At 43.5% G+C, this 868,135-nt stretch overlaps 1 protein-coding gene, 3 non-coding genes and 3 pseudogenes across 4 annotated transcripts; 3 read left to right on the top strand and 4 right to left on the bottom strand.

Annotated features, from left to right (window-relative positions):
- Window positions 1-23,585: 23,585 nt before the first annotated feature.
- LOC124788484 (probable G-protein coupled receptor Mth-like 1) lies at window positions 23,586-562,791 on the bottom strand. Its single transcript, XM_047255788.1, has 6 exons — window positions 562,027-562,791; window positions 476,629-476,911; window positions 89,225-89,303; window positions 35,360-35,538; window positions 31,243-31,381; window positions 23,586-25,194 (listed from the first exon to the last, which is right to left on the bottom strand). Exons 1-6 carry the CDS (start codon window positions 562,789-562,791, stop codon window positions 24,852-24,854), a joined length of 1,788 nt encoding a protein of 595 aa, XP_047111744.1. The 3' UTR covers window positions 23,586-24,851.
- LOC124726577 lies at window positions 42,239-42,356 on the top strand (annotated as a pseudogene).
- On the bottom strand, window positions 100,519-100,592 carry Trnat-ugu. The gene has a single exon. It is a non-coding gene; the product is annotated as a tRNA-Thr (tRNA).
- On the bottom strand, window positions 146,950-147,067 carry LOC124722294 (annotated as a pseudogene).
- On the top strand, window positions 256,889-257,006 carry LOC124722023 (annotated as a pseudogene).
- On the bottom strand, window positions 387,497-387,571 carry Trnal-caa. The gene has a single exon. It is a non-coding gene; the product is annotated as a tRNA-Leu (tRNA).
- Trnal-caa lies at window positions 459,396-459,470 on the top strand. Its single transcript has one exon. It is a non-coding gene; the product is annotated as a tRNA-Leu (tRNA).
- Window positions 562,792-868,135: the final 305,344 nt, after the last annotated feature.

The raw sequence follows: 868,135 nt of genomic DNA, 5'->3' as shown, positions 1-868,135 counted from the left end.
CCCGTGACAATTGTTACTATCCTTATCACTTACAGCACATGCAGGACTTACTTTCAACAGGTTTTCCACATCAGCAGCAGTTTTGTCACTGGTTTCACACCAGGCAACTACAGTTCTGGGATTTGTGTCATCCATCCTTTTCACAGTTGAGGCCACCTTCACGCTGAGTGGTATCTTCAATTTTCATAACAGTCATTTATGGGATAGTATGCAGAACTCTCATGGTATGGTGACAGCAAATCATCAGTATCTGTGCAGCCAGAACATGTGGGCTGGGATAATTGGCAACTGTATTTTGGACCAGTCCCTTTCCATGTTGCCTAACAGGCAGAAACTATGAGGATGGTTTGAAAAGTTCTCGGAACAGAATAGAAAAAAAAAGTGCTTAAATCACTGAAACTTCTTTTACTTTTCAATGTAGCCTCCTTGTAGATTAATGCACTTGGTCCAACGATGTTCCAGTGCTTTGATCCCATCTCGAAAATGAGTTTCTTCCAGGCCTGCAAAATAGTTGTCAACTGTGGCTATCAATTCTCCGTTTGAAGTGAATCTTCATCCTCCAAGAGAAATTTTCAGTTTTGGGAAGAGTTGGAAGTCTGATTGAGCCCTATCAGGTGAATAAGGTGGGTGTGGCAACAGTTCATACCTTAGTACATGTAATTTTGCCATGGCGATGGCACATATGTGTGGGCGTGCATTGTCTTGATGGAAGATGACTTTCTTCCTTGCCAAACCTGGCCTTTTTTTGCATATATTTTGTTGGAATTTGTTCAGGAAGTTATCATAGTATCCTCCAGTAATTGTGCACCCCATGGGGAAATAATCTACAAACAGAATGCCCTTCACATTCCACAAAACTAATGTCATTACCTTTCCCACCGAAGGAATTATCGTTGCTTTCTGTGGTGGCAGAGAATCAGCATGTTTCCACTGCTTTGACTGTTGTTTTGTCTCTGGGGTATAGTAGTGTACCCAAGTTTCATCTGTGGTCACAAACCGGTGCAATAAATCTTGTTCGTTTCTCCTAAAACAGGCCAAACATTGTTACGATATGTCCATTCTCACACGTTTTTGACCCAGTGTCAAGAGTAGCAGCACCCATCTTGCAGATAATTTTTTCATTTCTAATTCTTCAGTTAAAATGTGAGATACCGTTTCAGATGACACCTGGCAAGTGTGAGCAATTTCACACACATTCAGTTGGTGATCCTCCATGACCATTTTGTGCACTTTTGCAATGATTTATGGAGTAGTGAGACATCTTGTCTGACCACTGCGCAGATCATCATCTAAGCTCTCCCGACCAAATTTAAATTCACTTGTCCACTTGGCAACAGTTGAATATGAAGGAGGAGAGTCCCCCAGTCTATTCTGGAAATCAGCATGAACGTTCTTTGCTTTCAAACCTTTCTTTATGAAGTACTTAATCGCTGTTCGAATCTCGATTTTTTTTTTTTTTTTTTTTTTTTTTTTTTTTTTTTTTCCCCATCTTCGCAAATCACTACATGGCACGTGTTTACAGGCAACAGTCCAATGAATATCATGTGAACAACTCGTTGCGCTAGTGCTGACCTCTCATGGTGATTCCAAGAACTTTTAAAACCGCTCTCATATTATTCAATGTATTACCACATGGCCTCTTCATGTCTTCGTTGTGCTGATGCCAGCACATTAAAGACGTAAGTTCCACCTGGCACTACTGTCGACATAGAGTTTTCTGTTGCACCTGCTGGTGAGTCTGATGGTTGATATAAAGATCTAGTTGTAAGTTAATACCCACCCTTGATAGTGGGTCTTGCCCATACATCATAGCTTCAATTTCTGTCTCAGTGGTATCTTCAATTTTCATAACAGTCATTTATGGGATAGTATGCAGAACTCTCATGGTATGGTGACAGCAAATCATCAGTATCTGTGCAGCCAGAACATGTGGGCTGGGATAATTGGCAACTGTATTTTGGACCAGTCCCTTTCCATGTTGCCTAACAGGCAGAAACTATGAGGATGGTTTGAAAAGTTCTCGGAACAGAATAGAAAAAAAAAGTGCTTAAATCACTGAAACTTCTTTTACTTTTCAATGTAGCCTCCTTGTAGATTAATGCACTTGGTCCAACGATGTTCCAGTGCTTTGATCCCATCTCGAAAATGAGTTTCTTCCAGGCCTGCAAAATAGTTGTCAACTGTGGCTATCAATTCTCCGTTTGAAGTGAATCTTCATCCTCCAAGAGAAATTTTCAGTTTTGGGAAGAGTTGGAAGTCTGATTGAGCCCTATCAGGTGAATAAGGTGGGTGTGGCAACAGTTCATACCTTAGTACATGTAATTTTGCCATGGCGATGGCACATATGTGTGGGCGTGCATTGTCTTGATGGAAGATGACTTTCTTCCTTGCCAAACCTGGCCTTTTTTTGCATATATTTTGTTGGAATTTGTTCAGGAAGTTATCATAGTATCCTCCAGTAATTGTGCACCCCATGGGGAAATAATCTACAAACAGAATGCCCTTCACATTCCACAAAACTAATGTCATTACCTTTCCCACCGAAGGAATTATCGTTGCTTTCTGTGGTGGCAGAGAATCAGCATGTTTCCACTGCTTTGACTGTTGTTTTGTCTCTGGGGTATAGTAGTGTACCCAAGTTTCATCTGTGGTCACAAACCGGTGCAATAAATCTTGTTCGTTTCTCCTAAAACAGGCCAAACATTGTTACGATATGTCCATTCTCACACGTTTTTGACCCAGTGTCAAGAGTAGCAGCACCCATCTTGCAGATAATTTTTTCATTTCTAATTCTTCAGTTAAAATGTGAGATACCGTTTCAGATGACACCTGGCAAGTGTGAGCAATTTCACACACATTCAGTTGGTGATCCTCCATGACCATTTTGTGCACTTTTGCAATGATTTATGGAGTAGTGAGACATCTTGTCTGACCACTGCGCAGATCATCATCTAAGCTCTCCCGACCAAATTTAAATTCACTTGTCCACTTGGCAACAGTTGAATATGAAGGAGGAGAGTCCCCCAGTCTATTCTGGAAATCAGCATGAACGTTCTTTGCTTTCAAACCTTTCTTTATGAAGTACTTAATCGCTGTTCGAATCTCGATTTTTTTTTTTTTTTTTTTTTTTTTTTTTTTTTCCCCATCTTCGCAAATCACTACATGGCACGTGTTTACAGGCAACAGTCCAATGAATATCATGTGAACAACTCGTTGCGCTAGTGCTGACCTCTCATGGTGATTCCAAGAACTTTTAAAACCGCTCTCATATTATTCAATGTATTACCACATGGCCTCTTCATGTCTTCGTTGTGCTGATGCCAGCACATTAAAGACGTAAGTTCCACCTGGCACTACTGTCGACATAGAGTTTTCTGTTGCACCTGCTGGTGAGTCTGATGGTTGATATAAAGATCTAGTTGTAAGTTAATACCCACCCTTGATAGTGGGTCTTGCCCATACATCATAGCTTCAATTTCTGTCTCAGTGGATTTGAGTTTATTGTCGACTATGATGAATGCACCACCTCATTAGCAAATCCTTTCAATATGATTAGGGTGTGGAAAGTTTAGGCAGAATGTAAATAATTTAGGAATAAAGGCTGCAAACTTTGCTGGCATGTGTGTGTATGACCCCCCCCCCTCCCCCCACACATACACACCTGCACCTACACTATACTGGCTGAAAATGCAATGCAGTGACAGCAGTTCTGCTGGTGGACTGGGATGAGGGAAGGTAGTCATGCTGTATACCAACTCTGCTGCAATTTCTGCACAGCATTTTATGTGGACATGACCACCAACCAACTGTCCACCTGAATGAATGGCTACCACCAAATTGTGTAAGTGCAGCATTGAGCACCAGTGGCAGAATATACTGCTGAGCACAGCACCAGCTTTCCTAAATAATGTAGGTGAATTACTCTTGCAACATTACTTTCTTTCCTGTAGTCATCTGCACTAAAGCCTTCCCACATTCTCTGGTCTGTATCCTCCCCTCCTTTTCCAATCTACTCCTTCTTGTCATTGTGTCCTGCACAAACTCACCAATGCTGGTGTGCCACATTTTTATCCTGTGCACCTGCCACTTCTCCCTCCTAATCCTTGTCTCCTCACTCCACTCAGCCCCACACTCCATTATATGTGCAGAACTGCTGTCATGGCATTGTGTATTCAGCTGGAACAGTGTAGCTGTACAGGTAGGGTGTGTGTGGTGGTCTCTTACTGTGTTGAATGATTAAGGTTTAATGTCCCAATGGACTGCCAACAGATACAGCATCAGGAGGTTATGGGCTAAGGAGGCGGGGAAAACAGTGCAGAAAAGGAGAGGAGCGGGGAAAGATGGGCGGGAGTGTTGGAGGAGGGCTGCAAACAAAATAAGTGGAAGATGAGAATGGGGAGGAGGTCATAGGACAGAAGAGATGGAAACTGTTGCGTGGAGGTTGTTGGGACAGGGTATTATCTTAAGTTGAGGCCAGGATAATTACTGGAGTGGAAAATGTTGTGTAAGGATAACTCCCATCTGCAAGTTCAGAAAAGCTGGTGGTGGAGAGGAGGCTCCAGATGGCTCGGGCATTTTGTGCTCAGCTGCATATTGTACCACCATCTACTTTGCTCTTGTCCACAGTTTAGTGGTGGCTGTTCATCCTGAGGGACAGCTGGTTGGTAGTCAAATCAATATAAAAAGCTGTGCAATGATTGCAGCAGTATTGGTATATGACATGGCTGCTGGAAAGGAGATGCCCCTTCAACACCCAGTACCACCCAGACTGGAACAACTGAACCACAATCTTTGCCAGGGCTTCGATTGCCTGTCATCGTGGCCTGAAGTGAGGGACATCCTACCCGAGATCCTTCCCACCCCTAAAGTGGTGTTTTGTTGCCCACCCAACCTCCACAACATCCTAGTCTCTCCCTGTGCCCCTCCCAATCCCAACCCCTTGCCACAAAGATCATACCATTCTGGAAGACCCAGGTGCAACTCTTGTCCAATTCATCCATGCAGCTCTTCCTGCTCCAGTCCTGTCATAGTTGATTCTACCCTACCAGGGGCCAGGCCACCTGTGAAAGCAGTCATGTCACATACCACCTCTGTTGCAATCATTGCACAGCTTTTTATTTTGGAATGATTACCAACCAGCTGTTCACCAGGATGAATGGCCACTGCCAAACTGTGGCCAAGAACAAAATAGACAACCCAGCTGCTTCATTTCAATGGCTGTTTCACTAACGGAGTCATCTGGGTCCTCCCCTCCACCACCAGCTTTACTGAACTGCGCAGATGTTATCCTTACAACACATTCTCTGCTTTTGTAATTATCAGCCCCAGCCTACAGTAACATACTGTCCCAATACCCTCCACCGAACAATTTCCACGTCCTCTGTCCTATCACTTCATCTCTTTTATCACCTCTTCCCTATATTTGTCTCCATCCTCTTTGTCTGCCACTCTCCACCCATGTTTCCCCTCTCCTCTCCTTTTCCACTCCATTTTCTCCACCTCCCTGCCCCACAACCTCCCGATGCTGCACCTATTGGCAGTCTAGTCCCTGCACACACCACCAGACAGTGATCCTCCGCTCCCCCCCCCCCCTCCTCCCCTTTACACTGCTGTCCCTTCCCCTTCTCCACCCTCTTCCAGATTGCTGCTTTCATTTCGCAAGACTGTTGCATTCCGGTCCGAGCTGCTGGAGTTGGCAGTTATGTGTGCCTGAGGTGCGCTTGCTTGTGGGAATGAGTGGTATATGCTTCTCCTTTTTCTGATGACAGCTGTGTCTGAAAGCTTATGTGTAAGTGTCTTTTAATTGTGCCTGTCTGTAACATATCATGTCAAAATAGCGATTGGATTCACTACACTGGAAGTTATAGCCTACCCAGTATACCTGTGGAGCTATCCTCAGTAGCCAGCGCCTCCAAAAACTGGCTGGAAGGTTGGTTGTGAAAAGGAGGCTATTGTCAGAACTAGTCCACACCAAAACTTGGAATTCAGACGCTTTAATACCATGTTGATGTTGTATGAACTACTGTTTATGGTCAATTCAGATATCATGTACTTCAGTTTGATAGAAGTAGATAGCTATATATCACACTCGCCAATTGTTCTTAACACCGATGCGGTAGTTAACTATTGTTTAAGTGTGGCAAATAATTGATCAACAAAAGCCACAAAATGAATTTCACATAACTTAGAACAGCTGTTGCTATTTCTCACTAAACTGAAAGAATCAATAAAATTAACCACAAGTGCACAGCAAGACTTCATTTTCATTAATCAACACTGCCATTGCAAGTCACTGTTAGAGATCAGCACCATCATCACATACAAATTCACCACAAAAGTTAACTATCATTTACAGTTGTTATATAATTGTGGAATGAACTCCAGGACACAAAATTTGATCTGAACAATGTACATTTATAACTGGTAGACTCAGTTACAAGATGTTACTTGAATGATCTCCAACTACTGACTCTAACACAGATGCGGTTACATTGCAAACTCACAACAAACACTCTTTCATGGTAGGGATGGATCTTATAAAAAGCAGAGTAAAAATAAACCTTATTTTGAGAACTATATAATGCTTTAAAATTTGACTAGGGTGGAATTTACAGTTTTAGATTAACTACAAGAACCAATAGAATTTTGCTGGTTACAAATTTAGGAAAATACAAGGACACTATTTTTTCTTCTGCATCGTGAATCCCCTCATTTACACAAGAAAGCACCATTTTTAAAATTATAGTACATCATGAAATTATTTCTGAAGTAATTAATCAGTAGGCTACTGTATGTGAGATGATTCAGGAGACACCTGATGACTGCTAGCCCATGTGTGCTAGTTAAAAGGACTTCACAACAAATGCACCAAGGAAATCTAGTACTATTTTGGCAGTGGTGGGGTCTGAGGATGATGGTAATGTGCAGCTGAAATTAGTCGTGTGAGACAATAAAGGATTCTTAAGATACAGCTGTGGCGATATTTTTTTCTCATGTATACCATCAGATGAAGCCCCCCTTGTCTATGCAATAGGATGGACATCCATAAATCTGATTATATAGTGTCAACAAGTTTGGCTGAGTCACTGAATACAATAGATGAGGTAATACAATGTTTCTCCCTAATGTATAATTTCACTTGGATACCACATACTGGTAGTGGTTTGAGAGCAGGCAAGACAAACTCAATAAATTGAAGAAACATCCCATGGAAATTAAGAAAGGTTTTGGTGTCGCCCAGTACAAATTCACTTTGCAGAAGAACAGCAGAAGCAAAGAAGACACTGTTAGTGGTAGGTCACACAGATGCACAAATGGAATGTTTCTGGACTGTCAAATGGCGAATCCGGATAAGTGGAAACTATAAATTTTCACACCCAATTAAAGGCATAGCTGTTGTTTGAAGGACAGGAGATGACTTGCCAACAAGTTTCCTGTGTATATGCCCTGACAAAATGTACACTACTATCTAGAAAAAGTGACAAGTGTTCAATGAGTATTGTGCTAAAAATATACTGAATACCACTGAGGATTAGAAGGCCCAAACAAAAACTGGGCAAATTTTAAATACCTGGAATAAGCATGAGCAATGAGGGAATAATAGAGAGGTTAAAGAAGATGAGATCAGTATTTTGTATGAGCAGAATTATATAGACTAAAAAGAATCTGCAGGCACACACCTAAGACATAGTGCAGGACAACTAGAGAAATAAGAGAGAAAAATGCTGAAGAAAATGTTGGTTCCTAAAAGAGACCACGTGAACTTGTATGCAGAAACCTAGGGCATAATTGTACTGGAGGAGGAGGAAAATATCAGAAGAAATCAGACTGAAAAGGACAAGTTTAGTACATGGTACATGTAAGTGTAATCAGGATAGATGCAGATAGACTGAGGAAAAGAATATGGGTAGCTGTTGGTAGAATAAGGGAAAAGACAGGAACACAGCAAGAATTGGTTGGAACTGGGAATCAAGGGGAAGGGAAAGAAAGCTAGAGAAGCAAGTACACGTTGACCCACATGCCAGAGATCAATAATGGGGATTCCAGTAAAAATACAGTGTGTCAGCAGTGGAACAGGCGAGAGAAGAAGATAGTGAAATTCTTGGAAGAAGAGAACTGATGAATAGGCTCTGGGAGGCAAAAGAAGAAAGTGTTACCTGCAGTCCTATAGAGGCTGTAACAAAAAAAAAAAAAAAAAAAAAAAAAAAAAAAATGAGTATTGTGCCATAAAATATCAGTTAACACACAGGATATATTCGATCTATATCTAATGGTAGGAATCTCTTCCCAGTACAACATATGTCCCATGTCATCAAACCAACATTGACTAAGCTACTCAAATAAGTTGGCACAATGGCAGTAGCTCTGGGCAGTTGTTTGCCATTGAAAACTCCTTTAGTCTTGTCATTATAGATGAGACTTGCTCCAGTCAACAATCAGGAAGTTACTTAAACTGTGATTTCTAGTCAGCTGTAAACTGAGACTCACAGAAGAAATAGGAATCCAGCAAATTGTCAGCTGTATAACATGACATGCATTGGAAAATTAAAATTTATTATAATTAATAGGTAAATTGCATGTGCTGTATAAAAAATAGTTACATGAAGTGCTGCATAAAATTTTGTTAAATAAAATAAATCATGGGTTTGCCAAGTCTAATCAAGAAAATCGATGTTCAAGACTGTCATTCTTGTATCAAATGCAGGGCTGGGCCTCTGTTACTGCTGTTTTGGCATAATGTTTATACCCTGCGGGTTGCTGCTGCTCACTCCCACAGGCGCTCCTCCTCTAGAGGTAAACAGTTAGGTGTCTCGCCAGTACTTCCTCTGTTTGTGTCTGGTGCTGACTGTAAACGTTCTGTTTAGAGACTCACTGCTAACAAGCGCCACCAGGGACCCCTACCATTGCCCACAAGCAGCAGTCACAAACTACCATATGTCCACGGGTCACGTCATGCTCAAGAGCTTGAAGAGATTCCTCCTGCGTGGTGTACGTAGGCTGTGGCGCACATTCCAATGGCCAATTGCAGCTGCAGCTTCGCTCCAGGCCTTGTGTGGAACTTTACTTTTTGGTAGTGAGAATGCAAAAAATATTGTCAGGCTAACTGTGGATTCATAATAATTGTGTATGGTACCTACCGTCCAACGTACAGACATAAAAGTGGTGACAAGGATTATTGATCTCCATTCCACACTTCCGACTTAGTGCTACACACTGCATCTTCTCTTTTGTGTGTCTCAGCCTGTTGCCACCATGCAGCAGCTGCCCTCAGTTGCCTCAGTGCCTTTGTTGCATTTACGGACCATTCGGTGTGCCATCAAGGCCTTGAAGTGCAGTGCCACACTCTTCCTGCAGCAGTCTGCCCGTCCAGACACGGCCCCATCACAAATGCTGATACTGTGTTCTGCCAGCATCTTTCCCCAGCAGCACCTCACCTGTTCAGCTATTTCTCATTCTCCAACATCGACACGACAGCACCTGATGCTCCAGGTCTTCAACAACACCTTGGAGCCATGGTCCACTTTCCTTGACTGTCTGGAACATTCTTTTGTGGCCTTCGCCATCGCTGAGGCTTCTTGACAACAAGCTCTTTTCCTTGCCTTGTCTGGCTCTTTGGCCTGTCACCTTCTGCTGTCCCTTAATCCTGGAGTCAACCTTTCCAACATCTCCTGTGCTCACTAGTGTGACCAGCTTGCTGTTGATTGTGCTGCTCACAATAGAGCCTGTGCTCCTTTGGACTCTTTCCCTTTCAGGGCTTCTCCATCCTCTCTGGTCTCCTGGCTCAATCCTCCTGCTTGTCCATCCTGTTTGGACCCATCATGTCTTCAGTATCCTCCAGCACCTTTGTTGACAGTCACGGCACTGGCCCCCTCTACTCCTGCATCACAGTCTCTGTGTTTGCTTGCACCACAGATTCAGCTGTCCCAGATTCTGATGACTGCTACCAGCTCCTGCACTCCTGGTTCTAGTGTCCCTGGACCATTCGTTGCCAGCTCACCCAGTGCCAGCCATCATGACACTGTCACGTCACTCTCTCCAGTCTATACTAGAGATGGTTCCACCCATGGTGGCTCTGGCACCACCAGCACACCTGCAGTCAATGTCGACACCACATGCTCCTGCGGTGCATGCCCACCCTGCACCAGCCCTCTGGCCCTCTCAGGCCGTGAGCCCAATGCTGCTCCTGTTCTCTGGCATCCTTGCTTTGAGGATGCAGTCCTGGCCGGCCACATTCGCAGGGGTGGTGCCCAACATCATTCTGTGTCCAATTCTCCTTTTGTTCTGCTCTTGTTGTACACTTCCAGGTTTCCTCTCTCTTCTGTGCCTTCTGTGTGGGGCGCCTTCCATGCGCATACACATTCCCAAGCACTGTTTCACGCACCTCAATGCACTGTTGGGCCCCTCTACAGCCAAACAAGCTCACTGTTGGTCCTTGCCCATTCCTCACATCTCTCATTTTAGCAGTTTTTCTTGCAGCCCAGTCATTGGTCTCCACACACATGTGGCAGCGTCCAAACTACAGCCCCTGCCATCCCTTTGACCAGCCCCTCTTTTCTCATGTGTCTTTGGCATCTTTCTCCACTGCCTCCACATCCACTGCAGTGGCTGCCACCTCTCCTACCAGTTCAGCCTCTGTGCAGCCAGCCCTCCTGTCCCAATCACATCTGGTCCTGTTGCTAGCAACAGTAGCTGTGTGCTCACTGAGGGAACATGTCTAATGCCAGCCTTGTCTCCACCAGAGCCACTCTCACCAGTGTCGTCCCTGCCACCACAGCAGCCGGTCTCCACATCTCATTGGACACCACCACATGCTCTAGCATGCAACTGTCTGCCTCTGGGCTATCCCCTCTTCCATCTCGTGCACTTGTGCCACTGTGTTTTCGATTGTTTTGTGTCCCCTGGCTACCACTTCATTCCTCACATGGCACCATGTCTCTTATTCTGCTTTTCTCGTTTGACAGGCGACACTCTGGCGTGCACCGGGCCTTGCGCAGTCCCTCACCCAGAACTGCTCCAACATGGCCACCATTCCTGGCTGCCCTCACCTGGTCACCAGCAATTTCCCCCAGCACTGGTTCTGTTGTCACAGAAGTTTCGTCACAAGCCTTGGTCATGCCTCACCTTCGGTGTCCCAGCTGCCCTTTTGTGACAATGACTGGCACCTCTCTTCCACAACAGCCACTATCATGCTGCCTGGCTCCATCCTGGTGAGCCCCTCTTTTACAATGGCTGCGTGATCTACAGGGGAGGTATGGGGTATATGCAGGGCTGGGTCCCAGCTACTCCTGTTCTAGCATCATGTTTACACTGTGTGGGTTGCCACTCCTCACTCTCGCAGGTGCTCCTCCTTTGCAGACAAACAGTTATGCATCTTGCCAGGACTTCCTAAGTCTGTATCCACTGCTGAATGTAAACATTCTGTTTACAGACTTAATGCTAACAAGCACCACTAGGGACTGCTATCATTACACACAGACAGTGTGTGCGCAGCAACAAAAGTGATTCTGCTATCACAGACTTATGTCCGCAGATCAAGTGATTCTCTAGAGCCCGTGGATATTCCTCTGCTGCAGTGTACTTAAGTAAGTAGTGCACACTGAAGCAGCCAGTTGAGTTGGCACTTCACTCCAGGCCACTCGCACTGGTCACCTACAGTGTCCCATCTGTTGGAGCACAGCCGACTCTGCACCATGCCACATCACTCTGCACTATGCTGCCCAGAAGCCATGAGCACTCTCCCTGGGACCCACTGCTAAGGTGTAGTTGCACAGCAGTGATTACGTCATGACCTGTGTCATGACCCACATTACAACAAACTCTTGTTGCTACACTACTGGCCATTAAAATTGCTACACCACAAAGGTGATGTGCTACAGACGCGAAATTTAACCGACAGGAAGAGGATGCTGTGATATGCAATGATTAGCTTTTCAGAGCATTCACACAAGGTTGGCGCCAGTGGCGACACCTACAACGTGCTGACATGAGGAAAGTTTCCAACCGATTTCTCATACACAAACAGCGTTTGACCGGTGTTGCCTGATGAAACGTTGTTGTGATGCCTCATGTAAGGAGGAGAAATATGTACCATCATGTTTCCAACTTTGATAAAGGTCAGATTGTAGCCTATCGCGATTGCGGTTTATCATATCGCGACATTGCTGCTCGCGTTGGTCGAGATCCAATGACTGTTAGCAGAATATGGAATCAGTGGGGTTCAGGAAGGTAATACGGAACGCTGTGCTGGATTCCAACGGCCTTGTATCACTATCAGTTGAGATGACAGGCATCTTATCCGCATGGCTGTAATAGATCGTGCAGTCGTGTGTCGATCCCTGAGTCAACAGATGGGGACGTTTGCAAGACAACAACCATCTGCACGAACAGTTCGACGACGTTTGCAGCAGCATGGACTATCAGCTCGGAGACCACGGCTGCGGTTACACTTGACACTGCATCACAGACAGGAGCCCCTGCGATGGTATACTCAGCGACGAACCAGGGTGCACGAATGGCAAAACATCGTGTTTTCGGATGAATCCAGGTTCAGTTTACAGCATCATGATGGTCGCATCCGTGTTCCACGACATCGCGGTGAACGCACATTGGAAGCGTGTATTCGTCATCGCCATATTGGCGTATCACCAGGTGTGATGATATGGGGTGCCATTGGTTACACATCTCAGTCACCTCTCGTTCGCATTGACGGTACTTTGAACAGTGGACGTTACATTTCAGATGTGTTACGACCCATGGCTCTACCCTTCATTCGATCCCTGCGAAACCCTACATTTCAGCAGGATAAAGCACGACCGCATGTTGCAGGTCCTATACGGGCTTTTCTGGATACAGAAAATGTTCGACTGCTGCCCTGGCCAGCACATCCTCCAGATCTCCCACCAATTGAAAACGTCTGGTCAGTGGTGGCCGAGCAACTGGCTCTTCACAATACGCGAGTCACTACTCTTGATGAACTGTGCACTACTCTTGATGAACTGTGCTATCGTGTTGAAGCTGCATGGGCAGCTGTACCTGTACACGCCGTCCAAGCTCTGTTTGACTCAATGCCCAGGCGTATCAAGGCCGTTATTACGGCCAGAGGTGGTTGATCTGGGTACTGATTACTCAGGATCTATGCATGCAAACTGCGTGAAAATGTAATCACATGTCATTCTAGTATAATATATTTGTCCAATGAATACCCGTTTATCATCTGCATTTCTTCTTGGTGTAGCAATTTTAATGGCCCGTAGTGTACATTCACGTTTGTCACAGAAGATCATTTCTGTTATCATTTTATTATCTGGAACTTTATTCTTTGGTTATGAGACCTCAATAAATATTAGTAGTCAAACTAATTGTGGATTCATCAATCATTGTGTGCAAAACAGACAACCTCCAGCTTACAGACATAAAAGTTTTTGTGACAAAACTGTGGAAGCTTCTTCCTCAATGTCCATATCTTTTCTTGGGGTCTGAATCCACATTTCAAGTTTGTTGCCATGTACAACGTCGGCTTCACAATGAAAAAAAGAAGAGAGAGAAGAAGAAAGAAATTCTGCACTTTTTCAGTTTTTCGCTTATATCTAAGAGAATATGCAGTTTTCAGAGACGACCATTCTGTACAAAATTAAAGTAGATGAAATTTTCTAGGAAATGCACGTGACAATGTTTTTCTGCTGAGTGGCACCTGTACTAGACCATGCTGAAAAACAGTTATTTTTTGGCCATTATGTGGAACGGTAAAAAATGCCCACTGCTGTCCCCTACAACTTGATAAATATACTTTTTATCAGTTAAAGCCCCTAAAGCACATGTAAGAACATTAAATTAGCCCTCCTAAAATGCAAAGGCACATTATTCCCTTGTGTCCAAATGCAAGTCAGCTAAGACTAAATGCATTTGCCTGTCATCTCTCTATCTCCACACTTCTGACTGTAGCTGTTGAGACCGAGCGAGGTGGCGCAGTGGTTAGCACACTGGACTCGCATTCAGGAGGACGATGGTTCAATCCCGTGTTCGGCCGTCCTGATTTAGGTTTTCCGTGATTTCCCTAAATCACTTCAGGTAAATGCTGGGATGGTTCCTTTGAAAGGGCACGGCCGAATTCCCTTCCCATCCTTCCCTAATCCTATGAAACCGATGACCTCGCTGTTTGGTCTCCACCCCCAAACAACCCAAACAACCCATAGCTGTTGGTATAGAAGTTTGAGGGCAGCCTCATCAGACACCCAGGACTTGTCGTTAACTATTGTCAGAGGTTCACCTGATATGAGACACCTGGCCTGTAGACCCCATGGCTATATGAAACCTTACAATACTTTAAATAAATAGATAACATTTTTGTGGGCCGCCTCAAGGAAGGCTGACCCAGTCTCTTTCCCCTAATAGTCTGTGTAGCAGCAACTTTGATTAAATGCTTCCTTCTGTTTTTCTCCTGAGTATTTGTTCTTTGACTTCTGCATTTTTTACAGTAATAAAATGTATACTACTTATACTGTCTTTATATAACTGTGCATCACAGTACCTTCCATTCGTTTGTTGCTCATATTCCTCCTTCAATGCCCCCCCCCCCCCTTCAAGTCCATTCAAGTATCTCACAGCCCATCTGCTCCTACCGTGTTGCGGTGGGTTAGTCAGCACATACTAACTCAACACGTCATAGTTGAATCTTTAAAGCTACAATATTGTCTCAGTTTTCAGTGCCATAACAAATTTTTGTTATTATGTGCATGTCTCCTCTGAAATACATAATTTGCGACAAACTGATAGAAAATAGGACTCAGATGAGCATTGTAAGGGAAAAAGGATTGAAATCTCATTCAAGCCAATAAGAAGAGACAGGATGGTAAGGCTGTAATGTTTAAGAGGAACACTGAAATGAAAGTTATCTGAAGAGGGCTCGAGAAAATCCACAATCAATACCGCGTCATTCAGTTATCCCAGAGTTTGCTTTTAAAACTTACTGTTTTTTGTGTGAGGAGGAGGACTATGCTAAGAAACACGCCAAACAGCCTTCCTCAAAATGCAGTTTTGTGTAGGGCTACTCTGTGAGGAAATTAGTCAGTAGAGAAAACGTACTCACACTCATGAAAATGGTGAATTTGGATATAGCATAGAAAAATGGATAGAGTCAGCAACTGATGTGGTAGTAACTGGTACACAATACTATTTTCTGTGCATGAAAACTGCACCAGCCCCCCCCCCCCCCCCCCCCTTGGAGTCTCTGTGCAGTTGAGGTGGAAGATGGTTATGAAAACAATTTGCTGTTTTATAGAAAACAATAATGAGGTGTATCAATTCACCATGGAAGCACCAAAGGAGCAAATTGAAGGTGATTTCTGCCTGCATCTGAACACTATCAGACAAGGAAATGTTACATTGTATGTTTCAAAGCCACTGTATCATCTTTAATGAATCCTGGTAGCAAGGTGTTCAGAGGTTGCCAGAAAAAGAAGAAAAGTGTGCCTTAGCTGAAACAGCCACTGCCATAATTGTGGAAGACATATGATCACAGTATATAATTTGACTGAATACCACCCTTCAGAAAGGGGACACTGTGGATTTCATTTCTGAGACTGAGTTTTTATAGCTGCTGTGGCACTCAGCAAAAAGGGAGGCGATATGGAGAAATGGAAGGAAAGTTGGCAGCCGTTGCACATAGTATGATTACTGCGTGCCTCACCTCTTTAAATTGACCTAGCAGCATTTCTTTACAAAAAATATGGCACTCACCCCCTAATTGATAGATGTCCTGTCTACCTTGGAGCTTTATTCCTTGTACAACAAAGCAACTCTATTTCAAGTGTTATCAGTTATGTGTCCTCCCCCGGCTGTTAACAAACAAGCACTTTGCCAGATGATCTATGGCAATACTGATTTCAACATTCAAGCTCTGGATGGATGAAACTCATTCCACACAACTGGGGCATCCAATGTACAGCCCCCTAAAAAATGCCATTTTCCTAGGTCAAAAGGACATACAGCTGAAGGATGTACCATCAGCTTAGGAGCTGTACCATTGGAATATTTTGAAAGGAATCTTAGCTACCATTCACATCAATGACCTAAGTACATCATTCCCTCATACTAAGACAATCATTCCATCACTACCACCTCTTGCTATGGCTCTACAGCAAATCAAAAAGTCTTCCAGGAATTTCTGGACAGAATGGTTTTATGGGGGAGGTAACCAAAGAAGTGCATTACCAAAACATATTCATGGACTGCCACCCCTTTATAAATGTGGTCCTTGGGGAATACGACATGATATACACATCATTGTTGTCTGCTGTTCGAAAGACACATTCATTGAGGCAGTGAAAAGCTTTCATCACATTTGATCAACCTCTGTACCTCAAGGTGTGAAATGTGATAGCAAATCATGTAAGAGACCCTGAGCTACCTGATGTGGTCATACAACTAAATGTATCCACTTGGTGAGGTCTTTCATGAAGGCTGTGGGTTATATTACGGATGGGATTGGCCTGTCATAAATATTCAACACCATCTACGCTGTGAACATAACAGAAAAGGTAGACGATGACAGGCCACACCTGTGCCAGGGTGACCAGAGGGCACAAGCTTTCCAACCTCTCGATATGTGAGGCAGAAAGCAGAAAGGGACCTCTTGTCAGCAAAGTCAGTTGTTCAGTGTTGTTGAAAAAAGTGGATTGCCTCAAAACTATCAATTTTGGTATTTTTGCAGTTTACTACACTTTACTTTACTTTGTCCTCTACACACCACAATGAATACTAAAACAATTTCAAATAGATAAAACACTCAAATCAGTCATTAAAGGAGCAAATGTTGGCTCAAGAAAATGGTCCCTCTTATTGCTTATGGAGAAATAACATGGGCCAGCAGGAGGTCTCTTTACATTAATGCAGTTGGCTATTAGTCACCACTTTGAAAATTAGTCTCTTCCTGAATGCTAGCAGCAATTGAGGATACTTCTGGTTTCCTTCAACAGAAAAAAAATTCCTGATAACAATAATGTCTGCCCCGACTACAGATCTCTATTCCATTCTAGGTTTACAAGCCAACTAGGGTGCAGGGGAACAGTAGCACAGCCATAGACAATATTTTTATTCATTCTTCGTTACTAGATGGGCATTCTGTTAGTAAAAGGGTGAATGGCCTTTCAGACCATTATGCAAAAAATTTAACACTAAAATGCATTTGTACTCAAACCAATGTCATATTTAATTACAAACTATGTCGGAAAGTTAATCCAACAGCAATAGAGAGTTTTTTAAACCTTGTCAAGGAACAAGAGTGGCAGGATGTTTATAGTGCCAATAACATAGATGATAAATACAATGCTTTCCTTAACACAGTTCTCATGTTCTTTGAGAGTTGCTTCCCATTAGAACATTCTAAACAGGGTACTAGCAGTAATGGGCAGCCCGGGTGGCTGACTTGTGGGATAAGGATATCATGTAGAACAAAGCGGGAATTATATCAAAATGTTCGAAGTAGTCACAATAAAGCTACAGTAGCCCATCACAAACAGTATTGTAAGATGCTTAAAAATGTTATTAGGAAGGCAAAGAGTATTGCTATGCAAATAAAATAGCTAATTTACAGGATAAAATTAAAACCATATGGTCAGTTGTGAAGGAAGTGTATGGTCAGCAGCACAAGGTCAATGATATAAAGTCAGTTAACAGTAAAAATATTTCTGTTACTGCTAAATCAGATATATGTACAGTATTTAACAATCATTTTCTGAGCATAGCTGGTGAATTAAATAAAAATTTAGTTTCTACAGGAAATCGTATAACTTTCTTGGCAAATGCCTTTCCGAGATTGTTGTTGTTGTGGTCTTCAGTCCTGAGACTGGTTTGATACAGCTCTTCATGCTACCCTATCCTGTGCAAGCTTCATCATCTCCCAGTACTTACTGCAACCCACATCCTTCTGAATCTGCTTAGAGTATTGATCTCTTGGTCTCCCTCTACGATTTTTACCCTCCGCGCTCCCCTCCAATGCTAAATTTGTGATCCCTTGATGCCTCAAAACATGTCCTACCAACCAATCCCTTCTTCTAGTCAAGTTGTGCCACAAACTTCTCTTCTCCCCAATCCTATTCAATACCTCCTCATTAGTTACGTGATCTACCCACCTTATCTTCAGCATTCTTCTGTAGCACCACATTTCGAAAGCTTCTATTCTCTTCTTGTCCAAACTGGTTATCGTCCATGTTTCACTTCCATACATGGCTACACTCCATACAAATACTTTCAGAAACGACTTCCTGACACTTAAATCTATACTCGATGTTAACAAATTTCTCTTCTTCAGAAACGATTTCCTTGCCATTGCTAGTCTACATTTTATATCCTCTCTACTTCGACCATCATCAGTTATTTTACTCCCTAAATAGCAAAACTCCTTTACTACTTTAAGTGTCTCATTTCCCTAATCTAATCCCCTCAGCATCACCCGATTTAATTTGACTACATTCCATTATCCTCGTTATGCTTTTGTTGATGTTCATCTTATATCCTCCATTCAAGACACTGTCTATTCCGTTCAACTGCTCTTCCAAGTCCTTTGCTGTCTCTGACAGAATTACAATGTCATCGGCGAACCTCAAAGTTTTTACTTCTTCTCCATGAATTTTAATACCTACTCCGAATTTTTCTTTTGTTTCCTTTACTGCTTGCTCAATATACAGATTGAATAACATTGGGGAGAGGCTACAACCCTGTCTCACTCCTTTCCCAACCACTGCTTCCCTTTCATGCCCCTCGACTCTTATAACTGCCATCTGGTTTCTGTACAAATTGTAAATAGCCTTTCGCTCCCTGTATTTTACCCCTGCCACCTTCAGAATTTGAAAGAGAGTATTCCAGTTAACGTTGTCAAAAGCTTTTTCTAAGTCTACAAATGCTAGAAACGTAGGTTTGCCTTTTCTTAATCTTTCTTCTAAGATAAGTCGTAAGGTTAGTATTGCCTCATGTGTTCCAACATTTCTCCGGAATCCAAACTGATCTTCCCCGAGGTCGGCTTCTACCAGTTTTTCCATTCGTCTCTAAAGAATTCGCATTAGTATTTTGCAGTTGTGACTTATTAAACTGATAGTTCAGTAATTTTCACATCTGTCAACACCTGCTTTCTTTGGGATTGGAATTATTATATTCTTCTTGAAGTGTGAGGGTATTTCGCCTGTTTCATACATCTTGTCAGGACTGGCTCTCCCAAGGCCTTCAGTAGTTCTAATGGAATGTTGTCTACTCCCGGGGCCTTGTTTTGACTCAGGTCTTTCAGTGCTCTGTCAAACTCTTCACGCAGTATCGTATCTCCCATTTCATCTTCATCTACATCCTCTTCCACTTCCATAATATTGTCCTCAAGTACATCGCCCTTGTATAAACCCTCTATATACTCCTTCCACCTTTCTGCCTTCCCTTCTTTGCTTAGAACTGGGTTGCCATCTGAGCTCTTGATATTCATACAAGTGGTTCTCTTTTCTCCAAAGGTCTCTTTAATTTTCCTGTAGGCAGTATCTATCTTACCCCTAGTGAGACAAGCCTCTACATCCTTACATTTGTCCTCTAGCCATCCCTGCTTAGCCATTTTGCACTTCCTGTTGATCTCATTTTTGAGACATTTGTATTCCTTTTTGCCTGCTTCATTTACTGCATTTTTATATTTTCTCCTTTCATCAATTAAATTCAATATTTCTTCTGTTACCCAAGGATTTCTATTAGCCCTCGTCTTTTTACCTACTTGATCCTCTGCTGCCTTCACTACTTCATCCCTCAAAGCTACCCATTCTTCTTCTACTGTATTTCTTTCCCCTGTCAATTGTTCCCTTATGCTCTCCCTGAAACTCTCTACAACCTCTGGTTCTTTCAGTTTATCCAGGTCCCATCTCCTTAAATTCCCACCTTTTTGCAGTTTCTTCAGTTTCAATCTGCAGTTCATAACCAATAGATTGTGGTCAGAATCCACATCTACCTCTGGAAATGTCTTACAATTTAAAACCTGGTTCCTAAATCTCTGTCTTACCATTATGTAATCCATCTGATACCTTTTAGTATCTCCAGGATTCTTCCAGGTATACAACCGTCTTTCATGATTCGTGAACCAAGTGTTAGCTATGATTAAGTTATGCTCTGTGCAAAATTCTACAAGGCGGCTTCCTCTTTCATTTCTTCCCCCCAATCCATATTCACCTACTATGTTTCCTTCTCTCCCTTTTCCCACTGACGAATTCAAGTCACCCATGACTATTAAATTTTCGTCTCCCTTCACTACCAGAATAATTTCTTTTATCTTGTCATACATTTCATCAATTTCTTCATCATCTACAGAGCTAGTTGGCATATAAACTTGTACTACTGTAGTAGGCATGGGCTTTGTGTCTATCTTGGCCACAATAATGCGTTCACTATGCTGTTTGTAGTAGCTAACCCGCACTCCTATTTTTTTATTCATTATTAAACCTACTCCTGCATTACCCCTATTTGATTTTGTATTTATAACCCTGTAATCACCTGACCAAAAGTCTTGTTCCTCCTGCCACCGAACTTCACTAATTCCCACTGTATCTAACTTAAACCTTATTTATATAAATTTATTTATATAAATGATATGCTCTCTAGTATTATGGGTAACTCTGAAATATTTCTGTTTGCTGATGACACTAGCTTGGTAGTAAAGGATGTTGAGTGCAACATTGGCTCGATTTGAAATAGTGCAGTACATGATCTCAGTTCATGGCTTGTAGAAAATAAACTAACGCTATATCACAGTATGACTCAGTTTTTACAGTTTCTATAACACAATTCAACAAAGCCTGACATTAATTTCACAGAACGGACATATGGTAAGTGAAACTGAACAGTTCAAATTTCTAGGTTTTCAGATAGATAGTAAGCTATTGTGGAAATCCCACGTTGAGGATCTTGTTCAAAGACTTAATACTGCCATTTTTATTATTCGAACGGTATCGGAAGTGAGAGATCGTTCGACATCTACTTTGCTTATTTTCATTCGCTATTGTCTTATGATATTATATTTTGGGGTAACTCTTCCCATCCTAAAATGATATTTTTGGCTCAGAAATGGACAGTTCGGGCAATAAGTGGTGTGAGTTCACGAACCTCTTGTCGACCTCTGTTAAATAATCTGGGTATTTTGTATTTTGACATTGGCCTCTCAATACGTATGTTCCTTATTGTCATTTCTTGTTACCAGTATTAGTTTATTCCCAAGAATAAGCAGCTTTCACTCGGTTAATACTCAGAAGAAATCAAACCTGCATTTGGATTGGACTTCCTTAACTCTTGTGCAAAAAGGTGTGCGGTATACTGCTGCATCCATTTTCAATAAGTTGCCACTCAAATTCAAAAATCTTAGCAGTAATCCATGTGCTTTCGAATCGAAACTGAAGAGTTTCCTCATGGGTGACTCCTATTCTGTGGAGGAGTTTCTTGAAAAATTAAGCTGATCTTTATTGTATTGTTGATAGCGTTTACTTAAACTTATGGACTGACTTTTTTTAAAGTTCATGAACATTTATTTTTATCTGTTATGACATTTATGTTGTAATTTCATGTACTGACACATTCCATGACCTTGGAGATTTGCTACTCACTTTGGTCCTACGGAACTTGACGAGTAAACAAATAAATAATATTGCTGATGTTCGAACTCTAGCTCTGCACACTTGCTGGCCACGGTAGGGTTTAGCAAGGATGAAGACAAGCAGTAGAAACTCCCACGCTGTGTGGGCAGGCATTATCTTGCCAACATTATCTTAACAATGAACAGATGTCTGAACGCATCCTGGACAGTGGCGGGTAGTCAATATGACTGGCACATGCCATATGGCCCGACAACTAGGCAACTGGGATGCCATTTCTTTTCAAAGCAGGACCCCTTTTGTCACCATCTGTGGCAACCCTACAGTACAGTTGTATGCCAACGATATTCTAACACTATTTTATTGCCTTTCATGGCAAGCCATCCTGGGCTTACATTTCAGCAAGGTAATGCCCACTCACACACAGTGAGTTTCTACTGCTTGTCTTAGTGATTGCCAAATCCTACCTTGGCCAGCAACACTGCCAGATCTCTCCTCAATTACTGTTTGGAGTATTATGGGTAGGACCCTTCAACAAGTTTGGGATTTTTATGATGTAACGCATCAACTAGACAGATTCTGGCACAATATCCCTCACAAGTGTATCCAACAACTCTTATCAATCAATACCAAGCTGAATAACAGTTTGCATGACTTGCTCAATTTGTGAAGCTCTTTCTCTTGAATACATCATCCAATTTTTCTGAAGTTGTAACCATTGGTTTCTCTGTACATGTACATCACACCTACCAATTTTCATCACATCTGAATAAGTCCTTCATGGTGTCAGTTTTTTTCTTTTTTTCCTTTTTTTTGTTAGTGTCTATTTTTCGAGCTGTAGGGTGTGGGAGAGTGTCTTTAACATTATAGCAGAAGAGCCAAAAAATAAAAAATAAAATAAAAATAATCACTGTTTTTATGCACATTCTCATCAAAAACTGAAAGCTGACAAGTATATTGTCTAGGAAATTTTGTCTATTGTGCTTTTGTGTAGAGTGGTCATCTTAAAAAAAAAATGCATAGTTTTTAAGGCATAAGCAAAAAACAGCCAAAAGTGTGAATTTTTTGTCATTTTTCATTGTGAAATCTACCTCCAACACTGGAGAGAAGTTTAATTTCAGAATGAGCACCCCAAAATACCTAAAGAACTGCTTAAAAAAAGGTACCATTATTATGCTATAGGGAAAACAAGCATTTGACTGGGCTTGTCGTTCAGTTTTTCACTTTATTTAGAAAGAAAAGGAATACAAATATGACCATCATTGAAGTTCTCATCCATAGGCTCAAGTTTTTCTTCCTAAAAGATTCAGACTTTTGCGGGGCAGGAAAACTGTCTATTTTAACATTTTCCACATTCTTTTGGTGACTGAATTTTTTCCATGTGCGCTCTCTATAATGCTGAGTCTAGTCTATTGTAGCTCAAAACCAAACCAAATGGAACATGTACTCTCTTATGACAATATGCCGCTTTTGTTGCTTGATGGTTTTCATGGGCCAACATGTGCAACTTATTTTATAAAGTACCTGTGTAATATTCGTTTTATCATATTTTACTGTGTTCATAGATTATTGGTTTACTTTCCATTTCAGTTTTTGAGATGTGTATAACCATTTAAAGGCAGTGGTTAGCATGTTTATGTATGTTTAGACAAAAGTACACTTTTCCCAGTACCATTGTATCCTAGCCCAGCAAAATACAAAATTGTTGAAACGTATGCAATTGTCTGTGTACGTTAAATAGTCTTGCTTTAAGGTTATAGCTGTGTGGAATTGGAATTATTTTCATATATGCTGGTCTTTTAGTTGATCTTCATATTCATTTCATCAAGTTACTACAAGTCATGGAAAAATGGATTTTCACCAGGTCAAAAGTGCCTAGTTTATTTTATCTATTATAATGATAGCTGCCCACTTTGGGTTTACTCAGTTGTATTAGTGATAACAACACACATTTTGAAAAAGTAACAAGTACTTTATTGTCACAGTTCAAAAAGATCATTTTGTTACAGTTAATAAACTACATCTTTGCTTAAAAAACCATGAACATACACATTTTTATCAACTGACTCTTGTACGTTCACACTAAAAAGGCACAGGTTTCTGTTTTCATTTATCTTAAACACAGATCTTAATTTAAAATATCTTAAGCAATGATCCATGAGTTCCACTAATGTAACGTCCTGGTTTGACAGCCAATTGTTAGCAATTATAATTTCATCTATTTCATTGCATTTGCTGTATGTAATATGAAGACATAATGGTACACTGGTAACTTCAGAACTCTTGTTATTTGGTTTTTCTCTTGTTTCTATAAAATGAGATAATTCATTCTGTTTATATTTACATGTCTTTCCCTTGTATTCAGGTATGGGAATGTTATTTGTCTTAACTTATAGTATCACAAGATATTGCTTTACATCTAAAGCAATAGGAATAGTCAAAACGAGAAACTTAACACTATTACATCAATATTTACATAAAACTGTTGACTACAATGAAACTTCATGTATTCTACAACACTAAGATACTTGTAAGTATTTGTACATAGCATTTTCAGTCCAGAAATTTCATTACTTTATCTTCCATATATCACATAGCAGGAGATACTGGTATGGAGCTTCACATTAGTTTATCCAAGCAATGTTGTATTTGAAATTTAGTGTCACCTTGTCGTGCATAAATTATGGTATGTTTTACAATGTTTTTAGATTCTGGGCAAGAACAGAAGTGTTAAAGCGATATACAATGTCTGCATAGTCAGTTACTGAAGAAAGTGACAGCATGAAACAAACCCTTTACATAAGCTAAATAGGAACTTTTATCATATCTTACGAGTAGTCTCCTTCACAACTTTCATGACAAACAGTGCAGACAATATTAAGAAATACCACATCAGGTACAACAACCTTCACTAAAAAACATTTTGTCTGTATAATACAATTTGTTCTTTGCTAATGTGTCAAACTCTTTGCATTGTCTCAAATATATGCTTGAGACATGGAAGAAAAAGACTACAAAATAACATCCTGAGCATAGGTTCTCAACACAAACTAGGAAAAAAAACCTGTATCGTTATATTTGTGCTACCTTGCTCTTGTTACAACCATATTTGTCTGTTGGCTACTTATGTATGCGACATTATCATGATCTTCATTGCAGCCACACCTCTGTTAGCAGGTCACATTTCATAAAAGCATAACTCAGTATATGATGTGAATGCTACACCAAGTACCAACGTACACAAAGTAATTGTCAACAAACAGTCTCCATGGGTGAGGAAGTATTTTTAGTAGAGGGTGAGTTGATTGAAGAGTCACCGAGAGAAGGCAGTCCTTGTGAATAGGAAGACAGATGACGATGAGCTGCCGTGGTTCTGTCCTGCTGTTCACGTAAACACCACATCCTATTGATGGCAGCCCACACCTGAGGCTGACACCCAACTACACCAAATATAAAAACACCTTGCAATGCATTTGCAAGGTCGGTGACATACCAGAGGTATGCAGGTCCACCTATTGCCCACGATAATATATCAATCACCCACGTCAGTCCCATCACAACAACAAGCTTCACACAAACTCTCCAAAGAGTTGCCCTGCAAAATAAAAGACACAACATAGTTAGTACATGAGTCCAAGAAGAATCCAAAATTACATAACATTTAACAAAATAATTTGATATACAATGATTTTGTGTCTTATTACATCCAGGTGAACCAAAGACAAACATGTATCTCATGCTGTCACTGTACAGGAAAGAGAAATATGGAAAACTGCAAACAACAAATTTGTCAACTTACGTTGGTGTAGATATGAAGTGGGAAATCTAATGATGGGGCATAATAGATATTTGTAAAAAGCTGAATCGATGAACAAATTTTGTGGATGTGAACCCCAAATACACTAGAAACGGCATAGGTTTATTTACATCTTCTCGTTTGCAATTGTTTAGTTGCCTCCTATTTCATGTTATATTTCTGTGAAGTGGGTTAGTTTGTTGCAGTCTCCTTTACAAGAGGGAATCAGTAATCAATTATGGCCCTGTTGATCAAAGTGCATCCTTGCATTAAAGTACATCATATTTATTGGAATTCAAATATATGTTCTTTATTAGTTTTTTGACGGTCAGTTCCTGAAAATTAATCCAAATGGTTAGCAAGACACATCTGCTCTTTCCGTGTAATGGTAAAAAAAATAATGCAGTATCATCTTGTTGGAAAATTTGGAAATTGAAGAGACATCAAATTATCAACCACTGTTAGTGATGCCCACATAGGCTTTGTGTACATGTGATAGAATACAGATCATAGATCATTATGGATCCCAGCTACTAACTTGTGCAATCTTTCTGATGATCTAACATGGTACAGATTAGTTAGACGAGACACACTTTTGGATGTGCTTAATGCTGAGCAAGCCATAACTGGTAGATTCTAGGTCAATATTTATGTTGTTAACAACAATAAAGGTAGTTTTTGTCAGAGGGAACTTGTGGCAAATTCACATGAAGTAAGTAACAGTGATGTCAGTTCCGGAGCTGACATATTCTGACTATGGAGAACTGAGTGGTGATGGCCAGCTGGGAATGTTCATATGTGCGTAGTAATGCAAACCAATATTAATATAATTTAAGGAGTATAGGTAACAGCTTGTGAGTTGTTACATTTACTCCTTACATTATTTACGTTCCAATAGGACTATCCTTTATTTTTCTTTTTTTTTTATGTATCAGAGTTTCCTGTACTGTGTCCTTGAAGGTTTTTTAATTTGGACTTTTTAAAATGTTGTTTTAATGCATTTCTGAGCATTTTAAAAGTGTGAATACAGCATTTGTTTTACATTACTGTAACTACAGCAAAAGTTCTAGTGTACCACATCTCAAAATCTGCAGTTCTGATTTTTTTTCATCAGAGGTATCAGTACAGTGTACTTGTGTGTACCATCACAAATAAACTCTGGTGCACCCATGTGTGTGCTGTCAAGTGAGAGATTTTATACGTTTATGGCATGTTTAGATCTTTGCCGCTTTTGTGATCCATTTACCACACCTGCTATAAGAAGTTTAAACCTAAGTGCTTACATTGTTATTTCACATTTTGTAACATGTACGATATATGGTACAGCAGACAAATTCACAACACCTCCTGCAACTGCTCTTACACAGCATGTCATAGCTTTATATTATTGAATGCATTATAACATCCTACAGTGCCTGAGAATGACCACGTGTCAAAATTGCAGTTGCAATAAATAATGTTTTAACAGCCAAAAACAGAATGATTTCATTTAAAGATTTTGCACTGCTACAGGAAAAAGTTCTCACACCATCATTATATTTAGTTGTGATATTTAGAGTGATTAATCAGTGCAAATTTAATTACTTGCAATGAAGGAAGATTAAGATTTAACATCCCATTGGTGATGCCATCATTACAGACAGAGCAGAAGGCTGAATAAGGGAAGTAAGAGAAGGGAAATCGCCTGTGCCCCTTTCAAAAGATATATACTTTTATTCCTTTAACTGATTAGAAAGCCTAAATCTGGATGGCTAGAAGGATATGTGAGGCCCTAAAGAAAGTCTAATGCCAAAATTACTGTGTCACCTCTCCTGCTAGGTCCATGGATCTGAACAGTTAAGTTATTTCTTAAGGAAGGGAAGTAGTTAAATTTTTTGGTGAACCCATTGTAGCCCCATACTCATTGGAATAGGTGAATCAAGTTTCCTATCCTTACTTTTTGTTTGCAATTTGAACACTGAACAGACATATGTTCTGGATATATATACACTAGTGAGTGAAATGACCACACCATAGCCTGAATAAGAGCACATCTCGGGAATTGACATGATATGACAGGTCTATGCACCAAATTAAAATGTAGAAAGCTAATGATATGAGCAGTTGGCAGAGTACAGAGTTTGCTGGCCTGAATTCTGGGTGAGGTCTCCAAAAATGTCAAGGCTCACCAAATATCAATTTGCTGCCACTGTTACATTAGTGTGTAACAAAAGCAAACAAGTGACTATGAAACTGATAGTAGATTTTTTGGAGGATGGATAAGCATCTCTTATCCAAGGACACTGGAGACCAAAATCGATGACAATCAGCACAACAAACAGTGAAACACTGTGTTAGAAGCAGTACAAGTGTTCTGGGACAAACTTTCCAATGTATTGAGTTGCTAATAGTATCCTGCATACAAAACCTGTTGATATTCCCTTGCTGACACACTGACATTGTTAATTACTATTAGTTGGAATGTATGAAACTACCTGCTTATTCACATAAATCAAACTTGCTGGTATATTATGCCCATAATCACATCAGAATACGCCACATTTCTGGATAATTGAATAACTTCCTGCTTGTATTACAAGATGTTCAAAGGCCACTGAGGCAATATTTGTGCTGTGGTTCTTACATAAGATGCTGCAAAAGCTGCAGACTAAATCAGTATTACGACAGTGTCACATTTAGGTGTACGGGATTTAATTCTCTCGTGTATCGATCTCTTCATTAATGTGGTGGGCACATCAGAAGGTGGCTTTGTGATGTGTTCTGCGCAAAGACAGACAGGGAATACCTTTTGGTGTTACCAGTGTGATCTCTCTCTCTGTCCTATGCCTTGTGCTCCAGGTGTTGCCTACCCCGGTAACTGGCAATGCTGGGATGAGTGCTGCACTGGGCCACTGTTTTGGCTTCTGACTCCCCTTAGTAGAATTTATATGCTTGAAAAATCATCACTGTCACCTCTTATGATAATATTTTTTGGTCTGCTTTAGGGTAACCATAGTGAACAGTATAATGTTGAGCAAATATCTAGTGAATTAACATGAAAGTCAAAGATAAATTTTTATTGCTCACCCCAGAGTGCTAGCTACAGACAGACATAGCAATGCACGTCTCTATAGTGATTGTGAAGCAGTACTGTATCAATTAATTCATTTTGCGATTCTTCAGATGCCTATTAGAAGTTGCGTGACAGATGATATTGCTAAATAAAAGGGTGTGTATGTGTGGTGGGGGGTGGGGGGGCCTTGCACGTGCACGTGTATGTTTTCTCTTACATCAAAACCAGCTACTAATATTTTGTTTCTATTTTCATTATCAAAATGTAAAACAGTTGTGTCCCAAAAAGTTACTTCATTTTTATTTGTCTTTATCTGAACTGCATTTTGAGAACATACATACACTCAGGTGACAAAAGTCATGTGATACCACCTAATATAATATCAGACCTCGTCGTGCAAAGTGTAGTACAGCAAGTTGACGTGGTTGGATTGACATGGCATGGACTCAAGTTGTTGGAAGCCCCTGCAGAAATATTGAGCCATGCTGCTTCTATAGCCGTCCATAATTGTGAAAGGGTTGCAGATGCAGGGCCTTGTGGAGGAATTGACCTCTCAATTACTTCCCACAAATGTTCCACGGGACTCATGTCGATGATATGGATGTTGAGATCACTTGCTCAAATCGTTCAGAATATTTTTCAGATCAGTCGCAAAAACTTGGCCCAGTGACATGGCGAATTGCCGTCCATAAAAATTTCATTGTTGTTTGGGAGCAAGTAGCCAAAAGAACCATTTCAAGTCAATGATCAGTGCAGATGGACCACAGGACCCAGTCCATTCTACGTAAAGCCCCACATCATCATGGAGCCATCAATGGCTTTTACAGTGCCTTGTTGACAACCTGTGTCCATGGCTCCATGAGCCTGCACAACACTCAAACCCTGCCATCAGCTCTTACCAACTGAAATGAGGACTGTTGAGTAGGCCACAGTTTTCCAGTCATCAAGGGTCTAACTGATATGGTCACGAACCCAGGAGATGCGCCGCAGGCAGCTTCTTGCTGTTAGCAGAGGCACTCGTGTCAGTCATCTGCCAGTACCCAAATTTCACTGCACCGTCCTAATGAATATGTTCGTCATATATCCCACATCAATTTCTGGGGTTATTTTGTGCATTGTTGCTTGTCTTTTAGCACTGACAGCTCTACGCAAGCACCACTGCTCTCTGTCATTACTGAAGAGCATTGGCCACCGCATTGTCCACGGTGAGAGGTAGTGCCTTCTCTGGTATTCTCAGAACTCTCTTTATACTGTGAATCTTGGAATATTGAATTCTATAACTATTTCCAAAATGAAATGTCCCATGCATCTAACTCCAACTACCATTCCACATTCAAAACCTGGTAATGCTTCTCAAAAACATTTTCATATGAATCACTTGAGTGCAAATGACAATTCCGTCAGTGCACTGCTCTTTTATACATGGTGTATGCAGTGCTACTGCCATGTGTATATGTGTATATTGTTATCCCATGACTTTTGCCACCTCAGTGCAAATCTAAATTGGAAATCCATTATTTAAAAAGATTAATTTTTGCACACAGTCACAGTAAATTTTTGAACTATATTAAAGTCATTGTACAGTATGCCTCTTTGGTGAAGATATATAATATAAATTTGAAATTTCCAGCACGACTGGTGACAAGTTCACAAGACAAAAATTACACTTCAGTGATTATGGGAGCTATTAACCCTCTTAAAGACATGTGGGGCACCAATGAGAAGAGCTCATAATAGAACTGTCAATGTAAAGGGGCCATGTGGCCTGTACATGAATTTGTGGTGCCATCTGACTCTGCTCACATACAGATGGCTTACTAAATATATGCCACTACGAAATACAGTTGTTTTGCATGCTACAGGTGGAGTAACATTATATTAGTTTAGTTGTCATATTAATATGGCAAATCAGAGTGTTGTTCAAGTTCATACTCTAACAGTAATGGAGATCTTTACATGTAATATTAATAAAAATTCATGTGTCAAGCCCCATAAAATAGGGCTAAGAATTGAGCGCAAGAAGACTGGTGATGGCCTTTTCAAAACACCCAAGATGTAAAGTGGCTCAGCCATCTAGAGAAACCTCAGAAAACATAAATACGATTGGTCAGGCACGGATTTGAACCCTGCTCCTTCAAAATGCGAGTTTAGTTTAATAACCCCTGCCCAACTCACTTGGACTCACTGCTGTCCTCAAAGAATGTTTTTCATTCAAAGGGATAAGACATATTTTTCACAGAACTGCTACTAGAACTGATGGGTCAGATCTTACACCCAGGTTACACACAGATGTGTAGGCGATGGGGCACAGCAGCAGTTCTTAAGGGTTCGAGAGAGCCTATTCATTATTTTATTTGACAATGAAAGAGAGGGCAATGTGATGGAGTGTAAATAAACTGCTTAAGTCTGGGGGTACTACTGATGCTTAGTGCATACATTCTATTGGTACAGCAGAAAAAAGTAAGGAAAAGAGATATGCCAACGTAGGGACTGGACTTATATCTCTGTTTGATTAAGATATTGTTGAATTATTTTCAGTATATTCATCATTATATTCATCTTGCTTCTCAAGAAATGTGTCAAAGGAATTTAAAAAACATTATAACATAATACAGGTGAAGCACAGAATGTCTTATAGCTTTATATGTTTTGTATTATATTATTAATATACTGTGAGGAACTGAGTTCTATTTTATGGTACTGCACCTGTTAATTTGTGTGTCATGGTAATGGGAAAATTAGTCACAATTAAAGAAAGATAGGTACAAATAAAGGATACTAAGAAAACTGTTTACCTTTCTGTTGTTGATTTCACAACTTCTCTTTTCCACAGGCCGCATGTAAGCTCATGAGCTGTTGCACCAAATAAAATGACATTCACTAACAGCAATACTCCTATTGGTGCATAAAAGTAATAAAATATTTCTGAGTCACCTGCAGAACAGAAAAAAACACAAAATAATTTGTGTTTTAATTTTCTTGCACTTGTATTAAAGTTTATTGTATAATTAGTGTTGTGTATTATTATTTAGCATATTAGTGGAATTAAACACACATCATTATTCTGTAGACTCTGATAAATGAGGCTGAAACTATCTTTCTTCCCACTGAATTCACATAATGTACAAACACATATTCATAATGTATTTCACAAATAAATGAGATATATGTAAAGCAATCTACAATGAAGAGTGAACTGAATGCCACAGATGTGTGTTCTTGGCCTCCTCCTGATTTTTACATCAGTTTGTCTTGTTACATATGAAGGAACTTCCTCTGAATGAAAATCGCTACTAAAACATACACTGTCAGGTGTGACAGAGATTTTACAGGTTGGAAAAATTATCTAAAATTAATATCACTGTATTCTGCTTAAGGCACACAATAGATTTTATTTTGTCAAATTAATATCAGAGCATATACTGAAACTGATTATATCTTTGCATTCTTTAATTCTTGTAAGTCATATTTCATTTTCAAATTGGGTGCATCTGGTGTTCTGTACAAAAATAGATTTGTGAGCACATAACTCCGTGGGCTTGCCCTGAACAATAGCACTACCATGAGGTAGCTCAACTAACCTCTCTGGGCCTAGTGTTAGTTCACTCTGATTGATATTTATGACAACATACTTTGTACCTTGTAGGACAGTTTTGTATGGAATCATGTGACCTGTTAGATTTTATGATACATAACTACCATCCCAAGTACCGTACTTCCTACAGATTAATTCCTTTTGCAAAAGTTTCAATTATCCTGAAGTTAATGCTTAGCTGATGGCACCACTTGTATGTGCACCTTTTGGATATTACATACAAAAAATAAAATAATAAAATAAATAAAAATAAAATATGGGAGGTTTTTGAAGCATGCAGCTTCTATACTTTAAACTTGTATGAACTAATTCAAACAATGCCTGAAGGTAGATAAATGGATGAAATCAATAGATATTTCTTTTTCCAATAATGTACCATGTAAATTCATTCTTATGTAAACTGTATGTGCAGAAACAGTTTAAAGTGATTCAGATAGATACGAAATGCATTCTTTTGATGAAATTGAAAACTCAGTTTCGAAACTGACATCATTCGGATTTTATGGAAAAAAAAAGCCTTTTGTGAGAGGTTTTCTTTTTGCCACTTCTATGTTTCAGACTTGATTGAATCAGTTCAAATTTTGTATGAAGATAAACAAATACATGTAATTAATGGTCATCTTGTTGTCTTGTGAAAGCTTTATCCATTGCTACAATATAAGTAACATGGTTCAAAAGGCAATGAAATACCTATACCGGATCAGTGGTCACCTGACTCATCAAAAATCTACACCAGCTGCAAAGCTATGGCGGTCTGATGTCAGTATTGTGATGGAGTAAAGGTTGGGAACCAGAATGAAAACTGCTGCTATCATAGCACCAAAAAAGGTGAATATGTCCTGGACAGGGTTAGGGGTGTAAAAGCTGCTTCAAAGACATTTACATTAAAATATCTTGACTTATCCATACCTTTTACGAGTTGACCCTACTTCCTTAATGCAGTGAGCTCTTACCTGCAAGGTGTTGGCACACCTGCATCTTGCAGTTTATAGGCTAAGCTCCCTGATCCTGTGCCCAAAATCCAGAAGATTTGCCAGTAATAGCAAACAAAATTTAATATCATATGGCTGCAGAGCATACAAGTAATAGCGAAAATATTTTTGTGGGAGGAGAAAATTTTATGGGATGGATTTGTTCCTTGGGGGGGGGGGGGGGGGGAGAGATGCTAAAACAGTTTTTTAAATTTGTGGGTAGTGGTGGTTTTTTTTTCCCGAGGGGATTTTTCTGCCAGACCCACACCCTGTTACATGTATGGTGAAGGGTGTAAGAACAGACACAAATTTATGTGCTTTTATAGTGTGGGGTGCATATACAATAGGAAGTTCGAGAGTGGAGTGCATCTATAATAGGAAGTATCCCACAGTGGGGATGCATATATCCTAAACTTTAATGACAAGTTGTGTCATACTTCACAACATGACAGTTGCCATGTTGGATGATATAATGACATGTGTCATGTTCTATGACCTTACATAATGTATCATATTACTTTACTTGACTTGACGCATTATATTATATGACATGGGTACTAATGCTAAAGTAAAAAAGTGCCCATATATCAAATGTTTTGATTTAAATGCCTTTGAAGCTGCAGATAAGACAAAAGCTAGTGCCTATCTTTTACATTCCTTACTACTTCACAGGACATAATTGCTTGTTAGTGCTATGATAGGAGCATTTTTCATTCTGAAATATATAATAAACGTTAGTATGGACTGTCCTTGCATGCATGCAATCCATCAGTCTATAACAGTAATACAATGCTGAATCACACATCCACATACAAGATTACAAAACAAAATTCTTTATTATAATCTTGATACTTTGCTTTAAATTTTAAACGCTAAGTAATCATCACTGCATATGTTCACAGATATATCCACGGATATCAGTATCTCAGGGGGCTTTTAGATGCACAGTAGCATTCTGTGTAGCCCTCCAAAGATAACATTATATACCGGGTGTCCGAGAAGTAAGGACGAATTTGAATTTTGCGCCATTTTGTCAAATGGCGGTTGGCAGCCGTGGTTTTTTCATGCTTGTTCTCTGTGATCCTTCCCATTAGTAACCTGATACCTTTTTTGTGGTGAGCATTGTTGTTTGATATTTGTTTCCGTTATGGAGCAGATGACAACTGACCAACGCATCCAAGTGATAAAAAGTTATTTCGAAAACAGGGAAAGCTCCACGCAACCGTTCGTGAATTGCGTGTTACGCTGTGACGTAATGCTGCTCCAACCGAATCATCAGTTCGGAAGTTGATCCGGAAGTTTGAGACTACGGGTCCTGTTTCAAACGTTAAGAAAACAAACAGGACGACTGCGTTCTGTTCGAACACTAGAAAACATTGCTGCCATGCATGACAGTGTGACCGTAAGCCCCAGAAAACTGGTTCGCCGACGATCCCAACAACTGAATTTATCACCAATTTGACTGCATGAAAACCTTCCAATAGATCTGAAAACGCATGAGTACAAGAGGCAACTTACACAAGAGTTGAAGCCTGCAGATCAAGGAAAGAGATACCAATTTTCTCAATGGGTCTTGGCTCGACAAGCAGAGAACGAGAACTTAACAAACTAATAATAATTTTCTCAGATGAAGTGCACTTCCACATCAGTGGATATGTCAGTCACCGGAACTGCAGAATTTGGGGTAACGAAAATCCGCGAGTGACTGTGGAAGATGAGATGCATCCAGAACGCACGATGGTGTGATGTGTGTTCTGGCCAGGAGGGGTGATCGGCCCGTACCAACTTTTTTTGAAAATGACGAGGCAGCTCCCGTCACTGTAAACGGCGACCGTTACCGAAACATGCTTTCTGATTGGTTTTTCCCTATTGCTGATGAAAATTGCGATTTTTGGTTTGAACACGACGGTGCGACATGTCACACGTCCTGTGAAACGATTGCTCTGCTGAATCAAAAGTTTTCTCACAAAATTATCGCTTTACGTAGCTACCAGGAATGGCCTGCCAGATCGTACGACCTTACGACTTGTGATCTTTTTTTGTGGGGATTTGTGAAATCAAAAATGTACATGAACAAGCCAGAAACAACAGACCAATTGAAGGATCCCACTAGACGTTCGTGAACGCGTCATCGAGAGCTTCAGTGAACGCATTGCTCGTTGCCGCGCGACCTTGAATGGTCATATGGAGGATATAATTTTTCATACATAAATGGGAGAGGTTACTTTAAAGAAAAATTACATTTTCAATAAATTTTGTGTGCCCTATAGCACTTTGACAATCATCCCCACTTCCCAGACACCCTCTATAAAAAAAAAGACCGCCAATCGTTCGTTCATTACTTACCATAAAACCAACACCTCTTCTCTCCAAACTTTGGCCTCAGAATGGAATCGTCCGCTGGAACCAAGTCCACAATGGCAGCCACCGACATTATCAGCAGAGGGCCACCCCATGCGTACAGTCGGAACAGTCGCAGCCGGCACACCTCCTGCCGCTTGTCCATGCTCGTTGGCCGCAGATCCCTGTGGAAGAAGAAAACAAATAAATGCAGGCTTCAGGACACGAAAGTTCTTTTCTGGAAGTGTGGAATTTTTTTTAATTACCAAGGGCATCGAAGTTTACAGTCATCTGCAGAGGAAAATGCTGTCTTTTACGTTTTTAACCCTTTTGTGGTTAACGGAACACACGTATCGCGTCCTTTTACAGCGTACACTTTCTACCCGTGTCAGTTTCCGCTGCTAATTGTGATATACGTGTGTACAAATCTTGCGCTTTAGCGCCACTGGCGACCCTCACGACTTAGTACCACAAGCGGCCGGTACTAATTGTGATACATCCTCTACGAAAGTCTTACTGGCCTTCGACCTTAAATATAATAGACTGCCCCTGACGTCACTTTCGTGACTCCAACATCTCTGGGCTAAAGTCACGTGAATGTTGGGAAAACATGGTTGTTTCGTGTTGCGTTTATGGCTGTACTCAGCGTTTTGTCGGGGGAAATGGCATTACATTTCACGTGTGTTTCTATGTTAGTGCATATGGGTTTATTGAAATCTGCTGAAGTGACTTTTATATGTTTTTACACTTGAAATAGAGTATCACGTAAATTAAAGTGTTGAAAGTGATGCCTGTAGCCGGCCAAAGTGGCCGAGCGGTTCTAGGCGCTTCAGTCCGGAACCGCGCGACTGCTACGATCGCAGGTTTGAATCCTGCTTCGGGCATGGATGTGCTTGATGTCCTTAGGTTAGTTAGGTTGAAGTAGTTCTAAGTTCTAGGGGACTGATGACCTCAGATGTTAAGTCCCATAGTGCTCAGAGTCATTTTTTTATGCCTGTAAAGTCAGACTCATATTACATTTTGGAAAGTATCTGTGATAATTCGGTTACAGAAGTAAGTATAACTGTTTCTCGTTCCTACTCATAGGTTCCCTAAGGATGAAAACCGAAGGCAGCTTTGGATACAGGCCCTGAAACGGAAAAACTTTAAGCCATCTGCACATACGCGTCTCTTTGTATATACAAGTGAGATTATAATAAGGTAAGAGCACCTATAGTCGACACATGAAGAGAATTTTTTTCTACCTTCTAATACTATTAAATAAATGTAGACTCCAAAATTATTTTCTGAAACGTCAAAGTCTCACCTTTCATCTAAAATATCATTTTTTTTTAAACTGATATACTTTTGTAAAAATAGTAGGAACTGAACCTTTGAAGTGCACCTAAAATTGATACTCTAAAATAGACCTGCTCCTAAAGTCTACAATTTTGGCACCTATAGTTGACATAATTCCCATATCCCATTTTCTTTTATACGTGACTAGAGCTCAAAACGCGGCGAATCCAATATTTAAAGTTTTGACACGAGCCCACTCTTACTGTTTTAAAAGAATTTTAGCGACATTCTACTTTAATTGATAGTTTATAGTAATTTCGTCCCGCTGCCCACCAGAGGGGCGTTCGATGTATTTGTTAGATTTTATAAATGGTACTGTGAACAAATCCAGGTCAAATGTAGTTCTGACATAATTTTTCGCAAATAAAAAAGTAATTTTTGTTGGAAGCGTTTGGCAGTCAATTGAGAAATGAGGGTAAAATACGATACAAACATCGGCTGGCAGGCCGCTGATTTGAAATCCCGCCACGTTTTGCCAACAGTCGCGTGGTTTATGTTGGAGCCACACCAGCCCTATAGCTTCTGCACAGCAAGGCCAGTCTACTAGTATCTCTGGTCGAAGTTACTGGCTCATATCACACAGATATGGCGTGGCGGGGACGCGTCACTTCGTTGTCCGCGCCACGTGAGTTCGTCGTCAGGGGAGGGACACGTGGCGGAGACGTCGAAGTGGTGCAGTGCTGTTTTCATTAATTTGAAGTCATCCAATGTGCATCAAAAATTTGTTTTACGTACATGATCCAAAACTACATCCGGTTCTGTAGATAAATTCTCAGTAAAACTTTCATTTTTCGCGCAAAAAAGGTTTTGGGACTCGCGCGCGTTCTCCGCTATGCAGACTTCCTCATTCGATATTGAAGCAACAATTCGCCAGAAAAATTGATTTTTCGACAACTTATACTCTTGACATTACAGCTTTATAGTGAACTGGTTTTACTTTCGTTATTGCCCATAGTTATTGTGGTACCTCCAAAATAAGTAATGTCGAGAAGCTTGCAGTCAAGAGCGCAGTCGCTGGCCAGTTCACGTTTGTTGGGTTGTAGGACATAGGTTGCCGCGTTCACATTTGGTGTGTTTTAAGACTTAGGTTGTCGCGTGCAAAATATAGCTAAAATATCGAAATTATTTTTAACGGTGAAAGGAGAGCGATGATGTATTTTGACGTTTGGTCGCAACGGGCTACGACGCGCAATATTCGACGTTATGGCCGCGCGCTACGCTAATTTGTGGCTGGGGTTGCTTTTTCACACGTGGTTTATGAAGTCAGTTACAATCATATGTTAAATTAATATTGCGTTAACAGGTATTTTCATTTTAAGACAAGGAGGAGGGAATCGCAGATCCAGCTAGCTGTATACGCAAATTTTTCTTGTCTGTACTGACAGTTTCATTCACAAAACATTCATTCAGTAGCTATCATCGTTCATATAATGTCGAACAAATGGTGTGTGTTCTAGCGAGCAATGAATGAGAAATGGTAATTTGACATTAATATAGCTGAAGTATTCTCTGTAGTGGATGTTTTATGCTTTTCTATTTTAACCATACATATTTGGGCTTTCCTGAGGCACGCAGTGTACATTGGGTAAAACGTCATTTTGCATACTTTTTTAACAGTTATTACACAATTACTTATGTTGTCTATGAAAAGAATAGAGCTATCTTTATTATTTTCCTGGACGAACAACTTTGAATAGGTGCAGTTACAACGTTTTGCTGCTGAAACAATCTCATCTTTCTGTGTTAACTGTTGCATAAATAGAAATCTTATTTTAAGAAAGTACAACAACACAGGTGAAAATACACATGTTTACTGGTTCAAATGGCTCCAAGCACTATGGGACTTAACATCTGAGGTCGTCAGTCCCCTAGACTTAGAACCAATTAAACCTAACTAACCTAGGGACATCACACACATCCATGCCCGAGGCAGGATTCGAAACTGCGACCGTAGCAGCAGCGCGGTTCCGGACTGAAGCGCCTAGAACCGCTCGACCACAGCGGCCGGCCATGTTTACTGCAATACAAATCTGTACAAGTGGCAACAGAAGGTATGGAATAGATTTAAGACTATTCATGTTGCAATTAAACTAAACATGTACAGTCTGCATTATATTTTCTGTTCTCAATCAAGGGATTTTGCCAGACAGATGTGCAAATTCAGGATTCGTTTGGTACTTATCATACAGAAATTCCATTTTTCAGCTGGGATACAGCGCCACATGTCAAGTAAGGCTTTCTTCTTGCTCCTTTTTACTAGCATAATTTTATCACGCGAGATAGGGAAAACTGCAATGTTATCTTGCGGCAGATTTCTTTTCCCAGCATCTCTCGGCTTATTTGCACTGCTTTGACATGTCGACGGTTGCTAGATGTTATGACTTCCCCTGCCCCCTAACGTCGTAGTGTGGTCGACTGGAATGTGTAGCAGCCAGACACACTCAGTTATCTTGTGTGAGCCCCTCTGCAACCTGCGGTCTAGTGCGCTAAGATTCCTGATATCCTCTCGTCCCATCTTGCACTCGAGGAATCCATTCACATGACAGGAAACTATGCCCTGTAATGAGGGATTTCTGGTCTACAACAGTGAAATACACTACTGGCCATTAAAACTGCTACACCACGAAGATGACGTGCTACAGACGCGAAATTTAACCGACAGGAAGAACATTCTGTGATACGCAAATGATTAGCTTTTCAGGGCATTCACACAAGGTTAGCGCCGGTGGCGACACCTACAACGTGCTGACATGAGGAAAGTTTCCAACCGATTTCTCGTACACAAACAGCAGTTGACCGGCATTCGCTGGTGAAACGCTGTTGTGATGCCTCGTGTAAGGAGAAGAAATGCGTACCATCACGTTTCCGATTTTGATAAAGGTCGGATTGTAGCCTATCGCGATTGAGGTTTATCGTATCGAGACATTGCTGCTCGTGTTGGTCGAGATCCAGTGACTGTTAGCAGAATATGGAACCGGTGAGTTCAGGAGGGTAATACGGATCGCCGTGCTGCATCCCAACGGTCTCGTATCACTAGCAGTCGAGATGACAGGCATCTTATCCGCATGGCTGTAACGGATCGTGCAGCCACGTCTCAATCCCTGAGTCAACAGATGGGGACGTTTGCAAGACAACAACCATCTGCACGAACAGTTCGACGACGCTTGCAACAGCATGGACTATCAGCTCGGAGACCATAGCTGCGGTTACCCTTGACGCTACATCACAGACAGGAGCGCCTGCGATGGTATACTCGGCGACGAACCTGGGTGCACGAATGGCAGAACGTCATTTTCTCGGATGAATCCAGGTTCTGTTTACAGCAATATGATGGTCGCATCCGTGTTTGGCGACATCGCACATTGGAAGCGTGTATTCGTCATCGCCATACTGGCGTATCACCCGGCGTGATGGTATGGAGTGCCATTGGTTACATGTCTCGGTCACCGCTTGTTCGCACTGACGGCACTTTGAACAGTGGACGTTACATTTCAGATGTGTTACGACCCATGGTTCCACCATTCATTCGATCCCTGTGAAACCCTACATTTCAGCAGGATAATGCACGACCGCATGTTGCAGGTCCTGTACGGGCCTTTCTGGATACAGAAAATGTTCGACTGCTGCCCTGGCCAACACATTCTCCAGATTCTCACCAACTGAAAACGTCTAGTCAATGGTGGCAGAGCAACTGGCTCGTCACAATACGCCAGTCACTACTCTTGATGAACTGTGGTATCGTGTTGAAGCTGCATTGGCAGCTGTACCTGTATACGCCATCCAAGCTCTCTTTGACTCAATGCCCAGGCGCATCGAGGCCGTTATTACGGCCAGAGGTGGTTGTTCTGGGTACTGATTTCTCAGGATCTATGCACCCAAATTGCGTGAAAATGTAATCACATGTCAGTTCTAGTATAATATATTTGTCCAATGAATACCCGTTTATCATCTGCATTTCTTCTTGGTGTAGTAATTTTAATGGCCATTAGTGTATTTACGGATGATCAGATTTCGGAAAGGTGGCGTCATATTTTGAACGTCTCTCACAAAATAAACAATGTTCAAACTTACGTTCAAATGAAAATCTTATGAAAAATACGAATTATGATCGAAACATTTAAGTTTCGTTGTTTTTCTCTTAATACTGTCGCCGGCCGAGGGCTTCAGTCTGGCACCGCGCGACCGCTACGGTCGCAAGTTCGAATCCTGCCTCGGGCATGGGTGTGTGTGTTGTCCTTGGCGTAAGTTAGTTTAAGTTAGATTAGGTAGTGTGTAAGCTTAGGGACCGATGACCTCAGCAGTTTGGTCCCACAAGACCTTCCACAAGTTTCCAAAATTACGCTACCGAAGTACTGAGCGCTAAGCTAGTGATGTCATCAGGAACAACATGTGGTTCAGATTGTGCTTTAAAGCATAGGCCCTCTTTCCCCGGTTGTATAACAAAATGGTATTCAATTGAAAGAACTGTACTCCGCCACTGCGCCACGCGAAATTATTATTACCTCATAAAGATGAAGTTAATTTTGTGTGCTTGTAGGTACATGTCTGTAGTTCTGGTATACATCAAAATTCTAAGCCTTATTGGCCTAGCAGGGAATACTGAGTACACATATACAGGAGGGTCATGGAAATGCTCAAAAACATGAATAGCTCTTACCGATCACGAAAAGCCCACCTACGAATTCTCAAGAACAACCAGTAACTGAGGAATCTAGGAATTTATTACAGCTCTGTATGTGTAGCTGCTACAAGGGCTACCAAGTCAAGATTAGGCTAACACAGTGCACACAGGTGCATTTAAGCAGTCGTTCTTCCTGTAGTGTGTTCACAGAAGCAGTGAGAAGAAATCCTAATACGTAGTACGATGGGAAGGATCCAATCGCATCCACTCTATAGGTATTTGCAGAATATGGATATGGGCTTATATGCACCTCATTTAGCTATAATTTCTAATTCACCTTATTACTTCTCACTGGGACGTTATCAATGGAACGTATGCCTCACGATTCATGTCCTGTTTATACAGTATCTCAGGAAGAAGTCTATCTGGCAAGGCAAGTGGGGATTTTCTCTGCCTCGTGATGACTGGGTGTTGTGTGATGTCCTTAGGTTAGTTAGGTTTAAGTAGTTCTAAGTTCTAGGGGACTGATGACCATAGATGTTAAGTACCATAGTGCTCAGAGCCATTTAAACCATTTTTGAAGGCAAGTGGAAGAACCACACCTTGAACGGATTCAGTGGTACAATGGCCTCGTATCATAGAGCACGGCGAATATAATGCCGATCGACCACCTAGACACAGATTTTTCCTGATTTCCCTAAAACCCTGAAGCGAATTTTATCTGATGTAGTCAAATTGGAGACAGGATATCTGTGTTTGTGTTGTTTATTAAAGCTTGCGGATTCAAAAAAATCTCAAAATATGACAACCAAAGAGCTTGCAGTAGAAGAGGTCTACGTCAGAGGTACCAGAACGATTTTCCTTATAACTTTGGACTCGGTAGTAGTTTCCGGACTACAAACTGATACATTTCTCTGTCAGCCGCTGCCAACGTCCTTGTCGCAGTGGTAACACCGGTTCCCGTCAGATCACCGAAGTTAAGCGCTGTCGGGCTGGGCTAGCACTTGGATGGGTGACCATCCGGTCTGCCGAGCGCTGTTGGCAAGCGGGGTGCACTCAGCCCTTGTGAGGCAAGGTGAGTAGCTACTTGCTTGAGAAGTAGCGGCTCCGGTCTCGTAAACTGACATACGGCCGGAAGAGCGGTGTGCTGACCACATGCCCCTCCATATCCGCATCCAGTGACACCTGTGGGTTGAGGATGACACGGCGGCCGGTCGGTACCGTTGGGCCTTCCAAGGTCTGTTTGTAGGGAGAGAGTATCACCCCCTGAAAGTGTGTAACATCATCAGGGAATCAATCTGTATGTCTGCCACTGAAATGCGAAACAATCACTCTCCAGTTGACAATAAGCAGACAGTGAACGCTAGCCTTTCTTCAGGTTATGTTGGTGTTCGGTAATTAGAGTTCTGCTCCTAAATTTCCTCCTCACTTGTAATGAGAAGCCAACGAAAAGTGTCGGCTGACATAATTACGTGTGAAGTTTTGAGATAATTCCGGTGCTGCAATTCAGTGGGACGTGCACTCTCTCACGGAGTTCACGCTTACGCACACATTCAGAGATCTAAATTCGCACGTCCTCAAAAACAGTGCGTTCACTAGGCGAAAAGTCAATGATCCCCGAGTACGCGAGTTTCGCACCGTGGCTGTAACTATGTAGTGTTGCATCCTGTGTGCCAATTATTAGGGCCAAACAACAATAAGCTCTGCTCGTTACCTCGCCTGTCTTCTGTTTCCTCTAGTTTAAACGCTTATTCGCTCATATAGTCGAATGGTAGTCAACACTGGCGGACTATCTGCGTATGCTCGTTCGCGTGTGGTCGCCTCCATTCGCTGCGGTGTAAGCCAGCCTCAGCTTTGAGCTGCTCGGATAGACACGGAGATCCGGCGACGCAGACAGACCGGAAGGATGCTTCTATTCCGAGAACGCGCCGCCGCCTCCAGACTTCTCGGCGATGAGGTTAAGCCACACAACGCAGCAATCGCGCTTACCGTAGACAATCGTCTGGGCTCCCTGTTTTAAATAAGAAGAAATGTCGTAACGTTCGAATTCACGCATTCGGAATTACGTACTTTGCCGCTTTCTGCTTGTGGAATCTTTTCAGCTCGGAGACTTTCGGAATAGTTATGAAACACTGCCTTAGGAAATACACTACTGGGCATTAAAATTGCTACGCCATGAAGATGACGTGCTACAGACGAGAAATTTAACCGACAGGAAGAAGATGCTGTGATATGCAAATGATTAGCTTTTCAGAGCATTCACACAGGTTTGGCGCCGGTAGCGACACCTACAACTTGCTGATATGGGGAAAGTTTCCAACCGATTTCTCATACACAAACAGCAGTTGACCGGCGCTGCCTGGTGAAACGTTGTTGTGATGTCTCGTGTAAGGAGGATAAATGCGTACCATCACGTTTCCGACTTTGACAAAGGTCGGATTGTAGCCTATCGCGATTGCGGTTTATCGTATCGCGACATTGCTGCTCGAGTTGGTCGAGATCCAATGACTGTTAGCAGAATATGGAATCGGTGGGTTCAGGAGTGTAATACGGAACGCCGCGCTGGATGCCAACGGCCTCTTATCACTAGCTGTCGAGATGACAGGCGTCTTATCCGCATGGCTGTAACGGATCGTGCAGCCACGTCTCGATCCCTGAGTCAGCAGGTGGGTACGTTTGCAAGACAACAACCATCTGCACGAACAGTTCGACAACGTTTGCAGCAGCATGGACTATCAGCTCGGAGACCACGGCTGCGGTTACCCTTCATGATGCATCAAAGACAGAAGGGCCTGCAATGGTGTACTCAACGACGAACCTGGGTGCACGAATGGCAAAACGTCATTTTTTCGGATGAATCCAGGTTTTTGTTACAGCGTCGGTCGCATCCGTGTTTGGCGACATCGCGGTGAACGCACATTGGAAGCGTGTATTCGTCATCGCCATACTGGCGTATCACCTGGCGTGATGGTATGGGGTGCCAATGGTTACGCGTCTTGGTCACCTCTTGTTCGCATTGACGGCACTTTGAACAGTGGACGTTACATTTCAGATGTGTTACGACCCGTGGCTCTAACCTTCATTCGATCCCTGCGAAACCCTACATTTCAGCAGGATAATGCATGACCGCATGTTGTAGGTCCTGTACGGGCCTTTCTGGGTACAGAAAATGTTCGACTGCTGCCCTGGCCAGCACATTCTCCAGATCTCTCACCAATTGAAAACGTCTGGTCAATGGTGGCCGAGCAACTGGCTCGTCACAATACGCCAGCCACTACTCCTTGTGAACTGTGGCATCGTGTTGACGCTGCATGGGCAGCTGTATCTGTACACGCAATCCAAGGTCTGTTTGACTTAATGACCAGGCGTATGAAGGCCGTTATTACGGCCAGAGGTGGTTGTTCTGGGTACTGATTTTTCAGGATCTATGCACCCAAATTGCATGAAATTGTAATCACATGTCAGTTCGAGTATAATATACTTGTCCAATGAATACCCTTTTATCATCTGCATTTCTTCTTGGTGTAGCAATTTTAATGGCCGGTAGTGTATATTCGCGATCAAAAAAGTGAAGCACGCAAAAGGAGAGGAGGAACATCTTGAGAAGATATGAGGTGATATTGCAGCGATTACAAAATCGAGTCAAATTTTCAAAAACCTTGGAAGTATGAGTCCACTTATCAGTATGACGCTGCACACCCTCCGGTCTCGGTGCATTCGCTGATTCGGCTGAGAAGGATTTCTCGAAAAGGCTGAGCTGGCCCACAACTTTTGTAATTGTTCCTTGGGACGTAGTTGACGACCGAGCTGGTCACACATGTTTTCTGTCGGGGATAGATCTGGAGATCCTGCCCAACGTGGGACTACTTTAAAGTATCTCAACATCACTCAGACATTTCGTAGACACACATGCCGTGGTTGACGACGTCCATTGTAATCTTGAAAAATGGTACTACAATACTGTCGCATGAGGGGCGACACATGAGGACGCAGGATGTCCACGGCGAACCATCCCCCCCCCCCCGAATCCCACTACTAGCCAAGGCGTGAATTCATATACCAATGATTCCCCACACCATGATGCCAGGAGCAACACCGGTGTGCCTCTCCAACGTTGGAAGGATGGTATCTCTCTCCACGTTGCAGCGTTACTCGCCAACGAGCGTCGTCCAGGGTAGTACAGAACTACGATTCAACGCTGAACACACTCCGACACCATTCATCAGCATTCCGCGCTTCCCAGCCACGGCACCTCTCCAAATGTGCCATGTGTGTTGCGTAAGTGACAGCGTATCCATGGGATGCTAATTCCCTGGTCAGGTTGCTGCTACCTCCGACGACTGATGTGGGATGACACACAATATTCCAACGAGTCCATTATTTGTTCTCGTCCTCCCAGCCGTAACTTTGACGACGAGTTTGCCTGCCCTCACGTTCCCATGCAGTCCATCATCGGAAGAAGGAAGGAGGAACATTAAGAAACTTCTTGGCAAATTAAAACTGTGTGCCGGACAGAAACTCGAACTCGGGACCTTTGCCTTTCGCGGGCAAGTGTTCTACCATCTGAGCTACCCAAGCACGACTCACGCCCCACGCTCTGCCGTGTCCTTTCAGAGGTAGCCATTTAGGAAAATCAAGGAAAATCTAAATCACGATCATAGGATGCAAACTCGAACCTTCGCCCTCCAGAATGCGAGGCCAGTGTGCTAAGCACTACATCACCTCACCTCGCTCGGTTCCAACATCGGTCCACTGTCACATCCGAATACCCCACAAATCTAGATTCTGCGCGAGCAGGCCGATGTGGCCGAGCGGTTCTAGGCGCTACAGTCTGGAACCGCGCGACCGCGACGATCGCAGGTTCGAATCCTGACTCGGGCATGGATGTGTGTGATGTCCTTAGGTTAGTTAGGTTTAAGTAGTTCTAAGTTCTAGGGGACTGGTGACCTCAGATGTTAAGTCCCATAGGCTCAGAGCCATTTGAACCATTTTTTACTACACAATTTGACCAGGTGGCTGAATGGAGACTCTGTCGGGTACTGATAACGTTGTCTCACGTCTACGTGTCCTTGACAGTGATCGTTCAACATCTGACGCTGCTCACCCCCCTTATATACACTATCAGACCTGGTGACAACACTAAGCGTAAACAACAATGTCGCACTCTGGTGGCTGTTAAACCAGTCAGAGAGAACTGCGACTGTAATCATTTACATATCTGCTGGCGGTGTGTACGTGTACCACGTTGCAGTGACGTATGAACATGTCTTGAGGTGCTTCACTTTTTTCATTAGGCAATGTAATGCTCTGTTTTAAGATCCGTTGCTAGCTCATCGGAGTCTTGTGTTTAAATTAGCGTGCTGTGGGCACAACAGAAATATGGGCACTAACTGAATTTGACCCTTATCGAAAGCGAAAGGTGTAGATACACTACTGGCCATTAAAATTCCTACACCATGAAGATGACGTGCTACAGACGCGAAATGTAACCAACAGGAAGAAGATGCTGTGATATGCAAATGATTAGTTTTTCAGAGCATTCACACGTAGTTGGCACCTGTGGTGATACCTACAACGTGCTGACATGAGGAAAGTTTCCAACCGATTTCTCGTACACAAACAGCAGTTGACCGGCGTTGACTGGTGAAACGTTGTTGTGATGCCTCGTGTAAGGAGGAGAAATCCGTACCATCACGTTTCCAACTTTGATAAAGGTCGGATTGTAGCCTATCGCGATTGTGGTTTATCGTATCGCGACTTTGCTGCTCGCGTTGGTCGAGATCCAATGACTGTTAGCAGAATATAGAATCGGTGGGTTCAGGTGGGTGATACGGAACGCCGTGCTGGATCCCAACGGCCTCGTATCACTAGCAGTCGAGATGACAGGCATCTTATCCGAATGGCTGTAACGGATCGTGCAGCCACGTCTCGATCCCTGAGTCATGGCTGCGGTTACCCTTGACGCTGCATCACAGACAGGAGCGCCTGCGATGGTTTACTCAACGACGAACCTGGGTGCATGAATGGCTAAACGGCATTTTTTCGGATGAATCCGGGTTCTGTTTACAGCATCATGATGGTGGCATCCGTGTTTGGCGACATCGCGGTGAACGCAGATTCGAAGCATGTGTTCGTCATCGCCATACTGGCGTATCACCCGGCGTTATGGTATGGGGTGCCATTGGTTACACGTCTCGGTCGTCTCTTGTTCGCAGTGACGGCACTTTGAACAGTGGACGTTACATTTCAGATGTGTTACGACCCGTGCCTCTACCCTACATTCGATCCCTGCGAAACCCTACATTTCAGCAGGATAATTCACTACCGCATATTACAGGTCCTGGACGGGCCTTTCTGGATACAGAAAATGTGCGACTGCTTTCCTGGCCAGCACTTTCTCCAGATCTCTCACCAATGGAAAACGTCTGGTCAATGGTGGCCGAGCAACTGGCTCGTCACAATACGCCAGTCACTACTCTTGATGAACTGTGGTATCGTGTTTAAGCTGCATGGTCAGCTGTACCTGTACACGCCATCCGAGCTGTTTGACTAAATGCCCAGGCGTATCAAGGCCGTTATTACGGCCAGAGGTGGTTGTTCTGGGTACTGATTTCTCAGGATTTACGCACCCAAATTGCTTGAAAATGTAATCACATGTCAGTTATACTATAATATATTTGTCCAATGAATACCGGTTTATCATCTGCATTTATTCTTGGTGTAGCAATTCTATTGGCCAGTAGTGTAGTTATAAGTGGATGCATGCTTCAAAGTCAGTTGTCAGTTTCAGATTCGTATCCACCTCACGTCATAGAAAGTAGGGTCGTTTCAGATACTACTGCGGGTGTACTTTATCCTCGTTGTCAGGTATAGTTGAAATGGCCTCTCGACATACATGAATGCATAAAACTTTGTAATATGTTCGTATCAGCACAGTAATTAGCCGGCCGAAGTGGCCGAGCGGTTCTAGGCGCTTCTGTCTGGAAATGCGCGACCGCTACGGTCGCAGGTTCGAATCCTGCCTCGGGCATGGATGTGTGTGATGCCCTTAGGTTAGTTAGGTTTAAGTAGTTCTAAGTTCTAGGGGACTGATGACCTTAGAAGTTAATCCCATAGTGCTCAGAGCCATTTGAACAGTGATTAGGTGGCCTACTTCAGCCGCTATACAGGGCGATTCAGTTGCCCCGTCTAATTTGTTTTATGCTCTCCACACTACATCTACTCGTATATCACGAACATCATTCAGACAGGCGACAGTCACGTAATCGGTATGAGTTCCCTCCCAGAGTTCTGGCCAGCTATTAGTAAGCGCGGTCATATGGTGAAAAATGCATGTAAGGACTGACTTACGAGCATAGTATTTTTGGATCAACCCACACCTTCTTCTGCTATACTTGTTCAACTGTCTCTAATCTTTGTATAATTAGCAGCGTAGTCGTAGAGATTTTGGATGTCTACGTAAGTTTATTCCGTTTATTGTACTCAATCTTTCGAAAATGGTGCGTCTTTCAACCTCGGAAACAATGAAATTAACACGAGATATCAAAATGAGAGGTGTGGGAGCAACAACTTTTCTTTATGTAACCCAGTTAAAAGATTATTACACAAGATGACGCAGCTGCCCCTAGCCATGTCGTTACATTCAACCTTACATGACAAAACTATGTTGTTGGACTCTTCGTTCTGGAGATGCGAAGCACATTGTCAGAATGCAGCAGAATACTTGGGAAAGTATACGAAGACATCTTACAGTTAGTCATAATGTACAGGTTGTGTTCAGAAAACTAATTTAGCACTTTATTGCGGCGGGTCATACGTTAATCTTTGTACTGGATTATATACCGGGAACTTATTTCCACATTTCCCATTTTGATATCTCTTGTTAATTTCGTTGTTTTCGATGGTGAAACACACTATATAAGGTAACGTTTCTGAACCATTTACGTGAGATTAACTGCTATAAATGGAATAAACTTGCAGAGAACTCCAAAACCTGTATGACTTACACCGCTAACTACGCACAGGAAGACGGAGACACTTGAATAAGTATGGCAGAAGCAAGGTATATCTTTGTCCAAAATACCGTGTAACTCATGGCCAAATCTCACTTGCATATTTCCAGTATGATTCCGTTTGCTAACAGTTACCCAAAGCAATCGATTACGTGGCTCTCGCCTGTCTTTATGACGTTCCTGATACAGACGTTCTGCGGGTTACATGGAGCGGATAACTAGGGCCAGCTGAATCACCTTGTATATCATACAATGAAATTTCAGGCTGATTGGCAAAATTTAAAAGGCGGCCCCGTATTGTCGAGTACTCGTACTGTTCATTTGCCTTTCTGTAACTTCGCAGAGGCACGTATGTTGTTCATTACCTTTGTTTGCGCCCTCCCTCCCGCCGGTGTGTACAGAACAGCATGGCGGCTGTTTGCTGCCCGCGTGGCCGGCGCCAGAGACTGGTGAGACAGCGACTGGGAAACGGAAATGGCGACCCATAAATCACGGCCAGACGTTCGCCTAGAGGCTCTGCAGGCGCCAGCCGCGAACCAGGGCAGGCGTCCAGCGGGCAGCCTACTGCATAGGCGACGCTCGTTTCACACGACTTTAAGACGCTGGCCCTTACGCTACGATTCGTTTGTGCATGCATCTGTGTAAGCAAAAAAATCGCCGCAAACCTCTTGCGTCGAAACGACAGTCTGACAATCTACTGCCGAGCCGCCAATTGTGAGTCTAGAGAAAGGAATTTCAATGTCTTATAACCATTACTCGAATGCAACCTACTCAGGACCATTCGGAGAAGCCGATTTTTGACATTGCATTCCTTTCCATTTTTAGCTTACCAAAGGGTCTTCATTCTTACTCTATGTTGCTCTCTTAATTTTTCTGTTCATATCCCTCCTCTAGCCTTTCGTATTTTCTTCTGTAAAAGCTTGACTTTTTGTACCTTTTCCCTGAATTCATGCTAGTTTTCTATGTCTGTCTGTTATTCAAAAATGGTTCAAATGGCTCTGAGCACTATGGGACTTAACATCTGAGGTCATCAGTCCCCTAAAACTTGGAACTTCTTAAACCTAACTAACCTAAGGACATCACACACATCCATGCCCGAGGCAGGATTCGAACCTGCGACCGTAGCGGTCGCGCGGTTCCAGACTGAAGCGCCTAGAACCGCTCGGCCACACCGGCCGGCTCTGTCTGTTATTCCTAACTCCTCCAAACTTCTATAAACAGTGATTTTTTAAATTTTTGATAAAGAAGTTGAATATTGTGTTTGGCAGCCCCTTGTTGTCCATTGTTTTTGTGGAGCCATTAAATGTAAACCTGCACTTTCTCATTGTACCTATTCTATTCTCAGTTTCTCATAGACCATCTTGTTCTTTCTTGAATATTCAAACTCAATTTTCGTACTCCGGATCCAAAATTTTTTGAATTGTTATCCAGTCTTTCTTCCCCAAATTATTTAACTGTTTGGCTGTGTTTATGGCGAGTCATTTGAGGCATAAAGACAGGTGATTTTCATCACCACATTGCGATGTCCAATTTTGAATTAATAGATACGGTGCTATTTCCATTTTTCTAACTCTATGTGTGGTAGCTGCTTTGTCCAGAGAATTTGGCTGGATTATTTCTCTTAAGTACTTAAATTCTGAAACTCAGTTTTTCCATATTTTGATTCCATATGTTTTGGTGCACATTTGTACGGCTTTTTCAAAAGAAATTTGTAATTCAGTTTCTTCTGCTACCGCTTGGAGAATGTTTCTCTGTGCTGTTGCATCTTGTAGGTCCTCGGCTAAGCTTGCTAAATCATCTGTAAAAGCTAAGCAAATTCAAGGTTCTCTGTCTTACTTCCAAGTTTCGCATTATTTGTCCCCTCTTTCTCAGTTCTTTCTCACCTTTCTCATGCTGTTTTCTCTTAAAAAAAAAAAACAACTGAATAATAATGGAGGCCGCCCATCCCCCGTCTCACGCATATTCTAATTTCGAAAGGTTTTGATATTTCGCCTAAAAATTTAACTTTGTAAACGTCAACGTTATGTTAATGATTGCCGTTAATATATTAGCAGAGTCTAACATATGTATTTATTTACCTTCCTTTATTTATCTATACCTGTTTCTTTCCTTCCCTATCTTTCCGATTGCAACATTTTGTTTTACTCTGAAACGGCGTCTCCTGATAAGGGTGTGTGTTTCCTTTGTTCCAGGAGAATGGCGATGTTGTCAAGCAAATGCTACAGATTTGCCAGTAAATTTCTCTATAACAAAAAAATATGGGGGATTTGATAAACACAAATACAGATTGTGGAAGATTTTATTAAGAACTCCCATATTTATTTAAGAGCGAAAGTTACAATTCGGAACATGGCGTAGTAGAGCATCTAATTACACAAAAATGCGTCCTCCTTATATGGCGCTCAGGAAACCAAAGACGACTATCTCTTCTACTACAGACAAAGGGAAAAACGGCAGCAGAGACGTAATTGCTAAAAGATAGCATCCTACCCGAAAAATATCATCACGAAACAACATACTCTCCCACGAAAGAAAGGGAAGACTACTGTCGCTGATGGGCGATGTGTGTTTCCTTGGCAGTCAGTCTTACAAAATGCTGTAAAAAAAACGGCAAACAAAGTATCAGAGTTGCAAAGGAAGATCTAGACCAGTGAGAGTCTAACTGCGGCCCGAGGGCCGCATGCGAACTTATCAATTATTTGATTAACTTCTCATGGATGGAATTCACAGTCGTATTATATTTCTTAAAAGACATTATAGTCGCCGTTGACTGTCTTAAGTATTTATTATTACGATTGCAATTTCGGCCTTACGGCCATTTTCAAGCAACAATGCAAAAGTTACCTAAACACAAAAAACAAGCACAGGGAGTATATAAATAATTAAAGTAACACTTCACTAAGATAGTAGCGTAATTATAAAAATTGGTGAGAAATATACATAACTTACATTCTGTCAGAATATAAGACTGCCATGACATTAGTACATGTCGTCGTCTTTTTTTTTTTTTCTTTATTGTGATTTCATTCCCCAGCCCCATATGGAGTATGTCGTCGTCGATAATGAAGCCTTTTGACAGCGAGAGTCCTACAAGATCCGATGAATACGACACTTATTACATCGTAAAATGTTGTTAAATATCACAAATAAAAGCTCAGGTGCACTGACAACATGTGGAGCTAAATCTGTTGGCGCGAAAATACATTTACCAAAGACACTGCATGCATACCAAGGATACAACTTATAAGCATTATATCGTAAAGTCTTTTCGTCTGTCGCCATCATACAGCTTTCTAAATAGTGCTATGATCGTAAGGGGCAGTAGGACAGGATGGGAATATTTATTTATAACATAATAGGCAATAATACATGTGTTATCTGTTAAAAAGCTCTCACATTGACTTAAGTGCTCGTAAATGAGATGAAGACAGAGCTATGATAAATATATACTTTGTGTGCGTATACATTTTACGAAACTGAATGGCGTAAAACGCTGGCCAGCAATCCAATTCATCCGCACAAATACAGGATGCCTCCTTCAACCAGACTTTATTATAGCAAGCAAGACTAAGTAAATATGTATACTATTCCATCGAAATTGCTTAAAATGTTTTCGATAAGAGTCCAAAAATAACTATACAGTTTTATGAATCACTGTTGAAGTTGATCTTAATGAAATGTTTGTTTAATTACGTATTTACAACTTGTGCTTAATTTTTGGGGTTTTTGGTTTTGTTTAGGTAACTTTTGCAGCGTTACTTGAAAATGGACGTAAGGCCGAAATTGCAATCGCAATAACAAATATTTCATACAATCAACGGCGACTATGATGTCTTTTAAGAAATATCAATTATTCTTGCAGTCCGCTGTTCTCAGCCGTATTTTACAACGTGCGTCTGACAAAATTCGGTGAACGGTCTCAGGAAATAAAGGAAACAAAGGTTATCAATAAAGTACTTTTACTGGCCTGTAAACTAACCACCATTAACTAAAACACACTTCTGACGCAAGTAGTAAACCTGTTGGAAATTGCCAGTAAACGCTGCTTGTGGAACCGCTCGAAGCATCGTGGTCACGCATAATGTCTATAAGCGTAAGCCTTTCCAGAGCTAAATTGTGGCTGGGAAACAAAAAGAAGTCTATCCGCGCCAAATCTGAAAATGAAGAGAGTGTTAAAGAAAAGTGATCTTGCGTTGACCGAGAAAGCAGACTACGCGGACATTGCGGGTGTCCAACAACGCGAGGCCACGGTCCTTCGGGCGATTCCATAAGAAGCGTTTGCAGACCGTTTCCAACAGCTTCACAACTGATATCAGAAGTGTGTTCTAGCTAATGGATTAAGTAACATCCCCGCAGTCTGGTATCTCTACGGTTTCTAATCATCAGTGACTGGCTCCAGCTGGATATGAGATACCAGAAAAAAAAAGTTTTCGATTCTCTTCCATGTCCAACTGAGAACATTGTCAAGCCAAGAGCCGGGGTTAAAAAGTATTCGCATGATGTCTTCCAGGATTGAATATACATGCAGTACACAGTGTGTCCCAGAGTGCTACGTCTGTATTGTCAAGGACATGTATGATAACATCAAAAGTTCTTAGTCCTGCAGGCGTCAACAAAGAATATAATAGATATTGATACTGGCAAGATATCGGTCCTGGGAATTCCAAGACCACATGAAAATCTATACAGTCGTTCCTGAGACTAGCCCGGTCATGCAAAAAGTGGCGAGCAGAGGACTTCAGTTTATATGCCAGTAGCCGGCCTGGGTGGCCGAGCAGTTCTAGGCGCTACAGTCTGGACCCGCGTGACCGCTACGGTCGCAGGTTTGAATCCTGCCTCGGTCATGGATGTGTGTGGTGTCCTTAGGTTAGTTGGGTTTAAGTAGTTCTAAGTTCTAGGGGACTGATGACCTTAGAAGTTAAGTCCCATAGTGCTCAGAGCAATTTTATACGCCAGTATGCACAAAGAGAAGATTTAATAAAATATTTTTTTACTTATTAAAGTATCACTACAACTTACATTTGCATGCAATATTATTTTGACGTATGAATACTGAAATGTGACTTCTTAAGGCAAAAGGATAATTTCATTCATTATAATTACAATTTAACAGTTTTCGGATTTTTTCCCTTAATTGTGCTGCGAATCCTTGCTTCTTGCAAAATTTGACGATTCTGGGCCAAGAATAAGTACCCTATATGATGTGTCGACAGAAGTGCCGACACAGTGTTATTTTGAGGGGGCCGATAGGCACGCTATAAGCTCACGCAGAATATCTTGAAGTCTGAAACAGGACGCTCAATGAATTGCTATAAAGAAAAGTACGTTGCTTTGAGAATACTTAACTTTTAATCCGTCATTGGTTTACAACGTTCTTGAAGAGACATTTCATACGATAACTATCAAACTATGTAAGGCTAATAGCGCCTTGCTAGGTCGTAGCCATGGACTTAGCTGAAGGCTATTCTAACTGTCTCTCGGCAAATGAGAGAAAGGCTTCGTCAGTGTAGTCGCCAGCAAAGTCGTAGTACAACTGGGGCGAGTGCTAGTCAGTATCTCGAGACCTGCCTTGTGGTGGCGCTCGGTCTGCGATCACACAGTGGCGACACGCGGGTCCGACATGTACTAAATGGACCGCGGCCGATTTAAGCTACCACCTAGCAAGTGTGGTGTCTGGCGGTGACACCACACTATATGTTCTGACGAGCGAGTTTGCGACTCTCAAAATATGAGAAATAAATGGCCGTATCTTTTTACTGCATTGACTTAGAAGTTTAAATGTTTTACTCCGCCAAGGGGCCGTGGACCGTAGTATGTGACATTAACTTCAAGATGATACCTCTACCCGTTCCTGACGAAGGTTCTTAACTGCCGGACCGCATACGGACAACAAAGAAAGCGTTTCTATACTGTTCATTTTTTACAGATTGAAGTTTGGAACCCTAAAAATGAACAATAAGTCCAGTTCTAACAGTTCAGAATGTTGGGCTATGCGCAAATCATACGAACGGAAGCTCGAGATTAGAAGGACAAGGCTGCTGTTCTTGTCTGGAGGAATGACCCTAAATGGCACAGTAAGAAACAAAGACAGTCAAAGCTCGTTTGACATAGAAGAAAAGCTTCAAGTGAATCGCATGCGCAAGTACGTGTATTCAGGGCCGAGCACCTAAACACATAGCAAGAACAGGTACTTGGCAGAAAAGAACCGAAAAGAGGCGCTGGACGCCCACCGAATTCATGGATTAAGACCATAAAGGACCATCTGAAAACGGTGAGACTGCACCTTGAAAAGAGACAGGTACGTTCATAAAACCGTAACAAAACTAGGAGGGCAGATCGCAAGAGACATGGAAAATAACGCACTGAAGAAGACGATGAAAATCATTACTTAAATAAAAGTCAATCTTTAATATACGACGTTTATAAATCGGACTAAAAAGTATAAAATAATTCCTCCTAGCTCCTGACCTCAAATAGCGTGTCCTGAAAATATGTGATGGTGAATTTTTTTATATCTGTGAAACTATTCTGAAGATTTAAAACGATAAACGTGGGGCACACGCAACAGATAATAGTAAGATAGTTATGCACTTCATTCACAACACGTGTTTCGTTGTAAATCTGCTAAGTAATTTCATATCTATTAAATGTTCAGCATTACAATTTTAAGGACTATCTGTATGGGGGTAAGAATCTGTATGGGATTAGGTGAAATTACGTTATACTTTTTAATACGATTTAAAAAAGTGGTACACTAAAAATTCATCTTTGTTTAAATAATTACCTTGTACTTTTTAGTCTTGCATGTGTGAAATTTTTCAATCGATTTCTAATATACTGACGAAATTACAACGCAGACATACGGTAAAGTTCAGGTTTATTTCAGTTTCTCTCCAAAGCACCCAACCAACGTATTGCTTCTTCCTATGTGCCGTTTTATCATCAATCGCTTTCCAGCGAACTATTCGTGACTGGAACAGAAAAGGGGGGAAATGGCAGTGCTACACAAAGTGCCAGACAAGAAAGCGAGTTAATATTGCAATGTCATCCAGTTCTGGGCTATGTTAAAAGTTTCAAGCCTCTAGCTCATCGGGAAGGTACGAGGGTGAGTCAAATGAAAACCTTAAATTTGTAATAACAAATCGAAATTTCCCGTCGTTATCCTGTAAGTTGGTAAGCGTGCTACAAACAGCGTACAGCATGGCCTGTAGGTGGCAGCATAGTGCAGATGCAGACATATCGTCGCAGTATCAGTAAAAGATGGCCGCTCCAGTTGCGACTGGCACCACGGAAGAACAGTGTTCTGTTATTCGGTTTTTGCGTCGCGTAGGTGTGAAACCTATTAAAATTCATCAAGGAATGAAGGTCCAGTACGGTGATGCATTTTTGTCAGAGCAGCAAGTCTACAAAGAGAGTAGGAAGTTCGCAAATGGTGTGACTTCAGTGGAAGATGCTCCTCGTCCAGGTCAGGCACAACGAGTTGTGACTCCACAGGACATTGCAGCAGTTGAAGCCATAGTGAAGGAAAACCGCCGAGTGACACTGAATGACATTGCAGCGTGTTTACAGATTAGTCACGGGTCAGCACACCACACTGTACACGATGTGCTCCAATTTCACAAAGTGTCTGCAAGATGAATGCCACGGCAGCTGACTCCTGAAATGAGAGAACGACGTGTTGATGCTTGTGAAGAACTTCTCCGGCGCTTTGAACGAGAAGGTGATGGCTTTCTTGCAAGAATCGTTACTGGGGACGAAACCTGGATTCACTTCCACCAACCGGAAACGAAGAAAGCGAGCAAGGAATGGTGCCATTCCTCATCACCAAAATCAAAGAAGTTTCGAAGAGAACCATCAGCAGGGAAGGTTATGCGGACTCTCTTTTGGGACGAAAAAGGCGTCATTTTGGAACATTACATGCCTAGAGGGACCACTGTTACCAGCGCATCATACACAGATCTCCTAAAAAATCATCTGTGGGCTGCAATGAAATCAAAGTGACGTGGATTGCTGTCAGCAGGTGTCCTTTTGCAACATGGCAACAATCACAGACCTGTCTTTTGAGTGTCTTCCTCGTCCACCATACTCGCCAGACCTTGCCCCAAGTGATTTCCATATGTTTGCACCACTCAAAGACGCAACAGGAGGACAGAAGTTCCGTTCTGATGAAGGGGTACGCCACGCGGTGCATGAGTGGTTGCGCGGACTACCAAAAGAATTTTTTTCTAAAGGAATTTATGCACTTTGTAAGCGCTGGAGGACTTGCATTGAGCGTGGGGGAGATTATGTTGAAAAGTGATACAGCTTTGTAACACTTCTGCACAATAAATAATAATTAAAAAAATATTTAATTTGGCTCTGAGGTCATCAGTCCCCTAGAACTTAGAACTACTTAAACCAAACTAACCTAAGGACATCACACTCATCCATGCCCGAGGCAGGATTCGAACCTGCGACCGTAGCGGTCGCGCGGTTCGAGACTGAAGCGCCTAGAACCACTCGGCCACTCCGGCCGGCTAATGTTTTCATTTGACTCACCCTCGTAGTTTAATATCAGGTGCAAAATTTCTACCGAACTGACAGACAAGCAAGGAAGCGACCTAATAAGAAAGGATAAAAAAAAGAATAGTTTTCTGGGACAGAAACTTTCCTGTGTGATGTTCTTATAGGCATAACTACCCTCTACGTGCCGACATAGCGGCTATGTTTGGTGGCGTGTTGCCAAGGACGAGGTGGTTTCAGCTGTCCGGCGTGCCTGGAAGGCGCTCCCCGCCTGGAGCCAGGACCTGCGCGTTTCCTGCCCCTGCACACCTGCGCTGAAAGCGCTGCCCAGACATCACCCCAGATCCGGGTCGCCCCTACCTGCTGCGTGCCAGCGGGCGCCGTAAACAGCCTCCCCAGAGCAGAGCCAGCCGATAACACCGAGCCTCCCCCTGCGTCGACCCGGCACGCCACAAAAAGTGCCCGCCGCGCCATTAATCTCGCGCACTGAATTCCTCACGCCATTATCTCACGTCTTTGGTGCCTCCCAGTGTTTTAACAGCCAAACAACTTTCACTTACGAGCAGGGGAGATTGGTCTTCAAGGGGGAGGGGGGGGGGTGGGACTGGTCTTCATCTTTGGTAGACTTCTCTTCCTGCATAATTACTATTTTATTTGTTTATTTACTTAACCTATTCAAATTAGACCCTTCAGACCCTCTCTTACATCGCACCAGGATTTCATACATGCTGTTTTATCATCACCGTAATTACCTAAGAACCGAAAAAAAATTTAATATGACAAATAAAAATAAAATAGCATTAATGGAATTAAAAATGATCTGTATGTATGTAAATTACTTGCAATTGATTATACAGTCTTTATTACGCTGCTGCTATAGTCTGTCGGTAAACTGAAGAGTGAGCGAGCGAGTCTCCACTCTGTCTACCCTGCTACGTCACAGGGCGCTTCTACAGGCCGTTTTACAACGTAGTACCGTCCCTGCCGCGGCGCGCGCTTTAAATCTGTGGCGATGCCGTGTACAGATATGTCCCGGCTGCATTCATTTTCAGACAAATGCATTAAGACCATAAGGAAAACAAAAGACAATAGCTTCTTCGGAACAAAACATTATAGAGTCAATATTATTAACATAAGAACGCAAGTCAGGATTCTACCACAAACATAGAACCGAATGCCTATTCATGTGAATGTATATTCCTCTATTCGTAAGACGAACCAGATATAGTGCAATCAATCTGTAGAATTTAAGGCTTGTTCTTACTTTGTGTTTCTACTAAAAGGTAGAAGTTTTCTTTGAAGGGCTGCATTGAAACTTAACAATTCTTGCAACATGAAGAGTGTTTAAAAAGTAACCAATAATTTATAATTTCGTATGTTGTACTAGTTCGATTTGGACTACTTTTTGTCACTGTCTTCGTAAACATGTCTGAAAAGTATCTGTACAATGTTATGCATATTGGGTATTTACTCTGCTGTCAGCTGTCAAAAAGGTAATATGTATTTTAGTAGTATCAACTATTATTTGTTTTGTATAAAAATATAGAATCTGCACTAAATTTTGTTATAAGAATGGAATAAAGTGTATCAAATTTTTAGAAATGTTAAATATTGCTTTTGGTGAGTCTCTTATGAGTAAACGAAGAGCATACAAGTGGCATAAACATTTCAAAGCAGTCCTTAAAGGACAGCAGTTTTACAATAATGGATGAGATTAAAAATGCACAGTTAAGAGACCTATGAACTATCCCGAGAAAACTGTTCCTAAAGTGTTCCGGGAATTGGAAAAAGCACTGGCATAAGTGTATAGCATGTATGGGGAACATTACTGTAGATTAACAAGTAAAGTTCTTACCAAAAAATAAAAATTAAATGTGAATGCACCTCGTATGTCAAGCTTTTTACATAGAAGTCCAGAATCGGTATACATGATTCGACAGAAATTTCAACAGTGTTTATGATAGCTATTGCACACATGTTTTAAGCAATATGTCTTAGAATCATGTGAATAGTAACCGAGATAGTGTCTTAGTGACAGAATACATTCAAATGCTGCTATTCTCTAAGCATCGAAGGTTTTACGTGATTGAATCACGTTCTACTAGCGAAAAGTTAACTGATTTTACCATGAAGTTCTCGTGTTACTCCTAATTTTGTACAACTAATGATAAAGGTATTTATTGCTCTGGACCACATTTGACTGTATTTATCTTGGAAAACTGTTTAACACTTTTACTACCACGTAGTACATTTCTACCAAAAGAAACTTTATAGTGTATGAGCAGAGTCAGGCTTGAAAGGACACATAACGTATTTTTTAAACAAATATTCATTGCTTGTTTACATACATCGTATTTTAGAGGTCATCATCAACATTGTCACTGTCATTACCGTTGTCCTCCTCGTCGTCATCAGTTCCTAAATTAATAACTATGACGTCTATTATGTCTTCAATAACGCCATCCTTAACCCAGTACTCTCTTTCAAGTTTCTCCACGTGGAGGCAGTATGTACTCCAGTCAGATCGTTCCAAAACCTGTGACAATTGGGAGAAGTGTTTGTATACGCTTTCTTTCGGTTACTGCAAAATTTAGTTCGGAATAAAAAATGGAAGCTCAGAAAATGGCTACATACCTTCTTTCACCAACTGCTGCAGCAACTTCGTCATGCAAATATCTCCAGGAATATTTCTTCCTCTGACGAAATTCTTGAGCTTTGCCCACGCCATTTCAATCAGATTTAAGTCACAGTTGTATGGTGGAAGTCGCAGCACAGTGTGTCCATGAGCTTCAAGTATTTTATTAATTTCAAATACTTTGTCTTCCGGCTTGTGTTGTTTAACTAAATCAAATAATTTTGTTTTCCTCATTGTCAAATCAGCTTCCACCTTATTTTTTAATAACCATTCAATCATTTCGCTTTTATTCGAGGACGTAGTTGGAGCTTTGTTGCGCTCCTTGTTGTGATATGGAGCGTTGTCCATAACAATAACACAGTTCGATGGCAGATTTGGAATTACTTTATTCTATATCCAATTAGAAAAATTTTCGTAGTTCATTTGCCCATGGTAGTCTCCTGTCGCACATCCCGCTTTATAAATCAACTGTGCGTTGGGTAAGAACCCATCTTTTGATCCAATATTGACCACTATTACCGTATTGCTTCTGCTAACATTGTCCACAATGCCATCAACGCCAGGTCCCTGTCAACATTTTCATTAAGTAATGTTGTTGTCCACCCAAGTTTCATCAATATAAAAGAATTTTCTGCCTAGCTCCCTTAATTTCCTTACTTGGATCGGGTACTTTCATCGCCAGTCAATTATATCCGTTCTTTCTACTAGAATCTTTTGTTTACTTACAGATCTTTCCCAGGTAAATCCCATTTCACGCAGTGTCTTGTGTAAAACATCTTTCTGTCAAGGAAAATGTATTTTTGTTTCACGGCAGTGAGTAATTTCTGCAATGTCGGCACTATTTTTTGGTTTATGTAAAAGTTCTCCAACGTTTGCCGAATGACCGATTTTGTGAAACTGTCTAAAACGATGGGTTTCCTCCCTAAATTATTAGTTTTCCTTTGCGGTGATTCCAATAAACCATGCGGCTTGTTTTCGCGTTCCTTCCTTATGCGTCCTATTCTGGGGAGGCTGACGTTTACATAAACTGCAGCCCTCTGATTGGCACTGGTAATATTAGCCAAGAGTTCTTTTTGTGTCGCCTCCTTAACACACGTTGCAATAACGTCAGAGACGGTCGAACGCTCGTTAATCCGCAAATACTCCTCTTCTTCGTATTCTGCACATTTTCTTGCAATGCAGGGCGATTATCCTTCACTTCCGGATAATGAAGTATATCAGTGAGTATACGAAGTCAACTGACTGACACTGGCAACTAAGATCCCACGAACAGAAACGACGTATATCACTGCACGCCGATCTGCACCGCTAGACAGGTAACGGGGAACTGATTTTGGGTGGCTCTGTAGGCCAGTGGCAGGGTTCTTCTGGGAAAGTCCACTTCCCCCATCAAAAGCGCTGCTCTCTCTTGAGTTTACAGACAGACTATAGGCCGCATGAAACCACTGGATGACAGGATTGTAGGCCCCTATCAATGTAGCTTCGTCCCTGGAAAGTGGACTCTTGACCACATACAGTGACTCACATAATTATTCGGTCACTCATCAGTAACTAGCCTTTGCGGCACACTGGCCCTATGGTTCAAAGAAAATAGTGTACACACCAACTAATTGTTAACATCGCTGCTCGACAGAGACAGCACCACGGTAAAATGTTTATGTTTAGGAAACAGGAGAGAAACAGTGATCCTTGAATCTCCCAACGCTGCTAACGTGCGACAACTCAGTTATTTGTGCACAATTATCCTGCAGAGGTTGTGTGTAGAAGAGCAGTGGACAGCGTGAACTTGAACTATCAGCGAGGTGGTTTGCTGTGTACAGTGGATGTAACGACGGGCCGCAAAGGAAGGAGGAGCACATTCGAACAGCGGCAGCTAGTAATTGCTCATATGCTAAAGGCAAAAATTGTAAAATTGCTGAGCTGTTACGAATGAAGAAAAGTATAGTTTCCGACATAATCAGAAGATTTTAGGAGGTAGACAAGATTGACTATCTACCGCACACGGGACGTCAAAGAACGTTTTCTGTGCGAGAAGAGTGTTGTATCACCACAGAAACGAAAAATGATCCCTAGTTAAGCACTCACTACTGAGATGGCAGAAGACGTTCAATAGGAAATGCATCCAGAAACAATACGGACTGTGCTCCGAAGCGGAAAGTGTTGCAAGATGGAAGCCGTTCAAAATTAAAATAAATCAATTAAAGAGAAGCTGTTTGCCAAAGAGCATGTTAGAGAGGACAATATCTTGTGGAATGACGTTCTATTTGCTGACGAGAGAATATTTAAAGTATTTCAAACTGATGGAAGGATAAAGGTTTTGCGGCGACCTGGTACTGGGCTTCAAGATAAAAATCTCAGAGCAACTCAGAAGCATGGCGTTGGACATGTAATGGCGTGAGGGTGCGTGCCAGCGAATGGAGTTGGTGAACTGGTTTCTATTGGGGAGTAAAATGGATCAATTTCAGGACCTCATAATAATGAGGGACAATTCGCAGACGGTCGCCTAAAACCTGGGGATTGGGAAACAGTTTAACTTTTACCAGGATAACGACCCGAAACATACGGCATGGAATGGGAGGATATGGTTATCTAGAACTGTCTAGAAGTGCTTCATCTACCCCATCAATCAATCACCAGACTTCAACTTGATTGAAAATCTTTGGGACAAATTTGATAAAGAAATAACAAAAATACCAGTCACATCTAGAGAACAGCTGAAAACCGGGCTGCAAGAAGAGTGGCAGAAAATATCTCCCGAGTACACCCGGAAATTAGTGGGAAGCATTCCAAATCGTCTCAGAGACGTAATTAAGATGAAAGAAATGCCTACCACATACTGAATTTTTGTACTCTAAGTAGAAAGAATAATCTTGTGCGATACTGGTTATGTTTTTGACTGTGTTTGTTAATTATTATGTTCGTATTTGTAGTTTTTTTAAATGTACGATGAACAAGTATGTTTTTACATTTCTTACAGGAACTTGTATTTACTTTATACTAGTGCTTTATTGTTACTGAAATCACAAATACGCAGGGAAATATAATACAACATGTCTGTACGTATAATTATGTGAGTCACTGTAGTCTCAATAAACTTGTCAAGTACGTTTGGGCAACCAGCTATCACCACCATTCATTGTTCGAAACGGATTGAGATAGGAACACCCAATGGTGCTGACTTTTTATGCATTTATAGTGTGTTTATTTCTTTTGTTTTATCTGTTGTAGGTCCTAAAGGCCCGTGAATGCAATAAATGATGGTAGTGATGATGAAGATCTATGTAAAGACAATTTCAATAAATAGTTACGACTAAGAACTAATAATGTTAATACAGCTATGCCAATTAACGTGAAATTTGCATCTCAAACATTTGTTTTCACAGTTTTTCTCCAGTGAACCACATTTGTAATGTTGGCTGTATTTTCACAATCATAAACGACGAGTTTCATTGTTAAACACACTCGTTTGAACAAAAAACAAATGTCCAATATGCATCACATGTTTTGACTCACAACATAGGGAAACAGAGTATTTACGAAGTACATGAGAGTCAAAGATGCTGCGATACAATGATACTTTACGAAGATATTGCATTTCGGGAAAAGAACTACGAATTATTGTTATGTTAAATTGAACCGCATCTTACGTTACATGTAGGACATTAAATAAATATAAGTAAACGGTGCTTTGTGAAATACAGCACGGTAGACTTCTTTTACAAAAGATAAGTAAATGTCGATAAGCTCGGCAGACTATGCTGCTTGGTGTGGTCCAGATCTGCACTCGCCAAAATGGTCAGCTAATGATTAAATGAAACATGCCGACTAACAAACCGGTTCATTGGCAACAAGGCTGCTATGTATACTATACAAAGCGGCCGGATTTCCTGCCTCCAGTGCCAAAACAGCCGGTCACGAAAACGCTGAGTAGCCTAAGCATACCTTAGATGAACGCCACGCCTTATTTGCCGCTTCCTGTGGACTTGAAAGACCAGAATCTCGCAAGAGATTCATGAGAGGAGAACTTACCGAGACTCGAAATGACTACGCTCCAACTAAAGGAGACGCCCAGCGACGGCAGATAGAGATGAAATATTTGGAGGTTATAAGAAAAAAAGTTTTCTGTGACTTATTTATTTTGTACTATGCGTTTCGGTGGTTCACGTCATAATCTTCAGGTGGAGAACTGTTTCGTTACAGCAGCAGAGCAGGGACAGTGTAGGTTGCGTCTTTTGCTATGACAAAACATTTTATTTATTTATTTACAAAGGCGCTGCATGGCAGACTTTTCCTGTAAGTACAATTTACTCTCACAAATTCGTGTTTTTAAATTTTAAAGTGTCTTTTCCAAAACATTATTTTATCTTCAGAAAAAGAAACAACGTAACCCACATTGCTCCTAGCACGCTGCTGTGGAAAGGCGTCTGTGCTCTCCACTAACACCAGCTATGTAACTAAGCAAGTCTCCACTCGAAGATGATGGTGTGAACAACCGAAACATATAGTGACAAAATAAATAAGGGACTACGCAGATACCTGTTTCTTTTACAGTCATCAATTGTAACAGGAGTCATAATGCCGTCCTTTATGGTCAAAATATTCGTAGATTTGGAAGAGCCTGTCCTGTATCAGAACGAACATACCTATCGATGAACATGACGACTGATGTTATTATACCAAACATCAGACTATGGAACATCTTCTGGTCTGTCCACACTGTCCCAGTAAACGTACCTCAGGGAAGCAAGGAATACTGCATGTACTCCGACTTTGGGGTGAAAAAATTTGATCTCCAGACACCAAAAAACAAAGGAAGTCTCGAAGACTTCAGGTACTCATTTTCTACTGAGTGAACGTATTTTCGTGCATCTATAATCCGATATTTACATGTTCCAATTCTCATTATACTGTGCCTGGAGTAATGTAAAGTAACCATGCGGAACGAAATCTGGTTTCTATAACCATGATCAGTATGAATGTCATCAATAAAATTACAAATCTTCTCCGATTCCGTGACAAGTTTTGATCACCATAATTGTTGTTGTTGTTGTCGTCTTCAGTCCAGAGACTGGTTTGATGCAGCTCTCCATGCTACCTATCCTGTGCAAGCTTCTTCATCTCCTAGTACGTAATGCAACCTACATCCTTCTGAATCTGTTTAGTGTATTAATCTCTTGGTGTCCCTCTACGCTGCCCTCCAATACTAAATTGGTGATCCCTTTATGCCTCAGAATATGTCCTACCAACCGATCCCTTCTTCTGGTCAAGTTGTGCCACAAATTTCTCTTCTTCCCAATTCTGTTCAATACCTCCTCATTAGTTATGTGATCTACCCATCTAATCTTCAGCATTCTTCTGTAGCACCACATTTTGAAAGCTTCTATTCTCTTCTCGTCCAAACTATTTGTCGTCTATGTTTCACTTCAGTACATGGCTACACTCCACACAAATAATTTCAGAAATAACTTCCTGACACTTAAATCTATACTCGATGTTAACAAATTTCTCTTCTTCAGAAACCCTTTCCTAGCCATTGCCAGTCTACATTTTATATCCTCTCTGCTTCGACCATCGTGAGTTATTATGCTCCCCAAATAGCAAAATTCATTTACTACTTTAAGCGTATCATTTCCTAATCTAATTCCCTCAGCATCACCCGATTTAATTCGACTACATTCCATTGTCCTCGTTTTGCTTTTGTTGATGCTCATCTTATATCCTCCTTTCAAGACACTGCCCATTCCGTCCAGCTGCTCTTCCAGGTCCTTATTTCTTATCCTTGGATTTTTATTCCAACTCCGAACTTTTCTTTTGTTTCCTTTACTGCTTGCTCAATACACAGATTGAATAACATCGGGGCTAGGCTACAACAATGTCTCACTCCCTTCTCGACCACTGCTTCCCTTTCATGCCCCTCGACTCTTGTAATTGCCATCTGGTTTCTGTACAAATTGTAAATAGCCTTTCGCTCTCTGTATTTTACCCCTGCCACCTTCAGTATATGAAAGAGAGTATTCGAGTCAACATTGTCAAAAGCTTTCTCTAAATCTACAAATGCTAGAAACGTAGGTTTGCCTTTCCTTAATTTGTTCTCTAAGATAAGTCACTATAATTACATTATCCAATCCTCGGAACACCTTGCTGTCTGGATCAGCATGTAAGCAGCCCGTTGCACAGGGTAAGGAATGTGGGCGGTTGATACAGACAACCCCAGGCAGCGCGCTGAGACAGGAGGGGACGGCTGGCTGGTGCAGTTCCCTCGACAGCCCAACACACAGGCACAACCTGCAGGTCTCGTGCAAGGCGCCGGAAGCGTCCTGGGCGCACGTGTCGCTAATGACAGCGCAACGTGGCCGCCATCTGTCGCTACGAGACGAGACACGGCCGCCTACAAACAGTCGCACCCCACCCAGGCAAGCAGCGACAGCGGCCTCCCCAAACACCCCAGTAGCCCAGTAGCTCAAGCCGACATGTTCTGGATTTTGTTATTTTCTCGTCGGTGGTTCGATGTGGTCCGTCACAAATTCCTCTTTTGTGCCAACCTCTTCATCTTGCATCCTACGCCCTCACTTACTTGTTCAACACCTCCCAAACGGTGTCTTCTACACTTCCCTCTATATTTCGTTGATCATAAAAATAAAATAGATGCCAACAAATACAAGCGCGATGATTGGTCAGCAGCCATAATTCTCGTGCACTGGTGTAGTTCCGCTCTTGGAAGTAGGTCCAATTTACGTATCATATATCTTATTACACTACTGGCCATTAAAATTGCTACACCACGAAGAAATGCAGATGATAAACGGGTATTCATTGGACAAATATATTATACTACAACTGACATGTGATTACATTTTCCCGCAATCTGGGTGCATAGATCCTGAGAAATCAGTACGGCCTTGATACGCCTGGGCATTGAGTCAAACAGAGCTTGGATGGCGTGTACAGGTAGACAGACCTTGTCTCTTAGTTAGTTAGTTAGTTAGTTGGTTGCGCGTTCCATTGATCAATCACACGGTGTGGTAGCCGTTATGATGTGGAGCGTGTCAAGTGCACAAGCAATGCAAATATGAAACAAGATTTTTTAATATATATATTTAAAAAATCTTATATATATATATATATATATATATATATATATATATATATATATATATATATACCGGGTGATCAAAAAGTCAGTATAAATTTGAAAACTGATTAAATCACGGAATAATGTAGATAGAGAAGTACAAATTGACACACATGCTTGGAATTTTATTAGTACCAAAAAAATACAAAAGTTCAAAAAATTACCGACAGATAGCGCTTCATCTGATCGGAATAGCAATAATTAGCATAATAAAGTAAGACAAAGCAAAGATGATGTTCTTTACAGGAAATGCTCAATGTGTCCACCATCATTCCTCAACAATAGCTGTAATCGAGGAATAATGTTGTGAACAGCACTGTGAAGCACGTCCGGAGTTATGGTGAGGCATTGGCGACAGATGTTGTCTTTCCGCATCCCTAGAGATGTCGGTCGATCACGATACACTTGCGACTTCAAGTAACCCCAAAGCCAATAATTGCACGGACTGAAGTCTGGGGACCTGGGAGACCAAGCATGACGAAAGTGGCGGCTGAGCACACTATCACTACCAAACGACGCGCGCAAGAGATCTTTCACGCGTCTAGCAATATGAGGTGGAGCGCCATCCTGCATAAACATCGTACGTTCCAGCAGGTGTTTATCAGCCAGGCTGGGGATGATGCGATTCTGTAACATATCAGCGTACCTCTCACCCGTCACGGTAGCAGTTACAAAACCCGAATCACGCATTTCCTCGAAGAAAAAAGGCCCGATAACGGTAGATGTGGTAAATCCAACCCATACCGTGACTCTCTCGTCGTGCAATGGAGTTTCGACAGTTCTACAATTATCGGTAGCCCAAATTCTGCAGTTGTGGGCGTTGACAGACCCTCGGAGCGTGAATGAGCTTCGTCGGTCCACAACACGTTACTCAATCAATGGTCATCTTCCACCATCTTTTGACACGCCCACACCTCAAATGCCCTCCGCTTCATTAAATCGCCAGGTAACAGTTCATGATGCCGATGGATTTTGTACATGCGCTGACTTCCCGTGCATAGACGAACCCGCTACAGTCTCCATTTCTTCCTGAACTGTCTCAGCAGCATTACGCCTTGTGCTCGGTCAGCCACTACGGGGTCTATCGTCTAAACAACCCGCGGCTTCGAACTTCGAAATAATTCTCGCCACAGCTGCATTTGTCAACGGACCTTTACCCGTTAGTATCCCCTTCCTATGGCGATAAGATCGTAACGCTGAACCAGCACATTCCCCATTCTGATAATACAGCTTCACTAAAAGCACCTTTTCAGGCAATGTCAACATGCTGCGACAGCTGATGCATCTGATTCTCTCTCTCATTACAGCTCCTTTTATACACGATTGTCATGCGCAGTCACTGACGTTTTGCTGTCCAGCGCCATCTGTCGGACATTTTGTGAACTTTGTTTTTTTTTTGTTCCAATAAAACCCCATGTCATTCCAAGCATGTGTGTTAAATTTTTAGGTTGGTTGGTTGTTTAGGGGAAGGAGACCAGACAGCGTGGTCATCGGTCTCATCGGATTAGGGAAGGATGGGGAAGGAAGTCGGCCGTGCCATTTCAGAGGAACCATCCCGGCATTTGCCTGGAGTGATTTAGGGAAATCACGGAAAACCTAAATCAGGATGGCCGGACGCGGGATTGAACCGTCGTCCTCCCCAATGCGAGTCCAGTGTTGTTAAATTTTTACCTCTCTATCTACATTATTCCGTGGTTTATTAAGTTTTCAAATTTATACTGGCTTTTTGATGACCCGTATATATAACAATACAGAGTTAAAGAATAATATTTCTATTATTTACCCCATTCCCTTAAATGGCACAAAATGCATATACTATGTTTATAGATTTATTTATCCCCATTGAAGAATTCATCTATGGTATAGAAGAAGTTATCAAGGAGATATGATTTCAATGTATTCTTTTAAGCTATTACTGCTCTCTCCACTGGCGATCATGACAAACAGTCGCAATGACTGAATAAGGAAGGACTTTGCGAGAAGTTCGACCTATGGTCCGTCAACGTCGAAGGAGTATCCTAGTGGCAGACGCCAGTGCCTAGTATAACTTCGACACTCTATAGCGTCGTTGGATGCTCCTATCCTCGATTAGTTCAAGATATCCTCTACAACACTTCGAAGTTTTATTGCAACATTTATGGGACATACTGCGAAGATTTGTACGCAACTGGAGCTGAGATTTAACAATTAAGTACAAACAAGCTGTTTTAGTGATTAAAATTGTTCTGGATATTATGCCGCGTCATTGCTAAAAACTAACAACAATTATAAACTAAAACCGACGTTTCGGCCGAATTGCAACGGCCTACCTCAGGGCACGCCTAGTTTTGCGTGGGGACACGTGCTTCTATTTATTACAGAGTATCGATGTCTGACGTTACTGTTGTAAAACTTTTAATTGTCCCTCTAATATGATTGTCTAGCCATGGTGCCAAGATCATCATGTCATCCCGAAATTCATCAGGGTACGGCCTCAAATCGATACGAGAAGAGCAAGAACCATTTACTACCGGGCCAGTCATGCATTATTAAGGGAGAGGATACAACACCTCCGGAGCTTCATAGATTACAACAGGCAACTGTACAGCACGCATTTATGGCTGTCAACTACGTCATCAGCGAAGGACTGGGATAACATCGACCGAATAACCTACAACCGGGCCTGCATGGAGGCGGACTTGGTCAGCAGTCGACAGGAAAAGAAATTTGAGGAGCTAACTGGAAATAAACACCACTCACAGTTAAGTCTGGATACAGCTCGTACCGTGGTTAACAGGCCATCGGTGAGGCAGCGACGTCAGTTCTGTCCGAAGGGTTAAACTTCGCATTAGCCCCACAAAGATTCCCACAGAAGAGATCATTCAATCTGTGGAGGCCTCTCTCCACCAAGTATCACGTGTCGAAGCAGAGAAGATAAGGCAGGAAACTGTAAGAATTCTACAAACAGCAAAACCACCCAGAGCCAATATCACACGTGAAGAAAGACGGGCCATAAAGGAGCTCAGGAATAACAATGATATTGTGGTCCTACATGCGGACAAAGGAAACGCTACTGTTCTGATGGACACTTCTGAATATGAAAAGAAGATGGACGAACTGCTAAGAGATCCCACTTACAGAGTACTAAGGAGTGACCCGACGGCGAGGATAGGCAGAAATACGAAGGCCCTCGAGAATTGATCCTGACACAGTTGAGACAAATCACCAAGGTGCCTGTTCCTCCTAGAGTCTACGGAGTACCCAAGCTCCATAAGGAGGGTTATCCACTGAGGCCCATAGTGAACGGAATAGACTCACCCACGTATTATGTTGCGAAACATCTGGCACCTAAGTTACGCCGTCTTGTGGGACAGACTCCTACGTGAAAGACTCTTCCCACTTCATACAATTGATTAGGGAACAGCGAATAAAGACATCAGACATTATGGTCAGTTTTGACATCAAGTCTCTCTTCACTAATTTACCTATTGAGGAGACTATGCGCATTCTACAGGATCGGATCCCACCAGACATCTGCGATCTGTTGCGCTTATGCCTGTCATCTACGTACTTCCCTGGCGGGGAAAATATTACGAACAGTTAGATGGAGTGGCAATGGGTTCCCCGCTCTACCCTGGAAGCCGTTGAGCAAACGGCCCCAGGTTCTGCTCCGTTACGTTCCAGTTATTGGCTACGATATATGGACGACACATTCGTTATCTGGCCTCACGGTTAAGCGGAATTGGGAAACTTCCTCCAGTACTTAAATAGCCTGCACAAACGTATGAAGTTCACACATGGGACTGAAAACAATGGTACCTTGCCATTTCTGGATGTGGAGGTATACATAGCTGCCGAAGGTAAACTGGGACACAAAGTGTACCGGAAACCAACGCACACTAATCTGTACCTTCACGCAGAGAGCCGACACCACCCACCTCAAAAGTATTCTGTTCTGCATACGTTAACTGCCCGAGCCTACTGGATAAGCAATGAAAATAACATCAAAGAAGAATTAAAGGAGCTACAACACACGTTTCGTGCCAACGGCTATGATGGCAACATCATCAGAAAGGTAGCTAAAACCAAAGGGAGCAGAACACGAGAAGAAGGCAAAGAAGAGACGCTTCCACTGGTACACTTACCATATGTAAAAGGCGTCAGTGAACGGCTAGGCAACGTCCTCCGCCGACGAGGTTTCAAACCGATTTTTCGAAGCATCAACAGGATCCACGAAATGATAGGTTCCACCAAAGAAGTAAATTGGTTCAAATGGCTCTGAGCACTATGGGACAGTCCCCTAGAACTTAGAACTACTTAAACCTAACTAACCTAAGGACAGCACACAACACCCAGTCATCACGAGGCAGAGAAAATCCCTGACCCCGCCGGGAATCGAACCCGGGAACCCGGGTGTGGGAAGCGAGAACGCTACCGCACGACCACGAGCTGCGGACACCAAAGATGTAGTCAACAATCTTAAATTACGGTGTGCGTGCGGAGCTGCCTACATAGGAGAAACAGGGAGACCTGTCAGCTTACGAATAGCAGAACACGAACGCTATGTAGGACCACAACAACATAATAAATCGGCGATAGCGGAACACCACCGTGACTGTGGACAAGCTATCAGGTTCCAGGAAGCCCGAGTACTAGCGAAACAATCGTGGATGCGAGAAAGCAAAATACGGGAGGCGATCGAAATTATTAAGCAGCCTGACAACATCAACAGAGAAGAGGGCTACAAACTCCCGGCGGCCTGGCTGCCGGCCATCCCAGTCCAACGGGCCGCGAGCGGTCGCGGGGCAGAAGCTACACGGGACACGGGCGTATCTGCACAAATAGCTGTAGAGCGACTGTCAGTCCACTTCCGCGCACACCAGGAGGAAAACTTGCCGACCATAAGCCGAACGCCGATTGGCTGACAGCTACCAATCGTTGACGACATGGACATCCACGAATAGCCTCTTTCCTTCCATTACGTCATGACTAGCCAATCATATTAGAGGGCCAATTGAAAGCTTTACAACAGTGACGGCAGACATCGATAGTCTGTAATAAATAGAAACACCTATCCCCATGCAAAACCAGTCGTGGCCTGAGGAAGGCGGTTGCAATTCGGCCTAAACGTCGGTTTTACTTTATTATTGTTGTTAGTTTTTAGCAATGATGCGGCATAATATCCAGAAGAATTTTAATCACTATGACTCCGGCCACGGAAGCCTACGTTCTTATAACGAGCTGTTTGTTTGCGATATAGGGGCTGGAACGGTATTCAGGACTGTGTGCATCTTCGCCATGTGCGTCATTTGAGACATATCCAGCACAAACCTAACCGTAGAGCAGTAACGACTTGGCGCCTAGAAGCGTATCACGGAGGCGGCAGGCGTAAGTTACGGCGCTGTCCGCACACGAGCTACCACTCGCTGGCGGCGGTCACGCTCAGGGACAAAGGCAGACAAGCGGCCTGGAACAGGGGTAACCAGCGCAGCTCCGCGGAAGTGGCCGGCCTCAGTCTTAATGGCGGCCGTCTCTAATTAGGCAGGCAGTCGCTTCGTTCCACGTACCCGGATATAGGCGAGGAGAATCGAGCCGGAGAAAGGTTCTCAGTCTCCCACCCCGTCTGCAGTTACGACCACAGCCGCGGCACACCAGGATGTCCTTTCTTTCGCCTGGGGCGGGCGACGCCTGTATCTGCCCGTCGCGTATGATTCTCTGCCCCTCCTCCCACACATACACACACACACACACACACACACACACACACACACACACACACACACACACGCACGCACTTCCATGACGGAACATCTGGCTGTCCCACTCACGAGGGGGGAGGAGAAACGCCAGTCCCGAGCAGGGTTAATAGTCGGGACTGCGCCGGCCGGCGCACCGAGAGAAAGGAGGCGAACGAGCGAAAAGGAAAAAGGAAAGAAAGAATAAAAAAGAGCCAGAGACGCGCGCCTCTGTCCGTCTGGCAGCTTTCATGACTGTGCATACCTGCGGCTTGCCCTGTCGCTCTGGCGTGTCTGGGCGAAGGGAATCCCACACACAAAAATGTCACTGCGCCAGTTACCTCCGCACTAGTGCATCTGGAGCATGTTCTTACAAAAGAATATGCATTTATAAACAAAATCATCTGAAGGTGGCAGGGGAAAAATACAGGGAACGAAAGGCTATTTACAATTTGTACAGAAACCAAGTGGCAGTTATAAGAGTTGAGGGGCATGAAAGGGAAGCAGTGGTTGGGAAGGGAGTGAGGCAGGGTTGTAGTCTCTCCCCGATGTTATTCAATCTGTATATTGAGAAAGCAGTGAAGGAAACAAAAGAGCCGGCCGAAGTGGCCGTGCGGTTAAAGGCGCTGCAGTCTGGAACCGCAAGACTGCTACGGTCGCAGGTTCGAATCCTGCCTCGGGCATGGGTGTTTGTGATGTCCTTAGGTTAGTTAGGTTTAACTAGTTCTAAGTTCTAGGGGACTAATGACCTCAGAAGTTGAGTCCCATAGTGCTCAGAGCCATTTGAACCATTTTTGAAACAAAAGAAAAATTCGGAGTAGGTATTAAAATCCATGGAGAAGAAATAAAAACTTTGAGGTTCGCAGATGACATTGTAATTCTGTCAGAGACAGCAAAGGACTTGGAAGAGCAGTTGAACGGAATGGATAGCATCTTGAAAGGGGGATATAAGATGAACATCAACAAAAGCAAAACGAGGATAATGGAATGTAGTCGAATTAAGTCGGGTGATGCTGAAGGTATTAGATTAGGAAATGAGACACTTAAAGTAGTAAAGGAGTTTTGCAATTTGGGGAGCAAAATAACTGATGATGGTCGAAGTAGAGAGGATATAAAATGTAGACTGGCAATGGCAAGGAAAGCGTTTCTGAAGAAGAGAGATTTGTTAACATCGAGTATAGGTTTAAGTATTAGGAAGTCATTTCTGAAAGTATTTGTACGGAGTGTAGCCATGTATGGAAGTGAAACATGGACGATAACTAGTTTGGACAAGAAGAGAATAGAAGCTTTCGAAATGTGGTGCTACAGAAGAATACTGAAGATTAGATGGGTAGATCACATAACTAATGAGGAGGTACTGAATAGGATTGGGGAGAAGAGAAGTTTGTGGCACAACTTGACTAGAAGAAGGGATCGATTGGTAGGACATGTTCTGAGGCATCAAGGGATCACCAATTTAGCATTGGAGGGCAGTGTGGAGGGTAAAAATCGTAGAGGGAGACCAAGAGATGAATACACCAAGCAGATTCAGAAGGATGTAGGTTGCAGTAAGTACTGGGAGATGAAGAAGCTTGCACAGGACAGAGTAGCATGGAGAGCTGCATCAAACCAGTCTCAGGACTGAAGACCACCACAACAACAACAACAACAACGACGACAAGGACATTAGAAACGAGCCCGGATCCACGTATTAGTTCCGGTTGGGGGAGGGAAGGTGTGAGAGGGAGTGTGGGGAGGGGTGGAGTGCCACAATTTATTACTTTCTGCTCCACTCCCCCTCCCCTCCCTCTCAATATAATTTCTAAACAGCCTACTTTTAAAGTGCCCGTTGCGCCTAGGATTTTAATAATAAAATATATAAAATAAATATTAACAGTCCAAAGGCGGCGTTGACGGGCCCAGACGAGGCGTAATGGCTTGTGCCGTGCAGTCATCAAGGGCACACGAGTGGGCCTTCGGCTCCTGGAGCCCATATCGATGATGTTTTCGTTGAATGGTTCGTACACTGACACTTGTTGATGGCCCATCATTGAAATCTGCAGCAATTTGCGGAAGGGTTGTACGTCTGGCACGTTGAACGATTCTCTTTAGTCGTCGTTGGTTCCGTTCTTGCAGGATCTTTTTCCGGCCGCTGCCATGTGGGAGCCTTGATGCTTTACCGGATTCCTGATTGTCACGACATACTCGTGAAATGGTCGCACCGGGAGATGCCCGCTTCACCGCCACCTCGGAGATGCTGTGTCCCATCGCTCTTGCGCCGACTATAACACCACGTTCAAACTCACTTAAATCTTGATAAGCTGATATTGTAGCAGCAGTAACCGATCTAACAACTGCGCCAGACACTTGAGTTACATAGGCGTTGCCGACCGCAGCGCCGTACTGTTCCTGTTTACATATCTCTGTATTTGAATACGCCACGCCTTTTCCAGTTTCTTTGGCGGTTCTGTGTATAAAGCTTCCATTTTTACCCACTGACGTATGAAACCCTAAAACTATGTACTTCAGTTTTGTATGTTCACTTATTATAATTATTTGTCCCCCCCCCCCTCCCACCTCCCTCACGCCTGTACGTCATTGTTTAATTGAACCAGTGTCCCTATCCTGATGACTTCCTCTACATCTACATTTCTACATCTACATTTATACTATGCAAGCCACCCGACTGTGTGGCGGAGGGCACTTCACGTGCCGCTGTCATTACCTCCCTTTCCTGTTCCAGTCGCATTTGGTTCGCGGGAAGAACGACTGCCGGAAAGCCTCCGTGCGCGCTCGAATCTCTCCAATATTACATTCGTGATCTCCTCGGGAGGTATAAGTAGAGGGAAGCAATATATTCGATACCTCATCCAGAAACGCACCCTCTCGAAACCTGGACACCAAGCTACACCGCGATGCCAGAGCGCCTCTCTTGCAGAGTCTTCCACTTGAGTTTGCTAAACATCTCCGTAACGCTATCACGGTTACCAAATAACCCTGTGACGAAACGCACCGCTTTTCTTTCGATCTTCTCTATCTCCTCCGTCAACCCGACCTGGTACGGATCCCACACTGATGAGCAATACTCAAGTATAGGTCGAACGAGTGTTTTGTAAGCCACCTCCTTTGTAGATGGACTACATACATTTTCTAAGGACTCTCCCAATGAATCTCAACCTGACACCCGTCTTACCAACAATTAATTTTATATAATCATTATACTTCAAATCGTTCCGTACGCATACTCCCAGATAATTTACAGAAGTAACTGCTACCATTGTTTGTTCCGCTATCATATAATCATACAATAAAGGATCCTTCTTTATATGTATTCGCAATACATTACATTTGTCTATGTTAAGGGTCAGTTGCCACTCCCTGAACCAAGTGCCTATCCGCTGCAGATCTTCCTGCATTTCGCTACAATTTTCTAATGCTGCAACTTATCTGTATACTACAGCATCATCCGCGAAAAGCCGCACCGAACTTCCGATACTATCTACTAGGTAATTTATATATATTGTGAAAAGCAATGGTCCCATAACACTCCCCTGTGGCACGCCAGAGGTTACTTTAACGTCTGTAGACAACATGCTGTGTTCTGTTTGCTAAAAACTCTTCAATCCAGCCACACAGCTGGTCTGATATTCCGTAGGCTCTTACTTTGTTTATCAGGCGACAGTGCAGAACTGTATCGAACGCCTTCCGGAAGTCAAGGAAAATGGCATCTACCTGGGAACCTGTATCTAATATTTTCTGGGACTCATGAACAAATAAAGCGAGTTGGATGTCACACGATCGCTGTTTCCGGAATCCATGTTGATTCCTACAGAGTAGATTCTGGGTTTCCAGAAATGACACGATACGCGAGCAAAAAACATCATCTAAAATTCTACAACAGATCGATGTCAGAGATATAGGCCTATAGTATTGCGCATCTGGTCGACGACCCTTCTTGAAAACTGGAACTACCTGTGCTCTTTTCCAATCATTTGGAACCTTCCGTTCCTCTAGACTCTAGAGACTTGCGGTACACGTCTGTTGGGGGGCGGGGGGGGGGGGGGGGGGGGCAAGTTCTTTCGCGTACTCCGTGTAGAATCGAATTGGTACCCCGTCAGGTCCAGTGGACTTTCCGCTGTTGAGTGATTTCAATTGCTTTTCTATTCCTTGGTCACGTATTTGGATCTCAGGCGTTTTTTCGTTCACGCGAGGATTTAGAGAAGGAACTGCAGTACGGTCTTTCTCTGTGAAACAGCTTTGGAGAAAGGTGTTTAGTATTTCAACTTTACGAGTGTCATCCTCTGTTTCAATGCCACTATCATCCCAGAGTGGCTGGATATGCTGTTTCGATCCACTTACTGATTTAACGTAAGACCAGAACTTCCTAGGAAGTCGGTACATAGAATTTTACTTTCGAATTCACTGAACGCTACACGCATAGCCCTCCTTACGCTAACTTTGACAGCGTTTAGCTTCTGTTTGTCTGACAAGGAGACGGCACAACCGTGGGGTTGGGGATTTGTTCGAAATTTTGTTTGCTGAAAGAGGATCCCTAACACCTCACGTGGTTAAAATATTAGGACCTACTACGCGGAAAATCTCGGAAAAAATCGATCCAAAGTTTCTTAGGTGTCTTATGAGTATACAGTGTTAGTTCATTGCTGAGCCGCCGTCTGGCCTAGATGGTTAGGGCTCGGAGTCTTACGCCAGATATCTCGGGTTTGATTCCTCCTCGGACACTTTTTTTTCTTCTGTTTCATTTTATTTTGTTATTCCGCCAATTACTCAGAAAGTTTCCCAAACCTACATTATCTTTAACAAATTAGTTACATTATTGAATAAAAATTATTTTGCTTTTGTCGAACAACAGAATTCGTGGCGGTGGGTTTTCCATTCTTCATTATAAAGTACATGAGGAGAGACATTGGGTTTTTAATCAGAATAACAAAGTCGATTGGGAAACATTAAATTTTTATACAATTCATAATTATAAACAACAACATAGCATCGTGAGAGATTTCTTCCTAAGATGTCGATGCAATTAAATTATTTTCGATCAACAGCTTTTCATAATACACCACTGCGTCCTTCAATCGTAATTTATATACGAGGGCAGTTCAATAAGTAATGCAACACATTTTTTTTTCTCGGCCAATTTTGGTTGAAAAAAACCGGAAATTTCTTGTGGAATATTTTCAAACATTCCCGCTTCGTCTCGTATAGTTTCATTGACTTCCGACAGGTGGCAGCGCTGTACGGAGCTATTAAAATGGCGTCTGTAACGGATGTGCGTTGCAAACAACGGGCAGTGATCGAGTTTCTTTTGGCGGAAAACCAGGGCATCTCAGATATTCATAGGCGCTTGCAGAATGTCTACGGTGGTCTGGCAGTGGACAAAAGCACGGTGAGTCGTTGGGCAAAGCGTGTGTCATCATCGCCGCAAGGTCAAGCAAGAGTGTCTGATCTCCCGCGTGCGGGCCGGCCGTGCACAGCTGTGACTCCTGCAATGGCGGAGCGTGCGACCACACTCGTTCGAGATGATCGACGGATCACCGTCAAACAACTCAGTGCTCAACTTGACATCTCTGTTGGTAGTGCTGTCACAATTGTTCACCAGTTGGGATATTCAAAGGTTTGTTCCCGCTGGGTCCCTCGTTGTCTAACCGAACACCATAAAGAGCAAAGGAGAACCATCTGTGCGGAATTGCTTGCTCGTCATGTGGCTGAGGGTGACAATTTCTTGTCAAAGATTGTTACAGGCGATGAAACATGGATTCATCACTTCGAACCTGAAACAAAACGGAAATCAATGGAGTGGCGCCACACCCACTCCCCTACCTAGAAAAAGTTTAAAGCCATACCCACAGCCGGTAAAGTCATGGTTACAGTCTTCTGGGACGCTGAAGTGGTTATTCTGTTCGATGTCCTTCCCCATGGTCAAACGATCAACTCTGAAGTGTATTGTGCTACTCTTCAGAAATTGAAGAAACGACTTCAGCGTGTTCGTAGGCACAAAAATCTGAACGAACTTCTCCTTCTTCATGACAACGCAAGACCTCACACAAGTCTTCGCACCCGAGAGGAGCTCACAAAACTTCAGTGAACTGTTCTTCCTCATGCACCCTACAGCCCCGATCTCGCACCGTCGGATTTCCATATGTTTGGCCCAATGAAGGACGCAATCCGTGGGAGGCACTACGCGGATGATGAAGAAGTTATTGATGCAGTACGACGTTGGCTCCGACATCGACCAGTGGAATGGCATCGTGCAGGCATACAGGCCCTCATTTCAAGGTGGCGTAAGGCCGTAGCATTGAATGGAGATTACTTTGAAAAATAGTGTTGTGAAGCTAAAAGATTGGGGAATAACCTGGTGTATTTCAATGCTGAATAAAACAACCTCTGTTTCAGAAAAAAAATGTGTTGCATTACTTATTGAACTGCCCTCGTATATCACTATGAATGGATTCTTCAGGAATTTCTTCTCCTGTTCCAGAGGAGCCAGCAACTTCTTCAGTAGACATGTTTAACCTCGGATCGGAATAATACGTTGAAATTTGAAACAGGCACGACTGTTCACGACGAAATCTTGAAACAGGCACGTCTGTTCACGACGAAATCGAAAAACAAACTGCCGTTTACTTCTCACGGCTCGCGCACAGTCCTATTCGCAGATGACCGTTATAATCCGAAGGGGACCCTTAGAAAGCCCCTTTAAACCTTGAAATCCCATAAAACGAAATAGAACAACGAGCACGAATATTTTTCAGTGAATGAAAAACTTTACGTTCTTGAGCTAAAATAATGTTTTAAAATAAGATAGGTTTGAGAAACTTTTTGAATAATTGGTGCCGGCCGCGGTGGTCGTGCGGTTCTAGGCGCTCCAGTCCGGAACCGCGCTGCTGCTACGGTCGCAGGTTCGAATCCTGCCTCGGGCATGGATGTGTGTGATGTCCTTAGGTTAGTTAGGTTTAATTAGTTCTAAGTTCTAGGGGACTGATGACCACAGCAGTTGAGTCCCATAGTGCTGAGAGCCATTTGAACCATTTTGAATAATTGGTGGAATAACAAAAGAAAATGAAACAGAAGAAAAAAAAGGTGCTGGAGTAGGAATCGAACCCGAGACATCTGGCCTAAGAGTCCGAGCCCTAACCACCTAGGCCAGACGGCGGCTCGGCCATGGACTAACATTGTCTGCTCATAAGACACCTAAGAAACTTTGGATCGATTTTTCCCGGGATTTTCCGGGTAGTGCGTCCTAATATTTTAACCACATGAGGTGTTAGGGGTACTCTTTCACCACACAAACTTTCGGACAAATCCCCGACCCCACGGTCGTGCCGTATCCTCGTGAGAGGTTTTGGCTGCGTTTAAGTTTGCAGTGGCGAGGAAGATTAAAGCGCACACAAAGGAAAGAGGGGAGAAGCAAATATCGCAGCTTAGCTCTCAGCGGAACTAGGCACGTGTGTGAGCGACCCGCTCGGTCGGCGTGCCTGCCCACGTCTGAAGGAGCTGATGCGAGCCGAGCTGCGACGCAGTGGGAGCACACGTGTGCGACTAGGCGGCCGGCTGTGTAGACGGGAGATGCGGGCCGGGCCGCTTTGAGCGGCGCTGAATGCGGCGGCCGACGTGACGCGCCCGGGGGCGCCGGCTCCCAGCCCTGAATCAAATGAATGCTCCTTTAGGCGGCATTCAATTGCCGTAATTGGGCTCGCTTTTACGGCAGCTTCGCGCTGGCCGCCAGTCCACCACCCTGCTCGCGGCGACAAAGCCCCCATGTCACCGTGACCGCTCTGCCGATGGACGCCAGCGTAAATAAACGAGAGCCGATCTGGCACCTGCAACGCTTAAGCCAGTCGCCCTCTACTTCCATCCGTCTCCGTAGTCGAATGTTGTCGCACACCACAGTTGGCGACGGCTGTCGTCGTATCTCATTTCCTGGCCGCGTTCTAGGGAAGGGGAACTTCGAGCTGACGGGCCAGGATGCTTGGATGGCTTTCGAGGCCAATGATTCATAAGACAAGCCGCGGAAATGGAGCACCAGTAAAGTGTAAGCAGAAGCTCCTAGTGAGACCTGAGTTTCTCCTGGCCTCTACAACTTTCAAATTCAGCCGGGTGACACATTCAGCGACCGCCGATATTTCGCGGAAAGATAACACACGCACTGAACACTAGTGCCACCAAAGATGAGCTATCCATAGTGAGACTACGGATTCTCAGGTAGTATTGACTCTGCCCCTCTGTTTTTGGACAAGGAAGAGAGCCGGATTCCAAACAGGGTTTAAACAGAAACCTCCATCCATGTTAACGGGGTTGCTCGCTAATTTAAACTCAGCTGCCTCCTTAATAACACTGTCCCAATAGCTGGACGTGCATGCCAATATCTCGGTGTTGTTATATAACATGGGGTGACCAGTATCCAAGCAATGTTCGGCAATAGCAGATGTGCTTCGCTGCTGTAATCGTGTGTGCCGTTTATGCTCAGTACATCGGCCCTCCACGGTCCTGATAGTTTGACCAATATATGCCATGCCGCAGCTACAAGGAATACTATATTCACCCGCCTTACACAGTCCAAGATCATCCTTAACGGAACTCAAAAGTGCTATAATTTTAGATGGAGGTCGGAAAACACATTTCACATCGTATTTCCGTAAAATACGATCGATATTGTCGGATGTGTTTCCTACGTAAGGCAAAAAGGCAGTACGCTTAGGTGTTGACTCAGAATTATCATCAGTCACCCGATGTACAGTTGATCGAAAGCGCAACGCACGTTCAATCTATCACTATAACCATTTTGACGAAACGTAACTTCAAGATGGGACAGCTCAGTTGTCAAAGTCTCAGCGTCGGAAACGGCATGTACCCTGTGTACCAAGGTACAAAGCACCCCTTCACACTGAGCTGGATGGTGACAACTATTAGCCTGTAAGTACAAGTCGGTGTGAATAAGTTCCCTGTAGACTACATGTCCCAATGATCCATCATCCTTCCTCCTAACCAACACGTCAAGAAAGGGAAGGGAACCATCCTCTTCCACCTCCATCGTAAAACAAATGTTCGGGTGGATCGAGTTCAGATGTTCTAGGAAGGCATTCAAATTCTCCTTACCATGAGGCCAAACAACAAACGTATTGTCAACATATCTAAAGAAACAGGCGAGTTTCAAAGGCGCCGACTCCAATGCACGTTCCTCGAAGTCTTCCATAAACAAATTTGCGATCACAGGAGACAACGGACTACCCATCGCAACTCCATCTGTCTGCTCGTAATACTGGTCATTAAATAAAAAGTAAGTGGATGTCAACACATGCCGAAAGAGATTAGTTAATTCAGCACCAAACCTGGCCTCAATTTACCGCAACGAATCAGACAGAGGAACACGAGTTAAGAGAGAAAATGGCGGGGTGTTCTCCCGCCGAAATATCGCCGGTCGCTGAAAGTGTCACCTGGCTGAATTCCCGGAAGTTATTTGAAAGATGCTCCTACGTTTCATGCTGCATCACCCAGTTACGTTCGATGGTGATGTGCTATTCCAGAACATGGCGAGCCTAGGCAACACTATTCGCGTGGACGGAGGAATTTAAAAAAAAAAAAAAAAAAAACTGGTCTGGAACGGAAGCGACAATTTGAATCGAGGAGGGAGGCGTACCAAGTGTGCAGTTGTGTGACCCGCTGTGGCAAGGTGGCTTAGTGTGGTTAACGAAGTTGCTTAGTGCGTGGGAGACCCGGGTTCGATTCCCGGCATTGGTACAAACTGTCACTCGCCGCTTCAGTCCATTCACATACACTGAAGCCCCAAAGAAACTAGTATAGACATGCGTATTCAAATACACAGATATGTAAACAGGCTGAATACGGCCTTGCGGTCGGCAACGGCTGTACAAGACAACATGTGTCTGGTGCAGTTGTTACGTCGGTTACTGCGGCTACAATGGCAGGTTATCAAGATTTAAGGGAGTTTGAACGTGGTGTTATAGTCGGCGCACGAGCGATTGGACACAGTATCTCCGAGATAGCAATGAAGTGATCATTTTCCCGTACGACCATTTCATGAGTGTACCGTAAATATCAGTAATCCGGTAAAATGTCAAAGCTCCCACATCGCTGCGGCCGGAGAAAGATCCTGCAAGAACGGGACCAACGGCGACTGAAGAGAATCGTTCAACGTGACAGAAATGCAACCCTTCCACAAATTTCTGCAGATTTCAACGCTGGGCCATCAACAAGTGTCTGCGTGCGAACCATTCAGCGAAACATCACCGATATCTGCTTTCGGAGCCGAAGGCCCAGTAGTGAGCCCTTGATAACTGCATGACACAAGGCTTTACACCTTGCCTGGGCCCATCAACACCGACATTGGACTGTGGATACATGTTGCCTGGTCGGACGAGACTCTTTTCAAATTGTGTCGAGCGAATGGACACGTACGGATATGGAGACAAAGCTCATGAGTCCATAGACCCTGCACGTCAGCAAGGGACTGTTCTAGCTGTGGAGGCTCTGTAATGGTGTGGGGGCGGGTGCAGTTGTTGTCATGTGGGACCTGGTACACCTAGATACGACTCTTGACAGATGACACGTGCATAAGCATCCTCTCTGATCACCTTCATCCATTCATGTCCATTGTGTATTCCGACAGACTTGGGCAATTCCAGTAGAACAATGTGACATCCCAGACGTCCAGTATTGCTACAGAGTGGCTCCAGGATCACTCTTCTGAGTTTAAACACTTCCGCTGGCCATCAGACCCCCCAAAATATATCTACCTTGCAACGTTCTCTTTAGAAGAGACCTCCATCCTCTTGTTCTCTTACGGATTTATGGACAGCCCCGCAGGATACATTGTGTCAATTTCCTCCAACTGTACTTCGAACATTAGTCGAGTCCATGCCACGTCGTGTTGCGGCACGACTGCGTGCTCGCGGGGGCCCTACACGATATTAGGCAGGTGTACCAGTTGCTCCGTCCCTTCAGTGTAAAATCATATCTGTATGAAACCAGTGAAGTCCCTGAAACTGTGTCATTTCATTCATTCCTTAAGTTTTATCACATTTATCTTCCTCCTCCACACACGTGCTTTGTTGCCAGCGCTCATACTTTCAATCTCCCCGCGAGCAATTTGTCTGTATTGCTGTACTATTCATGAACGAACATAAACTGTATTTTACGTGTCATTGAGGTCACCGTAATTTCTAAATGTTTGATTTCACACTGATGAGTCAAAACCGTACGACCAACTGCTTAATACAGTGATGTTCCACCTTTGGGACGCAACAGATTAGCGATTCCACGTGGCGTGGATTTGACAAGTCCTTGGCAGATTTCCGGAGATATGTAGAGCACAGGTCACGCGATCTCCGTGCATTATGGGCCGGTGGTTTTGGGGCACAGATCTGGCGCCTGATAGCATCCCAGATGTGTTCCATCGGGTTCAGGTCAGGCGAAATTCGTGGCCAAGGCGTCGAAGTGAGATTCTTCCACGCTCCTCATACTACTGTAACGCGTTTCTGGCCTTGTTACGCGGACCATTATTCTGCTAGATGCCATCGCCGTCGGGGAAGTCATCAAACATGAAGGGATGCAGCTGGTCCGAAGAAATGTTTCTATCTTGCTCAACCTTTAATGTAAGATTATAGTCCTTAATGAGTACAGTACGATAGCATTTTAAATTCGGTCAATAATTATATGAAATACTGTAAATTAAATTTTTGTTTCCTACTGAAAGCCATTGGATTGGCAACCTACAACTGGAATCTTAGCGCGGTGACCAGACTAAACTACTTTCGTCCAGCCATAACTGTGGGTTCTTTGATTGTTCTGGGAGAAGGCTCATCAAACAAGAACACAAGGAATATTAGTTCACTGTATTACTTCTTTGCCACTTGACTGCTTGACAATTTGCAACTGTCACTGACTATGAAAGTATCACGTGATGCACAGATTAACAAATTGTTCTCTGCAGTACAATATGCAACATTTACGAAAGTACATTTCATCAGAAACTTTAACGACTGTCACTGTCCAACACGATGTTGCTAATTGTTGTATCTGAGGTCTCTGGGGGGAGGGGGGGGGGGTGAGTTCCTGTATATTCGGCACTACACTGATAAGCCAAAACATTATGACCACTGCCCACAGTCACGTCGGATGCCGCCTCGTGACGTTGCAGGCAAGTGAAGCGGAAACAAAAGTACAGTTTGTCCCACTCAAACCTCCTAATTTCGAGGACCCAGGAGAGAAAAACCACAGTAGATACGACAGTGAAAAATGCACCAAATTGTAAAACATCTCAAAGAATTTATATTCCCGCGTCAGAAGTGCCAAGTACCGTCGCCAGAGTGCAGCATGGTCGCATGAAGTGAAAATGGCGACTCAAAAGCAGCGCGCGCAAGCAGTAGTGTGGTTTGCAGGAACAAAATCGCCGATTACTGTGCAAAGAAATTATCGTTGTGTGTATGAATGTGATCAACCTGATGTGAAAACAATTGAGGAATGGTATAGGAAGTTTCTGGCAACAGTAAGTGTTCTGAAACATTCTGCCGGCCGAAGTGGCCGTGCGGTTAAAGGCGCTGCAGTCTGGAACCGCAGGACCGCTACGGTCGCAGGTTCGAATCCTGCCTCGGGCATGGATGTTTGTGATGTCCTTAGGTTGGTTAGGTTTAACTAGTTCTAAGTTCTAGGGGACTAATGACCTCAGCAGTTGAGTCCCATAGTGCTCAGAGCCATTTGAACCATTTTTTGAAACATTCTGGTGGTGCATGTTACAGAGTTTCAGAAGAGACAGTGGAGGACATCAGACAAACGTTTCTCAGAAGCCCACGTAAGTCAATTCGTCAAGCAATTAGGCAACTTGGTGTATCTCGATCAACATTGCATCGTGCAGTTCACCAGCAGCTTCGACATGTGCTTACAAAGTGAAAATTCTGGAACATCTGACGCCAAACGACAAACCACGCCGACAACAATTTGCTGCGGAAATGCTGTTGCGTATTGATATGGATGCCAGCTTCCTCCAAAGTTGTTTATTCTCAGGAAGGGTTAATAGGCATAATATTCGGATCTGTGGTTCGCAAATTCCGCAAGTTGTCATTGAACATGTTCCTGATAGCCCTAAACTAAACGTCTGGTGCGGGCTAATGCACGACAGGATTGTTGGACTGTTCTCCTTTGCGGAACAAACAGTGAATGGGTCATTGTATCTGGATATGTTGGAGCAGTTTGTGTACCCTCAGATACAAGACTTACAAACCAACACCATTTTTCAACAAGATGGAACTCCGCCACATTGGTCAACGGCTGTTAGCAAGTTCCTGGATAGGGAATTTCCCAATCGTTGGATCGGACGCGGAGGACCCATTGCCTGGTCACCCCGTTCACCCGATATTACACTGCTATATTTCTTCATGTGGGGATTCGTGAAGGACCACGTGTATGTGACCAAAGTTGACGATATTCCTACGTTGCGACATTGGATCACTAATGTGATTGCAACAATAACAGAGGAAATGTTACAAAGAACTTGGCAAGAAATTTAATGTAGACTCGATAATCTTCGTGCTACAAATGGTTCACATGTAGAGGTGTACTGATGATAAATAAATAAATTCTTTGTGATGCTCAACAATGTGGTGCATTTTTCATTGTCGTATCTACCGTGGTATTTTTCCTTGGGTCTTTGAAATCAGATAGTTTTGAGTGGGACACCCTGTATGTAAGCAGAGCAGACACAGATGGAGGATCACTCTCCCGAAGATATGGTCTGCAAATGGGGAAATCCACTGAGATAAGCGACTTTGACAAAGGGCATTTTTTATTAAGCAGAGTCTGTGAACGAGTATCTCGGAAACAGAGAAACTGGTCGAATGTTCATGTACTACTGTAGTGAGCATCTACGGAAAGGTATGAGAACAGTGAAACTACTATTAGGCGCTGAATGGTTCTTCACAGAATGTGTGGTTCGGCGGATTGTCTGCTCTGTAAAGGAGGATAGATGGTGATTTATGGCATCGCTGCCGAAAGGGCACAATGCTGGTCCACGCAAAACTGTTTCAGAGCCACACCGTTCATCGTACATTGTTAAACATGGAGCTCCGAAGCAGATCACCCCTACGTGTTCATATGTTGACCCAACGACATCGTCAGTCACGATTGCAGAGGACATGGGATCATCGGGATTCGACCGTCGATCAAAGAAAACGTGTCGGCATTACGAGCGAATCACATTTTTGCTATACTAAGTCGATGGTCGTCTCCAAAATCGTCGTCATTGAGGTGAACGACGGGTCGAGACGTGCAGCACACCACGCGCTTTCATGTGATGTGTGGTAGTAATCGAAGACACGCTGACAGTTGCGAACCACGTGTGTCCCTTCATGTCGGATGTCTTCCCCGATGACCATGTCATCTTTCAGCGATATAATTGTCCGTGTCTCGGAGCCGGAAGTGGTTTGAGGAGCATGATAGTGAACTCACGCTGGTCTGTCGACGACCAAATTCTCTGGGTCGCGTACGCAAATCATCGGCCCGTTATTTACGCGAATTGCATGACCTGTGCGTAGATATTTAATGCCACGTACCTTCAGACACCTATCGACGAGCTGTCGGATCCCTGATACGCAGAATCAGGGATGTGTTTCATTCCAAAGACGGACAAACAAACTATCAAGCAGGTGGTCATAATGTTTTGGCTCTTCATTATACACTGACTTCCAGTGGAAGGTCACTGGTGTACTGAGACGGGTGGCGAGGTCTTCAGAAGCACCTCCTATGCGTCGTTGCGCATTGCGGTGAACATTTTCTACCGTCTGTGGTAGGGGGCACGCGCTGCCTACATTGCTGTCGCACTGTGATCTCTGGACGATACCATGACATAAATGACTAAGTCCAACCACAACCAGGAGAGATTGCCACTTGTCTGGCTATAAAATCTCAGATTTCAAAACTTTCTTCTTCCCTTCAGATATTCAGTAGGTTTAAGTAAAAGTGCTGCCCTCGACACATTAGCGTTACTCGTTAAAAGAGAAAGGCGTTTTGCAATTTTCCTATGTTTTTGACCCTCCACTGCTATATTTACGTAGAATGGCATTAATTCAATACTGTCTGACAAATATTTATTAGCAAATACTGCTTGAGACATTAGACAACTCCCAAGGCATCTACTGAGCATCGAATGGGAACGCAGCAGTGTAGGACAATAGATGGGGACAAGTTTCGTTCCTGTGTGAATTGCTGATTGGTATGTTTGCTGTTACTGTTAATGATGAGAGTACCGCGCGGTACTACATCATATCGCAATCTAGCTACGTGACTGCATCTGAAGTCCATTTTTGAGAGAAAAGGGTAAAAACTGCAGACATAGTTTCACAGGAGACAGCGTTAAACGAATTGATCTAGAATCTCAGTAACAACGCGTGTCCCTGACAGAACTGCAACCATAAACAAGATTCTCTAGCAGCGTAATTTATGAAGTCGGGATAGCGCAGAAGTGACTTGTGGTAATTCTGCAAGATTTTACTTTTGTTCCGTACTGGGATTTGCTATCCTGATAAAGTCTGTGATCTGCTTCGGAATAGACATCAAGACGTTACTGATTTGAAGTTCACACTTTTCAATGCAGAGACAGAATTACTTGTGAAGATGGCTACGAAACATGTTCATGCTGAATGCGCCCTTCCTGTATAGTGACATGTGTAATATGTTCATTATGTGCCCCCATAACTGCCACTATTAAGGTGTCAAAATACCTCTCCATATCTCGATTCAGCTGCTTGAGAGTTGATTCGTTGTGTTTATCATAGACTAGACAAAAAAAGAGTCTTAATTTTATGTACGGAAATTTCGTCTACGTACTTCCATACTTTTCTTGGTACTGGAATATGCAGATAAACGTATCATTCGCTCAGTTAGAGAAATATAAACACAATGAGACTCACCTGAACGTCCACCATATGTTTATACACATCGTGTTCAGCCAGAAGAACGCTGCCAGGAAGAAGAAGTGCATCGCGATCGCTGCAAACAGAACAGAAAAAAAATTCAGCTTCAAATAATCTTCCAGCTTTTGTGATGGGCGGTAGGCGGTAGTGGTTTTAAAAATATTTTCATTAGGTTTTCATAAAGTTTTGACATTAAATATTTGGTAAACAATTATAAAATTTATGAAGTACAGCGTTTAAAGCAAATTGGAACGATCACATAGATAATATTGTGGGTAGAGCAAACCAAAGACTGCGATTCATTGGCAGAACACTTAGAAGGTGCAACAGGTCTACTAAAGAGACTGCTGACACCACGCTTGTCCGCCCTATTCTGGAGTACTGCTGTGCGGTGTGAGATACGCGTCAGGTGGGACTGACGGTTGACATCGAAAAAGTACAAAGAAGGGCAGCTCGTTTTGTATTATTCCAAAATAGGGGAGATAGTGCCACAGACATGATACGTGAACTGGAGTGGCAATCACTAAACGGAAGCCGTTTTGTGTTGCGATGGGATCTTCTCGGCCGGCCGGGGTGGCCGAGCGGTTCTAGGCGCTACAGTCTGGAACCGCGCGAATGCTACGGTCGCAGGTTCGAATCCTGCCTCGGGCATGGATTCGTGTGATGTCCTTAGGTTAGTTAGGTTTAAGTAGTTCTAAGTTCTAGGGGACTAATGACCTCAGAAGTTAAGTCCCATAGTGCTCAGAGCCATTTGAACTATTTTTTTGGGATCACCAGTTTTCTCCTCCGATTGCGAAAACATTCTGTTGGCACCCACCTACATGGGGAGAAATGATCATCACGATAAAATAAGAGAAATCAGGGCTCGCACAGAAAAATTTAAGTGCTCGTTTTTCCGCGTGCCGTTCGAGAGTGGAACGGTAGACAGCTTGAATGTGGTACATTGTACCCTCTGCCAGGCACTTTATTATGAATAGTAGAGTAATCACGTAGACGTAGACATATAATAATATAGTATAGTTACTTCCATGTCGCGGTCTTAAACGCGCTGCTTCCCGAGCGGGAAGGCGTGCCGGTCCCCCGCACGAATCCGCCCGGCGGATTAGTGTCGAGGTCCGGTGTGCCGGCCAGCCTGTGGATGGTTTTTAATTCTTAAATGCATTATTTTTTATTTCAAGTTGTAAAAATTACGACGTTAGTTTATAGTGCCTACATCACGAAAAAAATTTTAATTAAATCAACAAAGCATTATTGTTGGGGGGGGGAGGTCCACTGGGGGCCGAACCGCAGAATATCCCTGGGTTCGGTGTGTGGCGGCGGTGGGGTGGGTGGACTGCTGTGGCCTGTTGTGGGGTTGTGAACTACTGAGGGCTGCGGCGGGACGAAGCCTCTCCGAAGTTTCTACGTCCCCGGTTTAATACTATACAATACAGTACAATACAATACGTTACTTCCCTACTTTGTAAACCACCAACACTGCGGAACAGGAGAGCGATTAGAAAAACTTCCTGCTAACAGAGATTAAAAAAAGTGGGCAGCAAGTAAAAAATGTTGGCTGCTGTCACAATCCACAGAAATAGCGAAGCCCAACTTATCTCGGGGACATAACACTGACATGCTTATACTACGGTTGTCCCCTAATTGTTCTTCTGCTGTACGTAGTACAGAACGGTGTAAAATATGTTCGCATCCCTCCGCATTTAGCGTTTTCTTAAGCGGAATAAATGAAATGAAATATACGGTGAGACTAGTATCGTGCTGTAAAAGCCAAGTTTGTGGGACAGCATAATTAAGGAGTCTGTCGAAATAAAGATGTCAGAAAATCTAGTAAACAGGGACAGAGGTTTCAATTTAAACATTGATTGAGGTCTGGCATTCAATTTGTTAAGATCTCGCCGGCCATTTCATCCACCAGAGCTAGAAAACGTTGATAGAATGTGTGTTTCACTGAACACCAGAGCCAGCTCATTAAAAACAAAACAAAAATGTAAAGGACCTAGAAGCTGTCGGGAACGTAATTCAGCTTTAAACAGCGGCGAGAGACACACCGTAGCTCACAGTCTGGTTAGAGTCCATGGACACACAACAACAAAATTCGAAGCACCTTAATACGGTGGCTGAGTCCGTCGTCGAAATTTTGTGTATAAAATGGAAACAACAACTTGACTAAGCACCTCATATTTTACGAGAGTTGGAAGTTAAATAGTGGCAACTATTTATTCACAACCGATACAAAAAGTTACATGTTTGCACCTGTTACTGTCCTTCAAAGTAGTCACCAGTGTTGTGTAGAACTCGTTGCCAGCGGTGTGGAAGGCGTAGTATACCGTTAGCAGAGCCTGTTCTGTTGATGGTGCGAATGGAGTGGTCTACTGCCTGTCGAATCTTTGGAACAGTTCTGAAGCGAATGCCACGAATGGTTCCTTCATCTTCGGAATCAAATCAAAGTCACAAGGACTTAAGTCCGGGGAGTATGGTGGATGGTACAGTACTTCTCAGTCCCATCGACCGAACAGAGCAGCCACAGCTTGCGCTGTTGATCCCCCGCGCATTGTCGTGCAGAATGAAGGATAGGTTGCGCAGGAAGTGTCGCCGCTTCTTTCGCAAAGCTGGTCGCAGGTCATAGACCAAAAACGAACAGTAATACGACTTAAGTCCTTGTGACTTTGATTTGATTCCTATGATGAAGGAACCATTCGTGGCATTCGCTTCAGAACTGTTCCAGGGATTCGACAGACAGTAGACCGCTCCATCCGCACCATCAACAGAACAGGCTCTGCTAACGGTATACTACGCCTTCCACATCGCTGGCAACGGGTTCTACACAACGCTGGTGACTACTTTGAACGACAGCAACAGGTGCAAACATGTAACTCTTTTGTATTGCTTGTGAATAAATAGTAGCCACTATTTAAGTTCTAACCCTCGTATTAATCAACATGAGAGATCGTATCTTTAATTCTGAGATAATTTGTTCAAAATGAAAATCTTATGTATGTGACTGCGGATTTGTTTATACATACACAGAGTAAAGCCGACGAGTTGATCGACATATTCGGAGTACATGAGTGTTAAACTGACGTCACAGTAAACGTGGAAGCATTTTCAAGAGCCACGATATACTTCGACACGAGAAAAATCTCTCCATCCCAGTAAAACCGTCCTCACACGGGAGAGAAAGCTTACATTGAAGCGGAGCCAGTCGAGTTTAGACGTCACAATATGGTACCTCATGTTTCACAGCACTCCCTAGTTTTTATACACTTCTGATGTCGTCAGCGTGGGGGCGATCTGTAGTATTATGGACACTGAGTAAATCTTTAACTGCCAAGATCGCTTATATGACTTATTCATATAGATTACCGTTTTCGGCTATTCTCTGTTGCCATATTAGGATCCGCAAACAATGGGACCGAAAGTGCTACGAAACAGCAACTAGGTCTAACGCCAAGCCGGCCATGGCGTCGAAACTTCAAGCTTCAAGCGTGCGCGGAGCCAAGGCCCGGACTATCATTCGGCTGCTCTCGGTCCTACTGGGGAGTGCCCGAAACAGCGAGACATTTTATTTATCATTGCGGTGCGGCATTATGCGGTCGGCACAACTCTCTTGAGTTCGCTATTTGTTCGTAGTGTTTGCACAAAAAAAGGCAATCTAGCGATCTATCATTATAATCCTTTAAAATAAATGGGATTGACAGAAGAGAGGGACGAGAATTCACATAAGGTACCGCTTATTTGCTGCGAAACTTTAGGATGATAAGAGCAAAATATTACAACGATCGACAGACGAGATTCACAGTTCTGTAACATCAAGAAGCACTTTGTGCCAAATTTTCTGGCAGGGAGCACTTGAAAATACTGGTGGTACGAATAGTAAAATTTCTAGAGTCGCACCCATTACTCCATTTTTAGTTGCAACGGTTTTCGACGCAAATAAACGAAGAATATGGCGACTTCATATATCACAGCAAAATATGTTGGTTAAGTCATGGGGGATGCCTGCAACGATTTTTCGATTTGAATCTAGCTATTGTTGAATTTATGAAGGAAAAGGGGGTTCAGGAACGAAAATTAGAACACCAGGAGTGGACTGCAAACTTCACATTTTGATTGCACTTGACTCTACCTTGTAATGCCTTACTGTGCTCAGTGTAATTTCTTTCTGATTTCATGGAGATGCATTTCAAAAGAAAATCGCATTGTTGAAGGACCATTTCTGGAAAGACAATACAGTTCCCGGAGCTCATGGGCATTAAAGTAAGCGCGAGGTATGGAGGATTCATTGTAGTCACGCAAGAATCACAACGATGGTTGACCGTTTCAGTTGAGAGGGCCCCTGTGGGTGAGCAGATGTAACTGTTTGACCTGCAAGGTTATTCCAGTTTCAATTACAAATCTTTTTACGTTAAAATTGTACGGGACGTCTTCGTTGCTTTTCTCGGGTAGATTTTCGAAGTACCTTAAATGAGATTTCAAAAGCTCTACAATATTTCGATCGACATATTTGTGGGAAAGACCTTTTTTCGATTTGAAACTAAGTAAGTCACGATTACGTGGCAGCTTGAGTACGAAACTCTTGAATTGTTCGCGTCTGTCCGTTCGCCGACAGTTTGTACTAGATAAAAATTACATTATTTCTTGAGCGCGCCAAAAATTATTAATTAATACCGAAAACTTACTCTGTTTGTGTTCTACATTGTAGAGAAATGTGAACTATGAAACCAAGTCATATGCAGTGCGACTGTACTGCAATTTAAATGTGGCACGTTCACTGTTTCCCAGTCTTGCCCTTTCTCGCATTCCGACAGCTTGGCGTGGAGGTGGGGGAAATATGAATGTTGATCTCGTGAACTATACTAGAAGTTGGCATGTCAGTTTTAAAATAACAGCTATGTACTCTCATGTTACTGTACCGGTTACGAGCTCTCGCATTCATCACCACTTTGCAACTGATAGATCCCATCGTAAACATTCTTAGTGATACATAATTACACCAGGCGGCTCAGAGGTAGTACGAATCGATGTTATCATTTCAAATTAGACTAACTGGATCTACTATTCCAAATAATTGCATATGCCCAAATTACCATCATAACATACAAGCCAAGTCAGTATTCTACAGGTATAAAAAATAGTCTATAAATCATGTGCTTCATTCATAAAACATAATTTACGTAAACCTTTTTACACCATTTTCCAAAATGTTTTGTAAATATTTTTTGTAAACATTTCATACAAATTCTTAAGAATACTTCAGCAAATATTTTACATAAAAATCACAAACAATTTGACAGCCTATAACCACTTAAAAGGTCTCTATGTACATCTAAACATCTGATATGTAGGTTGATTTTTAAGACATCCAGGAGTAGCTCCATATCTGCAGGTGCAGATATAATATTTCATCGAGAGTACATTCAAAGTGTAGATACCAACAATGGAGTGCTTCTCTTGTGAATTAACATATTTACATGACCCTCATAAATAAGTACGTGGATAAGCTCTTGTGAATATAGTACCTGATAACAAAAACACGAACACTATACAGCTCCATTGTTGGTGTATATACTTTACAGGTATTCTTGATAAAATACACTGAAGAACCAAAGGAAATGGTACATCTGTCCTAATATCGTGTAGGGCCGCCGCGAGAACGCAGAAGTGCCGCAACACGACGTGGCATGGACTCGAATAAAGTCTGAAGTAGTGCTGGAGGGAAATGACACAATGAATCCAGGGGGGGCTGCACATAAATCCGTAAGAGTACGAGGGGGTGGAGATATCTTCTGAACTGTACGTTCCAAGGCATCCCAGATATGCCCAATAATATTCGTGTCTGGGGAGTTTGGTGGCCAGTGTGTTTAAACCCAGAAGAGTGTTCTTGGAAACACTCTTGTAGCAATTCTGGATGTGTGGGACGTCGTACTGTCCTCCTGAATTTGCCTAAGTCTGTCGGAATGCACAATGGACATGAATGTATGCAGGTGATCAAACAGGATGCCTAGGCACCTGTTACCTGTCAGAGTCGTATCTAGACGTATCAAGGGCCCCAACTTACTCCAACTGCACACGCCCCACACCATTACAGAGCCTCCACCAATTTGAACAGTCCCCTGCTGTCATGCATTGATTCATGAGGGTGTCTCCATACCCGTAAACGTCCATCCGCTCGATACAATTTGAAACGAGACTCGTTCGAGCAGGCAACGTGTTTCCAGTCATCAACAGTCCAATGTCGGTGTTGACGGACGCAGGCGAGGAGTCATCAAGGGTACACGAGTGGGTCTTCGGCTCCGAAAGCCCATATCGATGAAGTTTCGCTGAATGGTTCGCACGCTGACACTTGTTGAAGGCCCAGCAGTGAAATCCGCAGCAATTTGCGGAAGGGTTGCACTTCTGTCACGTTGAACAATTCTCTTCAATCGTCGTCGTTGCTGTTTTTGCATGATCTTTTTCCGGCCGCAGCGAGATTTGATGTTTTACCGGTTTCCTGATATTCACGGAACACTCCTATAATGGTCGCACAGGAACAGCCCCATTTATTCTGTGTCCCACCTCTCGTGCGCTGACTATAACACCACGTTCAAACTCACTTAAATCTTGATAACTTGCCATTGTAGTAGCATTAGCCGATATAACAAGTGCGCCAGACGCTTGTCGTCTTATACAGGCGTCGCCGTCCGCAGCGCCTTGTTCTGCCCGTTTACGTATCTCTCTATTTGCAGATTCGCTAACTGTATCTTAATAGATCTGTAGAACTAAACCTAGCTACACCACCTCTGCCTCGATGTCCCGTTCGCAAAGGAGGCCCCGACTACCCTTCCTTACCGTACTGTCTGCGGGGCTAGAGGACCTAGTATTACTGCACGTACTCGAATTGCAAAATTTTATCACTATACGACACACAGTTAGGGAGACGTTTTACGCTTGTGAATTCCTTAAAGAACCTGTGGTGTGTATTTACTAGTAAGTATTGCTCCTAGACCTCGTCGCTAGCGGTATGGTAACGCTGCGTTACAGCTGCAGCCACCACCGTTGTCACCATGGACGGCTGACGGTGTTGGATCGCGCCCTCGGCAGTTGGGTAATGGCACCCCGCACGGTCCGACATTGGGCCAGACGCCGCCGCCACATTTATTTTCAGAGGCCGTGGCCGAGACCGCGCCTGCCTGCAGTTGCGATAAATATTAACGGCGCCACAACACACTCACACACCTCTTCCCTATCTTTCTTTTTGGCTCCTCGCCGCTGTGTGAGTCACGGTAGAAAGCCGTGAGAAGCACAGCTCCTGGCCTTGCAAACCGGCAGCCCCGCATGTCTCTCGCCGAATCACCTCTTTTGCCAAACGAAGTCAATTAATGATACGTAACATTTAGGGCTGCTGGAGTCAGAAGCTTTATTCCCACGTTTCATATAGAGGCGTAGCGCCGTATACCGAGATCCTGCCTTGGAGGCGGTTAAGTGGGAGACGTGTCTCAGAGATGGATAGAGACACATGGTGACGCGAGACTGGACGCGCACGTAGTTTATGTATCAGCCGATAGAGGACAATATTGGATAGGTGACTGATTTAGTTTCGATTGTGTCCACTAGAGTGCACAAAAGTAATAGAATGTTTTTCATAAACTGTTCTAGTATTTTCATAAACTGTTATGATGTCTTTTTGTGTTTGTAAAATGTTATAAATGTATTTTAGCAGTATGAATGATGCGTGAGTGTGGTTTAAGGTTAATATGAAGATAATTGTTTAACGAGTTATGTAGTAGGATTTAGTGTGGGAACGTTTCGAAGAAGTATGGATATGGACAAAGGGGATTTTATAGAATAGATTTGTAAAGTGAGTTTACGGTAAAGGCAAAGTTAATTCAGGTATAAATAAGAATAGTAAATAACTTTATGCATAAACAAAACTTCAGCATATTAGATAATTACGTCGGTAAAAAGTGCAGTCGTTAGGTTTACTATTTTGCGATTGGTTATTGATGAAAAGCGCGGACTGACGCGGGAGAGTGTTGTTTTCCTATTGGCTGTTGAGTAAACTGACCAATGGTAAAGCAATATTCTTCGCGCGCCTTTCTCTGCTGGTAGAGAAGACTTAGAGTATTCTAAAGAAGGGTGGGAGCCTAGCCATGAAACAGTTCGGACGTATGTAGTAGTAGTTCCGATGGAAACGGAAAGTTGCCCGATCTAGCAGTGTTTCATACATCAAAAGCGTGGTAAAGTGACGGCATAATTATTCCGACGGGCGTGTAGAAATTTCGGAATTTTAAGTGAATTTCGTGACGAGAAAAGACATATATTCCGCGTGGCGTATTGAGCAGGTCGGTGGCTAAAAACTGTGACTACATTTGGTACCGGCGGACTTAATATTTGGCGAGCATTCTCAATCAAAAACAATCAGTATTTTTGTAGCTATTACGTTTTCGGGAAATGTAACACCATAAACTTGCTAACGTGAGTGAAAGGGATTGTGAGTGACTGTGCGCACGGGCTTGGCAGTAATACTTAATCACCTAAGTTTCAGACTATATTAATTGAGGACAAAATTTCCAACCTTTCATTTCGTGTGAAAACTTTCTCCCGAAACGTAGATTAGTGACTTCAATTGCAGCCTGGCTCTGAGCACTATGGGACTTAACATCTGTGCTCATCAGTCCCCTAGAACTTAGAACTACTTAAACCTAACCAACCTAAGGACATCACACACATCCATGCCCGAGGCAGGATTCGAACCTGCGACCGTAACAGTCGCGCGGTTCCGGACTGAGCGCCTAGAACCGCAAGACCACCGCAATTGCAGCCTGGTTCACGGCGAAGTACAGTAGGTTTCGCTCGGCTTTCCCACTGATGATCTGCTGAGACAATGTTCACAGGTAGGTGCAGGTACGTCGTAATAGGACGGAAAGAACCGCGCCGCCGCAATGTCTCAGCAGAGCCAAAATGTAGTGGTTATCACATGACGTCATGGAGTGGAGTGAGGTACGAGCAACAGATGCTACACTTACACCTATCGTCAGAAATTGCGCCAAAACTGTCGTATGATTGGCTTCCGTAATAAAAGATGGACGGATTACCTTCCAGCCAGTACGACAAAACTCATATTTTCGTTCACCAATTACTACTAAATTACCATTCAGGCTCTGATCATGATACTAGGGGAGAACCACTTAATGCTGAACTATCACTGCATCATCAAAACTTCATTTTATATTAACTTTTACAAAACATCTGAGTACGTAGAACGAGCCGAATCGCTCCGTGTATCGTCGGCTTCTGGCTATACGTTTCAGAAGTAAAAGGAGGGACCGATCTGTTTGTTAGGTTGGAAGGACTGCGTTGCGCGTCGAAGGTCGGGACCCGCGAGCAATGCAGAGCATATCTGAGTTTAGGAAACTGCAACTTTATTTCTGAAATATTACCAAAGTTTGCTACCACATTTAAAAGTGAGCTTAATTTTTGGTTAATAAGAATGATTAGTGACGCTTGCAGGCGCGCGCTACCACACACTATTAGTCAACAGTATTTTATTTTGTCTGATGCAATGCCCATAGTAAAAAACGAAATATATGCAGCATACCTTCCAACTTTCAAAAAACAAAAATCTGGAGATTCAGTTTTAAAAACCGCGGCACATTTTCACTGTAATCTCGAGGCAGCTGATGTGAGTCTCTCTTCCTATGACGTCACAAAATATATATATAACGGCCGTAAAATGGCAAATGAAAACTACCCAAAACGTTGATTCGTAAAACAAAGGACAGTCAACCACTAACCTATATCGAGCTCGTACGTGGTGCACTAAAAACCGTAGTACAAAACTGTTGACGTACAATTTTTTTCCGTTATAACACTTCGACTTTGAATTTCGTCATCTTATTTTCAACTTTAACTTCTTGTAACGGCGCACGATGCTACAAAGTGCCGTACTAAAACTCTCTGATCCCAGGCGGCTACCCCTTTTCGAACATTTCATTCCAGTGATTTTTAAATTTTTCTCCATTACCGACTTGCGCTGCCCATATTGACTGTTGGGCGACCATCCGCTTTCATTGCACGACCGCGAATGTTTTTCACTGCCGCACTTGTCAATTTGCAATCGAGCATATCTATGTACGAGTCTTAAAATCTCCTGCTTCTTTAAACCGTTTCCCGACCTCCCTTGTTACTTCCTATACAGCTCTCTATGCACATGACTGTGTTCACAGCGCTTATGGGTGTGGGACTGCCCTACAAACACTACCTCGCTTGATAGGTGCCCTGACGTCATTGCTGGCGTGGTTGTCCGTTGATCGGAATGCCATCGCCGGCCGAGATGGCCGAGCGGTTCTAGGCGCTTCAGTCTGGAACAACGCGACCGCTACGGTCGCAGGTTCGAATCCTGCCTCGGGCATGGATGTCTGTGATGTTCTTAGGTTAGTTAGATTTAAGTAGTTCTAAGTTCTAGGTGACTGATGACCTCAGCTGTTAAGTCCCATAGTGCTCAGAGCCATTTGAACCATTTGAAATGCCATCTTCTGAGCAGAACTCGATAGTAACGACATATGTTGACAGTTAGTGTGATTATATCGTGAATTAGACATAGGACGGGGAACTAGCAGTTTGTTGCTTTAATTTTGGAAACCTGTGTATATGGCATTCCTATAAACTATGGAATTTATTATCCCAATGAGAGAGAGCCTTAGCCACTTACTTGGCTGCTGCATTACAGCAGAAACTGCGGACTCAGGGTCTTGTGCTACCTCTCATCTGAGACGACGGCATCGCCTAAAGACGCCAGGCTGGTGGACAAATTTAGAAATTCTGTGTTTTGCTTTGATGCGGCAAGACTCAACTGCACACCTTACACGTCCGGCTACTCAATTATAAATGGAGGCAGTTGCGCGCAGTCTGTGGTGACAGAGAAAAAGGAGTCGCAGATTCATTCGTCTGATGTCTGAGTTACGTCACGTCCAGTCTCGGTGTGTATTTACGTGTTTGCGAGGAACGCCGCATATGGCATGGGAAGAACAGTTTCACCTCTGCATGTTCTCTGTCATCCTCTCACCTGCTTTTTCCCAGCATGACTCTCCTTTCCTCCCCCATCACCACCCTCTCTCAGTCTATATTTGAGCCGCCGAGAGGCAAAGTGGTACGACTCAATTTTTCCTAGTTCTGAGAAATGAAGGATTTTGCGTTTCGATTAATGTAAATTATTGCTTTACAATAATTCGTGATTCAATGATAATTAATCGAAACCCTCAGCTGCCGGCAGGTGTTGTTGATATATCTCGATGGAGACAGCTGGAAATGTGTGCCCCGACCGGGACTTGAACCCGGGATCTCCTGCTTACATGGCAGACGCTCTATCCATCTGAGCCACCGAGGACACAGATGAATAGCGCGACTGCAGGGACTTATCCCTTGCATGCTTCCCGTGAGACCCACATTCCCAACTGTCCACAATTCTACATATATATAATGTACCTAATAGATATTTGCCCATCCACTCATTACTCGCGCACACTTTGGCGGTTCCCGTAAGAGTTCGGACAACCTGTGCGCATTCGCACGGACGAAGGTCAATGGCTGGGTAGCCTTTAACTATATATATGAAGATAGTAACTGCTCTCGAAAGAACAGATACCACTGATGACCGTGCAGGTTCTCTCGAATAAATGATAATTAATTGAAACCCTCAGCTGCCGACAGGTGTTGTTGATATACGTCTATGGGGACAGCTGAAAATGTGTGCGCCGACCGGGACTCGAACCCGGGATCTCCTGCTTACATGGCAGACGCTAAATCCATCTGAGCCAACGAGGACACAGATGAATAACGCGACTGCAGGGACTTATCCCTTGCACGCTTTCCGTGCGAGTAATGAGTGGATGGGCAAATATCTATTAGGTACATTATATATGTAGAATTGTGGACAGTTGGGAATGTGGGTCTCACGGGAAGCGTGCAATGGATAAGTCCCTGCAGTCGCGCTATTCACCTGTGTCCTCGGTGGCTCAGATGGATGCCGACACGGTAGCTCAGCGTGTTCGGTCAGAGGGTTAACTGCCTTCTGTAATAAAAAAAACTGAGCTAATCGATCAACAACGAACTTAAGCGGGTGTCTTACGGTGTCCGCCCCGAACAAATCTGTAATAAAAAAAACTGAGTGGAAGGATCACCAAACGAACTTGAACGGATATCATGTGACGTCCGCAACGAACAAACACAACGATAAAAAAAAAGAGCAGGAGATCCCGGGTTCGAGTTCCGATCGGGCACACATTTTCAGCTGTGCCCATCGAGGTATATCAACAACACCTGTCGGAAGCTGACGTTTCAGTTAATTATCATTTATTCTAGAGAAGCTCCACGGTCATCAATGGTATCTGTTCTTTCGAGAACAGTTACTATCTTCATATATTCGTGATTCATTTGATGAAACGTACAAATGAAATATTATAATTACGTTTACTACAGACATTTTAGTTATTTGTACCTTAAATTCGGTTTTATAGTCCGTAAAAGTTGGACTACCACTTTTCCTCTCAGATATTTACTTCTATTGAAATGTAAACCGGTATAAATCAAGATTTGTACCATGTTTCTTATGAACTTTTTGGTGAAACTGGATACCTGAGAAGAAACACCCTGTCTTTTAGTCTCCGTAACAGCAATTTATTTGTAAAACATAAACATAATACGATATAGTAAATGTGAGTCTGCCCTTTATGCACTTTTCTCCCACAAACTGAGTTAAAATAATTGCGTTATTGTTGTTAAATACTAGAAAGCTACCAACTAAGGCTGTCTAATAGTTCAGCAGTGCTTCATCTATGGATTATAAATAAACTGTTGTTTCCAAATGTCGAAATTTCTTAACGTGTACGTTTTGTCAAGCTGGTATTTCAAGAGTCTTTATAACGGAACATGTCTGTTTACTCGATTTCACTGTCCACGTCATCTTCCTCTGCTGAAAGGTCAATATGTCCAGGTCCAGACTTCCGTGCCGAACTTGCAGTTGTCAGTTGGTTGAAAAAAGCGTGGTGCGCCGAAGGGATGTACGGGATAAGTGTGATTCTGTCCCTCCTTTTCGCTTCGGTGACAGGTCGCATAGGATTGTTGAGAGCGACGAGTTGAACACAAGACAGGCGCGGACGGTCACGAGCAAGAAGTGAACTTGTAATATCCAAAGTGGTTCGACGGATTCATGCATCATGAGATTCTTTGCATAAAACGAGATGTAGACAGTCTTTCTGGAAACGAAGCCATCGAACGTGAAAGTAACTGAACTTTTCAATTTGCGTGTTATTCTTTTTAAATGTCATACTTTTCGCTAGTTACTTTGTTGAGACAGAATCATTAAGGGCCATTCTACAAACGGTAAAGGCTTGTTTTATCCTGGCCTTTTGAATGGCATTACACCAATCGTCCCGAGTGAAGTTCTTGATTTTGTCCCGACAACTCTGAAATCCCGATCGTTTACCAGAAAGGAGAGTATTAATAACATCAACTTATGGTCGACCCTGTGGATCTCATTACTTGATTTCTTTACAGTCTCTGTCCAAATTAGCACAGGTTTTGAATTCCGATTTCGACCAATTGCTGCGTCACTGTATGCTATTACGTAATGTGCAACATGAGCATGGAGTTCTACATGTTTTAAAAGGCAAAAACCTACTTCTTGGGAGCTTTTTCATGACATAATTCTCATCCCAGATGTACATAAAGGCAAGCGACCTTACAAACCTAAAGAAAGACAACAATGCTTATATTTACTAGCATTGTTGCATGGCCTTTTTTAATTTTAAAGTGTAAATAAACAACACAGAACAACACGAGCATGTGGCCTTTCCGCTGGTCTTATACCACTATTCTCGCGAACGCACTTCACTCTGGTGAGAGTGGAAGAATGCATTTGGCGCACATTCCGTACATTGTGAGTAAACTCAGTGATTTAACTCAAAAATTAAAATTTTTTGACTTAAATTACTTTGGTTCTCAGCGGCTCATTTTTGCTCTCTCCGCTTTCCTATCCACCTTGCTTATTTTTCACTCTTTCAGAGAAAAGCGGTTTGACTTTCGGAAGAAATCTACGTTCACAATTTATCCCTTGTTCGTCAACCAATACAGTTCGCAGGCGTTTCCGTCCCCGGCCCTTCCCCTTTTCTGCTTTAGACTTCCCTGAAAGCTGTGAGGCAATTCATTTAAGTAATTATTAGATGTAACTGATTTTTGTTCAAATGGCTCTGAGCACTATGGGACTTAACATCTGAGGTCATCAGTCGCCTAGAACTTAGAACTACTTAAACCTAAATAACCTAAGAACATCACACACATCCATGCCCGAGGCAGGATTCGAACCTGCGACCGTAGCGGTCGCGCGGTTCCAGACTGAAGCGCCTAGAGCCGCTTGGCCACAACAGATTTTTGTCCCAGAAATAATATATAAATAATTCTTTAGGCTTCCCGGCGATCTAATGACATCTTGGGTTGTTGGGTGTTCTGCCGGATATCAGCGTCGTACTTACACGGTATTTCGGTAGTCTCAGGTCGCACCTGATGGAGGTAACGAGTTACGCTACCGAAGTACCGTGCAAATACGACGCTGATATCCGGCAGAACACCCGACAACCCAAGATGTCAAATTATAAATAGTTACAATATCGTGGTACCCACCAAGGTTTCGGGGGACCTACACTCCTGGAAATGGAAAAAAGAACACATTGACACCGGTGTGTCAGACCCACCATACTTGCTCCGGACACTGCGAGAGGGCTGTACAAGCAATGATCACACGCACGGCACAGCGGACACACCAGGAATCGCGGTGTTGGCCGTCGAATGGCGCTAGCTGCGCAGCATTTGTGCACCGCCGCCGTCAGTGTCAGCCAGTTTGCCGTGGCATACGGAGCTTCATCGCAGTCTTTAACACTGGTAGCATGCCGCGACAGCGTGGACGTGAACCGTATGTGCAGTTGACGGACTTTGAGCGAGGGCGGACAGTGGGCATGCGGGAGGCCGGGTGGACGTACCGCCGAATTGCTCAACACGTGGGGCGTGAGATCTCCACAGTACATCGATGTTGTCGCCAGTGGTCGGCGGAAGGTGCACGTGCCCGTCGACCTGGGACCGGACCGCAGCGACACACGGATGCACGCCAAGACCGTAGGATCCTACGCAGTGCCGTAGGGGACCGCACCGCCACTTCCCAGCAAATTAGGGACACTGTTGCTCCTGGGGTATCGGCGAGGACCATTCGCAACCGTCTCCATGAAGCTGGGCTACGGTCCCGCACACCGTTAGGCCGTCTTCCGCTCACGCCCCAACATCGTGCAGCCCGCCTCCAGTGGTGTCGCGACAGGCGTGAATGGAGGGACGAATGGAGACGTGTCGTCTTCAGCGATGAGAGTCGCTTCTGCCTTGGTGCCAATGATGGTCGTATGCGCGTTTGGCGCCGTGCAGGTGAGCGCCACAATCAGGACTGCATACGACCGAGGCACACAGGGCCAACACCCGGCATCGTGGTGTGGGGAGCGATCTCCTACACTGGCCGTACACCACTGGTGATCGTCGAGGGGACACCGAATAGTGCACGGTACATCCAAACCGTCATCGAACGCATCGTTTTACCATTCCTAGACCGGCAAGGGAACTTGCTGTTCCAACAGGACAATGCACGTCCGCATGTATCCCGTGCCACCCAACGTGCTCTAGAAGGTGTAAGTCAACTACCCTGGCCAGCAAGATCTCCGGATCTGTCCCCCATTGAGCATGTTTGGGACTGGATGAAGCGTCGTCTCACGCGGTCTGCACGTCCAGCACGAACGCTGGTCCAACTGAGGCGCCAGGTGGAAATGGCATGGCAAGCCGTTCCACAGGACTACATCCAGCATCTCTACGATCGTCTCCATGGGAGAATAGCAGCCTGCATTGCTGCGAAAGGTGGATATATACTGTACTAGTGCCGACATTGTGCATGCTCTGTTGCCTGTGTCTCTGTGCCTGTGGTTCTGTCAGTGTGATCATGTGATGTATCTGACCCCAGGAATGTGTCAATAAAGTTTCCCCTTCCTGGGACAATGAATTCACGGTGTTCTTATTTCAATTTCCAGGAGTGTATAAACATCAATATCATTTCGACAGAGTTGTGGAAATAATCTATGGAACATGGACCTAAAACTTTCATTGACAGCCATACTCCGTATGCCACCTTACGGTGTATAGTGAAGAGTATATCAGGTGTGTGGTGTTGCTACACAGTTGACCGAAAAAAAAAGTGAAATGATCGTATGGCATTGTTGGCCGGGTGGCCCCACTCGGGTTCGGGCGCCAAGTGAAAGTCTTATTTGAGTCGACACCACATTGGGCGACTTGCGGCCAATGATGAGGATGAAATGATGACGAGGACAACACAACACCCGGTCCACGAGCGGAGAAAATTTCCATCCCGGCCGGGAATCGAACCCGGGCCCGCTGCATGGGAGGCAAGCACATTACCACTTTTTTGTTTTTTGTTTTGTTTTTAATCTCATTTTGTTCGTTATGACTCTTTGTATTTGTTCTTTGTTGATCCGTTCACTCAGTTCTTTATTACAGAAGGCAGCTAACCCTCTGACTGAGCTACCGTGCCGGCTGTCAGCTAAGCAGCCGGACACATAGTTGACTGCTAATATGAATTTCCATTCGTTGCAGATTAGGCTTTCTACAGTATAAGAAGGGAAAAGTAACACGATACAAACAACAAGGATGATAATAACAAATGAAAATCTTCTGTTCAAGTTTTCTTCTAATGTTGTGTGTGTGTGTGTGTGTGTGTGTGTGTGTGTGTGTGTGTGTGTGTGTGTGTGTGTGTGTGTGTGTGAATTTCTATGGGACCAAACTGCTGAGGTCATCGGTCCCTTGACTTACACACTACTTAAACTAACTTATGCTAAGAACAACACACACACCCATGCCCGAGGGAGGGGCCGCGCTCTAATGTTGTCATACGACTTAAACATTCAAGGAGCACCGTATAACAACAATTTATAATATATTTTTCAGATAAAATTAATTTCCATCTATGTGCGCCGGCCGGTGTGGCCGAGCGGTTCTAGGCGCTTCAGTTTCGAACCGCGCGACCGCTACGGTCGCAGATTCGAATCCAGCCTCAGGCATGGATGTGTGTGATGTCCTTAGGTTAGTTACGTTTAAGTAGTTTTAAGTTCCAGAGGACTGATGACCTCAGATGTATTCTCTCCCAAGGCAAGCTCCTGGTCCTTGCTATACCGGATACTAGCACTAGGTCCACACGTGTTCCATCGGGGGCAGATCTGGAGATCTTGCTAGCCATGGAGGCACCTCAGCATCACGCGGACAGTTCATAGAGACATGCCACGCGTGGACGGGTATTTTCCTATTGAAAAAGGATCTGTCGCTTGAGGGAAAACTTGAGGATGCAGGATATCTCCGCGACGTACGGTTGTGCCTCCAGAGTTCACTCAATGTCTACCATCCATAACCTGATGGCTTCCCACACCAGCAACTGCTGCATCTCTCCAAAATTTTGGAAAAATGGGACACCGCCATACCGACGATGGTCATTCATCAGGAGTCAATGCTTCCCGGTAACGCCACCACTCTCTATCTGTTTGTGTTGTGGTGTTGATCCCAGAGTAGGCACGCAAATGGAATAAACGGGCTAAGAAGAGCAGATAATGGAATGAGAGTAAATCGAAGAAAGACGAAAGTAGTGAGAAGTAGCAGAAATGATAACAGCGAGAAATTTAACATCAGGACTAGTGATCACGAAGTAGATGAAGTTAAGGCAATCTTCTACCTAGTAGCAAAATAGCCCATGGTGGGCGGAGCAAAGAGTACATAAAAAGCAGACTGGCACTGGTAAAAAGGCCATTCCTTGTCAAGAGAAGTCTAATACACTCATGCTCATAAATTAAGGATAATGCTGATACATGGTGAAACAACGCTCTGGTGGGAGGTTTGCGGGTTTAAATCACCTTGGAGTATGACCATACGGTGTATTTGACCTGCGATCGTCGCACAGTGGCGCTGGTAGCAGTCCACATACGCAGAGGTGTGTTGGTACATGTCTGAGAACGGTGCAGCGAGTAAGTGTGCAGACGTTTTCAGACGTGCTAATGGTGACTGTGTGTTGAAAATGGCTCAAAGACCACATATTGATGAAGTTATGAGGGGTAGAATACTAGGGCGACTAGAGGCTGCTCAAACACAGCAGAACCAATAAAGCCTGGTGTCAAGGACACAGTACATGGTCATTGGAACAGTGGTCCCAGGTTATGTTCACGGACGAGTCCAGGTATAATCTGAACAGTGAGTTACGGCGGGTTTTCATCTGGCGTGAACCAGGAACCAACCCCTTAATGTCCTTGAAAGGAATCTGTATGGAGGTCGTGGTTTGATCGTGTGGGGTGGGATTATGATTGGTGCACGTACACCCCTGCACATCTTCGACAGAGGAACTGTTAACAGGTCAGGTGTATCGGGACGTCATTTTGCACCAGTATGTCCGCCTTTTCAGCGGTGCAGTGGGTCCCACCTTCCTCCTGATGGATGATAACGCACGGTCCCACCGAGCTGCCATCGTGGAGGAGTACCTTGAAACAGAAGATATCAGGCGAATGGAGTGGCCTGCCTGTTCTCCAGACCTAAACCTCACCGAGCACGTCTGGGATGGTCTCGGTCGACGTATCACTGCACGTCTTCAAACCCCTAGGACACTTCAGGAGCTCCGACAGGCACTGGTGCAAGAATGGGGGGCTATACCCGAGCAGCTGCTTGTCACCTGATCCAGAGTATGCCAACCCGTTGTGCTGCCTGTGTACGTGTGCATGGTGATCATATCCCATATTGATGTCGGGGTACATGCTCAGGAAACAGTGGCGTTTTGTGGCATATGTGTTTCGGGACGGTTTTCTCAACTTATGACCAATACCATGGACTTCGAGATCTGTGTCATGTGTGTTCCCTATGTGCCTATGCTATTAGCGCCAGTTTTGTGTAGTGCCACGTTATGTGGCACCACATTCTGCAATTATCCCTAATTTATGAGCATGAGTGTAGTATCGAATATAGCCCTTCATTTGAGGAAGAAATTTCTAATACGTTTGGAGCAAAGCATTGTATGGTAGTATAATAGAAGAGAATCGGAGCATTTGAGATGATGTGCTACAAAAGAATGTTGCAAATCAGGTGATCTGATAAGGTATGCAATGAGGTGGTTCTGTGGAGAATAGGCGAGGTAAGGAGTACATAGAAAACACTGACAAGAAGAAGGGACAAGACAGCTGTTAAGACATGAAGCAATAACTTCCATGGTAATAGAGGGGAAAAACTTTAGAGAGGAAGACAGAGATTGGAATACATCCAGCAAATAATCGAGGACGTCCGTTGCAAGTGTTATTGTGAGATGATGCACTAGATGAGTCAAAAAAGCATGTGAAGTAATGTTCTAGTCCGGCTTGCGAATGGGTTATAATGCGGTTTGGTGCACAATACGCCGATCTTCCATTGTGGTGGTGAGGTGTAGTCGACCAGAGCCTTAGCAATTAGTCTGTCTGCCTTCATTCAAGCGATTCAACACCTGCTCGATGTCACATCTGAAAGCCCCCCGAATCTGTTATTGCACGATTCGACGAGCCGATGAAACGGAGACCCACAATGAGGCCACTTTCAATCTCTGTCAGGAGCTAATACCGCTGTCTCACACGTGGATGCGGCATCTACGTGTCCTTCACAGTGATCAGTCAACATCTGACCCAGTTCAAGACCCGTTATATACATTGTGAGGCCTGACAACAACAGTAAATGCGAACAATACTAAGACACACTTGTGGGCATTCTACCTATCATGGAGAACTGCAGGTCTTATCATTTACATATGCACCCACCGTCTGTACGTGTACGAAGTCAAATTGACATCCGGTCATGTATTTGTATGTTTCACTTTTTGTCAAGCGGTGTATTTACTACTGCTCTCGAAACACTTTGCAGACTAACGACAATGGAGGCTTCAACTGAACAGTGAACAAACCAGATGGTAACGATAGGCAGGCAAGAGAACAGGAATGTATGTGGTACGAAAGGCAGATCATTTATTACCGGTATGTTTGTCGGTGCTGGGAGCAGAAACGTTATGGACAAGACAGCGATATAGTGGGAAACCTAAGATGAATGTGTCAGGAGAACGAACAAAGAGCTCCGGACCACAGAATCCGCACGCCATTTTTACGACCAGTCATTTCGGATGAGATACCGTAGCACCGCTGAATATTACTGCCACCCCTGCCCCGTCGATTTACTATCGCTCATTCTTTCGGTCGACACAAACAGTCGTCATTAGGGACGCGGCGGCTCGTAAGTTACGCCACGAAAATGGCGGAGGAACCGGTGTGCGGAGGCAGGCGGTGGGCGCGCGGCGGCCGGGGTCAAGAGTCGCCGCGCTGACCTTGGCAGTGGGCGAGTGAAGGCCGCGCCGCGGATTACGGCGCCTTTCTGCCCATTGTTCCTGGTCCGCGCGGCGCGCTGCATGCTCACTCGCTCATTACTCCGCTGGCGTCCGGTGCGCGGCGGGGCGTGTGCAGACACGCGCAGTGTTTATTGCCGGCGGGCCCTCTGTGCCAGCTTCCGGTCGGCGCCACACTCACCACGTAAGGAGCGCTCGGCTCGTGCTGCGCTGTTGACAGATCAAGGCTGGTGTTAGGAGGGCGACGAAAGAGTGTTCTTTCCAAGCAGCGAAGAACTGGCAAAATTTCTAGTCGTAGTCCCCTTATAGTTCGATGCGACTTTGGCCAACGTTTTCCTGGCGGGTAAATTCTATACCTGAAAAGAAACTTTCGAAAATCTGGACAATACGCATCTACGCTTGCCATAAACTCTGTTGCATCTAATGTCTACGAGGGCGATTCAAATGAGAACTTTAATACAACTGCCATAAAATTTCGACAAGTTGTGTGATGGAATTGGTAGGTGGCAGTAGTGTTCCTGAAGGTTGAGAAAGTGACCGACAGGTGGCAGAGTTATGCTACGACGCAGTAGAGAGCCTGTATAGGAAGAGTGGCCAACCGGACGATACGGCGGCCATTTTTCTGCCAAACTGCGGGCGGGACTTTTGAATGGCCAGTAGTGGAGTACACACTCACCGAATCAAAAGCACAAGACAATATGGCGAAATCATTCGTTAAATACCTTTCTTTACAGCTATAATATATTCATAGTAGCCTACTACGTACAGCACAGCAAAATTTGATACAGTGGCTGTAAAAATTATTCGTTACTTGCATTTATCTCCTTTAAAGTTCGTTTACTAGACATATTGCAATGAAAGTAACGTAAATAAAAAAATATAGTATATAGCATTTGTTTGTGGATAACGTACCTGTATTACGTAAGATGAATGAAAGTCGTATACAGACGTATTAGTACTTCTTTTCACGTCTTCAAACTTTTTGCATGTCACAAGTAAACAACTGCTTACGACTTTATACTGAATACCTCTCGTAGATAACAAACGAAAAAGATTACAAAAATCAGATAATGTTAAATGTAGGCTACTATAATAACGACCAAATATAACAAGAAAACTACCGTATCCCTTCTACCCCACAGTAAGTAGGCCTATTAAAAACTGCCTTCAAGAATACCTACAATTATTTACCAAGAATAATGTTTCAGCAAACACGACAACTGCGGAAAAACGTGCTTATAACTCGTCTGCGTCAACAGTCGGGCAATAATACTAAAACCAAAATAATGCCTAGTGTTCTGATTCGGAACGAAATAAAGTTTGACGCTATAAAGTCGAATGAGCATGGTACAACAATTACAGGAGCTTTCCGTTTCCAGCAAGGACTGTCAGCTATTGCCTTCAGAAAAGCTTGTGATGCTACCAGTATGCACGAACTGTTAAAGAAATAAGAGCTTAAAAATGCACTAAATTGTAATAGGCCTACCTGTTTTGCGTGACTAAAAATATTTAAAAAAACTGACACCTTAAAGTCAGAGTTTTCTGAGCAAAGTTATAGGCATAACTAAATAAATATTTCGGATAATATATACCATTAAGGAAGTTGTACATGGACTTTATTACAAGAGTTACACATTCCTTCCTGACTGGGTATTTCAGACTGCAACAAGAAGTTACAAATTTTGCCAAATTCAAAACGATAATTACGTACTAAAAAGATATACAACTAAATCGAACATGCATGCACAACGCATAACAAGTCTCTCAATAATTCAAATACCTTTTAATTGTTTCCAAAAGTCCTCTGAACTTCAACTCAAAAGCACGGCGAACATAGGAAGCGGGAGAGACGTTTGGCAGAAAAATGGCGCCAAAGCTAATCAACCAATCACGGGCAACTTCACCTATGGCCACTCTCTCTGTATACAGGCTCTCTAACGACGCACAGAAGGCAGCAGCGTCCACAAGATGCTAGCTGCCCCACTGTCAACATGCACCGCCACTGATCACCGATCTGTGATGCCTTTTTGCGAAAGTGTCAAACCAATCGAAATTCATAGAGGAAGCCAGCACCGTACGGTGATTCGTGTTTGTAGTTGCAGAGAGCATACGAGTGCCGTAAGTTTAAAAGCAGTGTAACTACTGTGGGTGATGGCCCAGTGCCAGTGCAGGCTCACCGCACAATGACGGATGGAAACACTGCATTAGTGTAGGACGCTTGTAAAGGAGAACAGTCGTGTAACTCTGAACGAAATAGCCTCAAGTCTGAATATTACACTCCTGGAAATGGAAAAAAGAACACATTGACACCGGTGTGTCAGACCCACCATACTTGCTCCGGACACTGCGAGAGGGCTGTACAAGCAATGATCACACGCACGGCACAGCGGACACACCAGGATCCGCGGTGTAGGCCGTCGAATGGCGCTAGCTGCGCAGCATTTGTGCACCGCCGCCGTCAGTGTCAGCCAGTTTGCCGTGACATACGGAGCTATATCGCAGTCTTTAACACTGGTAGCATGCCGCGACAGCGTGGACGTGAACCGTATGTGCAGTTGACGGACTTTGAGCGAGGGCGTATAGTGGGCATGCGGGAGGCCGGGTGGACGTACCGCCGAATTGCTCAACACGTGGGGCGTGAGGTCTCCACAGTACATCGATGTTGTCGCCAGTGGTCGGCGGAAGGTGCACGTGCCCGTCGACCTGGGACCGGACCGCAGCGACGCACGGATGCACGCCAAGACCGTAGGATCCTACGCAGTGCCGTAGGGGACCGCACCGCCACTTCCCAGCAAATTAGGGACACTGTTGCTCCTGGGGTATCGGCGAGGACCATTCGCAACCGTCTCCATGAAGCTGGGCTACGGTCCCGCACACCGTTAGGCCGTCTTCCGCTCACGCCCCAACATCGTGCAGCCCGCCTCCAGTGGTGTCGCGACAGGCGTGAATGGAGGGACGAATGGAGACGTGTCGTCTTCAGCGATGAGAGTCGCTTCTGCCTTGGTGCCAATGATGGTAGTATGCGTGTTTGGCGCCGTGCAGGTGAGCGCCACAATCAGGACTGCATACGACCGAGGCACACAGGGCCAACACCCGGCATCATGGTGTGGGGAGCGATCTCCTACACTGGCCGTACACCACTGGTGATCGTCGAGGGGACACTGAATAGTGCACGGTACATCCAAACCGTCATCGAACCCATCGTTCTACCATTCCTAGACCGGCAAGGGAACTTGCTGTTCCAACAGGACAATGCACGTCCGCATGTATCCCGTGCCACCCAACGTGCTCTAGAAGGTGTAAGTCAAGTACCCTGGCCAGCAAGATCTCCGGATCTGTCCCCCCATTGAGCATGTTTGGGACTGGATGAAGCGTCGTCTCACGCGGTCTGCACGTCCAGCACGAACGCTGGTCCAACTGAGGCGCCAGGTGGAAATGGCATGGCAAGCCGTTCCACAGGACTACATCCAGCATCTCTACGATCGTCTCCATGGGAGAATAGCAGCCTGCATTGCTGCGAAAGGTGGATATACACTGTACTAGTGCCGACATTGTGCATGCTCTGTTGCCTGTGTCTATGTGCCTGTGGATCTGTCAGTGTGATCATGTGATGTATCTGACCCCAGGAATGTGTCAATAAAGTTTCCCCTTCCTGGGACAATGAATTCACGGTGTTCTTATTTCAATTTCCAGGAGTGTAGTATTGATTCAGCGCAGAATATTGTTTACTGCACTTCAACAAGGTGTCAGCAAGATGGGTGCCACATCAGTTAACTGCCGAACGATCGCGTCGATGTCAGTGAAGAACTTTTGCATCGCTTCCACGTCGAAGCTGTTGCATTCTAGGTAAAGCTGACACAGGCGGCCTGCCGAAGTGGCCGTGCGGTTCTAGGCGCTGCAGTTTGGAACCGCGAGACCGCTATGGTCGCAGGTTCGAATCCTGCCTCGGGCATGGATGTGTGTGATGTCCTTAGGTTAGTTAGGTTTAACTAGTTCTAAGTTCTAGGGGACTAATGACCTCAGAAGTTGAGTGCGACAGTGCTCAGAGCCATTTGAACCATTTTGTCACAGGCGATGAGACTTTGGTCCACTATCACCAACCGCAAACGAAAACGAAAACGTCAAGCAAAGAATGGCGCCACAGTTCACTGCCGAAGCCAAAAGACGTCTGCTACAAAAGTCCTGCTCATTCTCTTTTGGGATGAAAATGAAGTACTTTTGGAGCGTTACATGAATAGGGGACTGATGGTAACCATATTTCTTATTCAAACATGCTGAGAAATCAACTTCGCCCTAGAATCAGGAGTAAACGACCACGTACAGCCCCACAAGACAGGAAATTAAATTTGAATGGCTGGTACAGCATTTGCTGTGGACGGGGACTCTCGAGGAACAGGTAGGCCGCGACTTAGCCTTTAGTTTTCAGGAATACTGGGCACAAATTTCACAGATTTTTGTATGGGCGAACATTTCACTGGTTGCAGTTTTCGTATACACTGTTGTAGCTAGTCTAATTTTATTCCGGCGATCCCTAAGTGAGCGATACGATGCGGTTGTATTGTATTCCTAGATCCTCCCCTTAAAGCTGGCTCCTGAAACTTTTTAAGTATGCTTTCACGAGATACTTGGCATCTTTCTTCAAGCGTCTGTGAGTTCAATATTTTCCAGCACATCCGTGACGGTATCACATGGATCAAACAATCTGTGACCAGTGGATGCACAACGTTTTCCAGAAAACTGTATCTTTAGATACCGAGTGCGTCTCAGTAGCTTGGTACACAAGTGCCAGACTACAAACAAAAAGATCTCCCATTTATCATCGGTCATTTCTGTGATTTCAGTCTGTCACTTATCATTTCTTTCATCTCTGGCAATGTTTGTTAATGTGGAAAACGCTGAGCTGCAGCGTATTTCAGAGTCCACGAGGTGTAGGGCTCCCTATAACTGGCCGGCTTAAGCCAGTTCAGACGTTGGAAGGAGGCAAGAGCATCCCAGGTCCAAAAGGACCATGCCTAGTAAAGCATTGTGGCGTTCAAACCAACCTTTTAAGTTGATGAGAGCCGTGCACATCAAACAACGCATGTGTAGCGGCAAATGGGTACACCGGTACACCACGCAAGCGTTTTAAATACTGCACCATCGCCAGTATTCGCCTGAAGATACTCAGAAGATTCCGCGCCGAAATGTCATACCAGCAACTTACTGACATCCGGCAGTTCGCTCGAAATTGTACAAAATAATAATAATGATGATGATGATTTGATACAGCTCTTCATGCAACTGTAGAAGTATCTTCGTCTCTGAGTAACTACTGCAACCTACATCCTTGCGAATGTGTTTACTGCGTTCATCTCTTGGTTTCCCTCCTGATGTCTTGATGTTTCAGAATGCGTCTTACCAATCGGTCCCTTCTTTTAATCAAGTTCAACCAAAAAATTCTTTTATTATCAATTCTATTCAGTACCTTTTCATTAGTTACGCTATCCCCCCATCTAATCTTCAGTATTCTTCTGTGGCATCACATTTGGAAAACTTCCATTCTCTTCTTGTCTAAATGGTTTACCGTCCATGTCTCCCTTCCACACATGGGTACACTCCATACAAATTCTTACAGGAAAGACTTTCTAAAACAAATCTCTATTCGACATACATGGGACAATACACACAAATTCTTGCAGGAAAGACTTCCTAACACAAATCTCTATTCGATGCTAAGAAAGTTATTTCCTTCAGAAACGCTTTTCTTGTCATCTACAGTCTAAAAGACTCTACTATTCGAAGTACCTCGTTTCCTAATTCCCTCAGCACCACCGGATTTAATTAGACTGCATTCCATTACACTTGTTTTGCTTTTGTTGATGTTCATCCTACATCCTGCTTTCAAGACACTGTCCATACCGTTGAACTGCTCTTGCAATGTCATAGGCAAACCTCAAAGTTTTTATTGCTTCTCCCTGAAATTTAATTCCTATTCAAAATTTTTGTTTGGTTTCCTTTCCTGCTCGCTTAGTGCACAAGTTGAGTAACACATGGGATACGTAAAAATCCTGTCTCACTCCCTTCTCAACTATTGCTTCCCTTTAATGTCCCTAGACTCATGTAACTGCTGTCTGTTTTCTGTGCAAGTTGTTAATTGCCTTTCGCTCTCTGCATTTTAAACTGCGATCTTCAGTATTTAAGAGAATATTCGAGGCAACATTGTCAAAAGTTTTCTCTATGTCTACAAATGCTATAAACGTTGGTTTGCCAAGAGAAGACATAGGGTCAATATTGCGTCGCATGTTCCTATATTTCTCCGGAATCTGAACTGATCTTCCCCGAGGTCGGCTTATACCTGTTTTTCCAATCCATTTTCCTACGGTCGGTACCTATATTTTCCCTAGCGATATAACTATGCTTCTGTATCCTTGGATTTGTCCTCTAGCCGTTCCTGCTTACCCATTTTGCATTTCCTGACAGTTTCATAATAAGAACAATAAAAATAATAATTTTGGGTACGTTCCTGGCGAGGTATGACCGAGGTTTTGTAAGGAATCGTGAGGAAATGAATATTTGTACATTGATACATTCATGCGTGTATCGCAAATACAGCGTACATTGAAACTTCCTGGCAGATTAAAACTGTGTGCCCGACCGAGACTCGAACTCGGAACCTTTGCCTTTCGCGGGCAAGTGCTCTACCATCTGAGCTACCGAAGCTCGACTCACGCCCGGTCCTCACAGCTTTACTTCTGCAAGGTTCGCAGGAGAGCTTCTGTAAAGTTTGGAAGGTAGGAGACGAGATACTGGCAGAAGTAAAGCTGTGAGGACCGGGCGTGAGTCGTGCTTTGGTAGCTCAGATGGTAGAGCACTTGCCCGCGAAAGGCAAAGCTCCCGAGTTCGAGTCTCGGTCGAGCACACAGTTGTAATCTGCCAGGAAGTTTCATATCAGCGCACACTCCGCTGCAGAGTGAAAGTCTCATTCTGGAGACAGTGTACATTATTCAAAGGAGGTGTGACTTCACTGCAATACACGGATGAATGTACCAATAAGATTCTTCCACTATACTTTGTCATGAATGTACCACAATAATTATCATTATTGTTTTCATGTTAACAATCTTCCGTCGGTTCTTGTTAGAACAACATTATAATAAATGAAAAGCACCAGTTTGCTTTTGTTCTACAATATTACTTTTATTGTTAAACGGTTTTCGGCTTACAAGGCCATCTTCAGACATTTAGTTCTTTGGTGATAATACTCAGTAAATGTCTGAAGATGGACTTGTAAGCCGAAAACCGGTTAACAATAAAACTAATATTGCAGAACAAAAGCAAACTGGTGCTTTTCATTTATTATCATTATTGTTATTGTTCCTTTCCAAAGAACCTGATTGTAATGGAAGATTAGATCAAAAACTGACAAGACTAACGCAGTATAGGAAGAATTCTCGTCCGTCGCTCCCGTTTATGCTTAACGCCGCCGCTCGATGGCTGTCGCTGTCGCAGGGATTCGTACAACATTTGTTACATACGGGTACGAGGACTGTTCAACAAATAATCCGACTTTTAGCTATAAAATCAGTCTTTATTCAGATACAATTGCCCGACACTAGTCACCTTCAAAGTAGTCCCTTTCAGCTTTTACCATCCCCACCCCACGCTGCGCCACTGCTGGAACCATAGCTGGAAAGCCTCTTTTGGTATGATGGGCAACTGCTCCATCTAATTCTATGCCATAATGTATTCCCTGTTCTGAAATTCTGAAATATGGTGTCTTGGGGTCTTTCTCAGTTTAGGGGAAAGCCAGAAGTCCCTCGGTGCCGTCGGGGGAACAGGGAACTAGGCAAACGACACCCCAATTTGGCCAAAAAACTCTCAATTGAGAACGGTGAGCCGGTGCGTTATCATGGTAAAGGTGGGAACTGCCAACTGCCCGGAAGTCTGGCCGTTTCCATCTCACTGCTTCAGGAAGGCGATGCAGAACCTCTTGGTGGTACTCCCTACTGACATTTGTATCTTCTGGAGCGTACTCGTGATGGACCACGCCACTGGAGTAAAAAAGTCATCATGACTTTCATAATGCTGCGGACTTGCCTCCGGTCTGAGGCGCTGCAGTCATGGATTGTGCGGCTGGTCCCGGCGGAGGTTCGAGTCCTCCCTCGGGCATGGGTGTTTGTTTATTTGTCCTTAGGATAATTTAGGTTAAGTAGTGTGTCAGCTTAGGGACTGATGACCTTAGCAGTTAAGTCCCATAAGATTTCACACACATTTTTTTGGACTTGCCTCGCTTTTTTTGGTCACGGGAATGAGGGATACTTCCATTGCGATGACTGAAACTTTGTTTCTCGCTCATACCCCTAAACCCAGGACTCATCACCAATAATCACTGTGTTGGGATTACTGTTCGCGGTATCCAATACGTCCTGTGTGATCTCGAAAAGAAGTTGTTCTGCTCAACTGTTAGCGGCTTTGGCACACATTTTGGTGCACTAATTTTAATCTCGACTGCAATTTCTATGACCGTGATTCATCTATCTTGCATCACCAGGATACTTACGTGATTAATAACAATCTCATTTGCGGATGTTGAGAGCTTATTTGAAATTGGTTCATTCTTCAGTGATGAGCGGCCATATCTGAAACGGCTGTACCACTCTCTTATCGGTGTGGCAGCCATTGCTTCGTTCCCAAATATACGTCAAATCTTGCGTACTGTTCCAACTTCAGAAACGCCAAGCTGGAAACAAAATTTGATGCAATAACGTTGGTCCACTTTTTGTGTCATTTTGCCCTCAGCACAGTATCCGACGATTACAACTTACATGTCGTCACTTGCGAACGTCTAGTCAGCTACTGGTTGTTTCCGCAGTCGTGAGAAAAATCGGGCATGCCCAGAATGTACGCTTATACGAGGTGGATTCCAAAATTTTCGGGACTGGTGCTGCTACCTGGACAGTAGTAGATCTTTGCACCGCTAGGTGGCGAGAGCTGCATAGGTGATGAGTCAGTGTGCGGAGTGGTATTCAGCTGGGAGGACGTGTGATTTCCACAATACTCTTTGTTTGGTGTGTGGCGATTTTACGATGGATCCACGAACAGAACATAGTGAGTGGATCAAATTCTGTGCGAATCTCCAACCTTCTTGTCACGGGTTATCACCGGTGACGAGAGCTGGATTTACAGATATGACCCAGAGACAAAGCAACAATCGTCCCAGTGGAAGAGACCGGGCTCTCCAGGACCCAAAAAAGCGAGACAGGCGAAGAGCACAGTGAAGAGCATGATCGTCGTTTTCTTTGATACCAACGGAATTGTGCACAAAGAATTCGTCCCACCCAACCAAACAGTGAAATCCGTGTACTACTGTGACCTTTTGCGACGGCTCCGTGAAAACGTGCGGCGACGACGGCCCGAACTTTGGCGTCAAGGGAACTGGCTGCTGCATCAAGACAACGGCCTGTCACACGTCCTTGCTCACCAGGAACTTTTTGGCAAAAAACAACATGGCGGTTGTACCCCACCGTACTCGCCAGATGTGGCACCTTGCGACTTTGCGCTATTCCCAAAACTGAAACTCAAGTTGAAAGGCCGTCGGTTCGACACTCTAGAGAGGATTCAAGCAGCATCGCTGGCGGTGATGAACACCCTCAAAGAACAGGGCTTCCAGAAAACGTTTGACCAGTGGCAGAAGCTCTGGGACCGGTGTGTACGTGCGGATGGGAATTACTTCTGGATAGCATCTCGTAGAGAGGACGCGCAAGCCCCGATACCATTGTTGGTTTCGACAATGAAAAATATGGCCGGATACTTTTCGAACTGCCCTTGTATGTTGGAAAACCATGGGGGCGATGAGAAAGATCAGTGAGTGGTTGGGTGTGGACTTTCCTCGTCAGCTGGGTTACAAGCAACGACTCAAAACACACGACGCGACCCGCCAGGCGTGGTTAGGTGTGGCCGGTAGAGGCTGAGTCATAGCGGGCGATCACGTGTCGCGAGCCGCATCAGAACCAGCAACGGGACTGGATAGTCTTTAAACGCAACAGCGATCTAAATCAACTTTGTTTACATCTGAATATGGAAGAAACGTTGATTTTCCACAAACATGTTTCATGTGTAATCACAAAGGCTGTAATGTACAACGCTGGGAAAATGAAACTATCCTGGAAGATAGTAATAAGACCGAAGCAGAAACGACGCGTGTTAAAGAACAGAAAATGTGTTTTCGATGCACCAACCGGTTGCTATCACATGTTTGCGCATGCCCATCTCCAGCGTGCTCTATCCCGAGTACTTCACGTTTGTGTGTGTAAGAGGAGCAGACGTGTTTAGTGAGCAGCTGGATCCGACTCACACACAAAATGGTGCTCACGATAAAACAGCCTGCGTTCTTTCTCCAATGTTGTACGAAGTACGAGTCGCGGAAAATGTGTGCGGAACAGATTGCGCAAGAGTAAAGAATGGATATGTTTCGACAAATCCTCCAGTGAAATCTACGGCGGAAATCTTGTGGCAAAGTGGCGCGAAAAACACTCTGTAAAGAGTACAACCGTAACTATCCAAGAAGGACTCGAATCCCAGGAAACATTGCTCCACTGAAGGCGCGATAAAATCTCAGTGCCGTTTATCTGTGCAAGTGGGAATTAAAGAGATCGTTGTGTCGAAAAAAAATGTCAAAAAGGGCCTGCATCTGTATCGTTGCCTATTTACTATGGGTGCATCACAAAGCGTCAAAACGAACATTCGCTCTGGTGTTCAGTTCTGCTGCTGGTTTCTTCGTGAAGCGAAATCACGACGTTAAGCCGTCGGCACACGGACCGTGCTGTCCAACGATATCGTTGAGCGTGCCAAGTTCAACGTGCTGCTGAACGCTCAGAAATGCTGCGACTTGTGAATACGGTTCGTGGGCCCCAACGTGCTATACGCGATTGCAACGCACTCCAGCGGCAGTTGAGGGATGTTTCTAGTTCGTAAATCACACTGTTTACTCAACGGGTGCGCGTAAAATTCCCACGTTAGCTCTGTTAAAACGCACATTTCCTCCATCGTCCATGGAAAGGAAAGTACCATGTCCAATCAATAAGGACACAGGCTTATAAAAGTTCCATTACAAACAGTGCGGTACAAATTTGGAATACTTCTCCGCATAAGATAAACATTATTTCATTACTCCCACATTTTAGTAAAACCCCAAGCTCAGTCTTACTTGATCACTGTTCCTACCCAGTAGCAGAATCTTTGCAACATGTGAATTACGAAGTGTAAAAGAAAAAGGAGCAAAATATCTTTATAAAAGTAGCGCAAGCTGTCCTGTGCATTAAGCCAATAGAACAAAGTCACCCCTCGAAAAAAGGTGAACTTATATTTACATAACATCAAATATTATAGTATATGCTTATATTAAACTAATAATGAAGTATCAGAACCTAATAAAAAGGCGAATGGTAGGAAAAAATTTTTTGGAAGGGTCAAGACGCGAACCACCGCCCCAACAAACATCTCAATTCGTAACAGTGACGCTACTCATTACGCTATACCAACAATAGTATCTTTGCATGTACTCATATTTCCTTACCGTTCCTGAAAACCTTAATCGTAGGTATGTTACTAACTGAAATTTAATTATAACAAATTGTACAAAGAACAATGCGTTTTGGGTGGATCTTTAGTGTGACGCTGTCTTCAAATAGCCTGTTCTCGTAATACGCAAGTTACAATAATTCTTTTGCCACGAATATGATGTTTCTCATTATTTTATGGGAATGAATCACACAGTTAACAACGGGTTTTCCAGCGATTCTCAATTTGCTGGTGCTCAGAAACGGCATATATACATATAGGCTTGAAATGAATGCCAATATGGCGCCTCACAACTCTGTACTGAAGGGAGACGGCGTGCGTGTGACGTAGGTGGCGTTGTGTCATCTCATTGGTCAACGCGCAGGAGCACGCTCAGAATATCTGACATGCCAGATATTGCTCTGCACGTTCGGAAAGATTCCCGAACGCGCTATTCCACGCTATGACGCCAGAAACTCGGCACAGTCAACGCTCGGATGCACCGCCCGTGTGCCGACGGCTTTAGATCCTCAATTTTTCATTTCCTTAGACGAGTCCTTGTTTATCATGTCAGGTTATGTGAACTCACAAAACATACACGATTATGCGCCATAAAATTTCCATCAGTAGTCTGAAGAGTCTTTGCATAACCTTAAGATTGGTATTTGGTGGGAGGTCCACTGTCTGCATGGTGACACGATTTTTTTCGCCAAACTCAAAAATGCTAACTCATATGTCCAGAAACTGTTTAATCCATATGTGGATCAGATCACAGAAGATATGGATATTTTCAGCAAGACGGAGCAACCTTGCTTGAAAACCTTGTGAAGAGTGCGTGAGATGAGGGGTGAAGAGAGCACAATCAGTACAGGCATTGGAACCTCCTGGCCATCTTGACTGCCTGATATGTCTCCCTGTGATATTTAACAGTGGGGCAAATTGAAGGATCTGGTGTACTCAAACAACCCTCACAAAACAGCTAACCCTAGTGCTGCTTACCCCTCAGGCAGAGCTGCCAAGCTTCTCTCGCAGTTTGATGAATCAGACACAATGTTGCATCGACGTCAACGGAGGCCATTTACAAAATCTTGCACTTGACTTTCAATAATAACTACTGTAAATAGGCGTCACCCGTTGTAAGTGACAGTCGGCTTCAAACCAGACAAGAGTTGCTGCTATCAGTGAATACAACTACACCTCAACCAGTTTCGGAGCGAATACTGCGAATTGAACTGTATGCAATGAACATTTAAAATAGGCCATTTCATCATAGTCGTACATATATAATAAAATAGCGCCGGTTGGTAATACCTGCAGCCTGTCTACGGCATCTGACTATATGTGTCATAGTATCCTTCTAGATAAATACAAGTTTTATCGGATTGGTGGTATAACCAGCCAATGGATGTCACATGAGACCAAAAGAATGCAGAAAGTCGTACTTAGTAATTCAAGGTATGTAGTCCACAGGTATTATTTTGACAGGGGAGAGATCATGTATGGGGCTCTCCAAGGTTCAGTCTTAGGTCCACCGTTGTTCCTCATATATGTAAACGATCTTGCGTCTAATATACAAAAAGCAGTATTTGTTATATATTTATCAATAGCGAAGCATTGCCTAGTTCGCCAGAAATAAATACGACGCTTGAGATAGAAGTGGCACACCTGGAGGAACCCTTGGCGTCCCTCTCTCTCCGAATTGAGGCCTTTCTCAAGACCAGTTGCGGCGCTACACGCTGTGATCTTCATGTCTCCCGCAGTTGGTTAACATTTTGCCGTGTGTGCTTAGAAACGCGAAGAGTGCGCTGTACCAATTCGTAAAACACAAGTGCTTTATGTTAACACAAAAAAATGGTGAAACAATTCTGAGAAAATTTGTCTTGATAGTACGGAGCTTTGCACGGTGCTATTAGGGATTGTATGCCCTTCACTTCCTCCAACCAGAAGCGCCAGCCACAGAGGACCTATAGCTCAACCTGACATTTAAGGACAGCGGAAACTGCTTTTCTTACGCACACAAAACATTTTCAGCAGTGAACGTAGGGTTACATTGCACAAATACGTCTGCCGAGGAGCGGGCGTCGGCCACTGATTCGCTAGGTTGTCATTTAAACTAAGCTGAAAGTACAGGGTGTCCGAGAACTCCCGTTATCATTGCAAAAAAAAAAAAAAATAATCATAACCTGGAAGTTATTAGACATAGACAATCGCAGTTTAGCAGCTCTCAAAGTTTTGTTGCAGATTTCATCTGGAGTGCACCAAAATGGCGACAGACCAGGAGAAGGTGTAGTGTGTCATCTGGTGTGCAGATTACAAATATGTGACAACGGTACTCCGACGCCAGTATAAGACGGCACCATGGGCAAATACAAGAAGAATTAGGGGGCTAAAAATCTAAAGTTCCTCGCAGTGGACGGCCCTCTGTGTCTAAAGCACGTGTTGACAATGTGCAAGCTGCTTACAATGCAGCCTCCAAAAGTCAATTCGTCGTGTATCACGCGAACTGCAGGAAGCAAGATCGACTGTTACTTAAACTGTTACCCCTCAATGCGAACAAAGTGCAAATGGTCCAACCATTGCAGCCGAACGATCGTCGTCTGCGCTATGCATTTGCGTGCTACGTGATGGCATCCACAGGTACTGACAATGACTACATAGAAGAGAGCCTTATTCAGATGAAGCCAGTTCCCACATTTCTGGACATGTGAATCCTTGCAACATTGGGATTTGGATCTCTGAAAACCCACCCAACACACGTGGACACAATCGCGACAGCCCAAAGTTTAAGTCTCTGTAAGTTCATCTTTATACAAAATAGTTGCGGGACCTTGGCTGTTCGAAGTGAATGTCAAATCAAAACACCTTCACCCGCCTAAACTTCCAGTTTTATTTGTGCAACCAGTTTCAGCGTTACATTACGCCATCTTCAGACCTCCTGACCGACATGTAGAAAGAATTCGGCTTCTTATACAGTCGAAATAGGGGCCAGCATTCAGTTACGGGTATCCGCAGATTTCTTCTTAACATAGGGACCACATTGACTCAATGACTCATCATCGGTCGGCCCAAACCGCTAAGAACAGAAAACCGAAATTTGGATCTTTTACTACAGGCATCGTTAAAGGACGGATTGTTCGAAGTTCCACTCCTAAGGGCGTGAAATAGAGGATGAAAGGCTATTTGAAAATATGTCACTATTACGGCAATTTTGAAGGTAGGACTACGAAAACTGGTATTTGGTTTCTCAGTCAGAAATAAAAAGAAATACGTCTGTTAACATTTTTGGAAATTCAAACATTAAGGGGGTAAAATAATGGCTGAAAGTTTTTTTAAAAATAAATCATTATTAAAGCACTACTGAAGCATTTTGAAGACTACAGCTATGAAAATTAGTGTATCACTTCTTGGTTAGAAATAGAAAAAAATACATGTTACAGCGTTTTTGGAAATTAAAGAGATTAAAAAAGTGGATGATAAGTTTCACGAATTATCTCATTATGAAAGCATTTTCAAAGGTATGAAAATTTGTATTTGGCATCTGTTAGAAATGAAAATATACGTGTTTCACTGTTTTTGAAAATTCGATCCCATAAGAATGTGAAATAGTTGATATTTAAGAAAACATTTCGATATATTAAAACATTTTTAAAGTTAAATGTATAGGAATTGGTGTTTCACTTTTGGGTTAGGGATGAAAGTTTCTACGGAAATATTACTGCAGCTACAAGAATGGCTGTTTCGTCAGACGTATGTTCGGAAAACATCATGCTTCTACGGTCTTAATTGGTGTGAAAAGTTTAAAGGGTGTTGCAATTTGTGAGCAGCATAAAAATTCGATAAAAAATAAGTAAAATAAAAGGAAACAACTGTGCAGACCATACAATCTACGCGAGCGGAGCAGCTCGCGCTAAGCTAGTCTCTTAATAGTTTCCACGTTACGATTTTTTGAAATGATAACGGGACTTTATGAACACCCTGCAAAAATAAGACGCGCAGCCTGCAAGTTAAAGTTTGATTAACAATATCGAGTTAATACCTCTAAACCATAGAGTTCGATAAAGAACACTGTGGACAATAAATAATTTTGAGGTCCGTGTGCTTATCGGTCTGATCAGAGAAATAACTGTTGTAAACGGTAATACTTCCTTGAGTCATGAGAAACAGAAACGAAGACGTTCACAAGGCCTGTATTTTCTAAGAAGCATGATTCAAGGAATTTGTGATGACAATAGCTGTAACTGCTTCTCCATAGGGTCGAATTAATTCTAAATCTAAAGCTGAATAGATCATTTGCACCGCCCTAATTTTATCTATTACGTCCTCTATGGGCAGCCTTCGTCATCCTATAGCTTTGTTCGAACATTTCCCTCTCGCTGTTGGTGTCTGTCGTCAAACGCACGAATTTCCAGATCAAGAACAGCAATGTCTGGATGCTACAGCGCTGCGCTTCACAAAAGGAATCCTTGACTCTCTCATTGACGTTAATCGCAGTATACGCCTCTCTTGTTGAGAAATTACGATTTGTGTCTAGGAACCAATAGGAATAGACGTATCAATTCCCTGAGGACATAAATATGACAATTATTCTCTAGCTGAAGGATATCGGTCAACGATGTGTGACGACAGAGCTTTGATATACGATCTGCCTCTGGACGATCGAGCCCTGTATCATGTCGTAGTTTGCGTCAGAAAAACTGTTGCTCAATCTGTGAAGTGCGCACTATGCTAGATCCAATCTGCGTCTATTCCTTGGGGACTTCTCGCGTTTCTTCCAGACCCACGATGGCGCAGCTGCGAACGAGACAAAGTTTGCTCGCTGGCGAAAGACGTCAAACCAACAGAGCGTTGAGTAATACGAAATGCAAGGCGAAGCTTCTGGAAACGCCGCCACAGATGGCGTTTCGCGTGCCACAGAACTGTGCACATACACTCGACTTGTGTGTCGTCCATGACTCATTTTCCACGAACTCTCTCCTTTTCACGCTCGTGAATACACCCCGGACAAACGAGTTGCCTCATGTGTATTCACGCACTGCTGTCTTCTGATAAGTGAACCTTACTATTAATAAACTCATGTATAAGCTGGTAACATTTCCGTCCGTTACCACAACAATACGTTGCAGAGTTTCTGTTCGCTGACATTTAACGTTGCTTATTTGGTCAGATGTTATGGTAATAGGCACTGAATTCTCCAGATTTGAAGAAAGTTGGGGCTATTGATCATACAAAACGTGCTGTTCTTGTTCGAACTTTCTCGACGTACGCCGTTAATCCTATCTGGTAAGGACCCCATACCGCGCAGCGGTACTTCAAAACAGGACGGGCAAGCGTAGTGTAGGCAGTCTCTTTAGTAGATCTATTGCATCTTCCAAGTGTTCTGTTAATAAAATGCAGTCTTGGGTTCGCCTTCCCCGAAAATTCTCTATGTGTCCTTTCTAGTTTAGCACTCATGTTGTAAGTAGGCTGTTTATGTTTTCTTATTGGCAACGTTACGTAGCGCTCTGTATGTGCTGTGTGCAGTCTGTGGCTGGTTTGCATTGTTGTTGGAATAAGTAGTGGCGCTCGCTGTATTGCAGTAGTTCGAGTAACGAAGATTTTTGTGAGGTAAGTGATTTGTGAAAGGTATAGGTTAATGTTAGTCAGGGTCATTCTTTTGTAGGGATTTTTGAAAGTCAGATTGCGTTGCGCTAAAAACATTGTGTGTCAGTTTAAGCACAGTCATGTATATAATTTTTCTAAGGGGACGTTTCAATGTGGATGACCTCACACTTTCCGTTATTTAGAGTAAATTGCCAATTTTCGGACCATACAGATATCTTTTCGCAATCGTTTTGCAATTTTTTGATCTTCTGATGACTTGACTAGCCGATAAAAGTCAGCGTCATCTGCAAACAACCGACGGCAGGATTGTCTCCCAAATCGTTTATATAGATAAGGAACAGCAGAGGAGGGCCTATAACACTACCTTGGCGAATGCGAGAAATCACTTCTATTTTATTCTATGACTTTCCGTCAATTACTACGAACCGTGACCTCTCTGACAGAAAATCACGAATCCAGTCACATAACTGAGACGATATTCCGTGGGCACGCAGTTTCACTTCTAGCCGGTTGTGTGGTACAGTGTCAAAAGCCTTTTGGAAATCTAGAAATACGGAATCGGTTTGAAATCCGATTTCAATATCACTCAACTTTATGTGAGTAAAGACCTAGTTGTATTTCACAGGAACGGTGCTTTCTTAATTCGTGTTGACTGTGTGTCAGTAGATTGTTCTCTTCGAGGTAATTCATATTGTTCGAACACAATGAACGTTCCAAAACGCTGCTGCATATCAACGTTCACGATAAGGGCATGTAATTTAGTGGATTACTCCTATTGCTTGTCTTGCATAAACTGGTATTCATTGGACAAATACATTATACTAGAACTGACATGTGATTACATTTTCACGCAATTTGGGTGAATAGATCCTGAGAAATCAGTACCCAGAACAACCACCTGTGGCCGTAATAACGACGCTCATACGCCTGGGCATTGAGTCTGAGCTTGGATGGCGTGTACAGGTGCAGCTGCCCATGCAGCTTCAACACGATACCACAGTTCATCAAGAGTAGTGACTGGCGTACTGTGACGAGCCAGTTGCTCAGCCACCATTGACCAGATGTTTTCAATTGGTGAGAGATCTGGAGAATGTGTTGGTCAGTGCAGCAGTCGAACATTTTCTGTATCCAGAAAGGACGCACAGGACCTGCAACATGCGATCGTGCATTATCCTGCTGAAATGTAGGGTTTCGCAGGAATCGAATGAAGGGTAGAGCCACAGGTCGTAACACATCTGAAATGTAACGTCCAAAGTGCCGGCAATGCGAACAAGAGGTGATCGAGACGTGTAACCAATGACACCCCATACCATCACGCCGGGTTATACGCCAGTATGGCGATGACGTATACACGCTTCCAATGTGTGTTCACCGCGATGTCGCCAAACACGGATGCGACCATCGTGATGCTGCAAACAGAACCTTGATTCATCCAAAAAAATGACGTTTTGCCATTAGTGCACCCAGGTTCGTCGTTGAGTACACCACCGCAGGCGCTCCTGTCTGTGATGCAGCGTCAAGGGTAACCGCAGCCATGGTCTCCGAGCTGATAGTCCGTGCTGCTGCAAACGTCGTCGAACTGTTGGTAGAGATGGTTGTTGTCTTGCAAACGTCCCCATCTGTTGACTCAGGCATCGAGACGTGGCTGCACTATCCGTTACAGCCATGCGGATAAGATGCCTGTCATCTCGACTGCTAGTGATACGAGACCGTTGGGATGCAGCACGGCGATCCGTATTACTCTCCTGAGCCCACCGATTCCATATTCTGCTAACAGTCATTGGATCTCGACCAACGCGAGCAGCAATGTCGCGATACGATAAACCGCAATCGCGATAGGCTACAATCCGACCTTTATCAAAGTCGAAAACGTGATGGTACTCATTTCTCCTCCTTACACGAGTCATCACAACAACGTTTCACCAGGCAACGCCGGTCAACTGCTGTTTGTGTATGAGAAATCGGTTGGAAACTTTCCTCATGTCAGCACGTTGTAGGTGTCGCCACCGGCGCCAACCTTGAGTCAATGCTCTGAAAAGATAATCATTTGTATATCACAGCATCTTCTTGCTATCGGTTAAATTTCGCGTTTATAGCACGTCATCTTCGTGGTGTAGCAATTTTAATGGCCAGTAGTGTACAATACACCGAGGTCAGAATTATCGAGAACAGACAGAGTCGGATTATCGGGGATTTGCTGTAATGGGAATGAGGGGGAGGAAGACGGGAAACAGGCGACAGGGCCCAGGTGACGTGAGAGACAGGACGCAAGCAGCGCCTGGGCCTACGGCAGTATCCAGGCAGAAGCGTGAGTGAACGGAAACTGTGCGGACGCGGTCGCGGTATCGGGCGGAGGGTGATGACGACGCGGAGGCGGCGTGGGGCCGCGATAAGCGGGCGAGCCGGCCGCCGTTCAGCCGCGCCGCTCCAGATAACTGCGCCGCACTTCCAGGAACTCCGGCAGACCCTCGGGCCGCGCGCACGTACGCCTTCTGGCCGCCAGCTTCCAGCAGGCGGCTCGCGATAACCTGCCTCTCCACGCGCCGCGTCTACAGTCTGTCCAGAATCACTTAATGCTTGATATTTCGGCAGGAGCACTTCAAGCCGCGCAGCAGCGATGCCGAATGCCGGACATTTGCCACGCCTGCCTCTTCGCCAGGTAGCGATCCCTCAGGTAAGGGACGCCCTTCTACATCTACATCTACATCTACATCCATACTCCGCAAGCCACCTTACGGTGTGTGGCGGAGGGTACCCTGAGTACCTCTATCGGTTCTCCCATCTATTCCAGTCTCGTATTGTTCGTGGGAAGAAGGATTGTCGGTATGCTTCTGTGTGGGCTCTAATCTCTCTGATTTTATCCTCATGGTCTCTTCGCGAGATATACGTAGGAGATAGCAATATACTGCTTGACTCTTCGGTGGAGGTATGTTCTCGAAACTTTAACAAAAGCCTGTACCGAGCTACTGAGCGTCTCTCCTGCAGATTCTTCCACTGGAGTTTATCTGTCATCTCCGTAACGCTTTCGCGATTACTAAATGATCCTGTAACGAAGCGCGCTGCTCTCCGTTGGATCTTCTCTATCTCTTCTATCAACCCTATCTGGTACGGATCCCACACTGTTGAGCAGTATTCAAGCATTGGGCGAACAAGCGTACTGTAACCTACTTCCTTTGTTTTCGTATTGCATTTCCTCACGATTCTTCCAATGAATCTCAGTCTGGCATCTGCTTTACCATCGATCAACTTTATATGATCATTCCTTTTGAAAACACTCCTAATGCGTACTCCCAGATAATTTATGGAATTAACTGCTTCCAGTTGCTGACCTGCTATTTTGTAGCTAAATGATAAGGGAACTACCTTTCTATGTATTCGCAGCACATTACACTTGTCTACATTGAGATTCAATTGCCATTCCCTGCACCATGCGTCAATTCGCTGCAGATCCTCCTGCATTTCAGTACAATTTTCCATTGTTACAACCTCTCGATACACCACAGCATCATCTGCAAAAAGCCTCACTGAACTTCCGATCTCATCCACAAGGCCCTATGACACTCCCCTGCGGCACACCTGAAATCACTCTTGCTTCGCAAGACTTCTCTCCATTGAGAATGACATGCAGCGTTCTGTTATCCAGGAACTCTTCAATCCAATCACACAATTGGTCTGATAGTCCATATGGTCTTACTTTGTTCATTAAACGACTGTGGGGAACTGTATCGAACGAATTGTGGAAGTCAAGAAACACGGCATCTACCTGTGAACCCGTGTCTATGGCTCTCTGAGTCTCGTGGACGAATAGCGCGAGCTGGGTTTCACACGACCGTCTTTTTCGAAACCCATGCTGATTCCTACAGAGTAGATTTCTACTCTTCCTCTTCTGTCCGCTTTCAAACCGCCGTCTCCACATCTTACTCGATACAACCAGTACGTAGGGGACCTTCTTCTTCGACGTCTTGGCCAAATACAGAGCTTCTTTTCCGAAATCGAAATATTTATAACTTAGTTCTGCCAAGTATAAATATAGATCCCTCTGTCTGTACGGTAGCTTCCTTTCACGATTACTGATTGCGATAGGAACAGTCCATCGCCATGGGAGCAACAAGAAAGGAACGATGTAAAGAGGACTCGAGTGTACGCTAATCATTTCTTTTTGATCACTGCATTTGTGCCTACTTTAATTACTACAACTGTATGCCCAAAAGACAGTAAGGAAAGAAGAAATGGGTGTGAGAATGTCTGAAAAGAAGAACGACATACTCTATATTAATTTACTCTCTAAAATGCGGTATACCCTACGGCGAAACGTTAGTTAATAAAGTGTAGCGGGACAATGTTCAAAATATGACTGAAAATACGTTCACTAAATGGAGATAAGAACATCTGTGATTGACATGTCATCTAAAGTCGACGTACAATTTTAAAATGTTAGAAAAAAGGAAATGAAGTAATAGACGATGCTATGCTTGTAACGTACGTTGTTGTTCTACATTGGTTAGCTCTGGTATTTACAAGGTCACAGAGAAAGCAATCTAGGTTTTGGAGGGAAAAGCAGTAATTGTAATCATCTGTACTACAACAGAAACAAGAAGCACAACTTAAGGAAAAATAGTGTAATGTGTGTTTCAGCTCACAAGCGTATTAAAGCAGGTAGTTCCTGTGACTTAGTATGGCTAGAGGTTATATTCGACAACCAGAATAAATTAATGACTGGCTCCTTTCACCGACCCCCGGTCTCAGATGAAACAGTTGCTGAACAGTTCAGAGAAAACGTGAGTCTCATCACAAATAGGTACCCTACTCATACAATTATAGTTGGCAGTGACTTCAAATTACCTTCCGTATGTTGACAAAAATACATTTTCAGACCCTAAAAAAATGGTTCAAATGGCTCTGAGCACTATGGGACTTAACATCTGAGGTCATAAGTCCCCTAGAACTTAGAACTACTTAAACCGAATTAACCTAAGGACATCACACACAGCCATGCCCGAGGCAGGATTCGAACCTGCGACGGTAGCGGTCGCGCGGTTCCAGACTGAGGCGCCTAGAGCCGCTCGGCCACACCGGCCGGCTTTCAGACCCTATTGTAGATAGAAAACAACTTCCGTAATTGTTCTAAATGCTTTTTTAAAAATTATTTCGAACAATTAGTTCACGAGGCCATTCAAATTTGTGAACACACAGTCGTGGCGAGCCTCAATTCCGTAACAAAGAAATTCACCAAAACTAAACGCGAAATATATCTATTTATAAAAGCAACTAAAAATTCGGTTGACGTCTTTCTAAGAGACAGTCTCCAATCCCCCGAAACTACGTAAGTGAAGACCATACGTGGCTTAAGTTCAAAGAAATAGTATGAACAGCACTCGAGAGATTCATACCAAATAAATTAATAAGAGACGGAACTGATCCTCCATGGTACACAAAACACGACAGAAGGCTGCTTCAGGAGCACCGAAAAAGGCAAGTATAATTTAGACGAACGCAAAAATCTCCAAGATTTTGAAGTTTTACTGAGACTCGAAATTTGGTGCGGATTTCAATGCGAGATGCATTTAATAGTTTCCACAACGAAACTCTCTCTATAAATGTGGCCGAAAATCCAAAGAGATTCTGGTTCTATGTTAAGTAAACCAGCGGAAAGGCTCAGTAAGCGAGGAGGAGGAGGAGGAGGCGGAGACAAGAGACCCAACCCTTCGGAGCAAGTAAAATCGAGGCAAATGTCCGGCGTGGCAAATGTCCGCACACCGCGCTGCCATCCCGCATGCGACACACCCGCATTCTTACAGTTCACTCAGCTCGCTCCAACAGGAAAACTATTCAGAATGAGATTTTCACTCTGCAGCGGAGTGTGCGCTGATCTCATTCTGGAAACATCCCCCAGGCTGTGGCTAAGCCATGTCTCCGCTATATCCTTTCTTTCAGGAGTGCTAGTTCTGCAAGGTTCGCGGAAGAGCTTCTGTAAAGTTTGGAAGGTAGGAGACGAGATACTGGCAGAAGTAAAGCTGTGAGTACCGGGCGTGAGTCGTGCTTCGGTAGCTCAGATGGTAGAGCACTTGCCCGCGAAAGGCAAAGGTCCCGAGTTCGAGTCTCGGTCGGGCACACAGTTTTAATCTGCCAGGAAATTTCAGGAAAACTATTCATTGTACGAGGGTGAGTCAAATCAAAACCTCAAATTTGTGATAACAAATCGAAATTTCGCGCCGTTACCCTTTAAATTGGTAAGCCTGTAGGTGGCAGCATAGTGCAGATGCACACATACCGTCGCAGTATCAGTATAAAGATGGCCGCCCCACTTGCGACTTGCACCCACGAAGAACAGCGTTCTGTTATTCGGTTTTTGTTTAGTGAAGGTGTGAAACCTATTGAAATTCATCGACGAATGAAGGTTCAGTACGGTGATGCATGTTTGTCGCAGCAGCAAATCTACGAATGGTACAGGAAGTTCGCAAATGGTGTGACTTCAGTGGAAGATGCTCCTCGTCCAGGTCAGGCACAACGAGTTGTGACTACACAGAACATTGCAGCAGTTGAAGCCATAGCGAAAGAAAACCAGCGAGTGACACTGAATGCAAATCCAACAAATGGTTCAAATGGCTTTAAGCACTATGGGACTTAACTTCTGAGGTCATCACTCCCCTAGAACTTAGAACTACTTAAACCGAATTAACCTAAGGACATCACACACATCCATGCCCGAGGCAGGATTCGAACCTGCGACCGTAGCGGTCGCGCGGTTCCAGACTGAAGCGCCTAGAACCGCTCGACCACTCCGGCCGGCGACAATGGAACATGTTTACAGATTAGTCATGGGTCAGCCACACCACATTGTGCATGATGTGCTCCAGTTTCACAAAGTGTCTGCAAGATGGGTGCCACGGCAGCTGACTCCTGAAAGGAGAGAACGACGTGTTCAGGCTTGTGAAGAACTACTTCGGCGTTCTGAACGAGAAGGTGATGGCTTCCTTGCAAGAATCGTTACTGGGGACGAAACCTGGGTTCACTTCCACCAACCGGAAACGAAGAGAACGAGCAGGAATGGCGCCATTCATCACCAAAACCAAAGAAGTTTCGAACAGAACCATCAGCAGGGAAAGTTATGCTGACTCTTTTGGGACGAAAGGGGCGTCGTTCTGGGCATTACACACCTAGAGGGACCACTGTCACAAGTGCATCATACACAGATCTCCTAAAAAATTATCTGTGGCCTGCAATCAAATCAAAGCGAGGTGGATTGCTGTCAGCAAGTGTCCTTTTGCAACATGACAATGCAAGGCCGTACAACAGTTGCAACAATCACAGACCTGCCTTTTGAGTGTCTTCCTCATCCACCATACTCACTAGACCTTGCCCCCAAGTGATTTTCATATGTTTGGACCAATCAAAGACGCAATGGGAGGAAAGAAGTTCCGTTCTGATGAAGAGGTACGCCACGCGGTGCATGAGTGCTTGCGCGGACTACCAAAAGAATTTTTTTCTAAAGGAATTTACACACTTTGTAAGCGCTGGAGGACTTGCATTGAGCGTGAGGGATATTATGTTGAAAAGTGATACAGCCTCGTACCACTTCTGCACAATAAATAATATTTTAAAAAAATTAAGGTTTTCATTTGACTCACCCTCGTACAAATATGTGACTGACGATGTATTTTGCAAGAGCTACATATTTTTCCATTTTAGTTTCATTAGCGGCAATAAATTTTTAATATGGTATACAAACAGTTTAATAAAATGCTTTTGCTGACTGTAGTATTATATTTTATTACGCAAATAACTGTCATATACTGTGGTCTGTGTAGGAACCAAAGACGTTACTCCTGGCATAAGAACAGCATTATCTCTGATTTTTACTTGCTCTGTTGTTAAGCGTAATGTTATTGACTCCGATTTTGTTCTTGCTCTGATAAAGACGACGAGAACTTATAACTGTGAATATTACGTATACAACTCGATAATAAGAATAAAAGTTGTTTTCAAGGAAGAAATAAACGAGTGCTCACGTTTGATAATTGTGACTCGAACGTAAATATCACTCTTTCTAGTCATTCCAATTACTGCAGAAAGTTTCAGCTACACTACGTCGACGTGGAGTTGCGGTGACGCAGGGCTGATGGCGAACGAATCTGTAAACAACGTACTCAGGAAATCTGCCACAGCTCTTTACCAAAATAAATGGTTCATATGGCTCTGAGAACTATGGGACTTAACATCTGTGGTCATCAGTCCCCTAGAACTTAGAACTACTTAAACCTAACTAACCTAAGGACATGACACACATCCATGCCCGAGGCAGGATTCGAACCTGCGACGTGGCGGTCTCGCGTTTCCAAACTGTAGCGCCTAGAACCGCTCGGTGACTCCAGCCGGCTCAACATATTACCACACGACAAAACGAAAACAGAAGGTGAGTTTAGTTTCAACGGACATTTCAATGCACCATTTGAAAACCAGGAACACATGCAAATCTGAACTATAAAACCATAAAATACAACGCGACCGCTACGGTCGCAGGTTCGAATCCTGCCTCAGGCATGGATGTATGTGATGTCCTTGGGATAGTTAGGTTTAAGTAGTTCTAAGTTCTAGGGGGCTGATGACCTCAGCTGTTAAGTCCCATAGTGCTCAGAACCATTTAAGTCATAAAATACAATAAAAATACAATATACGATGACATTACCGAATTTTCGATTTGCTATGATGGACCAGTATTGTCCACTCACAATTATTTTATTTTACTTATTTTTGCGCTGACAAGTTATGGTTTTCCCTTTTCCTACACAAGATCAGATTTACACTCCTGGAAATGGAAAAAAGAACACATTGACACCGGTGTGTCAGACCCACCATACTTGCTCCGGACACTGCGAGAGGGCTGTACAAGCAACGATCACACGCACGGCACAGCGGACACAGCAGGAACCGCGGTGTTGGCCGTCGAATGGCGCTAGCTGCGCAGCATTTGTGCACCGCCGCCGTCAGTGTCAGCCAGTTTGCCGTGGCATACGGAGCTCCATCGCAGTCTTTAACACTGGTAGCATGCCGCGACAGCGTGGACGTGAACCGTATGTGCAGTTGACGGACTTTGAGCGAGGGCGTATAGTGGGCATGCGGGAGGCCGGGTGGACGTACCGCCGAATTGCTCAACACGTGGGGCGTGAGGTCTCCACAGTACATCGATGTTGTCGCCAGTGGTCGACGGAAGGTGCACGTGCCCGTCGACCTGGGACCGGACCGCAGCGACGCACGGATGCACGCCAAGACCGTAGGATCCTACGCAGTGCCGTAGGGGACCGCACCGCCACTTCCCAGCAAATTAGGGACACTGTTGCTCCTGGGGTATCGGCGAGGACCATTCGCAACCGTGTCCATGAAGCTGGGCTACGGTCCCGCACACCGTTAGGCCGTCTTCCGCTCACGCCCCAACATCGTGCAGCCCGCCTCCAGTGGTGTCGCGACAGGCGTGAATGGAGGGACGAATGGAGACGTGTCGTCTTCAGCGATGAGAGTCGCTTCTGCCTTGGTGCCAATGATGGTAGTATGCGTGTTTGGCGCCGTGCAGGTGAGCGCCACAATCAGGACTGCATACGACCGAGGCACACAGGGCCAACACCCGGCATCATGGTGTGGGGAGCGATCTCCTACACTGGCCGTACAACACTGGTGATCGTCGAGGGGACACTGAATAGTGCACGGTACATCCAAACCGTCATCGAACCCCTCGTTCTACCATTCCTAGACCGGCAAGGGAACTTGCTGTTCCAACAGGACAATGCACGTCCGCATGTATCCCGTGCCACCCAACGTGCTCTAGAAGGTGTAAGTCAACTACCCTGGCCAGCAAGATCTCCGGATCTGTCCCCCATTGAGCATGTTTGGGACTGGATGAAGCGTCGTCTCACGCGGTCTGCACGTCCAGCACGAACGCTGGTCCAACTGAGGCGCCAGGTGGAAATGGCATGGCAAGCCGTTCCACAGGACTACATCCAGCATCTCTACGATCGTCTCCATGGGAGAATAGCAGCCTGCATTGCTGCGAAAGGTGGATATACACTGTACTAGTGCCGACATTGTGCATGCTCTGTTGCCTGTGTCTATGTGCCTGTGGTTCTGTCAGTGTGATCATGTGATGTATCTGACCCCAGGAATGTGTCAATAAAGTCTCCCCTTCCTGGGACAATGAATTCACGGTGTTCTTATTTCAATTTCCAGGAGTGTAGATACGTGAGTATTCTCTTTTATTGGTACCTGTTTTGCACCGAGCGAGGTGGCACTGTGGGTAGCACACTGGACTCGCATTCGGGAGGACGATGATTCAAAGCCGCGTCCATTAATCCTGATACAGGTTTTCAGTGATTTCCCTAAAGCCGCTCCGAGTGGCCGCGTGGTTAGAGGCGCCATGTCACGGATTGTCCGGTCCCTCCGCCGGAGGTTCGAGACCTCCCACGGGCATGGGTGTGTGTGTTGTTCACTGCCGTTTCTGCTGTGGTGATACAACATGACGCTCCAGCCTGGAGCTAAGGATCAAACAAATTTCCGACTATCGCCTCGCAGAATAATTGCACATTTCAACTTACACTGAAAACGCAATAAAGAATAAGTTCCGCAATACTAAATCGACACCGCCGTTTGCGAGTGTTCAAAGTGGGACTCGTAATGCAGGAAACTTTCTTACTGTTGAAGTTAGGTGAACACAAAGTCTTTACGAATATAACACATTTTCACTTGTCAAGGATAAAATATAACTATCGATCATAGTACGTCAAAGATAAAAACTCCTCATCGATTCTGCAGCGCCACTGTCCATATATCACTGAGTTTCATAGCTGCTTCTTTTCTGTTAAAATTATTTCCATGTTTATATATTTCAATGGCTTCTCTATATAACCGTGGATAACAGTTCGTCATAATACATAAAAATTCACTTTCCGAAAATTTCACTACGTGATCCCCCGACTGCAGAGCACGTTCCGCCACGACTGACTTGTCTGTTTTCCCTAGTCGTCAAAGACTTTTTTGTTCCTTCAACCGTGTATTCACACTTCTCTTTGTAGTTCCAATGTAGACCCTACCACATGTACACGGAACCTTGTATACACCACCTGCAGACAGAGGGGGACGTTTATCCTTAACGGAACGAAGTGCTTGGCCTATTTTCTTAGTTGGTCTGAAAATAGGTCGAACGTTATGTTTCTTTAAAATCTTGCCGATTTGATCCGTTACTTTTTTTTATGAAAGGTAGAGAAACCGTGTTCTTCCATCGCTACGTCTTATCGTTGTCCTTGGGCCTCCTGTTATTCGGTCGCAAAACTCTATTTCCTTACTAGAGTACCCATTCTTCTCAAAAGCCTGCTTTAGATGTTTTTAGTCGGCGTCCAGGTGTTCCGGCGCGCAAACCCTCTTAGCTCTGTCCACTAGACTTTTAATTACACTTCTTTTCTGTCGTGGATGATGATTGGAACCCTTATGCAAGTATCTGTCGGTAAGCGTAACCTTCCGAAAGACTTTATGTTTCGAGCTGCCATCAGTCCGTCTCATAACGAAGACATCCAAGAAGGATAGTGTATTGTCTTTCTCCATTTCCTTGGTAAACTAGATTTGAGGATTTATGCTATTTAAATAACAAAAGAATTCCTCTAAAGCTTTTTTGCCATGTGACCAAACCACAAATGTATCATCCACGTATCATTCGCTTTTTCCAGAGCTAATTGTTCGAATTTTTTCATGTAAAAATTGGCGATCGTAGGACTCAATGGGTTACCCATGGCCACACCATCAACCTGCTCATAAAACTGATCCTCCCACTGGAACTGACTAGAGGTGAGACAGTCTGAAAAGAGCAGTCAAATCTGCTGAGAAAACATCTGCTGTGTAAACTGTTGTTGTTGAGGTCTTCAGTCCAGAGACTGGTTTGATGCAGCTCTCCATGCTACTCTATCCTGTGCAAGGTTCTTCATCTCCCAGTACCTACTGCAACCTACATCCTTCTGAATCTGTTTAATGTATTCATCTCGTGGTCTCCCTCTTCGATTTTTACTCTCCACGTAGCCCTCCAATACTAAATTGGCGATCCCTGGATGCCTCAGAATATGCCCTACCAAACTATGCCTTCTTCTAGTCAAGTTGTGCCATAAATTTCTCTTCTCTCCAATTCTATTCTATACCTCCTCGTTAGTTATGTGACTTCGTTCAGCGGAATCATCGTAAATAAAGACACTACGTCAAAACTGACAAGAATATCATAGGGATCCAAAGTTAGTCCCTTTAGTTTCTCAATAAAATGAGTTTTTTACATAAGCATCAGTTCGGCCAATATGAGGTTGTAAACAAGTTGCCAGATATCTTGCTATTTGGTACGTTGGGGAATTAATAGCACTGACAATGGGTCTCAGAGGAAAGTTAATCTTATGAACTTTAGGAAGGCCATGTAGAGAAGCCATCGAAATATGCAAACATAGGGATAATTTTAACAGGAAAGAAGAAGCTATGAAACTCTGCGATATATGGACAGTGGCGCTACACAATCGATGAGAAGTTTTTATCTTTGACGTAGTATGATCAATAGTTATATTTTATCCTTCACAAGGCATATCTCTGCTATCACGAGAAATCCAGACCACGCCTACTTTCCACGGTATTTAGGCCGTTCTTCAACGTCCGACTCGTCAGTCGGCAAGACTCAGCACAACCAGGAGAACCTCCGAAGATGTCCAACGTAGCTTTGGGCGAAACGCCAGGGATAGTAGAGTTCCACAGACCACGGCCATCCAACCCGGAATAATTCTCGGTAGCTGAAATATCCGGTCGTGAAAGCCTTCATTGTATGTTAAAAGAAATCACTGCCAGTTTCTGGTTCGATGCACGCCGTGTAAGATGTCGTAGTCTCCTGACCTTCATTGCTTATATATTCCGTCCTCACAATCATATTCCGCACATCAGGATGTTTCACTCGAACCCAAACTCGATAAGATAAAGTCAATGTTGTATGAATTCATGCAAACGATATGCAAATAACTAATAAATTGCAAGTGCGCACCGTGGTTGAAATACTCAAGGCTGGCATACACACATACATTCCAGACACAACGGTCACAGGAGCTTTTAGTTCGAGAGAGGCAACCGCACGCCAGGAGGCTGGTCCGAACCCATCTACGTCGGCCGGTAACCGCCCGTAGAGCAGACAGCGTTTGCCCGAGTGAAAGAACGACCCCGTGTTCGGCTTAAAAGCAAATTCCGCTACATTGTGTGGGAGTGGCCAGCCTACGCATTCTTTACACATAGCACGCAGTTTCAGAGATTTTCGCAGGGAGACAGCAAACGCCAAACGCCGATATTACAGATTTCCGGATTGGTCGCCTTAAACGAAACGTCATTCTCCCGTTTTAGAAGAGCAATGCTGACTGGCAGACGATATTTCTGACGCCTTGAGCTTAAGGATTAATGGAAGAGACCGAAAGATATACCCCTTCATGTCTGGCGTGGAGAGGGGCCCGTCCATTGTCGCTCTTGGAGTGAGAACACGTAACGAGAGCGTGCGCGCTCGTACGTGTATTCAATGAGCGAGGAACAAGTCTCTCCTCAGTACTTCACTAGGAGAGCACCTCTGCCGAGAGCGAATCGAAGTGCGACTCTATATTGAGACCTCGCGATTAAGCGTTGTTCTCTGTGTTGGTCGCCACACTTATTGTGCGGTGTGAACAGACAGAGTTACAGTTAAACGCCTGCGAGCGAATTTTTGAGTGGCATCGCGGTGGACTCGTTATCTGACCGGTGTACCACGCCAATAGTCAGACTAGGGGCAAATAGGAGTCCTTGACTTCATCAAGGCGTAGGGAGAGTTTGATTGGCGAAGGTCAATCCAGATAGAATGAGAGTTATCTTATTTGTCAGCAGCGAGCGGCGCAGACAGCAGTCATCGCAGCTTACGATATTGTGCGCTACAGCTCTTGCGAACCCCATATTTCCTCCACAACAGTACACTTCACTGCATTTCACACGCGACAGCCTCGACCGTACCTAGCAACATTCTAACGGATAATTATTCAAGTTGAGTAGGCACGGCTCTCAGCCATTCTGCCAAGTCAATAACAATCTTAAACTTTGTATAGAAATTTCATTAGCGAATCCTATCCTTGAGAGGTAACTTCATATTCCGAAAAGAACCAGGAAATAACGTGTTCAGTTCATAACTAAAAGTGCCATTGCGATTTCTCAGAATTTTTGCAAAATAAATAATAATTTTCGTTAGTTTCATGTTTTTCTTACACTAACTAGCACTACTCCAGTACCCAAGTATCCCACTAGTTACGAAAGAAATTTTGCGAATTTTTGTGTCATTTCCTTACAGCGGACGACTCCAGAAGATATTTGTTGCTGAAAGTTTTTCAGGCATTTCTCTTTAGAACGTTAGGAGCGTCTGTCTAACTTCTGTAGTAGTGTGGGGGTGGAAATTGTATCTTGTAGGAGCCACAGGGTAAAGGGTACATCTCAGATCAATCCCATGCTCACAACCGTCAAATCAGTCCTAAATTCATTGTTCGTTTAGATAAGAGGAGCCCGATTAACAGAAGAACTGGAGCATTTGACAAACCGCCACGCAGCCGAGATGCAGCGATAGCGGCCGTGGCGTGGCTTGGCTGAGAACCCTCGACGCCGTGGGAAGTCACTGGCCATTCAGCGGAGACGGGAGAAAGGACTCGCCGGTGTGTGTGGGGGCGGGCGGAAGGGGGGGGGAGCAACGGGGGTCGGGGGCGAGGGGAGGGTGTTGGCCGACGTGCCTCGTTCCGCGTGCCTGCTCCGTGACGGCCCCCAAACTCTAGACGCGGCGGCGGCGGCGGCAGCGGCTGCGGCGCGCAAACCGGTATACAGACGACGCCGCCGCATGCGCTACCCGGCGATAGCGTGGCACCAGCTAGGCCGGGCCGGAGCGCCAGCTAGATGCACATGGAGAAGCTGCACTACCGAGTACTGCTGCAGTAAATATCAACGCTTATGTACTGAGACAGCAAAGGACTTGGAAGAGCAGTTGAACGGAATGGACAGTGTCTTGAAAGGAGGATATAAGATGAACATCAACAAAAGCAAAACGAGGATAATGGAATGTAGTCGAATTAAGTCGGGTGATGCTGAGGGAATTAGATTAGGAAATGAGACACTTAAAGTAGTAAAGGAGTTTTGCTATTTGGGGAGCAAAATAACTGATGATGGTCGAAGTAGAGAGGATATAAAATATAGACTGGCAATGGCAAGGAAAACGTTTCTGAAGAAGAGAAATTTGTTAACATCGAGTATAGATTTAAGTGTCAGGAAGTCGTTTCTGAAAGTATTTGTATGGAGTGTAGACATGTGTGGAAGTGAAACATGGACGATAAATAGTTCGGACAAGAAGAGAATAGAAGCTTTCGAAATGTAGTGCTACAGAAGAATGCTGAAGATTAAATAGGTAGATCAGATAAATAATGAAGAGGTATTGAATAGAATTGGGGAGAAGAGGAGTTTGTGGCACAACTTGACCAGAAGAAGGGATCGGTTGGTAGGACATGTTCTTTGGCATCAAGGGATCACCAATTTGGTACTGGAGGGCAGCATGGAGGGTAAAAACCGTAGAGGGAGACCAAGAGATGAATACACTAAGCAGATTCAGAAGGATGTAGGTTGCAGTGGGTACTGGGAGATGAAGAAGCTTGCAGAGGATAGAGTGGCGTGAAGAGCTGCATCGAACCAGTCTCAGGACTGAAGACCACAGCAGCAGCAACAACAACAACAACAACAACATGTACTAGGATTTGAGCACCAGAATGTGACAAATACCATAACCCGATTTCCCACAGAAACTTCACTCAGTGAAAGAGGGCTTTAAGCGAACATTTGTATCGGCGTACCGTAGACACTCTACCGTTTCTGAAAACACGACGGTCATAGTTTTCAATGTTCAGGGTGGCGCACGAAATGTGTTACCATTTTGTTTTTGAATATAAACTTTATTGTCAATACAATCTGGAAGGAACATATATTACAATGAAGAGCCGTCCATGGAAATTTGTTCTAACTCAGCACATGCTCAATATGTCCACCATTTCGTTTCCTAACTTCCTTCAAACGAACACTGAAGTTAGTGATTACCCTACGGCACATGTCTTCCGTTATTTCACTGCAAGCTTGAAGAATGAGTCTTTTGTGCTCCATTAAATCACGTGGACGTTTCGGGAAAATTTTTTCCTTTAGGTACTCCCAAAGATAAAAGTCACATATATTGTGGTCTGGACTATTGGGGGGGGGGGGGGGGGGGGCTATTTTGTCCGTCATTGAAGCGACCTGGAAACCTGAGTGAAATTATCCGCATGTCGAAATGCTAGTGTAAAAACTCCAACACAGTGTTTGTAGTATGTGGCCTTGCTCCATCTTGCATGAACCACTGCGTGTCGAAGGGCAAGGCAGTAGCAAGAAGCTGTGGAATGAAGCTATTACGAAGCATGCTCAAATATCGCTCGTTGTTCATAGTTTCTTCAAATAAAAAGAGTCCAATAAATCCGCGACTGGAAATTGCTGTCCATGCTGTAATCCTCGGAGCATAATGTTGTCGTTCATGTGGCACTTGCGGGTTTTCAGTGGCCCGGAAGCGTACATTTTGTTTGTTAACCACACCGTCTAAATGAAAATGCGCCTCGTCTGAAAACCAAACGTTATTGAGAGTTTTTTCCCTATCCCCCGCGCACTGAGCAAACAGTAGTCTCTGCTGCTTGTGTTCTTCAGTGAACTTCTGTGCACAGGTCATCTTGTATGGGTACATATGGAGGTCACTTTTAAGAATGCGTTGAACGGAGCGTCTGGATATTCCCAGTTGCACTGCTGCCTTTCTACACGATTTCCCGGGAATTCTCTGTACAACAACTCGTACCGCTTCAGTATTCTCCGGCGAACAAACAGGCTTAGGCCGAAGTCGCTTCGCTTCCAATACTGTTCCTTCCTGTGCAAATTTATCGTACAACCTGTGGATGGTCTTCTTGCAAGGGACCCATCATGTGTTAACCTGTTGTCGAAAACGCCTCTGAGTCACAACAACAACGCTTTTCGTTTCATGAAAAAGTAACACAACTGCCGATCGTTGCTGTGTCGTCAGTCTTCCATTGTCAGCCATTGATGCTTACTAGTCTCCTAGCGGCAGTATCGTGAATTACACGTCATTTCGTAACTCATTTGTTTTTCCAAGCTCTGCTGGTACTGCTGTAGAGATACCAGCGGGATATCTAATGTGCGTCGTAAAATGTAAAGAAACAATTGGTAAAGCATTTCGTGCGCCACCCTGTATTTTCCACGTGCTTTGTGTGTCTTTTAGCGGGAGATATTCTGAGACAAAATGGTGGCACAATGTGTAGCTTCGCGATTTCTTAATTTTGCCTCGCTTGTTCGAAACGAGATTATTACTTTTACTTTTGTTTTTCATTTGCTTACCCATATCTATAGAAGATTACTATACGAATGTTTTCCAGTTTATAATGACATAACTTAGTGCCTATTCGTCTACTAAATTTATATAAGATGAATGAATTTAAAAAAATGGAAGTGAAAATTATCTGAAATTGTTTTCGGTAAAATACGATGGTAATCCCAAAAGTAAGATCTCCTATTTATTATAAGTACAGAACTCTGTGTGGCAGTTGGTCACACTGTTATGAAGAGCGCTTCACACGCTGTGTGTAAACATGCGCACGCCGCGCTGAGGTGCTCAGTCTTGGCTTGGCAGGCGTTGAGAATGGAGCTCCCGTTGGATGTTACCGCCAAGTGCGAATTGCGCGCAGTTATTCGGTTTCTGAACGCAAAGGGCACTGCGCTGATTGAAATCCATCGTCAACTGACGAAAATGGTGAGTCTTCAAAAATGTTCGTAAGTGGTGTAGAGAGTTTGCAGCTGATCGGGCCGAAATTTACGACGAACAAAGGAGCGGGAGACCGTCAATTTCTGAGGAGACAGTGTTGAAGGTTGAGCAAAGCATGCCTGAAGATCTGCGGATCACCCTGGACGATCTCTGCACGTTGGTTCCTGAGGATTCCCGAGGACTACATGCGGCAACGAGTTGATGCCTCCCGCGCATTTTTTCACCGCCTTGCAGTCGAACAGGACAACTTTCTGGACTCAATTGTCACGGGTGACGAAACCTGGGCATACCACTTTACACCTGAGACCAAGCAACAATCACGCCAGTTCATAACTTTCTGAACAGCATGGCGGCGAGCTGGTATGACATGGTCATGCAAAAACTGAAACAGCATCTACAAAAACCCATCGACAGAAATGATGATTATGTCGAAAAATAGCTAAATGTTCAAGCTGTAAACTGATGTAAACCATTGTGGAAATAAACAGGTCTATGTATTTATAAAAAATATAGGAGACCTTACTTTTGGGTTTACCCTCGTACCTATAGTGTATTTCGATTCATAATCAATTGCAAGGGACAGTTTCCTGAAAAGTGATCCATCACGCGTGGTTTGACGCGAAATGATCGCCAACGCGCGAAATCTTCAGCAATGTTAGCGACATTTCTATCCGGAGTGAAATTCATAAGAAGAAATATCATTGTGCAAACCTGCCTTCGCGCGATGCTCATGGTGTTCGGGATATTTGTGTTCGAATGTTTCTACGATCGAGACCATCCTCAGGATTGCACCACATTTTTCTGAAGAATAAACACATGAATAAAAAATAAGAACTGATATGAAAATGAAATACCAGGGCATGAGAACTTAAAAAATTGTGAACCCTCAAACCATGAATGTACAGTGGTACAAAAGAAGACGAACGATTGCAGTGGCGGATGGATGGCAGAGGGGGATTTTTAACGCAACTAGTGTGCTATTTCTTCACATCGGCAATCTTCAAAAACAGTTCCTGAAAGTGATGAACAAAAATCTAAATTACAAGACTGGTCTTTGCGGCGGGTGAAAGGGAAATGCTGACGTAATCGGCGCTCGGCGCTACCAACAGAAAATGCAACCTTTAGCTTCACCGCGCAATTTTGGCACTACAACTGCTAGGTCACTGACGTCAGCAGAAATGAAAAAAACAGTCTCCTCACAGCACACCGGTGTTACTTATGTTTTAATGTTTGACCTTTTGAAGGACATTATGTTTTATATTTAATGTATGACTTCAGCAACTCAGCTCGTAAATCACTGTACATCTTTGACGATATGTTCTTTATGTAATTACCTTACCTTCTGATGAAGTCACCCTTAGAGGTGACGAAACCTGGTCAAGGTATACAGAAAACCTATGCAACCGGTTGGCTGATTTTTACATATTTTTCAAAAACAGGGACTTCGACATGAAGCGTTTCGTACAAATGCGATATCTGACGAAACGGATTTACGGACACCTTTTATAGTGCCACTTACATGCAGTTAACATTGTTAGCAAAGTGGTTATCGCTAAGCGTGAACAGCTGGCCGCAGTAGCCGAGCGGTTCTAGGGGCTTAACTCCGGAGCCGTGCTGCTCCTACGGTCGCAGGTTCGAATCCTGCCTCGGGCATGGATGTGTGTGATGTTCTTAGGTTAGTTAGGTTTAAGTAGTTCTAAGTCTAGGGGACTGATGACCTCAGATGTTAAGTCCCATAGTGCTTAGAGCCATTTGAACCATAAGCGTGAACATGCATTGTTTTTCTTTCAATTCTTGTTCTAAGATGGATAGGCAGGGTGTTAGCTTATTGATGTACAGAATATCTAGTGATAAATCAATTTATAAATATACAACTCTAGAACCGGCAGTATATTTACAATGTGGTGCCGATATGTTTATAGACCGTTACGGCGATACTTTTTTCGTCGATACACCGAAACATTTTTCGATATAACTAGAGCCGATAATGATGTTTTCTGCATATCGATACATCGGATTCCCTAAAACTCTATACTCCATCCGGACAGGCCATGAAGCCCAACAGTATTGACCGGCCGCCGTGTCATCCTTGGACTAAAGACGTCTCTGGATGCGGATATGGAGTGGCATGTGGTCAGCACACCTCTCTGCCGACCGTATGACAGTTTACGAGACCGGAACCTCTAGTCCTCAATCAAGTAGTTCCTCAGTTTGCCTCACAAGGGATGAGTGCACCCCGCTTGCCAACAGCGCTAGGCAGACCGGATGGTCACCCATCCAAGTGCTAGCGCAGCCCGACAGTGCTTAACTTCGGTGATCTGACGAGAACCGGCGTTACCACTGCGGCAAGGCCGTTGCCTACATCGGACACCCTATGTTATTAAAAACATTCACAGGCGTATGAGGCAATGAAATGCTGGCAGATCATGCGCATCGGTTTGTTTTTCAGTAGCAAATTGGCTTTTAACGCTCCCGTGTTTCCCACTATATGGTCTAAGAGTGAGACAACCAGAATAGTAAAGGGTATTTTCTGAACTCCTATAGTCAGCTGATCTTAATCCTATCGTGTTACGGCGTCAAGTCAAGCGCCGGCACGCAAGTCGGGAACGAGAGAACAGAGAGGACTGTGAAGAAGACGTCAGCCAATCGCACGCTGACCGACCTCTCTCCAGGACGACAACGCGACAGCAGCGGCCTCTAGGCGAAGAGAAAGTAAGCGCCGAGCCCGACTGGACATGACCCAGTTCTCCGAGAAGCTTCAAGACTAGCGACCTGAACAGAAGCGCCAAAGCTCATTACTTTCCTCGTACATTTATGTAGCTCAAACATGAAATAGTTATACTGAAGAGAGTTTTTATTTTGTCTGCCGTGCTTTGATTGCGACACATCTGTTCAACACAAAGTATTTAATCATTTCCTTTTGTAATAAAATTCATTAATACGATTTGCTTGAATGTTGTCTAGAGATCTAAGAAAGCAGTTTCCCCAGACACCCCACATTTGACGACTAGGCATGATTCAACATATCGACCGCATCTTGAATCGTGTGAAGAAATACGCGAGCACCCTGGAGCACACTCTTACAGTCTCCATTCGTAGCGAGCCTCTGTTTGAGCGGGCAATGATACGCAATGCCGCCACTTCTTCCGATGTCTTGTGGACAGAACAGCAATCTTCACTTTGAACCATCGTCCGTGTCATTAAATTTGAGCAGACACATTCGGGACGGTTACGTCGCATTGATAACAGAAGCAGCCTTTTTCCAGACTCTCAAAGCGATGTGGGACCTCCAATAATGCTGAACCAGCACCAGGCACTCGTTGCTTTTTCCGTTAGCGTTGGCGGTAGAACGCGGGCGTTGCTTCCAAGATCGCATTCGGGAGCCGTTACGCCTCAATAGTGAACACGTGGCCGGCTGGGGACGCAGAAAGCGCAGCTGTTTGCCTACTGCAGCTGCGCCTTGCCATGCACTTCACAATGGGCCGCGCTCAGTTTTCTGTTCATGCTTTGTACACTTTCCTTTTTCCTCGCCGACCTTAAATATTACATCTAATTTCCGAAATTAAGCTCAGGAATACAGATTATACACTAGTCAATAATTCATTAACAGTCTTAATCGCATTTATTATTATTAAACACCAACCGGTTTCAACCCGACGTAGGGGTCATCTTCTGGGCGCTTACACCATTAGTCGACTGCTGGTGGTGTCACTCCTGTCTACATAACGGCAGGAAACTATAAAACCATTGTGTAAAAAAAAAAAAAAAAAAAACCAACGTGCCTTTACCTACGACAGTTCCAGTCGAATAGCCCTCATCCCTTCAGCTATCTGTGCAGCAACCAGTTCCTGTTAGTTTGCAAAACACTGTGTGCATCTAACAGCATGTCTGTGATGTCTGTGTGTCTGATCACGTTCATACCATATTACCTTCTAGTAGGACGGAAACAGGAGATCGGAGTTGGAAAAACATGCTGTAATTGTAGTTCTGCATCAGGACGGCTAGTTTAGTAGGACAACAGCAGCAAAAGTAGGCGTAGCCTAGTCTACAGCAGTGTACACGCTACAGCGGTTCAAGCAAACTGGTGCCAGTGCAGGTGTTCCGCTATCTAGAAGCCCCCGTGCAACAACATACAGGGACGATCGGTTCATATTTGTAAACAGTAAACGTCCGAGCACTCGTAATTACACCTGAAATTCGGGAGGATGTAAACAGTATACAAGCAGCTCCATCCGCCTCGACAGTGCAGCGTCTCTGCGTGAACAAAGTTTAAAGTGCTATAAAATGTAACACCTACAGCCGTCCTTACAATGTCATTTATTATATGGCTACCAGTTTCGGTGCTTCGGTGCACCATCTTCAGGTCTTAGCTGACACTGAGTGGGTTATCATCATCCACATACAAGGTTCATCACTGGCCAACATCTATAACTTGTTTTCGCAGACTACCTGTAACAGAGTTGTCTGTCCAACCGTCAAATGGTTGATGCATCGTGTATACGGATGGTGTTAAACCCCTCAGCATCAGCTGAAGCCTGAAGATAGTGTACTGAAGCACCGAAACTGGTAGCCATACATTAAATGGCCTCGCAAGGACGGCTGTAAGGGTTCCATTTTATTACATCAGTGAGCAGTCGAAGTCCCTCAGACCTTCAATCACAAGGATGGACATAGAAAAATGTTTAAAGGGATGTACAGCTGGTTCAAATGGCTCTGAGAACTATGGGACTTGACATCTGAGGTCATCAGTCCTCTAGAACTTAGAACTACTTAAACCTAACTAACCTAAGGACATCACACACATCCATGCCCGAGGCAGGATTCGAACCTACGACCGTAGTGGTCGCGCGGTTCCAGACTGAAGCGCCTAGAACCGCTCGACCACCTCGGCCGGTCGATGTACGGCTGCCAAATACCTTTGTTACGCAAACAAAATTAGGTGAAAAGATTGCAATGAGCACAGCAACACAAAAATCGAGTGTGCAGCAATGGTCCAAGGTATTATCCACGAACGAATATATGTGTGATATCTCTGACAGCAATCGTCGAATGTTCTTTCGTAGAGTTCTTTGAGGGGCGCTCATGGCGTGGGGATGTTTTGCGGAGGATAGAGTCGGTGATTTAACGAGAATTAATGGAATACTAGAGGAGGAAGGCTATCACAGGGTACTGGTTAACAATGCATTTCTATTTAGCAAGGGACTCGTTGGTCGAGGATTTGTTCTGCAGCCGGATAATGATCCTAAACATGCTTCTGAACTGTGCAGAGGGTTTATCAATAGAAGAGAGAAATATGGGGAACGAAAGATTATGACTTGGCCACGTCAGTCACATGGGATGAAGAGGGAAATCGGAAAGCCGAGGCCATCTAATGTTGGAGGTCGATGGAATAATTCAGAGACGCGTTGGATTGCAGTATCTGCAAAAATACTACAAAATATTATTCCCAGAATGCCACGCGTTCGTGCAGCTGCTCTGAGAGGCTAAAATCTAAATCATGTTGTTCTCTGCTTTGATAAAGACTGATAATATTTATTTTGTTGGTTTGTTTACTTTGTACGACGTGTTTGTACATTGAAATAAAGTGTTCAGTTTCTGTCATGGGTGATCGAAAACTTTTGACCGGTAGTGTACTTCATGAAGAATGTGTTCATTGATGGGATGGTGTATTAATGGACTGAGAGTTCCATAAACAACATTCAGCATCTGCATCCAGTTGCAGCCCTAACAATATTCTTGCACCACAGCTGCGGTACTCGATTGCGGTCTCGGTCGAACATCGCCTACGAAGTGCCATTTTACAGTGGAACAACTCACCGTCCATTTAAACCATTGCGTAATTAAACACACATCTAACACAACAGTTGAAGGATTCTTGCTGTGTTTCATGTGTTAATGACATCTAGTCGATTCTGTCCTCCTGTAAATACCACTTCTATACCGACGTCCTCTGGCTTCACTCAAATATCAATGCCGAAGATATCGATACTGTAATCGTATAGATAAATGACGACTCATCTTCAGTAGTGATCTGGGGGCAAAACCGAGCACATGAACCTTGCCATTTCTTAAAATTGCAGCCATTATTATGCATTTTCAGTATTTTCCCTCAAGAAAAACAGCATCAAAGTTAAATGTTGGCTATCATTTAATGGGAGCCTGAAACAACTACTCTTGAATCACTTTTTCCAGCTTCTTTGAATGCATTTCTCCTTATGAAACTGTGTGCTTCCAGAGACCTTCTCAAGTCTCAACTATCAGTGATGTATACAGGGTGGTCCATTGATCGTGGCCAGGCCAAATATATCACGAAATAAGCATCAAACGAAGAAACTACAAAGAACGAAACTCGTCTAGCTTGAAGGGGGAAACCAGATGGTGCTATGGTTGGCCCAGTGGATGGCGCTGCCATAGGTCAAACGGATATCAACTGCGCTTTTTTAAATAGGAACCCTCATTTTTATTACATATTCGTGTAGTACGTAAAGAAATTTGAATGTTTTCGTTGGACCACTTTTTTCGCTTTGTGATAGATGGCGCGGTAATAGTCACAAACCGATAAGTACGTGGTATCACGTAACATTCCGCCAGTGCGCGGTATTTGCTTCGTGATAAATTACCCGTGTTAAAATGGATCGTTTACCAATTACGGAAAAGGTCGATATCGTGTTGATGTATCCTGGGCGATATCATTCAAGTGTCCGGACCGTTGGCCGGATAGTTACGTTATGTAAGTACACAGGAAGTGTTCAGCCACATGTGAAACGTCAACCAGGTGTTTTAGCTGCTGTCGCGGCTAATTCGCACGTCAGAAGCAGACAAACTACGCGAGAATCGGGAATCTCAAAAACGTTGGTGTTGAGAATGCTACATGAACATCGATTGCACCCGTACCACCTTTCTATGCACCAGGAATTGCATGGCGATGACTTTGAACGTCGTGTACAGTTCTGCCATTGGTCACAAGAGAAATTACGGGACGATGACAGATTTTTTGCTCTCGTTCTGTTTAGCGACGAAGCGTAACGTAAACCGGCATGGTTCAAATGGCTCTGAGCACTATGGGACTTAACATCTATTGTCATCAGTCCCCTAGAACTCAGAACTACTTAAACCTAACTAACCTAAGGACATCACACAACACCCAGTCATCACGAGGCAGAGAAAATCCCTGACTCCGCCGGGAATCGAATCCGGGAACCCGGGCGCCGGAAGTGAGAATGCTACCGCACGACCACGAGCTGCGGACAAACCGATATTATATGCACTATTGGGCAACGGAAAATCCACGATGGCTGCGACGGATGGAACATCAGCGACCTTGGCGGGTTAATGTACGGTGCGGCATTATGGGAGGAAGGATAATTGGCGCCCATTTTATCGATGGCAATCTAAATGGTGCAATGTGTGCTGATTTTCTACGTAATGTTCTACCGATGTTACTACAAGATGTTTCACTGCATGACAGAATGGCGAGGTACTTCCAATATGATGGATGTCCGGCACATAGCTCGCGTGCGGTTGAAGCGGTATCGAATAGCATATTTCCTGACAGGTGGATTGGTCGTCGAAGCACCATACCATGGCCCGCACGTTCACCGGATCTGACGTCCCCGGATGTCTTTCTGTGGGGAAAGTTGAAGGATATTTGCTATCGTGATCCACCGACAACGCCTGACAACATGCGTCAGGGCATTGTCAGTGAATGTGCGAACATTACGGAAGGCGAACTACTCGCTGTTGAAGGGAAAGTCGTTACACGTATTGCCAAATGCATTGAGGTTGACGAACATCATTTTGAGCGTTTATTGCATTAATATGATATTTACAGGTAATCACGCTGTAACAGCATGCGTTCTCAGTAATGATAAGTTCACAAAGGTACCTGTATCACATTTGAACAACCGAAATAAAATGTCAAACGTACCTACGTTCTGTATTTTAATTTAAAAAACCTACCTGTTACCAACTGTTAGTCTAAAATTGTGAGCCATATGTTTGTGACTATTACAGCGCCATCTATCACAAAGCGAAAAAAGTGGTCAAACTAAAACATTCACATTTCTTTACGTGTTACAAGTATATGTAATAAAATATGGGGGTTCCTATTTTTAAAAAAACGCAGTTGATATCCGTTCGACCTATGGCAGCGCCATCTAGCGGGCCAACCATAGCGCAATCTGGTTTCCCCCTTGAAGCTAGACAATTTTTGTTGTTTGTAGTTTTTGTTTGGCGCTTATTTCGTGAAATATTTGGCCCGGTCACGATCAATGGACCACCCTGTATATGCAGAGTGAAGCCACGAATGAAAATTTGTACCAACACCAGAGTTCGAACCCGGGTCTCCAGCTCAGTAAGTATATGCTATAACCACTTCGCCACCCAGGCGCAGTGGCTTTGCCCAACTGCACGGAATACCCTAGCACGCTTCCTTCCTCAATCGAAAACCTCATTCATGCCTCAGCCCACTAAACTCGAACAGCACTGCATTGAGGAATTCGGATCGAGGAGGGAGGCGTCCTAGAGTAGTCCGTGCAGTTGTGCAAAGCCACTTTGAGCACTGTTTCTCCAGGACTTCGCCATCTTTCGTGGCCAATTTTACTTTGATAAAATAACCTACCTCCCAAGGTTAGGAGGTAATATTGATTCCACGGACGAATTCTTAACCATATCAGCGAAGAATGCTTTCCATACACAATCTCTGGATTAAAAGTATCCGGGCACCTATAAGTGAAGATTAATACCGAGTATATCAACCCTCTGTTGGGAACACTTTCAGTGAGGTGTCTCACTGTCTATGGAAAAATGGCAGGTCATTCTTCCTCAAGAGCCGAAACCTGACAAGGTAGACATGCTGGACGCAGGCGTAGAGAGCGAAGTCGACGTTCAAACTCGCTCCAGGGCGAGTCAGTCCATTTAACGAGATTTTTTCTGGGACATCTGTCTTCTGACTGGTTTGATGCCGTCCGCCACGAAATCCTAAGCTGTGCCAACCTTTTCATCTCAGAATAGCACTTGCAATCTATGTCCTCAGTTATTTGCTGGATGTATCCCAATCTGTCTTCCTCTACTGTTTTTACCTTCTACAGCTCCCTCTAGTACCATGGAAGTTATTCTCTCATGTCTTAACAGATTTCCTATCATCCCATCCCTTCTTCTCATTAGTCTTTTTCATATATACTTTTCCTCGCCCATTCGCTAGATAACCTCCTCATGCCTTACTTTATCAGCCCACCTAATTTTCAGCATTTGTCTGTAGCACCACATCTCCAATACTTCCACTCTCTTCTGTTCCAGTTTTCCCATAATCCATGTTTGACTACCATAGAATGCTGTGCTCAAAACGACCACTCTCATAAATTTCTTCCTCAAATTAAGGCCAATGTTTGATACCAGTAGATTTCTGTTGGCCAGCAGAGCCCTTTCGCCAGTGCTAGTCCGCTTCTATGTATTCCTTGCTCCGTCCGTCATGGGTTATTTTGTTGCCTTGATGTTAAGTACCTCGGTGTTTCGAGGGCGAGTCAATAAGTCTCAGATGACAGAATACCGCAAATAGTTTTACATGTCGCGCCTATACGTATCTAGAAGGTGGCTGCACAGGTCGCGTGGATGGTAGCCGATACACAGTATTCCGCGGCCAATGGCTTACGATCTGCAGTCAGACCAAGGTGGTTGGTGTGCTATGTGTGTGTAACCGATTGGAAAAAAAGTGATAATTGGGAGCCGAGAAACTGTCAGTAGACCTTGTCCATAGCGAAATTCGTTCCATATACGGTAGAATTGTATTTCTTGGAAATTTGTGTTCAACTGGATACAAAAAGTCAGCAAATGACAAGAAAAGGTCACAAACAAGGAGCGTCCTGGCTGCCCTAGCTACCCAGTGATGGCTCATTGCCGACCGGAGTGGCCGAACCGCTACAGTCTGGAACAGCGCGACCGCTACGGTCGCAGGTTTGAATCCTGCCTCGGGCATGGATGTGTGTGATGTCCTTAGGTTAGTTAGGTTTAAATAGTTCTAAGTTCTAGGGGACTGATGACCTCAGATGTTAAGTCCCATAGTGCTCAGAGCCATTTGATTTTTGAGCCATTAAAACCGAAAAAAAATTATAGCGCACAACGGGAATTCGAACTGCCGCCCGAAAGCACACCCCACTTTCAATCTACTACGCTACTAATTACGCCTCGCATCTAAGTTGTATCTCGAAAAACGTCAGAGCTGATTTATCTGTGTAAGTAACCGTCAGTTAAGTCCCATAGTGGTCAGAGCCGTTTGAACCATTTGATGGCACATTGTTTCCCCGTCTATGGATATTGCGCTACCTCCGGAACACATCGGTCTTCTGGGCTGCAGCAATTTAAGGAACTAAATAAATTTGTTTTGTCAAGAGACGTCACTCATTAGATGCGAACGCTGCCACAAAAATTCCATTCTGCAGGCTTTTAACGTCTTGTCGGAGAATGGGATAAGTGTTTACAAGGGGAGTATGTGGAAGAGGAAAATAATTTTCAGGCTAGTATAAGTGGCTGCCATGTCTCAATCCCAGTTTCGAACTTATTTATTCAGCCTCCCTCCTAATTACTTACAGTTATGTTTGTCTAGATCACAACAGCTGAATGTGTTGAGTATTGATTAACAGTTTCGATTGGTATATCAGGCCATCTTCAGATGATATCATACATAATTCCAGTGAGTATTACGACGAGTGTTAAAATGGAGAATGGATGTAATTTGTGATGGACTACAGAAGGAGGTATTGGGAACGACCTGAACAGAAGATGATCCGGTGTACATACCTAAGCCACAGTATACAACAATGAAATTTAGTGATCGACACAGAAATAATTTGATTCCCCCCCCCCCTCTTTTATTTGCGCTTACACCACACGTCCTCAATTAATTATTGTAGATGTATATTATGACATTTCAAAAATGTTCAAATGCGTGTGAAATCTTATAGGTTTCACTGCTAAGGTCATCAGTCCCTAAGCTTACACACTCCTTAACCTAAATTATCCTAAGGACAAACACACACACCCATGCCCGAGGGAGGACTCGAACCTCCGCCGGGACCAGCCGCACAGTCCATGACTGCAGCGCCCTAGACGGCTCGGCTAATCCCGCGCGCCTATGACATTTCATGCTTTCCCGACGGATATGTTGCAAATACGCTTCTCAGGTTTGCCGCCGGACAATATTGCTTAAATCGCACAATATTTCATCGATGCAACTGCTCGCCGTCTTCAGGTGGTGGTAGATGCTGTTGTCACGTCTGCAAGGAGCGACTGGTGATAATCGCGCGGCGGCGTCGAAATTTATCGGGCGCGTATTGCCTGCTCCCGGTCTGATAAATTTCGACGCCGCGCGCGATCATCAGTCGTGCCTTGCAGACGTGACAGCAGCAGCTACCACCACCTCAAGACGGCGAGCAGTTGCAGCAATGAAATATTACGCGATTTACGCAACAACCCGAAAAGTGTACATATATAAATGTCTTTACACTTTTCCTCTCATTCTGTCCCTACTTCTTGACAGTATTTCCCACATATTTATTTCCTCGCCAATTCTGCGAAGAACTTTCTCATTTCTTTATCGGTCAGAATAATTTTCAACGTTCTTTTACAGTACCACATCTCAGACACTGAGATTCTCTTCCCTTCTTAAACAAGGCTAAACGTGTCCGCAAATGAAATTACTGAAAGGACAAAAAATTTCTAAGCCAACTGATTCCAACAAGTTCGTCATATTTACTGTTTAGATCCATCGTTATGCAACAGTTGTAAGTGGGCTGTTTCTGTGTTGGCAGCGCTGTGTAGCGCTTTGCGTTGGATCTCTGACTGCGCTTTCTTTGTAAGAGTTTCTGTGCCTGATTGGACTCGTTGTTGGAAGTTAATCGCCAGTAGTGTTGGGCAGTTGGAAGTTAGTCGCCAGCAGTGATGGAAGTACTGTTGGGCAGTTGGAGGTGAACAGCCAGCAGTGATGGATGTTAAATGTGAGAAGTTAGCATTGATGGAGGGTAGAGGTCTGAAGTGTTAGCGTAGGCTAACGATCTGTACATGTTCGACTTGGAGGTTGAATATTATTCATGATTATATACCTCTGTACTAGATGTCAATGAAGATTTATGTTTGTGCCTGAACTGGATACATTATTTGGTTTGCAACAAAATCTTTCCTTTGCTAACCACATGCCTATTAATAGTTAGTGGCTTTAGTAGTTAGAATCTTATTTAGCTGGCAGTATTGACGCTCGCTGTATTGCAGTAGTTCGCGCAATGAAGATTTCTGTGAGGTAAGTGCTTAATGAGATCTATAGGTTATTGTTAAGATTTATTTTTAGTCAGGGCCATTCTTTTGCATTAATTATTTGATGTCATGTTCTAATTTTTTTTGAGCAGTCAGATTGCGTTGCGCTACAATATTGTGGGTCAGTGTTGACATGATAAGGATAAGTGAAGAGAAAGTAGGTTCACTTGCATTCAATTTCACTCAGTAGTTGAAGTAAAATATTTAATAAAGAAGTTTCACAGTCAACAGTTACGAGACAACTGTAAACAGTTAGTCTCCTGACAACTGTACATTACAAATTTTAAAAGAGATGGAATTTATACACCAGGTTGTTAATCCGTAAAAATAAAGCTGACATCTCTGCGACTGCAGCCTGTAAATGAATGAAGTGGTACCTCTCATGACTTCCTCCGACATTTTTCTGTCATTTTTTACTCTGATGCAGTGAACACTGCTCTTAAGTCAAATCGGGTAACGTGCAGAGAACCTAATGGTATCATGAGAGCGGACTGATTAAAGTGAGCTGTTTCTTGATTCTGGAAGCCTTTGATATAGTTCTGCATTATCGGTTAGTCTGTGTGGTACGTGCTTACGGAATATCGGATAACACAAGTTTAGTTAGAAATCAATGTTGTGCTTTATCTACATGAAAGTGTCAGCTGCATAAGAAAGCAATAGGGTGATGGTTCGAAAACCACTGCACTCAGCGTTGATTTGAACTCTGTGTTGGCTAAAGTTCTTTACACTACACCAACTCTTCTAGCATTAAATCCAAAAAGCGAAGAAACGTTGACGGAAAGAACCTGAAGAGTGCAAACGCTTGTTGGCACAGAAATGCCTACACAAAAAAAAGCTGTCTATTAACTTCACAGTCACACATTGTGTCTGGGATAACAACTTCACATAACAATAATCAGCTGCGTTAAATGAGACAGATAAGACGGCACGCAGAACACGAATGAAAGGATGCCGCTTCTTGTTTTGTTACTGGTAATTACACGCCATTTCACACAGAGTAAGTAAGCGAATAGATATAGCTGACCCTCGGACCTCGGTAATAAATCTAGCAGATCGCCTTTATTTCTTCCTCCTCCTTTATGTTTCGTACGTGGACACACACACACACACACACACACACACACACACACACACGGGAATTCTAATCTCAAAGGGCTTTAACTGCAGTTCTTAAACATCTAAAAGCAACACTTCCTACTGTATGATACTTTAAGCAGACGAGAATGAAATTTGAGCAATGTTTTGCTGACTTTGGCTAAGGTCATTTGCATGTTACATCACAATGACGCGAATGTATCAATTTAGAGACTGTTTAACATATACGTGTTGAAATGTGGTAACTACTGACAGTGAATTAAATGTAAATTTAATTGTAAACTAACAGACAGTGAATTAAAAGTAAATTTATTTGTAAACTAACAGAAGTACGTATGTATTTCGTGGGTTTGTTCCTCATAGTTTACTTGCTGCAGGGCTTTGTGTAATGGTACTTTCAATTTCAGTGATGAATTAGCTTGCAATACAAACCAACAGAATGTTATTGAAACAAGATGAGCAAAGAACGTTAAAGTCCTGGTTTGTTTCTCTCCAGACCTCCATGACACGGACTAAGAAAGTGGCTGACTGAGTTCCTTTTCCAATTTTCTACAATTTAAATTCCCCTGACTCGACGAAAACTTCCATCTCAGCAGTTAACTCCTGAGCATGTTTCAAATTTATCTTTGCCGTTGCACTAGTCGATGCATAAAATTAACTTAACAGTCAGTCATCCCAAAATATCAGTAAACACATTTTTTCAATGTATTTGCAGCGTCTTCTTTTGCAGTATACATAATACGTCGATTTGTTGAGGCGCTCTTCTCATTCATGGAAGGATATGCTTGGAGCTAAGACTGTTCTTTTTGGAATGACAACAACTGATTTCCCGAGTGAGAAAAGTCACCGCAATATCTATTCGTTGAATCACGAAGCAAAATGTTCTGTATTTTTTGCCATTAAGCAATGCTATCAATTCTATAAAACATTAGTTTTCCTATAAAAAAAAAACCGAACGATGCTATTTTTCAATTCCTACATCGATCTGGAGTGAATTATACCTTCCAGCCACAAACATTACGGATAAAATATTTCAAATTTATTTTATTTGTCAGTGCATCGCTTGGGATTTAATCTAAATAAAACAGACATCAGACTAGAAGTTGGGTTAAGCACGATATTGTACCAAGGGTAATTGCTTTGTGGATCCCTATGACCTGTGACTCTGCTGATTGAAGCACCAACAGAAACTTTTACGGCAGATTCCGAAACGAAGAAGACGATCGTGTGAAACCCAGCTCGCGTTATTCGTCCACGAGACTCACAGGGCCATAGACACGGGTTCCCAGGTAGATCCCGTGTTTCTTGACTTCCGCAAGGCGTTTGATACGGTTCCCCACAGTCGTTTAATGAACAAAGTAAGAGCATATGGACTATCAGACCAATTGTGTGACTGGATTGAAGAGTTCCTAGATAACAGAACGCAGCATGTCATTCTCAATGGAGAGAAGTCATCCGAAGCAAGAGTGCATTCAGGTGTGCCGCAGGGGAGTGTCGTAGGACCGTTGCTATTCACAATATACGTAAATGACCTTGTGGATAACATCGGAAGTTCACTGAGGCTTTTTGCGGATGATGCTGTAGTATATCGAGAGGTTGTAACAATGGAAAATTGTACTGAACTGCAGGAGGATCTGCAACGAATTGCAATTGAATCTCAATGTAGACAAGTGTAATGTGCTGCGAATACATGGAAAGAAATATCCTTTATCATTTAGCTACAATATAGCAGGTTAGCAACTGGAAGCAGTTAATTCCATAAATTATCTGGCAGTAGGCATTAGGAGTGATTTAAAATGGAATGACCATATTAAATTAATCGTTGGTAAAGCAGATGCCAGATTGAGATTCATTGGAATAATCCTAAGGAAATGCAGTCCGAAAACAAAGGAAGTAGGTTATAGTACATTTGTTCGCCCACTGCTTGAATACTGCTCAGCAGTGTGGGATCCGTACCAGATGGGGTTGATAGAAGAGATAGAGAAGATCCAACGGAGAGCAGCGCGCCTCGTTACAGGATCATTTAGTAATCGCGAAAGCGTTACGGAGATGATAGATAAACTCCAGTGGAAGACTCTGCAAGAGAGACGCTCAGTAGCTCGGTACGGGCTTTTGTTGAAGTTTCGAGAACATACCTTCACCGAGGAGTTACAGTATGTTTCTCCCTTCTACGTATATCTCGCGAAGAGACCATGATGACAAAATCAGAGAGATTAGAGCCCGCACAGAGGCATACTGACAATCTTTCTTCCACGAACAATACGAGACTGGAACAGAATGGAGAACCGACAGAGGTACTCAAAGTACCCTGCGCCACACACCGTCAGGTGGGTTGCGGAGTATGGATGTAGATGTAGATGCAGATATAGAAGCTTTTACGATGGATTCTGAAACAATGGAACCTGACAGTTCTGACAAACCCGAAAACTTTCTGAATATGAATACCACGCCAGTCATGCGAAGAAAGAGACATTCTGAAGTCTTTCAGGGATCGATTTGTAAATGTTTCCACTGTTACTCTTTATGGTGTTAGGTCGCCGTACATCTTACACTTGCCAGTACCCTGTCATTTCTAATATCTCACTGCCCCTTAAATTTACAATAAACGATTTTTTTTGTAGACATCTAATTTATTGTCTGTCCATTCAGTGTTTTCAACTGTGCAGTTCTTCCCAGTAGACAACAATTTCTGAATGCTTAGTACGTAGGCCAAATATGCCAAGAGAAGAAAGGAAGATTTATGTTAAGCGTCTTGTCATTGGAAACTGAGGACAGGCTCGGATTGCAGACGAAAAATTTTCAAAGGAACTACGACGGTATTTGCCTTAAGCAACTTACGGAAACAACGGTAAACGTAATCTGGCTGACCTGCCGTAACTTAAACTGACGTCTTCCTGGCGACAAGTCCACAGTCTTTATTTTCTCAACTATGTTTCTAGAAACTGCAGGTTTCGTTACAACACCTTATAGACTCCACCAAATTTCATATACTTTTAGTTCTCTCCAATCGTGATTTAATTTGGTTACTTTTCTAACAATACGAAATAACGCAAGTGCTAGTTGTAGAAACCATATCAGTAAAATTTACCGTGGTCTACTTCACGAAAATAATTCAGTATTTTACATTATTTTTCATCTGCCTGTTTATATTGACAATATCATTCATAAATTGTTGATTATATTAAACGGGGTATTAAGATTTTGATTTCATGATGCTACTATACGCTGATGATCAGCTCATAACACGAGAACCTGAAGAAAATGTTCGAATTGCAGTACGTAAGTGGAATCAAATTGCCACTAAATGCAGAAGGAGAATATCGAAAGATAAAACAAAAGAGATTATATTGGAATCCAAAACAGCCTCAATTAGAATAGATGGGCAAATATTTGAACAAGTAAGAGAGTTGAAAATGTCTAGGCTGCAATTTTAAATTTCGCAAGTGAGATGATGCAGAGCTAAAATTGGCCAGATTCAGACGTTTCTGTGGAACCATACAATGCACGTAAGAAGTAATGTATGGAAATTTTACGAAGTAATAGCGTTGCCTTTGCTGCTGTAAGGTAGCGAATGTTGGATCCTAAAACGAGATCGATTACGACAAATCGAAACATCAGAGATGAAGTTCCTCCGCATTGTATCGGGATTTTCATTGTTAGACCATAAAAGAAACACCGATATTAGAACTAAATGCAGAATCGATTTCAACTATAATTAAAAAATATGGCATTTTAAAGAACATAGCCGCGCGGGATTAGCCGAGCGGTCTTGGGCGCTGCAGTCATGGACTGTGCGGCTGGTCCCGGCGGAGGTTCGAATCCTCCCTCGGGCATGGGTGTGTGTGTTTGTCCTTAGGATAAAAAAAATGGCTCTGAGCACTATGGGACTCAACTGCTGAGGTCATTAGTCCCCTAGAACTTAGAACTAGTTAAACCTAACTAACCTAAGGACAGCACACACATCCATGCCCGAGGCAGGATTCGAACCTGCGACCGTAGCGGTCTCGCGGTTCCAGACTGCAGCGCCAGAACCGCGCGGCCACTTCGGCCGGCCTTTAGGATAATTTAGGTTAAGTAGTGTGTAAGCTTAGGGACTGATGACCTTAGCAGTTAAGTGCCGTAAGATTTCACACACATTTGAACATTCTTGAAAGATCATAGTTCTTATATAGGAAAATAGCGATCTGTAATTATTATAAATAAACTGGAAGCAGTCTTGATCGCATAACTTTTATAATGTGGTGACGGGTTTCGATCTTTTATAAGATCATCTTCAGACCATGAATCTCTGCTTTGGCGCATGGCAACCCTCTTGCTTGTGGCTGGTGGTTTACAGCCACAAGCAAGAGGTTTGCCATGCGTCACCGCCTCCGGCAGACATTCATGGTCTGAAGACGAGCTTATAAAAGATCGAAACCCGTCACCACATTATAAAAGTTATGCGATCAAGACTGCTTCCAGTTTATTTATTTAAAAAATATAGACTGACATGGGAAGACCACGTCCGATGTTCATTAAGGTGACAAATAACGTGGTATATCTCCTAATATCGGGTGGGACCTCCTTTTGTCCAGTGTAGCGCAGCAACTCAACGTGGCGTAGACGTAACTAGTCGCTGGAAGTCCTCTTCAGAAATATTGAGCCAAGCTGCCTCTGTACGCATATAGCCATCCACAATTATGAAAGTATCGCGGGCGGTGGATGTTGTGTATTACTGACCTCTCGCTTATGTCCCGTAAATGTTCGATGGCATTTATGTCGAGCGATCTGGGTGGCCAAATCATTCTCTCGAATTATCGACAATGTTCTTCAGACCAGTAGCGAACAACTGCGGCCCCGTGACATGGTGCATCATCTTCCATAAAAATTGCATCGTTGCTTGGCTACATGAAGTACATGAATGGCTGCAAATGGTCTCCAGGTTCAGCTGGACCAGACGGCCCAATCCTCTCCATGTAACCACAGCTTACACCATTATGGAGCCACCATAGGCTTGCACAGTGTCTGCTGACGGGTCCATCGCTCGAACCCTACCATGATCGGGACTCATTTCATCAGGCCACCGGTTTCCAGTCGTCTAGGGTCCAACTGGTACGGTAACGAGCCCAGGAGAAGCGCTGAGGCACTGCCGTACCGTGTAAGTTCGTCGTACGATCCACATTGATTTCTGTGGTTATTTCACTACTATTGCTTGTCTGGTAGCACTGACAACTCTACGCAAACACCGCTGCCGCTATGTGAAGGCCGTCGGCCACTGCTTTGTCCGTCGTGAGAGGTAATGCCAGAAATTTGTTATTCTCGGCACATTCTTGACACGGTAGCTCTCTGAATATCCAATTCCCTGACGATTTCCGAAATGGAATGTCCCACGGGTCTAGCTACAACAACCATTCCGCGTTCAAAGTCGTTTAATTTCCGTCGTGAGGAAATAATCACGTCCGAAACCCTTTCATATGAAACGCTTGAGCACAAATGACATCTCCATCAACGCACTCCCCTTTTATACCTTGTATACGCGATACTACCGCCACTGTATATGTGCATATCGCTATCCCCCGATTTTTTGTCGTCTCGGTGTATGTCCGATAGTACGATAATTAAAGCGGCAAAGCTATATAAACCAATAGTAAAGAGAATCGCTGGACGACCCTTAAAGGGACAGCATGAACAATCCTGAGACGGATGAAATACAAGCACCTTTACCGGCAAAAATTCACCATGATGGTAGATTCATTTAAGGAATTAGTTTCTTGTATTATTATTATTATTATTGTTGTTCCTTTGTTAGTATTATTATGTGAATTCCGCTGCGCTCCTGCTACAGGAGTGCCCTTCTGACAGAGAACGCGGGAGAAATCGACAGCTGTCTTTTGTTGGGCGGCCCCTGGCGTGGGCGGCTCTGTATAGGGCAGGGGGGCGAGGGTGGAGGGGGGGGGGAGGGGGCACGCACCGGATGGAGCCGCCGCGAATCAATTACACGCGCAGTCTTCAGAAACGCTCGCTGCGTCCGCTCCACAACCCCGGAACTTGGGGCGGCCAAGCTATTAACACGTTGGCTGACCTAACGATCAATCACGTGAAAAAAGGCGTCACGAAAGTCACTGTGATTCCTCATACATTCTGGCATACAGTATCGGTACGCATACAGCAGACAGGGCACAAGCAGTAGCTCGCATTCGATTTTCTCATGCTGAGAAATTAGGTCTATTTTACTTGGTAAAAACTTTCTAAAGCCAAGATCGCAGAAAAGAGAAATATTTATGTTATCTTGGCTTTATACAGTTTCTACCAATAACTGCCGGCCGAGGTGGCCGAGCGGTACTAGGCGCTACAGTCTGGAACCGCGCGACCGCTATGGTCGCAGGTTCGAGTCCTGCCTCGGGCATGGATGTGTGTGATGTCCTTAGTTCTAAGTTCTAGGGGACTGATGGCCTCAGAAGTTAAGGCCCATAGTGCTCAGAGCCATTTGAACCATTTTGAACCAATAACTCGCACGTGACGTTCTGACGTTTGCGTTATGGTGGAGAATATTTTCGGAAGCTAATTACACTTTCGTCCATCATGGATTCTCTACTTTATCGGAACAAATGCAATATTTATTTTATGTTAATGCAACAGAGTTGCAGACCAGAATCAGACAGGAGTCCAAGACGATAGAGATAGAGAGAGAGAGAGAGAGAGAGAGAGAGAGAGAGAGAGAAGAGGTGAAGGATAATACTTTGGAAAGCACTGTGCTTGCTTCAGTCTAGATATAAAGAGTACAGAGTGATAAGTATATGGAGGAAGGGAAATGAATAATGCAATTATACTCTGAGACAAAAAAAAAAAAAAAAAGCCACGAAGGAATTATCCGAATGGGATGAAAATCGGTAAATGTACATGTACATACAAATACATGAGCATAATGTCAGAAAAAGTGAGTAATTTACTTAAGAGAGAGACCGTCAGAAACTGAGTAAGTTAATAACGCTTTGGTCCCTCTCTGGCCCTTATGCAAACAGTAATTCAGCTTGATATCTACATCTACATGGATACTCTGCAAATCACATTTAAGTGCCTGGCAGAGGGTTCATCGAACTACCTTCTCAATTCTCTATTATTCCAATCTCGAATAGCGCGCAGAAAGAATTATATCTTTCCGTACGAGCTCTGATTTCCCTTATTTTATCGTGGTGATCGTTCCTCCCTATGTAGGTCGGTGTCAACAAAATATTTTCGCATTCTGAGGAGGAAGTTGGTGATTGGAATTTCGTGAGAGGATTCCGTCGCAACGAAAAACGCCTGTCTTTTAATGATGTCCAGCCTAAATCCTGTATCATTTGTGTGACACTCTCTCCCATATTTTGCGATAATGCAAAACGTGGTGCCGTTCTTTGAACTTTTTCGCTTTACTCCGTCAGTCCTATCTGATAAGTATCCCATACCGCGCAGCAGTAATCTAAAAGAGGACGGACAGGCGTAGTGTAGACAGTCTCCTTAGTAGGTCTGTTACATTTTCTAAGTGTCCTGACAATAAAACTCAGTCTTTGGTTAGCCTTCCCAACAACATTTTCTATGTATTACTTCCAATTTAAGTTGTTCGTAATTGTAATACCTAGGTATTTAATTGAATTTACGGCTTTTAGATTAGACTGATTTATCGTGCAACCGAAGTTTAACGCGTTCCTTTTAGCACTCATGTGGATGACCTCACACTTTTCGTTATTCAGGGTCAATTGCCACTTTTCGCACCATTCAGATATCTTTTCTAAATCGTTTTGCAATTTGTTTTGATCTTCTGATGACCTTATTAGTCGATAAACGACAGCATCATCTGCAAACAACCGAAGATGGCTGCTCAGATTGTCTCCCAAATCGTTTATATAGATAAGTAACAACAGAGGGCCTACAACACTACCTTGGGGAACGCCATAAATCACTTCTGTTTTACTCGATGACTTTTCCGCCAATTACTATGAACTGTGACCTCTCTGACAGGAAATCCAGTCACATAACTGAGACGATATTCTATAAGCACGCAACTTCACTACAAGCCGCTTGTGTGATACAGTGGCAAAAGCCTTCGGGGAATCCAGAAATACGGAATCTATCTGAAATTCCTTGTCAATATTGATCGATAGGGTTTTTGGATGTCCTCCTGAGGGATATTGCGCCAAATTCTGACCTATTGGTGCGTTAGATAATCAAAATCCCGAAATGGAGGATGTGTAAGGGCTTCCCAGCGAAGCTTCTGCAGCGTAATTCCATCGCTCCAGTGGCGGACACTTCAAGAAAGGCGTTACGCAATACGGAGAGGTTTATTATCGAAATTACGAGAGAGCACATTCCGGGAAGAGATGGGCAACATATTACTACCGCCCACATATATCTCGCGTAATGATCACAACGAAAAGATCCGAGAAATTAGAGCAAATACGGAGACTTACAAGCAGTCGTTCTTCCCACGCACAATTCGTGAATGGAACAGGGAAGGGGGGATCAGATAGTGGTACAATAAGTACCCTCCGCCACACACCGTAAGGTGGCTCGCGGAGTATAGATGTAGATGTAGACAGACGGCATCTTCTGTTGCAGGATAATGGCCACCCACTTGTTGCCAAGGATGTTTCGACTATGCTCCATAAGATTTATTGGGAAGGCCTTACACACCATCCATACAGTCCTGATCCCTCCCCATGCATTTACTATATTCTTGGAGAGCCAAAGAAAGAATGGTTCAAGTGGCTCTGAGCACTATGGGGCTTTACTGCTGAGGTCATCAGTCTCCTACAACTTAGAACTACTTAAACCTAACTAACCTAAGGACATCACACACATCCATGCCCGCGGCAGGATTCGAACTTGCGACCGTAGTGGTCGCGCGGATCCAGACTGTAGCGCCTAGAACCGCTCGGTCACAGCAGCCGGCCCTGAAGAAAGACATTTGCGGCCATCGATTTGCGTCGGAAGAAGATGTGCGCATGTGGGTGCAACCATGGTCCTACGGACAACCGCAAAAATTTTTCAATGAAGGCGCTGACCGTCTTGTCTCACAGTGGGACAAATGTATTAACATTTATGGTGATTACTTTTGAAATAATGAACAGATTACCTACTTTTTTCCGGTCTGTTTCTTTTTCATTTGACTTCGTCTTCTAGTGCAAGTCGTCCCATCTCTACGTAGCTACTGTAATATTCTGCTCTTATCTGTTTATCGTTCACATTTCACTTCCGCACATGACTAACATTTAAATTTGTGTTACATGTTAAAATATTTTCGCTTTTTCAGCAGTGTTTTTCTTGTTAATGCTACTGTGCATTTTATATCCTCCCTAGTTCTCATTTTCTAATCTAATTCCTTCATCAATGCGTGATTTAATTCGACTACATTTAACTACCCTCGTAATACATTTGTTGATACCCATCTTATAATCTCTTTCCCAAGACACTATCAATTTTGTTCAACTAGTCTTTTAAGTCCTTCGCCGACTGACTGAATTACGCCGGTCGCGGTGACCGAGCTGTTCTAGGCGCTTCAGTCCGGAACCGCGCTGCTGCTACGGTCGCAGGTTCGAATCCTGCCTCGGGCATGGATGTGTGTGATGTCCTTAGGTTAGTTAGGTTTAAGTAGTTTTAAGTTCTAGGGGACTGATAACCTCAGTTGTTAAGTCCCATAGTGCTCAGAGCCATTTTTTTCACTGAATTACAGTGTCATCGGTGCAAATTATTTGTTTTTCCTTCTCCCTGAACTTAAAATCCTCTTTTGTGTCGTTTATACATGTATCTATATGATTACTCTGCAATTCACCATTAAGTACCTGACTGTGTTCATCGAACGACCTTCGAGGCATTTCTTTATCGTTCCACTCTCGAACAGCGCGCAAGGGAAACTAACACATCTTTCCGTGTAAGCTCTGATTTCTCTTATGTTGTTAGTATTATCATTTCTTCCTATGTATGTCGCCGCCAACAAAATATTTTCACACAGTTACGAGAAAGTTGATGATTGAAATTTCGTGAAATGATCTCGCCGCGACGAAAAATTCCTTTGTTTTAATGATTGCCATCCCAATTGCGTTCCACTACTTCGTGATAACAGCAAACGAGTTGCTCTTCTTCGAGCTCTTTCGATGACCTCCGTTGATGCTATCTGATGCGGGTCCTTCATTGCGCAGCAGTACTCAAGAAGAGAGAGGACAAGCGTAGTGTAAGCAGTCTCTTTAGTAGACCTTTTGCATTTTATAAGCGTTCTGCCAATAAATCGTAGTCTTTGGTTTCCTTTCCGCGCGACATTATCTATGGGGTCGCCCCAATTTAAGTTATTCGTAATTGTAATCCCTAAGTAGTTACTTGAATTTACAGCCTTTAGATTTACGTCTTTTATCTTGTAACCGAAAATTACCGGATTCCTTTTAGTTCTCATGTGGATGACTTCACACTTTTCATTATTACTTAGAGTCAATTGCAGTTTTTTTCACCATGGAAATATCTTGTCTAAATCGTTTTGCAATTTGTTTTGATCAAATTCAAATGGTTCAAATGGCTATGAGCACTATGGGACTTAACTTCTGAGGTCATCAGTCCCCCAGAACTGGCAAGTTCAGCAGGATACGAGGAACTGTTTCTCCTAACTTATGGAAGCTACTTCTGGAAATTCATCAACATTGCGGAGGTCGACTTGGTGGGGGTATTACCACTGCAACGCAAATGTAGCTTCTACAAGCAATTTGCGGAAGTATACTGAGCCAGTTATTAGCTGCTACTTCGTTTTCGATAATTTGAAGTCGGTTGCTGGTAAGATCTAATCCTGGTTACTCTGTGGGCTCAAACTAAGAAAATGGCTCTGAGCACTATGGGACTTAACAGCTGAGGTCATCAGTCCCCTAGAACTTAGAACTACTTAAACCTAACTAACCTAAGGACATCACACACATCCATGCCCGCGGCAGGATTCGAACCTGCGACCGTAGCGGTCGCGCGGTTCCAGACTGTAGCGCCTAGAACCGCTCGGCCACCTCGGCCGGCTGTTTCGATCATCTGGTGACATTATAAGACTGTAAATGACAGAATAATCTGCGAACAACCTGAGTGCTACTCAGATTGTTCATGTAGGTTAGTAACAGTAGAGAGCCTATAACACTTTCTTGGAGGACGCTAGATATTAGTTCTGTTTAACTCGATGACTATACTAGAAGTACTACGATCTGTGACTTTTCTGGCACAACGTACACGATACCATGAAGGCACGCAATTTGATTAGAAGTCACTTGTGAGTAAACTGTGTCAAAAGCCTTAGAGTTTGTTCAGTGTGCTGACTGAATGACACGGTGGATAGGCTATAGCCCTGTACAGCTTGTTTCTCACCTGTTGCCTCCCTTTCATGTCCTTCAAGACTGTAAATGAGAGAATAATCTGCGAACAACCTGAGTGCTACTCAGATTGTTCATGTAGGTTAGGAACAGCAGAGAGCCTGTAACAGTCTCTGGCAGGTACAGACTCTGCCGGCCGAAGGCGCTGCAGTCTGGAACAGCGAGACCGCTACGGTTGCAAGTTCGAATCCTGCGTCGGGCATGGATGTGTGTGATGTCCTTAGGTTAGTTGGGTTTAACGAGTTCCAAGTTCTAGGGGACTAATGACCTGAGAAGTTGAGTCCCATAGTGCTCAGAGGCATTTGAACTACAGAGTCCGTTCTCCACAAGCCGTGGATAACCCTTCGGGCTCGCCGGCCGCTGTGACCGAGCGTTTCTAGGCGCTTCAGTATGGAACAGCGCTGCTGCTACGGTCGCAGGTTCGAATCCTGCCTCTGGCATGGATGCGTGTGATGTCTTTAGTGTAGTTAGGTTTAAGTAGTTCTAAGTCTAGGGAACATGACCTCAGTCCCATAGCGTTTAGAGGCATTTGAACCATTTTGAACCTTTCGGGCTCTCTACTTTAGCGCTGTTACCTTCAGAATTTTGAAGAGTACTTTTACGAAGAGGACGGCTGCTAAAGTAAACCTCCAGATCTAGCTACGGAAGATACTGGGAGACATACATGTGACTGTGGTCGGAAGACTCGGTTCTTTCACCGTGCGTGGACACAGCTATTTTGGTCGCCCCTTTCGCTACATAACGTATCATCTTTCAATTCCGTGCAGCACTAAAAGTCAAACCACAGCGGAAAGGGGGAAGGAGACCAGCGTGGAGACCCGAGATCCCGACCTCGGGCGAGGGAGCCGGCCAAAAGCAAAGGCCGCGCGCGAAATTTACGAGCGCCGTCGCGGCCCCACAAAAAAAGCCAGACCTGCGGCTGGCCTAGGCGGTAGGAGGCCGCGGCGGCACTTCCTGCGCTGAGCCTCCTGCTGTCTGTCTCTCTGTCTGTCTGTCCCGCCGGTGCTGCGAGCCACAGACAGACAGGCGAGCCACCCACTGTGCTGCGAGACTCCTCCCGCCACTTGGCTCGCCGCGGTACTGAAGACGCATAGCGAATAGCCGCCCTCTGTCAAATCGCCTCCGCGTTAAAATGCCGCCTACACACAAGACCATGGTCGTCAAACTGCGGCCCGAATATATATATATATATATATATATATATATATATATATATATATATATACCTCATGGCATGGCCAGTAGTATATACTACTGGCCATTAAAACTGCTACACCACGAAGATGACGTGCTACAGACGCGAAATTTAACCGACAGGAAGAAGATGCTGTGATATGCAAATTATTAGCTTTTCAGAACATTCACACAAGGTTGGCGGCGGCGGCGGCGACACCTAAAACTTGCAGACACGACGAAACTTTCCAACCGATTTCTCGTACACAAAAAGCAGTTGACCGGCGTTGCCTGGTGAAACGTTGTTGTGATGCCTCGTATAAAGAGGAGAAATGCGTGCCATCACGTTTCCGACTTTGATAAAGGTCGGATTGTAGCCTATCGCGATTGCGGTTTATCGTATCGCGACATTGCTGCTCGCGTTGGTCGAGATCCAATTCCTGAATATGGAATCGGTGTGTTTAGGAGGGTATAACAGAACGCCGTGACGGATCCCAACGTCCTCGTATCACTAGCAGTCGAGATGAACGGCATCTTATCCGCATGGCTGTAACGGATCGTGCAGCCACGTCTCGATCCCTGAGTCACACCAGGTGGGGACGATTGCAAGAGAACAACCATCTGCACCAACAGTTCGACTACGTTTGCAGCAGCATGGACTATCAGCTCGGAGACCATGGCTGCGGTTACCCTTGACGCTGCATCACAGACAGGAGCGCCTGCGATGGTGTACTCAACGAGGAACCTAGGTGCACGAATGGCAAAACGTCATTTTTTCGGATGAATCCAGGTTCTGTTTACAGCATCATGATGGTCGCATCCGTGTTTGCCGACATCGCGGTGAACGCACATTGGAAGCGTGTATTCGTCATCGCCATACTGGCGTATCACCCGGCATGATGGTATGCGGTGCCATTGGTTACACGTCTCGGTTACCTCTTGTTCGCATTACGGCACTTTGAACAGTGGGCGTTACATTTCAGATGTGTTACGACCCGTGCCTCTACCCTTCATTCGATCCCTGCGAAACCCTACATTTCAGGAGGATAATGCACCGCCGCATGTTGCAGGTCCGGTACGGGCCTTTCTGGATTCGGAAAATGTTTGACTGCTGCCCTGGCCAACACATTCTCCAGATCTCTCACCAATTGAAAACGTGTGGTCAATGGTGGCCGAGCAACTGGCTCGTCACAATACGCCAGTCACTGGTCTTGATGAACTGTGGCATCGTGTTGAAGCTGCATGGGCACCTGTACCTGTACAGCCATTAATGCCCAGACGTATCAAGGCCGTTATTACGGCCAGAGGTGGTTGTTCTGGGTACTGATTTCTCAGGATCTATGCACCCAAATTGCGTGAAAATGTAATCATATGTCTGTTCTAGTATAATATATTTGTCCAATGAATACCCGTTTACCATCTGCATTTCTTCTTGGTGTAGCAATTTTAATGGCCGGTAGTGTACTTACACAGCCAGTTACAATTTTAAGATGTGCTTAATTTTAATCGATGTTCTTGAAATAGTCCAAGCGCTAAGTACAGTTACCTCAGGGGTATTGGGGTCAAGCAGCACGGCCACTGCTGTCTTAGAGCGGGAACTTTTATTGCTTTGTCTTCCGGTACCGATAACTCACATGTGCGAGCGTCTCGCAGCGATCAGCTGCTGCGGTATGAATTTTGAGACGGAAATACCATGGATTTGTGAACGCGTATTACAGAGACGGTCATCTTCAAATATGGTACTTACTTGCAGCGAGGAACATTACATCAAAGGTCTTATAATACAGTACAACGAGTAGAAGAAAATTGTCATTGAAATCATTTGTCAGTGTCTCATGTGGAATAGCGCTTTTAAACATAAGTACAGTTACTTTCATGAACCAATTAACCATGCGTTTGCACAGACAACACAAGACCTAGTTAGGCAAAGCTGTGATACCGATGTGGGGTTGCTGAGGGTCAACAATCTGAAACAGAGAACAGCTGACACGAAGTGGTCTGAATGGTACCGACTTTTAACGATCACGACGGCTGCCAACTTATCGTGCCTTTACCACAGTTAGTCTACTGGACACTTGCAGCTTCCCGATTTGTATAGCTTAGCAATTAATAATAAGATTGGTACATCTGCTGCCCGAGGTGTCGTCCCTCAACGTTAATACTGGCTTTCGAGCAAAAAGCTTTGACGACCACTGCACTAGACCAACGGAAGTCAACGAACGACAGCCAACCGTCGTCCGATATTTGCTTTGTGTATACGGCTGTACGCCCCCGGTAGCTGAATGGTCAGTGTGACGGATTGTCAATCCTCTGGGCCCGGGTTCGATTCGCTGCTGGGTGGGGAAATTTTCTCCGCCCAGGGACTGGGTGTTGTGCTGTCATCATCATCCTCATCGACTGCAGGTCCTGTGCGGCTGGTCCTGGCGGACGTTCGAGTACTTCCTTGGGCATGGGTGTGTGTCCATAGAATAATTTAGGTTAAGTAGTGTGTAAGCTTAGGGACTGATGACCTTAGCAGTTAAGTCCCATAAGATTTCACATACATTTGAACATTTGACTGCAGGTCGCCGAAGTGGCGTCAAATTGAAAGACCGGCACCCGGCGAACGGTCTGCCCGACGGGGGGCCCTAGCCATTCGATTAAATTAATAAATAAGTGTATACGGCTGGCAAATCGGACCCAAAGAAGTGGCAGGCCTTAGCGTTCGAACTGCTGGCAGTAACTCCACAGCGTTGGGATGCCTCGTAGAATGCCTGGTAGAATTTTACATCCTCCTGTGGCGATTTGGTGTGTGCCTTGAACGGTTGTGTATTTATTGTGTTTAAAAATAGCGGAGTATGGAGTGGAACACGGAGACAGCATGGAAACTGACAGTGTTGTTGTTGCGGTCTTCAGTCCAGAGACTTGTATGATGCCGCTCTCCATGCTAATCTATTCTGTGCAAGCTTCTTCATCTCCCAGTACCTACTGCAACCTACATCCTTCTGAATCTGCTTAGTGTATTCATCTCTTGGTCTCCCTCTGCGATTTTTACCCTCCACACTGCCCTCCAATACTAAATTGGTGATCCCTTGATGCCTCAGAACATGTCCTACCAACCGATCCCTTCTTCTGGTCACGTTGTGCCACAAACTTCTCTTCTCCCCAATCCTATTCAGTACCTCCTCATTAGTTATGTGGTCTACCCATCTAATCTTCAGCATTCTTCTGTAGCACCACATTTCGAAAGCTTCTATTCTCTTCTTGTCCAAACTATTTATCGTCCTTGTTTCACTTCCATACATGATTACACTCCATACAAATACTTTCAGAAACGATTTCCTGACACTTAAATTTCTCTTCTCCAGAAACGCTTTCCTTGCCATTGCCAGTCTACATTTTATATCCTCTCTACTTCGATCATCATCAGTTACTTTGCTCCCCAAATTTTTAGCAAAACACCTTTACTCATTTCCTAATCTAATTCCCTCAGCATTACCTGACTTAATTCGACTACATTTCATTATCCTAGTTTTGCTTTTGCTGATGTTCATCTTATACCCTCCTTTCACGACACTATCCATTCCATTCAACTGCTCTTCCAAGCTCTTCGCCGTCTCTGACAGAATTACAATGTCATCGGCGAACATTTTTATTTCTTCTCCATCGATTTTAATGCCTACTCCGAATTTTTCTTTTGTTTCCTTCACTGCCTGCTCAATATACAGATTGAATAACATCGGGGAGAGGCTACAACCCTGTCTCACTCCCTTCCCAACCACTGCTTCCCTTTCATGCCCCTCATCTCTTATAACTGCCATCTGCTTTCTGTACAAATTGTTAATAGCCTTTCGCTCCCTGTGTTTTACTCCTGCCACCTTCAGAATTTGAAAGAGAGTATTCCTTACAACATTGTCAAAAGCTTTCTCCAAGTCTACAAATGCTAGAAACGTAAGTTAGCCTTTCCTTAATTTATCTTCTAAGATAAGTCGTAGGGTCAGTATTGCCTCACGTGTTCCAACATTTCTACGGAATCTAAACTGATCTTCCCCGAGGTCGACTTCAACCAGTTTTTCCATTCGTCTGTAAAGAATTCGCGTTAGTATTTTGCAGCCGTTACTTATTAAACTGATAGTTAGGTAATTTTCACATCTCTCAACACCTGCTTTCTTTGGGATTGGAATGATTATATTCTTCTTGAAGTCTGAGGGTATTTTGCCTGTCTCATACATCTCGCTCAACAGATGGTGGAAGTGTGTTATTTTTATGATTATTAATTGTAGCCATGCTGTCTAACTTTAGGAAGCGCGACAATGTGGAGTAACTGTTTTTTCCTGCTAACAGTCACATTTATTTGTTTTGTGTTTAACACACTGCAACGCGTTTAGAGCTTGTTTTACTCATCATTCGGCGTTTATGCTTACAAATGCTACTTAAAGCTACAATAACTTGTCAGTCTAAATTAACCTAGAACTATTTTGATCACTTGTTCTGGGATTTTTCGGAGGGGTAGGTTGGACATGGACATAAATTTCTGGCCATCCACTGCCCCTCCGAACAGCCTCCCCCCCCCCCCCCCCCCCACCGCCACCAAATACCCCAATGGCCACTCCTGCATCGGGAGAAGTCATCAAAATAGTTCTAGGTTAATTTAGACTAACAAGACATTGTAGGTTTAAGTAAGACCTGTATGCATGAACGCCTGATGATGAGTAAAACATGCTCGAAATGCGATGCAACATGCTAAATTAAACATACTAAAATAAATGTGACTGTTAGTACGAAAATTGGAAATCATGGAGTTTTATAGTAAACGGGAATGTTTGTACCGGCGTATGAACTGCAGTTATAAGAACAAACTGAAAAGATTGGAGGCTTGGAGTGAAATAAGTGAGCTGTTAGAAAGTAATGTGCACTATGTCAAGAAGAAAATGGTGTCTTCATTGGCGTCTTTTCATCACGATGGACGAAAAGGTGTACATTAAGTTCTCATATATCTTAGATTAAGCATACTCTTTTTGCTGCAGATACACCTCTCCTATAACATAGTTAATCTTTCGAAATTTTAGGTCCTATGCAAGTCAACGACAATTCGAAATCTATAGCTTGGCCTAAGAGAGACTCATTCCAGTCAAACAACCGATTGAAGAAGGAAACAGTGGATTCACCAGTCGATTGTTAAAACTGGTCAATTAACCCATTACAAGGTGGCGGTGTACAAATCAATGGACTTTCGTATCTTCGTACATTATTATTACATAAATTGTTTATCTTAAGCATTTCTGCTTCCTATACAGGGTGGTCCATTGGTAGTGACCGGGCCAAATATCTCACGAAATAAGCAGCAAACGAAAAAACTACAACGAATGAGACTTGTCTAGCTTGAAGGGGGAAACAAGATGGCGCTATGGTTGGCCCGCTAGATGGCGCTGCCATAGGTCAAACGGATATCAACTGCGTTTTTTTTTTAAAATAGGAACCCCCATTTTTATTACATATTCGTGTGGTACGTAAAGAAATATGAATGTTTTAGTTGGACCACTTTTTTCGCTTTGTGACAGATGGCGCTGTAATAGTCACAAACATATGGCTCACAATTTTAGACGAATAGTTGGTAACAGGTAGGTTTTTTTAAATTAAAATATAGAACGTAGGTACGTTTGAACATTTTATTTCGGTTGTTCCAGTGTGATACATCTACCTTTGTGAACTTATCATTTCTGAGAACGCATGCTGTTACAGCGTGATTACCTGAAAATACCACATTAATGCAATAAATGCTCAAAATGATGTCCGTCAACCTAAATGCATTTGGCAATACGTGTAACGACATTCCTCTCAACAGCGAGTAGTTCGCCTTCCGTAATGTTCGCACATGGATTGACAATGCGCAGACGCATGTTGTCAGGCGTTGTCGGTGGATCACGATGGCAAATATCCTTCAACTTTCCCCACAGATAGAAATCCGGGGACGTCAGATCGGGTGAACGTGCGGGCCATGGTATGGTGCTTCGACGACCAATCCACCTGTCATGAAATATGCTATTCAATACCGCTTCAACCGCACGCGAGCTATGTGCCGGACATCCATCATGTTGGAAGTACCTCGCCATTCTGTCATGCAGTAAAACATCTTGTAGTAACATCGGTAGAACATTACGTAGGAAATCAGCATACATTGCAACATTTAGATTGCCATCGATAAAATGGGGGCCAATTATTCTTTCTCCCATAACACCGCACCATACATAAACCCGCCAAGGTCGCTGATGGTCCAGTTGTCCCAGCCATCGTGTATTTTCCATTGCCCAATGGTGCATATTATGCCGGTATGCCGGCCGCGGTGGCCGAGCGGTTCTAGGCGCTTCAGTCCGGAGCCGCTGTGCTGCTACGGTCGCAGGTTCGAATCCTGCCTAGGGCATGGATGTGTGTGATGTCCTTAGGTTAGGTTTAGGTAGTTCTAAGTCTAGGGGACTGATGACCTCAGATGTTAAGTCCCATAGTGTTTAGAGCCATTTGAACCATTATGCCGGTTTACGTTACGCTTCGTCGCTAGACAGAACGAGTGCAAAAAATCTGTCATCTGGCAGAACTGTACATGACGTTCAAAGTCGTCGCCATGCAATTCCTGGTGCATTGAAATATGGTACGGGTGCAACCGATGTTCATGTAGCATTCTCAATACCGACGTTTTTGAGATTCCCGATTCTCGCGCAATTTGTCTGCTACTGAGTGCGGATTAGCCGCGACAGCAGCTAAAACACCTACTTGGGCATCATCATTTGTTGCAGGGCGTGGTTGACGTTTCACACTTTTCTGAATACTTCCTGTTTCCTTAAATAACGTAACTATCCGGCGAACGGTCCGGACACTTGGATGATGTCGTCCAGGATAACGAGCAGCATACATAGCACACGCCCGTTGGGCATTTTGATCACAATAGCCATACATCAACACGATATCGACATGTTCCGCAATTGGTAAACGGTCCATTTTAACACGGGTAATGTATCACGAAGCAAATACTGTCCGCACTGGCGGAATGTTGCGCGATACCACGTATTTATACGTTTGTGACTATTACAGCGCTATCTATCACAAAGCGAAAAAAGTGGTCCGACTAAAACATTCATATTTGTTTACGTACTACACGAATATGTAATAAAAAAATGCGGGTTCCTATTAAAAAAAAAACGCAGGTGATATCCGTTTGACCTATGGCAGCGCCATCTAGCGGGCCAACCATAGCGCCATCTGGTTTCCCCCTTCAAGCTAGACGAGTTTCGTTCTTTGTAGTTTCTTCGTTTGATGCTTACTGTGGCGTCACCGCCAGACACCACACCTGCTAGGTGGTAGCCTTTAAATCGGCCGCGGTCCGTTAGTATACGTCGGACCCGCGTGTCGCCACTATCAGTGGTTGCAGACCGAGCGCCGCCACACGGCAGGTCTAGTCTAGAGAGACTCCCTAGCCGACACCCCCGGGATAACAAGGCCGCCCAGCAGTGTTAGTGACGTCACACTAAGCGGTCCATAGCCGACGCAGCAGTCCACGGACACCTCCGTACAGACGCGCCTGATGCTAACGATCTTCTGTCCGTCATACAGAAACGAGCGAACTATAATTCGAACCAAAGACCAAATTATATGTATTCTTGTAAACAGCATCAAGGTTCATAACGAAATACCGATTACATATACGGGCAGGAATAAGTTTAATCGATTGAGGAACTTTGCCACTATTTTATAATTGTCAGAACACTATTTAGCTTTAAAACTCGCATACAGGTGGTGACAAATGCGAACTGACAGCGGGACTTAACATTTTCAAGCTATTACACTGAAAGTAAATTATCTTAAACACTGTCATACATAGCAAAACCCTCACAACTTTCGTTTACAATAAGGTAACAAGAGTTCGCTTTATCTCATAAAACACATGACTATTGTGAATTTACTCATATGTTCATGGTGACAGCTCTTTTCAAGAATTTTTACGAGTGTATCCTCAGTAATAAAGAATGGAAACAAAAGATAGATAACAAATATTCTCCTTTTAACATAGACATCACTGAACACAAGATTCTGTCTTGCACTGTGATACTAAGGGACTGCTCTTTCCTTTAAGAAAAGCCTGACAATTTGAAGTTCAGTCTGCTATTGAAGATACACTTCTTGAAACAATATTAAAAATGTTATGAAAGGTAAGGAAATGAAAAACAACCAAGTGCATTACATGTAAGAATGTGAGCAAAAGGCTGAGGCTCTCTTTACTTATCATTTTCAATCTCTCTACAGCTTTTCCGCGTAGAAATCACCAACTGCAAGTCTCATTATTGCTGTCTGTTACTAGCAAAGTACTTTTCTATTTAGAAAACCTGACAATTTGATGTTCATTCTGGTACTGAAGATAAACACTTTTCAGAGGAGTTCTAGAACCTATTCCTGCCCGTATATGTAATTTGGTCTTTGGTTCGAATTATAGTTCGCTCCTTTCTGTATGACGGACAGAAGATCGTTAGCATCAGGCGCGTCTGTACGGAGGTGTCCGTGGACTGCTGCGTCGGGTATGGGCCGCTTAGTGTGACGTCACTATAACACTGCTGGACGGCCTTGTTATCCCGGGGGTGTCGCCCTAGCACTCGCCCCAGTTGTACAGCCGACTTTGCTAGCGATGGTTCACTGCCTACATACGCTCTCATTTGCAGAGACGATAGTTTAGCATAGCCTTCAGCTAAGTTATTTGCTACGACCTAGCAAGGCGCCATATTCAGTAACTAGAATGAATTCTGAACAGACAATAATGTGAATCATGTACCGTCAAGAGCGACGTTTATCATTAATGGATTTAAGTTAAGTATCAAAATAATTACGCCCGCTTTCTGAATTCTAATTTCTTGTCATGTTCCAGACCTCACGTCAGTATAGTCCATCCCTCCTCACGCCAGCGTGCGTGAGCTAAAAAGCGTGCATTTCGGCCTCCTCTAGTAACACGGTGTTGGCTCTTCAGCCAACACAACACTTACTTCGTGAGATATTTGGCCCGGTCACGATCAATGGAGCAACTTGTATACTGCTTTCGAGGTACAAGATTTCGTTAAAACAGTGAGAAACTGTCTAAGCTTTATTTTGCGTGCATATACAACTTAATATTGTCAGATATGACCTGTCTTAGCGACCATATTTTGAGAAGGTCAAATGTAAACGGCAGCAAATAAAATGGTAAAAATATTAATTACTTCCCCCCTCTTTCTTTCTCTTTCTTGCAACGGTAAGAACGCTGGCTGTGTCTTTTTGTGCTCGTGGCGACTGCAGTCGGCTGGTGCGCCTCAGCGACTACCGGGCGCACACGCGCTGTAACGACGAGTGGTTAATTACGATGCGCCGCCCAGGGCGCTGGCGGCCTGCCAGAGGACTCGGGACGTGTGCGTAGCGGTACCGTCGCCACTGGAGCGGCGAGCGCGTGCTCTATCAGAGTTTCCGCCCCCCCCCCCCCCGCCCCCCCGAACTACGCGGTCGCACATCTCGGGCGTACAATCTCACCCACGCGGCGCCAGGGCACACCGTTAGGCGTGCTGCAGGACAAGACTGAACAATGCCATTGTCCGCCTCGCCGGCACGCTCTCCGTGATTTACATGCCGCACGAGTTTCCGGGGCTGCCAGAAAATACCGCACGGCGCAATCTATAAGACGTGCGAAAAGGCTTCTCCTCATCTTCTCGGCAAGTGCACGGGAAGTCGTACATCGACGGAGAGGTATTTCTAAGGTTCCGTAACTCGACCGGTGAAAACGAAACCCTTCATGGAACAATTCGAAGCACAGGCACTGGACTCGGCGACTTGCAAACCTATGGTGTGGTACAGATACGTCGATGATACTTTCGTGGTGTGGAGCCACGGTGAAGAACAGCTCGGTGACTTCCTAAGACACTTGAACAGCCTCCATGCCAACATAACATTTACCATGGAAGTAGGAAAGGACAAGAAACTGCCGTTCCTAGATGTGCTGGTCACAAATGACGGCGAAAATCTGGGACACAGCGCGTATCGAAAACCGACACACACGGACCGATACCTGCACAAACTGTCAAACCACCACCCGAGCCAGAAAAGAGGCATGATTAGTACGCTCGTAACGAGAGCAGGACGAATATGTGAGGCGCAACACCTTAAGCGAGAAATGCAACACCTGGAAACTATTCTGGGAAGCCATGGGTACTCCACAAATTTCACTACGTGATCACCTGATTGAAGAGCATGTTCCGCCACGGCTGATTTGTCTGTTTTCCCTAGTCGGTAAAGACTTTTTTGTTCCTTCAACCGTGTATTCACACTTCTCTTTGTAGTTCCAATGTAGACCTTGCCAAACGTACACGGAATCTTGTATCACCACTTGCAGACAGAGGGGGTCGTTTATCCTTAACGGAACGAAGTGCTTGGCCTATTTTCTTAGTTTGTCTGAAAATCGGTCGAACGTCATGTTTCCTTAGAATCTTTCCGATCTGACCCGTCACTTTTTTGATGAAAGGTAGAGAAACCGTGTTGTTCCATCGCTGTGTCCTATCTTTGTCCTTAGACCTTCTGTTATTCGGTCGCAAAACTATTTCCTTACTAGAGTAGCCGTTCTTCTCAAAAGCCTGCTTTAGATGTTTTAACTCGGCGTCCAGGTGTTCCGGAGTAAAAATTCTTTTAGCTCTGTCCACTAGACTTTTAATTACACCTCTTTTCTGTTGTGGATGATGATTGGAATCATTATGCAAGTAGCTGTCGGTATGTGTAATCTTCCGAAAGACTTTATGTTTCAAGCTGCCATCAGTCTGTCTCACGACGAAGACATACAAGAAGGATATTGCGTATACTTCATTTCAAAAGAAAGATAAGAAGGTTTTGTTGAAGAGTGAAGCTATGTGTCCCAGACTTTATGCCCTACCTAAAGTACCTTAGAAGTGTAACAGAGCTAAACTCTCGGCGAAGTAAGGAACCAGGAAAATAAATGTCGGGTACGGTCTTTCTGCCATACATTCCCAGAGTGACGGACAGAATCGGCCGTATATTGCGCAAACATGGCGTAAAGACGATTTTCAAACCGACAAGGAAGATCAAAGAGTGTCTTAGATAGGCGAAGGAGAAAAGAGACCCACTTGCAATGTCGGAAATATACCGCATACCATGCACATGCGGAAAAGTTTATGTCGGAATGACTGGACGATCCATTAACACCAGGATCAAAGAGCATAAGCGACAGTGCAGGTTGGGGCAGGTGGAGAAATCGGCCGTGGCAGAGCACGCACTGAATGAGACCGACCACGTAATAAAATTCGCCGACACAGAAGTTCTGGCTGTAGAGAAGCACTATCACACGCGCTTGTTCAGAGAAGCTGTAGAAATACAAAAACACGCGAACAGTTTCAACAAGAAAGAGGAAAGCCTTTTAGGTAAACGGATCCTGGCTTCCCGTACTGCAGCGAACGGCCGTCGCGGGTAGCAAGAGGAGAACCGCACCGGAAATAACCGCGGAGAAGCCCTCGGACGTTGGCGCGCCAGGTACATATAGTCTGCGGCCGCGAGCTCGGCTCCAGTTCACCACCGGCAATGGAGGGTGAAGCTTTGACAATGCCAGCCACTCGTGCTGGGGAAACGTCAGAAAAATCATTAGATGAAAGTCGGCCGAAGAACCCGAGACAGAAGCCAATAGGCAGTTAGTCAACAAGTGGCCTCGAAAGCCTTAACAATTTTGTACCTTCTGGATTATTTCGTTGTCTGTCTGTATTTCTGTCTGTCTGTCCGACAGTTAAGAACCCTGTTTCTCAGGAACTGGCACACGTTTAAAGTTTAAATTTATGTGACATACTGGAGCCGTCCCTCGGCAGTGTAAAAAACTGAAGCTTCTAAGTCAGTGAATTCAGAGATACGGCCATTTACGGAGGGACGTTGATGAAAAATACACACTATTTCAAAAATGCACCAAATCCACAGTTTTGGAGATATGGCAATGAAATTTTGTACCATGCTTTACATGAAAGTAACATATTTACATATAAAATCCTTTGATTATGTATATTCAACTTTTTTAAACGAAATTTAAAGTTTTATTTTCAAAAAATAATGTACGTACCTTTTTATCAGAAAGTATTCAAGAGATTTCTACAAAAATTTCTCTGTTTCATCTCTTTATACATTGTAAGCTTCTCTAATGAAGTTTTTGGAATAGGTCAAATAGGAGAATTTTCATAATTTTTTAATTATAATTCCACAAGCACAATTTTAAATTCACGCAAAATTCCAAGCACTTTGCCCCATATTGCAGCTTGCAATCAGAATTTCAAAATTTGCTATTGAGACAACGTTTATTAGATTTACAGAAATATGCGTACAACATTTTATAATTCTAGCATTCATAGAATCTGAGGAAAAGGTACATACACTTTAAAAAACAAACTTTTCAGGAAACGCAAATTAAAGTTCAACCTAACTTTTTTCCTTGTGTCACTTCTTCAGAAGGCACCACATTCGTACTCTGGGTCGTCTTTTCCTTTAAGGCTTCTCTTCTGGTTTCTTGTTGTGTCTTCTTTCCTTTACCAGGTCTTAAAATGACTTTCAGCTGCAGAGACGTAGCCTCATTGCTGGTTTGTCGTTGCTTCTCACGTCTTCCATTCACTAACTTATTCAAACGCAGTTTATCCAGTTTTTTATACACTCTGTGATCGTGGCATAGCTGAATGAAGAAAGAATCGAACACTTGTATAAATCTCCGTCAGTATCACAAGGAAAAAAAATAATTGCTTTGTCATAAATGATGCAGCTAGTTTGTTATTGTTTATAAGATACAGAATAGAGCCAAAGATAATCTATAAAACCAAAGAGTATGTATCACGGCCTTCTAGATGCATCCCTCACACGTTTGGTTGAAAGTAATACACAGAATAGTTGTTCACTGAGCTGGTAGTGAAGTGCTACTTCAAAACGTGGGCGTGGCAGGGAGGCCGCGTCACACTTTTAATTAATTTTCAGGCACTTTGGATGCGATTTCAACATTGAATCTTTTGGAACTTACTGTCCATGAGTTGTAATAAAAAATAAATCGAAAGTTGACATTTTTGGCCAATTTAAATAATGCCCCCCCCCCCCCCCTATGTCACGCATTTTGATACTCGCAAAGTCACTCATCAAAACTTAAAGGGCACTTCCCGTTGGCCTAGAATCATGACATTTAGCGAGAAGCAAAATAAAAATAATAACACAGAGGAAACTGTAAATAGTAATTTATCAGAGGAATAAATATTTATTTCGTCATTTGTTATCCGGCGTCGAACATGAAATTAAAACAACTGTAGTTCTGATCATACAATAAAAGCTTTCACGACCGGATGTTTCAGCTACCGAGAATTTTTCTGGGTTGTATGGCCAGGGTCCACGGAACTCTTCAATCCCTGACGTTTCGTCCAAGGCTACGTTGGACATCGTCAGTGGTGCTCCTGATTGTGCTGAGTCTTGCCGACTGACGAGTCGGACGTCGAAGAGCGGGCTAACTACCGTGGAAAGTGGGCGTGGTCTTGATTTCATATGATAGCAGAAGTAAACATTGTCAAAGATAAAATTTTTTAACTATCGAGTATAGTAAGTCAAAGATAAAAACTTCTCATTGATTCTGTAACGCCACAGTCTATATATCACTGAGTTTCATGGCTTCTTCTCTTGTTTTAAAATTATCCCCACGTTTATATATTTCGATGGCTTTTCTGTCTCATGAGACAGACTGATGGCAGCTTAAAACAAAGTCTTTCGGATGGTTACACATACCGACAGATACTTGCAAAAGGATTCCAATCATCATCCACAACAGAAAAGAGGTGTAATTAAAAGTCTAGTGGACAGAGCTAAAAGGATTTGTGCGCCGGAACACCTGGACGCCGAGTTAAAACATCTGAAGCAGGCTTTTGAGAAGAATGGGTGCTCTAGTAAGGAAATAAATAGAGTTTTGCGACCGAATAACAGGAGGCCTAAGGACAACGATGGGACAAAGCGATGGAAGAACACGGTTTCTCTACCCTTCATCAAAGAAGTGACGGATCCGATCGGCAAGATTCTAAGGAAACATGACGTTCGACCGATTTTCAGACCAACTAAGAAAATGGGCCAAGCACTTCGTTCCGTTAAGGATAAACGTCCCCCTCTGTCTGCAGTTGGTGTATACAATATTCCGTGTACGTGTGGTAAGGTCTACATTGGAACTACAAAGAGAAGTGTGAATACACGGTTGAAGGAACATAAAAGTCTTTGCCGGATAGGTAAAACAGGCAAATCAGCCGTGGCGGAACATGCTCTTCAGTCAGGTGACCACGTAGTGAAATTTCCGGAAACTGAAGTTTTATGTACTATGATGAACTACTATCCACAGCTGTATAGAGAAGCCATCGAAATATATAAACATGGGGATAATTATAACAGAAAAGAAGAAACCACGAAACTCGGCGATATATGACGCTACAGAATCGATGAGAAGTTTTTATCTTTGACGTACTATGATCGATAGTTATAAATTTTTACCTTTGACAATGTTTATCTCTGCTATCACGTGAAATCCAGACCACACCCACTTTCCACGTTATTTAAACCGCTCTTCGACGTCCGACTCGTCAGTCGGCAAGACTCAGCACAACCAGGAGCACCTCCGAAGATATCCAACGTAGCTTTGGACGAAACGTCAGCGATTGAAGAGTTCCGTGGACCACGGCCATACGACCCGGAAAAATTCTCAGCAGCTGAAACAGTAGTTCTGACTGGGTCACAATGGCAAAAATCAAACATCAGGCAAGAAATTACTTTACTCCACATATGACGCGTTTCGGAATTCATCGGTCCTCAGATATCCAGAAGCGGTTGCTGCACGTAGATACGGCGTTCCAAGTTGTATATGAATCGAACACTGGTAGCTATATTATAACGACCTAGTCGAACTGAAGGGAGAACTGCTGATTGTAATAATAATGGTCGCCTGACTCATGCAACACTGTATGTCTCATTTATGTAATTGATATTCAAATATTCTCGAAGATCTTGGGATCCGTGGGACCAGGAACCCTCAGTGCGCGACTTCTATTCTCTCCTGGCCAATATTTTTTAATGGTTGCTAATCGTAGAATTTTTATCTGCCGAGGTACTAATATAACGTAAAAGGTGTAGAGAGACAAGTTTCGCAAAAAGAGACAAGAACAGTATTAACCGTACGTCCGAAAAATGCACGGTGCTATCTATTCGTTTACCTGGTAAACGTACGCAGGGAACTATTGCAACTAAGAACAAAACAAAACTCGTGACCCTATGCGTCACATCTTGCGTAGGAAACTTCAATTCAGTATCTAAAATCATTTAACAATGGGACTCGCTCTATGAGGTTTCCGGACAAACTTAATTATGTATATAGACAGTTCATTAGTTCGTTTATAGGTTTTTTTGAGTAACTTTATAGTTACCAAAATATGTGACAAACGGTCGTATCATTTGATTGCATTGCATAAATGTTTTACACCCCTAAGGGACAATAGACCTTGGTATCTGACATAATTTCAACTTGAAATCTCTGCTCATTCCAAAGAAAAAGTGGTCTTATCAGACAGATAAACGGACGGACGGATAACGGACTGATGCTATAAGCGTTACATTTCTACCGATTGAGGAGGAGGAGGAGGATGTTGTGTTTAACGTCCCGTCGACAACGAGGTCATCAGAGACGGAGCGCAAGCTCGGGTTAGGGAAGGATGGGGAAGGAAATCGGCCGTGCCCTTTCAAAGGAACCATCCCGGCATTTGCCTGAAGCGATTTAGGGAAATCACGGAAAACCTAAATCAGGATGGCCGGAGACGGGATTGAACCGTCGTCCTCCCGAATGCGAGTCCAGTGTGCTGACCACTGCGCCACCTCGCTCGGTACCGATTGAGGTACGAAGTCCTAATAACATTAGGATTGTCCAAGTTATCTATGATATTCGGCGTGTCGTAAGTGACAGTACATTATCATGAGGTTCGGAACCCAACGTTCAACTGCAGGTCCCCTTATAAGGGACGGAAAGCTAGTTCAAAAGACCAAGGGACTACGTCACGGGCGCCCATCCCGGTGGACAAGGAGGGGGGGGGGGGGGGGGGAATCACGGAAACCTAAATCATGGTGGCCGGACGCAGGTTTGAATCGTCGTCCTCCCGAATGCGAGGCCAGTGTGGTAACCATTGCGCCACCTCGCTCTGTAAAGGTAAGGAAAAAATTTACTGTTGTCAGACATTTTTCTTTAAAAAATGAATTAAAAATCGCTATTACAGAAGTTTATAACAGAGTCGGAAATGGAACCTTTTAATGGCTATTTGCAAGTCGCCATTCGTCTTCCAAAATATTAAAAATACTTCCTATCCCCATGTCTAGTTGCCTCCTACAAACTATCGTATGGGAGTCCTTTGACTAAAACTGTAGGACCACGAGTTGTAAAGAACTGTAAGATTCTGAATTGCATTAGGGTAACTTCATCCTATATTTGCATTAATATTAATTTTAATTATTATTTATTACGCTTCCAGTATCAGGCATTCAGCCGTAATCTCCTATCTTCAGATGTTTACGCACGTACGTACACACATATGACTACCTGCTTGTCTACATTCAGCTCAACAGTTAAAACTTCCCCTGTAGTTATCAATAAAATTAAAGAGTTGTACTGAAATCTACTCTGCCGAGATCATCACCATTTTATATTTGATTATCAGCACCAATCGAACACCTATCTTCAGATCCAAAAATTTGGAAGAATAATCGGTTCCACTTCACCTCTGACGATTTATTGGCGTGAAAAATGCTAAGTTGCTCTCGGGACGGAGTCCAATGGTTAATCCAGACCTAGGATTAGGTCAGTATCCTCTGTTACCCCTACTTGGTGTGGATCCCATATGCTTGACAAATATGCTAAGACGAGACACACGGCTGTTTGGTATGCAGATCCCTTTTCAGACATCTTTAACTTATCCTAGAGCACGCCGCTTTATAAAGCTGGAATATTTAAATTTCTGACTTGAGTCTTCCACTTGATGAAAGGTTGCATTTTCTGATCTCAAAATGTCTATCACTGCAGTAATCCGCTGGCACTGTTGCGGAATGCTTTTCATTCGCAAACGGGGCACATCAGTTATATCCCAGGCACCAAAACAATATAACGCTTCTAATCAAACGCATCAAGGAATCTGATGAGAACGAGAAGTTTCGTGGATCATTTAATACGCGACCGATGCGTTGAAAACTCGCGAAATTCTTCTGACGCTACAAAATCCATTTACAGTATTACCGCTGCGAAGGGACTCAGTATCGTGAGCAAACTGCAAAGACTGCCGAGAAATCTGTAGGCTGGTACTACACGAGCAAGGAACTTCAGTCAGGCAGTAGCCCCCAACGGCAGGTTGACGGCAACGTCAGCACGCAGCACCCACCTGTGGAAGCGGCCTCGCCCGCAGGAAGACGATCAGCTGATAGCGGACGTCCGCTACCCACACAGCTTCCAATCTCGCCGCCCACGGCTCTGACACAGGTGTTCGCGCGACGCGGAAGCTACATCGCCGTCGTTCATTGCGCCCAAGTCTCACTTCCGCAGCGGAAGAAATAATACCTGCCACAGGTATCGCCACCTTTGGAAGTACCGGAATGAGCACTGGCGGAAATTGCTAGAGCTGTCTAGCGTGTTAAGTGAGGGTATTGTTCGACGTTAGCCACAAGGCGGCTATGCAAGGTCCACAGAGGAGAAACTCTGATTATGGGAGGTTGGAGGCAAGAAATCGGCCCACACTTAAGACTCAATAACATTAATTTTAAAAATGCCAAAGGCTTTAAGTAAAACAGTTCTTAGATTAGGCTGAAGACCCAAACAATCTGACAGCTTAAGAGCAGAACAACTTTAATTCAAAATCGGCTGAATGCCCAAAGAATCGGACATTTTAAAAGCAAAACTACTTAAATTCAAAATCGGCTGAAGGCCCATCACTTAAGACTCAATAACCTTAGCATTTTAAAAATTTTAATGTTGTTGAATTTTAGGTGTTGGGCCTTCAGCCGATTTGAGTTTGAGTTGTTTTGCTCTTAAGGCCTTCAACCTAAATTAAAGAACTGTTTCACGTGAGGCTTTTGGTATTTAAAAAAAAAAAATAATGTTGTGGAGTTTTAGGTGTTAGGCTTTCAGCCGATTTGAATTTAACTTGTTTGCTCTTGAAGTGTCTGATCCTTTGTGCCTTCAGCCTAGCTAAAGAACTGTTTTAAGATAAGGCCTTGCCTTTTAAATTTCTGTTTTGGTTGAGTTTTGCCTAATTAAGAACTGTTTTACATAAGGCCTTTTTTTTAAATTTAATGTTTTTTTAGCCTTAAGTGTTGGGCTTTCAGCCGATTTTGAATTCAGATTGTTTGCACTGAAAATCCCAGGTGGTTTGAGCCTTCAGCCTAATTTAAGAACTGGCTTATGTAAAGCCTTTGGCATTTTTAAAATTAATGTTATTATAAAGTGTTGCGCCTTCAGCCGACTTTGAATTTACGTTGTTTGCTCTTAAAGTGTCAGCATCTTTGGGCCTTCAGCCTAATTAAGGAACTGTTTTAAGAAAAGGCTTTGCCTTTTAAATTTCTGATTTTGGTTGAGCTTTAAGTTATTGGCTTTCAGCTGATTTTAAATTAAAGTGCTCTTGCCCTTAGGGCATGAGATTGTACGGCGCATTCAGCCGCTAATTTAGTTCCAAAACTAAAGCTGTGGGTTTTTTTGTAAAAAAAAGTTTTCTTGGCTCTTGTAATGTTTGATCAAATAAAGGTTGTATGTTCGAGTGTAACTGAGAGCCGCTTATTTTGGCCCCTTTCCTCAACTTAAACTACCTGTCCTGTCCTGCGGGTTTAGCAGGGCGTCTCACTGGAAGGAAATCATTCTGTAGTAAAGAATACCCAAATTTGATTGGCTGAACGCGAATTGAACAGTAGTTTAGCACTGCGTCACCTCGCACGCTGGTGCTACGTTATGTAGTCTTCACACGGATGTGGTTGCCATTGTGGTTCACGTCGTGGTTGGTGCACGCTTACGAAACGAGCTCGTGGATTACACGGAACGTGCTCCTCATCGTCATTTGCGACCGGAGCACTCTGCAGTAGCAGTTGTCAGTACGGCAACATGGCTCGAAAATCATACAGTTTGTTTACGAAAATGAGCGCGCATTAAAGCGCTACATTCGTTAGCTCTATTGGTCTGGAACCGCGTGACCGCTACGGTCGCAGGTTCTAACCCTACCTCGGGCTTGGATGTGTGTGATGTCCTTAGGTTAGTTAGGTTTAAGTAGTTCTAAGTTCTAGGGGACTGATGACCTCAGATGTTAAGTCCCATAGTGCATAGAGCCATTTTTGTTAGCTCTATTAAGAAGCACATTTCTTCTATTTTCCCGTATGCTAACCATGTTGTTCTGTTTGTAATACACAAAAATAAAGCGTAAATATCCGTGAACGCAATACAGCACAAAAAGAAAGTTCAGTTTTCAGTTAGCAAGGACATCATCATCAGCTTATAAACTCCCATCACAGGTAGTGCGATACAAATATACAATATTCTCCCAAACAAAATAAAAACGACTTTATTTCAATTTTTAGCAAAAGCCTAAGATCGTTCCTATTATACACGATGTTTCAAAACTCGACGGCAAAACTTCAAGAGTGGATTTCTCATATAACAGAAGAAAGAAACGGTCTAATAAATAGGGGCTATAAAACTCATATCTTAAGAGATATGAGCACGTCTTTATCTTTGATACTGTGAACCAAGTCTCTTCTAGTGCAAGCTGTTGGCTTTTTGGGAGGAGGTAGTATGGACCAAAACAACAATAAAATGTTGAGTAAACATGGGCTCTGCAAAGCATACCGTAAAAGTTATGAGCACTTGCTCAACAGAACAGATGAGTTTGACAGTAGCGAAGATCACCAAGTGCTCATAGCCCTTAAGATATGCATTTTGTGGCCAATATTTACTCTACCTTTTTTTCCTTCTTGTTATATGAGGGATCCACTCCTGAATAGTTTATGCAGTATTCATAGAGGAATCATGTATGTTAGAGTCTGAAAAGTTGTTGGATGAATAGATAAATAAATAAATACTGAGCTGCCATCGAATCATGCAGTGATGTAGAAAGCAAGCTTGCAGTTTTTTTTAAATGAAGAGCGCACAACAGAACAGTTGCTTAATCAGCAACCATTACTGTAAACAGGACCAGTTTCGGAACACTTCATGTTCCATCATCTGGTGTAAAATCACGTAACCATCTGAAGTCATCCTCACCCCAATGTTGTCATGGAACCAAAAGTTCTGTGTCAGAAAGACATAAAAACCATTCCACCGTGCTGCGCGATCGAGGACTCAAACGATGCAATTCACTGGTCCATGTTCCATGGCAGTTCACAAAATCGAACAAACGCACTTCTGAGAGGGACCACTTTAATTACACATAACACCGAATGGTATACAATTACTTCTAGTAATAATAACAAAGTTCCAGCCTCTTTTCGAAGATGTGGAAGTGAATGTAGAAGATACTTTTAGAAAACAGGAAGCGAAGCAATTACGTCAGATTCACAGTTCCGCACGTCTATCGTCTGCATCACACTAACGCAGTATTACGTAAATCTTTGTCTTTGATGCTACGATGCCCTGAAGGCTTTAACCGCTGATATGTAGTTAACCGACATTCAGTTATAACAAACGGTACGCACAACGGCGCGATTTCGAGAGATCTTGAATGCCTCATGCCTTTACATGGTGTATGTTTATATCACGCAAGCTCTAATACGAGAACATCGAAATACGAAAATTCTTTAACCACTAATATGACGTTTCTGGTATTTTATTATAAGAAATCGCAATAAAGAGCACGCGTTGTCGAGTGATCTCAGTGTGTTGATGGTTTGAAGCAGCGAACATTCAGAGGACGTAAGTTACGAACTCCACCAAATACTGGCTTCAGCTGCAAACGACGTAATCCGAAGTGGCGCCTCCTACGATCCGTTTATGATGTAAAGCGCGATAACACGTCTCATTTGTCACGTTCCTCTCCACGAAGCAAAGATCTGACTTATTCAGTTCTTCACGTTTCGAAATGCCCTGAAACGCGAAATTCCACGTTGTGACGTCACAAAACTCGGCCCGCTCCTCGTTCACGTACCGTGTAAGGATTGACTTAGTCTGCTGTAGCACATTAATTTTTATCGATTCAGTCGAATATTCAAATGGTTCAAATGGCTCTAGGCACTATGGGACTTAACATCTGAGGTCATCAGTCCCCTAGACTTAGAACTACTTAAACCTAACTAACCTAAGGACATCACACACATCCATGCCCGAGGCAGGATTCGAACCTGCGACCGTTGAAGCAGCGCGGTTCCGGACTGAAACGCCTACAACCGCTCGGCCACAGCGACCGGCAATCGAATATTATGAAGAAATATCTCTGATCTATGTAACAATATCAGTGACATATTTTCGTTCATCTTTTTTTTAAACAACAAACGAGCTCTCCTCGGATTGTCGGAATCGTCTCTCTCTCTCTCTCTCTCTCTCTCTAGTTTCTCAAAAACGCCCGTTTTTGTACTCTTATGCTAATTGCTGGTAACTCTGAGATGCAATGAGTTAATATTCATTATATATACGCGCCATGTAACACTAATTGTCTGTAGAAGTGCATTTTATGTTTCGGCTGTTAATTTCCGCTGTGAAGCACAAGTACGACGTTGTGATGCTTGAGCGCCATCCGCCCACTACCACATGTTTAATTACATCATTTATTTTAGAGCCTGCAGTCAGATGTGTTAAGTACGAACCTATGTTGCTATGCTCTGCGGCACATTTCGTCGCATTGTAGTGCATTTTCACAAGGCCGCGCAACACCCAAATTATTGTAATGCAACAGCGCGACCTCTGCGCCTGACTTCATCAAAACAGAACCATAAAACGGTAACAAGGGCAGAGTCCCCTAAAGCCGCAATTTTATTCAAAATATATTTCACTTCAAAATTACTCTGAGTCGTTTCCATCCCGCTGCAGCTCTTCTGACGTATTCTGTCACTGAACAATTAACATTCTACCAAAATTTTGCGAAGACTGACGTGGGTTACACTACGCTGCCCACATGAGGCACGATGTCATCTAGCGGGGTGGACAGCTAAAGGCAGTGTAACAATGTTTCCCAGAATGAGTGCAATGAAGATCCGTGAATGAAGCGAGAGAGACTCCGGTGAGAAATGTTACGATTGATTGATTGATAGATAATGGTTCAAATGGCTCTGAGCACTATGCGACTTAACTTCTGAGGTCATCAGTCGCCTAGAACTTAGAACTAATTAAACCTAACTAACCTAAGGGCATCACACACATCCATGCCTGAGGCAGGATTCGAACCTGCGACCGTAACGGTCGCTCGGTTCCAGACTGTAGCGCCTACAACCGCACGGCCACTCCGGCCGGCGATTGATAGATAGATTGATTGGTTGGTTACTTTGGGGGAGGGGACCAAATAGCGAGGTCATCAGTCCCATCGGATTAGCGAAGGACAGGGAAGTCGGCCGTGCCCTTTCAAGGGAACCATCCTGGTATTTGCCTGAGGGGATTTCCCTAAATCAGGACGCAGGTTTGAGCCGTCGTCCTCTCAAATTCGAGCCCAGTTTGCTAATCACTGCGCCACTCGCTCGGCGAAATGTTACGACAGACAGAATAAGGAAGCGCTTACAAAACTTGAGCAACTTTCGTCAAACAGGACTAACATGTATTCATATCACGTGACAACTACTAGACCCTGAAAAACACCGAAACAGTGTCTTCCTGTGACAATACTCCCTGTAGAGCTGCCGCACATGTAGTGACGATATGGGGTCGAAGGGTGGCAGGCGTCACTGCAGTTCATGCCGAAGCATTCGCTGATCCGTGACACTTTCTGTCAACAGTGTCACTTGGCGCTTCGATCCGCTAGAGTAATATCGCGAGACGTGACCCGATTATCTGAAGCATTTCCGCTGACGCCAGTGGACAAGAAGAGGCGACAGGCAAAGTGCGCGATGTGTGAACTCTGAACAAAGAGCCGATGGCCTGGGACCACGCGACAGGGCGAGAGATCTGCTACTGCTCCTGAACTGCCGATAAGTAGGCTGCACGCCGTTTAGAAGGCACTGTTCACCTACAGTCAGATTTGTTGTCCGAAACCTGGCTCACATATGATGAGTGTGAAAATATGATGTGTTGTGTTGGCAGAAGAGCGTGTTACTAGGGGAGGCCGAAATGCACGCGTTTTAGCTCACGCAGGCTGGCGTGAGGAGGGAAGAACTATACTGACGTGAGGTCTGGAACATGACAACATCAATTCAGAAAGCGGACGTAATTAGTTTGATACTTAACTTTAATCCATTAATGATGAACGTCGCTCTTGACGGTACATGATTCACAATATTGCCTGTTCAGAATTCATTCTAATTACTGAATATGGCGCCTTGCTAAGTCGTAGCAAATGACGTAGCTGAAGGCTATGCAAAACTATCGCCTCTCCAAATGAGAGCGTATGTAGGCAGTGAACCATCGCTAGCAAAGTCGGCTATACAACTGGGGCGATCGGTCTGCAATCACTGATAGTGGCGACACGCGGGTCCGACATATACTAACGGACCGCGGCCGATTTAAAGGCTACCACCTAGCAAGTGTGGTGTCTTGCGGTGACATCACATGATGCACATAGTATCATAGACTGGAATGAACAGTTAATCAGCTAGATGGATGGAGTCTAGTACACCGTTGTAAGCACTCGCTTTTGGCTCTCTAAGGCAAGACTAGCGATTTGCCTATAGAAGAATCGCGGTCTCGTAGTCAATTTAAGACAGTTGCAATGGGTCTGTGGTTAGCATGTTGCAGGTTGGGTTCACCTTTACCGTCAGGTTCTTACATCACGTGTACATCTTTGGCATACGTTTTTAAACGCCACGTTTTTAAGTGCCAAAACCACGAAAATGAGGAAAATGATGGCCGAGCGGTTCTAGACGCTTCAGTCCGATACCGCGCGACTGCTACGATCGCAGGTTCGAATCCTGCCTCGGGCATGTATGTGTGTAATGTCCTTCGATTAGTTAGGCTGAAGTAGTTCTAAGTTCTAGGGTACTGATGACCTCCGATGTTAAGTACCACAGTGCTCGGAGCCATTTGAACCATTTGAGGAAAATGAGCTTTAAGTATACTAGTCAGTTAATGGTCATAGTTGCACTGCTAATGCGTACTGTTTGAGAGTTAAGTATAGTATGGACCTAGTTTTCAAAGGAAATTAAAAACATTGTATCGTAGTAGTATGAAAAATTTATTGAATTTCGAAATGCAATGAAAAGCTGGATGTGACAAAGTTCAATAGCCAGCAAAAAGGAAGTAAACATTCTGCTTTTGTAAAACTGTATGTGGTCATTATCAGGTACTGCCACATTTCAATCAAATCTTTCTTCTTCACAGATGTGGCTTGTACTATCCAGGATAGGTAGCAGCATTTTCTTGATCTTCTGTATTCATACACATTTTCTCAAAGTAGGGGCACCTTCCCAGGCCTCGATATCATTTAAGCTTCTCCTGGTCTTAAATACATGAAGCTTACGTTTGTCTAACTGGAGCCATTGTAGTTTGGATATGTTTAGATGCGCTGTGTTTATATTATAATCTGCTGCTTTCTTGAAATCTAAGAAGTCAGATGCATTCATGATACTGGCGATAAATGGCTTCGTTTGTCTTGATTGTGTATTATGTCCTGGAGCAATACGTTTCGTAACCCAACAATACATATAGTCTGTCCAGTTATGGTGTTGGTTAATGATACTTACCTCATGCGCTGGATGAGCTTTTGCAGAAATACACTACTGGCCGTTAAAATTGCTACACCAAGAAGAAATGCAGATGATAAACGGGTATTCATTCGACAAATATATTATACTAGAACTGACATGTGATTCCATTTTCACGCAGTTTGGGTGCATAGATCCTGAGAAATCAGTACCCAGAACAACCACCTCTGGTCGTAATAACGGCCTTCATACCCCTGGGCATTGAGTAAAACAGAGTTTGGATAGCCTGTGCAGGTATGGCTGCCCATGCAGCTTCAACACGATAGCACAGTTCATCAAGAGTAGTGACTGGCGTATTGTGACGAGCCAGTTGCTCGGCCACCTTTGACCAGAGGTTTTCAATTGGTGAGAGATCTGGACAATGTGCTGGCCAGAAAGACCCGTACAGGACCTGCAACATGCCGTCGTGCATTAACCTGTTGAAATGTAGGGTTTCGCAGGGATCGAATGTAGGGTAGAGCCACGGGTCGTAACGTCCGCTGTTCAAAGTGCCGTCAATGCGAACAAGAGGTGACCGAGACGTGTAACAAATGGCACCCATACCATCACGCCGGCTGATATGCCAGTATGGCGACGACGAAAGACGCTTCCAATGTGCGTTCACCGCGATGTCGCCAAACACGGATGCGACCATCATGATGCTGTAAACAGAACCTGGATTCACCCGAAAAAATAACGTTTTGTCATTCGTGCACCCAGGTTCGTCGTCGAGTACACCATCGCAGGCGCTCCTGTCTGTGATGCAGAGCCAAGGGTAACTGCAGCCATGGTCTCCGAGCTGATAGTCCACGCTGCTGCAAACGTCTCCAAACTGTTCGTGCAGATGGTTGTTGTCTTGCAAACGTCTCCATGTGTTGACTCAGGGATCGAGACGAGGCTGCACGATCCGTTACAGCCATGCGGATAAGATGCCTGTCATCTAGACTGCTGAGGCCGTTGGGATCCAGCACGGCGTCCCGTATTACCCTCCTGAGCCCATCGATTCCATATTCTGCTAACAGTCATTAGAACTCGACGAACCTGAGCAGCAGTGTCGCGATACAATAAACCGCAATCGCGATAGGCTACAATCCGACCTTTATAAAGGTCGGAAACGTGATGGTACGCATTTCTCCTCCTTACACGAGGGATCACAACAACGTTTCACCGGGGAACACCGGTCAACTGCTGTTTGTGTACGAGAAATCGGTTGGAAACTTTCCTCGTGTCAGCACGTTGTAGGTGTCGCCACCGGCGCCAACCTTGTGTGAATGCTCTTAAAAGCTAATCATTTGCATATTACAGCATCTTCTTCCTATCGGTTAAATTTCGCGTCTGTAGCACGTCATCTTCGTGGTGTAACATTTTTAATGGTCAGTACTGTAGATTTGTTGCTTAAACTTGTGTGTTCATTCCCTTCATTTTTTAGCCTTTTCCTCATTGTTGCCACAGCACCTTCTCCTTCACTCGCCATTTCTTTCTACTCAGTTGCAAAAATAACGTGTAGTCTTTCAGTGCCGGCGTCCTCATTAATTAAAACTTCCGGTGTAAGAGACCGTAGTCGAACAGTACAAACTCTTCCTCCTGACGTTTCGTTGCCAACCGCGGGCAACATCTTCCGAGGTGAGTCAACGACTGGCTGCTGGGCCGTGGTTGGTTGGTTGGTTGTTTGGGGAAGGAGACCAGACAGCGTGGTCATCGGTCTCATCGGATTAGGGAAGGAAGTCGGCCGTGCCCTTTCAGGGGAACCATCCCGGCATTTGCCTGGAGCGATTTAGGGAAATCACGGAAAACCTAAATCAGGATGGCCGGACGGGGGATTGAACAGTCGTCCTCCCGAATGCGAGTCCAGTGTCTAACCACTGCGCCACCTCGCTCGGTCCTGGGCCGTGGAGGTCCTGTTTACATAGAGGGCATAGAGCACGCCCCCACTCGTCACGTGCTGTCGGCGGATGTTGCCTGCAGTTGGCAACGAAACGTCAGGAGGAAGAATATCTGCTGTTTGGCCACGACATTTTAGTCCGGAAGTTTTTACACTACTGGCCATTAAAATTGCTACACCACGAAGATGACGTGCTACAGACGCGAAATTTAACCGACAGGAAGAAGATGCTGTGATATGCAAATGATTAGTTTTTCAGAGCATTCACACAAGGTTGGCGCCTACAACGTGCTGACATGAGGAAAGTTTCCAACCGATTTCTCATACACAAACAGCAGTTGACCGTCGATGCCTGGTTAAACGTTGTTGTTATGTCTCGTGCAAGGAGGAGAAATGCGTACCATCACGTTTCCGACAGTGATACAGGTCGGATTGTAGCCTATCGGGATTGCGGTTTATCGTATCACGACATTGCTGCTCGCGTTGATCGAGATCCAATGACTCCAGAATATGGAATCCGTGGGTTCAAGAGGGCAATCCGGAAGGCCGTGCTGGATCCCAACGGTCTCGTATCACTAGCAGTCGAGATGACAGGCATCTTATCCGCATGGCTGTAACGGATCGTGCAGCCTCGTCTCGATCCCTGAGTCAACACATGGAGACGTTTGCAAGACAACAACCATCTGCGAGAACAGTTCGACGACGTTTGCAGCAACATGGACTATCAGCTCGGAGACCATTGCTGCGGTTACCCTTGACGCTGCATCACAGACAGGAGCGCCTGCGATGGTGTACTCAACGACGAACCTGGGTTCAGCAATAGCAAAACGTCATTGTTTCGGATGAATGCAGGTTCTGTTTACAGCATCATAATGGTCGCATCCGCGTTTGGCGACATCGCGGTGAACGCACATTGGAATCGTGTATTCGTCATCGCCATACTGGCGTGATGGTATGGGGTGCCATTGGTTACACGTCTCGGTCGTCTCTTGTTCGCATTGACGGCACTTTGAACAGTGGACGTTACATTTCAGATGTGTTATGACCCGTGCCTCTACCCTTCATTCGATCCCTGCGAAACCCTACATTTCAGCAGGATAATGCACGGCCGTATGTTGCAGGTCCTGTACGAGCCTTTCTGGATACAGAAAATGTTCGACTGCTGCCCTGGCCTGCACATTCTCCAGATCTCTCAACAATTGAAAACGTCTGGTCAATGGTGGCAGAGCAACTGACTCGTCACAATACGCCAGTCACTGCTCTTGATGAACTGTGGTATCGTGTTGAAGCTGCATGGGCAGCTGTAGCTGTACACGCCATCCAAGCTCTGTTTGAATCAATGCCCAGGCGTATCTCGGCCGTTATTACGGCCAGAGGTGGTTGTTCTGGGTACTGATTTTTCAGAATCTATGCACCCAGATTGCGTGAAAATGGAATCCCATGTCAGTTCCAGTATAATATATTTGTCATATGAATAACAGTTTATCATCTGCATTTCTTCTTGATGTAGCAATTTTAATGGCCAGTAGTGTATTAATGTTACAAATGTCTCCTGCCTCCGCTATTTTATCTAATACTGTGGAGTAATCGCGCGGAACATAGAGCCTTAGATATGTTAACAGTAGTGGCAATTAGATGATATATTGTTTGTCGACTGCATTTGGTACTACATTTTCGTTTATATGTTACTGGGCTTAGCATTTAGATCCCATTTCAGATATAACTTCAAAATTCCTTGATATAGTTCTTCTTTAATTGCTGGTCTGTCGTTGCACAGCTACGTTTCGCGGCGGTACGTCAAGATGCATATTTACTGAGAGGAGACGCCAGTCTTTTTTTCGCCTCCGAGAGTTTGCACCGTGAATTCGAGTGATAGTTTTCGATTCCGTGTTTATTACTGAAAGTGTGGTCAAACGAATCTTAAAATTGCATTAAAGACTATCATGAGGCTGTTTATCACTAGGACGTGACTAGTTCTGAGGTTCATAGCACTGACGAACGTCACATTCGAAGTGCTGGCTGTAAAGCACACCCTGGAAGTGGCAGGGGCTGGAGAAAAGTCGATACTTTACTGGAAGCGCAAAAAATAAGCTCTGCGTACGAGTCGCACGCCGGCTGGAGTGGCCGAGCGATTCTAGGCGCTTTAATCTGGAACCGCGCAACCGCTACGGTTCGCAGGTTCGAATCCTGCCTCGGGCATAGTTGTGTGTGATGTCCTTAGGTTAGTTACGTTTAAGTAGTTCTAAGTCTAGGGGACTGATGACCTCAGATGTTTCGTCCCATAGTGCTTAGAGCCACTGACCCATTTGTCTCGTAAAGTTCTTGCATTGACTTTCGAAACTTTGAACGAAATCTTACAACAAGTCTCAGTTGATGTGTTGCAGATCGCTCGACTACGGAAACTGTCTCGCAGCCTTTTACAAGCCTCCCAGTTGTACGCAAGCATCAAGCAGCTTTTACACTCTTGGTGTTTAGGCTAATTTACCCAACACGCGCTCATGGATGCTTGTGCAAAACGCTAAATCGTATATCTTTGTGAAGCATGCAGTCAAGTGTGTGGCCACCTGCAGGCAGAGATACGGGTGTCGCTGGGAACTCGTGAGGAGGTGGGCAGCGGCGGCGCGTGGGATGCTCGGGTGCGTAAGACGATCTGCACGTCAAGGCGAGAGTCAGCATGGGCAGGGGGGAGGGAGGCACACCCAGCTCGCGGGTACCCGCCAGAACGCTGCGCTGGTCGCGTTCCCAGGGGCACATCCCCCCCCCCCCCCCCCCGCCCACCATCATTAACATTAGTGCCCAACTAAACTTGACAATGATAAACAATTTCCTTTCGTAAATTCATTTTTAAAACGACGAAATATAAATGATATTTATATGAGAAAAAGAACCATCACAGCTGCAACTTCGGAATGTCTTTATTCTATCACACGACTTGTTTCGGCGGCACCTGTTTATCAATAACGATAATACAATGCCAGTATTTGAAAACTAAACAACTATACAAAAACGAACACATTATGGTACTCTAATGTATTAGTTGAAGTGACCTTTAGGTAATACTCTACGAAGTACCAATAGAGCACATATGTCAATGCCTCGAGGTCTTTTTCCCGCTATAGTCCAGAAATATATAAGCGTATAAAACATGAACACAAAATAAACCTGAATCGCAGTCAAAACACATGGTTGTCGTCATAAGTAAAAGCAATGGACATTTAAAAGGGCACCTTTCAGTCCAAATCATTAAAATAACACAATGTACCACTGTATAAATTTAACGGAAGGTCCCAAATATCAGACATGATCCAACTAAAAATGTTCATTAACGTTTAAAGACGTATGCCAAAGGTGTACACGTGATGTAAGAACCTGACGGTAAGCCGGCCGGTGTGGCCGAGCGGTCGCAGGTTCGAATCCTACCTCGGGCATGGATGTGTGTGATGTCCTTGGGTTAGTTAGGTTTAATTAGTTCTAAGTTCTAGGGGACTGATGACCTCAGATGTTAAGTCCCATAGTGCTCAGAGCCATTTGAACCTGATGGTAAAAGTGAAACCAACCTGGTACAGGCTAACCACAGTCCCATTGCAACTGTACATGAACCACACAATATTGTGACAACCATCCCAAGAATTGAAAAGACCCTCCTCTCAAAACCCTTGATAGCTATGTACCCTTAAATAACGAAATACACCCGTCCTCAAATACAATGTTCACTATTACATCCCTGTGTGATAAACAAACACACATTTAAATACCTACAACCTAATTGTCTCAGGGTTGGGCACGGATGCCTAAAACAATCTGGTACCCTCTGACCTCTAACCTTAAACAATACATAAATACGCGTATGTAGGCCAGTGCACCGTCAGATAAAGTGTAACAAAAATAAAAAATGTGATAAGCCCTACTGAAACACCCACTGCTTATTACGAAAACTGTAAATCACAATATCTGAAACGTTGCGTACTTTGATAAACTGATGCAATGTATACGGAGAGTCAAAGTTAAAAGAAGAAATGCAAACTGAACCTTGGCGTCCATAATGCCGAACCACCAAGTATGACACCGTAAGAAGTTGAATATGGGAAGACCAACCCATAATAAAAATCTGCGGCCTCAGTAAACACAAACAACTTGACAGGAGTTCCAGTCCCTTATTCTGGTGACTGTGCAGCATGAGCTGATAAGAACTGCTAACTCTAAAACCTCCATCCGAACTCCGGAACGCATAATGTGCTACAGAACGACTGTCCTTAGTAAACATTATACAAAGACTGGTAAAATGCACATCACAGCTGAAGTCATTATCAAAATTACACCATGATTGTAAAACATGACATTTAGTTCTTGTAGCTATTTTATTTTTATTAAACTATGAAGAAATGAATCCGTGAGACAATTGCTTGCTTATTTCTAACAACTTTTTCTAAATAAAATGACGAAGCAGTTCTCAGTGCATCATAAATGCTACTCACAACTACTCCTCAGAAAAGAAAGTTAACTACCCACACTGAAAGTAGACGCTTGTTGTACCTCCTCCGCAGCACTTCCATACCTAGCGGCACTTGCTTCGCCCCTACCAAGCACCCCAATTCACAATCAACCAAATTGAAATATGTGCTGTCTACTTTGGCCTTCTGTTTGCAAACCACTTGACTGATGGACCCCTTACTTCTGAACTGGCAGAAAGTCGCAGACTTCAGACTGAGAATGTTTTGTGTCTAACCAACGCCACTACTACTACTACTACTACTACTACTACTACTAATAATAATAATAATAATAATAAATTGTAAATTATACAGCGGTGTAGTAGCCATTACATAGTTAGTTCATTAATTGCTGCGATGTGAATAATGAAGCGATTTCTGGTATATTGCGGGAACTACCCATAGCGCAGAGGAGACACTTTCAGAACTGCAATTATCGCTATACTTAGCAACAGAATTGGGAACCACAAAATAGACGAAGTTAAGAAATTCTGCTGCCTTGAAAGCAAAATACATGACGGACGGCGTGAGGTCGACATAAACAGCACATTAGCAAAGAGGGCATTCCTGACGGAGAAAAATCTGCCAGTGTCAAACATTGTCTGAGGAAGAAATTTCTGGGAATGTACACTATATGATCAAAAGTATCCGGACACCTGGCTGAAAATGACTTACAAGTTCGTGGCGCCCCCATCAATAATGCTGGAATTCTGTATGATGTTGGCCCACCCTTAGCCTTGATAACGGCTTCCACTCTCGCAGTCATACGTTCAAGCAGGTGCTGGAAGGTTTCTTAGGAAAAGGCAGCCCATTCTTCACAGAGTGCTGCACTGAGGAGAGGTATCGATGTCGGTCGGTGAGGCTCGGCACGAAGTAGGCGTTCCGAAACATCCCAATGGTGTTCTATGGGATTCGGGTCAGGATTCTGAGCAGGCCAGTCCATTACAGGGATGTTATTGTCGTGTAGCCACTCCGCCACAGGCCGTGCATTGTGAACAGGTGCTCGATCGTGTTGAAAGATGCAATCGTGATCCCCGAATTGCTCTTCAACAGTGGGAAGCTAGAAGGCGCTTAAAACATCAATGTAGGCCTGTGCTGTGATAGTGCCCCGCAAAACAACAAGGGGTACAAGCCCCCTCCATGAAAAACACGACCATACCATAACACCACCGCCTCCGAATTTTATTGTTGGCACTACATACGCTGGGAGATGGCGTACGCTGTGCATTCGTCATACCCACATCCTGCCATCGGATCGCCACATTGTTTACCGTGATTCGTCATTCCACAGAACGTTTTTCCACTGTTCAATCGTCCAATGTTTACGCTCGTTACACCAAGCGAGGCGTCGTTTGGCATTTACCGGCGGGATGTGTGGCTTATGAGCAGCCGCTCGACCATGAAGTTTTCTCACCTCCCGCATAACTGTCATAGTCCTTGCAATGGATCCTGATCCTGACTGGAATTCCTGTCTGATGATCTGGATAGACGTCTGCCTATTACACATTACGACCCTCTTCAACTGTCGGCGGTCTCTGTCAGTCAAAAGACGAGGTCGGCCTCTACGGTTTTGTGCTGTACGTGTCCCTTCGCGGTTCCAATTCACTATCACATCGGAAAGAGTGGACCTAGGGATGTTTAGGAGTGTGGAAATCTCGTGTGCAGTCGTATGACACAAGTGACCCCCAATCATCTGACCACGTTCAAAGTCCGTGAATTCCGAGGAGGTCCCATTCTGCTATCTCATGATGTCTAATGACTACTGAGGTCGCTGATACGGAGTACCTGGCAGTATGTTTTTCGGGGTGTCTTGATACTTTTGATCACCTGGTGTACGTACGTTTGAAGCGTAGTGAATCATGAACTGCGGGGAAACCGGAAAAGAAGAGAATACAAGCGTGGTGCTGTAGAGCGATGTTCAAAAATTAGGTGGACTCATAACATAAGAAATAAGGTGGATCTCCGCCGGGGCCCCCACGAGAAATACGGGCCCTGCAACGGACTAGTCGGCTTGTCCGCCACTCTTCAGAAACGCTCGGTTCCGTCCAGGGCCCACGGGAAATCGAAATGTAATTGAAAAGGTACCCGATAAAAGTCTTAACTGCTTCGAGTGCTATCGACAGCTTACAAGCATTTAAACTCGCAATCAAGAATTATTAAACTCGTCTGAAATAGTTACTTGCTCAGCGCTGGTGACGGTTGCTGGCACTCGTAAGACCTGTAGTGTTACGTAATGTGACGCACGTGCCACGGCCGGTCAATCTCGTGGGTCTCGTTCTCCGTAGAATCTGAGAAAAACGAACATGTTACGAACACTGGTTACAAGAAGGGGCTTGGCGACAGGAAATGCGTTTGGACATCAGGGATTAACTTGCACGGTACATGCACTAGCGAGAATAGAGAGTAATAAATGTAGACAAACTTGGGAGAATCCTTTCTTTCCTTGCGAATAAGTGACGTCAGCGCAGTAGCTACGGTAGCAGCTAGAACTATCTGCTGTAAACAACGGATGTGCATTCGACCAGATGGTTGTGAGCAGTCACTCTTAAGTAGTGGATGTAAGATCACAGTATGACAACATCGTTGAGTTACAAATCGTGATGGAGCAACATCTCTCAATCAAGTGTTGAAGACGTTCTCCAGATGTAATCCACTAAATTACATGCCTATATCGTTAACGTCGATATGCAGCAGGATTTTAGAACGTATATTGTGTTCGAACATTATGAATTACCTCGAAGCAAACAGTCTATTGACACACAGTCAACATAGGTTTAGTAAACATCGTTCCTGTGAAACATAACTAGCTCTTTATTCACATGAAGTGCTGAGTGCTATTGACAAGGGATTTCAGATCGATTCCGTATTCTTGGATTTCCGGAAGGCTTTTGACACTTTACCACACAAGCAGCTCGTAGTAAAATTGCGTGCTTATGGAATATCATCTCAGTTATGTGACTGGATTTGCGATTTCCTGTCACTGAGGTCACAGTTCGTAGTAATTGACGGAAAGTCATCGAGTAAAACAGAAGTGATTTCTGGAGTTCCCCAAGGTAGTGTTATACGCCGTTTGCTGTTCCTTATATATATATATATAAACGATTTAAGTCATCAGAAAATTTAGAAAAAATATCTGAATGGTGCGAAAAGTAGCAGTTGACCCTGAATAACGAAAAGTGTGAGGTCATCCACATGAGTGCTAAAAGGAACTCGTTAAACTTCGGTTACACGATGAATCAGTCTAATCTGAAAGCCGTAAATTCAACTAAATACTTAGGTATTGCAATTACGAACAATTTAAATTGGAAAGAACACACAGAAAATGTTGTGGGGAAGGCTAACCAAAGGCTGCGTTTTATTGGCAGGACACTTAGAAAATGTAACAGACCTACTAAGGAGACTGTCTACACTACGCCTGTCCGTCCTCTTTTAGAATACTGCTGCGCGGTGTGGGATCCTTACCAGATAGGACTGACGGAGTACATCGAAAAAGTTCAAAGAAAGGCAGCACGTTTTGTATTATCGCGAAATATGGGAGAGTTTCACAGAAATGATACAGGATTTGGGCCGGAAATCATTAAAAGAAAAGCGTTTTTCATTGCGACAGAATCTTCTCTAGAAATTCCAATCACCAACTTTCTCCACCGAATGCGAAAATATTTTGTTGACACCGACCTACATAGGGCGGAACGATCACCACGATAAAATAAGGGAAATCAGAGCTCGTACGGAAAGATACAGGCGTTCATTCTTTCCGCGCGCTATACGAGATTGGAATAATAGAGAATTGTGAAGGTGGTTCGTTGAACACTCTGCCAGGCACTTAAATGTGATTTGCAGAGTATTCATGTAGATGTAGAATGTTTTGAAAAAGAGGAAAGTGTGTGCAAAGACTGTCCCATACAGCTTGATCCCGAACAAAATTGACGAAGTGTGGGTACCTGCCGCGACTGAAAATCTATGCGGCTGAAGAAGCTTGGTGTTATCAATACGAACCTACCACGAAACGACGAAGTGCAGGAATTCATACGAAGGTTCTACGTTTGACAACATAAGCAACATTCGAGGCAATGTGACGAGTTGTTCAACATCCGAAAGAAGCAAATTTGTAACAGTTTAAGGTGGCTGTGTGAACGTTCTATGCGGTTTACTCTACTGTGGGGAGACTATGTAGAACACCGGAAGCATTAAAATCGCTTTCTAAACATTTCTCTATTTATTTTATCAATCTAGGCTCGGTACGTTTTGGAGGAATGGAACACATCCAGCAAATAATTGAAGACGTAGGGTAGAAATGCTAGTCCGAGACGAACAGGTTGGACTGCATCTAAACAGACGGAAAATATGTTGATCTATTCTGGACATGGGACAGCGGCTGGTCAAATATTTCACGAACAAATTCGCCAAACAGCCCTGTAAATTGAGCAGTTATTTTAGTTTGTTTTATTTTCGCTACCAGATTCGAAAATTCAAATATCATCTTCAGGCCCCGTATGCATCTCTCAAAAATTATCGATACTGACGCAGTGGGTCCATCTCTGTTTCTGGATGTGAATTCTCGAGTGCTTCAGTCGAAGACTTGACTGACTTGCCGTCAAGGCTTCGAAGGAAGCACTTGAGAATTCACAACACAGATGGTCCCACTATGGCAATATAGATAACTTTTAAGACCCACATATGGGGCCTGCAGACGGCGTACTGAACTGTCGAAACTGGTGGCGAAAATCAAATAAAATAACCTCAATTTGCACGTCTGCTTGCCGAATTTATTTGTTATAAAAAAGACGGATAGCGATGACCCACAAGAAAGTCATCATCTATAAATAAAAATACCAATAGTCAGAGGATATTTGAAACGCGAAAAATGAGGCAGCGGCAGGAGCAGATGAACTTGGCAGACGTTAATTCCGCAGAGTCTAGATGCAATCCGAGGCCTGGATTCGACAGCTGATTGGGGCGGCTGCCTCTCTTCGAATGTCACAAGCCGGTCCGTTACGACCGGGTGGTCCGTAACGTCACGACGCCATTCTGCCAAGCTTGAGAACAATGCAGCCCTGTGTATGGCGCGACGTTATCTGACAGCGCAAAAATAAAAGAGGCGTAAGGCTGCCGCGTAACGTCCTGTACGGAGAAATTGGCGCGGACGCCGTCATCTGCGATATTTATAGCAATGGCCCGCCGAGAGTGCCTCGTAAACATGTACCGCACAGTGCTGGTAATGAGCCACTGCTTTAATTGTGCCTGAAACTAAACGAGGAGAGAGTTTCAATTGGCTAGTACGTCGAAAACACAGGTGACCTTTGTCCACCGTCATAAACCGTATGTTCTAAGATGCCAGTCTAAATAGTCTCTGCCGGCCGAAGTGGCCGTGCGGTTAAAGGCGCTGCAGTCTGGAACCGCAGGACCGCTACGATCGCAGGTTCGAATCCTGCCTCGGGCATGGGTGTTTGTGATGTCCTTAGTTAGGTTTAACTAGTTCTAAGTTCTAGGGGACTAATGACCTCAGCAGTTGAGTCCCATAGTGCTCAGAGCCATTAAATAGTCTCTTAGTTTGAGCCGGCCGAAGTGGCCGAGCGGTTCTAGGCGCTTCAGTCTGGAACCTCGCAACTGCTACGGTCGCAGGTTCGAATCCTGCCTCGGGCATGGATGTGTGTGATGTCCTAAGGTTAGTTAGGTTTAAGTAGTTCTAAGTTCTAGGGGACTGATGACCTCAGCTGTTAAGTCCCATAGTGCTCAGAACTATTTTCTTAGTTTGAGCCCACAGAGTAACCTGGATTAGACTTACCAGCAACCGACTTCAAATTATCGAAAACGAAGTAGCAGCTAATAACTGGCTCAGTGTACTTCCGCAAATTGCTTGTAGAAGCTACGTTTGCGTTACGGTGGTAACACCCCCACCAAGTCGACCTCCGCAATTTTGATGAACTTCGAGAAGTAGCTTCCATAAGTTAGGAGAAACAGTTCCTCGTATCCTGCTGAACTTGCCAGTTACTGGAAGTTTTTCCTCAAACTTGAAGTGTTTTGTGTGTTCAATACCAAAACGACAACGTCAGTGTCGAAAAGGAGAATGGCGGGAAGACGGGCGGACCGAAGAAAAATGTACCACTGGAACCTCTAAACACACACAATTGACCACAGCGAGTGAGGAAGTGCGTAGCGAACTTTGCAATTACTTTGCTTCACCAGAAGGAGAACAAGAATGGTAGTACAGAAGTAAATTTTAGCTGATTTTTTAACGTTAGCGAAAACGTGAATGTACCAAATGGTTCAAAAGGCTCTAAGCACTATAGGACTTAACATCTGAGCTCATCAGTCCCGTAAACTTAGAACTGCTTAAACCTAATTAACCTAAGGACATCACAGACATACATGACCGCGGCAGGATTCGAACCTGCGAGCGCAGCAGCAGCGCGGTTCCGGACTGAAGCGCCTAGAACCGCTCGGGTAAATGTATCATATTTCCAACAATAGTATTAAACACCGTTTGCAAAAGTCGAAGAGTAAAGAAAACACGATGTCTTGAAGACACAACTTGCCGCATTTTAGTATGCCTGACCCGCAAGTCGCCGAAGTGGCGTTAACTAAAAGAAGGACTTGCAATACTGCGACTGAATAGTCTTTCTTGAAAATTTATATATATGTACGCCCCTGTGTCACTTGCTTCGCTCGACAATTCCTTTTTTTTTTTTTTTTTTTTTTTTTTTTACTTAACTTTCCTATTTTTCGTCTCGATTTTTCTTCAATAATATTAATGCAAAAACGGAGGCGGCGACTGCTCTGGTTATTAAGTAGGGCAGTGTAAGCTCCCTCTCACGACGCGACTCTAGTGCAAACACTATTCTTTAAGTAAGAGGACGAGCTAAAAATTAATGCTTCCGAATTTTTTATTCTGTTCTCAATATCGGATTAGGTGTTCCTGTCATGTATATTACTCGGTCGACTTTCCCGCTTCGGTGATGCAAGCTGCAACCATCTGCCGTTAGAGCACTCCGAATTGTAACGTTGCAACACGGTGGTGTGTGAGGTAACTATGTCCGTGCGTGATAAACAGCCTGATGTAAACAAGTTTCTTCAAAACGTGCCCCAACTGAAATGTTCAAATGTGTGTGAAATCCTATGGGACTTAACTGCTAAGGTTATCAGTCCCTAAGCTTACACACTACTTAACCTAAATTATCCTAAGGACAAACACACACACCCATGCCCGAGGGAGGACTCAAACCCCCGCCGGGACCAGCCGCACAGTCCATGACTGCAGCGCCCCAGACCGCTCGGCTACCCAACTGAAATCCATAGAAGAATGACAGGTGTGTACGGTGATGATTGTATCAAAAATGGTTCAAATGGCTCCGAGCACTATGGAACTTAACATCTGAGGTCATCAGTCCCCTCGACTTAGAACTACTTAAACCTAACTAACCTAAGGACATCACACACATCCATGCCCGAGGCAGGATTAGAACCTGCAGCCGTAGCTGCAGCGCGGTTCCGGACTGAAGCGCCTAGAATCGCTCGGCCACTGCGGCCGGCTATGATTGTATCAACATCGGTAATACGCGACGTTGGTTTGTTCGTGCTCGTAATGAAGCAAATACGCTTACCTGAACATGTGTTACAGTGCTTGGAGAGGAGGACCGCGTACGGCAACCGAAATCACTTATCGGAATCGGCTTAATGAACTCATCAAAGGAAATTGTCGAATAATACACATAGCTCTCATATAAGTGTGGATATCACTGCGGAACTGCACTACAGAAAACTACAGAAAACTGCGTGAACGGTAGGTGCCTCGAATGCTCACTCCTGACATGAAACACAGGAGATTGGACATCTGTCAGCAATTTCTTTTGCGTTCTGAGCTGAGGGTGATGGGTTACCTAACAACATGTGATGAAAGGTGATAAAAGCTGTGTGCACCATTCTGACCCCGAAAACACGAGAGTATCAATGAAGTTCCACGACAAAGGATCACCGACACCAAAAACTTTTAGGACCATGCCATCAGCAGGCAAACTCATGCTCACAGTGTTCAGAAGTGTTCAAAGTGCGGTGCATTTGGAATTCATACACATTCTGCAAGGTACTGCGAGACCCTCAGAAAACTAACAGCAAGAATCCGAAGAGTTCGTCCACATCCTCTCGCTGTCATCGTTCATCCTCCGTACAGTCCCGATATGGCTCCATACGATTTCTATCTATTACGAAAACTTGGAGAACACCTTCAAGGACATTACTTTGATAGTGGAGCAAGCAGAGATGATGCCGTAGCAGCGTCAACGAAGTCAAAGATTCTACGGTGACTGTATTAACAAACTGGTTTGTCGCTGGGAGAAAAGTCTTCGTCACCACGGTGGTTATGCTGAGGAATAAATATGTAGACTTAAAAAATAAAGACGCAGAAAGGTCATAAAGTCTGTTTTATTTAAAAAGCTTTAAGAGTTTTCACATACAAAATTCGGAGGCATTACTTTTCAGCAGTCTCTCGTACTTCTATACAGGGTGTTACAAAAAGGTAGGGCCAAACTTTCAGGAAACATTCCTCACACACAAATGAAGAAAAGATGTTATGTGGTCATGTGTCCGGAAAGGCTTAATTTCCATGTTAGAGCTCATTTTAGTTTCGTCAGTATGTACTGTACTTCCTCGATTCACCGCCAGTTGGCCCAATTAAAGGAAGGTAATGTTGACTTCGGTGCTTGTGTTGACATGCTACTCATTGCTCTACAGTACTAGCATCAAGCACATCAGTACGTAGCATCAACAGGTTAGCGTTCATCACGAACGTGGTTTTGCAGTCAGTGCAATGTTTACAAATGCGGAGTTGGCAGATGCCCATTTGATGTATGGATTAGCACGGGGCAATAGCCGTGGCGCGGTACGTTTGTATCGAGACAGGTTTCCAGAACGAAGGTGTCCCGATAGGAAGACGTTCGAAGCAATTGATCGGCGTCTTAGGGAGCACGGAATATTCCATCCTATGACTCGCGACTGGGGAAGACCTAGAACGACGAGGACACCTGCAATGGACGAGGCAATTCTTCGTGCAGTTGACGATAACCCTAATGTCAGCGTCAGAGACGTTGCTGCTGTACAAGGTAACGTTGACCACGTCACTGTATGGAGAGTGCTACGGGAGAACCAGTTGTTTCCGTACCGTGTACAGCGTGTGCAGGCACTATCAGCAGCTGATTGGCCTCCACGGGTACACTTCTGCGAATGGTTCATCGAACAATGTGTCAATCCTCATTTCAGTGCAAATGTTGTCTTTACGGATGAGGCTTCATTCCAACGTGATCAAATTGTAAATTTTCACAATCAACATTTGTGGGCTGGCGAGAATCCGCACGCAATTGTGCAATCACGTCATCAACACAGATTTTCTGTGAACGTTTGGGCAGGCATTGTTGGCGATATCTTGATGTTCTCCACCTACGCTCAACGGAGCACGTTATCATGATTTCATGCGGGATAGTCTACCTGTGCTGCTAGAACATTTGACTTTACAAGTACGACACAACATGTGGTTCATGCACGATGGAGCTCCTGCATATTTCAGTCGAAGTGTTCGTACGCTTCTCAACAACAGATTCGGTGACCGATGGATTGGTAGAGGCGGACCAATTCCATGGCCTCCACGCTCTCCTGACCTCAACCCTCTTGACTTTCATTTATGGGGGCATTTGAAAGCTCTTGTCTACGCAACCCCGGTATACGCCATTCTCCAGGGCTGCATCAGCGCATCAGGGATTCCATGCGATGGGGTGGATGCATGTATCCTCGCTAACGGAGGACATTTCGAACATTTCCTGTAACAAAGTGTTTGAAGTCACGCTGGTACGTTCTGTTTCTGTGTGTTTCCATTCCATGATTAATGAGATTTGAAGAGAAGTAATAAAATGAGCTCTAACATGGAAAGTAAGCGTTTCCGGACACATGTCCACATAACATATTTTCTTTCTTTGTGTGTGAGGAATGTTTGCTGAAAGTTTGGCCGTACCTTTTTGTAACACCCTGTATACAAGGTGGTCGAAAATTCCCCTTACAGACTTCTAGGACTTGTAGAGGGGAGTGAGTACGTCGTATTTTGAATAGGAACCCATTTCCGGAAACGTCACCCAACGAGACTACAGAACGCCGAAGTTGCAGACGCGTGCGTATGTTCGTATATACGGAGTGATTCCGTGATGATGTTACAGACTTTCCAGGATGATGGAGAACGATAAATGTATTAATTTTAAGTAAGGATCCATGTACCGGAAACGAACGAGTCGAACGTCATAAACGAAAATCGTTCTGATACCTCTGACTGTTGAATACAGGTACCGGTTCTTGTTTTGCGGAGAATGTAGGGTTGGCAACTTTCAGAGATGGTAGTGTGGACAAAAACAAGAAAAAATTAAAAATGTCCAATAAACGTGGGCTCTAAAGTGCGTATGTTAACAGCTATGGGCACTTGTTCAATAGAGGAGATGTGTGTCACGTTAGCCAGAATGAACGAATGGTCGTAGTTCCTCAGGCATGCATTTTAGAGCCCACGTTTACTGGACATTTCTCCTCGTTTTTGTCCACATTACCACCACTGTAAGTTACCAACCCTACACTCTCCGCAACACAAGAACCGGTACCTGTATTCAACTGTCAGAGGTATGATTTTCAACTCGTTCGTTTCCGTTACAGGGATCCTTAGTTCTAACTAACACATTTATCGTTCTCCATCATCCTAGAAAGTCTGTAGCATCATCACGGAATCACTCCGTGTATACGTAAATTTACAGGCTGTTCGCCGTGCGGCAGATTCGCGATACAAGCAAGCTAAGAAAGTCGTCATTGCTGCACAGTATTCTTGCGTAAGACAGAGCTGGAATTGTGTCAGGGAAAGATAAAAATGAAAAAAGAAAAATTGCAGTGCGAACGTTTGCGGAGACAGTTCTCACGGCAGGCTGGGGCGTTTGTCGCGCCACGCCCTGGTCGGTGCTCACACTCCGCCAGACGGCGTGTGTCCCGTGGAACAGAACAGGTTTCTCCGGCCTACAACTGCTGGTTTGGCGAAAACATCGATTCCGCACGGCGGGCCGCGCGCCGCTTGACTTGCTCCTAATGCCTGCGCAGTTTTCTCCCCGCGTCCGGCCGGCGCAGTTTTCTTCTGGGGTGAACAAACCCCGTGCGCGGAAAATGACACCACACGACGGGACAAGTGTCGAGCGTCCTGAACCTGTCATTAGCAGTGTCGTGCGAGTAGTGGCCTCACGTGCAAGTGTCGGGGCTCGAACCGAGAAGTTCCCGATTCGAGGCGCGCCAGAGCTGCGTCGTTTCCAGGGATCTTCATCTCTTGTCGTTTTCTGCCTGAACTCGAGAATGAAGCAAGCAAAGAGTTCGGACGGTCTTTTTCTCACAAGGGAAGGCCACGACGCTGAGATTGCGGATTTCGTTCAAACTTTGTACACCTTAGCAGGCCGTTAAAACAACATAATGTGCAACTAGTAAGGTGTACTATTCTGGCAATTCCGAGAAAAATTGCAAGAGACGTTTTACGCGTCTATTATACGAGGGTTATTCCAAAAGTAAGGTCCGATCGGTCGCGAAATGGAAACGACTATGAAAATCCGATAAAGCTTTGCACAGATGTGTTGGGTAGTGTCTCTAGTATAACCCCAGTTAGCATCACGTCGCTCTTCTCATTTCTGAGCTCGCAGTGAGTGCGTAAAGATGTCTAGAAAATAGTGTCTGCCGCCAAGTACGAGGGCCTCGTGAGAAATTTCGCCTGAAGATATGCAGCCAACATTACATAACTGTCGTGCTGTTTCGTCTTCACGACAATTCTCAGCCGCATTCTGCAGGGGCAATGAAGATGCTCCTGCATCGTTTTCAAATGGAAATGTTAGATTACCCACAATACAGTCCGCAATTGTCTCCCTCTGAGTTTCATCTCTGGTCACATGAGCCGCTGTCTTTGAAGACAACATTTTGACACAGACAACGAGGTGTAGGCCAGCGTGGAGAATTGGCGGAAAGCACTGGCGGCTGCCTTCTATGATGAGGCTATTGAAAAGTTGGTACAACGCTATGACAAAAGTCTAAGTCAGAACGGCGACTACGTAGAGAAGTAGCTGAAAGGTGTAGCTAATTGTTACAAGTAAAACATTTCTGATGTTCACTGTGGTTTCAATTTGGCAATCAATCGGACCTTACTTTTGGAATAACCCTCGTACAATGAAGAGCCAGAGAAACTGGTACACCTGTGTAATATCGTGTAGGGTCCCAGCGAGTACACAGAAGTGCCGCAACACGACGTGGCGTGGACTCGACTGATGTCTGAAGTAGTGCCGGAAGGAATTGACACTATGAGTCCTGCAGGGCAGTCCATAAATCAGTCAGAGTATTAGGGGGTGGAGATCTCTTCTGAACGACACGTTGCAAGGAAGCTCAGATATACTCAATAATGTTCGTGTCTGGAGAGTTCCGTAGCCAGCGGAACTGTTTAAAAATTCTTCCAATCCATATGTGGCATACAGTAAACCAGTCTTGGTTGCAATTTTAGTTTATTTTTCAACGACGCGATTCGCCTTATTTAGGCACCTTCAGGTTATCTACATAGAAAACAGAGAACAAATACACCTATTTAAAAATCGCGATCGTGTTGTGCAGGCTTGGATAACCTAAAAGCATGTATAAACAGATCAAATACTGAAAGAGCAAATACCTTAATTTGGTATTTCTTAGAAGAATCCTTTAGTCAGTGTAGCCAAAGGGCATCGCCGAATACATCGGGCCAACATCGCCTCCGTTAAACTCAGTAAAAACTACAAATATAACATAGTAAAATCATTACCTTTTCTAGATGGACACCAAGATCTACATAACGCGTTCCCGTTCACAGGGGCGAGTAACAGAATAAAATGGGGGCTCAGGTAGTAAGCATAATGCACCATCTTGGTGCTGACCTCATGCCCCTCCACATCCGCATTCATTGACGCCTATGGGCTGAAAATGACACGGCGGCCAGCCGGTACCGGTATCATAATAGTTCATACACTCCTGGAAATGGAAAAAAGAACACATTGACACCGGTGTGTCAGACCCACCATACTTGCTCCGGACACTGCGAGAGGGCTGTACAAGCAATGATCACACGCACGGCACAGCGGACACACCAGGAACCGCGGTGTTGGCCGTCGAATGGCGCTAGCTGCGCAGCATTTGTGCACCGCCCCCGTCAGTGTCAGCCAGTTTGCCGTGGCATACGGAGCTCCATCGCAGTCTTTAACACTGGTAGCATGCCGCGACAGCGTGGACGTGAACCGTATGTGCAGTTGACGGACTTTGAGCGAGGGCGTATAGTGGGCATGCGGGAGGCCGGGTGGACGTACCGCCGAATTGCTCATCACGTGGGGCGTGAGGTCTCCACAGTACATCGATGTTGTCGCCAGTGGTCGGCGGAAGGTGCACGTGCCCGTCGACCTGGGACCGGACCGCAGCGACGCACGGGTGCACGCCAAGACCGTAGGATCCTACGCAGTGCCGTAGGGGACCGCACCGCCACTTCCCAGCAAATTAGGGACACTGTTGCTCCTGGGGTATCGGCGAGGACCATTCGCAACCGTCTCCATGAAGCTGGGCTACGGTCCCGCACACCGTTAGGCCGTCTTCCGCTCACGCCCCAACATCGTGCAGCCCGCCTCCAGTGGTGTCGCGACAGCCGTGAATGGAGGGACGAATGGAGATGTGTCGTCTTCAGCGATGAGAGTCGCTTCTGCCTTGGTGCCAATGATGGTCGTATGCGTGTTTGGCGCCGTGCAGGTGAGCGCCACAATCAGGACTGCATACGACCGAGGCACACAGGGCCAACACCCGGCATCATGGTGTGGGGAGCGATCTCCTACACTGGCCGTACAACACTGGTGATCGTCGGGGGGACACTGAATAGTGCACGGTACATCCAAACCGTCATCGAACCCATCGTCCTACCATTCCTAGACCGGCAAGGGAACTTGCTGTTCCAACAGGACAATGCACGTCCGCATGTATCCCGTGCCACCCAACGTGCTCTAGAAGGTGTAAGTCAACTACCCTGGCCAGCAAGATCTCCGGATCTGTCCCCCATTGAGCATGTTTGGGACTGGATGAAGCGTCGTCTCACGCGGTCTGCACGTCCAGCACGAACGCTGGTCCAACTGAGGCGCCAGGTGGAAATGGCATGGCAAGCCGTTCCACAGGGCTACATCCAGCATCTCTACGATCGTCTCCATGGGAGAATAGCAGCCTGCATTGCTGCGAAAGGTGGATATACACTGTACTAGTGCCGACATTGTGCATGCTCTGTTGCCTGTGTCTATGTGCCTGTGGTTCTGTCAGTGTGATCATGTGATGTATCTGACCCCAGGAATGTGTCAATAAAGTTTCCCCTTCCTGGGACAATGAATTCACGGTGTTCTTATTTCAATTTCCAGGAGTGTATTTATCCACGTCTCTCATTACAGCTTTAGATTGTCCGTGGACCGGCGCCATATGCCGATAGCAAAGAAATGCATTTAGCCAGCAGAAATTGTCAGTGCTGTTTGTGCAAACTGCACGGCCAAAATATCTATAACGTCGCCTTCTCGAACGTTTAGTTCGGGGATTTCAAAGTCCGATTCATTAACACCATTCTGTCACTATTTCAGTTTCAAATAACACGGTCACGTCATCCCTTTTGTTAAAAAGGCCATGGCACAACTGCTAATATTTTCGCAACAAGATTACAGGTCTTCCAACTAGTCCCACGCACTTGCTCCGTTGCGTAAGATTGTTCCTTATATCTGATCCTCCCTTTTTAGCTACATTTTATTGCAATCACTAATTTCGAAAACCAGTATCCAACCTTTCATGGGATCGTCTGGCAAAAGTCATTGCCCTCTTTTCACCGCATCCCTTCTTAGTAAAAGAACAGATATTCATTGACGAAATACGCGAGGCAGGAACAAACAGTTATATTGCAGAATGGAAGCCACATGAATGACGTCGGGTGTTATGGGCGAAACTTTGATCTTTCTGCACCCTGACAATCACAAACAACGTATTTGGAGACAAACCGGTAATATCGAACAACAGTGTGCCCCACATGTGCTACAAGATAGTGTTGGTGTTGTTGTTGTTGGTAGTGGTGGCGGTGGTGCATCGATGTTCTGAGGCCGTCCGGTGTGGCCAAGCGGTTCTAGGCGCTACAGTCTGAAACCGCGCGACCGCTACGGTCGCAGGTTCGAATCCTGCCTCGGGCATGGATGTGTGTGATGTCCTTAGGTTAGTTAGGGTTAATTAGTTCTACGTTCTAGGCGACTGATGACCTCTGCAGTTAAGTCGCATAGTGCTCAGAGCCATTTGAACCATTTGAACTGACCAAGTGTAACGACATGAAAATGTTTCGAAGTTGACTGACAACTAATTTCAACGATCAATATCCTGGCAGGAAAGAAATCGCTTCTGTCTGTCTGAAACAAAAAAAAGTGAATCATATATAGTGTTGTAGCTCCTTGTGATTTCCAGAGCATCGAATGCTCGGCGAAGAACTGCCTATTTGTCGTAGCGCACAGGCACTGACTGCCCTATGAAATCTCTCGTTCATCTTGTGTCAAGCTGCCCGCTGTTTCGTAGCAATAGCTCTAAAACCAGCCGTTTTGGAATCATCTAATAGTAATCTGTTTACTGAAACTTCCTGGCACATTAGAACTGTGTGCCGGACCGAGACTCGAACTCGGGACCTTTGCCTTTCGCGGGCAAGTACTCTACCAACTGAGCTACCCAAGCATGACTCACGTCCCGTCCTCACAGCTTTACTTCTGCCAGTACCTCGTCTCCTACCTTCCAAACTTAACAGAAGCTCTCCTGCGAACCTCATTCTGGAATTTGTTTGCTGTTTTTGTTACGGGACCCACCACTCACGAATTTTCTTGGGGTTATGCTTTTCGCTGTCTGTCATATCTGCAATTAGTCCAGGTCATACCAGGAACCGCCTCGGCATGTTCAATTTATATTTAGAGCATAGAGCGTGCAGGAGCAGCTTCATACGGCCCTTATTGCAACGGTGTTGTATAGAAAACGTATTGGTTAATCTGAGGGCCTTTCAGCAGATATTATTATCGCCAGCAGTAGCTAGAGAACAGTTGTTGAGAGTAGTCGGACGCAGTCTGCGGGCTCAGATGACGTTGCAGTCTGCCGTGACCGTGCTAGTAGCGCCGGAGGAGATTTTGGTATCAACTTGAGGATTTTTGGTAATTTCCTTCTTTGCTGCACGTAGTTGTTGCTTGCTTGCGCACTGGAGGGATATTGTCAGATTCATGTGTGCATACATTGAGAATAATATTTGTATCTTGGTTGTGACCAGGTACGTGATTATTGATTGTAGATATTCTGGAATAATTAAAGTTGAAGTAAAGGAAAGGTCCGAGAAAAATTTATCGTGTTTAAATTGTCTAATTTCAAAATTTAATTAGTTAAAAGTTTTTATTTTTTATTTATTTGTTTATTTTTACACCGCTTAAGGCTTGTTGACCGAACCCCTCCTTATCATTCAATTTCTACATGGTAGCAGTTTTCTTTAAAAAAAATATTTTAGGATGTTGCCGAATGCAGAAAATTCACGCAGTTGCAGCGGTAAGACGAGGTAAGTTGTCTGTTGCGTGCAGGAGTATTATTGTATTAATTGTTAGGAGATGTTAGAGAATATTTTTGTAATCGCAGTCAGATACACGAAAATTTGATTTTTCATTATCTATAGGAGCAGTAATAAATTTATGTTTTCTTTTTCTCAGTCAGAATAGTAATATTGTCAGAGATGAAGCTTTAGACATTTCCTCTTCTTTCACCTGAACAATAATTGCAAATATTGAACTAAAATAAATTTTCAGTATAAGTGGTGGTGTTCTTTCGGACATGCCTTGAATAATGAGAATAATGGGCAAGAGGCACTATTTCAGTGCTGTGTCGGTACGTTGAGAATTTGGATCTGACGGCAGGCGCGCCAGAGGAGTCCGTACAGCTGCGATGATCACTGTGGTTCAAATGGTTCAAATGGCTCTGAGCACTATGGGACTTAACTTCTGTGGTCATCAGTCCCCTAGAACTTAGAACTACTTAAACCTAACTAACCTAAGGACATCACACACATCCATGCCCGAGACAGGATTTGAACCTGCGACCGTAGCAGTCCCGCAGTTCCGGATGACCACTGTGTCCGGATGGCTTAGTGCTCGGAGCGTCGGCCTAATAACCACGACACCAGTAACCGAACCGGCACAAATTTTGAACTTTCCCTTTTGATTTAAATCAATGGCCACCTACAGCCACTGTCTGCAATTCCTTTGAGTCTTAATATACAGTACGTACAAGAACCAAATGAAAAAAATAAGACTGAAACACCAAGAACGAATTGCTCAGATTAAAAAGCGTATAAGGCATGGATGTGGTATTTCGCCCATACATCGAAGAAGGAATGAGGGATATAAAAGACACGTTCAACAGTGGGACTAAAATTCAAGGTGAAAGGATAGCAAAGATAAGATTGGCTGATGACATTGCTATCCTCATTGTAAATGAAGAATACTTACAGGATATGTTGAATGGAATGAACAATCTAATGAGTACAGATTATGGATTGACAGTAAATCGAAGTAATGAGAAGTAGCAGAAATGAGAAGAGCGAGAAATCTATCGGAATCGTGGATCAGGAAGTAGACGAAGTTAAGGATCTCTGCTATCTAGGCAAGGTGAACATAAAAAGAAGACGAACACTGGCAAAAATCGCATTCCTGGTCATGAGAAGTATACTAGCATTAAACATAGGCCCTAATTTGAGGAAGAAACTTCTGAAAATATACGTTTGGAGCACAGCATTGTACGGTAGTCGAACATGGACTGTGGGAAAACCGCAAAAGAAGAGAATCGAAGCATTTGAGATGTGGTGCTACCGAAGAATGCTGAAAATTACGTGGACTGGTAAGATAAGGAATGAGGAGGTTCTGCGCAGAATCGGTGAGGAAAGGAATACACGAACAAGGAGAAGGAACAGTAATGTAGGACATCTGTTAAGACGTCAGGGAATGACTTCCACGGCACCAGAGGGAGCTGTAGAGGATAAAATCTGTAGAGGAAGACAGAGACTGGAATACATACAGCAAATAGTTGAGGACGTAGGTTGTAAGTGCTACTCTGAGATGAGAAGGTTGGCACAGGAAAGGATGCGGTGCACCGCATCAAACCAATCAGAAACCTGATGAGTAAAAAAAGTATACTAACGATGTACCAAAAATCGCAACGAGCTGTTTTGGAAATATTTGTGGATATCAGAGAGACAAAGGAATGAATCCGATAAATCCAAATAATATGATCAAATGTCGACTCACACCGCACGTCTCAGAAAAGGACTTCAAAATATTCCACAAAGTTACATTGCTTCACTCGCATACCCCGCCAACGGAAGAACAGAGAACATCACCGTCAAATATTCTCGAGAAGAAAGCGCTGACATTTATTTCGTCTGCTAGCATCCGAGGTTAACCTATTCTCCCGGCTTCATCCATACCAGCGAGTTTTGAACTGTTAAGTTTTCTTATTCTTTATTTTGTTGGTATTGCGAGCTACAATTCTATGCGGGTAAAAATACTAACTGCAGGTTGCCTACCTAACGGCTTCTGGGTGGAGTGGGGCAAATTATGATTTCAGTCTTTTGCATAATTACTGACCGAATTTGAAAATTCCAAATTCTGTTATAATTTAGTCATTAAGATGTATAACCTTACTTTAAAGGTTTACACAGTAAGCCATTTAAAAATATGTATATGTCTTGAGAGAGCGTAATGAAAATCGCGTCAATTACCCAGACTATATTCACCCAGAATTTGAAAATGTGACTTTCAACAAACTTTACACATAATTTAGAACATTTTCGAAAATTTTTCTGGCTGAAGCTCCTCCGCCCCCCCCCCCCCCTCCAAGAAAGTACTACATCCTCGCTGTACGTGCAGTAAAACTTCAGTATTACTTTACTACGAACACATTTTGCAGACACTATGGGCATGTACCACTGGATATGTCTGCAAAATAAAATCACTATACGACACATAGTTCAGGAGATATGACGCCATAAATATTGAGACGTGTGAAGAACGAGCTATTTTGTACAGGGTGTTACAAAAAGGTACGGCCAAACTTTCAGCAAACATTCCTCACACACAAAGAAAGAAAATATGTTATGTGGACATGTGTCCGGAAACGCTTACTTTCCGTGTTAGAGCTCATTTTATTACTTCTCTTCAAATCTCATTAATCATGGAATGGTAACACACAGCAACAGAACGTACCAGTGTGACTTCAAATACTTCGTTACAGGAAATGTTAAAAATGTCCTCCGTTAGCGAGGATACATGCATCCACCCTCCGTCGCATGGAATCCCTGATGCGCTGATGCAGCCCTGGAGAATGGCGTATTGTATCACAGCCGTCCACAATACGAGCACGAAGAGTCTCTACATTTGGTACCGGGGTTGCGTAGACAAGTGCTTTCAAATGCCCCCATAAATGAAAGTCAAGAGGGTTGAGGTCAGGAGAGCGTGGAGGCCATGGAATTGGTCCGCCTCTACCAATCCATCGGTCACCGAATCTGTTGTTGAGAAGCGTACGAACACTTTGACTGAAATGGGCAGGAGCTCCATCGTGCATGAACCACATGTTGTGTCGTACTTGTAAAGTCACATGTTCTAGCAGCACGGGTAGAGTATCCCGTATGAAATCATGATAACGTGCTCCATTGAGCGTAGGTGGAAGAACATGGGGCCCAATCAAGACATCACCAACAATGCCTGCCCAAACGTTCACAGAAAATCTGTGTTGATGACGTGATTGCACAATTGCGTGCGGATTCTCGTCAGCCCACACATGTTGATTGTGAAAATTTACAATTTGATCACGTTGGAAGGAAGCCTCATCCGTAAAGAGAACATTTGCACTGAAATGAGGATTGACACATTGTTGGATGAACCATTCGCAGAAGTGTACCCGTGGAGGCCAATCAGCTGCTGATAGTGCCTGCACACGCTGTACACGGTACGGAAACAACTGGTTCTCCCGTAGCACTCTCCATACAGCGACGTGGTCAACGTTACCTTGAACAGCAGCAACGTCTCTGACGCTGACATTAGGGTTATCGTCAACTGCACGAAGAATTGCCTCGTCCATTGCAGGTGTCCTCGTCGTTCTAGGTCTTCCCCAGCCGCGAGTCATAGGCTGGAATGTTCCGTGCTCCCTAAGACGCCGATCAATTGCTTCGAACGTCTTCCTGTCGGAACACCTTCGTTCTGGAAATCTGTCTCGATACAAACGTACCGCGCCACGGCTATTGCCCCGTGCTAATCCATACATCAAATGGGCATCTGCCAACGCCGCATTTGTAAACATTGCACTGACTGCAAAACCACGTTCGTGATGAACGCTAACCTGTTGATGCTACGTACTGATGTGCTTGATGCTAGTACTGTAGAGCAATGGGTCGCATGTCAACACAAGCACCGAAGTCAACATTACCTTCCTTCAATTGGGCCAACTGGCGGTGAATCGAGGAAGTACAGTACATACTGACGAAACTAAAATGAGCTCTAACATGGAAATTAAGCCTTTCCGGACACATGTCCACATAACATCTTTTCTTTATTTGTGTGTGAGGAATGTTTCCTGAAAGTTTGGCTGTACCTTTTTGTAACACTCTGTATATGGGACATCGATTCTTTATAGAATAGGGGGGTGGGGTAATGATGTGGGGTCGTTACTACTGTCTAAATGAAGGGATAAAATATTAATTAAGTGATACACAGTGACAACATTAATGACACCGATATTGAGGAATGGAAGAAGATAATGTCCGTAACAGACAGAAAGAACCTGATAGTATACAATTACAGGGTCTTGTTGGTTCAAATGGCTCTGAGCACTATGGGACTTAATTTCTGAAGTCATCAGTCCCCTAGATCTTAGAACTACTTAAACCTAACTAACCTAAGGACATCACACACATCCATACCCGAGGCAGGATTCGAACCTGCGACCGTAGCGATTGCGCGGTTCCAGACTGTATAGCCTAGAACCGCTCGGCCACCACGGCCGGCGGGTCATGTTGCATCGTTTAAATATTTACAGATAACACCTACATGAAATGGGATGTCTCTACTCGCCGGTATCTGAGATAGGCAAGGCTGGTTATCAGTCGCGCCTTCCATAATTCAGGAAGACCTAAATCTGGATGGCCGGACTTACTTATGAAACCATCCCTTCCAGAATACGCGACCTGTGTCTCAAATGCTGATCCAAACCAGCTCGGCGCGAATCAAATAAAAAAATATTACAAGATTAGCCGATGCGGATGCAGTGCAAAACCTTTGCACTATTTGGCCCGATAGGAGGTGCAGATGAGTAGCTTCGGATAATTGGTATAAAAAGGACTGTTACACAAGGCCAATTAGCGCCGCCTTATCCGCTGATGAGGTTGACTACCGGCGGCATACCAGTATTTTCTCGTAACAAGTACCCAGAAAGACAGTTCTTCGGTTCTTCTGACCGCTGTTGCAGCCCGGCACACGCTAAGGAGTCACGCACGCTTCCTCCGGCGTTTCGTCTCTTTGCGCTGTCTGCCCTTGGCTTCGGACTTTTTTGTCTGCCACAGGAAACAACTGGGTAAACAGTCGGAAAGAGACACGCCCACCTCGTCAGCGCATGCAGGGAAGCAACAGCGGCAGCGGATACCACTATATAAACAGCGACCTCTAGACGTCGCAAACGTGACGACCGTCACACGGCGCTTAACTGACGCATGTTCCGAAGCGCTCCGCGCACCATTACGGCAGAAATATCATGATGTATACACCGATCAACCAGAGCATTGTGACCACTTCCTAATAGTCGGCATGTCCATCTTTCGTAAGGATAACAGGAACGACGCGTGGTGGTATGGAAGTAATGAGGCCTTCTACATCTACATCTACACTCCGCAAGCCACCTAGTGGTGTTTGGCGGAGGGTAACTTGAGTACCTATATCGGTTTCTCCCTTCTATTCCCGTCTCGTATTGTCCGTGGAAAGAAAGACTGTCGGTATGCCTCTGTGTTCGATCAAATCTCTCTGATTTTATCCTCATGGTCTCTTCGCGAGATATACGTAGGAGGGGGCAATATACTGCTTGACTCCTCGGTGAAGGTATGTTCTCGAAACTTCAACAAAAGCCCGTACCGAGCTACTGAGCGTCTCTCCTGCAGAGTCTTCCACGGGAGTTCATCTATCATCAAAAATGGCTCTGAGCACTATGGGATTTAACATCTGAAGTCATCAGTCCCCCAGAACTTAGAACTACTTAAACCTAACTAACCTAAAGACATCACACACATCCATGCCCGAGGCAGGATTCGAACCTGCGACCGTAGCGGTCGCGCGGTTCCAGACTGAAGCGCCTAGAACCGCTCGGCCACATCGGCCGGCTATCTATCATCTCCGTAACGCTTTCGCGATTACTAAATGATCCTGTAACGAAGCGCGCTGCTCTCCGTTGGATCTTCTCTATCTTGGTAGGTCTCTGGAGGGAGTTGGCAGCACATCTGCACAAACAAGCCACGTAATTCCCATAAATTCAGGTGAAAAAAAGGGGGGGGGGGGTGCGATAAGCTACGACGCCACGTTCATTCATTCACGTCCCTGATGAGTTCTATGGGGTTCAGACCTGGCGAGTTGGGGGGGGGGGGGGGGGAGGGGGCAGCACATCAACTGGAACTCGCCACTGTGTTCCTCGAACCACTCCGTCGCACTCCTGGTCCTATGACGTGGCGCATTACCTTGCTGAAAAATGCAGCTGCCGTCGGGAAACATGATCGTCATGAAGGGGTGTACGTGGTCTGCGATCGAAGTGTGATACTGCTTGGTCACCATGGTGCCTTGCACGAGCTCCACTGGACCTGTGCATGCCCACGTTAATGTTCCCCAGAACATAATGGAGCCGCCGTCAACTTGTCTCCGATTCGCAATACAGGTGTTCAAATGGCTCTAAGCACTATCGGACTTAATATCTGAGGTCATCAGTCGCCTAGAAGTTAGAACTACTTAAACCTACCTAAGGACATCACACACATCCATGCCCGAGGCAGGATTCGATCGTGCGACCATATTAGCAACGCGGTTCCGGACTAATACAAGTGTCAAGGAGCTTTTAGCCTGGAAGACAACGGATTCGCGATCTCCCACTGGCATTATGAAGAAGGTATCTGGATTCATCAGACCATCCAACGCCCTGCCACTATTCCAAGGTCCAGTGTACGTACCATTTCAGTCGTAGTTGCCGATGTCGTGGTGTTAACATTGGCACATGCATGAGTCGTCGGCTGCGGAGGCCCATCGTTAGGAATGTTCAGTGCACTGTGAGTTCAGACACACTTGTACTCTACCCAGCATTGAAGTCTGATGTTAGTTCCGCCAAAGTCCGCCGCCTGTCGTGTTTCACCAGTCTGCAAAGCCCACGACGTCCAACATCTGTATTAAGGAGTGGCCGCCCAACCTCACGGCGTCTGGACGTTTCACCACGTTTTGAAGACACTAACCGCAGCTCTCCTGGAACACTCGACAAGTCGCGCAGTTGCCGAGCCTCCAGGCCACCACAAACTGCCCTCGGTCGAACTCAGACAGATCGCGCGCCTTATCCATTCAACACACGGACAGTACAGTTACTGTTACTCCATGCACCATGGGTATGTTTGGCTAGCAGTCATTCCTGCCAGGTGACGCTGCTATCGCCTGGGTGGGTTTATACCGATAGTAGGTGTCTGATCATAATATTCTGGCTAATCAGTGTATATGTGGTGTCTGTTCTTTCGAACGTGTCAGAATGAAGAAACAACAGATTACGAGGGCAGTTCAATCAGTAATGCAACACACTTTTTTTCTGCAACAGGGGTTGTTTTATTCAGCATTGAAATACACCAGGTTATTCCCCAATCTTTTAGCTACACAACACTATTTTTCAACGTAATCTCCATTCAATGCTACGGCCTTACGCCACCTTGAAATGAGGGCCTGTATGCCTGCACGGTACCATTCCACTGGTCGATGTCGGAGCCAACGTCGTACTGCATCAATAACTTCTTCATCATCCGCGTAGCGCCTCCCACGGATTGCGTCCTTCATTGGGCCAAACATATGGAAATCCGACGGTGCGAGATCGGGGCTGTAGGGTGCATGAGGAAGAACAGTCCACTGAAGTTTTGTGAGCTCCTCTCGGGTGCGAAGACTTGTGTGAGGTCTTGCGTTGTCATGAAGAAGGAGAAGTTCGTTCAGATTTTTGTGCCTACGAACACGCTGAAGTCGTTTCTTCAATTTCTGAAGAGTAGCACAGTACACTTCAGAGTTGATCGTTTGACCATGGGGAAGGACATCGAACAGAATAACCCCTTCAGTGTCCCAGAAGACTGTAACCATGACTTTACCGGCTGAGGGTATGGCTTTAAACTTTTTCTTGGTAGGGGAGTGGGTGTGGCGCCACTCCATTGATTGCCGTTTTGTTTCAGGTTCGAAGTGATGAACCCATGTTTCATCGCCTGTAACAATCTTTGACAAGAAATTGTCACCCTCAGCCACATGACGAGCAAGCAATTCCGCACAGATGGTTCTCCTTTGCTCTTTATGGTGTTCGGTTAGACAACGAGGGACCCAGCGGGAACAAACCTTTGAATATCCCAACTGGTGAACAATTGTGACAGCACTACCAACAGAGATGTCAAGTTGAGCACTGAGTTGTTTGATGGTGATCCGTCGATCATCTCGAACGAGTGTGTTCGCATGCTCCGCCATTGCAGGAGTCACAGCTGTGCACGGCCGGCCCGCACGCGGGAGATCAGACAGTCTTGCTTGACCTTGCGGCGATGATGACACACGCTTTGCCCAACGACTCACCGTGCTTTTGTCCACTGCCAGATCACCGTAGACATTCTGCAAGCGCCTATGAATATCTGAGATGCCCTGGTTTTCCGCCAAAAGAAACTCGATCACTGCCCGTTGTTTGCAACGCACATCCGTTACAGACGCCATTTTAACAGCTCCGTACAGCGCTGCCACCTGTCGGAAGTCAATGAAACTATACGAGACGAAGCGGGAACGTCTGAAAATATTCCACAAGAAATTTCCGGTTTTTTAACCAAAATTGGCCGAGAAAAAAAATGTGTTGCATTACTTATTGAACTGCCCTCGTATATATATATATTATACCATTTTTGCCCTTGTGGACAGTGTTTGAACTCAAATGTTTCATGATGACACAATTTTCACTTCTTTCCTGTCTTCCTTTTCTCTTCCCGAACTCTCTTCATCCTTTGACTATGCTCTCTGTTCCTTCATTCCGTCCATAACGCTCCAGTCTTCCTCTTCTCATTTACCATAAATTTTGGGTTCCTAATTTTGTTCCTGAATTCCTTTCTGTCTTTTATCATTTGTTTATTGATCCACAGCTGTCTTATATCTTCCTCTATTTCATCATACCAATTTGTTTTAAGACTTGAATGTTTTACTAAATCAAAGATTCTCCTTGTAAGTCTGGTGCTGTCCATTCTCTGTATGTGTCCGTAGAAATTAAGTCTGCGTTTTCTGATCATGTCTGTGAGTCTGTCAGTGTGTTGGTATAACTCATTGGTAGGTCTTTTCGTCCGTATGCCATCTTTCCTGAGAATTTTGCGTTCTACTTTTTCTGTCTCTATAGTGCCTGATGCTCTAATTGTGGTCGTTGCTGACGCATATAGTGCATCCGGTAATACAACCGTTCTGTTCTTTTCTTATTATAATGTACCATATGAGTTTGTATGCTTTCTGGAGTCTTTCTTATATATATATATATATATATATATATATATATATATATATATATATAGGGCTATTACAAATGATTGAAGCGATTTCATAAATTCACTGTAGCTCCATTCATTGACATATGGTCACGACACACTACAAATACGTAGAAAAACTCATAAAGTTTTGTGCGGCTGAAGCCGCACTTCGGGTTTCTGCCGCCAGAGAGCTCGAGAGCGCAGTGAGACAAAATGGCGACAGGAGCCGAGAAAGCGTATGTCGTGCTTGAAATGCACTCACATCAGTCAGTCATAACAGTGCAACGACACTTCAGGACGAAGTTCAACATAGATCCACCAACTGCTAACCCCATTCGGCGATGGTATGCGCAGTTTAAAGCTTCTGGACGCCTCTGTAAGGGGAAATCAACGGGTCGGCCTACAGTGAGCGAAGAAACGGTTGAACGCGTGCGGGCAAGTTTCACGCGTAGCCGCGTAAGTCGACGAATAAAGCAAGCATGGAGCTAAACGTACCACAGCCGACGGTTTGCAAAATCTTACGGAAAAGGCTAAAGCAGAAGCATTTCTTAAACAGGAGATTGGAAAACCGATGGATCGGTCGTGGTGGAGATCATGATCAGCAATTCATGTCATGGCCTCCACGCTCTCCCGACTTAACTCCATGCGATTTCTTTCTGTGGGGTTATGTGAAAGATTCAGTGTTTAAACCTCCTCTACCAAGAAACGTGCCAGAACTGCGAGCTCGCATCAACGATGCTTTCGAACTGATTGATGAGGACATGCTGCGCCGAGTGTGGGAGGAACTTGATTATCGGCTTGATGTCTGCCGAATCACTAAAGGGGTACATATCGAACATTTGTGAATGCCTAAAAAAACTTTTTGAGTTTTTGTATGTGTGTGCAAAGCATTGTGAAAATATCTCAAATAATAAAGTTATTGTAGAACTGTGAAATCGCTTCAATCATTTGTAATAACCCTGTATATATATAAATATGTACGTAATTAAGTCGAGACGATCAATGATCTCTCCGGTGCAGATACACACCAGGCTCGAATTATTACGGGAATCAGTGAAATGCCGCGAGTAATTATGATAATTGGCAAGCGACCTGCATTCGTAGTATGTGGATAAGTTGACAGTTTGGGTCTGACGGGAGGCGAGCTGGGGTAGTCCGTGCAGTTGCGATACCACTGTGTCCGGATAGCACAGTGGCCAGCGCATCTGCCTAGGAAGCTGGAGACCACGTTGGAATCCCGATTCAGCACAAATTTTCAACATTCTCCGCTGATTTACATCAATGCCCGCTCGCAGCCAATGTCTGCAATTCCTTTGTGACTTAATACGTGTCAGTTCCTTATGTTTTAAATAACCGCCGATCGGAGGTGCCAACAAAGAAGCGAAATTTGATAACTTAGCTTTACATAACGGTACAACAATTTTAAACGGCAATTATTCTCATTACATTAATGAAAAGGCATGTAGTAATTAAAAAGTACTGACTGCCTTTCATTACAGGTAAACATACAGTTATACGGAACACCGATTCTGACACCATTTTGTAGAGCTATTTCAATCACAATATATATAATCTTCATAATTTAATTAAGCAACCAATTTTCGATGTCAAAGAAGGTAGTAAACAGTATTTCTTGTTTTTTAATGTATTGCGTAAAAACAAGATTCGGTGGTGGTTTGTGAAACATCAGCTACTTGACGTTAAGCTCTGTGTCCCTGCTGCTTGAAGCATTTACTACAAACATGTCAACAATGACAAATGTAAAAACTGGAAGTTAGTTACAAAACATTTTGTTTTAGGTACCATCAAAATTATTTGAACTCTACGCACGGAATAGTATAACATCCATTTCAATTCACTTCTTTTCGACAACTATGCCTATAATACTTCTTAACGCACAGACACAAAAAGCTAGAAGCTACTCTTACGTGGTATATGCACACACACACACACACACACACACACACACACACACACACACACACACACACAAAAAATCACTCCCTCATCACACACAGAGACATAAATAAGGAGCAAATGTCGTCAGCGCTCCCAATACAACTTTCAAAACTTTCTGACAAAATGTGAACATTCTCGCGACACGCGCGAACAGCAAGCTGGCGTAATATTTTCAACTGCAACCAAAGTAAAAAAGTTATGTCCTTCCGTATTTAAAAGCAACTACAAACCGACCAACGAACACGAGTACATGACAAATTATTCAAGAATCTAATGCTCACGAAAACTATCCACAACACAGCCAGAATCCCAGTAGCATAACGCTGACGTATGTGAGGTCATTTTTTTTGAAATTTGCTAATAAGAAACACAGCTGGTGATGATACACTGTATGCTGAAGGAACCTCAACAAAATCACAGAAAATATATCGGTAATAACGGCGTCAAACTTGCAAACCATTATGTGATTTAACGTAAATGAGGTATTACGAAACTGTCCAAAGAATACTATACTTGGAACCGAACAGTACACATGTTGGTATGTTTTATAATGTTTAATGACGATGCTATTTTTGCATGTTTTAGAATAAAGAAAGAAACCCGCTGATGATGGTGATATTGTCGCTGAAACTAGTTAGGAAAATAAAATAAAATCAATAAACACAGAAGTGTGTTGCATCAAGTCGGATTCGCAATCCCACATTGTCCCAGAATATCTTAGAGGAAAGACAGACAAATGTCAGAATACTTGGAATGTGTTACAGAGGACATACCATTGAAGATATAGACAAGATGGAAAGAAACTGTGCTCGCATCAAAAAGCTACGAAATCACAACAAAAAATTACTAAGAGATGTACATTTCCTGAATGAGTTCGCGATCATGTCAATATTATGATCCTGCCATCATCAGCTCAAAACTTGTTAAGGAAAGTTTAGTGTCAGCATCAACGGATAGTCGGGGGTGTCAACTGTTTTATTTATACTGACGCTTAGCCGGCCGGGGTGGCCGAGCGGTTCTGGGCGCTACAGTCTGGGACCGCGCGACTGCTACGGTCGCAGGTTCGAGTCCTGCCTCGGGCATGGATGTGTGTGATATCCTTAAGTTAGGTAGGTTTAAGTAGTTCTAACTTCTAGGCGACTGATGACCTCAGAAGTTAAGTCCCATAGTGCTCAGAGCCATTTGAACCATTTGAACCAGCTATTTGAAGGCACAAACACACTGCAGATCCACCCAAAACGTATTGTTCTTGGTACAATTTGATGTAATTAAATTTCAACCAGTAAGATATCTACGATTAAAGTTTTTAGTACTTACTAACATGGCTATGATTTATGATAGCCAATGTGTTGTTGGTTTAGCGACGTGAGTAACGTCATTGTTACATACAAAGATTGTAACCTACGGCGGTGGTTCGCATCCCGGAACTTTCAAAATTTTTTCCCTAACATTTGCATTTTTATTAGGTTCTGAAACTTTCTTATTAGTTTAATATAAGTATATACTATAATATTGATGTTATGTAAATATAAGTTCACCTTTTTTCGAGGGGTGAGTTTGTTCTATTGGCTTAATCCACAGGACAGCTTGCGCTACTTGTATAAAGATATTTTGCTCCTTTTTCTCTTACGCTTCCTAATTCACATGTTGCAAAGATTCTGCCACTGGGTAGGACCAATGATCAAGTAAGACTGACCTTGGGCTTTTACTAAAACGTGGGAATGATGAAATAATGTTTATCTTATGTAGAGAAGTATTGCAACTTTGTATCGCACTGTTTGTAATGGAACTTTTATATGCCTGTGTCCTTATTGATTGGACATGGTACTTTCCTTTTCGTGGACGATGGAGGAAATGTGTGCGTTTCAATAGAGATAACGTGGGAATTTACGGGCGCCTGTTTAGTAAACAGTGTGATTCATGAATTAGAAATATCCCGCAACCGCCGCTGAAGTGCGTTGTGATCGCGTGTATCACGCTGGGGCCCACGTACCGTACGCACAAGTCGCATCGCCTCTGAGCGTTCAGCAGCACGTTGAACTTAGCACGCTCAAAGTTGAAGTTCGACACTACGGTCCGTGTGCCGACGGTTTTACAGACTTGCTCAATTGGTGAAGCTCTCTTCGATAAATGATCCAATTTTTCTGAAACTGTAATCATTTGTTTGTCTGAACATTTACTTCAGATCTACTGAATTCCGTTCCATGCGGATAATTTCTTCGTGATGCGTCTTTTTTTTGGCTTAGAGTGTATTTGGCTGTTGTTGTTGTGGTCTTCAGTCCTGAGACTGGTTTGATGCAGCTCTCCATGCTACTCTATCCTGTGCAAGTTTCTTCATCTCCCAGTACTTACCGGAACCTACATACTTCTGAATCTGCTTAGTGTATTCATCTCTTGGTCTCCCTCTACGATTTTTACCCTCCACGCTGCCCTCCAATACTAAATATGTGATCCCTCGATGTCTCAGAACATGTCCTACTAACCGGCCCCTTCTTCTTGTCAAGTTGTGCCACAAACTCTTCTTCTCCCCAATTCTATTCAATACCTCCTCATTATTTATGTGATCTACCCATCTAATCTTCAGCATTCTCCTGTAGCACCACATTTCGAAAGCTTCTATTGTCTTCTTGTCCAAACTATTTGTCGTCCATGTTTCACTTCCGTACATGGCTATACTCCATACAAATACTTTCAGAAACGACTTCCTGACACTTAAATCTATACTCGATGTTAACAAATTTCTTCTCTTCAGAAACGCTTTCCTTTCCATTGCCAGTCTACGTTTTATATTCTCTCTACTTCGACCATCATCAGTTATTTTGCTCCCCAAATAGCAGAACTCTTTTACTACTTTAAGTGTCTCATTTCCTAATCTACACTCCTGGAAATTGAAATAAGAACACCGTGAATTCATTGTCCCAGGAAGGGGAAACTTTATTGACACATTCCTGGGGTCAGATACATCACATGATCACACTGACAGAACCACAGGCACATAGACACAGGCAACAGAGCATGCACAATGTCGGCACTAGTACAGTGTATATCCACCTTTCGCAGCAATGCAGGCTGCTATTCTCCCATGGAGACGATCGTAGAGATGCTGGATGTAGTCCTGTGGAACGGCTTGCCATGCCATTTCCACCTGGCGCCTCAGTTGGACCAGCGTTCGTACTGGACGTGCAGACCGCGTGAGACGACGCTTCATCCAGTCCCAAACATGCTCAATGGGGGACAGATCCGGAGATCTTGCTGGCCAGGGTAGTTGACGTACAGCTTCTAGAGCACGTTGAGTGGCACGGGATACATGCGGACGTGCATTGTCCTGTTGGAACAGCAAGTTCCCTTGCCAGTCTAGGAATGGTAGAACGATGGGTTCGATGACGGTTTGGATGTACCGTGCACTATTCAGTGTCCCCTCGACGATCACCAGTGGTGTACGGCCAGTGTAGGAGATCGCTCCCCACACCATGATGCCTGGTGTTGGCCCTGTGTGCCTCGGTCGTATGCAGTCCTGATTGTGGCGCTCACCTGCACGGCTCCAAACACGCATACGACCATCATTGGCACCAAGGCAGAAGCGACTCTCATCGCTGAAGACGACACGTCTCCATTCGTCCCTCCATTCACGCCTGTCGCGACACCACTGGAGGCGGGCTGCACGATGTTGGGGCGTGAGCGGAAGACGGCCTAACGGTGTGCGGGACCGTAGCCCAGCTTCATGGAGACGGTTGCGAATGGTCCTCGCCGATACCCCAGGAGCAACAGTGTCCCTAATTTGCTGGGAAGTGGCGGTGCGGTCCCCTACGGCACTGCGTAGGATCCTACGGTCTTGGCGTGCATCCGTGCGTCGCTGCGGTCCGGTCCCAGGTCGACGGGCACGTGCACCTTCCGCCGACCACTGGCGACAACATCGATGTACTGTGGAGACCTCACGCCCCACGTGTTGAGCAATTCGGCGGTACGTCCACCCGGCCTCCCGCATGCCCACTATACGCCCTCGCTCAAAGTCCGTCAACTGCACATACGGTTCACGTCCACGCTGTCGCGGCATGCTACCAGTGTTAAAGACTGCGATGGAGTTCCGTATGCCACGGCAAACTGGCTGACACTGACGGCGGCGGTGCACAAATGCTGCGCAGCTAGCGCCATTCGACGGCCAACACCGCGGTTCCTGGTGTGTCCGCTGTGCCGTGCGTGTGATGATTGCTTGTACAGCCCTCTCGCAGTGTCCGGAGCAAGTATGGTGGGTCTGACACACCGGTGTCAATGTGTTCTTTTTTCCATTTCCAGGAGTGTAATTCCCTCAGCATCACCCGAGTTAATTTGACTACATTCCATTATCCTCGTTTTGCTTTTGTTGATGTTCATCTTATATCCTCCTTTCAAGACACTGTCCATTCCGTTCAACTGCTCTTCCAAGTCCTTTGCTGTCTCTAACAGAATTACAATGTCATCGGCGAACCTCAAAGTTTTTATTTTTTCTCCATGGATTTTAACACCTACTCCTGATTTTTCTTTTGTTTCCTTTACTGCTTGCTCAATATACAGATTGAATAACATCGGGGAGAGGCTACAACCCGGTCTCACACCTTTCCCAACCACTGCTTCCCTTTCATGTCCCTCGACTCTTGTAACTGCCATCTGGTTTCTGTACAAATTGCAAATAGCCTTTCGCTCCCTGTATTTTACCCCTGCCACGTTTAGAATGTTAAAAAGAGTATTCCAGTCAACATTGTCAAAAGCTTTCTCTAAGCCTACAAATGCTAGAAACGTAGGTTTGCCTATGTCGACAAAAATCAGCAAAACAAAAAAAAAAATATATCAAACAACTGCGTGTGTGTTCATCCTATTACTAGATGCCTATGAGAGGAGAAACTGGTCCTTGTTCATTCGACATTAGCTATAGCTCAAGTCTTCTCCAGGGTCGCGAATGACCGTCAGATAACAGGGCATATATCTCGCTGTATCGTGAACAAGGACGCTATGTGTTGGCGAGAGTGCAATTAAAGGAACACCGAAGTGCCTATATAACGAAGAGCGCGTCGGCCCGAGTGGATCGCTCCAGCACATCTTCGACGGCGCTGGAATGGCAGCTCGAGCTGGGCCCGCCCCATTAGTCCGTCCAAGGACGCGCCTAGGCGCCAGCAGCGCTGAGGTCGAACAGGGCCTCGCGTGCGCCTGAGAGAACCGCCAAAAGGACCAGCGGGACGAGTGCGTGAGTAAAGAGGCTTCTTGCGCGCTGCTCTTCTGCGAGGAGGACAAGGCGGAGGCTGTGTTGCGGTGCTGGTAGCGAACCAGCCCGGAACTACGGCGCCTACAAATGTAGGCTCCGGTGGGCCGTTTAAGGCCGGCTTCACTCGGCGCCACTCTGTGGTTCGCAGGCAGCGCTTCCGCTTAGTGGTGCTGGTACGACTCCTACAACTCGAGCAGTAAACCGTACGCCGTGATTTCCCCAAAGCATAGCACATTCATACTTATTTACGTAAAGCACTCTGTCTTCAGGCCACGAGTGGCCTACCGGGACCATCCGACCGCCGTGTCATCCTCCGAGGAGGATGCGGATAGGAGGGGCGTGGGGTCAGCACACCGCTCTCCCGGCCGTTATGATGGTATTCTTGACCGAAGCCGCTAATATTCGGTCGAGTAGCTCCTCAATTGGCATCACGAGGCTGAGTGCACCCCGAAAATCGGAAACAGCGCATGGCGGCTGGATGGTCACGCATCCATGTGCCAGCCACGCCCGACAGCGCTTAACTTCGGTGATCTCAAGGGAACCGATGTATTCACTGCGGCATATGATTTGTAATTAATTGTATGGAACAATTCGTCGTGGAAACGCTCTTGACCTCTTAGCAACCTGAGTTAATAAGGAGCATCAAAACCGATTCAGGGATTAGTGAACACAGGGCTGTCGTACCGAGATTGGATACTGTAATTACCAAATCCTTGAAAAATAAGCGAAAAATATACCTATTCAAAAAAGCAGATAAAATCTCACTTGACGCGTTCCTGAGAGACAATCTCCACTCATTCCACATTAATAATGTAAGTGTACACCAGATGTGGCTTAAATTCAAAGAACTAGTATCGGCAGCAATTGAGAAATTTATACGAAATAAACTAACAAACGACGGAGCCTGATAAGCAAAGTAAGAGCCTACGGAATATCAGACCAGCTGTGTGGCTGGATTGAGGAGTTTTTGGCAAACAGAACACAGCATGTTGTTATCAATGGAGAGACGTCTACAGACGTTAAAGTAACCTCTGGCGTGCCACAGGGGAGTGTTATGGGACCATTGCTTTTCACAATATATATAAATGACTTAGTAGATAGTGTCGGAAGTTCCATGCGGCTTTTCGCGGATGATGCTGTAGTATACAGAGAAGTTGCTGCATTAGAAAATTGTAGCGAAATACAGGAAGATCTGCAGCGGATAGGCACTTGGTGCAGGGAGTGGCAACTGACCCTTAACATAGACAAATGTAATGTATTGCGAATACATAGAAAGAAGGATCCTTTATTGTATGATTATATGATAGCGGAACAAACACTGGTAGCAGTTACTTCTGTAAAATATCTGGGAGTATGCGTACGGAACGATTTGAAGTGGAATGATCATATAAAACTAATTGTTGGTAAGGCGGGTACCAGGTTGAGATTCATTGGGAGAGTGCTTAGAAAATGTAGTCCATCAACAAAGGAGGTGGCTTACAAAACACTCGTTCGACCTATACTTGAGTATTGCTCATCAGTGTGGGATCCGTACCAGGTCGGGTTGACGGAGGAGATAGAGAAGATCCAAAGAAGAGCGGCGCGTTTCGTCACTGGGTTATTTGGTAACCGTGATAGCGTTACGGAGATGTTTAATAAACTCAAGTGGCAGACTCTGCAAGAGAGGCGCTCTGCATCGCGGTGTAGCTTGCTCGCCAGGTTTCGAGAGGGTGCGTTTCTGGATGAGGTATCGAATATATTGCTTCCCCCTACTTATACTTCCCGAGGAGATCACGAATGTAAAATTAGAGAGATTAGAGCGCGCACGGAGGCTTTCAGACAGTCGTTCTTCCCGCGAACCATACGCGACTGGAACAGGAAAGGGAGGTAATGACAGTGGCACGTAAAGTGCCCTCCGCCACACACCGTTGGGTGGCTTGCGGAGTATCAATGTAGATGTAGATGTAGATCCTCCTAGGTACACACAACGGGTTAGAACACTGTTGCAGAAACAACGAAACAAACATCCCAAATTTAAACAGGCACAAAATCCCCAAGATTGGCGATCCTTTACAGAAGCTCGAAATTTAGCGCCAACTTCAATGCGAGATGCCTATAACAGTTTCCACAACGAAACTTTGACTCGAAACCTGGCAAAAAATCCAAAGAGATTCTGGTCGTATGTGACGTATGCTAGCCGCTAGAAACAATCAATGCCTTCTCTGCGCGATAGCAATGGAGATACTATCAAATACAGTGCTGCCAAAGCAGAATTACTAAACACAGCTTTCCAAAATGCCTTCACAAAAGAAGACGAAGTAAATATTCCAGAATTCGAATCGAGAACAGCTGCCAACATGAGTAACGTAGAAGCAAATATCCTCGGACTAGTGAAGCAACTTAAATCACTTAATAAAAGCAAGTCTTCTGGTCCAGACTGTATATCAGTTAGGTTCCTTCCCATACTTAACAATCATATATAACCGTTCGCTCGACGAAAGATCCGTACCCAAAGACTGCAGTCTCAGGTAGCACCTGAAGAAGGCAACCAGTTACGTGGCCGAAATATTGTGCCAGAGCGACACAAACATCCAGCAGTAGACCCAATTATTCCACATGTCAAGATCTCGCCGGGAAAGCCTGAAGAGTTACATATAGTTACCTGTTTATAAGAGATGCTGGAAGTGGTGGCCATGGGCATTCAGGCATCGCTGACGACGTTACCAGCAACACGCCGTAATTCTGCGGGCGTAGTGGTGTTAATTCCTCCAGTAATGTTTCGTTTAAGATCGTCCATGGTGCGAGGACTGTCAGCATACACTTTGCTTTTCAGTGTGCCAAGTAAATAAAAATCACACGGTGTTAAGTCCGGGGACACTGGGTGCCAGAGACAAGTCTGTCTTCAGGGAATCCCGGCCGCGGTTGACGAGCGGTTCTAGGTGCTTCAGTTCGGAACCGCGCTGCTGCTACGGTCGCAGGTTCGAATCCTGCCTCGGGCATGGATGTGTGTGATGTCCTTAGGTTAGTTAGGTTTAAGTAGTTCTAAGTTCTAGGGGACTGATGACATCAGATGTTAAGTACGATAGTGTCAGAGCCATTTTTTTTTCCCCTTCAGGGAACACTTTGGTGATGGAGGCTATACTTCTGTTGGATGTGTAAAAGTTCTATATATATCTGGCACTGTTTAAAGTGTAACTGAAAAATATGGGCCAATAATGCCAATGCCGGACAACGCACATCAAACACCGACCTTCTCTGACCGTAGAGGTTCTTCAAACAGAATATGTGGGTTGTCCTGCGGCCACATCTGGAATTCTGGTGGTTTACATAACCTGACTAGTGAAATCAGGCCTCATCTAATACGAAGTAAAGCATCGGGTCCACGTAACTGTTGGTAACTGATGTTAATAGCCGGTTGCAATAATGAACTCTCTTTTTCCTGATTCCCAGTTTCAGGTCTTGCACCACACTCACATGAAAGGCTTTTAATTTCAAATCTTTTAGTACACAGTGACACAGTGTACGAGATACACAATCTGCTACGATAACCTCCTTGCCAACTTGCGGCGACTTCTCGTAATGTTCACGAGAATTCTGTCCTCGCCGTAGGTGGCCAATTCCTTTGCACATTCCGAATGGATGCTACAGCCCTCCGTTTTCTTGTACAGATCTTGAATGTTGCTCGTCGTATCAAGTTCTCTACCAGGATACTCCCCTTGAAACATTTATTTACATTACTTGATGGAGCCTGTCTGTATGTAACACTCCACGATATGAATTCGCTGTCCTAATGCAAACTGTCCCAATTCCGATAAAATGCAGTGTAGTCAACTTTCGAACAGCGTTGTCACTTCACAAGAAATTCGACTAGAGATGATTAATAGGCACATGAGGCATATTGGTTTTATGTCGGACCACGGTATTTTAGCTACTACAATATTGCCTGTATCTGGTGGAAAAAAACGTTACTTTTCTTATCGATTAAATTTTCCCCTTTACTGGACACGCCAGTGAAACCTGATTCGAATTTCCCAATTATGGACTACCACGCATTTTTCTTTGCAATCTCGTTGCTGTAATTGTTGTGTTTCACATAGGAATGGGCAAAGTCCTAAAAATATCGATGCATGCTGCTGTATCAATATTAACGAAATAGTCCGTATTATCGATAAAATTACATCGGTATTTAGATTCATCAGTCGATATTTTCGTATTTACAGGAATAAAAAAAAAATTGTTCGAAGTCACAGAAATGATTAATAAACATTTAAAAATTGACAAGTCCAACATTAACCAACAGAAGACACACAGTGGACTAAAAATCACTTATTTACAAAAACTAGTTAATGAAGCCAACAACATCACCGTTAGCCACTAATAAAACTCCTTCTTTAATATGTTCTCCTGTCAGTCTGCTTATGTTATCTAGCACAACCATGTTTGCTACGGAAGCTACTCTTTTGGACGAAACAGAAGAAGCTTGGCAATTTAAGTATTTTTGAGCAATTCCTGACAAAACACGTGTGAAACGATGACTAAACGTATGAGACAACAGAGTCCATTTTCCACTTAGTACCGGTGCAGTAATGTGTTTGATTTTTGTGCAGAGTGTACGCTACTTTTACACTGCGTCAATCTTTTATTGATCCAGGCAGTTAGGGTGTAACAGAAGCGCCGCATGTTCTGCCACATAGTTGGGTGTGGGATGAAATAATTCCCACTATTTTCATACAGTGCTGTCAAAAAATGTATGCATTTTGCACTTTGTCCCTATCATTCGCAATGGTAGAAATGACACACAAAAGTAACAAGTTTTCACATATACGCGTTACAGATGCACTGATATACAAATCTGTTGCCCATTTGTAGCACTGCATATGAAATAAAATTATGCCCGTTGTAAGACATTTACTGTCAGACCGCAAACACTGGTAGTAGTTGGAACTGGCAAGAAATCTGCTCATGACAGCTATAGTGCCTATGAATCAAGAGAAGGCCGGCCTGTGTGGCCGAGCGGTTCTAGGCGCTTCAGTCGGGAACCGCGCTGCTGCTACGATCGCAGGTTCGAATCCTGCCTCGGGCATGGCTGTGTGCGACGTCCTTAGGTTAGTTAGGTTTAAGTAGTTGTAAGTCTAGGGGGCTGATGACCTCACATGTTAAGTCCTATAGCGCTTAGAACCATTTGAACCAAGAGAAGACAGACCATAAAAACATCGTCTCCGATATTAAGAGTGGAATCATCGATAATTATATCGATATTATTCTGAAGAAATATCGATATGTCGCTATTATTGGTCCCGCCTAGTTTAACACTCCATGTGGCTGGCCACTTTTCAGTCCCAATGACAAAACTATCGTTTTCGTATCTGTTGTATCCTAGCCAGTACTGCCACCCGAGCCCGCTGCCAAAAGGTTGGCAGCATCAAAGTCCGGACGCCGACCGCATAAGCAGCGCCAGCGAGATAGCAAATCGCCGCAAGTCTGCGCGTGCCACCGCTGGCTTCTGGGTTCTTAAGCGCTGGAGTCGCGAGCGCTAGGACAGTTCTGTATTCGCCGCTCAGTTGTATACTCGCCACCGAATTGTGTACTTGCTAGTCAGTTGTGTGTTCATCGCAGCAGAGTTGTTGTTTGTCGTCAGCCGACGCTGACCTAGCCGCTCCGACTCGAACTAGACAGATTTCTGTAGACACGGAGTTCACTACTGTGTTTCTGTATCTTCGTTAATAAAGATAAGTACCGACTTTTATTTAATCAGAGTGTTTGGGTTTTCATCTTTCTGTTCACTGTTCCAGCGGACCGGTCGGCCCGCTATTAAAAGTGTGGCGGTGACTTCGTAAGCCATTTCTACAGCCAAGTGTTTCTCGCTACGAACACCGCCACAAAAGTATCTGTACCATGTGTTCCCGTATCCAACACCACTGTCAACGACAGGGCAAACCAATCAGTTCCTCTTTACGGCAGCTACTGCGATAGCGAGCTGTACGTTAGCGGCGCTGCGCTGGCGCGTTTGGAACTGTGGTTCGGCTGTGGCGCAGTCTGTTCGCTACAATTACGTTGCTCGCATAGTCCCGAGTAGAGCCGCTTTTTGTGTTCGCCATTCGCGTCGAAGCGGACCACCGAGACGGTCAGTAGCTCCACCGTTCAGTGGCCGCCGCTGCGGGTGAAACCGCTCGCATACGAACGACGTAAGTGATGCAATACATTTTTTTCTGAAAGAAAATTGGTTTTGAGCCGTGCGTGGCAGGTGCTCGGGCCCTCTCTCTCTCTTTTTACCTTCTGTTTTTACTGTACTACCACCTCATTTTGTTAATTCAATAACTGGTGTTACCGAGTTGCTGCCTTGCCTGCCCGTGAGCGGCAGCAGGAGCGCTTATCGATATATGTCTACATCTACATCTACATTTATACTCCGCAAGCCACCCAACGATGTGTGGCGGAGGGCACTTTACGCGCCACTGTCATTACCTCCCTTTCCTGTTCCAGTCGCGTATGGTTCGCGGGAAGAACGACTGTCTGAAAGCCTCCGTGCGCGCTCTAATCTCTCTAATTTTACATTCGTGATCTCCTCGGGAGGTATAAGTAGGGGGAAGCAATATATTCGATACCTCATCCAGAAACGCACCCTCTCGAAACTTGGTGAGCAAGCTACACCGCGATGCAGAGCGCCTCTCTTGCAGAGTCTGCCACTTGAGTTTGTTAAACATCTCCGTAACGCTATCACGGTTACCAAATAACCCTGTGACGAAACGCGCCGCTCTTCTTTGGATCTTCTCTATCTCCTCCGTCAACGCGACCTGGTACGGATCCCACACTGATGAGCATTACTCAAGTATAGGTCGAACGAGTGTTTTGTAAGCCACCTCCTTTGTTGATGGACTACATTTTCTAAGGACTCTCCCAATGAATCTCAACCTGGTACCCGCCTTACCAACAATTAATTTTATATGATCATTCCACTTCAAATCGTTCCGCACGCATACTCCCAGATATTTTACAGAAGTAACTGCTACCAGTGTTTGTTCCGCTATCATATAATCATACAATAAAGGATCCTTCTTTCTACGTATTCGCAATACATTACATTTGTCTATGTTAAGGGTCAGTTGCCACTCCCTGCACCAAGTGCCTATCCGCTGCAGATCATCCTGCATTTCGCTACAATTTTCTAATGCTGCAACTTTTCTGTATACTACAGCATCATCCGCGAAAAGTCGCATGGGACTTCCGACACTATCTACTAGGTCATTTATATATATTGTGAAAAGCAATGGTCCCATAACACTCCCCTGTGGCACGCCAGAGGTTACTTTAACGTCTGTAGACGTCTCTCCATTGATAACAACATGCTGTGTTCTGTTTGCTAAATACTCTTCAATCCAGCCACACAGCTGGTCTGATATTCCGTAGGCTCTTACTTTGTTTATCAGGCGACAGTGCGGAACTGTATCGAACGCCTTCCGGAAGTCAAGAAAAATAGCATCTACCTGGGAACATGTATCTAATATTTTCTGGGTCTCATGAACAAATAAAGCGAGTTGGGTCTCACACGATCGCAGTTTCCGGAATCCATGTTGATTCCTACAGATTAGATTCTGGGTTTCCAAAAACGACATGATACTCGAGTAAAAAACATGTTCTAAAATTCTACAACAGATCGACGTCAGAGATATAGGTCTATAGTTTTGCGCATCTGCTCGACGACCCTTCTTGAAGACAGGGACTACCTGTGCTCTTTTCCAATCATTTGGAACCTTCCGTTCCTCTAGAGACTTGCGGTACACGGCTGTTAGAAGGGGGGCAAGTTCTTTCGCGTACTCTGTGTAGAATCGAATTGGTATCCCGTCAGGTCCAGTGGACTTTCCTCTGTTGAGTGATTCCAGTTGCTTTTCAGCCACCGTATTATCTTTGCTGGACAGCTATTACTTCCCGGTTGTCGTGTGTGGGGTGGGGGTTCGTATCTGGTAGTGAGTTGGAACGCGCCGGCAGTGGAGTTCGGACATGGCAGTCGGACAGTTGGGACGCGGCAGAAGTTAGGTCGGATTGGAGCGGCAGTGAGGTTCAGATAGCCATCACTTGCCAGAGGATTGCCGACACACGTGTTTTGAGTGGGGACGACTTTGGTAGACCGTCGGTCGGTCATCTTGTTAGATGACGTGTATTTGACCGGCGATTGCTTATGGGTTGGCTGTGTCCGCCGACTCGTGGTTCGTCCTCGTTATTGCACAGTCACTGCCGTGAGCATCGTCTAGTCCTCGTGCAGATGTTCGTGCGGCTGTGTGTAATTATGTGATTTTCACTGACAAGTTTATTTGAGTGTTGCCGGCGTACTGCCTCTGAGTTAGTCGGTCGTTTGATTAAACGACGTGGGTTTTCGGGTAGTCCACCCCTTACGGGTTGTCTGGGATCCGTTCTTGTTTGGTTCCACAGTCTCTGCTTTCAGCATCGTTGGAATTTTGGTGCAAGTGCGGAACACTGGTCTGTTGACGGTCTGTCGGTTGGGTTGCCGTCGGATTGAGCATGATTGGGCCGACTGCCTGTCTCATCTAAGTGAACGTTAGTATTTCAAGTGCTGGCCGATCCCCGAAACTTCTGAGCGCCGTTAGCTGCACTGCCTTTTCTTATTTTCTGTTGTGTGTATTTGTATGGCTCATAGCCGATGTGTTGAATTAAAGCTGAATTGTTTTTAGTCGTGTTTTAAGGCATAGGCCTTCAGCTGCTTTAAATTTCCTTACTTGTCAAGTGCTAGACTGCTTGGGCCTTCAGCCTGATTAAAATCTTGTTCAAAGATAAAGCCTTGGGCCTTCTGCCTTTTAAGGTTATTTTAGTTGCGTTTTAACTCATGGGTCTTGAGCCGTTTTGAAATTAAAGTTTCTTGCCTGTCAAGTGTTAGCTTGTTTGGGGCCTTCAGCCTAATTTAAGATAAGGCTTTGTTGTTTAAATTTATTTTATTTTGAGTTTTAAGTCATGGGGCTTTCAGCAGTTTTTAAATTAAAGTTCTTGTCTTTCGAGCATTACACTGTTTGGGCCTTCAGCCTAATTGAAAATAAGGCCTTGTATTTTTTTTAATTTAATTTCATCTTGTGTCTCAAATCATCGGCCTTCAGCCCCCTTCAAATTAAGGTTGTTGCTTTTGAAATGTTAGATTTTTGGCCTTCTGCCAAATTATATAACTTACTTAACGTGAGGCCTTCTGCCTTCTAAATATTATTTTTGGCGTCTGGATTTTGAGTTAATGACTTTTAACCATTTTTTTTAAATTAAAGTGTTTGTGCCCTCAAGGCATAAGATAGTGTGGCATATTCAGCCGATAACTAAGTTCAAGAATTTTTCCTGTAATGTTTGGTCAAATAAATAAAGTTATGTGTGTTCGAGTGTAACTGACAGCCGCTCATTTTGCGCCCTTTCCACAGTTTCAGCTACCTGTCCTGTCGTGCGCGTTTAGCAGGGCACATGAGGTTCTATTCAGGATTCTGGAACACTGTATTATTACTCACTCTTTTGATTACAAAACCTTATTTTCAACATAATCTTCGTTCAATGACGGCCTTACGCCACCTTATTGGGAGGGTTGTATACCCGCACGGTACCGCCCTAATGGTGTGACGCCGGAGCCAACGTCTGGCAGCGTCAATAACTTCCCCAAATACTAATTTCCGCGGACAGCATCCTTCATTGCGTGAAACAGATTGAAGTCGGATGGTAGGAGGTCCGGGCTGTAGGGTGGGTGAGGAAGAACAGTCCAGTGAAGTTTTCTGAGCTCCTCTGGGGTGCTACTGGTGTGGGACCTGTCATGGAGAAGTTCCTTTGCAGTTATCTAGCGACGAAAACGCAAAGTCGTTTCCTTAGTTTTCTGTGAGTAGTACAATACACTTCAGAGTTGGTCGTTGCACCGCGAGGGAGGAGATGAAAGAGAATACCCCTTTCGGAGTGCCAGAACACGGTCACCACGACTTTACCGGCTGAAGGTGCGGCTTTCAACTTTCACTTCGTAGGAGTGGTGGTGTGGCGCCGCTCTACCGATTGCCGTTTTCTTACCGGTTTGAAGTGATGAATCCATGTTTCGTCGTTTGCGACGAAGTTCAACAAAAAAAAACTGTCACGATCAGCCACCTCTACACAAATGGTCCTTCGTTCGCTCTTTATGGTCTTCTGTTAGCCAGCGGGCGCACGCCTTTGAGTACTCCAATTTGTGGACGAGTGTGTAAGCATTACCAACAGAGATGTCCAGTTGTGCAGGAGGTGTTTGTGATTCGACGATCACATAGAATGAGAGTGTCCGCACGCTCCAACATGGCAGGAGTCACAGCTGCTTGCGGCCGGCCGGCACGCACGAGATTGGACGGTTTGCGACGATGACTGACGCCTCGCCCAACGACTCGCCGTGCTTTTGTTCACAGCCAGGTCTCGGTAGACGTTCTGCAAGCGCCTATGACTGACTGCAACGCTCTGGTTTTCCGCCCAAAATAAAGTCAGTGACAGCTCTCTGCTTGTAACACACCTCTGTTAGCGACGCCATTTTGAAGGCTATGTACAGCGCCGCCATCTACAGGAAGGTCATGAAACTAGGAGGTGAAACGGGAATAATCCACTATGTCCCACAAAGGATTTCGTATCTTTTTTTTTTTTCAACTGAAATTGGCCGAGAGAAAAATGTGTTCCATTACTTATTGAATGCCCGTCGTATCTGCAGCATTCGCCATCGGCAGCGCTGCTAAGTAGGTACGTCTGCAGGGGACTAACGATCTCGCAAAGAAACGCTTGCTTCGCTCATGATTTGTGCGGAAACTGAAATCAATAGTTTTATAATGTATTTAAACTTTTTCCTGTCCCATCAATTCGTTTCCGATCCGTTGCGATCTCATCACCTCGAAGTCCTTCACAGAAACTTTCAGATTCTTTATTAAATCCAACTATATTCACCAGCTTCACAGTTCCAATGACTAGCTGCACTCGCTCTGTTACAGGTTGTTGTAAATACCCAACATCCGACGATGAGCTTGCTGTGTCTCTTCCTCTCGTTTACATGTTTTAAAATACACTGCTTTTTCCTGCGTTTTTAGTGGAGGTTGAAGTCTATAAAAAAATTTAAAGAAAGGACATCGCACATCTACCTTTTGTGATTTCTCGGCTTTTAGAAACTCACTATTTATTTTTGTTTCTTCTTCGTACATCCATAGTTGAAATAGAGGACAGTGGGACATCAGCTGGTATAAATTTATATTAAAAATGAAGAAATTGCTCCAGCTGTATTTAAGGTGTCAATTTCATTTTGGCAACTAGTTTCAATTTCTTCATTTTTAATATAAATTTATTTTTGTGGCATTTACGAATTTTTGCACTATACTTCACTTTTGTAGAAAACTAAAGGAAAAGACACCAATGACCGCGGAAGTTATTTTATAAATATATGCGAAATTCTTCTGGTCAAAGACTCCTTTTAAATTGCATTAAACTTGTGATGGGAGAAAACAACGAATGTAAATTTGTAAATAAAAGCAATATGCGTCTGGTGAGAACGTCCTCTTAAATTGCAGTAAGCTTAAGAAGGGAAAATCAATAATAACTGGTGCATAGCATCTGCTGCGGAAGGCGGCTATACAAATAAACATACTATTGTTTGGAAACCATTTAAAAGTTATCAGCAACAAGTTGAAAATAAAGCAATTATGTCAATTCAGGGAGGAGGTGCTGCCGTTTCACAAAGCATCTACACAAATTTTTTTTTACTTCCGTGCCCCTTTACCAATTGGGCTGCGCTGCGGCCGGGTAGGACTACGCGCGATGACGTCACAGACTAGTTCACAGGCTTTGTTTTCATGGGAGGAGTTGGCTAAGGACACTGGACTCCTGGCTTGGGGGACGGCGGTCCGACCATCCAGATATAGGTCTTTCGTGATTTCCTTTCGCTGAAGGTTAATGACGGGATGTTTCCACTGAAAAGAACGCGGCCGATTTCCTTCCCAAATCCGGGCTTCTGCTCAATCTCAAGCGACTTCGTTGTCGACGGGTCGTTAAAGCCTAACCTTTTACCCTTCCACTATCCTTGATTTGCCTTTATTTATGCTTATTTGTGTAACACCTTCTCAACGTACAATCCGCTATTCCGTTCAACTCTAGTCCAAGTCCTTTGCAATTTTTCACGTTTTAATAACACCGGAAAATCTAACACGTTTTTATTGCGTCGCTTTTCTTCTGTCTGTGTGTTTGGTATAAATTCTGCAATTGATTTTAAACTAAGTTCTCGAGGAGCTAGAGACTTTAAACGTTCAACACAGCTCAGAATTGAATGACAATTGAATATTAACTCTGTTTCTTGTCTGGTGTGCGACGGAATGGTACTTTTAAAAACCCACAATCGCAAATTTTCAGGACTATTTGTTTGGGATTAGCAATCCTTGGGACTAGGAGAAATTGTTTTAATAAAGAGGTGTATTAAAAATTGAATTTTATTCAAATAATTGTGTCTTCTCCACTTTAATCTATTTCCATATTGGTTTGCCCGTCTGCTTGGTCTTCGTTATATATGGAATAAGATGGAGATAGGCTACAATTGTAATTCATTCCCTTCTCGAGGACTACCACCCTGTCATGTCTGATATTTACCAGCCTCTACTCTACCTCATTCCCTCCGCCCCAGCTCAATGTGTCGGCAGAAGATCGTGCTAAAGCTCAATTCAGTATATTCTTTTTTGTTTTGTTTTAGGACGCAAAAACAACTAGGATCATACGAGCCCAAGTCAAAACTGTAAAACATGAAGACAAAGACAGGATCAATTCAATATGCAAAAATGTGACAACGCAGGAACCTGTGTTCAGTGTATGCTGCCTTTAGAATCTGAAGATGGTCATTGTATGGCCGAAACCGGTTATGACTGTGTCATAAGAATGTGATTGCACCTATAAATTAAAAAAAATTTACACAGTAATCAATCACTCACTCACTCCATTGACAAAATGTCGTTTTTTTCCCATATTCAATATGCATCAGTGTGATAACATTACCTTTTCTATTGTGGAGCATATAGCATGCTGGTAACAAGTAGTTGCTTATATACACCTAGAAAGACCTGTCTACTACATGAACTCTTTTGTCTTTATTTATTTTGAGCCAAATAACAACATCCAACGCTTCAAATACTTGCCACTTGCTCGTGAATGGGAATCGAATGTATGCGATTTATTGTAGTACTTTTTCCATATCATTGATAAATCCAGAGTGCAAAAACGTATCTTGAGGATGAAAAGCGACTACGTGAGGCATATCCCCCGCCAATGACACAACGCTGCAGTTTATTTTATCGATCTAATCCCACAGTTACGATATCCCAGGACCGTTTTGTGATCAATGGTTACTTATTGTCAAGCCATCGAAAAATTAGAGACCGGAAATCAATAATGACCATATACAGCAGAAAATGTGACTGGTTGCCGTGGATAACTACTTTATTGCTTGTAAAGCGGTCTAAGGTACAATATCTGCATCAACAGTTAGTCATTTCTTCATGGAATTTCTCAGACACGAACTAGACACACGCTAAAGTGTTGTAATTGACAGACGAAGCTCTCTTTGTATACACAATTGTTTGAAGTCAGTTGTTTAGTCTGAGATATATTTACCAGTCATTTTCGGGCTCTACAATAAAAATAATTTTGAGACGGCACAGGAGAACGAGTAGTCTTTTGGCAACGTGGTTATTCGAGCTACACCTGACGTACAAGAGGCTTTCTTCGATTAAAGTTGGTAAACAACTTACCTTGACTGCCGTCACTATGGATATAAATGTAAGAAAAGTCTAGTTTGTGCTATAAATCACATTACGCTGTGAATTACTCCCAGAGTTGTACACCAAGTCCATTGGTGTTAAAAGGTGTCACGTTGAGCGTCCAAGGTGACTTACCTGAAACAAAAGAAAACAAAAATTCGTTGTACCTTAGGCGATTTATGAATAAAGTTTCTAGCTACATTGTTTTATGTCACTAGGATTTAACATTATCGAACTTCAATGGATTGGTTTTTATTTTTTAGGTGATATTTGTACAAATTTTCCTCCATATGAACTACACAATTCACCGTGGAATGCATGCAGTATTAGCCAACACCTAACCTATTCCATTCGAGTATTGAAGACGGGAGTATCTGCAGCATACTTGTCGTCAACACTTGGCCACCGAGAATGCAGAAGTAAACATAAACAAGAAGAAGACTTGAATGATTTCCTGGTGCACTTAAATAGCATCAACCCAAAGATCAAATTTACTATGGAAAAAGAGAAGAACGGACAACTTAACTTTTTGGATGTATCAGTAATCAAACGGGCGGATGGGACCTTAGGCCATAAGGTCTACAGGAAAGGTACACATACTGATCGCTACCTCCATAAGAACTCAAACCACCACCCTAGGCAAAAGAGGGGGGTCATAAAAACACTAGTGGATAGGGCCAATAATATTTGTGAACCAGGCTACTTACAAGAAGAACTAAATCATTTACGAATGGCTTTTGCGAAAAATGGTTATACGAAAAACGAGATTAACCGAGCACTTCACCCAAGTAGAAAAATGCCTAAAAATAGGAGACAGCAACAACCATCAGCTGGAAAAGTATTTCTTCCGTTCATCCATAACATCACTGATCGCATTGGAAAAGTACTAGCCAAGTTTCAGGTGGAGACTATTTTCAGACCTACTAAGAAAATTAGTGAATGCCTAAGATCAACAAAAGATGCTCGTCACCCCCTAGCCACCCCAGGGGTATATAAAATTCCGTGTAGTTGTGGGAGGGTTTACATAGGAACTACAAAAAGAAGCATCAATACACGGTTGACGGAGCACAAAAGAAACTGCCGCTTGGGACATACCGACAAATCGGCAGTAGCGGAACGTGTTTTTAAGGGTGGAGATCACGAAATAAAATTTGGTGAGACAAGCGCGCTAGCGAGGACGTCGCACTATTATACAGGTATGTATAGAGAGGCAATTGAAATCCACAAACATCAATACAATTTTAATCGTAAAGAAGAAGGATTAAAATTGAACAATATAAGGCGGCCGACGTTGCATCAATCACGTGACAATCGATTGCCTGCAATCGAGAGAACAGACGAGAGCCAGAGATAGCCACACATCGACGCCACGTGACGAGTGGTGGCGCCCTCTACGATCTCCATATAAGCGGCAGCCCCAACTCCTAGCAGCCAGTCGTCGACTCACCTCGGAAGATGTTCTCCGTAGTTGAGAACGAAACGTCAGGGAGAAGAATTTCTACAGATCGACCACGGCAACTTAGCCCGGAAGTGTTTACTGATAGAGATGGTTCATGTTCACATAACATGAATAACTGGGCCCAAGTCATGGTACAAAAGCACCCCCAGAACATAACAGAACCTCCACATACTGCGGGTTAAATCCTTCTGTTGGCTGTCGGTGCTCTCAGCACCTCCCATCATTTGAAAAGAGGCAAAATCGTTACTTGTCGGACCACACTATACGCCATAAGTTAGCTATATCGTCCAGTTTCGGTGTTGCTTGACTTACCAGTTTATGTGGCTCTATGTGTGGAAGATAACGCTTGCTTATCTCTGACAGGAAGTGAATCCGTCATACTGGTAGAAAATCTGTTCAGTGGGGGACAATCTCATGTGTGAGAGCCCGTAACATACTGTTATTGCAAGTCATTTAATGCTTTCATAGATCGGTTAGAATAGCTGAAGTATCAACTGTCATCCCCAACTACATAGCAAGTACATTCCAGTATGGGTCCGATCGGTCGTGAAAATCTGGCGAAGCTTTGCGCAGCTGTATTGTGCAGTGTCTCTAGCATGCCAGTCCATCGCACCATGTAAAATTTTTCAGTTTCTAGCTAAGAGAGAGCACGTAAAGACGCCTAGAAAAGTGGTGTCTCTCGCCAAATTTGGAGTCCTGCTGAGGGGTTTCGCCTGATTTCATGCAGCCCACATAACGTAACGGTCATGGGTTCCTTTCTTCGAGGCAATTCTCGGCCGTATACTGCAGGTGCAACGAAGACGCTCCTTCAGCGTTTCCGATGGGGAGTGTTTGACTCCATCTGATTTTCATCTCTTCGCCCACATGAAACGCTGGGTGTGAGGGCAGCATTTTGGCACAGACAATGAACTGCAGACCACTGTTGGAAATTGGTGGATATGGCCTTCTATAACGAGGGCGTTGGAAAGTTGGTGCCCCGCTACGACGAATGTATAGAAGCGGCGACTTTGCAGAGAAGTAGATGGAAGGTATAGCTAAATGTTGCAAATAGAACATTTCTGTAATATCAGAAATTGAGTCCGCCTTGCTGCAAAACACCTTGTTATTCGTTTATTTCTTTCTTCTCCCAAACTAATTTCGGCGACAAATATCACCATCATCAGGGTTTTTTTAAATCTAAAACATGCAGAAAATAGCATGGTTATACACACACAGTAGCAAATTATTACACTTTTTACTATCCATTTTTTTAAAATATAGTTTACTATGGATACTTTCATACTACCTTATTTATTGTATGTTACAGTATGTTTTAAGCAATTATTGTCGCTGTTTGCGACATATTTTCTGTGCGTTTTTTTTTCCTGTTGCCGTTCTTTACTTGGCGAACATCGTATCACCTGCAACCATGTGAGCGGCTGTTAATAAACAAAATACTAAAATGTGAACTTCGTATATCAGCAGTATATAATTGGAGTTGTGGTAGTATTGTGGAAACTAGTTATTTGATGTGCACTGAGCTGTTTCTTAGCTATTCGTGTATTCATGTTCGTTGGATGGTATGTAGCTGCCTTTATACCAGAAAAACAAAACTTTCGCACTTTGTTTCTGATCCAGAATATAACGCCATCTTGCAGTTCGCGCGTGTCGCGAGAGGCGTATCGCATGTGGCGAGAAAGGCTATGAAAAACTGTAGCGCGAATTACGACAACTTCTGTCCATTATTTATGTCTCTGTATGTGATGGGGAAGTTTACTAACACACTCACATGGTTGCAGATGACACTATGTTCGCTAAGTAAAGAAAGGCAACAGAAAAAAAGCTCACAGAAAATATGTCGCAAACATCGACAATAATTGCTTAAAACATGCTGTAACATACAATAAATAAGGTAGTATGAAAGTATCCATAATAAATTATGGTTGCAGATCACATGATGTTCGCTAAGTAAAAAACGGTAACAGAAAAAAAGCGCCCAGAAAATATGTCGCAAACAGAGACAATAATTGCTTAAAACATACTGTAACATACAATAAATAAGGTAGTATAAAAGTATCAATAGTAAACTATATTTATAAAAAACAATAGTAAAAAACTGTAATGATGTGCTACTGTGTGTGTATAACCATGCTATTTTCTGCATGTTTTAGATTAAAAAAACCCCACTGATCATGGTGATATTTGTCGCCGAAACTAGTTTGGGGCCGGCGGAAGTGGCCGTGCGGTTAAAGTCGCTGCAGTCTGGAACCGCAAGACCGCTACGGTCGCAGGTTCGAATCCTGCCTCGGGCATGGATGTTTGTGATGTCCTTAGGTTAGTTAGGTTTAACTAGTTCTAAGTTCTAGGGGACTAATGACCTCAGCAGTTGAGTCCCATAGTGCTCAGAACCATTTGAACTAGTTTGGGAGAATAAAGAAATAAACGAATAACAAGGTGTTTTGCAGCAAGGCGGACTCAGTTTCTAATATTACTGTTTTTCTATGCAAACACGGACGAAATGGAAGAGTTCCAAGATAAAAAGAACATTCCTGATTTTCACTGTGGTTTCCAGTTCGCGACCGATAGGAGGTTAAGAAAGAAAATAGCCCTCGTAGTAGACTTACAATGGAAGCGATAATCCAAAACAAAATTCCAACACAATAGCAACACCTTGGACCTTCATTCCTTGTATCACGGAGACTTTGGAAAGGATGGAAGGAAAGTTAGGGTTTAACATCCCTTCGAGGACGAGGACATCAGACACGAATCACAAGTTCGGATTTAGGATGAATAGGGAAGGAAATTGGTGGTGGCCTTTCAATGGAATCGTCACTCATCTTAATCAGCTTCGGAAAACCGCGGAAAATCCAAATTTATAAAATGTTTGTTTGACCATCGGCTGCCTTTATTTTAAACTAAAATATTGGACGGTTTTAGTCACGGATCATCTTCATCTATCAGTGCTAAAACACTACGCCACAACAGCACATCTGTCGTTACATATCCGGCCGGGGTGGCCGAGCGGTTCCAGGCGCTACAGTCTGGAACCGCGCGACCGCTACGGTCGCAGGTTCGACTCCTGCCTCGGCCATGGATGTGTGTGATGTCCTTATGTTAGTTAGGTTTAAGTAGTTCTAAGTTCTAGGGGACTGATGACGTCAGAAGTTAAGTCCCATAGTGATCAGAGCAGTTTTTTTTTGTCGTTACATAAAAAATGGCCACGTATCAAGTTATAGCATGTCGTGATTTCTATTATACGACACAGGACTTGTGTGTCTATACTGGAGTTCACGACATGCTATAGCATGAGACGTGGCCATTATTTTAAGTAACGGCTCAAATGGCTTTGAGCACTATGGGACTTAACATCTGAGGTCATCAGTCCCCTAGAACTTAGAACTACTTAAACCTAATTAACCTAAGGACTTCACACACATCCATGCCCGAGGTAGGATTCGAACCTGCGACCGTAGCAGTCGCACGGTTCCGGACTGCGCGCCTAGAACCGCGAGGCCACCGCGGCCGGCTTTTAAGTAACGACAGATGTGTTGTGGCGTGAAGTGTTTAAACTCTAGTCGTTGAAGATGGTCTGTGACTAAAACCGGTCGATATTTGGGTTTAAAATAAAAGCAGCCGATGGTCAAATAAGCATTTCATACATTACTTGACGTGTTGACAGTCACCTTCCAAAAACGTTTAAATCCAAATCTGAATTGCTGGTCTGGGATTTGAACTGGCACATTTCCAGATATGAGTACTTTGTCTTACCGCTGCGCCACATTGCTTGGGGACTTCAAAAGGATTGGGAGTGTTACAATTTTAGTTTCGCATTGGGTGCATGTAAGGTAGTGGCAGTAAAGTCACGTATTTATGTTTGCTGTCGGAAAAACAACACGTTTGTCAGGCTGTACAGTAATTTATAAAACCAGCTGAAAAAGGCAGATACAGTCTTTACAAAGACAGACGGAAAAGTGTATAACCAGCTACCTCAACTCTCATTCCGCCATCCTAACCAGAAATTTCGATAAGCGAATATGTTCATGCTCTTTTAACACAGAACATGCTAAATCCTTTTGCCCAGTCTCTCTTTGTAGTGAAGCCTTCATACTCAGCATCTTCCCCTCACTGCAACTGTTCACACATTTTTCTCTCTCACTGTCTGTTTTTTCTCCCACTGGTACTTTACCTTGTCTGTCTATCGCCCACTGCCACTATCTTCATCACTCATTCTTCCTCAGCTCGTCTCTGCCTCTGCTACTTTTTCAGTCTCTCTGTCCCACTGTCATTGTCTTTGCTTGCCATATTCTTTTTCTCTCCCATTGCTACTGCCTCTTGCCTTCTCGCTTATAGTTTACCGTCTCCACTCCATATCCTTGGGGGTGAATGCTCGGGGTCTTGGCTCCTATACAGGGCCATGTGGGGAAAACCGGCAAATTTTTTCGTGTTGAAGTTAGGGGACGAAGAGTGAGGAATGGGCGGATTCTTCCTCAGCTGTCTCTGCCTCTGCTACTTTTTCAGTCTCTCTGTCCCACTGTCATTGTCTTTGCTTGCCATATTCTTTTTCTCTCCCATTGCTACTGCCTCTTGCCTTCTCGCTTATAGTTTACCGTCTCCACTCCATATCCTTGGGGGTGAATGCTCGGGGTCTTGGCTCCTATACAGGGCCATGTGGGGAAAACCGGCAAATTTTTTCGTGTTGAAGTTAGGGGACGAAGAGTGAGGAATGGGCGGATTCTTCCTCAGCTGTCTCTGCCTCTGCTACTTTTTCAGTCTCTCTGTCCCACTGTCATTGTCTTTGCTTGCCATATTCTTTTTCTCTCCCATTGCTACTGCCTCTTGCCTTCTCGCTTATAGTTTACCGTCTCCACTCCATATCCTTGGGGTGAATGCTCGGGGTCTTGGCTCCTATACAGGGCCATGTGGGGAAAACCGGCAAATTTTTTCGTGTTGAAGTTAGGGGACGAAGAGTGAGGAATGGGCGGATTCTTCCTCAGCTGTCTCTGCCTCTGCTACTTTTTCAGTCTCTCTGTCCCACTGTCATTGTCTTTGCTTGCCATATTCTTTTTCTCTCCCATTGCTACTGCCTCTTGCCTTCTCGCTTATAGTTTACCGTCTCCACTCCATATCCTTGGGGTGAATGCTCGGGGTCTTGGCTCCTATACAGGGCCATGTGGGGAAAACCGGCAAATTTTTTCGTGTTGAAGTTAGGGGACGAAGAGTGAGGAATGGGCGGATTCTTCCTCAGCTGTCTCTGCCTCTGCTACTTTTTCAGTCTCTCTGTCCCACTGTCATTGTCTTTGCTTGCCATATTCTTTTTCTCTCCCATTGCTACTGCCTCTTGCCTTCTCGCTTATAGTTTACCGTCTCCACTCCATATCCTTGGGGGTGAATGCTCGGGGTCTTGGCTCCTATACAGGGCCATGTGGGGAAAACCGGCAAATTTTTTCGTGTTGAAGTTAGGGGACGAAGAGTGAGGAATGGGCGGATTCTTCCTCAGCTGTCTCTGCCTCTGCTACTTTTTCAGTCTCTCTGTCCCACTGTCATTGTCTTTGCTTGCCATATTCTTTTTCTCTCCCATTGCTACTGCCACTTGCCTTCTCGCTTATAGTTTACCGTCTCCACTCCATATCCTTGGGGGTGAATGCTCGGGGTCTTGGCTCCTATACAGGGCCATGTGGGGAAAACCGGCAAATTTTTTCATGTTGAAGTTAGGGGACGAAGAGTGAGGAATGGGCGGATTCTTCCTCAGCTGTCTCTGCCTCTGCTACTTTTTCAGTCTCTCTGTCCCACTGTCATTGTCTTTGCTTGCCATATTCTTTTTCTCTCCCATTGCTACTGCCTCTTGCCTTCTCGCTTATAGTTTACCGTCTCCACTCCATATCCTTGGGGGTGAATGCTCGGGGTCTTGGCTCCTATACAGGGCCATGTGGGGAAAACCGGCAAATTTTTTCGTGTTGAAGTTAGGGGACGAAGAGTGAGGAATGGGCGGGGGAGGGGCGAGAGGAGTCCCGATCCCCGAAGCCTATGTATGGTCTCCAGTCGTCCCTCTTTTCAAATATCTCCTCTGTCTTTGGTTCCCACTACTGCTATTGTCTTCGTCTCTCTCTCTCTCTCTCTCTCTCTCTCTCTAAGTGGATTGTTTTTCCCTTTTTGTGCACCGACACTGGAGCGTTCTTTCACCTGGACACCTTCTTTCCCCTGTTGCAACAGGATGTGTTGCTTACATAAAATGAATTCTGCAGATCAGTAAAGTTTTGACCTGTTATTTACACACTTATACACATTTAGACACTGCCGAAGATTAGATGGGTAGTTCATATACTAATGAGGAGGTACTGAATAGAATTGGAGAGAAGAGAAATTTGTGGCACAACTTGAATAGGAGAAGGGATCAGTTGGTGGGGCATATTCTGAGGCATCAAAGGATCACCAATTTAGCATTGGAGGGCAGCGTGGAGGGTAAAAATCGTAGAGAGAGACCAAGAGATGAATACACTAAACAGATTCAGAAGGATGTAGGTTGCAGTAGGTAATGGGAGAAGAAGAAACTTGCACAGGATAGAGTAGCATGGAGAGCTGCATCAAACCATTCTCTGGACTGAAGACCACAACAACAACACATTTATACAACACAAAATCGTCTCCCATCCGATGCAAGTTTACTTTACAACACTTACGTCAAAATACACAACTTCTTAAGGTTACACCTACAATGTACTAAAAAGTGCGGTGTTTGATTTGCAAATACAAAAAATTTCGTGTGACAAAATAGTTTTCTTTAAGGTACTTATGCGCAACGGCCTTGCCGCAGTGGATACACCGGTTCCCGTGAGATCACCGAAGATAAGCGCTGTCGGACGTGGTCGGCACTTGGATGGGTGACCATCCAGGCCGCCATGCGCTGTTGCCATTTTTCGGGGTGCACTCAGCCTCGTGACGCCAATTGAGGAGCTACTCGACCGAATAGTAGCGGATTCGGTCAAGAATACAATCTTACGACCGGGAGAGCGGTGTGTTGACCCCACGCCCCTCATATCCGCATCCTCCACCGAGGATGACACGGCGGTCGGATGGTCCCGGTAGGCCACTCGTGGCCTGAAGACGGAGTGCTTAAGGTACTTATGCAACCAGCTGACACCATCGAATAATTTTCAAGTCAAGGCAGCCTTTGTAGGCGTGAAAAGCCCACTGTGCAGAGACAGCGCTTCATAAAGTTCTGCTGGTGAGAAAATGGCGACTAAAAACATAGTTTGGTGACATCAAAACACTTGCGATGATCCTAGGACACTTTCCATGTGTTCACGACGTCAGATAAAACTACATTTACGTCTTAGACCAGATATTACGTGCATATTTTACGCGTGCAAGAATGGAAATTTTGAACCTCTGGACCTCTGTAACGGTTAATATCGGAATAAGTTTCAAGGTCACCAGAAATAATCATCTTAAGAACCTATGTCAAAAATTTCGAGGGTTTGCTATGAATATAGAATTGCCCCACAACTGATACTTTTAGTAATCAAAAATCAAGATTTTTCGGGGTTTTCTCAGGAACTGTTTTTGACCAAATGGTGCTTTCATACGCCGCCTGAAGCCCATCCTAGAACACACTTCATACAAAAGGACCATATGCCTAATTTGCCTGCGCTGGAGAAAGTCTGTGATGTTTAAATTTTAACCCTGTACTGCAGTATAACCACAGTAGGTCTGTTCTTCCGGTAAGTTTACAAATGTCTTCTTCTAGAAATAGTACACAGCCAATCAGATGCAAATTCTACATCTACATCCATACTCCGCAGGCCACCTGACGGTGCGTGGCGGAGGGTACCTTGAGTACCTCTATCGGTTTATCGGTTCTCCCTTCTATTCCAGTCTCGTATTGTTCGCTGAAAGAAAGGATTGTCGGTATGCCTCTGTGTGGGCTCTAATCTCTCTGATTTTATCCTCATGGTCTCTTCGCGAGATATACGTAGGAGGGAGCAATATACTGCTTGACACTTCGGTGGAGGTATGTTCTCGAAACTTCAACAAAAGCCCGTACCGAGCTACTGAGCGTCTCTCCTGCAGAGTCTTCCACTGGAGTTTATCTATCATTTCCGTAACGCTTTCGCGATAACTAAATGATCCTGTAACGAAGCGCGCTGCTCTCCGTTGGATCTTCTCTATCTCTTCTATCAACCCTATCTGGTACGGATCCCACACTGCTGAACAGTATTCAAGCAGTGGGCGAACAAGCGTACTGTAACCTACTTCCTTTGTTTTCGGATTGCATTTCCTTAGGATTCTTCCAATGAATCTCAGTCTGGCATCTGCTTTACCATCGATCAACTTTATATGATCATTCCATTTTAAATCACTCCTAATGCGTACTCCCAGATAATTTATGGAATTAACTGCTTCCAGTTGCTGACCTGCTATTTTATAGCTAAATGATAAGGGATCTTTCTTTCTATGTATTCGCAGCACATTACACTTGTCTACATTGAGATTAAATTGCCATTCCCTGCACCATGCGTCAATTCGCTGCAGATTGGAAGGTTTATTAAAAGTCTTCTTCAAAAGACAATATTGACAACTCGATTAACATGTTGAGGCAGAGGTACCTTAAAGTTTAGGCGAAAGGCGCCTCCATAACAAATTAGAACATGCACTGGTTGCACATTGATGAGGAAATGTCAACCGACAACAGCCATGTTGTTCAAAAATGATTCAAATGGCTCTAAGCACTATGGGATTTAACATCTGAGGTCATCAGTTCCCTAGACTTAGAACTACTTAAATCTAACTAACCTAAGAACATCACACACATCCATGCCCGAGGCAGGATTCGAACCTGCGATCGTAGCAGCAGCGCGGTTCCGGGCTGAAGCACCTAGAACAGCTCGGCCACAACAGCCGGCACCATGTTGTGTATGTTTAATTTAAAAAATGGTTCAAATGGCTCTGAGCACTATGGGACTTAACTGCTGAGGTCATTAGTCCCCTAGAACTTAGAACTAGTTAAACCTAACTAACCTAAGGACATCACAAACATCCATGCCCGAGGCAGGATTCGAACCTACGACCGTAGCGGTCTTGCGGTTCCAGACTGCAGCGCCTTTAACCGCACGGCCACTTCGGCCGGCGTTTAATTTAATATGGGGGTAAAATTTTATATTTGACTAACGCCTTACGGCTATACTTTAACGTACCTTTGCTACAACACTTAATTCACTTCTCAATATTTTCTTCTGAAGAAGACGTTTTCATAAACATTTAAATCATGTCTTAATAAACCTTCCAATTTGCAACTGATTGGCTGTTTACTAGTTCTACAGGATGATTTCGTTCTCCGGTTGCTGCTGCAGACACGCACAGAATTTTAAAAGACTTTCAAATGGTCTAAAGAGCATTGACCGCTTATCTCTGTGATCAATAGAGCCCGAGATACGATCGCCTGAAAAGTCACATTTTCGCGCGCGGCTTCTTGGAAAATATTGATATCGTGCACTGACCCACTACTATGTAGTATCCTGGTCGTGCGGTTCTAGGCGCTTCAGTTTGGAACCGCGTGAACGCTACGGTCGCAGGTTCGAATCCTGCCTGGGGCAAGGATGGTTGTGATGTCCTTAGGTTAGTTCGGTTTAAGTAGCACTAAGTTCTAGGGGACTGATGACCTCAGAAGTTAAATCCCATAGTGCTCAGAGCCATTTGAACCATATGTAGTATCCAGTCTTGAGGTAATGGCTGATATCATAATTGTCACAAGAAGACGTACAGAGAGAGTGATGAGTTAACGGGTGAACGGAAGGCCACTCACCAGAGCACAGCGCCGTGTGTTGTCTGTCGGCTCGCTAAGTGGTGTTTGTTTATGCCATTGACAGCGCGGCGCAAACGGCCTCGCATAAATGCGTCGACAGGTGTCGGCGCAACACAATGGCAGCCATTCAGCGTAAATTGCCTGCCAGCCGGACGGCCCGTTTAAGCAGCGACAATTACAGGGCGGCCTTCGGGGCGCGCCGCCGGCACGGCAGTTTATGGCATCGGCGGACCAACATGGGCATACGTACAGAAGGCGGTGACTCATTGTGCTGCTCCAGAGATTACCTTCTCCCCGGTAAAAGCAGCGCTGAGCAAGGCGTCGGTCGCCATCCTAGACCTACATTTCGATGAGGTTAGCCGGTCGCCGCCAAACAAGTCCAGGGACGGCGGGCGGGTTCCAGTCGGCGGATTGCGTTACGTTGCGTGCACTCGACGCTCCACGGTCACACACGTCAATGTTATTTGTCTTCGCAGTTGTTACTCAAGACTAACCAGTAAGCTCCAGTGGCTTGAGTTGCAAGTAATGATGACCTATTTTATTACGATGTCCATTTCACACAGCTGTGTTTAGTGTCGTTTATTAATCGCTGTCGATTTCAAGACACTGAAGACTTCACCATCAGGCACCTAGGACTCTAACAAAAAATAAGTATTACGGTGGCAAACGAAAGTTAGGCACGATTGTTATTATTGTTATTCTCTTATTAGAAACATGCATGTTATACACAGTCATGACTATATTCAAGGGAGAGCGGATTCTGTTCGAAGTCCATCATGCTTCACATGTCCAAACTGGAGTAGGGACTTCTTCTCTTGAGTGGGAATTTTCAGCCACAGCAGACGCTGCACAATCTGAACCAAGAATGATGCACCATCATCCTTTGAGGATGGACGGATGCCAAAGTATGACTAGATATGGTAGACCACTTTCCCGCGAAAGGCAAAGGTCCCGAGTTCGAGACTCGGTCCGGCACACAGTTTTAATCTGCCAGGAAGTTTCACATCAGCGCACACTCCGCTGCAGAGTGAAAATCTCATTCTGGAAACATCCCCCAGGCTGTGGTTAAGCCATGTCTCCGCAATATCCTTTTTTTCAGGAGTGCTACTTCTGCAAGGTTTCGCAGAGCTTCTGTGAAGTTTGGAAGGTAGGAGACGAGGCACTGGCAGAAGTAAAGCTGTGAGGACGGGGCGTGAGTCGTGCTTGGGTAGCTCAGATGGTAGAGTTCTTGCCTGCGAAAGGCAAAGGTCCCGAGTTCGAGTCTCGGTCCGGCACACAGTTTTAATGTGCCAGGAAGTTTCATATCAGCGCACATTCCGCTGCAGAGTGAAAAACTCATTCTGGAAGGTATGGCAATATTGCTTTAGCCCAAAAGTTGGCCACTTCCAATGCATTTTCTGTACCCTGATGGAGTCCATCTTCTGTGCAAGAGACGGGCCACAGTTGGCATTCAGTCACACTGAGTATCATCTTGATCAGTGTATTCCCCATTTTGCCAAATTAAACTTTGATCTCGCAGTTTTGAACATTGCTGTCTCTCAGAAATCCTAGATAAGTTCCAACGGAGAAATAACATAGCCAACCGGTCGCAAATAATTTTTAATACACTGACCTAGGTTTCAACTCCTCTAAGGATGTGTTCATCAGAATGAAATTTTAGCAATCGTACAGTCATATTGTGAGCAGGCAGGGAGAACTACAAGATAAGTACTGTGGTGTCACCGCCAGACACCACACTTGCTAGGTGGTAGCCTTTAAATCGGCCGCGGTCCGGTAGTATACGTCGGACCCGCGTGTCGCCACTGTCAGTGATTGCAGACCGAGCGCCGCCACACGGCAGGTCTAGAGAGACTTCCTAGCACTCGCCCCAGTTGTACAGCCGACTTTGCTAGCGATGGTTCGCTGACAAATTACGCTCTCATTTGCCGAGACGATAGTTAGCATAGCTTTCAGCTACGTCATTTGCTACGACCTAGCAAGGCGCCATTATCAATTGCTATTTATCTTGTGATGCATGTACCGTCAGAGCGATGTTTACCAATTATGGATTAAAGTTCAGTATTCCAACAGATACGTACTATTTTTGCTAGTCTCATATCCCTGACCTGTTCCAGACCTCACGCCACCCTGCGTGAGCTTAATCGCGTGCCTTTCGGCTACCCGTCACTGTGGATTGGCTGTCTTGCCAGTCCACAACAAGTACATCTTCTGTTTGGTGTTATCCTGTCCAGCTTTCCTAAGACGACTGTTGCTGCAACACACTGTAGCGCACCTCTCCTTACCACTGTGTATGAAGTCACACAGAGCACAGACTACCATGCAAATTTTTGTTTCACATACAACTTGAGAAAGCCTTATTTACGGCAGGCCAGAGTGGCCGTGCGGTTCTAGGCGCTACAGTCTGGAGCCGAGCGACCGCTTCAGCCGCAGGTTCGCATCCTGCCTCGGGCATGGATGTGTGTGATGTCCTTAGGTTAGGTTAGGTTTAATTAGTTCTAAGTTCTAGGAGACTGATGACTTCAGAAGTTAAGTCCCATAGTGCTCAGAGCCATCTGATTTTTTATATTATTGAAATTAAAACTTTCTCGAAAATCTTGAAGTCCCTGGGACGGATATCATACCTGCATCAATGTCGATAACAGGCAAAAATGGTCGATGTTATCGATTCCCAGAATGGATGGAATGTCTATATACGTAACTAAGTTTGTGCTGAACCCTCAGTTACGTGCTGAATGCTCAATGCACCTGGCCTATTCACACATGTCCAATTTTTTTACTGCTATTTCATCTTCCTCGCCCCACTCTGGAGCCGAACGCTTTAAAAATATGAACAAAGACGTAACAACTATGATGAAAAGTCGAGAAATAGAGACATAGAACATACAGAGGGCCGGCCGGTGTGGCCGTGCGGTTAAAGGCGCTTCAGTCTGGAACCGCGTGACCGCTACGGTCGCAGGTTCGAATCCTGCCTCGGGCATGGATGTGTGTGATGTCCTTAGGTTAGTTAGGTTTAATTAGTTCTAAGTTCTAGGCGACTGATGACCTCAGAAGTTAAGTCGCATAGTGCTCAGAGCCATTTGAACATACAGAGAAATTACCGATAGCAGAGAATACCCTCACGGAAGACCATACCTTTGACTTTCAGACATCCAAGATACCTGAATGAGATTTTCACTCTGCAGCGGAGTGTGCGCTAATATGAAACTTCCTGGCAGATTAAAACTGTGTGCCGGACCGAGACTCGAACTCGGGACCTCTGCCTTTCGCGGGCAAGTGCTCTACCAACTGAGCTACCCAAGCACGACTCACGCCCCGTCCTCACAACTTTACTTCTGCCAGTACCTCGTCTCCTACCTTGAAACTTTACAGAAGCTCTCCTGCGAACCTTGCAGAACGAGGTAGGAGACAAGGTACTGACAGAAGTAGAGTTGTGAGGACGGGGCGTGTGTCGTGCTTGGGTAGCTCTGTTGCTAGAGCACTTGCCCGCGAAAGGCAAAGGTCCCGAGTTCGAGTCTCGGTCCGGCACACAGTTTTAATCTGCCAGGAAGTTTCATCCAAGATACCTGTCCGACCAACTGGCTACTGGTGCGGCGTCGTAACAGGATCCTCTGAAATACGGATTCATGAGAATCTGGTCTACAGGGACGAAGGATACCAAATGACTGCAATGTGGAATCCAGCTATACGACGAGAACGTTCCCAGCACCATCCATCTCACAAGGCGCATCCGGAATGCCTAGGCAGGAATGCGAACGCGCACCCCCTACCCCCATCGCAACAATCCTGACGTCAGGAACTACCTGAAGATGGCAGCGTGTACGTCTGCCGAAATATTATGGAGAAATTACGACGCTACGCGGTCGGATACCCGAGAACTGTTCAAACGCGTCGGTGATTCTTTAACTTTGGTGCGATCACCGATCTGCACTGGCGACCGGATCGAAAGATAATATCCTCATTTTGCTGCAAACTACTAGGCCTTTATTTACACTCCTGGAAATGGAAAAAAGAACACATTGACACCGGTGTGTCAGACCCACCATACTTGCTCCGGACACTGCGAGAGGGCTGTACAAGGAATGATCACACGCACGGCACAGCGGACACACCAGGAACCGCGGTGTTGGCCGTCGAATGGCGCTAGCTGCGCAGCATTTGTGCACCGCTGCCGTCAGTGTCAGCCAGTTTGCCGTGGCATACGGAGCTCCATCGCAGTCTTTAACACTGGTAGCATGCCGCGACAGTGTGGACGTGAACCGTATGTGCAGTTGACGGACTTTGAGCGAGGGCGTATAGTGGGCATGCGGGAGGCCGGATGGACGTACCGCCGAATTGCTCAACACGTGGGGCGTGAGGTCTCCACAGTACATCGGTGTTGTCGCCAGTGGTCGGCGGAAGGTGCACGTGCCCGTCGACCTGGGACCGGACCGCAGCGACGCACGGATGCACGCCAAGACCGTAGGATCCTACGCAGTGCCGTAGGGGACCGCACCGCCACTTCCCAGCAAATTAGGGACACTGTTGCTCCTGGGGTATCGGCGAGGACCATTCGCAACCGTCTCCATGAAGCTGGGCTACGGTCCCGCACACCGTTAGGCCGTCTTCCGCTCACGCCCCAACATCGTGCAGGCCGCCTCCAGTGTTGTCGCGACAGGCGTGAATGGAGGGACGAATGGAGACGTGTCGTCTTCAGCGATGAGAGTCGCTTCTGCCTTGGTGCCAATGATGGTCGTATGCGTGTTTGGCGCCGTGCAGGTGAGCGCCACAATCAGGACTGCATACGACCGAGGCACACAGGGCCAACACCCGGCATCATGGTGTGGGGAGCGATCTCCTACACTGGCCGTACACCACTGGTGATCGTCGAGGGGACACTGAATAGTGCACGGTACATCCAAACCGTCATCGAACCCATCGTTCTACCATTCCTAGACCGGCAAGGGAACTTGCTGTTCCAACAGGACAATGCACGTCCGCATGTATCCCGTGCCACCCAACGTGCTCTAGAAGGTGTAAGTCAACTACCCTGGCCAGCAAGATCTCCGGATCTGTCCCCCATTGAGCATGTTTGGGACTGGATGAAGCGTCGTCTCACGCGGTCTGCACGTCCAGCACGAACGCTGGTCCAACTGAGGCGCCAGGTGGAAATGGCATGGCAAGCCGTTCCACAGGACTACATCCAGCATCTCTACGATCGTCTCCATGGGAGAATAGCAGCCTGCATTGCTGCGAAAGGTGGATATACACTGTACTAGTGCCGACATTGTGCATGCTCTGTTGCCTGTGTCTATGTGCCTGTGGTTCTGTCAGTGTGATCATGTGATGTATCTGACCCCCGGAATGTGTCAATAAAGTTTCCCCTTCCTGGGACAATGAATTCACGGTGTTCTTATTTCAATTTCCAGGAGTGTATTTAATGTGCTCACGAGAGAGCCGGCTAGTAAGTACCGTGGTGACATAAATTGTGGTACAACTTTTGTTTAGTATTGGTGGTGACACGTGCAGGAGAGCACCACAGCTCACTCGCGTACGCTTTGTCTGCTTGCTGCATGGGAAATGACCTCATTGTGGAGAGTAATCGCGCATCATGCGAAATGAGGGCGCGGAAACCAGCGCAGGCACACGTCGTCCACGCTTCATCTCCTAAGGCTGTCGGACGACGGGAAATAAACCGTCGCACGCCTTCCATGCGTTCGAGCTTGCTTGTGAGGCGTGTGCTGCTGCTGCTGTTGACAGCGCAGCTGCGAAATTTCTACTCGTCACTTGGTAGCTGCTGAAATTTTAAGTGCACAATGGTTCGCGTGAAGGAAGTAGGCCGGCCGCTGTAGCCGAGCGGTTCTATGCGCTTCAGACCGGAACCGCGCTGCTGCTACGGTCGCAGGTTCGAATCCTGCCTCGGGCATGGATGTGTGTGATATCCCTAGGTTAGTTAGGTTTAATTAGTTCTAAGTTGTAGGGGACTGATGACCACAGCAGTTAAGTCCCATAGTGCTCAGAGCCATTTGAACCATTTTTGAAGGAAGTAGACCGTGATGCCAATCAAAACCTATTTAAAACCACTGTATTCTTGTCGAGCATAATCTACTCAAACATTCTCGCGCACATTCTCATAACAATTAGCTTATAAAGTCAAATCCCTCGCGGTCAAAGCACGTCTCAAGCCGATCTTGAAAGACAACTCCCTCCAGCTACTGGTTGAAATTTGGGGACCTTCTCTATAGACGACCTTTTCTCTTACGCCGCGCGGTCTTGGGGGCGCCCTGCCACGGTTTGCGCGGATTCTGCCTTGGGCATGGGTATGTTATTGTCCTTAGCGTAAGTTAGTTTATGTTAGATTAAGTAGTGTGTAAGCCCAGTGACCGATGGTCTCTGCTGTTTGGTCCCATAGGAACCTACCACAAATTTCCAATTTTTTCTTTATTTTACAGGGATTCGCAGAAGTCACTTCACAATATGGAAAAGAAAAGAAAATGCGCTACGGTAATACTGTCCCACATGGTCTCCAATTGCCTGTTAATAAAAGAGCATCATCACGAACCATACTACCTCAAATGCTGGATAAGATCTCCATCTAAATGACTACGTGTTCTTTCCACCTACATTTCATTTACATTATATTCATAATTAGGCTTTCCACTTCAGGATCTTCCATGACCAAATTGTTTGTATTTCGGTCATTTTTAGCAATTCCCAAGACGACTCTTTGCAGTGCTCACTCCGCAATGGTTTCTCCCACTGAAGTCCATGCTCAACTGCGAGAAGTCTCTCTTTCTTTCAGAGACACATACTAAGCTTAGTTTTGGAAGCACTACTCCCAAACACACGTCAAGCGGTTTGTACTCTTCTGCTTATCGAGTTGCCAACCCACAGCTGTACTGAACTGTCCAATATACAAAGAAATAATGGAATTTTGTGTATCGTTATCGTTAATTAGTACCATTTTTCTTTCCGATATGTTGCTTGTTCGTTGTAAAAGACAATTTTAAGGGGAAATTTTAGTAAAAATGTCTGAAATCTTTTTAAAAAATATATTGCGTTTTCAGAAAGTGTAATAGTGTATTTTCCCACCTTTATGATTTATTTTTATGTGCATTAGGCTGTAGTCCAAGGCCTGTCTAATGTTTGGTCTTCCAGTGTCGGAGATATCATCAGTGGCTATATCGGCTCCTTGACTTCAGAAATGCATTTGACACTGTACCGCGCTGCTACTGGTGAAAAAAATACGAGCTTATCGAGTATCGGACCAGACGTGCTATTGGATTCAAGACTTCCTTGCATACAGAACTGAACACGTCACTCTTAATGGAACACAATCGACAGGTGTAAAGGTAATTTCGGGAGTACTACAAAGAAGTGTGACAGGACCGTTACTGTTTACAACGTGTGGAAATGATGTACTAGAGACCGTCGGAAGCTGTTTAAGGCTGTTCGCAGGTGATGTGGTTCTCTATGAGAAAGTAGTAACGTCAGAAGACAGTATCGATTTGCAGAATGTTTTGCATGGGATTGATAATTGGTGCAGGCTCAACGTAAATTAATGTAGAATACCGCGGATACACAGAAAAGAAATATCCTGGTGTGGAAGTACTCTGTTGATGAGAAATTTCTGGGAACAGTATACTAAACTGAACTAAACTCAGTCCGAAGAGGCCACGGAGGCCCAACGGTACCGACCGGCCGCCGTGTTATCATCAGCCAACAGGCATCACTGGATGTGGAGATGGAGGGGAATGTGGTCACGACACCTCTCTCCCGGCCGCTGTCAGTTTACGAGACCGGAGCAGTTTCTTCTCAGTCAAGTAGCTCCTCAGTTTGCCTCACAAGGGGCGAGTGCACCCCGCTTGCCAACAGCGCTGGACAGATCAAATGGGCGCCCATCCAAGTGCTAGCCCAGCCCGACATCGCTTAACTTCGGTGATCTGACGGGAACCGGTGTTACCACTGCGGCAAGGCCGTTGAAGGAAACAATATACACAGTAAAATATCTATGATTAACTATCCAGAGCGACCTTCTACATCCACATCTACATCTATACTCCGCGAGCCACCTTACGGTGTGTGGCGGAGGGTACTTATTGTACCACTATCTGATCCCCCCTTCCCTGTTCCATTCACGAATTGTGCGTGGGAAGAACGACTGCTTGTAAGTCTCCGTATTTGCTCTAATTTCTCGGATCTTTTCGTTGTGATCATTACGCGAGATATATGTGGGCGGTAGTAATATGTAGCCCATCTCTTCCCGGAATGTGCTCTCTCGTAATTTCAATAATAAACCTCTCCGTATTGCGTAACGCCTTTCTTGAAGTGTCCGCCACTGGAGCTTGTTCAGCATCTCCGTAACGCTCTCGCGCTGACTAAATGTCCCCATGACGAATCGCGCTGCTTTTCGCTGGATCATGTCTATCTCTTCTATTAATCCAACCTGGTAAGGGTCCCATACTGATGAGCAATACTCAAGAATCGGACGAACAAGCGTTTTGTAAGCTACTTCTTTCGTCGATGAGTCACATTTTCTTAGAATTCTTCCTATGAATCTCAACCTGGCGCCTGCTTTTCCCACTATGTATGCGCATTATATTACATTTATCTACGTTTAGGGAAAGCTGCCAGCTGTCGCACCATGCATTAATCCTCTGCAGGTCCTCCTGGAGTACGTACGAGTCTTCAGATCGCTCCGGATAGTAACTCCTAAGTATTTTACGGTCGTTACCGCTTCCAATGATTTACCACCTATGGCATAATCGTACTGGAATGGATTTCTGCCCCTATGTATGCGCATTATATTACATTTATCTACGTTTAGGGAAAGCTGCCAGCTGTCGCACCATGCATTAATCCTCTGCAGGTCCTCCTGGAGTACGTACGAGTCTTCTGATGTTGCTACTTTCTTGTAGACAACCGTGTCATCTGCAAATAGCCTCACGGAGCTACCGATGTTGTCAACTAAGTCATTTATGTATATTGTAAACAATAAAGGTCCTATCACGCTTCCCTGCGGTACTCCCGAAATTACCTCTACATCTGCAGATTTTGAACCGTTAAGAATGACATGTTGTGTTCTTTCTTCTAGGAAATCCTGAATCCAATCACAAACCTGGTCCGATATTCCGTAAGCTCGTATTTTTTTCACTAAACGTAAGTGCAGAACCGTATCAAATGCCTTCCTGAAGTCCAGGAATACGGCATCAATCTGCTCGCCAGTGTCTACGGCACTGTGAATTTCTTGGGCAAATAGGTAATAACCACATAAAACAAATAGCAGGAAAAATGCGATTCGTGCAATTCGTTCACGAAAGGAGGAGTTTACAAGGCGTTTGCTCGACCGATTCTTGAGTATCGTTCATCAATCTGGGACCCTCACCATGTAGGACCGATAGAAGAGATAGGTAAGATCCAACGAAACGCATCGTCACTTGATGGGCCCCGAAACGTTACACTCAACAAGCTGCGGTGGGCGAAGTTACAAGAGAGGCGATGTATATCACGGAGAGGTTTACTATTGGAATTTCGAGAGAGCACTTTCTGGGAAGAGGCGAGCAACATCTTACTTCCTCCCACATACGTCTCGCGAAATGACGACGAGAAAATTCGAGAAATTGAGAGCTAATACAGACGCTTACCGACAACCATTCTTCCCACGTGACATTCGGGGGGCGGGGGAGGGCGAGGCGGAATCAGGTAGTGATAATAGAACTACCCTCCACCACACCCCGTCCGGTGGCTTGCGGAGTACTGATGTAGATGTAGAGGCAGTTACAATCTGAATCACAGCACGCCAAGCTGTTTAGACGTATCCACGCAATGGTCTTTAGAGAGTCATGAAAGTAGTGCCTAGGATCACATAGTCCCGTTGGGATCGTTTCGGGGTAACCAATGGTTTTTAGAACTATATTTATTCGGATTATTTGCTTGTTTCATTGTGTCCTATCTGCCACTTTCCTTTGTACCATACTAATCAAACTCCCTGTATAACGCCATACGAGATAACGGATTGAAAGTAAACAAAGGGAACACGCAAGCGTTCTCACCTGAGTGTCACTGGCAGTGAAGAACGTTCTTATGGTCAAGACAAGAGCATTCACTTTCTGCGTAAGGTGTTGAACGTGATACTTCCAACAAAGCGTTCCATCTATACTAAGTCCTAACTGGTCGACTTCAGTTGCTGTTAGACCATTCGCGGACAACAAAATTCCGCTTTCACATAAGCTCCGTATCAGAAACTGTATGCAGTGCGTTTTTGTTGTTGTTGAGGATTACGCCGCCTTTGAAATCCACGTGTTGTTATTACTGATGATGAGGTCCCATACTCCAAGGAGCGAAGAGGACGACGCGGGAGACGCGCACCGCTGTTCTAGGCAAGGTCGTAGTGGAGGTGGTTTGCCATTGCCTTCCTCCGATCGTATTGGGGATGAATAATGATGGTGAAGACGACACAACACCACCCAGTCATCCCACCTGGAATCGAACCCAGGACCCCGTGCGCGGGAAGCAAGAACGCTACCGCAAGACCACAGGGTGCGGACTGTTATCACTAGTTAACTACATCATTTATACCACGTTCCATGTCTTTCACACAGTACTTGTGTCATCTGTAGAGAGAAATATTTTTTTGTTACATGTCATACAGAGTGAAAAATCACGGAAGTAATTAAACTTTCGCTACTTGAAGCAGTGTGGACGGAAAAACTATTTACCGTATGGGTACCCAACTGTATGGGAATGATGTTCAGACTGTGCACTGCGAAATTTGCGTTGTTAGTAGTGTTAGTGTCATGACTTGACATTAAGCACCGGTAGTGTCACAGCGACGTAGGACTGAAATACGAGCATCTGCGTGCCGTATAGTTGCAGGCAGTCAACATGGATGTGTACAAGATGAGCAGGGCTTTACTGGTAAGCTACTTTATCAAAACAACAGGACTAGTGCTGCCGCTCTTCGTGAGTGTCGTCGCATTAATGGAACACAGAAGTGCACTTTCCGCACCGGGATTGAAGAACATGATTCGGAAATTCCAATTAATTGGCGACGTGGGAATTGCTCCTGGGAGAGATCGACGGTCAACTGCGTGACAAATTGTTGACGAATTTACTGTTGCTGTGGCTGAGAACGCTGGACGCAGTGTGCGATGTCCAAGCAGCGCACGAGCTGTGTCACGTCAGCTGAACATTCCATGCTCCATCGTTCGAAACGTACTGCGAAGAATTGTGAAATGGTATGTCAACACTCATGCTCATAAATTAAGGATAATTGCAGAATGTCGTGCTACACAACGTGGCATTACACAAAAACTGGCGCTAACAGCATAGGCACATAGGGAACACACACGACACAGATCTGTAAGTCCACGGTATTAATGATAAGTTAAGAAAACCGTCGCGAAACACATGCGCTACAAAATGCCACTGTTTCCTGTGCATGTACCCCGACATCCATATGGGATATGATCAGCATACACACGTACACAGGCCACAAAACGGGTTGGCAAACTCTGGGTCAGGTGGTCGAGCAGCTGCTGGGGTATAGCCTCCCATTCCCGCACCAGTGCCTGTCAGAGCTGCTGAAGTCTCGTAGGGGTTTCAAGACGTGCAGCGATACGTCGACCGAGAGCATTCCAGACATGCTCGATGGAGTTTAGGTCTGGAGAACAGGCAGACCATTCGCCTGATCTGTTTCAAAGTACTCCTCCACGATGGCAGCTCGGTGGTGCCGTGCGTTATCAGGAGGAAGGTGGGATCCACTGCACCCCTGAAAAGGCGGACATACTGGTACAAAATGAGGTCCCGATACACCTGACGTGTTACAGTTCCGTCCGCAGCTCGTGGTCGTGCGGTAGCGTTCTCGCTTCCCGCGCCTGGGTTCCCGGGTTCGATTCCCGGCGGGGTCAGGGATTTTCTCTGTCTCGTGATGACTGGGTGTTGTGTGATGTCCTTAGGTTAGTTAGGTTGAAGTAGTTCTAAGTTCTAGGGGACTGATGACCATAGATGTTAAGTCCCATAGTGCTCAGAACCATTGTTACAGTTCCTCTGTCAAAGACATGCAGGGGTGTACGTGCACCAGTCATTTTCAAACCACCCCACACCATCAAACCACGACCTCTATACAGGTCACTTTCAAAGAAATTAAGGGGTTGATATCTGGTCCCTGGTTCACGCTAGCGGCGAGAATCACTGTTCAGACTATACCTGGACTCGTCCGTGAACATAACCTGGGACCACTGTTCCAATGAGCATCTACTGTGTTCTTGACACCAGGCTTTACGGGCTCTCCTGAGACCAGGGGTCAGTGGAATGCACCTTGCAGGTCTCCGGGCGAATAAACCATGTCTGTTGAGTCGTCTGTAGACGGTGTGTCTGGAGACAACTGTTCCAGTGGCTGCGGTAAGGTTCCGAGCAAGGCTACCTGCAGTACTCCGTGGCCGTCTGCGGGCATTTATGGTGATGGTTCAAATGGCTCTGAGCACTATGGGACTCAACTTCTGTGGTCATAAGTCCCCTAGAACTTAGAACTACTTAAACCTAACTAACCTAGGGACAGCACACAACACCCAGCCATCACGAGGCAGAGAAAATCCCTGACCCCGCCGGGAATCGAACCCGGGAACCCGGGCGTGGGAAGCGAGAACGCTACCGCACGACCACGAGATGCGGGCATTTATGGTGAGATGTCGGTCTTCTTGTGGTAATGTACACTGTGGACGTCCCGTACTTTAGCGCCTGGACACGTCTCCTGTCTGCTGAAATAGTTGCCTTAATTGTGAGATCACACTTAGTGGCACACGGAGGGCCCGTGCCACGACCTGCTGCGTTTGACCAGCCTCCAGTCGCCCTAGTATTCTACCCCTCATAACGTCATCAATATGTGTTCTTTGAGCCATTTTCAACACACAGCCACCATTAGCACGTCTGAAAACGTCTGCACACTTACTCGCTGCACCGTACTCTGACATGCACCAACACACCTCTGCGTATGTGAACTGCTGCCAGCGCCACCGTGCGACGATCGTAGTACAAATGCACCGCATGGACGAACCCCGAGGTGATTTAAACCCGCAAACCGTCCACCAGAGCGTTGTTTCACCATGTATCAGCATTATCCTTAATTTATGAGCATGAGTGTAGTACTGGTCCAGGCACCGTGGATGCGGATTGTTGTCACGTTGACCAACTTTTATAGCCTGGAATGTAAACATGGTGCATAAGTAAGAAATGTTACCCTCACATGGGGAAGTTAAAATGTCTTTCTTTAAATGGTTTATTCTTTCTTCTTCTTCCACATGTCCTTACAAACGTTTCCAGAAAGTTTCATTGTCCTACAAACAGTCGGTTTTCATGGGGGCTCTCTCAAGTAACGGAAGTTCAATAATAACCATCGAGTGTACCAAGAAGAGCCAACGGCCTTGCCGCAGTGGTAACACCGGTTCTCGTCAGATCATCGAAGTCGGGCTGGGCTAGCACTTGGATGGGTGACCCTCCGGTCTGGCGAGCGCTGTTGGCAAGCGGGGTGCACTCAGCCCTTGTGAGGCAAACTGAGGAGCTACTTGCTTGAGAAGTAGCGGCTCCGGTCTCGGAAACTGACATACGGCAGGGAGAGCGGTGTGCTGACCACATCCCCCTACATATCCACATCCAGTGACGCCTGTGGGCTGAGGATGACACGGTGGCCGGTCGGTACCGTCGGTCCTTCATGGCCTGCTCAGGAGGAGTTTAGTTTTACACCAAGAAGAGGAATGGGCACGGAGCAGAACCCTGTGGAAGCCTGTAGTTTACATGGCGCCAGTCAGATTCGAACCCCTTCCCTGTTTCTGAATGTTGGACAACAGTATTCACTTCCTACGTTCCAGATGTGAACCATTGTTGAGCTTTTTCCCTGATACCAAGGTGTTCCAACAGGTAAGCGTCGCGGAAAAAGCGGCCGTGAACTGCCGTGGCCGGATCGTAGCGGGTGTTGCGGTGTGAAGCTAGCGGTCCGTGGGATCGCGGGTCCCGCATTGTGGGGCTGCAGACAGCAAGCAGCGGGCGGGCTATCTGTGTGTGGCTCGCCGGCTCCCAGACCGCTAGGCGGTGCCGCGCTCCCGCCGGGTCGACGTAACGGCTCCGCAGAATGGCGGCAATTACTCGCGGGGTATTGCCCGTACCACACCAGTCACTCACGCGCATAACCCAGGCACGGCTGGCGGTCGCCATCCCGCCTCATAACAACAAAAGCACCCATCCGCCCAGCGTCGGCAAACCAGTTAACACAGGAATTAGCTTATAATATCGGAGACGTTACTCATTACTGAGCACAGTTTATAACCCCCACCGATCTCGACGTGGGGGAAGGAGGCGGCGGGGGGGGGGGGGGAGGGGGGGGTCCTGCTTGTGTCAGTGATATACACAGTTGTACCGCAGCTGTCATCACATCGGACAGTTTCCTATGGCGAGGCCAGACTAGCATATGGTTCCTGAATATTGGCAGCATCCTTTTTAGTTCTTAACTGTCTGGTCTTGTAACATTAGTCAACATAGCCTTGCTATGTTGGTACTGAGCGCAAGTCAAAGCAAGGTGAAAACACAGTTGTCACATATCCAAAGGACATGCAGTTCCACTTAATGATGATGGTATCTAGTAAAATATTCCGGCAGTAGAATAGTACCCCATTCGGAACACCGAATGATGACTTCCTGGGTGGACGCTACCGTTGGGAAAATCAAAACTGGCGTTCTACGGGTTGTAGGAGTGTAGAATGTTAATACCCGTTAGTCAAGAAAGTGTAGTGTATAGGTCGCTCACCCATCTGACCTACAACCCCTCTACCACTTGTGTTACACGAGCGGTCTAACCCTGCAGGCGTTATATCAGCAGACTACAGAACCCCAAACAGTATGCTTGTTAGACCAGCAGAGGTGCTTCCAAAGGCCATGGATTGCAAATAGTTCCTCTAGTGTCTGTATCCAACCTGGGTATTTAGGGTGGCGCAGCGTTGCTCCAAGCCTGTCTTCCATCGACCTCGAACCAGGTGCTGACTGCACCCGTAGTTCTGCAGAGCCACGTCCGCAGATCGAGGTCTCGCGGTTGCGTTCTCGCTTCCCGATCACGGGGTCCCGGGTTCGATTCCCGGCGGGGTCAGGGATTTTCACCTGCCTCGAGATGACTGGGTATTTGTGTTGCCCCCACCGTTTCCTCATAATTCATGAAAGTGGCGAGATGGACTGGGCGCTGATAACTGCGCAGTTGAGAGCCCCACAATCCGAATCATGATCATCTGCAGAGTCTCGTTCGGAATCTTCGATAAGTATGGCGACATGCGTTCGCTGTCGCCACCGACCGAGAGAGTAGCCACGTTCTGTCATCACCGTCACCAGAGCTTGGTCCTTGCTTTGGGAATTAATAACCAGGACTTTGGTGTCGGCAATTACCCTTAAGTGCATACATTGTTGTTCTACCAACTGAATCTTAGACTGTATACTTTTCTCTTATCAAGCGAGTCTCAGACTTCGATTCGTCATCTTTGGGGCCTTTAGCACAAGTACAGACTTCTGTAGTTTAAGGCCTGATACCGCACCTTCACACTCTATTTTCATTAACTTTTCCCTGAAGAGGAGCTTTTGGTAGATGATTTTTTTTAATAAAGCCGCTCTACTTTGTTTACCTGGGCTGTGTTCTCACTGCACCTCAACCAATGAAAGACATATCAGTTGGTGACGTAGTTTTCGGGCCTCAGCTCCTCCATCGGCTACACTGCCACATTTCGTCCCATAGCCAGTGACGACGAAAAATTTTTCTGAGAACCAGAATTTCCACCGAGCGGGCGGTGTAGTGAGGGGCGTTTTTCCCGTTGGGATTGTGCGGAGCTGGTGTGGTCGCTGAGTACGTGTCCGACGAGAGTACCGTACTCGAGGCAGAGGAGCCAATTTGGAGTGCTGTTCACAAACAGCGATGGCCGTCTGCTGGTTTGGTGGCTAAACGGCTGCTTAAAGCATTATTTTGTCCCACAGCCTGGTTACAGTAGAAGTACGAGTACAGTTACGCTATTATATACTATTATATGACCTGACTGCACTACTGACCGTATTTCACGAAACATCTGGTTGGTCTAAGTGATTTGATGTTAGTAGCTTAAGAATTTTTGGCATATTGCAGCCCCGTCAGCAACTGTGATAGACTAATATATTGAAGAATCAGCCTCAGTTGCGCAAATTTTCTGGTCTTTACCAGGTTTCGGTAAATTAATCTAGCCTTCTTCAGAAACATAAAATTACTATAACATGCCAAAATACGGCACAGTCAACCTTTAAATTAAAACCTATAGTACCGTGGTACCATGTCGAATTAAAACTACGTAACTGAAGTACATGGTACCAAGGTACTACAGGTTTTAATGTTGACTGTGCCTTATTCTGGCATGTTATACTAATTTTATGCTTCTGAAGAAGGCTAGATTAATTTAGCCGAAACCTGGTAAAGAGCAGAAAATTTGCGCAACTGAGGCTGATTCTTCAATATATTATTATAAGTAATTTGTCCATGTTCTACCGTTCAAGTTTCTTTCGCCTGTTAAGAAATGTCTTAACTTCAGATGCCTGTAATTTAGTACGGTGTGCATATTTAAAGAACTGCCATGTGCTTTTGTTGTTGTTTTACCGTACTTTGGATATTTTGTGCCTTTTGCTCAACGATTACGCGAAGATTAGCTAGGTGGATGACCACTGGACTGTTTATAATCCTATTACGACTAAGTGATCTAAGCCTGTTGCTTCTCGTAAAACGAGGAGGTGTTTGTGAACTAGCTGTTGACTTACTGACGTACTCAGCGCATGTGGAATACGAGTAACTGGCTTAAACTGTTTGCAGTGATGTTGATCCGGAATTGTTTCGTAAAGTCAAGTGCCCTTGGTTACACTGTTCAAACATCTATTTGTTACTTGAAGTGTCTGGAAGTCATTCGTATTGTTGGTTTGTTAAGTTGGTATGAGAGGGAACAATCATCTACTGGCTTAATTCACAGATGCCTAAATTAAATGGGCTTGTGGAGTTTAATTCGAATACTTAATACTTGTAATTGCTTTTCATTCCAAATTCTCTCTCTCTCTCTCTCTCTCTCTCTCTCTCTCTCTCTCTCTCTCTCTCTCTCTCTCTCTCTCCCCCCTCTCTTTCTCTCTCTCTCTCTCTCTCCCCCCCCCTCTGAGTGTGTGTGTGTGTGTGTGTGTGTGTGTGTGTGTGTGTGTGTGTGTGTGTGTGTGTGTGTGTGTGTGTCTGTTTTAAGTACTGCTGTTTATTCCTTGGTTGTCAATGGGTTGTATCTGATGTTTAACTGACCGTCTTGAATAATGTCTCGAGTCAGCCGTTTGTGAAATTATGATATGTAATTATTCGTTGTAAAGAGATACGATCATACTACAGGATACCTGGACTTCTTTGTACATATTGTTTATTGTCAATATTATTTTACTGTCAGCAATCAGAGTTGTAAGGTTAATAATATTCTTTAATGCTGGTTATCAAAATTTGTTTAAAGTCCTCTGGACTGGCCATCTGCTTTCAAGTGTTTAAAAGTTTTGAGAAGACTAACTATAAATCTGTCTTTAAAGTATGTTTGTGAAGTGGCATGGCACCTTGAGACCTTACCATTTCCCTCCCGCTCCTTGCATTTAATTGTTTATATTATTACGAACCGCTGCTTACACGATTTGTTCAATTTGACCACCGGGGACGTCGACGAGATGCTGTACGGCTCCATATTTGCACCTGGAGACCAGATTTGGAACTATTTTTTTCCGTTAATCGACATGGCATAACTGCATCAGCATATCTACCAGCCGGCCGGAGTGGCCGAGTGGTTCTAGGCGCTTCAGTGTGGAACCGCGCGACCGCTACGGTCGCAGGTTCGAATCCTGCCTCGGGCATGGATGTGTGTGATGACCTTAGGTTAGTTAGGTTTAAGTAGTTCTAGGTTCTAGGGGACTGATGACCTCAGATGTTAAGTCCCACAGCGCTCAGCGCCATTTGATCCATATCTACCATGTTTCGCTGCTATACGATAATTACAGCTCACATTAGTCTTATGTGAGTAGCTGCACATTAATGATAATCATCCGGTGTTATAGGTTCTTCATTTCTCTTGTCAGGCAAAGTGTATGTGTAGTTTATAGATTAGATGCAATTTATGGTCCGGGACTGCAGCATGGCGTTGGCCAAAACGACTAAAGGAGATAAAAAACCTAAAATTGAGTCTCACGTCCAGTGGCCTATGGAAGCGAGCAGTTTGGCTGGAAATAAATCTGTATCATCCACACACGAAGCATATTCAGTGAAGGCAACCACACTATGGTGATCCGCCAGCTCCCCCCCCCCCTTTCTTTCGTTTAATATCATTTGCACTTGCTATAACTGTGACGGGAGGTCGTAAGTTTTTAGTTTGCGCCCAAGACAATTGCCGAGAGCCTCGCGCTGTTGACGTTAATGCGCAGCTAGGTCGTAATTCATACGGAAAGCAGATACAGCGTCAGGCGCGGTTACAATCAACACGTTGTGCGGTCGGCGAGAAAGCAAAGAAATCCGATGCGGCTGTAAGTCGGCGTTATTTATTACGAGGCCGGCGGGATGGACGCAAAAAGACGGCCGCGCACGAGCGCAGGCGGTCTTTTAAACACAGACCGAGTGCCGGGAACTGCTGTGTGGTGGGAGATGGGGGGAGGGGAGGGAGGGAGGGAGAGGAGGGAGAGACAGAGAGGGGGAGAGAGAGAGAGAGAGAGAGAGGGAGGGAGAGAGAGAGAGAGAGAGAGAGAGAGAGAGAGAGAGAGAGAGAGAGAGAGAGAGAGAGGGGGGGAGAGAGAGAGAGGAGCCCGCTATCTGGTGCAGGCCGCATCTGGGTTAAGCACATCATTTGGCGCTGTCACACCAGAGCTCCTCCGCGATAAGGTGATGGGCAGGCGCCATCAGCCAGTGGCGGGTGTTTAGGCGTCGATGGTTCACTGCGAGAGGAGCCATTTCCTGGTTACGGAGCTCGTGTCTCATCGCGGAAGCGAAGTAGTTAACTAGCAAGAAATCTATCCATACCTGTAAAGGAACCTGTTCTTACAAGGGAACCTCCCCATCGCACCCCCCTCAGATTTAGTTATAAGTTGGCACAGTGGATAGGCCTTGAAAAACTGAACACAGATCAATCGCGAAAACAGGAAGAAGTTGTGTGGAACTATGAAAAAAATAAGAAAAATATACAAACTGAGTGGTGCATGAGTAAGATATGCAACACCAAGGACGATATGAACTCCGGAGCGCCGTGGTCCCGTGGTTAGCATGAGTAGCTGCGGAGCACGAAGTCCTTGGTTCAAATCTTCCCCCGAGTGAAAAGTTTAATTTTTTATTTTCAGATAATTATTATCTGTCCGTCCGTCCGCTATAATTGCTATTCATATTGCCCACGGAATACATCTCACGTATTTAATGCACTCTCGTCCAAAGTAGCGAACAGGGAGCCAGGGAGCCTCGTTAGCAGGAATACACTCTCTTCCGTGCGTTGTAGTCGACTGACGTCATGTGTTTCGATGTTTGTTTAGGTGTAGCGTCGCCACACTACGGCGCAGTTACCTCGCATCGGACGGACGGACTGACGGACAGATAATAATTGTCTGAAAATAAAATATTAAAATTTTCACTCGAGGAAGAGTTGAACCAAAGAACTTTCGCTCAACAGCTGCTCGCGCTAACTACGGGACCACGGCACTCCTGAGATCAGACTATCCTTGATGTTGCCTATCTTGCGCATGAACTATTCAGTTCGTATATTTTATTTTTTTCATAGTTCCACACAACTTCTTCCTGTTTTCTCGATTGATCTGTGTTCAGCTTTTCGAAGCCTATCCACTGTGCCAACTTATAACTACATCTGAGGGGTCTGCGATGGGGAGGTTCCCTTGTTAGCAACGTCTGCGGTCACTTTCAAATATCAAACGTTAAAATCACTCGATATTACAGTCGTGTTCCTGAGTTTTTACACTGAGGTGGCAAAAGCCTTGCGATAGCGATATGCACGTACACAGATGGCGGTAGTATCGGATACACAAGATATAAAACGGCAATGCGTTGGCTGAACTGTCATTTGAACTCGGGTGATTCAAGAGAAAAGGTTTCGTACGACGGGATTTTACAGACTGTGAACGTGGAATGATACACTACTGGCCATTAAAAGTGCTACACCAAGAAGAAATGCAGATGATAGACGGGTATTCATTGGACCAATATATTATACTAGAACTGACATGCGATTACATTTTCACGCAATTTGGGTGCATAGATCCTGAGAAATTAGTACCCAGAACAACCACCACTGGCCGTAATAACGGCCTTGATACGACTGGGCATTGAGTCAAACAGAGCTTGAATGGCGTGTACAGGTACAGCTGCCCATGCAGCTTCAACACGATACCACAGTTCATCAAGAGTAGTGACTGGCGTATTGTGACGAGCCAGTTGCTCGGCCACCATTGACCAGACGTTTTCAATTGGTGAGAGATCTGGAGAATGTGCTGGCCAGGAGGGCAGCAGTCGAACATTTTCTGTATCCAGAAAGGCCCTTAGCGGACCTGCAACATGCGGTCGTGTATTATCCTGCTGAAATGTAAAGTTTCGCAGGGATCGAATGAAGGGTAGAGCCACGGGTCGTAACACATCTGAATTGTAACGTGGACTGTTCAAAGTGCCGTCAATGCGAACAAGAGGTGACCAAGACGTGTAACCAATGGCACCCCATACCATCACGCCAGGTGATGCGCCAGTATGGCAATGACGAATACACGCCTCCAATGTGCGTTCACCGCGATGTCGCCAAACACGGATCCGACCATCATGATCCTGTTAACAGAACCTGGATTCATCCAAAAAAAATGACGTTTTGCCATTCGTGCACCCAGGTTCGTCGTCGAGTACACCATCGCAGGCGCTCCTGTCTGCGATGCAGCGTCAAGAGTAACCGCAGCCACGGTCTCCGAGCTGATAGTCCATGCTGCTGCAAACGTCGTCGAACTGTTCGTGCGGATGGTTGTTGTCTTGCAAGCGTCCCCATATGTTGACTCAGGGATCGAGAAGGGGCTGCACGATCCGTTACAGCCATGCGCATAAGATGCCTGTCATCTCGACTGCTAGTGATACGAGGCCGTTGGGATCCAGCACGGCGTTCCGTATAACCCTCCTGAACCCACTGATTCCATATTCTGCTAACAGTCATTAGAACTCGACGAACCTGAGCAGCAGTGTCGCGATACGATAAACCGCAATCGCGATAGGCTTCAATCCGACCTTTATCAAAGTCGGAAACGTGATGGTACGCATTTCTCCTCCTTACACGAGGCATCACAACAACGTTTCACCAGGTAACGCCGGTCAACTGCTGTTTGTGTACGAGAAAGCGGTTGGAAACTTTCCTCATGTCAGCACGTTGTAGGTGCCGCCACCGGCGCCAACCTTGTGTGAATGCTCAGAAAAAATGGTTCAAATGGCTCTGAGCACTATGGGACTTAACTACTGAGGTCATCAGTCCCCTAGAACTTAGAACTACTTAAACCTAACTAACCTAAGGACATCACACACGTCCATGCTCGAGGCAGGATTCGAACCTTCGACCGTAGCGGTCACGCGGTTCCACACTGACGCGCTTAGAACCGCACGGCCACACCGGCCGGCGAATGCTCTGAAAAGCTAATCATTTGCATATGACAGCATCTTCTTCCTGTCGGTTAAATTTCGCGTCTGTAGCAATTTTAATGGCCAATAGTGTAGTTGGGACATTCCATTTCGCAGATCGTTCGGGAATTCAGTATTCCGAGAATCACTGCGTCGAGAATGTGCCTAAAATACCAAATTTCAGTCGCTATCTCTTACCAGGGACAACGCACTGGCCGACGGCCGTCAAAACGAGAGAGAGCACCGGCGTTTGCGTTGAATTGTCAGTGCTAATAGACAAGCAAGACTGTTTGAGGTAACTGCAGATTTCAATGTGGGACGTTAGGACAGTGCTGCGAAATTCGGCATTAACGGGCTATTGCAGCACACGACCGACGCAAGTGCCTTTTCTAACACCACAGCGCGTCCCCTGTGCTCGTGACCATATCGGTTGGATCCTACACGAGATGGCAAACCATGACCTACTTAGGTGAGTCGCAATTTTAGTTGGCAAGAGCTCATTGTAGGGTTCGAGTGTGGTGCTGACTCCACGAGGCCATGGATCCAAGTTCTCAACAAGGCACTGTGCCGATTGCTGATGACTCGATAATGGTGTGGCCTGTGTTTACATGGAATGGACTGGGTCCTTTGGTCAAACTGAGCCGGCCATTCACTGGAAATACGAGGGCAGTTCAATAAGTAATGCAACACTTTTTTTTTCTGAAACAGGGGTTGTTTTATTCAGCATTGAAATACACCAGGTTATTCCCCAATATTTTAGCTACACAACACTATTTTTCAACGTAATCTCCATTCAATGCTACGGCCTTACGCCACCTTGAAATGAGGGCCTGTATGCCTGCACGGTACCATTCCACTGGTCGATGTCGGAGCCAACGTCGTACTGCATCAATAACTTCTTCATCATCCGCGTAGTGCCTCCCACGTATTGCGTCCTTCATTGGGCCAAACATATGGAAATCCGACGGTGCGAGATCGGGGCTGTAGGGTGCATGAGGAAGGATAGTCCACTGAAGTTTTGTGAGCTCCTCTCGGGTGCGAAGACTTGTGTGAGGTCTTGCGTTGTCATGAAGAAGGAGAAGTTCGTTCAGATTTTTGTGCCTACGAACACGCTGAAGTCGTTTCTTCAATTACTGAAGAGTAGCACAATACACTTCAGAGTCGATCGTTTGACCATGGGGAAGGACATCGAACAGAATAACCCCTTCAGCGTCCCAGAAGACTGTAACCATGACTTTACCGGCTGAGGGTATGGCTTTAAACTTTTTCTTGGTAGGGGAGTGGGTGTGGCGCCACTCCATTGATTGCCGTTTTGTTTCAGGTTCGAAGTGATGAACCCATGTTTCATCGCCTGTAACAATCTTTGACAAGAAATTGTCACCCTCAGCCACATGACGAGCAAGCAATTCCGCACAGATGGTTCTCCTTTGCTCTTTATGGTGTTCGGTTAGACAACGAGGGACCCAGCGGGAACAAACCTTTGAATATCCCAACTGGTGAACAATTGTGACAGCACTACCAACAGAGATGTCAAGTTGAGCACTGAGTTGTTTGACGGTGATCCGTCGATCATCTCGAACGAGTGTGTTCGCACGCTCCGCCATTGCAGGAGTCACAGCTGTGCACGGCCGGCCCGCACGCGGGAGATCAGACAGTCTTGCTTGACCTTGCAGCGATGATGACACACGCTTTGCCCAACGACTCACCGTGCTTTTGTCCACTGCCAGATCACCGTAGACATTCTGCAAGCGCCTATGAATATCTGAGATGCCCTGGTTTTCCGCCAAAAGAAACTCGATCACTGCCCGTTGTTTGCAACGCACATCCGTTACAGACGCCATTTTAACAGCTCCGTACAGCGCTGCCACCTGTCTGAAGTCAATGAAACTACACGAGACGAAGAGGGAATGTTTGAAAATATTCCACAAGAAATTTCCGGTTTTTTCAACCAAAATTGGCCGAGAAAAAAAAAGTGTTGCATTACTTATTGAACTGCCCTCGTACTTACGTTCAGCTACTTCGTTAGCAGCCATTCATGGACTTCATGTTCCCAAATGACGGTGTAATTTTTATGAATAACAATGCACCATGTCACCGGACCACACTTGTTTCCAATTGGCTTTAAGAGCTTCCTGGACTATTGGAGCGAATGCTTTGGCCACCGCCGGCCGGTGTGGCCGAGCGCTTCTAGGTGCTTCAGTCTGGAACCGCGCCGCCGCTACGGTCGCAGGTTCGAATCCTGCCTCAGGCATGGATGCTTGTGATGTCCTTAGGTTAGTTAGGTTTAAGTATTCCAAGTACAAGGGGACTAATGACTTCAGATGTTAAGTCTCATAGTGCTCAGAGCCGTTTTTGATTTGGCCATCCAGATCGCCCGACATGGATCCAATCGAACATTTATGGGATATAATCGAGTTTGTGCACAAAATATTGCACCGCAATGGACGGCTGTAGCGGCAGCGTGGCTCAGTACCTCCGCAAGGCTTCCATCGACTACTTCTGTCTATGCCACGTCGGGTTGCTGCACTACACAGCCGGCCGAAGTGGCCGTGTGGTTAAAGGCGCTGCAGTCTGGAACCGCAAGACCGCTACGGTCGCAGGTTCGAATCCTGCCTCGGGCATGGATGTTTGTGATGTCCTTAGGTTAGTTGGGTTTAACTAGTTCTAAGTTCTAGGGGACTAATGACCTCAGCAGTTGAGTCCCATAGTGCTCAGAGCCATTTGAACCATTTGCTGCACTACACCGGCCAAAAAGAGGTATCCCACGACTTTTGTCACGGCAATGTGTAAGGGCCAGCAGCAGTACCAGACGATTCTATGACGATTTGTCGTCTTCAATGAAGTATCACCTGTAGAAAAACTTTGACAAAATTTCGTCTTGGTGTAAGAAAAGACAGCTCTCTTTAAGTCTACAGGATGGGCACGAAGTTCTGTCACACAACTGAAAGAGGAATACATGTATGACATAGCAAACCTTCCCTCGCACTGTTTACAGTTGTCTATTGCAGATTACGTAAAAAATGGCGGACGCTAAATGAGATTTTCACTCTGCAGCGGAGTGTGCGCTGATACGAAATTTCCTGGCGGATTAAAACTGTGGGCCGGAGCGAGACTCGAACTCGGAACCTTTGCCTTTCGCGGGCAAGTGCTCCACCATCTGAGCTACCCGAGCACGACGAACCTTGCATAACTAGCACTCCTGGAAGAAAGGATTATTGCGGAGACGTGGCTTAGCCACAGCCTGGGGGATGTTTCCAGAATGGGATTTTCACTCTGCAACGGAATGTGCGCTGATATGAACCTTTCAGGCGGATGGTAGAGCACTTGTCCGCGAAGACAAAGTTCCTGAGTTCGAGTCTCGGTCCGGCCCACAGTTTTAATCCGCCATGAAGTTTCAATGGCGAACACTTTGAGTACGCCACTGAAGCTCACAGCAACGCAAACACTTGAGTTATGGAAGACCAACAACCCGGCAATCATTAGAACAAGCGCGTATGAGCCCCCAGATGTAACTCGAACGCGAGCCACATCCAAAGGAAACACTTTTGCGGTGGGAACAACAATTCTATTCTATCCTTCGTGTAAAGGGCAAACCGAGAAGTGGTCGGTCATCAACAAGAGAGAAAGTGCGGTGACTCGCAGCATTTGTAGATAATTCACTTGTCAAGGCGACACGGGAAATATTAAGGGAACTGCAACATTACGTAAGCTACGTGCACGCCGACCAACGCGTTTTAAGGAATTGTCGAGCAAACATTTAAGTCGGAATAAGGGCGGATACCATGCACTCCGACGGGTCTTTGGCACAATTCCATATCTGTACTTTCCGTTCACGGAACGTTGTATTTTGGTCAACGGAGAACCCTTTTTTATGCGGAGTTGAAGAACAGCCCTTCCCTCGTTATGTTATAGGCGGCTTGGATAGCATGCCGATTTAGGGTCTACATTTATTTGACCGTACCGTCAATCAGCATCATTATTTTCAGATGTGAAGGACCTGGTTCATACCCCTGTTGGAAGGCCAGTCATTCAGATAAGACCGCTGGCTTCAGCAAGATCCCGCGCCTCCCCATTTTGCGGGAATATCTGAATGTGGTTTTCCCACAACCCAGGGCTGGCCGTGGATCATCTCAATTACCAGCTCCACCTGTCTAACGATCTCGTAGCCCTGACGTCACAGCAAGTGACATTTCACCCTGAGCTTTTATCGAGGGCATCGTCGCAGAGGAACGGTATGCAACGGATGATGACCAGAACGAAGCTGCGAGGATGGCATTCCAACAAATCACTCCAGAAATGCTGCTAAAAACCTGTCGCACAGAACCTGGAGCCGCATTATTTTGTGTTCGGAGGTCGGTGGGATACAAACAGATGTTGTGGACACTTAAGTACGCCAATGGCGTTGTACTTACTGTTGTTAGTAAAGTGCATTGTACCTACAGGTTAAATATTTAATAAAAATAATACAATGTTTAACACTTTCACAACTACGAGAAAATACCTGTAGACCCTAGATTCCGTCATTTGACAGGGTGCGATTTCTCCCGCTTTTACATACGAAATCACGAATACTGACGGGCCCCATCGGTCTTTAATGTCTAGTGAGGGACATTTAGTTTGTGGAACAACCGTTTGTTGTACGAAGTTAAGCTGTTGGAGGGCACAAGCTTTTTCTTCAGTACGCGAAGAAACTAAATTCACGGCTTCACGTTTTCTTACTGATGGCGAAAATTTACGTGAACTAGAGCAAGATTTTCTTGACAATGACGATATCGATGATGATCTTGACATTGCGCAAGACGAATTGTGTCAAACTTCACGTGCGTATTTCTCTTTTTGATTTCGTAATACGTCCATTGAAGCGTTGCATTCGTTTCTGATGTTTCTTCATTTTCTGAAATATCAAACACTTCTTTCGTTACAAACATGAAATACTGCAAGAAAAGACACTAAAATCAGTGCAGCGAGTGCAGTAGAGCCATATGCTTCGAAGTGTACCACACAAAAAATTGCACTATGTGCAAAAAATTTGTAGCAATTTACAGTTATGGTTTTAGATTGTAAACCTTCAATTACTGAAAGCAGAATACCGCACTAGAATGGCGAATAAAAACTATTTTGATTTTGGTAAACTTTTATACTGTTTGCAAAACCTAACATTCATCAAAACTACACATGCATCTCCTTATGCGCGACAGTTACGTTCCACAGAATAGACGCGAATACCGAACACATGTAGTTCGAGAACCATTTTATATGTAAGATATGGGGTTAGGTTCTCGTTTACTCACATATTAAGTTTAAAATAACAGAGTTTCTTAGTAATTCTACAAAATATAACCATTACCGCGTTTCAGAACCGTATTTTAATGCAAAATTTAAAAACACCTAAAAATTTAACGCTGAAACACACCATAACAAACTAAAATCGTTTTCATTACGTCCAACTACATCCTAAATGGCCTCTGGATCATCTACAGCGGAAGAACCTAATAGTGCTATCGTCAGTTCACTTTCAGTGACGAAGCTCCTTGTATGTAAATCCTTTGGAGCTGGAGTGTTCTCGCTACGCGCTTCACATTTGAATTGCCAGACTGTTTCACAGTACATCGTTTTCCTCTCACAATTTCTTCAGCTTTCTCTTAAAATTCCTCGGCTCCAACGTCATCAGCCACAAATGTCTTCCCTGTCATTTTCATGTTGTGAAATCCGAAACTATGCTTAAAGCGATAAATCTGTTTGAGCTGGCTGCATACAAGCTCTTGGCTTTAGCCTGAATAGCAGCTCCAGACAGGGACATGTGCTTAGGGTTGTGGTGCGCTTTTGTCATTGTCTCAACGCCTCAGAGCGAGATATGGCACTCGAGTCGCAGGTTACACTTGCGGTATTCGAAGATTAAGCGGTTCTTCGAATTGATCCCGAATTGTCACAAATAGTTCTCACAATGAATTAAGTCTCAGAAGTTGGCTGAATGTAAACAATATGCTCACCTTTACCATAGCGATCCAAAATTATTAACTTTGTTTCCAATGAATAAGGCTTTCGTGTACGCTTCTTTCCCTCGACAGTCACACTTACTTTCCTTTTACCCGACACACTACATACAGCCACTATCTAGTGTAACTTCACGTCGCGACAAACATGACAGAAGTTGCGCGCTGAGATGCACTAACGCATTACTGCTTCCACGCACTTTTAACGCGTGGCAGCATTGATATTTAAAGTAAAATAAGAAAACTAGAATAAACCTATAACAGGGTCTATCTGTATGGGGGAAAAAAGAAAAAAAAACTTAACAGTCAAAGAATCTGGACGTATGTAATCCACAAAAAGTAGATTCAGGCTTTCTAAAAGTTTTCTGTCTCAGTTACATATTAAAAAAAAAAGACTGCCATTCTAAGATACGGTAAGGTTTATGTGGCTGGCACTCAATATGTTAACATGTGATTGGTAATGCCCGTGACAGAGAGATAGAACCCTTTAATATCCGATTATAAAATTAGTCGTCAACGTATTGACCACGCCACATCACGTACGTATTTAAGGGGCTCCGGAACGCCCTATACTTGCAATGTTAAAATAACGCTTATAAATTACATCTTTCCTCACAAAGTATTTGAGGTAGGAAGTTGAACTTTTTACAGATTATTTATTGGAATATGGGCTACAACTTAACACAGGGATTTTACAAAATTTTAGTTCAGTTATTAAAGATGATTTTTTTTCAATTATAATGAAAATTCACAACATTTTTTTGCAATTTTTTATTTATATATTCAAAAATATACAGTTTTTTGGAAAAAGCCTGTGTTAAATTATGCAGAAGGTACTGTGTAACATTTACTGAAAGTTTGAAACAAATATGTTGGAAGATCCTTAGAAAACATGTAATTAGTATGAGAAAATAAAAGTTTTGGGAATCGAGCGACAAAGATTGGATTAACTTTTTAGTGCATTCCAGGTCCATAGGATGGATTATCTTCATCCTCTGCAAACTCCTCCTCCAGCTTCCTCTTGTTCCTCCTCCTGTTTACTCTTGCTTGTATTTCTAGACTCTTTACAGCCCTGTCTGCAGCCCGAAGGCGTTCCTTGTCTAAAGCAAGCATCGCTCGTACCATGTTAGAACCTATCTTCATTCCCATATTTCTAAATACCTTGCACCTTACTGTTCCAAAAGGTGGTCATGTATGAACACTTATCACATTTCAGTTGTATTTCACTAGCAAGTCCTACGTGCTTTATTATGGAGAGTTCCAGACCAACTTCACTACAATGAATACATCTTACACAGTTTGAAAAAATTCCTTTGAGAACCGACATATTTCATTCACATCCGATTCGCCCATAAAACATTCATAGTTTTCACTCATTGAACCAAGCTCCTTCTGTGAAGTATTTTCTTTCCCACTTTGACTGCTATGGGCAGGTGTACTTGAGAGGTTAGGTTCACTCACTTGGTTATCGTCTTTATTGTTTGCAGTAATAACACATACCTTTGGCTTTCCAACATTTCTCCTTTTCTTAAAAGCCTTCAGAGGATTTCTAATAACTTTACTTTTACTCATTATTATACTTCAACAAAACAGAGACTCAAGAAACAGAATTAATTACGAATATTTTCGAGATAACGACAGAGTAAATAAACATGAAACAATCGACAATCACACCAGCGATATATATTGAACCATCACAGGTTAGCCACAACACATACTTTATCTCACATCACTAAAATGTACCTGATGAACACGGACGTTAATAATAACACCATTTGACAGCAGTTTAACAGCGCCACAGTGGGTCACGCCCATGTAGAACACATTTCAAAAAAAAATTTAAAAATAGTTGTAGTCTTCGGAATTGAATAAATTATATATCTATTAATAGGTAATAGTCTGCAGATTCAGAAAACGCAAAAAAGTAAAAATTGAACTTTTCATGATTTTTAGCCTTTCCGGAGCCCCTTAAGGAGAAATACAGTAGTAAGAAGCGATATGAAATTGGACAATCACGTAAACCAGTATTAGGGAAGACTTGGATGCAAAGCATCTTTACAGGAAATCGTCTACAAGATGACATTGCGACCAATTCTAGAGTACTGTTCCAGTATTTGGAGTCCTTAGCATGACTCGTAGGCACGGGAACAGACATCGAATGACTTCAGAGTCGTGCTGTCAGGATAACAACAGTGTGACAGAAATGCTCGGGGAGTTCAAATGGGAAGCCTTGAGGGACGACATACTTATCGCGAAACCACGTTAGGAAAATTTAGAGAAGCTGTATCAGATGGAAAAGTGCGAGCATTCTGTGGCTACCATCGCATATTTTTGCGTAGGGATCGTGAGAATGCCGGCCGGGGTGGCCGAGCGGTTCTAGGCGCTACAGACTGGAACCACGCGACCGCTACGGTCGCAGGTTCGAATCCTGCCTCGGGCATGGACGTGTGTGATATTCTTAGGTTAGTTAGGTTAAGTTCTAGGGGACTGATGACCTCAGTAGTTAAGTCCCATAATGCTCAGAGCCATTTGATCGTGAGAATAAGCTGAGAGACATTAGAGCGATTACAGACACAAATTTTTTATTTTCTCGCTCGATACGCGAATAGGATAGTACAGAAAATTGCTAAGTTTGGTATAATGTACCCTCCACTATGCACTGCACAAAGGGCTTGTGAATGTGAAGTATGTAATGTGCTGACGTTGCGCTGCGATCGTTGAACCACGCGCGCGCGCGCGCGCTGAGTAGCTTATCTGTTGGTTACAGACGGCCGCTGTGGCCGAGCGGTTCTAGGCGCTTCAGTCCGGAACAGCGCTGCTGCTACCGTCGCAGGTTCGTATCTTGCCTCGGGCATGGATGTGTGTGATATACTTAGGTTAGTTAGGTTTAATTAGTTCTAAGTCCAGGGGACTGATGACCTCGGATGTTAAGTCCCATAATGCTTAGAGCCATTTACTATGTTGGTTACAACAGACGGCTCGATGTAGCACTTATCAGCGTTTACTTTAATACATCGTTAATTGAAAATCTCGCGGAGAGTCCTTTACGCCCAATGGTGTGTGTGTGTGTGTGTGTGTGTGTGTGTGAGAGAGGGAGAGAGAGAGAGAGAGAGAGAGAGAGAGAGAGAGAGAGAGACAGAGACAGAGAGAGCGCACTGCTTTTTCAACGCTGGCGTGTAATGACACTATGTCAAATTTATGTCTCCTAGGATTGTAATAGCTCGTCAGAATACAAGTACTTGCCCCTGTTTAAACTTGTAATAAAGATCACGTAAGAACCCACCTTCTGGTGAAGAGCTTTCAGTGCCTCGAAAACTGGCTAATGGGAGGTAAAGAAACATTACGAAATGACTGGTCGAAATTTACACTAAAACCATTCATCATTTTAACGACATTCTTAGAGTTCAACATCCGGATTGGGTAAGATGTAGCTGAATTGTTGGAACTGCAGTGCTTTAAAAACAGTAGGTTCATCTCACGTTGTCTCTGAACCAGTCCTTGTGCTGAGAACAATTATGTTTTGCTTTTATTTTCTTAATCTGCACAGTAATCAAATATTAAGGTTTGGTAGAAATCTTTAATACAATTTCTCGGACTTACTGGAAGTAAATTTTACAGTCGGCTTGCTGGAAAGTTTAAGGTTTTTTATTATTATTTGCTGAGTTTTATCTCTATGCTGAGTGCTGTACTGAACTGGGAGTACTGAAACAGTTGTGATGCGAGAGCGTGTGGTTGTATTTCAACGCCCTTGTCTATGATCGAGTTGCGTGACTTTTATTTGCGTCCTTACTTTCTACTGAGCTGCTTTGCTATGTCTTTCATTGCACTGACATTATATTTCTCTCTCTATTTCACGGTAGACGGACATATTTCATTCGTAATGACAGCTGTTGGTTTGCAGTAGTAGACCGTAGCTCAGCTACAGTATGGGCTTGTATAAATACTAGCAGTACAGATAGGAAAGTATATTGTAACAGCGTATTTGTTTCACAAGCTGCGACATTATCGCGAATAAAAAAGTGACTCGTATTTACAATGTTTCCTTTAATTTACGTCTATGGTCACACACTTTTTGTTAACAGATTACCGACTTCAGTCTATAATGACCATCATCAGATGTGCAACAAAAAAGGGAAACAACACCTCTTCATACTCAAAGCGCACAAATATATATGGTGTATTTATTGTTTTTAAGCTGTAGACAATCTGCGAGTATATTTATGTTTTTTTCCCATTTTTTGCTGCTGATCTGATGATTGTCACTATAGACAGAAACCGGTAATCTGTTAACAAGAAGTTTGTGATCATAGACGTAAATTAAAGGAAACTTAGCGTATTTGTTTTTCCCTCGGCTGCGCTAGACCGGCTGCCGATTAAGGTATAATTGAGCGTACTATCGCACTGGAATTCTTTGCCACCCTTTTTTTTCACATATGAAGTGAGATCTACAGAGGAAGTCAGGTGTAGAAAACTGTCCAGGTAACAAAAAATACAAAAACAGCTTTGTCTTGATGGCTGATAACAAATGCCAACGATATGTAAGATCATATTTGGTTCCGTAGAGGTTCTGTTTTCACGAAAAGTAGTACTGCGCCTTCTGACAATAACTTATTTAGAAGAGCGGCACATCCTCAGGGCATTTATCCTGTCAGAATATTAAATGCTGAGAAAAGGAATAACCAAAGATGAAGGGGAACTAATGTGGCAAAAGGTGTCAGTATTTGGTGGCGGATCCATGATTTAAAGACACGCGCGTCAGCCGTACACTGATTTCACGAGACAGTGACAAAGGGGATGCCGTCAGCGACAGACTAATGGGCTGCTAGGAGCTGCTCGCTTTGATCTCATATGCCAGAAACAGGAAACCTGTTTCCCCCTCCCACCGAAACGCTTTGTAGCTTATTTACTAGACTCCCGCCCGTCACGGCAACTTTTTTCTACTGTCCTTTCGCTGCACTGAATTACCTACCAAAATGTTTCACAGCCCGCTCCATGTGTTAAAGCATTACGATTATCCGTCGTAAATTAAATCTACGGTCGTTCTACTGAACGAGCATTTCTATTCTCGCCACATAAAGCTCCATAAAAAGTATAAATATACGAGGCAATTTTGGATGAGTGCAGTTTAGATTTTCTTAGCAATTTTATTTTTACTTTAAAGCCTGTACGTTAATCTGCTTATCTACGTAAGGGGCTTATTGTACCGTACAACCAGCTTTGAATACCATCCTCGTAGTAATCTGCGGCCTGAGCATAACTTTCTGTAATTTAAACATTCTGTAACAATTGGAAACAAGCACTCTTCATGACACTTAGGAAACTCATCACATAACGTCGAAACCGTAAATCGTCTGTTCTCTCTCACTTTTTCATTTACTTTCTGCACCAAATCGCCAGTAATGACTAAAGGTTGCCCTCTTCGGTCCTTATCGTGCATTTTCCTTCGCCCATCTCTATAAGCTCTCACCCATTTCCGCACCATCATGTCGCTCATAAGTGTCAAGATGTGTTCTTTATGTGATTGTAAACAGAAAGTTTAAATTATGGAAAGCTACGCTCAGGCAGCATATTTCTACGAGGATGGTATGCAAAGTTGGTTGTACGATCCGATACGTGACTTAATATCGGTGACAACTACGTAGAAAAGTAAATACCAGGCTTTTATGTAAATATAAAAAATAAAATATTTTATTTCAAAGCGGTACTTGAAAAAACGCCTGGCAGCTAGGAAAACGTTATGCGCGCAATTGTTTACAGCATACATAGTGTGTAAGTAATGCGGGAGCTGACAAAATTACAATGACACCGTTGCATTCACCCCTTACTTCCAGAGCCAGATTTGTGAGACAGAGTAACGCACTGTCGTTTCCTTGGACCGCCAACTACGGATTGCCCAATAACATTCTGTCTATAAATCTGCATTCTAAAGACGATACTCTACAAAAATACAAAAAACTACAGAACTCTTAATTGTTTGTTTGTTCGTATAATGTTAATTTTTTGGACAGATATGGTACATGTTTATACAATGGCATCACAAAACTCATAGGATACCTCCCAAGCCGGCCGCTGGTGGCCGAGCGGTTCTGGCGCTACAGTCTGGAACCGCGAGACCGCTACGGTCGCAGGTTCGAATCCTGCCTCGGGCATGGATGTGTGTGATGTCCTTAGGTTAGTTAGGTTTAAGTAGTTCTAAGTTCTAGGGGACTAATGACCTCAGCAGTTGAGTCCCATAGTGCTCAGAGCCATTTGAACCATTTGATACCTTCTAATATCGTGTCGGATCTCATTTTGTACGGCGTAGTGCAACAACTCTACGTGGAATGGAGTCAACAAGTCCCCTACAGAAATACTAAGGAATGCTGCTTCTATAGTAGTACCGGCGAAAGTGTTGCCGAAGCAGGATTTTGTGCACGAACTGGCCTCTCCAGTGTGTCTCATAAATGTTCGATAGAATTCTTGTCGGGCAATCAGGGTGGCCATATGTAATATTATTGGATTTCAGATACTGTGCAAATGAGATATTTGTCATAAAAGAAAGGAACAGCCATCGGGCTGTAGTTAGATATTAAGCATCACAGCGCATGTGTAAAGAGACGAAATGCTTTATATTGTGCACCTACACCCCCACGCGCGTCCAGCGTTAAAATATATCAAATAAACACTATGACCCGCTGGGCGCAGATATTTAAATCATTGCCACAGCGTTCGATAGCAGTAAGCCGCGAAACATTTGAAAGAGCAATCCGACATTTGTTAAGAAATGTTCTAGAGACTTCATTACCTTTTTACGTTTGGTCGCCGACTTGTTACGACGTGTTGTGTAGCACCGCTACAAGTTATATTTTATTTAGTGTCAAAAACCATGTAGATCACCAAGTAAAACGCTTCGGTAAACCGTGTGACGCTAAAAAGTACTTATGCCCACGCCAGAACATTTAATTTTTAAGAAATCCCGGACAGACAAAAGCTGCGATTGTTGGGCTGCTCCATGTATCAGAGAAACATAAAAATGTAAGTTTCGTATTCGTTCTATATTTGTTAATGTCTATTAGTTTAAAGTCTTTGTTCTTTGAGAATATATTGATGCTTCACTTTACAGAAAATCTCTGCTTATTCTTTCCTTTAAGCTCACCATGATTTTTCAATGTATGTAAGCTTTGTTACAGGTTCGCTCTTCATCGCGGTATCTCGATTGTATTCGGGAGGACATTAATGTGTTCAATTTCCAATCTGATTTTACAAAATTTCACTGTTTTGCATTCATTTCCATTTTTTTATTATTCAAATAGGTCCCTTAGATATTTTCATCGAAGATTCTGATCGCCTGAAGGTAATCCGGGTCAAAGGTCAATCACGAAACCACCTTCGAGTAATCAAACCTTACGTCTCCTGAACACAATCGAGAACCGACGCATCGGCGATCATACATTAATTTCTCTCTCTTTCCAAGACGTACCAAAAACAGCAAAGCAGAACTGCCGTGAGTACGCAGTCTAGTGTTATAGGTTGCATTATTTATCTTGTATGTAAACATTGCCAGACATTATCATCGTTACTGTTATATTTGATTAAATGCGTGCGAATAGCAAAATCTGTAACACTAGACATATCATTCGCTCGAACCGTCCAAAATGCTTTTCAAACCAATCGCAAACAATTGTCATCTATACAAATGCCTTCGTTGTTTGGGAACATGAAGTTCACAAATGGCTGCAAATGGTGAATGATCGGTTCAGTTGGACCAGAGGAACCACTCCATTCCGTGTAAACACGGCCTACACCTTTACGGAGCTACCACCGGTTTGCGAAGTGCCATGTTGATAACTTTGGTCCATGGCTTCGTAGGGTCTGCGCCACACTCGAACCCTAGCGTCACCTTTTACGAACCGAAACCGGGATTCATCTGACCAGGCCACGGTTTTCCAGTCGGCTAGTGTCCAACCGACATGGCGATGTCGTTCTGTAGGCAAAGGCACTTGCGCCAGGTCTCTGCTGCCATAGCGCATTAACGCCAAATTTCGCCGCTAGCTGATACTTTCGTCGTACGTCCGACATTGATTTCTGCGGATTTTCACGCTGTATTGCTTGTCTGTTAGCACTGACAACACTACGCAAACACCGCTGCTGTCGGTCGCTAAGTGAAGGCCAATGGCGACTGCGATGCCCATGGTGAGACGTAATGCCTGAATGGTATTCTCACCACACTCTTGACACTGCCGATCTCGGAATATTGAATTCCATAACGATTTACGAAATGGAATGTCCCATGCGTCTAGCCCCAACTACCATTCCGCCTTCAAAGTCTGTTAATACCCGTCTTGCGGCCATAATCACGCCGGAAAGCTTTTCATGTGAATCGCCTGAGTACAAATGATACAATTATGCTCATAAATTAAGGATAATTGCAGGATGTGGTTCAAAAATGGCTCTGAGCATTATGGGCTTTAACATCGGAGGTCATCAGTCCCCTAGAACTTAGAACTACGTAAACCTAACTAACCTAAGGACATCACACACATCCATGCCCGACGCAGGATTCGAATCTGCGAACGTAGCAGCAGCAGCGCCTAGAACCGTTCGGTTACCACGGCCGGCGCAGAATGTGGTGCCACACAACGTGGCGCTACTCAAAACTAGGACTAATAGCATAGGCACATAGGGAACACACACAACACAGATCTGTAAGTCCACGGTATTGGTGATAAGTTGAGAAAACCATCCCGAAACACATGCGCAACAAAACGCCACTGTTTCCTGCGCATGTACCCCGACATTAATATGGGATATGATCACTATGCACACGTACACAGGCCGCACAATGGGTTGGCACACTCTGGATCAGGTGGTCGAGAAGCTGCTCGGGTATAGCCTCGCATTCTTGCACCAGTGCCTGTCGGAGCTCCTGAAGTGTCCTAGGGGTTTGAAGACGTGCAGCGATACGTCGACCGAGATCATCCCAGACGTGCTCGATGGGGTTTGGAGAACAGGCAGACCACTCCATTCGCCTGATATCTTCTGTTTCAAGGACATATTGGTGCAAAATGACGTCCTGATACACCCGACCTGTTACAGTTCCTCTGTCAAAGACATGCAGGGGTGTACGTGCACCAATCATAATCCCACCCCACACCATTAAACCACAACCTTCATACAGGTCCCTTTCAAGAACATTAAGGGGTTGGTATCTGGTTCCTGGTTCATGCCAGATGAAAACCCGGCGAGAAACACCGTTCAGACTATACCTGGACTCATCTGTGAACATAACCTGGGACCACTGTTCGAATGACCGTGTACTGTGTTCTTGACACCAGGATTTACGGCCTCTACTGCGACCAGACGTCAGTGGAATGCACCTTGCAGGTCTCCGGGCGAATAAACCATGTCTGTTCAGTCGTCTGTAGACTGTGTGTCTGGAGACAACTGTTCTAGTGGCTGCGGTAAGGTTCCGAGCAAGGCTACCTGCAGTACTCCGTGGCCGTCTGCGGGCACTGATTGTGAGGTATCGGTCTTGTGGTGTTGTACACTGTGGACATCCCGTAATGTAGCGCCTGGACACGTTTCCAGTCTGCTGGAAATCATAATCATGAGATCACACTTTGTGGCACACGGAGGGCCCGTGCTACGACCTGCTGTGTTTCACCAGCCTCCAGTCGCCTTAGTATTCTACCCCCCAGAACGTCATTGATATGTGTTCTTTGAGCCATTTTCAACACACAGTCACTATTAGCACGTCTGAAAACGTCTGCATACTTACTCGCTGCACCGTACTCTGGCATGCACCGACACACCTCTGCGTATGTGGACTGCTGCCAGCGCTACCGTCCGACGACCGTAGGTCAAATGAACCGCATGGTCATTCCTCGAGGTGATTTAAACCCGAAAACCGCCCACCAGAGATTGTTTCACCACGTATCAGCATTTTTCTTAATTTTTGAGCATGAGTGTAGATCCGCCAATTTGCTACCTTGTGTACGCGATACTAGCGCCATCTGTATACACTGATCAAGCAGAATGTTATGACTATCTACCTAAGTGCGGGTATGTCCACCATTTGGACGGATAACAGCGGTGTCGCGTCGTGGCCTAGAAGTACAGGGTTATTACAAACGATTGAAGCGATTTCACAGCTCTACAATAACTTTATTATTTGAGATATTTTCACAATGCTTTGCACACACATACAAAAACTCAAAAAGTTTTTTTAGGCATTCACAAATGTTCGATATGTGCCCCTTAGGGATTCGGCAGACATCAAGCCGATAATCAAGTTCCTCCCACACTCGGCGCAGCATGTCCCCATCAATGAGTTCGAAAGCATTGTTGATGCGAGCTCGCAGTTCTGGCACGTTTCTTGGTAGAGGAGGTTTAAACACTGAATCTTTCACATCACTATGCGTGAAACTTGCCCGCACGCGTTCAACCGTTTCTTCGCTCACTGCAGGCCGACCCGTTGATTTCCCCTTACAGAGGCATCCAGAACCTTTAAACTGCGCATACCATCGCCGAATGGAGTTAGCAGTTGGTGGATCTTTGTTGAACTTCGTCCTGAAGTGTCGTTGCACTGTTATGACTGACTGGTGTGAGTGCATTTCAAGCACGACATACGCTTTCTCGGCTCCTGTCGCCATTTTGTCTCACTGCGCTCTCGAGCGCTCTGGCGGCAGAAACCTGAAGTGCGGCTTCAGCCGAACAAAACTTTATGAGTTTTTCTACGTATCTGTAGTGTGTCGTGACCATATGTCAATGAATGGAGCTACAGCGAATTTATGAAATCGCTTCAATCATTTGTAATAGCCCTGTAATGTTCGTGCCGAGCCTCCGGGCCATCACAATCTGCCCTTGGTCAAACTCAAGATACATCGCGCGCCTTTCCCATTCTACACACGGCCAGCCAGCTCTCTGATACTACGTGTACCGTGCGTGTGTCTGACTAGCAGTCATTCCTCACTATGTGACGCTGCTATCTCCTGGACGAACTGATAGATATGGTACGTCGGTGGTCATTATGTTCTAGCTAATCACTGTACCTGCATATAGGTATCTCATGACTTTTGTCGCCTCAGTCGTATGTCAGTTAAGCGCCAAAGTGTTGGGAGGGAATCTTTTTTCCGAGAACGGAGTGATGTGGCACAGTGATTAATACAGGGTTTTCCTAAATGATGGACCCATTTTCCAAAATTCATGTGTATTCAAGTACAAACCCAATATGAACAAGCTTTATACCGATGAAAAGAGCAAGTTTCAAAGTTGCTGGAGGGTGGTGGTGGTTTCAGAACCGGGCGGTAGAGATCGCGGTGGGAATAGGGCACAGTGATTAATACAGGGTTTTCCTAAATGATGGACCCATTTTCCAAAATTCATGTGTATTCAAGTACAAATCCAATATGAACAAGCTTTATACCGATGAAAAGAGCAAGTTTCAAAGTTGCTGGAGGGTGGTGGTGGTTTCAGAACCGGGCGGTAGAGATCGCGGTGGGAAACAATTCTGTTTCACTGTCAATTGTGAGTGAGATGGGGACTGTGGAGGGCAAGGTTTTCTGCGTTCTTGAGCTCGCGAAAAGTGAGTCGCACATTGTAGTGCAGCGGACATTTCGTACCAAATTCGGTATTCAACCGCCAACTCGCAAAAGCATTAGCCGTTGGTTTAAGCAATTCAAACACACAGGGAGTGTGTGCAAAGGAAAAAGCACAGGCCAACCGCATGTGTCAGAGGATAATTGTCTGACAGGTTCAAGAAAGTTTTGTGCGCAGTCGCAGTAAGTCTACCAACAGAGCCAGTAGATAACTTGGAATAGCCCAACCAACTGTATCGAAAGCTCTGAGACGGCGTCTGCTGTACAAGCCCTATCGATTACAGTTTGTGCACGCTCTCAACTCCAATGACAAAGAGAAGCGTCTCGCATTTTGTCGTTATGAGCTAGCAAAGATGGAGGATGATGTATTTCTAAAGCGTGTAATTTTTAGCGATGTTGCACCTTAGTGGAAAAGTCAACAGACACAATGTTCGCATATGGGGTTTGGAAAATCCACATTCATCATTGCATCACGAAAGAGACTCACCGTATCCTGTACAAAGGCTTGTGGGCCATTTTTCTTTGCGGAAAGAACTATAACAGGAATCACGTACCTGGATATGTTGGAACAATAGCTGTTCCCTTAAGTTATGGAAGATTCCGAGGACTTCATTGTCCAACAGGATGGAGCTCCGCCCCATTGGCACCGTGATGTCAGAGGCTTTTTGAATGAATCCCTTCCTCAGCGCCGGATCGGTCGCAGGGGACTTGAGGACCTGGCTATGCACTTCTGGCCACCGAGCTCTCCTGATCTCACACCCTGCGACTATTTCATATGGGGTTATGTGGGGGAAGCTGTTTACGTCCCGCCTCTACCAACCACTCTGAACGATCTGCGTAACCGGACGGTTTGGAGTGATGGATCACGCAGTCCGAAGGACATTGTCTGCCATCATGCGTAGTGTCAACAGTTAAATGCGGAGGAGGAGGTGTCTTTCGTGGTTAAGAGTGTAGTCCTCTTACTTCGCTTGAGGAAATTGCTAAACGTGGAACGATATGATACCATTTTACAGTATTGTTTAGTGTTTACAATAGAGGAACACTTCAGGGACTATTATTGACTGTATCAGCATGGCAATGCACTGTCATAAAGCGGCACCTGTGAGGTATTGGTTTGTGGCCGAACGTGGTGCGTATTGCACACTCCTCAGCTGCCGGAATAACCAGACAAGTTTTACGAGTATACGAGATCTATGGAGGACGTTCTGTTACATAATCTAGATCATTCATTGTAACCTTGAAAAGCAAGGCTAAAAAAATCAGATTTGCTCTATTTCTTTGAAGTAATGCAGACAAGCCTCAGCTAACCTTAAATGAGTCTAATAACGTTTAGACAAGTTTTACGAGTATATGAGATCTATGGAGGAACGTTCTGTTACATAATCTAGATGATTCAGTCTAACCTTGAAAAGCAAGGCTAAAAAAATCAGATTTGCTCTATTTCTTTGAAGTAATGCAGACAAGCCTCAGCTAACCTAAAATGAGTCTAATAACGTTTAGAATAAGAGACTCTGAACAGCTAAAGCACTTAAAAGTAGAAAAATATACACGCGATTTTCAAACCACTTTATATAACAGAATCACCACCTTACTGACATAAAAAGGCATAATTTGTAAATAGCTAATATCCACCTACCACAACCCGAAAATATCCTCTACAGTAAGCACAAGATACGCCACAGGCTCACTTGAACAAATTACTTTTTATATTGTAATTTACGCCTAAAATTTCCGATAAATATTGTGTCCATTTGTGATTTCCAACAAACACGCTATTTCAGTCCACAGATTCCGAACGATATGGCGATCATGATATTTTCATCCCCAGCATGCCACAAACGCACTCACTCACTCACTCACTCTTTGACTAAACTTAGTAATTTCGGTGAGTCCATATTTCGTGTGTGAGGAAGAAAACAAGCTGATTTGAATTTCACCGATTATCGTCGGAAGTCTATACAGGGCTATTACAAATGATTGAAGCGATTTCATAAATTCACTGTAGCTCCATTCATTGACATATGGTCGCGACACACTACAGACACGTAGAAAAACTCATAAAGTTTTGTTCGGCTGAAGCCGCACTTCATGTTTCTGCCGCCAGAGCGTTCGAGAGCGCAGTGAGATAAAATAGCGACAGGAGCCGAGAAAGCGTATGTCGTGCTTGAAATGCACTCACATCAGTCAGTCATAACAGTGCAACGACACTTCAGGACGAAGTTCAACAAAGATCCACCAACTGCTAACTCCATTCGGCGATGGTATGTGCACTTTAAAGCTTCTGGATGCCTCTGTAAGGGGAAATCAACGGGTCGGCCTGCAGTGAGCGAAGAAACGGTTGAACGCGTGCGGGCAAGTTTCAGGCGTAGCCCGCGGAAGTCGACGAATAAAGCAAGCAGGGAGCTAAACGTACCACAGCCAACGGTTTGGAAAATCTTACGGAAAAGGCTAAAGCAGAAGCCTTACCGTTTACAATTGCTACAAGCCCTGACACCCGATGACAAAGTCAAACGCTTTGAATTTTCGGCGCGGTTGCAACAGCTCATGGAAGAGGATGCGTTCAGTGCGAAACTTGTTTTCAGTGATGAAGCAACATTTTTTCTTAATGGTGAAGTGAACAGACACAATGTGCGAATCTGGGCGGTAGAGAATCCTCACGCATTCGTGCAGCAAATTCGCAATTCACCAAAAGTTAACGTGTTTTGTGCTATCTCACGGTTTGAAGTTTACGGCCCCTTTTTCTTCTGCGAAAAAAACCTTACAGGACACGTGCATCTGAACATGCTGGAAAATTGGCTCATGCCACAACTGGAGACCGACAGCGCCGACTTCATCTTTCAACAGGATGGTGCTCCACCGCACATCCATCATGATTTCCGGCATTTCTTAAACAGGAGATAGGAAAACCGATGGATCGGTCGTGGTGGAGATCATGATCAGCAATTCATGTCATGGCCTCCACGATCTCCCGACTTAACCCCATGCGATTTCTTTCTGTGGGGTTATGTGAAAGATTCAGTGCTTAAACCTCCTCTATCAAGAAACGTGCCAGAACTGCGAGCTCGCATCAACGATGCTTTCGAACTCATTGATGGGGACATGCTGCGCCGAGTGTGGGAGGAACTTGATTATCGGCTTGATGTCTGCCGAATCACTAAAGGGGCACATATCGAACATTTGTGAATGCCTAAAAAAACTTTTTGAGTTTTTGTATGTGTGTGCGAAGCATTGTGAAAATATCTCAAATAATAAAGTTATTGTAGAGCTGTGAAATCGCTTCAATCATTTGTAATAACCCTGTATATTAGGACAATAAGATCAGATACAGCATAACCGACCGGGTAGTGGTTGTTTGGAAAGACCGGCCGATGTCGGTCGTCGGAGGAGGAGGAGGAGGAGGAGGAGTGTTTAACGTCCCGTCGACAACGAGGTCATTAGAGACGGAGCGCAAGCTCGGGTGAGGGAAGGATGGGGAAGGAAATCGGCCGTGCCCTTTCAAAGGAACCATCCTGGCATTTGCCTGAAGCGATTTTAGGGAAATCACGGAAAACCTAAATCAGGATGGTCGGAGACGGGATTGAACCGTCGTCCTCCCGAATGCGAGTCCAGTGTGCTAACCACTGCGCCACCTCGCTCGGTGGTCGTCGGAATCCACCTGTATAGTTACCACTGTGATCACAGACCTAGACCCATTGTTGCTGCGAGAGGTGTCAGCTGTGTGTACTAGGACGCCGTGAGAAAAGGTCGGGAGAGGTGGTTGAGTAGTTCAGTCGTATGGCACTTGCCCGCTACAGGCAAAGGTCCCGAGCTCGAGTCTTGGTCCGGCACAGTTTTAATCTGCAAGGAAGTTTCATATCAGCGCACACTCCGCTGCAGAGTGAAAATCTCACCTTGGTCTGCTAGGCCTGTTGCCAAAATATTGATGTATCGATATCTTTTCCAAAACATCGATATACATCGGCTATAAGATTTCCACCGATATATCGATATCACAATGACAATATCGAGTGCTGATATTTTTATTTTATATTATTTTTTTCACAGTTGTCGGTAAATATTTGAAATGGTTCTTTTGAAATTGTAGAAGAACATAATTTTACTTTCACTTTGTGAAGGAGTCTTACTACTTTATGAGCTTTGATCACGTCCAATCTTTTTCCTAGACTGTGTGAAGCAAGTATATGTGACACATAAGAAGTCAGATTGCACTAGGGGGTTGCGATGTGAATGAAATAACAAGAAATTCCAATGTGAATAAATATCACACCAATTGCGTAAAAAAAAAAGAGTCTACGTGACAAGTGGTGGTGGTTAGTGTTTAACGTCCCGTCGACAACGAGGTCATTAGAGACGGAGCGCAAGCTCGGGTTAGGGAAGGATTGGGAAGGAAATCGGCCGTGCCCTTTCAAAGGAACCATCTCGGCATTCGCCTGAAACGATTTAGCGAAATCACGGAAAACCTAAATCAGGATGGACGGAGACGGGATTGAGCCGTCGTCCTCCCGAATGCGAGTCCAGTGTGCTAACCACTGCGCCACCTCGCTCGGTCTACGTGACAAGATTGGTCCTTACGGTGGGCGGAGACATGTGAGGGAAATTGCTGACGTAATCGGCACTCGGCACTACCAACAGAAACCGTAACATTTAGCTTCCCCACGCAGTTTAGACACTACAACTGCTAGGTTGCTAGCGTTGGCAGAACTGAAAAAAAGACTAAAAAAGAAAAAAAGAAACAGGGAAGTGGACATGAAGTGTTTTGGACACAAAGCTGATACGTGACTAAACCGGACGACCGACCCGTCGGACACCTCTTATAGTGCCACTTACACGCAGTTACCATCATTATCAACGTGGTTTTCGCCAAGCGTGAACGTGCATCGTTTTCCTTTCATCACTTTAAAGTCAGTACCGCCATTAGACTTGTTTATTTATAGTGTTACATTTACACTTACACGGTCATGATTTCGGCTACAAAGTGCCATTATCAAGTGTTTTAAGTGCTATAAATTACCTTGGATCGCATACTACCGTATTTAATACGATTGTATGCCATCCCAGCCAATTTATAACAAACTCTTGATAATGGCACTTTGGAGCCGAAAACATGATTGTCTAAGTGTAGGCCGGCCGCGGTGGTCTCGCGGTTCTAGGCGCGCAGTCCGGAACCGTGCGACTGCTACGGTCGCAGGTTCGAATCCTGCCTCGGGCATGGATGTGTGTGATGTCCTTAGGTTAGTTAGGTTTAAGTAGTTCTAAGTTCTAGGGGACTGATGACCACAGCAGTTGAGTCCCATAGTGCTCAGAGCCATTTGAACCATTTGTCTAAGTGTAAATGAAACACTGTAAATAAACAACAGTCCAAAGGCGGTACTGACTTTAATGAAATATATTATGACTGTGGCCCCGCATTATGAAAAAAAAAGTTTTCCTTTCAATTTTTGCTCTAAGGGGGGTAGGTAGGCTGCTGGCTTGTTATGTACCGAATATCTAATAATAAATCAGTACTTACATATACAGTTCAAAACTGGCAATATATTTACACTGTGCACCCGATACACACTTCTAGCCATTAAAATTGCTTTATCACGAAGATGACGTGCTACAGACGCGAAATTTAATCGACAGGAAGAAGATGCTGTTATATGCAAATAATTAGCTTTTCAGAGCATGCACACAAGGTTGGCACCGGTGGCGACAGCTACAGCGTGCTGACATGAGGAAAGTTTCCAACTGATTTCTCATACACAAACGGCAGTTGACCGGCGTTGCCTGGTAAACGTTGTTGTGATGCCTCGTGTAAGGAGGAGAAATGCGTACCATCACGTTTCCGACTTTGATAAAGGTCGGATTGTAGCCTATCGCGATTGCGGTTTATCGTATCCCGACATTACTGCTCGCGTTGGTCGAGATCCAATGACTGTTAGCAGAATATGGAATCGGTGGGTACAGGAGAGTAAATACGGAACGCCGTGCTGGATCCCAACGACCTCGTATCACTAGCAGTCGAGATGACAGGCATCTTATCCCATGACTGTAACGGATCGTGCAGCCACGTCTCGATCCCTGAGTCAGCAGGTGGGTACGTTTGCAAGACAACAACCATCTGCACGAACAGTTCGACGACGTTTGCAGCAGCATGGACTAGCACAGACAGGAGTGCCTGCGACGGTGTACTCAACGACGAACCTGGGTGCACGAATGGCAAAACGTCATTTTTTCGGATGAATCCAGGTTCTGTTTACAGCATCATGATGGTTGCATCCGTGTTTGGCGACATCGAGGTGAACGCACATTGGAAGCGTGTATTCGTCATCGCCATACTAGGGTATCACCCGGCGTGATGGTATGGGGTGCCATTAGTTACAAGTCTCGTTCACCTCTTGTTCGCATTGACGGCACTTTGAACAGTGGACGTTACATTTCAGATGTGTTACCACCCGTGGCTCTACCCTTCATTCGATCCCTGCGAAACCCTACACTTCAGCAGGGTAATGTACGACCGCGTGTTGCAGGTCCTGTACGGGCCTTTCTGGACACAGAAAATGTTCGACTGCTGCCCTGGCCAGCACATTCTCCAGATCTCTCACCAATTGAAAACATCTGGTCAATGGTGGCCGAGCAACTGGCTCGTCACAATGCGCCAGTCACTACTCTTGATGAACTGTGGTATCGTGTTGAAGCTGCATGGGCAGCTGTACCTGTACACGCCATCCAAGCTCAGACTCAATGCCCAGGCGTATCAAGGCCGTTATTACGGCCATAGGTGGTTGTTCTGGGTATCGATTTCTCAGGATCTATGCACCCAAATTGCGTGAAAATGTAATCACATGTCAGTTCTAGTATAATGTATTTGTCCAATGAATACCAGTTTATCATCTGAATTTCTTCTTGGTGTAGCAATTTTAATGACCAGTAGTGTATATAGGCAGGTATCTAGATACTTTTCTCGTCGATATATCGATATATCAGTACTATTCGTCGACGCATCTAGAGTCGATGGGACGCCTTATAAATATCGATATATCGGATTTTGTATATTTCTAACACTCGTGTTAAATTTGTCATAGGTCAGTTTCAAATCGAATTACGTGCCTACACTCTGCGCGCGCGATATGTAAAATTTCGTGGCTTGTCACATTGTGCTGAATGCTGCCAGGGCGTGGTGAGTTAGTAGCTCGCAGATCCAGAGCGTCTGCGACTGCGGCGGTCGGGTTTACCGTTGCGGAGGTCCTCGCCGTGACCTCGGCCGCGTGGCTGCCAGGCTCCCGCACGTGTTCCACACACGCCGGAGCGCACCGCCCACAAGGTGTGTACACACACTCGCACACAGCCTTTGTGCTCACGGTATGCGGTAACCCATTTGAAGCAGGCGCAAGCAGTGGCAACTGGGTCTGACTGGTGTTGCAATGCAAAGTAAATCGTACAGATGACTTTCAAACGGAAGCACGAAATTTCCGCTGTGTTCTACTTGAAAATAGCTAAATGACCGATAATACGACAGTGGCTTTCGTAAATAGTGCGCTTCCGGGGCTCGGCGAAACGCGCCGCCTCACGCGCCGGTTCCGGAACGAACGAGGACGTCTGATACGCCGGTCAGCCTGAGTGTTGTTTTTAATCGGTTTCCGATGTCCTACTAGCTGAATATAGGGCTGGTATGAAATGGCTCTGAGCACTACGGGACTTAACTTCTGAGGTCATCAGACCCCTAGACTTAGATCTGCTTAAACCTAACCAACCTAAGGACATCACACCCATCCATGCCCGAGGCAGGATTCGAACCTACGACCGTAGCGGTGGTATCCACGTCCCGCTTTAGTTATACGATTGGCAAAATTAGAAAACATTCGCACATTTTCAAATGGGATAAAACTAGACGCAAACAGCTGGGGTACAAAAATTTCGTTCTGAGGTTAAAGGAGTTGCTACAGGAAGATCATAAAGCCACCCTCTAAAATTCCCAAGTCGGATACTTACGATGTCGACCCCGTGAAAGACCAGGATGATGATGATGAAGATGATGATGATGATGATGATGATGATGAAAAAGATGAAGAAGAAGGACGGTGACGATGCTATCTTTCGAAATCTTATATAACTGTGAACCGTAGCCAACAAAAAATAAATTAGGAACCATGCTACGTGTACCCGAGCGTGTTCATGGAGAGGATGGAGCATAGGATAAATCACAGACGTGTCCAAAATAAATTTGTGACTGAAACTTCGTGGCAGGTTAAAACTGTGTACCGGTAATGGACTCCATCCGCGACTTTTGTCTTCCAGGGGCAGTTGTTCTACAGCCGGCCGCTGTGGCCGAGCGGTTCTAGGCGCTTCAGTCCGGAACCGCGCTGCTGCTACGGTCACAGGTTCGAATCCTGCCTCGGACATGGATGTTTGTGATGTCCTTAGGTTAGTTAGGTTTCAGTAGTTCTGTCTAGGGGACTGATGACCTCAGATGTTAAAGTTCCATAGTGCTTAGAGCCATCTGATTTGCTCTACAGATTAAGTTACTATTGTTTGTTAACTATTCTTTTATTGAGCTAAAATTCAAGAAATTACGAGATTTTACAAATGTTGGTGCTTAGATTAACCACTCTCAACATATCCTTTAAATTATTTACCTAAAATAAAAAATTGATAATAATATAGTGTAAATGATAAAAAGGCCAGCCACAGCAGTAAACATTTCGTATCCATAGAATATATTTTTTAAATACTGTAAATAACTGTTTTCAGTTGTACTTGCAGAACATACACGGTTTAGGTTTTTTCCTTAATATTAGTATTCCACATTTATTACAAGAAAATAACACTCCGTCTTCAGGCCGCAAGTGGCCCATCGGGACCATCCGACCGCCGTGTCATCCTCATTGAGGATGCGGATAGGAGGGGCGTGTGGTCAGCACACCGCTCTCCCGGTCGTTATGATGGTATTCTTGACCGAAGCAGCTACTGTTCGATCGAGTAGCTCCTCAATTGGCATCACGAGGCTGAGTGCACCCCGAAAAATGCCAACAGCGCATGGCGGCCAGTATGGTCACCCATCCAAGTGCTGGCCACGCCCGACAGCGCTTAACTTCGGTGATCTCACGGGAACCGGATTGCAAGAAAATGATATGAATGATTTGTTCGAATTTATTCTAAATCAAATTGGTCTGATCAAGTTTTGTTAGTTAAACTGTACACACATGAAACTAGATTTGAGATACAAAACATGCAATTTCATCATCTTGTAATTACTCGTAATCCTTCGATTCGCAACAATATAAAATAAAGTTTAATTTTAAATATTTTTGCAAAACTGACCTCTATCATCATAGTAAGCAATGAATACAAGGAGAAATTGGCAAAAGGTAATCAACTGTTTAAAGTTGTGATTGTACTTTGGAACCACTGAACCATACAGTTTTCAACCACTAATCATTTCATGAGATTTATTTCGAAACAATTTCGCATTTTTTTCTTAGATACAATGATTCAAATCGCTCTGAGCACCATGGGACTTAACTTCTGAGGTCATCAGTCCCCTAGAACTTAGAACTACTTAAACCTAACTAACCTAAGGACAACACACACATCCATGCCCGAGGCACGATTCGAACCTGCGACCGTAGCGGTCGCGCGATTCCAGACTGCCAAATACAATACATCTCTAAACTACCGTTGACTCATAATTCCTAAAATAAATTATACTTCTAAATGACAAGCAATTTCATTTAGAAATCGCTCATAACAGCAGAAGTACAAACTGAAAACAACTACTTTAGATATGCTTGCTTTCGCTGTCTATGAACTCCTCAGTATGACTGCTATTAAAAAAAAAAAAAAAAACCTCACAATATTCTACAGTTATGTACCACAATCTTCGCGGTGGCTATGGCTCTAAACGCTGTAAATGGCTGCTACAGTGTACCACATTCGGAGAAGTACTTCAGTCTACCACTAGATGTGTGTGTCTGTCAATAACATCAGTGCTTTCATGCGAAAGACCCGAGTACATTTAAAAAAAATGTGGCTTCAAGCAGAAGCTATTGGTAGTCAAAGGGTTAAAATGTAGTAATAAAATTAAAAATACTAAGTTACACCAAACCATGGTTTCTTCTTCGTTGCACTCTCATATGTGGTCTCAGAACAGCCTGTGTTTTAAGTCCAACATGACTGGCTCAACTATTTTGTTCCATCACGTAACTGTGGTTCAAATGGCTCTGAGCACTATGGGACTTAACAGCTGTGGTCATCAGTCCCCTAGAACTTAGAACTACTTAAACCTAACTAACCTAAGGACATCACACACATCCATGCCGGAGGCAGGATTCGAACCTGCGACCGTAGCAGTCGCGACGTAACCGTGTTGCTCACTCTAAATGCGTACTCCTATTTATCATTTTCCTTTCTTAACCAGTCTCGAGAGTCACATGCAGGTAATTGTGCGCTGACGGTCCTAAATGACATTTAAGATTGCAGTATTGCAGTGACAAACAGTCGATAAACTCCCTTGCGTTTGCCGAGAAAAAAAATGCTTTGTGCCAAGGACCCAGGAATATGCATAGTGTTTTTAGGTAAAAATCTCCAGCCTGGTCGGCGTTTATTATATCCAGCTACGACTCGCCACCCGTCCTCATAGCTTTACTTCTCTAGTTCCTACTCTTATGCAAATATCCAAGGTTCGAGGCATCTACCAGTGCACAATTTTAACCCGCCGGTATGTTTCAAATCAGCGCACACACCACGATGGAGTACAAATTCATTCTGAGAACTCTGTGACTGACAGGTTGCTGTGGCGGGGGACAGAGCAGCCACGCTTAGCAGAGTTCTGCCTGTACCTGCGAAACTGACAACACAGCAAGCATATACCATATACGGCACTCGAGAAAGGACTACGATTGGCTGGTGGTCATCCCGTACCACTCAACTCGCTGGAACGCCATTCACAAATTCATTTTAACTCAAGTGTAGCCACAATGTCGCGCAGACTGGGGATCTAATTTCCATCGGGCCACCCATGTTTATATTTTTTTTTCCTCTTCTAAGGCAGTCGAAACACCAGTACACATCTCACATGTTGTTTCCAAATGCTTCATCTTGTGATGCTCCTTGCCAGTTATTTACGCCCATCCTGTTGTATATTGCTTTAATTCCATTGACCCACGTACCCCTGGCTCTTTCTCTTCGTCTCAACCAAATTATTTCCTCCATGAATATTCTTGGAACCACTTGACCCTCATTCATTCTCATTAGATGGCCTGCCCACTGAAATCTTCTAGATTTCATTCTACTCATTATTGGTGCTAATTTTAACAGCATATGCATAACTTTGCGATTCATTATCACAGTGTGGATCAGTTTTCGTTGGTTTCCCCAAATCGCTTAATCCGATTTCTGGGGTGGTTCCTATCCAAAGGAAGCGGCCGATTACCTTCCCCACACTTGTGAAATCCGAGCGTGGTTCCACGTCTAAGGATTTCGACAACGACCACACACAAGGGTGTCACCAGCGCTAAATTATTAGGGCGGGAGGGGGGGGGGGGGGAGACTCAATAGATAGCGTACAGATAATAAGGGATCTAAACGGGAGATCCCTTTGTAAAAAGGTGAAAAAAAATTGGACTTAAACCACTTTCTGGAGCATTCTGGCTGCTTCAGTCCATGTGCATTTCAATGGCACTTAAATCCTGAAGCGTGACAGTTTAAGCCTAGATTAAGCGGTATTTTGCAATTACCGAGTGTAAAGAAGTTTTATAATGAATGAGATTTTCACTCTGCAGCGGAGTGTGCGCTGATATGAAAGTTTCCTGGCGGGTTAAAACTGTGTACCGGACCGAGACTCGAACTCGGGACCTTTGCCTCTCGCGGGCAAGTGCCCTACCAACTGAGTTACCCAAGCACGACTCAAGCCCCGTCCTCACATATATCATATCAGCGCACACTCCGTTGCAGAGTGAAAATCTCATTCTGGAAACATCCCCAGGCTAAGCCATGTCTCCGCAATATGCTTTCTTTCAGGAGTGCTAGTTCTGCAAGGTTCGCAGGAGAGCTTCTGTAAAATTTGGAAGGTAGGAGACGAGATACTGGCAGAAGTAAAGCTGTGAAGACCGGGCGTGAACGTGCTTGGGTAGTTCAGATGGTAGAGCATTTGCCCGCGAAAGGCAAAAGGTCCCGAGTTCGAGTCTCGGTCCGGCACACAGTTTTAATCTGTCAGGGAAGTTTCAAGTTTTATAATGTTAACATCTAAATTTATCGGCAGTGTGCGTATGATTATTATGTATTATGTCCCGAACAACCGTGGAAGCTACTTCAAACTGAATAGTTTTTCAAACTACGTACTGCTTGATTCATCACTCGTAGTCGCACCAACACAGTTCATTAAAACTTCGAATGTTGGCTTTTTTGTGAATAATGTAAGTCGATTTGATTTACTGGCACCTTAGTAAATTCTGCAAATTATTCATTCTTAATGCACAAGAATTTTTAGTTGTGTAATTAGTTAACTTGGACGTATTCGTTCAACGGTGTTTTTTGTCAACTAAGATTCAAAAAACTGAAACTGCTTTTCAAAAAATATTGGAAGGGGCACGTCCCCCCTTTAATCTCCCCTCCCCCCTTCTCCGCCCCACCCTTCCACCGGCGGTGACTCCCCTAATCGGAGAACAACACGTGTCTGGAACAAACTGTGCCGCGAAATGAAGCGTATGTACCGGATGATGGTGGGCACTCACAGCACTTTGTGTAAGATGGTGCGAAAGATTCCTTAACTACTACAGATGACAAGTGTAATGAAGAGTCGCCTGCCCACAGAAACACGAAATGAAAGATTATGTTTTTACAGCGCGTTCTAGTGTACGTAACACCGTGTCGAAAAAACTGTCGCGCTATTTCACAAACGCTATGCATGCGGTATAGTGCAATTTACTGCGACATATTTTATAGCAAACATTTGCCATCTACAGTTACTTCAAGAAATTAAACAGGCTAGATGTTGACGACGCACCTCCAAACTGTGGTTTGGTTGTGGGCAGAGCGGTTACTCGCGCCTTAAACTAACATGTTTAGCCGCTACTTGAAGGCGCTGCCATACTGATGTTTTTTTTCCAAGGCGCGCGTGCGCCAAGCTTCATAGCGAATGTGTATCTCTGGCTCTGTCTGTGTGTGTGTGTGTGTGTGTGTGTGTGTGTGTGTGTGTGTGTGTGAGAGAGAGAGAGAGAGAGAGAGAGAGGTAGAGTGTCATTTTTCTTTCTCTCGATATCCCAGCGGCATTCTCCTTCCTCCTCTATTGTTCTTACTGCTCTCTTCCTGTCCTCTCCCGTCCCCCTCCCTCCCCCCTCCATTCCCCCCACGCACACACACACACACACACACACACACACACACACGTTCAGCAAACGGGCTCACGCCAACGCTTTGCATTGACCTCGCTTTTAATTTCGCTGTTTATAGAACTCTCCGTGCAACGTAACTAGAAATGGAGGGAGAAAGGAAACTACCTCTTTGTTTACGTCTCACAACGACGCTTCTGCAATAAATGGCGACAATATCTAGTAACCGCAGAGAAACAGCATTATCTGGAAACGAATACGGACCTTTAACAGAACAAAGCAGGAACGTAGACGTACAGTGCATCACAAAAGTATTCGACCACTCTCATTGTTTTTGAAATGTGAAGTTCTCTTCGAACAAAAAAAATGGCTGTGAGCACTATGAGACTTAACTTCTGAGGTCATCAGTCCCCTAGAACTTAGAACTACTTAAACCTAACTAACCTAAGGACTTCACACACATCCATGCCCGAGGCAGGATTCGAACCTGCGACCGCAGCGGTCGCGTGTTTCCAGACGCGCCTATAACCGCTCAGCCACAACGGCCGGCGCCGCAATGCAGCAGAAATATGGGAAGGACGTGTAGCCTGAAATAGTCCGAGGAATTATCAGACGAGAGGGGTATGCTGGTCGAGTAAGCAGGAAGAAGCCTGTGATAAATGAGAGGAATAGAAAGAAACGAATGGACTTCGCGAAGCAGCACGTAAAGAAAAATGTCAGTAGGTGGGACGATGTAATTCTTGTCGATGAATGTCAAGTACAGATGTTCTCAAACGGAAGACCAGTGACTTGGAGAAACCCACGTGAAGAATTTCAATCGAAGCATCTGCAACCCATGGTGGTGGAGGTGTCATGATTTGGCGTTCCACGTCGTCATCTGGGGTAGGCGAATTAGCATTCATTGAAGGTACAACGGACAAGCATAACTATCTGAACATCCTAAAAGAGAACTCACCGCAAAGTGCTACAAGTTTCGGGCTTTGGAGGACGTTCAAATTGTATCAAGACAATGATCCGAAGCATAAAGTGGATATTGTGATACCGTGGACCCTGTGTAATGGTCCTAAGGTTTTGGATACCCCTCCTCAGAGTCCAGACTTGAACCCAATAGAAAATCTTTGGAGTGAATTGAAGCGAAAAGTACGACAAACGCCAGACATCAAAACAAACTTTAAAGGAACGAATACTGGAAGAATGGCGACAAATAAGTCGTGATTATACGCAGAAGTTCGTTCACAGCATGCCTAAACGCTTGGAGCGAAAAGGTCTGCATACAAGGTATTAAAATGAACAAGGTTGTGATTGTTATAATTGCCGCCCAAACACTTTTGTTGCTGTGACTGTGTGCATGTTTCTTTGTGTATTATTGTTTATGTTGTTTGAGTGAAGTCTGTAAATAAGAAAATGCTGTTCTGTTATTTATTACATAGTCCTATACCACTCTGTGCCGAGACTACTCCTGTAATATGTGGTGCCTGTAAATAATGAAGTAAAAATAAAGCATAACACTGGTGGCCGAATACTTTTGTGAGTCACTGTAGCTAGCGGACAGGGCAGCCATCACACAGGCTATGGAACGCCGTTTCACAGCAAGGCCAGCCCATTAAGCCACTGAATCTAGTTTTCTTCTCATGCTTCCCACTTCAGAGCCAATTAAATGCTAAGCAGTAATGGAGAACACGAAAAAAGCCATGAGCTGGAATTCAAATTCTTTCTTAGGTGGAATCGTTTAGCAGGGTACGATCTTTAGTGTGTATTTTATGTCGAAGTTTACTTATTACACTGGTAAAAGTGACAATTTTTTCACTGAAATATATTCCAACTTCTTCAGTAACCAGTTCTTCACCAATGATAAGAATCGTACGAACTGTTCAGCAGCAGCGTTCCAGCATTTCAGTCTTCGTCCACTGTTACACCTAACAGGTAGATACACTATCTCTATACTGTATTAATTTCAGTAACCACGTGTTGGCGATAGCAAACACCTGCGCCTCCCACACTACAGATATCTGACGGGCTTTTCGCCGAAATCCGTATTTTCCTCCTCCTCCTCATCATTATCATCCTCATCTGCAGCTTGACACGGCGGTTATATTTCGTGCATAATAATCTTTTTCTTTTTGTCTGTCTATTTCCTGTCGTTAAACGAGTAAATTTGATCCTGATAAATACAGGGTTATTACAAATGATTGAAGCGATTTCACAGCTCTACAATAACTTTATTATTTGAGATATTTTCACAATGCTTTGCACATACATACAAAAACTCAAAAAGTTTGTTTAGGCATTCACAAATGTTCGATATGTGCCCCTTTAGTGATTCGGCATACATCAAGGCGATAATCAAGTTCCTCCCACACTCGGCGCAACATGTCCCCATCAATGAGTTCGAAAGCATCGTTGATGCGAGCTCGCAGTTCTGGCACGTTTCTTGATAGAGGAGGTTTAAGCACTGAATCTTTCACATAACCCCACAGAAAGAAATCGCATGGGGTTAAGTCGGAAGATCGTGGAGGCCATGACATGAATTGCTGATCATGATCTCCACCACGACCGATCCATCGGTTTTCCAATCTCCTGTTTAAGAAATGCCGGAAATCATGATGGAAGTGCGGTGGAGCACCATCCTGTTGAAAGATGAAGTCGGCGCTGTCGGTCTCCAGTTGTGGCATGAGCCAATTTTCCAGCATGTCCAGATGCACGTGTCCTGTAAGGTTTTTTTCGCAGAAGAAAAAGGTGCCGTAAACTTTAAACCGTGAGATAGCACAAAACACGTTAACTTTTGGTGAATTGCGAATTTGCTGCACGAATGCGTGAGGATTCTCTACCGCCCAGATTCGCACATTGTGTCTGTTCACTTCACCATTAAGAAAAAATGTTGATTCATCACTGAAAACAAGTTTCGCACTGAACGCATCCTCTTCCATGAGCTGTTGCAACCGCGCCGAAAATTCAAAGCGTTTGACTTTGTCATCGGGTGTCAGGGCTTGTAGCAATTGTAAACGGTAAGGCTTCTGCTTTAGCCTTTTCCGTAAGATTTTCCAAACCGTCGGCTGTGGTACGTTTAGCTCCCTGCTTGCTTTATTCGTCCACTTCCGTGGGCTATGCGTGAAACTTGCCCGCACGCGTTCAACCGTTTCTTCGCTCACTGCAGGCCGACCCGTTGATTTCCCCTTACAGAGGCATCCAGAAGCTTTAAACTGCGCATACCATCGCCGAATGGAGTTAGCAGTTGGTGGATCTTTGTTGAACTTCGTCCTGAAGTGTCGTTGCACTGTTATGACTGACTGATGTGAGTGCATTTCAAGCACGACATACGCTTTCTCGGCTCCTGTCGCCATTTTGTCTCACTACGCTCTCGAGCGCTCTGGCGGCAGGAACCTGAAGTGCGGCTTCATCTGAACAAAACTTTATGAGTTTTTCTACGTATCTGTAGTGTGTCGTGACCATATGTCAATGAATGGAGCTACAGTGAATTTATGAAATCGCTTCAATCATTTGTAATAGCCCTGTACTTCTGCTTAGTTACTGGCACTGTGTCACAGACTACTCATTAATTTGTTAATTATTCACTTTTTTCTCATTCTGTGAAATCTGTGCCACGAAGAAAACACTGCTGGATTCCTATGAAGAAGCTGAAACAAATGATTGAAAATGTAGTTGAGCGTAGCCAGACTTGAGTCGAAACATAACACCTTCCGTATTCACTTAGAAAATTCTCTCTCTGTACGATGGTATTTCGTACTTGTTTCAAACATGAAAAACGGTGTTCAGTAAGTACTAATTTTTACGGTCTGTTTTTCCACGCAAAGATGCGAAGAAATAACGGCATCAACATAGGTCTTAGATTTCAACTGTTGAGACAACACGCAATGGCGAACAGTCTGACTGGGGCGAACTGTGAACGCTTCTCGTGCAACGAGTTGGCTGATAACTTTGATTATATGCATCTAGCAATACGTGTAAGAATCTACATAATTTACGTTCCATCGCAATCCAGCATATTACAGTAAGCGCGTCCAAGTGCACATTCGCAAACCTTACCTTCGTCAGTGGATACGTAAGGGATTGAGCTATTTCTGGACTAGTGTGATCACTTGACTTAAACGCACTGGATTAACCGTAATGTTGTTGGCCTGCAGACTTACGTTAATGATTACGGATTGATCTATGGGCAACTGTTTAAATTCACACTGAGGCGTGTTTGGAACTCACTGTGGTGTCGGGTTAAAGAGTGCACTGATGTTTTGGTTGAGGTGTTGTGTACCATTCGTAAAACGCAGTAAACAACACATGTAATAAACGGTTGCTTTAACTGTCGTAGTACTGCGACTAACAGTCTTATAACTAGGGAAAAAGCAGTTCTGAACCCATGTTTATATTGACTTTTCAATAATATCTTCGAACCTTGAACATTTCTCGCTATTTTCCATACCCCAATTAATTCACTAACTAAATCAGCACGTTTCAACGGGAAATTACTCATTATCAGATGCCTTTTGTTCTCTGACTAGAATTTCTCACGGAAGGATGTCATTGCAAGGATACCTTTCCTGTGTTTAGAGGGAGTTGTTGAAGTATGAACCTTGTAGTATCCATTACTACTTCGACGTAAATTTATGCAACTTGAGTTTGATTACCTCAAAGATGTTAAACTGCTGGTGCGAACCTATCTCTCAGCGCATGTTTTATCGCTCGCTTTTGGTGTAGAACACTCTCTTGTCTCGACGTGCAGGCAAACTGTATGTAATTACTACCCTGCTGGTTTTCCTCGTGGCTCGCTGTGGCACATATTAGCCTTAGTCACCTTCCGTGACTCATGTAATTGGACATTTTTCTCCGTTTTATTGATTGAATTATCGACTCAGGGTCTGAGGTTTGCAACCAATGCACGACGATGAATAATTATTAATAAATAAGGCAAATTAGCAAGTCGTCATTTACTTATAGTGTACCATACAGAACCCATTGTGGACAATCCATTTTCTGTTTGTTTTGTAATAGACATTTGATTGTGGCGTCTAGTATCAGTGATGACCTATGCTGGTGCGAGAGAGGTATTGTATAGTTACCCTCACACGCCAGCGGCATTAAGTATAATACGGACCTCTAGTACGACCCACTTCATTCAAAACTAAATACAGTAAACCTGTTGTTATAAAATAGGACGCCACAAACTGTTCGCTTAAACGACACCTACACGTTCGCTTGAATCACTTCCGCAACACTTTCATTTAATCTTTACGTTAAAATCTTGGTAGAAGTACATCTACATCTACGTGATTACTTTGCTATTCACAATATAAAGTGCCTTATAGAGGGTTCAATGAACCACCTTCAAGCTGTCTCTCTACCGTTCCACTCTCGAACGGCGCGCGGGAAAAACGAGCATTTAATTTTTTCTGTGCGAGCCCTGATTTCTCTCATTTCATTGTGATGATCATTTCTTCTTATGTAGGTGGGTGGCAACAGAATGTTTTCGGAATCGGAGGAGAAACCTGGTGATAGAAATTTCATGAGAAGATCCCGTCGCAACGAAATACGCCTTTGTTTTAACGATTGCCACTCCAATTCACGTATCGTGCCTATGGCACTATCTCCCCTACTTCGCGGTAATACAAAACGAGCTGCCCTTCTTTGTACTTTTTCGATGTCATCCGTCAGTCCCATCTGATGCGAATCCCACACCGCACAACAGTATTCCAGAATAGGGCGGACCCGCGTGGTGTAAGCAGCCTCTTTAGTAGAGCTGTTGCACCTTCTAAGTATTCTGCCAATGAATCGCAGTCTTTGGTTTGCTCTACCCACAATAATATCTATGTGATCGTCCCAATTTAGGTTATTTGTAACTGTAATCCCTAAGTATTTAGTTGAATTTACAGCCTTCAGATTTGTGTGACTTATCGCCTAATCGAAATTTAGCAGATTTCTTTTCGTACTCCTGTGAATAACTTCACACTTTTCTTTGTTCACGGTCAACTGCCACTTTTCGCACCATATAGATATCTTATCTAAATCATTTTGCAATTCGTTTTGGTCGTGTGATGACTTTACAAGACGGTAAATGACAGCATCATCTGGAAACAATCTAAGACGGCTACTGAGATTGTCTCGTAAGTCGTTAATATACCGGGTGATCAAAAAGTCAGTATAAACTTGAAAACTGAATAAATCACGGAATAATGTAGATAGAGAGGTACAAATTGACACACATGCTTGGAATGACATGGGGTTTTATTAGAACCAAAAAAACACAAACGTTCAAAATCTGTCCGACAGATGGCGCTTCATCTGATCAGAATAGCAATAATTAGCATAACAAACTAAGACAAAGCAAGGGTGATGTTCTTTACAGGAAATGCTCAATATGTCCACCATCATTCCTCAACAATAGCTGTAGTCGAGGAACAATGTTGAGAACAGCACTGTAAAGCATGTCCGGAGTTACGGTAAGGCATTTGCGTCGGATGTTGTCTTTCAGCATCCCTAGAGACGTGGGTCGATCACGATACACTTGCGACTTCAGGAAACCCCAAAGCCAATAATCGCACGGACTGAGAGGTCTGGGGACCTGGAAGACCAAGCTTGACGAAAGTGGCGGCTGAGCACACGATCACCACCAAACGACGCGCGCAAGAGATCTTTCACGCGTCTAGCAATATGGGGTGTTTTTTTTTTGTTATAATAAAACCCGATGTCAATCCAAGCACGTGTGTCAATTTTTACCTCTCTATTTACATTATTCCGTGGTTTACTAAGTTTTCAAATTTATACTAACTTTTTGATCACCCGGTAGATCAGGAACAATAGAGGGCTTTTACACTTCCATGGAGAACGCCAGATATTGTTTCTGTTTTACTCGATGACTTTCCGTCTATTACTATGAACTGTGACCTTTCTGACAGGAAATCACGAATCGAGTCGCACAACTGAGGCGATATTTCATTGCCACGTAGTTTGGTTAGAAGTAACACGCCATAGCACAAGATCCGGTCCCGTGATGAAGCATACGTTGTTGACGGAGCTGCAGGAATGTGCTTCCCAATGAACAGGAAGGATATTCCGGGGGATGATGGAGTGTACTTCCACGACACGCAGTGCAGTGCAGCGTTGAGAACATGACTCACGGATGGTGAGTAAGGCTCACCCGTGATGAAGTAAGGCGCAGAATGTGCTGCATCGAGCTACCCGGAAAACCGGCAGGGTAGTGTTTCGTCGACACCTGACCCCGGGGCGACTCAGCGACACGGGAGATCAGCGGGCCGTAAGACGCGGCGACTTTGTAACCCAAGCCTGCTAACACCGCACCACCGGCGGGCGCGTGGTCTCCACCCGTTCCCGGACCCCAAGCGAACCCGTTCAAAGTTTAATTACGCGCCGTGAAGAGGCAACTGTACTAATGACACTATTTGGACTTTGGCATGCAGTTAGCTCAATGATGGCCCGGCCCTTGGCGTATCAAATACGCCAAACGGCAGCCGCTACCACTCGTTCAAATGGCTCCCCAGTTGTCCTCACTAAGCCACGCCAATGCTGCTCCATTATTCTCACCATAGACAAATCCCTGTGGTGCCACGAAGCTAAAGGCACCTACACGCTAAGCAAACAAACAACAGAGTCTTGATGCGGCCGAAGGTTGGTCGACAATGCATTGGCGTTCGGCTTCCTAATCCACAACAGGGCTTGGAGGCAAGGGATTCGGCCATGTGGAATCGCCGTTGGCTCTGACATTTTGGTGATGCTCCCGTTTTCCTATCGTTATAAAGCAGCGCTTTTAATACAGTTTCGCCGGCCGGTAGTACGATGGAAGAACAGGATTTACCAGTCGTCACGACGAAACGAAAAAGTGGAAGATCTCTCTTTTAAAAAGTAGGAGCAACGTGGTGGGAGAAAAGTGTCTACATTAAACTCAATTGGAATATGGGCTATATCATACGTTTTTCGCAATATACGCTACAGATTTCGAATTGTTACTGAACTGGTTCAGGAGTGGAATTAAAATTCAAGGTCAAAAGGATATCAATGATACGATTCGCTGGTGACATTGTTATCCTGAGTGAAAGTGAAGAAGAATTACATGAGCTGCAGAATGGAATGAACAATCTAATGAGTACAGAATTTGGATTGAAAGTAAATCGAAGAAAGACGATAGTAATGAGAAGTAGCAGAAACGAGAACAGCGAGAAACTTAACATCAGGATCGATGGTCACGAGGTAGATGAAGTTAAGGAATTCTGTTACCGAGGCACTAAAATGACCAATGGCGGACGGAGCAAGGAGGACATAAAAAGGAGACTAGCAATGGCAAAAAGTACATTCCTGGGCAAGAGAAGTCTGCTAGTATCAAACATACGCCTAAATTTCAGGAAGAAATTTCTGAGAATGTACGTTTGGAGTACAGCATTGTATGGTAGTGAAACATGGACTGTGGGGAAACCGGAACAGTAGAGAATCGATGCATTTAAGATGTGGAGCTACAGGCGGATGTTGGAAATTGGTGGACTGGTAAGGTAAGGAATGAGATGGTTCTGCGCAGAATCGAAGAGGAAAGGAATGTGTGGGAAACACTAATAAGGAGAAGGATCAGGATGATAGGACATCTGTTAAGACATGGAATGATTTCCATGCTTGTAGAGGGAGCTGTACAGGGCAAAAACTGTAGAGGACGACTTCGAATACATCCAGAAAATAATTGAGGACCTAGGTTGCAAGTGCTACTCTGAGATGAAGAGATTAGGACAGGATAGGAAGTCGTGGCGGGCCGCATCAAGCCAGTCAGAAGACTGATAACCCAAAAAAAAAAGAAAAACTGAATTGTTTCAGGCCTAAAGTTTCCAAAGGTAAGAGTTCTTTTAAGAGAGCTATGGACCTACCTCCAGCATAAATATTAATGGTCACGTTCAGTTTTGTTTCTTTCTCTTCGTCATTCATGGCGAAATGATTTCAATAAAAATTCCATCTTTTTTCATATCGTGCACATTTCTTTCTCAGACAATCTAATCTTTTCGTTTTATATTCGCAGTCCGTAGGAGCCCATAAACATTACTGTTCACGATCAAGCTCTGTCAGCTTTAATGCTCTCGCCATATTCCACTCCATACTCCGTTTTTTATCAGCACAATAAACACGCATCTGTAGCGACATGGAAACAGCGACCGTTGAAATTAATTGTTTGAGGGCAGCCACAAGTCGCACTCTGTATTTTTTTATTGAGTTATTTAACTCTTGAATTTAACAGCCAATTACTATACTTTAAACTACGAGTTCTAGTGTTTCTGATGATGCTGTTTTAAAATTAAGGAGCGAAACCAGTCAATAAAACGTACTAAGCGCGACTTGTGTGAGCCGTGTTGGTGCCGTTGGTAGGTTGGAATCGTGTAATAGGGATAGTGGCGTCTTCTTCTCGTGTTTACTGGCGCCACTACGTTTGCTAGCGTTGCTGTCCGCGAGTGGCAGCAGCAGCGGTTATCGATATCTAGTAGCCTAGTACTATGTTTGGAAAGGAGTCAAGTGTTTTCCGGATCGTAGTGTGTCAGGCAGTTCGGTTGGGATGGAGCAGCAGAGAGGTCCGGCAGTGCGAGGACATGCTGGGACCGCTGCCGGCACGCAGGCACTGCCGGATCGAGGGGCTGTAGTGGTGGCAAGGGCGACAACCTCGTTCTCCACCGGATCCAGGTCGTTTGAGTTGAGTGAACATTAACCCAGTAGTGAAACCTCCACTATTTTGAGATCACGCCGTTTGGTCACGCGTTGCTGCTTGCAGGGTCGCTGAGATAAAGAGCAATGAGTGGAGTGTTTGGAGCTGGCGAAACTAATTATCCGTCCTCCACCTCTCCACTTGTCTCTTGATTTGGTCAGATTGTGATGATTGTTAATAAGGCCTTAACCATGAATGCAATTTGTCTTAAGAATTTTTAATTAGGTATTGTCTCCTAATAGTGAAAATTTGATGATTGTCCTTTTTATAATATTTTAATATCACTTGGAGAAGTCTAATTCGTTCTTAAGAATTTGCTATCCAGGCCTTCAGCCGTCAAATTGTTTTTTGAGTTATTACTATTGGGGCCTTCAGCCGACAAATAAGTTGAATTTCTAATCAATAAGGCCTTCAGCCGTGACTGCAACATGCTTAACAAAATTTTTTATTAAACATTGTGTCATAGCAGTCAAATTTAATTATTGTTCCTTATTTTCAACCTTATTTGCAATTGTTTTCAAATGAAGTGTACGTGACTTAAAAAAGAGAAACCGAGCAACCAACGGTAACTGAGTACGGCCCAGTCCACACTGAATCCTGCCGTTCCCTAAATACCATATCTCATTGTGGCTGTCCTGAAAAACTTAAATATTCGCTCGTTCTAGAGACACGGCAAGTCGCTAGTGAACGAACGAGCACTCGCACCGGTGTCCACACCTCACCAACAAACAGCCACCGCTTTGGTGTTCCGCCAGCAGACCGAAACGCAACCAAGACCAACTGCTTCGTTGGCTCCGATTTGCAGCCTGTACACACTACGCAAATCTCGGCCAACGAAGCGACTGGCTCTCGTTCGTTGGCCCTCGCTGATATACTGTGTACGCACACGCATCTACACCAATGAGCCTAAGCGTTATCACCACCTGCGTAATAGTGCTATCACAAAAAACAGGAATAGCTCCCCAGAGGTGAGCTTATACGTGAACGAGCAAGCAAGCTTAGTCCAAATCTCTGTCCTTGTGAGACAGGCGTTAGTGTCTTATCATTGTTTGGTATATTTACACAAAATTTACTAAGATCAAAAGAAGCTTTCTGTTTCCTGAGCCAATCAGTACCCACTAATAATGAAATGTTTAAGTTAGCCTCAGCTAGATACGAATTGGTAAATACTGGTTTATTTATCCAAAAACTAAGAAACACTTCTTCCATAATAGCTTCGCCTTTTCTTCTGGTGACATCTAAAATCTTAGCACCTTTACTTCCTTGGGGATCTTAGTCGTATAGAATATTTTAAAAGAAATTTCCACCATTTGACTGTTAATTGTTCATTTATTTTACACAATCATTATTTCCGCTTCATAGCCATTCTCAAGTGCTTGTTAAAATCTTAAAACATGTTTGATCTATCTGTGACATGTCGTGGCCAAAAAAACATATTTCTGGTCTCATATACCTACTGCTATATTAAAGGATATGCGTACGTGCAGAAGATACATAAGACGGCTGTCATTGCGCACAGTGAAAAACCATTAACGTATGATAACATTAGTTGATGACGGAAGTGTCGAATGCAGGTCGCAGGAATATATTGGCTATTAAATGCGCCGTACAGTGTGTTAATGGTTTTTAACTGTGTACAATGTCAGCGTATTGTATACCTCCGATATGTAGTTCAAATGGTTCAAATGGCTCTGAGCACTCTGGGACTTAACATCTGAGGTCATCAGTCCCCTAGAACTCAGAACTACTTAAACGTAATGTTATGTCCGCACTACAACACAACAAATATTCCGCTATAACCAAATTTATTTGACCTTCTGTCACTCAAAACAAAAGTTCGACTGCACAACACTTCGCTGGCTGTAGCGCCAAGGAGAAATCAGAGTCACTAGTAGAGAATACAAGTCCAAACCACTGCCAACCAGTCGATACCGACGCGTCGCAAGTTTCCAGCCAGGGAGGCCACAGTACGGTTCGGTCGTCGTGAATCCAGCAGCCGGATAGTAACACAGTCATCGGTGAAGATTGAACTGGTTAAACGGGCTCAGGGAGCTCGCTTAAATCCGCAGGTCCGGCCAATCAGAGTGTTGGTAGATGGCGCCCTTAGACGGTTGCTCACTCTGGTGGCAAGGGCAGCGCCGCCAGGGTAATCCGTATCGATAGTGGTGTGTACGCTGCCGCTAACCCCGCGACGACGCGTTCACTTGCGCCAGTTGTTGACATCGTGTGCGGCGCCAACGGTACTCGCTGTGTGCCGCGCGTGTTGTAGCACGCCGCGTCGAGTTGACGGCTGCTGTGCGGCGGCCGATACGACACGTAACTAACCTAAGGACATCGCACACATCCATGCCCGAGGCAGGATTCGAACCTGCGACCGTAGCCGTCGCGCGGTTCCAGACTGAAGCGCCCAGAACCGCTCGCCATCGATATGTAGTCGTATCCTGTGATATAATAACTAGTCTATAAGCAAAAAATTATGTTCTTTACACGATGACATGTTTTTAAGTTTCTGTGAAACTCTAGCCAGTTTTTGAAATCTTGTTTGTGAATACCGTCCATTTTTGCGTCCTTGGGTTCCAAACGTCCTATAACAGACTCTATTTTACTTTTGTCGTCCTATGCAGAGGGTAGGGTACTCTAGAAAGTTCTTCATAATATAATCGGGTGCAGTTCTCCTTCCAGCTCTATACTTGGGATACGACCTAGCGCGTGCCTACAATTCGCTACCCTACAATCGTTCCACCATTTAGTCAGTGAACGTGGCTGAGTCTCCTTAAGGTAGTGGGATAACTGCGACCAATTTTTAGTGGTTTGTAGGTTGAAAATGGCTCTGAGCACTATGGGACTTAACTTCTGAGGTCGCGCGGTTCCAGACTGTAGCGCCTAGAACCGCTCGGCAACTCCGGCCGGCACTGGTTTGTAGATCCAATGACTCCTCCATACCATTTGAAACGCCTACCATCACTTTATTTCAGCTCTGTTTATCGCTGAATGGAATACAGCATCGAATCTGCGTGTCGTGGATTGGACAAGTGCTTTATAAGATTTCCGGATGAATGTAGCGTCACAGGTCACGCAATCCCTTCAAATTACGCTTCGGTGGTTCTTGGGCGCTGTCCTGAAGCTCGATAGCGTCCCAGCCGGGTTCATATTAGACAAATTAGGTGACCAACCCATCAACGTGAGTTCATCACCGCTTCTCAGACCGCCGCAGCACCGACCCTCCCTGCTGTCAGGGAGCTGACGCACTCCCAGGACGTGCAACATGCGCTGGCCGGATCCTTAGCGACCAACGACATGTTCGTGGCCCAGTTACGTTGGCTGCAAGAACCTTTTGCTCTCTGAGGAAGCGCAAAGCTGCGCGAGGTACGAAGTAACAAAATTGCTGGGAGGCGCCCTCTCGGTCTCAGTTCGTTGCTCTTCGTGGCTGGCATCTCTCTGTGACTAGCAGTGTAGCCTTTTTCGCGGTACATGTGTTGGTTTCCACCACCGTGGAAGCAAACATGCACAGTGTCGTCCAGCTTTGGCCAACACGTTCTTAGCAGAATGCTCGTATCACATCCGTCAGTGATTAAACTGCAAATGCGCGATTTGCACCTCGTCAAGTTGGCTTCACGGCATCTGCAATAGTAGAGCGGCAATCCTGCCCTGTGTGTGTGCTCTCAATTCGTGATCACTCACGGCTCATTACTCTCGTTCTTGGTTCTAAATTTTAACGGTTCTTGTCTGATTTCCTGATCAATGCTGGGATTAGTCAGCTTGTCATTATTTCTAACTGGCTGCAGTAAACGATGTTGCCTGGGATGTTTAATATCTGTCACACAAAGTGATTGTCCCTGTCCTTTGATGACACTCAGAGCGAACGCAAGGTGCCCGCAAAACATCAATCGCTTGAAATCCAAGGGTATATCTGAATCACTGTATGTCAACGGAGTCCGACGAATGAATATGTCCTCACCTGCGGCCTTCATAAAAATCAGGTTCTAGGCTTCCGGTTCTGACTTTCGCAAATCTACACCAATTTCAAACTAAATGCTTAGTATTAAGAGTTACTGCTCTATCTAACCCAATTACAACATAGTTTATGCGTACATTCCTTTTTCAATTACTAATTAAAGTAATATACATACATCAAAAAAAGTTTTGCATCACTCCAGTTCCCAGAACTCCTGAATATAGACGTTGACTGTAGATATTGCATCACAGACACAGTCCCTTTCACTGTTCACAGATGTCATTAAACCCGCCTAAAGATGTGAACAACCATGCATGAGCAACGCCTATTAGACAGAGGGGGTCCGACAGCCGATCTGTTGCAGTCATTCCACCAGGAAGGAGGTACACGGCTCGTGTTGTCTCGACCGCGTCCGCATTGTTACTTTGTGGCAGGAAGGGCTCCCAACAAGGGAAGTGTCCAGGCGTCTGGGAATGAACCAAAGCGATGTTGTTCGGACATGGAGTATATACAGAGAGACAGGAACTGTCGATGACATACCCCGCCCAAGGGCTACTATTGCAGCGGATGACCACTACCTACGGATTATGGCTCGGAGGAGCTCTGAAAGCAACGCCACCATGTTGAATAATGCTTTTAGTCCAGACACAGGACGTCCTGTCACGACTCAAACTGTGCGCAATATGCTGCTTGATGCCCAACTTGACTCCCGACGTCTATGGTACAGATGGGCCCAACAACATGCCGAATGGACCGCTCAGGATTGGTATCACGTGCTCTTCACCAATGACTGTCGTACATGCCTTTAATCACACAAGCGTCGGAGACGTGTTTGGAGGCAACCCGGTCAGGCTGAACGCCTTAGACACACTGTCCAGCGAGTGCATCAAAGTGGAGGTTCCCTGCTGTTTTGGGGTGGCACTATGTGGGGCCGACGTAGGCCGCTGGTGGTCATGGAAGGCGCTCTACGATAAGTGAATGCCACCCTCCGACCGATAGTGCAACCATATCGGCAGCATATTGTCGAGGCATTCGTCTCCATGGACGACAATTCGCGCCGCCATCGTTCACATCTTGTGAAGGACTTCCTTCAGGATAACGACATCGCTCGACTAAAGTGGCAAGCATGTTCTGCAGACATGAACCCTATCGTTGAAAAGGGTTGTTTATGGACGACGTGATCCACCAACCGCTCTGAGGGATCTATACCGAGTCGCCGTTGAGGAGTGGGACAATCTGGACCAACAGTGCCTTGATGAACTTGTGGATAGTGTGCCAAGACGGAATACAGGCATGCATCAATGCAAGAGGACGTGCTACTGGATATTAGAGGTACCGGTGTGTACAGCAATCTGGACCACCACCTCTGAAGGTCTCGCTGTATGGTGGTACAACATTCCTTGTGTGATTTTCATGAGAAATAAAAAGGGCGGAAATGATGTTTATGTTGATGTCTATTCCAATTTTTTGTACAGGTTCCGAAACTTTCGGAACCGAGGTGATGTAAATGTTTTTTTGATGAGTGTATCTGTAACGTATGATGTGACTAAAATCTAACTGTAAAATACATACTTTTATCTTCCCAGTACCTTCATTAATTTATTGTGAACATTAAAAAATATTGGCCTATGTCCGCACAAATGTTCATTATGGTAGCGTGCAGAAATTTGAAGTAAATACGCGAATAACTTTACGAGGTATTTGATAACACAGGTTGGACCATTTTAATCCATAAAGAGGAATAGCTCGGGATAGAGATGAGATACAGCACAACGTGTTTGAGAAAGTTTTGCGTGGAAAAAGGATGTCATGCATTGCTACTAATGGCCGTGACCTAGGTGATTTTCAAAATGATTTAGAGGTTAAATTGATTATTTTTAAATTGGGAATCCTAATATTTCATTTAAGATTTGAAAAGCACGGCAAATTTTACGTATAAAATGGTACACTATTCAAGATAATGGCAAGATAGAATTAAGATAAAATACGCAAATACACTCATGTTCAGAAAAAAAAACGAACACCTTGAACAACTGGAGATATAACGTTTATATTCACAGGGCATGTACATTAGTATGTTCTGCAGACATAATTTGCATTTGAACCATGTCGGACCGCGGGTTCGAGGTCAATATCTATATCGCAGCGGAGCAATACCTAGCGGTAAAATGTGCCTGCGACTCTCGTTGTCGCGCGAACCAGTGAGTTTTAAAGAGAGTGCATTTTTGGCATGAGAGAACGCGATTCACCCGTATGGGATATTGCCGCTCGTGTGGGACGATGTGTTTCGGCAGTGCAACGGAAGGCGGTAGAACACGACGAGATAGATCGGGTCGCAAAACCCAACCGCTCCCCGCTCCCCCCCCCCCCCCCCCCCTTCAGCAACGGGGTGTAGCCATCACTGGTGGCATTTACTGTTGATAACTGACATGTCTTGCAGACGCAGTCAAAGAACAACAACCAGGAAGACTATGCCAAGTGTGCTACTCCACAGATATAACGCCCGCCCGCTTTCTAGTAGACTGAGAAAAAAAAAAGAACTGTACAAGAGATGGGTTGGGAAGTCATTCCCACCTTATTCATCTGCTCTTGTACCTTCAGATTTTCACCTTTCCTGCTCTCTATCGAACAACCTTCAAGGAACTTCCTTTCCGAATGAAACTGCACCCCCGACTTGAATATTATTGATGACTAAAGTCTCCGTTATGTGTGTCCGTTGTGTTTATTAACCCTCCAACAGTCGCGCATGTATCTGTGAGATACATGACCTACTTTTTCTCTAATATTACCGCAATGAACAGTGGTAACGGTTCGCTGGCCCACGACATCTTGTGTCATACCTTTCTTATTGCTTCACAGGAGTTTCAATCTTATCCCGATACTGACAAGGTCATAAATGAGTCACGTGTGGGAACGTGTACTGCCTGTATCTCTCAGATACAGCGCGCCTACTCGGGTAACGCTTTGTCGCCGCTAATGACTGCAGCTGTTGCACTGTTTGCAGCGTACGCAAGTCGGCAGCTGAGTTGTTGTTTTCTAAATGAAGCAACGTTTCGTTTTAGCTACGTGTACTCTCTTTCAAAATGAGTGAACGATATGATCTAGAAAATCCTAAGGATTTGGAAGAAGTACATCGCCTTCTTCTCGACGACGAGGTATCCATTGAAGATGAAGATGATCTTGCAGAAACTTATTCAGAAACCGAAGATATACTCGAAACACGATCTGTAGAGTCAGACACAGATCATGAATTTGATGAAGAGGAAAATAATGAAGTGCAGGAAACTGATGAACATTACTATTTGGTGAGTGGAAAAGACAATAAATATGCTTTCAGATGTAATAATAACAATATCTAATAATGGTGTAATGTACTTATGTTTTTATTTTAGGTAAGGATGGAACTAAATGGAGGAAAGTGCCTTGGAAAGAAACACAGACACGGCCTCATAATATACTAACCAAACTGCCTGGGGTAGTTAGAGACGCAAAGAGAATGGTAACTGAAATTGACTGCTGGAGCCTATTCATCAGTAATGATATCCTAGATCTAATTGTGGTCAATACTAACAGGCGTATAGCTGATCTAAAAGGAAACTTTGCTCACGAGAGTGACTGCAAGGACACAGACGCAATCGAAATAAAAGCCTTTCTTGGCTTGTTATACCTTGCTGGTGTGTTCCGTGGTGGGCGACAGAATGTTCACGACTTCTGTACAGCAGATGACCTTGGTCTGAATATTTTTAGAATGACCATGTCCGAAAAACGTTTCCTGTTCCTAATAAGATGTGTTCGTTTTGATGATGGAGCCACAAGACAAGAACAGCGTAAGATAGACAAATTAGCAGCCGTGAGGGAAATGTTCACCATGCGTTTGAATAACTGCAAGACACATTACTCCCTCAATCAGAACGTCACAGTTGATGAGCAGCTACCAGCATTTCGCGGCCGGTGTGGATTTCGCCAGTTCATACCATCCAAACCATCTATATATGGCATCAAAATTTTCTGCCTATGTGATGCCAAGCTTTATTATACTTACAACATGGAAATATATTGTGGATTACAACCAGAAGGACCCTTTCAGAATAACAACTCCGCCAAAGAAGTAGTTCTGAGACTTGCCGAACCAATATATGGGGCGGGTAGAAACATTACAGCAGATAACTGATTCACTAGTTTGTAGTTATTAAGAGAACAGCATAAAAGGAGACTGTCGTTTGTAGGCACAATTAGAAAAAACAAGAAGGAACTGCCATCGAATTTCGTAGCACCAAAAAGTAGACAGCAATATGATAGCGTATTTGGCTACAGCAACAATGAAACCCTTGTGTCGTATGTCCCGAAAAAAAGGGAAAACTGTAGTCCTCCTTTCGAGTATGCATGTATCGTCAAGTGAGGTTTCGGAAGGTTTAGAGAAAAAACCAACAATTATTCTACACTATAATGACACCAAATCTGGAGTTGGTGTAGTTGACAAACTCTGTGCAACATACAATGTAGCTAGGTCAACAAGAAGATGGCCTATGGTGATTTTTTTCCACCTGCTGAACATTGCAGGCATCAACTCAAGAGTAATTTTCTTGGGCAACAAGAATAAATACTCAAATCGGCGCGAGTACCTCAAAACTTTGGCTCTACCTCTACTGCAAGATCATCTCAAAAGAAGGGCTCGTATTATGTCTCTACCTGATGATATAAAGTCAATGCTAGTAAAGTACAAACGTAAAGGAAAAGAGCAAGAAAACGCTGAACAATCCTTGGAATCAGAAAACAAGAAAAGAAAAAGGTGCCAGTCATGCTGCAGGGAGACAAAAAAGACTTGTCTCAGCAAGTATACATGTGAAAAATGCGGTACACATCTTTGTTTGCAAAAGCACGCAAAAATAATTTGTGAACAATGTCTTTCTGTAGAGGGCAATCAGTAAAAAGAGACATGCTTTGATTAGTTCAATAATTTATTTGTATCTATAATAGAATCAATTTTTAAAAGAATTTCATGTACTTCTCCATTACAAAATGTCTAATATTTCTGTTAATTTGAAAGTGTAATGAGCCTGATGTTCACTTCTGTATTTGTAAAATCTGTAACAATAAAGGTAACTGCAATTTAAAACAAAAACAAAAGAAAGAGAACCTGTAAACAAACAAAAAAAAACACAAAAATCGTTGCATGTATCCACGAGATACATCGCGACTAGTGGCGTCATGAAAGTTGACGCGCCTGCTGGAGGGTTAAACGTACGAAAAACTCTCCGAACTTAATGCACCACCGCAATACAAAAAGTATTTGGCTCCGCTCATGTCGGCGGTAGGTCCTGCCAAACTATTTATTTCCACAGCCTCCGGCGGCACGTGGCACAGCTGATCCGAAGCGGACGCTCTTATGCGCAGTCAGTTACGCCACCACTGCGGCGCTCAATTTCATCTCAAGGAGAAGTTAAGGTGCTCCGTGGGAAGAGCCCCAGGCGCCCGCTGGAATCCAGCCAGCTGACGCGTTATTTCGTCAGTTGCTCTGGCCGTTGTGTCAGGACAGTCACTTCGCAGACACCAACTGTCTGCGTCTCGTAATCTTTGCTGCACAGGCCACTGTGTATTGTGTGGCGAAATGTGGTTGCTACCGAAGATTGTCATTCCCCTCCCCCAGACTGCCTTGTCTTATTGTGATCGCGGAATAGTCGAAGGGACATCCGTAATGTGGGGCAATACCTACCACGGTTTGTATCGTCGTAACCTGCACAGTCCAGTCTCATTAATGTGGCGACCTGCCAAAAACCCGAATAACCACCTTCTGCAGCGCCGAAGCCGAGGAATAGGGTCAATGTAGTTCTGGGAGTCACAGACACGGGGATGTGTAGCCACGCCGACTGCAGCGCCGTGATCAGCTGCGCATCCATGACGCGAACAGCCTGATGAATGTGGTCGCACATATTCTCAATTGGGTTTAAATCCGGGATGCTTGGTGGCCAGGGCGACATGCTAATCTCATCCTCGTGCTCTTCGAACAGACGAAGGAGCTTCACAAAACTTTGAAAGCATGTATTCATGACGTTGTTTTTTTTAAATAGTTTTCACTGTCCTGGGGACCTTTTTTTTCTTTTTTTTTAATTATTAACACAATGCATCAAACAATATAAGGATACAAAATAACCCACCAACTCAATAATTACTGGGTCTACATATTATACTGGGGATCCTTTGGCGAACAAGTGGAGAACTGAAACTTCCTGGCAGATTAAAACTGTGCGCCGGACCGAGACTCGAACTCGGGACCTTTGCCTTTCGCGGGCAAGTGCTCTTCGCTGGAGAGCTTCCGTGAAGTTTGAAAAGTAGGAGACGAGGTACTACCGGAAGTAAAGCTGTGAGGACGTAGCGTGAGTCGTGCTTGGCTAGCTCAGTTGGTAGAGCACTTTCCCGCGAAAGGCAAAGGTCCAGAGTTCGAGTCTCGGTCCGGCACACAGTTTTAATCTGCCAAGAAGTTTCATATCAGTGCACACTCCGCTGCAGAGTGAAAATCTCATTGTGGAAGTGGAGAATTCTTCATCGATCTGTGTGTAACTTACCGAATATGTAAAAACAAGCTGTGTGTTGCTTAATTTTGTGCGCAATCGATTGTTGGTTGGGTTGTTTTGGGGGAAGAGACCAAACAGCGAGGTCATCGGTCTCATCGGATTAAGGAATGACGGGGGAGGAAGTCGGCCGTGCCCTTTCAAAGGAACCATCCCGGCATTTGCCTGAAGCGATTTACGAAAATCACGAAAAACCTAAATCGGGATGGCCGGACGCGGGATTGAACCGTCGTCCTGCCGAATGCGAGTCCAGTGTGCTAACCACTGCGCCACCTCGCTCGGTGTGCGCAATCGAGATGGATACAGATGTAATGATAGTTTCAGTACTTACGGAATATCAATACACCCAACAGAAGAGGAACGAAGTGGTAACGGTGTTCGTTACAATTGTATTGATGAGCAGCCACGGACGGACAGAGCAATTTGTAAAAATATGACGCCACATTGCTGAAAATCTCATTGTGATGCTCCAAGAGACTGGTTTCACTCAAAAGAAAGAGTGAATAATCCAATCGGTACGTAAAAATACGACCGAATGAGTCTACTGTTTTCTAGAGACCTACTTCATCGTTTTCATTCGGTTCTGCGCCGCTGATGGCGCCTGTGCCTCTGAAGGCGTTCCTTTAAGGTTTAAACCAACAATTCGCCACCTAGAGGCGCTTCTCTGTAGCTCCTTGCGGAGAAGCCCTATAATCATGCCAACACCCTACAAAGCACAATAATGAAACACTGACCGACGGTTTTGTTTCGCAATAGTCCTCGCACAGTATGATTGAGCCGTGCACGGCTCGTGTTCATGCCATTTATTGTTTGTCATCCTCAAATGGCTCTGAGCCCTATGGGACTCAACTGCTGAGGTCATTAGTCCCATAGAACTGAGAACTAGTTAAACCTAACTAACCTAAGGACATCACAAACATCCATGCCCGAGGCAGGATTCGAACCTGCGACCGTAGTGGTCTTGCGGTTCCAGACTGCAGCGCCTTTAACCGCACGGCCACTTCGGCCGGCTTTTGTCATCTTCTATTACGGTACTGCCGCCTGGTTTTCTTGTTCTATTTACTAGCGTCATTAACTTCCTGCCTTACTTGTCCGTGAGCGGAAGCAGTAGCGCGTATCAATAAGCGCACTGTTGTACCATCTCTGGAGCGACCGATAGTATTTCCGGGTCGTCGCGTGTCTGGCAGGCACTGACGGACCAGCAGTGCAGTCGGGACGCAGCAGCAGTGAAGTCGGGGACGGAGCGCCGGTGGGGCGCCGACAGCCGGTGCTCGCCGACCGCTGGCGACACACATGAACTGTCCGACGGAGGGAGATTGGAGCGGGACGACCGTTGTTTGGTCGTTCGGCTGGTCATCTCATCGGCCGCCGTATAATCGGTCCTTTCACCGTTTCCGGGCCTGGGCAGTCGGTCGGATGGCGTGGAGCAGCGAGGAAGTCCCCGTCGAGCGGAGTTGGGCCGGAGCCGCTGGCGGCGTGCACGCGCGGTTGCAGTGTGAGGTGCTGCTTGCGAGTGCTACGAACTTCGTCGCCCACCGATCTTGGACATGGGAGTTGTGTTCTCACTTAACCCACACTACTGGCCATTAAAATAGCTATACCACGAAGATGACGCGCTACAGACGCGAAATTTAACCGACAGGAAGAAGATGCTGTGATACGCAAATGATTAGCTTTTCAGAGCATTCACACAAGTTTGGCGCCGATGGCGACACCTACAACGTGCTGACACGAGGAAAGTTTCCAACTGATTTCTCATACACAAACAGCAGTTGACCGGCGTTGCCTGTTGAAACGTTGTTGTGATGCCTCGTGTAAGGAGGAGAAATGCGTACCATCACGTTTCCGACTTCGATAAAGGTCAGATTGTAGCCTATCGCGATTGCTGTTTATCGCATCGCGACATTGCTGCTCGTGTTGGTCGAGTTCCAATGACTGATAGCAGAATATGGAGTCGGTGTGTTCAGGAGGGTAATAAGCAACGCCGTGCTGGATCGCAACGGCCTCGTATCACTAGCAGTCGACATGACAGGCATCTTATACGCATGGCTCTAACGGATCGTGCAGCCACGTCTCGATCCCTGAATCAACAGATGGGGGCGTTTGTAAGACAACAACCATCTGTACGAACAGTTCGACGACGTTTGCCGCAGCATGGACTATCAGCTTGGAGACCATGGCTGCGGTTACCCTTGACGCTGCATCACAGACAGGAGCGCCTGCGATGGTGTACTCAAAGACGACCCGTGGTGCACAAATGGCAAAACGTCATTTTTTCGGATGAATCCAGTTTCTGTTTACAGCATCATGATGGTCGCATCCGTGTTTGGCGACATCGCGGTGAACGCACATTGGAAGCGTGTATTCGTCATCGCCATACTGGCGTATCACCTGGCGTGATGGTATGGGGTGCAATTGGTTACACGTCTCGGTCACCTCTTGTTCGCATTGACGGCACTTTGAACAGTGAACGTTACATTTCAGATGTGATACGACCGGTGGCTCTACCCATCATTCGATTCCTGCAAAACCCTACATTTCAGCAGGATAATGCACGACCGCATGTTGCAGGTCCTGTACGGGCCTTTCTGGATACAGAAAATGTTCGACTGCTGCCCTGGCCAGCACTTTCTCCAGATCTCTCACCAATTGAAAACGTCTGGTCAATGGTGGCTGAGCAACTGGTTCGTCACAATACCCCAGTCACTAAGTTGAAGCTGCACTGGCAGCTGTACCTGTACACGCCATCCAAGCTCTGTTTGACTCAATGCCCAGGCGTATCAAGGCCGCTATTACGACCAGAGGTGGTTGTTCTGGGTACTGGTTTCTCAGGAGCTATGGCCCCAAATTGCGTGAAAATGTAATCACATCAGTTCTAGTATAATACATTTGTCCAATGAATACCCGTTTATCATCTGCATTTCCTTTGGTGTAGCAATTTTAATGGCCAGTAGTGTACTGTCGAGCCTCAGCTGTTTACATTTCTTTGTTTGATCCCGGTTGGCGCTTTTGGGACATTCCCACGAGCAACAACGTGTGTGTTTTCAAGTCGGCAAAGATTCCAGCCGTCTTCCTGTCGGAGTTTAACTTAATTTATTCCCTGTTATTGAAGTTGGCCAGCGGTATCTTCTACCTTGTGACCGTTGACGTTCCGGTTACCTGCCTTGGTCGTTGACGTAATTTTCCGCTGTGTATTTTCCTCGTCGTGTCGCTGTCCAGCGCGGCGTGTAGTTCGACAGCTGAGATGTTTTTGGTCGTTGTGGGCGCCAACAATTTGTGTGTGGTTGTATTGAAATCTTGTGGTCGTTTTGCTGGTTGCGTGGAGCGTAACTGTTCTTGTTCATCTGTCGGTCGGCTGTCTCTGCCGGTCTCACCTAAACGGGCGTTAGTGTTACAATCCCAGGCCGACCCTTGGAAACTTCTGACTGCCGTTCCTTGTGTGTTACATAGTAATTTCCCTGTTTGAGTTTTAGTTATTTGGTTGATGTGTGGCCTTCACCCGAGTATCAATATCTCTTAAATTAATGTTATTGTCATGTCCTTATGGCATGAAATTTTTATTCATTTGTATGAGGCCTTTAGCCCAATTTTACATGAGATGTTTTAAGATAAGGCTTTCTGCCTTTTAAATTGAAACTCTTTTTCTAGGCCTTAATCCGTTAAACATATTTTGTCGGTATGTGGCCTTCAGCTGAGTATTAATATCTCTTAAATTAACGCCTGAGATCGTTATTCTTTTCTGGGGCCTTCAGCCGAATTTCATACGAAATGCTTTAAGATACGGCCTACCGTCTTTTAAAATTGAGACTCTTCTTTCGAGGGCTTAAGCCGTTGAATTATATGTTGATGTGCGGCCTTCAGCCGAGTTTTTATGTCTCTTAAATTAACGTTCTTGTCTTGCCCCTAAGGCATAAGATTATTATGCTTTTGTTTTAAGATAAGGGCTTCTGCGTTTTGTTTGAAACTCTTCTTATTGGCCGGCCGAAGTGGCCGTGCGGTTCTAGGCGCTGCAGTCTGGAACCGCGAGACCGCTACGGTCGCAGGTTCGAATCCTGCTTCGGGCATGGATGTGTGTGGTGTCCGTAGGTTAGTTAGGTTTAATTAGTTCTAAGTTCTAGGGGCCTAATGACCTCAGAATTTGAGTCCCATAGTGCTAAGAGCCATTTGAACCACTTTTTTCTTCTTCTTATTGCTTAACATGCGGCCTCCATCCAAGTTCCTTTAAAATTAAATTGCTAAGGCCTTCAGCCTGTTTAGATTGAAGATTTGGAAAATATTCTTGGGTGGAACTTCCAGAAACCTTGCATTTCAATTTCTTGCTTAGGCCTTGTGTCTTGGATTTTGAGTGTGACCTTCAGCCGATCTAAAGTTAATCAAAGGAGGTCGATTAAAGTTTTGAGTGTTTTGCATCTTTGTTGTAATACTATGTGTTAATGAATCAAGTTTTTTATGTTGAGTGAAACCGACAGCAACTTGTTTTGGCCCCTTTCCACAACCTAATCCGCTCTGTCCTGCTAGCCCAGGAGTATCAGTGACTCTGAAAGCTTTTATTCACGGCGCAATATATACGAAGGCACGTTCGTCTGAATAGACCACCTGCAAGTTTTAAGTCATCTTTTTCTCAAAACTGTAGTATACTACGCCTTTTTTTGAACAACGTCCTCTTGTTCGCACATGACTCGTGTATTCTGGTACCGTCCGAAAGCAAATCCTGCAGGTAGAATAATCTTTCTCACACTTGCAGGCTCAAGCCTTTAAGTCCGGTGTTGTTTGACAAAAACGTGTGAAGTTTTCACACGGTTAATATTTTTTATTGCTCATAATTTCTCAGAAATTGCTACCTAATAACGCTGTTATCCACATATTTACTAGGATATTTGCGCTGCTTCTTCCCTAATGTTCATACTGTAATTACACTCGGCACAGCATACTGTTTTTCCTAGTGTAATTTACAACACCGCCGAGTTATCCAGCTTTATCATTTCGCTTGTGTTAGGTTCGTGCATAGGTTCGCGATGTTTTTCTTACTCATGTTGGTATTCTGGTTGCTATTGGTTTATTTATCGATTGTCACTTTTATTTTCGGTCCACCCTTGCTATTTGAGTTTACATACTGCCATTTGGAGATAGCGAGTAGAGTTGTGGACGCTGGAAAATGGAGTGCCAAATTGAGAAATCGGAACATTTCCGACATAGTCTTCTGTCTTAATTCAATAGAGGGGTGACATCAGCGGAGGCAGCCTGAAACATTTGCTCTGTGTGTGGGGATAATGTCACTGGACAGAGCACGGCAAGAAAATGGTTTCTCGTTTTAAGAAGGATCGTTTTCATATTTGTGACTCTCCACGTTCAGGAAGACCTTCAGGGTTTTATGAAGACCTTTGAAACGCATTAATCTACAATGATCCACATCAGTGCATTCGACAACTGGCAAATATGATGAACTGCGATCGTTCAACCATCGTGCGACATTCGCATGCAGCGAGGAAGGTTCAAAAATCGGGCATTAGGGTAAAGCATACTCTAACCAAAATTACAAAAATCAGTCTGTGGCCATATGTTCATGTCTGCTTGCTCGTCATCAAATGGCTCGTGAACAACATCGATCATTCCTATCCTGTATCGTTACTGGTGACGAAGAATGGCGTCTTTATGTTAACATAAGGGGAAAAAAAAGGAATGGTTTAGCGCAAACAAAGCAGAAACTCCGAGTACAAAGGCCTGTGCGCATCCACAAAAGATAATGTTATGCGTCTGGTGGAACAGCGACGGTATGGTGGGTTACGAATTGCTTCCCTGAGGTGCAACCATCACTGCTAAAATTTATTGTCAACGGATTAGACGTCTTGCAGATGTAATCTAAGAACAACAAACAGGAAGAGTGGCTGGTTAAAATGGCTCTGAGCACTGTGGGACTCAAATTCCTTCAGAAATGGTTCAGATTGCACTATGGGACTTAACATCTGAGGTCATCAGTCCCCTAGAACTTAGAACTACTTAAACCTAACTAACCTAAGGACATCACACACATCCATGCCCGAGGCAGGATTCGAACCTGCGACCGTAGCGGTCATGCGGTTCCAGACTGTAGCGCCTAGAACCGCTCGGCCACTCGGGGCGGCCGCTAGACCGACAAAATACAATACACAGGAGTTGGGCTGGGAAGTCATTCCGCACCCACCTTACATTCACTATCACCTTGCGCTCTCAGATCTTCACCTTTTCCGCTCTCTATCGAACAACCTTGAAGAAACTTCGTTTACGGGTGAAAGTGCGATATGAAAATGGCTCGAAGAGTTCTTCGTCTTAAAAAACACATGTTATCTACAGTTGCGCAATCGGAAAGTTACCCTAGCGTTGACATGCTGTTGTAAACAGTGAAGGAGAATATATTATTTATTGATGACTAAAGTCTCTTGTTGTGTATTAACAAGACAGCCAACCCACTATGAGAGGAAGCCGAAAGGCACGCGTTTTAGCTCACGCAGGCTGGCGTGAGGTCTGGAACAGGTCAAGGAAATGTGACTAACAAAAAACGTACGTAGCTGCTGGAATACTTAACTTTAATCCATAATTGGTGAACAGCGCTCTTGACGGTACATGTTTTACAGCATCAATAGTAACTGGCAATGGCACCTTGCTAGGTCGTAGCAAATGATGTAGCTGAAGGCTATGCTAACTATCGTCTCGGCAAATGAGAGCGTATTTTGTCAGTGAACCATCGCTAGCAAAGTCGGCTGTACAACTGGGGCGAGTGCTAGGAAGTCTCTCTAGACCTGCCGTGTGGCGGCGCTCGGTCTGCAATCACTGATAGTGGCGACACGCGGGTCCGACGCGTACTAACGGACCGCGGCCGATTTAAAGGCTACCACCTAGCAAATGTCGTGTCTGGCGGTGACACCACATCTCTCTTATGTTTAACTGTTGTGTTTATTCATATAATGGAAAAATGCTTCGAACTTGTGCACCAGCCCAATACGATGCGTCAACACTGTCGCCCTTTTCTCGTTCTCGGGAAATTTAATTGCGCAAACAGTAAAATTAGATCTCGCCTCGGTGGGTTCTACAGTTCGTTTTGTCGGGTAATAGTGTGGAGTGAGGGTACTGCGTTGTCAGAAGGCTCCAGTGACATGTGTACCCAATGTAAAGCTCTCCTACAAACAACATTTCGAACTAAGTACTTTGTTACAAGAATCTTTAGGATTAAGGTCGGCCGGCCGCTATGACCGAGCAGTTCTAGGCTCTTCAGTCCGGAACCGTGCTGCTGCTACGGTCGCAGGTTCGAATCCTGCCTCGGGCATGGATGTGTGTGATGTCCTTAGGTTAGTTAGGTGTAAGTAGTTCTAAGTCTAAGGGAATGATGACCTCAGATGATAAGTCCCATAGCGCTTGGAGCCAGCTGAACCGTTTTTTGATTGAGGTCGTGCTGGCAATGAAGCAAAGGAAACTAAATTTTGTGTGGCCATATTGTCCATAGTTGCTTTACAATACTTGATGGTATTTTCGTTCTGTCGTTCCAACTACAAAAAATACGTGTTTTTCTCACCGGTCCAGTTTCGCTTTATTGAGGTAAATCATCAGCGTTGGGCTGTAAAATGTAAATTATTGAATTACAAACCATTAATGATGTGCTACCTCAATAAAGCTAAACGCGGAGTGTATAAGTGACTAGCGATGGGCTAACGAACATGAGTGTCTACAGACTATGTTGTTCTACGACATATGGATGTGTGTGCTCGCAATATCTAACAGCGTCACGAATGTATTTAATAGTAATGACGACGGCATATAAGTGTGTCAGCTCATTTTAAGTTGACATGACTTAAGGCCACAAAAATCTGCACTTGATAATGGCCTAAGGCAGAAATTTCAACCGTGAAATAAAGAAAATGTCACAGTCACTGGCGTAAATATGTCTTTTATAAAACTGGTCTCCCGTTAGGAGAAATATATTCGTCGCTATAATGACTATGTTGAGAAATAAGTAAGTCGACACGAAGAACAAAGATGAACACGGCTACTAACGTTTGTTTTATTCAAATAGCTTTAAGACTTTTCACAAAAAAAATTCAGAGGCAATACTTTTCAGCACGCTCTCCTCGTATACACATCACCGTTGACATTCTTGCTTTATGCTACGAATGGAAAGTTCTCGTCGGGTGTCAGCGCCAAGATACAGAAACACGAATAAAATCATCCCGGTTTTCAACATGCGTCACTTCGAATAAAACACTCGCGCTTTCGACAGCTGTCTCCGCGGTCGTCATCAACAGTAAAAAATGACTGGCCGCTGCAGCCAGCACGGTGTTCCGCTTAAACAGGCGCGATACCATCGTCTGGAGCCTTCCAGGGGGGGCCGTGGTGACAAATGTGCGGGAAGGTGAGTTGGGCAGCAGCTCCTAGTCCGCAGTGGAACCGGGGCCAACTAAATGTACGGCTCCTGCAACGAACTTGTGACATCGTACTAGTCGCATTGTCCGCCACACTTCGCAAACACCCTGGAGAGAAATTAATACTTAATTGGAAGTCTTCATTTGTGTGGGCATGATGTCCGCACTTGCTTTATAATTCTTGAGGGTATTTGTGTTCTGTCGTTGCTACTACAAAAATGCGTGATTTTTTTTTCACCAGGCACGTTTCACTTTATTGAGGTAAGCATCATCAGTGGTACGTAATTAAGTGATTTGCATTTTGATTTGCTTTTAGATCGAAAAACGATCGTTAAGAATAAGTTGGTTTGTACTTACGGTGATTTTCGGTTGATTTCTCGCTTACATTGGGAAATGCCGTCTGCTAGCACATCGTCGTTTTTCTGCGTTAGATACTGATAATTTTGGTCTAATTTTTAGTTGTTCTGCAGCACTATGCATTTCTCACAACACACTTTTATGCGCGCCACTGTATTCCGTTTGTTTTTGTACTTCTAAGTATGGTTTGTGTTTTGTAGTGTTACCAACGTAATCTATCCATTACTTCGTCTTTGACCTAAAACTTTTTTATATAAGATTATTGTGTGTGTAAATCTACTCAATTATGTTTCCGTGTATTTATGTACTGTTTAAGAGTAGGGAAGGAATAGCGATGGAGGGTTTTTTTTTATGCAGGGGAGGAATAAACCATGATGAGTGGACATAAGTATATAGCAGTGTGAGGGAGTATGCGTTAGGCCAGTATTACGCTATCAAATTCCTTTGTCCAATATCTTTTCAAATATCTTTGTCAAAGAAATTTGATGGCGTAATAGGGAACTCTGTCAAATGTTGTCAAATATTTGATCCAATCTAGGGCCTCGCTGTAGATCTGATGAAAGAAGTCGCTTGTCTTCTGTTCACTGCAGTGTGACATGTTACCACATGGAGCGCTAGCATCGCTGCAGCGTTCTGTCATCTGTAGTGTTTTTATAAACATTGCCGGTAAATACAATTGGTGTGTACCGAGAACTATAAAATTAATAGAGATGTGTGAAGCTGCCGAGGCGCTTTACAACGTGAGGCACCCTGAAAACAAAAGTAGATTAAGAAGATTGGAGACCTAACCTAACCTCTCCTGTAGCAAGGACTCTGAGTGTTACGTGAGCCTGTCTTCTGCAGATATAGCAGTTCTTGACTGAGTATTGTGCTTTGTGATATGAGGATACACTTCACTGAGCACATACAGAAATGTATGCTCATCCATTCTTAAGTAACTGATGTACGACTTGACATCCTCCACTATAAGCTCAATTAGCAAGTTTTGTTGAACGCTTCTATCGTGTCGTCGTAAAACCCACGGCTTCACGCAGGTATGTTTCCTTTTTCTCCCCCCGCTTCTCTTCCGTACGTGCACACAATGCAATTGTGGTACATGCAACTGCTGCGGTGAATAACAAGTTGTTGTTGTCAGCCGTCGTGAACTTTGACGAAAAATATGATGACAGTGTAATATCCATTTTTGAGGACCACGTCAAAGATCTTTGCAAATATATTTGACGAATATTTGATAACATCTTTGATCAAATCTTTGAGATTTGACAGTGTAATACTGGCCTTAGAGGAGAAGGTAAGGAGTGAGAAGTGAAATGAAATTGTGAGTGGGGGTTGGGGGTTTGTGGGAGAGCCTTTTCCATCCCTCATCCTCTCCCACTCCCCCACAACCCCCCCTCCCCCACTCACAGTTTCATTTCACTTCTCACATTCTACTCTTACCTACACTCCCTCACACTGCTATATACTTACGTCCACTCATCATGGTTTCTCCCTCCCCCCCCCCCCCCCCCACACACACACAAATTTGCTCCTTCGCTATTCCTTCCCTACTCACAGTGCATAAATACACAGGAACATAATTAAATAGAATTTCACACATACAATAAAACTAAGTAGTGTAAAGGTTACGTTGGCAACAGTATAAAACAAACACAAACCACAACAAAAAAATTTGCTCCTTCGCTATTCCTTCCCTACTCACAGTACATAAATACACAGAAACATAATTAAATAGAATTTCATACATAGAATAAGACAAAGTACTGTAAAGGTTACGTTGGCAACAGTATAAAGCCACAACACATACTTAGAAGTACAGTCGGCCGTGGTGGCCGTGCGGTTCTAGGCGCTGCAGTCCGGAACCGCGGGACTGCTACGGTCGCAGGTTCGAATCCTGCCTCGGGCATGGATGTGTGTGATGTCCTTAGGTTAGTTAGGTTTAAGTAGTTCTAAGTTCTAAGGGACTGATGACCTAAGATGTTAAGTCCCATAGTGCTCAGAGCCATTTAGAAGCACAAAAACAAACAGAATACAGTGGTGTGCATAAAAGTTTGTTGTGAAAATATAAGAAATGCATACTGCTGCAGAACAACTAAAAATTAGACCAAAATTATCAGTGTCTAACGCAGAAAAACAACGATGAGCTAGCAGACGGCATTTCCCGATGTAAGCAAGAAATCAACCGACAATCGCCGTAAGTACAAATCAACTTAATCATAAAGAACTGTTTTTCGATCTAAAAGCAAATCAAAATGTTAGCAATTTAATTACAGACCACTGATGATGCTTTACCTCAATAAGCGAAACGCGTCTGGTGGGGGGGGGGGGGGGGGGGGGAAATCATACATTTTTGTAATTGCAACGACAGGAAAAAAAAAACCTCAAAAATTAATCGAAAGTGTACCCACTAAAGGTCTTAACTTTGTCAACTGCTATCGAGAGCCTACATGCACTTAAACACGCAGTCAAAACTTACTAAACTCGTCTGAAATAGTTCCTAGCTCCAAGCCGGAGACCGCTGCCAAGACCTGCAGCGTCACGTGCTGCGAGGCTAGCGCCACGGCCTGTCTCTCTCATGGGCCTCGACGGAACAAATGATGTCAGGTGGCGCGAGGTACCAGTGACATGCTGCGCGGGATAAGCCGTGCGGTCTCAGGCGCTGCAGTCATGGCCTGTGCGGCTGGTCCCGGCGGAGGTTCGAGTCCTCCCGCGGGCATGAGTGTGTGTGTTTGTCCTTAGGATAATTTAGGTTACGTAGTGTGTAAGCTTAGGGACTGATGACCTTAGCAGCTAAGTCCCATAAGATTTCACACACATTTGACTTTTTTTTTTTTGCCAGTGACATGTTTTTAGAAACAAACTCCGTCGCCTGCCTGCTGCTTGCAACCGTAAAGGATCCGTCTCCGCTTTCGTTCTTTGCTTCGCCAGGAGATGTGAGCACAGTACCTGCGGTATCTTAGCCACTGCCACCCTCTACAAACCCGAGAGTTTTTCATCAATGCTTGTGCAGCGTGCGGGCTTTCTAAGACATTAAAATGATGTAATGAAATGATGTGGTGTGGTGGGCCCCAACTACGTACTCTCAAAGTTGAAATATTAAAAGTTTTGGCTGGTTTCGTTGTCTAGGGGCTGGGATTCGTAGCTGCCGCATTACAGGCCAAATGCTGCCGAGTCTAGAGTATATGATAAGAATACACACATGAATCGAATGGTCGAAGGTTTCTATCACTCGGAAATTGTGAATTATGAAAGTAACATATAAATTTATAAATGAAAGATTGCAATTGAATAAACTCTGCAGGTACTATCTTACCGACTCTGAATGATGAGTACGATAGTAGAAGTACTTCTAAGAATGCGGCATATTTCTGCAAAAAACTTATTGGTGTCGATGGTCCAGCAATTAAATAAAATATAAGTTAACAGGGAAACAATAGATTCCTACTGCACGTTATTAGTTATGAGCAACCAACATAGCTGCCGGCCGGAGCGGCCGAGCGGTTCTAGGCGCTTCAGTCTGGAATTGCGCGACCGCTACGGTCGCAGGTTCGAATCCTGCCTCGGACATGGATGAGTGTTAGCTAGGTTTAAGCACTTCTAAGTACTAGGGGACTGATGAACTCAGAAGTTAAGTCCCATGGTGCTCAGAACCATTTGAACAACATAGCTCGCGAGGTATTCAAAATGGTTCAAATGGCTCTGAGCACTATGGGACAACATCTATGGTCATCAGTCCCCTAGAACTTAGAACTACTTAAACCTAACTAACCTAAGAACGTCACACAACACCCAGTCATCACAAGGCAGAGAAAATCCCTGACCCCGCCGGGAATCGAACCCGGGAACCCGGGCGCGGGAAGCGAGAACGCAACCGCACGACCACGAGCTGCGGACGCGAGATATTCACTTCTAAACACACACTACATCTTCACTGTAGAAGCCACGGAAATCTCAGAAGTGCAAAACTCGGCACTCCAAAGTATTTCTATCTGCCGCAATCACCCGCAAACCGCTCTACTGTCCAAATCCTTCCGGCGGCTGTTTGTCCGTCGCGCCGTCGCGTCCAGCACTTCCCGTGTCCCGTCCCGTACTCCCTGAACTCCGCACTCTTCCGAACCTCTTCCATTCACTTCGGTAGTCGCCTCCCTTAATAATGAGTGCTGTGATTGGCTAGAGCATTCCCTCCATGTCTCCAAGCAAATGTACACTCACGAACGTATTGAAACACATTCGAAATACCGGATTTTCATTTGGACCATAAACACGCTCTAACACACATTATCAGATACGTAAACAAATTAAATGAACATATATCAAAGGAATAGAACAAAAGGTAGGCCAGTAGCCTAATGTCTCTGTGCTTTCTAATACACAGTAAATATTTGACCAATTTCTTCATGAATAGTATATATCGGATATAAACAAACAAATAGACGAGTACATATATTTATAAGTATGCTGCTACCGTGTTTTCGTGTAGCTGTGGAGTACTTATGGCCTGACGCGATCGATAGTAATCGGCCACTTTGACCTCCAATAACTCATCTAATATTCAAGTTACATGCCTGTAATTTTGCAAGGGGGCTTAATTAAAAAGAAAAGACTAATATTAATGAATAAATGCAATAATTTTACTCTCTGTGTGACCGGTTACGAAGTCTCGTAACCGGTTGGCCCTGACTACTATTAGCACGCAATCTGACTGCATAAAATAAAGAATGACAAGGAATTTCCATTAACACAATTAAGTCCCCTGCAACTATAAAACTACGAAACAACAAAGCACAAGTGTAACTGTTCTGTGTGTGGTAGTGTGACTCAACGTACATATGTCTGGCTCGGTTCTTTCTCAATACGACAAAATATTTTAAACACCATTTATAATGAACTAATTGAAAAACCAGAAATACTGTTATTGCACATAGACACCAGAATTACAAGTCTAATAAAAGGACACGAGCCAGATGCTTTGCTGACCGTACCTGTGAGCAAGAGGGATTGTTATTAAAGAAAACTGTAATACCTTTTTACCTCATTATATATTGACGATATATTCCATTACGTCAGCATCATAAATCAAAATCCCATCTCCTTTCTCAAATATATTCTGACAATTGCATCTTCTTCCACCTATACATTACACCAACCGAACAGTACAACATTTCAGTCAACACTCAGATCGTCTACTCTCTCGCCCAACAGAACAACGACTGCTCTCGACATCCTCTGAACTACTACTGTGCCCAGTAGAGACGGCATAATAATAATCTTTGGCGCTGTGACTCAGTGTAGCCACCTTTCAAGTTATACCAATTTAGGTTTACACTAATAGCTTTCTAAAGTCTCGTAGATCGACGAAATAGGATGAATCGTTTAGATTTTGGAAATTCGTTGCTGGGTGTTACTTGTATAATTTACCGTCAGATACTAAACTTAAACTAATAAAAATATTGAAAATATGATTCACCATCAGAATCGTCGTGCAAATAATAGTAATGTACATGTTTCTTTTTGAGGTATCATGATTCATCTGGCTACTATTAATTTCTATACGAACTGTGGAATGTCTACCATTAAGGTTTCACAAAGTCCGCCATCTTTGGCCCTCCCGGCTCACAGCATCACCGAGGAATTCCGAGCCACGTGCTCGATGGACCACGCACTGCGGCTACCCCTCTCGTCTGGCTAACCACGTGTTTGCTGCCGCGCCCCGGCTGACCGAGCGGCCCCAACTTAAAATATTTTCAGGGCGCGACAACTCGCCCGTTACCTCATAAGCGGAAGCCGGTTGTTAAACGCGAAATATACAAAATTAAGGTGAGCTGGCGAATGATCTCTTCAGTCCAGATGCACATCAGGCTCGAACTCTTACGGGAATGGACGGAATGCAGCGAATAATGAGGATAATGGGCAGGAGGCACAGTATTACTAGTGTGTGGAGATGTTGAGAATCTGGGTCTGTGGGGAGGCGTTCTAGGGAAATGCAGTTCCAATGACTACTGTGTCCGGATGGCTTAGTTGTCAGAGCATCTGCCTAATAAGGAGACGACCCGGGTTCGAATCCCAGTCCGGCACAAATTTTCGATTTTACCCATTGATTCCAACCAAAGCCCACTCACAGCAAATGTCTGTATTTCCTTTGTGTCTTAAACAAAAATAAATTGCGATTTTCAGTGTTTTATTATTGATTTCGGCAATCGCTGCCGTTCCTATACAAAATTAAGGTGTGCTGGCGAATGATCTCTTCAGTCCAGATGCACATCAGGCTCGAACTCTTACGGGAATGGACGGAATGCAGCGAATAATGAGGATAATGGGCAGGAGGCACAGTATTACTAGTGTGTGGAGATGTTGAGAATCTGGGTCTGTGGGGAGGCGTTCTAGGGAAATGCAGTTCCAATGACTACTGTGTCCGGATGGCTTAGTTGTCAGAGCATCTGCCTAATAAGGAGACGACCCGGGTTCGAATCCCAGTCCGGCACAAATTTTCGATTTTACCCATTGATTCCAACCAAAGCCCACTCACAGCAAATGTCTGTATTTCCTTTGTGTCTTAAACAAAAATAAATTGCGATTTTCAGTGTTTTATTATTGATTTCGGCAATCGCTGCCGTTCCTATACAAAATTAAGGTGTGCTGGCGAATGATCTCTTCAGTCCAGATGCACATCAGGCTCGAACTCTTACGGGAATGGACGGAATGCAGCGAATAATGAGGATAATGGGCAGGAGGCACAGTATTACTAGTGTGTGGAGATGTTGAGAATCTGGGTCTGAAGGGGGGCGTTCTAGGGAAATGCAGTTCCAATGACTACTGTGTCCGGATGGCTTAGTTGTCAGACCATCTGCCTAATAAGGAGACGACCCGGGTTCGAATCCCAGTCCGGCACAAATTTTCGATTTTACCCATTGATTGCAACCAAAGCCCACGCACAGCAAATGTCTGTATTTCCTTTGTGTCTTAAACAAAAATAAATTGCGATTTTCAGTGTTTTATTATTGATTTCGGCAATCGCTGCCGTTCCTTACACACTGTATCTGAAATTACTGTCACGACTTCGTTACAACGCAGACATATGTTTTTGTGGGTCAGTGTCTAACCGCAGATTTACGGAGTTCTGCCCGGCAGTGCAGCGTGTAGACCATTGGAGCGCCGTCGACGCTTCTTACGCGGCCCACGTTTCATAGCCCGGTGGGTCGGCGTCGCGCCTGGAATACAGATGCGATTCCGCGACCGGCAAATTCAGCTGCATGCTCGTGCGTCCAGTATTAGACGGTCGTGACGCAGTCGGACTTTATTTGTGCGCCCGCGGACGTAGCTGGGAACTCTGTCCGTAGGCGGCCAGGAATACCGCCACCGCGGATGGTGCCAAAAAGCGCGAGTGCATCCGGCACGGCAGCGGGCGGGGCAGCGCGTGGTCAACACGTTGCGACACGGCATTCCGCAGCCGCGTCTGACAACACGCGGCGCCGACCTTCACCCACTTCTGGCCGCTTCGGTTTGGACGCGAGCCGGTACTTAACGCAGTGCCCAGCTGTTCGCACTCGCGACACTTGATAGACAGCACCTTTGTCTGAAACCCCATCACAATTACGGGCTCGAAAATCTAAGAATGCCCGCGCTCGTGTCTTCCACAGCTTCTATACTGCTATCGCTTCTATACTGCTGTAGTTGTTTAGTCTGCTCACCAAAACAGTCTCCATCGATTGTCATCCCGATCGTGGTGAGTCGATTTTCGATGCCTGCTTGTCTTCTTCGCAGCTTTGGCGGATGGCTGTTTAACTGCGGCGCGCGCGCTCTGCTGGGGCTTGCGTTCGGGTTAGAGATGGGGGATCCGCTCCTGAACTAATTCATAGAGTTGAATCTTTCAAAGGAGTGAACAATCAGTGATTCAGAAAAAAAGAACGGTAGCTCCAAATGTTTCCCACAGCAGAGAGAGAGAGAGAGAGAGAGAGAGAGAGAGAGAGAGAGAGAGAGAGTCGGAGCAGAACAGCGGGGCCTCTGCTGGTCAGAGCACACAGCACGCCACACAACACAGCCAGCGCCTGCCTCTGCCCTGCTTCTGCCTTAGCTGCCTGCATTGTGCAGTGCCCCATTGGATTTTGTGTTTCATACATGCCTTGCCGTCTCTGTGCTTCCTCTGCCGCGTGCAGTGTCTGGCGCACCTTAACTTAGCATCGCACTCCGTCAGCGATCGTTTCAGTCGCATGTCCTGCCCTCTGGGCAGTTGATGCGAGCAACAGGACAGAGAGCCTCCTGGTGGCCGTTCACCGCTCCCCCCACCCTCGGAACTCGCCCGCTCAACGCTCACCCCACCGTTCTCGACTCTAGCCAGAGCGTTCTCGACTCTAGCCAGAGCGTTGAGCAAAGCAACTCAGGTGTCACTCTGGTATCTGCGGTCTTAGCTCGCGCAGTAATACAGCTCACGGCTCGACCTGCTTGACCAGCGCCTCTGCATCGGAATTCGTCTCTACTGGATATTGTTCTTCGTAGTAATACCGTTATGTATATTACATAATTATGTTACGTATACATCATTTGTTTTTATTTTATTTTTATTTGTTTCAACTGATCAGATTACGTTCCTCATGGCTCCTCTTACTATAGGATTTTTTATTATGGTCACTCGAATTTACACTTTAATTACGAGCGAACCGATAAACGTATAGCAAAAGTGATACACCAGTTTTTCCTTGTTTTATTCTGCGGAAGGCTGGTCTTACAGTCAAATTTATGTATTTCTTTCTTATTGTAATACGGATTTTGCGATTTTAGGCGTCTTTGGAGGGAAAATATATGGCTTGCGATGTATTTGTACGAGGTTAATGAAATTTTAATACATTATAGCCAAATATATTGTTAATGTAAATCTCTAGTTACAACATTTTCCGATAACCCAAAAAACCACGATAGTGCAAAATAAATCAATAATCAAAAACTTTGTCATATCATGGAAATTTCAGTAAACAATACAAAATTCTTACTCATTATCTGTGTTACTTCAAAATAGGATCAAATAAGATCAAAATACAGGTATAGTACTGGAATAAACCAAGTTTAAAGGGCAATGTGCCTTCCATTTATTTTCTGTTGTGAATGAGTTGTGAGTCATGAAAAAGAGCTAGTTCATTTCAGGGAGTGAACAGTTCTGATTCGATCTCTGAAAAGAACAGTTTTGCCCATCTCTAGTTCGGGTATCAGCTGCGTGAGCGACAGTGACGTGTGGTGCTGGCGAGTGGCTGAGGTGGTACGACGGAGGAGCGTGGGCAGCTGCTGCGGCGTGTTTAGCCGTTTGAATGCAGATCCGCTGCCGATGGTGACTGGGATTTCCTGGAGATTTGAAGGACAGATTCCTTCGCGTCTGTTACGTGTTACTCAAAGTGAACGAATTGTTTCTTGGAGGGTTCTGTTCACGTTAATTGAATACCCGAGTGCACTGAAAACTATCTTGGTTGTTTCAGTTATTTGTCACTGTACTTCGTCTGGCTGCCGTTGATGGTATTTAAGGGAGTGCTAGATACGCACAACAAACAGATATGAAGCCGTGCTTAATGCGTAGATAGAGGTCATGCCAAATAGTACGTAAGTCTGTGCCTGTCGGTCAAGAGCGGGCCGAAATAATTTTCCTATTTCCTGTTCCTATGTTATTTTATTTCTTTGGTTCAAATGGTTCAAATAGCTCTGAGCACTATGGGACTTTACATCGGAGGTCATCAGTCCCCTACAACTTAGAACTACTTAAACCTAAGTAACCTAAGGACATCACACACATCCATGCCCGAGGCAGGATTCGAACCTGCGATCGTAGCGGTCGCGCGGATCCTGACTGAAGCGCCTCGAACCGCTCGGTCACTCCGGCCGACTTTCTTTCTTTCTTATGCAGAATTGGCTAATCAAATTTTAAGAGCCGTTACTGGGCAAGTACTCATTTAGGTTAGTGAGACTTGGGTTCACTGGTGCCGTGTAATAATTAAAGATTTATTTATAACCAGTTGAGATATGTTTGACTATCAGATGCGCCATAATGTTGTCTGCCGCTGATGTGTTTATGTTTCAGATAATTGGCAGTGGTGGACGCGAGCGAACTCCGATCGCGGTATCACGGTGGAAGAGGGAAATTTAAGGACCTGGATCGGTGTCTATGGTTACGTTGTTAGTGCCCTGCAATTCCATCTTTCCGGTGGAGCGTTGTGGTTTTCCGGAAGCTTAATTGTAGCTCAAAGTTGAGTGTAGTTCTACCTCATCTTCTGTTCCGTGAATCACCTGTATATGTTAGAACCTTTCGGTCTGCTCGCGTCCATCACTAATTTTCAACGTGAAATTGAAACGACCCCATTTTAAGACTATTTAATATGCTATTTTGTATTCTGGGTATGAAATGTATGTGACCCTCGTACCTGTAAGTTATACTAAAGAGAAGTCTAGATGAGTGTATTAATCTGATAATTCGTTTAATTTGTTAGAATTGCTTAAGATCAGTCCATGGAAGATGTCTTAGTTGTTGAAAGCAGTTTTAGAATTTGATATGAGTTATGTGAAACCCAGTTTCTATGTAAGTCATGAAGCATGTTAAAAAGGTTGGTGTGATTCAGTTATGTCAGTTAAACTTGGTTCATGGTGGTTTTATGAACATTGTTTTAATTAGTGAAAATTGGTTGAGTAAATTTTGAAAGATCTGTGTCTATCGGACTTAGATGGATTAATGTTTTAATCTGAGTCCTGCTGGTGGTCCTGTAGGGCAGTTGCCTTTTATTATAATCATTGTTACTGTTAATTTAATTAAGAGCATGTCTTTGTAATAACGAAGTGTATGGCAACTACAAACTGGTTATGTGTTTAATTTCGATGTGTCGAAAGGAACAACACATTAAATACCACTGATCTCACAGTCACATATAGGGTGTTTAAATAATAAAGTGTCCCAGATTCCTGTAGGAGGTAGTACTAGTCAAAGAAGTACTGGAAGCAAATATGTCCAGAAACTAATACCTGTTGAGGTGTGGGCCGTTTTACTTGTGACTTTAATGTGCAGCATTCGGTGGTGTAGGCTAGATTAAGAAGTACGTACGTGTGGGCAGACGCAAATCTTCGAGCAAACATGGAGGTGAGGCATCAGTATCTCTTAGGTATCAATACATGGACAGGAACTGTTGATGACAGACTCATATGTCCACTCATTGCACCAAAGAGATTAACCAGTGCTGTGCATCACAGATTTCTGCGTCACATGAGGCCAACGACTGTAGTATGTAGGCTGCACGACGGGGCACCACCACATTTTCAACGCTTCGTGCGACCGTACCGTAATGTACCGTACCGAAACACTTCATGGGCGATGGACTGGTGGAGGGAATCAATGGCAACACGGCCTTCCCGTTCACCGGACCTGAATCCGACGGATTCTAGCTATTGGAATATTTAAAGGTAAAATGCCTATTGTCAATGTACAGACGTAGCAGCAGCGTGTGCTCAATGATCGTGATTGCGGTCCGAATGCTGCCAGGTTTATTTGAGACAGAGAGTTATATACTGCGAAGAAGGACCGAAAGAGTGTGCCAATGTGTGTGACAAGCGCATGCTGGGCTGCCTATAGCGTCTACTCCCACGTTATAGACAGACGACATTAAGAGAACAGGTTACCCCATATCTCAACAGGCATTTCTTTCCAGGCTATTTGAAACTCTTTAGTTTTCCGAATCATGCTACTAATGACAATTTTTTCCAGAGTTACGGAGCTGACACAATCAAGGTCACACAGGTACACTGTGAATATGTTTTAGATCACTGAAGAATGACTTTTTGCAGCGTAAAGAGACGGTGTTTTTAGACAGGCCGAGGTCGGCCTCGCGTAGCCTCGACGTCTCCATCCGGCGGAACTGCCGACAATGCGAGTCTTCCTCCGCACAGGCAACTTGGCCTTCACCACGGCGTGACATCTGACGTCACACGCCACCGGAGACATCCTTCTGAGCCTGAGGACACCCACTGTGCTGCGCTGCAGTTCCGCTGCGTACCGATAGCTCCCCCGTCGTTCATACAAACTGACGACCCGCTAGTACCAACCTATGTCGAACGCATGGCACGGTATATCTAGCTACATCTGAAGAATTCCGAGGCAAAATTGAAGTGCTCAGCACAAATACCTCGTATCATGAGTCTTGTCTTACGTGTTGTTATGCACTAATATAGCGTTTGGCAATTATTCAGGGTTTTCAGGAGAGAGTAGATAATCTTTTGAGCTGGAAACCATGTCCGGAAAGTACCTGAGACGCCCTGCTAAACCCGCAGGTCTGGACAGACAGGTAATTGGAATTGTGGAAAGGGGCCAAAATGAGCGGCTGTCAGCGGCTACACTCGAACACATATAACTTTATTTATTTGACCAAACATTACAGTACAAATTCTTGAACTTAGTTATCGGCTGAATACGCCACACTATCTTATGCCTTAAGGGTACAACTACTTTAAATTAAAAAAAAAAAAAAAAAAAACCGGCTAAAAGCCATTAACTCAAAATTCAGATACCAAAAGAATATTTAGAGGGCAGAAGTCCTCACTTTAAGTAAGTTCTACAATTAGGCTGAAGGCCCAAAATCTAACATTTGAAAAGCAACAACCTTAATTTTAAGACGGCTGAAGGCCCATGATTTAAGACTCAATTATATTAAAAAATTATATTAAAAAACGCAAGGCAGAAGGCCTTATCTTCAATTAGGCTGAAGGCCCCAAACAATCAAACACTTGACAAGCAAGGAATTTTAATTTTAAAGCGTCTGAAGGCCCATAACTTAAAACACCACTAAAAACAATTCAACTTTAACTCAAGACCATTGGCTATGAGCCATAGAAATACAAACAACAGAAAATAAGAAAAGGCAGTGCAGCTAACAGCGGTCGGAAGTTTCGAGGGTCGGCCAACACTTGAAATACTAACGATCACTTAGATGAGACAGGCAGTCGGCCCAACCATTCTCGATCCGACGACAACCCAACCAACAGACACTCAACGGACCAACCAACAAGGTAACTTGCGCTCCACTCGACCAGCACACAACCGGGACTTCAATGCAAAACATAAAAGGCACTGACGCCCACAACCAAGCATACATTAAGCAGTGAAGCTACACACTGTGCTGGACAGCGATAACACGGTGAGGAAAGGACACTGCCTGAATTTACGTCAACGTCCAGGGCAGGTGACCGGAACGTTAACGGCCACAAGGCAGAAAATTCCGCTGGTGCACTTCAATTGCAAATAACCAAATGCAGTTAAGACTCCACCAGACGGTGGCTAAACCTTCGCCAACTTGAACACACACGTTGCTGCTCGCTTGAATGTCCAAACAGCCAACAACGAGAACCAAACGGCACAATGTGAACAGTCTTGACTTTCTGGTAAATTAAATCCAAACTCAACTTTCGTGTCCATGGTCGGTTAGCCACAGACCGCATACCATTGGGAACAGCCCCACACAATCCGACACTCGTCACATACCAGCGCTTGTATGCGACGGAGACAGGGCTTGTATGTGACGGAGACACTTAACATTTATAATGTCATCTCTCTTGGGCGCCTATGTGCTACTTACGACAATTTTCTCAGGCCTGCGTGTTATAGGCAACTATTAATATCACCACTGTTTGCCTTGATGTTGTAACCTGTATGTGTCCTAAGATCCCATGATTTTTATTTTATATAAACGCTGGCAGGATTCGCTACGCAAAAATCACGTGCACACTCAAGTATTTTTTAGTTTCACAAATTCGAGTTTATTTTCACAAAGAGCATAAACAAATCGAAGTCACAGTTCACAATAAATTCATTTCAATTGAATAAAAGACAATTAATTGCGTGAGCTATCTTTAGAAAACCGTTAAAGTTTCACAGAATATCAAAATATTAATTCCACAATGGCTATACACTGAAACCTTATAGATGCGGCTTGTGTCACACTCAACCCGAAAACTAACAAGTTCATCAGACGCCGAAAAGTAGCTGTGGTCGAAAGCAGGAACTCTGAGTAATTCACACACGCCAACTAGCGGCTATTTCACCGTTCATCAGATAAAACTTTCTCTTAACTAACACAGCCTGACTGCCCCCAACGACGTCCGAACCTAGACTCACCTCCAGACTGCCGCTGCTCACCCAGAAAACCTTGGTCAAGCACCACTGAAGTCAGTTTAAATACTGAACACGAAAATTGCTGAAATTCTTAATTTTAACCTTTTATACACACATGATACATCAAATCACACGGAAATTTTTCAAGAAATGTTGTGATGTTATCAGTTTTCTTTTATCTGCCATAGTTTATTTATAAACAATAATTTCTATGGTTTTCTTTGTTTTCGGATTTGTAAGTATAAGTATTAAGAAACAAAATGGAAATGAGCGTATGGCGTCAGTGGCCGGGAGTTCCCGGTCGGGAAGTTCGGCCGTCAAATGCAAGTGTTATTGGTGCGCCGCCACATTGGGCGACTTGTGCGTCGACAGTGGGCTTGAAATGATGATGAGGACAGCACAGCACCCAGTCCCTGAGGGGAGAAAATCTCCCGCCCCAGCCTGGAATCGAACCCGGGGCCCCGTGCGTAGCATTCCAACGCGCTGACCATTCAGCTATTGGGGCAGACATAAGAAACAATGTAAATTACATAAAAATAATTTCCTGTATATCTAATGTTACAGTGCGGACGCTCAATTTATTCATGGACGAAAGCTGTTTCTAATTGGGCCAAGTCCACTTTTCGGCCGCTCATTTAAATAATTCGTGAATAATTTCAATAAATCCACTATCACAATCCGATACAGTTCTACGAGACGTATCTGTAGATATCTCGTTGTTGCAATCGGATAATGCGTTGCCGAGATATCCACTTTTCAGTTCAGGAATTATTTTTATGACATTTAACTTACAATAACTTATAAATTAATGCGGATATTGAAGGCGCGTCTTCGTAAAAGTAATCGTCCATCTCTTCCGCTTGAAATGAGTCTGCTGGCTCTTCAATGACACATATGGTTCAATATTTATTAATTTTGGGGCGAGCTTTAATTTTGCACTGGACGCGAAAAGCGCCCGTGAGAAGCGAGGAGCCATTGCGCTCCCCAATGGACAGGTTTTTCCGGTCACGCGGTCACCTTAGCGGCCGGTGGAACTCCAGAGACAACCCCCATCCGTGGAGCACGGTGTGAAAGTGGTCCTCTACGTGATCCTGTCAAGCTCGTATCTGCTGTCAACACGAATATGACCCGATCTTAGCGCCGCCTGGGCATCCGCGGTTTGTGATTGAATGAAGTACCTCTTCCGTTTGTTCCATGAATATGTCATGTCGTTAACGTGATTGCAATATTGAGTCTCGTTTACAAAAGGTTGGCACTATCAGTCCACCTATTAGCTTGACGTTGCACCCTCTATCTGTATGCGTGCGCTGATCCTGTTGGGGAGGTTGCCATTTAGCTGATGTATCTTCTTCTGAGGGAAACTGTACGGCAGTTGTAAGAGGTCTTTAATATCCTGGATGCAAGCAGGGAGACAGACGTCCGAGCTGGTCCCACAAATGCTCTGTCGAGGACAAACCTGGCGATGTTGCTGGCCACAGGAGTACCTCAACCTCATGCAACAGACCATAGAGACAGGTTCCACGCGTGGACGAGCATTCCACTGTAGAAAAAGTGGCACCACGATACCGTCGCGTAAGGGGTAACGCTTCAGAACGCAGAATGTCAGTGACTCACAGTTGTGCCTTTACCTCAGTGACTACGAACGGTGACCTGAAATCATTCCCGATGACTCCTCGCACCATGACGGCAGAAGTAACGCCGCCATGCCTCTCCAAAACAATGGAAGAATGGGACCTCTCACCAGGTCGACGAGGGTCATCAGGATTAGTGCAGAACCAAAATTCATCGCCGAACGCAATGCGACGCTATTCGTCAGTAGTCCATGCTTCCCCGTCACGGCACCACTCCAAACGCAGCCGTTTGTTTTGTTATGGTAATTGCAGCCTACGCATGGTGCAGTAATTCCCCAGTCAGGTTGCTGCTAGCATCCGACCATGCGAGATGGTACAGAATATTGCAGGGAGTCCATTCGAATCTCAGTTTATCAACTATTTTTCAAGGGCGTAATAAATTGCATTTTCAGATATAAAGTTATTTGTAAATGGCGGCTAACATGTGAGGCCTTAATTCCCCATTGAAACAGGATCGCATTCGAAAGGAGCGACTTTCAAATACTAATAACATAATCAGAGCTTGTACAGAGACATTAAAACCCCAACTACGTTCTACATTCTCTGCACCATATACATTGAAGCACCAAAGATGCTGGTATAGGCATACGTATTAAGATACAGAAAGATGTTAACAGGCAGAATAAGGCACTGTGGTTGACAACGCCTATATAAGACAACAAGTGTCTGGCGCTGCTGTTAGATCACTTACTGCTGCTACAAGGGCAGGTTATCAAGATTTAAGTGAGTTTGAACTTGGTGTTATAGTCGGCGTACGAGCGATGGGACACAGCGTCTTCGGAGTAGCCATGAAGCGGGGATTTTCCTGTACAATTTCGCCAGGTGTGGAAGCATGAGCCGGTTGGGTTGTCGTCGGATCGAGAACAGCGGTGGACAAGCGGTTCTAGGCGCTTCAGTCTGTAACCGCGTGATCGCTACGGTCGCAGATTCGAATCCTGCCTCGGGCATAGATGTGTGTGATGTCCTTAGGTTAGTTAGGTTTAAGTAGTTCTAAGTCACAGGGGACTGATGACCTCAACTGTTAAGTCCCATAGTGCTCAGAGCCATTTGAACCATTTTTGTAGAAGCACGAAACCGGAATACGTTACAGTTGTTTACGTTCAGAGTCAATTTTCACTCCCTGCACCAAATGTCGATCCTTTCCAGGTCTTCTAACATTTTGCTACAATTTTCTAGCGCTGTGATTGTACTGTACATAACAGCATCATCCACAAAAAGCCTCATGGAACCTTAGGTCATTTATCTATTTTTATGCGTTTATTTCGGCTTAAGGTAACACAGTTACAACAGCACAAAAGTTAGTATAATTTAAAAACTCGCAGTGGAACAACAAATCGAGTTTTTATGTACAGGTATACGTTCATAATTGAACGCATTTTTCTAACCGGGCTGATTCCATAAGAATACTCGAGCCACGGGAACTTCTAAGATGTTTAGACATGCTGTTAGTAAAATAGTTAAAGATATTGTGATAACTGGTACCTTGATACGTACCCACTTCAGTGTGTTATTTTTTCTCTACATCTTACAGTTTTCCCACGAACGCATCACGTAATTTACCACCTGATGCTTTCTGCACGGTCGTAACTGCTCCACCAAGTAGACGACGCCTGTCAGTATAGACAGTCTGTTCTGTGGCCACGCGTCCACACTTCCAACACGAGACCTACTGCCCACGAAAGATGAACATTGATGCCTTGCTTCTGTCGTGTGCACTTGGAGGTACTAGCTATAATCATTAGTCTGCAAATGAAGTAAATACTGATGTAATGATATTCAGTATACTATCCTCAGTCATCTACAGAAATATCTGCATTTTATGCCCCAAGACCCTCTATATATTAAGTGATGGTTCTGTAACACTCTCTTGGGTACGTCCGAAGTTAATTTTACACCTGAAGACTTCTTTCCATTCAGAATGACGTGCTGTGTTCTGTTTGCTAGAAAATGTTCAATCCGTTCACACACTTGGTCTGACATTCCATACGCTTGTATTTTGTTCATTAAGCGACCGTGAGGAACTGTATCGAATATGTTGTGTCTAGCAATCCTGCCTACTCAGTTCGCTAGACAAACAATCGAACAACTCGTATTAAACTGTCTCATAACAAATAATCAGACACAGTAGTTAACTTTGCCAAGTACACAGATGTGTCGAAGCAAAGGGCGACACACGAAATAATGTTTTTGCAGTGACTGCTGATCTCTTAACTGACGAAGGTCTGCCCTGAACTGCTATCGACGTCTCTATCCTTAACGCTGCTATCCCAGTGGCCACCAGTCGGCCGCGGCGCTTATGATCTCCTCAGATAGGGGCCCTGCTGTGTCGCGTTGTCGTCCTGGAAGGAGGTCGGTCAGCGAGCGATTGGCTGACCTCACTGCCTTCTCTTCTCTGTCGTTGCCGACTGGTGTGCCGGCGCTGGCCTCTACACCGTAACAGTATGTCTTCCGGAAGTGGAGCAAGACGGCCTCTACCTGGACATCTGTATCTACTTCTATGTGTGTTCCGTGCATGGACAGAGCGAGCTGCGTTTTCGTAATCCATGTTGACTGCTTCAGAGGACATTTTCGCTCTCCGATAATACCATAAAACATGTCCACAATTTTAATACCTTTCTCGTGTTGAGCGATTTCAGTTGCTTTTCTGTGCCTTGGTCACATATTTCGATATCTATCATTTTGTCTTTTGTGAGACCAGTTGGAGGAGGGACTACAGTGCGGTCTTCGTTCAATGACTCCAAGCATTATGAGACTTAACATCTGAGTCATCAGTCCCTGAGACGTAGAACTACGAGGGTCACTCCAAAAGAAATGCACACTATTTTTGTAAAAATACAGTTATCATTCTGCATGTGTGAAAGTTTTACAGTTTTCAAACTTAGTTCAACCTGTTCCCGTGAGTGGCGCAGTCATAGCATGTCTTCAAGATGGCTGCTACACTTGACGTTCGTCAGAAGCAACGTGCTGTCATAGAATTCCTGTGCTGTGAAAACGAGACAGTGGGAAACATCCACAAGAGGTTGAAAAAGGTGTATGGAGATGCTGCTGTCGATCGCAGTACAGTTAGTCTGTGGGCAAGCAGGTTACGTGATGAAAGCGGGCACGGCAATACCGAGGATTGTCCTCGCAGCGGCAGGCCTCGTACTGCACACACTCCAGACAACGTGCAGACGGTTAACGAATTGGTGACTGCTGACAGACGCTTCACAGTGAACGAATTGTCACGCTACGTTGGGACAGGGGAAGGAAGTGTTTGCAGAATACGGAAAGTGTTGGCGTTAATAAAGGTTTGTGCCAGGTGGGTTCCCAGGATGTTGACAGTGGCTCACAAAGAAACAAGAAAAACGGTATGCAGCGAACTTTTGGAACAGTACGAGAATGGTAAAGATGAATTTCTTGGAAGAATTGTGACAGGTGATGAAACATGGCTCTGTCAGTTTTCACCAGAGACGTAGCGGCAATCAATGGAGTGGCATCATACAAATTCACCCAAGAAAAAAAAAATTCAAAACCTCACCTTCTGCTGGAAGAGCTACGGCTGCGGTGTTTTTCGATTGCGAAGGACTCTTGCTTCTGGACATCATGCCAAGTGGAACCACCATAAATTCTGATGGATATGTGACGACACTGAAGAAACTTCAAGCTCGACTGAGTCGTATTCAACCGCATCGGCAAAAGCAGGATGTTTTGCTGTTGCACGACAATGCACGGCCAAATGTCAGTCAAAAAACCATGGAAGCGATCACAAAACTCGGATGGACAACAGTGTAACACCCGCCTTACAGTCCTGACCTGGCTCCATGTGACTATCATTTCTTTGGAAGACTAAAAGACTCTCTTCGTGGAACAAGGATTGAAGATGATGACTCCCTTGTGCAAGCTGCCAAACAGTGTCTCCAACAGGTTGGTCCAGAATTTTACCGTGCGGGTATACAGGCGCTGGTTGCAAGATGGCGTAAGGCAGTTGAGAGAGATGGAAATTATGTGGAGAAATGGAAATATTGTTCCTAAAGGAGGTATCTACACACTGTAAAACTTTGAAACATGTAGAATGAAAGATGGATTTTAAAAAAATAGTGTGCATTTCTTTTGGAGTGACCCTCGTACTTAAGCCCAACTAACCTAAGGACATACCACACATCCACGCCCGAGGCAGGATTCGAGCCTGCGACCGTAGCACCAACGCGGTTCCAGACTGAAGCGCCTAGAACCGCTCGGCCACAGCGGCCGGCGCGGTCTTCGTCTGTGAAACAGTTTTGGAAAAAGGGCGTTTCGTATGTCGGCTTTATTTGTACCACCGTTTCAGTAGCAGTTACGCCCACAGAGTGTCTGGACAGGTGGCTTAGATCCATTGACAACGGGCACGGGATATGACTTTGCGTTTCTGCAGAGCTCAAGTGTCCCACTAAGAGGAGGCCTCGTAACACTTCTTCGTCGGAGGCCGGGAAGACCGGGCCATAACCCCGTTTAATTTCTCTTAATGATCTCTCGGGCGACAAGACGCTAAGATGAACGGGAAAAGCAGGGGGCAGGATGCGGTTGTCGTCCCCCACGATTCCTGTTACAGCGGAGTAAACAGCGCTACGAAACGAGCAGAGCAAACAGGCGCGGTTAAAGTGCGTCACGGCTTAACTGAATCAAGCGCGGCGCGCTGGGCTGTGCCCACGCACCACGAAGCTGCCGGCTCTTCGCACAGTGGGCGTTGCTAAGCGACGGCGTGGGTCGCACCACCTCTAAATACCGTTACCGCTCCTTCTTGGCTACAATCTCAACAGAGAGAAAGAGACAATTACGTTGCAAATACCTGACTTTTCGGCTGCACGAGGGGCGTTTGAAAAGTCCGTGCAAAAATAAAAACTACTCACGTGACTGGGGTAAATCTTTTTTAATTTTCGACATAGTCTCCTTTGAACTTATACATTTCGTCCAACGCTGTTCTAATTTGTTGATCGCTTCCGAATAGTAGGAACTGTCCAAGTCTGCGAAATAGCTATTAGTTGCTGCAATCATCTCCTCCTTTGAATAAAATCTTTCGGAAACAAATAGTAGTCCGAGGGAACCAAGTCTGGAGAACAGGGGGAATGTGAAACGAGTTGGAATCCTATTTCCATTAATTTTGCGACCACAACTGCTGAATGTGTGCTGTCGTGATGGAAAAGGACTTTTTTGCGGTACAATCGCCGGCGTTCTTCTTGCAGCTCGGATTTCAAACGGTCCAATATCGATGAATAATATGCACCTGTAATGGTTTTACCCTTTTCCAGATAGTCGATGAGGATTATCCCTTGCAAATCCCAAAAGACAGTCACCATAGCCTTTCCGGCCGAAGGACTGGTCTTCGCCTTTTATGGTGCAGATTCTCCCTTGGTAACCCATTGTTTAGATTGTTGTTTGGTCTCCGGAGTATAGTAATGTATCCATGTTTCATCCACAGTGACGAAACGACGCTTAAAGTTCTGCGGATTCTTCCTGAACAGCTGCAAACCATCCTTGCAACACTTCACACGATTTCGTTTTTGGTCAAGCGTGAGCAATCGCGGAACCCATCTTGCGGATAGCTTTCTCATGTCCAAATGTTTATGCAAAATATTATGTACCCGTTCATTCGAGATGCCAACAGCACTAGCAATCTCATGAACCTTTACTCTTCAGTCATCCATCACCATATCATCGATTTTAGCAATGATTTCTGAAGTCATAACCTACACAGGGCGTCCAGAACGTTCAGCATCACTTGTACTCATATGGCCACTCCGAAAATTTTGAAACCGCTTATAAACTGTTCTAATCGAAGGTGCAGAGTCACCGTAATGCTTATCAAGCTTCTCTTTAGTCTCCTGAGGCGTTTTGCCTTTCATAAAGTAATGTGTAATGACCACACGAAATTCTTCTTCGACGATTTTTTGTCTATCACTCGACTTCCTTGATTCACACGAAGAAATAGACCAATATGGGTGAAACTAACTAAACATGACCCCCGACACGGGCCGGTCATGCCATCTCTCGGACTTTCTACGGACTTTTCAAATGTCCCTTGTAGAGCGTCAGTTAAGTCAGTGTATGGTTCAAATGGCTCTGAGCACTATGGAACTTAACATCTGAGGTTATCAGTCCCCTAGAACTTAGAACTGCTTAAACCTAACTAACCTAAGGACATTACACATATCCATGCCCGAGGCAGGATTCGAACCTGCGACCGTAGTGGTCGCACGGTACCAGACTGACGCGCCTAGAACCGCTCGGCCACTCTGGCCGGCAGAAATTTGTTGACGTCGAGTATAGATTTAAGTGTCAGGGTGTCGTATCTGAAAGTATTTGTATGGAGTGTAGCCATGTATGGAAGTGAAACATGGACGATAACTAGTTTGGACAAGAAGAGAATAGAAGCTTTCGAAATGGGGTGCTACAGAAGAATGCTGAAGATTATATGGGTACATCACATAACTAATGAGGAAGTACTGAATAGAATTGGGGAGAAAGGGAATTTGTGTCACAACTTGAGTAGAAGAAGGGATCGGTTGGTAGGACATATTCTGAGGCATCAATTTAGTATTGGAGGGCAGCGTGGAGGGTAAAAATCGTAGAGGGAGACCAAGAGATGAATACACTGAACAGATTCAGAAGGACGTAGGTTGCAGTAGGTTCTGGGAGATGAAGCAGCTTGCACAGGATAGAGTAGCATGGAGAGCTGCATCAAACCAGTCTCAGGACTGAAGACAACAACAACAACAACAACAACAACAACAACGTAGTCATGTACAGTAGGCTCTACAACATGAATTTTACAAAGTATCAGTTGAAAAACACATATTTTTAACACGTTCAACTGTAATCAATGCATAATTTCAACAATGTGTTGTCGTTCAGAAGAAAAATGGGAACTTGGAAGAATACCTGTTTCACCCAATGTGTTGAAAACTATGGTAAACACTCTACGTGTCGGAAAGCGCTGACAATATTCTCCAACAGCACAGAACACTACCATTGGGGAAGCCGTAAACATACACCATAACTGCATATTCTTCGTTAGTGTGGATCTGTGCCATTATAGGCAGCGCGTGTACGAAAACAATTAACCTATGCGTCTCCCTACCTCTCAACCCCCGCACTACTTCACTCAACACACCGTGGAGCCCGCCCAGTTAGCCGTAAGGTGTAACGCACGGCTCTTCCTGGCGGGAAGGAGCGCCTGGTCCCCGGCACGAATCCGCCCGGCGGACTTGATTCGAGGTCGGGTGTGCCGGCCAGCCTGTGAATGCTTTTTAAGGCAGTTTTCCATCTGCCTCGGCTGGTTCCCCATATTCCGCCTCAACTACACTATGTCGGCAATTGCTGCGCAAACAAGTTCTCCAAGTACGCGTACACCACCACCACCACCGCCACCACCACCACCACCATTACTCTACCACGCAAACATAGGGATTACACTCGTCTGGTGTGAGACGTTCTCTGGGGAGGGAGGGGGTGGCGTGCACCGGGGGCCGAACCGCACAATTACCTTGGGTTCGGTGTGGGGTGGTGGAGGGGTGAAGTGGACTGCGGTAGTCGTCGTTGGGTTGTGGACCACTGCGGCTGCGGCGGGGACGGAGCCTCTCCGTCGTTTCTAGGCCCCCGGTTAACATACAACATACAACACACCGTGGACAACTGAGCGATCATCGAGCTAGATTAATGCCAGAAAGACATCGCGAATGAGGAGGTTGAAGTCAACGAGGTCAGTTGCGCTGGACTAAAACGCCGAAGAGGTTCAAAATGGTTCAAATGGCTCTGAGCCCTATGGGACTTAACATCTATGGTCATCAGTCCCCTAGAACTTAGAACTACTTAAACCTAACTAACCTAAGGACATCACACACATCCATGCCCGAGGCAGGATTCGAACCTGCGACCGTAGCAGTCGCACAGTTCCTGACTGCGCGCCTAGAACCGCTAGACCACCGCGGCCGGCTTCGCACAAATCTTTCTCATACTAAGACCTTCAGTTATTACTAGACGAACCGTTTCTCGATTGATGTTTAGTTCTTCTGCAATCATTTTCACAGATAACCTTCGATCAAATCGTACAAGTTCACGCACCCTGGCCAAGTTGACACCCATCCGTGAGGTTAATGGTCGTCCACTGCGGTCTTCATCTTCAACAGTCGTTCTGCCTTCACTAAACATTTTATACCAACTTGAGCTCTTGACATAAACGCATCTCCAAAAGCCTTCTGAAGCTTACCGTAAGTTTTCGTTGCGTTTTCACCCAATTCAACGCAAGGAAATGGCATACCGTTGCGCAATATTATGCTGTTCAATTTCCGCGACGAGACACACAAAAATGTGTTGACTTATTACGGCACAACTCACGACGAAGCCATTGCATCGATGTGCCGCTTGGCCTAGAAGCAGCCAAGGTCAAAGATATTGTGCCTACGGAAGCCTGCAGGGTTGCTACATCTTGCAAAGAAAATCAGTCTCATTACTTTATTGACGCACCTCGTATATTCACGGTGACTATGAAAAATTACGAGTTTATGATTGAGCACTTGAAAATGGTACAATGTCGGATTCAGCTGATCGTATGAAATAAATCACTGTGATCCTAACAGCCTACAGCCAAGATGGGAAACGGAAAGTTCTTTTAGGCTCCCTGATGCTTCCTTCTTCATCATTGTTATCTCGGCTCCTACATGTTGACGACTGTCAGGACGGCAGCAGCAACATCAGAGAATATCAAGAGCAGGACCACTGCTGAACGCCAGATCTGGTCGTACCAATTAGGTAACAGTACATGCAGTGCAAATAAAATCACTGCTGTCCTTGGACTCAAACTCGCATTGTGAGGTGTAATCCCGATAGGTGGAAGTAATGTATAAGTGGGAAAACAGTGAAAATAGCAAAATGACCCCCTGGAAACTCTAACTGTGAGACAAACACTGTGGGTGCGAAACTTTGAAAATGAAAACAAAATTACAGTGCTGGGTATTGAAATCATGATCTCTTGGGGAGACACTCTTGTCGCAGGTTAAAAGTGTGAAAAAATCAATATCTGGACTCAAGCTCTTGATCTCTTCCACAGAAAACTCTGCAGCTATCGAATTTTGGGGGAAAAAGCACTCATCTGGGGGTTGATCCCCAGGGCCTGGATGCTGTCCCAACGCGCAGGAGTAATGAGGCCCCCGTATACTTTAAGCTCTAAAATGTAATAGATATGTTCGAATTGCTCTTGAATGCAGAACCTCCTTGTCACAAAATGGGAAAAGTGAGCTATCCTCGAATTTTCCCTCCCCGTTGAAATTCGATTGCCTATCATTTTTAATACTTGGGGGACGTGGGCTATTTTGAATATCCCGCCAGTGAAGGAGGGGTGATTTTTTTTTTTTTTCACGCATTGACTGATTTTTTTGTCGAATTTCAGACCTCATATTACACTAAAATCTGGCTTTCTCGTTAAGAAACTGGTGAACAGAATCAATGTCCTCACATGTGGCTAATAGGTAACGTTAGGTACGTTGCATGGCTGACGTTCAACATCTACTGAAAGTTTAACTTGTGACACAAGGTCACGCTAGAGGCCTTGTAACGTTGCGCTTGTGTAGACGAGTGAATAGGCCACTCTGTATTGGTACGAGGCAAGATAAAATTGTTGTACGGTTGTCACATTGTCCTGCTGGAACTGTCCAAGTCCGTATGAATGCACAATGGACATGAATGCACGCAGGTGATCAGACAGGATGCTTACGTAAGCGTCACCTGTCAGAGTCGTATCTAGACGTATCAGGAGTCCCACATCACTCCAACTGCACACGTCACACACCATTACAGAGCCTCCACCAGCTTGAACAGTCCCCTACAGACATGCAGGGTCCATGGATTCATGCGGTTGTCTCCATACATGTCCATCCAGGCGATACAATTGGAAACGATACTCGTCCGACAGTCATCAACAGTCCAATGTCGGTGTTGAGGGATCCAGACGTGGCATAAAGCTTTATGCTGTGCAGTCATCAAGAGTACACGAGTGGGCCTTCGGCTCGGAAAGCCCATATCGATGACGTTTCGTTGAATGTTTCGCACGCTCAGATTTGTCGATAGCTCGGCGTTGAAATCTGCAGCAATTTGCGGAAGGGTTGCACTTCTGTCACGTTATACGATTTTTTTCAGTCGTCGTTGGTCCCGTTTTTTCCGGCCGCAGCGTTGTCGGAGATTTGATGTTTTATCGGATTCCTGATATTCACGATTCACTCCTGAAATGGTCGTGCGGGAAAATTCCCATTTCATCGCTAGTTCGGAGATGCTGTGTCCCATCGCTCTTGCACCGACTATAACATCACGTTCAAATTCCGTTAAATCTTGTCAACCTGTCATTTTAGAAGTAGTAAGCGATCTAACAACTGCGCCAGACACTTGTTGTCTTATACAGACGTTGCCGACCGCAGCGCTTGTTTACGTATCTCTCTATTTGAGCCGCGAGGGATTAGCCGAGCGGTCTGAGGCGCTGCAGTCATGGACTGTGCGGCTGGTCCCGGCGGAGGTTCGAGTCCTCCCTTGGGCACGGGTGTGTGTGTCTGTCCTTAGGATAACTTAGGCTAAGTAGTGTGTAAGCTTATAGACTGATGACCTTAGCAGTTAAGTCCCATAAGATTTAACACTTCCTCTTCTCTATTTGAATACGCCAGCCAATACCAGTTTCTTTGGCACTTCAGTGTACATCAGTGATGGTCAAGTTGAATAAAATCATCTCTGTAGAACTTAAGAACTAAGTGTGCTCGGTGGAGACAGTTTTCAGCCAACGGAAAAGCAGTAAGTAGCGGAATACTACGGGAGTTAAGTGTGAGAATGGGACTTTTGGAAGGAAACGATTGTGGGCACTTTTACACGAGTTCTGGGAGGAGACGCACCTGCCTATAGTAACGAGTGGTGTTTGATTCTGGTCGGTGAACGGCCACTATTATAACTTCTGAAGAGAGTTCATATTTCGAGAGGTCTGAATGTGCTCCAGAGTTAGACTCTAACTTGTTCCGTTTGTCTTACGGAACTGAAGATAGAGTATAAGTTACTATTTCCGGTATCGCGTGTGCCAATTTGTATATCATCATCATGTTGAACTCTTAACTACTTTGAGCTGGTGAATATTTCGTGTATTGTGGTTACGAAATGGACGTAGTTTTCGCGTAGCTTTGACTACAGTTTCGTTTTGGGATTTTGCTATCATTCTTGAAACACTCTCAAGGTAACTTTACTGCATTTGGTAACTGTATTTTTCTCTGTATTTAACAGAATGTCGCAGTACCACTTCTCGTTTATTTGAGATGTCCTTCATTGAATAAACATTATTCAACGTAATTTCCTGTCGTCTACATCTATTACAGACGTTAAAATAGAATCCCTGTTATTAAATTATTCATTTAACTTTTATTTTTATTTCCGTATATTTTATTAACTCAAAATTCTAGTCAGTGCACAGACTATTTGACTGCAGGATCATAGCTAAATGTTATTTGCAGCGAATTATCTGTAAGGCATGAAAACAGATGTGCGCGCCTCCGCCCTGTGACTAAATCGAGCTATTCTTGTTAAACAGAATCGCGCATAGCACAGTTAAATAAGGTAAGAGCAATATCAGGCGAAGTCTTAACCGATTTGCTAATATGTGATACTGTTTCGAAGGCAACACAGCAGTAGAAAATCGTTAGATAACGTTGCAGACAGCGACAGTATGTAATTATCTCGACATGCCTTAACACTTTTTCCGGTCGCTATATAGTTATACTTCACTCGTAAATACATTTCTCGGCTTTGCCGCAGGATAATAATGTGTAGGTCCCGCAATATTTCAACGCAGCTACTGTTTGTCTTCTACAGTTGGTTATTGCTGTTAATGCTGCAATTTGCGTGTTGCAGCCGTTGTCATAACCAACTGTGGATGTCAAAGAGTTGCTGCGATGAAATATTATGGGACTTGCAAAAAGTACCCATAGTGTGAGGTGCTAACAGATGTTAGAAGAGTCATCACTACACACGATACTTTGCAGCAGGTTTGCTACTGATGTTATGGCGATGAGCCATACCAGAAATGCTTTAACTGCCCTTTTCATAACAAGTGTATTCTTGTTATATAGAGATCTGAAATAGTGTCAGCATTGTGCTCTTAACCAGCTGCAATATGCCACCACTTCCCTGACGTATATTCGTTTCACATCTCATCCACAGAGCCGGCCGGTGTGGCCGTGCGGTTTTAGGCGCTTCAGTTTGGAACCGCGTGACCGCTACGGTCGCAGGTTCGAATCCTGCCTCGGGCATGGATGTGTAATGTCCTTAGGTTAGTTAGGTTTAAGTAGTTCTAAGTTCTAGGGGACTGATGACCCCAGATGTTGAGTCCCATAGTGCTCAGAGCCATTTGAACCATCCACAGAATCCTCCAGCAACCACTGTTGATAGTTGGTGAAGCCGCATAAAGAAGGCAAGAAGCAAATTTTTAAAGGCTCTCTTGGTTATTACACTATGAAGTTTAAAGGCTCAATTGCAGCACGTAATGCTCCCTTTACATTGGAGCGCATGAAAGCGAACGCAACCGAATGCACGTTCGGAGACAATCCGCCAGTGTTCACTACCATTCGCTTGTATCTGTGAACAAGCGTTTGCAGCAGAGGGAGCAGAAGAGAAGACGAAATAATGAATGTAGCCAACGAAGGCTGCGTTATTGTTTTTCGGCGCTAATAACTGATACAAAAAAAACACAGTTAGAACCGCTATACCAATCTTTGATATTCAGAGACGATTATTTTGCATGGCGAGCGAACTGTTTTTGAGGAACTAAGAGTGTGCAGGAAAGTAAGAATTCAGGTGTAAATAAGGTTTGTTAGAGGGCATACAGTGAGACCCCAGGCAGTCCATATTTATTTATCAACAAAAATCTCTAACGCAACACTGGTAAATCAAGCACGTTTATTGCAGCTGCCATGAACGTAAGCGATGAGAATGATCAGTTCTTTCGTATATTTTAATTTTACTCAGAACCCTCCGTAACAGACAGGTCTCAGACAGGAGGATTCTCTGTCATGTGTTCTGTTCAATACCATCGTTGAGGAAATAAAAAGTGAATGGAGGAAACAGGAGCACGCTGGAGGACAGATGCATGGCAGTTTCATGTTAGAACAAATAAGCCCTCGGTCACAAATATTAAGTCAAAACTGACAAAGTTTCGACGCTACTATGAGCGTCGTTTTCAGAATTAAACTAACTGTTCTAAAACATAATAGGTATATAAAACACTGATAAAGTGTGTACTGACTGGAGAGAGATGCAGTACTTACAAGTCACATTGTAAACAAATCTAAGCCGGAAAGGCGACGCCATGAAAAGCTGTAACCCCTGTTCACTCAGGTACGAGCAGCCCTTAGCGCTCGTCATTTTATTTACAACTTTTTTTAATATGTGACTTGTAAGTACTGCATCTCTCTCCAGTCAGTACACACTTTAGTTTATTAATGTTTTATATACCTATTGTGTTTTAGAACAGTTAGTTTAATTCTGAAGACGACGCTCATAGTAGCGTCGAAACCTGGTCAGTTTTGACTTAATATTTGTGACCGAGGGCTTATTTGTTCTAATGTAATTCTGACACGGTCACTGAACCTTAGCAGCTATGTTCAAAGTATGGCAGTTTTATTTGTCTCGCACATGCAGGTCATACAGTATTACTGAGTGAATCAAACCATGAGCTGAAAGAAATGTACCATAAAGTGGACAACAACGCACAGAACATTGGGCCAATCAACACAAAACGGCGTTCATGCAATTAGGAAGAAGACAAGATCAGGAAGAATTTCTTGAGATAGATGGCATGAGGTTCAAGAATGTTCACCAGTTCAAATATATGAGGTCTTGGTTTACCAGTGACAACAGCAAGGAAATGGTCATTAAGGAAAGAATAGCGGTGGGAATGAAATTCATGTATTCCCTCAGGGATGAGACTCTACTAGATATGCCCAGCAGTCATGTCCGGTTCAGAAACATGGAGCATGACTAAGCGAGAGAAGAAAAAACTATTAATATTTGAAAGAACAGTAATGACGTTGGTATGGGGACCGATCTTAGAAAAAGGAGAATGGAGGAGTAGGAAGATCGAGAAAATGTACCTCTTGCTGCAACAATAAAAATTCTGCAGAAGCTGAAGAGCAAAAGAACCCAGTGGCCAGGGAATGTAATCAGTATGCCAGAAGGCAGACAGGTGAGGAACGCAGTTGAGGGGAAACTAGATACCAGACGCTCCATAGGACGATCAAGGCAGCGCTCAATGGACGGTCTGATGGGTAATCTGGCAGCCCTGGGGACTGAAGAGACGGGGAGAAATCGAGGACGAAACAGGAAGGAATGGAGGCAGTCTGTAGAAGCAAGGGTGGTCCACAGGGTGCGACATAGTGTTATATGTGGGGGACGAAATGTTTGTTTGATCTGAGATCAACCATATGAGTCGTAATTTGAAGTATTTTTTGGGTGGTGTGAGGGGTAGGGAGGGCAAAAAATGTTTGTTTTAAAATGTTCTGTACTTTTTTCTACTTGCTTAATGAGAAAGTGAATGAATAATGGTGTAGTTATTAAGTGTTGCTTCCACCAAAGTTCGACTCGTACGAAAAAACAATAAAATCACTGTCCAAAGGGCTTTTCAATTTGTGTTAGATTTCGTCGCTGTCTAGGGTGTCAACCAATGCATTCGTCGCATTTATTCCTAAATGAAGGCAGTCACAAGTTTATTAAAATTGCGGACAGGAATTTGCGCTGAAATAATCTTCACTTTTTACAGAGTGAATTTATTCCAGAAAAAACAAACGAAATATCTTTCCACACTGTTCAGCACAGTTTGTTATTAAAATGATATTTGTCCGTGCAAGGACCTAAGCTGATCGATCGCGTGTTCACTTTACCTCTAGCAAAGACATGAAAATTATTCAGAGTGCTTCCCCACACTTGTGAGCCGAAGTTCTGTAATCGCCAATTATCTTTGTTTTTAATTGCAGAATACCATCGAAGGTAACTGCAGAATAGTTCATAGATGCATAGACAAACTCGCCTAATCCAATAGTATTCAGAGTACAAACGCTGATCAGCGTTTCGAACTCTTTTCGATCGACACTCGCGAAGTATTTACTAGACGCAAACATCCGTTCATGTAGCACGAATTTCTTGAACTACGAACAAGCTAAAATTATTTCAGAGTTCCTCGAGATTGTTACAGGCGAAACTTTCACAAGTCCCGACCGAATACTTGGAAAATATGTCTGTCAGACACACGAGGCGACTTCCGACATCACACACGACCTGACCTGTCTGTACACGAACTGTGCTCCAACGCCCGCCGAAATCCGTCTCGCGCGTAAATGGCCGCCGATACTTGGAGGCTCGCACTAAATGACAGTCTGACTCAAGTATTTCTGACATCCGAAAACATATATAAACTATTAATTTTTTGCAAATGTTACTTTTTTTATTCCCTCGAAGACTAGTTTCGGGCCAAGACCCGTTCTGAAATCATCGTAACATAGTCAAAAATGGTTATGAAATCTTCACGGGTTATCAGCCGAGTGGCGTCGTCTTCAAGACGCAACGTTTCAATGGATTGCGTATCAATCATCCACTTTCGCCTGAAACAAGCTCGCTGCAACATGTCAGGCGTGACAACCCTGGATGGTCTCCCCGACCGCTGCAAATCGTGGAGCTCCGCCGATCCGCCTTCTGATGACCTCACCTTACGTGCCCAGCGACTAACTGTACTTCCGTCGACAGCAGATGCTCCACAGACCTTACACAAGCGTCTGTGAATGCTGCCCACCGTTTCTTTCCCTGCATTGAGAAATTCAATGACGGCCCGTTGCTTGTAACGTACATCATCTACAGACGCCATTCTGAAACTGTCCTGCAGCTGCGCTATGGGTCGGAAGTGACGGAAACTTGGCGCGCTCACTCAAAGTAAAGTTTCGCATTCGCAGGACTGTTTTCGGCTGAGAAAAAAATGTGATGCATTACTTTCTGGGCGATCATTATATATTATAGATTTTTTTTTAAATTTGTCAGTTTTTTACTTTATATCTTACTGTTTGCGTATTCTTGCTTTTAGCACTGTACTAGATAACGGCGTGAAAGCCGAAATCTAGATTTTACACAGGAAATATACAGTCAAATGGTGGTGTATTCCTTCAAAAAATACTACAGTGAGACAAAAAGTATTCGTCTAGTTGCAATTTTTTTAAAAAAGACTAAGTATATCTCATGTGAAAGGAAGTGAACATCCACTCATATGCAACGAACCTTGGTAAATCATTTTTATTAATGGACAAGGAAATAAATACATTCATAGCGATAGCAAATTTGACAAAATGAAGAATTTATTCAAGGTCTACTTCAAAAAGTATTCTTCCACTCATATTTTTTTAAATTTACAATCTGAAAATATGATTTCAGTTACAAAAATTGATATTCAGTGGGGATTCCCTTTGCAGCTATTACTGCTAGTAGTCGTTTGGCCGTCGATTTGACCACGTTTGACGTCAGAATGGCTGGAAGTTTGTCCCATTCGTCTTGAAGTGCTTTTTTTAGGTCTCTCTCGTTATAAATGTGTCTTCTCCTGATGCTATCTTCCGTTACTTTCCAAAAGTGTTCAACGGGATTAATGTCTGGGCTCTGAGGAGGGGTGTTAAGTTGTTTTGGGGTATTGTACAGGAGCCACAGCCTTGTATTTACAGCCGTATGCTATGGGTCGTTATTTTGTTGAAAAATGTAATTTCCTTGCAGACCTAATTTTCCGGCGCTAGGATTCAGGTTGTCCATTAAAATGATCTGTATATGGTGAGCCATTGTCCCTTCTATGAAATGTAATTTTCCAACACCTACAGCACTCATACAACGCAAATGTTCAAATGTGTGTCAAATCTTATGGGACTTAACTGCTAAGGTCATCAGTCCCTAAGCTTACACACTACTTCACCTAAATTATCCTAAGGACAAACATACACACACCCATGCCCGAGGGAGGAATCGAACCTCCGCCGGGACTAGCCGCACAGTCCATGATTGCAGCGCCTTAGACCGCTCGGCTAATCCCGCGCGGCTCATACAACCCCAGATCATCAGGGAGCCACCATTATGTTTAACCGTTGGCACAAGATTGCGTGGCAACATCTCCGCATTCATCTTACGCCACACCATTCGCCTGCCATCCGACCCGAGTACGTTATATTCACTCTCCTCAGAAAATATTACTGTCTTCCAGAAGTCTTCCCTTTTGAATGTATGTTCCATCGCAAAATGAAGACGTTTCTTTCGATTCTGTTCACCGACCCAAAATTTCTTGCGCGCTACCCGGCCATGATACCCACAGTTTTTGAAGATATTTCTGATTGTATTGGCACATACCTTCTTTCTCCTTGACTCTGACTCCCCAGCCAACTTAGGAGCGCTGATTTTAGGTTTCTTCTTCATTTCCCTCATGATAAATGTCGCGTCTGCATCAGTTAAAGTGTGAGGGGGTCCTGTACGTGGTTGGTTTCTTAATGATTTTGTATCAAAAAGTCGATCTATTATCGACTGAACCGTCGATCTAGGTCTACCGACTACTTTATCAATCTCGGAAGAAGATTTGCACTAATTATCTAAGCACAGAATAAGTTTCCTTTCGATCAGCGTCGTCTCACTACCCTTACGGCTCATGGCGCTAATTGCACTGTATCGGCAGCGTTCAGAAGCACAACAGGCCGAGCACGGTTGACTCTAGTGTGTGTGCGCCCTGGGTCAGCGTTATAGTGTAATCACTGCGCGCAGAATTTCGGCATGTTCAGATGGTGGACGAATACTTTATGAACTACCTTCTATTTTGATGACCTTGCTGTCGATTTGGATGTATTTCTTTTCTCGCTTTTCAACAAAAATGAGTCACCGAGGTACTTCTTACATGAGTGGCTCTTTAGATTTTGTATATATTGCTTTTCATGTTACACAGACTGTTTTCTAACAGATATGCAGCTAGACGAATACCTTTTGGAAAGTTAACTCAGACGCTGTAAGATAGTAAAACGTTGCGTGCACGTTACTGTATAGTTCGGCCATCTGTTGGTAAAAGTATGAAGTACTACGAAGCTTTATTGTACGAGCGAGGCGAAGCGAGCGCAGCCGCGACTGAGCGGCGAACTGGGCGACTTCGCCAGGCTTCCGTACTTCATGAATGAACTAGTTCGACCCATCTCTAGTCGTGACGACTCCAAGTTCCAACGATTCATCGATTCTTAGTACGCTATGCCTCGAAGGCAACTTCCGAATCAAGCCGAGTCGTGCCGAATGATTACGACCGCCAGATGGCAGTCAAGTGGAGGATGCGTGTGAACAAAGGAAGCTCGGAACGAACAAACGAAGTTCATGGGCTGTAATATCACTCGTGAAAACCAAGATGACGCTTGGCGGTGGCTGACGGGAACGAGCGTAAACGCATTTCCCATTTACTATCGCTACCATCAGCCTCCGCGCCGACGTCAGCCTAGTTTGCGCGATTAATACACGAACTAGTGCTGACAGAAACGATATACAGCGAGTACACAGCTCCCAAGACACACGATTAAAATCAAGAAATCCAAGTATGATGAATAAATACGAAACTCTTATTTGTTGCAGATGCACTGCAAAACACACACTTTCTTTACACATGAGCAATAGCACTTGGATTATGTATTATATTTCGCGTATCTCGAAAACGGCCCTAACTGAAATAAAACAATAGATGCAATCAGATCTAACGTGACCTTTCATCAATTATGGCATTACACGTATAAATCGAGAATAACACTTGTAACGTCATATGCATGTTTACTCATAAATAAAATATTTCTGGCATATCTTATCATGACACAGTTCGATTCTAACTCCATTGACAATTTCAGACATGTCCTGCCATCTGTGAGTAAGAATCGTGCCATCGCAGACTAGAATAAATCGTGAAAGAATCGTAGGAATCGATTCGCAATGTGAGATTGAATCGTAGGAATCGAATCGGGAAAAAGAATCGTGTTGCCCAGCTCCAGTGCACAGTAACAGCGCTACCTTTGAACACGCGCGGACTGGTGGCCAAGCCGGCTGCCGGCGGGAACGACGTGGGAGCGTGCGTAAGGCAGCCTTGCCGTGCCGTGCTGTGTGCTGCGCTCGCGTTGCGCTCTGATTACGCGCAGGAAGCGCAACAGGTGCCGGCGGAAGCGCCGCAGGTTCATCGACCATTGAGCGGCCGCGCCAAGGCGCTACGCTGCGTACAATGGGCCACCGGCACTCGCCACACACTGAAGGCAACAGGGCCGCCGCAGCCATTGTCTGCCGCCCGCCAGCACGCTCCAGCGCGCCGCGAATGCGGGCCACCGCCGAGTCTGCCACTGCATTCCTCCGCGAACTCACTGCACACACACGTCTTCCTCTGCTTTTGTTTGTCAGAATGAAACACATTCTTGTAAAGGCCACAGGTCTTATTTTTGCTCTTCTTCCCTCCCTCGTCCTTCCCGGAGGTATTACGCGCCCGCACTTAATCGCTCCTAACCTCGTGTGCAATTACACCTGCTCCGTCACGGCCACTCGCTTTGCTACCAAAGACTTGAGAGTGCGAACTTGACAAGAGCTAAACAACATGCTGAATAGGGCAGCGCTTAATCACCCCATGAGAAATGAAGCTTGTCATTCTATCTGTGTTAGTTTAATGATACGTATAATGTCTGACAAAACACGCGAAGCATCCACAAGAAGAGGAGGGAACGAAATGAAACTTCTATGATTGAGAGGCTACGTGATGTTACGAGCGTGAGTCAAATGAAAACCTTAAATTTGTAATAACAAATCGAAATTTCGCTCCGTTATCCTGTAAGTCGGTAAGCGTGCTACAAACAGCGTGTAGAATGGTCTGTAGGTGGCAGCATAATGCAGATGCACACATACCGTCGCAGTATCACTTTAAAGATGGCCGCCCCACTTGCGACTTGCACCAGGGAAGAAAAGCGTTCTGTTATTCGGTTTTTGCGTAGTGAAGGTGTCAAACCTATTGAAATTCATCGACGAATGAAGATTCAGTACGGTGATGCACGTTTGTCACAGCAGCAAATCTACGAATGGTGCAGGAAGTTCGCAAATGGTGTGACTCCTCGTCCAGGTCAGGCACAACGAGTTGTGACTCCACAGATCATCCCAGCAGTTGAAGCCATAGTGAAGGAATACTGCTGACTGACACTGAATGACATTGCAGCATGTTTACAGATCAGTCATGAGTCAGCACACCACATTGTGCATGATGTGCTCCAGTTTCACGAAGTGTCTGCAAGATGGGTGCCACAGCAGCTGACTCCTGAAATGAGAGAACGACGTGTTGATGCTTGTGAAGAACTTCTTCGGCGCTTTGAACGAGAAGGTGCTGGCTTCCTTGCAAGAATCGTTACTGGAGACGAAACCTGGGTTCACTTGCACCAACCGGAAACGAAGAGAGCGAGCAAGGAATGGCGCCATTCCTCATCACCAAGACCACAGAAGTTTCGAACAGAACCATCAGCAGGGAAGGTTATGCTGACTCTCTTTTGGGACGAAAAAGGCGTCGTTTTGGAGCATTACATGCCTAGGGGGACCACTGTCACCACTGCATCATACACAGATCTCCTAAAAAATCATCTGCGGCCTGCAATCAAATCAAAGCGACGTGGATTGCTGTCAGCACGTGTCCTTTTGCAACATGACAACGCAAGGCCCCACACTGCCCGTACAACAGTTGCAACGATCACAGACCTGCATTTTGAGCGTCTACCTCATCCACCATACTCACCACACCTTGCCCCAAGTGATTTCCATATTTTTGGACTACTCAGACGCAATGGGAGGAAAGAAGTTCAGTTCTGATGAAGAGGTACGCCACGCGGTGCATGAGTGGTTGCACAGACTACCAAAAGAATTTTTTTCTAAAGGAATTTCTGCATTTTGTAAGCACTGGAGGACTTTCATTGGGCGTGGGGGAGATTAAGTTGTAAAGTGATACAGCTTTGTACCACTTCTGCACAATAAATAATATTTAAAAAATATTTCAGGTTTTCATTTGAATCACCCTCGTACAAATGGTGGACACATACTTTCCTTCCAGATATTCCTATTTGAGTTCCCAAAACATGTCCTCGATACTTGCGTGCTGATCGAACCTACCGGTAGCAAATCTAGCAGCCTGTCTCCCAACTGCTTCGACATCTTCCTGTAATCCGGCCTGTTGGGGATCCCGGACACTCGAGCGGCACTTAAGTATGCGTCGCACTAGCGTTCTATATGCGGTCACTGTTACAGGTAAGCCGTTTTTTCCTAAAATCGACCATTCACCTTCCCTGCTGAGGACACTACATGTTCGTTCAATTTCACATCGCTTTGCAACGTTACACCCATATATTTGATCGACGATGTTGTCCTTCTAAGTCCTCTGCGATAACTTACGTTTCTCAACACCAACTAGAAATTTTGTCTAAGTCATCCTGTGTGCTCTTACAATCACTCGACGACGATCCCTTTCTGTACAGCAGAACATCATCAGCAAACAGCTGCAGGTTGCTGTCCGCCAGATCATTTATGTACCGGTATATACAATAATAACAGCGCTCCTATCACACTTCCCTGGCCACTCCTGACAATACCCTTGCCTCCGATGAGCTACAAACTGCAACGGTCGTTCTTCTCCTAAAACTGATAATCGACATTCCTTGACTGCATGTTTCGTATGGGTATTAATACAGGGCTATTACAAATGATTGAAGCGATTTCATAAATTCACTGTAGCTCCATTCATTGACATATGGCCACGACACACTACAGATACGTAGAAAAACTCATAACGTTTTGTTCGGCTGAAGCCGCACTTCAGGTTTCTGCCGCCAGAGCGCTCGAGAGCGCAGTGAGACAAAATGGCGACAGGAGCCGAGAAAGCGTATGTCGTGCTTGAAATGCACTCACATCAGTCAGTTATAACAGTGCAACGACACTTCAGGACGAAGTTCAACAAAGATCCACCAACTGCTAACTCCATTCGGCGATGGTATGCGCAGTTTAAAGCTTCTGGATGCCTCTGTAAGAGGAAATCAACGGGTCGGCCTGCAGTGAGCGAAGAAACGGTTGAACGCGTGCGGGCAAGTTTCACGCGTAGCCCGCGGAAGTCGACGAATAAAGCAAGCAGGGAGCTAAACGTACTACAGCCGACGGTTTGGAAAATCTTACGGAAAAGGCTAAAGCAGAAGCCTTACCGTTTACAATTGCTACAAGCCCCGACACCCGATGACAAAGTCAAACGCTTTCAATTTCCGGCGCGGTTGCAACAGCTCATGGAAGAGGATGCGTTCAGTGCGAAACTTGTTTTCAGTGATGAAGTGAACAGACACAATGTGCGAATCTGGGCGGTAGAGAATCCTCACGCATTCGTGCAGCAAATTCGCAATTCACCAAAAGTTAACGTGTTTTGTGCAATCTCACGGTTTAAAGTTTACGGCCCCTTTTTCTTCCCGTCTCTAATGACCTCGTTGTCGACGAGACGCTAAACACTAATCTCCTCCTCCTCCCTTTTTCTTCTGCGAAAAACACGTTACAGGACACGTGTATTTGGACATGCTGGAAAATTGGCTCATGCCACAACTGGAGACCGACAGCGCCGACTTCATCTTTCAACAGGATGGTGCTCCACCGCACTTCCATCATGATGTTCGGCATTTCTTAAACAGGAGATTGGAAAACCGATGGATCGGTCGTGGTGGAGATCATGATCAGCAATTCATGTCATGGCCTCCACGCTCTCCCGACTTAACCCCATGCGATTTCTTTCTGTGGGGTTATGTGAAAGATTCAGTGTTTAAACCTCCTCTACCAAGAAACGTGCCAGAACTGCAAGCTCGAATCAACGATGCTTTCGAACTCACTGATTGGGACATGCTGCGCCGAGTGTGGGAGGAACTTGATTATCGGCTTGATGTCTGCCGAACCACTAAAGGGGCACATATCGAACATTTGTGAATGCCTAAAAAAACTTTTTGAGTTTTTGTATGTGTGTGCAAAGCATTGTGAACATATCTCAAATAATAAAGTTATTGTAGAGCTGTGAAATCGCTTCAATCATTTGTAATAACCCTGTATAAGAGAACACTGTGGGTTACTCCCAGAATTGTAGAGGAAATCCATCACCGCACGTTGGCGTGACAGCGTGTCGCGTTCATCATCCGCGGTGACTTACCTGAAACAAAAGAAAACAAAAATTAACTTTGGTTTAGGTTCAAATTGTTCAAATGGCTCTGAGCACTATGGGACTTAACATCTATGGTCATCAGTCCCCTAGAACTTAGAACTACTTAAACCTAACTAACCTAAGGACATCACACAACAACCAGTCATCACGAGGCAGAGAATATCCCTGACCCCGCCGGCAATCGAACCCGGGCGCGGGAAGCGAGAACGCTACCGCACGACCACGAGCTGCGGACTTAGTTTAGGTGGTAAAGCTCCTAGCGACAACAGTTCACGTGACTAGGGCTCAGTATTGTGGAGCTCTTCATCATCTGGTGAGGGTGCCCGCAAAGGGGTTCGCAATAAACGGTTTGGAAGTACGACCAAGACTTGTTGTCCAACGTATTTTCTGTTATGCGAACAGATACACGTGGGTTTTGTTAGGTTGGGCCAGATACTTGGAACAGTTACAGCTCTACGAAGGGGGGGGGGGGGGGGGGTTGATGCTGTGTTTGTCAATATTGCTGTCAAATGCGTTGAACGCTACTAAGCTGTAACGCACTGCTGTAAAATGGGTTGAATGCTACTAAGCTATAATGAACGAATTAGTGATCATAATACTGAATTTGTTGCTCGGTGGGTCGACACTTTATCGCAGGCAATCATTGTAGTAAGACATGCCTCCTCCCTAACCAATTTCACCCTTCCTTTCTCTGTGGTGCGCTTAACTTCGTTCATTTAAAGCCCCATTTCAAAAAAGGAGGAGTAGATTAAAAAAAATTATTTTTTCACGCCATAAAAGGGTGGAGGCACAGTTCCAACATTTCTCGACACATAGAAGTTCAGTTTTCGAAGAACAAAGGGTCATGCACTCAACGTGACCATCACACGTTACATGATAAACATAAAAGCTCCTATATTAGAACAAGTAAGCCCTCGGTCACAAGTATTAAGTCAAAATTGACCAGGTTTCGACGCGTCGTCATCAGAATTAAACTAACTGTCCTAAAACATAATAGGTATATAAGACATCAATAAACTAAAGTGTATAATGACTAGAAAGAGATGAAGTACTTACAAGTCACATTCTAAAAAAATCTAAGCCGGAAAGGCGACGTCATGAAAAGTTGTAAATAAGATAAAATGGCGAGCCGCTAACGGCTGCTCCTACCTGAGCGAACTCGGGTTGCAACAAAAATGAGGTGCCCACGTTAGAAAGTATGGGCAAGTAAACATGGTGTTGCTACCAGCGCCATCTAGTAGCCGCACAAACAATTAGGCTACTGTACATTCAAAATTACACATATGAAATTGTAATGAAGCTGATTCAGGTATAACGTAAGCACTAATAATAATAATATGAAATTACATAGCCGGCCGAAGTGCCCGTCGGTTCTAGGCGCTACAGTCTGGGGCCGAGCGACCGCTATAGTCGCAGGTTCGAATCCTGCCTCAGGCATGGATGTGTGTGATGTCCTTAGGTTAGTTAGGTTTAATTAGTTCTAAGTTCTAGGCGACTGATGACCTCAGAAGTTAAGTCGCATAATGCTCAGAGCCATTTGAACCATTTGAAGTTACATATTTATCTGCTTTAAACAGAGATACATTTTGTAACGTAAAAAAACGTCAGTTATGACATACAACAAAACAGGAAAGACGTAACAGGAAAATACCATTTCGGCAAACTGCATGAGGAAATCTGAATCAAAGATCAAGCAACGGCTTTATACAGTCGAAACAGTTTTTATTTCGCAGCTGCAGCTGTTCGTTGAGAATGAGGCCATCATGACGAGTGACATGTTTGAAAATCTCCAGTTCCTCTAAAACATCTAACCTACGCTCCTTCTTTTCGGTATGCAGAATATTGTTATCGCCAATGGCTTTAGGCACGTGTCCAGTAATTAAGAGATGATCGGCAAAGGATGAATTTAGGGGATTGGTGCCGTTTTTTCTTAAAAGATGTTCTTTGTATCCGATGGTGAAAGCACGTCCAGTTTGCCCTACACAGGGTGTTACAAAAAGGTACGGCCAAACGTTCAGGAAACATTCCTCACACACAAACAAAGAAAAGATGTTATGTGGACATGTGTCCGGAAAAGCTTAATTTCCATGTTACAGCTCATTTTAGTTTCGTCAGTATGTACTGTACTTCCTCGATTCACCGCCAGTTGGCCCAATTGAGTCCGCAAGCAATTGTGCAATCACGTCATCAACACAGATTTTCTGGGAACGTTTGGGCAGGCATTGTTGGTGATGTCTTGATTGGGCCCCATGTTCTTCCACCTACGCTCAATGGAGCACGTTATCATGATTTCATACGGGACACTGTACCTGTGCTGCTAGAGCATGTGCCTTTACAAGTACGACACAACACCACAACACGATGCAGCTCCTGCACATTTCAGTCAAAGTGTTCGTACGCTTCTCAACAACAGATTCGGTGACCGATGGATTGGTAGAGGCGGACCAATTCCATGGCCTCCACGCTCTCCTGACCTCAACCCTCTTGACTTTCATTTATGGGGTCATTTGAAAGCTCTTGTCTACGCAACCCCGGTACCAAATGTAGAGACTCTTCGTGCTCGTATTGTGGACGGCTGTGATACAATAAGCCATTCTCCAGGGCTGCATCAGCGCATCAGGGATTCCATACGACGGAGGGTGGATGCACGTATCCTCGCTAACGGAGGACATTTTGAACATTTCCTGTAACAAAGTGTTTGAAGTCACGCTGGTACGTTCTGTTGTTGTGTGTTTCCATTCCATGATTAATGTGATTTGAAGAGAAGTAATAAAATGAGCTCTAACATGGAAAGTAAACTTTTCCGGACACATGTCCACATAACATATTTTCTTTCTTTGTGTGTGAGGAATGTTTCCTGAAAGTTTGGCCGTACCTTTTGTAACACCCTGTATAATAGGAGCAGGTATCACAGATGATCTTATAAACACCAGAACTTTCTGTAGGGGAGCGACTAGATTTCAAATTATGAATGAAGTTTCTCTTCAGATTGTTATTAGTAGAGAAGGCAACATTGCAGTTGTATTTGCTGCGAAGCATGCACTGAATCTGATAGGAAATGGGTCCTACGAACGGAATAGAAAAACATTTTTTTGGGTTAACTTCAGCGCGTCAGGTGTTCAGCGTAGTAGTTCTTGCAGTTTTCTTTTTGGGGATATCGTCCACTACGTTAGGCGAATATTTATTATTCGAACCCGGGACCCCGTGATCCAGAGACAGCAACGCTAGTCGCTAGACCACGAGCTGCGGACGTGAAATGCGTGGAGGTTGGCGCTTTTCGCTGGCTTCTCATTCCGAAACAGGAGGAAACTTTGAGGCAGAACACTGATTACTGACGACCACCATAACTAAAATATAGAAGGAAGTTATTAGCAACTATATACATTTACGTTAGAGACAGTTTTGCTTTTCCGTATCTGCTATGTATCAGATAGTTTATAATTTCTGCAGAGACTCAAGAGAAGAGCTTCGTGGATTTTAGTAGAGTACGTATCAGGAAGATAATGTCAACAAATTATGAATAAAGAAATGTTAAACAGGCGCACGAAAATTCACATCGGCTACTCGATAAAATCTAAAAATGGTTCAAATGGTTCTGAGCACTATGGGACATCTGAGGTCATCAGTCCCCTAGAACTTAGAACTACTTAAACCTAACTAACCTAAGGACATCACACACAGCCATGCGCGAGGCAGGATTCGAACGTGCGACAGTAATGGTCGCGCGGTTCCAGACTGTAGCGCCTAGAACCGCTTGGCCACACCGGCCGGCCGATAAAATCTGTAATATAATTTGTTAGAGAACAGATGGTGTGATCTCCCGAAATCAGTCTTATTTTTCGTCAAAAATCTGTAATATAGCAGAGATACATCACCCATGTATTTAGAGATATCAGTAGCATAAACAAAACCTGGTCTTTCGTACATTTTTAATTGTAATTAGTGTTATAGGTACGTAGCTAAATACGCGCACTTGTTTACGTTCGAGACAATTTACGGTGCTTTTCCCGTTTACTAAAACGAACAACGTAGCTTGTGCTTTTTCACTTTCTCCCGCATGGAGCTGCTTTTGTTATCCTTGACATGAGCTGCTTGAGCGATGGAACTGTCCGAAGAGAATATAATGTAGTGGTATCAAGAATATACGAGGCCGTGCCTCCGAATGTTTTATGTGAAAACTCTTAAACATTTTAAAATAAAACAAACGTTATTAACATTCTACATCTTTATTCCTCGTGTCTACATACTTGTAGCTCTGTATCGCTACAGCGCTCCGAACTGTAGCGTGTGACATGGCGGTGTGTTACGCAACTACGTCTGTGTCTGAGAAACAGCGTGCTGTAATCGGGTTTCGAATTCGAACGTTCGTCCACACACGAAACACCCTCCACTGCAGCATGAGAATGCCAGACAACACAACAGCGCTACCACATCTGCAACAATTCGACGCCCGCGGTTCATTGTCGTGGATCATCCTCCGCGCAGACCCGATTTAGTCCGATCTGATTTTCGTCTGTTTCCAAAACTTAAAGGAAACCTCCGAAACTTCACTTTGTATAATGATGAAGCGATGCAAGCAGAGATGAGGGTGTGGCACGGTCAACAAACATTCCAAAGTGACGGCATCAACAAACTGGTCTCTCGTTGGGACTAATGCGTTCGTCGACATGAAGGGTAAAGATGTAGAATGTTAATAATTTTTGTTTTATTTAAAAAGCTTTAAGAGTTTGCACATAAGAAATCTGGAGGCGTGCATTTTCAGGACGCCGTCGTATATTCTTTATACCGCAACACTACATTTTCTTCGGTCAACTGCGTCGCTTAAGCAACTCATATCAAAAGAGCAACAAAAGTAGAGAAGGTAGCAGACGAAAGCTTCATATACTACTAGCGAGGTCGCGAACTACCTTTGATGGCTCGCCAAGAGACCGACAAGCAGCGGAACACGAGTGAATGCGAACCGAACACGACCGAATGCCGTTTGCTCACGAGCAGCTTAGCCCCTACGCCAAGACAGAATTCTCGTTCACTGTTCCAAGTTCGCTCGTGTCCGCTTCGGTGTAAAAGCAGCTTCATTCGACAATAAACAGTGTGTCATACAACTTCCGGGAGTTCAGCCAGGTGACACTTTCAGCGACCGCCGATATTTCGGCGGGAGAACACCCCGCCATTTTCAAGGCAAACTGCAACGGACAGGCGGCACACATGCAAATTTAAAACCTTGGTTCTCGGACTGTTGCAGGAAAGTTAACACACAGACACACACTGAACAATAGTGCCACCAAAGATGACCAAAGTCAGAGATATCGATAGTGAGACTACGAACTCGCAGGTGAGATAGCATTGATTCTGTCCCTATGTTTTTTGACAAGTGAGAGCCGGATTCCAGAGTTTAAACAAAAACCTCCATCCCTGTTAACGAGGTTGCTCGCTAATTTAATCTCAACTGCCTCCCTAATAACACTGTCCCAATAGCTAGACGTGCATGCCAATATCTCGGTGTTGTTATATAACATGGGGTGACCAGTATCTGAGCAATGTTCGGCAATAGCAGATCTACTTGGCTGCTGTAATTGTGTGTGCCGTTTATGCTCAGTTCATCGGTCCTCCACGATCCTGATAGTTTGGCCAATATATGCCATGCAACAGGTTCAAGGAATGCGATATACACCCGCCTTCCGCAGACCAAGATCAGCCTTAACAGAACTCAAAAGCACTCTAATTCTGGATAGAGGTCAGAAAACACATTTCACATCGTATTTCCGTAAAATACGACCGATCTTGTTCGACGTGTTTCATACGTAAGGCAAGAAGGCAATGGACTTAGGTGTCGACTCAGAATTATAATCAATCACCCCAGGTACAGTAGGTCGATAGCGCAACGCACGTTCAGTCTGACTATCACTATAACCATTTTGACGAAACGTAACTTCAAGACGGGACAGCTCAGCTGGCAGTCTCAGCGTCGGAAACAACATGTGCCCTGTGAACCAAGGTACGAAGTACCCCTTCACGCTGTGTCGGATGGTGACAACTACACTACTGGTCATTAAAATTGCGCCACCACGAAGAAACGCAGATGATAAACGGGTATTCATTGGACACATATAATATACTAGAACTGACATGTGATTACATTTTCACGCAATTTGGTTGCATAGATCCTAAGAAATCAATACCCAGATCAACCACCTCTGGCCGTAATAACGGTCTTGATACGACTGGGCATTGAGTCAAACAGAGCTTGGATGGCGTGTACAAGTACAGATGCCCATGCAGCTTCAACACGATACCACAGTTCATCAAGAGTAGTGACTGGCGCATTGTGACGAGCCAGTTGCTCGGCCACCATTGACCAGACGTTTTCAATTGGTGAGAGATCTGGAGAAAGTGCTGGCCAGGGCAACAGTCGAACATTTTCTGTATCCAGAAAGGCCCGTACAGGACCAGCAACATGCGGTCGTGCATTATCTTGCTGAAATGTAGGGTTTTGCAGGAATCGAATGGACGGTAGAGCCACGGGTCGTATCACATCTGAAATGTAACGTCCACTGTTCAAAGTGCCGTCAATGCGAACAAGAGGCGACCGAGACGAGTAACCAATGGCAGCCATACCATCACTCCGTGTGATACGCCAGCATGGTGATGACGTATACATGCTTGCAATAGGCGTTCACCGCGATGTCGCCAAACACGGATGCGATCATCATGATGCTGTAAACAGAACCCGTATTCATCTGAAAAAATGACGTTTGGCATTCGTGCACCCAGGTTCGTAGTTGAGTGCACCATCACAAGCGCTCCTGTCTGTGATGCAGCGTCCAGGGTAACCGCAGCCATGCTGCTGCAAACGTCGTCGAACTGTTCGTGCAGATGGTTGTTGTCTTGCAAACGTCCCCATCTGTTGACTCAGGGATCGAGACGTGGCTGTACGATCCGTTACAGCCATGCGGATAAGATGCCTGTCGACTGCTAGTGACGCGAGGCCGTTGGGATCGAGCACGGCGTTCCGTATTACCCTCCTGAACCCACCGATTCCATATTCTGCTAACAGTCATTGGATGAAACTTCCTGGCAGATTAAAACTCTGTGCCCGACCGAGACTCGAACTCGGGACCTTTGCCTTTTGCGGGCAAGTGCTCTACCAACTGAGCTACCGAAGCACGACTCACGCCCGGCACTCACAGCTTTACTTCTGCCAGTACCTCGTCTCCTACCTTCCAAACTTTACAGAAGCTCTCCTGCGAACCTTGCAGAAATAGCACTCCTGAAAGAAAGGATATTGCGGAGACATGGCTTAGCCACAGCCTGGAGGATGTTTCCAGAATGAGATTTTCACTCTGCAGCGGAGTGTGCGCTGATATGAAACTTCCTGGCGTGAGTCGTGCTTCGGTAGCTCAGTTGGTAGAGCACTTGCCTGCGAAAGGCAAAGGTCCCGAGTTCGAGTCTCGGTCGGGCACACAGTTTTAATCTGCCAGGAAGTTTCATATCAGCGCACACTCCGCTGCAGAGTGAAAATCTCATTCTGGAGTCATTGGATATCGACCAACGCGAGCAGCAATGTCGCGATACGAAAAACCGCAATCGCGATAGACTACAATCCGACCTTTATCAAAGTCGTAAACGTGATGGTAGGCATTTCTCCTCCTTGCACAAGGCGTCACAACAACGTTTCACCAGCCAACGCCCGTCAACTGCTGTTTGTGTATGAGAAATCGGTTGGAAACTTTCCTCATGTCAGCACGTTGTAGGTGTCGCCAACCTTGTGTGAATTCTCTGAAAAGCTAATCATTTGCATACCACAGCTTTTTCTTCCTGATGGTTAAATTTCGCGTCTCTGTCACGTGTCTTCGTGGTGTAGTAGTTTTAATGGCCAGTAGTGTATTGGTCTGTAAGTACAAGTCGTTGTGAGTACGTTTCCTGTAGACTGCATGTCCCCATGATTTTTGTTTAAACTCTTTTTGGAATCCGGCTCTTCCTCCGTTGTCAAAAAACAGAAGGACAGAGTCGGTGCTACGTCACCTGCGAGTTTGTAGTCTCACTATCGATATGTCTGACTTTGGTGATCTTTGGTGGCACTAGTGTTCAGAGAGTGTATTATCTTTCCTGCATCAGTCGGAGAACCGAGGTTTTGAATGTGCATGTACGTCGCCCGTCCGTTGCAGTTTGCCTTGAAAATGGCGGGGTGTTCTCCCGCCGAAAATCGGCGGTCGCTGAAAGTGTTACCTGGCTGAACTCCCGGGAGTTATTTGAATGTTGTATACGCCAGGAGAAACTCAGGTCTCGCAATAAACAGAGTGTCAGCGCAAGAGTCTCGGCTGTCCCATGTAAGTGGCAGTGTGAGCGTGGGAAAACCGCACCGCAGTGGATGCGGCGCACAGTGCGTACTGTATATCGTGCCGCCTCCGCCCGTGTCACTGACTCGCGCGCAGCCGACGCTGCAGCTGAAGCCCGGAGCCGCTTGCAAAGCAGCGCGCGGCAGATAACGTGACGTCGCGTCAGCACCGTGACGTCACACGCGGCGGGCCTCTGCGGGCCTGTTGCTGATTCGGCGGGCGTGACTCACGCCGCGCGAACCCGCGTGCGCAGACGCCCGGGAGCCAAACACGCCGAACGTGACGAAACGTGGTGGGTGCAGGCGGCCGCGCAGCATGCGAGCCACACGTCATCAAATGGCTCTGAGCACTATGGGACTCAACTGCTGAGGTCATTAGTCCCCTAGAACTTAGAACTAGTTAAACCTAACTAACCTAAGGACATCACAAACATCCATGCCCGAGGCAGGATTCGAACCTGCGACCGTAGCGGTCTTGCGGTTCCAGACTGCAGCGCCTTTAACCGCACGGCCACTTCGGCCGGCTCACACGTCATCACACCTGCTTACTGTTACACACGTGACAACATCGCACACACGGATGCCTTTCGCAACGTTCTTGTACCAACCATTCCCATCCGCGTGCTTTAGTACCTGTGGTATGAGGGTAGCCGCTCTCAATCGGCACGGATTCAGGGAAAAATCACTGGTGTGATACACAGCTTGCTTCACATGCTAGCATTTTAAATTATGCTTTGCCTTGACTGTTATTGATATCGAATGCAATAACAAGTTCACTGTTATCACTGTTTGTTTATATCGACACCGCGTTGGAAAGGTGGATTTATACAGTGTGTTTTACGTAAGAGCGTGCAAAAAGGTAACAGGACGTAAGAGAATGCTCCGCTGAACAATTTAAGGTAGGGAACCTAGGTCGGAGACGCCTAAGGAGATATCGAAGTAAACTGGTCTACTTCTTTGTTAGCATTACTGTTTCCCAACTTCTTTTATTAGAGTACCTGTCGGAAAATAATGTCAATAAATTATGAATGAAGAAATTTCAAATAGATGCACGAAAATTCACATCGGCTAATTGATAAAATCTGCAGTATAATTGATCAGATGGCGTGATCTCGCCGAAATCACCCTTATTTATCGTCAAAAATCGCCAATATAACAGCGATACATCACCCACGTAATTAGAGATATCAGTAGCTCAAATGGCACTGAGCACTATGCGACTTAACTTCTGAGGTCATCAGTCGCCTAGGACGTAGAACTAATTAAACCTAACTAACCTAAGGACATCACACACATCCATACCCGAGGCAGGATTCGAACCTGCGACCGTAGCGGTCACTCGGCTCCACACTGTAGCGCCTGGAACCGCACGGGCACTAGGGCCGGCGATATCAGTAGCGTAAACAACAAGAATGACCTGGTCTTTCGTACATTTTTAATTGTAATTAGTGTAATAGGAACGTAGGTAATATGCGCACTTGTTTACGTTCAAGACAATTCTGCTGTTTTCTTTATTTTCTGAAAAGAAACAAAGAAGACGTGCGAGTTAAGATGCAGGTTTTGTTTACTTTATTTGTCGATAAGGTGGTGGCTCCTTTTTTTTCTTGTTGTCCGACAGCCATCTGCTATGTTGATTTAGCTCCTTATGCCACTTCCTTCCTGTGTAGTTAACGTTTTAATACTGAAGCAATGCTTCGTTCCGTGCTTCTGTGCGGATACTCATCTAGTTTTCCAACCTTTGTCACGTTTGTCTTTCACGCTGTTTAATGCATTTTACCGACACTCGTGTCAGTGTGTTTTCGCGCGGGTGCTGAAGATCATGCTGTCATGCGCCCATACCAACATACAAAAAAAAAAATGGCTCTGAGCACTATGGGACTCAACATCTGTGGTCATAAGTCCCCTAGAACTTAGAACTACTTAAACCTAACTAACCTAAGGACATCACACACATCCATGCCCGAGGCAGGATTCGAACCTGCGACCGTAGCACCAACATATCCATCCACTCATCAGAAAGTGCTATGGAAATGCCGTGTGGCTGGGGCATCCAGTCGGGTAGACCGTTCGCCTGGTGCAAGTCTTTCGAGTTGACGCCACTTTGGAGACCTGCGTCTCGGTGAGGATGAAATGATGATAATAAGGACAATACAACACCCATTCCCTGAGAAGAGAAAATTTCCGACCCAGCCGGGAATCGAACACGGGCCGTTAGGTATGACATTCCGTCGCGCTGACCTCTCAGCTACCAGGGGCAGACAGAACGTGCTACGATTCAACGACAGATCCATTCATTATTCAGAGCTATTGAGAGACGAACAGTACAATACGAGGAAGCAGTACAGGTACAGTATTTCCCCGGTCGCTGGATTGGATGGGGAGGCCTGCGTGTTCAGCTGACCTGAATCCCCTGATTATTTCCTATGAGGATATCTAAAGTCACTGGAGACCCCAGCGGATACCGACATGGAATTAGCTGCCAGAATTGTAGCTGCCTGTGACGTGAATCGAAACACACCAGGGACGTTTATCAGGGTGCGACAAAATCTTGTTCGCCGATGTCATCCTTGCACTGACATTGATGGCCGTCGGTTTCAGCACACTGTACAAGATACAGTACAAATGGTACGTCCATTGTGTCAGTGATGGTATTTGCAGTTACCTAATGTAAATAAATAAGCTGGCTTCTCCGACCCCAGGTTGCCTACCTCAAATTGTTCAGTGGAGCATGCTCTCCGTCGTGCTCAGTTTCTACACGCTCTTACGGGGACAGACTATATGTGTTAATACGACATGTCTGTGTTGTGTTACGTCGTTCAGGTACCCTGTGGCATTGTCTAGTGGAAAAACAAAACACTATTTCAGAATATGATTTGTGGGAGGTTTTTCATTAAAAAGGTAACATAAATCTAAACGTCAAAATAAAGTTTTGATTTACATTTACCGTTTAGTCAAACAGTGCTGCCGCCAACCCCCACCCCTCAAGAAAACCATGTTTTTAATGTTTTGTTTATCCATTAGAAAATTGCGTGTCACCCCAAAGTCATAGCACAACACACACGTCGTATTAATACGCGTAAAACCACCTGACGACGGAGGTTTAATCCCTTGACACAGAGGATATTAATATGGGGTGTGTCCACCCCCGCCTTTTTGACCCCTCGAACTCTGCTGGGAACACTTTCAGTGAGGCTTCTGAATGGCTAGAGAGGACTGACAGCCCACTCTTCCTCGAGAGCCGAAACCAGAGAAAGTAGTGTTGTTGGCCGCTTGGATAGGGACCGAATTCCCCACAGGTGTTCCACTGGGTTCAAGCCGAGTCTCTGGGCAGGTGATTCCATTTCGGGAATGTGATTGAACAGAATGCATTGCCTCACAGATGCTGCTTTATGACAGAGTACATTGCCATGCTGATTGTCATTGTCTTGGTACTGAGAATGTTACGCACCAGTAGCAGAAACACTTGGACAAAATTTGCACTTGGTGTAATGCTCTATTTAAATGCGATTAAGCGCAAGATAATACCTATAAGCAGTGCTTGACAAGGGAAAAAAAAGACATTCCGGTACTCTGACCTTCCGGGGGAGGGGGGGGGGGGGAGGGAGGGGAGTTTCTTTTTTCATATATTTAAACGTCTTAAAACGTTAAAACGCTTTTCTCCGTCAGAGTTACCGGCGAATCGTCGCGTACAGTCACAAATCAAGCACAACCTATAACAAAAAGAAAGACCACAAGCATCTGATCACAAGATTAGTGTTGAATATGCTGAGCACATCACATCGTGGGTGCACCAAAGCCCATCCGGCGCAACTTTTCAGGGCAATGCCTCGTGATTTAATCGCAACCCACAAGACTTTTGTGTCGGTTTGTGACTGTTGATGAAACCTTGAACCATCATTACACACCACAGCCAAAACGGTACTCAAAAAAATGGACAAAGACAGGTGAAAGTGCCCCGCAGAAGGTAAAGACCATTTAATCAAAAGGTAAAGTGATGTCATTGTTTTTTCGGGACTCCCAAGGAATAATGCCCGTAGGTTACTTGGAAAAAGGCAGACCCACAACTTGATCCTATTCCGCTTCATAGCCAACTAGCGTTGCCTGAAAAAAGCCCGAGGCTGGCACGCAAAAAGTGCTATTTCACCAAGTTAACGCACCATCCCATAGCGGTGAATGTGCATGAATTGGGATTTCAATTGCTTCGTCATCTACCCTATTCACCACACTTAGCCCCAGTTCCTAACTTGAAACATGCAGGCAAGAAATTTTCATCAAATGAGGAAGTGATAGCCGGCCGAAGTGGCCGCGCGGTTCTGGCGCTGCAGTCTGGAACCGCGAGACCGCTACGGTCGCAGGTTCGAATCCTGCCTCGCGCATGGATGTGTGTGATGTCCTTAGGTTAGTTAGGTTTAACTAGTTCTAAGTTCTAGGGGACTAATGACCACAGCAGTTGAGTCCCATAGTGTTCAGAGCCATTTGAACCATTTTTTTTGAGGAAGTGATAGTAGCAGTCATTGAGTATTTTGCAGAGTTTGACAGAACCTATTTTTCCGATGGGGTGGAAAAGCTGGAAGACCGCTGGACAAAGTGTATATCCATCAAAGGAGACTATATCGAGAAGGAAGGTGAGTTATTTATTAAACAAACAGCTTTTCTTTGTTTTTTTATCAGACTTATCAAACCATTCTGATATTATGCTGTTTTATTTTTATTATTGGCTAAATGTCTTTAAAAAGCTACACACACACACACAATTATGGTGCTACAACGTCCTTTTATTCTTCCTCCCCAGTTTCAGATGTTAAGATGATTCACTCATCAGATCGAAAACAGTAATCAAAATAACAAATACAATGATGCAGATGGTGTTTTATTATATCGACACCCGTCTCAGTTTCCATAGGACATAATGTGCGATTATGCAATTCGTACTTGCACGATGACAATTGCCTTTGAGCCAACACGTCAGCAATGGCTCCAGCATAAGCAGCTATCAGTCAAAGGTAAATCCCCACACAGCAGCTTCAGGAAACACATGTTCGCACACCCGCTTCACTTGCCACGCACCATGCGAGCTACTCAGTTTTGAGGTCACACTGCCTGCGACTGGACTTAGCTGTGACACTTTCTCCGTGCCAGCAAATACCTTGGAGCAGCAGATGCGTCCGCAGCTGTTGGTGGGCCGGAAAACACCTGCAGCGATTTGACGGCACGCCCGTCTCACTGGTGACAGGACGTGCAGGCGCTGACAATGAGGCGGGAGGCCCCAGCTCACATACGTATGGCTCATTTCACTGAGGAGTTGTTTTATACGGCGTTCTACACATGAATTACATTACAGGGGCGTTTAACGGAGCGAGGCAGCCATTAACATCCTAGCATCGAAGGACTGAGTAAGAGGTAAGTGTTGGAACAGTCGTACTGAGAGCAAAGTAGAGCAAAAGAAACAGGTTTATGAACTTTTGTTTGTTTTTGGCACAGTAAATTTTTATGATACAGACATAACCGGTTTCGGTCCAGAATGGCCACCTACAGATTCTATGGGCAGCATTTATTGAACTGTCAGTTTGCAACACCCAAAATTTTGTTCATCAAATGCAGCCCATGATCCTTAGCAGCCGATGCCCCATAGCATCAGAAGATGTCCATTGTGGGCCTAAAACGGTTATGATTGCAACATAAAAGGTAACTACGTGAGAAATAAACAAAAGCTCATAACAAATGTCACCTATCTCCTTAAAAGGAAAGTCACTTTTTCCAAATACTGGTTTACAAATTTTGTCGTCAGTACAAGAACCGTCGTCCAGAAACGCTTTATAGACCACCATAACGAGCCTAAACGATTTCCAGGGCACGGGCGAAAAATAAAATTATTACAAAATATAAGACTGACTTGAAGAAATACAGCATAGGCATTTTCTCGAGTGGCTGGTTGCTGTATTTATTCCGCTAACTCAGTCCACATCCAACGAGCTTGACCACCATTAGTATGGATACATTAATATCAAGAATCATTTCTAGGTTTATGTCAGTAAGTAACAGTAATAATACCGGTTAGGTTTAATAAAATTGCATCTCCTCACAGACGTTCAGTGTGGTCTGTGATTATTGCACATCAGTGGCGGAGCCGATTTACACTCGCAAAAAAATTAGCTCCAGTTTTGGCCACTAGGCGCAAATCTCGACTGTGAATGCCAGAAATACGATGGAAATTCCTTCATATGTAATGGATTAGAAACGGATCGTGGGTAGCAAGAATCAAAGAAGTGAGAGAGGCATAATGTTGTTGTTATTTGTAACTCCCACTTACACAATTTGTTTAGTATGAGCACCAGCGACGTCGACGAGATGGTGTACAGCGCCAGATTTGAGCCTAGTGGCCACAACTGGCGCTAATTTTTTCCGGCAGAAATCGGTTCCGTATCAACGCATTAGACTATCTACCAAGTTTCGCTGCCAAACGATAATTGCGGCCCACACTGGATCTCTGCGAGTAGATGCATTTTAATTATAACTATCCAGTATTAACATTAGTAGTGGCAGTAAGGAAAGAATAGAATAAGTGGTGGACAATGATAGGTGTTTAAACAACAATTACTAGCTATTAATTACATCCCATCAACTTTGGGCTTTTTGAATCTCAATACATACGTTCGTGTTTACTTTATAGGAAAGTAAGCGAAAATACATAGCCTTTGTTGTTGATAATAATGTTTTATTTTGAACCTGGCATATTTCAGTACTGTAGCTGCAGCACAAATCGACAAAAAATGCTCTGCGGATGCTTCAAACAGTGGTAAATCATACCTAGACCAAGATAAAGAAATTGTTTTGTTATAGGCACAACATCAAAGTACTTTATTTAAAGCACTACAACATCAAAGCACTTTCTTTAAAGCACTACAACTGCTGTATTAAACTTTCTGGCAGTAGAGCGACACTACATCACATTTCAGACGGACCGTACTAAATAAAATCGGGAAATTAAGACTACTTTCACCAAACAAAATGATGACGACGATGCAGTTTTGTTAGTATCGAGGCAACGACAGCTGGTTCAAATGGCTCTGAGCACTATGTGACTTAACATCTGAGGTCATCAGTCCCCTAGAACTTAGAACTACTTAAACCTAACATTCCGGAGGGATGAACGAAAAGTCTCTCCAGTTTGTCTGACGAACCGGTTTCAGGCTCTGTCTCAGGCTGATACTGATCTTCGGCCTGACATGGCTGCTTGTCCTGTTCCAGAGGTTGCCCCTCAGTCTGCAAGATCCGGGCAGTCGCAGAGGGTGGGGTTACTGGTAGTTTGGAGCTCCAACTTCAGGCGCGTAATGGGGCCCCTTAGGGAAATGGCAGCAAGAGAGGGGAAGAAAACCAATGTGCACTCCGTGTGCATACCGGGGGGAGTCATTCCAGATGTGGAAAGGGTCCTTCCGGATGCCATGAAGGGTACAGGGTGCACCCATCTGCAGGTGGTCGCTCATGTCGGCACCAATGATGTGTGTCGCTATGGATCGGAGGAAATCCTCTCTGGCTTCCGGCGGCTATCTGATTTGGTGAAGACTGCCAGTCTCGCTAGCGGGATGAAAGCAGAGCTCACCATCTGCAGCATCGTCGGCAGGACTGACTGCGGACCTTTGGTACAGAGCCGAGTGGAGGGTCTGAATCAGAGGCTGAGACGGTTCTGCGACCGTGTGGGCTGCAGATTCCTCGACTTGCGCCATAGGGTGGTGGGGTTTCGGGTTCCGCTGGATAGGTCAGGAGTCCACTACACGCAACAAGCGGCTACACGGGTAGCAGGGGTTGTGTGGCGTGGGCTGGGCGGTTTTTTAGGTTAGATGGCCTTGGGCAAGTACAGAAAGGGCAACAGCCTCAACGGGTGCGGGGCAAAGTCAGGACATGCGGGGACCAAGCAGCAATCGGTATTGTAATTGTCAACTGTCGAAGCTGCGTTGGTAAAGTACCAGAACTTCAAGCGCTGATAGAAAGCACCGAAGCTGAAATCGTTATAGGTACAGAAAGCTGGCTTAAGACAGAGATAAATTCTGCCGAAATTTTTACAAAGGTACAGACGGTGTTTAGAAAGGATAGATTGCATGCAACCGGTGGTGGAGTGTTCGTCGCTGTTAGTAGTAGTTTATCCTGTAGTGAAGTAGAAGTGGATAGTTCCTGTGAATTATTATTGGTGGAGGTTACACTCAACAACCGAACTAGGTTAATAATTGGCTCCTTTTACCGACCTCCCGACTCAGCAGCATTAGTGGCAGAACAACTGAGAGAAAATTTGGAATACATTTCACATAAATTTTCTCAGCATGTTATAGTCTTAAGTGGAGATTTCAATTTACCAGATATAGACTGGGACACTCAGATGTTTAGGACGGGTGGTAGGGACAGAGCATCGAGTGACATTATACTGAGTGCACTATCCGAAAATTACCTCGAGCAATTAAACAGAGAACCGACTCGTGGAGATAAGATCTTGGACCTACTGATAACAAACAGACCCGAACTTTTCGACTCTGTATGTACAGAACAGGGAATCAGTGATCATAAGGCCGTTGCAGCATCCCTGAATATGGAAGTTAATAGGAATATAAAAAAAGGGAGGAAGGTTTATCTGTTTAGCAAGAGTAATAGAAGGCAGATTTCAGACTACCTAACAGATCAAAACGAAAATTTCTGTTCCGACACTGACAATGTTGAGTGTTTATGGAAAAAGTTCAAGGCAATCGTAAAATGCGTTTTAGACAGGTACGTGCCAAGTAAAACTGTGAGGGACGGGAAAAACCCACCGTGGTACAACAACAAAGTTAGGAAACTACTGCGAAAGCAAAGAAAGCTCCACTCCAAGTTTAAACGCAGCCAAAACCTCTCAGACAAACAGAAGCTAAACGATGTCAAAGTTAGCGTAAGGAGGGCTATGCGTGAAGCGTTCAGTGTATTCGAAAGTAAAATTCTATGTACCGACTTGACAGAAAATCCTAGGAAGTTCTGGTCTTACGTTAAATCAGTAAGTGGCTCGAAACAGCATATCCAGACACTACGGGATGATGATGGCATTGAAACAGAGGATGACACGCGTAAAGCTGAAATACTAAACACCTTTTTCCAAAGCTGTTTCACAGAGGAAGACCGCACTGCAGTTCCTTCTCTAAATCCTCGCACAAACGAAAAAATGGCTGACATCGAAATAAGCGTCCAAGGAATACAAAAGCAACTGGAATCACTCAATAGAGGAAAGTCCACTGGACCTGGCGGGATACCAATTCGATTCTACACAGAGTACGCGAAAGAACTTGACCCCCTTCTAACAGCCGTGTACCGCAAGTCTCTAGAGGAACGGAGGGTTCCAAATGATTGGAAAAGAGCACAGATAGTCCCAGTCTTCAAGAAGGGTCGTCGAGCAGATGCGCAAAGCTATAGACCTGTATCTCTGACGTCGATCTGTTGTAGAATTTTAGAACATGTTTTTTGCTCGAGTATCGTCGTTTTTGGAAACCCAGAATCTACTAAGTAGGAATCAACATGGATTCCGGAAACAGCGATCGTGTGAGACCCAACTCGCTTTATTTGTTCATGAGACCCAGAAAATATTAGATACAGGCTCCCAGGTAGATGCTATTTTTCTTGACTTCCGGAAGGCGTTCGATACAGTTCCGCACTGTCGCCTGATAAACAAAGTAAGAGCCTACGGAATATCAGACCAGCTGTGTGGCTGGATTGAAGAGTTTTTAGCAAACAGAACACAGCATGTTGTTATCAATGGAGAGACGTCTACAGACGTTAAAGTAACCTCTGGCGTGCCACAGGGGAGTGTTATGGGACCATTGCTTTTCACAATATATATAAATGACATAGTAGATAGTGTCGGAAGTTCCATACGGCTTTTCGCGGATGATGCTGTAGTATACAGAGAAGTTGCAGCATTAGAAAATTGTAGCGAAATGCAGGAAGATCTGCAGCGGATAGGCACTTGGTGCAGGGAGTGGCAACTGACCCTTAACATAGACAAATGTAATGTATTGCGAATACATAGAAAGAAGGATCCTTTGTTGTATGATTATATGATAGCGGAACAAACACTGGTAGCAGTTACTTCTGTAAAATATCTGGGAGTATGCGTGCGGAACGATTTGAAGTGGAATGATCATATAAAATTAATTGTTGGTAAGGCGGGTACCAGGTTGAGATTCATTGGGAGAGTGCTTAGAAAATGTAGTCCATCAACAAAGGAGGTGGCTTACAAAACACTCGTTCGACCTATACTTGAGTATTGCTCATCAGTGTGGGATCCGTACCAGATCGGGTTGACGGAGGAGATAGAGAAGATCCAAAGAAGAGCGGCGCGTTTCGTCACAGGGTTGTTTGGTAACCGTGATAGTGTTACGGAGATGTTTAATAAACTCAAGTGGCAGACTCTGCAAGAGAGGCGCTCTGCATCGCGGTGTAGCTTGCTCGCCAGGTTTCGAGAGGGTGCGTTTCTGGACGAGGTATCGAATATATTGCTTCCCCCTACTTATACCTCCCGAGGAGATCACGAATGTAAAATTAGAGAGATTAGAGCGCGCACGGAGGCTTTCAGACAGTCGTTCTTCCCGCGAACCATACGCGACTGGAACAGGAAAGGGAGGTAATGACAGTGTCACGTAAAGTGCCCTCCGCCACACACCGTTGGGTGGCTTGTGGAGTATAAATGTAGATGTAGATGTAGATGTGAACCTAAGGACATCACATACAGCCATGTCCGAGGCATGATTCGAACCTGCGACCGTAAATTAAATTATATAGTTTCCTTAACTAAGGGACGATCAGTTACTGCCTGAAAAGACCAGCCAACGCGGCATTCGTTACAGACATTTTAAAAGCGTTACAGTAAAATTATTACTTCAAACTGAAAACTGCTTATGCTATTTCACAACCCAACCTAATAAGCTGCATTGCGCTGTCATAATACTATCAACTCTTGGCGTATCTACACACTTCCGGTATGTGTGCACGTGCAAGGTCACGTACAGACGCAGAGAGAGAGAGAGAGAGAGAGAGAGAGAGAGAGAGAGAGATTCCGTTGAAGAAAAAATTTTAAATGTCCAACTCATCTACGTGTTCCCAGAAATAGCAACAAGAAAATAGCCCACATCCGCTGCCCTACGCCAGCGGTCGCAGTTTTTTTTTTTTTCTTTTTTCCTTTTTTTTTTTTACGTGACTGTATATTAGTCACCACTATCCCATTCCGCTGTAGCACTGTTAGAATTAGAAGCTGCCTTCCATGTTTCCAACACGATTACGATTACGATTCTATCAGAACACTTTTCAAACGTACCTGAAATACTATCTTCACATGATCGCCACTTGTTTCCCAGACAAACCAGCATGCGGTCGCTCTTTTTTTTGTAGGGTTGCCACCCGAGTGTTCTTACATCCAACTACGTAACATTTCTTATATCTAGAATGACACGACAGTAATGGGCTAAAACATTTACCGTGGAGGTAATAAAAAGCCCGTAACATGACAAAATATAGATGAGTATAGAACATGGATTCAATATTAGCGTTGCAAGGACTAGGTCATTAGTAACGACAAACGATGGGAGATTTACAAATGGCCTTATACTGGACAACATACATTGTGAAATAAAAGAGCAAAACATAATTTGTTATGCATAATCTTACAATTACAACATTACAAGTTACAATATTACAAAATATTATTTACAACGAAGTGTGACTGGTAGTACACACGAATACGCGAGAACAATAGTTAGGACAGTGCATGCCGAATGGCAGCTTAAGTTTGGATTACCGACGTGGTGTGTGTGTGTGTGTGTGTGTGTGTGTGTGTGTGTGTTGCTGGCTCTCTTCCGCTATTAAGCAGCTGATGCATTTCGCCATCACAAACAAGTGTGACTTCACGCTTCGTTGCGGAATTCAGGCCGGCGATCGTTGTTTTGCTGCAGCCACAGACTACACACGCGGCTGGTGCGACGTAAACAGCCCATGTGCACAATGTGTGTGTTTTGACAGCAAACTCGAGCTTTTCCTGTTGTCTATTTCTCCACCGTCGGCTCAAGTGCCGTATAATAGGAACGTCAGTTTCGCTAGTCGAGACCCATGAAACGGAAGTATTAATTAAGAAGGGAGAGAGAAGGGTGAAGTAGTCTACATTCCGAATCATCTCACTGCTATTCTATCTGTTTCTGGAGCTGGCAGTCAAGGAAGCTAAGAAGAAATTTGGAAAGCGAATTAAAGTTCGCAGACAAGAAATAAATGCTTGTAAGGTCTCATACCTTGTCCACATAACGACATGCATGCCGCCACAGAAGATATCGACGTTATTTAGTCCGTTTGCGATGTTCGGCAACTTTTGTAAGCAAAACCCGATAGCTCTGCTAGCATATCGTTCGTGGAGTGAAGACCGTTGATATCGTTGTCGTGACGCGTTACTGGAACCTAGTTGCTATACTGAATTGGACTACGGATTGTTGTATGGACTGTTAATTGCTTTGCTGATAACGATTTTCAACGACTTATGGACTTGCTGGTAGAACTCCTCACTCCAGCATCAAGTTTGCTCGCTCACGTCCATTCAGCTCATTCATGTTTCGTGAATTTTAACGTTGTTGTCTGGTCCTTTAGTTATCAATTAATAAAAGCTCAGCACGTTAGTACACACGAATCAGACAAGCTCGTGTAAAAAAAAAAATAAGTTTGGCTATGACAGTGTACTACTGTCAGAGACGGCGAAGAACTTTGTTGGTAGGTTGAACGTTATGGATGTCTTGAAAATAAGCTGTAAGATGAACGTCAAAGCGAGGGTAATGGAGCATAGTCCAATTAAATCAAAATGATGGTGAGAGAATTAGATTAGGAAATGACACACTGGAAGAAGGAGATGAATTCTGCTATTTGGTCAGCAAAATAACGGATGACAGAAGAAGTAAGGGTATAAAATGTTGTATTGCAATTGCAAGAACAGTTTTTCCAATAAGAGATATATATTATCAATCTAATATATTACAGGAAGTCTTTTCAGAAAGTATTTCATTGCAGTGTACGGGCGATAAACTTCTACATCTACATATATACTCCGCGAGCCACCAAGAGGTGTGTGGCGGAGGGCACAATTCGCGCCAAAGTCATTTTTCCCTCCCTCCTGTTCCACTCGCGGATCGCGCGAGGGAAAAACGACTGTCTGAACGCCTCAGTACCATCTCTAATTTCTCTTATCTTTGAATGGTGATCATTCCGCAATTTGAAAGTTGGTGGTAATAATATATGCTCTACATCCTCGGTGAAGATCGGATTTCGGAATTTAGTGAGCAGCCCGTATTCTTTAGCGCGCCGTCTATCTGCAAGTGTGTCCCACTTCAGACTTTCTATGAGATTTGTAACGCTCTCGCGATGGCTAGATGTACCAGTCACGAATCTTGCCGCTCTTCTTTGGACCTTCTCAATCTCTTGAATCAGACCCAATTGGTAAGGGTCCCATACAGACGGAAAATGCTCCATGACTGGACGAACTAACGTATTGTAAGCTATTTCCTTTGTTGAAGGACTGCATCGCTTCAGGATTCTACCAATAAATCACAATCTCGAGTTCGCCTTACCCGTTACTTGTGTAATCTGATCATTCCATTTGAGATCATTTCGAATAGTCACACCCAGATACTTGACGGATGTTACCGCTTCCAAAGACTGGGCATTTATTTTGTACTCGTACATTAATGGGGATTTTCGCCTTGTTATACGCAGTAGGTTAACTTACTAATGTTGAGAGATAACTGCCAGTCATTACACTACGCATCTATTTTCTGCAAATCCTCATTGATTTGTTCGCAACTTTCGTGTAACACTACTTTCCTGTAGACTACAGCATCATCGGCAAACAGTCTACAGCCGCTGTCAATACTATAACCAGATCGTTTATGTAAATCGTAAAATGCAGAGGACCTATTACGCTACCCTGGGGCACACCTGCAGTTACGCTTGTTTCTGTTGAAGTCACCCCGTTCAGGACGACATACTGCTCCCTGTCTGTTAGAAAACTTTCTATCCAACAGCATATGTCATCGGACAGACCGTAAGGCGGCACTGTTTGTAGCAAGCAGACTAAAAGAGTCTAGACGCTGTTTAAATGTGCTGCTACCTAAGAAATGATTAGGTGAGCAGATCAGGTAACTGATGCAAAACAAAACAAAGCTCTGTGTTCTGCCTCTAGACGGGCCAATCGCGTCCGACCGACCGCCGTGTCGTCCTCTGCCAACGGCGTCATTTGGATATGGCATGGAGGCGCATGGGGTTAGCACACCGCTCTCCCGATAGTTATCGACTTTCTTGCCTTGGAGTCGCTACTTCTCAATCAAGTAGCTCCTCCATTAACATCACGAGGCTGAGTGCACCTCGTTCCAATCCTCCCACAAAGGAAGAAGCCCTGGCAGTACCAGTAATCCTTTATGTAGCAGCCAGACGCTTCTGAGCACTGAGCTACGGAGGCAGACAGGTAACTAATGAAGAGGTACTAAAAGGAATTGGGGTGAGAACATCTTCATCGCAGAATATGACTAAAAGTAGGGAAAGATTGATACGACATATCTTGAGGCATCGTGATAGGCCTATAGCTGATTTCCTAATTTAGAGGGAAGTGTGGGTGAAGATGGGGGAGGGATTGTAGAGAGATACCAAGGCTTGGCTAAGCAAGCAAGTAAAAATAAAAATGTTCAAATGTCTGTGAATTCCTAAAGGACCAGACTGCTGACGTCATCGGTCCCTACATTTACACACTACACTAACTTAAACTAACTTAGCCGGCCGAAGTGGCCGAGTGGTTCTAGGCGCTTCAGTCTGGAACCGCGCGACCACTACGGTCGCACATTCGAATCCTGCCTCGGGCATGGATGTGTGTGATGTCCTTAGGTTAGTTAGGTTTACTAGGTTCTAGAGGACTGATGACCTCAGCCGTTAAGTCCCATAGTGCTCAGAGCCATTTTTTAACTACCTTATGCTAACTACAACAACACACACACACCCATGCCCGAGGGAGGACTCGAACCTCCGGCGGGAGGGGCCGCTCAATCTGTGACATGGCGCCTCAAAGTCACAATGGATGAACTTTGCATAGTTTTGCAGAGATGATGAGACTTGTCCAGGGTAGACTAGCATGGGGAGCTGCAATCAGTTGGCCTCTGGAATGAGGAGGAGGAGGAGGAGGAGGAGGAGGAGGACGACGACGACGACGACAAAAACAACAACAACAGAAACAGCAATAACAACAGAGTAGCATTTGCAAAAGAATGAATGCACCATTTGCATATTTATTTTTGTTCCAAACTCCAGGACCAGTTTCAGCCCTCAAGACCATTATCCAGTGACTTCATGTCTATCACTGCGAAAGTGCACTGACCAAGAGGTTTATAGAACATCAGCAGAAGCTGTACATCTACATCTATACTCCGCAAGCCACCCGACGGTGTGTGGTGGAGGGCACTTTACGTGCCACTGTCATTAGCTTCCTTTCCTGTTCCACTCGCGTATGGTTCGCGGGAAGAACGACTGCCGGAAAGCCTCCGTGCGCGCTCGAATCTCTCTAATTTTACATTCGTGATCTCCTCGGGAGGTATAAGTAGGGGGAAGCAATATATTCGATACCTCATCCAGAAACGCACACCGAGCGAGGTGGCGCAGTGGTTAGCACACTGGACTCGCATTCGGAAGGACGACGGTTCAATCCCGCGTCCGGCCATCCTGATTTAGGTTTTCCGTGATTTCCCTAAATCTTTCCAGGCAAATGCCGGGATGGTTCCTTTGAAAGGGCACGGCCGACTTCCTTCCCCATCCTTCCCTAATCCTATGAGACCGATAACCTCGCTGTTTGGTCTCTTCCCCCAAACAACCAACCAACCAGAAACGCAACCTCTCGAAAACTGGACAGCAAGCTACACCGCAATGCAGAGCGCCTCTCTTGCAGAGTCTTCCACTTGAGTTTGCTAAACATCTCCGTAACGCTATCACCCTTACCAAATAACCCTGTGAAGAAACGCGCCGCTCTTCTTTGGATCTTCTCTATTTCCTCTGTCAACCCGACCTGGTACGGATCCCACACTGATGACCAATACTCAAGTACAGGTCGAACGAGTGTTTTGTAAGCTACCTCCTTTGTTGATGGACTACATTTTCTAAGGACTCTCCCAGTGAATCTCAACCTGGCACCCGCCTTACCAAAAAGCTCTAAAGATGCTAACGCTTCATACTGACCCAATAGAACTATTAGCACAGAACGTCTGAACTCCTGTCAAGTTGACACTAATTAGAGCATTAGACCAGTCAGAATATCACGAAATAAATTTGAAAACTGCAAATACGTTACCACCGCAGCTATACAATTTAATGGAAACAAATGAAAATTTGCGGCAGATTGGGACACTGCTTTTCGCGAGCGGTTGGCTTCACAGCTTCGGCTATCCGACCATGCTTCACGGGCAGACCCACGCATGCTTGTCCAAAGGAACATAGCGTCGAAGTTTACAAATACTGTCAAATACAGACACTGCACTAGTGTGTTTCATGCCAAAGTCGACACAGTCTGCAGCTCGTGGTCTCGTGGTAGCGTTCTCGCTTCCCGAGCACGGGGTCCCGGGTTCGATTGCCGGCGTGGTCGGGTATTTTCACCTGCCCCGAGATGACTGGGTGTTTGTGTTGTCCTCATCATGTCATCTTCATTCATGAAAGTGGCGAGACTGGACTGAGCAAAGGTTGGTAATTTGTACGGGAGCTGGTAACCGCGCAATTGAGCGCCCCACAAGCCAATCATTATCGTTAAAGTTGAGGCAATTTGACAAGAAAACTCAATACGATTTTCCCTGTGCTGGAATCTCAGAATTGCGCGAGAGCTATGAGTAGCAGACATTGGCATGTATTGGACGTTTCTGTCTTCTTGTGAAGCGTGCTCGGACAACCCGATCGCTGAAAGGCGACCGATCGTGAAAAGCGGGAAATCCTGGTCCGACTCCTAAACCGACACAAATTTGCATTTGTTTCCAGTACAGTGTATAGCCGTGATGGTTCCGTATTCGCAATTTGCAAAGACACTGTCAAATATAGACACTGCGCTATGCAATTAGAGTAGATCATGTCCTTAACAGACGCACTCCATGTTTCCACAATTCTTACACTAATGCTAAGTCTGCCATTAGTATTCCCTGCTACTGATTTCTTCAGTGTGTTCATTTCTTTTCCTCAGATATTATTTACTAAGACACTCTCCTGAAACTTAACACCTGCGCTGTAATAGCGTAGTTTTGAAAACGAAACTTCTTTCTCTAGAGGCATATTACTGAAATAGTGTTTAAGTCGTTGTTTACAATCTTTTAACAAACGGATGTTATACACCGAACACTTTGCGTCAGCTCGCTTCCTAATTTGAGAAAGAAATTTCTGAAAACGTTTGTTCAAATGGCTCTAAGCACTATGGGAAAACATTTGCGGTCATCAGTCCCCTAGACTTAGAACTACTTAAAGCTAACTAATCTAAGGACATCACACACGTCCACGCCCGAGGCAGGATTCCAACCTGCGACCATAGCAACAGCGCGGTTCCAGACTGAAGCGCCTAGAACCGCGCGGCTACAGCGGCCGGCTGAAAACCTTTTGTGTGAAGCACAGTGTTGTATGAAAGTGAATATTCGTCAATGGGAAATCGGAGAAAAAGGAAATCGAACAGTTTTGGGGTGATGTGTTACAGCGTGCTGAACATCAAACGGACTGATTAAAAATGAGGGTATTCCCCAAAGAATGAATGAGGAAAGGAATATTTAGAAAATGGGGCAGGATGACAGGACATGAGACGGACGTATCGACTAGGATCGCATCGAACAAGTTCAAATGGTTAAAATGGCTCTGAGCACTACGGGACTTAACTTCTGAGGTCATCAATCCCCTAGAACTTGGAACTACTTGAACCTAACTAACCTGAGGACATCACACACATCCATGCCCGAGGCAGGATTCGAACCTGAGACCGTAGCGGTCGCGCGGTTCCAGACTGAAGCGCCTAGAATCGCTCGGCCACTCCGGCCGGCATCGAACAAGTCCCCAACACATCTCCAACCCCGCAAAACGCTGAGAAAATAAAGGAAAAGCAGATTTCCGACGGTTTCAGTTGTTGATTGTATGGAGTGCGTATCTCAACAGCACCTGTAATCGAGTTTACTGTGGGATGGTCAGGCAGTGGTTGCTTAAGTGGGATGCACATGCATTAAAACAATTTTGCCGGCCGAAGTGGCCGTGCGGTTAAAGGCGCTGCAGTCTGGAACCGCAAGACCGCTACGGTCGCAGGTTCGAATCCTACCTCGGGCATGGATGTTTGTGATGTCCTTAGGTTAGTTAGGTTTAACTAGTTCTAAGTTCTAGGGGACTAATGACCTCAGCAGTTGAGTCCCATAGTGCTCAGAGCCATTTGAACCATTAAAACAATTTTGAGAATCATATTGAAGAGGAGATGACGAATCGATATGGCTGGCTTATAGTTGGTAACCATGTCCTGACAGAGGACAGCATGGCTTCCATCTGTGGTAGAGAGGAGATGATGTCTGCTCCTGATGGCACGGTGGAAAGAGCGAGTGAAATTTGATTGCCGGTCGCCCGTAAATATAATCACAGTAACCGAATATTGTCGGCGCCACCCTGAAATGTTGTTAAGCCGCCCATCAGGGCGTAACTGGGAGCTACCGAGTAAGCCTAAGTGTAATGAAGGAGGCGTCACACACACCGCCCCAGGCTCACAGCAGCCCCTTTTCTGAGCGGTATGGCGTGAAGGGGAGGGGAGAGGGGGCGGGAGGATCCCCTACCAACCTCCCATCGTGCGTCGACTCGGCTGCGCCAGGAAATTGCTCTGTTGGGTGTGCGCACTTTCATTCTCCTGCGGATGAAAATTCGCTTCCCCGTTGCCTCTAGGTTCGTTCTGGGGGAAGAGACTAGGTGTAGTAAGTACACAGCACAAAAACCGTACACGCTATAAGCCTCTACTACCTATGTAGCACAGTTAACTAACCCAACATACGGAACGAATACGACTATTTGCTAAAATGTATCAGAGAAGACTGGTTTTGAAAAGGAGCGTTCTTTAGAATATTGTATCATGGCAGGAATCAATACTGCAGGAATCGCTGTCAACGAGTGGAGCTTTTATGGTTTGCAAACAGAGGGCAATAGATCAAAGGATGACGAGAAAGCGACAAAGTTACAACCATATACGTGCATCTATACATATTTAAATTGTTTTAAGTATTTCTTGCCGTAATAGACGTAGTAGACGAAACCAAAGTATAAACATCAAAACACCCACAATTACGAGAGGCGTTTGAAAAGTCCGTGCAAAGTCAGAGAGATGGCACCACCGGCGCGTATCAAGGTCGTGTTTAGTTAGCACATAATCTTTGGAAAGAACGCACACCAGGTTTCAGCCATACTGGTCTATTTCTTTGTGTTTGGCATTCGTGTGAACCAAGGAATTCGAGTGATTATCAAAAAATGGACGTAAAAGAATTCCCTGTGGTGATTAAACATTACTTTATGAAAGGCAAAACGCCTTAGGAGACTAAAGAGAAGCTTGATAAACATTACGGTGACTCTGCACCTTCGATTAGAACAGTTTGTAAGTGTTTTCAAAAGTTTCGGAGTGGCCATATGGGCACAAGTGATGCTCATTGTTCTGGACGCCCTGTGGAGGTTACGACTCCATAAATCATTCATAAAATCCATGATATGGTGATGAATGACACGCGAGTTAAGGTGCGTGAGATTACTAGTGTTGTGGGCATCTCGAATGAATGGGTACATAATATTTTGCATAAACATTTGGACATGAGAAAGCTATCCGCAAGATGGGTTCCGCGATTGCTCATGCTTGACCAAAAACGGAATCGTGTGAAGTGTTGCAAGGATGGTTTGCAGCTGTTCAAGCAGAATCCGCAGGACTTTAAGCGTCGTTTCGTCACTGTAGATGAAACATGGATACATTACTATACTCCTGAGACCCAACAACAATCTAAACAATGGGTTTACCAAGGGAGAATCTGCACCAAAAAAGGCGAATACCAGTCCCTCGGCCGGAAAGGTTATGGTGACTGTCTTTTGGGATTTGCAAGGGATAAATAATCCTCATCCACGATAGGGAAAAGGGTAAAACTATTATAGGTGCATATTATTCATCGTTATTTGACCGTTTGAAAACCGAGCTGCTAGGAAAACCCGGCGATTGAACCGCAAAAAAGTCCTTTTCCATCACGACAATGCACCAGCACATACCTCAGCAGTTGTGGTTGCAAAATTATTGGAAATAGGATTGCAACTCGTTTCACATCCACCCTATTTTTTCCAGACTTGGCTCCCCCACATTACTATTTGTTCCCCAATTTGAAGAAATGGCTGGCGGGACAAAGATTTTATTCAAATGAGGAGGTGATTGCAGCAACTAATAGCTGAGCTGTTTTGCACACTTGAACAATTCCTATTATTCGGAAGGGATCAACAAATTAGAACAGCGTTAGACGAAGTGTATAAGTGTAAAAGGACACTTTGTCGAAAAACAAATAAGGCTTACCCCAAACACCTAAGTAGTTTTTATTTTTGCACCGACTTTTCAAACGCCCCTCGTATGTCCTTTCGCGTCAGCAGGCACGTACTTTTTATGACGAAATGATCCCAGTGGTAAGACAGTCGGTCGCTGTTTTCTATCCTTTCTGGCCAGAGATGCTGAACTATCACAGCCAAAGAGTTTCCTTTGCTACAGAAGAGGTATACTAACGTTCAGACAGGATGCCAGTGCATGAATTCAACTCCTTGCTGTTTCATGACTAGAAAGTAACGAGACTTTTTGGTTTCAGTCGGGCAAGAAAGGGTTAATCCAAACTCGAAACACGTGCTAGCTAGCTCCATGAATTGTTACTTTGCACAGTGCAGCTGCAGAGTTCAAAACGTTGTACTAACGAAGATGTAACTGTATCAAGATGAGTGAAAGCCGGAACGCCTCTTGGTACAAACGAATGTGTAGAAAAAGCGACGGGTTGTTGCATTTCTTAAACTTATTCAGTCCACAGCCACAGATATCAATCATCGTTAACACTGGTCAGTTAATATCAAGAAGCGTGAAAATGTCAAACGTTCTAAGTGCGATTTCGTGGGAAAAAAAAAACGCGTTTTCATTATTATTGCGTTCTCGACATATTGCATGTCCATAGACATGTTCAAAGTACCAAATCATGAACAAAATGCTCGAAACATTTATTACTAGATGGTGCATGGTCTCTGTGGCAACCAGTATGTTCCTTTGGAGTTCCAAATGTCACGCGTCAAGGTCCTTTCCGTTTTGTTGATGGGCAGTTTGCGTGGTAAGAAAAGTGCATGCAAGCTATTGTTAGCAGCAAAGAAACATCTTTGTAAGGGAAGGAGATAATCTGGGTTTCAGAATAATAAAATGGTTCAAATGGCTCTGAGCACTATGGGACTTAACATCTAAGGTCATCAGTCCCCTAGAACTTAGAACTACTTAAACCTAATTACCCTAAGGACATCACATGCATCCATGCCCGAGGCAGGATTTGAACCTGCGACCGTAGCGCTCGCGCGGTTCCAGACTGAAGCGCCTAGAACCGCTCGTCCACACAGCCCAGCTCAGAATAATAAAAGTAAGTTGAAGTGAACAGAGAAAACAACTTGCGTCTGAAATATGTTACAAAAGCCATTTCTTTCTCAAAAGCACTGATGTTTCCACAGGACAATTCGCAACATCTGATGCCAAGAGAGAAATAGCGTAAGAAACAGAAGTGAATAACGAAAGATTTTTCTACTGAATTTAATGTTATTATTCACTAGCAAAAATTAAAAAATGCGAGAAGTGGCTTTTGTTAACTAAAGTTCTGCTACGTAAACCACTAATGCTCTATTTCTGGTCTTGTATTATCATATAGGAAACGTAAGAGTTGGAACTTAAAACGTGTGACATTTTCATTCTTCAATTTTTGTCTCGCTAACAGTGGGACAAAAAGAGCATATGGTAAGTAAGAGGAAAGTGCATATGTTACAAAAGAATCATAAATACTTCATGGACCTATGACGATTGTTCGAGGACCACGTATAATGGCAAAACTTTGTCGAGGACAATTCTTTGGCAAATTTATCAAAACTGGACATATCTGTCTGTAAGGAGTGATCCGTGATCCTTATTTACAGAAAATATTTTCGGACTGTCGATCGCTGTTTTACTATGGAAAATGAGTTCGTGGCAGTGAATTTGACAGCGTTTCCATTATAACTGGTTACTCTATAAATACAAGAAAAGACCTGAAGGTGTGCAACTCTGCACGAAACCGGTCATTTTTGTACAGTAAAACAGGGGCCGACTGTCAGTCAAATTTGTTCGGATGACGAGTTAAGGCCATGTTCCGCATCAAGGCAGACCTACAAATTCAGTGTCGTGCAAACGGGGACTATAAAGGGAAGAGTTGAAGAGAGTGTAAAGCTATTAGACAAAGTCACTGTGTTAAAATTCCAATAGCTATGCAATGACGATGTACTCTAGACGTAACATGATGGAGACCACCAGAGAAACCGTTAAAGTTCTAAACGTCAGCACTGATCGCGGACAGGACACGTGTAAAGACATCAGGTAGTAACTGGTGATCCTGCTCCAGCCTCTCCCCTCACTCACTGGTCTAAGGAGTCATTCCTACTTTCTCGTTAAGCTCTGCGCCTGCATTCCGCTCTTTGATAGGGGAAGATGGCAGCGCCGTTCCATTCGAGTAAAAGCGCTTGACGCTGGCGGAGAGAAAAAAGGTGTACACCAATTTGGAGGGTGTCTGGCCTGTAATGGCGCTTGTCCACCTGCCGCCGCCGCTGCCGCCGCAGGATAAGGTGGTCTGGCCCGCTATTAGAACTCGTTCCGTCGTTCCTTCCCAGGCTGAGATGGAACAGGAAGCCCCGGGCCCAATGTGTGTGTGTGTGTGTGTGTGTGTGTATTTGGGGGGACGGTGATGGGAAGGCCAGACCAGCACGGTCATTAGCGCGAGGCGACATCCACTCAGGTAGACTGCTGCTATTCTTCACTCGTCCTAAATGGCGTGCAGAGAAAGGCGACGCTTCCTCATAGTAGAGCGTTCTACTGCACTACCTGGCACCCGTTGTAGAAGCGAAAATCCTCACCTTTCGACGGACACCGCTATTACAAATACATTACTGCTGCTGCGCTCGACAAAACCAGAGACATCTTCATTCTACGAAACCACTCTGACATGGCATTTCCTGGTGTACTACCTTAGTGTTTTGTCTCGGATGCGTCACAGAGCCAGGTAATAAGCATTCAGAATCAAGTACAGCACGTGCGTGAATGTAAAAATAATGTTTTATCTGCGGTTACTCTAGATAATGTATTTTTTGCGTTTTTTATGTAAAGTTAGCGAGGGTACAATACAGGGAGTGAAAGGCCTGTGTGGCCGAGCGGTTCTAGGCGCTTCAGTCTGGAACCGCGCGACCGTTACGGTCGCAGGTTCGAATCCTGCCTCGGGCGTGGATGTGTGTGATGTCCTTTGGTTAGTTAGGTTTAAGTAGTTCTGAGTTCTAGGGGTCTGTAGACCTCAGATGTTAAGTCCCATCGTGCTTAGAGCCATTTGAACCATTTGATTCATGGTGTCATTTCCCTTCAGTACTTCTTCAATCATTTGTCGAGTCCATGCCACGTCGTGTTGCGGCACTTTTGCGTGCTCGCTGGGGCTCTAAACGATATTAGGCAAGTGTACCAGTTTCTGTGGCTCTTCGGTGTATTTCCTGGAGCCTCGTCTTGTGATGCACGGGCATTTTCATCAACTTAAAATCGCTACTCGTACACAATAGCTACTCGTGCACAATGAACTGCTAAATAGCGTAGCACAGCGGTGATACAGGGAGACAGTCAAGCGAGGAAGCATGACTCTTTTATCCTAGTTTGGCTCGGATGGGAGTGAAGCAGCCTGACGGTTCTGTTGATAACGTGCGGCGGTTTGCCTGTTTGGCTAACAGGCAAGCATGGGGAAGGTTAAAAACGGAGTGTGTACACCTCTGCTAACAACTCAAATCCTGGAGTGCGCAGACCGCACATCATTCCTATAAAGTTAGGTACCGATACGTTAAAGGTAAATAGTTTTCCATCTGCACTGGCTCTAGTAACGAAAGTTTAATTATAGCCACCCCGCACTCACTCTCCGGCAGAAAGCTTCCCGCCGTCGTAATTCGTTCAATGTGGATTTAAAGGGCCCCCGCGTCGTGAGAGCGTAGGGAGATCCATGCGCTTGGTAACTCAGCGAGTACGGGGCGAGGTTTTCGTGCCGCACCAGCCAAACGGAACGCCCAACGTGTGCGGACGAGGGTCGACCCAACCGCCGTCCGCTCTTCCCAGAAATAAATTTCTGCAGCCGGCGGGAATGCTACGAGCCCCTCCTACCGTTGCGCAACTTCCGCGCACGCGCTGTTGTCGAGGAAAGTCATTAGGGGTTTAATTTGCAGGTCACGGCCGCTCGACAAGTCAACTGCCGAGGCGCACGTCCTCGGCTGTTACTAGCTCACTCCTACATTGATTCATGCAGCTAGTATCTGGCGGCTGTTCTCACGCGATCAAGAGCTGTTGTCAAAATGACCTCTAGAGCTCGGTCATCCCCGCCCCTTAGTTATCCTCAGTTGCGGCGGTCAACAGAAGATACAATACCATCCCTCATAGATCTGATCGACCATTAGATGATACAAGTTTCCTATGTCCGTAATTTCTTTTGATACTGAATAGTGAGGTGGTTAAATAGTGAGCGTGCATATTTTTTTTAATATTATCAATACTGAGCAGTTACTGAACTAGTAAATACAGTGTCCCTGCATTACGCAAGGGATGGTACAAAGAATGCTAGAATTCCTTTCGTATATGAAACGAGGGGCGGTGGTCATGCGTTCTCCCACTAGGTGTCTCTACCGCGCTCTATCTGGAGCAGTTGGCGATTCGGACACCCATCTACAGAGTAAAAGTAGATTGGAATGCATGTTTTCGTGTGCTCGGCTATCAAGCAATTGCAGATATAACAGAATAAAACTGTACAAATGTACCTATATTATCAATAAGGGAAAAAATCAACATTTTTATTTGTATGCCTATAGTATCGGTGTGGAATGGAGAATAAGAAGAAATGAAGAATTAAGAGGGCTGTACAAACTCCGTAACATCGTCGAAGTGCTCAAGACGAGAAGGTTGAATTGAACAGGCCATATAGCAAGAATGACAGAGAATAGACTACCTAGAATGGCATTCAGCAGAACAATAGATGGAACGAGAGGAAGAGGGAGATCCAGAATCAGATGGCGGGATAACATTCGGGAGGACACAACTAGGATGAACAGCAACAGCAACTGGACAAACAGCGCATTGGACAGGCAGAAGTGGAAGAGGCTCATAGAGCAGGCGTATGGTCGATAAGGCCCTTGCCACATGAAAAGTAAAGTAAGTATAGTATCGGTATTGATATTAAGTTCCCCAGACATTAATCCAATCGAACATACCTCGGATAGACGGAAAAGGGGTGTTTATGGACGACGTGACCCACCAACCACTCTGAGGGGTGGGTCAAACTGGACCAACAGTGCCTTGACGACCATGTGGATAGTATGCCACGATGAATACAGGTATGCATCAATGCAAAAGGACGTGCTACTGGGTATTAGAGGCACCGGTGTGTACAGCAGTCTGGACCACCACCTCTGAAGGTCTCGCTGTATGGTGGCACAACATCTAATGTGTGGTTTTCATGAGCAATAAAAAGGGCGGAAATGATGTTTATGTTGATCTCTATTCCAATTTTCTGTACAGTTCAGGAACTCTCGGAATTGAGGATATGATCCAGAAACACGGACTATGGAAGACTACCACAACCTAGAAAAGCAGATTACAATAGAACTAACGAAAAACAACGTTGGCTTGTTTCTTCCACATGAAGGAAACAGACAGTCCATAATGGATTTAAATTACTAACGTAACTAAAACACAAAGCGGCTGCAGTCATGGACTGTACGGCTGGTCCCGGCGGAGGTTCGAGTCCTCCCTCGGGCATGAGTGTGTGTGTGTGTGTTTGTCCTTAGGATAATTTGGGTTAAGTAGTGTGTAAGCTTAGGGACTGATGACCTTAGCAGTTAAGTCCCATAAGATTTCACACACATTTGAACATTTTTGAACAAAACGGCTGCATATCCACGGAATTCATGTTTTTACGACTGATTTTGACCACCTGCAAATTAATATCGAGTGATAAACATCGAGAAAGTCACAAAGTAGAGGCAAGTTATACTAACATGACGGCAGTGTTGCCTCTACTTCTAATGTGATGATACTTCTGTAGTCCTACGTTATTCAGTGCAAACGTAATCATAAATAACAAATACATGAGACTAAAACGTGAATTGTGGACAGAATTTGGTGAGTTTATGTGCGTACAGTATAAATTCTGTGTAGCTACAGTCCACATTATACTGTGTATCTATTTCGTTTAATAACGTTATGTGCCACTAGGCTGCCCGTATGGTGTATTAAATACCAAATGATAAATACAGAAAGAAAAACTGAATCACCAATGATAGTGGTTTGTCGAAACTGGTCGTACATCAAGAAATTATATGCAGTTTATGTTGTTTTTTGATGTTAATTCTTAAAACAGTTATTACTTAATCTACTGTGCCGAGTTTTTATTACTGGATGGTGACTGAGACGCTACGAATTGCGACACAGGATCAATAGAGCTTCCTCTCGTGTAGCCAACGCCGTATCGCTGTGATTCATTTAAGATGATCTCGGTGGCCCTCATCTTATTCCGCTTCTACTTCATAAAACAACGTGGATAATAACTGTAGAAAACTGCTAGTGCAAGATCTCTTTAGTACAGCTAATGAAATGAAACTCAGCTCAGAATTATACAAAACAGTACCATCTTTTACGAGAAAAGTAACTTAAAAAGCCTCTCTGAATTGTGGAATGCCAACGAGAACAGGTCAGCTGGCTTGCTGTTTAGACATTCCTGATAAGTCCACACACCGCTGACTAAGAGTATGTCGATTATTAACAAGCATGGCAAGAGCACTGAACACACGCGCGTTTATAAACAAGACAAAAACGCAGCGTTGAAACACGCACTCCGCCAGATGGCTTGTCTGCCGAAGTTGCCATCCACTCTCCTAGGTCCGCAACTGTTAGCTGCGTTCTGTCATTCCACAGAAATGCGGCATGGAAATCCCTGCGTTCCTCATTCTAGAAGCGGTTTCCTACTTCCGTTCCAGTAGAAGGAAGTGTTTAGCAGCAGCGAATGCTAGCACGACCGAGTGTTTGCGCTTAGCAAAGCTGTTCCCGACACTCGTACAGCCAGGAAACAGATACTCAGGGAAAGGGTGGTGACGTTACCGCGTATTCATACACCCTACCCAAAGAGTAACACTCCACCTGCGTGCACACTATTTTCTACAGTCAGTTCTTAACACTACACCTCCCTTTGTAAGTCACATTTTCCGCACATAATCTTTTCATCTGTTAGTAAGCGTTTCTTCCGCCTTTGTCCCCTTTCACCATATTCGTGGAAAAATTTCCATACCTTTTTCTTCTTCTTTCGTGTCATTCTTATGTTTCGGTATCGGAAACTATGTGTTGTTAGATGAATGGATGTGAAGGAATCTGTCACGTATTCAATATATAACAAAGTCTGTAACATACTAATGGTCTTTGGGAATATATAAACACGGGCATAACTTTCACGGAACGGTTTCAAAAAATGGCTCTGAACACTATAGGACTTAACTTCTGAGGTCATCAGTCCCCTAGAATTTAGAACTACTTAAACCTAACTAAACTAAGGACATTACACACATCCATGCCCGAGGCACGATTCGAACCTGCGACCGTAGCGGTCGCGCGGTACCAGACTGTAGCGCCGAAAACCGCTCGGCCACTCCGGCCGGCACGGTACGGTTTACCACAAATTGTTCATAGATGCCATGCTCATAACTTATCTCGTTTTTTACTGCGTAGGTCGATGAACGTCTACATTTACATCTACGTGATTACTCTGCTATTCACAATAAAGTGCCTGGCAGAGGGTCCAATGAACCACCTTCAAGCTGTCTCTCTACCGGTCCACTTTCGAACGGCGCGCGGGAAAAACGAGCACTTAAAATTTTCTGTGCGAGCTCTGATTTCTCTCTATATAGGTGGGTGCCTACAGAATGTTTTCGCAATCGAGGAGAAAACTGGTGATTGAAATTTCATGAGAAGATCCCGTGGCAACGAAAAACGCCTTTGTTTTAATGATTGCACTCCAATTCACGTATCATGTCTGTGGAACTATTTCCCCTATTTCGCGATAGTACAAAACGAGCCGCCATTCTTTGAATTTTTTTCGATGTCATCCATTAGTCCCACCTGATGTGGATCCCACACCGCACGGAAATACTCCAGAATAGGGCGGACAAGCGTGGTGCAAACAGTCTCTTTAGCAGACCTATTGTACCTTCTAAGTGTTCTGCCAATGAATCGCAGTCTTTGGTTTGCTTTACCCCAACATTATCGACGTGATCGTTCAAATTTAGGTTATTTGTAATACATAAACTACACAAATTTGCGTATATGTGGTTACGGGTTGCTACTGCATGAAGAAAGGGAGAGTGAAAAACATGGGAGAGGTATATACCTTACTAACGCCCAAAAAAGAAAGACAATCGCTTTGTTTGACGTTCCCGTTCGACTCGTAGAACACCGTAAGCAGAGAAATACGGTGTTACTCCATAGCACCCATGGATATTTGGAATTTATCTCGGAACAATGGGTCACAGCTGTTAAAGCTATGGCTGCCCTTCGAGTTCTGTGAATGATGTTTTTTTTCCTTTTGCCACGATTCGATCTGGTCGCCTTTAGATCGCTATTTTGCCACAGAGGTGGATGGTACGTAAGTATCATTGCCATTTTTCTGAGAAAACACGGAAAGAGATATTTATCGCTATATATAAAAGGCAATGCCCTGACTGAATGACTGACTCATCACCGCCCAGCCCAAACTGCTAACGACAGAATCCTGAAATATGGAGAAAGTGTGGATCTTATAATGAAGGTGTCGTTTAAGAAGGGATTTCTCGAAATTCCAATCCTGAGAGGGTGAAATAAGAGATGAAGGCTTCTCTTTTGAAAAATGTCGCTATTACGGTAATTTTGAAGCTAGACCTACGAGAATTGATATTTGGTTTCTCGTTCAGAAATAAATGTGCGTTTCAGAATTTTCAGAAATTTAACCCTATGGGAGTGGAATAGTGGGTGACAGCTTTTTCATTATTAAAGAACTACTAAACTATTTTCAAAGCTACATATATCAACATTGGTGTTTGACCTCTCAGTTACAAATAAAAAAAAAAATGTGCTTCGTGTTTTTGGAAAATAAACCCTAAGAGGGTGTAATAGGGATTGAGTTTCTTCATGAAAATCTTTCATTATGAAAGCATTTTTAAAGTTAAATCTATGTAAATTTAAATTTGCCTTCTCAATTAGAAATAAAAAATACGTGTTTCACTGTTTTTGAAAATTTCACCCTCAAGGGGGTGAAATAGGTTCAGACTGATTCAGTGACTTATCATTGTCTGTCCAAACCGCTATGGATATAAACTTCAATAAGTTTGGAGAGGGTGTGGATTTTATACTGTGGGCATCGTTTAAGGAGGATTGTCCGAAATTCCGCTCTTAAGAGGGTGAAACAGGGGATGAAAGGCTTTTTGAAAGTATGTCACTGTTGAGGGAACTTTGAAGCTAGAACTACGAATATTGGTATTTGGATTCTCAGTCAGCATTTTTGGAAATTGAACCACTGAAAATAAATAATTACTACAGAATTACTAAAGGATTTTTAAGGCTACGTCTGTGGCAAGTGGTATTGGACTTCTCGGTTAGAAATAAAAAATACTTGTTTCAGTATTTCTGGAAATTCAACCCCTAATGGAGTGCAATAGGGGTTGAAAACTTTTAATAAAATGTTTCGTTACATTAAAAATATTTTAAACGTAAATTTATGAAAACTGGTATTTCACTTCTCGGTTAGATATAAATAAATATTGGTTAGGGGATGAAACTTGCTATGGAAATATCTCCAGAAGAACGCAAAAGGCATCAGTAACAAAAACTTTTAACTCCAGCTACCAGAATCGCTTTTGGCCAGAGGTACATTCGGAGGCTATTTCGTTCTATGAGTCACCGCCTCTACTCCTCCGGTATGCGCATGTATGACCAACAAACTGGTTTTCATCGTGACATTTTTCCCATTGGCTTTGGCTAGGTCGCTGAAGCTAATTGCTCGGCGTGTCGCTACACGAAACGTCGTGTTGGTTGTTACTGGCGTCTCGCCTAGTGGCTTCGAAGATTATACCACTTGGTAAACGCTCATGATAACGTAATTTAGTTCGTTTCTTCTCCACCGTGGATAACGAAGCATTAATATCGACAGTCTTCAAGAGGTAATGCCGTCGTAAACCGTTTGAATTTCTGCACCAAATAAATTTGAATTATGCTTCGCAGTATAAAACGTTGCAAAGAATGCAATTTCTGCCATAGGTGGTAATAAACACTGAAAGAGCTTAAGATCGCCATTTTAGCGTCAGTCGATGTCTTGCTCCAGTATTTCATTTTTTTTCCCCATCAAGAACCAACAACTGGTTATCTTTGCTTGTAGACACGGTGGAACACTTCTTTTCCACTGTGGTTCAGGAGTGTTAATTATATGAGGAACATCTGGCAACTTCGGAGATTGGACGTCTTGAAACATCGTACCACTTTCATCTGTTGTTGATGTCTTCCACTTTCTAAAATACTCTGTGTTGGGATTTCATTGCAGTATTTTTGTTTTTTAACAGTAACAGTTCAAAGTGCGAAGATTAGCCGTGAGAAGGAGATCGAACGATTTTACAGTCATTCGTAACCAAAACATGTGGCATCAAACTCCCGAAGTTGTTTGCAAACATGTTGATTTCAGCACGTCCACTTTTCTCACAATTAATACTACGAGTATATACCGGGACATGACGGTAGTTTCCGCAACGGTTCATATTTCAAAGAAATATTTTCTCGCAGAATCATTTTGTGACTCCTCATTGGAAAAGACATTTCGACAGAGCAAGCAAGCAACCAACACGAGTATGGGGACTGGCATTAACGCTCCGGTGTGGCCACCTAGCATCCAACCGCTTGCCACCAGCAGAGCCGGGAGGTACCTCCCCCCGACAAAATAATAGTCATTGCCTTACAAGGACACACTGATCGCTTTTGGGGTGTTGCAGATGTTGCAGAATCAGAACCATGCGCTCATGTGAGCCTCCACTGCTGACGTAAGTCATGACAGTGATGATGATGATGATGATGATTGGTTTGTGAGGCGCTCAACTGCGCGGTCATCAGAGCCCGTACACCTCCCCAGTCTGTACACAGTCCAATCTAGCCACTTTCATGAATTATGATGGAACGATGAGGACAACACAAACACCCGTTCCCCGGGCGGAAAAACCCCCAACCCAGCCAGGCATCGAACCCGGGTCATGACAGTGTTCTGTGTGTGTGTGTGTGTGTGTGTGTGTGTGTGTGTGTGTGTGTGTGTGTGTGTCTCCGTCTATTTTACGGAATCAGCCATGAAAGATGTGTAGACGTGGCAAAATGGCAGAAAGCACTATCGTGTTTCAAAGTTTTGTATTGGATTGTTTGGGGGAGAGACCAGACAGCGAGGTCATCGGTCCTATCGGGTTAGGGAAGGACGGGGAAGGAAGCCGGCCGTGCCTTTTCAAAGGAACCACCCCGGCATTTGCCTGGAGCGATTTAGGGAAATCGCGGAAAACCTAAATCAGGATGGCCGGAGGCGGGATTGGACGATCCTCCTCCCGAATGCGAGTCCAGTGTGCTAGCCACTGCGCCACGTTTTTGAAAGTATCCACGATCACATCGTGATTGAGGTCGGCCGATTTGTTGGTGCTGTAACAGCAGTTACTACACAATGTGTCAACAAGGAATGGCGCGATGCATCTAGGCGTACGAACAGTGATCACATAAAGGTTTTAACTGAAAGGGACCAGACACTGGTGTTACGTACTGTCAATGACAATCTGTCAGTCGCTAAAAGCAGACCCAGGTATACTTTCCGCGAGGACACTGTTGTTGTTGTTGACTGGCGAATCTGGCAATGCTTCACAACTGCTGAACATGCAGGGAAACTGGGCGTACACCCTAATCTCCTCCTCTCTCCTCTGTCCCTCTCATCCATCTTTCTGTCCATCTCCTCCTTCCCCTCTCTATGTTTATTTCCTACCCACCTCTCCGTCTATCTCCTTTTCTACCTCCCCTCTCTGTGGCCTTGAGCCTTTTTCTCGTTACTGCAAATGAAACCATTACTGGAAAGTGAAGTCGCTTAAATGACTGGCTAAACTGGTTGGGATCATGTATCGGATATGAGAGAGACCTCTTCAGGTACTAGGTCTGTCATGATAGTAGCTTCAATGACAATATTTCGCCTAGTTTCAATCCATGAGCGAGGAGGATTACGAAGTTAGCCATAAAAACAACTTTCTTTTTTTCTGTTAAGACTACCGCGAGGAAGAAAACAGAACAGCATATTGGGTGTATAATTTTTGTGTTAAATTATATGTACGGCGAAAGAATATAATGTAGGAGGTGCGTGAGAAAAGTGATGATATTAAATTTTATCTACCAGAGTTTTTACTCTTTTAAGACAACAACATTATCCCCTTCAAAATGGTTCCATTTGGCTGCTGTACATCGATGGTGCCGTTTATCCCGGTATTGGTAGCACTGCTGAAAGGCTTTAACTCGTAGGGCCTTTAATATGTCAGTCACATGGTTTCGAATTTCTCCAGAGTCATAAGATGATGGGCTTTTAAGACTTTTTCAGGACTCACATCAGGTGAATTGGGGGGGGGGGGGGCTGTGGAACAACAGGAATACCTTTCGAGGTCAAAAATTCAGTGATAGAAGTGGCTGTGTGACATGGGACGTTATTAGGATGCATCATCCATTTGTCTGCGATGTCCGGTTTGACTCCATTCACTCTTTTCCTGAGGCTCTTAAAGACAGCTTTGTGAAACACTTGGTTACGAGTTTTCCTGGAGGAACAAATTTCTTACGCGCGATACCCCTACGGTCAAGAAATCAAATCAGCATTGTTTTGATATTTGCTTTGCGAAGTCGAGCTTTTTCAGCCGAGACGTGTCGGTGCGCCACTCTCCACTTTGCCGCTTTGTCTCAGGATCGTACTCAAGAATCCAGGATTCACCACCCAGTGAACTCACGACTGAACCATCCGTGGTCCGCTGGTGGCCGAGCGGTTCTAGGCGCTTCAGTCTGGAACCGCGCGACCGCTACGGTCGCAGGTTCGAATCCTGCCTCGAGCATGGATGTGTGTGATGTCCTTAGGTTAGTTAGGTTTAAGTAGTTCTAAGTTCTAGGGGACTGATGACCTCAGATGTTAAGTCCCATGGTGCTCAGAGCTATTTGAACCATCCGTGGTCCTCTCAAGATGATCAACGCTCATGTTTCCTCGATTCTGCTCTCTCACGATGTCTAATGACTATTGAGGTCGCTGATGTGAAGTATCTGGCAGTAGGTGGCAGCACATTGCACATAATATGAAAAACTTATTTTTGGGGGCTGTCCGGATACTTTTGATCGTTTAGTGTACCTCCACAACAACGCAAAAGGCATGGTGAACAACACTTTGGACTCCAGCTCCCAGAATCGCTTTTGCCCAGAAGTACATTCGGAGAAGACCATGCTTGTATGGCCTTAATAACGTGAACAGGTTAGAGCGTGTTGCAATTTGACTTGTGAGGTTTTTCGGCACCATTTTGGCACAGACCTATCGCTTATGCAAATCTTCGGTGACGTTAAACGTAAGTCTGGTGTCACTAGAGCACGTTTGATGTTGTTGTCGGTTTCTGGAATGAAAGGTCTCCCTGAGCGAGGTTCATCTTCAACGTGTTCTCGGTTTTCCAAAAATGATTTGTACCAGCGAAAAACTTGTGCTCTTGATAAGGAATGTTCCCCATAGACTCCGCCGGCCGGAGTGGCCGTGCGGTTCTAGGCGCTACAGTCTTGAACCGAGAGACCGTTACGGTCGCAGGTTCGAATCCTGCCTCGGGCATGGATGTGTGTGATGTCCTTAGGTTATTTAGGTTTAATTAGTTCTAAGTTCTAGGCGACTGATGACCTCAGAAGTTAAGTCCCATAGTGCTCAGAGCCATTTGAACCATAAACTCCAACTCTTCTAAGGTCACACTGGCGTATTTCCCAAGTTAACACAAAGTGTGTTGGCACAACGTTGCACTAAATTCCGCTGTTCCATTTTCGTAACACGCAGAAAAAACACAACTTCACTGATGGCGCTCTCACAAAATCACGTGATGACTGTACGGAGATGAAATTCAGGCTGAGCATCTGGAAGGGATAAACACACCGGTCTACACAAGTAGAACAACACAGCGTTGCCAGATTGGTCGCAGTACTGCCGGTCTCGCTATTTACTCACACACCTCGTATTATATGAGGGAAGCCATTTGTCTATTGGCTTAAATGCTCCGCTATCGTAATTAATACTGACAGCGAGAAATGAAACAAAGCTGCAGATTCTGACAGTAGAATACAGCATTTTCTTTCTCACAGTCGGCTTTAATAAGAAACAAAGTTGTTTAAAAATATAGCCTATGTACGTAGGATTGTTTATTAAACTACTGGATAACAATTCGAAATAAACTGGTCAAGAATCCTTCGACTTCTTTTTTGCACATTGCATATATGAAAAACGCTGGAGCTCCAAAGAAACAGGTATAGGCACGTGTGTTCAAATACAGAAATATATAAACAGGTAGAATACGGCACTGCGGTCGGCAGCGCCTATATAAGACAACAAGCGTCTGCGCAGTTGTTAGATCGGTTACTGCTGCTACAATGGCACATTATTAAGATTTAAGTGAGTCTGAACATGGTGTTAGAGTCGGCGTGCGGGCGTTGGGACACAGCATCTCCGAGGTAACGATGAAGTGGGGATTTTCCAGTACGACCGTTTCACATGTGTCCCGTGAATGTCAGGAATCCGGTAAAACATTAAATCTCCGGCACCGCTGCGCCCGGGAAAAGATCCTGCAAAAAGCGGGACCAACTACGACTGAAGAGAATCGTTCAAAGTGATGGAAGTGCAACACTTATGCAAATTGCTGCAGATTACAATGCTGTGCCATCAACAAGTGGCGAACCATTCAACAAAACATCATCGATATGGGCTTTCGGAGCCGAAGGATCACTCGTGTAGTATTGATAACTGCATGACGCCAAAGCTTCGCCCTGGGCCCGTCAACACCGACACTGGATTGCTGGTGACTGGAAACATACTGCCGCGTCGGACGAGTCTCATTTCAAGCTGTATCGAGCGGATGGAGGTGTACGGCTATGGAAGCAACCTCATGAATCCACGGACCCTGCATGTCATCAGGGTACTGTTGAAGCTTTTGGAGGCTCTATAATGGTGTGGGTTCAAATCAAATGGTTCTGAGCACTATGGGACTCAACATCTTAAGTCGTAAGTCCCCTAGAACTTAGAACTACTTAAACCTAACTAACCTAAGGACATCTCACACACCCATGCCCGAGGCAGGATTCGAACCTGCGACCGTAGCAGTCCCGCGGTTCCGGACTGCAGCGCCAGAACCGCACGGCCACCGCGGCCGGCTAATGGTGTGGAGCGTGTGCAGTTGGAGTGATATCGGACCCCTGATACGTCTAGATACGACTCTGACAGGTGACACATACGTAAGCATCTTGTCTAACACCTGCACCCATTCATGTCCTTTGTGCATTCCGACGGACTTAGGCAATTCCAGCAGGACAATGCTACGCCGCACACGCCCAGAATTGTTACAGAGTGGCTCCAGGAACACTCTTTTGAGTTTAAACATTTCCGCTGGCCACTAAACTCCCCAGACATGAACATTATTGAGCATATCTTTGATGCCTTGCAAAGTGCTATTCGGGAGAGATCTCCACCCCTCCCGTACTCTTACGGATTTATGGATAGCCCTGCAGGATTCATGGTGTCAATTCCCTCCAGCACTATTTCAGACATTAGTGGAGTCCGGGGTACGTCGTGTTGCGGTACTTCTGCATGCTCGTGGGGGCCCTACACGATATTAGGCAGGTGTACCACTTTCTTTGGCTCTTCAGTGTAAGAAATGGTTCTAATGGCTCTGAGCACTATGGGACTTAACATCTGAGGTCATCAGTCCCCTAGAACTTAGAACTACTTAAACCTAACTAACCTAAGGACATCATACGCATCCGTGCCCGAGGCAGGATTCGAACCTGCGACCGTAGCGGTCACGCGGTTCCAGACTGAAGCGCCTAGAACCGCACGGCCACATCGGGCGGCCTCTTCAGTGTATAATACAGGCTATGTCCTCGAAATGTTTATTGGAATATCGTGTAAAACTTTGAATGCAACTGGCCAGGTACTTTCGAAATTTTTTCCTAACAACGTTTCCCCTTTATGTTGAAACACGTATGTAACATAGCAGCGATGGTGAGGCACGTTAAAATCTTTGACCAGAGAGCCTATTATCGTGGTTAGTATGCGCTTGACCGCGCGAGTGTTACGAGCAGTCTGTTAGTAGTAGTCGTACAGTACAGTTGCGAGCGGTACGTGAGTAGTCGTCATGCAGAGCAGTCGGTCAGTAGTAGCAGCCCAGTGCGGTTGTGTGATGTAGTCTGTCGGCAACACTGGTCAAGATGCTGAATGAGGTATACTGTTAATTAAGATAATCATCGGATAATGTAAAGTTTATTTATTGTAATTAATTTTCAACAAGTGCCCCCAATAATAATTTTGATTTCAAAAGCAATTTTACATAAAATTTTTATTTAATTGAAGTAACTATTTCGTTCCACTTCCCTTAAAGAAAAGTTTCAGTTTTCAGTTAAATAATAAAAAAAAAGGAATATTATTATTTGCAATGCAGTTCCTCCGAGCCGTGCGCAAGAATAAGAGCAGAAATTTGACTAGCTGTTACAATGAGGTAAGAATTTAATTCTGATTTTTGCACAGGGCCAAAGACCGATATTTCGGTGTAATTGATTTAACATTATCGGTGAGATTTTGTTGTCACTGAATTGACTTTAATTTTTTTGTGAAGAGCTTACACCAGAGTCAGATTGCGAATTTCACATTTTTGTTGCCTTTGTCAGTACATTTGATTGCAGGGAGGTTCTTCTTGGGTCCCATTTATTATTATATTTTGTATTTAAATATTTCTGTGGGGACGATATTGCTTCTTGGCTCCTATTCATTTTATATATCTGTCTTTTTAAAATTTTGTGGAGAGGTTACAATGTTTCACACATATTTATTGAGCATTGCGTAAAAATTTGAAGTACACTGGTCAAGACTTTTCGAGATGTTTGGTAACAATGTTTTCCCTATGCTGTTTTGAAACCATGTTTAAGATTTCCCCTGTGTAACTAAGACTTGTGTAGGCTATGTCTGCCTGACTGTTTGATAGATCATTGTGTAAAAATTTGAAGTTAATTGGTCAAGAACTTTTCGAGATGTTCGGTGACAACGGTAAACGACTTGTCTTTATACATTAGTAGAGAGGACGATGACAATGGAGTAAAAGTCATAGGATGAGCCTGCATAAGAAACCTAAATGTCGCCAAGATAATGCTTCCGCCGTGTAGCAGTCTCGTAGATCTTAGGTAAAACGGCATGCAATAAAATACATTGTATACAGCCATAGTGTTTTTCCCTGGGTAAAAATGTCCGTTGCGGTTTGCGTTACGCCAGTCCGCTGCTGCACTGGCGACTGGGTGCAGGCGCACGCTTGCGGTCTGCTGGCTAGAAACACGGCCACGACCCCGGCTGCCCGTGCTGGACGCCCCGGCGCCTGGTTCCAGCGTGGGCCTGGACGGCGGCGGCTGGAGCTATCTGGCTCCTTCCGGGCCTTATCGCCGCCCTCCTGTCTAAACACGTCGGCCAAAGACCGACTTCTGCAAACACTGCCGAATAAACAGCTGCCGGAGGCGAGGCGAGTCTAGGGCGGGACCCACGGCTGGCTGCCGCACGCAGTCAGCTATTATAGGCAGCCGACGTCGCTGGTGGAACACAATGTCACACCTACCATCTCGTTCTTCAGCAATGCGCAAGGCACAGTGCTGTTTACCTACTCCCGTATTTGATGACTTCAGTCCGAAGAAGCCAATAACAACGACTGGTTATACGACAAAAGAGCAACACATCTGTCTACACTGAGCCGGCCGATGTGGCCGAGCGGTTCTCGGCGCTTCAGTCCGGAACCACGCTGAGGCTAAGGTCGCAGGATCGACGAATCCTGCCTCGGGCATGGATGTGTGTGATGTCTTTAGGGTAGTTAGGTTTAAGTAGTTCTATGTCTAGGGGAGTGTTGACCTCAGATGATAAGTCCCATAGTGCTCAGAGCCATTTGAATCATTTTTGTCTACACTGAGTTGATAAAAATCATGGAATACCTCCTGATAGCGTGTCGGAACCCCTTTCGCCCGGGATGGTGCAGCAACTTGACATGGCATGGACTCAACACGTTGGAACTCCCCTGCAGAAAGATTGAACCGTGCTGCCTCTAAAGTTGTGCATGACCTGACCTCTCGATTACGTCCCGTAAATGTTCGATGACATTCATGTTGGGCAATCTGGTTGGGCAAACCATTAGCTAGAACTGTACTGAATGTTCCTCAAACCAGTAGCGAACAATATTGACCTGGTGGCATGGCGTATCATCATCCATAAAAATTTCATCGTTGTTTGGGAACATGAATTTCATGAATGGCTGCAAATGGTATCCAAATAGTAGGAAATGATCCTTCAGTTGTAGGAAATTTTGTAAATGCACAGGCTACAAATCCTTCATACGACAAAATGGTAGAAGGTTCAAAATTAGATACAAAGAGCACTCCAAAGGAAACGAAAACAACCCATCCATTTTTCAACATCTACAAACAGAAAAACACGACCTAAACCCGCTAAACGAAGCACTAGAAATCCTCCATATTACGCAGGCCCAAGCCATATAGAACCACCACCAGCTTGCATACTGCCGCATTGACAACTTCAGTTTGTCGGCCGGAGTAGCCGAGCGGTTCTAGGCGCTTCAGTCTGGAACCGTGCGACTGCTACGGTCGCAGGTTCTAATCCTGCCTCGGGCATGGATGTGTGTGATGTCCTTAGGTTAGTTAGGTTGAAATATTTCTAAGTTCTAGGGGACTGATGACCTCAGCTGTTAAGTCCCATAGTGCTCAGAGCCATTTGAACCATTTTGAACAATTTGAGTTCATAGTTTCGTGAGGTCTGCGTCACACTCGAACGCTACTATTAGCTCTTACCAAATGAAGTCGGGACTCACGGTGTTACAGTCGTCTAAGGTCCAACCAATATGGTCGCGAGCCTAGGAGAGACGCTGCAGGTGATATGGCGCTGTTAGCAAAGGCACTCACTTGTTCGTTCTGTCGCCGAATAGTAAAACTTATCAGTTGATACAGTTCTAGGCGCCTCAGTCCGGAACCGTGCGACCGCTACGGTCGCAGGTTCGAATCCTGCCTCGGGCATGGCTGTGTGTGATGTCCTTAGGTTAGTTATGTTTAAGTAGTTCAACGTTCTAGGGGACTGATGACCTCAGCAGTTAAGTCCCATAGTGCTCAGGGCCATTTGAACCACTTTTTGATACAGTTCGCAATGACAGTCTCGGCTCAATGCAGAAGTAATTATAAACTTCGAACCTGTTCTGTCTTGTATTACAAGTCACGACGCTGGATCTGAAGTAAGATAATGCTGTCGTCGTAAGCGATAATAGCAGACTGGGCTGAGCTCTGCGCTCTTATTTGTTATGGAACCTCTTGAGGACGTGCCTAAGCTGACGTCTCCCATTCGATGCTTCTTCTTGACTTGTGGTTTCATCGTGACGTACTAGCTCCACCATGGGACCCCGTTCTTCGGACGACACCACGTTCCTTGGGTCATCATTTAAAACCATTCTTGAGACTTTGCAAGTAGGCTTTCTCGTAGGACTTTTACGAATATCAGCAAGCTACAATGCTCTTTAAATTGTTTTTATTTTATAAATTATTCATGATGAGCCTATTTCGGCATATTGCCATCATCAAGTACTCGGTAAATACCTGAGTTAGCGATGGTCTGTAACTATGATCAGAAAAGTTATAATACATCGTTAGGTGTTTTTATCTTACTTGTAAAATCGTTGCTACCATGTCCTGTCTTTGTTAGAATTATTAGTTTCTCCTTAAATGTACACTGGAGATGTGTATCTGATTTTAATTGGTTTTTACGCATGCTGGTGTTCTCTTCACAGCTTGGATGACAGTGAATCAGCGATATTACACGTTCACATAGTTACCATTATAAATAAGTGATGTGTGGCAATTCGGTTGTTTTTATTACTTTTATTGCTTTGGTTCTAATTCTGTTTTTGTCTGGAATGTGTTTTAGTTCTATTTCTGATTTTTATTTCATATTTTTATTTCTTCGTAATAATTTTGTTTTTGCTTGTTATTTATGTAGGTGTTATGTCTTTGTTTTATACTCTTCTTCTTTTTACCGCTATTACCATAGATATGTGTTATTTAGCATCTCGATTTATTACTTTACCCGTTTTCTTGATTTATAATGTGAATAAGTTTTCTATGTACTTTTTGTGCTTTTTGTTGGTTCGTTCGTTCGTTCAGTAAATGTGTAGGGTTGCTGTATGCATGTGAATATATCTCTCTTTCCCGAAGGAAGTTCATGAATGCTCCCGCCTGCGTAATATGGAGGATTTCTAGTGCTTCGTTTAGCGGTTTTACGTCGTGTTTTTCTGTTTGTAGATGTTGAAAAATGGATGGGTTGTTTTCATTTCCTTTGGAGTGCTCTTTGTATCTAATTTTAAACCTTCTACCAGTTTGCCCTGTGAAGAATTTGTAGCATATGAATTTACAAAATTTCATGTGACACATGCCACAAATTCTACATAGCACAAACTAGTAGAAACTTCGAAAATTGATACAAAGAACTCAAGTTTCCCGTTCAAGACTCCGACAGTTTAGTTTCTTCAGCACCTCCATGACACTCTCCCAAGTATCAAACGAACCTGCGACCATTTGTGATGTCCTTCTCTGTATGTGTTCATTACCCCTTTAGTCCTACTTTATTCGAGTCCCACACACTTCAGCAATATTCTAAGATGGGTCGCACCAGTGATTTACGAACGATCTCATATACATCTACATCTACATTTATACTCCGCAAGCCACCCAATGGTGTGTGGCGGAGGGCACTTTACGTGCCACGGTCATTACCTCCCTTTTCTGTTCCAGTCGCGTGTGGTTCGCGGGAAGAACGACTGTCTGAAAGCCTCAGTACGCGCTCGAATCTCTCTAATTTTACATTCGTGATCTCCTCGGGAGGTATAAGTAGGGGGAGGCAGTATATTCGATACCTCATCCAGAAACGCACCCTCTCGAAAGCTGGACAGCAAGCTACACCGCGATGCAGAGCGCCTCTCTTGCAGAGTTTGCCACTTGAGTTTGCTAAACATCTCCGTAACGCTATCACGGTTACCAAACAACCCTGTGACGAAACGCGCCGCCCTTCTTTGGATCTTCTCTATCTCCTCCGTCAACCCGATCTGGTACGGATCCCACACTGATGAGCAATACTCAAGTATAAGTCGAACGAGTGTTTTGTAAGCCACCTCCTTTGTTGATGGACTACATTTTCTAAGGACTCTCCCAATGAATCTCAACCTGGCACCCGCCTTACCAACAATTAATTTTATATGATCATTCCACTTCAAATCGTTCCGCACGCATACTCCCAGATATTTCAGAGATATAGGTCTATAGTTTTGCGCATCTGCTCGACGACCCTTCTTGAAGACTGGGACTACCTGTGCTCTTTTCCAATCATTTGGAACCTTCCGTTCCTCTAGAGACTTGCGGTACACGGCTGTTAGAAGAGGGGCAAGTTCTTTCGCGTACTCTGTGTAGAATCGCATTGGTATCCCGTCAGGTCCAGTGGACTTTCCTCTGTCGAGCGATTTCAGTTGCTTTTCTATTCCTTGGACACTTATTTCGATGTCAGCCATTTTTTCGTTTGTGCGAGGATTTAGAGAAGGAACTGCAGTGCGGTCTTCCTCTGTGAAACAGCTTTGGAAAAAGGTGTTTAGTATTTCAGCTTTACGCGTGTCATCCTCTGTTTCAAAGCTATCATCATCCCGGAGTGTCTGGATATGCTGTTTCGAGCCACTTACTGATTTAACGTAAGACCAGAACATCCTAGGATTTTCTGTCAAGTCGGTACATAGAATTTTACTTCCGAATTCACAGAACGCTTCACGCATAGCCCTCCTTACGCTAACTTTGACATCGTTTAGCTTCTGTTTGTCTGAGAGGTTTTGGCTGCGTTTACACTTGGAGTGAATCTCTCTTTGCTTTCGCAGTAGTTTCCTAACTTTGTTGTTGAACCACGGTGGGTTTTCCCCGTCCCTCACAGTTTTAGTCGGCACGTACCTGTCTAAAACGCATTTTACGATTGCCTTGAAGTTTTCCCATAAACACTCAACATGGTCAGTGTCGGAACAGAAATTTTCGTTTTGATGTGTTAGGTAGTCCGAAATCTGCCTTCTATTACTCTTGCTAAACAGATAAACCTTCCTCCCTGTTTTATATTCCTATTAACTTCCATATTCAGGGATGCTGCAACGGCCTTGTGATCACTGATTCCCTGTTCTGCACTTACAGAGTCGAAAAGTTCGGGTCTGTTTGTTATCAGTAGGTCCAAGATCTTATCTCCACGAGTCGGTTCTCTGTTTAATTGCTCGAGGTAATTTTCGGATAGTGCACTCAGTATAATGTCACTCGATGCTCTGTCCCTACCACCCGTTCTAAACATTTGAGTGTCCCAGTCTATATCTGGTAAATTGAAATCTCCACCTAAGACTATAACATGCTGAGAAAATTTATGTGAAATGTATTCCAAATTTTCTCTCAGTTGTTCTGCCACTAATGCTGCTGAGTCGGGAGGTCGGTAAAAGGAGCCAACTATTAACCTAACTCGGTTGTTGAGTGTAACCTCCACCCATAATAATTCACAGGCACTATCCACTTCTACTTCACTACAGTATAAACTACTACGAACAGCGACAAACACGCCACCACCGGTTGCAAGCAATCTATCCTTTCTAAACACCGTCTGAGCCTTTGTAAGAATTTCGGCAGAATTTATCTCTGGCTTAAGCCAGCTTTCTGTACCGATAACGATTTCAGCTTCGGTGCTTTCTATCAGCGCTTGAAGTTCCGGTACTTTACCAATGCAGCTTCGACAGTTTACAATTACAATACCGATTGCTGCTTGGCCCCCGCATGTTCTGACTTTGCCCCGCACCGTTTGAGGCTGCTGCCCTTTCTGTACTTGCCTGAGGCCATCTAACCTAAAAAACCGCCCAGTCCACGCCACACAACCCGTGCTACCCGTGTAGCCGCTTGCTGCGTGTAGTGGACTCCTGACCTATCCAGCGGAACCCGAAACCCCACCACTCTATGGCGCAAGTCGAGGAATCTGCAGCCCACACGGTCGCAGAACCGTCTCAGCCTCTGATTCAGATCCTCCACTCGGCTCTGTACCAAAGGTCCGCAGTCAGTCCTGTCGACGATGCTGCAGATGGTGAGCTCCGCTTTCATCCCGCTAGCGAGACTGGCAGTCTTCACCAAATCAGATAGCCGCAAGAAGCCAGAGAGGATTTCCTCCGACCCATAGCGACACACATCATTGGCGCCGACATGGGCGACCACCTGCAGATGGGTGCACCCTGTACCCTTCATGGCATCCGGAAGGACCCTTTCCACGTCTGGAATGACTCCCACCGGTATGCACACCGAGTACACATTGGTTTCCTTCCCCTCTCTTGTTGCCATATCCCTAAGGGGCCCCATTACGCGCCTGAAGTTGGAGCTCCCAACTACCAGTAACCCCACCCTCTGCGACTGCCCGGATCTTGCAGACTGAGGGGCAACCTCTGGAACAGGACAAGCAGCCATGTCAGGCCGAAGATCAGTATTAGCCTGAGACAGAGCCTGATACCGGTTCGTCAGACAAACTGGAGAGGCCTTCCGTTCAGCCCTCCGGAATGTCTCTCGCCCCCTGCCACACCTCGAGACGACCTCCCACTCTACCACAGGTGAGGGATCAGCCTCAATGTGGGCAGTATCCCGGGCAGCCACAGTCATATTCCAATCGGGGGATGCGTGGGACGAGCTGTCCGTCCCCGACAAACCCCCATCCGGACCCCCACAGTGGTGTCCACTGGCAACAGCCTCAAGCTGTGTGACCGAAGACAACATTGCCTGAAGCTGGGAGTGAAGGGATGCCAACTCAGCCTGCATCCGAACACAGCAGTTGCAGTCCCTCCTTTGTAGACTGATTGCATTTCCCCAGTATTCTACCAATAAACGGAAGTCTACCACCTGCTTTATCCTCAGCTGAGCGTATGTGATAATTCCATTTCGATGCCTACAAAGTGTTACACCCAGGTGCTTGCATGAGTTAACCGATTCCAGTTGTGACTCAATGATATTGCAGTCCTAGGATACTACGTTTCTCCGTTTTGTAAAGGGCACAATTTTACATTTCTGAACATTTACTGCAAGTTGGCAATTTTTGCACCACTTCGAAATCTTATCAAGATCTGAATGAATACTTACGCAGCTACTCCATCATCTGCAAAAAGTCTGAGGTTACTATTGTCCGCAAGCTCATTAATATGCAACATGAACAAAAAAGGTTCCCAACACCCTTACCTGGGACACACCGAAACTAATTTCTGCTTTATCACCATCCAATATAACTTGATGCGTCCTCCCTATCGTAAAATCCTCTATCCAGTCACAAATTTCGCTTGATACCTCATATGATCGTACTTTTGATAATAAGCGTAGATGTGATAGAGATTCAAATGCTTTCCGGAAATCAAGAAATCCTGCCTTGAGCCAAAGCTGTCAGCGTGTCGTGTGAGCAAAGTACGAGTTAGGCTTCTCATGATCCATGTTTTCGGATTCCATGCTGTTTGGTATGGCGGAGGTCCATTCTGTTCGAGACACCTCATTATGTTTGAGCTCAGAATATGTAATAACTGCCTATTCCTAGCGTCCTGTAACACACTTCTACATGGATACTCTGCAAATCACATTTAAGTGCTCGGCAGAGGGTTCATCGAACCACCTTCACAATTTTCAATTTTTTGGTCCTGTCCTCCTCAGTTGCGCGTAATACTACGGTATGTTGATGATTTTCACTTATGGACCGTCTGACAGCAACTGAATAAAACACAATTTTAGTGCCATACGCGTTTCGCCTTTATTTTCTGCAAGGCATCATCAGTGGCCTGTAATATGTACATATGTTAGCTATTTTATTTACATTTTTTGTCACTGTGCCTATAGGTTATAAACAGTTCTGGTGGTTGGTATTTCCTATTAAGTAGTAATGTTTTGAACTGTACTTACAGGTTGCGTAGACAGTTTCTTACATATTATGCTCCTGTTGCATTTTTGGTCTTGTTCTTCTTCCTATGAGCGCCAATTTGCTGTTTTTTCTGCATTCCACAGCACTATGCACTGAACGCTTTTTTTAATGCAATGTTTTGGTTTCTGTTGCCGACTGTCAAATGTTTTTGCCAAAGATCGAATATTACTGCCAAACTTATGAGTGTAACTATCGAAATATCAGTGGTCTGTTCGTGTATGCATTTGTGTGTGCGCTTGTGTGTGTGTGTGTGTGTGTGTGTGTGTGTGTGTGTGTGTGTGTGTGTGTTTTTTTGGTGTCATATTATTTTATTTTATTTTATTGTATTTAATTATTTATTTTTGTTTATGTCCTGTGTATCTACATACACAGGACATAAACAAAAATAAATAATTAAATACAATAAAATAAAATAAAATAATATGACACCAAAACACACACACACACACACACACACACACACACACACACACACAAGCGCACACACAAATGCATACACGAACAGACCACTGATATTTCGATAGTTACACTCATAAGTTTGGCAGTAATATTCGATCTTTGGCAAAAACATTTGACAGTCGGCAACAGAAACCAAAACATTGCATTAAAAAAAGCGTTCAGTGCATAGTGCTGTGGAATGCAGAAAAAACAGCAAATTGGCGCTCATAGGAAGAAGAACAAGACCAAAAATGCAACAGGAGCATAATATGTAAGAAACTGTCTACGCAACCTGTAAGTACAGTTCAAAACATTACTACTTAATAGGAAATACCAACCACCAGAACTGTTTATAACCTATAGGCACAGTGACAAAAAATGTAAATAAAATAGCTAACATATGTACATATTACAGGCCACTGATGATGCCTTGCAGAAAATAAAGGCGAAACGCGTATGACACTAAAATTGTGTTTTATCCAGTTGCTGTCAGACGGTCCATAAGTGAAAATCATCAACACACCTTCACAATTCTCTATTATTGCAATCTCGAATAGCGCGCGGAAAGAATGAACACCTATATCTTTCCGTATGAGCTCTGATTTCCCTTACTTTATTGTGGTGATCGTTCCTCCCTAAGTAGGTTGGTGTCATCAAAATTTTCGCATTCGGAGGAGAAAGCTGGTGATTGGAATTTCGTGAGAAGATTCCGTCGCAACTCTTGCATCATTTCAGTGACACTCTTCAAACGTCACTAGCCTTTGGAAAACAAATCATGTACAAACTCTCAATGATGTGTGGATTATATATTTAGTCCCCAGCTGTCTCAGCACAGAATGCACAGACACATATCCAGCTGCTGTATATTTTCAACTGAGATATCAATCCGAACCGCCATTTTCGGCGCGCACGTACTACTTAGTGAACGGAATGCCGTTCTGCACTACAGTCACAGCTGGAGATGATGTTAACCACTTGTACATCGAGTCAGTTCATCACGCACTATATATCCTTATTTATCCGTTACAAAGCTTTACGCCTTACTTCTATCTTCTTTGGCGCCATTTGAGTACTAGGAAAGCATTCAGCCTAGGAAAGCGCGCACAAACACTGCTGTTGCTGACAAATCCGTTACAGAGCTGTCAGCTGTGGGCGCCTAACTAACAAGGGAACCTCCCCATCGCACCCCCCTCAGATTTAGTTATAAGTTGGCACAGTGGATAGGCCTTGAAAAACTGAACACAGATCAATCGAGAAAACAGGAAGAAGTTGTCTGGAACTATGAAAAAAATAAGCAAAATATACAAACTGAGTAGTCCATGCGCAAGATAGGCAACATCAAAGATAGTGTGAGCTCAGGAGCGCCGTAGTCCCGTGGTTAGCGTGAGCAGCTGCGGAACGAGAGGTCCTTGTTTCAAGTCTTCCCTCGAGTGAAAAGATAATTTTTTTCATTTTCAGACAATTATCAAAGTTCAGGCACTCACACACAATCAACTTCGCTCTCCAAAATTCCAGGACATGTACAGATTTACTTAGACATATGCAGGATTTGACGGTCTACACATGGAAAAATTTGAAAACGTTGAAAACAAATATTTTGACAGACCACAGGGAAAACTGTGCGACTGTGAAACTGTTGCATTCATTTGTTGCAGTTTATATGACAAGCTCTTATGTTTTCATCACTTTTTTGGAAGTGATTATCACATCCACAAGAAAACGGGCAAGGTAGAAGAATCTTTTTACCCATTCGCCAAGTGTACAAGTTAGGTGGGACGACAACATATTCCTGTCATGTGACGCACATGCCGTCACCAGTGTCGTATAGAATATATCAGACGTGTCTTCCTGTGGAGGAGTCGGTTGACCTATGACCTTGCGATCAAATGTTTTCGGTTCCCATTGGAAAGGAACGTCCTTTCGTCTACTAATCGCACGGTTTTGCGGTGCGGTCGCAAAACACAGACACTAAACTTATTACAGTGAACAGAGACGTCAATGAACGAACGGACAGATCATAACTTTGCGAAAATAAAGAAAGTAAACTTTTCACTCGAGGGAAGACTTGAACCAAGGACCTCTCGTTCCGCAGCTGCTCACGCTAACCACGGGACCACGGCGCTCTTTGTTGTTGCCTATCTTGCGCATGGACTACTCAGTTTGTATATTTTGCTTATTTTTTTTCATAGTTCCACACAACTTTTTCCCGTTTTCTCGATTGATCTGTGTTCAGTTTTTCAAGGCCTATCCAGTGTGCCAGCTTGTAACTAAATCTGAGGGGGGTGCGATGGGGAGGTTCCCTTGTAAGCTCTTTCCAAGCCTTCAAATGGTGCCAAAGAAGTTCGAAATAAGACGTAAGGGTTGCTATTAGTTTATTTCGGCAAGTATTGCATAGTATCTCGTCATTTACACCCTGGTACGTTCGAAATGAAGATACGGGACCTGCGCCGTTTACCGGTGCAAGCTCTCGCGAGCAGGACACAACCTGCAACAGCCGTCGTTTCGACAGGCCGGGTGTACGTGACGCAAGCGGGGTCGGTTACTCGCCGGCCGAGAACCCAGCGTCTGTCTGTGCCAGGTGGTCAAGTCTTTGTACTGCAGCCGTTCAGGCCATACAAGAGATTCCAACAAACTTCCGACTAGTCTCTTCCGCAGCTTAACGTACTCTTTGAGTACACGGCCCAGGAATTAACTCCGATAGCTGTGTTACGCTTTAATAGTCTTGTCTGTGATATCTATGTTTTATAGACACTGAAATCAGTTGCATAAATAGATATGATGTTTCCTGTCGCAGGTATCAAACTAGGGTTACCATAATTTCTGTCTGACAAACCGGGACGTTTCTCTTAAACTGAATAAAAGTGGAAGTAATTTGGGAAGCAGGAACAGAGACAATCTGGGACACTTCTCTTAAGCTCAAAAAAGTGAATTAATTAATGCAAATATTTTCTCGGCTTTTTGATTACTACCGTCTGCGGATACACCAAAGTAACGCATCATCGCATATTTGTCTCAAAGTGTCGCGCGCTAACACTAACTTCACAATTGCTGTTGATTTTGTTCTGCCCAATGCCACATTATTTGTTGTTTCGGAATCATTAAGCGGTTTGGACCATAGTCTAGAGGTGCAGTACACCGATTTCAAAGACTTATGATGTTTAACGGTACGATAACACGTTGCTAATTCCGCTGCTGTTACTAATTTGTCCTGTCTAAATGAATTTGAAACACTAACTGTCCATTTTTTTACGTGTCTGGAGAGTAGACGTGTGTCTTGAGCTTTACGCTGGCTAAATGATCCTTAATATTTGCTGTTCTCCATGTGCAATGAGAACACTACACAAATTACACATTCTACTTCATAGTCACTTCTCTCTCGTTTGTCCGCAGCTCGTGGTCGTGCGGTAGCGTTCTCGCTATAGATGTTAAGTCCCATAGTGCTCAGAGCCATTTGAACCATTTCTCTCTCGTTTTACGAAGAACCATGCTTCTGGATATTTTCTTTGGGATGAACACTACTTCTTCGACATTCTGAGTTGGCTTGAAACAATCAAACACTTTAATAACAAATTAATCGCGATACGACAGAGAAACAGAGAATCACGGTGCTGCATAGCTTATACTGAGCTGAGGTAAGGGACACTAATACTCCGTAAGGGTTTCAAGTCAGCTGCGATAATAAAAACTTTCGGTATTTAGCTTAACATATGGACTTTAAATATAGATCCACTCAATGATTTGGAGAAAATTTAGACAGTATGAGAATATTTCTCTGAAATCCGAAATCCGGGACAAACTGTCTTCGCGAAAATGGTTTTCGGATCATGCGTTTCTTTATCCTGAAACCGAAACTATCCCGGGAAACCGGGACATCTGGTAACCCTAATCAGACTGAACGCCTTTGACCAGTGCATAACAACTGTACTAGTACGAAACCGCACTCACGCAATAACATGGCGGAACGCAATGTATTGCCGTGTTCACTGGTACTTGTAACTCGATAACATAAGCTGCTGATTAAAACACTCAATACATAAGAAACGTCTAGGAGTATCAAAGTGGATAAAGTGTAACGATCATTAATTCACACAAACGTGAGAAGCAGCATCTACTAACGACGTATCGTGTGTAAGTTAATTACAACGCTAACATGACAAACTCTAGGAACTGCAAAGATTAAGTTGGACGTCCACTGCCAAATTTAAGAAACAGTTCTTAGAAATTCATCCCAGAATATAATTAAAAAGAGCAATATCGTTTGACTTACAACAATACAGACAGCTGACGCTTTCTCTTGTGGTATTCTGTGTGTTGCGACTCTAAAAACAGTGCCGTTCTATCGAGTTTCGTTCTCTTTGATTTCATTAGGGAAACATACACCGAAAAAGGAATTAAATACCTGATGGTACTTTAGTTAGTTAGTTACAGCTTCCATGGGACATTTGAACGTTTCTTTTATCGAAATGATGTGGAACGAGCCAGTTTGCTGGACATCTATACATGATTAGTGTCAAAGTAAATGAACACATTTTTTATTCCTACTCAAGCAACTACACTTAAAAATAAGGTTTTGTTTTATTTTATTTTTTACCGGTAAACAGTTTCTAAGTAGAAATTCATCAATGGATTAGGAGTTGTTACATTTAAAACTTGCTTTGCTACCCATCAGACATTTTATGTTATTCGGAAATGATGAAACATTTTTGATGCTGCTTATTGAACTCCTTTCCGGGCCACTGACAGCTTTAATAATGGGCAATAATGACCATTTTACCTATAGTGTTGTAGGTGTTCTTGACAAATCGATTATTTGAGACGAATTTCAGTAGTGACTACATTATATATTATGACAGCACAGTTAAAATGCCCAGCTCCTTGAAGAGGTATCTACATGACGCCCGTTGGTCAACACCACACCTTCTTATTGCTCGCTTTTGCGCAATCAATACCTTTCCAAGAGATGGGTAACCCCAGAAAATTATTGCACAAGACATTAGTGGGTGCCCTTTTGCGCAGTCAGTACTTTCTTACTAAGAGATGAGTTACCCCGTAACATTATTCCATAAGACATTAATGAGTGGAAATGTGCCAAGTACGTCCGGAGGTTGATTCGTTGTTTTCCAAGATTAGCAATTATACAAAAGGAAAAGTGGCTGAACTTGGCGGTTTGAGAAGCTTAGTAGTATGCATCTTCCTTTTTCTGAGAACCACTTTATAATTCTTTACAAAATATTTACAATCGCTTCCTTCGCTTTCTTTCTAATGGGATTTATTACAACTCTAGTATCATCTTTACCTCTGTTTCTTTTTTTCTGTTCAAGGAATTGCGCTGAGAATTATCATGTACTTGTGCAGCAGTATTTTCTTATTAATATTTCCTGTTTTGTTCAGGTATGGGATTATCTGGAGCGTAGTCAACTGCTTCCACACTGCAACCAGACGGAATTACGACTTAGCGGATCGAAAGGTGGTTCATAACCCCATAAAAACTCCAGGACAATGCTTAACCTTGTTTATTCGGTTCCAACCAAGAAATTATTGTTCTATGGGCCCAATGCAACGGCCACTTAACCGCAAGTAAAAATTTTCACGAAAGTTTCCTCCTTGAAACGAAGGTTGGATTATTCTACAGTAGTGCACATCAATGCATGAAACCCAAGTCTTTTCAACTCGCTCTTTCGATACTTTCTCCTGGGAAGGAAAAACACCACTCTCAGCTATACTTTCTTGGCAGTGTAACATTCCCTACAAATATCACTGTTTCCTTGTTCATTTATTAGCTCAAGTACACTTGAATTATAACGCATTACAACGACGGCTTAGATATATAATACATGATTCACATTACCGGTTTCCACAAATATTTGCCATCTTCAGATGGACATAATCCACGAATAGTTCGTACCGACAAACAAACAGAGTTGAGCAGTTTGAACTTCATACATTACTTTAACATTTCAGTGAATGCACATCATATTGCCAGCACGATAAAAGACTTGTTGAAGTGTTAGACTTAAGATGTTTAGAGTCCTTACCTATATTTGTTTATCTGTACGAATCTTTTTGTGGATTAAGCACGTCTGAAAATGACAAAATATTTGCCGAAACCGGTAATGTGAAAATTGTTTTATATATCTACGCGATCGTTGGCGTAATAAATTATTATACAAACGTTACAAAGTTCACACACTTACAGTTGGCAATATGTCAGTTTTTATACAACGAAGTACATTTAAGATTGAATTACACTACATTAATTCTAAATACTTAATAGTTAATCTCAAGCAAACATGTAGTCTAGCATACATTTGATGGAATTGGGGTTTCCAATAACTAATTCCTCACAATCCCCTCTAAATGGTCTGCCACTACAATCTTCCCAGATGTGTTGGACAGTCTGCTCCGGTGCGCCGCAGTAGCAAAAAATGTGTTCAAATGTGTGTGAATTCCTGAGGAACCAAACTGGTGAGGTCATCGGGTTCTAGCCTTACAGACTACTTAAACTAAGAACAACACATACGCCCATGCCCGAAGGAGGATTCGAACCCCGGCGGGAGGGACCGCGCAATCCGTGACATGATCCAGATTAATTTCCTTCGCTGAGTTGAGGATGGTGTGTGACTCAGAATAGACAACTAGGTGGTGAGAGTAGACCTAATCGTTCCCGAAATGAAACGGATAGTATTATTAACTTCGACATCAATTTTGTTTAAATGAGCGCTCTTCAATCATTCTAGTGCACAGTACTCAACCGCAGAGCATACCAAGCTAGATGCAGGAGTCGGCTGTGTTGTCGCTGGGGATTTCCATGTAGTTCTACAATTTTTTTTTTTTTTTTTTTTTTTTTTTTTTTTTTTTTTTTTTTAACTGGAGTGTTTCTTACTCTTGGCTTGGCGGCAGTTTTGTGAGGCGCAGTCAGGGATTCTCTCTGCCTCGTGATGACTGGGTGTTGTGTGATGTCCTTAGGTTAGTTAGGTTTAAGTAGTTCTAAGTTCTAGGGGACTGATGACCATAGATATTAAGTCCCATAGTGCTCAGAGCCATTTTTGAGGCGCAGTTTAAAAGACAAGAGTTCTGCTCATCCTTTTTAGGCTTCAGATCTACTACATGCAATTTTGTTAGCCGGCCGCGGTGGCCGTGCGGTTCTAGGCGCTCCAGTCCGGAGCCGCGCTGCTGCTACGGTCGCAGGCTCGAATCCTGCCTCGGGCATGGGTGTGTGTGATGTCCTTAGGTTAGTTAGGTTCGCAGGAGAGCTTCTGTAAAGTTTGGAAGGTAGGAGACGAGGTACTGGCAGAAGTAAAGCTGTGAGTACCGGGCGTGAGTCGTGCTTCGGTAGCTCAGTTGGTAGAGCACTTGCCCGCGAAAGGCAAAGGTCCCGAGTTCGAGTCTCGGTCGGGCACACAGTTTTAATCTGCCAGGAAGTTTCATATCAGCGCACACTCCGCTGCAGAGTGAAAATCTCATTCTAGGTTTAAGTAGTTCTAAGTTCTAGGGGACTGATGACCACAGCAATTGAGTCCCATAGTGCTCAGAGCCATTTGAACCATTTTTTTGCAATTTTGTCCATTTAGAAATCTACTGACTTAAAAATTCATAAAGGAATTCAAAAGGAATTATGTAAGTTTCATTGGCCTCCTTGTATAATTAATATTAAAAATCTACATCTACATCATACTCCGGAAGCCACCTAATGGTGTGTGGCGTAGGGTACTTTCAGTATCACTGTCTGATTCTTCCAACCCTGTTCCACTCGCGAATAGTGCGTGGGAAGAATGTATTGGCTCTAGTTTCTCGAATTTTCTTCTCTTGGTCAACACGCGAGATGTGTGTGGGAAGTAATATGTTGTCCGACTCCTTCCGAAAAGTGCTGTCCGAAATATCAATAGTAACTCTCTGCATGATGCACAACGCCTCTCTAGTAACGTCTGCCAGTGGAGTTTGTTTAACATCTCCGTAACGCTCCCTCGCCAGCTAAACGACCCCGTGACGAAACGCGCCGTTCTTCATTGGATCTGCTCTATCAGTCCAACGTGATAGCGATCCAGGCAGATGAACAATGCTCAAGAATCGAGCAAACAAACGCCTTACAACCCACTTCTTTCGTGAATGAGCTACATTTCCTTAAGATTCTTCCGATGAATCTGAGTCTGGTGTCTGCTTTTCCCACTATCTGTTTTATATGGTCATTCCACTTAAGGTCGCTCTGGATAGTTACGCCTAGATATTTTACGGCAGGCGTTGTCTCCAGCTGTTTGTCATCACCAGAGTAGCTAAGAGTAGTGGATTTCTTTTCCTATGTATGCGCAATATGTTACATTTATTTACGTTCAGGGTCATCTGCCAGAGCCTGCACCAATCATCAATTCTCTGCAGGTCGTTCTGCAAATTCTTACTATCTTGTGGCGTTGATACTTTGCTACAGACTACTGCACCATCTGCGAATAGCCTTAAAGAGCATCCTACGCTTTCTACTGGATCATTTATCTATATTGTACACAGCAACGGTCCTATGACTTCCCTGTGGTACTCCGGGTATTACCTTCACATCTGTCGATTTTGTTCCGTTAAGAGCGACGTGTTGAGTTCTGTCTGCAAGAATGTCTTGAATCCAATCGCAAGTCCGCTCCGATACTCCATAAGCTCGAATTTTCTTCATTAAACGGCAATGCGGGACGGTGTCAAATGCCTTACTGAAATCAAGGAACACGGTATGAACCTGATCGTCGTTGTCCACGGCGTTGTGGATCTCGTGGAGGAACAGAGCGAGCTGAGTTTCGCAGGATCTCTGTTTGCGGAATCCATGCTGATTTTTATAGAGGTGACGTCCATTTTCCAAAGACGTCATAATTCCCGAGCATAAAACATGTCCCATAACTCCACAACAGCTGACGTCAACGATATCGGTCTATAATTGTGTGGATCTGTGTTACGGCCTTTCTTAAAAAGGGGAATGACCTGCGTTTTTTCCAGGCGTTAGGAACCTTCCGTTGCTCAAGCGATCAACGATCGGTACTTCAATTTCCACACGGAAATTTTTTTCATATTAATATTATGATATCGGACAAAGGTTTTAGAAGATCGACGAACTCATGGCGATCGACGCAGATATTGTTGTTCTTGTCACCCTATAACTCGTCTATACTATCTCCGCAGCACAGATGTAAATTTTTTCTACTATGTATTACTCGTAATGGCCGGAAGAAAACATCTTTACGAGAAGGTATAGTCTATTTTTGGCAGCCACTCGCATGTCGTAGCACATGACTACCCTCAGGGAGTTAGGCGTGGCCTAGTTTTCGCTGCAGCCGCGATACACCGGCACACGTGCGGGACGATAACCTTGAGCGTGTAATCAGTTGCACTTCCCGGCGCAGCGCAGCACAGCGCAGCCTTCCGGCTCTGCCGAGTTCCGCGCCTGCAACAACAGGCGTTTCGCGATACCGCATCTTCCGCAAACATCGCCGGCTACTCCAGTAGTTACACAAGATAACATGCCCTTCGCTTCTCAAAACACAGTAGATGCATTTACAACAAACTTGCGTACCTACTGCTGCTCGAACGTGTATAATGCTGCACGGGATATGTAGGAACACCAGCAGTGATAATTTGTGTTTATCCCATTCTAACTGCTATTGCATTTCGCATTTTATCGCTTACCTTCCAATCTCTTCTTTTTCAGTGTCGTTTAAAAATACACCCAGGAACACAGACAACAGCGCGTCCTGTGGGAAGGAAGATACAAATGCGGAACTTGTGAGAACCGATATGCAAATGATCCGCAGTTGGTGCCAATGCACATACTCACAGAGCATCCAGTGGCGTTTAAATCGGGCAGGGAACCCTATGTAAACGGTTCACTGGCACAGTCGTTGCTAGGTATTTTGCCGCCCTAGGCGAGAACTGCGAAATGAAGCCCCTCTTTTTTTACTACCATTGACCTCCCCGATATCCCTCCCTTGTTCAAATGGCTCTGAGCACTATGGGACTTAACTGCTGTGGTCATCAGTCCCCTAGAACTTAGAACTACTAAAACCTAACTAACCTAAGGACATCACACACATCCATGCCCGAGGCAGGATTCGAACCTGCGACCGTAATATCCCTCCTTCCCTCCCTCCCTCCCTCCCATCATCACCAACATCTGACGGCATCACAATGCAAATCTTCTATTATACCGGTAGTTTTGCAAAATAACAGTCACCAAAGTGCAATATGCAGCACAGAGATTATAGTACGCCCTAATGTGTACATCATACTAAGACAACAGTTTGAAAGCACAAGACAAACAATTTCGACAATTATGTCCCGTCGATGAACAAGTCATGACAGTCTCATCCTGGTTATTATCTGCGTATATGTCAAACTGTAAGAAAACAACAGCTAATTTGTTTGTCAAAAGACAATGTAATTAATTTCTCGTCCTGTGAGTCTCAGACACACACAAAGAGACTTAAAGACAGATACCATCTCATTTTTATGTACGGGTATGATGAACTGCACTTACCATTGGCTATTTTTAGATATGTTGGAAGAGAAGTGCGAAACCTAGCTTGTGAATACCTGGTAGACTATCCAGAGGAATACAAAAACTTTGTGTTCTGCCTTACGGCTTGTCATAGGGGAAGCCTCGTCAGAGAGGTTGTAAGAGGTCCGAGCAGATTTAATTTCGATGTATTGCTCATGCGCTGCCTGCGATATGCAAGGTATAAGAGAATCGCTGATCAGAGAGCAGTGTTGACTCAGTAGGAACTGCGTAGCTGTAGCAGTAAGTTGTTGCTAGTCTGCAGTCTGCTCTGGTCTGATCTAGTGTATCATGTTGGCTGGGCCGGTCGCGGTGCAGCGATGCCGGAGCCTGAGTATTATTGTATAAGGTAAAAAGCCAATGTTATGTGAACTCCCATGCAAATCTTTTAAAAAAATGTCCTAATAATAGTCTTTGTCATATAAAGTAATTTCTAACAAGCATTCATTTCAATTTAAAGAATTTACTAATTTCTCGAATCCATGATCATCCCGATTGTTGCAAAAGAAAAATCAGTTGCTTCCTTTCATAAATGACAAATCTATCGGCCAGCATTGCACAGGGCTGTGCCAGAAAACATTATTTTAAGAGCAGGTATATATGCATTATCCGGCGACTTCATTGAGGTAAGAATTTTTTCTCCTTTTTATTCAGAATTATCTTTCAGGGCTATGACGCAGCACTGCTGACGTCCAAAATTTACCAGGTTAAATTCACAGTCAATTATTGAAAAGTTATAAGTGAGCGACAATTTAATTGAGAGGTTAGTTACATTGTATTATTACCAGGTTACTGAATTTATTTTTTTTGTTGGGACGTTGCACTGAATGTGAACGAAATAATTATATTTTTTACTGTTGAGAGGTTTAGGAAATTTTCTGTTTTTGAGCTTAGATTAAATGTGAATGAATTTTGTGGGGAGGTTAAATGTCAATGAATTTTCTGTTTTGAGGTTACACTAAATTAGAATCTTATTCATATTATTTATTTTATTTTGTGGGGAGGTAACAAGGTCCACCGCATGAGCGTCTAGCGAAGTGATTCCAGTGGTGGTTTCCCGTTGCCTTCCACTGATGATGATGAAATGATAATGAAGAAAACAGAAACCCAGTCCCTGAGTGGAGAAATCTCCGACCCAGCCGGGAATCGAACCCGGGCCCCTTGGCGTGACAAACCGCCACGCTGACCACTCAGCTATCGGGGCGGACAGAGGAATAATAGTAGCACTAAAAACGTCAACAGAACCACTCAATATAGCTGACGTTTGACAAACGATCTGCAGAGATAAAAACAAAAAAAGGGAACTGAGGGTGGCATGGTATCGAATCATAACATCATCGCAAGCCAGCACACATGTCCCGCTCCGACGCTCGACAGAGATGAATCAATGCCATGTTTAAATAATTACTATTAAAAACAGTCTTGATCACGTTTTATTTAACAAGGTGACCGGTTTCGACCACTACTGTGGTCATCTTCAGACCTATAAGTTGTATACAAAGCTCTAATTAGAGGGCTACATACATTAAAGACTGGCATATAACTTGAGGAATAGCAATGCCTTAAAAAAAAACATGGCACATGTAATCTACATATCAACTTCATAGATAATATTTCATATATACGGACAACTACTTCGTATCGTATTTGTGCAGCATGCAGTATACATGTCAGCTACAGATTATTGTAGCTTACTCTTTAAAAATCGTTTCAATAAAGACATGTTGCTGCTCAATAATACATCGTCCGACGCCACAGTCTTTGCCATTCCACTTCACAACAACTTCGTTGGAAAGAAGCCTGCTGCCACATCTTTGCATTGGTGTTTGTCCTCACCATGGCAACCACTAGTTCGACTATCGACTTTACAACAACTTCAGTGAAAAAAGCCTGCTGCTTCATCTTTGCAACGGCGTCCAACTTCACCATAGCAACCAGTGGTTCCAAATGGTTCACTGACAGGCCTTGAGAGGGCAACCCATGTATTGCCAAACCGAAGTTCATTTTCCTACATATTTAAATATTTTTAACGTTTCTTAATTGACAATAGCTGTTTAATAAGCTAAGTTTAGTGTGTATTTATTTCTAATTCTTGACAATGTTCTTTTAACTAAGAAATTTTAAATTGTAATTCGACTTTAACTCATTGGTTAATAATGACATCATGCAGTCAGAAGTGGGTGGAGCCTCCATTATATATAGTAAGACGTGCACTGGTTTCTTCAGTAGTGATTCTCCAACAGAAAGAGGTTCCTACTCAATGGTAATTCAACGTTTTATAGCCTTACAGCTTTATAACTTTATGTATTTTCTTTAATGTATGTAGCCCTCTAATTAGAGCTTTGTATACAACTTATAGGTCTGAAGATGACCACAGTAGTGGTCGAAACCGGTCACCTTGTTAAATAAAACGTGATCAAGACTGTTTTTAATAGTAATTATTTATAAGACATTGATCACTGCTGTTCCCGTAATGCATTCAAATGCCATGTTTGTTTCCGTTTCGTACACAATAACAGCTGCTCTTGTTTTGAGGTAGGTAGAGACAATGTATTTAGGCCGGCCGGTGTGGCCGAGCGGTTCTAGGCGCTTCAGTGTGGAACCGCGCGACCGCTACGGCCGCAGGTTCGAATCCCGCGTCGGGCGTGGATGTGTGTGATGCCCTTGGTTAGTTAGGTTTAAGTAGTTTTAATTTCTAGGGGACTGGTGACCTCGGATGTTAACTCCCATAGTGCTCAGAGCCATTTGAATTTGACAATGTGTTTATTTTCGTCAAAGTGAGTGAAGACTTATTAAGTAACTGTTCCGTAGGGCTTTGAAAACAATACAGTGTTTTAATTTCTCCTCTCTTTCATTTTCTATTCTCATTTGCTCTATTTTTTTATATGTTCGAGTTTTCCGCCCTTTGCCGCCCCTAAAATTTTGCCGCGCTAGGTGGCCGCCTAGTCCTGCATAATGGTGGAGACGGCCTTGCGCAGTGGGCAAGTCTTACACGTGTCGATCACATCCCGACTCGGGGAGGGTGTTAACAGGCGCAGAATGGCAGATAGACGTTTCAGACGACATTTCTCACTGTTGACCCAATTTGAGAGGGGCGTAATCACCGGTATAAAAATCGCAGGCTGGTCGACACGCCGTGTGGATCACCAGGTCGATCGTTCGGAGTGTGCCGTTGTACGATGTTGGGAACAGTGGATACGAGATGGCATCTGCGTGCGGCGTACCAGGTCTGGAGCGACCAGAAAGACGATGAGACGATAGAGTGGAAGGACTGTGTGGCAAGCGATCAGGGCTCTTACAGTGACTCGCTCCACGGCAGAAGCAGATGTACGGGAGCCAGTTCTTCCAGAAGCCATTTCCAAATGGTTCAAATGGCTCTGAGCACTATGGGACTTAACTTAAGGTCATCAGTCCCCTACAACTTAGAACTACTTAAATCTAAGTAACCTAAGGACATCACACACATCCATGCCCGAGGCAGGATTCGAACCTGCGACCGTAGCAGTCCCGCGGTTCCGGACTGCGGCGCCTAGAACCGCTCGGCCACCTCGGCCGGCTAAGCCATTTCCAGACGCGCTGCTGATGCAGATATCCAACCCAGGCGCCCCTGCCATTAACATCGAGACATTGGCGACTCCTCCTTCAGTGGTGCCTTCCCAGATGGACTTGGGCTGCCACAGACTGGCCAAACGTGGTGTTTAGTGACAAATCACGATTTGTTTTGGGAACCGGTGATAACCGCAAATGGAGGGAGCCTGGTGCACAGTACAGTCTGGGGGACCACAAACTACGATAGCCGGTCCCCTCTAATTGTAGTACGTGGAACCTTAACGGGCCACTGTTATTCTGATGAAATTCTTCGGCCCTGTGTGAGACCTTTCCTACATGGTCTAGCAGCGGCACTTTTCCAGCTCGTCCGCATACAGCTGTAGTTGCTCAAGACTTTCTACACTATGTTCCGACTCTTCCATGGCCGGCCTGTTTCCCGGACTTGCGCTCTATGGAACATGTGTGGGACTTCCTGAAACAAAAGATGCTGTCGTGTAATTCTGTACATGATTTGGAGCTGGCTGTTCAATATTCGTGGGCCAGTCTCCCTTAGGGCAAAATCAAGCGTCTAATCAACTCGATTCCAGACCATACCGCGGCATGTACTGCAACAAATGTGGTCCAAAGCGTTACTGATATTGCACTGTATTTGTCTCCTTGTACGCAATGTATTTGCTTACTTGTTTGATTTTGAGATCAAATGAATCAATCATCTGTATCATTATTATTATTATTATTATTATTATTATTCGTTACAGTCAACTTTGGACTACGCTAAGCATCAGTCATTTCTTGTGCTTTTTCTTGCGTTCTTCCCAGTACTTCATTTTTTCTGAGTGGGCTTCTTTACGTTCTTGCGACCAGGTTGTTCCCGTCTTCTTTGATTGCGTTCGGTCTTTGAATCCCTGTATTTTGTTGATGGCATTCCTATATTCCATTCTGTTGTAAACTGTCTCTGGTATAATGTTCATTTCTGCAATGTCTTCTTTTACTTCTTTCAGCCAGTTAATTTGTGTCTTTCTGCTTTCCATGTATTCCAGGATTTTCTTTGCCGTTCTTTCTGGTGCCATTCTTTTGACATGCCCATAGAAACTCAGTCTTCTCTTTTTAAAGGATGTTGTCAGTTTTTCAATTTTCTCGTATAACTCTTTATTGGATCGCAATTTATAATCCTGTCCATCCTTTTTAGGTCCTAAGATCTTTCTCAGTATTTTTCTCTCTTTTATTTCCAATTTCTCCAACAGACGTTTTCTGTTCAGTGGGATGCATTCAATCGCATACAAACTTTCTGGTTTTATTACCGCATTGTAGTGCCTGAGCTTGGCATTGATGGAGATCGACTTTTTATTGTATACATTTCGGCATAGCTGGTATGCCGTTTCCATCTTTATTGCTCTTTCCTGTAGTGAAACATTTGGTAACCCTGTCGGTGTAATCCATTCCCCTAGATACTTAAATTTATGAACTCTCTTAATTATTCCATATTTAGTTTGCAATGTCTGTGTTGGGTCTGTTTTGTCCTGTATCATCAGTTCTGTCTTTTCATACGATATTTGTAGACCTGTCTTCTCAGCGATCTCATGCAGCATTTCTATCTGAATCTTTGCTGTTTCGATGTCATCTGCCAATATTGCCATGTCATCAGCAAATGCCAGACATTCAATTTTTGTTTTATTTCTTCCTAACGTTATCCCATTTTTCACTCCAGCTTCTGCCATCTTCTTTCTCCATTCCCTGACCACTTTTTCAAGGACAATGTTAAACAACAGCGGGGAGAGCCCATCCCCTTGTCTAACACCTGTTCCAATTACAAACGGTTGTGACAATCTACCCAAAAACTTCACTTGCGATTTTGTTCCCGTAAGGGTTTCCTGGATTAGACTTCTGCTTTTATCATCAATCCCAAATTCTTCTAATGTGTTAATCAGAGTTGGTCTATCAATAGAATCATATGCTTTTTTGAAGTCTATGAATGTAATTACTAGATTTTTCGATGTGCGTGCGCGAAGTTGTATTATGGAGAGTAGACTGAATATCTGTTCACTGCATGATCTTCCTTTTCTAAACCCAGCCTGATATTCACCCAGTTCTTTCTCTACCTGATTTTCAATCCTGTTTTGTAGTGCCTTGGATAGGATCTTATAGGCCACTGATAACAATGAGATACCTCTGTAGTTATTTGCATTTGTCTTGGCACCCTTCTTATGTAACGGATGAATCAATGCTGTCTTCCATTCCTCCGGAATCTTCTCTGTATTCCAAATCTCTTCAAACAGCGCCTCGAAATTATTTATTAAGTTTTCTCCTGCGTATTTCAGTAGTTCCGCGACTAACGAATCTTTACCAGATGCTTTATTGTTTTTCAATCCTTTCAAGATCTCTTTAATTTCTTCTTTATTAGGTGGTTCAGAGTCTGGTAGCTTATTCTTAGGCTTCTCAAATGTCAAGGTTTCATCAGGTCTTTTGCAGCTTAGCAGCGTTTCAAAGTAGTTCGCTAGGTGTTGGCAATTTTGTTCCACGCTGGTGATCAGATTTCCTTTTTCATCTTTGAAGCAGAGTGTCAGTGGTTTATATCTTGTTATTGTAGTTCTGAATGTTTGAAAGAAATTGCGTGTATTATTCTTAGAAAATTCATCTTGTATTTTCTGTATTTGTTGTGTGTCATATTTCCTTCGTTCACTTTTAATGATTTTCGTCGTTTCACGTCTTTGCGTTTTGAACTGCTCCCAGTCAGTTGGCCTTTTGGTTGAGTTGTATTTCTCCCAAGTTCTGGCTCTTTTCTGTAGTGCTTTCTCACAGACCTCATTCCACCAGGGATGCTTTTTCTTTTTGGTTAGTAAAATTGTTTGTTCTGCTGCGTCTCGTATTGAGGTTGCAATTTCTTCCCATTTGTGACTTTTGATTTTATCTGTCTTTTCCTTGTAGTCGTCTAAGACTTGCTGATTGAGCATTAAGTCCTGTACTCTGTATTTGGCTATTTTTGTTTCGTCACTCTTGTGCCTTCTTTCTGGTGTTAATTTCATCTTAATTTTGGTCAGATAATGGTCAGAATCAAAGTTGGCCCCTTTCACCACCTGTACATCTTGAATGTCCCTTGAATTATCATAACTTATTGCCACGTGATCAATCTGGAACTCGCCAAGTAATTTGTTCGGTGAATTCCATGTTGTTTGTTTTTTGGGATTCTTCTGGAATTTAGTTGTCATAATGTTCAATTTGAACTTCTCACAAAACTCTACTAATCTCTGGCCATTCATGTTAGTTTTAGTGTGTGCTGTAAACCTCCCTGTGCTTTTTGATAATTCGTTTCTTCCAATTTGTGCATTAAAGTCTCCTAACAGAATTGTAGTGTGTTGCTCAGGGATCTTCCCTATTGTTTCTTCCTGTTCCTCCCAAAATGTCTGCACTTTCTCTGGATTTTGTTGGTTGTCTTTATTTATTGGTGCATGGGCATTTATAAGTGTGTACTTTTTATTTTTATTTCTGAATGTTATCAATGATATTCTTGGTGATTTAGATTTAAATTCTAGTACCTTAGTAGAAAATGAGTTATGTATCACAAATGCTGTGCCATATACCCGAAGACCTTTTGTATTCTTTACTATCTGTGCTGGTTTCCCTTTATAAATCCTGTACTGGTCTGCCTGTACTGTATCCTCATCTGGGTATCTTGTTTCTTGTATAGCCAGAACTTTTAATTTGTGTTCATCCATTAGTTTTGTCAGTTCTTTTTGTTTACCTGTTCTCAGCATTGAGTTCACGTTCAGTGTTCCTATGAACGTTTGATGTCTGTTCCTATGTTTAGCGTTAGGGATCCTAGGACCCTCCGACTGGTCTGTTGCGCAATGATGCTGGGCCCCCGGATCCGAATGCCCAGCTTCGGCGGTATTACCACCACGGGGAGGAAACTTTCTCATTGCACCTTCCATTTTTGATACTTGGTTAAAGCTGTTGTTTCCAGAGGTATACACCTCCTTCCACTAAGACTTAGTTCGCTACACTAAGAAGTTAATTCAGGCCGCTCCTCTGGAGTACAGACGCCTTTCGCAGCCGCTTCTCTGAAGTACAGACGCTGCTGATTGAAGATAACTCTTCCGCTCCAAAAGCCGTTGGGACATATAGTGTCTTCTTCCGCCTTCTGGACCGTTGGTTAATCTTCACCTCTTCTGCCAGTTCCGCCGTTCCGATGATCTTCATCTCCGCCTTCACTGTCTGTATCATTATGTCTAATAAATTTCGTTTCGATCTGATTCTCCCCTCTTGGTGCGCTATTTTGAATGTACGTGCTCGGGTAATTCAAGTGAAGGTGCGTTACGGTAAACGAATATATTCTTTAAGTCTGTACTGATGCTTCAGCTAGTGCGAGAGGAAATTGCAGTTTCACGCTCTACTCCGGAATGCAACAGTAAAGAGCAGAAATCATAGTGGCATTGCCACACCCGTAAATTGGGCTGCACAGTACAGAAGTCGGAAAACCCCTTATAGTAGTAAAGCAAAACGGAAATATTGTATCACAGATACCATTTAACTTTTGACCGAACACCGTTCCCTGCTAAACAGCACATCAGTATTCAGTGAAATCGTTTTGAGGCTTCGGTGAGCGTTTAAAGGATGTAAATCAAACGAATCTCTGCCTTTGGCGGCTGACAATCTTCCTTATGATGTCACACTTGTAAACAAGATTATTACAGCAGATGTATTACATAATGCAGTGTCAGATACTATCCTTTCCTCGCCAGATGTTAGTCTGTAAACGTCTGTGTTGCAGTGTAGTCCGTCTGATTCTGCATACGCACTTCTTACGTCGACTTTTAACGCTATCCTATTACACACTCCTACAAGAAACATCACCAAATGGAACTCTTATTTTAGGGACAAAAAAGCACACTAGCACATTATCAGCACCAGAATCGCTCCCGCGAGCAAAAGTTGGGCCATAATTCTGACAGTACGTAGTTAAGCCCTTCTGAATATACAGCTTTTAAACTGACGCGCGCACCGGATGTTTTGCCATTCGCTTCGCCCCATTGCCGCCACTTGATGTCCGAATGCGAAGTAATGTACAGCGCAGTGAGTAAGAGGTTCGTATTTGTAATATCTATGAACCAACGAGCGAGAGTTCACTGCGTGTTTCCAAACTGTAGCTGGTGCCAGAGACCTCTGTGCTTTGAACAGTTTCATGTTGCGCTTCACAAATCCAACGTAAGTTAATGAAAGAAATGAGTGTTTAGTTCGGGAAGGAGTTTAGCGCTATTTAATTATTAACATCGCTGTTGTGCGATGGAAAGCTGACACAGTTAAAGTGAAGGATTTATGTTACCCTTCAATGTGACTGGAATGATGAAATTGTAAATCGTCTATATGGGACCCTTGCCAGTTGGGTCTCATTCAAGAGATTGAAAAGGTCCAAAGAAGAGCGGCAAAATTCGTGACTGGTACATTTAGCCATCGCGGGAGCGTCACAAATCTCATAGACAGTTTGAACTGGGATAAACTTGCAGAGCTTGTTTTCTTTTCGTATTGGCCCACAGGGAATGTGATGCTTCAAGGTAAAGTTCAAAACCACGCATGTTTCGAAAAGTTTGCAGTGAAAAATGTAGTCGCTCAACAGTTTACATTTATTGCGTTTTAAGCAAACCATTACTGCATGCGAAATGTAGCTAACATATCGAAATTGTTTTTAACTGACGGACGGGGGTGCTCACTAAATTCCGAAATCCGATCTTCGCCGAGGGTGTAGAGCATATATTACTACCACCAACTTTCAAATCGCACAATGATCATTCAAAGATAAGGGAAATTAGAGCTCGTACTGAAGCTTTCAGACAGTCGATTTTCCCTCGTGCGATCCGCGAGTGGATCAGAGGAAGGGGGGGGGGGGGGGGAATATGGCGCGAATTGTGCCCTCCGCCACACACCGCTTGGTGGCTAGCGGAGTATATGTAGACGTAGAAAGTCATTAACTCCACTTCATAATAATTCTTGAGTTGATTTTTATTCATGTTTATTCATTTATATTTTGAGACACACTATCGGACGTTATTGACATATTACGTACGGTACTCTTTTCGCGTAACACAACGAAGCAACACGTTCGGTAGGTATATTCTTCCCCTCCATATTCCTCCCTTGCTTTCAACATCCTGCGAACAGGAGAGCTCCGGTTGTCATTCTGTTGCGCAGTACTTTGCGTTCGGACATCAGGCTGCTGCAATGGGGCGCAGTGAGTGAGAAATAACAGGAGCGCGCCAGTCTAAAAATGGCTCAAATGGCTCTGAGCACTATGGGACTTAACACCTGAGGTCATCAGTCCCCTAGAACATATGACTACTTAAACCTGACTAACCTAAGGACATCACACACATCCATGCCCGAGGTAGGATTCGAATCTGCGACCGTAGCAGTCACGTCGTTCCGGATTGAAGCGCCTAGAACCGCTCTACTACCGCGGCCGGCGCCAAAGTCTAAAATCTGTGCATTCAGAAAATAATAACTGCTTACTATCAGAATTATGGCCCCAATTCCCGCGCAGAGCGGACTGCTGGTACTGATATCCTGGAAGTTTGCTTTTTTCTCATTAAAATACGAGCTCAAGTTCAGATGTTTGCTTGGTAGACGTGTAGTGCGATATTTGTCTCTGAAACACGCCCAGTGTGTTGTCTAGACTAGTGATCAGATATTAATTGTGATGTCTTATTCCGTTGCTAGACCAAAAATTTTAACTCTGTCGTTCCACACTCGAAAAGAGCAGCTATGTAATCGAAGACATGTTGCGCAACGTTTGTAAGTAAACTGTTTAGGTTTCTATGTTGGTAACGCCACGTAGCGCTCTGTATGAAAATCGCTGGCAGCGCTGTGTGCAGTCTGTGGCTGGTTGGACTCATTGTTGGAATATTCGCTTGTGTAGCGTTCGGCAGTTGGATGTGAACAGCCCGTAGCGTTGGGCTGTTTGAGGTGAGCCGCCAGCAGTGGTGGATGTGTGGAGAGAGATGGCGGAGTTTTGAGAGCGGATGATCTGGACGTGTGTCCATCGGAGACAGTAAATTTGTAAGACTGGATGTCATGAACTGCTATATATATTATGACTATTAGGGTAAATACATTGTTTGTTCTATATTAAAATCCTTCATTTGCTAACTATACCTATCAGTAGTTAGTGCCTTCAGTAGTTTGAATCTTTTATTTAGTTGGCAGTAGTGGCGCTCGCTGTATTGCAGTAGTTCGAGTAACGAAGATTTTTGTTAGGTAAGTGATTTGTGAAAGGTATAGGTTAATGTTGGTCAGGGCCATTCTTTTGTAGGGATTTTTGAAAGTCAGATTGCGTTGCGCTAAAAATATTGTGTGTCGATCAGAATAAGTAAAGAGAAAACAGTCCCAGTACGTTTAGTTTGGCTGAACTCTGTGAAAATCAAATAACGTAAGAGTTTTTACAGCACTGTCATTCTTAATTTTCAAACGGGAAGTTTCACGCGGCAATAACCGCGCTTATAGCATGTAGGTGGCAACCTCGCTGCGGGTGATCTCCCATTTATCTGACGTATTTTCTCGAGAATGGAAAGAGGTATGACTCTCCATCCACAGTTAAAAACAATTTCGATATGTTAGCTACATTTCGCATGCAGTAATGGTTTGCTTAAAACGCAATAAATGTAAACTGTTGAGCGACTACATTTTTCACTGCAAACTTTTCGAAACATGCGTGGTTTTGAACTTTACCTTGAAGCATCACATTCCCTGTGGGCCAATACGAAAAGAAAACAAGTTCATTATCAAGCTGCAATGTGTGACTATAAGAGGCCTACTCTCTTACATAATAGTTTCCTCAAAATCGAATGAGAGAGATTGCGTAGTGGAGAAAACGGACAAATCCCAAAGCAGTGATTTTTATTTTTTCACGCGAAATGTAAAAGTGTTACTGAGAAACTTTCTTTCTTTCACTGATGCCACGTCCCGCGCTGACGCAAGGTCGGCATTGTTAGAAACGGATTTGGTAACGTTAGTGGAAAGGGGTGGCCGGATACCCTTTCTGCCGCCACCCCATACCCCCCTGGAAGGAAGTGTACCACTGCTGTTTGCATCTAATGTAAGTCATGGAATAGTGCGAAAGTGTTCAGATGTCTGCAAGTCGTGTAACTGAGGCGGAACGTGTGGACCAGCCTGGTATTCACCTAGCGGGATGTGGAAAACCGCCTAAAAACCACATCCCAGCTGGCCGGCACACCGACCGACGTCGGTAATCCGCGGGGCGCATTCGATCCGGGGCCGTGCGCCTACCCGAGTCCAGGAAGCAGCGCATTAGCGCTCTCGGCTAACCTGGCGGGTCTTAGAAGTGTTACTTAGAAATTAACTACTGGATATAGTTTTGCTTCATCTATATAAAACAATTTCTTTTAGGCAAATGGGATGACTGGGTTTAGTGCGATACGAGTTGCATGGAGTGACCGGCACCTCAGTCGCTGAGGGTACCCAGAGGTAGGGGGAATACTGGCACACCTCCCCCCTCCCCCCCCCCCCCCCCCAAGTCCACTCTATTTACTTCTTATGCTCTGTGGCGCCGTATGCTCAGCCTGTGTGCCGCCGACACGGCAAGGTGCGCGCTGCTTCTAGGAAGCCATCCAGTGTTGGGTTGCTGCGCATTCTGCACGTGTCGGCCGCTTTCCGATCCCGCTGCGCCTTTCCCCTGGCCTTGGACCAGAGCTTCGGCTCAGTGCAGCTACGAGAAGCTTCCGCCCGGCGTTTTCTCCGCGCTCTCCTCTCCAGTGGTGAATCAGACGCCGTCAGCGCCCACTGACTCACCGGCCTTCCTGCATCTACCGCAGTTTCGCATTGACCGCCGCCTGCGTCTCACTCTTTAAAGACGTTGCGTCAGTCAAATACCCCGAGAGCTCATCAGCCCTCGTCCTTTGATCCTTACGTCTCGGGCTCCATTCACAGTGGTACCAACTCTGATCGCCAGAGATCGCCCGGTAACGTCATCTGACAACCTGGTTCAAATGGCTCTGAGCACTATGGGACTTAACATCTGACTGAAACAGAATAGAATCGTTTAGTTTTTACCTCACAGAAAATTTCATTTTACCCGTCAGACATCTGTGCTAGACTGACAAAAAAACACAATACAAGAGTCTGGATGGCAATTCACCTGATCTTGTGCCGTCAGGTTTTCACACTGTCCGCTCTCTATCGAACAACTTCCACGGAACTTCCTTTCCGGATGAAAATGCACTCCGAACCTGGCTCCACGAGCTCTTCGTCTGGAAACGACGTGATTTATACAGTTGCGGAGTCGAAAAGGTACTACCCTAGCGTTGGCAGACTTGTAAACAGTGAAGGAGAATGTGTACCTGGCTGCTGATTATTTCGATATAGGGGAATGCATTATTGATGACCAAAGTCTCTATTATGTGTAATTATTGCATTTATTAAACTTATGGAAAAACATACGGACTTATGTACAAACCCATTATAAAAATGTACTTTTTGTGGCTCAGAACTAAAAAGAGTTTGTATAAATACGCATCTGTCGGGATTAGACCTAATGCGAACATTGCAGCTGTAAATCGACAAACGCAGAACATATTCGCGCAAAGGAGGCAGCAGACGTTGTCGGGACGGCTTTTAGCAGCAACAAGTACTGCGTCGATGAGCGACTGCGCACAGGTCCCCCGTTTGACACACAACAGACACTCTGCGGCCAGACGAGTGTGCTCAATGACTCTCGCCATGGAGGGGACTCTAAGGAGGAGGGGGGAGGGGGGAAGGGAGAAAAAGCTGGAGCTGTCTGTGTACGGACCACCACTGCCAAGAGCCACTTCATATGGCCGGCGCATTCCCCTTGACGGTCGAAATTAAACAAGCTCTAACCAGTACTGCGGCCTTTTCCCCACACAGTCTGTCCCCGGCTTCCAATTAGTCTCCTGGACAATCCAGTCCACACACACACACAAAATCGCAGCTCTTGGCAGCCCTTATGCTCTTCTGTTTCCAGTACAGCTCACGTATCTTTTTAGAGGTGCCATTGTGTCCGCTTACTCGACATTCACTTTTGTACTGTTTGTGTATTCACTGACATTACGGACCAGGGCATAGCAAGTGCCACCCTCTTTAGCCTACGTACGGTGCTTCAGCCTTTCACGCTGAGCTGATCTAATATAATCAGGGTTCAGAAGGAATTTTTCATTCTGCAGCTGAGTGCGCGGTGATATGAAAGTTCCTGGCAGATTAAAACTGTATCCAGAATGAGATTTTCACTCTGCAGCGGAGTGTGCGCTGATATGAAACTTCCTGGCGGATTAAAACTGTGTGCCGGACCGAGACTCGAACTCGGGACTTTTGCCTTTCGCCGGCAAGTGCTCTACCATCTGAGCTACCCAAGCACGACTCACGACACGTCCTCACAGCTTTGCAGAAGAGCTTCTGTGGAGTTTCGAAGGTAGGAGACGAGGTACTGGCAGAATTGAAGCTGTGAGGACGGGTCGTGAGTCATGCTTGGGTAGCTCAGTTGGTAGAGCACTTGCCCGCAAAAGGCAAAGGTCCCGAGTTCGAGTCTCGGTCCGGCACACAGTTTTAATCTGCCAGGAAGTTTCGATAAAACTGTTTGTTTGGAAGATAGGAGGTGAACTACTGGCGGAACCAAAACTGTGAGGACAGGTCGCGAGTCGTGCTTGGTAGCTCAGTCGATGGAGCACTTGCCCGCGAAACGCAGACGTCCATCTTGGCTCGGCACGCAGTTTTCATCTGCCAGGAAGTTTCATCATCAGGATTACTTCACAGAGTAAGTTTTTATAGACAAGGGTCCTGTATCTTGCGATACAGTGCTAAATATGTTTTAGAAGAAATTTTCCATTTTAACTTTTTAGCTAGCCATGTAAGCTACCAGACTGAAAATGACAAAAAGAATAAATAAATTACTAGATGACGTAAGATACAACACACAGAACATTGGGTAACAAGAAGCAACACAAACAAACAAAAAATTCATAAGGAATGACTACATCTGTTTTCACATGGATATCAAAATAGTGGACATTGCGAGTGTAAAACGTAACGGATGTACGGGACACTTGAATGAAACTTATGAGATGCACAATCCGAGGGATCAGGTAAGGAATAAAGACGTCAGACCTGAGTTCGGAAATTATACAATAACGAATTAATGAAGCAAAAGAGGGAAAAAACCAGAAGGTATCTATAGGATGCCACAGGGTAGGCTAACAAAATAGCTATTGAATTCCAAACTACAAGGGAAATGAGACTCCGGAAGACTATGGGCCGGCCGCCGTGGCCGAGCGATTCGAGGCGCTTCAGTCTGGAACCGCGCGACCGCTACGGTCGCAGGTTCGAATCCTGCCCCGGGCATGGATGTGTGTGATGTCCTTAGATTAGTTAGGTTTAAGTTCTAGGGGACTGATGACCTCAGGTGTTAAGTCCCATAGTGCTCAGAGCCATTTTGTGAACAGTTTCACAATTACTGCCCGTCTAGTTGTCCAGTGTAACACACTAAATCTCTAAACACACTTCCACACCACAAAGAAAATCTGATCTTCTCTAACAGCAAACACAAACCTATTTGACGTACCGTGAGCATTGTGCTGCTTGCAGTGCGATACGTAAATGGAGGGCTTTAGCTGAAGAGCGAAACCTATTACCGCCCCTCCTGTTCCTCCCACACCTGTCAGTACCCTTGCAGCACGACAGCTACAACTTTAAAAAGAGTTTTTTCTTGGTAATCAGTAACATAACCAAAACAGTTTCGTTCTGCTCTCCGCGACGACTACCGTGACTTTCCCTTGTTAGCCGTTTCGGAAATACCTTCTACTCTTGGCCTGAAATCCAACGATCACGTCTTTTTGCACGTCAGATAAATCGCTCTGTTTCTTCATTACGTCTGCACTGTTTTCCGCATCGCCGATATGCCATACACCGGGTGATCAAAAAGTCAGTATAAATTTGAAAACTGAATAAATCACGGAATAATGTAGATAGAGAGGTACAAATTGCCACACATTCTTGGAATGACATGGGGTTTTATTAGAACCCAAAAAATACAAACGTTCAAAAAATGTCCGACAGATGGCGCTTCATCTGGTCAGAATAGCAATAATTAGCATAACAAACTAAGATGATGTTCTTTACAGGAAACGCTCAATACGTCCACCATCATTCCTCAGCAATGACTGTAGTCGAGGAATAATTTTGTGAACAGCACTGTAAAGCATGTCCGCAGTTACGGTGAGGCATTGGCGTCGGATCTTGTCTTTCAGCATCCCTAGAGATGTCGGTCGATCACGATACACTTGCGACTTCAGGTAACCCCAAAGCCAATAATCGCACGGACTGAGTTCTGGGGACCTGGGAGGCAAAGCATAGCGAAAGTGGCGGCTGAGCACACGATCATCACCAAACGACCCGCGCAAGAGATCTTTCACGCGTCTAGCAATACGTTTTTTTGGTTCTAATAAAACCCCATGTCATTCCAAGCATGTGTGTCAATTTTTACCTCTCTATCTACATTATTCTGTGGTTTATTAAGTTTTCGAATTTACACTGACTTTTTGATCACCCGGTATAATCTCCACTGCTGCTACATCTGTAGTGCCTTGCCGTGTAGTAAAGGAACGGCAACCAGAACGCTGGAAGTGTGATGGATGATAGCCGACAGTCAACTGGGCGTTTACCACCCCTACGGAACAGTGGGGTGGACTCGCCCAGTCGCTGAGGACGAAAACGCTTTTCTGCGCACGGGCCACCACCAGATGAAGCAGTTTAGTTAACGTGTCACCGGTTTTTATTCAGCAACAGTCAAAGTTAATGGTGAAATTAATACATATGAGCGTTTGGTACCACCTAAGGAGCGCAACACTAGAGGTGTAGTGAGTCAGCACAGGAATTCCGCTGGCGGGGAACGGCAGACTTTTCCTGTCGTCGCTTCCAATAGAGATCGCCAACTCAGATACGTCAGGACAGCCCGCCAGCTTTCTTCCGAAGACTTTCCACTGTAGCTGAAGATTCCGCCGCTGAATCCCACCCAAATTTACAATACTACCTTAGCCGCCCGGATCGACGAGAGCAAATGTGGCTAAATTCCGTCAACCTACTTCCTTTACAATAGGCCTATATTCAGATTCATTCCAGGACTAAAGGGAACATCAAATGCAGACATCACATATACTCTCCTACGAAGCGAGGTGGCGCAGTGGTTAACTCTCCCGACTCGCATCTGGACGGACGACGGTTCGTATCTTCGTCCAGTCACTCAGATTTAGGTTTTCCACGGTTTCCCCGAATCGCTTACGGCAACCCTCGGGATCGTTCCTTTCAATCAGAATACTACAAGTTTTCTTTACGAAAATTCGAACTTCTGCTCCGTGTCTAGTGGCCTGGTCGTGTACTCTTTTTTTTTTCTATCCTTCCCAGTCACCCGTTATACGAGGGTGAAAAGTGTAACCGTATTATCGTAGTGACAATTTCACAACTACACTACTGCCCATTAAAATTGCTACACCAAGAAGAAAAGCAGATGATAAACGAGTATTCATTGGACAAATATATTATACTAGAACTGACATGTGATTATATTTTCACGCAATCTGGGTGCATAGATCCTGAGAAATCAGTACCCAGAACAACCACTTCTGACCGTAATAACGGCCTTAATACGCCGGGGCATTGAGTCAAACAGAGCTTGGATGGCGTGTACAGTACGATACCACAGTTCATCAAGAGTAGTGACTGGCGTATTGTGACGAGCCAGTTGTTCGGCCACCATTGACCAGACGTTTTCAATTGGTGAGAGATCTGGAGAATGTGCTGGCCAGGGCAGCAGTCGAACATTTTCTGTATCCAGAAAGGCCCGTACAGGACCTGCAATATGCGGTCGTGCATTATCCTGCTGAAATTTAGGGTTTCGCAGGGACCGAATGAAGGGTAGAGCTACGGGTCGTAACACGTCAACATTGGTTACAGGTCTCGGTCACCTCTTGTTCGCACTGATGGCACTTTGAACAGTGGACTTTACATTTCAGATGTGTTACGACCCGTGACTCTACCCTTCATTCGATCCCTGCGAAACCATACATTTCAGCCGGATAATGCACAACCGCATGTTGCAGGTCCTGTACGGGCCTTTCTGGATACAGAAAATGTTCGACTGCTGCCCTGGTCAGCACATTCTCCAGATCTCTCACCAATTGAAAACGTCTGGTCAATGGTGGCCGAACAACTGGCTCGTCACAATACGCCAGCCACTACTCTTGATGAACTGTGCTATCGTACTGTACACGCCATCCAAGTTCTGTTTGACTTAATGCCCAGGCGTAATAAGGCCGTTATTACGGCCAGAGGTGGTTGTTCTTGGTACTGATTTCTCAGGATTTATCACCCAAATTGCGTGAAAATGTAATCACATGTCAGTTTTAGTATAATATATTTGTCCAATGAATACCCGTTTATCATCTGCATTTCTTCTTGGTGTAGCAATTTTAATGGTCAATAGTGGAATTTCAAGCAAAGCCGCTTAAGCGTCACGACGTCTAGATACTAGAGGAATGTCCATTAAATTACACTGAAGAGCCATATAAACTGGTGTACCTGCTTAATATCGTGTAGGGCCCCCGCGAGCACGCAGAAGTGCCGCAACACTAAGCGGCATGTACTCGACTAATGTCTGACATAGTGCTGAAGCGAACTGACACCATGAATCCTGCAGGGCTGTCAATAAATCAATAAGAGGACCAGGAGGTGGATAACTCTTCTGAACAGCACGCTGCAGGGCATTCCCGATATGCTCAATAATGATCACTTCTGGGGAGTTTGGTGACCAGTGGGAGTATTAAAAACTCAGAAGAGTGTCCCTGGAGTCACTCTGTAGCAATTATGGACGTGTGGGGTGGCGCATTGTCCTGCTGGAATTGCCCAAGTCCATCGGAAAGCACAATGGACATGAATGGATGCAGGTGATCAGACAGGATGCTTACGTACGTGTCACCTGTCAAAGAGTCGTATCAGGGATCACATATTACTCCAACTGCAGACGCCCCATACTATTACAGAGCCTCCACCAGCTTGAACACATCCCTGCTGATATGTCCGCGCCGCTATGGTTGGCCCGCTATATGGCGCTGCCATAGGTCAAACGGATATCAACTGCGTTTTTTTTAAACAGAAACCCCCATTTTTTATTACATATTCTTGTAGTACGTAAAGAAATATGAATGTTTTAGTTGGAGCATTTTTTTCGCTTTGTGATACATGGCGCTGTAATAGTCAAAAACGTACAAGTACGTGGTATCACGTAACATTCCGCCAGAGAGGACGGTATTTGCTTCGTGATACATTACCCGTGTTAAAATGGTCCGTTTACCAATTACGGAAAAGGTCGATATCGTGTTGATGTATGGCTATTGCGATCAAAATGCCCAACGGGCGTGTTCTATGTATGTTGCTCGGTATCCTGGACGACATCATCCAAGTGTCCGGACCGTTCGCCGGATAGTTACGTTATTTAAGGAAGCAGGAAGTGTTCAGCCACATGTGAAACGTCAACAACGACCTGCAACAAATGATGATGGCCAAGTAGGTGTTTTAGCTGCTGTCACGGCTAATCCGCACATCAGAAGCAGACAAATTGCGCGGGAATCGGGAATCTCAAAAACGTCGGTGTTAAGAATGCTACATCAACATCGATTGCACCCGTACCATATTTTTATCCAGTAGGAATTGCATGGCGACGACTCTGAACGTCGTGTACAGTTCTGCCACTGGCCACAAGAGAAATTACTGGACGATGACAGATTTTTTGCACGCGTTCTATTTAGCGACGAAGCGTCATTCACCAACAGCGGTAACGTAAACCGGCGTAATATGCACTACTGGGCAACGGAAAATCCACGATGGCTGCGGCAAGGGGAACATCACCGACCTTGGCGGGGTAATGTATGGTGCGGCATTATGGGAGGAAGGATAATTGGCTCCCATTTTATCGATGGCAATCTAAATGGTGCAATGTATGCTGATTTCCTACGTAATGTTCTACAAGATGTTTCACTGCATGACAGCATGGCGATGTAATTCCAACATGATGGATGTCAGGCACATAGCTCGCGTGCGGTTAAAGCGGTCATGACTGGTGGATTGGTCGTCGAAGCACCATGGCCCGCACGTTCACCGGATCTGACGCCCCCTTATTTCTTTCTGTGGGGAAAGTTGCCATCGTGATTCACCGACAACGCCTGACAACATGCGTCAGCTCATTGTCAATGCATGTGCGAACATTACGGAAGGCGAACTACTCGCTGTTGAGAGGAATGTCGTTACACGTATTGCCAAATGCATTCAGGTTGACGGACATCATTTTGAGCATTTATTGCTTTAATGTGGTATTTACAGGTAATCACGCAGTAACAGCATGCGTTCTCAGGAATGATAAGTTCACAAAGGTACATGTATCACATTGGAACAACCGAAATAAAATGTTCAAACGTACCTACGTTCTGTATTTTAACATAAAAAACCTACCTGTTACCAACTGTTCGTCTGAAATTGTGAGCCATATGATTGTGACTATTACAGCGCCATCTGCCACAAAGCGAAAAAAGTGGTCCAACTAAAACATTCACATTTCTTTTCGTACTACACGAATATGTAATAAAAAATGGAGGTTCCTATTTTAAAAAACGCAGTTGTTATACGTTTGACCTATGGCAACGCCATCTAGCGGGCCAACCATAGCGTCATCTGGTTTCCCCCTTCAAGCTAGACAAGTTTCGTTCTTTGTAGTTTTTTCGTTTGACGCTCATGTCGTAAGATATTTGGCCCGGTCACGATCAATGGACAACCTATACTCCCGAAGCTAGTAATTGCGTTAATCTTGGCAAATAAATTGGTTTTGAGAAAAAGACTACAGTACAAGTTTTCTTTTCTCCCTCTCTTTCGAGCAGAATTATGAATGCGGATGTTGTCGGAGGGCAGCTTGCCCACGACCTGTGTTCGTCGAGACAATGGCTGGGCGCATATCGTGGCGGCGCTTCGCAGAGCGGCCAGGATTAGCAGCGATGGGATGCGATTGTGCAACGGCCGATTCGCCATGCCCCACGTGTCGTGTTGCATTGTGTTCGCGGCTGGCCGCTTCCCGAGGCGCGCCGGAAGCCGAACCTTTGCTGCTGCGCGACGCGATAAAACACTGGCCTAGAGAACAGCGGGCAATTCTACCGAGTTATAGCACCTTGCTTCGCGCCAGGTACCCACGCTTGTTACTACGCATTACCTTTTAAAAGGGGGCGGGGGCTCCTTCAAGGCGAGTCGGCTACGAACGCCGGTCTGTGAAGGATCTGAAGACTAAACTACGCGAAATTGACTTTTGCCACAAGACATTCATAAGGTCCGACAAAAACATTACATTTTTAATCATAAAACGATATTTTGTGACAATGTTTTTTTCTCCAAACCCGATATTTAAAGTAAAAAAAAAAAAATATGTAGCCCAAAGATTTCTGAATGCCAATGTATATTCTTAATTTGTGTGTATTTATCGCCGGTAGTTGCTTTACAATATCTGAGAGTATGTTTCTTCCGTCGTTACAACTACAAGAAAATGCGCGTTTCGCATTATTGAAGTAAAGCATCGTCACAGATCTGTAGTGGAAGATATTTACGAAAATATTTACAATTTAATTTGTTTTCTATATCGAAAAACAATTCGTTAACAAATTGTTGGTTTTTACGTACTGTAATCTCTACTATTTTACGCCCACATCAGGGCCGGCCGCTGTGGCCGAGCGGTTCTAGGCGCTTCAGTCCGGAACCACGCGACTGCTACGGTCGCAGGTTCGAATCCTGCCTCGGGCATGGATGTGTGTGATACCCTTAGGCTAGTTAGGTTTTAAGTAGTTCTAAGTTCTAGGGGACTGATGACCTCAGACGTTAAGTCCCATAGTGCTCAGAGCCATTTGAACCATTTTGAACCCACGTCAGGAAATGCCATCTACTAGCACATTTTGGTTCCTTTCTTTGTTAGGCACTTCGTTAGGCCAGAATTGTCAGTGCCTAACTAAGAAAGGAAGCAAAAACGCTCTAGGAGACGGCATTTCCTGCTGTAGGCGAAAAAGCAAGCAGAAATTACCGTAAGTAAAAATCAACAATTTGCTAACGAACTGTTTTTCGATCTAGAAAACAAATCAAATTGTAAATATCTTTCATTACAGATCATTGATGATGCTTTACTTCAGTAAATCGAAACGCGTCTGGTGCGAAAAACACGCACATCCCAGTAGTTGTAGAGACAGGACAAAAATACCCGCAGAAAGACAATGCATAATTAAAAAGTCGAGGCTGAGAGCTACCCATCGTCTACGTTGTTTTTTTAAACTAATGTTCTCTATCGTGCCGTGCTAGAAGCAACATACAATTTCCTTGCACTCTGTGCTTATTAAATATTAAAAACTGATTATTCAGCTCTGTTTCAATTCTTAAGATCGGATGACGTACACAACTTGAAATGACATGTTCTGGATTAAATGTGTTATTTATACTTACACAGGCTGTTTTCAAAAGCTTTACTTCTGTTCTTTCGTTAATAATTCTCTTAATAGAGAAAATGTCTATCTCTGTCAATAACGAAGTCCGATTATATTAATTCCTACATCATTTCAGTGTAATTTATTAAACGTGTCAGACATGTCCGACAGAACAGACACCACTCAGATACGTACACATAAATAATTATTCTCGCCGCGCTTGCTCATTTATAGTAGTGGAGGTTGTGCTTTTGTGTATTCTTAATACTGTATGTATGTACGTAATTGTTTTGTTCCGTGACGCTTCGCTAATATTACATACCGAGACGGACATTGTTAATGTGTGTTCTACCACCCCGCGGTCTGAGGCGCCAAGTCTCTGATTGCGCGGCCCCTCCCGCCGGAGGTTCGAGTCCCCCCTCGGGCGTGTGTGTGTGTGTGTGTGTGTGTGTGTGTGTGTGTGTGTGTGTGTTTGTGTTTGTGTTGTTCTTAGTTTAAGTTACTTTAAGTAGAGTGTAAATCTAGGGATCGATGACCTCAGCAGTTTGATCCGGTAGGAATTTTCTCTCTCTCTCTCTCTCTCTTTCACTCACACACACACACACACACACACACACACACATTTGTGTGTTCTACCACAAAAGAGGCTAAACATCTAAAAGCGGAAAATGATATACAAGTTTCACAATACCCGGACACCGTGCGTAAATGAAGCAGTTTTTATTAAAATTGCTTTATTTAACATTCAGAGTCACTTCTATTGAATGGCAAAATTAGTGTTTCTATTAAATTCTTGTGTATCTTGATCGAGTCAAATTTGATATTACTACTGACGTTTCGGCTGTTGATGCTGACGATAGCATTTGTCGGGGCGACTACTTGTGTTGTGGATACTGCTTCTCTTATAAATACATGAACAGAGAAAATAATTTTCATTCAAAAACCTCTTTCAACAGCAAGAAAGTTCCATCTGTTGGTGGAGAAAAATAGTTGTTCATGTCGTTATCTTTTACTTAAGAAGAAAGGGAATAGAACCTAATGGGTACAGTAAAAACGTGCTGCGCATACTACCCGACCACGATATTACTGCACTTGGCCTTCCGTGGCCGTTATTAGACACACATGGCGACCTTACAGTCATCAAGTATAGTGGTGACTAAGGAAACCACATCACACTGTGAAATATTCACGACAGTTTTGTACATAATATTATCAAGTGTTTCAGCGTGTACTCGTGTAGTATCACAATAAAAACTCACAATAAGCCGACCGAAGCGTTCTCACTCCCAGGTGCAATAATTTTGTGATCGACAAATAAACTTGCAAGTATTGTTTGATGTGTTTATATTTATATACACTAAGGATGAAAGTAACTGACCATGCCAGTTCTTGTACTCTAGTATGTGTCACATACAACAATTTCACAGGTACTACAGTACAAAAGCTGCCACGACCAGGTCTCGAAACCGGGACCTTTTGTACGAAAAAACTGACGCTCTACTGACTTGCCCACGCGAGCTCTACACGACAGGCTCTTACAGTTAGCTTTTCCTGTGCTCCGTAGGCCAGGTTCTACTTATTACTGATTACGCACGTTTTCCAGGATGATAGCACAAAATATATGAGAGTTTTGGTTGATATTCTGTCGGTACACATATGACTAACATCTGGAGGTTTGGGTGTAAGCGACGTGATGTTATACAGGGTGTTTATAAATGAATATCGGGGTTTTAATGTGTGGTGTCACCGCCAGACACCACACTTGCTAGGTGGTAGCCTTTAAATCGGCCGCGGTCCATTAGTATACGCCGGACCCGCGTGTCGCCACTGTCAGTGATTGCAGACCGAGCGCCGCCACACGGCAGGTCTAGAGAGACTTACTAGCACTCGCCCCAGTTGTACAGCCGACTTAGCCAGAGATGGATCCCTGGCAACTACGCTCTCATTTGCCGAGACGATTGTTAGCATAGCCTTCAGCTGCGTCATTTGCTACGACCTAGCAAGGCGCCATAGCATTTGATATTATTTTATATTGTGGTTATAACATGTACCGTCAAGAGAGATGTTCTACAATTGTGGATTAAAGTTAAGTATTACATCAACCACGTACTTTATTTGCTACTATTAATTCCTATAACTGTTCCAGACCTCACGCCAATCTGCGTGAGCTTAACGCGTGCCTTTCGGCTTCCTCTCATTTTGACTTGGCTGTCTTGCCAAGTCACAACATAATGCTTTATAATATTTATTATATTAAACTAACAGTTATAAACGATATGTCGAATGAAAGAGCAATTCAGTTTTACCAAGAAGCTTATAAATGTTCAATGTGAGCACCATTTGTCACATGGCACACATCAAGTCTACAGCAGAGTTCTTCCCAAATGTTGACAAGGATGCCTTCAGTGATTGTAGTAACAGCTGCTTCAATCCGGTTTCATAATTCAGGGAGGTCTGCTGGTAGCGGAGGCACGTACACACGATCCTTGATGAAGCCACAAAGGAAAAAATCGCATAGCGTTATGTCAGGTGAACGTGGAGGCCATGCAAAGTAAGCCGTCATTGGGCCCCTTGCGCCCTATCCAGCGCTTGGGTACAGTGAAGTTCAACCAATCGCATACTTCGGTATGCCAGTGAGGTGGCGCACCATCTTGCTGGAAAATGAAGTTCCCTGGCTCATCTTCTTCCAACTGAGGGAGGAGCCATTGCTGTAGTGTATCAAGGTAAGAAGTGCCAGTTACAGTAGGTTCACCAAAAAAGAAAGGCCAATAAGCTTTCCGCTGGGATACGGCACAAAAAACAGTCGCATTAGGGGAATCTCGTTGCATTTGTACCACCTCATGAGGATTTTCTGAGCTCCAGATGCGCACATTGTGAGTGGTAACATGTCCACTAAGGTGAAAGATCGATCATCACTGAAGACAACATGATCCACAAAATCTTCATCGTCATGAAACAACATTTCGTTTTTGAAGTTGGCACGTAATCCATGGTCTGCCGCCTTAGAGCCTGCAATAACTGTAAATGGTAAGGACGTAGCTGTATGTGTTTTCTTAAAGCTTTCCAAACTGTCGACATGGTGACTTGTAATTCACGACTAGCCTTCCAGACTGATTTCTTTGAGCTACAAGTGAACAACTCTCTCACTTGCTCAACAGTCTCTTCACTAACTCTTGGTTGTCCTGTGCTCTTCCCTTTACAGAGGCAACCGGTAGCTTCAAATTGATGATGCCATCTATGAGTGTTGTTATCACTTGGAGGATCACAACCGAACTTCAGCCGGAACGCACGTTGCACAGTAACTACAGATTCGGTCTTTGCAAACTACAAATCACAGAACGCTTTCTGTTCACTAGTCGCAATCTTCGCTACTACCGCTGTCTAGCGGATTGCGGCGGAAACATTGCGCTCTGCGCATGCGCACTAGTGCCAAACGCAACTGTTCGAGTTGATCTTTCATTTGACATATCATTTATAACTGTAAGTTTAATGTAGTGAACATTATAAAGCGTTAAAACCCCGATATTCATCTATAAACACCCTGTATTATGTCTGAAGTTCCGTCTAGTCGGAACACACCGCCATATGACGGCAAAGTTCATTTGTCTTCTGTGACGATTCGTCATTGTCTTTTACGGATTGACCACGATACGGAGTTTACACACTTCTGGAACGGACGCACCGTCGCCGGAAACCGCGTCGGCTGCCTCCGTCCGTCAGTTTGAGGGAGGCTGGCGTGACGTAATTAAGACTGGACGGTCCGTGGCGTGGAAAGGAGGAGCGTCGGCGGAACGCCGCACTTCCGGAAACGCACACAAAACTGGCGAGCGCCGGCTACGGGGTCAACGCCGCCGCACGTCTACACAGCGTTCTCTCACTCTTGATACATTCCCTTCATGCCCTCGGGACATGGCACAAGTGAACCCTTGGCCCCAGACTCCTCCAATGGATGCAGCAAGTTACAAATGAAATCCGTAAGTAGACAGCAATGTACATATAGCGTCATCAAAGCCCTGAGCAAGGAAGAAAAAAGGAATCACTACATTGAACATTATATCCAATGAACAATGGGTAAATCATTAGCCAGATTTATGGTGTACATAGAAGGTGGAAGATAACACTAGAGAATGTATGTACTATGAAACAGTAGATTCAGTTACTATGGAGGAACTGAAAGTCTTTGGAAGGCATGAGGAATAGGAATGTTAGCGGAATTGATGGAATAAATGCAAAACTAATTCAATATGGAGGCTTATCGCTAGATAAAAGACTTTTACAAATAATAAATGAATGTTGGAGGCACTGCAAGAGCCCAGAGCTTTGGTGTAGACCAGAAGTAATCTCAGTTTTCAAGCAAGGGAAACGCAATGACTAAAACCCATAGTAGCATCAGTCTTCTCAACAGTGACTTCAAACTATAAGCAGAGATCATCATATATACAGAAGCTAATATTTCTGCGGAACAAAATGGATTTAGGTCGGGTCGTCATGCAGAGACAATGTGTTTGTAATCAAGTACATTACAAAAAAACGTAGAAATTTAATATAAACGGTGGGGCAAATGAAAGTGGCCCAGGCGAATGGATACTACTGGACGTGAAGCCGGCCGATGTGGCCGAGCGGTTCTAGGCGCTTCAGTCTTCGGACTTCCGAAAGCACAGATACCATCTTAACTATATATATATATATATATATATATATATATATATATATATATATATATATATATATAAGGCTCACCGGTCACTTGACCATCTTCTTCTTCTTCTGTGCGAACTCTTACGGGAATCGGCAACGCGCCGCGAGTAATGAGTATAATGGGCGGGGGCACCACGAATGTAGTGCGGGACAATATGTTGAGAATGTGGGTTTCGCGGGAGGCGTGCCAGAGATAAATCCCTGTAGTCGCGCTATCCTCCGTGTCCTCGGTGGCTCAGATGGATAGAGCGTCTGCCATGTAAGCAAGTCTGAACGTGGATATGAGTATCACGCTAATGTAATGAAAAGGCTTCACAGAAATTTACGCATTGTAATGAATACAGGCGGAAAGCGATTAGAAGAAACACTCACTGACGAAGGTGTTTAATATTCACATTGACTTTATTCTGCGTATAAATGTAAAGTAAACAGAGGAATTAAGATAACGAATGAGGAATACATAAACATGCCTCTGTTTGCACACGATTTCGTTATTATGGAAAAGAATGAAATTGACGTGTAAAGATGAGTATAGTAGCTGAAGCGAAATAGTCAAGAAGTACAACTTTAATATTTGTGATAGTAAAACCAAAATAATGAAATTCCAAGGAAAGTATCCAGTCAGATCAAAAATTAATCAAAAGTTTTCAATAACATTAATCGCGTTTGGGCGTTGAACTGAGTCGGCGACACCAGATGAAAATTTGTGCTGGACCGCGACTCGAACCCGGGTCTCCTGCGTAACGACAGCGTCGTCTTAACTGCGTAGGTCATCCGAACACGCTTCCCATCCGACCGAAATTTTCGACCAGTTAAACGTTACTAGCGTAACGTCACCGACTCATCAACGCCTCTGTCGCCATTTCGGATTCCTGTAAGAGATCGGGCTCGGTTTGCATCCGTACTGCAAGAATGGATCTTCGGTCGTCGCACCTTATTGGTAGATATATCACAAACTGTTTTGGATCATTCAGCTTACTTAGGCTGGGGCGTTAGTTTTAATTTTGAATCTCATATTGAAAATAAAATGCATTAAATTCAGTCTGTGGTACCATTAGCAGAACATTAGGTCATAAAGTACAAAACGACCCTTGAAATGAAGTGATGGCGGTTCCTATGTCATCCTATGAAAGCGAAAAGCTGAGTTACTAAAAAAATGAAAAACAGAATATTTAAAAAAATCAGATCGCAGAGATGAGTTTCATAAGGAAAACGAAGCACTGCGCATGAACAGACGTGATTAGAAATAAAGATATTGGAACAGAATTTAACATTTTCAAAGTGAATGAAAAAATTCAAAAGTATCATGAAAACTGGAGATAACAGCTCATGAGAGTGCCAAGTCACAGAATACCCGGGACGATGCTGAACTACAAGACGAATGGGAAAAGATACACTGGAAGACTTTGAGAAAGATAGGAATTATTTAGTCAATGAGTTCAGAACAGAGAGCCTAATATTTGAAAAGAGAGACGATGATGGTGATGAAATCCGTAAGCTGGATTTGTGGTGTATGTTGAATGGGGGCCTCAGAATTTATTTTTTATTGACCTCTAGTTTGGAAAACGCCTCAAATAGGAAGCTTCGCTAGAACAGTGGTTGCCAGCCTTTCTTATACCATTACCACTGAGTGCAATTGGACATTAATTAGTACCTCCCACCCTGCCCTGCTGATTGTTGCATCCCTCCCACATTATCACCAACTTCGGCACATAAGTAAACAGCAGAATGAAAGACTTTTCTTGGAATACTTTTTTAAAATGATGAAAGTTGAATGATATATAGTTAGTTTGTGTGTGTGTGTGTGTGTGTGTGTGTGTGTGTGTGTGTGTGTGTGTGTGAATGAATGACGAAGGGATTCGTGGTGCTTCTCAAGTGCTACTCGCAACTCCTCAGATAAGAACGCTGACTATCCACAGTGAGGGCAGACACTTCTTACAAAACATGCTTCCCCTGCATTACTCCTCTCCATTGTGGCATTTGCTTGACCTGCACACTACAATCCCATTTAAAATCAACCAAGTTAAAATGTGTGCACTATGCTTACTGTTCATAAATCACTTGATTGCTGCACTCCTTACTACTGAACTGGCAGAAATGGGAAGACTTCAGGCTGTTAATGCTTTGTGTCTGACCACAGCCACTAATAGTAATGAAGATAGTACTGTGTACAGCACTATAGTATCCCTTTATGTAGTAACTGCTGTGTCTTAATGTCAATTAATATATTTTTCTGTTTCGAAGAGATTAATGGTGCAATTTCTGGACTACTATGGGTACTATCTATAACTTGGAGAAGATATTTTCTTCAGATATTTAGCATTTGTTACGCGTATGTCTCACTTTTTATCATCAGCGAAGTACGGGAGAAAGCACAGCTCAAGTATGCAGTGGAAGGACAATGTGAGGAACCTGTAACCTTCATCGCATTTATGCAACTAACTGAGAAGAATAATTATTGATAACTTATACAAACAATGTCAAAGACTTAGAAATCTGTGATAACAGAAATGATATTTTGAAAATACTTCGGTTTCGTGACTCAAACATAATCGAATCATTTAGCTTGTAGCCCTCAGAAAATTTCATTTTACCTCTCAGGGGGTAATTATCCCCAGGTTGAGAACCACTGTTTTAGAGCGTGTATCACATCGACAGAAAGTGCAAAATGGCTAAGCAGGGATGGCTGGAGGACAAATGTAAGGATGTGGAGGCATATCTCACTAAGGGTAAGATAGATACTCCCTACAGAAAAATTAAAGAGACCTTTGGAAGAAAGAGAACCACTTGCATCAATATCAAGAGCTCAGATAGAAACCCAGTTCTAAGCAACGAAGGGAGAGCAGAAATGTGGAAGGAGTATGCAGAGGGTCTATACAAGGGCGATGTACTTGAGGACAATATTATGCAAATGGAAGAGGATGTAGATGAAGATGAAATGGGAGATACGATACTGCGAGAAGAGTTTGACAGAGCACTGAAAGACCTGAGTCGAAACAAGGCCCCCGTAGTAGACAACATTCCATTGGAACTACTGACGGCCTTGGGAGAGCCAGTCCTGACAATACTCTACCATCTGGTGAGCAAGATGTATGAAACAGGCGAAATACCCTTAGACTTCAAGAAGAATATAATAATTCCAATCCCAAAGAAAGCAGGTGTTGACAGATGTGAAAATTACCGAACTAGGCACGGCTGCAAAACACTAACGCGAATTCTTTACAGACGAATGGAAAAACTAGTAGAAGCCGACCTCGGGGAAGATCAGTTTGGATTCCGTAGAAATGTTGGAACTCGTGAGGCAAAACTGTCCTTACGACTTATGTTAGCAGATAGACTAAGAAAAGGCAAACCTACGTTTCTAGCATTTGTAGACTTAGAGGAAGCCTTTGGCAATGTTGCTGGAATATTCTCTTTCAAATTCTGAAGGTGGCAGGAGTAAAATACAGGGAGCGAAAGGCTATTTACAATTTTGTACAGAAACCAGATGGCAGTTGTAAGAGTCGAGGGGCATGAAAGGGAAGCAGTGGTTGGGAAGGGAGTGAGACAGGGTTGTAGCCTCTCCCCGATGTTATTCAATCTGTATATTGAGCAAGCAGTAAAGGAAACAAAAGAAAAATTCGGAGTAGGTATTAAAATCCATGGAGAAGAAATAAAAACTTTGAGGTTCGCCGATGACATCCTAATTCTGTCAGAGACAGCAAAGGACTTGGAAGAGCAGTTGAACGGAATGGACAGTGTCTTGAAAGGAGGATATAAGATGAACATCAACAAAAGCAGAACGAGGATGATGGAATGCAGTCGAATTAAGTCGGATGATGCTGAGGGAATTAAATTAGGAAACGAGACACTTAAAGTGTTAAAGGAGTTTTGCTATTTTGGGACCAAAATAACTGATGATGGCCGAAGTAGAGAGGATATAAAATGTAGACTGGCAATGGCAAGGAAAGCGTTTCTGAAGAAGAGACATTTGTTAATATCGAGCATAGATTTAAGTGTCAGGAAGTCGTTTCTGAAAGTATTTGTATGGAGTGCAGCCATGTATGAAAGTGAAACATGGAGGATAAATGGTTTGGACAAGAAGAGAATAGAAGCTTTCGAAATGTGGTGCTACAGAAGAATGCTGAAGATTGGATGGGTAGATCACATAAATAATGAGGAGGTATTGAATAGAACTGGGGAGAAGAGAAATTTGTGGCACAACTTGACTAGAAGAAGGGATCGGCTGGTAGGACATGTTCTGAGGCATCAAGGGATCACCAATTTAGTATTGGAGGGCAGCATGGAGGGTAAAAATCGCAGAGGGGTACCTAGAGACGAATACACTAAGCAGATTCAGAAGGATGTAGGTTGCAGTAGGTACTGGGAGGTGAAGAAGCTTGCACAGGATAGAATAGCATGGAGAGCTGCATCAAACCAGTCTCTGGACTGATGAACACAACAACAACAAGAACAACAACACATCGACTAGTGGTAGTAAGAGATAGATGGAGAGAGCCGGTACTGACCGACGAGGAAGCAGAGCATGCCGCGTCCCCAGGCGTCGCTCATCTGCGTGGCGGCGAGCAGCACGTCTCCGACGAGCAGGCAGGCGACGTAGCAGGTCTGGCAGCGCCAGTGCAGCGCGTGGCTGGCGGCGGGCAGCAGGGAGCCGGCGCACAGCGTCGCCGTCAGAAACAGCGCCGACACGCACAGCCCGGCCGGGTACAGCGAGAAGCGCACGTCCCCTCCAGACACGTGCGACACCACGCGCGACCGACGCGCTGACACCGTCTCCGGGCACGCCAGCACCTGCAAAAAAATAAACAAACACCCCGCACTCTATACTCACACCCATGTGGATGCTGAGCAATGTCCGTCTCCGGGCACGCCAGCACCTGCAAAAAAATAAATAAATATGTAAATAAACACCCCGCACTCCATACTCACACCCATGTGGATGCTGAGCAATGTCAGACGCACTTCATAGTTGGACACGACCAATTACATTAAAAATACAGCGTATTTCAAAAATGACTTTACAACTTCGAAAATTCATATAAATTAATTCATAATACCTACAGAGGCGATTGTAGTGTCAATTTGTAGGGAAATACTTCAAGTTTTGCCTCGCATAGTTCGGTAGTGCCGAATCGCACCGTCAGGAGCGCTAGCGGCAGTTGCGTTAAAGATGGCTGCCTTCACTGAACCCGAACGTGCTAGGTGTGTGCTTTAGTTTGAAGAATCGAAGTCGGCGACAACAGTTCAGCCACCTACAGAGACGATTTTCAATTTGCAGGGAAATATCAAGTTTCGTCTCGCGTAGTTCGGTAGTGCCGAATCGCACCGTAAGGAGCGCTAGCGGCAATTGCGTTAAACATGGCTGCCTTCACTGAACCATTGTTAGCAAAGTGGTTATCTCCAAGCGTGAACGTGCATCGTTTTCCTTTCAGTTCTTGCTCTAAGGGGGATAAGCAGGCTGCTAGCTTGTTGAAGTACAATATGTAATAATAAATCAATACTTCAATATACAGCTCTATACCGGCAGTATATTTACAATGGGCAGTCGATATTTCTTATGTCGATACCGCGATCTAATGACATTTCCCTCCGATACTTCGTGCCTATGATGAGTCTTTTTTAAATATAGATATATCGGATTTACGATATTTTAAGAGTATCAACAGTACAGTTCTGACGCTGTTCAGGACCCTAATATATGCTACCAGGACCAGTAACAAAACAAACCCGAACAGCACTAAAGCCCTCTGGTGGCTGTTCTACCTGTCAAGAGAATTGCAGCTCTAATCACCCGCCGAAGATGTGTTCGTGTAAGAAGTTACACTGGCATTCGACCGCATCTTCAGGGTACTTCACTGTCTGTGTCATGCAGTGTGTCAGGCTTCCCGAAACACCACTGCAAAGCCACTGCACTAAACAGCTACTGACGACAGCAAAGAAGCTACGGGTTTCTTGATCACTGCTTGATTTCAGCCAGGTGTTTGATACGGTTATTTCGACACGTAACTTTTGATAGCAAAACACCAGTTAAAAAAAATACATTTCTTTGGTTCGACGATTGCCTGAGAAAGAGGTAACAGTGAGTCATCTGTGGATACAGAAGTCAGCAAGGGAAAAAGTGATCTCAAAAGAACCCCAGTGTCACGTCCTTAATTCGTTTCTTTTCTTCCTGTGCACCAGTGATACTTCCACTTCCCCTGTGTTTTGCAACTTTTTTTTTTGTTTTTTTTTGGTCATCCGTCTACTGACTGGTTTGATGCGGCCCGCCACGAATTCCTTTCCTGTGCTAACCTCTTCATCTCAGAGTAGCACTTGCAACCTACGACCTCAATTATTTGCTTGACGTATTCCAATCTCTGTCTTCCTCTACAGTTTTTGCCCTCTACAGCTCCCTCTAGTACCATGGAAGTCATTCCCTCATGTCTTAGCAGATGTCCTATCATCCTGTCCCTTCTCCTTGTCAGTGTTTTCCACATATTCCTTTCCTCTCCGATTCTGCGTAGAACCTCCTCATTCCTTACCTTATCAGCCCACCTAATTTTCAACATTCGTCTATAGCACCACATCTCAAATGCTTCGATTCTCTTCTGTTCCGGTTTTCCCACAGTCCATGTTTCACTACCATACAATGCTCTACTCCAGACGTACATCCTCAGAAAGTTCTTCCTCAATTTAAGGCCGGTATTTGATATTAGTAGACTTCTCTTGGCCAGAAATGCCTTTTTTGCCATAGCGAGTCTGCTTTTGATGTCCTCCTTGCTCCGTCCGTCATTGGTTATTTTACTGCCTAGGTAGCAGAATTCCTTAACTTCATTGACTTCGTGACCATCAATCCTGATGTTAAGTTTCTACTACTTCTCATTACCTTCGTCTTTCTCCGATTTACTCTCAAACCATACTGTGTACTCATTAGACTGTTCATTCCGTTCAGCAGATCATTTAATTCTTCTTCACTTTCACTCAGGATAGCAATCTCATCAGCGAATCGTATCATTGATATCCTTTCACCTTGTATTTTAATTCCACTCCTGAACCTTTCTTTTATTTCCATCATTGCTTCCTCGATGTACAGATTGAAGAGTAGGGGCGAAAGCCTACAGCCTTGTCTTACACCCTTCTTAACACGAGCACTTCGTTCTTGATCGTCCACTCTTATTATTCCCTCTTGGTTGTTGTACATATTGTATATGACCCGTTTCTCCCTATAGCTTACCCCTACTTTTTTCAGAATCTCGAACAGCTTGCACCATTTTATATTGTCGAACGCATTTCCCAGGTTGACAAATCCTATAAAAGTGTCTTGATTTTTCTTTAGCCTTGCTTCCATTATTAGCCGTAACGTCAGAATTGCCTCTCTCGTCCCTTTACTTTTCCTAAAGCCAAATTGATCGTCACCTAGCGCATTCTCAATTTTCTTTTCCACTCTTCTGTATATTATTCTTGTAAGCAGCTTCGATGCATGAGCTGTTAAGCTGATTGTGCGATAATTCTCGCACTTGTCAGCTCTTGCCGTCTTCGGAATTGTGTGGATGATGCTTTTCCGAAAGTCAGATGGTATGTCGCCGGACTCATATATTCTACACACCAACGTGAATAGTCGTTTTGTTGCCACTACCCCCAATGATTTTTGAAATTCTGATGGAATGTTATCTATCCCTTCTGCCTTATTTGACCGTAAGTCCTCCAACTACCACTTTTATACTGACAACATCGAGCCATACCGAAGCGGCAGCCATTAAGAACATCTAGAATGAAATTTTCACTCTACAGCGGAGTGTGCGCTGATATTAAACTTCCTGGCAGATTAAAACTGTGTGCCGGACCGAGACTCAGCACACGGAATGCTGTTGCTACTCATGTCAACATTCTGGAGGTGTTCAAAACATTCCCGATGTACATAATAAATGTTGCCAAGTCTCTCGGGGAGTGCGTCGGATGATGTCGCTAAAATTTCACAATATTTCGACGGCGACTTTACACGTCATTTTTCAGGAGCTGATGTCGACGACTGCTGAAATATTACGCTCTTCTGTGAACTTTTTTTTTTAATAGTGTTCCGTCAACGTCTGCTTACGAATGAGGACCAAGACTCTTGACGTGGAGTCTTCAGTGACGTGCCTTGTGTCCCTTGGTTTCCACGCCTGAGAAGCGGACATTCCTTCCGGACCTGTCAGGGCTTGCTTCTCACACCGGCAGCTGCCTGGACCCAGCGCTACACCGTTATGTCAGATGCGCCGTTAATGGGGGAGCTCCGACTCCCATTCATGTCGGAGCGATCGAGCCGCAGCCAACTTCTGACGGCCGTTTTCTCGTCTTCGGTTGTCAGGTGTGACGATAACAACTGAACAATACTCGGCATTGCTGCATTCTTACTCCACTTTTAGAGTGAAATCATTCCTTTTCTGCTTTTCTCTAGAGCCGTTGCACGTGTATTTTTTTTTTCTTCATAAATTTTCTACGACACAGACATCGATGAGGTGTAGAATTTCGGAACATGTTCTACGCTCGCGTATTACGACATTTTTGGAAACCGAATAGTCTGCTCTTGAGGAATCAATATGGGTTCTGGAAATAATGGTCATCTGGTAAATATGCTAGCGGCAAGACACAATCAATGCCTAATCTGCGCGATAGCAATGGAAATACTATCGATGACAGTGCTGCTAAAGCAGAGTTACTAAACACACAACCTTCCGAAATACCTCCACCAAAGAAGGCGCAGTAAATATTACAGAATCCGAACCAAGACCAGCTGCCAACAAAATGTTCAAATGTGTGTGAAATCTTATGGGACTTAACTGCTAAGGTCATCAGTCCCTAAGCTGACACACTACTTAACCTAAATTATCCTAAGAATAAACACACACACACACACACACACACACACACACACACACACACACACACACACACACACACACACACACACTCATGCCCGAGGGAGGACTCGAACCTCCGCCGGGACCAGCCGCACAGTCCATGACTGCAGCGCCTCAGACCGCTCGGCTAATCCCGCGCGGCAACTGCCAACATGAGTAACTTAGAAGTAGATATCCTCGGAGTAGTGAAGCAACTAAAACCACTTAATAAAAGCAAGTCTTCCGGTCCACACTGTACACCAATTAGATTCCTTTCAGAGTATGCTGTGCCCACATTAATCATATTCAACCGCTCGCTCTACGAAATATCCGTACCCAAAGACTGGAAAGTTGCAAAGGTCACATCAATGTTCAAGAAAGGCAATACGAGTAATCCATACCTCTAACGTTGATATGCGGCATTATGAATTACCTCGAAGAGAACGGTCACACACACACACACACACACACACACACACACACACACACAGTCACTTTTACCTAAAATCAGAACGACATACAGTATAAAATAAAAAATAAAAACAATCCTTGTTTACCCCGTAAAGCGAATTGTACAATAATTATCATTTAACGTTTCGTCGATGTAAGAAGCTTTCTCTTCACACTGCGGCAGGATTTGTCTGCGGCGTTGTTGAAAGGACCATTCGGACATGTTTTGGATCACATAACCTACATGTATACTAATTTTCTACTCAGCTGTGTTTGTTGTTCTATTTATTTGCAATTGATTTGGAAGCCTTTTACGGCTTCATCCTCAGGCACTTAGGCAAAATCATCGAAATTAAATATGCAGACAAGTTCGTCTCGTTGCTGTACCACAGCATCATCTAATTTAATGAAACAGAAACACAGCCACGCGGGATTAGCCGAGCGGTCTTAGGCGCTGCAGTCATGGACTGTGCGGCTGGTCCCGGCGGAGGTTCGAGTCCTCCCACGGGCATGGGTGTGTGTGTTTGTCCTTAGGATAATTTAGGTTATGTAGTGTGTAAGCTTAGCGACTGATGACCTTAGCAGTTAAGTCCCGTAAGATTTCACACACATTTGAACATTTTTTTGAACAGAAACATAGCAAAGGGGAAAACTCAGTATAGAACTAGCTCTTATGCGTCACAGAAGCAAAGTCTTTCTTGCAGTCTCCAGAAATGTTTAGAGAAACAAAAACCTTATCTGTATCGAATAACAACGATCGTAGCTATGCTCCTGCTGTATATTTGAACTACCTGATAGGGATTTCCTGTTACTAAATAAAACACTGTATATATAGTATCAACGCAAGGCTGTCACTAGCTTTTGCACACGAAAGAGGAAGTGGTAAAGGGGTGAGAGGTAGGGGGGAGGGAGGGGGAGATACCATTTAAGACTGCGTGTTCTCAGAAGCAGCAACTTGAAAACAACCAACATCCGCTTCGCCTTCGCTCCGTCAGCGCCGGCAACTGCATCTTTTATGTGAGTGGATTACTCACCGCCTGCCGCTTAAGCGTCCAGTAGATCTCCTTTACGAAGGCGAGCCTTTTGAAAGCTATCACAACGACCATCTCCCACTCAATACTGCGGCACTTCAGACAAAGCTGTCTCTGTAAAGTGTCTTCCGCTGTTAAGTAGCTGACGCCATACACAATCACAAACAAGACTTCAGAGTGCATGGCGAAGTTCATGGCGGTGCCATTTGTTTTGCTGTACTTACACACATGCTCTGTTCCGGCATAAAACTGTTTATTTTGACAGAAAATCCCGGTTTTTCCAGTAATATTTCTGTTGTTTCTTCCCTGGTTCCGTCCTTATTTGAAATATTATTCAATAGGATGATCACAACCTGCTCCAAAAAGGGTTTTCCACCACTGTCATAGCTTTCAGAGTTTGTTTTTCTGGCCACCTGATATCGCTATATACAAACACTTGTGTAATGGAGGTAACTTTTTGAATTTTGTCGATATACTCGTCTCGAGAGAATTCAGCAACTGTATACGAGTGGATATTTCAGATAATTCTCATTTATTGTTCCATCACAGTTGCACACTTTTTTAATTAGATTACATGTTACCATATCCTAGGATGTCCTGCACTATAAAAGTATTCGATTCATATTTATACATCTTCCTTACAACTGTGTTTATAATGAACGCAATAATGTGTTTCAAATCTCATCTATTTGTAACTTCAGTTTTGCTGAAGAAGCTTTATCTGCAGTACACTCGAATACACAGTTTTATCTTGCAACACAATCGTTGTAAAGGGAAAGAAAAACAGCAAATTAAAGATCGAAGCTTAACTAAGATGTCAACCTTCTAGCAGGAACATAGTTTATATTTCTTTCTGAGAGGGGTTTTTTTTTATTCTAAAAATCTAGGTAAAGAAAATACGTAACTTTGCAATCCAGAGCATTGAAAATACCGCTGCTACTTTCTAACAAATTTCTGTTTTTGTATTTTGTCTCAAATTTTGAGCTTCTTGTGACTATTGCCCGTTTCAGTCACCAGCGTACGTCAGCAGCCAACAGGCGCCCAGACAACATCTCTATCGGGAAAATAAATATTAAAGTAAGACATGATAGCGTATGTCAAGTTTGACGTTGGCTGTAGTGGAGTCAGTCTGTGCCACGCCAGATAAGCTTTGGTGAGTTTCCTAACGAGTTAGCGCCACTTTTACGTTTATTGTGGTGTACGGACGTAATCAAACGTTCGACACTATTTGTTAGTTGTGCATCATGTCTTGATGCCGCAGCGGCGTTCAGTTCCCGGTACGTTTTTCTCGTAGTTCGTTCACGGTTTTAGTCGTTACGAATTTGCTACGCTTCGGTGAACTTTACGCTACTACTGCGCGTCTGGTTGCCATTTGTTCAGCCTTTTTGTTTCCGGCCGCGACGTCGGACTGTATTCGAATGGACTTCTTATGCTCGTATTTGTATGGAATGAACGAGAGAGAGAGAGAGAGAGAGAGAGAGAGAGAGAGAGAGAGAGAGAGAGAGAGAGAGTGTGTGTGTGTTTTGCTTGTTAATTTACTTGCAGAGCTGAAGACTGCTCTACAGTGAAGTGTTATTTGGTCACTGATCTAATGTACATATACGTATACTTGGTGCGCCACAAACAGTGCATGGATCAGATGCGTCGCACCAATATTATCGATGTCTGCTCTGTTGAAAGAGAGAAAAACCACTGTCTCTTATCGTATTCTCAGAATACCTACGCCAGAAATACGATGGTGGCAGCATAATGATCGCACCGTCTTCTTGGAATAGTGTTACTTCCAGACTCCCCTTTGAGTTCCCTTGGCATTCCTGTTACACTCCCGTATGTGCTGCACCGATCTGTTACGATCCTGGCAGCGCATGTAGGAATTCTACATGTTTCTAATACCTACCTGACAGAGATTTCAAATGCTGGATCAGTACTCCAGAATTGATCGCACTAGCGTCTCGTGGACAATTACCTTTGCAGGTGTACTGCGCTCCCCCCAACCCTTCCAACAAATCTAAGCCCTACATTCGCCTTCCCTAGAAATGTTCTGCCCCCCCCCCCCCCCCGGCCTAAATATTCAACTCACCAACTTGTAAATGGTCCTAGATCGACATCTACTATCTGGCTACCCTCCATCTCTGCGGTGGGGAAGTACACTTGTACTGGAGTACAAAACACTACCGAGAAATCCTAGCCTCCCTGTTCACGCAGACGTTTCAACCATTAGCAAAGGTCGGCTTCGCTCTTGTCACCTACCCCTGGAAACCGCTAGAATGTTTGCTGGAAATAGATTTAATACTTATGTCTGCTGGAGACTCACGTGGTAGATTAATGCTACGAAAAAAAAATGTTAAGATGCCTCCCATAACGACGAAGCCACCTGGCTTTGAATTGGCACGCAAGATCTGATCGATTCTTAGCCGAATAAGGATCAACGCTGGAAGGCGTGCCGACTCTTTTCACAAGTGGAACAACTTCACCAAGCTGTGACGGTGGCGTTGAAAAGCAGACTGTTCGCATGTAATTCACGAATGTCCTCTTGCCCTTCCCCTGGCGATCTAACGCAGTTCCTGGTGATGAAGGAGGGATCAACAGAAAAATTTCTACTTTGAGACAATACTCATTTGTTTGTGATGTAACAGTACGCTAAATACATAAACCTCCATAAATACACAATGTAACGTGATCAGACACTACACAGTTTGTTAAAGGCAGTAATTTGATTTACCCACTTTTAAAAACAGCTGCCATTCATTACTCCAAGTCGGAAATTTATCCAAGTCTTTCTTCAATTCATTACGCTTACCCAACGACGATGCTTTTTCCTGTAGACAATACTACAGTCAACGAACGATCTTATAGCGCTGGTGACCCAATCTTCTACATCGTTTATGTATATTGAGGACATCAGAGATCCTGTTACGCATCAGTGAAGCGCATCCGATGTCACTTTCATTTTGGCAGAACTTTCGTCGTCCATAATGGACTGGGCTCTTTTAAGTCAAGTATTCCTCTAACTTAAAGCTTTCCAAACCTTTCCTCGTGGCGATACCCTTCTCAGAGTTACAGTTTTACAACAGACCCTTTGACTAATGTTAATAAAAGAGATTCTATTGTAATGCACGATATTTTAAAGAAATGGTAATATTTATATCTAATTTCTAAAATGGCTCTGAGCACTATGGGACAACATCTGTGGTCATCAGTCCCCTAGAACTTAGAACTACTTAAACCTAACTAACCTAAGGACATCACACACATCCATGCCCGAGGCAGGATTCGAACCTGCGACCGTAGCAGTCGCGCGGTTCCGGACTGAGCGCCTAGAACCGCTAGACCACCGCGGCCGGCTATCTAATTTCTAAGTACAGTATACTTATGCACTAAAGATAATTTCAAGTATACAAATCCCTTCAATACCAATAAGCATTCAATTATACGTCGGCCTGGCAACCATTTCAGATCTGTCGTATACTACCTCGGATGAAGGACAAATTCACACGCACTTGCTCGTCTAACTGTCTCAAACTTTCACGTTTAACTGTTTTTATATTTGTCGTAACAGCAAGTGCACTTTCACACGAATACGCATGTTGTGGAAAACAGAAGCAAAATGAGGGGGGCTGTTTGAGTTATTTAAGGATAATCTCGCTGAAAACAGATCCAGAAGTTGCATAAATCTGATTCTTGGTACTTTGTAGCTTTGCATTTCCTCCTCTTCAACAAGCAGAATCTGGAAAGTACTGGAAAGGGTGAAAGGATTTCCTATCGAGTCATACTCGTTCATGTTTACTGTTGGGAAATATCCATCCAACCACTCCTTCAATTGTGCTAGATGCTCATGAATCAATAGTTGTATTTTGTTACTATTGCACATTTAGATATCGAAGGAAACGTTTCAAATCTATTTTTTTTCAATAATATCTCCACATTATCTCTTAACGGTACATTTTTGTCTGTGGGGGTGAGGAGACCTGCAACTTTACCTTATAGAGCAGCATTCCTTTTGCTGATTATTTCAAATGACCTGAAAGGAAATCTAGCTTTGTGCTCTAGAATTCGCCTTATATTGCGTCAACCACCAAACCCGACTTACAGGTCACTCGTTTAATACGGGGTCTGTGAATACACTGAACGAAGAGAAGGATGTTTTACATTATTTTAGCAAAAAATTTTCGTTTGTTCTACGTTCTGAATTTACTACTCTCGTGACAGCTTTGGTGCTACTACTAGATACCACGATGTGTCAGGACACCCAGTTTGGAAATATCTGCTCTAACCGCATCTCTGTTAGGATACTCCATACGATCGTATCTTGGTACACTGCTTTGGCCTTGAGCTCTTTCGCCCAGTAATTTCTTTGCCACGCGGTAGTTTCTGCTATTGGTAACAACTGGCTGTAGTGACGTGTAGTTTAAGACAAAGTCTGACTGAAGAAGCACAAGCTGTGCTATCGGCAGGTTACGTCAAATCGATTCCATATTTATAGATTTCCGGAAGGCTTTTGACACCGTCCCTCACACGCAACTTCTGGAGTGCCTATGGAGTATCGTCTCAAATGCGCGCCCGGATTCATGATTTCCTGTCAGAAAGGTCCCATAGTTCGAAGTAATTGACGGAAAGTGGTCGAATGAAACAGAAGTAACATCTGGCGTTCCCTAAGGAAATGTTATTGGTCCTCTGCTGTCCCTTATCTATATACACGATTTAGAAGACAGCATGAGCAACCCTCTTAGACTCATTGCAGATGATGCTGTCATTTACTGTCTAGTAAAGTCACCAGAAGATCAAAACCAATTGCAAAATGATTCAGACAACACATCTGTGTGGTGCGAAAAGTGGCAATTGACTCTAAATAATGAAAAGTGGAAGTCATCCCCGTGAGTACTGAAAGGAATCCGCTAAATTTCTGTTACACGATAAATCACACATACCTAAAGCCTGTCAATTTAACTAAATAGTCGATAGCTGAGTGGTCGGTGCGACGGAATGGCATGCAAAGGGGCCGGGTTCGGTTCCCGGCTGGGTCGGAGATTTTCTCCGCTCATCACCACCACCACCACCACCACCACCACCACCACCACCACCTCACCCCCATCCGAAGTGGCGTCACCTAAAAAGACTCCCACCAGGGGACCGGTCTACCCGACGGGAGGCCATAGCCACATTTCATTTCATTTCAACTAAATACTTAGAGATTACAATTGGGAATAATTTAAATGGGAATGATCATATAGATAATGTTGGACAGAAAACAAACTAAAGCCTGTGTTATATTTGCGATACCCTTAGAAAATGCACCATGTCTACTAAAGCGACTGTTTTCACTTCAGTTGTGCACCTCCTTCTGGAATACCGCTTTCCGGTGTTGGATGCGCGGCAGATGGAGAAGGGCAGCTCGTTTTGTATTATCGTGAAATAGAGAAGAGAGTATCATGGATATGACCCATGGGAATCATTAAAACAAAGGCGTTTTTCGTTGCGGCAGAATCTTCTCACAAGATTTCAATCACTGACTGTGTCCCCAGAAGGTGAAAATATTTTGCTGGCGCCCTCCTACATAGGTAGAAATGATCATCATAATAAAATAAGAGAAGTCAAGGCTTGACGGAAAGATTTGTGTGTGTGTTTCTCGCGGGGGCTGCTCGAAAGTAGAACGGTAGAGAAGGTGGTTCGATGAACCCTCTGCGAGGCGTTTAATTGAGAATTGCAGAGTAACCGTGGAGAAGAAGGAGTAGAATTCTTTAGTGAAAACGTAGAACACAATAAATGTCCTTGAGCGTATGTGAGTGCGAATATGTAGCTATTATGCGGATTAAAATTAAAAATATACCAAAGACTTGATCATTCTCGTTGCTTACGTTCATGCTAGCTGTGATTACATGGCTGACATACTTCCGTTAGAGGTTTTTGATGATAAATAAAAATGGTGTACTTGCCATCAACTCACGTGTCCTCTTCAAAATGTGTGAAAAATCTTATGGGACTTCACTGCTAAGGTCATCAGTCCCTAAGCTTACACACTACTTAACCTAAATTATCCTAAGGACAAACACACAAACCCATGCCCGAGGGAGGACTCGAACCTCCGCCGGGACCAGCCGCACAGTCCATGGCTGCAGCGCCTCAAACCGCTTGGCTAATCCCGCGCGGCACACATGTCCTTAACGAACTACAGTACATAGCAGATTTTATCAGATAGCCTGCCAGACACGTCGTACGGTTATTTCACATTTCATTAAACATGTTTTATTGAGATTACCCTCCAGGCAGCTGCCCGTGTTAGCACAGCCTTTGGGCAGGTGCGACGGCCCCGGGTCGAATCCATCCAGCGGACTAACGACTAGGGTATGCGTGCTGACCAGCCTGGATGCCGGTTTTAGGTGCCCCCTCCCACATCCGAATAGGTGAATACCCGGCTGGTACCCACACCTTGCCTCGGTTATATGATTTACAAATATTTTGAAAGAAAATTGTTCAAATGGCTCTGAGCACTATGGGACTTAACATCTATGGTCATCAGTTCCCTAGAACTTATAACTACTTAAACCTAACTAACCTAAGGACATCACACAACACCCAGTCATCACGAGGCAGAAAAAAATCCCTGACCCCGCCGGGAATCGAACCCGGGAACCCGGGCGCGGGAAGCGAGAACGCTACCGCACGACCACGAGCTGCGGATATTTTTGAAAGAGATCTCATACTTTGACATGGGCAATACCACACACGAACAGCTGGTGTACACAAATTCCGTCCCAGGGGAGTAAACGGGTGGTGACTGGAAGGGCATTCGCCCACCCTCTAAACATTAACAAAGCCAAAATCCGGTGTAGGTACAAGGTAAAGGCAGAAGAAGAGAGAGAAGATTTTTATTGACATTGTCCTCCATACGAGTACTTTCATAAAATACTTGGCAGTGTTTCGTGTATGTCACTGCGAACATCACAAACTGTTTAATGTATTGGGCGATGCCATGATGATGATAAAAACTTTCAAGGATGATGGAGAGGAGTAAATGGGACAATTGGAGGTAAGGGACCCTGGTCGAGATTTATGTAGTCTAAAGTGATAAGCGAAATATCATTCTGGTACCTCTGACTGTGGACGTCTTCTACTGCAATCTCTTTGCTTTCCACATCTTGGGAGTAAGCAGTATGGTCCAGAACAAGGAAAAAACTCCAGTAAACATGGGTTCTAAACTGCATAACTTAAGAGCTATGAAGACTTGTTCAGCAGAAGAGATGTGTTTCAAAATAGCGAAAATAAACAAGGGCTCAAAACTTTTGAGCTATGAACCTCAGGGCCCCATGTCTACTACAGTTTTTTTCCTTGTTTTGGCCGATAGTACCTTCCAGCAAAGAGCTTGCAGTACAAGAGGTCCACTATCAGCGCTACCAGAACGATTTTCGCTTATAACTTTCGACTCAGCACTTTTCGGGCCAAGATCCCTTACCTCAAATTGATACATTTACCCTTCTCCAATATCCCTGAAAGTTTCTAACATCATCGAGGAATCGTCCTGTATCGCAGCTATTACAATGCGAAATAGTCACTAACGTAACTTTTTCCGCTTGCTACTAACCAGCTTGTAAATGCTAGCCTTTCTTCATATTACGTTGGTCGTCGGTAATCAACGTTCTGCTTTTAAATTTCCTCTTATATTGTAATAAGAAGCCGCCGAAAAGCGTCAACGGACGTTCAGTGCGAAGTTCTGGATTAATGCTAAGGAAAGCTGGAGCTGAAATTCAGGATTTAGTACACTACCTCCCCGTTTATATACAAACTGATATACCTAAATTGTTCCGTTCCTACGCCATTTTGCGCACGTCGTCAAAGGCAGTGCCGCTCGCGTTGCAGTGCAATCCTCTCCGAATGTTTTGCACCGTGGATCTTAACTACATAGTGTTGTATCCTCTGTGCCGATTATTAGCGTCATATTCGTTATGTCGTGGTTTCCGTCCACTCTGGTGTAAACTCTTGTTCACTGATACTAGCGAATGGTAGTGAACTGTCGGCGAATGGTCGATAGTGTATGTTCCGTTCCATCCCCCCCTCCCTTCCCCCACCCCGATGTAAAGGGACTTTATATGTACAGGGTGTTTCAAAAATGACCGGTATATTTGAAACGGCAATAAAAACTAAACGAGCAGCGATAAAAATAAACCGTTTGTTGCAATATGCTTGGGACAACAGTAGATTTTCAGGCGGACAAACTTTCGAAATTACAGTAGTTACAATTTTCAACAACAGATGGTGCTGCAAGTGATGTGAAAGATATAGAAGACAACGCAGTCTGTGGGTGCGCCATTCTGTACGTCGTCTCTCTGCTGTAAGTGTGTGCTGTTCATAACGTGCAAGTGTGCTGTAGACAACATGGTTTATTCCTTAGAACAGACGATTTTTCTGGTGATGGAATTCCACCGCCTAGAACACAGTGTTGTTGCAACAAGACGAAGTTTTCAACGGAGGTTTAATGTAACCAAAGGACCGAAAAGCGATACAATAAAGGATCTGTTTGAAAAATTTCAACGGACTGGGAACGTGACGGATGAACGTGCTGGAAAGGTAGGGCGACCGCGTACGGCAACCACGGAGGGCAACGCGCAGCTAGTGCAGCAGGTGATCCAACAACAGCCTCGGGTTTCCGTTCGCCGTGTTGCAGCTGTGGTCCAAATGACGCCAACGTCCACGTATCGTCTCATGCGCCAGAGTTCACACCTCTATCCATACAAAATTCAAATGCGGAAACCCCTCAGCGCCGCTACCATTGCTGCACGAGAGACATTCGCTAACGATATAGTGCACAATTGATGACGGCGATATGCATGTGGGCAGCATTTGGTTTACTGACGAAGCTTATTTTTACCTGGACGGCTTCGTCAATAAACAGAACTGGGGCATATGGGGAACCGAAAAGCCCCATGTTGCAGTCCCATCGTCCATGCATCCTCAAAAAGTACTGGTCTGCCATTTCTTCCAAAGGAATCATTGGCCCATTTTTCAGATCCGAAACGATTACTGCATCACGCTATCTGGACATTCCTCGTGAATTTGTGGCGGTACAAACTGCCTTAGACGACACTGCGAACACCTCGTGGTTTATGCAAGATGGTGCCCGGCCACATCGCACGGCCGACGTCTTTAATTTCCTGAGTGAATATTTCGATGATCGTGTGATTGCTTTGGGCTATCCGAAACATACAGGAGGCGGCGTGGATTGGCCTCCCTATTCGCCAGACATGAATCGCTGTGACGTCTTTCTGTGGGGACACTTGAAAGACCAGGTGTACCGCCAGAATCCAGAAACAATTGAACAGCTGAAGCAGTACATCTCATCTGCATGTGAAGCCATTCCGCCATACACGTTGTCAAAGGTTTCGGTTAATTTCAGTCAGAGACTACGCCATATTATTGCTACGCATGGTGGATATGTGGAAAACATCGTACTATAGAGTTTCCCATCTGTTGTTGAAAATTAACTACTGTAATTTCGAAAGTTTGTCTGCCTGAAAATGTCCTGTTGTCCCAAGCATATTGCAACAAACGGTGTACTTCTATCGCTGCTCGTTTAGTTTTTATTGCCGTTTCAAATATACCGGTCATTTTTGAAACACCCTGTATGTATGTAGTACTCTATTTTAAGATTTAAACACTGCTGCCTCTTATACACGTAGTAAAACCACACACAAATTGTAATCTTCCAAGAACATGAACCCTGTTAATCGTTGTTTCCTTTGAGAATCGGAAGAGAGCCGCAGATTTAATGATGAGCCTTAGTGGTGGTGTTTCTGGAGCGCCTGGAATGCAACTCTATGCCGCTTGTCCGGAGGCAACCGAAATGTCAGAGAAAGTGCAGCCAGCCCCAATCGTGCCCTCACTGTGAGCGGTGGAAAACCACTCCACTCAGCGGAGCTATTTGTTGAGAGCGCGTGCAAGTCAGGAATGTGGATGTCAAACTAGTTTTATCCGAGCACCAGGTGTCTAAGTATGAGGGGCGTTACGTCTTAAGGGAGTCACCCTGCATAAGAACCGAGAGGGAGAAATAAGAATGGAAGACCAAGGGCGAAGATTTCCTATTAGGAAAGGCGTAACCTTTCTGCCCTTCTGTTCAACTTGTCTACCGAGGATACAAAAATGCTTCAGAAGTTGTGTTAAAATCCGGACTGGAAGAGTACGAGTGGCAATTTTCGATGATGTCATTTCTTCCCTCTGTGAAAGTGAAGAATTAAAGCACCAAAAAATTTTCTGGTGACACCGGTGCTCACCTCCAATGCGTTAACCCTCTTGAGTCCCGATAATGTCAACAAAACATAATTTTATAATTTATCACATAGTTAAATTGTATTATCGTAGTAAGCAACGAATACGCGAAGAAACTCGCGTTTTTTTAAGAAAGTGGTTTCACTTCGGAACTACTGGAACGTAGAGTTTTGAACTACCCATCACTTCATGTGATATATTTAAAAGCAAATTACAATTTTTCCTAGACGAAATCCCACATCTTGAAACTTCCATGAACTCGTAAGGCTTAAAATACATTACAGTACTAAATAAAAGCAAATATGGGACTAAAATTTAATAAATTTTGTATCTAAACTATATACTGTCCCAGTGGTTACTTTACGATACCATTCATACGGGCAGTAGGAGAAACTCAAATTTACGTTACAGTAATATAGACGTATTTTTTTCGCTGTCGATGACCTTCTTAGTACGGCCTATATATAAAAAAGCAGATGTTAATCTCCTGCAATCACGTAGCACCATCTCCGTGCCGACGGTTACTCTGAACGCTACATCCATAGAAGTATCTCCGTGAACCACTAGACGTTCCTGCGTTGCAGTAGTATCGAAAGTTCAGACGAAAAGCATTGGCATGTAAAAGAAAGAAAAATACGCGTTCAGGCAGAACCCACTTGTATTGAAAGGGTTAAAAGAGCGATGTGGAATATTTCTTTAGAAAAAGCGAGGAGATCGAGAAAAGAGTGTGTGTGTGTGTGTGTGTGTGTGTGTGTGTGTGTGTGTGTGTGAGAGAGAGAGAGAGAGAGAGAGAGAGAGAGAGAGAGAGAGAGAGATATTTCCAAAACAGAGTCAGAACTAAAACTTATCTTAAATTTTATAAAGTTACATCGCTACCAACATTGCTATGTGGGTGTGAATCTCGGACAATGAAAAAAAAAGCAAGAATATATTGGGAAGGAACTGAAAATGTTTCATGTAAATGAAAAGATCGAAGAAAATAGGCAAAAATCGAGATCCCATCTCTTGAAATTGGAGGAATCAAGATTATCACCATATTTTTGTCAATATAATCGACTTCAGTCGAAACAAGGCCCCGGGAGTAGACAATTTTCCATTAGAGCTACTAATAGCCTTGGGAGAGCCAGCCATGACAAAACTCTTCCATCTGGTGAGCAAGATATATGAGACAGGCGAAATACCCTCAGACTTCAAGAAGAACATAATAATCCTAATTCCAAAGAAAGCAGGCGCTGACAGGCGTGAAAATTACCGAACTGTCAGTTTAATAAATCACGGCTGCAAAATATTAGCAAGAATCCTTTACAGAAGAATAGAGAAACTGGTAGAAGCCGACCTCGGGGAGGATCGGTTTGGATTCCGGATAAATGTAGGAACACACGAGGCAATACTGACCCTATGACTTCTCATAGGAGATAGGTTAAGGAAAGACAAACCTATGTTTATAGCATTTGTAGACTTAGAGAAAGCTTTTGACAATGTTGACTGGAATACTCTCTAAAGGTGGCAGGGGTAAAATACAGGGAGAGAAGGCTATTCACTATTTGTACAGAAACCAGATGGCAGTTGTAAGAGTCGAGGGGCATGAAAGGGAAGCAGTGGTTGCGAAGGGAGTGAGACAGGGTTGTAGCCTATCCCCGATGTTATTCAATCTGTACACTGAGCAAGCACTAAAGGATACAAAAGAAAAATTTGGAGTAGGAATTAAAGTCTAGTGAGAAGAAATGAAAACTTCGAGGTTTGCCAATGACACCGTAATTCTGTCAGAGACAGCAAAGGACTTGGAAGAGCAGATCTTGAAAGGAGGATATAATATGAACATAAAAAAAGCAAAACCATAATAATGGAATGTAGTCGAATTAAATCAGGTGATATTGAGGGAATAAGATTAAGAAATTAACTAGTAAATGGGTTTTGCTGTTTAGGAAGCAAAATAACTGATGATGGTCGAAGTAGGCAGGATATAAAATGTAGACTGGCAACGGTAAGAAAAACATTTCTGAAGAAGAGAAATTGGTAATAACCAGTATAGATCTAAGTGGCAGGAAGTCCTTTCTGAAAATACTTGTATGGAGTATAGTCATGGATAGAAGTGAAACAGGGACGATAAGCAATTTAGAGGAGAAGAAATGTGGTGCTACAGAAGAATGCTGAAGATTATATGGGTAGATCACGAAAGTAAGGAGGAGGTACTGAAGAGAAATTTGTGGTACAAACTGATTTAAAGAAGGGATCGGTTGGTAGGACGCACCAATTTAGTACTGGAGGGAAGTGGGGGGGGGGGGGGGGCGTAGAAGGAGACCAAGAGATGAGTTGAGTAAGCAGACTCAGAGGGATGTATGTTCAGTAGCTACCCGGAGATGAGGAGGCTTGCACAGGAAAGAGTAGCCTGGAGAGCTGCATCAAACCAATCTATGGACTGAAGACCACAACAACAACAACATTCCGCAAAGTAAAAGATGCATTGGAAGACCAACAGAAAGATGGAATGACTAAATGTAGCTGCTACAGGCCGAGCGCGGCCTAATCCATGACAAGGAGATGACTATTTATTTCCAGCCAACTACTTTGGGTCAAGCTGCCATCTTAAGTCACTGATAAGGCTGCTGTTTAATTGCTTTATCTGTCATATTCTCGTGCTTCTGAAATCTCATCAGTTCGTAATGATCTAACTGCCCGGCAACAAATCTATGTTCACAGCGAGCTAGGAAGAAAACAGCTTGATATGACCGACCAGTGAAAGCAGGGGTGTCGAAAATCCTTGTTGGTGAGCAGCAGGCCGCCAGGCTGACGTCACAACGAAGTGTGTGTCAGCTCGTGAGAAACCCTATATTATGAACTTTAATTATAGTGTAATGAAAGAAAGGATAAAAAGCCGACAGGCGGTAAAGCAGATTCAAATACAAGCGCCGGCCTGAGTGGCCGTGCGGTTCTAGGCGCTACAGTCTGGAACCGCGCTACCGCTACGGTCGCAGGTTAGAATCCTGCCTCGGGCATGGATGTGTGTGATGTCCTTAGTTTAGTTAGGGGACTGATGACCTCAGCAGTTGAGTCCCATAGTGCTCAGAGCCATTTGAACCATTTTGATTTATCTTACTTCTTGGAATGCGCATTAGGAACTTTTCCTTTTCGACGAGAAAGGCCTGGAGTGTTATCAAGGACAATAACTGTGTTGCCACGAAGCCGAGGAAGAACATCTTGAAACCACTTCTCGAACGTATCGGCGTACATCTTCTCCTGATAATCTCCATTCTTCTTGGATTCGACAATCCACTATAAGCTTCGCAAAACCTGCTTTGATCCCAAAGTGTGTGATAGTGAGGCGTTTTCTTTTACCCGATGGGCCATTGTTTCTGGTCGATAATCCGGACGGAAAAGCTTGTTTTGAGGATCTTATGGTGTTGTCTGCCAAAACATTACTTCGGGTATGTCCTGCGTCCAACCACGTGTAGTCCAAATAATAAATAGGTCATCCTTCGTCTCTCAACAATTTACTGATTCGTTGATAAAGCAGCGACCATAAAATGTCATCATCCCTGTCGATTAGCATGCTATCCCGTCAGCGCCGAATACATTTAAAATTAATTTCATTTAATAATTTATGAAATGTTGTTCTCCGAAAACTGCCCAAATCTGGATTTTCGTTCACGGCAGCAAGAACTTTTGTTGTTGGCAATTCGTTAAGGAAAAAAAAAATTCATGTACTTTCCTTCGTGTCGCATTTCTATGGAATTCATCAACACTTTGTGCAAGTTTTTGTCGTCATTTTTCTTTCTCGGGAGACTTCAGAGTGTGTATGTCCTTATACTAACTTAAAAAACGATAAACTGAAGATCGACCAACACCTGTAGATGCAGCTTTTTTCAAAACAGTCATTGACTATCCCGGATATAACAGCTCCGTTTTATACACAATAAGAACCATATCTTTCTCCGCAGATCTTAAAAATTTCTTCATGGATGGGCTCAAAACTGACGTGGACCTCTCTCGTTGCATTCGTGGAGGATGGCATGATGAGTTCACTCCTATGTGATACTAATGGGAGAAAAAGAACAGTAAAAAATAGTTCAGAACTCGAATCGTTGCTCACAGTAAGAACATTACGCTGTTGATTTGACTGTTGCACTAAGTCACTTCAGTGTAAAAACCAAACAAAAGTGAATTCCCTCGTACACGGAAGCTAAACGTGCTGCACACAACAGACTTGTCTCAACAAGACAGTGGAATGAGGTCACGCATGCGCACGCAGCTAAACGCTGGTTATATACTATGATGATGATGATGATGATGATGATGATGATGAAGTCCCATACTCCGTAACAGAGCGTAGGGGACGACGCGGGAGACCCGCACCGCCGTTACAAATTCAGTTTTAACTTGCTTGCAAGTGGTGACTAAATTCAGGAACACATAAGCCAATTTTTAGTCTTTTCATAGCCTTTCACGGCTACAACAGGTCCTAACCTACTAAGGAGACGTAATTTTAGGGCCCTTACAATGCAAAATACTAACGCAAATTCTTTACAGACGAATGGAAAAACTGGTAGAAGCCGACCTCGGGGAAGATCAGTTTGGATTCCGTAGAAATGTTGGAACACGTGAGGCACTACTGACCTTACGACTTATCTTAGAAGGAAGATTAAGGAAAGGCAAACCTACGTTTCTAGCATTTTTAGACTTAGAGAAAGCTTTTGACAATGTTGACTGGAACACTCTCTTTCAAATTCTAAAGGTGGCTGGGGTAAAATACAGGGAGCGAAAGGCTATTTACAATTTGTACAGAAATCAGATGGCAGTTATAAGAGTCGAGGGACATGAAAGGGAAGCAGTGGTTGGGAAGGGAATGAGACAGGGTTGTAGCCTCTCCCCGATGTTATTCAATCTGTATATTGAGCAAGCAGTGAAGGAAACAGAAAAAGAATTCGGAGTTGGAATTAAAATCCATGGAGAAGTAAAAACTTCGTGGTTCGCCGATGACAGTGTAATTCCGTCAGACAGCAAAGGACTTGGAAGAGCAGTTGACCGGAATGGATAGTGTATTGAAAGGAGGGTATAAGATGAACATCAACAAAAGCAAAACGAGGATAATGGAATGTAGTCGAATTAAGTCGGATGATGGAGATGGAATTAGATTAGGAAATGATACTCTTAAAGTCGTAAAGGAGTTTTGCTATTTGGGGAGCAAAATAACTGATGATGGTCGAAGTAGAGAGGATATAAAATTTAGACTGGCAATGGCAAGGAACGCGTTTCTGAAGAAGAGAAATTTGTTAACATCGAGTATAGATTTAAGTGTCTGGAAGTCGTTTCTGAAAGTATTTGTATGGAGCGTAGCCATGTATGGAAGTGAAACATGGACGATAACTAGTTTGGACAAGAAGAGAATAGAAGTTTTCGAAATGTGGTGCTACAGAAGAATGCTGTAGATTAGCTGGGTAGATCATATAACTAATGAGGAAGTATTGAATAGGATTGGGGAGAAGAGAAATTTGTGGCATAACTTGACTAGAAGAAGGGATCGGTTGGTAGGACATGTTCTGAGGCATCAAGGGATCACCAATTTAGTATTGGAGGGCAGCGTGGAGGGTAAAAATCGTAGAGGGAGACCAAGAGATGAATACACTAAACAGATTCAGAAGGATGTATGTTGCAGTACGTACTGGGAGATGAAGAAGCTTGCACAGGATAGAGTAGCATGGAGAGCTGCATCAAACCAGTCTCAGAACTGAAGGCCACAACAACAACAGGGTATCTCTTGTAAGAGTCGTCAGGTGCATTTTCTCTGGCGTTTCAGCGGATATCTGCAATTTCATTTCTGCATTGTGTAGCTGCAGTCAGCCCAAAAACAAACACAGCTCGTCACGCCTTTTATGCGACGCCTAGTGTCGGCGGAAAGCTTCGGTTTGTTTCCCGTTACAAACAAAATGGTCTTTAAAGCGGAATTTTACGTGTCTGTTCGGTGAAGCGGTCCCAGATTAGCCTAGTCCAATATTCGTTATACCGATCTGTAGTAACAGGGACGGTAGAACACAAAGAATAGCCAGTACTGCAGCAGTGACAGCACCTCCCACCATGTCCGCGCTGTCTGCTATCGCCAAGGACGCAGTGCTACTGACAAGGTAAACTTTCTATCGCAGACCCCCCTCAGATTAAGTGGTAAGATGGCCCAACAGATGGCCAGTCAAAGACTAAACACATATCGGGAAGAAGGTGTACTGAAATATGGAAAAGAAAAGCAAAATATAAACAGTGAAGGGTGCAAGGCCAAGATGTGCAACATCGAGCGAATTTAAATAGCCGCGGTGTTCGATTGCGTACGGAGAGATCCGTATCCCACCTTCCTCCTGTCCTATATATACATTTCACAAATGTTCGTCCGGTCACTGACGTGTCTGTTCGCTGTGTTCAGATTTGTGCCTGTGTCCTGGTGTAACGTCCGTTTGCAACAGCGAAGTGTCAGTAAGGGACCTCCTATTTGTTCTACCCAAGTACGATGACTCTTGCGTTCCGTTTTGGGAGTTTTGACCCTTGAATTCCTTTGCTATAACATAGTTCACACCCGTTTATTTGTTGTTTTCATTTCTGTGATAGGTCTACGCGACGTCTCGCCTGCTCTCACTATTCATTTTACTTACTTGCGACGGTAATATATTCGTACCACATCGTCATCGGCTCATACTCGTACCCGAGTTTTCATTTCTCTCCTGAGATTTCCTTTGTCACGGTGTAGGCGTGGAAGTGTCGTTGACGGCTTAGCAATCCCCTAGCGTGGGTCACAGACATTACAGCTGATGGAAGGTGGAGGACGTGGCTGAGCCTGGAGCAGTTTACGTCTCCGGCGTTTGTCATTCTCAATTCTTCGACGTTCCAGCTCAAAGTTTTGAAGAGCATTTGAGGTAACTGAGCGCCAGCGACTTCGATCTTCTGCTATTGTGGACCAGTTACTGGGATCGATGTTCAAGTTTTTCAGATTTTTCTTGTACTGATCCTTATAACGTTTGAGAGGGGCACCTCGTGGCCTTTTACCTGTGCTCACTTTGCTGTACAGCATTTGGCGTGGAAGTCTGTCATTTTTTATCCGCTGGACATGTCCGACCCATCTGAGTTGATGCCCAATGATAAGAGCTTCCATGCTATACATTTTTGCTTTCACAAGAACAGCCGTGTTGGATATGAAGTTATCCCATTTCAGGTTCATGATATATCTTAGCTTCTGTTGGTTGAAGCGTTCTAGTTTCTTCAGATCACAGCAATATAACGTCCAGGTTTCGCAACCATATAGCAGGGTGCAAATCACTACAGCTTTGTACACCATCAGTTTGGTGTACAGTGTTAGATCTTTATTCAGGAAGACACGCTTTGTAAGACGTGCAAATGCTACATGTGCAGCACGTAATCTATTTTCCACATCTTTTCCAGGTGAGCAGTTAGATGACAGTATGCCTCCTAGATAGAGGAAATGGTGCACCACATATGTCATATTCTAATACCAATGTATAGTATAACAACTAACAAGAGTACAGAAGGCGAACAGACACGTCAATGCCCTGACGAAAAGTTCATGATTACGTGAAGAAAAAGGGCCACGAGGGAGATGTGAACAGTGATCTCCCACTTTGCAATGCAAAACCGTGATCACTCAAGCACGACGCCGTGGTTCTTACAATTCGTTCGATGTTGCATATCTTGAGCTTGGGCCGTTCACTGTTTCTATTTTGCTTGTTTTTTCACAGCTAAGCACTCCTCCTTCCTGCTTTCATGTCCGATCTGTGTTCAGTTTTTGACGGGCAATCCACTGGGCCATTTTACCACTAAATCTGAGGGGACGTGTGATGAACAGTTTTCCCTTGTAAGTCACTGCTGAATTGCTGCTCAGTCTTCGTGTTCCATTGTCCCTGTTAACACATATCGACAAAACGAATATCGCACTAATTTGTGAGCGGTCTATCGAATGGGCACGTAAAATTCCGATTTAAAAATATTTTTTTGCAATGGGAAACGAACCGACGCTGTTGTCACTGGGTGTCGCCTGAAAGAAGTGACGAGCAGCAACTGTCTGAGCTGACTCCAGATACGCAGTGCAAAAACTACACAGCAAATACCTGCCGAAACACCAGAGAAGACTCTCAGGAGAGAGACGCGCGCTATACAGCAGGAGCCTGACGAATACCGCCTGGCCGCGGGCAGCTGCGTCGGGGAGTAACGGCCGCGGCGCCGCGAGCTGACCCGAGCCTCTACTCAGACGTGGGTCAGTAGGCGACACGATTCCGTCGCGCGTGGCCGCATCCCGAACAGCCACGCCAACGGACACACACTTGTCAGCGTCCACCAGCTGAACCACCACTCGTACACGGCCGAGGCAACAGCAGCGTCGCACCGAAGACGATGCCACTCGAAGGGGACGCTGAGCGCAACGCATTTCTGTGTACTTCACCGACCACCGTATGCGTACAGATTTATGTTCTTGTTTTGCTTTGTTTTAGGGCGCAAGAACAACTAGGGACGTACGCGCCTATTTCAAAACTATAGAACACAAAGAGAGAGACGAGTTAAAAAACGACTACACGTCAATCCTAATCGACATAAGACGGATAAAAACAGGGACGTGTAGTCTGTTAAATACACTATACAGAAACGCAGGTTCAGAACTAAAAATTAAATGACTTTCGCCACAGTCCATATTACTACGGGGGAAAAAGTTAAGCGTGGTCGACAACGCGCTAAAACGGCCGATAACTAAGGCGGCAAGCCCACGCGGGAAAGTAAACGGTTAAAAATGGGCATTCCGTGAGGAGATGGCGTACAGTTAAAACTTGGGCGCAATGTGCACAAAGTAGTCAGGGAGCGCCACATAACAAATGGCGATAGCTAAAAAGGCAGTGCCCAATACGCAACCTAGTTAGGGCCGAGAGGCTTAATAACCTAGAGTTTATTCTCATGATAAGAGGACCAGTGGCAGTGCCAAAGTGTCACCACCTCCTGACAAGACGGCAACACAGAGATCATTGGAAGGAAGATAAGAAGTAGTGAGCTGAGGCACGAGGACTGCAGCCTTAGCAGTAGCGTCAGCAGTCTCCTTTCCTGTCAGGCCGACATGAACAGGTTAAAAAAATGGTTCAAATGGCTCTGAGCACTATGGGGCTCAACTTCTGAGGTCATCAGTCCCCTAGAACTTAGAACTACTTAAACCTAACTAACCTAAGGACATCACACACATCCATGCCCGAGGCAGGATTAGAACCTGCGACCGTAGCAGTCGCACGGTTCCGGACTGCGCGCCTAGAACCGCGAGACCACGTGTAGAAGGGTCTGTTAAATACACTATACAGAAACGCAGGTTCAGAACTAAAAATTAAATGACTTTCGCCACATTCCATATTACTACGAGGGAAAAAGTTAAGCGTGGTCGACAACGCGCTAGAACGGCCGATAACTAAGGCGGCAAGCCCAAGCGGGAAAGTAAACGGTTAAAAATGGGCATTCCGTGAGGAGATGGCGTACAGTTAAAACTTGGGCGCAATGTGCACAAAGTAGTCAGGGAGCGCCACATAACAAATGGCGATAGCTAAAAAGGCAGTGCCCAATACGCAACCTAGTTAGGGCCGAGAGGCTTAATAACCTAGAGTTTATTCTCATGATAAGAGGACCAGTGGCAGTGGCAAAGTGTCACCACCTCCTGACAAGACGGCAACACAGAGACCATTGGAAGGAAGATAAGAAGTAGTGAGCTGAGGCACGAGGACTGCAGCCTTAGCAGTAGCGTCAGCAGTCTCCTTTCCTGTCAGACCGACATGAACAGGTTAAAAAATGGTTCAAATGGCTCTGAGCACTATGGGGCTCAACTTCTGAGGTCAACAGTCCCCTAGAACTTAGTGTGGTGTCACCGCCAGACACCACACTTGCTAGGTGGTAGCTTTAAATCGGCCGCGGTCCATTAGTACATGTCGGACCCGCGTGTCGCCACTGTGTGATCGCAGACCGAGCGCCACCACAAGGCAGGTCTAGAGATACGGACGAGCACTCGCCCCAGTTGTACGGACGACATTGCTAGCGACTACACTGACGAAGCATCGCTCATTAGCCGAGCAGATAGAATAGCCTTAAGCTAAGTCCATGGCTACGACCTAGCAAGGCGCCATTAGCCTTACATAGTTTGATAGTTATCGTATGAAATGTCTCATCAAGAACGCTGTAAACAAATGGTGGATTAAAGTTAAGTATTCCAGCAGCTACGTACTTTTCTTTATAGCAGTTATGAAGTATCCTATTTCAGACCATCAAGTCCGCCTGCTTGCTTAATGGCCGCCTCCCTTAAATAATGTGCGTAGGGTTGGCAATCTGTCAACACTACACTTAGAACTACTTAAACTAACTAACCTAATGACATCACACACATCCATTCCCGAGGCAGGATTAGAACCTGCGACCGTAGCAGCAGCGCGGTTCCGGACTGAAGCGCCTAGAACCGCTCCGCCACCCAGGCCGGCGCAGACATGAACAGGAACCCACATAAACATCACGGTGATTCTATCAAGAGTGAGAAGTGACAGTTTTCCTGGACCCGTCACAGTAACGGATGGGCAGTGTACAGTGCACACAGGCTTTTAAGGGCGCTGAGCGAGTCTGAATAGATGACTCCGTGGTCTGAAACAGGGCGAAGAGCTCTGCTGTAAATACTCAGCAGTGTGCCTGAAGCCGATACCGAAAAACGTCGGCGCCAGCTTCTGTGCTTCACCGAGAGACAAATCACAAACGGTTACTGTAACAGAATATACATTCCGATTAACTTAGGAAATATACAAGATATTGAAGGTAACTGTAGTTTCCACTCTATCTGTAGCCTGTTATTATAGCCCGTTACTTCACACGATCAGCTGATTTATTCAGTGTACCGTTTTGAAGTGCTTTTCACTGATACCCTGGTAATTTACGCAGTCACCTGTCTCTGTGTACAGAATACGCGTTCTTTTTCCATTTTTTGTAACTTCAACTCTCAGCGAAGGGGTGGGCTGGCATTGTATAAAAATCGTTCTTCAGCAAACTTATACAAATGTAAAAAGAAGTTTTGTTATTCAGCGTGACCCAAAAGTCTGTTAACATTCAAAAATGCATAATTCACGGAATAATGTGGGTAGAGGAGTAAAATTTGACAGACATGCCTGAAATGAGATGGGGTTTTATTGAAACCAAAGACGGTGCAGAAACCGGCCAACAGATGGCTCTCGACAGACGCAGGTCAGTGACGCCGCATCAAAATCGTCAGTGTACAAGGTACGCAGATATGTTGCGGAACCGCACCATCCCCAGCCTGGCTGATAAACACCTGCTGCAAGGTACGGTGTTTATGCAGGATGGAGCTCCACCCCCGTATTGCTACACGTGTGAAAGATCTCTTGCACACATCGTTTGGTGAGGATCGAGTGCTGAGCCGCCACTTCCGTCATGTGCGGCCTCCAAGGTTACCAGACCTCAGCCCGTGTCATATCTGATCGTGAGGTCACCTTAAGTCCTAAGCCTCCAGCGGTCGTCCAACATCATCCCACGACAGTTTCTCACCACCATACCTATTGATATTCTGTAAAGTGCTGTTCACGACATCCTCCGTTCACTATACATATTGTTGATGAGTAACGGTCGACATGTTGAGCATTTGTTGTAAAGAAGATCTTCTTGGCTAAAAATCAATTGTTACGCTAATTATTAGATTTTGTACCATACAAAGCGCCATCTGTTGGTCATTTTGTGCACTTTCTCGTTTCAATAAAGCCCCATCTGATTTCAAGCTTGTGCCAACGGCCTTGCCACAGTGGTAACATCGGTTCCCGTCAGATCACCGTAGAAGAGCTGTCGGGCTGGGCTAGCATTTGGATGGGTGACCATCCAGTCTGCCGAACGGTGTTGGCAAGCGGGGCGCACTCGGACCCTGTGACGCAAACTACTTGACTACTTGATTGAGAAGTAGCGGCTCCGGCCTCATAAACTGACATACGGCCGGAAGAGCGGTATGCTGAAGCCCCCCCCCCCCCCCCCCCCCCAATCCGCATGAGTGACGCCTGTGGGCTGAGGATGACACGGCGGCCGGTCGGTACCGTTACGCCTTCATGGCCTGTCCGAACGGAGTTTCGTTTTATTTCAATCTTGTCTCTCAGTTGTTACCTCTCTACCTACATCAGCCCGTGAAATACTGAATTTTGAAATGTTAACGGTATTTCGTACATGGAAAATGGGGATGGCGACTGTGCTGCACAACGGAACACAGATGACAGGTGTGAACGACGACTTCGAAGATGTGTACGGGGGAATAGACGTGGAACTGTTGAGCAGTTGACCGTCCAGATGAACCAAGGGTCTACCGACAGTGTCTCAACGACTGTTCAGCGAATATTGCTGCGTCTGGAACATCGCAACAGGCGCCTGGTTCATTCACCTAAGCTGACTCCTGTTTATAGTCGACGAGGACTGGAATTTAAACGTAAATAGCGCAACTGGACTTCTACTGAGTGGCGACAGGTGGTATTTTCCGGTGAATCACGTTTTAAGCTCCGTCGGGCAGGTGGTCGTTACTGTGTACAGCGTGAAACGTCTGAAAGCAAACACCCTGCTACAATCGAGAGAGCGTTATTGTCTGAGGAATTTTTGATGACATTCCCTAGCTGATCTCGTCATTTTGAAGGGCTCTTTGTATCAACACAAGCATGCATCTATTTCTCCTTTGGGACCATGTCCAACCCTACATGTAGTTTCTTTCCAGTCGCACCATGGCGTTTACCAGTATGGCAATGCAACGTGTCACACAGCTTGTAGTGTACCTCCGTGGTCTGAAGACGACGAAGATGAGTTTGCCGCACTCCCCTGGCCACCAGACTCCTCGGATGTAAACCCGATCGAGAATCGGTAGGAGCGCCTCGATTGGGCTGTTCACGCCACATATTCTGAACCGAGAAACCTAGCGCAGCTGGCCACGGAACTAGGATTGGTGTGGCTCCACCTCCATGATGGTACCTTCCCCAACCTCTGACAGCATTTCACGCTCCAAAAGGTGTTATTCGGGTTTTTGCAGATGATCACGTTAATGTGACTGGACAGTGTAAAAACTCTCGGAAAAAATGAACTTCATCCACAGTGGATGCTGTTGAACTCCGTGACTGTTTCTGTATAGGGTGTAGAAAAATTTGCGCTACCAGTCACAATAAAAGGTTATTTATTTGTCACACGACCAGTTTCGGGCTTGTGCCCATACCCAGGTATTTATACAATCATTTAGATGTTTATATTGCTGGAGATCACTGTATAAATACCACAAATTATTTGCTGGTGACTAAACAGATACAAGTGGGACAATTGAAAGTGGCAAGGCAGCATTTATCGAAAATATATCTGTACTTACTTAAAGACGATGAATCATTATTACGGTTACGCTGTGGTAGCAGTTTTTCTAACTGTATTAATGATGCTTCATCTTTATGTAAGTACAGACATATTTTTGATAGATGCTGACTTGCCACTTACAATTGTTCCACTTATATCTGTTTAGTCACCAACAAACAGTTTTCTTTGTATTTATACAGTGATTTCCAGCAATATAAACATCTAAATGATTGTATAAATAACTGAGGATGAGCACAACTCCGAAAGTGGTCGTGTGACAAATAAATAACCTTTTATTGTGACTGGTAGCGGACTCCTTCTCCAAGAAAAAAAAAACCGTGCACATTTCTTATAGTACTATTCCTTTTGGCTGCTGTTATTGCCCGTAACTATACCTGGGGCCGTGTGAAGACGAGGTGTAAGAGAATTCAGCTCATACCTCCATGGATTGTCGCAGTTACTAAAATTGCTCTTCAGACTCAATTGGTGCTGTGGTGTGTGCCGTAAAGCTTCGCTGTTCAATCCGTCAAAGTCAGTGGAGCCGACAGCCTGAAGAGCAACTTTAAATATGAAACTCGTCCGGAATATTTCCACGGACACTGCTGAGGAAACGTATTACAGTGCTGTACAATAGCAATATACACGTTGATCAGTGTTGAAACACAGGAGTTACTGTATTTCTCAAGTAATTCATTTCGTAAGGTGTGTTTATTGTATGCACTCCATTAATCACGGTGCTCTGAATTTTTGGTTGATTTATTGTTAGTACAATCAACTCTCATTCAGGCTTCCAGGAACACATCAAGGTCAGTTTGCTTTTATGAGAAACCCGCGGGTTCCTTATACCAAATCATAGGGCAAGTAAATCCCTGGACGTCTTCTGTGTATCTCCACCGCGATTACGATGCAGTCACACAGGAATGCAGAGTCAGAACTGTCGGATGTCTAGTCTAGTCTAGTCATTGTTTGTCTCGTGGTAGCATGGGAACCCCGACAAAGAAACAGACAAAAAGAGAGACGGGATCTTACTGTGAGTCGCTGCTTGGTAGAAAAGGTAGGGAGCCACCCCGCCAACGCATGTGTATACGGAGAAAGAATGTATAACTAAACAGAAACTGTTCTACTGTAACAATGTTAAAATTAAATTTGGAGTAATAATTAGAAAAACTACGTAGATAATAAATTTTAAAACAATCATGATATACAGAGTGAACGGCAATTCGCACACTCAAGCCCCGATGTGCATAACTTGTACACTAACACGTAGTTCAAGTGTTTGATTTTGGAGCTATTAGCAATTTCTTTTTAATTTTTTAAATTCTAGACTACATGATACGCCATCTCACTTCTCAATCGTTATACAGCATTTACTCCACATCTTATACAAAACATAAGCAATTATTGAATAGTAATACAGAAATAAGATAGCGCTTTTAAAGACGTATGTTGCCTGCCAACTTTTACTCTGTTCCTTTCCAGGCACTACATCATTCCATGGTTTCAAGTTAATTGTCACGCTGTCACTGATAATATATTTAAAATATTACAGCTATCCCCTGCTACTGAATGTAGAATGTATGTTCGCCATCTCCACACTGAGTTTTTTTACGTTATTTATACTGTGCGGCAGGTAATATATTTTTAGCTGATTATTACTCTTGATGAATACTTCTGACATTCTGTTCAATAATTGATATGCTGAATCTTAAAAAAAAATCTGTAGTTGTAAGATATGTGCCGTTTAAGAGACAGCATTATTTCGAATATCAAAATTAGAAAATAAAACATGAATTATACCTATACCCGGAATCGAACTTCCGAACACACGTTTCTCTAATGCAAAACTCTACCCACTGCATTAACTGATTAACTGCGCAGTGCAGCTACACAATGTTAAATGAAGATACTAGCCACATACGTGATTTCAGATTTGCCCAGTTACCTTTTTATGACGACTGTTTCATATCGAGGATATACGCGGTACGAAATTTTGATAGACGTTTTTGTACTGTCAGTGCGCAAGGAATCGCAATGTGTTCACCGTGTATAATCCTCTCTAGAATACAGGGTGTCTATAAAAGAATTTCTCAGTTTCACTGGTATAATGTAACTGTTTAATTGGGGCTATTTAAAACAAATAGTACATCAAATTGAAGGTAAACTAACCTAATACATGTTTTAAATGTTCAGCACGCTCACCTTTAGTTAAACAGCGCATATCCAACCTTAAATCCAATTCTTCCCAGACTTTGGATAACAAATCCGAAAAAATGAAAGAAATAGCCTCTTCAGTTCTGTGTCTCAACTCTGGCAAATCATTAGGTAGTGGTGGAACACACACACGATATGTTCTAAAGCCCCAAGGACAAAAGTCGCTTAGCGTGAGGTTAGGTGAATGTGGAGGCCAGCGGAAAATGGAGTGATGGACAGGAGGAGGGGGTAAGAAGGAGATGGACGGAAGGAGGAGAGGAGGAGACGGAGAAGTAGAGGGGAAGGGTAGATGGACGGAGAGGGAGGCAGGAATCGGACGGAGAGAGGGGCAAGAAGAGGTGGACGGAGAGTGGGAGATGGACAGAAAGAAGTGAAAGAGATGAACAGAGAGGGGGAAATGAACAGAGAGAGCAGGAAAGAGGAGATGGGGTGCTGGGCCTTGTGGACGAGCGGTTCTAGGCGCTTCAGTCCGGAACCGCGCTGTTGCTACGGTCGCAGGCTCGAATCCTGCCTCGGGCATGGACGTGTGTGATGTCCTTAGTTAGCTTTAAGTAGTTCTAAGTCTAGGGGACTGATGACCTCAGAATGTCCCATAGTGCTTGGTGCCATTTTTTTTGGAGACGAGGTAAAATAAGAATGGAATAAATAATACCCGCGCAAAGCTAGTATGTTAATAGCGTTACTGGCAATATCTTGAGGTTTCGGGTGTTCTGCCGGATGTCAGTGTTGCCTACGCACGATGGTTATATCCGACATGACACCCGATACATCAGCATGTCAACAGATCACCGGGAAAGCCTGGAGAATTACACATTTGTGGTAGTTAGAGATTGGCTCGGGGGGGCTGACAGCTTGAGTTGCCACATTTAACCCTAATGAGTTAAACGATCAAAAAATTCACAGACAGACTTCCTGTCGGTTGAAAAATTTTTTATTTATGTGGCTTCTCCTTCATTTTGTGACAATGAAGGCTTCTTTCGCCACAAGTAGTGCCTGCACCTCAAGATGACCGCATGCTTCTGTTGTGACAGGTGGCCCATCAGGTTGACAGGAAAGGAGCGTCAACAAGGGAGGGCAGGGCAGGGAAGGAAAAGGCAGAGAGGACAGGGCAGGGCGTCTCCCGGAATTCCCGAGCACCCCGGGTGCCGGTCGCGGTCCAGGAGTGAAGGAAATACCGAGCTTCTCAAAGGCAGCTACTGGGGCTTGGCTTCGCTTACCTTACATCACCCACGTTATTTTTACTTTTTTCAAGACAGTCTGTCACCTGGTTTGACGCTGCCGTCTATCTTCCACTATTGTAGTGTTTTCTAGCCCCGCCCTGACTAATATTAGGAACAGATATGGAATGTTGTTCCCGTGACTGCTTTGATCATGCTAAGAGGGCATGTTATTTTTTGCGGATTGTTGCACTTGGAGGGCTACGTCGATCAATTCGCAAGGGGGTGTTCGCGTACCTCGTGTCTTCTGAAGTTGTCTCGATGTCGCCATTGATTTTCTTCTCCGCCAGCCGCAGATCTACACATGAACTGAGAATAACGAGATGGCAAGAAGGGTCATAAATCAGATGCGAATAATTATAGGCCTATTTCGCTTACGTCAATCTGTTGTAGAATAATGGAACATGTTTTGTGTTCTCGTATTATGACGTTCTTAGATACTACAAATCTCCTTCATCATAACCAACATGGATTCCGCAAACAGAGATCATGTGAAACTCAGCTCGCCCTATTTGCCCAAGAAATTCACAGTGCCGTAGACACTGGCGAGCAGATTGATGCCGTATTCCTGGACTTCAGGAAGGCATTTGATACGGTTCCGCACTTACGTTTAGTGAAAAAAATACGAGCTTACGGAATATCGGACCAGGTTTGTGATTGGATTCAGGATTTCCTAGAAGAAAGAACACAACATGTCATTCTTATCGGTTCAAAATCTGCAGATGTAGAGGTAATTTCGGGAGTACCGCAGGGAAGCGTGATAGGACCTTTATTGTTTACAATATACATAAATGACTTAGTTGACAACATCGGTAGCTCCGTGAGGCTATTTGCAGATGACACGGTTGTCTACAAGAAAGTAGCAACATCAGAACACTCGTACGTACTCCAAGAGGACCTGCAGAGGATTAATGCATGGTGCGACAGCTGGCAGCTTTCCCTAAACGTAGATAAATGTAATATAATGCGCATACATAGGGGCAGAAATCCATTCCAGTACGATTATGCCATAGGTGGTAAATCATTGGAAGCGGTAACGACCGTAAAATACTTAGGAGTTACTATCCGGAGCGATCTGAAGTGGAATGATCACATAAAACAAATAGTGGGAAAAGCAGGCGCCAGGTTGAGATTCATAGGAAGAATTCTAAGAAAATGTGACTCATCGACGAAAGAAGTAGCTTACAAAACGCTTGTTCGTCCGATTCTTGAGTATTGCTCATCAGTATGGGATCCTTACCAGGTTGGATTAATAGAAGAGATAGACATGATCCAGCGAAAAGCAGCGCGATTCGTCATGGGGACATTTAGTCAGCGCGAGAGCGTTACGGAGATGCTGAACAAGCTCCAGTGGCGGACACTTCAAGAAAGGCGTTACGCAATACGGAGAGGTTTATTATCGAAATTACGAGAGAGCACATTCCGGGAAGAGATGGGCAACATATTACTACCGCCCACATATATCTCGCGTAATGATCACAACGAAAAGATCCGAGAAATTAGAGCAAATACGGAGACTTACAAGCAGTCGTTCTTCCCACGCACAATTCGTGAATGGAACAGGGAAGGGGGGATCAGATAGTGGTACAATAAGTACCCTCCGCCACACACCGTAAGGTGGCTCGCGGAGTATAGATGTAGATCTTAATGCCACTATAATGAAAGCATCAAAACAAAGGGATGTCACCTGATTTTATTCTTCTATCTCAAAATCAGGAAAATGAGTCTTAAAGCCGACCTAATAGCAATGTTTGCATCAAAGATCGTGTAATCTAATCATTGTTTATTGATCATCACAAAACCTCATAGAAATATCTCCTCAAGATTTTTGACGATAGCACTAGATGGTTTATTAACTTTTCCCGAGAATCTTTTACACTTCCACATACTTCGAACAACATAAAATAATCGCTTTTAGTAACACCACCTGCTCAGCACGAATAAGAAGGCTAGAATGAGTTAGGCTAACAGCTTCGTACCTGACCGCTCAGAGCTCGCTTTCGATTGATCTTTTTAGTCCCACAATGATTCATAACATTATACGAAATCTTTAATAGAACTCTGAGCGTGAGGTTAAGAGTTATTGATCTCACAATCAGAAAGCCGTCAGTGAGGATATGTCGTAAGTATACCTGGTGGTGAGTATAAACATTTACACAATTTATAAATATGGAAGCTGTGTTCCATATCAGTACTCTTTTTCTGAATCTGTGCTGATTCTTTGAGAGCAGTTCGTCTTCCTCCAGCACCACCATTACTTTCGAATTTAGCACATGCTCTAGAATCCTGCAACGACGGGAAGACAGCGATGTTGGTCTGCAATTCTGTGTATCCCATCTTCTACGCTTTCTGGAAACACAAGTGCCTTGCTCTTTTTATTGTGTAACAGAAACGTCCATTAATTGCATGAGGTTTATTTTAAATCTTTGGGGCCCCCGTCCAACTTTGGTGGGATATGGTAGGATCAACGTCCCAGTCACGTCAGGTTTATCCTGTAGGCGGGTGAAAATACGTGAAAAAGAATTTTTATTTGTTTCAAACATTGATTAAAACACTTTGATACATATATGTTTTATTTAGACAGTACATTAAACAACGCTGAGTGGTATTTGGACAGGTAGACAGACAGAGACAGACAGACAAGGCTCCATGAAAATAGTACCAAGCGCTTTTACGAACCCCTAAAAAATTGACCTTTTATTGATATTTGGTGTGTATTAAATGTCACTGAACCTTTACTTATTTTGCAGATGAAAGACAACATGTTCTGTACCTTCCTTTAAACAGTATGAGTGTGTAGCTTTTCAATCTCTTAATGTATATGACCAGTAACAGAATTCTTCTCGGTGAACAGCTTAGCTTCGTTTCACACACGATTAGTTTTTTGCTCCGGTAACAGGCTTGTTCCCATGCCGCTTAACATACGCATTGTAGAAGTTTTGGTACAAATTCATGTTGAACACAACAACATCGGCTTTACATATGTTGCAGAATATCGCGACTGCCTCAATGGCACTCAGCGATTTCGACCGGCTCAGCAGAAAACGAACTACTCGATCTGAATCATGTGCGGCACTTGTTTCAGATCGGGAAATCCCGGGTGTGTACACGTGTAAAGCATTCAGTTGAGTTCAGAGAGGCCATAAAGATTGGCGGGCACTTTAATACTGTCTGCGCTCCGAATTAATTTCATATAGGAAATAAAAGTTATACCGACATATATTCTCTGAATTAAAAAGCTGATTTTCACTGCGCCCCCGCCACCACTCTGTTTAAATGAGATTTGAAGAGATTAATCCAGACTCTTGCCCCCCACCCCCTCCCCCCATTTTGACCTCACGTAGTTAATGGACATCCCCTCCTAGTAAAGCTGTGTTATGTACAGGGCTATTACAAATGATTGAAGCGATTTCATAAATTCACTGTAGCTCCATTCATTGACATATGGTCACGACACACTACGGATACGTAGAAAAACTCATAAAGTTTTGTTCGGCTGAAGCCGCACTTCAGGTTTCTGCCAGCAGAGCGCTCGAGAGCGCAGTGAGACAAAATGGCGACAGGAGCCGAGAAAGCGTATGTCGTGCTTGAAATGCACTCACATCAGTCAGTCATAACAGTGCAACGACACTTCAGGACGAAGTTCAACAAAGATCCACCAACTGCTAACTCCATTCGACGATGGTATGCGCAGTTTAAAGCTTTTGGATGCCTCTGTAAGGGGAAATCAACGGGTCGGCCTGCAGTGAGCGAAGAAACGGTTGAACGCGTGCGGGCAAGTATCACGCGTAGCCCGCGGAAGTCGACGAATAAAGCAAGCAGGGAGCTAAACGTACCACAGCCGACGGTTTGGAAAATCTTACGGAAAAGGCTAAAGCAGAAGCCTTACCGTTTACAATGGCTACAAGCCCTGACACCCGATGACAAAGTCAAACGCTTTGAATTTTCGGCGCGGTTGCAACAGCTCATGGAAGAGGATGCGTTCAGTGCGAAACTTGTTTTCAGTGATGAAGTAACATTTTTTCTTAATGGTGAAGTGAACAGACACAATGTGCGAATTTGGGCGGTAGAGAATCCTCACGCATTCGAGATCGTATCAACGATGCTTTCGAACTCATTGACGCTAAACGTACCACAGGATGGTGCTCCACCGCACTTCCATCATGATGTTCGGCATTTCTTAAACAGGAGATTGGAAAACCGATGAATCGGTCGTGGTGGAGATCATGATCAGCAATTCATGTCATGGCCTCCACGCTCTCCCGACTTAACCCCATGCAATTTCTTTCTGTGGAGTTATGTCAAAGATTCAGTGTTTAAACCTCCTCTACCAAGAAACGTGCCAGAACTGCGAGCTCGCATCAACGATGCTTTCGAACTCATTGACGGGGACATGCTGCGCCGAGTGTGGGAGGAACTTGATTATCGGCTTGATGTCTGCCGAATCACTAAAGGGGCACATATCGAACATTTGTGAATGCCTAAAAAAAACTTTTTGAGTTTTTGTATGTGTGTGCAAAGCATTGTGAAAATATCTCAAATAAAAAAGTTATTGTAGAGCTGTGAAATCGCTTCAATCATTTATAATAACCCTGTAGAAGTACGCCGGGTTCTTAGTCCACAGATGATATAGACTGCGCATGACATCATTTAATGAAGTCAACATCTCGATCAATAGTGGCGGCATCCATTTGCAGACGTCTTCTGGAATACTGTTCAGTTTGCGTTAACACAAACTTTTTCTGTAAAGATTTCTTTAATTACACTGGTAAAATCTTGTTAAGCATTTGTTTGCATCGAAAGCTATGTGAAAGAAAGTAATATTTCATTGCACATTTTGTTTTCAGAATACACAAAATACGCGAAAACATGTTTCTGAAAGATGTATGTAGGTCTTCAGATCTAAACTTGCATGATGAAGATTTTGAGACAGTACAATATCAACATCACACTCGCTGCACGAGTTTTCTCGTTAATATTCGTTTGCCAATATATTACGCTTCTTATCTTCATATTGTTTCGGTATCTCTACTGGTTTAAGCAAAAGTCGTAACTCTTATTGAATTTTTGTGTGCAGAAAAAGAAACCGCGGTGAACATCCATAAACGTTTGTGTGCAGTCTATGGTGATGCTGCAGTTGGGTAAATAAAGTTACAGTCTCAGGAAATGCAGAAACAGAGCTCCATGATCAGACACGCTCGGGACGTCCTGCCACAGCCACTGCTCCAGACATGCTGAATCGTGCGGATTCCATTATTCGTGCCGACCGGCGCATCACAACTCCACAGTTGGCTCTACAGCTGTCGGTCAGCATTGGAAGTGCGTCTGCAATGACCGAGACTCTCGGATATTCAAAGAGGTGCTCACGATGGGTTCCACGAATGCTCACAGCGGACCACAAGATTCAAAGAAAGGCCGTTTCATCTGAATTGTTGGAGCGTTTTGAGACCCACGGACAGGCCTTTCTGTCACGGATCGTTACGGGAGACGAAAGCTGGGTGCAGCACTTTGCGCCGGAAACAAAAAGGCAGTCCATGGAGTGGTATCGTCCTCATTGACCACAAAATAAATTCAAGACAACCCTCTCTGCCGGAAAAATCATGGTGACAGTCCTCTGGGACTGTGATGGCGTCATTCTCGTGGAAGTAATGCCGAGAGCGTCAACCATCAAATCAGAGACATACGTGAAGACTCTGAATAAACTCAAGAAGCGTGTTCGATCGGACAAGAATCCAGCAGAAATCTTGCTCCAACACGATAATGCACCACACACAGGTCTGAGAACCCGGGAACTCATCGCCAAATTGCGTTGGACATCACTGCCTCATACAACTTACAGCCCAGACCTGGCAACCTCGGACTTCCATCTCGTTCGACCGCTTATAGATTCTCTACGGGGAATACACTTTGAAGATACGAGTGTGTCAGTAATGCTACGCCTACAGGACAAGAGGGAATACATGCTCTTCCACAACGTTGACGTACGGCCATAGAACGTGATGGAGACTACGCAGAAGAATAGGACATGGACAAGACATATTGATTTATACTGACACCAGATTCTGACTCTTACAAGGGAGCCTCCCCATCGCACCCCCCTCAGATTTAGTTATAACTTGGCACAGTGGATAGGCCTTGATAAACTGAACACAGATCAATTGAGAAAACAGGAAGAAGTTGTGTGGAACTGTGAAAAAATAAGCAAAATAAACAAACTGAGTAGTTCATGGGCCACATAGGCAACATCAAGGAGAAAACGAGCTCAGGAGCGCCGTGGTCCCGTGGTAGAGTGAGCAGCTGCAGAAGGAGAGGTCCTCGGTTCAAGTCTTCCCACGGATGAAAATTTTACTTTCTTTATTTTTGCATAGTTATTATCTGTCCGTTCGTTCATTGATGTCTCTGTTCACTGTAATAAGTTTAATGTCTGTGTTTTGCGACCGCATCGCAAAACCGTGCGATTAGTAGACGGAAGGACGTGCCTCTCCAATCTGAACCGAAAACATTTGATCGCAAGGTCATAGGTCAACCGATTCCTCCACAGGAAAACACATCTGATACATTCTATACGACACTGGTGACGGCATGTGCGTTATATGACAGGAATATGTTGTCGACCCACCTAACTTGTACACTTGGCGAATGGGTAAAAAGATTCTTCTACCTTGCCCCATTTAGGTTTTCTTGTGGATGTGATAATCACTCCCAAAAAAGTGATGAAAACATAAGAGTTTGTCACATGAACTGAAAATAAAAAATTAAAGTTTTCACTCGATGGAAGATTTGAACCAAGGACCTTTCGTTCCGCAGCTGCTCGCGTTACCACGAGACCACGGCGCTCCTGCGGTCCTAGTGTCCTTAATGTTGCTTATGTTGCCATGAACTACTCAGTTTGTATACTTTGATTATTTTTTCACAGTTCCACACAACTTCTTCCTGTTTTCTCAATTGATCTGTGTTCAGTTTTTCAAGGCCTATCCACTGTGCCAACTTATGACTAAATCTGAGGGGGGTGCGATGGGGAGGTTCCCTTGTTAACAGTAAATATGTCCTGAGAAGAAAAATGTGGGGCATTACTTATTGAGCGATCATCGTAAATTTATTGAAAGAAGATATAGAGCTGGGTTTAGTGTTATTCTGTAGGGAAACACATCAAGTTTTTTTATCTTAAACTAAAGATGTTGTATGTGGCTTCCATCGGTTATCCTACACACATCCCATCGAAAGCCAATTTCTTCCCAAACTCACTGTAGCATTGCAGGTGTAACTTGCTCAGTGGTGCGTAAATTCTTGCTCTAAAGTTCAGGTAGAGAAGCCGGCACAGAAGGTACAAACGCGATATCCTTGATGAATCCCCATACAAAAAACCGAGTGGTGTCAGGTCTGGGGAACGTGGGGGCCATGGAATTGGCGCATCACGGCCAATCCATTGACCTGGAAGGCCGTCACTGGGAATACCCCAGATGTCAGCCAAGTAGTGGGATGGTGCACCATCTTGTATGACGTAACCATTTCGCTCTGGGTCATTCTCATCGATCTGTGGTGTCAAAAATTGTTGTACCATATTCAGCTACACTATCCCGTTGATGGTTCTCTCACGAAAATGAGAGGCCGTACACCTAGTTCTTGCTCAGTGCACAGAAAACGTCCAGTTTAGGGCTATCACGAACATGTTGCAATGTTTGATGTGGATTTTCACTGCCCCAAATCCTACAGTTACGTGTGTTAACATTGCGACTTAAGTGAAAAGTCGACTCCTCAGAAAAGATTATTTTGTTCAAGAAATGTTCATCGTCATGTAATCGATTTAACATATCCGTACAAAAGTTCTTGAAAGCAATTTCATCAGTGTCTTATTGCTTGTACGATAGTCAATCTGTGCGGTTTCAAATGCAAACGATTTATCAACATACGCCAAACAGCCGTATGTGGGATTTGCAGTTCGCGAGATGCGCGCCGGGTCGATTTCGTAGGGCTGTTGACAAAACGTTGTCTCACTCGCTCAACGACGTCGTCAGATGTGCTTGGACGACCAGATGATTTCCCATGTCTTACCGAGCACCCTGTTTCTGCAAAACATATATGCCATTCATAAATTGTAGGCCTACTAGGAGGACCTTTAGCGTACTTGGTACGGAAATTACGCAGAACTGTTGTCGCCGACTTCGATTCTTGTAACCAAATCACACAGCTAACACGCTCAGGTCCAGTGAAGGCAGCTATCTTTAATGCAGCTGCCGCTATCGTTCCTTACGGTGCGATTCGGCACTAGCGATCTACGCGAGAAAAAACTTGATGTTTTTCCCTTCGAATTGACACCTCTGTAGGTACTAAGAATTAGTTGATATGAATTTTCAAAGTTGTAAAGTCCTTTTTGAGACATCCCGTATTCTGTCTTCTCTTTGTTATCTTCCGCTTCGGTGGCAGTGTGGTCAGTGAGTGAAAGAATAGATGATTTTGACCAACTTACTGATTTTACATACGACCGAAACTTCTTACGGTTTTTACTCAGATCGGTTGACAAAGTTTTGCTTTCAGATTCATTGAACGCTCCTCTCATTGCTCTCCTTACGCTCATTTTCGCTTTGTTCCGCTTTTGTTTGTCAGCTAGGTTTTTAATTCTTTTGCATGTTCAGTACTAATAAAAGTGGTTCAATTATTAAAATCAACACTTCAGCTGCAACTGCGCTCCACTTCATGTAGCGCGTAATCTCAGAAACTAGTCACGTGATTTGGTTTCAACTCGCAACGCGGCAGAGATATCTGCGAAGCCGGGTTACTTCTCAGACACGACATCTTTTCTGCGGCACGGCCCCCGGCAGGAAGCTGTCACGTCGTTAGTGGGAGAACTCGCGGCCGACCTTGAGTAGCGCTCTCTCTCTCTCTCTCTCTCTCTCTCTCTCTCTCTGCCCAGACCAGCGCAGCCAGCCACAAATTACCCTCCGCTGCGGCGCAGCGGCCGTAGAACCACATCGACTCCTTGTAAACAGAACGCTCCCCGGCCGACGTTTACGGCGCTGCCTGATATACGTGATCGCATACCCATTGGGCTGAGAGCGTGTTAACTTACATTGCCCCTCTTATCCCACCAGGCCTCCAACAGCACTCGACGGCAGGGTACAAGATAAAATGCGGACCCTCCAAAACAGTTTCGATCCCATCGGCGTTCTTTTTCGGCCACACACTCTGAAGCAGCAAAGGCGTTATCTCTGCTTTAGTACGAGTATATTCGAAAGCAAAGTCGATACCTCCCCAAAGAGTTTTGGATTGTGTCAAGAGAAACAGAATTGTGCAAGTGAAACATTTTGCTATTCAAGCAGCGAATACGGGACAAGATGAAACTTGATTTTATCATGGCATACAAAATGTTCGAACTGATGGAAATCAAGCTAGGTGAAGTTTCCACGGGCGTAGATATTTCGATGTGTACGCTTGAAGGCGTCACCCGGCTTTACTCCAGTCATTTTCACGACACAAATGCAACCACTGAGTGTTGTGCAAGAGAAACCGTCGGTAGGTGGGGCCATGCCGACCAAGAAACACAATACGGCATATGCAGAAAGACAGCACCCACCCACACACAACTACTGCCAGCAAAAAAACCAGGGAGTTACAAAGAGGCTTCGAAAACTCCCATTACAAATTTCTAGGGCTTGTAGAGGGAACTGAACAGACAATATTTTGAACTGGAACGCACGTCCGGAAGCATACCGTTTCTGTGCTATAGCCGTTTGAAATCATGTTTGCTAGGTAGGTATGCAATGGGTTAGTCATGCTGGGAGGCGCTATGTCGGATTGACTGATGGTATTTGACGTCCATTTTACCTCTCCGACATGGTTCGAGCCCGATTCACGTGTGTGTGTGTGTGTGTGTGTGTGTGTGTGTGTGTGTGTGTGTGTGAGAGAGAGAGAGAGAGAGAGAGAGAGAGAGAGAAGGATTCCAAACAGAATTTAAGCAACAGCTTCCGACTACATTTAAGAGGCCACATGCTAATTTATACTTCAACCACTTCCTTAACAACACTGTCCCAATATTTCAAAGCGCACGTCAAAATCTCTCCATTGTTATATTCCATAGGATCACAGCTACCAAGACAATGTTCTGCAATAGCAGATTTGCACGGCTGCAGTAACGTGTGTGACGCTTACAAAGGGACCCTACGAACTTTCCCCCACTGATTTCATTCATATTGACAGGGTGCGTAGGGCACGAATAGGACTTAACATAAATAGGAAGACGCAACTCTCAACCTTTTCCCAGAAAATCGAGATTGAAAACTGTACGCGAGCGGGCAACCGCGTAGTTACATAGGCGCGAGGTCTCCGGATCGAATCTTGCTTCCGGTACTTTTTTTTCATTCCCACATAATTTTAACAACAGTTGCGTGTGATACGCCACGAAACTGTGCGATAACCGAGAACCATTTATGAATGTAAATCAGGTTTGTTTTGCAAAGGCACATTGAGAGAACAAGGCTCATGTAAAAATTAGGCGTTCATTACATGTCGCAGCGCAACATGTCGCAGTATGTATTTTGTTCCATGTTTCTGCGACCTGTATCATCCTGATTCCTGCAACGCTTTGTAGGTTACAAATCATAATTGTCTAATAATATAAATCAAATTACTGATTTGACTGAAAGCTCTTGTGCATCGACTTATTTCCAATCTCTTTACCAAAAAATTTTTCCCATTCAGGTTTAAGATTTTGACAATAGTAAATCTGTTATTGGAATCACGCAGGAATGAAAAAAAGGAGGTACTCGCTGCGAATTACGATCCAGAGACCTTGTGTTTATGAAACAACGCGCATACTCGCTCGGCTGCGTACTTCTCGGATGCTAGCGATCGTAAGAAGTATACAAGCACGCCTAAAATGTTCAAACACGATTTTCTCAAATATAGTTGACAGCTACGTGTTCCTGTTTACACATGTTCAAGTCCTAGTCGTGCTCTACACACCGTGTCAATTTCAATCAAATCGGTGAGGGGACGTTCGTATGGCCCCTTGTTAGTTCTGTTCACAGGTCACCCACGGTCTGACCAAGACATGCAACAACTCAAGGGATCGATATGCATGCGCCTTACACCAACCAAGACCATCCTTTGCAGACCTTAAAAGGCCCTAACCTTAGATGGTGGTTGAGGAACACATTTCATACCGTGCCTCCGCGAAATACGACCAAATATTTTGGAAATGCTACCTGCGTAAAGCAAGAAAAGCCGTCGATTCACGTCCACTTCGGTATTACGAGGACGTGCTGAAAAGTAATGCCTCCGAACTTGTTATGCTACCCTCAACATCGGCAGAGATATTGCATGTCATGCATATTACTCGGTCGACTTTCTTGCTTCCGCTGACGCAAGTTGGAACGCTCTGCCGCTAGGGGGCTACGAATTGTAGCACATGCGACGTAACTATGTCGGTGCACTGCGAGACCTGCGTCACACATGACGTACGCTATCCTTTAGCATGATAATGCCAGACCACCAGCGTTGCGACATCTGCATCAATCCGACGCCTTGGCTTCATTGTTGTCCATCGTCCTCCACACAGTCCCAACTTGCATCCCATTCTCATCTGTTGCCAAAACTTGAAGAAAACCCTCGAGGACGATAGTTTGTTAGTGATGAAGCGGTGTCTCCACCAACGAAGCCAAACATACACCAGTGACGGCATCAATAAACTGGCCTCTCGTTGCGAGAAGGGTGCTTGTCGCTAGGGTCACTAAGTTTGGAAATAAATATGTAGACTTGAAGAATAAAGATCTAGAATGCTTTTAACGTTTGTTTTATTTAAAAAGCTTTAAGGATTTTCACATAAAAGAACTTCGGAGAAATTACTTTTCAGCACACCTCCGTATGTACAATAACTTACGAAAGATTCTTTAAGGTAGTGTCTCTTTGCCGTGAGGATCTAGGCAGCGTTACAGTTCAACTTCTACCGCCACAAGGAAATTCGTTGACTGAAGATTTTGTTGTTCGCTGTTGGCAGAAACGTTTTCGCGCTGTATGTCCCACCACTACGTCCCATTCTTCTCGACAGCTGATGATTCTTTCCATCGTTGAGAGCCAATCCGTCGTCGCTTCAGATGTTTCTCTCTCTCTCTCTCTCTCTCTCTCATTCTCAATCTCTCTCTCTTTTTGTCATCAGTCTTCTGACTGGTTTGATGCGGCCCGCCACGAATTCCTGTCCTGTGCCAATCTCTTCGTCTTAGAGTGGCAGTTGCAACCTACGTCCTCAATTATTTGCTGGTTGTACTCCAATCTCTGTCTTCCTCTACAGTTTTTGCCCTCTACAGCTGCCTCTAGTCATTCCCTGGCGTTTTAACACATGCCCTATCATCCTGCCGCATCTCCTTATCAGTATTTTCCATATATTCCTTTCCTCTCCGATTCTTCTTTCTCGTATGAGGCGTGTTTTTTTAAGTAAGTACCGTTTTGAAATTTAAAGAAAGACATGCTAAGATACCTCAATTTTTTTACATGAAAGCCTGTACCTTAATCTACTTTTCTACATAATTTCCGTCAATATTGAGGCACTTGTCATAACTTTGTACCAGTTTTTGAGTTCCCTCCTCATAGAAGTCTGCCGCCTGACTTGTTAACCACTGCATCACCACTGTTTTGACTTCGTCATCGTCTTGAAGACGCTGACCGCCCAGGTGTTTCTTCAGGTGCTGAGCGCAAGATCGGGGCTGTATGGAGGATGATCTAGAGTTTCCCATCGAAAAGATGTGATGAGATCTTTGGTCTGATTCGTCACATGCGGACGGGAATTTGTCTTGCAGTGAAACGATGCCCTTGCTCAACTTCCATGGACTGTTGCTTTGATTCTGGTGTGACGTAGGCCACCCATGTTGCATCGCCCGTAACAGTTTGGTTTAAGAAATCATCACCGTCGTTGTGGTACCGCTCAAGGAAAGCCAAAGCACTGTCTAAACGTTTGGTTTTGTGCACATCCGTCAACATTTTCGGTACCCAACGTGCGCACAATTTTCGGTAATTCAAGTGCTCGGTCACAATGCCATACAAAACACTACGAAAAACATTAGGAAAGTCATCCCGCAAGGAGGAAATCGTAAAGCGTCTCTCACCTTATTGTCCACTTACTGCACCAAACTTTCATTAACGACCGAAGGACGTCCACTCCGTTGTTCATCATGCACATTTGTGCGGCCATCTCTAAATGCTCTCACCCACTTTCTTACCATTCCATCACTCATAATGTTTTCTCCGTAAGCTGCACAGATCTCACGATGAATATCGATCGCTTTTAGGCCATTAGCACTAAGAAATCTTATAACAGCCCGTACTTCACAGTCGGCGGGACTCACGATGATCGGAGGCATCTTAAACACTGAGTACACAACGGAAACAAGGAAGAATCAGACTGTAATGGCGTCAGTGCGTAGATTAAGGTGCAGGCTTTCATGTAAAAATAATATTATTGAGATATCTTAGCACGTCTTTTTTTAATTTCAAAACGGTACTTACTTAAAAAACACGCTTCGTAGCTACCCCGTTTGTGTCACCGCCACACAGAACCCACATAGGACGGTTTGCTCGGAACACAGTATTATACGAGTAGCTCTCACTATAGATCTAGTGACTAGAGGCGCTATTGGTTTCCCAAGCATTTTATCACTCGGCGCCTAAAGATTCCTTCAAAGTAGCAACCAAGGCTAGACTGGGAACCTCCCATAATAATGGCCGTTCGTAATAATCGCGAGTTTGACTACACTGCCAGTTTGTTGCCCTGTTAGCATTAGTGGACCTTGAAATGCTCCGCCCTTGTGTTGGCAATGTATTCCCGGAAGGTGATTTTGTTCTTAGCACTTGGAGGAATACTATAAGCAGCAACACACTCTGATTATTCGTTCAGTAAATATTATCTTGAAACTTGATCTAATGAATAAGTTCACTTTTACTTTAGCAAAACCAAACACTGTGATATGTTAAGCTGGCTGTGTTTCCCATACTGCAACGGAAGCTGTTGCCCTGACGACAACCGACCTCAGAAATCTGAGACGTAAACTACTCACTGACCACAGCGTTACACAGCCAGAGTTAATGTTGTTCGGCGTTTGTTTCTTCACGTCCGACACGCCTCTCCCAACAAACAGCAGCCTTCTCGAGAGAGGGTTCCAGTCCATTAAGGACCGCAGTTCTGGACTGAAGCGCTGTTTAAAGTACCGCTAGGAGACTGCCTGGAACTGGCTGACGCGGTGATTCGCGCAAGCGATCTCCCTTTTCCTACTAGATTACAGCGGTAAACAAGTACAGCTCTTTGTCAACGCCTACTGACATATTGCGCGGTGGGTTGCGTGCTAGTTTACATAAAACCTCCCCCCTTCCTCCCCCCCCCTCACAGTGGGATTCATTACGTTTAAAAGTCGTATTTAAGCCCTGACGTTCTCTTCGTAACGCCTGATGCGCCATTTCATTAACCATATGGTGATGGTTTCCGCTCGGCTTTTTATAAGAATATACGAGGGCCGTTCAGAAAGTAACCTCCGGTTGATTTAAAAAAATACACCAAGTTAAATAAAAATATTTTAATATATACATCTTACAACTACATCTTTGCACTATTTTTCTACATAGTCTCCATAGCGATTGAGGCACTTATCGTATCTTTTCACAAGCTTTGAAATTCCTTCTGCATAAAAATCACCCGCTTGTGCCTGGAGCCAGCCTGTGACCGCATCTTTGAGCTCTTCGTCGTCATCAAACCGCTGTGACCCGAGCCATTTCTTCAAATGCATGAAGAGGTGATAATCACTTGGCGCCAGGTCTGGGCTGTAAGGTGGATGGTTGATAACGTCCCACTTGAAGGACTCAAGAAGGGCCGTTGTTCTGCGAGCAGAGTGAGGACGGGCGTTATCGTGCAAAAAAACGATACCGGAAGTCAGCATACCACGGCGTTTGTTCTGTATAGCCCGTCGTAACTTTTTTATTGTTTCACAGTACACGTCTTGATCAATGGTCATACCACGTTCCATGAATTCAACCAACAACACCCCTTTGGCATCCCAAAACACCGTTGCCATCAGTTTTCTGGCAGAAAAATCTTGCGAGGCTTTTCTTGGTTTGGTAGGCGAATTTGAATGTGCCCACATCTTCGATTGTTCTTTTGTCTCAGGGTTCACGTACTTAATCCAGGTTTCGTCACCGGTCACGATTCTGTTTAACAATGGTTCTCCTTCGTCCTCATAACGTGACAGAAAGTCTAATGCAGAGGCCATTCTTTGAGTTTTGTGGTGGTCGGTAAGAATTTTGGGCACCCGTCGTGCACAGAACTTACGGTAACCCAATCTTGCTGTCACTATCTCGTACAAGAGAGTCTTAGAAATCTGTGGAAAACCAGTAGACAACTCCGACATTGAGAAACGTCGATTTTCACGAACTTTTGCATCAACTGTCTGAACGAGTTCGTCAGTCACCAATGATGGTCTACCACTCCTCTCTTCATCATGAACGTTTTCTCGTCCACTTTTAAATAAACGTACCCATTCACGGACAACTCCTTCACTCATAACTCTTGGTCCGTACACGGCACAAAGTTCACGATGGATAGCTGCTGCAGAATATCCTTTGGCTGTAAAAAACCTTATGACAGCACGCACTTCACATTTGGCGGGGTTTTCTATTGCAGCACACATTTCAAACTGCCACAAAAACTAAACAAGCGCAGGTACGACGTTCACTCGACCACGGCTTGATGCCGACTGACCTGTTGAGTGCGTGAACGCACAGATGGCGTCGCTACTCCCCCCACAACCCGCACTGTGACCAATCGGAGGTTACTTTCTGAACCGCCCTCGTATTTGCTGGACATGACATTTCGTAGTAAGTCGTACTAAATTACAGTTTCTGAGCAGTTGTACCCGTCTTAAGGACGTAATGGTTGGCCAAAACGTTCCACAATCCATTTCAAATTGCGGCACTCACACAGGCCCTCAAAGGAACCACACCGGGCCTAATCGGTCTTCAGTGTCAATGCTTTTCGGGAAGATACTTCGGAGGTTGACGTTGGCGAGGGGTGAGTGGCATCTTCTATCATCATCGGAAGTTAACCTGATCAAAAATATCCGTATACCCACACGTTATGTGGAATTGACCGCTAGATGCGCCGGGAAGGGGACCCGCCATTATGAAACGAAGACGAGGATTGTCAGTACAGGAGCAGTAACAACAAAAAATGGTTCAAATGGCTCTGAGCACTATGCGACGTAACTTCTGAGGCCATCAGTCGCCTAGAACTTAGAACTAATTAAACCTAACTAACCTAAGGACATCACACACATACATGCCCGAGGCTGGATTCGAACCTGCGACCGCAGCGGTCGCTCGTCTCCAGACTGTAGCGCCTAGAACCGCACGGCCACTCTGGCCGGCGCAGTTACAACAGACTGGGTCGGTTAAGAGGACTCGGTGATTTCCAACGTTGGATAGTCATTGGACGCCAGTTGAGTAACAAGACCGACAGTTAAATTTCAAACCTTTTATATAGTGAATCCAAAAAGGTATTCGACTAGCCTCATATCTTTTAGAAAACGAAGTCTGTGTAACGTGACAAGAAATGTATACAAAATCTAAAGATCCAGTCGTATAAGAAGTACCTCGGTAAGTCATTTTTGTTGAAAAGCAAGGAAAGAAATACACCCAAATCGACAGCAAGATTAACAAAATATAAAATGTAATAAAAGAGTTAGTTCATAAAGTATTCGTCCACCATCTGAACACGCCGAAATTCTGCGCGCAGTGATTACACTATAACGCTGACCCACGGCACACACTACGGTCAACCGCGCGCGGCCCCACTATCGCCTGTCGTAGGAGGAAACTTCAAGATTTTTAGGAATCCACATTAATGAGAATTTAAACTGGAGAAATAAGTAACATTATTTTGCGCATTTTCGTTCGTGATGTTCTAACGTAGCTCAACTTTCAAAAAGAAAATCTTCATTGCTCAGAAAAGTGCTGTAAAAGTAATATGTGCTACTCACCCACGATCATGTTCTAGACATTTGTTTAATGAGTTGGGCATTTTGATTACTGCTTCGCAGTATATTTAGTCCCTCCCGAATTTGTTGTAACCGGCCGAGGTGGCCGAGCGGCTCTAGGCGCTACAGTCTGGAACTGCGCGACCGCTCCGGTTGCAGGTTCGAATCCTGCCTCGGGCATGGATGTGTGTGGTGTCCTTAGGTTAGTTAGGTTTAAGTAGTTCTAAGTTATAGCGGACTGATGACCCAGAAGTTAAGTCCCATAGTGCTCACAGCCATTTGAACCATTTGAATTTGTTGTAAACAATCCACTGCAATTCAAAAGGCACGATGATATACATAATTACGATACCAGAAAAAAAATACATTGATTACTTCACATTAATGTTGTCTGTAGCCAAAAAAGGGTGGTGCACAATGCTACCACTAACATTTTTCATCTCTTATCCAGTGATATTAAATTTCTGACAGGCAGCAAAGTTAAATTGGAAAACAAACTGAAAAAGCTTCTCTTCCTGTTGCGTCGAAGAATTTCTGTTTCTGCACTGTGATAAACGTGGTGGGTAGGAATTACTGCTTCACATTCTAATTTAAAAAAATAAAACAAGAAATAACGAAACTGCTCGTAACTTTCTGGCACGTGCCATATTTCATATGAATGTGTAATGTGAATGTGAAATGTTCCATATCGATACGATTAATCGTTTAAGTTATACATGGAACACGACACTAACTAACTAACGAAGTTGGGTCTTAAACATATGTAACCCGTCCATTACTCAGTAGTTCTATTAAATGTTTCATTCAGGATACGAGTAGCCTATAATGGCGCTGCACTGTTTTTGAAGAACTATACAATGCAGTTACATATGTATCAACATCCATTAAAAAGTATAATTAGTCCAAACCTTGATAAATAAGATTTGGATCTTTACTATGAAGTAAAATAATACGCAAACTTTTGTATCTGAATGCTTATGAACAAATCCGTGGGACACTAACAAAAAATGCCGTCGTGCTACTACATGGCATTTCAGGCGGCATGAACACTGTACAGAGCTGACTCATGAATACAGTTTAAAGTGCATTAACACGGTATGCCAATGGGACTGAACGAAGGACGACTCCACAGTCAGTGTTCACATTAAACGGAACGTCAGTGTCACTTCTATTGGCGCAATAGTGAACGGCGAAAGTGAGCTTATGAGATACCCTCCGTGATACAAAAATTCGAATTACACTCTCAAAATTAGCAGCAATCAAACCACCATGTGTTACTCTTACTGTTGGTGCAGTGTCTCTAGATGTACATACCTGAATATTTTTTGTGTCTTTTTTTTTAAATTGAGAGTGAGACCATTCGAGGAACCTCAAACAGTAACAGTTCTAAGAACATTATTTACTATTTCTTCTGTTGTTGGAGGTATCTTTGTTTTGATTGATCACGATACTAAATGGTTCAAATGGCTCTAGGCACTATGGGACTTAACATCTGAGGTCATCAGTCCCCTAGAACTTAGAACTACTTAAACCTAAGGACATCACACACATCCATGCCCGAGGCAGGATTCGAACCTGCGCGGACAGCGGCCAGCTCACGATACTAGAGCCATTCTCAAAAAGAACTAATTCTGATTGTTGTATATTACGCCGCAGTTTGTTTATACACATGTGAAACAATAGGGGGCCTAAGATTGGGCGTTGTGGAACTGCGTAAGTGATTTTTTTCCCCAGTCAGAATAGTCTCCCATGCACACATAGACTGAATAAGTACAATTTTCTGGATTCTCCTGGTAAGATATGACATTGTCCGGTGGCTGGGTGCAACACCAATTCCATAAAACCTCAGTTCCCATTTGTTACGATGAAGTGAAGGGATGTTATCGTTTAAAGGCCCGTCGACGATGACGTCGTTAAAGAGCGGAGCTGTAACTCGGATAGGGCAAAGGTGGCAGAGAAAGTCAACTAGCTGCTTGGATAAAGACACCTCAACATTTGCGTCACGGGTCGTAACCGGAATCGAGATGGCTCGACGGGAATTTGAAGCACAGTACCATCAAATGCGAGTCCATTGTTTTCAGCATTGGGCCAATCAACTTCACGAGGCAGCACTCACCTCCACTTGCGATGCAGTTCGACTCCCCTATCTCTTTTACACTTTAACTGCCTTCTCATCGTCGTAGTTTTAGGTTATTATGTAATATACTTTGAAGTCATTATAAACTACCATGCAACTCGCCGGCCGGTGTGGCCGAGCTGTTCTAGGCGCTTCAGTCTGCAACCGCGCGACCGCTACGGTCGCAGGTTCGAATCCTGCCTCGGGCATTGATGTGTGTGATGTCCTTAGGTTAGTTAGGTTTAAGTAGTTCTAAGTTCTAGGGGACTGATGACCTTAGAAGTTAAGTCCCATAGTGCTCAGAGCCATTTGAACGATTTGAACCATGTACTTTGATGAGCGCCTTTGTTTATTTTGAAGGTTATCAAAATTAATAAAAACTTTTAAAGGTGAGAAAAAATTGTTTTATTACGTTATTATTTCACTTTTAAATCATAACTAGGAGCACAGAAATCATGATAGAATGTTAAAAAATAAGAAAAAAAATCCGGAAAAGAAATGCCCTGTCGTTAATAGTTTTCCGCGGAGCACTTATTCACCTTCCGCAACGTTTCGCGTAACGGTTTGGCAAACGCTGACAAGCACGACGGAAGTCATTCCCTAATGAGCTGACCCATCTCTTAACATCCTGACCCTCGTAGTCAGTATTTTTCACGCTGTCCTTTCGTCGCCGCTTCCGTGAAATATCTCGTCACGTCTCATCAGTCTACTTAAATACCCTCCTCCTGTTACATCACACTTCAAACGCTTCAGTTATGTGCCTTTCCGGTTTTCCAGGAAGCTATGATTCACTTCCGTACAGTGTCCTGTTCTTGACGTACGATCTCAGGAATTTCGTCCTGACATAATGACTGTGTTTGACACTAGCAACTGTGTTACACGCTTCCTGCGTCCATCATACGTTACATTATTTTCCATATAACAACATTTCTTCACCTAATCTACTACGCGGACCCCGTTTTTATGTTAAGATTATCGCTAATCTCATGCCTGCAACCCCTCACTACTTTCATCGTTTTGTCCCCCTCACTCTATGTTCTGTACTGATTAGAAACTGCTGAAACGTTTGAGTTCGGCTACTTATGCTATTAGGGTCATTGCAAATTTTGGCGATACACATTTCAGTAAATGAGCTTACCACGCTTATTTTCATTCTCTGCTGTCGTATGGCATCATATTCTGGGGTAACACTTCATTGAGCAGTGTTCATTGCACAAAAGCGTGTAATCCGAATAATTGCTGGAGCTCATCTAAGATCATCCTGCAGACACTTATTTGAAGAGCTAGGGATCTTCACTGTAGCCTTACAATATATATATATATATATATATTCACTTCCGAAATTTGTTATTAACAATCCGAACGAATTTAAAAGTAATAGCAGTGTACATGGCTACAACACTAGGAGAAAGGATGATATTCACTATTCAAGGTTAAATTTAACTTTGGCTCAGATGGGGGTAAATTATGCTGCCACAAAAGTCTTTGGTCACTTAACTAATAGCATCAAAAGTCTGACAGATAGCCATATAGCATTTAAAAGGAAATTAAAAGAATTTCTGAATGGCAACTCCTTCTACTCATTAGGTGAATTTTTGGATATAGTAAGAGCGTAATTTCGCCACCGCCCACCCAAAAAAAAAAAAAAAATAAATAAATAAAAATAAAAAATTAAGTGTCATGTAATATTTTGAGTAATGTAATATCTTGTATAGACACCTTTTATTAACCTGACACGTTCCGCATCATTACGAAGTGTCGTATTCATGATCTATGGAACAAATACTGATCTAATCAAATCTAATCATTACAGACAACAAATCCTGTAATTATTCCTCACTTTCATTGAAGATAACGTTATCTGCGAATTTCATCCAGATTCTTCCACCCAACATTTCACTCAAGATTTCTTCGCAGTTGCATTCTTTGTAGATATTTTGGTGTCCACGTCAGGTACATCTCTTTTATCTGGTTGATTCTTCAACGGCGTGTTACTAGCGGAAATTTATTGCAGAACACAAGGAGTCTTCCTCCTCTTTCTTTCCCACTACCACGCCCGGTTTCTCCCGTGACACAGAATATACTACTGTGAAAACAGCAGTTACTTTAGCCACAAATTGACAGGCCATTTGCAAATGGTAGCAAATAAAAAAAATCTTGCAGGTGGATGGAAACATTTGTGTCTTAGCCTGTTTATGTTTGTTTAATAGCTGTAATTTTCTTTTGTAGTCTCTGGGAAGTTCTACTCTGAAACGACCGCAGATTTACAGTGAGATAGGCTGTAGAGTAATCAAAGCGTCAAGTGACTCAGTAGGAACGGGATCTTGCGGGAGGTTCTTATCCGGCTGTGAAGCAACGCCAGGGAGCTGATGCCACGCCACGCCTCGCGTTATAAGCTCTTGGCAGCTCGCCTCAAGGTGAGTCAGCCAGTGAGCACACAGACAGCGGCAGAGGGCGAGGCAATTACTCCACTGCACTCTGGAGTTAACGCGCAGTTCCTGTCACTTTGCTTCGATTCCTGTTCGCCGAAATGTGGAACAAGATATTGCGTGTTACAGTTATTTCCGCTTTAGTTATTGTGCTGACTCAGAAAGTCTTGAGGCATTATCTAATTACCACGATAGCAACTACCTGAAGCCGAACCGCTCCAAAACGCAAGTGTGTGTATTCCACTTAGGGAACGGAGAGGCACGGAGGAAACAGAATAACCTGGAGAGGTCAACAGCTGACCCACTGTGACACCCCAAAGTACCTCGGAGTGAAGCTGAACCGGTCCCTCACCTTCAAGGACCACTGTGCAGATACAAAAATGAAAGTCAGTGCGAGGAACAATATTATTAGGAAAGTGACCGGCAATAACCGGGGAGCACACCCACAGGTTCTCCACACATCTGCCCTCGCTTTGTGCTTCTCCACTGCTGAATATGCAGCACTTGTATGGCAGAACTCCAGCAATGCCAAACAGGTAAATATGGTCCTAAATCAAACAGGACTAATTGTAACCGGCTGCTTGCGGGCAACCCTTGTTGACAAAATCTACCACATCATGGGCGTAGCACCTCCGGACATCCGAAGGAGAAGAGCAGCTGAAGTGGAAGGAAAGAAGCCGGCCGGAGTGGCCAAGCGGTTCTAGGCGCTACAGTCCCGAACCGCGAGACTGCTACGGTCGCAGGTTCGAATCCTGCCTCGGGCATGGATGTTTGTGATTTCCTTAGGTTAGTTAGATTTAAGTAGTTCTAAGTTCTAAGGGACTGATGACCTCAGATGTTGAGTCCCATAGTGCTCAGAGCCATTTGAACCATTTTGAACTGCTGTTTGTGTATGAGAAATCGGTTGGAAACTTTCCTCATGTCAGCACGTTGTAAGTGTCACCACCGGCGCCAACCTTGTGTGAATGCTCTGAAAAGCTAATCATTTGGATATGACAGTCTGTTCTCCCACTTTAGATTCCTTATACTCTCGCCCAATGTTATGTCGAGATATTCTGTTATTTTCTTTTTTCTTCACTGAGGTATCTAAATGCCATAAAGGAGTAAGGGAGGGACTTCTTCGCGAACATGTTCGCTGAACAACTTGCAGTGCCATTGAAGGATCACCTGTGAGTTCATGATCTAGGTCCATAGTGATGCAGAACAAACTTTATGACTGACGTGGCAGAAGCGATATTCTTATGGCTGTAGCTTCGCTTAGGCTCGATGTTGTCAGCATAAAAGTGGTAGTTGCAAAACACAGGGGAAGTGGGAGTATCACTGGTGCACAGGAAGAAAAGTAACGAATTAAGGACGTGACCCGGGGGTTCTTTTGATATTACTTTTTTCCCTTGCTGACTTTTCTATCCACGGGTGACTCACTGTTACCTGTTCCTCAGGCAATCGTCGCACCACTGTAAATATATTGTTTTTTTTTGTAAGGAAAACGCTGGTGTTTTGCTATCAAAAGTTACGTGTCGAGATAACGGTATCAAACGCCTTGCTGAAATCAAGCAGTGATCAAGAAGCCGTAGCTTCTTTGCTGTCGTTAGTAGCTGTTTAGTGCACACGGCGGAGTGGCCGAGCAGTTCTAGGCGCTACAGTCTGCAACCGCGCGACCGCTACGGTCGCAGGTTCGAATCCTGCCTCGGGCATAGATGTGTGTGATGTCCTTAGGTTGGTAAGGTTTAAGTAGTTCTAAGTTTTAGGGGACCGATGACCTCAGAAGTTAAGTCCCATAGTGCTCAGAGCCATTTGAACCATTTGGAAAGAAAGAAGCAGGCGACGGATCAGAGACGAACATCAAACACCAAGACTCAAGTCGAGAAAAAGTTTTCTCCGGACAACGCAACCTATCCAGACGTCACTTGCAGACCATAGGATACATCTCTGGCGTAGCTCATCATCAGAGAAATATTGGGACAACCCCAAGGAAGAACTTGCTACAGGTCATCATCTCCCATACACGACATGGAAGGTACCCATTAGACTGAGAACTGGAGTATCTCGGTGCAAGCAGAACATGAAGAAATGGGGATACATCTCAGGGGAGGAACTATGTGAGCGTGGTGAACCCCAAGACCATCAGCAGCTACTCAACTGCAGGAAACTGTCGGAACCTGTGTGCACGGACGATCTGATTATCGCCAATGATAAGGCAGTCTGTGCAACGGAATTCTGGGCAGCACATGGAATATAAATATACACATATTGTCTGTAATACTTGTAATATACAGGGCTATTACAAATGATTGAAGCGATTTCATAAATTCACTGTAGCTCCATTCATTGACATATGGTCACGACACACTACAGATACGCAGAAAAACTCATAAAGTTTTGTTCGGATGAAGCCGCACTTCAGGTTTCTGCCGCCAGAGCGCTCGAGAGCGCAGTGAGACGAAATGGCGACAGGAGCCGAGAAAGCGTATGTCGTGCTTGAAATGCACTCACATCAGTCAGTCATAACAGTGCAACGACACTTCAGGACGAAGTTCAACAAAGATCCACCAACTGCCGACTCCATTCGGCGATGGTATGCGCAGTTTAAAGCTTCTGGATGCCTCTGTAAGGGGAAATCAACGGGTCGGCCTGCAGTGAGCGAAGAAACGGTTGAACGCGTGCGGTCAAGTTTCACGCGTAGCCGCGGAAGTCGACGAATAAAGCAAGCAGGGAGCTAAACGTACCACAGCCGACGGTTTGGAAAATCTTACGGAAAAGGCTAAAGCATAAGCCTTACCGTTTACAATTGCTACAAGCCCTGACACCCGATGACAAAGTCAAACGCTTTGAATTTTCGGCGCGGTTGCAACAGCTCATGGGAGAGGATGCGTTCAGTGCGAAATTTGTTTTCAGTGATGAAGCAACATTTTTTCTTAATGGTGAAGTAAACAGACACAATGTGCGAATCTGGGCGGTAGAGAATCCTCACGCATTTGTGCAGCAAATTCGCAATTCACCAAAAGTTAACGTATTTTGTGCAATCTCACGGATCAAAGTTTACGGCCCCTTTTTCCTCTGCGAAAAAAAGGTTACAGGACACGTGTATCTCGACATGCTGGAAAAATTGGCTCATGCCACAACTGGAGACAGACAGCGCCGACTTCATCTTTCAACAGAATGGTGCTCCACCGCATTTCCATCATGATGTTCGGCATTTCTTAAACAGGAGATTGGAAAACCGATGGATCGGTCGTGGTGGAGATCATGATCAGCAATTCATGTCATGGCCTCCACGCTCTCCCGACTTAACCCCATGCGATTTCTTTCTGTGGGGTTATGTGAAAGATTCGGTGTTTAAACCTCCTCTACCAAGAAACGTGCCAGAACTGCGAGCTCGCATCAATGATGCTTTCGAACTCATTGGTGGGGACATGCTGCGCCGAGTGTGGGAGGAACTTGATTATCGGCTTGATGTCTGCCGAATCACTAAAGGGGCACATATCGAACATTTGTGAATGCCTAAAAAAACTTTTTGAGTTTTTGTATGTGTGTGCAACGCATTGTGAAAATATCTCAAATAATACAGTTATTGTAGAGCTGTGAAATCTCTTCAATCATTTGTAATAACCCTGTATATGTATGATATGCTATGTATGATAAATCATATTTAATATGTTGTTGTGAACACGTATAAATAAATAAATAAAAATTGTGCTGACGTACGTGTGGTTGGCATGCGTTTGCGTTCTAACGACACGAGGCATGTGTTTATTATTATTCACGTATGGACCCAATAGGACCACGAGAGGTACCATCAATCAATGTCGCTTTTGATGGTTGGCCTTCCTTTGTGTCCAAATTTGTTTCATCCTTTCGGAGTGAAGTCTCTTTCTTTCATCAGCCCACGGTGTTCCAGTCCGTTTTCTAATTTCCCGCTGTTCAACTTTCCAATCAAATATCTTCCGTCTGAATGTTTTTCTATCTGTGACGTTTGCCTGAATTGTGCTAGCTACTTTAAGACGCTCCTTAGTTGCAGCGATCCATTTAATTGGCTCAGTTTTGGCCTTACTTCTGTTTTCGTAGCATTCTATTTGTTTCGTCAACTTCGTGGGGTGCCATTCTTTTAATGTGCCCATAAAATTTAAGTCTTCGTTTTCTCATGTCACCATGTATGTCTGTGTATTCTTCTATCTCCTAATTACTTCTTAGCCTATAAGTTTCTCCATCAGTAATGTTGGGGCTTATTATTTTCCTAATAATCTTTCTTTCTTTCTAATTTATTCAACATCCCCCTTTCTATTTAAAATTAAAATTCCTGCTCCATAAAGGAATTCAGGTTTGATTACAGTAAGGCATGTATTACTATACGTTTGCATACTATTGGCTGTAGTATGTGAATTAAAGATTGTTCGTTTGACATACCAGTAGCGAGATTGTGTCAATGAAATAGGCGTTAATTCTTCTATTAAAAAATCAACTGCGATGATCGTTCTTGAGAATAGGTTACGGGATAATATTTGCAGAGGTTCAGATTTTGCTAACAACATGGCTTTAAGATGAAAACAAATTGCAGAGTATTTTCAGGAGGTGCTGCCCCACATCTCGTAAGTACAACATAAAGCAAAAAAATAGAAAGGATACACGACGAAAGAATTATCCGAATGGGATAGAAATCGGTACATCTGACGTACAGGTACAGACAAACAAATGATAACAATCTCAGAAAAATTGGATGATTTATTAACAAATTGAGCAAATAAACAACGCGTTGGTCCACCTCTCGCCCCTATGTATGCAGTTATTCAGCTTGGCATTGCTTCATTGGATTGTTGGGTGTTCTGCTGAGGGAGACCGTGCCAAATTCTGTCCAATTGGCGCGTTAGATGGTCAAAATCCAGAGCTGGCTCGACTGCCCTGTCCATAATGCACCAAAAGTCCTCAGTTGGGGAGATACCGGGCAACCTCGATGGCCAAGCTAGCGTTTGGCAAGCACGAAGACAACCAGTAGAAATTCTCGCCTTGTGCGATTTCGGACCATTTCTGACAGTTCCTTCGTGGTGCGTCTTTTCTTGTGTATTATTATATTACAATATTTTATTGTTCGCCTAGACGAAATCAACCTGTAAATAAAAACGCACCTTGCAATGGCGAGTTTCAAATACAGACAATTATATACAATCTTAAAAGAACCTGATGATGGGAAACGCCTACAAATTTGCAGTTCCACTACGTTCCTTTATTTCACTCATCGCAAGCCGGGATCTCATTCGGAGACCGCCTTTTTAGTGAATAATGCCGATCGATACACACCTTTTTTTTTTTCCTTACCCCAGTAAGCTAACAAGAGTTTGCCATTACCGGGCATGACATTCTGTTCTTTTTTTCGTGTGCAAATGTTGCGGCTAGGTATGTGCGCATCTGTTTGACAGAGGCCTTCTATTACATCATAGGGCTAGCAGGACGCAATTTTTTTGATGGAAGAGGAAGACTTAGCAACGTTACATTAACGCTAATGAACCACATTCGTTTCCATGGAGACTTTTGATTTTAGTGTGTGTGTGTCGAGCTATCTGGCTCTGAACTATCAGTTTCTTTTACCTTTGTGGAGATTTCTCCAGACGTTACGACTCAGTTGGTGTATTCACAGCGGTGTAGGTTTCGCTGCCTATTACAGGATCGCGAAATGCAGTTAGATATTGCGTAATAAAAATATGGTATTGTTATCCATACAAAACAAAACTAGCATGTAACTTCTATTGCACATTTTTAATAATTGACGTTATGGACTTTAGGGGAACACAAATGTACAAAGAGTTACACCAGCAAAGCGATCGCAATAAAATATACCCCCAAAGGCTGCGATCAGTATGTACACAAATTAAGAATGTCTGAAATAACTGGATCTGATCTTCACTGATCAGCCCCGGATCTACGATATTTCCGAACCGGGGCAAAATCTTGATCCCCCCCCCTCCCCTCCTCCCACTCGAGCGTTTGAGATAAGGCATAAAAAATTAAGAAATCGATTTTTCAAAAATATATTCATTTTGTAGCGCGCATCTTTAGGAAGAGGTGATATATAAAACAGATACGTTGGAGGAAATGTATTTGGTCTTAAGTGTGCCGAAGTGCAGTGCCATACCTCTTCACATAGCATTCTTGTATAGCACGTCACTGTATTCCGCTCCGTATATTTTGTAATGGAAGCCTTCAAATCTACATTCAGGACAGTGGAAATTGAGATGTCCTGAGGTGGCTCTCCTGCTCCCCGTCGGCCGGTTTCACATCCTGCCCCCATTTAAAAAAACTCAGAATTAATAATTGGGGGATTATTCGTGCCCGGGAGTATATGAACTATTCAGAAAATCTGCATTCTTTATTGCCTATTAGCTAATAACTTTCTCTTTTGTCTGATATAAAATTAAATATAGGAAACATAAATCCAGCAAACACAAGAGACAAGCAAGACAGTACATATTTCTTCAATGCTTACGAGTCCCAGCATTTTTTTCTCTCTTATCTTGCTACAGCTTTACACAGCGCGCTTTCCTTTCTGCGAAAGAATCTGCTACCTCATCAAAGTTCATCAAATGTTTTGCTACATGAAAAATCAAAATGTCGTTGTCTAATACTGAAAAAGCTGTCAGTATGTATAGTACCTAAAACTGGTATGCTTTCTCGATTTAATTACGTCTATTTTATCACTGTCTGCTAGATAAAACGAAATAGGCCTTTCTAATAATGCAGCAATTGTAAGACTGTTTTGGCACAAATGGGCATTTTCATCTACGTCATTCACATAAGTGACACAACAGAATAGAATTCAGGATGTACCAATATCAAATGCCTATTACGCCTACTACAAGCAAAACGTCTTATGTTAGGAAACAGTTTCACATTTAATTCATATGCTCCAGTTCCTCTAGCATGACATCGAAACGTAGTAGTAGCACGAAATGTTTATATAATTTTGGAATCGTCATATTCTTCCACGTAATTTGTATGATGCCCTCGTTTCTTCTCCTTCCTCGTTGTAAAAGACAATCTTGTCATCACTAATTCTGTAACTTTTCTGTCAAAAATTATTCTCCGGTTAACTTCTCTAACCGGTTTAGTTATCCTGCGTTTATTCTCCGGTTAGGCGTTATTACGTGTTCGTACAAAGCGTTTTCCATACTATTTCGAGAACAGAGCTTGAACGGTTGCTAACCGGGGACTGTACAAATGGTCCTAAGTAGCGTAGCGATTTGGCAAAAAAATTTCTGTCAAAATTTCATTTTCTTGGATACACCGAGAAGATAACATGTAATGTTTATTGCCTGTTATTCCTGTTTTCTACTCTGGTAGCCGGAATCTATGGGTTTCGCTAATGATTATAACAACGCTTATCGTTCGCACACCCAATCAATCACATAAACAGCGACTGGCATCCACCCGTTTGGGTTTATTCGGCTCAACTCGTATGCCATCGTCCCTTTTGTCTGCGGGAAAGTTTTTAGTTTCCTGAAGTGACGGGGATTCCCCTGGCAGAGATCACGTATCCTATGCACGCTTTAAAGAATTTGCTTCCGATTCGTTTAGAAATCAACTTAGAATGTGTTTACAAATGTTCCAAAAACAGGAATGCGTTTCAAAATAACATGACTAATCGATAGACCAAAGTGCGCTGGATGCCAGGCGCTTTGTGAAACAAGTTTTCTTTCTTTAAAAAAAAAATTTGGCGCCCCCCTGAAATTTCCGCCCGGGGCAGATCCAGGCCTGCCGCTGAGCATGATGAAGGTCTAGCGACGTCCCCGCAGACACCTCTGACGCAATGCAAGCCGCAAACAGACTGAAGCTGCTAAGCAGCCCTTGAGCGACGCGACCGCGACTAATTGGCAGGTAGTAATGAACAGCCGCAGGGGCGGCCGCTGCCCTGTCTCCAAGGCAACCGAAGCAGGGGAGTCGCCGGGCAGGTTCTCGTCGGTGAATACCGCTGCCATCAGCTCTGTGAATCACTGCGCGGACCATATTCGACACAAGCAAAAGTAACAACAAGCAAGGCGTAATTGACCCCTACCGTTGTCAACGTATACAGGGTGGTCCATTGATAGTGATCGGGCCGAATATATCACGAAATAAGCGTCAAACGAAAAAACTACAAAGAACGAAACTCGTCTAGCCTGAAGGGGACACCAGATGGCGCTATGGTTGGCACGCTAGATGGCGCTGCCGTAGGTTAAACGGATATCAACTGCGTTTTTTTTAAATAGGAACCCCCATTTTTTATTACATATCCGTGTAGTACGTAAAACAATATGAATGTTTTAGCTGGACCGGTTTTTTCGCTTTGTGATAGATGCCGCTGTAATAGTCACAAATGTAAAAGTACGTGGTATCACGTAACATTCCGCCAGTGCGGACGGTATTTGTTTCGTGATACATTACCCGTGTTAAAATGGACCGTTTACCAATTGCGGAAAAGGTCGATATCGTGTTGATGTATGGCTATTGTGATCAAAATGCCCAACGGGCGTGTGCTATGTATGCTGCTCGGTATCCTGGACGACATCATCCAAGTGTCCGGACCGTTCGCCGGATAGTTACGTTATTTAAGGAAACAGGAAGTGTTCGGCCACATGTGAAACGTCAATCACGAACTGCAACAAATGATGACGCCCAAGTAGGTGTTTTAGCTGCTGTCACGGCTAATCCGCACATCAGTAGCAGACAAATTACGCGAGAATCTGGAATCTCCAAAACGTCGGTGTTGAGAGGAATGTCATTACACTTATTGCCAAATGCATTGAGGTTGACGGACATCATTTTGAGCGTTTATTGCATTAATGTGGCATTTACAGGTAATCACGCTGTAACAGCATGCGTTCTCAGAAATGATAAGTTCTCAAGGTACATGTATCACATTGGAACAACCGAAATAAAATGTTCAAACGTACCTACGTTCTGTATTTTAGTTTAAAAAACCTACCTGTTACCAACTGTTCGTCTAAAATTGTGAGCCATATGATTGTGACTAGTACAGCGCCATCTATCACAAAGCGAAAAAAGTGGTCCAACTAAAACATTCATACTTCTTTAAGTACTACACGAATATGTAATAAAAAATGGGGGTTCCTATTTTTAAAAAAACGCAGTTGATATCCGTTTGGCCTATGGCAGCGCCATCTAGCGGACCAACCTTAGCGCCATCTAGTTTCCCCCTTCAAGCTAGACAAGTTTCGATCTTTGTAGTTTTTTCGTTTGACGCTTATTTCGTGAGATATTTGGCCCGGTAACGATCAATGGACCACCCTGTATACATCCTTTAGCAGATGGTATCAGCAGTTCTCTAAGAGTGTTCAGTGCGAAAGTAAAGGGCATCTGTAAAGGGAATCGCAGGCAAGAAATGACAACAAACGAAAATTAGGGGAAAGAATCCGTGTAGTCGCAAATTCTTTTGCATTGGTAAGAGAGAGTGATGTGAACAACATACTAATGATTCCGACCGGTGGGGTGTTAGCGTGGGGGTGGACGGTTTAAAGATCACTTTATGTTTTCGGTTCAAATGGCTCTGAGCTCTATGGCACTTAACTTCTGAGGTCATGAGTCCTCTAGAACTTAGAACTACTTAAACCTAACTAACCTAAGATCATCACACACATCCATGCCCGAGGCAGGATTCGAACCTGCGGTCGCGCGGTTCCAGACTTTAGCGCCTAGAACCGCTCGGCCACATCGGCCGGCCACTTTGTTTTTCTTGAATAATTTTAAAACTGTGGTTTCTAGTGGAAATGTTTTCCCAGTACAAAATGAAGCTACTTTAAATTTCCTACAAAAAAGGTTCAATCTATTTTTCTCTAGCGCTAATAATTCCCGTGTCGCAGAGTATGATAAAACCACAGATAATTAAAAATAGTGCTTTAATGGTATGAAACTGATGTTTATTATTAAACGATTTACATTAAGAAAATATATTAAATGTGAGTACCACATCTAAGTGCCGTAGAGTCACATTACGGGATAAATTGTGTTTTAGGGGTGCACAGGGTGGATGTTGAAAGGGCGAGGGGAGCTTTGCCGAACTGTGGTTATGCACTTCCGTCCTGCATAGGTCTGCAAACTGAAGAGGTTCTCTCTCTCTCTCTCTCTCTCTCTCTCTCTCTCTCTCTCTCCCTCTCTCTCTCTGTGTGTGTGTGTGTGTGTGTGTGTGTGTGTGCGTGTGTGACTCACAAGAAGCAACTATAGGATATTTAACAAAGTTATACGGCCACTCCGCAGCGCGCCTTACGAATCACTAGCAAAGCACTGCGCATACGTGCCCTGTCGAGGCAGTGAGGGGAGGCAGGGCGTTATTTCCCAAAAAAGATGTTAACAGTATATGGAACACAGATATGCGTTTCTAACGGTACTAGCGTAAGAAAGTACCCATGGATAGATTCTACGGAAGTCCCTCCACACCGTTCCACAGTGCCAGAGTAGAAACCGATTCTGAGTCATGCTGTGCGACAGTTGCACCATTCTTCGAGGAAAGAGAACTCCCTTTCCACCATCACTGCTCGCTTTTCAGTTCGCAGACAGGCTATACCTGTCCAACATTTCCTGTCCACTTCTCTTATGTGAGTAAACTTCACTGAGCTCGTGTTTATATAGAAGAGTTATTTTAAATTTGTTAAAAGGATAATGGAATTCAGACGAATTAAATCAGGCGCTGCTGAAGGAATTAAATTAGAAAATAAGACACTTAAAGTAGCAAAAAGCTGATGATGATCGAAGTAGAAAGGATACAAAATGTGGACTGGCTATGGCAAGTAATGCGTTTCCAAAGAAGAGAAATTTGTTAACATCGTGTATAAAGTGTCACAAAATCTTTTCTGAAAGTATTTGTATGGAGTGTAGCCATGTGTGAAATCATAGGCGATAAATAGTTTGGACAAGAATAGAAGCTTTCGAAATGTGGTGCTACAGAAGAATGCGGAAGATTAGACGGGTAGATCACCTAATTCATGCGGAGGTACTGAATAGAATTGGGGAGAAGATGAATTTGTGGCACAAAGTGACTAAAAGAAGGGATCGGTTGGTAGGACACGTTCTAAGGCATCAAGGGATCACCAATTTAGTACTGGAGGGAAGCGTTGAGGGTAAAAATCGTAGAGGGAGACCCAGAGATGAATACACTAAGCGGATTCAGAAGGATGTAGGTTGCAGTAGTTATTCGGAGATGAAGAAGCTTACACAGGATAGAGTAGTATGGATAGGTGCATGAAACCAGTCTCTGGATAGAAGACTACGACAACAACAACAACAACAACAACAACAACAACAAATAATGAAGTCCTAGTTTGGTGACGCACCTACCCGGTGTGACTGTTCCCTTTGCCTGGGCGAGTCTACTTTTAATGTCATCCTTCGTCATTTTGCTACCTAAGCAGCAGAATGCCTTAACTTCATCTACTTCATGGTCACTAATTTTGGTGTTACACGTTTGTCATTAATCTCATTTCTGCTACTCTTTACTACTTTTGTCTTCCGTCAGTTTGCGCTCAATCCATCTTTCCATTCAACACATCCTGCAATCCTTCTTAACTTCCACTGAGGACAGCAATGTCATCTGCGAATCATATCACTGATATCCTTCAACCTTTAAACCCCCGTCTTGAAATTTACTTTTATTTCCGTCACTGTTTCTTTGAACTGTAGATTGAACATTAGGGACGAAACACTACATCCCTTTTTGATCTCATACAGTTCGTTCTTGGTCTTCCAGTGTTAGTCTCCTAAAGGCAAACTCATCATCGTGTAACAGGTCCTCAATTTTATTTCCCGTTCTTCTGTGTATTATTCTTGTGAGGGAATTGGATCCATGATCTGTTAAACTGATTGCGCTGTAATTCTCGCACTTCTCGGAACTGTGTGGATAATGTTTTTTTTCGAAAGTCTCAAACATTCTGTACGGCCTGTACTGCATTGCGGGGCTCTGGTTTTGCTGCATTTTGATTATTGCACTCATGCAGAAAGTTATTCAACACCTGAGGTCATCAGTCCCCTAGAACTTAGAACTACTTAAACCTAACTAACCTAAGGACATCACACACACCCATGCGCGAGGCAGGATTCGAACCTGCGACCGTAGCGGTCGCGCGGTTCCAGACTGTAGCGCCTAAAGAGCATTTTCCTACCACGTGTGTTTATGTGCCACGCCCACTTTTCTGTCACCCACTTTTCTGCATATATTTTAGATCTTTATATCCCCTACATTGCAAGTTAGGGATTTTTTTTTATTCCCGAGTGTGTTGGCTATCCTTGGAATGCAACGGTCGGTATTCTTTTGTTTCTGCTGTTTGTAAACAACACTCTTTCAGACACGCGGTTAGTTTTGTTCAAGTGTGATTGCGAGTGGTTGCTATAGAAAACTTACAGGTGTACTATGGGCAGGCAATTAGGAGAAATAAAGAAAATCTGGAAGCAGTGAAGAGAGATGTTTGGGCCATATTCTTCTATAAGTCCTCTACTGATGATAAGCCATGTCATGGATTGTGTCCATCAGGAGACAATTCGTGCTGCAAATACAATAGGGCTCAGGCAACTGGAGAATCTTATTCTCACCAGCATTCTCTTACTGCTGCTGTTATTACAGCAATTAAACCTATTTTCAGAGACTTCGCTAATCGCCGCCCGAAGTGGCCGAGCGGTTAAAGGCGCTACAGTCTGGAGCCGCACGACCGTCAAGTCTGCCTTCGGCGGTGCTACGGCACGGACGTCTGTTTACGTCCCTGCCGGAGAAGTTCGCGCTCGCGCAGTTGTTTACCTCTTCGGCGTACTCGTGCGTTTAGACGACTCGATATAGAATGGCACATGCATACCGAAAGTCGACTCTCAAGATTAGTTTTTCGAATGAATATGCGAGACCGAAAGCCTACGAAATAGAAAGGTTCCTGCGAGACGAAGTTAAACTTGACTACAACGAACTTATCGGAATCCACCTCTCCATAGTGAGCAGTGTTGTTTACGTCAAGCTGATTAACGATGCTGTATGTGACAGAATCATCCGAGATACTAAACATGGACTCAAATTTCGTCACTCTGAGGACATGTTGGAGAAGTAACTATTGATCATGCAGGACTGGGCTTACGAAACATACGTATTTTCGAACTTCCCTTCGAGGTTCCGTCTGACTTGGTCATTGACGCCTTACGCCCATATGGAAGAGTGCTTAGCGACGTTGAGGAAAAATGGTCCAACTTCACGACTTACCCAGTTCTCAATGGGGTGCGTCAAATCAGAATAGAACTGACACAACATGTACCCTCATACTTGTTCATCGGCGGATGCAGAGCTATAGTCATATACGACGGACAGCCCAAAACATGCTCAGGTTGCGGGAAAGAGGGCCACGTCCGTTCCGAATGTATGCAGCGGAGGATAGTGTAAGTTCCAAACGGCGAACCCGTACCTCCGTCCACGTTAACGCCGCTGCCACTAACGTATGCGGACGCATTTCGAACGGATCCCATCCCGAAAAATGACCAGCTACAGAATCCTGACAGTTTACGGCAACCGACTGCGGCGGAGACCGCCTCCAGTGACGAAACGACGCACACATCTGCCGCTCCGGCGCCGACGACGCACTTAACCGAGCGGACAGGATCGGTAGGAGAAATGGAAATTGATCCTGCTGTTGTGCCGACAGCTGCTTTCGTCCCTGAGCACCAGGAGCCACTTCCGCACTCGGATACGGAGGCTCACACGCGCAAACAACGATCGCCGAAGCGCCACAAGAAACGACGGCTAGCGCCGTCGGATACCTGCTTACTGCAGTCCACGTCAGACGGACTTGGGTGTGACGCCGATACAGTGCATCCGGATGTGGAACGGGAGGTTATACCTCCCACACAGCAGTAAGACACGAATCATGCTACACAGGGGTTGAATACAGACACACCGGACGGAAAGCCGACGGAAGGAGTCCCTCCACCCACCGCAGCAACGCCACCGCCTTCGGTCAGCCCGGCAGGAGAGACACGACGGGAGCTGGACTTCCAGCACAGGAACTGGGCCGACGAATCCGATACTGACCCCCACACCGACGACGCACCCGCCATGGCGAGTGCTGTGTCCACCGGATGTTAACCGCGCAGTAGATGCAGACTGACGCACAGACAGCATGTCACCGGGCAGAAGCACAAAAATTAACATAAGCGTTCATGTGCGCTTTACGCACTGAGGAACAGCGGCAGGCATATCGAACAGCCTCTATTAATATTAATACGATGAGAACGCCTGTCAAATTGCAATTATTACGAGACATGTTGCATGCGTCAGACGTCGACATCGTTCTGCTGCAGGAAGTATGTGTTGAGAGCTTCCCCGACCTCTATGAGTACGATACGCACATTACACCTACTACCGACGGCGGCAGCGGAACAGCGATACTTCTACGTAGCGGCATAGTAGCCGAGGACGTGGTGTACCTGCCGTCAGCGCGAGGACTGGCGCTCACAGTGCTGGGAGTACGGGTCGTTAACATTTACGTACCGTCGGGGTCAGACAGACGGCGCGACCGATCCCGATTCTACGCAGAGGAGATTGCAACACTATTCTTAGGTCGGTATGAACATGTCTTATTTGGAGGCGACTTCAACTGCGTGCTCGCACCAAAAGATCAACACCCACGTTATACTTCGTGCCCGGAGCTGCGGCAACTCATACAGGACATGAATCTCATTGATACATGGGAGAAGATACATGGCGACAGACGTGGATACACCTACGTCACGAGTCACTCTGCAAGTCGTCTCGATCGCATTTACGTAACACGTCGTCTCGAACCTGCGATCCTCGATGCGGAATTGTGGCCTGTCGCCTTTTCAGATCACATAGCATATATATGCACGGTCTCCTTGAGTCGTCAACAAGTGTGGAGGAGTCGCAGTGTTTGGAAACTGAATACAGCCCACCTTAGGGAACCTGAGTGCAAACGCTTAGTCGCAGACACTTGGCACGTGTGTGAACGACGCCTCCCGACATATCCGACGACGTTGCAGTGGTGGCTGGAATGCGTTAAGCCTGCATTGGGCCGAGCGTTAATTGCATACGGAAGGGAGCAGATGATGTGGAGGCTATACAATACGGAATTTTATTTCACGATGCTCCGCGAACTTTCTGTACAAGCACCTTCACAGGAGCGTCGTGCCGGTATAAGACGAGCACAGGCCCAAATAATTTCCATAACGCGCCGCCGACTGGAGGGTGTCGCAATCCGTGCAAGGGCCTTTGAACGAGTCCGTGGAGAATCACCGTCGATGTATCACGTTATCAGAGAAAAACAACGTAGTCGCAGAACCTTAATACAGATGGTCGAACTGCCAGATGGTCGCCGCATGAGAACGCAAAAAGACATTGCCAACGCTTTCGTGGAACACTACGGTCATCTCTATGAAGAAGCGGAACACGATCAGGCAGCCTTTCATGAGGTCCGGCGAACGCTCTCCGCGTGTCTCGGCGAGTCGGCCAACCTGGAGTTAACAGGTGAAATCACAGTTGACGACGTAATGGAAGCGATTGATAAGGGAGCGTCGCACAAATCGCCGGGGCCCGACGGGTTTCCGTTAGAGTTCTATCGTACATTTAAAGATCTCATGATTCCACGATGGACTGCCATGTACTGCGAATTGATGTCTCCCAACGTGCCTCTTTCACCAACCTTCGTGGAAGGAATGATCATCCCCATCCACAAACCATCCGGCGGCACAGGGATACAGGACTACCGGCCACTGACCCTTCTTAATTGCGACTACAAGATCTACGCCAGGATACTTGCAGCACGCTTTAAACGCGTGATACGCCAAGTGATTTCACTCGACCAAACCCAGCTAGGAGGAGCTAGCAATATACAAACGGCACTCAGCGACTACCGCGATGTTATCGCACTGGGTTCAACATGTCGTCTCCGGGGTGTATTGGTATCGATAGACTTCGATTGCGCATTTGACAGGCTGAGTCATGCTTATCTCACGGACGTGATGACGAAAATGAAGTTTCCGGAAAGTTTTGTCACCGTCGTCATGAGACTACTCCACGGAGCCGCATCCAAAGTGCTCATCAATGGACGCTTGGTGGAGCCCATCAACATCTCACGATCGGTCAGACAAGGGTGCCCGCTGTCAACGATATTGTATGCCATCGCTGTCGAGCCGCTGCTTTGCGGGCTCCGGAATCGACTCCAAGGAATGACGATAAGGCACAACAAGTTTATATGCCGAACAGACGCATATGACCTAGTGTTTTTAGCACGGTCAGGCGACGAGGCAAGAGCGGCCCTGCATTGGATTAATTTGTATTGTATGGCTACGGGAAGTCGCCTGAACATGGCAAAGTCGGGAGCGATGAACATCGGGAGAGGACTCCCGACAGGAAGTGTAGCACCATTACAGACGATCACCAAGATGAAATGCCTAGGAATTATCTTCACTACAGACGTTCGACGCACGGTGGCACTGAGTTACAGACGTCTTCTGCAAACAATTCGTGCGAGTGTCCGAAGTCACAGGTTAAGGGCACTGGATATGATACAACGGGTCACCTTTGCCAACACTTACCTAGCCTCTCGCATCCCCCACCTGGCACAAGTTCTTCCTATGCCGGTGGTGTTGGCCCGCCGAATCCTGGCGGCACTAGGATATTTTGTGAGCACAGGTCTGCTTTTTAAGGTAGGATATGAAACCCTCACCCTTCCTCGTAGTCGTGGAGGTCTTGGACTAGTCCACGTACGCGACCGAGCAGTGGCTATTTATGTAACCACGATGATAAAGATGTGGACACGACACCAGACAAGTCTGACGGGCAGCTTGATAGACGAACTCGTTCCACCTTCTCGTTCGGCTCCGGTAGCGGTGGCTCACATCTCACCATCGCTTGCCCATATGCGAACCTTCTTTGTGGAACACAGTTATGTACATATGGAACTACCGACAACCAGGACGGCAACGGCACGTGATATATATCACATCTTGACTCGACGACGGCCGAATAATGCCGTAGAGCGCCGCCAACCAACAGTTACGTGGTCAGTGGTATGGCGTACAGTGCACCACCCACACCTTGATACGGGAACGCGCGCACTGTGCTATCAGGTGGTAAATGGGAAATACGTGACTCGTTCCAGGTTGCATACAATTCATATGGCGGACGAGCCACTGTGTCCGCAGTGCAATGTTATAGACACTGAGGAGCATCGCCTGATATGCGGTCCTTCGGCGGGCGTAGGTGTTTGGTCAAAAAAATGATCGACTTCCTCCTTCGGGTGGGGCCGCAAACAATAGAACCACGCACACTACTTCTCCCAGATAGGACATATTATCCCCGAACGAAGACAAACGCAGTGACTTGGATTCGAGGTTTGACTGTGCGTTATCTTTTCCGAGACGGCAGTAAGAATGTGCTTGACTTTTGGGCCTTACTACAGGAACATCACTCACAGCTTATGAGACATCCGAGATATCGAACATATTACGCAAATTTTTTAGGGAGTGCCTTGCTTGATCCCCCACCCAGTTGGGGTGTCCCGGGTAGGAGAATGTAATTATTGTCTATAAGTATCAGAACAAGAAAGGACCAGGACAGTGGAGAGGATCCACAAACACACGTGAAGACGTACCCGACACCAACGCGGGGTATGACGGAATTAGCGAGGTACGCGCCTAAAAGAGGAACGTAGAACGTTATTGTTTTGTACTGACAGAAGCAGGATATTTTATTTTATTTTTTCACTATTATCTAAAAAAAAGTCCACTACTTATTTACGTTTCCCAGAAAAATTTTATTTTATAAAGTCATCGTCTTATATATTTAAAGAAAAAGTGCTAGAAGCAGTTTATGTTTGTTATTGTTCCACCGAATGTAATTAAAAAAAAACAGTTAAAGGCGTTACAGTCTGGAACCGCACGACCGCTACGGTCGCAGGTTCGAATCCTGCCTCGGGCATGGATGTGTGTGATGTCCTTAGGTTAGTTAGGTTTAAGTAGTTCTAAGTTCTAGGGGAGTTATGACCACAGCAGTTGAGTCCCACAGTGCTCAGAGCCATTTGAACCATTTTGAACATCGCTCATCCTGACCTTCTAAGGAAAAGAATGTTTCAATATCATAATTTGGAACCGCCTCCTTAAAACTGTATTTGTAGGCATGCACACAATGAAACTAGGAGTTCATGATGCTGTTATTACATTCAATTGTGGTAATATTGGAAAGTGTTGGGTACTGAAAAAGCTGGGAATTAATCCTGGTGAAAATATGATCACTGGGCTGCAACACTGCGATGAAATTAGAATAGACGATGCAGACAGGTCTGCGTCTAATATGGCCAATAAAGCAAGACAAACATCCAGGAAGGTGAAAAAGAAGCTGGAAGACCTGCTAGAAGCCAAAGAAGGGCCATCAAATGCAGCAGGGCAGTTTTAATTAACTGTAAGTAACAAATTTCAGAAGTTTTTCTTTAAAGTCAATTTCCTGCAAGCTAAAATTTTCAGTACATATGCCCCATTATATCAGAAACTATCATAGATAAATGAATGAAATCTTCAGAGACTCTGCATAACATAAAAAGCCACCTCTGGTACTACATTCATTACTATTCCCCAATTATGAAGTTCCCAAAAAATATTTTGTGCAGAAAAAACTTAATATTTTGTTAATAAATTTAAAAAAGTATTTTTTCAAAACTATCAAATGGATAAAGCAGATTTTAGTACAGTTGACTCTATTAGCATCATACAGTAAAAATATTAAGGTCCTGCATCAGATAGTTTTTTCAGCAATGGGTCAAATAGTTGCCTAAATTAACATGGGTTAGATAGGCAGGGTGTGGTCCCCTTAAGTGCCTTACGCAACAGACGTAATTTTCTTGTACAGTTACTGTATAGCCATACGTCACTAGAGCGCAACTCATCACGCGTAAAAATCGGTCAAAAGTGACAAGTCGGGCTAAGGAAGTGCTAAGAACGGAATTTTTCTCGTCATGCAGACGCACAAATTATCACGATCATTTGACTCTGTAAATGTCATTCTGCAAGTTTTCTAGCGTGGACAGGCGGCCTCGAAAGCAGGACAATGAGACGGTAGTGCGTGGAACGTATGTACCCCGCTGCAGTGTGTTGTGCGTCCTGAGCGAGCACATACTTCACAGCCACCGCTGCGGCACGGCGCCGAAGACTCCCCGTGCAGACGGCTGTTTATTTCTCTGGCTCCAGGAAGGCTGTCTCAATAAACGCACGCCTTCCTGAGTGAGCGCTCCGAGGCATTAAGGGCGCCTGCCCTCGACAGAAGGAACGTTTCTAGACTAACGCCTCAAGATCACTTTTGTCTTCCACGGATGCTTCTGCAAGCTGAACAGTTTCACCCAATATAGCTAAGTAGGCTTCCGCGGTCGGTGTCATGATGATTAAAATCCTTATGGATGCTGTACCGTCTCACTGTATAACATACTTTAATTATCAACTTAAAACCAACGTTTCGACCTTTTTACAACGGCCTTCCTCACGGCAAAGTATACAATTGAAGTATTTTACCAAGTTACCTTCCATTAGGAATGTGGACTGCACTCAACGACTGTTATATAACTTTCCAAATGATGGATCACAGCAATCTGTCGTCCTTTCCTTTCAGGCTTTCTTAAAGCAAATGTATATTTCGGCTAGTAACTAGCCATCTACATCTACATGGATACCCTGCAAATCTCATTTAAGTGCCTGGCAGAAGGTTCATCGAACCACCTTCACGATTCTCTATTATTCCACTCCCCTATAGCGCGCGGAAAGAATGAACACCCATATCTTTCCGTACGATCTCTGATTTCCCTTATTTTATCGTGGTGATCGTTCCGCCCTATGTAGGTCGGTGTCAACAAAATATTTTCTGATTCGGAGGAGAAAGTTGGTGACTGGAATTTTATGAGAAGATTCCGTCGCAACGAAAAATGCCTTTCTTTTAATGATTTCCAGTCCAAATCCTGTATCATTTCTGTGACACTTTCACCCATGTTTCGCGATAATACAAAACGTGCTGCCTTTCTTTGAACCTTTTCGATGTACTCCATCAGTCCTACCTGGTAAGGATCCCAGACCGCGCAGCAGTATTCTAAAAGAGGACGCACAAGCGTAGAGTAGGCAGTCTCCTTAGTAGGTCTGTTACATTTCTAGTGTCCTGCCAATAAAACGCAGCCTTTGGTTCGCCTTCCTCACAATTTCTAGGTGCTCCTTCCAATTTAAGTTGTTCGTAGTTGTAATACCTAGGTCTTCAGTTGAATTTACGGCTATTAGATTAGACTGATTTATCGTGTAACCGAAGTTTAACGAGTTCCTTTTAGCACTCGCGTGGACGACCTCACAGTTTCCGTTAATTAGGGTCAACTGCCACTTTTCTCACCATTCAGATATCTTTTCTAAATCGTTTTGCAATTTGTTTACGTCTTCTGATGACTTTATTAGTCGATAAACGACAGCGTCATCTGCAGACAACCGAAGACGGCTGCTCAGATTGTCTCCCAAATCGTTTATAAAGATAAGGAACAGCAAAGGGCCTATAACACTACCTTGGGGAACGCCTGAAATCACTTCTGTTTTGCTCGATGACTTCCCGTCAATTACTACGATCTGTGACGTCTCTGACAGGAAATCGCAAATCCAGTCACATAACTGAGACGATATTCCATAAGCACGCAATTTTACTACGAGCCGCTTGTGTGGTACAGTGTCAAAAGCCTTCAGAATTCAGGAATATGGAATCGATCTGAAATCCATTGTGAATAACACTCAGCACTTCATGTGAATAATGAGCTAGTTGTGTTTCACAGCAATGATGTTTTCTAAACCCATGTTGACTGTGTGTCAATAGACCGTTTCCTTCGAGGTAATTCATAATGTTCGAACACAATATATGTTCTAAAATCCTGCTGCATATCGACGTTAACGATATGGACCTGTAATTTAGTGGACTACTCCTACTACCTTTCTTGAATATTGGTGCAACCTGTGCAACTTTCCAGTCTTTGCGTACGGATCTTTCGTCGAGCGAACGGTTGTATATGATTGTTAAGTATGGAGAAAGCAGTACTTCAGAGTTTTAATACATAACCTAATACGTCAGTCCGCAGTTGTCCGGGCTCCTGTCACAGTTCTTACAAAAACAATGATATAATATTTTTGTACACATCGTTTACTATTTCTCGAAAATATTCTTAAAACGCACACCCTTTTGCATGCGTTCGAATGAATTCAGTAAATTTTTACCCACTTCGATGTCAATAACTCAGAACGTGGTTGGCACTGTTCAGTAGCATCCCGAACTGCCAAAAACGACTGTCCGTATATTTTTTGTTTGACACCGGATGCCGGCCGAAGTAGCCGTGCGGTTAAAGGCGCTGCAGTCTGGAACCGAAAGACCGCTACGGTCGCAGGTTCGAATCCTGCCTCGGGCATGGATGTTTGTGATGTCCTTAGGTTAGTTAGGTGTAACTAGTTCTAAGTTGAGTCCCATAGTGCTCAGAGCCATTTGAACCATTTTTGACACCGGATAACAAAAGAAACTCCTCAGGCAATAAGCACAGAGAATACGGGAAGTGTTTTTCTCCGTAAATTATACAAAACAATAGTAAACAATCTTTTCTAAGCATGGTATTCCAGTGCCTGTGTTATTCAGTTTACGATGCAAAGTTCAGGCACTGCAGCGACTGCAGCCGTTATGAAATACAGTAAATGTGTTCGCAATCGCGAATATGGACAACCATCAACTGTAGAATGGAATGACGACAATGAAAATCCGTTCCCGACCGGGACTCGAACCCGGCTTTCCTTTTATTGCGAGCGGTCGCCTTACTATTTGGCTACCCGTGCACGACTCGCGGAATGGCATGCAGATTAACGAAAACTACTGACAAGGAAACCTCCCATTCGCACCCCCCTCAGATTTAGTTATAAGTTGGCACAGTGGATAGGCTTTGAAAAAATGAACACAGATCAATCGAGAAAACAGGAAGAAGTTTTGTGAAACTATGAAAAAAATAAGCAAAATATACAAACTGAGTAGTCAATGGTAAGATAGGCAACGTCAAGGATAATGTGAGCTCAGGAACGCCGTGGTCCCGTGGTCAGCGTGAGCAGCTGCGGAACAAGAGGTCCTTGGTTCAAGCCTTCCCTCGAGTGAAAAGTTTAATTTTTTATTATCAGACAATTATTATCTGACAAACTCTTATGTTTTCATGACTTTTTTGGGAGTGATTATCACATCCACAAGAAAACCTAAATCGGGCAAAGTAGAAGAATCTATTTACCCATTCGTGAAGTGTACAAGTTAGGTGGGTCGACAACATATTCCTATCATGTGACGCACATGCCGTCACCAGTGTCGTATAGAATATATCAGACGTGTTTACCTGTGGAGGAATCGGTTGACCTATGACCTTGCGATCAAATGTTTTCGGTTCCCATTGGAGAGACACGTCCTTTCGTCTACTAATCGCACGGTTTTGCGGTGCGATCGCATAACACAGACACTAAACTTATTACAGTGCACAGAGACGTCAATGAACGAAAAAACAGATCATAACTTTGCGAAAATAAAAAAGTAAACTTTTCACTCGAGGGAAGACTTGAACCAAGGACCTCTCGTTCCGCAGCTGCTCACGCTAACCACGGGACCACGGCGCTCCTCAGGTCACACTCTTCTTGATGTTGCATATGTTGTGCGTGAACTACTCAGTTTGTATATTTTGCTTATTTTTTCATAGTTCCACATAACTTCTTCCTATTTTCTCGATTGATCGGTGTTCAGTTTTTCAAGGCCTATCCACTGTGCCAACTTATAACTAAATCTGAGGGGGGTGCGATGGGGAGGTTCCCTTGTGAGAGAAACGAATGAGAGGGTGCCGACTGCAAGGGCCTGCTTGGATGTCGGCGATTCTATCAACTCACCTAATGGGAAAAGATTCTTAATACGTGATGCTGCCTATACCTCAACCGAATTCATGTCGAGACATATCTTAGATTTTTATTGAGTCCGACACAGTTAGCAATTACTCATCTTTATTACCTTATTCCGAAGTACATTGTGTAATAATTTCAAGATGCCGATACGTCACAGTATTGCCTGTGGATGTCGAAATGTTTAATTTTTATCGACTTCATGGCAACGGCGGTTCGAGTGATAAGTTACCCATCAAACTTGATATATCGAATCCAAAAGTCTAGTATTTAAGTAAACATCCTACGGAGAAACAACGTCTGTCTTTGATTTACGATTTCTCGTTTTAACGACTTCTGGGTCATATGACGTAACCATTTAAGACAAGATTTATGTGATATTTCGAGATTAGTGCTATGACCTTCCATGGAAAAAATTTGGCTACGAAATATTCAACATGTCACCTTACAGATGATATCGCAAATGGGTGTAAGTAAACCGGGAGTAATATGAAAACCTCCGTCAGTTAAAATCGTCGTAAAAGCGGAATAAAACTACGCTAGGACACTAGTTTTACGATTTAGAAAAACCTCTGTTTAATGTTACCTTTTACACCCAGTTTTCTTCTATAGTTCTTGACGCAGCTTTTAATAAACATATTTGTGTGGCGAGTTACATGAATTGACCCCACAGTAGTATCGATGAGCAAATTGTGCTGCTCGTACGGGTAATTGTAAGCCACTTGTACGGAGTCCCTATGATGCTTATTAATCGTGGCTAGATTGTGAGGATCACCCCTCCCCCCCCTAAAATCTTTGTTTCCATGGTAGGCTGTGTTTGGTTGGAAGGTTACTGGTTGTGACTTCACGAAGTCACCGAATGTGAATACGAAACAAAGGCTGGGTAACAAACTGATCTTTGGAGGAGGAGGAGGAGATTAGTGTTTAACGTCCCGTCGACAACGAGGTCATTAGAGACGGAGCGCAAGCTCGGGTGAGGGAAGGAAATCGGCCGTGCCCTTGCAAAGGCACCATCCCGGCATTTGCCTGAAGCGGTTTAGGGAAATCACGGAAAACCTAAATCAGGATGGCCGGAGACGGGATTGAACCGTCGTCCTCCCGAATGCGAGTCCAGTGTGCTAACCACTGCGCCACCTCGCTCGGTATTGATCTTTGGCTCACAAAGAACTAACCCTCGCCGATTTGCTTCGCACTGGTAGGTTGTGTAGGGCACGTCTAGGACTGATGTTTGATTAGAAAGAGGCAAATCGAGCTTGGTAATTTTAGGCGTGCTTATATACTTCATTTGGTTGCTAATAGGCAGCGGGTCCCCAGCCGAGCTAACAAGCACTTAGTTTAATACGCGCAAGGTCTCTGGGTCTAATCTCGCTGCCGGTACTACTTTTCTTGTGAGTTTTCTGCACCATCTCTCGGTGCTAGGCTTCGATGTGCGTGGAGTGTCGCGAAACTGTTTGACGACCGAGAATCGTTGATAAATGTAAACCAAGTTTGTTTTGCAACAGACATACTGAAAAATACCGTGGACATGCAAAAAAATTCTGCTTTCCTTACAGCTGCTGTTCAAATGGTTCAAATGACTTTGAGCACTATGGGACTTAAAATCGGAGGTCTCATTAAAAAAAAAACTTTCGCGTTTTTCATGTTAAAGATTCGGAAAATAGTATATGAACGATTAAGTGTTGATACTTTTCATAGCCATAATAAATCTGTTGTTAAAATTATGTGGAAGTGAAAAATAGACTACCGGCAGCGAGATTCGATTTAAAGACCTCGCACATATGTGGCTAACCGCTTACACGATCGGCTGCGGACAAAGCTTACAGCATAAGCACGCCTATAACTTTCAAACTCTATTTTCTCAAAAAACGGTCGAAATTTGCGTCTTCCTGGTTCAAATGGCTCTGAGCACTATGGGACTTAACTTCTGAGGTCATCAGTCCCCTAGAACTTAGAACTACTTAAACCTAACTAACCTAAGGACAGCACACAACACCTAGTCATCACATATATCCATGCCCGAAGCAGGATTCGAACCTGTGACCGTAGCGGTTGCGCGGTTCCAGACTGTAGCGCCTAGAACCGCTCGGCCACCTCGGCCGGCGCATCTTCCTGTGTGCACATGTTAAAAACCTAGTGGTGCCATATACACCCTGTCAATATGAATCAAATCGGTGAGTGGAAGTTCGCACTGTCCCCTTATAAGCCTTTTGTCTACGTTCACTCACATTATTTAACGCACTTTCCAATATTTAACACACCTATCGGAGAACTAAAGAAAGATAAATTCAGGAAACGTATAGTAGATAAGTCCCGGTGAGTATTTTGGTGCGTATTATGTACAAATATCGTACATGAACTGTGTAAAATGCAAGCGGCGCTACTATTTACCTTTTGCCCTTATTAGTGTACCGGGTGATCAAAAAGTCAGTATAAATTTGAAAACTTAATTAACCACGGAATAATGTAGATAGAGAGGTAAATATTGACACACATATCTGGAATGACATGGGGTTTTATTAGAACAGAAAAAAAACGAAGTATTGCTAGACGCGTGAAAGATCTCCTGCGCGCGTCGTTTGGTGATGATCGTGTGCTCAGCCGCCACTTTCGTCATGCTTGGCCTCCCAGGTCCCCAGACCTCAGTCCGTGCGATTATTGGCTTTGGGGTTACCCGAAGTCGCAAGTGTATCGTGATCGACCGACATCTCTAGGGATGCTGAAAGACAACATCTGTCGCCAATGCCTCACCATAACTCCGGACATGCTTTACAGTGCTGTTCACAACATTATTCCTCGACTACAGCTATTGTTGAGGAATGATGGTGGATACATTGAGCATTTCCTGTAAAGAACATCATCTTTGCTTCGTCTTACTTTGTTATGCTAATTATTGCTATTCTAATCAGATGAAGCGCCATCTGTCGAACATTTTTTAAACTTTTGTATTTTTTGGTTCTCATAAAACCCCATGTCATTCCAAGCATGTGTGTCAATTTGTACCTGTCTATCTACATTATTCCGTGATTTATTCAGTTTTCAAACTTATACTGACTTTTTGATCACCCGGTATTTAATTCTGACGTAGACGCGGAAGCTGTGTCTCTCCCTCAGCCCTGGAACGCGGTAGTACAGCCTGGTAAGCTGTTGAGCTGCTTCCGCTAACGAAGCTTCGCCGCTACCGAAAATACCCGCTCCGGCGGCGAACGCCACCGCTGACACAATTACGGCCGCTTCCTGCCGCAGACACGGCCGTACGAGCGCAGCCTTTCAGCGGCGTAGTGTGCGTGTGACAGTTCCCGCCGGTGCCACGTCCGGACCGGAATGCCACGCGCTGCGAAAAGCTCAACGCTCGGCTGCTCAGCCGGCGTAAACACAAACAGCGCCGGCCTCTGTCGTAACTGTTGCGCATGCGCCGGCAGCCACCTGTCCCGTCCTGTTATTGCCACTCAGCGCTTCCCGCGCATAGACAGTGGACAGTCGCGACGAGTTTTCGCTTTCACTGTTACTTCGACACTACCGTAACGCGCGAATGCGCTCGCCTCGAACGAGAAATATGCACACGAATTTAGCTTCGTTTCTATAACACTAACACATATATTGCTGCCGCATAATGCCAGGATATAAATACGTAATGAATGTTTCTTCACAGTTTGTGAAGTAACGAAATCATTTTCGTAGCGACCGTTCCCGTGGCATTGAGACTGTCGATCCGAACCCACCACGTCAGGCGAAGATTTTTATTACTTTTCATCTGAGGTCACAGACGATAAGCGTTAAACACCTTTCATCTAAAAAAAAACCATCAAACATCTTTAATTTGTTGCTATGGAATACGAAAAACTTCCACACCTTTCACAGTGATATTAATTAGCTATTTTTCTTCAGCGTTCAGTCGCGTTGTGACAGAACTAATATTTGCTGTTTATAGTTCAACTAGGTAACAAGCTCGGCATTGCTCAGGTAGTAAGTAATTTTGCAAATTTACTATCAGACACAGAAATAAGAAAACGAAAAAGAAAATCGTTTCCATGTATTCGTGAAAACACCTTTGAAATCATGAAACAGTCGTGCAAAGAAATATGCATAACGTACAAATGTATAAGTACAGCCGTTTCGCGTGTCTACAACGCCATTTTGTAAACGTCTCTATGGCAACGTCTCATTGTCGCCTACAGCCGTTTGAGCTTTGCGGTTGAAAGCTGCCAGGCGTCAGAGATTTCTTAAAAACTGACTCGACTACAATAGTGTCTTTGTGGTAAAAAATAAATGCATTAAAATTTCAGGCATGATGCGGTGTTTTTTCCCTCTTCCCAGTGATTATAACATCTCTGGAACTGTGTGTCGCAAAATGATGTATGTATTTAAGTAGGGCACTTTCAGCAGCACATATAATTAATAGCAAAAAAAGTAATAAAAAACGTAATGGTTGACCCGGCAGTTTTTACATACGTCTTAGTGCTAATGACTTCATATCTCCTTCACTTTGGTAGGTCCTCCCTACCTGACGACAGCGATTGTTGTCTCATACTGCGAGATATGTGCGCCAATTTCTTTAGAAAGCGGTCCAGTGCTCAACCTAGTCTTGGGAAAACAAATTGACCGTGTTCTTTTCAAAACAAACATTCCGGCATTTTCCTTCCTCAAATTGTCAAGCCATGCGTATTTACCTCAATATGGTAGAACGGGGGATAGAACTGAACCACTATCTCCTAGAATGTGAATCCAATGCCTTAGTACTGCTCCGCCGCAAACACTTTTTCAAAATTTATAATTCGAGCGGTTCAGTTGAATATCGACTGCAACTTTTTGACGCAGTTTATTCTGACTGTTGATTGTACTAGACTTCGCCAGAAGTATTATACAATCTTTGCTATTGATTAAAGCGTGTAAAGTCACCTCCATCTTTCTCGTAGCTTCATTGCTGTTCGGCACACTAGGACCCTCATATTTCGTGCGTTATAACCACCAGAGGCTTCATCCTTCGCCTCTGCAGCTTTATAGCCCATGCAGTAGCTCACTGCAGCATTAGGGAATGTATCATTCTTCTCACTACGAAAAGAAACTACTGTATAATTTTTCGAACGTCCTGTTGCGTGTAATTAACTATGGTTTTGACTATTATCCACAGAGACTAGGAAAAATTGTATGATTACATGTGATAACGGAAACCGGTATTGCTATAATTCATCATATGCGTAGTGTCGAAATCTGGTATGAGAAGCAAAATTATTTGTGACAACAGTAGAAAAACGTTATGGATAATGTAAACAAAGACGAAACCTATCGTCAAAACACTGTCAGTCCAGAAGACAAAGTTTGCCCGACTTTCCACATCTTTGCAATGCGATGGCCTCTTAGTAGAGATGCACAAACAAACATCATTCGATCACTGGGTAACTTCCAATACTGCACAATCGTACTTCTCCAAATATCTGTCCCAAATGTCATTCTCCTCATTTTTAATAGACGGTAGGAAATCCATTAAATTTTGCGATCGTGGACGAGACATTATTTCAGCTGCACGCCACTCAAAAGTACCACGATAACGAGATATCTCTGGAGTTTCGTACTTCGGTGCAGGTAACTGAAGAATACGATACAACTCGTCTGCTTCGACCATTGACGCTATTGCTCGGTATAGCGATTTTGAAGTCGTGCAGTTATACGTATTTCAGCTATATCGGAACTCAAATGGTTTTGTCTGAGACGTAAATGCAACTATGGAATGCACAATACTTATGACGACAGTCATTACACATATGTTGGCTGCTTCAAACCACATCCAAACTACGATTTTCCTTTAGCATGTTTATAAAGCATATAAGAAGGATGGCTCCAAATATTAATTATACCGGTATTATGACCTCCACACCTAATCAGAACCTCGTGGGTTGTTACAGATCAATCTGTCATGGCTATGGCAGCTCACATAACAGATACGTACCGGGTTAATTGCCAAACGGCGGTATCGCATTCTTCTACATCTTCTACATCCGCTACAACGGCTCTATTGTAATTCTCATTCAGGAAATAGAGAATTCTTTATCTGAACACAACTGAAGTAGCTGTTTACAACTGAGGAGCGCCGGAACAAAAATCGGTAATTGCGCATCTGCTGTTAATACAGAAAGTAACAAACAGTGATCTCTAAATGGCTCCACAAGCTATAAAAGGAAGAAACACGCCATAAAACACTTGATGTCGCGTTGTGCTGAAAATTATTTTGTGGCAGCATGTATTATTACTCCCGTATCTACCCCCTACGGCTCAAACACACGAATACAGTGGATATATCAGGTTTTGTTCCGGGGCTCCTCAACTTACCTTTATTATTAGTGCCACAATGGTTCCCATTACAGCTTGCACTATATCGAAGCTGAAGCCAGTAACTTCCTTATATTGATGGTTGTAGATTAGGATAATGATTACATATTCCATTCTTCTCCTACTGTGCATGTTGCACGTTATTAACAAAAATATTCGACGGTGACGTGTCAGCTATACAAGACTTTTTCTGAATTTTCTTTCCAGTTTTATTTATTTGTATCGTAAATTGCGTCAACTATTAAGCTAACGTGTACCATGGACTACACTACACATCAATTTGCGATAGAAATTACGTAGTGGGACACACTTGCATTTTGCGTAGGGGTTAACGGAAACGTCCGATTCCACCCGTGTGCTTTGACCAACGAAGTCATCAATATGGTGGAAACGACCATTCACAACTACTCCCATATCGCGACTATGACATCATAACGTAAACATAACAAACACAAAAATAGATCAAAAAACCGTTAAATACATATTTCTCCAAAAATATAATGAAACTAACGGGACAAGCGAGGAAAATTGGGGTTTCTGGGTGAGGACAAACTAAAAGTAAAGACACACCACTAAACCAAACGACAAAAACGATAAAATAAAAGGACAACAACCCTCTCAAAATCATCTAAAAACATTATCCACTGGAATCGAACAATTCCCTTGACCTAAACAGAAACTACCGATACCAAATCATGAAACCAAAAACTGCAGCCGCATGCACAATCATCACTATCTCAAGAAGCACAATGAAACAACAATATTGGAATCGAACACTTCCCGTGACCTCACTATTCACCGTTTTCCATGGTATTGATCGTGGACAGAGCGTTAAGTATGACAAAGTGCGTTTGAATGTGACATGTAAGTAAATATTAGGATACGCTATAGTTCATTCCCGTACGACAACCTTTATTTGTCTTCGCCAGTTTACGCCCAAATTATCTCCTTTCAACCTAACCTAGACCTCAGGCTACATTATAGATCTCTCTTCCCGCGCCCGGGTTCGATTCCCGGCGGAGTCAGGGATTTTCTCTGCCTCGTGATGACTGGGCGTTGTGTGATGTCCTTAGGTTAGTTAGGTTTAAGTAGTTCTAAGTTCTAGGGGGCTGATGACCACAGATGTTAAGTCCCATAGCGCTCAGAGCCATTTCAACCATTTTTGCATTATAGATCAAGCTGCAAGATCTCAGAGGCGGTGGAGTGGACGGACAGCTCAACATAACACAGTAACCACGAAAAATGTGTGAAATTTGGTGCGCGGAAACGGAGAGCTACGTTACAGGTCAATCTGTTACGACAACCGGTAACATTACCTACTCGATCACACTTTCAATTTTCAATATGGCGCGAACGTAAACATAGGACGACTTGTTACCACAACCATATTTTCTGGTTTCGTATTCGTTGGCTTTGCCAACTGAAATCTTCCAACCTAACGAAGATCACGGGCTGTGCTACAGATCAGACTGTCAGCACACCCAAGATTTCGTAACTTTAGTGTGACAATTATTCCAGATCCACGTAAGTCGGCTTCGCCAATGACCGACTTGTTACGTTCCGTAGACGCCTCTACGTCGGGCTAGGACACAGGCAGTCTGTCAACAGCCACTAGCACACACGAGCCACACACTTGTTATCACTGTTCGGAAACAAACTGCGAATCACTTTGTTTTGTTGAGGGTACGCTGGAGGCCCCACCGGTCTTACCTGGACACCGGCGTCGGCGCTGTGCTGGACGACCCTCTCGAGGCAGAACTCGTCGGCCCGCAGGGTGAGGGTGAGCGCGGCGCCTCTGATGATGAGCGAGCCGTCCCTCTTGAGCGAGCCGTCGCCGCCGAGCACCGAACCGGCGACCTCGAAGTGGGTGCCCGGCGTGCGGCAGACGGGGAAGTTGGCGGTGAGCCTGGCGCGCGGCCAGCTCCGGGCCACCACCTCGGCGACGCTGGCGCCCGCCGGCGCTCCGCCGCCCTCCGTGCAGGACATGGAAGCCTCGCTGAAGACGCCGTCGCCCAGGCAGCACTTCCTGAAGCGCACCTCGTCCTCCTCGGCGGCGCCCTGCAGGCAGATGACGGCCACGTCGCCGTCGACGCAGTACGCCTCCGGGTGGAAGAACTCCTGCGTCTCGGTCAGCCACAGGGAGCCGTTGTCGAAGATGATGTAGTCGTGCAGGCCGTTGGGGTGCGTGCGCAGCACCTTGGCGGCGCCCTCGCACCGGGGCACGAACCCGGCGCGCTGCTGCCAGTGGGGCGGCAGCTCGGGCAGCAGGTCCCCCGCCGCCGGCGAGTACACCAGCGGCGTCCACGGGGGCGGCTGCGCGCCGCCGGGCGCCGGCTCGCACGCCCCCTGCAAGAAGCTGTAGCGCTCCTGCGGCGCGCAGCACCTGTTGATGCGCACCACGTGGTCGGCGCCGGCCGACAGCGGCGGCAGGAGCAGCAGCAGCAGCGGCAGTGACAGCGCGGCGGACACGGACATCGCGAAGCGCGAGCGCTCAAGGCATCGCGCCGACTGAGGCCGCGCGCGTCTCAGTCTCGCCGACAGAGGCGCTCCCCCCTCCTCCTCCCTTCACCAGCCAGCGGTTGGACCTGCCCCCCCACCACTCCAGCTCAACGTACGGCCAGCTTCACTGGGCCGCCGGCGAAATCGGGGTCACGTCTTCGGCGGGATAAAGTCACCGGGCCGGTTGCTCATACTTGTTCCGGGCACGGGCACACACACACACACACACACACACACACACACCGGAGTCATGTAGTACGTAAGTACTCAGACTGACTACAGGCGCTACGCAAACGAATAACCGTCTAGCGTAAATGCTCGAAAGGGCAGTTAATATTTATTTATAAATATCAGTAATCCGATACATCGATATTTAATAGAATGGTGACATCTGCCCTTGACATATCGGAAAAACGTATCGATGAGTCGACGGATAAATATCGGCGGCGCATTATAAATATACTGCCGGCTACACACACACACACACACACACACACACCGGAGTCATGTAGTACGTAAGTACTCAGACTGACTACAGGCGCTATGCAAACGAATAACCGTCTACCGTCAGATGCTCGAAAGGACAGTTAATATTTTTGTAAATATCTGGAATCCGATAAATCAATATTTAAGAGAATGGCGAAATCTGCCCTTGATATATCGAAAAAATGTATCGATGAATCGACGGAAAAATATCGGCTGCACATTATAAATATACTAGAATGAGATTTCACTCTGCAGGGGAGTGTGCGCTGATGTGAAACTTCATTGGCAGATTAAAACTGTGTGCCGGACCGAGACTCGAACTCGGGACCTATGCCTTTCGCGGGCAAGTGCTCTACCAACTGAGCTACCCAATCTCGACTCACGCCCCGTCCTCACAGCTTTACTTCTGCCAGTACCTCGTCTCCTACCTTCCAAACTTTACAGAAGCTCTCCTGCGAACCTTGCAGAGCTAGCACTCCTGAAAGAAAGGATATTGCGGAGACATGGCTTAGCCACAGCCTGGGGGATGTTTCCAGAATGAGATTTTCACTCTGCAGTGGAGTGTGCGCTGATGTTAAACTTCCTTTTATAAATATACTGCCGGTTACACACACACACACACACACACACACACACACACACACACACACACCGGAGGCATGTCATTTACACTATACGTGAGTACTCAGACTGACTACAGCCGCTATGCAAACGAATAAGCGTCTACCGTCAGATGCTCGAAAGGACCGTTAATATTTTTGTAAATATCAGGAATCCGATAAATCGATATTTAATAGAATGGTGACATGTGCCCTGGATATATCGAAAAAATGTATCTATGACGGAAAAATATGGGAGGCGCATTATAAATATATTGCCGGTTTTAGAGCTGTATGTTTAAGTATTGATTTATTGAATAAACTTGTTGTAGCTGGGATTCAGTCATAAAATTTTCTTTGAAGGACATCATCTTTACGCCAGTGAAGTTTTTATTACACTATTGCAATTTCGCCCTGAGGCTATTATTAAGTGCTGATATCAATGCTTTAAGCCATGTCAACGCAATTTAAGCTGACGCATTTAATTTATAAGTCTTTTTTTTCCTTTATTGAGTTTCAATTCCCCCCCCCCCCCCCCCAAGGGGGCGGCTGGCAGCAGCTTAGTATGCTGCTCTACAGCCTACAGACTTTTATTTTAAAAACGGAAGAAGAAAAGAAGCAAGAAAAACAGGCGATAAAACGCTGACGTAAAGTGTAAAATGGCGGAAAAATGAGGAAAGTTAAAACAGAAAGCAAAAGGGGTTGGCAATGTTAATAAAAGACACAGGCATCATTTATAAGTCGTTGTCAATACTATTAAATACAATCGCGACATTGTCACACAGTGCGAGCACACGTATTCAAACATCGTAAAACAACATAACAATGGAGATACTATCGAAGACAGTGCTGCCAAAGCAGATTTATTAAACACAGCCTTCCGAAATGCCTTCACGAAAGAAGACGAAGTAAATATTCCAGAATTCGAAACGAGAACAGCTGCCAACATGAGTAACGTAGAAGCAAATATCCTCGGAGTAGTAAAGCAACTTAAATCACTTAATAAAAGCAAGTCTTCTGGTCCAGACTGTATATCAGTTATATTCCTTTCGGAGTATGCTGATGCATTAGCGCCATACTTAACAATCATATACAACCGTTCTCTCGACGAATTATCCGTACCCAAAGACTGGAAAGTTGCACAGGTCACACCAATATTCAAGAAAGGTAGTAGGAGCAATCCACTAAATTACAGGCCCATATCATTAACGTCGATATGCAGCAGGATTTTAGAACATATATTGTGTTCGAACATTATGACGTACCTCGAAGGAAACGGTCTATTGACACACAATCAGCATGGGTTTAGAAAACATCGTTCCTGTGAAACACAGCAAGCTCTTTATTCACATGAAGTGCTGAGTGCTATTGACAAGGGATTTCAGATCGACTCCGTATTCCTGGGTGTCCGGAAGGCTTTTGACACAGTACCACAGAAGAGGCTCGTAGTAAAATTGCGTGCCTATGGAATATCGCCTCAGTTATGTGACTGGATCTGTGGTTTGCTGTCAGAGAGGTCACAGTTCGTAGTAGCTGACGGAAAGTCATCGAGTAAAAGTGATTTCAAGCGTTCCCCAAGGTAGTGTTATAGGCCCTTTGCTGTTCGTTATCTATATAAACGATTTGGGAGACAATCTGAGTAGCCGTCTTCGGGTGTTTGCAGATGACACTGTTGTTTATCGACTAATAAAGTCATCAGAAGAGCAAAAGAAACTGCAAAACGATTTAGAAAAAATATATGAATGGTGCGAAAAGTGGCAGTTGACCCTAAATAACGAAAAGTGTGAGGTCATCCACATGAGTGCTAAAAGGAATTCGTTAAACTTCGGTTACACGATAAATCAGTCTAATCTAAAAGCCGTAAATTGAACTAAATACCTAGGTATTACAATTACGTACAAATTAAATTGGAAAGAACACATAGAAAATGTTGTGGGGAAGGCTAACCAAAGGCTCCGATTTATTGGCAGGACACTTAGAAAATGTAACAGACCTACTAAGGAGACTGCCTACACCACGCTGGTCCGTCTTCTTTTAGAATACTCCTGCGCGGTGTAAGATCCTTACCAGGTAGGATTGACGGAGTACATCGAAAAAGTTCAAAGAAAGGCAGCACGTTTTGTATTATCACGAAATAGGGGAGAGAGTGTCACAGAAATGATACAGGATTTGGACTGGAAATCATTAAAAGAAAGGTGGTATTCGTTGCGACGGAATTTTCTCACGAAATTCCAATCACAAACTTTCTCCTTCGAATGCGAAAATATTTTGTTGACACCGACCTAAGTAGGGCGGAACGGTAACCACGATAAAATAAGGGAAATCGGAGCTCGTACGGAAAGATACAGGTGTTCGTTCTTCCTGAGCGTTATACGAGATTGGAATAATAGAGAATTGTGATGGTGGTTCGATGAACCCTCTGCCAGGCAGTTAAATGTGATTTGCAGAGTATCTATGTAGATGTAGACATGTCAACGAAATGTAAGCTCACACATTTGTATGTCGTGCTCAATACTGCTAAACACACTCGTGATGTTGTTACACAGTGCTAGCATACGTATTCAAACATCGCTTTTTTTGTTACTAGTGATGGTTTAACGATCATGTGCACTTACAGATTATGTTGTTTTACGATGTCTGAATATGTGTGCTCGCACTGTGTAACAACGTCATGAGTGTATTTAACAGTATTGACAACGACATACTAACCCCCACCTCATCCCCCTTTCTCTCCCCTCCTCCTCGCCTCCTTCCCATTTCCCTTTTCCCCCTCTTCCATGCAGATTCTCCAGGTTTTTATTCGTTATCAGTGTGCTACGTTAGTGATGTGTTTCTGTGCCGTTCTACAGTTTCACAAGCTGTGACATCGTCGCGAAAAAACAGTGACCCGTATATGTAATAAGTTCCCTTTGATTTACGTCTTTGGTCACAAACTTTTTGTTAACAGATTACCGGTTTCGGTCTTTAATGGCCATCGTCAGATCTGTTTCATTAGGACTTTGTTTTTATGAAACAGATCTGATGATGGTCATTAAATACCGAAACCGGTAATCTGCTAACAAAAAGTGTGTGGCCATAGACGTAAATTAAAGGAAACCGCTCTACAGTGTCACCTAGTGACGTGGGTTTTAATTGCGTGTTCGACCTGTTTATTGTCCATGACAGTTCCCTGCTACGCCGCCCGCCATGTGTCTGTTTTATTCGTTCTACGGACTTTCACGCTCCGGCCGTACTTTGTCTGGGCCTTTTAATATAGTGTGTGGTTTTTTTTTGTGTAACATACTTTTTTAGATATTTATCTCCGATTTACAGTCCCCGCCTGGTATGTCTTATTTGCTTCTCTTCCGCTTTTTTTGTTTCTATGCTCCGCCAATATATCTCCTTTATATTGTTTTTAAATGCCTTCCTGTCTATTTGTCTCTTGGCTGAAGAGCAGCGCTTATACTGCTGCCAGCCCGCCCCTGATGGGGAATGGAAATGACAATAAAGGAAAAAAAAGACGTACAAATGTGTCAGCTTGCATTACGCTGACGTGTCTTAAAGCCGTAATATCAGCATTTGATAATGGCCTAAGGCCGAAATTGCAATAGTGTAATAAAAACGCCGGCCGCGGTGGTCTCGCGGTTCTAGGCGCGCAGTCCGGAACCGTGCGGCTGTTGCGGTCGCAGGTTCGAATCCTGCCTCGGGCATGGATGTGTGTGCTGTCCTTAGGTTAGTTAGGTTTAAGTAGTTCTAAGTTCTAAGGGACTGATGACCACAGCAGTTGAGTCCCATAGTGCTCAGAGCCATTTGAACCATTTTTTTTGTAATAAAAACTTATCACAGTCACTGGCGTAAAGATGATGTCCTTCAAAAAATATTGATTTATTATTACAAACAATCCTGTAGGAGGAACATCCGCAACTGAGCGTTGTACCAAAAGTTGAAAATACCACTACAGTTGTAAGGTTCTTTTATTTAACACACGATAGGTTTCGGGCTCTTGTACGCCCATCTTCAGGTGTCGTAACTTGGTGCTGTGACCCCGAGTGCCGCGATGTGCGTGTACAATACGCGATGTGCTACCAACGAGCGCAGACCATGGACGCCATACACTCGGGATCACAACACCAAGTCACGACACCTGAGGATGGGCGTACAAGAGCCCGAAACCGGTCGTGTGTTAAATAAAAGAACCTTACAACTGTAGCGGTATTTTCAAGCTCCGATTTATTATTAGATATTCTGTACATCAACAAGCTAACCACCTGCGTACCCTCTTAGAGCAAGAATCGAATGGAAAACGATGCATGTTCACGCATGGCAATAGCCACTGCATTTAAGTTGCACAATAAAAGGTGTTCGACGGGTCTGTCGTTCGGTTTCGTTACATGTCGGATTTGTGCGGAACACTTCACGTTGGCTTCCCTGTTTTTCCATTCCTGCAAACGCCAGCGACCTAGCAGCTGGAGTGTCAAAATTGCATGGAGAAGGTAAACGTTGCAGTTTCTCTTCGTAGCGCCGAGCGCTGATTACGTCAGCATTTCTCCTCACACGTCTCCACCCAACGCAAAGACCAATCTCGTCATTTTTGGCTTCAGTTGCCAGAGACTGCAGTCATGTGTGTGTGAGATGCCTTTGTATGAGTGTGTGTGCGTATGTCTGTCGTCTATTTTTGACGAAGGCCTTGGTGGCCGAAACCTTTGTTTGCGACAGTCCTTTTGTTGTGCCTGTCTACGACTCGGCATCTCCGCTATATGGTGAGTAGCAACTTTCCTTTTCATGATATTGCTACATTCCATCCTGTATTTTCCATTATTTAATCTTGTCATTTAGATTCTTATTCATCATTTTCTGCAGCTGTTTTTGAGGAATGCCGATGTGAAGAAATAGCACATTAGTTGCGTTAAAAATTGTTTTTTTAAAGTAACTGGTGTGCTTTTGCTTCACATAGGAAATCTTGTTATTCCATTCACACCGCACTCCCGGTGCAATCGGGCTTTTTCTTTGTGCCGTCTACACTTGCTTCACACGGTCACTGAGGAAGACGGGAAGTGATGAAAGCTCAAAAAGTAGTAAGATTCCTTCACACAGTGAAAGTAAAATTATGTTCTTCTACAATTTCAAAAGAATGATTTCAAATATTTAGCGAAGACTGCGGAAAAAAAACATAAGCCGCGCGGGATTAGTCGAGCGGTCTACGGCGCTGCAGTCGTGGACTGTGCGGCTGGTCCCGGCGGAGGTTCGAGTCCTCCCTCAGGCACGGGTGTGTGTGTTTGTCCTTAGGATAATTTAGCTTAAGTAATGTGTAAGCTTAGGGACTGATGACCTTAGCAGTTAACTTCCATAAAAATAAAAGAAACATAAAATAAAAATATCGGCACTCGATATTGCCATTTCGATTTCGGCTTATCGATATATTGGGGAAGGATTTCGACGTTGTGTACCGGTATGCATTGTAAAAATTGTCGATGCGTCGATATATTTTGTCGAGAGCACTAGCTCACGAAGGGCCCGTATACACTACGCGAAATGGCGTTCGGCTTTTCAAGCCCGTTTTACACGAGCGATTTTCTGGTCAAAACCGACCACTCGAATTGCGTGCGCCTTTCGTGCTTGCATGTAAATCAGAAACCAATCATGCCTATGACGTCAATGATCCATACATTGTACTGAGTGTGGGGTTCTAAATTTCCGACGATGCTGTACACTGCGCATGCGCAGAGACTACAAGGGCATCTGCTAAGATCGGAAATTATAGCCTATTCTAGTCGAGCTCACTCCAATTGCAGAAATAGATTTAGTGCCTTAGCGTCTTTTTTATCTTTATTATGTTTTTTGCTTTGTTTTCACGACACACTAAAAAATTACATAATCTCCTGGTATTTGTTCCTGCTTACAAGAGAGACGGAATAACTGAGAGAAAAAGGTATTTACGTTTTACTGAGAAAAACCTTCACTTTGGATAAATAAGAACGTAAATAGATAATCGTCTTTTAATGAAAATTATTGCCGCACCGGATTAGCCGAGCGGTCTGTGGCGCTGCAGTCATGGACTGTGCGGCTGGTCCCGGCGGAGGTTCGAGTCCTCCCTCGGGCATGGGTGTGTGTGTTTGTCCTTAGGATGATTTAGATTAAGTAGTGTGTAACCTTAGGGACTGATGCCCTTAGCATTAAAGTCCCATATGATTTCACACAAATTTGAACATTTTGAAAATTATTTCAACAGCGAAAAAGTGAAAATCGTCGCACGAGCAAAATGATTTCGTTGTTATTTGGCACTTAGCAAACAAACAAGATACGAAGGATAAAGCGAAAAGGCGCTATTCACTGGGTTCTACAAATTGCCTGACGTATTTGCAAGTACATATATTCTCGAGCAAATGAATGTATGTGTTCTGAAATGTTTGGATCACGTATTTCCTGTTCTTTCAGTTCTTAGGAGTGTGGACAATTTACCACACTAGCTTTAACAATAACTTGCACTATGAATTCTGCCTTTGTCTTTAATGAAATCTGTTGTCATTGCTTGCTCTTAAATTCTGTTACTACATTTCGAATTTTCCGCAAAAAGGATAATCGTTCGTTACCTCACTTTCACAGTTCAGATACCAAACTGCACTGCAGACAGCTCTCACATGACAGGCAGTTTTGCACTCACAAGGGGAGGCCGCCAATTGTGAAATTCAGATTCGATTCATACTGCGCATAATAAAAGCTCATGGCCAGAGGTGTAATGTGGCAAAGCACCAAGATGCACTTCTCAGCCGTTGTCGAGAAAATCGACAGTTAAAAGAAACCGCTGCGATGAAATACTCTCTACGATTAATAGTTTTCTACAGCGTCGTGGCGCAGCGGTAAGCGCTCTGGTTTGTAATCCGAAGGCCGCCGGATCGAATCTCACGCCATGCAATTTTTTTTATTATTACTTTTTTGTAATTCAAATATATATATATATATATATATATATATATATATATATATATATACCATTAATGAATTGCTTATGCATACTGGTGAAGGCGGATCGCTCTCCAATTGTACCGCCTCCATTTTTCCGTTTTTTTAACAGGGTGTACCAAAGCTCTCCCGTCCGCACTGATTTTCGACGAATTCTAAGTTGCGCTAGGGACCGCATCTACCTTCTTTCGAAGTTAGCAGGCAACTACGCTGTTATGCGGCGGCTCGTTTCGGCCCATTCAACATCTGTCCTTCAAGTGTAACGAGCGAGTAACGGAGTTTATATTTCATACATGCCGCAGCAAATTTGTGTTCGTGGGGTCTCTATTCTAATTCTAACGTTTGACTTACGCTACACGTATTCGTTTCGGAATACCGTTTCTACGTCTTCCGTTAACTATACGTGGTTAACATTATGAAGACAATTAATAAAATTTGTGAAATACAACTTTGTTTGCGGGAAACATAATGATGTTCGAAGTCGCCAGTTTTTGCACGACAAACGACTTTCAACAACTTATTATGTGCATAATTGTTGCAACTGATTTCCGGGAATTATATGTATATATATATATATATATATATATATATATATATATATATATATGAATTACAAAAAACAAATACAAAAAAATGGTTGCATGGTGCGAGATTCGATCCGGCGACCGTCGGATTACGAACCCCAGCGCTTACCGCTGCGCCACGACGCTGTAGAAAATTATTAATCGTAGAGAGTATTTCACGGCAACGGTTTCTTTTAACTGTCGATTTTCTCGACAACGGCTGAGAAGTGCATCTTGGTGCTTTGCCACATTACACCTCTGGCCATGAGCTTTTATTATGCGCAGTATGAATCGAATCTGTTTTTCACAATTGGCGGCCTCCCCTTGTCAAAGCAGACAAGACTCAGTACGGGCATAAAACGCCAGGGGCGCTGCAATAGGCTCACTTGTCTCGAGTGGACAATTCAGACAAGGAAGTCGATCGTGTAAAAGGGACTTAATCCACATCACACGAAGGGCTTGGGGGACTGATAACCTGCCGACGTTGCTCACGTTTTGTTATTGTTATAAAGAAACATTTTAATTACTTCACCTGCCCATATTATCAGGTAAGAAGAAGATTTAGCAGACATCGCATGTGCAGCATTTATTATACTGCAAGAAGCTGACCTTCAGGAAAAGAAGAAGAAACGACGCTGGTGAATGATCTCTCTTTTAGAAAGTAGGAATCAATGTGGTGGGACACAATTAATGTCTATCTTAAAGGTGAATCGGAATATGGGCTATTTCGTAATTTCTTCCCGTATGAGAGCTACAGATTTCGAATTGTTATTGAACTGTGTACGCCCTAAAATTTACATAGATAACACCTCTTTTTGGAGAGCTGTAGGCCTACCTATAGCAGAAAGTTAATCGTCACTCCCAGTTCTGTTTGTTTGTTTGTTTGTCTTTGTCGAAAAGATGTCAATAAAGACACTACTTTGTTAATAAAGACAGTATTTTGTTTTTTGCATTGTGCGTATCACTTTCTAATAGCTAAGTTATTTCTCTCCAAGCGTCTAATCTTTTCGGTTTATTTTTGTAACGCAGTTCGTAGGGGCTCACAAAATTGTTCACGTTAAAACTCTAATGCTGTCTCCATACGTATGTTTTTGGATAGGGCCCGCTTTTAGCAAAACACAATTTTGTTTTTTATCCTAAACACATTTCACTGCAGTTGCAGCATCTTCAGTGGGCTGTTATTTTTCATCTGTTGAAGATAAAGAATGTTGTTTACTGTTTGTATACATGTAACTATTAGTTTTTAAATCGCAATTACAGATATTTGAAAAAAACGCATAAATTATGAATTCATACCTTTTTACCATATGATGTGGTTTTTCTGACGTGTTGTGTTTCTACAGTGACTGTTCTCCTCCACAGTTTGTCATCTGCAACCACTTACATCTTAAAGTAGATAAATTGTGTAAGCCAAAACTACGATTTGAAAATTGTTATTTCTGTGTCTGAAATTAATTAATTCTATGTGTGTGTGTGTGTGTGTGTGTGTGTGTGTGTGTGTGTGTAATGTTTCACTTACATTTTCTTTTTCCTCGTGGTCATCACTGTCAAACATTATATATTGAGTTGCCGCTGTCACTGTCACTCTTTCACTGTTCACCAGCTGTAATAACAAACATGGCAGGCAGTGGAACAGTTGAAGGTGTAAAAACAAGATGGATGACAGTGGAACAGTTGAAGGCGTTCCTGGCGGTTGTTCTGAATCTTTGAGAGGTGTCTGTAAATGTGTGTGTGTGTGTGTGTGGTGTGTGAAAAGGGGGAGAGAGAGAGAGAGAGAGAGAGAGAGAGAGAGACAGAGAGTGACAGTAGGTTTTAGGATTTTTTTTCCATTCTATACTTCAGTATTTTTAAACACAATAAATGCACGTCCTTAGTGAGAGCAGGCATTACCTGCTGGAGAAACAACGTTTCAGGACAGCCACAATCGCACTCAGCATGTTTTTTAAGTGGTTCGTGTTACGGCGTAAAATCAGCGCCGGCACGCCAGTCGGGAACGACAGGGAAGGCTATGAGAAGAGGTCAGCCAATCGCTCGCTGTCATACCCCTCTCCAGGACGACAACGCGACATCGGCGGCCCCTACGTGAAGAGCACATAAGCTCCACGCCCGATTGGTGGGGCCGTACTTCCACCGTTGGAGGGTGGCACGGAACTTAAAGTTCCACCGTCACACCTTCAAAGTTCTATGCTCGGCTGTTATGCAGCCGTTGCTTTGAGTCTCCTTTCACTTGTCCACCGAGACAGTTGGACCGGATCTGAACCGGTGACGCTGTGTCTTAGGAAACTGCAAAAAATAAATAAATAAAAAAATATGGTCAGGCCCACTTCGGTAGCAGTGTCAACGTTAGCCACTTCGTTAGTAATCTCTATGTAGCACAGACTTCTTCTCTGAAGAAGACTGATTATTCTTTATGTCGCCCTTCGCTTGCGACAAAAAAAAAAAAAAAAAAAGAAAATGATTCAATTGGCTCTGAGCACTATGGGACTTAACTTCTGAGGTCATCAGTCCCCTAGAACATAGAACTACTTAAACCTAACTAACCTAAGGACATCACACACATCCATGCCCGAGGCAGGATTCGAACCTGCGACCGTAACGATCGCGCGGTTCCAGATTGTAGCGCCTAGAACCGCTCGGCCACTCCGCCTGGCGCTTACGACACATCTATCAAAGTTCAGTATTTTAATTGTCTTATTGTACCAAAACTTATTAATATGAGTTGTTTGATTGTTTGTCTAGCAAACCGAGTATGCACGATTCCTAGACACAACAGTCGCTCTTTAATTTAACGGGCAACTACTTTAGTGTAAACAGTAAATTCCAGAGATTCTGACGATGCTCTTGTCAATTAAACAGCGAAACTGGTAAAAAACACACACACACACACACACACACACACACACACACACACACACACACACACACATCCACACACACACACACACGCCCACTAAATGCGACTTTTGGCTGTCGTGATAAACTTAATGCACTGATTGATCATAAACTCAGCAAAAAGGAGAGGCAGAGGATAACAGCTCTCTTTTATCCACCTCAGACAGCACAAAACCACACTGATAACAAATGGGCTGCCATGCTATATGTGGCAGAACTTCACGTGGTCTTGCCAGAAAACTAAAATCCAGAAAATATACTCCAGCTGTCTACGCTAGGAATACTGTTGCCCACGTTCTGTTCAACAGTAAAGAGCAGAGTAGAATTTATAGAATTTCTTGCAATCTGTATAGTATATTATATATAGGTCAGTCACGTAGGGCTATAAATACTAGACTGACTAAGCGTGAAGGGAGTTTGAGAAAGAAAGATTCCACCATACTTTGAATGAACGTCATTCGTATGACGTGACATGTGTTGTTCTCGATGAAGGAAATGAAGGGAGAAAACTAACATTAATTGAAATTCTGGCCATTAATGAGCAGCAATTAAAGAATCCTGATGTGACTCTTAATGACCAAACACAATCCCATTCTGGTATCGATAGTTACGATGCCACAGCGTAGGTGCCCGTTGTAAGGTTGGCCCTACGAGAGCGGAAGATCTTCGCCGACCACGCCCTCTAGCCGGCGCTGTGCAGCTCTACGAGCGCCGCTCCAGATTCTGCCATTTGCTCACGAGCAGACGAACAACAAACATTGTTTCTATTTCATAGTTGGCGAACCACTACAGATTTTGTCTGTGTAACTTAGGTTAGCTTTGATATATCCGGCTGCGCGCCTAAGTGCTCCTCAGTACCAAGTTATGTATTCACGTTTCTTATTGTGTTGAGATATAGTAAAACCACTTTTACTTTACTGCAGTACCGAGAGTTCTACCTCACCTACTCCTCCTAGCTTCCTACATTCGGCCTACCCTTCAGATTACAGGAGCAGACCCACGCGCCGCCTTCCAGGAGGGATACAAAACCCATTACTCACCCTGATTAAAGTAGGAGCCAGTTATTATCCTCTCACCATTAGCTAATAAACTTGTTATCATTGTTCCACATCCACATTCAATAGACGTCTTTCTTCTTCTCTCTTTATTCGGTCTTTTCGTCGCATTCAACAATTTGTCCACATGACATAGTGGACTTTGCCATTATTCACTTGTAGAACATTTCTGTTTTATACACACACATAGTTTTAATAATTGAATATACTGTAACGTAAGATTTATTTATTCAGTGTCCCCTCTAGGTATTACCTCATGCTTGTGTTTTGTATCGATATAATCATAAAATGTCTCATATCTTTGTACAGCATTCTTTGTACAGCTAGGAACTCTCGCTGAAGTTGTGTGAGCTACCTGTTTAGCATTAAGTTATCTGACGATGGCCTAAGAAGCCGAAAGCCGTTTCATACTGAAGTAATAGATATTATTGTGGAACATTAATGTACTTTGTCTTCAAGTTATTAATAGGTCAATTTTCCTCCAAGAAGAGACGGAATATTTCATAAATATTACGTACACACCTTTTCTAGAGACACAAATCGCTACTGAGCCAAAGAACAGTTAAGCAAATATCGGCAACGAAGCAGTTGGCTTTAGTTCATTGTCCTTGTGTGTACGCGTCTTCAGCAAAACTCGACAATATCGTCGCTTTGAAAAGTACGATTTGTCATCAGACTTGATGCAACACACTTTCATCGTCTTGGATTTTAAACTTCGTACCAGTGTTTGTATGAAACGTGTTGTATTAATCAGCGGTAGATAACGAAGTTTTCTTCAGCTAGCTGAATTTGTAATTTCTTACATGACTCCACGCCGCCTGCGTCTGTTGAATTTTAGTTTATTTTTGCATCGTTGCACAATTTTCGCCTCAGGCCGTTTTCAAATGCCGCTTTTTTTTAAAAAATAAGTGTAGTCTTACTCGGGCTCGGTCGAAAGTAATGCCTCCGAAATTTTAATGCGAAAACTCTATAACACTTAACGTGCACCTGAAGTAATATTGCGGTATAGGGCTTCTATATAACACGCTGAATCGTCCGCCGCGATTTCCCTAACTCTGGGTGGTTAACGTATTCACGCAACTTTTTGCAACATTTCTTACAAAGCATTTGAGTCTGCATGTATGAAATGTACCAGACGGTAAGTAACATGTATAGAGATATTTAGAATGCCCCTTTCATGTATTAGAAAAGCTGAACTTTACTGTTATACCCTGGCTATAGAACTGGAAGATCTTAACTTGCGGGTAGTTTGTAAGTAATAGATGTAATAAGTTAAGAACTCTGTGCTAATGTTTTCAGACATGGGTGTTATGCAACGACAACTGTCCGCAGCTCGTGGTCTCGCGGTAGCGTTCTCGCTTCCCGAGCACGGGGTCCCGGGTTCGATTCCCGGGGGGGGGGGGGGGGGGGTCCGGGATTTTCACCTGCCTCGAAATGACTGAGTGTTGTTGTGCCGTCTTCATCATCATCCTCAGTCATCCGCATTACGGTCGGAGGAAGCTAATGGCAAACCACCTCCAGTAGGACCTTGCCTCGCACGGCGGTGCGGGTCTCCCGCATCGTTCCCCTACGCTCTGTCGAGCATGGAACTTCATCATCATCATCAAATAGGTACTTTAAGAAATGCAAGAAGCTTGCACAGGATAGAGTAGCATGGAGAGCTGCATCAAACCAGTCTCAGGACTGAAGACCACAACAACAACAAGAAGTGCAGCTTTAGAGTGCAGAGGAGGAAAATGATAGTTCCGTGTTACAGTGAAACGAATTTTTAGTAATAGATTAAATTAGTCCTTACACAGCAGCGAGGTCTAACTACACCCTCCCCCCTTGCACCCCAAACAAGCAATGGTAAATTTTGTATGTCTGGAATTCATGCTGTTATTAATTGTCTTTATCACTAACACAAAAATGAGACAATAATTTGTTGCTTGTTGAGTTGTGATCAAAACTTTATTATTTGAAAATTATGTTACTTGTGCAACTTTCCTCCGAATGACCAGTCCGCTATAAAACTATATTAATTGTCTCTCGTCGTACCGTACCTATATAAGAAATGGGGTTAAGTATTATTCAGTTCGTGTATGTATGTTTATGGTAACGACGTATTATAATATCACAATAAACATTCCTCTCCACTTTACCAACCGCGAAAATATCTCAGGCGTCGAAAATTTTTGAAACGAGCTGCTTCAGTATAGTTTTCGACGGAATCAAGAAACGCATTTGTATACATTTGGTTTCATGTTTATAACTACTTTTATTAACGCATACACAATTGAGTGCCAGGTCTTGGTTGCCAGTTGTCTCTGTGGCAATTTATGGTCCATCCTTTCCTTCGTATGGGGTTACTTGGAAATCTAAACAAACGAAAACCATTTTGGCAGTGGTTAGTGTATTTCACTGCTGAGCAGCCACCTGTATTTACGACGAATTCTTCAATACATTTGATTAAAAATCTCCGCTCACATCGTGACTAATATGTAAACAAGCATGAATATCGGACAGTCCAGCTCACGTTATAGGGGTCTTATTAAGCCCTTGTGGAAAATAGGAATGTGCGCCGGACGTAATATTACGTCACGACAGTTATGACGATTTTCTGTGTTGACAAAAATATATTAACGGCTCCTGCAAACGTTTGTCAGGTCTGCAGGCTTGGTAGCTTTCAATAGAAGACAGCAGCGGTATGAATGAAAAATTTGTAGTTCTTGAAACCTTTGTTATCGTCTCTTGCATCGTAGACTTTAACTGACATTCAAGTTCTCCCTGTTTCATTCGTTTTGTGTGCTTTTGTTGTGTTGATTTTGTGTTCAAAATATGCAGTGAACAGGAAGAACATGTGGAGCCAATGATTTACAAAAGTCTTTGACAAATCTGCAGAAGATGAGAACGAAATTTTGATGACGACTGAGATTATATGTTTATCGTATTGTTTCTACAGCCTGTGTTGTTGTGAAGGATTTTCCTGCAGGTAAATCAGGAAATCAATCTAAGCATATGAGTCCAGTGAGTTTAATGTTGGACTGTGTTACTCCCCGTGTTTCACTCTGTACCACTCTGTAATCCACTATAAAGGCTAAAGTTCGCTTTGCTCTTGCGATCTGTGTGTGTCTTTAAATTTGCGTGGGCTGTAATAGAAATTTAAGCAGAAAGATCACTTGTTTGCTTACCGGGGTCTGTACTTGAATATCAAAACTCCTTTTCAATTTTTTTCTGCGATAATATTATTAAACTGAAGTATCATCTGTGGACTGCGATTTAACATTAGTAATTATAGAAAGTCCAATAAAAGAAAAGTTTTGAAGTTCCAACTACATATCTGTACACACGAGTTATAATTTCCAAAAAGGCACGTATTTTCGCCAGCCCACAGGAAATAGCAGCTATTTACATGACCAGCACCATAAGTTTAAAGATTTTTAAAGTAAACAAACGTTACTATCATTCTACACCTTTACTCTTCGAGTCTACATTTATGCAGTCCTCTGCCGCTACAGGACTCCAAACTGTAGCGTGTAACATGGCGGTGTGTTACGTATCTATGGCGCCGAATGAGAAGGACGTTGCTGTAATCGAGTTTTAAATTGGAAGACTTCGACCACGCATCGAGCGTCCTCTCCTTCGGCATGAGAATGCCGGACCACACACGAGCGCTGCGACATGTACAACAATCTGACGCCAGGGGTTCACTGTCATCGACCATCCCCCACACAGTCCCGATTTCACTGTCATCGTTCATCCCCCATACAGTCCCGATTTGGCCCCATTCGATTTTCGTGTAATTTCAGAACGTGAAGAACACCTTCGAGGACTTCACTTTATAGTGACGAAGTGGTGCAAGCGGAGGTGAGGTGTGGTTCCTTCAATAAAATCAAACATTATACAGTGACGGTATCAACAAATTGGTATCTCGTTGGAAGAAATGTGTTCGTCGCCAGGGTGGCCATGTAGAGAAATAAATATGTAGACATGGAGAACAGAGATGAGGAATGTTAATGAAGTTTGTTTTATTTAAATAGCTTTAAGAGATTGTACATAAGAAATTCGTAGGCATGTTTTTCAGCACGCTCCTGCAAACCGCATGATTTGCTGGAAACGCAAAGAAAGAGCTCTACGAATTCTGGGAGGAAAGTCATTGTTATAGACAGCTTTACAACTTTGGTAATTCGACAAACGATGAAAGACTTTTACATAAGTAAAAAAAAAATTCGAGAGAACTGACGTAATTGATGTAAATAGCTGATGCAAGAAAGGAAATCGAGAGAGCAAGGCATAAAGTACTTCTATATTGAGGAAACATGGGTGGACCGTTTTGCCTCGTGGCGAGAACTCATGGTGGGTTATACTGTTCAAACGGAAGAACGAAGTGAGTATAACCTTCACATTTGACCGCACGTGTCAAGCTTTTTCGATCTTTTTGATCCAGAATGTTTCCACTGAGAAGATTGAGCCCTAGTTTCAACTTTATATCAGACAGGTTTAACAGCACGACGACAGAAAGGTCGTACGAATCGGACTTAAAACAACACGCGAAGTTACCATTTCATCACTACTTTCTGAAGACTCCTCGTATAATAAAAATTGCAATGATTTAAGGCAGACCATTAAGGAAAACGTTTACCTGTTAACGGAAACACAACGAAGGAATATACCTTAAATTATAGAGAATATTTGCACGATATTGAGTTGAACATCCTATCGGAATATACCCATCGGCTTAGGAGAAGGGAGTAGGCGAACACACATTCAGACGAACACGCATTTTGTTCTACATTTGTAGAAGATATTTGCATCCTAACTTATGACTTCTGTTCCTACATTAATGTAATTTACTCTGTAATGCTGTATTTCATGAAATTACAATCGTCTGTATTCCGTAAAGCGATAACTCATTTACCTAAAAATAAACGCTCCGCCGAACGTATCTGAGACTTCGCCACAAGTTTAAAGCGTGCGCCACGGAAAGATTGGTACAGCGTTGTGAAACAGCCAGTAGAGGCACCTTGTGACGTATGTAGTGGGGACTCGCCTGCTCTCTCATGAGTTTATTGACAGACTGTACCCATGCTTGCATAAAATGTTGTATTAACTACAGGAAGTTAACAATTAGGATATTTTGTTAAATGACACCAAGCTGCTTGTAACTATTGAATTTTCCTTGATTTATACACTATTGCACAATTTTCACCTTAGCCTATTTTCAAGTACATAATTGACGGAGTTGTCTCATATTTGGTAGTGTAATAATTTGTAGTTCCGGCAATCGCCACACAAGCGTTGTATTGCGTTGTTTTATTTTGTCAGATGACAGTCGCCAGATAGTCAGTGTTTTGTTCTTAGTTGCACCTAGTTACTAGAGTAAACATGGCTGGCGCAAGGCTTACATTCGATGAAAGGAAGTCAGTTTTGAAGTGGTATTTTAAGTACGAAAACTTTAATGAGGTTCAACGGCAATGGCGAAATGAGTATCAAACAGAACCACCGACACGTTTAACGATTCGTCGCATTCGAGACAAATTTGAAGCCGAAGGCTGTGTTAAAGATGTACACAAACAACGATCTGGACGATCTGTAACAGTAACAAGTCCACAGCTAACTCCCGTCGTGTGTTACAACAATTCACTCGCTCATCACAGAAGTCGGTGAGACAGTGTGCCCGTGAAACTGGAGTGAGTCGCTCAAGTGTTCGGCGAATTTTGAAGACAGCAAAGTGGAAGTGCTACTTCCCACGATTGCTACACGCAATGAACGACGACGACCCAGATCGTAGAATGGAGTACTGCGAGTGGTTTACTAACATGGTGCGCAACGATGAAGAGTTTGCAGAGATGGTTGTGTGGTCTGATGAGGCACAGTTCAAACCCAATGGTACAGGAAATCGCCACAATTGCATCTACTGGGCCGCCGAAAATCCGATCGTCCATGTACACGAAGCCTGAATTTGGTGTGGGTTGTCTTACAAGGGCTTGACTGGGCCATTCTTCTTTGACGGCACAGTTACCGGTGAGGTGTACCTTCAGGAGCTTCAGCCATCCATTTTACCTGCCATCCGAGACTTATATGGAAACGAAGAGTTTACTTTCAACAAGACGGTGCCCCAGCCCACTACCAAAATCGTGTTAGGGCGTATCTCGACGAAAATCTACCAGGAAGATGGATAGGCCGTAGAGGTGCTGTGGAATATCCACCACGTTCCCCAGACCTAACTCCTCTGGACCTTTACCTGTGGGGAACACTAAAGGACGTCGTTTATCGACAAAAGCCACGCACATTGGATGAATTTCGAGAATCCATCGTACATTCATGTGCAACTATCGAACTGAACACGTTGCGGTCAATAGTTCGTGCTGCAGTTCGGCAGCATCGTTTGTGTGTGGATGTTAATGGTGACCATTTCGAACACCTACAGTGATATCTTTAAGTTGGACTTTAAGCTAAACTTCACCAAAAATGAGACAAGTCTTAGATCCTGTGTAGGTCGTTTAGACCTTTTTAGGCTTCAGATCTAGTAAATGCAATTTAGTTCACTTAGAGATTAATTGACTTAAAAATTCACAAAGGTTTAGGCACAAAACAACACTATAGCGAAAATCAACCATTTTAATTACACAAAATACCTTAAAGGTAATTTTCTCTGCATCAATAGTTGTAGGCCTACTACTCAATTTACAAGATATTACACACGCGAGTGTGTCATTCTCCACGTGACCCGTGTATATGTTTCGTGAATTTGCTGTTCTCTTTTCGTTTACAGCTCCCACGTCAAATGAAAACAGTACAGATTTCTGTGGCCGGAAGCCATCAAGTGAATTAATATACAGTCCTATAATCACGGAAGACTAAAATAAATTATTAGTTTCTATTTTCTCATTTTCTATTATTTCCACGTTATTACCAATCAACTATTAATCGTCTTAATGAAGTAATTTTTGTCGGTTTGCTACAGAAATTTGCTCCTATTAATCTTTTCCGCCGAGCCAGTCAATTTATTTGAAACGAAGTGTTTCATTCAATACTGTTGGCCAGTTTCAACTTCATTCAATTTCAAGTGCTTATTTTCATTTTCTGGCACGAATGGCGTTATACCATAATAAAGAACCACACATGAGATAATATACTACTGGTACTCCAAGATGATAGGTATCCCGAAAACCACATAGTACAGCTGAATGTCAGGTACTTCAGTGTGAATCTGGACATGCAAATATGCACTTTAAGCCGAATTAAGCATTTTAGTATGGGTTACGAAATTCCGATGCCTGTTTCTTTTATGACACTGTGAGATCTCTTGATGCTGTATACGTACGAAAATACGTAAATATTCACTTTAAACTGAGTAACCACGCAAATTTGGTCAGTAGTTTTGAATTGAATATTTTGTTTCAAATATATTGATAGCTTTAGCAGAATGTTACAAATCTGGCTTCCGTGAAACACAATGTTTTTCGGTCATAAGACACTTATCTAGTATTTCCTCCAGGCTTGACGTTATTTCTTAATTTGTGTTGTTTACATCTTAAATTCATGGAGCCGCGTGGAGTGGCCGCGCGGTTAGAAGCACCATGCCACGGATTGCGCGGCCCCTCCCGCCGGAGGTTCGAGTCCTCCCTCGGGCATGGGTGTGTGTGTGTGTGCTGTTCTTAGCATAGGTTAGTTAATGATAGTTTAAGTAGTGTGTAAGTCTGGGGATCGATGACTTCATCAGTTTGGTCCCTTAGGAGTTCACACACATTTGAAATTTATGGAATGCCATCCTGTGCTAAACTGTAAACTGGCAACATACCGTATTTTTTTTCATTTTAACTCCTCACCTGGCTTTATATTTATTCCTAGAGTAGAATATAAACTTTCAGTTGTACAGTTTCTTTGCCTCAGAGACAACCTTGTTAATTTTTTAAACATGGAAAGATCATGAAATTATTTATTGTCCTTTGTTCTGGTTTAAGCTACACAAGGAACCGTTTCTTTTATTTTTGCAAGAAATTTATATTCTTTCTTATTAGGTTTGTGCAGTACTGGTGTAGATGTAAACCTGATTGGAAATGCTAGATACCAATATTGCAGAGTACGAATAAAAAAAATTATGTTAGTGGCCATATAGGAAAGTATTGGGGTACTTTGAGCTGTAGAGTCTATTTTTGAGATGAATACTACGCCAGAACTGCTTTCTTATTTTCATTTCTTATCCGGGTAGGATATGATAAAACTATTGCTCCAGGTACAACTTCCTATGTCCTCTCAACAACATGCCGCAGGGCTGCACATGGCCACGTGATGCCACACCACGCACGAAATTCCAAACAGAAATGAGACGAAAAGCGTATGAGCAGAGCAAACACCAAGCACGGGTTGCCTACGTCATCGTAGCTGCGCATGCGCAGTACGGCCTGACGGCCTGTTTTCTGGCGCTCTGTGGCAGCTGCTCAAACGAACCTATGGACAAAGCGGCACTTGTACGGAGATGGAATGTTGGCATTTCTATTAAGCTCAGGCCACTCCAGGTAGTGGTCCTCCGAACAGGGTGTTCCAGAAGTAGCACACACCAGCCTACCCTTTGCTACCTGCGACGTACTACTGGGAAAGGTCACTTCCTGCGCTGGGAACACAGTGCACACGTCAGTTTATTGACAGACGGCTGCGGTGCGTGGCTTTCTCTATCGTTCAGTACTGCAGTTGATCTCTGACTGGCAAGTAGTTGTTTTGTGTTCTGTTGTGCATGTGCAATTCAGTGAAAGGGAAGCCTTTGTTGATTTTACTAGTTTATCGATTTACAACGGCCATCGATGTATACGAGGGGCGTTTGAAAAGTCCATGCAAAGTCCGAGAGATGGCACCACCGGCGCGTATCGTGGTTATGTCTAGTTAGTAGGATCTTTGTAAAGAACGCACACCGAGTTTCAGCCATATTGGTCTATTTATTTGTGTTTGGCATTCGTGTGAATCAAGGAAGTCGAGTGATTGTCAACAAATGGACGAAAAATAATTTCGTGTCGTGATTAAACATTACTTTATGAAAGGCAAAACGCCTTAGCAGACTAAAGAGAAGCTTGATAAACATTACAGTGACTCTGCACCTTTGACTAGAACAGTTTATAAGTGGTTTCAAAATATGGGCGCAAGTGATGCTGAGCGTTCTGGACACTCTGTGGAGGTTACGACTCCAGAAATCATTGATAAAATCCATGATATGGTAATGGATGACGGAGAGTTGAGGTGCATGAGATTGCTAGTGCTGTGGGCATCTTGAATCAATGGGTACATAATATTTTGCATAAACATTTGGACATGAGAAAGCTATCCACAAGATGGGTTCTGTGATTGCTCACACTTGACCAAAAACAGAATCGCGTGAAGTGTTGCAAGGATGGTTTGCAGCTGTTCAGGAAGAATCCACAGGACTTAAAGCGTCGTTTCGTCACTGTGGATGAAACATTGAAACATTACTATCCTCCTGACACCAGACAAGTATCTAAACAATGGGTTCCCAAGGGAGAATCTGCACCAAAAAAAGGCGAAGACCATTCCTTTGGCCAGAAAGGTTATGGCGACTATCTTTTGGGATTGGCAAGGGATAATCCTCATTGACTATCTGGAAAAGGATAAAACTACTGCAGGTTCATATTATTCATCGGTATTGGACCGTTTAAAATCTGAGCTGCAAGAAATACGCTAGCGATTGGACTGCAAAAAAGTCCTTTTCCTTCACTACAATGCATCAGCACACAGCTCAGCAGTTGTGGTCACAAAATTAATGGAAATAGGATTTTCAATATTTTAAACATAGCTGCACAACAGCAACGGTTTCGCATAATAAAATTATAAACAGACGACCAGTTGCAATGGATAAAGAAATTCTTTACCTAGGTTTCGACAAATATAAATTTGTCTTCTTCAGAAGGTAGACTAAGAACAATGAACATCATAGCTTAAATTAGAAAAGTATGAAATTTATAAGCCAAGAATAAATTTTAACACAAATTGGAGCACTCTTGCATTACAGAAGTATGATAACGACGACTGGTACTTACAATTTTACATTAGTAAGGACTAATGTACCATCGCCGTTTTTACAATTGTCGGCATAGATCCATGTGTCAAAAATGAAATATAGCCCTAGAATTAGGGTTTGTCACGTAAATATAAATTAGCTCATGGATCTTGCAGAGCTCACAATCGACTGAGTGTAATCGGAGAGCGTTTCACATCCCCCCTATTTTCCAGACTTGGCTCCCTCATACTACTATTTGTTCCCCAATTTGAAGAAATGGCTCGTGGGACAAAGATTTATTCAAACTAGGAGGTGATTGCAGCAACAAATAGCTATTTTACAGACTTGGAAAATTCCTATTATTCGGAAGGCATCAACAAATTAGAACAGTGTTGGACGAAGTGTATAAGTCGAAAAATAAAAAAGCTTTACCCAAAACACGTAAGTAGTTATTATTTTTGCACGGACTTTTCAAACGCCCCTATATATCGCCAAAAAAGATGTAGTTTACTGCCGTTGAGTAAATGTCACAAAGAATAAATGGAAAGGCGAGGGTAGCTACGTTTGTGTTCCAGATGAAGCAGTAAATTATGTGCGAAAAGTATGTGTAAGTGCAAAAAAGGGTGCAAAAGAAACAGATTCTACGGCTGCATTACTTTATGTAGAACAAGTAGGTCGTTAATCGAGGCTACGACATGTAACGTCCCCTCCATCTCATAGAAGCGTGAAACAACACAATATCGCATTGGGAGAAAATACAAGGGAGTATGGAAGATCCGATCGATTATGGAGCAATATTCTTTCAAGAAAATAATTTACTGGTGAATGATGACAATAAATTCTTATCTGCAAATGACAAAAGGGGACCGAAAAGAGAGTATTGGTGTTTGCCACCAAAAAGGGAATATTGTGTTAAACAAGGTGTGATTCATTCTTTGTGGATGGAACATTCAGAAGGTCGAAGAAATAGTCTGGGCAGTTGTTTATACTTCACACCGAATTTAGACATTCTAGGGAGGAAACAAAAAATATTCCACCTGTCTACATTTTGTTACTCAAAGAAAAAAAAAAAAAAACGCAGGATCTTTTTTATTGTAACTATTAGAACAACATGCTTCAGTGGAACCATTCTTCTCACATGATGGACTCTTCGAAACTGCTGTTGTCCAATCAGCTAGAAATTTGTTTCCTGACCCAGAGATTATGACTTGCAGCTTGAATTTTAATAAATTTTTGTGGAAACAAGTTCACTGTTGCCACACCGGAACATACGAGCTGCGTCCAGCCATGCGTACCTGCCCCAGCGTGACTGACACCTCGCCGCAAAACGTTCGCGTGGAGACTCACCATCTAAAAGGTTCTCAATGTTATTCTGATGTCGCATGGCTATGTAAAATAAGAGCCAAGCCAACCAAGCTCTCGGAAATTGTATAGTGTCCCAGAAATAGTTAACGCTTGCTTTCTTGATGTCTCAGCTTGTATGCATGGAAATTCATGCCCTAACTGAACCTGTTTACGAAAATAGTGCAGAATAACGCCGAATGCATTCTTCCTCATGGTCCTAACATGGCACCACATCCATCACGTGTTACCCTTCCTGCTTTCAACATATGCAAACAATCTCACCGCTGTGTAGAGATTCCTGTATCCTAACACAAAGGATTTTGTGTGAATGAATTGAGCATTATGATTGGCTCTTATCGAATTTACCCTCCAAATTACTGATGCAGCTGGTGTGGAAGCACCATCTTCCTTTTCTTTCTTTCTGCAGACAAGACTTTCAGAGGAAAATAAAACTATTTTACACAGATCGCCATATTGCACCGACAATTAAACCCTGCAAAGTGCCCACACATATTGTCAAATATGGAAAGACTCTTACTCAATTACACTAATCCCCTACTGAGGACAGGAGCTTGAATATTAGAGCACAAAACCGATCTACAACCCAGCAATATATCACCGCGTACCATGTCGATATAGTAAACATACAATTCGTACCCTGCGCCAAACAAAATCATCCGTTTTTACATCGTTCGTACATATCCCACGAAGACGGACAGCACCATATATATTCCTCACAGCACTAAATATTTTCCCGCAGCTGATGGCCACAAGTCATCTACCCCCAATGGGCAACAAGAGAGCCTCAGCAGACTAAAGTCACTTTCAGAACTGTTCTACAAATTCAGGCTCATTTCCCCTTGGCACAAATGCATTACTGTTTCTGGTCCGAACCTGCTTCCTTGCTTGCTCGCTTTTCTACACCCATCTCCAGACTCTGGGATTACAAGAACACATGTTTTTCGCATAGTTTGCTAGAATATAACACAATTGTCACGGTACTTCTCGATACCAAGCACACGGATGTATCCTACCGATCGCTCGTGCAACATAATTCCGAAGATATAGACTGGAAATTATATCTCTAGAAACCCAAAACTTTAGCCAGGTTGTAACCTCCCCACAAAATAAAATAAATAATATGATTAAGAGTCTAATTTAGTGTAACCTCAAAACAGAAAATTCATTGACATTTAACCTAAGCTCAAAAACAGAAAAATTCCTAAATGTCTCAACAGTAAAAAATATAATTATTTCGTTCATATTCAGTGTAACGTCCCAAGAAAAAAAATAAATTCAGTAAGCTGGTAATAATACAATTTAACTAACCTCTCAATTAAATTGTCGCTCACTTATAACTTTTCAAGAATTGACTGCGAATTTAACCTGGTAAATTTTGGACGTCAGCAGTGCTGCATCATGGCCCTGAAAGATCATTCTGAATAAAAAAGAGAAAAAATTCTTACCTCAATGAAGTCGCCAGATAACGAATATATATCTGCTCTTAAAATAATGTTTTCTGGCACAGCCCAGTGCAATGCTGGCCGATAGATTTGTCATTTATGAAAGGAAGCAACTGATATTTCTTTTGCAACAATCAGGATGATCATGGATGGGAGAAATTAGTAAATTCTTTAAATTGAAATGAATGGTTGTTAAAAGTTACTTTTTTTGAGAAAGATTATTATTACGAGATTTTTAAAACATTTACATGGGACTTGAGATGACATTACTACATATGCGCGAGGCTGCTTTTTACCTTATACAATAATACTCAGGCTCCGACATCACAGCACCGCGACCGGCTCAGCCAACACGATACACCAGAGCAGACCAGAGCAGGCTGCAGACTAGCAACAACTTACTGATACAGCTACACAGTTCGTGCTGCAGTCAACACTGCTCTCTGGTCAGAGATTCTCTTATACCTTGCATATCGCAGGCAGCGCATGAGCAATACATCGAAATTACATCTGCTTGGACCTCTTACATAACCCTCCACTGGGGGGCAAAAATTTGGCAGCGATGGTGAGTCAATTGGACTTGCTATGAGCAACAAATTTTTCTATAATCTACTTAATTAACTAAGTTTACAGTCACAGAGTATATACATATATATATAAGAGCAGAACATGAAATGGAGTGCACATGCACTGAGTACAGAACATATCAAGCAATGACAAAATGTATATGAAATGAGTACAAAACATATTAACAAATGACATAAAGTGCACACGCACTGTATATATTTTTACCATTTTACAAGAACTAGGAAAGGAAAGGGAAGGATTGCATCATGGTTGTAGCACAGTAGGTTGCACGTAGCTGCACTAAAAGTCCATATCTTTCTACAGAAGCACAATACCAAGTGAGACAATCTGAAGTTCTCTTCCCTGAAGTATTAATCAGTGTAGCCAAAACACTGAAATGTTGTATTAATATTCAACGTTATCATTTTGGTAGTACATTAGGTACACCAAACAGTAGGACTACAATAACATCTCCTTTGTTCAAGGTGGTGGACAGCATGATGTGTCAACACCACATTCTTGTAGAATCCATACTCTTTCACCAACGTAGAATTAGTGCAGAAACCAAATATGGTGCTCCATGATCATGAGGATGGACAGGACAGACGGATATTGCAGTAATTTCTGGTAATTAGGTCAGAAGGTGAAGGATATTAAGTCTTATGCTAGTCATCATTGAGAATTACACTAGTCTATCAACCGATTTGAGTAACTGTTGGCACTCATTGCCTAGTTACTAAACATTTCTGTACTCTGTATGGATTATTACAGAACATTATTCATAAGTCATCTAATTACAGTAAACATTGGCACTCATTGGCCAGTTACAAATCATTTTTATGCATTATTCAGAAGTGATCATTCATACAAGAGTTAATTACTGACATAGCATTTACATAATTCATCTAATTATAGTAATCATTGGCACTCATTGGCCAGTTACAAACTATTTTTATGCATTGTTCAGAAGTAATCATTCAGAACAAGAGTTAATTAATGGCATAGCATTATATAATTCATCTAATTATAGTAATCATTGGCACTCATTGGCCAGTTACAAATCATTTTTATGCATTGTTCAGAAGTTATCATTCAAAAAAAGAGTTAATGACTGTAGCATCAAGCTACTGGCATTCATATATGATATCATGTAAGTGACATAAGACAAATATAAAGTATAAGAAACAGTGGCATTCATTGGCCAGTTACAAAGTATTCATATATTTTTATAAAACATTTTTCAGTATTATTCAGAAGTCATCATTCAAAATGAGAGTTAATTATTGGCATAGCATTTATAGAGTATAACAAAAATATTATTTACAGAAATTGTTGGCATAGTATTTATGCATTATTACAAAACATCATTCAGTATTACTCAGAAGTCATCATTCAAGTGACATAGGACATAAAAATGTAACACACTGTAACTATTACTCAAGGTCTGTGGTCCAATAATACGTAGATATAGTGGATTCAATACATCTGAGAAATTTGCATTATATATAGAACTAGAAATATCTCTTAAACTGGTAGCATTATTTGGGACTGGTAATACATTTTTTTGGTGCTAGGATCGATAATTAATTGCTGGGGGCATGAAAATATTTGCTTTTGACTTATTGCTGGATATAAGGATTAGTAACGTCATTCGTCGTGAGTCAGTTGTAGCAAGGTTATGAAACAAGTAGAGTATATGTGATCACATTCATGAATGACACACACAAATGGGTAAAAACAAAATGCAAGTACTTGAACAGGTTTAATGACTAATTACTTATAGCACATTAATTTCATGAATAGCTTCTCCTGGAAAAAATACAAAATGGATTATTGAGCTGAAAGAAGAAACGCATATTATGCTGAAAAGTAGTGAACTTTGAATTAACAGGTAATGAAACATGTACTCAATATGTACGTACTCTAGCTGTCCCTTCCAAAACATTCAGTCATTATACCATGTGACATAAGACATACTGTCAAAACGAACTGCAACAAATACTTAAATAACTACATAGCATTTCTTAACTAACAGTAAATATATAAACTTCATCATTATCCTCATCTGCAAGGAAAAACTTCATTATTCGTATTACCATAACTTCATCACTATCATCAGCTGCAAAGAAAAACTTCATAATTCATATTAGCATATTCTTCATATAACTATTCATCATCATTCATTATCATCTGCAAAAAAGACACTTCATTATTCATTATTCATATTACCATTTACTTCATGCAACTATTCATAGTATAGAGTTTCTTATTCCTATCATATTTCATCACTAAAACTAAGATGTGTAGTTCTGTCTGACAGCCTGCATCTATCGCCTTGTATTCTGAAAGAAAAATAATTAGTTAAGACTGCTATCATACGATGTGCGTAGTATATTCTTGTTAAAGCTTGTTAATTCTGATCCATTTACTCTTCATGACATGGTATTGCATTTTCTTTCGTTCATTACAAAGGTGAAATTCCCATTTTATAGTAATCCACTGTGGTTTGTTTAAGTTATTTCTTTTACACATTATTGCTTTCTGAAAATAATGAATAAGGATTAATATCTTGCATTTAAATCATATACTCATTAAATGAAAACTTGTTTCTAGTGATACAATTAAGCATACAGCATAGCATGACAGAAAACGTATTATGTCAAAAACAAAGACAGTTTTCAAGTGCAAAAAATGTACACAGAGTATCATAATGTAGTAGCAAAAAAATGTAAAATAGTCACGATGATGAGATATCATAAGGCAAAATGTCAAAGTCAACTGGTGTTTGTTATATCTTAAAGATTTCGTAGTGCATACAAACAAAACAGGAAAACAATCATACATACACGAAACATGAAAAATGTGCACGGTCTGATGTGTAACGACAAGAAAAGCGACCTGCTAACCTTACCTTGCCGGGCACTTGCCAGGAAAAAATATGATAATCATCAGTAAGTGTTCATATAAATATAATTGCATAAGTGGTCATACAAAAATCAGGAAATGGCATTACAGTGTGATAAATCATAAAGTATATTCATTCAGTAAAGGATTTAATATTGGAGACATGGTGATTGCCTTTGCTTTTTCTGGTTCTCAAAGTTTCGACGTGTACTACATTGGGGTGAGGAATGCTGCGAATTCGATATGGACCTGCGTATAGAAGCTCAAATTTACTACATCTACTCTTTCCTCTGTTGGATAAATAATGTGTGCGTACTAATATTTTCTGTCCAATGTGAAAGTCACGGCGTGTACAAACCTGTTTTTGCTGTCTTCTCCGGCGCTCTGCGGCACGTTTGATGTTGTTGAGTGCAATGTCAATTATTTCATGGTGTCGTAGTCGACGAGATGTAGGAAAGGATACTAACTCTTTAATTTTGTTAGGTGGTTCAACATTTTTCAGTATAACAGTCGGAGATAGCATAGTAGATCCATCTGGTATCGAGTTAACTACATCCTGGAATGAGAGTATTTGTGTGTCCCAATCAATACGTTTTTTATGGCAGTATATTCTACATAGTTTACTAATTTCTATCATTAGACGTTCACAAGGGTTCGAAGAAGCGTGATACTTGGATATATAGATCGGAGAAATGTTTCTTGTTCGTAACATACGTGTCCATATAGCAGATCGAAACTGTGGTCCATTGTCGGAAATTACTTTCAATACATGTCCTACATGAAATAGAAAATGTTTTACAAATGCTTTCGAAACAGTTTTAGCAGTAGCTTTGTGTAACGGAGTGAAGGTTACAAATTTCGAAGTGAGTTCAACAACGACAAAGATGTAGCAAAAACCGCTATTAGTTCTGGGAATTGGACCAAAAATGTCTACAGCGGCCATGTGTCTCAATTTAACAGGGACAATGGGATGTAACGGAGGAATATGTGAAGTCGTGTCTGACGTAGATTTCTGGCAGATTTTACATGACGCTAAAACTCGTCGAATACGTTTCTTCATGTTGACAAAATAACAGTTCTGTCTCAGTATAAGAAACCATTTTCTGGCTCCGTAATGTGCGTAACTTAAATGAGTATACCAAATTAATTTGTTAACAAGTTCGCCAGGAATGCATAGTAACCAATTGTTGCTGTCAGGGTGAGAGCGGCGAAACAGAATGTTATTGCGTACAGTGTAATGGTTTCTGATGGTAACATTATTCCTATCTTGCCAAAGGTGTTTAATTTCTTTCCACACGTTGTCTTTGCTCTGCTCTTGTGCTACGTCTCGTAATGATGCCTAAATAAAATTTTCGAATGCAACTTGTTGAATATACATGACGCTAAAATTTGCTTGGCAGAAGTTGGTTGCGGTGTCTTGTTGATTGTTGCTGAGAGAACGGGATAGTGCGTCTGCTACAATATTTTGTGTACCGGGAGTGTGAACAATTGTAAAATTAAATTCCTGTAAATAAAGTTTCCATCTGCTTAACCTGTCGTGTGTAAATTTTGCTGAAAGTAAAAACTAGATAGCTCTATGATCTGTGTAAACGGTCGTATGTCTTCCATAAAGAAAATGCAGAAATCTCGTAAATGCCCATACAACACATAATGTTTCAAGTTCTGTAACAGAATAATTGCGTTCACAGGTGACAGAATGCGACTCGCAAAGGCGATGTTTTTAATTACTGTATTACTGTCTTCTTCAATTTCCTGAAAAATGCGTATGCTTAAAGCTGTGTTAGAACTGTCGGTGGCAATGAAAAAACTTCTAGTAAGATCTGGGTGTGATAAAAGAGGTGCATTCAACAAGGCACGTTTCAAATAACATTTTCGTGAACAAGATTCTGTGTATCTGAAGTATTGCTTACGTTGCTGGAAGATGCAACCTGTACTGTATCTAGTCAAATTCTTTCTGACGTGCTGTTATTTGCGGGGGGATACTGTGGCATTTCGACTATTTGTACTGTTCTATTTTTCTTCCTGACGTATTACGTTCGGGATGATACCTACTGTCTGGTTCATTCATGATAATCTGTTGTTGCGGTTGATTATGCTGCTGGTAAGACCGACTGTTATTAAACGTACGCTGAAAACTGTGCTCATTACTTTTACGTCTGTCATGATAGTCATTTCTATACGGCACGTTGCGATACGAGTTGAAATGATGTGTTTTCTGTACGTAGTTATTTCCTTGTTGTTGTGCGTTACTATTTGGCGGAGCCGACGCTATACGTGTAGGGGGCGAAACATTAAAGCTTGGTTGACATTGCAGACTACATTGTTGGTTAGGTATGCTAACCGGCTGGTTTTGTTGCTGTTGTTGGGAAAAACCTCTATTGTTACCAAAATGTGTTTGCCGTTGTTGATAATTATGAGAATACTACTGACTAAAATCTTAACTGTCATTAAAATTATGCTGGTAATTCTCGTCATTTCAGTAGTGTCTAATGAAAACTGTCACCTTCGGTAAAACTTGTCATATCAGGTTTTCTTAACTCATTTCTAATCATAGATAGATCGATAGTTGAAGAGCTGTTTTGATAGATCTAAAGGATAGAAGAAGAGAAGGCAGCAGTGCAGAAAACTAAAGATGAAACAGCACTAGTACGGCTCAGGGCCCTGTGCACGCTACGGCACATATTCATCGAAGTGTAATGAATCCCCTGAGGTCTATTACGCGCTGCAAATAAATTTTAGTTTCTGCGTTACAGGCAATGGCGGTAAAAATTCAAAAACAAACTGTCGTATCCAGTCTAATTCTAGTTTCTGCATTACAGGCCAAGCTAGTAAAAATACAAAAGCAAATTGTCGTATCCAGTCGAAAGGGTGAATCTGTGTTCTGTCATTATTAAATACCTTAAATTTTCTCACGGATAGAAAGTGTTTGTAATCAAAATTTTCGTCTCTGTATGTCTGAACAGGTTCAGGATTGTATGATAATCGGTTTGTCTGTGACTGTTCGGAATCTAACTCACGTACTCTCTGTAAATTACCTAAATTATACTGTCTGTGTGAGTCTGACAAATGTTCACAAAGTGGCGTATGCTGTGATGTGTTAAAGGCTGAAATATTTTTCATCTCCGTCACTTCATGCTGTAAAGATGATAATTTTCTACGTAATGTATTATTAGACGAACCTATCTCACTGATCGTCTGCTGTAAATTTTGGAATTCGGGTGTTTGATTAAACGAAACTGGTGACGTATCGTCTGATTTGGTGTCATTATTACTTTCGATAACGTCAATACGACTGGCCAATTCATCATATTTTTCAGTCAGTGCTTTTACCTGATCATCGTTTTTAGTATCACAAGCATTAATTTGTTTTTGTATTTTACATGTGGTTTTGTTCAATTTTTTAACGTCTGCTTTGATGGCATCGGGATCCTGTATTAATTCCAACTTTTCAAGTCTGTTGGTCATTGTGTGAAAGTCTAATGTGTGTGTGTTTTTGTTTTAAGATAGGAGATTTCATCATGCAATTCGGTGTTCAACTGTTTAATTTCGTCTGATACTGTAGCAATATTGTTGTCTACGTATGTTTTTGCTTTCGTAAACAGTTTACGCTTATCTTCATGTCTCTGTGCAGTAATTGTTTCCATGACTTGTTGCTTTACTTTATTCTGTTCCTGTACAAATTTACGGTAATGCGTTTCACTGCTTGTAGGTGGTGATTAAAACGTTCGTCAATTTGGCTTTTCTGTTGGTCAAATTTCGTGTCTACTTTCGCATCCAGCGTGCGTGAAAGTTCTGATGACATTAATTTAAACTCGTTGTGTAACTGTGTTGCGTTTTCAGAACATTGTTTAGCGACTGCACTAATTTCATCTCTAAGTAATTTAGTTGTGGCTGCATGTGTATTACTTAATTCTTGTGCCACAGATCTAATTTCTTCACTACTGTTCCTAGCACAAGCCTTAATTTCCTCACGTAATTGTTCTTTAGTATCATGATATTGCGCAGCAACGCCTGCAATCTGTTCACTAAGCTGTTTGGAATTGTTGTCTAGTTTTTCATTAAGTTGTTTGTTCGATTGATTAAGGTTGTCCTGTTTTTCATTCAACTGTTTGAAATTTTCTTTAAGTTGTTGTTTGAAATTTTCATTAATTTGTTTATAATTGTTGTCTAGTTTTCCACTCAGTTGTTTGAAATAGTTGTCTTCTTTTTCATTGAGTTGAAGTAATAATGCGATAACTTGATCCCAGCCAAAATTAGCGACTCTATTTTCTGTGCTGTGTGATGATGTATCTGCATGTGTCACGTTTTGTGTAAACATTTGACCATTATTTGATTCACGAAAAGGTTTGCTACTCGGATGAGCACTGTTGGGCACTACATCGGAATCAAATAAATCTGACATATTTTGTGTATATTGTTCACCTTCGTCAGAAACAATTATCTGTTCGTTACGTAAATTTTGCAAATCGGGTGTGTCAAGCTGGGCAGCGTTCATTGTAATGGAACGTGCCGCGTCATCAATTGATACATTTACTCTGGACCAAAGACCTTGTAAAAAAATAACTAGACTCACTGATGGCGCTGCAGTCGCGGGATAATTTGAACCTTCGGCTGGACGCCATTATAGTGGTTGTAATTTGGTGTGTTGTGTAGTATTGTTGTTTATGAGGACCCTGATTCAACGTTATATATTTGTTGGGGCGTACATACAGTATTTGTTACTCGTAATTCTACTGTCTGTACATTCCAATCAAAAGAAGTACAATGGTGAAGAGCTGTGCAGCGATTAATTGTATAAATAAATTCGAGAAAGGAACGAATATTACATTTCACAGGTATGTGAATATTTTAAGTTGTTTTGTATGTCAGTGCGCTTACTTAATAAATGTTTTTGTAACACGGTATTAGCATAATGTCTGTGCATCTATTTGCAGGTTTCCTTTCTCAAAACCACAGCTGTTACAAAAATGGTTACACGCTGTCAGGAAGCAAGATTTCCGACCGACAGAATACCATTTTACATGTTCTGATCATTTTGAAGAAAGTTGGCTTATCGGTAGTGTTTTCATGGTCTAGGTTAGGTTGAAACTTGATAATTTGGTCGTGAGTTGCCAAGGCACTATGCCATATATAACGCACTTCTCGTCATAAAATCTAAAGCAAGGTAGAGTCAGAAAATATCTATTAATATAGTGGGCAAATCTTCGAGTATTTTGATGCATTTTGCGTACATCTATCGTAAATGAACTACGAAAAATGCTAGGGGTCCAGTACATAACTTTTAGCTACGGCAGATTCCATGTAGTACGTAAGATAAATTCATTAACAGTGACTAGTTGCTGTTTGTTCATAAATCAAAAAGTATATTGTAGTAACGTAATTAAATGAGGCATTATGTTTGCGACCTAACTTAAGGGAAGGCATTTTATAACCAAAAGCGATGTATAAACATTCGATCTCCACGCGTCAGTTTACCACTCTAATGGCCGCCGGCCAGCTATTCAATTTGTCCGCTCTTCACAGTCGACCACTCGTGCGGTTGTGGGGGCCTGCTCTGGACATAATTGCATTTGTTTGCTCATCATTAGGATCAAAATCAATACTAGTGATCGGTAGGCACTGATTATCTGTAATTAGAGGACTATCACTATTACACTGAGTGTCGCCAGTATTATCGGTCAAATTATTCGAGTCGGCTATTTCACTCATTGCACATCGCGATGTACTGGTAACAGTTTTTCGCGGCATTTTTCACAAATCAAAATTAAGCACAAAATAAAACAAAGACGAAGTAAAAATGGAACAAATACAATTACAACAATGAGCAATAAATTGCCGATGATCTGTGAAAGAAAGAGTGAGAAATTAGTAAATGCGTTGCGCCAGATGCAAACTACATTTAAGTAAATAAGAGCAGATATATGACTACTTCTCAGAAATTCACAAAGAAAATACGATCCTGGCCGGTTGTCGCCAAGTGTAACCTCCCCAAAAAATAAAATAAATAATATGAATAAGATTCTAATTTAGTGTAACCTCAAAACAGAAAATTCATTGACATTTAACCTAAGCTCAAAAACAGAAAAATTCCTAAACGTCTCAACAGTAAAAAATATAATTATTTCGTTCACATTCAGTGTAACGTCCCAACAAAAAAAAATAAATTCAGTAACCTGGTAATAATACAATGTAACTAACCTCTCAATTAAATTGTCGCTCACTTATAACTTTTCAATAACTGACTGTGAATTTAACCTGGTAAATTTTGGACGTCAGCAGTGCTGCGTCATAGCCCTCAAAGACCATTCTGAGTAAAAAAGAGAAAAAATTCTTACCTCAATGAAGCCGCCGGGAACGCATGTATATCTGCTCTTAAAATAATGTTTTCTGGCACAGCCCTGTGCAATGCTGGCCGATAGATTTGTCATTTATGAGAGGAAGCAACTGATTTTTCTTTTGCAACAATCGAGATGATCATGGACGGGAGAAGTTAGTAAATTCTTTAAATTGAAATGAATGGTTGTTAAAAGTTACTTTTTATGAGAAAGATTATTATTACGAGATTTTTAAAACATTTACGTGGGACTTGAGATGACATTACTACATATGCGCGAGGCTGCTTTTTACCTTATACAATAATACTCAGGCTCCGACATCGCTGCACCGCGACCGGCCCAGCCAACACGATACACCGCAGCAGACCAGAGCAGACTGCAGACTAGCAACAACTTACTGCTACAGCTACACAGTTCGTACTGCAGTCAACACTGCTCTCTGGTCAGAGATTCTCTTATACCTTGCATATCGCAGGCAGCGCATGAGCAATACATCGAAATTACATCTGCTCGGACCTCTTACAAGGTAACTAGAAACTTATTGAGTCTGCAAAGACCTTTACGTAGAAAAAAACTCGACAAAAGAAAAATACAGTAAACTGGTATTTCCAATCACTAATATTGATGTTCGTGATGCAACAGATTCCAAATCATACCTATAATTTAGAAAGTCAAATAACATGTATCTCATGTCCAGAGAACCAGCAAAAGTGTCTTTCAGCTGCTAGATGCATACACCACATTCTATGTTCTCTGAACTAAATAAAGACGCGAAATGTGAAGAAGCAGTCAACCGAACAAACTACATGGGTGGGAATAATGGCCCAGCGCAAACACACATCCATATTGAATCTTCTCAAATTTCCACATGATCACGAAAGCTATCCAACATATACTATTGGTTCGCTATTCGGACTTCTAGACGACAACCCGGTTAAGACGTCTACATTCCTACGATACAACAGTTGTCTATATGTGATTTAGAGCACTGTCTACTTGCGATCGTTAACGGTAAACCTGTTGGTCATCAGAGGCCTTCCATCTCATGTGTGATGAAACGTGACACAGTCCTCTAAACGAACTTTGAGTTATGCGATGTACTCCATCCTCCTGTCGTATCATGGGTGTAAAATCGAGACTTCAGCTTCATAACTAAGTTAGCGATAGGTGCTTGTGAGGCGCTGCAAGCCCCATGTATACATCTTGCCTGACAGATGTGCTGTTTACAGGGTTAGTGGAGTAATGACTGGTAATTTTCACATGTCGGACGCTGCTGCTATGCGTTTTTCTGTTTCCTTGTAAGATGTATTTGACGTTATTAACAGTCATTTTATATAGGGTTGATGCAGTCATTGTATAATTTCTGAACCACGATCGGATGTGAACAGTGGGCGCTATACATCTCCAGAAAGTTATATTTTGCTCGTATCATGCAGAGCAAATGTTTTAAGGAAGTAGTTTATTTTCGTTTTACGGTTCGATAACATAGTTTATCGTAGAGAAACTGGGAAGAAGGATGTACGTCATGCACTTGAAGTATATATTTCTTATATTGGAATGTGAACAGCGCTACATTCCATATGACTGATAGGTCAGAAACACAAGCAATCTAACATTATAGCCTGTTTTAAGTATAGAACATTGTATCCCCAGGAGTAAATGTGTTCATGTTCTCTTCACCAGTATCTTCCAGGCAGTGATCCTAGACTCTGGAATAATACTTTAAAATTGGTAGCTTTGTTGATTTACGTAAAAATGCTTCGAACTCCATCCGTATGGAGCTCCGTCGCGCATGAGAATCATCCGTTTCTTGTTCTTCTTGACTGTCTGCTATTACATGACAACACTTTCAAATCTGTTACTATACATGGATAAGGAGTGCTAACCTCCTCGAGATGGGTGCACCTCGAGTAATCTTGCGCACTTGGATGGGCGACGACTTGGCAAGCTACATTCATTCATGAGACGTGGATTGTAATGGCCTACTTCTGGTTGATTGCAGATTAAATCGGTAATGGTGCTGCAGGGCAGGTTGGTCCATGACAGTGTGAGAGGAGTCTTTTAGTCTCTAATTTTACCCCAGACTGCGAGAATGCTCTCTGACTCCCATCAGCATAGAGACAGATCGTAAATTAAGCACTATGCTCGAAGTGTTAGAAATATGTAGAGTGCTGTCTCATATACTTTGATGATGGATGTGAGAATTAACAATGCATGGGCATACTGCACAGTCATCTATCCACATTCGAAATGATACTTGCAAAGTGGGAGATGGGGTGGTTTAGCTATGATACTGAAATTGAGAAACATGCTGTCACACGATTGGTCGGTGTTGAACTTACTGTAAAATTGGTAAAATTGTTCACAGATTCAACTGTAAGACTTATTATTTCAGTACATCTGGGGTGTCTTTTCCATCCAATCCATCCACTGGACGTACTGCACAGTCATCTATCCACATTCGAAATGATACTTGCAAAGTGGGAGATGGGGTGGTTTAGCTATAATACTGAAACTGAGAAACGTGCTGTCACACGATTGGTTGGTGTTGAACTTACTGTAAAATTGGTAAAATTGTTCACAGATTCAACTGTAAGGCTTATTATTTCAGTACATCTGGGGTGTCTTTTCCATCCAATCCATCCACTGGTACGCTGTTGGTTAGCACATATGATTGACTGACATCAGTTGTTTGACTTGGAGAAAGAGTTTTGATGCAGGGACAACACCTTCTGGAGACGGATAGCACCGAAACAGTGATCGCGTACATGACTGCAATATGGCGAATTAGTCTAAATGGAACGCAGAGCCATCAGCTATTCAGCCAATGTGACAGATGACTTTAAATGTCGTTTGGAAACCCACGGCAATGCCGTAAAACTCTTTCAGTTTCCTTATGTTGTAACTATCTTTTATTTAAAATCACCCAGTGTGTGTGGCGTGTTATGGCAGATGCAGTAACAACATGATAAACACCATGCGACTTCTAGTTTTCTGCGAGAGGCAATGGATCAGAGCGTGTCAATGTCAGTTTAGAACCTGACACAGACCTTGAAGTCGTGGTGGAACAACAAAATGTATGGCAGAGTATAAAGCGTGTTACAGCAGAAAAAAACAACGTTTCAAACAACAACACAGGGTCACAGGGAGCTTCTCATGTGACTTAACAGTATAGACTGTGGGATGCGGTCATCCTCCTACAGTGAAGGCGATGAAACTTTAAACTGGTCTGTGCAGTGAATCAATACCTGTATATCTAATAGGATCATCATATGTGCTTGAAGCCGGCATGCATGTTTTATTTGTTTTCGGTATATGGGAGGAGAGCGATGCGGTAAAAATCTTATCGAGTTCTCTATCAGATGAAGTTAGTGGACCTTTTATGATTCGTAATTTTTCTCTGGTGGATGGAACAGAACAACGATGATAGAATGTTGGGGTGATAGATGTGAATGGGCCATGAGGTATGTGGATCTGTAGTACCTGCTTGTAGTTTGGAGAAGCACCACAATGCTGTAGCAAAATCCACGTCCTTTCCCCAGTTCCAATACTGTCTTTTCCACTACCTTGTGTTGCAGGAGCAGGCTTCGTTTCCATCGAATGGTCAAAACACAGTTCTGTTGCAGTAACTCAGCTTCACCTGTTTCTACACGGGTTGCGGAAGGTGGCAGATGTAGCTTTCTCCAACTTCTACTCAGGTCTGACTTACATTGGAGCAATCACATGTTCAGAGCTGCAGGGATGGTAGCGCAGAGTCTGAGGGGTAGCTGCAAGATGCATAGGGGCTACCTAAAACCATTGTTGGAATTTTACTGTAGCAGATAGGTTCGAGAAAGGTGCCTCGTTTCAAGATGTGAGAGTGCCAGAAATATGATTCACTAGTGACTGTAATCATTAGAGGACTTCTCCATAGCATCCAACAAAGGTATGTTGTTGAATGGAAAGACATGATTCCAAATCATAGACATCATTTCTAGCAGATAGCTTAACACTAGAGATCTGCAAAGCTAGTGTACATTTCTGGCGACCTCAGTCAGCACACTCTCTACTACTGTTTGTGATCCTTCTCAATCAGTCAGCGTCTATTACTCAGTTGATAAATTGCAGAACCTCTGACATGGTATAGAGACACAATATGTTACAAATACTGGAGAAATATCTAGTGGTGGCGGCGTGAGGGGGTTGCAAATAACGGTTTCATACCACGTTCCTTAGCTGAATCGCTTTCAGAATTCAGCCATGACTAGGTTGCATCATGGGCTAAGTGTAACCGAACTGCTGGTGTAATAATATACACTCCTACAATCACTGTCTCGGTATATGTCTGGAAAAACCATGTGATTCGTTTGTAATTCCAATATGGATTTATAAAGCCGGTATAGCTTTGCCGGTATAGCTTTTAACATGGGTACTTGTGTGCGCATGTAGAACCAAGACCGCTTGTGACAGTAACATACAGTAGTTGGCGGGGTCGGTTTTTTTAACATCTGGTGGTTTGTAAGACGATTAAACATCTCTTTCTAAGGCACGGTGGTAGCATTCACAAGAAAAATTTATGAGACATATCCACACATAGTTGATTTTCGGTCTGTATTATTTTATGTTGCCAGCGATCAATTATTGACGAAGTATTATACTTATATAGTAGGGGGAGCATGATAGGTTCACCTTAAGCATCAGGCCTAAAAAGCATGTGTTTGTGTTCCAACATATGCAAAGGAAATGACTATGTCCATTCGTAAGGAAGGTATGAATTTGACACCGAGTACTGTGATAGCAAAGGGAAGAGTATGTCAAATCATAAGAATGGTAGTGATATTTCTATTTCCAGAGCCACAGCCTTCAATAAGGTGCATTTCCGAGACTTCGCTCAATGTCGAATGTCGTTCAACTGAGACCACATTGATAACATTTAGTTGTAAGTACGGGGAAAAAATATACGAGTATATGTGACCAATTTCTCAGGATGATGATTCTACCTGTGTGTGCTTGGCATGCAGTGCGGTGACCTGTGCAGGGATGATTCACGTTTCCCGTTAATGGTAGGATCTGTCTAAATGGAGAGGCCTGTTGGATCATAGAAATGTAAATTGTTTGGTTGATTGCTTCTTCATATTTCGCGTCTTTATTTAGTTGAGAGAACATCGAATGTGGGTATGCATCTAGCAGGTGGAAGACACTTTTGCTGGTTCTCTAGACATGAGAAACATGTTATTAGACTTTGTAAATTATAGGGATGATTTGGAATCTGTTACATCACCGACGTGGAGCAGAACAGCAGGCTAAGTGCAGAACACTAGGTTAATTTGCATAATTTTTATGTAAAACGCAGTGCAAGAGTTTAAGGGGGTGAGTGACAAAGAAGAATGCGCCAAAAATGGCTTTCAAAAGCATGTGAAATACGAAAAGTGTACCATAAAATGATGGGAGGATGTAACTAATTACTTAATTTGGTATCAAAGGCGGTAGAATAGTTAAAGGCAATGGGGGTGACATGGAGAATCACTTAACAGAACAACAGGTTAAGTGCCGACAAAGGGCCAAACATTAGGTTAAGACACCCATAGTATAGTGCTGAACAAGAGGTATGCTCCATGTAATTACAAGGCATACATGTTTCCAAACAGCAGAGAATGATGGGCAAGAGAAATCCAACCCCACAAATTGATTTTTTTATAAATAAACACTATACCCTTGAATTTATTGTTATGAGGTCCTTCCTCTCCACCACAAGTCCGCCATCTTGGATTGGAAATGACGACAGCGCCCTCTGGTGGCGGTACTGTGTACTAGACGAGTTGGACTCCAGACCTGGTGGTGAAGACACTGTTTCGCGCCATTTCCCCCCACCCCAGAGAGCCATCTTGGATTTTGTCACAGAACAGATGACAGCGCCCTCTGGTGGCAGTACTGTGTACTAGGTGAGTTGGACTCCGGACCCCATGGCGACTATACGGGATGGTGGTAGTGCCTATAATTGTTTAACTAAATAGTGCATGAAAAATAAAGACTTACGTCCAGCACAGGTTGAGTCCTCTTCCCACCATTTCCTAGGATGACATGGCTGTTGGGTTACTTAGGTTAGTGGAGGTAGCATAAGTGCCATTTCTTTCCCACCATTTTTCTTATGTCAGCAGAGGCTGCATTATCCTGATGGAATTTGAAGTTCCCGCCATTTGCTGGGGGAGGGGCTAGGTTAGAGGAGGTAGCCCAATTGCCCTATCTTCCCGCCACTTGGGTGATACCATGCGCTGTTGCCAAGTCTACACGCCGCCATCTTGGATGACGGCATCGCTGCGCCATCTTGTATACATCTGGCAAAAATGCAGAGTGCGCCAGAAACCCCCTTGCCCCAATACTGGCGAGTACTGTGCAATACCATCTTTATGCAGTACAACGTATTGCGCAATATATTGAACGAGCGACAATATTTTTAAAATTCTTCAGCCTTCTTCAGAGTATTGAACAAACTGTTAATACTCGTCTCAGGTGATCAGCATTATTGCTCAGTACTCAGTATTGTGCAATAAATATCTGATGTGTGAGAGCTCCTTAATGCTTTAATCATATATACGACAATTGCTCCCAGGAGTACTAAGCTGTGGCGTTCTTCACGTGCAACACATACCTCAGACTACTGTGAAAATGTTGTACAGTGTTTTGATGGTCATACTTGTATGAATGTATGTATCATTTTATTGCTTGTAACGATAGGATGCATAGTGATCAGGTGAAACTGGCTCCCTGAATTGAGTGAAACCTGTACCAACGTTGTGAAAATATACACCACCGCTAGGAACTGTCACTCTTCCTAATATGTGAAAGATTGTCTGAATGTGAGTGATTCTGTTCGGCCGTATGTTTAACGACAATTATTTGGTTTAATGCTTCACATAATTTACAATGAATTGAATAATCTCTCCCAAAAATGTGGTTTTGCGAATACTGACATGTTAATGGGTTGCAGTATCACAATGAGATATATTGATTTAAAGAACCAATAAATCAAATCTCCAGATACTATGACAATACATGGGCCGGCCGATGTGACCGAGCGGCTCTAGGTGCTTCAGTCCGAAACCGCACTGCTGCTACGTTCGCAGGTTCGAATCCTGCCTCGGGCATGGGTATGTGAAATGTCCTTAGGTTAGTTTGGTTTAAGTAGTTCTAAGTCTAGGTGACTGATGACCTCAGATGTTAAGTCCCATAGTGCTTAGCGCCATTCGAACCATTTTTGACAATACGTGGCTATCGAAATACATGGCAAATTTAACAAGATTCCATGAATAATTAGTTGGCAAAGTTGAAGTGGGGACCTATAAAATGACCTTAGTTCCATTTCATCTGTTATGAGTGGGCTGATTATCCTAACAGATTGCTAATTCGCTATCTTGTGGTACACTGATCGAGTAACATATCTCACCTTTTGAATCCCGAACGTAAATTAGATCTGCTGTGGGCACTGTTTGGGCAGACACGGTGCTGCTGCCACCAAAATAACTAAGCCCCTACTTGGCCAAACGCAAATTTCCCAATATTCTCCTAAACGCCGTGCTCGATTCGTGTGGATTCAGTTGTCAGCGACGGACTGCACTGCAGCTACAGTCAAGACTGCTAAGCACCCTGAAGAGCTGCGGCCGTGGGCGATGTTCCGGTAAGTCCCGAAGTCCAGTCCGAGTTATTCTGACCGGTGGTCCGGCTCAAAACTCTGTCTGGGCTACCGAGACACGCTGCCTCCACTTCAAGTCTTCTCTCTCTGGCGGCCCGGAATAGAGTTCTATGAGAAAATTTTGTTCTCTTCCCGAAACTCCTAAAAAGTCAAGATGCGCCGACCCCACCGAGCCGCTTGGCTGCCGATAGTGGCCGGTCGCAGATCTTAGCTCCAATCACAACGTACAGATCGCCATAGACAACCCCTCCAAAAAAGCATGAAAAATCCTACTCCAAGTGGCGCCACGATACGTCAACAAGCATCACCATCTGTCCTCCAGTCAGCTTGCTCTTTTAAGGGGAGTAGAACGTCAAACGGGCCGACTTGGAGCAGGAGAGGCATCAAAGGACATTTTACTTTCCAGTTTGTATATTTTTACAAATAAATTCATAAAACTTTGTCAGCATCACCACGAAGGAGTCAGGAATCACAATAGTTGCAGTAGAACTTCGAAAACATGACAATTTTTTTTTTACATGTGAAATTTCATCATTTTTTCACTTACTAATGGCTGCATTTGTTGCTATGGGTACACTTTTCTTCATAAGTTAGATTCTTCGATGAATTTTGCACAGCATACATACCATACTTACAGGTGTATGAAACTCTAGAATTTATTTAATTTATGAAAAAAAAACGAATGAGCTGCTATATTTTAAAGTTCATGTTTAGAAAAAACACAAATTTTATAGTTAATTACCTCAATTTTTACCAGAGTTTTTAATAGATTTGGAAAATTCTAGAGTTTCATACACCTTTAAGTATGGTTTGTATGCTGTGCAAAATTCATCGAAGAATCTCTTACTTATGAAGAAAAGTGTACCTATAACAACAAATGCTGCCATTAGTAAGTGAAAAAGCTGATGAAATTTCAGATGTAAAAAAAAATTACTACGTTATGTTTCCGAACTTCCACTGCTATGAGTGTGAATCCCGAATCCTTCCTGGTCATGCTCACAAAGTTTTATGAATTTATTTGTAAAAGTATAGACAGTGGAAATTAAAATGTCCTGTGGTGCCTCTCCTGCTCCAAGTCGGCCCGTTTGACGTCCTACCCCCCTTAAACCGCACATGGGAAGACGACGGCGTGGGGAAGTATCCGACAGAGCAAACTACATTGCTTAGGTGAGACACCCGGCTGCCACCCAGCCGCGATTCTATGAATGCAGCGACACAAAGTCCGAACACCCCGGCCTGGGCGCCACACTGGCAGATTCCGTGCAATTCTTGTTTGGCTTCCCTCTGTCGAAGGAAAGCCGAGGGTGCCTTTGAAAGAGGGAGGCCCCGACCACTGCTATTGTCACCTGGGTTCCAGCTCCCTTCAACCCAGCACATGCGGCCGCACACAACTCAGCTGTCCCACGCACGTCTCCCACACAGATTGTATACCAACAGATATTGGAAAATATAGCAAATCGAGTAAGACCCATCATCTAATATAATTGAGCAGAGATTGATTAAGGCCCTTGATACTTATAACGTTTCCTGGTAAAACATACTTTATAACTATGCAATTACAATTTTATTTCTATATACGTACTGATTACGTCTGTGGACTCTGAATAATAATAGAATAGAGACAATTATGTTACATTTTGTATTTGTAAAGGATTACGTACTGGATTTGTGAAATAATATCTGTGTCTGCGAGTTCTGAAACCGCCACAGAAAAGAATTAGTAAAGAAAAACTCAGAGATTTCATGATAACCAGCCATTGTATAAATAGTAGTGTAAGAATAATAATGTCGTTGTCGTCTTCTTGGAGTCACGTAGAGAGGAGGAACCTGTGACGCTATGTTTAACGCATAGGTAGCTCTCATTTGTCAAAATTGTAAGCAGGGCGCCATTAGGCGCTGATTATAAATAAAGGTGTGTGAACTTGTTATTATCCGAGTTTTAAATATAGTTATTTAATGAGAACTCGCATGTTATTATTAGAAAGCTTGCCTGGTATTTTACCCATTTATTTAAGACATTTTCAGCTTTTTAAGCAGTGTTTGTAGTGCAGAGCTGCGACACGGCGGAACGAGCCGCGGCAGAGTCAAATCTGATAATAAGGGCAATCATACTGCAATAAATGGTCAGGTAAAAAGTGAATATAAAATTATTTCTTACAGCACTTCGAGATAGGAGTACAAAGCAGCAGATTTTACGTTGTGTTTCACAGCCGGACGCGGGCTGCTAATGTTGTAAACTTTAACAGTGTCAAAGTTAAAATCCTTTCATGTTTCAAAAGGAAATCTTGCTATGCAAAAATTCTGGACTGGTAAAAGTTATAGAAAAATCATTTTCTGGTTAATAATGATAGTCTCTTGCTCTAATGGTAGCCGTGGCATTGATTAATAATTAATGTTGACATAAAATCCTCTGCAAGGTTTGAGTTTCTTTAAGCATTGCGTACGGTAACTTCAGTATTTTTGATAACAGAAATAATTTCAGAACATTTTTACGATGGTTGTAGCAGAGATGGATATGTTGTGCATTCTATTGAGTTACAGTAACAAAACTGTTCATTTTATAAGAAGCCAGTTCCAGTATAATAATCATTAATCTCATTTGTTCGCAACATACAATTAACCAAAGTAAACCAGTGTACAAAAAAAAAATATTGGAGTGGAAATACTCCATCAACTTCCCATTTACCGCCCTCTCCGTCCCCCCCTTGAGGGCAATTGAAGAAGATAAACAGGAATGAACAACCCAAATGGTTTCGTGTCTCTCAAACGTAATCTATGTTCTGCTTAATCACTGCTTTTAGCTTTAACTATAAACGATGTACTGAAGACCTAATATCGAATGTGAAGAAATTGTTAATGACGTACTTGAATATGGGTCGGGGGTGAAATTGTGCAACAATATACAAATAAACTAAGAAATTCATGGTAAGAGTGGCCCCGACTCCAAAGCAAATCTCTGACTCTACAATATTGCTACCGAAGTTTTGAATGTTAAGCCGTTACCAAAAAACCTCAGATGCACGCCATGAAACAAAAGTAAATTTCGCTGACCACGAAAACTGCAACCAGGAGCATTATTTCTGAATTAATAATTTATTATTCCATAGCCTCTTTCGGACTTAACCCCATTATTAGACGGCAGTGATGATTTTCATGACTGAAAATAAATATTATTTATCTCTTTAAAGTCAGTACTGCCATTAGACTGTTACATTTACACTTACACAGTCATGATTTCGGGTTCAAAGTGCCATTATCAAGTGTTTTATACAGAGCCTAAGATGGCGTACTGCACTGTATAACACTTAAAACACTTGATAATGGCACTTTGAAGCCGAAATCATGATTGTGTAAGTGTAAATGTAACACTGTAAATAAACAACAGTCTAATGACGGTTCTGACATTAAAGAAATATGTTATGACTGTGGCCCTGCATTACGAAAAGATTATTAAATATTATTTACTCCAGTTTTCATTAATTTTTATGAACAAACAGCTGCATTTGCTGCTTTCTACTTTAACAGCAATCGATTTCAAAGCCACAACGCTTCATCTTCAGGCTGATAATGTGAGAAAAGATGTGTACTAGCTCTACAAGAATGAAATGTCACATGATGTCACTGTACAACAGTGCCATGCTACCTCGACTATAGATCTGTAGTGGAAGTGGATAGACGGTCACTTTAAACATAAAATTTAGTGTATGAAGAAATAAAAAAAACGCCTGTTTAGTGTGCCATGATTATGAAGAAGCGTGATTTGGGAAACACAAAGACACAACTGTGCTTCTGCTTAGCAATGACTGCCTTAATTATAGTATACTTGAATTAATGAAACTAGTTTCAGCAAGTTTTTACCATTATCAGTATGTTTTTAATAATATTCTTTTTGATTACCTCATACGTCACAAAACTGTTATAGGGTCTGTAGCGTATAATAAAACATATCAAGTGGTTTATTTATTTGTTTGCCAGCTGCTATGACCGAGCGATTCTAGGCGCTTCAGTCTTGAACCGCGCGACCGCAATGGTCGCAGGTTCGAATCCTGCCTCGGGCAAGGATGTGTATCGTGTCCTTAGTTAGGTTTAAGTAATTCTAAGTTCTAGGGGACTGATGACCTCAGATGTTAAGTCCAATAGTGCTCGGAGCCATTTGAACCATTTATTTGTTTGGTGGTCAGTATGCATCCTCACGAAACACAAAAAATGTAAGTACAAATTTGACTTCAATTTTTTTCTTTTGTTTTCATCATATGTGGCCTGAAGACAGCAGGCTATTGTGAAGTGCGAGCTCCTATGAATTAGCTGGAGACGTTTGCAGACTAAGCTGTTGATCAATTCTCAGTTGCGACACTATCAGGAGTTGCAAATGAACAGGTAACTGGTGTCAACAGGTGAAAAAAAGGTTAAAAACAGACACTAATAATTGATTTTATGGCTGCGTTTTTATGTGTTTAGTAAACATGTCAGCAAGTCAGCAAAAAAAGGAAACAAACTACGTGATATGCCGTATTCTGCAACACAACCCTAAACAGTTTGGTGGAACGTTGAGAAAAAAAGTCAAGAACCAATTTTCGAAGACAAAACATTGCTAAAATTAGTCTGACTAGGAAATGGAACACACGTATCCCAATTGTGTACTACCGATATTGGTTAACCACGATAAGAGCACAAATACTGTAGATTAGGTACTATTTTTGTGGTTCCATCAGTAAAGAAGCAAAAATGTTTTCTGAAATCGTGATGTGACTATACTTCGTAAACAGAGGTTCTTCACAAAAATGTCGTAGCAGTGCACAATAGGAAGATTTATCAACCGGAGCAACAGGAGTTTTAGGAAGGTACTAGAATGCAAAACAATGTATGTTATGCAGATTTCAGATTAAAATGTAGCGTCTCCAAATGTTGAGGTTTATATAATATACGTTAATTAACTGAATTTTCTTTCTTTGCTTGTCAGAATATGATAACAGTATTCAATAGGAAACAAACACTTCCTAATGTTCTGTAGAATCATGTTTATTTACTCACTAACCTGCTTTCGGCTTCTTAGGCCAATGTCAGGTGACAACTGAACCTCGACAACACAGATATAATGACGTGCGACTCACACAGCAATTATTTCTACAGATGATACAAAGGATACAAAAATATTGACCTGTAGGCAGTTTACATATGAAAGTATTACCTTTTTTATGTCACGAAGAAAACGTTACAGTAAATAAAAAAGGAAACCTTACGTTTTTGTATGAGATAGGTTTAACAACTGAAGAAAATGACATTGAATTTACGATTTTAATCTAGTATTTGTGAAAAAAACAGTTTAACGGAGGAGAACTCAGTATTAAAAACCGCACTCAATTTCGTTTTTTCTTACTGTTAAACTAAGTTTTAGTGACACATGCCAGATTAAAATTGTAAATTCAACTTTATTTTTCATCATTTGATAAATATATGTTCATATGAAAAATTTATGTTTCACCTTTTTAGTTAATATTACTATTTCTGTACGTCATAAAAATATGTAGCACTTTCCTATGCAACAGTCTAGAGGCCATCATTTATGAATGGTTTCTGCATCCTGCATAGATAATATCTGTGTAAGCAGGGCGTCATTTCATTTGTATTTCCGAGATTCTGGTATTACATGGCGGTGTCATACGAAGCCGAAAGTAGTTTCGTGACCAAATGAATATAATTTTGCAGAACATTGGGAAATGTTTCCTTTTAATATTGTTAATGTATGTTCGTTAACGAAGAGAGAAGCAAGAGTGCTCACCAATATTTCGGCTTAATTATATATTGTAACCTTCCCGTACATAAAAATTTCCGATACAAAATTGACTGAGAACTGAAACTGATAAATTTTGAACGCAAGCAGCGCTACGTCATCGCCCTGTGAAATCAACCTGAATAAACTGAAAAATTCTTGCCTCATAATGATGTCGCCGGATAACGCTTTCTACAAATCTGCTCCTAAATGGCACAGCTTAGTGCAATGCTGGCCTATCTACTAATACTGAACAACATTTGTCTGAGATTTGCATTATTAGAAAAAAAACCTGACTGCTTGTTGACACAGCTGCATAGCTGGTCCTCTGATTATCAAACAACACATGTCTATGATCTGGGAAAATGTGTAAAATATTTAAATTCAAGTTAATGACTGGTAAAAAATTATGTTCTGAAAATTCTTATTATTGAAAACATTTCTGCAAATCATTACATAAAAATTGAACATTACAAGTCTGACTTAATTAGTGCTGACAAAAAGATTGAAACAAATTCATATTAACGTCTCAGACAACAAATTTAAGTAGGCGCATGACGATGAAGAACAATAAAATTTACCTTACACCACATGGCAATGAACTGAGCTGCACCAGCGGCGACTGCTATTGCTCTTACATGGCTAGCAACTGTACTGTAGCGGTGAGCTACTACGACTTCTCCATACCAGCGAGCTATTGCGACTGCTCCTTAACAACGAACCATTGCGACTGCTCTGCAGGAGCGAGCGATTATTACTGCTGCCGACACTGCTCTGACCATAGAGTAAATATCTCTGGAGTGAGCATTGCGTTCTGCGCATGTTGTCAACATTAAACCAGGCTTGTCACGTGTTTTCGGGACTTCGCTGTGCGTGTGTGCTTTCCCCATAGTTTGAAGTTTGTAATATCAAGAGTTTTTGTTGTGTTTTCACCGTTTGTTGATAGTGTAATAGCGATGGTGAATTACTGTTGTTGCTGCGGATGCAAAGAAAAATATGTGAAAGGAGGGACAGTAACTTTTCATAGGTTCTATGTTTAAAAATTGTAATTAAGGCTTGATTATGTAGACCTATTTTTCTACGATTTTATGACTATATAATAGATATTACGGCTCGTACAAGAGCATACAAACAATCGCTTCCTCTCGTAAATTTTCTGGTGGAACAGGAAAGGGAATGGTTAGTTGTTTTAGCAAAGACTATCCTCCATGCATTTATCAGTGACTTGCCGATTATGTATATAGATTTGAAAGACGGGAGACAGATCATTCAATAGAGTGGGAGTCTGTAATTGTCTTCGTATAATATGTGTGTCCAAACCTTTGTGTTTACCATAAAGTTACAGTAGGAGACCATGTTAAGTGTGTCTAGGACATGGAGAATAATTATGTGTGATTTATATTTTAATTTCCCGAAGGATGAACAACGAGTAAAGATGTGGCTCTAGAAAATAAGGAGGAGTAATTTTGTCCCCACAAAATATTCCAAAGTATATTCAAAACACTTTGAAGACGAATGTGTAAAAGAGAAAAATTTGGACGTGTGTGGCCGAAGGTAGATGCTATACCAACTATTTTTAATTTTCCACAGTACCTACTACCAATTTCTGCATTCAGCCTAAATAAATTTTCTGCACAAATCAAATAAAAAACGCAATAGTGTAGCTAATCAAAGTACACATTCATCTTCTTTGGTGTATTTTGCCTTCAATTTATTTTCTTCACAATTTGATTAAGAAGCGTAAAATATTAGTAAACATGTTCCCAAACTCTTTCATTTGTATCACTTTCCACTTCCCTTAATGGTGTTATATGGGTTGACTGTTACATGACCAACTGTATTTGCTTTACAGTACATTTATTCTCCGATCGCCTTTTTTTCCCCTTCTTACTCAGTCTACTATTTATTTAATAAACTGGGAGCAAGTATGTAAAATGCGTTAAATGAACACTTCAAAGTGTCACCAGTAAAAAAAAATGTGCTTTAGGTAGCAAAAACGAGAAAATAAATACGCAGAAATAGCAGAAAAAAGGACGAATTAGCAGGGATATAATCGCTAAGGTGTGGCAAATTCGGTGTTTTTCGGACACTTGCAAAAGTACTAGCGTACTGTCAAGTCGTTTTGCAAGACCATCACTGCAAAAATGTACGTCAGGCTCTGTAATACTATAAAGTGCAGTATCATACCGAAAACTATCAAAAATCGAGTGCATCTGAACTGTGACATCTATCGCAAAGAAGCAGAATGCAACATCACTTGCCCTTAAAAGTTACGTAGCTGGTTTATTCCCGAGATCAAATGGATGCTGTTAAAATGTCTGCGCAACATATATAAATAATCCACGACACGTACGAAAAGAATCCGTCTGTACTAGGGATGTAGTGACATTCTAAATATACAGGGCGCTAGACGGACAAACACACGACGTCCCGAGAACACGTGACCAGGCCGGCAATGTATGACGACAACACAAAATCTGTTCTACGCATGTGAATGCTCACTCCAGAGATATTTACTCTATGGCTCTGACCTGCGATTCTATTGCAGCAGAGATGTTTTATATCGCAGGCAGCGCGTAAGCAATACATCGAAATTACATTTGCTCCAGTAGGGCAGTGAACAGTAAACCTCTTACATAATGAACCCCTTACAATATGACATATCTTTCTGGGAATAGAAATTAATGTTTTCACTGAGCTAGCAGACGAACGTTGTGGCGATCCCCCTCTGTGGGCCGTGTTACTGACCGCGCTAGCATCGAGCAGCCAAGAATATTCTTGACGGACAGCACGGTCACGGAGTAGCAGCTTGAGAATGCTTCTTGTTTTTCCAGAGTCGCTGCTGGCCTAGGGTGCAGTTTCTGTGGCGCCCAGTCTGGAGTTGGTAGCGCACATAGGTTAGAACGTTTCCACGCTGGCGTTTCGTTAGAATCCGACCCGTGATTATCTAACAGGCCAGGTCAGCCTCTTCGCTCACAGTCGCCCGCAACCTCCCAGATCCCCAGCGAGATGGAGGCTCTGTCTGTCGCCGACGCTGGCTTCTACTCTCAGCTAGCTGAACCATCCAAAGTGTGTCTCGCATTGTGACACTACCAATCATTCTGGCTTGGCACACTGGAGAGAAGTGAAATGTTAAGCTCGTTGCACGAAATAGTCCACTTGCACCTATCAATTCTGCTCAAGTTTCACAAATTTTGGACGTGGCAGTTTCACCTGAGTTTTGGATAAGACATCAAGCTACTATCTAGGAAACAATGACACCGTAAGTTGTGTTTTATGATAAGAAGTCAAAAACTTCCATGAGCATTGAACAGAAAAGCCCTGGAAACTTAAGCTTCCCTATAATCTGAACCTCCAAGCCCCAGAAAGAAACGGAAAATGCAGTCTGATCCGTGGTCACCTTTGTGCTCACACGGCAAAGACTACCAAATCCACCGGTTAGTTCCTCAGCCGTTAGGGGTAAAACCCAATGGGACTTTGGGCAAGTAAGGCTAGCAACCTGCCTCCCTGGTACTTTAAATATGATGCTGGCAACAATCAATCAGAGCAAAATGCCTCGGACCTTTGGAGGTGACGGAGTCCCACCTCTAACTGACAAACCAGGGACTCCTAAGATACGACTTGGCAAACAAATGGTAATGAGATGGGGAGCTATTAATATCAATGGGGGCTACTCTTGGAAGAAGGTAGAGCTGGCAGAGGCTGCAAGTAAGATGGGGCTGGACGTTTTAGCTGTTAGTGACATTCGGGTAAGGGGTGAGAAAGAAGAAGAAGTGGGAGAATACAAGGTATATTTGTCAGGAGTCAAAGCAGGAATAGCACAATGGGGTGTAGGGCTTTACATCAGGAAAGAAATGGAACCCAGCGTAGTTGCAATAAGGTATGCAAACGAACGACTGATGTGGATAGATTTGACAGTGTCTAGCAAGAAAATTAGGATTGTGTCAGTATATTCGCATTGTGAAGGGACTGATCAAGATAAGATGGATAGTTTTTATGAGGCACTCAGTGATGTAGTTGTTAGAGTAAAGGACAAGGACAGTGTTCTGCTCATGGGTGATTTTAACGCCAGGATTGGAAATCGAACAGAAGGGTATGAAAAGGTTATGGGTAAATTTGGAGAGGATATGGAGGCCAACAGGAACGGGCAGCAACGCTTGGATTTCTGTGCAAGTATGGGCTTAGTAATGACAAACTCCTTTTTTAAACATAAGAACATTCACCGGTATGCTTGGGAAAGCAGGGGAGCCAGATCTGTCATTGACTATATAATAACAGATCAGGAATTCAGGAAGGCTGTGAGGGACACACGTGTATTCAGGGGATTCTTTGATGACACTGATCATTATTTAATCTGCAGTGAAATTGGGATTGCGAGGCCGAAAGTGCAGGAGGTCAGGTCCATATGTAGGAGGATAAGAGTGGAGAAACTTCAGGATAAGGAAATCAGGCACAAGTACATAACAGCGATCTCAGAAAGGTACCAGTTAGTTGAATGTAGTCAATTACAGTCATTGGAAAAGGAATGGACAAGGTACAGGGACACAGTACTAGAAGTGGCTAAAGAATGTCTTGGAACAGTAGTGTGTAAAAGCAGGAGGAAGCAAACAGCTTGGTGGAATGACACAGTCAAGGCAGCCTGTAAAAGGAAAAAGAAGGCGTATAAAAAATGGCTACATACTAGAACTCAGGTAGACAGAGAAAGTTACGTTGAAGAAAGAAACAAAGCCAAACAGATAATTGCAGCATCCAAGAAGAAATCTTGGGGAGACTTTGGAAACAGGTTGGAGACATTGGGTCAAGCTGCTGGAAAACCATTCTGGAGTGTAATTAGCAGTCTTCGAAAGGGAGGTAAGAAGGAAATGACATGTATTTTGGACAGGTCAGGAAAACTGCTGGTAAATCCTGTGGATGCCTTAGGCAGATGGAGGGAATATTTTGAAGAGTTGTTCAATGTAGGTGAAAATACGATCAGTAATGTTTCAGATTTTGAGGTAGAATGGGATAGGAATGATGATGGAAATAGGATCACGTTTGAGGAAGTGGAGAAAATGGTCAATAGATTGCAGTGCAATAAAGCAGCTGGGGTGGATGAAATTAAGTCGGAACTCATCAAGTGCAGTGGAATGTCAGATCTTAAATGGCTACACAGGACAATTGAAATGGCCTGGGAGTCGGGACAGCTTCCATCAGACTGGACAAAAGCAGTAATCACACCAATCTTTAAACATGGAAACAGAAAAGATTGTAACAACTACAGAGGTATCTCTTTAATCAGCGTTGTGGGTAAAATCTTCTCAGGTATTGTTGAACGGAAAGTGCGAGTATTAGTTGAGGAGCAATTGGATGAAAATCAGTGTGGGTTTAGGCCTCTTAGAGGTTGTCAGGACCAGATCTTTAGCTTAAGACAAATAATGGAGAAGTCTTATGAGTGGAACAAGGAATTGTATCTATGCTTTATAGATCTAGAAAAGGCATATGACCGGGTTCCTAGGAGGAAGTTATTGTCTGTTCTAAGAGATTATGGAATAGGAGGCAAACTTTTGCAAGCAATTAAAGGTCTTTACATGGATAGACAGGCAGCAGTTAGAGTTGACGATAAACTGAGTTCATGGTTCAGAGTAGTTTCAGGGGTAAGACAAGGCTGCAACCTGTCTCCACTGTTGTTCATATTATTTATGGATCATATGTTGAAAACAATAGACTGGCTGGGTGAGATTAAGATATGTGAACACAAAATAAGCAGTCTTGCATATGCGGATGACTTAGTTGTGATGGCAGATTCGATTGAAAGTTTTCAGAGTAATATTTCAGAGCTAGATCAGAAATGTAAGGACTATGGTATGAAGATTAGCATCTCCAAAACGAAAGTAATGTCAGTGGGAAAGAAATATAAACGGATTGAGTGCCAAATAGGAGGAACAAAGTTAGAACAGGTGGACGGTTTCAAGTACTTAGGATGCATATTCTCACAGGATGGCAACATAGTGAAAGAACTGGAAGCGAGGTGTAGCAAGGCTAATGCAGTGAGCGCTCAGCTACGATCTACTCTCTTCTGCAAGAAGGAAGTCAGTACCAAGACTAAGTTATCTGTGCACCGTTCAATCTTTCGACCAACTTTGTTGTATGGGAGTGAAAGCTGGGTGGATTCAGGTTACCTTATCAATAAGGTTGAGGTTACGGATATGCAAGTAGCTAGGATGATTGCAGGTATTAGTAGATGGGAACAATGGCAGGAGGGTGTCCACAATGAGGAAATCAAAGAAAAACTGGGAATGAACTCTATAGATGTAGCAGTCAGGGCGAACAGGCTTAGATGGTGGGGTCATGTTACATGCATGGGAGAAGCAAGGTTACCCAAGAGACTCATGGGTTCAGCAGTAGAGGGTAGGAGGAGTCGGGGCAGACTAAGGAGAAGGTACCTGGATTCGGTTAAGAATGATTTTGAAGTAATAGGTTTAACATCAGAAGAGGCACCAATGTTAGCACTGAATAGGGGATCATGGAGGAATTTTATAAGGGGGGGCTATGCTCCAGACTGAACGCTGAAAGGCATAATCAGTCTTAAATGATGATGATGATGAAACATAAGTAAAATTCTTTACATTGCTGTCCGAGTTATTTCATATTTGCCGTTTTTTTTCCTTTCTTTATTGTATTTCAATTCCCCATTGGGGCGGGCTGGCAGCAGCATATGCGCTGCTCTTCACCCGAAAGACATAGATAATACAACAGAAGACATTAAAAATGACATAAAGGAGAAAATATGGTGTACAGAGAGATAAAAGGGGGAAAATTATGAAGACAATAGACATAAAGGGGGCAACTGTAAAACGGAGATAAAAACCATAGAAAAGTAGTGCACACAAAAAGCCACACACTAGGACAATTAAAAGAACACACAAGGCAAACCATGACCAGAGCATAAAAGTATCGTTCGGGTGCCGCAGCACATAACAGTCACTGACAGTAACACCAAGTACATTTCCAACACACAATTAAAATTGCACCAAACACAACACTGACGTAGCACACTGATGATGATGAGCAACCAGAGGACCTGCGAGGTGCATGGAGATGAGGGAGAAGGGAAGAAGAGAGGGAGGGGAGGAGAGGGGGGAGACGGATGGGGGGCGCGCCGAAGAGGGTCAGGGAAGGAAGGCCGTGGGAGGGAAAGATTTGAGGATGGGGTGCAAGGACTCGGGGGGGGGGGAAGAGGAGAATCCGCTCTGGGAGGAGGGGAAAGGAAAAGGGGGGCCCTGGGCAGGGGACAAGGCCAGGTTACAGTTGGAAGGAAGGGTGTATTTCACGGTGAAGTTCATCATCTGGGAGGGGGGGGCGCTGGAAATTGCCCTGATGAAGGAGATGGAGGGTGTGGAGATGGAGAGAGGGAGGGATACAGCGATAGAGGCATGGCATTCGTCGGGGGGTGGAGAGGAAGGAGGAAACCGGGGGGGGGGGGCAGGGATCGAGCCTGCGGACAGTGTAAAGGATGCTGAGATGTTGGAGGAAAAGGGGGAGATGGGGGAAGGGGATGAGGTCGTACAGGAGTCATGTGGGGAAAGGAAGACAGATACGGAAGGCAAGGTGGAGCGCATGGTGTTCGAGGATTTGGAGGGCCTTGTAAAAGCGGGTGGGTGCGGAGATCCAGGTAATGCTGGAATAACAGAGAATAGGACGGATGAAGGATTTGTAGGTGTGGGAGATGGTGGAAGGGTGCAATCCCCATGTCTGGCCAGACAGTAGTTTCAGGAGGCAGAGATGGGAATGGGCCTTCTGCTGGATGGTCAGGAGGTGAGGGGTCCAGGTGAGGTGCCGGTCGAGGGTGAGGTCAAGGTATCTCAGGGTGGGAGTAGGCAGAGGTGGGAATGGGCCTTCTGCTGGATGGTCAGGAGGTGAGGCGTCCAAGTGAGGTGATGGGCGAGGGTGAGGCCAAGGTATCTCAGGGTGGAGTGAGCTGGATGGGATGACCATAAAGGGTGAGGTAGAAATCATGAGCGGGTGGTGTGGCCTATGATGATTGCCTGGGGTTTGGAGGGGTTGAAGGAACCACTGGTTACACCAATTGGTAAACTGGTCAAGGTGGGTTTGGAGGGTGCGTTGGGACCGTTGAAGGGTAGGATAGAGAGCCAGGAAGGCGGTGTCATCTGCATATTGGAGATGGTGGACAGGTGGGGGTGGCTTGGGCATATCAATGTAAAGGATGCGGAGATGTTGAAGGAAAAGGAGGAGGTGGGGGAAGGGGATGAGGTCGTACAGGAGCCATGTGGGGGATGGAAGACAGATACAGAAGACAAGGCAGAGTGCATGGTGTTCGAGGATTTGGAGGGCTTTGTAATATAGAAAATATAGGAAATAAAGGAGAGGGGAGAGGACGGGGCCCTGAGGGACGCCAGCAGTGGGATAAAAGATACGGGAGTTGGTGTTGTGCAAGGTGACATAGGAAGGATGGCGCAAGAGGAAGGAAGCGACCAGACGGAAAAAATAGATAGGCAGCGCGTTTGGAGTTTAAAGAGGAGACCGGGATGCCATACACGGTCATAGGCATTTTGGAGGTCGAGGGAAACAAAAATGGCATATTTGCTGGTAAATATAGAAAATATATATAAGAAAATTTCCCCGTTTACTCCTTGTGAGTCAGTTGTTTTATTTTTCAAACATCTAAGTAACGTCATATGGGTGAAACCATTTTTAAAAAAAATATTTATAAGACACAAGAAGGCACATGCTATATACAGCTATTAGAGCTCATCAGATTTAAATGTTTTTATCTTTGTATTATCTTTCTCTTTTTATTAAAACACCATAACAGATATATTGTTCCTCTTATTTACTAAATAGTTCATAGATGGCGCCAAATGTTAGCCAGATGGATGGTTGGTGTAACTGGGCTATTCCGTTACAGATGTAGAGGGTACTAGCCTCTTTGTCACTTCAAACCGATTTTTCTTATAAATACGATAAAACCAATACACCGAATTGCTGTTACTGACAATGTACATGCATCTGAGCTAACATACCATGGAGAAAGTTCTGTAGGTTCAAAATTATAACCATCATATTCGTACAATATTATGCTGATTGCTGCTAGATATTGGCAAGACGGCAGGAGCTACTTCGTTCCCGCTGTGTTTAACCTTACATTGTTTTCTGGCAATTGATTTTCAAATATTTCCCAGAATCGAGAATTTTTCATAACGACCTTTTCATTAATCAGGTAGCTGTCGGCATTCTTGTGATGGCAGAAGATCATCAGCTTTTCTAGGAGGTAGAGGAACCTGCCCTCTCGCATTTATGCAGCAATCTCACATTAGATGTCAAAGTCGGTACCTTATGTATGGTAAGTAAATGGGCAGCCATACTCGATTTCTCCATGGTATCTTTTCTTCCCAGCGCGACGTGTTCGCCAAATCTAATTTCCAGCCTCTTTCCTGTTTGGCCAACATAACAGGCCCTACAGTCTGGGCAATCAATTTTATGAACTCCAGAAGCATGAAATATGTTTTTTGCATCTACAGAGTGTTGCAAAATACATCCTAAGTTATTTCTGGTACCAAAAGACACTATCACATTGTACTTTGTAAGGATAGTTGCAATCCTAGTACTCACTTTTCCATGGTAAGGTAAACTAACAAACTTAATATTTTTTTAGATGCCATACTATTGTAAAACGTCATCCTATTTTTGTATTTATTAGCTACGTTCTTATACATAGTGACTACAAAGTCATGTGGATAGTTATTCACTTTTGCAATGTGCCTTATTGCTGCCATTTCATCATCGTGTTCGTCTTTCGACAACGGAATTTTCAACAAACGATTGATAGCAAAATGGAAAAACGCCTTTTTGTATTGAACTGGGTGCTTTGAAGTGAAATCCACAATGCCATCAGGACAAGCCTCTTTGCGAAAGATGCCAAATGTGCGCCTGCCGTTTTCATTCCGAATTGATAGATCTAGAAAAGTAATAGATTTATTTGTTTCAGTCTCACAAGTAATTTTAATTGTTTGATACAAGTTATTAAATTTGGTGGCTATGGTCGCAGGTTCGAATCCTGCCTCGGGCATGGATGTGTGTGATGTCCTTAGGTTAGTTAGGTTTAAGTAGTTCTAAGTTCTAGGGGACTTATGACCACAGCAGTTGAGTCCCATAGTGCTCAGAGCCATTTGAACCATTAAATTTGGTGGAGGGAAAATACAGTCGACAATTATCACGGCCCACATATCCCGGCTGCACCGATGCTGATGATTAACTGTCACCACACCATGGGGGTTCTGCGTACTATCTCACAGACGACTGTTATGAAAGCTGAAAGATAGCTCTTCGAGTGGAGGTAGCCTCATCTGTGAATATGATGGATGGCACGAATCCCGGAATCGTGGTTGCCTGGTGAAGAAACCAGCGACAAAACTGGTCACAATGTGGAAAGTTTGTTGCTTGTAAGACCTGCACACGCTGTATGTGATACAGGTAGTAAGAATTCTTGTGAAGAATGTTCCACACGGTTGTCTGCTCACGGTGTACTGGCGTCCTACTGCCTGGTACTGACACGACAGTCGCCTTCCACAGGTTCAAATGGCTCTGAGAACTATGGGACTTAACATCTGAGGTCATCAGTCCCCTAGAACTTAGAACTACTTAAACCTAACCTAAGGACATCACACACATCCATGCCCGAGGCAGGATTCGAACCTGCGACCGTAGCGGTCACGCGTTTCCAGACTGAAGCGCCTAGAACCGATCGGCTACACCAGCCGGCCTCCTTCCACAGTGTTAGCCACATTTTCCTCCAAGTCTGGTGTCCGAACATTTCGGGTACGTCCTGCATGATTGCCTGTTTCTTGAAACGACCATGTCTCAAACAAACGGCGAAACATTGTTCCTAACATTGAATACTGTGTTTATTGTCAGCGGTGACAGGTCTCCCCATAAAACTTTGATGCCCGCCGCCCGTTGCCATGTATCTTTGGTTGCCATTTATCTTTCCGTAAGTAAACACCATGTGGGCAAGGTCTCGATTCGAATACAGAACTACTGTGTACAACGCTGTACCACATCCACTACAAAGTGATTTAGCAAGTGAAGCGAATCGGACACAACATTACCACTTATTATGGCAGGACAGGACCCTAGGGCATGACGTATGAGGAACAGTACCATCATCTAGGAGGAAACCATGCATACTGTAATTGTGGCTGCATGGTACAGCGCGTATTAGACTGCAGCCTCTGTAACACTGTATGATCGAAGAAATGGTCTCTAGCACGGAAACCACGCACTTCCAGACATGAGTTCATCAGACCCGTTTTGTTCCGTATCTTCTCATCGGCCAGTCCCTAGAGTTAGTACACAGTGAAAAAAATCACCCTGTATAGTACTGAGAAGTATGGGGATACTGTATTTGCATACTCTGAAAGAATCCTAACTGGTATGCAAATGGTTCAAATGGCTCTAAGCACTATGGGACTTAACATCTGTGGTTATCAGTCCCCTAGACGTAGAACTGCTTAAACCTAACTAACCTAAGGACATCATACACATCCATGCCCGAGGCAGGAATCGAACCTGCGACCGTAGCAGCCGCGTGGTTCCGGACTGAAGCGTCTAGAACCGATCGGCCACAGCGGCCGGCAACTGTTACACAATCTAGACCGGAAGCCTGCCCTTTGTTAAGTGATTTAAGCAGTTGAGATCCGTCGAGGATATCTAATTCTAAGTTACTCGTATTGGAAGCAGTGTCTGATTCAAATTTTGGAAAATTTACTTCGTCTTCTTTGGTGAAGGATTTTTGGAAAACAGTATTCAGTAACACCGGCTTACTGGCACTGTCATCGCCAATGCTTCCATTGTCATCGCGCAGTGAACGTGTTCATTGTGTCTCCCCACTGATGTTCTTTACATGCGACCAGAATCTCTTTGCCAGGTTTCGAAACAGAGTACGATTGTGGAAACTATTAACAAATCTCCCATTGATGTCCGTACTAAATTTCGAGCTTCAGTAAAACATCGCCAATGTTGGAGATTTTGCATTCTTTCAAATTTGGCAAGCATTTTTCGTTGCTTCCGTAACATTGTTCTGACCTATTTATGTGCCATAGAGGATTGTACCATGTCTTATTAATTTATTTGGTATGAGTTAATTGGTGTCGATATTATTTCTTTAAATTTAAGACCCATCTGGTCTGCTCTTACATATTTAGAAGGAGTGGAGACTGTCTCTTAGGAAGGCGTCAAGTGAATTGTTATCTTCTTTATTAAATAAATACATTTTGTGTCTGTTTTTAGCGGATTTCGATATTCGGTGTTCAGTCATGCTACAACGTTCTTGTGATCACTAACGCCTGTATCCGTCACGATGCTCTCTATTTGCTCACGATGTTTAAGAGAATAGTCACACACACACACACACACACACACACACACACACACACACACACATACGTTAGTCGCAACTAAAATTGGAAATTGTGTGGAGGTTCTTTACGTATTGGTTTTTATGTATTATGAAAAGTTGGAGTTATTCTGCCAGCTTCTCAACTGAAAAATTTTTTTGACAGTGACTCAGTTGTGGTACTTCTCGCAGTTAGTTTGCCCGACACGATGTTTTTATAGTAAGAGACACCGGTAGCATCACCATCAGAGGGTGGTACGAGACTACAAGTCCCACCGCCACACCTCCAAAGTGAATTGCAGTGACGCAGTCACTGCCCCGTGGAAATATACTGCCCCACCGACACAGACCGCAGTAGTCCGGTGATGCTGCATTGTAACTTATCACCCCGGACTACAAGTCCATTTACAAGAAATAAAAAACTTAGTCCTGCTGTTTTAATAGTAATGATTGAAACTTATTCTGGGAAAACTGAGAAGACTCCTGTGGAGACGGAGAAAGATCCGCTGGCACAAATGATCCGCTGGCACAAATTCTGGTCGTTGCACTAGAAGTTGGAAAGGCACCAAGTGGGATGGAGAGAGTGTACCAGAGCATGCTTTGTAGGCTGAAATGTCTATGTTAGATTCCTTTCGTGCTATTTTCTTCCATTTATTGTTGTTTATGTCATACATTTGTACCTCTAAATTTACTGTGGTGTTTCTAAATTTATCTGGGAGGAGACGGAGTAGTGGAATATGTTATATTGACATATAAACACGAACAACTTGTCATACAATATTTTCAAACACAATTTTATAAGTAATTCTGACCATACAATTTCCTATGAAACCCACATCCGCCTCCTTTATGTAGTGTGTATAATGCCTCAAGATATTGTCATCTCCTTCCATTCTGGTGTGAAAGGAAGATTGGGTGAGAGTATTTGTAGTCGCATGCTCGGTCGTAGCAGAAAAGCTCTGTCTGCTAGAGAACTGTAGCACCATCGTTTGAGTAAGTAGATACGATTTCTAAGGCAAAGAGGTTGTCTCCTTGGTGTGGTTCTGTCTGTCCCTTGTCAGGTTGGTCACTTGCTATTGTATCTGTTGGACACCCTCGGCCGGGGCCCACACTAGTCAATCTGCGGGCAGTTCCTTCAGTGGTAACATCTCCGGGTAAGCTCGTGTTTGGTGGGTCCGAAGGACAATGAAATTCTTAGTTTTTCGCCTAACTGAAATATTAATTACTTTTCTTACAGATCTACATCGAAAATGTTTTATATATTATTTTAATAAATAATTATATACAACAGAGTGATCGCCCACAACACACTATGTGTTTACTGCAAAATATTTTTAATCGGGATGCAGTGCGTTTTCAGTGTTGGTTTCGGAGTGTAACGCCGTAGTTGCTTTGTTTCCACTCCAATAAAGCAAAGTGGATGCACGTTGTCAGAAGCCGTGATTATAATTAAAATCATCGCTCTTTAGCGTGAATGTCCTTATAAGTGATTTATCTCGTTGAAATTCTTGAAGTTAATAATTTCCCTTTGTGTTCAACCCACATGGTGTGTGCTTTGTAGTAGCAGTACCACGTGCTCGTAAAATTGTTTGAGCCACCATGACAATACTATGCCGTTATTAACGCAGTTCGGAAGTTTATTTTGTAGCTAATGTATTTGGATTTAATTTCTTAATTAAATCGTTGTGTAATTGCATATTTTCTGTAAATGTTCTTGTACACGTGGAACATGTGCTGTAGTAAAGAAACTAGCCCTCAGCTACTCTTTTGCATAATACTTCGCGCATTCAAAATTAATTAATCGCTATCGCAAGCAGTTTTTCCTACTTCCTGAGTTCTAGAAACATTTTTATAGAGCATTTTGGTAAGATTGCGGTCATATCGAACCACGACTGCGCGAGGAGAGGAATTTCTTTGCCTAAATTGATTGAATTGGTGATGATTCAGTTCCTTTTTTGTGTACACTTGAACTACCTTCGTGGACTTGTTAGAATGTGGTATCCCATCTTGTTGCCCGTTTTTTGTTTCCCATTCTTAGAAAATCACTCTTTACGTTAATTGAAACCCCTCTGAGAAACACTTTTCTTAATTAATTTACAATAGTAAATACGGCACCAGCTTTGAGACAGACTTAGCATGTGTTAGGCGTTTTATTGAACACTGATGAATTTTAAAATAAACATGAAAGTTAAAATTTAATTTACTTTCATTGAATCTAATTTCCCCCATCATGTTTACTTAAAATAATAATAAAATGATAAAAAAATGTGCTGACGGTGTGGGTGACTATTACATAGATTTAAAATTTTATAACAGTAATAAGAATTTGTATATCAGTCACCCACGCATACTTATCACCCTAAGTTCGGAAGGTTTTGAAAACACTAGGCTCATTATAAGGTACAATGTCTATAACAGCATTGGTGGTCCCCACATCGAGCCGCTGTTGCAATGCATCAGTACTGTTCCATACGTACAGTAGGCTGCGTTCTTTTTTGTTTTGGAAAAATGTAAACATGTAATGTTTAAGTGTTAATACAAGCAAATATGCTTAAGCGATAAATGAATGTTTCGTTGCGATTTATTTCGATTTTCTTTCGATAAACTATCGGTTTAATAAGTCACAGCTGCAAAATACTAACGCGAATTCTTTACAGACGAATGGAAAAACTGGTAGAAGCGGACCTCGGGAAAGATCAGTTTGGATTCCGTAGAAATGTTGGAACACGTGAGGCAATACTAACCTTACGACTTATCTTAGAAGAAAGCTTAAGAAAAGGCAAACCTACGTTTCTAGCATTTATAGACTTAGAGAAAGCTTTTGACAATGTTAACTGGAATACTCTCTTTCAAATTCCGAAGGTGGCAGGTATAAAGTACAGGGAGCGAAAGGCTATTTACAATTTGTACAGAAATCAGATGGCAGTTATAAGAGTCGAGGGGAATGAAAGGGAAGCAGTGGTTGGGAAAGGAGTGAGACAGGGTTGTAGCCTCTCCCCAATGTTATTCAATCTATATATTGAGCAAGCAGTAAAGGAAACAAAAGAAAAATTCGGAGTAGGTATTAAAATTCATGGAGAAAAAGTAAAAACTTTGAGGTTCGCCGATGACATCGTAATTCTGTCAGAGACAGCAAAGGACTTGGAAGAGCAGTTGAACGGAATGGACATGTCTTGAAAGGAGGATATAAGATGAACATCAACAAAAGCAAAACGAGGATAATGGAATGTAGTCAAATTAAATCGGGTGATGCTGAGGGAATTAGATTAGGAAATGAGACAGTTAAAGTAGTAAAGGAGTTTTGCAATTTAGGGAGTAAAATAACTGATGATGGTCGAAGTAGAGAGGATATAAAATGTAGACTGGCAATGGCTAGGAAAGCGTTTCTGAAGAAGAGAAATTTGTTAACATCGAATATAGATTTAAGTGTCAGGAAGTCGTTTCTGAAAGTATTTGTATGGACTGTAGCCATGTATGGAAGTGAATCATGGACGATAACTAGTTTGGACAAGAAGAGAGTAGAAGCTTTCGAAATGTGGTGCTACAGAAGAATGCTGAAGATAAGGTGGGTAGATCACGTAACTAATGAGGAGGTATTGAATAGGAGTGGGGAGAAGAGAAGTTTGTGGCACAACTTGACTAGAAGAAGGGATCGGTTGGTAGGACATGTTCTGAGGCATCAAGGGATCACCAATCTAGTATTGGAGGGCAGCGTGGAGGGTAAAAATCGTAGAGGGAGACCGAGAGATGAATACACTAAATGGGTTCAGAAGGATGTAGGCTGCAGTAGGTACTCGGAGATGAAGAAGCTTGCACAGGATAGAGTAGCATGGAGAGCTGCATCAAACCAGTCTCAGGACTGAAGACCACAACAACAACAAAATTCTTTCGATTTGTTACCTAGTAATTGTACTGCGTCACGCCTAATTCAATTCGTCAAGCAGAAGAGGATGAGTCAAACCATATGAATTGAATCCGTTATAGAACAGAAACAGTACGTTTCCGGACATGAGCTCATATTCAGATAACATGTTCCAACTTCTCTATATAGCTCCTAGAAGTTTGTAATAGGAATTTCCGAACACCCCGTGTTGATACCTAACTAAATTCACTATGTTTTGGGCTGTGGTGGTAGCCGCGCGGTCTTAGGCGCCTTGCCACGGTTTGCGCGGCTCCCCCCGTCGGAGGTTTCAGTCTTTCCTCGAGCATGGGTGTGTGTGTGTTATCATTAGCGTAAGTTAGTTTAAATTAGATTAAGTAGTGTGTAAGTCTAGGGACCAATGAGCTCAGCAGTTTGGTCCCATAGGAACTTACCACACATTTCCAAATTTCACTATGTTTTTGATTTATCGAACTTAGGAATTCCGTCACATGTAATGACTGGATGTCATTTCAGTGCCAGACGAAAAGAAATTCTGCGGATGTTGTCGCAAGAGGCGGCGGCTTTTTCGGAGTGATGACAGCGTCGGGTATTTGCCAGGGGATTAGCTGATAGCACGCGCTGGCGCCGGCCTCGCCCAGCCAAGAGGCTTCCTCTACAGGGAGACATATTTCTTCATTTCTGAAACCGAGTTTCGTTGTTGTCGCGTTTGCCTGCTAAGTTTGAATCGACCAAAAATGTATTTTGCACGTTCAGCATGGGGAAGTGAGAGAATCAGTTGTTGTTGTTGTTGTGGTCTTCAGTCCTGAGACTAGTTTGATGCAGCTCTCCATGCTAATCTACCCTGTGCAAGCTTCTTCATCTCCCAGTACCTACTGCAACCTACCTTGATGCCTCAGGACATGTCCTACCAACCGATCCCTTCTTCTAGTCAAGTTGTGCCACAAACTTCTCTTCTTCCCAATCCTATTCAATACCTCCTCATTAGTTACGTGATCTACCCACCTAATCTTCAGCATTCTTCTGTAGCACCACATTTCGAAAGCTTCTATTCTCTTCTTGTCCAAACTATTTATCGTCCATGTTTCACTTCCATACATGGCTACACTCCATACAAATACTTTCAAAAACGACTTCCTGACACATATCTATACTCGATGTTAACAAATTTCTCTTCTTCATAAACGCTTTCCTTGCCATTGCCAGTCTACATTTTATATCCTCTCTACTTCGACCATCATCAGTTATTTTGCTCCCCAAATAGCAAAACTCCTTTACTACTTTAAGTGTTTCATTTCCTAATCTAATTCCCTCAGCATCACCTGACTTAATTCGACTACATTCCATTATCCTCGTTTTGCTTTTGTTGATGTTCATCTTATACCCTCCTTTCAAGACACTGTCCATTCCGTTCAACTGCTCTTCCAAGTCCTTTGCTGTCTCTGACAGAATTACAATGTCATCGGCGAACCTCAAAGTTTTTATTTCTTCTCCCTGGATTTTAATACCTACTCCGAATTTTTCTTTTGTTTCCTTTACTGCTTGCTCAATGTACAGATTGAATAACATCGGGGACAGGCTACAACCCTGTCTCACTCCCTTCCCAACCACTGCTTCCCTTTCATGCCCCTCGACTCTTATAACTGCCACCTGGTTTCTGTACAAATTGTAAATAGCCTTTCGCTCCCTGTATTTCACCCCTGCCACCTTTAGAATTTGAAAGAGAGTATTCCAGTCAGCATTGTCAAAAGCTTTCTCTAAGTCTACAAATGCTAGAAACGTAGGTTTGCCTTTCCTTAATCTATTTTCTAAGATAAGTCGTAAGGTCAGTATTGCCTCACGTGTTCCAACATTTCTACGGAATACAAACTGATCTTCCCCGAGGTCGGCTTCTACCAGTTTTTCCATTCGTCTGTAAAGAATTCGCGTTAGTATTTTGGAGCCGTGACTTATTAAACCGATGGTTCGGTAATTTTCATATCTGTCAATACCTGCTTCCTTTGGGATTGGAATTATTATATTCTTCTTGAAGTCTGAGGGTATTTCGCCTGTCTCGTACATCTTGCTCACCAGAGTTTTGTCAGGACTGGCTCTCCCAAGGCTGTCAGTAGTTCTAATGGAATGTTGTCTACTCCCGTGGCCTTGTTTCGACTCAGGTCTTTCAGTGCTCTGTCAAACTCTTCACGTAGTATCGTATCTCCCATTTCATCTTCATCTACATCCTCTTCCATTTCCATAATATTGTCCTCAAGTAGATCGCCCTTGTATAGACCCTCTACATACTCCTTCCATCTTTCTGCTTTCCCCTCGTTGCTTAGAACTGGGTTTCCATCTGAGCTCTTGATATTCATACAAGAGGCTCTCTTTTCTCCAAAGTTCTCTTTAAATTTCATGTAGGCTGTATCTATCTTACCCCTAGTGAGATAAGCCTCTACATCCTTACATTTGTCCTCTAGCCATCCCTGCTTAGCCATTTTGCACTTCCTGTCGATATCATTTTTCAGACGTTTGTATTCCTTTTTGCCTGCTTCATTTACTGCATTTTTATATTTTCTCCTTTCATCAATTAAATTCAATATTTCTTCTGTTACCCAAGGATTTCTAATAGCCCTCGTCTTTTTACCTACTTGATCCTCTGCTGCCTTCACTACTTCATCCCTCAGAGCTACCCATTCGTCTTCTACAGTATTTCTTTCCCTCATTCCTATCAATTGTTCCCTTATGCTGTCCCTGAAACTCGGTACAACCTCTGGTTTAGTCAGTTTATCCAGGTCCCATCTCCTTAAATTCCTACCTTCCGTAATATCAATATACACTGAAGAGCCAAAGAAACTGGTACACCTACCTAAAGTCGCGTAGGGCCTCCGCTAGCAAGCAGAAGTGCCGCAACACGACGTGAGATGGACCCGACTAATGTCTGAAGTAGCGCTGGAGGGAACTGACACCATGAATTCTGCAGCGCTGACCATAAAGTCGTATGAGTACGAGGGGGTGGAAATCTCTTCTGAACAGCACGTTGCAAAGCATCCCAAATATCAGGACCTTTGCCTTTCGCTGGCAAGTGCTCTACCATTTGAGCTACCCAAGAACGACTCATGCCCCGTCCTCACAGCTTCGCAGGAGAGCTCCTGCAAAGTTTGGAAGGTAGGAGACGAGGTACTACCAAAGTAAGGACGGGGCGTGAGTCATGTTTGAGTAGCTCACATCCCAGACATGTGCAATAATGTTCATGACTGAGAAGTTTGGTGGCCAGCGCAACTCTTTAAACTCAGAAGAGTGTTCTTGGAGCCACTCTGTGGCAATTCTGGACGTGTGAGGTGTCGCATTGTCCTGCTGGAATTGCCCAAGTCTGTCGGAATGCACAGTGGACATGAATGGATGCAGGCGATCAGATAGGATGCTTGCATACGTGTCACATGTCAAAGTCGTATCCAGAAGTGCCAGGGGTTCCATGTCACGTGCCACACCATTAGAGAGCCTCCACCAGCTTGAACAGTCCACGGATTTATGAAGTAGTCTCTATACCTGTAACGTCCACCCGCTGTTGCAACCTTCATTGGATCAGACGGATAGAAGTCCTAAGTTGCGTGATCCAGGCTGTAAGGTGGATGAGGAAGAACAGTCCAATGAAATTCTGTGAGCTTCTCTCGGCTGCGCAAACTTGTGAGAGGCCTTGCGTTATCATGGAGAAGCAGGAGTTCGTTTTCGTTTTCGTGGCGACGAACACGTTGAAGTCGGTTCTTTAATGTCATGAGGATAGGAAATTACACTCCAGACTTGATCGTTGCACCATGAGGGAGGGCATCAAGCAGAATAACCTCTTCAAAGTTCTAGAAGACCGTCGCCATGACTTGCTCAGGTTGCAGCTTTGAACTTTTTCTTCGGACGAGAGGTAGTGTGGCGCCACTTCATGCATTACCGTTTCGTTTTCAGCTTGAAGTGGCGAACCCATGTTTCATCGCCTGTGGCGATGTTCGACAAAAAAGTGTCTCGATCAGCATCGTAACACAAATGCAGCTCCGTACAGACAGTCCTTCGTTGCTCTTTATGGTCTTCTGTTAGGTTGTGAGGAACGTAGCGGGCTCACGCATTTGGCCACCCAAACTGGTGAATGAGTGTATCAGCACTACCAACAGAGACGTCCAATTGAGCAGCGAGGTGTTTGATCGTGATCCGTTGATTACTTGGAGTGAGAGTGTCCGCGCGTTCCAAAATTCCAGGAGTCGCAGTTGCGTGACGCCAGCCGCCACGCGGGAGATCGGACAAATTTGCGCGACCTTATTCGGATGATTACAGACGCACACCCAACGATTCGCCGTGCTTTTGTCGACTGCCATGTTTCTGTAAACACTCTGCAAACCTTTGAATATTTGTGAAGCTCTGGTTTTCCGCCAAAAGCAACTCGATAACGGCTCTCTGCTTGGAATGCACATCTGTTACGAACCCCACTTTAAAGGCTATGTATAGCGCCGTCACTTGTCGGAACTTCATGAAACTACACACATCAAAAACAGTTTTGCATCATCTCACTTCAAAGAACTCATGAAGACAAACGTTGACTGTGTATGTTGTATCACAGACACAGTCCCTTTGAATTTTCAGAGATGTCACTAAACCCGCCCAAAGATGTAAACAACGATGCAAGAGCAGCGCCTATTAGACGGAGGGGGTTGGAGAGCCGATCAGTTCCAGTCATTCCACCAGGAAGGAGGTACACGGCTCGTGTTGTCTGTAGTTCAACCATGCCTAGACAATCAAAACCGCGGTTCGATCGCGTCCGCCTTGTTACTTCGTGCCAGGAAGGCCCCTCAACAAGGGAAGTATCCAGGCGTCTCGGAGGGAACCAAACCGATGTTGTTCGGACACAGAGAGACAGGAACTGTCGATGACATGCCTCGCTCAGGCCTCCCAAGGACTACTACTGCAGTGGACAACCGGGTACCTACGAATTATGACGCGGCAGAATCCTGACAGCAACGCCACCACGTGGAATAATGCATTTCCTGCAGCCACAGGATGTCGTGTTCCGACTCAAAGTGTGCGCAATAGGCTGCATGATGCACAGCTCCACCCCCAACGTCCATGGCGAGGTCCATCTTCGCAACCACGACACCATGCAGCGCGGTACAGACGGCCCAACAACATGCGCAATGGACCGTTCAGGACTGGCACCACGTTCTCTTCACCAATGAGTGTCACATATGTCTTCAACTAGACAATCGTCGGAGACATGTTTGGAGGCAACCTGATCAAGCTGAACGCCTTAGACACACTGTCCAGCGAGTCGAGCAAGGTGGAGGTTCTCTGCTGTTTTAGTGTGGCATTAGGTGGGGCCGACGTACGCCGCTGGTGGTCATGGAAGGCGCCATAACGGCTGTATGACACGTGACTGCCATCCTCCGATCGATCAACCGTATCGGCGGTATATTGGCAAGGCATTGGTCTTCATGGACGACAATTCGCGCTCTCGCCGTGCACATCTTGTGAATGACTTCCTTCAGGATAACGACATCGCTGCATGTTCTCCGGACATAAACCCTGCCGAATATTCCTGGGATAGATTGAAAAGGGCTGTTTATGGACGACATGACCCACCAACCACTGTGAGGGATATGCCAAATCACCGTTGAGGAATGGGACAATCTAGACCAACAGTGCCTTGATGAACTTGTGGATAGCATGCCACGGCGAATACTGGCATGCATCACTGCAAGAGGACGTGCTACTGGGTATTAGAGGTACCGGTGTGTACAGCAGTCTGGACCACCACCACTGAAGGTCTCGCTGTATGGTGGTACAACATGCAATGTGTGGTTTTCATGAGCAATAAAAATGGCGGAAATGATGCTTATGTTGATCTTTATCCCATTGTCCTGTACATATTCCGGAACTCTCAGAACCGAGGTGATACAAAACTCTTTTTGATCTGTGTATATGAGCTGGAAGTGAAATATTCCACGATGTACCACAACAAATTCCACATTTTCGAACCGAAACTGGCCGAGAAAAAATATGTTACATTACTTATTGAACACTCCTCGTGCGATTTATATGCTAACTAGCTTCGTAGATGATGAAGAGATTGAAAGAATTATGGTGAGATTGCGATAGTGGATTGATATGCGACGGTAGGAAAGGGAAGAGAAGGAAAATTATTGGGAGAATATGGACTGGCTGAAAGAAATGAGAGAGGAAAACGCCTGGTAGAATTTTGTACAGAGCATAATTTAATCGTCGCTAATACTTGATTTAAAAATCGTGTAAGAAGACCTGGAGACAATGGAAGGCTTCAGACTGATTTTATAATGGTAATATAGAGAATTCGGAACCACATTTAAATCGTAAGACATTTCTAGTAGCTGATATGGAATCTGACTATAATTTATTGGTTATTAACTGTAGATTAAAGGCCGAAGAAATTGCAAAAAGGTAGTAAATTAAGGAGATGGGACCTGGGAACGTTGAAAGTGGCAGAAACTATCGAGAGTTTCAAAGGCAATGTCATGCAATAATTGCCTGGAAGAGGGGTAAGGTATACATAGAAGAAGATTGGGTAGCTTTGAGGAATGGAATTCTAAAGGCGGCACAGAACTAAATAAGTAAGAAGACAAGGCTTAATCCTTGGATATCACAATACATACTGTATACTGAATGTAATTGACAGTAGGTGACAATACTAAAGTGCACCAAATGTCTAAAAAAAATGAGATTATCGGAAACTGCAAAATGGATAAGCAGGAATAACTAAAGAGCAAATACAAGGCTTTAGAAGCACGCATGACAAGGAGTAAGATACGTAGATATCACCTACAGAAAAACTGAAGAAACCTTTGTAGAAAAGAGTAGCAGCTCCATGAGACACTAAAACTAGCAGACGAGTTTCTCTATTCGAACAGCAAAATAACTGATGATGACGGAAGTAGGGATTATATAAAACGCAGGCTGGCTGTAGAGAAAAAAAGTATTTCCGAAAAGAAGTGTAACCTCCCCACACGAAATATTTAAATAAAAATGGAAATAGAGATGGAGCCAAGCGTAACCTCCCACAAAAAAAAAAAAAATAATTAAATGAATTTTTAATATTATGACCACTGAACAAAATTGGCTCCCATTTATTGTCTGTACGCAGAAATGCATTCACATTTAATATTCCCACAAAATTCTATTCTCATTTAATGTCAAATTCGAAACAGAAAAATTCCTAAACACCAAAATAATAAAAAAGTTTTGTAACCTGATGAATTTTATAAGGACAGCAGCGCTGACCTTCGGCCCTGTATTTTGAATAAAAAAAAGCAAAAATTCTTACTTCAATAAAAACTGCAATTATATCTGCTCTTAATTAGTCATTTTTTTTGACACAGCTTCGTGCGTATATTTTTTTTTTATTCTTGGATGCAGTGATAATGCATTGGAAATTGAAATGAATGCTTTTCTTTAAAAGAGTTACTTTATATTATAAAAATTATTATTGGGGCATTTTTTTGAACAAATTAAATTACAATTAACATACATTATTAAGTATGTGCAAGGCTGCTTCTTTACCTATTGAGACTACTACCGTCGACTCGCGCAGTCAAGCGCAGACTAGCGACAAGCAACAACTAACTATAAACTACTCTCTGGTCAGAGATTCTGTCATGCCTCACCCATTGCCGGCAAAGCATACGTCTTACATAACCCTCCACTGGGGGGGGGGGCAAAACTTGGCAGCGATGGTGAGTCAATTGGACTTGCCACGAGCAACAAATTTTTCTTAATTAACTAAGTTTACAATCACAGAAAATATATATGAAATAAAATATGGTGCACATGCACTGAGTACAGAACATATCAGGCAATGACAAAATATATATACAATGAGTACAAAACATATTGACAAATGACAAAAGTGCACACGCACTGTAGTTCAGAACATATTAGGGAATCACAAAATGTATACGTAATGAGTACAAATGGCATAAAGTGCACACACACACTGTAAAACTTTCTAACATTTTTACAACAAATAAACATAATGAGTACAAATGACAAAAGTTCACACGCACTGTAGTTCAGAACATATCAGCAAATCACAAAAAGTATATGCAATGTATACAAATCATGCTAACAAAATGACGAAACTGCACACGCACTGTGGTACAGAACATATCTGGGAATCACAAAATGTATACGTAATGAGTACAAATGGCATAAAGTGCACACGCACTGTAAAACTCTCTAGCATTTTTAGGACAACTGATCTTGTTAACAAATGAAATGAAGTGCACACGCACTGTATATGTCTTCATCATTTTACAAGAATTTAAACGCATTGTATAAATGTTTACCATTTTACAAGAACTAGGAAAGGAATGGGAAGGATTGCGTCATGATTGTAGCACTTTAGGTTGCATGCAGTTGCACTGAAAGTCCGTATCTTTCTACAGAAGCACAACACCAAGTGAGACAATCTGTAGTTCTTTTCCTTGAAGTATTAATCAGTGTAGCCAAAAACACTGAAATGTAGTAGTAATATTCCATGTTATCATTTTTATAGTACATTAGGTACACCAAACAGTGGGATCATAATAACATTTCCATCGCTCAAGGTGGTGGACAGCATGTCGTGTCAACATCATGTTCTTGTAAAGTACACCAACGTAGAATTAGTGCAAAAACCAAATATAGTGCTCCATGATCATGAGGATAGACAGGACAAACGGATATTGTAGTAATTTCTGGTAATTAGATCAGAAGGTGAAGGACATTAAGTTACATAGTAGTCTTCATTGAGAATTACACTAGTCTAACAGCTATTTTGAGTAATTGGTGGCACTCATCGCCCAGTTACTGAACATTTCTGTACCATGTATGTAGTAGTACAGAATAATGTTCATAAATCATCTGTTTACAGAGAACATTGGCACTCATTGCCCAGTTACAAACCATCAGAAGTCATCATTCAAAACAGGAGCTAATGAATGGCATAGTATTAACATAATTCACTTAATTGTAGTAATCATTGGCATCATAGGTCATCTTATTACAGTAATCAGTGGCATTCATTGGCCAGCTACAAAGCTTTTTTTTTTAATGCATTATTCAGAAGTGATCATTCAAAATGAGTTAATTATTGGCATAGCATTTATAGATAATTAATCAAATTATAGTAATCATTGGCATCATAGGTCTTCTTATTACAGTAATGAGTGGCATTCATTGGCCAGCTACAAAGCATTTTTTAATGCATTATTCAGAAGTGATCATTCAAAATGAGTTAATTATTGGCATAGCATTTATAGAGTATAACAAAAATATTATTTACAGAAATTATGCGCATAGTATTTATGCATTATTACAAAGCATCATTCAGTATTATTCAGAAGTCATTATTGAAGTGACATACTATTCAGAGCTGATTAGTATTACTCAGAACCCCCCCTTTTTTTGCTAGCAATGCATTGCGTTGGGGTCGATAATTAATTACTGGGGCATAACAATATTTGCTTCTGAGTTATTGCTGCAAATGAAGACGTGTAACGTCACTCGTCATGAGTCAGCTGTAGCAAGGTTATGAAACAAGTAGAGTATATGTGATCACATTCATAAATGACATAGGTTTAATGAACAACTGCTTATAGCACATTAATTTCATGAATAATTTCTCCTGCAAAATATACAAATGGATTATTAAACTGAAAGAAGAAACGCATATTATGCTGAAAAGTAGTGAACTTCGAATTAACAGTTAGTGAAATGTGTATAAAAAATGTATATGTTCTCTAGCTGTCCTTTCCAAAACCTTCAGTTATCATACCATGCGATATAAGACATACTGTCAAAACGAACTGCAACAAATACTTAAATAACTACATAGCATAAATGTATAAACTTCATCATTATTTTCATCTGCAAAGAAAAACTTCATTATCCATATCATCATAACTCCATTATTATCATCACCTGTAAAGAAAAACTTCATTATCCATAGTAGCATATTCTTCATCATTATTCATCACCATTCATTATCATCTGCAAAAAAGTCACTTCATTATTCATTATACAACTATTCCTTATTTCTAACATATTTCATAACTAAGACTAAGATGTGTAGTTGTGTCTGACAACCTGCATCAATCGCCTCGTATTCTGAAGGAAAAAAGTAGTTAAGACTGCTATCATACGATGTGTATAGTATATTCCTGTTAATGCTTGTTAATTCTGATCCATTTACTCTTCGTCACGAGCTATTGCATCTTCTTTCGTTCATTCCGAAGTTGAAATTCCCATTTCTGTTTAATTTATTTCGTTTACACGATTTTTCTTTCTGAAAATGATGAACAAAGATTAATGTCTTGCATTTAATTCATATACCCATTAAATAAAAACTGGTTTATAGTAACATAATTGAGCATACAGCATAGCATGAAAGAAAACGTAATATGTCAAAAACATCGACAGTGTTCAGAAGCAAAAATGTACACAGTGTATCACAATGTAGCAGCAAAAAAAAAAGTAAAGTAGTCACGATGTTGAGATATCATAAGGCAAAATGTTAAAGTCTACTGGTGTTTGTTATATCTTAACTGTTTCATAGTGCATACAAACAAAACAGTAAAACAATCATACATACATAAAAAATGGAAAATATGCACGGACTGATATATGACGACCAGAAATGTGACCTTCTTTGTGTTCAGCTTGTATGTTGTGTAGTTAATAGAGGCGAGAATTGAAGACTTTAATAGAGAGAGAATTTAATAAAATTAATATGTCACTAGATAAAATTGCATAATTATTCATAAGATACATAAGTTTATCTGGAAAAATGTGCACGGTCTGATGTGTAACGACAAGAAGAGCGACCTGCTAACCTTACCTTGCCGGGCACTTGCCAAGAAAAAATACGATAATCATCAGTAAGTGTTCATGTGGGTATAATTGCATAAGTGGTCATAAAAAAATTAGGAAATGGCATTACAGTGTGATAAATCATAAAGTATGTTCATTCAATAAAAGGTTTGATGTTCGACATGTGGTGGTTCCCTTTGGTTTTTCTGGTTCTCAAAGTTTCTACGTGTACTACATTGGGGTGAGGAATGCTGCGAATCCGATATGGACATGCGTATAGAAGCTCGAATTTACTGCACCTACCTTTTCCTCTATTGGATAAATAGTGTGTACGTACTAATATCTTCTGTCCAATGTGAAAGTCACGGCGTGTACAAACCTGTTTTTGCTGTCTTCTCCGGCGCTCTGCGGCACGTTTTATGTTGTTCAGCGCAATGACAATTATTTCATGGTGTCGTAATCGACGAGATGTAGGAAAGGTTACTAATTCTTTAATTTTGTTAGACGGTTCAACATTTTCCAGTATAACAGACGGAGATAGCATAGTAGATTCATTTGGTATGGAATTAATTACATCCTGGAATGAGAGTATGTGTGTGTCCCAATCAATACGTTTTTATGGCAGTATATTCTACACAGTTTACCGATTTCTTTCATTAATCGTTCACAAGGGTTCGAAGAAGTATGGTACCTGGATATATAGATCGGAGAAATGTTTCTAGCTCGTAACATACGTGTCGATATAGCAGATCGAAACTGTGATCCATTGTCGGAAATTACTTTCAACACATGCCCTACATGAAGTAGAAAATGTTTTACAATTGCTTTCGAAACAGTTTTAGCAGTAGCTTTGCGCAACGGAGTGAAGGTAACAAATTTTGAAGTGAGTTCAACAGCGACAAACATGTAGCAAAAACCTCTATTAGTTCTGGGAAGCGGACCAAAAATGTCTACAGCGGCCATATGTCTCAATTTAACAGGTACAATGGGATGTAATGGAGGAATATGTGAAATCGTGTCTGATTTAGCTTTCTGGCAGATTTTACATGACGCTAAAACTCGTCGTATACGTTTCTCCATGTTGGTAAAATAACAGTTCTGACTCAGTATAAGAAAACATTTTCTGGCTCCGTAATGTGCGTAACTTAAATGAGTATACCAGATTAATTTGTTAACAAGTTCGTCAGGAATGCATAATAACCAATTGTTGCTGTCAGGATGAGAGCGGCGAAACAGAATGATATTGCGTACAGTATTGTGATTTCTAATGGTAACATTATTCTTATCTTGCCAAAGGTGTTTAATTTCTTTCCATACGTTGTCTTTACTCTGCTCTTGTGCTATGTCTTGTAATGACTACGAAATGAAATTTTCAAATGCAACTTGTTGAATGTACATGACGCTGAAATTTGCTTTGCAGAAGTTGGCTGCGATGTCTTGCTGATTGTTGTTAAGAGAACGGGATAGTGCGTCTGCTACAATATTTTGTGTGCCGGGAATGTGAACAATTGTAAAATTAAATTCCTGCAAATAAAGTTTCCATCTACTTAATCTGTCGTGTGTAAATTTAGCCGAAAGTAAAAATTGTATCGCTCTATAATCTGTGTAAACGTTAGTGTGTCTTCCATAAAGAAAATGCCTAAATCTGGTAAAAGCCCATACAACACATAATGTTTCAAGTTCTGTAACAGAATAATTTCGTTCAGCAGGTGACAGAATGCGACTTGCAAAAGCGATGTTTTTAATTACTGTACAACCATCTTCTTCAATTTCCTGAAAAATATGTACGCCTAAAGCGGTGCTAGAACTGTCGGTGGCAATGGAAAAGTTTCTGGTAAGATCTGAGTGCGATAAAAGTGATGCATTCAACAAAGCATGTTTCAAATAACATTCTCGTGAACAAGATTCTGCGTGTCAAAAGTATTGCTTGCGTTACTGGAATATGCAACCTGTACTGTATCTAGTCAAATTCCATCTGACGTGTCATTATTTTCGGGAGGATGCTGTGGCATTTCCACTATTTGTACTGTTCTGTTATTTCTTCCTGACGTCTTACGTTCTGGATGATACCTACTGTCTGGTTCATTCATGATAATATGTTGTTGCGGATGTTCTTGCTGCTGATAAGATAGACTGTTATTAAATGTACGCTGAAAATTGTGCTCATTATTTTTACGTCTCTCATGATAGTCGTTTCTATACGGTGCATTGCGATAGAAACTGAAATAGTGTGTTTTCTGTACATACTGATTTCCTTGTTGCTGTGCGTTACTATTTGTTGGAGCTGATGCTATACGTGTACGCGGAGAAACATTAAAGCTTGGTTGACCCTGTAGACTGCATTGTTGGTTAGGTATGCTAACCGGCTGGTTTTGATGCTGTTGCGGTGAAAAACGTCTATTGTTACCAAAATGCGTTTGCTGTTGCTGATAATTTTACACATACTGATGATTAATTTTTTTTTTTTTTACTGTTATTAAAGTTACGGCGGCAGTTGTCATTTCGGGAGTGTCTAAAGATAAATGTCACTATCGGTAAAACTTGGCATATCAGGTTTTCTTTATACATTCTTAATCCTAGATAGAGCAATAGTTGAAGAGCTGTTTTAATAGATATAAAGGATAGTAGACGAGAAGGCAGCAGTGCAGAAAACTAAAGATGAAACAGCACTACTACAGCTCGGGGCCCTGTGCACGCTACGGCACATATTCATTAAAGCGTAATGAATCCCCTGAGGTCAATTACGCGCTGCAAATAAATTTTAGCTTTTGCGTTACAGGCAATGCCGGTGAAAATTCAAAAGTAAATTGTTGTATCCAGTCCAAAGCTAGTTTCTGCATTACACGCAATGGCGGTGAAAATTCAAAAGCAAGTTTTTGTATCGATGCTAATTCTAGTTTCTGCCTTACAGCCCAAGCTGGTGAAAGTACAAAAATATATCGACGTATCCAGTTCAAAGTGTATACCTGTGCTCTGTCATTATTAAATGCCTTAGATTTTCTTACGGATAAAAATTGCTCGTAATCAACGTTATCGTCACTGAATGTGTGAACAGGTTCAGAATTGCATAAGAATCTGTTTGTCTGTGTCTTTTAGGATTTTAAGTCACGTAGTTTCTGTAAATTACTTAAATGATGCAAATGGCTCTGAGCACTATGGGACTCAACTGCTGAGGTCATTAGTCCCCTAGAAGTTAGAACTAGTTAAACCTAACTAACCTAAGGACATCACAAACATCCATGCCCGAGGCAGGATTCGAACCTGCGACCGTAGCGGTTCCAGACTGCAGCGCCTTTATCCGCACGGCCACTTCGGCCGGCAAATTACTTAAGTTATACTGGCTGTACGAGTGTGAGAAATGTTCGGAATGTGGCGTATGCTGTGCCGTGTTATTGAGTGAAACATTTTTCATTTCTGTCACTTTAAAACATTCGCCAATTTGGCTGATCTGTTGTCCAAATTGCTTATCAACTTCCGTATCCAGAGTGCGTGAAAGTTCTGGTGACTTTAAATTAAACTCGTGGCGTATCTGTGTTGCGTTTTCTGAACATTGTTCAGCGACCGCACTAATTTCATCTCTAAATGATTCTGTTGTCGCTGCATCTGTATTTTAATTCACGTACAACAGATCTAATTTCTTCACTACTGTTACTAGCATGAGCCTTACTTTCCTCACATAATTGTTCTCTCGTGTCGTGACGTTGCACGGTAACGGCTGTAACCCGTTCACTAAGTTGTTTGTTCTGTTCGTTAAGGTTGTCGTGTTTTTCATTCGACAGGTTGAAACTTTCATTAAGTTGTTCATTAAGTTGCTTGAAATGGTTGTCGAAATTTTCATTCCGCTGTTTGAAACTTTCATTTAATTGTTTGCACGATTCATTAAGTTTGTCGTATTTTCCATTAACTTGTTTCAAAAGGTTGTCGAAACTTTCATTACGTTGTTTGTACGATTCATTAAGTCGTTTGAAATTTTCATTAAGTTGTTAGAAATGGTTTTTCTGTTTTTCACTAATTTGCAGCAATACTGCCATAATTTGATCCAAGCCAATATTACCCACTCCACTCTCTGTGCTGTCTGATGGCGCACATGCAATTGTCACGCTTTGTGTAACCATTTGGTCATTCTGTGATTCTCGAAAAGGTTTGCCAATCGGATGTGCACTGTTAGTCACTACCTCGGAATCAAATAAATCTGTCCTACTTTGAGTATACTGTTCATTTTCGTTGGAAACAATTATCTGTTCGCTACGTAAATTTTGCAAATCGGGCGTGTCGAACTGGGCAGCGTTCATTGTAACAGAACGTCCCGCGTCATCAATTGTCGTCAAATTAACAGAGGTCACAATTGAATTTATTTGTTCATCATTAGGATCAAAATCGTTACTAGCGGTCGATACGCACTCATTGTTTGTAAATGGAGGATTGTCATCATTACACTGCGTGTCGCAAGTACTATAGGTCAAATTATTCGAATCGGCTATTTCACTCATTGTACACCGCGATGTACTGTTAACAGTTTTTCGCGGCATTTTTCACAAAACAAAATTATTCACAAATGAAACAAAGACAATGCAAAATGCAACAAACACAAATACAACTAAGAGCAACAAATTGCCGATGATCTGTGAAAGAAAGAGCGACAAATTAGTAAATGCATTGCGCCAGATGCAAACTACGTTTAAGTAAATAAGAGCAGATATATGACTACTTATCAGAAGATTCACAAAGAAATACGATCCTGGTCCGGATGTCGCCAAGTGTAACCTCCCCACACGAAATATTTAAATAAAAATGGAAATGGAGATGGAACCAAGCGTAACCTCCTAAAAAAAAATAATAAAATAAAAAAAAAAATTAAATGAATTTTTAATATTATGACCTCTGAACAAAATTGGCTCCCATTTATTGTCTGTACGCAGAAATACATTCACATTTAATATTCCCACAAAATTCTATTCTCATTTAATGTCAAATTCGAAACAGAAAAATTCCTAAACACCAAAATAATAAAAAAGTTTTGTAACCTGATGAATTTTATAAGGACAGCAGCGCTGACCTTCGGCCCTGTATTCTGAATAAAAAAAAAGCTAAAATTCTTACCTCAATAAAAACTGCAATTATATCTGCTCTTAATTAGTCATTTTTTTTGACACAGCTTCGTGCAATGCTGGCGTATATTTTTTTTTTTTTTGATTCTTGGATGCAATGATAATGCATTGGAAATTGAAATGAATGCTTTTCTTTAAATGAGTTTATTTATATTATAAAAATTATTATTGGGGCATTTTTTTGAACAAATTAAATTACAATTAACATACATTATTAAGTATGCGCAAGGCTGCTTCTTTACCTTCTACAACAATACTCATCCTCCAAAATCCTGACCAGAGTCGCGAGCAGAGCACACAGCCGACGCATGCCAACTCCCGCCGACTAATACTGAGACTACTACCTTCGACTCGCGCAGTCAAGCGCAGACTAGCGACAAGCAACAACTAACTATAAACTACTCTCTGGTCAGAGATTCTGTCATGCCTCGCCCATTGCCGGCAAAGCATACGTCTTACAGAAGAAATTCGTTAATATTCAATACAAATTTAAGCGTGAGGAAGTCTTTTCTGATGGTATTAGTCGTAAGCGTAGCCTTGTACGAAAGTGAAATGTGAACGATTAGCAGTTCAGACAGGAAAAAAATAATAGCTTTTGATACTTGGAGCTACAGAAAAATGCTGCAGAGTAGATGGGTAGATCGATTTACTTATGCGAGCATACTATACAGAATTGGAGAGAAAATAAATTTATGGCACGACTTGAATAAAATAATGTATCGGTTGATGGTGTTGGAAGAAAGAGTGGAGGGCAAAAGCTGTAGAGACAGACCAAGAGATGAATACAGTAAGCAGGTTCAAACGGATGTACTGTAGGTTGCAGTTATCAGAGATGAAGAGCTTTGCACAGGATAGAACAGCGCGGAGAGCTGCATCAAACCAGTCTCGAACTGAAGAGCACAACGTGTTAAATGGAGAGTTTGGCACCGCAGTGGCTGATTCCACGGCACAAATTATAATGGGGACAAGGTTCAAGGGAAATCGAGATACTATCATAGGACTTGTCAATACAGAAGAAGTGCACGAGAATTTAATGTGGTGCAGGACGTTTCAAATCGTCAAGAAAATAGATGCAGTCTATAGAAAAATGAAGATTAGGTTTTAACGTTCGTCGACGTGGAGATCATTAGAGATGGCGTACCATTTCATGTTTGGGAACGGTGGCGTAGAAAATGTGTTGTGCCTTTTAAAGCAACCATTGCAGCGTTCGCCTTAACAATTTACGGAAATCACGGGAAACCTAAATCTGAATGCTCATGTGGATATTTGAACCGGTATCCTTCCGAATGAGAGTCCGGTGTCTTTTCAGTGCGTTATCTCGCTCGGTGTAAATGCTGTGGAGAAGAACGGGTAATATGCACTATGTGCGATACCTAGGAGGGCAAAATAAGAATGGAACACCAAGAGCACCATTTTGCTTTTAAAAAGGCGCAAGGCAACGATTCAGTCGCCCTCCTTTACTGTTCATCCCGTACATCGAAGAAGCAGTGCAGAAAGTAAAAGAAATGTTAAACGCGGGATGAAAGTTAAGGGTGAGTGTTTATCAGTAATAAGATTCACTGATAACATTGCTGTCCTCTGTGGAACCGAGGAGAATTACGGGAACTGTTGAATGGAGTGAACTACACTAAGTGATCAAAAGAATGCGGACACCTGGCTGGCCGGACGGGGTGGCCAAGCGGTTCTAGGCGCTACAGTCCGGAACCGCGCGACCACTACGGTCGCAGGTTCGAATCCTGCCTCGAGCATGGATGTGTGTGATGTTCTTAGGTTAGTTAGGTTTAAGTAGTTCTAAGTTCTAGGGGACTGATGACCTCAGAAGGTAAGTCCCATAGTGCTCAGAGCCATTTGATTTGAACACCTGGCTGAAAATCAAAGTTCGTGGCGGCCTCCATAGGTAATGCTGGAATTCAATATGGTGTTGGCCCACCCTTAGCCTTGATGACGGCTTCCACTCTCGCAGGCATATGTTCAGTCGGGTGCTGGAAGGTCTCTTGGAGAATGACAACCCATTCTTCACGGAGTGCTGCACTGAGGAGAGGTATCGATGTCGGTCGGTGAGGTCTGGCACGAAGTCGGCGTTCCAAAACATCCCGAAGGTATTCTATAGAATTCAGATCAGAACTCTGTGCAGGCCAGTCCGTTACAGGGGTGTTATTATCGTGTAACCACTCCGCCACAGGCCGTGCATTATGAACAGGTGCTCGATCGTGCTGAAAGATGCAGTCGCCATCCCCGAATTGCTCTTCACTATCACATCGGAAACAGTGGACCTAGGGATGTTAAGGAGTGTGGAAATCTCGCTTACAGACGTATGACACAAGTGACACCTAATCACCTGACCACGTTCGACGTCCGTGAGTTGCGGAGCGCAACATTTTTCCCTCTCTCACGATGTCTAATGACTGCTGACGTCGCTGATATGGAGTACCTGGAAGTAGGTGGCAGCACAATGCACCTAATGTGAAACATGTATGTTTCTGGGGGTGTCCGGATACTTTTCATCACCTAGTGTATCTACTGAGGAGAGAATGCGGATTGAGAGGAAACAGATAAAACACGAAAGTGTGAAGGAACGGCAGAAATGAGATTAGTGACAAACTCCACACCAACATTGGAGACGACGTAATTCACGACGGAAACGAATACCACTACTTTAGGAGCAAAGTGACGGAGACGTACGAAGTAAGGAGGTCAAAGACGTAGACTAGCAGAAGGCATTCCTCGCTAGAATAAATCTACTAGAATTAAGCCGTATCTTGGGACAGTTAATTTCTGAGTATGTATACGCGAGGGACAGCATTGCATAGAAGCGAATAGCGGACTATGGGAAAACTAGAAGAGAAGAGAACCGAAGCGACTGAGTTGTGGTGCTAAAGAAGGATGTTGAATATTAAGTGGGATGGATATGAAATGAGGCGGTTCTCCGCATAATTAGGGAGGAAATGAGTATGCAGGATACAGTAACTAGAAAGGAGGCAGAATGATAGGACATTAGGAAATAACTTAGGCATACTATAGGGAGTTGTATCGGACGAAAGTAATAGGGAAGGACAGAGACTGGGATACGGAAAAACATAATTGAGTTGGGTGGAGGTGCTGAACAGACTGACGCAGGAGAATATTCCCTGGCGGACGGCATCAAACTAGTCAGAAGAATGAGGGAAAAATGCTTACAAGGGAACCTCCCCATCGCACCCCCCTCAGATTTAGTTATAAGTTGGCACAGTGGACAGGCCTTGAAAAACTGAACACAGATCAATCAAGAAAACAGGAAGAAGTTGTGCGGAACTACGAAAAAAATAAGCAAAATATACAAACTGAGTAGTCTATGTGCAAGATAGGCAGCATCAAGAACAGTCTGAGAACAGGAGCGCCGTGGTCCCGTGGTTAGCGTGAGCACCTGGGAAACGAGAGGTCCTTGGTTCAAGTCCTCCCTCGAGTGAAAAGCTTAATTTCTTTATTTTCGCAGTTATGATCTGTCCGTTCATTGACGTCTCTGTTCACTGTAATAAGTTTAGTGTCTGTGTTTTGCGACCGCACCGCAAAACCGTGCGATTAGTAGACGAAAGGACGTGCCTCTCCAATGGGAACCGAAAACATTTGATCGCAAGGTCATAGGTCAACCGATTCCTCCACAGGAAAACACGTCTGATATATTCTATACGACACTGGTGGCGGCATGTGCGTCACATGACAGGAATATGTTGTCGACCCACCTAACTTGTACACTTCACGAATGGGTAAAAAGATTCTTCTACCTTGCCCGATTTAGGTTTTCTTGTGGATGTGATAATCACTCCCAAAAAAGTGATGAAAACATAAGAGTTTGTCACATAAACTGCAACAAATGAATGCAATAGTTTCACAGTCGCACAGTTTTCCCTGAGCTCTGTCAAAACATATGTTTTTAACGTTTTCAAATTTTTCCGCGTGTAGACCGTCAAATACTGCATATGTCCAAGCAAATCTGAACATGTCCTGGAATTGTGGAGAGCGAAGTTGATTGTGTGTGTGTGCCTGAACTTTCATAATTGTCTTAAAATAAAAAATTAAAGTTTTCACGCGAGGGAAGACTTGAACCAAGGACTTCTCATTTAATAGCTGCTCACGCTAACCACAGGACCACGGCGGTACTTACTTTATGCACTCCTTAATGTTACCTGTCTTGAGCATGGACTACTCAGTTTGTATATTTTGTTTATTTTTTTTCATAGTTCCACACAACTTCTTCCTGTTTTCTCGATTGATCTGTGTTCAGTTTTTCAAGGCCTATCCACTGTGCCAACTTATAACTAAATCTGAGGGGGGTGCGATGGGGAGGTTCCTTTGTTAGTGTGAAAGCTGCGCTCATCTACAGAGTTGTTTCTGAATAGCTGTGGTGTTTGCTTCAGGCGATTTCTCAAGTGGCTCAGCGTGACTCACACGGTTCGTGAAGGGACCGCAGATGTACTTCTGTATCACGTACCTCGCGCTCATAGCGCCGAGTGACATCAGCGCGCTGATTATCTGACGTAGGCGGCGTTCTCGGCTTTGGTATGCCTATTCAGCACGGGAGGCCTCGTCATACGCCAACTAAAGCACAATACAGCGGCTGTCACATACCAACAGCCGCCGCCTTTCCTCTTCTGCATCACAGTCCTCGTACTGCGGCATGTATGTTTCTTTAGAGGGCCAATCACGCAACGCAGGCTTTCATTACAGTGAATATTTGAAGTGTCTGCCACAATATAGGTGTACTATGCGTGATTTATATATGAAAGATCAGTGCGTGTCCCCCCTCCCCCCCCAACTCCTATTTTCGTAATTGAATTGTAGCCAACTTGCTTAATCGCTTCTCGTAGAGGTTGTTCCATTTGATTTCTTCGCCATCGGGAGCGAGTTCTAAAGCTTGTGCAATAAACAGTGCATAATAATGTGGCAAGTGAGTAGGTTCAAATGCTTAAGCATAACGAGAACTGTAAATTGTTAGGATGCCAACTAATTTTGTTTTACTTGTCCAATCGCAAATTTATTAACACGATTCCTAGAGCCAGTTTATCGTTTACATTCATAACAAGATTCCCGATCATTAATCATTAGTTCCCAAGCACCGCAGAAGTCAAAGATGTAAGCAATCTTGCTCAATATGAGATCGCTCAGATATGTATTCCGAGGAAACTTTAACAATTAATTTCGTCTTAACGCGGAGTTGCACGTCACACACTAGGTCGCGTGTTACCACCTCGAAAACCGATCGTAGACTGTCTTGGATTAACACAATATCGCACAATTACGTCATCTGAGGCAATTTTTCAAGAATGTGTTCCGTCCTTACGTGAGATCAGATTTTACACATGAATTCATGTATTACCACCTCGGAAAACGATTGTAGATTAGTAATGAGCTATCTTAGCAGTTTTTCGCCCTCCCTTTCAGGGGCACTTGTGACTCGTCCTTCCTTCCCATCAATAAGCACTGACAGTAACTAAAATTTGTAACTGTCAAGTCCTAATGACTTGAATGATATTGAAATTATTGTTGAAAAATTTTCAGTGAATGTAACGTGATCAGCACGGTTGGAACTGCATTTTAGTATTTAAACACTAAATATACGACGGAAAGTCAATTATTATCCGCAAAGTAGTTATAAAATTTTATTGTAATCAAATAGGAAACTTACAAGAACATCATTTTTCGATATAGTCTCCTTGCGTTTCAACGCACTTGCTCCATCGTTGTACAAGCTTCCTGATGCCCTCATAAAAGAAGGTTCTCGGTTGAGCTGTAAACTAGGAATGCACCGCCTCTTTCACTGCTTCGTCCGAGGCAAATCGGTCCCCTTAATGCCTGTTTGAGTGGACCAAACAAGTGATAGGCAGAAGGGCCAAGGTCGGGACTATATGGAGAATGATCCAGTGCTTCATATTTGAGTTATGGCATTGTCGTGCAACAACTCAACACCTTTTGACAGCAATTGCAGGCTTTAGCATGGCAGTAAGCATCTCACTGTAACGTACACTGTTTATTGTTGTGCCCGTTTCCCCATAACGTTCCAGTACTGGACCTCGTGCGTCCCAAAGAACCGTAAGCATCAGTTTTCCTGCGGACGGCTGGGTCTTGAACTTTTTCTTGTACGGCGAATTTGGATGTTTCCATTCCATACTCTGCTGTTTACTCTCCGGCTCGTAATGATGGATCCATGTTTCGTCACCAGTAATAATCCTGCCTAAGAAGTTGTCCCCTTCGTTACCACAGAGATCCAAATGTTTTTTGCAGATGTCCAAGCGCGTTTGTTTATGCAACTCCGTGAGTTGTTTTGGGACCCATCTTGCACAAACTTTATGAAACCCAAGTCTGTTGTGTATGATTTCGTAGGCAGAACCGTGACTAATTTGCAGACGATGTGCCACTTTGTCAATAGTTAATCATGTGTCTAAGAGAATCATTTCATGTGAACACTCAATGGTTTCTTTATTTGTGGCGGTAAACTGTCGTCCGGCTGCTTCATCGTGCGTAACACATGTGCGACCATTTAGGAATTTTTCAGTCCATTCGTAGACACTCCATTGTGACAAAACACTGTCCCCGTACTGTACCGAAAGTCTTAGATGAATTTCGGCCCTTGAAACGCCTTCCGACCACAAAAAAACAGATCACTGAACGTTGCTCTTCTTTGGTGCAAATAGACAGCGGAGCAGCCATGATTGACGCCACGGTAGCGATAACGAAACTAACCTAGTAGCTTGAAAATTGCAAAGATATGACAACAAATAAAAAAAGCACGCGTCATCAACGTAAAACGACAGTACTACCAAAATAAACAAGAATATAACTAAGTTGCGAATAATAATTGACTTACTCTCGTAAATAATAAAAGAATCTCTCCTTGGTGCCCAGCTAATAGGTCAATCCCCACCGTCTGTCTCTTCTCCAGTAAGGCAGGGCTCTCGCGCGCTCGGCCGTTCAAACGCTATGTGACCATCTGGCGCTTCGGTCGATGATTTTTTTGTGATCCTACCTGCTCTCCAGCCTCCCTTAACAAAACTGCGCTCTAAAGCACTGCAACAAAAATGTAATAAGCGTGGGCAAGTGTGTGGCATAAACGCCACATCATATCAGTGAGTTACGGGATCTTCGAAAGCTACGAAAAATGACTGCGCAATAATAAAATTATCACATAGGCTCAGTCGTAGGTTAACCAGTTGGCAGGACTGATAACGTTGGTAGGATACTGGGCAAATGATGTCAATTTAGAAAGGAGGTGGCTTACACAACACCCGTGCGACCGACGTTAGGATGTTGCGGAAGTGTGGGGCCCCATTCCAGATACGGCAAATGGGGCAGAGAAATCGTAAACAGAGAATGGGGGCACTTACAGGTATTTCTGAATTACGGCAGAGCGTTGCGGAAATATTGAAGAAAACTGGACTGGTATACGCTTGAAGCTAGATGTTAACTAAATTACGAAACACTACTTTCACAGCTTCAAGGAACATTATTAAAAGGATAATCTTCTTAGCAAATAAAAATAAAATCTATTTTTTGGCTTAAAATCTTGTCTGGGATGTTTTTGGAATTTCAGTGTTCATACCAAGTTCTCCAGAAACTGCGTTGTCGAATTAAAAGGCGATTAGTGAAAAAGTGTCTGCGAAAACATTTCACAATGGGAAAAAATAGTCGATATGTAATTTCAACAACGGGCTAACAGGTATTACGGAAATTATGAACGTGCTCGAATTTGAGGGCGGACCAGCCTGTTTAGAACTTCTGCACAAAAGTGGACGGAAATCGAATCAAGCGAGAAGAGGAGCGGATGATAGCTGTCAAAGAGGCCCGCAGGACCACCATGGCCACGAAGAAGGTGAAGGAGGAGCCCTTTTTGGATGTGGAAAGATTACAGTATCGTCCAGGGGCCGTTGACTAAAAAAATGTAACCCAAATCTTTAAACGCGTTTTTCTCGAAACCTTATTTTTCAAATTGGCGGGAAACATAAGCTGAGCACGGTAGATACGATTCTGATGTAATTTGACGCAAGCCTTTTAAATTGAATTCTCTATCAGCGTGCGTAGCCGTTTTGTGATATGTTCAAAAATCTATTTTCGGGGCACTCTTTTGTTAAAAAATGGTTCTGAGCACTATGGGACTTAACATCTGAGGTCATCAGTCCCCTAGAAATTAAATCTAACCAACCTAAGGACATCATACACATCCATGCCCGAGGCAAGATTCGAACCTGCTACCGTAGCAATCGTGCGGTTCCAGACTGAAGCGCCTAGAACCGTTCGGTCACAACTGCCGGCCCCCTCCTTTGTCCCGAATTTTTGGGCAAAGAAAATGACATTTACTTCAACATGTCTAATTTGGTTAAAATTAATGTTTTATGATTATCCTACGTATGCTGACGGAAAATATATTGAAAATGATTCACACGAAATTATTTCATTGCAGGTTCAACAGGAGGGCTTCAAAAATTCCCGGTCATGAGCAATCTTCCAGCTGCAAGGGGCCTTCCACATGGTTCAGCGATTACAGGGAGTCTTCGACCTAGACACAGAAATGATGTCTTAAGACAAAAGAACGTGGAAGATTTAGTGTTACTTTTTCTTTTACTTGAAAAGAAAAATCGCGAAGATCACCTACCTCTCATTCGTTTGAAGAGTGCTGCCCCCGTAAGAGGAGAATCTATGAATGTAAATGCCACTCCCATGGCGACTGGAATGACAATACAAAATTACAGCGCTCACAGAGGCGTTTTTGCACTCATTCTTCCAGCGCTCTTTACGTGAATGGAACTGGAGGTAACCTCAATGAGTCATAGACTGGAAAGTACCCTCTGCCATACTCTTCACAGAGATTTTAGATGTAAATTAGCGACAGTGAGCTGGTATTACACGGAAACCTGTGCTATACCAGCTCAACCACCCACAGAGTAACCCACCCACACACAACAGAAATTGAGACTTAGACAGCAATAGTGGGCTGGGATTACACGGAAACCTGTGATATACCGCCCACCGAGTCACCCACAGATTTAGATTTACACTCATGCTCATAAATTAAGGATAATACTGATACATGGTGAAACAACGCTCTGGTGGGCGGTTTGTGGGTTTAAATCACTTCGGGGTATGACCATGCGGTGCATTTGACCTGCGGTCGTCGCACGGTGGCGCTTGCAGCAGTCCATATACCCGGAGGTGTGTTGGTGCATGTCAGAGTATGGTGCAGCGAGTAAGTTTACAGACGTTTTCAGACGTGCTAATGGTGACTGTATGTTGAAAATGGCTCAAAGAACACATATTGATGACATTATGAGGGGTAGAATAGTAGGGTGACTGGAGGCTGGTCAAACACAAGTCGTAGTGCGGGCCCTCTGTGTGCACGAAGCGTGGTCTCAAGATTATGGCAACGATTCCAGCAGACAGGAAACGTGTCCAGGCGCTACAGTACGGGACGTCCACAGTGTACACCACCACAAGAAGACCGGTATCTCACCATCAGTGCCCGTAGACGGCCACGGAGTACTGCGGGTAGCATTGCTCGGGATCTTACTACAGCCACTGGAACAGTTGTCTCCAGACACACAGTCTACAGGCGACTGAACAGACATGATTTATTAGCCCAGAGACCTGAAGGTGCATTCCATTGACCCCTGGTCACAGGAGAGCCCGTAAAGCGTGGTGTCAAGAACACAGTACATGGTCATTGGAACAGTGGTCCCAGGTTATGATCGCGGGCCAGTCCATGTATGGTCTGAACAGTGATTCTCGCTGGGTTTTCATCTGATGTGAGCCAGGAACCAAATACCAACCCCTTAATGTCCTTGAAAGGGACCTATATGGACGTCGTGGTTTGGTGGTGGGGGGTGGGATTATGATTGGTGCATGTACACCCCTGCATGTCTTTGATAGAGGAATTGTAACAGGTCAGGTGTATCGGGATGTCAATTTGCACCAGTATGTCCACCTTTTCAGGGGTGCAGTGGGTTCCACCTTCCTCCTGATGTATGATAACGCACAGCCCCACCAAGCTACCATCGTGGAGGAGTACCTTGAAACAGAAGATATCAGGCGAATGGAGTGGCTTGCCTGTTCTCCAGACCTAAACCCTATCGAGCACGTCTGGGATGCTTTCGGTCGATGTATCGCTGCACGTCTTCAGACCCCTAGAACACTTCAGGAGCTCCGACAAGCACTGGTTCAAGAATGGGAGGCTATACTCCAGCAGCTGCTCGACCACATGATCCAGAGTATGACAACCCATAGTGCGGCCTGTGTATGTGTCCATGGCGATCATATCCCATAATGATGTCGGAGTACATGGACAGGAAACAGTGCTGTCACTCGTGTTTCGGGATAGTTTTCTCAACTTACCACCAATACCGCTGACTTACAGTCTGTATTGTGTGTGTTCCCTACGTGCCTCTGCTATTAGCGCCAGTTTCGTGTAGTGCACATTGTGTGGCACCACATTCTGCAATTATCCTTAATTTATGAGCATGAGTGTAGATAGCGACAGAGGGCTGGGATTACATGGAAACCTATGATATACCAGCTAGCCCACCCACACACAACAGAGATTTAGATGTTGAAAGACAGTGGGCTGGAATTACAGAGAAACCCATGATATACCAGCTCACCCACACACCGAGGCACCCACTCATCCATCCACCCACCCGCGCACACACACACACACACACACACACAATGGGGAGCCAAAACATAACCACTGCCGAGCACAAGACTGAATGGCGTCTAGCGCTGTTGCGGGAACGTGTCGCTGTAAAGGAAATATATTTGCATAGCAGAAACGAATGGGAAATCATTCTGCGTACGATACAGGCCGCAAATAGGTTAATCCGCTGAGATAGGCGACCTTGACGAAAGGTAGATTGTTTTAGTCCAGCCCTGGTAGAGACTATCTCGTGAGCAGCAAAGCTGTTTGGCTGTTCGCTTGCTACTATCAGGAAAAGAGTGGTTCAAAGAAGTGGAACCACCAGAAGAGAAGGTGTGGAGATCCACGCCTCATCGCACAACGTGGAGGTCGGAGACTTGCCCGCACTATAACGCAGGATAGGCAGCGACCTTTTGCACATCTGATGATAGAGTACAATGCTGGTGCAGGCAAAAGTTGATATTGAACATGGAGCTGTCCTGCAGGCGGAATCTAATTTTTCCCATGTTGAACGTGTGATAACGTCCAGAGATCACGGTGCCACACCAAAGTCAGAAATGCATATCGATGCCACAGACGTTACCGAGCTTCCACTGCAACCTGATCGGGCATGGATGTGTGTGATGTCCTTAGGTTAGTTAGGTTTAAGTAGTTCTAAGTTCTAGGGGACTGATGACCACAGAAGTTAAGTCCCATAGTGCTCAGAGCCACTGCAACCTGAAATGAGGAAACAGAGGTATTCCTGAAGACAACATCCCCCCTCTCAGCACAGCACTGCCCGCGCACTGATGTCGGTATAGTGTTGAACGAACAAGAGCTCAGCCCAGTTCGTGGCCTCATCTGAAGGAGTCAACATCATAGAATAGAGCCAACGAATTGTTTAAGTTTCAGATGAACTTGTACTGCTGGTGTCACCGCCAGACACCACACTTGCTAGGTGGTAGCCTTTAAATCGGCCGCGGTCCGTTAGTATACGTCGGACCCGCGTACCGCCACTATCAGTGAATGCAGACCGAGCGCCGCTCGTTACCTTGAATTCTGTAGGCGGCGAGATGGAATCCAAATTGGCGTGACCACTCCGTCCAGCTTTCCAGTGCCGCATCAAAAGGACGAAAAGGTGGTGCAACTGCGTGTTGTTGCTGCGTGAGGGGTGGAGCGACGGCCGCCGCATCGTTTTGCATTGCACGTTGACCCTGGACGAGCTGTCCAAGGGCATCCAATAAGGCCTGCGTCTGCTGATTCTGTAAGCGATAAAATTCGGACAGTACATCTGGAGATTGTGGCGAAGCCATGACACAAGTAAATTAGTCTGTATTGGTACAAACGCGAATTGGCTCGTCGCCAATCCTCGGCGCCAAACTGTTGTGACTTGGCAAGACAGCCAAGTCACTATGAGAGGAAGCCGAAAGGCAAGCGTTTAAGCTCACGCAGGCTGGCGTGAGGTCTGGAACAGGTAAAGTAATTGAGACTAACAAATAAAGTACGAAGCTGTTGGAATACTTGACTTTAATCCATAAGAGGTGAACATAGCTCTTGACGGTACATGCATCACAAGATAAATAGCAAATGATAATGGCGCCTTGCTAGGTCGTAGCAAATGACGTAGCTGAAGGCTATGCTAACTATCGTCTCGGCTAATGAGAGCGTATTTTGTCAGTGAACCATCGCTAGCAAAGTCGGTTGTACAACTGGAGCGAGTGCTAGGAAGTCTCTCTAGACCTGCCGTGTGGCGGCGCTCGGTCTGCAATCACTGATAGTGGCGACACGCGGGTCCGACGTATACTAACTGACCGCGGCCGATTTAAAGGCTACCACCTAGCAAGTGTGGTGTCTGGCGGTGACACCACAGTTGTGAATGTCTAACATTGTACCTCAAGAGAACAGCTTGTTACTTAGTGCGTCAAATGATGCTTTTATAGGCAATGTCAGTTGTTAACGCATTTGGCAAAGAACTTTGTCAGTGTTAAGTAAATTTTTTATTATTTCAAAAAGGTGAACTAATATTTGAGTTGTAGTTCATATGTACCATCTCATCGAGCAATCAAAGAACCCCACGTAATGGCCAGATGAAAGTTTCATCAGTCACAACAGACCCAACAACATCGTCAGATATGATGACGGTGGGCATGGTATCATCGACATTGGACCATGGATCAAAGGGAACGTGTGAGCTGGTCAGACGAATCACTATTCTTGTTACACGAGGTCAACGGTCGCGTCCAGACACTCTGTCATTCACGTGAACTGGTGCTCGAATTAGGCGCTGCATCATGACTGCAGGTCAGTTAGGATAATATTATGCAGTGGAGAACGTTCATATGGACTTTGTTGGGATTTGTGGTAGTAATCGAAGGCACCCTGGCAGCTGGGAGATGCAGACAATGCGAACATTATTGCAGTCCATCTACATCCCTTCAGGCTTGAGGTCTTCCCCAAAGGCGATAGCATCATCGAGCAGGGCAGCTCCCATGTAAAAGGTCAGAATCGTACTAAATTCGTTTGAGGAGCATGGCAGTGAAGTCACTTTGACCCCTTGGACTACAAATTTCCCTGATCTATCGGATGGAACGTATTTGGATCACTATCTAGTGTCAGTTCCTCGCCCACAAACCACCGGACCGTGATTTAGGGGAATTGTGTGACCTGTACGAAAGACATGTGGAGCCCCGTACCTCTGGAAACCTACCAGGGACTCGTGAAATCGCTGATGGTTGCATATGTCTCAGTTATCGCGGACGTTACTATGTATTGGGTGCATTTGATGTGCTGAATTCGCACTGTAAGGAAACACATTTAGACGATGTGACATATGGTCACATCTTTGGCAGATTAGAGGCCAGCTGTAGTCAGCACAAAATATGGTTCTACAGTTGTGGAGAAGATTCCAAAAGGAGGAAATAATGAAAGGCAAGGGGAGCAGCTTTCACATCAGGCTACATTCCAGTGCCAAAATTGTTATCTTGCAAAGACGTTCACCGAGTACAACGCCTCCCCTAGGTCATATATCTCCCGCCAGTAGCCCTATTCTGTATAGTCCATAGCGTTCGGTTCCATAGGTTACCCTCGGAAGTGACGTCATTTTCGATTCGGTAGCCGAAGTTGCTGTTATGTATGCTAATGAGGCCTGTTAGCGATCGGTTCATCTGCTGATTGTTCGCCTACTGTACCAAGAGGCGGCGAGGTGTCAGTAAGGCCGTTCGTTCGTATTGGTGTGCTTCGGTTGCGAAGATACTTTGTTATTTAAGAAATATTGTGTGATTTTTAGTTTCAGATTTAGTGATTAGGATTTCTTGGAGAATCACTGGTAAGCATACGGTTGGAAAGTCAGTTCAGAAATATTATTATGCATCTATTTCAGCTGAGATTCATGGAAGTGGACTTGGTGCATATGGTTCTGTTAAGAAGAGGGCAAGAGCGACGAAGGTGGGTAAAGCGGCTCGAGGAAATGTGACACCATGCGGTTTTGCAACGCAATCTGCAGTACGAGACGAACCTCTTTGAAATGCCTGAGAACAGCTTTGTAGCGAGGCACGGAGTAAGCAGGGAGGCGGCCCGTAATTTGGTTGAGGAACTGTGGCCATGAATGAGAGCCCATCAAAGAGCTACAGCCATCACTTTGTACGTGAAGGTACATTTGTTTAGCGCGTCCTGAAGTGAAGTTGAACAATACTTATCAGTCATGAAATGCAATGGTCATTTTTTTTCCTTTAGATTTTACTGCAATTAACTTCTTTGGACAAAGTTCTGATCAAAAGGGGGTAGGGACTAACAATTCAGCTGCCATGAGTCAGCAAAGCTCTCAAGTTGCATTGAGGAAGCTGTAAGGGCTCTCAATGCCCCTGCTGTTTTGAAGGCTGGTGTCCCCTTTACTGAGACTTGAGAAGATACGTTTCTCATTATGATATTATGTGTGTTGTACCACCTTCGTGTTGAACAATACTTCCTTACATTAAAAGCTACTGTTTCCAAAAAAATTACATATTACAGTAAGTTTAGACGCTCATTCATGCATGGTGTCACAGGGAAGTGAAAGTACCATACTAACCTTCTTATTTTCTTCCACTATTTCCACTGATATCACATGTGACCAATACTATTGTGGTCCGCAGCTCGTGGTCTGCTGGCTAGCGTTGCTGCCTTTGGATCATGGGGTCCCAGGTTCGATTCCTGGCTGGGTTAGGGATTTTCTCTGCCCAGGGACTGGGTGTTTGTTTTGTCCTCATCATTTCATCATCATCATCATCATTCCTGACAGTGGCTAGATTGGATTGTGTAAAAACTAGACTGTGTCCAAATTTGGACTTTGTACAGGCGCTGATGACCACACAGTTGGGCGCCCCGTAAACCAGACATCATCATCATCAGCACTATTGGTGATACCTTATATGACCAAGACCATTCACTGTAAACACACATTTCGGAAACAATAATGGGGATAGTGTGTCTGGTAGTTGTGCTGGCTGGCTGCTTCGAGTGTGGAGCGCTGTGTGCGGTAAGGTGTACCGTGCACAGTCGTCGGATGAGCATGCCCTCAGCTGTGGTCACTTGTCTGGTTGATTGGCCCAAGCAGATGGCAATAAGGCACAGGCCCATCTCGGTTCCTCCGGAGTCAGACCGACTCGTTACCGAACGGCTTACAGAATTGCACGGAGGCTCAGTTCTGGTGATCCTACTGCTCGGTGCACTCACCTACATCCATTCACCTACCAAACCGATCGGCAGAGCGACCAGATGTCGCAGAACAGGGCTACAGGCTGTTAACATTGGCCTTATTTGGATGCTCCTTGTGTTTGATGACCCATCAGATGCATTTCCTCACGTAAAGGGAGCATGTGTCTTTGAGAGTGTGGTCTTTGCCAACCACAAGTGGATGCAGGAAAATGTGATAGTATTTGGTTCATCCCGTTAGGGAATATCACCTTCTGTTCAGATGACACATTCCTCAAACGCATTACAATCCTGATGATATTGTGGAAAAGGAATGATGTAATAGCGCCAGTGTTAGTCTGCCAAAGGTCTGAGGAAATTCTATGAGGGGCATTCAATAAGTAATGAAACTCATTTTTTTTCCTGAAAGAAGCTTGGTTTTATTAAGGATTCCAGTAAATCATATTGTTTCCCACTCTTATGGCTAAAAATCCCTATTTTTCAACATAAATCTCCGCTCCATGTGCCATCTTACTGAGCATGGTACCACCCTACTGGTCAAATGTCGAAGCCAACGTCTCGCTTCATCAGTAACCTCCCCATCATCCACGTACTGTTTGCTGTGGAGGGCTTCCTTCATTGGACCAAACATACGGAAGTTCCTAATGGTTGTCTGTTAGGCAGGGAGGACCCAGTAGGTACAGACCTTTGAGTACCCCAACGGGTGGACAAGTGTGTCGGCACTAAAAACAGGTATGTCCAGTTGAGCAGCGAGGTGTTTGACCATGATCCATCCATTACGTCGAACGAGAACGCCCCACGATTCAACACTGCACAGTCACAGCTGTGTGCGGCCGGTCGGTACGGAGAAGGTCGGACAGGTATGCACGCCTAACGACTTACTGTGCTTTTGTTCACAACCAGGTCTCCGTAGACATTCTGTAAGCGTCTATTAATATCTGTGATGCTCTGGTTTTCCGTCAAAAGAAACTCAATGACGGGTCTCTGCTTCGAATGCACCTCCATCAACCATCAAATCTTTGCAAAACTGTTGGGGATGAAGCGGAGATATTACACGATGTCCCACAACAAAGTCTATGTTTTTTTCGCCGTTACCTGCTCGAGAAAAAAATAAACATGTGGAAATTTTTTTATAAATTAATAGCTGATGACTTTTATGTCAAAGTTGGAACATATCAGGGACGTGATTCAACTATTGGGAAATATGGAACAGATGAAATAAACGGAAGAGATGAGAGACTGGTTCAGTTTGAAATATCTATTACGAATACATTCTTCAAGAAGTATCCTAGTCGCAAATGGACTTGGACAGGTCCTGACTTTAAAGTTCATTCTTACCAAAATGCCTCAAAACATTAAAGATATCTCTGTGCTGAACGGGTTCATTAAAAACTCTCATCATTGATTAATAAGAGTAAAATTTGAATTGAATACAAAAGATGCCAGACTTAAACTACCTAAAGAAGAAAGAAAAATTTTTAATTTCGAAAATCTCGAAGAATGGATAGAGAAATTTCAAGAAAGAATTAAGAGAAAATTAAAAGAATGTGAAATAGAAGAAATAGCAAATGTACTAACCAGAACAGCTGAAGAAGTGGGTGGTTTGTGCAAATCTCAAAACCAATCAAAGAAGTTGACAAATAAAGCGATAAGGTTGATGAACAAGAGAAGATAAATGAAAGCAGAAACAGACAAAGATAAGACATAATATATAGAACTGTACAAGGATCAGAGAAATAGCATGAAAGAAGTCATCAAGCAGTATGAACAAGATACGCTGAAAACAAATCTTGAAAATAAATGTAGTTTAAAGATGCCTAAGAGGAAGCTTATGACTGGAAAAAAATCAGCTAATGGCCTTAGACACAGAGTAAGGCCGAATTACAGATAAGAAAGAAATACCCGAATATGTTGAGAGCTTTTATAGTAACCTGTACAGTAAAGTCAATAATAATATCTTAAACCTAGACGAATTACATTTTTGTTTCCCAAAAACCCAGAAATACTCGTCTCAAACATGCTGCAGACAAGATGAAAAAAGTAACTGCTCCAGGTAGTGACGACTGATCAGTCGATATTTTAAAGCTGACGGATGAGAAACCCATTGAGCATTTAGCTAAAATATTTTCAGGTTGTTTACACAGTGCATATTATCAAGAGATTGGAATAAAGATAAAATAATCCTAATACATTAGAAAGATAGTACTATAGATATAAAAAACTATCACCCTATCAGCCTCCTATCCATACTGCACAAAGTTTTTACTAGAATTTTGATTGCCAGATTGAGCGCAACCCTTGGCCTTGCCCAAACCATTGAGCAAGCTTCGTTCCGCGCAGGTTTTTCTACAGTTGTTCATATTCTCACTATATGCGAGACAATTAGAAGAACAAATGAATACCTTTACTTCTTTGCCTTTCCTTCAGAGATTTTAAAAAGGCTTTCGATTCGACCAGTCACCCAGTTTTGTTTGAGACTCTAACACTCAGGCAATGGATCAAGCTTATACAACATACAGGAAACCTCCACAACGTTTGTGAATATTGTTGAAGAAACCAACGAATTTCCAATAGAAAAGGGTGACTCCACATCTCCAAAACTACTTTAAGTAGCCCTAAAAACGAGATGTCTAAATTGGATTGGAAAACTAGGTAATCTAAACTCTGAGAAAGAGTTTAAATAACCTGAGGTTTGCTCATGATCTTGTTCTATTTGGAAATTAGTGGGTTAGTCTGCTCTAAAGTTGATCTAAAAATGAACTGTGATAAAATCAGTATCATGAACATCGGAGGAAAAATATATCTGTTGACAGTACGCATCTGCAAAGGGTCGCAGAATAAGTCTCTGGGTCTAGTTGTAAATATCAAAGGAGACCTAAAACCAGAAATATTTCGGTGTATCAAAGTAGGCTCGCAATTTTATGAAATATACTCATCACTTTGGAGCCTAAGATGTCGGCTGAGATGAAGAAAACAGTGTTTGATCGGTGTGTGCTGCCAGTAATAACATATGACTGAAAGACATGGATATTAAACGTATTCATTGTTAGAAAACTAATAGTAACCCGAAGAGGAATGGAAAGACCATTGTTGGTATATGAAGAGAAGACAGAAAGAAAGCAGTTGATACCAGACAGCTAGCGAAGATCGATGACACACCAGGTGAAGAAGAATGAAACCGGAATTTCCTATAGATTAGATGGTGCTAGCCGTCAGTGTAGGGCCCGTGAGACCGCGTCTGCAGCCCCATCTGCTCCCTGTAACGGCTAACAACGAATGCCAGCACAAAGTATCCTAAGTTCCAGACATCGGTATCTGTTTCAAACCCGTAAACATGTCGTGTTTTGTGCTTACGAGTCACGATTTGCGGTCAGCATTGGTTTTCTGTTGTCATTTGAAGAAAACGGTTGCAGAATCGCATCGAATGCTTGTCGAAGCTTTCGGCGAACATGCTGTTAGGAAAACACATTGTTTCGAGCGGTTCAAAAAAATTCAAAAGCGGTGATTTTGACGTGAGAAACACGAGCGCGGAAAACCACCGGAAAAATTCGAAGACAACGAATTGCAGGCCTTACTGGACGAAGATGATACTCAGCCTCAACAAGAACTCGCGAAAAAATTGAATATGACGCAGAAAGCCATTTCTCTTCGGTTGAAAGCTATGGGAAAGGTGTGGAAAGTGGGAAAATCGGTTCTGCATGAACTGAATGAAAGACAGGAAGTAAATCGATAGACTACTTCTGAAATACTGCTCCCCAGGTACAAAATACAGTCGTTTCCCCATCGAATACTGACAGGTAATGAAAAATGGATATATCTTGAGAATCCTAAGCGTCTTAAATTATGGGTGAACCCAGGCAAACCATCGGCATCCACTGAAAGAGCAAATTGCTTTGGAAAGAAGGCAATGCACTGTGTTTGGTGGGATCAGAAGGGTTTCATCTATTATGAGCTGCTAATACCTGGTGAAACCGTTAACACTGATCGCTGCCAACAGCAAATGATCGATTTAAATCGAGCATTACGTCAAAAACGACGGGAATATAGAAAAAGGAAACGCAAAGTCATATTGGTCCATGATAACGCCCCATCACACACAGCAAAACGGGTCAGGGAAACAATCGAGGCGTTCAGCTGGGAAATGCTGGTGCATGCTGTTTATTCTCCAGATTTGGCTCCGTCCGATTATCATCTATTTGCGTCGCTGGGACACGCTCTCGCTGAACAACGCTTCAGTTCGTATGAAAATGTACCAAAATGGCTCGCTGACTGGTTCACTTCAAAAGAAGAACTTTTTTCTTGGCGTGGCATTCATAGCCTGCCGGAGAGGTGGAAAAAATGTATAAATAGCAGTGGAGATTATTTTGAATAAAATATTGTTTATCGGTTTCAAATAACAGATATGTAATTATTGTAACCAAATTCAGGTTTCATAATTCCTGGTAATGGAAAGAGTGAATTCCTTGAAACGGCAGTGAGTTGGTCATGTAGATCGAAGAAAAGACGGCGTGTGCCAAAAAAAGTCTAGATTGAAGGCCATGTTATCAGAAAAGACCAGGAAGAAGACCGCCGGAGAGATGGGACAGCGACTTAAGAAAGACAGCTGGACTGAACTGGCGACATGAAGCTCGAGATACGCATAGACAGAAGAACCCGCAGTAATCGTGTATTGCATGACGACTCAAAAAGACCACAACACCAAGTGGTCGAACTGGCTGATGATGAGGTGAAGTAGTAACATGGGGGAGCCTCTTAATACTAACAAGGGAACCTCCCCATCGCACTCCCCTCAGATTTAGTTATAAGTTGGCACAGTGGATAGGCCTTGATAAAGTGAACACAGATCAATTGAGAAAACAGGAAGAAGTTGTGTGGAACTGTGAAAAAATAAGCAAAATATACAAACTGAGTAGTCCATGGGCCACATAAGCAACAACATGGACGAAGTGTGCTTAGAAGCGCCGTGGTCCCGTGGTAGCGTGAGCAGCTGCTGAACGAGAGATCCTTGGTTCAAGTCTTCCCTCGACTTAAAATTTTACTTTCTTTATTTTTGCATAGTTATTATCTGTCCGTTCGTTCATTGACATCTCTGTTCACTGTAATAAGTTTAGTGTCTGTGTTTTGCGACCGCACTGCAAAACCGTGCGATTAGTAGACGAAAGGACGTGCCTCTCCAATGGGAACAGAAAACATTTGATCGTAAGGTCATAGGTCAACCGATTCCTCCACAGGAAAACACATCTGATATATTCTATACGACACTGGTGACGGCATGTGCGTCACATGACAGGAATATGTTGTCGACCCACCTAACTTGTACACTTGGCGAATGGGTAAAAAGATTCTTCTACCTTGCCCGATTTAGGTTTTCTTGTGGATGTCATAATCACTCCAAAAAAAGTGATGAAAACATAAGAATTTGTCACATAAACTGAAAATAAAAAATTAAAATTTACACTTTATGGAAGATTAGAACCTAGGACCTTTCGTTCCGCAGCTGCTCACGTTACCACGAGACCACGGCGCTCCTGCGTTCCTATCATCCTTATTGTTGCTTATCTTCCGTTGAACTACTCAGTTTGTATATTTGGCTTATTTTTCACAGTTCTACACAACTTCTTCCTGTTTTCTCAATTGATCTGTGTTCAGTTTTTCAAGGCCTATCCACTGTGCCAACTTATAACTAAATCTGAGGGGGGTGCGATGGGGAGGTTCCCTTGTGAGCTATCATTAAGTACTCAAAACATCTTTCTTTTATCAAATTTTAGAAGACGCTTGAGTAACTAGAAAGCGTCGATTAACTTTGTGTGTCATCAGGTTAGCACTAAACGACCAACTAGATGGTGGTCCACACGAAACACTGAAGGACTCACTAAAGTTTATAAAGAGCACAGTTCAGCTGAAAGTTACGCGCTATACAGCGTCAATTGGAAAGGCGGTAATCTGGGACCAATGCAGCTTATATTTAAGAAATTGTAATTTGGATTGTGAAATGTTAACAATAGTTGCTACACAGTTTTAAAGCCAGAAGGAATTCTATTTTGACCAACAGGGTAAACCTACCTTACTCCGTGACATACGTCCATTATTTCGTGATAGCAGACACGTTTCTTGTCCTTAAGTAAGATAGGTCTTCTAAACGCAGTTCCAACCATCCTCTACAAATGACAGGAATGTGTTCACAAGGGAAAGCCACCCCGGGCGGGAATAAACGCCCTGTGCGGAACAGGTAGTTTGTTTGCAGCGAAATACGTCGTTTGCTGCTCTAAACCTGTAAAAATTGGAAATTTGTGGTCAGGTCTTATGGGACCATACGGCTGAGCTCATCGGTCCCTAAGCTAACACACTACTTAATCTAACTTACGTTAAGGACAACACAAACACTCATTCCCGAGGGAGGACTCGAACCTCAGACGGAGAGAGCCGCGTGGACCGTGACAAGACGTCTCAGACTGCGCGGCTACCCCGCCTGGCTCTGAACGTGTAATACAACCTCTTTAAGGTAAGTTGTTCAAGTAATTAGTCAGGCACTTACATGCAGTTGTATTACCAGTGAAACGTACTTAGAATCTTAGTAATCAAAGTTGGATTTGAATGTGTTGTTACTTAATCATTCGCTTAGCAAAGCAAACAACAACTCTTAAGTATTGTGTCCATTTCGGAACAATGGCTCCATATCACAGCAAATGTACAAAGAAGAACTAGCCGAAAATGGGTTATGTGAGCAAGAGAAAACTGTCGTATGATTCAAATGGCTTTAAGAACTATGGGACTTAACATCTGAACTCATCAGTTCCCTAGAGTTAGAACTACTTAAACCTAACTAACCTAAGGACATTACACACATCCATGCCCGAGGCAGGATTCGAACTTGCGACCGTAGCAGCAACGCGGTTCCGGACTGAAGCGCCTAGAACCACTCGGCCACAGGTGTCGACGACTGTCGTATTCAACTGATAACTTTCGTGGAGCACTTCAGAAGATTTGGGGAGAAAAGTGGTCGATATAATGTACAAAGCTGCTAAATATTTGTCCAATCCATGCAGTACTTTAAAAGACACAGCGGTGATGGTAACAAAGAGAATGTGACCATAGGCAAGAAAGGTAGAGCGTTTGTCCTTATGAGTGAACTGGAAGTTAGTTTCGTAATACATACGCAGGAAATGGTGTTCCGCCTAAATGTGAACCGGATAATTCACTAACCAATGCAGTACAATGAAATCAGTGTCTAAGGGACAACAGAGCCCGCCGAGAATAATAGCAATATCTCCACCACCTGTTAAGAGAGCGACAGCTGTGGATAGAGTAAAAGTGCTTGGATTCAGTGTTGGTTTTGTCTGCGATGGGTTCAAAATGGTTCAAATGGCTCTGAGCACTACGCGACTTAACTTCTGAGGTCATCAGTCACCTAGAACTTAGAACTAATTAAACCTAACTAACCTAAGGACATCACACACATCCATGCCCGAGGCAGGATTCGAACCTGCGACCGTAGCGGTCGCTCGGCTCCAGACTGTAGCGCCTAGAACCGCACGGTCACTCCGGCCGGCTCTGCGATGCGCCCATGAAAGTTATCTGTCCATCAGTTCATTTGATGCTACGGTATTTGTGTGTAATATGTATGCAAATGTTCGTGACAATGACACCGATGCTGAAAAAAATGAATGAACAGTTGCGTTGAGTGAACTTCAACAGTGCAAAAGAATTTTATCACGGGATTAAGCACATTATAACGAAGTTGAGTATATAGTGTCACAGAATTAGGTATACTGTAAGGAAATTAGGTACATGCCTTCTTTGTTTACTAACATTTTAAAACTTCAGGTGTTTTTCATTTCTTAAGTACTCATTATCACGAGTTAGTAGAGCAATGTATTGGTCTCTTACGTGTAAAATATAAAATTTCTGTATTGTGTCTTCGTTTAGCTATTTCATTTACAACCCTTAGGGCCGGCCGCGGTGGCCGAACGGTTCTAGGCGCTTCAGTCCGGAACCACGATGCTGCTACAGTCGCAGGTTCGAATCCTGCCTCGGGCATGGATGTGTATGATGTCCTTAGGTTAGTTAGGTTTCTACATCTACATCTACATCTACATGGATACTCTGCAAATCACATTTAAGTGCCTGGTAGAGGGTTCATCGAATCACCTTCACAATTGCCTATTATTCCAATCTCGTATAGCGCGCGGGAAGAATGAACACCTATATCTTTCCGTACGAGCTCTAATTTCCCTTATTATACTTGGTGATCGTTCCTCCCTATGTAAGTCGGTGTCAACAAAATATTTTCGCATTCGGAGAAGATTCCGTCGCAACGAAAAACGATGTCCATCCCAAATCCTGTATCATTTCTGTGACACTCTTTCCCATATTTCGCGCTAATACAAAACGTGCTGCCTTTCTTTGAACTTTTTCGATGTACTCAGTCATTCCTATCTGGTAAGGGTCCCACACCGCGTAACAGTAAGTAGTTCTAAGTCTAGGGGACTGATGACCTCAGATTTCAAGTCCCATAGTGCTTGGAGCCATTTTTTACAACCCTTAGTATCACGAAGTTGGGTAGATTTAACCTAATGTGCACTAACTTCGCGTGTAATTCCTGTGGGCGTGCCCATTACTGCGCCACGTTATTGCTCGGTTTGCTATTTTATCTGGGTAAATGTGCATAGTAAAAAAATAGGTAGCATTCCTTTAGACTGTAGACCTGATTACAGCAGTAAGAGAGTGCCTTGGCCTGTTTCTTGGTTGTTCCACTAAAGTCTCACAACAAAAGCGGTGAACTCTACAAATTATCTCTGTGCTGGAACGACGACATCACACGAATGCGTCAGGTTGGTGAACATACCAGAAGTTTTGTGTTTTGCTTTGACGCGGCAGGACACGACTACGGCCCCTACACGTCCTGCTATTCCAATACTAATGGATACAGTTACATGCGGACAATGGTAGCACAGGGTAGGGAATGTCGACAGAATTGCTACTGAAGGTCTGCCGTAATCGTCAGCGAACAATTTGATCGTGCTGCCGACACAAGGGATTGCGCGAGGAGCAACGCGCCTTTGAGTATCCGGTCATCCTGCGCAGTCTGAACCGGTTACGTAGGCTCTGCGCTATCAGCACGTTCCCAGACAGGAAGATTTAGGTTCTGGTTTCCTGTAACTGTTAGGTGGTGACTCAGCTGAGGGTTACAAAAGCAGCGTCTCCGAGAAGCGGCAGCAAGGCCGCGCTGCGATCACTGTCGGCGTGCGTGCGTGCTTCCGACGCAGGAATGCACTTCGCCGCGCGTTACTGGGGTACGTGTCGTACCCAGCGGCAGGGAAGCGGCAGAAAACCACTTTCGCGTAACAGCTTGTTTGCTGACGTGGCACGGACACACCCGTGCCACATACCGCGCTACTTGTTTGCACAACAGCATTTGTGGTAGAGATGGGGCGGCCGAGGCGAAAACAAAGGAAGTAGGTTACAGTACACTTGTTCGCCCACTGCTTGAATACTGCTTACCGGTGTGGGATCCGTACCAGATAGGGTTGATAGAAGAGATAGAGAAGATCCAACGGAGAGCAGCGCGCTTCGTTACAGGATCATTTAATAGTTGCGAAAGCGTTACGCAGATGACAAACTCTAGTAGAAGACTGCAAGAGAGACGCTCAGTAGCTCGGTACGGGCTATTGTTGAAGTTTCGAGAACATACCTTCACTGAGGAGTCAAGCAGTATATTGCTCCCTCCTACGTATATCTCGCGAAGAGAGCATGAGGATAAAATCAGGGAGATTAGAGCCCACACAGAGGCATACCGAAAATCTTTCTTTCCACGAACAATACGAGACCGGAATAGAAGGGAGAACCGATAGAGGTACTCAAGGTACCTTCCGCCACACACCGTTAGGTGGCTTGCAGAGTATAGATGTAGATTTAATCCCGGACGTAATATGGGGGAAGGGGAGGGTATGCCTTTAGCTAAAAAGGTTGTGCCGAGGGGCGTTCAATAAATAATGCAAAACTTTTTTTCTCTGCTAGTTTCGGTGGAAAAAATGGTTCAAATGGCTCTGAGCACTATGCGACTTAACTTCTGAGGTCATCAGTCGCCTAGAACTTAGAACTACTTAAACCTAACTAACCTAAGGACATCACACACATCCATGCCCGAGGCAGGATTCGAACCTGCGACCGTAGCGGTCGCTCGGCTCCAGTCTGTAGCGCCTAGAACCGCACGGCCACTCCGGCCGGGTTCGGTGGAAAAAATGCGGAATTTGCTGTGGGTCATTGTGGAATATTCCAACTTCAGCCCCTATAGTTTCATCAAGTTTCATTAGGTTGCAGTGCTCTACGTAGCCTTTGAAATGTCTTCTGTAACGAAGATGTGTTCCAAGCAGAGAGCTCTCACTGAGTTGCTCTTAGCGGAAAACCAGAGCATCGCAGATATTTGTAGGCGATTGGACAATGTGAACGGAGAGCTGGCAGTGAACAAAAGCACGGTGAGTAGGTAGCATGCCCACTTTGTTTACTAACGCTTCACAACTTCAACAGTTTTCCATTTCTTACATGTTCTTTGTCATGAGTTAACAGAGCAATGTACTGGTCTCTTACGCTGCGCACCCGAGAGGAGCTCACGAAACTTCTTTGAACTGTTCTTCCTCATCCACCCTAAAGCCCGGATCTCACACCTTGCGACTTCCATGTGTTTGGCCAAATACAGCAAGAACTCCGTGGGAAGCAGTACGTGAATGATTCGGAGGTTATTGAAACAGCAAGACGTTGGCTAAGATGTCGATCAGTAGAGTGGATGGGGCATGAACAGTACCAGATGTAGAGTGGCTACTGTCAAGGACTCAGAGATGTCGCGTACTCGTCTGAGACGGCAGTATCAGTACCCGATAGAATCTGAAAGGCTTTCATTATGGCCGGCTGGTGCAGTCGTGCGATATCCAGATTTGTGGGACATTCGGACGTGACGGTGGTCCGACACTGGACCGCTTGGGAAAGTGAGGGCAGGTATACCCGTCATGAAGGTTCAGGTCGACCATGCCTGACCACAACGAAAATGGGCAACACTGCTGTACACCGGGCACATCGTTACACCTCCACTTCTGCGCCTACCACCCGAGAACAAGTAATGGACTCCTGAATTATTCTGACAACAATGAAAATGGATCTCAGTTCTGCACCCAAGGCGCATCGCAACACCGTCACATCTACATCTGCATGGATACTCTGCAACTCACATTTAAGTGCCTGGCAGAGGGTTCATCGAACCACTTTTACAATTCTCTATTATTCCAATTTCGTATAGAGCGTGGAAAGAACGAACACCTATATCTTTTCGTACGAGCTCTGATTTGCCTTACTTTATTGTGGTGATCGTTTATCCCTATGTAGGTCGGTGTCAACATAATATTTTCGCATTCGGAGGAGAAAGTTGGTGATTTGAGTTTCGTGAGAAGATTCCGTCGCAACGAAAAACGCCTTTCTTTTAACGGTGACCAGCCCAAATCCTGTTTTCATTTCTGTGACACTCTCTCCCATTTTTCGCGATAATACAAAACGTGCTACCTTTCTTTGAACTTTTTCGATGTACTCCGTCAGTCCTATCTGGTAAGGACCCCCCAACGCGCAGCAGTATTCTAAAAGAGGGCGGACAAGCGTAGTTTAGCCAGTCTCCTTAGTAGATCTGTTACATTTTCCAAGTGTCCTGCCAATAAAACGCAGTCTTTGGTTAGCCTTCCCCAAAACATTTTCTATGTGTTCCTTCCAATTTAAATTGTTCGTGATTGAAATTCTTAGGTATATAGTTGAATTTACGGTCTTTAGATTTGACTGATTTATCGTGTAACCAAAGTTTAACGAATTCCTTTTAGCACTTATGTGGATGACCTCACACTTTTCGTTATTTAGGGTCAACTGCCAATTATTGCACTATTCAGATATCTTTTCTAAGTCGTTTTGCAATTTGTTTTGATCTTCTGATGACTTTATTAGTCGATAGACGACAGCGTCGTCTCTGCAAACAACCTAAGACGGCTGCACAGATTGTCTCCCAAATCGTTTGTATAGATAAGGAACAGCAGAGGGCTTACAACACTACCTTGGGGAACGCCAGAAATCACTTCTATTTTACTCGATGACTTTTCCGTCAATTACTACGAACTGTGACCTCTCTGACAGGAAATCACAAATCCAGTCACATAACTGAGACGATATTCCATAAGCACGCAATTTCACTACGAGCCGCTTATGTGGTACAGTGTCAAAAGCCTTCCGGAAATCCGGAAATACGGAATCGATCTGAAATCTCTTGTCAATAGCACTCAACACTTCATGCGAATAAAGAGCTAGTTGTGTTTCACAAGAACGATGTTTTCTAAACCAAAGTTGACTGTGTGTCAACAGACAATTTTCTTCGAGGTAATTCATAATGTTTGAACACAATATATGTTCCAGAATGCCGGTGCATATCGACGTTAATGACATGCGCCTGTGATTTAGTGGATTACTCCTACTACCCTTCTTCAATATTGGTGTGACCTGTGCAACTTTCCAGTCTTTCGGTACGGATATTTCGTCGAGCGAACGGATGTATATGATTGTTGGGTACGGAGCTAATGCATCAGCATACTCGGAAAGGAACCTAACTGGTATACAGTCTGGACCAGAAGACTTGCTTTTATTAAGTGATTTGAGTTGCTTCACTACACAGAGGATATTTACTTCTACGTTAGCCATGTTGGCAGCTGTTCTTGATTCGAGTTCTGGAATATTTACTTCGTATTTTTTTGTGAAGGCTTTCCGGAAGGTTGCGTTTAGTGTGCGCCTGCCATGCGAGAACAGCTGAAGGACGCTCTGTAACATTCTGCGCCATCTCGCACCGTTGATCAGAAACTATAACCAGTCCGACTGGGGACAGACCGCCCACCTCGTAGGCTCTCGTTACCACCACGACACAAACTACAGCTTTTGGAATGGTGCCGCGAACGGGAAGCACGGATTACTAATGTCACAAATTGCAGGACCAAGAATGAGTTGTGCGACACAAACGGAAGTTGGTAGGTGTGTTTCTACACTGCTGGCCACCGTAAATGCAACACCATGAAGGAAGCATCCGCATCAAGTGAAATTTACACCATGGGTTTGCAGCGATGAGATATGCAACTGATTAGAATTTCAGCGCAGACGCACATCACGCGCGCCTGTGGCGCCACCTCATAGCGCCATTTAAGGCTTGGCGATTTCGACGAGTGTACGTTCGGCACGTGTGTTTCCCTTGTGGTTGTTTCACAAGACGATCAGTTATGCCTCGTAGACAACAGCGAACATCGTTTGATCAAGTATCCGAGTTCGACAGAGGAAGGATAGTGGCTTACCGAGATTGTGGATTATCATACAGAGAAATCGCTAGTCGTGTTGGACGAAACCAAACAACTGTAATGCGGATATGTGACCGTCGGATGCAGGAGAGTACGACGGACCGACGTGGTCGATCGCATTCACCTCGGTGCACCATTGCACGTGCTGATAGGCAAAATGTGCGCATGGCAGTGACGGATCGCTCAGTGACATCCCGAACCATAGCACAGCACATTGCGTCTGTAACGCATCATCCAGTGTCTGCGCGTACCATTCGACGCCGTTTACAGCAGAGTGGTCTGTCCGCAAGACGTCCATTGCTTCGTCTACCATTGACGCAGAACCACAGACGTCTCCGTCGCCAATGGTGTGATGACAGACGGATGTGGACGGCAGATTGGAATGACGTTGTCTTTACTGACGAGGCACGCTTCTGTCTGCAGCACCACGATGGTCGGATTCGAGTGTGGAGACACCGTGGAGAGAGGATGCTGGACAGCTGCATTATGCACCGCCACACTGGTCTTGCACCGGGTATTATGGTATGGGGCGGTATTGGATATTACTTTCGCACGCCTCTGGTACGCATTGCCGGTACTTTAAATAGCCGGCGCTACATATCCGAGGTGCTGGAGCCAGTTGTCTTTCCTTACCTTCAGGGCTCGGCCACAGCCATATTTCAACAGGATAATGCGCGACCACACGTGGCACGCATTGTCCAAAGGTTCTTCGTCAATAACCAGATTGAAGTGCTTCCCTGGCCGGCTCGCTCTCCGGATCTTTCGCCGATAGAAAACATGTGGTCCATGGTTGCTCAACGAGTGACCCAGATTACATCCCCAGCTGCCACACCAGATGATCTTTGGCAACGTGTGGAAGCTGCTTGGGCTGCTGTACCCCAGGAACACATCCAACGTCTCTTTGACTCAATGCCGAGACGTGTGGCAGTGGTGATCTCCAACAATGGCGGCTACTCTGGCTACTGATTCTGACAGGAACCACATGTCACAGACGTCTGTAAACGTAATCATTTGATACTTGGTCAACATGTTATCTACAAAATAAATTTTGTTGTGCTACCTCTTGTCTTTCTTGGTGTTGCATTTACGGTGGCCAGCAGTGTATGTCTGAAAGATGATGTTTATTCAAATTTTCCGGCATTCACACAAAAGTGCGCCAGTAGCGCCACTATAAGGATGCAAATCTGTCTGCTTTAAATACACGCTGTTACGGTCGTGAGCGTTACTTGTCTTTGAGACTGGATGTGGCGAGTTTAAGTTAGTCAAGAATGCCTTTAAGGCGACAAAGTTGCTATTATATGAAGGCTAACTGGCCATTGATCTTCTTCTTCTGTGCTGGATGCACACGCATTGCCCGAACTCTTACGGGACTCGGTGAGATTGTCTGCCGCGAGTAATGAGTGTAATGGGCAGGGGCACTACGAATGTAGTGTGTGGACATTAAGTTGGGAATATGGGTCTCACGGAGAGCGTGCAAGGGATAAATCCCTGCAGTCGCACTACGTGCCCTCGGTGGCTCAGATGGACAGTGTGTGTGCAATGTAAGCAGGAGACCCCGGGTTCAAGTCCCAGTCGGGGCACACATTTTCAACTGCCACCGTCGATGTATGTCAACGCCTGTCGACAGCTTAAGGTCTTGATTTAATTATCATTTCAAAGTTGCCATTATCAGCACCTCACTGTGTTTCAAAGAGAACGTGTAATAGCGGTACGAGAAGCTGGATGTTCCTTCCGCGATTCTGCAGAAAGACTAAGCAGGAATGTATATGCTGGCGGCGGTAGTCACGAGAATGTACGGTGACAAGAAGACCGGGCTCTCGACGGTCATGTGCCACTAGCCACAGGGAAGAATATCATGTTCGGCATATGGACCTGGCGAACCGTACTGCATCTGCAGCAGCAATTTGAGCGGCAGTTGGCACCACATTGATAGAACGGACTGATATTAATCCGTTACTTCAACGACAGCTCCGAGCCAGCCGCCCAGTTGCGTGCGTTCCATTGACCCCACACAACCCCCATTTGCGACTTTAGTGGTGCGAAGCATGAGTTCATTGGAGGGCAGGATGGAGGTCTGTTACGTTTCCTGATGAAAATCGGTTCTGCCTCGGTGCCAATGATGGTCGAGTGTTGGTTTGGTGGAGGGAAATTAAGGGCCTGCAACCAGCCTATCTGCATGCTAGACACTTTGGACCTACATCTGAATTTAAAGGTGTGGGATGTGATTTCGTATGACAGCAACAGTACTTTCGTGGTGATGCCACATACCATAACTGTAAACCTATTCCTCAAACCGGCGATTCGACCTGTTGTGCTGTCATTCACGAACAGAATTCCAGAGGGTGTTCTCCAACAGGATAACGCTCGCCCACATGCTGCTGTTGCAACGCAACGTCCTCTGCAGCGTGCCGACATGTTACCTTGTCCTGCTCGATAGTGAGATCTGTCTCCAATCGGGCACATGTGGGAAATCATCGAATGAAGACTCCAGCGTCATCCACAGACAGCATTAGGCGTCCCTGTATTGACCGACCTAGTGCAACAGGCATGAAACTCTACGAACTGAGATCCGGCACCTGTACAACACAACGCATGCACGTCTGCATGCTTGCATTCAACAGCCTGGCGGCTACAATGGTTATCAATGTACCAGCGTTTCGCATTTGCAATGGCTTATATCACGCTTACATTAACCTGTGATCATGCAACATTAGCCACTTAAATATATTACCTAGATAAATGTATTCTCGAAATATCATTACTCTACATTAATTCTTTTTTGGTGTTGCAGTTATTTTCCCGCGAGTGTATGCACAAGAACGAAGTGGGAACAATAAGAATAAGATTGAAGCATTTGTTCTCTATTGCTCAACTCACATATTCAAGAAGCGATGGAGGAAATAAACCATAGGCCCAGAAGTGGGACTAAAATTCATGGTGAAAGGGCGTCAGTGACAGGATTAACAGATGAAATTGTTATGCTCTGTGAAAGTAAAGGTACTGCAGAAGCTGGTTAAAGAAATAGACAGTCCACTGAACACAGATTATGGATTAAGTAAACCGAATAGAGACGTCACATGTGCTGGACTGGTGTTCAAATCGATCGCCAATATTTTATGAAGTTTTAGACTTCAGATACTTATTTTATGGATTATTGGTGTTAATATTTGCTGTAAAAGCAATTTGTTAGCGGATTTTCATTCGCCTCAATCATTCTTTGTGTGTTATTGATTCGAATGGTATGTTTGTGAGTGTCCTTACGTCCTCCATCGAAGTCTCAGCAGTATGTGTACAGTCATGCTCAAAAGTATCCGAACGACCTGAATTGCATTTCGCTTGATCCGCATGCAACCCACATAACGCAGCTGTCTAGCAGGTCCTCTAATCGCTCCTTGGTGCAGTCGTTTGACATTTGCATACCTCTTGAGTATGACACAGCATACCAATTAAACACAGACCCAATCAAAGTCTAAGTGAGTAGTGTTTTACCAATTCGTGTCGATAGAGGCACGCTCGTGTACAGATACTCAGTTTTATTAAAACAGACTTTCGTCGTAAGGTTATTGTGGGTAGTTTTATTACATTTCTTACAATACAGCTCACAATTTTCGTAAGGTTTCCTTTTGTTTTGTTAAAACAATAGTAAACATGAGAGAGAAATTAATCATCAACGATATATGCGAATTCTCTGATGTTATCTATAACAGTCTGAAAATGCACATGTGGTTTATTGATTACATGCATGTAGAAAACTTGTTCTGAGTTAAAGCTGTCAAACAGGGATTGAAGAAGAATAAAATGCCACTACCAGACGACAGCTAATGTAGAAAATACTTTTCCGACGTATTTTGGCGCGATGCGCTCTCCCCATACATAATACAAAAGTTTCGAGATGCATCTACTGTCTGGCTGTCTGTTAAACCTGAAATGAACAAAATGTCGCAGAAGTTAGCCCTTTTTCCACATACGACTATTTTGGGTTGAGAAGTGAAGAGAATTATGTTACAAGTTCCATTAGATTGATAACTTTAGCAGACAGCAGAATTGCGTTTAAAAAAATACAGCAGTGAATGTACTCGAACTCGAGACATCTTATCTACCGCGCGCGATACTTAGCATTACTCTACTAGCTGATACGTAGGTATAACAGCTCCAGAAGTTAGCAACAATTCCTCCAGAATTTCTGCATTCCACAGCGCTGTGGGATAATGCATATGGCCACGTCAATACTTCTCAGAGACAAACAGTTATACCTTTTCTTTTGCACTGCACGACGTTTTCAACAAACAGATAGCGAAATAGAGTAGCTCAAGTGGAAAGGAACACTTCCTATTTAAATTTCTGCATCCTACACTGTTGGCAGTTCTGTGTAGGTGGCAGTTACGTGATTTTATCTCGGTGATTACAAAATAAAGTTGAAAGTATGCACTGGGTAACCGAGGCAGCTAGTTCATGGTGATTCGGTCAACCAAGTAAATGAATTTACTGAACATGCTGCAAATTGATACAGGGAGTCTGTGTGTCAGAATTCTCAGCCAGTGTGGCACAACGGCGTTATGATGGAAAAATGAGCTACTGAGAAAAGGATTTGGTGGTGTGTCGGGCTGATGTTAGGTTCATATAGCCGTGGTCAGGGTTCGATTCCAACTTCGGTCAATGATTTTAGATAGGGAGAGACAGATTCCATTCTCTTCTGGCTGCACCAAGTGAAGAAGATATAATGGCATTGTGGCCTGAAATTCACTTTAAAAATGATATTCCTTCTCTACCTGGTAGACGTTAGGTAGAGCCACAATAAAGTCTGGAGTGGCGACATGTAGAAACTCTATCACCAGTAACCTTTCTTATACTAGTTATTTATTTTTACTGACGAAACAAACGCTATGTAGGCTCACAGGACACTTATTCCATCTTTTATCTGAGCTTCAGTATGTCGATAAAATTGGTTCTGAACTGGGAATGCAACTCAGACCGCCCTTAACGCGGAATTTGTTCCCTTCGTGACAATACAGCTCGGCTACAATTTGTTGTTTGTTCAAAACTGCAGATTCCTCAACATCTCCACATATTGCGCGTGAATGGGTTCGAATCCTGGCCGGCACTAAAGATTTCATTATGTATTATCAAGATCTAGAATGAGAACATCTATCTGCTGGTGGATAATAATTTCGATGTTTAATGTATTTTCGTTCGTTGTCAACGCTAACGATATTTGACGTTTTTGACTCCCAATGAGACACAGAACTATTTGCGACAACACTGTAAGTTCAAGATGTTATTCCGAGCTGCTGGTGGAGAAAAATTCGGTAGCTGACGTCTCTTTGTGTGTAGTCAAAAACGATATGAGTGGAGCTCTATTCCCAGTCAGCACTGAACTCTTCGTCATATTATTTCTAGTTCAAACATGCTCACTTGTCGCTGCTGGTGCAACAAACCCATATTTAACGTTCGTTTTCTCTAAAATAAAACAGCGATAGGTGCCGGGTTGGAGTCCTGGGAAGGAAAAAATTAATGTTTCGTCTCGTCATTTCAGTTAAAACATCTAGCTACTGCCGAGAAAATGCGATATGTCACAGTTGATTGTGCTTCGATATCTATACGATTAGGTTCTGGGTTCGAATCCCTGTCCATCTCACGGCATTTCAAGTAAGTTACTTGTTAAGAAGCAATATTTAACATCTCTCGTAGTTCGTTAACAGGGACAATAGGTGCTGGGTAGGAATTCGCGTCCGTTAAAAATGTTTGCGTTATGTAATTTAAAGTTGATATTTGCTAACTGATACTGTCTAAAATCGAGTTATATCACTCTCTGTCAGGAATGACTGTTAGTTTCCGTCAGTCACGAAATCTTTGCTTCGTCTGCAAGACCTGGGTTTGAATCAATATGCAGAACGAGACAGTTCGTCGTGTCATTTGAAGTTCATACATATTCTCAAGTAGCTGCTCGTGAATAACTTAAATTTTTAATGTAATTTTGTGTTAAATAATAAGTACGGTATGTTACTTTGAAGAGGAAATCATGAATACGACGAACTTACTACGTGCATTACCTGTCAGACGTAACAATGAGAGTGGTAACATCTCAGGTATGCCATTTATTGTAAAAAATGTGATCTTACAAGCCTCAAGGACAGTCTTATCTGTGATAAGGTGTTCTCTGATATTTGTAGTTTCGTAGTATTACTTAACATCTTGAGTTATTGCGATACAAAGTAGTGTTTTCTAGTGGTGACTTGTTGGAACCATTTTCAATAGTCAAACGACTGCACCAAGGAGCGATTAGAGGACCTGCTAGACAGCTGCGTTATGTGGGTTGCATGCGGATCAGGCGAAATGCAATTCAGGTCGTTCGGATACTTTTGAGCACGACTTTACATTTCCCGGCATGCTGTAGCATTTGTAGCAGTTATAAAGCTAAGAATTGACAAAGTTGTTTTTGCACTGTATTCAAATATTAAATTTCGTAGTTTTCAATTGTTCATCCAAATATTATCAGTGTGTTTACATGTCGCGCCGAGCAGTTGCAGTTGTAGCGTTTCTTAAGTTCTGGCAAAGCTGTTTGTGGACTGTTATTCAGTTTAGTAGTTTTCAACGGTGTCTCGTGCTGTTTCTGGCGAAACAACAGTTTAATAAACTTTCGGAAACTTTCGCCCACTCTGTTTTTTAGAGTTGTTTGTGCGTTGAAGTCATTTATTAAATTTAGTACTGTAGTGAAATATTTCAGTAAAACTTTCGTTCACTTTGTTTAATTTTGCTGAGTGTGAATTTTTGGTTTTAGATAAGAAATTGTATGAAGCTTTTGTTGTATTGGTATTAGTTGTGGTTTACTAGTATTAACAAAAGTAGTTGCTTTCTTAGTAGAGAGCGGAATTTGAGATAAGTATTTTTAGTTCTTTAAATAGTTTAACTGATGTAACTGAACTTAGGTAACGTAGACGTTTAGTTTTTTCAGTAACGTTGAAATTTTACCGTGAGTGAGATGTGTGGGCTTTGTCGTAGGTTTGTAAGTAGTGGGTTGCGATGTGAGATTTGTTCAATGTATTTTCATTGGGGAAATGCAGTGGGGGAGCCAGTGGACATTCTAGGGAGATCCTCTCCTTGAACTGCAGGTTATGTAGCAAGAGTAAGTTGATAGAAGAACAGGAGCGTAAGATCTGTGTTAGGGATTGAGTACCTTTGTGAAGCGTAGTGCAGGGTTGGCTCAGGTGACTGTTAACAGAGGGAATTTGACGAAAGAGGACCAGGTAGTGATTGTGAGTGGAGCTGGGAATAGTCTTGATAGGGACGGGGCGTATGATGAATGTGGTGACCTGGTAAAGATAGTTACTCAAACTGGTGGCAATAATGTGCACTTCGTCCACCTGTTTCAGCGTCATGATCGGCTTCATCTTAATGGTGCTGTTAGGGGAGATGGCGTGGGGCTGGAGAGGACACTGATGGTGGAGAGCATGGCTCACATTGCAATGGTACCAGATGAGTCTATTAGTAGATCGGGCTTCACTAGGCATGGCTTGCACCTCAATAGGTGTGGGAAGGGAAGGTTGGTAAAGCTTACAGGCGAGGCGACGGTGTAGTAAGTTGGTGGTGGTGGGGTCACTCATGCAAAAGTTCCTGTAGCAGATAGTGTTAGAGCTGCACCTTTTATAGATTGAAGTCAGATGACAGGGGTCCCTTCTTAAAGGAAGTTCCTGTAACAAATGAATCACCTTCAGAGGACATCAGGTGTCCAAGTAGTGAAGGAATTAATATAAATAGTGATTTTAATTAAAGTTAAACTTTCAAACCGCTGTAGAAATAACACCACTGATCAGAACGAGGTCAAACTGCAACGGAATATTAACGGAGAAGGGGGAAAATGTATGGCAGAAGAAAAGTAAATAGCTACAAAATGTAACAATAGATAGCGCTGTAAGCATCACAATTTAATAGTGGTCGATTATAAATGACAAATGAATCATACAACAATGCCTAAGGTGAACATTTGACGTTAAACAAACTGTACTACTCAGTTTGCGTGGGTGTAGAGGTGTGATACTATTAGTTACATAAATCCATCCACCACGGCAAGGTCACATCACATCGGACGGGAATAAATCGGTTTTTAATTGGTTCAAATGGTTCAAATGGCTCTGAGCACTATGGGACTTAACATCTGAGGTCATCAGTCCCCTACAACTTAGAACTACTGAAACCTAACTAACCTAAGGACATCACACACATTCATGCCCGAGGCATGATTCGAACCTGCGACCCTAGTGGTCGCGCGGTTCCAGACTGAAGCGCCTAGAACCGCTCAGCCACACCGGCCGGTGGTTTTTAATTGTCCTGTGGCCAAAAACCGCATAAATAGCATCTCTCACATTGGTTTTTAATTGTCCTGACACCAAAAAACTCATAAAAGCATCCATCACATCGGTTTTTAATTGTCCTGTGGCCAAAAACCGCATAGAAAGCATCAATCAAAATGAAATCGGATTATCAGTTTCCGTGTGACTGGCGCAAAACATGTTCAATATGCTGACCATCGTTTTCTGCAACAAGTTGAAATCGAGAAACATCATGTTCCACAAGTGATGGAAGTGTTCCCGGGGCCACGTTTAGAATGGGTTGCACAGTGCGTACCTTCAATGCAGCTAAGCTCGCAATCGGAAAACTGAAGACAACATCTTTCGGATAGCCCCTACAGCCAGAAGTCACACGGATTAAGATCAGGTGATATGGACGGCCAGGCTGTAGGGAAATGTCGGCTGATAATTCTAGCATTTCCGATATGGCGCTTCAGCAGCTGCTTACCTGGATTTGCAATGTGCGGAGGTGCGCCATCATGCATAAAAATGGCCCCATCCGCACATCCACGCTGTTGGAGAACTGGAATAACGTGGTTGCACAAAGGTACTCATAGCACTTAGCAGTGACGCTACAGGTAACAGGACCGGATGCACCTGTCTCTTCGAACAAATATAGCCCTATGATGAATTATGCCGTAAACGTACACCACACAGTGACCTTTTCAGGATGGAGTGGTACTGATTGATTTGCGTTTGGATTTTCCGCTGTCCATATTTGACAATTCTGTGTATTGTCATATCCTGTCAGATGGAAGTGGGCTTCGTCTGTCGGCAAAATTTGTCACGGTCAATCATTTTCCACTTCCATGCGAGCAAGCAATTCTAAAGCAAAGGCCTGTCTTACTGGCAGGTCAGCAGGAAACAACTCGTGGGCATGGGTAATTTTGAATGGATAGCAAATAAGGTTGGTTCAAATGGCAATGATCACTATGGGATTTAACATCTGAGGTCATCAGTCCCCTAGAACCTAGAACTACTTAAACCTAACCAACCTAAGGAGATCACGCACATCCATGCCCGAGGCAAGATTTGAACCTGCGACCATAGCGGTCGCGCGGTTCCAGACTGAAGCGCCTAGAAGCGCTCGGTCACACCGACCGGATTTTACGCACCTTGCTCACGGGTATGTCCAATGTTCGGCCAATTCTCCGTGCACTACACGTTTGCACGCCACCACTCGTCTCCTCGTGCATTTCTGTGGCCACTGCTTCCACTGACATCGAAATAAATCGTTTCCTCCCTCTACCAGGTTGCACCCGTCTTTTCTAATTTCCGAAGCATTTTCTCTAGACCCACGGCAGTCATCGGACCAACGGGTTCTTCAAACCCCTCAGTGTCGGGAACTTCTGCAGAGCGACGTGTGCGCAGTCATCATTGTTGTAATAAAGCTTTACAAACAGAGCGCAATCCTGCATTGAGACAGTCATGGCGATCGTCGCAGACGCGAAAGGAGGGAAAGCCATGTACCCGGCGTGTTTGTACCAACTTCAGTAGGTCGTGCACATGACAGGTGTTTTCATTTACGTATTCTGACACATACGGCGCCATCTATGAATCAATTTTCGAACTATTTCTTTTCTTCTGCCATATGTTTTCCCCCTTCTCCGATAATAATCCGTTGCAATATGACGTCATTCTGACCAGTGGTGTTATTTCTACAGCGTTTGAAAGTTTAACTTCAATTATAATCACCCTGTATTTCAGCAAAAAATGACAGATATTGGAGGTAAAGTTAGTGAACTGTTTATAAATGTTGACTGTTATTATTGGTATATCGAAACACCACTTAAATAATTTGACAATTCAGAGGCTTCCTTAAGCAGGGTACAAATTAGCCGCCTATTTTTCAAGTAGTTTTTTTGCCGAGTGAGGGAGTGGCCATGTATGTAAAAAACAGTATTCCGTTTCAGTGCTTAGACGTATCACGGCACTATACTGAACAGGTATCTCGACTGTTAGGCGAGGGCAGTGGAATTTAGCGAAACTAAATTTCTAATTGTCGTTGTTTATACGTCCCCTAACTCTGACTTCAGAGAATTTCTCCTCAAGCTAGAGGGGGTTCCTTGCTCACTTTACCGAGCGAGGTGGCGCAGTGGTTAGCACACTGGACTCGCATTCGGGAGGACCACGGTTCAATCCCGTCTCCGGCCATCCTGATTTAGGTTTTCCGTGATTTCCCTAAATCGCTTCAGGCAAATGCCGGGATGGTTCCTTTGAAAGGGCATGGCCGATTTCCTTCCCCATCCTTCCCTCACCCGAGCTTGCGCTCCGTCTCTAATGACCTCGTTGTCGACGGGACGTTAAACACTAATCTCCTCCTCCTCCTTGCTCACTTTATAGGAAGTGCCAAAAATTAGTTATATGTGGTGACTTCAATATTAACTTTGAATGGATGTTGGAAGATCTCCTAAATTCATCAGATTTTAACACTAAAAGGTTTTTATACTCAAACAAATGTTATATATAATTTCAAACTAAAAGAAAAGGTAATCCAACGGCAATAGACAGTTTTAAACCTCGTTAAGGAACAAGAGTGACAGGATGTTTATAGTGCTGGTAACAGAGATGACAAAGATAATGCTTTCCTTAACACATTTCTCACGCTCTTTGAAAGTTGCTTTTCCTTAGAACCTAGAAGGTTCTGCTAGTACCTAGAAGGTACTAGCAGTAAAAGGCAGCGTGGGTGGCTGACTAGTGGGATAAGGATATCACGCAGAACAAAGCAAGAACTATATCAAAATTTTAGAAGTAGTCACAATCAAGATAGCCTATTACAGGCAGTATTGTAAGTTGCTTAAAAATGTTATTAGGAAGGCAAAGAGTAAGTGGTACGCAAATAGAATAACTAATTCACAGGATAAAATTAAAACCATGTGGTCAGTTGTGAAGGAAGCAACAAAAGGACGACGATATGACATCAGTTCGTATTAAAAATATTTCTGTTAGTGAGAAGTCAGATATACGAGGTATGTCAATAAAGTAACGAGACTGATTTTCTTTGCAAGACGTGGTAACCCTGCAGGCTTGCGTAGGCACAATATCTTTGACCTTGGTCTATAAGCTGCTCCAAGTCCAAGCCACGTGGGTGAAAGCTATATGGGAGAAGAGGCAACAAACCAGGTAGTTCCTTCCAGACCACTAGAGGCGCTATGGGTCAAACGAAGCTGCAATTGACCAATGAGAACTGTCCAATGGCGGTTATTGATATTATATCGTCTTGCTCTGTACTGAAGTCCACGGTTACAGTCGTCTTTGTATATGTTTTATATTTACATACTACTCATCTTCATTATAAACAGGTTTATTACTTTAAATTTCATATAGTTCACAGTGGAACTGAAGAGATTTCCTGCAGAAAAAATGTCCGCAATTAATCGTAAGGTAAGACATTTAATTTTCAGTAAATAATCTCGTAGCCTATAAATGAAATGTATTCTCTTCTGTCGTGAATGAATCTGTGTGATTTCTGTTTGCTTACTTAAATAACTTTGATATGTCAGTAGCAGTTTTATTTGATGAAGAATTTTATGTTTTTCAGAATATTCAACACAACAAATTGACGTAGAAATACTCCTGTAAATTCCCTGGCTGTTCATCTGGATATTACGTCGGTTCAACGGAGAAAGTTAGCAACAAGCATTTCAACAGGTTTCCAAAACTACTTCAAGGATTGCTTCTGAAGCGGAAGAGTGTTTGTAAACTGTGGCCTGATGTGAATTGTGCCACCTATTTTGTTTGTGAAGATCATTTTTTCGAGGAAGATTTTATGAATAAAACTAGGCATAGGCTAAACAGGGGTGAGTTTCCAAAACATGTGGCAGGTGTTCCATGTGAAATTGTTAATGTCAGTAGTGACTCAGGTGAAACTGTTGTTCGTAGTGAAATTTTTATTGTGTGCTTAACAAGTAAAGAGTAAGTTTCGTTTTTATTTCACTGTTTTTATCCACCTTTCCTATTTTTGGTACTTAATATTGATGTCTTCTTTTTTGTGTTGAAGCGTTTACAGTTGTAAGATGTAGGAAGTTTTTTAAGAAATTAATGGTCAGTAGTGCACGTTTCCTGGGCAATTACTCAGAAATTACAGTCCTGAAACATAGTTGTAACAAATTTTAGAGTTCTTCATTCATTAACACTGTGACAAAGATTTCTTAATTGAACCTCTTTAACTGCCAATTATTCTCTTAATAATAGTTTTTTTTCTTCCATTAACACCACAGCTTATAAGATGTCAAAGTATGACATTATTCAGGAATATTTGTGGTCCAATTTATATGAAACAATTTTTATTTAGCTTGTAACAGTTATTTAGACTACAAGCTTGTTTCGACTTACTGTCAGTTTCAAGTGTTGCGTCTAGTTTTGTAACGCACAAAACGTCCTGGAGCTCTTATATGTTGATAGAAATCAACATATAAGAAAAAAAAAACAGCGTACATAAGCTAGGAGGGATGCAACCCGCAATGTTTATCCTTTTTTAGTTCATCTCCATACCACTAGAGGCGCTGTTATCGGTCAGTGTTGCCCTCCTTTAACACGGGAGTTGCGCTTCTCTTTTCTTGTTGTTCTGTGGTCCAAGTGGCAAATCGATGCAACTGCTTAGTCGTGAGTTGTGCTGTAATAAGTTAACACGTGTTTGTGTCTCTCGTCATGGAAATGGAACCACGTAATATTTCGCAACGGTATGTCATTTCTTTTTGCGTTAAATTGGGCGAAAACGCGACGACAACCTACGGTAAGCTTCAGAAGGCTTTTGGAGAGGAGGTTAGGTCAAGAGCTCAAGGGATCACCCAGACCAAAAAAAGCTCGCATGTCATAGTCAAAAGTGAAATGCATGCTTTTGTGCTTCTTTGATTCGAAGGGAATTGTTCATAAAGAGTGGGTGCCTCCTGTCAAACAGTTAACCAATATTACTGCAAAGAAATTTTAGAAAGACTTTGTAAAGGAGTTCTTCGTGTCCGCGCCAACATTGCTGATAACTGGATTCTGCATCACGATAATGCGTCATCCCAGACTGCTCTGTCAGAACAGCAATTTTTAACCTCAGTACTACCACAGCCCCCTTATTCACCAGATATCTCTCTGTGCGACTTTTTTCTATTTCCAAGAGCCAAAACGTCGGTCAAGGGACAGCATTTTCAAACAACACAAGATGTCCAAAATGCTTTGACGAGGGTCTTGGAGGATATTACAGAAGATGAATTCCAGAAATGTTTCCATCAATGCCAGAAGCGCTGGAAAAAGTGTGTGCAATTAGAAGGGAACTACTTTGAAGGAGACAACACTTAAATTGGAAGCAACTTTTTTCACATCAATCTCATTACTTTATTGTCGCACCTCGTATGTTCAGTATTTAACAATCACTTCTTGAGCAATGCTGGTGAATTAAATAAAAACTTAGTTTCAACAGGGAATCATATAACTCTCATGGAAAATTGATGTCTGAAATAATCCTCTGTGAAGATCGGGTCAGTAATTAAATCACTGAAGACTAAGACTCTCATGGATATGATTGAGTGCCTAGCAGAATATTAAAGTACTGTGCTGCACATGTTAGCCCTGTACTTAGCCATATTTGTAACTTTTCTTTAAGAATGGTTGGTTGCCTGAACGAGTCACAAGACATCCATTCAAGTTGATCGTTGATTCCTTTACTCAGTCTTTTTTTAAATTTTTTTTTATTATTACAGAAGTCGAGCAGCCCTCTGACCGAACACGCTGAGCTACCGCGCCGGCCCACTCAGCTACCGGGGCGGACAGTCATTGGTCATCTCCACGAACGCTGTCATCGAGGTTAAAGGCGACTCGAAACGTTCAGCGCGCCACAGTCGTAGGCTGGTGTAAGCAGTATTATGCTATGGGAGACCTTTGTGCGGTTGCATAGGATCCGTTGCAGTAATCGAAGACCGCTGATAGCTGCGAGCCACTTGCATCCATTCATGCTTGATGTCTTCCCTGAAGGCGATGCCATATTTCAGCAGGATAATATTTCGTGTCTCGGAGCCAGAACTGTGTGATGAGCATTATAGTGAACTCACGTTGATGTCTCGCCGACCAAATTCGCCTGATGTAAATCCTACGGAACCCAACTGGGTCACCATCGGGTGCCATTACTGCGTACGCAAAACAGCGGTTCGTTATTTACGCGATTTACATGACCTGTGCTTAGACGTCTAATGCCACATACCCCCAGAAACCTACCAACAAACTGTCGGACCCCTGATACGAACAATCAGTTCCGAAGACCTACAGACAAGCTATTAAGCAGATGGTCATCATGTACGTACTTAAGCTCGCGGACCGTCTAGTCACGTGACGCTAGAACAGCGCTCCTAGAGCATAGTCAGAACTGCAGCGCCCGTGGCAACGTTTATGTGGCAGGGTCCACGAGAAATACGGGCCTCGCATCGAACTAGTGACGTCATACTAGTCGGTACGTGGAGGCCATGGAAAATCAACATGTAATTGAGAAGGTACACACAAAAGTCGTAACTTTATCGTGTTCTAACGAGAGCTTGCATACATTTAAACGTGCAATCAAGATTTATTAAACTCGTCTGGAACCAGTACTCGCTCCCTGCCGGAGACTGCTGTTGGCACTCGTTAAGACCTGCAGTGTCACGTGCTGCGACGTCCGCGCAACGGCCCTTCTATCTAGTGGGCCTCGTTATGGGGTAACGCAACTGATACGAATGGCGCCCCTTTCTCGATGTGTCACGTTAACAATCGTGCCTCGAAACACATGTTTTTATGTTCACTACATCTTCGGATGTTTGCATTTATTTTGACGTGGTGAACACTATTTACTTACGATGTTTTACAATACCTATCTTAAAAATTTCTTGTGCAAAATTATGTAACGCCATTAGTAAAGAAACAATATTCTGGGCACGTAAATACATGTAATCATCTGAAAATGGAATTCGAGGCGTCTCGAAATGAATTTATCGGTAAATAAAGGGCTATAAAAGAACCAGTTTGCAGCTAATTCTTTATAAGTTACCTCCAGTTTAAACAGTTGCAGTGTTCTAACACATCCACAACGCACAAGAATTATTTATTGGTGGTAATGAGAGAAAGAAAGAAAGAAAGAGATAAAATACGACAATGAGAGAGGCAATCCCAGTCAACAAACAGTTAGAAGTAACTTTGCGCTTTTTGGCAACTGAAAGGTCACTCTAGTCTACTGATATCCATAAACACTACCACGAGTACCAAGCATTAATGAAATATTTGTCCAAAAAACATTTTTCATGACTGATCACTTAGGTCTGGACTATTTCTGTAACACTAAATAAATTAAGTGATCATTTCTTTGCCGGCCGGTGTGGCCGTGCGGTTCTAGGCGCTTCAGTCTGGAACCGCGTGACCGCTACGGTCGCAGGTTCGAATCCTGCCTCGGGCATTGATGTGTGTGATGTCCTTAGGTTAGTTAGGTTTAATTAGTTCTGAGTTCTAGGGGACTGATGACCACAGATGCTAAGTCCCATGGTGCTCAGAGCCGTTTGAACCATTTTTTGGATCATTTCATTCTTACTTTAAAAGGTTTAAGAGTTTAAATAGCTTGATCTTAGCATATATCGGCCCAATTTTATGGAAGCAAAACCGAAAAAATGCGAACAACAAAATGGTGAATTGCCAAACAGAAAATACATTCACACGCTGAATGCACGTTGTTAATACAGAGAATATTTACATTGCCATCGGTACAGTTCGTCAGCATTTCTAATATTGACAATAACAAAAATAATGGACCCCTTTTTGGACCAAGGTAAGCGATTTTAGGTCTTTATGTACATTCTTCTTATTCCTGGTATTGATGCTATGTATTGAGCTATTGGGTGGAAAAAGAGACGTATTATTTGCAACAAATTTCAATAAGGAATAAATATATTGACAAGCAGTGGTTAGAATACCCAGTACCTTGAACAGGTTTCTGCATGATGTTCTTGAATTTACACCACCAATCAGTCTTATTACACGCTTTTGCACTCTAAAAACTTTTGCTCTGTTTGACGAGTTAGCCCATATGACATAACAGAATGAATGTAAGCAAAGTATGCAAGTTTTTTATAATTATATCTCCTACATATGACATCATTTACACTGCAAATACAGATTTGTTTAGGCTCTTCTGCAGTTCTGTGGTATGCCCTTCCCAACTGAATTTACTATCGAGTTGTAATCCCAGAAATTTAGCACTGTCAACCTCTTCGGTCTGCATATCTTCATATGTTATAAGCATGCTGGAACTAAATCTCCTACAGGTTCCAAACTGGACGTAGCTGGTCTTTTCAAAGTTTAATGACAATGAATTAGCTTTAAACCATTTATTAATGTCAGTGAAAATTTGATAAGTGGCGATTTTTAAATTTGTATTTGACTTACTACTTATTCCAAACAAAACAAACTTAGCATCTGGCAATGTAACAGACGAGAGGCCATTAATGTACACAAGAAAAGCAACGGACCCATGATGGAACCTTGAGGAACACCACATGTAATCAGATCCCAGTCAGGTGAAGACCGAATGTTTACCCTACAGGTATTTCGCGGCGACACCTTTTGTTTCCTGTTAGGTAAGATTCAAACCATTTTCCAGCACTGCCGGTTACCCAAGTCTGTTCTGAGTAGTTTCTGCAAGTTCCACTTCAATCTTGATCTCCTTTTACATTTTTAACCGATTACGATTCCATCCATATTCAAATTACCTGTTCCTTGATGCCCACAGATACGTCGTATCAGTTGGTCCTTTCTTTTAGTATAGTTGTGTCGTATATCTCTTTCTCCTTAATTTGATGCATTATGTCTTCATTCATTACACGCTCTGCTCATCTAATCTTCGTCATTCTTCAGTAGTATCACGTTTGAAAAGCTTCTATTTCCATCGGTCTGTACGTTCTTATATTCGGGATAAAAAACATTTCTTTTTTCCAGTAACGCTATTCTTGTCATTGCCTGTCTGCTGGTATATCGTATTTGTCCATCATCATTTAATTTGCTTCCCATATGACAAAACTCGCCACCAAATTTTAATGTCTCATTTACTCATCTAATTCCATCAGCTTCGCCTGATGTAATTCAACTGCACTCCTGTGTCCCTATTTTAGTTTTGTTGTTAACCTTATAACCTTTTTTCGAGACGCTATTCCTTCACTTTAACTAAGTACCTTGTCATCTCTGACAGAATTAATCATCGAAAAACCTTAGAATTTTATTTATTTATGTTTTTTGCTTGTGTTTTAATCCCTTTCGCAAATTTCTCCTTAGCTGTCTACACTGGTGTATGCAGGATGTCTCAGGACCAATGCTTAGTATTTAGGGGTTTGACAGGAGCGACTATTCGGAACATAAAAGTGTAGTGAACATGGGCTTTAAAATGCTTACCTTAAGAGCTATGAGCGCTTCTTTATCTTCGATACTGTCAAACAATTTTCTTCTATGGCAAGTTCTTTGATTTCCATATTTTGAAAGGTGGACGTACAGATCAAAAAAAGAAAAAAATATGTCCAGTAATCATAGGTTATCAATACAATACCTTAAGAGCTACTACATACATTTGTTAATCCCCGCTACTATGAAACACATCTCTCGTACTCAATAAGTGCTGACAGATATGCATTTTAGAGCCTTTGATTACTAGACTGTTTCACTTCGAACGAACGTTCCTGTCGTATCCCAGAATATTAACGATTCTTCGCAAGACATCTGTGAACGGATTGAATAACGTGGGCGATAGGCCGCTACCTACTCAATCACTGTGTCCCTTGTCATTTATCAAATAACTTTTCGCTCTCTGTACTGTATTCCAATCAACACAGTTAAAAGCATTTCCTATATCTACAAATACTACAATCGTAGATTTGCCTTTCTTCAATCTAAGTTAAGTCGTAGGTTAGTGTTGCCTCACGCGTTCCTCCATTTGTCTGGAAATCAAATTGATTTCTCTGAGCTCGGCCCATACCAATTTCTCTGTTTTCCCGTATATAATTCGTATCAGGATTTTGCATCTACAGAGATAGTCCGATGATATTTACATTGTGGACTGAGAATTATAATTTTCTTGTTGAAGTCATCAACCTAAAGTTGCTTTGATGCAATTTTTCATCTTCGTCACTTGCAAACTATCGTATGAACAACGAGGAACACTGAGTACCAAAAAAATGGTTCAAATGGCTCTGAGCGCTATGGGACTTAACATCTGAGGTCATCAGTCCCCTAGAACTACTTAAACCTAACTAACCCAAGGACATCACACACATCCATGCCCAAAGCAGGATTCGAACCTGCGACCGTAGCGGTCGCGCAGTTCCAGACTGAAGCGCCAAGAACCGCTCGGCCACAACGGCCGGCAACTGAGTACCCTTTGCACATATCATTAAGGTAGCTTGCGGAGTATAGATGCAAATGCACAAGGTACGAAGCGAACGGTGAGGCGTCCTAGGACGAGCCCAGCTGGTAAGAGCTTTGCGCGTGGAAGCCAAAGATCTGGGTTCCATTACTGATGCGACACCACAATTTCATTGCAGCACACCCCAGGTCGGAGGACAAAGATGAGTTATGCTGATGCATGGCAATCAACTTTAATAGAATCTCTTCACCTTTAATTACGCTCTCGAAAGATGAGTTTCGTCGCGTCGGGGCTTGTTTGGAAATTAATATTAAAGAACTGGTGGAGATTATTTCTGAGTGGACATTCCTGCTTAATGTGGAGCACCACTCCAGTTCATCAGCTTGGCACCAGTTTTTCAAACTGTTTCAGCTGGCAGAGCGTTTACAGCTCGGCAGTGAGACGCGGCCGGTCCATTTGTCAAGCAGCAGCAACACACAGCCGGCCCGGTGCATCTCCTAAATGGAGCTGTCCACCGGCGATTAGCGGCGCGGTCAGTGAACCGCTGCTCGCGACACAGAGGCGCCGTCCATCAAATGGTTTATCAGGCTGCCGGCAGAGGCAGCGTCCAGCACGCACGGAAACCTGGCGAGCCAGCCACGAAGTGAACTGCATCGCATTACGGACCTCAAAATAAGGGGCGTCAACAGTGTACAAAACACGATGCTCCCATGGCCGTCCACAGAAACGTATGTAAGAGGGGGCAAGATACCAAAATTACACTACTGGCATTAAAATTGCTACACCAAGAAGAAATGCAGATGATAAACGGGTATTCATTGGACAAATATGTTATACTAGAACTGACATGTTATTACATTTTCACACAATTTGGGTGCAAAGATCCTGAGAAATCAGTAGCCAGAGCAACCACCTTTGGCCGTAATAACGGCCTCGATATGCCTGGGCATTGAGTCAAACAGAGCTTGGATGGCGTGTACAGGTACAGCTGCCCATGCAGCTTCAGCACTATACCACAGTTCATCAAGAGTAGTTACTGGCGTATTCTGACGAGCCAGTTGCTCGGCCACCATGACTAGGCGTTGTCAATTGGTGACAATGTGCTGGCCAGGGCAGCAGTCGAACATTTTCTGTATCCAGAAAGTCCCATATAGGACCTCCAACATGCGGTCGTGCATTATCCTGCTGACATGTGGGGTTTCGCAGGGATCGAATGAAGGGTAGAGCCACGGGTCGTAACACATCTGAAGTGTAACGTCCACTGTTCAAAGTGCCGTCAATGCGAACAAGAGGTGACCGAGACGTGTAACCAGTGGCACCCCATACCATCACGCCGGGTCATACGCCAGTACGGCGATGACGTATACACGCTTCCAATGCGCGTTCACCGCCATGTCGCCAAACACGGACGCGAACATCATGATGCTCTAAACAGAACCTGGATTCATCCGAAAAAATTACGTTTTGCTATTCGTGCACCCAGGTTCGTTGTTGAGTACATCATCGCAGTCGCTCCTGTCTGTGATGCAGCGTCAAGGGTAACCGCAGCCATGGTCTCCGAGCTGATAGTCCATGCTTCTGCAAATGTCGTCGAACTGTTCGTGCAGATGGTTGTTGTCTTGCAAACGTCCCCATCTGTTGACTCAGGGATCGAGGAGTGACTACACGATCCGTTACAGCTATGCGGATAGGATGCCTGTCATCTCGACTGCTAGTGATACGAGGCCGTTGGGATCCAGCACGCCGTTCCGTATTACCCTCCTGAAGCCACCAATTCCATACTCTGCTAACAGTCATTGGATCTCGACCAATGCGAGCAGCAATGTCGCGATACGATAAACCGCAATCGCGATAGGCTACAATCTGACCTTTATCAAAGTCGGAAACGTGATGGTACGCATTTCTCCTCCTTACCCGTGGCATCACAACAACGTTTTACCAGGCAACGCCGGTCAACTGCTGTTTGTGTATGACAAATCGGTTAGAAACTTTCCTCATGTCAGCACGTTGTAGGTGTCGCCACCGGCGCCAACCTTGTGTGAATGCTCTGAAAAGCTAATGATTTGCATATCACAGCATCTTCTTCCTGTCGGTTAAATGTCGCGTCTGTAGCACGTCATCTTCGTGGTGTAGCAATTGTAATGGCCAGTTGTGTACTTTTTCTGTATCAGAAGACTTAAGACATTGCTGTTGATTGGTAAGAAAAATAAAAAGCAAAACTGCCTCTGATTAACACGCACGAAAGTGAAGAAAGAGGAAATAAACATTAAAAAAGCGTACTCGATTTATTAATCTTTCTTTGCTTACAGAACTTCAGTACTGATCATGATAATGCATTTATTGCATGATTTTCATCCCTTTAATTATTTGTAGTTGACTGGCGTAATTAATGATAAACAAAACGTATTTTGAAAGCTTCGTTTGTGGTCTGTTTGAGTGAAGTGTACGCCAGGCCAGCATTCGACGAGGTGAATGTGGGAAATTCCTCAGAAGAATCTTCTATCAACATGCTAGGACTGAACCAAGATGACCGTAATCCTTCAGTTTGAGACATTATTGTCCTAATAAACAATGGGATTAAAGATTTCCTAGCAGTATTTCATGCGTGTTCCACTGCTATGGAGGCTGAGAAGGTCCGATTTCTTGAAGCGAAAATCTTTTCGACTTCTACTTTTCTCCGTATTTCCGCTCTCTTCTAGCACAGAAAATGGTATTTTCTCTTTCCTGTAGATGCATTTCGGTCCATAAATGAGTTAAATGTGAACACGGGTGTTCGAGGCCACTACGATCGCACTGTGTTCGTATAACTGAATGTAGTTTCAGCATGTCGTTGACGGGACTTCCATAACCGACAAATCGTAAACTACTGTTGTTATTAAGTCGTGCAGTTGGGGTCACCTTTGTGGGAATTAGGGACGAATGATGGACGTCGGCCGTTGTGGCCGAGCGGTTCTAGGCGCTTCAGTCTGGAACCGCGCGACTTCTACGATCGCAGGTTCGAATCCTGCCTCGGACGTGGATGTTTGTGATGTCCTTAGGTTAGTTAGGTTTAAGTAGTTCTGAGTTCTAGGGGACTGATCTCCTCAGATGTTAAGTCCCATAGTGCTCAGAGCCATTTTGAACCATTTTTGAATGTTGGGCTGATATAATGAAGCCTCGTTAGCTTCATTCTGGGAAAAGATGCCGGGATGCGAGCGCCAGCATGTTGGAATTGTGTTTTTCTGGAGCCCAATAAAGGGTATATCTGAAAGGGTCAGAACAGTTTGCAGAATGCTCTGAAATTCTTCATAGCCACCTTGGATGCAGGACAGCGCCGAAATCACCGCCGCGCCAAAGAATAGTCATACTTTCCGGTGAACAATCTGTCTGACAATTCTGAAACCCAGACCCCCCCCCCCCCCCCCCGCCACTACCACTCACGGACGCCAGATGGGTGCACTTGGCTGAAAAAGAGCATAAAATCATCGCCACAGGGCTCAAATACTTGCCTAAGTAGCTATTGGTTACTCAGTCGGAAAGCAGTTCCAGAATTTAAACACACTTAGATACCCACACCCCGTAAGCGACCTTACGGTGTGTGTACGATGGAGTGTGTTTTGTGTACCATTGTGACATCTCTTCTTTCCTCTTCCAGTCAAGAATATTTCGCGAGAGCGATGAGTGTTGCTAAGCCTTCGTATGAGCTCAGACCTCTCTAATTTTAGCTTCGTGGCCTTCTGCGAGATATAAGTAGGAGGAATCAACATATTCTGGAACGAAATTTTCACTCCGCAGCGGAGTGTGTGCTGATACGAAACTTTCCGGCAGTTTAAAACTGTGTGCCGGACCGAGGCTCGAATCCGGGACCTTTGCCTTTTGCAGGAAAGTGCTCTACCGCTAGAGCCAGAGCTTTAATCTATTAGAAAGTTACAAACAATACATTGGTTGGCTTTTCAAGGAACGTACGGTCTTAGAACTTTAATAGTAAAGCACATCGTGATGCAAGGAAAGCCGGCCGCTGGTGACCGAGCGGTTCTGGCGCTACAGTCTGGAACCGCGCGACCGCTACGGTCGCAGGTTCGAATCCTGCCTCGGGCATGGATGTGTGTGTTGTCCTTAGGTTAGTTAGGTTTAATTAGTTCTAAGTTCTAGGGGACTTATGACCTCAGCAGTTGAGTCCCATAGTGCTTAGAGCCATATATGCAAGGAAAGTGTTTCTGAAGAAGAGAAATTTGTTAACATCGAGTATACATTTAAGTGTCAGGAAGTTGTTTCTGAAAGTATTTGTTTGGAGTGTAGCCATGTATGGAAGTGAAACGTGGACGTGAGTAGTTTAGACAAGAGGAGAATAGAAGATTTCGAAATGTGGTGCTACAGAAGAATGCTGAAGATTAGATGAGTAGATCGCATAACTAATGAGGAAGTATTGAATAGGATTGGGGAGAAGAGGAGTTTGTGGCACAACTTGACTAGAAGAAGGGATCGGTTGGTAGGACATGTTCTGAAGCATCAAGGGATCACCAGTTTAGTAGTGGAGGGCGGCGTTGAGCGTAAAAATCGTAGAGGGAGACCAAGAGATGAATACACTAAGCAGATTCAGAAGGATGTAGGTTGCAGTAGGTACTGGGAGATGAAGAAGCTTGCACAGGATAGAGTAGCATGGAGAGCTGCATCAAACCAGTCTCAGAACTGAAGACCACAATTACAACAACATTGTGATGAAGAACTCTCTTGCAGCGTCTGCCGGCGGAGATGGCTGAACTTCTCCACAACGCTTATTATATGAAACTGAAACGAAACACGCCGCTTTTCTGTGGATTTTCTCTATTTTGTCTTTCAGTACTATCTGGCACTGCCCCAGACTGAGAAACAATGTTCCAGTACTGGTCGAACGAGGGTTTTGTAACCCACCTCCTTTAAGGGTGGACTACACTTCACGACGATTCTGTGCTGTCGGTCCAGATTAAAATTGCTTCTTACACGTAATTCTAGACTGGTTCCAGTGATGGTTCCGCAATCGTAAATAACCATACAATGACGGGTCTTTCCGCCCACTTAAGCGCAATGCGTTACATTTCATTATCTTCAAAGTCAACTGCAGATTCCCTCATAAAGTGGTGATCCTCTGCAGCTATTCCTGCATTTCGGTACAATCCTTCTAGCGTTGCGACTTCTCCATGTACAACAGTAACGTCTGCGAGCAGACTCATGGAATTCCCGAAGTTATTCACTACGTCATAAACACAGTGTGTTTTAAAAAGTATACGGTGGAGTCTCGTATAGCGCGCATAATTCGTTCCAGAATATTTCCCGTAGTGCGAAACACTCGTTAAACGAAACAATTTATCCCATGTAAATTAATTTAAAATATACCTTTACGATCATCTTGACGCAGGCAACAATGTCGAAGTGATATTTCCAAAACTCTCTGAGAGTGTAATTGGTAACTTCAGGCATAGCAATGCTCGAAGAGTACTTTAATGTAGAGTTAGAAATGATCTGCTGGTCCGTAGGCTCGAACAGCGGAGTGGTGTTGGGAAGGCAGGAATCTTGATGAAATGAAATTTTTCAAGGAGTTGGTGTTTTAGGCCTGGGGAATCGGGAGGAGAGGTCTCCATAAAAAGCAATACATGGAGTAGCAGATTCATCTCAAGCAAATATTTTTTCACTTCATTGATCTGATCACAAAGAAGATCACGTTTTACCCACGAGTTGTTGTTGAACCTCTACATCACATACGACCTGCTCTTCTGGACTTTACACTAATTCAAGACTCGTGGAGTCTCTGCAAAGTAAACAAGAAGCTGTTTAATTTTCAAATCGCCGTTTGCATTGGCACAGAATCGTTCTCGTTTTCTCACAAATGATATTCTCGTTAACAGTGTCGCGTCGTAATTGCTTTTCATTTATCCATATAAGGAACAGCCTTTCGACATAGTGCAGAATACGAAACCGTTGTTTAGATACTCTTGTCACTCATTTTGAAGCTTATATCTCCTTAATCTTCTCTTTGTTCTTGAGGATAGTGAAAATAGTAGATGTAGACAGGTTTTATGTGCGTGTGTCATTTTCTTTCTCTTATGTTTGTCTTCTTGCGGCTTCATCCTCGGGGACATTTCTACGAACGTTATTAAAATTTGCACAGAAAAACACTGTGTGAACATAAGTTTAGAAAATTGTGTGATCACAAGTGTTTTAATGACAGTGTTGTTATGCCGCTCTCGACAATGATAGGTTTTCACATTGTTGAACGTTGCCCCAGCCGCGCGCGAATGGCTGGTAACGTTACACACAAAATCGATGTCTCTCGTTATGCAAAACATCACTCGTTAAGCAAGTCGTTTTTCTACAATTTCTTACGCTAGTCATGCGAATTGTGCGTTATGAGAGGTGCTCGTTAAGCGAGGTTCCATTTTATCCCGATTTTAGCATTTATTACATTTGACTTACGCTTACAGATAACACCTCAAATGAAATAGCAAGTCATACAGTTTTGTTTAAGTACTTGTGTGAGAAGGGGAGAGTATGGAACGACCAAGAGTGACGGAAGAACGTGTTGAACGAGTGAGAGTCTTGAGCGCGCAGCCCAAGAAATCAGTTCGGAAGACTAGTCGTGAATTGGCATCACCAGCGACGCCTATGTGGAGACTTTAAGGAGACTCTTACAGCTACTGTGTGTCCTTATCGCTTGCAGACGTTGCAAACCCTAAAGCCTAAAGACTACCGTTCATATGCCAGCTTTGCAAATGAAATGTTGCTGCACGACGATGAAGATTTTCTTGATCGTGTCGTCTTCAGCGACGAATCGACATTTCACGTAAGTGGATATGTGCGCATCTTGGGTCATCAGATCCACATGTGACACTACAGTTGCAAAGAGTCCCACTAAACTGAATGTTTTTTGTGCCACATCCAGGTGGAATGTGCCTTTCTTTGTCGGTAAAACAACTGCATCTGGTATTCTGTACCTTATAGATAAGACAAATGCTTTCAAAGGAATAAACGGTGATGTACAGGCGATTATTAATGCCAAAATAAGAACAATTCATATACGATGGTCGCCCAGAAGGTACTGCACCGCATTTTTTTTCTCAGCCGAAAACAATGCTATGCTTCGTTCATCATAAGAATAAACCTGATGTAAACACAAACGCGATGATTGGTCAGAAGCTGTAGCACGCACACACTGGTGTTGTTACGCTCTTGGAAGTAGGTCCTACTTATGTATTAGATATCTTATTACTAAGCTACGTTAAACGAAACTTTAAGATATTCAAAAGTATTAACAGCCACCAATGGTTTTCCTAATCACGCTTTAGCTACATAGTTTTTATTTCAAAATCGTGTACAGTCACAACCTCTGCACTGTTGTGCTCTGATTGTCGCGCTGTTAATATGCGGTATGAAAATGGCTGGGCTGCTGCTTCCTTTTCCGTAGTGAAACACGCCTGTGGAACACGATTAAAAAGTGCCTAGAAATAGATTGTTCTTAATGTTTTTCATAAATTTGCAGATAAAATCGGCTTTGAAGTTTTTCGAGGGAGTTTATTAGACACAGTTGACACCCAACTACAGGTTGGATGTATAGCAGAGTCGGTAGGGTAAACTCACTACAGTTTATGGCTCGATCATTCAAGTCTTGCTTCAGTCATATTTTTTTTCGTTCAGTTTGAAATACATTTTTTTTATGATTAATGCACATTTTTTGTTTCTAATTTCGTACTGCACGCGAAATTCCTGTTTTCATGTCAAATATAAATTCTTAACTATCGATATTTTATGAAAGACTGTTAATAAAGGTTGCTTAAATTAAGAGAACATAACAATTTAATTTTTTAGGGGAAAAATGAAAAACTAAATACTCTTTATTTGGACTATGTTCAGTGTTTTTATACCAAACATGTAGATAAGTGTCGTAGAAACACGAAAAACAATCATTTTCACAGCATCTAGCACACTATACAATTCTGCACTTTTTATATTCGCCGCTGTACCATTACAATGATATGGAGCCAAGAAATAACATGACTGTTACCCTGCCAGACGTACTGGACCTAAAGCAAGCAGCTTCTTCACATGTCACTGCCGAGCGGTGGCGAGATATACGAGGGTTGGAACTCTAATAGTGGCAACTATTTATTTGCAGCTCCTACAAAATAGATACGTGTTTCAAAGTTTTACTGACGTTCAGAGGAGTCACAAGCATTGTGTGTAACCCGTTGCCAACGATGTGAAAGTCGTAGGATACTCTTAGTAGTGCCAGTTGTGTTGACAGTTCGAGCGGCGCGGTCTATTGCCCGACGAATTTGTAGCAGATCTGAAGTGAATGCCGTGAAGTGCTTCCTTCAGTTTAGTAATCGAATTGAGCTCACGAGGGCTTAAGTCAGGGGAGTGCAGTAGGTGGTATAGCACTTAGCAGCCCCATCATTCAAACAAATCAGTAACAGCTTGCATTGTAGGTGCTTGAGCACCTGCAAAATAATGGTCAGGTCATGCAGAAAGTGTCATCACTTCTGTCTCTATGCTGTTCATTTGTGGAACACAACCTGCGACCAGGTTAGAAACAAATAAAAGTCATGCAAGCACAGTTACAAGAAAATCTTATCTATATTCTAATTCGAGGATCATCAAATATGTGAAGTTGTCACCTAGTGATTAAAAAATAGTTCGATCACACATACGCACACGTAAGGACAACTCGGTACATTCAATATCTTTGACAATAACGTTTCGCCTTCATACCTCTCAGAACAAATATTTATCAATATTTAATAGTTCCTCATTCTCTTTTTGATAATGATTTGCCTGCTGCACTGTGTTTGTGTAAATAACTTGCCCTGCGGCTTGTAATTACTAGCTATGCAAAGCTTTTGCTATTTTAATCACGTGTGCCTAATTTCACTTTCTTCTTAATTTTTTTTATTCCTTTCTGTAAAGTACATTAGTTTTTCGTATTCACTTTAATGTCGAGGTAGTTTTCAATAGAATAGCGTAAATTATTGTATAATCATCATAGCTTAATCGGTTGTAGTTTTATATAAACGGCGTATTTCTTTCTTATTGTAAGTAACTGTAGATGGTGTAGTATAGATCGCACTTAATTTTAGTACCGTTACTATATTCATTAGTATGTTCCTCTTTGTAGCTTACTCATTAACATTTGTTTTATTTATTACTTTAGCATAATTGTGACGTTTCTGTAAATAGTTCTTTCCTCGCACGTGACCATAGCTCTTTCTGCGTAAATAGCCGGCCAGAGTGGCTGAGCGGTTCTAGGCGCTTCAGTCTGGAACCGCGCGACTGCTACGGTCGCAGGTTCGAATCCTGCCTCGGGCATGGATGTGTGTGATGTCCTTAGGTTAGTTAGGTTTAAGTAGTTCTAAGTTCTAGGGGACTGATGACCACAGAAGTTAAGTCCCATAGTGCTCAGAGCCATTTGAACCATTTTCTGCGTAAATAATTTCTTTTGTAGATAGCTTTTTACTCTGCTGTATCTTTCTTCTTGTACATAGTCCTACGTCTAAGTGCGATCGTATGTTTGAAGTTGGTTTCCAAGTTCGTCACATAATGAGGTGACAAAATTGACATGTAATTACATAAAATATTTCATACTATCAAAATCTGCGTAGATAATACAAAGTGCGCAATAATAATACCCTTTACACATGCTTATTCTTATGGTTTAGTACAGGTTATCAAATGTTCCTATAACTAGTTGTATATGTACCATGGAGATGCTTTTTTGCATCATTTCCTAGAAAATTCTTATTACTAATAACTTCTTAGTTATGCATAACTGTCTGTAGGTCAGTCAGCGTGTGTTAAGAAGTTATGTAGGAATAAGAATTTTGTAGGGAACAATGCGTAGTAGCACGTCCCACTTGGAAGAAGGATTGAACTGGAGTTGGAAGGTACCAAATAAAAGCCCCCTCCCCTCCTCATATTAGTTTATAAGTTATCTATAATTCTCAATGTGTGTGAATTTATGGTTTATGGAAAGGAGGGTGGGTAGGTACATTTATATTCAGCACACTGAAATAGCTAAACGCGAGTGTACTTCTGACAGCTGAAGAGTAATAACGAGTGCAGTGGATCTCACATTAACTTTGTCTGTTTGTTAAGCGATTATGTAAATCTTTGAGAGCTTTGTCCAGTGAAATACATACATGGTTAAGCAAGCCACATGTGAGGGTGCATTAACGCTTATGTTCACAATGTACAAAGAGTAATACAAAGCTTGCGTTGTAGAAACACTTGAACGCTACATACACTCCTGGAAATGGAAAAAAGAACACATTGACACCGGTGTGTCAGACCCACCATACTTGCTCCGGACACTGCGAGAGGGCTGTACAAGCAATGATCACACGCACGGCACAGCGGACACACCAGGAACCGCGGTGTTGGCCGTCGAATGGCGCTAGCTGCGCAGCATTTGTGCACCGCCGCCGTCAGTGTCAGCCAGTTTGCCGTGGCATACGGAGCTCCATCGCAGTCTTTAACACTGGTAGCATGCCGCGACAGCGTGGACGTGAACCGTATGTGCAGTTGACGGACTTTGAGCGAGGGCGTATAGTGGGCATGCGGGAGGCCGGGTGGACGTACCGCCGAATTGCTTAACACGTGGGGCGTGAGGTCTCCACAGTACATCGATGTTGTCGCCAGTGATCGGCGGAAGGTGCACGTGCCCGTCGACCTGGGACCGGACCGCAGCGACGCACGGATGCACGCCAAGACCGTAGGGTCCTACGCAGTGCCGTAGGGGACCGCACCGCCACTTCCCAGCAAATTAGGGACACTGTTGCTCCTGGGGTATCGGCGAGGACCATTCGCAACCGTCTCCATGAAGCTGGGCTACGGTCCCGCACACCGTTAGGCCGTCTTCCGCTCACGCCCCAACATCGTGCAGCGCGCCTCCAGTGGTGTCGCGACAGGCGTGAATGGAGGGACGAATGGGGACGTGTCGTCTTCAGCGATGAGAGTCGCTTCTGCCTTGGTGCCAATGATGGTCGTATGCGTGTTTGGCGCCGTGCAGGTGAGCGCCACAATCAGGACTGCATACGACCGAGGCACACAGGGCCAACACCCGGCATCATGGTGTGGGGAGCGATCTCCTACACTGGCCGTACACCACTGGTGATCGTCGAGGGGACACTGAATAGTGCACGGTACATCCAAACCGTCATCGAACCCATCGTTCTACCATTCCTAGACCGGCAAGGGAACTTGCTGTTCCAACAGGACAATGCACGTCCGCATGTATCCCGTGCCACCCAACGTGCTCTAGAAGGTGTAAGTCAACTACCCTGGCCAGCAAGATCTCCGGATCTGTCCCCCATTGAGCATGTTGCGGACTGGATGAAGCGTCGTCTCACGCGGTCTGCACGTCCAGCACGAACGCTGGTCCAACTGAGGCGCCAGGTGGAAATGGCATGGCAAGCCGTTCCACAGGACTACATCCAGCATCTCTACGATCGTCTCCATGGGAGAATAGCAGCCTGCATTGCTGCGAAAGGTGGATATACACTGTACTAGTGCCGACATTGTGCATGCTCTGTTGCCTGTGTCTATGTGCCTGTGGTTCTGTCAGTGTGATCATGTGATGTATCTGACCCCAGGAATGTGTCAATAAAGTTTCCCCTTCCTGGGACAATGAATTCACGGTGTTCTTATTTCAATTTCCAGGAGTGTACAAACAGAGTTACCATTGAACCTGAACATAAAATACAGTGAGGACATATATAATGTATCTGTTTCTAGTACACAAAAACGGTTTCAACAGTGATTATTTGAGTGAAAAATATAAATATTAAACAAAGAATTTTGTGACGTATATAGGAATATGAGAAACATTAAGATGTAAGAAGAACATGGATTTATAAGCAGTATTTCATCTATCCTCGTAGCCAAGTTGCGTAAATTGTTTATGAAAAGAAATACTAGGCAAGAAGACGCATGATATTTATCTTAAACAGAAGTTGCTTCATGAAATTTCTGTCAGTTCCAGTTCTTCATGTAGTGCTGAAATTGCTCTTGACGGTGTCGATGATAATATCAGTTTTCATGTAAGGCTTTTCAGAAGTAAATTCTTCATACACTGAAAGAAATAAAAAGGAGAAAATTTTCTTAGAGCCAAAAATAAAGGTGCCAGCAAAACTTAATTACGACTATCCTCGAATTAGAATATACACACATCAAAAAAAGTTTTGCATCACCTCGGTTTCGAGAGTTCCGTAACCTGTACAGAAAATTAAAATAGAGATCAACATCAACATCATTTCCGCCCTTTTTATTGCTCATGAAAACCACACATTGCATGATGTATCACCATACAGCGAGACCTTCAGAGGTGGTGGTCCAGATTGCTGAAAACCACACATTGCATGATGTACCACCATACAGCGAGACCTTCAGAGTTGGTGGTCCAGATTGCTGTACACACCGGTACCTCTCATACCCAATAGCACGTCCTCTTGCATTGATGCATGGCTGTATTCATCGTGGCATACTGCCCACAAGTTCATCAAGGCACTGTTCGTCCTGATTGACGCACTCCTCAACGGCAATTCGGCGTAGATCCCTCAGAGTGTTTGGTGGGTCATGTCGGCCATAAACAGCCCTTTTGAATCTATCCCAGGCATGTACGATAGGGTTCATGTCTGGAGAAGATGGTGTCCACTCTAGTCGGGCGATGTAGTTCCCCTAAAGGAAGTCATTCACAAGATGTGCACGATGGGGGCGCGAATTGTCATCCATGATGACGAATGCATCGCCAATTCGCTGTCGACATGGCTGCACTATCGGCCGGAGGATGATAGTCACGTATCGTACAGCAGTTACGGCGCCTTCCATGGCCACCAGCGGCGTACGTCGGCCCCATATAATGCCACCCCGAAACAGCAGGGAACCTCCACGTTGCTGCACTCGCTGTACAGTATGCCAAGGACGTTCAGGCTGACCGGGTTGCCTCCAAACAGGTCTCTGTCGGTTGTCTGGTTGAAGCCATATGCGACACTCATCGGTGAAGAGAACGCGATGCCGTTCCTGAGCGGTCCATTCAGCATGTTGTTGGGCCCATTTGTAGCGCGCTGCATGGTGTCGTGGTTGCAAAGATGGACCTCGCCATGGACGTCGGGAATGAAGCTGCTCATCATGCAGCTTACTGCGCACTGTTTGAGTCGAAACACGCAGTCCTGTGGCTGCACGAAAACCATTATTCAATCTGGTGACGTTGCTGTCAGGGTTCCTGCGAGCCATAATCCGTAGGTAGCGATCATCCACTGCAGTAGTAGCCCTTGGGCGGCCTGAGCGAGGCGTTTACTCACCAGTTCCTGTCTCTCTGTATCTCCTCCATGTCCAAACAACATCGCTTTGGTTTACTGCGAGACGCCGGGACACTTCCCTTGTTGAGAGCCCTTCCTGGCACACAGTAACAATGCAGACGCGATCGAACGGCGGTATTGACCGTCTAGGCATGATTGAACTACAGACAACACGAGCCGTGTACCTCGTTCCTGGTGGAATGACTGGAACTGATCTTCTGTCTGACCCTTTCTGTCTATTAGGCGCTGCTCATGCATGGTGGTTTACATCTTTGGGTGGGTTTTGTGACATCTCTCAACAGTCGGAGGGACTGTGTCTGTGATACAATATCAACAGTCAACGTCTGTCTTCTGCAGTCCTGGGAACCGGGGATATGCAAAACTTTTTTGATGTGTGTAGATACTATTTTCTTGTAACCGTGCTTGTACGACTTTTATTTGTTTTATGTCTTCGTAAATATGTTCATGCATATTTTTGAAACCTGCGGAAACCAATCTTACGTGGCATCAGACGTATTATAAAGTGCAAATACGTGTGAATTGCTACGTACCTCAATGTGGAGTTACCACCTAGTGATTAAAAATAGTGCTGTGCGATGATTCAAGTTCGCAATCGCCAAGTGATTCGTCATCTGCAATGCAGAAAGGTTAACGAATCTACAGCACCGAGCTGAATAAGCAGAACAGTGGCACTTGTGTGCTAATGGAAAGATGAACATTCACCAAAATGTCGATGAAGCTGGTCCAGTAGAGCCTTTCGACTCCACGATGCAGTGGAGACCGTTGTACTTTACGGAATATGTGGGCAAATGCAAATAGTTACCCTGTTCACACTCCATTACATGCGCGAATAATGCTTTGCGTGGTGCGGAAAACACCAGCTGTGACTAACTTCGAACAATGGAGCCAGCTCACGCCATTGGCCGAACGACAATAGAAAAACAAAGGACAGAAAAAGTGCAAATTTTCGTTGAAAACTAAAGGAGATACACACAACTGTCGTGAATGTAAATAAGGAAACATAAATATTTAATAAGGACTACATGATATGAAACAAAAATTGTAATATTTTCCTTATTTGTTTGTAATTTTAATATAGACCAAGAAAATTTTGGGTAAAATTTATGACTTATATTAATTTGATAAAAACGAGGTTTCCACATAGATGACACATGCTAGTAGGAGGAGGAGGATATTAGTGTTTAACGTCCCGTCGACAACGAGGTCATTAGAGACGGAGCGCAAGCTCGGGTGAGGGAAGGATGGGGAAGGAAATCGGCCGTGCCCTTTCAAAGGAACCATCCCGGCATTTGCCTGAAGCGATTTAGGGAAATCACGGAAAACCTAAATCAGGATGGCCGGAGACGGGATTGAACCGTCGTCCTCCCGAATGCGAGTCCAGTGTGCTAACCACTGCGCCACCTCGCTCGGTCGACACATGCTAGTCAAATAATATAATGAACAATAGCAAATACCGCAATAGCTGAACGGCAAAAAAGGTTTCTGACCCTTCAACCATGAAAGCAAACGACTGCACCTCAACAGCGATTCGGCGTAGATTCCTCTGAGTGTTTGGTGGGCCACCTTGTCCATAAATAGCCCTTTTACCCTCTGGGTTTTGAACGTAAAATGTATAAATTTGTATAAATTAATAAGGAAAGGAAATTTCACACTCTGTGCTATGTATAAGAATTCATAGCCAACAGTAGGGGGTGGGTGTAAAGACAATTGCAAGACGTTTCCAAAGAGGTATATGTAAGATAATGAAGGAAGCGATGCAATGCAGCAGAGATGCTCTTAGATGAGAGAGATGTGAGCGTTACCTTTCTTTAAGTCAGCAGAAAGAGAGGAATCTATGGTGTATCTTGAAGAAGAAAGGACGTAAACATTTTATCACTCCTCTTCTTGTAACAGTTTGAAAGGCGGCATGAGCCCCTTCTCATATTTCTCTGAGTAATTCGATCTTCCTCTCTAATTGCATGCAGTGAAAAGTCGCTATTCCTTCACACGCGAACTTCCCATACAGCGTCTCTCATCACCGGGGTGGTCCGTGACAAGCGGGCACTGCTGATCTTGAAAGGGTTAAGCCGATGGGTGTGAGGGAGTCGAGTGAATGCTTTCCAGACGCCGACATTGTCATAAGAGCGGCAGCGACACGCCCACAGGGGCCTGATGGAGCGGCTGGGCTAGAGATTCCGTTACTTCGCAGAAACTAAGTGAAAACCGTTTCTGGCGGGCTACCAGCGAGGCGTAGGAAGGACTTGTGTTCCCAGGCAGTCTTGGCGGGCAAATTCCCGCGTTTTCTGCAAAATCGTAACTGTGATTGGCTTGCTCAGGGCATAGCTCCGCGACGTAGCAAAATCGGCGCAGAAATTGGCGCCAAGAATCTCCATTGGTGGAAAGGTAGTGCTTCGGCAATGGAGTGGAATTTTCCGCCGGTTTTCGATTTGCTGATTGGAACGTTTAACCACGGCCACTGTCGTGGGGGCGGGAATGTTCTGTGTTTGGTTTGTACGGGTGCTCTTGTGGGAGTCGGCTCTCGCCTTTCGGTCGGAGTAGGTTACAAGACTGAGCTCTCACTGCTCTGGACAGTCTGCCTTCCGTTGGCTGTCTAATATACTTTTATTTAATTGTAACTGTTTGACGATGTTGCTGAAGTTCCGACTTCAACGTAACTTTCCGTGTACAGTTGGCAATTGAGCGTTCTGCGTCCAAGCGGCCTATGTTGTCTGTCTTGAGCAGTTTTGGCTAAAGTTGACTGTATCGGAGTTACTGTGTGACTTCGCTTGTTAAAATCAATCACTGTACCATCAGTGATTGTGTGGCGAGCCTTCTTCATCTCCCTCAGAGGCGCATTTCTATTGCTAGGAAGTCTTTAGTTTGGAACAACCAGACCAGGATAATTTGTTTCAGGCTATACTCGCGACATTATCATCACCACGACGGGAAGTCGAAGCAACCGGTCATTGCCTCCGGTACATTCTGTTAATCGGTAGAGCAACCCTTTCATTTCTCACTACGTTAATGAAACTTTCCTTTATTTAACTTATTTATCAAATTAAATTATTGCAGGTGCTAAACTATTTTCTACTCCACTTAGAGGGTCGATTACAGTCAGTTCACGTTTCTTTAAAATCCATGAGCAACAGCAAAAGTCGGAGTTAGAATAGGGGGGGCTTAGAGCATCATTTATATATGAAGATTCTAGAAGAATTTAGCGTTAAACACATTGCTAGCCCCTGCACCTCGCAAGTTTTGTTAGTAATTTTAGATTTTGGGTTAATGTAAATAACATCAAGTAAAATACAGTGCTCGTCTATTTATTTGACAAAAAATTTATCTCACTGGATTGAAATAGGAGTTTCTTTCATCAGGTAACACAGTGAACAATTAACAAATTCTAAAAGCGGCTATATTCAAGACAACCATCGCAGCAGAAAGAAGAGGTAAAGGAAATGCAACTAAGAATATTTACTATCAAATTTCCTTGAAAGTTTATGTCAAATATGTTTGGTGGTGTCTATTCAGCAGCCGGCCATAAAAGCATTTCATTAACTTCCATTTATGACTTCACAGTTGAAAGTCATAAAACATTTCTACTTCAAAAACTCTAATTCATTATCCAGCTAGTAGTACAAACAGAATATAATACAAGGATCTTGTGTATGTGGGTCTGCCACCAGATGATCTACCCGATTTTAGAAACAGCATTGTTGCAACAATTACTCCAGTCACACTGATCGAGGTTTGGGAAGACTTCTCGCCTGTCGACTCTATGCGTGACGAATGATGCTCACATTGAACACTTGTAAGAAAAACTGACTGAGTTGAGCTTTCATTTGATGTTTTATTTTTAATTGTATGTTGAATGTAATAGACGCTACAAAGCCTTAAAACCTGTAAATTTATTTAGAAACATCCTGCACATAATGTATAAAATAATGGTCGTTTGACACTCCCTAGGTGTACGCCAGAAGCTTAAGTCTGAAAATTTACCTTCGTTAAGAATGGCACGTTGTATCCTATTGCTAGAACTCTTTAATGTAATCACAAAGCTGTTCTGAAATTTCGCACGCACGTATTTTATTCAATAGGAGACAGTGCGGAACTATATACAACGCCTTCCGGACATTGCGCCAGATATTATTTATGGAAATCACGTCGGCTAGCAAATTCTAAGGTTAACGGATGCTTAAGAGCTCAGATATTGCAGAAGTGTTTGCTTCAAACGGTTTCTTCAATAGCTGCTATCTTGCCCTTGTAATGCACTTGTAAATTATAGGCGTGATAATGTCAACTGAGGAGGTCAATTCGCCTCCATCAGTTCACAGAGTCGTTTCGTTTACGTTAATATGTGTGCAGTCATCACCACGTGTGGTCCAGAAGCCGTGAGATCCCTACACTTTCAGCAGTCATGAGGAGGAAAGCCTCTATCAGTTCAAGTTTGGTTCAACTTATCGTTTACGCTTGTTTCTTCCTAATTCCTTATTTTTTTGCAATGTTAATGATTTGTTGCTTTTATCTTTCGCCTTAATTTTGCAATCACTGAGAAAACGGTGGAATACTGGGAAAGCGATTAGCTGCATTTGTTTCACGATTTACTATCTGATATCAGTAGATATTTTTTATCCAACAGTTAATTACTTTCTAGATACTTCCACCGTCCTTTTCGTACCGATTAAGTTTGCTGTTATACAACTGCACATTGTATTGTGGAACTATATGGGTGTTTATTAAGCCTAATTAGGGCTCACTACCGTCCATTCACATGATCTGCTATTGATTCATAGTGTAAAGCCTAAAGTGAGAAATGAAGTTCAGTAGTCCTTGTTGACAGTGAACACTGTCCTTTTTCTTTCTTCCACATGTGTGTTTTGTTTATGTCATCTGTAGATTAAGTTAAGCCTAAATAATTCCTTCGGTTTCTTCTTGCATTCAGCCAAATATTTCGTAATTTTTCGTAATTAGACTTCCTTGTGTTCCCATCTTCTTAGAATGCGTTCACTCTTTGATTTACTTTCTTTCCTTGATGTTCTTCCCATATTGTGTTCCGTTATTTACTGTCTCTTGTGTGATGTTCACTTCCAAACCCTCCTTTATTTCTTTCATCCAGAAAATAAAGGTTTCCTGCTTCCTATAAATTCCAGGACTCTCTTAGTCGTCTCTTTGCTGCATTCGTTTTGTCTTGCCCATGAAACCCAACCATTTTGTTCTTGATAGCTGCTTGAGTTTTTTCAACAGTTCTTAATATTCACGTAATTTGGATTCTTGGCCATCTTTGTTGTATGTTTGAAGGACGGGCAGACAGACAGGCAGACGAATAGAAAATGACAAAAAATATTTTTTTGTGTGATTGCTACGATTAACAGTTTTCGAATTTTTTCCTTTACTTGTACTGCGAAACTTTGATTCTTTCCAAATTTCATGATTTTAGATCAATGCGAAGCATCCTATAAGTTTTGATGAGTGAGTTTTCGAGTGTCAAAATATGTGACGTAAATGGTTGTATTTTTTTATTGCATTGACTTAGAAGCTTCCAATTTTTTATTATGTAACATAAATTCGTAGTTAATACGCCAGACCGTTCCAGAGAGAAACGGTCTTAACAGACGGCAGATAACCAAACAGACGGATAAAAAATGATAAATGTTTTTCATGTTATATGAGCACAAATTAATAATTTTCGGACATTTTTCCTCTACTTGTACTGTGAAATTTGGCTTCTTGTTGAATTTCGTGATTCTAAGTCAACGGTGGCACTCTGTAGGTTTTGATGAGTGAGTTTCCGAGTATCAAAATACGAGGGTTGGAACTTAAATAGTGGCAACTATTTATTCACAACCGATGGAAAAGAGTTACGTGTTTGCACCTGTTAGTGTCCTTCAAAGTAGTCACCAGCGTTGTGTAGAACCCGTTGCCAGCAATGTGGTAGGCGTAGTATACCGTTGGCAGAGACTGTTCTGTCGATGGTGCGAATGGAGCGGTCTACTGCCTGTCGAATCCCCGGAACAGTACTGAAGCGAATGCCGCGAAGCCATAACTGAAACGCCAATCCAACGAATGGCGTCATTATGGGTCGCCGCGAAAGTCGAAAGTGCGTCAGAGCCTCCGTGTGGTGAGTTATGGTGATTCTCGTGTACGACTGTGATGGTATTATCCTAACGCATTACGTTCCTCCACGGCAGACCGTCAATGCACAGTATTACTGTTCGTTTCTGGAGCATCACCTGCGTCCATCTTTGTGAAAGAAGCGGCGACACTTTCTGCGCAACTCACCCATAATTTTGCACGACAATACGAGAGCGCATACAGTGCAAGCTGTGGCTACTCTGTTCGGTCGATGGGACTGGGAAGTACTATACCGCCCACCATACTCCCCGGACTTAATTCCTTGCGATGTTGGTTTGATTCCGAAGATGAATTCGCTTCAGAACTGTTCCAGAGATTCGACAGGCAGCAGACAGCTCCATTCGCACCATCAACAGAACAGGCTCTGCTAACGGTATACTATGCCTTCCACACCGCTGGCAACGGGTTCTACACAACGCTGGTGACTACTTTGAAGGACAGCAACAGGTGCAAACATGTAACTCTTTTGTATCGGTTGCGAATAAATAGTTGCCAATATTAAAGTTCCAACCCTCGTGTGTTACATTAATGACCGTATGTTTTCATTGAACTGACTTAGAAGCTTAAAATTTTTACACCTCCAAGGGATCACAGACTTTATTATGCGATATAAATTTGAACATGATACGTCTACTTGTTCCTGAGAAAAGGTGTATTAACAGTCGGACAGACAGACAGACGGGCAACAAAGAAATCCTATAATGGTTCCATTTTTACAGACTGAGGGACGGAAATCCAAAAATGAAGGAAACATCAATGGATACAACAGGCGCAGAGAGAGAAAGTCATGTAGTGTGAAAATAATAGTTTGCAAAAGGAGGGAAAGATATATTTTCAAAGTGCTTACTGGTTCATATTGACTCCATTGGTACTAGCAGTGTTCAGCAATTTGACTGTGTATCCGACAGTTATGTTCCCATAACGTGAAGTTCAACATTCGTAAAGTACTTTATAAAATGCATTTTAACCATTGTTGTTGTTGTTGTTGTTGTGGTCTTCAATCCTGAGACTGGTTTGATGCAGCTCACCATGCTACTCTATCCTCTACAAGCTTCTTCATCTCGCAGTACCTACTGCAACCTAAATCCTTCTGAATCTGCTTAGTGTATTCATCTCTTGGTCTCCCTATACGATTTTTACTCTCCACACTGCCCTCCAATACTAAATTGGTGCCCGCATCTCGTGGTCGTGCGGTAGCGTTCTCGCTTCCCACGCCCGGGTTCCCGGGTTCGATTCCCGGCGGGGTCAGGGATTTTCTCTGCCTCGTGATGGCTGGGTGTTGTGTGCTGTCCTTAGGTTAGTTAGGTTTAAGTAGTTCTAAGTTCTAGGGGACTGATGACCATAGATGTTAAGTCCCATAGTGCTCAGAGAAATTTTTAATAAATTGGTGATCCCTTGATGCCTCAGAACATGTCCTACTAACGGATCTCTTCTTCTAGTCAAGTTGTGCCACAAACTCCTCTTCTCCCCAATTTTATTCAATACCTCCTCATTAGTTATGTGATCTACCCATCTAACCTTCAGCATTCTTCTGTAGCACCACATTTCGAAAGCTTCTAGTCTATTCTTGTCGAAACTATTTATATTCCACGTTTCAGTTCCATACATGGCTACAGTCCATACAAGTACTTCCAGAAACGACTTCCTTACACTTAAATCTATACTCGATGTTAACAAATTTCTCTTCTTCACAAACGCTTTCCTTGACATAGCCAGTCTACATTTTATATCCTCTCTACTTCGACCATCATCAGTTATTTTGCTTCCTAAACAGCAAAACTCCTTTACTACTTTAAGTGTCTCATTTCCCAATCTAATTCATTCAGCACCACCCGACTTAATTCGACTACATTCCATTATCCTCGTTTTGCTTTTGTTGATTTCCGGGTTATATCCTCCTTTCAAGACACTGTCCATTCCGTTCAACTGCTCTTCCAAGTTCTTTGCTGTCTCTGACAGAATTACAATGTCATCGGCGAACCTCAAAATTTTTATTTCTTCTCCATGGATTTTAATACCTATTCCGAATTTTTCTTTTGTTTCCTTTACTGATTACTCAATATACAGATTGAATAACGTCAGGGAGAGGCTACAACCCTGTCTCGCTCCCTTCCCAACCACTGCTTCCCTTTCATGTCCCTCGCCTCTTATAACTGCCATCTGGTTTCTGTACAAATTGTAAATAGCCTTTCACTCCCTGTATTTGACCTCTGCTACCTTCAGAATTTGAAAGAGCTATTTATTTATCCTATTAGCCTTCTACCGGTTTTGATTACTAACCATCATTCAGGATGTAGAGTACATCAGATTAATTAAAAGCATCCTGCATTCCTTTGAAGGTCTGCAAGTAGCCGAAAATGTATGTTTTGTTACATCAGAACCAACTGCTACTATGTGATAATTTGGATGATGATGAACGAGGAGTTGTCCATCTAAAGTAGTCAATTACATGTAGGTGGAATGCTTTGCAGTCGACTCTAGAGTGACAAACAGGGTGGAAAGTTCAACAGAATTATATTACAATGTACCAACACAAAAAACGAAGTTTCACTCATGGTAGTCCAAGCAGAAATATTCTGTCCTGTCGCAGGCAGAGCTGTTTGATAAAAAGCTTTTAAGGATCACCGCAGCGAAGCCGCTTGTGCCGGATCGCCGAGAGCAAAGGCAACCGGCAGGGAATGTTAATCGCCTGCTCTGGTCCGCTGCGCAGGACGAATTCTCTCGTTCTGAGTGCCGAAGCGGCTCGATGGCGGCCGGCATCCCGACGGCTGCTACATCAGCGGCTTAATAATGGGTGCCACATCAGCGGCTTAATATGGCCCCCTCCTCTGTGTCGACCAGGAGCTCTCCGAGAGCTTCCTTCTCATCAGCCCACTTCCTCGTCCAGCCGCCCTCTCGATCGCGTCAACTCTTTCCGATGCGTGATTCGGGCGGACCTAAATCGTCTGGCGAGCTACGCCTGCACTACGACCAATGGTCAGCTTGGAAGTAGTACCATTACAAAATGTCGTCAGGCATTAATAAATCATGTACATGAGCCGTGCTGCGGCTCGCGTTGGTGCTGTTTGTAGGTTTCCACCCTCTCTTGGAGGCCAGACCGTATCGTTTAGTTGTCATGGTTGCTGTTGTTTGTCTTCTTCTCGTGTTGACTGGCGCCACTCGGTTTCGCAAGCTGTCCTGTCCGCGAGTGGAAGCAGCGGCGGCTATCGATATGTAGCAACTGTTGCCCAGTCTTTGGGGCGACGTTGTTGTTTTTCCGGGTCGTGTGAGTATGCGAATTCGGTTGGGGACTCAGGAGGAGCCAGGTTGGCGCCGGAACACGCCGGGACCACTGGCGGCAAATTAGTAGGGTCAAATTAGTATGACAGGCTTAATGTAATTGCGTGAAAGAACATACAACATCCCCTGCATCACCCTTAATATCTAATGACCGACAGAGGCCATTTTGAATAGTGCTATCGGATATGTACCAAAATAGTGTAAAAACAACCTAAAGCTAAACTACTGAACTATGAAGCTTAATCAAGTGAGGTCTGTGGACGCATATAGCGTGGAACAGACAAACTACCTTTATGTTCTAATAGCTGTTGACGTGAAAGGTCAAATAATGTAACGGGCTTAATATACACTCCTGGAAATTGAAATAAGAACACCGTGAATTCATTGTCCCAGGAAGGGGAAACTTTATTGACACATTCCTGGGATCAGATACATCACATGATCACACTGACAGAACCACAGGCACATAGACACAGGCAACAGAGCATGCACGATGTAGGCACTAGTACAGTGTATATCCACCTTTCGCAGCAATGCAGGCTGCTATTCTCCCATGGAGACGATCGTAGAGATGCTGGATGTAGTCCTGTGGAACGGCTTGCCATGCCATTTCCACCTGGCGCCTCAGTTGGACCAGCGTTCGTGCTGGACGTGCAGACCGCGTGAGACGACGCTTCATCCAGTCCCAAACATGCTCAATGGGGGACAGATCCGGAGATCTTGCTGGTCAGGGTAGTTGACTTACACCTTCTAGAGCACGTTGGGTGGCACGGGATACATGCGGACGTGCATTGTCCTGTTGGAACAGCAAGTTCCCTTGCCGGTCTAGGAATGGTAGAACGATGGGTTCGATGACGGTTTGGATGTACCGTGCACTATTCAGTGTCCCCTCGACGATCACCAGTGGTGTCCGGCCAGTGTAGGAGATCGCTCCCCACACCATGATGCCGGGTGTTGGCCCTGTGTGCATCGGTCGTATGCAGTCCTGATTGTGGCGCCCACCTGCACGGCGCCAAACATGCATACGACCATCATTGGCACCAAAGGCAGAAGCGACTCTCATCGCTGAAGACGACACGCCTCCATTCGTCCCTCCATTCACGCCTGTCGCGACAACACTGGAGGCGGGCTGCACGATGTTGGGGCGTGAGCGGAAGACGGCCTAACGGTGTGCGGGACCGTAGCCCAGTTTCATGGAGACGGTTGCGAATGGTCCTCGCCGATACCTCAGGAGCAACAGTGTCCCTATTTTGCTGGGAAGTGGCGGTGCGGTCCCCTACGGCACTGCGTAGGATCCTACGGTCTTGGCGTGCATCCGTGCGTCGCTGCGGTCCGGTCCCAGGTCGACGGGCACGTGCACCTTCCGCCGACCACTGGCGACAACATCGATGTACTGTGGAGACCTCACGCCCCACGTGTTGAGCAATTCGGCGGTACGTCCACCCGGCCTCCCGCATGCCCACTATACGCCCTCGCTCAAAGTCCGTCAACTGCACATACGGTTCACGTCCACGCTGTCGCGGCATGCTACCAGTGCTAAAGACTGCGATGGAGCTCCGTATGCCACGGCAAACTGGCTGACACTGACGGCGGCGGTGCACAAATGCTGCGCAGCTAGCGCCATTCGACGGCCAACACCGCGGTTCCTGGTGTGTCCGCTGTGCCGTGCGTGTGATCATTGCTTGTACAGCCCTCTCGCAGTGTCCGGAGCAATTATGGTGGGTCTGACACACCGGTGTCCATGTGTTCTTTTTTCCATTTCCAGGAGTGTACATGCATGAAAAGATGCATACCGTCACCTTCATCGGCCTTATTATCTATTGACCGACAGAGGTCAAGTGATTAGTGCTATCAGGTGTTACCAGAATGGTATGCAAAGTTATATGTATATGAGTGAAGAGACGTACGACGTCACTTCATCGTTTATTTCCTAATTTTAAGCCAGAGCTCGGATTTGGAATGAATATGACTAAAAACATCCTTACATCACCACATTCAACTTAGAGAAGAAAGTTTTTGAGCGTTCTGTATTAATGTTGGACCATGCCTCTTTAGGCAGTTTGTAGTTTCAGTGTGTTCCGAAGAAGGCGTGGTTATCTGCCCCGAAACCTAGGTCAACATCCGGTTTCTATTTGCAATCGAGGAGGATTCTTTATAATCATTAAATTATTCACGATTTCTGGTGCGCTGCTATGTTAAAAGTTCTCTTGTTGCATATAGGTCTCCACAGTGACCGCCCAGTCTATGCACCCATATTGAATGCTGTTCATCAGCGACGAAGGCTGGAATTTGCACGTGAATAGTGCAATTGGACGGGCACTGAGCGGCGACAGGTGTTTATGCCCCATCGGACAGGCGTGTACGGCGTGAAACGCCTGAAAGCAAACATCCTTCAACAATCGTTGGAAGGGTCCCGGCCGGAGAAGGGAGCATTATGGTCTGAGAAATGTTTCCGTGGTATTCTCTGGGTGATCTCGTGGTTCTTGAAGGCTCAGTGGATCAACACAAGTATGCATGTATCGTTGGGGACCAGGTCCACGCCTACATACAGTACGTGTTTCCTCGGCAAGATGGGATCTATCAGCAGGACAGTATGCCACGCACGGGGACCCGGCTTCGATTCCCGGCTGGGGCGGGAGATTTTCTCCCCTCAGGGACTGGTCGTTGTGTTGTCATCATCATTTCATCCGCATTGTCGACGCGCAAGTCGCCCAGTGTGGCGTCGCACTTCCTGACTGGGAGCTCCCGGCCACTGACGCCATACGATCATTTCTATTTTTTCCAGCAGGACAATGCAACATGTCACACAGCTCGCAGTGTACGTGCATGCTTGGAACAGCACCACAACGAGTTTTCCGCACTCCATTGCCCATCAAGTACCCCGGATTTACACCCAATAGAGAATCTCTAGGAGCACCTCGACTGGACTGTTCGCGCTATGGATGCTGAACCGAGAAACATAGCGCATCTGGCCACATACTGGAGTTGGTATGGTTCCACATCCCTGTCGCTACCTTCCAAAACCTCACTGACACTCTTCCTGCATGTCTCGGAGTGGTCTGCACAGCAAGAGGTGATTTTTGAGAGGTGTTCACGTTAAATGTGAATCGACAGAGTAGTTTCCACGGTGTTCTTACCTACGTTGATAGAGTCTTCTTTACATTACTATTTGTACATTGAACAGGTCATATTCTGCAATTATTCGTTTGTCACACAAAGAACAGCGCTTATATAGACCTATGTTGGGAAGATGATGATACTGATTATATCTATAAATTTAAAATTACATTTAAATTTGTAAAACAGCTTGAACCTGAACACAGCGTTTGCGTTTAATATATATTAATGTATATAAGAGGCCATGTTCCGACTGATAGACTCATCATCGCCCAGCCCAAACCACTAACGATGGAAATTTGAAATTTGGAGAGAGTGTTGATCTTATACTGTAGACATAGTTTAAGGAGGGATTTTTCGAAATAGGGAATGAAAGGTTTTTGAAAATACACTGCTATTAAGGGAATTTCGAAGCTAGATCTACGAAAACTGGTATTTGGTTACCTGCTCAGAAAGAAAGAAATACGTGTCTCAGCACTTTTGGAAATTTAATCCCTGTGGTGGTGAAATAGTGGGTCAAAGTTTTTTTAAAATTAAATCATTGTTAAAGAACCAGGAAAGTATTTTTAAAGCGACATCTATGAAAACTGGTATTTGATTTCTCGATTACAAATGAAAAAGGCTGTTTTTACAAACAAAAGGAATAAAAAAACTGTTTTATTGGTTTTGGAAACTGAATCCCTAAGGGAGCGGAATAGAGGGTGCAATGCTCTATGAAAATATTTCATCGAGAGAAAGCATTTTTAAAGGTAACTCTTTGAAAATTGGAATTTCGTTTTTCGGTCAGAAATGAAAAATATACGTGTTTCACTGTTTTTGGAAACAGTGAAATAGGAGATTAATATTTTTCAGAAAATATTTCGTTGTATTAAAATATTTTAAAATCTAAATCCATGAAACTGGCATTTTACTCCTCAGTTAGATATAAACAAATGTGTGTAAGAGAATGAAATTTTCTGTTGAAATATCACCACACGGACGCAAAAGGAATGCTTAACAAACCCTTAGACTAGGTACCCCAGTCGCTTTTTGGTCAGAAGCACAGTCAAAAAGACAGTGCTTCTACGGCCTTTACTAGCGTGAAAAGTATAGGTTGACTCTTACATAGAAGATAACAGCAACCAGTCACTGTTTACAATGCCGTTTATTTATTTAAATAGCGCCGTTACCGATTTCGAACCGACAGGTTCATCTTCAGACGGCTGGTTCTCGTTGAGATAAATTTTACGTCAGCTTTCGCTTTTTGTTTTCCGAGCTGATAAAATTTCCTTGGTGTGGTGCCCTACAACCAAAAAAGAAAAAAAAAATGTGAGAAAGTGTATAATTGTGCCTCATAACGATTTTAAGCGATATAAACAAATTATTAAAGGGAGCATGTTTCGGCTACTTACGATGAAAAATCCGCGCTATTTTGTTCCAGTGCAGACTGCTTGTGATCTTGCAGCATCGCAAACTGTATGATGCACTTTTTTTTACGTATATATATGCACGTAATCTAAAACACCACTCACATGGAAGTGGGTATACAAAGATGTCGATATTACAACCATAACCATGTCATGTGGTGAAACGTCTTAGTGTGTGAGTGGTGCTTGGGCACTAAGTAACAAGCTGTTCTTTGAGGTACTACGTTCAACATAAACAACACTACATGTTCATCTAAACGTTTAACCACTCGCTCGTACTGGGGCGGAGCTCTTGCTGGCTCGATACTATATTGACCTCAGCGAGAGGGCGCTGCTGAACTGAGACGAGATGGTGTCTTCAGGAGCGCCTCCTGTATGTCGTCGCGGATTGCAGCGAACCGTCGCTAACATCTGTGGTGTCGATTCATGTTGCCAACTCTGGGACCCACAGTTGATGGTCTAGTGGCTGCCAGCACAGTAGCTCAGCGTGTTCTGTCAGAGGGCTGCGTGCTCTCTGTAATAAAAAAACTGGGTCAAGGAACCAATGGTCAAATTGAACGGATGTCTTGTGTCGCCCGTCCAGACCAAACGCATCGAACTATATCGAACAAAATGAAAAAAAGGAAAAATAAAAGTGGCTAGCATTGCTGTCTCTGGATCACGAGGTCCTGGGTTCTATTCCTTGCTGGGCTGGGAACTTTCTCTGCCTGGAGACTGCATGTTTATGTTATCCTCATCATTTTATCATCATCATCATTCGTGACAGTGGCTAGATTGGATTGCAAAATGGTTCAAATGGCTCTGACCACTATGGGACTTAACTTCGAAGGTCATCAGTCCCCTAGAACTTAGAACTACTTAAACCTAACTAACCTAAGGACATCACACACATCCATGCCCGAGGCAGGATTCGAACCTGCGACCGTAGCGGTCACGTGGTTCCAGACTGTAGCGCCTTTAACCGCTTGGCCACACTGGCCGGCCATTGGATTGCATAAAAATTGGGACTTTGTATGGGCACTGATGACTGTGCAGTTGACTGCCCCACAAACCAAACACCATCGTCATCAACTCTGGTGGGGCAATACGATCTCTGTATGATACCACACCTTCCTCCGTTTTCCTTTCTTTTAGTCGCTACCTGTAATTTCACATGGCCCCATAGTATACTCACTATTTCACCTCCATCATGAACATGATAATTTTCATGCATCGTCAACATCGTCATTACATCATAGCATCACTGGCATGATAATTAATGATTATATGTTAACTATTATATGAAATAATCTATAAAGTTTAAAAAATGATAAATATCGTGCAGCAATAACGTGTTTCTTAAAAAAAATCATTTATTGTCATCTGTTTTTATGTACAAATCATAGGTATTGTCCACCAATGTGTTGTTTTCAAAAACATAATTTAATGTCGTTTTCTTATGTGTTTCAAAACATCCTTTCAGTTTGTGTAACCCTTCACTGCAGATCGGTTTTATCCACCTGCATCTTTGTGGGACATGTTATTAAGATAAAGAAAAGAAAGGTACAACTGGACTTCGCTCTCACTGCGGTCTCAGGCAGCAATAAACCTGTGACATTTTATTGCAATTAATATTTTTCCATCCCACAATACAATTAAAAATGAAGTGTTGGCAGAAGAGCCAACACCGTGTTGCTAAAGGAGGCCGAAATGGACGCTTTTAAGCTCACGCAGGCTGGCGTGGGGTCTGGAACATTACAAGGAAATGAGAACTTAGAAAAACGGACGCAGTTGCTGTAATACTTAACTTTAATCCATAATTGTAGAACATCTCTCTTGACTGTACATGCTTCACCAGATAAATATCAAATGCTATGGCGCCTTGCTAGGTCGTAGCAAATGACGTAGCTGAAGGCTATGCTAACTATCGTCTCGGCAAATGAGAGCGTATTTGTCAGTGTAGCATCGCTAGCAAAGTCTGCTGTACAACTGGGGCGAGTGCCAGGACGTCTCTCTGGACCTGCCGTGTGGCGGCGCTCGGTCTGCAATCACTGACAGTGGCGACACGCGGGTCCGACGTATACTAACGGACCGCGGCCGATTTAAAGGCTACCACCTAGCAAGTGTGGTGTCTGGCGGTGACACCACAAAAAAAAAACCGAAAACAGTAAAGTCTCCATTGTATTGTTACTATGTCGGAGTCGCTTCCAGGGCATTAGTTACAATTCTCAGACAGACAGGCACACTTTTCCGTACAGGGTGTTTATAAATAGTTATACAAAAGCAACCTTTGACTGTGAAAAAGGTAAATAACTGACACAAACATTTGATACAGCACTGAACGTAGTATCTCTTCAGGTTTTATTTGGAGATGTACAACGTGGAGACTTTTCTTAACACCACAAATGTCCCACCTGTAGTCAATTTCCTACCAAATCCTTTGAAGCAAGTCATGCTGTATGGTGGTCACTGCTTGTATTGTCCATTGTCATAGCTTGCCGTTTGAGGTGGTGGCTTGCGATATTTAGTCCTGAAATGTCTGTGAACTGTGGCAGGTAATTACGATTCATTACGTTATCAGATTCGTGACTGCTAGAATAGTTCATTTGCGCATGCCACCTAGCGAGAACATCGGGAACCAACAGTGTTAGGCGGAAATAAAACTTGAAAATATATTGCATTCAATACTGTATCAAACACTCCTGTAAATTATTTACCCTTTTAAGAACTAAAGATTACCTTTGTTTAACTAATTTACAAACACCCCATACTGTGGTGTGTATCATTGTCAGGCGATGCAGGATGAATTTGTGTGAAACTAGTGGCACTGTGCAGACGTATCGGTACTGATTTCTGTGTGAGCAGCAATAAGGTGGTGGGCAGACAGCATGTTTGTTTCGTAGGCAAGACTAGACTCCGGCATTAGCGCCCTCCTACCCATTGTTGTTACGCTCTGAAGCTAAGTCTTGAGTGACTTCCGAGCAGTAACTGAAGTACCTTACATGAGGCATAACAGCAAAGCGTCTCTCCACTAGGATTATTTATTCCTCTGACATTCTAGTCTTGTCATTATATCTGTTTGGCAAGCCTGACCCATCCAGTTAGCCATAAAACACTGGAGACGAAACTACCGTAAAATCCCCAGTCCAGAGCGACTTAAAGTGGAATGACAACATAAAACTACCTAAACGAAAGGCATATGTATGGCTTGATTCATCTATGTAAGAAGTGGCTCACAGAACACTAGGTCGACCGAATCTTGAGTCCTGCTGACTAGTCTTGTATCCTTACCAGGCTGGAACAGTAGAAGAGATAGAGACATCCAACGAAAAGTTGCGAGTTTCGTCACGGGATCGTTTAGTTCATGTGAGACCGATATAGATATTCTCAACAGACTCCAATGGCAGACGCTAGAAAAGCGTAGTGCATCGTGGAGACATTTACTGTTGCAGTTCCGAAAGCGTACATTACAAGGAGAGTGGGAAACATTTTACTTTCTCCCACATAAATATTCGGAAACGTCCACGATGAGAAAATCGGTGGAATTAGAGCTCATACGAATATTTACCAACAAAAAAGGAAGACTTCATAGCAAAAATAACCACTGTCAATTTTTCGTTTGCGTGGTTTCAATGCAGTCTTGTAGACATCCCCGACACTTATCATTTGTTCTAATCACATGTGGCAGAAACGTCACGTGTCCTGAGTTCTTGGACCTCAGAAATCTGTTGGTTCTACCATAAAAGCCTTCGTGAACATAATTTCTGACAAAAACAGCCTTCATCAAAAAGATATTTGGCAAAAGCAGTCTTTGTCATTTTACAAGGGCTATTTTTGTGTGAAAGCAGGCGACCATACAACCTCAACGTTCACTGTCACCCTGGTAGTATATTTCGGATTATTTTATCCTGCTCTTTGGCAAGCAAACGTTCAGTGTCTGTGGTTCTGTTAATAAATTTCGAAGGCAGTGTTAGCGACCTAAAACGCAAAAAAGTAAAGAAAGAAAGGAAATGTAAATGTCGTGTGGCTAGGGCCTCCCGTCGGGTAGACCGTTCGCCTGGTGCAAGTCTTTCGAGTTGACGCCACTCGGCGACTTGCGTGTCGATGGGGATGAAATGATGATGATGATAAGGATAACACAACACCCAGTCCCTGAGCGGAGAAAATCTCCGACCCAGCCGGGAATCGAACCCGGGCCGTTAGGCATGACATTCCGTCGCGCTGACCACACAGCAACCAGGGGCAGACAAAGAAAGGAAAATATAATAAAGAAGAAGATGTTGATGGGTGAGGAACACACGAATAATGTCACCACAAGTGTTCCCACCAACGCGTTGGAGATGACTGCACGTATACATAGTTTACATTCCTTATTTCCACCAGCTGCTCTTCTTGATGGGTAGGTATGTATGCGACCCGACCTCCGCTCGCTTTGGCTGCAGATGCAAAGAGACTGCGGTGCCTTCAAACGACAACAGCTGAATAAAGGCAACGGGTTTCTCAGAGTTCTTCAGAATGGAGTCAAAAAACGCACAATACTCCTATTTGGCTCGTCTTATCACTGCCGATAACGTGAGAGAAAGAATGTTGCGCGCAATAGTGCGTGACGAAGGAACAATGGGCGGTGGTGGTACCGTTCACTGTTCTCTGCCCCTTTTGCACACATCCCTCTTTATTATAAAGTCCGAGCGACTGTTGATGCTAGCACACTGATTGCCCGTAAAGAAGAAGAAGGTGGGACGAACTTGGATGTGATCAAATCTTACGAAAGTAGTGGAGAGGACCAGTCTAAGTTTATTTGATCAATTCTCCGTATCTTTAATGTAACTTATTCGTTTCTTCTGTAAAAAAATTAGCACAATATGAGGTTTATAAAGTATAATTAGTACATCTATCGAGTCATTCCTTCACACTCCCAGCTAAGTTTCCTGAAGAAAACAGCCTATGTCAGTGAGGATCGTACTTCGAAAAAGAAAAAAGAATCTATTAGCTAATAGGTTAAAGTTAGTACAGAGTCATAAAATGTTTTAGACATTACCAAGAAGCAACATTAAAAATATTATTGACGACAGAACGATAAACAAATATTTAGAACTTTTTTCCGCTCTCCTGAAAAATGTAAATTTTTGAAAAGGATTGTTTTTGTTACGAAGTCTATTACTCTTCCCACACACCATCAACAAGTGGAACAGGGAAGGGTGGAGAAGATAGTGTTACCAGAAGCACCCTTCACCTTACCCCGTGAGGTGGCTCACAGAGTGTAAATGTTTGTGCAGATGTACACTCTTTATCTCGCCAATATAATGATTGGTTATTAACTTTCATTGCTGTTGAATAACACTACGTTTCCCCGTGTTGTAAGAAATACGTACTCGGCAAGAATGTTTATGTGTAAAAGTACTCCTATTTGGTCTTACGTAACGCTTCGTCTTGGTAATATTTCCCACGATGGCATTACTATTTCAAATTTTGTAATGGATCCTTGACATCAAAAACTGTTTATCAATTAAGGAATGTTGTACCAGACGTTCTGTGGTAATGCACCCCAGTCGATCTGCATCTGAAATTAATTAATAGCCAATGGCTCACTGATTTCGTTGACCGACTGTGGCTATTTAGGTAGCTGAAATAAATAAATAAACGAAGCTCGGCAGATTTGATGCCACTAGATGATATCACCTGAAAGGTAATCGCTTACATTAATCGAAATAATATTCACAAAAATACTATGGACAAAAGTGCATCGGTTTCATCCTTCTTGCAGGGTTGCACATCATATTAATTGAAACATTACTCACAAAACTACTCTAGACCAAAGGACATTCGTTCGATCCCACTTGGAGGACTGGACACCGTATTACACGAAACAGTATTCACAAAACTACTTTGGATCAGAGAACATCTGTCCGACCCCACTTTCAGGACTGCACAGTAATACTGTAACTTCGCATCGATTACAAAACTGCAAGTCATGTTGAAATAGCACCCCACAATCTATGATTTGGGCTAGTCATGCATAAGAATTTTTGGACACAGGAGTCGTAGTAAAAACTGTACATTTTTCTGACTCTCAGAGCACAAGCTGTGATGAGAAAAACGCTCAGAGTTCCATTTAGCATGAGAGGATTCAGAGGAGCAATTGCAGCAGACTTTTGTTACGCACGGAGAGTTTACCTGCTTACTGTGACGCCGTGTGCAGCTGCTGCTGTGTCGTCAGTGGGTGCACTAACCCGGCGTCGGAAGAAGAGGCTCATTCATCATGGAGTCTGTTGCGCGACACGTCTGCTCTCTAACATTGCCCGCCTAGAAGTAGCTTTTGTTCCACTACACATACAGCTGACCTTTCTCCGGCGGTTGACTTGAGAGACTGGTTCATACGGCTCTAAGCACTATGGGACTTAACATCTGAGGTCATCAGTCCCTTAGAACTACTTAAACCTAACTAACCTAAGGACACCACACACATCCAAGCCCGAGGCAGGATTCGAACCTCCGACCGCAGCAGCAGCGCGGTTCCGGACTGAAGCGCCGAGAACCGCTCGGCCGCAGGGGCCGGCGACTTCAGAGAATCTCCTGCTACTGCTTCTCGTTTGTTGACAGGCCAGTTGATCAAGCAGGCAAGCTTCTCCCTCAGGAACGAAAGAAGCCTGTGACTCAGATGATCTTTGTACTAGGAAATGAATTTGAATTTAACAGCCTCGCTCTCACTTCCCGTCCCGAGCAGCGATCATTTTGAGAATGCCTGAACAGGCACCACCTCTGTCATACAAGCAATTGCTCGGCTTTGTATCGATTAATAGAGTTGTTGGATGTCCTCCTAAGGGATACCCAATTGCGCATTACATCGTCAAAATCCCGAGTTGGAGAGAGGGCCCTGCCCGTAATGCTACAAACGTTCTCAATTGTGAAAGAGATCCGAGGGGCCTTACTGGCCACGGTAGGTCTCGACAAGCACGAAGACAAACAGCAGAAACTCGCCGTATGCAGGCGGGTATTATCTTGCTGAAATATGAGCCCACGATGGCTTAACATGAAGGGAGCAAAATTGGACGCAGAATCTCGTCGACGTACCGCTGTGCTATGAGGGTGCAGCGGATGACAAACAAAAGTGTCCTGCTATGAAATGCAATGACACCCCAGACCATCGCTCCTGATTGTAAGGCCGTTCGATTTGGTGGAAGAGGCGAAACAGCGAGGTCGTCGATCTCACTGGATTAGGAAAGGAAGTCGGCCGTGACCTTTCAAAGGCACCATCGCGACATTTGCCTGAAAAAGTTTAGAGGAATCACAGAAAACCTAAATCAGGATGGCCAGACGCGGAATTGAACCGTCGTCCTCCCAAATGTTCTAACCACTGCGTCACATCACTCGGTAAAGCAGAATGGTGGAAGAAGTATATACAGCGGCTATACAAGGGAGATGTACTTGCGGGCAACATTGTGAAAATGGAAAAGGACGTACAGGAAGATGAGAAGGGAGATATGATACTGTGTGAAGAATTTGATAAAGCACTGAAAGACCTAAGTCAAAACAAGGTCCCGGGAGTAGGCAACATCCCGTTAGAGCTACTGATAGCTTTAAGAGAGCCAGTCATGACAAAACTGTTCCATCTGGTGGGCAAGGTGTATGAGACCGGCGAAATACCCTCAGAGTACAAGAAGAGTATGTTGTTGTTGTGGTCTTCAGTCCAGGGACTGGTTTGATCCAGCTCTCCATGCTACTCTATTCTGTGCAAGCTTCTTCATCTCCCACTACCTGCTGCAACCTACATCCTTCTGAATCTGTTTAGTGTATTCATCTCTTGGTCTCCCTCTACGATTTGTACCCTCCAAGCTGCCCTCCAGTGGTAAATTAGTGATGCCTTGATGCCCTAGAATATGCCCTACCAAGCGATCCCTTCTTCTAGTCAAGTTGTGCCACAAATTTCTCTTCCCTCCAATTCTATTCAATACCTTCTCATTAGTTATGTGATCTACCCATCTAATCTTCAGCATTCTTCTATAGCACCACATTTCGAAAGCTTCTATTCTCTTCTTGTCTAAACTATTTATCGTCCACCTTTCACTTCCATACATGGCTACACTCCATACAAATACTGTCAGAAATGACTTCCTGGTACTTAAATCTATACTCGATGTTAACAAATTTCTCTTTTTCAGAAACGCTTTCCTTGCCATTTCCAGTCTACATTTTATATCCTCTCTACTTCGATCATCATCAGTTATTTTGCTCCCCAAATAGCAGAACTCATTTACTACTTTAAGCGTCTCATTTCCTAATCTAATTCCCGCAAGAAGAGTATAACAATCCCATTTCCAAAGAAAGCAGTTGCTGACAGTTGTGAAAATTGTCAAACTATCGGTTTAATAAGATACGGCTGCAAAATGCTAACACGAATCTTTTAGAGACGAACGGAAAAAGTGATAGAAGCTGACCTTGGGGAAGATCAGTTTGGATTCTGGGGAAATGTAGGAACACGCAAGGCAATACTGACCGTACGACTTCTCATAGGAGATAGTTTAAGGAAAGGCTAACATACGTTTATAGTATTTGCGGACTTAAAGAATGCTTTTGACAATCCCGAATGCAATACTCTCAAATTCTGAAGGTGGCAGGCGTAAAATACGGGGAGCGAAAGGCTATTTACAATTTGTACAGAAAGCAAATGGCAGTTATAAGAGTCAAGAGACACGAAAGGTTCAAAAAATGGCTCTGAGCACTATGGGACTTAACAGCTGTGGTCATCAGTCCCCTAGAACTTAGAACTACTTAAACCTAACTAACCTAAGGACATCACACACATCCATGCCCGAGGCAGGATTCGAACCTGCGACCGTAGCAGTCGCGCGGTTCCGGACTGCGAGACCACCGCGGCCGGTGGCACGAAAGGGAAGCAGTGGTTGAGAAGGGAACGAGACAAGGTTGTAGCCTATCCCTGATGATATTCAATTCTGTACATTGAGCATGCAGTAAAAGAAACAAAAGAAAAATTTGGACTAGAAACTGAAATTCAGGGAGAAGAAGTAAATAATTTGAGGTTTGCCAATGACATAGTATTTATGTCAGAGGCAGCGAAGGACTTGGAAGAGCAGTTGAACAGAATGGACTGTATCTTGAAAGGAGGATATAAGATGAACATCAACAAAAGCAAAACGAGGATAATGGAATGTAGTCGAATTAAATCGGATGATGTTGAGGGAATTAGATTAGGAAATGAGACACTTAAAGTAGTAAATGAGTTTTGCTATTTGGGGAGCAAAATAACTGATGATGGTCGAAGTAGGGAGGATATAAAATGTAGACTGGCAATGGCAAGGAAAGCATTTCTGAAGAAGAGAAATTTGTTAACATCGAGAGTAGATTTAAGTGTCAGGAAGTCTTTTCTGAAAGTATTTGTATGGAGTGTAGCCATGTATGGAAGTGAAACGTGGACAGTAAATAGTTTAAACAAAAAGAGACTAGAAGCTTTCGAAATGTGGTTCTACAGAAGAATGCTGAAGATTAGATGGGTAGATCACATAACTAATGAGGAGGTATAGACTAGAATTGGGGAGAACAGGAATTTGTGGCACAACTTGACTAGAAGAAGTGATCGGTTGGTAGGACATGTTCTGAGGCATCAAGGGATCACCAGTTTAGTATTGGAGGGCAGCGTGGAGGGTAAAAATCGTAGATGGAGACCAAGAGATGAATACACGAAACAGATTCAGAAGGCTGTAGGTTGCAATTGGTACTGGGAGATGAAGAAGCTTGCACAGGATAGAGTAGCATGGAGAGCTGCATCAGACCAGTCTCTGGACTGAAGACAACAACAACAACAGTGTATTTATTATTCATTATACATCAGTAGATATAATATTGTTCCAGAGAGCCTGTGGACCAGTGGTACACGCCTGCTGAGGCAGATACCGGCCTGCAGGTGCTCGGAACTGCAGGTTTACGGGGAGATGCAGTGACATCAGCACTGCCGGCCACGCTGAGCTGAGTCACTGCATCACCTAGGTTGCCGAGCAGCCGCTAGTAAGCTCGGGAGTAGTTGGCCACGCCAGCATCAAAACGGTGTAGGCTGCGTGAAGAAGGAGCAGCCTCCAGCTGCGAAGTTTACCCACAAAGACGGTGCAGACAGCAGGTAGTGTGCCCACACAGGTGGGAGAGAACGAACAGCCTTACACCTCCAGTCACGAATTAGAGGATACCAGGAGGCCCTCTGTTTGCACTGGACTCTGCACGTCGACAGCGCCGTGGCTAAAGTGCGCGTCATTTATGTTGGCGGCCGAGTTTAGGTTCGTTCTGCGCACCTGGCGTCACAAAATAGTCAGCCAATGAACAGAGAACGACGTTGCCAGATTTCGATTGCAGTGCAGAGCATGGACGAGTGTCTTGAGTTTTAGAAACGTTCAGTCATAAATAAAGTAATAGAACAAAAGCAATGTCTTGATAGCAGACTTTCTTTTATAGAAAGTTTGGAAAAAGCATTCTTTATACCAATAGCTTCATATTCTATTAATTAGTTAAACCAAACAAGCAATAAGACTCCTAATTCAGGCGATAGCAAGGAAAGGTGTTTGTATCAATCTCACGAACCGCTTTTTCGCAACAAAGAACAGTGGTAATTGTTTATTTCCTGTTGTACTTCGACGAAGCGTGAGTAATTCATAGTCATACCAACAGTTTTTGTCAGTACTTTGCGTGACATGTTAGAGTCCTCATGGCTTTTAGAGGCTAGACGAGCTGCGTTAGTGTAATGGTTAAGGTGTTGGGCTTCTATGCCAAAGGTTATGAGTTCAAGCCTTGTGCGGTGTGTAATATTTTCATTATTTGAAAACAATATCGAAGTGCATTACTTCACGAATTATATTCGTTAGAATGCAATTTTTTGAAATTTCTAGTGCTTTCTCTCTTCATTAACCCTTTAGCTGCTGCAGACACGTGCTCCCCACATTCCGCGCTGTGCGCGATTTTGTCATCACTGCACTGCTCGCCTGTGCAGACACATGGTGTTCCCACTGCTTTGACACACTTATCATTCGATTTCACAAAAACTATTTGGCCCAAAAATTTGATTTTTACACGTCTTCTTGACTGATACCTTCCCCCCTCAACTTTTACCTCTGCAAACCCTTCAAAATTTCGTGCAATGGTTTACAATATTTAATGCTGCATAATAACTGCGTTGAACATCGAAACAAAATTAAGTCATTTATGGGGGGAAGGTATCAGTCAAGAAGACACGTAAAAATCTAATTTTTGGGCCAAATAGTTTTTGTGGAATCGAATGATAAGAGTGTCAAAGCAGTCGGAACACGATGTGTCTGCACAGGCGAGCAGTGCAGTGACAAAATAGCCCACAGCGCGGAATGCAGGGAGCACGTCTTTGTAGCAGCAAAAGGGTTAATGCGGCCGTGGTAGCTTTACTTCATGAACTGCGCGCTCCCCCCTAAACGTAAGCTTGCGAACTATGCTATACTATGGCGCTGCTTCTATTGGCGCGTGCGTCGTGTGCAACTGGCAACGCAGCAATCTCCCGCGTCTGGGCGGGCATGCGCGAGCCGCCAAGATAAAAGAATTCAACTATAGCAGCGTCTAACGCCACAGGAGAGGACAAACAGACCTACGGAACTCGTAGATCAAGAAACGCGGAAACTGTGGACCGTCATAGACCCCTCATCATAGCAGAATCCCGGCAGTCTGAGATACCTCATATTGAAAATGAGGAATATTTATACGTGCCTGACCAGTGCTTGCTTTGCTACAGCACGCGTTTTTCTTCCACTCAAGAAGTGACAGAACCTCGGCTAGGCATGAGGTAATCATGAACTAACCGGCTTGGTGCGAGGGCAGCAGTTTCCGCTGAGTCAGCATGTGGTACTGCGTAACTTGCTCGGCTGGTTTGACCCGCTTCTCTGGATTCTTGCAGAGCCCAAGAACGACGTCTCACTTTTATTTAGCCACACCGAGTACATTATTTCGCTCCACAACAGAACATACGACAGCTCTTGGTCACGCTTCTGGAAGTTTGAGTATCCGACAAAAAGCTGCTAAGCAATGGAAGAACACACTTATAAAAGATCTTATAAACTGCTTTGAGTCTCATTTACATTACTGAGCGGCGTAGCGCAGTGGTCAGCACACACGACTCGCATTCGGTAGGGCGACGATTAAAACCAGCGTCCGGTCATCCTGATTTAGATTTTTTGTGATTTCCCTAAATCGCTTAAGGCAAATGCTGGGATGGTTCCTTCAAAAAGGCAAGGCCGGTTTCTTTTTCCATCCTTCCCTAATCGAAATTTGTGTCCCGACTCTAACGATCTCGTCGTCGCCAGGACGTTAAACAGTAATCTCCACCTCTCCCTTTAATTTGTATTAACGATTCCTAATAGCAATTCGCATCGTTTTCGCCGAAGCATCACTGGCGAGACGCGACCATTTCCTTCCTCCGAAATGCAGTATTTCACATACCTGTCATCTGGTTGACTATAATTACTAACTGCAAAAACTGGTAAAAAGAGGACAGATATACTAGTCTGAGGTAGGTTTCTGAGAGATAACTGTGTCAGCGATGTCCGAGAACCTACATATGGTTGGTTGTAAGTTGTAATGATTGTTTGCTGTAATGAGTTATTACATTTCCCGTATGTTCTTCACAGTGGACGCATGATATCTGTCGTATCATGTATCGATACCATCCCATGGGCATCATAGCAACAGAAATGCAAGCTTCTGTGAGACGTGGATAGTGATCGTGCGGGACGCAGTGGACCCAATGGTGCGTGCTCACTGAGCCATACATCCAGCAGCTCAGTACCACGAGTGCCGCTGTGCTCCTCGATATAGGATGGGCGGCGGTAGCGATTCAGCCCACTCACTCTTGGTTCAAAATGGTTCAAATGGCTCTGAGGTCATCAGTCCCCTACAACTTAGAACTACTTAAACCTAACTAACCTAAGGACATCACACACATTGTAACTAACCACGTTACTACGGGTTATTCCTTATTATTGGGAATGGAAATACTTATTGCTTATGAAGTCAACGTGAGAAGAATAGGGTCGCCACCGACTCTAACCATACAACTAATCAAAGATTTGGTCGAGTCGGAAAATAAATTAATTTGATCACAGACCAAAAACTCACGAACATGCATACGTTGTTATGTCGCTCATATGTGATACGATGTAATTAATAGTGTTCCCCGTGCACTGGTTCAAATGGCTCTGAGCACTATGGGACTCAACTGCTGAGGTCATTAGTCCCCTAGAACTTAGAACTAGTTAAACCTAACTAACCTAAGTTCATCACAAACATCCATGCCCGAGGCAGGATTCGAACCTGCGACCGTAGCGGTCCTGCGGTTCCAGACTGCAGCGCCTTTAACCGCACGGCCACTTCGGCCGGCTCCCCGTGCACTGTTCACGACAATTAAAGATTTAAAATAAAATAGCACATGCAAGAACACTGAGCAGAAGATCAGCTCCCAGCAACACACCTGAAAATAAGACTTAATCTACAGTATTTGTTATAAAATACAAGGGGAGACTAATCACTGGACCTGTGCACAAGGAAACGCATTGGATGTGCTAACGGGAAAGCTACGAGTGAGTGGCTTAGGCACAAAAACGTAATCTCGCAACACAAGAGAAAATTGTAGATTAAATCATTTATTCCTAAGATAAGGATATGAGGCATGTACACGATTCCTGATAACACGTGGTTTGTGGAGACAATTTCTAGGTATAGCGCCAAATTCCGACAATATCACATCACACAATCATGTTAATATTATCTAAAACAAACATGCGATCGGACAGTTAGTGATACCGGTAGCCCAACAACTATAATGTTCTACCACGTGGTTGGCTCCCCACGGACGAAAGACACATAAAGCGAGGAAAATTTACGATAATGCAAGGCTCTAAATATTCAGAAAGGGGAAAGCTTATACAGGCACAGCTGAAGGCAGACATTCATACAGAAGCGAGTGCGCACTTCTTATCGACAACTTTGTGTGGCGATCTTCCGGCGGATCCAAGTCTGCTACAGAAATTTGCTAAAAGATAAATCTGCCAAAGTTTTGCATTCCTCGCTGCGACAAGGCAAAGCAATCTTCCAGATTTGAAAAGCGAGACCAAAGGCTAACAGCTTTCCCCTCGCCAAGTAACAACGCGCCACGCGGTCAGTCTAACTCACCCTTCTTCGACTGGAGCACAGCTGTGGACGCTTCCCGTACCGGCGGCAGACTGCCTCCCGCTTCTCCAGCCTCTTCCACGCTCCGCGTCGCCCGGAAAACCCAAAGATGCCACTTCCGCCACCAACCTAACGCAGGTCGATTTCTCACAAGTAGCGAAAACCTCTTTGCCTACTTGACCACTACGAGAGTTGGCTATTCTGTACAACTGCTGCTGAATCTGTACGACTATCGCAGACTTTCTGCAGCAGACTACGCCACCGTCTAGCAACGTAACACACAACCACATTCATTCAATCACACCACTATGAGAGTAAAGAGAATAGAGAAACGAGGAAAAGAATGAGAAATGATAATGAAAATGGGCTACCGGACTAATGAAAGGTGGCTGCAGGACCCTTTCAACATCTATGCCCGAGGCAGGATTCGAACCTGCGACCGTAGCAGTCTCGCGGTTCCAGATTGCAGCGCCTAGAACCGCACGGCCACTTCGGCCGGCCACTCACACTTGGAGCCACTTCATGATATCATCGATTCTGCGTATTGCAGCTAGCCTCAGCCTGATTGACACTATGGTAGCTGGACTCTGTTTCTTGCTGCATTATTTACACTGACTCCTCGTTCACTTGGCCCGCATCTCGTGGTCGTGCGGTAGCGTTCTCGCTTCCCACGCCCGGGTTCCCGGGTTCGATTCCCGGCGGGGTCAGGGATTTTCTCTGCCTCGTGATGGCTGGGTGTTGTGTGCTGTCCTTAGGTTAGTTAGGTTTAAGTAGTTCTAAGTTCTAGGGGACTGATGACCATAGATGTTAAGTCCCATAGTGCTCAGAGCCATTTGAACCATTTGAACCTCGTTCACTTGGAAAAAGTGTAAATCTGTTGACAGTGTTAATCTGTTCGATAATCATTTCTACTCCCGCCCAGCCTTCCTATAACGACAGTTTCCGTTGCGCTCTGTAGCCCACCTCTCGTCGCTGTTGTGTATGAAGCCGTACTCAACAACATCCGCAATCGTTATTAATAATCTTGATAAATAATAGGTCTAGTTATTGCATGTGGCTCAGTGATCTGGTGCACTTGGACGCTTCTTCGGCGACCTGGATGTTCCTCATCTAATCCAGTTGTCCAACATGTGAAAGGGGACGGCAGTTAACTGTGAATCCTAACCACGAGCCATTCCAGACGACTTCTCACGTCGTTGAGAGGTGAAAGCTAAATTAAAGGCAGATCTCACCAGGATTCGTTCCTGCGACCTCTCGGTTTCCAGAAACGGACTTTACCACTAGACCACCAGGCCCAGTTTACATACACCAGACATATTCATCACATTATAGACTGACGAGCAGGTTTAATTTATGCTCTCTCGAGATCGGCCAGACTCAACTGGGGCTGCGCACTAAGGCACTAGGTACGACACTGAAGGGAAAAAATCACAGCACCATAAAATAATTAATGTAGAGTAATGAAATTTCGGTAAAAATTTGTCTAGGTAACATATTTAACTGATTAAGATACAAAAATCGCAGGTTAATGTAGCGCCAGATAAGCCGTTACAAATGTGAAATACTGGTTCATTAAAAACCGATGTAACCAGCAGGGTATTCAATGCAAGCATGCAAACATGCGTGAATTGTGTTTTACACGTCAGTTTGTGGACATGAGTTTCACGCCTGTTGCACTTGGTCGGTCATTGAATGTAAATGTCGTGTGACTAGGGCTCCCGTTGGGTAGACTGTTTGCCGGGTGCAAGTCTTTCGATTTGACGCCACTTCGGCGATTTGCGCGTCGATGGGGATGAAATGATGATGATTAGGACAACACAACACCCAGTCCCTGAGCGGATAAAATCTCCGACCCAGCCGGGATGCCGGCCGGAGTGGCCGTGCGGTTCTAGGCGCTACAGTCTGGAGCCGAGCGACCGCTACGGTCGCAAGTTCGAATCCTGCCTCGGGCATGGATGTGTGTGATGTCCTTAGGTTAGTTAGGTTTAATTAGTTCTAAGTTCTAGGCGACGGATGACCTCAGAAGTTAAGTCGCATAGTGCTCAGAGCCCAGCCGGGAATCGAGCCCGGGCCCTTAGAATTAACATTCTGTCCCGCTGAGCACGCAGCTACCGGGGGCGGACTAGGTCGGTCAGTACAGGGACGGTTGATGCTGTTTGTGGATAAAGCTGGAGTTGCCGTCTGAGGATGTCCCATAAGTGTTCCATTGGAGACAGGTCTGGTGAGCGAGCAGGCCAAAGCAACATGTCGACACTGTGGAGATGTTGAGAAACAACAGCAGTATGCAGGCGAGCGTTATCCTGTTGGAAAATGCTCCTGGAAATGCTGTTCATCAGTGGTAGCACAACAGATCGAATCACCAAATTGACGTACAAATTTGTAGTCAGCGTGCGTGGGGTAAACACGAGAGTGCTACTGGTGTCATACGAAATCGTACCCCAGACAATAAATCCAGGTGTATCTAGCATGCAGACAGATTGGTTGCAGGCCCTCAACTGAGCTCCTTCGAGCGAACAAACGGACAACACTGGCACCGTGGCAGAACCAGATTTCATCAGAAAACACAAGAGACCTCCACCCTGCCCTCGAATGAGTTCTAATTTGACACGACTGAAGTCAGGACATAAAATCCCGTCTGAGGCCTGCGATCATTTTTATGTTAATAATTGGAAACCAGTGCTGCACAATCGCAATAAAGTCATGAGATGATCAATTGGCTCTTTCATTAGAACATGTCACGCGTTGCGGGATTACACCCATCTTCAGACATCACAAGTGTTGTGGACTGGCAAGACAGCCAATCCACAATAACGGGCAGCCGAAAGGCACGCGTTTAAGCTCATGCAGGCTGGCGTGAGGTCTGGAACAGGTAAAGTAATTGAGACTAGCAAATAAAGTACGAAGCTGCTGGAATACTTCACTTTAATCCGTAAGTGGTGAACATAGCTCTTGACGGGATATGCATCACAAGATAAATAGCAATTGATAATGGCGCCTTGCTAGGTCGTAGCAAATGACGTAGCTGAAGGCTATGCTAACTATCGTCTCGGCAAATGAGAGCGTAATTTGTCAGTGAACCATCGCTAACAAAGTCGGCTGTACAATTGGGGCGAGTGCTAGGACGTCTCTCTAGACCTGCCGTGTGGCGGCGCTCGGTCTGCAATCACTGATAGTGGCGACACGCGGGTCCGACGTATACTACCGGACCGCGGCCGATTTAAAGGCTACCACCTAGCAAGTGTGGTGTCTGGCGGTGACACCACAACAAGCTTCAACTCCTTCCTAACCAACCAAACTTACAGCCTTGACAACTCAAAGAAAGTGTCCAATAACATATAACTATAACTGTGTCACAGTTTCATGACTTTACTGCTATTGTACAGCATTGGTTGCCACTTATTAACGACCGAAGTCGAAAATGGCGGTGGTTTGAGGTCAATGGAATACGCTATAGGGCGGCTGGCGCGGAGCTGTCCTTGAAGTAACGGATGTTTAAGAGTTTCCTGTGTCACAGTAGTGCTATCTGAGCTCAAACTGCTGCTGCAGATGCAGTACGAATGCTCCAAAGCCTTACGCCCGACATGATGGTCTTCCCTCTCGGTAATGCCATGTGGCGGTCCGGAGCCCGGTCCTCTTGCACCCGTACATTTTCGTGGCCATCGCTGATGCTAATCGTGTGCAGTAGCTACGTTCCTGCCAAATCTTTCTGCAATATCGCAGAAGGAACATCCAGCTTATCGTAGCACGACCCTGTTGAACCTCAGTGAGGTGTTGATAAAGGCGTCTTTGTCGCCTCAAAGGCATTCTTGACTAACATCAACTCACCATGTCCAATCTCAATGGTATCTAACGCCGTTACGGCGTATATTTAAAGCAAACCTGATTTGCATCCTGATAATGGCGCCACTTTTATTCAACTCCTTCTAGATGCTGCGATTTTTTTTTCCCCCATGAGTGTATATCAATCTAAGGTAGAGTTCTGGGTTGATACTTACGAAGCCAAACGTATTGAGGGATAACAGTGTCAGCCAAGTCCGAGAACTTAGATATGGTTGTTTGTGCATTGTACTAAACTGATTTATTATTTTTCCCGTGCGTTATGCAAATTGTGCAGATAAATATAATTATTAGAATAGTGATATATACTGGCTCGGAGCTGTCCTTGAAGTAACGGATTTTTAAGAGTTTCCTGTGTCACTGTAGTGCCATCTGAGCTCAAACTGCTGCTGCAGATGCAGTACGATGCTCCAAAGCCCTACGCCCGACATGATGGTCTTCCCTCTCGGTAATGCCATGTAGCGGTCCAGAGCCCGGTCCTCTTGCACCCGTACTTTTTCGTGGCCATCGCTGATGCTAATCGTGTGCAGTGGCTACGTTCCTGCCAAATCTTTCTGCAATATCGCAGAAGGAACATCCAGCTTATCGTAGCACGACCCTGTTGAACCTCAGTGAGGTGTTGATAAAGGCGTCTTTGTCGCCTCAAAGGCATTCTTGACTAACATCAACTCACCACGTCCAATCTCAATGGTATCTAACGCCGTTACGGCGTATATTTAAAGCAAACCTGATTTGCATCCTGATAGTGGCGCCACTTTTATTCAACTCCTTCTAGATGCTGCGATTTTTTTTTCCCCATGAGTGTATATCAATCTAAGGTAGAGTTCTGGGTTGATACTTACGAAGCCAAACGTATTGAGGGATAACAGTGTCAGCCAAGTCCGAGAACTTAGATATGGTTGTTTGTGCATTGTACTAAACTGATTTATTATTTTTCCCGTGCGTTATGCAAATTGTGCAGATAAATATAATTATTAGAATAGTGATATATACGCAGGCTTTTAAGGAGTCAGTTCAAAATTTTTGCTGATATGCTTTTATACAAGCCCTAATATCCCTTACCTTTCTTTCATGGGCCGCGAATCGAAACCCGGACGCCGTGATCCAGAGGCAGCGACGCTAGCCAGTAAACCACGAACTGCGGACTTGCCTAGTTGATGACTCCTAGCGCTGAAGCAGTACTCCAGAATTGTTCTCTCTGACTAGCCGATTTCCTTTACAATTTTTCTGCAGTTTCCCTTTGCCCTTCCAACAAAGTTACGCATTCCATTCGTCTTGCCTTTTGTTGTTGTTGTGGTCTTCAGCTCTCCATGCTACTCTATCCTGTGCAAGCTTTTACATCTCACAGTACCTACTGCAACCTACATCCTTCTGAATCTGTTTAGTGTATTCATCTCTTGGTCTCCCTCTACGATTTTTACCTTCCACGCTGCCCTATAATACTAAATTGGTGATCCCTTTATGCCTCAGAATATGCCCTACCAATCGACTCCTTCTTCTAGTCAAGTTGTGCCACAAATTTCTCTTCTCTCCAATTCTATTCAATACCTCCTCATTAGTTATGTGATCTACCCATCTAATCTTCAGCATTCTTCTGTAGCACCACATTTCGAAATCTTCTATTCTCTTCTTATCCAAACTCTTTTACAGATTTTAAATATTGGCCCATTCTCTGTTAATTTCTTTCTTATTGGCGATATCTTAAGCTAATCCATATTCAAAGAGACCTGCCACCATTAGACCGGGTGAGAATTTTGTACGAGTCTTTCTGTTATTTCTTTCCGATTGTGCAACGACGATACCTTCTTGTAGATAACCAACATCTGTAAGCAAAGTGATAGTGCTCCTGGCCCCCTCTGGTAAGTCGTTTACGTATAATGACAACGCTAAAAGTCCTATTAAGCATCCTTGTGGCACGCCTGGTGTATCTCAACAGGACATTCGCCGTCCACTACAACGTACTTCCTTCTATTAACCAAAACTTCATCGAGCCATTCAGATATCTGTGGGGATGCTATGTGATCGTATGTTGCTTATTTAGTCAGTGACGTCGTACAAATTCCTTTCGAAAATCTACGAAGACGGATACTACGTGATTACCAGCATCTGCCATCTGCAAAGTAATGTCTACACGTAAGGCAAGCTGTTTTACATGAGAGCTTATTGTGTGAATCCGTGCTGATAAAAAAGCGCCTTTCTTAGCAATCGTGTACAACCGCTCACTTGATGAAAGGTCTGTTCCTAAAGACTGGAAAGTAGCACAGGTCACACCAATATTCAAGAAAGGAAATAGAAGTAACCCATTAAATTACAGACCCATATCACTAACTTCAATTTGCAGTAGGATTTTGGAGCATATACTGAACTCGAACGTTATGAATCACCTTGAAGAAAATGACTTATTGATACATAACCAACACGGATTCAGAAAATATCGTTCTTGTGCAATGCAGCTAGCTCTTTATTCCCATGAAGTAATGAATACTGTCAACAAGGGATCTCAGATCGATTCCATATTTGTAGGTTTCCAGAAGACTTTTGATACCGTTCCTCACAAGCGACTATTAATCAAATTGCGTGCATATGGAGTATCGTCTCAGTTGTGTGACTGGATTCGTGATTTCCTCTCACAGAGGTCTCAGTTCGTAGCGATGGACGGTAAATCATCGAGTAGAACAGAAGGGATATCTGGCGTTTCGCAGGGTAGTGACATAGGCCCTCTGCTGTTTCTGATTTTCATAAATGATCTAGGTCATAATCTGAGCACCCCCCTTAGATTGTTTGCAGATGACGCTGTAATTTACCGTCTAGTAAAATCATCAGACGATCAATTCCAATTACAAAATGATCTAGAGAGAATTTCTGTATGGTGCGAAAAGTAGCAATTGGAACTAAACAAAGGAAAGTGCTTGGTCATCCACATGGATACTGAAAGAAATCCGATAAATTTTGGGTAAACGCTAAATCGCGCAAATCTAAGGGCTGTCAATTCGAGTAAATACCTAGGAATTACAATTACGAGCAACTTAAATTGGAAAGACCACATAGATAATATTGTGGGGAAGGCGAAACAAAGACTGCGCTTTGTTGGCAGAACACAGAGAAGATGTGACAAACCCACTAAAGAGGCAGCCTACATTACACTTGTCCGTCCTCTGCTGGACTATTGCTGCGCAGTGTGGGGTCCTTACCAGGTAGAATTGACGGAGGGCATCGAAAAAGTGCAAAGAAGGGCAGCTCGTTTCGTGTTATCGAGCAGTAAGGGTGAGAGTGTCACTGATATGATACGCGACTTAGGGTGGCAGTCACTGAAACAAAAGCGGTTTTCTTTGCGGCGAGATCTATTTACGAAATTTCAATCACCAACTTTCTCTTCCGAATGCGTGACTATTTTGTTGACACCCACCTACGTAGGGAGAAATGATCATCATAATAAAATCAGAGCTCGAACCGAAATATTTAGGTGTTCCTTTTTCCCACGCTCCATTCGAAAGTGGGATGGTAGAGAAGTAGTATGAAAACGGTTCGATGAACTCTCTGCCAGAATTGCCTGAATTGCAGAGTAGCCATGTAGATGTAAATCATTTGAAAGAGCCTCTCTTCCCCTGCAGAGGTACCTAGGCGTTCCCAGCTACGTGCTGTTTGAATGTAGCAGAGGTTCACCACTCCTTTGGCGCCTTGTCGTTCAGTGAGGCACGTATCTATAGGAGGCAGCAGCGGGCAGGACGTTAACTGTTCCACGACTAAATCTCGGCTCCCCGCAGTGGTGGGAATTCCGCTCGTTCCTCACGCGGAGATGAGTCGCGACTGGGAATGGGGCCGAGGTCCGCGCATATCTGGCGCCAGCAGTCGTGGTGTTGGTGGGCGATTATTGAACGCAAATCCCGACGGCGTTCACAAATTTATGACCGACGACGTGTGGAAGGCCTAACAGTATCATGGGTAGAAACACGAATTCTTACTGATGCGGAAATTTGAAGTTTAACAATAGTTCTAAAAGAGACAAGAAAGAAACATCACAGTACCTATATTACACTATGCCAGTTGCAGGTTGCCTATCTAAAAGTTTCCAAAAACAATAATTTTCAGTATTTTATATACACTACGGGCCATTAAAATTGCTACACCACGAAGATGACGTGCTACAGACGCGAAATTTAACCGACAGGAAGAACATTCTGTGATATGCAAATGATTAGCTTTTCAGAGCATTCACACAAGTTTGGAGCCGGTGGCGACACCTACAACGTGCTGACATGAGGAAGCTTTCCAACCGATTTCTCATACACAAACAGCAGTTGACCAGCGTTGCCTGGTAAAATGTTGTTGTGATGCCTCGTGTAAGGAGGAGAAATCCGTACCATCATGATTCCGACTTTGATAAAGGTCGGATTGTAGCCTATCGCGATTGCGGTTTATCGTACCGCGACATTGCTGCTCGCATTGGTCGAGATCCATTGACTCTTAGCAGAATATGGAATCGGTGGGTTCAGGAGGGTAATACGGAACGCCGTGCTGGATCCCAAAGGCCTCGTATCACTAGCAGTCGAGATGACAGGCATCTTATCCGCATGGCTGTAGTGGATCGTGCAGCCACGTCTCGATCCCTTAGTCAACAGAAGGGGACGTTTGCAAGACAACAACCATCTCCACGAACAGTTCGACGACGTTTGCAGCAGCATGGACTATCAGCTCGGAGACCACGGCTGCGGTTACCCATGATGCTGCGTCACAGACAGGAGCGCCTGAGATGGTGTACTCAACGACGAACCTGGGTGCACGAATGGCAAAACGTCATTTTTTTTGGATGAATCCAGGTTCTGTTTACAGCATCATGATGGTCGCATCCGTATTTGGCGACATCGCGGTGAACGCACATTGGAAGCGTGTAATCGTCATCGCCATACTGGCGTATCACTCGGCGTGATGGTATGGGGTGCCATTGGTTACACATCTCGGTCACCTCTTGTTCACATTGACGGCACTTTGAACAGTGCACGTTACATTTCAGATGTGTTACGACAGTGGCTCTACCCTTCATTCAATCCTTGCGGAACCCTACATTTCAGCAGGATAATGCACAACAGCATGTTGCATGTCCTGTACGGGCCTTTCTGGATACAGAAAATGTTCGACCGCTGCCCTGGCCAGCACTTTCTCCAGATCTCTCACCAATTGAAAACGTCTGGTCAATGGTGGCCGATCAACTGGCTCGACACAATACGCCAGTCACTACTCTTGATGAACTGTGGTATCGTGTTGAAGCTGCATGGGCAGCTGTACCTGTACACGCCATCCAAGCTCTGTTTGACTCAATGCCCAGGCGTATCAAGGCCGTTATTGCGGCCAGAGGTGGTTGTTCTGGGTACTGATTTCTCAGGATCTATGCACCCAAATTGCGTGAAAATGTAATGACATGTCAGTTCTAGTATAATATATTTGTCCAATGAATACTCGTTTATCATCTGCATTTCTTCTCGGTGTAGCAATTTTAATGGCCAGTAGTGTAATTATTGACAGAATTTAAAAATTTAAAGTTCTATCATAACTACTCGTTAAGAGCTGCAATGTTACGTTAAAAGTATAACACAATAAGACATGCCTTAAAGTTAGATACCTTGTCTATATATTGAGGCAGCAAAACACAACGGAGAAATTACATAGACTACAAGGTGATTACAATTAAACTTTCGCTTCTTGAGAGTGCCTCCATGAAAAACGAGTGGTCGAAGTACAATGAAACTTTATGGAGAATTTGTAAGGAAGACAAATAACGACTGAACCAATGAAAGTAACACGTATTAATTTCCACGTGAGAGGGTAACATTTGTTAATTGTGTACCATGTTTATTTTCCAGGTTACAAATGTTGCCCAGTGTGACTATCATCTGCATCCACGACAATATAGAACCACACTAAACCGCACTAGAGATGGCTCTGCTGTAGAGATGGGTCGATCGCGAAGTAACGATTCCAAAGGAACGGTTCACCAAGATGAACGGAAGGAGCGAGGAACGAATTCTAAGGAACGCTCTTTCATTGTTCACTTCGGTCGCGGCTTTTACTTTCAGTTCCCAGGAACGGGAAACAGTCGGACTCGTTCCCTCAAGGGCACGTCGGCCGGTCTCGTTCCAGCCTTGGTCTCGTTCCCGCCTGTTTCGATCTCGGTCTCGGTATCGCTCGGCCAGACTCGTCCTCCTTCGCGTGGCCACTCGTCTCAGTTCCACTGCCGACTGCTTATAGTTAGTTCGGGTTTCGAGTTGTTCGTTTCGTTTGTTGCGCACGCCCATTCTAGATGTGTTTCAAGCCTTTCTTGAACTCTGAACTTCTGCTTCTTTTCATATTCTATTCAGCGTCCACGACCGGTAGTTAAAATTTATGTTATAATTACGTAAATTGCATAAAAATTACGTGGTATGTAATACATACATTTTTTGAGGTAGCAGAACGACATATCAGCTTACTTCACTATTTCGATAAATAGCAGAAGAAATACTTGTAAAAAGGCAAGATTTTTTTTGTTATTACACATGCAAAGGAAGTCGGCACACGGCACACACGAGTGGCCATTTTCCATAATTTTTGATCCTAGGTAAAAGGGTATGTTCATTGTTATGGAAGGCAGACCGACTTATACCACCGAATGAAGCCCGCGCTCCATAATCGATTGTCAGGTATAAAATTTTGTAAAGAGAATATGATAACTTCTACAACGTTATTTCAGTGGTACAGGGTGGCGCACGAAAAATCGGCCCCTACTACTAGACTGCTCATTATCGCCCACCAATCGTTATCTATTGTTTCGAAGTTATTATTTGCATTAGCTTATTTGTTACTTCTTCACTGCCTAGTTATTGGCCGGCCGGAGTGGCTGAGCGGTTCTAGGCGCTACAGTCTGGAACCGCGCAACCGCTACGGTCGCAGGTTCGAATCCTTAGGTTAGTTAGGTTTAAGTAGTTCTAAGATCTAGGGGAGTGATGAACTCAGAAATTCAGTCCTATAGTGCTCAGAGTCATTTGAACCAATTAATGCATGCTTTATCTATTCTGCTCGTAGCGGTCAACAAATAATGCGTAATTGGCGAGCAGTCTGTACACGGAGCCGGATTTTCGTGCGCCACCTTATATTATTTCACTGCGATCAGCTGCACAACGAGAGGTTTTGCAGAATCACGATAATTACGAGTGTGTGAGAATTCTGTTATGAATAAAAACTCTGAACTCCAGGGGGGGGAGGCAAGTGCCCCCTCTTGGCGCCTTCCATCTTCAGCCACCTATGCTACTGATTTTCAATTTTTCATAACAACCGTATACCAAGCGCAAATGAACGGTGAACGAGTAAAAATGAACGGTTCCCAAAAAAGAGCGATCACCAGTGAACTAGTTTCCAAGGATGAACGAGTTTGCCCATATCTACTCTACTGCCGCCCAGAACGACGGTGGACCATGGAATCCTCAGCTGTCGAGAGACAACTAGTCCACTGCTTGAAAATCGCACATTGCGTCTAGCATTGTCAGCCATGGCAACAGTAATTTCTTCAACAATTAGTCGTCGGCCTCTCCTAGTAGCAAATCCAAATCGTCAATTAATTCCAACTTCCGAATCATGTGTTTCAACCCTGGTTGCGGAAAGAGACGTCTCCATACTCCTTTAATGCCTCGATACTCGCGAAGATCAGCAACACTATTGCTGTTGTTCTGACGAAACAACTTTACGAGTAAAGCCCTGCTCATCTTGTCCATACCCATCTTGCCTGTCTGCAACTGTAATGCACACAGGCGCTAGTGTTTCTATCCTATGTCGCCGTACCAGTACCTAACGGCCAGTTATGAGGATAACATTACTGACAACACAAATCCAACGGCAAGTCATGACACTAACACTATTAACAACGCAAATCCTGCAGAACACAGTCTGAACATCATCCCTATAGAGTTCTGTACCCACACGGTAAATAGTTTTCCAGGAGATGTATTTGCAATTGCGAATACAAACCACGATCGGCAGTCTGTTGGGATGATGACAATGAAAATTTGTCCCGAACTGTGACTCGAACCCTGATTATCCCCTTAACAGCTTCGGCTATCCGTGCACGAATCACGGCCAGACCCAACATTCCATAGGTCGTCGTCCATGTGCCACAACCTGCGCTAGTACATTACGTATATTCCTGTACAGGAAGACATAGTGATTGATAGTCGAGGGCCCGGTATTGGCGAATAAATACGAAACAACTGTGCCTGTGTTACTAACATGGGAACCTCCCCATCACCCCCCCCCCCCCCCCTCAGATTTAGTTATAAGTTGTCACAGTGGATAGGCCTTGAAAAACTGAACACAGATCAATTGAGAAAACAGGAAGAAGTTGTGTGGAACTGTGAAAAAATAAGCAAAATATACAAACTGAGTAGTTCATGGGAAGATAAGCAACATCAAGGACACCCGACCATAGGAGTGTCGTGGTCTCGTGGTAACGTGAGCAGCTCCGGAACGAAAGGTCCTTGGTTCAGATCTTCCATCGAGTGAAAAGTTTGATTTTTTATTTTCAGTTTATGTGACAAACTCTTATGTTTTCATCATTTTTTGGGAGTGATTATCACATCCACGAGAAAACCTAAATCGGGCAAGGTAGAAGAATCTTTTTATCCATTCGCCAAGTGTACAAGTTAGGTGGGTCGACAACATATTCCTGTCATGTGACGCACATGCCGTCACCAGTGTCGTATAGAATATATCAGATGTGTTTTCCTGTGGAGGAATCGGTTGACCTATGACCTTGCGATCAAATGTTTTCGGTTCCCATTGGAGAGGCACGTCCTTTCGTCTACTAATCGCACGGTTTTGCGATGCGGTCGCAAAACACAGACACTAAACTTATTACAGTGAACAGAGACGTCAATGAACGAACGGACAGATAATAACTATGCAAAAATAAAGAAAGTAAAATTTTCACTTGATGGGGAGACTTGAACCAAAGACCTCTCCTAACTGTCTCCATAATATTGCCTATGTCACCCATGGGCTACTCAGTTTGTATATTTTGCTTATTTTTTCACAGTTCCACACAACTTCTTCCTGTTTTCTCAATTGATCTGTGTTCAGTTTATCAAGGCCTATCCACTGTGCCAACTTATAACTAAATCTGAGGGGGGTGCGATGGGGAGGTTCCCTTGTAAGTACACTACAATGTTCCTTTGGCCATGCGTGCATGGCTGAGGGAACAGGCTCCGCAGCGTCTACAATCACCAAAAAATACAGGAAATGTATTTCTTCAATTGCGGATATGAACCACCATCAGCTGTATGATGGAATGAATACGGCGAAAATTTGTGCCGGACTGGGACAGGCATAATCATTTCGTATTTATTCACCAATACTAGGCCTTCGATTCAATAAACATGTCCTTCCTGGACGGGAATATACACAACGTACGAGTGTAGGTTGTGAAACATGGACCATGACATATGAATGTTTTGGTCTGACTGTGATTCGCGCTCGGATAGCCCAACGGTGAAGGCGACCTCTGGCCTAAGTCGGAAAATTTACTTTCAACTCCCGGCCCGGCATAAGTTCGGTGTCGTCATTCCAATGTACAGCTGAAATTCGCAAATGCGAATACATTTCCTGTATTTCGTGACAGTTGTAGCCGCTGCAGTGCCTGTTTCTTTGCAAATGCATGCATATACGAAGGAATATGGCATCGTAGTTCTTAATAACACAGGCACTGGAATTTCCTAAATAGTTTTTCGTCTACACTGGCTCAAGTTTAATTACACTGCTAGCCATTAAAATTGCTACACCACGAAGATGACGTGCTACAGATGTGATATACAAATGATTACCTTTTCAGAGCATTCACACAAGGTTGGCGCCGGTGGCGACACCTACAACGTGCTGACATGAGGGAAGTTTCCAACCGATTTCTCATACAGAAACAGCAATTGACCGGCGTTGTCTGGTGAAACGTCGTTGTAGTACCTCGTGTAAGCAGGAGAAATGCGTACCATCACGTTTCCCACTTTGATAAAGGTCGGATTGTAGCCTATCGCGATTGCGGTTTATCGTATCGCGACATTGCTGACGGCGTTGGTCGAGATCCATTGACTGTTAGCAGAATATGGAATCGGTGAGTTCAGGAGGGTTATACGGAACGCCGTGCTGGATCCCAACGGCCTCGTATCACTAGCAGTCGAGATGACAGGAATCTTATCCGCATGGCTGTAACGGATCGTGCAGCCACGTCAAACTGAGAAGCTACTTGACTGAGAAGTAGTGGCTCCGGTCTCGTAAACTGACATACGGGCGGGAGAGCGGTGTGCTGACCACATGGCCCTCCATATCCGCATCCAGTGACACCTGGGGGCTGAGGATGACACGGTGCCGTTGGGCCCTCTGGTCGCTGTGCGTCCCGCATTGAGGATGACGTCGTGGTCGGTCAGCATCAAGTGGTGGGCTTTGTCTCGTGGTGGAGTTTGTTGCGAGTGCTTGTGTGAGTGTCTACGAGTGCACGAATTCGGGTGACGGAGTAGTCACAACACTGGAGAGTGGAGTGATTCACCTGCCAAAACCAGTCGATGGGGCCGGCAATCGCATTCCCGGTCAGCAGCTCACTGGCCCAAGGCTGCGGGAGCAGTAAAGGCGGCCGCCTGCTTGTCCGTAGCTCTGTCTGCCTGTCGCTAGCGCTCTCTCTCTCTCTCTCTCTCTGCTAGCTTCTCTGCCCGACCTTCCACAGGCTCTGCGGGGATCTCCTACCAAGGACGCTGTGTTTACCGAATTCTCCGCCCTTTATCTCTCGCGGTCCCGTCTCACACCTGCGGGCTATTTGTCATCTCACAGCAAGCCTCTTGCTCCAGTGTTAACTTTTCACAGAACATAAGTGCTGTGTAATGAGCGATACATTCCCTTAGCGTTATTGAGAGCGTTGGGCGAGTCATTCTTGACAAAACTTTCCATCTGGACTGCAAGATACATCTTCCACAGACCTGGCAGCAATTGTCATCAATTCTGAAGGTGGCAGGGGAAGAATACAGGGAGCGAAAGGCTATTTACAATTTGTACAGAAACCAGATGGCAGTTATAAGAGTCGAGGGGTATGAAAGGAAAGCTGTGGTTGGGAAGGGAGTGAGACAGGGTTGTAGCCTGTCCCCGATGTTATTCAATCTGTATATTGAGCAAGCTGTAAAGGAAACAAAAGAAAAGTTCGGAGTAGGTATTAAAATCCGTTGAGAAGAAATAAAAACTTTGAGGTTCGCCGATAACATTGTGATTCTGTCAGAGACAGCAAAGGACTTGGAAGAGCAGTTGAACAGAGTGGACAGTGTCTTGAAAGGAGGGTATAAGATGAACATCAACAAAAGCAAAACGAGGATAATGGAATGTAGTCGAATTAAGTCGGGCGATGCTGAGGGAATTAGATAAGGGAATGAGACACTTAAAGTAGTAAAGGAGTTTTGCTATTTGGGGAGCAAAATAACTGATGATGGTCGAAGTAAAGAGGATATAAAATGTAGACTGGCAATGGCAAGGAAAGCGTTTCTTAAGAAGAGAAATTTGTTAACATCGAGTATAGATTTAAGTGTCAGGAAGTCGTTTCTGAAAGTATACGTATGGAGTGTAGCCATGTATGGAAGTGAAACATGGACGATAAATAGTTTGGACAAGAAGAGAATTGAAGCTCTCGAAATGTGGTGCTACAGAAGAATGCTGAAGGATAGATGGGTAGATCACTAAACTAATGAGGAGGTATTGAATAGAATTGGAGAGATGAGGAGTTTGTGGCACAACTTGACCAGAAGACGGGATCGGTTGGTAGGACATGTTCTGAGGCATCAAGGGATCACCAATTAAGTAGTGGAAGGCAGCGTGGAGGGTAAAAATCGTAGAGGGAGACCAAGAGATGAATACATTAAGCATATTCAGAAGGATGTAGGTTGCAGAAGGCACTGGGAGATGAAGCAGCTTGCACAGGATAGAGTAGCATGGAGAGCTGCATCAAACCTGTGGTGTCGCCGCCAGACACCACACTTGCTAGGTGGTAGCTTTTAAATCGGCCGCGGTCCGCTAGTATACGTCGGACCCGCGTGTCGCCACTGTCAGTAATTGCAGACCGAGCGCCACCACACGGCAGGTCTAGAGAGACGTCCTGGCACTCGCCCCAGTTGTACAGCCGACGTAGCTAGCAACAGACACTGACGAAGACTCTCTCATTTGCCGAGAAGATAGTTAGCATAGCTTTCAGCTAAGTCAATTGCTACGACCTAGCAAGGCGCCGTATTCAATTGCTATAATACTTCTGTATCATCAAGAGCGATGTTCTACAATTATGAATTAAAGTTAAGTATTCCAGAAGCTATGTACTATTTTTGGCTACTATAATTTCCGTCATTGTTCCAGACCTCACGCCATCCTGCGTGAGCTTATAGCGTGCATTTCGGCTTCCTCAAACAACACGGTTTTGGCACTTCTGCCGACACTTCAAAACCAGTCTCAGGACTGAAGACCACAACAACAACAGTTTATGTACGTGTTGAACAGAAGATACGGAAATGGCATTCACAAAAATTTCAGATTTTTTAAAAAAATTCATGATTTTCAGGGGTGTCCACTACAACGGACGCTGCAAGCTTTAGAAAGACACTGAAAATGTAAACAAAGTACTTCTTAGCAGATATAACTTATAAACTAATTATAAATTTAAAAAAAGTCAAAATATGACAATTTTATTTCTATATTTACATCTACATAGACACTCCGCAAGCCACCGTAAGATCCGTGGCTGAGGGTACCCTGTACTACTACTAGTCATTTCCTTTCCTGATCCACTCGCAAGGGAAAAACGACTATCTATATGCCCCCGTGTTGATGTGGTCTTCAGTCCAGAGACTAGTTTGATGCAGCTCTCCATGCTAATCTATCCTGTGCAAGCTGCTTCATCTCCCAGTACCTACGGCAACATACATCCTTCTGAATCTGTTTAGTGAATTCATCTCTTGGTCTCCCTCTACGATCTTTACCCTCCACGCTGCCCTCCAGTGCTGAATTGGTGATCCCTTGATGCCTCAGAACATGTCCTACCAACCGATCCCTTCTTCTAGTCAAGTTGTGCCACAAGCTCCTCTTCTCCCCAATTCTATTCAGTACCTCCTCATTAGTTATGTGATCTACCCATCCAATCTTCAGCATTCTTCTGTAGCACCACATTTCGAAAGCTTCTGTTCTCTTCTTGTCGAAACTATTTATCGACCATGGCTACACTTCATTGAAATACTTTCAGTAAACGACTTCGTGACACTTAAATCTATACTCGATGTTAACAAATTTCTCTTCCTCAGAAACGCTTTCCTTGCCATTGCCAGTCTACATTTTATATCCTCTCTACTTTGACCATCAGTTATTTAGCTCCCCAAATACCAAAACTCATCTACTTCTTTGAGTGTCTTATTTCCAAATCTAATTCCCCAGCATCACCCGATTTAACTACAATCGATTATACTCGTCTTGCTTTTGTTGATGTTCATCTTATAGCCTCCTTTCAAAGCACTTTCCGTTCAACTGCTCTTCCAGGTCCTTTGCTGTCTGACAAAATTACAATGTCGTCTACATCAGTTTTAAATCTTAATCCGAATTTTTCTTTTGTTTCCTGTACTGCTTGCTCAATATACAGATTGAATAACATCGGGGATAGGCTACAACCCTGTCTCAATCCCTTCCCAACCACTGCTTCCCTTTCAGGCCCCTCGACTCATAACTGCCATCAGGTTTCTGTACAAATTGTAAATAGCCTTTCGCTCCCTGTATTTGACCAATGCCACCTTCAGAATATGAAAGAGTATTCCAGTCAACATTGTCAAAAGCTTTCTCTAAGTCTACAAATGCTAGAAACGTAGGTTTGCCTTTCCTTAATCTATCTTCTAAGATAAGCCGTAGGGTCAATATTGCCTCGCGTGTTCCAACATTTCTACGGAATGCAAACTGATCTTCCTCGAGGTCGGCATCTACTGGTATTTCCATTCGTCTGTAAAGAGTTCTTGTTAGTATTTTGCAGCCGTGGCTTATTAAACTGATAGGTCGGTAATTCTCACATCTGTCAACACCTGCTGCCTTTGGATTGGAATTACTGTATTTTTCTTGAAGTCTGAGGGTATTTCGCCTGTCTCATATATCTTGCTCACCATATGGTGGAGTTTTATCAGGGCTGGCTCTCCCAAGGCTGTCAATATTTCTAATGGAATGTTGTCTACTCCTGGGGCCTTGTTTCGACCTAGGTCTTTCAGTGCTCTGTCAAACTCTTCATGCAGTATCATATCTCCCATTTCATCTTCATCTACGTACTCTTCTATTTCCATAATATTCTTCTCAAGTACATCGCCCTTGTATAGACCCTGTATATACTCCTTCCACCTTTCTGCTTTCACTTCTTTGCTCAGAACTGGGTTTCCATCTGAGCTCTTGATATTCATACAAGTGGCTCACTTTTGTCCAAAGGTCACTCTAATTTTCCTGTAGGCAGTATGTATCTTACTCCTGGTGATATATGCCTCTACATCTTTACATTTGTTCTTTAGCCATCCCTGCTTAGCCATTTTGCACTTCCTGTCGATCTCATTTTTGAGACGTTTTTATTCCTTTTTGCCTGCTTCATTTACGGCGGTTTTATATTTTCTCCATTTTGTAGGTAAGCTGTTTAGGTTTTTGTGTTGGTAACGTCATGTAGCGCTCTATATGAAAATCACTGACTGTGCTGTGTGCAGTCTCTGGCTGGTTTGCATTGTTGGAGTGGTCGCTATTGCAGTGTTGGGCAGTTGGCTGTTAACAGCGCGTAACGTTGTGCAGTTGGAGGTGAGCCGCCAGCAGTGGTGGATGTGGGGAGAGAGATGGCGGAGTTTTAAGAGCGGATGATCTGGACGTGTGTCCATCAGAGACAGTAAATTTGTAAGACTTTTGAACACTATTAAGGTAAATAAATTGTTTGTTTTTTATCAAAATCTTTCCTTTGATAACTATGCCTATCAGTAGTTAGTCCCTTCAGTAGTTAGACTCTTTTATTTAGCTGGCAGTAGTGGCGCTCGCTGTATTGTAGTCGTTCTAGTAACGAAGATTTTTGTGAGGTAAGTGATTTGTGAAAGGTGTAGGTTATTATTACTCAGGGCCATTCTTTTGCAGAGATTATTGAAACTCAGATTCCGTTGCGCTAAAAATACTGTGTGTCAGTTTAGTGTTGATCAGAATAAGTAAAGAGCGAAATGTCTGAGTACGTTCAGTTCTGCTCAGCTGTTTGAAAATCAAATAACGTAAGGGGTTTACTAGCACAGTAATTCAATAATTTTTCTAAGGGGAAGTTTCACACTCACCAACTGTAAATACTTTACCAGGCATAAGTTATTTCATCAACAATGAAAGTGGAAATCATTGTTAAACTAAAACTGGACATTGGCCTAGTCCCATTTCATTAGATACTTTCTAAACAGCACAAATTTAATTAAAATTCACTTGTAGTAAGATTTACACATTCCTTAGTAAGCAATGTTGTAACTGTTTTCATGAATAAGGTCACTCACAGTAACTTCACCTTCAGTAAGAAAAAAAATCAAGTGGGGCTCACAAGCGGATATTACACTTTTCAGCACACAATGTGCACAAAATTCAACATTAACTTCTAATGCAGTTAGTATATTCATATGAAACGTCCCCTTTGAAAAATTTATGAATGCTTGTGCTTAAACTGACGCAAAATAGATTTTTAGTGCAACGCAATCTGACTTTCAATAATCCCTACGAAAGAATGGCCCTAACTAACATTGAACTATACCTTTCACAAATCACTTACCTCACAAAAATCTTCGTTACTCGAACTACTGCGATACAGCGAGCGCCACTACTGCCAGCTAAATAGAAGATTCAAACTACTGACGGCACTAACTACTGATAGGCATAGTTAGCAAATGAAAGATTTTGATAGAGAACAAATAATGTATTTACCTTAATAGTGTTCAAAAGTCATAATATATAGCAGTTCATGACATCCAGTCTTACAAATTTACTGTCTCTGATGGACACACGTCCAGATCATCCGCTCTCAAAACTCCATCTCTCTCCCCACATCCACCACTGCTGGCGGCTCACCTCCAACTGCGCAACGCTCCGCGCTGTTAACAGCCAACTGCCCAACACTACAATGGCGACTATTCCAACAATGCAAACCAGCCACAGACTGCACACAGCACAGTCAGTGATTTTCATATAGAGCGCTACATGACGTTACCAACATAAAAACCTAAACAGCTTATTAACACCATCAATTAAATTGAATGTATCTTCTGTTACCCAAGGATTTCTACTAGCCCTCGTATTTTTACCTACTTGATCGTCTGCTGCCTTCACTGTTTCTTCTCTCAAAGCTACCCAGTCTTCTACTGTATTTCTTTCCCCCGTTCTTGTCAATCGTCCCCTAATGCACTCCCTGAAGCTCTCTACAAGCTGTGGTTCTTTCAGTTTATCCAGGTCCCATCTCCTTCAATTCCCACCTTTTTGCAGTTTTAATCTACAGTTCATAACCAATAGATTGTGGTCAGAGCCCACATCTGTCCCTGGAAATGCCTTACAATTTAAAACCTGGTTCCTAAATCTCTATCCCACCATTATATAATCTATCTCCGTATCAGTCCCAATTTCTCGAATCTTATTTTCGTGTCCTTACGCGCAATGTATGTTGGCGGCAGTAGAATCGTTCGGCAATCAGCTTCAGAGGCTGGTTCTTTACATTATCTCAATAGTGTTTTCCGAAAAGAACGTCGCCTTTTACCAGAAATTCCTATTTGAGTTGCTCGAACCTACCGGTCACAAATATAGCAGCCCACTTCTGAATTGCTTCGATGTCTTCCTTCGATCTCGTACGGATCCCGCAGCACTCAAGAATAGGTCGCACCAGCGTCCTATATGCAATTTCCTTTACAGGTGAACCACTCTTTCATAAAATTTTCCCAATAAACCGAAGTCGACCATTCGCCTTCCGAACCATATATTGACATGCCCGTTCCATTTCATATCGCTCTGCAACGTTACGCCCAGATGTTTAAACGAGTTGGCTGTGTTAATCAGGACACCAATAACACTATAACCTAACATTACAGATGTTTTCTTCCGACTCATCCGTATTAACTTACATTTTACCACATTTAGAGCTAGCTGCCGTTTATCATACCAACTAGAAATTTTGTCTAAGACTTCTTGTATCTTCCTACAATGCTCAACTTCGACACCTTACTATACACCACAGTACCATCCGCACACAACTGCAAATTTGCTGCCCACCCTGTCTGACAAATCACTTGTGTATATAGAGAACAACATCGGTCCGATCACACTTCCCTGGGCCGCTGCTGAGAATACCCTTGTCTGATGAACATTCGCCGTCGAGGTCAATATACTGGGTTCTATTACTTAAGAAGTCTCACATATTTGTGAACTTATTCCACATACTCATAGCTTCGTTAAAACCTGCAATCGGGCAACAGTAAGCTAGAAATACGGAATCTGCCTGTTTCCCTTCATCCATAGTTCGAAGTATATCATGCGAGAAAAGAGCAAGTTGAGTTCTGCACGAGAGACGCTTACTAAAACCATTGCAGATCGTATTAGAGAAACAGTTGTTCTGTGATTTCACACAGAGAAAAGCTGAACACCCTTGACACATTATTTCGGTTTTCTTCGTTCAATCAGTGTTCTTACATCTCACACTATTTTTCATCTCCAGTCATCTCTGGAAAATGGGCTGCAGTAGGTGAGCGTGAATGTGAGGGCAATAGTCTTCAGCTTTTAGGAGCTGAGTTCTCGTCTTCTACTTCAAGATTTTGTTCATCTTGGCCACTTAACAAACGGTCTGCAGTTCTTATCTTCAAATCAGGGTAGTACATGTCATTGTTCTTTGGCTCATGATACTTAATTCCGTCAAACCTTACTGAATCCAGCTATTTGGAATTCTGTGATCTATGAAGTGAAAAATAATTTTTACAGTCAACTTTCTGGTTGTGGTGCAAGTCTTGTAAAAACTCATTATCCTGTCAGTCAGGTCTGTGCCATCTAAATTTTTACCGAGCGAGGTGGCGCAGTGGATAGCACACTGGACTCGCATTCGGGAGGACGACGGTTCAATCCCGTCTCCGGCCATCCTGATTTAGGTTTTCCGTGATTTCCCTAAATCGCTTCACGCAAATTCCGGGATGGTTCCTTTGAAAGGGCACGGCCGATTTCCTTCCCCATCCTTCCCTCACCCGAGCTTGCGCTCCGTCTCTAATGAACTCGTTGTCGACGGGACGTTAAACACTAATCTCCTCCTCCTCCTCCATCTAAATTTTTATTGTAGCGGCCGATTACTACTGAACGAGGAACCTGAATACATATCGCATCTTCCTTCGACAACCTTTTCCATCCTCCAGCTTTGTACAGATGTGAAACATGGATGATAAGAAGCTCAGATCAGTAGAGATTTTGAGATGTGGATCTATGGAATAATACTTAAGATTAAATGGGTGGATCACTAAGTGATGACGAGGTACAGAATCAACCTGGGGAGTAAAGAGATTTATGTCACAACTTGAGTAAAAGAAGGAATCAGTTGATAGGACACACTCTGAGACATGAAGTAATCGCAAATTTGGTACTGGAGGAAATTGGAGGGGTAAAAAATATAGAGTGAGACCAACGGACGAATACAGTATGCAGGTTCAAATGGATGCAAGTCGTAGTAATTACTCTGAGATGAAGACAGGATGGACTACCATGGATAGCTGCATCAAACAAGTCTTCGAACTGAACGTCACAGGAACGAAAAGTCACTTTATGTCCCATTGAAGAACTACACCTCGAGTGTAAATTGGATGCACGATGCGCATTTTTAAAGTAACTACCATTCTGAAATATGGCCGTTGAAGCATCGCTATGGCCGTACTGCACACGTTTGCAAAGTACCTTCAGCTGTTGGCTATCGACAAGCGCCATTGTGGTAGCTTTCTCTTGCATGAATGCTAATTTTGTGAGGCGTCGCTCTATTTGAGACCTCCTCCTTGCATTTCTATATCAAGTGCTAGAGTTACCCACTTTTTCTCTCCAGTGATGATATAAAATTGTTTATTTAAGCGCAATGAGTGGTTACGAGATTCAAAGAGTGGAGCACTAGTTCAGTTTTCATTTCCCTTATTTTCTTCATTGTTTAGAATTCACTGTGGTGCGTGATGTCCTACTAACTGAGATTCTGCGCAGATGTTCTGTTTTTCTGTTGGACTGAAATACGTGAAGAATGTGCTGTTGTAATCAAGTGAAACTATACTGTTCCAGAAACCTTTTCAAGTCTCAGACACCTGTGATGTATGCAGGGTGTTTCCGTAAGAGCGTGCGAAAATCTCAAAGAACATAGAAAATGCTCCACTGAACAAGTTGAGTTGGTGGGGAACGTGGGGTCGGAGAAGCCAGCTTAAGGAGATGTGAAAGTATATTTGTTTGTTTAGTGTTACTGTTTTCCAGCTTGTTTACAACAAACATGGGTACAATTTTACACGTGCTCTTTATTTGATTGTACATTCTCTATTTCCTGAAAGGGAACAATGAGGACGAGCCTGATTACTAGAAACTCATGATGCAGGTTTTGTTTACTTTGCTTGTCCATAAGGTGACTCTGTTGTATCGTACTTACATTGCCCCGTGACTGAATGTGCTATAAATCAACGACAGACCCATTCATTACTCAGTGGTATTCAGAGACGTACAGTACAATACGACGGAGCAGTACTGGTACCGTTTCGCAGAACTCACTGACATGCACCTCGGGTTTGAGGAAGTACGGCGCAATGCTGTAAGATTGACCTGAATCCTGTAATATCTCTTTACATTCGATGAATTATTCAGATACAATTCTACCCTTGAATGATGTTTACTAATTTTCTGTCTTCATACTCGCAGAATCCACGCGAAAAGTAGTTCATACAATAGCTATGCCATGAGCGCGTAAGTATTCTTAGTAGTACTCTCTCTGGCGGTTGTTAGAAAAAAAAGAAAGGGAGCTTCCGAGATTGTCTTCGTGCCGATTAGCCTGAGCTTGGTTTGGAAGAACTGTAATCTGATTATTGAGATTTATAACAGAAGATAACTGATACGAACTGTACGATTAAAAAGGATATATATATATACAGATTGCTCCTTCATACAAAGGTGTGTATTTGACAATTGAGAATTAATGATATTTATTGATATATTGCGTAGTTGTTAATCAGAAGGGACTTCCGAAAGACTGGATACGAATCTGCATTTAATAATCCAAGAGCTGCATTACTTCTTCGGAAGGTTAAACTTCATCAAAGCCAAATATCCGCTTGATTTGAGATTTCCCGACTGATTATACAACGCTCCCAAAATTACGAGGCATTTTATTTGTACAGATTAGCAGACTGCCGCAAAGCACGAGCCTGCAGAGAAGAAGAATCATCGACTGATTTCATTCTAACAAGTAAAATTTCAGAGTCATTTTGAGTGACTGAGCTATGACTGTGTTTCCTATCATGAATGATTGATTGCTCGAACGAATTGAGAGCTACATAATTATATAGAAAGGAGGAAAAATTACAGTGGCGCCAGTGTGACAGGACTCTCTTGGATTGTTATATAATATATGTAATTTTTGTTTCATGAAAACCCACGAGAACGAGAGGTAACTAATCTGAAGAGAGATTCGGTGCCCATAGTAAAAGATTGCTGATACCAAGAAACGATTTCAACTATTGGACAACACCGAGACTACAGAACAAGGCCAGAGAAATCTAATTTTTTTATCCTGTAGTTAAAATAGTTTGAAATCAATTTAGAACGAACTTTTTTCCAGATAGTAGTTAGATTGTAGAACTGTATATTGTGTGATTTTCGTATCTGGACATGAAACTTTATACCATCTGTGATGTAATTTGAAAGTAAAGTGTGTCTACGACAGTAAATTTGAAACTGTATTTAGTGACTAGAACCTGATATTGACAATTATTTAATAGTATTGACTAGAGCGGCATTTAAAATGTCATTGAATCATCAACGAGAAGTGCAACAGCCTTCAGCTGTTTGCGCAGGAGCAGAGGCCACGGATAGCAATTCTGAGACTGTTGTGGCTAGCGGTAGCAATATAAATAATCCTGCTGGTTCAGAAAACATGTATACAACAGCTGATCAGGTTGTTGTTGACACATTAGTTGTTATTATGCAACAGCTGTCTCTATTAGCCGAAGGCCAAGCGGAGGTAAAACGAGACTTATCCGTTATACAAAATGAACTCCAAAATCAATTAGCCGAAAATGAAACAGAATTACAAAATCAGTTAAGAGCAACCTTTACCGAATTAGATCAGAGATTAAATACCCAAATACAGGAAATAAAAGAAGAGGCAGAAAGGACCGAACAGAATCTTATTGCTCAAATTGAGCAGGTCCGCCGACAATGCCAAGAAAACAATAGTAAATTAAAAGCGGAACTAACCGAATATGTATCCGTCAAAATTGACACGATACAAAAACAAGTAGAACTGTTTCCTCAAGTAATACAAGCTCAAGAGGACATACAGTGTTCCGTATCTATGATACCAGAAATTATAGAATCCCAAGATAATCTAAAGAAGCAATTTGACGAAGTGAAGGAAAAACAGACGACAGTGGAACATAGAATGAATGTACTTTCGGGAAAGTTTTCAGAAATGACATTAGAGCGGCAAAATTTTCCTTCGGAAACCATAGAAGAAACTGTGAAAGTAGCTTTACAGTCAATTTCAGAGAGTTCCGAGGATAATTTTTTTAACAAAGGGTTAAAGGAAGTTCGAGAACAACTTGGCGAAGAATTCTCGCGTTGGAAAGAAAATATCAAAATATCACTAAATCTCTCGCAGGAGGATTTAGAAACAGCGAGAAGTAGGAAACAACATCCTCAATCTGCGCGTGACATTCCGTCCACGTCAAGATCCGATGTACACAGAACTGGAACGTCACAAGTTAGATTCGATATAACGGATAGCCACAGGGAAAAGTACGAACAGGATGATTTTTGGAATCGTAGTACCGTTGAGGAGAAGATGATTAAACAGAGACAATTTCAAATCTTTAACCCTGACAAAAAGAATGTTCATCCTGTAGTCTTTATTCGAAGTTTCAGTGGTCTATTTCCTCGATCTTGGACAGAATGGCAAAAGATTAGTTTTGTATCTGGATATATACAAGGAACAGGAGCATTGTGGGCATCCGAACAAACATGTTCTTGTAAATGTTACAAAGAATTTGAGCAGGCTTTTCTAGCAAAATATTGGTCTGCTGGAATACAAGAAAGACTTAGGCAGGAAGTATTATATCCTGAGCCTTTCTCATTTTCTAGAGGATCTCTAAAGAGATATTTTGAGAAATACATTAATAAATCTTTGTATTGGGATGTACCGATTTCTTTGCCGGATATACTTAGAATACTCAAGTCCAGACTACCCACCAGTATAAGGAATCAGCTGTTATATATAAATGATAAGGATATAGACTCATTTATGTCTACGCTTGATCGTATTGATATAATTGAGGAGGACAATAAAAGGGCAAGAGAAATGTCATATCAAAGAAGAGCAATAGAAGCGAATCCGAGCTGCAACTCGAGTGGGAATGGCAGTAATGGTAGCAGTAACAATAATCATAACCAACTACACTGTCCGAGGAGACTTAGCAATGGACAAAATGCAAACAATAATTATTACCATAATGGAAACTTTAGTAATGGTGCAGCGAGGGGCTATTTTAGGAACAGTAGGAATTTTAATCGATATAATCCAATGTATGGCAACACAGGACAGTTCTACCAACACCAGCACAACAACAACAATAATTACACGAATCAAGCAAGACAACATAGACAGCATTCACCACAACAACCGATAATCATTGAAGTAACTGAAGAGACAAATACCAATCGGACCAACAGTCAGTCAAACTAAACATGACCGCATCACGCCCCGGAGGAGCGGTTAGGGGATCTGTTAGGGGCGAAACAGTAAAATTACAATTGTTAAGATATAATGATGGTGAGCTGTTGATTGAAGAGTTAACAAATAATTTAATAACGTGTCATAATGACAGATCGAGTGTTCCGGTATCGGAAGTATTTGTTGAAATAGAGGAAGTTCCAACGAATGTGATATTAGACACCGCCGCTTCCGCCAATGTCATCTCCGGCGCTCTTTTTCGGAAAATTATTAGGAAGAAGAAGGTACCAATTTTGCCAGTACAGAACTGCAAAATCATCGGAGCTGTTGGAGCACGCTCTCCCAATGTCAAAATACAAACACAATTAGAGGTGAAAATGGGAAATGTAGCAATAAAATGCACGTTCCTTGTAGTGGAGAAGTTATTAGTGGACTGTATTCTTGGTATTGGGAGTATGCAGGAGTACGAATGTCAGATTGATTTTTTGGAAGGAATAGTTAAATTTAGATTAAATGGAGAAGAGATAGCACTGGATTTAAATAGAAAGGAAACGGTGCATGAGAAATATTGTCGCGGTGCCATAATTCAATTAATTGACACTACAAACGGTCGTTGGAAGGAGCTTTCAAAGGATTTGATACAACAAGAGGACTTTAACCAAACAACAATGATAAAAGCTAGTGAATCAAATCAGCTTACTGGAGAACAAAGGCAGCAGCTTCATTATTTGTTAGGGGCATATGAAGAGATTTTTGATGAGAAACCAGGAATTATTAAAGGGTATATTTGTCACCTACAAGTGAAGCCACATCAGACTTACTGTTACACGCACTATCCGATCCCCTGGCGTTTAAAACAATCCGTTCAAAGGGAGATAAATAGAATGTTAGAATGGAACTTGATTGAGCCATCAATTAGTCCATATTGTTCTCCGCTCTTAGTCGTTCCAAAATCTGGAGGCAACGTAAGATTAGTTCTGGATGCAAGAGAGATTAATAAAATAATATGGAGAAAAGGTTTTATTGAGGCGACACATCCATTCCTCGAAACTGATGAAGAACATAAAGAAATGGAATCTTATTTATACCGGACCATATGTTATTGTAAATATACCAAATCCTGGATCATACTTGTTGGCATATCCCGAATCGAAAAGAATAAAGGGATTATTCCCGCATAATGATATTAAGAAATTTTCTGAAGGATCGTAGATCTGTGATACCAAATATGGAGAAGAATTTAGAGTGGAATTTGACTATGAGTCGAATGTGTATATAAATATCAAGAAGTTTATGTTGTCTAGAGGTTAAGAGACAGTGAGATTACTCCTGTGATAGGTTAACAGACAGTGAGATTAGTCCTGTGATAGCTTAAGAGACAGTGAGATTACTCCTGTGATAGGTTAAGAGACAGTGAGATTACTCCTGTGATAGTTCAGCACAAAAATTTTAAGATAGGTAGAAAAATTTGTTAATTACTAGTGTTTGTGAGTGTGGACTATGAACAGAAGCCACAGTGAAATACAATGAAAGTGCATCTACATTTCCTCAAGACACGGCACTTATGTGAGAATTGCGTGTGAAACTTGAACAGTGCGGGATATGTAGGTAAATACGCTGGGTGTATGATGTGCGCTGTTCGCGCGAGAAAACAAATGAACTGTGAAATGAAGCAACAGTCGATAATGTCACTGTTGCAAACAATTGAAGAAACTCTCTGGTTGCGCGAGAAAAAATTATTATAATTTTTAGATTTTTCGTTATGCCCTCTTTAGCAGGAGAATTAATTTAAGAATTTTAATTAACATTTTAAGAATAGCAGTTTGTGTGTTTCATATTATGGACATAATTGTTGAAATATATTTCCATAAATGTTCATGAGAGGATGAAGAAGATCCTGCGAGTGGCTGATTTGTTAAATGAACATACGTCATCATTAATGATATTTATTTGCAAGTGGATCTATAAAACAATTAATTATAAGAATAATGAAAATTTTTCAAATTATTCCTTTTGTGGAGTCAGTGTCATACGCCTGTTTCAAATTTTTCATCAGGTGTAAACTTAAATTTTATCCATAATTTCGTAATTGAAAGCGAACCTCGGACAGATTCAATGCTCTACTTCCACCTGCACTATAACAAAACGAAAATTTGATTAAAAATTTTTTTTGAGAGGAATACATTCGATATGAGCTACAACAAAATTTAAATGCCCACAGTCTATTTGGCAATGTTTTGGACAATCAGCAGTTGTAATGCAAAACAACTTTGGTATTGAGGACTACAAAAAAAATTCGCGATTGTCAGGACTGATGGATGTTCCAGTCTAGTACAGATGGAAGAATGTAGGGATCCACTCCGATTTTGAGTTCAACGATGAAATATGGACTTCGTTGCCTTAATCCACTCTCTTCCAGGGATTTATTCAGTCAGAACCTTTTCTTATTCCACTTTAAACCTGTTTCATGTTCACGTACCTGACCATCTGTTCCTGAGATCATCTTCCTGTTTCTACGGCACGTTACCAGCTTCTATCCTGTACCATAAGCCATTGCCTGTCCTCCGTGCCGCCTCCACCAAACGCTATTCGTCGCCTACCCGGTGTCCGTATCCAGTGTTCCTGTTCCATCGACTTCACGAGATCGCCGACTACATCGTCGAAAGAAGAATTTTGAAAAATTTTTTTTTTGAGCAATATTGTAAAATTTTTTTCGGCTATGAGGCACTTTTCCTTCAGTCTAATCTATAGAGCTTCTATATATTTCAAAATTACTGGATTTAGGCTTTCCTATCTTCTTTAATACCTGAGCTGGGGTCTATTCTTCCGGGTTTTCCAGGGTTTCCCTGTGAAGGCCAGTCCCCAAATGGGTAGACCTTTTTCGTAATTACACCAATCTACATCTTCCCTGGTTATGTACTCGGGATGCGGGTATACCCCGGTACATGTAAAAGCTACAGCTTAGGTATTCTCGTAACTTATTGTCTTAACATGTTACCCATACTCTCTATAGTAAAATTCTACTAATTCAAAATATTCCTCTTTTGAATAAACAACCCAACAAATTTTTTATGTTAGCTTGCAAAGTGTATTATCATTAACTTTGCTCGCTGCGAGGGGCAATTGTAATATCTCTTTATATTCGATGAATTATTCAGATACAATTCTCCCCTTGAATGATGTTTACTAATTTTCTGTCTTCATACTCGCAGAATCCACGCGAAAAGTAGCTCATACAATAGCTATGCCATGAGCGCATAAGTATTCTTTGTAGTACTCTCTCTGGCGGTTGTTAGAAAAAAAAGAAAGGGAGCTTCCGAGATTGTCTTCGTGCCGATTAGCCTGAGCTTGGTTTGGAAGAACTGTAATCTGATTATTGAGATTTATAACAGAAGATAACTGATACGAACTGTACGATTAAAAAGGATATATATATATATATATATATATATATATATATACAGATTGCTCCTTCATACAAAGGTGTGTATTTGACAATTGAGAATTAATGATATTTATTGATATATTGCGTAGTTGTTAATCAGAAGGGACTTCCGAAAGATTGGATACGAACCTGCATTTAATAATCCAAGAGCTCCATTACTTCTTCGGAAGGTTAAACTTCATCAAAGCCAAATATCCGCTTGATTTGAGATTTCCCGACTATTATACAACGCTCCCAAAATTACGAGGCATTTTATTTGTACAGATTAGCAGACTGCCGCAAAGCACGAGCCTGCAGAGAAGAAGAATCATCGCCTGATTTCATTCTAACAAGTAAAATTTCAGAGTCATTTTGAGTGACTGAGCTATGACTGTGTTTCCTATCATGAATGATTGATTGCTCGAACGAATTGAGAGCTACAGAATTACATAGAAAAGATAGGAGGAAAAATTACAATCCCTCAGATTATTTCCTATCGGGATATCTAAAGTCACTTGTGTATGAGACCGCAATTGATACGGAGATGGAATTAATTGCCGGAATTGTAGCTGCCTGTAATTTGATTCGAAACACACCAGCGATATTAGTCAGGGTGCATCAGAATCTTGTTTGCCGATGCCATGCTTTCATTAAGGTTGATGGCCGTCAGTTTCAGTACATTTTGTAAGATACAGTACAAACGGTACGTTCATTGTGCCAATGATGGTATTCACAGTCAACTGTAACTAATCTAAATTATAAGGTACACAGTAATATGTACTTTATTATGTGTCCTTAAACTGGCTTTTCCGACCCCAGGTTCCCTACCTCAGATTGTCCAATGGAGCATCCTCTATGTCGTGTTAAATTTTTGCACGCCCTCCCAGAAACACCATGTATATGTAGACTGCGGTAAAAATTTGGACAAAGGTTGGGATTCGAACTTAGTCTCTGCTCAGTAGGCAGATGCACTAATCACTGTGCCAATGTGGCACAGCATCTTTGCACACCTGCATTGGACTACTCTAGCACGCCTCCCTCCTCAGTCCAAATTCCTATTCACGTCTCACCCCACCTGATATTCCTGATAAACTAAAACAGCATTGTAGAGGCTCGCCAGCTGTACTGGAATAGCACCTCAGCATCGAATAAACCCAGGTGTAGGTGCTTCAACCAAAAGAAACTATATGTTTCCCCCATTTCATTTCAATGCCGAGGTGCTGTTCCAATACAGTTGGAGAGCCTCTGCACTGCTACTGGATTTAGGGGAAACATCAAGTGGGCTGTGGTGAGAGTGGAAACCCAACTGAAGCGGGATATGTGCTAGGGTAACCTTGCAATTGTGCAAAGCCGCTGATCCAGCGTCCTGATCTTGGTACAAATTTTCATTCGTCCTTCAGGCTGCACGGATAAATCAATGTGTCACTAGCCCAGTGTATGTGGTCTGAACAGTGAGGGACAGAGAAGGTGAGGTGGTCATGGCAGAGAGATTGAGATCTGGTCAGTGTCAGCTATGGGACCCCATCTGGCCTCGCTTAATGCACTCATACACAGGTGCACCGACCTGTTCGCTGAGTGGATCTGCCTCGACCCGGTCGACTGTGTGTGGATGGTTCCACAGTTGGGTCCATGGTATGGGCTTGTCAGTTGAACAAGCGGACCTCAGTCTGTGAGCCCTGACCACTACCTGCAACCCCACAGTCCGTCAGTGCAGGCAGGTAGGGTCCAACAGGCAGTTGCCAGTGTCCAGACACAGTTGCATAGGCCTGGGAGGGAGTCGGGAGAAAGGTCTGTGGTCCAGTCGGTCTGTGAGTGGGTGCCTTTAGGCACCGGAGTTTGGGAGATAGATGAGAACAATGCAGCACTGGCCATGATATAACATGACTGGGGTCCCAGTAATCAGAATGGGTTCCTAACTTGGGACATTCGGCAGACTGTCACCTGTTGTGGCCGGTTCGACAAAGATTATTTAAGATTTAAGAATGCAGAGAGCAGAATCTTCACTCGAGATAGAAATCATTTTCAGCCTCTTAGAAATAGGGCCCCACCTGAGGTTAGATGTTCAGGTTTTAGGTCACATTCGTGTCTCAATCCCGTTAGTTTTAAATACCCTGGCATATCTAGATTTCGGCTATAAATAGCTGTCTTCAGAGCTAAAATGCAAGGAAATTACAGAGAATTAATTTACTTTATATGGGACAATAAGTAAAAAATCATGTTACCCAGTAGCAGGTATCTACTCTGGTCAACATATCATTTGAGTTAGAATCGAACAAACTCGCGCCAGTACATGTCATCAGTATTGTCGACTGGTGACCTGTACTTCTACAGTGATGGTATCAACAAAGTGGTCTCTCTCTGGGGGAAATGTCTTTGTCGCCAGGGAGACTATGTGGAGAAATAAATATGTAGACATGAAGAATAAATAAATAAGATGATAATAAAGTTTGTTCTACTTCAAGAGCTTTAAAAGTTTTCACACACAAAATTCGGAGGCATTACTTTTCGGCATGCCGTCTCAAATACACTGCCTGACAAGAAAAGAGTGAAGCTACCACAAAATATCAATTTAACTCAGTGCACGTCCATACCATCGGTGGGAATGTAAGTGATTAGAATTGGAGCTTCCTGGCTGAGCGGCCAGCAAAGTACGCTAGTGTTTCTCCTGTTTAGAGTTGTTACCAGACCTGGAAGGTACACAAGGGGCGAGAAGAGTGTCAGATGTTGACTGATCGCTGTGAAGGACACAGATATGCTGCGTGCTCCTGTGTGACAACATTGTCAGCTCCTGACACAGTGGCCTCACCGTAGGTCTCCATTTAGATGACTAGTCGAATCTTGAAATATATTTGCGGAGAAATCGGATACGAGGTGCCCATTCGATAGTTCGTGGGTGGGGGTGGGTAGGTGGGGGGTGCTGAACTGGGAGTATGGAGTATTTTTAATACACATATCAAAAAAAGTTCCGAGAGTTCCGCAACCTGTACAGAAAATTGGAATAGAGATCAGCATAACCTCATTTCCGCCCTTTTTATTGCTCATGAAAACCACACATTGCATGATGTACCACCATACAGCGAGACATTCAGAGGTGGTGCTCCACACAGCTGAACACACGGGTACCTCTAATACCCAGTAGCACATCCTCTTTCATTGATGCATGCCTGTATTCGTTGTGGCAGACTATTGGTACAGATTGTCCCACTCGTCAACGGCGATTCGGCGTATATCACTCAGAGTGGTTGGTGGGTCAAATTGTCCATAAACAGCTCTTTTCAATCTGTCCCAGGCATTTCCGATAAGGTTCACGTCGGGAGAACATGCTGGCCACTCTAATAGAGCGATGTCGTTATCCTGAAGGAAGTCATACACGAGATGCGCACGATGGGGGCGCGAATTGTCGTCCATGATGATGAATGCATTGTCAATATGCTGCCGATACGGTTGCACTATCAGTCAGAAGATGGCATTGACGTATCGTACAGTCATTACGGCACCTTCCACGTCGGCCCCACATGATACCACCCCTAAACAGCAGGGAACCTCCAACTTTCTGCACTCGCTGGACAGTGTGTCTAAGGCGTTCAGCCTGACCGGGTTGCCTCCAAACATGTCTCCGACGATTGTGTGGTTGAAGGCATATGCGACACCCATCGGTGAAGAGAACGTGATGCCAATCCTGAGCGGTCCATTCGGCATGTTGTTGGGTTCATCTGTACAGCGCTGCATGGTGTCGTGGTTGCAAAGATGGACCTCACCATGGACGTCGGGAGTGAAGTTGCGAATCATGCAGCCTATTGTACACCGTATGAGTCGTAACAAGACGTCATGTGGTTGCACGAAAAGCATTATTCAACATGGTGAAGTTGCTGTCAGGGTTCCTCCAAGCCATAATCCGTAGGTAGCGGTCATCCACTGCAGTATTAGCCCATGGGCGGCCTTAGCGAGGCATGTCATCAACAGTTCCTGTCTCTCTGTATCTCCTCGATGTCCAAACAACATCGCTTTGGTTCACTCTGAGACGCCTGGACACTTCCTTTGTTGAGAGCCCTTCCTGGATCAAAGTAACAATGCGGACGCTATCGAACCGCAGTATTGACTGTCTAGGCATGGTTGAACTACTGACAACACTAGCCGTGTACGTCCTTCCTTGTGAAATGACTGGAAGTGATCGGCTGTCAGACCGCCTCCGTCTAATAGGCGCTGCTCATGCATGATTGTTTACATCTTTTGGCGGTATTAGTGACATCTCCGAACAATCAAAGGAACAGTGTCTATGATACAATATCCACAGTCAATGTCTATCTTCAGGAGTTCTGGGAACCAGGGTGACGCAAAACTTTTTTTGGTGTGTGTATTTTGGAAGACGAGTGGCGACTTGTAAGTAGCCATAAAAAAATTTCAGATCCAACCATCTTAAAAACCTTAAATCGTTTTCCTGTAAGAAAAACACCTGAGTACACTGTTTTTTTTCCTTTCCGTGAGAGCTAAGGAGAGGGGGGAGGGGGTGATGAGCACTCTTATTCGGATATGACATTGGTTCGATGTCGGCGTATGTGGGAACGTGAGGGCAGCCATACTCGTGGTGTACTGACAGGAGGTCTGACCATGACGAGGGAGGGTCGCCGTACTGTACACCAGGTTCATCCGAACCCCGCCCGATCTGTTCCCGACATCCGAGGACAAGTAATGGACTCCCAGCAAAATTGTATGTCTTCCTGGCATCATTCGTCGGGGACCCGCAGCAGTCGGATTAGAGAATTACCGTCCCATGTGTGGGTCGCCGTTAACATCGCAATACAACGCCAGAGTCTGGAACGGTGCCAAGACTGGGAAGCATGGACTTACGATAAACGGCCTTACAATGCGTCCTGATGAATCACTGTTACATACAGCCTTAGGTGACCATTGTCGGCGAGTATGGCGGCCATCTGGTGAGTAGTCGTATTCTTCCAATGTTTTTGAAGAGGTACGGTGGTGTTATTCCTGGCCTCATGTTGTGGGGAGCCATCGGGTATGACTTTTTAAGTTACGGCTGGTAGCGACTAAAAGAACTCTAACGGCACAATCGTACAACTTCAAGTGTTACCTCTGCAAGTGGGCTGCTTCTGTGTTGGCAGCGCTGTGTAGCGCTTTGCGTTGGATCTCTGACTGCGCGTTCTTTGTAAGAGATTCTGTGGCTGGTTGGACTGGTTGTTGGAAGGTACTCGCCAGTAGTGTTGGGCAGTTGGAAGTTAGTCGCCAGCAGTGGTGGAAGTACTGTACTACTGTTGGGCAGTTTGAGGTGAACAGCGAACAGGGACGGATGTTAAATGTGAGAAGTTAGCATTGATGGAGGGTAGAGGTCTGAATGTTAGCGTAGGGTAACGACCTGTAAGTATCCGACTTGGAGATTAAAAATTATTCATGATTATATATGAAAATTTAAATTCATGTTTGATCTGGATGTCTCATTATTAAGGTAAAAAATACATTATTTGGGTTGCAACAAAATCTTTCCTTTGCTAACCACATGCGTATTAGTAGCTAGTGGCTTTAGTAGTTAGAATATTTTATTTAGCTGGCAGTATTTACGCTCGCTGTATTGCAGTAGTTCGCGTAATGAAGATTTTTGTGAGGTAAGTGCTTAATGAAATGTACAGGTTATTGTTAGGATTTCTTTTTAGTCAGGGCCATTCTTTTGAATTAATCATCTGAAATCAGGTTGTAACTTTTTTGGGCAGTCAGATTGCGTTGCGCTAGAATATTAATTATATCATGGCCAGTACTGCATTGTTCTCATCTATCTCCCAAATTATGGTGACTAAAGGCACCAATTCACAGACTGACTGGTCCACCGACCCTTCCGCCGACTCGCCCCCCTACCTATCCAACTGTTTGTGGGCACTGGCAACTGCCTGTTGGGCCCTGCCTGCCTGCGCTGATGGACTGTGGGGTTGCAGGTAGTGGTCAGGGCTAACAGACTGAGGTTCACTTGTTCAACTGATCCAACTGTGGTCCATTGTTCACACACACAGCCGACTGGGTCAAGGCAGATCCACTCAGTGAACAGGTCGGTGCACCTGTGTATGAGTGCGATAAGCGAGACCAGATGGCGCCCCATAACAGACACTAACTCTGAAGCGCCCGCTAAATCACGCAGCGCTGACAGGTAATTAGGATTGTGGAAAGGGCCAAGGGAGTTGTGGTCGGATTCATTTCACAATTGTAATTTATTATCATTTAGTTCACAAATACACTTTTGAAAGAATTAAATTTGCTTCGCGGCTGAAGGCCTCCAAACAGATGCTTTAGAATAAGTTCAATTTTGAAAAGACATGAGACACAGTTAAATTTACGAATAAGATAAATCGTATACATATATGAGATCAGCATGCGGAGCGGCTGAAGGCCGCGGGATTAAATCTTCAAATTTCCAAATATACTATGATGATTACTGAAGACAGAAGGCCACAATGTTTTAAAATGCTAACAGGGCTGATGGCCCACAAGGTGCACAGAAAGAGATAAACAAACGCAATACGATGGCTGAAGGCCGCAAAGTTAATGTGTGACATGATAAGAAAAAGTAAAGAGAAAGTAGGCTCAGTACGTTCAGTTTTACTCAGCTGTTTCAGAATTAAATAACGTAGAAGCTTCATTCAGCAATAGAAGCAGAAAAGGATTTTAATAAAGAAATTTCACCTCTTATGCGACAGTATCCTGCTGACTTTCTCCAACAGTATAATTATCATCCACACAAGGTACGTGTATCAATGGATTATCTACGTGATGCTTAGGTACGTCTGTGGCCAGGAAGATCCCCACATCTGTCCCCGATAAAACAAGTCTGGGACCAGCTCGGGCGTCAGCTCCGTCCCAGTGGCAGTACAAGGGACATCAAGCACCAGTTACAGCAGTTCTGGGCATGTCTGCCTCACGAGAGGATGCAACACTTCTATGACACCATTCGCAATCGAATCTGTGCATGCATCCAAGCCAGGAGAGATGCAGCGTCATAGTGATAAGTGTGCTCATACTGCCTTCATCTTTGTACAGAGGCTCGAGTTTGTAATCACTGAAATAAATTCACATGGCCTGTCAACCAGTGAAGTGCCATTTCGTTTCACCTTCGCCTTCTGGGTGCTTCATTTGTTTCGCCAGTTAGTATAATTGGTAATTACAGAGAGCAATTGCAGTATTCATGCTTTTAAATTAAGGATAATTCCAGAATGTGGTGCTACACAAGGTGGCACTGCACAAAACTGGCGCAAATAGCTTGGGCACATAGGGAACACACACGACACAGATCTGTAAGTCCACGGTATTAGTGATAGGTTGAGAAAACCGTCCCGAAACACATGTGCTACAAAATGCCACTGTTTCCTGCGCATGTACTCCGACATCAATATGGAGTATGATCACCATGCACACGTACACAGGCCGCACAACGGGTTGGCATACTCTGGATCATGTGGTCAAGCAGCTGCTGCGGTATAGCCTACCATTCTGGCACCACTGCCTGTCGGAGCTCCTGAAGTGTCGTAGGGGGCCGGCCGAAGTGGCCGTGCGGTTAAAGGCGCTGCAGTCTGGAACCGCAAGACCGCTACGGTCGCAGGTTCGAATCCTGCCTCGGGAATGGATGTTTGTGATGTCCTTAGGCTAGTTAGGTTTAACTAGTTCTAAGTTCTAGGGGACTAATGACCTCAGCAGTTGAGTCCCATAGTGCTCAGAGCCATTTGAACCATTGTCGTAGGGGTTTGAAGACGTGCAGCGGTACGTCGACTGAGAGCATCCCAATGTGCTCGATGGGGTTTAGGTCTGGAGAACTGGCAGGCCACTCCATTCGCCGGATACCTTCTGTCTCAAGGTACCCTCCACGATGGCAGCTCGGTGAGGCCGTATGTTATCACCCATCAGGAGGAAGGTCTGACCCACTGCACCCCTGAAAAGGCAGACATACTGGTGCAAAATGACGTCCCGCTACACCTGATATGTTACAATTCCTCTGCCAAAGACATGCAGGGGTGTATCAGCACCAATCATAATCCCACCCCACACCATGAAACCACAACCTCCATACAGGACCATTTCAAGGACAGAAAGGGATTGGTATATGGTTCCTGGTTCATGCCAGATGAAAACCCGGCGAGAATCACTGTTCAGACTATACCCGGACTCGTCCGTGAACATAACCTGGGAGCACTGTTCCAATGACGAAGTACTGTGTTCTTGACAACGGGCTTTACGGACTCTCCTGTGACCAGAGTCAGTGGAATGCGCCTTGCAGGTCTCCGGGCGGATAAAACATGTCTGCTCAGTCGTCTGTAGACGGTGTGTCTGGAGACAGCTGTTCCAGTGGCTGTGGTAAGGTCCCGAGCAAGGCTACCTGCAATACTCCGTGGCCGTCTGCGGGCACTGATGGTGAGATATCGGTCTTCTTGTGGTGTTTTACACTGTGGACGTCCCGTACTATAGCGCCTGGGCACGTTTCCCGTCTGCTTGAATCATTGCCACAATCCTGAGATCACACTTTGCGGCACACGGAGGGCCCGTGCTACGACCTGCTGTGTTAGACCAGTCTCCAGTCGCCCTAGTATTCTATACCTCATAACGTAATCAATATGTGTTCTTTAAGCCATTTTAAACACACAGTCACCATTAGCACGTCTGAAAACGTCTGACATGCACCAACAAACCTCTGCGTATGAGGACTGTTCCTAGCGCCACCGTGCGACGACCGCAGGTCAAATGCACCGCATGGTCATACCCCGAGGTGATTTAAACCCGCAAACCGTCCACCATAGCGTAGTTTCACCATGTACCAGCATTATCCTTCATTTTTGAGCATGAGTGTAGAAAGCTTCTTCGCGATCAGTCGCAAGTGGTGGCATTCCTGTAGCTACTTCACCGACTGAACTACGCAAGCACGATTCACTACCTACCCTTACAGCTCTGCATCCGCCGGTACCTTTCTGCTATTTTCCAAACTTGGCAAAGCTCTCCTTGCTGTATCTTGTGGAACTAGCACTACTGGAAGAAAGGGTACCGCGGAGAAACGGCCTATCCGCACCCTAAAGATTGTTTCCTGGGTGAATCTTTCAGTCTGTGGCGGGAAGGAAGGTCGTCGTTCGAGTCCCGATCCGGCACATGGGTTTAATCTGGCAGAAAATATGTAAAGTAGCTCATACCGCGCCGCATAGTGCAGAAGTTCCATCGCCTCTTTAGTACTGCAATGACACGGCGTCCACCTTTGGTTAAGACGCTTCTTCTCCCTTTTCCAGGAAGTTAATGGATAACAGTGCCTCCACTTTTTTCTTCAGAAATGTTTGCGCTGGCTGACATTATACAGGCACACACGTAGCTGGCCGAGACCTTGTCGCAGATAGAGTTTATCTGCGAGCAGACAACGAAGATAAGGAACGCTAAGATATTCGCAAACATTTCCGTCTGCCCCAAGGTCATACATATTACATCCCGACTGGATGGCTGGTCGGACTACAAAAGATGTGCATTACCAAGCTTAGAAATGAGCTTCAGCTTCACATGCGTGTCTCTCTTTATCTTCTAGTTCTCGGAATCAGTTCGAGTATCATACTGTCTTCACGTGTATAGTCAACACAGTGGAAAAAGTTCCCAATGGTATTACATGTTGAACGAGCTCTTTTGTGCAGTTCTGTTAGCAGATAGCCGCGAGGCATTAGCCGTGCGGTCCAAGGCGCTGCAGTCATGGGCTGTGCGGCTGGTCCCGGCAGAGGTTCGAGTTCTCCCTCGGCATGGGTGTGTGTTTGTCCTTACGATAGTTTAGGTTAAGTAGTGCGTAAGCTTAGGGACTGATGACCTTCGCAGTTAAGTCCCATAAGATTTCACACACATGTGAACATGTGTTAGCAGATAAATCGTCTGTTACTTAAATTCTTGACGTCTTGTTTGCATGTTTCTGCTGCATTCTTACCGTCTGTCGTACGACAACCGTTGTTCGGACATCTTTGCCTGTAAATTTGCAACTGAGAAAGAAGTTTTGATGAAAAAGACCATGCCGTCTTAACAGGAGCAAAAAATTACTTTCTACGTATTCTTGTGTTTGAACGTAATGAAAAACCAATGTCAATGAGAGCAGTTTGAAGCGTTTCTGCGGTCCACGGGGCTAATATCAGTGTAGAAGGTTGTAACGAACCAGAATTACGGGGTCTTCCATCAACAGGAGATCACGATACTAAGCGCGTTTGATGAAATTTGAGATTCCATTCTTTTGTCAGCAATGGTTTACCTAAAACTCCAAGTCTGAAATAGAGCGATGGGCCTGTGGGATAGGTGTGTTGTATGGAAATATTTATTTAAATTTCACACTTTTCCAAGTTTCCTGTAATACTTTGGAACACTATTTTTAATCTTTATTTTAAAAGAAGTTAATTACCCTATAAATTTCGTTTCTTTTATTTGACGATAAATAATACAGTTACATTTCGTACATTACTACATTTTGGTTACGAAATTTCTCGTAACGTTTTATTGTTAAATCAAGAACTGTTGTAATTTTTGGATAGCAATCGCAGTTTTTCAAAAAAACTGTTATACGAGAGAAAATATAAAATGTTTGTTATTTTGACTTTGTCGTGTACGTTCTAATTTTTACGAAACTGTTTTTAAAATTATGTGTAATAATTTATAATTATTTTTATTTTTAAAAATTTTACTAGCTTCAAGAGGCGTGTTTTCTTTGTAACTGTTCACTAACTTATGGAGAAAACTGTATACAGTAGTGAATGTGACAACCTGCTTGTTCTGGAACAGTCTAGAACTTAATGCTGTAATATGTCGTCTGCCATACGCGCCAAAAGCACATAGTCTTTGTCTCGAGCTCGACTGGTACAGCTATAGTCTGGATGTGGAGTTGTAAGCTAGTCTTTGTACCATGGACATAATGTGCTGCAAGTAGGATTTTTATGATGGAAATTGTTACTGAAAATGCATTTGGAATGTTTTACGAATTTGTTGACTGAGGACAGTGATCAGTACGAAATCTGTGAGTGCCCGAAAGAAGATTCTCTGTAGCAATGTGTGGAAAACTCGTGCATTGATTTCATTATTCAAATGAAACTAAATGTTTCCAGAGATCTTATCAAGCCTCAACCATCTATGATGTATATGTGCAGACTGAAACGATGACTAAAACTTTGTACCATGGCTTGGATTCGAACCCGGTTCTTCTGATCACTAGGCAGATACGGTAACCACGTCCGGATGGGAAATAAAAGAAATGTGATGGAAAATGTGAATAAGTATCTTTGACAAATCTGGACCGTTACATCATTACCTAGAGAAGAATGAGTCTGGAGCCACAAAGACATTCACGAAATAGACCGTATTAAAATGTTTGCTTATAACATCATCCTACTGAGACCTGTCTTTTTAATATTGCTGTTTATTTTACTGTATAACTACGCATTTACATAGCTGCGTGACCAGCTGAAAGTTCGTAACATTAATTTTAAAAGGGCGTAGAGACCAGCAGTATTAGGTGGTGGTGCGAGAAACGGGGATCGTTCCAAAGGTGTGAAGGACTATCTATCGGGATTTGATGAAAACTTTCTACACACTTTAAAACAAGACGATTCACGACACTCAGCTCGAGAGTTGGCAAACGTGATAAACCGAGGGGGATCAACCATCTCGCAGAATTTGTTTTTCACGGGCCAAGTCAAGTGAAAGTAGTCCTACGGAGACGGAATGAGCTTAAGGGAGCAGATACAGGAATGCTACACCTCCGCTGGTGGCAGGGGTCCTAGTGGTGTTGGTGTGCCATTACCTTGGTACAGTGTCGCGTGACAGACAACCACCCCTCACAGCTCCAGATGTACCGGGTCAGGTGCTTTCTTCCAGAAGTGCTGGTCCAGAAAGATATGCACGAGAGTTTCTGTGTAGTGAGGCAAGTCTTCGTTCGATAGCTCAGTCAGTAAGACCACTGCCGACGAGAGCCAAGATTGTAGGTCCGAATGCTGACCCAGTACTCAGTGTTATCCTATCACGGGGTTTTAAAACAGGTCTGAAGAAAGATTCGGTCTGTATTTTTTATCTTCCATATTAGATAAGAGATTCTTTCGGTCAGTGCGAGACCCTTGTTGATTAATAGTCGAAGGTTATCAAAATTCCAAATTTGGACAATGACAAACAGTCTCAAATTGGAGAGTTACCACCATCAGTAACCTAGTTTGTTACGGATTTAAGGTTAACCTGCTAGATATGAGGAGGGCTGGTAAAAGATTCGTGCGACCATGAACGTTTGCGTAGCCACATTTCTGCAATAACAGTTGGAGGAACGACTAGTATGAAGTCAGTGAAGCTAGACAAAGCGAAAGAGCAAAGCGAAATAAGACTGATTGCTCTTAAGGAATTCAGAAGTCCTCTTTGACTAATGAGATTTCGTCGTATCGAGACAGTGTTGACAGTGATCACGTCAAAGTGAGATGACAATTTCACTTTTGAATGGAGAACACCCCGTGAAGAATATTCCTGAGACATTACAACTGTATGAGAGTCCCTTCCACCTCCCAGTTTGTAGGTCACGAATTTTCAGATTCTCAATTGCCACACAATAACAACTTTATCATGATCCTTTGTGCATTTCGAGTTCACTTTTTCGCTGAAGAGGTGCAGTATGCTATTGGGAGTCTTCACTGTCGTCGCACTAAATAGTTGCAGTTACCAACTGACAGTGAACAATGTTACACTCAGATTTTACTCTACAGTGTGAGCGAAGTCCTGTAAAATTTATGAATTAACACGCGCAATGTTTTGTGAAGCAAGCTGTAAAATAGGTCCATTTTTACTGTTACTGATCTGCCAATCAACATTTGCTGTAATGCTATGTAAATGAGCTTGAGGTGTGTGGGTGTGTGCAGGTTTATAGTTTACCTTAAGCGTTTCGCTTAAATTTATTGAGAAGCATCTTCAGTGGAAAGTATCCCTGCATCTATATGCAGCCCGTATTATTTACACTCGCAGATTCTGAAATTGTAAATTTAACGTATAAACAGTTTCTATATTCTCTGCTTGATATCTTTTTACAACCAAAAACTACTGTGGTTGCCAAAAGCTACCAGTTGTTAGATTCAGTTTTTCTGTTATATGTAAAATGTGGTCGGTTAACAGAGTGGCAATCAGGAGAAAGTCTTAAAGATAGCGAAATACCAATGATGCTTATTGAGCGTAATTCTAGTGATTCAAATACCGCATGTATTCTTTTTCTTCGGAACGACATGTTGAATACATGTACATCGAGCTGTGTGAATACAGTACTCCACGTAGCAACGTGGGTCTTTCGATTGCCGGTGGCTTTTATCAGGAAGAACTCTAATCTCCAAGCATAATCAATAGCTGCACCTGTAACTTCAGCGCGTGGAATGAATTTTGCTAACTTCACCCAAGTTCTCTTATATCTGCTCATTGCCTCCCATCGTATCTGCATGATGCTAGTTTGTCCTGAGCAAACACTCAACAGTATGAAGATGCATCATGATGAGTCTCGTACGTAATGTATATTCATATTTTTGTGTCTTCTTCTACGTAATTTAAATCTCATTTTTGGTCCGTGTATAAGGGGCCACAGTTCCCTCATGTTCATGTACTAAACTAAAGAATTTGTTATGGAATTTATTGTCGACCATAACTACTCCCTACCTGCTAGAAGGATACCCGTATTGTTCTGACTGTGCTAGAAATGTTCGGTATGAGCACATTTTTTCGTCACTGTATGGTCGTAACGAATCACATACTTTCCGCTGCCTCTTTCCAATGTCATGTCAATCTAAGAAATCAGCGATTAATTTTTCTCATTCAGTCACAATTTAATACGACCCGTGCACATACGGTGGCCGTCATTTTCTCTTTGCCTGTGGAATGAAGCATGAAGTACCGTCTGTTGTTGTGTGACCTCCCAAAAGGGTATCGATGAATGACGACAGCGAGAGATTTCCCTGAGTACTGATCTTGTAAAAGACCCCGTTTTTTTTATTCCCATCGAACATTGGGGCAAATAATACACTCTCCTCCCAAAGTTCTACACACCTTACTCCCTTACCATGATAAACTATTATTCATTCTGTAGGGTCAAGCTACTTATTGAAAGAGAGCTTTGTGGCTATCATTTCGTGGTTGCTCCGATGCACAAACCTGAGATGAGGCACATTATGGTCAGTGGTCTTTGTCGACATATTCCCAGCTGCGACTCATTCGGGAAGTGTCGGGACTGGTTGGTGATGTATCGCACACAGCACGAAGCGACAGAACACAAAGAATTTGCAAGTACAGGGCTATTACAAATGATTGAAGCGATTTCATAAATTCACTGTAGCTCCATTCATTGACATATGGTCACGACACACTACAGATACGTAGAAAAACTCATAAAGTTTTGTTCGACTGAAGCCGCACTTCAGGTTTCTGCCACCAGAGCGCTCGAGAGCGCAGTGAGACAAAATGGCGACAGGAGCCGAGAAAGCGTATGTCGTGCTTGAAATGCACTCACATCAGTGAGTCATAACAGTGCAACGACACTTCAGGACGAAGTTCAACAAAGATCCACCCACTGCTAACTCCATTCGGCGATGGTATGCGCAGTTTAAAGCTTCTGGATGCCTCTGTAAGGGGAAATCAAAGGGTCGGCCTGCAGTGAGCGAAGAAACGGTTGAATGCGTGCGGGCAAGTTTCACGCGTAGCCCGCGGAAGTCGACGAATAAAGCAAGCAGGGAGCTAAACGTACCACAGCCGACGGTTTGGAAAATCTTACGGAAAAGGCTAAAGCAGAAGCCTTACCGTTTAAAATTGCTACAAGCCCTGACACCCGATGACAAAGTCAAACGCTTTGAATTTTCGGCGCGGTTGCAACAGCTCATGGAAGAGGATGCGTTCAGTGCGAAACTTGTTTTCAGTGATGAAGCAATATTTTTTCTTAGTGGTGAAGTGAACAGACACAATGTGCGAATCTGGGCGGTAGGAAATCCTCACGCATTCGTGCAGCAAATTCGCAATTCACCAAAAGTTAACGTGTTTTGTGCAATCTCACGGTTTAAAGTTTACGGCCCCTTTTTCTTCTGCGAAAAAAACGTTACAGGACACGTGTATCTGGACATGCTGGAAAATTGGCTCATGCCACAACTGGACACCGACAGCGCCGATTTCATCTTTCAACAGGATGGTGCTCCACCGCACTTCCATCATGATGTTCGGCATTTCTTAAACGGAGATTGGAAAACCGATGGATCGGTCGTGGTGGAGATCATGATCAGCAATTCATGTCACGGCCTCCACGCTCTCCCGACTTAACCCCATGCGATTTCTTTCTGTGGGGTTATGTGAAAGATTCAGTGTTTAAACCTCCTCTACCAAGAAACGTGCCAGAACTGCGAGCTCGCATCAACGATGCTTTCGAACTCATTGATGGGGACATGCTGCGCCGAGTGTGGGAGGAACTTGATTATCGGCTTGATGTCCGCCGATTCACTAAAGGGGCACATATCGGACATTTGTGAATGCCTAAAAAACTTTTTGAGTTTTTGTATGTGTGTGCAAAGCATTGTGAAAATATCTCAAATAATAAAGTTTATTGTAGAGCTGTGAAATCGCTTCAATCATTTGTAATAACCCTGTATTGAAGCCTCTTTACATCGTTTATTCTTCTGTTTTCCCGTGATCAAGTTCCAGTTTAATTCTTATTAGTCGTATTTTTGCTAAAACTTCTTTAAACGAAGAACACAGAATAACTTATGTGTCTAGCCGCACAATGACCATGACTTGAGAATCCATAGAAGTTTATCCACGAGGGGAAAGAGGCCTAAACTGCCAGTTTTTATGCAACTGTTTTGGTTGTATGTATCATACATTAAATACCGTCTACAACAGTTTGTTTATTTACAGAGCTTCACATCAAACGTTGTTATTGGATTGACTGCATTATTTTCGTGCCTTCAGTTATTTAACGTTGATTACCTTAATTACAAATCGAATAGAGTATGCTTTGGAAGCGATGTCTTTTGGGTTGTTTTGATAAAGGGTACTCCAGGGCTAGCATTCTACTAAAGGAGTGTAGATAAAAGTGGGAAACCTACCGAGACTATCCGAAAAGTATCCAGAAGGAACGATTTTTTCTAGTTTCCCCATTATAGTATATTGTCGGGCGCTACCATGCCGACAGAACTGAAGAATTCTCTACTCTGTGGTGGCGTACAATGTGGGAAGGTCTTAATTCACGGATCGCCATCTTCCCGCCGTTGAAATGTCATACATTCATTTTTCTCCTGTCTTCTCGATTAAAGGGATAGTAATGTTTCGAAATTTTAAAAAACAGTTTTGTTTGGTTAAAATGTTCTCTGGGATGAAACCGTTCACAGAGGGAAAAAAGTAGTCGACATCGCGGCCAGTGTAACAGCATGTAATTTCAACGACGATCTAACAGGCATTATGAAAATTGTGAACCTGCTCGAACTTGAGATCGGATTAGCCTGCACAAAAGTGATTGAAAATCATATCGAGCGAGCAGGAAAGTGGATGACAGAAACTGCCAAAGATGTCCGCAGGACCATCACGGACAAGAAGAAGATGGATAAGGACCTCCTTTCGGACCTACAACAATTGCTGTAGGGTCCAGGAGTCGACACCTAGAAGTATGGTTAACTACAAAATACGAGGGATGGAACTTAAATAGTGGCAACTATTTATTCACAACTGATGCAAAAGAGATACATGTTTTCACCTGTTACTATCCTTCAAAGTAGTCACCACTGTTGTGTAGAACTCGTTGCCAGTGATGTGGAATGCGTAGTATACCGTTAGCAGAGCCTGTTCTGTTGATGGTGCGAATGGAGCGGTCTACTGCCTGTCGAATCTCTGAAACAGTTCTGAAGCGAATGCCACGAAGTGGTTCCTTCATCCTCGGAATCAAATCAAAGTCACAAGGACTTAAGTCCGGGGAGTATGGTGGATGGTACAGTACTTCCCAGTCTCATCGACCGAACAGAGCAGCCACAGCTTGGGCTGTATGCGCTCGCAAGTTGTCGTGTAAAATGATGGGTGGGTTGCGCAGAAAGTGTCGCCGCTTCTTTCGCAAAGCTGGTCGCAGGTGATGCTCCAAAAACGAACAGTAATACTGTGCATTGACGGTTGGCCGTGGAGGAATTTAATGCGTTAGGATAACACCATCACAGTCGTACACGAGAATCACCGTAACTTTAGACCGCTCCATTCGCACCATCAAGAGAACAGGCACTACTAACGGTATACTACGCCTTCCACATCGTTGGCAACGGGTTCTACACAACGCTGGTGACTACTCAGGTGCAATCGTGTAACTCTTTTATATCGGTTGTGAATAAATAGTTGCCACTATTTAAGTTCCAACCCTCGTACGTAACCCAGGTCTTTAAACGCGTTTTTCTCGAAACTCCATTTTTCGAATTGGCAGAAAACTTATGTTGAAGACGGTATGTACTAATTTGATTGGAATTTGATACCTATGTTCTAAACTGAATTTTCGATCAGCGCACGTTGACATTTTGCGATATTTTCGAAAACCTACTTGTCTCGATTTTGTTTCGACATGTCATCATTTTGTTAGAAGTTGGTATTTTTCAATTATCCTATGTATGGTGATAGAAAATATATTGAGAATGACTTACACAAAAATATTTTGTTACAGGTGTAACAGAACGGCCTCGGGAATTCCCGCCGATAGCCAGTGATCTGGCTGCAAAGGGTGTTTCCATCTGGTGCAGCGGTTACGGTAACCGTCGGAAAAGTGATTTCTTAAAGACAAAAGTGTAAGGAATAAAAGTGTATCATTACTTTTTGCTTTACTAAAGTAATAAAATCATTAAAATCATATATTTTTCGTGCGTTGAAAGATGGCTTCCTCCTTATTGCACTCGGGTAAGTGAATATACAAACACTTAGTCACCTACTTTCTTTGCTCACGGGCAAATGTTACACTACTGTCGCAATTACACTTATGCAGTAGGGGAGTAACAGATTTTAGCTGCCCCGTGCCCACTGCAGACTATTAACGAAGGTACGAGCATACGGAATAGGGGAGCCTACACGATATTACGCAGCTGTAAAAGTTTCTTTGGCTATTCAGTATATGTATACAACTATTGCCACCTAGAACTCTGAAAGTACGATAGGTGCTGAAAACTTTGTGGGAAAAAAGTTGCATGGGACAACGGGGGCCACAATATGACGTTGGTTTTTTGTTGCTAGGTGGGATCTCGTCCATAAATACCCCTGTTCAATCTATCCCAGGTATGTTCGATAGGGTTCATGGCTGGAGAACGTGCTGGCCACTCTAGTCGAGCGATGTCGTTATCCTGAGGGAAGTCATTCACAAGGTGTGCACGATGGGGGCGCGAATTGTCGTCCATGAAGACGAATGTATCAGCAATATCCTGTCGATATGTTTGCACTATCGGTCGGAGGATGGCATTCACGTATCGTACAGCCATTACGGCGCCTTCCATGACCACCAGCGGCGTACGTCGGCGCCACATAACGCCACCCCAAAACAGCAGGGATCTTCCACCATGCCGCACTCACTAGACAGTGTATCTAAGGCGTTCAGCCTGACCGGGTTGCCTCCAAACACGTCTCCGACGATTGTCTGGTTGAAGGCTTATGCGACACTCATCGGTGAAGAGAACGTGACGCCAATCCTGAGCGGTTCGTTTGGCATGTTTATGGGCCCATTTGTAGCGCGCTGCATGGTGTCGTGGTCGCAAAGAATGACCTCGCCATTGATGTCAGGAGTGTAGTTGTGCATCATGCAGCCTACTATGCACAGCTTGAGTCGTAACGCTACGTCCTGTGGTTGCACGAAAAGCATTATTGAACATGGTGGCAATGCTGCTCCGTGTCCGAACAACATCGCTTTGGTTCATTCCGAGACGCATGGACACTTGTTGAGAGCCCCTCCTGGCACGAAGTAACAATGCGGCCACTATCGAACCGCGCAGTATTGACCGTCTAGGCATGATTGAGCTACAGACAACACGAGCCGTGTACGTCCTTCCTGGTGGAATGACTGGAAGTGATCGGCTGTCGGACGGCGCTACTCACGCGTGGTTGTTTACATCTTTGGGCGGGTTTAGTGACACCTCTGATCAGTCAAAGGGACTGCGTCTGTGATACAATATCGACAGTCAACGGCTATCTTCAGGAGTTCTGTGAACCGGGGTGATGCAAAGCGTTTTTTGATGTGTATAAATTAACAGACTTGCAGGCCTAGAAGGACGAGGGTGGGAGAGGTAGTCGGCCGTAGCCCTAAAGTAGGAACCAACCCTGCTTTGGCCTGAATAATTTAGGAAACCCTTGGAAAACCTAAATCAGGAGCCTCCACCCTACAAAATACTAGGCCACTCTGTTTAAAACAGTGCTACCTCATTCGGTTCATCCCTAGTATATAATAAAGTTCTACAAATAAATAATTTAATAATGTCAAAAGGCTGATACTACACCATTCATTTCTCATTCCCAATCACTGCAAACACTCCATACACGATAGACACGTTGTTTCAGAGCGCTGCATAGACTGTCAGATGATGTCAGGATTATTTTGGGGACCGCAACTTCCCATTTGCTAGCCTGAAAAACAGAGTCAGTATCCCTCTATAACAAGTGAGATGCTGAGCTCAGGAAGAGGATAAGCTTCGGCAGTAAGTTTTTCCAAAAAAGGAAAAAATAAAAAGAGAAATATAGTGTGTGTTATGTGGAATGTTATTAGGTGCTTTATTATCGTTATTATTATCTGTGTTGCATTTTTTACCAAGCCCCTACCCTGTGTTAACTTAGTAATCCTTCAGTGTATAGAATGTTTGGGTTACTAGGTACTTCTTAACAGCCTTTTAAATAAGTTTGATTTAGCAATTTCATTCATTTCTTCTGATAGTTTGTTGCACAGTTTTATTCCTCGGTAGACATTCTGTTTTGACTTTCATGTTCATTGTTTATTGATAAATGTAAGTTCAGTCTAGATCTCGTTCCATGGTCGCGTACAGAGCTGTTTGTACAGTAATTACCAATGTTCCTTTTGATGTGTACAACTGTATTCACATAGCGTAGTCAAAGTCCGCAGTGCTTTGAATCTCATGGCCTTGTTCTGCAGTTTGAAAACAATGTTCGTATTTTGTGCATTTGATCCCCAGAAAAGAAAGACGTAATTAAGATCTGATCGCGTGTATGAATAATACGCATCTAAAGGACACTGACTGTTACACACTAATAACAGGACTCTAAAGGCCTAATACGGTGATAACATTCTGTTTGCAAGTATCTCTGGGTGTTCACACCAGTTTAACTGAGAATCAATATTCATTCTTAGATATTTGACATTGGTTACAGTTTACATAAAGGTGCCATCTACATTTAATTTAATAGTGTCATTTTCCCTCTTCAAACTGAAATTCATTGCATTTGTTTCCTTTATGTTCAACGTCACTGTATTGCTCATTGATCAATTGTAAACTTTCTCGAGGAATTTATTTCTTCTCTTTGTAAGCATTCTCTCTTTTTCTCAGTGACTGTAACGTTGCTGTTATCAGCAAAGAGAATTTTTTAACCATGACTAAACAATGAGGTATATCACTAACAGGTGTATATCAGTAACAGTATTGATCCTAAAATGCTAGTCTCATGAACTCCTGCATTAATGTATTTTGGTTCTGATAACTGTTCTATTAAAACTTTAGACTTACTCGAGGTATGTGTTACCTTTACTCTTTTTACCCTATCTGCTAGGTATGATCGGAACCGCTCTACCCGTCTTGTTGCTAATGCTTTTATCTTATTTAGTAGAATCTTATGGTCAACAGTATTAAAAGCCTTTCAAAAATCTTTAAAAAATGTCTGTGACACATTCATCTTTCTCAGGAGCATCAGATACGACTTTTGTGAATCTCACTTGGATGATTCCGTACTCCTACCACTTCGGAACCTTACAGGGTTGTATTTATTCAAGTACCTCTATCTCTTCTGCTGCATTACCTTTCCGTAACAAACGTACAACTCTTGTCTGTTTTAAAGCAAGTCTTGCATTTAAGTCATTCTCGCTTAATTGTAGCAGTCAGTGCTCGACTCGTCTATTATTTCACATGTTATTTGCAACGTTGTGCAAGTGTTGAACTGTACAAAATATCCAACTGAAAACAATGGCTACGTGAGTCCAAACAAGTGTCTTTACTCTTCGCTCGTTTCCATTTCCCTCTCACCGACGCCAAAGTCTCTTTACTTACAGACAGGAGGACAGCCTCGTAACTCAGTAATGGCACGCTTCCTTTTCCTGACACTGCCCTTCGACCCTGCCTAAACCTTTCACCGAGACAAGCCGAGGTCGCACGCAGCGCTTACGTATTTCCCACGCTACGCCCATTGGCTGCTGACGTAATGTGAAAGTTTTACGCTGTATGACAGCACAGGAAGTGATTGTTCGCCAGCAAAAGTCGCATTCTCTGCAGTCACTGCTGACTAATTGTTGTTCTTAAGCGGAGACTTACATAGTGTCTGTTTTACCCAGTTCTTAGTCTGACAAAACCTCAATAAATGCTTATTTTCAGAACCGTTGATGGTTCAAATGGCTCTACGCACTATGGGACATCAGTCCCCTAAACTTAGAACTACTTAAACCTAACTAACCTAAGGACATCACACACATCCCTGCCCGAGGCAGGATTCGAACCTGTGACCGAAGCGCCTAGAACCGTTCGGCCACAGCGGACGGCGAACCGGTGATGGCTGATGACATGGTGCTATAGTGACAAATCAGAAAACTCTAGAATGCAATAGCATTACATGAATTCTCACGGAAAACAGTGAAAATTTTAAGACAATTGCTAGTCTGTACAGAAAGAGACAAGCAATTCATACATGAAAATCAACGCTAAATACCCAGGATAACTTCCACAGTTAAGAAACCAATAGACATTGTGGTAAGATTCCCTTCAATCTTAAGGTTAATGTGTAACGTGGCTGTAAATGGCAGAAGACGTGAAAAATCATTAGTCTCTAATACGAATGTAAAATAAAAATAACGGCCGTTTAAGACGTGACACAGAAGTTACTTGTTTTCATGATTCGCTGGTACATTTTATTTAGGAATATTAAGAACGTATTTAAGAACTGTGTTTTCTCCTGGTAGAACAGCAAATAGCGCTACTAACGTGGTCGCCAGGTACTGTAATGTAGTGAGCAGGCGAAGTTAAGTAGTGCCCGTGTGTCCGTAGTGTGTCAATACTGTTGTGTCACAAATCGCAGAGAGTGGAATCTTTTTTCTGGGAAAAACCATTACGGCTGACTAGAGTTCTTGGGATCAGTACCAATGACAAAGAGCGGAATGGGGCTCTGATGTTTCGCCAAGACTGGAATCTGACGCCCTAGTTGAATAACATCCCAATGAACGGCTTTTCTGAGAGTTACATATGGCTTTATGAACGTCCTGGTGCGTTGTACTTAACTGGATGGAGAATATGTAGAACACTTGAAGCCTTAAAACTACCATCTTAACCGTTCCCCATTCTTTATACACTCCTGGAAATGGAAAAAAGAACACATTGACACCGGTGTGTCAGACCCACCATACTTGCTCCGGACACTGCGAGAGGGCTGTACAAGCAATGATCACACGCACGGCACAGCGGACACACTAGGAACCTCGGTGTTGGCCGTGGAATGGCGCTAGCTGCGCAGCATTTGTGCACCGCCGCCGTCAGTGTCAGCCAGTTTGCCGTGGCATATGGAGCCTCATCGCAGTCTTTAACACTGGTAGCATGCCGCGACAGCGTGGACGTGAACCGTATGTGCAGTTGACGGACTTTGAGCGAGGGCGTATAGTGGGCATGCGGGAGGCCGGGTGGACGTACCGCCGAATTGCTCAACACGTGGGGCGTGAGGTCTCCACAGTACATCGATGTTGTCGCCAGTGGTTGGCGGAAGGTGCACGTGCCCGTCGACCTGGGACCGGACCGCAGCGACGCACGGATGCACGCCAAGACCGTAGGATCCTACGCAGTGCCGTAGGGGACCGCACCGCCACTTCCCAGCAAATTAGGGACACTGTTGCTCCTGGGGTATCGGCGAGGACCATTCGCAACCGTCTCCATGAAGCTGGGCTACGGTCCCGCACACCGTTAGGCCGTCTTCCGCTCACGCCCCAACATCGTGCAGCCCGCCTCCAGTGGTGTCGCGACAGGCGTGAATGGAGGGACGAATGGAGACGTGTCGTCTTCAGCGATGAGAGTCGCTTCTGCCTTGGTGCCAATGATGGTCGTATGCGTGTTTGGCGCCGTGCAGGTGAGCGCCACAATCAGGACTGCATACGACCGAGGCACACAGGGCCAACACCCGGCATCATGGTGTGGGGAGCGATCTCCTACACTGGCCGTACACCACTGGTGATCGTCGAGGGGACACTGAATAGTGCACGGTACATCCAAACCGTCATCGAACCCATCGTTCTACCATTCCTAGACCGGCAAGGGAACTTGCTGTTCCAACAGGACAATGCACGTCCACATGTATCCCGTGCCACCCAACGTGCTCTAGAAGGTGTAAGTCAACTACCCTGGCCAGCAAGATCTCCGGATCTGTCCCCCATTGAGCATGTTTGGGACTGGATGAAGCGTCGTCTCACGCGGTCTGCACGTCCAGCACGAACGCTGGTCCAACTGAGGCGCCAGGTGGAAATGGCATGGCAAGCCGTTCCACAGGACTACATCCAGCATCTCTACGATCGTCTCCATGGGAGAATAGCAGCCTGCATTGCTGCGAAAGGTGGATATACACTGTACTAGTGCCGACATTGTGCATGCTCTGTTGCCTGTGTCTATGTGCCTGTGGTTCTGTCAGTGTGATCATGTGGTGTATCTGACCCCAGGAATGTGTCAATAAAGTTTCCCCTTCCTGGGACAATGAATTCACGGTGTTCTTATTTCAATCTCCAGGAGTGTAGATCCAGTCTCGAAAATTTTTGGACTTGATACTTCTAGCGAATGAAGCAGAGCAGTATCAGGCAATCAAGGAAAAATATTTTTTAGTTTCTCTCGGCGTATGATCGAATAGACCATGTGTGTACTGCCATTTCATGGCGTCCAACATGCACAATATTTCGCCGACCAGATATGTCGCCACTGTCGAGCGCGCTGACGCTTTCTTGGAATAACAATCGACTATGGTCGACCTTCGCTGACAGAATTACCATCTCGAAGAAACACTGCAAAACCAACTATGAAGAGTGTTATTTCACTGTGTCTTAATTCTGAAAGTTGAACGAAACAATTCGAGGCATCGTCGTGGAGTTAGGCTGGAAGGCGGCCGCTTTTGCGTGAGCGGGTTCCATAAGCGGATAACCCGCAAGCCAACACGCATGTCACTTGTCAAATCGCAGGGATCCGTGACGAGCTAACTCCGCTGGAGTGGTACATCTCTAAAACAAGGGCGGACAGATAGAGTGCATGCAGGCCCCTAGCTGCGCAGATGACGTGGTGGAAGTGGGGACAAAGATAGTTGTAACGGGGTCTCTTTCGGACGGGGCAGGGCGGTATGGAGGTGTAGTTCTACAGCTTAAGGCTCCGTTTCTTTCTTTTTTTTTGTCATAAGTTTTCTGACTGGTTTGATGCGGCCCGCCACGAATTCCTCTCCCGTGCTAACCTCTTCATATCAGAGTAGCAATTGAAAAAAAAAGGTTCAAATGGCTCTGAGCATTATGGGACTTAACTTCTGAGGTCATCAGTCCCCTAAACTTAGAACTACTTAAACCTAACTAACCTAAGGACATCACACACATCCATGCCCGAGGCAGGATTCGAACCTGCGATCGTAGCGGTCGCGCGGTTCCAGACTGTAGCGCCTAGAACCGCTCGGCCACTCCGGCCGGCGTAGCACTTGCAACCTACGTCCTCAATGATTTTCTGGATGTACTCCAATCCCTGTCTTCTCAACAGTTGTTGCGCTCTACAGCTCCCTCTAGTACCATGGAAGTCATTCCCTCATGTCTTAACAGATGTCCTATCATCTTGTCCTCCTTATCAGTGTTTTCCACATACTCCTTTCCTCTCCGATTCTGCTTGGAACCTCCTCATTCCTTACCTTAACAGTCCACCTAATTTTCAACATTCGTCTGTAGCACCACATCTCAAATGCTTCGATTCTCTTCTGTTCCGGTTTTCCCACAGTCATTGTTTCACTACCTTACAGTGCTGTACTCCAGTCGTACATTCTCAGAAATTTCTTCCTCAAACTAAGGCCGATATTTGATACCAGTAGACTTCTCTTGGCCAGGAATGCCTTTTCTGCCATTACTGTTCTGCTTTTGATTTCCTTCTTGCTCCGTCCTTCATTGGTTATTTTACTGTCTAGGTAGCAGAATTCCTTATCTCCATCTATTTCGTGACCATCAATCCTGATGTTAAGTTTCTCGCTGTTCTCATTTCTACTACTTCTAATTGTCTTCGTCTTTCTTCGATTTACTCTCAGTCCATACTCCGTACTCATTAGACTGTTCATTCCGTTCAGTAGATCATGTAATTCTTCTTCACTTTCATTCAGGATAGCATTGTCATCAGCGAATCGTATTACTGATATGCTCTCGACTTGAACTTCAATTCCACTCGTGAATCTTTTTTGATTTCCATCATTGCTTCCTCAAAACACAGATTGAACAGTAGGAGCGAAAGGCTACATCCTTGTCTTACACCCTTTTTAATACGAGCTCTTCGTTCTTGGTCGTCCACTCTTATTATTCCTTCTTGGCTGTTGTACATATTGTATATGACCCGTCTCTCCCTGTAGCTTACCCCTAATTTTTTCAGAATTTCGAACACCTTGCACCATTTTACATTGCTGAACGCTTTTTCCAGGTCTACAAATCCTATGAACGTGTCTCGATCTTTCTTTAGTCTTGCTTCCATTATTAACCGCAACGTCAGAATTGCCTCTCTCGTGCCTTTACTTTCCCTAAAGCCAAACTGATCGTCATCTAGCACATCCTCAATTTTCTTTTCCATTCTTCTGTATATTACTCTTGTAAGCAACTTAGATGCATGAGCTGTTAAGCTAATTGTGTGATAATTCTCGCACTTGTCAGCTCTTGACGTCTTCGGAATTGTGTGGATGATGCTTTTCCGAAAGTCAGATGGTATGTCGCCAGACTCATACATTCTACACACCAACGTGAATAGTCGTTTTGTTGCCACTTCCCCCAATGATTTTAGAAATTCTGATGGAATGTTATCTATCCCTTCTGCCTTATTTGACCGTAAGTCCTACAAAGCTCTTTTAAATTCTGATTCTAGTACTGGACCCCTATGTCTTCTAAATCGACTCCTGTTTCTTCTTCTATCACATCAGACAAATCTTCCCCCTCATAGAGGCTTTCAATGTATTCTTTCCACCTATGCGCTCTCTCCTTTGCATTTAACAATGGAATTCCCGTTGCACTCTTAATGTTATCGCCCTTGCTTTTAATGTCAACAAACGTTGTTTTGACTTTCCTGTATGCTGAGTCTGTCCTTCCGACAATCATATCTTTTTCGATGTCCTCACATTTTTGATGCAGCCATTTCGTCTTAGCTTCCCTGCACTTCCTATTTATTTCATTCTTTCTTGTATTTCTGTATTCCTGAGTTTCCCGGAACACTTTTGCACTTCCTCGTTTCATCAATCATCTGAAGTATTTCTCCTGTTACCTATGGTTTGTACGCAGTTACCTTTTTTGTACCTCATTTTCCTTCCCAATTTCTGTGATGGCCCTTTTTAGAGACGTCCATTCCTCTTCAACTGTACTGCCTACTGCGCTATTCCTTATTGCTGTATCTATAGCGTTAGAGAACTTCAAACGTATCTCGTCATTCCTTAGTACTTCCGTGTCCCCCGTCTTTGTGTATTGATTTTTCCTGACTAATGTCTTGAACTTCAGCCTACTCTTCATCTCTACTGTACTGTGATCTGGCTCCATACAGACCCGTATTTCGCAGAACTTGTAAGCTACAGCTAGCGAGTCTGCTACACCAGGACGACAAATGATTCGACAAGTCAACCGTTTATTCTTGGAAACACAATGGATACAGGATTACCAAGAAATTGCAGTCAGAGAGAGCCCTCTATTTTCGCCTGTCCTGCACGTCTAATTTTCCTCTTGTTGCCATGTTAAAATTAGTTTCTTTCCCCCAAAATGGTGGAGTTTACAAACTTTCATCTTGCTTACATGCTATGCAGCTGCAGGAAGATCAATAGCTTATGAAAAGCTCATGCTAGGTATAAAAATACAATTGTGATTTCTTCATGTAAGCTGTTACAAACCCGCACTAATTATCACTTCACCAACTATCGATGCCCGTTTAAGGAATTGCATTATTTCACTGAAAAAAATCAGTAGTCATTCGTATAGTCCAGTAAGTAAGGAAGGTTTTCAAGTTAATTATGTAGCAAAACATTCTTTGCTTTGCATGCTATCGTTTGCATGCTATCTTTTTCCTTGGACCATTTATAAGATAAGAGAAACCACCATCGTCATTTGCTTGGGCGTTTGTCCCACTTCAAAGCGGGGTCGGCCTTGTTACTTGGCGATGTTAGTGTCAGAGGGTGGCCGGATGCTCTTCCTGTCGCCAGCCCGTACCCTCTGTGATGGAATTAGTGTGCCCCAGCTGTCTACATCTACATCTACATTTATACTCCGTAAGCCACCCAACGGTGTGTGGCGGAGAGCACTTTACGTGCCACTGTCATTACCTCCCTTTCCTGTTCCAGTCGCGTATGGTTCGCGGGAAGAACGACTCCCGGAAAGCCTCCGTGCGCGCTCGAATCTCTTTGATTTTACATTCCTGATCTCCTCGGGAAGTATAAGTAGGGGGAAGCAATATATTCGATACCTCATCCAGAAACGCACCCTCTCGAAACCTGGACAGCAAGCTACACCGCGATACAGAGCGCCTCTCTTGCAGAGTCTGCCACTTGAGTTTGCTAAACATCTCTGTAATGCTATTACGCTTACCAAATAACCCTGTGACGAAACGCGCCGCTCTTCTTTGGATCTTCTCTATCTCCTCCGTCAACCCGACCTGGTACGGATCCCACACTGATGAGCAATACTCAAGTATAGGTCCAACGAGTGTTTTGTAAGCCACCTCCATTGTTGATGGACTACATTTTCTAAGGACTCTCCCAATGCATCTCAACGTGGCACCCGCCTTACCAACAATTAATTTTATATCATCATTCCACTTCAAATCGTTCTGTACGCATACTCCCAGATCTAGTGTAGGCCATGAAATAGTGCGAAGGTTTTCAAATCTCTGCAAGTCGTGTAACTGAGGCGGGACGTGGGAAACAGCCCGGTATTCACCTAGTGGGATGTGAAAAACCGCCTAATAATCACATCCAGGCTGGCCAGCACACTGAAACTCCTCATTAACCCGCCGGGCGGATTTGACCAGGCGCCGGCGCGCCTACTCGAGTCCAGGAAGCAGTGCATTAGCGACCACGCCTAACCTGGCTGGCATAAGATAAGAGGAATGTTCTGAATATTTCACTTCTACCCTCTCGTTTGCGGACACGATGGGAAGTGAGATACAGTCCATTTTCTCGAAGTTGATGGTACACATATACCCCATACAAAGTTTAAAGAAAAATTCAATATGTTAGCTCCATTTCGTATGCATTAATATCTTATCTAGCATGTAGCAAATGCAAACTCATAGCGACTTCTATTTTACATCGCAAACTATTCGGATTTTGTGCAGCATCTTAATAAATATAGAAACGCCGCAGTAACTATGATGTTAGCGAAATGATGGACAGTCCATCATCAGGCTATAAGATGCATTAGAATCGATTTTTTTTTTACCGACTAATTTCTTTACAGCCGTTTCAGGATGGATGCAGGGCAAACGGCGTGAGCGCGCCTCCGTCCACGCAGTGTAGCCGAGGTGGGCAGAGAATGTTTCTTTCTTGCCGGATGCAGCTCACAGCTGTGTAGGTGACAGGCAGAGGAAGCAGCCGCCTCTTTGCAACAGGTGGGTGGATTCGCCCAGCGACGACAACGAGAATGCATTTCTGCATACCAGCCAAGTTACTTTCCGGGAGCTCTGTCTCTTGTCGAGGACGCCAAAGCTTTTGACCTGCGTCGGCCAGTCAGAATGCTGGATACGAATTTTTCGTTTGGACTCCTCGTGAGGTATAAGCACTCTCTTCATGAGCAGCACCTCGGGTAGAAGTGATCTGGACTCCAGTCTTGTGCAGTCTATTTTATACTGGCCCCCATGCACGTGGCGACCCTGCCAGGATTGTTCAAGGCCACGAGAAGCGCAATGCGTCGCCGAATAACCGGCATTAATAAGGCTTTAACGGTGCATGGGGGCTTAATTAAATAAAATGCAAATATTTTTGGTAGCTGTTTGTCCGATTACGCTGTCTTGTAAACGGTTGGTCCTGACTAGTATTATTACGCTATCTGACTGCGTAGAACAACAACAAAGAAGAAAATGAAAATTTTCTGTTAACACAATTAATTAATTAAGTCCCCAGCAACTATAAAACCTACGAAACCAAAGCACAAGTGTAATTGTTATGTGTGTGGGAGTGTGACTCAACGTACACATCTGGCATGGTTCTTCTTCAACAAGACAAGAAATTTTAAATACCATTTATACTGATGTGATAAAAAAAATTAGAAATACTATAAATGCGTAAGGAAAGCAGAATTACACTCTAAATGGTTCAAATGGCTCTGAGCACTATGGGACTTAACTGCTGTGGTCATCAGTCCCCTAGAACTTAGAACTACTTAAACCTAACTAACCTAAGGACATCACACACATCCATGCCTGAGGCAGGATTCGAACCTGCGACCGTAGCGGTCACGCGGTTCCAGACTGAAGAGCCTTTAACCGCACGGCCACACCGGCCGGCAATTACACTCTAATACAAGGACACAAGCCAGATGCTTTGTTGACTGAACCTGTAATGACGCATTATTCAGGACATTGAAATAATGAGAAAAAAAAGAAAAGCAGTTTGTTACCTTAATTTATATTGTGAAAAGCACTCTAATCATTACAATATCTCCACACCGACTCGCTACTACCACATCTCAACCAGAACTCTCCAATATCACATCTCAGCAAGCACTCTCTGCTACGAGTTCTCGACCAGCACTCTTCACTAGCACATCTCAATAAGCACAGACTACTACAAGTTCTGCCCAAGCACTGTGGAGGCGGCTGAATAATACTCTTTGGCGCAATCTCTGGCGCAGTGGCTCAGTGTAGCCACCTTTCATATGTCCCTCCTCCACAGGCCAGAATTTGATGGTATTTTTGCCAGTATTGATGGTGAAAATACCACCAATTTCGTCCACAAAAATACAGACAAAAATAAAGATAATATTAATACCTAAATATCACATAATTAGTTAAAATTTGGGCTTTGCACTGACCTTTCAATAACCTAATATATAAAATACAGTAAGCAATACAAATTCATTCATACATGTGGCTTTACATAATAGTTTACACAATACACAAAAAATCAGTTTATACAAATGTTCATATAAAATACTTTTAATTATTAAAAAAAAAAAACAAATAGTTGATAATTCCAGCCCAGCAATGGTCAACAGGTGCAAACACCAACAAATGACATCATTTTAGTAAAAGCAGTTCCATCAGTTGCACCCAGCAATGTTGAACAGGTGCAGACACCAACAAGTGACATCATTTCAGTAGAAGCAGTCCATCAGTGGCACCCAGCAATGTTGAACAGGTGCAGACAGCAACAAGTGACATTATTTCAGTAGAAGCAGTTCCATCTGTGGCACCCAGCAATGTTGAACAGGTACACACAGCAACAAGTGACATCATTTCAGTAGAAGCAGTTCATCAGTGGCACCCAGTAATGTTGACAGGTGCAGACACCAACTAGTGACATTATTTCAGTAGAAGCAGTCCATCAGTGGCACCCAGCAATGTTGAACAGGTGCACACAGCAGTCCATAATATTCACTATCACTGATCACACTGTTCATCAGAGTTTATTAGCAGAAATTAAACATGTCCTAGTGGCACCAATCATGTAGAAAAAGTACAAGTAACAGTCCATAATATTCACTATCACTAATCACACAGTTCATCAGCAGAAAGTAAACATTTCTAAGTGTCACACATCAATGTTGAACAAGTGCAGGTAACAGTTCATAATATTCACCATCACTAATCAGACAGTTCAGGCATGAACAATAGTTTGAATACACATACAAATGCTTTTACACACTAAACATATAAATTCTAATAAACACACAAATGATATCAGATAATTGTCATATCAACTATTACAAATACTCAAATATCAGTAAACCTATACTATTTATGGGTGTCAGTGCAAGCCACTACAAACAAATAAAATAATATTTAGGAGATAGGTGGGTAGGATTAGGAAAGGAAAGCACACAAAACACACTCACTCATCTTTCATCCACATTAAGTACTACTGTGTAATTGAATAGTGTTAACTGTGTAAATGTAACTCTGTCAAAATTTGATGTTCATCTTGTGTATCAAGTAGTAGTGGCAGCAATGTATAACAGTCAATAATAGTTAAGTCAATGTCATAGTCATCATGTCAAGACCAATGTTTGCCAAGCCAGATCAAATGTACTGTTGCTGAACGACTGTCAGTGAGCCAAGATATGCAAATACTTCCTCTCTTAAAAAAAAAAAGGTATATACTGCTTAGTGATTTAACAAAGTGTGTGTATAGACTATCTTCCTTCTACTTTAGTGTTCTAGTCTGCTATCTTCATCCTCCTTGTTCCATAAGACCAACAAAAAAAATATGCACCACACTTACTTCACCTCTTATACACCAAAACTCCAATAATCATCAGCATCACATAATCTGAATATTTCAATAATACCTCTTACGTCGATACATATAAATCTTATCATTAATAGCATTTACCTTACCTCTTGTCCACAAAAACTCCAATAATCATCAACTTCACATAATCTCAATAATACCTCTTCAATACGTCGATACATATAAACCTTATTACCAATATCATTTCACTTCCATAACAACTCTTTCCTCTAGTCAGTCTCCTCGAACAAGAACAGATAAAATCCTAATGCAAACCTCATCATCCCATACAATCCGAAGACACACTGTCAACACACAACCACTGTGTAATCCATCTGACCCAAATCTTCTACTCATTATGAATTATAAACAAAGAAATGCATACTTGACCTCTAACAGACTTAGTTCGAATAACTCTCAGTAATTAAGTACGATTACGGAGTGTGAATGATCATAATATTTCACAGTGTGTACACCACTTCAAGAATTATGGCAAACAGAAGCAAACATGTGGAGTATTTCTTGTGTCAAGTGTCACTTCCTATTTCAATTGCTCACGAAAAATGCAGTGTAATAACTGTCAATGGTCTAAACCTAGTTTTGGTATGTCATGTCGTTAGCTTCCTTCCTATTAGCATAAATTAATACAGCTTCCATAAAACCTCCAGCTCATGTGACTTCTATGAAGTTTCTTGTACTAATGTCGTTTATGTCGAATTATAGCAGTTCATTTTCTTATCTTAAAAATATAAGGCACTGAGCGTAAGCAAAACAAGCAATAGCGAGTAAATATACCAATAGAGAACATTATGTCAACAAGTGGATGCAGCACAATTCTTACAACGAGGCTCTGCCAAGCTAACAATCTATAATTAATACAATAGTGTGACCTAAACTCTATGTTTGTACACAGTATATCAGCATTTCTATACACCAAATTAAAGAGTAGTTATGACAACAAACAGAAATGTATAAATATGCAATCCATACGCTTAGCAGTAAACATATATCTTACGTAATAAACAGGTCATTAGCATCATATCAGCATAAGCAAATTAAATGTTCATATGTCATCTTAATAAGTAAACATGAAGGCGCAAGCAGATAAATCACAAAGTATAACTTACATACATATCAGCACAACTCATCAGGTGACAATTGTAATTTAAATAAATAAGCACAGCATGCACATAATAGAAAAATATGACATCAGTGAAAAAGCAGTGCAGCCAAGCGATGCAAAATATACAAATAACAACCCTGTTCATTAATAAAACATTGACAAAAATCAGTTAACGTACGCAAGCACGTCGCTTCACAAGTAAATTCATAGAAAATGAAATTAGCACAAAGTATGAATCACGTAATTGCAAGCAGCAAATTACGTCTAAAGTACGTACCTGAGTGGAAATATGTTACCTGAAAAAATGAACTCAATTAATAGTTACCTTTTTTGGTTTATTAGTTTCTTCTTGGAAATTACATTCTTTCTGAAATTCTCTCGATAGCAAGACCTCTTAACGTCGGAGACACACAGAATTTACCTGAAGTTCTTAAATATTTTATAGAACCGTATCCTGAAAAATACTGAATGTTAATAATATAATTCATCAAGTCACTATAGCTTTATACTGAATTTACTCGGAGAAATTAGACTGTGTATTTGTTTATGGCTGTCAGTGCATTCGCATTGAGCGCTCGATCAGCTGTAGGCGCGTGACGTAGGAAGCAATTGTTTCCTGTCAACGACTGCCTTGGCGGCGCGCAGACTTGACTGTTGCTTTGAGTATATGCCGCCGCCAAAACACAGCGCGGTATCCTTGTATTCTCTGCATGTTTACGTCTAGCTGTTAAGTTCTCAAAAATATGTCATTCCACAAAAATTTTTACGTTAGATATATGATGTATTCCCTTAGAGCGTCGTGATTTAAGAGTTTCTACTTCAACAGTGTTATCATGAATAATTTTGCGAATTCTATATGGACCGTTATAAAGCAGAAAAAATTTGCGACACAAGCCTTTTCCTTTATGAGACAAACGATGAGCCTTAATTAATACCTTCTGACCAACTGACAAAGTTTTTAAACGACCAGGACGCTTAGCTGATTTCTCTCTTCTAGCAGCCGCAGATGCAATATTTTGCAGAGCCATGTTCACAACTTCAGAATGCCGCAGTTTCCGTGTAGGCGGAAAAGGAACGATTTCAGAAATGCGATTTCTCGGTGCTTTGTTTTTTAATATCAGTAAAGGCGGTAAAGAAGTTGAATCATTAGGGAGTTCATTCAGAATGTTTTGAAAAATATGAAGATACTGATCCCACGTTCTGTGATTCTGATGACAATAAAGACGACACAATTTATTGATTTCCTTCATCCATCTCTCTGAAGCGTTAGATTGAGGGTGAAAAAGTGAAATGAAAATTGGTTTAATTTTACGACGCCGTAGACTACGAAGCCAAATTTTAGAACGAAACTGTGATCCATTATCTGATATAACCTTATCAACATGACCCACTTCTTTAAGAAAATTTTTGATGAAAGCGTTAGATACTGAACGAGCTGTTGCTTTGCGTAACGGTGTAAAACACACATATTTTGATGTCAACTCCACTGCTACGAAAATGTACGCAAAACCATTAGTAGAACGAACCACTGGACCGAACAAATCGACTGCAGCCATGTCCTTTAATTTCGCTGGAATGATAGGAAACAACGGTGCTCTGTGAGAAATTGTTGGCAGCTTAGCCTTTTGACATAATTTGCATTTGGCCAGAACAGATCGAATACGTTTTTCCATATTATTGAAGTAGCAATTTTCCCGTAATTTATGAAAGCATTTTCTGGGACCAAAGTGTGCATAACTGAAATGCGTATACCAAATCAGCTTATTAACCCACTCATCTGGAATACAAACTAACCAAACAGAGTTGTCGACCGATTTTCGTTTAAAAAGAATGTCATTGCGAACTAAATAATGCTGTCTAATCGTTACGCTTTCCTTTCTCCTCCACTTCTCCTTAATGTCCTTCCAGATTGGATCCTTATTTTGCTCCTTAGCGATGTCCTGGAGCGAAGACGAAATAAAGTTCTCAAACGCAACACCTTGAATATACATCAAACAATAATTGTTTTCTATGCAGTCCTCTTCAGCACTTTGTTTCAAACCCACAGGTGCACGTGATAAAGCATCAGCAACAATATTTGAAGAACCCTGTATGTAAACAATACTAAAGTCAAATTCCTGTAGGTACAACGCCCATCGGGACAATCTGCCATGAGTTAATTTTGTCGACATAAGAAATTCCAGAGCTCGATGATCGGTGTAAACCTTAGTATGTCTGCCAAACAAAAATGTCCGAAATTTCGTAAAAGCCCAAACAACCGCCAAAGCCTCAAGTTCCGTTATCGAATAATTCTTTTCTGATTTAGAGAGAACACGACTTCCAAATGCAATAGTTTTCTGTACTACAACGCCGTTTTCTTCTATCTCTTGAAATAAATGTGCACCTAGGCCTTTGTATGATGAGTCCGTCGCCAAACAAAAATCTTTAGATAAATCCGGATGTGAAAGAAGTGGAGCAGCAACTAAAGCATCACGAAGTTGTTCAAATTCTGATTGAGCTTCCTCATCCCAACACCAATTAGATTTCTTTCCAGATAGTTCACATAAACGAGGTGTGGCCAAATCGTCCAATCTAACAAAGCGTCGAAGAAAATTACAGACACCAAGGAAACTACGAACATCACGTTTTGTGGAAGGAACAGCATAATTACGAATAGCGTCTAATTTTTCTGGATCAGGAAGAATACCTTCTGTAGAAATAATGTGACCGAGAAATTTCACCTGAGAACGACCAAATTCAGATTTTTCTAAGTTCACAGTAATGCCAACTCTTGCAAAAATACGTAATAATGAATCCAAAATTTTGTTGTGCTCACTCCAAGAACGTTTAGCAATAAGAATGTCGTCAACATATGAAGTAATATTGTCACGAAGATAAACAGGTAAAATTTCATTTAAACTACGAATGAATGCTGCTGAAGATACAGTAAGTCCAAACGGTAATTTCCGAAACTGGTAACAGTTACCAAAGGCTATAAAGGCAGTATATTTTCTACAGTCAGGGTGGAGTTCTATTTGCCAAAAACTTGCGCGCATATCAATCGTGGATAAGACTTTAATTCCATGGAAATGTTGAAGAAGTTCATCTAAATTTTGTGGACGGTCAGTTTCAGGAATGATGATATTATTTATCTGTCTGGAATCCAGAACCAAACGAATTGACCCATCATTTTTAAGAACAACGTGTAATGGGCTAGTATAAGGACTGACTGCAGGCTCAATAATGCCCTGATCTAACATGTATTGAAGTTCATTCTTAACCTTGTCTCTGTAAGCCAGAGGAATAGCGTACGTTTTTCCTCGAAATGGTGTGTGTTCTTTTACTTTATATAAATATTGTAAGCCTTGTATAGTTCCTATGTGATGACTAAATACTGTAGCATGTGAAGTCAAAATGTGGTGCAGCTCTTCTCTTGCAACGTCATCTGGCACTTCAGCTTTCTTAACCTTTTCATTAATTAATTCTTCGCTATTAATTATATCATCCATCGCGTCCCTGTATCTATTGTCATTTTCATGAATGAACACATTGTCGTCATAATGCTCAACGAAAACATCAGAAGTAAGAAACCTTAAACATTTTGTATCTGATTCAGATCTTGTTAAACACTCGAAAAATTTCAAACATTTCGGCATTCCGGCAACAGTCAAATTCACACTTCCTTCTTTAAAGTTCAAAATTGCCTTATGTGTGTTAAGAAACTCCATACCTAATATAATTTGTGTACTGAGTAATGGAACAATAATAAAATTAGCAGAAAATTCGTATCCTTGACAATTGAAATTTAAGTTGGTCTGTTGTTTAACTTCTACACTTTTTCCAGAAATCGCTCCTCGAATTGTAGTTTTAGAAATAGGTAACACAGGACAGGCAATAGTTCTTTCACACATACGAAAAACTGATTCACTAATGACGTTCAATGGGCTCCCAGAATTCTTACCCACACATACTTCAATAACAGGATGTAAAAACGCGTCTACATAATTTTCCTTTTCGTCTAGCAAAATGTCTCTCATGTCTTCCAGGCGTACGTAGTGTAAAGTCGTAGTGTCATTACTTTCTGAACCGTCTATATTGCTGCCAGAAGCCGAAGCTGCAAGTCATTGTCGATTGTTTGCGTCACGTCTTTGAGTATTCGCGTCATTTCGCGGATCAATTTCTACGATTTGCACTTGTCTCTCTGAAGTTCTGTCACGTGGAGGATGCCAATTAGGTCCTTCCTGTCTGTTAGACGCAAATTCTTGGTTGTGTCTGTTATTAAAATTTCTATTTTCCTGTCTGTCTGCATGACTACTTCTTGTGTAATTTCGACTGTCACTTCTGAAATTATTGTTGTATCTACTACCCTGGTTATTTCTGTAGTAAGAATTTCTATTACTGTATGAATAATTTCTGTCTTGATGATACCGATTACTGTTTCCGTATGATTGATCATTCCGGTACGAATTACCGCTATTATAATTGTCTGTGTAATTTCTGTTAGAACGTCTGTTATTGTCATAGGGCTGGTATCTATTGTCCTGTCTGTTACGTCTGTCATTCTCAAAATTACCCATATAACGCCCGTTCCGATCACGATCCCTTTTCTCTGAAAATCTATTGTAATTAGTGTTACTGAAAAAATTACAAGAAGTCCCGTCGTCGTTGTCATACTCAAGTTCTTGTAGCAAAATCTTAAAAGTCTCAATGTCGTCTTTACATCTTCCGGCTAAAGCAATTTGTCTTACGGATTGTGGCAGCTTGGTTAAACAAATGCGAATTAATTCAGTCGGGCTATAAGGGTTGGAAAGGAACTGATTCTTTCGAATCATGTCTTCAAAATATTCTGCTGGCGTGCGGAACTCAGACTGTTTGAAATTACGCTGCATAATAAGACTGTGTTTGACTCTGTCTTGCGTGTTTTCGGACCAATATGCCGATAGAAATGCATGTGTTGTTGTTGTGGTCTTCAGTGCTGAGACTGGTTTGATGCAGCTCTCCATGCTACTCTATCCTGTGCAAGCTTCTTCATCTCCCAGTACCTACTGCAACCTACATCCTTCTGAATCTGCTTAGTGTATTCATCTCTTGGTCTCCCCCTATGATTTTTACCCCCCACGCTGCCCTCCAATACTAAATTGGTGATCCCTTGATGCCTCAGAACATGTCCTACCAACCGATCCCTTCTTCTGGTCAAGTTGTGCCACAAACTTCTCTTCTCCCCAATCCTACTCAATACTTCATCATTAGTTATGTGATCTACCCATCTAATCTTCAGCATTCTTCTGTAGCACCACATTTCAAAAGCTTCTATTCTCTTCTTGTCCAAACTATTTACAGTCCATGTTTCACTTCCATACATGGCTACACTCCATACAAATACTTTCAGAAATAACTTCCTGACACTTAAATCTATACTCGATGTTAACAAATTTCTCTTCTTCAGAAACGCTTTCCTTGCCATTGCCAGTCTACATTTTATATCCTCTCTACTTCGTCATCATCAGTTATTTTGCTCCCCAAATAGCAAAACTCCTTTACTACATTAAGTGTCTCATTTCCTAATCTAATACCCTCAGCATCACCCGACTTAACTCGACTACATTCCATTATCCTCGTTTTGCTTTTGTTGATGTTCATCTTATATCCTCCCTTCAAGACACCATCCATTCCGTTCAACTGCTCTTCCAAGTCCTTTGCTGTCTCTGACAGAATTACAATGTCATCGGCGAACCTCAAAGTTTTTATTTCTTCTCCATGGATTTTAATACCTACTCCAAATTTTTCTTTTGTTTCCTTTACTGCTTGCTCAATATAGAGATTGAATAACATCGGGGAGAGGCTACAACCCTGTCTTACTCCCTTCCCAACCACTGCTTCCCTTTCATGTCCCTCAACTCTTATAACTGCCATCTGGTTTCTGTACAAGTTGTAAATAGCCTTTCGCTCCCTGTATTTTACCCCTGCCACCTTTAGAATTTGAAAGAGAGTATTCCAGTCAACATTGTCAAAAGCTTTCTCTAAGTCTACAAATGCTACAAACGTAGGTTTGCCTTTCCTTAATCTTTCTTCTAAGATAAGTCGTAAGGTCAGTATTGCCTCACGTGTTCCAACATTTGTACGGAATCCAAACTGATCTTCCCCGAGGTCGGCTTCTACTAGTTTTTCCATTCGTCTGTAAAGAATTCGTGTTAGTACTTTGCAGCTGTGGCTTATGAAACTGATGGTTCGGTAATTTTCACATCTGTCAACACCTGCTTTCTTTGGGATTGGAATTATTATATTCTTCTTGAAGTCTGAGGGTATTTCGCCTGTTTCGTACATCTTGCTCACCAGATGGTAGAGTTTTGTCAGGACTGGCTCTCCCAAGGCCGTCAGTAGTTCCAATGGAGTTTTGTCTACTCCGGGGGCCTTGTGTAAGTATGCTGTTTAGGTTTTTTATTGGTAACGCCACCTCTGTATGAAAATCACTGGCTGTGCTGTGTGCAGTCTGTGGGTAGTTTGCATTGTTGTCTGCCATTGTAGTGTTGGGCAGAGGCAGCTGGCTGTGAACAGCGCGTAGCGTTGCGCAGTTGGAGGTGAGCCGCCAGCAGTGGTGGATGTGGGGAGAGAGATGGCGGAGGTTTCCAATTTGTCATGAACTGATATATATATTATGACTTGTGATGATATTAAGGTAAATACATTGTTTGTTCTCTATTAATATCTTTCATTTTGCTAACTATCCCTATCAGTAGGTAGTGCCTTCAGTAGTTTGAATCTTTTATTTAGCTGGCAGTAGTGGCGCTCGCTGTATTGCAGTAGCTTGAGCAGCGAAGATTTTTGTGAGGTAAGTGATTTGTGAAAGGTATAGTTTAATGTTAGTCAGGGCCATTCTTTTGTAGGGAATTTTGAAAGTCAGATTGCGTTGCGCTAAAAATATTGTGTGTCAGTTTAAGGACAGTCATGTATAATTGTTCAAAGGGGACGTTTCATATGGCGACCCTGCCAGGATACCTCACTGGAATCTTCTGATTTTTCTTGTAGTTTGTGTATTTAGTGTAGCTTTTGTTTATTGCTAGCGCGTAATTGTAGAGAGAATCTCCTTTGTAGTTGTAGCCTTTCATTGTTGTACAGTAAAACAGTTGTGGCATGCATGTAGATTTGCACCAAGTATTTCGCAGCTGCGCTTGCAATTAACTAGATATTATTTTCAGTGCTATGTTAATGTGTTCTCTTATTTTTGATCTTCAAATTGTGTTTTTCTGTGTTGTCGTGTGAAATACTGTGACAATAATGGCGTGTGAAAAACGTAATACTAGGCTCCAAAGTAAACTGAGAAATGACAGTGAAAATGAAAGCAGTGTGTTAGCGCCACCGAGTAATGAATTAACTGATGTTCAAAGTAGTAATTTGGTAACTGTTCATAGGGAAATGGAGCAGGCGGCAAACAATGGCGTGGACAGTGAAACAATTAGTGAAGAGGGACGCATTATCGATCGATCGGTCGGCAACAGCTCGCCTCAGGAATCCGAAATGACAGGACACAATTTCGCAAATACTGTAGATTCAGGTTTTGGGTCATCACCGTTTTCTCAAATAAGTCAAGACACATTTTCTGCTTGTCAAAATGTGAATGTTGTCGGTGCAAATGCACTGCCGAAAAGCGTAGAGAAACAGATTCCAGACACTAATACATTATTATTGCAATTAATGCAACAAATGGAACAAAATCAGAGACAAACACAGCAACAGTTAGACACAGTGGAACAAAATCTCAAAAAGTTAGACACAGTGGAACAAAATCTTAAAAAGTTAGACTCATTGGAACAAACACTTGAACAAACACGTGAAGATTTAACTACTGAGTTACATAACGTTGAATCGAAATGTCAAAAAGTCTGTAATGACGTAAAAACACAAATTTGTGAGCATTTTCAACCTATTTTTTCGCGGCATGAAAATGCATTACAGAATCACGAAGCAGCCATAAAAGAACTGCAAATTATTGTTCATGAAAATCATGAGACCTTGCAAGCTAAATTTGACTCAGTTGCATCTACCGATTCGGTTACGCAACTTGCAAAAACTCAGGAAAACTTTAAGGACACAGTAGATACTCTGATACTTGGTTCAGAAAAACACACTGAAGAAATAAGTACACTATCGGAGAAAGTAGCCGAACTTTCGGATCAGGTCACTAACTTATCTACAAAGGTAGATGATGATCTGAATGACACAAGACCCGTAGCCTTCACTGACACAGAAGAGTATGAACAAATAAGAAAATTCAAACAAAATCAGAATCAAATTAATACACAACACCAAAGAGAAATCCGGGAAGTACAAGATCAGCTGACACAGGTAATACAAGAATTACGTATTTCAGAGGACACTCGCGCTCCAACACGGGAAGAGGGGCTTAGAAATACGGAAAAGACGCAAAATAATAACACAGGGCATTTCGTAAGTTATGAAAGAAACTCGCAATGTGCACCGAATTTCGATATGGAACCGCCGACACGACGTAACAATGACCGATATGCTACTCGCCGACATGATGATTTTGACTATAAGCTGTTCATTACTACACGTAAATTCAAAACATTTAAGAATTCTGGCAACGACATTCATCCACAAGCATGGCTCCATCAATTCTCTCATTGTTTTCCTCCCAACTGGTCGTTGGAACACAGATTAGAATTTATGTGTGGCTACTTGGAGAATGAACTAGCTGTAAGAATGCGATCGGTAATTCACGATTGCCACAGTGAAGGAGAGTTTTACCATGCCTTCCTCTCAGCATATTGGTCTCAAGCCACACAAGACCGTGTAAAACATAGCATCATAATGATGAAACGTTTCGAACAATCTGAATTTTCCAGTCTTATGAAATACTTTGAAGACATGTTGCATAAGAATCAGTATCTTTCAAACCCATACAGCCCCTCAGAACTCATCCGCATTTGCTTAATCAAACTGCCTGAACATTTACGACATATTATTTTGGCAGGACGTTGCAAAGACGACATTGAAGCATTTCAGGGACTCTTACAAGAATTAGAAATTGACACTGACAGTCGCCGGATGCGAAAACAGGAAAACAATCACTACAGGTCACATACGTCACAATTCCGTGACGACAGAAACAATAACTGGACACGACAAGGCTATTCTCACAACACAAATCGTGACCAAAACAGACACCACCCGTATGACAACCGTTGGCAGAGTAGTAATAACTACAGGGAAAGATCACCTCTCCGTGGTAATGACTATCACAGAGACAATAAGAGAAACAGACAATATGGGAACCAAAATAAATACTATCAAGGGAGACAGAATAACTTTAGACGCAACGGACCAGCGCGCAGTTACGATTCAGGGAGAAATTCTCCACCATGTGACCGACAAGAAAGAAACTATGGAATCTACCGACATGACGACAGACGATATGATCATAACGACAGACGTCAATTGCATCAGAACTGGCGGGATTCAAACAGAGCAGGGCCCTCTCGGCAAGGCGAATTTGTAGAAGTTAGGTCTCCTAATCCCAATAACGACGCGCGCCAACAAAGAGACAGACAATGACTCGCACAGCAGGCAGCCGCGTGCGCCGGCTGGCTCAGAGAAAAATAACATAGACGCTAACCTTGAGAAAAATTCCAGTATTCTTTACCGACGTACATTGCATGATAATTGCGTTCAAGCTGAAATTCTGAGTACTTTGAAGAGTAAAAGATTGTACCACATTTCACATGTAAAACCGATTATTGAAAGATAATCTGCTTTTTAACTTTGTCTTTGCCATAAAACGTTTCACTTCACGTTACTAGTATGCTTTAGAAACTGTTAACATGCAACAATGTTTGAAGTTAAATATCCAGTCTAGAACCTAGCGAACATTTTTAAACAGGAATTACGATTGCATTGTTATAGTGAACAGACGTCACAGTGTTATTGTATTTGTACATTCTTGCTTGTTAGTTGCACGATTACGTAACGACTATCAGGATTACATACTAAGAACCTATACCAGTACTGCTAATGAGATTTTAATGCAACATTTTGGTTTACTTGAAAATACATTCTGGGTTTAATGTACTTTCTGTGAGATACCAGACGGCACAGTGGTTAGTTTAAGTGACAACTACACGATTTTATCACGACGCTACTAATGAGTGACAATTTACAATGTTGCTTTTGCGGTGTATCTGTTTTATATCTGCACAGTTTTTCTGAATTCTTCTGGAAAGTAAAACAGGTTTTAGTAGTAACTTTTGTGGTATAGCAACAATGAGACAGCCTTTTTTGTGGCACAACAATACGTTACTGTACAGTACTTTCTTCATCACGCCAATAACCATAATAACTATGATATCTATACGCAAAGCATTTCACTTTTGTTTATCATGAGGTAAGTACATTGACTTCTGCAGAACTTAGCTTTCGGAGGACGATAACTACGACACTTCCACAGAGATTATGTTACAAGACGCACAGTTTAGCGCTACAGTACACGTATTTGAGTGATCAATTTTATACTTAAAACATTTATTTTTAAAGATTTTTGAATTACAAAGAAAGTTTTGCGTGATACATTTCATTCCATTGCTGTAATCTGTAACACCTGAGGGTATAATTACATTAATCCTCAGGGGGGTACATGCTTACTTTGTGTACCATGTGTGTGGCAACCACAAGGAACCCTAGCTAATATGGTATTTGCTTATACAACTTTACACATCGGTACCATATTTCTCTAATACACAAATTACACAGGTATCTGATCATGTAACTGAGAGATAAACTTTTTTTATTACATCAGTGACAGATATTTACGCAATTACACAGTTGGATAACTTCACACTTATGAAATTGTATTTTGTCTGTACTTTGTGAAATGCTCATATTTTTTCGGAATCATTGTGATACTATGAGAGCTTTGAATGATGTATTTGGTATGAGATCATGATTTTTAAAGTACGTTTGAGGCAGCTGACACTTTTGACATGAGCAGAGAATTATTTTAGGCTTAGAAATTATTGGAGGAAGTTACGACGATTTTGAGATTTGACTGAAGTGTTATGATGTTATTATTACGACGACGATGTGTATTATGTTGTTGAGGAATGTTTATTATGCTACGTATTTCTCACGATGAAATATTGAAGAAGTGTCGACGAATACGTATATGTATAAGGAGGTAAGGAATAATGAGTAGTGTTTAGGGACTCTGATTTATGAAAAGGATGTTGGAAACCAAGAAACGTACTTTAAGAGTTATGAAATGTGTGACTGTATCACAATGCTGACGAATATTTTTTTTGGACACTTATATTTATAGGATTTTGTTTCTACAGATTTGCAACGCTAATTCTTGACCTGTGAAATATTTTTAAATGAGACTGCAACGGTAGCAGAATCTCCTGTCGTAAATATTTCCGTACGAAAGTTAAGTGACCACCTGCACGTAATGCGTCGCGGGCACCCAGCTGTGTCAGACGCCTGGAGAAAAAGCCATTATTGCGAGCCCTTTTCAGCGGCACAGGTAGAAAAAAAAAAGGGGACGTGGGACGTGTCAAACACCTGGAGAACAAGCCATTAGGGTGTGCCTTTCATCGCTAATGCGACACCCTCGTTACTTGAAAACATATGATTACTCGCACTTTGTGCTAATTACTGAAATGCTTATGAATTGATGGGAAATATTCGTACATCTGCACATCTGATTATGACAAGCGTCTTTCTATGAGAGTTGAGAGAATTTCTACTAACTTATGAAATGTCACATGACTACTGAATGATATTTTTATGCTTTGCTTTTCATAGTTGCTTATTTCATTTGATATCTGGTTTCCAGCTGTGTTGCAGCATTGCTTTTATAAAATGAAATGCATTTGCTAATGTGAACACTTTCTGTCAACAGATCTATTAAATAATTATTTTATGATCCACATTCTTTAAAAAAGGAGCACTTGGAATGGAGAGAACAATAAGAAGGGACTAATACCAGTAACTGCATCTATAATTTTCTTTTCAAGTACTTGGTAATTTCTTTTGTAGAATAAATTGTGATGCATCACTCTAATGTTAAGATGTGACATAGGTATTAGACATGGCCATTTTAGTGTAATATTTTTTCTGCTTGCGCTATGTCATGTTTAGGTATAAGTTGCTGCTGTTTGCCAGGCATAGTGTTATTGAATTTGACTTTTGCTCATTTATGCTGCTAGCTTTGCCAATCTGTATTTTTTGTCATTGCTGCTTGTGTTAATTGTTTTGTGCTGCTGCATTGCCTCGTCCCTTAGTTTAGCATCTGAGCTCAGTAGATTTAAGTTAGCTTAAGAGGGGGTAGACTATGTAAGAAACTGACTATGGAGAATAGGTAAAGAAATGCATTGAGAAAACAGGTTTAGGTAGGATTTTCTTGGAAATAAATGTTGAGGTAAGAAATGTATGAACATATAAATACAGAAAGCATGCTTAGATAGAATTTTTTGGGTGGAAACAAAGGATGAAATAAGAGGAAAGATATATGAAGTTTTGGGTTGGACTGCAGTACCACATGTTACACTGAAAATGAACCCTGTCCTTTCCCTTTTGTGTTATCCCACTATATGTTTGTGTACCCTTGTGTATTTGTTTTCTTCCTGTCTCTGTGTACAGTTTCATAGAATTTTTTTCTCTTTTAATATTAAGCTACATTCACTATGATGAGGAATACTGTTATCCTCGAATATAATTGGCATTAATAATATGTTATTTACTTTGTAAAGATGTTAGATATTGTTAATTCCGTTCTGTTTAATGCTCATGTGTGAAGTTGATGTTTCGAAAGTTATTGTGATCCTTTATGTATGTACTCATGTCATAATTCCACTGATGTATATGTTTATTTCTATTCTTTTGTAAAGCCTGTGTTACTACAATTGTTATCTATATTGCTATGTTCTTTAATGATGTATTTTGTACCTTTGTAATTGTATTCTTATGTTATAAAATTGTAATTGTCACCAGTTCATGATATTATTAACTTGTTAGTTACATTTCACTGCACATGTTTCTGTTGGTCATAGTATATGGACAATATGTGAGAAGTTGGGACTGTTAGTGTTTGCACGTGTGTTACTAATTCAGCAAGGGACTGGATAACAGCATTGCTGGTTCTAAGGACAATTCCAAAAACTTTGTGAATGCACAAGTGGTGGTTATGGACTTGCTATATTATTCGCAAGACTCTTCGATGGTGATTGTGCACCTGCACAGTCGCAACAGATCGCAACAGATGGCTGCTGGCCATCTCTACAAGGACTACAGTGGGTCTGCACCTTTGATGACCCACCATGCCATTATTTCTACAAGGACTGCAGTGGGTCTGCACCTCTGGTGGCCCACCAATACCACAATCTCTACCAGGACTACACTGGGTCTGCTCTGTGATGACCTACCTACCAATACTCTTCAAAATTTCGACTGACTCTGCTGTGGGTTTGCTCTGTTGTGGCCCATTACCTGTATGCATGTCAAGAGTCAGCACTGTCTTTCCGTTGGAAGGACAACACTACTTCTTCAAGACTGCATGGAAATCCACTACTTCTGTGTGCATTTTCTTTTACTGCTCAGACTTTGAGAAAAACTCTGCATTTTTACTGTGATGAACAATCTGGACTGTCTTTATGGACTGTGAGAAAATTTTAGCTTTTGACCAACATTGTATCAATAAGTGTGTCCATTTGATTTCTTTGTTATTGTAATTATGAAAAAATTTTTTTCAAATCTGTATTGGCCACTGCCCAATCCAATATGTAAAAATTTTTGTGGGGAGCATGGGGGCTATGTAAGTATGCTGTTTAGGTTTTTTATTGGTAACGCCACCTCTGTATGAAAATCACTGGCTGTGCTGTGTGCAGTCTGTGGGTAGTTTGCATTGTTGTCTGCCATTGTAGTGTTGGGCAGAGGCAGCTGGCTGTGAACAGCGCGTAGCGTTGCGCAGTTGGAGGTGAGCCGCCAGCAGTGGTGGATGTGGGGAGAGAGATGGCGGAGGTTTCCAATTTGTCATGAACTGATATATATATTATGACTTGTGATGATATTAAGGTAAATACATTGTTTGTTCTCTATTAATATCTTTCATTTTGCTAACTATCCCTATCAGTAGGTAGTGCCTTCAGTAGTTTGAATCTTTTATTTAGCTGGCAGTAGTGGCGCTCGCTGTATTGCAGTAGCTTGAGCAGCGAAGATTTTTGTGAGGTAAGTGATTTGTGAAAGGTATAGTTTAATGTTAGTCAGGGCCATTCTTTTGTAGGGAATTTTGAAAGTCAGATTGCGTTGCGCTAAAAATATTGTGTGTCAGTTTAAGGACAGTCATGTATAATTGTTCAAAGGGGACGTTTCACTTGTTTCGACTCAGGTCCTTCAGTGCTCTGTCAAACTCTTCACGCAGTATCGTATCTCCCGTTTCATCTTCATCTACATCCTCTTCCATTTCCATAATATTGTCCTCAAGTGCATCGCCCTTGTATAGACCCTCTATATACTCCTTCCACCTTTCTGCTTTCCCTTCTTTGCTTAGAACTGAGTTTCCATCTGAGCTCTTGATGTTCATACATGTGGTTCTCTTATCTCCACAGGTCTCTTTAATTGTCCTGTAGGCAGTATCTATCTTACCCCTAGTGAGATAAGCCTCTACATCCTTACATTTGTCCTCTAGCCATCCCTGCTTAGCCATTTTGCACTTCCTGTCAATCTCATTTTTGAGACATTTGTATTCCTTTTTGCCTGCTTCATTTACTGCATTTTTATATTTTCTCCTTTCATCAATTAAATTCAATATTTCTTCTGTTACCCAAGGATTTCTACTAACCCTCTTCTTTTTACCTACTTGATCCTCTGCTGCCTTCACTACTTCATCCCTCAGAGCTACCCATTCTTCTTCTACTGTATTTCTTTCCCCCATTCCTTTCAATTGTTCCCTTATGCTCTCCCTGAAACTCTGTACAACCTCTGGTTCTTTCAGTTTATCCAGGTCCCATCTCCTTAAATTCCCACCTTTTTGCAGTTTCTTCAGTTTTAATCTACAGGTCATAACCAACAGACTGTGGTCAGAGTCCACATCTGCCCCTGGAAATGTCTTACAATTTAAAACCTGGTACCTAAATCTCTGTCTTACCATTATATAATCTATCTGATACCTTTTAGTATCTCCAGGGTTCTTCCATGTATACAACCTTCTATCATGATTCTTAAACCAAGTGTTAGCTATGATTAAGTTGTGCTCTGTGCAAAATTCTATCAGGCGGCTTCCTCTTTCATTTCTTAGCCCCAATCCATATTCACCTACTACGTTTCCTTCTCTCCCTTTTCCTACACTCGAATTCCAGTCACCCATGACTATTAAATTTTCGTCTCCCTTCACTATCTGAATAATTTCTTTTATTTCATCATACATTTCTTCAATTTCTTCGTCATCTGCAGAGCTAGTTGGCATATAAACTAGTACTACTGTAGTAGGTGTGGGCTTCGTATCTATCTTGGCCACAATAATGCGTTCACTATGCTGTTTGTAGTAGCTTATCCGCATTCCTATTTTCCTATTCATTATTAAACCTACTCCTGCATTACCCCTATTTGACTTTGTGTTTATAACCCTGTAGTCACCTGACCAGAAGTCTTGTTCCTCCTGCCACCGAACTTCACTAATTCCCACTATATCTAACTTTAACCTATCCATTTCCCTTTTTAAATTTTCTAACCTACCTGACCGATTAAGGGATCTGACATTCCACGCTCCGATCCGTAGAACGCCAGTTTTCTTTCTCCTGATAACGACATCCTCTTGAGTAGTCCCCGCCCGGAATATTTTACCCAAGAGGACGCCATCATCATTTAATCATACAGTAAAGCTGCATGCCCTCGGGAAAAATTACGGCCGTAGTTTCCCCTTGCTTTCAGCCGTACGCAGTACCAGCACAGCAAGGCCGTTTTGGTTATTGTTACAAGGCCAGATCAGTCAATCATCCAGATTGTTGCCCTTGCAACTACTGAAAAGGCTGCTGCCCCTCTTCAGGAACCACACGTTTGTCTGGCCTCTCAACAGATACCCCTCCGTTGTGGTTGTACCTACGGTACGGCTATCTGTATCGCTGAGGCACGCAAGCCTCCCCACCAACGGCAAGGTCCATGGTTCATGGGGGGGAGAAATGCATGATAAAAATCATTTAGATTATTACAATCTCTAATAAGTGTGCGCATCCGCGTCGCCGGTTCGTTTTCTAAATATCCACACATAAATTCCAGTTTGTGACTTAGTGGCCAATTTGGTGGAAGTGCGTACATAAATTGATCTAACCATGCACATGGATGTATGTCATTCTTAGAATTGCGGAAGATCTTGAATTTCCGAACAGTCAAAAAGTGTTTATAGTCAAAGTTTTCGCCTCGTGGCGACAAAGACCTACCGCGTCTGTCCCAGTCACAATGACGATTATTGTTAAATTCACGCGCCTGGCGCTCTCTTGTTGCATCCCGTACATGAAACAAATTACTTTCTTCAAACCCCTCTGCTATCTGTGATTCCATATTTCTTTTGCTGTCTTTTCCTACGATTTCGCCTTCAATTTGTTTGACTTGCTTTCGTAATGCCTCAACTTCCCTTTTAACGCGTTCATTAAATTTTCCCTGATTTTCAACATGTCTATTTATGTTCTGGTACTCTTCGGTTTCTGCAAATGGTAATGGAGCTGTATCATCCGAATCTCTGTCCCCATTTAAACTAAGATTTGTCAATTTGTCTGAAATCTCCTCAACTCTTCCCGATAAGTCACCTATTTTTTCTTTCTGTTTATTTACGTCTTTCGTAAGTGTCGCGACTCGGGTTTCAGTATTAAAACATTTAGTAGTTAACTGTTCATATTGTTGTGTTAGGTTATTTAATCTGTCATTAGGTACGGATTCCTCGATTCTCTCAAATACTTCTTCCTTATCTTTTGCACGTTGTAAATTTAACTCTGAAAATTTCTGTACTATCACGCGATCTCTTTCTTCCTGTTCTCTATCCTGTTCCCTTTGTCTGATTTCTACTGCAATTAATCTATTATTGTGAGCATTCAAAATCGGTTGTACTTCTTCTCTGATTTCTTTCTTTAATTCATCTTTCATATTTTTGAAACATGTCCCTATTCGTGAATCGAACCGTGTTTCCAAAGTTCCCATCTCTGTTTTAAATTCAGATCCTAACCGAGTTTCCATTGTTCCCATCCGTGTTTCCATTGTTCCCATTTGTGAGTCTAACCGTGTTGCCAAAGTTCCCATCTCTGTTTTTAATTCAGATCGTAACTGTGATCCCAAATTTAATATTGCACTCATCAACTGCTCCATACTAACTTGTTCTAAATTCTTTTCGCCCCTAACATTTCCCGCAAAACCAGTTTCCTTCGTCATAGCTGTAAAGCTATCTGTGTTCGATACTATTCCAGAATCTTCTATCGTTAATCTCGTATTCTGTGAATTTTCTGATTGAGAAAAATTTTGAAATGGTTCCGGACTATTTTCTCGACTGATTAAATTGTTTTCCACTTCATTATTCATCACACTGTTCTCCTCTGTTGGCGAGTTCGCCATGTTAACAATTTCGTCATTCTCACTATCCATCATTTTTGCCTTTTTCATTGATCGCGTAATCATTTACAAAATATACCAAACTCGTCACTATATGAAAATTACACACAATGACACTTTATCACCAACAATACCATTCACACGAGATGTTTCCCTCAAACACGATTAACGAACAATTGAAATAATTGCACTAAATTGTCAAACCCATAGACAAGACAACAAATTTAAATTTTGGAAAATACCATTAGAAGAATGACAATTACCAAATCTACACATGCAATACAGACTACAATTACTAAACTCAAATTACTACAACAATACTACGGTCTACTATTTTTACAATCAGAAGATTCCAAGGGACGATCCGAAGCAGCGGTCGCCACGTTCATGGGGTCTTAATTAAATAAAATGCAAATGTTTTTGGTAGCTGTTTGTCCGATTACGCTGTCTCGTAAACGGTTGGCCCTGACTAGTATTATTACGCTATCTGACTGCATAGAACAACAACAAAGAATAAAATGAAAATTTTCTGTTAACACAATTAATTAATTAAGTCCCCAGCAACTATAAAACCTACGAAACCAAAGCACAAGTGTAATTGTTCTGTGTGTGGGAGTGTGACTCAACGTACACATCTGGCACGGTTCTTCTTCAACAAGACAAGAAATTTTAAATCCCATTTATACTGACGTGATAAAAAAAATTAGAAATACTATAATTGCGTAAGGAAAGCAGAATTACACTCTAATACAAGGACACAAGCCAGATGCTTTGTTGACTGAACCTGTAATGACGCATTATTCAGGACATTGAAATAATGAGAAAAAAAAGAAAAGTAGTTTGTTACCTTAATTTATATTAATGAAAAGCACTCTAATCATTACAATATCTCCACACCGACTCGCTACTACCACATCTCAACCAGAACTCTCCAATATCACATCTCAGCAAGCACTCTCTGCTACGAGTTCTCGACCAGCACTCTTCACTAGCACATCTCAACAAGCACTGACTACTACAAGTTCTGCCCAAGCACTGTGGAGGCGGCTGAATAATACTCTTTGGCGCAATCTCTGGCGCAGTGGCTCAGTGTAGCCACCTTTCAACACTGCCCTCAGCATAAGGCCTTGCCGTGAAGAATGTAATGTCTCTGTTCTCGCTTTTGACATTAGTATCAGTATGTCTGGAGAAAAACAAGATACGCTCTGAGAAGTATAGTAGGAGTTCAGACTCACAGTAGTTGTGACAAAATGGTGGGACAGATACAAATAAACAGTGATGAAGTCAGATATGGGTTTAGTGATACGTTGAATGTAGTCACAAATAACCAAAGTGAAAATGTAAATTCAGACTTTGGTGATGAGTCCGAAACAGCAGATTCAACAACCAATAATAACATTGAGGATTCTGAAGTAGCCATGGATGATTTCACTGAAAATATAGTGTCAACTAATGAGTGCAGTGGAAATGTTGATTTAGTGGTAAACAGTGGTAATGTATACCCAGAATTTGTAGTACCTCGTCAAAACGAAATGCTTCATTGGAATGACGGTGCCAGAGGAAATTACTCTGATGGTGACATTACTAATGAGCCAATAGTTGAGCTATGTACAGTAAGTCATGATACAGCATAATCTGACACTTTACCAATTCAGAATGATGATCAGGATATCAGGTATATGCTAAAATTAATTTTGCAACAACAAAAAGAAAATAATAAGAAATTAAGTAATAAATATATAAGGGATTAAAAGAAAATAAGTAGGAATCAAGTAATAAAATATATAAGGAATTAAAAGAAAATAAGGAGGAGTTAAAAGACGATAAGGTAGGAACAGCTCAAATTAATGGTAAGTTCAATGCTTTGGAACAAAATGTCATACATCTTGAAGCTAAAAATGAGGGATGTTGCAGGAAATAGATAATGAAACTAAAGATTGCGATAAAAAATTAGAAGCGTGTAACTCAGAAATAAATCAAAAGGTTGACCATGCAATCAAAAATTTAAATAAGAATTTGCAGGATCAAAATTGGGTGATACAATTAATCAAATTAGTAACGTAAGACAAAGGCAAAGCAAAGCTTTTAGAGAATGGCAGGATAAGCATACAGTACAGTGGAATAATTTACAAAGTATCAAAAACGACCATGAAATATTTAATTGTAATATTTTACATGTATAATCCTTCTGTAAAGGCAACACAATTGCGATTCAGTGCAAACTGTGAGAAATAGAGCAAAAAGTGCTTCCAGAGACGCAAGACAAAATAGAAAATGAAGTTAAACAAAAAGCAGAAATTTGGACAAGAAAGGAGGAAAGGTGTTGCCCAAGTAAATGACGTAGCAAATTACGCTAATGTATATGGTTCAAATGGCTCTGAGCACTATGGGACTTAACTGCTGTGGTCATCAGTCCCCTAGAACTTAGAACTACTTAAACCTAACTTAGGTAAGGACATCACACACATCCATGCCCGAGGCAGGATTCGAACCTGCGACCGTAGCAGTCGCGCGGTTCGAGACTGTAGCTCCTAGGACCGCTCGACCACAATGGCCGGCTCAGCGACTTGTCCCATAGTGCTCAGAGCCATTTGAACCATTTTTTAGAACCGCTCTGCCACTCCGGCCGGCGTTAATGTATATAAATTCCATCATTTCTCTAGTAAGGGAACTATACACCCAGTAGCCTTCATTAGACTGTTTGATGGCATCATTAGTGAAAACATGACAGAACAGCAAAACATCAAATTCGTGGCCAGTAGGTTAGAAGGAGAAGCAATATCGTGGGGAAATGGGTTATTAACACATGGAAAACACATAAAGAATTCGTGCAAGAATTTTTGAATCAGTACTGATGTACTAGCACGCAAAACAGTGTTATAAATGAAATTTTTGAGGGCAGAAGCTTCGCAAGTTGTGGTTGTTGCAACTATAAAGAATTTTTCCAACATGACTAGGAGAAGAACCAATACTTAACCGACCCATTGAAAGAATGTGACCTAATAGAAATTATTATACTTAAATTCTCAGTACCAGTACAAGAGAACTTAATCAATGTAAATAAAAGTAAAGTCAGTCACCTAACACACGTGCTGGAGCAATTAGACGCGTTGTTCGGCAACAGGCAACTACCGGAGGGACAGACCGCTGTAATGACAAAGGTACGAATTTAAATGAGGAATGGCGTGACTGGGAGGAAAACAGACAACCGCGCCACAGTCGTGGCCCGTCCAGAAGAGGGAGAGGCACTTTTCAGGGAGGTACGAAGAGAGGAGGTTATTATGGTGGAAACACGACATATTATAATAATCAAAATAGGGAACATACTCAGGTAACAGACAGGAATCATACAGAGCTGGCAAATTTGTAGTCGGTTCGGATCTGATCCAGTCGCGAACGGCCGAATGTAATGGAACATTAGTAAGATTCATAGGGCATGACGGACGTGATAGAGTAAAAAATCCGTTCATGGATGAAGATAGCCAGGAATTAAAGGAAATATACCAACCAACAAATGAAACTGAAATACAAAACATGAAAACAATTGCGATTACAGATTCAGGTAGCGAAATTAGTGCTGCCTCTAGTAATTTATACAAAGAAATAAAGAAGGATACAGATGTTCCCGATTTATCAGGTCAAGGAGTTAAAGTGGTTACAGCGTGTGGGTCTCGAAGGAAAATGATAAAGAAGCAGATTCTAATAGAACTTAAAATGCAAACCAGATCATTTTGAGTGATTCGCATGGTGACTGTGCATCAGTTTGATTTTGAGGACAGATTGGTTAATTGCTAATAGGGAAATGCTAGATTTTTCAGAGGGTGTAACGAACAGGAGCAAAAGGTATTCAAATTTAGTGAAAATGAATATCGTGTGACTAGGGCCTCCCGCCGGGTACACCGTTCGCCGGGTGCAAGTCTTTCGATTTGACGCCACTTCGGCGACTTGCGCGTCGATGGGGATGAAATGATAATGATTAGGACAATACAACACCCAGTGCCTGAGCGCAGAAAATCTCCGACACAGCCGGGAATCGAACCCGGGCCCTTAGGATTGACATTCTGTCGCGCTGACCACTCAGCTACCGGGGGGCGGACAATTTAGTGTAAATGAGGCTACACAAAATATAGGTAATGACGCGAGAGTACAGATCCTAAGGGAACAGATATGCTGGAACTATTAGCCAGAAGAAGGCATATGTTTGTACATGATGAAGAGATTAAAACAGAGGTTAGAATCAAGGAAAAAGTCATACGTATTGAGGGATTAAGTGAGGAAGAGGCACTACTACAGCATGAAAAAACATTTTCAAAGAAACCAGGTTGTATAAAGAATTACGGGTGTGGTTCCCAGGTAAAGCCACATGATCCGTTAAGGTTTGAAAATGAAAAAAATGATTGAATGGCGAATTATCGAGCGATCTTAGAGTAATTACTGCAGTTCTCTTGTAATAGTGTCAAGGAAAGATGGCTCAGTACGTGTAACTTCGAATGCTAGAGCCTTAAACAATTGCCGGCCGCGGTGGTCTCGCGGTTCTAGGCGCGCAGCCCGGAACCGTGCGACTGCTACGGTCGCAGGTTCGAATCCTGCCTCGGGAATGGATGTGTGTGATGTCCTTAGGTTAGTTAGGTTTAAGTAGTTCTAAGTTCTAGGGGACTGATGACCACAGCAGTTGAGTCCCATAGTGCTCAGAGCCATTTGAACCTTAAACAATTTGGCCGCAGGTGGATAAGCCTGAGGCACTAGAGGAGTTTGTACAGAAGTTCAATGGCGTCAAGATACTAACAAGCGTGATTTCAGTGCCAGCTTCTAGCAGGTCCCACTAGTAGAAAACTGTAGAAAGTTTACCGCATTTGTTTAAGGGGTATGGAGCTACCAGTTCAGAGTATCGCCATTTGGCTTGGAGACCTTGACAGCTGCTTTGATATGTATGCTAGATAAAGTGCTGGGAGAGCAGTTATTGAAAAAAATGACAGCATATATTGACGATATTTCGATTGCTGCCAAAACATGGAAGGAATACAATGACATATTGAGTCAAGTGTTACGTAACTTTGAGAGTAATAATGTTTGTGCAAATCTGAACAAATACGAGTTCAGAAAGGGGGAAATTAAATTCTTAGGGCGTATTATATAGCCTGAAGGTATTAGGACAGACCAAGTAGAGTTAAATGCTATAAGAAACTTTCCAAGACATTGAGAGGTTCCATGCCTTCTTTTGCTTGTCGCCTCTCATTTTCACCAATTTTATTAATGTTTTATATCATTTAACGGTGGGGTCGGGCCAAATAAGGTTATTCTGACGAGAGTATTTGTACTAAGAGCTCAAATTACTTTTCACTTGATTGCTATGCATGTTGGGCACTGTATGCGGTCTTGCTTTTACTTCCCTGGGTGGCTTGTTTGCGAGGCAAGCACTGGAGGATGCGACACACAGCGTTTTCATGGGGGGGGGGGGGGGGGCGCACTTGCGCGAATTTTCGGGGGGGGGGGGGGTCTGCACTTGTGCGAATACGGAGAGGGTCGTACATCAATGGGCTTGAGCGCCTGGCGGGGTGTCTGACTTCGGTCGAGTGTGTGTGTGTGTGTGTGTGTGTGTGTGTGTGTGTGTGTGTGAGTTGAGGTTTTCGGGCGCTAAACCGCGTGGTCATCAGTGCCCAAACGCATAGAAACAGGAACACATGCTTCGGTGGGGTTCGCCTATTGTATGGAGGGCGAATCGACCTGCGAGCCATCTAAGTGTCGTCGCAGTTTATGTGTTTACTGTTCCGGTTTGTCTGGAACAAAGACTGCTGGCGCCGACGGACTGTATCGTCTTCATGATTCTAAGAATTCTTGTGGACTTTGCCCAGCCGGGTGTGACTGTCTGGTGCCGGATGGTCGGTGGTCTTGTCATGCTGTTTTCGTAGCCGGTCAAACAGCAAGTTCAGTGCACCAGGTAAATAGCAGAGGCATGATTGGTCATCTTAACTGAGGCCAGCATAAAATTGGAGGGAACGATCACTATTGATGCGGATCACGTTCTGAGGTAGCGTGGAGAAATTTTGGAATCAGCACTGAATGCTGATTCGCAGCTTTTCGAGGGTAGTGGTAAGTTGAATAATGTTGTCTTCGCTCTTCCATCTTCGCTCATACTCCAGTTTCACTCTGTAACTTAAGAGTCAGATTCCTACTCTGCGTTTTCGCACCTGTACCGACAGGGCGAGTTTAGGCGGTTTTGTTGTGTCTCTTCCAGGAGATACATCCTCGTGCATCTAGGAGTTTCTCTGCTTCGGCCACGAGAGCTGTACTTAGAATTCTCTGACAGCAATAGAGGCCACGGATTGAAACAGAGTTGCTGTACAACAGGAGTCGGCGCCTACATCATCACAACGCTGACTACCGACGATGTACTGCAGGTTTCAGGACTGGTAAAGTATTTTGCGGATCCGGCATTGTAGGACCTATCATTTTTATACAGAAGTCTTCAGCAGCACGCGCGCTCGCTTTGCTACAACTCCATCGTGTTTGTTTCTCTATGTGTTCCCATTTGAGCTCTCACTACTAATCGCGATACTGCATTATAGTCGGGGGTGTAATATTTCATTCATTCGGACCTCCAGCCATTATCATCAGTCTATTGCCGCGCGGGGTAGCCGCGTGGTCTTAGATTCGCGCGGCTCTCTCCGTCGGAGGTTCGAGTACTCCCTCGGACATGTGTGCGTGTGTGTTGTCCTTCGCCTAAGTTAGTTTGGGGACCGATGACCTCAGTAGTTTGGTCCCATAAGACCTTACTACAAATTTCCAAATTTCAATCTATTGCATCATTGAGAGTAGGAGCCCCTTGTTCTCGAACCAATTTTTCTTATCAGTATATCCTATCCTTTAGCCTACTGTTCGTATCGACAATCAAATAACTTTGTGTTCTGATTTATAATAAATCTCATTGTAATATTGAATCAGCATATCATTTCGTAGACAGGAGCAGAATCCCATTTCCTGTCCTTTATTATGATAAAATTCCCCCCTTTTCTTTTACTAAGTGGATTACGACTTTTATTAAATTATTGTGAGTGTGCACTCCTTTTTTACCAACTAGCACGGTCAACCATCAAATCCTTTCGTTATCGTTGTGCACATAATTAATTAGTTAGTGAGTAAGGAAGGGGCTCAGTGCATGTCTAGTTCTCATGCAAAATTCGTCAGAATTAAAGAGGTGCAAACTCTTCTTCACCCTGGCATCTCTCAACCTAAGAACAAAAAGAAATGAAGGCCTTCTTCTGTTTAACCAGATTCTACCGCAAATTTCCGAATCATCAGGTACTTAATGCGAAAGCCTTATCTCAATTAAAGGAGAAAAATGCTGCGTGGATCTGGACCCAGGAGTGCGAACGAGAATTTCAAAAAATGAAAGATGAATTATGTAACAGTATTGTTTTGTCACATGCAACTTTTTGCATTTTTACTGGCAGTTCAGAATACGAGTTGGGTGACCATATTTGCAAATTTATAGAAAACGGAGATACAGTGGAAATAAAATCCACTGCTTTTGCCAGTCAAGTACTAAACAAATGGGAGAGAAAATATTCAGTGACAGAAAAGGAAACACTAGCAGTAGTGTGGGTGTTTAAGAAATGTAGATACTACGTTATGGGGAGGAAAGTAAAAGTGCTTACAGACCGCAAGGTACTTTCAATTCTTGATGGACTGTAGGCTAAGTCATAACAGATTAACGAGATGGGCTTTAGCACTTCAGGAGTATCGTTCAAATGGCTCTGAGCACTATGGCACTTAACTTCTGTGGTCATCAGTCCCCTAGAACTTAGAACTACTTAAACCTAACTAATCTAAGGACATCACACACATCCATGCCCGAGGCAGGATTCGAACCTGCGAGCGTAGCAGTCGCGCGGTTCCGGACTGAGCGCCTTAACCGCGAGACCACCGCGGCCGGCTCAGGAGTATGATTTCATGATAGAATACTTGCAAGGGAAAGTAATACAGTGGTTGATGCTTTATCCAGATCGCCTTTGAGTGTGGCTAAAGCCAATTTTAATGATTCAGGGCATAAAGAAGTCCCCATGTTATACATAATAAAAGCAAAACACGAAGAAAAAATAAAGAACATGTTAAAAAATATGAGAAAGGAGCAGAATAGGGATGACGCTATTATATTGATAAAAGCTGACTGGAGTAGGAAAGCAAATGACAAGGTAAGAAAGTACTGTGTCATACATGTATCGTAGAAAAGAGCCAGACAAACAGCAATGGAAGGACTATTGCCCAGAACACGAAACAGAGAGGCGAGTGTGGTTCATACATTTCACATATGCTCATTCTGATGCCAATAAATATGCGGACAAAATTAAGGAAAGTTGCTATTTTAATAATTTAGAAAGGAAGGTACAGAAAATTCTAAAATAATGTGACGTACGTCAGAAAACAAAAGCTTTAAATTCTAGCACCAAAGTGGAAATGCATAGTATGAGACCAATAACAATATTGGAAAAGGTATGTCTTGACCTCTGTGGCTCACTTCCCACTTTACAGAGAGGGTACAAATATTTGTTCGTCGTGTTGGGCATGTTCTCAAAACACGTAAAACTACATGCACTAAGAAAGGCTAAGAATGACTATGTAATAGAGATAGGTAAGCCAGATAGGATCATCAGTGCTAATGGACCACAATTTGTATCAGAGTATTGGAAAAATATGGTGAGGGACCTTGACATAAAACCTATATACATATCTAAATACCACCCTCAATCAAATATGAGTGAAAGAGTTATGAGAGAACTAAATTGGTTGTGCTACAGAAAACATCACGAGTGGGTAGATTATGCGGAAGAGTTCGAGAGAATATGAATGAATTGCCGCATTCTACCACGGAAATACCGCCACAAGAACTATTAACAGGGGAAAAGGTACCTAGTGTAATCGAACAGATAGTAAGTTTCCCACAGAGAGATGGTATCTCAATTAATGAAACGAGAGACTTAGCCTTAACTAGGATCAACGAAAAAGCGGCTAAAAGAAAGGATAAATACAACAAACAGGTTAAGAAAAGGACATATCATACTGACGAATTGGTACTGATAAGGTCAAGGCACAAGTCTTCCAAAATAAACTCAGCGATCAAAAAAATTCTATGAGACATACGAAAGACCGTACAGAATCATTAGCATAGCGCACCCCAATGCAGTGGAGGATCTAACATTAAAACAGAAACGAGCAAAGGCATCTACAACATCAGAGACATAAAAAAATATTATGATTACTGAACCTCAGGGGGCATAACGTTCTTTGTATTGCTTGGTAACTGACGCTTACCAAGTGCCCGAGTTAACTGACAGCATACTTCATTTTCTTTCCCTGCTGTTAGTTCTTCCCCTTCTTTCATTCACAGCTATATCTATCTTCTTTAACGTGCTTCGCTACCAAGTTTAAGATTAGCACATTTTCTTACACTGAATGTGACAACAAAGGAACAGTTCATGATAAAAACGAAGTAACCCAACAGAATAAACATCTGCATAGCACGGGTGAAAAACAGACCTTTGACGGAATATATGAAGTATAGGATCACAGATACACCAGAAAGAGAACACAGTGTATAGTTACAACAAGACACCGGTACTATACTACTGCACATAACAAAAAACATATTATAAAGTATGTAGTGGAACAACTTTTTAATATTTACAACAACTACAAACAAAACTTTATGTTTGAAAATACTTCAAGAATAGCGAAGTGAGACGAGGGCTATTATGCACAACACAGATAAAATAACGCATAAAAATAAGCTGAAGGCTGCAGAAGAAGTGGATGACGGTAAACCAGGTAAGTGAATACGACAATGTACAATAGAGGCAATTCTGATGGCGCAAATTGTGGAAATAATTAAATGTAACCTTGAGATGATGTACAGATTGTATCAAAATAGACATATCGTTAATCTTTGGTATTAACTGAAACGACGAAGTGGTTTCCGTTGTAATGAATTATACATTGATAGGCTAGGAATACTCCTGCCAAATAGGCGACAGCAAGTCGGCCAATTATTTACGAAGAGAGAAAAGAGGTAAATGAAGAGTTATAGATTAGGCGACTGAAAAGTCAGCCAATTATTTACATAGTAAGAGAAACGAGAAGTGTAGTTATTACGCGACATGAAAGCTGGCCAATCATTTAAGCAGAGTGAGGGAGGAAAGGCATAAGTCGGCTGTTTTAAGTAGTATTTATAGGCGAAGTGGTTTCCGCCAACTGTTTTATGAACTACACTGTAGTAGATATATTGTCGACATAGGACACAACACTGACATAGAAATCTCATAAAAGACATAAACGTAGCAAATAAGGTTTAAATAGGAGAAGTAAAATGAAGGGCAGAGAGTCAAACACACACTGGTTTTAGATAGGAAGGTAGAGTAAAGGTCAAGCTAAGAATAAGTTAATTTGCCCCTACATATTACAAAGTTACATAATGCTCGTATGAAAGTTAGCAGAAAATACATAGTTATTACATGAAGAAATTTCCACTAGTACTTTTCATAGCACGAGTGACACTCAAATGTAGAAGGAATGATAGCTCATACTGCGGAATGAAGCAACGAGTTGGTAAATGAGTGTTTGAACATTTTATTCGAAGCAAGATTCTAAAAGGGTTTCTCGATGTATCTGGGAATCGCAATTGTAACCCTCCATATAGACTTAAACAGCAGAGCGGGTGATGCCGGTTAGCGGCGTGTGTCATTACCGAAGTAACAGATGGTGCGAGAAAGCACAGAGTTCTTGAAGAATGCGAAGGGCAGTGACCCAGCTATATGTAGCTACAGCTGTGACCAAGACAAAAACATTGATGAATCACTTCACTTTCGTAGTACTACGTAAACATTGGCTTTGTTTATAAACACACTAAATCAGAACAAAACATTATGTATTATGTATTTATATTGTAATAATGTATGGAAACATGTTTATTTAAAATTATTAGGAAATTAATTTTAGGCATTTTGTATTGTTTCATGGAAATGTACTGGAGCTGTATGCTGAGGTTGAACTCAACACTAGTCTACAGTTTCACAACGCAAGAACACACCATGGACAACAGAATCATCAGTATGGGTTGCTGCCGTGGGCTACTTCCGTATGTTCTGGTAAAAGAGTGTGTGTAAAGTTCTTCCGTCTCCACGTATTTGTGTAATAGTAAAGAAAAGTGTAAAGTGTAAAGAATTTTTCATCGAACCGAAAGGACGGCAATGCCCCGATAGTAGTTATATAACAGTGTAACGTATAGTTGGTCAGTATAAAGAACGGCAATGTGTCAAAAGTGAGCAACAATGTAAATTATTCAGGAGAAATATTTTGTTGAATTTTTGGACGCCAATACGCCGATAGTAGTTTAACAAAAGAATAAAATTTTGTGATTGAAATTGGGTTGGAGACAGTGGACAGTTATAGGGTATTCTAGCAGAAATGATAGATTGTAAATTGGAAAACTACTAACAACATAAAGGCGCAGAATAATGATTCTTTGAAGATATATAAAGAATAATGTAATAAGTACAGAAAATGTAACTAATGATTAATGATTCTGGGATATAAGGCTATACACGAATTTATTGAGGGTAACAATTAGTTTTTTTCCTCACAAAATACATAAGTCTACGATTACATAATCTATCTCTCCCTCTAACTCTCTCTTTTTCAACTTGCCGTATGTTGACAATGTTTGTGTGTGTTTTGTGTATCCTATGAGAACTTGTCTAGATTATCCCTTTCCACCCTGGTAGTAACAACTGTGCGGGCTTGTCTTTAATTTTGTCGTAGTTCAACTACATCGCTTATCTGCGTCATTCCGAACGGCAACGACTGTGCGAGTTTGCGGCTTCTGTTTGGCAGCTGTTTTGTTTCATATTGTGCCCACCAGAATGAGACAGATCATTTGAAACTTTAACGAGAAGAGAGAGGCATGCGTTCCCGAAGTAAACACAATAGATTTTCCTACATTTCTAAAGCAGTTACTGCATTATTTTAGACTGGAAATATTTCGTTTGAAGTATATAAAGTGTCTAAACAACTGCATGAAGTGACAGTTGGATATTATGCATGTTTGTGTTTCGAGAAGCATGACCTTGCTAGTGACTGTTTGGGCAAACTATCTCCTTGAGAATTCTTTCAGTATTTTTGCCTGATTCTACAGATCATAATGTATGGAAATTGATACATTTCAAATAAAGGTCTAAAAATTTTCTCTCGGCGCTGAAAGGGATAATTTTAATAAGTGCTAAGATATTTGCTATTACTATTGAAACATCCTCTACGTGCAGATATCCTCTATGTGCATCCGAACGTTGAGCGTTGAGCGTGCCGACTTTCTGGCGTCGTAGCGTGGAATAGCACGCTCGGGAGTCTTTCCGAACGTGCTGAGCAATATCTGGCATGTCAGATATTCTGAGCGTCCGTCTGAGCGTTGACCAATGAGATGGCACAACGCCGCTACGTCACACGCACGCCGTCTCCCTTCAGTACAGAGTTATGAGGCGCCATATTGACATTCATTTCAAGCCTATATGTATGTATGCCGTTTCTGAGCACCAGAAAATTGAGAATCACTGGAAAACCTGTTCTTAGTCTTGTGATTCGTTGCAATAAAATAATGAGAAACAGCATATTCGTGGCAAAAGAATTATTGTAACTTGCGTATTATGAGAGTAGGCTATTTGAAGGCAGCGACACACTGAAGATCCACCCAAAATGCATTGTTCTTGGTACAATTTGCTATAATTAAATTTCAATTAGTAACATAATTATTTACGATTAACGTATTAAGCAAGCGCTAATAGAAAATGATTATATAAATTGACCAGGTTTTTGTTTCAGCGTAATGAGCAGCGTCTCTATCCACCAATGTGTTTGTGTTCAGGCAGTGGTTCGCGTATTATCACATCCAATTTTTTTTCCCTAACAAAGTTTTTATTAGGTTCTGATACTTTATTATTAGTTTAATATAAGTATATGCTATAATATTTGATGTTATGTAAATATAAGTTCACCTTTTTTTGAGTGGTGACTTTGTTCGAGTGGCTGAATCTACAGGACAGCTTGCGCTACTTGTCTAAAGACATTTTATTCCTTTTCTTTTACGCTTCGTAATTCACATGCTGCAAAGGTTCTGCTAATGGGTAGGAACAGTGATCAAGTAAGACTGACCTTGGGGTTTTACTAAAGTGTGGGAATGATGAAATAATGTTTATCTTATGCGGAGGAGTATTTCAAATTTGTACCGCACTTTTTGTAATGGAACTTTTATAAGCCTATGTCGTTATTGATTGGACATGGTGCTTTCCTTTTCGTGGACGATAGAGGAAATGTGCGTTTTAATATACCGAACGTCGGAATTTTAAGCGCGCTCGTTGAGTAAACAGTGAGATTTACGAACTTGAACCATCCCTCAAACTGCCGCTGGAGTGCGTTACGATCGCGTATACCACGTTGGGGCCCACGTACCGTATGCACAAGTCGCATCGTTCCTGAACGTTCAGCAGCACGTTGAACTTGGCACGCTCAACGTTAACTTTCGACAGCACGGCCCGTGTGCCGACGGCTTTAGTCCTTTAACGTTGTGCACCTACGAGAAACACAAGTTCCAATATTTCCTGAATGCACGTCGCGTAACTGAGGTAACTGCTGTTGACTGCGAAGTGTGCGCCAGAGGGCAGATCGGAAGACGGCCGGGAAGTAGGCGGAAGAACAATGAATTGTTAAGGCTCGTGTTCCTAGGAAACGCCGGCACTTGTAGCTGGCGCCGTCGTCTCTGCAGGCGGCTTCTCAGAACGTGGACGCGCCATAAGAAATACGGAGCGGCGGCGTCTAAATCGGGCGGTTCTCGGGCCTCAGAGATACATCTGTGGAGACCGCCGCGCCTTAGCGAGCAGAGCGGAAAGCCGAAGCCGGCAGCAGCGGCAGTGGCGAGGGGAGGGAGCGTCCCATACCTTCACGGGTCGCTTCCCCTCTTCGCCGAACACCGGCTCCGCAACGCATCGACTGCGCAGGCGCAAAAAGCGGCCGGCAGGAGGTGGCGTTTGGGGGCAAGGCCCGGCCGCCACTGCAGATGTGCGTACTCGCAAGGTCGCCCGCGTCTCGCGTCCGCCAACTGGCTGCACTCGGCAACACGGCCCGGCGCAAGCGCTGGACCACAGCCAGAGACTGTACGACGGCCAGGGGCCAATACACTCCGGTCCACCAGCTGGTCGCTTTGGGCGGCATGGGAACACAAGGGAAGCCGCTGACTGCCCGCGCTGACAAGTCTACTTACACTGACCAGCCAAAATACAGGGTGACACACAGGAGACGGACGGTTTTGAACTGTGTAGTACTGAGGGCGCGGCGGTGGGAGGTGGTCGTGGTGGGGATAGTTCTGATCCACACAAGACGCCATTTCATTTGCTCAGTCACTATGGAGCAGTGGTACTTGCAACGTCGAGCGTTAGTCTTTGACAGTTTCGAGAAAGGTGGTGAGTTTGTTATCGCTACGCATAGCGAAAGGCTATTTACAACTTGTACAGAAATGAGATGGCAATTATAAGAGTCGAGGGACATGGAAGGGAAACAGTGGTTGGGAAGGGAGTATGACAGGGTTGTAGCCTCTCCCCGATGTTATTCAATCTGTATATTGAGCAAGCAGTGAAGGAAACAAAAGAAAAATTCGGAGTAGGTATTAAAATCCATGGAGAAGAAATAAAAACTTTGAGGTTCGTCGATGACATTGTAATTCAGTCAGAGACAGCAAAGGACTTGGAAGAGCAGTTGAACGGAATGGACAGTCTCTTGAAAGGAGGATGTAAGATGAACATCAACAAAAGCAAAACGAGGATAATGGAATGTAGTCGAATTAAGTCGGGTGATGCTGAGGGAATTAGATTACGAAATGAGACACTTAAAGTAGTAAAGGAATTTTGCTATTTGGGGAGCAAAATAACTGATTATGGTCGAAGTAGAGAGGATATAAAATGTAGACTGGCAATGGTAAGGAAAGCGTTTCTGAAGAAGAGAAATTTGTTAACATCGAGTATAGATTTAAGTGTCAGGAAGTCGTTTCTGAAAGTATTTGTATGGAGTGTAGCCATGTATGGAAGTGAAACATGGACGACAAATAATTTGGAGAAGAAGAGAATAGAAGCTTTCGAAATGTGGTGCTACAGAAGAATGCTGAAAATTCAATGGGTAGAGCGCATAACTAATGTGGAGGTACTGAATAGAATTGGGGAAGAGTTTGTGGCACAACTTGACTAGAAGAAGGGACCGGTTGGTAGGACATGTTCTGAGGCATCAAGGGATCACAAATTTAGCATTGGAGGGCAGCGTGGAGAATAAAAATCGTAGAGGTAGACCAAGAGATGAATACACTAAGGAGATTCAGAAGGATGTAGGTTGCAGTAGGTACTGGGAGATGAAGAAGCTTGCACAGGACAGGGTAGCATGGAGAGCTGCATCAAACCAGCCTCAGGACTGAAGACTACAACAACAACAACGCAGCGATTGTTTCGTGCGCGGTTTAATGTCGGTCGACATGGAGCTGTTCCGAGCCGTAACACAATCCTCATATCAACTGGAAACATACTGGATAAGAAGCATCCTGGCCCGAGACGCAGAGTAACGACACCAGAAAATGTTGAAAGGGTCAGACAAGCGGCAGTCGGAAGCCCAGGACGGTCATCTAGACGTCATGCTAGTGAGTTACGAGTCAGTCGTGAATCGGTTACACGAATTTTGCATAAAGAATTAAAATTCCATCCCTACAAAATGCTCATTGCCCAACAACTTAAGGAAACTGATTTTGCTGTACGAGAAGACTTCGCTTACAGAATGCAAGTGATTTTGGGATCGAACGAAAATGAACTTTTATTGATGAGCGATGAAGCGCATTTTCATTTAAACGGGACCGTGAATAAGCAAAACCTACGTTACTGGGCTCCAGAGCATCCACACCTTATCCACCAGCGTCCTCTACACTCAGAAAAAGTAACAGTCTGATGTGCTCTTGGCTCTGTTGGCATTGTTGTTGTTGTTGTGGTCTTCAGTCCTGAGACTGGTTTGATGCAGCTCTCCATGCTACTCTATCCTGTGCAAGCTTTTTCATCTCCCAGTACCTACTGCAACCTACATCCTTCTGAATCTGCTTAGTGTATTCATCTCTTGGTCTCCCTCTACGATTTTTACCCTCCACGCTGCCCTCCAATACTAAATTGGTGATCCCTTGATGCCTCAGAACATGTCCTACCAACCGATCCCTTCTTCTGGTCAAGTTGTGCCACAAACTTCTCTTCTCCCCAATCCTATTCAATACTTCCTCATTAGTTATGTGATCTACCCATCTAATCTTCAGCATTCTTCTGTAGCACCACATTTCGAAAGCTTCTATTCTCTTCTTGTCCAAACTATTTATCGTCCATGTTTCACTTCCATACATGGCTACGCACCATACAAATACTTTCAGAAACGACTTCCAGACACTTAAATCTATACTCGATGTTAACAAATTTCTCTTCTTCAGAAACGCTTTCCTTGACATAGCCAGTCTACATTTTATATCCTCTCTACTTCGACCATCATCAGTTATTTTGCTCCCCAAATAGCAAAACTCCTTTACTACTTTAAGTGCCTCATTTCCTAATCTAATTCCCTCAGCATCACCCGACTTAATTAGGCTACATTCCATTATCCTTGTTTTGCTTTTGTTGATGTTCATCTTATATCCTCCTTTCAAGACACTGTCCATTCCATTCAACTGCTCTTCCAAGTCCTTTGCTGTCTCGGACAGAATTACAATGTCATCGGCGAACCTCAAAGTTTTTATTTCTTCTCCATGGATTTTAATACCTACTCCGAATTTTTCTTTTGTTTCCTTTACTGCTTGCTCAATATACAGATTGAACAACATCGGGGAGAGGCTACAACCCTGTCTTACTCCCTTCCCAACCACTGCTTCCCTTTCATGTCCCTCGACTCTTATAACTGCCATCTGGTTTCTGCACAAATTGTAAATAGCCTTTCGCTCCCTGTATTTTACCCCTGCCACCTTTAGAATTTGAAAGAGAGTATTCCAGTCAACATTGTCAAAAGCTTTCTCTAAGTCTACAAATGCTAGAAACGTAGGTTTGCCTTTCCTTAATCTTTCTTCTAAGATAAGTCTTAAGGTCAGTATTGCCTCACGTGTTCCAGTGTTTCTACGGAATCCAAACTGATCTTCCCCGAGGTTGGCTTCTACTAGTTTTTCCATTCGTCTGTAAAGAATTCGTGTTAGTATTTTGCAGCTGTGACTTATTAAGCTGATAGTTCGGTAATTTTCACATCTGTCAACACCTGCTTTCTTTGGGATTGGAATTATTATATTCTTCTTGAAGTCTGAGGGTATTTCGCCTGTCTCATACATCTTCCTCACCAGATGGTAGAGTTTTGTCAGGACTGGCTCTCCCACGGCCGTCAGTAGTTCCAATGGAATATTGTCTACTCCGGGGGCTTTGTTTCGACTCAGGTCTTTCAGTGCTCTGTCAAACTCTTCACGCAGTATCATATCTCCCATTTCATCTTCATCTACATCCTCTTCCATTTCCATAATATTGTCCTCAAGTACATCGCCCTTGTATAGACCCTCTATATACTCCTTCCACCTTTCTGCTTTCCCTTCTTTGCTTAGAACTGGGTTTCCATCATTATTGGACCTTATTTTTTTGAAGAGAACGGGACCACAGTTACTGTTAATTCGGTTCGTTACATTCCTATGCTTGAAACATTCTTGAAACCGGGACTAAGAAGACGACGAATCGCTTTAAACGCGTTTGGTTCCAACAGGATGGGGAAACATCGCACACTGCAAACGCTTCAAAGACAGTTCTTAGACGCATGTTTCCTGGCCGGATTATCTCACGTTTTGGCAATGTTCCTTGTTCTCCCAGGTCTCTCGACTTGTCAGTATGGGACTTTTTTCCGTGGGGGTACCTTAAGAACTGTGTCTATTACCACAAACCACGAAATTTGGACGAGTTGAAGAATGCAATCTTTCAAGAAATTGCTGCCATCCCTGCAGAGGTTTTATTCCATGTGATGGAGTATTTTGAGAAGAGACTTGAGTCCTGCATTCGAAATGATGGACAACAACTTGACGACATTATTTTTCACAGATAACTTTGTTAACTAAAGTGGCAAATAATGAGCTTTGATTTTGTGTAAATAAACGTGCATTAATTTGGAAGTTGGCTGAGTATTATTTCATTAAAAACCGTCCGTCTTCCGTGTGTCACCCTGTATTATGACCACTGACTACTGCTGCACTGAATGCCGCCTGTAGCACTGGAGGGGTGGCGTTCTGTGTGGTCCGGTGGACAGTGGATGGCGGGCGGTGCGAATTTCGCGATCGAAAGATTTTTAACAGCGTAATTACGTGTGATGGGTGTTTCATGAAGACATTTCTTGTGCGATCAGAATAAAAAACAAAAAGCCTTCATCTTCCCAAACAGCAGAGAATGATGTGCAAGAAAAATACAGACCCTGCAAACTGAAATTTTTATAAACAAACAATATACCCTTGAATTTACTGTCATGAGATCCTTCCTCTCCATCACAGAGCCGCCAGTTCCCAGGTGGGGGAGGGTTGGGGGATTTACCAGATGGGGAGGGTTTAATTAATTGATCAATGTAATTAAGTACTCAGTCAAACTGATAAGAGTGACGCACACACACACACACACACACACACACACACACACACACACACATACAAAAACCATACAAATCAATAACAACAGCAAGTAAACAAATACAGCCACCACAACACGAACAAAAGACTATAGAAAACGGACTGCGAAGTCAAATGGCTCTGAGCACTATGGGACTTAACATCTGTGGTCATCAGTCCCCTAGAACTTAGAACTACTTAAACCTAACTAACCTAAGGACATCACACACATCCATGCCCGAGGCAGGATTCGAACCTGCGACCGTAGCAGTCGCGCGGTTCCGGACTGAGCGCCTAGAACCGCTAGACCACCGCGGCCGGCACTGCGAAGTCGGCAATACAGATAATACGAGACACGGAATAAATAGACATTTTAAGGTCGTCCTCGTAACAATCGCAAATTATAACTATGTAACGTGCACGCATGAAAAGGACAACCTAGCCTCCATAGTACCGCCAAACATAATTCCATCGTGGCACAGACGTGGAAAGGACCACATCAAATCGTGAGTGGACTGGTAGATTGTGTAATCTCCCCCCTCCTTCCTAATTCCAGTTATTGTCCACAATACGCAAAGTCTTTTATGAAAAAATTGAGAGGAGCGAAGATTACAATAAACTTTCTAGTTTACTTAACTTTTCGTGCAGAATTGGTTCCAGTTCTTCTTGTCTAGGGGTCTGGTTCTTGAAGCTGAAATTCTCGCATTTTAGGTCCTCATGATTGAATTTATCTAAATAGGTTTGAAGATTGTTGTTGCAGAATTTTTGTTGTTACGTCAACATATTTTGTCACATTTTACTATATCATACAGTCTTTTGAATTTTCACATTAGCAAATCCGAAATTACATTGTTGGCCCAAAATACAAAAATACGTCCGATCACCTCAGAGACATGCTTACTACTGCTTCACTCTGCGGTAATAACCATATTCCAAAGGGTTTATAATTTTTCTTGACAAATGAATTTATATTAATTTTGATTATTATTTCATAAATGAATTCAGAAATAAACATAGTAAACAGTACTAGATTGCGTAATTAACAATAAAAACTTTAAGTGTGCCAAACAATCCGTAATTTCAAATGTTTCTAAGAAAAAAATAATTTTAACTGTACATTCAGAGCTAGTATTTATCGATTGTAACATCGAAAATAAAGTAATTCCTTTTCATAAATTTTAGCTTGAAATATTACATATTGTGTATAAAATTATATGAAAGTTTGAATACGAATGGTATCAAGTACACCAGGACCCGCCGTTGGTGGAGCAATGGAACTAAAGTCCTCAGGTCGCTGGAAAAGACAGCTGAATAATTACGCGGAAGGTATCCTGCGTTCTGGATATTTTTCAGCATATAGCCCACGGGCCATTTGCCACACCATAACAGGTCTTGTCTACCATTCCCTCAGTGGAATGACGGGCTTCAGTTAACCTGGTAAGTGCAGAGATAAAACTGCAATGTAAAAGTATTTCACAGAATTATCAAAAAACTGATTCCATTAGAGCCAATGTGTGTACTCTAGTTACCCAGAACTGTGAATAACGTTTGCAGTAACAACTCTAACAAATACGGGCTTTTTCAAACTCCACTTTATACAAAACACGATCTATTTGGTTTTTTTTTTTTTTACTTCCTCAGACATGTTTCAACACCTGTGCATCATCTTCTGTGGCTCTCGATTTATTTTTGTAAAATGTGTATGTGTTTTGCACAGAAATGAATTGAGGCTCACGGAAGATGACACATCGTTGTTAAAACATGTCATGGTAGGTAAAAGACAAATACATATTGTTTTCATAATTAGGAGTTTTAAAAAAATTAATTCGCAAGCACGGGAAACGGAGTCAGCAGATGCTTCCAACTCAAGCAAGATGATTCGCTCCAGCAGATGTTTACAGCATGCTGATCAATAGACAATAACTGAAGAACATGTACTCATCTGCTTACCGCATTCGTAACAGCAAAGAGCTTGTAGTAGAACAGATGTGTTTCGCAGCAGTGAATATATACTAATTCTCATAGCTCTTAATGTATGCATTTTAGAGCACATCATTACAGGATATTTTTATCTCGCTTTGGTCCATACTACCACGTATCCAAACATGGAAAACTTTTTCTAATATCTTGTTTATGGACCAGCCACAGTACTCACAACAAGAAACTTGGAAAGTAGTGATAAATTAAAAAAATGTTGAAAAATAAAAAAATAAAACTGGAACCAAGACGGTTTTTAACCAATACTGATAAGCACTGGTTTGCTGTATGCTACAGGTGCATTGGAAGAATTTCTATAAATTAAAGAAAACAAGAGACCCAAAATGTTAAAGACTTTCTTAAGAAATGTTAAGTATTGTGCAAAGATTATCTAACACGCAGTAACAATCACACACTTTGTTGAATCATTTTCAGGAGATCAAAGTTAAGCTGGAAGCATATGTGTAAAATATCGTTTAGTAATCCTCCGGGTAAAGTATTCCGGGGGTAAAGTAGTCCCACATTCGGATATCCGGACGGAGACTACACAGGAGGCTGTCATCATCAGGAAAAACAAAACTGGCGTTCTACGGATCGGAGGGTGGAATGTTGGATCCCTTAATCACGCATGTAGGTTAGAAAATTTAAGAAGGGAAATATGATAGGTTGAAGTTAAACATAGTGAGAATTAATGAAGATCGGTGGCAGGAGGAACAGGACTTCTGGTCAGGTGAATACAGGGTTACACATACAAAAGCAGATAGGGGTAATGCGGGAGTAGGTTTAATAATTAATAAGAAAATAGGAGTACGTGTAAGTTACCACGAACAGCACATTGAACGCATTATTTGCAGCCAAGACAGATACAAAGCTAATACCCACGATAGTAGTACAAGTTCATATGCTATCTAGCTCTACAGGTTATGAACAGATTGAAGAAATATATGATGAGGCAAAAGAAATTATTCAGATAGTTAAAGGAGACGAAAATTTAGCTGTGGTGGGGGATGGCATTAGATAATAGAAAAAAGGAAGAGAAATAAATATTGTAAATGAATATGGACTGGGGGAAGGGAATGAAAGAGGAATTCGTCTGGTACAGTTTTGCACAGAGCGTAATTTAAACATAGCTAATACTTGGTTTAAGGATCATACGTGGAAGGGTTCTGAGACACCGAAAGGTTTCAGATTCATTCTATGATGGTAAGACAGTGATTTCGGAAGCAGGTTTTAAATTGTAAGACGTTTCCAGGGGCAGATGTGGACTCTGATCACGATTTGTTAGTTATGAACTGTAGATTAAAACTAAAGAAATTGCAAAAAGGTAGGAAATTAAGAAGATGGGACGTGGATAGGTTGAAAGAACCAGAGGTTTTTCAAAGGGACTATTAGGTAACAACTGACTGAAACAGGGGAAAGAAATACAGTAGAAGACATATTGAATTTAATTGGTGAAAAGAGAAAATATAAAAATTTGAAGCAAGAGAAGGGCGATACAAACGTCTTAAAAATGAGATTCACAGGAAGTGCGACATGACTAAGCAGGACAAATGTAAGGATTTAGAACAGTACTTCACTAGGGGAAAGATACATACCGCCTACAGGAAAATTAAAGAGTCTTTTGGAGAAAAGGGATGCAGAGAGACGAATTTCAAGAGCTCAGATGGCAAACACGCCGTAAGCAAAGAAGGGAAAGTCGAAGGAGTATATAGAGGGTCTGTATCAGGGAGATGAAGGCAGTATCATAGAAATGGAGGAGGACGTAGATGAAGATGAGATGAGAGATATGATACTGCGGAAAGAATCTGACACTGCACTGTGAAACACTTGTCGAAATAAGGCTCTGGGAGTAAATGACATTCCGTCAGAACTATTGACAGCCTTGGGAGAGACAGTCACGATAGAACTCTTCCAGACAGGTGAATTACCCTAGACTTCAAGAAGAATGTAATATTCCAATTACAAAGAAAATCGTTTTAATAAGGTAAGGTTGCGAAAAACTAACACGAATTCTTTACAGACGAACGGAAAAACTGGTAGAAGCCGACCTCGGGGAAGATCAGTTTGGATTCCGGAGAAATGTATGAACACGCGAGGCAACAATGACCCTACAGCTTGTCTTAGAGGAGGTTAAGAAAAGGTAAACCGTTTACAGCATTTGTAGACTTAGAGAAAGCTTTTGACAGTGCCGACAGGAATACTCTCTTTGAAATTCTGAAGGTAGCAGGGGTAAAATACAGGGAGCGAAAGACTATTTACAACTTGTACGTAACTGGACGGCAGTTATAAGGGTCGAGGGGCAAGAAAGACAAGCTGTGATTAAGAAGGGAATGTCACAGGATTGTAGCCTATCGCGAATACTATTCAATCTGTACACAGCGCAAATCGTAAAGGAACCCATAGAAAAATTTGGAGTAGGGGTTAAAGTTCAGTGAGGATAAATAAAAGCTGTGTCGTTTGCCAATTACATTGTAATTCTCTCAGAAACAGCAAAGGACTTGGTAGGGCAGTTCGAACTGAATCGCAGTGGTTAGCACACTGGACTCGCATTCGGGAGGACGACGGTTCAATCCCGTCTCCGGCCATCCTGATTTAGGTTTTCCGTGATTTCCCTAAATCGCTTCAGGCAAATGCCGGGACGGTTCCTTTGAAAGGGCACGGCCGATTTCATTCCCCATCCTTCCCTAACCCGAGCTTGCGCTCCAATGACCTCATTGTCGACGGGACGTTAAACACTAATCTCCTCCTCCTCCTCCTCCTCGAACTGAATGGACAGTGTGTTGAAAAGAGGATATAAGATGAACAGCAACAAAAGCAAAGTAAGGATAATGAAATGTAGACGTATTAAATCAGGTGATGCTGAGAGAACTGGACTAGGAAACGAGACACTTGAAGTAGTAGAGGAGTTCTCTTATTTTGGCAGCAGAATAACTGGTGATGACAAGAAAAGCGTTTCTGAAGAAAATAAATTTGTCAACAGATATAGATTCCAGTGTTAGGATGTCTTTTCTGAAAGTATTCGTATTGAGTGTAGCCTAGTGTGGAAGTGAAACATGGCTGATAAACAATTTAGACAAGAAGAGAAGTTTTTGAAATAGAGTGCTACAGAACAATGCTGAAGATTAGGTGGGTAGATCACGTAATACATGAGTAGGTAGTGAACAGAAGTGTGGAGAAAAATTTGTGGTACATTGGCACAATCTGACTAGAAGAGGGGATCAGTTGATAGGACACATTCTGAGAGGTCAAGGGATCACTAATTTAGCATTAGAGGAAAGTTTCTTTAAAGTCAGTACCGCCATTAGACTGTTTTCTATTTGCAGTGTTACCTTTACACATCATGATTTCGGCTTTACAGTGGCTTTATCAAGTGTTTTAATGGTATACAGTATGCCATCTTAGGCACCGTATTACATTAAAACACTTGATAATGGCACTGTAAAGCCGAAATCATGATCGTGTAAATGTAACACCGCAAATAAAAAACAGTCTAATGGCGCTACTGACTTTAAAGAAATATATTATGACTGTGGCCCCACGTTATGAAAAAAATTATTAGAGGAAAGTGTTGGGGATAAAAGTTGTAGAGGGAGACCAAGAAATGAATACAGTAAGCAGAGTCAGAAGGATGTAAGTTGCATTAGTTATTCGGAGATGAAGGATAGACTAGCATGGAGAGCTGTGTCAAACGAGTCCGGACTGAAGATCACAACAACAACAAATTGAAACAATGTTTGGAGGCAGCCCCAGCACTGAACAAATTAAACTCTTGGTCGATCCGTTATTACAGTGGTGGGCGGCTAGTCTCTGACATCGGACTGGTCCAGTCACAAGAGAATGAAGATGGAATAGAGATGGTGACAGAATACAAGATCAAGATGTAAACATCAGCGCTACAAATTTAATGGGAAGTGCATGTCGCACTTCTTCAGCGCTGAATCGGAGAAGCGCTGGATACACTTCAGAACTAATAGTGACGACTCTCTTTAGATTTGAATCCTTTGTTCGCTGGTAATGACGGGTGGTCCATATAGCTTCATCACTTGCTAAGTTACGTTATCCTTCAAGCAGCTATGCACGATCCTTATAACAAAGCAATCTTACAGTACCACAGAGAGCTGTTCAGCCTTGTAGAATCTATAACTCAGTTGCTTTTGCGATCTTAGAACCACTAGAATTCCACAGTAATTAATACATCCATTAATCTTCGAGTATGTTCACGTTCTCAGTACGCTGCCTGCACTTGACCATTTTTTTCCCGGATTGCTGTTACGAAATCAGCACACGGCGGTAGTGCGGCGGCATCACCTCACGTTCCCTGGAAAAGAAAACGGAACTGTTATATTAACAGCGGCTTCGCTGGAAGTGGATCGCGTTCTCGGAGCGCCTCAAGGTCACTTCCAGCGGGATTCCTGCGCCGGCCGTTTGTCTTTCGCTGGAAGAATGTTCGGCTGCGTGCCGCTGGAGGTGGCCGCGATGCGGCAGAAAGCGTGACACGGCCCCAACAGGTCGGTCTTCCATTCCTGACAGGTTTGGCCGAACACTAGCGGACATCTTCTGACAGCTGCCGCCCTCCCGCAGCTAGATAGATTCACCATCGACACAGTATTCCTTGAGTCGAACCGAGCAAACCGACATAGGTGACTTGTGGTGCACTTTCCTTAACAGGTCCAGGGTGGTGAACAACTGCTGTAATAGGATAAGCCTCGTAACTCATTTACAAACATCTTTTCTCAAAGCTTTAGGATCAGCATTATACAGACGGTAGTGTACCCTGATCTATGCACTTTGCGATAAGGGGCCAACTATAAAACTGTCCTCAGGTCGCAGGTTGGCTTCATCACCACAGAGCATTACTAGGTTTCTTCCTGTTGGAAGGGTGGAAGGGGTCTGCCGGCGCTTTCCTCCGACATCTGAGCCAGTGTCCGCCCCCGGTAGCTGAGTGGTGCCGGCACGATAGCTCAGCGTGTTTGGACAGAGAGCAGGTTGGCCTCTGTAATAAAAAAAACTGAGTGGAAGGATCAACAAACGAACTTCAATGGATGTCATGTGACGACAAAACCCAACGATCAACAACGAGAAAAAAAAAAAATGGTCAGAGCGGCAGAACGTCAATCCTAAGGGCCCGGGTTCGATTCCCGACTGGAATGGAGATTTTTCTCCGCTCACGGACCGGGTGTTGTGTTGTCCTAATCATTACCATTTCATCCCCATCGACGAGCAAGTCGCCAAAGTGGCGTCAAATCGAAAGACTTGCACCTGGCGAACGGTCTACCTGGCAGGAGACCGTAGTCAATGACACTTATATTTTATCGAGCCAGTTACTGAGGACAAATGGTTCAAATGATTCTGAGCACTATGCGACTTAACTTCTGAGAACTAATTAAACCTAACTAACCTAAGGACATCACACACATCCATGCCCGAGGCAGGATTCGAACCTGCGACCGTAGCGGTCACGCGGTTCCAGACTGAAGCGTCTAAACCGCACGGCCACACCGGCCGGTGCTGAGGACACACTGCATAGTGTGGACTCTGGACCAAAATTAAATTAAGAATTTGTCACATTAATAAACCATGACAGTAGTTGGGTAGTGTATGTTCTGGATCACAAAACACGCCACCGGTATTCAAGAAAGGGTGACTGATGAGATAATGCTATAACTGATGATTAGTAGAAATGCAGGGCAAGATCAAACCAAGATAACTATCTTACCTCAAGTTCATTCAAAAGAACTTCCGGTATCAGTTTACACATTTGCACTAGTTATATTCAAGAGAGATGTTGTTCAATCTGTATATTGAGCAAGCAGTAAAGGAAACAAAAGAAAAATTCGGAGTAGGTATTAAAATCCATGGAGAAGAAATAAAAACTTTGAGGTTCGTCGATGACATTATAATTCTATCAGAGACATCAAAGGACTTGGAAGAACAGCTGAACGGCATGGACAGTATCTTGAAAGCAGGATATAAGATGAACATCAACAAAAGCAAAACGAGGATAATGGAATGTAGTCAAATTATGTCGGGTGATTCTGCGGGAATTAGATTAGGAAATGAGACACTTAAAGTAGTAAAGGAGTTTTGCTATTTCGGGAGCAAAATAATTGATGATAGTCGAAGTAGAGAGGATATAAAATGTAGACTGGCAATGGCAAGGAAAGCGTTTCTGAAGAAGAGAAATTTGTTAACATCGAGTATAGATTTAAGTGTCAGGAAGTCGTTTCTGAAAGTATACGTATGGAGTGTAGCCATGTATGGAAGTGAAACGTGGACGATAACTATTTTGGACAAGAAGAAAATAGAAGCTTTCGAAATGTGGTGCTACAGAAGAATGCTGAAGATTAGATGGATAGATCACATAACTAATGATGAGGTACTGAATAGCATTGGGGAGAAGAGGAGTTTGTGGCACAACTTGACTAGAAGAAGGGATCGGTTGATAGGACATGGTCTGAGGCATCAAGGGATTACCAATTTAGTATTGGAGGGCAGCGTGGAGGCTAAAAATCGTAGAGGGAGACCAAGAGATGAATAAACTAAGCAGATTCAGAAGGATGTAGGCTGCAGTAGGTACTGGGAGATGAAGAATCTTGCACAGGATAGAGTAGCGTAGAGAGCTGCATCAAACCAGTCTCAGGACTGAAGACGACAACAACAACAATGTTCAAGACCAACCCTTCCCTGTGGATAACCTCACCTCAGGCAATTCTACGATTCACATTCAAAGTCACCCAGGGGAACCGCCACCCTACCCACGCACCTGAGGCAGTTGGACTAGTTATACTCAAGCACATGACGTAATTCGATACTGTGTAACACACCAACTATAGAACCCAGAACGAACACCATTTTGTTGCAAAACGAAATAGAAAAAATAGTCATCCTGACAGTGATGACAGTTACTGACAATAAAATTTACACTGTTTCGATTAACAAGAACGTTATGTAAATATTAATGCTTATCATCAAGAAAGGACTGAAGAATACCATATGATACGAAACAGAAACGTTAAAGAAAGAATTCAAAAAATTATTATTGACGAAGGTTAAACCCCAGACCAGAAATTGACCTAAGATAACATTTATCCTAGAAGAGAGTTGTAGGCGCATCGAGCTGTAAGTTCGCTGTGACTACAATGTAACTCGGCAATGGAGATGTTAACTTCACTTCTCTCTTGTACTCTTGCAATAGTAGTACGCAAGTTAATCGTGCTAGATTGTTTAAAAACCGATCTGAAGTTTAAAAAGTTTTGCGGTTGGAAGTATTAGCCAGAAGTCGGACTGAAGTAAAACCATCTGTACCGTTTAGACAGATAACGGAATAGTTGATATATGTGACAGTAAAATAGCTCGTGTGATTGCTGCTTTGTGATGGGACTTCGTGATACTTAATAGTCACGAACATCAAAGAACACAGAAAGAGACTGATCGCCGACATAAACTCTATTATTAGACTTGAGTAGGCAACAGATAAACGCAATCACGAAGAACTTACATTTTTTAGCCGTGTTGTCAGAAGCTATCGTCAAAGTCAGGATTGCTGATGCTGACAGATGCAATTTCATGAATGAAAAACCGGTGTGTGTGCTCAGTGCAGGGACAAATAATTACGAAGAACAATAAACTTTAATTCAACTTTAATTCTTCGTGTCGCATACATCATTTAATGGACATCTAAAGCGTATTTGTGGAATTAACTGATTCTTCGGATAACATAAAAGTGATAAGTGATTTAGTGGCAATTTGACTGTAAACAGCAATAAGTTTACACCGAAATACGACGCACTCTGAACATTGCTCGAGGGTATCTTATCTCTGGAATTACGTTGTGTAGTAGTTGAATACGTGACGCAGAGACGCCTTGACGACGGAATAATAATTAACAACTCAATATCCTCGCATCAACATGATGGGGCATCGGCTTGGGTGATGGGTTGATGATTCAAGACATTTTCAGCGTTCGAATACCCATTCTCAAACTGGGCATAAGAAATACAATCAGCAAGTGCGCGTAAACTGAAAAGTCTGTCGCGAACACCCAAAGGACTTTTGGTTATCATTTCAGACCAAGGCAGTCATCGCGTTATCGAGTGGTGCAGTCGCTATATTTGTAAGCGAGGAAGATCGATAGACATCGAACACCATTGCTTTAATTACAAGCAAGGACGGCGCGCACACTCCAGCGTGCTGCCCCATCGAGATGTTGACATCAGTTTTGAGAGGCAGATGGTCCAAATGGCTCTAAGCACTATGGGACTTAACTTCTGAGATCATCAGTCCCCCCTAACCAACCTAAGGACACCACACACATCCAGGCCCCAGGCAGGATTCGAACGTGCGACAGTAGCAGCAGCGCGATTTCGGACTGAAGCGCCTACAACCGCTCGGCCACAACGGCCGGCCTTGAGAGACAGTATCTGAAAAATAACCAAACCGCGGGAGGAGTTTGTTTGTATAATAGTTACAGACTGGCGTTGTGGTGATGGACGGACGCCGTTCCACGTGATCTCGACTGGGACAACCATCACCATCGAGCCGAGACAAAACGAGAGCCGGCCGAAGTGGCCGTGCGGTTCTAGGCGCTGCAGTCTGGAACCGCGAGACCGGTACGGTCGCAGGTTCGAATCCTGCCCCGGGCATGGACGTGTGTGATGTCCTTAGGTTAGTTAGGTTTAATTAGTTCTAAGTTCTAGGGGACTGATGTGCTCAGAAGTTGAGTCCCATAGAGCTCAGAGCCATTTTGAACAAAACGAGACAACCGGTCACGTGGTCGTCGGACACTTACGTGACATAAAATTGGCGGGAAATCCCTCCCATCTCACTGTACCTCTCGACCTATGGGAAGACCCTAAAGTGAGTGGAAACCCCTCCCCGTCCCCCTAGAACAATAATATTTAAGCTCCCTCTACCACTCCTCATCCCTTATAACTAGTTCAGTCGTGCTGGGCTCTTCATTCGAGGTTTGTGCACCATACAGAGAGGTTCCAGTTTGTTTGTTATAAAAAATTGATTATATTATTGTTCGAATGATGCGACTTTCGCCGTTTTAGGTCTGGCCTCCATAGGGGCAGGACGTCAGTATCTGTTATAAGTAATAAAAACATTAAATTTACACTACTGGCCATTAAAATTGCTGCACCAAGAAGAAATACAGATGGTAAACGGGTATTCATTGTACAAATATATTATACTAGAACTGACATGTGATTACATTTTCACGCAATTTGGGTGCATAGATCCTGAGAAATCAGTACCCAGAACAACCACCTCTGACGGTAATAGCGGTCTTGATACGCCTGGGCATTGACTCAAACAGAGCTTGGATGGCGTGTACAGGTACAGCTGCCCATGCAGCTTCAACACGATACCACAGTTCATCAAGAGTAGTGACTGGCGTAGTGTGACGAGCCAGTTGCTCGGTCACCATTGAACAGACGTTTTCAATTGGTGAGAGATCTGGAGAATGTGCTGGCCAGGGCAGCAGTCGAATATTTTCTGTATCCAGAGAGGCCCGTACAGGACCTGCAACATGCGGTCGTGCATTATTCTGCTGAATTGTAAGGTTTCGCATGGATCGAATGAAGGGCACAGCCACAGGTCGTAACACATCTGAAATGTAACGCCCACTGTTCAAAGTGCCGTCAATGCGAACAAGAGGTGACAAAGACGTCTAACCAATGGCACCTCATACCATCACGCCAGTGATATGGCAGTATGGCGATGACGAATACACGCTTCCAATGTGCGTTCACCGTGATGTCGCCAAACACGGATGCGACCATCATGATGCTGTAAACAGAACCTGGATTCATTCGAGAAAATGACTTTTTGCCGTTCGTGCGCCCAGGTTCGTCGTTGAGTACACCATCGTAGGCGCTCCTGTCTGTGATGCAGCGTCAAGGGTAACCGCAGCCACGGTCTCCGAGCTGATAGCCCATGTTGCCGCAAACGTCGTTGAACTGTTCGTGCAGATGGTTGTTGTCTTGTAAAGGTCCCCATCTATTGACTCAGGGATCGAGACGTGGCTGCACGATCCGTTACAGCCATGCGGATAAGACGCCCGTCATCTCGACTGCTAGTGATACGAGGCCGTTGGGATCCAGCATGGCGTTCCATATTACCCTCCTGAACCCATCGGTTCCATATTCTACTAACAGTCCTTGGATCTCGACCAACGCGAGCAGCAACGTCACGATACGATAAACCGCAATCGCGATAGGCTACAATCCGACCTTTATCAAAGTCGGAAACGTGATGGTACGCATTTCTCCTCCTTACACGAGGCATCACAACAACATTTCACCTGGCAACGCAAGGAAACTGCTGTTTGTGTATGAGAATTGGTTGGAAACTTTAATCATGTCAGCACGTTGTAGGTGTCGCCACCGGCGCCAACCTTGTGTGAATGCTCTGAAAAGCTAATCATTTGCATATCACAGCATCTTTTCCTGTCGGTTAAATTTCGCGTCTGTAGCACGTCATATTCGTGGTATGGCAATTTTAATGGCCAGTAGTGTATTATTATTCCAATTCCGCAAGGTTCGCCTTTGAATTATGGGCTCTATTGGGAGAAGACAGGTTACGGGTATTTTTTATATTTAATAACATATTGAATTTGTTGTTATTCCAATCAAGCGAGTTTCGTCGTTCCGAGTATGTGCTCTGTAGCTGGAGGACAGCCATGGTCCAGTGGGTACCGGTGCGGTCGCTCATCGTGTTCTGTCATAGGGCTGGCTGCCCTCTGAAATAAAAAAACAGAGTGACGGATGCAACGATGAACTTCAATGGATGTCATCTGACTATGAAAAAAAATCCGAGGTCCAGACTTCAAACCCAGTCCTTCCCTAAACTCTGATTAATAATCACCAGAAATGGCGACCGAAGTCACCCTCGTTCTGCCGACCGCCTAGTCAAAAAGGAGGGAGGAACGAACAGATGTTCAGGGCGCTCTCTTGCTTCCAGGCCAGGAAACTGGCCCTAATTGGAGGAAGATTGAACAATGACAACCATTGCATTAAAGACACATAATGTGTCTCCACAGGACATGTGGCATGTAATTGATCTCTCCATTTGCGAAATATTAAAACACTCCGGACTAGTCCCCCACTCGGATCTCCGGGAGGGGACTGTCAACGGGGAAGTGCCCGTGACAAAAACAGTAGTCAACGACGGGATAACGTCCTGCTAGCGGAGCATGGAATGATGGAAGTTTAAGCGTAGTAGGAATTTCAAAGAGACAGTATCGACAGCAATTGAGAGATATAAGTCAATAAATGATGGTACTGATCCTCCATGCTACACAAAACGGGTCAGATCGCGGTTGCAGAAGCAGCGAAAAAAGCATGCCAAATTTAAAAGAACGCACAATTCCCAAGACCGGCAAAGTTCTGCAGAAGTTCGAAATATAGCTCGTACTTCAATGAGAGATGCTTTTAATAATTTCCACAACGAAACTGTCTCGAAATCTTCTAGAAAACCCAAAGAGATTCTGGTCATTCGTAAAGCACACCGGTGGCAAGATGGATCAATACTTTCACTGCGCGATATCAGCGGTGAAGTCACTGTATTCAAACATTATGAAGTAGCACGATGAAAACGATTTATTGACACATAGTCAGCACGGATTCAGAAAATATCGTTCTCGCGAAACACAACTAACTCTTTATACTCATGAAGTAATAAGTGCTATCGACAGGGGATGTCAAATTTATTCTATATTTTAAGATTTCCAGATGGCTTTCGACACCGTTCCTCACAAGCGTCTTCTAACCAAACTGCGTGACTATGGAATGTCGCCTCAGTTGTGCGACTGGATTCGTGATTTCCTGTCAGAAAGGTCACAGTTCGTAGTAATAGACGGAAAGTCATCGAGTTAAACGGAAGTAATATTCGACTTTCCCCAAGGAAGTGTTATAGAACCTCTATTGTTCCTGCCTGATCTATATTAACGACATAGGAGACAATCTGAATAGCCGTCTTAGATTTTTGCAGATGATGCTGTCATTTACCGTCTTGTAAAGTCAACAGGCGATCAAAACGACTTGCAAAATGATTTAGATAAAATATCTGTACGGTGCGAAAAGCGGCAATTGACCCTGAACAAAGAAAAGTGTCAAGTTATTCACATGAGTACTAAAAGAAATACGCTAAATTTCGATTACGCGATAAGTCACACAAATCTGAAGGCTGTAAATTCAACTAAATATTTAGGGATTACAATTACAAATAACCTAAATTGGAACGCTCACATAGCTTGTGGGTAGAGCAAACCAAAGACTGCAATTCGTTGGCAGTACACTTAGAATGTGCAACAGGTCTACTAAAGAGATTGCTTATACCACTTTGTTCGCCCTATTCTGAAATTAGTTTTTTTTTTTTTGCGGTGTGTGGTTCGCATCAGGTGGGACTGACGGATGACATCGAAAACGCAGAAAGAAGTGCAGCTCATTTTGTATTAATAGGGGCGATAGTGCCACAGACATGGTACGTGGATTGGAGTGGCAATCATTAAAACAAAGGCGTATTTTGTCAGGTGATTGGGGGAAGGGGGCACGATTTCTTTTAGGTTATTCAGTCCAAAAGAAACTGGTTACAAGTTGCACGGAAGCGTTACGCGTGTGACCCGTTGCTCCAGCCTCTTGGAAATAACCTTCAGTAAATTAGAACCCACAAATATGTTGAAGATGACCGTATAAACTGTCGTATCAAAGAAAATGGGACCAACGATTCTGGAAGCTGACACCAGGCACCACACTCCAACCTTTTCATCGTGCAGTGGTGTTTCGTGGGTGGTATGGGGACTTACACCAGCCCAGTATCTGCTATTTTGTATGATATTGTCTAACGGAACCATACGTCATCTGTAAACGAAGTTATGAAGAAAATGTCTGGACGTTAAGTGTGAAACACTTGAAACCATGGACAACAACGCGTTTTTTAGTCATATTCTGCTTCTTGCAATGCTTGCGTTATGTGCACTCTGTATGGCCGCAATGCCGACTTCGTCACAGCTCTCCGACATGTGGCATATGAAACGCCTGTCTCCTGGGTTAATCGACGCAACGATTTCCTTGGAGAGCTCTCTAAGAGTCTTCGACTATTATCAATGATGGTCTAAGTTTACCACTACCACTATTTAGTACACTTCCTTACAATCGATAGAATTGTTACCTTTGTTGGAACATCGCACACGTGCAATATCTCCGGAATGTCCGTTGCGTTGTAACCAACGAGTTTGTCTTCAATATGCTTTCACAATAAAAACTCGCTCTCGAAGTGTGTACTGCAGGATTTTGCTAGCTACTGACCGCTAAGAAATCACTAAATTGGCCGTTATTGTCATGCATACACACACACACACACACACACACACACACACACACACACACACACACAGACGCCACAAACCGCATCTAAAGCAAACCATATTTGCGCATACTAATCCCCATCACGCCCCGCGACAAACCGTGCAGTTTGGACGTCCTAATGCATACCGTTCAGAAGTTACGACGATTTTATTTCATATATTTCGATAACCCTCCCCATGAACCATGGACCTTGCCGTTGGTGGGGAGGCTTGCGTACCTCAGCGATACAGATAGCCATACCGTAGATGCAACCACAACGGAGGGGTATCTGTTGAGAGGCCAGACAAGCGTGTGGTTCCTGAAGAGGGGCAGCAGCCTTTTCAGTAGTTGCAGGGGCAACAGTCTGGATGATTGACTGATCTGGCCTTGTAACACTGACCAAAACGGCCTTGTTGTGCTGGTACTGCGAACGGCTGAGAGCAAGGGGAAACTACAACCGTAATTTTTCCCGAGAGCATGCAGCTTTACTGTATGGTTAAATGACGATGGCGTCCTCTTGGGTAAAATTTTCCGGAGGTAAAATAGTCCCCCATTCGGATCTCCGGGCGGGGTCTACTCAAGAGGACGTCGTTCTCAGGAGAAAGAAAACTGGCGTTCTACGGATCGGAGCGTAGAATGTCAGATCCCTTAATCGGGCAGGTAGGTAAGAATATTTAAAAAGGGAAATGGATAGGTTAAAGTTAGATATAGTGGGAATTAGTGAAGTTCGGTGGCAGGAGGAACAAAACTTTTGGTAAGGCGAATACAGGGTTATAAATACAAAATCAAATAGGGGTAATGCAGGAGTAGGTTTAATAATGAATAAAAAAATAGGAGTGCGGGTTAGCTACTACGAACAGCATAGTGAATGCATTATTATGGCCAAGATAGACACGAAGCCCACGCCTACTACAGTAGTACAAGTTTATATGCCAACTATCTCTGCAGATGACGAAGAAATTGAAGAAATGTATGATGAAATAAAAGAAATTATTCAGATTGTGAAGGGAGACGAAAATTTAGTAGTTATGGGTGATTGGAATTCGGTAGTAGGAAAAGTGAGAGAAGGAAACGTAGTAGGTGAATATGGATTGGGGGTAAGAAATGAAGGAGGAAGGCGCCTGATAGAATTTTGCACAGAGCATAACTTAATCACAGCTAACACTTGGTTCAAGAATCATAAAAGAAGGTTCTGTACAACGAAGAAGCCTGGAGATACAGACAGGTTCCAGATGGATTATATAATCGTAAGACAGAGATTTACGAACTAGGTTTTAAATTGTAAGGCATTTCCAGGGGCAGATGTGGACTCTGACCACAATCTATTGGTTATGAACTGTAGATTAAAACCGAAGAAACTGCAAAAAGTTGGGAATTTAAGGAGATGGTATCTGGATAAACTGACTAAACCAGAGGTGGTACAGAGTTTCAGGGAGGGTATAAGGGAACAATTGACAGGAATGGGGGAAAGAAATACAGTAGAAGATGGATGGGTAGCTTTGAGAGATGAAATAGTGAAGGTAGCAGAGGATAAAGTAGGTAAAAAGACGAGGGCTAGTAGAAATCATTGGGTAAGAGAAGAGATATTGAATTTAATTGATGAAAGGAGAAAATACAAAAATGCAGTAAATGAAGCACGCAAAAAGGAATACCAACGTGTCAAAACTGAGATCGACAGGAAGTGCAAAATGACTAAGCGGGAATGACTAGAGGATAAATGTTATGATGTAGAGGCTTATCTCACTAGGGGCAAGATAGATACTGCGTACAGGAAAATCAAAGAGACCTTTGGAGAAAAGAGAACCACTTGTATGAATATCAAGAGCTCAGATGGAAACCCAGTTCTAAGCAAAGAAGGGAAAGCAGAAAGGTGGAAGGAGCATATAGAGGGTCTATACAAGGGCGATGTACTTGAGGACAATATTATGCAAATGGAAGAGGATGTAGATGAAGATGAAATGGGAGATATGATACTGCGTGAAGAGTTTGACAGAGCACTGAAAGACCTGAGTCGAAACAAGGCCCCGGGAGTAGACAACATTCCATTAGAACTACTGACAGCCTTGGGAGAGCCAGTCCTGACAAAACTCTACCATCTGCTGAGCAACATGTATGAGACAAGAGAAATACCCGCAGACTTCAAGAAGAATATAATAATTCCAATCCCAAAGAAAGCAGGTGTTGACAGATGTGAAAATTACCGTACTATCAGTTTAATAAGTCACAGCTGCAAAATAATAACGCGAATTCTTTACAGACGAATGGAAAAACTTGTAGAAGCCGACCTCGGGGAAGATCAGTTTGGATTCCGTAGAAATATTGGAACAAGTGAGGCAATACTGACCCTACGACTTATCTTAGAAGAAGGTTGAGAGAAAGGCAAACCTACGTTTCTAGCATTCGTAGACTTAGAGGAAGCTTTCGAAAATGTTGACTGGAATGCTCTCTTTCAAATTCTGAAGGTGGCAGGGGTAAAATACAGGGAGCGAAAGGCTATTTACAATTTGTACAGAAACCAGATGGCAGTTATAAGAGTCGAGTGACATGAAGGGAAGCAGCGGTTGGGAAGGGAGTGAGACAGGGTTGTAGCCTCCCCCCGATGTTAATTAATCTGTATGGCGAGCAGGCAGTCAAGGAAAGAAAAGAGAAATGCGCAGTAGGAATTAAAATCCGTGGAGAAGAAGTAAAAACTTTGAGGTTCGCCGATGACATTGTAATTCTGTCAGATACAGCAAAGGACTTGGAAGAGCAGTTGAATGGAATAGATAGTGTCTTGAAAGGAGGACATAAGATGAACTTCAACAAAAGCAAAGCGAGGATAATGGAATGTAGTCGAATTAAGTCGGGTGATGCTGAGGGAATTAGATTAGAAAATGAGACACTTAAAGTAGTAAAGGAGTTTCGCTATTTGGGGAGCAAAATAACTGATGATGGTCGAAGTAGAGAGGATATAAAATGTAGACTGGCTATGGCAAGGAAAGCGTTTCTGAAGAAGAAGAATTTGTTAACATCGAGTATAGATTTAAGTGTAAGGACGTAGTATTTGTATGGAGTGTAGCCATGTATGGAAGTGAAACATGGACGGTAAATAGTTTGGACAAGAAGAGAATAGAAGCTTTCGAAATGTGGTGCTACAGAAGAATGCTGAAGATTAGATGGGTAGATCACATAACTAATGAGGAGGTATTGAATAGGATTGGGGAGAAGAGGAACGTGTGGCACAACTTGACCAGAAGAAGGGACCGGTTGGTAGGACATGTTCTGAGACATCAAGGGATCACCAATGTAGTACTGGAGGGCAGCTTGGAGGGTAAAAATCGTAGAGGGAGACCAAGAGATGAATACACTAAGCAGTTCAGAAGGATGTAGGTTGCAGTAGGTACTGGGAGATGAAAAAGCTTGCACAGGATAGATTAGCATGGAGAGCTGCATCAAACCAGTCTCAGGACTGAAGACCACAACAACAACAACATTTCGATAACTGTCACCCTGTATTTTGATGTAATTGTGCCTCGAAAATCATGGCCTGAAACACGCTGAGGTCCTTATAAGCTTTATCAACCGCGAACGCTCAAGTCTTTCTCGCATTGAGTGCGCCTCAAGTAAGGGAATGCAGTGGCACAGTGTGTGGGGTAGCAGCCGGTATGCAAATGCGCTGCGCCTGATACGGGTGGTGGAGAGCGGCTGCCGACCGCCAAGTGGCGAGGCCGCCCGGCAGCGCCGGCTGGAAGGATCCCGGGCGCCGCTATGCGTCTCGGGCGTCCTTACAAGGCTGACCCGCTTAAAGGCAAAGCCGGCAGCACGCCGGAGCCAGCCGCGCCCCGCTAACTACCAGGGCTCTCACTCCGAGTGTCGCCTTCGCGTCCTCATCTACACACAGGAAAGGAAGTTTTGCGTCACCCTGATAACATCGTGCAGGTGTGTTGCTACCGTGACTACTCCTGTACCGATTAAATCACCTCTGACGTTGCTTGTAAAGGTACTCACAGTTGCCACGAGTACTGCAAGTGGTGGCTTGCTTTTCATACAAGTATGTCCAAGTGATGCTAAATGTTATCATCTTTACATATAGAAAAGTATTATCCTCTCAAAAATCTTCAAATCTTGAGCTACACCCTTAATTTTTACATATGAAGTTAGTGAATTTACTCACGGCACTTTTGTTGTCTTAGTCTGTGGTCACTTTCAGAACTCAAATTAATCATCACGTTAATTAAAATAGTACGATTCGATTCTGAATTGATGGTGTACCCATGTATCACCACAATGAAATAAAAACAGTGACTGGCTGTGGGAGTATGAATGAGAACAGTGGAGTATTTAAGTTTACAAAAATAATGACAAGTTTTTATTCATCCTTTTATAACTACAATCGAGCTGATAATTTTACAAAAAAAAAATTGCTACACCAAGAAGAAATGCAGATGATAAACGGGTATTCATTGGACAAATATATTATACTAGAACTGACATGTGATTACGTTTTCACACAATTTGGGTGCATAGACCCTGAGAAAACAGTACACAGAACAACCACCTCTGGCCGTAATAACGACCTTGATACGCCTGGGAATTGAGTGAAACAGAGCTTGGATGGCGTGTACAGGTACAGTTGCTTATGCAGCTTCTACACGATACCACAGTTCATCAAGAGTAGTGACAGGCGTATTGTGACGAGCCAGTTGCTCGGCCACCATTGAACAGACGTTTTCAGTTGGTGAGAGATCTGTAGAATGTACTGGACAGGGCAGCAGTGGAACATTTTCTATATCCAGAAAGGCCCGTACAGGAGCTGCAACATGCGGTCCTGCATTACCCTGATAAAATGTAGGGTTTCGCAGGGATCGAATGAAGGGGAGAGACACGGGTCCTAACACATCTGAAATGTAACGTCGACTGTTGAAAGTGCCGTCACTGCGAACAACAGGTGACCGAGACGTGTAACCAGTGGCACCCCATACCATCACGCCGGATCATACGCCAGTATGGCGAGGACGAATACACGATTCCAATGTGCGTTCACCGTGATGTCGCCAAACACGGATGCCATCATCATGATGCTGTAAACAGAACCTGGATTCATCCGAAAAAATGAAGTTTTACCATTCGTGCACCCATGTTCGTCGTTGAGTACACCATCGCAGGCTCTCCTGTCTGTGATGCAACGTAAAGGGTAACCGCAGCCGTGGTCTGCGAGCTGATAGTCCATGCTGCTGCAAACGTCGCAGATGGTTGTTGTCTTGCAAACGTCCCCATCTATTGACTCAGGGATCGAGACGTGGCTGCACGATCCGTTACAGCCATGCGGATAAGATGCCTGTCATCTCGACTGCTAGTGATACGAGGCCGTTGCGATCCAGCATGGCGTTCCGTATTACCCTCCTGAACCCACCGATTCTGTTAACAGTCATTGGATCTCGACCAACGCGGGCAGCAATGTCGCGATACGATAAACCACAATCGCGATAGGCCACAATCCGGCCTTTATCAAACTCGGATTCATGATGGTACGCATTTCTTCTCCTTACACGAGTCATCACAACAACGTTTCACCAGGTAACGCTGGTCAACTGCAGTTTGTGTATGAGAAATCGATTGGAGACTTTCCTCTTGTCAGCACGTTGTAGGTGTCGCCACTGGCGCCAACCTTGTGTGAAAGCTCTAAAAAGCTATTCATTTGCACATCACAGCAGCTTCTTCCTGTCGGTTAAGTTTCGCGTCTGTAGTACGTCATCTTCGTGGTGTAGCAATATTTTAATGGCCAGTAGTGTAAATCAGAAAAAGAATTTTGCTTGAGTGGCAAAGCATTCATTGGCGTGGAGACTATACAAGTTCTCCCCTGAATTAATCCAATCCACTGTAAGGCCGAATTCTATTCAAATGGAATGAACCTCGACCAGGTACGCCACAAACTATGGTTCACGGAGAATAGGGAGCTGTGAATATCATGTAACAACCCTACACTGATATAGCAATACTTTACACTTTCACGTTGATTCAGGCGGCAGCAGAAAACGGCAGCCTGTGTGCGAGGCTAGAACGCGGAGTGCGGCTGTAATGTTCTGACGCGTCCACAAAAACTTGCAAACTACGTCGACTGGCGTTCTGATTATTAAAACGCGGGAAACTTTCCCATCAGAGCCCATCCTGCCAGATTTCAGTGTGAGATGGACCAGTTCTCTGGTCTAGCCAACAAGTTTGACTCACAGGCACGACGCCGTGTGTTGGAATTGTCGAGCGTCAGACGACCGACTCAGGACGAATAACTTCACCCTCGTGACGCCGGCCAGGGTGGCCGTGCGGTTCTAGGCGCTACAGTCTGGAACCACGCGACCGCTACGGTCGCAGGTTCGCATCCTACCTCGGGCATGGATGTTTGTGATGTCCTTAGTTAGGTTTAAGTAGTTCTAAGTTCTAGGGGACTTATGACCTCAGAAGTTGTCCCATAGTGCTCAGAGCCATTTGAACCATTTTTTGAACCCTCGTGACACACGATATGCCTGAAATACGCAGTTCCACTGTTGGTACAGCTGGAAACTGCCACTGGCTCTTAGTACACCACAATTTGCATTTCACAAGTTCTCCACCAGGGGAGGACCAGAAGACGAAGGAGCCAAAGAATCACAAACACCTTTCACCAAGCATCGTACAGGAGCCGAATTAGCAAAAAAAAAAAAAAAAAAAAAAACGCCTCCACGTTGTACAAACCAATCGAACTGTCCTACACTCATTGAATTTCCCCTCTTGACTGTTCTGCTGGCCTGGTAGCCAATCCAGATACAACACTGGGGTTCCCCGACTGGGGGAGCAAGCCTCTGCTTTGTTCATCCTGACGGGAGCCAATCAGCCGCACAAAATCTGTTTTGTCTGAAAAAAGATTTTAGACTACGGCGTCGTTTGCATGGTAATCATGGCCATGTTTTGGCAAAAAACGTCTACCTAGAAGGGGCCACAGTCCCTCAATTACGAAGATATCTACCAGGCCGACCATTTTCAATTTCTCAAAGAAGGCTGTTAAGCTTTCCAGACAGTCGTGCCTACGAAATATATGTTTCTTTTCGCTCACTAAAATTACCTGGCAACTTCCTGGCGTCAGGGGAGCTACAATCTTGCCTCCACTAAACACGTGCACCAGCTGCTCTGACCGTATCGTCCCAGCCTCTAATATGAGTATTATGAACGTCCCGCCGTTTGCACAAAAGCTCAGATTACAGCAGTCTCTCTTAAATGTCTTCCGCCACACACTTTCCAACATCTGGCTGCCGTCGCCACGGACTTTCGTCTGGCCCAGGTAAAATGTTTTGCGAGCTGGCGCCCTCCTGCTCCGACCCTAAGTGGGAAGGGTGGAGTGCCAACGGTCCGAGGTACCTCTGCAGGTATAATTCACAGAGCGCTGCTTCCCCGAATCAATCGCACAGCCCGGTCGCTGGACACAACATTTATGGCCCACAATCCATCTTTCTCCCTGTTCTCCGTCGCCTCCACTACGGCTCCGGGTACAAGTTCTCTACAAGCTACACATGCAGTTATAAGAACATTCTGCTCACAATTTTCTGATGTAAAAAAGTCATAAGCCACACATACCAATTGTAGTATTGGGTAACACTGAGATCATGACCTAAAATATGAATATTAATCCGACCAACACACTACTAAAGTGGGAGAATGGCTTGCCACCTTTCAGCACTACCTATCGGTAGAGCGTTGCACTCGAAAGGTTTGCAGGATTTCAATTGACATAAAGTACACGTATATCGGTCGGGATGTTGATTAGAGGTATGCAAAGTCGCCCTGTTAATCTAACATAACTAATCGATACCTTGGTAAGACCTATTAAGGGATCTGGAGTTTGATTTGCGAAGTCGTTTCGTGATTGTCTAAATGTAAATATTATAGTGCTGTAGAAGGGTGCACGTTTGCATCTGTGGGTGGAGAAGCATATTGATCATAAAATCTGCAAGGAAGTCTTCGGAATGAAGCCTGAAATTATTGAAACTAAGTAAAAATGATATGACTGTCTGTACAGATCATCTCACTGTCTCATCTAGAACTCATTATGTTAATCTGCAGGTGGTGACTGAAGTGGTTGCAAAATAAGTCACTGGTTTCATACCAGCAACTTATATCTGCAGCTAAGTTCAACTCAGGTGGTGAGCTTTCTTCCCCTCCTCAACGGCTCAAAGAGGCATCTGGCTGGTGAGGTGTCGAGAAGAAGTCTGGCAGATGTGAGCCATGGCTGCCTGTGGCTAATGAGGTTGGACCTCGGCAGCATACTCGAGTTATTCTCTCTAACTTCTAAATTATTTAGCCGGCCGGAGTTGCCGAGCGGTTCTAGGCGCTTCAATCTGAAACCACGCGACCGCTACGGTCGCAGGTTCGAATCCTGCCTCGGGCATGGATGTGGGTGACGTCCTTGGGTTAGTTAGGTTTAAGTAGTTCTAAGTTCCAGAGGACTGATGACCTTTGATGTTAATTCTCATAGTGCTCAGAGCCATTTGAACCACTTTTTTCTAAATTATTTGTGTTAGCCACTCCTGGCTGTTCTTAAATTGTGTTAAACATTTCGTTTCTGCAGTGCCTGAACTCAGAGGTGTCCTAACTCCTGGATTCTCTCTCTCTCTAATTTCTGATGTTGTCTACAGCGGTCAGTGCATTTTGAAGAAGCATTGCTTTGTGTATGATCTGTTCACAAAAGCTCTCTTCTGGGTCTCACAAGAAACATCTCCTCCCTCCAAATGCAAGTCGTTAAAAAAGACTCTGCCAGTGGCCCTGCACTTTGAAAGATCATATTTGCCTTGACTCCTGGAGAGCGGCACCAGGGACAGCTCTTCAAAGCAATAACCGACCTGACCAAGTGGCGCTGACTTCTCCAGCCGCTGGTGGCTGCTTCTGGGAACTATCTTGCGCTGGTCTCCCTTGTCCAGCTAATGTGCCTGCTACGTACTTGCTGCCCTGCAGCCCAGCTCAGTACGCTTACGTAGTGGCCTCTTATTTAGATGAACCATGCAATGTATTACCAAAGTGTAATCTACATTCACAAAAGCACAGTAGGCACGCATCACAGGCATCCGTGCGATGGTAGAGTGAACACCCATCACGGCAGGAAGGCCAATTATAACCAGTGATCAGGTCCACGGCATGTCAACCATTTGGGCTGCTCTACATGGGCACCGAAGTCAAAGAGATGTGTGTGGACATAGAATAGGTCCCAACTGACGGTAGTGTTGAGGACTTACACCGCATAGGACGTCCCCATTCGACAGGATGTTCGATATTTACTGCTTTCGAGCCAGAAGAGCCTTGGAATGAGTGGTACAGAACTGAATTCTGCGTACATAGAGAGTACAGGACGTCATATATCGCATCAAACTGTTAGGAGACGATTGCATGATGTGAATCTCCGTCACCAACGACCATGCTGAGTCCCACTTCTTTATACGACCCTTGCAAAAAAAAAAAAAAAAAAAAAAAAAAAAAAAAAAAAAAAAAAAAAAAAGGTTCAAATGGCTCTGAGCACTATGGGACTTAACATCTGTAGAACTTAGAACTAGTTAAACCTAACTAACCTAAGGACATCACACACATCCATGCCCGACGCAGGATTCGAACCTGCGACCGTAGCTGTCGCGCGGTTCCAGACTGAAGCGCCTTTAACAGCGTGGCCACACTGGCCGGCACGATCCTTGCAATAATCGATCTTACCAACCATGAAGGCGCAACAAGAATGTTCCATTCCTTAATAGACATTTACTAGACTCATTAAACCACCCTCGTAACTAAATGAACATATACTAAATGGACAAGGGATTGTAATTGTGAAATATAATGTTGGCACAGTTGGATGGGCGCAATAGAACCATAATTATGGGAATAAATTACGCAAACGGCAAACAACTGCAAGAATGGTTAGTTCTTTAGAGAAAGAACCCAGGGAAATATGTACGAACACCAGAAAGTGCTTGAGCGAAGCAACTAGCTGGCTGCGACCGTTAGAAGTGTGTCGTTAGCCTCCGATGAAAGTTAACTAACAACACGCCCCTACCAAATCAGTCATTGCAGCATTCGCTCATTCTTCCCACTCTCGTACTGTCTGATGGTGGAAGGCATTGATGTTTTAAGGACCTTCTTGCTTCCCATTGTTGAAGAGCAATTCGGGGATGGCGGTTGCATCTTTCAACACGATCGGGAACCTGTTCATAATGTGGCGGAGTGGTTGCACGACAATAACATCCCTGTAATGGACTGGCCTGCACATAGTCCTGACCTGAATCCTATAGTACACCTTTGGGATATTTTGGAACGCTGACTTCGTGCCAGCCCTCACCTACTGAGATCGATACCTCTCCTCAATGCAGCACTCCCTGAGGAATGGGCTGCATTCTCCAAGAATCCTTCCAGCACTTGTTTGAACGTATGCCTGCGAGAGTGGAAGCTGTCATCAAGGCTAAGGATGGGCCAACACCAAACTGAATTGCAGCATTACCGATGGAGGGCGCTACGAACAAGCAAGTCATTTTCAGCCAAGTGTCCGGATACAAAGTTCATATTGACCTTGGGGAATTTGATTTTCAATATGACACAATTTTAAAAGTTTTAAATGCTGTCATAATGCTCTCATTAAGAGGTATAATCTTATGTTAAAGATTTTGCACAAGAAGCTGAGACTTAAACTTAGGAACTGTGTATGCCTTCAGGCAGCAGTCGTTATTGGCACCACGGCTTGGTCATTCGAGAAACGTCTCAAGCGTTCAAAATGGTGCTAGTTCAAGAGCAGTGTTGTGCGTAGAATTGCCGCTAGAGAGGCTCATACTTTGAAAAACGAGATTTCCGAAGAAGAGAAAGGTATTTTGTATGGTTCAAGAGTACCAAATTAATGCCAAGTCGAAATATTTTAAACTTATATACACAAATGTCGAACTCAAAACCATATATGCATATTTCTCGAAAGAATGTTTGTGTTTATTAACTGGTTCACATGATTTCATTTAGGAAAAACTACTTGGTAAAAATTGGAAATCGTTTTGTATTTAATAACATAGACACTTCCTTAAAATTGTTATTTATTTGCATTAAAGGGCCAAAAAAGGTTCATTTTTCAGTATCTACGTTTTCAAATGACATTCATTGAATTTGAATTTTTGATGTTCACGCAATAGATAGTTTAATTCTGAATGTGTACATATGTTTAATATGTACCATTTAGTTGCTCAATCTGTACAGAAGTATTGCGACCGGCATTTTGTGTTGCATAGGCTACCGGCCGAAAATTATTTACGTGATATTTAAAAGGTATAATTTTGTTTGTTAATAAAGAATTGTATGAAAAAATAATGTTTTGCAGAAATACAGATATTGAACATGAGCATAAAATAAGGCTCTGAGACCTGAAAACCGCCTTAACACGCAGCTGATTGGTCCCATAATATATACTGGCCGCTCTGAGATTATCCTTCCCTTGACGGTTTGATTTTGTAAAGTGTTTTCCACATCTGATATACATAAAATGTCATAGCGCTGTAATAAACTGAGGTGACGAAAGTCCTAATATCGTGCCGGACCTCCTTTCCTATTTGCTTATGCAATTATACGAGGGCAGTTCAGTAAGTAATGCAACACATTTTTTTCTGAAACAGGGGTTGTTTTATTCAGCATTGAAATACACCAGGTTATTCCCCAATCTTTTAGCTACACAACACTATTTTTCAACGAAATCTACATTCAATGGTACGGCCTTACGCCACCTTGAAATGAGGGCCTGTATGCCTGCACGGTACCATTCCACTGGTCGATGTCGGAGCCAACGTCGTACTGCATCAATAACTTCTTCATCATCCGCGTAGTGCCTCCCACGGATTGCGTCCTTCATTGGGCCAAACAGATGGAAATCCGACGGTGTGAGATCGGGGCTGTAGGGTGCATGAGGAAGAACAGTCCACTGAAGTTTTGTGAGCTCCTCTCGGGTGCGAAGACTTGTGTGAGGTCTTGCGTTGTCATGAAGAAGGAGAAGTTCGTTCAGATTTTTGTGCCTACGAACACGCTGAAGTCGTTTCTTCGTTTTCTGAAGAGTAGCACAATACACTTCAGAGTTGATCGTTTGACCATGGGGAAGGACATCGAACAGAATAACCCCTTCAGCGTCCCAGAAGACTGTAACCATGACTTTACCGGCTGAGGGTATGGCTTTAAACTTTTTCTTGGTAGGGGAGTGGGTGTGGCGCCACTCCATTGATTGCCGTTTTGTTCCAGGTTCGAAGTGATGAACCCATGTTTCATCGCCTGTAACAATCTTTGACAAGAAATTGTCACCCTCAGCCACATGACGAGCAAGCAATTCCGCACAGATGGTTCTCCTTTGCTCTTTATGGTGTTCGGTTAGACAACGAGGGACCCAGCGGGAACAAACCTTTGAATATCCCAACTGGTGAACAATTGTGACAGCACTACCAACAGAGATGTCAAGTTGAGCACTGAGTTGTTTGATGGTGATCCGTCGATCATCTCGAACGAGTGTGTTCGCACGTTCCGCCATTGCAGGAGTCACAGCTGTGCACGGCCGGCCCGCACGCGGGAGATCAGACAGTCTTGCTTGACCTTGCGGCGATGATGACACACGCTTTGCCCAACGACTCACCGTGCTTTTGTCCACTGCCAGATCACCGTAGACTTTCTGCAAGCGCCTATGAATATCTGAGATGCCCTGGTTTTCCGCCAAAAGAAACTCGATCACTGCCCGTTGTTTGCAACTCACATCCGTTACAGACGCCATTTTAACAGCTCCGTACAGCGCTGCCACCTGTCGGAAGTCAATGAAACTATACGAGACGAAGCGGGAATGTTTGAAAATATTCCACAAGAAATTTCCGGTTTTTTCAACCAAAATTGGCCGAGAAAAAAAATGTGTTGCATTACTTATTGAACTGCCCTCGTATGATCAATTCCCAATAAATTGGGAGGTATGGTGCCTCTATAGGCTTCCATCGCAGCGAAAGTGTTGGTTCAGGATTTTCTGCACGAACTGATCTCTCGATTATGGAATTCGGCTCAGGCAATCTGCGTGGCCAACTCATTTCTACAGAATATTCTGTGGCCCATCGACATGGCGCTTTGTCATCCATTAAAATTCCATCGTTGTTTGGGAACATCAAGTCCATGATTGGTTGCAAAAGGCTTCCAAGTAACGATTTCCAGTCACTGATCGGTTCAGTTGGACCAGACGACACAGTCAATTCAATGTGAACACAGCCCACACCATTATGGAGCCACCACCAGCTTGGTACATTGCCCTGACGACGACATGGCTCCATGGCTTCATGGGGTCTGCACCACCCTCGAACCCTACCATCAGCTCTTACCAACTGAAACCAGAGCTCATCTGAGCAGGTCACTGTTTTCCAACAGTCTGGCCACTTTCCGAGCAGAGGCGTTGCAGCCGATGTCATACTGCTAGCAAAGCCACTCGCGTCGGTCATCTGATGCCATAGACCGTTCACATCACATTTCGCCGCACTGTTCTAATGGACAAGTTCGTCGAACGTCCCACATAGATTACTAGGGTTATTTTACGCACTGTTGCTTGTCTGTTAGCACTGAAAAGTCTACAAAAACGCCGCTGCTCTCGGTTGTTCAGTGAAGGCCATCGGCACTGAAATCGTTATAGGTACGGAAAGCTGGCTGAAGCCAGAGATAAATTCTGCCGAAATTTTTACAAGGCACAGACGGTGTTTAGAAAGGATAGATTGCATGTAACCGGTGGTGGAGTGTTCGTCGCTGTTAGTAGTAGTTTATCCTCTACGAAATAGAAATGGATAGTTCCTGTGAATTATTATGGGTGGAGGTTACACTCAACAACCGAGCTAGGTTAATAATTGGCTCCTTTTACCGACCTCCCGACTCAGCAGCATTAGTGGCAGAACAACTGAGAGAAAATCTGGAATACATTTCACATAAATTTTCTCAGCATGTTATAGTCTTAGGTGGAGATTTCAATTTACCAGATATAGACTGAGATGTTTAGGACGGATGGTAGGGACAGAGCATCGAGTGACATTATACTGAGTGCACTATCCGAAAATTACCTCGAGCAATTAAACAGAGAACCGACTGGTGGAGATAACATCTTGGACCTACTGATAACAAACAGACCCGAACTTTTCGACTCTGTAAGCGCAGAACAGGGAATCAGTGATCATAAGGCCGTTGTAGCATCCCTGAATATGGAAGTAAATAGAAATATAAAAAAAAGGAGGTAGGTTTATCTGTTTAGCAAGAGTAATAGGAGGCAGATTTCAGACTACCTAACAGATCAAAACGAAAATTACACTTCCGACACTGACAATGTTGAGTGTTTATGGAAAAAGTTCAAGGCAATCGTAAAATGCATTTTAGACAGGTGCGTGCTGAGTAAAACTGTGAGGGACGGGGAAAACACACCGTGGTTCAACAACAAAGTCAGGAAACTACTGCGAAAGCAAAGAGAACTTCACTGCAAATTTAAACGCAGCCAAAACCTCTCAGACAAACAGAAGCTAAACGATGTCAAAGTTAGCGTAAGGAGGGCTATGCTTGAAGCGTTCAGTGAATTCGAATGTAAAATTCTATGTACCGACTTGACAGAAAATCCTAGGAAGTTCTGATCTTACGTTAAATCAGTAAGTGGATCGAAACAGCATATCCAGACACTCTGGGATGATAATGGCATTGAAACAGAGGATGACACGCGTAAAGCTGAAATACTAAACACCGTTTTTCCAAAGCTGTTTAACAGAGGAAGACCGCACTGCAGTTCCTTCTCTAAATCCTCGCACAAACGAAAAAATGGCTGACATCGAAATAAGTGTCCAAGAAATAGAAAAGCAACTGAAATCACTCAACAGAGGAAAGTCCACTGGACCTGACGGGATACCAATTCGATTCTACACAGAGTACGCGAAAGAACTTGCCCCCCTTCTAACAGCCGTGTACCGCAAGTCTCTAGAGGAACGGAAGGTTCCAAATGATTGGAAAAGAGCACATGTAGTTCCAGTTTTCAAGAAGGGTCGTAGAGCAGATGCGCAAAACTATAGGCCTGTATCTCTGACATCGATCTGTTGTAGAATTTTAGAACACGTTTTTTGCTCGCGTATCATGTCATTTCTGGAAAGCCAGAATCTTCTCTGTATGAATCAACATGGATTCCGGAAACAGCGATCGTGTGAGACCCAACTCGCTTTATTTGTTCATGAGACCCAGAAAACATTAGATAAAGGTTCCCAGGTAGGTGCCATTTTCCTTGACTTACGGAAGGCGTTCGATCCAGTTCCGCACTGTCGCCTGATAAACAAAGTAAGAGCCTACGGAATATCAGACCAGCTGTGTGGCTGGATTGAAGAGTTTTTAGCAAACAGAACACAGCATGTTGATCTCAATGGAGATACGCCTACAGACGTTAAAGTAACCTCTGGCGTGCCACGGGGGAGTGTTATGGGACCATTGCTTTTCACAATATATATAAATGACCTAGTAGATAGTGTCGGAAGTTCCATGCCGCTTTTCGCGGATGATGCTGTAGTATATAGAGAAGTTGCAGCGTTAGAAAATTGCAGCGAAATGCAGGAAGAGCTGCAGCGGATAGGCACTTGGTGCAGGGAGTGGCAACTGACCCTTAACATAGACAAATGTAAAGTATTGCGAATACATAGAAAGAAGGATCCTTTATTGTATGATTATATGATAGCGGAACAAACACTGGTAGCAGTTACTTCTGTAAAATATCTGGGAGTATGCGTGCGGAACGATTTGAAGTGGAATGATCATATAAAATTAATTGTTGGTAAGGCGGGTGCCAGGTTGAGATTCATTGGGAGAGTCCTTAGAAAATGTAGTCTATCAACAAAGGAGGTGGCTTACAAAACACTCGTTGGACCTATACTTGAGTATTGCTCATCAGTGTGGAATCCGTACCAGATCGGGTTGACGGAGGAGATAGAGAAGATCCAAAGAAGAGCGGCGCGTTTCGTCGCAGGGTTATTTGGTAAGCGTGATAGCGTTACGGAGATGTTTAGCAAACTCAGGTGGCCTACTCTGCAAGAGAGGCGCTCTGTATCGTGGTGTAGCTGTTCAGGTTTCGAGAGGGTGCGTTTCTGAATGAGGTATCGAATTTATTGCTTCCCCCTACTTATACCTCTCGAGGAGATCAGGAATGTAAAATTAGAGAGATTCGAGCTCGCACGAGGGCCTTCCGGCAGTCGTTCTTTCCGTGAACCGTACGCGACTGGAACAGGAAAGGGAGGTAATGACAGTGGCTCGTAAGGTGCCGTCCGCCACACACCGTTGGGTGGCTTGCGTAGTATAAATGTAGATGTAGATGTAGAGAAGTAATGCCTGAAATTTCTTATTCTCGGCACACTCTAGACACTGTGGATCACGGAATACTGATTACCCTAACGATTTCCGGAATGGAGTGTCCCACGCATCTAGCTCTAGCTTCAATTCCGCGTTTAAAGTCCGTTCATTCATAATCAGATCGTAAACCTGTAACCTCCCCACCGTGATTTTAAAGGGAAATGACATTACTTAATACAAATGGGAGCCGAGTGTAACCTCCCCACAAAAATTTTAAAAGGAATGTAATGACAATACTTAATAGAAATGGGAGCCAAACGTAACCTCCCTAGCAATTAAATTTAATGACAATAAAAGTGAGAATCGCAATCTGTCTCAAGTATAAGTTTTTCATAAAAAAATTAAAGTCCATTCAGTGACAAGAAAATATCAGTGATAATAATGATTCAATTACACCGGAATATCGGTCTTTGGCCCTGTGCAAAACAATCGGAATTAAAGTCTTACCTCAGAATAACTGGATGTCAAATTTCTGCTCTTATCTTTGCGCACGGCTTGGAGGAACTGCATTGCAAATAATAATATTCCTTTTTTCTGTGATTTTACTGAAAATTTTCTTTAAAAGAAGTGGAATGAAATGGGAAGTGCAATTAAATCTTTAGTTCAATAAAAAAATAAAATTTTTGAAAAATGCTTTTGAAATCAAAATTATTATTGGGGCATTTGTTGGAAATTAATTACAATAAACAAATTTTTACATTATCTAATGATTATATTAATTAACAGTATACCTCATTCAGCATCTTGACCAGTGTTGCCGACCGCCTACATCACACAACCGCACTGGGCTGCTACTACTGACCGACCGCTCTGCATGACGACTACTAGTGAACTGCACTGCACGACTACTACTGACCGACTGCTCGCAACTAAACCGAGCTACAGACTTCCACGACTACAGACAGAGTACTGCTCTGCATAGCGACAACTAGCGAACTGGTCGCAACACTCGCGCGGTCAAGCGCCTACTCTCTGGTCAGAGATGCTGCAATGCCTCGCCATCGCTGCTGCGTTACATACGTGTTTCATAACCCTCCACTGGGGGGGCAAAAATTTGGCAGCGATGGTGAGTCATTTGGACTTGCCAATCGCGGCAAAATTTTTAATTAACTAATAAACTTCTACAATTTACAGAATATTTAGATGTAGTACATGAATTAAATGTTGTGCACACGCACTAAGTACAAAATATATAAGACAAAGACAAGATATGAGTACAAAACATAGTAGCAAATCAGAAAAATGTATATACAAATTATTTGACAGAAAACAAAGTGCACAGGCACTGAAAAAATTCTTTGGCATATTCAGAACAAATAAACAGACTGGCAAAAAATATTATGTTGACAAGTGACATGAGTGCACATGCACTGCAGTTGAGAACATGTCAGTAAATGATGAAATGTATATACAATTAGTAACAAATGACATAAGTGCATACGCATTGAAGTATTGAATATACAGAATAGTACAAATCATATTGAAAAATGAGAAAAGTGCACATGCACTGAAGTTCAGTAGAAAACATATTAACGCCTAACATAAGTGCACATGTACTGTAGTTCAGAACATATCATTAAAATAAAAATGTATATACAATATAAAAGACAAGAGTGTACATATACTGTACTTCAGAACAAATCGAAAAAAATGTCTTTAGCATTTTGGCAATAAATAAATATAATGGCAAAAAAAAAAATCATGTCCAAAGTGCACACGCACTGAAAAAATGTCTTTAGCATTTTCACAACAAATAAACATAATGGCAAAAAATCATGTCGATAAGTGACATAAGTGTACTCGCATTGGAGTTCAGCGAATCGAAAAATGTATAACCTATGAACATAAATGATGTTACCAAAAAATGATTTTCACTATGTGACAAGAATTAGGATAGGAAAGGGAAGGATTGCATCATGGTTGTAGCACTTTAGATTGCACACAGCTGTTCTGAAAGTCCATATCTTTCCACAGAAGTACAACACCAAGTGACACAACTTGAAGTTCTTTTCCCATCAGAATTTATCAGTGTAGCCAAGACACTGAACTGTCGTAGTAATGTTTCATGTTTTCATTTTGGCAGTACATTAGGTACACCAAACAGTGGGACCATAATAACGTCTTCATCGCTCACGGTGGTGGACAGCATGTCGTGTCAACACCACGCTCTTACAAGGCACACCCACGTAGAATTAGTGCAAAACCAAAGATAGTGCTCCATGATCACTAGGATAGACAGGACAAAATGGACATTGCAGTAATTCAGGGTAGTTAGCTCATGAGGTGAAGGACATCAAGTCACATAATATTGACAATTACAGACTTAATTAGCAGTTTGTGGCATTCATAGCCCAGTTATTGAACATTTCTGTACCAAGTATGTAGTATTACAGAAAAAATGTTCATTAATTGTTTTACATAGAATCAGTAGTCTTCTTTTCCTAGTTACAAAATGTAGCATGGTTAATTAATCATTTGTCATTCCAATATATAATTAAGAATCATTAACCTTCTCCTAATTACAGTTAATTAATCATTTGTCATTCCAATAATAATCATTAGCCTTTTCCTAATTACAGTTAATTAATCATTTGTCGTTAATTAATCATTTGTCTAATTACAGTTAATTAATCATTTGTCGTTAATTAATCATTTGTCATTCCAATAGTAAGAATCATTAGTCTTCTCCTAATTACAAAGCATTATTAAACAGTCACATTCTTTTCTGGTTACAAAGTATGAACATTGAAAACAAGAGCTAATTAATGGCATAATTAATAACAATTCATTGACTGACATTAATTATTGGCACTCAGTGGCCAGCAAGTATTGAATAGAATCATCATTCAGTATTATTCAGATCATTACGAAGTCATTATTAAAAATCAGTTAATTACAGTCATAGCATTAATAATCATGGGCATTATAAGTAGTCTCATTACAATAAACAGCGTTTCTCCTTCAGTAGTATTTAGATCATTACAAAGTCATTATTAAAATCAGTTAATTACAATCATAGCATTAATAATCATGGGCATTATAAGTAGTCTCATTACAATAAACAGTGGCAGTTATTAGCTAGTGACAAAGCATTATTTTTATATATTCTTTTTGTCTCATTAAGAGGTCATTACTCAAGTGACATACTATTCAGAGATTGCGTTGGGATCGATAATTAATTGCTGAGGCATAACAGTATTTGTTTTTGACCTATTGCTGCAAATGACGATAGGTAACGTCATTCGTCATGAGTCAGCTGTAGCAAGATTGTGTAACAAAGCAGTATATGTGATCACATTTATAAATGATAAACACAAATGGGTAAAATATAAAAATGCAAGTACTAGAACAGGTATAATAAATAACAGGTTTAGTAAGTATCATGAAAAGCTTCTCCTGGAAAAAATACAAAAACGGATTATTGACCTGAAAGAAGAAACGCACACTATGCTGAAAAGTAGTGAACTTCGAATTAACAGGTAGTGAAATGTGTATAAAATGTGTTCCATAGCTGTCCTTTCCAAAACTTTCTGTCATCCTACTATGCAATGTAACACCTGCTGTCAAAGCAAACTGCAACAAATACTTAAATAACTACGTAGCATAAATACATAACTTCATTATTATCATCACCTGTAAAGAAAAACTTCATTATTCATAATACCATTTCCTTCGTCATTATTCATCAGTATTCATTATCATCTGCAAAAAATCACTTCATTACTCATTATATAACTATTCCTTATCACTAGCATATTTCATCACTAAAACTAAGATGTGTAGTTCAGTCTGACAGCCTGCATCAATCACCTTGTATTCTGAAAGAAAAAAATTAGTTAAGACTGCTATTCTGTGATGAGTATAGAATATTCTTGTTAATGCTTGTTAATCCTGATCCATTTACTTTTCCTCATAAAGTTATTGCATCTTCTTTCGTTTATTCCGTAGGTGAAATTCCCATTTATATTAAATTTATTTCTTACACGCATCATTTCTTTCTGAAATTGATGAACAAAGATTAATGTCCTGCATTTAAATCATATACCCACTAAATAATGACTGGTTTATGGTGACACAGTTAACCATACAGCATAACATGACAGAAAACGTAATATGTCAAAGACATTGACAGTGTTCAGATGCAAAAATGTACACAGAATAATACAATGCAGCAGCAAAATGTAAAACAGTCACGATGTTGAGATGTCATAAGGCAAAAAAAAAAAATGTCAAAGTCAACTGGTGTGTTATATCTTAACTATTTTACAGTGCATATAAACAAAACTGGAGTACAATCGTACATAAAAAGACAAAATGTGACGTTCGTTGTGTTCAGCTTGTATAGATTGTACTTAATAGAGGCGAGAATTAAAGACTTTAATGAAAAAAATGTAATGAAATTAACATGTCATTAGCTAACATTGCATAATTAGTCATAAAATACGTAAGTTCGTCTGGAAAAGTATGCACGGTCTGATGTGTAACGACAAAAAAAGCGAACTGCTAACCTTACCTTGTCGGGCACTTG

This window comes from Schistocerca piceifrons, chromosome 1 (assembly GCF_021461385.2).
Source record: "Schistocerca piceifrons isolate TAMUIC-IGC-003096 chromosome 1, iqSchPice1.1, whole genome shotgun sequence".
In the NCBI taxonomy this organism is placed as follows: Eukaryota; Metazoa; Arthropoda; class Insecta; order Orthoptera; family Acrididae; genus Schistocerca; species Schistocerca piceifrons.
Note: the sequence above shows the minus strand (reverse complement) of the source record. Positions and strands in the feature narration are given on the sequence as shown.

What these genes read in the sequence shown, in the direction of transcription:
- LOC124788484 (XM_047255788.1), bottom strand. Translation starts at nt 562,791, where the DNA reads ATGTCCGTGTCCGCCGCGCTGTCACTGCCGCTGCTGCTGCTGCTCCTG. An exon ending in GCGCCGACGCCGGTGTCCAG is followed by an intron (nt 476,912 to 562,026) that starts GTAAGACCGGTG and finishes ATTTTTTTGCAG; the next exon opens with GTGCTGGCGTGCCCGGAGAC. An exon ending in GTGAAATCAACAACAGAAAG is followed by an intron (nt 25,195 to 31,242) that starts GTAAACAGTTTT and finishes TTTATTTTGCAG; the next exon opens with GGCAACTCTTTGGAGAGTTT.